The sequence below is a fragment of the Chrysoperla carnea genome, chromosome 2, assembly GCF_905475395.1.
Source record: "Chrysoperla carnea chromosome 2, inChrCarn1.1, whole genome shotgun sequence".
NCBI lineage: Eukaryota > Metazoa > Arthropoda > Insecta > Neuroptera > Chrysopidae > Chrysoperla > Chrysoperla carnea.
Window position 1 is genome coordinate 22,543,619 of NC_058338.1, and position 1,139,604 is coordinate 23,683,222.

Sequence of the window (1,139,604 nt, forward strand, 5' to 3'; positions counted from 1 at the left end):
AAAAGATGTTGACTCAAATCACCTTGAATTGTAGTTGACAAATTAGTCGCAGAAACGATGCAGTGAAGTTCAAATGTTAATTCCGAGCAATTTTTCTAAATAACATTTTGTCAACCTATAAAAAAGAAGGGTAGTTTAACAAAAAAACAATAGTGATTTCAATTTTTTGGCTACCGTGTACATTATTTAGAAGTTTTAAATATTCCTACATACTTTTCAGAATAAGCAAATTTTTTTTATAAATAATGACTTTTTTTCTTTAATGAAAAATTAGAAAATTTACAAGTATAGTTACTTCTATACGGGGACACACTATATGTAATTGACTAGTGGTAAACAAGTAAAACTTAAATTTTATGACAATAACAAAAATATTTGAGTATTCCACGTAGAAGGTAGGGTTTAATATCAGCATGGATCAAAATCTTATCTACTGAAGATATTTTAGATAAAGATTTGTAACAATTCCAAGTGCAAGCTTAGGGTACCCGGTATATGTTAGAATTTTATGGATACCCGGTATATGTTTGATTGAATGAATGTTAGTTATAAATAATATTTAATATTATATTTGTACGGAAATTAGTATTTAAGATTTGACGTCATTAATCATTTTCTTTATTCTATGTATGTTTATGAACTTTCTCATATTATCTATCAAGTGTAATAGTCTAGGAGTCTAACCACTTTCTGCAGACGATGGATGTTTATGACATAGAATAAAATATAACCTATAACCTGGTTTATGACTTCACCCAACATTTTTTTAGTGTAATTTTATGCGCTAAGCTAAATTTTCGAATACAAAATTCAAAATCATATATAATAAAACAAAAAAAAGTCTTTGTGATCTTTTCATAAAGGTCACCGCTTCCGAGTTATATCTCGGAGGATTTTGTCTAGTGATTTTTAAAGATTATTTATTGATGGCATGCTCTAAGCTTCCATTATTAAGCCTTTTTTCAACTTTGCGCGAAACCATTTTTTAGTTTTTCTAACTTTTCTAAACATTAAACAATATCAACTCGAACACGATAACCTAAAAGCTCTAATTTTTTTTTTTGTTTATTCGATTGACTTGAGAAAAAACTAACCTATATAAACTACTAGGGGAAATCAAATTGAACTCAAGAAACATTTTTATTCTGATTAATTTTAATTAATGAATACACATTTATTTCAAATGTAGATTTAATTATTATGAAAAACCATGTATTATAATTACGTATATAAGAATAAAAAAGGTTCTTTCGCTTTTATAATCCACAAATTTGTAATATGGTTTTATACTATCTAAGACCTAAGTAGAATAGTGCTTGCTGAATAAAATAATGGTATCTACACTATGTAAGTATGTGTTTGTTTATTAATATTTCCACTGACAAAGTGAGAAGAAAGATACTTCTATTTTTTTTTTTTTTTTGAGAAAGAGTGATTCCTCTGTCTTTACTTACATGAAGTAAAAAGCAAACGATTGCGTTATCAACACTGTCTGTACATGGTATTTCATGGTAGTTCGAACTGTCATGTCATTCACGGAAATTATCAAGCCTATTACAAGTTTTTTTAATCGTCCCGACATCCAGCCCTGTGACAATCTTTTTCCTCTCCATTATTACGTTATTCTATCTATTCATGTCACCATTCTTGTACGAATTACTTAAAACTTTTTGTCAATGTAAATTTACTTTTTTATGACAATGGTATACATACAACGTATCAAAGCTCTATATCTTCTAATGCGCGTACATAGCATAAACGCGGATTGTTTTACTTTGCTAAGTTTTACATGCGTTTCCAATTTTAGATTGATACCGCAATATCTTACATTCCAATCGACTAATAAAAACACAAATAGGACATTTTTTTTGAAATTTATGATTAAATTTTCTGTAATACTCGTATATTTTTATTCGTTCATCTATATTTGAAGTAACATCCGAAATGCTCATTTTATTTGGAAACATTTTACATAAACATAGTTTATTTTTACTTATCCTCTATTCAGTAAAATATCCATATTCGTCGTTTTATTGAAAAAACCTTTTAAAATATTATTAAAATTACAATCTCTTTTATAATGAAAAAATTTCATCTTTTTTAAAATTCCGTACTTTGATGAAAAAACTTAGTTCTTGAAAAATTGAAATTCCATGAAAGTACATAGTTAGAAAATTAGAAAGTATTTTTATTTGTTTTACAATCTGTAATTGATACGTTTTAAAGTGGCAACTTATAGGTGCCTTAATTTTTCTGGTAGAGAAAAATCGCGTCAGCAATGCTAAGTTATCATCATCAGCATCAACATGTTTTTTCTAGGTATATCTAAAGCTATACTCACAATATTTCAACACACTGAGGTACACTGGCCTAGTGGCAGAGCAGTGAATTCCGACACCAAAGGCAAACATGCGGTCTCGGCTGAAAAATTAATACAAAAATTAATTATTTTTCATCAAATTCAAAAATTATATCATTTAAATAATCACATATTTATCAAATTTAATTATCACATATCAAATCTACCTTGGTGCAAAAACAAAAAATTAAATTGGTTTCACGTGTCATATAATATTAGATTAATGTTAATAATTTTAATACAGAAATTATCAAATTTTATTTTTAATTAAAATCAGTTTGAAAATTCAAAATATAGTTTATAGTTTTGAAGTGAAAACTTCTTTAGGCACTTTGCTCCATACATACCACATTGAAAAAAAAAACTGTTACCACCACATTTGTTTTTTATTGTGAATAAAGTTTAATTTGAAAGGTAAAGCTTACCATGCGATCACTGTAGTTAAGCAACATTGTTCACACTTAGTTCTAGGATGGGTGACCGCTTGAAAACACTGTGTTACTTTTTTAATTATTTATAATAGTTGTTTATAAACACGTTAATAATTTCGGTAGTCTTTACGACTGCCTCCGATTTTTATTAGTTGATAACTGTATTATGTGTGCTATCTTTACTCAAAAAGCTATATCACTTACGTAATATTCATTGCCTATAACTTTTTGATCAATAGAAATTATTATTAGTTGTAAATTTTTTATAAATAGTTATAAACAGAAAGCGCTTTTATTTTTTTTATTTGTTCAGATGTTAGCTTTCGGGGGTTAATTGGGAAAACAATTATAGTAAGTACTTCAAATGTCTCCCCGCTTAAAATGAAAGTGCTCGTTCAAGTGAACAATCTGAAAAAAAAAATATTTTTGTAATTGGCTGGTGATTACTCTTTGATCACTCGCTTTTATACCATTTATTCAAGAATGTACGCCATGACACACTTTTACAATAGATAGATTTATTCCCAAAATGTCGTTAAATTTTAAAGAAAGGTACTACGATAATTTATAACAGAATCCTTTCAACGCGGATTCGACTCGCACTTGACCGATTTTATTATAATATAATCTGCGATGTATAGTGCTTTTATAACACAATTTTATTTCAACATAAATATTTATATTTGTTTTTTCCTTTACCTACATGCGATAGCTGCATTTTAATTAATGATTTATTTTATATCACAGTCATTTAATAATCACATAAACATCTTACTTTATGGTCTTGGAAATCACTATTCTATATCAAAATCATTTAATAATCGCTTAAACATCTTACTTTATGGTCTTAGATACAACGGACAATTGTAAAATTTGTAATTACCTCGTAACAAATCCAATTTGTACGTTTGATTGCTGGCAATATCTTCCAGCAAACCTTCATGATACAAAAATTGATCCTGTCACATTTTTATTTCGAGAAATTCTATAATTTCTAAAAATGTTCACATTTTCATTTCAAGCTCAAACTTAAAAATTATCAATTAACTTTGAAGTTGTTGACGATAATTGTATTGCAAATACTCAAAAATTTTATCCAACAGAAATGTTGAAGCATATTGATTTATTTGAATTCGTTATGAATTTTAATGAAAAGTTTAAAGACGACATCTTGTAGAAAAATTATGTAACCTTTCTTGACCATGGGACATAACATGAGACTAGACAATTTTTAATAAGCTAGAGTTTAATGTTTCCAATTTAACTAAACGTTAATTTTATTATAGACACTATTTATCTATTATTATTTTATTTTATTTTATTTTATATAATACTAACGTTCACCCGCCTGCTTCGTTTGGTATCAATGGTATCAATGAACCCTTTCCCCCTCATTTTAACACTTCACATCTTGAGCATTAATATCAATTTTAAAACAAATATAATCCGTCACCCCCATATAACCTCAACTTATCTCTCTTCTTTATCATCTCCAATATGATCTTTGATCTCAGTATGCTGCGTTTTTAATTTTCTATAAATTTTGATCAAGATTTTCAGGAGAGTATGGTCAAAAATCAAGTAAAAATAATAAAGATTGGATGCGAGACAATCTGATTTTATTGCTGTATTTCCGGCTCCTGTTATGCCCGGTACGTGACTAGTGTTTCCAGCCAACCAGACCGACCAGGCTTCCTTGATTATTTCCTCCTCTCTCTTGGCTCTTTCTAAAGGTGTGAACACTGGTAGTGTAGATTCAACTTTTTTTAGGGATGCAAATGTGTTATTGTGAATTTAGCTAGCTTTTCAGATAAGGTCCTCCTTGAGTCTCGCCCCCTTTCTTTTTAAGAGTTTAAATTTGAAATTATTCAGCGAAGTCGACGGAAAATGTCTAGCTTTTATAGTATAAATCCTTGTTGAATAACAAATTAATGAGTTTTTATAGGTTATATTTGTATTTACAGAGTGTTCACGAGTTAAATAGGCAAACTGGAATTACATGTTTATGATCTCAAAGCAAGTAAAAATATTCTCTAGCAGTTTTCTCGGATACCTTCGTGCGAAAGATATTCACTTATTAATTTGTACAGAATGAGTTATATAAGTGATTTTGGATCGAGAAAAAAAAGAAAAGTCAAAGGTGTGCGGTTTATTGCTATACAATTCTTACCTTAAAGCATATGTTTTGTAGTTATCATAATGGAGCTTTCATGGTTGCGGACATTAGAACAACGCCGAGTACTTTCCAATAAAAAATCAATTGATTATTATTATAACCGTAAAAGAGAATAATACAAGAGTTTTTATTAATATTAATGAAATTTTTAATTATCCTATCGTGGATTATTTCGGTATTTGTTTCCTCCTTCTAAAGGTTCTAGAACTAATTTATGATATCTCTTGAACGAAGCATTTCCGATCAGGCAAAGAAATTCTAACTTGTTTTGAGGTTCTAAATACAATTGTCTCGATCGTACAATCTTGTTTTTTTACTGGCATAGGGAGCGATTCGGACTAGACATTTTGAGCTATCGAGTGTCCGAATTATTGAGACTATGTATTTTCAATTTGACTATTAAACTCGAACACCCTGTAGAATATATACAAACAAACGTTTAGTACGTACAAACGTGGCAAACATTAAATGAAATATTTTATAGGTTTTCACAACATTTTTTTTATTGAATAGTGAAAGAGACTTTAATCAAAAGAATGTTTTTATATTCTAAACATAAATAAACGTAGACCGTATTATTGTTTACGATAAAAATAAAAATAAAACTAAATATTATTATGAGCGAGAATTTTGCTTTTCTAAACAATAATACTAATAAAAAATAAATATATAAGTTAAAATCTAATAAAAATAAATACATTCTTGATTTATCATTACTTTCTATATATTTTTGTTGATTTTTCTTTTCATTATTTATTTATTTACTTGTAGTTGTTGATATTAAAAAAAAAAACAAGTAAAAACAAACAATTGACTGAGTTAAATGTTGAAATACCATGTATAGACAGTGTTGATTACTCTATCACATTACACATATACCTGTACATGTCACAATTACGAGTACATAACTGAAAAATCCCATATTAATACATACTATAAAATTTGTATATGCTAATGTGTGCTCTCGTGAGTAAACAGTGATGTTTACAAAAAAATGTTCCAAACAAAACTTGTTTATTTTTTGATAAGGAATAAACTTTTGATAAGGATAAACTATATTGTTCTATCTCTAACGGTTTACAAGATCCAATTGACCTATATTGCTCATTTATGAACTCGAGCTCATTTTTTTCGCCCTGAGTGCGCTGTAAAAATTTCAGCTTGATATCTGATATATAATTTTCGTTTTTGAGTGGTCATGTTCACAGACGGACGGACGGACGGACAATCGAAAATGGACTAATTAGATTATTCTATGAACACCTATACCAAAATTTTTTTCGCAGCATCAATATTTTTAAGCTTTACAAACTTGGGACTAAACTTAATATACTACGTATATTTCATATATATATGGTATAAAATAATTATCGATAGGTTTGGTTAATTTTTTTATTAACGTATTACTATTTTACGCAAAAAATCCGCCATTTTGTTTCTCTCTTTCAAATATCTATCTAAGAACACTTGGGTTTTTAAGACGAATATAACGCTATCTTATCTGTTGAAATTCATCGGGCCGTTTAGTAGATACGAGGTTATAAAGAAAGCTTGAAAAACATAACCACTTCTTGATAGTCGGGTAAAAAGCGATCCAGCTTTTTTAAAAAAACAATCCGTTACATAATAGGTTTCGGATACTGTGTAATAACGGGTAGTGGGCTCTTTATAAGTCCTCCGGCGATTACCTCACCGCTTTGCAGATGGATACCTCACGTGTCCAATTAATGTTATTAAATCTCCCTTGCTATAACAATTGAGATTATAAATGGTATTGCCGATATTTGAACATAATTTATTACATTAGATTTGTATTTATTTACACTGCTTACTAATTATTATTATTAAACAGAATTTATTTACAATAGTTTAAGTATTTGAATAAATCATAAATAAATAATTTGAAGTTTATATGCATGTTGACTTGTTTAGAAATAGATTTCAAATTCATGTCACCACTGGGCATCAATCTGTCTGCTTTGTAATTAGATACAATTGTTTCTCTTGTGTATCATTTCAATACCCCGAGTGAATTGGATCAATTTTAATTGATATTTGGTCTAATTTATGAAATAAAGGGTTGTATTGAGGAGTTTTTGAAAATGCTGAAAAACAAAAACCCATCAATTTTTCCACATTACTTTTTCGCCATCTTAATCACAATTAAAAATTAATCTCGATTGTTCTTGGTTTTGCAAACAGGCTTGAGCGACGATCAGATACCAAATCTTGGGCCAAAATCATATAACTTATCTTAGACGATGGCACTACTTATCTTGAATGTTTCATTCAGGATAAGATCTTAGTCTAAATATAGAAACTAGAAACCCTTAAAGTCATTAAGGAGATATGCAAGGATAAAATAATATTAGGGATTTCAATAAAACTTAATAAATACATTTTTTGATTAACAAAGTTTCCAAAAATCACAAAAAATCATCGGGTATTTTATTATTATTTTATCGTTCAAGTTGACTGAAAAAATGATGAATCATATTTCAATTGGATATTTCTATATCAAAAAATCTAGAAAGTGTGATAAAAAACTATCTAAAATATGAAGACAATCTTGTAGTTTAATTTAATCATGAGTTCATCGAAGATCCATCATTTGATGAACAGAAATGACTATAGTAAAAGTATTGATGATTGAAGAGCGATATCTGTATTATCAAATTTAGAAGCAGTACTTGCACACAATATATTATATATTTTTGTGTAGTTGCATGGTTTTGTAAAACTAAAAATAACACATTATTTGACTACAAAGCATGTATTTGGTTTATATGTATGTACCGTGCAATAAACCAAAAATTGTTTTCAATACTGTAGTTTTACGATCACCTTAAATGAGTAATTTTGCAAAAAAGGGCAGCCACAAACGAAAAATGATTAACTGGATAATTTTAATAGTAATCAATCCGTGTCGCTAAACTCAGAAGAACCTGTCTGTAAACAAGGTAAAAAAAATACTCAAAAAGCTCCTTCTTTGTAGAACGAACTAATTCTCTGCGCAGTAATTTAATTTATAATTTACGTACGTACTTACAAGGTACATATAAAATATATAATATTATTATACTTTAGGGATGTGTAAACAGTTTGTAAAATGTCATTCTAATAAACTTTAACTGACAAATTAACATCAAACAATATTGTTCATTTATTTAGCACGCATACAAGATGCTATAAAGTTATTGTGTTCTGTAGAATGTAGGTACATAAGATACTACAATAGGTAGAGTTTGTATAGACTAAGAACTAGTAAAACATTGTGCAATGCTTACTTTTCTTCTTCGTAAATCTTACCTGGGGCTCCTGGGGCTGGTGGCTTTTGGCTAAAAATTTGCCTACTTCATTCTACTTTTTCTCGATTTCCAATCATTCCTTTTTTTAGTCTTCGCAAATCTAACTGTTTGTAGTATGGGGACCTTTCTCTTAAAAATTTTAAGACAATTATAACGACACCTTAACTGTCAGAATCCATTGCAGTGTTTGGAAGCTACGAGGTAATAAGCAAATTTCAACCAAAGTACATAAATGCTTACATACAAGATACGCGGGAAAAACATAACCATTCCTTGACAGTCGGGTAAATAATTAAGCTGTAAGAATGTTAACCGGTCCTTGTTAATTGTCACTCTTACGCTATGGCGTTGCTGATGCAGGTCATAGTCCGCCTTCCATGACAATTTGATTGTACACACCAAACCTACTCAAACTGTGACCCGCATAGATAATTTTGAATTTTATTAAATTTTGAGCTTCAGTAATAGTTGATTCGAAAATTCAATCTTTGTTAGTACAGTTTTTTTTTACTTGAATGTATTAAATAAATGAAAAAAATCCATTTTGACAGTTGGTTATTACCATAATCACACACCAATTTTATCTCGAAATTAAGGTTTATCCCCTAATGAATAACTGAAAGATTTTTAAAACTTTTACTAGTTCTGTAAATAGCGTAACACATGCATATAGCGTAATAAACGAATAAATTGTTTTGTATCCAGTTTTTTGTAAACATATAGTTTTCGAGATTTCTTTTATGATTTAAGGGGATATTACCTATCTGCTATTTAAAATTCCCCAGATTTTGATTTAATGAAAATTTAGTCTCTTTTTTCGACGATTTTACTACATTATATATTTTATTGAATTACCTTGTAGTATCTTGTAACTGAAAAATCTGTTTGTATGTACTAAGCAGTATTCTATCTTCATTTTACTTAATTATTCGTTGGTAATTACTCATGTTATGACTGCTTTATGTCTGTCTTATTTTTAGTAAACGTTTATAATCTTTTTTTACAGGGTGCATTTCGGTTCACATCAAAGACTCAATGATTCGTAATAAACGAAAACAATAATTGTGAAGGATATTTCAGATTTAAAAGGTGCAAGAAGATAGACAAGGATACTTTTTTTTGCTACAGGAAAAATTTGGATACAGAGTTTCTGAGATATCGCAATATTTGGATTAATTTTAGTCCGTATCTCAAAAACTATTCGACCAGTCATCAAATGCACCCGATTTTTGAACTTTTTGGGTCAAAATTACCTTATATACTGAGTTTTATCGAAATCGGAGATTAACAAAATTTTTCGATTTTTTGCAATTTTTTTAAGGGGTACCCCTTTGAAAAAATCGAGAAAATCGCAAAAAAATTTTTGTTTTGGAATTTGATGAAACTCGGTGGATGGGGTAATTTTGATCCAAAAAGTATAAAAATCCGGTTAATTTAATGATTGGATTCAGAGTTTCTTAGATATCGCAATATTCGGATCCATTTTAGTCCGTATTTCAAAAACTATTCGACTAGTCATCAAATGCACCCGATTTTTGAACTTTTTGGGTCAAAATTACCTTATATATTGAGTTTTATCGAAATCGGAGATTAACAAAATTTTTCGATTTTTTGCAATTTTTTTAAGGGGTACCCCTTTGAAAAAATCGAGAAAATCGCAAAAAAAATTTTTGTTTTGGAATTTGATGTGGTAATTTTGAATATCATCGAGTATCGTAACTTACTTACTTTGTTTTATAAACCTGACAAGTCTTAATCTCTTATATAATAAATTATTTGATAAAAATGATATAAGATATTTTGAAAATGACACCAAACAATTAAAGTTAAGTATTATATTCAATTGGTGTTACCTTTAATGATTCGTCCAGGTTCAGGTATTTATGATGATGATGCAAGTTACACTATATTCAACATTTACAGCAATTAAATTAATAAAACCCTCGGTAATTATTACATATATATTTTGTTTTTACAGAATGTTTCAATCAAATTTTATCACATAGAATACAAAGCGTTTTTCGATTTCCAATAATATCCATTAAAAAATGCTATGCCGAACATTAACTGAATGTGTCTGCTTCCAATCGGTAACAGAAATGGCTTATAATCCCTATATATTATAAATGTGAAAGTAAGGATGTTTGTTTGTTTGTTTGTTACGCTTTCATGCCAAAACTAGCGAATGGTTTTTAATGAAACTGTACAGCAATATAGCTCATACATCAGAATAACACATAAGCTATAAATTATAAAGATACAGATATTTAAAAAAAATTAAATTTAATCTGACATTTACTATTTTGAATTTTAACAGAAATCTTTAATTTATGGTTGAAAATAATGATCACAGATGAAGCAGAATGATTATCATTTCGAACCATAAATTAAAGATTTCTGTAAAAATTGCAAGCTGTAAATGCCACAATTCATGGCCACCTTTCTGACATACTCAATGAATTATGACTATTTTACAATTAAAAAAAGGAAAACTGGAGGCTATACAGCGGTGGTTTTTACTTTTAAGCCAAGTAAAGCGGGCGTGTATCAAGCTGGTACTGAATATATCATTTGTGTGGGGAAAAAAACTGTAAAAAATTGATTTTTTTCTGTCACTTACTTACAGTCTATGAACGCATTTTCCCATAAAAGGATGGTGAGTGGTTGATAATGTTATAAGATACTTATAGTCGAAAATTCTAAGTTATAGAAATATGTTTATTGATACACATTGTCTGTATCACATACTTATTGTGTATAACAACTTCTTGGCTTTGGATACTTATACCGCCAGTAAAATAGAACTTGTTCGAATAGTGAATGCTTTTATATACTAATTGTGTATAAAACACATAAAAGACTAATGGCCGAACAATTAAATAATATAGTAACACTTAATTACTGATGAGGGTTTTAAACTATTATTGTGTTATGTATGGATAGAACACAAAAAGAGCTTTAATCATTATTTCAAATTTAACCGACTCTAACAAAAATTCTTACTATTGTCTATAAACAGTGCCGCGTTAGCTTTAAAAAGGTCGTTGGCATTAAGTGAGGCTGAGGCTAAGGTTCTGATTTCGGTCAAGTATCTTAAAAAATGTGACCTACCATCTTGTGTGACTGTGCAAAAGTTCAAATCGATATTCTTATAAATAACAAAAATTTGAGAATGTCTTCATCTTCAAAAATTTTGATAATCAGAAAATTTTTCAGAAAATAAAATTTACTACAATTTATCCCCTAACAATTTTTCTCTAACTTTAATATTTAAGTAATATTAACGTTAAAAAAAGCATTTTAATCAGTTTTAAAATAAAATTATTTGAATTTGAAATTATTACTTATTTGTAATGATTTTATTGTTAGCAATAGAAATTTTTTAAATTATAGAGGATAATTAACGAAGGCTATATCTTAAATAATTGTACATCGCTATGGATACATTTGTTGATATTTATGCCTGTAGTTATACCCTATATACATATATACATACATAAAGGTACAGAACCATATCCTAAGAAACACAACTAATTATTATAGCAGAAATGAAGCAAGACTTAGATGCGGGATTATTGACTTAGTACGATCTAAGAAAAGAGTGGTCAAAAAACTATAAAAAATGAAAATAAATGAAGAAAAATAAAATTGCTTAAATACAATTCCTAGGTATTTGTTTTGTATAGAACTCAAAGAGTAAAATCTATTTATTTATATAAAATTAAACATTAATTAACTTCTTGAATCTTGATTACTTCTAGTTGTTTGCCTAGTAAATGAAAAAGTTTTTTTTTATCTACTAATGTATCAAAAGTAATAGTTGGTACAGAAGGGCACAAGAAATAAAATACATTTCTTTCATGCGCTTTACACTTTACACATCATAATCAACACAGAATACGATAGCTTAGAAGCAGAACTACACTTTATACATCATAATCAACACAGAATCCGATAGCTTAGAAGCAGAACAACTGATAGAAGATCATGTGGAGTTGAACTCATAATCTGAGTACAGATACTCTGATTCAAAGCATTTTCTACGTTATATCTGATGGCATTATTTATGAAATCTACCTCTGAGTCCTTTAGAAAAGTGTGAAAATTTGGATATGTTTGACAGTGTGCTCATCGGTTTTCTTGTGAGGCCGGGAGTTCTGTTGTAATTATGAGTTGGTTGGATTGACTTTGTCGACAATAGAGGAGTTGGTTAGGTTCGGAAGTTCTTAGCCGCAACTTAAGTCTTTGAATAACATGAGAAAAATTTTAGTGCGGTGATTATTTCGAAGATACAGGATTTGAAATCCATAGTTGTCAATTTTGGCAATCGAATATCTAGGTCCAAAAAAATAAACAAACTTTTGATTGATTTTAACAAATTTATTGTCAAATAATTTTTAAAATTTTGGTTCGCCTCTAAACATGAACTCCTCTCAATGGATTCCAAAACTTGAAAGTAAAAGTTTAAATTATCAATAGATAACAGGATTTTTTATCCGCTTATCTTGTTAGAGCGCTATTGTGTATGCTTTTATGAATATAAATAATACTCTGAAACATATTCACATTTATATTCATATGAACTCGACTACTATAATACACTGTTGCTACTACTAAGCCATCCACAAATTTATTCCGGGTGTATGAGTAAAATATTCAATAGATATCACTAACGAACATTGATTTTCTCATTACACGCATCGACACACCAATCACATTTGTAAACATTGGGAGAGTTTTTACACTTAATAACCGATTTAGGTAAATATAAGTGTTAGTTAAATTTGACCCAGGCTATAGCATGATCTAAAACCAGTATAAAATAGGCGGACTATAGTTATATGAGAATTTGGGAGAAATGCCTGCAGGCTGACGGTCAAAAAACCAGAAAATTTGCCGATCGGTTATTGAATTTTGAATTATAAAGATGTTTTATACTTTTAGATCCAAGCAGTCTTAAAACTCGAATATTGAATTCCCCATTTCAATGAATTGCGTGTAAAAGCTCACTTCAGAGTTAGCCAAGGCTATCCAGAAACAAAAGACAAACAAATACGTCTGCCAAATATTAAAGTGCCTGCCTGGTTGCTTAATTATTTGTTAGACGAATCCGTTTACCTTCTTTTGCACTTTGAGGTGAATCTTGTATGAGTTCCCGGTGTTAATAATTTTATACTTAACAATTTTTGTTCAAATTATTTTTCTCTGAAATGCAGAGTTCTTCAGAAAAATTGAGGAAACCACCAAAAACACGGAAAATTATACATTGATATAGACCTTTCAGAAAATATGAAAGATAAAAAAAGTTTATATACAAATCGCTCAGAAATTTTACGCCCGATAACTTTTGACCTTTTTTCAAATGCATAATTTTCGAGTAAATTTCAAAAAACGTGGAAAATCTTTCTGAAAGCATCCCCTTTTTCGCGCATAAAAAAATTTTACTGGTAAAAAGCTGAAAATTGGCAAAATAGGCATTGGTGAACACCCACAACTTCAGTTAATCATAAGACTATGTAAATTGTATAAATTATGAATTACAAACTAAAAATCCATATCGTATATTGTCCTTATTCATGTCTTTGTTGATGTTATTTCGGATCTCGAATATCAAGGATCCGATAGAAAATATCACAGCCAAATTATCTACCATAGTTACATGTAATAAATGTATCTAAATTAATGGTAATACCTATCTCGAATTGATGCATAATATATTTTCCATCTTCAAGGTTACGTATACGATAATCAAATCTTGTGCTCAATTGGTAACAGACATTCTATGTCTACGTACACTTGAATGCAATAAAAATGAAATAACTATTGACAATACACGTGATAATAATTTTTGCCACATTTCCATAGATAAATTTTGTATTATATAAATACCTATTTCGACTACCAAGTTCGTGCTGTCCGTCACCAAATTAGCAACGAATAACATACACAATAAGAGTTATTACGATTAGTTATTTCATACTGATGAATGGTAGTCGAAAACGTATTTATATAAAACAAAAATCGATCTAGGATAGTAGTTTAAAATAAATAAAGATTAAAAAACTTTATGTGTGGCCTCTGTTATATGGATCTGATGGATCTGAAAAGCGGAGGTTAAACTCCGATATTATTATTATTATTTATATAGACTTTGATGGTTTTTTTTTTTTTTAATTTTTGGAAATCCAAAGATAAAAAATAAAACGCCAAATGTTTGGCTTTTCGTATGCACTATTTACGTTAAAGTCGAACCAATTTGTATATTAGCTGCATTCTATTGGACACGTCGGCGGTATATCAATCAATCATGCCACTAATGTAAATAAATCACCACATGATTACAAATGACAAATACAGAAAAATAACTAACTAGAGACACGCTTGATTAACAAATAAAAGTAGTTCATTTAATAGATTCATCATTTTATTAACAATAAAAATCACGTAGTGATTATCACAGTATGACCATATTGTACGCTTAGTCGCCTTGGCGCCTGTCGATTGAATTTATTTCTATGAAAATTTATATAAAAACTATGTTAGCATTTTGTTCTTTATGAAAAACAGCAGTAGTCCAGTAGGTATCTATTCATTTCTTTTACGAAGTATTTTATGTTTTGATTATATAGGACGGTTTCAAATACTTTTTTTGGAACATCGAGCACTTTTTGGATGTTTGTAATTGAACTCAGTCAAGACAGGTGGACCAATCTAGAAAAAATTAAAATCCATGAAATAAATGGTGGAAACGCATATAAATAATATATTACATTACATCTTCCTATTCAAATGTATTCAATTGCGCTCGCTTTATTCAGATATTGTGAATTGGTATTCATTAGAGCTATGTGCGAGTGCAGGGAGCTCCACTGCTGAAGGCTCAAGCCAGGCCAAAGGCCAGGTATAGCATAGTTAACTATCGTATATGACTGATCTTTTATTTTCCTTACTTTCACATTTATAATATACAGGGATTTTGTGTTAGTATTCAAAAAGTAGTGAGCGACAATGCATTCAATTGTTTTCGAATAACTAATACCGTTTTATATTGGATTAATAGAGAATGTGTAGACCGTTAATTGAATGTTGACCCTTAACAGATTCCAACAACATTCGACTCATGATAGACAGACTCAAATAATAAATTTGGATTTACAGACGTACAGGGGAGCAGACAGGCATCAAACATGATATTATGATATTCAATTGTGAACGTAAAATGAATATTTCCGGTCTTCACACTGATATCAAATAATTAGTTAATTTATTTTATTAAAATATTAGTTACACCCTATGGCTTTAATTCTATGCATGATGTATCATAAGTCTCGCCGTCTCTCTTGAAAAAGACTTTGAAAAATCAAAATATCTCGAAAATTATCCAGAAGTTTTTCGTTTCAATGTACCATTGTCAATCTTCACTTTCGAATTATTTTCATCTAAGGAATTCATTCTCTAGAGATGCCGTGTGACTTTTGGTAGACCCTGTATATGCATTCGAACGTAGCGCAACTAAGAACTGATCTAAGAAATTTGCATGAATACTTCTTCAAAATGAGATAAAAACATTTAAAAAGTCATTTGTATTCTTGATCAAAACATTTACTTTTATAGTCAGTTAGCCCATATCAAAGCGAAATGTATATGATCTTTATATCATACTTATTAAAGATGGATAAAGGTACAATTGTTAGTAAGATGAAAATCAAGAAAGTTAAAAGAAATTTTTTATTTGTTTTTACTTACACCAGAAATTTTTCCCAAAGATTTTTTGTTTTTTTTATGTATGTAGACAGAAAAATTTAATATATTAATTTATTTTTGTTTTTTATTTCAGATGCTGACACTTCATCAATAAACACACTCTGAACGATGATCAGTGTTTCAGTGTTTTATTTAACGAAACTATAACAAAATGTAATAAATTTTAAATTTAAAGCCACAGACGTGTGAATTTTAATAACTTTTTAATTAAGCAAATTTTAAAACTAGTTTATAAATAAAAATAAGTTTGTAAAAAGTAAAAAACTGAAAATGAATCTACTTTCATTGAAGCTACATCGGCGACTATCACCAAGAGCGTTCGCTTTAACTGCAGTGTTATTAACAATTTTATTATGTGTTTATTATTCGGGTTTTACTCAAGACATTCGACAGGGACCATCACCTTCGGGATCTTCATCTCGATCCGCGGCTGGTTTAGTTGACGATCAACATGATCGTATTGTGAGAACTGCTGTGCGTAATAGTTTAATATCACAGGATACATCACTTGCAACCTGCCCTCGATTAGGAATTGAAGAGACTGAGATTGATACGTTAAAAGTTTTTAGGAAATTTGACTTTCAGGTAAGTTGCTTTAAGTATTTTGTTGCGGTTTTAAATATTTGATGTTTAGGTACTTTATAAAAATGAATAAAAGTTAATACGAGTAAATGGCTTTGAACTTCTGATTGCTTCGATGAAACTTTCGATTAAAAGGATATGGGACTAGTATCAAGTTCAAGTTTTTTTACAGCTTCTTATCGTGGAAAACTATATTTTTTGAATTTTTTGTGCAAAAATATTTTTAGAAGCCAATTGTTAGAAGTACCACATTTTTCACACATTTGAAACCATTATTTGTTGCAAATACAAAGCAAAATAAATTATAGGAAATAGAATCGAAATCGGTTTGCAATGATCAATTATCTTACTATTATATTAGCACGAACAAAGTCACGGGTTAGAGATAATTTTTATGTATAACAATCATTAGTTTTTTTCAAGTAATAAACTATAGAAAATTGCTTCAAAATTCGAATAGCGTCTATATCAATCATACCATAGAGAACGAAAAATTCATTTATCAAAATAAACACTAAACATAAATTTTCAATTATATTTTCAAAGTATTGTTTACATTTAACATAAAATTTAACTAATCAATCATGATAATTTTAATTTTCATGAAGAAAATCATATTCACATTTTATTTATATGAAACTCTCTAGGTAATTGAAGTAGTCTATAAACTAAGCAATATTTTTACTTTTCCACCTAAGAAGAAGATAAATGATAGGTGCTTAATTTGTAAGTCAACATTATTTTGTCACTAGAGTGATACCCACCCGCTTCGCTGGGTTTAAAAGTAAAGATTGATAAAGATTGCTCTCGCTTATCCCCTTTCTATAACACTCGAAATAATGGTAAGGCTAAAATATATGCATGGTTTTCTATTTTCTTAAATGTATAATAGTCGTAATTATTCATTGAGTACCTAAATCATAAAGATGGCCGTGAAATATTTTAACTTGACTATTTTTACAGAATCTGTAATTTATGGTAATGTCAAATGACTACTTTTACTATATACTTTTTGGTAGCTTTTCTCAAAGAATGTTGCAAATTTTTTATCGTCAATATCATCGGAATCAGATTCTAAACATTGATGAGCAAATTGTTGAAAATGGCACACTAGTCTTGTTTTCTGATTACTTATGATCATTTTTGAGTTTGTAAATAAAATTTATCTTTCGGAAATTTTAGTGCCTAGATATCATATTCTTTATACTTACAGAATATGAATTACTCTTCATACAATATGGAACACTTCAAGTGATTCATATAATAAATAATTTGAGAACTATATAAAGGTTATTTAATAACAATACTGATCACTTCAGTGTATAGTGAATGAATGATTCGTTTTCGTTCCCTTTTTACTGAAACTTTTACTAAAGCATTTAGAAACTTTACAGACAAACCATTTTTTGTGTAATAACCGCATCCACACAATGTGGGTAGCTATACCTTAAGAAATAAATGTCCTAGACGGTTTTGAGTATGACGTTCCCAAAGAGTACATTTTTATTTTGGACTAGCAGATACCCAACCGCTTTGCTGAGCAATTTCTCCTTTAGACTATCACGTTATAGCCCTCACTTACCAATTTTTTTTTTTTTGGGAACTCTAAATTTTTTTAAAATGCTGTTTTGCCTATGATTCTCGCTGACATTGATACTTCTATAGGTCCAATCATTAAATTCATCTGGTTTTTATACTTTTTGGATCAAAATCACCCTATCCACTGAAGTTCATCAAATTCCAAAACAATTTTTTTTGCGATTTTCTCGATTTTATCAAAAGAGTACCCCTTAAAAAAATTGCAAAAGATCGAGAAATTTTTTGAATCTCCAATTTTGATAACATTCAGTATATAAGGTAATTTTGACCCAAAAAGTAAAAAAATCGGGTGCATTTGATGACTGGTCGAATAGTTTTTGAGATGCGTACTAAAATCGATCCAAATATTGCGATATCTCAGAAACTCTGCATCCAATCATTATATTAACATGATTTTTTTACTTTTTGGTTCCAAATTACCCCATCCACCGAGTTTCATCAAATTCCAAAATTTTTCAAAATTTTTTTTTGCGTTTTTCTTGATTTTTCACCCCTTAAAAAGTTAAATAAATACTGTTTGTTAACTCTTACACAGGCTGATAACTTCCATAAGCACGTAAGGTATCATTAAACAAAATCAAGATTCTGTATATCATCATAAAAGATACTTGTAGTCTTCAAAAATATTTTTAAGTTTCCAGGAAAAATATATATACTCACTTATCCTTGCATATTTAAAATCAACTAGTGCTCTTGGTCTAAAGGGTGTAGATTCGGGTCATATGCTCACAAAAAAATGTGAATTTTATAAATATGTATAAAATTTACTGATGTGGAAAAACATCTTAGAATATTCTATAGATATATTGAAAATTACATTGCATTATTTTTAAGGATCACGTATTGAATCCTTTCTTATTTTGTATAGATTTGTTTTTGAACTGTGTCAAGACCAAATTGTAAATGATATAAAATTGTTTATTTTTAAATTGATTTTCACCATTGGAAATGAATATCTATTGAAAAAATTACTTTTTTGTTTTTTAATTTAAGTTAATTTTATTTTTCTTTCGTAAAATCAGCATGATGCATAGCTTTATCCTTTAATTCTTTCATTCATAGCATGCAAAGCAAGTAAAATATATTTATGTTGCATCAGTGCCGCTTCCCATTATGCGTGACCTACCTGACCGCACACGAAAAAGGATGAAAAACAAAATAAAATATTTATGTGTAGGGTTTGGTTTAGTTTGGTTAATTCTATACCCTCCCAACAAAACCTTACATCGTAAAATGAGGGCGATCAAGCATAGAAATCAGCTTAGCTTCTAGCTTTGAAAAATTCAATGAACCAAATGAAGTCGTGATTGAGCAGCATATTTTTCAATCATCAACATCATTATCGGACATTAGTGTTTAGCAAGTCGCAATTATTAAAGCTAAACTAGTCTGTATGATTGGTCGCCAGTACTTAAAAGTAAATCTTAGCTTCTTTTTTAACCCAAAATTATCTGACACATCAATTATACTGAAATCTTCACAATGAATGGATTTTAAAAAATGCGCATGATTCAAGTATGCATTTTTGAGGAAACGTCTGAACGCTCGCACAGGGCAAGAATTACTTTCAATTCGACACTATATGTTAAATATTAACTAAGGACATTCATTTTTAATGGAAGCAATAACACAAATAAAGTTGTATTAGGGAAACCTTCGAGTTTTGCTACCATTTGCACTTAAGGGTCTAATGTTACACAATGTAAATAGTAACAACTGTGAAGTATTTACAAAATTGGCCAAATGTGACTCAGAGAAGTCCCTTGGACTCCTCACTTAATACGAGTAAGACAGTGACAACCTAACCAGCGAGTTAGACAGAGACAACATTATTTTCTAGCTATCTCTTTACTATTAGAGAAACTGAGATAGGTAGAAGATTCGTATACCCTCCTCTATGAGTAATGCGGACTTGGATAAAGGGACATACAATAGAATATATTGCACACAATAAAGCCATAACAATGGTGACTTCGACTTAAAATAACTCGCCCATGCCTGATATACAAACTTAAAGAATAATAATTCATTTATTTTGTCATTGTACAGGTAAAAAGGTATTTTGTTTTCAAAACCTCGTCATATTTATTGTTATTTGTTAAGTTAAATGTTCAAACTTTTAGCAGTATTTATTGTTTTATAGTTGGATAAAATTGAGAAATATTTAAATAAATGTATTTTCTATGAAGGGTGTCCCGAAATGCTTTAGAAATCATACTTTTTTAAACAATTTTGGATTTACATACTTTCGAAACGTGCGAATCGTTTTAAAATGGTTTTTATTACTTGGGTGAAAAACAACGCTGACGTATAAGGAAACGAATTGAAAAAAAAATAAATCCGAAAGCTCATTTTAAAGATCTTGATAAGCTCAAAAATCACTGATAATGTTGAATAGGTTTCATTAATCCGATGTTTTACAGTCGCTTATTTTGCAGAATCGGGAATATTCGTCAACTTATAAAGTTTTTCTTTGAAAAATGTGACGGAAAGTCTTCTAAGTCGGAAGCCGTCGTTTATGTTCGTAAAATATAGTACAAACCGGGACGTGATCGCTGCCTTCTTCTTGTTCGGCCAGGTAGATATTCTCTCTATCGACTAGAAGTCCATGTACTGTATAGCAAACATGGCCGAGTTATTTTAAGTCAAAGTCACCATTGTTATAACTTTATTGTGTGTCTCTTTATGCAAGTCCGCATTGCTCATAGATGAGAAAGCGAGACGGGTATACGATTCTTCTACCTATCTCAGTTTCTCTAATAGTAATGAGATAGGTAGAAAAAAATGTTGTCTCTCTGGCTTCCTCGTATTATTGGTTGACACTGGTTAGGTTGTCGTTGTCTTGATCATTATTTAGTTACAGAAGTGTTCGGGACTTTGCTGAGTCACATTTGCCCATGCCTGCTGTATAGTCAAAGATAGCTAAATATGTATTTTTTTGGGTTTCAACTTTAAAATACGGAAAGATGAGAAAATACGGGACATGTTCCCTATTTTAAAAAAGGAAAACAAATATAATCAGTTTTATGTATTAATATAAATCCTTAATTTACATATTCAAAAATAAAATGGTGAAACCCTGTATAATAAAAATGGTTGATAATGTTTATATACTACCTACCTACATACAATGTTGTATGTTGAAAAGAAGGAAATATCTATGCTGACAACATATCAGGAGGAGGACATTGAACAAAGAACGGGAAAATAACTATATGTGTAGTATATTTATGGTGTTTATATACATAAATACGTTGTGATTCAGGAATTCGAATGGCAACATAATTATTTTTCTAACTATATTATGCTCAGGTATTTATCTATCTATCATAATAATCTGGCATTTTAATATGGCGGTACATTCCTTTTGGTCCGTGAGTCCATAATGAGGAGCAATGCACGTGAGTTTTTTAAATATCACAAAGCCAAAATAAATCATAGAATATTATACATAGATAACGCGAAGGATAATCTAGTCTGTAATTGTATGCGATATAATGAATGAGAGAAGACTGTCAGGCTAGTTTCTATGTGTTTTTATCATAGTCATATGTCATAATCATATGATGCATAGAGATTGGCCTGGAGGACCGAGCACAAATACCAATTTAAATGTCCCGGTAATGTACTTTCTTTCGTATATACACCAATAGATGTCAGGAAGAGTCATATTTTGTAGTTTTAGTTTCAGTTTTTCCTGAAAACACAACTAAAACGACGTTTTTTAAAAATGAAATCTAGCTAGATCAACTTTTTGCCCCAAAATAACTTCTGTATACACAATTTCATGAAAATCGTTGGAGCCATGACCGAGATTGTTGATATCTCGGAAATGGCTCCACCGATTTTCATGAAATTGAGTATACAAGGGTTTCTTGGGACGAAAAGTTGATTTAGCTATATATACAAGAATTGCTGGTTTAAATATATAAGATGAAATAAACTGATACATTATGGACAACACACGTTTGTATATATTGGTCTAGAGATGAAGATAGCTGTACGTGTACTTTTTTTACGCCTTTCTCTATAACGATCAACCGTTTGAATGAACTTTTCAAATCTTCTATGAACTTTTCAAATCTTCGAATCATCAGAAGTAAATTCGTAAGCTTAACCTGAATCATTTAGTAATAGTAGGTATAGCTAGTGACAGCCGCTACATTATATGATTGTTCTTGAACAATAAGTATACATGCCGACCGTTGTAAGAAGAATAAGATGTGAAACAGAAGAGACAGTAATACCAAAATATTACAACAATATAAATCAAAAGCACATAGGTACCTATAACCACTCTGCTAACAAATTTATAACACTTATTTTTTTAAATGTTCTACAGTATGTTAGCAAAGTATACATTCAGTAATAATGGAATAGTCAGGCCAAAAAAAATTCGTTGAATTTACTTAAGCTGATCATTTGAGGTTTGGTTATAGTAGTTGTGTACACACACATGCTGCGGTCAATTATGCAAACGATAGAACAGGGGCCAGATACATGCTATCGAAACGGTGCAGTTTTAGGTGGTACTAAAATGAATTTACTAAGCTGAACACTATTAAACAGATTGTATATTGCATATAAATAACAGTTATGATTGTCAGTCAGTTAGATGTTAGAACAGGGTTGGTCAGTTAGCTCTTATTTATGAACAATAAATAGATAAGATTCATTTATGATTTTCATGGTATTTCGGGAATTTATTAAAGATGAAAAATGTTATACAGCTTGTATATTGCATATAGATAACGGTTATGATATAGAGTCAGTTAAACAGTAGAAAAGGGATAGTCAGTCAGCCCAAATACTATAACAATTCCTCAAATTATCAGCTTTAGTAGCTTATCAAATATCACTTTACATTTTTTCTTATGAATCTACAATGGTTGGACCTAAGCAATTACCTCAGATGTTGGCACGCTTTAAACACTCAGTCTACATAACTCTAACGTCAATGACAAGCTATCATAGGCGCGTTTATCAGTCAATAAAAAATGAAATGAAATTAATAAAATTTCATTAAAAAAATGAAAATCCAGATGCTATGTCTCATGAAGGTTACCGTCATATGGTTACCGTCTCTACTGTACTAATATAAAACTTTTCGAATTTATATAAATAAACCACATTATTGGAACACTGACTATCATCATATCTTGACAATATTTGTTATTACATTTTCTACAACATATACCCTTTTAATTAAAACTCATTATCGTTACTTTAATTATCATCATTTTAGCTGACAGAATTCATTTTCTTACACCGATTTAAAATACAATTAAATGCAACTCACGTATAAAATATACTATTCGATTTTATGTTATTTGTTCCTAAAGGATTCATAGAGCATCAAATTATTTCATTTATTTTCAGCACAATAGATAATTACATTTTTATAATATTTTATCCATTACTCATTTTAGATTATTTTTGTTTGCTCGATTCTCGAAAAGTATAAGCCTAAAATTTAAATTGTAATTTCAAGCACTGGCTGTTATACCACTAACTCTATCGATTTCCAATTTGGATATGTTACAGATATTCATATTCTACCTGGCCTGGATACTTTTATTTTTCGAAAATCCTGTTAATTGTTACAATTTTCATTGTTTGACCCTCAGGTACTTTTTCTTATTCCAATGTTTTCAAAACGCAAACGGTCAAAACGCAAAAAAAAGCTTTTGTTTTGGAATTTGATGAAACTCAGTGGATTAGGTAATTTTGATACAAAAAGTATAAAAATCAAGTTAATTTAATGATTGGATGCAGAGTTTCTGAGATATCGCAATATTCAGACCGAGTTTAGTCAATCTCAAAAACTACTCGATCAGTCATCAAATACACCCGATGGATAAGTGGGAGCTATAAAGTGATAGTCTTTGTTTTTAAATGAGACATTGACCAGCAAAGTGGGTGGGTATCTGCTAGTTATTAATAAAAATTTGTAATTTTTCAATTGTAAATAAAATTTATTGTACGGTAAGTTTATCTGTCTGTAAAAATTATCAAGTATCGATGATGTGAACTTAATATAAATACGATGCAAAAACGGAACAATAATTGAAATTAATTGGTTGATAGAACATCATTCAACCTGAATATTCTAATAATATTCACTTGATTACACCTTTCATAATATGAAAATTATTGTACTATTCAATAATTATTAATAAAGGTTAGTTCTAACAAGCCAATCTTATGTATTCACCAGGCAAGTATTTACATTTCATTACCATAGAGAAAGTAAACTTTGTCTAGTCTAGTGCTTAGTAAAATAAAAATAAAATAACTATTACAAAAAACATTTTAATAAATTTACAAAATTTTAAAAATCCCGAGTTTATCGGGTACGGAACCATAAACACGCACTTGAAGCGTATCTAAGAACACTTTGCATTAAATTACCTTTTTCCTTAAAACCTTCTCCAAACTGAACCGATTTTGAGATTCATCGCCTACTTTTTAGTTGTTCCTGGAACGGAAGCCTAAACTCGAACTTGAAACATAGCTAAAAACACTCCCCATTTCACGCCACATAGGCTGTACGATGATTTAGGCTCTATGATGGCGTACTCCAGTGGATAGCTTGGATTGTGTGTATACATAAAGGGATTGATCGAAGATTTTTATCATTTTACCCCCCGAACTTAAAGAAGGAGTGTTGTAAGTTTGGCCGCTATGTGTGTCTGTCTGTCGGTCTGTGGCATCATAGTGCCTAAACGGATGAACCGATTTTTGGTTTCGTTTGAAATATCATTTCACGGAGTGTGTTCTAAGCTATGTTTCAAGTTCGAGTTTAGGGATCCGTACCCGGGAAAAAATTGGGCACGATCTTCAAAATGCTTTTAGGAAAAAGATAATTTAATAGAGAATGTACTTATTATATGTTTCAAGTGTAAGAATTCCGTACCCAAAAATTTGTCGGGAGTTTTTTAAATTTTGTATATTTCACTTGTCTATTTTTTGGACTCGTAGAATCGATTTTAATAGTTTCAGAAGTGAAGCTTCACTCCACTCTTTTTTTTTTGGGTTGTGCGCTCCTGGAGTTTGTAAAGTCATGATTTAGATAATTTCCTTTGTTATTAGATTCGTAAAATTAACGGGTTCCAAACTCGTCCGCGCCCCCTTTACCCATGATTTTAAGCCAACCTATATATTATTTGTTTATAACATTTCTATAAGAATTTCTATTAATAATTTTCTTTTAAACTATTTTCCATTAAAAAATAGAGTACTCGTGTAGCCACTAGTCTATTATTTTATATAATTCACCATAAAACGTTTTTATGTACCTACAAAAAAATGAATTTAATAAGAGTTATAGCAAGAAAATTGCAACAAATATGTAAATGTTTTAGAAGAGACTAACGGTAAAGCTTTCAATATTAAAACTATATCTTCACTATATTCCTACATATAAATAATGCACGTAATAAACGAACATGTGTCACGTATAAAATAAGCTGTTTAATAGGCTAATGAAAAATGGAGTCTAGCTGTGTTTGTAAAAAGTGCATTATATGACGTGTATATGGATGGTGCATTAAATGACAATGGTTTATTTTAGAACTAGCTGTGTACTACCCGCTTTGCTAGGCAATATCACTTCCATATATCCCCTTGCGTAGGGGTTACAGTTTTATAATGTAAACATCATCCTCTTTTATTTGATACCCTACTTGGGTATATTTGAAAATATTCGATTATATTCATCGCCACTTTCTCGCTACACCTTGCCACCCCGCTTAACCCCAAAGGTTAACAAATGAAATTTACAAAATTTAAATAACCCCCGACAAATGCGATGTATTCCTTGTAAACCGATTTTTGAAAACTTAGCTATAAAATATTCTCAATCAAGTCGGTTTAGGGGATACGATGCCACTGAGAAACACACAGACGCAGAGATAAACACTTTAAACTTATAACACTCGTTCTTAAATCAAACGATAGATTCGATGGTGACTCTCCGTTAAATTACCTTTCAAATGAGACCAAAAAAATTAACTCGGTTCATTCGTTTAGGCGCTACGATGCACAGACAGACACAAACACATACCGGTGAAACTTATAACTCACCTTTTTTAGTCCGGGTTCTAAAAATTTGTCTCATCAGAGAGATGAAAGCCGATCTGATACCGTCTCCTGTACTAAAACGTTTTAACTTTCTATGTATTTCACTGTAAAACAAATCATACATCACTTGAGGAAACACTGCTACTTTATTCAGTTACAAATATTGACTGTAATGAAATCCAACAAATACACAATTGAATCAAAACAACATATTGTAGGTGGGTGTATGTACATAATTTAAATGTAGCAGTTTGTACGCTAACGAAAATAAAATTTTTAAAAATTACACTGGTCGACATGGTTTTTGCCCAGTGATTATGAGTTGTAAAATTAAAATCAAGAAGTACACGGTGACTATTCATCAACCATAGCCGTTTCACAGAATTTCATGTTTCGTAGAATATTTGGAGCACAACTTATTATTGTTTGCAAAATGTAGTTTCACACTCCCCTAAAGGGTTCAAATAACATACCAAAAAAGGAGTCAGTTTCAATTCGTCAAATTATTCAAAAATCGAAAAAGACCCGCATTGCAAAAATTGTGGCTGCACGAAAAAAGTTCCTCCAACCACCAAGAAAAAATTAAAGTGGCCCAATATCAATAACGTTAACGCCTTTAATTTAACGTGCAAAGAGGCTCTTGAATAAATTTAAACATATTTCAAATACTGAAAATAATATATACTCTGTAATATGGTAAGTAATCTAAATTAAATTTATAGTAAATTCCTGGAATGAATCTATCGTTTGTTATGCCTATTCATGAAATTAACTTTTGTTATAAATTTTATCGTGGCAATAATAAGCAATGGTGAATTACTCTGTGCTCCACTTATCTATAAAAGCTTTGTGTGGGAAATCATTTTACTAAATTGGTCCAAAATAGACAGATAAATTCAATTATACATAATAAATCTTTATCCTAAATTTGAAAAATTGTTTTATACGCTTCTTTAGCATTTGATTTACACCAAAAAAGTATTATTTCAAAAAAAATCCAATTTGCATTTTCAAAAATCAATTCAAATTTACATCGAAAACTATGTAGAGTGTCATGGCGTCTTGAATGGCATCACGACTTGGCATACAAGCATTGTTGTATATGCAAGTTTATGCAGTTGTAATCAACTAACCTGCTTCATTCAACCTGCCATTATTCAACTAATGGAACTGAAACTATATGAACTATGAAAAAGATAATAATACTGACATTTGAAATTTTTGTATTATTTTGTAAACTAATGAATAATTTAATAAAATTATTCATTAAATGGCAATAGTAAACCTTCCGGGGAACATTGTTTTTGCTCCATAAATTCGAATGTAAATAAAAACTGCTACGATATAATCGACTTTCCCCTACTAATTGTTATAATTTTTTTTAAATTTATTAAGTGCCATTACCAGTTAAATACAAAAAAAAAAGAATATCAGAGGATGTCAGGACTAATCAAAACGTTTTCACTTTATTAAAATTAATGGCGTATTTTTATTTTCTCGTATAAAAAACAATTTATTATATTGTTTACTCTTGTTTATAAGTTATGTTAAATTAATGATTGTTGTAGCAGCTGTCAAGACTTTCGACCTAATTTCTTTTAGAGAAAATCTAATATAATGTTATATAGATACTCTCGTAGGTATGGTATGCTTTTCATATACACACATACGAAATGCAGTTGAAATTAGCAATTAGTAATTAGCAATAATGGTATATATGTTTATGAATAGTGATATTAATGATGAATAGTAAGTCCTGCATCAAAGAAACATACTTTTAAAGGTCCGTCTACAAAATTCAATGCATGGGCGGCAAGTTCAGTTCAGTGCCGCGAAAAAAAAAAATAACGAAATAACATAAGTATTATTACTTTGTTATAATAACTTAAGACAAATACATACCGATGTTCACACACATCCTGTACATTGATGATTCGACATGCGTCATCTCAATAATCTTCAGACATTTCTATACAAAAAAGAAGATATATTTCACTAAACTAATGATGCCACCAGGCCAGTGTACTGAAATGAGTAGATATGGACCTTTACTCATAGCGATTTTGGCTAATAATAATGTATTATAAACGTGAACTACTGAGTCGTTCACGGGTTTTTATTGCAGGAATCGTTCAATGGGCTATAAAGAATAAAAAATTGCGGAGTGGCATTAAGTGGGAGGGGGCAAATTGAAGATAGGAGGAGGCAAATATCTTGTAAACTAATCAAAATTTCATTTTTTCGCTTTCGGAGGAAATGTGATTTAAAAATATGTCATCATTCCATTTAATCGAAAGAAAACACGCTAGCTACGCCAAAAGCTATCAAGGACAAAAGTGAACATTCACCTGTGTCCATGACTTTGACCTGAAACTCAAGTTTCAAGATCAAATGACCTTGAACGTCAAATGATCTTGAAAATTTACCTGGATTTAACAACAACATAAAAGAACTCTTATTCGGTTTCCATCTACCATGCTTCATTTTACACTAGAAAAGCTCAATTTATAAAAATCTTACTTGGATACTCTTTGAAGAATATTAATTTAATTTTTAACTATGATTAAAAAGTTAAAAACAATAATTAGTTAAATAAATAGGTAAAATAAAATTAAAAAAAAAAAAACTTTTTAAAATTTATTTGATATTAATGGTAAAATCGATTGTTGTTCGCAAAGTTTTTCCATCAATTTTCGACGTCTCTTTAAATCAATGTAGTAATAATAAACAATTATACAAAAATATACATTGATACCTAAAAAAGAAATTGTTACCATTAATGTAGGAAATATTTTCAATATATAGGTTATTTAAAAATTTTAAGGCCGTTCAGTTCAAAATACATTTTCTGTCTGTTGATAACTTGAATATATTTAAGAATACTATCTTCTTAGAAAATACTATCTTCTAAATTTTTTTCCCGTCAAATTATGAGGTTGAAAATACAAATTTTTTATTGGTCAATGTTGAAATGAATATTCTACTATAAATAAAGACTGTGATGGCAGTATTAAACCTGTCCTAAAAATTCTTTATCTCTTGCTAAAATTGGTTTAGCTAGTAAAAACGTCGGGATTAGCTTTCAGAACCAGTAAAAACATAACAAAATCCTAAGAAAAACATACCTAGAATCGCTACCTATTTCTATGATTGTTTTCCATTTTTCTAAAGTATTTAAGGGATTTTTTTAAATCTAATAATCTTTAAATTGATATCGATTCAATTCTCGGCTAAAGTTACTGGATTTTACTTGGAAAATTCAATTACTTTTGTACATATTTTTATTATGAAACTAAACTTTTAACATTTATTTCAAATGTTTGTGTACTTAAATGGAAACTCCTCATACATGATACTTTTAATAACTTTTGTTATCTTAACACGTCATAGAACTTAACATATGAAAGTAAGACTGTACACTTCAATTTTTAAAATTAGCCATAAATGGAAAAATAATTCCGAAAACTATACCCACTTTTATTTAAAAAATAGTGGCATAAAAAATAATTCGGACATACTAAATGAAAATTGATAATTTGGAAATCTTACAATTTGCAACCAATATAGTCAAGGCCGTAGTTCCAGTGGTTTGTCCATTGTATTTAATCATTAAATCCAATTTTGTATAGATCACAGTATCCAAAAATATTCTAAGCCATGTATATATTATCCATGATATTAATATTGAAGAAATTTCCTATAAAATAAAATATTACGCACAAAAATGTAAAAATAACTCTTTTTCCAAAATAATCTTTAATCGAACACCTTAAATTATTTTTTAGTATATTATCTGTGTATTCACAAAAGGGCTTACTTGATAAACTCCACCCAAAAACAATAAATTCAAAGCAAAATCTAATATGGTTAAATGAAAAACGAAAAACCAGTCGTCTGTAATAAAAGACATTAATATCATAAATATTATTTATACCATGTTGGAAAACTAAAATATTATGCAGGCTTTGTTATTTTTTTTTACCCTTCTGGTATCAACCCTATATCCAAGTATAACCCCGATCATCTTAGTCAAAATAAGCGATCAACCTCGGAATCTAACTGAATAAGCTGAATTTTTGTACAAACTTTTATTTTGATAGTACAAATTCAAAGTCAAAGATCTCGAAAATCAGTTTTTTGTGGATATCTCGTTTCTTTTGCCTTCCATCGTATTAACATTTATTAAAAAAGTTGTAGAGGATAATATTTTCTACAAATTTTGCCTGAAATTTTGCGCTCAGCTTAACATACTTCAGTGCTGGGTCACTATTTATAAATATAAGGTATTAAATAATTATTTAAGTAGTATTTCATGAATAAATATGGAAAAGATTGAGTAGTTTTTTTGCCAACTCTGTATACAAATTTATTTAAAAACCAAAATTTTAATTCAAAATCAACATCATTATGTTACAATGTAATATCAAATAATCTCCATTATACAAGAAGGGTATTTTATAAAAGTTTTATCAACAACCATTTATAAAGTGGTAGTTTCTATCTTTTTATATAATGTACGAGATCTGGCAACGTTTTGGTTATAGTAAATATTTTTAAGTCAAAAGTGTCAATTCGCTTTGAGAGTTAATAACTGACTCAAAAAAGCTCGAACTAAAAAAAAGGGGGTGTTGAACGGATGAACCGATTTTAATTTTTTTGGTTTCGTTTGAAACAAAATAATTTTTTCACTCTATGTTCACTTTCTAAAATCATAAATATTAAGGGAAAATTTGTCCCCACTCTTTCAACTCTCGGCGCAAAGCGATGGGGGTTGATAATAGATTTTGAGATTTGATTATTTCTCGCGGAAATACAGATAATTATCAGATAATAATTTTTTAAATTATTCAAGTAATTTTGTTTGGAGGATGTATATCGAGAAAAATGATTTTAAAAATTGTCTTCAAAGAATTATAAAACAAGTGAAAACAAACAATTGACTGAGTTAAATGAAATATCGGAATTCCAGCCTTCTTAAAATCAACTTTTTCGTGACGTTGCCTAGCTCTTATACCAGATTAAACACATAATGTTGGATAAATATAAAATTTTCATGAAAATTATCCTTTTCATTCTAATGCTCTCTTTTTCAGAAACGATACAACGTTATCAAGTAACACTTTAGTTAACTCATTCCATTCTTATGTGATATGATCATGCAATTTTAAAAAATTGTTTCTGTAAAGCTATTATTGATTCATCGGATATAGGTAAAAGTCACTGGGTATAACTTTTATCGAATATCATTGTAAGTTTGATCGACAGTTAGGATCAGAGATCATTATCTTGTTGTTCGGCTAATTGTGATAGATAGCTTACAAAAACTATTTTTAACCAATATGAAGATTTTAAAAAATGTAAAAAAGGATGGATCACTAATATTGAAAGATTAAAAGCCTTTCAAAACAATTGTTGGGTTTTTCTCAAGTTTTACGCTTCTTGTTTCAAAGTTAGGACTAAAGCCGATTATATTTTGTTGCCAAGAATGTTAAATGTTTACTCACCGTTAAATTTATTATATAATTGTGGATCTGTCTTGGAATATTCCAGCTGTGTATAAATATTGTATGAAGCTGCTGAAATTACTGCAAGTCCAGCGATATTTTTCAACTAAAAATTATGAATTTAGTATTAGAAAATCGTTTGTCAACATTTTTTTGTTGATTTGCATATTTAACATACATCATTTACACCCGTGAGATAAGAATTACTATTCTCAATCATTTTGCTTGCGAAAATAGTTCGTTACCGCGCTCAATGTGGTAATGAACACTCATTTTTTCATTATCACACACATTTTCAACCAACCAAATTAGCTTAAAAAGGCAAATCAAATTAAGATATGTTGTCGTTGTTATAATTGACAACGCTTGCGTAAGATTTCATAAGCGCAGTATATTGCGTTAGACGCGTGCGCCTGGTGTGTTACTCTATTTTATTTTTTTATTAAAAATCTTTTTTTTTTCTTGAATCCTGAATGTATTCAGTTAAAGTGTGCAAACGTCATGCCCAGGTTTTCAAAAAAAAATGTAACAATAATCAAATATAAAATGATACGAGGTCCTTTCTAAAATTTGTATTTAATTAGTGTAAAGTTATTAGGGTAAAATTACTGAACCATTAAATGAGAGATTAATAAGGGTAGATTTTATAATATGATATTACAATTATGTATCATTATAATATGAATAGGTGTCTAAAACTGTGTATACCTCGGTATCTACCCTTTTACTTTTAAGTATAGTAGTAAGTAGGTAATAGTGAAGGTATTATTTTACTACATAACTACTAGTTAAAGAGCTGGCCATATGATTTACTAATGTCATGGTTACGGTCTGCTGAACCTTAAATATGATAGTAGGTAATGCCTCAAGTCGCCCTGTAAGGTTTGATAATTCATTAAATGTGATTCTGAACATTCATCTTGTGAAGTTTGAGCCCAGCAAATTGTCCTCATTCGGAGCTATGCCCAAAAATGGAAACTGTCACTAGTGATGGTTCTCGAAACTGTCTGCTTGCTAGATAATTCATTGGATTTGATTATGAAAAGCCATCCTGGAAAGTTTGATCCCTGTAAGTGCTCGCAATCCGGAGAAAATCGAAAAATCAACATTTTCGGCATAGCTCCGAATCGGGACCACTTGCTGGACTCAAACTTTGCAGAATGACTGTAAAGAATCACATCTAATTAATTATCAAACAAGTAGACAGTTTCCAGTATCATCACTTAGTTACAGCTTTTCAAACTCCCCCCTTGGGGGAATATTCCACGTAGAAATTGGCGGACATTTACAGGGCGACTTGGGGCAATATCTACTATCATGTTAAAGGCTCAGCAGACCGTAACCATGACCATCAGTAAAGCATATGGCCAGCTCTCTAACTATACATAGAAAACTTTTCTATGTCTGCGGTAGCTACAACTATATATTATAATTTCTAGTACGTCTTTGACACGCAAATTATTACCTAGACTTAAATTTTATACTCTTGATGACAATCTTTAATTATGTTATGATTTATATAACATAATCAAAATGTAAATTGATTTAAAAAACACGGAGTATTGCATATGGGCTTTTCTATTAATCTCTCTAATCTTGAATTTAAATACGTCATGTTATGTGTGAGATATCAACGAAAATGGAATATGGTTAGGTTAGGTTATATTGGCTGTCCACTTAGGCTATAAAGCCCATTGTGATACCATAAATGTGTTTTACCACGTTTCCACTGATAATTTCATTTATCAGCTCCTCAATTTCAGAGGCTGAGTGCACCTCCTTTATGCATATACCATGCACTACACCAGCCCATCACAACTATTAATTAAAATAAATTTGTTGTGACGGTGGGAATCGAACGCGCTACCCTTAGCATACCGCGGACGGAATTGGTTACGCCTTAACCAACTGACCTAAAAATAGAATAAATATAATATTCATCAAATGGTCACTGCGGCTTTAAGTGGCGCGTAACCAAAATGGCTATAATTCAATTGCATCCCGCTCGATAAAAGAATTTGACGTCAGATGACGTCAATATTATATTACAGTGGATCTTGCTTGGATAAAGGGACCTGGATAAGTAAGAAACCTCCATAATTGGAACTCATGCTGAGGTCCCAACAATTTGGCACTGAATTACCTCTGTTAGTGGGACGAAGCAAACCTCTATATCTGGCATTACAGTTTAATTTATATTTACACGTTTTAAACAAGAGATTCGATTATCACAGTCGTAATGTATTTACAAATTAAAAATTTAACTTACAATTTGTGTAATTCCGATGATTTTCGATGCACTTTTAAATGAACAAAAATTTGTCGCAAACTCTTTCATTATAATTGTAATTTTCAAAGTTAACTTCTAAAATGAAATAAATAATTTTTAAAAAAGGGTTCTAATATCGTTATCTACATGTATTTTTATAATTATATCGTCAGCTACTAATATTAAACTGATTAACAATTTCAAAAAAATTTCAAAAACTTAACAAATAACCATGGAATAAATGTAAATTATACTAAATATGAATTAATTTACAAACAATTAAAAATATAGAAAACTATATGGTAAAGATATGACAAATATAATAAAGGTTTGTTTCAATAAGGACGGTCGAGCATTCACACTGTGTTAGTAGCTATGTTGAAGTTACAGCTTTTCAATTTGGAGTTTTATTATTGTTGAGTAAATCATCTAGAAAATTTAAAGTGATGAGGAATGAACACAAACCATTAAAATTGATTTATTAACGAACAGCTCAAGCCGCTGGGTCTAGAAGGGATGCAGAGTTTCTGAGATATCGCAATATTTGGATGGATTTTAGTACGTATCTCAAAAACTATTCAACCAATCGTCAAATGCACGCGATTTTTGTACTTTTTGGGTCAAAATTACCTTATATACTGAGTTTTATCAATATTGGAGATACATAAAATTTTTCGATTTTTTGCAATTTTTTTAAGGGGTACCCCTTTGATAAAATCGAGAAAATCGCAAAAAAAATTTTGTTTTGGAATTTGATGAAACTCGGTAGATGGGGTAATTTTGACCCAAAAAGAATAAAAATCCGGTTAATTTAATGATTGGATGAAGAGTTTCTGGGCTATCGCAATATTTGGATGGATTTTAGTCCGTATCTCAAAAACTATTCGACCAGTCGTCAAATGCACGCGATTTTTGTACTTTTTGGGTCAAAATTACCTTATATACTGAGTTTTATCAAAATTGGAGATACATAAAATTATTCGATTTTTTGCAATTTTTTTAAGGGGTACCCCTTTGATAAAATCGAGAAAATCGCAAAAAAAATTTTGTTTTGGAATTTGATGAAACTCGGTAGATGGGGTAATTTTGACCCAAAAAGAATAAAAATCCGGTTAATATTATGATTGGATTCAGAGTTTCTGGGATATCGCAATATTTGGATGGATTTTAGTCCGTATCTCAAAAACTATTCGACCAGTCGTCAAATGCACGCGATTTTTGTACTTTTTGGGTCAAAATTACCTTATATACTGAGTTTTATCAAAATTGGAGATACATAAAATTTTTCGATTTTTTGCAATTTTTTTAAGGGGTACCCCTTTGATAAAATCCAGAAAATTGCAAAAAAAAATTGTTTTCGAATTTGATGAAATTCAGTAGATGGGGTAATTTTGACCCAAACAGAATAAAAATCCGGTTAATTTAATGATTGGATGCAGAGTTTCTGGGATATCGCAATATTTGGATGGATTTTAGTCCGTATCTCAAAAACTATTCAATCAGTCGTCAAATGCACCTGATTTTTGTACTTTTTGGGTCAAAATTACCTTATATACTGAGTTTTATCAAAATTGGAGATACATAAAATTTTTCGATTTTTTGCAATTTTTTTAAGTACGGTATTTTTTTAATACCGTACTCGTACCCTTCCGGGAAAATCCGGGAAAAAAATTTTGTCTTGGAATTTGATGAAACTCAGTGGATAGAGTAATTTTGATCCAAAAAGTATAAAAATCAGGTTATATTAATTATTGGACCTACAGAAAGTTACAATTTCAACGAGTATCCTGGGCAAAATTTTTAGGGGAACTTTTTTAAAAAAATAAGTATATCTGTTAGTATGTAACATCTGTTAGTATATTAATATATATCAAGGTTAAAATTATTAATGCAACGAACAAAATTTTGGCTACCCTGTACATTATTTAGAAGTTTTAAATATTCCTACAAACTTTTCAGAATAAGCAAAATTTTTTTTAAAAATGACTTTCTATCTTAAAATTAAAAATAAGAAAATTTACAAGTATAGCTACCTCTATCCGTGGACATACTATATATTTATGTATGCTATATTCTTAACGATGATGTTGATGATGACTATCATCACCAACCAGGACGGTACACTAGGTCGGACTATCTAGAATTGGTTGATATTCTATGCTAGTAAATTGAACATGATATAACACAAACCGTGATAGTAATCATTGATATAGATACTACATGCTAGTATTCTGTAGACTACCCATTTATACATGTAACGAAATTTAGGACCATATTATTATTAGACCATGTACCATCTCTCTAACTCACAAACAAATTTTTTATGCCACAAAGTTATGACAAAGTATGAATACTGAATTTTTCTTTCGTATACTATGACATTTCTGATTCCTAGGTGTACTGAACAGGGAAAGGAAGGAAGAAAATATATATAACAAGCATCGGTAGCGTAGTTGGTTAAGCTGTAGACCTAGGACACTAAAATCTATAGTATTGATCCATATCTCGCTGGTTCAAATCCGAGACTCGAAGAAGCTAATTTTTTTTAAATAAACCCATTAGAAACTATAAAACTTTTTTTTTACCTGCTCGTGTAGCTGTGACAATCGCATGAGGATTTTGTTACAATATTTATAATTGATAGAACCAATCAAAAAAAGATTGTTTAAAACTATGAAGCATTTCAAAACAACAATATTTGCAATTTTTTAGACAGTATATTACTTTCATACAAACAACTCATGCGTTTGTGTCAACTTCACTACTCAACTCCGTACGGTATTTGTGTCACATTCGTGGCACCATTCGCCATATTTAATCTCGCGATAATGTTGAGACAATATATATATCTGTTGGTATTAAGAATTTATTGTTCAATGTACTCTTCTAATAATCCAATCATTCCGGAAATGCTTTTTTAAAGATATATAAGCCTGCAAGATGACTATAGATCGCTTGACGTAATTAGTGATTTTCCCAAAAACATAGATTATTTTGTCGTATCCTAAGACAAAAGTTTTTCTTATTATTTTATCACCGAAAATTTCTAAAATAATTTTATGAATATCTAGTTTGTGTATATGGCGATTAACAACCCCATTCACAGTACTTAAATAATAGTTATATAAGATGGTATGCAATGTATTTAAATTTCATTCTATTGACATCAACAACTTGATCATTGATTATAATATAAAGTACTTCTTATCTTCGACATCTCTTATCAACATCTTATCTTATGTAGGAAACATGGTTGAATGAATTTTACATTCACCGCCCACTAATCAACTTCAATTCAATAATAATATTTGAAGATGATTTCACATAACATCTACAACAGCTTCCTCTTACTAGTAAGTTGTGGCTATAGTTGAACTGAAGATAACTTTCATAATATAATATAGTTAAATCCTGTCTGTTATTGTTTTCCCATTAAGGTTAAAGTGGAAATGTTTTGAGACGAGGATTTTCAAATATTTCAAGGGTCACTTTCTTCTTTTAAGACAGTGGTTTCCAACCTACGGAAGAAACTACTTTAGTTTTCGTTCTAATTTCGGATGATGGTATTTTTTGTAGAAATTTAATGTTCATCATGCTCCCTTTCCATACCCTTTTGGCATGTTCTAAGTTTGTTACAGGCACCTCTGCTCAAAATTAAAATCAACGTGACGGAGGTCAATATCAAAAGAATACAGGAGTCCATGACTTTTTGCTTCAATTATAAGAGAGTTTTGAAAATGAACTTTAGACTCCAATACCGCTTCCAAAAATTAGTTGTTCTGCCGTATTTCTCCTATATATAGAATACGTTTTTAATTTTAGAAACAACTAAAAGATTTTTTTTTTGTTGCAGCCTGCATGGGTGAAAAATAAGGAATACTGGGATAAAACATTTGAAGATCGATGGATGCAACTTGCAGCTGATAAGGCGAGAATTCAGAAGTTCCCATTAAAAGTAAGTTTTGAATCATACTTAAATTTAATCAACGCATTTAGTCGAATTGAATCATCTTTATTAGAATACATTTTCTTATAATTAAATACATTAACGATAGATATAAATAATTAAATTAAAAATTAAAGCCTGTTTTGCCTTAGGCTAGTACAAAATGAGCGTAATTACCTACCGGCCAATTATATCTTCGAAATTAAGAATCTGTCTATAAGTTTGATTACTTCTGCTGTATTTTAATATATTAATCAGCATAGGTAGGTATACTTTACATGCGTACAGCATAACACAAAATATTTTTAATTAAAATTTATTAATTAATATTGATAAAAACGTCAATAATTAAAACTAATAACGATAAAACTGTTTTGTATCCAAAATATTCAAGTACAATCCACAATATAAAATTATCCCTTAAAGTGATTCAATTAAGCCAAAATGTTGAACACCTCTGGTCTATAATAATAATGATAATTTTTGTTTGAGAAATTTACTTTCATTCTCAAATTTTCACAGAATTATCATGTCATGGCCTCTTGTTTTTTGTTTCATTTCACCAAATTCAACAAACACTATAACTAAAATATAGTTCTTGAAATCAAACAAGACTGTTTATTATTATTATATGCCAATAGTTGTGAGTTATATACATTAGAAAACATAGCACAAGTTTGGAACGAAGTTTGTAATTAATAAATAAATTAAATGTAGACAGAGTGTTCAGAATTTTCTTTGAACATACTTACATCATGGTTTAATAACTGAGTAACTACCAGTCCATTCTATCTATTTTCTATAGTGGGAGTGGCATAGCACATACAGAAGCGTTTCCGTAATGTCAACAAAGTTGTTGGAAATGTTACCACTTTATTATAAAAAGGTACCTCTATGACCCCCGACTTTTTGTCGGCGCTTTAATGATACGGATAAAAATCAAACTTTCTTAAAAGCTGTATTTGACATGCCGGCTAGATGATACAAGGAACCATCAACATCCTTCGCTTTCTATTATATTATAATCTTCCTATCAGAATTTGTTCTGTGATTCGACTTCATCACAACTGTCCTCCTAGTTGAAATCAACTTACCTTGTGCTATCGTTCAGGTATTTTATCAAAACTTTGAAACTCAAATTTTCCTGTCAAAGAGAAACTGATCGATGTTCTGAACAAGTACAGAAATAGATCTTCGGCACACAAATCAATGGCCGTTCGTGTGACCCAAATAACAAAGCTTCATCTTGGACTCTTCTCTCAACTTGACGACGCTTAATCTTTTAAAACGTATGAAACTGGAAACGTGTGACTGGTGTCCTAAAACAAATGGAGTTCTAAAGTTTTTAATATCTCGACTTTCAGTTGATATTCACTGATGAATCCAAGACGGGATACGAAGCACTTTTCTTACTTCACTGGCGAATAGATTTTTTGGTAGAATAATATTACCATCCTGTATGTAGATATAGTGATATATGTTCTTATGTTAAATGTATGAGGTTGTGAAACTTAAGGTTTCCAAACTTTTACAATAAATATATAACTGTAAAAGTTACATAACCAATGTATTTATTATATTACATTATATATGTTATGTATTCCCAAATGTATAATACCTTTGGCTCAAAACATTTTATACATACCTACAATTATTATATTTATAATAATTTTCTTAATTAATATTGACGAAATCCTATTTTATTATCGTTAATTTGTATTACAAACGTATATTGTGTTCAATTATTGTATTATACTTTACCAACATACGCTTTTTACTCTGTCCTTAGTTTCTTAGCACTTGTACATTAAATATGTTTTGAAATTTGTTACAAAAAATGTGTGGTAGAAGAATAATTGCACAGAAACTGCTAATTTTGTTCTCAAGAATCTTTTTAATTTTACCCATTTTTTATCGTAAAACAAAATTGAGCTTATTCTTAAAATTTTAGAGAGCCGACACCCCTTTTTTCCCATTGAATTCAAGATGAAAGGTAAACTGCATAGTACTATTTAATTTTCATTGAATTTTCCTTCGATCCTATTACTGTATTAAAGTCGACTTTTAACATCTATTGTGAAACTGATTCTGATATAAAAGCAATATATACCTAGTTGAAAATTAAATTGTGCAACGGATAAAAAGCATGATTATAATGACTTTGATCAAAAGAAAAATAATGATAAATAAAATATTGAAATAATGTACCACTTTTGTACACCTGAGTTTCGTTCAACGTTCATGTTCATTAAAAAATGTAGTTGATAGAGTTCGTTCAAAACCAAAGTGGCACCGACCAAGAGAGAGTGTATGATATGTACATTCATATCTACACTCTCTCTTGTTCGGTGCCACTATGGTTTGAACAAACTCTACTTAAGTATTTATTTTGTTTTTCAGTTTCATGTAATAACGAAGTCCATTGAATAAAAACTAAACTAGATATAGGATACATTGTTGCTGTTAATATCAAGTGTTTGTTGTTTGCCTTTTCAATAAAATAGTTATTTTATTTCATTTGCACTGTAGTCATTGAGTTTTTTTAGAGGACCGAGAACAAAGATAGTTTAGGAACTAAGCAAATTAAACCACGCACCGACCCCATGAATTTTTATGACCCCATGAATTATTTAATAGGTTTCTATTTTCGGCCTTGAATTTCAAAAACAATAAAACCGAAATTGTTTGCACGAAATTTTTTTCTGCAATCTCGATTTTCAGTTTAAGTTAAGAAAATAATATGAATTTCCAAGAATCGCTGATCATAGAGGCCATTAATTAATTACGGAAGCATTATTTTGACCCATCCCTTCCCTCACTCCCTCATCTTACGTAAGATACAATCTTGTTTTGCCGAATAATAAAAGGTTGTTAGAAAATGATTACTTACTCTATAATTAATTAATTAGTCCCTCATATTTTGACGTAAATTAAAGATTTTAATTCTTTTTTTAGCACAGAGACTTTAACTTATAAAATCTTACGTACGAATGGGTTTAACCCTTGCCCACAAATAAGCACATGAATAAATTTTTTAAAACCCCCCCTCCCCGCAAAATGCTTATGTAATTGTAGCCCCTTGAACTTCATTTTTTCAAATGGAACCCTATTTTTTTTGTAGATAATTCTTATGATTTTGTAAGCAAAACAAATATTTTCCTTGATTTCTTATGCGAGATCTAATGTTGTTTAAGAAAATTCGTAGAATTTGAATAATTGTTTCTTATTTAAACACGAAATCATTGAGAATTTTATCTTATTTATTTAATACATTTTTTGCAGATGTCAAGTTAAAAAAGGAACACGCTGTATATAACCTGCAATATTTTTTAGATTTTATAGCTAAAATTTACTCTGGTTTTTCTCTTGGAAAACATAATATTCGGCTGGTGTATAATAATAGCTATGATTCTCTTCTATACACACATTTTACAATCGGGAGTTTCCTTCGATATGATATTTTCTACATTTTTATATGTATACATACCTTCTTAGAATATAGACTTATGTACTGTATCGAAGGAAGCGAAGAGAAATGGAAGTGTATTATAAATCCGATTATGGTCGTATGCATTTCTTTTTATTAGGGTTTCTATGTTTATGGCTACGAAATTACCTAGGTATATGGAAAGTTTGGTTTATCAAATATATATGAGGGCTATGTTTCATGAAACAGATTTATGCAAATCTTATTATAAGGAATAAAACGTGTTTCGAATGTGAACATTGCCGTAAACATTGAAACTCTAATAAAGCAAATTACTAGTCATAAACAATGCAATATGACCATAATCCTATACCATTGAAAGATTCTACGATAAGCTGATTAAAATTGTATGGAAACATTATTACATTTTAGTTGAGGTAGAAATAGTTCAAACATTGAATATATTTCCAAAGAGAACATTCAGCAAACTATAAATTAGTTGACTCAAAGATATTATACAGTCAGCTCTTGATAATTTGATAAAGAGGTTTATCACTAATCAAGGTTTGAGCTATTCACGTCTAGAATAACCAACATCAAATTTATTTTTATTCTATTCATACACTATTTTAATTATAGAATTGTATGGATGCATATATAATTGTATCGATTGCATTTATGACTTACATTGAAAATTTAATATTATTGTCTAACAAATTTAAATAAATAATTATGATAATTTACATTTGAAAAATAATATTTGTGCAATTTGATTTCATATTTTCACAATTTTTAATGCATTAAGTTTAATTAATTAGTGTTTTTCAATAATTTTAATTTGACATTTTTTATAACATTAACATGTAAAGAATTGCAAATTAGTCATAACAGCCTCCTTTATAGCCAAAATTCTTCACTGGAACCGCTGGCATCGATTTTATTGTCCCTACCATGACTATGCACACAACGACTAACGTATGTGAAGCGAATTAAAACATATCTGTGAATCTTGCTTGTTCAATTTAATTTCAGAGAATTTAGTTGACTTTCGGTAAATTTATTTACAACAAAACTTATTACGTTTTTGGTAAAGGACCCCCAGTTTGTAATTTGAAGAAGTATGAATGGTTTGCAATGTGAAATAATATATCTTTTCGAATTTTTTGCTTATTTCAAAAACAGTTTCTGATTTTTTACGACTCAAGCTTAATTTTCCTTTTAATTAACATCGAATCAGTGGACTTAATCGAATAACATAAATCATTCTGTGTGTGTTTGTTAGTAATATTAGAATGCTACGTAGCAAATATAGTATAACCAAATATGTTATTTATGGTTTCATATCACGCAGATGTTGGCTAACTAACTGACTCAATAATAATAATAATATATATTGACCCTACACTATTAGAAATTATTGTTTTCTGAATCAAATTTAATTTGCAAATGACCTTTCATAATTGCAGTGATCTCCAAAATGTTTGTTTAGAAAACCGGCATATTAACATAATCGAGACTATTAGGGGAGGTTTGAGACTCTAATGGGGACAAATGGTTTTAACATCTGTAAGTAAAAAATTTTGGTGGTAATTTAAGGGTAATAAAACAGGAGATGGGGTCCAAAAAAAAATTTTAAATGGCTTAATATTCCTAAGGATGTTAGAAAGATTTTACAAACCAAAATTTTTACTTAGAGATGTTAAAACCGTTTTTCTTTATCTTTCCTGTAACAGACTTGACTATCAGTATAGTACATTAATAAGACACGCTGCAATCATTTTGGAAAAACCAAATTTTCAAAATTTTGCTAACCAAACATATTAATAGTGGAAAATAAATACAAAAAGTAAAGTAAAGAATTTCTCAGATGTCATGGGGATTGGTGCACCACGTGAAGCCGAGGGTGACAAAAATGGGATTTGAGACATTCTTTATTTGCTCCAATGGTGTGTATACTATTTTTCTGCACGGCGAAGGTAGAAATCTACAGAATGTAAAATAAAAAAGACGAAAACAGGGTGTACTTATTCAATTCAATAAGATCTAGTTTTTTTTGTGTAAGGAGACGTCTTTATGGTCAAGTTAGCAATTTTTTTCTCCTGATTTTATGTACTTTCAGGTTAACAAATTAGACATCGAGGTAACAAAAACGTGATAAAAAACATTTTAACATTCACTGAATTTCGAAGGTAGGAAATAAATAATGGAATCAAATATCATAAATGTTTTTGCTATTATCATCACAATCGATAAACAACGTACACCCAGATTTTATGTAGAAAGTAAACCTTGCAATGGTAAAGACGGGATCGAATTTTCTAATATCGGACAGTCTGTATGAGATAATTTAAATTCAAAAAGCACGAAAATGGTGTTCATTTGATAATTATATCAGCGATTCTCGAAATAACACATATACAGTGTGTCACATTTAAGATGAAGACATCCTCATATTTTCGTTATTTATAGAAATGTTCAAAACAAGGAACTCATTACTCTCCTAAATGATACTGCGTTATTTTGCATAAGGAACTGATTTACCTCCAAAATCGAAATTTTGTTGATAATAAATAAAGTAAATAATACAGTATTACAAACAAAATTGGATTAAAATTGTAATTATTAATTATTAATATATTCGCCGTTCATAAAAAAGGTATCAAAAAGTAGCATATTGGCAATTTTGATAAACCAAGTATGTAATCCTACTAAATTTGGGCCATACTTTTCAAATTTGTGATCAAAATTAACCTAGCTCTAATAGATTTCAAAAATGTGGAGTCCTGATGCCGAAATTAAGCACATAAGTGATATCAAGCGAAAAACTGATATCACAGCTGAAAAGAATGACTCCAAATTAGTGGGTTTCAAAAAAAATTCAAATAAGAAACGATCAAATTTGCCAGTGTTATCAAAAAAATCGAATTTTTTAACTTTATGACGTCATCGGAATCCAAAAAATTTAATTTTTCTCTATCACATACAAATTTTATCCAATTTTGATAAACCAAGTATGTAATCCTACTAAATTTGGGTCATACTTTTCAAATTTATGATCAAAATTAACCTAGCTCTTCTAAGTTTCAAGTATGAGGAGTCCTGGTCCCGGAATTAAGCACATAAGTGATAGCTAGTGAAAAATTGACATCACAGTTGAAAAGAATGACCCAAACTTAGTAGGTTTCAAAAAAAATTCCAATAAGATCGGATCAAATTTGCCTATGTTATCGAAAAAATCGAATTTTTTAACTTTATGACTTTATGTAAATTAATGAGCGCCTTTAACATGATTCTTTACTAACTTTTTGTTTTGCGTATAAAACATACGTTTTGTTTTGCGCTTTTATTTCTTATGCGCCGGTGGCGGGCCTTTTTTGCCACGCCTTAGTTACGGACCTGTTTTTTCCATTTAAAGCTTTGCTATATCTTTAACAATTTGCTACATTTAAAGAGAGTTCTGCTCTTTCTGCAACAGTTCTCATGCTCATACGACATGGTCCTCATTACAAAATTTTTGTTTAAATATAACCAATCACTTCCTACACCTATAAGGCTATCATCTAGTTGGCCATTTTTTACGATAAACCGGGTATAAGCATACGATGATAAACGATAAAATTTTCTGCAAAAGTGATAAATATGGAGTATTATTTCCATTATTAAATCCTCTTCCTCCATGGACAAAGTATTTTACTGTTACAAGGAATAAAAAAGAGCCATAAATTTTTAAGTTTTATTGCATTATAAAACTTTTTGATGTTTTCAGTTTTATGTATCATCAATTTGTTTAATGTACAATATGTACATATTTTTTAAATTTTATACAGAACTTTGTATTTGAAAAGTTCACATTTTACAAGTTCAACAACTCTCTTTACTTACAAAAAATTATCAAAATTCAAAAAAATTAGGTAAATTGTATTTAAACCAGACATGAGCGAGTTATTTTGAGTCGAAGTCACCATTGTTATAACTTTATTGTGTGTCTCTTTATCCAAGTCCGCATTGCTCATAGAGATGGAAGCGAAACGGGTATACGACTCTTCTACCTATATCAGTTTCTCTTATAGTAATGAGATAGGTAGAAAAATAATGTTGTCTCTCTGTCTTGCTCGTATTATTGGTTGTCACTGGTTAGGTTGTCACTGTCTTACTCGTATTTTAGATACAGAAGTATGAAGAACTTCTCTAAGCCACGTTTGTCCATGCCTGATTTAAACCTTACGTGTTTATCGTAAAAAGTATATATTTTCGAAATAAAATAAAAACAACTTTTATGAAAAAATGGAGTATTTGTAAAAACTAACTAAATTCATGGAACTACTTCAAAAAATCAAATGTATTATAAAATGAATAACAATAACTCTTTAAACATTTCTTCTAACAATTATAATTGTTATCTACGCTCGTGAGATAAGAACTACTTTTCTCACTTATTTTTCGTGCCAAAAATATTTTATTACCATTTTACCAATCAAATTAGCTTAAAAGAGTTACATCTTATTCTACCAATCATGCAAATTATAGCCAAATAACTGTTAAAATCTAAGCTCATAGTACATTTTAACAAATAAGTCGTGACAAATTTTACATAATAATTAGATAAAGTTTTGTGCGATATATACGCACTCGTTGTGTAAATTTGACATGCGTACTTTAATCTCTAATCTCACTTCGCAACGTAAATAACTATTATTACATATTTCATATATTTTCTTTCAGCATAATTTTTAATATTTGAGTACACAATTTTTAACACATTTGTAAATATAATAAGTGTACGAAAATAAAGATATGAAAGTTATGCATATTCAATTTTGTTCAATTAACTTTTCGATTTTATTCATTCGAAAAGTATGTGAGTCAAAATAAAAACAGGGCAAAGAAACGAATCTACTTTTCGATTGATTTTGAGACTGTATTTGAATAGTACTATGTATTATTTTATTTATTGCTATTAAAAACAAACGTGTGACATGTTTAAGCCCTGAATGAATTTTCAAACACTTATATACAAATAACATTAACAATTTTCAAGAGAGGTGTATTTATTTACTTTATAGCCATGATCATGTCACAACAACTAGAGCAATTAATATATCCCAACTCTTATGCTCTTGCAAAACTTGCACGGTAATTTTCAACGTTCGTTTTCCGTACGAACTCTAAAGAGAAAAGAAAAAATTAACCAAATGTCAATACTTGAGTGTCCAACTCATAATTTTTGCTCGAAAATATTAATCTTGTAAATCTGTGGGATCTCGCACCATTTTTGGCTTCACAACTTCCTCGAATTTGATTTTTTTTATTTTAATATATATATATATATATATATATATATATATATATATATATATACGCCCTTGTTGATCATCACTTACATGATTTATTTTTATACCAAAATTGTTTTTAAGATGAAGACCAAATCTAAATGTGTGGGACCGCGATTTCATTGCCTTGATTTTGATTTTGCTTTTACTCATCACTTTGCCGTAGCCCAGTTTCTTTGCCTGGGAGTATATTTAATATTACTATAAGAAAATTTTGCACACTAATAGGTATATTTTATTATATTGATTTTTATACACCTATTCCCAATAAGTAGCACAGTAATATGTTCACATAATTTATTTTTTATTATAACCTTCATATCGATAAAATATTATAATAATATTGTAAATTTATCGATGAATATTCACAATTTATTCTTCATAGATATTCCAGGGAAAAGCTTCATAATTTTTATTATATAACTTATAACAATGTAGTATCTGTTTTATTATAATACCTTAAACGTATTTTATTTAATTTTATTTTTACTATTACTAGCTAGATACCCGCCCGCTTCACTGGGCTTAAAAGTAAAAACTTCTTCCATCTCTCTTGACCTCCTTCCATAACACTTAAAGGGATTGTTTTACGCAGCTAGAAGATATACACAGTTCTATTTTTTAAATTGTAAAAGAGTCATTGATTGAGTATATCAGAAAAGGTGGCCATGATTTGTTTAACATTCACTGTTGTAAATTTTTACAGAAATTTATGGTTCAAAATGATGATCTTTCTGCTCCATCTGTCATCATTATTTTGAACCATAAATTAAAGATTTCTGTAAAAATTTAAAATAGTAAATGTCAGATTAAATTTAATTTTTTTTATCTTTTTTTTTAAATATCTATATCTATATAATTTATAGCTCATGTGCTATTCTGATGTATGAGCAATATTGGTGTACAGTTTCATTAAAAACCATTGGCTAGTTTGAGCGTGAAAGCGTAACAAACAAACATCATTACTTTCACATTTATAATATATAAGGATTATGCAGCTTCATTGTCGTAACTAATACAAAAAACTGAATACCATAAATCATTTAACAATATAGATATAGAAAATAAGAACTGGGTCAACATTGGTTCAAGTTTGGGCAAAAATTATTGAGAAATGGGTCCAGCTTGGAAAGCTGTCTCCAATTAGCGTTGAATTATAACTCCATAACATTCCTGGCAATGCTTAGTCCAAACTTAAATGCTAATGATTATTTTAGCAAGTGATAATGATTATTTAGCAAAATTAAAATAGAAATGATGTCTATTACTATATCAAGGGTTTTTTGATTTTAGAAAATCCGATCAGTATTTTGCATATAAATGAAATGTTACAAATGACTTTACCATGTGTGCATATAATACCATCCATCTACATAATAATTTAGCAAAATTAAATTTCATCTACGGCAAGACAACAGAAACAGTTGTAAAGTAAATAATGCTTTTATGCACATATAGAACAGGAGGTTAAATTGCTTAAATGGAGTTAAACGGGTAGTTGTTTCTTAATTATTTGTATTTATAGTTTACGCCAGGCTTGCGAAAGGCTTAGACGTTTAAAGTTGTTTACAAATTAGTGAACAAAACATAATAGTCTACAGTAGAGAGGTGGGTATAACTTCGTGACTAACACACACGAAGTTTCGTGAGTGGCTTCATTTCAGTGTAACCTATAACATTTGATTTACGAAAACTTTGGAAATTGGGGCGTTAGCATAATAAAACATATAGTTGTTAAACTGACATGTTTAAGGCGTTGGTCTGAGAAAACTACTCATGAAATATGTAGGCCAGTATGTACATTTATTTTTGTATTTATAAAATAAAAGAGAATAATAGTGGCCTACAAAAATATTGGGCCATTGGGTGTGACCTAAACCCCCAACATGTCGGAAAAACGGGGGTATGACAATTTATGAACAACCCGATAATTTTTTACACAATTGTTTAATAAATATAAGTAAAATTAAATGTACTTACTGGCCCACATAATTCATGAGCAGTTTTCTCAGACCTACGTCAGTTTAACGACTATACGTTTTATTATGCTAACGCCAAAATTTCCAAAGATTTCGTAAATAAGAATGTTGTAGGTTACACTGAAATGAAGCCTCTCAAGTTTCGTGAGTGTGTTAGTTACGAAGTCATACCCCTTCTGTACTGTAACTAAAAATAAATAAGATGAGAAAATTACACTCTGTGTTTAGAGCTCGTATAGCCAAATTGGATGAGGCGCTTGGCATGAATCCAAAAGGTCTGGGTTTGAGTAACGGTGCGATTGTATTTTTTTCAAATCCCTTGACTTAGAAATTTCTTAATCTTTAATCATAATTTTTGAAGACAGCCTTGAAAAATCAATCCAATTTACAACTGGCCTAACTTTTTGGAAAAACTGAATTTCAAAGGACGAACATTGATGCAGTGACCTCCTACTCTAATAGTAGGTATATATAAATATAAGCAACGAGAATATAGAATGAAACCACAATAATACAACAAAAAAACAAAAACCAAACGTGTTGGAAATGATGGAAAGAGAACAAAGCGTAGATTACTGGGAGGCGGGAGGAAAAACGCACACGAATGAATGTACATTATAATACTTGTATTACAAAGAAGGCATACAATAATAATACACAATACTTATTATGTATGTATTTCTATTTGATACACTACCTTTTGAAAAATATAATGTGAACCCGAATGCCAGTGCTTATCCAAGGGCTTTTTGTGTAAATACAACCTACTAAAGGCTACAATTGTCTTTGTTTACTTTATTTTGAAACTTTAGAGCAGGCGTGGGCAAACGTGGCTTACAGAAGTCCCTCGGACTGCTAACTTCACATACGAGTAAGACAGTGACAACCTAACCAGTGACAACCTAAAATACGAGTAAGACAAAGAGACAACATTTTTTTCTACCTATCTCATTACTATTAGAGAAACTGAGGTAGGTAGAAGAGTCGTATACTCGTCTTACTTCCTCCTCTATGGGCAATGCGGGCTTGGATAAAGAGATACAGAATAAAGTTCGCGAGACACACAATTAAAGCACATCGAAATTGCTTTCTTTATTCAATAAATTGCCAGATGGTCCTCCAGTGTTTCTAAGTTCAGTGTTTAAGTCAACATCGAACAATACTATTTTTGAGTTAAGTATCCACGGGTTAACCACACTTGAAGCTTTTTGACCGAAGTGTACCTCATATAAATGCTGTCTATATGTTATAGTCTGGTATACTTACCGTGTATTTATGTATCACTATATTATAGACAATAGAATACATACTTTGCTTGTTGGCTTTATTATTTCTCTATCTGTTGTTCCTTATTCACTTTATTGCTCCATGACTGAATCTGGATGTAAAATAGTAAAACTGAATACTAATATCTTATACATGTTGATTGTGAAAATTTTAAATTTTACCTTTGTAGCAAATCTTCTTACGAAAGTATATAATTTGGCCATTATTTATTAGAAAAAAATTTTTTTTTTAATATTTTATTATCTTATCGGATTAGATTCAATTTTAAAAATTAGTAGTAGAGAATCATATAAAAGGCGCTCTCTAATTTACAATATTATAATTATCATAATTTGGTGAAAAAAAATTAAATTTCTTGAATTCTTGAAATACGCCAAAAAGTTAAAAAATTCGATTTTTTTGATAACACAGGGAAATTTGATCCGATCCCTCTGGAATTTTTTTTGAAACCCACTAATTTTGGGTCATTCTTTTCAGCTGTGATGTCAATTTTACGCTAGCTATCACTTATCTGCTTAATTCGGGGACCAGGACTCCACATTCTTGAAACCAATTACAGCTAGGTTAATTTTGATCACAAATTTGAAAAGTATGACCCAAATTTAGTAGGATTACACGCTTGGTTTATCAAAATTGGATAAAATTTGGATGTGATAGAGCAAAATTAAAATTTTTGGATTCTGATGACGTCATAAAGTTAAAAAATTCGATTTTTTTGATAACACAGGGAAATTTGATCCGATCTCTCTGGAATTTTTTTTGAAACCCACTAATTTTGGGTCATTCTTTTCAGCTGTGATGTCAATTTTACGCTAGCTATCACTTATCTGCTTAATTCGGGGACCAGGACTCCACATTCTTGAAACCAATTACAGCTAGGTTAATTTTGATCACAAATTTGAAAAGTATGACCCAAATTTAGTAGGATTACACGCTTGGTTTATCAAAATTGGATAAAATTTGGATGTGATAGAGCAAAATTAAAATTTTTGGATTCTGATGACGTCATAAAGTTAAAAAATTCGATTTTTTTGATAACACAGGCAAATTTGATCCGATCCCTCTGGAATTTTTTTTGAAATCCGCTAATTTTGGGTCATTCTTTTCAGCTGTGATGTCAATTTTACGCTAGCTATCACTTATCTGCTTAATTCGGGGACCAGGACTCCACATTCTTGAAACCAATTACAGCTAGGTTAATTTTGATCACAAATTTGAAAAGTATGACCCAAATTTAGTAGGATTACATGCTTGGTTTATCAAAATTGGATAAAATTTGGATGTGATAGAGCAAATTTAAATTTTTTGATTCTGATGACATCATAAAGTTAAAAAATTCGATTTTTTTGATAACACAGGGAAATTTGATCCAATCCCTCTGGAATTTTTTTTGAAACCCACTAATTTTGGGTCATTCTTTTCAGCTGTGATGTCAATTTTACGCTAGCTATCACTTATCTGCTTAATTCGGGGACCAGGACTCCACATTCTTGAAACCAATTACAGCTAGGTTAATTTTGATCACAAATTTGAAAAGTATGACCCAAATTTAGTAGGATTACACGCTTGGTTTATCAAAATTGGATAAAATTTGGATGTGATAGGGCAAAATTAAAATTTTTGGATTCTGATGACGTCATAAAGTTAAAAAATTCGATTTTTTTGATAACACAGGCAAATTTGATCCGATCCCTCTGGAATTTTTTTTGAAATCCGCTAATTTTGGGTCATTCTTTTCAGCTGTGATTTTTCGACAGCTATCACTTATGTGCTTAATTCCGGGACCAGGACTCCACATTCTTGAAACCTATTGGAGCTAGGTTAATTTTGATCACAAAATGACCCAAATTTCTCTAACCGTCGCTGGCGCTAGGGAAATATTTAAAAATTGGCCCTAGGTGTCCATTTGTAGTAGGCTGAGTTTAAGGTATAAGTTTCGGTAAAATATCTTAAAAAATGTGACCCATCACCCTGTACGACAGCAAATTTTCAAATCGATATTCCTTTAAATGATGAAAGTGTGGGGGTGTCTTCATCTTAAATGCGACACACTGTATATAGTACCTATGTATATAATTCTTCAATAGGGGATTTGTATTGTAGGAAAATTATATCTTTATAAAATTAAATCTAGGTTAATTTTCTGCTTAATTTTAAATAATTTCTTAGTTAAAATAAAATACACTCCAATGAATACTCGTATCTCGAGTTAAAGTAGAAACCGTTGTTGAAGTTATAAAAGTAAATTAAATTTTCAGAAGTTAACTGATAATTGCACAAACTTTGAAAAGACCGTAGAAGTAGAGTTAAAAGAAATTGTCATACAGATACAAGAAAAGTACCATCAAACACCCTATTTGAGTACTCTGATAACTTCTTTTGTAGGTAAATCTTTCGTCCGTTTGAAAAATTTTGCAATCGCGCATGTTTCCAGAATTTTGTGCAGTTCTACACAGAAAATTATATATTATTAAAAGAACAGAAAATTTTACAATACTGACACTCAGTGTAAGTTGAAAAGTACAAAGAAATAGTGTTATTACAGTGTTATAGGACTACCTTTTTATCTTCCAAGAAAAGTCCATAATCCCCATCAATCCATGCTAAAACAAACCATATTAACTCATTGTTTTGGGCAAACCATATTAAGAGACTAAACGGCATTACAACCCTGGGTAGGCCTTGACCTTCTCAACAATTGATAGAATTCTGTTTTTAGTCTTGGAACACCATCATGACTGTCCATCCATCTCATTTTAGTACTCTTTTAGGCATTCAAGAGTCGTCCATGCGTTCCCAAACCATTCAATTCTACGAACTTTGATGAAACAGACAATACTTTGATTTTGTAGAATATAATTTATTGTATTTAATTTCTTGCGAGACAGTTTTTGGTGATATTTAAATAGCAGATAAATACCACAATACTCAAAATGATTTACTACTGAATACTCTACAATTAATGAGTGTTCCAGGTTAAATTGAAATGGTTTTTTACTTTATCTATAGTACATTAAAAATAATTTGTTTTTTATTTCAGGTAATAATCGTTCCACATTCACATAACGATCCAGGATGGTTACGAACATACGAACAATATTTTTATTATGAATCAAAAGACATTTTAAATAATATGATAAAAAAATTAAATCAACATCCAAACATGACATTCATATGGTCAGAAATATCATTTTTAAGTATGTGGTGGGATCAAGCACATCCAACAAAACGAAAAGCTTTTAAGAAATTGATTGATGAAGGTCGTATTGAGATTACAACTGGTGGATGGGTGATGACTGATGAGGCCACTAGTCATATTTATGCTATGGTCGATCAACTTATAGAAGGTAATCATGCATTTTTTTATTTTAAATTTTTGTTTGTGTTTTTGAAGACATTTTGAAAGTCAAGCGAATTTCTCCTCTCAATTCTGAATTCTTAGTAGGGTTTTTGCTCGCGAATTCTCGTCTCGAGTATTCCCGAGAAACTTATCTTTAGTTGAGACGGGAAAATAATCTCAACGCGTCGAGAACTCGAGAAATTAATTCAGTGCGCTAAAAATCAAACTTCAACTAAAAAGGTCATTCAGGCAGCTGGAACTAAAGGCAAAACTAGTCGCACTTACATAACCAAAAATTTAACCAAAAAAAGAATTTCTGTGATTTGAGTCTACTGGGCAACGAACACCTACTCTTGAAAAAATGTGTAAAGCTGTAGTGACTATTAAGCCATCATCGAAAGCCTATTTTATAAGGAAAAGCTTTGAATTAAAACTCGATGGATGGGGTAATTTTGATCCAAAAGGTATAAAAATCAGGTTAATTTAATGATTGGATGCAGAGTTTCTGAGATATTTTTTGCAATTTTTTTAAGGGGTATCCCTTTAATAAAATCGAGAAAATCGCAAAAAAAAATTTTTTTTGGATTTGACGAAATTCAGTGGATGGAGTAATTTTGATCCAAAAAGTATAAAAATCAGGTTAGTTTAATGATTGGACCTAAAGAAGTTACAATGAGAGAGAGAAGATAAGTCTCTTCTTTTTGGGTCATAAGGTCATTATGGTCAGTCAACAGCCAGTGTAGCAGAAAATGCTATGTCATTTCAGACAAAATACATCTGCATTTGTTTAATGTGGAGAAAATAACCACAATGACTGCGGCAACAAACCTTTTAGGTGGATACCTTGCAATCGCAGCCAATTAATCTAAACTACTTGGTGACTGGTGTGTAGGCCCAATGGTGAATAAAATTATTCTTAATATCAGAACGTTATATTTGACATGTACTATAATAAAAATAGTATATTGTGATATATGATATCGTCTAGAAATAACATTTTTTTTTAAATTGTCTACAAATAAAATCATTTTAAAATTATATTAAAATGAAAAGAGAAAAAAATATATAAATTTCATATTAAATTTTCAAACTAAATATGGGTGAAATTGAAGAATAACAGTTATTTATTAAATTTTCCTTTTGTTATATGTATTGAAATTTTATACGTTTTCATATGTATTTTTGATTATACAAAAATTGTATATAATGTTATTCGATATATTATTTACTCTCTCACATAACATATTCTTTCAAAATGGTGTTAATTTTCTTTGCATCCTCTCTGGGTGTTTTTTTGCTATGTATCTTATGCAGTAAAAATCATTTATTGCGACACTAAATATACTTATTCCTACTCTGAACTACTTCAACAGGGTTTTGTTCTAAATTTGAAAAATTGGTTTAAAAATTTACACCAAAAAAGTATTATTAATTCATTTCAAAAATAGTGTAGAGTGCAAGGCGTCTTGAATAACATCACGATTGCCATACAATCATTTAAATAAAAATAACTTGTCATACAATGATTGTATGCAAGGCGTATAACAACTCCTTGCAACAACAACTTCGTTCTGTTAAATTTTTTACATAGCGTTGCATATGGCATGACGTAATACTTTCACAATCCATCTGATTGGTGTTTGCTGTCACGTGACCGGATGTATAATTTTACTAAAATTATTTTTTTTTAATAATAATAATCCTGAATCTTTATAAAAAACAAGTTTGTGTTTTGTTATCTACATATCATGATAAATCATTAGAAACTTTTTATCCAACCGATTTATTCTTAATGGACAAAAGCCTATTGTTTGGATAACTTTTATATATATCTTAACGATGGTCATTTTTGACATCTATTAGATAGGATCGATAAACATTTGAAGAAATTTTTCTAAAATTCCATCCTCAGTACAGAAGTAATAGCTGCATTTCCTTCGGTAATTCGCTAATATCAATATAAACGACCTCCACTATAATAAATTTTTTTTTATATGTGTTTTGTGTAAACAAACGCGCGATGATGTAATATCATATACACGAAACCTTAAAAATGTTTATCCTTATCATACCTTTTTCTTTAATTTACTGTCATACCCTTCACATATACTTTTATCCATCTTTTGGTTTCACAGTATATAGGGTGTTACTACTACCTCCTTAAGCTGGCTACATATGGAAAGCTTTTTTATTACAAGGTTTATAGGTTCTAAGAGATATAAAGAACTAAATAACTAAAAAAAGGTCTTTATTGAGAGATTTTTTAATATTTTTTAAACTGTGTACGGGAGCATAATTTCTTAATTCGCCTCTACGTACACCCTTTGATTTTTACTAGCTATATACCAAGCATGGCCAAACATGACTTAAAGAAGTTTCTCAGACTTCTGTAACTAACATACGAGTAAGACAGTGATAGTCAAGACCATGAAGGTTATAAAGAAGGAGAAAGATCGCTATGTACTAAAGCATTAGCGCACCTGTCCCTGAAAATTTGTAGAATTTATAGTTAATTTTTAAGCCACCAGCCGCGCTGTCATCAAGAAGTAGTATCTGCGAAGTGGATGAAGTTAGTTGCATAATGTACAAATTGATATATCATTTCAAATTAGCGCACAACAGCCCGCCTTTATTGATACTTCTTAGCGGTCGCAGCGCCTCACTTATTTTATCCATATTTCGGGGACAATATTTTCTATAGCGATCGTTCTCCTTCTTATAAGCTTCATGGTCAAGACAGTGATAGTCAAACCAGTGACAACCAAAAATACGAATAAGACAGAGAGACAACATTTTTTTCTACCTATCTCATTACTATTAGAGTAACTGAGACAGGTAGAAGAGACGTATACCCGTCTCGCTTCATTCTCCATGAGCAATGCGGATTTGGATAAAGAGACACACAATAAAGTTGTAACAATGGTGACTTCGACTTAAAATAACTCGCCCATGCCTGCTGTATACCTTATACCTTCTGATAATTTTACGATGACAGCACTGCGTAGCTTAAACAAACAAGAATTCATCTAATCGATTTTTTTATTTTGAAATATTCAACTGTCATCAGACAAAGGCTAGAGAATTGATGAAGATTTATTATTATTGAATTGCAAGTTTTCCAGAGTCAAATAAATGTATTTTGGTATCCAAAAATATACCTTGCATAATATTGCATTTATATATTTTATGTATATAAAGGTAAAAATATACATCCATAAATGTAAAAGCAAAAAAAAAAACCGAACAATATATCCAACTTTCTATGTATGGATATTCTAAGAAACGTTCAACATTTGAAAGGCGTTTGAACCCAGTGGATAGACATGTATACAATATTGTATTGTATTGTGTTTATAACGTAGTAGTCTAGTAATATACCATCGGGAAGTAAACGACAATAAACTTGTTTCACTTCCTTCAAGGAAAAATGAATTTACATCATAATCAGTTACTTGTTGTGCTTGTTCTGCATTGATTTTACAGTGTGTTTTAAAATTATTGGCACTTCAACTTAGATGGGTTGTTCTACAAACAAAGGAAGAAAATGAGTCTCGAGTCTATTCGATATTATTTGTACATTCTGGCTGTGAAATTCTCAGTCAAATTTTCAAGAATACAACGTCTTTTAGCCTTTGTTAAGTTAAACAGTCAAAAATGTTAGTTTTAGATTTATGGTAATGAAGGAATGATGATAAAATTGTATTTAATAATTTATTTTCAAATTTTCGTTTATCACGTTATGAAAATTGACATTTTCTTATTAATTATTATTATAAAAATATTAAAAAATCATAAAATTAATTATATTTTTAAAATTTCATATCAAACGCCATATATGAACATAAATTAAAAGTTACCAAAAATCAGAATCACTTATTTAATAGTTAATTGTGCAGCTTTTATTATTATTACATAAGTATGTGTCGTTTTTTCTATTGAAAAAAGTTAAGTTTCTTTGGCTACGTTACACATTTACACAGCCCATAAAAGTTTTTTTTGGTAAACATCCAATAAAATTAAATAGCCTGGCATCCAGTTTTCCGGAGGTAATAACAGCATACTTTCTATTTTTGACCCTTCTAGATACAATCACAACAACTGAAAGAAGTTTTTCAATAAATTTTCCGAAAAAGGCAGGAAAGTGTATATTTAATTTGAATTGTTTGGCTAGCTCAATTTCTTTTTTTAATTTAATGCAAGCATTTTTGTTTCTTTCGTGAGAAATATTTACCCTTGATTTAGACCCCTCAACTAATTTTGGTACAGGGCCCCTCCAAGGCGGACTACGCCACTGTATTTGATACAAATTAAATAAATTAAAGATGCCAAATTAAATGATTAACATACATAATTATTGAAATTTAACGATTTTGTCATTAATTTCAGGTCATCAATGGCTCCAAACAAAATTAAATTACAAACCAAAAACCGGATGGTCAATAGATCCATTTGGTCATGGCAGCACAGTACCATATTTATTATCCGTATCTGGTATAACTGGTACAATTATACAACGTATACATTATGCATGGAAACAATGGCTTGCAAAGAATCAATATGGTGATTTCTTATGGGTACCACAATGGAAATCACATACATCAATTAATGAACGCGGTTCAATTTTAACACATAATCAACCGTTTGATATATATTCAATAAAACATAGTTGTGGACCACATCCATTTATCTGCTTACATTTTGATTTTCGTAAATTAGCTGGCGAATACACCGAACAATCAGCGAAAGCTGTTGAAATTGATCAAAATAATGTTGAACGTAAAAGTAAAACATTATTAGCGCAATATTCACGTACAGGTTTGTTGTAAATTTTATGCGTTTAAATTCAATTGAGTAATTAAGGACGTTCCCAAAAAAATTACAGTTACAAACCTCACTAATGTGTATACGAAATTGAAATAAAAATTAATTACAACTTAAATTTTCTTCAATAAATTTTGAAATTTGTTTTCACAGGTTCACTTTTTCCACACAACGTTGTGCTAATGCCTTTAGGAGACGATTTCCGTTACAATAATGAAATTGAATGGGATCAACAATATACAAATTATAAAAAAATCATGGATTTCATTAATACACATTCGCAAAGTTTTGATAATGCTGAAATTGTATTTGGCACACCAAAAGATTATTTCGAAGAGATTGCTAAACGTTATACAAAATATCCAAAATTGAAAGGTGATTTCTTCGTATATTCGGATATATTCTCAGAAGGACGTCCTGCCTACTGGTCTGGATATTATACAACACGACCATTTGTCAAATTATTAGATCGACAATTAGAACATAATTTACGTAATGCAGAAATTTTATTTACAATTGCGCTTAATAAGGCAAAAGAACATCATAAATCCGTGAAAATATTCGATCGAAAATATGAGAAATTGATAAAAGCCCGACGTAATTTAGGATTATTCCAACATCATGATGCAATCACTGGTACAAGCAAATTTAATGTAATGAAAGATTACAGTCAGAAATTATTTGAAAGTATTCAGGATACTATGACATTACAGCAAGATGCAATACAATCGTTACTTTCAAATGATATTGGTTTACCACCAACGGGAGCTAGTGATTCAACAAAATTTGTAATACTTAGTAATTTAGAATACGAATCAAACGACCGACCTCCACGAATGGTACCAATTGCTTTGGATACAAATACAAAATATATTGTGTTATTTAATTCGTTAGGTCAACATTTGGATCGGGTAGTGACACTAAAAACGACAACGGTTGACATCAAAATCACCGATGCACATCATAAACCAATTATGTATCAAATCAATCCTGTTTGGAATGCTACTAGTCCACGAAATTTACATATTATTGATAATGAATTCGAAGTAGTATTTATTGCAAAATTACCAGCGTTTAGTCTAGTAACATTCCTGATTGATTCAAAAAGTATGAATCCTGATTTAAAAAAACGTTTAGCAACCATTTATTGCGATGTTTGTAATAAAGATGAAAAGACTGATAAGAAAAATAATAATATTTTTAAAATTAAATCTACTCAACCAGGTGATATTCAGTTAGAAACATCAAAATTACGATTATTAATTGATGGAACTTCTGGTTTTCTAAAATCGGTTCATCAAAAAGATACACAACGTACAGTACAATGTCAATTACAATTTTCTGCATACCCAAGTGCCCAATTTCACTCAGGTATGTATTGAGTTAATTTATGTTTTTTTTTTTTTTTTTTTTTTTTAAATAAATTAAAAAACTTCTGTTTCAGGTGCATATTTATTTATGCCAGATCCAAATTCAGCAGATACAGAAAAGGATGTTTTAGGTCAATACACTAATGATAAAACAATCATAATTACATCTGGTCCCGTTTCAAGTGAATTATCTGTAATGTATGGGCCATTTTTAATCCATACAATACGTATTTATCATAACCACGATTCAATATTATCGTCTGGAATTTATATTGAAAACGAGGTCGATTTTGAAAAACCACCGAAGAATCGTGAAACTGAATTCTTTATGCGTATCGTATCCGATATACAAAACAATGAACCACCGGAATTTTATTCCGATTTAAATGGATTCCAAATGCAAAAACGTGTGAAAGTACAACAAATTGGTATCGAAGGTAATTACTTCCCAATTACAACAATGGCATACATTGAGGACGAGTCTATGCGATTAAGTTTATTGACAAATCATGCACAAGGGGCTGCTAGTTGGCAACAAGGAAACCTGGAAGTTATGTTAGAACGTCGAAGTTTATATGATGACATGCGTGGTATGGGAGAAGGTCTTGTCGACAATGTACGGACAAACACTAAATATTGGTTGCTCTTAGAACAATTAAATTCAATCGATAAAAATGAAAATAGTGATAAAATTAAAGATATTTTACGTAATTTTAATTCAGATGCAAGTAATGATGATGACAAATTTAGTCGACCATCTTTATTTGCAAATACAGTTAGTAACATGCTCATATATCCGGTGAATGTGTTCACTATTGAAGGTGCAACTGATTATTTATTACGTAATAAGTATGTCAATTTGTTAGAGAAATTCCCATGTGATGTACATTTAATGAGTTTTCGTACATTACCCGATCAAAATTTTGCACATTTTCCATCAACTACAGCATTAATGGTACTTCATCGACAAGGACATGACTGTTCAATTAGTGTTCCTGATTTAGCATGTGATTCGTATATATTTGATGGAAACACCCTAGCAAATCTACGTATCAATACAGTAGAGAAGACCTCATTGACAGGGTTGCACACGGAATCATTCATTACAAATATGAGTAACTTGATATTGGATCCAATGAGTATAACTACTTTACAAGTTACATTTAAAAGTGAAAAATAGCATATAACAAATTTTAGTTTAAAAATAAATTATTTTTATTATAATTTTTTCATTGTGGCATTAGTAGTTTTGATTTATTATTAAATTAATTAAATAATTAATATTAATTAGTCCAATTAATAAGAGTCTAAAATACATATAGGTGCATAAAAAGTTGCGTCCTAAACTTTTTTGATTTAAATATTTCTTCATTCAGTTATTCAAAACATGTTTTTGAAATCGATATCTTTCTCAATTTCTTTAATGATTAAACATGAAAGAAAATGAATTTTTGTTTTAAAAATTGAATAAATAACAAGTGAAATTTACAAAATCTTCCGCAAATGCGGGTTTTTCTTTGTATATATCTCCAAGCTAAACCGACTTTCTTGAAACATAGCTAAGAACACTCTCTATTAAATTAACTTTTAGCAAAAAAGTAATTCAAATCGGTTCATTAGTTTAGGAACTACGATGCTACAGATAGACACACATAGCGGTCAAACTTATAACACCCCTTATTTTTACGTCGGGTGTTAAAACATAACTTCATAAGTTTAATGAAGTAACTAACATAAGGCAATTTTGAATTTATTAAAAAGACAATTTCATGCAAGCAGGTGTGTCTTTATATTTTAAAGGCAAGATAGCCAATTATCGAAAAGAAATTTCCGAATATGTTCCGAATATTTTTTTTTTTTTAAACTAAACTTGGATGCAACTTTGTATGCGCCTTGCTCTTATTAACTGGTGTAAATTGTGTGTACAAAGAATTTATAAAAATAAACAAACAAAAATATTGTGTGAATCTCTGAAAGAATTTTTTTGATGTGGAGTGTATTTATTATTATGAGATTTTGTGAATTGAATTCAAGATTTATATACTACCTCTGTTTAAATATCAATTTTTTGACAGATTTTTTCCCTGTTTGCACATATAACTACAGTGAGATCACTATAATTGCAAGCATGCAAAATAAATTCTGTATTATTACGATTATACTGTATCGATTATTACCTGTGACACTCCTTAATATGTTAATAAAGCGGGAGATTATTTTTGAAATGAAAGAAAAAGTATTTATTTTTACTTTATAAATAAAATATACAAATGATGATATTATTGAGCCTTGTATTTCTCTCTCTATCGTGTATCCCAATTGAGACGCTACCATCAACTGCCAAACTAATGATAAAAATGAACGAATGATATTCAATTGGGGTACATGATGAATTTGGCTAACTAATATACCCACACATTTTTCTGTTTTTTTGTAAAACAGAGTAGACGCAATATATTTTTCTTATAAAAAGTGTACACTAATATCATCATCTTTCTCAAAGCGTTTTTTTCTGCGCATATGAAAATTTGTATTCTACAGATAAAAATTTAAAACTTGGCATAGGTGAATAAATTTCACCACATTTGATGGAAGTAATATTTGAAAATATAAGACAGTGTAGGTAAATACTAATCTTTCAGATCAAGATGCCACCAAAATAAAATAAAAAAATGTAAAATCAAATTTAAAATGTAAACAAATATGTGCAATAAATAAATCCCAAAATTTGTGAGGTATTAATTTTTATAACTAATCAAACATTTTAAACAGTACTGAATTACTAATATATAAAGTTTTGTCCTATGTACAATTGCTGTTCAATTTATAATAATATACAAGGTGTCTCATCGTGATCGCATTGATGAGTGTGGGTGAACCAATAAAAAAAGTGCGAATAAGTTCGAGATCATAGATAGTAAATTTATATTTTAAATGTGACTACGAAAAATTTTAAAAAGAACAACCGTGAAAATTAAAGATGAATTTAATAAACTAATTTTTTTAATTATATTCTCTACGACACGCTTTGAACTACGAGTGGATAAAATCATAATGAGATTATTACGTTACACCTTGTACATTTTTATAAGAATTTTATTGAAATGACTCATAAATTAGTTAATCTAGTACATGTACTCATTATGCGACTTGATTTTTATTCTTGCCACATTGTTTTTTCCCATAATGCCCCGTTTTTGCCAATATGAATTATGTACTACAATAATTAATTTATAAAGAAACTTGAAAATTTTTTTATTATCTGACATTAACTGTATGTAAATAATATTTAAATTAAGTATTATTTTTAAAATGATTTTGATAAATTGTTTATAAAAAATTTAGAACAAAAATATCATCTGAAAAAAATTATTTTATTAAAATTTAACATAAAAAATAAATCTCAAAAATGTCATAAATTATCGTAATTTTTATAAACATACAGAAAGTTTTCATTTTGATATGAAGGAATATGTATAAAGCAGTGGGGGGTTTAGGCTCAGGCTCGTGAGGCCTGAGGCCTATGCATTGATTTACGAAGATTAAAAATAGGAAGGAAAGGTAAATATTATGAGATGGACGCCAGGCTGATTTACGAAGTCTAAAAAAACGGTGATAATATGTTGAAGACGGAACTATATTTCGTTACATAAAGGTGCTTTACGATGCCTTGGTCCTAAGTCGCCATCACCATGAGCATCAAATTCGAAATTTCCAGTGTTTTAGTAACTTTTAATTCAAAATGAACCAACGATTATAAAACATGTATTTTCAACTTTTTTCGATTCACCTTTTGGAAACTTTTAAGATGTAGTTTTGGCAATAAAAACTAGAATCCTTTTATGAGGCCTAATTGAGAATTTTTTTACGTTAAATATTAATTTATGTTAAAAAGTTTTGCCTTATCAAATCTATCTTATAAATATTAAAACTTTTTAACGCAATTTTAATATATATTATAAAATTGAAAATTTTTAAAAATTAATTTTGATTTTCATAGCCATATAATACAATTTTTGGAAATTTTTAAGATAGACTTATTGCAGATTTAGATATTATAGACAAGCTCTGCGTAAGGTAACAAAATTTTGATTACTTTTACAAAAACATGTTTGCTTTGCTGTTAGTCTATTGAACAAAAATTTATTGAATGAAATAGGGAACGTTGAAGTATCACATTATATTTATGTCCTGGTAGGGGGCTAACAAATTTTACAGATTGTCACATCATATTTTAATGTGGAAGGCCTAAAAAATATATTTAAAAAATCGTTATATTGTATTTGAACGTTTCCTTAAACTTTTTCCATGACATTAAATACATGACTCGGAAAAATACTAAAATATAGCAAAAAAATATGGATTTCATCCATTTTGTACGAATTTCTACATTAAATATTGAATTACTGAAATCAATATTTAAATATGGTTGTCAATAACGAATTCTTAATTCATATTACATAGTGGAAGTAATAAAACAAATAAAAACGATATTTGGATTCTAAAATTTCAGGATCGTTTGTTTTTTCATACTTTTCCACACTCAAAAAATTGTTGATAGCTTAAATTTGAATTGTGATTGTGAAATAATTTTGTATATGTTGAATGAAAGATGTGGATTATTAATGTGAATGTGTTACAAAGTTTCAAAATCACTCCCAATTATCTGTGCGGGTAGAATAGATAATTAATGGTGCGATTTCATTAATTTTTTTGGCTTGCGTTCACAAAAAATTGAATACTTCAATCGATCACCTGTAGATTATTGAAAATTTGCAGGTTTATATTACGAAGTTATCTATTACAGAAAAAACAAGTTTAATGCGAATTTTTAAACATATTTATATCATTTTCAATTAATGAATTATTTTTGTGGTCTTAAATAGAAGAAGAATAAACGTTTTTAAATTACCAAACTTCTAAGATGAGCGCAAAGGGTAATTTAAATTCTAGATTAAAAAATCTATTTTTATAAGTTTCCCGTAATATTTAAAAAGGCATCCCCTGGCTTGTGGACAAATGCTAATTATTCCCGCACTTGTAGAAAAATACAAATTATTCCCCGCATGTGTGCTATGTAATACAAACACATTAATAATCTGACATAATTGTATATTACGTGAATTATACAGTGTGTTCATAAATTCAATCCAACATGCTGACCAGTACAGGTTGTACTCTTGGTAAATAATAGTACTGCTCTACTCTACATGGTGGTGAAATTTGAAACTATCGATCTGGAATATTTTCTAGTATAAAATATTGTATTATGCAAATAAATATTGTACTAATAATTGACTATAATAGATATTAACTATTACTATTTTTCCAAAGAATGTATGTATTATCTGTATTCTTTGCCCATTCTCACGTGTTACAATTTCTACCACCAGATGGGTTGATATTCTGTTATCAGTTAACAGCATTTCACAATAGGCTTTAGATTATTGCTTTAAAAGTAACGAGAAATTGAGGGGCCGTATGTATTCGTTACTAAAATAATCAGTACTCGTTACAATCGTATCGTTACGTTACTCGTTACTTTTGATACATATTACCTAATAAAATTTGAATTGGAAAAATTTTATGACAGTTATAGTTCAACTGTAGGTATAAATGAAAATGTATGTATTCTAAATAAAAATTTTGAGTAATGAAAAATGCGAGTAACGATATAAATTCGTGAGTAACGTTTCAGTACTCGGTACTAGAAGGCATACCCGTTACTCAGTCTTTGGTACATACGGTTTGTTACAGCTCTACTTTTCTTCGATTTGCTATTGTTTTGGGCAGTCTATTATATACGATTGATTTATGATCCCACGTATATATTGTACTTAGATAGAATAAAAATATTTTATAAATAAAAAAGTAAATCAAATCAAAAGCTCTAAATTATTATGTAAAGTATTAAAACAAAATAAATTATTTTAATATTTTATACTAATTACTATCCTGTTCTAAATAAATAGAGACTTCATTCCATTTAAATTAATAAAGATAAAAATATATAAATTTAAAGAAAAAAAAAACAAGAAAAGTCCATTAATTCATTTCTAAGTAATAAACAAACACATAGAATTGTAATAATTGTATATCTAAAGAAACAAAAACAAACAAAAAATATATATATATGAAAAATGAAATAAAATTTCAGTTGTAAATCTAAATCTATGTCAGTCATTTCATATCCTTAAGAATTATTTGCACACCTTTTATTACAGATATCTAACACTGAGAACAGTCAGAAAACCTGCCGAATTTACCATTTTTTTTAAATATTTAAATATTTGACAAATTTTAGGAGATAATAATTTCAGAATAAATGTCTTTTATAAAACTGCGTTTTTTCTCCTGCTTTTCTGTCTCAATAGACTATCGTAAGTATTTAGCACTGGAGAAAATTATTATAATGGCTATTTAGAAGACGTTTCAGATTAATTGTTTCACCAATTATTATCGTTCAGAACTTGCTTCAGAGATGAATTAATGAATATGAAATTTCAGGAAATGTTTGAATATCTCTAAATTTTTATGTAAAGTATTAACAGAAAAAATAACTGTTTGTTATCTTATTTGTTTCTCTCACAGTAGCAAGCGCAAAAAGATTTTTTTTGAAATTGAAACTGTTCAAAAATTATTATTAAAGTAATATGGGACAAGAAAGGATTCAGTTCTTTGACCATTGTTTCTATTGAAAACGAAGCAGTAAGAAATCTAGACGTTTCCAATATCATGTATTTGCGATAAATGATTATTAGGCTCAAACGCAAAGCAAACCCATGATGAAGAGACCATCCCATGTGACCAAAATCCGACCCTAAAATGTATATTCAAAACCAATCTTTGATTGAAATGGCATAAGCGTGGAATAGTCAATAGGGTCCATACAATAATATAATGGTAGGGTCTCATCATGAGTAGTATTCTAGGATATGGCTACTGGGTTAGTATTTTCTCTCATAGGATATATATGGCAGAGCAAACATTTTCGTGATAGAAGAAAAGGGGGAAATTAAATGAGTAAAAATTGAACAAAACTGCTCCTTGCCGAATAAGTTCCCCAACGACCATTATTAATGAGCTTATTTGATAAGGAGCAGAAATTTTTCTCAATTAATTTTATTTCCCCTTTCCCCACTATCTCGAAAATGGTCGCTCTGTCATATATATGCCCTATGAGAGAAAATGCTTCATTCCACATCGACTCAGGAGCTTATTTACCCGCGCGGCAGAAAGAAAGGGTTCATAGGGTTCATGGATTTTTTTACGTGCCATATTCTAGGACCTAGAATATAGTTATAAATTTTAAAGTAATAAGCGACAAGAACCACTTAAGTCAAGAATTTAGAATAGCCATAATATTATTTGATAGCGCTAGCGCATACATTAGGCATCTTCTTTATCGTAAGCTGTTATGTTTGGCTTATGAATGACGTACTATGGTTCATATCTTCACTATTTAATCGCACAAAATCAATGTACATGAAAAATGTTAAAATAAAATGATGTAAGTTTTAAAGTTTGAAAGAATGTTTCGTTCGTTAAACAAATGTGGCCTTCTGATAAAATAAATATTAACAACGAATTCAAATTTTGAACACAATAAAACTTATGTACCGGTAAGTTTTTCCACTATTAATTGCGCAATAAAAAAAATTTTTTTTCCATCATTCTTCATAAGAATTTTACATTTCGTTGATAGGTTAGAACATAGAAAATTTAAGACGTAATATTATTTAAACTAATTTTCTTTTTTGTAAATGATAAAAAAAACCTATTGAGGTAAATAATTATACATCTATTTACAATTTGTTGTTTTTGCACAGTTTATTTTTAAATTATTCTTTGACCTCTGAAATAATTGATTGAATAAATTTGTTATCATAAGCGTTAAGTGATAAGAATTAAAGTCTTATTTTATATTTCTTTCCGTTTATATAGGCAATAATTGGTAAATACCTTTTATAATAATGTTTAAATGAATGATCTTTTGTGTGTGAATTAAATTTAAATAAAAGAAAACATTTCTTTATTCAATTTGAATTATGATTTATTTCCTAGGTTAAGAACACATAATGGCAAATATTACATAAACGGTCTAAATGATCATGCCGTCTATTTCACCAAGTGTACCTGGGATTTCTGGAAGAAAAAATAAAAGTCCATCATTACCAGAACGCGTTGCCCAATTATATTATAAACATGGGCTATTTTGTAGTTCTTATCCTTTTTCAATAAGCGCTTTTGCTTTAACTATTGCGTTATTATGTTGGTAAGTAATAATTTACTTCTTTGTATTATATTCGGAATAAGTAGAATTAAGATATTTAGACCCAGTGCTCGCGGATGCCTTTATTTTTGAGCTTAAGATTGTAAATTATATACAAATCAATTTTACTTTCTAACCAGAATCAAAATTTGTACAAAAAACAACGTAAAATCGCATGCAACCGATTTGAAACTGATTGCAAACTTGTATCATTCCAAATGTATCAACTAGCTAGCAACAGTTTAGCTAAAGGAATCGTGCTTTGTTAAATGAAATTAAAGTAAAAATTTTTTGATTTAAAAATTAAGTATCTAAGAAAGTATCTAATTTAGATTTTGACTCAGCTATTATTATTGATACTGATATCACATTGATTAAAGTTTACTTAGATTCTTATAAAATGTAAGCTGTCTCTAACTAACTCCTATTTATTGATTGTAAAATATTTAAACACGCCAAAATAAAGCGAAAATGAAAGTTAGTTACGATTAATTTTTGCTTTGGTCAGAATGTTAAAAAACTAGCTTAGCCACAGATTATAGTTATTAATTTAAAACAGATCTGCAACTCCCTGTAAAATTTTAACTATTTTGATTCTCTGAAGGTGCCTTTCTCCAGGTGGTAATTCGCATAAAACATCCCACAAAAAATTAAAAACTTTCCTACGGCCAGTCGATCTAAAATATCAAAATTAAAGTACCTTATAGCAATTCAATTCTACAAACATATTCAGAATTACCAATCTTTTTTTCATATTCATGGTTCAATATTTCGATTATTATGCGAAATCTTTATCCTATTAGGAAACTTCTGGCATTAGAAAATTCTCGAATATATTTTACCATAAAATAAACTAAGAATGCGTTAGTAACTTATTTTATATTCACAGTTATCCACTTGCAAATATTCCCTTGCCAGGGAATATGCCACAACAAGTTTTATGGTCCAAAAACGAATCAAGTTTAAATGATATTAAATGGGATATTCCATTTACATGGGCTAAAAAACCACCATCATGTTTTATACAACAAATACTATTTCGTGCAGCTGTATTTCCATGGTCCGATAATCTAATATTGACTGATGCATTTCGTGGTCCACTCAGTGAAGCTTTTAAAGTTTTAGAAATTGTACGAAATCACCAAGATGAGTACAAGTACGTGTGTACTACAATAAAATTATTTCACATAAACTAATAATTATAATTTATTATAGCTCGAAAACTTTGGATCATTTATGTTTACATGTAGAAAATGTGAAACAATCATTGCATCGAACAAAAGATATTATGCCAGAATATAGTTGTCTGTTGTTATCACCAGCAAATATGTGGCAGAATAATGCACAAAAGTTTTTTGCAGACACAAACATATTAGGAACTGTATATTCGCACCAAGTAAGTTCTCTAAATTAAATTTTTAACAATATAATGTTCGACGTCTGCTTATTATTTAGTTTGAAATTTGAATTAAGGTATATTGCATTAGATATAAATTTTATCAGATTTTTACCATATTTTAAAGAATAAATTTTTATTTAATGAACACGTATCTCAAAGAAAAAAATTTTCTGACGTTTGGGTTTCCTGCAAATGAATGTGGAAATTATAGTAGTGTCCTTGTTACTGTTACATAATCTTATGGAATAAATTTTACATAGTATGATCTTTTTTTTCAAAAACAGAGATGCCTATTTTTGGTGTCAACCCTCTAGGGGCCTTGATCGCTTTCCACCTTTTTTATGAAGATATTTCCCAAGTTCGATAGTGATAAACAAAGGTCTGCTACTCACGAACTTTTATTTGTTTTTAGAATTTACAAAAGGGAAAAATATCAATGGCTGAGGTATTATTTGGAATGCAGTTAAAAGATACAGGTGTTAAACGGTATCCAATTAGGAAGCGATTGCGAATTATTCAATTTGCAATTACAATTGTTTTAAAAGAATATGACAAATCGTAAGTTTTTTTATAAAAAGTAATTTTTTTAAAAATATTTGATATCCCAGAAGTGTAAAAAATAATTTGGAATAATCAATGTAATATAACTATTTTACATGTATTTTTTTATATTTTTAATTCATTGTTTACACCGTTATAACATAGTAAAAGATATAAATACTGCTTAAAAATGTTGTATTTAATTAAGTGTAAAGAAATATTTAAAATACATTATAATTTTGAAATATTTAAACGCAATTTTTTGGCGCTCTCTGTTGATGACGTATTATACGTGATCTGTCAATTGGTGACAGTTCAATGTATAATTTACACTTTAAAAAAATGAATTTACACTCATTATTATTAAGTTTTCTAATAAAAAGCCGTAGAGTAGTATAATTTAATGAAATACCATATAAAATGTAAGTAATTAATATCATACAGTATGTCAACAAATTTTGACAAGCCCGTACTTTGATGTCACGTCCGTATAAAAATTTGAATTTCCGTTTTAGAAATTTTTAAATGCTCTCACTGAATTTGTACATATATTAATTAATTTTAAGTAATTAAAAAGATATTAATTACTAAAATAATGGTTTAGTTGAAATGTCCAGTCATTAAAGTTACGGAAGAAAAATATTTGAACCAAATTTAAATTTCATGAATATTCTCTATTCCATAATATTTTTTCCGCCATTGATATATTTGTTAAACTCAGATAGAATAGGCATTGTATCTGTTGAAATTTAATTCATATTTTTATCTTTTCAGATTTATTTCATCGTTAACGAAAAAACTACATCATTTTTATCCATTATATACAAATATTTCTTTGACAAATTCGAGTGAAATAACAAAATATGAAAATGAAGTCGTGCATATATATTATCCGGGCGAATTTAATTATTATGAATTTATTCCACTAATTGTTGCTTTTATACTATTTTTTATTTATATATATTTTTCTGTACGAAAAATTGAATTTGTTAAATCAAAAGCTGCAATGGCATTTTCAGCTGTTATAACAGTCATGTTATGCCTATGCATGTCTGTAGGAATTTGTTTCTTTTTTGGTTTAACATTATCGTTACAAGGCAAAGAAGTATTTCCATATTTAATCATTTTAATTGGTTTAGAGAATGTGCTTGTATTAACGAAATCCGTTGTATCAACACCTGCACATTTAGATGTTAAAATTCGTGTTGCACAAGGTTTGAGCAAAGAAGGGTGGTCAATTACAAAAAATCTTTTAGTTGAAATTACGATTTTAACATTTGGGTTGTTCACATTTATACCAGCCATTCAAGAATTTTCAATATTTGCGATTGTTGGTCTAATGTCGGATTTTTTCTTACAAATGTTATTTTTTTCAACGGTTAGTATGCTAAATATAATATTAATTGCAAGACTCAGCGAAATCTACAATTTTTAGGGACCCGATGCCATTTAAGATTTTCAATTAGAGTTTCCCATTGTACTTCTTTTCCATCGGTGTTACAGTAGACATTTTTCCCTTCTTTGATAATTAAAAAAAAGTCTCTCCTTCTTGACACTTCAAATATGCTTATTTTGGTTTTCGATGAAGAGTACAATTTTTGAGTACAGTTCTTTCTCTTAGCAATGGATTTTTCTCACCCTTCAAACGAAAATTGCCTTTTATAGCTAAAATAGATTTCCGTTGAGTTTTTACTAATATTACGAAACAAATCTCTTTCAATTAAATTATTTTAACTATTTTAGGTCTTGGCCATTGATATTCGTCGTAATGAAAACATTCAACGACGTACTCCGTACCAAAACATCAGTAGTTACTACGATAAAACGTATCCACCTGTTCAATTGAAAACAACGGGATTAAATCGTTCGAAATCACATCCACGTTTGTCTGGATGTGCTCACACAAATATTGTAGCGGGTCAAGTACAAAGTGCCTCTGAGAAAAAAATTCCAAAACGTTTACGACTGGTACAAATTTGGGCACGTACACGTTTTTTTCAACGTGGTTTTATGCTCTGGATGGTTGTATGGATTTCAATGTTAGTTTACGATAGTGGTATTATCGAAAATTTTGTTGATATCCGCGAAGAGCATTTGAGATCGCCAAAGAAGTTGAATGATAGTGTTACTGTTATTCCAACACATGTAAATACATTACGAATGGAAAATAATTTTATTAAAAAAGCAATTGATGATAATTCGTCATTATTAATTGATACGGTAACAACGGCTTCTATTCCTATTTATCCAACTGAAAATACGGCAACAACGCATTATGTAGAAATGAAATATGAAAATGATAATAAAACTTCAGAGGATCTCCTTAAATTAAAACATTCTGATTTGCAATTATCACGTAAATTGTCCAATTTTCATTGGCCAGCTATCGTTAAACCATATAATTTGTCGTTAAGTGACAGTTATATCACTATATTACCAACAATTCGTATTTCGCATATTATTTCACCGGATCAAGTGATTGGTATTCGTAATCCTGAAGAGAAACCTATTAAACATTTCCAATGGTCAGCATTAGCTGCGGCCCTTGACCCTCTAGATTTTAATGGTAAGTAAACATTTGTTTCTAAAATTAAAAAATATATTTAGTGAAATTATCGATATTTTGTTGATGTCCAAATTATTTTTCCTGTAAATCCGTGACTACTTTATAGTCATAAAAGTTTTTTCCATTATTGATTTTTAGAGCAAGAATAAAGAACAACTAAATTTGAAATCGCCAACTACATAACTAACTCAATAAAAGGGAAGGGGTAACCAGAAAGGTTGTTAATAAAGATAGTCTGCTAGCTGAAAGTTGAAATTCGCTGAAAATTTCCATTGTAGTTCGCGGGGCAACACCCTTTTTGTTAAACCATCAATACGTGACTTCCTTTTGGCGAGTCTACCAAACTTTCTCGTTATACATTTAAATAAAATCACAAAACCCTAAAAGTTTGACTTTTCCTCGATTATTATCGATCCTAATTGATTATTACCAATTATCTACTTTTCAGATGGTGAATCCAAATCAAATCATGGTAATTTTGCGGAACATATGACACCATATTATCCAAGCTCACCAATGGAAATTATGTTTGCGACAATTTTATGCATAATCAGTACTGTTGTCCTATCATATGGTTTTGTGGTTCTATATCGTTGCGTTTGTACACGAAATTATGCAGAATGGCGTGCAAGTTGGGCAAACGATAAAATTGAAGAACCATCAACACAAGTAAGTATCTTTCAATTTCTCAGAATATTTGAAGTTTAGATATATAATTATAATAATTTTTTATTAGCTAATAATGGAAGCCGTTCCAACAGTTATGGAAGGGCATACTCAACAAATAGAATGTATAGCAACGGATGGTAATCATGTTGTTAGCACATGTTTAGCTGGTAAAATTAAAATATGGGATGCCATCACTGCTGAGCCTGTCAAATCAATCGACAGACAATTGTAAGTGTTTTTCTTTTATAAAACTCAAAAAGTGAGACAATGAGACCCCCAAAACTATTATAATCTTGTAATCTAAGAAATATGTATACAAGGTGGGCTATTTTAATGTATTATGGCAACTACTTCGATTTTTAGTTAACCAATAAAAAAAAAAGTTATACAAAAATTGTAGAGTTTGATGGTTATTTTTTGATTGATTAACTACAAAACAAGCTATTATCCATAATATATAAAAATGGCCACCACGTATTAAACAAAATTTTTTTTTAAATTTTTTGTCAGGCATTTTGAAGAACAACAAAAATTTATAATCTTAACCCAAAATGTGGAGTCTGATGAAAATCTATTATCAGACTATGAGTCTGGTTCACCACCATCACGTGATGAATTAAATATTGGATGTATAAATAATACAAATAAAAGTAATTATATACCAATGTTACAAGAAAAAATCAATTTTAATTTTCAAAATTTAAAGACTGATAATAGTAGTGTTTTAGTGAAGACTGATAACAGTGATACAGAACAACAAAAACCATATTTTAATTTTGATTCTGTTTACAAACAGTTATATGTGAAAGATAATTTAAAACGAACGAATTTTAAACAAAGTGAAATTGAAAATTGGATGTTGAATAATGACAGTAAAATAAGTTTAGTGAACGGTTGTGGTGGTGGAGGTAGCGTGAAAAAAACGAACAGTAATGAATATATTAATATTTATAGTGAACAACAACAATCAAATGTTCGAAAATATTCAAAACAATTAGTTTTAAGTCATTCAAAAGTGCCACCAATATGGTGTTTAGATTACGTGGATAATTTAATAGCTTTAGGATGTTCAAATGGTCGTATTGAATTTTGGGAAGGTACTACTGGTAATTTTAAGGTAAAAATTTATATTTCTTTTTTATGTTATACATTATGTTATATTAGTTGTTTTTTATACTTACTTTATAACATCAGATGATTCGATTTAAATGACATTTTTTTTTTATAAGAAGCACAACAACAACACAGTTGTTAGAACAATAAAGGTTTTCATTTCCCCCATTGTGGCGTTGAAGAAAATTTAGACGACAGCACCTTTAAAGTATTAAAAAATCTTGAAGGACGCATGCAATTTGATGGATACACAATTTGTTAATAAATGCCGGTCTATTAGGGCTTCAAAAAATAAATGTTGATTTTTAAGCCGTGGGAATTTCTAAAAATGTGGTAACGCTCGGCTAGAACTTCGGATATATGGTTTTATTATCACGAAACATTTTTAATTTAGAAAAATTGTCAGTCAGTAATGTGGCAGTTTCTTTCACGGCGCCTGTAGTCGGACGCGCTACTTGACTCAGCATTTTTATCGTGCCAAATGATAAAGCATGCGAAGTTACAGGCGGATAAGACACTTTTTCAAATCTCAAAGCCCAAAAAATAACAGTTTGAGAGTTTTTTTTACATCATACATTTAACAAAATCGTGTAGAATTTTCAGAGAAGCCCTTGGTTGAAAATACAACAGACAAAAGTGCAAGAAGTAAATATTCAAATTCTAAAAGTAGAAATTAATATTGCAGTGAATTTTCATAGTTCTATACAGGAAACCTACGATATCTTAACATTACGTCAAAGACATTTCTTTTAATAATCAAATATTTAACTTTTTTCTCCATCTACTATTTTCAGTGTTTATTTGATGACGCATCTGAAGTTGGCGTTACATCTATTAAAATAATTGCAAATCGTGTTATAGCAGCTAAATTAAATGGTTATTTAGATTTTTTACAATTAGAATCATATACGCAGGGTAAACAAATCGATTGGAGTTTTACATCAGCCTACAGACGAAGTACGTATAATTTAACTAAAAATATAAACTTTTTTTAAGACTTCTAAAATATTATATTTTCTGTTTCAGCACATGTTCGTACAGGAAGTGCTGGATCACTTGGTGATTGTAGAGATTTAAGATGTAGTTCCGAAGATTTACGTTGTATTCGTTTAAATACAATAAAAGCACATCAACAGCCCATAACTGTATTAGACTCAGAAGGGGGTCGTGTGGTGACGGGAAGTCAAGACCATACATTAAAAGTAATTATATTAATTTACACAAAATTTTTTATAATGATCTTCAGGAAGTCTTCTATTTATGACGAATTTACCGAACTTTTACACATAAATGAAACTTTTTCGATTATACAAATGCCCCTACAGATTCTTATAGGTTATCTTTTGGAGTTAACAACTTTTGTCTAAAACATGCTTTTATATAATATGATTTCGATTAGTTGTAAGATATTTGTGTATTCTGTTTTTCAATATAAACTAAAAGAATTTATTTTAGGTTTTTAGATTAGAGGATCAAACAGTTTTATATACATTGCACGGTCATTATGGTCCTATTACATGTTTATTCATAGATGTTATTACACCAATGATGTCTGGTAGTGGGTCTCAAGATGGTTTACTGTGTGTGTGGGATTTACTAACAGGTGAGTAGTTTTAGATCGGCATACAAACTATAAAAATATTATTTAAACATTATATAATCCCCACCGATACGAACGAATAAGGTATAAAATTTAGGTCACCAGAATAGTACCGGTATCGAATGCTATCTTTTTTTTTTTTTTTTTTTTTTTTATATCAAAGTGAAGAAAAATTCTGCTTTGTAGGCTTGAATATAATAATTTTTAAAATAAAAACGCTATGAGTTATAAATCCGCCCATATTGAATTTAAACTTTCATTAGAAGTTGTTAAAATGTAATAATTTTTGAACAAAATGTAATCAAAAGAAGCACTCTAATCTTAGTTTTTATTGATCGATACAATAGACTGTGGGACAGAAAAGGTGCTTTGTAAATAATACATACTTAAAACTTCATGAGTGGCTTACTTCTGACGAGTCTACCAAACTTCTCTCTGCGACTTTATTCGAAAGTGCTGCGTTCTCAAATGAGCACGATAACGTCATATTTAAGCTATCAGTCTGAAAAAACGCAGCAGGGTAATATTAATATTTATTCAACAATTCAGCAAATATTAAAAATGTATGTGTTGAAAGGCAAAAATACAGAAGATGTATTAAATATTCAATAATTGATAGACAAAATTTCAGATTTTTGATAATACAATCGTTTTAGTGTTACAGAAGTGATTAGTTGATGTTATCAACTAATAAACGCCTTAACAGAAGTGGAAAGCTTTAAATAAAAATTAATGCATGTTTATTTTCTTACAGGTACCTGTATGTATAGCATTCAGGCTCATGATGGTGCTATTAATTCACTTACATATTCCGCTAGTTACGTTATTTCATTAGGTGTTGATGAACGATTATGTGTGTGGGAACGGTTCCAAGGTCATTTACTTAATACTATTCATATTGTAAGTACTAATTAGATATACAGTTTGTCCCCGGATAGAGGTAACTATACTTGTAAAAAAAATTTTGGCTACCCTGTACATTATTTAGAAATTTTAAATATACCTACATATTTTTCAGAATAAGTAAAACTTCTTATAAAGAATGACTTTTTTTCTTAAAATGCAAAATAAGTAAATTTACAAGTATCGTTACCACTATCCGGGGACACACTATATTACAAAAATCCTTTAACTTGTTAGTCCTGTGTAAATCGATGAAACAATATTTAAGATTTTATTTTTCTTATTTTAATGCAGTTTAAGCTGTAGCTTTCTATTGAATTTTAAAATTTGTTTCATAAAATCAAGTTTTATTAACTTTTTTTTCAGTATCATTCTTATGCTAGCAGTATGGTAATGATTACAGAATGTTTGTTAGTGACAGCGAAACAAGGTAGTCTTACAGTTTGGGATGTACGCACAGGTGATACCATACGTAAAGTTACATTAGGTGATCAAGATTCATGTGTCTTCGTTAAACAAATACTTCACATTACACAAGCATATTCGGTTGTATGTGATTATGGTAATCAACTACGAATTGTTCGATTTCCTCTTGTTCATGACAAATTTGAATAACTTACTTCATAAGCATGAACGATCGTTTTTTTTTATTCTAGATAATTAATGACTTTTTTTAATTGATTCGCATTTAATTAATATTTTTTATCAATTTCAAAAATGTTCATCATATGTATAAATGTTTCCCCATAATAGAATTTTTCAGAAATATGAGATCCATGTACAGTGCGTGGTGCTAATTTTAGAAAATAATCTTATAAAGTTTATAGAGAAGTCAAATTCTTGTTTAAATCATTTCGTATATTGTGCTTATTTTAGACATTGTAAGAGAGACGTTATGGTGTTTTTCCTCGAGACTATTCCCACATAAAAGTTTAATGTTCCTTTAAAACGAAATGAATAGATTGCCTCGATTTCGCCCGGAAAGTACTTTTAAACAACTACATATTGTTAGTATTTTTTAAATTTATATTATACTAGCTGTCCCGGCAGATTTCTTTCTGTCAAAAGTTATTGGCCTATCCCTGCCCAATAGAAAAAATAAATTAAAATTTAATTTTATTATTTAAAAAAAATATTGGGTGATGGTCCAGTAGTCTTACCACTTAACCACAAAACTTAGATTTTTTACATTAAGTATTAGTTTAAACACAGTGGCCAAAGATTCTTTTTTATTATTTTCTTCGCAATTTTCACGTTTTTCTCTCCATAAGAACCTTTCTTGTGCCTTAACAAAAATTTGAAGAAAAAAAATTAGCCGAATTTGTCGAGCCGTGCTCGAATTTTGTGCATAACAATACATTTGGCGAATCATTTTTATTTATATTGATATATTTAAAATTCATAATGATTTGTGATGATGACCTTGTATGATTGTGTACCTGAAATGATTTGTTTCTTAGGATCTCTTACTACAACGACGAGCTTTACAACAATGTAGTATTATAATAAAACGGTTAAAAATCCATATTTTACAAAACAGTAGCGCTGCTATTTATTTTTTATAAATACTAGAAGTATAAAACACTTTTATTTTTTGAAAAAATGTATTTTTACAACGAGGCTTTATTACAAAAACAAAGCATTTTAAACTCTTAAGATAATTATAAGATTTTATACTAAAATTGGCGCCATCAAGATATATGTATAGCCATAAAATTTTAAAGGATCTCTAATTAATTTTTAAAATTAAATTTTTTAATTTATCAATCCCCTTCAGATCTGAAAACATCTAATGCTATTTTTCTAAAGGTTATTATTTTAATTAAATTAAAATCTCTACTAAGAGCTCAAAAATATTCAAATTTGTTTTAAATATAAAACAGAAATGGTGCTTTCAGTCGTTGAAACTTCTATATTACTGTATTTAATTTGTATATAAGCTCTTTAAAACGATTTTGCAGGTGCAAAATTTTCTGATTCGAAGACTTTCATTCAAACGCACCGATAGAAATCAATAATAAATTTTACCAAATGTATTCTCATTTCAATTTTTGAGAGCTCTATGAATTTTTCGATTCCTTTAATCGATTTCAAATGTGATGCAAGTGCCGTCTATATTTTTACTTGATCTCAGAAGTTTATTACTAAAATGTAGTAATTAAAAAAAAAAAAGTATTATCAGATATTTTCAGAATATAATTAAAAATCCGCTGCTTACATGATTCGTTCAATATCGTCGTAAAATCAACACATATTATGGCAAAAGCTTTCATTAAAAAATGAATTTGCTGCGTTATGGTTCGTAAGAGCACTCTGAGCGCTGCTGAAAAAAATGGTGATAGCTCAATATGAATAAACTGAAAGTTCCCTAGCCTATATTTTTCCGAAAAAACGCAGCCATTGAGCCTAACAACATTGGACGTATCACTTTTAGCACGGATTAAGGGGTATCTAAAGCTATGAAACTCGAAATTTTAATATCGTACTGTTTTTTGTGTTAGTGAAATTACTTTTTATTGTTTATAATTGTTTCTTAGTAAAAATTTTATTTATTCACAATTTTTATTTTTATATGACTTAAAGATATTAAATGTATTTATACCTCATTCACTGAAAGATCGCCTACATTATTTTAAGCACTGTTTTTCCAAAAGTAGAGGGCCCTTTACAGCCGTGATTTTCTGGATTTACTCTTGTTCATAGACAAGTTAAAACCTGCTAGATGTCCTAATTATTTTTTTAGTTGTTATATTTCTATAGAATCATTATGATGTATTGATTTAGTTATAATGTATACAGAAATCTTAATTCGAACGAAAACATGCAGGATTTTATGAGCGATATTTGAATGAAGAAGGTATAGAATATGAATTGTGATGTATTTATGCAAAAAAAGAAATTATTTATTGTTAACCCTTAAATTATTGGCTATATGATTATAAAATTTTACACAATTGGCTAAATTTCGCACGATTTTCACTCGCGTTGCATTTTTATGTGTTCCGGGTCTTTTATTTTTTAATTTCATATTTTAGAAATTATAAATTGTAGAAGCTTTTTATAATTCTATAGTAATGTATTATCTTAAGAAAAGGTCGAGTAAGTTTTTGTTTAATACACTTCATATTTTTTGATTCTAAAAGTATTTCGTTATATTTTTCATTTTTTCTCAAATTTTAAATTGCGGCTTATTTTTGTATGAGGAAAAAATTTTTTGGGTCACAAAATATAAAGCATATCAGAACTTTCCAACCTTTTGTAAGGTAAACAATACTAAAATGAATAATAATTAATTAAATTTACTACCAAATCCAGTAAAGTGGAATTTATACTAAATATCTCAAAATGTGAAAAATATATTTATTATTACAAAATTTTATTTCAAAATTTATCATCCCAGATAATTTTTAAGAATTCAAAATTTATTCACTCACAAAAATATCGGTTGATTAATTTATCGGTAATATAGACTATCCGAAACGATTTATTGTAAACGACCGATATGATTATTTGAGTACGACTAAATATACGTACGTTCATAAAAATAAAAATTTATTACTAATAAAAATGAGCGACTTAAACTTTTGATGCAAAACGTTTTGAATAATAAAGGTACGAATGAGTTGGCTAAAGTAGGTATAGTTCAAATAAAAGACATCTAGTTATTTTTAAATTAAAACCTAATATAAAATTTTTAATAATATATTTTCATCAATTGAGTATACGCATAAAACAAGCTTTTAGACAAAGTAAATAAAGATAAATTATTTGTTCTGACCCAAAGTAGTGTTAATAATGAGTACCATTAATCTAACTTACATGATTTTTTTTATGGCAGAGTTATGGATCTGAAGATTAAATCTTTATACACTTTAAATCTCCGAACGAGCATTTCGGACATATATAAATCTAGTTGCCATGGCGATGAGAACATACATTGCTCTAACAAGAATTGAATCAGAATAGAATTCTAACGTATTTGAATCAGTCATATGAACTCAGAATCGGAACCTATCCTAGCCTTTAACGATTGAATTCTCAAACAGTTTAATTGAAAGATGTCACTGCTGTATCCCTCCTTGAGTTGAACATCTGAATTGTTCTCACGGAAAAACAATGATATTTATAAAAAAATGTTTCAAACAAAAGTTGTTTATAAGAAACTTACAAGATAATTCTATGAACTCATGTCCCAATTAACCGATTTTGTTGGTTTACCTCACTTTTTACGTCCTGAGTACGCTACAAAAATTTCAGCTCGATATCTCTTTTCGTTTTCCAGTTAGCGTCCTCAGAGATAGACGGGCGGACGGACAAACGGATATGGATTAATTAGATGATTTTATGAACACATATACCAAAACTTTGTAGCATCAATATTATTTCTAAGCATTACAAACTTTGAATTAAATTTAATGTACCCTGAAATATTTCATTGTATAGGGTGTCAATGATTATGGTTAAATCTGATAAATGCGTATACCCAATTCCTTCAAACGTAAAACTAAGCTTATCTGTTAAAATGCAAAAATAAATGACATGTCCAATTTTTGTTCGACAAAGTCGCTCTATGTTTTTTTTTTTTAATTTAGATGTATTTTTAATATTTATTTTGTTCATTTATTGTTTCTTTTAAAAATGTAAATTGTTTTCGATTTTATATACAACAATTATATTGTAAAGTGCCTTCAGAATATTTAATAATTTATTTTAAATTAAATTTCATATAGATATATTTTTCGATATAAATAATGTCAAACCAAAAATATTTATTATAAAATTTTTTTAACATTGTGTATATAATATAAAAACTTCTTCATAATTCATTCAAAATGGCTATGTTTTATTAAAAATATATTAAATAATATTTTTTATTGAATAAAAAGTAATTTATGTTAAAAATTTAATTTTTATATCACTTTTATTGTGTGGATTCTTTTTTCTGGCTGATCATTTTTTCCTATCTCTCAATTCTAATTTATCTCTTTTTGATCGAACGACGTCCTTGTTCTCAAGTGACGAGATATTCTCCAGAAAGATATATAGGTCAAAGTACTATAGTTTATTTATTATTATACAAGGTGTGTCTTAAAGATCTGTACAGTAGCGCACAGGCGACTTTTGGTGAAGGTGCCAGGGACCCACATGAAATACTCGTGTGTTTTATTATTATAAAAGGTCTGTACAACCTCCTACCAGGTATAGTCAACCACAAAATAGACCGATTTAACCTTACTTAGTACAAAATTACATCGCCATTTATTTGGCAGCATCGCCGTTTTTGAAAATGTTTCACCAGACCACTAGTTGAAGCTACCTGCAAATTTCCAACTCTCTATCTTTTCTAGTTTTGGAGAAAATGGACACCAGAGGTTTTTTAATATTGTTACCTAATTTACCCTCTCACAGATAAACAGTGACGTTTATAAAAAAATGTTTCAAACAAAAGTTTATTTTTTTATAAGGAACATTTTTTGCATTTAAACTTTTATTCTATCTCTAACGGTTTACAAGATGAATCCTACGAAACCAAGACCAATTTAACCTATGTTGCTCATTTACGAACTTAGCTTCACTATTTACATTCTGAGCACGCTATAAAAATTTTAGTATCTCATTTCATTTTTGAGTTATCGTGTCCACAGACAGACAGACAACCGGAAATGGACTAATTAGGAGATTTCATGAACACCTATACCAAAATTTTGTTCGTAGCATCATTATCTTAAAGCGTTACAAACTTGGATCTAAACTTAGTATACCTTGATGTATATTACATACATACAGGATATAAAAATGGAGCCTGTCAAACTAAAAAACATTTCTTCGCTGCCTGACCAATGCGTCAATGCGTAAAATAGATGTCAAACATTTCAGAAAAGAATTAAGGTGGGGTTTTAAGCAAATAAAATCGTTTTTGGAATGGGAATTTTTTTTAATATACAAAAATCAACTTTTTTGATAAAAAATTTATTTATGCTTACATAATATGATTATAATCATTTTTCGTTGATCTTATGTATGATTTAATTATAATTTAAAAATTTTATATACAAAAAATATTTGTGGAAACATTAAGTAACACCCTAAACTAATATTAGAATGAAATATTTTAAAGCTATCGTTTATTTTTTCGATTTGTAAAAATATTAAGGTATTTCCCTCTAGTCATTTCTTTGGCTTCTTCTTGCCCTAGCTGATAGGCCAAATCATGCAATTTTTTAACTTCTGCTATTAACCCGTTCATTGATAATGCACCCAATTCTAAAATTTAAAAAATATTTTAAAGGATATTATTCGATTAAGAGTGTTCGAAATTTAAACTTATGATCAAACAAGTTGTATAGAGATATTCTTAAATGTTTATTTTTTCATGACAAGTGTTTATTTGGTTTATTCCATGGATAAAGGAATATTTTAAAAGGGATGGAGTATAACCGAGTGGGGCGAGTCTCACTCAGGGGGAAGAGGCAAGGTATCATTGTGCCTACTTTCTATTGGCTGTTAACTAGGCGCATGCTGAAAGTAAGCTCAAAGCCTTCTTGAAGTGTTTTTGATTCGTTTGTAAGCATGGAAACATTTTTCCGCAATTGAGAGTGCGAACAGCCAATCAAAAGTAGGCATATTGCTTGAGGCAATCTAAAATCATGGATATAGAAATATTAAAATCTAAAACACACTATATATTATCGTTCTATTTGAATTTCCCGCAAATGAGAGCCGCAGCCAATCAAAAGTAGGCACATTGCTTCCCCCCTGAGTGATACACCCCCCTCGTCTAAAGTAGGACTTTATACTACATCCCTATTATAATTACTAGATCCGTGGATAGACCTTTTCATCGATTTGCTTTTGTTTCGAACAGTTTTCAAAAAACTATTCAACCTAAGAAAGTTTATTTCATCTTTTTCAAGCAGCGCTTTTTGACAAAGGGTAGAAGATATATGTCTTTACTTGATTGAAAACAGTCCGAAACAAAAAAGAATCATTTTGTAAATGAAAAGCCCTATTAATATGAATTCAATTCTATCACCTCAATTCCTTAGATTTAAAATTGAAACAAAGATAAAGCTTGAGAGGGTAACTATGAAGAAATAAGGTTCCACGATTTTAGAGTAGAAAATATAAAACTTTTTTCTTTATAATTGTTAAGATTAAATTTTCCAAGTTTTTCACCCTAGAAATTGTAATTGTCGAGAGATATAAGCCCAGGATCGTGTTTAGCAATATGTTTAAGATAACTTTTGTTTATGAATGGAAATATGACAGTTCTTTGACAAAACTAACGAAATGTAAAACGACTTCATTAAAAAGGTATTAGAACCACATATAGAAGAAAGCACAAAATCCAGTATACATTTTCTAAGCACGAATAGAAAAATTTTAAAATAATACTTACGATGTAATATATTTATATCTTCATTAGTTAACCCTTTTGTCCATGATGGTGGTGAACTATTAGGAGGTGTGTAACAGCTGACAAATTCTGAGACGCCCGGCACTAAAAAGAAAAAAAAATTGCTTAACAGTCTAAACACTTAAATAAAAAATTAATTAAAGCACAAACTTTTGTTACAATAAAATAAAGATGCAAGTAAAACATAAGTAAATATACCCCTTGTATCCCTTCAGCTTTGACGTCTCATAAAAAATACGTCTATATTTGAAAATAAACAAATATATTTCTTTTCCAAAAAAAATTATTTTGTAGTAGGTGTAGAAATTTTAATTAAATAAAAAAAAAAATTAACTTACTTCTTTCGGGCCATAATTCAGGCGACGTACGATCCAGTTTTTCCAAGCTAAGTAGACTTTCTTCCAAAGATCTGAGATTATCGTCTATAAAATAACAAAAAAATTATTTTCAAAATGCATCATGAATATTTTCAACAAAACTTTTTTTTGATATGTTTTATTCAATTATATTATATTTTTAAAAAGTTTTATCTGATGATATTTATATTAAATTTTCTATTTAAATTCATACCCTCTTGAACACTCCCGGGTTGATGGCCAGCCATTTTATTTTAATTATAAAATTTACCGCGCCAAGTTTCCGGCTACAAAAATGCGGGAGTTTTTAGTTAATTTTTGTATAAATTAATAAATATCAATAATTATATTATTTGAATAGCTTAAAAACTTTTGAAAATTTGTACGTTCTAAGTCTAAACTGTTATTTTTGTGAATTAAGTAAGTTGTTTGATTTGTAAATTGTAGGTATAGCAACACTCTGGCAGAATGTACTAAAGGTGGCTTCTCATCAGTTGACGCGTTTATATACAGCGTCAAAAACCTAGTACATATACCATGGAGACTAGAGAGTCTGTCTAGTCTCCATGGTATATGTTACATTGGAGCTGCCTGAAAAAGAAAGGCCTGTCTGAGTCACTGATTCAAGAAATTAATCACTATTCTTATTTTACAAACTTGTATTACCAAATAATACTACTTAAAAGTGATAGTACATAAGCATTGGAATTAGCATAGCAATGGTCCAAGAAGTATTTTTATGAAAAACGTAAACTTCATATCTCACTTACTTTAGAAATATATTATATTACCATCTCTTTTTAAAATTTGATTAAACTAAATTTGTTTCGTAGCCAAATATGCGAAAAATGGGAGTTTTTTAACCAGAAGAGCTTAACTTTAATTTTAAGTACCAGGCTAAACTTCTTTATCTATACTTACACATTTTTAATCGAAAATTAAGCTTTTTTGATTCCAATAAAAACTATCATTTATCACATATTTGACTATGTAAAATTTAATGTAATGTATTTTTCACACAGCCTGAAGGATTCGGAACATGGTTTCTATTTTATAAATTATGAAAGACTTTTTTCCATCAGAGTTCCATCTAGATAAAAAAAACAGCGTCAAATCTGAGCGTCAATTTCTAGAGTCAAGCGTCCAGTTGACTTATCGATCTCTGTTATTCCCTAACCTATTTGGATCAACAACAACACATGGTTATATTAACATGATATGTCTTTTATTATAATGTTTTACCAATAATTATTAAATAATATCTAACAAGTGCAACTGTCTGTCTGAAGTATTTTAAAACGGCTTCATAATATCGATAGTAATTCAGTTCGATGTATCATTTGTAGCGTCAAGTAAATGGTATGAGCGTTAATTAATAGACCTTTTCATTTCAATTACGATTCTCTATTGTTTTGTACAGTCAGTAACAAGTTGGACAAAGATATAATATATTTGTTATTCTTTTTATCACATTGGTTTTTTAACAAACTGTCTGAAACAAAAGGTAATCAATCACGTCTTTAAATGAAAAGTTGATGCTCAAATATTTTCAGCTTTATCGCTGCTTTTTATCTAGATGGAACTCTGATCGAAATTATACAATATGATCAAATTTGACGCTAGAAGCTAGTGTCAAGCGTCACCATGAAATCACACCTTAACGTTCAACCCGAATGCTCATAAAAATGTATCTTTAGTCGATACTAATGCCATATAGGAAACAGTGTGAATTTTAATAACTTAAAAATTTTAATGCCAGTCAACATAAGTTTATTTCACCCATTTTATAAGTACAAAAGTGTGATAAAAATAATAACAAAAGTTTCTGATTCATTTGTTTATAACGAAAAATACAATGTCGAAAAAGTTTGGTAAAAATAAAAATTGGAATAATCATTATGATGCACGCAATAAAAATTTTGGTGCTAATGGTAAGTATTTAATTATTTCTTTTTTGACATAATTTGATGCTAATAAAATATTGGGTAATTTTTTCTCGTGATAGATAATGAGCGATCGGAAAATATTCGACGTGTTAGTTTCAAACAAAATAATCGTACAAACCGAAAACAAAAACAAAGAGATTGGGATTTTGCCATAAAAAGTCATTTAGATGATGAAGATATTCCTATGACCGGTGGTAGCAGTGGTTCACAAGGTAATTTTCATCCAATTGGAAATAATAGAAGGCGTGGTGGTAATCGTGTACACTCACCAGCCCCACGTGGTGGTGGCCATGCCGGTAACACTGGTAAAACAAGAAAACTATTAGAAGGACCAACAAGCTGGTATAAAGTTACGGTAAGTTGTGCAATAGCTGATAATTTTTGAGAATTTTAGTTTATTTTTTATATTCACATATTTTTGATAGTAAACATACGGAGGAGTCAGTTTGTTATTTTGTTATGTTATTAAGGTAGTTCCTCCGCGACCGTCCAGTCAAAAAGTTTTGGACTAATACTATCATTCAGTGCATTAACTGTGCTATGACTATTATACATATACCATATATTATTTTCACAAGACTGTAGTTCCTCACTACTGTTTCTAGTATACATATAAACACACACACTATGACATATGCCTTTAACATTAGTCTTCATATCTTTTCCACAAAAATCATCGCTAAAACGAGTTATTTATTTAAGTTTTTTATCGAAACTATATGGTAAATAATTTTTATTTTTATTTATATATTTTCTAAATATAGTATTCTACATTATATTAGTTTTTCATAGAGATGGTGGACGTCATTCATTGGTAAATAAATATAATATTTGTAAATTTGTGTATTTTTATACACTTCTCCCATGTACACGTACAAATTGCGTCACTTTTAATTGCTAATATCTCATGTATGGCATGGTAAATCATCTTCTAATTTTAACAGCAAGTGTATTATGAATTAAATATTTTATATTCTGAGTTTTGAGAAATTCTTGGAATATCACTTTCGTGTAGGTACTACCTTAAATCAGAAAAATAAGTTTCTTGTTAAAAAAAAAAATAATTCGTTATTAAATTCAAATTTCATCTCTATGTTGCCGACCAATGTTATCAACCGAATTTGTGTCAAATTTTGTTAAAAACATAGAAAACAGGGGCGGATTTACGAATTTTCCGCCCATAGGCAGGCATCAAAGCGCCGCCTTTTTTCAAGCAAAAATCTGTTTTATTTATTTGGAAATTGAAAAATAATTAATATAATAAATGAAAAAATAACTTTTTAATCATAAGTAAGGTTTACAAAACAAAAAAACAATTCATTTTTCAATTATTTCAATGTACATTTTTACGCCAGACTTTTTCAACAGCAAATGTATCGATGATTTTGTTCAGATCAACTTGTAGCAAAGTTTCAACTTCAATACACATTATAGCCAAATACACATTCAGGCAAAATTGGCTAAAATTGAAAAAAAAAATCATATTTTTACGATGTTATAAAACAAAAAAATTTTTAATAATTGAAACGAATTTTTTGCCGCCGTAGGCACAGGCCTACTTTGCCTACGCATAAATCCGCCCCTGATAGTAAAGTAAACTTAAGCCGAGTACATATTTTTACCCGTTTCGAGTGGATAATTTTAAATAAAACACAAGTTTACAATCTTGTAAACTATAAAACACAAATATTGTTAAAGAATTTTATATAAAACATTGAAATAATCGTTTTTATCTTAATTTGCGTCACAATATCGTATCGTTCAAAGAAAGTAAATTGCGAGTTAAGTTTTCATAAATATCAAAATTCTAGTCGGGGAATAAAGAAGAAAATGTATTTTAACTGTATTTGAAAACACATACAACTTTAAAAGTAAAAAAGTATATAAACACCATAAACTACGAAGTTTATATAAAAAAGTAGCAAAAAATCGCAAAAAAACAGCGGCAGCGAATCTGACACAACACATTAAAATGTATAATAATCTTTTGCCTCTTCAATCAATGAAAAAATCAGCTGTGCCTGAAAGTACGGTTTACATTACTTTACTCGTGGCTCGTTTATTACTTTTCAAAATGGCATAAAGGTTTAATGTGAGTCCTGAATGTAAATGGTAACATTTTGAAAAGCACTTTGTTATTGATTAAAAACCATTATTTATTACGACTTCTCTATATATCCCCATGTAAAAAGGGCTTTTTTAATAATTAATTTTACCGTAAATCGTACAGAGAATCTTGAATTATATAACTATACTATAAAATACTTGAATTGACACACAAAATTTCAGATTATTTTTAATACAGTCGTTTTGGTACCGAAACAGTCGTTTTGGTATCGAGTAAAGTTTATATAAATGTCAGGAAATTTACTATTTAGGTGAAAATGACAAAAAAGTGAATGGAATTCTGAAGGCCTGATTTTAATTAGAAACGAAAAACTAAAAAATACATTTTTGTACTATTATAATTGAATTTCAAAAAATTTCCCTTGATTAAATTGCTTAAATTTTGGAAATTAAAATTTTTTACAGATATTTTCTGGAGCACTCTATGATAAACAAGATTTATTACGAATATTACTTGGACAATTAGAACATCCTGAATCATTTATACCTATAAACGTAAGTTACCCAAAACTTTACTCCTTAAACTTAAACATTTTAATAAACATTTTATACACAGTGGCGAAATAATGGTCCCGATGCTGTATTCTTTGTGGACGATTTTAAAATTGCCACGAAAATATTTAATTCAGATAAGAAAATCGTTTTACCGGATGGACGTCGTTTGGGTGTTCGAGTATTTCATGCACTACCACAAATTGAGATCAATGATCGATTAAAAGAGAAGATGAAATTAGCAATGGCAAAACGTTATAATCCGGCAACAAAAGCATTAGATTTAACAAAATTTCATGTGGATGCAGAATTACAAGATGTATTTTGTGCATTGTTTCGTGCAATTATTATGAATGCAGCAATTGATGTAATTGCAGAAAATATTCCAGATTTAGAAGCATTAAATTTATGTCAAAATCGACTTTATGTGATAGATCATTTAAGCAATTTGGCAAAGAAATTACCTAATTTAAAAATATTACATATTGGAAATAATGAGGTGCGTAAAATATTTACTTTTTTTAGAATTCCAACGAAATTTTTGACTTTTTTCTAACGTCTCGTAATGTTTTTTCAAGTATTTTATTTTTTAATTTTTTATTATTTTTGTACACAGATTCGTGACATTCGAAGTTTGGATAAATTGAAAGGATTGCAACTTGTTGATTTGGTTTTGGATGGTAATCCACTCTGTGACAAATTTAAGGATCAAAGTGTTTATGTCAGGTAACATTAGGATATGGAAAATCTTCTCGTAAAGATATTAAAAGCTGAAATTCATTGAATGATATTTTAAAAATAGGGTTCGCGCATAGGGCTTAACTCTAAAGAAGTTAATGAAAATGTTCAGAAAGTTGTATAGAGTATTTTAATGCGGTATAGATAAAGCTTTCGTTCAATAGGGAGAGTCTTCATAATCAAAGGGAGTCAAAATAATAGGACATGTTACTAATGTTTCAAAGAATCAGAATAAAAATTGAAAACTTCGTAAAAATCGAATAATTAGATTAAATTTAAGCAAAAAGTTAAAATTATGTTTAAAATTTTAATAAAATTTTAGTCAAGATTAAAAATATGAATTTTGAATGATATCATAAATTCATATTATAAAATTTCGACAACAAAACTGAAATTTTGAAAATGTTTACTTTCATTGCCATAAAAATTCTAGGTATTTTTCAATGTTTAAAATTTGATATTATTTTTATTTAAAATATTTTAATTCAATACTTATTTTAATTAAAGATTTATGGGAGAAAAAAACCTGTAAATAATTTAATTTCAATTCGTAGCTACTTATTGATTTTATTTCATCTTTAAATTCAAAAAAGTGTTTAATTAATTACAAATTAGATTTGAGAACAAAAATATTGTTCTATTTTTTACAGAAATCTGTAAAAGATACTGCGTTATGTTTATTTTGTGGATAAGTTATTAATATATAGAAATAGTTCTCTAAATCATTACTAATAGAACATCAGTGAGTGTGAAAGAGGACATATACATTAAGCAAGAAAGAAAGAAGTAAAAATAATTACTGAACAATAGTAGTTCAGCATTACTTCGATATATAATAAGCGTGAGTTAACTGAGATACAAACACACTGCCTATTTATTTATTTCTTTTTTTATACACATTGCTTAGTGGACTCTCTCACACTCATTGATGCGCTATAAGGAATGATTTACAGAACTATTTGTACACAAGACAGATTAAATAAAATCTTTGATTTTTGGCGTTTTGAAAATAAATTAATTCAATATTTGATCCATTATATGATCTCCCATTAAAATAAGTCAATATTAAAGGTTTAAATGCGATATTTTGATACTGCAAGCTGTATACTTGTACCAAATAACCATTTATTGTGGGCTAAGAGGATTATTAACGTACGCATTCGAAGTTTGCACAACGACGTTTGTACGTTAATAATGCGTTATCACACGTATATCGTACAAGTTTATCTATGCTAATTATAATTTAAAATTAGTCATGTCTTATTCTAGAACATTTTGACTGTAATTTGGCTAATTTTGTTGGTTGGAAAAGCGTACGGTAATAAACTATTACCCCACACCAAATGAGTGGGCGTAGACAAATAAACTAACAGTATGTCAGTTTAAGTTGCTTACAAAATTAATTGTCACGATCGCTGAAATAAAAATAATAATCAGAAATATTTAATCAGTTCAGTACCTATGGAACTGATTTTTATTGAATAAGATTCACTTGAATGATTTAAAAATATTTTAATGATAATGTTTTAAAACCTTCAATTATTATCTAAAAATGTTTGTTGAAATATCTATAAATTATTTGGTTATTTTGAAAATTAACAAGCTGGAAAAAATAATGTTAAACATATATACAGGGTATACAAAAATCAATGTTACTATTAAAAAAGAAAAAAATAAATAAATAAATAAATAAAAAAAAAAAAAAAACAACAACAAACAAACAAAAAAAAAAAACTAAAAAAAATTCAAAATAACGATGCTTCTAAAGAAAATGCAAAACGTGACTTGCGAATAAAAAAAAAAAAAAAAGAGAAAATTCTTTAACTATCCTACTGTAATTTTCCCTCTAAAAAAAGTGAACATCATCCCTAAATTTGGATACTTTATGGAATATGGAAAAATCTAGATTTGTTTAATGATTGTCTGTTATCTGACGATATTAAAATCAGCAAGCCTGTGTGTGTGTATTTATATTATGTTAAAATTCTCTACGAAAAGATTTGACATCTTTTCTAGGAATTTACCACCTCATCAAGACAATTTTAATTGTTCTTGAACACAATTCATACATTACTACACAGTTTCTTGGCTAGATTATAAAAGTCAGTTACAGCATCAGTTATAAACAATCGTGAAGAACCAACATCGTCAAGAAGAAATTAGAAGAACACATGGAACACAATCATCCTTTACTTTCCATCCATCCTTTTTTTCTTCTTTTTAATAAAAAAGAAAACTAATTTTAATTAATAAAACATTTATATAATACCAGAGGTTTATGTGCAAGTCCGCATTTCTTTAATGGCTGATGTTAAGAAAAAAAAATTATATAAGTAAAAAATAAAAAAAAATAAAAAAAAAAAGATGAAAACTATTTAAAAACAGATAAGAAGAAAAACATGCTACAGTAATATTGATTTTTGAAATAAATACTTAAATAATGAAGAAAGTGAAAATGAGCTTAAATGCAAACTTTTTGATAACCGGTTACTGATATAAATTTCTTGATAACCAAATAATATATATATATATATATATATATATATTAAATTCAAAAAGATTCAATTTCAATTTAAAAAAAAAACTTTTTTTAAATATATTATCATTAAAATTTTTTTAATTATAACAAACTAGCCTCTAGCCTACAATTTACAATTTTAAATTAAGGAAAAAAAATTATATTTACTCCAATTACACTACCAACGGCAATGAATTTTGAAAACATAAGCAAATTTTCAGTTTTATTTGATTAATTCAAGCAAAATGTCCACCTTTTTTGATATCGGAGCATCTCAGGGTTATAGCTAAATCCTGATTTATTGTTAAAAATTAATTGTTTTTAATTTTTAAATAAGTTATTCAGTTTAAAAATAATCTTTATGTTCTTGTGCAAATGCTAAAAACAATCAAATAAAAAAATAAATAAATAAACTAGATTCAGATAAAATAGAATGAAAGAACATTGAATTTTTGTAATAAAAACTGGCATGCCTAAAAATTTTAGGTTTAAATTTATTTTTACTAAGTTGAAATGTTTTAGACGCCTTGTATTTCAGAAGAAGTACTTTTTCCAAAAAAATCGCATTTAGAAATGCAAAAAGTTTAAACTAAATTTAAAGTACACGACGAATTTTAATTTATATATTTTTATTTTGTTTTATATTCCTACTTAATTGTTTAAGAGCTGGTTTCAGATTATAGTAATGTTTTCTAACTGCGGGCCCTCGGGTTCGTTAAATTCCTTTGTCTACAGCGAAGTGCGGAAGAGATTTCCTAAAGTTATTAAATTGGTAAGTATAATTAACAAAATAATAACCATGCACTCTCGTAAACACGTTTTTCTTTTATGTCTCAGTCGTGGTTTCGTTTCCCATGAAGGTTTTTATATTTTACTTTTAAAAGAAGCCCTTACCATTAAAGAATGAATGAACGTCAAATTTACAAAGTAACAAAGATAGTGAAGAAGTTTATGCACAAATTTAAAACATGAGCAATTCTTATTTGTCATCGGTTTTTGACCGATGTGCAAACGTTCGTGGATTTTTCCCACGGCTTGTGGTCATATTTCTCCATTATTTACAGGAATGTTGAAAAATTGTTTATTTTTTTAAGGATGGAGTTGATTTGCCACCACCAATTGTGTTTGATGTCACTGAAGAATGTAAATTACCACCAACCAACCAAACATTTTTATGCAACGATGCTGGAGGCGATATTGTTCGAGTATTTTTAAAACAATACTTTGAAATATATGATAGTAACAATCGACAACCATTATTGCAAGCATACCATGAAAATGGTATGTTTTCTATGACAATGGGCTACCCACATGGTTTAACACAAAAAAATTCACCACCATTAAATTGGTACCAATTAGATAATCGTAATTTACTACGTGTACAAAATCCTGAACGACGAAATAAATTATTGAAACAAGGACAACTTTCGATTGTTTCATTTCTTGCGGAAATGCCAAAAACTCAACATGATATGAATTCGTTTAAAGTTGATCTTTCATTTTTCACGGTAATTATAACAATTTTTTTTTTTTTTAAATATATAAATAAATTTAAAAAAAAATATTTTTTTCAGCCACAATTTTTTATGCTTAATGTCAGTGGGATATTCAAAGAAATTGGTGGAGGATTTAAAACACCACCGTTACGAGCATTTACTAGAGCTTTAATAATAGTTGCTGCCAACTCTGGATTTTGTATAATAAACGAAGCTATTTATATAACAAATGCAACAGACGAACAAGCAAAAGTAAGTTCTGTAAGATAATTCTGATCCTTAGAAATCTATGTTTTTCTTCCAATATTCTTAGCTTTGAATTTGACTTGAACTGAAATAATTTTGTAAATAAACTATATTTTGGTCATTTATAGGATGCTTTTAAAATGCCCAACCCAATAATTCCAACAAGTCCTCAAGTGTCATCACCTACAGTTCCAGCAGGATCACCACCAGAACTAGATGATGCCACTAAACAGCAAATGGTCCATACAATGGCGCAACAATCAGGAATGAATTTGGACTTTTCCACAAAGTAAGTATTTAATCATCTCGTGTTTGTATTTCTATGCGTAAATTACCCGTTTAAAAACCGGTACACCAAAAGGGTAAATTTTATTTTTGAATATGGACGGACTTCAATGTAAATATTTTCTTTTTTTTTTAGGTGTTTACAAGAAACAAATTGGGATTTTCAAAGAGCGGTGGTGATATTTACAGAATTACACAAACAAGGAGGCATACCACCAGAAGCTTTTGTTAAATAATACTGAATGTAAAGACTAATTATTGTAATTTTAAGTAAATTATCTTTGTAAGAAATGTACATATTTTTATACAATAAGGTTAAAAATTAAAACAATATTCGTTAAAATTATTTTGTAATAAATGTCTTATTTTTATTAGAATGTACCTGAATATAACGTTACAGACTAGTATTTATCCTAAATTACTCGAAACTCTAAACAAATCACCGTTAAACGATTTTTATACCATGTATATGAAATATATCAAGGTATGCTAAGTTTATTCCCAAGTTTGTAACGCTTATTAGTCCATTTCCTGTTGTCTGCCTGCCTGTCTGTCCGTCTGACAACACGATTACTCTAAAACGAAAAAAGATATCAAGTTGAAATTTCTACAGCGTGCTCAGAACGTAAAAAGTGAGGTCGAGCTCGTAAATGAGCAACATAGGTCAATTGGAAATTGTAAACCGTTAAAGATAAAACAAAAGTTTAAATGTAAGAAATGTTCCTTATAAAAAAATAAACAACTTTTGCTTGAAACATTTTTTCGAAAACATCACTGTTTAGTAGTTTCGAACATAGTGTAGTACATATAAAACATACCAGCCATGTGTGTGTGACATGTATGTATGGCTGACTATCTCTCTTTACTTACATGAGGTGAAAAACATATGATTCCGTAATCAACTGATGTCTATACATGGTATTTCAACAATTAACTCAGTCAATTGTTTGTTTTCACTTGTTTAATATTTATTATAGTCTTCGAGTTGAATTGAATTTTGAATTAAAATTAATTTTAAGAATAGCTATTAATACTTTTCGAAAGATAAGCTATCATAGGCGTCTTTATCAATCAATACAATTTCATAAAAAACTCACCGGGAAGAATTGTCACTGCACGGACAGAAAAATGAAGTTCGTTTTTGAAAATCTTCAGAAGTACGCAAAATATGAACGTTTAAAACTTTTAATTAAACAAAGAAGATACTTTTAAAGTGACATCCCCGTTGAGTATCGCCATAGAGATTAAATATAAAACTGTTTTACAAGAAAGAGACGGGCAACAATCTTTGAATACTTATCACTTTTTCGTTTTATCAATTTTAATTTTACTTCAGAATTATTTAAAATATTTTTACTTTGCTGCCATCTATCTAAAGCTATCTAAGTTGTACTAATTCCATCAAAGGAATTGGACAAAAGAACCAATGAAAATGAAAAGAATTTATAAAAATTGAAAATATGAAAAGAATTTTGTAGAATCTCATAATAATGTAAACATAGTTATAAATGCATAAAATTTAATCATAAATTACAGTAATAAAAAAATTAATGATATTCCAAAATTAATAAATTATTTTTTATCATTCTTTTAATATTTAATATTCCTCTATGATTAACAATTCTGCTTTCGTTGCCAATTTCAAGTTATATTTATAATGGCCATCATGTCAAATGTTGACATTTCTTCTCAAATTACTTCTGAGTTAAGCCGATGTGATATTAATAGTGAGAAATCATCAAAAAATAAAAGCATTGAAGGAAAATGGGGGTTGCCTTTGTCAGAAGTATACAAGTTAGCTTTAAACTTTTACAAAGGTACTTAAATTGTCAACTACTAATTAGCTAAAAAATTGTGTTGTATTTATTGACATTTTGTGTTGATAATTTTAGAAAAAGAAGGTAAAGCTGTTCAATTAAGCTATGAAGATAAGCTACAACTTGTGGCTTTCGCTCAACAAGTAAGTCATGGTCCATTGGCAACGAGTAAAGTACCACCAGTGGGTGCATTAGATGTTGTTGGTCGAGATCGTCGATTAGCATGGCAACGTTTAAGTGATCTTTCACCCGATCAATCTCGTATTGGTTTTGTTTCGTTGCTGTCACGGAGATGTCCCCATTTTGAAGCTTATATTGAGGCACATCGTCGTGAAAATGAAGAAAAACAACGAAAAGCGTAAGTACTTTAAAAAAGAATAGTCTTGCTTTAAATACTTTTAATATAAAATTATTTCTCATTATAATTGGACTGCCAAGTCCGTTTAAATAAAAAAATTTGTAGTAAAAGTTCGTTTTTTGACTAAAAGTACAATAGTGCTATATTTGATATCAAAGTTGAAATAAATAAACTTCAATAAATTAACAGTAAATTTACTGTTTGTTTCTTTTTACAGACAAGAACAAGCACTTCGTGATCTCGAACGACGAAAACAACGTGAAGAAGAGGAGAAAATTGAACGTGAGATACGTGCTAAACAAGAAATGGAAGAGGTTGCCCGACGAAAGGTACAACAAGCTTTAAACGAACAAACTTACGATCAATTTAGAACTTATGCAGAACAACAATATCCTGGTGATCCAGAGCGACAAGGCGATTTAATAAAACAATTACAAGATCAACATTATTTACAATATATGCAACAGTTACATGCTACAGCACTTAGTAATAATATTATTCAACAATCAACGGATACAACTGGTGATGAGGAACTACCGTCCGAAGAACAAAATACTGAAGACAATTATTTTGAGGGAATTGCACAAGCAAGTATGTGGACACGTGACGACATACAATTGTTTAAAGAAATTGTATCGAAAAGTGAGGGTGATGGTGTCGTACGTGTTGGACATGGAGAAATTGTTACTGTACGAGTGCCAACAACTGTCGTTGGAACACAATTGTTTTGGGAGTTTGCTACTGATCATTATGATATAGGTATACCTAAATTAACTAAAAATAAAAATTAACTAGTTATCCACTTTTGTGACGTTTCCAATCATATGTAGTGAACATTTTTTTAAACTGCAAAAATTTATTGATTTACAGACATTGCAGTTAGATCAATAGCCTGACTAGACTTGACAACAAACTGTGATTTAAAATTATTTTATCATAGATTGTACCAATAGCTGTCTTGAACACGAGAAATTAAAAAAACCCCCGACAAATGTTTCGGGAACGGAATCCTAAACTCGCCCTTGAAACATAGTTTAAAACACTCTGCATTAAATTGCCTATTTTCTTATAGCCTTCTCTACACTTAACCAATTTTGAAGATCATGGCCTCTTTTATAGTTGTTTCAGGTACGGAACTCTAATGTGAAACCTATCTAAGAATACTCTCCATTAAATTATCTTTCAAACAAAATTTAAAAATTCAAAATCGGTTCATCCGTTTAAGATCTACGATGCCACAGAGAGACAGACACACATAGCGGTCAAAATTTTCAACATTTCTCCTTTTGGTTCGGGGGTTAAAAAATGGTAAACCGAATCTGCTTGTACATTCTGTGCAAAAAAAAAGGAATGTCTCACACTCTTTACAATTGGAATTGGAATTTTGTACTAATTTTAACTTTACATAGACTTTAATTCATTTGTAGCATAATCGCGTACTACTCGAGTTTCCATTTGCGTACCGTAAATCGTAACTATGCCTGGTTAACTAAAACTTTCTATTGATTTATTAAAAATTATTCTAGGATTTGGTGTATACTTTGAATGGGGAACACCAACAACTGATCAAGTATTAGTACACGTGTCGGAAAGTGAAGAAGATGATGAGGATGACGATGATTATGGTGACGGTGAGTATTTGGATACTTTACAACATACAGATTTAGAAACAGGCGCACAAGTATTACGGCGTGTGAACAATACACCAATGCTATCTGAAATAGTTCCTATTTATCGACGGGATAGTCATCTAGAAGTATATGTTGGCAGTCATACGTATCCTGGTGAAGGATGTTATCTATTAAAATTTGATAATTCATATTCACTATGGCGATCAAAAACGCTTTATTATCGTATTTGTTATTCGAATTAAAAAAAAAACGACCATATTATTATTATTAATATTATTTTAATTATTATTCATTCCATTTACAATTAATCAATCGCTTTTAGTATTCCCTAACAGATTAGTGAGAAAATGAATTCTTATAAAAAGTATCTTGTGTCCAATTCCCACTCTGTTGCCGATTAAAGCTATTTGGATAGTAAAAAGTTTGATGTAATACATAGCGCATACGTCTCATAATCGCGCTTCGCTACAGAGTATCAAGTCCTGTCGTGACATTTTTTCTTGTCAAATAGAAATAATTAATGCCAGAAGTTAAGAAGAAGCAGATTTGGTTTTTAGAACTAGTTTTCATATATCTAAGAACAGTATTCAAGAGACTAATTATAATTTTTCCAGTCGTAATTATAGCTAACGAACGATTTCATATATTTATCTGAAATATAATTGAAATAATTTTAAATGGAATGAAAGAATCGTTGCAATAGCTTTGTTTGTATAATTTTATGTTAATTGTGTAAATTCGTTTACATTTTTCATTTTTATTTGCGTTACAATAAAAAATTAAAAAAAAAAAAACTTAAAAAATTAAATTTTGTGATTTTTTTTTATTGTTATGTTAAGGTGATCCTGTAGTGTTTACGTTGATTAAAAATTTATAAAATATTTACAATTACAATTCATGTTTAACAAACTGACCTATGATTTTGATATTTAAAATTAATCTTAAATTTATGGTCTTTAAAAGAAACCCTTTTGTTTGTGATACTGGTTATTTTTCTATTAATATACGGAAAATTACTGCATTATTAGTAATTTTGGGACAGGATTACCTTAAATTTGTTCTTCAATAAGTACTGATTTAAAAAATTAAAATCTTTATTGATAAATTAATCTAATCTCTATAAATACATAAACCGTTAGAGAAAAAAATAGACAATTTCTATGGTACGATTGAATATTAAAATTGCAATTTTTGGTGCAGTTTTACTTAAGAAGTATCCCCTGCCTTCAAATGATAGGGTGTTGAAAACGATAAAGGATGATCTATTTTTGTTACTCATACTTTTCTTGAATACTTTAATCCTTGAACTAGCGAATGTTGCTGGTTAAAAAATCTAGGCAACTGAAAAGTGTAACGCGTAAAATTGACGAAGTACGTTGTAACTTGTAAGAAGCAAAATTCTTGCAAAAAATATGAAACAGAAAAAATTGTATGCCTGAAAATAGATTAAAATTGTTTTTGCTTAGAGACTTTTATTTTTAAAACAAACTTTGCCATGCAATGTAAAAATATCCGATCGTGCCATACCAAAATTTTCTATAAAATAATATATTTTCAAGACAAAAGTATTAATATTATATGAAAAAAATTATTTATTATTAAAAAAAATTTATATTGTTTTGGATAAAGTTTATTATCAAAAATATACATAATTACTTAAGTTAAAATATGTTTTATTTATGTATTATTCCTACCGAGTAGTCTCAGTATTATACCCATAACGATCATTGATTCTGTCAAAACAAATCGTACAAAACTATATCTACGCCTCTAAAATGTGAAATTAAACGATAATTATTATTTAAAATTTGTGGCTTATTGGGGCGGTAATGAACTATTTTTCCCACGCATACTGAGTGAGAAAAGTACATCTTTTCTCACGAGCGTAGATAAAACTTGTAAAAAACACCTCTCCTATGCTTCCCATGTTAATTATCCGAACTTTAATTAAATTTATCTTGAGTTAGATGACGATCAATTGACTTGATATTTTAGTGATAATCTCTACATATAAAATGCTTTGTCACGAATAACTGGCTGACCTTTATTATTTCCTTACGGGACAACGTGATTTCTTGGTCTAATCTACTTTCAATTTTGCTTAAAAATACATTGAAGGATGGTGTATTTCGTATTTTATTGATACTCATCGCCTAGCAGGGTTAAAAAGGGTTAGAAAATTATTTGGGGGATGATTTGCATCGAAGTTGATGAAGTTTTGAAGCATTTTAACCATTTCTAGATTGATCGAAAATAATGTAGGGGTAAGAAATACTTGGTAGTTATATGTTGTTCTCAAATATTGGTTCATTTCCTTTTTCTTAAGCTTCTCTGGATTTATAGGCAGTAGATATCAAACCAAAGCTGTCAAGGTATTTTTGTCAATCCTTAGAGGGCAAAGGGAGTAAAATCGATTGTAAACGATGAAATGAAATTCTCCACTTGAGAGAAAAATGTAAAACTATCGATACCACATTAAAATTTGAATAAAAAGTCACTGACTTGATTTCAAAGTTAAGTCGATTTTACTCTCATAGACCGTTCCAAAAGATTTTAATAAAAAACAGAGAATTTGAAAAATTATTTAACTTTATTTAAAAAAGCTCCATTTTGAGTAGGTACATTAAAATATATAAGAAAAATTTAATATCAAAATATGAAGAATCTTATCAATTAAAAAACATTAGAAAAATATAAAAATTAATATGATGGCGTATTCAATTTCAGCTTTTTATTACTGAATTCAGCAAATAAATTACGTGATGGATTTTTTTCTGGGGTTAAAAATAATCGTAATTTTCGTACAGATCGGCGTAAATCTTTCGGCGGTGATTTGCGTGGAGTTGTCTCTTGATCTTGTGTTGATGGTGGCGTAATTTTAGCTAAATCAACAGGTGACCAAGTAACTGGAATTTTTCGTGGTCCTCTTGTTTGAATTATAAGCTCATCAGGTGAAGTCGTTGGAGTTACCTGTGGTAAATTTGCAACAGGTGTTCGAATACCATCTTGTGCAATAATTCCATCCGATTGTATTGATATTTCAGACAAGACTGAACGTCGACGTGACTCCTGAGGCGGAGTATCCATGTTAATGACCCACTCCTACAAAATAAAAATATTTATAAACAAAAATCATCTGATTTTAACAGCTGTTTTTTATTCGCAACGGTTTTTAAATAGATTGTTTTTTTATTTTTTATTTATTTTTACTGATCGGACCTAGCATGACTAACCTATTATTTTGGTATTTTTTTAGAACACTGGCATTATTTTCAGACGTATATCTAGAAGGATTTGTCTAGATTTCCCGCCTATTTAATATTATTATTCCCTCTAAAATACAATATTTCAAGCTATTTCCTGTTATTAAAGTATAAATTTTAAATATAATAATTCCTAGTATTTATATGTAAGTTTTAATATTTATTTTAAAATCAAAATATTTAACAATTGTTTATGTCCATTTAAACGAAATATTTAAAATGTTAAACATGTTATTTCGTTAACAGAAATTTACATCAATAGCTGATTATAAAGTCATTTGTTTCATCATTTACGAAAAAAAAAACCATATTAATGACCAGCTATTGACAGCTAGACTGCAAGTTGAATATTAAAGTCTGATATTTTGTAAGTGTAATTTAGTAGTCATGAATAAATTTTGAAAATTTATGTATAGATTATACTGAGTGATTTAATAAATTATTTATTTTTAAGTAGAACTAATAATGACTGAGGTCATTTGCTTGCCAAACTAATGAGTCGATATTCAATAATCGATATGTGCTTATTACAGTCCCACAATGAAGAAAATGAGTAGTTCTTGAATCATTTTAGCCACCAACTGGAGGTGGACATCTCCAGATTAAAGGTAGTGTTTTAGGCAAATGATGCAACATGATTATGTCAAGACCGTTGGCACCACAAATAGTCCAAATTTTCTCTACCATAATTGTTTCTAGGATTCATGAATCCAAAGTTTCAGATCCTAACATTCTGTATCTGACTCCAACTATTGACTTCTACTAATGCAAATAATGTACACGGAGGTTTCATCATGCTCCGTACAAGCCTTTCAAGTGGGAACATCCAAGATTCTCAAATTATGAAGATAGGATTAATTACGGGATACTTGTATAAAACGGTATTTAGAAATAATAAATGATTAAAAGACAGACTTAAAAATCATCTATATATCAAAATTGTAAATTCACAATAGAATGAGTATAGTAATATAAACAGTTTTTGCTAAATGAATGTAAATATATGACATATGCTAACTTCATGGCAGTCTGAATGAAGTGTTGACATTGAAATGTTGACAATTTCGTTTTCACTTGTTAATTAATTTATATGTGTTTATAAAAATTGTGTCAAATGATTATTTTTCATACGTATCAAAAAATATAATCCGTTTCATTGATTAATTCAAAGTGATTGAATATAATTAAACATCAAAATGGATCATTTAGCACAAGATTTGAGTGTTGCACTAGAAGAATCTGAATCTTGTGGACCAGCTACAATGCAAGTGGCGGCTAGGCGATGGGGAATGAGACGACGTACTCGTTCAACAGGCAATTTACGTAAGTTATAATTATTCGGCCAAATTAGTGAAATTTTTATTAATATGGGAAAATTATTTTAGATTTGTGTCTTGACAAGTATTTAGAAAATAAATCAGATGATAGCAGTAGTGGGGAAATGGATAATCGTGGTATTGAAATATTTCGTAAAGAATATATTTCAAATGTTCGTCATTCTGATTCTGATGATATGTCACTCATACCGTCAAATTTGTGTCCTAATAAATCGACGAGTAATTCAATCATGCGAGATCACGTACAATCGATTTTGACATTACAACGTCATAATGGTAAGTATTAAAAAAAAAATTGTTACATTATACGATATTATCGTCGGTTGAAGGTCTGTTTGAAAGTTTTGTATCACTCCAGCGCCTGTGTTTTTGATAAAGCTATACATTATAAAATTTGTATCGAGTTGGTACTAGAAACTCTGATCTTAAAAACATTTTTAGCGAACTCATTTGTTCAAGCCATTTAAAAAAAAATATTAAACAAGGTGGTTAACAAATCTTTCTGATTTTAAGGTCAGTTTGTTCAGATAATATCACATTTTAAATATCATTTTGATGTTTTTTTTACGATACTTGTTTCGAAATTGATGGCAAACTTTTTTTTTAATTCGCCAAATATAGTTTTGCTAAACACAAACAAATTTTAATGATTTTATGTACTGAAACGAATTTAAATTTTGTTATAGCCCGCCCAAGTATTCGTCGCAAACGAAAATTGAAAAGAATGTGTGTTGATGAAGTACCCGTTCTACCGAGTGGTAAACGCAAACGCCCACAACGTATTGAACCGATGATAACAAGCATATCGAATGGCAATATTTACCCAAAAATAAAACCCCTGAATCAAAGTATTGTTGATAAAATTGAAAAAATTCGAATGGAGAATGCATGCTTAACAACAACTGCTGGCAGTTTTTCAACAAGTCCCATGGAATCATCCTTTCTGGATTTAAACGTGTGCGATGCTGCGAGTGAATCTAGTCTTAGTTGGAGTGGTGACGAAGGACACGAAGGTGATGACGAGTTAACTGATTGGACCCCACAACCGGACCCAATACCAAATACAACAAACGAGCTATGGAATTTAGAGGCAACGGATTCAAGAGAGATAAGAGCGGGCTGTAGACGTTTATATAACGAAAGACCTGGATTTAGTATTACATCCGGTGCAAATGAACGAATAGCCAGATTTATGCAAGACGGTGGTCGTACTGAATTACGATTATTTGAAGGTGAACGTGATGCATTGGCACAACTCGCGAATTTGTATTCGTTGGATTGGTGGGAAGAGGGACATAGTGTTGTTTTGAAAAAGACAGGCCGTACACCGTGTATGCAACCACCACAGCGTCATCATACAGGACTCTCAACGGGTCATAAACGAATTCGTACTCATGAAACACGACCACTTTGATTATGTTATTTTTCTCAAAGAATTTGATTCTGTTTGTGAAGTATGATGATCGATTTATTTTTGTGCAAAGACGTTTTCGAAAACTTACATCTTTATGTGACGGTTATTTCTTTGGATATTTTCAAACGTTTAATTTATTTTATCCATTGAACACATTCAAATAATTGTTAGCACTGGGTATGGTGAAACAGTTTTTTTTTTTTTTGAATTCGTAAGTAATTGATGACTTAAAATGCCTTCTTAATAATTCCATATCTTCTTTTTAATTTTAAGGAATAACTTAATAAAAGAATATACATATTCAAATCTAAAAATTTTTATTTTTTCAATGGTCGAATTTTAATAGTAGGTTAGGCTAGGCTAGAGTGGCTGTCCTGGGGTGGGACACATTTAGACCATAGGGTCCGTTGTGATACCGTAAATGGGTTGGCCCATCCCCGGCCACTACTCCATGAACCATTTGGAGCTGTTTAAGAACAGCAGGAGGGTTTTGACGTCAAATTTTAATAGTAAAATTAACTTGAAAAAATCAAAAAGGTTGAGTGTGTATATTTATGTGGTACTCGTGTCTTTTTGTTAATTTCCTAGCATAAGGAAGTTCTTGTAATCGGTCCGAAAATTCAAATCGATATTTTCAACATATCTTTACGTTTCATGGTCAGGGCATTGTATTAACACCATCGAATACCAAAGGATATTGTGTATTATTTAAAACTTTTTTGGAAGATCTGTTTAATTTTTTTTTTTAAATCCCAGATATTATTGTTTAATATTTTATTCATTATTGAAAAAAAAAAAAACAAAAAGAAATCGATAATAAAACACTACCAATATTTCCTGAAACACTAAGATATTGATATTTAAAATTTATTAAATCAAGTTCTATATTATCGAAAATTATAAAGTAATGGTATTTATATCGGCTGAATTTGACCGAAATCAGCGCTCGTGGATTGACATGAGTGCTATATTTGGCAGTAATGAGTGCTATACTAAACATAAATGTTTTACTTGGTTGTTCAAAATGATCAGGAGTGCTTTACTTGGAAGCTCTTAATGAACAATTATGATTGATGCAACCAAATCACTTGCCACGATAAAGGTATATCAATTTTTTGCGCACATGTTTTATGGAAAGATTAGGGATAATTTGGATATCAAAAAATGAGTGTAATTTTAATTAACATCAATTAGGCGATTTTAATTTTTTTAAATTTTATTTAATAAAAATATCGGAATATAATTAAAATTTTGGCAGATCTATTTGGCATCCAGTTTCATAAAATTACAAATAATAAATAATATTTTTTTATTTAATAATTAATAAAAAAAAAAGTACAATTTTACGATATTAATTTTTTTTAGTTAAATAATTATATTATTTAAAGAATATTAAGAAAATTAATTTATTTTTCACATTTTTTTGAAAAGAAAAAAAATATCACATGTTTTATATTTTTTGTTGATTTATTTAGTTATAATTCTTATTTTATTATGATTTTTCTTATATAAAGATTGGAAATCATCCGATGTTGAGATGCGTAAGCCGATAGGATATTTTTCTTTTGAATCGACCAGAATAGTCCTGTACAAAACCGTACCCCTCGTCATTCTAAATTACTTGTATAGTCTATATTACTTATCTGCAATACTTATTATTATATTTTTGCAAGATTTTAAATCGAAATTTTTAAGTATTGTCCTTCAAAATTTCGAAACAACGGGAAGGGTATGTAGTAGTGGGAGCGTCAGAATAAAATAGTTATTTAACTTTTATTTAACAGAGTTAGAAAGTTAACTTAAATGAACCAAAAATTAAGTCACCTATCTGTGATACTTTTTAGCCTGTTAAATTTAAGTTAGGTTTTAAAAAGTATTGCTAGTAAAAGCTAAATTACGAAAAATGATTGTTTTTTAAAAACAGTTTTTGTAAGAAGGAAGATTTACTATTTCGATTGAAAATTGTTAGGCAGCACCTTCACAAGGTTTCGTAAAATTCGGATAATTTTCTGCATGATTCAAAAGAAAAAAATAACTATTGCGTGTTCAACTCTGGTCAATTAGCAAAGAAAATTTTTTGGATTTTTTAAAATTATTTAAAAAAAAATGAAAATAACAAATGGAATAAATAAACAAAAATTGTATAAATAGTTTTCGATTTGTTTTTATTATTTATTTTGTTTTGAATTCGATTTTGTTTCATTTTAACGTGAAAAGCATTTTTTTTAAAATTAGATAAATAAAACATTAACCATTTATTGTTGAGTTTTTATTTAACCAATAATAATTTTAATACCTAGCATGTGTTGAATGTGTTAAATTCGGGATATAATTCAATTGTTTGAGCATATTTTTGAGTTTAAAACTAAGGACTTTTGGAAATATTTTGTTTTTCATAGTTTTAATAGTAAATAAATTAACTAATCAAGAAGTTTCATTCACGCAAGGTATTAAATTCACTAATGATGAGCAACGTCGACATATTCGAAATTTTCTAAATTCTATAAATATAAAACTAAATCTATACATTACAGGTACTTTAATTGGCTTCATCACTGATGAAATTTATTTACATTTATTATAAATTATTTTCATACAAGAAAATTTACTTCATAAACACACAATCATATCTGAGTAATCAATCTCATTCGCATATATTTTAACTAAAGAAAAACGCGTACTGGAAATTATGATTCAAATTTCGTTTACATAGATCAAGAAATAGTAGAACTTAATAATAATAATAGTAATAAAACATAAGAAGGGTACCGCAAATGGATCCTTATTCCTTAGCCTAGACCAATAGTTCCTCTGTGTCCTCCTTGAGAACAACCAGTCACCCGAAGGCGAGACGTTTTCGAGTAACAGATATTTTAATCAGATGAAGCTATAGGATTCTGCCGAGGCCAGACGCCACGCAGAAACCTCACAGCTTCTCTGTCGGGATTTCTCCCAGGATTGATGGATCCAAGGTTTCGGACTCGAAAATTCCGTACTTTTTTATTTCTTTTTTATTTTTGAAATAACATAATCAAAAAATCTTTTTAGTACGTTGCAACTTGCTCTAGTGCCTTGAGACTGCATTTTTATGAAGTACGAATAGAAGGGGATGTAGCTCAGTGGTAGAGCGTTCGCTTTGCATGTGAAAGGCCCGGGGTTCGATCCCCCGCATCTCCAAATTTTTTTTCAATGAAATCAAATCTTTTTTTATTTAGGAAGACCAATTATTATAGTCAAATATTGCGTGTGTTCATTTTTTGGTTCTTTTTACTCGTGGAACAGACACTTTCACTTACAGATACAGTTTTGGCAACCTTGTATCAAGTATGTAATTTCTTTTAAATAAGATTGTATGAAATTTGGAAAACTACCAGTATTTATTTAAAATACAATAATTATACTAATAATTTTGCCATAAAATAAAGCCCCATATTACATTACTGTCTCTTAGCGTGGGAAGAATTGAAAATAAGATTCCTTATTGATTATTATCGATATGTTTTCCGATTGGCTGTAATTCTGCAGATTTAAAAACAACGCCCGTGATTAACGTACTGTAAAATTTTCTCCATAAAAACTAATTTAATATAACCGAATTATTATTAGTTTTAATTTGCATTACTGCTTGCTGGTTTGGACGATTTGGTACGAATACAACGGACATTAACGTTCTACTTGGTAAATCGGTATTCTGTTGCGGTGAATTTGATTTACAGATCAATGCATCACGATAAGCTTGTCGATATTGCTTATTCATTGTCACATAAATTATTGGATTTATGCATGCTGACAGAAATAGCATTAAATAACCGGTGATGTGGAATCCTGAAAAAAAATTATTATAAAATTTGCAATTAGAAATTTAATAAGTGATCAGCATAATTTTAATCATAATAGACCACAAGTCCATGCTGAAATTTTTCTGGTGAAATGACCCACCAGGAATCAGAAACAACAGAAACAATTACAAAAAATGCAAAAATATAAGCATTGTATAAAGTTCCAGTGTTGCTTTCGGCGTGGACGTAGCTGTCTTGTGAAAAAATCAAATAGTTGATAGATTTTTTATTTACCTGGATATGTAACATTCTCATCAGCCACTTTTACAAGGGTTATTGGTAAATAACATATTAAAAACCCTAAGAAAATTGCTAATACCATTTTTGTAACTGACCATTCACTTCGTTTTCCTTCTGATGTGGTTCTACTCGTATGCCTTTGAACTCGTGCATGTGACCTATAAAATAGAACACGTAAAATTTTTGAATTTTTAAAAGTATGCTCCTGTCGATTGACATTATCATTATATTAAGAGTATTAGCCGAGAAGGTATCAAAAATACCTGTAAAAACCCAAAGTAGAGGGTCTTTCTAGCCCCATTCTTCTGGGGCCGATTGTCTAAAGCACTAACCCTCTGTGTCCCTAGGAAAATATGTTACTAGATGTTCAAAAATCCATCGCAGTAAATAGTCATATTTTTTGTTCTTATATTCCGTTCTCGAGATTTTTACGTGTTCTCGAACATTTTCATAATCCCGTGTTAACTCTTCGAATAAATTTAAGTTTTAAACATTTTAGGAAAGTTTTTATTGATTATGAAAAGTTTTCCAACTGGGAAACTCAATTAAATTTAGATCAGTAATAAAAAAAAAAAAACGATTTCGACTTTTCATAAATTTTGAAATTTTTGTTTATAGGGTTTTAGGGGCGGCTTTCTCCTAAAAAAGGATGTTCTACCAGGTCCGTAACTAGGGCTTGGCAAAGGAGGTATCCGCCACCTACACATAAGAAATAAAAGCGCAAAACAAAACGTATGTTTTATACGCAAAACAAAAAGTTAGTAATGAATCATGTAAAAGGCGCTCAATAATTTACATAAAGTCATACAGTTAAAACATTCGATTTTTTTGATAACACAAGCAAATTTGATCCGATCTTATTGGAATTTTTTTTGAAACCCACTAATTTTGAGCCGTTCTCTTCAGCTGTGATGTCAATTTTTCGCTAGCTAGCAGTTATGTGCTTAATTCCGGGACTAGGACTCCACATTCTTGAAATCTATTAGAGCCAGGCTAATTTTGATCAGAAATTTGAAAAGTATGACCCAAATTTAGTAGGATTACATACTTGGTTTATCAAAATTGGATAAAATTTAGATGTGATAGAGCAAAATTAAATTTTTTTGATTTTGATGACGTCATAAAGTTAAAAAATTCGATTTTTTTGATAACACAGGCAAATTTGGTCCGATCTTATTGGAATTTTTTTTGAAACCCACTAATTTTGAGCCATTCTTTTCAGCTGTGATGTCAATTTTTCGCTAGCTAGCAGTTATGTGCTTAATTCCGGGACTAGGACTCCACATTCTTGAAATCTATTAGAGCCAGGTTAATTTTGATCAGAAATTTGAAAAGTATGACCCAAATTTAGTAGGATTACATCCTTGGTTTTTCAAAATTGGATAAAATTTAGATGTGATAGAGCAAAATTAAATTTTTTTGATTCTGATGACGTCATAAAGTTAAAAAATTTGAATTTTTTGATAACATAGGCAAATTTGATCCGATCTTATTGGAATTTTTTTTGAAACCCACTAATTTTGAGCCATTCTTTTCAGCTGTGATGTCAATTTTTCGCTATCTAGCACTTATGTGCTTAATTCCGGGACTAGGACTCCACATTCTTGAAATCTATTAGAGCCAGGTTAATTTTGATCAGAAATTTGAAAAGTATGACCCAAATTTAGTAGGATTACATACTTGGTTTATCAAAATTGGATAAAATTTAGATGTGATAGAGCAAAATTAAATTTTTTTGATTTTGATGACGTCATAAAGTTAAAAAATTCGATTTTTTTGATAACACAGGCAAATTTGATCCGATCTTATTGGAATTTTTTTTGAAACCCACTAATTTTGAGCCATTCTTTTCAGATGTGATGTCAATTTTTCGCTAGCTAGCAGTTATGTGCTTAATTCCGGGACTAGGACTCCACATTCTTGAAATCTATTAGAGCCAGATTAATTTTGATCAGAAATTTGAAAAGTATGACCCAAATTTTGTAGGATTACATCCTTGGTTTATCAAAATTGGATAAAATTTAGATGTGATAGAGCAAAATTAAATTTTTTTGATTCTGATGACGTCATAAAGTAAAAAAATTTGAATGTTTTGATAACACAGGCAAATTTGTTCCGATCTTATTGGAATTTTTTTTGAAACCCACTAATTTTGAGCCATTCTTTTCATCTGTGATGTCAATTTTTCGCTATTTAGCACTTATGTGCTTAATTCCGGGACTAGGACTCCACATTCTTGAAATCTATTAGAGCCAGGTTAATTTTGATCAGAAATTTGAAAAGTATGACCCAAATTTAGTAGGATTACATCCTTGGTTTATCAAAATTGGATAAAATTTAGATGTGATAGAGCAAAATTAAATTTTTTTGATTCTGATGACGTCATAAAGTTAAAAAATTTGAATTTTTTGATAACATAGGCAAATTTGATCCGATCTTATTGGAATTTTTTTTGAAACCCACTAATTTTGAGCCATTCTTTTCAGCTGTGATGTCAATTTTTCGCTATCTAGCACTTATGTGCTTAATTCCGGGACTAGGACTCCACATTCTTGAAATCTATTAGAGCCAGGTTAATTTTGATCAGAAATTTGAAAAGTATGACCCAAATTTAGTAGGATTACATACTTGGTTTATCAAAATTGGATAAAATTTAGATGTGATAGAGCAAAATTAAATTTTTTTGATTTTGATGACGTCATAAAGTTAAAAAATTCGATTTTTTTGATAACATAGGCAAATTTGATCCGATCTTATTGGAATTTTTTTTGAAACCCACTAATTTTGAGCCATTCTTTTCAGCTGTGATGTCAATTTTTCGCTAGCTAGCAGTTATGTGCTTAATTCCGGGACTAGGACTCCACATTCTTGAAATCTATTAGAGCCAGGTTAATTTTGATCAGAAATTTGAAAAGTATGACCCAAATTTAGTAGGATTACATCCTTGGTTTATCAAAATTGGATAAAATTTAGATGTGATAGAGCAAAATTAAATTTTTTTGATTCTGATGACGTCATAAAGTTAAAAAATTCGATTTTTTTGATAACACAGGCAAATTTGATCCGATCTTATTGGAATTTTTTTTGAAACCCACTAACTTTGGGCCATTCTTTTCAGCTGTGATGTCAATTTTTCGCTAGCTAGCACTTATGTGCTTAATTCCGGGACTAGGACTCCACATTCTTGAAATCTATTAGAGCCAGGTTAATTTTGATCAGAAATTTGAAAAGTATGACCCAAATTTAGTAGGATTACATACTTGGTTTATCAAAATTGGATAAAATTTAGATGTGATAGAGCAAAATTAAATTTTTTTGATTTTGATGACGTCATAAAGTTAAAAAATTCGATTTTTTTGATAACACAGGCAAATTTGATCCGATCTTATTGGAATTTTTTTTGAAACCCACTAATTTTGAGCCATTCTTTTCAGATGTGATGTCAATTTTTCGCTAGCTAGCAGTTATGTGCTTAATTCCGGGACTAGGACTCCACATTCTTGAAATATATTAGAGCCAGATTAATTTTGATCAGAAATTTGAAAAGTATGACCCAAATTTTGTAGGATTACATCCTTGGTTTATCAAAATTGGATAAAATTTAGATGTGATAGAGCAAAATTAAATTTTTTTGATTCTGATGACGTCATAAAGTAAAAAAATTTGAATGTTTTGATAACATAGGCAAATTTGTTCCGATCTTATTGGAATTTTTTTTGAAACCCACTAATTTTGAGCCATTCTTTTCATCTGTGATGTCAATTTTTCGCTATTTAGCACTTATGTGCTTAATTCCGGGACTAGGACTCCACATTCTTGAAATCTATTAGAGCCAGGTTAATTTTGATCAGAAATTTGAAAAGTATGACCCAAATTTAGTAGGATTACATCCTTGGTTTATCAAAATTGGATAAAATTTAGATGTGATAGAGCAAAATTAAATTTTTTTGATTCTGATGACGTCATAAAGTTAAAAAATTTGAATTTTTTGATAACATAGGCAAATTTGATCCGATCTTATTGGAATTTTTTTTGAAACCCACTAATTTTGAGCCATTCTTTTCAGCTGTGATGTCAATTTTTCGCTATCTAGCACTTATGTGCTTAATTCCGGGACTAGGACTCCACATTCTTGAAATCTATTAGAGCCAGGTTAATTTTGATCAGAAATTTGAAAAGTATGACCCAAATTTAGTAGGATTACATACTTGGTTTATCAAAATTGGATAAAATTTAGATGTGATAGAGCAAAATTAAATTTTTTTGATTTTGATGACGTCATAAAGTTAAAAAATTCGATTTTTTTGATAACATAGGCAAATTTGATCCGATCTTATTGGAATTTTTTTTGAAACCCACTAATTTTGAGCCATTCTTTTCAGCTGTGATGTCAATTTTTCGCTAGCTAGCAGTTATGTGCTTAATTCCGGGACTAGGACTCCACATTCTTGAAATATATTAGAGCCAGGTTAATTTTGATCAGAAATTTGAAAAGTATGACCCAAATTTAGTAGGATTACATGCTTGGTTTATCATATGGTTATATTGATTTTTTTAATGGTTTTATGAAGTATGTATTTACTATCCCCCGAAATCCTTTTGAAACAAATTTATGTTTCTCCAAATTTAGAGGTTGTTTCATCAAAATTACTGGACTAATTTGAAATAAAATTACTTACTTTTTTACAACTAAAAATATTTTTGCATAACATACAATAATAATGAGACATGGTACAATAAACGCTATTATGAATAATGCTGTTTTGGAACTTCGACCATGTTCATCCTTTTTAATTGTGCACGTTCCTAAACGAGCGTCGTATCCAAATTCACCTACAATAGAATGATGCACATTACACATTACACATTAGTTCAATATAGTAAACATTTTTTTGATAACTTACCCCAAATTCCTAATAGTGTTGGTAATTGCATTCCATAGCTAAATAACCAACAGAATGCAATAAAAAATGCAACTGTACATCGTGTATAAATTCTTGGATATAAATGTGGCCATGCAATTAATACATAACGATTGATTGATATCATTGCAACTGATAATAGCGATACACCAACATTTCCATATCGTAAAAATGGTATTAGCGAACATAACAAATCACCATGAACCCATGTACCATGTAGAAAATGACTAGCAGAAAATGGTAATACGGTGAAACAAAATAATAAATCGGCAATACATAAACTAAAAGAAAAAAATACACAAAATGTCAAGTCATTTGTTATAATTTCGGATCCCTTAATATAGGTCGGATTACGTATCTAATTATTGCAGGGAAAACTGTGGTCATAGCATTTTGATCGTCGCAGGTGTAACAAAAAAATTTGTAACTGACTTATTTGTCACAGAAAAATTTTTGCATAACCAATCATTTTGGACCACTCAATGGCGAAAATCATCAAGATAAACATTTCCAAATAAAAGCCATAACGATACAAATCGGTTTCTTTATACGACAGTAGAGTGGCTATTTAGAACTATCCAAAAGGTATAGCTTCGAATGATCAGTCATTTTCGTGAATGACTGAAAATTCGAAAATGAGTTAAAAAATTAGCCTGTTAAAATAACGCCCGTAAGAAATCTTCCTACGATTCTGACCTGACAACCAGAGCTGTAGCCATTATTTACCTTTCATTAATCAAGTTATTCAATCATTAAGGATCGCCAATTTGGATAAAAACAAATTTTTGTCCAATTTTAGTAATTTTGAACCAATACGTGAATAAATTGAATCTATTCTACGATTAACAATTTGCTCTGAAGATGACTAACAAGTCGATGTGCATAAACAAAATATTTTGATTGACAAAATCTTAAATAAAGTGGATTTTAAGCAAATAAAATGTGTTTACTTAATAAACGATTAGTTTAAAAGTTATGGACTAAAATCTTATAGAAGAAGTGATATCCCGGAGAAATTTACATAGTCGATATTTCAAAAACTTGCCCATTAATATATTATAAACTTTATATATTAATAACTTTGAAAAATTAATATTTGCAAAAAAATTCTTTGAAAAATTATTAAGGATGTACGAGCACCAAGGCAATTTTGGATAAAAGGCTTGATTATATATGAAATTGGACTAAGACTAAATTAATTCTGAAAATTTTAAGGGGATGGATACTATGTTTTCATTGATTTCTCCAAAACTAGTCGGTGGAAATTTAAAAAAAAAAAAAAAAAAAACTATTTAAATTAAAGTTAAAACCTTAATAAATTATTGAAAACAAAAAACCCGTTGTGCCCGACTAATTAAGGATGTATGAACACGGTAGTGGAGACACAAACTTATATATTTTCAAATTTGATGGTGAATTATAACTTGACAATATAAGACAAAAACAAAGAATAAAAATTTTTTTTTTTGAATTATTTAGCTTTGGAAATTTCGAAAACCAAGGCAAATATCGAAAAATTTTATTTTTCGTCTTTATTCATGAAGTTATAACAGAAGTCAACATCTATGTTGAAAGTAAGGTACAAATAATTTCAACCCTAAGTCTAAAATTGCTTTGGCGCTCGTACTACCTTAAAAATAGATAAATGATTATAACACCTGACTATAAAAGCTGCAGCCATTGTACGAATTTTCGACCGTTTTGCCAATGCAATGATTGTTAACGAATTACCAAATACACCCACAACCATTAGAGCAATTGTTGCAACTGATGCCATTGTTAAAATGGTTCTTGAAAACCTATAAAATCAACAATTAAAACAAATTTTAATTCCAACTTAAACACAAAATTTCACATTATTTATAAATAATAAACACAATATTTTCACACATTAATTTAGCACAACACACCTTTGAAATTGACCCCCATCACTAAAATTTTGTGGCACATTATAGCCAATATTATAATTCACTTGTAATTCAGGTGATATTTGCATAGTGTCTGTCTAGGTGAAGTGATGCACTTTGAGCGATATATTCTGGAATATCTATTATGATATTTTATTATTTATTAGGGGACTCTATACCTAATATATAGGATATAATTCACAAATGTTTAATGATTTAGTTTTATAATAATAATAATTGTTTTGTTCGTCCTCATTATCTCTATAAAAAGATCACCAGGAGTTACGTTTTACACATGCAATGATGATGGATGGGTTGGTTGTTTGGCTAGCTCCCACATCTCGTCGACAACACTGTACCACTAAAACTATTAATTAAATTTAATCATGGCTCATCATTATGTCCTTTACTTTGCCATAATAAATAAATATTATTATTATTATTATTAATATTGTACGTAATTTAAACTATGGTGTAGATTTATTTTTTCTTGTTGCTTGTAAACCTCAACGTTATTTAAATGTGCTTTAGTTAGCATTAGGTACCGATCTTTTTATGAAATATGCGATAATGTGATGCATTTTTGATATCAAAAAAATAATCGTAGTGCAGGAGCTACGTTGGCTACGCCAATTCCCTTAGAGATTGAAAAAAATAACACACTTTTCTTAAAGTCGAATATTGCATTTTTAATTTTTCATGAATTTTTATTTCGAAAACTAAGCGTCTAGATAAAAAATGAGAAGAGTATTTTATTGCTTAAAACTGATAAAAAATTAATTAATATATCAATTTTTATATTGAAAAAATTCAAAATTTTGTACTTTGTGCACACCACCCCCTCTTGTTTATCTGTCCATAACGAACCTGACAATTCAAATACTTAAACCTTTTTTGATAACACATTTCATTCAAATCGGACTTAAATTGCAATCCCTAGAGAGGGTACACAAAAACATAGATGGCCACCTTTGACATCTAATAGGTAGGATCGATGAAAATTTTTTTTCAAATTTCCATCATCAGTATAAAAGCAATAGCTCCATTTGCTTTGGAAATCTGCTAAACATTTTTACAACAAGTGGTTTTTGTGGTCTATTCACCAGAATTCGCCTATGGTTAGGACTACCACTTTAGAACAAAGTCGCTCTGGTGCGACCCTTGAGATCTACATGAATAATTTCCCCGTATAATAAATAAAGAGTTAAAAAAAATAAAAAATTTCAACTCATTTATACAGTGTGTCGCATTTAAGATGAAGACACCCTCACATTTTCGTTGTTTATTGGAATATCGATTTGAAATTTTGCACAGTCATACAGAGTGATATGTCCCCTTTCTTATCGAAATCAGAACTTTAACCTCAGCCTCTATATAGAATTTGCAAGAATTTCTCAGAATATTCTTAATTATTCCAGATTGTTTGAGAATGATCAGGAAATTTTCAATAATTTTTTGAAATCTGCGAGAATGATCTAGAATGATTCAGAATGCTTTAGATTTTTGAGAATAAATAATGTTCGAGAATGATATAAAATATTTCAAAAGGTTAGAGAGTGTTCTACAATATTCCAGGATACCTAAACTAAAAAGTTCAAATGAGTCAAAGATATAGAATTAGGTCTGGATTGTTTCTGCTATTTATCATATAAAACAAACACCTTGGCGTAAACGAATGATGGTTATCTGGTCGCTTTGTGAATCAGCTTCTCTTAGTTGATGACATGTTTCTTGAAATGATTGGTTTATTTAATGAATGTACACAACATTTCATCAAATATTTTCTTAGTCATTCAATTATGTTCTATATCTAGTCATAAAAAAATGTCTTAATCAAAGAAATTTCATAAATTTCTATGAATTTTATAAAATAATAATAACTTTTTGAAGAATAGAATAAAGAACATAGGTATAATAAATTAACAATCTTGTCAAACCACTTTTAATACGTAACTAAATCATGAGTCAATTTTCATTCATATCTTTGTAGTTTTAATTTAGTTAATTGCACTCTCATTAAAATCTCAAAACTGGATGACTACGTTTTTCAAGTAAAAAAAAAAATTGTGCTACCTTTGTAATCCGTGAAAAATTGCAAAATGTTCGAACTTTTTTGAGCTTTTGACTTTGGTTACTACTATCATTTTGAAATTATATTAAATTTGAACAATTTAAGGCAAATCACAGCTCCGTTTTTCTAATATTTTTTGAGATATGACGCTTGAAGAATTTACATGGATTTCAGAAATGTTAAAATTTTGAGTTTTGGGTATTTTAAACCGTTAGAGATAGAACAAAAGTTCAAATGTAAAAAATGTTCCTTATAAAAAAATAAACAACTTTTGACTGAAACAATTTTTCGAAAATATCATGTTTTCTCGTGAGGGAGCAAATTGGGGCAAAACTTTGGTGTCTATTTTCTCCAAAAGCTACTTTTTGGGTATGTTATTTGGACCCCTTATAGGAGGTGTGAAACTACGTAAAAAGGTTGTGCTTATTTAAGCAGGTAGCACAACTTTTTTTTTGCTCCCAAACGTATTTCACTTATGATGATATCGGGAGTCGGACTACCCGATTTCGGGAGAATCCCAAGCAAATTCGGAGAAAACCTCCTTTTTTCATAAATTAGACACTCAAGGCACGGTTAAAACGTCTAATTTCCTGATTATTAAGTTTTTCATTATCAACTCTCAAAAGGTGGACTAAAAGATGAAGAAGCACTGGTTTAGAAAATTATATTAGATTTTTTATCCGTGATAGTACAACTCAAATAAAAGACAACATTCCTACTAAGCACATATTGATTTAAATGTGATTCAACAATTATTATTATTAATTTGATATTTTTTAAAAATAATTATGAAAATTAGAATAAACATTATAAAAGTAATTTAATCAGCAAACGAATTGTTTTACAAATGAAACATGTTATTTTATAATAAACATTTCAAATTATTATTATTATAATTTTATTAATACATTTAGTTAGCCAAAAATATATATAACAAATCATATTATTCATTCTTACTATATTAGAATAGTAAGTGCATTTACTAGGAAAAAGCCATACATTCCCGGACAACTATGGAATTTGCTACTTGCAACTAAATTTTTTAATTTGCGTATTTGAACGCCAGAAAACCTGTCTGGTATTTTAAATGGTTACCTGCAATGAAAAAAATAACAGTATGGGAAAGGAAATTAAATACGCGAAAATTTACGTTCCCGTTACTGTTTTTTCATTGCAGGCAACCATTTACAATACTAGAAAGGTTGTATGGCGTCAAAAAGCCGCTATTGTTTAACAATTTCAGAAAAAAAAATTTGGAATAAATACTCAAAATTTTTTGCCACTTTTCTGACTACTTTGTTTCCTGACACTTTCAGACAAGAGTACCTAATGGCTACAAGTTTATGTTGCAGTGATATTATATAACACGTTTTCATGAAAGAACGTAAGCACACTTGGTCTAAATAACGTTTGTAATCTGTGAATTCTTTTGTATATTTTGTGCCTTTTAATTAACTTGTATTTAATTATACATAGCTTTTAAAAAAGTTCTATATTATTTATGATAAAAAATTGAAATAAAATACAAAAATTGATGATTATTTTTTATTCAACAACCCAATTCAATTAACTTTTTAATTTTTTGAATAAATCTTTTAAAATATCATTTTTTTTAAATATACATCACGTCACTCAAGTGGTTAATATAATCAATATATATTTTAACTATTAATAATTATAAATTATATAAAACAATATTTAATATTTTAATATACATTTTATTAATATTTTTTAAATTGATGCGGGTTATAAAAATCCATCAACTCGACCCTCACACATAGATTAAAAAAAATATAGGGTTAATAAATATTTTTAAACCATTGCAGTGATCCCATTAAAATACATAGTTTCAAGTCTGGATATCCTTAAAAAAGGCTGCAATACAAAATGAATATAGAGATGTTTTTTTGCTCTTTGATATTCTGACGAAAAGCGAGCTCGTAATTAACTTTTGATGCGTGAGACGCCATTAAAAAACGCTTCATTATGCAACAAGCATTACTTTCTTATAGACATATATTGGTAAAAGTAAAGTCATTATAAAATATCTTAAAAAGCACTCCACGCTTTTTTACGATAAAATGATTTTTTTTTTAAATTTAATGAAATTAGTTCATCTAGTTACAAAAGCGTATTTTTTAGTTTTTTTATAAAAAATTCAATATAAATATGGTGGGAGCGCAAGTAAATGTATATGCTTTTTGATATGGAAATCGTTTATCCTTAAAATCCTGATCAAGATAATCAAATAAATTATTAAATTATTGTATTGACATCGGTCCTTGAAAAGTATGCCAAATTTCGAGTTAATACGACGTTTTGAAAGGAGTCAAAATCATGTTCAAAGTTTCACAGCAAGAACTTTCCAACGAAGAAGTTATTCTTAATATGGTCGCAAATATTCCTTCTAGTAGTGTATGAAAGTATATAAGGCACTTTCGACTTAAAATTACCCAAGCTCTTAAGCTATGTACAACGAGTCACGGGACATCCTGTATTTAAAAAAATAGTAAATATTTTTTCGTGGCTTTGGTAGGAAAATTGTACAGAATTTTCGCAAACCAAGTCCGCCTTATCTAAAAATTATGGATTTTTCTCCCCTCTGTTTTATTGGTCAAAAATTGGCAGTTTCACAACGCCAGAAAAGAAATGAATTCATGTTCACTTTTACCTAATTTCCTATTCAAATAAGTATTGTTATTGTTACATTGTTTAAATATCGATTTTCCAGAATCATTTAGAGCACAAACTTTTTTTTTTTTAAATTTTGTATATTCACTCTAAATTACAAGTTTGCCACAAATTGGCTGTTGATATTTTAACAATTCACTTTTAATTACATTAATAAATTAAGGAGGCATCACTTGACACTTCACGACATAAAATTTACAAAATCCGGACATACAAACCTATATTGATTTTGAAATTTTCATTTTGAATTATAACAAAATAATTTTGACACTGAACTTTGTTATCTTTTTGGGTTACGAATTTTGCAATATTATTGGATCTTTTATAAATTACGTAAAAAATATAATATACATATAGCAAAAATAAAATTTAGTTAAAACTTACTGAGAAGTGTTGAAAGTAAACATTTTCTTTTTAGAGTTTGTATTGTGTGTGAATTTGATTTATTGTTGTTTTTTTTTTGTGCAACGATTTCAACGATTTTGTTTTAAAATAATTGTAATAAATGTGTAATGTTTATTTGTTATTTGATGTATTGTATGACGCGCAAACCGCTTCTCTTTCTAATTTGTGGTGTACCCGATATTTCCGTCTTAAAAACAAAGTTTTGTATAATATAGTCAAGTGATCATCGATGATAACCTTTACTTAAATAAGTATTCAATTTTTGGTCTGTAGATTAAATCCAGTATGTTTATTTATGCTTTTATGCTTAAACTTAAGCGTATTTTTAAATGCAAGGGAGGTATTTAAGTACTTTAATAAGGGATTAGAAGGTACTGTTAAGGAAAACAAAAATCAATTATCCAGCAAAGTAAACAAATGGCAAAGTATTTAAACGGCTACCGAAACTTTTAAGATAAATCCTTTGGAGATTTAATTTTAGAAACCCTTATAATTGTATATTATTCATATACAGGGATTCAAAAATATTCTGGCAAACTTTGGGTTTAGGTTACAAGTACATTTTTTTTCATTTTCTAAATAATGAATCATAAACTTTTGAAACTATAAAGCTGAAAATATTATAATCGAAGTTGAATTGTTTTGAGCATATGTTTGTCATTTTTGAGCGGTTTATATATACCTTGTATATATGAAATTTATCGAGGTATAATGAGTTTAGTCTCAAGTTTGTTACTTTTAAAAATATTGATGGTACGAACAAAATTTTGGATTAGGTGTTCATAAAATCTCCTAATTAGTCCATTTTCACTTGTCTGTCCGCTCGTCTGTGGACTCCATAACTCAAAAACGAAAAGAGATATCAAGCTGAAATTTTTAATGCGTGCTCAGGACGTAAAAAGTTCGTAAATTAGCAACATAGGTTTAAGTCTTGAGTCCGTAGGCCTCATCTTGTAAACCGTTAGATAAAGTACAAAAGGTTTAATGTAAAAAATGTTTCTTACAAAAATATTAACAACTTTTGTTTGAAACATTTTTTCGTAAACATCACTGTTTTCGTAAACAATCTGTAAATTTGAATTCTGCGAATACTTTCGCTTGCTTCAAACGTTAAATGTTAGTTTGACAATTCTGAAATTCGATGCAGGGCGAAAAGTTAAAGCAATAACTTTTTTTCAGATATTTAACAAAAGCTTGTAAAAAATAGATAATTATTTACCAACCAAATAATTAGGAATTTTATACTTGAATATTGTGGTTTGACCATGTGTTTAGTTAAAGTTATTGCAAATTTTTGTTGTGGCTTTTTAACATTGTAGTATTTTTATTAATGGTTCTTTCTTTATCAAATGAATTATTTCATTTCCGGGAAATTAATTTCGTTTCGATTATATAGTTAAGCAACCTTTTTACGCAAAAACTTTATTGTTTTGATTCAATAAACATATTACGCATAAAATTATGAAAAAATAACTTTTACAGATAATTTGTATGGCTTTTAGGAATAGTTTTTATTATGAATTTTTAATAATCAACATCGAATCAAAACATCGGAATCAAAAAACTTCTAGTATATCGCGGCATTCTTTATGATACACCTTTGTATACATATGGAATGAATATCTAAACTTAAAACTTCTTAGCATTTTTTTGATCCGATATACTGCGAGCGAGTCATTCCTAAGAATTTTTAATCTTCATATTAACAAAGACAATAAAATTACTGAAACTTTTTGCAGCCTTGCGTTAATTGCTACATATTTATGTTAATTTCATGCACCGTTACATACTAAGATTTAAATTCTACAGTGGAAAATTTTTAGGCTTTTGGCTATTAAGATATTTCTAGGAGGACAATGGATATTCAAGAAAATTACATCTATGATTAAATGAAATAAATGTATGTTTATTATTGTTATTATTATCTAAAATTTACATTTAAAATTACGATTTATTTTCATTACAATAAGCACTATTTTGTTTCCAGAAGTAACGCAATTTTTTAACATGAGCCATGCGAATAAGTTTTTGCATATGGAACTGATGCGATAATTTTTTTACCACCAATTTTATAATTTTAGCCCTGCAACACATTATCGATTTAAATTATAATATCGAGTATATTCCCCTTGGAGTTGGCACTTTTCAGACGATGTATTAAGCTGGTAATTTCCAAACGAAAATATGTTTGAATCAAATATTAAAATCTTTGACTTGGATTCATCTACTTCTATTGAAAAATGAAATGCCATGGGTGTTCCGGAGGGAGCATTTCAAGGTTGTTTTGCCTCCCCTTTTGAACGTGGACTTTCCATAGATTTCGTTGGTTAAATATGTGCTTTTTGCCACAATACTGCATTTATTGGACCAAAATCTTGGAAACCATCTGTACAATACATGAGTTTCAGTGGTCAAGCTTTTTGCGAGGGTTTTTAATCATTTTGGAAAGGGCTATCTGCCTATAAGAAGTGAAACTTCGCATTTCTCTAACGTCCATATACAAATAAATGTTCTCAATAAGTTCTCAATTGAGTATATTTAGTTATTTTTTTTTGCTGTTTAAAAAATTTCCAAATTTTCTCTGAAATAGTGGGCTGATAAGCTTTTTCTATAATATATGCTAATTTGAAGTAAGTGTTCTTTCTACAAAATTTTCTTGAGCATTTATTTCATTTTTAAAAGAAGAGTAAAATATGAGTAAGCTGTACTCATTACCTAGAACAAGAAATGCGAAAAAAAATCGATATAACTTATTAACCTTGACTTAGTGTGATAAAAGTGCACTTACTTTTAAAAATGATTCCAATGACATTGAACCAAGTGATGCAGCATTAATTTTAAATGCTTTTTGTGATCGCATTAACATGAATAAGATATCCTTACGTACTTTAAGGGGACATTCATACCAATTTGTATCGTATAAACAATCAGCGACACTTAGACTCTTCAAATAAATAGAATTGATTGATATAATAAATATAAACAAATATACTTACTTATGATGGTATAAAATGTTCATACAATCATATATTAGAGTTCCGTAGCGAAAATAAGAAGTCTTTAGATAGCTGCTACGCTAAACTTAAAACAAAAAGCGAAACTCACAAATGCTTTTTGTACGAACCATTATTTTGATAGGACAAATGTCGTCTCATAAGTCATATATGGTAACGCGTTCGCTGTCTTATAAAAGTGTTGTCTCAAAAGTCACAGATGGTCAAGTGAGCGAGATATTCAAAGTCAAAGGTCTCAAAAATTAGTTTTTTTTATAATATATCGTTTCCTTTGCTTTTAATCGTATTTACATTTATTATGTAGAGGATAAAATTCTCGACAAATTTTAGCTGAAACTTTTTTTTGTACGTTGAATCGTTTTTGAAATAGAGGGCGCAGAAGATGGAGCGCTCGGCTTAACGTAGGTACTTCGTCCCACTAACAGAGGTAATTCAGTGCCAAAGTGTTGGGACCTCAGCATGAGTTCCAGTTATAGAGGTTTCTTACTTATCCAGGCCCCACTTGACCATGTTCCACTGTATAGCGTTTAATTTTCATAAACCGTAGCAGTTTTGTGGAGCGCTCGGCTTAACGTACGTACTTCGTCCCACTAACAGAGGTAATTCAGTGCTAAAGTGTTGAGACCTCAGCATGAGTTCCAGTTATGGAGGTTTCCTACTTATCCAGATCCCACTTAACCATGTTCCACTGTATATCGTTTAATTTTCATAAACTGTAGCAGTTTTTTTTTGTAAATTTCACTTTCTTAAGAAGTTTATTTTGTCATAGAGTGACTACGAAACCCATTAAAAAATTATTTTAACACTCATTGTCTGCTAATGTTTTTATTCTGTTTTAATATAGCACTAAACAGCACGTGCGATTTTAATAAACTTGAATGAAATCGAAAAGACAAAACATTTATTTAAAAAAGATAATATTTTTTCTTATATTAATTATATCCTGTTGTAATTATTCAATTAATTAATTTTTATTTTAGTAAATTATTTTGTAAAATGATAATTAAGCAATTAAAATATGATAACTATATGGCTCTAATAATAATTATAAAGATTGCGTTAGTATATCCTGTGGCACAGAATAAGTTATATCCAGTTGGAATATTTTTTGACGGTATATAATTCCCTAGATATTTAGTCGTGACACATGATCGACTAAATCGGTCACGATAACGATACAATATATCGAATTGGCGACACATACATTATAATCGTTTCTTTCAAAAAAAGGAATTCAGCACTCGATAATACCTCATTTATAAGCATTTGACCAAAAAATGAGACTAAATATAATAATAAGATCCATCCAAAAAGATGAGCAGAAAATCGTAATTTATCTCCACTAGCTTCAACCTGAAATTTATGAAAATTTGTTTAGAATTTTATTGATTAGGAAAAATTAAAACTGAATTTAATTTATTCTTAAATTAAATTACCATTAACACTTCAAATCCTAATACGCTAATGACACCCGACGTTAATGTTAAATGCACAATCATTATTTTACTGAATGCATCATTCACCAAATTTATGAACCTGCCAAAATTTTTGAAAATAAAATCTTTAATAATGTCTTTATTATTCGTGAATGATTGAAAATGATCATCTGAATGAAGGTAAAAGATCTATTAAACTGCTCCAAAGTATTAAGAAACAAAATTTTTATCCAAATTTTACCTAAATTTCAAACAACTATATTTCTGCGAAAAATCATCGAATATGAACCTAGCAATCGCTCATTTGAAAACTTGTACTTTCCAGTTTTGAAAATTATCTATTACTCAAAAATTATCAAATTATCATCCCTTGCCGCCTTAGAAACGTACCAAATTTTTTTTAATTATTTTTAGAACAAATTTGTTAGTACTACTCGAAAGCTTGTTTATTTTTCTTGAAAATGAGCTATAAAAAAATTTCCGTCAGAGCTTTTTGGACCAAATATCCACTTTCTAACCAAAATTGGTACTTTTCCATTTAAAATCCTGTATCATCTGAAATAATCATCGCATTGCAATTTAATTCGTATCATTCGAAAACTTGAACTACCTCCTTTTAAGGTAGTATTGTTTTTTAAAAAATTTTACCACTCTCCGACCTTTCGATTTAAAAAAATTTCAAAAAATAGAATTTTTCCACATTTTTGACGATTATTCACCTGATTATTCACCAATGAAAAAAAGGCGTTATTTAAAATTTTATCGTGCTAATTAGAAAAGTTTTTAAATGCAAAAGTGACAATTTTGCTTAGAAAAGCAAATATTTTGGTCCAAAAAGCTCGCACAGGAATTTTTTATAGCTCAAGAAAAATAAACAAGCTTTCGAGTGGTCTTAACAAATTTGTAAAACATTCGTACGCTCATATAAAGTTCATATAAAATTTAGATAAAACATTTCTCATCTTTTCAACCCTCCGTGCAAAGCGGCAAGCGGTGATAAAAATTCAAATTGTTTGAGTAATTGTTTCCAAAACTAAAGAGCACAAGTTTTCAAATGAGCGATTGTTGGTCCATATTCGATAATTTTTCGCTGAGATACAGTTGTTTGAAATTTACGCATGGGTCAAGCGAGTTTTCTGATAAAAAAATTTTCATACTTACTGAATAATATCAATATGATATCGAATACAATGCATTAATTGGGCATGAATATTTGGTGCATTTGATTCAGTTAACGTATTTCGTAATAATAATTTAAAATTCTTTATTTCTTGTACAATATGCATTAATATTGAGCATAAAAACATTGTTATCATTAATACATTCGTTGATACCAGTAAACATACAAAAAACTGTTCAAATGCTTTCAATTCAAACCATGGTGTAACGTCAGCATGCTCAAATTTAGGATAACGTGCACGTGTTATTATACCACAATGAATACCATTTGTTGTTTTATTTGCTGATTTTAATATGGCAACACGTTCCATACATGAGTCCATTTGGTATAAGGGTAGGACAGCGTATGCTACATTGCCTTTAACAAGTCAAATTTCATTGTTCATCATCAAGGGTTTGAAAATTGGGAAACAAGCATCAATTCAGAGAAGGATATTCAAGTAATTGTCTTAAGGAATTCAACTATTTTAAGGACATTCATTCACCAACCTGTTTTGCTATGTGCGGTTCATAGGGAAACAGCTAAATTTTAAATAATTTTAATAGAAAATTGAAAAATTTTTGAAATTCTGTTTAAAGTTTAAATAATTATTAACTGGTAATAGTTTCAAGTATATTTATCGATAACATTTTTGAGATAAATCGATTTATATTTTCTATTTAGTTCCATGTATATCCTTGCTTTTTGTCACTTTTTATACCATGTATATGAAATATACTAAGGTATACTAAGTTTAGTCCCAAGTTTGTAACGCTTAAAAATATTGATACTATGAACAAAATTTTGGTATAGGTATCGGTTGTCCGTCCGCCCGTCTGTGAACACGATAACTCAAAAACGAAAAAATATATCAAGCGGAAATTTTTACAGCGCACTCAAGACGTAAAAAGTGAGGTAGAGTTCGTATATGAACAACAAAGGTTAATTAAGTCTTGGGTCCGTAGGACCCATTTTGTAAACCGTTAGAGATAGAAAAAAAGTTTAAATATAAAAATTGTTCCTTATCAAAAATTAAACAACTTTTGTTTCTAACATTTTTTTATAAACATTGCTGTTTACTCATTAGATGCAAATTTAAATAATGTATTAATATGTGGTTATCAGTTATGTATGTGTGACATGTATAGGTAAATGTGTAATGTGATAGAGTAATCAACACTGTCTGTACATGGTATTTCAACAATTAATTCAGTCAATTGTTGTTTTCACTTGTTTAATTATAATACTAATTATTGAAACACTAAATAAATATTTCATTAATTTATACCTAAAACGCCGTATATAAAAAATATTTTCGTAAGTAAAGCGGCTTTACGTTCTGTATCCACTACAAATTGACGATCACCATAAATTTGGAATTGATGTAATTGTATAACGATGTTATGCATTTCAATTTGTTTACCATTAAAACATAAAAACATATAAATCATACCAGTTATATCAATTAATGCTATTAAATTTTCTGTTATATCTGATGCATAATTCAAATCACCTGCAAATTAAATTAAAACTAATTTTTGTAGTTAAAAGATCTGGCAGTCGTCACTAATTGATAAATAGACGTAATCGTGTTCGACAGTACTCTATGACTTATGGCAGAATAATATAAAGATACAGTAATCTAATCGAACATTCAATCAACCAATTAGGTACCATGTTTGATTAACAAACGTTGGTGATTATGGCATTCCGCCCGTCCATGTCGTTGGCGAGATGAAGATAATATTTGACATTTTTAATTTAAAGCTGTTAAGATAACTTTGATGTTTTCTTCCTCTCGCCAAAGATCCAAAAAGTTTTCCTTTAAGGATATCATATTCTTGGCACTTTTTTCTAATAATATGACCCAAAAATCGAACATTAGCGATTAATTATCGAATTTCACACATCAGTAAAAAACTAAATTTGAAGTTTCAGAATATTTATTTAATTTTGTTTTGTTAATCATTAAGAGAGCAACCATTTTAAAAATTTCAATTTAAGATATCTAGCCCAATCATCTCAGGGCTGCACCTCGAAATCGAACAACGGAATAAGCTGAATACTTTTAATAATCTTTATTTTGATAGTACAAATGTTGTCTGAAAGGTCACATATGGCCACGTGTCAGTGTCTTTTGATATTCAAGGTCACATGTAGCAAAAATCGAGTCCTGGTTTGAGTGTATTTTTTTCAATTCTCTTTAATTAAGATTACTAGACAAGATATTTGTCAATATTTAGTTTACACTGTATGTATCATATTAAAATTGTTAATTATAATCGAGAGACCATGTAAATATCGTATACATGATTAAAAGTAAACAAAAAGTAAAAAAAGAATTCACCTAAAATTTGCAGTATAAAATCAACAAATATACGTATTAATGACGGCATTATAATTAATAAATATATATAATTTTTAATTGCGAATGTTGATTGATTATTATTTTTTTTAGTAAATTGATCTGAATTCGGCCATAAACATAGTACTTTTAATATAAATACATTAAATGTTAATAATTGAAATTTTTTTAATTCCATTTTTGTTTGTAATTACATATAATTATAATAATATATCTGTAGTTTATTGTTTATTATAATTATTATTGCTTCAATCAATATATAATAAATAACTATCTACAATGATTTATTTTTATTATATACCCTATTATTTGCATATTAATTTTTAATATCAGTTATAAAAGAAATATGTTATATATTATTTAAATAAATCTTAACGATGCAATATTAATTAAAAATTTATTTTATTTTTACTTTGAGTTTTGTAAGTAAAAATAAACGGAATATTTAACTATGAGAAAAAATATTTATTGTAGAATTATTTAGGTAGAATTTTCTATTTATTTTATGTTCTCGTAGGAAAGTTTTTGTTATAGGTCCGAAAATTCAAGTCTTATTTTTCAACATTTCTTTACGCATCATTTCAGTCAGGGCAATGTATTAACACCGCTTTTGTGTTAATACATTGCATGCGAATGTGCGTTCGAATTTTTCGTTCACGAAATTAAAGTGTTAGAAGAGAGGTTCCAAAAATAAATCTTTTTCTATAAATATTGAGATACTGAAAATTTTGGTAATTAGTTAAGTTGTAGAAAATTAATTATACAATAATATATCCTCTGATAATCTTATTTCTTAAAGTAATTTTATAAAAAAATATTTACAAAAATTGAATTTTGTGAATTTGTATAGTTGTTAAAATAAAAGGTTACTCAGGTATTGATCTCAAAAATTCTTGAATAGAAAGTGTGTCTTTATTAACACGCTTTTATTAGCTTGGTATGTATCTATGTATCTATATAACGGAATCCTTAAACCTAATTTTCATTCACTTCAAAACAAAGATCTTCAGGAATAACTATTTCCAAATATATCAAATTGTGTATATTTTATTTGCGGTTCCATCATATTTATACTGAAATTTTGATAAATAAATAATAGGATCGGTTTCATAGGATTAGTTTGGTTATTTTTCATTATATATTCATGGACTATTCCCTCATTCCGTAGAAATAAAAATTACTTGATTATTTTTCAGATTTATTTTTATCTATTTTCAGTAATTTCGATTGTTGTCAAAGTAATATATTTTGGTCGGTATTATTGAAATATCCATTTAACTTTAAGAAATATGTTTTTTGATTGAATAACTATGTTGCTTGATGATGATGGTACTTGAACAGGCAATGTTTTTAAATTTTACGAGGGCTGAATTTTTCTTCTTATTAAAGGTAGGAAAGAATTCTGAATGACCGGACCAAAGCGTTTGCTTTTTATAAATCAATGTGAAAGATAAATATGATATTTTAAAGCTAAATAATACAAATAGGTTTGCTCAAAATTTTTATTTTAATATTTGTCACATTTTACATTTCGAAAACTATACATAGAATTAATTTTATGAATAAAACATTATTAAAACATTTTATTAGGTAAATTATTTAATTATGCAATATTTTGTTGAAATAAGTAAATTTTATGTAGTCATTAAACTTAAATGTTGAAAACTTTTAATAAAAGGAAATACAAATTAATTCTTAAGTACTTAAAGTAATAATATCTAATGACGAGGAAATGTAATATCACTAATTTTAATTTGTTCTAGTTCACCATTTATTTAACATAAATTTTTTCATAAAAATAACTGTTTAGGATTCAGTTTAATCATGTGTTTTTAATGGCTTTTATGGAACAAGACAAATTTGCTTAAAATTAATTTAGAAAACGAATATTCATTAGTTAAAAGCATAAAAAATATTTGCCTATTAAGAAAATTATAACAAGCGGCACTTGTTTTTCCATAAAATACATTTAAAGTGATGAAATGAATGGCATTTGTGTTTTTATTTCTTCTAGAAGTGATTTTCTACTAATTTTTTGACATCAATATTTCAAAAACTAAGGTAGATCGAAAAATTTTACTCGTGATTTTCGTCAAATTTTCTAAGTTCTAACAGAATCCAACCTCCAAATTTAAAACGTAAATCTTAAATGTCTTCATACAATCATTTTGTTGGGGACCTCCTTAAATACTCGATTTTTAACAGATCATTAAATGGTATAGCTATAATAAGACAGTAAGCTATCTACTTAAGGTAGTACTATCGGTAATAGACTTTGCATTCAGAATTTAATGAAACTTGGTATAGTTGTTCATTATTATATCATAATTAACCAGATAAATTTTTAAGGGCCTTCAGAGAACTGAAAATCTGAACGTCCAATTTTGTGAAATAAAATAAAATCTATGATTTCTCATGAGGATCAATGTTAAAATATATTTAAAATATCTTTTTTTCTGTTCTCTGAGGGCCCCTAAATATATTTAACTGGTTAATTATGATATAATAATGGACAACTATGCCAAGTTTCATTAAATTCTGAATGCAAAGTCTATTACCGATAGTACTACCTTAAAGTATTACTAGTAGATCCTTTTTCTTGACTACAGACCTAAAAATAATATTGAATGAATTTAAAATATACATAATAATGGATGCTACCACTTAATATTTCGTGTTTTAAGAAATATTTCTTGTTAATAATTACTCCAGTTAACTGCATAGACTATCTTTATGATTTCATATTAAGCAAAAGTGTAAAATATGAGTATGCTGAACTTAGAACCTACAACAAATAGGTATCAATTAAACTTTTGTTATACTTATAACACAAAGGTTAATTGACTAATATACTGTTTGACATGTCGTCTATTAAGGAATGTCGATTACGGGTATACATATTAACTGCTTTAAATTTTCTTTGTTACTTAGTTTTATATATTCTGATTGGTGTTATTCCTATAGCGTAAAGCTCCAAAAATCAAAAGCGTTCAAGGACGTCCCAACGAAACCTTGAGCTGTTATCGAGAACGTGCAACCCCTTTTCATGTTTAATTTAATTGAATCATAAGCCTTATGCAAAATAATAGTTACAGTTTTTGATAGAGAATGGTAAGTTCGAATTAATGTTGCTTGGAAATATACCAGAAAATCAATCAAAATCTTTTCTTTCTTTAATTGTGCAAGACAAGATTGGATGCTATAATCTGCGACTGCTCAAGAAACTGGAAGCTTTCCGAAACACGATATTAACTGATATAGTTTATATTTAAGTTAGCAGAACCGGATAAGAAGCCCATTTTAGCCAAGGAAGAGAGGAAGTGATAATAAGAAATAAGAATAAGTAGAAACAAGCGATTACATGGCTATACAAAAACCGATATGAATACCAGAAAGGGGGAACATAGCTTAATATACCAATTAATTTCTTATAGTGCAAAATTTATAAAACAGTTTTTTTTTTCTTAACTTAAAAGAGACAAAAATTAAATAAAATAATTTAAAATTATTAAGGACAGGATATGATAATTTATAATGTCTTTTGCTATAGTGTTTAAAAAATATTATCATTGTATTTAATCTAAAATCATCTGAATTGACATAATGATGTCTCCATATTTTAATTTAAGTAAATACTTACACCGAGTAATGCTTCTAATGACATATGACCGATGAACGCTGCATTCAATGTCAAAGGTCGTTGTGCTCGCATCATTAAAAAAAGTATATCTTTACGTAATTTTGGACTGCATGAATACCAAGCAGTTGAATACATTTTATCGGCAACATCAATACTCTACAAAATACATAATATAGGCGCTCAAAATTAAGGTAGTACCTACGAGGACCATCTCCAACGGTCTCGAACGATTTTCTGGTTAAACAGTAATGATCTTGAACTCTTTACACTATGTCTTACCTCATCATGTAATTTTTGTCCAAAATAACATGTCATAGCAATAATAAAAATCCAACCACCTAAATGCATTGCAAATCTTATAGAATCGGCAATAGTTTTTACCTAATGAATAAATATTTTGTAAAAATTTTTGAATGGCTCAAAGGATTTGAATACCAGGATAAAGTATACCCACCATTAATATTTCAAATCCCAGTACACTCAACGCAAAAGATGTTAATGTCATATGAACTAACATCATACTACTAAATGCGTCTCTCATTAAAAAGGCAAATCTAAAAATATAAACAAGTGAAAACAAACAATTGACTGAGTTAATTGTTGAAATACCATGTATAGACAGTGTTGATTACTCTATCACATTACACATATACATACATGTCACACATACATAACTGATAAATTCATGTGTGCCCTCGTGAGTAAACAGTGATGTTTACGAAAAAATATTTCAAACAAAAGTTGTTTATTTTTTTATAAGGAACATTTAAACTTTTGTTCTATCTCTAACGGTTTACAAGATGGGTCCTACGAACTCAAGACTTAATTGACCTATGTTGCTCATTTACGAACTCGAGCTAACTTTTTTAGGTCCTAAGCACGCTATAAACATTTCAGCTTGATATTTCTTTTCGTTTTTTAGTAATCGTGATGACACACAGACAGACAGACGACAGACAGGCTACAGATAAAAATTGGCGATGATCTTCAAAATCGATTCAGTTTGGAAAAGGCGTGACGTATAAATAATTACTTTGGAAATGAATGGTCAAATAAACCTGGTTCAATTCATTTCAAAAAGTGAAATGATAAAATAATTAGGTAATTCAAAACTATAATTCAAAAGAACAAAGCCAACTCAAATATTTCAATTTCAATTAAAAAATTTGTCGCAAAAATAACATCTCTCTAAGTATCCTTTTCATCTCATCTGATGTCCTTGACCATCACTTTGATATCGATTTAAGAAGGAGTGTTATAAGTTTAAAGTCTTTATCTGTATGAATCTGTGTGCTTCTCAGTGGCATCGTAGCCCCTAAACGGCCGAACCGACTCGATTGAGAACATTTTATAGCAAGTTTCCAAAAATCGGTTTACAAGAAATAAATCGCATTTATCGGGGGTTTTTACTTACTCAATAATTGTAGTATGATAATCAATACAAAAATTCAAACGTTTTCTCATCTCCATATCACTAATATTCTCTTCGCATACATTTAAAATCATTTCTTTTAAATTCGTTATCTCTGCTACCAAATGTATTAATATTGCACATAAGAATATTGTTATCGATAGTACAACCATTGTAATAACCATACACGTGTATAATTGTAAACAAAACATTACGTTCGTTAAATGATATTGTTCGATATCGAATGGTAAACGTGTACGTGTTATTAAACCACATATCATATTTGTTGAATGTAATTTTGCTTTCAAAAATTCACAATCGTTTTTTTGGTATAATGGTATACTTGCATAACATAAATTACCAACAATACCATATATTAAAAATATTTTACCATATAATACGACACGTTCTTCTGTATCGTTTACAAAATCACGTTTACCTTTAAAGAAAAAGTAGCGCGCGTAAACAAACACTTTCTAGTTTAATTTTCTTGCCTGAATAGTACAATTAATAATCACCGATTTTAATGAAACTTTTTGTAACGTGTTTATAGGACCCCAAGAAACATTCTACCAACTTAATAGACTGGTCATAGACTGGTATAGGGCCCCAGCGGGAACAAATTGTCACCTAGTCGGTATTTGGGCGCTGAATAAGAATCCGATGTCAGGTTACACAGATGTTGCCACGTCTTCAAAATTTAGTATTTCCAAATTCAATATTTTGTTCTCCCAAAATAACTATATGTGACTGTTTTTTGTGCCAAATTCTTGGTCAAAAATGGAATGATTTTCGGAATACTTGGCAGAATTCGAAAAAAATACCTACTAGATGACAATTTTAAGCCAAAATGAGCATTTCAAAAAATTTTGGCTACATATGGGTTCCCATAAACACGTTACAAAAAGTTACACTAAAATTGGTGTTGTTTCCCAACTTTTTCACTATCAACCCTTTTTTCTAGCTTATTCACTGTATTTAGTCCTGGATACGAGCACCTTTTATCTAAGTCAATAATAACCGGATAATTTTTTGTGAGCAGCTTGATAATTCTGGAAGCCCCAATTATTTACTTACCATATTTATTAAAATTTTTTAAATAATTCACTAAATTTTTCATTTGATGTTGATTTTTCATAAAACATCCAGACATATAATACATTCCAGCAGCAGCAGCTAATGCAACCAAATTTTCCGTTATACCAATCAATTCTTCCATATTGCCAGTTAATTGATAGATCATGTCAAACGTAATTGGTAAACCACTAAGCCATAATGACATCATGAATATATAATAACGTATAAAAGGCCATGAACGCCAATTATTTGCAATATTATCCTCTGGCCATAAGTTCATCATTTTTAATACTTTTACATTAAATTCTAATACATTTAATTTTTTTATATTTTCTTTCATATTTTCAGTTTTTGGATAAAGACCAATTACCAAAGAAAATAAATTTTTTTAAGATAATGTTAAAGTTATCCTAAAAATGATTTTTTTTTTTTTTATTTAAAACTGGCTTTAGCTACTGCTATACAGCCATTAACAATGGTACATTTAATTTACAATGCATAAAAAAATAAAAAATACATACATTAAAACAAAAAGAAAATTATTTTCGGTAGTCCTAAAAAAAAAACAATAAAATAAAGTACTGCATTAATTCATAAAGTTTAGGACAGATTGGTTTCAAGTTATGACACAAAAAAAAAAAAGGCGAAAAAAGTTTTTAAAAAAAAAAGGGTGATGTAAAAAAAATGCGCAATTCTTATTTTATACTTATAAATTGTTAAACGAGGACACATAAGGAATTAGAAGGATTTTCGTCGTCGGGACCCGTCGAGACTTTAAACAAAGGTAGATGACAATAAAAACATAGGTTGGGGGCCGCGGAAATGTTTACAATAGAGAAATGTTATGGTGGCATTACAGTCGGAATGTTTAGAAATTAATTGTTTGTGTTTAAATTGGGAGTTGGGTCTTGTTAAGGAATGTGCAAATTGCAGAGAGGATTTCAAAATTGTTTAAGGATAGGAGATGGGGCATATAATAAGGACCAAAAACACCCATACGGGCTAAGGAGCTTAGAAGTATAGGTCTATGTTGATTATAGAGTGGGCAGGCGAAGGTGATATGATTTATGTCACAATAGTGAAAGCCACATCTACAATTAGCGTTTGGAACAATATGTATTTTTTGTAGATGGGCGGGTAAACTGTTGTGCCCCGTTCTTAGGCGACCAATTATTGTGATATTTTTCCTGCCCACATCCCATTCATGGAACCATGTTTGGAGTGCTGGTGTGGGCTGCAGGTCAAACAATTTGCGCCCTTTTGTCGATGTGCTCCATATTCGGTTCCAATCATTCAACATAGACTTCTTACAGACAGCCCAGAGATCTTGTGCTGGTGGTGGTGAGCTGTCATGTACACCATTTTGAACTGCATCCCTAGCCAACATATCAACAAACTCGTTCCCACGTATACCAATGTGTGATGGACACCACACAAAGGCAACGGAGAAACGATTTTGAATTAGATTAAGTACGGTGTTTTTAATCAATACTATAATAGATGGAGTTTTAGAAGAGATGGAATTTTGTTTTAGAAGGGAAAGTGAGCTCAGTGAGTCCGATACAATAGCTGCTTTTTTTATGTTATTCGACTCCACGTATGAGAGAGCTTCTAAAATAGCGACACATTCTGCTGTAAAGATGGAAAAAAATTCAGATATACCAAAAGAAGCAGAATGTGCGTTGGTAGTACAATGAAATGCAACTCCCACACGTGAATCTGCAGTTAACTTGGAGGCGTCTGTAAAGATGTAGGTAAAATTAGGGAGAATGGCGTTGAGGTAATTATTAAATGTGGAATTGACAAAAAATGAACCATAAACAGCATCCTTCTTGCCAAGCCCACAATCAATAAACACCGGGATTTTTGTGTACCGGGATAGAAACTCAAAGGAGAAAAAGGGTGGAGACAGCGATTGGTAAATGGGAATTATCGCAAAGACACGATAAGCCACCACAAGGAATGGAAGTTCTTTGTTTCTCCAATAGGGGGAGTTTAGACATAGGTTGTTAAACTGGATAAGTTTAGGAATTAAAGGGTGGGATAAGGAAGAATATTGGTTTAGGAAATATTTTTTTGCTAAATACAGACGACGGACGATTAATGGGGCATCCGCTGCCTCAATTAGTAGGGAATTAGTGGGGCAGGAACGCATTTGTCCAAGGGCAATGCGTAAGGATTGGAATTGGACTTTATCTAGCTTTGAAGATCGTGAGTTAGATAATGGGCATAAAAGAAAGGAGCCATAATCGATGAAACTCCGAATAGTCTGCTTATATATTGTAAGCAATGTACTTTGGTCGGCTCCCCACCAAACTTTGGTGAGAGCACGAAGGATGTTGATTCGTGGAGTACATTTACTTACAACATGGTCAACATGTGAACTCCATTAAAGTTTTTCATCAAAAATGACTCCTAGGAATTTTGAGGATGCTTGACAGGTGATAAATGAATTGAGAAAAGGAATGGATTCAACATTGCACCTATGCCTAGTGAAAACGATAGCTGAACTTTTTGTAGGTGATATTTCCAAATTGATAGATAATAAATGATTTTGTAATGTGGACAAAGCATTTGAAACATTATCTATAGCTGTTTGTAGGGATGACGTATAAAGAACAAAATCATCTGCGTATTGCAGGAGCTGGATAGGAGGCTGATTTACGATTTGTAGACCAGTGGTGTAGATATTGAAAAGGAGGGGACTTAAAACTGCACCCTGCGGCAAGCCTAAGAATGCAGTTCTAGGGCCAGATAAATGATTTTGGTACTTTACAGTGAGATAACGAGCTTTCAGAAAGTTATAAATGAACGATATTAGTCTAGGAGGAGCAGACAAAGACGTGAGGATGTTGATTAAGGTGTTAATATCAACATTGTCAAATGCTCCTTTCACGTCTATAAAGCAACAAACCAGGTATCCATTTTCGGAGAGAGCAATCTGAACATCGGTCATGAGTATAGACAGGGTATCAAGAGTAGAGGATTTCTTACGAAAGACTCGTGAGTACGGTGGGATTATGTTGTTGTATTCGCACCACCACTCTAACCTGTTTTTTACCAGGTGTTCCATAACTTTCGATACACACGAAGCTAACGCAATTGGTCGATAGGATTCATGTGTATTAGGATCTTTATTAGGTTTCAGGATTGGAACGATCATTGTGTGTCTCCATTCGTTTGGAACAGATGAATGCATAAACAGTTGATTTAGTGCTGACAAAAATGATGTTTTGGCGTTGTCAGATATGTTTTTCAACATGCTATAAGAAATATTATCTGGACCAGGGGACGCATCCACCAGACCAGACAAGACTTCCTCTAATTCATAGGTTTCAAACGGACAATCCAATGGATGATCGTTCTGGATCAACGGGATTTCTATAGGGATTGGAACAAAATCCGGAGTTAAGTTTTGTAGAAAGACTAGGGGCCAGGTTTGATTATCAGGAGTAGGGGGATATGGGTTTATTGCCCTTCTATAGATCTTGACCTTATTCCAGATCTCTTTGATAGGCGTGTTCCTGGAAAGACTTTCACAGAAAATCTTCCAGGAATTTCGCTTTTTCTCTTTAAATAGACGCCTGGTTAATGCTTGGAGCCTTCTAAAAGTGAAGAATCTCTCCGGGGTAAAATTATCCTTAAGAGATTTCAAGGCCTCCTTCCTTGCTTGAGCTTGATTTTTGCATTCGTTATCCCACCAGGGTGTGGGAGAAATAGGTTTTTTAGGAGGTTTGGAATATGGAATGGCCTGATCACCAGCAGAAGTAATAGTTTGGTGAAAAACTGAATACCATTCCAAGGGATTAATTTCAGATGTGTAGGATGGAAGGGAAGCGTCAACAGTACGAGAGTACAAATCCCAATCTGCCCTCTCGCACTGTCTTCGCGGAAAGTGTTTGGGTAGGTGAAGATTGTGTTGATGATTTATGGTTATTAAGATAGGAAAATGATCGCTACCATAGCTATCATTTAGGATATTCCAATAGGAAATTAAACTAAGGTGAGGGGAGCAAAAGGTAATGTCAATAGCAGATGATCTTTGTTGAGGTGAAGGAATAGTTGTCGGCGATCCGTCATTCATGCAAACCAAATTTTTGGAATCCATGAATTCCGTCAAAATATCACCTCCCCTATCAGATGTAGCGCAGCCCCATAGAGGATGATGGTAATTTAGATCACCGGCAATTATTATAGGTTCGGGAACATTCTGAAACAACAGGTTGAGTTCTTCAGAGGATAAAATATTTTGAGATGAATTATTATAAATGGAAACTATAGATATGCCAGCAACTCTCACCGCGATTACCTGGAAGAAAGGGTTATCCGAATCAATCGGAATGGACCGAGCCGGAACACCCCTCCTTACAAGAATCGCAGTGCCACCATAACCATCATATCTATCATTTCGGAAAATTTGATATCCACGAAATTTTGATGGTAAATTAGGTTTCAACCAAGTTTCACTAAGCAATACAACATCAATGGGATAACAAAATAAAATAAGGGCTAAATTGGGTTTATTTTGATTGAGACTGCGGATGTTCCATTGGAGCAGTTTGAGCTCTTTGTGTAGCAAAGAATGGATTATTGGGGGAGGGTATATTAGAAGTAGAGGATGATGGAAAATTATAAGCTATGGGTGAATTGGACCTACCATTGGGGCTACTCAGAAGGTTGTTAATTTGGGCCGCAATAGGGCTTGTAGGTGGGGATGCTTCTTTACGTCTCTTGAGGATAGGAGCGGCAGATGTCGTGTTAGCAGCTTTGGAATACGTCCGTCGGATTGTAGATTTATTCGTGGCGATCGGAGATGTGTCATTCGATAGCAAGGGAAATTGTTGAGGTCTTGAAGAGACATTGATTGAATTGGAGGGGGTGGCGCTGCTTAAAATTTTTGGGACTTGACCACTGGCTTCGAAGTAAGTTAGGCCATTTGAAGCCATTATTTGTTTAATTGCAAGTTGCCTTTTGTATTCTGGACAATTTTTGTAAGTGGCCGAATGGTCTCCGTTGCAACTAATGCACACTTTGGGTAGAGAGGGATCAGTTGTACAGTCGGCGGATTTGTGGGGACTGGAACATTTGGCACAACGTGGGGAACTCTTACAATTTTTTGTGATGTGTCCAAATCGACAACAATTATAACATTGGGTAACGGGAAAAGTGTACATTTCTACAGGACGGGAGCAGTAAAACAGGGTGATATAATCAGGGAGGATTGTGCCTTCAAAGGTAACTTGGATAGTGGTCGATGGTTTATAGGAAATTTCGCCTTCGGAAGATATAATTTTTCTTGACATACGGTGAACTTTTAAGGTGTTAGAATTTTTATTGTTCTTAATATGATCAAGTAATGTTTGTTCATCAATATTCTCGTCGATATCTTTAACAATACCCACTCGAGTGACACAATGGGTGGGGACATATGCGCGAAGGTTTTCTTTTTTTAGCACGGGATTGTCGAGGAATTGGTTTGCGGATGTTCGAGATTTAAATTGGACGCAAATCCTATTGCGTCCCAAATTATCAACCTTTATTATGTCTGGTATATTATTATTAAATAATATACGCCCAACTGCTAATGGGTGTAATCTACCCAAATTTTGTTCTTTAGACTCTACAAATATTTTAAAAGGCCCCAATGAGTTGGCCGCGTATTTATAAATGGATTTTTCTTTGGGGGGGATATGTTCACTGGGTGGGATGGGTATCTTATCTATATTTGCGGGGACAGCAGGATAAAGAGGAGGGTTATCCAGACCCCTCCGAGAAGGGCCTGGAGAAGGATCATCCTCAGCCACCTCCTATCAGTTGATGATGTAATATTGAAATGACTAGTATTAATTAATATCAAATTATATTTTTAAATTAAAAATGAAAAATAAAATAAATTAATTAATTAAAAAAAAAAAAAAAAAAAAAACAGCTATTATATGTATCGACTCACCCGGTATATAAAAAGGTGTCAATTCAAACACAAACAAAAATTCTTTTATATAACTATCGTATATAATTTTGTGTTGTTTTTAATAAAATTTTGTTTTTTAATATAAGAATATATATCTTGTTATTGTTGAAGAGCAGAAATTAATACGTCTGTACTCTATCAGAGTTTTAACAAGAATCTAAAAATGATTTAAAATCAGTAATTAGTCATTGAATTTTCATGAAAATATCATTATAGCTGGTTATTTTGGCGTAGATTGTATGTTCTAATATTGTAGAAATTTATTCAAGGTAAAATTCTGTATAAAACGGTCAATAAATTTACTTTCCTTAGTTTTTATTCTATAATAATGAAGTGATAAATCGACAATTATACCTATCAATAAAAAATTGAAATTTTTAATTAAGACGCGTATAAAAAATACTTAGTCTTGATTTTAAAAGGGATTGATGATCAATTCGATCTGCCAATTTTGTTTCAGGTTTTTTTTTTTCAATGGTTATCATTATTACATGTAGCTTAAAAATGGTAACATAAAAACAAAACCCTATCTAACCCAAAAAGATTATGGTGGAAGCGTTCAGAAAAATAAGTTTTGTGGTAAATGGATGTGTTCAGTGCATTTATCTGCGCTCCCACCTTTATGATAAAGACGATTTTACAAACAAGAAAAAAGCTTTTTAACATGTTAAAATGATTTCCGTACTTCAATTTAAAAATATTTTTGCATCTGTGTACAAATGAACTTTTTGTTTACTCACCTAATAAAATTGTTCCTTTATTTTTTATTTTAAAAATCACTATTCGGTATCTGATTACTGCATATAAATCAAGATTTTGTTCTAATAGTTAATGTATCACGGATTTGTTTTGGATTTTTTTTTTTTAAATACAACTTATTTTATCACGAGCAAAATATTTGGAAAGGAAATAATTTCATTTCGACATAGATTTTCTATTTTATATGAAATTTGAATAAAGTATTTTGAATTATTTGTATATTGAATTTTTAACTATAAAAATTCTAATTATATGATTTTTGTTTGAACAATCAAATGGTACAAAGTAAACATTACAAATATATAATTTTCTTTTCATTTTATATTAAAGGCTTAATTTATATTGACATAAAGATACGCCCAAAGATGCAGATAATGGTACAGGATTCGTTTAATATTTTACCAATTTTTGAAGTAATACACGGTTGATTCATGAATACATGTAGTTCAGTAAGGGCGTAGTTTGATTGTAATTCTCCTATTCATTTTTTAAATAGTTTTAACTTCATTGCATATCGACTTCAGTAAGGGCGTAGTTTGATCGTAAGTTTCCTCACAATAGTTTTAAATCCATTGCATATCGACAATTGTGATCGAGTCGATCAGATTATCGTAACAGTGAATGTTATTTGTATCCCGTTTGGGGAAAGTTTCTTCGAAATATTAGAGTTATTGGACAAGCTTTTTCCACATTTGTAGGTAATCTACACTAATATTGTAATGAGGAGAGATTTGATTTCTTTGTTTGTAATGGATAAACTCAAAAACTATCGGAACGATTTCCAAAATTATTTCACCAATATAAAGCTACATTATCAGTGAGTAACATGAGCTATATTTAATTTAAAAAAAATTAAAACCAACGAAATTGAGATCAAAAAGGGGCATAAGTGAGGGAAAGGAAAATGAAGGCTATAACACTGTATTATTTGTTTTTAAAGTAGAAATTGATCAGCAAAGTGGTCAGGTAACTGCTGGTTCTCTATAAAGAAGCAGAAAAATTCAACAAATTTATCTTATTTTTTATATGGTTTTTCAACGGTTAGTTAACGAGATACATTTATTTCTTTATCTGTTGCAATAAGTATATACCTAGTAAAATACTCCTTTTACCCAGACCATTGTGTTTAAATTTTCCAAATTAAATGAAAGCTTTACATACATTGTACATTGACTACAAAAGATGCACTAGTTCTTTGAAGATTCGTATGGGATACCAAAAAGTGTTTTATAAATAAAAATATATTTTAATGCTACTTTCAAATGCTATTTATTTATTATATTAATTACATTTTGATCTAGGAAATTTATTTTTCATAAAATTTATTTAAAGTGAACATTCAATAAAAGCGTAAAATATGAATACGCTGAGCTCATTACCTGAAATAAAATATTATATATAATAATTAAAAATGCGTGTGATACTTCTATCAATTTCTAAGAATAAATAATGCGTTCATTATATTTTGACAAAGCTTTGAGTAAAAATATAAGTTTCTTGTTGTTACAATGTTCACTAAATTTGTTGTTCCATTTAATTAGGTTTATTGGTTTACTCTTTATGGGTCATTTTAGGGTCCAGAATGAATGACATCTTATAAATAAATTTACCCGAAGAAATGTTTCTAAAGACATTGAGCCCATTGAAGCAGCTGTTAATTGTAATGGACGTTGTGATCGCATTATAATAAACCAAATATCCTTTCGTAATCTTGGTGTACCATTAAACCAGGCTGTTGAGTACGCCATTAATGCAATTTTGCTACTCTGAAAAATATAATCGTAATTTCACAAAATATTATTTAAGAAGAAAAGCTCCACATATTCATAAATAGCAAATAAATATATAGTGGATTTAGTTTTTTGAAAAATAATTACGTTCGATTGTCGAATTAGGTGGTTATCAGGAAAAAAATTGTAGTAGGTACCTGAATACAATTTTATAAAAAAATTGTCATATGTTGCTAAATTATAGTAAAATTTATTTTCTGCCTCTGTGGTTTAAAATAAAATACCTGAATGACCGAGCTTTGTTTGATATTTTTATGTAGCTTTGCTCGGTATGACAATGTTTTACACTCATTCAATACACTTTAAAGTTCAAAAACCTGGCCTCGGTAAAATAACTCGAAGAATTATTCATTTATAATCAGTCAAGTATTTTACATTGCTGAAAATATTTCAAATTGGTAGGCAACTGCTTATACAGTTGGGTCCGAAATTGCATATATGCTGTTGTTTTCACACTAAACATAAACTACAATTATATTTTGTATTATTTTTATTATTTTCTATATGCATTAAAGCATGTAAAATTTTTGATTTTATTAACCTTTTAATTTTACCTCATCAATCAACTGTTGGCCAAAATAACAAGTCAACATCAAAATTAACAACCATCCGCCTAAATGCAATGCAAAACGTAGCGAGCCAGCAAATGTTTTTACCTAAAAAATTATTCCATATTTTTTTAAGTATATTTAATTAATATTATATTTCAGGTACGCGTGGCATCCAATTATTCCTTCATATTTTTTTCAAAAATAACAGATTTCAAAAATATACAAATGACAGATAAAAATTCTTGCCCAAATATTAATGGATAATTAAAGTCTGTTATGATGTTATAATTAGTACATTAGACGTCTTGCCAATTTTTGATGCCACAAACATTTGCATTTTACTTACAAATACAACTTCGTATCCTAAAATGCTGATTGTAAATGATGTTAAAGTTAAATGGACAAGTAACATGCTACTAAAAGCATCTCGCATTTTGTCAGAATATCTAAAAATAAAACGTAAAAATTTTCTCACTTTTGATTGAATAATTATTGCTTTTATTATAGGGAAGTCATGCTTTAGTCTCATGAGTTCTAATTACTCAATTGAAGCAAGGTTGGCGTTCTAATAGGAAAGCCTGACCTAATGGGTCAAAATTACCTTATATACAAAGTTTGATCGAAAATAGAGATACGAAAAATAGAATGAATATGAAATCCTAAAGGAACTAAACATAAAAAAACTCAATTTTAATTTTAACTTACAATATAATCAATTTATGATATTCCACACAGACTTCTAATCGATTTACCATTTCATCTTTTGAAATACCATTCTCGCAGACATTAATTAACATTTCTTGTAAATTAAGTATTTCGGATACTAAATGCATTAATAACGAACATAAAAACATTGTAATCGATAAAACTGGTACAGTAATCATAATTATAGCCCACATTTGTGTCATCATTACCATTTCACGTCTTGGTGAATAATTTAAATTAATCCCTAAAGTTCAATTTAATAAATGTAAAAATGTGGAGTACGAAAAAGTTGCGACTAAGTTTAATTTTTGGCTTGAATTTGTTACTAATCTTGAACGGCATTTCTATATATTCGTTGTGTGCATAGTCATGGTAGGGACAATAAAATCGATGCCAGCGCTTCCAGTGAAAAATTTTGGCGGTAAAGGAGACTGTTATTACTAATTTACAGAGCTTTACATGTTCATGTTATAGAAAATGTCAAATTAAAATTATTGAAAAACACTAATTAATTAAACTTAATGTATTAATAATTGTGAAAATAAGAAATCAAATTGCACAAATATTATTTTTCAAATGTAAATTATCATAATTATTTATTTAAATTTGTGAGACAATAATATTAAATTTTCAATGTAAGTCATAAATGCAATCCATACAATTATATATGCATCCATACAATTCTATAATTAAAGTAGTGTATCGTTACCATGGAAACACCTCCAATAAAACTCAACGCACAGTGCGAATACGAGAAAATGAAATGTTTATTTTGGCACTAAAATAGATGCTTCTGGAAAGATTGCTCTTAGTTTCTTTACTGACTAATGCACCATTGTGGCGTAGGTATTATTCCAGAGTCGAAGTTTTCTTTGGTTACCAACCCAATTAGGGTTAATAATACCTAACTACTTTTAAAAAACAGAAACAAAGGCATAATTGATTAAAAATTAATCTTAGACGAAACTTTCTGTATGTTGAACGGTTGATCTCGTTTTTATGAATACCTGGCAATCCCGTGCGAATAATTACACCGCATGAGACAGAATATTGCGTTTTATTCATTAACTCCATTTCATGTAAACAATATTCTTTTTCGATCAAAGGTATACTTGCATATGTGAAATTACCACTAATACAGTATAGTAAAAAGAATTTTGAATAAAAAGATGCTTTTTGTGATGTCTCTTTTACAAAATCACGTGATCCAAATTTGTTAAAATCATTTCGTAATACACGCACTAAATATTTCATTTGCTGACGATTACGCATAAAACAACCGGTCATATACATCATACCAAACCATGGTGCTAATCCTGTGAAACGATAATAATTTATCATTAATTACTTAAGGTGTTAGGATTTTTCTTGACTGTCTAAAATTGTATTTCAAGATAAACGACACACTGAGAATTACACAGCCGAATATATATATATGGCAAAAATCAAATTAGGCAAAATTAAAACTTCAAAAGTTGGGCTGAATTTTGCCTATCCGGAAAGACACGGTGTGATGTGGCCCATCTCCAAGTCTTCAATCATCTCAAATATCTGCCCTAAAATGTTAAAAAAGTTATTGATAACAGGATATGTGAACAAAAATAGCAGGAAGTTTGCAACTATAGAAAAGGTTGGAAAATGGTTTTGTTGTCATTTTTTTCACACGTATCCTTTTGTCTATTACTTTCTCTTTACAAGGATGGCAGAAAAAAAAGGTTTAGAAAAACTCTATTTAAATAAATTTGAAAAACTGCAATGTCACTTTAAAAATGTATTAATTTTTAAAACCTTTAACTACCAGATAATTGGATTGGCTATTCCCAATAATACCTGTAATATTATCAGTAGCATTTATTAAACCATCCTTTGTTTGTAATTGCATTATCATATCAATAAATACTGGAACAGAACTGGGACAAAGCGATAAAATCAGAATGTAATATTTAATGAAGCTCCATGATGATATACTTTTATCATTTTCTGGCCATAAAGTAAGCATTTTCAAAACACGTACATTAAAGTCTAAGATTTCAACATCACCGTTTTTAATTTTGATTGGAATTTTTGACAATATTTTTTCCATCTTCTCAATTAGGTTTCGATAGCTTTAAAAATTATCCAAAAAAATTCAATCTATTCGAACAAAATGTTTAATAACAATTCGCTTTTTAACTGAAAAATGGCTTTATATTAAATGCAAAAATTCAACAGATAAGCGAGAGCAGAGCTTGCGTAACCAAGATTTCGTACAGTAACTTGAATTAAAAGTCCATATTATAATATAGTAAATTAGGCATTTTATTATTGGTAAAGTAGCATTTTTCTACTGTCAACTAGCTAGCGAAAAACGGACATCGCAGCTGAAAAGAATGGCCCAAAATTAGAGGGTTTAAAAAAATCCAATAAAATTGTATCAAATTTGCCTGTGTTATCAAAAAAATTTTTTAACTTTATGACGTAATCAGAATCCAAAAATTTTAATTTTGCTCTATCACATCCAAATTTTATCCAATTTTTATAAACCAAGCATGTTATCCTACTAAATTTGGGCCGAACTTTTCAAATTTGTGATCAAAATTAATTTAATATTGAAAGTTATTTCGCATTCTCTATAGTATTTTTTTCTACAAATTATGATATTTATAATATTGTAAATTAATGAGCGCCTTTTAATCCAGTTTCGGTTGCGCCGGTGGCGGGTGCCTCCTTTGCCACGACCTGCAGTTAAATGATATCGTATTAATTATCTAATGTTTTACTATGGGAATCTCAAACTTGCAATTGAGACGACTTGCATATTAATTTTTGCACATTTTTTAAGACTGTTTCTGATGAGTATATGTAAATTTGTACAAGAAAACACTGGTTGGGAAGAGTATATGTAACCCTAAACAGCAGTTAATCGAAACAAAGAATCGGAGTGGTATCACTTAATTCTTATCGTTTTCAAAAGAAGTAAATAAAAAAAATTGTTCAACATTTTTGGTTTGAGGTATGGTATCCTAAAGACGTTGTCGTGTTGTCATATTTTGTGAAAAATATAACAACTTTATTATTGTTATTCTATAAATGCATAATTTATATTAAAAATATTGTATCGGTTTCTACTTTTTAATTTACATTTGTATAGTAATTAATTATTTAATATTTATCGATATAGCGTTACTTTTACATTGCTTTAGAACATTAAGTTTAGTTTCTAGTTAAGAGCTACAAAATTTTCTCCCATAGGTAAAGCTGTGTTTCTCGTAAAATGTGAAATCGTGTTATCGAAGGCGACTAAAACTAGAATAAAAAACAAGATTCCGTTCCTAAAAATAGATCAAAACAATCATTGAAGCTGGTTGTAGGTATATCTTTTTGGTTGTAGTTTCAATTATCCGGTAAATGTAGTTTCATAGTCCCAAAAGTCCGGTATCAAAAAGAATAGTTGCAATATTATTAATTTAATAAAATAAAATAAATTGTTTTACTTAAAAACGTTTAAAAATAGTAAAAAAGTTGTTATCTTTGCTTAATTCGACTTGACGACTATGACGTCTTTATTTAATTAGCAAATTACAGTAATTTTATTGTAGTTTAATTAATTCATATTTAATATCTTAGTATCTAACAATTTAACAATAACTTAATTGTCTAAATATTATTAGATAAAACTATTTTACAAATAGAGTTTCGTTTATACGAACACATTTGCTGACCTACCTCAAAAAGTATCGTTCAACGGTTTCTTGGTATGGGATTCATGTGATAATTTTTATCGAATTTTCTGTGTTGATACTATATACTTATACATTTTCATAGAAACCTTGTATTTTAAAAACGTATTGAAGACATGAGAGGTAAAAAATATGAATTTAAATTTAATTTTTTTTATGATGTGTCTTCCAGAAAATATCATTTTCAAGCTAGCATTATCTACAAACCTTATTTCAAGATATCGCCAAACTGGGTTTCTATTAGACAACATAATCGCGGCAATTCCTAAAAAACACGCGCTCTGCATTTTAATTAATAAGGAATATCTCTTTTGATTGTCATATGGTTCAAAATGTTGTAATTTTTTCAGATATTGGGCACATGTAATAAAAAATAAAAAATTAGTAACTTAAATGTACAAGACTTCAGAAGATCTGTAAATGATAGGAATTCATGAATAAAAAGCAATGAAAAATGAACTAATAAAAGACTAATAGAAAAAGCTAGATAAAACATTTATAACTATTAAATTTTTAGGATAATGTTACGTGGCTCACTATCATGTTTTCGAAACGCAGATAGTTTGTTTAATTTGGTAAGCTATGCAATCAGCATCACATGATTGTATGTATTTGTGTATATATTTCTCATATTTTCTTGATTATTTGTTATAATAACATAAAAATAAAAAGCTTACACAATTTATAAAAATTAGTAAAGATGCGTATGATATAAAATGGCATTTACAAAATAAATAATTTAATCTAATACGTCCACATTTAATTTTAGTTAAAACTTTGTTATCAGTTTGGCTATACTCTATACATGTGGTTAGCATTAGTAGAAAAATTCGATAATTATGTCTAAAGCTTAAACATCAATCAAAAGTAAAATAAAAAGCAATGAAAAATGAACTAATAAAGACTAATAGAAAAAGCAAGATAAAACATTTATAACTATTAGATTTTTAAGATAATGTTACGTGGCTCACTATCATGTTTTCGCACGCAGTTGGTTTGTTTAATTTGGTAAGCTATGCAATCAGCATCACATGATTGTATGTATTTGTGTATATATTTCTCATATTTTCTTGATTATTTATTTGTTATAAAAACATAAAAATAAAAGGCTTACACAATTTATAAAAATTAGTAAAGATGCGTATGATATAAAATGGCATTTACAAAATAAATAATTTAATCTTATACGTCCACATTTAATTTTAGTTAAAACTTTGTTATCAGTTTGGCTATATACTCTATACATGTGGTTAGCATTAGTAGAAAAATTCGATAATTATGTCTAAAGCCTAAACATCAATCAAAAGTATAAAACGAATACTACAACTTTTCGAAATTCCGAAACATACAACATTTTTTTGAAAATCTTTTTAAATTTTTGCCTCCTTTGTATTTCTATCTATTCATTTTTTACATTCAATCTTAAGTATTGATGCGTTTTACCGAGTCCAACTTACTTGACCGACATCAAGTATAAGTAGTTATTAGTCATAAACCGGATTCCTTTTATCATCTCCACTAATACACATAAACTAACATTACTTGTTAGATTAAAAAAACGAGTGTTGAATGCGTGTTTTGACTGTATTATTAAATGTTTATTAATAAACAATGTTAAAATACCAACAAGTGCACAGCATTCAGTTGTAATTTTTTTCTTGATTTGTATACACTTTTCAATGGGAGTCAAATAAATCCTTGTGAATAAATAGTTATTTTGAGATATTAATTTAATTTAAAATCATGTTTATCAAGAAGATGAGTTTTTACATCAATATGTTATGAAAAGTATACTTTTTTTAATTTTACATATTCAGTAAGTAACACACCTTATTATTGTTTATGAGACATATATGTAATATTTGTTTATTATTATTTATTATTGGTCACAAAAATAAATATGACCTTTGTCCATTCTATGTGAATAGGTCAAATAATGTTCCATAGTTACATGTCTAAAAAGGAAGTGAATAAGTAAATGTTACTTTTTATAGCTATGAAAATGTGTTAAATTATTTTAAATGAGATTATTTTGGTTTTTATCAAATCTGTAACCATAATAGATTATTATCAAAGTGTTGTTTTTAAAATATTAGGTACTGTAAATTAAAAATATTATGTAATAATCAAAGAGATACCCGTTGAAATACATGTTGAAATGAGGAAGGAGACTTTTTTTTGTTTAATATTTTTGCAAGTTGTAATAAAAAGATTTAATGATCTACATTGCGATAGTAAAAATGAGCAGCGTGGTAAAGTTATAGACTAACGTTATGAAAAACGTGCTAAGTAGTGTAAATCTGCATAGAACCGGTCTTTTAAATGTGGATGATTCTTTATTGTGAAAATCGAACTACAAAAGCTTTCCATTTTCATTTTACTTAGTACCTACTTTGTATCGCCCCGAGGGTTGTACAATGTTTTTGGTTTATTCTGGGATAAAACTGTATACATGTCATTTTTATTTCAAATTGATGTCAATAATGAATAGTATTTGTCTTCTTAGAAAAATATTTTGGATTTGCAACCCTTTATGGCAAGAGCTTCGCATTATATATTTTCAGAATGAAAAATTAAAAATACTGCAGGTACTGCTGGACAATCTATTGAAGAATATTTGTGTAATTCCATGTCTATCGTTCATTAAACTAGAGCTACATTATCCATCAAGATTTTGATGAGTTTGAAAGCTCGTCGTGGTACCTATATAAGTCCTTTCTTTGAAATTTTGGCTTGTTGCCGCATCAATGAATGTTTTTACCCGGAAGTCCTCAATAGCAGCTTTGATTTTGATTATTTTTTTTAATGTTTCTTTTTATATATTATTTAAAATCAGAAACCTTTTAGAGGAGGGAAATAATCTAAAGGAGGGAATATACCGACTGAGCTACTATTGAGAACTTTCTAACAATGGCTATTATATGTATATTTTGATGCGACTACAAAGAAAATATGAATTACAAATTAAAAACTTGTGAAAATTTAACATTATTAGGCATGGAGTGTGGTGTCTGTACTTATATATAGAGATGATTAATAATCACTGACAAACAAGGCAATATTTAATTTTTTTTTTAAATTTTTTTTGAGTCTCAATTGCTTCACAATGATGTTGACATTACTTAATGTACAAATAATTTATCATTTGTATGAAAAACACACTTATTTTATTAAACAAGTTGTACAGTAGTTATATTTATGGAAGTTTTATTTTTTTCGTCAAACATCGGAAATGAAAATTGAATATCATAATGTATACCTCGTCCACTTAGAGACCGTAGTCGAAACATTCATTGCATGTGACGATCCTTCATACTATACAAGGATACAGATCGTCTCAGAATTTTCTTCTTTAGTTTTTTCAAATTCTTATATCTCGAAAACAGTGAGATTAGGCAAAAAGTGCCAAAGGAAAATAATTGGTTAGAATTGTCCAAAATATAAATCCAATAGTTTTTTTAAAAGTTAAATGAAAGGAATGCGGTGTCCGGAAGTACTACTGTCCCGCATTATAGCCGTAAATCGAAAAAGCACATGTTCGCCATGAATAAAATTTTTTTTGAATTTACTCTGAGAAACATTTTTCATAAAAATCTACTGGCGCGGAGTCGATTTCAGGGTCAGACTGATTTTTCGGTTTTATTTCCTCGGTGATTACATAAACTTGGAATGCATGTCCAATTGTTAATTGGTATATTTACTTGTTGTTTTATTTTTATCTTATCTAAAACATGATATCATACATAAGCACTGCCATAAACAAAAATTTAACAAAAGGATTATTTATTTATGGATTAATTTCTGGCGACGGTTATTTTTAATTATTGCTTGATATAAAATAACCGGTTAATCTTGTTTTCATCATGATTATAATGCAATATATTTAAAACAATAACATTAAATTGGTTTTTATGCTCGATTAATAAATAATAGAACACAAAGATGGAAAACACTTTGAAACTAGGTCCAAATAACCATATTCCGCTTGTATTTCATTTGACCCTTCAAATTACTTTACTAATCCCATGTGTGAAGTATGAATAATTGTTTAACCTACATAGAATTCAAAGAAAAGAAACTTAAATTGTACTTTTATTTTGTTCATAATTTTTTAAAAATTAATTGCTTTCAAGCTATTTTGGAAATTGTTGTAAAATTGATAATTCAACGCTCTTCCGTTAACTTCAACAAATATTTTTTCTTATTGGGATTATTTATGTCTAGCATTCAGACAATAAGTTCGGAAATAGGTGATTCAAAATTGATATTGTTTATTTTCATAAACAATGATAGATTAGATAAAAATCATTAGAAAATTAGATTAAGTAAATTAATTAAAGATTATTATTATGGATTTCCTAATAAATAATGAAAATCTTAAATAAATAAATTATTAAATATTAATAGTTATTTTTCTGATGTAAAAAGTATTTCGTTAACTGTTTACATAATTAATTTTTAATTATTTTATTATTTAAGGTCTAGATATGATTACCTATTAATTTACTCTAATCAAAATTCAAAGAAATTCAATGATAAAATGCTTAAATTTTGAAATAATTCTATACATTCACTAATCAACTGAAACTACCAGAATAAATGGGTAAATTGACTGCCGTTTATTATTTAAACCTACTAGTTTTTTAAGGGTGATTCTTATTCTTTTATTTGCAAATATGTTCAACTATTTAAGGTCGATTTACACATGTGAGTCAGTTGGTGGCGGCAATCTGAATTCAGTGAAATATCTCTTATCTTTTTTTGTATATTTTTCCGACTTGTAAATGTAACACTTAAATGTGCCACTTTTGTTCCTTATTTTATTTGTATATCATATCTGTAATAAAATTGCCTATAAATAAAAAGATAGTAAATTATCATTTGTATATTATTTCTCTAGCAGCTAGAGTCTAGCTTGTTTTAGCCAGGGGTACCGCATTGCAGAATTACGCACGGGTCGAGCTAGTTTTATTATATTTGTATAAAACTTATAAAAATATTTTTTAGTTTTTTTTCGAGACAATGTAAGTTATGATAACTTTTGTCCACTACACATTATCTCAAGTTTATTCATACATTAATTTGTATTTAATTCAGTTTTATTCGACTTCCTCGCGTCTAAATAGAGGAAGTTTTTATAATTTATATTTTAAAATATACCCCAGTTATGTAATACTCCCCCATATACGTCTATTTTAAAAATATATTTTAATAAATCAGTTCCTACGAAGTACGTAAGTAAGTTACTTCTGTATAGGGCTTTCCTGATCTAGATCATGTCATCTGGATCATTTAGGTATTAGATAGACAAAATTAAAGGTTTTTCATTACGAGTCCTCGATCTTTAAACTTTAAATAAAACGAGCATGCATATGAAAATTTTAGATGTCAACCTAATAATTTATAGATAATTAAATTATGTAGTTTGCTTTATTTAAGGCAATCGTAAATAAAATTTAAAATACCGTAATCTCTATCCACATCATGTTTGTTATCACTTGTGTTCCAAAGAATTAGTTATCACTAGACTATTCAAAGATTCTATAGCTAGAAAGAAGAACCTTAAGTTAAGAAAGTTTTCTTTTTTTCTAAAAATAGTAAATATTTCTTAAATATTTGCTCAATTTCAGAGTCCTTGATGAGAGATGGCGATTTGTGATCAAAGGTGAATCATCAATTGATCAATTTTCAATTTCAGTTTTGTCCAAAATGATTTTAGTTAATCTTTTACTTTCTTTGGGTCAATTTTTACTTTTAGCTTTGCAAGTGTGGTCTAGTGGGCAAAATCTATTTTCCTTTTCTTTCATAGTCTGCGTTAATTAACTTGGACCCCCCTTGGGCTGTCCTTTTCTACAAATTGGTCTCCCTCTCCCTTTTTTTTAGTCTTCGTTAACGAACTTCGTGCTCACTTTTATGCAAATTTGTCTTACCCCTTCCCCCTTTTATTAGTCTTCGTAAATGGACTTCGGATTCCTTTGTAGTGCCTTATTTCAAGGGCCCAGTGGGCAACTACTCCTTTGCCACACCTTAAATCTGCCACTGATTTTAGACCATTCAAACAGCCGTTGACGGGGGCCCTAAATTTTGAGGATTATTACCAAAGATCATACAGAGCCTTTATACTTTTTACGAGTAGACTTGAGCATGCTTGACTGATTTATTGTAGAAAATCTTATCTTTCATTTTGTCATTATTTAAGTTACTATGGTGGGGCATGCATTCCTTACTAGTAAAATAAATAAGCCCTTTGTCTATTTATTTCAAGCTGTATAGTGTATAACTGTATACTTGTATACTTTAAATCGATTGGCATAAGTATTTTATTATGCGCATCCTTCACAAAAGGTGCACAAAGTCCTTGCTAGCTGTTGTTCATGTAAACAGTATAGTCTGTAATAAACACATAATATATAGTAAACGAGTTTTTCTGACTTTTAACTGTTTATTTTATTATTTTTAATATTTTTACTGATGAGCTTTGTGAAATTACTGGGTAAAATAATGTCTCCATTGTTGGTTTATTAAATAAAGTTTATTCCCAAATTAGAACCATTAAGGCAAAGGTATTATTTTAATGATTTGAACGAATATTTTTTGGATATTGCGTTGTATATACAGTTGCGTTTAATATTTTTCGTTCAATTTGTTATTCAAATTTTTTTCTTTAAAAATGGGTGAAGTTTTAAATGATGATTTCTTATCTTTTCAGGTCTTAATTTAAGGATTTTATAATGGCGTTAACCGAAATAGACGGCGGTAAAGCATGGATTATTTTACTTGGAATTAATATTATAAATGTAAGTTATAATAATTTATTTACAAAATTCTATCTTATTGGATTCAATTTTGATTTTGAAAATTTTACTTTAGGTATCGATATCACCATTGGTACAATGTTTTGGTATTATATTTGATGAAAAATTTTCCATAATTGGAATGACCGCTGCACAAATTTCGTTAATTTTACATTTAAATAGTTTTATATTATGTTGTTTGGGTAAGTTATAAATTGCTTTTATTAAAAGCTTAGAGGTCGTAATTATTGCGGCTGCTAATTTTGGTAATTATTTTGGCAATGTTCTTTGTTTTAGGTTTATTAAGTGCACCAGTGTTTCGGCGATATACATTCCGACAAGTAGCATTTTGTGGATCAATAATTGTTACAATTGCAATATGTTGTATTAGTTTTGCCAACACATTTTGGGAGTTTATTCTATATTATTGTATATTATTTGGTAAGAAAATATTCAATTCTTATAAAAATTTAATTTGAAAATTGCAAATAACTTGATTTTCAACAACAAACAAATGAGGTTTTTTTGCTCTCACATTTTAACGAACTCATATGTTCAATCCTGAGAGAAAAATTAAAGTTATTTGATAATTTTTGCAACAAATTTTAGGTTTGTTAGTTTTGATTTTTTCATAAAATATAATATTAACATTTTTTTCAGGATTGGGTCAAGGAATATTATACCCTGCAACTAATTTAGCACTAAGCACTTATTTTATAAAAAAGCGTTCAATAGCAATGGGTATTGCAGTTACTGTATCAGGTTTGGGGCCTACAATTATCCCATACGTGTGTAATTATTTATTGGAACAATTTGAAACAGGTGGAACTGTTCTAATATTAGGAGCAATCTCTTTACATGCGTTAATTGGGGCATGTCTGTTACAACCAATGGCCAAAAGATCTTCAGATCTAAGTATCAATACTGGATCGTCTGAAAATACTAAGGTTTGTAATTTTAATTCGATAATTTTTATTCTTGAGAGAATTAGAAACTTTGTTCGAAAATATTTAAACATTAAACGAACAGTAAAATGCGTCTTTCCATCATCTATGTCTAGCATTTAGACTACAAGTTCAATGTTCATATTTTGCGTACTTCTAAAGATTTTCAAAAACCAACTTCACTTTTCTGGTCGTGCAGACTGAGAATTCTTCAACTGAATTGGTAAAAAATTTTTGTAATCATCTCAATTTAGACAGTTTTTTGCCGATGTTTGTAGATTTACAAAGTTTTTAACACAAAAGATATTAACATTTTTATTTAGCAATATTTATACAATTAAGTTATTCTTTGTTCCCAGAGGAATCGGAGCATAATTCATTAAAATCACCAGAATTAGAAAAATTGTTAAGTGGTCAAAATAGTAACAATGTGTGTTACATAAAAATACCGCCAACACCGTTGAAGTACGGCAAACAGTTCTTCCGATCAGATAGTAATATATCATTTTATAAAAATCTACCAAAGAAAGTTGATCGTATACATTTAAGGAAATCGGAGAATGATTTATTCCGTAATCAATCATACGGTTAGTAGATTAATCATATTATTACGAAAAAGTTAATTTTGTTGAATCATTCACTATTCTACTTTAAAATTATACAATTTTACTGTTTCAGGCGATCATGTTCCAAAAGCAATTGATTTTAAAGCATTGGTTGAACGAAATCGTCGAAAACAAAATAATCAACAAAATGAAGAACCAAAAAATTGTTTACAACGAATTTATTGTGCATTAAATTTAGAATTATTAAAGGATTTAGTATTTGTAAATATTATAATCGGAATGAGTGTATCATTCGTAGCGGAATTAAATTTTAATTTAATGATTCCATTTGTTCTATCTGAATTGGCGAATTTTACACGAACTGAAATTGCGTATACAATGAGTATACAAGGTACTGTGGATATTTTGGCAAGGTTTATTACACCATTTTTTGCCACAAAATTTGGTTGGAGTGCACGTTGGCTGTATGTTATATCATTATTTGGATCGATTATGGGACGAACAAGTTAGTATAAAATTTGATAACATGGATTTAATTAACTTATCATTGATTCAATATCTGGCAATATTTTTCGCCATATCTTTATCGTATTTCCGTTACTTTAAGATTATTTTGTTAATTAAAATTTTTTTGAAGAAAAAAAACTGATAAAAACCGAGAGACTAGTGGCAAAAACATGATGTTTGAAAACCTTGTATATCGATGAAGTCGTCTGTTGATTGCGCAATAAAATGTCATTCAAAAGTTGCCTTATAAACTGCTGACTATGATTAAACCGACATATTACCATAATTGAACTATATTCAGTACCGGATTAGCTACCTCGCAAGACTCACCACTCACGATTGTTTGAGCGTAGCTAATTTTTTGATGAAGGTGTAGGTAGCCGATGAAAGAGTAGATGGTGGAATCACGACGACTAAAAAAAGACTTCCTAGTAGATTTTGTGCTCTGCGCTGGCTTTATCCGACACTGAATATATTGTCTTTAATAATGGAACTCTATGTATTTCTAAAACAGTAAACACTCGCTGAAATTAACGTTATCATTTTTTACAATATTCATCCATTTTTATTCATATGTAAGAATACAAGGAATGTTTTTCTAAAAGATTTCACTTCCTAAAACTAACGCTTTCTTATTTTACCAAACAAATTTTTCCTTTTATTTCATTTCAATATTTTGTTCTTTTCAGTTCTTACAATGTATCATGGCAATGCCATCATAGTTTATTGTTTAGCTGGCTTGTTGGGATTATCGAAAGGAATTAAAGCAGTTTTTCAAGCAATTATTATTCCTAATTATGTTGTGTTGGACAAATTACCAGCTGCAAGTGGATTAGTATATCTAGGGAATGGTATATTGTCATTAATTTTGGGTCCACTAATAGGTAAATGGTATTTTAGAACAAACATAAAATTTTTATTTCATAATAAGAGCGATTTGTTACAACGATATATTTTTTATTATTGTGTCCAACGATAAAATTATTCAAAAACAGATTTGTCACTTTATCTAAACAAACTCTAAGAAAATAATCATTATTGGTTTTTTGTTCACACACAATTATTGTGTTTCGTATTTCGAACGCCTTATTAATTTCCACCTTCTATGTTGGTGTTGATGATTTTTTTTTTGTTATTACCTGAAAGTTTGCAAAGTTTTTGCATTTTAGGGACTAAATAAAACAATTATCAAAGATTATTTGGTTCGAAAATTTTCTAAATGTTTCGATATATTTCAGGTGTTATTCATGACGTAGCTGGAAGTTATATTCCGGCATTACATGCCACATCAATAATGTCAGTCTTATGTATAATACTATGGATAATCGAGTATTTAATTCATAAATCTTCAAGCACAACAAATTCAACTAGTAATGCGGAAACTACGTAATGATTTGACGGAAAATCAAATCGTTGTACAAATTAATTATTTCATTTATATCATCCATAGCTTAATGGAACGGTAAATGTTATCAAAGATATAGAAAATTAATTATACAGGTGGGGTAACATCAAGGTGGATTGAAGCGCTATTTAGATAATGAAATTACACGTATAACGTAGCTGCACTTGGTAAAATGCAAATGTCCAATCGCTTTGAAGATTGTTAAAAAAATAATAAGGATCTGTCTTTCGGCTTTGATCGTTTGATCACCATAATGCTACTTTCTCAACAATTCAAAAGATGATTAAACAAGCAATGAATTAAAATTTGGTGTTTTAAAAAAAATTTGATTTTCTACTTTCGTGATAACATTTACTAACTATAAAAGAATAATACATTTCACTCACGGATATAAAAAGAAATTTACATTTTAGCGCACAGTATATAAATAGTTCCTCTGAAGATTTGAAGAATTAAATATTGCGTTTTAAAAAATCTTAAATTTTTATTCATACATATAAAAAAAATTGATTAATTCGTTTATTAAAGATATAGTCAAGAACGCCCAAATAAATTATAATCATTTTTTATCCGCGAGTGTGTAGATATATGTACATACCATAAGTGCCATAAAATATTTACTGTATCAGTGATAACGAAGTTACCTATTAACGTAAATATTAAATAAACTAATTAATTAATGTTATATCTAAAATGTAAATTTTATTGAATAATTAATATAGTTTAAAGAGATGAATTACTTTATTGATAAGAATATAGTGGATTAAACAATATTTTACGAGGTATGAAAATAGTTCTAACGTTCGAGTGGCAGATTTTTATTTCTCTTTTTGTCTATTATTATATTTGTTTATTTAAACTATAACTATGTCTTTGATTTTACGTCTATAATTGTTTCCGGAGATAAAATTTATTGTGCTAATAAATCAAAGGCTAAGAAAAATAATTTGTTAATTTTTAACTTCATCAAGGTTAACAGGCTATTAAATGTAAATACAGTAAATAAACATAAACGTAAATACAGTAGACTGTGTAATCTGACATTTTGTGTTATTTCCTAGCAAGTACACAGACAAAACGAGTAGGTATATACTCTTCTTGATATTATTAATTCCCAAAGATGGCCTGTCGGATTATTGAAGTATATTGTTTGAATAATTTAAGAAACAAATAGATATTTTGTATTATTTGATAAATAGTTTTTTTTTTAATAAATATTAATTTAAAATTATCAGTTAATATCAATTATTTCTTTTCTTTTATGAGCATATTAAGTTACTTCCCATTTTTATCAATGTGAGTCGAATTCTGGGGAAATTTACAAAAATATATTAAAAAATTAATTAATTATTAATACTTTTCAAATAATAAACATCCTGGTAGCTTGCTATGTGACAAGATCGTGCCAATCGCAAAAATCTTGTTATTAACAGTAGCGTAGAGGGGATCCCATATCAAGATTTCAAATGAGAGTCTTTTTCATCATAATGTTGCGACAATTCGACGCCCTAATTACTAAAAATCGATAGTTAAAATAAGTTAACGAATATTTTCCTTAATAAAATCATGAAATTGAAATAAGCAAATAAAACAAATGTCGACGCACAAAAAAATACTAAAATATCCCTGATTTATTAGAAATGAATTTGTATTTACAAATTATCTTTGAAATAAATCTTTTCATTTAAATTCATTAAAAGCCCTTCTTTGTTGACGGGTATGAGTGCTTCAAATCATTGCTATCACAGATATGGCAGATATTCCCCTAGTAAGTAGTTCAATCCATTCAGTTTGCTTTTAACCTGGATAGAATTAAAAAGTAATACAGTACTGACTAAAATGAGGGGAAATTCTATAGTGAATCGAGTAGACTGACAAATGAAAATTGCTTTTCGATTTTCGAAATACTTTGAAGGATCTTCTATGTTTACCGTACGAATATTATTATTAAACCAAAAATCGGAAATATATAGACACAATAGGCACAAGGTTTCAAGTGGCAAAATGGTTAAAATAAGGACATGATTTGAAAGATATGAAAGTGAATATCATGAGGCTCACAAACAATATTGGCATAATATAATAATCTTAATTGGCGGATGGCCAAGTAAGATTAAGGGTTCCCAAATAGAGAACGAATGTTTCGCTATATTCTTCACGTGACTCTCGTAAATTTCCCTTCAATTTAGCCAAAAATAATGTTTAGGCATCCTAATCTGTCACCATCTTACGATTTACTAGACGATATATAAAATAAGTGAAATTGTTCTCATTATTCATAATTTTTATGCAACTGCTATTACAATTATAGTGTGCACTTTGCCGATAGCTATTATTTTGTCTATATAATTTTGAAAAAAAGTTTAAATATTAAGTAAGTATGTATATATCTTTTCAAAGATGAAATAATTTAAAAATATTAAGACGAACAAGGAAGTTCGATATTCTTAAGATGTTTATTTATTTTCTAAATACAAAAAATTGAGTCAATGTCGAAATAATATAAAGTAAATAAATTTGTATAGTTTTATTTACATTTTATTATTTATATGATGAAGCATATGACTTTAATAAAACACTTGAATGACCAAGAGTCATTAATTAATTCATTAAAATTGAAACGAAAAAATTATGATCAAAACGGGTCATATCAGTTCATTATTCTTTTAATTGTAAGAATATAATACTATTGATGGAATACCAGTTGAATTAACAAGTGAAACCTAACAGTGACTTGTTACATTACTTATGAAAACTTAAAACATTTTTTTTTTTTTGTAATTAATAAATAAAATTCGTTATATATATTTTAAATTTTGTTTTATTTTTTTAAATTTTCCACTCTATTTTTTCTTTCAGAACAAAATTATGAATTAATTAATTTTTTAGCAAAGGTAAGTATTAACTGAATTATATAGTTGGCTTTTTATTAATATCACGGGTGGCTGTGTGGGTATAGTACTTGCCTATGAAATCAAGGTACGCTGATTCGTATCCTGGTGTGGTTGACATTTTTACTTTTAAATTAAATGAATTTTTCCTAATGTTAAAAATTTTCCACTCTTTTTATAGTTTAAATTATCTATATAACCCGCCCTCTTGCTATAAATAACGTCAGTTACACATGTCATAAATCACTATTCTGTCCGGGGGTGGGAATTAAATAATCATAAATATTATATATGATTCTTTAAATTCCCTCCCCCGGACAGAAGAGTGATTTATGACATGTATAATATATATATATATATATATATATATATATAATCGTGTTATCCTGTTACAAAATATTAAAATATATACAAAAATGGCTTTGTTATGCTAAAATATGAAACTTTTTAATAGGAGAACATGTTATATATTTTATACTACTTTTTTATAACATATTCGCCTATTACAAAATATTTAAAAAAAACTTATTTTGCTTGCTTTTTTGTTGTACATGCTAAAATTTATTCTTGTTGAATTTTTATAAGATTTTGTAATAGGAGAACATGTCATTTCACAAAAAAAAAAATTAATTATGTTAGTCCCATTTTCCTACTTATGTCATAAATCACTCTTCTATCAGGGGATGGGAATTAAAACAACATAAAATATACCACGCTCTCTTATTATTTGTGGCTTTTGATTCTCATAACAATTATCTAAAAAAAAAGACATTATCTAGGCATAATAACTTATATAATTAAAAATTAATCGGGATATTGCTATATACGAACCGGGGTACTCTATAGGCAGAGACAACTGTGCTAGCCACTACTCTACTTTTGACATATTATACATATCAATAATGTAATATACATATCTTTTACTCACCTTTTTTTTAATTTTGTTTTCTTAAACTTAGTATTTATTTTTCTTTTACTGACCTTTTTTCATTAAACTAAACCCATGAAGTATTTCTTTTTACTCACATTTTTCAATAAACTCACCTATAAATGAATAATAGAATTAATATTTTGTTAAAAATGTAGGTTCTGTTTGATATTCCTGAAATCGATGTGAAGGATAAAAGATAAAGGTAGGTATAATATTTAATAATAATAATTAAACCAGAAAAATTGATAAAAACGATATTTTATTATATATATTGGTACATATTTCACCTAAAATAAATATGAATGAAGAATGGTTATTTTATACAATATAAAATAATTTTTCCGGAAATCGTTTTTCTTTTTTTCATAGCAGAACAAAATTGTGTCCCTTTATGACAAAGATATGAGTATCGAGATATGAGTCATCATACATCGGATATTTACAACAATTATATGTATAATAATTTTGTCATGAATAAATGTATCAGATCAAAGTACAATTTAAAATGTATTGTAATAAAAGATTCATTATAAGACTAGAAGTCTGTAATATGTAGTCTATTTTTAAAGTAACTGTGCTTTTAATAAATTTTTAACCCTTAAATACCATAGGATAATAATAACTCCATTCTGTATATGGAGAAACATGAAGTATACTTTATTTTAAAACAAGTAAAGTAAATTTTTTTATTATCGCACGAAAGAGGAGTTTATAAAAGCACGATTGAATTGAGAGCTTTTACCACTCTAGAGCATAATAGATTCACATAATTGTGACAAAATCGTACGCTTTGCAAACGAATTCTACGAACGCGGGGTCTATTTTCTCTTTATGCAAGATTTTCTGTGAAAAGGCGAATACGTAATTGTCGATTTAGTAAAATAAATTTTCTTGCCGCATACAAATAATAATTAGAATGCAGCAAGTAAATTTGAACCATACAATGGACACTTATCGCACGGAAAACAGTGAAGAAAAACGAAATTATGTTGCATGAGTAACGACAATAGATTAAACTTTGTCGAAAACTGTATGTTAACTTTATGAAGTACAAGTGAAAAAAAACTTGCATCTAATGTGTTCCCTCTTGAGTAAACAGTGACGTTTACAAAAAAATGTTTCAAACGAAAGTTGTTTATTATTTGATAATGAACATTTTTTACATTTAAACTTTTATTTTATTTTTAACAGTTTACAGGATGGGTCCTACGGACTCAAGACCCAATTGACCTATGTTGCTCATTTACGAACTTGACCTCACTTTTTACGTCCTGAGTACGCTGTAAAAATTTCAGATTGATATCTTTTTTTCGTTTTTGAGTTATAGAGGACAACCGAAAATAGACCAATTAGGTGATTTTATGAATACCTATACCAAAATTTTGTTCGTTGCATCAATATTTTTAAGCGTTATAAACTTGGGACTAAACTTAGTATACCTTGATATATATTACATATATACATTATACATGGTATAAAAATGGATTAAAATAATTTTGCAGTCATAGAAATAATTAATGAAGGTAAATTGAGGGTTAAAATATATTTAATAAATATTTAGTATATAATTTAATTTTAAAACACATATTCTGCAATCATGCAAATCATTAATTACTTTGCATGATCCCTAATTTACTTAAATTTAAAATAATTAAAACTGTAAAATTAATTTTTTTTAGTAGGTACATTTCTAAAATCATTTAAACTAATTAATTTAATTTGATGTTTTCATCTCATAATTAGATATCTTAAATAAATTAATATTTAAAATAAATTTTTATATATTTTAGTGTGCGTAATTTATTTTCGTATTTTCGTCATGTTTAGTTAAATTAAATCTTTACTTGAAATATGAAAGATTGATTTTGAGGTGAAGTTTCTAAAAATACAAATTAAAATCACACAAAGTTTATTTTGAGGTAATTACAAAAATAGATTTATTTTTATTAAATAAAAATAATTTACGAAATTTTTGTGTCTCCGTTTTGAATAAACTTCATTTCTTCAAGTTATTACCATTTCAGCTACTGCTAAGGAGTTGCAGAATTGATTTTGCCGACATCGAACTATGAGAAAAAAACTGCAATATGAAATTTGATTAGAAAATAATGTAAATAAATTGAAGAAATAGAAAATATGGAATAGGAACAAATCCGGCCCTGGTTGATATCTTAACAATCGCCTTATCGCCAATCGGTTTATGAAATTAGATATTTAAATAAATTTCTTTCTATAACACAAATATTTATTAGTAGGCATGTTAAAAAATCAAGGTTAAATACGTTGTGAAATAATTTATTTGTATATGTGATACGCGATATTTTTAAAAAAAATATATTTATTTTGCATTTTAATGTGTAAAATATAACAAGTGAAAACAAACAATTGACTGAGCTAATTGTTGAAATACCATGCATAGTCAGTGTTGATTTCTTTATCACATAACACATACAAACATGTGACACATACATAACTGATAATCAAGTATAGTACATATTATAAAATTTTCGCCTCTTTGGCGCCCTCACGGGTGAACAGTGTAGTTTACGAAAAAATGTTTCAAACAAAAGTTGTTTAGTTTTTGATAAGAAACATTTTTTACATTTAAACTTTTGTTCTATCTCTAACGGTTTACAAGATGGGCCCTACGGACCCAAGACCCAATTGACTTATGATGCTCATTTACGAACTTGACCTCACTTTTTACGTCCTGAGTACGCTGTAAAAATTTCAGCTCGATATCTTTTTTCTTTTTTGAGTTATCGTGTCCACAGCGGACGGACGGACGGACGGACAATCGGAAATGGACTAATTAGGTGATTTTATGAACAGCTATGACAAAATTTTTTTCCTAGCATCAATATTTTTAAGCGTTACAAACTTGGGACTAAACTTAATATACTATGTATATTTCATATATACATGGTATAAATAAATAAATAAATATATATGATAGTTATATTTTGCCTAACACATGCCTTTTGTCCACAGTATCTAAGATACGTAATTTATACACTACCGTAAAAAAATTTACGGAAGTATTTTGCTCGTCACCGAAAAGACGCAAAACGATCCCAGCAGGTAAAACGGACCGGGCTTATAGCTTCTAAACTAAAATGTTGATTCGGTTAACATATTAGTCACCAAGCCTCTGCGTTTGGTTAGCTCACCCAAAGTTGTAATTCATTGCTATTCGCATCGTGTGTGAGTTTTATTGGAGTCGTTTTCATGGTAACGATACACTACTTTAATTATAGAATTGTATGGATGCATATATAATTGTATGGATTGCATTTATGACTTACATTGAAAATTTAATGTTATTGTCTCACAAATTTAAATAAATAATTATGATAATTTACATTTGAAAAATAATATTTGTGCAATTTGATTTCTTATTTTCACAATTTTTAATGCATTAAGTTTAATTAATTTGTGTTTTTCAATAATTTTATTTTGACATTTTCTGTAACATTAACATGTAAAGAATTGCAAATTAGTCATAACAGCCTCTTTTATCGCCAAAATTTTTTACTGGAAGCGCTGGCATCGATTTTATTGTCCCTACCATGACTACGCACACAACGAATAGACTTTTACCGGGGTCTATGATTCTTTTTAAGTTTTGATGTAAAAGAAAGAAACTTTAGATTAGCCTTTGCTTTAATTGTGTTTCTTATTTGAACCCCCTTCGAACAATTCTTATTTTGACAGCAAAAAACCTTACGGCTATGAAGCGCAAATAAACACAAAATAGGCAGAAATTGAGTTTTTCTAACTGGTATAACAGTTTTCATTGAACTTCTTTTGTTATGTAAATAATATTGAAATTTCGATTGTCATGAAATCACCCCGAGCCTCAAAGGATATTGTAGTTTGATACCCGGTAGTCGAACAACACCGATATAAAATCGAAATTGAGAGGTTCATTTTTCAATTGATGGTCATTAGTTTTTTTTTTTTGAATTTGCGACACTGTAGACTTTGGTACCACACTTAAGATATTGGTGTTGGAAATTTTGAATTTTAAACTTCCCTCTGAATTAAACTGGTGTCACGTCACCAAGCTGCATCTCAATTTGTGCATAAATCGAGTTTGGATAAAGATCAACTTTCTACAGCAAAAGAAGTTGTATGTTTATACATGCAATAAATTATTGGTGGAAACGCAGATAAATTATGCAATATATCCGAGTTTACTGTGTATAATACTTTTATTTGCGCTTCCACCATATTCGTTAAAAAGGTTTGATATTTTTTTTTAAAAGCGTATATCGTATAATACTAAAAATCGTACTAAAATCAATTTTATTAAGAACAAATTATTAAATGAACAGAATATAAATGTTTTAAAGTTTTAGGTATGTTAATAATTTGCTTTTTATACCATGTATATATGAAATATACATAGTATATTAAGTTTAGTCCCAAGTTTGTAACGCTTAAAAATAATGATGCTAGGAAAAAAATTTTGTCATAGGTGTTCATAATCGTCTGTGGACACGATTACTCAAAAACGAAGAAAGATATCGAGCTGAAATTTTTACAGCGTACTCAGGACGTAAAAAGTGAGGTCAAGTTCGTAAATGAGCATCATAGGTCAATTGGGTCTTGGGTCCGTAGGACCCATCTTGTAAACCGTCAGAGATAGAACAAAAGTTTAAATGTAAAAAATGTTCCTTATAAAAAATTAAACAACTTTTGTTTGAAACATTTTTTCGTAAACATCACTGTTTACCCGTGAGGGCGCCAATTAGGCGGAAATTTTATAATATGTACTATACTTGATTATCAGTTATGTATGTGTCACATGTTTGTATGTGTAATGTGATAAAGAAATCAACACTGACTATGCATGGTATTTCAACAATTAACTCAGTCAATTGTTTGTTTTCACTTGTTTTTAAAAGCGTATAATACTAAAAAATCGTTCTAAAATCAATTTTATTAAGAACAAATTATTAAATGAGAACAGAATATAAATGTTTTAAAGTTTTAGGTATGTTAATAATTTGCTTTTTTATTGGTTGGGGGAATTTCTCCTGTAATAAGTAATCTTGTATGTTACATTATTTATCCAGCTCGTATATAGACAGACAAAAACTGACTGACATGAAATTAAAGTCTTTTAATGATTTTGTTTGCAGATGTATAGTCACTAAATTTTTCTACGAAACTGTAAATGTATTGTGCACGTTAGATGCACCTATACCATTTAACATACAAGTGGAACGTGATTTAATTCTAAAACGCTGCAAATAATTATTATTAGAGGAGTAGTTATATTTTGACACTTGTACTTTTAATTTCAATAATTATCATGAATATCATTTACATTTGGGGGCTCAGAAATTTAAAAAGGTCTAAGTTATTGACTTATCGTAGATGAATAGCCTATTATAAGATTTACGGATTGCCTTTTATTATAAGATTCAGTCAGAATGCTGAAACACGATTTTGAGGAACTATTATCATTTTTGGTATTTGAAAATGATTTTAGCACACCGAAAATTTTATGTGAATTTCAGTTATCGCAAAAAATTTTCTATGAGAAAAACGTGTGTTCTTTTTCAGTTTACATGTATACAGGGTGCTCCAATTTATATCAACAGGTCTTCATTATACAGCAGCGTCCTTTTCAGGTGTTAATTTTAATTTAAACACCTTTTTTTTTTTTCATTTTCACCGTTTAGTTATGGAAAAATTTATGAAAACATTTCATCCATGTACCGTTTTACCATAAAACCAATGTTAAATATGCCCACTTTTGAAGTCATTTATTTATTTAAGTAATCGGGAACCCCTCCTGAAATTTACAGAATTGATTTAGGCATAGTCCAACTTCATATAAAAAAAATCAAGCATTTTATCCAAAATTGCGCTGGCGTTCGTACAACCTTATTAACAACATTGTGCTAAAAAAAAAAAAAATTCAATTTTCAATATTTTATATACGTCTTGCATGCAGTGCCAAAGTGATATGACTCACAAAAATATATAAGAAGGATATTTTCTTTGTATTCATTGTTTTAGAATTTATGTTAAGCATGTGTTGTCAATGTATTATTTTAGGCCACAGACCTCCACTTTAATACGTTTACTCAAAATATAATGAACACGTATATTAAGAATTAGGATCCTTTATCGGTTTGTGACGATCGCAGAATGATAAAAGTTATTCGCTTATTTTGCCAGAAATTCAATAAAGGCATTTTTTAAAAACAGTTATTACTCTCTCCATCCCCATTTGCCAGCCATCTTGAAATTGTCAACGAAAAAACTTTTTTTTTTACTTATTTCAAGATGTAATCAATCCCTCTTAAGTTTAGAACTATCAGTAAATTATTTATAAAAATAATTTAGATTCGTTATCATTAGAATTAACAAATCTTATAAATTTAATGAATGGATTTTACTAATTTTCAAGAATTATATATTTTAATGAAATAAATTGTAGGTAGCATATTTGATTTATTTTTATCATAAATGAAAATTCAATATTTGCTCAACGTTGTGTAAAACTTTTAAATTATAAATAAATTTAGATGGATAATCATTTGTATATGTTTAACAAATATATATAATTAATGTTAAAGCTAATATTTGATCTTTAATCGAAATTAAAATGTAATACATGTGAAATAATTATACCCGACTGAAGGATAGAGACGTGAAAGACGTACTCGAACATCAAAGTGACAGAGATCCTGAACAGGAGCTACGTAATGCCCAATTTTTTGTTGTTCGCACGTGAGGCATGATTCAAGAAAAAATTTCTAAAAGTATTCGAATTTGAACTGTAAATAGTGTGATTTTCTGTAGAATCTGTTCATTTATAATGTTTCCATAACATTTTTTGTATAAATCTCCGGGGTGTGGCCCATAACCTGTTCATTTTCTCCCTTCAATGAGTGGATGTAAATTTCATCCGTAAGTACGTTAGCAAAAGTCGTAAGGTTTATATGGCAAGGTTTAGGGGAAGTCATAATGTCATTATATTTGTATTTTTTTTTGAGCTTGCATTTTTTTACAAGTACTAAAATAATCTATAAAAAACAGTAAGTCACAATTATTAGAGTAGTCGGTATTAATTTTTATATGTATATGAAAAATATGTCAAGGTATACTAAGTTTAGTCCCAAGTTTGTAACGATTTTGTTCAAAAATTTGGTATAGGTCTTCATAAAATCACTTAATTAGACCATTTTCGGTTGTCTATCTGTCTGTTTGCCTGTCTGCTTCTCTGTCTGTCTGTCTGTCGACACGATCAGGATATAAAAAGTGAGGTCGAGTTCATAAATGAGAAACATTGGTCAACTGGGTCCTGGGTGCGTAGGACCCATCTTGTAAACCTTTAGAGATAGAACAAGTTTAAGTGTAAAAGATGTTCCTTATAAAAAAAATAAAAAACTGATTACCCGTGAGTGGACAGTTATGTGTGTGTGACATGTATGTATGTTTCTTTACTTATATGACGTAAAAAAACAATCGATTGCCGTAATCAACATTGTCTATACATGGTATTTAAACAATTAACTCAGTTAATTGTTTGTTACCACTCGTTATAACAGAACTTAGATATAAAATCATTTATTATTATTATTTTACGATCTTTTATTTATTATGATGATGCATGAACTCCTTTCATTACTTCTACTTTAATGACTCATAAAACTCTTCTAATAAGTGAAGCGTGAATACTGTTCGAATACTAGAAATTCGAATGATTAATAGAGCGTACAAGTGTCTAATGTAATATATTAAATAAAACCAGAAATTTTAATGAATAATATATTGATCACGCAATTGTAATTATATTTATGACATTTTTCTTGTAGACTGGCAAACTTAATCCAAATCTTTTTTTCATTATATCGATATCTGTGCCCCGAAAGTCATAAACGGTTAAATTTTTTTGAATTTTATCTACGAATTGAGCTAAGAAAAATATAATTCAGGAGTAAATTAAATGATTCGGAGCACCTGAAGTTTTTATAAATGGTCATGCGTGAGTGACCATAAGAAAACTTATTTTCCACCTTTTAGTGCAATTAAAGCTTCTTTCTAGGTAAGGTTTATTTATTTAAATTTAGAGAGAAAAATTTTGTAAGGGCTTAAAAATATTTTTGAAAATTTTCATAATAAATTATATTTTGGCATTTTAATCTCTATTATCATCCACATTATTAAAATTAGAATTAAAATAAACAAAAATATATGTCAATATGATAACAACATCATTTTTTAGTAACACATTTTTAATTTATATCACATTAGATAAAATTTTTAGATTCAGTACCTACTTTTATAATTTCTGGTAAATTGGGAAAAAATTATTTTTAATAAATAGAAACGTAAGATAAAAAATAATAATTTATGAAGGTCAAATTATATTATATTCTATAAAGAAAAATATTTAAAAAAAAAAAGTGTAAAAAATATTATTTGTAAGAGCACGGTGTTACCAAGTGATAAATTGTGAGGATTATCTATGCATAGTGTTTGGGAAATTAACATTGAATTTGAAATATTAATGTTTCTTAAACAACAATAAAAATTTGTATGGTATTGTGATAAATTTTTGTTTTTATTTTTACCTTGTTAAAAAAATATAAATTTTTTTGCTTCTAACAAATGAAAATATAAAAATTGAATCCAACTATGACGCATGTGTTATCGTACATAAACATTTGGCACGACAATCCTATATATCTATTGTCAGGTCCGTGAGTAAGAATTCTGCCATCTTTTAGTTTCCATTTTCTTTTCCTAGTTTTTCCTTCGCTAAATACTCCATTAGGAACGTGGGTTCGATATAAGAGAATGTACGAACTTTCACCGATCACTGATTTAAAAAAAATTAAATAGTATTTTCTCGTATAAAAATTTTCAACATCGAAACCCTAAAAATTTGGGTCATTTTCAGATTTAGAGGGGCATTTGTGAGTAATGATCTTAGCTCTAGGATCTTGATTTTATTAAGAAAAATAATGTGATAAGGCTTTCATTCCTCCTAGCTGACTTGTATTCGTTGTGTGCGTAGTCATAGTAGGGACAGTAAAATCGATGCCAGCGCTTTCAGTAAAAAATTTTGGCCATAAAGGAGGCTGTTATGACTAATTTGCAATTCTTTACATGTTAATGTTACAGAAAATGTCAAAATAAAATCATTGAAAAACACAAATTAATTAAACTTTACTGCATTAAAAATTGTGAAAAAAGATATCAAATTGCACAAATATTATTTTTCAAATGTAAATTATCATAATTATTTATTTAAATTTGTGAGACAATAATATTAAATTTCAATGTAAGTCATAAATGCAATCCATACAATTATATATGCATCCATACAATTCTATAATTAAAGTAGTGTATCGTTACCATGAAAAGGCCTCCAATAAAACTCCACGGTGCAACTAACAAAATATAGGCCAGGCTTTCTCCAGAAAACTACGGCTTATGCCAGAAGTTGATTTGCGGATAGCTATAATATAGCTCGACTAACAATCGAGTTACTAGTGAACAGAAAGGAAAAGTTTAACTACCTACGTTATGATTAAAAGTGGTTCGGTTTATTCTAATGGTTTCCATAATTGCTTGTAATGACCATTTTACGTCGCTCCGACCTCTACAAAAATTAAATACATTTATCGTATATTTTTTTACAACTCTCTAACTAATTTTTGAAAAAATCACGTCACAGCAATTCGTCGTACTTTTTGACATGAACGACAGTAAAATAGATTACATTTGTAACTTTGTCAACATGATACGGTACTATATGGACATGCGTTACAATACGTATGAGGCTTGTATTTTTCACTGAGTGGAAAATTTTTTGATACTAATAGATTATGTTGAGATTTCTTTTATGAATGATTTTAATTGATCAATGTTAATAAAAAAAACTTTCGATCGTATCAAACATATGTTTACCTACAAATCACAAATTTCTGTCGGAAATATAATGTATATCTGGGAAAATTGCCAGAATTATTTATGAAAATATTTTCAAATTATTTATAAATTTTTATTTCTAGCCTTGAATAATTTGAAATTGTTAGATTTTTAGCGAATTTCTTCTTTGAGGAAATTAAATTAACGGTTTTGTAGTGATGATAGACTTTTGCAAAAGTTACTTCAAAAATAATTAATAATATTGTTTATGCATACTTAAGTATTCTTATATGTACTTTTTGCTTTCTTAAAATATCCATCTTCTATCATTTGTACGTATGTTTTGTACGTAACACATCTCGAATAACTCGAAAACCATTAGAACTAGATTGTTGAATTTTTGTATTCGGATAAAATCGCAAATACATATGTAATATGAAGAGTAAATTAAATGCTGGTAATAATTTATAGTTAAAAAAACTTTGACGTTTAATTTCATAATCCATCAATTGATCAAGGAATATAAAGCATGATATGTCTGCATGATTAATTACATACATAAAACTTTATTGGATAAAAAAAAAGTTCATTTGAAATGTTTATTACATTATATCTACCAGATTATTAAAAATTAATTAATTTGAATGCAATTTTTATCGCTTTGTTTCATAAAATTTCTAGTAAATATATTTTTCATTTATTTCTAAATATTTTTTTTTTAAGTCTATATCTTCAGTTCTAATGTAGAGTAAGTCAGAATTTTCCCAGTGTGTGAGATTCAATATAGAAATTTCAAATCATTTGCAAATCAAATAATTCAACTTCATGAGAAAGTGATTCTATTTCCGGCAGAAACCGTTATTGGATTTGTCAGGAATCAAAACAGAATTTTTATATAAACAATCTCATATGACTCAACAAATTAAACCTAAACCCATTTGTCATAAAGATTGTACAGGGTCCTTTACGCACAGGATTGTGCAGGGCCTTGTAGATAACAATTTTAGTTTAATTAAGTAGGTATTTAAAGTTTCCCATATTAAATGAAACAAATATTTTTTTGCTCATAGCGGGAGCTTCACAAGTAAATTTTACCTCGGAGTTAATGACTTGTTTATCATTGGACGAAAACTTGTACACAATGGCAGAATTTATTACCTATTCGTAAAAAAAGAAATACTATGAGCAACTGATGCTGATTCTTCACTGCCCACCGAAGCGGTCATAAGAGTTTTGCCGCACTAGAGGTCATTATTGTTTTCCCTTGGTTTTCAATTATAATGAGCTACCCTAACATAACATAACTATAAATTAACCATGAATGATGCTTCTAATATATTAGCAAAATAAATGATATGATATCATTTTGTAAAAATATTCCATTTTATTAAAAACTTTTCATTTTACCAAGGTTTCCTCTATATTAAAAACATACTGTTTTTGTCTGATAGTCATATGATCAATAAAATCACATGAATTTGAATTGATTATTAAAAAGAAATACTGTGACGTAGGTAATTTACCTGTACAAAAGCCTTCAAAGCAATTACTGATTACTTGATTGTGAAAGGTCAAAGTAGAACAATTTAATCATTTTGAACTATTGAAAAAAGTAAACGGGATGGTCGCGGTTAAAGAAAACTCAAAAACTTCTAAACTTCTATTTTTGCTTTGATAAAGAGGCTTTATTTTAAGTTGAAGAAAATAGTTCAGATCCGTCTTCTATATTTTAATATAACAGACATAACATAAGTTAACCAAGAGAGACATTTCTAGAAAAAGGATGGATGATTTTTCTACGGTTAACCGATTTTCTTCAAACATTGGTGAGGAATCGATCGATTAATCCTTTAAAATAAACAATTGAAAATTAACAATTGACTAAGCGGGAATTTTTTAAATATCCTATCAAGAAAGTCTAATGAATAATTGCAAAAAAAAATGTTTTCATAGAAAGTAACGTTTGACTTTTTATTTACTTTATTACCAGACATGATAGTTTCTCTTACTTCTAGTTTCTCTTAGTACCCTCAGTTCTATGTAGCCCTAGTTCGAATGTGTTATATTATATATTATGGAGCATTAACAGATTTTAAACATGAAACCAAGCTTAAAATATTTCTTTTACAGTTCAAACAGTTTTTAGTCACGCGGTATATAATGACATGCATATGTCAATAAACAGTATATTTAAAAAAAAAATGTATATTAAAAGTAAAAAATCAAATGATAGTAAGAAAAATAATAATGATTCATAATCAGCTGTCTGACCAAGACCTTGTTTAAAAACGAAAAATTTACACCACATAAATACAAAGAACAATAAAAAACTGTAATACATCGATTTAGACGATATAACACGAATCATTTTAAATAAATTCATCATTTAAATAATTTTATCAAATGTTCGATGTGCGAAGTTTAACGATATCGCATAATAATAATACCTACCCTAAAAATAGAATAAGAAAATGATGTTAATCCACTAACGGACGGGCCAAAGATTTTTGAGACTTGATTTTTTTATATTCATTTATCCAATAGGAGGTTGTTTGGAGACCATAAATCTGATTTTTCGTATTCGGGAAATTAACCCTTTCATCGCCATCTTGGAAAATGACTTTATGTATGTTCTATTGTTTGTTTTCATTTGTTTAATAGAAAAATTAACTCAATATAAAATTTTATTTGTAATAACAGTGGTGAAATACTGCTTAAAAAAGTACACGATACTGAAGTTTTTTGTCGAAGGGACGGGTGGCAGGTTCTGTAAGGGGCGCCAAATTTCTACGCCCGTGCTTGGACATAAGGAAGTCAGTAAAATAACAGTTCTAAGAAAATTTATGATATAAGTTTTACAGGAATATAATATTATGTAATGAAATTTTTATTATAAAAATTTACAAATAATCTTTTTCCCAAGAAATTTAAAAAAAAAAAAGGAAATATTATTTTTCAACGGGTGTTCCAATTCGTTTCATTCTACATATTCTGTTTGAATTATTCTGCGAGATTAGTATTATATAGTCATTGACGGCGTACAAACAGATAGATTCTGGTTGTGGTGATTTTCTTCAGTCACTCAGTATTTCACCGCTTTTAGTAGTATAATAACGCCGCTGTGCTCCGCCCGTTATACATAACATGTTTTAAGTTATACGGCTTTGGTAAATTTGTTTTAATATTATTGTGTTTTAATCATTATTGTTGTTGTGTTTTTATTATTAGTTTTTTTTATTTGATAGTGCGTTTACATTTTCATATGTGCTTAATTTTAAATCATTTACATTTTTTTGCTCAATTAGTAGGTAAGTAATTTTTATCCGAAAAATTATAAAATCCATGTAATTTATATTTTATTGTGTTCATTCATTATTTTCATTTAATGTTTTCCACGTGTTCTGTAAGATTTCTTCACTCTTTCAATTTTCCAAATAATCCTATACGTATACTTACATAATTTAATTTGTTTATTTTTCTCAAATAATTCCCGAAAATTTGATAAAATGATGTGTTGATTTTTTTTATCGATAATTTTATTTGTTTTTGATCTTAACATTTTCAACTAGCCGTTATCCACCCGCTTCGCTCCCATATTAAAAAAATCACCATTCAATATATTAATCGTGCTTTTTTGAGTCCCTTAAAGCTCTCGATCTCTCACCAAATTAAGCTCATTTCGCTAAAAATAGGCATAGGTTCTTAAGTTAATACCTTCGGAGAGAATAAGAGGTGAAGGAGAAGAAACCATCGTTTCTACAAAACAAATGTGTTGTATATAGAATTGTCAGTCAATAAGTCATTATACGATTTCAAACAGATGCACCAACGATTATATGTACATATATTTTTAATTTTTAGTAGGTAAAAACAAACTATTGTATGAAATTCTGGTAGCGATTTCATCAGTTTAATAATGATAAGCTTATGACCTTCACTTGATGGTCACTTTTAAGTTAATGCCACTTTAAGCTCGTACACACAGTAATCGGTTGACAATTTGACATGCGAAGCAATCGGGACAGAAAAATCTGTAAATAAGGCAACATATTTGCCAAGCATTGCTAAGCCAATATTAAATTTAAAGTTTTAAAGTCGTTTTTATGTCGGTAGTTTTTAATTAAAAACCAATGGGATATAATATTTTAAAAATATTATAGTCACTGTTTATGGATATATATGCATAAGGTAAAATCAGAATCCAAATTTGAATTTAAGTAACTGCATAGTTTTTTTTTTGGATCTCAATCAATTTTTTGTAAGTGTATTAAGTTATTTTCGGAGTGGTTTTAGGAAGCTTATTATTTAAAAAATATAACGATTGATAATTTTATTAAAAAATTAACATAAAACCAACAAAATCATATTTTATAATTTTTGATAATGATTAAAAAATGGTCACCATATTAACATTTCTTTAGTTTTTTTTTTTGGAAACTATAGTAAGAATTTTTCTTACACGTGTTACAAGTATAGTGATATATTTACGATTTATTACATTACCGTAATCTTGCGCTTCCACATTATATCAATCATCATATTGATCTAGAAAAAAGGTGGTCAAAGCCGAACATGATTCACAAAAGAATATAAAATTTGCATATTTCATAGATACAGTATTTGAATTCATATTTTAAAATATGTTTTTTTTTTCCTATATATATTTCGAATGACTTCATCGTCAGAACAGTATAAAATGTTTTTAATTCCTTATCGTTAAATAATATGAATGACTCATATTTACGACGCACAAATGACTGATATTTCTTTGTTTATTGATATTAATGGTTTAGCATCCACCACACATGAGTGAACATTTTAAAATGTTTAAAATACGTGTAGATAAAAAATATTTGTATACCTTTGTGTAAAAAAATCAGAGCCGGTTTTATACTATAAAGTATCTATCGAACCTGACATTTTCTAGTCTTTATTTCTCTTAAACAGAGTTTGAATTATGGCGACAAAAACCAATTGACGTTGTCGCTGTACTTTTCATAGAGCTTTGAGTAATTTCTCGGAGGCATACCGCAAACGGAATCGATTACGCCTTAACCAACTGAACTACTAGGGTTGGCTGATTAACCATTAGGCGGAGAAGACAACTGCCTAGGGGCTTCATATAGCTAGGGACCTTAAGGAAAGGTCAAAAGAAAAAAACGGGAAGGAAGCCAAGTTAGTTTACGACGATAAAAAAAAAGCGCCTAATTAGCACATTGCAAAGGGTTCTTGGTTAATTGCATTGCTTTGGGCCTCAACATGGAGTAATCCGGCCCTGCATATGATGAATTTGAATCCAACAGTTACCGATATTAAATAGAATATAGAACCACGCTTTCGATGCTTCGTCTGAATATTTGTAGGTTTATTTTCATAAATCCGCTTTTTAAAAAAAACATTGCTTCATTTATTTAATTTTGTATTATTTACAAAATTGTTCGATTTTGATTTAAAATGAACAAAGTAAACACGTGAAATTGACAACATTAAATAACCCCCATAAATGCCCTTTTTTCCTCTGGAATCTTTCCAAACAGAACATATTTTCTAGGGGCAGAGCTAAGAACACTCTCGAATAAGTCATATCAACCAAAAAATATCTCAGTCAAAATCAGTTTCATTTGTGTAAGAGCTACGATGCCGACACAGATAAATATGTTATACTTGTAACACCCCTCTTTTTGCATTGGGGCTAATAATAAAAATTGATGGGCAAACTCGTTGGCTAAAGTCAATTACTGTCCTTCACATATTGTTTAATTTATGGATAAATAAATATAAAATGAAGGTTCTATTGACAAATACGTCATATGTACAATATAAATTATATTATGATTTGACACTCAAAATAGATTTGCACCGCGCCGCTACGTGCGTTTGTATAATCAATAATGTAATATATCTCGTTGAAGAAGACTAACATAACATAATAAATATTTTGTGTTTATTATATTAGGATTCCGTAAAAGGGTCTTGTTTTTGACTATAAATGCATAACCAACATTGAAATTCTATTTTCCATTTCTTAATGTTTGTAGAAGATATATCTCCATAGATTTATGCGTTTTGCCTCCAATATCTGCATATCAAGATCAGTAAGGAGGAATCCTAGTGTATAAATTAAATGAATTTAGCTTTTTTTGATATTAATGTAAATTGGATATTATTAAAAGTACACTGGAGCGAGAATCGAATTCACAATCTCTGACTCTCTGGGGTAGTTCTCTACCAACTGAGCCATCGAGTGATTCGCTAGCTGTGTTTCAGTCAGTGTTATTTTTCACTTCTAATGATGATAATTTACACTAATGACGTCAAGCAGTCAATGTGGTAGTCATAATCAGGCTTAAATCGTAAAAAACAGCAGGGGTTATGGAATGAACAGCATTATAATTTGCAAATTGTTACAGTTACTTAATAATTACGCATTCATTTATTGAACGCCTTCTGAAACCTGGTTTGAGCCAGTTATCGTGGATATATTCTTGGCTCTCCGTTGTCGAATGGCAAAAAACAGCCACTACGCATTCAATCTTAGTAAACGGCCGCTATATGGTTATACCTTTATCAAGAGGGTGAACAGTGCTGCACCAGGCGCTCCAAGTTCCAGGTTGCAAGGGGCGACAAAATGCCAAATGCGAAAAACAATTTCACATTTTAAATGTTAATTATTTAAATACAAGTTTATTTTTGGAAAGAAGGAGCCGAAAGACGATCTCGCTCTGCCTTGATTTGGGGGTAGAGCCGACGCTGAGGGTGACTAGCATTTAATTAAATTTGACATTTTAGTATATGTCTGAACAATTTTAATGTGTTGGTAGGTAGTTAGTTTACAATCTGACGGAAATGCCAATCTTACTTTACTCAGAAGTGGGGAAAAGTTCTAGCCTGAAGGAACGCTAGCTACGCATTTCTCTCCTTGTAGAGCTGAATGATCATTACATTAAAAGTATTAAAAAGATGTTTTATTTTCGATACAGCCTTCTATTCATATATGTCAAACAAATTGATAAGAATTAAAATATGTTAAAATTAAATTTAAATGCATTACTTTATGTCTATGAAATTGTTTTAATGAAACAGTTTAATAAAACACTCATTCTTTTTAATAAAAATACATAATAATAATAATATGCAACACATGTTATTACTCACAAGGTTATTGTACTTGTCTCACGCAAAAACAATAACATGACGATATTGAGTGTCTTACAAAGTGAAATTTACAAAATTTAAAAAACCTCCGACAACTTTTTAACCGATTTTTGGAAACATTGCTATAAAATGTTCTCAATCGAGTCGGTTTGACCATTTAGGGGCTATAATGCGATACACACAGACTCACAGACGCACAGACGCACAGATAGACACTTTAAACTTATAACACCCCTTCTTAAATCAATATCAAAGTGATGGTCAAGGACATCAGATGAGATGAAGAGGATACTTAGAGAGCTATCATTTTTTGGTACAAATATTTGAGTTGACTTTGTTCTTTTGAATTACCTAAGTATTTTACTATTTCATTTATCGAAATGAATTGAAACAGGTTTATTTGACCATTCATTTCCATAGTAATTATTTATATGTCATGATTTTTCCGAACTGAATTTTTTTGGGGTACGGAACCCTAAGTTCGCATTTGAAACATAGTTAAGAATACTCTCCGTTAAATTACCTTACAAATGCGAAAAAAAATTAAAATCGATGGCCAAAGAAATTAAAATGGACTAATCAGGTGATTTTATGAACACCAATACCAAAATTTTGTTGGTAGTATCAATATTTTTTAGCGTTACAAACTTGGGGTTAAACTTAGTATACCTTGATATATTTCATGTATAATGATATTTTTAATATATTTATATACTTGGTATAAAAATTAAACGTTAAATAATTTTATTTTTTTCTTTCTTTCCGATATCTGTGCTTGCTTACACTTTCACAGTAAAAAATTAGCCGAGCTTAGACAATAATCAATATGTTAGAGGTTAGACGCATTCTCAGTAAAAATCCGCCCTAATGTTCCACGAATATTTCTAAGAAAAGATATGGATTAATCCAATTTTATAAAATATCTCTTCATATCAATATGTGGTTCTAGACACAAATCACTATATGTATTTTCCAATATTGCGAACTATAATCTAAAATCTGATTAAATTCCAGTATTGATAAACTTGTGAATTTGCACAGTTAAGTAACATTAATCGATAACCGAGTTTGTTTCGGTCGTCTTGTAGATTCTTAAACAACGTTTTTAACGATTTCTCTATATTTTTATATAATTATATTATTTTTAATTTAGGTATAGAGGAACATTCCACTTAATAATTAATTCGATTTGCGGTATATTTGTGGTATTTTCTCGTAACTATATATAATAATTTATAAACTCACGTAATTTGTTACTTAAATTTATCTAATTAGATTTTGAACATGAATAATTCCGCTATTTACAAAATTTAATTTTATTGTTTTTTTGATATAAAATTATTTGCTTAGAAATAAATAATTTTATAGTTGAAGCTAATTCCATAAGCTTATTGAGATTAAAATTAATACTATTTATTAATTATAGTACAAACTTTAATTAACTATTGTAACAAGGACAAATTGATCATAAAATTTTCAATGTGCATGCATATAGTTTTCTAAAATCACACATTAAATAAGTGATTTTGCGATATGGGAATGCTGCCAAGGCCACTCATTAGTACTTTTGATTATACTCTATAATTTACGGTTAAGAAAGATTTTGGAAAATTTCGTCAGATTGTGCTGGCTAGCAGGCAACATCAGTCATGAAAAAATTTATCGGAACTAATGTTTAGAGCAATAGATACAATCACACACATCCTACAAATTGATAGGCTAACGTTTCGAGGATATATTTTATAGTACTGAAGGTGCCTTTCGGTTACTGGCGCCTTTCGGTTACTGAAATGTGTAGATTTGAGTTAATAAATAAATAGGTTCGATGGAAATTAGAAGAAATTTTGAAAATACCTATTCCATTATTGGTACAAAAAAATTGCTCATTTTCCTTGAAGTGGAAATTTACTAATATAATTAATTGTTATTAGTTATAAAAGCTTAAATAAAGATAGAGCTTAATTTTAAATTTATTTTTCATAAATTATTTATTTATTTCGTGTCGGCTTACGGAAAAATTATACCCACCTACACAAAATTGATTCATGTTTCAGCGGTCGTTTCTCTGACTATTAAAAATATTAAATCGATATTACCTACTGGCAATGAACTTGTTACTGGCAATGAACAATATTCCTACAACCTACACAGAGTAGAAGGAGAGCTGATCGTAGTATATACTCCCCGAGAGCCTGATAACATGAGCTCGATTATAAAGTAGAATTTTACGTACAGGCACATGGTATTTCTAGAACAGTCTCACCAAAGCAGGAGCGGGCCATGAATTTGTGGGGTCTTGGGTTAATACTACTAAAGGACGTGCCCACTTCTATATTTTTAAGCAGAAACATTGAAAAAAAATAAGATTTTAATTGTTTTCTGAAAAAAATTACAAAGAACTTGATTGATCTCAAGTTCGATACCTTATGATCGGTTTTATTATTTTTATTTATTTTTTTTTTCTTCAAAATATCGGCTATTATTTTTAATAGAGAACTATTGTATGGGTCCCTGAGATGCAGCCTGCACTAAAGGATCAATTTAAAAAAGGTAGCAGTCTCATGTATACCTTTCATATTTCCTTCTAACTTCGGTATATTTCTCCTTCTGGAATAAGCTTAAAAATGTAGGAAATATTATTTGAGACACATTGACTGAGAACTATTTGGGTGTAAACAAATTTTCGCTTTACTTTGGGAATGAGCAAATTTAAACAACACACTATATAAAAAAGTTACAACAAGATTCTGGATAAATTTAGAAAGTGAATTATATACCTGATCATCAAAATATTTTCACCAAGTGGCTATTTTTAAGAGCACTAAAAAAATAATAATCTAAAAAATTAAATTTTAACATTTTCAATGAGGGTTTGATTAAGCTGCCAGCTCTTCTCGCCAAGAAAGGTATACTTTTCCAACAATTCAAAATCATTTTTAACACGTTTTTAATATTTCTACCTAAAATCATTATCGTTTCAGTTATGTTATAAATGCACTCACAGAACCACTTAACTAACTTCCTTTTATAGATGAAAGCAGTTTCATGAAAGTGGTTCCACTTGAAAAAGGTTTTAAGAGGTTTTACTAGTAAATTTTACAATATTGTGGAGTCAGTGGCGGTTTTATTTTTAATAGCGCGTTTGTTAAACCTTTTTTTATTCTTTATTCGGCATAATTATTATTATCAATGATATACCTACCTAAGAACAAGATCCATTCTCAGGGGTAGAAAACCTTTCTCTATGAGCCTGCCAATTTTGTAAGCATGCATTAACAAATGTAATCCAAGATGTAACTGCAATAACAAACGAGAAAACTCGTTATATAATACATCATAGTGAACTATGTGATTAGTGGCGTCTCCAAAATAATGTGGCGCGTGCCATTAGTTCGCCATCCCTGCTTTAGATAATAGTTAGAAATACTTTGTTTATTGATAAATCCTACACTGTTTATAATCGATAATTGGGTTACGATATGACGTAGTTTCACCAAATTACTTTGTGTCAGTACAATAGTACATTTCAAACTTGTCAACAACAAAATAATTTAATTCATTGACCCACTTAAATAATTTATCTTTAAAATGTGAAATTTATTTGCAAAATGTATGGAAATTATAATAAAATATATTTTTTTTTTTACAATAAATATTTAGGACTAGACTATCTTGTTCATTTTTAATTGAATTGACTTTTTATAAATGCCTTAAAATTTTGTAATCGTATTTCTCGAAATTTCTCTTAAAAGAAGTATATTATGTTAATATAACCTTTTTTTATATTATTTTTGTTCTTAAAAAAACTTTCAAGAATATACTTTAGTACTGTTTTAAAAAAAAAAAAAAAAACTATGTTACTTAATTAAAACACAATTATTTATAATTAATTATGATTAAAGTGTTTGAAATAGGTAAACTTCTGCTCCTTTTTTAAATTAATTTAGCTTTTTGTTTAGTTTTTAAATTTAAATGTAAGTTCCATACAAATTTTCACGTCATCACCAGTTAAGCATAACCTCGTATATTAAATTGTTAATTTATTCGAAAAAATACACTATATAAACTGTTTTCAGGAGTAGTATTCACTATTATAGAACTCAAAACACGTTTTCAGTTAAATTTTCACAAGGAACAGTATTAAAATTTTTATTAATCTCCAAATTCAAGCCTTTTTTTACAGAGCAATAAATTACACGTCTATACTGTAACACGTCACATCACATGATAAGTTTTAGGGGCAGAAATGTAATAGCAGTTGTAAAAAAAAAGAAATTCTATGAAACACAACAGTAAATGTCTTTGGTCTTACATAAAAGGAGATATCAAACCTTCAAAAGGACATAGCCTGGTCACCACACAAAAATGGTTGGAACGAATTACAAAACCGGATCATTGAAAACAATATTATATCCGAATTCCAATCAGGGTTTAGGGCATCATATGAAACTATGGACAACATAGTCATAATAGATGCCCTTATGAAAAATGTTTAGCAATGAAAAGGCGAAAACTTTACTGTTGTTTTATTGACTCAAAAAAAAGGTTCTCGATTCAGTCGACCGAAACATGCTATGGGAGTAGGGACGACTTATACAAATTTCATACTATCGAAGAGGATAAGTTTGTTGTTTTGATGACCAAGTTTGTTGTTTTACACACATTAAAACATGAAAACGTATAGATGAGCCATTCTGACTTTTAACTAGTAAATTGTAAAAGATTTATGTTATTTTACTTAATTTGTTTTTTAAATTTTTACATAAATACATATTTTATAATTTTGTACTATTCTGTAACACAAGCTGTAATTTTGTAATAATTGATTTGCTTTTTGTATATCAATAAAGAATATATATATATATATTATTTTTGTGTAATGAATAAGTATTTATTTATCCTTATCGAATTTTTGTATTAAAATTTAATCACCTTGTCGGTATCTCGAAATCAAATACATTTTTGGATTAAATGTTTTTCTTAATATCCCCACAACACTCTTTAACAAGGGTGGACAACCTTTGGATCGCGGCAAAAGGAAATACAAGAAACTGATTGATGTACGAGCATTAAGGCAATTTTATTGAGAACCATTTCTGCCCCTTACCAAATAAGCTCTTTAATGATCGCATAAACGTTACCTACTGCAGGCAGACATTTCCCCGATCTCTCTACTCCCAAACACCCAAAAAAGGTAACATGGTTTTATTGATATTAGTTAGGAAGGGTAGGGGGGATATTACGTGACATTTGTGTCGTCCTTAGCGAACTTATTTGACTAGGAGAAGAGACTTTTTTCAATTCAATTTGTACACATTTTGTTTCTCTCTATCCCTCTATGTTTAAAATAGCCACTCTGCCATATATATGTCCTTTAAGAGAAAATGCATCGCATCTAATTAATCTGGAGCTTATTTTCCTTGCAGCAGAAAGTTTGAGTTTATGGATTTTTTTTACATGCCATATACTAGAATATAATTGATCACTTGAATAAATAGATTCTATAATTAAAAAAATTAAGATTAAATTATAACTAAAATTAATCATATATAGTTGATATTTGAAGATAATTATGTCTGATTAATTTTGTCATATGATCCTAATAAAAACAAACAATTATTGATATAATGTTTCAAGAGACACTTAAAATTTCCTAAATATATAATAATTTCCAACACCCAAATTTGTCCTTGATAATATATCTACGTGTTAAATTTCTAACGAAATGTAACAAAAAAAAATTAATTAATCTTTTTACGAAGAATATTTCATTTTTTGTTCATTTAAGATTTGTCAACCGGTAAGTCTAGATCATATACCTAAAAAGATGTAGACAAAAGATAAAAAAGACAAAAAAGAAATCAGTTTTTTCAATTACTCAAGAGTGCGATTAATTACTTAGTTCATATGATGAAACATCTACGTCTAAAAATATTTTATTTCCGAGAGATTCCAAAATTGAAATTTTTGAAAATCCAACGTTAAAATGGCAGCATATTTGTGAATAGGTGAGGTTGCCTTTGTGTCTGTGAGAGTCTTTACGCATGCCCACGAAATATGAAAGGAATTAGTCATTGCTTCCTTTTTTTTTTAATGTGGGATCAATCGTAATAACTGGGCCATCATTGGTTCCACTACCTTATGTCTTGGACAATCTTTATCGTCCAGATATCGTCTAAGGAACTTTTGTATTTTAAGTTCCAATATTTAGTTTTTTTGACAATGAATGTTATGGTAATCGAGCTTTTCAAATCAAGTAAAGAAACGCAGTCCTTAATATTTTGTGGTATGGAATGTAGCTCTGATTTATAAGAAAATGTTTATATAATTTATAAAATGAGAATGGAAAATTTTTCTGATATTTATAATTGTCAGAGTTTATTATTATTTGTTAAATATTTTTTTATGAGACTAAATTTATCGATGTAGAACCTTAGTATTAAATGGATAACATTTATTTATATATTACGTTCATACTAAAAGCATTTTTGCGTAAAACTGATAAGAATGTAAAGTGTAGGTTACTAATGGCAACAAAAACAGTCATTGTAATATTAGATACAATCGGTGACAAAAATTTGAAAACTTATAATAAATACAAATATATAGAAGAAATTGATATAATATAGAAGAATAGCATAAACTTCGCACTAGCCCGTAGAATATTTGCTGGTAAAAATTTTGGCATAAATTCAAGAGAAACAATTCAATTCCTGAGATATCTATATTTTTTTTGAATTCTTTAAAATTTGCTGGGAAATATAGTAGATAAATTTTTTATTTAAATTCACTTGCATGTACATGTCCTTAAATTTTGCAATCAATATTTTACCCACTTCCCGGATTCCGAATGAGCTGAAATTGTAAATATTTTAGAAACAAGCTTTTATTGAACTGAAAAGTAAAAAATAATTTTTCTTAGAAGCTTTAGACATTCTGAATGATTCCTGATATTTTACATTAAGCAGGTCCAGCTTTTGCAAATAGTAATTGTATGATTGACCCATAAGAAAAATTTAGTATATCTGTTCGAGCTGGGAAGACGCTTAGTATGAATCCGAGCTCGATTTTTTCCAAATCTCTATTAATTCATTCAGTAAACTGCATACATGATATACATTTTTGTACCGTTAGTTTCTTAAAGGATAAATGGTAAATTTTTAATACGTTTGTACTTTAATCTAGACCATAATATATTTTGTTTTACATCGTATACCATCGTTGATTGCGATTTAAATCCAGGCACTAACCACAAATGATCGGTGGCGTAAAAATATTCAATGACCTGTATGATAATCACTTATTATAGTAAACATGATCAATATTTATATAGTTCATTAGACATGAAAATTTATGTATCATAGATTTTCATAGAACAATCATTTATTGTTGGTCGCCTGAAGTTAAGTCGTACATCTATACGTTAGTAGATAGGTGACTAATAAAAAAATTGTGGCTCGTTTTAGCAATGAAAAGAAAATTACTTAAGTGGATATTAAATATATGGGAATAATTATAGACTTCCTTGCCTCAACTGTTTACTTTGATGAAGTCCGTCATAAAGCAGGCGATTTAATGTTGTAATTAATAGACAAGGAACACAGACATTCTTTCTGTAAATTCCACAAGACAGTTAGAAATAGTTTGAGAATGAGGTACACGAGAGTTGCTATTAAATATAATTTTCTTTATGCCTTCGTCGAAAATACATCTTTCCAGCATTAATTTTAAGATAGAAAGTCTAAAATGCATTGGTTACTGCATTAGATACTTAATTGCACTAGATACTTAATTGACAGGATGCCCGTGGCGAAGCTCAGATATGCACTTTGGATCAGTTATAACGAAAAATATAATACACCACCATACGGGTGGCATTAAATTTAAACTATCTTGAATTATTTGTAGATAAATAGATACAATCAGCGGATGTAGACGAATGTATTAACAACTAATTAAGTTATAAAAAATAAAAACACGGATTAAAATAGATAAAGTTAATTATTTTTTTATTACTCTTATAAGAATATTTAAAAATGCGCAATCTATTGACATAAAAATTACCTATTTTAACTAATTTATGTTTTTTTTTTTAAATTCAATTTTCAGTTCCATGTTCGAGTGGATATCAAATTGAAAGATGAAGAATGCAAATGATGTGAAAATAAATACATCAGAGAAAAATGAAATCAAACGTCAACGATTACGTGTTGGTGATCCAGATTTTGAGGCACCTGACGGAGGATGGAGTTGGATAATTTGTTTTGCTTGTGGAATTGCAAATGTAAGTAAATATTACCTAATTAATAAGTAAAAAAAAAAATTGCATATTCAAGCAAGAGGCCGAAATGTGTATTCAAGCAAAAGGCAATGATCGCATACTTGTAGTAAGCACAGAAGCGGATTAAGAAATTTTGCACCCGTTTTACAAATTATGGTGGCGGTACAATAATAACAATTTTTATTATCATGCTGAATAGAGAATTGTATGCCCTTTTAAATGATGTATGACAAGATAGGGGGTGCCACTTGAAATTTAAAATTTTGGTGGCATGGTACGAAGGGTTGAAACTTAAAATTCTCTAGGTACCATTTTTGAACTTCCTCTTCGATATCTAAATCGATGTGTTGTAACTCAAAACAATAATCACTTCAGGTCAAGAGTTATTAAGGTTGGATATTTTTGAAATAATCGCACTGCATGTTGTTTTGATTATGAATAAAATAAAACCTGGAACAAAAATTTCATGAATGTTCTGAAATTTTTTTTGTTTTTTTCAGTTATGCTTATATCCGGTATTACAACAATTTGGTTTACTTTTTCGTGATAAATTTGAAGTCTCAGGCATTACAGCATCACAAACATCAACAATTATTAATACGAATACAGGTCTAACATCTTTAATGGGTGCGTGAGCATCATGGTACTGAATATGGTACTTCAAGAAACCATTATTATTATTTTAGTTTTATATTTTATTATTTTATAAATGTTTGGAGTTGAAAAGGATGTGTATTAAAACGTAGCAAAAATACTGACGGAGCCAGATTAAACAACATATTTTGAAAAAAAATACCATTTAATCATAGTAGGAATGATGACTAAATATTTTTCATGAATGAATTAATTTACAGGAACAAAAGTGTAGTTTTTTTTTTTTTGAAAATCTTTAGAAGTATGCAAAATATGAACGTTTAAAGCTGCTTATTAAATAAAGAAGATTATAGAGTAGTGAGTAGAGATTATATATAAAACTTTGTTTTGCAAAAAAGAGACGGGCAACAATCTTTGAATGCTTACAACTTCATTTATTCATCAATTTTAATTTAACTTTCCAATTTTGTTTTTGTTTTTGTTCAATCTGTTTAAGGTCGATTAAAAACTTAGTCCATCTGTGTCAGTATTTTTGCTAAATCGTATCTATTTAGAATCTATGGTCTATTTAAAGTCACATACTGCCAAACGCAATCGCAAAATGGCCTTTACAGAATCGCGTAATAGTAATTTTGTCACGTAAGACATAACCGTTATAAAAACAAAAATAGAAATATTACAGGAAAATTGATTGGTAAGTTTTGAACAATTCCCTATACGAGACACTTTCCTTAATTCTGATGGAATTGTCAATCTGACAATTTTACTTGTGATTCGACTAAAAGATCTTGCGAATTCAATCGTGCTTTTGAATGAATAGTTTCCAAAAATTGTTTTTAATTCTGCTTTAAGGCACGAAGACAAACAACAAACAATAATGAAAGTAGACAAATAACAAATGGGTATATAATATTATGAATACTTGCATATCTTTATTGCTGTTTGATGTTTAACCTTCGTGACTGTTAGCAACTTTGCATCACCCCAAAAATTTTCTTAAAAAATTTAAATGTAAGAAATTATGACAAAATTCTGCACGACATTGTGAGGAAAGAAATCAAATATAATTACGATTTATTTCTTCTTTATTGATTACACATGAAATCACATAGAATTAAAAATTGTTTGTTAGTTGATTTATTAAATAATGATTTGTCTTTTTCCGAACTGTAGGATTAATGAATGGAGCATTATTTCGAGCTTTTACATATCGTAAAGTGTCGTTGTTTGGATCAATTATATGCTTTTTATCCATTGTATTGTTAACATTTTCGGATTCATTTGGTGAATATATTGTTGTATATTCAATACTTTATGGTAAGTATCTATAATATTCTCAAAATTTCTGCCGAAATATATTCGAAAATTTTATTTTCACTTCTCTGTTTATATAAAAGAACATTTTTTATTTGGGATAAAGCAAAGAATAATTTCCATTAGTTCCATAATATTTAATTGAATAATAACCATTAATTATAACAATATTATACTTTTAATAAATTATAATTTTTATTGAAAGCATTCTTACTGATACAAAAAGTATTCTTACTGGTACGGGGTTACATATGAGCTAAATATGTGTTTTATCATTGTTTTAATATTTTTTAGGTGTTGGAATGGGTTTTACGTTACCAGCAAATGCTTTAGCATTAAATACATATTTTGATAAAAAACGACGTATTGCTACTGGATTTTCATGGACAGCTACAGCTTTAGGACCTGTTATAATGCCACATCTAATATCGTTTCTGTTAAATCAGTATGGAGTTCAGGGTTCAGTTCTACTATTTGCTGGTCTTTCTGCCAATGCAATTGTTTGTGCATGCTTGCTACATCCGGTACATTGGCATACAAAGTTTCGAGATGAGGTAAATTTTCAACAAATACTAATATAGATATTTTTTTTTGTGATAGTTTTACACATGCCCACGAAATATGAAATGAATAAGTGATTGAAAGCTTATAAACTTCCCATTATAGGAAGTTATTATAATAGGTTCGGTTTTCGAAATCGAAATTTTCAACATATTTTTACGTTTCATGGTCAGGACAAGGAATTAACATCAATTTGAAATGGAAGTGTGTGTGTGTGTGTACGTACGTCCGTTCTTCTCGTAGTTTTTTAATAATTTCTTTTCTGGTCGATATCGCGTGAGCAAAAAATTATATCGACTTTTTTCAGGCGCCAATCGAAGCGTATTAATGGTAAAATGATTCGAAAAGTATTTCTTAATATTCGTTCGAATCGTTTCGAGTCAGTTGAGTTTTTTACTTTTTAAAATTTTTTATTATACTGGGAAGTTATTCGTATGGATTTCAAGGGTCGCACAACACTCTATCCACGTCTTTTTTTTAAATTTTTTTTTTTAAATGTGGGCTTTGACTATGACAGGACTCTGGCCATCATTGGTCATACTACCAATTGTGTGTTATTTAATTGTTTGTTATTCTTTATAATTAATAAAACTTTTTTTTATAGTTAAAACCAGAAAATACCAATTGTGTCACGTTAGTGATCGAAGACACAGACAAAAAAATTGATTTTTACATACCGACACCCGGTACAAAAATGCATAAAAGTGCCAGCTTTATATCAGCCCAATACATATTCAACGAAAATGACGCCGAAACACCAGGCTATGAAATTATTGACCCTGGTACACCAATGTTATGTAGCGGTAATGATGGCTTATTTACACCAAAACGTTCTCTATATGGTTCCAAACAATCATTAGCGTCTCAATCAAAACGTTACAACACAAATTATTTTGACATTGATTCAAAACGTGCTTCCACCCAAAATTTGTCAATATCTAGAAATATGTCAGCGAATAATATTCTAACAACATACACCAAGGGTTTACCATATTCAGAATCGAAAAAAGAATCAATGCGTAAGCGAAAACGTTCTACATCAAAAAATCCAAAAATTGAAGAAAATGCTGATGAAGAACTTTCTGCACTTCAACAAAATGGTACAGAACAACCGAAAACCGATAATGGTGAAGTGTTAAAAGAAGCATGTGCTAAACTTGAAGAATTATTATCGAAGCAAGAAAATGGTGAAAATGAGAGTTTATTAAAGAAAAACGGTGACACTAACAATCATAAACTGATCGAAAATGAACCAGAAAAGGAGGAAGAAGAAAAACCAACAACATTTTGGCAAAAAATTGTAATATTTTTTGATTTGGATTTATTGAATGATCCTATTTATGTTAATATTATGGTTGGAATTACTTTAGTATGGTTTGCTGAATTAAATTTTTCAATTTTAACACCATTCGTGTTAAAAGACTTTAATTTTAATAAATCAGAAACGGCAAACTTTATGTCTGTTGTGGCAACCGTTGATATTATCGTAAGATTTTTAATTCCATTTGCATCAGCTAAAGTTAGTTGGGATAATCGAACATTCTTTATGATTGGAATAATGAGTATGGCTACAGGTCGAATATGTAAGTTACCTAATATTAATCTTAAATTATCAACCAAATCTAGTTTCATTTCTCCGAATAATGCTTTGCTCTAACGTGGTTTTCTAAAAAAGCGAAATGCATAACGAAAATTCTGCATGTTAGAAAAAAACCTCCCTAACTTAAGCGTAATACAGTGCTAGGACAAGTTCATTTGTCTGGTTCTCTTTTGTTTCTAAAAGCCTCATTTATTTTATTATTTTATTAATTATTTTATTTTTTAACTTTCAGTTTTAATCGCAACTAAATCATATTTAATATCTCTACCAATTGCTGCGTTAATTGGTTTTGGAAAAGGACTTCGAACAATTTTTATGGCGTTAGCGATACCTTCACATGTACCATTAACTCGATTACCAGCTGCGACTGGACTACAATTATTAGCTGGTGGATGTATGTCGTTAATATTAGGACCGGTTGTTGGTAAGTATTATCAGGACAAATTTTTCCTAATTTAATTGTGCTAAGCGGCGTAGACTCATGGATCGTGCAGATTTGCAAGTTGATTAATTGTACCTTATCTATTTAACTGAATCTTATTGGATCGTAACTTTTTTTTGTCTGTTGCACCGGTTTCCATAAAAAGTTGGAAAACATCAAAACAATGAAAATTGCCGCTTAAATCATTATTTTTAACAATGAAGTCGTGGATCTACAATTTTTTTTTGTCATAATTTGATTTAGCGCATTTTTATGTAAAAATAATAAAAAAACTGGCCTATTTAATTTCCTGGCAGAAATCGATAATTTTTCCTTCCATAAAAATCGGCTTTCAAAAAAATTAAGAAATTTTGAACAATATTCCTTTTACTAATTACTAACTGTCTTCTATAAATAAATAAAATCCATTTTTATGATTACAGGATGGATTCGTGACTCAACCGAAGACTATACTTTAACATTACATTTAATAAACGTTTTTGTTTTTGCCACGACAGCATCGTGGACAATAGAAAAGTTAATAATGCGTCATAGAAATAAAAAAGAAAAATTAAAAGCAGATCTAGCAAAAGGTGGTATTGTAATTAAATCATGACATTTCATTTTAATTAGGTCTCATATATTAATTTCATTTTTTTCTTCAAAAATAAATGTACTGAGAAATATTTTATTGTTTTTATTAAAATTATTTATAATAAATAAATAAATAAATGTATACAAAAAGATTGTAATTCATATTTTGAATCATTATATTTTAAAGCATTTGTGAGTATTAATTAATTAATTAGTAGATATTTATAAGTAAGTCATTTATATTTAAAAAGTATTATTAATTATATATTTAGTATATATTTTATTGTACCAATATTGTATAAATAAATTTATTTTAATTATCGTCGAGTTTTTATTTATTTTTGTAATTTGTTCGTTTATAGACAATGACAATTTCTCAATACACATATAGACGGGAAAGCTTTCTTTGCTAAAGTGTTGAAATTTTCATAGAAAAGTATTTTTTATACCAAATTTTAACAGAAATTTCAAAGTGATGTTTCTGAATGAAAATTTAACAAATCTGGAATTCGAATAGTTTTTTCGATAGCTATTACTTTCTCAAAATATTTTGCTGCTGTTGTCACTTAATTTTTTATGAAGTTCGGAAACCTACAATAAATCTAAAAAATGTTTACAATATATTCAATATTAGGGATTAAGGGATAGAGCATTTGATGGAATGCCCTTGAAAATAATCTCACTAACATTGCATTGCCATATGAGCTTTTTTGATCCAGTTATTCAATGTCAAAGCAAAATTGACACTCTTTATTTTAAATTGCAATCTGACAGTTTCTTTAGGAAAAGATCTAAAATGATTGATTGCATTTTGAAACATACCAAAACTTCCTTATGTTTTAGTCTTACCGCCATTTTGACAAAAATTGAAATATAAGTAATATCACCATAGTTTTTCTTTTTTGATAATGTTCCTAAAATATATCCCAAAAAGCGATCTAGAGAAACTCCTTTCTTCAAAATATGCGTTCATTATTCATTAAGTAAAACAAATACACTACTATCACGTATTTAGGTCGTACATCAGAACGAATACATAAACTATTAAAAAAAGACTACAAAAGATACAAAGAAGGAACTAAAAATTTGTGGAAACTTCTGAAACTGTTATGTGGAATCTGAAATTAATAACATTTGAAATATTTTATTATTTTATGAATTATTTTTGCAATTTTGTGAGTTGAATTATTCATTTTGGATTCAGGTGTTGATTTGCAATGCAAAAATAATTTATAAAAAATAAAATTTGAAATTTAAAAAAGTAAGAGTTGTTTAAATTAAAAAATTGAATGGGAAATACTAATTAGTTGCACACAGGCAATCGCATTCCAAATCGCACTAATTAGTTATGCACAGGCTATCGCATAAAAATATTTAATTAAACACGCTGATTATTTTATTTATTGATACGAGCTTTACTTTGATTTTTTTGGTATATGTTGAATCCAAATTGACCTCCTGCCAAAATTCGGTTTAGTCACAGGTAGGCCTGGCCATAGATATCTTTGAGAATAGACACAGAAACGCTAAGTTAGATATTAATTTAAACGCTTTCTCAGTATATCTGTTGTTGCTATAGATTGTTTTTATTTACTTCTCTAATTATTACATCTGACGAAGCCACAGCGAAGGGTAGCTTGGTTTAGCTAATAGTATCATAAAAATATTGTTTAATAACTTTAAAAAATTCGACTTTGGTGTTCAGTAAGACGTGTAAAATTAATATTCAATTAAATTTTGAAAAGTCGATACAAATCTATTCCAAAATTATAGGCAATTTGTTTTACATTTATGTAATATATACATAAATTTACATATTTTGTAACTTTTGCTATATACATTTTTCAAAATACAGACGTGAGCCATATTCACTGTTTCACTGCATGCAACTATATTCTAACGGTACTTCAAAAGCATAAACCATTAGAGACAATTGTGCTTTTGCAATCTTTTTTGGGGGATATATCTGTCCTGTTAAGCGAATTATTCCGAAGTTAGAAGCCAAGTTTCTAACACTTCATTTGTTGAGATCAGTTATAAAGATTATGGTTGGTCACCACAGTGGAAGAACGAAAATGGAAATATTGATATTTTAATCGTTTTTTTGGCAAAAGTCGGTAAACAATATTCATAGAAGTATATGTTTTCGAAATCTCTTTGAAAATAATGAAAATTTTGTCTTTTAATACACATTATTAATCAAAAATACTTTTTGCCATTTCGATAATTTTAGGGCAGACGACTGTCGTATTTGTTATTTTGTAATACGCCTATCTTTTGTTACCCTGACTGGCACCATGATTCTAACAACAAGACATTTATTTCGATTAGTTTAGGCTATTGTTTAGGGATCTTGGTTCACAGTGTAACAACTAAAAGGCAAATTGAATCACATATATCCCCGCTCATCGCATGAAAAAATCTGAACGAATTGTAAGATTTAAAATTTTGTAATAGTTATCTTTATGATACAACGCCATTAAAGAATATATCAGTAAAACTTATCATTTCAAGTGCTTATTGTCTTTCAGATTATCATCCCACCCGCAAGGCTTTCCTGTTTTTAATTTTTTATTGACGCACTTTAATTATTTTATTACTTAATAATTGCGAAAACATTGATGTCTATGATTAAAACTTATAATTCGTAAATGAAATTTAATTTTTAGTTAAGTGGTTGAATGTGATTGATTTGCCAATGGTTGACAATTTTTTGAAGATGAAGAACTTTTAAGCATGATTTATTTGTGAAATGATTAAAATTCATTGCCATGATGAATATATACAGAATGTTCGATTTACATCTAGGCAAATAAATATCACGAATATGGCAGAGTATACATGCGATGAATCTAAGTAAGAGGTATGATAGGTGTTATATGAAATTGCAAAAGTGACTTGTATCGTGGCTTATCTGTTGTAGTTCATCTATTCAACTAAGAAACTCCCACTCTCCAAGCGTCTTACAACTATCTCAACGAATATCGAAGCTTCAACACATGTATATATAATACCACTCACTTAGATGCATTGCTTAACGCATGTATTCTGTCTTACTCGAGATATTTATATGCCTAGATGTAAATGGAACATTCTGAATACCTTAAAATACACAAATATATAATATTTTTGTCATAACTTTATTTTGACGGGTTGACAAAGAAAAATTTTGGGTGGACAAACGTGAAAAAATCGTTGCCAAACGAATAACATCTGTATTTTGTAAAAATTCGCATTTGGGAGTGCTGATGTCAAATATTAATTTCCTTAAAATTTAACAGTGAAGATCAATCCACCCACGGGTAGTGACGTTAGAATACAAATAAATGCTGGGATTCAGTGATGACTCCATGAGAAAATTATTTACCTTAAATAACAACTAATTCAAAAATTTTTCCCGTCAAGCATCATCAAAAAATTTTCAAGTTAAATTCTTTGCAAAAAACGAGTGCAAAGGATTTTAAATATATATATTTACAAAAGTTTTAACTAATGATGAAAATTAATGATTTATTGACAGTTTAATCAATAAAAAAAAACTAATTTTAGTTTCGCTGGTGGGAGTCATAACAGAAAACATTAAAATATTATAATTAATTGTAGGGTATTCATTACTCATTTGGAATTATAATTTTATATATTTTATAATGTATGTGCTGGTAAACTGGATATTTGTTTTTGTGTTGTCTTGTATTGTTTTCAGATTTCTATTGTGTGTGCTCGACTACATAAAGAGTTATTAGTTAGTCTTTTCATGTTACAAGGTTGTTAGAACGTAGTGAAAAAACTACTTATCCAATTTTGATAAATGAATTTCCCTAATTTGCTATTAGCGAACGACAAAAAAAATTGTACTCAAGTTGTCTTTTTTTTTAATTCCAAACTTTTCTGAATTGCCTGTCCGTAAGAGCAATTGCTATCTAGTAATACAGCAAAATTGTTCTAGTATAATTGACTTGTTAATAAAAAAAAAATTATTGATAATGCATTTTATGAAAATTATCATAATTAACATATGTAAGTTGTGAAAAACTCAATGGAATAAACGTGTTGTAATGAAAAATTGTTGTAATATTACCTATGTTGTATTACTATTAGGAAATTTATATGAAGAACAATTTTATTTTTCATATTCTTCAACAACTTGATTTTAAAGTCAATGTCAAGGTTTGGTTGTTCGGATAATACCGGCTATTTAGAGGTCGTAATCTACATATACAAGGCTATATAATATACAAAATCTATGATACTTTATAGGATGGCCCATCAGTTGATATCTTTTTAAAATGGGTACTATTTCTCAAAAAAGTGTTGTGCCCAGCTTCCGCTTTAAAAAAAGTCTCATTTAACGCTTTAACAAATTTGGAAAAAAAAGACATTTCATTTCTAAAGAGATTATGTGTTTAAGCTAACTATGAGAAAGATAAGAAAAGCTATAGTGTAAAATACCACAGAGAAAGGTCTAAGTACCACAGTAAAACAATCAGTCAGGAATGAGCCACCGCCAATTTTTTTTTTGAGTTTTCTTACATTAGATGCTTCCAGTGCCTCATTTCTACCATAAATCTTTTGAAGTTAAAAAATAAATAATTAAAAAAATTAAAAACTCGACTGCGTTAAGTAAAATCTGAAAAAAAGAAACAAATCCAGTTGTTTTCATAACGACTTTAACGGGCCCATTATTAGGAATATTTTGATATATTTTAATAATTTAACTTTATAGTATGACTGTTTTGTAAGCCTTAAAATAGTATAACATAATTATGAAGGTTAAATGTAATCGATATTCTAATAATCCTATGTTTAGTTAAGAGTAGGTGTATTAATATTTATAGTTAAAACATGTCGATTTTTTATTTTCGTTGTAAAATATCTTAAGAAACGAATTTTCCTGGATTTAAACCTTTTAGACGAGGGTTTTCGATTTTTCTGGATTGTATTAATCAATATTTCTATTAGCATTATATTTTATTTTTCATTCTAATAAAAAACAATTCCTGAGAAATTTAGTATCTATCTACGAAAAATTTTTATTGGAAGCTTTCTCCGAGTTATATTATACTTTTGTGAGTTTTGAGAGAGTGTCATAGCCAACTTTTTATACGCTGCTGACTTAAGGCTTAGACTGTCTTTGAATTTATATCAAGATAAGTAATACCTACAAACTGGTAAAATTTGAGTTGTTGCCTCTAGCCAAATACCTACTTGATTTTAATTGGGAATTGTAAACAAAATTTAATAAGCGATAGATTTTAAAAAAATATTAAGCAACGTTGAACTTGTATTTTTCAAACTTCGTTTTTGAGATACAGGAATAAGGAAAAAAAAAAACTCCTTAAAAATTTGCTTACATTTTTGTCGTTTTTGACCTGCAGCTAAACTTAAAGGTTAATATGTCCATAAAAAACAATATTAGAACCTTGAAAAAGTTGTATATAATATCAAGTAAAATAATTTATTATAGGTATAGTCATGAAACACTTATGCAGGTAATTCATTGATTAAAATCAAATGTCGAAATTCAAAAATTTTTAAGCAAATGGTTATCTAGTGGATAGCCAATGGATATCAGATTACCTCCATATACAGATATAATTACATTATGAATCGTTAAATTTAATATTACGTTTGGCTTACTATTCTAATAAAATAATACTGTATAGAGACGCGACACTCGAAACTAATCCGGTATTTCAATCAATTTGTATGTTCCAATATAAAGTGCTTTATTTTAATTATGGGGAATTTTCTGGCACGTACTAGCTTTTGATAGTGTAGAATAGGATACTTTCGGTAGTAAAAAATAAATTATGAAATTTTATATAATTAAAATTTATGTAGAAATATACTTAAATAGACTATTATTTCAGTCAAAAGTACTATCATCGGAAGGCTGAGGTCAAAAGTACTTTTGCAAGTTAAAAGTACATTGCAAGTTAAAAGTAGTTTTGACCGGTAAAGATTTTTGACTGTAACATATACATGTACATTCGTTGAATAATTATAGCCGATACATTTATAACATATAAGTACTTACGTTTATATAGGGATTCAGTCGGGAACTTTCAATTTCATTGGTATAAATGTTTCGATGTTATAACTGATTTTAACTGTTATTCAAACAAGTGAAAACAAACGATGGACTGAGTTAATTGAAGAAATACTCTGTATATAGAATGTGTTGAATATCAGTACTTGCATAATATTTTTATAAATTAGATGAGTATAAAAAACCAATATAATTATGACGCCCTTTCGACCGACATTTATTTGGTTTTCACAAGATCACTAGTTGAAGCTACTCGAAAATTTTCAATTCTCTATCTTTTATAGTTTTGGAGAAAGTGGACACCAAAATTTTGTCCTAATTTGCGCCCTCACTGGTAAACAGTGACGTTGTTATGTTTCAAACAAAAGTTGTTTATTTTTTTATAAGAAACTTTTTTTATATTTAAACTTTTATTCTATCTCTAACGGCTTACAATATAGATTCTACGGATCCAAGACCTAATTGACTTATGTTGTCATTTACGAACTTAGCCTCTATTTTTACGCCCTGAGCATGCTATAAAAATTCCAGCTTGATATCGCTTTCCTTTTTTCGAGTTATCGTGTTCACAGACAGAAGGACAGACAACCAAAAATGGACTAATTAGGTGATTTTTTTTTCACTACAAGATTATGAAAACATCTAAAACACTTGCTACTTGCCTAGAACGGGTGTTTGTGAAATGATTGACCGGCAAGGCATTTATTGAATTTGGAAGATATAATGTTTGAATAATTTTTCCAATTCATGTTTTCCATGTTGAATAAGAAAACAAATAAGTTCATAGAAGTGGTGTAGCATACCTTTTTAATTCGTTCCTATTCAAAAAATTTTCTATATCTATACAGTACAATAGTAAAATTAAAAAATATAATAAAATCATTAGTATACACTTGTTCGTGTTCAGTGTGTGTCTGTGTGCATTAGAACAACAGTCCACTAATATAATCGACAATTTTTGTTGCTATATTTATTAATTATTAAAATTAAAAAAATATATTTTTATTAAATAGTCAAACTTTGCAATAAATAACATTACGTATTGTTTAGTTCAATTAAATCGACACGCTATTTAATTATAACTCTCAAATAAATTAAAAACCATAAGTATTCAATTAAATAATTGTTTTTAAATATAAACCAATCGCGAAACTATGTTTAGTGAATTAAACTATAAAAATTTAATTTGGAAAATATTTTGTTCTGTATATATTTAAAGTGCGCGGTGGTGTGTGGCGATTTGCTTGCGAAGAGGGTGCTATGGTTTAATTTTCAAATTATTAAAAATAATTATTAATTTATACTATGTTCAATAAAAGTTTTTAAACAGGTACGATTTTTATATAATCCTATAACTTTTATTTTTGGGCATAGGAAATAATAAATCATGAATTCAAAATATTAAACACGCATACAAAGCGGATTTCATAAAATAAAATATATTCAGAAAAATTTTTGAATTTAATTTTCAAATCAATCTGGGTCATTGACCCAATGAATTCCGGCTTTTTTGGATAAATATCAAATTTGATTGGATAAATATAAAAATCGAGTGAGGTGGAAATCGAATTCAGTGTATTAGGAAAGGATTTGCCAAATTTTAAAATTGGTTTTTTTTTTTTTTTTGCAAATTTTTAATTCTGAATTATACTGATTGTGAGTTACATCTAACAATTGAAACAGGTGCTTTATGAAGTCGAAAATATGTCTCCGAAGACCACATCTGTCGGATCGGTAAAACTATAGAACGCAGATTTCTTTCAGTGCATGCTTAAATTACTTCAGCTAGAAATGAAAAGTGGAGATATTGTTTTCTAAATGCAAACTTGCATATTGTGTGTAATACTTACGTCGAGTAAATTTTTATATATTCTTTTAAATCAAAATCAAAATTATTAATCCTCATCGTAAAATTACACCAATTTTGTTTTATATAATTTCTAGTTATTATCGAACACTATTTTAAATGTTATAATTATTTTAAATGTCAATATAGTTTTAAACTTTTACTAGTTGCTACAACGAACTGACGAAATTAATATGTCTTCGACCAAAGCTTATTGTCTTGCTCAGGATCGGATTTACACAAAGCGCGCACTTGGATCATGGCAAAAAATGCCGCCCTAAGTCTCTTCAGCTAGTTCTAATACAAGAAATTCCCTATACAACTTGAACTGAAGAGAATAATTCCACGATAATCTTTTTTATCGATGCTATATGCTTAAAAATGCTTCGTCACTCTTTTAGAAAGCGTTTGAACCGGATTTAAAAATTATCAATTTGGTTGAGAATATGTTTGTGAAATTCAAAGGTATAAAATTATTTCAATATATTTAACATTTTTCGTATCTAACATCAAATTAATATGTACGCAAAAATATTTTGACTTTTCATTCAATTTACTTCCTCCAAAAATTGGCACTAAGGGCACCATGGTCTCTGTGACCCAATATGTAAATCCTAGCCTGGTCTTTCAGTGCGTTTTCTTATTGATAAATACACCAACAAAAATAATTATGTAACTTAACTTTGCTTAGCTTGGCAATTTTTCCTTTAACGAATGTTTCATTTAGGCGAATTTCCCTACAAAAAATCTTTAGTAAGAAAATTAAGTTCGCAGTTATGAAATGTCGCCGTAAACCATTAATGCTCTTTTACAGGGCATACCTCGAATGATTAGAAAATCTATGGTCAAAACTTTTGCATTATGACGAAGGCTAGTGACTATATAAAAAAAAAAATATATAAATGTAATTTCTGATAGAATTTCTAAAGAATAATACTATTTCCGAAAGAAATAATAATAACAAAAATAGTTCTTTTAATTTTAAAATGATAATATGTCAGTATATATACTTCATAAACTATAATCAAGGCAAGCAGAAATTAAGTTATTGTTTTCTTTTAGTGATTGTTAATGAAATGTCAATAAAAATCAAATAAAATAGTTATTAAAGATGATGTAATTTTACAGGTGTTCTGTCGTTGATTTGAAACACACACTTAAAAACACCTACTTATAGTTCAGAATCAAAATTCTGATGAAATATGTAAAAATTTTGAATGATGTGAAAAAATATCCCCCAATATAAATTGAAAATATAAACTAATTTACATAATTTTGGAAGCAGTTGCCCGAAGCGATCTTAAATTTTTAACTTAATTCTTTCCTAATGGTATTATTTTGAAGTGTAGAATGTATGAATGCTAAAAATTTTAACGATAGTATAAAATCTATTTAAGATTGTGTCACTGTCACAAATACTTTATGTCAGTACTTTCGTGTCTTTCATGCCAAAAATTCATCGCGGTTAAGTTTCAAGTTCAAGGTATATGTAAAAAGTTTTTTCGCGGCCGGTTTATTATACCATGTGTATATGAAATATAACAAGGTATACTAAGTTTAATCCCAAGTTTTAAGCTCTTAAAAATATTGAATCACCTAATTAGATAACTCATAAATGAAAAGAGATGTCAAGCTGAAAATTTTATAGCGTACTTAGGATGTAAAAAGTAAAGTCGAGTTTGTAAATGAGCGAAATAGGTCAATTGGGTCCGTAGGACCCATCTTGTAAACCGTTAGAGATAGAACCAAAGTTTAAAAGTAAAGTAAATGTTCCTTATAAAAAAATAAACAACTTTTGTTTGAAACATTTTTTTGTAAACATCACTGTCACATGCTATAGTATGTATTATCTATGGGAATATCAGTTATGTGTGTGTGGCTATCTAAGAGTGGATATCTTTAGTTACTTACATGACGTAAATAAACAAATAATTGCATCATCAACACTTTCTTTACATGGTATTTCATCAATTAACTCACTCAATTGTTTGTTTTCACTTGTTTTTCTTAGTTTTAGTTTACAATTTTGACTTTATTTCGGTTCGATAAATGAAATTGGATTTGTTCTGATAAAACTAATAAAGTCTCTGATAAAACTAATAAGTTTTCTGATAAAACTAATAAGTTAATGAGAAAATAATTTATGTTAATGCTTTTGAAACGTAAAGGCAGCGATAAAGTTGTTACCTTGACTTAAAATAGCTGAGTGAAGATATGTATTGTCAAATGTAGTTTTACAAAAATAAATTGCTTTGGCAGTTCGGTGCTTGACGCCCTTTTAAGATTGTATTCTAGTTTAGACGCACAAAATTTTTGACATTCAAAAAATTTTATTTTGTCACATTGTCGTGGAAATACATACACGCCATATTCGGAGCATTTAAATGTAGCCTTGAAGATGACTCATAAACAATCATCACGTGGCCATAAAACATCAAAGTAGTTATTAACCAGTCACAGTGCTGGTGTAAAAGAGTAGGGAAACATGCAAATTTGAAGATGAAGGTTTCATCTACTTATACTAAAAGTTATTATTAAAATTTTACGCAGTAAGCGACAATTGTGAAGAAATTTTCAAACCTCTTCTATTACCTACGGAAGCCTGAATGGCTCACTGTCAATTTATGAGAAAGTGGCGCTACACGGGGCTAGTTACGAATTCTGGTTGTGAAACGAAGTATAGTATACAAACAAATAAATTTTTGGAAGCTTAAAGCTCATTTTTCCTTTATAAAAAAACATTTAAAAAAAATTATTGATGAGAATAGTATAATTTCTTTAGCAGTAGTAATTTTATAAAAAAAAAACCATAATCACTGTAGTTAAATGAAAATTTTAAACGGAAATGAATTATTAAAAATTACCAACATGGATAAATAATCAATTGCAAGAAAAATAAACAAAAATATAATTGTAGAGATTTGTAATTTTACGATTAAGTTTTCTTCCTCTATTTAACTGTACAGTATGTCCCAGAATATCTTTGCCACCTTTTAATAAGGTCTTTCTTTTAAGGCTGTTCGTATCAAAGTTGAGCATCTTGGATTAAAGGTTGGTTTAAAGGGTCAGTTAAAAATATACTCGATTTCGTTACAAGAAGAAAAATTTAAATTAGAAAGTTGTTCTTTATCAAAAGGTAATAACTATTTTTTGAAACATTTTATTAAATATGAATGATTCGGCAGGAATTGATTGTAAAAATTTATCTTTACTTATCTTCTAGGTAAGCCATTCTGCATTACGTCTAAACATGTCTAGCAGTTTTGTTAAACGTAGCGGAATGGTATTCGAGTTGAACGTTGCACACTGGAGTATTTATACCAAATTTCTGGTCAAAAGTCAGAAAACTCAACTCTTTTGTTTTGCATTGAAAGTAGTTTTTTGGTGTTGTTAGCTAACCACTCCGGTAATCCATCTGCAAAATATACAAACTATGATGTAATTAAAAAATAAGGTGTGTTCGATTCGGTAATACCTATATAGTATCTGACTCATTGTAAGTTAGAGAACGATGTTTGAGGATGGTATATAGAGTAGTAAATTTTAATCAGAATAATTCTTTAATAGTTTGGTTGCATAATTCGTATATTTCTTCTATGTGAGATTTTTGGTCAAGGAACATCTTGAGTTGATATTTAGATAGCCTATTATAAGAAGGCTATTATATTCCTCCAAGATACAAATCATAAAGAGGAACATTATTTTGAATGCATGTTAGTTTAAAACTAAGGAAATTCCTGCCGTAATATTGTGGCTAAAGATTTAAATAAATAAAAAATTATTAGTGAAATTCTGTACAATCCCTTCATTTTCGAAAAGATTTTTCAACCAAAAATATTTGGTTTTATTACAAAGAACAACTGTCTGATTTAATGTGTATCTCTATGAGCTGGATTTCGGGAAAAAATTGACCCGTATCTAAAAAATGCCACTCTGTATGACGCAAAATTTCAAATCGATATTCCTACAAATAACAAAAATATGAGGATGTCTTCATCTTAAATGCGACACAGTGTGTGCTGGTGGTTTAAAAAATCTTGTATATGTAATTAGGTACTCTATTCGTCTTTGAAACTATTCAAATTCACAATAAACAACATTATCATTTAGCTAATTTAAAAAAATGTAATTTGATAACATGCACATCGATTTTGCTTGCTTGAATATAAAACAACGTATAATGAAATGTTGCCCTAGTAATATTTTTTGAAAATGAAATTTATTAAAACACACTCACGTATTCAAATACTAAACACGTGTGTATTTCATAAATTGGTTTCCAGACAGCAAATTTTCAATAAATTTGAGAATAGAATAAATTATTTACAAAGTTTTAAAAAAAATATTTCTATTGAATAGATAAGATATCGCTGTGACTGATTGAAATAATTTTCTCATGACAAGTACACAATATTACGTAGTCGTACTGTTCCAAAAACATGTGTATATTATCCAAAATAATCTACACTAATCTACAATAATTATATAAAGGACAGACTGTTTTTCACCGACTTCAAAATGAGAAGGTTCTCGAAATTCGACTGGCCCAGTTTTGACGATGGCATCCATGAGAAAATCATATGAGTTTTAAATTTGAATTGAGTATGTGCGTGACAAATGGACGAATAACTCAATATCCCGCCTTAGTGTACTTCAGATCCACTAAATATCACAACATAAAAAACTTAAAAGAAAAAAAGAAAACCGACTTCGAAAAAAAAACTATTCCAAAACAAAATAATATGCACTAAAAAGTAAAAAAATTATGATAATATAATGTAGTTACATTTATTATTATTTTTGGAGTCGGTGTCAGCCAAGTTAATGTCGCACACTGTTCTGTCACAGTTGTTTCATTGGCTGACACCGACTTTTTAGTGTATATTAATTTGTTTTGGAATAGTTTTTTTTCGAAGTCGGTTTTCTTTTTGTTAAAGTTTTTTAATTTTCTTTTAATATAAAGCTACATTATCAGCGACTAGCATGGGCTATATCTTATTTTCTAAAAATTAGAAATCTCTACGAAAATTGAAAAAATGTAAGCCAACCTCTCAAAAATTTGCCTATAAAAAAAGTCATTCCCGCACCAAATAAAACCCATAACATTGTGATGAACAGGTGGTGGATAAACATTCTGCTTTTTTATTTTTTAAATTATTTATTATTATTAAATTATTTATTTAGACGTGTTTATACATCAATAAAACTTCATAAAAAATATGTCTCATGTAGTTATCAGATGTGTGAAATTCGTCCTTATACCGTCTCCTTTACTATCAGGAATTATAACAGCGATGAGTGCATGATAGTCTAAACTAAGAGTCAGTTTCAATCTTAAATAGCTTGGCATGTTCCCGATCACTCTGTATACATTTTTTATTCAATTTCAGAGAATTTTAATGATTTGTAATATGTTTTTATAAAAATAATAATAATATTAATTATACATTTAAATTATTTATATATATATTATTAAACAGTTTTATTTTATAAAAAATTGAAACCCTTAATGAAAATGTCATTTTAATTAATAACAATCTCAGAAATAATAGATTCTATTTTTAGAATTTGATTCATACATTTTTTTTCCACAATTTAATATAGTCATTGCCCAATTAAAATTTGCCTTGAACATAATTTTTTTTAGTAAGTCTTAATTTGAAAATAATTAATACAATTTAATCTAAGCAATGTCTGAGTACCCCCGCTGAACTTGGCTACTCGTCATGAAATCTTTTAAAAAAGGGTCTTAAAAAACCTTTCTTTTTCATTTTATTCCCGAAATATTTCAAGATCCGTGGCAAAAAATTAAAGAATTTTGTTACTAATCTACCCCAAATAATACAGGACTTATTAATTGGGCTGATGATCGCTCCAATTAGATACTTAGACATTCTTCCAAATTGAGTTATAAAGTATACAATTAGAAATTTGTAACTAAACTTAAACTTAAGATTATGCTTAATGATACATATTTATAGTAATTAATAAGAAAAATATAATCTTTAAAAGAAAATTCACATGGGACGATAATACCTAATAACAATAATTATCGCTTTGAAATTTTCAAGTACAAATATTGGCATTGTAACTACGAGTATATTTATTTTTAATATTATTAGACTAGTCAGTAAAACATTTTCATATGGTATGGATTGAACATTGATTGTGAGATACAACTTATTGTGTTCTAAGTTTATTGTAGAACAAGTGCAGTTAAATTGTTATTATCCTGACCCGTCTTTTAACACTTTAGTTCGAATTAGACGCATGAGTTGCAAAACTATCGTTTTTTTAAGAATGTGAATTAAGTTCTCCATTTACAATTAACTTTGCACGATTTTCGGAGTAAGTCGCTACACGCTAATCCATGCAACGGAAAATAGCACGTAAATGGTAATTTTAGTGCGAAAATTAAATATGGTGCTCGCATTAGGAAATTAGCCATTTGTTAAACGAAAAACAGTGCGGAAAGAAATTAATTTTCCGATATGTGTTCTTGTCATATTAGCTCCTAAACGAATGAACCGATTTTGTTTTTTTGTTTCTTTGAAAGGTAATTTCAAACGATTTTGACTTTGTTTGTTTGTTTAAGGAAATCTGCTCAGTCGTTTGAAGTTCAATTCAACATTGAAACATTGCCAAAAACACTATTGTAATTAATCGAAAAGAAACACGCTAAATACAGAAAAATGCTTTAGCCAAAAGTTTTCAAGGGCAAATTGAGGACATTCATCGGTGTCCATGATTTTGACCTATAATTACCGCTAAACTTTGAACGTATTTTCTTTCGATAAAATGCAATAATGACATATTTTTAATCCACTTTTCTTCCGAAAGCTTACATTTTTCGAAAAATTAATTTGAGCAAATATTTATTTTTTTAATGAGGAACACCTTTCTAATTTAAGGTGTTATTCTATCTCTAAGTTTAGAATCTAGATTGGCTATTAAACAACCCGAAGAACTTGATCCAATCTGATGTCAGAACACGATGTCCTCCATCAAACTCTCTCTATAATATTTATTATGACATTAATGATACAAATAAAGCGTGAAAGCCTAAATAAATAATTTGTTCGCTGAATTCGGTTTTGCACGTATCGAATATCATTTTTATGAACAAAATTGTGTATTTTTTGCTCTAACGACTGGTTTAAAAATTTTCTTTGTTATATTTAAATATTTCAAGAATATTTTGGCAGAAAGTATTATTTTGTTCAGAATGATGTAGGTACTTCATCATTGTTAACAAGGGACATGTGATCTTTATGCGTTTGTTTACGAGTGATGTATTATTAATTGTATAACCTGGCTTACGCACAATGTTCCTCGTGTAAGGAAGTTATTCATCAATAAATTTCATTGATTAGAAATGTTAAAAAATTGTGCTTGCTTTTATGTGTATGTGTAAATAAATATATTTTCTAAGATTTAATAGAAGGGCATAGAATTACCTTTTATTGAAATTGCTTATAAAATAAATGGATCAGATTGATAAGAAATTTGAATCGCCAAGACTGCAGGTCTAAGTACCTATACTGTAAGGGGTTCTAAGGATTTCGAAACGTAATACCTCAAACTGTGAGTAAAAATATGTCTAAAAGCTTTTTTCTGATAAAGTTTAAGAATTTCGTTTTAGTTTGAGATTATCTCTGCCAAGTCAAGAATATATTAATCTAACTAACCTGTTTAACATTGACGTGAACTTATTTCAGACACTGTGAAATTTGACAATTCTTTTTAAATGTTTCTTGTCGTAGATAGCCAATAGGGGTGAAAAATAAATTATGAAATTTGATAAAAATTAAAAATGTAGCAATATACTTAAATATTCTGATTTTGAGTTATAAACCACATTATTGCTTTATTATATTAAAATTAAAAGTCGTAATTTTTAATCTGTATATCAAGTGACTTAAAACACGAGTCGTCATAATGTGACCTCATATAGGCAAAAATAAAATGCATTATTTTTTATAGTACATATAACTTCTTAACTATTAGATTTTGGATAACAGTATAATGCACTTTCAACTTTAAATTGTCGTTTTCTTGGACAAAGCTCTTAAAGCATGTCCATCGAATAACAGGCTATCAGTATATCAGCAAAACAATGTCCAACATTTACAAAATTTTCAAATTCATTAAGAGTTAGAATAAAATTAAATATCTATTAAAAAACATTAAACTAAAGGTCTAGAGGTGTTTCATTAATAAAAATATTAATTTTTTAACTTACTTTTCATATTTATTAAGACAAGCCCATTTTAAAACTGTAAATTTAACAGAATTACAGAATGTTAATTTTATGTTATAGTGATAGCAGTAACGAATATTACAATGACATTGAAGATTGAACCGGGTTTTACTTATTTGGCCATGAAAAATACAATCGATAATTCTAATATTTTAATAGTAAGCCGCACCCATGATTCCAATTTCCATTCACGCAAATTTTAAACGTAAACTACGTAATATGTATTACAAAATTTTTCAAAAAAGTTATTTTGGGGATAGTTTTTCATGTTTTTCTAGCCTCTAAATAGAATTCAATATTTTTTAACCATGTCTACTTCAAATTTAAGCCAAAACGAACATTCAAGAATGCAGACTTCCGTTTCGAAGAATGCAGACTGTCTAAAGAAATTAAAATTTGTTTCTTACTTTGTTTGGGAACAATGCTCACGGCTGGCAGGCCCGTTTCAACTAGTTTGACCTAAAACCAAAAAATGATTGCCATAAGATCCTTGGCCTAAACACTTATAACTGTTAATAGTTGTATCCTGATAATTTTCGTTTTTTTTCCAGATTAGCTTAATTTCAAATGATCAACAATATGAAATCTATCTCAGGGTCAACGAAACATGTACCACCCGAAGGGGGGTGGGGCTGGATGACAGTGTTATCTGTAGTAATATGTAATGTAAGTAAAAAATTTATTTAACATAATTTGATTTGATTAAAAAGTTTGATGAAATGATTGTAATGAAATTGTAATCTGATGGTTTGATGAAGTTCATGAAATGATTGAAGACTAACCTGCGTCAAAATATGTTTAAGACACTGAAACTTAAGGTACTATTTTGCATATGGAAACGATATTTTCTAATTTAATTGCTTTTGCCATTTGACTAAGGAACCCTAAAATCGTTGACTAAAATATTTGCATAGTCTATTATGATGTCGAATTTTATCACATGTTCTCTAGTACTATTTTGTAAATAAATAATTTATAACACAACTGTATTAATTATGTAAATATCATAAAATTATAGTGTTTTTAAATTATAATAACCTTTTTATAATTATACCGCTTTGATTTACAATTTATAAGTAGTAATTATTATTTATCAGCGGAAAGGTGGTAAAACACATATATGGTAACACAATGGATTTTATAGCCTAAGGCTGTCCTTCGTGGATAGCCAATATAACCTATCCTAACCTAATTATTATTACGTATGTTCAATCGAGTCCATATTTTCTGCCGAAATGAAATCGATATTTTGGTTTTGTAAATTGAAATTAAGGCTTGTACAAATACTCAGTTTGAATAAGTTTTTGATCTATATTTTCAAAAATATAATTTTTATTAAAATTTTTAATTTAAAACTGAAAAAGGAATGACTATCAAATATGGTGGAAGCCATGGGAAAGTCAGGTCATGGTTACCATAAAGATTCATTGTCAACCGGTTTACATTTGTTATTCGTATTCTTCCCAGCAAACCTTTTAATTTGATACCCACACCATAGGAGTGCTTAAAAAATAATAAGCCTACCATTCTGTCCCCCACATTGTATTTCGAACGACCTCACATGGCCCCGCTGTTATCCAAACTAAATGTGCATACAAACTTTCAGCTCAATTGTTTGATGATAACGGCTTTAAAATTCAATTTCAAGATTTTATCCGAACAAACGTACACTAGCTTACATAAAACAAACATTGAAAGTTAAATAAAAGCTTGTAAAAATAATTTCTATTGTTTCAGATTGCCGCCGTTCCACCAATGACATTTTTCGGTTTTATATTTAAGGGCATATCAGATGAATTACATTTACCAATGATGCAAATAGCATTAATTATAACAACAAATATTAGTTTAGGTTTAATTTTAAATGTGATAATTGTACCAATAATTAAAAAGAATACATCGTGTCGACGTAAAATAGGATTCGTAGGCGCAATTATGGTAGTTTTAAGTTATATTGGTGTTGCATATTCGCAACAACTTTTACATGTGATATTATCATTTAGTATATGCATGGGTGAGTAAGTATAAATTTGTTTTAAAATTTTTAATAATTTTTTTAGAAAAAGGAGGGTCTAAACGTAGGTATACACTGGGACTCATTGTCCTCTCATATACGTTCTTCTCCGAGCTTATATTTTTTTTTGTATTAATGTATCCTGCGACCAAATTAGAAAATGAACTACAAAAAACTACGAAAATAGACAAACTGGTTACGATATTATCTAACCTGATGCTAGATTATGTCTCTTGTTATTCGTTGCTCGGCTTCGGGACTGGCCGCAGAATTAAGTGGAAAAAAACCTAAGTGTTCTCTTGGAATTTAATCAAAAATTGTAAAATTTGAAACTAAACCTTTTCTTTCTATCAACTATTACTCATTTTCCACAAGTTTATCGAGTCTTTCGATTTATTACAAAGACATTTTTGTAACGATATTTAACAAGAGAATTTTCGTAAAATATTATCAGTCATACGATCCTACAAACTAAGTCCTATAAACTAAGCATTAGAATATATCTTTCAGGCACGTTCTATGTACAAAATTTATAAATTTGTAAATTAAACATAGCACATCCTAAGTAACATATGAGTAAACATTTGTTTTTGCAACTCATTGAAAATTGCTTTGAAGATTGTTTAAGTTGTTTAATACATGGTCAATATTTACTCAAATCAATTGAATTAAATTAGTTACCCGTGAACTGAATTAACACATACCTAAACTAAAAAAAAAGAAGAAATTTTAGTGTTACAACTTTTAATATATGAATGGTAGACTTTATAATACAGTGTGTTCATTTCAAAAGTATTCACCCTTAATAACTCTTAACCTGGTGTGATTTATTGTCTTGAGTGAAAATACGTCAATTGCCTAATAATTTGCCTAATTTATTATACATCATTTGAAATTTGTAGTCTTTTTTAAGAACTAATCGATCGATTTAATTTTTGGATCAGGGTTGAATAGAGAATTTTATGCCCTTTCAAATAATGTATAACAAATTAGAGGGTGTCATTTGAAATTTTAAAGTTGGTGTGGCCAGGAGTGAAGGGATGAAACCTAAAATTTTCGAGGTACCATTTTTGAACTTTCCCCTCGATATCTAAATCGACGTGTTATCACTCAAAACCATAATCACATCATCCCAAAGCTTGTTAAGGGCGACTTTTGAAATTAACACACTGTATACCAAATTCAATATAAACAGTCCAGTAGTAAAAACTGGTGCTAAAGATGCACTTTCATTATAAAAAGTTTACATGGGTCCAGAAATTTTCATACGTAGATCCATATTGATAACAAAGTTTGCGAAGAGTCGATACAAATTTAATAAATTGACTATTTCAATTAATTTAAAAGATAAATGAAACATAAACTATAGTACTATATATTTGAAACAATAAAGATGATTTTAAGATTTGTTTTTATTTCATCGAAACTCAAAAGTTTTTCGTGTTAAAAATGCATGGATACAATAATTTTATATTCTAAAACAGATTTTACTATAGCGTTATCGGAGAAAAGTGGCCTCATGGCTGATGTGACGTCTTTTAAATAATTCGTGCCACAGTACTGATTTTATTAGTTTATAATAGATTACAAACAAATTTTTTTTAAAATACAAAATATAAAATAACTATAAAATTCTCTCGTTCAAATTAAAAGACAATTTAACCACGAGAGCGAAAGCTTAGTTTTATTCTGAAAAAATAATTGATTTTTTTTAGCAATCGGAGTAAAATTTATAACAACTGCATCAAATGAAACAATGAAATCGTATTTTGTGAAAACTCGAAGAAAAGTAAATAAGATTACACTTTTAAGTACAGCATTGGGTGCTATAATTATGGCTCAATTAATGGCCTATTTACTTACAGTATTAAATTCTAGATTAACAATGTTAATTATAAGTGGAGTATCATTAAGTTTAATTTTGGCGGCATTATTTTTAAGCAATGTTAAGTTTCATTTAGTCGAGGAGATTATCGATCAAGAAATGGAAACATTTGTTGTTCCAAATCATGAAAATAATGATGGTATTAAAAATGGAAACAGCGAAAATAAATCCCGTGGTAAGCTTACATTTAAATTTTTTATATAGATACAAATCAAACACGAAGCTGTTATATCTCGACAACTATAACTAGACGAACGGAATTTTTGAATGTAAAAAGTACTGACATCAAATTCAAGGCCTTGAATTTTTTTTTGTTTTGATGTTATATTTTATAAAATCAGTAAAAAATTATGAACAGATAAATCATTGTTTAAATTATTTTGTACAAACATTAATTATCAAAATTTCCAGTTTTTTAATATTAATAAAAAAAATTCGTAAAAAGGAGCTGCGTTAGCGAAGCAAATGCCCTCAAAGATGGAAAAAAAACAAATTTTTCTTAAAATTGAATATTTAATTTTTTTCAAGAATTTTCATTTCGAAAACTAAGCGCCTAGAAAAAAAAATGAGAGTAAATTTTGTACCTTAAGTATAACCCTCCTCCACTATTTCTTTATCGATCGATTTTTCTAATTAACAAACTTGACCTTTCAAATACTAAAACTCTTCTTGATACCAAATTTTATTCAAATCGGATTTAATTTGTGACCGTAAGAGAGGGTACAGACGCATTTCAACATCTATTAAGTTGGATCGATGCACATTTGAGGAAATTTTTTCAAAATTCCATCATTAGCACAAAAGCAATAACTCCATTTCCTTCGGAAATTCGCAAATAATTCAAGTCTTATTTTTCTTACCTTCTTCCATAACAGACTTCTGTCTAAAAATAGGTAATATTAAGTAATAGCTAAATACATTATCCTGACCATGAAACGTAAAAATGGGTTGAAAATTTCGATTTGGTTTTTCAAATCGATTACAACATTACTGAAAAGTTTATAATAATTTTAATCCACGTTAATGAATATGTTGTAGTGAATTTTACAACTTATACCTAATCTGTTACTAATAGAATGAATTATGTTTCAGTGAATGGAATCCATAAATTGACAACTTCGAATGATAAAATTGATAAAAACGAAGTAAAATCATTAATAAATTCCAAAAATAAATATATAATTGTGCCATCTCGAAATATTAATGGCAAAGATAAAAATTTCGATATTGCTAATATAAGTTTATCACAAGAAAATGTTGAAGATACAAAGAAAGGAGAACCAAAACGTCGTAATATTTATGTAAAACTATTAACGAATCCATTATATGTTTGTGTTGCAATCGGAGTTATACTAAATACATTGGCTGAAAGTCTTTTTGGTGCTTTATTACCATTTATGTTGTTTCAATTTAAATTTTCTGCAATGGATGTTGGTACGGGAATAGCGTGTTTTGCAACAGCCATGGTTGTTATGAAATATGTTGCAGTCTATTTTCGACCCAAAAAGAATATTCCACCAAGAATAGTTTGTATTTTAGCTATTGTGTTTTTAATTGCTGCTCGAGTAGGTAAGTTAAATTTTACCTTGGCTGCAAATCACAGCATTATACGCGTATAATTATGCTAATAATTCAACATCTGTTTTACTTAATATTATAATCCTTATTAGCGACCCCGAAAACCTCTGGGTATACTTTTTCTGGCCAATTTTGTCGAATATTTACATAATGTTGCTGTTTTGAACCAGCGGGAGGCGATTACCTTGTTAGGAGTGTATATCAGAATTCTGACTTCGAAATTGTGATCAGCGACCTCGAAAATCCCCGTGTATACTCTTTTGGCCAACTTTGTTAAATATTTTCAAAGTTTTAAAATTTTCAAAAATCATCTCAGAAATATATTCCAATAATTGAACATTAAAAAAATGGCCCCATAGATTGAGATACAAAAAAACTATTCATTTTTTGTCTGAAATGATTTTTGTTCATTTACAGGTATCAGTTTGGGATTTTTAAGCAATTATAGAAATTTATTGACAGCAGCTATCGTTATTGGATCTGCAAAAGGCTTCCTTTTAGGATATATTGAAGAAACGATTACCGAAATAATACCTCCAGAAGAAGAAGATCATGCAATGAATATTATAAATTTTACTAGCGGAATTTTGCTATTTATTATTGGTCCAGCTGCAGGTAATAAATTAATAATTAGCCATAATAGATTAAAAAGGCTCACAGACATTTGAAAATAATTTGTTAATTGAGAAAAATTGTTCTTGTGATAGATTGTGATTCGTGATAGCCCTTATTTGAAAAACATCAATCACAGTAATTGGTAATCGCGATAGACTGTTTTAGTAGCCTTAAGTGTAAACAAAGTCACAAGGCTCTTGAATTGGCTAATCCATACGTCAACACGTAGGGGAAGTTAATATATTTATCACTAAAAAATTTCAATTCTTATTCTTATCAAACATATTCTTATCAAAGTAAAAAGGAGTGGGTAAAATTCAATTTGACAGTATTTTTTAGCAATCACTCACAAAAATTAATGTACCTTCACATAATCATTCAGAATTATTAAAAAACTGTTAAAGAAAATGATTCAACAAGCTTGTTTTGCCTACGCTGTAATAATAATAATTTTTTTTTTTTTTTTTTGATAGGCTATTCAAGAGATTTCACCGGAAAATATCAAACAGTTATGTTGGGTATAAACGGTTTGAACTCAGCTGTAATTTTATTATGGACAATACAACTTTTATTATCGGCATGCATTGAATTATGTAAAGTAACCAGAAATTATCATGGAAGAAATTCTCAAAATAATAATGTAACATCATAATTCAGCAAAACTGTCTATACAGTCGCTCAATTTTAGTGGTATTACTCGAACAATTTCGAGCTTTAAATAATTTATAGATCACAGCAGAGACGAAATTCGAAAATATACGTGAAACAAGTTTAAAGTTTTTGTACATTTTTTAAACAATGACTGTAGTATTATATTTTTGTATTACACACCTAATTAGTTCCGTGCGTATAAATCACCCAAGAAGAGGTTCAAAATTTTTTTGTTAATGTTAGAAGTCAATAAAAACAAGAAACCCTTCCTTCGAGAAGAAGAACATTTCATTATTATCAGTCATTATTTTTCAGTGAATTCTGCAAGGTACAGAAGAAAAAAACTTTTCAAAAACTCTGTCCGCATCGACCTCTACACCAGAATGAATATTAAGCCACTTAGCCGATCTTCGGACATTGTTGATCTAGGATTTGTTTTGAGAAAGATACCAAATCGATACTCCCACCCTCCATCCCTTGCGTACGAGTCTGCTATTTAAGTACAGTTCCGTGACAGAATACTGTTAATAGTAAATTTTAAAAATCAAAATTTTTAAAAATAGGATGTTATAGCTACATTATCAAATTTCGAACTTGCTTGCAACTTTTCTGATTTCTTATGTTGAGTTGCCTATTCTTCGAAAAACTAAAATACTAATATATTTAATATTCTATCGAATTAGTTATATTAACATTAATATTTAATAATCGATTTTTTTTAATTGGAGTATTTTTCAAAATCTAATCACGCAAGATGAAAAGCTTATGACTAAAAACTATTTAAATCAATGGTCTGCTAACATTTAGACATGATTAAACTCGATAAACATTTAAAGAAATTCTCAACATACTTACCCGTTTGGAGATGATTGCCTCTTTTCTGGTTGTTTCGGGTAGAGAATTCTCAACTCGCGCTTAAAGCATACCTAAAATCTCTCTCGATCAAATCTTTCAAACAATAGCTTGAAAAAAGCTTATTTTTTTGTTTGTTTGAAAGATTATTTGATCGTTTTAATGTAGGAAGTTGTGGTCTTCCACGATTAGAACTACAAAAGAAGTGATTATATTCTAACGGATGAGCAGGTTTTCTTAAAACACAGGTAAGAACACTCTCGATTAAGTTACTTATCAAACAAAGAAAAAACAAATCGGTTCATCTGTTTAGAAGTTAAGCTGCCACAAAATCAGGTTTGATCAATTAGTTTGTGGCATCGCGTAGCTCCTAAACGAATGTATTCCCTTTTCTAGTTATTATAGGGAACGGAACCTTAAACTCGCGCTTGAAACATAGCCCAGAAAATTCTCTTACAAAGTTACATTTCAAATTTCAAAAATCATTTCAAAAATCAACATCGATTCAAAAAATCAACATATACAGATTCGCAGACATGTTGTTAAACTTATAATACAGCCCTTTTTATTCGGTGATTAGAAAACCGATTCATACTTAAATCAAGTATTATACCTCAATAATATTATTTTTTAAACATAAAAGACGCAAACTTAAATTATGTGATCATATTTTTAAACTGTATTCTTTGTTTTTGTAGAATAGTTTCGTAATAAAAATTTAGACTGATTTGAGTATTTCACAATAAACATTTATTTTTGTAAAGAAATTAATTTTTATTTACTTGTACCCAATAACACCGTTAATTTAAATGACCAAAGCGATAATGCGTTCGTTCTTTAACATGGGGATAAATTGGATTAAACCCACGACAAAATTTTCGGGTACGAAACTTGCTTAACTTGCACTTGAAACATATCTGAGAACACTCTGATTTATATTATCTTTTTCCATAAAGCCTTTTCCAAACTGAAACGATTTTGAAGATAATCGCCAATTTTTTTAATTTTAACTTAAGCGCACATAAGTAAGAGTAAATACGATTGGCTAATTCATACTGATGATGGCTACTTGGTAGTCGAAACACTTATATATATATATATAATACAAAAATTTATTTTTGAAATTGGGTCAAATTTCATATAAAATATGTTTGATTAGACGAGCTATCAGACGGGTGAAGATCGATTTTATACCTTGTCTTAGACCATAATACAAAAATTGCCCTAGGAAATTGGGGAAAACATCAAAATATCCTATAATTTTCATTGTCGATTTAAAGCTCATTTTCTTTAGGAAACTCCCTTCATTTAGGTAGAAAGTATTTCACCTATCGTGAAAGACACTAAATCTTAATCATAAAAATTTGGTAAGTTAAGATGCCACAGCGCACACCGTTTATTGATTTTCATTACGAAAAATTGGTGATTCTTATAACATCGGCATGGAATTCTCATGTGTATAGGTACAAATAAAAATGTTTCCTAACTTTTGATATTCATGGAGAAACGTTTATTACTAAACAAACAAAGGTAAATGAAATTCATAAAAATAAAATTAATTATTCAGGAAATATTTTTTGTATAATAAAAATATTAATAAATAAGGTACTGTATATGGCGATACCATCATGTGTCGTAATTATGCATAAATTATATTTTTACAGTCATATTAATAAAGAATGATTCATGTGAGTCATTCAGAATGTTTAAGTTTGTGATTAGTTGTTTTAAAAGTAATGTGGTGTATTAAAAGTAAAAAGGTCTACATTTGTTTGCTATATTTCTAGCCGTAAGATCAACTTTTTTTCCGTTGAGTACGGAAACACGGCCGCAAAAAACAAATTTGAACTTTACCCACGCTTAGAAAAGCCGTTGGTGCGGACTAACACGCTTTCGATTTGTAAAGAAAACGGTAAGATAGCTTGAGTTATTCGTAGTTCAACCATACTTGGAAATTTCTTTCCGACTAAAAATCAAGGAAATACGAACGCGTGGGAGTCCTGATCCACGGCTTGATGAAGCGGAATTGGAACAGTTTATTTTAAAAAGGAAATTTAGAAAAAATTTTTATTTTTGTTTACAGTCGCTCAAATATCTGCTCTAAAAATCTGCATATAATAACCATTTGAAAATCAATAGTTGGATGTTGTATCTTCTAAGAAGATGGACCAAAAAGCATAAATTAATTGTATAAGTATTTTTACTTTTTCTCAAAATTTCGTACTCTTAGAAAAGAAAACGGATGGAACGTTAAAATCTGTCACTCTGCATGATTTTAATCCCTCCTTCTCCCCAAAAGCACACATAACATTTCCAAAACCCCTCCCCCTTCTTACGAAAGATTCAATCTTGTTTTTCCGAATAATAAAACATTGTTAGAAAAGGATCAATTACGCACCTAAACTCACAGTTTGACGGAATTAAAAGATTTTTATTGTTTAGCAGATAATTTATTTTTCAACTCATAACATCTTACGTAAGAACGGGTTTTATCACCTCTCCCCACATAAGGGCATGTAAAGATTTTTTAATCAAGCCTTCCCCCCCCCCACCCAAATGGTTTCATAATTAATGAATGGTCGCTTACAAAACAAAAATGATAGGGTAATGAATTGTAGTCGAAATTGTAAAGAAACTCCCTACTTCGTATGTTTATCTTACTCCGTAAATACATTTCTTCCTAAGGGCATGAAAAAATACTTGGCCGGGGTGGGTGCGCAGTTGATATTAAACATTAAATCTGTTCACGAACAAAGATTAGTTTTTGATCATAATTTTTTTTTATTATTTTTCGAAAAAAAAAAAAAAAATTAAGGATAGTTTACTTTTTAAGTATACTGTACTTAATGCGCTAATAACCTTATTACAATTTACAACCTTTGTATTGTAATTGCAAACCTTGAAAATAAAAATAAAACATATAGGTATAGTAAAATCATTTTTATTAAATATTTTAATGCGTAATTAAGAACACACATTAATTAAAACACTTACATAAACACAATGTCTTTTACCAAGAGCATCAGAGAGTAAATCATATATAAGTGGAGTTTCTGCCTACTTGGTGTCTAATAACAACAACTTGGGTACCCGCTGACTTAAAAACAAAGGTGAAGGGCAGGTTGCCCGTCATTTGTCATCTTTTGAACTTTATTTTATACAACTTTGACTAATATTAGTATAAAAACTATCTAAATTACAAACGATAATTAATCGACTTATCTCGGAAATGGTACAATGAACAGGTCAGAGCTACTCACCTTCTCTGAAATCTTCAAGACCAAATAATCTTGTTTTGCTCTCCTTTGAGGCAAAAGCTCGATACATAAGAAAGAGTGATAAGCAAAAGCAACATTGACTAAGTTACATTACATGATGTTAGAGTTAGAAATCCTTATATAACTATAGGTACTCAAAACGAAACTGATGCAGACGATTGAAATAGTTTCCAAAAATTTGATTGTTTTTGTAAGTTTTCTCCCACCATTATAAATAAGCCCAAACATTGAATCATGAAATCACTCTTTTTCGAAATGTTGTGCATATATTATGCACGTTTATACAAATTTTTACGGAATCACTTGGTTGATCAAAGCAATGAAATCATGTTTTCAAGTTGGGTCTGCCCCTATTATTCTAGAAAAAGAATGTAATATTGAATAAGCAAATTTAGTCATAAACAATTTGTTGGCTTTTTGGAAATAAGAAAAGTTATTAAAAGTTAAGTAGGGAAACAATATATAAGTTTTAAATAATTTTAAATGAATAGAAAATTGAAAAAATTTTTGAAACAATCGAAGCTGCAATTTTTGAAAGTGTAAGAAAGCAAATTATTTGACTGTACGCCACATATACGCCACATGCTGTTATGTATATAACTCTAAACTACTTACAGCTTCACCTTCTAGAGGAAGGTAATTTCAAGTTCGCTTAATCAACTAATCCTAACATAACAGAAGAAATCTAACTTATTCAGTGAAAATTGAAAAATCACATAAAAATAAATCTAGTAGAGATGCCAACCAATTCAATAAATAATTCTATACCACAAATTTATAAACTCTAAAATAGATGGCATTCAAAGAATAAAAATTTAAAAATCCGTTCGAGGAATACTAAAAGATAATATTAGATACATAGATAAAAGATTTAGTTATATTGATAGCCCTATATGCAACACTGTTATATTACTTTTGCTAACATAGATACTTATAGTATCTGTCTCTATACCATAACAGCATTGTAGTAAACGCTATACATTTCTTGCCGTATAGTGTTCCTACCAATAAGAAGCATGAAAGTAGATATCGTGAAACTCTCAAAAAGTAAAAGAACCAGGTCGGCAAATGGGTCGAAACGTGAAAAACGAATTTTTCGATATATAAACTATATGGTTCCAATTATTTCGTTCGACGTATTTTAGTTAGTACTGGAACATTTTCAGCCTTTTTGTCGCTATTTCACGGTCAAATTAAAAATTGTGCTTCCAAAAAAATTTCTAAGAAAAAAGTGGGTATATTATTTTTCAAATCTACGTATTTTGAAAAGACTATTTACAAACAAAATTTGATGATTCTCATTTTTAAAAATTTGGTAACAATTTTATATATTTTCCTAAAAAATATTTTTGTTATTATACGTCTTGAAACGAATTTTGTAGTTGGAGGTTGCGTGAAGTTTCCACTAGAATTTTTTTATGTCTGTTTTAAATAAATGAAGATGATAAAACCAAGTGACACATAAATTCGACATACTTTTTTCATCAATTAGTCGCATCAAAGAATATATAAAATAGCCATTATTAGAAAGTTCTCAATAGCAGCTCCGACTTTGATTGAAATATACACGTAATATATTTTTAATTTTCCATTTTACTAATGTATAACGTGGATAACTGCTAGTAATGTATATTGTTTGAACAATATTTGTGCAGCTTACAAAAAGAAATCACTTTTGCATGATTTTTTCCCATATAAAATGCATGCATTTTAACTTAACATTTTAGAAAATAGAATTTGGTGATATAATTTAGCACTCTAGAAGTGCAAGAATTCTTAAAAACGATGAATATATTTTCATATAAACTTTCATCTCATATTTCACTCATTCAGGGCTTGAATTTCGAAAAATACTTTCTTAAATGATACCTTCAGTATTAAATCAATATCCTCTCGAAATTTCAAACTTCTATCATAGGAGCGATTTAAGCTGAGCGTTGATATATCAGTCGGGACATTGCTTTTTCCTCTTGCAAGGTTATCCCCCCTCCCCTGAAAGGTTTCTGATTTGAAGTAATATATAAAAACATTAAAAAAAAGGAAAATCATTAAAATCGGAGCTGTTCTGGAGGACTTCCGAGTAAAAACATTCATTGATGCGACTAAATACTCAAATTTAATTGAAAACTGATACTGGTACAAATCTCCAGACAATACATCCCAATAACATTCAATGTACCATTAAATAATATATTGGATAATGTCGAGTGAAAAAAAAAATGTACTCTAAGTAAACTTATTATGATTTTTTTTATTAGGATATTTAAAATAATAATTCAACAAACACATAGAAAGCAGTGCAGTGCGCATATCATAGAACAACAATATTCTCATGTGTACGTTCAAAAAGTTTCATTGGATGAGTGGGGGGCGGCGAAAACTATACTATGAATGAAATAACATTTTATCAACAAAAGATATACCGACCGAAACATTTACTTTGTTGTACCGTACGTACTATACACACCAATACCTTTTAAAACCCGGTTAAATATAACTTTTTTCGGACCATGATTATTCCTCCGTTGTTGGGATATACACAAAAGTCGTACAGCAAAGAAAATATTAGATTTTATTAGATTTTTAATACTTAATTATTTATTTGAAAAGTTTCAGTTTTATGGTAATTAAAGATCATTTTCCTTGACTTCAAGTCACAAGGATATACTGAATTAAAATTAGAATAAAATAAGTTAAAATTTTTTTTAGTTTACTGTCGTTTAAAAGTTAAAAGTTAACAATTTATTTAAACTAAAATAATAATTCTGGTGCTTTATCTTTATATAATTGTTAAATCATTATTTTTTTGGTGATTGTTCCTTCTTTAGTTCCTTAAAATTTTGTCATATGACAATTGTAAAAAAAGTTAATTAAGTGTAATAAGTTTTAGTTTTAAGTTCGTGTAGTTTGTTCCCGATACAAAATCTTTTATTTTATGGTGATAAGTGCTTATTTTCTTGAATTCACCGGTCTGATACTTAATTCATGATTAATAAAGTTGTGCTTTTGCTTAGACGTTAAACCCATAAAAAAATTACTGTGAACTAAATTAATTTGAATGCGATTGTGTGTATAATTGTTGTGTTAAAATTATTTGATGATTTAGATATGTGGTGAAATAATTATTCGCTTAGATTTGATTTGAAAAAATAAAACTTAATTGAAAACAATGTAAAGTGAGTAATTAAGAATTGTTGAAAAATTTTATTTCCTAGAAATTTCTGATAATGTTTTTCTATTGAGGGTGTATTGTTTAACAACAGTGTTTTATTAAAAGTTTACTCTGCCGCCCAACGAGGACCTTACTTTTGGAATCGAATAAATTAATAAGGTAGGATTTTTAAAATTGTTAAATACCATAAGATTTTGTATTACTCCCAGTTACTTAAAATCTAAAGTAAGAATTTCAAAATGATTATTTTCGCCTCCTTACTATGATGAATAATTCATATTGGTCATAAACGAAATTGTGTTTGCAATAAACAATCCAGATTAACGAAGGCAAGAAAAACAGTTCATTGCTAAAATACTGTAAACTATCGAATCCTGAATTCTGAGTAAATATTACAAGATATAGGACTTTTATTTGCATAAAAAGGATACAACCACGATCTTGAGTTAGGATGCACATAGTCTATTCCTACCTTGACGAAATTAAATGAAAAGTTTGTTAAAAGAAATAATTTGTTCGATATTTGGCTTAGTTTTCGGAATATTGCTGATTGAAAATTTTGGTTTTTTAATCTTCGATGTCTCGAAAACTAAGCCAGATTCCGTCTAAACTCGTCGAGCTATAACATTAAAATGGAAAATCTAATTAAAAACTATATTCATTTTATGGACGGAGACATCAGATTAATTTCTGTGTTTGTTTTTTTCATTTAAATTTATCAAAAACTCTCAAAATATGTCGTTTTTGGGACTTCCGATAAGAGCAATGTATGAAAATCCAAAATTTAACCATAAATAATTTTACAAAGATCTGGACAATCACCTTAGAAATTCCAAAAAATTAAAGCTACAGACACCGTTGTAGTACTACCTTAAGAACGATAATGTTTAGTGAGTTACAATTGTAATGATTGACATTCTTTTTACTTTCAAGGAAATAACACTTTGTATAAATAATTCTTGATTTGCATATTACTATTATTTAGTGAATTACTAAAGTATTATGAATATTCAATTTTTTTATTTTCATAAAATGTAATATCAAAGCTATTTTACTACAATGAATCTTGTAAATAAAATTACATTTACTTGAATTACTTCTTCATTCTAAATTCTTTCCTTTGACGAACTATACTACCTAGTCTTTGATTCCAACTTTATTTCAATGCCGCCAGCCATAAGTAGGAAAATTGTCTCATGTGCTTGGTATTGCTATGCAGTTTGACAATATTACACTATTGAGAATTGTTACAAAGAGTAGAGATAAGTATTTATTTGTAACAGCAGACTAAACTCAGAAGATTCGTACTATTATATTTCGAGAAAGACGTTACATGCTATGCAAGAAATTACTGACAGCATAAGGCGTTTTTACAAAGAACGCTATTATTTCTCTTTAAAAGTCCGATTTATTGTAAAAGTTTCTGTGGTTTCGTTTCAAAATGCTATTGGTCACATTATTGTAAAAAGGCGATTTTAATTATCAAGAAGTCTTCAGGGATATATAAGAATTTTATAAAATAAACAAGTGAAAACAAACAATTGACTGAATTAATTGTTGAAATACCATGCATAGTCAGTGTTGATTTCTTTATCACATTACACATACAAACATGTGACACATACATATTATAAGTATAGTACATATTATAAAATTTCCGCCTAATTGGCGCCTTCACGGGTAAACAGTGATGTTTACGAAAAAATGTTTCAAACAAAAGTTGTTTAATTTTTGATAAGAAACATTTTTTACATTTAAACTTTTGTTCTATCTCTAACGGTTTACAAGATGGATCCTACGGACCCAAGATCCAATTGACCTATGATGCTCATTTACGAACTTGACCTCACTTTTTACGTCCTGAGTACGCTGTAAAAATTTCAGCTCGATATCTTTTTTCGCTTTTGAGTTATCGTGTCCACAGACGGACGGACGGGCGGACAACCGGAAATGAACTAATTAGGTGATTTTATGAACACCTATGAAAAAATTTTTATCCTAGCATCATTATTTTTAAGCGTTACAAACTTGGGACTAAACATAATATACTATGTATATTTCATATATACATGGTATAAAAAACCGACTTCAAATTCTCCAAAACATTGATAGAAATATCAACACTAAACAAAAATTATTTCGATTTTCTTAATAAATTTCTAAAACTGAGATCGTCGCTACTATACCATAATAACTTTGGAAATTCAACTCTGGTTATTCGAACTTCTAAATTTGAACGTTCTAGAAGTTTTGAAATCGTTTAAATAGTAATGAAACATTTTTGAACTGTTTGTATAGATGATTATTATATTCCGCAAATAAATGTATTTGATTGGTAGGTAGGTATAAGCAACTAAAACATTTCTGCTAATATTCATGTTTGTTTAGTATAAATTACATCCATTTAATGAAAACATTATACATGTGTGTATATCTACTTAGATTATTTACTACAAAGAAATATTTGCTTAGAAGAGATTTAGAAAACATTGAAATTATATTTATTGCTTAAATGAACACCCAGATAACCGCACTCAAGTTAAATGTTTTATCATTAGATATATACGGTGTTCCAAAATTGTACGGTACCTATATTAGGTGCGTGATATTTAGTTCAAAATAAGAAAAAGAAGTCATATGTGCGATATTGAGATATTGGAGCAAGAAGATATTTATTTTACAATACAATATATCTAAATTAATCGTTAAAAGAAGCCGTAGTTTTGTTCAAGCATGCAGCATGACGTAACCATGCTTATTTGGCGCTTAGTTACAACATCGAGATGATTATTGAAAGTTGTTGTGGATATCACGATAGGATTTCTTAAATTTCCATGGTATCTTTGAAGAGCCGCATCATTTCTTTGCTTTGTCGTTCTATAAATGAGAACATCTACCTAAAATAACGCTATGTAATTTCTAAAATCCGTGCATATAGTAGTTCAAATATATAGTACACAACTTTTTAGAACGAAAGAATTATTGAACTATCTTACCATAAAATTTCTGGGGGGAAAGTATCTTTATATTACTTACGTATATTAGACCAATAACCTACTTATTATCTGTATTTTACTGCAGAAATGTTTTTCTTGTTGGAATATTCCTACTCAAGGGTATACCACGAATATAAACCCAAGACGCCGTGAGGGGTAGGGGGTGATTCGAGCATCAGCCGCCATCTTGGATAACACGTTTTAAAAATAGTAGGTATCATTTTTGTAGATAATAGTATTTTCTATAACTTTTATTTGAAACTTTTTTCTGTATATTGCATAGGTTTTTATTAATAGCGTTCCTACAAAAATGATCCCTATACTATTTTTTTCGTAGGGTGTTTTCCAAGATGACGTCTAGAGATCGCGCCTCTCGTGCCGTCAACTTGGGCCAAAGCTCGGTGGACACTCCTGACCATATTCCAACATGAAAAATATTTCTTCAATAAATTTCATTATGAACCCACGTTCCACCAAAAAACCTTCTTTATAACTATGATTCCATCAAATGGTCAGCAATAAAATGAAAAATTTTTTGTGGAGTTGTGTATGCTCTTACTTCTGAAACATTTGTATTGATGGTACCTTGCCTCGACAATGTATAGCGTATCCATCTGTGACAAGTATCATTTGTCAAATGAAATGGTTTGTAACAAACAACGCTTGTATTTTTATCAAAATTTTATCATTTACTAAATCGATATTATAATGGACACAGGCTAGGACTAAGTTGAATTATGTAACGCTACTGGCCCCATCCATTAAAAAAGTCAGAATTATTTGAAAATTTTCTACGAATTTTGATCACTAACTTTTCTTACTATTATATTTCGATAAAAACGGTACATACTAAGAAATTATTGGCAGGTAGCATAAGGCGTTTGTACAAAGAACGCTATTATTCCTCTTTAAAAGTCCCATTTATTGTAAAAGTTTCTGTTTTTTCGCTTCAAAATACTATTGATCACATTATTTAAAAAAAGGAATTTTGATAGTCAAGAATTCTCCTGTGGTATGTAAGGGTTTTAAAGAGTAAAAAACCCTTCTTCAAATTCTCCAAAACATTGATAGAAATATTAACACCAAACAAAAATTATTTCGATTTTGTTTGATAAATTTCTAAAACTCGGATTATCGGTTCTATACCAAAATAATTTAGGTTATTAAATTCTGGTTCTTTGAACTTGTAAATTTGATTCTGATACAATAAGAACTTTTAGAATTTGAACCTTAAGCATCTCAGTATCATTTGGGGCATGACCAACGCAAGGGGATCGGGCGAACTAAGAGCCAAAAACTCACAGACACAGTGCTAACTCGACATTATTAGAGGCATGGCAAATCCATGGGTCACAGGGTTAACGCCATGATTCGGTGAACGCAAGGACTAAAACTTCTCGGGCTAATTTGACCACATTAAAGGCATGGTCAACCCACCGATGACAGAATGAATGTAGGAATAGGCTGAACGCGAGGGACTAACTTAACGGCGAGTTTTTGGTCCGTTCCATGTGAGAACGATCACTTTGTAATAATTTTAATTGCACAAGGTTACTATCAAGTTGTAAAAATTCCATAATACAACTATACAAGTTCAATCGAGACCATCGATATTTTGAAGATAAAAGTAAATTTATGTATCTTCAATACGATTTTCAGGCCTGGCTCTTGATATAATTATTATAATTTATGGTTTTATTGGGAATGCATTATTTATAGTAATCGATTTTTGCCTATAAAATTAATAGTTCAATGACTATTAATTTAAAATTACAATTTTGATTTATAAATTGCAATGAAATATTACTGTTTACATTATATATGCAATATTTTATAAATAAACTAATAACGATGATGTAGTTATAAACAAAATTAATATTTTTGTGTAAAGAAAACTATATGTAATTATTGACGAGTCCACCAATCAACCAACAGTTATTATATTAATCCACGATAATTACTTTTTTTTTAATATGCCTTCACCTTTAAACAAAAAAAATATGTTTTAAAACCTTCACAATGTCTAATGGAAAAAAAACCCCCAAGCTGTTGAATATTGAAATTTGGGATAAAGGACTACTGTGATATATACACCTTTATATTTGTACTTCCTGATACGTATCGAAATAGAAAATATTTCATATTCATGGTATAAAAAGTGATTGTAGTGAACTTGACAAATAAATTCTCTAGAAAAGTAATTATTTTGTGTCCGTCACCTTAATATAGACATTTCTTTGTGAATTTTAATTAAAATCTAAAAATATTTCTATAAAAGCTAAGTGTAAGGAAGTTTGTAAATATTATTATGTTGTCAGGAATTAAATATGTTCAGTAAATATGCGCAACAATAGGTACAGCTTTTTATTTTTAATTAACACAAGAATAAAATATATTTTAATAACAGGGGAAGATGCTGTACCAGTAGTTCCAACCAATTCGAGTAAATCGAAAAAGCACAAGTTTGTAGGAATATGCTTTTGTTGAGTACACTCAAACAAACATTTTCCACCGGCTAACATAAAAATTCACTGACGAGAAGTCGACGTCTGTGCTAAATGCTTCGTTTCTTACAGTAAAGAACAATTATAATTAAAACTAATACACAAAAATTACATGCACCATAATAAGGAAATGGGAAAAACCATGAACTTTTGGGTTATAAAATTAATAATATTTGGTCATGGCTAACGATTTGCTCATGTATGTACCTATTATCTTATTATACCTTGATTACATGTAATTAGATAATAATAATTATTATTTCGCTAGTACTTACTTAATGTTGCCAGACAGACATAACAAATAATATATTTACAAATATAACAACAGTGCTTATAAATCAATTAAAAAAATACAGTGATTTGTTCACCTCAAATAAGTTTAGGTAGTATGGGTCGTCAACAGACCATCTTTTTTTTCAAAATTGTAAATAGCGTACAAAATTTAATACACACATTACCATAATTTATCATAATAATTAAACTGATTTTATAATAATTAATAATACATAAAATTCTAATACAAAAAAAAAATAGTATTTTGACCATCCATTCAGAATATTACTTAAAACTTTTACATACAGTCAAACCTGAATGAGTCAGACCTGGGTAAGCGTGAAAAATTTATAAGCAAGAGATAATTGGTGGTTTGCTTAGCTTAGTGCCTATATCGGTCCACAAACAAGAAAACATAATTACTAAACGTCTAACGAAGCTTTAAACTATCCTTATTTGCAACATTTTAACGTGCATGCATATATAGAATTTTAGGAAAGGTCTGCTTGTTTTTCGAAATTTCAAATTGTAAGTTGTTTAAAAAACCATAATTAATACAATAATTTACAGAGTCAGAAAATTATTGGTTTGGCCACCAGAATATTTTACAAACCATAGCTTAGTTTAAAAGCTATACCAATTAGAAAATATTGTAGTTTTATAATGATGTAAACAACTATGCTTATAAATAAATATTTGATATCAATATTTTTGTTTTAAATAAATTCATAGTTTATCTACCATAATAAATAATAATTTTTGTATATCATGTATATTTGCTGGCTTTTCGAAGCTGCTGTTGTTACAAAGTTTTGTTTATGTTATATTTACATAAGCGTTAATAAACAAACTTTGTTCAAATATGGTGGGTTCAAAATACAGTGTGTGTTTTTGAAATTTAAGTTCAAGAGGAGATTTGATGGGATAATTAAAAAAATATTGGTTGTAGTTAGGTGATACGTTGTAAACCTGCCGTTTCTTTTCTGAAATAGCATACAACGAGTGCACTGCTAAATTTACTGTGGGAGCGCCTGCACGCAATAGCAAATACAGATAAGAAAGAGAAAAAGTATATTCACTGACATCGATGTTGTTGAAAATGTTGGCTCTTTTTAGCGATCAATAATTCACATATTGCGTTTCCTATGCTTTCAAGTCTTTATGTTATATACCTCTTTGGTATTCGTACACGTAGATGATGGTAAAATTATATTGAAATGGGTTTATTTGAACGCGAAGCGGCACATAATTGCCTAAGAGAGGACTCTTTTGCGAGATAAGGGATATAGCTCGAATTTATATCTTTTACCTACATTATTGATAACTGGAAGTTGAAACTCGTCAACTGGCGATAATAGTTCGCACAAATTAAAACAGGAAGCGGGTCCGTTTACAGTAGTTCTAATTTAGACTACCAGATGGCAATAACTGTAGGTACTTACCATTTTTAAAGACCAATCAAAATATTCAAATTCAATTCAGATAAGTTTCACCAAGTAAAATAGGAAGTGGCCCGCTTTTTCAGTAGTTCCAATTTAGACTACCAGTTTACTTACCATTTATAAATAGAGTCCGAAGGATTTAACACACACGTGGTATATGATAAAATTTGTAATTCAGATAATCTATTAATCTCTTGATAATGAATTATTAATTTCTTGTTCGAAAAAATCGAATTAAAACGAACAAAATAGTATTGGATGTTTATTTTTTTATTATATAAATGCTATAATAGGATATTTAAACAAAAATTTTAATATATATTTTTTAAGGAACAAGCTTGTATTCTACTATTTGTAAAAGCCTCTTCTCCACATGCCTAATTATTTTGCTTAGGATAGATTAGTGACGAAAATCAGGACGGCGCAGCCTTACCATGCATTGTCATCCAAACTAAATGTGCATGCAAAAGTTCAGCTCAATCGGTTGAAGACATCTATTTCAAAATTTAGTTCAAAGAATCCACCGTAACATCCTCACATACATTGCAAGCTAGATAAAAGCTTTTAATTTAAAAGAATTTGCTACAATAAAAATATTACCAAAGATAAAAGAGAACTAAATCGAAGGTTATCATTTTATGTGCGCAATTACTCCTGCATTTGATTTGTGTAGTAATATTCCTTGAGAAATGCGTTCTTTTTGAGATGATATAAGTTAGAAGAGACAGTTTGAAAACCCTTTCCGACAACCCTATACATACAGACTTGTATTTAGTATGTGCATAGAAGTTGACTGGCGTCTCTATATACATTTTTTATAGACACTTCATGTTCGAAATAAATTCACCTTTCAAGAATTGAAAAAATAGACAATGTATTCTGTATATAAATGAATTTATACGTGTTATGAATTATTGTCATTTCCAGATATACAAAAAAAATTTATTGCTTTTTATATAAAATTAATTTTTTTTTAAATAACGAATGTTCAACAGTTTTTGTTCGGAATACGCGAATGGGATCATCTGATTATTTGTTATGAATAAGAGGTAAGAATTTTTTGATAGAATTGAAAATCGCGTTAACTTCAAAATTTGTGTACTCAAGAGATAAAAGGATGTAGGAGCGCCAGGACAATTTTGGATACAAGGCTTTTTTTATATGAAGTTGCACGTCTAAATCAATTCTGAAAATTTTAGGAGAGATTTCCCGATTATTTAAGTAAATAAATGACTTCTAAAGAAGGCATATTTAAAATTGGTTTCATGGTAAAACGGTAGATGGATGATATGTTTTCATAGATTTCTCCAAAACTAGTCAGTGGAAATTAAAAAAAAAACTATTTAAATTAAAGTTAAAACCTTAATAAATTATTGAAGTAAAAAAACAGTTGTGCCCGATATATTAAAAAAAACAGTCTTTAGGAAAGCTTGCTACTTTTTGTCGCTCACCTCTTAAACTATGTACCTATTTTCGTATAATATATTAGAAAGAGTACAAGGGTGCTACAATGAAAAAAAAAAATCTGTTTTTAACGCTTCGAAAGCTTCATACATACAGAATTCTTTAAAGCTATACTGTTTTTTTACTTCCATATGAAATACGGACCTTTGATTTCTTCTATTCATCGAGGGATTTCCAGTGAAACCTATGTTAACACAAAATTTTCTAAACTTAACAGCAATAGCGGACATTTAAGTGAAAATACACGATTGATTGAGTTAATTGTTGAAATACTCTGGAATGTCAGTGCTTGAATTATTTTTAATAAATAAGAAAAGTTTAAAAAAACAAATTTATATATACACATTTTTGGCTGCCTTCTGGCCTACATTAGTTCTAGTATTGAAATTTTGAAAACTTTCAAAGTAATTTTGGTATAGGTGCTCATAGAATCACCTAATTAGTCATTTTCTGGTTGCCTGTCCGTCTGTCCGTGATCACGATAACTCAAAAACGAAAAGATATATCAAGCTGAAATTTTTATAGCGTGCTTAGGACGTAAATAGTTTGTAAATGAGCAACGTATTGGGTCTTGTAAACCGTTAGAGATAGAACAAAAGTTTAAATATAAAAAATGCTCCTTATAAAAAAAACAACAACTTTTGTTTGGAACGTAAACATCAGTTTACCCGTGAGGGAGCAAATTATATAGTTTGTATTATATGAGAATATCAGTTACGTATGTGTGACATGTATGTATATGTAATGTGACAGTGTAATCAACACATGGTATTTCAACAGTCAACTCAGTCAATTATTTGTTTTCAGTAGTTTTTATTAAGCTTTGTTGGGTATTAAATGCAACTTTATAGTATATAATGCAATCGGTCATAAACCAATGAACATAGTTGTGTAATGTAATTACAAACATAGTTTGTCTGAAGTGTTTTTTTAAGAATTTAATAATAAAAGCTTGTTAAATATTCATTTCCTCGAAATTTAATTATCCTATTCTCAGTAGCTACTGAAGTAGAATTTTTATCAGATAATGTGTTATGATACAAGTATGTAGATGAAATAATATAATCCAATAAAAAAATGTGCAACATCCAGTCCGATTTAATTATAAAATAAAATATAAATACTTTAAATTGTAATACAGATTCATTTAAAAATAGTTTACCCAGAAATGCAAACTAGAAAATTTGTAGAAATACATAGACTGAGGGACGGTGTAGTACTTGTCGACTTTTTTTATGAAAAATGCAAATTATGCATTTTTAACTATAGAAGCAGTGTGAAAAATATTGTTAAAAAGTCACGATATTTGAAATAATTTCTGATAGTTTGACAGTTACATTTTGCAATTTTCGTGTAAACTAAAACCTATGGCTTTCATGCACACCTTTGGCATACATTACTAGTCCATCACAACTATACCGATTGTAAAGTATCTCGTTAGCCATAGAAAAAATATGAAGTAAGAAGAGCTTTTATGGTTATTCTTATATATAAACTTACCCTTATACAATCCCTCTTTGTTTTATACATAAGAAAGTCCGTAAGAACTCTTCTTACTTCATACAATATAGGCGGGGAGCCGGTAACACTGAAAGTCCCGTCATAGCGGAATCAAAAAATATTTATTTAAATAAATAGAACGTAAGTATAGGAATAAATTAAGCTCGGTATGCGTGGATTCCTATTGCCGAAACGATGTGAAAAAAAAAATTATTTAAAAAATGGAAAAATGTTTTACCGTCATCGCGGATGTTAATTTTTTTTTATGCATTCGACAGTAAATTTTATTAGCTTTTAGAAAAAAATCACGCAAACCACTTTTTCTTGCCGGAAGAGTCTGGCATACCTATTTGAAGTGTGTGATGAGGGCTAAAATTACTCCATCATGCCGGAAACTTTTTTTTATTTTTTATTTTATTCATTTTTATGTATTTTTTAAAAATAGCTTGGTATGCGCGCTCAAAAACTGCCGGAAAAATCCCGCATACCATCTTGAAATGCATAAACTATATTAGCATCTACTCCAAAATGTACGATGTTCAATACATTTATTTTGGAGTAAATGATGGGACAGAATAGCTTGTACCTTCTAAAATGCCCAAAGACAACCCTACCTGAACTAGAGAAAAGTAATAAATATATAGATAGAAACCATGGAGACTATATAGTCTATTCTCTATAAACTATATTATGTATGTAAAAAAACATTCATCAACAAGAATAATTTTACAAGAAACATAATTATTATTGATGTAATATACGAGATCATAATAATTATGTAACAACGGTAATTCGACAAAAAGCATTTACTCCAAAATAAATGTATTCGTAAAACCATCGTTATAAAAACATCGTACATTTTGGAGTAGATGCTAATATAGTTTATGCACTTCAAGATGGTATGCGGGATTTTTCCGGCAGTTTTTGAGCGCGCATACCAAGCTATTTTTAAAAATTACATAAAAATGAATAAAATAAAAATAAAAAAAAAAGTTTCCGGCATGATGGAGAAATTTTAGCCCTCATCACACACTTCAAATAGGTATGCCAGACTCTTCCGGCAAGAAAAAGTGGTTTGCGTGATTTTTTTCTAAAAGCTAATAAAATTTACTGTCGAATGCATAAAAAAAATTAATATCCGCGATGACGGTAAAACATTTTTCCATTTTTTAAATAATTTTTTTTTTCACATCGTTTCGGCAATAGGAATCCACGCATACCGAGCTTAATTTATTCCTATACTTACGTTCTATTTATTTAAATAAACATTTTTTGATTCCGTATGACGGGACTTTTAGTGTTACCGGCTCCTGGACTAATATAAATGGCCAACGGCTTACAAACAGTATACATTTACTAAATGGGGAGCTAACTATATCGATGGGCGGTAAAAATGCGTGAATATGGTATAAAACAAAAGATAATACTAAAAAGAACTTTCGTAAAATAAAAAAACATTGCTATTAAAAGCTTAGAAGCACTTGAACCGATCAGAAGTGCGAACAACTAGAGTTGTATGATATAAACACTAGTGGGTTGCTTACACATCTATTTGTTTCGATTATATATTTAATATATTTAGTTGAGTTATTTGTTTTACACCGAAATAGAATCTATGAAACAACAAAAATAGTGTAGACGGTGTGTGGCTTGTGGGTGATGTTTATGATACTTCAGAGAAAATAATATGCTTTGCTTTCAGGTTAAATCACTACAGTGTCTATCTAATTTCATTTTATCCCACTGTGTGCGAAATATACTAAATAAATATATATTTACAATCTGACAGAACACCGGATGAAAATTTATTGGTATGGTTTTTTTGAAGAAAAGTTTGTACTGTGGAAAATCACAAACTTTTAACATAAAAAATAAACTCTAGTTATATTTTTTTTCCTAAACTAATAATATTAAAACTTTCGCCGTAACTAATATCTATACTGTAAAATATTTATTTTACTCCAGGTCAATTATTTTAGAAAAGCTTAAAAAAGCTTAGGAAAATTTGAGTTAAAATGTAGTAAATTGCAGTTATTATTTTAAAAGACACATCAAGAAGTGTCTTTCTTGTTCATGGTTTCAAATGATCATAAAAATTTTGAAATACGATAAGTTTTTGCGAAGTTATAATTATTTGAATTTTGGCGTCATGTGTTATTATTCTAGTTATGTAAAAGTAAATTTCTCATGAACTTTTAAGCTTGGCTCTAATCTAATCATTCCTTTGAAATAAGATTTTTTTGTATGCAAAAATTCAATTTTCTAGATGTCGTGAATTTTGAAAAATAAGAAAGTATGATGCAAACAAGTGCAATTTACAAAATTTGAAAAACTCCCGACAAATGCGATTTAATTCTTGTAAACCGATTTTTTGAAAATTAGCTATAAAATGTTCTCCATCAAGTCGATTCTACAGTTATTAGGAGCTACGATGCCACTGAGAAACGCACAGATAAACTCTTTAAACTTATAACACTCCTTCTTAAATCCACATCAAAGTGACATCAGATGAGATGAAAAGGATACTTAGAGAGCTATCACTTTTTGGGACAAATTTTTGGAAATATTTTAATTGAATAACATAATTATTTTACCATTTCACTTTTCAAAATGAACAAGTAGCCAGCTAGATTTATTTGACCATTCATTTCCACAGTAATTATTTATATGTTAAAATTATACGTCATGCCTTTTCCAAACTGAATCATTTTTAGTTTTTTCGAGAACGGAACTCTAAGCTCGCACTTAAAACTAGCTAAGAACACTCTCCGTTAAAATACCTTTCTAATAATAATACACCCCGTATTCATTCGTTATAATTTGATTTCGTTATGATAGTTGAATGATTTATTAGTTCATAAATATTATATTCTTTTCATATTTAAATATTTTAAATTTTATTTATGTAAATGTGACTCTGAATTGAATCGGTTTCAACAGATCTTTGAAATGTGTGATTTTGACATGCTATCGATGAATATGATTTTGGCATTCTCGCTATATTTAAAATTAATTTATTTATAAGGTTGATCTTCACTTATTTGATAACCTGATGAGGCATCATTTTTAGAAATTTATTTTAATTTTAAATTCTCCTATCATATCATCCAGTCTATCGAAAAGTGTTCATGGCTATTTTTAATTAAATTGGATGGTTTTTTAGGCAAGTTCATACCATTTTCGTCCATAAATTATCTTTTTCTTTCTGATCTACACCGATCTGTTAACCAATTGAAATTGATATCATAAGAAAGATAATTTAATTAAGAAAATAATGGTATAGGCTTGCCTGAAAAAAACTGTTCATGGGAAAAATTGATTAAAATTAATTTAATTACAAATAGCCGTGAACACTTCGGCAGTAAAACTATGGTACGAGTATTTAAAAATTAATAAAATTTCATGTCTCGTCTGGTTATCAGATGGGTCAAGATCGATCTTATAACGGGATAATTTAATTATGAAAATAATGGAAAAAATTGATTAAATTTAATTTAATTAGAAATAATGAACACTTCGACAGAAAAACTATGAAAATAGTGTTTAAAAATCAATAAAATTTCATAAAATACATATCTCATCTGATTATCACATGTGTGAAGATCGACTTTAATATGGGTCTTAGACCATACCTATACTGTTGAGAAAATTGATTGCCAAAACACACCATTGAAATTAGTCAAAAATGTGATACCTTTACACAAAAATATGTTGTGAAATATAAACAATAAGCAGTATATCATTTAAATATGTCAGAAATATTTTCATAGATTAATTAAAAGCCACTTATTTGACTTTTAAATAAACAGCCTAAAACTTTTTGTTATAAAATTTACATATTCAAAACATGAAATTTATTCTATGCATACATTATAAGAAAAGAATCAACCAATTTTACTTACACATGTTAACAGGTGCCATATTCATGAATTTATATAAATAGGTGTTTGGCATGTTTAAATTTCCGGTGAAAGAAAACAAATTTCGAATAAAACACATAATATTTAAGGTAGTATTATCGGTAATAGACTTTGCATTCAGAAATTAAACTTGGCATAGTTTGTCCGTTATTATATTATAATTAACCAGTTAAATTTTTGGGGGCCTTCAGAGAACTGAAAATCTGAACGTCCAGTTTTGTGAAATAAAATAAAATCTGTGATTTCCCATAAGAATCAATGTTAAAATAACTTTTTTTCAGTTCTCTGAAGGTCCCTAAAAATTTAACTTGTTAATTATGATATAATAATGGACAACTATGTCAAGTTTCATTAAATTCTGAATACAAAATCTATTACCGATAGTACTACCTTAAATCGAAAATAATACCTAAATGCTTTCATGTTTTAAACAATATGTTTTTGTTAGTTTTTTTTTTTGGCAAATTATAACATGCGTTAAACTTTATTTATTGTTCTTTGAATGAATGTATACCTTTGGCTTGCCAGGGTCGTAGTTTACCATAAATGCTACTGAATTGAACAATAAACAAGTGAAAACAAACAATTGACTGAGTTAATTGTTGAAATACCATGCATAGACAGTTGCTAATTGCGTTTACATTTTACCCAAAATTGCTTTAATCTAAGATCCCACTTTCCCAAATGAAAGCTTACCCTGATAAAAAATAGAAAGAGTATTAAGTCTGTTTGAGTCTTGAATCACTTTTGTAAGATACTTGAACCATGTGAGGCGTGCCATTGAATTACACAAGAAAAATTTAATTAAGATAAAAATCAAAGTATCAAAATATTTGGAATAAATAAAAAAGATATGTATCTAGGACATATCGACAAAGAAACTGAATTTGAAAGAAAACAAATAAAAAAAAAGAGTCTAGTAATCAGATTAAAGTAATTATCTTGTAATAAAATTAAAAAATTGTTTAACTGTTGAAAACAATACGTATTACACCGCTAGTATGCCTCTGCCCCGTAGAACAGTCATGCACAATGCCAACGGTGGTCGATCGACGTGCTATGAGTGAAAGTAAATAATTTTGTTAAGACCTACTGTGTTGATGCCGGCTCAGCTCGACTCGGCTCCTATTTATAAATTCATGATATTCATAATTACATATTTTGTTTCAAGTATTAAATAATGCCCTTAATTTATTACATGTACTGCAACTCTGCAAGTCATTTTATTTAATATCAAGTATTTTATAACGCAATTTTACTGTAATTACCTGTGAATGACATCGGTAAAGATCGATTTAACACGATCTTAAGAATTCAGTGCAAATTTTAAATAAAAAAATAATAAAAAGTTTAAAGCTTGTTTCTTTCTTGACAATCGAAGATACAAATAAGGTTTTTTATTTCGCATTTTATACTATTTTACGCATATAGGGACTGATTAATCTAGTTGGGAAAAGTGTTCTGGGAACATGAATTCTGGATATACAGGGTAGAACATTTTAATCTATTATGGCTAAAATAGTTCGTTCAGATTGAATCTAGTTTTTGGGGTTGCTTTATTAATCAATTTTAATCCTAAAATGTAAGAGATAGCATAACACATTAAATTAGGAAATTGGTTGAAAATATTCTTTCGAAAATTGTAAGATTTCGGAGGAAATACGACGAAATACGAAAAATATATCATTGTTGCATTGAATCGAAAGAAAAAAAAACGCAAGATACAGAAAAATGCTTAAGCAAAAGTTGTCCAAATGTTAAAATAATAAAATAATATTTGCAACTAATTTAACAGCACTTAGAATTATTAATTTATAAAGAAATAAAAAGCACAAATTTTATTACAAATTTTATATTTTCCGGCATTGAAACTTTATGATACCTTCAAATATAATTTATATGAAACAAAATATTGAATCACGAAAACCATTGAATCTTGTTGAATTGGATAAATGTTGTTTTGGATGACTTATTTACAAGAAACATAAAACAAATACTCACGTGTGCTGTTAAGTCTGTTGTTTGTTTAAATGTTTGTTGATATTATTTATATTCGATGGATATATTTGAAATTTTGGCAGATCGTTGCATTTTTAGCCAAGATTGTCATTTGTAACCCAAAATCCTCACTGTAAAAGAAAATCATTATAAAAGAAATTTGTATCCGTTTCCACACTACCATTGAGGTAGGATACATCAGCGCGTTTTTTTTTACGTGGTATCCCCTATAGGCCTAATCCACGATCTTTTCCTTCTATTTAAGTGCATCCGGTTACATTTAAACAGAAGAAAAAGATAAATAATCATCCAATTTGTCGTGACCGGAACATGACAAATTGGATAACATTATCGCAATTCCTAAAAAAAAAAAAAATTCACAATCCCCAAATACTATCAGCCTAAATTTGACATCACTTAATATAATTACAGGACAGGTATTCCTAAAATATAAGAAAGAGATAAAAAAAAACATAAATATCCCTGGAAAAAAATTCAATTATTTCAAAAAGAAAAGGGATAAATAAAAATTGCTTAATTTACAATAATCTTTATGCATAAATATTTCTGAAGGTCCATTTGAATTAACCATATCAACCTAGTTATAAGTAGACTTACCCCAGAATGAAACCAATCCAAAATATCACAGGCTATAACACAGGCGAAAAATCCATGTAATCAAGATCATTTTTTCCGTACATTATCTGTCTAGATATACCTAACTCACTTTAAGTGATGACTGCGCACGTTGCAAGTTCCGTCTCAACGTCATCATGAGTTGATACAGTCCCCTATCGAGGCGCTTAGCTTCAGACAGACATAACGAGAAAAAATTGATTTTTGACTACACAATTTGTCATAGTGTTATAACACATGCAACAAATCGAACGAGTTTTTCCTGAGAAACATCATACTAACCTTAGTTAGTCAACGTCGCTTCTCAGAATTTAGGGCAGACCGAATTTACAAATTTAAAATAATATATTTAAAAAAGAAAATTAAAAAAATTTAAAAAGAAAAATTAGGCAATTTTTCAACCCAGTTATAAGTAGACTTACCCCAGAATGAAACCAATCCAAAATATCACAGGCTATAACACAGGCGAAAAATCCATGTAATCAAGATCATTTTTTCCGTACATTATCTGTCTAGATATACCTAACTCACTTTAAGTGATGACTGCGCACGTTGCAAGTTCCGTCTCAACGTCATCATGAGTTGATACAGTCCCCTATCGAGGCGCTTAGCTTTAGACAGACATAACGAGAAAAAATTGATTTTTGACTACACAATTTGTCATAGTGTTATAACACATGCAACAAATCGAACGAGTTTTTCCTGAGAAACATCATACTAACCTTAGTTAGTCAACGTCGCTTCTCAGGATATAGGGCAGACCGATTTTACAAATTTAAATTAATGAACTGATATTTAGAGTAAAATAAATTGAAAAAAAACCAAAAATATCTCTGGGCATAAAAGTTAAAAATTGCTTAATTTGCAATAATATTTATGCATAAACAATTAAAGAAAGTTCTAGGATAGGATATGATAAAAAAAGATAATTCTAGGATAGGATATGAATTTTACAAGTCACAAACACAGAATTATACAAATGAGAATGTCGGAGATGAAAAAGCATAAATATCTCTGGAAAAAAATTCAATTATTTTAAAAAGAAAATGAATAAATAAAAATTGCTTAATTTACAATAACCTTTATGCATAAATATTTCTGAAGGTCCATTTGAACTAACCATATCAACCTAGTTATAAGTAGACTTACCCCAGAATGAAACCAATCCAAAATATCACAGGCTATAACACAGGCGAAAAATCCATGTAATCAAGATCATTTTTTCCGTACATTATCTGTCTAGATATACCTAACTCACTTTAAGTGATGACTGCGCACGTTGCAAGTTCCGTCTCAACGTCATCATGAGTTGATACAGTCCCCTATCGAGGCGCTTAGCTTCAGACAGACATAACGAGAAAAAATTGATTTTTGACTACACAATTTCTCATAGTGTTATAACACATGCAACAAATCGAACGAGTTTTTCCTGAGAAACATCATACTAACCTTAGTTAGTCAACGTCGCTTCTCAGAATTTAGGGCAGACCGAATTTACAAATTTAAAATAATATATTTAAAAAAGAAAATTAAAAAAATTTAAAAAGAAAAATTAGGCAATTTTTCAACCCAGTTATAAGTAGACTTACCCCAGAATGAAACCAATCCAAAATATCACAGGCTATAACACAGGCGAAAAATCCATGTAATCAAGATCATTTTTTCCGTACATTATCTGTCTAGATATACCTAACTCACTTTAAGTGATGACTGCGCACGTTGCAAGTTCCGTCTCAACGTCATCATGAGTTGATACAGTCCCCTATCGAGGCGCTTAGCTTCAGACAGACATAACGAGAAAAAATTGATTTTTGACTACACAATTTGTCATAGTGTTATAACACATGCAACAAATCGAACGAGTTTTTCCTGAGAAACATCATACTAACCTTAGTTAGTCAACGTCGCTTCTCAGGATATAGGGCAGACCGATTTTACAAATTTAAATTAATGAACTGATATTTAGAGTAAAATAAATTGAAAAAAACCAAAAATATCTCTGGGCATAAAAGTTAAAAATTGCTTAATTTGCAATAATATTTATGCATAAACAATTAAAGAAAGTTCTAGGATAGGATATGATAAAAAAAGATAATTCTAGGATAGGATATGAATTTTACAAGTCACAAACACAGAATTATACAAATGAGAATGTCGGAGATGAAAAAGCATAAATATCTCTGGAAAAAAATTCAATTATTTTAAAAAGAAAATGAATAAATAAAAATTGCTTAATTTACAATAACCTTTATGCATAAATATTTCTGAAGGTCCATTTGAACTAACCATATCAACCTAGTTATAAGTAGACTTACCCCAGAATGAAACCAATCCAAAATATCACAGGCTATAACACAGGCGAAAAATCCATGTAATCAAGATCATTTTTTCCGTACATTATCTGTCTAGATATACCTAACTCACTTTAAGTGATGACTGCGCACGTTGCAAGTTCCGTCTCAACGTCATCATGAGTTGATACAGTCCCCTATCGAGGCGCTTAGCTTCAGACAGACATAACGAGAAAAAATTGATTTTTGACTACACAATTTCTCATAGTGTTATAACACATGCAACAAATCGAACGAGTTTTTCCTGAGAAACATCATACTAACCTTAGTTAGTCAACGTCGCTTCTCAGAATTTAGGGCAGACCGAATTTACAAATTTAAAATAATATATTTAAAAAAGAAAATTAAAAAAATTTAAAAAGAAAAATTAGGCAATTTTTCAACCCAGTTATAAGTAGACTTACCCCAGAATGAAACCAATCCAAAATATCACAGGCTATAACACAGGCGAAAAATCCATGTAATCAAGATCATTTTTTCCGTACATTATCTGTCTAGATATACCTAACTCACTTTAAGTGATGACTGCGCACGTTGCAAGTTCCGTCTCAACGTCATCATGAGTTGATACAGTCCCCTATCGAGGCGCTTAGCTTCAGACAGACATAACGAGAAAAAATTGATTTTTGACTACACAATTTGTCATAGTGTTATAACACATGCAACAAATCGAACGAGTTTTTCCTGAGAAACATCATACTAACCTTAGTTAGTCAACGTCGCTTCTCAGGATATAGGGCAGACCGATTTTACAAATTTAAATTAATGAACTGATATTTAGAGTAAAATAAATTGAAAAAAAACCAAAAATATCTCTGGGCATAAAAGTTAAAAATTGCTTAATTTGCAATAATATTTATGCATAAACAATTAAAGATGGCTCATTTAATCTTAATTTACCTTTATTAACATAAACTTACTTAGAAACAAACCCGAAAATGAAATTTAAGATTTTGAATTCAAATGAAGGGAATAGATAAATGTCAAATAAATAAGCTATTCATAGTGAATAGTAAAACACACACTCAAATTAATTATATTACTAAGAATAAATTATCACATGAGATTTAGAAAATAAAAATAAAAATTTTACTTACCTGGATTTTGAACTCCATACCTGTGTAAGAGGAGTAGGACTCGCTATACTCTCTGCCACACGACTTGATGCTTGTTACAATTTAAACGGCCATAATCGGTGATAAAACTGGACCAACCTAATGAATAAATATATTTTAGTGATAAATAATTAAAATAATTAAAAATAATTTTATTATTAGTGTATGTACAAATATCAGCCAATTAATTCTCTGTAGGTATATGTTCAATTTTTAAATCATCTTTTTTTAATTCTGATCGAATGAAATGGTATTTAATACCACTATATTTACTTCTTTTACTTTCCCAATTCTTAACTTATTGAATACTTGATTGATTATCCTCAAAAATTACTGGTTTAACGATCATATTAAAACATTCATTTTACAAACCGCAGCTAGCTAATGCAACAATATTCTGTTTTTTAGATTTTCAAAATATATTATTTCCAAATAATTGAAGGGCGTACATGCGTCAACGATAATAGTAGAGAAATAAAAAACAATATGGTAATGCGATAGTTTAAATGATTTTCTATGATTTAAGACAAGAAAAATAACCTGTTATCGAATTATTTTCATTGAATTTTAAGTTTAAAAAATTGACTAAAAGTAAGATTTAATATGGGACTAAATGGAAAATATAAATACGATATTTTTCTAAAATTATATCGATACCAATACTTTTTTTTACAAGCTTTTACCAGGTAATAATTATTTAAACTTTTAATAGAATTTCAAAAAAATTTCTATTAATTTAAAATTCTTTAAAATTTACATACTGTTTCCCTATGAACGCACGTAGCAAAACAGGTTCACGCATGTACGTGAACTTAAATAACATTTCATTCTATCAGAATTTTTAAAAAAATCGATTATATACCTACAAAAAATGAACTGGCTGATATTTGTACCAAAGGTTTATCAAATCAAAAATTTCACAAATTTGCTAAGTCCATAGGAATCTGTTTTGTTTGAATTGAGCGGAGTGTTGAAATCAATTGAATACAAATTTAGTTTTATTTATTATTTTGATAGAATTTTTTTCGATATTCAGTAACGGAGTTGTTGATTAAAACAATAATATTAAAACATTTCATTAATATTATGAATGTTCAAGTGATTGTAGAGTTATTTAGTTATTCATTTAAGGACGTACATTCATGAGACTTGTAAGTAGACAAATAAAAATAATTATGATGATAAAAAAGTTTAAATGATTTAAGAAAGAAAAAATATACAATTATATAAATTAATCGAAACGCAATTAATGTTAAATTTTAAATTCAAAAAGTGACAAAAATTAATCTTTAACATAGGTTTAAATGGAAAATATAAATCGATATTTCTCAAAAATTATATCGATAACTATACTTGAAACTTTTATCAGTTAGTAATTATTAAAAATTTTAATAAAATTTCAAAAAAAATTTCAAAATTATTTCAAATTTAAATACTGTTTCCATATAAACGCACATAGCAAAACAGGTTGATGAATGAACGTCTTTAAATAAAAATTATAATTATTAATATTAAAACTGTGTGTTTATTAGTAAAGTCTACATCTAAAATAACACTAACGTCAAAAAATTTTATCGAACCATAGTACATATTCATTTTGTTATATTTATTATAAATAAATTTTGTATAAATGAGGTTGAATCTCTTGGGAATAAACGCAAGCTCGAAAAATTTTGAAATCAAATAAAAATACTTGTAGTCAATCACTAATAATAAAACAACTAATTCTAGAATGTGATTTCAATTGGAAAAAATAAACAAATGATTCAAACATAATTTTTTTAAATTAATATTAAAAGTTTTGTGTAAAAAAGTATTTGGACAAAATGTGAAACAAATTAAATATAATATAGAACTTTACAATGTACAAAAAAAGAATTAGAAAAATGTAAATTAAAACAAAAACTTACTCAGAAACAAATTCGAAAATGAAATTTGACGTTTGGAAGTCAAATGAAGGTGAAACACAAAGCACAAATGTAACCAACTGTCCACTATGAACGATGAAACACTACTGACATAATGAATAATTTTGATTGACCACACCCGAAAAAAGCGCGGAAATTTAACACGCATTTAAATTAATGAAATTAATTTGAATAAATCAGAACATGAAATGTAGAGAAAAAATTTAAAATTTTTATTTGCCCAAGCTTTGAACCACAGACCTTTGATCTACGAGTCGCACCCGCTTAACACCGAGCTGCGACACCTCTTATATGATGAAACAATATCAAGAGACATTATGGGTGATAAAGCTGTACAAACCTAATGAAAAACTTTGAGTGACTAAAACACCTGTGGGATTGTTACACAAACTTAAATTAATAACGTAGGGAAAAAAAAAATTTTTACCTTAGTGGGTTTCGAACCCACGATTTTAGTACTAAGAGTCGGACTCGTTCACCACATCGCCATATGACCCGACATATATACATACAATTTAAACAGCCAATATCAGTGAGAAAATTATATTAACCTAATGAATAAATAAATTTAACTTATTCCAAAATAAATGCGTATTCAAATTAATTTAATTGATTTGCAAAAAATCATATTAATAAATTCATTAAAAAAAAATTAAAGTTTATACTTATCCGAGATTTGAGTGAGAAAACCGAATAAGTATAAACCGAAAACACATGCTTCTAAACCGAAACACATTAAGTCATTCGGATACAGTGTAGTAATAACTATTCATAGACCCTATTTATTAAGAATTTTTGGCTTCTATTATAAAATATTCTATTACAAATATCAGGTTTTTCCTCGGTTTTTTTACTACATTTATGTTGTAGTTAATCTCTTATACGAAAAGTTTTTTTTACAGATTTCACATGATTAATGCTTTTTTTTCCACTGTAAATGATTAACATAATGATTATCATTAAAATTTTTCGATATGTGGAGTAATTTTTAAAATATCGAAAATTGAAAATTTTGTTTAATTATTTAGCTTTCGATATTTCGAAAGCTAAATTTTAGGAACCGGACTCTCTTAGGTCAAGGAAAATCCCAAATCGTTTGAAATATTTTCTAAATCGATATTAATGTATTATTTATGTATTTTTATTTATTCATATTCCAAAGTATTTTTCTTATTTTAAATACACAGTTCGTTAAAAACTTTTCCTTCATTCAATTTTTTTTTTCTTGATACAATTAGAAAGAAAACCAATTATTTGTGCACTTCCTTAAAAGGGATGACTTTCTCCAGATTACATACCTACACTACGAATTAATTAAATAATAAACATTAATTAGTGGGTATTTAAAAATACTTCGATTCGATCAATGTATACAGTTAATTAGTGTATATAAATTAAAATAAATTATATAAAACGTTATAAATTTATAAATTAAAAAAGTAAATACTTCACGCAATATTAAATAATTAACATAAATCTTAAAAACAGATTCACTTTAATACAAATTTAATCATTAACCTAAAAAAACAAAAAATGGTATGCAATTTTAAAGACACCATAAACAATTGACTGAGTTAATTGTTGAAATACCATGTATAGACAGTGTTGATGCGCAATCGTATAGAAAGTGTTATGAATATATATGAAAGATATTCACTTTTAAAAACACAACACACACACAACTGATATTCCTATATTAAGTAATACATGCTATAAAATTTGCACCTATTTAACGCCCTCGTGGGTAAACAGTGATGTTTACAAAAAAATGTTTCAAACAAAAGTTTTTTATTTATCTATAAGTAACATTTTTTACATTTAAACTTTTGTTCTATCTCTAACGGTTTACAAGATGGGTCCTACGGACCCAAGACCCAATTGACCTATGATGCTCATTTACGAACTTGACCTCACTTTTTACGTCCTGAGTACGCTGTAAAATATTTCAGCTCGATATCTTTTTTCGTTTTTGAGTTATCGTGTCCACAGACAGACGGACAACCGGAAATGAACTAATTAGGTGATTTTATGAACACCTATGACAAAATTTTTTTCGTAGCATCAATATTTTTAAGCGTTACAAACTTGGGACGAAACTTAATATACTATGTATATTTCATATATACATGGTATAATATGCTCAATCTATATACAGAATGTTCGATTTACATCTAGGCATATAAATACCACGAGTATGACAGAATACATGCGTTAAGCAAAGCATCTAAGTGAGAGGTATTATAAACTTGTGTTCAAGCTTCGATATGCGTTGATAAAGTTGTAAGACGCTTGAAGAGTGGGAGTTTCTTAGTCGAATAGATGAACTACAACAGATAAGCCACGATAAAAATCACTTTTGCAATTTCATATAACACCTATATTACCTCTTACTTAGATGCATTTCTTAACGCATGTACTCTGCCATACTCGTGATATTTATATGCGTAGATGTAAATTTAGGTGTTTACAAAGAAACAGATCGACGGACAACCGGAAATGGACTATAGTAAGAAAAAGTATTTTTAAGCCGTTGTTTCTAGAAGTATTTTATTTCACGACACGTCAACCACTTTTATAAGTTGATTTTAGACTGAGCATCCTTTATAATAAAAATAAAATCATTTAAATTTATGAGTAATACATGCTCGGTTTTTTTGTTGGTGAAAAGTGTTCATAGCCTCCAGAGAATATATTATAATATACTACAACTTGGACTCAAGTTAGTTTTACGATACCTTTGATTAACGTTACATAGATACCTATTTATTTGGTGTTCATATACCAAATATTAGACTACATTACGATGTACTGAATACATTAATTATATGCGAATTTTTTGTTTATAGACCTGGAGTTTTTTTTATTGTTGACTTGCTAAATTTATAGTTTTAAACAGTTTGGTAATATTGAAGATAGAAAAACAAGCAGTACAGTGTAAAGAAAATAATTGTATGCACCAGGTATTTGTAGACTACCTGTATTTGTTAATCAATCGATTGGTATCAGAAGAAAGGTAATTTAATTACGAAAATAATGGTATAAGCTTGGCTGTAAAAAACTATTGATTAAAATTAATTTAATTAAAAACAGCCAAGAACACTTTTCGATAGACAGGCTATCATAGGTATAAGAGTTTGCTCTTACATCTGAAAACGATAAAATACGAAATCTTTTGAAGATAATTAAATTGTATTAATTTTCGGCAAAATTATTCCCTATCGTCGTTACAAGGGATATCGATTGTATATTCGTCTATGAAATTCAAATAATGAAAATTGCGATTTAATAAATCCTCATTTTTAGTATAAATAGCACTGGATAGAAAATTTAGAGTTGACTGAATATAAAAATTTCGATTCGAAACAAAATTATGAAAATTTTTAATTCCGTAGAACATTGCGCATTTAATAAATTTTGTTTAATTAACTTAAAAGCAAAAAGTTGTCGTGCATTCAAGGATAAACACTTCGCTGAACTTATCTGAGAAGTTGATTCAATGGAGCCAAAATTTCCCAGGAATTTGGAATGTGTGTACGTTCAGTGGTAGAATGCTCGCATGCCACGCGGGTGGCCTGGGCTCATTTCCCGGACGATGCCAAATTTGTCAGAGTTTGCTCTTTTGTTTATTTTGTCAGAGTTTGCTGAAATCTAAAATATGAAATAAAACCAAAATATACGAAATAAAACCAAAATATGTACTATGTTTGAGAAATTATTCCGCAATTATATGGAGTACAAATAACAGGCGTTGCTTGGTAATATTTGTCTACAAAGCAAAGTCGCATATATCGAATGTACATACATTCGATAGGAACGCAATTGCAATGTCGTTATATAGGCGTGTTTACCAAAATATGTTTCACCTGGTTATTAAATGGGTGAAGGTCGATCTTATACCGTCTCAACAGGCTAATAGCTATTTTAAATACCATAACACATACCTTTATATCTTGGTGAACGTTGGAAATAATAAAGTTTACAAAAATCTAGATAATAAATTTTTTCTTTTTGTTCTGATTGTTAAATCACTTGAAGTTATTTCAGGTATTTTATTCTTCATAAATTTATTATTTTTTTAAATTTACGTAGGCGAGTATATTATGTATTATTTTTATTTATGTTATAGAAGTTTTTATTACCTTTAAAAATTTAAGAATATGAAAGAAACTTGATCGAAAAATTTTCGTAAGAGGTAAATTGAAAGCTACAAAACTAAACACAAAATGAATTGAATGTTTGTAATTCTATTAAAACGTATAACAAAAATCATTATTTTTTCATTTTTCTATGCCTATAGTAAAAAAATTTGGCAAGTAAAACACATATTAATGAATAATTACATAAAAAACAGTTATATGTACATTTAAAATGCAGCTAGCTGCAATCGATTCAATAGCTCGATCAATTTTATCAAAATTTTAGACCGAGACTTTCTTTTTTTCGGATGCAAGAAATGTCCTACGAAAAGTACCTACATTGCAAAATCATGTGCGCAAAAAAATTATTCAAGATTAAAGGTGGCGAAAATAGATTTTCTATCAAGTATCTCGTAAACAATTAGGTTCATGGCAGCTATTATAAAATTTATTCGTGAGTTAAGTTTACATATAAAAGATTCTTTACAAAATTTTCGAGGAAACAATATTTTACGAAATATTTAACTGAGAAAAGTTGGAGTAAGTAGTGGCTTACTTTACTACACGAAAAATATAATATCAAAGAAGGATAATATTTACTTTACCATGTTAATTTTTGTGCAAACATTTTTCAATTCCTACCAACCCTACCAACTTTTCTTAAATTATATATACTTTATCATGAAATTAATTGAGAAATAAATAATAAGCTGAAAAAAGTATACTATCAGAAAAATTGGGTCTTAAGGCAGCAAGTAAATGCTAAGATTTAAGACAAAATTTTCTTGCTATAATTTAATTTTTAAGAAATCAAATACTTATTTTATTGAATTAAAGAGGTTCTTTCCCTGCCAATGGTTATTTAAATAAAAGTGTACAATTTACTTCTAGCCAGTGAAAGGACTACCTAAATCAATTTTTGTATATTATTAAAATACTGTATCACAAATAAAATTGAAATTTGACCAGAAATTTTTTTAAAAATATGTGCAATAAATTGTATAAATTAATTAAAATAAATTGGACATGGTTGTACCATTCGTGACATGATTAAAATACCTTACATATGTAAATTTTCACTATGATATATTTCTATTCATTACAGTTATGATTCTGGTGTGTAAGCAGCTAGTTTTCCACTCTATGCAAACTTTTTCAAATAAAAACTTTATCAAGTAATCAAGTTCCTTTGATCATTACATATATATATATCTGAAATTTTCTTACAAATCCAAATCAGTGAAAAACATCGATACCCACTTGTAAAATAAATTGTTTGTATAGTACCTTGGAATAGGTGTTTTGATATAAATTCCTCCATTATTTTATTACCTAATAAAACAAACAAAATATAATTGCCTCGTATTATATTGTAATTAAGTAATAACCAAACAAAAATACCAAATGAAAATTATATTTTGTATACCATGTGTATATGCAATTTATTTTAACAGACCAGATAGCAAATCTCTTGAAAAATTTCTACCATCTCGTCTCGTTTCATAGTAGATTCTCGTTTCTCGTTTTATAGTAGATTCTTACCGCAAAAAAAAAAATTTTTGTCTAAAATTGTTTTTTTCTAGACCTCATTTTTTTGGCACCTGATTTCAGGTATTTTTCCTACAAAATTGTTTTCCTGTACTCTTTTTACATTAAGGAAAAACAATTTTCAAATATAACTTTCTAATACAAAAAGTAGTTAAATAAAAACGCTTTTATAACTAGCTGAACTCAAAGTAAAAAATCATTTCTATAAGTTCAAATAACAAAAGCGTCTTTTTTTAAATTATTATTTATTTTCTACTTTTTAGTTCAGCTAGCTACTACAAAAGCGTGTAAATAAAACGGAATTTTATCTACGCTTCTACCATCAAATATTTTTGAATTAATCGTTAATCTCGAAGAGCCTGTTTTGCATAGGATTATCGAACAAACTATTAAATTATTGTATGATCATTGGTCCTTGATAAGTGGCGAAGTTTCGATTTAATTCGACGTTTTTGAGTGAGTGTAAAGCACGTTCAAAAATTCCATTAAATAGATACATAGATGTATACCAAGCTGATAAAAGTGTGTTAGAAACAAAGTTGACTCTGACTCAGCACTTTTTTTTTTTTGAAGACCCGTATTTTGCCAATTTTTAATAAACCAATCCGTTTTTCGAAAAAGTTGCTCAAAACTTTTTTAAAAATCACCTATATAATCAGTACTTACATATACGATTTTATTATATGAAATATAATTTTATTTTTTATGATTTACGATATGTATTTCGATGTAATTTTATGTTAACACAATTTACTTCCGAAGCGTATAGGCTTTATATTAATATTATTACATATTAAGAATTTTTTTTTATGTTAACAAAACACATCTGTGGTTTTTGTGGATAATTATTATTTATTATATATAGAGTGTTCGAACAAGACAATAGTCTTCGAAGATTACAGAATATTGCAACATTAAATGTAGATTGGAATATTTCATTTCATTACTAAAATCAAGGATTGTTCACGTAAACGTAATCACGTTTTTTATAACATTTGAATCAGGAAGCGGGAACGAACAAACCTTGTCTAATTCTACCATGGTTTTTACGAGTAAATCCGTAATATTTTAAAGGCACAGAAACAGGCCTATGTTCAGTAGCGTTCCCAAAGTGGAAAATTACAGGCAAAGATTACTGGAAGGAGTACAACGATGAAGAGGAAATAAATTAATATTTGAAAAATAATTGGAAAAAATGTTTTGTCATAATAGGACACAATCTTAAGAATTCAGTAGAAATAAAAGTCAAAAGGTAATGAACTTTGCACATATTAGTTCAAAATACTTTAAGACGAAGAACTAGAACACAAAATACGGACCTTGTGATAACAAGGATATCACAATGGATCTTACGCCTCCTAGGAAACAACTTTTAACTTCCATTGCTCGTACTCGCATCCCAATTTCAATAAGCCCTCTGTATCATATATTTTAGAAGTTTTTATTGGTTTCTGTTATCTTTTAAACAAGTTACTTTATTTCTTTTCTCTAACAATATAGGAATATATTCAATTTTATGAAAACGTCTGTTATATTTATTTTATTTCTTAATAAATATAAGAAATTGAATAATATTATAACGAAAGTAAAATAATAAAATTTATTTTATGAACGCAATTTTGTAAATCCTTTACGTTGGTGTATATCACCAACAATAACGTTTTTAAAAGCTCTCTTTAATTTAAAAAATATCATGAGGATTAAAATGTGATATTTACAGCTTATTTACATATTCTTGTACAAATATTTTTCATCTCGAAGATACTTTCAAGTATTTAATGTAATCTTCAAACAATAATTGGAAATAATTCTGGGAAAATAGTCGAAAGTAAGTTGACTTTTTATGGGCTTACAAATTTCTTTATTATCTCGTATCTCCCAAGCGGTTCGATTGATTTCGACAGTTAGGGCATCGTTATATTCGTCTTAGAAACCTATATTAGTACTAATGTTTAGGGTGATTATGTGGGAGCCATCATTTCTATTTTAGGGTACGGATTCATCGTAGTCATTTTTTACAATTTATTTGCCTCGTAAATAAAAACATAATTAACAAACGATCTGAAAAACAATTGTACGAGATAAAAAAAATAAACATTGTATTACGAAATGATATTATGGGAAATTTTTTTACTCTCAGTAAACGACAAAAAATCCACTTTCTATTGTTTCTAGAAATAAAACCTTTTCTCATTTAATTAAAACGAATAAAGTTGTATATTTCCTATTTTTAGTAATAATATGTAATTTACGAGTAGAATGTGGACCTTTTATACACACCCATTTAAGCTGTTAGATTGTGTATACTGGTGGTATAAAATTTATTTATAAACAAGTTCTTTGTTTGATGAAATGTGTAGACATATCATAGAGAAAATACCATGTATAGACAGTTTTGATTACTCTGTCACATTACACATACATACATGTCACACATATATAACTGATATACCCATATAATACATACCTTACAATTTGCGCATAATTTGCGCTCTCACGAGTAAACAGTGATGTTTACGAAAAAATGTTTCAAAATTTTGTTCTATCTCTAACAATTTAAACAGTCATTATCGGCGGTGGAAACTGGACTACCCTAATGAATAAATAAATTTAAGTAGTCCCAATAATAATTGCGTATTCAAATTAATTTAATTGATTTGCATGAATCATATTAATAAATTCATAGAAAAAATTAAAATTTATACTTAACAGGGATTTGAGTGGGATTCCTTCGAACTGCTAGTGAAATCGATACACACTAAGCCATTTGGATACAGTGTACCATTAACTATTTACTATGAGTTTTTGGCTTCTATTATAAAATATTATATTACAAATATCAGGTTTTTCCTCGATTTTATTACATTTATGTTGTAGTTAATCTCTTATATGAAAAGTTTTCTTAAAGATTTCACATAATTAATGTTTTTTTTCCACTGAAAATGATTATTCCTATAAATCGATATTCCTAAATAATGAAAATATGAGGGCGTCTTCATCTAAATGCGACATACTGTATAAAACTTAATAGTGAAATGTGCTTTTTTCTTAATTGTTTTCTAACTTTGATTTATTAATGATATCATTTGCTTTGTAATGAAATGTTTTTCTTTAAAAAAATATTTTTTTTTTGTAACAAAACTCATTAATTTTATTAAATGATTCTATAACAAAAAATTAAGTTGTTACTATGCTTCATAATTACTTTTTATATCTAAATAAATATTGGTATCCAACAAGCTCATTGTAATTTGTTTTCATTAAAAAGAAATTTAATATTTTAAACATACTTGTAGCACAGTTAAAAATTTATCCTTCGCTACGCATAGCTTTGAAAACATTCCTTCCTTCCTACTTCCTCTATAAGTAATTTCAATATCTAATATTCCTAAATATAAGCCAGTTCGTGCTATAGAACGTGAAATTGATCCATCCGTGAATATGGAAACTCTTTTAAAGCGTTATTCCATCTCATATTTGTTTTTGAATGCATGCCAGAGTAAGAAAGTATTTTGTGCATATCACTAACGGTGTGAGAGCCATAGTGATTTGACCATTGAGGGAATAGTAACATAAGCAATAATTATGATGAACACGTCAGGCCCATACTGGTTGGTGATATTCACCACAATACTGCTGGTGGATAGCCCCATACTAAAGCAGCTTTGTAGTAAACGCCATACATTTCTTACCGTGCCTATTTTGGAATCTATCAATATCACTAAGTAATTTGCCAATTATCTTGTACTTTAGAATAATTACTTTAAAATAAAATCAAATTTACAGCGAGCTCAGTATAACTAGGTTGTCTTAAATGTGTTGTAAATTTCTATTCAAAGTTTGTCTCAGAATCTAAGAAAAATACATGATATACATAAATCATTAGCAAGAAAAAAAAATTTTATGAGACCCAGTAGGCGATCAATTAAACTGTTTTATTTCGTATATGAAACGATAAAATAAAACGAATTAAAAGTCAGCAATTGTAATACATGTTTCATTTTTAATTAATTGATAAATTATCCTTATACGAAATATTATTTATTTTTGCGAATAGTTTGCTATTAATTATCTTCCACCAGCATGAGGCCACCCAGGGATAAAGTATTCAAAAAAAATAAAATATTTCATCTTAATAAGTCGATATACCACAGTTGTGTCTACTATTTTCTTCAAAAAAATCGATATGTGAACAAGTAGAATGAAAAAACTCCATCTCTAAATAGGTCGTATCGGAAAATTTTTATCCAAATGACAAATTAAAAAGGATAGGAAGTTTACCTCCATTCTACATACAATAAACCCAAAGAACTTACTAATCCACTAACCCAAAAAGATTACTAAATCGCATACTGTCTAATGCAGAGCTGTAAAAATAAAATATTACTTGCAAACATTAATTGCAAAAAAAATTATAGTATGATAAGTTGGTTAACTTGCTGCCAGATAATTTTTGCACTCAATTCATTTTAGACACTATTTCTCTGATTACATAATACTCTTTCAATTAATCCGTTCAATTTAAAACTTTCTTCCAACTTATAATAAAAGAAGGTCTGGCTGCGAGCTAAATAAATGAAAAATATCACAGAAAAGATGACAAAAAGTTGTAAATATTATTATTCCTCGTTTAAAATTTAATTTAAATGTAATCTTCTTATCAGATCGAACAAATACGTTACTGCGTTACAAAAACAACACTTTTTTTTATATTAGAAAAGTTTCCCTAGGCTGTTTTTTTAAGCATGAATAATAATTTTTAAATATAATGAAAGAAATACAATCATTTATTTTCTTTTTGTTTTCTAGGTTATTTTATAACATTTTTAATTATTTTTTTTTATTTCAGTGATCATTGTTATATTTTGTGTTGCTTTTCGATTTGAAGGTTAATTAAGCTATATATGGTGACAATTTAATTTGATATAAATATAGTTATTTTATTCGCTTCGTCTGTTTTAGTATAGGGTGTTCGCTAATTCAAACGCCCCCTTAAAGGTGTTAACACTCCAGGTAATCAACAATAAATTTTGCTAAACAAATTTTTCAAATTTTCTAACTAGATATAGTCACTAGCTATAAAAAAATCATTACACTTCGGGCAAAGGTATAGCTTGGTGTGATCTTATAGCTATCAAGCTTGATATCTTCTTTAAAATATTAATAACATTGTGAGAAATGTAGCCCAACAAAACACATAAGTTGTAAAATTTTTTAACTTGTGAATATTTCGAAAAAAATTTATCTTGGTTGGAAAAACTTCCACTTAAGTTGTTTTTCAAAAATGTAAAATAATGTAGATTTTTTCATGGAAATCGGAAAATCTGTATAGCATCTATAATAAAGACAGCTTTGGAAAGAAAAATCAGATCTAGACAATCGAATTTATAAAGATCGAGTTTTTCGATTTTAGTGATTCGAATTTCGAAGATCTGCCTACCGTTTGTATTTAAAAAAGTCATTGAAAATATTTTATTTATACAAAAGCGCAGGTTTTTCAATACGATTTTTCGAAACAACTTTTTAACTATTCTGACAATTTCATTTGTCTTTAAATCTCTTCGAATTCTGTAGTTCTGTAAAATAACTTTTAACATGCCAGGTACAATTATCGAAAAACGAGAATTGAAACAAGACAACGGTATCAAGAAATTTATTCGTTTATTAAAAAACTTATCAATCCTTGAAATGACAGATAATAAGAATCATAAAAATTTTGCTTCTATATGTGTTCACGATCTAATATTTTATTTTTGCCATCAAATTCTACATGCTCCCACGCAAAAGTTAAGAATTTTCATACGAATCAATTCAAATTGATTGAAATAAAATTCAATCATAAATTACAATACTCAAGGGAGTATTTTCAATAATTACTCAAGGGAGTTTTTTCACTTCTTTGTAAAAATTAAAAGAAATATTTTAATAACAAAAAAATTGCTTTCGAACATCCCTGAACCTATTTTGACTTTTTTATCACCTATGAAAAGATTGTTATAAAATTGCGTAAGTGCCTTAATTTTTTCATATCTTAATTTTCATATTTAAATAATTTTGAAGCCAGAGTACCCGTTTTCGCTGTTATTTTCCGGAAAATTAGAAATATTGGTACTACAGCTCGTGGAATAGGGACTTTTTTAAGTAAATTATTTTTTCTCTTTTCAAATTTTTTAGATTTTCTAAATTTTTATTACTTTTCGAGGGCAAAAAACTAAGCCCCTATTTTTTTTAAACTAAATTGTTCAATTGCAATTTTTGCAAGCAGTACTTTTCAAAAATCATGATATTTCAAATTCGATGATACCTTGTTCATTACCCTGTATAGAAAATTGTTGCCAGTTCTTGCATTATTTTTAATAAATTAAAAAAGTTAAAAAACCCAGGACAACCATGGTGGGCTTTCAGCAGCTATTTCTTTTGATTTTCGCAAATTCCTCTTTCATCTTGATAGAATTTAAACTGTCTGGTAAAATACATTTATTATATGTTTTTTAAAAATTTGGATCTTATTCAAGACATCAATATTTGTGTTTTATTTAAAGATACATCAGAACTATTTACTGACGATCCGTAAATTCAAATAATTTGTCAGAAAATCATTTCCTGCAGAAAACAATTAACCATATTAAGATTAAACGCAGCAACAAAAATATTTAAAAAAATTGAATTTTTTCAATGAACTTCTAAAAATTTTGTAATTATATATAATTAGATATAAAGAAGAAGATAATATTAATATATCAATTTGTTATAAACAAAATTATAGACATGTTTTTAAAATTAACCGGAAATATTTCCAGGTCATTTAACACATTTTTATATTTTTATAACATTTCAATTAAAAATATGAACATTAATCTTATCGCCGAACATGGATTATAAATTAAATACAATGGCAGTTTAATAGAATTAACAGCGATTGTGTAATTTTTCACTTTTTCATTATTGCTAAATACAATTCGCACGGTGATTCAAAAGTCACTACTCATGTTTGTATTGTATTTAATTGTTTGGCTCACCCTGTACAAAAATGAAAACTTAAATTGTAAAAAAAAAGATGCTTGACTTGAGAAGACGAGCGTAGGTGATGAAAATCTTCTTAGAACAAAATGGTAGAATCAAGAAAAACATGAAAGAGGATCTACTTATTATAATGAACCAGCTGGAACAAGGAATCCATATGTATAACGTCTACATTCATATGAGATGATAGGGTCTTAATTATTATTCGAATTGAAACAACCTGTAGTTATTTCTTTTTTCTTAAAGTAACTGAAGAAATTGAAAAAAAACAATCAAAAATGTATTGACCTGAAAATCATTTTGTCTGTAAAAAATTAAATATTTTATGTTTTATTTAAAATCAAAACGTTTAATATGCAAATATATAAATTTTTGTAGATATCAAACTATTTTCTTGGAATGAACTTCTATATGCTTTTAGAATAATCTAAAAATAACTTTTTTTATAGATCTGTCTGCAAAACTTTTACGATGACACTGTTAACAGACAATTTGACTGATGAAGTTAATAAATTTTAAAATGTTTTTTGTTGTTATAAATGTAATTTTTCATATTACCGTAGGCGTGTTTAAAGTTATAAAATAATAAATAATATTTATTTAAAGTACTATCAAGCTTGGTAAAATTGATTCTCACCAATAAAAAAACAAGCAAAAAAAAAACGTTTTCTTATTTATAGTTTGGTGTATATTGGAAAGTAATTGTTTACGGTGTCGATCCATTTTCGATTTCGAGCTTATTATATAATTCATTTATAAGTAACAATAAAAGGAGGGTCATTTGCGTTATGGTCAACCAATGGCTGATTTAAGAGGTGGAAAATGAGCAGTTGTTCACTGGGTTGTCCTCGAAGTAGTTTAAGAGGGCACGGCAAGGGGGCTCGAAGTTCATTAAGGAAGGCTTAAGAAAGGAAGAAAATAGACAAATTTGCAGAAAAATACACTACAAGGGAAGCACCAAGTTCATTGGCAAGGACTAAAATAAGGAGGTAAAAAGAGAAATTTGTATAAAAGGGTACGAATATGGATAGGACCCATCTTGTAAGCAGTTAGAGATAGAACAAAAGTTAGGACGTACAAAATTTTCCTTATAAAAAAATAAATAACTTTTAATTGAAACATTTTTTCGTAAATATCACTGTAAATATCACTCATCTCAAAAAAAAAACTACTAAAAATTGGTCAGAAACATTACATAATATGTAGACAGGTATTGTATATATTTTTAATTTATACGCTACATATATTATGTTTATGTTTGTTTGTTATAACATATGCTTACTATATCCACTGAGGAAGTGAAAAGAAAGATACTATTATTACTTTGTATGTAAGAGTGGCTATATTTCTTTACTTATCTGACATAAAAAAGTGAACGATTGCGTAATCAACACTAAGTTTACATGGTATTCCATCAATTAACTCACTCAATTATTTGCTTCCACTTGTTTTCAATTTTCTTTAATTGTGATGTTGTATATTTTAAGTGGAAATGGTGATCATCAATTTCTTATTTGATAAAGTAAGCCTCAACTCTGTTACTGAAGTGACATTGTCATCGTCATTGATAATCAAGCGGTAATAAAATCGACTGATTGAGGAAGTTTACGACTATCCATATTTTCAAAATCAATTATCAGCTAGCGAACTTCAGAAGACAATTTTAGTGGAACAACAAATAGACGATAAAAATATCCGGTCGCCTATTTTGAGTAGGTAGATACTTCAATCATGGGTGTAATGCATATTTAAATGTAAAACAAATGATCATGCAAATATGATAAATTCATGAACTATGAATAAATTTTATCGTTATATGCCATTTAAGCAAAAGGTCGTTGAAAAATTAACGAAGATAACGAAATAAAAGCCCTAGTCATGCAATAATCTAGTTTTCTTTAGTGCTATACAACTTTTTTAAAGTAATTAGTGATTCATTTGCAATTTATCGTTAATATATTTAGTGGTTCATATAGTTCAACAAATCTCTAAAAAAATACGAAAATATAAACAAGCTTTAACGACGATAACGAAATAAAAGCTCTACTCATGCAGTGATCTAGTTTTCTTTAGAGCCATACAACTTGTATATATTTTGTATATATTGAATATATTTTGTTATAAAGTAATTAGTGATTCAAAATTTATACAAAAATACAAATTCAAACAAGCTGAAAGTTATGTGAACAACATATTCTATATATAAAGTGTTGAGCGATAAAATCTAAATAAAAACATTGTCATTGACAAAATTGCATATACCGGGCGTTTACTGAGTAAAAATTACTAATACAAACGCTAAAATTATATTAATTTAAACGTTAATAGTTAAAAAGTCATAATACGTACTACTTAATTTTTATTTTATACTAGCAGAAACCCACCCGCTTTGCTGGGCATTTTTGCCTTTAGACTATCACGTTATAGCCCTCACTAAACCACCCTTTTGTTCACAATTTTATGGATTCTACCTTTTTTGAAAATGAATTTTTGTCCATGAAAGTCTATTCTATAGGTCCAATCATTAAATGAACCTGATTTTTATACTTCTTGGATCAAAATTACCCCATCCACTGAGTTTCATCAAATTTCAAATGAAAAATTTTTTTTTGCGATTTTCTCGATTTTATAAAAGGGGTATCCTTTAAAAAATTGCAAAAAAATCGAGAAATTTTGTTTATCTCTAATTTCGATAAAACTTGGTATATAAGGTAATTTTGACCCAAAAAGTACAAAAATCGGGTGTATTTGACGACTGGTCGAATAGTTTTTGAGATACGGACTAAAATCGGTCTAAATATTGCGATATCTCAGAAACTCTGCATCCAATCATTAAATTAACCTGATTTTCATACTTTTTGGATCATAATTACCCCATCCAATGAGTTTCATCGAATTCCAAAACAAAATTTTTTTTTTCGATTTTCTCGATTTTATCAAAGGGGTACCCCTTAAAAAAATTGCAAAAAAATCGAAAAATTTTGTTGTCTCCAATTTCGATAAAACTCAGTATATAAGGCTATTTTGACCCAAAAAGTACAAAAATCGGGTGTATTTGACGACTGGTCGAATAATTTTTGAGATACGGACTAAAATCGGTCTAAATATTGCGATATCTCAGAAACTCTGCATCCAATCATTAAATTAACCTGATTTTCATACTTTTTGGATCATAATTACCCCATCCACTGAGTTTCATCAAATTCCAAAACAAATTTTTTTTTGCGATTTTCTCGATTTTATCAAAGGGGTACCCCTTAAAAAAATTGCAAAAAATCGAGAAATTTTTTGTGTCTCCAATTTTGATAAAACTCAGTATATAAGGTAATTTTGACCCAAAAAGTACAAAAATCGGGTGCATTTGACGACTGGTCGAATAGTTTTTGAGATACGAACTAAAATCGATCAAAAAATTGTGATATTTTAGAAATTCTGCATCCAATCATTAAATTAACCAAATTTTCATACTTTTTGGATCAAAATTACCCAATCCACTGAGTCTCATCAAAAGTTTGTATTTCAGAAACTTTGTCAGTGCAGCATTATTTTTATTTTATTCTTTTCATACTTAATTATGTTTCTTATCCATTAATCTTTACGAAAATAACAGTAATACTTGAGCAAGATATATCTAGTTGTCTACGTACAAATATTCTAAAATTTGAACATTAGTAGTTTTTTTTGTCATTCTCGCTTGTATGGTATTGTATCAAATGATATTGGATATCGAACAGACGACAAAGATTATTGGATATTCAAGAAACTAAAATATTGATATCGTATAAAATACATGATTTATACATTTCCATGAAAGTGTAATATTTCAAGCCAGTAGGTAAATAAATAAAATAGTATTATATTCACAGTACGATATCTTGTCTACAATCATACTGTTAGAGAAATCAATTTATCATATACGGAAAATAGAAGTTCTGAAAGCCCTTTTCATTCGTTTTTCACCAAAACAACTTAATATTTTTGAAAAATGCAATGATGAAATGAAAATACTTATTATTATATTATTTGATTTAAAATGGCACAAAAAAAAAAGTGAAAACAAACAATTAACTGAGTTAATTGTTGAAATACCATGTATAGACAGTGTTGATTACACTATCACATTATATATATATACATGTCACATATACATAACTGATATTACCACATAGTACATACTATACAATTTGCGCCCTCACAGTGATGTTTACGAAAAAATGTTTCAAACAAAAGTTGTTTATTTTTTTATAAGGAACTTTTTTTACATTTAAACTTTTGTTCTATCTCTAATGGTTTACAAAATTCAATTGACCTACAATGCTCATTTACGAATTGAAAAATTATTTCCTATAAACTATCACTCGATTCCCGTTACATTTAAAATAAAACTTAATGAAACTTATTTTTACTTGAACTTATTGAAAGTTATTTGAGGAATGTAGAACTTTTTCACATCACTGTATAAATAAAAACAGTTAGATAGATAGAAAATTATGTGTATTTCATAGTTGATAAAAGGTCTTCTGTTAATTCTGTTCAATTGTGAACAATTTGACATTTTCCCCGTATTTATAATGTACCATACCCATGAATCAAGGATCTTTTGTTAATAAATTACATATTGTTACAAGTACTTAAGATAGAAAAAAATTTCCAATCTAAAATTTATTTGTTCGTAAAAAGATTGGTTTTGCTTGACTGGATATTATTTTGTATCTAAGAATACTGTCTAATATTGCACTATGTGGGGAAAACACCTCAAAATAATTGTACCCAAATAAATCAGAAACAAAAGTTCAAGATATTATAATAATAATGGGGGTTTAACCTTCGTATTTGTGACATACGCCTTATCACAGAGTCCACCCACATCATTATTTGTTAATCTTTATTTATTCAATTACAAACATATTTTACAGATAACATTTTTGATGTGGGTGGAGTCGATTACTTCGTTCTTATCCAAGCGACGACAATGTGATCAATTTTGCACTCACATTAATTATAAATTGTTCACACTGCCGCTGCGTGGATTTCAACCCGCAACCTCAGTCTAAATAGTCCAACGTTCTATGACTAACGCCTTAGATCGCTCGGCCATTTAGGCTCTCAAGATATTATAGTGCAATCAAGTCTTCGTCGTCTGTGTTCTTTGTTCGATCGCAATTTACTTACCTAAATTAATAATTAATTTTTATAGTTGAAACCGAATTTCAACGGAGGAAACTACCCTAAATATATACATTTCTTAAAGTTTTGCCAGAGTTTCAAGGATCTCTTGGAGAGTGCAAGACTCGAAAAATTCAGTCTGTGGAAATTTACTTAAGCAACCTCTTTTGTTAAAATATATCCCCTTCAGGACCCATAATAATTTGGTGCCCAGATCAAAGGAGCAGTTAAGTTAGTTTTCTAAATTATAAATCTAGCTAAATATTTTTATTGTGGGCTATAATATTATGGATTAGAGAACTTTTATCGTCCTGGCGTGAATTTTATATACATTTCTTTTATGGTATTAATAGATAATAACTGATTTATTTCTATTCGGGCTTTTAATTTCCATGTAATATGAATTGACCTAGTTCTGCATCTTCTTTTTCATTAAAAATCGAATGATGTGCTATTTGATTTGTTGTGTAATTAATTTCTTTGCGAACGAAAAATACTTTTAATCAGTTTACAAAATAAACTTGACAGGTACCTCCACTTTAATGTAAATCGATACTCTTCTTTATTCATCTTAAATTAAATTGAAAAACAATTCTGATTAAATAACTATAGGGCAGGAAGTTATCTTAAAAAATGTACATAAGAAATGCTTATAATTTTTTTAGCTTTAATCATAGTTCTTATTAGAACTGATAATAGCTAAATTAGGTGGCTAAAAAAAATTGTTCTTCTTATCTTATCTTTAGATGATCATGAAATTCATGGTCATATTCAAGGTTTCGAAAATTTGTCCCTTTTTGAGCTCAAATTTTTTGGTTTCTTTTATTATATAAAGGTATTAAGAATTTCTTTTTTAAATATTTTTTTACACTACAAATAATAATGAATAATTTTATGTCTTAGATAGTTACTATACTTTTATAGGTAAACAAACTCCATTAACCTTGTAATAAAATCAAATGTGAGACCACAAATTTCATTTTTAATATCACTCAGACATAAAATAACCATACATACCGTTTAGTACAACATGATTGACCATGTTTTATGAGACCTTCCAAATTAAATTACGCATGAAATATTAATAAACGTTTTTACAAGAACATTGACGGTTTTAATTTTAAAGTCTGTTTTCGGCGTCGATGATACATGTTCATTTTTCAGAAGTTAATTTGGTAAAGTATTTTAAAATTTTTTGATAAATTTTCCAGTGCAAAGTCTAAACAATTATTGGATTTAATGATCAAAAATGTATATATTAGATCAATAATTTGTATAAACTTGATACTCCTGTGTATTGATACAGGATATTACCTAAGTAATAGGACGTTTAACATATTTGGAGAAATCCATTTTTTTAATGTTTCATTAAGTAAACATATTTCGGAGAACTTGACATAAATGACCAAGAAACATTTTGTAATTAACTTCATAATTTTAACTAGAAAGGTTTTAAATGGCCGATTAATTCTTAATTATTAAACCAGCCGTGGATAGAGTCTGGTGAGACCCTTAAGGTCCACAAGAATAACTTCCCAGCATAATAAACAGTTAAAAAAAACTCATCCGACTGGAAACGACTCGACCGAATGTTATGAAATTCTTTTCGATTCATATTGACAGGGCAACATGTTTTTGCTATCTCATGACTGATTCAATATATAATAATTCACTGCTTTAAAATCACTAAATCATCCAGTATTAATTCCATTAAATATTATTTTTTTAACATTCTATTTCGATTAAAACCACAAATTTTAACGCGTTTGAAATGAAGATTACATTATTTTTTTATTGCTTTAGAAGAGGTGTTTTTTACTATAATTTTTTTTTAACGGAAATGAACCGTGGATGAATGATATATTCAATTTTTGTTAAATTATAAATCGTTACTACACTCGTGTGTATTAATTATAGGGTTCCGTACAACAAACGACATTTTTTTTTGCGTTTGGTTTTGTTTCAGATAATAATCATTGCGGATTTTCTTTTTGTCAATTTAGCACCCGTTATACTAGCTGTTAGAAATATTCTGTAACAGCAGGAAACTCTTAAAAGAAGTTCTGATCTTGAAGAAGACCTTGAAAGGAAGACCTGAGAAAATTTCGAATTAAGAATTTCTTTCTCATTCAAGAAACAAAAACTGAAAATGAAACAAAACTGATCTAATTTGTTGATTCAGTTCAAACTCTATCTATGGCTGTTTTGCAAACATGATAATTGTTTTTAAGAACAGCTTTTTATATAAAGGTTCCCTATACCTCTTATTCCTGTTAAAAATTAAAGTTCATATTTCAGTAAGACTTTTTTTTCTAAAAGAATTGCTTTTTTATGAGATAAGAAAGAGATACTTAATGTATTGGAATGGTAACTTCATAGGAAAGAAAATAATTGTGCCAAATTCCAAATACCTACCATTTTGACTTTATTTAACACGAGTGACAGATTATATGGCTCTATAAATGCCATATAATCTGTCATAATTTCCAGAAACCAGTCAAGTATCCTCTTATATTACTGTCTTTATTCTCATTCGAAAGTAAATGTTCTCTGATGATATATATGATATATATCTCATATTTGTGGTTGGCGCCTACCATTTTCTTTTATTGACATTTTCTATTATTAAATAATCTCTCTTATAGAAAGAAAGTTACGTGATGAATTCGAATTAGAATTTTTTTACAACCTAATATAATGTTGAATGCCTTAAAACAATAATTTTTTATAATAATAAATAATTTAATTACTGAATATATTAACAGCATACAAATCATTTTTATTTTACATAAAGGTCCGTAGAAATAGTATTGAACCTATTTTGCCGTTCACTTGCAATCTCCTTTTTCATTAAACTAATTTTACTTGACCATTTCTTAAAATAGTATTCTTAAAGTTATTTTATCATTGTTTTAGACTTCAAAACACTGTGGAAGATTTTTCGCTGTTACACCATCACCCATTCTGAGATTGAATAAATGTAAGTACAATAAGAAACTGGGTGAGATATTTTAGTTTTGGAAAAGGAATGTCTGTTATTCCTAGTGTCGAGCTCTGAATATATTCATATATCCCTTCTGTAATCGCTCTGCATCGTACATTCCATGCACAAGAGAAATAAAAATATATTTTCTTACCATATGCGTCCCTAGGAACAAGTAGGATCATAATAATAACTGAATTTTTGAAATTTAACCTTTGAATTGAAAGCTGTTAAAATAATGTAATTTGTTTTTCGCAGTCTATAAATCATCTTCTATGTGGCAATAAAATAATTTTTATGTAATATTGATAGCAATTATCTCTATTTTTTGTTATTGCAGTAATTTTATGTTATTTTTTATACTATCAAGTCAATTATGACTAATTGTATTGAAAATGTAAATTTTAATATAACACATCTATAAAATTTATTACGTGGAATAGTATTAATATAAATATAATTTTTATTTAATCACACTTGTTAACTTTTTTAAAATTTAAGTAAAAGAAATAATAATAATAATAATAATAAAACAGGAATAAATCAGGTCACTTGATGGCACAGGGCTTTCCTGACACACGCCATTGCATTTCATTGTAAATCTGATCACTAGAAAAATACCAATACTGGAAGCACACAAGTATTTTTCATTTTTTTTTCATAGTAATGTGTATATCAGTTTTGAAAAAAATGTTAAAGGATATTTTCATTTTGAATAAAAAAACGACTTTTTATTGGTCGTGACGTACTTATACACTTATTGAGGCTATGAGTCAATTATAGGGTCATTATCACGACAAATTCTCATTTTTTGGCTTGTTTCTATGGAAAATTACTTTATAATATAGTGAAATCAAGTTGAGAAACAAACCATTTATCATTCTATATAAGTTTTTATCATTTGTTCGTGCGGTGGCGTAACTAAAGCGTTGGGTTTGTAAAATTACATAAAAAAAATCAAATAAAAAAATTTTTTTAAAAATATAATTAATAAACAGGCAAATTTTCTATTGCGTTAAGTTGACGAAAAAGTGTTAATCTTTTCAATATACATGTTATTAGATTTAAATATCTTTTGTTTCCTTTTTTCTCGTACTTAAATAAACGTTATCCTAAATGTATAACAATATAAAAATTTGTACATTCTTTAATTCTATTCTTATTTATTTTGGTCTCGAATCCTTTTTTTCTCGTGTTCAAATAAAGCTTTTTATCCTAAAGTTATTACGTATTTAACGTTTTAACAACCTGTATATTTTTTTTATCCCTTATTAGTAGAGCTATATGTGTCAATTATTCTCTCTACAGGATTTTATTGTTTTATATACATAGTTATTATTTACAATTAATTAACTTTTTTATCAAAAACAGAATTAACTTTTTAGATAGGAAGAAGTATTCATTCCGGGAGAATTTGTTTTAGTAAATACTGGTTAATTTATTATTCTGGGGTGAAAATGAATAAACATGGGTCATAAACGTTTCACTGGTTTTATTTATTTTATTTTAATTGTAAATAATAACGCGTTCATATAAGGGTATGCGCACACTAGAGCAGTAAAAAAAAACAAAAAATTTTCGGACAAGTTTGGAACAAGAAATTTGTCGATATAACGATCAGAAATGGTGTCCCTCGTTTTTAGAATTACCGTTCTGGATCGAGAACCGTGTCTACATCTGTATAACGAAAATCATCGAAGAGGAAAGTTTTATAATTTATGATTTTATGGACAATTTTTAAAAAACAGATCTGTTCAAATCTTAAATTAAAATTTGACTTAAGAATTAAAATTTGACTGCTTTAAAATTTTATTTCCACTTTTAGAATAAACGTGAAATTTGCAATTTGATTCTTAAAAGTTTTCTGTCAAACAATAAATGATAGTACCTGTCTCTCCAAATAGTTTTCATTACCAAAATATAGATATGACTCATTACTCAAAAATAACAATTCTAAAAACGATTGCCTTCCTTTTTTACCTTTTTCTACCTTAAAAATTATTATTCTAAAATATCGTTCACATAGAGATAGTACATGTACATCAATTCCTAGAGTTTAGTCCGATAGGTTCTAGTATATCACTTCAGTTTAGGAACCAGCACTTAAGAAACAGTTTGATTTTACCCACTTTAAAACGTCGGATTAAATTGAAACTTCGCACACTTATCAAAGACCGATGATAATACAATAACTATAAGTTTGCCAGATTATCCTATTCTATTAACTAAAAATCTTTGATGGTGGAAGCGCAGATAACTTTCCATAATATTAACAAATAGTGAAGATATTTTATAATGACTTTACTTTTACGAATATCTGTTAATAAAATATTTACAATAAGTGAAATCTAGCACTCCATGCTTTTTTACGATGTAATGAATTTTTCTTGATTACTCAATTTCTTGTTTTTTTTTTTTTGAACTTTTTATTACTTCCTACGTTTTTGTTCAGCTAATTACGAAAGCGTGTTTTTTTGAACTTTTATTTATTTTTAGATTATTTATTAGGTTTCTAACAGCTAAGACCGTCCTCTCTAACTGTATAAAACTTACAGAATGAAATCATGATCAGTTGCAGTATTAGAACGAAAATTATCTTGTATTCTATTCAAGGTGAGTCGACACATTAAACTTTAGTTGCTTTAAAGTGCTTGAGGTGAAACATAATATAATGTAACAAAAAAACAAATAAAGAATCTTATTGTTTGTCCAAATTTTCGTCCTCGACCATAATATATTCTTAAAATTGTAGATAAAAGAATAATGTCTAGAAACTTTTGTAGTAAAATGATATGTCGCTGAAAGTTTTGATAAAATGCTAATAAACATTAAAGTTATCTTGTTATATTTCATCTGCTACATAATGTTGCTTACTTTCTAACAATTTTATTCAAATGATGTTAAAGAAATTTGATTATCGCATTTTTTTTCTTATGTTCACTACACGAGTGATGAAATTAGTATTCTGTTCAGATTCAAATTTTTATTGAAATTTCATAATGCCGGATTTATGTTTTCAAATAATCAAAAAATTGGACATTAATTTAAAAAAATTCAGGGATATTTTTGTGGATTGTATTCGTGATATGTAAAAATATACAAACACACGCAGAATATTCAAAATATTACAAACAGCTGCTTTAATCACCCGGTCTTGATGATTAAATCAGCTTTAAGCTTATTTAAAATATGTCATTGTGATAACACCATATTTTATTATCCCTGTAATCTATATGTACAGTGTGTCTCAGATAACTACGGGCACAATAATACAGCAATTCTATATAGAGTTTACACCAAAAAGTTCCTTTGCGAATATAACGATACCTTAACTGTCGAAATCCATCGAGCCGTTTGGAAGAGGTAATAAAGACATTAACAAAATAAATAAATATACATACATACATACATACAAGATAAGCGAAAAACGTAACTACCCCTTCACAATCGGGTAAAAAATTTTTCAAACTAACCAAATTTTATTTTGATAGATGTATACTGATGTTGTTATACTGTCATGATATCTTCAAATTATAAAATATAGAAAATAGTCCATCATGTACGAAATCGGAGTGCAATTTATATAATCTAGGGTAATGAGAAAATTTAGAACCAATAAAAACTTTCATTACGTGTTATAGGCACATTACTATATAAATAAAACAATGTCGAGCGACCCCGTACTAAAGAATCGTGTTAAGTTTAACATAAAAACAAATTGAGATGTGGTATTTTGTTATTTATGTGTTCCTAAAAGCCGAATGTTTTTATGCTTATATACATATTTACAATAAAAAAGGTTTTGTATATTTTGATTTACATTTGAGAATATTTAAATAAATAATATAGGTAGTTCGAGGGTTTTTGGTAAACGAGTTAAGTGTCCTTGCGGTAGAATTATTTTCCAAAAAATAATTTATAATATCGTAACACAGATAGCGTAAGTTTGGCTGTGAATCCTTAATAAAGATAATTATTAAACCATACATTATACCTTCGACCTTTCACATAAGATTGAAAGGATTGAAAGATTTTTATGGAGAGATTTAAGGATATATATGGTATGAGAGAAAATGCTCTACATCGACTCATTAGCTTATTTACCATGCGGCAGAAAGTTATGTCCTGGCGCTCGTACAACCTTAAAACGTTTAGATTCTTTAATGTAATTTTTTCTGTGATATTAAGTATATGGCTAAGTTATTTTTTATGACAAAGAACAACATGCTGTGTATTCGAACAACCGCAATACGGTTTTTCATTAAATATAATTAGATGTTGACAGTTACTGCATAATTAGCTAGCTATTATTAATTATTACTTAGATGGTTGTAAAAATAACTGAATACCTATAAAGTTTTTATACGTACCTACATAAAATGATATATTTCTTGTAGTTGTTACGGTCAAGACTCTTGACCGATCAAAACGCTCCACAGTGTATTAATTTTTGATTTTTAATTGAAATTTATCATCTCAACCCATCGCAGTATTATTGGGTGCTAACAGCTTAAGAAATTCCACAGTAGTATAGCTACACACTTCAACGAAGAACAGGAAAAACATATAATAGAAAATATTGATTTAATTTTTACACACATATAACCTACTAATTTAGAAAATTCTTTAAAATTTAATTTAGAAAATTCTATAATCTATTTATTTAGAGAATTTTTTTTAAATCTCCGGAATATAGGTACAGGCTTGGAAAATTGTTCGTAAACAACATTGTTTGCCCGCGAGCGTTAGTTTTAGTTTAAAGTTCTATAATTTTAAATAGAAACCCTTTATAGAATTCGTCCCTACCATTAATTAGCAATTGCAAATAGATTAAGTACCTAATTAAGTACCTAATATGCTTGTGAGTTTATACGATAATTCATAAAAAATTCATATTTGCTATGGCATTATATTAATGTATTTAAAATTATTATAATAAAGTACTGATTAGTTTATTATTATTCAATTTTTACTAGAATTAAAAGCAGACTTAATCATAATTGCAGAAATGCATGTCATATTTATGGTACTTGTTTATACAAATGGTGTGATTGATTCTTTTATCCTTGTTTTACAAATCCTTCTTTATTAAATTACTAAAGTAATTATTGACTTATACAGAAAAAAGAATTTCTTGACGCAATAAATTTTTCCTTGAATCATCGAGACAAAATATTTTAACTTTTTGTCTTGTATCGAAAAAATTTGCGTTTTCCTTTTAGTTCTTGAGCCTAGAAAACTATTTTTTGTATGTATGATAAACGGTGTTTGACATGAATGTTTTAAGTATGAAGAAGCTATAAAGGTGACATATAGAGGAAAAGTAAGTGCTGGGCCAACACTCCAATCATTGGAGAATCTGAGCTAGTGGAATCCTACAGTTGTGTTACAATTGTTATTCAACTACTTCTGAAACCACGAATAGTTGTAGTACCCGATAATTATATCAAAAGTCTCTGTAATCATAGTTTTCAAATTCAGGTACTTGAGATTCAAAATCAAACAAAAGATTCGTCTGAAAGCTCAAATTCGTTATATTCGCGAGAGCAGTAAAAATCACTTCAATATTTCGAATATTTTTTAGAACGAAAATAAAATTGATAGTTTTATGGATAAAATTTTCTTTGATGAAGTTTTAGGTTTGATGATTAGTCACTCAAATTGTTCAATAACGTGCAGCTCGAAATTAGTCTAATAAATACAACAAAATGTCCCGACTTTCCTGTACGTGCCCTAATACACAATAATTACATTCATTACATTATTACATTTACATTCATTTGTAAAGTTTGTTCTATTATTAATAATAATATATTGTTTACTTTTCCTTATGATAACAAAACTTGCGTTTTTTTCATAAGAAATATGGTACTTTGAAAACTTTACGAAATATATCAAAATTTGAAAGTTTTTGGTGCGTAACAATCACTTTCATTTTTGTTCATTTACCTTTTGTGGTTTTGATTTTCCATATAAATTTATTAATATTTATGAAAAAATTATCTTTCACGGCAGTGTGTATAGAAGGTATCAAACAGGGAACTATACGTAAAAAAGTAAACTGAAATTTTGTAATTTGAAATTCAAGTATTAAGCCAGTAAAAAACTAAGACCGATTCTTTTTCAATTTGTATCAAAAAGATACCACTGATTCATCCAAAGGTTTCGCCTATCATAAAAAAATGTTTTTGATTTAGTAAAAAACGTAATTAAACTTGTGATTGTTTATCGCATAAGTAATTTGACAAAACACATGGCTATTTAATTCCCTTATGAATAAATTAATAATTAAAATTGATTAATGCGTTTTAGTTTAAAATTTTTATATTATTTGTTTTACATATTAATTGGATAGTTTTGACAGCTTATGAATTTTAATACTTTATATTATAATAAATACAATATGAACAAAAAAGCACAATTAGGGAAAAAAGTTTAGGATATTAATTGTCCTAATTGACGCATCGACAAATCAATTATTGTCAATTAAAAAATGGAATTCAACAATAAAAATTTTACGCGTTTCTGTACAACTTTCATATACGGGATGTCGTTTTGAAGTTAATGTATGCTGGAAACAAACTCGATAAAGAAACTTGGACCCCGCAATATTAGAAAAGAAAATAGAAAACATTATATAAATATCGTTATTTTACAGATATTTCCTGTACGTTAAAAATTTATTTGTCAAAAATATTGCAAATTGTACATTTTTTTAAAAATACTATAAGAAAATCAATCGAAGGTTTTAGTTTTATATTAACCTTTTAACCTTTTTTAACCGCATATTTTAACCTTATATTTGTTGAACTCGAAACAAAATAGTTTACTTATACGGGTTGATTTATGAACGAACTAAAAACTTCAAGAAGTCCGGGTTCAAGTCCTGGTTCGAGTGTATTTTTTTCAATACTCTTTAATTTGTTATAACTATTTGAAACATAAATTAGAATTAAAAAAATAATAATATCCACCTCGAAAGATGATCTTAGATATTATAACTTTTAAAATCACATGATACTTTAAAAAGGGCAAATTGATTTTTATTTTGCTTGATGAACACCGGAGAAAGGACTTAACCCAATATCAGAGAGCGGAACTTCAACGATATTGTCTATTGTATTGTTCTTTCCAACATTCACCCAATGCACAACAATCTCCAGGTAGACTTACCATAGACTAGACAAACCGTAGGTCTAACATTAAAACTTTGGTTAAATCGTTGTATGAACGTTGATACGATGTTATTATTCCACGTTTGAGATTGAGCCAATCTTGGATTCCAAGCTTGACTTATTTTTAAACTATCGTCGCCCAGGTTTGAATCAATTTTAATCCAGTTATTATTTCCTATATAAGATAAGCTTCCACCAAGTAGAATAAGTTTTAATGGGGGCTGTTTTTCAAAAATGCTTGGTTGAAAAAATGTTCGCCTGCCTCAAATATAATGGATCACCGTATATATAGTACATAGATATGATATTATTAAACATTTTTTTTTAAATATATATTTTGATAAAATACATTTTTATTCAAATTTCAAATAAAATTATACTAGAAATTTGCATAAAATATGTATTTTATACATATCTCAAGTAAGTAAATAAACAAAAATCTGCACATATTACCTATCACTTGCCCTACGAGGTTACATACTTTTAGATTTCCACCATAAAATTTTATTATCTACTTCAAGAAAAAATAAAATAACACGATTAGTCCAGTTCCTTCTTCATTCAAAACACAAGATAGCAAGAGGCAATTCTGGCTTGAAATCTGAAAAAAATAATCAGAATCCAAAATATACTTGGATATAAATTTTTAATTTTTAATCTTTATTTATTTAAATCAAATACAATAGAGCAGACAAATGCAACCATACAAATACGACATCAAATTTCATCTATCTAAGTGAACAAATTACACAAAAACATGGACTATCAGTTTTAGTTAATTGTTTTTTCAAAAACTATGGTTATTATGAATATTTTAATTTAAGTAACATTCATCAGGAAATTCTAAAAAATTTCAAAACGATAATTGACAAAAATTTTCTTCACAGAATTGTACACAGTACTTAAATCACTCTGCACCTCATAAAAAATAAAAAACGCAAAGTAATGAGTAATATTATTGGGTAATGTTGGTGGATAAATGAAGATGAAGTAAGGAGTGATGAATGGTGAATCATACTGAACTTCTCCACTAAAACTTCGTGGGTCTGCTACGCACAGTCACTAAATAAGGTACTCTTTCCTATCACTACCTTAATTCAATTTATATTATGCAATTTTACTAACCTGCGCTTCGTTTTTTTTATGTTTAAACTAAACATATATCATTTCTAACATTTTCCTTGGATTCTAAATCACTCTAATATAAAGAGTAGTAAAAATTACGGAAATAGCAGCTTTCTATGAATAAGAAACCGCACTATATACAAAAAATATCTTACAAAACTACATATCCAATTCGAAATACAATACAAACATTTCGCTATTCTAATAGATATACGTGTAACTCGATCATGTTAGTCAAAAAAGTGATCAACCTCGGAATCTAACGGAATAAGTAGAATTTTTACACAAACCTTTATTTTGAACGTATAAATGTTGTCTCAAAAGTCACATATGGTCACGCGTGCTCGTTCTTAGATATATTCAAATTCAAAGGTCGCGAAAATGAGTTTTTTATGAATATTTCGTTTTTTTTTCCCTTCAACCGTATAAACATTAATTATAAAAACTGTAAAAGATAAAAGTATCTACAAATTTTATCTGAAATTTATTTTTGTACATTGAACCGTTTTTGAAATAGAGAGCACAGAAGATGGATGAAGATGTAGGAAATGGAGAAGATTTAAATTATTTTCAGACAAAATTTTATCTTCTACAACTTTCATAATAAATGTTAATGTTAATGACTTTGACCTTGAATATCTAAGGACGCGCACTCGTGACCATATGTAACTTTTGAGATAACATTTGTACTACTTAAATAAAGGTTTATTCAAAAATTTAGCTTTTTCCGTTAGATTCCGAGATGAAACCCTAAGATGATTGGAGTATTGAAGAAACGTCGATAGAACACCGTATTGCGTTTACAATTCTTTTGGTGTAAAGTTTTTGGTATAAACTTGATGTACGTGTAGGCTTCAGATTATTGTTTTCGAAGACGTGAGTTATCTAAGAATTGTAAGTTCGATATTTGTTCAATAAAAAGTTTTCAAATAACAGATAAAAGCTGTATAATTCAGAAATTTTTACCTATCTTTATTTAAGGTAAAAATTTTAGATGTAAATTGAATTTTAGACAGTTTTCAAAATTTCATCACAGAATTTGTAAGCTCTGGAGACAAGTCAAAGAAAATGCCCTGCTTTTTAAATCTGATAAAGCAAGATAAGGTAAGCAAAGATACTATGTAATTGCGCCTTTATTCCAGGAATAAGCACGTGAGTATACTACTAACCGAAAAATTACGAAGGATGGAAAATGTCGTCATGTTATGTTATAAATATAAAAAAAAACACGCTTTTTCTTAAACACCACTGTTTACCCGCGAGGGCGCATATGAGGTGAAAATTTGTAGTATGTATTATATGGGAATATCAGTTATGAATGTGTGTGGCTATCTAAGAGTGGATTTTATCTTTCTTTGTTTACATGACATAAAAAAACAAACGATTGGGTCATCAACACTGTCTTTACATGATATTTCAACAATTAACTCAGTCAATTATTTGTTTTCACTTGTTATTATTGAATTATAATGGTAGTACGTAAGAGTCTTAAAACTACTGAAGTGTATTGAATGTTGTTATGAACAACTGCTTGTTTATCAGAGATGTTGGTTCTTATTAAAAACGCTGGATCTCTCAGCTGGAAAATCCAATAAAGTATCTAGAAAACTGGAACAAATATATACGCTTGGTTTCAAAATAAAATAAAAAATAAAAAGGATTTTTAAAACTGAATATTCTATAAAATTGTTTTGTTCACGACTTTAATTGTTCGAGCTCCTTCATAAGAATCAAAATCTATTCTACATCTTCTACCTCTTTTGCACGACGGTCAAATGTACCTACGTGAAACCATATTTCACCGCCAACTTGAAACAGTAATAATATTTTTCACATTGAAATTACGGTAGTTTGGCCGTAAGGCTACTTATCTTAGCATTTTTATTAAATTAAATTATAGTGTTAATCAAGGACATTCTAGGAGTATTTAATTTGTCAAAAGAATAAAAGAAAAAAACTTTTAACAAAAAGAAAACCGTCTTCAAAAGAAAAACTTTTCTAAAACCAATATGCGCTGAAAAGTAAAAACAATAACGATAATATAATGTAGTAACAATTATTGTTATTTTTAGCGTCGGTGTCAGTGATGTTTACGAAAAAATGTTTCAAACAAAAGTTGTTTATTTTTTTATAAGGAACATTTTTTACACTTAAACTTTTGTTCTATCTCTAACGGTTTACAAGATGGGTCCTACGGACCCAAGACCTAATTGACCTATGATGCTCATTTACAAACTCGACCTCACTTTTTACGTCCTGATAACGCTATAAAAATTTCAGCACGATATCTTTTTTCGTTTTTGAGTTATCGTGTCCACAGACGGACGGACGGACGGACAAGCGGAAATGGACTAATTATAGATAATTCTATGAAAACCTATAGCAAAATTTTGTTCGTAGTATCAATATTTTTAAGCGTTACATACTTGGGACTAAACTTAGTATACCTTGCATATTACATATATGCATGGTATAAAAAATACAGTCGAATTGATAACCTCCTCCTTTTTTGTTTGAAGTCGGTTCAAAAGAAGAAATTTTTCAATTTGCAAATTTGCACTTTTGCGTATAGATATTCACCCTACGTCTAAGTATTATGTACAGTAACAGGCCTGTTGTCACAAATAGTGCACGTACGTATGATCATGTTTTTATGACCTTCACTATAAATTATCTTAAGGCTGTTAATTACTTTACACATCGATAACGTATATTGTTTGCAGTTTACATCCTGTATTTTACTATCGTATTGTTTATATAACATTATGCGGGAAAATCAATCAATTGTTGATATTGCTACATAATGTGTTATTAGGTTGGTAATATTTGTATAATTAAAATCACTTCATTAACTTACCGCAAATTGGAAAGTCATTTAAAATCATTAGCATATGTGTTCATTAATTACCTATATTTTCATTTACGTATGAAGTTAATTTCCACATATTCAAATTATTATTTTAATTTCTACGGTTATTTATTATAATACTTTATTGGAAAAAACCACCTCAATAAAGAAGCAAAAATTCAAACAATTTGAGCAAAGATACGACTATTTTTGAAAACAAAGTACAAAATTTTGAATTTTTTGTATTTTTGAATCAGTTTCAAGCAGAAAAGTAATCTTGTGATTTTTTCTCTAGATGCTTAGTTTTTGAAATAAAAGTTCTTGGAAAACTAAAAATGCAATATTCGATTTTAAGAAAAATGTGTTATTTTTTTTTTTTCAATCTCTGAGGGAATTCGCTTAGCTAACGCAGCTCCTGCGCTACGAATTTTCTAATACGATAATGGATTCATATAGTTAAACAAAGTAGTTAGTTAATTGCTTGCAAAAACTTTTCATCCAAATTGATAACAAAAAATCTTACATTATCAGTTTTCAAGATCAAAACAAAAATAACAAAATACATAGGAGATTCGAAAAGCAAATTATTTCTAATTTTCTAAATTAAATAGGCAATTCAATTTATTTTTACATATGAAAATCTATTTAGTTGAAAATCAACTTTAATACTACAGTAATTTAAAACAGATTATTCAACCAACTTTTTGCAAACAAGGTAGTGAGTTAGTTTAATGATAATAGTAAAACTAAATACAAAAAAGTTTTTTAAATGAGCCCTACTCAAAAATTTTGGACTCTTTCTACCCAGCAAAACTTTGGTTGTAAATATATCCAAAATTGTTTTAAATAAAAAAATGGTCATCAAACTCTACATTTTACCAAAAGCTTACCTTGTTTGTCCAGAGAACCCAAAAAAGAAAAATCAATGAATACCCAAGATGAGTGTACTATTAAAGACATTCTCTTTTATTTAATGTAAACTGAACAATGTCAGAAGTACATAGAATAAATTCAACTACAATAATCCATTTAAGAAGTTTAATAGTAAGCTCGATCAATATCGTTTAAAAGGTAGATATTTCCATAATTGATTGACTTTGTTTTGTATATTTTAAAAGCATTTACCTAAAAAGCGCATAAAAGTTTGAAAAATACATAGTTTATTTTTACAATTTAGAAGAATACTTAATTACCAGTCACAACTGGTATGGTATTACGGATTATTGATTATAACTATTACAGTTGGATGGTATTATGAAGATAGGAATATCATAGCCTAATTCATAAAATATAGCTTCTCCACTTGACAAAGAAAGAATATACAGGGTGAGTCATTTTAATCTATAATGGTTAATAGCTCGATTTGTAGCCAAATAATCAAAAACTCAAACAAAAGTCGCAGAGTTTGATGGCGGACATCATGTTCTGACATCAGATTTGACACCGTAGTTGGCGTGTTTTCTGTCAATTAAATGCAATAATGACATATTTTTATGTCGCATTTCCTCCGAAATCTGATGATTTCCGAAAAAATGTTTTAGATGAAAAATGCTAGTTTTTTTATGAAGATCAACTTTCGAATTTAAAGTTTTATTTTATCTTTTATCGCTTAGCAGCAATTGTTTGATATATTTTTTGATTGGTTAACGACTTTCTTAACTGACCTTGAAGGTCAAAATCCAATCCAAGGTGCCTATGCTATACCCTCGTCTGATTATAAACTTTTTGTATCTAATCTACTTTAAAAGAAAAATCTCATTAAAGGATGGCTAAGAACTTCTAGGATCAAGTTCAAAATTCTGGATATAGATACGACAATTTTTCTTTAAATATATTAAAAAGGCTCAATAAAATTATTAACTATAAAAAGTGTGTGTCAGTCTGTGGCATCGTGGCTCCTAAACAAATGAACCGATTTCGATTTTTTCTTCTTTTTGAAAGGTAATTTAATGGAGATAGTTCTTAGCAATGTTTCAAGAAAATCGGTTCAGTTTGGAAGGAGCTAAAAGGAAAAAACCGCATTTGTTAGGAGTTCTTAATTTAAGTAATAATTTTTACAACAATATCTTCATAGAGAGAAACAAATCATTGAATGTCTTGAACCGTTATCTTTTGAGGATTTACTCTTCGATTCTAGGTAGGTAGTACTTGTTTATATCGATAAGTTTCCAGTTTTTTTTTGCATTTTTTTTTTTTTCAAAATATATGTGGGATAATAACACGTAAGTCGTTTCTGTATGATGCCATCACTTATTGATTTTCCTTTTTGAAATATGCATTACCGTTGGTTGCATTCTGAAAGTTTTCTGAATTATTTAGTATACTTGTTGTCTGTATTATTTTCTAAATAAAATACATTAAATAAAAACGTTTTTTGTTTTTCTCATTTTTGGACAAAAGGTTAGTCCAAGAGTTGTTAAAATGTTCAACCTACTGTCTGTCGCATTTAAGATGAAGAAACCCCCATATTTTCATTATTTATAGGAATATCAATTGAAAATTTTGGAAATACAGGGTGGTGAGCCACATTTTTCTTAGAATCTTAACCGATATCTGAACTTTAATATTTTTAATAAAAAACAGTTAATAACTAAAAACTAAATTTAATGTAAAACAAGTGAAAAAAAAAAACAATTGACTGAGTTAATTGTTGAAATACCATATATAGACAGTGTTGTTTACTCTGTCACATTACACATACATACATGTCACACATACTGATATTCCCATATAATACATAGTATACAATTTGAGCATAATTTGCGCACTCACGGGTAAACAGTGATGTTTACGAAAAAATGTTTGGAAAATTTTTTACATTTAAACTTTTGTTCTATCTCTAACGGTTTACAAGATTGGTCCACCGGACCCAAGACCCAATTGACCCATGTTGCTCATTTACGAACTCGACCTCACTTTTTACGTCCTCAGCACGGTATAAAAATTTCAGCTTGATATCTCTTTTCGTTTATGAGTAATCGTGATGACAGACGGACAGACAGACGACAGAGAGACAGACAACCAAAAATGGACTAAATAGATGATTTTATGAACACCTATCCCAAAATTTTGGTTCCCAACTTTTTACAAACTTGGGACTAAACTTAGTTGGTATATTGGGACTAAACCTTGGTATATTTCATATACGTGGTATAAAAATTCATCTCAATCCGTATAATTGCGGATTTTGTCAGAACTAGTGAGTACATCATATATCTATTACCTATTTGTGTTCGTGCTTTTTATGGTTCACATTAAGATTACTTTGAAAGGTAATTTAAATAATAATTAATTTAAATAGAACAATATATGTTTCTTATCAGTCTATAATTTTATTTATTTGATATAAAATGAATTTATTTACAACCCATAGAAGTACTTTTGTTCAATATAGCATCTGTACCTATACTTACTTTCTAAAGAGTTTATTTTGAAAAATATGTTCATTTTCTCTTTGACATTTTATGTCAATCATGTAATCCGATTTTATGCTTGACATTCAATTTATTTTAATGCGAATTTAACAAAGCTCTGTGCATTATTATCTCTACGTGTTCAAGCTATAGTATTAGTAACATAATTTATAAAATTGGGTAAAATATATTACCTCGAGTCCTCGAAATTATTTGGAACGACTCTATAGTTCGAATGAACGACTCTCAATAATTTAAAATTTCAACTCACTGAGAGAATATATCAGGAATAGAGATAGAGTGAAAATAATAGCTATCGATAGATACCTTAGAGAGTAGCTGATGCGACGAGTAAACTTTTTTAACGTCAGAAATTTAAAGAAGCCAGTTTATTGACTATTTTTATATAAAAAATGCGCTGAATACGATTGTTACAAAAAAAAATTTGCTAAACTTTGGACTTTATTGTAAAAAATTATGATTTTGAACGGTCATTTCGATTAATGAACAGTCATTCACAATTTTGGCTTTAGTCCCGATTAAAATGTCGAATAACTTATATTTGAACTTGTTAAACGCCTATAAATTTTCCATAGAAATCTTTTTTTTCTAAACACACTTGTATAATTAATATGAGAGGAAGCATTAAATAAATGAGATAATTACAAGTTGACAAAGCCTTAAGATTACTCTTTAATTAAATCTAGGTATAATTTGCAAATAATATTGAAATTACAGGGTGACTTAAAATGAATTTAAATTGTTCAATGATACATTTTTTTTTTTCAAAGAATTTTTTTTAAAAACATATACAATATTCTCAACAACAAAATAATCCAATATTTTCTCCTCTGGATTGACATTACTAATAATTTATTGATTTGAACTTTATCCTAAACATAACTTCAGAGATAAAAAGTATAACAAGTCCCTAGTCATATTCTTTTTTTTTTACCTGTACGAATTATTTAGTTTATACAAATTTTCAATTTATTGATTTGTACTTTATCCATTATTTAGTAAGAAAATAATAACAGGTTCCGAGCCAATAGTTCTCTTTATCAATACAAATTATTTAGTTTTCAAAAATTCCAATGTTGTTTTCTGAAGTACCATGCTTTTGAAATTTCTGCTGCGTGTTCTTTTGCACTCCGTCAAAAATTTATAATTTCGTCATAATTGTTAAAATGATCGGCTTAAAACAAAGCTTTTTTGATAATTTTCTTAAAGAAACAATGAAAGTATCTGCTTAGCAATTTAGCATAATGAATTCACATACACAGTTTAGCAAGTGAAATTTATAAAATATAAAAAACCCGCGACAACAGAAGCCTTTTTCGGCTACGAAAGCCTAAGCTCGCATTTGAAACATATCTAGGAACACTCTCCATATAATTACCTTTCAAACTAATCCAAAAAAATCGCAATCAGTTCATCCGTTTAGATGCTACGATGCCACAGACAGACAGACACACACACACAAATGGTGGTCAATCTTATAACACCCCTATTTTTTTACTTCGGGTGTTAAAAAGATAGCTAATTCAATAAAAAATATCAATCATACCTTTTGTGGTTTATTAGAATGCCAGCTCTATTTGAGACATCCAATATTTCATGTAGGAATGTGAGGTATAATAAATGCTTTTATTTTTGTTCTTATTCCAAAGTGTTTATTTTACAGTTCTCTACTACATGCATTTGAATTGTAACACATTCCAAATTAATATTTTACGTGTATATTATAAATATTTCTTGTTCAGTTCAGCAGCTGAGTATTTGTTTTGTGTAATTCTAAAATGTTTTGTGTAATTCTATTGCTATCAAAATTCAAATTTCTGTATATATTCTGCTAGAGTTCAATAAGTCAACAAATTGATTCCACGAGTAAATGGAATAGAATATGCGATATTTACTATTAATTACATACTGCAAACCTTATATTTGGTCTCTTTGTTATGAAAGTCTTTTGTCCACTGACATAACGCGACAACAACCCGACTTCGCAAAAGTCGAAAAAGTCGCTTAAGAGTCAATGCGACTGCAACCTTGATTCAACTCGAGCCAGACCTACTCTAATTAGTATCAGTTCATAGCCGCTGCAAATAAAATACGTGTTTTGCGACAGTAGGATAATAATAGTAATAATCAAATATGGGTTTTTCAACTGTCGCAAAACACGCCAGTCTTCCAAAAGTTTGCGCAAATTCATGTTATTTTTTTTGCTTGAGTTTTGTTTTGGTTTGTCCGTTTAGTGGAAAACCAGCATAAGACTTGGACTTTGATCTTTGTCTTACACATTGGTATTGGGCCTTTCATAATCAACTGCTTCTGCCTAGCATACTTGGTGTTGTACTTTGATCTTGCTCTTACACTAATGCAAGACGAAATAAGACTTGCAAGATCAAGACAAAGATGTTACGTTCATTTCACTAAATTCGTTAAACAAAGATAGTCAAATACAGTTTTGATTCTGTTCTAGATTTTGATCTCATTACTAGATTTTAACAAAGCACATTATTCTCCATGTCCATTTTTAAAAATATCTAAAATTTACGATAAATAACTGACAATTATATTCATTTTAATGTCTTTTAATCCAATATTTTAATGTCTGGCTTCTAGTGGCTGAACTTGGGAGACAAACAGTAGTAACATAATTTTAATTAACATAGAAAAAGTTTGATAAATGATTCTTTTTTTTCCATCTGTCATTTAACCTAATTTAATCTGAATAAAAAAGTTTTCTCGGTTTATGTTGTAATTTATTTCCTCTATTTCTTCATGCGTACATGTTTTCAACAAACAATATGTACCTTTTTTGTTTTGCAAAAGGTTGGATAGTTCCTCGGTTAAATAAAAATTATATATTCCTTAAATTTGATGGTAGCCGCTTTTTCAAATAACACCTTTATACTATGATAAATGTGGAAGGAATAATATGTAACTCTAAGCATTTGGTTCAAAAAAAGTGGTTATCTGAAAAGTTTTCCGAAAGTTTTGAAAATGAGTGATTTTAAAGTTTTTAAGATGCTCTTGAGGTGTTATTTGCCACATTCCAATTTACTTTATTAAGGTTATTAAGGATATATATTTTTGAAATATTGGAATTTATTCCCGCGGTAGATTCATCAGGTTTTGTGCTGCAAAAAACCATCTTGTTTTTCTCCGTGACGGCTTGATAGATTGATTTTATCTGTTAGGGCAAAGATTTTTTACATTAATTTGCTAATTTCCTAAACCTCAAAAATAATTAGAAACACTGCTTCGTGGTTCATACATTTAACGTGACTAATTTTAACCAAAAATAATTTTGTTCACTTTTCACAAATTCCCACTACTTGGCCACCGCGATCAGTGAATCTTTTCCATGTGGATACATGTGAAGAGTCAGTCTTACATATATTTTCAATAGAAAAATCTAATAATAGAGAGCAATTTATCCAGAAGTTTCATGTAATGTTTTATGAGATGAACAGCAATATGAAGAAAAGCTTTCTTAAAAGCATTTATTAAAATAAAGTCGCAGAATTTGTATACGAAACTTCTCGGATAACTCGGCGTATATTTAACATAATTTGTCATTTATATTTGGCTTTCAGCGACAATTATATTGCACGTCTGTTTTAGTCTATCATATACGTATTTATTAAATATTGCATGTGCCATGATATTGCATCAACAACATATAAAAAAATTATTGCATATAATTTTTATGAGTTCATTCACGGAAATATTCAATAAACTGGTATTGGGAAATTCCTGGAAAATTGTTTATTTATTTTTAGATTGATAATACATAATTATTACTTACATATATCACACTTTTTTCCTTCGAACTTTAATTATTATTTGAATTTAGCAGATACCCGCCTGCTTTGCTGGGCAATTTCTCCTTTAGCCTATCACGTTATAGCTGTCATTTATCCACCCTTTTGTTCACAATTTTATGGATTTTAATTTCTTGGAGGGGAACTCTAACTTTTCTTGAAAACGAAGTTTTGCCCATGATACTCGCTTTTTCTCGATTTTTTCAAAGGGGTTGAAATTAAAAAAATTGCAAAAAATCGAGAAATTTTTTGTATCTCCAATTTTGATAAAACACATTAAATAAGGTAATTTTGACCCAAAAAGTACAAAAATCCTGTGCATTTGATGGCTGGTCGAATAGTTTTTGAGATACGGACTAAAATCCATACAAATTTTGCGATATCTCAGAAACTCGGCCTCCAATCGTTAAATTAACCAGATTTTTATACTTTTTGGGTCAAAATTACCCCATCCACCGAGTTTTATCAAATTCCAGAACAAAAATTTTTTTGCGTTTTTTTCGATTTTTTCAAAGGGGTACCCCTTAAAAAAATTGCAAAAAATCGAGAAATTTTTTATATCTCCAATTTTGATAAAACTCAGTATATAAGGTAATTTTGACCAAAAAAGTACAAAAATCCTGTGCATTTGATGGCTGGTCGAATAGTTTTTGAGATACGGACTAAAATCCATACAAATTTTGCGATATCTCAGAAACTCGGCCTCCAATCGTTAAATTAACCAGATTTTTATACTTTTTGGGTCAAAATTACTCCATCCACCGAGTTTTATCAAATTCCAGAACAAAAATTTTTTTGCGTTTTTTTCGATTTTTTCAAAGGGGTACCCCTTAAAAAAATTGCAAAAAATCGAGAAATTTTTTATATCTCCAATTTTGATAAAACTCAGTATATAAGGTAATTTTGACCCAAAAAGTACAAAAATCCTGTGCATTTGATGGCTGGTCGAATAGTTTTTGAGATACGGACTAAAATCCATACAAATTTTGCGATATCTCAGAAACTCGGCATCCAATCATTAAACTAACCAGATTTTTAATACTTTTTAGATCAAAATAAGCTTGAATTATTATATGTAAATATATAGATTTATATTACATAAGCACAAATAATTGTGCGAAATGATCATTACTCGAGCGATCTAATTTTTAACCGAGCTTTACAGTATGTACGTTTTTATTATTAGGTCGGAATTTTTGTGGTATGAAAAAAACAATTTATGTAAGTATAAATAAGCATAATTTACATTTAAATTAAAAAATGTTTAAAATACTTTGTATAGAAAAATGTAATGTTTATGTCAAGAGGTTTATTTCAACAAAGACATTTATATTTTTAATAATATGTCAGAAAAAAAAATATACTAGGGTTGACTAATCTTCAAATAATCCACGAAATAATAATAATAATAATAATAATAATAATAATAATAATAATAATAATCTTTATTCAAAACACAAAAAAAAAAAACTTTGCATAGAATGTGTCAAAAATATCTCATATACAATGATAATAAATAATTACAATGATATAAAATAAAATAAATTAAGAAATACAATTAGAAAACAATAATAATTAATAGAAATGAAATCTTTCAAACATCCAGCAATAGGGCTGAATTTGTTTTTCTACTTTTATTACGCTCATCTAAACATAGTAACCTATCAACAAGGGGGAAAAAATTGGTAGAATTTACTGCTTTAAAATTATTGTGTTAAAATTATAACTGCTTATTGGGGCTTAATTGGGTTTTCCTTTAGGGACAGCACCTAGGGACTTGACGACACGCAAAAGCTCATACGCCCCTAAAGATAAGAATCCCATTTGTGTCTCGATGAGGAAATTTTGATGAGAAAATCCGAATTGGCACCCAACTGGGTTGCCCAATTGGGATTCCAAATGGGAATGTAACGTAGATGCGTACTTGGATTCCAATCGGACAATCCCAATCAGTTCCCAATTGGGTAATCCCAATCAGCTCCTAAAAAATAAAAAAAATTGTTTGCATTCATATGCACCTACCAAGGTTGTTTCATGCTTCCAAACAAATTTTTTCTGCATATATATAATTACTATTTTTATTCAGAAATTATGTGTCGGGAAAATGCAGAATGTAAGAAGGTACACTGTACTCTTGGTACTACATCCCATTCTACTTATAAAATTTAAGATTGACAAAGTTTGCTCTCATACTATTATTCTGTTATTTAACCAAAACAAACTCTGTCCTTGTGATATACACTTAGACGAAGAAACGAAACCCAAAAAAATGATCAAAGTTCGAAAAATTTGAGCAGTAAGTAGGATTTGATTGCGGTTTTCAGTATTCGATTCGCTAGAGCGTCAGGAAATTTTGTGACCGAGTCTGATTTATAAGAAATTAAAAATATGAAATTAGCATAATTAATATGCATTTATAAATGCATTTTAAATTGACCGTTAATATTAAATTCACAAATTAATATTGATGTGAAATGATTTCAAACTTTGTACAGGGAGGGTTTTGGGGTCGCTGAACAAGAATATTATGACAGAATTGGTCTCAGAGTCTAGTGGAGTTTTCGGGAAATTTGTTATATATTCAGGCCAAACTCGTTACACGAGGATTTTGAGGTCGCTGAACACAAATATCGTGACAAAATTGGTCTCGGAAATAGCTGGTGCAACCAGGTATACCTCTGATACAACGATATTTGTGTTCAGCGACCCCAAAAACCCCCGTGTTATAGGTTTGAAATCATTTTGATCACTATTAACCGAATTGTGAATTTAATATTAATGATCAATTTAAAATGTAATTATAAAATACATATTAATTATGCTAATTGCATATTTTTAATTTCTTATAAATCAAACTAGGTCACCAAATTTCCTGATGGCCTAACGAATCAAATGCCGAAAACCGCATTCAAATCCGACTTACTGCTCAAATTTTTCGAACTGTATTCCTTCGTTTCTTCGTTTAACTACACGGTTCTGTGGTTTTAATGGATTCATTAATAAATTGCATGCATCTTTCGTTTATGCATACATAATCCTTTCCAACAATACGTCACCCACATTCAAATAAACTCAGCCACAAGAAATGCACATCGGATTATTTGAATAATTCCTTTATAGCTATGTTAGAAAATAGTAATTATGCTTTGTAATTAACAATTTATAATTACTATTTAAGGTAAATGCTTCTGTTGCCAGATTCGACTTTATTATCGTATTTACATTTTTATTAAAAAAAGACCTACTTATATTTAAAAAAAAAGCTTATTTTAAATTATGTAAAAAAAAAATCTCAAGGCTTTTTATCCACGTAGGAAGCAATTGTTACCATACCATTTCTCACGATAAAGAAAAACAATTTGATAAGAAATACTAGGTACACTTAAGTAAGTTACTCTAAATCTATGGGAATATTTCAAAGACCTCAAAAGGAAGATTACAATGGGTCTCACAATATTAGATAGGAAAATGTCTTTCTGTGAAACTTTTTCTAACCCACCCTAAAATGTTCATTGAATCATTCTGATCAAAAACACTCATGGCCACAAATATTTCTAACGGGTAGTTTTCGAGCTAAAAAAAAATTGAAAACTATGCATATATTTTAGCTGTGTTGAACAATTCCTTCGAGTGTTATGAAGTGGTTTTTAATTTTAAGCGCAGTGAAGCGAGCGGGTATCAAGCTAGTATCTCATAAAATTGTTACATTAATAGTGCAATGTAATATGTTAATAATTTATAATAAATAATAATAATAATATATGCATTTAAATAACATTTACATACTTATTAATAAATATATAATGTATGAAGTGCAAGGACAAAATATTTACATTATCAAATCACTTACAGCAGTATACAAGTGTTTATTGAAAAAACTCGGTATTTAATGTTTAACTCTGGTCAAAAAAACTCAGTCATTACAACTACGGCAAAACGAACTCGGAACAAAAACAACCCGATACCAAAACAACTCCGATCAAAACAAATCGGTACAAACACAATTCACGACCACGTTCATTTACTGATCCAAGAGTTGGTCATGCGAATAATGTGGTCGAATTAGCACGGGTTTGTGGGTTTTTTCGGGATTTTTGGCTAATCCTATGATTGCGTTCAACCACGAATCTCTGCGTTTTTGGTTCTTACAATAACCCTTTAATTGCGTTCCCTCAAACGATTTCCCCAATGCCCGTATCCAAAATGAAAAATAATTGCCGCAGTTGCTTAACCGAATTCGTTTTTGATCGAGTTGTTTTGGTATGTAGCCTTTTTCTAGATACATAGTGTTAAATGGGGAGAGCCACAGGTTCACAAGTCCCCCAACAAAAAATTAAAATCCATGAAATTGTGAACAAAAGGGTGCGTGGATAAGTGAGGGCTATAACGTGATAGTCTAAAGGAGAAATTGCCCAGCAAAGCGGTCGGGTATCTGCCTATCTAGTATATTATTTCTTTATTAACGAAATGTGACGGGTACAAAGTTCTAGATTTGTTGAAATCACGTATTAATATTCTGAGAATAATTTCCCGTGACATATAATTAAGTATGAACAAAATTAGAAGAAAAAAAACCTATCCCAATGATTCATGACACATACGGTCGGTATGTCTAGTGTGTATAACATATTATTACCCATAAATAATTGTACATATATATATTACAATAATAATGTACTACTGTAACACCTCTACATTATACTTTGTTACTTGTAGGTTTCATTTGCAAGAAGAGTTCATGTTTTATGTCAAGGTAATTTATAGTATATATTTTTATTTTGTTTTGTTTTTAATCAATTTTGTTACAAATCAATTTTAATATAATCAATTAATCATTATACATTTATTTATTATAAACCAATACATTGATTAAATGTAGATATTTATTATTATTATTTTGAAATACGAAGTACAAGGTGTATAAATGAGTTGAATTCATTACCACTAACCTGTAGAAAAATCAACAATTATTCAAAAGTTATTTAAGCTTTTTTTATACTATGTATATATGAAATATATCAAGGTATACTAAGTTTAGTCCCAAGTTTGTAACGCGAACAAAATTATGGTAAAGGTGTTCATAAAATCCATTTCCGGTTCCTCTTTCATCTGCCCGTCTGTCTGTTAACACGATAATTAAAAAACGAAAAGAGATATCAAGCTGAAATTATATTTTATGGCGTGCTCAGGACGTAAAAACCCAAAATAAACCAAATCTTGTAAACTTTTAGAAATAGCACAAAAGTTTAAATATAAAAAATGTTGCTTATAAAAAAATAAACAACTTTTTTTTAAACATTTTTTCATTTACATCACTGTTTGCTCGCAAGCAAAATTGGAAAACCAAGACTTGATAAAAATAGCAAACCAAAGTCTTGGTTCATTGGGAAAAGGACTTGAATACAAAGGCTGTATTTAGTAGTTTGATATTTGAAAAATATCTATCTGTAAAATCATATCAGACTTTTGTCTTTTTGTGATATTTAATGCTACTTTAGCCAAAAAAAGTTGGCTTCACCTTGATTTTTTACTGTCAAGATTGGCATCAACTAGAGATTCTCATAAATTTTATTAGTATTAATCAATAAATATCTGAATGACCTAGCTTTGTTCGTTTTGTTTTTGGTAAATCGTGCTTTTTTTGAGATTAAAGTTTCAAAGATAAAACGACGTTTTCTAAAAATAAAACCTAGCTAGATCAATTTTTGGCCCCCGAAACTCCTTGCATACTTAATTTCATGAAAATCGCTCGAGTCGTTTTCGAGATTTAAGTTTCCGAAATAAAACGACGTTTTCTAAAAATGAAACCTAGCTAAATCGATTTTTCGCCCCAAAAAGGAGCCGTATCCGAGATATATAAGATTGCACGGATTAATATAAGCAGAGGAAATGTAATATATATTTTTTATAGCATAGGTATTAGCACATTTATTTTCCTAAAATGAGAAATATTTACATTAATGCGTTATCGAATTTTAATTTTGATCGTGATTTTCTGATATTCAATAATTTATTCTATTGTTTATTTTTTATATTGAAATTATTTATAAAAAAATTTGATTGATTGAGCTTTCACGTGATAACCAAATGAATTAAAAATTCGTATAAAATAAAATAAAAAGTTTTCGTTGCGTGCACAAACGGATTTAAAATTTAACTTTGGTCCAGAGGGGTGCACAAATCAGAAACTCTCTATTCTTCTTATCTTCGTTAAACGGCTTGACTTCAAGCTTTAAGTAGAATAATCAAATAATTCTTATATCAAAAAATTATTTAGATTAAAGTTTTGTCTTATCAATGATATCCCTGTATAAGGGTAACAAATTGCTTTTAATACAGAACCTTTACAAAAAAATACATTTAGAAAAGTATAATTGTATTTAAAAAAAATCATTTTAGAGGCCTACTTAAAAAACACATCTGTCTAGAGGTCTAGACCATTAATATAATATGTTTTCATAAATATAATATGTTTTACAACATAACAAGTTATATATTAAGTATAATTAGTATGACGGAAATACGCGCAATATATTTTTCCAGAATTTGAAAAATATCACCATTATATATGAGTACGGGAACATACAATTTGTTCAGTGGCGATGTTAGATCAAATTTTAACGGCGACACGCATTTACTAGTCCCTATCCCTATCCCTATATATATTATAAATGTGAAAGTGAGCATGTTTGTTTGTTACGCTTTCACGCTAAAACTAGCCAATGGTTTTTAATCAAACGGCCACATGTGCCGCACTGAAGACAGTATTTTATATTAACAAAGATCCAACTGTTTTTTGAAATGTCATTTTATTTAACAAACAAATAGAAAACGTTATACGTTTGCTCTTCTTACTTTTAAAAGCACAGCACCCCCAAAGGCACAAATAAACTTTGTCAAACGTTCAATGCATTTTTAGATTTATTAAAAAATCGGAAAGCAAATAAATCTATAAGGGTACTTTTTAACAATTTGATTCTTGAATGATAAAAGCTGTATGGAAATTGTCAACATCAAAGAACAAAAGTGCATCAGTGTTTATAAAACATGGGCGTTAAATCACCGAAAATTTAAAAATATTTCATTCAAAATGATGGTGATAAGTTATATGGATTTGGCAATGTTTGATCGTAGATTTTATACAAATTGATCTATTTCAATATAGATATTTCTTTTATTCGAACGATTATTTAATTTCAATCGCTCTTAACTATGTTTAATTATATTAAACTCAGTGATATAGTGACCGTGACGGATAGATTTAGACAGTAACGGCTAAATTCATCGGCGGTCATTTCAAACTACCAAGACTAGTCCTTTTTAGTACCCTATTGAACATTTTTACTACAATCCCGAATACCTCCACTGATTTCACTAATATTACATTAATTTATTTCATTTAATTTGTCAGTTTAATTAGCTTACTTTCAAACGGTATTAATCAAGGATGCTTACCCTTAACCTTCCTACCGCCGATCAAAGTCCAAACCAAATCCCATTGTCAGTAATAAATTTAGTCTTACATTTTCTTTACTATAGTTAATGACAAATTTACATAGTAACGTAGGGTTGGAACTAGAATTAGATTCTTGTCAAACTAAATAATTTAAAAACTACTGATTCTTCGAATTAAAAAAATTCCTTCGAAATGAGATATAGTTATTGAAATAAATACAATGAAACTCAAAAAGTAGAACTTTAGAAAGAGCATTTTCTTTAATAACAATTTATTTTTCTTTGTTTGCCTAGATCAAAGTAATACCTATAAATGTATACAAGGAAAATAAATTGGTTACGCCAATGTTTTACAAATGTATATATTTTATAAGCATGAAGACGAAAGCACTAGAATGCTATCTGTTGCGAAAGATAAATTTAGAGAATTTAATATTATAGTTATCATAAATTTTCTTTTCACTTTACGATAATTGTTTTAGTAAAGTAAATTATTCGATGTTTAAATTTTCAAGAAAACAGTTTTATATGGAAATTTGTTTATCTTCTTTTTAAAAACTAGTTTTCTTACAAAGAACCTATTCAAGAACTAAATTGGGTAAAATTTTTAGTGAAACTTACTTTTCTAAAAGACTAAGGTGTTATTGTATTAAAGAGTCAACCTTATTTGACTATGTATAATATAGTTTATAGTAAAAAAAACACGCTTGTTGCTTGTTCTGTATATGTGTATAGAATGATTATCGGTAGTATAATAAATGTATATAACTGATGATGTCTTATGCATGGATATGATATTAGAGAGCTACATACAAACATTCAAACATTCATACATACATACAAGTGAAGCTAATATAAGCGTGTTAAAAAGCTGAGACGAATTTTGAGGGTGGATTCTGTTAAAACTTGGGAAAATTAGACGTAAAATAAGAATAAAATTTTTCGATATCTGCCTTGGTTTTCGAAATACGAAAGCTAAATAATTACATAAAATTTTCAATTTTCGATATTCTGAAAATTATTTTATTCTTACTTTACGTCGTCTATAATTGTCAAGTTGTAACATTCACCATCAAAATTAAAAAAATGTATTTTTGAAATTTGTGTCCCCACTACCGTGCTCATACATCCTTAATAAGTAGGGCACAATTAAGGATGTATGAGCAATTAGGACAGGTGTTTCCCATAATTTTTTAAGCTTTTCACTTAATTTAAATAGTTTTTTTTTCCAATTTCCACCGACTAGTTTTGGAGAAATCTATGTAAACATATCATGGCCATCTACCGTTATCCCTTAAGACCAATGTTTCATTTATTTATTTAAATAGTTGGGCAACCCACTCAAAAATTTTCAGAATTGATTTATACTTAGTCCAACTTCATATAAAAAAATCAAGTCTTTATCCAAAATCGCCCCGGCGCTCGTACAATCCTAAAATAGCTTACTCTTTTGTAAACTAGTATGTCAACATCTTCAAAGATAATCAAATTTATAACAATAACCTATTTTAGTTATGTTACAATACTCTTTTTCCAGAAAATAGTATTTTCACTAAAATGATTCATTTTTAGAAACAGGACAAGATGTAGTACCCTTGCCCTTTTTAAGTTTTCAGAGTTTCAAACAGTGCTTAAATTTTACTATTACCTAGAGTGGACTTTAAATATATAATGTTAACTTTCGGTAACAATCGGGATAATGTCATATATACATTAGGGTTTTCTCCGGTACATTATGATCTTGTACTATGGATCAAACGTCTTGTACCATGAATAACACATTTTTATTTATAGTATAATATTGAATTTATTTTACAAACAATACATGGAGTGGTAGGATATTGGAGTTGTAATAATAACATAGATGTTAATTTTAATCCCCGGTACTACACGTTTCCCTACAGTTTAAATAATTGTTAAACTTTAAATAATTTACGTACTTGCTTTAGTCTGTGTTGTATTAATAGTAACATTAAGTACTTACTCGTGAAATGAAATTAAACTCTAGTTATGTTAAATATTGTTGTTATCTTTCAAGTACTGAATTGTCAATTTGTACCTACAATTTTATGTCTCAAGAACTATAGTTTAAAGTAACACATATCATCATCGTATACTAAAAATCATTTTTAGGGCTCTGTAGCGAAAGCTTTAATAAGATTTTTAAAGTTTTCTAGTTGATTGTTTTCTTAAAACTAAAAAGAGTACGATGTGAGAAAGAAGTATGGATTTAATTTAATATTATTTCATACATATGACGGTGAATATCCACGTGGGCAATAAAACATCAAAAACTATAAAATTTGATTAAAATATGAAACTTGAGATGGTTGGAGCAAGATATGGTTTGATTTAAAATAAAACATTCAAAGAACAGTATTGACGATTGTGTTGCGAAAAACAATTTAAGGCTTTTTTTATTCGTATATCTCTTAACGTTATAGGCCACGCATAGCTGATGTCATACATTAGATAGGAGATGTCATCTCTTTAGCCTGAGAGAAAATGTAGCTACAAACTCAAGTTTATCAAACTCAAGTGTTGTTAAACTAAGAAATTGGATTCAGAAGAAATATAATTTAATTACGAAAATAATTAATAATCGTAGGTATAGGCTTGCTGGAAAACATCACGAAAATTGTGGCTACAAACTCAAGTTTATGCGCTTATCCAAGTAAAGTCAATTTCGCTTGCATTTCATTGGATAGTATGACGTTACGGGGCAAAAAAGTCTTATAAAATTGTTAAACTTTTTCCTATGAACAGTTTTTTGCAGGTCTATACCATTATTTTCGTAATAATATAATCTTTCTTCTGATACTCATCTCGATTCGTAAACAGATCAGTGTAATTACCTATATTCACTTACCTGTTCATATAGAATGAACAGATCTAATCCCATCTGTTGTTAAACCAATCGAAATTGGATTCAGAAGAAATATAATTTAATTATTTTCGTAATTAAAATTTTATATAGGCTTGCTGGAAAACATCATGAAAATTGGTTAGAATAAATTTAATTAAAAGTAGCCATGAACATTTCTTCGATAGAAAAACTATGATAGTATTTAAAAATCAATAAAATCGTATACAAAATATGTTTCATCTGGCTATCAGATGGGTGAAGTTTGACATTAAAGAGTCTCTTGTACTATAAATATAATAGTATTATTAAGATTTCTTTTAAAATTCCAAAGTCAATAATACAAATTAATAAATAATCATTTTTTCATATGCCAAAAATTTAATCATATAAGCACACAGGTAAATTATTAAAAGATAGTCTAGACAATTTTTATAATCGAAACTCACGAATGCTTTTTAAAATTTGTATATCAATAAAATCTTGTTGACAAAAGATTTAATTTTTCCTTAATAAGAAATTCCTGGTATTTCTTCATCTCTTATGAAGGTATCTATATACTGAACGTTCGATTTACATCTAGGCATATAAATATCACGAGTATGACAGAGTACGAAATATGTATGAAATATATATAAACATATTCTACATAAAGTAGAATAGAGTTTTTATCGAACCGTGTTGCTCAAGGTTAATACAAAGACGACCGATTTTTCTTTTGTTTTAGAATAGACAATCTTAAATAAAATAACACTTCAATCCTTTCTTGACTTTCTTTATGTTCATAAATTCATAAAAAAAGACATTCCTTCATAAACCTTTTATTTCGTAATTAAAATTAAGCTGCATTTGTAGGCTAGCAGCGTAACACATATTAACGCAGATATTTTTATGAAAATGAATAAAATTTTCTTAGAATTGAAGTTGCTTGATAAAAATGTTGAATAATATTTTATAATACTACCTACAATAGAAACTTTTCAAGAGATTGTCTAGACAATTTTAATAAACGATATTATGAAGCTGAAATATGTAAATATTTCTTTTATTCTGATTCTATCAATTGCCAAACGTAGATTTTAATCATATTTTTTTCGAAATGATTGGATGATTGGATTATATCATATAGAAAGGAATTAAAGCGTTCACGGATTTTTATTACATAAAACGTTCACTTGGTTTTGCGGAGTGCTATTAAATTAAAGAGTGGAAATTGAAGATAGGGGTGAAAAAGCACCCCTTTGGTTTTTTTCCTAATATCTCGTAAACTAAGCAAAATTTCCAGAAGTTTTATAATAAACTTTATCAGATTATTTTTTCTCAAAAAATTAAAAAAATGAATTTAGACATATCGCACTTGTTCGGCTTCAGCAATTTTCACAAGCAACAAAAGTTATCACAAGCAATATTCACAAGCTCATTGGCTGCCTCGATTTTATTAAATAGACAATTATATTATATCAATTAACGCAACCATTTCTTAATTAGAAAAGTATTAACCTCTTCTCAAAAACTTATATCCATACAAATTTGTTCAGAAGTTCTGATTTGGATGGTTTAATATTATTTAAAAATATTTTCAAATATTGATATATTTCTGTATATATTCTGAAGTTTCATAGTATTAATAAATATCATAAAATATATGAAATAACCTTTTGTCTGAACTCTCTATAAAATAAATTTTCCACATATTAAATACAGAAGACATTTAAATTGATTCAAAAAGGATATTCTACAAAGTAAAATAAAGCGCTTGGAGCAAAATTCAGTTTTATACATTGTAGTGAGTTGTTTTTTTAATTTACAGGTATAACATTCTTATATATGCTGAAACATTTTGGAATTTCTTACAAGAAGCCAATTTTCCGATTGAACGAACTGGAGTGGAGTATTACTTTATAAAAAAATTTGTAGAAGAAAAGTAAGTAGCTGCTCCCCAAATAAACTGCCACCCAAATAAAGTGATCCTTTGTAAAATTTTGTTATTATTTCACTTATTTCGAACGGAACTCTGACGGTGGAATGGAAAAAGAGAAAAAAGGTATATCGTATCTTAAGATTGTTATCTCGCTATGGGCTTATCCACAGAAAATTTTAATTAAGTGTATACTTATTATGAATAATACCATAAATATTTGAAATCGATTGACCGTCTCTAACTGGAGATAAATTCAATTAAAGTTCGGATAATTACCACGGAGAGCATTGGAAAGTTTGTGTTTTTAACAAGTTTTTGAATTCTAGAAATAAAACTAGACTTAGGATAGTTTCGAAAAACTAACTAGAACATTCATGTATTTGTTCTGAGTTTAAAAAAAAAAACCAAAACTATTGAAGCTTCATTCTTGAGATATAATCATTCAAAGTTATTTAAATTTTTTGTATAACAGAAACAATTATATTTGGAGTATAAGTAGTGTAAGAGAGATGTCTATCATATACAGAATCGCGGATGTTTATTATTATTATTTATCATACAGAATACATACAATATAGAATACAGTACATTACAGTATAGTTAAAATAATGTTTAATATAATAGTAAATTTGAATATTTATGTGTGCTACGGATGTGTATACAGCATTTTTACAATATTGTACGGAGACAACAACCTAAAGAACAGAAAAAATCCGAAAAGAATAAGTAGAAAACTGGAATCAGTAAGTATTTTATTAGTAACCTTTGATACACTTTGTGATTGCCGACTAGAGCCACATTTGATTTGAAGCTAAAGAGTCAACAGTATGTACACCTCGTCAGAATAATGCAACCCGAAACGGTAGATATGTTGTATTGGGGGATAATTCAATTCTGTTCTTACATAAAATCTCTATTTTCATATTGTTTGTTATATCACTTTTACTCCTCTATGGTAATACATTTATTGTTACATTGAGAATATAAAAAATCGATTTCGTATTATAAAAGTTTAACTTTTTTATAGAAAATAAAAAAGTGAGTTAGTGTTACAAAATATATTACAACCGTTTAAAAACTTTTCATATTATACGTGAAAAGTGAACAAATATGTTTTCTAATAGTATGCAAAAAAAAAGTTCTGAGGTCATTTATTGAATATTATTAACTTATTTTATGTAATCTGTTATAGAAAACAACTAGTTGTTATATATTTAGCGTCGCTGTGATAAGAGTTTCATATCTTTTTTTTACATTATGTCAAGTTAAATTAGTTCAATAGGGATTATTGTTAGTCAAAAATAAATTATGAAATTTGAAAAAAGTTAAAATTTATATAAAAATATAGTTAAATATTCTGATTTCGAGTCATAAAAGCACATTTTTCTTATATAATTTTAATTAAAAATCGTTATGGTATGAACCATAGACCAGTATAGACATCAGTTAGTTCAGTATAGACAGTTGGGTATAATATATCCATAGATAATAAGTATTTATATTTATTATAATCAGTTGTCTATGAATATATCTGTCAAACTTATTTGTGTTATTTCGTATAATGATACCGATATTACGTCATCAAATTGGATGCCCGCGTTTTTGACAGTTTAAAAAATGTTTAAAATTTACTTTAATTTAGGTTTAAAGTTTTTGGCAAGAAAGCGTGTATATTTTTCCGAAATAAATTTTTGGTGGCTTTTTATTAGCAAAACCAACATTTTGAAGTACTTTTTCAAAAATAGTAGAATACCCTATTGTTATACACTTTAATCCAAAAAGTGTCTGACACCAAAGAAAATTCTGGTAGTGAAACCATTTTAGAATACGCTAAAATACTTTGGTATTTTTTACAAGAAGGCAATGTTTCAATTGAACGAACTAAAGTGGAGTATAACTTTATTAATAAATTTTTATAATCAAAGCAAGTTGGTAAACTACTCTCCAATTTAAGGCGCCCTTTTTTTTCTTATTTTTCACAAACTTCAAACGGAAATTTGATCGAGACGAAACTCATTTCCACTCTTGTGATTCCTTCGAAAATCACTTCTACTTTACTCCAATAATTTTTTTGATAAATGGCGTCTATGCTAGTTACTTATCTTACATTTAAAAAAGATTTTAAAAAGGGTAGAAAATACCCTCCTCAAACACTTTTATTTAATAGCCTACCTCGCCTTAAAACAAATCCTGAAGCCATTTATTCATTTTGTTTGAGATTTTTATACATTATCGTTGGTATAAATTCAGATTCAAAATACGAGTCAAATAAAAAAAAATCATTATATCGTTATTTTTAGAACTAAACGTGACTGTGATTTATCACAGTAGGCTATGAATGTGTTTCAAAAGTTGCGTCCTAACCCATTTGTCGGACTAAGGACCGGTCTATAAGCTCTTACATTTTGAAAGTGAATTAACAATATGTTGGCTATTAAGATGTACCTACACTCATTTCCTTAATTTATATAGTTATCGTTAGTAATTACAAGCTACAGGCTACACTAATCATTAACTAGATTGCTTAGTCTTTAGTTTAGATTTTGATTAATTAATACTTTACACAGACGTTTAAAAACCCTACGGCTATCGTGCTATAAGTACATTCGTATTACATAAAATTAGTTTACTAAATAAAATAAAGGCCATGTCCTTCCAGTGAATTTCATATCCTTTTATTTACTGTCAATAACTAAATACAAAAATATCAAGAAGATCCGTGTACTTTAATTATAGCATCATATTTTATTTGAACAAAAAGTTGTAATTAGAAAAAAACGTAACACAGAAAATAATAATAAATCAATTAATAACATGTACTATTCGAGAGTGTATTTTTTTTGTGTGGACTAGGTTAGAAAATTAAAAAGAAAATTTATTTTCTCGGATAAACATTCACTAAGAATGTAATTGTCAAAGTTGGAAAGATCTTCTTGAAATTCAGTCATGAATTTGAATCGTGAGTCATAATTGTTATTTTCGAGTAAACTTTTCTTAGTAACATTTTGTCAACTTATAAAAAGAATGGATAGTTTACCAAAAAAAAAGTGACACCAATTTTTTGGCTACCCTGTACATTATTTAGAGGTTTTAAATATTCCTACATACTTAAAACTTACAGAATAAGCAAAATTTTTTATAAAGAATGACTTTTTCTTAAAATTCAAAATAAGAAAATTTACAAGTATAGTTACTTCTATCCGGGGACATACTGTTTATATATATATATTAATGTATTTTATTGACAGTAATCGAACAGAACGTGCTTAGTTCATCAATTTGATTGACGTTCCATTATTCTTCGTGTATTGGTGCACACATATGAATAGCAGTCTTCAATCATCTAATGCATTTAATCTAAACTAATCTTTACTGCAAGTACCTACAATATTGGTTCACCTGTATATTTTTCCCTTAGATTTTACTCTTTCTATTTACTATTTTTGCTCAATTTTATTCTATTTAAGATTATTATTGTAAAAGCTTTAATAATATAAAGCTTTTTAAAAATAAAAATTTTATTAGAAATTTCTAGGAAAATATGTAATTTTAATCTATAAAATGAGAAGCTTTTTTCTATGTATAACTGTTTATGATTTACTGAAATTGTATGCCTTTTGTGTTATTTAGTATTTGATGAAAACTGGACTATATAAAAACTTGTGCTCATGTTTGATAGTTATTTTATGTAATTTTTTTTTAAGATTTGACATTTTTTTTATGAAATACTGTTATACGTAAAAGGTTTTCAAATATGAACGCTCTAACCATGACAACGTAAAAAATCAAGATGAAGATGATTATGATGATGAGAAGTATAAAACAAGAATGAAAATATCATCATCTGAAATTCTTATAAGTGAAATCGTCATTACAGTCAGAGGACCTCTAAGATTAAAAGTTTTCCATATAACGATTCCTAGGACTGTAATGACGATTTTACTCATCATAAAAATATCAGGTGATAATATTTTCTCTCTTGCTTCACACTTTTAAGAGCGTGATTTTGTAGTCGTCGATTTTTTAGTTTTTGAACTTTGTTTCATTTAAATTATTTTGGGTATATAATTTCGCGATAAAGTATACCACTATATAAGTTTTTGAAATGTGATAATTAAGCCCTGTCATTTGATATCAAACTCTATATTAAAATTTGTTTAGTTCATATCTTTATGTTCTCTAGAGAGCACCAAGTTCAATTTAATGCAACGTCACATACAAGCGGACGAGCAAGACTCTTCCAACGATACATCATTTGTTAAATTATAATAAGTAGTTTAGAAGTATAATTAGGGAACAAATGAACCTACATACATACCGGTCAAACAAATACCACATACCCCTCACCATCATCGGGGTAAAAATTGTATATAATTTTGTTCCATTTAAACTTCGCGCTATGAATGGAAAACCCCATTAGAATGAACAACAATAACGACCATTCACCATGAAAATCAGTGTTGTATGATTAATTAAACTACAAAATTTTCTTGTAAACAAAATAATACAAACAATAATAAAAGCTTATAGAAATGTGAAATCGAAAAGGTTTTCATGTTAATGAAACTTGAAGTGTTTTACTATTTATTTTATTGTTAATAAGGGGAGATTTTACAATGAACAATAAAGGGCAAGGTGATGACCGAATTTGACTTGTGACTTGTATCATTTGTAAATAAAGTGCCTCTATAATATTTTGTATAATATAACATTTCATGTAGCATCTTATTATCAAAATCGGAAAATTGGTTAATTGAAAGAGTTAGCAGGGATGATAATAATCTCTGAAATTGAATTTAATAACACTTAGTTTAACGTGTTAACTTTTTTAACGAAAAAAAATAAACTTAAGATTCCAGGTAGCAGAACAATGATCTTGTTATAATAGTAAATAATGGGAATTATCTAGTAATAATGAAATATATCATTGGTCTAGGAACAATCCAAAAACATTTCTGCGTACAATTTTAATCCCTTAATCTTTATATGAGGCTTGGTCATTTAAAAAAAAAAAAAAAATTCCATACTAATAATCACGTAAATATACGATAGTAGGTATATTAAGATAGTTCGAAAATAAATCAGTATCTGTAAATTTTGTATATGTTATTCCATATGAAATAATAGATGTCTTGAAAGTTTCTTAAAATAGTTAACTCTAGTTAAGTACTACATAAATGACTTACAGGGAGAAACTTTTCGAATGTAAAGTATTAAAATTATTATTATTAATTAAATAATATTACCTACTTAGGTAGATACTTTGAATGGAACATAATAATGAAAACTAATTTACCTACACGCTAAGTAATTTCGTTTGGTAATGAATGTTAATTATCATTTGAGTTAAGTTCACAAAGTCAAATTGATCCAAATTTATTGTTATGCAGGTAATACAATTATTTATCATCTGTAGAAACTTTTCGTATTACAGGAAAACCTTTCGAGCATTTTAATATAAACAATAAGTCATGATAGTAAATTCTGCTTAATAGAACATTAGATATTGGGAAAATTATTTACGATATTACATTTTCCATTGTGTACTTCTGATGGCTTAAAATATAACTGTGATAATAGGTTTAAACTGGGTCTCGGTTAGCGTTGAAAAAAATATGATAGGGAGTTATGGGTCTGCCGACAGAAGTAAAAACTTAAAACCATAGAAAAAATGTGTTTTTTTTTTTTTTAATTTTTTCAATTAATTATAACATGAATGAATAATTAAAATTTTAAAATGTGTAAAACTGAAATATTTACATCCAACAGTGGCTATGGAAAGCTATTATAAATAATAAAAATGCAACGGCACACAGTGTTCGTAAGCGGTCTCTCATCCAAGTACTGACTGTCCAATTTTGCTTAACTTTAGTTACCGGACATGAATCCCAAGTGACATTATCCATGTCACTTGGTAATTTATGTCATTTCATGTCATAAAAATCGTTCAACGCGAGTAAGAACTTTGAATGAGATTTTTCAAACCTTCATTACGATTTATTTTAACATTTTTTAGTTTCATACTTTTTATTTTATATTTTCTTAGAACAATTTGCAATGTATTTATAAGATTTTGTTCCTGCTTATAAAAATGGGATAAGTATCGTGTCCTATTATTGTTTTAATGGTTACTATAACTAACTAACGACATTATAGTAAGGTATTTGTTGAATGTTTAGGCAATTCACATATAAATTTATTTTATAATATAGAAATAGATATCAGAGATATTTAATATAGGTAGGTTTATTTTAAGCTATCTAAAAGGGTTTGTTAGGTAGTTGTTCAACTATTTCATGAAAACTGTTGGAATGCAAATTGTTCATAAAAAGCAAACTGTTCGAGTACCGATTATACACGCTCTTAGGAGGTTTTAACCACGTAAAATTTATAGCTCTTGTCAGTGACAAATCGCACAGGGCAGCATAATTGCATATATTTAGGAACAGAAACCAAGTGTTTTTTATGTGTTTCTCTCCGTTCCGGCGTTGGAAAAAGTTACTATTCTATGTGTGATAATAGTTTCAAAAAAATATCTAGCTTTGTCAATTATTAAACTATAAATCAGTTCAAATATTTTAAGTGCTGCTTTTGAAATAATTTTATACGATCGTGAATAAGTGGCTATTGAAAAATTGGCACTCAACAAAATTATATAAATGAAATAATTGAACAAATACTTATTTTCTGTATTTTAAAAATTTTTGTAGAATTTAATACGTAGTTACTAATACTGATACCTATTCGCACCGTGCGTGAGTTTTATTGGAGGCGTCATGGTAACGATATACTACTTTAATTATAGAATTGTATGGATGCATACATAATTGTATGGATTGAATTTATGACTTACATTGAAAATTTAATATTATTACCTCACAAATTTAAATAAATAATTATGATAAATTACAATAAATAATAATATAAAAATAATATTTGTGCAATTAGATTTCTTATTTTCACAATTTTTAATGCATTCAGTTTAATGAATTAGTGTTTTTCAATAAATTTTAATTTGATATTTTCTGTAACATTAACATGTAAAGAACTGCAAATTAGTCATAACAGCTTCTTTTATCGCCATATTTTTCACTGGAAGCGCTGGCATCGATTTTATTATCCCTACCATGACTATGCACACAACGAATATTAGAGATTCTCTAAAAGATTGAGACAATTGCAAAATTAGAGAGCAAATTGTACCATAGATAATAAATATTTGCATATTATAATTAGTTGTCTATGAAATTGTACCATGTGTATCGTATGTAGCCATGATACGATACGGAATGGGAACTGTATATTAATATTGTACATGATGTTGTTTATGAAAGAATTGTTTAAGGTAGTACCAGCATGAAATCACTTTTCGAATTTTTTTTCTCGGGTTTATAATAGCTTTATTTATGAATTCCTAAAATTTCATAATTTTTGACCGTTTAGATCGCGAGATATTTAAAGACAAAGTTCGCGATTTTGAGGGTCATGTCCCATTTAAAGCATGTAAAATGTCCGGTCTCTCCAACTATTTTTTATGATATTATTATATATTGAAGAAAAAGTAGAAAAAAATGTTTATACAATAAAATTCTAAAAAAAAAATTTAGAAATTAATTTTCACTTTCGAGATATTAATTTTGACGTAAATTGATCGAAATTGGGACGTTGGCATAATTATTTCCCATTTTAAACGGTCAAAATTTCTGAAACTTTGGGAATTAATAGTAAGCATTATTAAATTCTTAAATTTAATTTTTCGTTAAATTCTGTCGAAAAAAAAATTGTACCATTGCTTTAACATAGAAACTGCAAATACCATGCTGGAACTACGTTAATATAGAATTCTTGATGGTAGATATCATATTAAATTGTGGAAACGTGGGAATGAAAACATTCCTGTGAAACTGTCGAAACATTATTTAAACTAATACAAGAAGAATTATAAAGAAGTCTTGATCAGATAAAATAAAGTTCAAAAACTAAAACCCCGACGACTACAAAATGACGAAAATATTTTCATATGAAAATGGGATTCCTAAGTTTCCAATGTAATTAAAGCGTGTATTTTATTACTTTATTTAATAAAAATTCAGTTTTTTTTTCACAAGAGTAATGAAGCCAATCAAAAGTATGATGCTATGATAGATTCTTCATGATAAACAATAAATTATTGCAAAATGAAAAGTTTTATCGTTTTTTATGATCATATAAGCTAAAGAAAAAAAAGTTTCATTTCAAAATCAACACAAATTGATTTCGAAATACACTGGGTATTTCAAACAAATCATGGTACCGTTTTGTTATATTTGTTGGGGAAAGTTTTGTTCATGATACTCGCTGACTAGGTCCAATCAATAAATTAATCTGATTTTTAAACTTTTTGGATTAAAATTACCCTATCCACCGAGTTTCATCAAATTCCAAAACAAAATTTTTTCTGCAACTTTCTCGATTTTTTCAAAGGGATACCTCTTAAAAAAATTGCAAAACAATCGAGAAATTTATTTTATCTTCAATTTCGGTGAATCTTAGTATATAATGTAATTTTGACCCAAAAAGGACAAAAATCGGGTGCATTTGACGACTGGTCGAATACATTTTAACTATTATGGGTGAAATAATTTTTAAAATCGGTAAAAGTAGTTAATTCGAAAATGCCGAATTTTTCACAGTTAAAAAATAATCACAATTTAGAAGGAATACCCGGTATTTTCATAATAAAAAATTTATAAAGAAATTATGAGTCTATTTTTACGACACATTAATTAATTTTAACTAATGATTTAAGTATCAATAAAATATATGGCCGTGACAAAGTGTCATACAAAATTTTACTACTCAGCAGAGTTCATCAACATAGTGTGATGTATTTTCAAAACCATAACATAAAATATAATTGAACATAAAATATTATGACTAAGAATATAAATTAATCAATTTATGTTAAATTATAAACGTTTATAGGTGATTCTACAAACAAAGGAATTTCACTGGTATAATTTATTTTTTACTTACATGAAACCCACTTATCCTCCTTCGATAACACTCGACTTAATACTTTTAAAATAGAATATCTTTATAAATTGTATCCTATCTTTTATTATGATGTATCAGCTATATTATTGTAAAGTTTCATAAAAATTCATTCAGTAGTTTTTGCGTGAAAGTGCACAAATAAACAAACTCACTTTTGACTAAATCTATTTTATGCAAAACCCTAGTTACTGCGCTACAAAAAAAATTCAATAGTTTTCTAAAATTGAAAAATGCTGAGCCTTCGGAAAAGAAACTCAAAGATATTACCTTCCAATCTTCAAATCAAAAGGTCAAAAAGATCTTTAAAATAAATTTAGAATCATTTGGTAGCTGAAGACACGTACGACACGTCATATGAGCTCGTGGAAAAAAGTACCATCAGGCAGGTGATTAAATATTTTAACGTAAAAGAACTTTACCAGCCCATATTTCCACTTTACATAGAATATCCCTCAAGTTTGTATCTTGTAATTTCATATTATTCTTCAAACTATCCTTAAATATAAAGATTATTGAAGCAGAAGTTTTCAGTTTAGTTTACTATTTATTATATTTATGTGTCTTAAATATTTATAGACAATAAACATATACCTGTTGTATACATGTTTCATCAGGTGTACCACAAAAACTATATCATTTAATATAAAACAGTTTTAAATTATTTATTATATTTTCGAATATAAACTAACAATTTTATAATTCCCTGTACTATATTATTTTATACAATTTTAAGTACAAACTATACCTGCACAAATATATTTATATTGTTGTAAAGTTTATAAATATCTAAAATACCTAGTTTCAAGTTAAAACTCTTTATTATAACTATCTAGAATATGTAGCTCATATTGTTTCCAAAGGTAGAGTGTAATTAATTTAAGAAAGATTGGTATACCAAAATAACTTAATCTTTATAGATGTGTTAAATTTTAATGTATATGTCGCAGTCAACTAGCTTAATTAGCCATTCAGTTAATAGTCTAGCCGTTTAACTAAACGCCGCCGTTCAACTGGCGGCCTGAATGAAATTCAACCATAGCGTCTAAGAAACATTTCTAGCTGGCTGGTTGTTGCATCAAAACTGGGTGATTGTTGCTGGAGCCATCCATACAATAGGGTGGCAATTTTATAAAAAAAAAAACATGAAATATCGCAGGTTTAACTTCCATGGGGATCCGCAAAGAACTTTTTAAAACAAGCACATTTATTTTTGGGACACTGATTCACAGCAGACTCCCTTGCCACCAAAAAGGAACTAACTTGACACATCCACTTTCAAAGAAATTGGACTTAAAAAAACTCTAAAATTTCGTCGTTATAGTTTGCATCTGAGTACTACCTAAACCTCTTACAATGAAAACTAATCAAACTGCAAAAAACACCAACAGTACTGTTCTTTGCAGAGGTCATATTGACAGTGTGTGAGATTCAGAGACAAGTAGCAGAAAAGTTTTCAGTGTCATTTGCTTAACTGTTCAGGAGGTGCCGTTTAGTAAAGAGGCTAGTCAAATAAACAGCTACTTAAGCTATTTGGCTGCGACATATATAAGTTAAATAACTTGTAATTGTAGTTATTAAATTATTTGCCTAATTTTCCCTGACTTATTTCTTTACTTTTTTACTTTAATAGCAAACAGCTTAAAAAAGCGACACTGAACTATATCTTAAGAAATTAAAATACCACATTATTTCCAAATTATATTTTTCCCCAACAACTAATTGGTATAAGATTTCGTATTTGATAATTTCTCTTTATTTATGCATATTCACTTGAATTCAAAACCGTAAAATGTAAGACGTCTATAATTTATTTTTCTAACCGTGTTTACTGACATAAATTATCTATTCACAAAGACACCGAATCTATCTACAGTTGCACACATTGAATTTAACCCACAATGGGTCATTATAACTTCGATAACAGAATGTGACTTTTTTTTATCTTAGTTATTCTCGAATGCAGTTATTTGGATTGAATATCGATCAAAAACCAGACATCAAGGATGAGAATAATTAATAATATTAAAAAGTAAAACTGGAGAAGGATGGAAGAGCCCTGTGCCTAAGCGTTACATTAAGTAAATTCTTTTTTCGGATTTAAATCTCGCAGTGTAATGTAAAATTTTTTAACACAAAATACAAGACATCGATTATTCGCTTTATGCCTCAATGATAAGCCGCATTTTTCTTAAGTTCGAACATCGATAATGCCTGCAACTTCATCAGCTCCGTAATGCGAATACGTGATTTAAACGCCTACTGAACTTTATTTTGGCCCAATATACGAAATATTAAAATATGAAAAATTGTACATAGTTCTTCGTTCGTGTTTCATTTGATTCGTAAGAAAAACACGATAATTTGGATAAGAAGTTTTCTTGTTGAGAATTTTAAGTTTTCTTTGCACTCAGTTGTAATATAATAAGTGGGATTTCAGAAGTTTACCTAGCGACTTTAACAGTCGGGGGCCCATTAAAATCTAAACCGACTCAATCTACCCTGTAACGGGTCCCGTCTGTTAAAGTCGCTATGTAAACTTCGGAACTTGTTTCTTTCTTTTCAGATTTTGTTTAACGCAGTCGGGTTTTTTATTTCTATATAAAAAGGTATGTCAAATTCAGTAAAAGACAATAATTAATACTTGAAATCAACCTACGAGCAACGAGCAAGAAATTCATGCCTTCTTTTGTAAACTTAGGGTTAAATCGTTTTTATTTATCAAGGATATTCTATACGGTGTAAATAAGAATACATTTTACAATAATTTATTACAAAGTAAATAAAATGAAAAATATAATAATATATTCTTTATTATATAAATATTACCTAACAAAAATTTATTTATATTTTAACGGAATCGAAAAGTCATTCCACATCATTAATTTTTCGCTCGTATTTTCGAACGAGTTCATAGGTAGATAGCTATAGACAGCTTTGACATAAATATCTTATAGTATACACGTTTTAAAACTCTATTTTCATGCATTTTGGGACAAAAATTTACTTTTAATATGAATTTTTGCATGGGAAAACCAACCGATTTCATTTTTTTAATCATGGTTAAAAAAAGAATTTGATGCCCATTCAAATAAGGTATCATATAAGGTAGAAGTGTCATTGCAAATTTCAAAGTCGGGGTGGCTAGGGGTGAAGGAATTAAACCTCAAATTCTCTAGGTACCATCTTTGAACTATCCATTCGTTCTCTCAATCGACGTGTTTTCACTCAAGGGTTATTCAAGGTGGATACTTTTGACATGAACACAGTGTATGTACGATAAAAGTCAACAGTTTTCTACAATGCTATTAAAATTTCGTACTATAAATGATAAAATTTTCGAAACACATTTCGTTAATAAATTTTCTTGCTTATACTTTATTTTATTGTTTTCTTTTTCATTCTAAAACAATACTTTTCAATAACTTCACCTATTTTTATACACACCTAGAAACCTTAAATAGCTATAAATAAACATTGGTTTTTATCTCTATACCTAGTTATAGACCGTGGGACACCACGTTTTTTTTTTAAATGTTGAATATTAACTTGAAATTTCGTTCCTTTATGACTTTTTTACGTCATACTTGAGTTATCGTTCGGAAAAAACACAGCAGGGAATTTGTCGGCCACTATGACCACTATATAACAGTAGTAATTGTTAAGCAATTCAGCAAAAGTGAAACAAAAATATTTAGGTACGGCATGTTCGAGGTGGTATTCAAGCTCATCGAAGCAGTCCTTTTGTCGGGCAAAATATTTTATTGTTTAATAATTATTAATATTATCATAGTGTCCGTCAAATTTCGTGTTGCGTTTTTTCAGAACGATAACTCAAATATGACGTCTATTTAAAAAAGTATTCTTTTTAATAATATTATTTATGACATAATATTCAACATTTTTCACATAATAGAGAAGGAGGTATATGCTATGTAACAGTTTATGAATATGTAATATGGAATCATTTACATAAGAAAATTCCTTAATCATTGAAAAATACGGTAAAATTGTTCAACATAGAACAATAGATTTTTAATAAAACAAATTTGAATGTCATATGACACCAATTCATACAACAGAATTAAATAACACGAAAATATTGATTTTAATGTCATCAGGTGGAAAAAAAATGCCCTATAATAAATTTCAAACATGACAATTACCAGTGAAAACAAACAATTGATTGAATTAGTTGTTGAAATACCATGTGTAGACAGTGTTGATGATGCAATCTTTTGTTTTTTGATGTCACGTAAATAAAGAAAGATATCCACTTTTAAATAGCCACACATAACTGATATTCCCATATTAATACATACTATAAAATTTGCACCTCATTAGCGCCCTCGTGGGTAAACAGTGATGTGTACAAGAAAATGTTTCAAACAAGTTGTTTATTTTTTTATAAAGAACATTTTTTACATTTAAATTTTTGTTCTATCTCTAACGGTTTACAAGATGCAGATTGAAGACCTATGTTGCTCATTTACGAACTCGACCTCACTTCTTACGTCCTAAGCACGCTATAAAATTTCAGCTTGATATCTCTTTTCGTTTTTTAGTTATCGGGCTTACGGACAGACAGACAACCGAAAATGGACTAATTAGATGATTCTATGAACAAATTTTTGTCGTAGCATCAATATTTTTAAGCGTTACAAACTTGGGAATAAACTTAATATACTATAATATATTTCATATATACATGGTATAAAAATATTTTAAAGCGTGTTATCATCGAAATGCATGAAGCGAGCAAACTGAGCTGAGCACTAAGGCCAAAATCCGTAAGATTGAAGACTTGGTTTCAGCTTGAAGTGGAGTAAAGAAAGAGGAATCGAGAAGGTTAATTAGAGAGATTATACATTTTCCATGCATATCCGACTCATTAGATGATAATGTCTAGATACTAAAATTATTTGTTCGAATACAATTATAAGCAGATATGAACAAATGAATACGAACTAAGTATATATACCGACCTAAATTATGTTATATCTTTAATACAATTTTATCGCCTTCAAAAAGATGACATATCAAATGTCCACATCTTTTGTGCAAAGATAATTTTAATAATACTCCACCTAAATAATGTCTTATATCATAGATTCCAGTTTACAACATCGAACGATTCTGCTTTTGTCCTTTTTTTATCTTATATTCGAGAGTGTACGAATGTGCACTTGTTTCATATTTTTATAGTATCTAGAGATGATTATATTGTAATATGAGCGAGAAAAAGATTGAATAAATCTTACAAAATCACATTTCTCAAACTAGTTTACTACTGGAAAATTTAAGTATCCAGTATATCATTCTAGTTGTGTATGTGTCACAACTTTCGAGTTAGTGACGTTTTTTAAATAGAATACATGCCTCAAACATGACACAGTATGAAGTATAAATGACATCACATGAGTATCACAAATTTTTTAACATATTTTTTTGCGGTAAGATTGTTTGTGTGTTTCAAGAAACACTTTCTTTTAAGTGATAAGCTTTTACATATTCAAGAGCGATATTATTAATACAAATAAATTTTTGAAATAAACTGGCAGTACATAGTCGGTGTGGTACTAAAGTTGTGTTAGTGCGACCCCTGTAGTCCACAAGACTAACTTCCCAGAGGGGGAAAAACATTAAAAAATATATCATGTTAGCCTTCATAGATTACTCTTCGAACATGTACTGCAGCTTATGCTCGGACGATAATTATCTTCATAGATAAATGATGTATTTATCCACTTTTCATATTCTGTTTATTCTGTTTTTTCTAATTTTTTTATTACTATTACACTTATTCTGCTGAAAAACTAACTAACTAACTCTTTCAGTTCTTAAATACGCGATTACGCGTCGAATAAGTCTAGTCACGTGTTAATGTCATAACTGCTTCGCAAGATAATCGAGGCGAAAGAATCCGAACGAACATACGCACATACGTACATACACACACACACACACACATCACATTAAAAAGGTTTGATTCGGATATGATTTGTATTTGATCTCGCATAGGTATAAATGTAATAATATTTATAATATTTATATTCGAAAAATTTTGAAAACGCCTAAAATAAGCAAGATATCGAAAATTGTATTCTCAATTTTCGTCCAACCTTACCGAGTTTTATAATAAACCATTATCAAATTTTATTTTATTTCTTTAGGAAACCTTTAACTGCTAAAGTAAAGGATTTGATAGCAGTAAATATTAACTTGCCAAAGATTCAGTGAGACTGAACATTTGTGGAATACTTTTAAGTGATCAAACCAAAATAAATTTGTTTTCGTACAAATTTTAGTCAGTTGAAAATTACGATACGTATTTTACTATAGAAATTTCTAACAGTGTATTTGAATCTTAAGAGCGTCTTCATTCAAACGTAAAATACATGACAGCTTTCAACTTTCATTCAAATTAAAAAAATAATAAAAATTATTTGAAACAACAATAAATTGAATAGTGAATAGCTTATCCACAACAGTGCATAAAATGTCTTTTAGTTTTAATTTCTATTGGGAAATACATGACATTTTCTATCCCATTCAATTCAAAATTTCATTACTTCCATATAAAACGCAAGCACAACCATCAAATGTAGGTTGCCCACAGAGTATTCGATTACAAATACAAATATTTAAATTAGAAATTTCCATTATCGAAAATCTTGTTATAAAATTGAAATATGATATATAAATACTAAAGGAACAATTCTTAAACAAAACTTCGATGGAATTAAATTCTTGTATCTTCTGAAATTTGTCTCATATCATTCGAAAAAGGCACTAAGCCATTGAAAAAACTTTGAAAAATTGTTTGAGACGTTTTTGTATTTTATTTTTCAATTTTTTTATTTCCTATTCGCATCCTATTCGCACCGTGCGTGAGTTTTATTGGAGGCGATTCCATGGTAACGATACACTACTTTAATTATAGAATTGTATGGATGCATATATAATTGTATGGATTGCATTTATGACTTACATTGAAAATTGAATATTATTGTCTCAAAAATTTAAATAAATAATTATGATAATTTACATTTGAAAAATAATATTTGTGCAATTTGATTTCTTATTTTCACAATTTTTAATGCATTAAGTTTAATTAATTAGTGTTTTTCAATAATTTTAATTTGAAATTTTCTCTAACATTAACATGTAAAGAACTGCAAATTAGTCATAACAGTCTCCTCTATCGCCAAATTTCACTGAAATCGCTGGCATCGATTTTATTGTCCCTACCATGACTACGCACACAACGAAGGCTTGTTTGCGAAATGTGCTACCATTTCTAACAGTGATAAATTTCGCAAAATATTTTCTGTAATTATAAAATCTTGCATATAAATATGGAAGTTTGTTTTATATTTTTAAATTTGAATCATAAAATTTTACATCATTCTTCTAAATATAATACTTTCGTATAAAATAACAGTAACGTAAATGACCCGCATATAAACCTTTTGAAATCCCTATAGATATCATATCAGATACCTAATATATACATGAAGCGTATATATTTTGTAATATACGAACTATTGTTATCTTAAAATAGATTTCAATCCGTAGCCTCAATAGGTCTCGCTATAATTGAATCGACTGACTTGTTAACATTTTCTATCATAATATATTTTGTGCTTCTCACATGTATTTTCATCTTCAGTATCCTTCGATACACTTTTTTTGTTGACAAAAAGTCATGTATCTCCTCTTCAACTGCTGCGTTTGGTAAAATAAAAGACACTCGTATATTATACCGTCGTAAATTTATTTATTAAGAAATAAAGCATACCAGTGGGAAATATGTGTGGAAAAAAATGTGAAATGTGAAAAAAGTGCTGTCGAATTCATTGTATTTATATTTTGTCATAATCCTGTACAGCCCGTAATATATTTAAATAATAATAAAAAAAACTTTTAACAAAAAGAAAACCGACTTCAAAAGGAAAACTTTTCCAAAATATATTAAAATGCACTAAAAAGTAAAAAAATAACGATAATATAATGTAGTTAAAATTATTGTTATTTTTGGAGTCGGTGTCAGCCAAGCTAATGTAGAAAACTGTTCTGTCAGAGTTGTTTCCTTGGCTGACACCGACTCCAAAAATAACAATAATTTTAACTACATTATATTGTTATTTTTTTACTTTTTAGTGCATTTTAATATATTTTGGAAAAGTTTTCTTTTTGAAGTCGGTTTTCTTTTTGTTAAAAGTTTTTTTTATTTTGTGATTTTTAGTGAATCTGAAGTACACTCACTAACTTGTCACTAAAAAAAGAATTATCGAAGTGATATTGAGTTATTCGTTCTCTTGTCGTGCATACTTAATGCAAATTTAAGACTTTTATGGTTTTCTCATGGATAACGTTGTCAGAACTGTACTAAAATGAAATGGGACCAAACAAGAAGTACTAGCTTTCAAACAGATAAAGAATCATCAAAATCGGTTCACCCAGTCAAAAGGTCTGAGGTAACAAACATAAAAAAAATTAAAAAAATACAGTCGAATTGATAACCTCCTCCGTTTTTGTTTGAAGTCGGTTAAAAAACCAAATAAACATGCATATAATATTGTTGCTCGGAGTGTCAATAGATGTGAAAACCAGATTGATGTTGATAATTTTAATTCAATTTTTCACTTCTAAATTCTCTCAAATCCTTATCTTTGTGTTCACGTATTAGCAAATCGATAGATTTTTTAAAACATATTTTTAGTCCGTAGTTTAGTCCAAAAGTTAGTTTTAGGCAGAATAAAACAAATAATTTCGTTAATACAGAATCATTACTTTTGGGTTCATTAAACAAGCATCTAATAATCCTTTTATGTTTTTCTAATAATTACTCGATAGTTAAATATGAAAATATGAATAGATATTAAGATATATTTATTTTACGATTCAACCCATTATTATTTCCGGTATCCGCATGAGAATTTTCAATATTTTATAATTTTAATAACCCAACAGCCTTTATTTAAATTAATGAAGATTTCCACTATAATCATTGTTGAAAGGGTATATAAATATGTATGTTTACATACGTTACCTAAATATAAGAAAGAGATCTATCTTATGCCTACGAATAAGCAGTAACATTAAGTTAATATAATTATACCCTGTATATATGTAATATATATCAAGGTATACTAAGTTTAGTCCCAAGTTTATAACGCTTAGATGTAGGTGTTCATAAAATGACCTAAATAGTACATTTCCGATTGTCTGCTATCTGTCTGTCTGTCTGTAAACACGATAACTTAAAAATCAAAAGTGGTATCAAGCAGAAATTTTTAAAGCGTGTCCAGGACGTTAAGAGTGAGATTGAGCTCGTAAATGAGCAACATAGGTCAAATCGGTCTTGAGTCCGTTGGACCCATCTTGTAAACCATTAGAGAGCAAAAGCGTGAGGGTGCAAATTAGGAGAACAGTTTGATGTCCATTTTCGCCCAAACTTTTAAATATAGGCAAGTGATAATTTGCAGGTCTTGTGAAGCATTCTCAAAAAAAGCAAGAAAATTCTAGAAAATACTTTCGCCAATTTCAAAAACTTTGGTTTTTCAAACTATTCTAATTTGTTGAAAATAATGCAAGCACTGACATTCAACACTTTCTGTACAGGCTATTTCAACAACTAACTCAGTCAATTTTTTGTTTTCACTTGTTCTATGATAAGTTTTTCACAAAAATGGCACAAATTATGAACATTTTATTATGAACTTTTTATTAACTTCTTTTTCCAACGTGAACGGGCAGAACATCCAGAAAGAGATTCCAATAAATTTTTAACGAGTTATTATGATTTTTGTTTTATATTTAAATTTTAAGCTTATAAGTATAGTAATAAAGCTTTAATGTGATTTTATTCTGAAAGCAATGTCAATGAAAATATTGTCAGGCACGAACAATTTTTATTTCAATTATTATTTTGTTTTTATTACTTTAACTTCTGTTTGTATATTTCTTAAAGGTGGATTTTTATACACAGAATACATATAAAATTTGGGATTATCTAGAGAAAGAACAGTAAGTAGAAAAATATGACTTCAATGGCTATCTCTTATCACAAATGGCTCACTGCCATCTTTGTCTCGAAAATAAAAGCATTCAATGCAATTTTCATTCAAGTTTTAAGCAAACTTTAATTGTACAAACTGCATTTTCCCGATATATTATACTCCCATCCCAATTCAATATAATTTTATTACCAACAAAATGAAAATATAATTTGTATGTTTCATACATTAATCCACTATTCTGGTCGGAGCACCCTATAATAAATTCAACTAATTTCAACCCGTTCCCAAACGCTAATTTAAGGTATACGTATAATTAAAATACACATATTCTATAATAACAGCCATTAGACCACGTATAAGTGATTTACGTTTTTGTGCAGTAAAAATTCATCGAAATACGTGACTTGCAAATTAATAAAATTAATATAACAACAAAAAACAACAAAACACGCATTAAAAATAATAATATGCAAAACAAGAGAACTATATTTCCTTGCGTGATATTGTATTTAAAATACCTACCTCTAAACATTATATTTAAATGTTATTTAATAGTAGATGAAATCTGTTGAAAAATCAATCATATAACTAAATATGTTTTAACAAAGCAGATAGGGACATCATTTTGAAAACAAATTTTCAAATTAATTTTTCAATTTTCTAGTCTCACGATTTCCAATCAAATGAAGATATTTAAAACACATGAAATTGCTAGGTTTTTTTTTATTAATTACTATCTGTATCCTGTCAAGCTTCGCTGTGGGACATTGTGGTTGCATGGAAATAGATGAAAAGTATCTAGTAAATTTTATGAAATTTGATAAACCCCCGATAAGAGTTCACAACTTTTAAACGGCTGAACTGTGCGAGCTACACATACAAAATTTCATCCCCACTTTCAAACCGACTCTTCCGCCCTCTGGGGGCTAAATATAGATAAAAAGCATCCTCGGAGCAGGTTGTTTATAATGTAAAAATTTGAGCTCAATCGATGCAGAACTTTTTTAGTTCATAAGCAATACACAAACGAACAAAACATTTTTTTTCTCTATTTCTATACGTTGTCTAAACGATTAACTCATAAATTGCTTCTCATTTTAATCAACAGTGGCTTTGAATATATTTTTTTATTAATTGAAAAAGTATTATTCTCTATTTTGGGAGTGAACCATTGTCACGATATCTCCCACTATAGACCTTTTGGACGATTGAGGTAGAATTTAAGATTTTTGGACAATTGACAGAAGTCAGAGCATATTTAAAAAATATAACAAAAAATAAAAAATACAAACATAATATTGTTTTAGAATTTGATTAAAATGCACTTGACCTCAGTGAACTGCTTGGGTGTTGAAAAATTATAATTTTCCGATAATTTACAGTATATTTATCATTTTGTTTACACGTGTTCTTTCAGGTGTCATTTAATTATTCCAATTAATTTATTTACATAACGTATTTATTGAGATAAAAATATGAAGTATATTGATTTAATGGCGCCAGCCCTCGAGTATAATTTTTTTGTCTTTATTAACTACGCCTGGTATAAGTAAGGATTAAAATCATTTATTCGCTAATATATTGGAATTGCCATAATTGGTAAGAGATAAGAGAAAACCACTCGATAATCGTCAAATGTTGGTAACAAAATTTTAGCCAAAGAAGTGATTTTTTTTTAAAACGGCGACATCTCGACAAACTGCGAGACTAGGTCCATTTTTTTTGAACGCTCGTACCTACTAAAACGGCGAGGTTTATAGAAGTGGAGCTTGTGCAATCACGAAGCAAATTTTAAAATAGGAGGAATAAGGTTATATAGTGAATTAGGTAGTTTGATTACTTTTCCAAAATGTCTATAATATCGGCCAGTGTGATTTGTTATTATAGCTAATTACCTAAAATTTAATGACACATCTTGTAAAAAGGATCAATAATTTAATACCACACTAAATGGCTGTTTTTATTTGTTTCAGAATGAAGAAATTCAATAACAAATTAATTAAAAACCAACACATGAATTGCTGATACCCAACTCACAAAACATAAAGATCTAAACGCTATGAATATTACAAGATTACCAACGATAACAACAGATCATCAGAATTTTAATAACTCAATAAATAATAATAATAATGCTGATGCTGATGATATAACATCAGTATCAGCAGCTGCTATTTATAAACATGATTTAAATATATCAATAAAATATTTAACACCATATACTGGTAATGATTTAATTGGCGCAGTCGGTGGGGCTGCTACAACGAATCAAACCGAATCGGATGGACGTGATGAAGAATTAGCACAATTTGAAATATTAACATTAGCAATAATATTTGTAGTAACACTAATTGGTAATGGTGCTGTACTATTAGCATTATATAATCGACAAAAATGTACGGGTCGTAAAAAATTATCACGAATATATTTTTTTATATTACATTTAAGTATAGCAGATTTAGTTACGGCGTTTTTAAATGTTTTACCACAATTAGCGTGGGAGGTTAGTATGACATAATTTTTATCTTTTATTTTACGGGGAAAATTGTAAATATTCCAAAATATCATTTTTCACTTCGACTTAATGTGTGTCAAGAGCCAGAATAGGTGTTAAATTTAGCTTATCTAGTATTGGATGAAACTTTCATGTAGAGCGGGCGCTGGATGTAGTTGATCTTGAAAGATATGAAGGCCACATTTTGTCAATTGATATTGCCAAAACTTTATTGGTTCAATTTCAGAAACAGTTAAATGTCATTTTTTTAACCAACTAAAAGCTACCTTATTTTCTGGATCATTTAACGTCGAAAATGCGCTTTTGATTGTTTCGTAAAGTTCTTCGTTTTCGAGATATTAACTTGTTGATTAGAGTAATTTTATCTAATTATGAGATAATAAAAAGTGTTATTTGATAAAATATAACCCAAACAAAACAATAAATGCACGTCATTATAAGAAAATTAATACATGTTTAAATGAAAACCGTAAACAAATAAATCTTCACATGAACTATTCACTAAGCACCCACGAACATCTTTGGATAAATTTACTATGTTCATTGAAAAATCATCTTCACATGAGGCGTGCAGTGAAGTTGCCAGAGAACAAAATTATCTTACCGTTATAATGAGAATTGCAGTTTTATGATATATAGAATGTTTAATAGTAATTTTCTTGAAAAACGTACCAGAAAGATGCAGTATTCAAATCAATGTTTGGATTATTACTTATTTGAAGTTAAAAAAAAGCTAAGTATCTACCTGTTAGCCTTGAGAATAAATCTAATTTTTGTAACAGAACTTCCTTGGGCAATTGGGTTTATTTTGAGTCATACTATGGCCAGCGTGCTATGGATTGAGAAAAAAAAATTTTATAAAAAAATTTTTCGGGATAAAATTGGATTTCCGGAGGGAAATAAAATTCATTTTCACTGATACTTTTTGATCGAATGGGTGTAATAAGCTTAACTCTTAACGCGTAAGCGTTAGATACTTTTTGCAAAATTTTACGAATTTCCGAGACCAAAAAAAAATGAAAAACGACACCTATGGTTTTTTCCCCAATTTTAAACAAAAAAAATTGTGTTATTTTATCTAAGCGTTTGTCTTCGTTTAGATTTTGTGTAGCAACGAATCGTTCACAGGAGTACTTTTTGCACAGTAATCGAGTAAGTACTAACTGAATTATCACAGAACTACAAAAATCTAAAATCCTACTGTAAAAATCATAACGCTAAGATAATTTTTCTCTGCCAACTTCAGAGGCTTCAAAAGAGGATATTAAATTCCAGCATGGATGTAACTACGTGCAGACAGATCAAAATACAATGCTATAAAATGTTCTTTATCATAAAGCATAACATCCATCAAAATTTTTCTGGCTTTATTTAATAGGTATAACCGTCAGGTTTAAATGCTCTGTACCGTACATTACATCTACAACCTGTGATACTTGATATTTACAGAGTAACAGCAGTCTTGCCAGAAGGTTACAATTCTTACATTTTACGTAATTTTTCATCTACTTTAACTTCAACGTTAACAAAAGTTAAGGGCACTTTTGTGTAACTTTTTGAAAAATCATATTTTTTCGTTATCAGAACTATTTTGCAACAGTTTCGGTATTCACAATTATTAAATGAAAACTAATTGAAAAAAATAATAAGAACTGTAATAATATACAAATACAAAAATTTTATCTAGATCAATAATGTTTGCCAATTTTGTGTGACGTTTATGCGGTCGTAATAGTCGTTATTAGTTATTTAGCAAGCGGAAGAAATTTTTTTCAGTTTTTACTTACTTTTTTTCACAGCAGTTTGAGGGACTTCTTCCACGCTTGATTTTAAATTACCGTCATAATACCAGTCTACAGTGTCTGCCACTATTTTTCGATAAGAGTACATGTTTTAACAAGAAAATTGCACTTGGGTTTTTCTGGTTAGAATCCACTTTTTTCCCGTTTACTTCAACCCCATCCCCCTCCAAAACCGCTTTTGACTTACCTTTGCTTCAACATGGTTAGAATCCACTTTTCCCCCCATAATTATACACCCCCTTCTATCTTGGAAATGATGTCGTATCCGAATCGACTCAAGATTTTATTTACTATGCGGAAAAAAGTTAGGGTTCATGGATTTGTTTACGTGCTATATCCTAGAATACTATAAAATTGACAAAGATTAATTGAATATCATTTATTATAACTTCATATTTTTGTAACTCTCGACGAAAGTAGATAATTCTCCCCTAAAAGTATAAAAGATAAATTTAAAAATTATGAAAATATATTTTTCAAAATATATTTTGTGTTTCACATTATTTAGAGCAGCAACTGTCATTTATTACTAAAAGATTACAAAATGGAAGAAATAACAATTTTTTTTGTTGAATAATTGTTTGAAATTTTACAAATCATATGGTGCATGATGAAGTTATTTTTAAAAATACATTTGTATTATACTCATAACTATATTAGCAGAAGAAAAAAAGTGTAATCACTTTTGTAATTTAAAATTCATTATGTGTACGGAAAATGAAAGTTGGAAAATTGGTTTCATTTTTTTATTAAATCCATCTCTCCACTTGAATAAATGATGCGTTATAATTTTATATTCAAGTATATGTAATAAATATTTCAATGTATAAAAATATTTGAAATACAGGGTATTTAAATTAAAATGCAGTCCTTATTTAAGTATTTAGGACTCCTAGAAAATGATCACCTAAGAAGTTGATTTGATCAATTAGGAACATTTTATCAATTAACCAGTTAGCGTCTACATAAATAAGAAGTGATATTTACAAAATTTAATGAACCCCCGACAAATTTTTCGGGTACGGAATCCTAAACTCGCACTTGATAGCTAGGACCACTCTCCGTTAAATTACCTTTCCAACGAAACCAACAAAATTAAAATCGGTTCATCCGCTTAGGCGCTACGATGCCACAAACAGACAGACACACAACATTGCGGTCATACTTTTCAAATTTCTGATCAAAATTAACCTAGCTCTAATGGGTTTCCAGAATATTGAAACTTGGCCTCGAAATTAAGCACATTAGTGATAACTAGTGAAAAACTGACGCAACAGCGGAAAAGAATGACCCAAAATTAAGCGGTGTCAAAAAAAATTCCAATAAAATCGGATCAAATTTGCCTGTGTTATCAAAAAAGTGTTCAGAATCAGAATCCAAAACATTTAATTTTGCTATATCACATCCACAATGAATCCAATTTTGATAAACCAAGCATATAATCCTACTAAATTTGGGTCATACTTTCCGAATTTCAGATCAAAATTAACCTAGATCTAATAAGTTGCCAGTGTGTTTTCTGTGTTATCAAAAAAATCGATTTTTTTTTTTTTTTGATTAATTATATAAACGTACAAATAAAACCTCAAAATATTATTCGAATAAAAGAAAACATGTATTGATTTTCTATAATATACACTTTTATAAACTTTTCTCTTTAGAAACGATAATAGTTTAATATATATATTTTCTCTTGCTTTCACTTTTATAGATAACGTATCGTTTTCAAGGTGGACCAGTTGTGTGTAAAGCAGTTAAATTTGGTCAGCCACTTGGGACATATTTAAGTTCTTATATATTGTCAGCAACTGCAATCGACCGTCATCAAGCAATTTGTTATCCATTAACGTATTGTTCATGGACAAGTCGCCGTTCACAAGTAATGGTATGGACTGCATGGATAATATCTCTTATATTTTGTATACCTCAAGTGAGTTGTTATTTTTATTTACTGTTATAATAAAATTTATAAAGTAATTACTTGTACGCTAACGTTTAGAAAATTATAAACTTTACGTGATAGTTACATTGATGTCACGGGGAAAACATTTTTAAAAATTAATTAAAGAAAAACAATTTTTTTTACTTTTTGTTAAACGTTAACACTTCGACAAGTTGTTCACAATAAGTGACACCGCAATATTAGATAGGAAAATGGATTTCTGTGAAACTTTTTCTTACCCTCCCTAAAATGTTCTTTGGATCATTCTGATCAAAACCTATCACGGCCACAAAAATTTTTATCGAGTAGCTTTCGAGCTACGGACGATCAAACCTACGATATATTACAGTTATATATAGCATATGACTAGGAAAATGGCTTTCTATGAAACTTTTTCCCAAAACAGGTAGTTGATCGCTCATAACTCGAAAGTTACTCGTTAAAAACTGTTGTGACTGTGAGAGTTTTTGTTCAGAACGACCAGAAGAACATTTTGGGAGCGGTTTGAAAAGTATTCACAGAAATCCTTAATGAATAATGGCAGTTATGGTATCGTTATATTCGTCTTAAAAATCCAGGCCCTTAGATAGCTGAAAAAAGGCAAAATGAGGGATTTTTCGCACGAAATAGTACTTTAATTATTTATACTTATCTATACTATTCAAAAAAAAAATCACTAAGAGAGCGCATCTGCTATGTGGGTGGTGGGCTTTTTTAGTTTTATTTAAAGGGAATTTTATTTGTCTATAATCCAAGTGGTGTAACATTGAAAATACTAAAATAAATTTTATTTACTAAACAAAAATGTATAACACAAACTTACTATAGGTAATATAGTAAAGTTAGCAGACCTTAAAATTTAATATTGCCATCCTACGATACGTCAATATATGGTGTCAATGACTGAATGACGTCATATAATGACGTAAAACATGATTTAAAACTTGTGAATTTAAAATAGTGTAAGCATACTAGTTTTTAATAGCAAAAAAATTCGTTACAAGGAAAACTCAGCGGGAAAGGGCCAAAAAAGGGATTGCCGGTGAAGAGGGGTGAGGGTTTAAAGGGATGGCAAACGGTTTTTTGCGATTTGCGGCGTAAATACTCGACCTATCAAAAAAGATAAATGTAATAGTTCTAGACAGAAAAAAAAATCTTTGCAAACATGCATTTTTGGATTACTGAAGTTTGCAGGCGTACGAGTCAGTCAACATATTTCGTTCCTCATATTTTACATAGTCTATGCTGGCGTACATTTCGACTATAAAAATATAAGTGTGTGTAATTTTTTAACAACTTGCAGTTAGACCACAAGTAATGACTCATATATCTAAGAAATTCTGACACTTTATCAACTTTTATTTAAAGAGATATCTCACAAGTATTTCCACACATAAGTTTGTGTCTAGAAGTAAAAACTGATGTAAAATCATGAAGTTTTTGTCATGCTTGAACTATTTAAAAGTTATATTATATGTATGTTAAAAGTTAGTTAATTATATTCAGTTTATTCATAATAAAATAAACATTATATTATGTATGTCAGTTCGGGTTGCTTAGGACGACCATACTTTTGATTATAAGGCAGAATTTAGGGATTCCAGAGTTGTCGCAGCTGCATAGACCGAACATACTTTTGATAAATGTGCATAATTTTCGTTGGAAAAAGAATAGTATTTTCTAATTTAATGACACAAAAAAGTAATGATAATAATTCAATGAACTCGTCCGATAGCTCCAAAATGACCCTCTAAGAATATTCGAAGTCTTATTTTAATTAAATTCACGATAATTTCGTTTTTTATCGTTGTAGACAGGTGGGTTAAATTTTTTGACAGCTTTCTCAAACATAAATCTCGTTTTACATTTATATAAAACTGACCATGATGACTTATTTTTAACCTCCGAACTAAAAACAGGGGTGTTACAAGTTTGAATGTCATGTTTGTCCGTCTGTCTGTCTGTGGCCTCGTAGTGCCTAAACGGATGAACTGATTTTGATTTTTTCTTTCGTTTGTAAGGTAATTTAATGGAGAGTGTTCTTAGGTGTGTTTCAAGTGCGAGTTTAGGGTTCCTTACCCGACAAATTGGTCGTTGGTTTTTTAAATTTTGTAAATTTCACTTGTTCCTGTTCATTTATAAACAAGAATTAAAACTTTTTCATAAATTGAGCCAATGATGCACTGCACTATGACACATGCCACTTTACATTACATAACTTAAATATTGCGATGGACTTATCTTAACAGTGGGCTGACCTAGACAACTCTCCTCGAGTCTGAAAATAAAATTTGTCGTAATAAATATGACAAATATGGTTCGTTGATTTATGCTATAAAATAAGAAAATTACCAAACATTATTATTTACTTCTTAGTAAAATGTAGTTCTAGAAAATTTTAATGTTAACTTTTATTACGTTTTGTAATGAAAATGAAATCCAAATATAAATATTGTGAAAAAATCTTACATCCAAGTTATTTTTGCACTTCTTATTATCGTATCAATTTGAAAATAAGTACATCTACTATTATAATACAGTTATACAGAGTAACTCATATATATACAGAGAGAATAACAACTATATAAATCCAAAATTCTATATAATTCGAGAAATTTCTAAATTTACTAACGATGTTTAACGCAGCCGTCTCTCATAAATGATATATCGGATCCAAAAACTCCAAAGGAACGATCGATTGATTCTTAAGATAGACTATGGAAGATGGAAGGTATAAATTCCAAGAACCAATCCATAGATTTCATTTTTTTCATCATCGGTAAAGAGAAAATTTTATACCCTTTCAAATGATGTATAACACGGTTGGTGGTTCTAATTGGTAAAATTCTTTAGGTACCATTTTCGAACTTCCCTATCGATATCTTAATCGACATGTTTTCACTCAAAAAAAATTATCACTTCAGAAAGTTATAAAAGGTGGATAATTTTGAAATGAACACACTGTATAAAATATTCATTGTTATACATAATCGAACGAAAAATATTATATTACATCGGTTATATCATATTTGTGATATCAATATAGTATAATTCCAATCCATTTCCTTAGACACGTGTATATATATAATAAGCGTTTTCAATTTGTTAACGTTTGTTGTTTATTGTTTTGATGGATATTTATTTCTCATAATGTCGCAGCCGGTTTTATTATACAGAGTAATTTTACAATTCCGTGATAAAAATTATTGAAAATATTATAGCCAGGTTGTGTTGAAGTCAAAATTAGACATTTCCGTCAGAAATTTAAAAATTCCCATTTATTGACTATTTTTAAGCGCGTTATAACTTCATAAATATTAATTTTAGAGAAAATGTTTAAAGTAAATGTTTTAGGAAATTTGTAGATTTAAAACTTAAGTAATTATCATTTTCTTGTTTAAACAAATATTAAAAGAGATATCGGTCAAATAGTCAATAATTAAATCACCATAGTCGTATAAGTCATAAACGGTTAGTAATACAGAAAAAAATTAGTATACAAAAAAGGTAGGTAATATAATACTCACATACAGTAAACATTATTACCATTTTTGATCTAAAGCGCACGATTATAGAGATATAGCCTAAAGCGGTTTTCCTTAAAATAGAGACACTTCTCTCAGTACGTGATACAGAACATAGTTAAATAAAACAAGTGAAAACAAACAATTGACTGAGTTAATTGTTGAAATACCATGCATAGTCAGTGTTGATTTCTATATCACATTACACATACAAACATGTGACACATACATAACTGATAATCAAGTATAGTACAAATCACTCACGAAAAAATGTTCCAAACAAAAGTTGTTTAATTTTTGATAAGGAACATTTTTTACATTTAAACTTTTGTTCTATCTCTAACGGTTTACAAGATGGGTTCTATGGACCCAAGACCCAATTGACCTATGATGCTCATTTACGAACTTGACGTCCTGACTCACTTTTTACGTCCTGAGTACGCTGTAAAAATTTCAGCTTGATATCTCTTTTCGTTTTTGAGTTATCGTGTTCACAGACGGACGGACAACCGGAAATGGACTAATTAGGTGATTTAGTGAACACCTATGACAAAATTTTTTTCCTAGCATCATTATTTTTAAGCGTTACAAACTTGGGACTTAACTTAATATACTATGTATATTTCATATATACATGGTATAAAAATAACTTCTGTAATTTAATGCAGCAAAAAAGTAATTTAATGTAATTTAATGCTTCTCTGTAGTCTGAAGTATATATTATTAAAGAGTGTAGGTAAATATTTATATACTTTAAATTCAAAAATAACTTTCGTATAACTAGAAGAAGACAACCAAACCATCGTGATCGTTGAAAGCAAGCTCTTGTTGAAAGTGTGCTACGCGTGTCAATCAAGCCGTAAAAGTTTCGTGGTTGTATACAATATTATTTAGTAAATATTCTATGTAAATATTTTAATAGTTTAAATTGTTCAACGAAATCGAACATTTATTGAGAATCCTAAAGCAAATAATATATTGCTAGGTATTATATTATATCGTTTTATCAAACAAATATCATTATATATTGAATAGTATCGTTATTATTTAATGTATATCGTTATGTAAATTTTTAACACTTTTACCCACTGCTTTCATTCAAAAGTACTATCCACTTATATTGTTAAATCATTCACATAATTAATGAGCCTCGCATCAAGAAAATTTATCTTAAAACTTGTATTACATATACCTAAATGTTAACGTAATTTTTAAACTCAATGTGCCTTTTATCTTTCCCTATTGTCGGCTAATCGGCGAAAGCAGGCTCCAAATACAGACAACTGAAGGAAAAGTGCCAAAGAAAGAGATGTTGTTATATCCAATGCATTCATATTTATTAAGGGATTCAGTCGGGACCTTTCCATTCCGTTGTTATAACCAATTCGCCGGTTTGCCGATGTCGTGATTTTGACTGTACATCTTCAGAAGGTAAAATCAACACTGAATTATAAACAGGATATAATAATAATGAAGTCCTTGAAAACTTAATAATGAAGTCCTTGAAAACTGTTATTACTCCATTGACTACAATAGAAGGAAAATTTAATCGTTTAAAGAAATATACAACTTCCTGTTTTGGTACATTATCCTTGTATGTATTGTGAAACTAAATGTGATGAAAATAAACCCACAGTATACAGGGTGACATTTTAACTTGACATTTGCAAAAAAATTTAAAATCAAGTCAGATTCAATAAACCAAAATTTAAAAACAAGAGTATGAAGAAGAATAATTACAAGCGACTTACTGATGATTCTTTGATGGTTCTCGAAATATTCAAAACTTAATGTTCGTCTTGTCCAAGACAAAAAGTTTACAATACACAAAATTCCACAAATATGTTTTTGAACGATTAGCACGATATGCACGATGAAACTTAATTCAATGACTGAGAATCGTTTTTATTTTGTGTATTGTTTCATTTATAGTATTAATACAACAACAACAAAAATTGGCAGTCATAGGGACTGCCCATAGAAGTGGAAACTTAGAACTTTTAGTATAAAAATTTGAAATTTCATAATATTTGAATTAAATTTTTCAACATTAATCTGGTTTTCACATCTATTGACACTCCGAGCAACAATTATATACATTTTTTTATGGTTTTTATTATTATTTAAATATATACATATGTCGGTGCGAGCACAGCATGTCTAACGCGAACCCATAACATTTTCCCCTACCAAAAAAGTGCCCAACAAGTGTCGCTAAAGAAGTTCTCACTTCGAAAATTGAGTTTTGTTACGAACATTCGGTATTCGTGTATTCGTACTTAAATTTACAAAATGATATTATTGTTATGATATTGTTATCATTTTCATGGTTTCACTTGCTGTTATTATTATCGTGAATAAATACAATGAAATTTAATACATCTACGTTTGTAATGTATGTTGGTGTAGTGAAGGAAATTTATTCTCTCCAAATGTGGTCATATATCTTTTGGATAATATCCTTTTACAAAATCATTTTTGATAGTCTATAGTCAGTGGCATAGAATGTGGGTCAAATTTTAGTAATTTGATAATAGAGACTTATACAGGATGTTTTGTTATTGATAGCAGAAAATTATACCAGTAAATTAAGCTTATCAAGACAAATGGAAAAGCTCCTTACCAAATTTCGATCTGAGGCCTGATTCGAGAGATATGGCTATCGGGAAAAATAGACAGATTTATGAATTCACAGACCTATCAAATTTATTAAATTAGTAGGTGTCACTTTAGATTAGAATATAGATTATAGACTATCATATAACAATAGTTGATTATAAAGATACTCGTAGTTGGTAAGAAAAGGACGAAATTTGTTATAGAAGCTTATTCTATTTTTCACTTAAAATCAAGATAATACACAGAGTTATTCAATACATAAAAAAATTCTAATTACATAAAAAGGCTATTTCGCCTGAAATATGGAAATCGACACATCTCTTTACGAAAACTTATCATTTTCAATTAATTTACTTTTAAGTGCCACATTCTGTGCCACTAAGTGTATACCTTTATGATAAAAGCCTTAGATGTGCTGTCTACAGTTGATTTTAGGATAAACATGTTAACCTTTATTCAAACCGCCAATTTCTTTGCATTTACCACTTGAAAACTGGGTGAGTATCTTTTGTATTAAATTAAGTGTATCATATGAGATGGCATTTTCGATATAAACAATCTATTATCATTAAAGAAAAACGTAGCACTATTAGATAAGCAATTTTACGGATGATAATGTAATTATAAAATATCGAAGCACAATTATTTTAATAATCTATATTACCATGCATATACAAGATCAGTTTACGCATGTAAGATGAGTTATTAATAAACAGAGATAAAACCACAGTATTAACTTTACTGGATATTTTTTTGGTATACACTCTTAATAACCAAGAATATTATTTCCAGTACTATACTTAGATAATAATTGATTTATCGTAAATTCGTTAACATGTAATAATTTTTTAAATGTAAACGAATCATGATATAATCCAGTAATTTTGTCATCTGAAACGTCAAACGCAACTAGGTCAAAAAAAAACCGTGAAAATTTCGGCATTTTTTCAGATTTGGGCGATTATAACCTTAAAGGACTAAATAAATTTCGATTTTTGTCCCAATTTCCTAGATCAGTTTTTTGTATTTTTAAAATACGTATTTTCGACTACCAAGTAGTCATCATCAGTAAGAATTAGCTAGTGATTACTCTTATTATGAATGTGACTCTTTGCTAATTTGGTGGCGGACTGCACTCAGTAACCAAATTAGCAAAGAGTAACATAATAAGAGCAATCACTAGCTTATTCTTACTGATGATGACTACTTGGTAGTCGAAAATACGTATTTTAAAAATACAAAAAACTGATAGGAAATTTAAAAACTAGGAAATTGGGGAAAAAAAATCGAAATTTATTTCGATATATCCTAGAGTTCTCATTTATTATCTTCGATAATATTTATACTTAAAGGACTAGTTCTTGATGGTACATTCTCAGAATGCTTTTCAAGTAGATTAAATTTGGTACAATATGAAACTAGAATTGTTTCTGTAGACCTAATATTTTCCGTGATAGAAACTTGCTTTATTCATTGGACGAACATCATAAACAATTGTCTCCAAAAAATCAGAACTAATGTATAATGTTACTGGACTAATAGTAATCCGATAATATATTATACCTATGTATATCAAGTTCTGGTATGTAAGCACACAATTTTGTCGATAAGAACGTATAATCTATAAATAAGGTATCAAAAAGGGGTTCGATTAACGTGTTTGTATATTTACAATATACAGTTTCCTACACATACTTTTATACAGTAAATATAGTCTATGTAGCCCAAACGATAACCTAAACATAACCTTATGAAAACAAACAATTGTCTGAGTTTATTGTTGAAATACCCTGTATAGAAAGTGTTGAATGTCAGTGGCATTATTTTTTATAAATTCGAAGATGGTTAAAATAATGGCAATATCTTTCTTTTATAGTTTTGGAGAAAATGGACTCCAAAGCTTTGTCCTAATTTGGGACCTCACTGGTAAACAATGATGTTTACGAAAAAATGTTCCAAACAAAAGTTGGTTTTTTTTTATAAGAAACTTTTTATGTTTAAACTTTTGTTCTATCTCTAACAGTTTACTAGATGGGTTACGGACTTTAGACCCAATTGTCCAATGTTGCTCATTTATTTTTTCAAACTCTTTTTTTACACTACCTACAAAAATTTCAACTTGATATCTCTCTCTGTTTTTGAGATATCGTGATGACAGACTACTTAGGTTATTTTAGATAGACCTATACTAAAATTTGTTCATTTCATTAATATTTCTAAGCGTTACAAACTTATGGGGCTAAAATTAGTATATCTTATATATGCTTCCTCTAATATCCTTGTATGCTTTCATTGAGTAATTACTAGATTATTAGGTATGGTATGATAATGTTTACCGAAATTTTCTCAAATTTATTTAATAGTTTTAGGTACTTCGATTCAATGTTTACAAAATCATTAAATGTGAAACAAACATTAATGACTACTTGATTTTTTCGATTAATTGGTATTGGAAGAAGTTCTTTACTTGTGAAAAGTATCGAGGATTTGGATATACATGAGGCCGTGGTGTAAAAGTACCTAGATCAAGGAAATTAAATTTGAGATATATTTTTAAACAGTGAACACTTATTTTCTTGAATTAAGTATTAAAATCGTTGATTCAAGAAAATATTAACTTGTTATAAGAACATCAACAGCCAATTTGATGCGTTTACTTCAATCCAGTAATTTTTACAACTATATACTGAACTTTTTAATATATTTTAAGGCTTCAAAGCATATAACTTATACATTTTGCATGTTTTACTATAATAAATAATATGCAATAAGTTTGTAAATTATTTGAACTAAGTACATATAATAATAATATAACGCTTATTACAACATAAATCTTACAATATTGATTAATTTGGTGCATTTAAAATAAACAAACCACATGGTAAAATTATATATATTAGACTGGCAACTACAAATGGGAATTTTGTGTCAATCGAATCATGTATATCCTGCAAGATTTGTATCATTTAATAGATATACGATAACATCAGATTCGCCTAGTTTTGATTGAGCACTGTACTGCTACATCACTATATACAGTATGTCCGCCGATCGAATTTCAAAAGGATAGCAGAAAGAAGTTTTCACCAAACATTATTCTTCATCAAAACCCCTGTTTGTTGACAAAGTGAGGGCTATCGGGATACAGATTATCCAGTAATTAACAAAATACGAAAATCGTTGAGCATTGTTTGTCAATCCTACATTCTCTACTTCAAAAATCATCAGAACTATATACACAAATCGTTGATCGGACTACGAGTTGTCTGAAATTAATAGAAAACGAAAACTATTAAAGACAAAAGCTAATATTTATTACTATATAGGAATTATTTTATGAATTTTGTTTAAAAACTATATAAATCTTGATTCTCGTTCAATCGAATTTTTAAGAAACTATACACAACCATTGCAATTTGTCAATGGTCCGTGTTCAATTGCAGTTCACGGTATGTATGCTTGGTTAGTTTGTATGTATTTCTACGCTTCTTACGTGCGAGCCAATTTATACGTATAAATTTCAGACAACCTCCGATCTAAAAGAAAAAATGAAAACTTAAAACTTTGGGAATAACTGTATTTTTTCGACCTCCTACCCGATTTGTTCTTTTTTATTATTCAACTATTGGTACAAATTACAGTGGCACGTTATTATATACTCAACGAATTTACAATATTAACTTTTAAAAGTACAATAAACTGAAGATTTGCAAATAACATCATTAAATTAACAATGCAAAAGTTCGCCATAAATGAAATTCTAAGACAAATATCTGTTATTATTTGATAAAAACAACAGCTTGGCAAAACCAACAATAATGTAAATACAATACAAAAAACTCTTTATAATAAATACTTTAAATAGTTACTTGTATTGAAAGTTTAGTTTCTAAATTTTTATACAGGGTTATTAAAAAGATATTACCACGGAAATGGGAGAGATTTTGTCGAAAAACTTGGACAACTGTTACCACTTAAATCATACTATCTATACATGGTATAGAAGAAAATCGTTTTCCGCGTCTACGTGGCTATGGTGTATCCGCTAACTCCTTCTAAATCATTACTATAATATTCATGTATGTTATTGTCTTACTGAACAACTCTGTATTTTTTATTTTTGTTTTCTAATTTTCGTTCTAGTTACGTTTGTACTAAAACTGCATTTATTGTTCTGGCAATTATCCAAATTGTTAAAATAAAATAACATAACACACTCGATCAAAAGTTAACACCACTATTATCTGTAACATAAATGGCACTTGTTAAAAAATTGTTAACATTTTAATCGAATACATCGGAATAACAAAGATAACAAAGAACTTGGGTATTCTGTTTTAGATATAAATGAGTATTAAGTTTTTTCTGAGCCCCTTAAAAGGAAAGTTCCCAGCTATGATAATTTTCGTAGATTAGACATTATTAAGACTTAAAACCTTGATAGTAGCATTTCAAATTGCAGTCATTTTTGCCAAAACGTACCCTAGCTCTAGGCTTATAAAATTTCTCTACAAAATATGCTCCCTAACTATTGACAGGAAGTGTAAGTTATAGTTTGCCAATATTTTAAAAACAAACAAAAAATAAATTGATTAATCTTTGTAATTATTAAGCGTCAGTGTAAAATTGTTAATAATTTATTTGTCTGGAGATGCATACAAATAATCGAAAAATGATTTCTACAAAAATAACATGACATTAAGGTCAACTATCGAAATGATTTCAAGTTTATTTAAAAAAAAAAGTGCATTTAAAAATTTGAAATCAAATCTTTTCCTATAAACGTCTTCTGAAAATATTTATCTTATAATCAATCCTTCGCTCGTATACAAGTAAAATCCATTAGTCATTTCTGTACAAATAATGTAAAATGCTTGATACTTTCATACTATTCAAAAAGTTTTTATACTGTCAACTTTAAGAGTAACACATTTAAAAAAAAATTTAACCCTTCTTTCAAATGAATGTGATTAAATATAATCAAAAGATTATTTTTAAGGCATTGAAATGGCGAAATGTTGTCACCTTTATAATTTTTGATAGTAGTTAATAGTTACCGCCGCATCAAAAACTGTACAGACTTGATTACTCTCTGCAACCATACCATATTAAAACAATCCAAGGTAGGAATGCGAAAAAAATGCTTATAGCATGTATATCGCGTTTTCGTAAATTTAGTTAATTTTGCACTAGTAACAGAATGATTTTTTGCCAGTAATTGAGCTATGATTATTATAGACGAAGAAATGAAAAGAAGAAGAAAGTTTTAAGTCGAGAACCTGAAACGGCAGAAGAAAAATCATCGTGTGACGTAATAATTTATAGCTATATACAGATGTTTTCAAAAATATAAACTAATCAGGGTTAACAGAAGCAGAAAAAATGATATATAGACTTAAATAAGCTTATAATTTACAAATCTCCAGAATTAAATTGTCATTTTTTTAAAATTTTTTCCCATATTCCAATTTGTTTTTGCAAAAATTATCTGTGAGTATAGACGAACTAATAACAATGTTTATTATATAATTAAACGCTATGTTGTGAAATTTTATATTTGAATATCTCCCTCATTTAAAAATATTTTCATATACACGAGCACTTTGATGCTAAAAGCTATTTGGTCCAAATAATACATAAATGGCATTGTTATACATCGAAAAAAATTAATTGTGTTTATATAGGCATAAAATTCATTTGACTGTGGAATTACGTTTTGTTTTTCATCAATCACAGCGAAAAACGGGCACAAAATTTATATTCTATAAAGAGCAGTTCGATATTCATTGAATTTCCGTTGTGGTTTATTTAAAAATTTGAGTGAAATATCTCGGATCGGAGTAGTGTTATAGTATCATATTTTTTTCAATTTTTCTCACCTCACCAGATCAACTTTAAAACCTGTACTCAAAATACTAAATAAAGTCCATTTTAAATATTATTAAAAAAGAAGTAAAACTTTTATGTCTTTTTATGAACGCTTTTGGAAATTTTACATAAAAAAATGATAGTAAAATGTAAGTAGAATTTTCATTTCGGATTTACAATCAAGTTTCCATCATCATAAAATGTGTTCGACAGTTTATGACACATCAAATTACCTCGCTGAAACTTTTATAATCCTGAAAAGAGTTTTTTTAATATCATTAGGTGGCTTTGGATTGTAGTTTTTAGGAAAATAACAATAATTAATTTTCGATACCCGTAATTAAACGTCATATGGGAATACTTAAAAGTATAAAATAAAACTTAAAGTAAACTTTTGTGTACTACGCAAAATATTAAAACAAATAAAAAACTTAGAAGTAGATTAAAATCTTGATTCCATTTGAAAAATTTTTGATTAAGAACATTTGAAGTGTAATGTCTTTCATAATACATATATTTTTTCAAACAAGTATAATAAACAAGTGAAATAAATCTAGTTTGAAGATTTTCTTAGACAGGTACTTCATATTTAATTCGCATATAAAATTATACAATTTTAAACATCAATTCATAAAAAATATTAAATGACCACTTCAAGATAAATAATTTCTTTGGGTTTATTTAATGCTTGATAATTTGTGAAAACAAAATTATAATACAAAAATTAAATAGGGAATTTCTACAGAAAAAATAATAATTGAAAAATTACATCTACACATGCGTGAGCGTTCAAATTGAAATATGTACAACATTAGAGATATATGCTAAAACAGATTCATAACAAACAATTTTAAAAATTATATTTTCGAAAAAAATTTTACGACCATTTGCCCCAGCGAAATGTTTTTAATATATTTTAAAAAGCAGTACCCGAAAACGAAATCAAATACTTTAATGTTTCAGAAAAAAAATTTATGAAAAGGTTATAATTAGGATATTTTTTTTTTTTTTTCAAACAAAAGTTTTTTGAGAAAAGTAAAAATAATATTCTACAAAATATTGGTATTACCATTAAAAAACAAAGTTGATCATAGTTCGACCCGAAAAGTACTCTCGACAAAAAAAAAATTGGACGCGTTTCAAGCTCACAGTTCACACTTTCCAGTACAAGAAACGTTTCTCCCTTAAAAGCTATGTTTTGGCAATGAATTTTCGTTTCAAATCAATTTGAAATTCAGAATGTCATTTTTTAATAACTATATACATTATCCAAGAAAAAAAATTCGAAAATTAAGTGGACTCATTATTTATATGCTGTGGATCGTATTATTCCGAAAGGGTATTTGGCTCAGTATTTGCAGAGACCCAAATGAAATTGTTATCATTGCTTTTTGCGCGGGGTTTTGTATTAATTCTAGGATTTCCTATATTTAAAATAGTTTTTCAAAAAATTAAACATTATAATTTTTTTTTTATTCTTTTCAGTTATTTATATTTTCGTATCAAGAGGTATCACCAGGCATTTGGGATTGTTGGGGAACTTTTCCTGAGCAATGGGGTGAAAAAACATACGTCACATGGTAAGTAGAAGAAAAAAACAACCAAAATTTTTTGTTGTTTTATTTTATTCCAAGTCAAGGCGATTACTTTGTTCGTTAATTTCTGAAACGGGGGATTGGTGTTTCTAACTCGACTGAACGGTGCTAGCTAATGCTTTATGCACAAGCAAGTATATATTTCAGTCCATTTTGGCACTTGTCTTAACTCGGTATTCAAAAACGTTTAACGAAATTTAAGATACAATTTGTTCCATTGAACTTTGTATAATGAATAGTTTTGGAGCTTTGGGAAAAAATTGATTGAATGTTGAGATTTGTCTGCTACCGAAACCTAAGCTCGACTCAGAAACTAACCTATATATTTGTTTAGTACCGTGCAATTTTGGAACAATATAAATAATAAATTCGTTCCTCTCTGTACTTCTTTATTCAAAGATTGGAGACTGTAACTTTATCACACACAAATATATGACCACATTAACCAACCACACACAAAGTAACACATTCGATATTTTAGTGAACGAGGTATAGATATAAAGTTTTTAAAACCACATCAGGATATGTATTTATTTTATCGTTTATTTAATATAGCTTTTATATCGAAGCACAACATATGTGTGGTATGTTTAGTGTAATGATCAAAAGAATTTTCTGCTTCGATATTTTGCCTCGAGATGTATTTTATTCGGTATTTTTAATAAAAGTACGGAAGCCTGAATGACTCACTGTCAATTTATGAGAAAATGGCGCTAAACTAGGTTATTTGTGTGCTACCCAAAACTACTACCATTGTTAAGAAGACTGTTTCAGTTGAATTTCAAAGCGGGATCTACGATGACATAAAATTTGACGTTGTCCTCATATAAACGACCTTCGTTTTCCTCATATAAGCGACGACCTAGGCTGACCATAATTTAAAAAAACTCATAAGGGCCAGAGCTCCTTTACTAACGTCATATTTCTGCCTCATTAGATGCTTCTTATGATTTAAAGTATTCTATTAAAATAGGACTTTTGACTTTTCATGTTTTTGAAGGAAGACTGTTGACTCGACACTACTAGAAGGCACTTTCTCAACATTAATTTAATTCTCAGATTAATTTTCCACCGGCTTACGATTTTTTCTCATAAAAATATGCAGTTTTAATTAATTCATTTAAATACCACGGAATTCATAAATGAATCTGATGTATTTATTGTTCATAAATAAGGGCTGACTGACCAACCCTGTTCTAACACCTAACTGACTGACAATCATAACAGTTATTTTAATACAATATTCAATCTGTATAACAATTTTCAGCTTTATAAATTCATTTTAGTACCACGTAAAATTTAACAGTTTCGATAGCATATATCTGACCTCCGTTCGCTTCGCATCCCGCCGTCCCGCTTTACTGACCGCAGTATGTGTGTGTACACAACTACTATAACCAAACCACCAATGATCAGGCTTTATTTTTGGCCTGGCTATTCCAATATTGGAATTGATCGGGGCTTTCAAAACATCAAAGTGAATCATTTTTTACTAATGTCAAAAAGACACCTATGTAAAAATTGTAATAAATTTTAATATGCATAATTTATAGAGGTATATAATGTTTGTTTCAGGTACAGCATATCAGTGTTTATAATACCACTAAGTGTGTTAGTATTTACATATACACGTATATGTTGTGAAATATGGAGAAATGCAAATATTGGTATGCCATTACGTGCTATGTCATCACCACCATGTTCACCAAAACGACGTGCACCATTGATATCACGTGCTAAAATTAATACAGTGAAACAAACTGTTGCTGTTATAATATTGTACATTGCATCATCATCACCATTTATTTGTGCACAATTATGGGCTACATGGGATCCATATGCATATAAGTCACCATTTTGGACAGGTTCGTATTTTATTTTTGTTCAATTGTACATTGTTAAATAAATTACTTGTTTCAAGTAAACGAAACGTGTTTTTTCTGGCTGTTGATGTTCTGATATAACAAATAAATATTTCTAGATTCAACGATCTCAAATGCTTTTGAAATAATTGTTTTTAATTCATTTTCTATGAAACAAGAAAACTTATTTATTGTCATCAATAGGATTAGTTTAAGTAATTGCACCCCTAGAAAATTATCTCCAAATATGAGCTCTTTATATGAATAGGAAGGTCTTTTTCATCAAAGTTTTCGATTTTTACTTCAGTCCCAAATAAATCACTAATCTAACTATTTAAAAGATATTGAAGAACGTACATGTTGCGCGTTACGAGTTTAAACCAAAAAAACTGCAACAGACACCAAAAACCGACATCTAGTTTACCCAGGAAATTAAAACTTTTATAACTGTCAATTTTTTTTTTGTCATAATTTTTTGTTTTATCATTTAAAAAAATTGAGTTGTGAAAGTTAACAGAAGTTAAAGAAAACAGAGATAATTTAAAGTAAGTACAATGAAATCTTTATGTTATATCATAATAAATATCCTAATCAAACCAAACGTAATGTACTCACATATTGTTGGGTTGGCTACTAAATCACAAGTATGTCTTTTTAAACTAATACTACAATTATTTTATACAGTAAAAACTAAAAGTAGCTATAAAACTTAAATTATTTAATTAAACAAGTATTTGACTCAAAATCAAATGGATCAAATCCGTCAATTTTCAGAAAAATATCTTGTAAATAAAAAGAGTAAGCTCTACATTTATAATGTACCAAGATACGAAAGGAATATTGTCCCTACCGGGTGCCCACGATATCTGTTGATCTTTTTTTTCTAATTTTGCAACCTGGCGATAAAAGAGACAGGAACGTTAAAGACTGGTCATCCGGTATAGGATCACATAGCATTATAGCAAGCATGCATTAAATAACAATTTTATATGTATATATGAATTAAGTTCATAATTTTTCGTAATACATAAATTACAACTAAACTAAAAGCTTTAGTACTGCAACTTATTAGACACGAAACGGATACAATGATATAAATTATATATAAAAACTATTTTATTTTTTATTTATTGTATTCATAAAGATTATAATTTTTCATAAATTTTTCTTGAACACACAGACGTAATTTTTCTCATTTTTATCTCTACAAAAATTATACTCCCATTTAGTAAGTATACACATATAGAAAAAAGAAAAATTCTTTAAAAATACCTCCATATAAAATGAAATCCCATTAATTTTATTCAAATTAACTCTTTACCATTCAAAAGTAAGTTAAAAGTATTTAAGGTATTTCGATATCAAATAAATGAAAAATATTCAAAAAATTTGAAATTTTATGTATCAATTAATCAATCTTTTATACGTCTTTTGTGAAAAACTCACAAATATTGAGAAACTTCGAGAACTTTCGAATGGATGAACCGATTTTGATAATTCTTTATCTATTTGAAAGTTGGTGTTTGCCGTGTGGTCCCATTTCATTTTGGTCCAGGTCTGACAACGTTATGCATGAGAAAACCATAAAAGTCTTAAATTTACATTAAGTATGTACGACAAGAGGACGAAAAACTCAATAGGTATCACGCCAACCGATTGCGATGATTCTTTTTTAGTGACAAATTAGTTAATGTACTTCAGATTTATTAAAAATCACAAAATAAAATAAAAAAACTTTTTACAAAAAGAAAACCGACTTCAAAAAAAAACTTTTCCAAAATAAATTAATATTCACTAAAAAGTAAAAAAATAATATAATGTAGTTAAAATTATTGTTATTTTTGGAGTCGGTGTCAGCTAAGCTAATGTTGCAAACTGTTCTGTCAGAGTTGTTTCCTTGGTTGACGCCGACTCCAAAAATAACAATAATTTTAACTACATTATATTATCGTTATTTTTTTACTTTTTAGTGCATATTATTAATTTATTTTGGAAAAGTTTTTCTTTTGAAGTCGGCTTTCTTTTGGTTTAAGTTTTTTTTTTTAAGTTTAAAACTTGATAAATATTTATAACAGTTTTTTATGTAAAAACCGACATTTATTACGACTTCTTCGTATCCCACCCAGTAAAAAGGTCTGTTTTTAATAATTAATTTATTGTAAACCGTACATCGAGAATCGACCTGAAATTTATTCAGAAGGTGTGTTAAATACTCATTAATTGACACTCAAAATTTCAGTTTTTTTGGTAACACTTTCGTTTTGCTATCGAAACACCTTAAGAAAACGTGTTTAATTGAAACGTGTGAAAAGAATTTTAAGACGTTTTTCATTGAATCTTTGAAAATCCTTCTTATAGAAAACTATAATATTTTATGTAAAATATAGTAATATAGTGTACCCTTCAAACAAAAATTTTTGCCAAAAAAACATATAAAACTTATCTATTTTTAAAATTCATGGAAATGCTTTCAAATATTACTTTCCTGCGAAAGAGGTCACTAGAGTTTTTCAAACCAAATGTTTAATAATTTAGTTTTATTTTATACCAAATGGCATTATTAATGTTCATATATTATGTTTTTTCTCTTAACATTTCCATTAGTTTTTTTGTTGGCGTTCTCTATTATAAATAAGAATACCTTCTTACATATACAGTGGCGTTTCCGAATACTTTTCACGTTCGAGTGTAATCTTGAAAGTGCTTTATATAAAAATTTTTACAAGTCTATGTCTCAGGAAATATTTTCTTGAATTTACTTTAACTAGTTATGTTATTTTTCGACTAGATTGTTGATAAAAATATTTTTTCTCGTTCAATTAACTATATATAAAATTATTTATTTGATGTGTTCTTTCGCACTTTTCAATAGGGTATTATCGTTAGTCAAAAATAAATCATGAAATTTGTAAAAAAATAAAATTTTTGTCAAAATATACTTAAATATCCTGATTTTGAGTCATAAAAGCACATTTTTCTTTAAAAATATTAAAATTCAAAATCGTAATTTTTAAACTGTAAATCACGTGACCTAAAACGCGGGTAAGCTCTACTGTGATGTCATACCGATATGAGTCATAGACCATCAATTAGTTCAGTGTAGACAGCTGGGTATAATGTATACATATAGATAATAAGTATTTATATTTATTATAATCAGATGTCTATGAATATATCTGTTAAACTTATTTGTGTTATTTCATCATATAGTGATACCCATATTACGTCATCAAATTGGATGCCCGCGTTTTTGACAGTTTAAAAAAAGTTCAAATTTGATTTAAGTTTTTGGCAAGAAAGCGTGTGTATTTTTCTGAAATAAATTTTTGGTGGCTTTTTATTAGCAAAATCAACATTTTGAAGTACTTTTTCAAAAATAGTGGAATACCCTATTCTTATACATATATTACACAAATAAGTAGATTCATTTGTTGGTTACATATAAGTATTGGACCGTTCAAAGTAACTGAATATAAGCGATTTTATGAATTTATTCAAAGACAAAAAAAACTAAAAAAAAGGAAGGTTCTGGCATCTAGTTTAAGACCCTTCTAACGCGCAATCTCAGAGGTACTAGGGTTGCGTTAATTAACGCTTTGTATACATTAAATAACGATTTTTGGCTAATATCTCAGAAACCATCAACTTTATGAAAAGTAGTTTCAAACAAAAATTTTCGGAAATTTTTTTTCTCTTTAAAAAATATTGACTCAAAAATTTTGATATCTTCAGCCATTTTCCTGAGAATTGGGAAAATCGGCCAAATATCAATAAAAAAGTTTTGCGTGAAATTTTCTTCTTCAGTTCAAGTTGTTTACATATTTTATTGTATCAGAACTAGCTGCAGAAACTTAGGGCGGCATTTTTTTCATTGTCCAAGGGCGGAAATTTTTACCATAGCCGCTTTGTGTAAATCCGACCTTGTCCAAAATAACTTATCCTTCTTGCGCACTTTTATCTTCGACTGTTGAATTATTATTACCTTCTGGGCTAAAAAGAGAGTAATCATATTTAAAACGAGTAAAATTTTAATATTGTGGTGATCTCAAAGTTATATATATTAAAGATAAAATACGTTTTATCTTAAATAAAAGGAGGATTGTAGCGTAAGTAGATGCTAAAGAGGTTAGATAATCCTTCAAAATAAACATAGAGAAAGTAAGGATAAAATATTTATAAAGACTTACATTTTAACTGGGAGCATAAATGTAAAATATATTTAATAAAAAACTCTCTATACAGTGGGACTGTAGTAATTTATCAATATCAATTTTGCTCAAAACGCACTGTGCAGTATTTTATACCAAATTTCCGGACAAAATATAATGAAGGAATTTTTATGCTCTTTTTTGTGATACAAAAAAAAATTGTTTTACAAAAAAGATAGTTAATTTAATTATGTACAAAAAAGTTAATTACCATTATTGGTCTAAAATGCACGGTTATGGACATATAGCCTAAAACGGTTTTCCTTAAAATGTAGGCACTCCCCCCGCATATTTTTGTAAGGATTTTGTGCATTACATTCAGTTCGTGATACTGAACCTATTTAAATAAAAAAATAACTCCTGTAATTTAATGCAGAAAAAAATTCTCTGTAGCCTGAAGTAAAAAATCTATGAACTAGACTCTAGTATTCGACCCCTATAAGATAATAAGAGCCAATCATCCCAAAGGTTGTGCAAAGACTTCCTCCAGAATACACCACTCTTTTCTATTGAGAGCCTTCCTTGACCAGCAATCTCCCGCAAACGATACCAACTCGTCCCGCTTTCGTTTGATAGGACGGCCTTTCCTTCGGGTAAGATTATACGGTGTCCATACAGTAGAACGCAGTGTCCATCTGCTGTCTCTAATTCTGGAAATGTGTCCCGCCCATCTCTACTTAAAAATTTTTACACTGACTACGACATCCTTAGCTTTAATTTTCCGTCTAATTTCGTGGCAACTGATCTTATCGGCTCTAAGTATACCCAGAATTGAGCGCTCCATGCTTCTTTGACACGTTAGAAACTTTTTGTAATCTTTGTTTGTATAGGCGCTTGTTTGGGAGCCATACGTTAAGATGGGCAACACACATGTATCTAGAACCTTTACATTGAGAGTTAATGGTAATGAGTTGCTTTTGAAAACATGTTGTAATGCCCAAAATCTCTTCCACGCGTTACACGTTCTTGCCTGCACCTGAGCTTCGGCCGCATTTTCAAAGGATAGAATCTGCCCTAGATATTTAAAACTTGTTACGGTTTCTTTACGGTCCTATTAATTGAAATTTTTGTGCTTAATTTAACATTTGACATAGCCTTCGTTTTATCTATATTTATTTGTAAGCCTACTCGTTTACTTTTCACGCTAATATGATTTACCATGGTTTGCAATTGGTTTTGGCTAAATGCGACCCCTATAAAATAGGTCATAAATGAAGTATATCAACCGCGATTAAGAAAAGTGCATAGATAGTAAGATAAAGTTTAGTAAATCTTAAAAATGACTATTATTAATAACATACATATATATAGCTTTCTGTTTTTCCTGTTTCTATTGCAGAGTAGCAACTTTTAATATTAATATAACTGTTATATTTTAGTTCTAAAAAAAACGAATGATTAATTTCTATTAAAGTGTCTTTAGGGAATATGTTGATGAATATCTATCTACATTGTGTTTTATAGCACATATGGGGAATCATTTGTTTTTTTGTTCTACGCATAATTTTTTTTTTTGGAGGTCATTTTTAATTTTTTGTTAATTTCTGATTGTTATATACATTTATATAGGGTGTTTATTAATAAACTATAAAGCGAAAAAGCACGGCTCACGAGCTAGAGCAACTTATAAGTTTTCTCACTTTTAGCAGCTAGCAGTACAACAAATATTTCACTTGGACCATATAACTGAGCTGAAACTAGCAAGTCGCAAAAACGATGCAATGTATTTGAAAAATTTGAACAGTAAGTTGAATTTGAATGCGGTTTTCGGCATTCGATTCGTTAGAGCGTCAGGAACCGTAAATATACTAAATTCACAATTCGGGTAATAGTGATGAAAATGATTCCAAACTTATTACTTGTTGGCTTTTTGGGGTCGCTAAAAACTGGTCTACCAACTAAAATGTAAGTATCGAAAACCACTCCCAAACTAACGTCCATTAATAATAACGTTACGCAAGAAATTGAACTGGGCCCGAAAGATAATAGGATACTGTTGATCGTAAAGTTCCTTGGTGAATATGATATTTTATATTAGCAAAATAAAATGATTTAAATATTTTTATTTCAGCCATGCGGTTTTAAAATTGTACCAAAATAATTATCGTATCCACACTTTGGGTGCTCATGTAGAAGAGAAATAATAAATTTTCGATTTCTTCATGAAATAAATATAAAACAAAGGATAAAAAATTCAATATATACTGTGAATGTATATGTTTGTTTTTTCTGGTTAATAAATTAAATTAAATTAAATTAAATATTATTTTCTAAGTTTGGAAATTTTCATAAACAATTATTGTGTTTGTATATTCTACCGTAGGTGAAAGCGGTGAATTTAAAGTTGATTTACGGCGATAAAAAAAAAACCGTTTTAAAATTATTTATTAGATTTTGGACATTGAACATTATAGAAAAAAACATATTTCCTAAAGTAAATTTTTAATAAATAATTTAGTAAATTCTCATTCTTATCGCTCGTTGTTTTTTTTTTACTATAAATCATCTACACCGCCGAGGATACATATTTTTTGTTATTTTTTTCGGAAATAACAATATCCGAGATATCACGCTAAGGAATACAAAAATTAATGGGAAATAACAAAATATATTCGATTGACTATAAATTTAAAGTAAAGTTAAAAGGAAAGGAAGAATTTATTTATTAATATAATTGACACGCAACTTCTTTGAAGTATTTTAAAGCTATTTAAAATGACATGAATTTTTCACTTTTGAAATTCATAATATAAAATTATTGCTGTTTCTAAAGTCTGCTGCACACACTCCCGCGAGGTAGCACAAAGTCAAGCGAGGAACGGCAATGTGGAAGTGATGGTAGTGGTGTATCGCAGTCTTGCTCGTCTTCGCTAAAAAGGGTTTTTTATACTCAAGTTAGGGAACACGAAGCATCCAGACAAATACAGGCGAGCTTCAATAGTAGCTATTTTGGTTATTGTAGCTTATATAAAACGACTAATGAGTAATGCAGTATATTGCTCATATGGTCTTCACTATTGAGTTTTGGAACAAAAATTTCAGAGACATTGTTAATTGAATAAGTAATACAAAAAGTTATTAGAACTTAATTATCCTACTATAATCCAGAGAATAAATCAAGACCAAACTTCGGAATAATTCCGGGAAAGCTGGATGTTTGCATGAACCTTTTATTTTTGGTTCTAAACAAAATCTTAAAAGTCCCCATCGATTCGAATGCCGCTACAAAATTTACCCGGGGCCATAGGTCACAAAAAACGATTTCACGACTGTTTGTGAAACGTACGGACGGACGTTATCGTGGAGCAAGATCGGACCTCTTCTGTTGACCAATTCCGACTGCTTCTGACGCAATTTTCGGCACATTTCGTCGATGTCCTCTCAGTTGGACTCTTACCTTTCCAATACGTTTTAAACCATCAAAAACCACATGGGAGCTGACGCTCAGTTCTTCCGCCATCCCATGCACCGTTTGTGATGAGTCAGTACTCAAATCCTCATCCTGGATTACTCTAACCGACCACTCTGGGGTTTGTCTTCGAGGCTAAATTCTCCGGAAAGAAATTTCACAAAGTAACGTCAAACAGCGCATCATTAACACTATTATTGCCAAATGTCCTGGGCTTTTTATACATTGATTATCCGAATCTTGATTGGGTACTTCAAAAACTCGATAATTCGAATATTTTTATTTTCACTGTGAGATCGTGCTATCAACATTTTACTATATAAAATATTTCATCATGTTTCGTCAGTATACATAAAATTTATACAAACATAAAAAATTTGATCATGAAAATAATCAGTCAATAAGCTGTAATCAGATCTGTGAAATAACATTTTACAGAACTTTAAATTTATGCGTATGTATATTTAAACAAAAGCTTTTGTTTTGATATAAATAAGGATTGTATTCTGTGTAAAAGCTTCTTATCAAGGGAGATATAACATATAACTACAAAATAATATTACACACAATTTAATATAGCATCCTGAACTTTAAAAAACTAAAAACCATATTTAAGAATAAAAGCCTAAGACCCAAGTCAATGTGATACAGGCAGCAAAAATGTGGTTCTGGCGTAAAATTTTCATGGACAAGTACCAAATGTGAGAAATTTACAGATTGCGCACACATCACGACATCTAGCTAATAATATATAACAATTTTTAGCGCAGGACTTGCGTTAGCTAATAATTAATTTTCAAATGGTATACGTGAATCCTATACCGAAATAAATTTTGTTAATTTATTTGATACATAACTTATTTATGAACAAAATAATCCCAGGTAGAAATGTAGATTTTGTCCGAAAATTCAACATTGAATAGCTTAAATATAACTACAAATTCACACAAAGCTCTAAAGTATTAAAAGAGATACGTGTTATTAATTTTTGATACAGAGGACAAATATTTAATTAAAATCTATTGAAATATCAATTTTGATTATCATATATTGGTATAATATATTAGACTATAATATTAGATTAGGTTATATAATTTAATAAATATAATGATAAATAATCAGGACCGAATTAAATAACAAAATTATTATTCTATTAGGCTTCCCTGTTTTGTCAATATAATCCATTACGATTTTCAATCATCTTTCATTTCTTATTTCATAGCATTATATGTAATCCGTGCATTTTTTGTGACACTGAGATACGTCGTTCGAGGTAATTTTTTTCCTGATCGAAATCGCGCGAACAAAAATTGTTTTGACTTGTCGTTGAGGTGTAGATCGAAGCGTATTAACGGCAATATGATCCGTAATTTCGTAACATTCATTCAAATCATCGAGTCGGTCGAATTTTTTTATTTTACTTAATAGCTCTTTATTATACTGGGGAGTTATTCGTGTGGACCTCAAGGATCGCACCAGGCCCACCCCATCGCTTGTCTTAAAAGAACCAATTTTCTATCAGCTACGACGCTGAGTTTGTTATAAAATTTCCCTTAAGATCAATACCAATTTCAAAATCACCATAATATGTGCATCATTTTAAACTCTACAACTTTTACTAGAAATTTTTTTTCTAAATAAATATAATTTTTCAAATATTTTACTTACTTCGGTTTATAAAAACTCTTTGTGTTTGTTCGTTCTAATTAAAATAAATCCATCTCTATTTTAGCTAATAAATATGATCTCTGTAATATGATAATGCGATAATAATTTAAATAATAGATTAAATTATTTTAAATTGTATATGCTGTTTTATGTAACAAGATAGGCATTTGAATACCAAATATCAAACATTGATATAATCTTTTTGGTGGTCTGGCTATTAAAACATCATCACACGCACAAGTTCAGAATTTGAATCGAATTTTTAACCTATATTCTACGCGACCTTGAACTAATTATCAAATTTTATAATCATTTTTGTGTATATATGCGTTGGGAGGCATTATTTAGGGTAAATTTAAAGTTTTTTTGTATCACAGAGAAATCCATGTTTACAAATAACGTCCGGGATACAAGTGTAGATCCTTATTCCTAATAAATTCAACAAGGCTAAATTGAAAATTGTATGCAAGCAAGTAAGGATAGGTTGTATTGGCTGTCCAAGAAGGACACACTGAATCTATAGAGCCTATTGTGATACCATATATGTTTTTTACCACCTTTCCGCTGATAATTTCATTTATCAGCTCCTCAATTTCAGAGGCTGAGTGCACCTCCTTCATGCATATACGTTTCATTATAATCTCATGTTGATCCTGTATCTAAGTGCCCTGTAACTGGATAAATTTATTGATTTTTTTATTTAATTTATTTGTTTAATTATCCAGGAAAGTATGCATCAGATCAAAATTTGCCACACCATCAATTATAGAACATACTGTATATATACTCGAAAATTATTGTGAAAATGAAAAATAAAAATTATATTGAAATGTAAATCACGTGTTTAATCCATTCGGATATTGCTTCTCACGTAATTCTAATTATATAAACATTGGATTCGAATCACTGCAGATAAATAATTTTATATAAAAATAATTGAATTATTTCTAATAGTTAATGTAATCGAAAATCGATATCTTAAGAATTCATGATGGGTATCATCTCTAAATGGTAGATCAATAACTTCCTAGTTAAGAAAATTATTCTATCCAAAATAATACATTACCTAATTAAATTTTCTAATACTTAATGATAAAGATATATTCACTTTACTAATCATTCATTATACCATGTATATGAAATATACCAAGGTATACTAAGTTTAGTCCCAAGTTTGTAACGCTTAAAAATATTGATAATATGAACAAAATTTTGGTGTTCATAAAATCATCTAATTAGTCCATTTCCGGTTGTCTGTCTGTCTGTTGTACGTCTGTCGTCTGTCTGTCGTCTGTCATCACGATCAACTTTTGCTTGAAATATTTCTTCGTAAACATCACTGTTTTCCAGTGAGAACGCAAATTATGCGCAAATTGTATAGTATGTATTATATGGGAATATCAGTAATGAATATTTGGCTATCTAAAAGTGGATATCTTTCTTTACTTACGTGTCGTCAAAAAACAAACGATTGCGTCATTAACATTGTCTATACATGGCATTTCAATAATTAACTCAGTCAATTGTTTGTTTTCACTTGTTTAGAATTTATATGTTGTTAAGAAACATTAATAATAAAACTGTATAGCATTAGTGGATCGTTGTTTACCTTACAACAATATAATAACTACACCACAATGTTTGGAAAGTTTTTAATTAAATACCATTTAGAAAACACACTCTTAGAAAATAGTTATGTCACACGTAAAACTATCTTATTAATTATTCTATTGTGGTACACAGAATGATTCAATTAATATTTTACCTTTATTAATAGTTATAACTATGCGTGTAATAGAAATATTTGTAAACCTAGTTGAAACCCATTGAAAAAGAAATCATTTTGTAACGGAGTTACACTGCGTCAATTTATTAATGAACAAAGTTTTTATATAAAACTTTACCTAAACTTAAAACAGCTGAATCTCCTCGAAAAATCAACGAATTCGGAACTTCAATAGCTCATTTAAAAACTTGTATCTTCTCATTTTGGAATCTATTGGTCAAAAATGTATACCGCCCCTTACCGCTTTGCGCGGAGGGTTGAAAAGGTGAGGGTTGAAAAGATAGGCTTTGTAAAAATGTTTTCTAATGTTTAAATTATACTAGCTTGATACCCGCCCGCTTCGCTAGGCTTAAAAGTAAAGACCATCGCATTATATCCTCCGCCTGTCTTGTTCTCTCTTATCCCTCTTTCATAACAGTCGAAATAGAGGTAGGGATTGTTTACACAGGTAAAATATTTGTACAAAATAAGAATAAAGGTTTTTTCCAAGAAATGAGAGGATTTAATAAAATTGATATATTATAAATACCTATAAAAGCGTAGTATAATTATCGAATCTCTGGAAATAAAATGTAATTAGGTAGGGCTCTCTAAAAACAACTTTCCTGTGAAAAAATTCAATTATATGCCAAAAGTCTTAGATCTTATTGTACGCAGAACATTCTAGAAAACGATATACTTAACGATAATTATTGTAAGTTGAGATAGTTAATCTTAATTTATTTATGAAGATGTTTAAAAGGGTCATTAATTATTTTAATAACAATGTTAGAAATATCTGGGAAATCCTTCTAAGATATTTGTTCACATTAATCTGGATTTATAACTTACAGAAAAACGAAAAATATATATTAGGTAAATGGAGAAATATATTTTTGTTTCCTTTTTAGTAGTAGGTAGGTATATAATTATTACACAAGTAAACACAAAAATACTCTTATTTATTAGTTGGTTTTATACACCTTTTCAAATAATTATTCATTCTTAAGTGTGTTTTTTAACTATTGCTAATTATTAAAATTTAACTTTGATTACTATGACTCAGTACTTAAATAAATTTAGAAATGAAATCTGTTTTCAAGAAATGTTACAAATGCTGCACAAAAATAGACGATAAAACTTAAAAAAGAAAGTTCCTTAGCAGTTTTTGGTTGTGATGTACCATAAACGAGACAAGTCCATGTTAATTACTCTTGGCAGAATGCGAAATTTCTCGATTATGGATGTATGAGCACGGTAGTGGGGCATAAATTTAAAAAATTGACATTTTCAATTTTGATCGTGAATTATGTTATAACTTGACGATATAAGACGAAAAGTAAGAACACAAGTTTTCGATATCTGGAGTGTTTTTCAAAATATCGAAAATTGAAAATTTTGTTTAATTATTTAGCTTTCGATATTTGGTCAACCAAGGCAGATATCGAAAAATATTTTATTTTTCGTCTACATTCATAAAGATGGATGGAGACACTTGGTTTTTTTCTTTTCTATGATACTTTCTTTTCACTATGAGGAAAATTTTTTACCCTTAAACTTTTTTACTATCTATAACGGTTTACAAGATGGGTCTTACGGACCCAAGACCCAATGGACCTATGTTACTCATTTACGAAGTCGCCTCACTTTTGTCGCCCTGAGTACGCAGTCCAAATTTTAGCTTGATATCTTTTTTCGTTTTTGAGTTATCGTATTCACAGGACGGACGGACGGATGGACAACCGGAAATGGTCTAATTAGATGATTCTATGAACACCTATGTCAAAATTTCGTTCGTAGCATCAATATATTTAAGCGTTATAAACTTGGGACTAAACTTAATATACTATGTACCTATATTTCATATATACATGGTATAATTAGATATTTGAATATTTTTCTATTTAGAATAATACAATTTAGATTTATTTTTGTTACAGGTGCCACATTCACAATATTGACATTATTGTCAAGTTTAAATAGCTGTGTTAATCCATGGATTTATTTATCGTTTAATAAAGAACTTAGAAAATTATTAAAACATATCATTTGCTCAAAAACATACAAAAATAAAAATTATAGTACTGGTAAGTATTACAAATTTATTAATTGATAAGTGTATTAAAATTATCCCTGATTAAAATATTCAAATAATTTCCGATTAAAATCAATCAAAATGTATAGGCTGTAAGCAGAGTTCAATAAACAAGTGAAATTTACAAAATTTAAAAAACCCCCGACAAATTTATTCCTTGTAAACCGATTTTTGGAAACTTAGCTATAAAATATTCTCAATCAAGTCGGTTCGACCGCTACCCATGCCACAGAAACATACAGACGCACAGATAAACACTTTAAACTTATAACACTCCTTCTTAAATCAATATCAAAGTGATGTTCAAGGACATCAGATGAGATGAAAAGGATGCTTAGAGAGCTATCATTTTCTGGGACAAATTTTTGGAAATATTGTAATTGAAATTGAAATATTTCATGTAACCTTGTTCTTTTGAATTATTGTTTTGAACTACCTAATTATTTTACCATTTAACTTTTTGAAATGAACTGAGCCAGATTTATTTGACCATTCATTTACATAGTCATGTTAAAATTGTATGTCATAATCCCACAATTTTTTAGTTTTTTTGGGTACGTAACCCTAAGCTCGCATTTGAAACATAGCTAAGAACACTCTCCGTTAAATAATCTTTCAAACGATGCCACAGACAGACACACACACATAGCGGTCAAACTTATAACAACCCTTTTTTTTAGTTCGGGGAATAAAAATGTCTGCTTCTTTTAAATCGGAATTCATTTGACTTTTTTAATCAAAGTAGTTATTTACCAAGCTATTCCATGCTCTATAACTTCTTCTGCATGATCCTCCAATGTTATATTATCAATAAAAATTCTTATGAAATAAAATATCCCAGAAAAGCTAATATTAATTTGAAAAACTCGAATATTCCATATTTGCTTCAACGTTCTGAATATTATAACTTAATTTTTCATGTCATGTCAAGCTTCGACATTATGCTTTACTATAATTTTCAACAAATATAAGCGCTGTGTTCTATTTTGAGGATACTAATCTTATATATATAGGAGACTTTCTATAGATATAGATAGATAGTCACTCATCACGATATCTCTGAAACTATAAGACCTAGAGAATTGAAATTTGGCAGGAATATTCCTTTTGCCAAGTAGAGGTCAGCTAAGAACGGATTTTACGAAATTCCACCCACAAGGGGGGTTGCGGGGGTGTTCATGAATAAAAAATTCATATTTTTCAATTATGGCTTTTAATAGTTCAAAACTTGGTCAGAATGTTTAAAATTACATTTAGAAATTTTTTTAGCCCTCGGAGGGTAGAAAGGTGTAGCGAGAAAGTGGGAAGGAAATATCGAATATTTACAAATATACCTAAGTGGGGTATCAAATAAAAGAGCATGACGTGTACATTACAAAACTGTTATCCAACGCAAGGAAATGTGGAGGGAGGGGTGCAAGTGGGGATGTTGCCCAGCAAAGCGGGTAGTTCCCAGCTAGTAATAAATAAAATCTGGAGGTTTTAATGTCGCTCATATTTCACGTAATACTTTTTGTCTTGTTTTTATCCTTCCATGTATATACATTCGATAGAAACGCAATTGCAATGTCGTTACAACTTTTTGCATAGAAATTATGTGAACATGTATTATGATAAGGAAATAATAAAAAATATAAATATCGGGTAGAAATTCTCAAATTATATCCACATGTACGTAATACAAACATACAACATGATATTTTACTTAATTAGAAAATTGAGACTATTTAACTTTGATCTTTAGGAACAATTAACCTTTGTTCATGTATGAATTATATTTAATTAGATATTTCTTTGATGTTGCTGTAGAATATTGGTGAAATTATCAAATCAAAGGGGGAAAAATGAAGGCTAATTTAGAAAACTTTAGTGTTTAAAATAAGTGCTTAAAAGAATAATGTTTAAAAGGCTAATCGATATTTGTGTTACGTGCTGCCTTAAAAGTGAATTTAAATAAAATTACATGGAAGTTATTTGAGGATTTCTAAAAAGTAAAAAATAACCCATTTTACCAGCATAATGATATTCAAATCATAACATTTCTGTTGGAACGGAGACCTACAATGCTTAGGTATTTCTCCAGCCTTAAGTATTCCTTTCCACGCGAAATCTTCCTTATTTCTTGATCAAATTATATGATTTACCCCTCATTTTAAAGCTTATCGTGCTGGCTTATTACTTAAAATAGACTCATGGTCTAAAAATTATGATTTAGTTTTGTTCATTTTGTAATTTGCATATCATACCTGTAATAAAATTGCCTATTTATAAAGTAAGTAAATTGCTATTGATATTATATCTCTAGTCTGTGTTTAGCCAGGGTACCTCATTGCAGATTTCCTCATGATTCGAACTAGTCAAATATAATATAATATAGCCTTTCATAGTCCATACTGTGAAAATTATCTAGCTATTAAAAGGACGTAACAAATAATTTATTTATTATGTTGATTTCATTTAAATTGTTACTATTTGTCTCCCTCGAGCAAATCAACAATAAAAAACATGGAGGGAGCATAAATTAAATGTATGTATGTAATGGTTGGAATATTACAAGTGAAATTTACAAAATTTTAAAAGTCACCGTTAAATTTTTCGAGTACGGAACCCTAAGCTCCCACTTGAATCATATTTAAGAACACTCTCTAATAAATTACCTTTTTCCTTAAAGCCTTCTCCAAACTGAACCAATTTTTATGATCATCACCCATTTAGTTGTTTCGGGTTCGGAACACTAAACTCACACTTGAAACATAGTTCCAATAAATTACCTTTCCAACGGAACAAAAAAACTCAAAATCACAGACAGGCATACAGACAAACAAACTCACACACATAGCGGTCAAACTTATAACACCCCTTTTTTGATTCGCCTAAAAACAGACATTTTCAATCAAAAAGTACAGGGTGTGATGTTTTGAAACAAAAGTTTAATAATGATGTCCACAGATTTTTTCAAATAAAAGAAAATTTGTCAAGTAATTTTTCCTACCAGTTGAATATTTCTAGAAAAATCAAATAAAAAAAAAAAAAAAAAACGTAGATACAAATTTAAAAAAACATAAAAATTTTCTCCAAAAATTAATATAAATTAAATATAAGTACCTGGATGGCCTTTGCTCGGTATTTTTTGAGTTAAAATACTCGGTATTGTCTTCCAACAATTACCAATTTGATTGTTCCGCTAATGTACTTAATTTCGATAACTACGATAAACACCAATAGATGTCAGAAATAGTCGCATTTTGCAGTTTGTTGCAGTTTTTCCTGAAAACACAGATAAAATGAAATTTTTTAAAAATGAAACTTAGCTAGATCGATTTTTCGCCCCAAAAAACCCTTGCATATTGATTTTCATGAAAATCGTTGGAGCCGTTTACCGAGATTGCTGATATATACAAGAATTGCTCGTTTAAATATATAAGATAATATTAAATAAAATTTATATAAATTTACTCGTTAATAAATTCCATATTTAATATTATAATAACTAGCATAATTTCCGTATATAACAAATATTTCAAAATACATAATTAACGTGTAAGTAATACTGATTCAATGTAGGTAAAGGTTTACTATTACATAATTGAGGTTAATGATATCAATATATCATATGTTTATCATTTCGTTTAAGTATTTAAACGATACTATTCTATATAGGTAACACCTTTTGTAAACAACCACACCTGCTAATGTACTCGTAATAAAACCACCAATTCGTTTAATCTCTAAAATGTATCTTTATGAGCATAATAATTACCATAAACGTCTTCGTACACGTGTAACATACACTGAAAAAAAACATTCTTAATAGCAACCGATATGACGTTGTCTCAACCTCATCGCGAGATCATATATGGCGAATGGTGCCACGAATGTGATACAACTACCGTACGGGGTTGAGTGGTGAAGTTGACACAAACGCATGAGTTGTTTGTATGAAAGTAATATACTGTCTAGCAAACTTCAAATATTTTTGTTTTGAAATGCAATATAGTTTTAAACAATCTTTTTTTTTTGATTGGTTTTATCACTTATAAATATTATAACAAAACACTGATGTGATTGTCACAACTACACGAACAGGTAACAATAGGTAGTGTCCTAAGTCTACAGCTTAACCAACTATGCTATCGATGCTTGTTACATATAAACCAAAATATTTGGTAAATGTTATAAAAATGATCAATATGTTTATTTCAAACTCTCTGGTAACTGGTAACAACAATCTTCATGATGTTGGCTCAATCACATATGGACTAGACATGATAGATATGCGATCATAATAACCAAATATTCTATTTAAAACAAATGCAAAGAAATTTTCTTTTAATTCATTGATTCCCTTTATTTACACGATTATATATTTCAACTTTATTTTCCATCAATAAAATGCATTGACGTTAAACTAAAGTCAATCTCTTTGATAGAAGTAATAATTTGGTTATTTAACTTTAGTGATTTTGTAACTATGAATTCATATTTTCAATTCAATCCCATTATATTGTAAATACAAATATTTAGCTGTACTTCCAATCCTTAGGCAATTGTTTGAAAGTAAAACGGTCAACTTCGAGTTGAGGTTGTTATTATTTTAATTTTTTTTCAGTGTACTGCTTTAACGCGGAAAAAATGTAAATTTTGGTCTTTCAATATAGAAAATATACAGATACGGTGACCCATTTTGAAGAGCAAGAATGACTTCAAAATTTAAGAGGTGTTCCTAATTAGTTATATAATGAACTGCCAAATAAATTTTGGAAAGTTTGTCATTATTGGCATTTTCTTCAAAACACCTTAATGTGTTTCTATTTGTAGTATTATATCTAAATTAGTAGTATTTTTAGGCAGCTCTTATCTTTTCATAATCATACCAAGTAAACACAACCCAAAGCTAACATTTTCCTAATTTGAATATCCACACTCATTTTTTTCATTTTGTTTCCTTTAGCCGTAACGACGATAGACACAACAACAAGAGTGGCACACTGAGATAGGATAGATATTACTGCAAAGAAGTTTATGGAATTGACAAAAGTGAGCTCTCCTTCACAAATTCCTGGTGAGCCTACCTAACCTTTAATTTAAATTTAAAGCAATCCAGTCTAATTCTATTCCTGTAAAGCTATGGCTCGAAGTAAGCCTTGACATGCTTGAAGAAGCCTTTCGATGATGCTAACATAAATCTTTTCAGGCTTCAACTTTCCTTCTTTTGAAACCTCGCGACCATGAAAATACTTCTTCTTTTTTGCTTTGGATGTTTTTATTTGATCCAATTTCTTTTTCTTCTATATAGATTTTCTTTAAATTCTAAATTCCCAAAATCTAAGATTATACTTGATATTATTTTCATTTTTCCTGTAATTCTAAGGAATGATTTTTTGCTTTTCCATGTAATTAAATAATTCTATTTTCTTAAAAATATCTTGTTCCATTATAATGCTGTTTACTGTAGGTTTGAAAATGTTAAATTTCAAGTTCTGGTAACATATTCTATTTTCTTTCATTATATTCTTCTCATAGTTTATTAAAACTATTCAAAACTCTCTTTCAGCTCTTGCTCTGCAGTTGATGTAGTTTGCAAATACCAACAGTAAAAGACATTTATCAAATGTGTCACTCAATTTAAAAAGCTGTCTAAATTCATTTTTTTTAAATTGTATTTTTTCCAAAAGAAGATTTTATTTAGTCATTCCTTTGTTAATAAAGACCAGTATTCCTAGATTCCTATCTTATGCAATTTATCCAGTTTTAGGACAGTCATCAACGTATTCGGGCGTAGGAAACTTAAAAACTAAAATAAATGGATAAGTACAGTTCTATAAGGAAGGTGAAACATAATGATTCACCCCGTATCTTTATAGTAGGATGGAAATTTTTGCAATGAATTATTTTTAGAAAATAAATTGTCGTGTTATCTCCTTTTTATATAATAGAATAACCCAAAAAAATTCAAAAAGTATTACCTACTAGGTACTAAAATAATTTAATAACGGTGTTTTATTTTGTTGTTTTAGGAAATGTTAAATTTCCACACCGTAAAAATGCAATAAGAAAGACTACACACCGTAAACCAAGGTAATACTTTTGTAAATTACTGTAGAAATAATTCATTAGGAAAAAATTGAACACATTCGTGAAAAATTTGCACGCAGTATCATTTTAGTCTGCATGCTGTTTTTATTTAGCGCATAACCGTAGATTAGGTTAGGTTACATTGGCTGTCCACGAAGAACACACTTAGGCTATAGAGTCCATTGTGATACCATATATGTGTTTTATCACCTTTTCACTAATAATTTCATTTATCAGCTCCTCAATTTCAGAGGCTGAGTGCACCTCCTTCATGCGTATACCATGCATTACACCAGCCCATCACAACTATTAATTAAATTAATTTTATTGCGACGGCGGGAATCGAACCTGCTACCCTAAGCATACCGCGGACGAAATTGGTTACGCCTTAAGCAACTGACCTAATAGGCAAAACCGTAATATTTGTACCTTTTTCTTCGAAAATTTTACAACCAATTGTACAGAACTCTTAAATTAACCAGTCTTAGTAATTCGGTAAATTAATTTCCAAATATTTCTCTGTTGTCTTGTTTTACTGTGCCCTACCTTCCTCTATTGTGAAACAATGTTTATAAATGAAATAAAATACGTTAAGTAATTGTTCTACTCAGATGAATATTTAACTGAGTTTTCCCATATAGCAACGGAACATTATGTTGTACGCATTTTTCTTGTAAAGAAAATAATCATTCGTTATCGTTTCACTGTAAAATACGAAAAATACTTAAGAGGTTTCCCTTCGTGACAATCCATTTTTTAATCATTTTTTGGGAATTGTTTTTGACAGAGAATAAAAACATTTTGTGGTTTTTATAATTTATTTTTTGTTATTTTAAGATGATAAAAAACCTTCATTAGAACACAAATTGTGTCACTCGGAAGACATCCGACTCGAAAAAAAGGACACTAACTTCCACCACTATTTAGACTAAAAGGCTTATTTGAAAAAAGAAAAAAAAACTGCATTTTAATCTAGAAGTCCAATTGCATCCAATGAATTAGAATCAGCTAAAAATACGATTTCGTTACGAAAAAAATAGAAATACTCGGAAATTTTGTATAATTCTAGACCATTTCGTTCATTTACATCTGCTAAACCTACCTTATAAATTTTAAGTGAATTGGTTGAACCCTTTTCGAGGTATGATTGAGGAAAGTTAAAAAAATACTGCTATGAGAAAAATGCGTTCAAAGTTTCAATTACTCGGAACTTGCCAACATCTGTTTAGAAAAAAATTGATTTTTTTGTAACCAAAATCACCTTCTGTGTGAAACATGCCCTCTTTAAGTGCATGTTACGAATGTTTTTAGGAGTACTAGACTTTTATAAACCTGGTATAGCTTCCTATAATCTCTATGAAATAATACTGAAACCGACCTCTTTAGGCGAAATTATATGAAGTCAAAATTTTTTTTATCTTTCTTGAGTTGTATTTTGTGAGAGGAGTTACGATCACCCTGTGCTACATTTGCTTTCATCTGTACATATATAGAGGTAAAAAATTAATTAATTACATTGATTTTATAGTATTTCTTTTCAATTGTTTCAGCAATGACGAACAGTGGCGGTAGCAATTCATCACAAGGTGTCGAATCAACAACAGTACGAGTACCCTTACGGATATCATTTTATACACGAAGTGATGGTGGTGCGAATGGTAAACAAACGTATACAACAAATTATCATCCATCTGTACGATATACACCAAAAAAATGGACGGTAGCTATAGAAGAATTACCACCATGACATAACGAACGACAACATCATAATAAATCGAATATTATAGTAAATTCACAAAATTTTAGACAAAAATATTAAATTACACATTCATTTTATTCAATAGAAAATGATTTAACAATACGTTTTTGGCATAGTATCCCATAGAAAGAACTCTTAAGGATCTCGGACCAATTTGTTAAAACTTTGGGAAATACTTCTTAACGAGTCGAATAGTACCTATATAGAATTTCAGTATAATTTATAATACTTAAAATACCTTAGCCCAAAAATTGTGACCATTTGACAATTTAGTGTAGTCTCTAAGATGTCAACCGAAATCATATATGAAGGGCGACCCGAAGAAAATATGGATTTTTTTTCAAGAAAATCAAAGGTTTAGAGTTAGGTTAGGTTAGTTTAATTGGCTGTCCACGAAGGACACACTTAGGCTATAGAGACCATTGTGATACCATATATGTGATTTACCACCTTTCCGCTGATGATTTCATTTATCAGCTCCTCAATTTCAGAGGCTGAGTGCACCTCTTTCATGCATATAACATGCACTACACCAGCCCATCACAACTATTAATTAAATTAATTATGTTGCGATGGCGAGAATCGAACCAGCTACCCTAAGCATACCGCGGACGGAATTGGTTACGCCTTAACGCCGACAGGTTCAGAGTTAACAGGCAACGAAATCAACCAAATGTAAACTGTTTTGACATTTTCTATTGGATAATGTGTGCAATAAAACGACTAATAAAAAACAACAAACGCTCTCTAAAAATATACAATTAAATACAGTTTTAATAATTCAACTAAAAATTAGCCAGTTCTTATTGTGAATTTGTTATATCTTTCATTGTGATAATAATAATTATATATTAGTTATATAAGCAATTACTTAAATCTAATCTATAAGCTGCATGCAATAGAAATTCAAAAAGTGTCGTAACATGTGCGTAGGCAGATTTTGATCAAAGGGAAGACGGCAAAACAAATTTGGTCTAAAGGGAACTAATCAAACATTTTTACCCTAAAAATTGCATAAATTCAACTAAATCAATGGGAATTTCGGTTCCACAGTCTGCCAGTATGCATGAAAGGTTCTTATTAATTGACTGTTCTTTTTTACATACATAATTTAATTTATACACATATATAATCCCGCTGAAAAACATTTCTGATAAAGGAATTCTAAGTATAATTCAGGAGAGCGTTTTAAGTAACGAAGACGATATTGACTAAAATAACTAAAATTATTCCTATTCAATCACACTTTTTGAATTTTTATTCCATTTGAATAAAGAGTGTAATTTTGAGTTCTTACATTTTTTGTTTTTTACACCGGCTAAGACTGAAAATTCCTCAATAGCTTTTGTTTGTCGAACTTCCTAATGCAAAATTGTTTAACTAATTATGTCTTTTATTTTGACCTCCCGTTTAGATAATTTACCACAAGCCTGGTTACAAAAAACGATTTTCAAAAAACTATAATTTTCTGCATTTAATACACTGCGACAATTTTTAAGAATTTTATAACAATACTACAAGTCGAAACTCCATAAATATTTTATCCTGTTATTTTTCATGTTCTCTATTCTCTTTGTATAGCTGTTTGATATTTCCAAAATTAGAAAATGAATCATACCCTTAAGGATGTGTTAAATAATTATCTTTAATTACAATTTCCTTGCAGACAAATAATTTAATTTTCTTGTTATAATTTATGTATTTTTGTTTAACTTAACGTAAATTATTTACGATTGGAATTCAAACTCCATTTTATTTCTTATATTAAACAATTTTCAAACAACTATTCGCCACTCCGAAATACTGAGCTGACCTCTACTGGTTTAAATATAAAATTAAGGGGAGGTTGTAGTAATTTCTTTTTATTAACTTACGAGCTAGAATTGTGAATTATATAAAATAGATTATATATGTTTTATGGTTTTTTGTTTGTTTATACCATGGAGTAAGATGTTTATATCCTCTCCAACCGCCATTAAAGTGCCCCCAATAGTTTCTTAGAGTCGCGAATTAGGGTGTCACCTGCTCGGACGTCGCTCGACAGTGACCGGCTCAGAAGGTTTTGCCGGGCGGGCGGGGTTTTGAAAATTTTAAAAAAGCCATTGTTTGTCAGTTTATTTGAATCTTCCGTTCTTGAGAGGATGTAATAAGCACAAACACCTCAAAAATAATTACCCATGTAATGACAAAGCAAATAATGTTTTTGACAGCTCTATAAGTTATAGGGTGTGAAAATATTAAACAAGATAAAATGGGTAACAAAAATTATTAGATGTAGGAGGGTAACTTGAATAATCCTCGAACATTTTGGGTAACTTAAAGTATAGATGTGTTGAAATTACAACTAAAATTGTTTTAATTAAAGTGTAAATTATATATTTTTAACCGACTTCAAACAAAAACGGAGGAGGTTATCAATTCGACTGTAATTTTTTTTTTATTATGTGCGTTAACTCAAAACTTTTGAATGGGTGAACCGATTTTGATGATTCTATATCTTTTTGAAAGCTAGTACGTTCCGTGTGGTCCCATTTTATTTTGGTCCAGTTCTGACAACGGCATCGACAAGAGGACGAATAACTCAATATCAAGCCAAGCGATTGCGATGTTTCTTTTTTTGGCAAATTAGTTAGTGTACTTCAGATTCACTAAAAATCAGAAAATAAAAAAACTTTTAACAAAAAGATATCTGATATTAATTTAATTTGGAATAGTTTTTCTTTTGAAGTCGGTTTTTCATTTTGTTAAAAAAAATTTTTTATATAATAGAATCAAAATTACACCCTTATTCTAACTAATTAAATCTTTATTGTTCTCAGAAAAAAAAATAAATACTTATTTTTTCTGCTTTTTTATAAATTATAAATTATTTTTATTATAAATAAATGATTTAAATGTTCTTTATTATAAAGGCTTTTATTTATTTTCGAAGTATCCCTAGGTATACAATATTTACGCCAGTGTAGGTATTATTCAGGTAAGTAGAAAAGCATAGTCTTATAATGAATAGTCCTTTAATAGCCCTTTTTTAAGGGGTGCCCTTTCAAAAAATTGAGAAAAACGCAACAAAATTTTTGTTTTGGAATTTGATGAAACTTGATGAATAGGGTAATTTTGATCCAAAAAGTATAAAAATCAGGTTAATTTAATGATTGGATGCAGAGTTTCTGAGATATCGCAATATTTGGATCGATTTTAGTCCGTATTTCAAATACTATTCGACCAGTCGTCAAATGCACGATTTTTGTACTTTTTGGGTCAAAATTACTTTATATACTGAGTTTTATCGAAATTGGAGATGAAAAAAAATTTCTCGATTTTTTTGCAATTTTTTTTAAGGGATACCCATTTGATAAAATCGAGAAAATCGATTAAAAAAAATTTTTTATTTTGGAATTTGATGGAGTAATTTTGATCCAAAATGTATAAAAATCAGCTTAATTTAATGATTGGATGCAGAGTTTCTGAGATATCAATATAAAAATAAAAATATGGTGTATTAAGAATTATCTTTTAAATTTTTTACATATTTTTGAAAATATTCGTTTCAATAAATATAATTTTCAAAAATACCATTTTGATTAATGATCAATATCAAATTTGTTTTGAAGCAAACAAATTTTTTTACGTAGTTCTTTTTTATATTCTTATTTAAATTATCTACAATATTTTTGCTTTCCTTTCAAAAAGATGTAGTAATGGAAATTGTTGTTTGTTTACCTGTATATAGCGTGTATCAAGAATACTTAAACCGTACTGTAGGACTTAAAATACGACTTAGCAAAAGCACCACTGTATCTTATTCAAGTATCAATTCAAAGGCAAGGCCTTGTTTTGACAAATGTCCATAACTCGGAAATAAAAATGAAAAGAAAAATATCGCATCCGGTAGTCAAAACAAACAAAAGCATATTTTCCTATTCATTTTGTTTAACTGTAAATCATTAATTTTATTATGCTTGTGATACCTTAAAAATAAAACAGAAGGAACAAATATGAAAAATAAACTATATTATGTTCACAGTCACACATTATCAAATGTCGCATAAAAATAACAGTGTTGTAATTTATGATACCCGTACAGAATGTACCATTCAACTTATAGAGGAATTACTGTGCATTAACCCAGCATCCATAATAAATCGATCTAGGTTCTAAATCGAGTGAGTTCACACAAACTGAAGAAATTTATGCTGTTGCACCAAATATTGCAATAACTATGCAAAGACTGCAAGTTTATTATTCACAACCAAGATTGGAATCAGAAGAAAAACAATGGTATAGACTTGCTTGCAAAAACTGTTATGAAAAAAAATTAATTAAAATTTTAATTAAAAATCCCAATGAACACTTTTCGATAGAAAAACTATGATAGGCGTGTAAATACATTAATAAAATTTCATAAAAAAAACATGTCTCGTCTGGTTATCATATGGGTGAAGGTGTCCTTATGCCGTCTCCTGTACTCTAAACTGCTACTTTGTATTAATATTATCAATAAATTGCGTTTATTGACTTTTCTTGGACCATATGTGTAGTGATTTTAATTAAGTATTTTAGCCGCTTTTATTGTCTTCAGGAACAATAATATTTTAGGGCATAGGTTTTAATTCAAAATTTTATCAATTTTCCCAGAAACACTTGTAGGTACCCTACATGATATTCCGATTTCAAGTTTTTTTTTTAAATTCAAAAACTATGTAGTTCATATAATACTGTGGACATAAATGATCCCTCGTTGTTTTAAGTATGAACCATAAAAGCAATTTAGTATACTACATAGATAGATGGATTCCACGTGATCAAAATTAATCGTTCAACAAAAACTTATGGCGATAATAATATTATAGCACATTTTGATAGGCGAATAATAAATGTTAAGATCAGTTTTTTTGAAGATATTCAAATATGTCGTTACGACTAAAATGATCCCCTTTATATACGTTAAAATGATCCCTTTTTTATATGTAAAACTAGCGGCCCCGACGGACGTTGTCCCGTAAAAACGTAACTCCAATTCATGAATACCTATACTACGTTTAGCCTGTCCGCTAAACCCATCCCGCTAAACCCCAATTTAACTCCTATTTATTGGAGTGGCCTGACCTTCGACCTTTGGCCTGACCTTTGATAGTAGAGCTCGCTGCGCTCGCATATGGCTCTAATAAATGCCTATTGACAATACCTGAATACTATTAAAAATACATAGTACACATAGTATACATAATGTGATATGATTTATATGCGCTCCCACCATTTAATGAAATTTCATTTTTTTGGTACGGAGTCCTCAAAAACAGTTGTAGTGGACCGAATGGTAAATCTAAACCATTCTCCAATCCCCTTGAACTCACACAAAAAATTTCATCGAAATCGGTCCAGCCGTCTAGGAGGAGTTCAGTCACATACAGACACACACAAGAAATATATATATTAAGATTATATTAGGTAAAATGATTCCCCATCATGTTGTCTCGAATGTATTGATTTAGTTGATTTTACCAGTGCTTTTTGTTTTCATACTAATCGTTGATGCAATGTAAATTTTACCCTACTATTCTTACAAGGTCAGTAAATAGAAAAATTCCTTTTTGAGACATATTAAAAAATTAAAACAAATCAGAAGAAATTTGCATGCCAATATTGTAACACTTGAATAAATAAATCAAAAATACTCTGAAGTTATACATATCTCGAATAGTATAGATATAAATTACATGTTTTTGTTAGGGGGATCATTATAGGACACCTTCCCTTACAATATACAGAAAAATTAAAGACTTAATAGAAATAATTCAAAAAATAATTCAATAATGTATAATTCCCACCATTTTTTTAAGTTCACTTTTAGTGTCTCTCTGCAGGGAGTTTTTCATGTCCAGTAGAGTTGCCTATCTTTTTATGTAATAAACTTATAATCTGTGATTGTGAAGAGGTAAGTACCAAACATGACGACATATTATACATTTTGCATAAAATATTAGTGTGGATAAAAATTATTATTTTTTCATATTCATACATAAATTTCTTTATACAAGTGTAGAAAATATTATGTTACATTTAAATTAATGGTTAGATATAATATACATATATACGTACGTTAATGATGTAATTTATACACATACGCAGCTGAAAAATGGAAATGCAAAAATACAGAACGTTCTGTCTGCTTTCAAAAATACTAATATTTTTTTCCAGTACAGCTTAAAAATAAGTCAATTAAGCTAAACTTGCTTTAGTTCCTAGTTGCTTATAGTTTTGAAACTAGGCAATCCTGGATTGGAATTTTGAAATTATATTGGGTATATTGTCATTGTATTCTAGAACAAAAACAGTGCATATAGAACATATAGTTTTAAAGAACATAAAGCTGAAACTTTTAATACAGCTTGTATATTGCTGTACAACAATTTTCAGCATTAATAAATTCATTTAAATACCACGGAAATCATAAATGAATCTTATCTATTTATTGTCCATAAATAAGGGCTGACTGACCAACCTTGTTCTAACGTTGAACTGACTGGCTGTCATAACTGTTATCTATATGCAATATACAAGCTGTATTACAATTTTCAGCTTTAACAAATTCATTTAAATATCACTGAAATCATAAATGAATCTTATTTAATTATTATTCACAAATAACAGCTGACTGACCAGTTCTGTTCTAGCACCTAACTGACTGACAAACATAACTGTTATTTATATGCAATATACAATCTGTATAACAATTTTCAGCTTTAGTAAATTCATTTTAGTACCACGTAAAACTGCACCGTTTCGATAGCATATATCTGACCGCTGTTCTATCGTTCGCTTGACTGACCACATGTGTGTGAACACACCTACTATAACCAATCCTCAAATAATTAGGTTTAGTAAATTCAACTAATTTTTTTTTTGCCTGGCTCGTCCATTATAATAAAAAACAAATTTCATTACAATGTAATATGAGAGCAATCCTGTACTTTTATGATTGCTGACATACATTTTTTTTTCAAACTGTTACCATCATTTTCATATAAATAATATAATTTGTTTTTATTTTGATGATGTATAAAAATTATGAGAATTTTAATTTTATATTTTATAGTTCTCCACAGGATAGTTGTGTAGGATGTTAGTTTATTTCCATAAAAGTTGCACTTGAAATAAAATTTTTTATCTATTACAATACATACTATAAAATTTTCATATAATGTATGCCCTCGTGAGTAAACAGTGATGCTTACAAAAAAATGTCTCAAGCAAAAGTTGTTTATTTTTTGATAAGGAACATTTTTTACATTTAAACTTTTATTCTATTTCTAACGGTTTATAATATGGGTTCTACGGACCCAAGACCCGATTGACCTATGTTGCGCATTTACGAGCTCGGCCTCACTTTTTACGTCCTGAGTGCGCTGTAAAAATTTCAGCTTCATATCTTTTTTCGTTTTTGAGTTATCGTGTTCATAGACGGACGGACGAACAACCGAAAATGGACTAATTAGATTATTCTATGAACACCTATACCAAAATTTTTTTCGTAGCATCAATATTTTTTAGCGTTACAAACTTAGGACTAAACTTAATATACTATGTATTTTTTCCTATAAACATGGTATAAAAATCTATAAAACTATTAGACAAAATCCAATTATTAAATATTATATTTGCATGTAATGTTTATATAGCTGTACAGAATCTTGAAAGTACATAATACAATAACAATTCACACAAATCATACAAAATTTAATTTAATTTTCGTTATTGTATTTATATTTCTTCGCCGTTAGAACAATCGATTCAATTAGCTAATTATAAATGTTATTGTTCAATTTAGATAATTAACATACAAAGCAGCCCTCAAGAAATATTACAGAATAGTATAAATGTTACAGAATTTAGAATTAAAAGTAACATTTAAGCTTTTGTTCTATCTCTAGAGATTTACAAGAAAGGTTCCACAGAATCAAGATCCAATTGACCTATTTTGCTCATTTACGAACTCAGATTGATATTTCTTTTGGTTTTTGAGTTATCGTGGCCACAAAAAAAGAGACAGGAATGAATGAAATCACCTAAATGAACTCTTTAGGTGATTTTATGAACAGCTATACCAAAATTTTGTTCGTAGCAACAACAATCTCAAGCGTTATAAACTTGGGGTATACTACATATATACAGAGTATAATTATTAAATGTGAATTTAAAGTGTGACTAAAATACTTGCAAAACTAAAAAACAATGAAAATTTTGTTACTTAACAAAGTTTTATATTTATAGTATCTATTATTACTATTTTTAGGGTTCCGTTATCAAAAATGAGAAAAGAAACCCTTATAGGATGATTCCCGTGTCAATCTATCATACTGCCACATCCTATTGTCTCTCAATCTACATGACAAAAGTTACGATACGTGGCCCGTTCCGCAAAATATTTCCAAACATATGTTACATTTTCAAGAAAATGGAAAATTTTTAAGAAAATGTGCTCAAATTGTACTTTTCTCCTGCTTCCATCTACAAAACTACTAAATTTTAAGGTAAGGTAGAGAATATATAACATCACTCATGCTCTTTTATCTAGTGTTTCGTGTGACATATCATATGAAAGAATTCGTTTCGAGGAATTGAAATATGGCTACCACAAACAGTTTTGGATTTAATTATCAAAGATTATGTATCAGTTTATTCATACTTACACGCCGTTGAGCTTCCAGTTACTTTTGTTTGAACTTTTTAACTTTATGAGAGTTAAATTTTATATGTATATCGTTAAATTTATTATTTTAAAATTTTCTAGTTGATTGACGTGCCTATCAATTTTCCTATCATATTTTAATTTTCATTAATTTTCGTATTTAATTACTATGCCATTCCCTAATCATTACATTACACTGGTTTCATTTAAATACTGTCTGGTAATCATCATTTCAATTATAAATTAATTATCGAAAATTTAAAATAAATTAAACCAGATTGGAAAACAGAAATCTATTTTTTAGTATAAATGAGACGAATTTAAGGGCGTTCATGCGTCAACGATATTAGTAGAGAAATTAAAAACAATATGATAAAGCGATAGTTTAAATGATTTTCTATGATTTAAAACAGGAAAAATATCCTGTTATCGAATTAATTTCATTAAATTTTAAGTTTAAAAAGTGACTAAAAGTAAGGTTTAACATGAGACTAAATGGAAAATATAAATCGATATTTTTCAAAAATTATATCGATAACCATACTTGAAACTTTTACCAGTTAACTATTATTTAAACTTTTAATAGAAGTTCAAAAAAAATTTCTATTTTCTACTAATTTAAAATTCTTTAAAATTTGCATACTGTTTCCCTATGAACGCACATACCAAAACAGGTACACGCATGAACGTCCTTAAATAATAATTTATCGATTAATGGTGATATTTTAACGTCAGTTTATACTTATTTAGGCCAAAATCCCGACTAAGACCAAATCTTTGCTCTGAGAGTCTTGGTCTTCCAAAAAACTAAAGAAAAAACGTCGAGTCCACAAATTATTATGACTAAAAATAAATTTCATAAAAATTTTTTGAAAAAATTTAAGTTTGAGATGTTATAGCGTTTTGAAACTAAGCGAATCTTATATAAATGTGGTCTACAAAGATAGAAATTAGGCACAGGTACTATTAAAACGAGAAAAGGCTCAAATGATTAACTAAATTGGAAATATTAAATTTGAGGGCACCAACTTCATACATTTGTGAACTGTTAACAACAGATTTTCTATTTTATTTATGTAATTCTTTATTAAATTTGGAAAATGTTACAATATTTTGTTTTAAATTATATGGAAAATACAAAAAGAGAACGTAAAAAGAACGCATAGTTTACATATAAATATATATTTTAAACTTTTCAGATAAATATTTACAATTTAAATTTAAATAAAAACGAAATCCTCTAGCCTAAGATCCCACTCCAGAATTATTACGTTCATGGAATATATGCTTAAAACCTATTTTTATATAATTATATAAATAAAAGAATATACATCTACCAGGTTGCCTATCAAAATGTGGCCGCTAGTATTTTCAATTAAATAATTTTTAATTGATTTTTCGAAAACAAATTTCATTTACTTGTTTTTTAAATAAAATTACTATCCACTTTACAGCAATATATGTGAAAACTTCACCATTGCCGCAGGGCACTGGCCCACATCTCTTCGCAGCCAGGTGTAAACAGGTATGATTATGTTATATTTTTACGCTCATATATACGTTTATATTTTTAGTATATTCACCTTTACATATAAAATGCTTTATCCTAAATGACTGACTCTCGGATCAACGCACAGCCTAAACCGCTGATCGTAGAGACTTGAAACTTAGAGGGTGTGTTCTTTATGACGCAGGCGTCCTATAAGAAAGGATTTTCCGAAATTCTATCCCTAAGAATATAGAAACGGAGGCAAAGTGAAAGCAAAGAAGGTAAAGGTTATAAAGTGGTGGTCTTTACCGCGCAGGGGGTGGGAATCAAGCTAGCTATTTACATATCAAATTAAAGCAAATTTATTCTGTGCATGAGAGTATACAACGGCCTAAGTAAATCTAGCCGAAAATGTGGGTTGCTGGCTGTTCAACATGATAGATATTAAAGATAGAATGAAAGACCCACATGGTTTCTGGAAGATTCAACTCCAGCACAAGTTGAGAGTGTGAACGTAATAATTCTGCAACTGTATCTTGTACTATTATAATGTAGGCTATAGAATGTACATATAGGAAAAGACAGAATATTTTTTACGTACAGTTCCACAAAAATTGTGCATTTCTGCTTCTGATTTGTGCAGTTCAAGCGTACCCAAAACAAAAACGCTGACCCGTGAGAGCCCTGGGATTAAAATTATGTATTTTGCAATTTACACAGGATGCAATAGACTCAGAGCATTGCTGCCAAAAAGTGGGGGCTCTCGATTTAAGAAAGGGCAATTTTTCTACTATCTACGATTTATAAAGCAATTTTGTAGAAAACGACGTTTAGGTTTATCTATACAATATAATGTAATGCTGGTAAAAAGCTCTACATACCACATGCATAACCTATTTTAAATTTTGTACATATCCCTTTCCTATTAAAATAGTTTTAGCCGACTTTCTGTCTCGTATAACCAATAATAATAGAAATATTTTATATAGAAACCAATCATATCGAAATCTACGATATTTTTTGTACACATATTCTTTACATCTCGAAATATGAATACTATCTACATAGATAAGAAATATGCAAAATTATTATTATTATTATTATCAGAAAATATTCGAAAAAAATGTGTTCACTTTTTTATACATAATAATATGGGTGTAATCAAAGTAATGGACGAATATTGGTATGGTTTCTTGACTTATAAACAACAATTTTTATTCAAGAAGGAAGAAAGCATAAATTTTAAAGGGAAATAAATATTTTAGGTATAGATTACAGAAATAACTACGAAATATTTTGTAAATTTAGATGATCAATCAAATTCGATGAATGCCGTCATAAACGGTAATACTACGCTGAGTTTCTGAGATATTTGGATCGATTTTAGTCCGTATCTCAAAAACTATTCGACCAGTCATCAAATGCACCCAATTTTTGTACTTTTTGGATCAAAATTACCTTATTTACTGAGTTTTATCGAAATTGGAGATTAAAAAAATTTCTCGATTTTTTGCAATTTTTTTAAGGGGTACCCCTTTGATAAAATCGAAAAAAAAAATTTGTTTTGGAATTTGATGAAACTCAGTGGATGGGGTAATTTTGATCCAAAAAGTATAAAAATCAGGTTAATTTAATAATTATACCTATAGAAAGTTACAATATCAGCGATTATTATGGGCAAAACTTCATATTCAAAAGAGTTAGAGTTCCCCACCAAAACTTAAAATCCATACAAAGTCCATTCTAGTCTCATATTGTACCAAATTTAGTCTACTTCAAAAACGTCCCGAAAAGATTCCATCAAAAACTAGCCATTTAGTGTGATAATTGCCAAAACCTGATAAAAGCCAAAATTTTATTGGTTTTTTCGATTTCGCAAACTCTCGAGGTCGCAAACTTGGATTATTCATTAGGCCAACATCATAAACAAGTCTGCAAAAAATCATCTACCGCATTTTATGCAAACTGTAATGTATAAAGTTACTGGATTATAATACGAATTCTTATTTTAAAATAAAACAATAGTTATATAAAATAATATTTGTTCAATTGATTTCCATGATTATACATAAATATTTATTTTTGGAAAATGTATTTTATAAAAACTTATAAAAACACACTTCATCAATACTTTGTTTGTCAAATAAGTAATAATGCAAAATGCAAACTACAAACTCTAACTGCTTTTAAAAAAAAATAGTATTTTTATTTTGAATTCTGTATTGATATCTACTATTTCACGCAACAACATTTCGAAAAATCGAAAACTAATTTTGCGATATTAGCTACGTCGAAACCCTTCACATTTCATATCATTCTACTCAAAACTTATATGCTTTTCGAGTCTCTTCAAGGTAGAAACAGATAAAAGGAGCTTTGAGTTTTCAAAAAACAGACTGCATTAGCTGTTAGAATTTTAGCCTAAGTTTTTCTTTAAAAGTTATAAATGTAAACAATTTGATGAGCTCTTTCTTCCATGTAAAATTCATTTACACTATGTTAACACAATATGTACGATGTACCCGAGTATTACATTTCATGTAATGTAGTTAAGTAATATATATGATTCAAGATACTAAACACGAAACATTTATTACTTTATCTATATATAAGAATTCAAGCGGACTGATCGATCAACGCACAACCCAAACGGCGTGCTCTAGAAGTCTGAAATTTTGTACACACGTCCCTTGAATGGCAGAGATATCGCAATATTTGGATGGATTTTAGTCCGTATCTCAAATACTATTCGACCAGTCGTCAAATGCACCGGATTTTTGTACTTTTTGGGTCAAATATACCTTATATACTGAGTTTTATCAAAATTGGAGATATAAAAAATTTCTCGATTTTTCGAAATTTTTTTAAGGGGTACCCCTTTGATAAAATCGAGAAAATCAAAAAAAAAATTTTGTTTTGGAATTTGATGAAACTCAATGGATGGGGTAATTTTGACCCAAAAAATATAAAAATCCGGTTAATTTAATGATTGAATGCACAGTTTCTGAGATATCGCAATATTTTGATGGATTTAAGTCCGTATCTCAAAAACTATTCGACCAGTCGTCAAATGCACCCGATTTTTGTAATTTCTGGGTCAAAAATACCTTATATACTGAGTTTTATCAAAATTAGAGATACATAAAATTTGTCGATTGATATAAAAAGTATAAAAATTCGATTAATTTAATGATTGGATGCAGAGTTTTCGAGATATCGCAATATTTTCATGGATTTTAGTCCGTATCTCAAAAACTATTCGACCAGTCGTCAAATGCACCCGATTTTTGTACTTTTTGGGTCAAAATTACCTTATATACTGAGTTTTATTAAAATTGGAGATATACAAAATTTCTTGATTTTTTGCAATTTTTTTAAAGGGTACCCCTTTGATAAAATCGAGAAAATCAAAAAAAAAATTTTGTTTTGGAATTTGATGAAACTCAATGGATGGGGTAATTTTGACCCAAAAAATATAAAAATCCGGTTAATTTAATGATTGAATGCACAGTTTCTGAGATATCGCAATATTTTGATGGATTTAAGTCCGTATCTCAAAAACTATTCGACCAGTCGTCAAATGCACCCGATTTTTGTAATTTCTGGGTCAAAAATACCTTATATACTGAGTTTTATCAAAATTAGAGATACATAAAATTTGTCGATTGATATAAAAAGTATAAAAATTCGATTAATTTAATGATTGGATGCAGAGTTTTCGAGATATCGCAATATTTTCATGGATTTTAGTCCGTATCTCAAAAACTATTCGACCAGTCGTCAAATGCACCCGATTTTTGTACTTTTTGGGTCAAAATTACCTTATATACTGAGTTTTATTAAAATTGGAGATATACAAAATTTCTTGATTTTTTGCAATTTTTTTAAAGGGTACCCCTTTGATAAAATCGAGAAAATCGAAAAAAAAATTTTGTTTTGGAATTTGATGAAACTCAATGGATAGGGTAATTTTGATCCAAAAAGTATTAAAATCTGGTTAATTTAATGATTGGACCTACAGAAAGTTACAATGTCAGTGAATATCATGGGCAGAGTTCCCCACCAAAAAATTAAAATCCATATAATTGTGAACAAAAGGGTAAATAAGTAAGGACTATAACGTGATAGTCTAAAGGAGAAATTTTCCAGCAAAGCGAGCGAGTACCTGCTAGTATTCAATAAATAACAGACACGAACAAAAGGTAACAACTCAGTAATTTATATTAAATAAATTATTTAGACACTAATTATTTAAATGATGGAAACTTTTAATGCACCGCATGCAATAATAATAGTTTTTCTTAATAGAAATCAATTATCTACGTATTAAAATAATTTTAGATATAAAATATTATTTTATACATGAAATAACCATAAGGATATTATAAAAGGTACCCAGAGCACAGTATACAGAAAATTATAATACAAATGCTACAGTCATCAAGAGCAACAGAAAAACTCTTTTCCAAATTTAGATCTGAGCACTAATTTGGGAGATACGAGTATGGCAAAAATTGATAAATTTGATCATTCACTGACTATCATTCGATAACCAGCAAACCAGTAAAATGATGAAGTCACCTCTATATTTTAAAGTGGCACCTACTTATTTAATGAATTTGATAGGTTTGTGAATTCATAAATCTTTCTATTTTTCCCATAGCCATATCTCTCGAATCAGACATCTGATCGAAATTTGGTAAAGAGCTTTTCCATTTGTCTTGATAAGCTTTATATACTGGTATAATTTTCTGCTATCAATAACAGAACACCCTGTATACAGGAAGAAGATTCCAAGAAATACATTCAAACTGTTCAAATAAATAAAATACAAATAATGTTCGATTTGTATAAACAAACACGTCCTACAAGCAATACCTATATTACAAGAGTAAAAACTTTTTTTTTAAAGTACCTACAGTTTTCTTCTTTTTTTTTTGTCTTTTCTCAATGTTTATATTTGTTGTACATATTATCTTGTATCTTTAATAAAATAATAAAGGTATAATATATCAAACGACGTCCAAAACCTTTTGTGGATACAAAACAATACAGAGAATTTGAACTTGTAGACTTATTGATATTTTCTTCTAGAAGTATACAGGATGAACCATTTTAATTTATAATGGCTAATAGCTCGTTTTGTAGTTAATCAATCAAAAATTAATTTAATAGCCAGTTTAGATTCTAAACGGTAAGAGATAGAATAACGCTTTAGATTAGGTCTACATGCCTACTTTCACATTTATAATATGTACAGATTTGTTTCTTATCTTTTATACTAAACTGATTCTATTATTATTAATATATTTATATTGTATAATTTAAATTCATACAATAACTATAATAAAAGTTTTATCTTTCCTTTGTACATCCTTTCAAAACACATATTTGGAATATTGAATACTTCGGCCGTGAGCACATAATGAAATTTTGAAAATAAAGAAAAAATTAGCTTTAATCATGGCTCGAGTGATGAATCAAGTTTTCCAATTTTCATGTATTTTTAATGAATTTTTTCGTATGTGTCGTTTATGTCAAAAGTTTATTGACAATAGGATACATATTAAAAAAAATTGTAGAAAATTTACAACTGTTAAAATGATTTAGCAAACAAACAAAAATCGCAATTGCAAACTTCTTGCCATTTTTTTCCATGAGTCCATATTATCATATCGTTTTCCATAAATTCACTTAACTATCATCTAATAACGGAATAATTTGCTTTTGAGCTTCCAAGCAGCTAAACGTCAAGCGTTACTTTCTGCCAAAAGTAAAATGAATAAGTATATTGAAAATATACTTTTCATCAGCATAAACCAAACTTATATTTTACAACAGAAATAATTTTAATCCAAATAAATCGGAAAATACATCTTTTTCAATAAGAATAAAAAATGAAAATTAAAACTGATACAAAACAAAAATTCCAGAAAAACGAAAATAATCTTTTGAAATAAAAAAATAAAATTAACTTTTGAAAAAAAAAAAAAATTTTTTTATAAATATATATATATATAGTGTGAACCAAAAGAACAAAATTATAATTAATTAGCTCCTGTGTACTTAATGATCCAGCCCGTTTTATTTTGAATCTCCATAAAAAAGGGGTAGTATCCATGATAATAGTCCTAAGCCACGTATGCATAATGAAAATTATCTTCGCCTTAATTTTATTAGATTAAGTTTCAACATATTAAATGGAAGGAGAATAGGAATTCAATCGAATATTTGTTGGGAACTTTCATATTATGAAAAACAATTTTCCAACAACAGTTTGTGTATTTATAAAAAAACATTTTTTGTTCTGAAAGACTTTCTGTTTCTCTTCTCTCACCAGAAGTAAGTAAGTTTCATTCTCTTGTAAACTATCCATCCCCTCTCCCGATTTTCTACAAAACCAGTAATGCTCTTTTTATTTAACACATTAATTTACTGAATTACATTACCAACAGTCAAAATCCGTGCTCACAAAATTATTTCTAAACGCACATATATGAAAAATAACCACAAAAAAAATGGATCCAAAGGACCTTAAATCCAGTTTCAAAACAATTATATCTTACTTCTAAAATAGAAAAATTTTAATAATTGTGAAAACCCGAAAATTATTTTTTGAATGATTATGATTTTGAAAAATTACGAAAACACAAATAGAATTTCCACTTTCTATAAATAATTGTATATTATTGATATTTCCACACATTTTCCGCATTCAATAAATTTTCTCATACTATATATATATATATAGAATATTGTAAGTGTATGAACATAAAGTTTATAATATAATAAAATACAATGTATAATAAATGTATAATATACTTAATAATAAGAAAAAACTAGGAAGAAATGAAAATGATACCGATAGCAAATATGTACAAACTTTTCATTTCATATATATTATTATAAACTAAATTACTTTTTTTTGTATTTGTTGGCTACGTTGTAAAAAATTATACAACTTTATAACTCTTAACACTTTTAAAACCCTCAGATTTCTGTAAGTAAACATTCTGTAGTTTCTCGGCTGATATCACTTTTTACTAGACAGTATTTAAATTGAAATGAGAGTATTTTATCTGAATGCGTATAGGCTGAAAACTGATTGTCAGTATACTTCTTTTTTTCGAATAAACTAAAAATAAAAATATTTGGCGAAAAAAGTATAAAATGTTGATTTTTCTACTTACAAGCTGACAACTACATATTGTTTTTTGTAAATCATACTCAACATAAATCATTAAGAGTAAGTTAAAACTATTCCAATTGTAAGCATAGCGTCAAATGTTGAGGAGGTAAAGTTTCAAATACGCAAAGCTATATATCTGAAATCTAATAACATTATGTATCATTTCTAATAACATTATATACATGGTAATATGTATGCATTAAATTAAAAAAATTCAATTTTTGATTTTATATAGGTTTCAAAGTATAGGTGAACGAAATATAAGTGGGAAAAAGGTGTCTCATTCAATCCGCGGTGTTGGTGAACACTCCACAGCTTTGTATCGCATTCTCAAAACAAACAAAAATCCATGGTGCAATAATGACAAAGCCAATTTACATTGTGGTATTTTAATTCATGGCTTTAACACATAAATTTAATTTTTAATTCTAGGTACTACACTTTCTCCTTCCTGCTTACTAAGAAGTATACTTTACTTTCTTCAACCTCACCCCTTGCAGTCGGGTGAAAATATACATTTCTCATAGGAAATCTGATATTGATAGAAATTACTGAAGTATAAAAAAATTTTTATATCAACTAGTAGCATCTTTGATTGTAAGTTAAGATTGAGTTTAATAGAAAGAAAATATTTTTGTAAAATTCCTAATATTAAAACGCAATATAATAAGTTGACATTTCGTTTATTCAACAAAATTTTATTAAATTAAATATATTGTATGACCCAAAAAGTACAAAAATCGTGTGCATTAGACGACTGGTCGAATAGTTTTTGAGATTCGGTCTAAAATCGATTCATATATTGCGATATCAATCATTAAATTAACCTGATTTTTATACTTTTTGGATCAAAATTACCCCATCCATCGAGTTCATCAAATTCCAAAACAAAATTTTTTTGCAATTTCTCAATTTCATCAAAGGAGTTAGTTACCCTTAAAAAAAAATTGCAACAAAATCGATAAATTTTTTTAATCTCCAATTTCGATAAAACTCAGTATATAAGGTAATTTTGACCCAAAAAGTACAAAAATCGGGTACATTTGATGATTGGTTGAATAGATTTTGAGATACGGACCTAAATCGATCCAAATATTGCGATATCTCAGAAACTCTGATCCAATCATTAAATTAACCTGTTTTTATACTTTTTGGATCAAAATTACCCCATCGACCGACTTTCATAAAATTCCAAAACAAACACTTTTTTTACGTTTTTGTCGATTTTTTTAAAGGGATACCCCTTTAAAATAAATTCTGTTATTATTTTATTATATTCATATGGGGATGGACGATCGAATATTTTCAAATATACCCAAGTCCGGTCTCAAATAAACGATCTTGATGTGTACATTAAAAAACTGTTGCATGAAAGTCAGTATGAAAGTGGGCATGAAAGTAATTTCAAAAAATTTACTAGATATTTCTCATCTATTTCCATTCAACCATAATGTCCCACAGCTAGTTAATATTATAAATTAATGTTGAAAACCTTATTTGCGTTGGTGTATTTATCCAGAAATAGATATTTCTCATTTACACACATTAGAAAACTTTTTTTCTTTTTCGTCGCTCTTCTTAGTCATTTTCTCATAAGAAATTAAAATTTAAAATGGTAAATATTTACGGAAACATTTTATTTACTTAAAAACTTATGGCATCTTGATTTTTATATGAAACATCTTGACAATGAACACATATGTTGTATCCTTCTTGATTCTCTAAATTCAGCTTCCTGGAATTGATCCTGCCGGTGGTTATGGTATTATAATACTCTATTATCGTGATAATAATCAGGGTTAACAATATTATTACATAAACAATAGATTCCTATATAATATGGTTTATCCTATATAAACAGAGTTTATCGAACAGTAAATCTGCCCTAAATAATAAAAATGTATTTACCAGATTAAAACTAATTATTATTATTTTGGTAAAACTGATTTTTTTTATTAGATATGTATTTATTATGTACCATTTGTATCATATATTTTTGTTACTAAAGAACCCCGAAAATTAACAAACGTATAATTTTTTTCTTTTAGTACGATCTTTCTTCTTTCGTTACCAAACAAACTGGTTCGAACGAACACATATCTGTCATGTCTAGCCAATATGCGGTTGTCTCAACTTCATGAAGATTGCTGTTACTAATTTATAAATAATTTGAAATATACTTATTGATCATTTTTATAATTTATAACATATTTTTACAAATATAAACCATCGATAGCTTAGTTGATACAGCGGTGGACTTAAGACACTACAATCAATAGTAATCCATAGATTGCTGGTTCAAGTCCGACTCGAAGATATCTTTTTTTTTTAACTTAATTTCTATTCCAATACTAGAAACATAACATATTTTTCAAACAAACAACTCATGCGGTTGTGTCAATTTTACTCCTCAACTCCCTAGGGTAGTTGTATCACATTTGTGGCCCCATTCGTCATATTTGCTTTCGCGACGAGGTTGAAACAACCTCATATCGGTTGATATTTGAAGATTTTTTCAGTATTGAAATTTTGTTTGCGTTGTTTGGGATCTAATACGGTTTCATAAAAGGCTAGGTGATGTTTACACCAGATTTTTACTTAATGGTTTTAGAAAAGATAGATAAATCCACAAATAAAATATGACGTCGAAATGGAAAAACGAAATGGATTAATGGAAAAAATAACGAGTTAGTATTAACCATTAGGTTATCCAGGTTATAATAGATACTGTCATGAACTCCTATGGTAACAATAATAATACCTATGTATGTTATAACGAAATAAAAATAGTACATATTTATTTAAAATTATGAAAATGACATAGAAAAAAATTTTTTATTACTTCCGATACCAATATTTTACCACAATTCGTATGAAGAAAAAAAATTTTATTACTTTTGTATATTTACTCATAATATTAACGGTCATTAAGAACTTAAGGCAGGTCTGTAACTAGGGCGTGGCAAGGGGGCACCCGCCAAAAGTTAAAAAAGAAGAATCATGTAAAAGGCGCAAATGTGAAAAGTATGGCGCAAATTTAGTAGGATTACATACTTGGTTTATCAAAATTGGATAAAATTTGGGTGTGATAGAGAAAAATTAATTTCTTTGGATTCTGATGACGTCATGAAGTTAAAAAATTTTATTTTTTTGATAACACAGGCAAATTTGATCCGATCTTATAGGAATTTTTTTTGAAACCCACTAATTTTGGGTCAATCTTTTCAGCTATGATGTTAGTTTTTAGCTAGCAATCACCTATTTGCTAAATTTTGAGACCAGGATACCACATTCTTGAAACCTATTAGAGCTAGGTTAATTTTGATCGCAAATTTGAAAAGTATGGCCCAAATTTAGTAGGATTACATACTTGGTTTATCAAAATTGGATAAAATTTGAGTGTGATAGAGCAAAATTAATTTTTTTAGATTTTGATGACGTCATGAAGTTAAAAAATTTTATTTTTTTGATAACGCAGGCAAATTTGATCCGATCTTATAGGAATTTTTTTTGAAACCCACTAATTTTGGGTCAGTCTTTTCAGCTATGATGTCAGTTTTTAGCTAGCAATCACCTATTTGCTAAATTTTGGAACCAGGATTCCACATTCTTGAAACCTATTAGAGCTAGGTTAATTTTGATCACAATTTGAAAAGTATGGCCCAAATTTAGTAGGATTACATACTTGGTTTATTAAAATTGGATAAAATTTGAGTGTGATAGAGCAAAATTAATTTTTTTGGATTTTGATGACGTCATGAAGTTAAAAAATTTTATTTTTTTGATTACGCAGGCAAATTTGATCCGATCTTATAGGAATTTTTTTGAAACCCACTAATTTTGGGTCAGTCTTTTCAGCTATGATGTCAATTTTTAGCTAGCAATCACCTATTTGCTAAATTTGGGAACCAGGATTCCACATTCTTGAAACCTATTAGAGCTAGGTTAATTTTGATCACAAATTTGAAAAGTATGGCCCAAATTTAGTAGGATTACATACTTGGTTTATCAAAATTGGATAAAATTTGGGTGTGATAGAGAAAAATTAACTTCTTTGGATTCTGATGACGTCATAAAGTTAAAAAATTTTATTTTTTTGATAACACAGGCAAATTTGATCCGATCTTATAGGAATTTTTTTTGAAACCCACTAATTTTGGGTTAATCTTTTCAGCTATGATGTTAGTTTTTAGCTAGCAATCACCTATTTGCTAAATTTGGGAACCAGGATTCCACATTCTTGAAACCTATTAGAGCTAGGTTAATTTTGATCGCAAATTTGAAAAGTATGGCCCAAATTTAGTAGGATTACATACTTGGTTTATCAAAATTGGATAAAATTTGAGTGTGATAGAGCAAAATTAATTTTTTTAGATTTTGATGACGTCATGAAGTTAAAAAATTTTATTTTTTTGATAACGCAGGCAAATTTGATCCGATCTTATAGGAATTTTTTTTGAAACCCACTAATTTTGGGTCAGTCTTTTCAGCTATGATGTCAGTTTTTAGCTAGCAATCACCTATTTGCTAAATTTTGGAACCAGGATTCCACATTCTTGAAACCTATTAGAGCTAGGTTAATTTTGATCACAATTTGAAAAGTATGGCCCAAATTTAGTAGGATTACATACTTGGTTTATTAAAATTGGATAAAATTTGAGTGTGATAGAGCAAAATTAATTTTTTTGGATTTTGATGACGTCATGAAGTTAAAAAATTTTATTTTTTTGATTACGCAGGCAAATTTGATCCGATCTTATAGGAATTTTTTTGAAACCCACTAATTTTGGGTCAGTCTTTTCAGCTATGATGTCAATTTTTAGCTAGCAATCACCTATTTGCTAAATTTGGGAACCAGGATTCCACATTCTTGAAACCTATTAGAGCTAGGTTAATTTTGATCACAAATTTGAAAAGTATGGCCCAAATTTAGTAGGATTACATACTTGGTTTATCAAAATTGGATAAAATTTGGGTGTGATAGAGAAAAATTAACTTCTTTGGATTCTGATGACGTCATAAAGTTAAAAAATTTTATTTTTTTGATAACACAGGCAAATTTGATCCGATCTTATAGGAATTTTTTTTGAAACCCACTAATTTTGGGTTAATCTTTTCAGCTATGATGTTAGTTTTTAGCTAGCAATCACCTATTTGCTAAATTTTGAGACCAGGATACCACATTCTTGAAACCTATTAGAGCTAGGTTAATTTTAATCACAAATTTGAAAAGTATGGCCCAAATTTAGTAGGATTACATACTTGGTTTATCAAAATTGGATAAAATTTGAGTGTGATAGAGCAAAATTAATTTTTTTGGATTTTGGTGACGTCATGAAGTTAAAAAATTTTATTTTTTTGATTACGCATTCAAATTTGATCCGATCTTATAGGAATTTTTTTTGAAACCCACTAATTTTGGGTCAGTCTTTTCAGCTATGATGTCAGTTTTTAGCTAGCAATCACCTATTTGCTAAATTTTGAGACCAGGATACCACATTCTTGAAACCTATTAGAGCTAGGTTAATTTTGATCACAAATTTGAAAAGTATGGCCCAAATTTAGTAGGATTACATACTTGGTTTATCAAAATTGGATAAAATTTGGGTGTGATAGAGCATAATTAATTTTTTTGGATTTTGATGACGTCATAAAGTTAAAAAATTTGAGTTTTTTGATAACACAGGCTAATTTGATCCTATCTTATAGGATTTTTTTTTGAAACCCACTAATTTTGGGTCAATCTTTTCACCTATGATGTCAGTTTTTAGCTAGCAATGACCTATTTGCTAAATTTTGGGACCAGGATACCACATTCTTGAAACCTATTAGAGCTAGGTTAATTTTGATCACAAATTTGAAAAGTATGGCCCAAATTTAGTAGGATTACATACTTGGTTTATCAAAATTGGATAAAATTTGGGTGTGATAGAGAAAAATTAATTTCTTTGGATTCTGATGACGTCATGAAGTTAAAAAATTTTATTTTTTTGATAACACAGGCAAATTTGATCCGATCTTATAGGAATTTTTTTTGAAACCCACTAATTTTGGGTCAATCTTTTCAGCTATGATGTCAGTTTTTAGCTAGCAATCACCTATTTGCTAAATTTTGGGACCAGGATACCACATTCTTGAAACCTATTAGAGCTAGGTTAATTTTGATCACAAATTTGATAAGTATGGCTCAAAATTAGTATCGATCTGGATTTACGAATACTTAAAAAGTCCTTCATTGGCAGAGATCGGGCTCCTGTACTGAATTGATGTTATAATCATCCAGAGACAAAGCTTTTAAGTAATTCAAGCGACTAAGCGAAGCTTAAAAATACAAATAGAATTATTTGAATAAAATATTATTCCATTCGTTATCGGCACGCTATAGTACTAAATATTGTTCCATTTGTATTTAAGCATTTTGAAAAGAATTAAAAGATGCATCACTCTTTATACCTCATATATTAAAAATTTAAAATATAGATAGAGATATTATTTATTTTTTCAATATAGATAGATACAACTTCAAATTCGATTTCGACAGTAAATTAATAATACATCTTTGTGAAGAAACAGAACAGCAGAAGAATGTTCTATATTTTTATTTATTTACCTATATTTAGGAAACACATTTCTTCTTACCAACTATTCTATGTGTCAAAAAGATATGTGGGGATTTAAGTTTACAGTTGTTGAGAAACTTTTCATTTCATCGATATATTATATTATAACAAAAAAACAGGCCGTGGATAGGATCTGGTGCGACCCACACAGGTCCAATAACTTCCGAGCATAATAAACAGTGATAAAAAAGAAAACTAACCCGACTCAAAACGACTCGACCGATTGATATGAAATTCCTTTCGGACCATATTGCCGTTGATACGCTTCGATCGGCACGCTTCGATCAACGAAGTCGATATCATTTTTTGTGAGGTTTTAATTGAACCTGAAAACTTAGATCGAATTCGATGCCGATACAAGATGTGAGCCTTCGAAATGAACATTTTTCATTTTAAGCATTTTCCTCAATTAAATTTATTTATCTAGTTATAAGCAGATGTCAACTTAAAAAAAAATCATCCTGTATACACAGTATACGTTTTTTCATTCATTTCATGTTATTTTAATATTATGTTAATTAAAACGTTCAAATTTTCATAGAATTTTTCATAAATTATTCGACGCTATTTCTTGGTAATAAAATATAAAATAACATTTTAGTTAAGTATTATAGAATTTAATAATATTTATCATTAATGCTTGTAGATAGAATGGAATTTATGTAGATAAATAAATAAAAAGCTCATAAATATAAATATTCTTTGTAAAAGCTTCTAATTAATTTGTATATTTTCATTACAGGCATGTCTACATTGTGCGATTTTAAAATTTTAATAGTTTACTTCTTATCAAATTTCATGCTTTAGACAGGATCAGTGCTAGTGTTTCTGCTCAAGAATTATAGGGAAATTTATCTTTAGTCAAAACGGGAAAAAAACTCACCGTCTTGAGAAGTTGAGAAATTAATTCCGTGCGCTAGGCAACTAAGAAAAACACACATACAACACGTAGATGATAGATTATTCCACACTCAAATTCTAGTATAACCGAAGTTTTCGACATCACAAACCAAGATAATGAAAAGGGCCTAAAACTCAACAAAAAATTATTCGAACTTTTACTAAAGCGGCCATTCAGACAGTTGAAACTACTGACAAAACCAATCACGCTTACATAACTTAAAATTTATTAAAATAAAATGTCGGTGAATTGAGTCTATGGAAAACGAACGCCTCTTTAAAAAATGTAAAAAAGCTGGAGAATGGAGAATGGGGATCGACGGAGAATGAGCGTGCTTTCTCGTTATCGAGAAATATTGTCACTAAAATAATAAACCGCCTATCAGATGATGCTGTTTATAAGAGAAAGCCTTGAATTCAATTTTTAAATCTTTATTGATATTTTGTGGATTACTGGTACAATTTTAGTTGGCATACTTTGCTCACATTAAGAAAATTGTACTGATTCGTTTAATCGAAAGTCTGTGATGTTATTAACATAATAATTTAAAAGTGAACAAAATTTAAAAAACCCCCGAAAAATTTTTCGTGTACGGAACCCTAAACTTGCTCTTGAACCGTGTATAAGAACACTCTCTATTAAATACCTTTTTCCTTAGAGCCTTCTCCAAATTGAACCGATTATGTGGATTATCGCCTATTTAGGAGCTACGATGCCACAGGCAGAATATTTTGATACATTTAATTGTCCGAGCTTCTGTATAAATTATAATCACTTAAATAAAAAACTTTTATGTATATTTATTTATATAAATGGAAATCTTGAATCTTTGAAAATCAAAAATCAAACAAGTCTCATTTCATCGTGATAACGATATTTACTTTAATTATACGTCATAATTTATCTTTTCACGTGAGTTATAAAATAAATTAAAGAGATAAATCCTTAATAATATATCATTGTATTTGTAAATACTATTTACAATAGGAGATGGTTGCGTTTTTGTAGTATAAAATATCTACTAAATCTTTTCTTTCCTCTCATAAACATTATGTTCCTATGCATATTTTAAGGATTAAATTTGTCATTCAATTTCTGTTCATAAAAATAAATATTATACTCTAATCAAAAAAGGAAAATCAATCACTTCAGTTTTTTATCATACAATATCTATAAAAGAAAAACTGACTGACTGTGATTGTGTAATTTTAATTTGCTCGGACAAATGCAGTTTTAAATAAATTACATATTTTGGAAATTTTTCAGCGTAATAAAACAATAATTTAATTATAATTAAATGCATAACACTAGATTAATATAAAATGAAAACTGCAACAAAACTTAATCGCTTTAGGAAATTTTAATCCTCTAAAAATTTGTAAATCCGACACAATCCGACGTGGTTATTCAATTTCAAGAATAAAAGAACTATCAATACTAATTAATTTTGCCTTTAGCCAGTTTACCCCGCCCCCCGTCTTCTTTTTTTACTCAAATTTACGTAAAATGTTTATTTAATTATATTATTAGATTATTTTATTTTTATTTTTTTTAAGAATGATTTATACAATACTTGAAATAATAGAATAATTTTGGAATAATTTTAATAGATTAATAAAATGCATATTTATTATATACACAAATATTTACCTCAAATTTTTGTTTATATTTATGCATTTAAACAGATAAAAATCACTTGATTCATTTTAGAAATCAAAACACAAAGTTTCATTTCTGCAAAAATCATGGACAAATTAATTACAAACGATATTTGTGTAAAAATTGTACAACAATGTGATCCAGACAATATCAATGTCCTGAACAATAATATACAAATCGAAAAAATTCATATAAGAAAATTTAGTGATGAACAAAAAGGTTTTATGGGTGAACATTTTCATTTAGAAATTTTTACAAACGATAAAAAAAGTTATACATTTTTTATTAAATCGAAACCGATATCATTACCAAGTTTTGAAGCATATGTGAATGAACTTGGAATATTTAAGAAAGAAATTAAAATATTTGAAACACTGTTAGAAACATTACGAAAATTTAGTGTAACAAGAGCATGGTGCCCGAAATCATATTATATATTTGAAAATGATGGAATTATTATGGAAAATTTAATGCGAAAAGGTTACAAAACGTTAAATCATCGTGAATATTTTACGTATAATCAATTAAAATCATTTATAAAAACATTAGCTGCATTTCATAGTACATCAATTATTTATGAAGAATTAACACGAAAAAATACAAATATGAAAAATTTTAAATTATCTGATAAGTATGCACATTTTTTAGACGAAAGTGCTTATCATAATGAACAGACACATGTTCGTTCAAAATGGTATGTATATTTTAATGTTGGAATCAATTTTTTGAAAGCCCAAACACTCGGCGCAAATGAAAAACCAAAATTTATTTGTAATCATACATAATATCAAATTCAACTGTCCCAATTTTTAATCTTTCCCTTCTTGGGTGAATTTAAAAATAAATTTTAAAAGGGATGAAAAGTGGATTAATGTTTTATTTGAGAAATCGATTTGAGTTGATAAGAAACAATTCACTATAGACCAAGAACCCGAACCTACATATCAATTTTCTATCTCCTGTAGTTACTTACGCCTTACAGCAAAATAAATTTGTTATGTTTTAGAAAAATCTACGTACTCTAAAACATAAAACCTCAAAATTTGAGTATGTATTAAACTGTTTTTTGACACCCTGTCTCCTCGATTGATAAAACTTTCTCTTTCGCGTTTTTCAAAAACAGGAAGAAAAAGTTAACTACTAGGTTACAACCAAGAACTTTTCACAACGAAGTCACAAAAATAAGGAAACTTTGGAATTTTAAGTTTTTCACTTGGCATTCCATTTTTGCTGAAAATCGTTGGAGCCATTTCTGAGATCGTTGATATATATAAATAATATAAATAAATAAATAAATAAATATATATATATACCGATATCTCCTCGATATCTCATCTCAGAAATGGCTCCAACGATTTTCATGAAAATGAGTATGTAGGTTTTTTTAGGGGCGAAAAGCCGAAAAGTCGATCTAGATAGGTTTCATTTGTAAAAACGTCGTTTTATCATCGTCTTTTCCTGAAAATTGAAGCGTACACTGCAAAATATGACTCTTCCTGACATCTATTGGTGTATATCGTAGTTAACGAAATAAAGTACATTACCGGGACATTCAAGTTCGTATATTTATATTCAAAATTTGTGTCTTTTTAACTCAAGAAATACCAAACAAAGCTCAGTCATCCAGATATTGATTATCTTATTCAGTGAAAAAAAAATTCAATGATTTGCCAGAACCCAATTGAAGCTTATCATGTCTAATCCGATTTTCTTCCTTTATAGGCTAATAAGCAACACCGAAGCGTTTTTAACATGTGCAAAAGATTTAAAGATCATAAAACCAGAATACGAGCAACAAATACGTAATTTATTAATGGATTTACCTGATCGTATGAAATCTGCTAGAAAATATCGTGAAGTTATGAATCATGGTGATTTGTGGTGTAATAACATGATGTTTTGTGGCGATGAAAAAGATGCTAATAATTTAAAATGTTTATTTGTTGATTTTCAATTTTGTCGTTATTCGAGTCCTGCACAAGATCTTATGCTTACATTATACACAACGACAAATCGTGAATTTCGTACAAAATACTATGAACATTTTGTAAATATGTACTACGATGCATTAACGACCGAATTAAAAATGTATTCGTTAAATATTAACGAATTATATTCAAAAAATGATTATTTACAATCATGTAAAGAATATCAAAAAATTGGTATACTTGAAGCTACGTTATTTACAATGTTAGTATTCTTTCGACCAGAAGACATTGATCACATGTATTTGAATGAAAGCGATTTTTGGAAATTTAATTTAGGTAATAAAAGTGATTTTATATTAAATATACTTCGAAATGATGAACATTTAAAAGAACGTGTTTGTGAAATATTTCAAGATATTGTTCAGTATGTTTTGTAAATCGTACCCTCCATGGGAGCTGTAGAGCAGGCATGGGCAAATGTGACTCAGAGAAGTCCCTTATACTTCTGCAACTAAATAACGAGCAAGACAGCGACAACCTAACCAGTGTCAACCAATAATACGAGTAAGACAGAGAGACAACATTTTTTTTCTACCTATCTCATTACTATTAGAGAAACTGAGATAGGTAGAAGAGTCGCATATCCGTCTCGCTTCTTCCTCTATGAGCAATGTGGACTTGGATAAAGAGACACACCATAAAGTTTATGGCACACAAGAAAGTTATAACAATGGTGACTTCAACTTAAAATAACTTGCCCATGCCTGTTGTAGAGAAAATTAAGTTTTATTTAAACAACAATTTTATTGTAACAATCATGAAAACTCGACGAAGAATTCTATAAAACTAAATGATGTATTGTTATTACTTTATATGCTACGTGACAATAACAAGAAAAATTAACAATAAAGAAAACGAATTCAGTATTTATATTTTTGATGCATTTAATAATCAACACTATTTGATTTAAGCTTTTTCGAAGTGCTTCTGTGGCCGCTCCCAAAAGTCAAGGGATCGGTTTGCAATGAAATTTGGCATTACATTAGACTTGCATTATGAAACATTAGACAAGAGTCAAATTTTTTAAATTATTGTACATTTTTATAAATTATAAAAAAATGTAATATAAATATTATTTACAAAGCTACACGTCTAAGTTTTCTTTTTAAATAATGAAAGAACGCGATAAAAATTCATTTTAGTTTAAAAATCGATTTGTTTATTTCAAATCATAGTTTAAAATCTGTTTATCTTACTAGTGTAATCTAACCTTGTAAGAAACCTTATACAGTGTAATTAATTAACAAAGATTATATAAAATTTATAATACTTAATATTATTATTATAATTTTACAATATATCATAAATTATTAAATTATTATACAAATTTAATTTTATGTTTACATTTTCGAACTATTGTATACATATACTTAATAGTACTTTCTCCAAAAAAAGTTAATTCAAAAAATTTATTATTAAATTTTTAATTCTACATTACTGTATTTGTATGTGCCATCATAAATTATGCTATATTAAATCAATCATAGTGCTTTTCAGCATTCATCTTGAGTCTCCAATACTTTCATTAGTTCGGGCTCCAGAAGGATTCCTCGGAAAATTTATATCCACTTTATTTTCTAATTTAAAACCAAGATATCTGTATTTTATGTCCAGAAATTTTTTTATGAACCATAAATTTAGAATTTTTTGACAAACGAAAATCTAATCTAGTATAAAATGATATATCGTTTTAGTTTGGGAGGAAACAATGCGCAAATTTAAAAATATTGGAACTTCGAAATTCTGACGGACTTTTTATATAACGTGAAAAATTACTAGAAACTATTCTCTAAAAGACCAATCCAACGATACCAATTTTTATATTATAAGAGTTGAATATTTTGAAATCAATTGAAGTACAAAAGAAGAGTAGTACGAAATTAGAAGGATTTCTTTTTTAACATTTGGCAATGGAATCATATAAACATCCCTACGTTTTCCGAGGTCTGAGCCAAACGATGGTCAAACTTGTAATGTAATTTTCAAAAAACAAAATTGACCACTGGTAAAACGGTAAAGCGCTTTCCAAAAACATTCTAAATTAGCCTGGAGACTTCCTTCATAATTAAAATATATTACCAATAATAACAATTTATAACACTGAAGATCCAGACTTTGTATAAATACAACCAGTGCTCGATTTCTATATAAATCTTTGATGGCTTTCATCTTGGATATTTTTATAATTATTTGAAAAATAATCTGTTTGTTACATAAATGAGTTGAATTCCAACTTATTGGTTTAAAAATGAAATCTACAAACCAAGTTATACAAACAAGTCAACCTATACAGAATAGTACCCAGAAGGGCAGAAGGCAACAGTAAACATTTCAACTACCAATTTTTTTTTTCTAAGAGGTTCGAATGCCGTTAAGGCACATTCCTCCTCACTCCTCTTAGCAAATCAAAGCCTGTATATAATTTTTAAATTTTTTAACGTTCTCTAAGATACGATTTCGAAATTTCAACCAAAACAGGACGTAGGTGGTAAAAATCATAGCACATGTAGGTAGTAAACAATATAAATATTACATTAATTACACCATATTTCCATTCTAATATATTCCAATTATGTAATTAAGAACGTATTTATTACAAAAGCAAACACAGGAGTTAGTATAGTAAAGACGTTAAATGCCCACTCCTAGTCATACCTTATACTCTGTACCATTTCATTTTGAAGGCACGCCTGTCCAGAAATATCTTTAGAATAAATAATGTAATTATCGATCTGTCTGGCAAAATCATTATTGTTTGGATGTCCGGACACTCCGGGAAGCGATGGGAACGAGGAGGCTGGCAAATTAGCCAAAATGGGTGCATGTACTCTGTTAAATAGCTTAAAACCGTTTATTGGATTTCCAAAAAACACATTTAAAACTAAAATAAAGGAATGGATAGAACACGAGTCCAACCGCTCTTGGACCTTTTTCCATGATAAATAAAATATACAAATAATAGCATCTTATACAAGCTTTAATAGTGAATATTCAGCATTAATAGTGAATCTAATGATTTCGCTTTGCGTTGATTAAGAATTTCTGAAAAGTATAACTATAAACGTTGTGTGTAATACTGCTCTATATATTCCGGACTATTTTCCAAATAAGTAAAAATATTAAACAAAATGATTTATTATATTAATTTATAGTTTTAATTAATAAATATAGTACACGATCTTTATCATTAACAAAGATAATTAAAAAATAATATAGCGTTGCAAACCTCGAAAAAAAAGTACGTTATTTTATAATTATTTTGTGGTGGAAAAAACTTATGAACACATAAAATATATAGTCGAACTTGAGTAAGGAATATGCCAAGGCAAGAGCCATAGATAAGTTGTATTTAGTAAGGTCATTGCGTGACCATTATATTTGATCAAAGTGTTTAATTAAAGTAATCGAAAGCTCGATTTGTGCATGACAGCGGCAGTAATTTCATTTAAAGAAGTATATACTTCTTCCAAAATGATAATGTTGCACATCTGGTTCTTCAAATATAAAAAGCAGCAACTCACTAACCAATAGAGGACGATAATAAGTCATTTACAGAATGAAAATCAAATCAATATTATGAAAACCGAAACCTCAAAAGTATACTCACCAATTGAGCTTTGACGACCACCCAAATTCGAATGTAGTGCAGTATATGTTACATTCTAGGAATATGTTTTTTAATGAGAGAGCCAGGCCAAGAAAAATTCTTTGAATTTACTAAAGCTAATCATTTGAGGATTGGTTATAGTAATTGTGTACACACACATACTGCGGTCAGTCAATAGAACGATAGAACAGGGTTCAGATTGTATATTGCATATAAATAACAGTTATGACAGTCAGTCAGTTAAATGTTAGAACACGGCTGGTCATCCAGCCGAATATTGTCGGAAGTACATACATTTTTTAATATTTTTTGGTTGATTGACGGGAGTTGTTTCACAATATGGTTGGCTAACCATTTTATTTATGGTTAATATGCAATTAAATTATACAAAAGTATCTCTAATAAAATTTTCAAGTTTAATAAATAAATTGAATCTTATTTATTTATTGTACATACAATAGGGCTAACTGACCAGCTCTCTTTTCACATTTAGCTGACTGACTGTCATAACTGTAATTTATATGCAATATACAATATGTATAACAATTTTCAGCTCTCAAAAATTCATTTAAATGCCACGGAAATCATAACCGTTTCGATATCATATATCTGATCCCTGTTCGATCGTTCGCTTGACTGGCCGCAGTATGTATGTGTGTACAACTACTAAAACCAATCCTCAAATGATCAGCTTTAGTAAATTCAAAGAATTTTTTTTGGCCTAGCTCTTAAACCATAATGATAAGAATTATATTTTAATAAGTCATAGCAGTAATAGTGTACTGTTTCTAGGTACAGATAACTTTGACTACTCAGTGTAAATTAAATTTCTTAGATTCTTGTTTATAATTAACTTTAATTAAAAAGGTCAGAAAATATTTCACCTCGACAAAATCAAATATTACTAAGAAATCAACCTTTTTATAGAGATGAGCGAGACCAAGATCATAGTTACCTTGGTCTTGGTCTTAATCTTGACGATTGAATCTTGATATTGGTCTTGCATTTTTAGTTTTAGTCTTGATCTTGGTATTGGTCATACAAAAATATGTCTTGATGTTGTAGAATCGACTCTCACTCGACTCGACTCTTGCAGAGTTGAATCTTAGCCTTGATCTTGCAAAAATAATCTCAATATTGACCAATCGAGTCTTGTTTTTGATCTTGTCTCAACCAAGTATCAAACTTTTAAGTTTCGATTTAGTGTTTTTTTAGTGTTTGAAATCATACTTTTATCGATTATCTAAATTCTACATATATATATATATATAAAATAATGAAAACAGATGAAAACAGAGTCAAAATCTGTATCTTTTTGTATCCTTTTCTCTAATTTCTCATTTCTCTGGTTTTACTTAAAATGCGTGGGAAAAATTTACTGGGGTATAAAAAAAAGCTTATTGAAAAATTCTCTCGGGAGTTCATTATTTATTTTCTATAATGAACTTGTTTGGTAAAACTCTTGTTATGAGTCTTGATCTTGCATAAATATATCTTGATTTTTAACAGTTAGGTAAGCTGGTATCTATTTTTATACCATGTATATATGAAATATACATAGTATATTAAGTTTAGTCCCAAGTTTGTAACGCTTAAAAATAATGATACTAGGAAAAAAATTTTGTCATAGGTGTTCATAAAATCACCTAATTAGTCCATTTCCGGTTGTCCGTCCGTCTGTGGACACGATAACTCAAAAACGAAAAAAGATATCGAGCTGAAATTTTCACAGCGTACTTCCTTATCAAAAATTAAACAACTTTTGTTTGAAATATTTTTTCGTAAACATCACTGTTTACCCATGAGGGCGCCAATTAGGCGGAAATTTTATAATATGTACTATACTTGATTATAAGGTATGTATGTGTCACATGTATGTATGTGTTATGTTATAAAGAAATCAACACTGACTATACATGGTATTTCAACAATTAACTCTAGTCAATTGTTTGTTTTCACTTGTTTTGATAAAACTTAGTTTTATAAATGATTCATGATAGTGGAATATAATACAGCAAGCTTACGTGACAAAATTTTGCTGCAATTACCTTTAATTAAATATATTGTAAATATTTTTTGTTGAAAAATTGTAGTCACATGTTTTTTCAGTGAATCCAACGGCATTTGAAAGGAAATAATATAGGAAATAGAAAAAAGAATCGTTACTAGCTCTTAGTCAGCTGCAATATATAGATTTATTTTAATTAACAGAAAAATTTTTATTACATTAATTAAAAAATTAATTGTTTTTTTTTTATCGGATGAAAATTAATGAAAAAAACTGTATGGGTAAATTACTAAATATATTATTAATGCGAATGGATTTTTAGATACATTAGAGGAAATTGTAAGGAAATATGAAAAGAAATGGAAAGGGAAATGGTACAGGTTGACGGAAAATTATTGAATACGAGATGAAACCTATGTCTTTAAAAATATGCAATCTTCGACTATTTACTATATCATTGATTTTTCAATGGGTTTTATTTATTTCATATAAACATTCATAATACATATTCCGTATTTTAAACATGCTCCTCTTTATAAAACGACGTCACATTTTTCATTTAATAATAGACTAATATTAAATCAAAAAACAACAAAATACTTCAGACTACAGAGAATTTTTTTCTGCATTAAATTACAGGAGCTATTTTTTATTTAAATAGGATCAGTATGGCGTACTGAATGTAAATGCACAAAATCCTTACAAAAATAGGCGGAGGAAGTGCCTCTATTTTAAGGAAAACCGTTTTTGGCTATATCTCTATAACCGTGTACTTTAGACCAAATAATTAAATTTTCTATTACCATTATTACCATTTTTGGTCTATAGTGTACGGTTATAGAGATATAGCCAAAAACGATTTTCTTTAAAATGAAGGCACTTCCTCCGCCTATTTTTGTAAGGATTTTGTACATTTACATTCAGTACGTGATACTAATCCAATTTAAATAAAAAATAACTCCTGTAATTTAGTGCATTATGAACAAGAGTAATTATAACTTCTATATAACCTGTATTAAAAACAGCATTGTTCAAATTTACAGTGACACCCACCACGTGACGATAATGATAACAACGTTGACAATAATGACCTTTTTTGGTTGCTGTTAAAGAAATATGTCATTATTTACAACATTATAGTTTACATTTTCATTCAGTAACATGACTGATGACAAAAGATATCTAAATATATTTAACACCTTTTATACATAGCTCACATTTCAAAAGTCTTTTGTTTATGATTAATTTTGTAGATGAAAACGAAAAAGACCCAGTGGGCAACATCTGTAATTACTTAACTTTGTGCTTCATTTAATGATTGGATGCAGAGTTTCTGAGATATCGCAATATTTGGATGGATTTTAGTCAGTATCTCAAAAACTATTCGACCAGTCGTTAAATGCACGCGATTTTTGTTCTTTTTGGGTCAAAATTACCTTATATACTGAGTTTTATCAAAATTGAAGATAGATAAAATTTTTCGATTTTTTGCAATTTTTTTAAGGGGTACCCCTTTGATAAAATCGAGAAAATCGCAAAAAAATTTATGTTTTGGAATTTGATGAAACTCGGTGGATGGGGTAATTTTGACCCAAAAAGTATAAAAATCCGGTTAATTTAATGATTGAATGCAGAGTTTCTGAGATATCGCAAAATTTGGATCGATTTTAGTCCGTATCTCAAAAACTATTCGACCAGTCGTTAAATGCACGCGATTTTTGTACTTTTTGGGTCAAAATTACCTTATATACTGAGTTTTATCAAAATTGGAGATACATAAAATTTTTCGATTTTTTGCAATTTTTTTAAGGGGTACCCCTTTGATAAAATCGAGAAAATCGCAAAAAAATTTATGTTTTGGAATTTGATGAAACTCGGTGGATGGGGTAATTTTGACCCAAAAAGTATAAAAATCCGGTTAATTTAATGATTGGATGCAGAGTTTCTGAGATATCGCAAAATTTGGATCGATTTTAGTCCGTATCTCAAAAACTATTCGACCAGTCGTTAAATGCACGCGATTTTTTGGGTCAAAATTACCTTATATACTGAGTTTTATCAAAATTGGAGATACATAAAATTTTTCGATTTTTTGCAATTTTTTTAAGGGGTACCCCTTTGATAAAATCGAGAAAATCGCAAAAAAATTTATGTTTTGGAATTTGATGAAACTCGGTGGATGGGGTAATTTTGACCCAAAAAGTATAAAAATCCGGTTAATTTAATGATTGGATGCAGAGTTTCTGAGATATCGCAAAATTTGGATCGATTTTAGTCCGTATCTCAAAAACTATTCGACCAGTCGTTAAATGCACGCGATTTTTGTACTTTTTGGGTCAAAATTACCTTATATACTGAGTTTTATCAAAATTGGAGATACATAAAATTTTTCGATTTTTTGCAATTTTTTTAAGGGGTACCCCTTTGATAAAATCGAGAAAATCGCAAAAAAATTTATGTTTTGGAATTTGATGAAACTCGGTGGATGGGGTAATTTTGACCCAAAAAGTATAAAAATCCGGTTAATTTAATGATTGGATGCAGAGTTTCTGAGATATCGCAAAATTTGGATCGATTTTAGTCCGTATCTCAAAAACTATTCGACCAGTCGTTAAATGCACGCGATTTTTGTACTTTTTGGGTCAAAATTACCTTATATACTGAGTTTTATCAAAATTGGAGATACATAAAATTTTTCGATTTTTTGCAATTTTTTTAAGGGGTACCCCTTTGATAAAATCGAGAAAATCGCAAAAAAATTTATGTTTTGGAATTTGATGAAACTCGGTGGATGGGGTAATTTTGACCCAAAAAGTATAAAAATCCGGTTAATTTAATGATTGGATGCAGAGTTTCTGAGATATCGCAAAATTTGGATCGATTTTAGTCCGTATCTCAAAAACTATTCGACCAGTCGTTAAATGCACGCGATTTTTGTACTTTTTGGGTCAAAATTACCTTATATACTGAGTTTTATCAAAATTGGAGATACATAAAATTTTTCGATTTTTTGCAATTTTTTTAAGGGGTACCCCTTTGATAAAATCGAAAAAATCGAAAAAAAAATTTTGTTTTGGAATTTGATGAAACTTAGTAGATGGGGTACTAAGGAAGTGAGAAGAAAGACAATCTTATTACATTGCGTGTTAAGAGGGGCTATCTTGTCTTACTCTCATGTCGTAAAAAAAAACAATCGATTGCCACTGCCTATACATTTCAACAATTAACTCAGTCAATTGTTTGTTTTCATAACTTGTTTAACCTTTTATTTTATGCAAAAATAGGAATGGAAAGTTAAAAAGAAAAAAATACAACGGGCCTACTTAAACGACATTTCGCTAAGCATTGCATAAATGTACATGCTATTTGTCCGATGCCGGTAGAAATAAATAGCTTAATGGTGATACAATTGTTGTATTATACATAATATTATCATCATTGTTACTCCTAAATTCATCGTTTTGTTCTTGTTCTTGTTCCTGTTGTTGTTGTTGTTGTTGTTGTTGCTGATGTTCAGAATTATAATAACGGTAATTATAATAATAATTGTTATTATTATTGTTGATTGGTGATGTGTGCTGATGTAAACTACCACCATTAATCATACCATGTGTGGTATTATTTGCAGTACTATTATAATGATATGAACGATAATGAAAATTATTATTATTAGTAATAATATGAGATACTTGTTGTTCTGATTGTTGATCACGTTGCGAAGAAGTGTATTCATATGGTACATAATGTGGAGGTGCTGGAATTGGAACCTCTGTTGACGTTTGTTCTAACATATTTTCTAAATGTCGAATATATTTTATGGCAATTCTAAAAATGAAAAAAACAAAGTATAACAAAACTGATTGTTTAAGGTATTAACGATACACTACTTTAATTATAGAATACTACTTTAAATATGGATTGCATTTATGACTTACATTGAAAATTTAATATTATTGTCTCACAAATTTAAATAAATAATTATGATAATTTACATTTGAAAAATAATATTTGTGCAATTTGATTTCTTATTTTCACAATTTTTAATGCATTAAGTTTAATTAAATAGTTTTTTCTATAATTTTAATTTGACATTTTCTATAACATTAACATGTAAAGAATTGCAAATTAGTCATAACAGCCTCCTATAACGCCAAAATTTTTCACTGGAAGCGCTGGCATCAATTTTATTGTCCCTACCATGACTACGCACACAACGAATAACCATAGAATAGTATACATAAGGTATAACCATAGAATAGTAAGTGGATGCGATATGATGAATGAGAGAGAAGACTGTCAGTGAGTTCCCCTGTGTTCTTATCATAATCATATGTAAGTATGAGCATATGTATTAGTAAGTACAAGTACATATATGTATTAGACAAGGACACAGGGGAACTTACTGGCAGTCTTCACTCTCGCTTCGCATTTCGCCTCCACTTACAGGCAAGCGTTCTCTATCTTCATATCTCTATGGGTATTACACGATCATCTTAGTAAAGATGCAGTAGTCAACCTCGGAATCTAACGGAATAAGCTGAATTTGTACACAAATCTTTATTTTGATAGTACAAATGTTGGCTCAAAAGTCACAAATGGTGACGTGTGCGCTTCCTTAGATATTCAAGGCCAAAGGTAGCAAAAAGCATAAATAAAACGAATTCTGATTTTAGGAGCATATTGACAATACCTTAATGATTCTATCTTAGAAATTTTCTTCCCAGCTGGTTTATTTATTGGTAATCGTTGTCGCAAGCATTCAAATGCACGATTCATATCTCTCATTCGCAGGCGCTCTCTATCGCATGCAGTTTTTTTGTAATCTGAAAAAATATACAATAAATTATCCGTAGAATGAAAACTTTTCATTCTAAACACTTTTAAAATTTAATTTAGATTAAATGGTAATGTGTAGTCGTGACTTCAACGTAACTTCAAAATCAAGTCGATAAGTCGAATCAGAAACTGCATTAAATTGACACATCTCCTGCATACGGAGATAACTCCAGCTACAGTATGGGCCTGACGCCCATACTGCATTGACATGTCCGCCCTAAAATAAGATAAAATTCTGACACCAATAATCCTATTGAATCGTTAATTTTCGAAGTAAATGTTAATGAGAATTATCCGGTAGATATAAATGTTTTTTTTAGAAGGTTTCTAATAATTGATGTGAGTGTGTGTAGATCAGAATCACCGCTCGCTTCGCTTGAGGGAATAGTAACATTAGTAATAAGTATTGCGGACGAATCATTGCAGTATGGGCGTCAGGCCCATTCTGGTATATGATATTACAATACTTCTGGTGGATAGCTTTATTCAATACTGTAATATTACTTATGCTAACATAGATACCATAATATCTGTCTCTATATACCATACTAGCATTGTAGTAAACGCCATACATTTCTTATCGTGTACTTTATTAAACTACTAGTATAGACTAGAATTGAATAAAATCTTCCGTTTCCAATTCGGCACGTTTGTATTACATACAAGAGTCATATTCATATAATTTCAGGTAACATGCAAAAAATTAAAATTATAGTTTATCATTATAGAACCGGTCATTAATTCTGCTTAAATTAATTATGAATATTCAGCTCATTAACTTGGTAAGGAACATTTAAAACTAAGTCATTTCTAAAGTACCTACATATCATAAATAAATGTATAAAGTGAACCAAGTATTCTAGACAAAAAAATGATCATTGAATTACCTACATATAGATAAATCATTACTATAAGATAAAAATGGCTTTATTTCTGATGTCTTGCTATGGACATAGTGTCAGAAAATTATAAACTGTTGTCTTCTTATTAGTTATTACTCCAGCAAGTTTTTCCCTGTCCTACCCTTATCAAATTCCATAATTCACACCTAATTTTCAAGCTTATTATGTCTAGGTTTGACGAAAAATATACGTACGGTCTAAAAATGTACCGCTTAGGAAAAAACACGCTAGACAAATAATTTAACCAATATTCATACAAAACTGAAGAGTAAAATATTTTTCATATACAATTCGATTGAAAATACTCTTGTTTCAAGTTAAAAACTTTTATCCACCATTGAGGGCATTCTATAGCATTTAAAGCCGTTTACCTTTATCAAAATTGTGGTTAATTCTGTCTGAACTAAATAATAAACGTTTTATCTTTTAATTACACTATCTACTTTGTCTGCGGGACGTTCTAAGCAAATTTTCCAACAGTTTTTAATTAATAATAAAATATTAATAATTTCGTATTATCTTCAGATGCGATTACAATTGGGTGAAAATTAAGTATTGTTTACAATTAATTAATTAGTTTACAGTTAATTAATTAGTTACAGGCCAAACGCATTAAAAATAAAAATCTTAATTGTTTACCTCGTTCCATCTGCATAATTTTTTCACGCCATGGTTCAATTTTTTCGCCACTATTATCTTTACTTAGATGATTTTTATCTTGTTTTATTGACTGTTTTTGATTTGAATAACTTTTCATATAATTTATCGATGCCATTCGCAACTATATATTATTCCTTATTTCGTTTAATATCAGACACTTGAATCCAATTACTATTTTAAGTGATATATTAAATTTTAAAGGTATAATAATTATTCTAAAATATATTAAATATTTCATATAATACATAATTTTTTTAAAGTATACTCGTATTTACAAAATATGAAAAACCACTGAACCTTTTTAAATGAACACTCTTTTTTTTTTATAAATAATAAATCTTTTTAATTATTTTATGAATATTTAAACGATTAAAATCTCTAAATTAATTTCATGTTAGTTTTAATTTAAGTATTTATAAATTTAATGTAAGTTAATTTTAATATTTGCTTTTTAACTACCAAAATCAACATTTTTTAATGTTTGTAATAAACGAAAAGTTTGAAAAACTTTTAAATATAAGCATAGCATTTGAAAATATGAATATTTGTGTATAAAAAATCTTTATTTGCACAATCAGTGCAAATAAAATAAGTTAAATAAGCCGTAAAATAAGTTATTGTTAGTACATATTTAAGGCGTAACCAATTCCGTCCGCGGTATGTTTAGGGTAGCGGGTTCGATTCCCGCCATCGCAACAAAATTAATTTAATTAATAGTTGGGAATATTGGGACAGCCAATATAACCTAACCTAATCTAGTACATATTTATTAAGGTACTGCAATTATACTGGGTGGCTCAAGTTACAGTAGAACTTCAACAAATAGGATAACTTTATAATAATGACAATTTCTTAATACACTTATAGCCGAGAAAGCGTTTTTTTCTAGACACACGGTTTTGAAATTCTGGAAGACAAGTGAAAATAAACCATTGACTGAGTTAATTGTTTAAATATCCGATCCGGAGAAGAAAAAAGTTCGATACAAACCAAAATTGAAAATTCACTAATTAGAAAAGTTATTGTACGTTTTATATTTTCTTTTTATACTTACTACTTTTTAGAAAATTGAATAAACTGAACTAAAATAGAGTTCAGTGTTTTAATATCACTTTTTTAATGCAATATATAAAGCGTGTTTATTTTTTTTTAGTATTACAATTCCATAAGAAGTATTCTTATAAGATGAATTCACTTAAAATATATTCTGCTAACAACTGATAAAGAATGATAAAGAGAACAGATTTTCTAAAAGCATAGATTTTCTAAAAACGCTCTCGATCAAGTAATCTTTCAAATTTACAAAAAAATAAATGAAAATCGGATCATACTCTTAAAAGCTACGATGCCTCAGACAGACTCACAGATATACACTTACATAGTCTTTTTGGGTCGAAGGTTATTAATTGTTTCTATCTAAATTGAAACCAAAAAAGTGTTTTCAACTCCTTGTAATTTTCTTAAGGATAACACTTTAAATAAATCTAGAAAATCATGAAAAAAAATTGGTTCAAAATTTGATGTATAGCGATTCAAAAAAATCGAAAAAACTGGCTAATTTAACAATTGTGTGAGTATTTTTTGGCATATCACCAAAAAATTTTACCAAAAAAGTTCTGTTTCTTATATATCTACCTAAAAAAGTTTTCTAACGGTCTTAGAAAATAAATTTTTAATAACCACCTAAAGTACATTTTTTCTCATTAGATTCATAATTATTCGCTAAAATTACGAAAATCTTAAATAAAAAACATCCTTAGTATATTATACCCAAAGTTTAAAAAATGCACCTTTTGTTAGGTATTTTGATACACCTGTTTAAATAATTAAAATGAGAAAATAAACTAAAAAAGACAAAAAAGTGTATTAAATAAATATTGCATATTTCTCAATGGTATAGAATTAATAGAATAAAATAATATCTAATATATTGCGTGGGAGTTTCGTTAAATTACAGACCAGTCATCTATAATTGAGTGTACGATAGTCGGTAGCGAGTGTGCGAAAAGTAATGCAAAAATTTTTGATTTCAATATACTCTAAATTATATAGACTCAGTGTATACAAGGTGAGTCGTGAAAAAGATACGTGAAAGCAATTTTTATGAACTCAAATGTTGTTATCCAATTGTCATTTGTTTTCAAGTTATAGCGTAGTTAATTTTTTTTTTAATTCGATACGTAAAGAACCCGTCAAGCAAAGATGCTACGAAAACCGCCACAAATTCGTTGAAATAACTTTGTGCTACACTAAATTTCCTTTAATAAAGTACAAAAGGTGCAATTGAAAATCTTGACTCCTCTCACGGTGAGCAAAGTATTTCCATTCCAAAAGGTTAGACGTCATTCCAGAATTTCGAATACAAAGATCCAGCTGGTTTACAGAGCACCATATTGCTCTGAATATTAGGTAAAGATTATTAAATATGCCAAGTGTTCGTTTATGTACAGTGTGTTTAAAATAGCGTCGGGAAGTACAAACCTTGTATATTTTGATCATGGATGCAACGAGTTTAAAGTTATGCTGGGGACATCTACAGACAACATAATAAAGATGTATGTACATATAAATTTAGTAGAGTCATCTGTACGCAGACTACTAAATATGTATCATATCATATGAGGTAAAGGAGCCCAATCTCCGTCTTAAAAAAGTGACCTTAATTTCATTAAGATGGCATTGGTGTTCCAGAGTACATACAGTTCATTTACACTTCGCTTCATACACTTCGGTACACGAGCGCCATTATAGGCCCTTTAATGCTATTTGGCGCCACTTTTTAAGTCAACCAAAAAAATCATATAAGAGATTATGCTTCTTTACCTTTACACTCCATAATATCATATAACGCCATTGTTTTCGGCCATAGAGATAATATATTATCATAGATAATTTTATATGCCTATGCTTTTGACGCTTCCAAATTCAATAACAATAAACAATATAACATATCCCTCTTTTTGCCCAAAAATGTGTCCCTTTAACGATTGGACGAGTAGTTTCTGAGATATCGTATAAAGTCGTAAACGCCAGTCGATATCCCCGAGCAATATCTTCAGCTAATACTTATCTCAGAAGCTAAAATAAAAAATATAAAAAACCATAACTCATTTGGTGATTAGATGTATATTTTTAGAGATATCTACGGAAGCGCTCCGAAATAAAAGCTTTTCTTACAGAATTGTTAAGGTGATATCTCAAACACTATTAACTCAATCATTATATATGAACTTTTTTTCAAATTTCGAAATAAATTTTTTCTGTTGAGTTTTTAAGCAAATTTCAAAAACTCTAGAAAATTGCATTGTCTTTGAGTGATTTGTATAAATATCTCTTGCTAGAGTAATTTTGACCCAAAAATTTCAGAAACTTGTCCATTTAAAGATTGAATGAGTAATTTCTAAGAGACTTGTATAGTTTCATAAAAAACGAGGTGTTCCGTAAAAGGTTCAATATGCGGTGGGGTCATGGAAAAAATAAAAATGAAAGGTCGGATAAAGTCCTCCTTCCCCGTCATCGAACTCTTCTTGAAGGTCTCTTAGGTGTATATGTAAAATTTTAAGACATTTTTATAAAATGATTTACGTTTATTAACGGGTTTGAATTTCGCAAAATCGTTACTTACTTTAATAGAATATTTCAGATTTTTAGGTATTAGCATTCCGGATATTCACAGAAACTTTTTCCCCTACTCCTTCCAATTATACCTCCAAAGAGGTGTAGATGGTTCTAATCGTCTTTCAACCAAACAGAGTTTCCGTTTTCATGTAAAAACTTCCTGGTCCTGGGGTCTGGACTTATCAAATACGATTAACTAACATCTACATATGCTTTTAGTTGTGAAACAGAATAGTATGTAGGAGTATATGATTAGTGGGAAACATAAGATATTATTTTCTACTTCCTATGGAAATAGAAACCACAAATTTCAAAGATGAATAATGAAAAATTATCATAATTATATTAGGCAATAGAAAACCAGTTGAAAAATTAATGATCGATCTTAAAAAAATTAACTTTCGGATTTTTAGTTATAGCCGCATAAAGCGAACAATCTTAGGTATTATTTTTACGAAAAAATCTTATTTCAATGTAAAAAATTCAAGTACATTCACTTTCACGTGTAAATTTATTTTTTGGCACAAAACTTCCTAGTTGTATAAGAGACCTTAGCCTGCGAAAATGACCAATGAAAATTTATCAAAAGCCGCTAAGTGTGTATATTCTTTAAAGATGTAGTAATAGATATCTTATATTTTTTATTAAATATAATAGAACATCGGGCAGTGATCAAAAGAATATTCAAGAAAATTTCACATAAACTAAAGTATATAACAATATGTTTATCTCTGTTGAACCAAACATATTATTTTGTTTTATAACTATAATTATTATTATATTATTATTATTATTATTAGTTTTTAAAAATATTACGCTTAAAATTTACATACAGGATGTTTAGTAATTCGGATTTATCGTGATTACCTATTTGGGATAAATATTATTTTCTCTGATAATAAAACTTGGTCAGATTTAGGCTAGGGCAAGATCTAGCCACAAAATCTTAGCCTACAACTGAAATTTAACTAACAATCCATGGGTGGGTCGAATGTTATGAAATTCTTTCAGACCATATTGCCGTTATTACACTTCGATTGACACCTCAACGAAGTCGATATAATTTTTTGTTCGTATGATATCGATGACGAAAAAAATGAGCACGAACACACATACTTCTTCCCCGAAAATCGGACTCATTACAATAACTTCCTATACTGGGAAGTTAATAAATAAATTTAGAATCGTTCTGTTTGTAAATCGAAAAATTCCGGGCGTTCATAGGTCTTTTCCTCAAGTGACAAACGCAAGCGCAGGCTACTTTTTTTCGGACTGACAGTTAAAATTTGAAAGCTATGATGCTTTCAGTTTCCTATCCCAACTTCCTTTTTCAACCCAACCCTTTTATGCTTTTAGCTTCCGTTTCCGATCGGAAGTAAATAATTCATAACTGCGAAACGAAAGAAAATAATTTTAAATCTGGAATTTGTTGCGTGTGTCAAAATTAAAAGCTCTAACTCAATTAAAATTAGTCGAAGTTTTAATTACTTTCAAATTGTAAACCATGTAAGATTGTAAATAATATATATGTATTAATAATAGTATGAGCTTTTAACCACGATTTCATTCATATACCGTGGTGCTCCTCAAGTTTTCGCCTAGAGCATATTTTTTTTCTCTAGTAATTAAAAGTTTTTATATTAAAATTTGATTACTAGTCTAATAAAAAAGGTTGGCAAGAGGAAATATATAGTTGAAATTTTAATTACAATTAGAATTTTTTCTATTAAAAAAACATATTTTTAAATTAATATTTAATTGCATCACATTATGCATAATTAAAATGTTTTATTTGTACTATTATAAACCAATCAAAAGAAAAAAGATAAAATAGCGATAATATACATAACAAATATCGTCGTATAAAAAAATCTAATAAAGACTTGAAAAAACAACTTTATATGAAAGCGAATTTTTTTATAATATTGTCAATAAAGTCAACAATTCGTCAAGGAAATTATTACATAATAAAATTGATTATTAGGTATATACCGATTATATCCATTGTTAAATAATAAAATATATAATTTTAGTGGCCACTGTTTTTTTTAAACTTTTCAGTTGTTCCACTTGTGTTCGTCTCAGTTTTAAAATTGTATTAAAATATAATCGTTTCAATATGGAAATTGAAAAAAGCGTTGAAGATTTATTAATATATAAATCGGTGTATGCCAAAGATACTGAAAGGAAGATAAACGAAGAATTTCCACATATACAAGGTATAATAAATTTATAATTACTAAATATTAAAAATTAAGGTTAGATAACTATGTTGTCGAGTGGTCGCCGATACCGAGTAATATTTGTAACAATATAATCTTTTGAATCTGATGATAAAATGGATGACACTCCCAATGGAGGTGGTAATTCGAATTAGATTCGGTAAATAAAACCCGGATATCTTTTCAATTCGGGATTGACAGTACCTATATGCGCATGAAAAAAAATTCGAATTGAATTGCGGGAATTTATTATTTAAATTGTTTGTAATTTCAAAACCTATTTAATTTGCAAATAAAATCAACCCTATTAATAAAACTAGATTTTTAGATTTCTAGAGCGGGTACTCATGTAAACTACTGAAATTTATTTAATTTGTAATTCTAGACTACTCTGTTATTTTCCGCGCAAGTTTGCTTCGTTTTTTGAATCTTTCAAAACTGGAGGTGCTTAACATGGCCTAATGATTAACGTCTTTATCATGAGCTCGAAACTAATTTTAATAAAATATTTATTTCTTATGAATTATCTCAAGAATCATGAGTTTACCATAAGTGAGGACTGGGGCGCGAAGCTACCCGCTGAACCTGGACTGCTCATACTGCTGATCAAGTATGTGTTTATGCTTAAATACGGTTGCATTCTGGTCCTCCTCTACTCGATTGAGTAAGTAGTTTCTGAGATATCGTCATATTAACTAAAATTATATACGAGGGGTAATATCGCGAAACAACTTCTTTAATCGATATCTTAGAAACTTATCGTTCAATCGCAAAATGCATCCAAATATTTGTGTGTTTGGAATATTTTGGTTAATTATATAATCAAAAAACATAAACAAATCAAATCTATGAGTCTTCCGAGATATCTGGATGAATTGCTCCAAAATAAAATTTAATTCTGGATTTTTGTGAATTTCTGATTCTGAAATCAAAAAATGTTAACGAAAAAGTTTATACTCCAAAAATCCGGGATTGCACGTACCTACCAATAATCGCACTGAAAAGTTTCACAATTAAAAATTCTATTTCAATTAATTTTTCAGAACACAATTATTTAGATCATGCCGGAACAACATTATATTCAAAAAAACAAATGATAGAAATCTTTAGTGATTTTCAAACGAATTTTTATGGTAACCCACATTCCTTAAATGCAAGCGGAAAATTATCGGGTGATACTGTGGATCAAATCCGTTTTAAAATTCTACAGCACTTAAATACAACATCAGAAGAATATACAATAATATTCACACAAAGTGCCACAGCAGCTTTAAAAAATGTAGGTGAATATTTTCATTATAATAATGGTGGAATATTTGCATACACGCAAGATAATCATACATCAGTATTAGGCATGCGTCAGTATGCCGAAAAATTTCATTGTATTTTGAATAAGGATTTAAATGATACATTTCAAAGTGCATATCCAAAATTGGATAAAAATATCAGGTAATCAAAATAAGAGAAAAAAGTTCCATTCAAATTTGAGGTCAAAATATTTCAATTAATTATTCTCCGACCCGAGTAGTTTTAACGTTTCAGCGTAAGGGTAACATAACACAAGGACTAAGGGGATAAAACGCAGAATTTATATGGCAGGATCAAAATATAATTGTGCACATTCATCTCTTAAGCAGAAAAATTCAGAGTGGGAAGGGGGTTGACTTTCGGTTTCGCTCAAGATAGACATATCGCGATCACTATAAATATGTTTAAAATTGTTATTGAAATAAATACCACAATACTCGAAACAAAATTGTATATTAAGAAATTTTAGCAATAAAAAATATAATTAAATAATTTCGATTGCAACGCAACCATCATCAGTAGCTAAAATTCATATAACACATTACAAACATTCTTTGCAAAGTTAAAAATAATTTCTTAATATCTTTATATGTTTAAAATGAAATATTTTGATCAAAATTGATTCAAACTAACTAAAAAAACTGATTTTAAACCATTGTTAATTCTAGTGATACAAATTCGTTATTTGTGTATCCCGCACAAAGTAATTTTAATGGTGCTAAATATCCTTTAGAATGGATACAGAAGGTACAAAATGGTTGTTTAAATCATCTTTTACCAAATGGTAAATCAACTAACTGGTTTTGCTTGCTAGATACTGCAAGTTATCTTGGAACCAATAGTATAGATTTATCCATATTTAAGCCAGATTTTATAACAATTTCATTTTATAAATTATTTGGATATCCAACTGGTTTGGGTGCACTAATAGTGAAAAATTCTAGTGCACATGCATTAAAAAAACGATATTTTGGCGGTGGATCTGTTCAAATATCATCAAGTACTACTGATTTTTTTGTATTTAGGACTAACTTGCATCAAAGGTATAGCATATTTTTAAATCTAAGTTAAAGTGGGCTGGCCATACCAAAACGATACATTTTTTTAACCCTCGACGCAAAAAGACGGGTGTTAAGTTTGACCGCTATGAGTGTCCGCCTGTCTGTGTCATCGTAGGTCCTAAACTAATGAACCGATTTTGCAAAACAACAATCTTGTATACAACTTTTTAGTCCGTTTTTACCTAAACTGTACGTTTTGCGGAAAAATTATTTCGAACAAAAAATGTTACCTTTTTAATCAATAACAACTTTCAAATTTAACGTATACATGTATCTATTACCAACTATGGAGTAGAGTTTCATTGAGCCTGAGAAACTAGATCAAGTTTAATGCCTGCGTAAGATAGTAAGTAAATAAGGGTGCGTCTATACACCTTAAATTTTTTCTTGGAGCGTTTTTTGAGTTCCAAGCATATGTCAATTTAAAACAAACACCCTATATATACATTAGCAACTTTGTCTATAATTTATTTCGCGAATCAATAACGTTTTTAAAAAGTGTATCGTTCAACAAAGCCCTATTTGAGACGAAATATTAACGCCAAAAAATTCTTGTTTTTATTCAGTTTTGAAGATGGTACATTACCGTATCTTTCGGTAATTTCATTACAACATTGCTTTAACCTATTTGAGAAGTTACCCATAACAATGGATATGATATCTAAACATGTCTTTAATCTAGCCAAATATGTTTATAATTCAATGGTAGTATTACACCATAATAATGGTCAACCTGTAGTTAAATTATACCATGATACACAGTTTGAAGATATTACTAAGCAAGGAGGCTTTATAAATTTTAATTTGTTACGTCAGAATGGTGATTATGTTGGTTACAGCGAGGTATAAATAACATTTTAAAAATCGGAGCACATATGGAGCAGTTTGACGTAGCGGATAACGATTTTTACAAAGCGGAAATGTGAAATTGCCTTCAAATGTTTAAATATTTACATTACTGCTGAAAGAGGGTCCGTCAAGTTTATAAGAAATTATTCTTTTAAAAGTAAATCGCTGTAGTTCCATATTTGACTCGTAGCCATTTCGTCTATCGTTGATTGGTAGGTAACATCTGATCTGTGTCCGCTCCGACAAAATACTCCTGTGCAGTCCATCTTTTATCTGTCACAGAATATGGTAATACGTAATCCTCTATTATTTTTTACTTAGGTTTTACACATGGCAAACTTATATAACATACATTTAAGAACAGGGTGTTTTTGTAATCCAGGCGCCTGTCAGTATCATTTACAATTAACTACTAGTCAACTTAAGAAGCATTTTGAGGTAACTATAATTCATAAAAAATAGAGTTTGTTGGAAAATGTACATCTAGACATACTGATATATACTCCCTCGATTTCAAAGAAGTGCAGCTAACTAAACATTTCGTAATTTAGCCAAGGTAGCCATTTAATTATTTTCAGCACATATTCTGGTACTAAATCTATGAATGATTCCTTCTGTTGAGGTATTACATCTGCCCTTACCAGAATTATGAAATTTTTTTCAATTCCGTCATTTCATTAGCTCATTTTTTTCTTAAATTCTTAAATTTATCTGTTTCTTCGAAATCAAAAAAGATCTTATGACATACATTAAGACTCTTAGATATTTTTAATTAAATGGATCTAACATTTAAACGTTTACTAATCCATAACAAAAAAAGGCAGGTCATATTTGCGGTGATCAATTTGATTTAATTGAAGGAGTTCCTACTGGATCAATTCGTATTTCATTTGGATACATGTCAACAAGACGTGAAGCTGATGTATTATTAAAAATGATTGAAGAATGTTTTATTACAAAACCAATTATAAAGAAAATTCGATCAAATAAAACTATTCAAATGAATGGTCATAAAGTTCCAATAGAAAAAGTATTACCACAAAATGGATTCAAAAATTCTGAAACAAATAAAGACTGTTACAAACTTTTAAATATATTTATTTATCCAATAAAATCATGTGGACCATTTTCAATTGAAACAAATTGGTATTTATCGAATACTGGTTTAATGTATGATCGACTGTGGATGATTGTAAATCATTCGGGAGTTTGTTTAACACAAAAACAAGAGCCAAGAATGTGTTTAATAAAACCAATCATTGATTTGGATGCAAAGTTGATGACTCTTACATTCCCAGGTAATTAACACAGTTTTAGGAACTTAACTGCTAAACATACTAAGCTAAGAAACTTTTATATAAATATATATTTTAGATGTTCCGAGTATTTCTATACCATTGGAGCAAAATGTAATCGAATTTAAACCAGCAGCATTTTGTCAAAGTAAAGTATGTCAAGATCAAGTACAATGTATTGATTGTGGAGATGAAATTGGAAATTGGCTTGAAATTGCTCTCGATAAGCCAGGCCTTCGTCTACTACAACAATATAGTGATCGGATTTCACCAAAAAAAGGTAATTTTTCATTGAAAAAAGTGAAAATATTTAAACAAATCTATTATGACATTTTCTTTATTGGATTTTACTCCTTAAGAATCGATTTTTATAAGGCGATTTTTAGTAATACGGGTGTAAAACTTGTATACTTGATGCGCTACATTTTACGTATAACATACAAAGCATCTATTGTTCGAAACATACAATGACTTGTCGGGCACAGCATACAGTGTAGTTGTTACCCACCGATACAGAATGACTACATAGCTACTCAGCCAATGTACACCGTATGTATAACAGACAAAGGATCTATTGTTTGAAACTGACAATAACCAATCGGACACCTCAAATTATACAACATCCAGTCGTGCGTCGAATTTGACACACAAAATTTTTTTTTTAATAGCCAACAATAAATTAAACAGGATAGAAAATTCAATTCAACTGGATAAGATTTTGTGATAAATTGGAACAAATTAAAATTCATTGATTTATCAAAAAAATTATATCATATGGAGTTTCGATCTATGTTTTCGAAAATTAAAAATAACCAGTTCATTTTCGGTTACTAACAAAGCATTTACGTTTATATTATATTTTTGTAGCAAAAGAAAAAACTGAATTATCATTAGCTAACGAAGCACAATTTTTATTATTAAATTTAAAAAGTATTGACTGGCTGTATAATGTAATGGAAAATAAACCAAACGATTTGACTATTGATAATTTAGTATCAAGATTCCGTCCAAATTATGTTATTAACGGAGAAGAAGCTTTCGAAGAAATGTCTTATAAAACAATTTTAATTGGAGATCAATATTTTGAGGTAAAATTTTGTAATCAACACTTGCGCCCTTCTTTAAGAATTTAATTCTACATTTTAAGAGAAACAAAAATTTATGAAAAAACTATTTAAATTTAAATCATGAAATTCATTTCCTTAGTAAAAAATATATTTTTTTTTAAATGTATAACACATTTTCAAAAAAAAAAATTATGGTTTTCTATTATTGTACATTTTCTGTTTCTTTTATTTATCTAAAATCTAATTCTAAAGAGTTGGTGTTACAGAATATCCTCTGAATATTGCATTATGCTCATTATATTTTTCAGTTTGTTGGAGCTTGTTCTCGATGTCAAATGATTTGCATAGATCAAGGTACAAGTGAAAAGAATGCAGAGCCTCTTCGTGCATTAGCAGCAAATTCTCAGGGAAAAATTAAATTTGGTGTTTATTTGAAACATGACCCAAAAAAAAGTAAAAACAATTTGTTAAATATTGGAGATTTAATAACCATAAATAAATAAATTTTATAATTTATCTAAATATTGTTAAATCTTTGTTATCCTCGTCCTAGAAATAATAGATAACTGAGAAGAAAGGCAATATGGAGTTGCATAATCAGAGGTTTTAGAGAAATTGCAGAAATTTCAAGAAAAAAGAAGAAAGAGTTGGTCAATTGAAATTTTTCGATGCTTTTCGGGAACTTCAAATGCAAAACATTTAAAATTACATCATCCCGAGATGAAAAATTCAATTGCTACCGGTACACTGAATTTTTCACAATTTTACTAAACATTTGAAGCTCCGAAGATTGTCAAGACAATTAAAACCGCCCTCCACAAAGAACTACTCTTAGACAAAAGAGAATCCGATACTTTAAAATACTTATTAAATTCATTTAATTCAGCTTTCTTAAGAAATGAAACTTCAGCGAGGTATGTTATCACAATCTCAGCCTGTTGAGTAAGTATCTCATTTCTATATAAAAAGAGAGAGAAATTAGGAAAAAATCATTGTAATTATTATTTGGAAAACAATAATTATTTTATTTATGTTTAAATAAATTATAAAACATGAAATAATTAACTTATAGTTTCGTTTTTCCAGATTCCATCACCAGAAAAATGGTGCGGTTTTTCTAAATAATAAAGACATAAATTTAATTCTTGCACAGGTGAAAGCCATTTTCTTTTAATTTCTGGAACATTTCGAATGTTCAATATTTCTGTTTTCACTTTTTCCCTAAAAATATATAATAATATTATTAAAATTTGATACAAGAAGTGTTATAAGTTCTTTGGAAATTGAAACACATTCTTAGAAAATATTCAAACTTTACAGGGTATCTCGAATGATCACTTTAACAAGTAATATTTTCTTTACTGTTAGCGCTCGTGAAAAATTATTTATACTTAATTTCGTTTTTAAAGCCTGATTTTTTAAGTTCAAAAACAGGTAAGTTGTTTGATAAAACGTTCAAAGAAAGACATTTGCAAAAATTTTATTTTTTTTATAATTAAAAATAAATTAGATAAAAGTTTGAACATCTTGTATAGTACTACAAGAATGTGTTAAAAAAATAAAACTTCGAATTACTTTGGATACAATAATATTTGTGCTACTTCTTTTATATCCTGAACATTATAATTTTTACATAAATATTCGCAAGTTTCAGATACTTGTACAAGTGGTACATGAAACCAAAATGGGTGCTTCATTAATTCAGATCGTATATCATTTGATTTATCTTTTAATTTATCTTTCAAATAATTAATCACATCCATTCCACGAGTTTTATCGGCACCACTAATTACATACCTGGAAAAAATTTTATTTCATTTTCAAACTACCTTCATCGTTCTCTCATTCATATCAAAAGATTACAGACTGGATTGGAATACGTCAAATGTACTGTGGACCATAATACAGGGTGAAATGGTCGCCTTTGTTACATCAGGTAGAAAATAAAATTATTAGACAAAAAGTCCTACTATTTTTTGATCCGGTCCAATCAGAATCGCGCTACATCTGTAAAACGGGTAGGAGAGAAATACTAAGCAATATGCATACGTGTGAAAATGTGCGAATGTGGGATTGTCAGATTGTGCTACTTTTCTCGACTTAAGCTTTTTTAAATATGCTTGAGCTACAAAAATTTGCGCGCCATTGTATTATATTATTATTGGTTGGAAATAATGAGGCGTTCTAGGTAATACATTAGGCACTTTTTCTCTGTTTCATCAAAGATGGAACTACTTGATAGAAATTTTTCTGGCAACCCTCTTAACAGTAGTAGGACCAAGCGATTTTTGAATTATAAGAAAAACCTAGTCTGCATAACCACAGGAGTAAGCATAAAAACTCTGCTTTGGATCTTCGAAGTGATTCTCGAAAAAAAGAGCTTTATAAACCGATGAAACCTCGAAAAGTTTTGAAACTATGTTTTAAGAAAGGCTAATGAATTTTTATCACAGTGTAGTGTAATGGGTCTCAATCATCCTAACGACTATCAGTCGGGCTTAGTCTGTAATTCTTCACAAACAAACAAAGAAAATCCGTTAAAACTTACTTTTCAAAATCCGCATCAGTAGATGATAAAATATGTAAACTGGCATTACGCATTTTAATTTTATGTAAATATTCTAAGCGTTGTTTCGCTTTATGCTGATGATTTACTAACTTTAAAATACGTTTATTTTTCGACAACACATTAAATTCTGGTATTTCTTTTAATTGATGTAAACGATTCAAAATCGATCTGGATGCCATAGTAAAAATAGTATACGATTGCTGTATTGATTCATTTGGTATATTGTTATCTTTTAAAATTTGGATAATTTCTTTAATAGTCTTTACATTTGTCATTATGACTTTTGGATATTTTTTTAAAACTTCGTGTATTGGCATTCCACCAATTTCTGTGATCTCAGATAATATACTTCTAGTATTATGTGGATTACTGTGTAGTAGATAACCATGATTTCGAATTCGTTCTTTTGTAAAACCAAGATCATTTTCGAGTATTTTAATTGTTTCCTCAACAGAACGAAAACTTTTATGTTTTAATCGACAGTAAGTATTTAATATACTCAAATATGAATCTCGATTTGGAAATTCAAGTCGCCAAGCTGCGGAAGTTAATGATTTTTATGTAATATACTAAGTTGAATTTTCAGTGGATTAAAATTTTTTGAGATATCCGGATACTAAATTTTTTTTTTTAGTAATAGGTTGTTATTATGGAGGGTAGAAATAAGAAGAACCATCTTGTATGGTGATAAAAATCATGTTGCATTCTCTATCCTTCTCTAGTATCTTGTTTAAATCTTTATTTTCTTTTATTACTTTATGTTTGATGTGAACTTCTCTACCCTTCTCTAACATCTTATTTAGATATTTATCTTACTTTTATTACTTTCCTTTATAACTTAAACTTTTGCTATAGTGGCGATGGTCCTCCTTACCTCTACCATCCAAAGTTTGTGTTTATGTGTGAGCTTTCCATCACTGGAACTTCTCAACAATAATTTTTAGATTATTTAGCCGCACAGAAAGTGGTGAAGCGTTGTCCAAAATGGGCGTTAAAATTTAAATTCTTTTTATAAATTTTATATTACATTTGTGTTCATTGGAGTACACTATGTACTAGCAAACCAAAATCTTTTGATACATTTAATCATTTGAATCTTTTGATATGCAGATTCATGGTCGAAACTACAATAAGGCAACTGGGTCAGTGCCCCAGAGCCCCTTTTTTATCATTCCGAATTCGCCATTGTCGTCCATTTATCCGCATTTATCCGCAACACTTCTTTTATGTTCCTACCTGTTTCTGTCACTTCTGCGAAAGCTGAGCAGACTTTCCCTAAATTAAAATTGAACAAATGGTTTCCGTGTTTACCGTATTAAACTAGTTTTAACCATTTCTTTTGTGCTGTAAAGAAAATTGTTCTTAAATCGTATTCATTTTACGATTTAATTGTGATTTTCGAACTACTAGTTGGATTTGACATTATTAAGAATTTTAAAAAAAAGTTTTACTTGATTTTATTCATAAGTAGAATTCGTTTTAATCTAGGTAAGGTCTCATTTCATGAACTAAAGGTGATAAATTTTGAAATTGATGAGATACTTACTAAGGTAGTGTTCCCGCACAGACATATAAACTTCATACAATGATTTTTTTTCATCTAAAATCGGTAACATAGGAGCAGTTTTTGGTGGTTTTTCTATATAACTATATATGTTTTCAGGTACATTTGCGTCGGCAGGCAGCAATCCATGCGATTTTAATAAAGATACACGTTTTTTAACAGTAACTAAATATCTACAATCAAATAATTTTTTTAAATAAAAGATGCAAGAATCGGTAAATCAATAAAAGGATTAATTATCCTAATAAAAGCAATACCGTAATAATAATTGAGCCGTGATTTTATTAAATCCAAATTCTTGTAGTAATAAACAGCGATTCTCAATAACTACAGGCAACAATGCAATTAATTGTGGTATTTCAGTAATCTGATCTTGATCAATACCAAAATTAATTAATGTACTATGGGCAAGTTTTACATTCTCAATATCTACTCGCTTTAATGATGGATATTTTTTTAAAATACCAACTAGCTTCAAAGGTGCTATATCTGTTTAAAAATTGAAAAAAAAATATTTACTATCGGTTTAAATTTTTATGTTTACATTATATAAACTTAACCTAATAATTCTATTAAAGTTTTCTTTAATTTTTTGTCCATTGGGGAATGAATTAATCGACATTGTTGATAATTAAATAATATAGTATTATGTTTATATAATTGACGTAAAATCATTTTAAGAATTAAAAATAGAAATAAACTTTTTAAGAAACATAACAAGAATGAAGAAAGCTCAAGAAACTTTTGAGTTAAAAATTTTTTCTGATTTGTGCCTGTCAAACTTAGATCTTTTTTTTTTAATACAAGTCTGTGATCACAAATAAACTGATGTACAGAGTGTAACGAAATACTACAGTAAACTTCTAATTAGCACATTTTAATAAAACCAGTGGGCCAGTTTTTTGGGGGTTTTTAATTTTATACGCATTTATGTTATGCAGTATTATGGATTATAATATTAATTCGAGCGGATTTTTCTCTCGCGATCAGAGTTCAGGGTTAACTTCCAACTCTAACCGTTGAAGGTCCTCACAGATACGTCAATCAAGATTGGCAATCATTGTAAATGACAATCAATATTTAAGATTGTCATTACTTGGAACAAAAAAATTAATGACTTTTCATTGAGAGATAATCTTTATTTACAGCCACGAAAATAGATTGTCAATCAAGTTCATATATCATACATCATGATTGATTATAATGTTTGGTGGCCTTAATTAAACTGTAAATTTATTTCGATTTTATTTTGAAACTCAAGATCTGTTCCTAAGTACAAGCTATCATGCTGCTCATCACGATTTTGTCTGTCGTTCTTATACAAATATAAACCTTAATGGATAGTTTATGTTTAGTAACAGACCTTCATTTGTATTCTATTCTGAAATTTTATTTCCCATACATCCTGTATTTTTTTTATTAAAGCACGAGAAGAACTCATAGACTTATTAATACAGTAAACTACCATAAAAAGTTAACTTAGATTAAAAATGGCATTACGATTAAATAACTTAATACTTAGAACAAGTTCATATTTAAATAAATGTTCAAATATAAAACGATATACGCACAACAATTTATACGAACCAGATTATTTAGAATTATTAAAACCTAAAGTACCAATTTATGATGAAATTGATATACAAATTAAAGGTTATGATTATCGAGTATTAGAAAATTATCAAAGTTTAATCAACACCATAGCGGATAATATGAATTTATCTGTTGAAGAGTGTTGGGCTACACCATGTCGTCAATATCAAATACAAAAATTTAAAGATAAAACAAACATTATTGAAAGTGAATATCAATTGAATATGTATGAACGTAATGTTCAAGTTGTTGATGTACCAGCACCTATGTATCCAACGTTTTTACGATTACTTGAAGCATCACTACCCGAAGGTGTTACATTACAAGCTCGAGAACATTTAGAAGAGCATGATAACATAAGATATGTACCTGATCAAGAATTAAAACAATTAAAATCACAATTAGAAGAATTAGGTGGTGCACGAATAAAGAAATAAATTGATTGTTGTTAATTGTTACAATTGTACAGTTTTGTTTGAAAAAATATTTTTTTTTAGTTAAATTAATAAATTATGCAATAAATTTTATGATTGTTTTGTTATTCGCTAATTAATAAGTGAGTTAATTGTTATTACAATACCCATAATATATGAGCGTATTTTTTTCCCTGGGATCTTAGCCTACTTGGAAAAAAAAACACGAAAATCTGGTTAAATTTGCGACTGACGATAAATTTCTGAGATTTCGACTGAAATTTGATGTCGCCCTTCCGATAAAATTTTAGGCGACATCTTAAAAACTACGCTCTTTTCATACCATGTGTATATGAAATATGTCAAGGTATACTAACTTAAGCCCCAAGATTGTAAAGCCTAAACATATTGATGCTACGAACATAATTTTGGTATAGGTGTTCATAAAATCACCTAATTCGTCCATTTTCGGTTGTCTGTCCGTCTGTCTGTCGACACGATAACTAAAAAACTGGAAAAGATATCAAGCTGAAATTTTTATAACGTGCTCAGGGCGTAAAAAGTGAGGTCGAGTTTGTAAGTGAGCAACATAGGTCAATTGGGTCTTGAGATAGAACAATCGACCGTTAGAGATAGAACAAAAGTTTAAATGTAAAAAATAAACAACTTTTGTTTGAAGCATTTTTTCGTAAACATCACTGTCTACCCATGAGGGCGCAAATTAGGTATTATATACAAATAATCTTTCCGATTTTTTGCAATTCTCTTTTAAGGCCTTATCGCTTTAAAAAAAGCGAAGAAATCACAAAAAAATCTTGGTTTCAGAATTTTATGAAATTTGATAAATGCTTGACTCTACGTCTTTACTTCACTTCCCAGTTGTTTTGATTTAATCTCTATGAATTCGCGTTTGTCTACAAAATTCGCGATTAAATATATAGATGGAATTGTCCATCATTCCAATCTAGAGTTGTTCAAGGGAGAGCTAAGACAATGCCGCTATTTTCAGCCAAATAGGTTTCGTATCTAATATAATATAAAAATGACAGTTAATCAAAGACTTTGTATAAGTGTTTTATATATTTGACCGAAATAATTAAATTATCTTGTCATAATTCTTCTTTGAACAACTCTATTCCAATCTCTCTCGAAACTTGCAGCGATAAACACTACGAAGCGCAATGGTAGACATTAATTGCGAATAATATAAGGTAAGAAAAGGAAAATCGAAATAAGTTAAATAAAACACTTTTGAAAGAATAAAATATTATTTACAAAGCTGCATATTGCATTACAATTAGGCTAAGTAACCAGACCAAAAACATTAATTAGTTGTAGTTGTAACTTCTTCATCAAATTTGTAATTTTTATATAAATTTAAAAACATTGGTCGACACTTCAACTTGACTTTCATTTTTGAGCATAACAAAAATATTCCTGACAATTTTCTATGTAACGAGTAGATCTCTTCAGGTGGTGGACATAAACGATGTTTTAACATAACTGGCACAAGATACGTTATTTCTTGTGTAGTTTTTTGTGCAGGAAAATTAAATTCATCGGGTATTCGAAATATTTCACCAAATACCATACACGCGTTCACATGTGCCTCTTCCATTACTTTACTTTCATAGCCAGTTAAGAAACCCATTTTTTGTGATATACGTAATACAGTTTCACGATCATTTTCTGATGCTGCTTTGATAATACGAACATAATGATCCATAAATGGTTTTGAATATGGTCGCGATGCTCCAAAATCTAACAATACGATCTGGAATAAAAGCAAATTTTATTAATGTGATGAAAATTGCGAATTTAAGGTTTTCTTTGTTCGAAAAAAAGTAGTTATTCTCATAAACTCAAAATAGAAGTTAAAACTTTAATACGCATACCTACATGTTTTTATTTTTAAGTAGTGCGATTTCCTATTCACCCTGTACCAAAAGAAAGGTATCGAGCAAACCTATTTTTTGTACATCAATTCTTTAAAAATATAAATCATATCATATGGAGGAGAAATATTGAAATAACAATTTGGTCGCAGAGAATTCAAACAAAACCTAACTTTTTTTTAAACCTAAGTCAATGAAACAACACTGATCAGTACTCAAAAAATCAAAATGATCCCATTCACCAAATATTAAACCCCGAATTTGAAAGTTACATACAGTTTTTAAAACTTTTCAAGAGAGAAACAAATAAACTTTTTAAATTATAATTACCTGTCTAGTTTTCTCGTTATATAAGAAGTTAGACCAATTTGGATCCGTTTGCATATATTGAAATTCCATTAATTCACGTAAAATTAATTCCATTAGTTTAGTGGATATATGTTTTTTTGTTGCCTCGTCCATTGTTATACATTTATCAACAGGAACTCCTTCCATTAATTCACTAGTAAAAACTCGTTGACTGCATAAATCATCTAAAATTTTTGTTATTATATTTTTATCTCTTACATTATGAGATTTTAATCTTAAGAAAGACTCTTTCTAGCGATAGAAAAAAAGAACTATATGTGTAAGCTCTCACAGATATATAATATTTAACGGAAATGTTGTTTACTACACTGTAAAATGCATACCATACATACATACATATTTAAGATAGGATAATGTAACAAGTTTTCATTTTTTTAATGAATTAAACATTAAAATAATTGTTTTTATTTTAATTTTTAATAAACTATGTCGTTTAAGTATCGTTGTAGTGTGCCAATGTGCAATTCTTCAAAAAAAAGTAAATCGCAACTTATGTATATAAAATTATACGAACATAATTTATATAAGAAAACAAACTAAAAAGCATATATAAAAAACGAGGAAAACTACCGCAATTATAAAAGACTAGGGGAGCAAATAAGGTACAGTAAATAAAAAATGTAAAATGAAGTACGTATCTTTTGTCTTTTCACTCAATGAAAAAATCAGGTGAGTCTAACTGGTATGGTTTACTTTTTTTAACTCGTGGCGCTGACGTTATGGCGTAAAAATCTATGTGGAGACAAATTTTTTTATGAGGGGTAGATTATTTTTATAGTTAAATAAATTGTTCATAATTTTCAAGAATATCTTTTCTTGATTAAGTCGAATATAAGATATTTATTAAGGTTACCCAAATTTGTATCGAAAACATCTTTGTTAACATACTGAAAATTAAATACGATTCCCCTCTCTCTTTGTATCTCCCAAGTGTCGATGTTTGTTTAATATGTGAATTATGTGACATCAAATTTTTGTTGAGAAAAATAATATACTTACCAATGACTCTTGGTACGGCAAATTCTGGATACGGTTTTAAAAGATCTTTGAATAATTTAGTATATTCAGCTTCACGTAGGTAATCAACTTCCCAAGATAGTTCACGTTTTGCAACAGTTATAAGATTATCAATGAACATTCCCTCCGGAAATACATTCCATACCTAAATTAATATGCCAATATTGTTATTCATAAAAAAGTACAAGGTATATCATGCAAAATTTTACTTTTAGAATGCCAACTAAATTATCAATATCACTTTGAATTCCTTCGGCAACACCTGGGTATTGAATTTTGACGGCTACTTCAGTACCATCATGTAATTTTGCCCAATGCACTTGGCCAATAGACGCAGCAGCAAATGGTTTCATATCAAATTCAGCCACACGAGAACGCCAATCAGATCCTAACTGTTTATTCAATACATCTAATAATTGCCATTCTGGCATAAAATCAGCTGATTGTCGTACACGTTCAAGAGCCTTGGAAAGTCTAGGAGATATTAATGATTCGTCTTGAATACTTAACAATTGTCCTATTTTTAACGCAGCACCTAGTTAAAAAAAAATCCAAATTTTGGTAAATAGGAATTTTTTATAAAAATTAGGAAAATTTTGTTAGCTGGGACTATTGTGTTGCACAATAGCAGGTCTAATCTTTTTCTCATTTGAAAGGACATCATTTTGCGAAACTATTTTGTAAATTGGCCAAAACCTACGTTCCCCAAGAGTATTCCTCTTTTGCGTTGACCTTTTTTTTAGCTCTTAAAAAATTAAAAATGATTTCTCATGCTGTATAAAGTATTTGGAACAAAAGCCAGTGTTGATGGTTTGTTTATAAAAGGGTGAGTTTACCATATTAGGAGTCCCAGCTATAAACGTAAGACAATTATATCTCAAAGACAAAATATTATATTTAAGAGACATTGAATGCAAGTTTGGAAATTTTGCCCGAAACCTTAAATCGCCCATCTTGTGAAAAACTCGGATTGGGAATATTTGACCTGTGTGTCGCCTTTGATCTTGATAAACTTTGCAACACTCCTTTTATCGCTTATTATTGTTATTACTAAGTACAGTAAATTGACAATCAACTTGAATACAAACCTCTTACTTTACATAAAGTATCAACAATTCGATCCATATTTGCAGGTGATAAAAATAGACTATCTATATGTTGACTTTCACTTTCTGGTTCAGGTTTATTAAAACCTAATGTTCTTCTAGCCGCTTCTGCAGCTGTACCAATTCCTAACCCAGCTGCTAAACTTCCAAATGATATCATACGTGCTATTCTAGAAGAAGGTACTTTTCTTTCTTTTGCAGTCAAACTTAACTATAAAAAAAGTAAAAATGTCAAGTTTCTATGTCTCTAGTAACAGTAAATACTTTTTAAAAAATTCTAAAATAAAAACATTTATTACCGAGGGCCTAACTTTAGGCATATCTTTAGAATCATCACTCGTTGTTTTTGGTATCAAATGTGATTCTTTTTCCAATAACTTCTCTTTTGGTGGCTTCAAATCAGGTTTTTCAATTGTTTTAACAGCTTCTTGTTTTTGTTGTTTCTTCATTGCTTTTTTCACATACTCCTTATCGATTTTGTCTAAAATTGCTTTTTCTGCGTCAGTTAATTTAATTTCATATAGTTCTTTATCATCATCAATTAAACTTTTTTTTTCTGATTTGATCTCGACACCTTGAGGCGATTCTATTTTAATAAGAGAAAATAATGATTTAGATACTTAACTACTCTAATCAGTATAGAAAGTGGGGGTATGAACTTTTTTGAAAATTAATACAATACAATAGGTTATTCCACTATTTTTGAAAAAGTACTTCAAAATGTTGATTTTGCTAATAAAAAGCCACAAAAAATTTATTTCGGAAAAATACACAAGCTTTCTTGCTAAAAACTTAAATTAAATTTTAAACCTTTTTTAAACTGTCAAAAACGCGGGCATCCAATTTGATGACGTAATATGGGTATCACCATATGAAATAACACAAATAAGTTTGACAGATATATTCATAGACATCTGATTATAATAAATATAAATACTAATTATCTATGTATACATCATACCTAGCTGTCCACGCTGAACTAATTGATGGTCTATGAATCATACTGCTATGACATCACAGCAGGGCTTACCCGCGTTTTAGGTCACGTGATATACAGTTTAAAAATAACGATTTTTAATTTTAATATTTTAAAAGAAAAATGTGCTTTTATGACTCGAAATTAGAATATTTAATTATATTTATTTATTTATTTTATTTATTTAAGGTCGCTTTTAACGTCTAAGTCATTAGCGACCGTATTTAATTATAGTTTTACATAAATTTTAACTTTTTTCAAATTTAATGATTTATTTTTGACTAACGATAATACCCTATAACTATGATATAGGTACTGAAAGTTGTTGTTAATGTTATTGTAAATTTATCTTATTATTTTTATTAATTGCCTTCCTGCTATTAAATTTATAAGAAGTATTGATACTAAAATCTTATATGGCACTTTAAAATACCAATATTTTATCTGAATGAAACAACAATACATATTGATTTTACATTTTATTAAAAAAAATTTTAAATATTATCCTAATTTCTGGAGGTACTGGTCAGTATATTTTCAATAATAATGTAATTTCTGTTCTTTTAAGGCAAAACAAAATTCTATGGCCATCTTTTAAGGCGATTATAATTAAATTTACCAATTGCACCTGTTGCCGCATATTTGGTATATTGCTTAGCACTTTCCACGACTGCTCCCACACGTTCAACACTTTCACTCATATTTTTTACAACTTCATTAAAAATTTTATCGGGTGTTAATAGATTAGGGGTTCCACTGCCATTATTAAAACTATTCACGGCAGATTGCGTGATCTCTTTAATGCTTGAATTACGCCACAATTTCTGGGTACAATCTGTTTGCAGTTGTACACTCGCCTCCAATACTTTCGAACACCCACGTACAACACCAAGGACATCTCGAGGTATTCTTGTCATGGTTATGATGAGTCAAATTAATTTTTTTTAATGATTACTCTTGCTAAAAATGGTTATGAAAATTATTTCATGCATTAAATTATTCATAATGGGATAATTAATTTATTCTTACATAACAAAAAATTCTCATTTTATTGGAGATATAATTTGGTAATAATTTATTTATTCTTATCAGTTTAATTTTAAGATTTGAAATTTTGTATTATTCTTGAAATCATTATTTTTTTGTGCTAGATGACATTTATGAATGCAAAAATAATGACCTCAAGAGCACTAAACACATTCACTGACAGATCCAAAACGTAAAATTAGCACTTTCCAATTAGTGCACATGCCAACACATTTTACACTTCGTTCATTTTGTTTTATTTTCGAGTGTACTCTATCCACTAACTGTGTACTATTTATATACTAGATTATTAAAAAGTTTAATTATTCTAAGACTTCGGAGTAACTCAAATTAACTTTATTATTTATTTTTATGAATCCAATAGGAGGCACAATGGTTTAGAGTATCAGGGTTAAAAATACGTTTGAGGTCCTGAGAAACCCTGTCTTATATTATTAAGTCCAAAGCTACATAAATGAATGGCCAAAAATGGAAGATAACCTTTTTTTAGTCACTAAAGCTTTTTTTGATCAACAACGAACTTTTATACCATGCATATATGTAATATGCAAGGTATACTACGTTTAGTCCCAAGTTTGTAACGCATAAAAATATTGATACCACGCACAAAAATTATGAAAACATCAAATTATATTTTTTTCAATATCTACAGAGCAGAATTTGAAGTCACGCTTCTACACCTCTATTTTTTTAATTCATGGGTACAGTAGAGCAGCGAAAATGTCAGCAAGATTTCCTATGTGCAAGGACTGTATAATTTTCCTGTACAGAATATAAAAAAAGCTACAAAAATAAAATTATTTTTTAATTTATTTAAAAAATTGATATTTACAAATAAACAATCTTGAAGTAACTTTATTTTGTACATTGAACAAAAATAAATTAATTTTTCAAAATTAAAACAATTTATAAACAAAATTTTATATTTATTATTTTAAACAAAATTTACAAATATACTTAGTGACAAATTACATTTTATTTTTGTAATAATAAAAAAATATTATTTCTATTTATATTTAAAAACTAGCGCCAGTCTAGTTTGACTTTTTCCATAGATAATTTGCCACTAAACCCAACTTTAATAATTTAGTATGTACTGATAAAAGCTTTCATAATTCTACGATACTTTGTAGATTTTCCACCGTAACAAACTTCAATACTAACAGGAAAAAAGCCACCAGGAATTAAAATTTGCATGGAAAACTATTTTTTTTACATTAAAAATTAAAAGTAATATCAATCCATTTAGCTATATTCTTTCTGTCCAAAATTTCTCATTGAACCATTCAGATCGTGCGATTGTCTTAATTCCTTCTTAAAACTTTATATGTATTTTTTGAAAATACGTAGCTCAATGCAGATGTTAAAGTTGTAAATCCTGTCGTATACCTAAACAAACAAAAAAATTAGTATACGTTCATAATACTAAATTATACCCGATCTATAAGATAGTTTCATATTAGTCGCAAAAAAAAAATGGCCCTAGCTTCAAAAGTGCATGTATACCTGTATAAGCGGGAAACTGTTTTAGTGAGAAACCTCTATAAGCGAAAAAAAAGATTGCGGTCCTTTGCTAATTATAAAAATTTCAATTCAAAATTGCTACATCTTGATAACAAATAAGATTATATACATTATTTGTCTGTGTATAACCCACTCGTGTATTCAGAACTATAACATTTTTGTTCTGATTTAGAAATTTGTTGGTGATTTTTGATTTAATATTTACCATAGCACGTGTAAAGCTGTATGGTCAACAAATCCAAATACTGGAGCAGCTAAAGTTGTTGCAACCAAAGTTAACTGGACAGCCGTATTAACTTTGCTAATAAATGTTGGTGCTAATTCAGCTGTTACATGACTTGCGTCAAAATATCTGCTAAGTGTTCTCTATTTACAAACAAAACAATTTTGAAATAGTAAATGTAGATGATATGAATGATATTATTGCGTTCTTACCGGTTTTGGCAACGATATAAATCTAATAACAAATCCAGCACCCACCAATAATAAATCTCGTGCTATTATCATTTCCGTTAATAGTAAAGGTATCAGATTCGAATAGGTTAATGTTAAAAATAAAGTTGCAATAAGTACTTTATCGGCCATCGGATCCAAAAAACTACCTAGTTTTGATGATTGACCATCCCAAGTTCTTGCTATCCAACCATCCATCTAAAATACAAAATTGTGTATTTTTTAATTATTTATTTCTCAGTACTTTATATAAGTTAAAGTCCCTCATACATGATAATTTTTCATAAACCACTTAACACATGAGGGTGAGACTGTACACTTCAACGAAAAACGTACATTACGTATTTTTATTGGAACAAATAGAAAGAAACGAAAAAATTACGCAGAAGCCGAGACTCGAACCCGAATCATCTAGATATTCGATCTAGGGCGTAACCAACTCCGTCACCTCCTGTTCTATGTGAGTGTCCTGATCTTTTTAGACATTTAGCATCTCAAATAACGATAATTTTTCTTTAAACGTGCGTTCTTTTATTAACTTCATCATTTTGTCCAGCCGTATTTGGCATTTTATTACTATGTGTTTCGCTGACGTTATCATGCTGGGTAGCATTTTTGTGTATGTGCAGCTAACTGCTTAGAAAGCTCTGATATATTAAAAATACATAATAGGGAATATTCATGAAATTTAAATTTAGTTCAAATATTTTTCTTCCGTAACTTTAATGACTGGACATTTCAACTAAACCATTATTTTAGTATTTAATATCTTTTTAATTACTTAAAATTAATTAATAAAAGTACAAATTCAGTGAGGGCATTTAAAAATTTTTAAAACGGAAATTCAAATTTTTATACGGACGTGACATCATAGTACGGGCTTATCAAATTTGTTGACATACTGTATGATATTAATTACTTACATTTTATATGATATTTCATTAAATTATACTATTCTACGGCTTTTTATTAGAAAATGTAATAATAACGAGTGTAAATTCTATGTTGTAAATTCATTTTTTAAAAGTGTAAATTATACATTGAACTGTCAAAAATTGACAGATCACGTACTTGTACGTCATCAACAGAGAGCGCCAAAAAACTGCGTTTAAATATCTCAAAATTATAATATATTTTAAACATTTTTTTTACACTTAAATACAGCATTTTTAAGCAGTATTTATATTTTTACTTTGTTATAACGGTGTAAACAATGAATTAAAAATATAAAAAAAATACATGAATATTCCCTATTGCTTAAAATAGTTTACTTCCTTTCTTTTTTTTAGGGGGAAAATACTTCTGTGTGAATTCACACTTGTATTTTTGGTGTGCCATTGTGTAATGTAGGTGTGCAATAAAAAAATATTTACCAAATCTGTGATTCCTGCAACAACTAATAAGGCAAACGCTAAATGATAATCCTGTTGAACAATTAAATATCCTAGATAAGGTGATGCCACAATCCGTGTAATACATAATAGATTTGGTATCGTATATATATTTTCACGTATTATAGGAATAGCTTCCTCCATTTTCTCTTTCATTTTATGTTTCGTTTCTTTAATATCTTTAATAATAAATTCACTTTTAGCACGTATTGCCTGTTCTGTAGCAAGTAATCGTTCTTTATTCTGTTTAAGAACATCATGTAACAGTTCTTTTTTTGCAACTTTTTCATCTAAGATCACATCCTTTTTATCAGTTTTCGTACAAAGTGTTCGCAATTGTTGGTGTATTATCGGTATTCTTTGTATTGTTAATTTTGTATATACTCTTGAATTTTTATGATACTGTAAACGTAAATTTATTAATTGTTGTAAATAACATATTCGTAAATCGTGTAACGATGAATGGAAATGATTTGATAGTATATTCGATAACTGTCGATATAAACGTGTATTATTGTATCGTAACATTTTTACTTTGAAAATTTCTTCAAATCTGCAAAAACTATTAATAAAATTGTCAGAAATAAGCAGATAAGGAAATGATTAACATGTTGGTGAAAATTAAGATTTCTAACCTAGTCCTCGAGGTTTTTTAAAAATCAATTTTAATAAGTATCCGCGAAAGAATTCATTACAGGTACAATTAATTATTGTATAAATAAAATATTACATTTTATTTTGATTGTATTTTGAAATATTTTTATTTTGATTTAAATGGTTTCTAAATTTTTTTGTTATATAATGTTGGTATCCTTCAACTTTCGACTTTGTCATTATTACCAACATTAATAAATTAACGGTATTCATCACGGATGCGTGATTTTCATTTTAGACTACACTTTCTGTTCTGCAAGAATTGTTCTGAAAGATTTTTTCATATTCTTATTTTAAATTATTTAAACTCTTGACCGTGGAATATTGTTATTTTTCAATATTTAATAACTATACCATTTACATGTAAACAATTGAAAATAGGTCAAAACAGCCTCTTTTATCCTCCTACCATTACTACGCACAGAGTCACCGTGAAATATTTCAACACACGAACAATATTCAGAACTGATTGTGAAATATTTTACACGATCAATATCAGTTCACGGTGTCTTATTACACTTAATTAACAAGTTTTAAGACAGTATCAGACTTAACTCTGATACATCCATTAGATTATTCACGCAGTTGCAATTTAAAAATTATCGTGGTTTGTGTTATGTTAAACACAAATTTAAGACTTTCCACAGTTGAATCGGATAATATATCGGTAAAACCTTGGTAGAACTAGACTTTCTAGTTCTACAAAGGGTAAAACTATGTGAACAAGTAAATCGAATCATGAAAGAATAATTGCATACGTCAAAATTGCGGAGCACGTATGCGTTACCTTAGAAATAAATTAAACAAAAGCAACGTACTCTACAGTTGAAAAAAGGTACTACAATTAATGGCGGACGGTTTACATCATGCTTTTTCTTAAGAAATAAATATAAATAATATTAATCGTATATTTTTTGACATTAAAACGAATTATTAAAGAATAATGGCTCATCATTATTGTGTAACAGCTCATAAGGCCACAGCCGTAAATGCATGTGCTACAGGTAATTCAAATGTCATTTAATTTATATATATTTGTATCCATAAATAAAACACATTCCTCTCACTTATGGTTAAAATTGTTACCGGTTTTTATAAATTCTTCGACTTATGAACGATGGGATTATTTGTAGTAATTTATCGACTTATCTTGTTGTTTAGGTAACTTTACATCAAGCACTGATTTAAATTTAATTGTGGCAAAAAATACAAGACTGGAAATCTATTTGGTTACACCTGAAGGATTACGTCCAATCAAGGAAATCTCACTGTATGGAAAGATCTCTGTTATGAAATTATTTAGACCGCAAGTAAGTATTTCAAATATCATATGAATCTTCTTTTTTTTTTTTGTATTTCCCAATTTATTAGTTTAATGCTTTCAAATCATTAATCAGGAGGTTAATGAACTAAATTTAACCGAACCTTGTGTTTCATTTTCCTTGGAAGAAATTTTGTATAATCCCAAATTGGCATCGCTTAATAATTTCGCGACGAGGGTCGGTTAAGTTGAGAATAGAACTTATATTTGTATTGTAGTTCTAAGATAAAATGAAGATATACTTAGCTTCTTTTTCGAAAACTATAAATTTAATATAAATATTATCGAAGATAATAAATGAAAACTCTAGGATATATCGAAATAAATTTCGATTTTTGCCCCAATTTCCTAGATCTGTTTTGGTATTTTTAAAATACGTATTTTCGACTACCAAGTAGTCATCATCAGTAAGAATTAGCTAGTGATTACTTTTATTATGAATGTTACTCTTTGCTAATTTGGTGGCGGACTGCTATACACACAAAACCGCCAGTGTGCAGTCCGCCACCAAAGAGTAACATTCATAATAAAAGTAATCACTAGCTAATTCTTACTGATGATGACTACTTGGTAGTCGAAAATACGTATTTTAAAAATACAAAAAACTGATCTAGGAAATTGGGGCAAAAATCGAAATTTATTTCGATATATCCTAGAGTTCTCATTTATTATCTTCTACAGAATATTAAGTTTTTGTCAGATTTTCTGAAGACTAGTGAATGCTCATAATCACAGGGTTAGCAAAAAAGCCAAAAAACCCGCATACCCGTGCTAACTCGACTCGTGGATCAGTAAATGAACGCAATCACAGAGGAAAACGATTAATATTTCTTTAAAAATTTAGATAATATTTTGTTCATTCTAATTATCTACTCCAAATTATCTTAACATGAAACTTACGCTACTAAATACACGATAGTGTCCGTTTATAATTTTCTTGAAATTTAAATAAGATAATGTAATCGAGAATTCCGACCATAAATTTTCTTCAATCGATTTTAAAGGTGAAAGTAATTCAAAAATTTTTAATTTTTTTTAGCATGAATTTAAAGACTTGTTGTTCATCGTTACTGCGCGATACAATGCAATGATATTAGAATGTACAGGGCCTATCGATAATATTGAAATAATAACCAAAGCTCATGGTAATGTAGCAGATCGTATTGGTAAACCCTCCGAAACTGGTATACTCGCTGTTATTGATCCAAAAGCACGAGTAATTGGATTGAGACTTTATGATGGCTTGTTTAAAATTATACCATTAGATAAGGATAATAGTGAATTAAAAGCAGCTAATATAAGGTAATGTTATTTTTATTCAAATTTTATTTACAGAATTCACATTATGAATATTAAAGACTAGTATAACGGTTGTATATATCGCTTCTTGTCCACTGTGACAGTAGATTTTGTGTGATGCGCGTATTTATATTGTTGATTCTCTGTAAAATATTCCTGCAACAGCCTGTCCCTTTTGAAAAGGTTCTTTTTTTATCTCTAGCCTTGAAAAATTTTAAAAATATTAAATCTAAATAATTAATATTGATTTTAGAATGGATGAATTACAAGTACAAGATGTAGAATTTTTACATGGATGTGCAAATCCTACAATTATATTAATACATCAAGATTTAAATGGTCGACATGTGAAAACACATGAAATATCATTAAAAGATAAAGAATTTGTAAAAATACCATGGCGACAAGATAATGTTGAAACCGAGGCATCCATGTTGATACCAGTACCCTCACCATTAGGCGGTGCTATCATAATTGGTCAAGAGAGTATATTATATCACGATGGCAACACATCTGTTGCTGTTGCGCCTGCCGTTATTAAGGTACAGCAATGATTTTGTTTTATTTTATTTAATTTTCTTGAAAGAAAATAAACAAATGAACTTGACCTTTGAGAATTATCAATGCTCCGATCGAAACGTATTTAAAATGCCATCAAATTTATGTTTGAAACCTGACATTAATAACCATAAAAATTAGTTTCAAAACCAGTAGATTAAAAAAAAATCTACATACAAACAACGTTATATCTTTTACAATTTCAGTGAGAAGTTCTAGATCATCGAAAATTTTTAAAAATGATAATATTTTCTCTCAAATTTTCTTGAAAAATAAAAATTCTTGGGGAATGGAAGTCATAATAAGTTGAGATGATACCGAAATGATTATAATTTTTTTTACGTTAGAATATTTTAGAAAAAAGGAGTTTTAACTTCCTTAACATAATCCATGAGAGTTGGAATGAAATTAGAATCAATATACCAAAAACTCGAATCTTTTCACAAAGTAACATTCTTTCCTCTATAGTTGCGAAAAAAGAAACTGGAATACGCCGTATGAATTTTAGAATTTTCGAATTCTATGTTGTTTAAAATGCCAAATTCCAAATTTTTTCCTTGCTTGGTTGTTCAAGAGCTTTAAATTTTTTGCAAAAAAAAAAAAAAGAAAGTGGTAAGCTATTATTCATAGTGATCAGCTGATTCACATTATATACTCCGTTTCAGTTCCATTTGCATAGAAATAACTGTATGATTCATTTGTTTTGTTCTCTCCAAAATTAGCTGAATAGTGAAAAGTTTACTTCATAACAGAATTTGAAAATCATTGGGTTGAGTATTAGATCAATAATTTTACCTTTTTTTTTTAAATTTTAGCAAAGTACAATATTATGTTACGCAAAAGTTGACACAAATGGCTTACGATATTTATTAGGTGATATGGCTGGACATTTATTCATGTTATTTTTGGAAACGGAAAAGAAAGAAGACGGCACACAAATTGTAAAAGACTTAAAAGTTGAATTATTAGGCGAAATATCAATACCAGAATGTATTACGTACCTAGATAATGGTGTATTATTCATTGGATCACGATTAGGTGATTCGCAACTAATAAAATTAAATTCAAAAGCTGATCAACGTGATAGTTATGTCACTGTTATGGAAACGTTTACAAATTTAGCACCCATATTAGATATGTGTGTTGTCGATTTAGAACGTCAAGGACAAGGACAAATGGTTACATGTTCAGGTAAAATTTTACGTTATATTCTAATGCTAATTACATCCATAAACTACAAGTGAAATCGGTCGTATTTTGGTCTTAAAAAAATACATTTATTGTTAAAAATATTCAATTTATTTCAAAACAATCTTGAGAAAAAACTGTTTTATGTGAATTTTTATTCTAGGTGGTTATAAAGAGGGTTCATTACGAATAATTCGAAACGGTATTGGAATACAAGAACATGCATCGATAGATTTGCCTGGTATTAAGGGCATGTGGGCATTACAAGTTGCTTCCGACACAGCATACGATAACACTTTAGTATTAGCGTTTGTTGGTCAAACTAGGTAAATTTATTCTCTAAATAAACCATTATCGATAATGAAAACTATTTTTTTATGATATTTTTTTTAGAGTATTAAGTCTGAGTGGAGATGAAGTTGAAGAAACAGAAATAGCTGGATTCACATCGGATCAACAGACATTATGGTGTGGTAATGTCGCAAACGGTCAATTAGTACAAATTACAAAACGTGCTGTACATTTAGTGAATGCAGCTACACGACAACAAGTTGCTGAATGGAAACCACCAACCGATAAAAATATTAGTGTGGTTGCTGCGAATACTGTGCAAATTGTTTGTGCAACTGGTTCGGATATTTATTATATTGAAATATTAGAAAATGAATTAGTTAAAAAATCGTAAGTATCAATTCAAGTCAAATTTAACTTCTTAAAATTAACGAAATACATTAAAAATAATTTAAGGCAATTCGATATCAAAACAATACAGCTGTTTTTTACGACTTATCTCGTTAAAATTTTTCGATCAACTTCAAAATTTTAGGATAAAGCATTCCTCAAAAATTAGTCGGATACTAATAAGAGAGGTGATGCAGTAAACTTGAGTTCGAATTGCTAAATTTGAACAAGTTCGTGTGCCTTTTTCAAATAAAGATTATAATTTATTTTTGTTTCTCATAATAATTTTTTGTAAATTTTAATATTCAGATAGAGAATTGTTGTATCTTGAGAAATTTGAAAGGCTTAATAAATTTTTGTTATATATTTTTCAGACAACGAACTTTAGATTATGAAGTAGCATGTTTAGATGTAACACCATTACGAGAAAATAATGTACACGCTCATATTGTGGCTGTTGGACTTTGGACTGATATATCTGCATTATTACTTGATCTACCAGATCTAAATCAAATTACAAATGAGCCACTTGGTGGAGGTATGGTTTTCATAAAATTTAAGATTATTATGCAGACAATAAAATTAATTTCATTTTTTTTTTTTTTTTTTAGAAATAATACCTAGATCCATATTAATGACCTGTTTTGAGGGTATCAATTATTTACTGTGTGCTCTTGGGGATGGTTCAATGTTTTATTTTGTATTGAACAAAGAAACTGGTTTTTTACATGATAAGAAAAAAGTAACACTCGGAACTCAACCAACGGTATTAAAATCATTTCGCTCATTATCCACAACAAATGTATTCGCATGCTCGGATCGTCCTACGGTTATATATTCATCGAATCATAAACTTGTATTTTCGAATGTGAATTTAAAAGAAGTGAATCATATGTGTTCCTTGAATGCAGAAGCATATCCAGACAGTCTTGCATTGGCGACAGATGGATGTGTGACTATCGGTATGTAACCAAATTCAATTAAAATAATATTCATATTTACTCCCTTAAAAGGATATTCAGCCTTAAAAAAATTGTTAAGAATATTTCAGTAAAAAGTTTCTATAAAATTCGAAATATTTCTAAAGTTACATACCCAAACTTTAAAAAAATAACACAGGTCTGCGACTAAAAAACTGCATAAGATTTTTTTACATTTTTACATTTTCTTATAGATTTTGACCTCCCACAAACAGGAAAATTGAGAAGAGAGAAACTCCTTTGCATGCTTAAATGCAAAATTAAGATGTTAATTTTGCATTAACCGTTTCTATAATATTAAATTATTCGTACATCCAAAGATTTTGTGAAATCTGTTTAAAAAAATATAAGAAATTATAGAAATTAAGAAACCCTTGTCATTAAAAACAATATTTGCTTAAAAAATAGTTGGAAGCTGAAATAACTTATTTGGTAATCTAATTTAAAAATTTTTTTATAATTAGGTACAATTGACGAAATTCAAAAGCTACACATACGAACAATACCATTACGTGAATCACCAAAAAGAATTGCATATCAAGAGAGCTCACAAACATTTGGTGTAATCACTGTACGTACTGATATACAAGAAATGTTTGGTCAACAATTAGTGCGACCTAGTGCATCCACTCAAACACCAAGTTCCAGTTACTCAAGTAGTATTGGTGCACTAACGTCAAGTGGTAAGGCAAATGGTGGCAGTGGAGCAGCATCGAATGCAAACAATACAATCACACCAGCTGCTGAAGTTGGCCAAGAAGTTGAAGTACACAATTTAATTATAATTGATCAGCATACATTTGAAGTATTACATGCACATCACTTCCAACCTTCTGAATATGCGATGTCCTTAGTTAGTTGTAAATTAGGTGATGATCCAATTACCTACTATATTGTGGGTACAGCATTTGTAAATCCAGAGGAATCTGAACCGAAACAAGGTCGTTTAATTATGTTCCATTATACTGATAATAAATTAGTTCCTATTGCTGAAAAGGAGATTAAAGGAGCGTGTTATTCTTTGGTGGAGTTTAATGGCAAATTATTAGCATCTATAAATAGTACGGTAAGACTTTTTTTAATAAAAATTAAGGCTTGATTCAAAATTCAAAATAAGGTCCTTGAAAATACAACAATTTCTAGATAGACGTTCTGAAAAATCTTATACAACGATGTTTTGTCAAGCTTTTATACCCTAAAAAAATTCAAATGGTTTTGTAATTGATCCTGTCATATTTTTAAGCCACATCCTTTTCGCAACAATTTTCAGAAAGAATTGATTTGGAAATGTTTTTAGGTACGACTATTCGAATGGACTGCAGAAAAAGAATTGCGTTTAGAATGCTCACATTTTAATAATATAATAACGTTATATTTAAAAACAAAAGGTGATTTTATACTTGTTGGTGATTTGATGCGTAGTATGACATTATTACAATATAAAACTATGGAAGGTAGTTTTGAAGAAATGGCACGTGATTACAACCCAAATTGGATGACTGGTGTTGAAATATTAGATGATGATACATTTTTGGGTGCAGAAAATTCATCAAATTTAATTGTCTGTCAAAAAGACAGGTAAGTTATAGATTTTTAAAAACGCTTTATAATTATGAAATAAAATTTGAAGGAAAAAAAGGTTGCGAGTAATTTTTTATCCATAAAACTGAGATACAAAAGTTTTTTTCGCGCTTCCTCATTGTGTGAGATTATTCGATAGATTTTTAAAAATGAAATTAAAAATCTTGAGTGGCCGTTGCCTCCACAGAAATATTTTTTAAGATATAATATGCTCTAGGCATTAATAATGGCCCTTCCCTCTGCGTACATTTAATTTTTATTTAAAATTTAGTGCTGCAACAACAGATGAAGAACGACAGCAAATGCAAGAAGTAGGACAATTTCACTTGGGTGATATGGTAAATGTATTTCGACATGGTTCGCTAGTAATGCAAAATTTAGGTGAAACATCAACACCGACAACTGGTTGTGTGTTATATGGTACAGTTAGTGGTGCAATTGGTCTTGTCACACAAATATCAGCTGAATTTTATGAATTCTTACATGATTTACAAGAGCGCTTAGCACGTGTTATTAAAGCTGTTGGTAAAATTGAACATAGTTTTTGGCGATCTTTTAATACTGACATTAAAACAGAACCTAGTGAAGGATTTATTGATGGTGATCTTATTGAAAGTTTTTTGGATTTATCACATGATAAAATGAAGGAAGTCTGTCAAGGATTACAAGTAAGTTTTTATTATTTACTAACTTTTACCTACAGATTCGATCTGATATAGATATAGCAGGAGAACTGAACTTAGAGGAAACTCTCCCTGATAACATACATCTTAAAAATGGGTTAAATGGGATAATCTTTCCCGTATTATTTTCAACCTAATATGAATTTTAATCATAGAGATAATACCATAGAGCTACAAAGTCGCCGGCAAACAGTTGATCGTAGCTTAGGGAGATAGTAGACGTGTGTAGCTGTAGAGAGATAGAAGAAGATTTAAATTTATTTTTTTACTATGATTTTAATGTTTTCATTACTTTTGGTTATTTATTTTTCGAGTTATTGATTCTCAAGAACAACTAAATTTACTTAGGTTATTTTAATTTTTTCATGGTAACCTATTTGTGGTATAATTTTTGTTTGTTATAGATTGATGATGGTAGTGGCATGAAGAAAGATTGTCAAGTCGAAGATCTTGTAAAAATTGTCGAAGATTTAACTAGAATACATTAAACTTATAATATTAATACGTTGTACATTTTTGTATCATAATATTCTGATAAAACAATATTAGTAAGTATGAATAATTTACAATATTAAAGTACATTAATACCTTGAAGTAATTTACATGCGTTTGGAAACCGAATAATTATCAATAAAAATCACACTAAGAGTATTTTAAAAATTTTTCGCATTCTAGCATTTTTTTAACTAACAAAAACCTTATCATCAAAGGATACTTTTAATTTAAAACAAAAAAAATTATTTTTTCTTATTTCGTTAATCTAAACATAATTTGAAAGTAATCGCAAATGCTAAAACAATTTGCAGGCACTATAATTCGAACTTTTTTCACAATCACACTTATGATAAAATTCGCTTGGTGGTAGTCCTAGAAGTGAAAACAGTTGCTGTCAGATACTCATAACATTCGTTATAATTTTTCAATGGAAATTATTTTTTATTCAGTTAAGTTTCAAATTTAAATAAAATTCTTCCTAATGCAATTTAAGAACATAAAAGGTGCAGTTAAAAAGGTAATAAAACAGATGCTATTGATAAATCATAACAAATATTGGCCTTGTTTGGCTGATAAAAGAACCTCGCGGAGCAAAATAAAGACCGCTTAATGTTATTTCAAGTTGTCAAAAGATTGATAATATTTGATATTTCATTATTGATTAATGAAGAATAAGATTCCAAGCTAATTTCGGTATAAATCCGACTGTGCAAAAGGCCTGTTGATCACCATCTCGAGGAAAATTCATTTTTTTTAACGCAAATTTATGTGGATCTAATCTTAATACGTATGTGATTATGGAGGCCTGTGTGATTTTTCATTATTGGTTAAATAAAATTATATAATTTGTGCTAAATATTAAAACCCTGCAGATGAATTTCATGAAAGGTCAAAATTTGGCGTAAAGAATTTTAAAACAAAATTTAAAGTTATTTAAATTTTAAATTAGGAGATACGTATTATGATGCAAAACCGCAGATAGGAAAATAAATTTACAATTAAGATTTCCCGGACCAAAAAAGCTATGATAAATAATAAAATTATATATTTTCTTTTCTTTTTTTTTTTTTTGTAATTTAAATAAGTCAATCTGAAAAAATAAAATATTACGAAAAATATATTGATTATGCAGTTAAATTAGTCGTTTTCCCTCAAAAACTAAACCAAGATAGAATATTTCCTACTTTTTTGTTTATTAAATTTTCTAGTCCTTTAAGTAAAATGAAAGCTTACTCTTAGTCTTTTTGCCCATCTATCAAAGCAAAAATGGTATATAATGAAGAGTACATTCTTACAAAATATAAAGTGCCAAAAAACATGAATCGCAGATAAGATATGAAATTCAAATAATAAACGTCTTTTAATTAATGTGACCATATTTTCGGTTTTATATTTACGTTCAATATCCTAAAATATAAAATTCAAAATTTTTTCTAGTGATGGAGAATTACAGTTTTGATAAAAAACTAATATTCGAAAGAATGTTATATTTCGAATCATTAAAAAAAATGAAAATTATTCACCATTTAGTTTCCATTGAATAGTACATTTAGAGTATTATTTTTAATGGAGGGGGATGTATGTATGCATTCTTCCTAGTATATATGTGCGTTGCGTTCCTACCTTCTGAAATGATGGGAAAGAACTACCTTAAAGAAAAATCTTTATATATTCAAAGAACCTCTATATTAGATGGTAAATAAATAGTCATACAATGAAAAATTTTACGTTTTTATTATTTAAAAATTTATTCATTTATCAAAAATGTAGGTAATGTTGGAGGTTGAGGCGGTTTTCTAAAAGATGGGTTTTTTATTAACCAACCTGTGTGATTATAACTGTCACATCGTTCATATTTATAATTTTCACTATGAATAGTTTGAATTATCCTCATTCCAAAAGCTCCAATAATCTAATTAAGTTACATTTACGGTTTAGTACAAATTTTAATAGCATTTATTATTTCAATCTTTCAAAACATAAAAAAGCAAAAGAAAACAATTTTTTTATTGAATTTTCTTTGGCCATTTTAGTTTTAAAATGGTAAGAGAGGTCGCCTATCAGCTTTAGTTTCTCATGATCAATTCATTCCTTATATGTTTAAAAAAAAGAAAAACAAATGTTTACCTGTAACAATATTAATCCAAAATATGCTATTGAGGCAAAGTATGTTAAATTTTCTGTTATATTTCGAATAATACTCAGACAACCTTCTTTGTATACAGTAAGCACCCCTTCATTTTGATCATAAAAGATATTGTATTGAGTTAATAATTGGGAATGTACGCAAGGGTACAAGATATCCATTCGACAACAGCTAAATGGTGTTCCATCGATAATGATATTACTCTCTCTAGAAAAAATAAATGATAGCTCCTTCCCTGATAGTCTATTAAACATTTTAGGGTAAGTACTTGAGAGGCCGTAAAAATCAATAAAACACTATTTTGTAATAGGATCTACGATACTACAACCAATTCAGACATTACGAAAGAGTGTTACAAAAATTTTATATAAAATCGGTTTTCAACTAGTCGTATTTACGTCTGTTTGCTAACTTTTTAAATAATCTTACAGGTCCATTTACACAGAGAACCAGCAGCAACATCAGTTCAGTAAAATATCTATTTCTTTAATATAGAAATGTCTGTGAACGTATGCATTGCTCTTATTAAGTTGTTCACTCATCATAACATTAGTTCCGATATTTGTTTTCACGGTATTGAACTGAAATGTGTAGAGAAGGGCCCTTAAAACTCATAGATTCACACCTTTTAAATTAAATGAGAAGAAACTAAGCAGAAACAACAGTTTCGAGCTGCTAACACAACTAACGACATTTTCTTGGACCCCTGGAATATTTTCGAAACGCTTTTCACACCTTTCATAGAAGATTGAAAAAGAAGCTCATGTTAAGAAACAATAAGATAAGCATATTCACAGACGGTTTAGTGATAAAAGTTGGAGCAGGAGAAAGTTTCATAAGGACTTAAAAATGGCTGCAGTGTGTTGTACGACTAAATCTTGGAAATGAGGCATCTAAATAATAATATTCAATAAATATATACGCAATATTCTGTCCTTCCGGTTGATACCAATCAACTTCAAACCAATCTTGAAAGGATGTACTTCCACAGCATTGGTATTTAATTTGCATTTTATCAATAATAATTTTCTTTTCAGTATCGTTTGCATAAGATTTCATTTCAATCTTCAATCCATCTTCCGTTAATCTTGTATTGATTTCATGTTTATAGAAATGAATCTATACAGCAATTAATAACGATAAACCGATAAAAAACAAATCGACCCAGTTAAATTTGATGCGTGTGTTCTGAAATTTGATTCAGATCACTACCAAGCAAAAGTTACTGTAGTAACGCGGCTTAGTAACCATTCATCTGATAGCATTTAAAATTTAGCAAGGATGCTGGATTGATTTCAGAACACATGCTTTGTGTGATTATCAATACAAATAAATTTTAGACAAATATTTTGTCCTTTCTCAATTTATGTACAGATTTTTAAATCAAAAATATTTCAAATTCAATAGAATATAAACTTATATTTATTGAACTAACCAGCAATAAACATTGTGCGCCTAGAATAAAAATTAAAATACCAGTACCAATGACATGAACCAGCATTAATTCATTAACTTTTTTATGCACAGTATTTGTTAAAGAGCATAATATAATTATAATAGCACAAAGATTAAAACAAAAACTTATGAATCCAGAACAGAATATAAACAGACAATAAATTGTACCATTTTGTTGATTTGATATTAAATTCACATATATACCAATTCTTTTGTATATTTCGTACGAACTTAAAATGATTATAGTGGAATACATAAACATGATTAGATTGTAACATAATAGAATAAATATCATGATTCGTATATGTTTCCAATTTAATACAAATTCATCTTTACAAAATCCCATTGCATATATGTATTTATTCAATATCCAAGTTAATATTTTATGTTCGGATTCAATATCCAAGTTAAAATTTTTTAAAGTGAAGTGTCATTTATCTTTTAAGCCGTCTATTGATAAATGGTAAGTAACCTGGTAGTCTAAATTGGAACTACTGAAAACGGGTCCACTTCCTGTTTTAATTAGTATGAGTTATTATTATCGTCAGTTGACGGAATATATCTTCCTTCTACAAGTATTCCCATCTGGCAGTCTAAATTGGAACTACTGATAACGAGTTAACTTCTTGCTTTAATTAGTACAAATTATTATCACCAGTTGGCGGAAATGCAATTCCCAGTTATCAATTAAGATTGAAAAATGCAGCAGAGCTCAATCGATTATTTATTATTTGTAAATTTAAAATTAATTTACGATTATTTGTTCGTAAATCGTCCCACCCCACGCCATATTCAATAAAACTTAATCCTGTTCCATAGAATAACAGGAGTGCCGATTACCACCCTCCACGGATATCCGTGCCTATAATTTTAGACTCGGATCCACGAGTTGGCCATACCTTGTGGAAGCCATGGTGGTAGCTTCCACTCTGATTCTTAATGGCACAGATATTCGAGGCGGGTGGCAATAGCAGCACTCTAGAATAATATTGGTCTGTGCCCATGCTTTAACTAATATAACCTATAGATGTCGGCGTTTAAAATGCATGACACTTTAATAATTTAAAATAATTAATTATGAATTGAACTGAAAAATAATATAATTATTATCAACTTACAAAACGATTATTTATAAAATATAGTTTCATACAAATTCATTATTTACCATGGCATTTTCAGTATTACGTCATAATTTTAAAAGGCATGTATCTTATTTTTTTTTAAAATTAAGTATGTAAATTTAAATTTTTGTGTTAATGCCTTATGATTGTTACAGATTTGCATTTAATTATATAAAATATGAAGTGCAGAATTGTAGGTCAATTCATATAAATCAATCAAATTTGTTGTATTTAACATCATTCCTTAACAAACGACGAAAAACGGCTGAAGAAAGGGTAGGTATTTTATAAACTTGATATTTTACTAGCACCTCTAGTGTTACCATCTGGAAAAGGAGGACAAGGGTTCATCTCATTTGGTCTTTTCAATTTCTATCGATACCGCGTTGAGGTTTCCCCTAGGTCTCCCACATTACTTATACGTGCAAAATCTATATTCATAGCACAGTGTCCGAGTTATGTTCAGGACACCGTAACATTTTGCAACCATTCTTTAGTCTGTATTCAAATTATAAATCAACAAGTGAAAACAAACAATTGACTGAGTTAGTTGTTGAAATACCATGCCAGACATTGTTTATTACTCGATCACATTACACATTCACTTACATGTCACACATACGTAACTGATATCCCCATATAATACAGTGATGTTTACGAAAAAATGTTTCAAACAAAAGTTGTTTATTTTTTGATAAGGAAGATTTTATACATTTAAACTTTTGTTCTATCTCTAACGGTTTACAAAACTCCTACTCAATCGAGACCCAATTGACCTATGTTGCTCATTTGACTCGAACTTGACCTCACTTTTTACGTCCTGAGTACGCTGTAAAAATTTCAGCTTGATATCATTTTTCGTTTTTGAGTTATCGTGTTGGCAGACAGACGGACAGACAACCGAAAATGGACTAATTAGGTGATTTTATAAACGTCTATACCAAAATTTTGTGCATTAATATTTTAAGCGTTACAAACTTGGGACTAAACATAGTATACATATATTACATATATGCATGGTATAAATATTCCTTAAATCTGTTTGGGTAAATGCTATTCTTTAAAACTGTTAATTATATGAAAATTTTATTTTAGAAAGCTCCTAGAATTATAGAATATTCACCAAAATCAAAACGTACAGAAAATGTTGTAGGGGTATGGAGAAATATGACAGTGGCGGAGTTAGCTTCTGTTATGAATAAGAGTATAGGTTTGTATGAAGAATTGAAAATTTAGCCTTGATATAAACGAGAAAAGTTATAAAAATGCATCAAAGCTGAGCGATTCTTGGAACATTAATTCCAAATTTTGTTTGATTCTTTAGATCACGTGTTTGATGTAATGGTTCACGTTGACAACACAAATCATTTAAGACAACCAGAATCAGTAATTGACAATCCACAAACTGTTTACGAAATACTAAAAAAGTCTGGATTCCGCTATAAAATTGTTTCACCACCAGATGAAACAGAAAATCATCGTTCTGAAGAAAATATTGACGTAACACGTCAACCACCAAATCCAAAAAATTTAGTTCGAAGAAGTCCAGTTGTAACTATTATGGGGCATGTAGATCATGGTAAAACCACATTATTAGATTCATTACGAAATACATCTGTTGTATCGACTGAATTTGGCGGTATTACTCAACATATTGGTGCATTTTCAGGTAAATTTCAACCTAGCTAGTTAGCAAGCTTTGTCCCGTGATCATATTGTCACTAAATGAAGACGTCATACAATGAAATAAAAAATATCCACGTCTCAATAATTCCAATAGTTTTTGCGTGATTTAATTCTACTATGGTCATTTTTATTTTCAGTACAATTAAAATCTGGTGACAAGATTACGTTTCTGGATACACCAGGTCATGCAGCATTTAGTGCAATGCGTAATCGTGGAGCACATGTTACTGATTTAGTAGTGTTGGTGGTAGCAGCCGATGACGGTGTTATGACACAAACAATTGAATCAATTAAAATGGCTAAAAATGCTAATGGTAATTTCTTTTTTAAGTAATTTTTTAAGGTGTACTAAAGAAGCCTTTCTCATGTTATTATTTTGAAAAACGTTTTTTTCGAAAACTATTCTATGAATTTTCTTCTTTTAACCAAGTATAAAGGACTGACTCACGCATACCAGTGTCAATACTTTGAAAGGTGGCACTGTTCATCATAGAAAAATGCTAATTTTTTAATTATTTTAGAAAAAGAATTTAGAAAGTTTATTTTATTTTAATAAATATTAACAAATTTTAATTTTCTTTTAGTTCCAATTTTGGTTGCTATTAACAAAATTGATAAGCCTGGGGCAGACATTGTACGGTTTGTAGAATAACATAAAAAAATATACCTAGTTCACTCAGAGGATTTTTCCGCTTCGATCAGATTCCTCCATTAAAATAATTTTGTTAATTGATACTTCGTGAAATATTCGATAATGTCTCGAAGTTTTAGATACTCTACTTTATATATTATTACTGTTTTATACACAAAAATATAATGTCATGTAAAAGATTATGAATACACAAATGTTTGGATCGGGGAAATTTTATTTCCTTAACAAGAAAAGTAGTTTTTATCAGTGAAGAGACCATAGAAATTAATTAATTAACTTATCCTTCTACCATAAGAAAACGAGGACAATCTTCCAGTGAACGAGGTATAATTATAAAATAATATAACTCGAAATAAATAATTAATTTTAGGACCGAACAAAAAAAATGCTAATGCAACATGGAATTCAAGTGGAAGATTTTGGAGGTGACGTTCAAGCAATTCCTATATCAGCTTTAAAAGGAACTAACTTAGATACTTTAACTGAAGCAATAGTTTTACAAGCCGATATTATGGATCTTAAGGGCGATCCAAAAAGTTCCGCTGCAGGTGTTATTATTGAAAGCAAAACTGATCCCCGAAGAGGGTAATACATTATAATATTTATAATTTTCTTGATAGTTCAATTTCTCCAAAAACATTTCAAAATTATTAAGTTTATTTTGAATAAAGTTTGATCTTATCCTGTAAATGTCAATTTTAAGAAAAGAAATAATTATTAGATCCCTGTTTATACGTAATAATATATATGTCCTAAAACTTGGCCATAGTATATACATGAAAAAAACACGTAAATAGGGTAAATGATTCTCGGCGCTGCATGAATTTTAATTAATTTTGTTTGTTTGTTTATATAGAAAATTGTCAACATCGATTGTTCAGCAAGGAACACTACGAAAAGGAACAGTACTTGTAGCAGGATGTGCTTGGGCTAAAGTGCGTGCAATGTTTAATCATGATGGTCAACCAGTGAATGAAGCACCACCCTCAATGCCAGTTGAAATTCTTGGCTGGCGAGAATTGCCATCTGCAGGTGATGAAATGTTAGAAGTTGAAAGTGAGGTAAAAAAATAGATGTATACGAAAATTTGATTATTTAAAGACAGACATTTCGTCTTTAAATAATCAAAGTTCAGTTGTTCTATGAAATATAAGAAATGATAATTTTTATTCTAGAAACATGCGCATCAAGTGATTAAGTACCGAGAAAGTAAAAAACTGGAAGAAAAACAATTGGCGGACGCTGTAATTGTTCAACAAAAAACGAATGAGCATTTAACAGCATATCGAGCACAATTAGAGCACAAACGTCGTATGGGTAAATTTCGTTTAAAACCCACAGGACCTAGACAAAAAGAGATCCAAGATGAAGATACTAGTATACCTAGAGTTAATATAATTGTGAAAGGAGATGTGGATGGTAGCGTCGAAGCAATCTTAGATGTAATAGAAACATACGATTGTCATAACATGTGTAAATTAGATCTAGTACATTATGGAGTTGGTAATATTACTGAAACTGATTTAGAACTTGGTGAAACATTTGATGCGATCATTTATGGATTTAATGTTGATTGTCCAACAAGTATATTACAAATTGCCAAAGAGAAGAATATATTATTTAAAAGACATAATGTTATTTATAAATTAATTGATGATTTAAAAGAAGCGATGAGTTCAAAATTAAAACCAAAAGATCAAGAGGAAATTGTAGGCGAAGCAAATGTTTTACAACAATTTATAATTACTGAAGGTAAAAAAAAGATACCAGTTGCTGGATGTCGATGTACAAAAGGTGTATTAAAAAAATCTGGATTGTATCGATTAATTCGTGGAAATGAAGTTATTCATGAAGGTATACTTAGTTTGATGATATTTTTCTCATCTTAAGGCAAATTATTATCTGTTGAGTATAAAATATACCGGGTGTTCGATTTAATCTCTGAATATTTATTTCACAATCATCAGATCTGTTATTAATAGATGTTAAAAAATAAGAGGGAGTTTTTAAAATAGGAAATTTAGATTAAAGTTTGAGGAATTTGATATTCTACAAAGTTCAATGGGTTCCTAACACCAAGGGATCCTCTGTACCCTCCTTCAGAACAACTCGTCACCCAGAGGCGAAGCGTCTCTGAATGAAAAGTCCCACTTGACGCAGATGAAGCTACAAAATTATGTTGAGGTCTGAGACAGCGCAAAAAGTTCACAGCTAATCTGCTGGAATTGCTCCGTGGATCGATGGGTCCAGAGTTTTGAATTGAAAGAATCTATTACTCCATACAGGTTTCTGCAGGTCCAAATAACATGTATGGGCTTCATCGTCTTGTATTTAAGCCCTGCAAGTAGGATTATCTTAAATATCCCAAGCTATGAAGGTGGTAGTGTACCCACTACGCTTCTCAATCGCATTCTAGTCAGTGTCAACCGAACACAATCAAATAATGACCTAGCTGTTGTTATGTGTGCTTAGCTTATCTTAGCCACTCCTCGATACAACATTGTAACATTATTAGTATTTTTCATACTGGTTTTTTTTCACAGGCACTTTGGATTCGATGCGTCATCTAAAAAATGAAGTAGACACAATTAAAAATGATACGGAATGTGGTTTACAATTAAAAGATAAGACAATTGAATTTAAACCAGGTGATACTTTGGTTTGTTACAAAATAAATCATGTACCTCAAAAAATTGCTTGGGATCCGGGATTCTAATACACTGTATATCGATTTTTTTTGTAAATAAATTTTTTATAATTATATTTTGATATTATTTATTATAACTTCTTTTCTTATAAAATTTAGAGGCTTAAGATCCATTGATTCCAAAAATATTTTTTGACCAGTATATCTCAGAAGTCCGTAACCAATTTTTAAAAACGCCCATCGTTGAAAGTAAGTCACAAAAAAATTTTTCAAGCTAGGGTTGTTCGGATCAAAGGGGAGCATCTCATATTAAGCAACATGAACTAGATCTCGTTTTCGTCACTGGTAAAAGTTAGAGGTCCACTTATTAGAAAGATTTTCTTTATAAAAACGAATATATTTGTTCAAAACATTTTTTGAAATATGAACTTTTTAATCAGGGTAAAAATCAAAACAGCTTTTGGAAAGTTTCAAGTTTAAATCCCGACACATTAAAAAAAAAAAAAAAAAAAAAAAAACAAAAAAAAACATTTTATTCCGCCATGAAATATTCTCTTAGTGATAGCCCTGTATTTAGAGATTTTAACTAATTGATTTTCAATTCTTTCCAGTCTCTTAATTAATTCAATTAAATCCGAAAATATCCTAATTAAAAGTTTGTACTAGTATGCAATTCTATTAATATTCCTACAAACTTTGATTCTGAATAAATAGGGTTTAATCGATAAAAACTATAATTTTATTTTCCAATTAATCTCTATATTGATGCTTATTCAAATGGAAATGATTCAAGTATCCACATTCAATTCAAACCTGTTGTATTCAATAATCAGACTAAATTGGAATGGTAATGAATAAAATGCGAAATGGATATAGAAGTTAAATTTGAAATTTTATAGGAATTGTTTTTGCGTTATTAAATATCTTGGAAACTATTTCTAGGAAACAAATTTAAATATCACTTTAAGATATTTTTTAGCTTTTATATTTATTCAAGCATACATGTTATAATTAAAACAATATAATCCGAATATTTGAAATGTTTTATTAATTCCTCAAATAATGTTGATTTTAAAATGTAAAAGCAAATTTAAAAATAGCGCTGAATGTCATATGTCTTGTAAAATACACACATGCGTATTAGGCAATCGTTGATACAAGAAAACACATACCTTTCATTATAGGTGAATCTTACGTAAACTATTAAACGAAAAAGAAGGAAAAGTTTCGATTGTCTCTAATTACATGAAATAAAATGAAAGGATCTATCACATTTGATAAAATTTACACTTTTTTTGTGATGATTTTTTGACAAATAAATAGAAATTAAAGTATTTATAGATATGTCAATATAACTAGTGTATTCATCCTTTATGGCAACCTCAACTCAACAAAATCAGTGCATTAAAATCGGAAATAAAAAATTATGTGAGTGGTACTGGTTTAGTGATAACCAACTAATACAATAATGATTGTACGATGTAAATTAGTAACCGCCCCATGAAGTATTTTATTAATTACTTAAAAAAATGGCCGTACAAATGGATACGGGTGGAAAAGATGATGTGAAAACACAATTTTCAACAAGGGAGGGTATTTACAGATTGATGACTTTGTCGGAATATTCCCGTCCAAGTCGTGGCGGATATCCCAACAATCAAGGCTCCAGTGGTGCACAAGTCCGTGTTTCGTTTGTTACAATGCCAGATCCGTCCGGTAACGGCGATAAAATATGTTTTAATTATGGTAAAGAGTTGTATGTTTATGTTTATAAAGGCATTAAAAAAGTAAGTTCAGCCTTCATTTTCATATGAATTGAATACATTTTTTTTAACTTTTGTAATTATTCAAATAACTAAACTTATATTTCAACTAGATTAATTGATGAAGTAAAAATAATTTAAAATACTACACTTCAGTTTTCGGTTTTTTATTTTACGTGTAATTATTTAGTTTGAACGTTTTTCTCTTCGAATGAAGCAAAGGAAAGAAAAATTTCTTATCGAATGATTGATTTATTTCAGTTTTAAAGGGCATAATATTTAGTGCAGCTTATGTCTATTTAAGATTGAGAAAAGGTTATACGATCATAGTTTTTATACCATGTATATATGAAATATGCAAGGTATATTAAGTTTAGTCCCAAGTTTGTTATGCATAAAAATATTGATGCTACGAAAAAAATTTTGGTTTAGTTGTTCTAGAATCACCTAATTAGTCCATTTCCGTATGTATGTCTGTCTGTCTGTCGTCTGTCCGTCTGCCATCACGATTACTCAAAAACGAAAAAAGATATCAATCTGAAATTTTTATAGTGTGCTTAAGACGTAAAAAGTGAGGTCGAGTTCGTAAATGAGCAACATAGGTCAATTGTGTCTCGTAAATTTTGCAAACCGTTAGAGATAGAACAAATGTTTAAATGTAAAAAATGTTCCTTATAAAAAAATAAACAATTTTTGTTTGAAACATTTTCTTGTAAACATCACTGTTTACCCACGAGGGCGCTAATTAAGTGCAAATTTTGTAGTATGTATTAAAATGGGAATATCAGTTATGTGTGTGTGGCTAAATAAGAATGGAAATCTTTCTTTATTTACGTGACGTCAAAAAACAAAACTGTCTTTACATGGTATTTCAACAATTAACTCATTCAATTGTTTGTTTTCACTTGTTCTTAAGTTAACATTCCTTCAAGAAATTAGTATAGTCTTGACAGTTCAAGACATTAGTATAGTCTTTTAAAATTTGATTAAATTCTATAAACTTATTTCATTAAGCGTTCTTTTAAGCCGGACAGTGGCAAATTTACCAAAAAGCTAATCAAGATGCATCAAGTATAAATTCTATATTTATTTATCGGAATAGAATAGGAGCCGGATTTGTAAATTGCCATCTAATAGTTTTCATGAAGTGATTCAAAAATACGTATTTCTTACTATGAATTTATTTCAAAATCTGAAAATAATAGAAAGTTGTTTGAAAGATAGATATAAATTTTTAAAGAAGCATAAAACTTAAGAAATATTTATGCATTGTTTTAAAGGAATTTTTTTCCTTATATTTTTACGAATTTTACCAAAAATTGAGTTGATGGCTAAAAAAAAGTCATTGTTTTCTTGAATGACGGACGCAGGCAATCAGGCATAATAATTTTATAGAAAGCGTTTTGTATAATAAATGTATAACGTTTAATAAGAACATATACTTACTTTTTTCGATCAGGTTTTTTATACGATTTAATTGCTATCGCTAGTTAAAAGCTTCGATTAAAGTCTGAACTCCGAAATAGGATAAGACTGATATATCACTCTATAACTAAATTAAAGTAATAAATGCCATGATGATTTTAAAGGTGTGGTAAAGTTAAAAAATTTTGGGGGCGCTGAAAAATAATTGTTTCTTGAAGTGGGTGGTTTACGAAATAAATTTGAGAATCTCTGCTCTAAATTAACAAAACTTGCTCTTATGCTCGTAATTATTAATGCCAGAAAAGAATCCATTATTTCTATTTAATCAAACTATCTTAAGAGCCCCCCTCCCCCATTTGATGGATTCAAAAATCGATTTATAGTTGTTGTGTAAATTGATTCCATTAAGTGAATGCAACAACTTTTGAAAGCTTTGAATTAAACATTTAATTTTAGTAGCATGTATAGATTAACTAAATATAGGTTTATTATTTGAATAACTATAGTTCAATTCAAAACCAACAAAAATTAATTTTTTAATTAAATATTTTTATATATTTTATAGGCAGTAGACCAAAATAAGCCTATTGACAAGAAGATGTACAAGGGAACAAACCCTACATGTCATGATTTCAATTCTGTTACAATGACTACCGATAGTGTATCATTGTTAATTGGATTTTCAACTGGTCAAATACAACTAATTGATCCTATGAAAAAAGAATTAAGTAAACTGTTTAATGAAGATGTAAGTTAACGATTTTTTTTTAAATAATGTAGATTTTGTTGGTTTTTTGCTCAAATTGCAACCATGTACATAAAATAATGAATACGGTATATGTATATACTAGCTTTTAACTACCCGCGTCGCTGGTAGTTCAATTTTTTAAGTACGAAGATATTGTGTTATAATCTTAACTTCATTTCCCGTCAACATGGCCCATGTACATAAAATAATGAATACGGTATATGTATATACTAGCTTTTAACTACCCGCGTCGCTGGTAGTTCAATTTTTTAAGTACGAAGATATTGTGTTATAATCTTAACTTCATTTCCCGTCAACATGGCCCTTTGTTCACAGTTTCGTTGGTTTTAATTTTTTTGTGTGGAATTCTAATTTTTTTGATAATAGCCCATGGTATAATCTCGCTGATAGTGCGTGAAATAAATTTTAAAATCTCCACCTCAAGAGTTAAAAAATTCTTCCTTAGTCTTTCCTATAGTGTCAAAGAAACCCACATACCAATTTTCACGGCCCTAGCCGCAAGGTTTTGGCTATTCATTGATTATGTCAATCGGTCAATTTCTTTTTATATGCATAGAACAACAACATTTTCCCACCCGCTTCACTGGACGTGTGCAGATAGGTATTATAAGAAACTGGAGTAACTTTCTCTCCTTTTTACTAAACGACGCCGTTAAACTAGCTGTCTGATCGATATTAAGCCATTCAATTAAACAACTAGGGCAAATGATTTAGATAGATAACACTTAACTACTTGCCTAGCCTAGCCATTTAAATTTAGTTCCACTTCTGTCACCTGGCGCTGAAACCCACACACAGTCAATATGGCGCCGGGAAGCAACAATATTATTAATGTTTCCTCAATGGGAGAGTGTGGTGACAAAAAGTTGGAACTAAGTATGGTACTATTAGAAAGTGATTTTCACGGCAAGAGTTTCAGATACAAATTATGGTGGTAAAAGCTATTTGGTTTTTTCTTTGAGGTAGTCTTTTTTGGGCTATTGTGATCATTGGTTATTAATTTCTTGGGTTATTATTGTTGAGGTTATTTTTGAAAATATTGTTTTTGGCCCCAGGTCTATTACCGCCTTCAACCTTCTACACAAGAAAAACTTTAAAAACTATTAATGATATTTTGTAAAAAAATAGTTGTTTTAATTATTTTTGTTAATCTCCTAATGTGTTCACTGGTGTAAAAATATAATGGCTGAAATTATGTGCAAATTTTTTTTAATAATATCAAAATCATCCTGTATAAAAGTAAAAATGGGATCGAACAATAAATTGAATTATTATAAATTGTCCTATTTACTTAAAATTACGATTACATTTTATTCATACTATATTTTGTTATCAAATAAAATTTTATCAAAAAGTAAACATTATGGATATTTGAACTATAATCTTAAATTACAAAAAAAAAAAAGAAACTGTTTATGATAAAAATATTCAAATGAAAATCTAATAATTTTAAAATTGTTTATGTTACAGCGTTTAATTGATAAAACAAAAGTAACATGTATACATTGGGTACCTGGTTCAACAAATCTATTCCTTGTATCACATGCCTCAGGTCAACTGTATGTTTACAATGAAGAATTAATGTGTGGTACAACACCACCAAATTATCAACCATTTAAACAGGGTGATGGGTACGCGATTCATACATGTAAAACAAAATCAACGCGAAATCCTTTATACCGATGGGTGATTGGTAATGAAGGTTTGTATCTAACATCTACCAGTGGTCGTTGCTTAAATTAGTATTAGAACATGTTTTAAAAATACATAGTTCAATTTGAAATATATTTTGATAATAATTATCCATTTAAAATTACACTTAATTTTATTACTCTTGGATTTATTATGGCGTTATGGCAGTTTCGAGATTTTAAATTTCAAATTTAAGAGAAGCGGTACATTTTTAGACCTTGAGACTATTTTTCGTCATTAGCCAGCACGATAAACTTGAAAATGAGGGATAAATAATGGAATTTAGTAAAGAAATAATGATGATATCGCCCTGTGACAGAAAAACAGGCTGGAGAAATAATAAGATCATGTATAGTGATAATAAGATCTATACTATGTATATGGGGTGCCGCTTTATTAATTCCATTAAAAGTTATTCCAATACTCCAGAAAATTACTGTTAAAATTCCAGTATTCTGACTGATTGTCGTCAACTCTGTGCTATGAAAAAATCTGTCATATTGTTCAAACCAACCGCGTAAAAGCAATTTAATTTTACTAGAAATGATTAAATGGCTTTTCTCCGTGTATGTGAGATTATAACAAATACTACTATTACTAATTTAAATACTTGTGATGGACTGGTGTAGTGTATGATGTATGCATGAAGGAGTTGCTGTCAACCTCTCAAAAAAAACCTATCATTCTGTTTGGGAAAAAAGATTCCTCTTTTTATTTATTATAAGTTAACCTATTGAAAAATTGAATGCATTTTAATTTAACCTACAACATTTTTGATAGTCGAAAAATTTGATGATATCAGCACCAGTTTTAGCAATTTTAACAGCATATTTTAAACTTGATAAATTAAGGACTGCATGATAAAAATTTAAACTAGATTTTTTAAACTTTCACAATTTAAGAATAGAAAACATTAACATCAATTTAAACGTTTCAGGTTGTTGTATAAATGAGTTTGCATTTTCGCCATGTGGTACGAATTTAGCTGTTGTGTCTCAAGATGGTTTCCTGCGTGTATTTCATTACGATACAATGGAATTGATTGGTATGGCGCGATCATATTTTGGCGGTTTTCTCTGTGTATGTTGGTCACCAGATGGACGATACATTGTTGTCGGCGGTGAAGATGATTTAGTTACAGTTTGGTCATTCCATGAACGACGTGTAGTTGCTCGAGGTCAAGGACATCGATCATGGGTATCAGTTGTTGCATTTGATCCATTTACAACATCATTCAGTGAACCGGATTGTCATGATTTCTCTGGTAGTGATGATGAAAGCCAACAAACGATTATCAGTCGTAACACATACGAACGTAATTTTAACAAACCGTTATCGAATCGCAATAGTACAGGATCCGATTGTAATAATCGTGTATCAACATCAGCAGTTGGAACATGTTATAGACTAGGTTCTGTTAGTCAGGATACACAAATCTGTTTATGGGATATTACTGAAGATGTTCTTCGACAGCCGTTATGTTTAAATAAAAATCGTACAAGTGTTTTAGGTTCAGGTAATTTTACTGGTTCTGGAACATTTGTTAGTGGCAATGGACACAAAATAGGTGATGGAACGTCGACTAGTAGTGATCCAGTGACAACTAGTAAACCATCAACTATAAAAACAACCATAAATAAAGTGGGTCTTAAAAGTGATAGTAAAATAAGTAACATTAGTGTAAATCATGCCGATAGTAATAGTAAAAAAGTTCTGAACTCAAAGAGTAATAATGTGAATATCAGTTTATCAAATTCTGTATCACCAACTGTAACCAATTGTAAAGATAATGGTCAAACAAACACAACAACTGGAACGAACGAAGTGCAAATTGGTAATAATATTCATGGAAGTCCTTCAGTATCTGTCAGTAATACCGTAACAACAGTTAATTCATTTACACAACGAATAACAACCGGACTGGGATTTGGCGATAAAAAATCAGATAGTTCACATAAACGTAATTTTAGTTTAGGTTCAAAAGGTGCCAGTAATTCCAGTGATTTAAAAACCAATACAGTGACATTAAGGACTAAAAATTTAACGGATGTAAATAAGCGCGATAATGACAAAGTGAATACGTCAAATAGTATGGATAAGTCATCAATATGTGATCCACTTAGGTTAATTGGTACGCCGGCATGTCCCCGTTTTGATGAATGTCCCGTCCTAGAACCATTAATTTGTAAGAAAATCGCTCAAGAGCGTCTTACAACATTAGTATTTCGTGAAGACTGTTTTGTCACAGCTTGCCAAGAAGGAATTGTTTATACATGGGCACGACCTGGTAGTGCGGTAAGAGATATTCAATTTTTTAATATTTAAATATACTTAATTCATTGAAAGGTTAGTCGTTTTTTGTTCGCTCTAATGAGTAGAGTAAATTAAGAGACGGATATTGATTTATTCAATTATTGAAGGTGGTACAGTTCTATTTCAAAATAAACCAAGTCTAACTATTAGCTATTTTTAATATAAATTAAGTTCCGACTAATTATTAACTAAAAATAATAAATATATAAATAAATGAAATAATTTTACAGAATTATATTAAATTAATTATTAAAATGATATACAGAGATCTCTATATACAGGGTTGTTCAGCAAGATGTTATCAGCTTAGAGAAAAGGCTTAATTTTTTTTTTATATATGTAGTTGGGCTAAGCCTAAATTAATCCTGAAAATTTTAGGAGAGTTTCCCGATTATTTAAATAAATAAAGGACTTCAAAAGTAGGCATATTTAACATTGGTCTTATGGGAAAACGGTAGATGGATGATATGTTTTCATAGTAAATTCATAATAAAAGTTGGAAATAAGGTACAAATAATTTCAACTACTAGTCTAAACTTTCCTCGCTTAACACTAAATGAAGAGAATGGCTGCTATATATATTTTGCAACTATATCTCTTTGTGCAAAATAACAAAATAGAAAAAGAAGGGTTTATACTTTACAGGCTTAAAACTCAAAATTTAGGATTTCTCAGTTAATAGCAGCTAAATTATTTATTCCTTCATGTTAAAGTAAGCAAAAGCTAGGTCCTCCGTTATTAAAGGCTATAATTTTCTTTTAGGGAATGCCTGGTGGTGGTGGATTGAATAATACATCCACAACAATAACAGCTGCAATTGGAACAAGTGCGGGAGGGAGTGGTGGAGCAGGCGGCGTAAGTGGTGGTAATAATAGTGGCACTGTCGTATAGCAGGCATCATCTCAATTAAAAACGAATTATGTATTGTTATTGTAACGTTAAACGTTCCTCTCGTACCATATGTACCTATTATATTAATTATTATTATTATAAATAATATGATAATTGAGACGCTAGATAAAGTAATGCCTTTGCGAACACACACACAAACATAAACAGCATAAGTACATAAATCATTCACAATCTAAATTACATAAGAAGCATAAGTAAATTAATTACATAACAAATATATTAACTAACTTATTATGACATATATTTACTATTAATTAATTGGAAAATATTTATTAAATAATATTTAAATGGAAATTCATATAGCTTTTATTTGAAAGAAAAAAAGTGTACATAAAATTTAAAAAAAAAAATTGAATAAAAATTCATTGCAAATTTTTACATGAAATATATTTATTTTGACATTGTCAGAGTTCTATCAAACCAAAGTAGCACTGAGCTGCACCATGGATATAGGAATATTTTAAAAGGAATGGAGTATAACCGAGTGGGGTGAGTCTCTCTCATATTGGCTGTTAACTAGGCGCATGCTGAAAGTATGCTCAAAGCCTTCTTTAAGTGTTTTTGATTCGTTTGTAAATCTACACTCTCTTTTGCTCGGTGCCACTTTGGTTTGATAGAACTAACAGCAGCGTCGGACCTAGGATCAAATTTTTGAAAACATCAAGGACTGAATTGAGCGGAAGGTTTTTTGGCTTAATTTTCATTATTTGTCTTTTCAGGCTTCGTTATGAATATAAATTATTAAAAGGTTTAATATTAATTTTATCGAAGTCAATTCGTAAGCAGAATTGTAAACCACAATCGCAAATATTCTTATAAATTTATCTTATTGGGAACTACCTTAATTAGTTTTCAACAATTGACCAAATTTTTAGTCTATGTTTTGAGTTTTAGTTTCAAAAATACAATTTTTAAAACATTTCGACTATAAAATGTAAAGAGTTTCTACGAAAACCATATAAATTAATCAAAAAAATTGATATGTTTGTTCCAATAAATGAAAATAACTCGAGCAAACAAAAATTTCTTGATTAGAATAAGTAGTAAAAAAATTTTCTCATACTGGCGCTACATTATAAATGTTTAAAATCTAAACAAAAATATTTAAAATTGAAACTGAATGGAACAAAATAACGACTTACTTCGCTATTTTGTTGTTTCATTAATACTTACTTTCACGATGGCGTATGATGAGATCGTTGGTATCTAACTAAAACTTAAGAACAACTATTTTATATAAATAATTTATGCATACTGGACTAGCTTATGAAAAATCATTTAATTATTTGATTTCGATTCCTTTTATCGGATGTTTTGACAGTTGATATTCGTAAGAGAGAAGACGAAATTTTCTTTTCCTCATCACCATCATACTATCAAAACATACAGTATTAATAATCGACTCATATAAATTTGACATTACTTTATCTTGCTAATCGAATTTTTTTAGTGTTTTCGCGATACACTCTAAACGCGCGTAGAAATATAATATAGAACTTTTTATTAAAACAAAAAAACAAAATTTTAACTTTTATTTTTTATATTGCACTTGATTGATTTTCTTTACAGACATGATTTTCTTTTCTATATTGGAGTATTTTTCTATTAGAGTACTACCAATTAATATAGTTCTTTGATAATTATTGATTTTGTGTAATATATATAGATGTAAAAAAAATGAAATCAAGTATTAATTAATATATTCCAGAAGAATTCAAGAGTTTTTCGTCTCAGATTTATTAGTCAAATTTTACTTATAAATATTTTTTTTAATATTTCTTTTTATTTGTAAGTAGGCAACTATTTTTTTTTTATTTATTTCATATATAAAAATGGGCCAGATTATAGGAGAGGACAAAAATGACCTTTTTTATTGGCTACAATGGAGTCATTATTAAAGGAGTACTAAATAAATTTATGTAAATCCGGTTCTATTATAATACAGATATTTGATATTCTATTTTACGGATATTTGATAAAACTTTCCACATTTGAGGATTATCTAAATTCGTATTTCTTGTAAACTTTTTAGACATTTTTTGCTCTGTAAATTTTTCCCACAGTCAATTTTCGAACAAGTCATTTATAACGAGCTTTTAACCTGAATACCACGGAGATAAATAGGTGGGATAATTTCTGTAGTGTTTCCTTTTCTTTTGCCTTTATACCAGGGCTGTTGCTTTCTATAAGTCAATAAAAGATCAATTGAACTAGTTGTATATAATTTTAAATCCATCAATAGCTGATCGGATGCGCTAAAATTTTATAAAGAATAAACCACGGGCTATTCCAACTTTCATCACTCAGTTAATTTCCAGAAAAACAGCAAATATTTCTAGCTATTTAGCATCAGAAATGTTCTTGTCGATTCCGTAAAAATGTAGTATTGTATGTCCGTCATTATAAATGAGAATGACCCAAAGTGAAGTGATAGATCTAAGAAATATGTCATTCAGAGAAGTAATGAATTTTTTACGAACAACGCTTAGACGAATCAATCTTTCTTTCACTCCTTTTTTTGTATGCTATTATTAAGAAACTTACTATTCAAATTTAAATGAGCATTTTCGTGGGCTATATGATGGATTTTGTTAAAGTTACTAATTTCCTCATTGGAACTTTATTTGTTGCACAACAATTTAATTATTTTTGTAATTGATCATTTTGCATAATAGACTAATAACTGACTTAACTTAAAGTCTCTTTTTAACCCATAGCAGTCCAGATTCTGATGGAAAGATATAAATCTCACAAATATGATCATCGCCGCTGTAGTTCAGGTTAAATGCGCCGTCTGATTGGCTTGCTTCAAATACCTTGATTGATTCAAGTGAGAAAATATAATTTCAAATATCAATAATTGGCCTAAATAAACTTTCAATAAAATAATATGAAAAATTTTATTTAAAAAATGAAAATTTTCATTTTCATTTCATTTATTTATTGTTTCACAAAAGAATAAAAATTAATATTTCCATAAAAATCACATATACTAAAAAATGAAAGAAGAAAAATAATATATTAAACTCATATTAATTTATTTTGAAAAATATTGGTGATATTGTGACTCTATAAAAAATTATTAAAATGCTTATAAACATACATTTAGATTTTGTGCTGTAAAAATTGTATACATAAAGAATGGATCGTGATTCTATTAAGATTAGATGTTAACTATTGAAATGTTGTAGCTATGAATTTTTGAAGAAAATCGTCAAAATAAAAGATAATTATCTTTCTTTGATGACAACTCATTTAAATTAAAATGTAAACGTCAAGACAACTGACTATTTTAAAACATTCCTTTGTTCATCTAAAATAGTAATCAAAAAATTTTCTAAATTTTAAAAATAGTTACAGGAACTGTTTCTCCAATTCTTTATGTATATAATAGACCCTTTTAATGAAAAACAGAAATGCTTTTTGTTAATTTTTTATGAAAATATAGGTCGAGTAGAGCCTGTAACTCGAAAATAACGCATTTTTAACAATTAAAACACTATCAAAAAAATTGTTAAAAAGTCACAATATTAAATTTAAAATCAGTCAAGGAATACGGATGGTATAAGCATTTTAAATTACTAATTACACAGAGATATCCGACAGATACTGTGGTGTTAGAAGCTACTACAGCCATATGATACCATAGATACTCCATGCTGAATTCGGTTTTACTAGAAAGAGATACCAACAAATCTTTGAAGGCTTTTCTTTGCTGTCTGTTAAAGCAAATAAAAAAAAATCATGCATATTCTCTGTTCCATGAACAACTGTTAAATATCTTTTATCTTTGTCGTAATGTCATACAGCACTTTTTAACAGTTTAAAATAATTGAATCTATAGAACAGTATTATCGGATTTTTTCACCAGAAGATAAATACATTAATCAAAAGATAATTTTGACTTTTTCGACTTTTAACTATCGATATCCAACGATAGTTGTAAAAATAGAATTAAGTCGCTCACCAGAAAAAAAATGATTGAGTACTTTAAAAAATAATTAAATGTAGTTAAATAATGTACATTTGTCAAAAAATTTGTATGTATTTGATTTGTAAGGAAATATGCTATAACAAGAAAAAGTAAGGACTCAATTAAGTACTTTGGCACTTAATTTTAGGTAAAATTTGAAAAATTGGAGTTAATCGATTGGTACTGTGAACGATTTAATTACTAGAATTTAAATAATTTTCTGGTGAAGTATAGTTAGTGAATTATGTTATCAAGAGCAATGAATAAATATTTTGGTTCGTCATTATTAGATGCATTAAATTAGGTGAGATTATATTTCAAAAAGGGTATAAGTCGTCTCAGAATTACAAAGATTTAATAAAAAAAATCGAAACCAATCGCGGTAGATAGAGTAAAAGCGTGATTTCTATGACACTCCTTGCCCGCTTTGAAAACCCACGTTGAGTATTTTAATTGAAGATAGAGAGCAATTACAATGCGCAACTTTCATTTCCCTTTAAAACGTACTAATATCACTCTAAAAATGGCTACACAAATCACAAAAAATGACTATGGTCGAGCAAAATCACTACATAGTAGAAAGCAGACACGCTCTTGTTTAAAATAAAAACCGACACAATTTAATCCAAAATATTTATTTCTTTCTTTGCGTAACGTTATATTTCGCGAATCATGTCATTATAGTATTAAATAATAATTTTCGATTAAAAAAATTGAATATTTATCAACAAATTACAAAATTACACACAAAAATATATCAAAAAATACCTACAATATATTTTAATAACAAAATATTATTATTTAAAAAAATTAATTGAATAAATAAATAAATAATAAAATTATAATTTTTTAACAATATATGTACATACACATGTCAATAATATTAATTTATATATTTAAAAAAACGCAAAACATTTTAAGTAGGTACTACTAGTGTGACAAAACTTTTAATTTGAATTTAAAAAATCGTTTTATATACATAAATATAACCAATTATTGTTTCTTCTTCTATGAAGTCATTTTAAATTCTTTTTTTGTTCGTGTACAGTTCATTAAAAATATTTTAATGGGTGAGTCCTTTTATAGACCTTTTTATTTTTGAAAATGATTCGTTGTAGTCTACAGTACAGAGGAGGGTGTGGTTTCGTAACTAACACCCTTACGAAACTTTGTGAGTGGCTTCATTTCACGGTAACCTACAACGTTTTCATTTACGAAAACTTTAGAAATTGAGGCGTTTTCAATGTGAAAACCGGAAAACATGTCAAGAAAACAACCTATTGAAAAATTATGAACATCCATTTGCTTCTTCTTGAATGTAAGATAAATGAATATAAGAGATAATAATAGTGACCTACAAAAATATTAGGCCGTTTTCCAACAACTGGCTAATTTTTGCATTCAAGAAAAAAGCAAATGGATGCTCATATTTTTTCAATAGGTCGTTCTCTTGACATGTTTTCCACTTTGAAAACTCCCCAATTTCAGAAGTTTTCGTAAATGAAAACGTTGTATGTTCCACTTAAATGAAGCCACTCACGGGTGTTAATCAACAATTAAAAAATAACATATATCTTTGTCGAACAAGGATCAAAGAAATACATAATTTTTAAATTATGTATTATTATCTCTTCAATTTCTCTACAGATGTAAATTTGTGTATCGAATTTATGTAGGTTCCATTTACACATTTCAGTGTTCGTACGACAACGGCAATTTGCTAGATACTTGGAAAAGTATAAATTGTATACACACAAAACCACCAGTGTGCAGACCGTCACCAAATTAGCAACGAATAACATACAGAATAGGAGTAATTATGATTAGTTAAAATCGAAATTTAATGTCCTGTCTATTTTTTGAAGACTTTGTCGGATTCGTGTGAACCTATGTAATTTCTCTTAAGTTTGTTTAGTTAACAAAGCATTATTTCCGATATTGATTCGCTATTAGTAGCATATTTTGAACAACTTAGAATATTAATAATCTTAGCAACATCTTAGTGCTCGCGTATGATGATTTTGAATATAGTTATTGACGATATCAGTTCCTCTTTAAAATTACTGAGGATGAATATCTACAAAGCACGGCCAATAACTTTTGTATTAATAATTTTTATGTAATATATGGTGTACTTGATATAATCTTTTATTTTTTTATCTACCCATACAGAACGACATACTCCACTTCCAAACAATTTGTTTAGAACCGGTTTACCAGAATTTTACAGGACTCTGTACATAGATAGATTTCTCGAAAACTTATAGTATTCTTTCGAAAAATTATAGTATTTGCACGTAGTTTGAGATATTTTTAAAAAAATCGGCCTGAATGAATGTTTTTTTACGAAATAACTAGTTGAATATTTTTTATAATATGAGTGTCTTATCCCTGCGTTGAATGAGTATGTCTAGACGAGCAAAGTTCTTATTAAAATAAGTTATACACTGAGATTCTTAGCAACCTAGTCTGATTTTTCTTAGTAGCTAAACTTACAAGTTAAGGAAAGTTTTTGAATTCATGGTAAGAAAAATGGTGTAGTCACGAGGATGATTTACCATAGTCAGCAAATTTTCACAGGTCAAAAAGTGCTGTTCTAAGTTACTCAAATCTTACTTTTTTATGGTGTCAAGTTAGCTTAGTAAAAACTTTGTTCGTCAAAACATATCCAATGATTTTATTATTGAATCAAAATAGATTATCGAATGTCGAATTTTTTTTATAACAATTTGCCAAATTTGAAGTAATGATGAATAGAAAACATTGACTGCATGACCACATGCAATGAATTCGAGAAATATTTCTGCATTAAATAATTTTTTGAAACCTCGTTGGTTTTATAAAAAAAAAAATATTACTACTTGCCCATTATTGTATGACAATTTATTGTTATAAAAAATTGTTTTTAATTTGATTTTCCACAAATTGATTTAAATTAATTTTAATTCAATGAATCGTGTTTTTTTTTTTTTTTTTGTTTTTATAAATTATTACTGTTTTAAATTTTTGTAATTAAATGTAAATATAAATTAATATAAACTTATGATGTATTATAACATAATATTCATAATAATTATATATAAATATATATATATAATATTATATTCAAGTGGCTTTTATTTCTTTTTTTCTTAGGCCTTTTTCGTTTATTATTATAGGAAAATGTGATAATAGGTGTTTAAAAAAGCTCATGTTCATAGCTGGTAAAAGTAGATCAAAATTTGTATTACAATGCTATTTTTTATAAAAAATGTTTCGAAAAAAAAAGTTTGTTCTTTGATAAAGAATTACTATGATAAAACCCAAATCTCTAACCAGTAATAGTTCAGTTACGAACAGGAGCTATTTTTAAGTTCGGTCTATCAGTATAAGAGTTTGGACTGGCAGTATAAGAGTGTAGCAAAAGGATAAAGGACCTTGCACCAAACATAATGAAAAATCCTTTTGATGGATCCCAATTCCAATAAATCAAAAATTACTAAAAATTCGCCAAAGTAACAAAATTAAATGTAATTTCGAATAGGCGTAATTTTATTTAGAATTTTTAAATATTCCTACATCCTTTTCATAATAAGCAAAACTTCTTATAAAGAATGACTTTTTTTCTTAAAATGCAAAATAAAGAAATTTACAAGTATGGTTACCTCTATCCAGGGACACACTATATATATATATATATATATAAATCGTTATATATTGTAAAGTTTGTTTTATTTTTTTTTTAAATTTTCTATCCTATTTTTTCTTTCAGAACAAAATAATCAATTAATTAATTATTTAGTAAAGGTTAGTATTCAGTTAATTGAATGGTAATAAATAAGCTGGCTGGCTGTGTCGGTATAGCAATTGCCTATGAAACCAAAGTTCACTGGTTCGTATCCCAGTGTGGGTAATATTTTTACTTTTAAATTAAATGAATTTTTCCTGATGTTAAAAATTTTCCACTCATTTTATAGTTTAAATTATCTATATAACCCGCCCTCTTGTTATAAATAACGTCAGTTATGCATGTGTTATAAATCACTATTCTGTCAGGGGGTGGGAATTTATATTATCATAAATATATTTCACTCTTTAAGGCGGATCTTCACTCATTTTTCAAGGGCGTGAAATCATTATTTGATTGGCGTGAAACTTTATAACTTATTTAAGACTCCTCTTAAATATTCATTGGTGGAAAAAAAAAATTTATAAAGAAAAGCGATTTTCCAGAAAGGAATGGTTAAAGTTGCATTTGAATTTCAAGCACTACGATTATACCCTTTACCCTATCGATTTGAAATTTGGATATGTTATATGTCCTCATATTCTATCTGCCCTGGTTACTTTTATTTTTCGAAAATCCTGTTAATGTTGTTCCCCTTATCGTTTCATGACTTTTTTTTTGTAGTAGACTATTTATTATTAATATTCATATTTCATGGAGGATTTATTTATAATCTATAAGTCTGTGGTTTAACCACAACGTACTAGAAATGACAGTTTATATCAATTGTCATTTTAATAAGTTTTGGCGGCAGAGAATAAAAAGTTCAAGTGATCGAAGCACAAAACACATTTTATTTACAACTTTACAACGTCTGATTAACAGTCAAACCCTAGTACTAGAGACAGTTAAATATCTTTAACCAGCTAAAAGTTAAATGCAACAGAAATATTAAGGTAATTAATATACATTTAATTAAGAAGAAAGAAAAATGCAATATTGGCTCTTTAAATCGGAACCAAGTGCCTACTCATGGCAACAAATGGAAAAGGAGAAAGTTACCAAATGGGATGGTGTACGCAACTATCAAGCACAAAAATATATGAAAACAATGAAAGTAGGTGATTTGGGATTTTTTTATCACTCAGTTAAAGGAAAAGCGATAGTTGGAATAGTTGAGGTCTGCAAAGAACATTACTGTGATGATGGCTCCAAGTTTGGACAAGTAGATGTGAAATTTTCCAAACCATTAAGTAATCATGTACAATTAAGTGATCTAAAACAAAATTCACTTTTAAAAAACATGGCCATGTTAAAACAATCACGCTTATCAGTTTCTCCAGTCTCGGAAAACGAATGGGATGAAATAATACGAATGAGTAAATGTGAGAGTGAAAAGTAATTTGTTTTAAGGGCACAGTATTAATTCAGGGAGCGTTGTATTGAAATTTATTGTTATTTATACTATTATTTTCTTATAATAAAATATAAACATAAAGAATTATTTGTTTTATATTAATTAAACTTATCATATCTAAAAATAATACCTGTAACCTCGTGAGTAGCTTCTTTTTGTCAAGACTACCAAACTTTCTACGACTTTTTTCGAAAGTGCTGCGTTTTCAGATGAGCATGAAAACATATTTAAGCTATCGGTCTATGAAAACACAGCAGAGAATTTGACGGTCACTATGATCACTTTCAACTATGTATGCATTGAAAAGCAAAAATACTTAAGTACGGCATGTTCGAGGTGGTAGACAAGCTCATCGATGTAGTATTTTTGTGGGGCAAAATGTTTATTGTTTAATAATTATTAATGTAATAAATTCTCTGCTGCGTTTTTTCAGTTCGTTAGCTTAAATATGTGGTGAATTGAATTCACTTTGTGAATTAAATTGTTTATTACAAACTTCTGTTTTAAAATGTAAGTCAACAGCTCACAGTGTTCCCAAGCGGTCACCCATCCAAGTTCCTGCTGACTGTGCTCAATGTTGCTTTACTTCGGCAGGTATGCATGTATGGAACTTAAAAATTTGCTATAATTAATCATTTCGGGATGTCCACGTAAATACGCAAACTTGCATATGCTTAGAAGAGAATTTTTAAATGAAAGATATCTTAAAGTAAAAGGTTTCTAAGTTTGCACAAAAATTAATTATTTAATATTTGTATAAAAAATATTTTATTAAATAATTTTACAAATCATGCTTTTCATGAACTTTTTTATGCTTGATAACTTGACCTTTACTACCAAATTCACGACCACAATGTTCACATGAATATGGTTTTTCACCAGTATGTATACGCATATGTACAACGAGAGCACTAGGTGCTGCAAAATCTTTTTCACATATATTACACATATTTTGTTTGAATCCTGAAATAATAAAAAGTTCTTTCAAATAATTCTTGTTCAATTCATGAATTCAATAATGTTCAAATTCATCCAAGTTTCTTTACCATTCTTGTCATGCATTCGTCGATGTTTTTTTAATGATCCTTTTTCACTAAACGATCGACCGCATTCAGAACATAAAAATGGTTTTTCACCAGTATGAATGCGCATGTGTACCATAAGTGCACTAGGTGCAACAAAATCTTTTTGACAAATTTGGCAAATATTCTTTTTTATTCCTAAAACGACAGATAAAAATAAGTACATGTTTGTAGTTTTCTATTAATTCAATAAAAAATATGGTACAAATTCAAAATAAGTTTTTGTAATTACATATAATCAAATAAGTATGCCTCAAAGGACGTCAAATGCATAATTTGTCCGGGGTATCTAGATATCTAAGGCCGGCCCTGTCTGTGCTATCACTTTGACATATTTAATTTATTTTCAGCTAAAATTAGACAGTATAATAATATTGTTTTCAAAATACCTGTATGCTTACGATCATGCACTTTCAGCTCACTGGCAGTTCCAAACGCTTTTCCACATGCTGCACAAACATATGGTTTTACACCAGTATGCCGTCGTAAATGTTGATCCAGTGTTGCCTTTTCTCTAAATGTTTTACTACATATTGAACATTTGAATGGTCGTAAACCTAAATGTATTTGTGAATGCTTGTCTAACGTTACAGCTTGTGCAAATGCTTTTCCACAAATTGTGCACACAAACGGTTTTTCGCCAGTATGTGTCCGCTCATGTTTTTGCATATTTATTTTCAACAAAAATTCTTTGCTATAATAAAAATGAATCTTTAGAAAATGATTTAAGGTAGTACAATTACGGTACGTTACAAAAAAAAAAAATTTTTGATGGATATTGGAGTAAATTCATCATCGGTACAACCGCAGGTTTGACCGATATTTGAATTGTAATAGCTGAATTTTAAGTCAGAAAATTCGCTATAAATGGGAAATAAAATACATAAATTCTTACCCACAAGCTGAACATTTGAAAGGTTTTTCTCCAGTGTGTGTCATTTCATGATATCGTAATGATCGTGGATTTGCATAAGCTTTACCACAAAGCGTACACACTAATGGTCGTTCTCCAGTATGCCGTCTCATATGTATAGTTAAGTAATATGGTTCTCTAAAACTGGCATTATTCAAATGGTAATAATATATATCATTCAAAAATAACTACATTTTAATTTACTTAAGGTAGTATAGAGTAGTATATAACAAGAGTCACAATAGACCTTTTTCATGAAAAACAGAAATGCTTTTTGATAATTTTTAGGGAGATATTAGGGAGATATGCTTAGGGGGAAATCAATTTAAAGAAAATAGCGGACTGTGAATTGGAAAAAAAAAATTATTGTAGATTTAATTAGAGTAGTATTGCTTCTTTACTGCTATTCTACCTTAATTACATTTATATTTAATTATAACTTACGCTTGTCCACACACTGTACATTTATGATTCTTTTCTTTATGTTCACCAGTATGACGTCTCATATGTTTAATTAGTACATGTGCTTCACGAAAACTTTTATTACATTGTGTACACGTATGCGATTTTTCTTCTATACGATATGTTTTACTGTCTCTTTGAAGGCTTTGTTTTGCTGGAACAAATTATTTACCTGTATCTGATTCAATAATATATTCCAATGAAATGATTTCAAAAAAACTTTAAGTACCCGCAAACTCACTTACGAAGCTGATATATTTGCCTTAAACCTTCCTTAAGCATATACCAACTTATCCTGAGTATGGGAAGAAAATAAAATTTCTGGTATAATGTATAAATTAAAAAATTTTAAGTTTTTCGTAAAAGCGTAAATAATTTTCTCCAACAAATACTTATAAGAAAATTTGTTTGAACATAAAGTACATTTTTTATTACATACCTGCATCACATTTATATGACGATTTACTATCCTCATCATCTTCAGTAAGTCTTAATGAACATGGTGAAGTTTGATTATCACTGTAGGTTTCCTGTTCAATTTGATTATCCTCCTGTTTAAAACTAAATATGCGTACAATGTTAATCTAAATTACTTCAAAAGGTCGGAAATTTTCTCATATTAACTTAGTGGAAACTGTTACTATTGGTAAAAAAATAGTAAATACAATCTTGAATTCTTTTTCGATTTTTAAACTTCGTTAATTTCTAGTCAACGATATCGAATCGGAATTGTATTAAAAAATATTATTTAAAAATCGAAAGTATCTAAATTTTATTCATGCAACACTTACGAATCGACACGGCTGATTATCTATGAATAATCGTTTCTAAGTTATTAGAAATTACGAAAACGCTAAATAGGAAGTTATCCAACGCCTTCATTTTGAGTTCAAAATTTTTTAAGGATGTAATAGTTTAGTCCAAGGATGGCGAACTAATGGCACGCGACGTAATTTTTTGGGCACGCCACCGATTACAAATTTGACTATGAAGTATTATATTAGAACTAATGCGAATGATTCTAAGAACGCGAAGAAGCTGGCTCGTGCTATTTTAACCATATTTTCATCTACCTATACCTGCGACTCACTATTTTCAGAATTGAATAACATTAAAGATTCGCTTAGAAACTGTTTTGCACAGTTCAACAAGCATTCAGCTAAAAGTAACATCTTACAACTCTAGTATTTAGTATTATTATTTTCTCAATAATCACGAAGTCAAAATTATTTGACGGCACGTATGTGGCCTCATTAAACATTTGTTTAGAAAAAATTGTACGTTGAAACATAAATGTTCGCCGCCCCTGCTTTAGTCTATGTATAAACTAATAATAACATAATTCATATTTACCTTGTTTTGACTGGAAATTCTGAAAAATTAAAAGTACAAAAACATAAGAGAAATTTTTTGTATTAAAATTATAATATATATAATAAATGGAGGCAATTGAAGGAAAACCGCTTAACCCTGTATACAGGCTGCAACTATTATAAGAACGGATATCGGGCGCATAATAAAATCATAGATTTATGTTTTATACATGATTAAGGTTGTTGAGGCGCAATAGAAAAAAATACACCATTAAAAACTAAAAATTGAATAATTATCGATCTATTATCATATCTTGTGGAAAATAGTACGAAATCGAACAATAATGTCTATATCAAAAATGCTTACCATCAATTGATCCTTCGGTGGGTATATTAGCATCAAAATTAAAATCATTTTCTACCTTGATTGAAGTTGCATTTTCATTTGGAGGTGGTGCCTATAATTTTAATATTAAAACAAATTATTTGATATTATTTAGATTCAGTTATTAAATCTAACAGCACATACCGTTAATTCATTTTTAATTCCAAGTAATTTCGCATGCGAATCTTCACAAACTTTTTTAAATTTATAAAATGCCTCCACTTTTTCAACACATCCCATACAGATATTTTCTGGTAATCCATCATCATACGAAATCTATGAAATAAGTTTAACGTATATATTTATAAAACAAAATCGAGAGACAATTCGAAAAATATATGACAAAATGATTTTAGCCAAATTATTTGATTTTTGAAAAGTTAAAAGCTAAATTAGTGAGCGGGGGACTGCCCTAGTACTTTCTAGTTGTATCGGAAAGTATATTTGTATAAAATACCTAGAACCGAACCACATATTGTATTTTTTTTCCGTGCCTATAATTTATGGTCATATATTGAAAATTTTCTCTCGCGTGGACTCGCCCAGTTTTGCACGGGTTAATCGTGCCATTAATGGGGCCGAGTTAGCACAGATCTTCGGATTTTTTAGCACTTGCGTTCACCTTGTGATGGCGTCCATCATGCGATCCTTAAAGGTACGGGTATCCGTAGCGGATGGCAATAGCAGAACCCAGCAATCATTTTTTAAATAATAAAAATATTATAATTATGGGGGTATACTTGTATGTTCTCCTCTTCCGTATGTTATTGTATTACAAGCAGGGCTGCCAGAAGAGTCAACTTATTTTATACCGCTCGGTCACTGAAATTATACAGAATCAAATCTCATTATACATAGCGACAAAATTGTTAAAAAATAGTCTGTAAGTGGCGCTGTAGCAAGTCCAATAGCAAGTGGCTCTGGGTTAAAAAGTCACTTTTAATCCAGTACTTTTTTTAACCCGTTTACTTATAATGCTAACGAATATTACTCAGAGAGTGCCAATTTCGATTAGAATAGTTTTCGAAAGAGCGACAAGCGCATCACGCCATCTACGATTAAGAAATGTTCGATCTCTCGTTATCTCAAATAATCGGTTTTTTAACTCTCACAAAATTTACTTCACGTTTGAAGTTTTAATTTTGTATCCAATTATACGAGGCAATCTGCTATACAAACTGGATACATAAAATAACCATATTATACACTTTTTGTATCCGATTATACAATCTGGCAGGCCTGATTACAAGCCTATACCAGACACAGACAATCAACGACTGGAGTAACTTCTGAATACTACAATCTACTACATTAGTGATCTATTGTATAAATTTCTATGCATATAATTAAAAATCTGCAATTAATTTGGACTGAAACCGTTTTTTTATATGTTTATCGAATATCCTTAACAACTTGTACACATACATTTACTGTAGCACACGCCATTATAATTTCAGATAAACAATGTTTAAAAATTGAACACATTTGTGATGATTCTACTAAACACGTTCGACATATTTTATCAAAATTGTTTGTAACATCTTGCAGAATTCCATTCATTTTTTATTCATTTAAATAATTTTAATCACAAACATCACATTTAAAACACACAGAAATTGTTTTGTAACCATCTGTCAAGCCCATGTCAAAATATCAAGAAAAAACCACTTTTGCATCTCAACAATAATTTCTGTTATTTTCCTTATAGGATGGATTTTCTTCTGAAAAGATTCCTCCATGCTGATCGATTATAATAGAAAATTTGTTTCTATGGTAACAATTTAAAGCAAAATTGAATTTGATTACAATAATTAAATAGTTTTTTTTATATTATGGATTAGCGCTGTTACAAATTTTCACAACAAATAAAATCAAAATTTTGTTAATTGAAATTATTTTGAGGTCATAAAGGGTTATCAACAAAATTAAAAATTAAGTACAATACATGGAGGCTTTTTAAATTGAGTTCAACATATATTTTAATGAAATATTTCCGGCCAGCCAACACTCATTATACTTAAGATATACTTTAAAGTAAATTTAAAATAATGTGGCATTTGTAATAAATATTTTATGATATGAAGAATAATCTAGCATTCAGCTTTGTACAAAATTTACAATTTTAAAAAGTTTTTTTAAAGAAATTATTATTTAATTATTGCAATTATTAACGGAAATTGTATCAAAATAGTAAGTTTTTTTCAATTGTTATTTATTTTTAATCATAACTAATCATATTTTTCCATATTTGTCCTCGAATTTTTATCATTTTGGAGTCTTTTATCTCGAAAATGTTCATTTTAGAACAGAAGTTACTAGAGAACTTTTATTTCATTTTAAAGACATATTCAATGTTACTCTTCACACTTTGGGGTTCAATTAATCGTAACCCGCTTCGATTTATAAGAATTTCTTTGAACCTTTTCAAAAAGTAGAGCTCTATAAACAGAATTTTATAATTCTTTTTGGATTAATCGTTAGATTTTTTGTTTTTTACAGCAATGGTAATTTTAGTTGGTTTGATTGTTTTAAAGGCTCTTTTATTTATTGAGGTCAATTGTATTGAAACAACGAAAATAATTGGAATTAATGAAATTTTAAATGTAGGTCGTTATTCACAATTTTATAGTGTTTCTGTTGTACATTTTAAAGTACCAAACGATATACAGAATGTATCGTTTGTGTTCATTGCAGACATCGAGAAAAAATCAAGTTTTTTAAGTAAGTTTAAAAAAATATTACTAAATAGATTGTTGTTGATGATTATATTTATTAAACCAGGAACTGCCATAATAAACTGGTATTCAGTGTTGTTGAACTTTCAATTCGGAAGCCCACTAAACAGACGGTAGAAAACAACTAAAAAACAAGGGAAAATAAACAATTGACTGAGTTAATTGTTGAAATACCATGCATAAATAGTGTTGGTTACTCTATCACATTGCACATACATATGCAATTTATATAATACATACTATACAATTTACGCCTAGTTTGCGCCCTCACGGGTAAACAGTGATGTATACGAAAAGAAGTTTCAAACAAAAGTTGTTTATTTTTTGATAAGGGACATTTTTTATATTTAAAATTTTGTTCTATCTCTAACGGTTTACAAGATGGGTCCTGTGGACCCATAGGTCAAGACCCAATTGGCCTGTGTTGCTCATTTACGAAATCAACCTCACTTTTTACGTCCTGAGTACGCTGTAAAAATTTCAGCTTGATATCTTTTTTCGTTTTCGAGTTATCGTGCCCACAGACGGACGGATGGACGGACAACCGGAATTGGACTAATTAGGTGATTTTAAGAACACCTATACCAAAATTTTGTTCTTAGCATTAATATTTTTAAGCGTTACAAACTTGGGACTAAACTTAGTATGCCTTGCATATTACATATATGCATGGTATAACTACTGAGTTAACAACACTGCTGGTATCTAACCCAGAAAATCGTCATTCACTACGATCTATGACTAATAGCTTGGTTTTTGATACAATTATTGGTCTCAGAAATGATCTCATGTTCAAAACTGATAAGAGACATAGGAAAGCTTTAAATTAAAAATTTGCTCCTTATAAATAAAAACAAATTTTTTTTTGACATCGAATAGATTCCTCTGAAATTGAGTGGATAATTTTTTCTATAATTGTCTTGTCATTTCATTTTTGTGGAATCTAGCCGATTTTCAAGAAAGTGCTAAATGCCAACCTAGTTGGGCTGAGTTAGTAAGGGTTAGCGTTTTTTTTGTAGATCACATTAGAAGTGTGATATATAGAGCCTTTATAAAGAATTATAACTTCCTCCGATATTGGAAACTAAAGGAGGAGAAAAATTTGAAAGTAGGATTTTGCTATTCCTTATAAAGAAACCTATTCATTCTTTTACAAATACTTGGAACACACAAATGGAATGAAAATAGTAACTTTATTATCCTTTTGTGTGCCCCTTTGTGTTATCTTTTAGACGCCTTCAATTTGACCTTTGAATTCCGCTCTCACATTTAATTGTTTGTTTTATTTTTAGCATTAGGTTGTTCATCGCCTAATATTACCGTTTACATGCAACAAGGCGCATTACCTGTAATAGCACCAGATAATTCGAAATTTCCATCTACTTTCGTACAAATTGGTGGTCGATCTGACAAAATATATAGACATTTTTTAGCAAACGGTACAAGAAATTATATAAATGTTACATCACCCATACCTGGTGATTGGTTTGGTGTTATATTTCAAGATTGGATGCCGAAGAAAGATGTCAAAATATCTGTACCAGAAATGGCTAGAAAGTGTAAATGTGTGCTATCAAGCTATGCGATTGTTACATTAATAGATATTGATACAATAAGTACAGAAAATCCATTACAATTAAAATTTACAAATGAAAAATTATTAAAATTACAAATAGACGATCAAAATGTCAATAATTTAAATATAAGTTGTATATCTAAAGGATTGATTAATATGTACATAGCATCGAATTCAATTCCAGTTGATCTAAATCAAACGTTCAACATTACATTCGAATCAAATAAATTAGTTTCATTTGCAATAAATCCACAATTATATCCAACACGTTATATTTTATTCAAATCAAATTCGAATGAGAGTACAAGTATTAACTGTAATTTTAATCCTGAAAAGAATGAAAATCAAACAATTGGGAAGAATAACACCGATGCGGAAAAAAAGAAGGAAACAAATATGTAAGTATTTTAAACTTGAAATTCAGAAAAGTCAAAATCGAAAAAAATATATATATAAACGCGCATTAAAATAATTTCTTTTAATAATTTTTTGATACTAAATACAAATCTATGTATTATACAGATGAATTAAATTTATTATACAGACGAATTGATTTAGGGCCTGGTTTCGAGTTTCGATGCAGTTTTTTAGTCGCAGACCTGTGTAATTTTTATTCTTCAGGAAAAACTTTACCATTTCAAGTGCAATATAATATCATGACATTATTTTTAAGTGCTTAAATTTAAAAAAAAAAAAACAGCCATTATTAATAAATTGTATTCATTTTGTTTCAGCACAATTTATTTACCAGAAAAACAATTTGGTTGGCAATTATCAAGTAAACGTTTCATATACGATCAATATGATTTAATAAAATTATCGTCAAGTAAAATTTTAACATTTGCATATATATTAAAGCCAAATTTAGAATTAAAATCACCGAAATTAGTAAATTTAACATCATCATTGACAGTTTTTAAATTTTCTATTAATGATCTAAGTGAAATTGGTGGCACATTATATTTAGGTTTTACGTTGAATCCTTTACGTAATATATCATCGATGCCATATTTAACTGTGATATGTTTACGTCGAAATGCAATTGAACTACCATCGTTACCGAACAAATGTGTTTACTTTAATGAGGTAAAAAAATAATTATAATTCTTGAATCTAATCTTGATCACAAATTAGTTGTCAGTTTCAAATCAACTGTCGACAGAATTTCCCAAATCGAAAAAAACTTGTAACAAAAACAGCCATTTATATTGTCTAAGTAGGTTACATACTAAAACATCTCGGTCTTTTCTAACACCGATAAAAATAATACGGCACATAAACAACCCGATGCCAAACCAACTCGGTACAAATACAACTCAACAGGGTTAACCAAAAAGTAAAAAAAAAACACGCAGACACGCGCTAACTCGACCCCATTAAAGGCATGGCCAATCCGTGGATGAGTGAATGAGCGCAATTGATAAATAGTAAGTAATCAGGTAGTCGAAATTGTAACTAATGAATTCGGGTCTTCTTCTGATCCATTTAGTGGCACCGGTTTATTTTTTGCAGGATTATTTTTACCGGATTTGTAATGATAGAGTTGTTTTGACCAGAGTTTTTAAATACCGAATTAGTCATGACTGCTCCCGCTCAAGTATAATATCAAAAACTTATTTTTTTTAGGTATACAACACAACACTTCTACTAAACAGTACAAGCCCAATTGGGACTTACGAAAATATTCATGTACCCTATCCAGAAATAGGTACATGGTATCTATCAATTGGATTGTTTAATTATAGTCAACGAGTTGAATGCGTAGAATGCATGAATTTATTTCAAACATGCGTACAATTTTGTGAAAATAATTATTGTGCTTCGAAATGTTTACAATTAATGAATGAGACTTTACCATATAATGAATGTAATCGATGTAATGTTACATTAAATTCATGGAATAATGAACAAAGTCTAGATTTGAATGTAACATCGTTTAATGCAAGTGTGATTTTCTCAATATCTGTATCGCCATGTTTAGATGACTCGTGTGGTTCAAATGGAGATTGTCGTTTAATGGCTGAGAATAATATTATCTTTTCAACGTGTGATTGTAATAATGATTTTATCGGTAAGTCTCTTTTTTTAGTAAAATCTCTCTCGTTTAATATTGTGTTTTTTAAAGATGTGTAATTATAAATTATCCAGTCAAATTACACTTTGAAGGTTACAAAAATTCCCATAGAGCTAAAAATTGTTATGAATGTTCAGAATACTATTATAAATGAATTGTGAAAAGTCCCCATAAATCCACTTGTGCAAAAAATTTTATTGAAGGGGGAAGTTTGCAAAAATAGGTTTTTCAGCAAAACGGCGAGTTTAACAGCAAAAATAGCCCAGACAGCAATTGTAGATCATTCAATTTGCTACAAAATGTGTCTCTGCACAAGCCTATTTTTGCAAACTTCCCCCCTCAATAAAATTTTTTGCACAAGGGGGATTGATGGGGACTTTTTACAATTCATTTATAATAGTATTCTGAACATTCATACCAATTTTTAGCTTTATGGGAATTTTTGTAACCTTACTTATATTTTATGGACTAATTTGACTGGATTAATTCTTATATCTATTTAGAATTATTTGAGTAATTATTGAATATTATTTTGTTCCAGGATGGGATTGTTCCGATGATTCACAAACAGTTAGCAAATTAACAGCACTTATAGGATTGCTTTTATTAACATTAAGTAATTTAGGATTTCTTTTCAGTATATACGTAGCAATAAAACGTACATATTATACAGAAGCCTTAACATACACATTCTGTATGTGTTTCTCGTTCATGTATCATTTATGTGACTCAGGTTATGGTATTTACACCTACTGTTTACTGCCAATGAATGTATTAAAATTTTGTGATTTCTTTTGTGGCCTTCTATCCATATGGGTAACATTAATTGCAATGGCCGATTTACGTACAGAATTAAAGAGTGCTTGCCATATAGTTGGTGTAATATTATTAATATTAGGTATATTATATAATATGGAAAGTATATTAGTATTTGTAATACCAGTTACAATTGGAATATTTATTTTCACAACTAGTTGGACCATACAATGTTATCATACACGACATTTATATCCAAATAAAAATTATTTACAGAAATTTTTACCCATTGGAATTTTATGTGTATGTATTGGCATTATTTGTTTTGGACTCTTAGAAACACATTCAAATTATCAGTATACGCATAGTACCTGGCATGTTTTAATGGCGTTAAGTATTGTTATGATATTACCAAAACCTAGTGCCTTTAAAACATAATACCAAAAAAAAATAACAAAACACCAAAGAAATACTCGAATACTTTTTTAGATAAAAGTTTTATATGAGATACCCTTTGTGTTAAAAATATTTCTTTTTTATATTAAAAAAAAAAAAAATTATATAAAAGAAATATTAACATTTTTAAAAAGGGAAGGAATATTTATATTAATAAAAGATAGAATAAGTTTTATTAGGCAATAAAACTAAATGAGAAAGCCTACTAAAAGTTATGGGCATTCGTAGTGCTCTTACTTTGTCAATTCAGCGTATTTCTCACCTTTGTCATTTCAAAGTAGAATATAATCCCCAGGTTTATTCTATTTTTCAGAACTCTGAGTTAATGAGTTTTAAGGTACGTTTTCTAATACTAGAAAATTAAAATTCGGAATAGGATAAAAAATTGGGAAGTCTAGATTTCTTTAAGTAAAGGAAGATTAACGTTTTTATTGATTGTTTCTAGTGTTTATTTCAAGTCTTTACTAAAACATAAACAACTAAATATTTCGAAAAAAGTATGTAGTTCGATAGGGCAGTTACTAAACTTCATAGTATCTTTTTAGGATCTTGTATGCTCAATAATGCAGTACTATAGTAATATACGTACTTTTTAAGGTTCCATTATCAAAGATGAAAAATGGAATTCCTATAATTTCGCCATGTCTGACTGTGTTACAAAATTCATATTTTCAATTTCTTAAAACTCTTGCAACTTTTCCATCAATAACGTAACGGTGGATTGCACTTTCAGAGAAGTATACAAATTTTTAAATTAACTATTCTTCTCAAATGAACATAGCACAGGATTCGAAGCTCCAAACGATGCAAAAATTGTACCCCCTCCTATTTTTAAGATATGTGATATAAATCAGAAAAAACAGCTATTTAATTTTTATTCGTACATTTTCTTCAATATAAAATTAGTCTTAATGTTTTTTTTAAAAGAACAAATTTTATAACAAAAATAGTAAAAGCATGTAGTTCGAATAATCGTGATTAATCAAAGTAGTCAGAATTTTCCACCCATGAAACGGAAAATATTACAATAAGTCTCAAAGCCATTCCAATTCAAATACGTAGTTTTTTTAATTACTTTTAAATATTTTTTTTTGTTAATCTATAATTAATATATTTATTTATTACCCATTCGATGTTTAGTTTTCATTTTGGCCAACGCAACGGTCTGTATGAACACTATATTGTAAAATCGATTTTTAAAAACTCATTCGATTCAATTTTTTGATGTCCTCATTTTGGTAGACGTAATTTTGTGGAGATAAGATAAAAAATTGGAGAGTTGTAAAAAGAAACTTGACGTGGGCCGAGAATGACCTTTATGACCTATACATTAGGACATAGTACCCACATTTGCACAAACATAGTATTTGATAGTAATATGAACAAATTTTGTTATTTTTGTATATTTTAACATTGTTGATGGTCATATTTTATGTTTTTACTCTTTAATTATTTTGTTAATTGTATAAAACTATCATTATTATGAACTGTTTTAATTTAATACGTATTGTAAGTGGCCATTTCTCACGATGGTTCAGATTGAGATCCGAGAAGCTGAGCCTTTCGTAAAACGGAATTTTTTTTGTAAATGTATGTCTTAATTTATAGTTTAAAAATTGGAAATTGTATCCTTGTCAAAATTGCGGACATAATTTTTGAACTTGAGAAATGGTAATCAATACATATAAGTAATATTTATTGATATTCCTATTTAAGTTTTAGAGAATATTTAAAATGTGTCCAAAAGTATGAAAATCACAAATAATTTATTAATACTCTTTTTTTCCATTTGTAGATAAAAACAAAAGAAAAATGCCAAAGATTTTAAAATGTTTACAAAATCTAGGAAACGCTTACGAAATCTTTTTATATTTTTTGTTACAGATTTAAAAAAATATGCATCGTTTTTTAATTAAGGTCAATTCAGTTTGCAATTAGTTATACTAACAAACGAAAATGACCATTGTATTAGGACTTTTTTTCGAAAGTGCTGCGTTTTCAAATTAGCTTGATAAAGTCATATTTAAGCTATCGATATAAAAAATTAGGAGGGAAATTTGTCGAACACCATGACCTCTTGATAACATTGATAATTATTAAACAATAAAATATTTTGTCCAACAAAAATACTTCACCGACGAGCTTGTCTACCAACCGAACATGCCGTAAATATTTTTCTTTTCAATACATACATAGTTCACTTTTGATGAATTGTTTAATAATTATTAATGTTATTAAGTGTCCGACAAATTTCCTGCTGAGTTTTTTCAAACCGAAAGCTTAAATATGACGTTATCTTGCTTTTTTGAAAACACAGCATTTTCGAAAAAAAAATCGTAGAAAAAAAGTTTGGTAGACACGCCAAAAGGAATCTACTCACGAAGTTTCAAGTATGTATTGATCATTTAACAAAAATCTGCATATCAGGTGTCAGGCAGTAATTAAACAAAATAAATAAGAACAAAACGCAAAAACATAATGTGGAAATTGATTGTACAAATATCAATTCGTGTATTTTCACAAGCCATCTGAAAAACCTAACTTAATTTCTACAGTATTATGCTTTATTTTAGATAACGTATTATAATTTCCAGTGAATGAAAAACTTTAGAACAGCATTTAAATAAAATAATCGTAATATTGGCATTTTATTAAATTTGTATTTATTTCAAACATATAAAAAGAAAAACAATAAATTTAAAATTAAATTTTTGGATTATTAATTAACTAGTAGTGTAATTGTAAAATTTATCACATTTTTGAAAAATGAATATTAATTATTTTCTGAAACTGTAAAGGCCAGTAATTCCACTGAGACTCTGTTTGTAACATTTGTAACATGCGGATAACAGTACAAAAAAGCATGTAATCTTTTTTATTCAATGATTGAAGAACATTTTCTAGCATACGTAAATGATTCAGTGTAACTAACGCCTTACAAAAATAGAATGGACCATTTTCCTGAAATTCGCAACAATAAGTAATCACTTAAATTTGATTAAATTTTTTTTATAAATTATACCCCTCTTCCCCAAATAGCGTTTAATAGGCCGTACTTCTCTCAGGAACAAGGTTCATTCGAAGATATGGAAGTAGATCAAACGATATGTGTTTATTTGAAAACTAAGTTTCACAACTAATTTTGACGTTTTAACTACACATAACATAATTGATGTTATTTAAATACTACCGAAGATAATAAATTTGAACCCTCTAGGATATTTCGAATTAAATTGGTTTTTTTCCCCAATTGCTTAGATCAATTAGCCTTTTTCCTGGGAAGATTAAAAATAAATCCTCTAGATGGCAGGATATATTTGTAATCTTCCCAGGAAAAAGGCTAATTGCAGACCGTCACCAAATTAGCAACTATAAGAGTTATTACGATTAGCTAATTCATACTCATGATGACTACATTGTAGTCGAAATACGTATTTATTTAATACAAAAATTGATCTAGGACATGGGGGAAAAATCGAAATTTAATAATTTTATGTTATTTTTGTATCGTAGTGTATACACTATTTACAATAAGTGTATTACATCAAATCAAACAAAGAACAAAATTTTTTTCAAATAAATTTTTGTTGTGTTTTAAAAGTCTGGTTATTATTTATAATTTATATCCTATTTCACGTTCAAATTGTTCAGCACTTAGTGTACCATCAATCCGTTCACAATTTTCATTAAATACTGAATATGCACTCATTTGACCATCTTTTTTTGGTTTTGTACCCGTATTAATATAAATACCAATTAATGCTGATATTATTATATAAACAGTGCCGAAACCTAGTTTAATAAATACAAAAAATAAAGTTGTCCAAAATATAAAATATAATATGTATAAAAAATAATCTAAACAATTTGGAGGGTTTCCATCAGTGTCACTAGTTGGTGAGCTTGTTGTACTTATCACGGATATATCATCGCTGTCCGAATTTAAATTCTGTTGTGATTGTGATGTAGAAACAGCAGCAGCAGCCTTGTGGTTAGTCTTTATTGGTTGTTGTTCGGATGTTGGATTAGATGTTACTACAACCTGAAAAATGCATTATTTAAAAGTAATTGCTGACAATTTAATTCGCACTTAAAGATAAAGAGGATTAAGCTTTTTAAAGGTAATGATCGCAATAAACAAAAACTTAAAATATGATCAAATAAACGGCTAATGCAAACGCGGTTCTGAAAGAAATTTAATCGACACCTCAGAAACTAATCTTACAATCGTAAAATCAACAATATTTTCGTGTTCATAGATTATTTGGGGTAATGAATAAAGAAAAAAAATACAATTCCAACTCATTTGAGGATTACCACCATTTAGCTTTTTTAAAAATAAAAACTTTTCGTACAGGTTTATTAGGAAATAACTCAAAAACTACTTACATAAACGTTAAATGAACTTGATTTTGATATTTTATAGAAAAGATTATGAGATATCAACCTAAATTGTGTGCCCGGGCTGATATTCCTGTCGAATCGAATTTCAGCCGATCATTAAGAAACTTGTCGTTCAATCGAAAAATGAAACAGAATTTTTTATTATTTCTTTCAAATAATCGGTTTTAGTAATTAAACCTCCTAATTTCTAAGCTAATATAATTTGGATATAGAGAGTAATTTACGAAATATCGTTTGTAATCGTAACATACTGTAAGTAAACATTTATTTTTCGGATTTTTGAGTCTAATCTACTTTGTACAAGTACTTAATAAAACTCGACATTTTACTAAAATTTTATACATCTGTTAAGGCTTTTTACACGGAAAATTGTTTACTACATATACTGGAATTCAATAATATTTATGAAAATCGTGAATTATTTTTACCTACCTCATCCATGTTTGTACGAGGCCAAATTTTCAATTTATTTATACTATTTAATAATTCATTTTTCCTTTGTCGTAATCTATATTCTGCTAATTTTTTATCCATTTTTATTATTTAGATTCATACTTAAAAATTCGCAAATGCTGTCGTCAGCAACCATTCTATACATAACCAAACTCGGTCTGATAATTTACAATTTAAAAAAAATTGAATATAAAAATTTTTTTATTGATATTCAATTTTTTTAGAAACAATTGAAATTGTTTATAAAGATCGTGTCGTGAGTGAATTAAGGATAAATATTTGAAAACTTTATATGAAATAATACAACAATTTTAATGTAACTACTAATGCATTTTATTTAAACAATTTATACAATAATTTATTAAGGTATTTGAAATTTCATATCATCCAAATTCCAACAATTCTATTAAGCTGATTTTTGTGATTTTCCATCTTTCCAATCAGTAAATTTGATGTGTGACTCCTCTCGCTTTGCAGCTTCATTTCGTAATTCTGGTTTTAGTGCTTTACGTACACATCTAGCAGCAATTTGTGAAAAATTGATGTAGCTAAGTCCAGCGGCTCTCCAGGCACTCATTTTAATAAATTATTTGTTTTATATTAAATGAAACTGAGAATTTTGTATAAAGAGTATTATGTAAAACTACAAAGATGGGATTGATTACCCAGATTGATAATCATAGAGTAAAAAAAAATTTGTTCAGCGTGTTTCCATTCGATATAGTTCATAGGACTTTGTGGAATTATATCTAAACCACGATTAGATCCATACACACGTTTTCAAAACTAAATCTTTTGAAATACTTTAATCAAAACTTTATATGTATTTATTATAATATTCGTTATTGTAAAGATCTTTGGGTATGTTACCAAAAAAACATTACACAAAAAACGCACCCTCGCTTTTTCTCATAAGGGGGCTGCGTATGCAATTTTCGTTAAACAATTCATATATTATGGTCATATATTAAATGTAAAAAAGTTACTTATAATACCAAAAATAAGCAACATTTGCTTGAAACATTTTTTCATCAACATCATTGTTTATCCGTGAGAGTGCAAATAATGCGCAAATTGCATAGTATGTATTATATGGGTACATCAGTTATGTGTGTGAGATGTATGTGTAATGTGATAGAGTAATCAACACTGTCTATACATGGTATTTCAACAATTAACTCAGTCAAATGGTTGTTTTCACTTGTCTTAAGAAGATATAACTTAAAAATAACTAATAATTTAAAAATTATTAGTATGAATTACTTTTAAACATCACTGTAAATAAAAAAAATATATCGAGTATGTTCCAAAAATGATAGAAAATAGTTATTATTCCAATCTTTATAAAAAGGAATTGTTTTCTAGATCATATGTTTAATTGTTGTGCGTGAAGTGTCAACATGACGCACCTTAAGATACTTGTAATTCTCTGTCAAATAATATTTACGTTAAATTTTATAAATTGTGCTCAACCATTGTTAAATGATAATGCTTATAATTTATTTCGACAAGAAATTCTTGATTATGTAGTAAATACAACTTCTTATAATTGTACATCAGCAACTATTAAAAGTGCGCAACAAAGGGTATGTACCTATAAAAAAATCATTTTTTTTTTTTTTTACAATCCATCAATATATTATTAATTTATATTAATTTTGATTGATTAATTCGCAGTATTAGTTTATTTTTAAAAAAAATTATCAGTTTAATCTACAAAATATGTAATTATGAGATCACGGCCTTTATTATTTAGACAAGGATGAAGTGATGGTGTTTTTTTGTACAATGATATCTCACTTTTTTGTGTTGTATTATTTTGTTTTGATTTTTGAAATACTTTTTTTTATTTTTTTGTTAGTGTGTCAAAGGCGTCTTAAAGTCGCTTCTATAACGTTTTTTTAAACTGCAGGAAACTTCACGAATCAATATTGAATATATTTATATAAAAAGACACCCCTTTAAATTTTTTATTCAAAATTTACAACTTTTATTTCAAACCCTTTCTGGATTTACCGAGCGAATGTTTTAGGCTTATTTCTAAATAGTAAATACCAAATTTACCTCCATAAAAACATTTTTATTAGTAAAAATACATATAACAATATTTTGATATGACATAAAATCTCAATGTGTCACGAATTCTCGCTGCCTAGTTTTTTATTTGGGATAGTAGACGATCAAAATTTTTTTGCTCGTCAAAATTTTGTATTCGGCAAATTAAAAAATCTGAAAACTGTAATATTCAACACTGAATATTATCGTGTAAAGTCCACTAAATGGTTTATTAACAGAATATCTATCTAGCTTCAAACATAAGTAAAATTCTGTTTTCCCTTGTTAAAATATTAATATTAATGAAACATGTTAATCGAAAGAATAATCGAGGGAATAGGTAATATATGCTACTGAAAATTGAGTTTCTGTTATGAAGAGTAAATGTTTTTAATTAAAGTAAATTTTTATGACTCTCTTGAGAATACATAACACAACAGATTCGTACATTCAATATTAACAGGGTTAAAATTGTTAAAAAGGATAATTATAAGTACTATGCGTTAAAAGGAATAGATATACATCCCTTTAAAATGAAGACTGGCAGCTAAAAAGTCGTAAAATGATGTCAGCCATTGGTCCCTACAGACAAAAAAATTCCAAGCAAAAGTTTTTGATTATATAAATAACGATCTACCTTTTTCTATAGTTACGAGCATAAGTTAATTTTTATTCATCTCCGTCTAATAGCTAGGGTAGATTGGAAATTAGTGCCCTTAGTTTATATGACAATCGAAAGTACTGTTAGCTGCCACTGTAATTATAAATTTGGTTTTTTTAGTTAACTAGTCGTTATTCGCGAATCTTAATCTTAAGTTAATTTTCGTTCATCTCCGTCTAATAGCCTGGGTAGATTGGAAATTAGTACCCTTAGTTTATATGACAATCGAAAGTACTGTTAGCTGCCACTGTAATATTATAAATTTGGTTTTTCAGTTAACTAGCCGTTATTCGCCCGAGATTCACGGGGACAAATAATTCTAACTTTATAAACGAATACCACTGCATAATTTTTATAATAATAATCAGACAAACATTTTTAACCAGCTCCCATGAAAATCTACTGGCGAGAAATCGTTTCCTGCATTAAATGCCTTATTTCCTCGACTATTATATCTTACCATTTACATGATTACTAAATTTTAACTGTATAAAAATTAATGGATTATTAATTACTCAAAAAAAACTTACGACATGTTCATATTGCCCCTTTCATAAATTTTTCTGCATCCGTGCTTGAATTATTATCGCATTAAATATATAAAACAAATGAACTAATAATTAATTTATTTTACTCCTATCAAGTCATAACATTTTTATACCCTGTTATATATGTAATATATATCAAGGTATACTGAGTTTAGTCCCAAGTTTGTAACGCTTAAAAATATTGATGCTACGAACAAATTTTTGGTATTGATCTTCATAAAATCACCTAATTAGTCCATTTCCGGTTATCTGTCTGTCAACACGATAACTCAAAACCGAAGAGATATCAAGCTGAAATGTTTATAGCGTGCTCAAGATAAAAAGTGAGATTGATTTCGTAAATGAGTAACGTAGGAAATTGGGTTTTGGGTACACAGGATCCATCTAGTAAACCGTTAGCGCTAGAACAAAAGTTTAAAGGTTAAAAATGTTCCTTCTAAAAAATTAAACAACTTTTGTTTGAAACCTTTTTTTTGTAAACGTTAATCCGCGAGGACAAAATTTTTGTGTCCATTTTCTTAAAAACAATAAAAAATAGGCAGTTTAAAATTTGCAGGCTAGTCAACTAATGGTCTTGTGAAACATTCTCGAAAAATGAAAAAAATTGTGGAAAATACTTTCGAAAACCAAAAAATTTGTGTTGGTTTTTTAAACTCCTCTAATTTGTAAAAAATTATTTCTATACAGGGTATCTCAACAATTAACTCATACAATTGTTTTTTTCATTTGTTTATTTTAAGTTCTTGTAATACGTAGTTTTTTTTGTTCTTTAATTAGTTTTATTTTATCAAAAATTTATAGTTTATTAATTATTATTTGAGATAAAGCTTTTTAATACTGAATTATGAATTATTTTTAGTTCATAGTCATTCCTTTTGTTTATAAAAATATTTTAAATCTGAATATTATATACTGGGTGTAAATGATAGGGCATGTACATAGTACAAGATAGCAACCATTCGTCAACAAGTTGCGAGAATCACAAATTATGAGATTTTAACGTTAAGATTTCAGTGTCACGAGTAAAAAAATAGGTTAGAGCGGCTGTCCTAGGGTGATACACACTTAGACGATAGGGTCCGTTGTGATATCGAAAAAAAGTAGGCCCTTCCCCGGCCACTACTCCAAAGAGAAAGACAGCAATCCAGATGATTTAAGTTTTTATTCGAACGGTCACTAAAACAAAATTCTCAATATTTTTTGTGTACTTTCGTTCGTGACAGGGGGATACAAGCGCACCCCCTTGCACCACCTCTCTACGCCCATGAATATTCTTGTCATAGATTCGTGTCTATGAGTTGGAATACAAATCTATATCTTTGTAGATGATACCTTCGATTCTTTCATGGAATTTTTTAAGATCAAAAGCTTTCAAATTTTTAATCATTTCCAATCGTTAAATCGATAAAAAAAAAGAATAATAGTGAATTTTATCATAAAAGTAATTAAAATTTGATTCACATACTATGCCAGATTCCACCCACACCATAAATGTAATTGTAATATATGAATGTAATTTAATAAATAAAGATTAACAAATAATCATGTGAGTGGCCTCTGTTATAGGCGTATGTCATAAAAACGGAGGTTAAACCCCATTATTATTATTATTACTATGCCAGATCTCACTTGATAGGTGGTGTTGTTGTACTTATCATATATGATTTAGACAAAAAAACATTATCAGAAAATGAATCTTATGTGGAAATAAATTTTATCTTCTCCACAAATAAACGAAAAAAAAAAAAATTTCCTATTACAAAATTTGCATTTCTTTTTTGCATTTTTATAACAAAAAATATTCTGTTACATTTGTAGTGTTTATAGGTTTACAAAGGAAATCTTGTGATGAAATTATGAAAAACTAGATGACCATGATTGTGTCATTAGATAAACTTGTATGGAAATTTATTTTTACACTTCAATTTTGTTGTTGGGATGAGATAGCTAAGAGAAAATGCATCGTACTGCGGTCATATTGCACTCTTGGGTACTGTCGAATCGTTTGATGATTTTTATTGATTCGCCATGATTGAAAAATCCGTGTTTGATGCATTTCACGACAAATTTCGGCTTTGCAAATAAAGTCAAAAGCCTAATTTTTTTAGACGAAATGAACATTCAAATCGGTATTCCTCTTAATAACGAAAATATGGAGTCGCACTCGCACCAGGAGTCGAGCCCGTACCTCTTGCATTCATGCCAAGCGCCTAACGCCTTAGCCAATCCGGCCATACAGTTTAATTTTTTTCATCTCATGGAATTTTGACAATAACCAAATAATCTAGTACTATTCTGTTAGCTGTCAAACGAACATAAATTTATAAATGTTAATTATTTATTCAATTATTATAATTAATTAGTTAGTTATATTATAACTTGATTTAGGTGAGCAATCAAAAACAGATTACCTGTATGTATTTGTTTAACGTTTACATTTGTTTTTGTACAGTTTCGTAAGGAATTTCGTTCCTAACGGTGGGCCCGCGACCGCGATGTTTTTTTATTTTTGTTTATTAGTCAACATTAACTTATTTATTTATTTATTTATTATTTATGTTTGTTTACTCTCTTGTATAATAATTTATTCATATAAGATTCCGTAAAAAAGTGTGTGCTACAGGCTTGGAAAAATCCCCACTTTAACTGATCGCGAGGCAAGAATCTAATTAATATTGTCATTCTCGTATTGAACACGTATACGCGGGGTCTTATCTATATAGATAAGAATGAAAGCTGATTGATCGATCAACGCACAGCTGAAACCGCTGGGTCTAGAAGCCTGAATTTTTGTACACACGTTTCTTAAGTAATGTTTCGTTTCTTAAGTGAGCACTAATAAGAATAAGAAGGGATTTTGGAAATTTGGATAGGGCTCCCATTGGAGCCCTAAGGGGCTCAAATGGGAATGCGAATTTTGTATATGGGAACTGCATGTAAATAATTTTATAGACAAATATAGATCAACGTATGTTATAATGTTACCAAGGTTTTTTTAATATACAATGTTTACAATATTAAAAAAAAAATCATTATTCTCCCAAGCGGTATGTTATGAATGCATCTTTATAAATCGAAAATCTGTAACTATATTTAATCGTTGTACGAAATATTTGAAGCAATGGTTTTGAAACTATATACTTAAAGTTCAAACCGACAGGATAAGTTAAGGGAAAAACAATGATTGGATTCAGAGTTTCTGAAATATCGCAATATTTGGATCGATTTTAGTCCGTATCTCAAAAACTATTCGACCATTCAACAAATGCACCCGATTTTTGTACTTTTTGGGTCAAAATTACCTTATATACTGAGTTTTATCGCAATTGTAGATAACAAAATTTTTTCGATTTTTTGCAATTTTTTTAAGGGGGTACCCCTTTGAAAAAATCGAGAAAATCGGGAAAAAAATTTTGCTTTGGAATTTGATGAAACTCGGTTGATGGGGTAATTTTGATCCAAAAAGTATGAAAATCGGGTTAATTTAATGATTGGATACAGAGTTTCTGAAATATCACAATATTTAGATCGATTTTAGTCCGTATCTCAAAAACTATTCGACCAGTCAACAAATGCACCCGATTTTTGTACTTTTTGGGTCAAAATTACCTTATATACTGAGTTTTATCGCAATTGGAGATAACAAAAATTTTTCGATTTTTTGCAATTTTTTTAAGGGGTACCCCTTTGAAAAAATCGAGAAAATCGGGAAAAAAAATTTGGTTTGGAATTTGATAAAACTCGGTGGATGGGGTAATTTTGATCCAAAAAGAATGAAAATCGGGTTAATTTAATGATTGGATGCAGAGTTTCTGAAATATCACAATATTTAGATCGATTTTAGTCCGTATCTCAAAAACTATTCGACCAGTCAACAAATGCACCCGATTTTTGTACTTTTTGGGTCAAAATTACCTTATATACTGAGTTTTATCGAAATTGCAATTTTTTGGATCGAGTAGTTTTTGCAACGACTGCAACGATTCGTGGATCGATTCCCGGTATCAAAAGTATTTTTAATACAACATTGATTTAATTTATGATCGTATTACTTGATATTTGTGTAGTGTGTAAACAAAACTTGAGGAAGGTCAAGAATAAAGGTGTATCTAGTTTTATATAATAATATTAATTATTAATTAACTATTCAACATGTGATGATTTCACATTTATAATTAATTAAATGTATAAATGATGAATAATCAATACTGTAAACAGTGAAAAGCACTTATCGAACCTTGATTAATTTTTCCATTTCATAAAAATTTTGTTTAATAATTAAAATTTTGAAAGAAATAACACTGGTCTAGTTTGATTTTTTTTCACATTGATGCGATAGAACATTTCTTATAGTTTTTGGGGTGCTGAATTCGAATTCGACTTCAGTATTGCTGTAATACATAAGGTTTTAGATATATTTTTACCTAAAAAAGGGAAAATTCGTTTTTTCGGTTTTATTCGAAATTCCGTAGTACCACTATGTAATTATTTTATCATATGGAAATTTAAAGCTTTCCTTTTCCTACCCTCTCCTTTTTACTATTTTTGTTTAAGAATATTTATCCTAAGCATAGCTGTAGCAAATAAATTTTGCTCCAGTTTATCATCTTATCATAACACTCGGAACTACCAACTTACAATATTTTTTTTTTTCTAGGAAAATGATGCAATCGTTACATCCACAGTGGAACTCGATTGCGATATAAAAGATGAACATTGTCCAACATCGAGGCAACTAAATTGTTATTCAAGTTTCACATACTCAGATATCGAAAGCGCTTACGTTCCCGATTTTGAGACATTTAATTGTACACCTTTATTAATACCAGAATTTGCAAATTGTCAAGTAGGTCAACCTGGATGTCCATTCGACTTAAATGTCAATGCAAATGGTGTACAAACATTTACGAACGCTGCTTTAGCACATTTAAAATATGAATTGTTTGAAGAATATACATTAAAACAAACACTTCGCTTACAACGACAAGTTTTAGAGACTCAACGATCTGGTGTTAAATATTATTTAACAATTGCTGTTGCTAAATCATCTGCACCAAGTGAGACTGAAGATGATACTATATGTTATGTAACATTCTTAGAAAAACCAAAATTGGATACAAATGCTAGACATATTATTGCAAATAATTGTACATACAATCAAGAATATTTAGCAATTTTAACACCCACTGCGGAGAAATTCAATCAAGATCATCGTAACGATCAAAATAATGAAATTGACGTTAATTATTCAGTTCAAAAAATTGAACAACTTAGTCAAACAAAAACAAATCCAAATTATGAACAGATTGCTCAAGGCGGTAATGTTGATGATACCTATGAAGGAATCACAGCGAGTCGAGTACGTGAAATTGAATCACAAATTCTACCAAAACAACCTTCTCACGATAAAAAACATGCAATTGATGGTCTCTTAGACGTTTTCCATTTCGATGCTGAACCAAAATTAAAACAGAGTCAACAAAGTAAAGTTGATGCTGAATTTAAACCCACTGACGAGGAATTAAAACCAATTATCGAACCAATAATCGTTCCTGTTAAAGCTGTGGTAGCATTTCATAAACCGTTGCAAGCACCAAAAATTGAAACAGTTATAATTGGTGTAGCTGATGACTCGACAGATGAATCCATTCAAAATACTACCGAAAATATTGAAGAGACACAAATTCGTGAAAGACGTGATTTAAATGCTAAAAGTTTACAACCAACTTCGCCAGATGAGATGATCTTGGTAGAAAATTTATCTGAACTTGCTGTGGATACCTTAGATAATATTGATACTGATAATCATCGACGTGTAGTTTTGAAAATATTAGGTTCAAAAAAATCAACAAACAATGGTGGAATCACATACCATTTAACATTGAAAGTTGGTATATCAGAATGTATGGAAGAAAATGAAGAAAATTCACAAACTCCGCAAACGGATTTATTACAAAAGGTATGTATAATGAAAACAGATACTATGGAAGAAATGTCTTTAAGAACGTTGATCTCCAATTCATACACCAGAGGTTTTTTTAAATTCAAAAACTTATAATTTTCTCCTGAAAGGCTCTCCTACCTGTTACGAGTGTCACAACTATATGTTTCCATATTTTTTCTGGAAGTCAAACAAAGATGACTCCCATTGCCACCCTCTTTTTCACAACTGCATCATAATTTATTTAAACTTTTGTTATTTCAGGTACAGAAAACACCTCTTGAACAAAAATGTCGCAACACTTTACTATCCGATTTAACGATGATATGCAAAGTTCAAGTTTACGTTACCACACAAATAACAAAACCCAAAGTTGTTAAATCTCAATGTCAAAATTTAAAACGTAACGGTGAACGAAATAATCGTACTGGAGGACGTTATCGACGTTCTGTATTTACCGGTGGTGTAACTAAACTTGATACATCTGACAACGATTTTTATGAATTAGTTGAGGATGCTTTAAAAAAATTAGATGAACTATCCGATGAACCAAATAGTATGAAAATTATTAATGTTAAAAATGCTACCAAACAATTGGTAGCAGGTATGTCATATAAAATAGTTGCTGAAGTTGGTTTAGCTGATTTACCAAAAGCGAATACAATTTCACCTAGTGACCGTTTAAACGCCAAATTGTTAGATGAACCTAAATCAAGAATATGCACATTTAATATTTGGGATCGACCATGGTTAAAGAATGGTAAAGAAGTTAGTATTACCTGTGATGATGCAGTAACTAAAGTTAGTTTTCGATCAAAACGTTCAACTGCTGGTGGCTTAGCTCCACTTGATACATCCGATAATGAGTTTTATAATTTAGTTGAAGATGGTTTAAAAAAATTAGATGAATTATCTGATGAATCAAACAGTATAAAAATTATAAACGTAAAAAATGCTACCAAGCAAGTGGTAGCTGGTATGTCCTATAAAATAGTTGCGGAAGTCGGTTTAGCTGACTTACCAAAAGCGAATAAAGTTTCGCCTAATGATCGTTTAAATGCTAAATTATTGGATGAACCTAAATCTAAAGTATGTACATTCAGTATATGGGACCGTCCTTGGATAAAGAATGGTAAAGAGATTAGTATTACTTGTGATGACGCCTTGACTAAAGTCAGTTTTCGGTCAAAACGTTCAATAAAAAAATTCGGTGGATTTGGTGATGATCATGAAATTCATTTAGGTTTATTCCATGATTATATTCAAAAATTTAATAAAACATATGAAACAAAAATTGAATATAAACGTCGGTTTAATATATTTAAACAAAATATGAAGAAAATCAAAGAATTAAATCAATATGAACAAGGTACAGCTAAATATGGCACCACAATGTTTACCGATATGACACGTAAAGAATTTGAACAATATCTTGGATATAATCCGAATTTAGGAAATGCTAATAATTTACCATTACCGATGGCTGATATACCAAATATTGAATTACCTGATGCTGTTGATTGGCGAAAAGAGGGTGCTGTAACTGGAGTAAAAAATCAAGGACAATGTGGAAGTTGTTGGGCATTTAGTGTTACAGGTATTATCCTAATTTTATTATATTCAAATACAGATTAATCAAAAATATTCTTAAAATTTTTTAGGAAATGTTGAAGGACAATATTATCTTAAAAATAAGAAACTTTTAGAATTTTCTGAACAAGAATTAGTGGATTGTGATAAACTTGATGATGGTTGCAGCGGTGGTTTAATGGATAATGCTTATCGGTGCGTGTTTTTTTTTTTCAGTTATTAAATAATTTCTTATGTCTTCTGTCTACATATCAATCATATTTTTGTAAATTATTATTTCTAGATCCATTGAAAAGTTGGGTGGTTTAGAAACAGAAAGCGATTATCCGTATGAAGCTCGTAATGATAAATGTATATTAAACAAATCAAAAGTAAGAGTACAATTAAAGGGTGCTGTAAATATCACGTCTGATGAAGTTGGTATGGCGAAATGGTTAGCTAAAAACGGACCAATCAGTATTGCAATCAATGCTAATGCTATGCAATTTTACATGGGTGGAGTAAGTCATCCATGGAAGGTACTCTGTAATCCAAAACAATTGGATCATGGTGTGTTAATTGTTGGATATGGAACAACAAGTAAGTAATTATCTATCACTAAATACTTTATAATTCCGTACCGTAAAGGTAAAATTATAGATCCCAAGATCCGTAGTATGCGGCATTATAATATTAGATGTTCATTTTTGGCACAAAAGTAGAACCTAGCCTAATTACGAAAATATTTATACAAAAAATTCCCTTAATTTATTGGGTATAACAAAATCTATACGATTAGAAAGAATTGCATCATTAATTCATCGAATATAAAGTAGAAACTAGCTCGAACCGTGCGGAATTCCGCAGTACAGTACCCGTGGCTAAAAATAGGCTACAGAACAAATGATGAACAAAATTAACCTTGATATTATTTCTCTAGCCTGTTTTTCCTAAGCGGTGGGGCTAGTTTACGTCATTAGCCAGTACGAAAAGCTTTAAAATGAAGGGTAAATCATAGAATTTAATAAAGGAATAAAGACAAAGAAAACCAGACTAGAGAAATAATATATAAGATGGAAAATTGATGAAGAAGTACCAGTACGGTATAAATTAGCCCTTGTAGGCAATGTTAACCTGAGAAGGGTACCGAGTGATAGGTACACCTCTCTGTCACGATCCTGTAGCCTTTTGAAGCGATTCAGTAGCTGGGTGATTGTGTTTATCGATCTTTTCCTGCTGAGCCATCACTGAGGCACCCGGTGTCGAGCAATCGCTAAGACACTCCTAAATGGAATCTAATGTTTTTTACCTTTTTTTTTTTCATACATACATCTAGAACCACTAGATCAAGGTGAAAGAAATCTGCCGTAAAACGATATAAAGCTGAAATTACTTTAAAGCATTGCGTAGATATTGAAATTATCTACTGTTAGCTCATTTTATTTAAGATGACATGATTATTTTTTGTTTTTTTGTTTCAGGAAACCAATTTTTCAATAAAACAATGCCATATTGGATTGTTAAAAATTCATGGGGTAAACTTTGGGGTGAACAAGGATATTACAGAATATACCGTGGAGGTGGCACATGTGGTGTGAATCAATATCCATCAAGTGCGATACTTGCAGATGATTAAATTTAGTAAAAAAAATTCATTTTAATTAAGACTGCGCATCCATAAAATGTGAAAATTAATTTTAACACGAGTAAAAATATAAATTAAAAAAAAAAAACAATTCCGTCGTTTTTTAACATAAAAGATACGTAATATATAAAAAAATAATAATAAATTTTATTTGTAACAATTACTATGCTTTAAATTTTAAGAAATTTCAAAAAAGTGATTGATAATATACCTGAATGTTGCATAATCTAAGCAAAACAATAAGTACATTGATTGACAATAAATTAAAAAGAAATCTTTTCCGCTATTATTACAATTTTCAAACAACAAATTTTGTGACATTTTCAATAAATAAATTCAAGAAAACTTTATTTTTGGATAGTTAAGTTTTCATTAAATTAACTGATTTTGAAGATATTTATTAACTTTAATATTAATTTTGAATTTTATTTGGTATAAGATCAATGGATTTGGATTATGAAACATTCAAAAATTTACTCACACATGACATAAATGTAACTTGATATTATTGTAAGACTCTTTTAATTTTTTCACATGAGATTAACTTGAAATTTTTATTTCCTATTTAACAAAAATTACATTTCTTATCTCGTTATTAAAATAAGTTTGCAACTTTAATGATAATTTTAAACTCAACCATCTGCAATTGTTTATAAAAATTAATTAAACTATCGATTCGATCATCATGAAAATTAAAGGGCTTCTATTTAGAAGGTTAAAAATTAGATGGAATCAACAATTTTTATCGTTAAATCTCAGGTTAGTGCATTTAGGGTGGCGGTTGAGTAGGGTGGCGGTAAAATTAGACCAAGTCCATGGTTGTCAATTCCTTCCACATCATTTCGAGATATCTTGATATATTTTATTCGTTTTTTGTTTTGCATTCACCAAAAACTCGAAAATTTTCATTAAAGTTATTAAACTATAAATAATTTCCAATGAATTGTGTGATATTTTCAGGTCTACCAATAAATATTATTTAATTAAATGTGAATATTAAGAATCTCAATTGGTTAAAATTTAAATTAAACTTAAAAAAGATGCTCTTTATTATAATCTCATGACAATTTCTTTAAAATATTTTGCAAATTCTAACAACGAAATAACTTTAGACAGAGAATTTTTAAAGTATTGAACGATGTTTAGATTTGATACCCTTTTTCATTAGTGATGACTAATATGCTGAAACTTTGTTTGAGACCTCAAGCAAGCTCAAAACATTTTTTATTTAAGAAAGTTCTGGAAAATATAACCTTTCCTTCGGGTGGCTTCGAAATTTTTTAATTTCATCACAATCTTAAAATTGATTAATAAGAGTTTATTTTTTGTTATTCTAATAAGATAATTAAATAATAGAAGAGTGATTTGACCTGATAAAAATTAAAAAAAAGAAGCATTAAATAAACCCAATGAAATTTGAGACTTATTACATTCAGCAATTACATACAATTAAGTTTTCTGACTATGGAAAATGGAAATTAAGTCATCTAATCACTTTCCACATACTTTATAAAATCTCTATTAAAAATCATGACATTTAAAATCGCCTACTATAATATTTTAGTTATAAATCGATATTTGAAAATTATTTGAATGAATCGAATAACGAAAAATAAAATAAAATCGCTTTTAAAATTGACAATAATTTTCTATTCGTGTTAACAATTTTTATCCCATTCATTGTGCCAATTTTATTAAATATTGTTGTTGTTAGAAAATTATTTAATTAATATTTCAGAAAGGATTAGAAATTATTTTAGAGGAATTAAAAAAAAAATGCATACTTTATTTGCTTTGTTTTTTATTTTAATATTAATTTTATTGTTAATTGATTAAAAACTTAGGAATTATTATGTTTCTCACTTTAATTTTTAAATTATTTAAAATGGAAATAATTTTGTTTTAATAAATAAATTTTAAAAATAAATCCGATTTGCAATTTTGTTTTTGTGAATCGTATCGTATTGTAAGGCATGAAAGTTATTCGTGAATCGTGTTTATGTCTACGAGTTTCTTATCAATTTATATAAAGGACAGTTTTGGAATCGAGAATAAGATTTGAAGTCGCATGAAATGCATATAGACACTCACCAGTTACCAAATTATTAACATATTCACTGCGAGGTTTTAATTTGTGTTTTTCATGCTTTTCTATCAGATGTTGCCTAATCCCACAAAGAAACATATTAAGTAAAGCCCACCTTAAACTCAGAAACATATTAAATAGAAACTCGCCTTAAACTCGAAGCGCTTAGAAACCGCCTTTTCTGTGGTAGCAACGCCTGGCTTTGTTTTATTTGCATTAATTTTTCCGATTTTCAAGGAATATATTTGATAATTTATTTTAATTGTTGATCATTTTAACAATTAAGGCGCTGAATGTTCACGATACTCGCAGTGAAAGTGTTAAACATATTCACATCAAAATAAAGAAACGAAATTTATTTTTTATTTAACTTGTATTTGCTTAAATATATTTAAATTCAAATAAGAAAAAAAATATGACACAGAAAATATAAAATAATAGAATGTCACATTAAAAAAAATGAAATTTCATCTACAAAACAGGATTCTTCGAAACAGAAGACAAGTAAAATTTACTGATTTTATCAAGATTGTTTATCTCTATTAGCACATGACAAACGTTTTTTAGTCGATTAACGGGAATTTATCTATATTACTTTATTTCTAAAATAATACAATTTTCAAAAATCCGACATTCCTATTGTTTTAAAATTATAAGATCTGAATAATTTTTAAGAAAAACCTGATCAAATTTATGAACAATTTTAAATACCAAAGTAAATTATAACTGTAAATATTCAAAGTAATAATTTTAATGTTTAAAATTAATAATGTTTATTAATTATTGTGTAAATGTTTACAAAAATATAATTATTCATAAATTAAGTTGATAATTATAGGTGTCGACCTTTGTCATTGTCGATTTTAATTCAGCTGTATAACGGTTCTACTTAAATGTTTTTTCCGAGTTAAGGTCGATACTGTTCACTATAATAATATATTTCTCGTATTATAATGAGCAAATAAAACAAACTTCATTTCTGTGTTATATGTACTTTTTATTTAACAAATAAAATTAATTAATTTTTCATTATTTTCAATAAAATATATTTCAAAAGACGCGCTTCGTATGTTACATATTGCTTACCAGTTATATCCATTCCATTTCGTTTTGCTTCGATATCACTTACTAGACTTACATTACGACCATAAACTGTAATAAAAACAAATTTTTTATAATATTCACTTCGAAAGATTGATTATCGAGCATGATACAGCGGTTTCGTACGTAATTTTAACATACTACTAATGAGAGAAACAATAACAAAAATTATTATTTTTCATGTTAGATCAAATTCAATAAAAAAAAACAAGAAAGTTTTTTTCTCGAGTAAGAGAACATTTTATTATACCAAAATGTGATATTAAGTCACTATTTTTCAATAAGTGAATTTAATCAAACGCTGTTTGACCGCCAAACCCTCCTCCGTTGCGCACGAGACTGGTGTGTTAATGTTTCTCTCCAACCAAACATTCGAAGTGAGTATTAAAATTAATTAAAACAAAATTACCTTCACACATTTCCAAAAAATGCATACATTCCAATAAAACGGCATCACGTAATACTAATGTATGCATTGCTAGATTTTCTGCCATACTTAAAAGACACCGTTTTACGTAATTCCATGTGTCTGCACTTAATTTATTATTCTGTGGCTCTAGGGATTTAATTACTCGTGATATCCCAAATTCATAATTTCCTTTTGCGCAATATAGAGTACTGCAAAATATATAAATTAACATTATAGTAAATTTATTTAAAAGACTTGACACATTATAGGTCGTAATCAGAAGCGGTGTGGGTCATCGCTTACGACCTCGCGGTTCAAGGGTTCTAGCAATAAATAATAAAAACGCCGGCTAGCAAGTATCTCGTAATACTAACCTAAAACATTGTATCTCGTAATGATTTCAAACAAGATTAAATTACAACCTTATGTCATTAATTTATGGTGAATTCACACACAAAGCGATGGGCGACATTCTATGCGCGATTAGGAACTTAAATTATGAAAATATGATTAATGCTTGCAAAATTTATGATTCAATCATAATTTTAAAGGATTTTGTGGACAGTTACTAATCGCATATCGAATATTTGGGTGTGAATTCATCATACAGCTTTGCAAAAATTTGCAAATTCTCATCCATTGAAATCTGTAAAAGGCAAACGATTACATTGTTAATATTATCTAAAATTTTGATTACCCAATCACAATATTAACAATACACAAATGGTGAGATTTTTGGTTTGGATCCTCAAATAATAATTGTTCTTCTTCGCGTTCGATTTTACGCATTAATTCTTCAGCTTCTTCATTTTGCGACGTCATTATGTAACATACACATAGATTTGCTAAAGCTATAGCACTTACAGATAAAATCTAAAATTGAAATTATTGATATTACATATTTCATTTTGTAAACTTAATTTTATAACCTCGTTTGATTAACTCTAATTAACTCGCTTATACACAATATTTCCCCATTTACGATACATGGGCGAAATAGCCTTCCAAAATTTAATAATAACCTTCCGCAATAGTTAATTAATCATCCCAAATGTCTTTCAATTCAAAATTATCGCCTCTTGAATAAAACTAGATAGCTCAAAGTTGAAATTTTAATAGTAGTACCTGATTTTGCTCATCGAAAGAAGTAGTATTGCAGTAATGAAGAGAAGACTAAAGCATTGAATGTTCTTGAAATTTTTCATTTTAACTTATTTAAACCCGAACCTTTTCTTAAAGAGGAATTTTTTGGTGAGCGTAAGTTCAGATAGTTAATAATTTTTCCTATTTGAGATATTATTATTTAACTTCGTTAGTATAGAACTGCATATCGACTGATCTTTTGAATTTACAACAGGAAAACGTTCTCTCAATTTATTCGTGATCTAAATTCTGTTAATGACTTGTAGCCAGTAATTACGTAATTGCAAAAGATTGGGGATAGGGGCCCGAATTTAATAACCCCCTGGACCGGGTTTTCTCTCAGCGGCCCTGATTGTAGCCGATTATTATTAATATTTTGAGTGTACACTGCTAAAAGATTTTCATAAGGTTTACTGACGTGCTAAAGACTTCTTTTAAAAAGCTTTTAAACTTTTGTTAACAGACCTATCCCTTTATTAAGGTTTGGTTCTAATAATTTTTAAATTCGTTGACCCTGACTGCTCTGTCACTCCAAACTGTTGCGGACTCATTGTTCATTCACTCAAGGCGAGTTTAATTGAAGTTAACAAAACGAAGGTTTAAAGTTTCCAACTAACATTTCCATAATGTGTTCGAATAAGTGGTTCATAAAATGATGCCGCCTCTTTATATTTATTCCCTTGCATAAATAAAGTATGTGCCACATTTAATTTCCACACTTCATGATCATTACAAAATTCTGCACTCTTTTGAAAAAGCTTTTCAACTTTTTCATATTCACCTAAATCCCAATAAATTTTCGCTTGTGCCATTAAAACTGGAATAAATCTAAATAAAAATAAAAAAATTTTAATGTACGACAAAACAGATATTTTTATGATAACAGTTTTAGCCCACAAAAAACGATTTATAGTGCTAATCTGTAATCGTAGAGGAAATTGGACGTCAAACTTTTGTACTCGAGAGATTATTTGTAGTTGGTATCTTTTTCAAAATCATTCTTAAGTGCAAAATCATTCTTAAGAATATACCTTGACAATGTTTCATCATACTCCAAAACTGCATTGCGAACAGCTTGTGTATCTTGACGTTCACGCGCTTCTTGAACAGTTCTTGTCAATTTTCGTAATGCTTCCGTTAAACGTCCGCTCATCGTATCTAGTTTTAAATAAGATTCCGTACCACTAGTTTCTCGGGTTATAATCGCATCCAAATATTCAAACATAAACTGGAATTATTATTTACATTTTAGAACTGTCGAAAACGCAAGGAATATCAAATCGCTATGAACAAATATGCCTATTTTCTTTGATCATAAAACACGTTCGCTGATTGATCATAGGCTTGGCTCATGAAATTTATCGTTATTCAGCTTATATAGATTTAACAACTCATAAATGGCGTTAAATATAATATTTTATGAGTGTTTTAGATGAAAGAAAACTAGCCATAAATTCTCACAGCTAAAATTATGTTTAATACCGGAGTTAAATATTTATATGTAAGCTCTGTATTTTCTGCTAAAATATCTGCAGCAATTTCATGTCGATCAGTTCGACAATACAACAAAAGTAAATTATAAAATGTTTCAGCCGGAAATAAATCTTGTTGAAGTAAAAATTGTAATTTTTCAAATGCTTCTTCAATATTACCGGTAGCAGCTGGTGTTGGATTTATTACTAAACCTTTGCTACCATCATTTAATGATACACTTAATATTGCTTGATTATGTAATGTTACAGCATCTAATTCTGGTTCATTTCTGGGTGGCATATCCGTTAATGCCTCACGTGCCGCATTTTCTAAAAATCGATTTTAATTAAAAAATAATAATAATAAGAGTTGATGGAAATTTGTTACCGTTTTCATTTTGAAATTCAATTGCTGCTTTTAAATTGAATGCTTCAATCAGAGCGGTTTGATGTAGTGATAATGTATTCCCAACTGAATGTGAATCAATTCCTTCTGTCACTGTACCAACACTTAATTCTGGGTGAAGCCTTATACCATGATCAATAATATCACCTGTTTAAAAATGTTAAAAGGCCATTTAAAGGGCAAATTTCTCTCAGTGGAAATTAATGTTACATTTTTAAATCTCTATCCTGAGTGACGTACCTATAAACATACCTACATTGTCGTAGCCTAACGCAATTACCTTGGGCCATAGAGATAGTGAAATTCTGATCAAAGCAAATCTTACATGACAATGACTTCAACGCATTCAATATATATTGGGCTACATCAAGTTTCAAGTTCAAATTCTCAGGTAAAAAGTATTAAAAGTATTTTAAGAAATGACTCATTGTTTCTTCTTTCTTTCGGTATGGTATCTCCTGACTTTCGTTTCATTTCCATGCGATAGCGCTTTAACTAAAGACAGTTTTGGGAGTACATGTTTATCGGAACATATAGACAATTACAAAAAAAGATCTCAAGAACAAAAAAATTTTTAATTTCACAAACCAATATATTTTTTTGCTTCGTCGTAATCCTTTAATCTAAACTGGCACAAAGCAATATTATATAGTAGTTGTGGTTTGAATCCAGTTATTTGTAATGATTGCATAAACTTATATAATGCTTCTTCATATCGACCTTCCTACAAACAGAATATTTGTTTGCAATATAATTTTTGGATTCATTGAATCTAAACTTACCTTATACAATAGACAGCCTAAATTAATTTCTGTATCGGGATCATCTTTGGGGCAAGTATCAACGAAATTTTTAGCTGTTATTAAATCCTCTTCACCATATTTAATAGCGGCTTTTAATTTAATCACCTTAAATTACAAAATATACAATCTTAAAGACAACAAATTTTGGAATAATTATAAAATGGTGTTTTAATCGGTAATCTTAATATAGGCAGGCGATGCAGGCAATTTCAAGCTTGAGGTGCTCGGCCCAGAGTATTTTCGTAGAGGAAAAAGTTGGCAATATCTTCTCAAATTTCTGCCCTTATTAAAATCATATTTTCCAAAATGTATACTGGTTCTAGTCCTATATGAAATGGTAGGGTAATTTTAAGCATCGTTTTCAAAACGATACTTTTCATTGGATGTTTGGGTTTGGATTGTGGATGATTGGCTAATTCGACCACAATTTCTATCAATATTTCATACCAGTGATGTGTTTTGGTCTAACTGAACCAACTGGATTGAGAATTTGAATTATCGATTAAAATCTCTTTTTATTTGATATATTTAGTACAATAAGAAACAACCCGAAAGTTTTTGAAAGAGTTCGACAGTCAATGAGAAGAAGATTGAGTACCTCGTTCTGATAATCTGGATGATTAATTTCATTAGCAATTTTTAACGCTTTCTCATATAGACTTGCTTGATATAACGATTGCGCTTGGTATAATTTATATTCGGATATATCTGGATATGTAACAGTTAATTGTTCATAGCAATTTGCAGCACTTTGAAAATCTTGTGTATAGAAGTAACAATGACCAAGCAATGACAATCCAGCTCGTGTAACATCAGCACCAGGTACAGATAATATCACATTAATTGCTTCTAAATATTTATTTCTTTTTATCTAAAAAAAAAAATTATTTAATCATAATAAATTTCTTAATGATCTCATGCAAACCTTATGAAAAAGTGATTTTTAGTGAAATTATTTGGTTTATGTATTACTTTTAGGTCTTGTTTTTCTATGAAAAGTCTCCGTAAGCTAACGGAAATCTCGTTTCTATAAAATCCGGTAATCTAACATGCACAAATTATCGTGTTGGAAAAAGTTTCCTATTCGAAAAAGAGAGGAAATTTCAACAAAATCACTTTTCATATGATTGCTTGACAAATTATTTCTTCAAAGTATGAAACATACTAAAGTATAGACAGTTTTTGTTAATTCGCCTGAGTTTATTTCCATTTTTCTAATAATTCTGCTTCAACAATTTCAAGTTGTTTATATTTGTTTTTATTTCGTTGCCATGGATACCAATTTGTTTGACGTGTTTCTGATGCCCTACGATGATGAAAATGATTTTGGTGTTTAAAAAAGATGAGGTAACATTTAAAAAAAAAATGAACTGCAACCTCAGAAGCTCCGAATGGAAGTTAATACTTTAATCAAAAAGTAGGAATGAATGTTTTTTTGTATTTTTTAATAGCGAGTAGGGTAATTTCTTGTCACCCACTCATCCTGTACACTTTCCTCTACCATAGATAACTAGTATAATATAAATATTTATTATCTATGCACTGTACCTTGAATACCTTATACATCCTATACTTGTACTACCTTGTCACTCTGTACTCTGTCTTGTCTACCTAGAGTCCCTGTACAACGGGTGCGAAGGTACCAATGAAAGAGGTCGAGCCGCGAGGCCCCTTTTGTCTTGCAGACGGTTTATTTATCCACCTGCCTCTATGGGTTTATATGTGTATTATACATAGAGATTATACCATAGAGCTGCAAAGTCGTCGCCAAATATCACACAAAATTTAAGTTAATGTATAATCAATTATACCAAGGCAACAATACTAGTTAATGGAAGTACTACATTAAAATCACAAGTACACCTGTAGATAATACTATAAAACTTCTGAATAATGATGATAAATTTTCGTAAAAATAATTTTCTACATTTTTTCCTTGGTTTCTTGTTATACAAATGTCCATTTTACCAATGTTAAGTTCTGGAAAAGTTTCAGGCTTAATGCAGGATATAAATAGTATTGTCGTATCCTTTGTTTATATCCTTTTTGTAACCTTTTGTATTTATAATTAATCAGCTCTCAATGTTTAACGAACTCTCATTACAAAACATTGAACTGTATGACGTCACAATATTGATGCTCCTTGTTTATAAACTTTTGACATTTTAGCGGATTCACGCATAAAAAATGTCAAAAACGGTAACAAAAACATTGTTTTACAACAAAGGCAATAAACTTGTATGAAATCATAAGATTCCATTGTGTAAAAAGTTACTGTATACATAAATATAATCACACAAAATAATTCTGTAATGTATCAAATCATTTATTATTTAACAATTATTAACAATATATTGAAAATATAATATGGGCAAATAAAATCAATTACAAATATTGATGAACAAAGGAAAAATTATGTCGGCAAGTGGAAGTAATATTGATAGTCCAAGTAAGGATTCATTATCAAGTGGTCATTCAAATAATAATAATACTGGTGTATCAATTGATGTACCTTCAAGAGAAATGAGTCAATTATCATTGTTTTCTTCTGGTGGATCCTCAACCACACAAGATGAATTCTTTAAATGTGAGGGACATGCCGAACAAAGTTTACAAAGTATGCGAACTTATTTACAAGCTGGTCAATTATGTGATGTTGTTTTAATTGCTGGAGCTGATGGACGCCGAGTCTCATCTCATAGGTAATATCTTAAAAATTTTCTTTAATTATTTTATTTGTCAATGTCATATTTAGTGTTCAATTCAATTTTTTAGGCTCGTATTATCAGCAGCAAGTGAATACTTTTCAGCAATGTTTACCGGACATTTACGTGAAGCTGAGGAACAAGAAATTACACTTAGAGATGTGGATGGGGATGCATTATATGCTTTAATTCAGTATTGTTACACCGGAACAATTGGTAAGCTGCTTTTCATTGTCTTTTTTCATTCGTCATGGTTTTAAATCACATTCATTCGAATGCCTAACAATTTGTTGTTAATTCTGTTAATAAATTTAAAAGTTTAATTCTAGGTCAAAATGTTTAATTTAGGCATTCCAATCAAATGGAATCTCTCCAAGTGTTATAAAACCCAAAGATAATACTATTGGATTTAAGTTTCGATTTTGATATCAATTATGATATCAAAATTATGATATTACAGCCTGAACAACGTTCAGACCGTCACCAAATTAACAATGAGTGACATACACTATAAGAGTAATTACGATTACATAAGCCCGTGTGCATGGGAGGGATTTTGGAAGTCAAAACCCCTCCCATTGAAAATTTTTCCACTTAAATTTGAATTAACAATACAGTCCTGTAAATACACCCATTTATGAGACGCATTTCCATTGGCTGGTCAGTTATCCATGCATATTTTGAGCTCGGTACATGTTTTGACTACCCTTTGAGACGAGTATTTCAAACAAAAAACCTAGTTCTTTGCGACGCTATCGAACTGGCTGAGGAAAGAAAAGGAAACGCTGGATAAGCGTTAAGAAAAATTTTCTAAATCCTGAGCGATATCTGCGATTAATACGACATAGAATTGCGAAAGCCAAGATTCGCGTCATAACAAAGACGACGTTCAAATATATAAACTGATTCAGTTGCTTTTCTCTTTCTCGGCAAAATGAAAAATTTTGATGAAGAGAGTTTTTTTGGAAATAGCTGGCCATCTTTAAGGCTGATAAAAGTTTGCTCAATACCAAACTTAACTAACTAGGAGTTGCAACCCGCCAACTGGCGATACTAATTTGTACTTATTAAAATAGGAGGTGGGCCCGTTTTCAGTAGTTCCAATTTGGACTACCAGGGTACTTTTAAGAATGGCTTTTAAAAAAAATATATTTTTTTCTTCTTATTACCTAGATCGGTGAACATAATGTATGTTCTTATAATGTACTATATGAAGCATTTTGACATTAATTTAAACTTAGACGCAACTGTTTGTGCGTTTAATAGATTTTTATTAACTTAGATGTATATTAAAAAATGAATTTTTTTAGAATTGCGTGAAGACACAGTTCAAACATTACTATCAACATCATGTTTATTACAAATAGACGCTGTCACAGATGCATGCTGTACATTTTTAGCACAACAATTACATCCAAGTAATTGTTTGGGTATTAGTTTATTTGCTGAACATCAATCATGCACTAAATTATTTATACATGCAACACAATATACTTACGAACATTTTATGCAGGTAATTTCATGCTTTAATAGAAAATCTTATTACCACGATAGTTTGCACCAGATAAAGCAGAAATCGCCAATATAAATGATGTCCCAGTAAGCAAGTAAGATTGAATATTGAAATAAAAAGCATTGTTTAATTAAACGGTAAAAAATATTCTTATTGAAATAAAGAGTACTAGCTCGACCCGTGCGAAATTCCACAGTGCAGTACCCGTGGCTAAAACAGGCTAGAGAAATAACATACAGGGTGGATCATTTTAATCTTTTATGATTAATACCTCGTTTTGTAATTAACTAATCAAAAAATAACTTTAACAAAAGTTGCAGAGTTTAATGTGGGACATTCTGTTCTGACATCAGATTGGATCTAGAGCAGATCTAGACTGTACAACACTCGAAAGAAAATAATCGTACTCTTTATTGCAATACAAATATTAATAAAATTCCAAAAAATTATGTTTTATTTAAAAAAAAAATGTACTCTTATTGAGACATCCTTAATTATGAAAATATAAATATTTTTCTATTATTCACCGCAAATTTCATTTGGATGTATGATGGATCAATGATACCAAGGGTGAAAAGTGCTAATTGATGATTCATAGCTTTGAGCTTCAATTTTTGGAACACCATTGCTAATATCGCGATTCTAGGTTAACAAATATTTTTCAGGGTCTATAAATAGTATATTACACTACAAGTGCAGAAAGTTTGAGATCCGCGGGTATCATAGCGCACAGTTCAGGGCTCTCAAACTTTCTGCCCGTGTGATGTATACAATTCAAAAAAGCACTTTGCGTTGGCTAAAATCAGATTGCATTAATTAAAATAAAGAATTCAATCATGTTTTTAATCCTGAAATTATTTGGAAATATTAGCTTTGAATCATAAAAAGTTGAAAAACAAAACGACACCAAATGACTACTTGAATAGGACATAGTGACCGTAACTTTTTCACCTTTTTCTAAATTTAAATAGAAATAAATAAAAAAAAATTTTTTTGTTTCCAACTTACATGTAGCCTTAACAAGATAAGATTATTCTGAAGATGGATTAGGATTCAGCGTAATCTTCCAAAATATATAATCTTGTTTATATTTGAAAAATTTTCTTAATCGTGTTATTTACCAAGATATATTATTTAGGTAATTCGTAATCAAGAATTTTTACAATTAACATGTGAACAATTATGTCGACTTTTGGATAGTGATGACATTAATGTTCCCGATGAACAATGTGTATTTAATGGTTTGTTAAGTTGGATTCAATATGATCCAACAACCAGACAACAATACATGTATAAGCTATTATCGCTTATTAAATTGCCACTATTGTCACCAGCTGTAAGTATTATCATTATTCTTAGATTATCCAAGATTTAACAAAAACCAATTGCAAAAAGTAGTAAATGAGTTTATTGTTTCAAACCTCGAAATAAAATTTAAATTATCTTTGCAAAGAAATGTTTAATTTCTTTTCTCTATAATTTAAAGGAGATTCCCTAGAATATAATGATTATTAATTTCTGACTCAAATTTCTGCAACGTTCATACGGACGAAGCTAAAGTCGTATCTTCTCAATCTTGGAAAGTTTAGCAAAAAATTTAACAAAATTAATATTTTTGGGAATATAATTAATAATTTTACTATTTGTAATAGTTTATAGCTGACTATGTTGAGCCAGCTTGTGGAACAGATCGTCAATGTCAACAATTAATAATGGAAGCATTGAAATGGCATTTATTACCTGAACGTCGTTCACAAATGATAACTACGATATCGTCTTTCTGTCGTACACGACCACGTCAATCAACTAGGGGTAGTTTATTGGTTGTTGGTGGAATGGATGCAAATAAAGGGGCAACTACTATTGAAGAATATTGTCCACGAAAAAATTCTTGGACTGTCTGTGGTAATTTAATTTATTTTCGTAGAAATATTATAAGTATGTTACTAAATAATATCGAAACTTTGGATTAGCATAATCAGTAATATGCCAAAATTTTCTTTAAATTTCACAAGAGGTTTATGGAAAATATTCACACAATTGACCTATGTTGCTCATTTACGAACTCGGTCCTACTTTTTATGTCCTAAGCACGCTATAAAAATTTATGCTTGATACCTCTCTTCGTTTTTGAGTTATCGTATTGACAGACGCACAGGTGGAAATGGACTAATTAGGAGATTTTATGAACGACTATACTAAAATTTTGTTGGTAGCATCAATATTTTTAAGCGTTTCAAACTTTAGACTAAGCTTAGTATAACTTGATATATATTGCAGTACAACAGTTGAAAAACTAAGTTTGTCTATTTTAGCAAACATGTGTGGTCGCCGTTTACAATTTGGAGTTGCAATGTTAAATGATAAATTAATAGTATGTGGTGGACGTGATGGTTTAAAAACATTAAATTCCGTGGAATGTTTGGATATTGCCAATGGTACATGGAGCTTATTACCACCAATGGGTACACATCGACATGGTTTAGGCGTTGCTGTTCTAGGTGGACCATTGTACGCTGTTGGTGGTCATGATGGCTGGAGCTACTTAAATACTGTTGAAAGGTTTATATATTTTTAATTCTGAATATGCATCCAATTTCATATTACAAAAGTGGATAAGTAAATCTCATGTATTCATTCAACGTCGGAGCAAATAGCAAATCAAAGGGTAAATTTTATAGGAATTTATGAAGGAATAATGATGCGGAATCCCGGAAACTTACAAAATTCGATCTTTCGAGCGGAAATTATAAATCGTACAAATAAATTACTGACATTTGGTTAACTTTGAATTAGCAATTGCTAATTTAAATTTTGAATTTTTATAAATAGATTTAATACATTTGAGAGAATCGATTAACTCCACGGAGAATACTATAAAACCGATAATTATTTTTTCGTAGATGGGATCCAGTTGCTCGTACATGGAGCTATGTAGCACCAATGGCTTGCCAACGTTCTACAGCAGGTGTAGCAGTATTAAATGGTCGATTGTATGCTGTAGGTGGTCGAGATGGTGGAGCTTGCTTGAAAACTGTCGAATGCTATGATCCACACACAAATCGTTGGACTACATGCGCTCCAATGATCAAACGACGGGGTGGCGTCGGTGTTGGTGTAGTTAATGATTACTTATATGCGTTGGGTGGGCATGACGCGCCAGCAAGTAATCCTGCTGCATCTAGATTCGAATGTGTTGAACGGTAAGCAATATCATTTTTAACGTGCGATATTAAGTCAAACGTATATTTTTCCAGTATTGTTAAGTATATGCTTCGCTTCTTTTAATTTACATTTATTGTCTCATTTAGATATGATCCGGGGACTGATACATGGACTGTGATTGCTTCATTATCAAGTAAACGAGATGCGGTTGGAGCATGTTTACTTGGTGATCGTTTAGTGGCTGTGGGTGGCTATGATGGCTGTTCCTATTTACAAACTGTGGAAGAATATGATCCACATTCAAATGAATGGAAACAATTAGCACCACTAATAACTGGTCGGGCTGCTGCATGTGTTGTAGCGGTACCGCCACAGTTTATTAGTAAATAAGAGACTGATCAATTTCAAACATTAAACGAAATGTTTGACAAATAAAATTGTAAATGACATTCTGTTTCTTTATAAAATTTTTAGGCACTAGTCTTTACTCTCTTAAGTGATTCGCATAGGTATTATAAAGGCACATATTTTTTATGATTTTTTTACTTTGTTTTTTAAAATTTTGATTTAAATTGTGTGAATAAATAAAAAATAATCACATAATTTCATGGTTAAGTTTATTTTCCTTTTTTCGAAAACAAAACAATGATAAATATTTACAAGTTTTTCTGTCACATGACGATTTCTTCCTTATTCCTTTATCAAATTCCATGATTTACCCCTCATTTTCAAGCTTATCGTGGACATAATATCTACCATAATAAATCCAATAGTAACAAAATTAAGTGTGATTTTGAATAGGCGAACATGTATCGAACGAAACAGTGTCTATAGATGTTCTCCTAATACTGAATGCAACAATTAACAAAATAAAAAGTAATGTTTATTAGAAGAATATATTTCAAATTTAACTATTTTAAAACATGTTCTCCTAATACTAATGAGTATTTATATTTATTATACGTTTTTGACACCCGCGTTTTTGACAGTTTAAAAAGGTTTAAAATTTAATTTAAGTTTTTGGCAAGAAAGCGTGTTTATTTTCCGAAATAAATTTTTGGTGGCTTTTTATTAGCAAAATCAACATTTTGAAGTACTTTTTCAAAAATAGTGGAATACCCTATTGTAGTGTAGTGTGGATAGAAATGGGTTTTTTTATAACTACAAATCTACGAAGCATTAAATGTTTTATCAGTCTACATTTAAATAAGTGTGTGATTTCAAACAAGTATATTCTTTATAACACAACAAACTAATAAATTATGCATATCTATGAATGTAGATGTCAAATTTGACAAATGTTTATGAAAACATTTTAAAACTATGGAATGCAAAAATATATTTTGTCGTTTATGTGCTGAATTACAGCCAGATTATAATTTATTAGAAATAAGTGATGATAAAGCAGTAAACATGAATTTGGCAAATAAAATAATGCAATGTTACAATGTGAAAATAACAAGTGAAGATATTTTACCGCGACATGTTTGTTCGAATTGTTGTGATAAAGTGATCAATGCATACGAATTTCATGAATTAGTACACAAATCACAAGAATTCCTAATGAAACAAATGATTCAAGTTAAACAAGAGAATATTGAATCATCAAATATGTCGAATTCTGATATGAATCTTGATTTTACAGACGATTTTCCACCTGACACAAAACTAGGTATGTTATTAATAATATTGTTTTACATTAAAAAAATCTTTTAAATAAATTTCAATATATACAATTTGGGTATACCACAATTTGTAGAAGATGATTCGGACGATGAAAGTAATTCAGATGACGAAAAACCTTTACTGCAAAGAAAATCTACAGTAAAGGTAAAACAGGAATCGTTAAAAGGAGAATATGTTTCGATGGCTGATGTTGAGCGTTTAGTTTCCGGTAAGTACTAAATTGAATAAATATACTCAGGCACCATAATTCCCGATATAAGTACTATTGATTACTGGGAGTTACAACTCGCCAACCGGCGATAATAATTCGTACTGATTAAAATCAGAAGACCCGAATTCAGTGGTTACAATTTCGACTACCAGATGGCAATACCATTGTCAATAAAAATATTCAAATTCAAATAAGATAAATCCCTTCCAACTGGTGGTAAAAATTTGTACTATTAAACAGGAAGTGAATCGCTTTTTCGGTAGTTCCAATTTAGACCACCTGACTACTTACCATTTATCCATTAAGCTTTGAAAACGGCAAGTATAAGGCTTGCAAGTGACAAAAGTAGTAAAGTTAGAACTTGGAAAAATTATCGGTCGTTTTCAAAGCTAGACTCAATATATTCAATAAAACCACCAAATTTATGTATCAATAGCTCGACCCATGTGGAATTCCACAGTGCGGTATATGCGGCTTAAAATAAGGTAGAAACATAATATAGAGATAAATATCAACAGTAATTTACTTTCTTTTTATTTATAGGCAATTTTATTACGAATATAATATTCAAATTACATAATGAACAAAATTAAATATTAATATTATTTCTCTAACCTGTTTTTTTCTACATTCGGTACATCTTTAGACTGTGAGTCTATTTTTCGTTATTAGCCAGCCCGATAAGCTTTACCATAAGGGGTAATAATCAAAAATGATAAAGGAATAAAAAAAGATTTCGTGATGTGACAGAAAAGCAGGCTAGAGAAATAATATATCAGATGTGTCACTTTCTTCAGGTGATACTTAAAGTTCCATATTCGTAGTCTCTTAATTTTTAATTTAGCAATTCTCTCTAGACGGTTGTCCTTAACATCTACCCTAAGTGTTATAAAATTCTGCAGAAAAGTCTGTTTACGGCAGTACTACCTTAAAATTTTTTTAATTTTATAGAAATAAGAAAAATAAAATGGAAATGTATGGAATGTGATTTACAAGTAACAAGTCATAAAAAATTTCGTAATCATTATTTGAATGTTCATAACAAAGAACCACAATATCCATGTCCAGATTGTCCAAAAGTTTACAATAAATATGAAAGTTATCTATCACATAAACGTGTTCATGATGGCCGTTATATTTGTAAAATTTGTAGCAAATTCTGCCGCGATGGTTCATCATTAAAACGTCATATGCAAACACATTCAGATTATACACCATTTTCATGTAATGAATGTCACAAGTCGTAAGTATTTTTATAATTAAGTAATTCATTTGGTTTTCCACATTTGAAACAATTTGATTTTTTCAGATTTAAAACAGCTGAGTGCTTGCAAAGACATCAAAATGTACACTTACCAAATGTTATTAAAAAGAAAAAAGTGAAAATGTTTGCTTGTGAACAATGTCCAAAAACATTTACGAACAAAGCTAACTTGAATATACATAAAGAAAGCCACGATGAAGGAGGTATTATTCTGAATTTATAAAAAATTGATTTATTTAGATTAAGATGAGTGAATTATACGTTATACTATAATTCCTTCAAATCTCGGTCAATTTTGGAGCTAGCTCCCCAAAAAAATATTTAATCCCCCTTGAATAGTCGATTTTTCGCAACGAAGTTGTTACAACGGTGTGAAATATCAAAGATGCCACATTTTTTCCCTTATAACCGTGATTTTTAAAATAATTTCATTGTACTAATTGATCTAAATGATCAAAATATAGAAAAGTTAAAAGAACTATATGAAATTTGGTAAACATTGGTTCTACAAAATGTTTTTTTCATTCAAATATTAATATTTTTTATATAGAGCCATCAAAGAATTTTGTATGTGATCAATGTGGACGAAACTTTAGACAACGTGCAAATTTGAATCAGCATATGTCAACACATCTAAATATATTCCCCTACAGATGCGATAAATGCCCCAAAGCGTAAGTAACTTAATTCATAATAAAATATTTTTGATTTTGAATATATAGAAAGAAGCGTAAAAATTAAACAGTGGCTAAGAATCTAAAAGACCTTTTTAACCTGGATTCATTTCTCGGTCCTTTTGTTATGAAAAAAAACTACTAGCAGGGAAATTTGTTCTTAAAGCAGCAAGTAAATACTTTGGTTTAAGACAATATTTTTTTGACATACTTTAATTTTTAAGAAGTCAAATACTTATTTTATTGAATTAGGCAGCCAGTGAAAGGACTACCTTAACGTTGATATTCCAATCCGTTTTCGAAAACATTAGCTAGAATTTTTTTTAATCACCCTGGTTTCAAAATAAAAAAAGTAAAAATATTATATCGTAATAAAGCAAATAATTTTCCGTTTGTTTAGATTTAAAAATATCTACAGTTTAAACAGACATCAAAAGAATCACATGGAAGGACAGCCATATAATTGTGAAATTTGTTTGCGACCATTCAGACATAAACGTGCATTAAAACGACATGCTCATATTCACACAAATCAATTACCATACGAATGTGAACATTGTAAAAAATGTTTCAGAGAAAAATCATATTTAAAGGTATTTGAAAAATAATTTTAATTATATTCCAATGAAATAGGCTACGAACCTACTTCTCTAAAAAGTTTCTGAAATATATCAGAAAAAAAATTAATATTTTGTATAAAATTTCATATCCTCATAAAATTTTGAGGTAAACAAAAATTTTCAGTAAATGTTTACTTATCTCACCTTTGGTAAAAACGGCTTTAAAAAAATTTAAATACGTGTTTTTTTGAGAAAAACTTATTTGTGGCTGCAGGAAAACGATATTTTCTCGCGATAATTTTTTAAACAAATAATAAAGAGTGAAAAAATAAATGAATATGGCAAGGTACGTACTAATGTGAAATGGGATGCCTAGTGACTGGAAATACATAAAACTCGTGAAAAAAGTGTTGAAAAATTAAATCGCGCTTTTAATCAACGTCGGAAAGTGAGTTTAAGATGACCTGCAGACCCGTGCTAACTAGCTTCCACCCTATGATCCGTAGATTGGCCATGCCTTTAATGATGTTGAGCTAGCACCGTTCTGCGGGTTATTTGGACCTTGCGTTCATCCTGTGATGGCATTTTTGCCAAAAGTGAGATTAGTAAAAATTTACCAAATTCTCGAACTTGATTTAGATAATTTGTACCATTTTAACTCAAACAATTTAATAACGGTTAGCTAATTCATACTGATGGTGACTACATTATTGTCGAAATCTATATTTATAATAATAAAATTGATCTAGGAAAGGGGGGTAAATTTGTAGTCTTACATTTTTTCGGTTACTGAGAAGCTGAAACCAAAGTATAACAATTTTCCTTGCTAGAATATATGTTTCATTTGTTTCCAGATACATTTGAGGCAGCATACAGGAGAACGGCCGTATTCATGTATTGAATGCAACCATCACTTCACAAATGATTCCAATTTCATAAAACATTTAAAAGGACGTCATGGTCTAGGCAATGTTTCAGTCGCAAATCAACGACAATATCCATTTATAAATATAAACAACAATTAAATATATCGTTTAATAAATATTGTGGATATATTGTTTTATTTGTAACTTCTTAGGACAATGAAAATTAATAATGTATCTTATGAAATTCGTAGTCATATTGACAGGATGTCCAGCGATTGAATATTCTTAATTCTAGGAAAACTTCGGAATTAGGTAGTTCTTGGAAATACAGAGAATATATGCAAATTGTATATACAAAATGATTCTAATTATTTTTGTTTAAAATATATCCCTGTTTCTCAAATAATAGAAATCACAAGAGAGATGCCATTTAGAATTAGTGATAGAGGTTTCGCCAAGTCTTGCACGAATACTAATTTTCTAAACTGTAAATTCAATCACAAGTGACGTCAACATATCGCTTTAGTAACGCCACTACGCGGAGAAATGATAAAATAGCATGCAAGATGATAAATGGTTTGTTTCTCAACTTATGTTTATTGTATTATAACATAATTTTATATGAAAACAAGACTAAAAATATGATTTAAGCGTGATTCCGATTGGTTCCCAGCCTCAACGGATATCAAGACGTCACAACCAATCACAAATGGTTTTTTTATTCAAAAATATATCTATTTTTTATTAATAATTAATAAAAAAAAAAACGTAATTATTAATGTTTTTTTAATTACTTAAATATACTTTAGGTGAATTATTGTTAGTCTAAGATCCCAATTAGGATCGACCTTCACCGATCTGTTAACCGGATGAAAGTTATTTTTTATGAAATATAAAATGTTAACAAATATCCCTGCAATGGGTTGCCTAAAAAAAAGTGGTCCAGACTACTTTTAGTGAAAATATCAAGAGTAAAATTTTTAGAAATTTTTCACTGACTTTCATATCTAACGAATTTTGATCTACTCGAAAGTAAAAGCCATAAAGAATATGCAGCAGCTATGCTGTCTGCCTCTTTTCGTTCACTATTTTCGCATTTATACAAGTTGTGAATAGTAATTACGTTCATCTGTTAATTCATTTCCTCACATATATAAATAAAGATAATTTTATTGCAAATACGGTGGTATATGATTGTCCACAAAATATCAGTCAAAAAATAAAATTTACAAGCTTTCCAAGTTTTGATATTTTATTAAAAGTTGTCTGGACCATATTTTTTAGGGCAACCCACAACAGGGATATTTGTAAATATTTTACATTTCATAAAAAAAAACTTTCATTCGGTAAACAGATGGGTGAAGGTCGACCTTAATTCGGATCTTGTACTATGTGTCTTTTATATATGAATTTGTGGCAAAAAAATTAATGCAACTTCTCTATTTAAGTTTATCTCTATTAAAATTTTTACCAAGCGAAAATAATGGCTAGTTAGATGAGTGGAGGAACATTTTAAAATTGTATACAGAATATACATTAATAAAGTTATTACGTCACACGATGTTTTACGAAAATTTTTTCTTCGGACGTTTTCGTTTCTTTTGAAAAGTTTTTTAAAACTGTAAGTAATTTTCAAATTATTATGAAAAAGTAATAAATAAACACAGTTTTGTTTTAAAAAAACTCAATTATATGGAAGTTTTCAACTAACGGCAGCTCTGGACATTCTGCTTAATATTTTTCCAATTCTTTTTGTTTTTTTACAATTACGTATAGTCAAAAAATCCTTTTTAGTGTAAATTAAAAACTAAGAGCTAAGAAAATTTTATAATTTTTATGTTGAATTAAGACAAATATCAAAATTAAAGTCTTTACTAAGTAAAATACGTACTAATATTTTGTAACTCTTAATAGTCACGTGAAATGTTTGTAAATAATTAGAGCATTCTCACACGAAGCAAAATGAAAGTGATTTTAGTAACTCTGTGTCCACACGATTTTAAAGTAAACTACTAGTTTTTTAATGGAGTGAGTACTATAAATTTACATTCCGATGATTAGCATAGCAATTTAATTAGCATTTGTAAAAAAAATTTAAAAAAAAGTTAGAAATGATTTTTGTCTTGTTTCGTGTGTAATTTTTGATTTATTTTGTCAGAAGTAGTCAAACATAGAATTCTAAAAGCCTAGGCACCATTCGTGCAATATTATAGAAAATGTATAAGGCCATTCATTAATTACGTCATTCATTAATTGAGGCGTCCTGAGAGGGAGGGGGATGTTAAACCCATTCTTACGTAATATTTTGTAAGACGAAATTTAGTTCCATTTCGGATGCCGAAATGTTTTTTTCACTCTATAATGTACACTTATTTTACAAAATGTGTTAAATTTTATAAATAATAAACTATGAGTTTTAGTGTAACTAATCCTTTTACAGCATTTTATTATTCTGAAAAATCTTATGTACTTTTACACGGGGGAAGGGGGGTCAAAAATTACCAAAATTATCCTTACGTAATTAATGAAGGCCTTCTAAGTATGCAAATATCTTCAGTTCAATACTCTTCCAACAAAGCGATTGTGAAAGCTTTTGAAACTCCATCAGTGCATACATTTCTTTGAGACACTGTTTAAATATAGTTTGATGATAACCGTGACAAAGCCTAGGACGTCTTAGCCTCTACATGTCCATAAATGTATCCAATGATACATATCATACGTGAAGTATTTCAAATATTTTATTTCAATTTCAATAATTTTACTTGATATTATATTAATAAAGTGTATGGAGCAGTATTTTTAATTTTGCTATGATCCTAAAATATACAAAAACTACACCCAACCACTAAAAATGAAACATTGATTTAATATTTTTAAATATACATTTTGTTTAAGAAGAGTAAATTGTTCCATTGCAAATATTTTTTTAAAATTTCCTTGTAGGTTTTAGCCGTAGTAGTTGACAATCATTTCAGAACAACGAGTAATTCGAGACGAATTTTTCCTAAAAATATCGCTCCTCAGTATTCATAGGCGGTAATTTGTCTTTTAAAGTGTTTAGAAAATTTTAAATTACGCGGCAAGCTTAAAATGTTAAAATAGAACTAAAAAATATAAAGATCTGACGATTATAATCGCGCATGCGTTGAATGATTTTATTTAGGTCCCAGCCACTCATTCTGAAGTCCTATTTTACGCCATAAATTTTGTTTAACGTCATTTAGATCCACTATCCAGTTATATAGAGATCAATTAATGGTTTTCTATCGTCTGTTTAGTGGTCTCAAGTCACTGCAAATAACCAAAAAGCTTAAACATATAAACAATTATCTTCCCACAATGCATTTTTTCGCCCAAATTAACAATACCGTTTCATTTTTGGTATATCAGTCTGTATATTAAACAAACGTAATAAATGAATTGTAATATTATTGGATATAATATGATAATGTAAAATGTAGCACAATAATTAACAAAAAACTATTTATTATTTTTAAAATTTTAATTTTATTTTTAATCCTTTGTTTTTCCCATCTATATACAGGACGCTTTAAATCATATTATTCTGTGTCTTTAAATCATCGTTCTTTGACGTTATTCGATCTGACGCACCGTTAACGATTGAGGCTGACGGCTATCACACTTAAAAAAAATGTAAGACGTAAGGAAGTTAACCAAATAGGGCTTAATGTTTCATTCACCTAGTTGTCAAAAAGTAAATAATAAGACATACGATTGGTCATTGAGTTTACTTAAGCAAATTAGCCAATCAAAAGTACGTATTTCATCTTCCCAACTGTCAAAACGTAAGACATATGATTGGCTAATTTTCTTCCGTCTTACGTTTTTTTTACGGCATAAGGCTGCCGGACACAAGCATCAATAAATACCCAGGAGTTCCATTTGCGAGCTGCAAGTTATTCCTGAAAAAGGCCAATCTTAGATAGAGGGAAGAACGTACTTGTGGTACTACAAGACAGATATGGTCTGGGTACAATCGCAGGCGTTCCGAAGTTCTCATATCACTTCCAAGGGCCTCTGTTCGCAAAGTTGTTGCGGCTATCACAGGACACTGGCTGGGCGGCAGGCATGCTGAACGCTTAGGCCTGGCAGTGTATCATGACTACTGCAGCAGCTGTCACAGTGGTGACGAGGAGGAGGCAATGTCTCATCTTCTCTGTCACTGCCCAGCTCTTGTCATGAGGAGATGGGCTTACTTGAGCCAGCCTCTCTTTGACGACCTCTCCGACCTAAAGTCAGTCGATGTCAAAGCCCTCCTGCTGTTCTTGGACAGCTCCAAATGATTCATGGAGTAGTGGCCGGGGATGGGCCAACCCATTTATGGTATCACAACGGACCCTATGGTCTAAGTGTGTCCCACCCCAGGACAGCCACTCTAACCTAACCTAGCCTACCTTTTTTTTATGTGTTAAAGTTCTAAAATAAAAAATTTATTCGAAATTTGATATTAAGTTTCGACTAAATATAATTTTAAAAAAAAATAATTGTATTCTAGCATAATACGTCTTATAATATATGTATTATAAGTCTGTGGTACAAACATATTTTCTATGGCGTACTAATGTCAAATTGACAAATGCAATAACAACATACAACATGGATATCAAAAATATATTTTGCCGTTTATGTGCTGAATTACAGCCAGATTATAATTTATTAGAAATAAGTGATGATAAAGCAGTAAACATGAATTTGGCAAATAAAATAATGCAATGTTACAATGTGAAAATAACAAGTGAAGATATTTTACCTCGACATGTTTGTTCGAATTGTTGTGATAAAGTGATCAATGCATACGAATTTCATGAATTAGTACACAAATCACAGGAATTCCTAATGAAACATCATGAATTAGTAGACAAATCGGAAGAATTTTTAATGAAACAGATGATTCAAGTCAAACAAGAGAATATCGAATCATCTAATAACTATGATGATGATTTGAATGTAAATGATTTCAGTGATGATTTCCTAAATGATACAAAACAAGGTAACTTGTTATGATTTCAAACGTTTTCATTTATATCAGATTAGGCTGATCATTTCTTGAAAATTGTTATTTGAGGACAGGAATAGAGTTGAGTTAATTAATTAGTAGTGATAGTGGTTAGCAATGAAAGAGTAGTAAAAGCGGTTCACACTAAAAGCGATTAAGGCTGAGAAATTTTTTATATGTGTGTTTCTAGCCGAACAGTGATATGTAGTGAATATTTTTGTTCAAATATCCACACTAATAAAATAATCCTAAATTGAATAAAACAATTTTGATCAATAAGTTCATATATGTGATTTATTATTTGGATTTATGTATTTCAATTTTTCATGGAAGATACTTAATTGATAGTGATTATTACAGGATGCTCTATATTTTTCTTCCTTACTAAAAACTTTAGGGATAGTTTCGTTTTCGTAGAACCCTCTGTTTAATAGGGTATTCCATTATTTTTGAAAAAGTACTTCAAAATGTTGATTTTGCTAATAAAAAGTCACCAAAAATTTATTTCGGAAAAATACAAACGCTTTCTTGCCAAAAACTTAAATTAAATTTTAAACCTTTTTTAAACTGTCAAAAACGCGGGCATCCAATTTGATGACGTAATATGGGTATCACTATACGAAATAACACAAATAAGTTTGACAGATATATTCATAGACACCTGATTATAATAAATATAAATACTTATTAACTATGTATATATTATACCCAGCTGTCTACACTGAACTAACTGATGATCTATGACTCAGTAAGCCCTGCTGTGATGTCATAGAGGTATGACATCACAGCAGGGCTTACCCGCATTTTAGGTCACGTGATATACAGTTTAAAAATTACGATTTTTAATTTTAATATTTTAAAAGAAAACTGTGTTTTTATGACTAGAAATCAGAATATTTAAGTATATTTTTACATAAATTTAACTAACGATAATACCCTATTATTTTACCTAACCCGCTTAATTAGTTAAAATAATTTATTGCAAAAATTAAAAAAAATCTATTCTTCATTTTTAGAAAATGATTCCGATGACAGTAATTCTGAAGATGAAAAACCATTGATACAAAGAAAATCTACATTAAAGGTAAATATTATTCGCTTTCTTGATCTTATCACATTTCTTAATTAATAATGGTACTTTTATTGCGGAGTCGTTTAAACGTGTTTTGACAACGAAAAGTACAGCAATCGTGATCCGGTATTCAAATCTTGATAGATTTTGTGTATATTTTCCTCGTTTTCTGGTATTCTAAAGCATATTAAGTTTTTAATTTTTTACTAAAGTTTATAATGTATAAACAATTTTAAACATTTAAATTTTGAAAAAAAAAAAAAAAAAAAAAATAAAATAGGGGCATTTTCCATAGAATATGAAATCAATTTTTGAACTCAGTATTGTTTTTTTTTTTTGTAGGACTCACAAAATAGAATACCTAAACGAGAATATTTGTCTGAAGGTGACGTTGAATGTGTGGTCAAAGGTAAATTTCTGACAATTTTATTTGAAAAGAGATAAATGATTTTGAAAAATATATAGTGTAAGTCTAGGAATTAAAAGAGTTTGGTCTAATATCTAAAACTAATATAAAAAAATATAGTAAATACTGTTTACAAAAATAAAATTTGATATTAAATCGCCAGGAGAAGCAACTAAAGGCAGATCCTCTCTCTTAAGACTCGAAAATATTTTGCATAATGCCAATTTTACTATCCGATTTATAATTACCATTGGAAAGTACAAATTTCGTAAGTTTGCGGGGTTCCCCATCAGTTTTCACCCTCACAAATCTTAAATTTTAAATTTTTATATTCTTCTGGTTTACAACTATAAATTTTATCTACCAACCTGCCATGTCTCGGCTGACTGGCCGAATAAGTTTCTTTACTGTGAAATAAATCCATTTAAATATAATATGAAATTTTTTCGAAATAGAAATAAAAACACCAAAATGGAAATGTCAAAGATGGAAATGTCTTGAATGCAATATATATATGGCTAATCATAAGAAATATCGTAATCATTGCTTGAATGAACACAATCGAGAAGCAGAATTTCCATGTCCAGATTGTTCAAAAGTTTACAATAAATACGAAAGTTATAAATCTCATAAACGTACACATAGTGGACCATTTGTGTGTAAAATTTGTAATAAAGTATGTCGAGCTAGTTCATTATTAAAACGCCATATGAAAACACATTCATCTGAAACTCCATTCCCATGCATGGAATGTAATAAATCGTAAGTACCCATCAACTTTTTTTTCAGTGCTTCGAACACCTAAAAGGGAAGGATAATTGTGAATTCTCGATCTTAATTTATAATACAGATTGTTATAATCAAAAATCCTTAGAGCGTATTCCATTTGTGTCAAATATTTCATTTTTTAACAATAATCCGGTATATCCAAGGAAAATTTTGTCTGATCAATTTGGAAAAATTTTTCATCAGAAATTCGGGTAAAATAGTTTTACTTCGATCAGGCATCGGCTTCATTTTTAACAAAAAAACCCAAAATTTGTATTTGTATTTTCGCTTATATCTCCGTTTCTAATTTGTTAAATATTTTCAGATTCAAAACTGAGGAATATTTAACACGACATCAGAATGTACATTTACCAGAAGGAATTAAAAAGAAAAAGCCTAAAGTATATTCGTGCGATTTATGTCCGAAAACATTTACGAAACAAGAAAATTTACAAACACATAAAGAAAATCATAGTCCTGGAGGTAATAACTTTTTTATATTCATTTAGTAAAACCTAAGAGTAAGAAGCCGCGAAATAAAATGTATTTACAACTTTATAAAATATATGACTATAATATAATTAAGTTATAACTAAATATAAATCATAGAAATTTTTGGATTAGACGATAAAATAAAACGTTTTTATTTCAGAGCCTGCTAGAAATTACGTATGCGATCAATGCGGTAATAATTTTAGTCGAAAAGATAATCTAAAACAACATATGTCAACACATTTAAAAGTATTTCCATTCAGATGTGACAAATGTCCAAAGGCGTGAGTATTACGTAAATATAGGGATCGATTTTGTAAGTTTCTTTTTAAGGTTTTTATTTAGAAATATATGTAAACCAAAATATTAATTTTTCGCTAGATTAAAGTTAGAGAATCGATCTCTCGATAACAGCAATTAGATGAATAAAACAATTATCGAATCTCATCATGACTAATCAATTTATTTTTTTAGATTTAAAAATATATACAGTTTACACAGGCACCAAAAATGTCATATGGAAGCTATGCCATTCACTTGCGATGTATGTTTACGACCATTTCGACATAAACGTGCTCTAAAACGGCATGCTCAAATTCATACAAATCTATTACCTTATGAATGTGAATACTGTCAAAAACGTTTTAGAGAAAAATCTTATTTAAAGGTAAAACAATATATATTATATGTATTTTAATTAAGTTGGAAGACCTATGTGAGACCTATAATTATAAATTGTAAATTAGAAGTTAAAATTTCAAAAATTGACGATATTTCACTGTGACCAAGTAGTCCGAATCGTTGGAACAATAAAAACATGACATGGACTTGATAATGTGTTTTTCTTGTTTCCAGATACATTTAAGGCAGCACACAGGAGAACGACCGTATTCCTGTCTAGAATGTAATCACAGTTTTACAAATGATTCGAATTTCATAAAACATTTAAAAGGACGTCATGGATTAGCTAATGTTTCAGTAGCAAATCAACGGCAATATCCATTTGTATACAAAACAGATGAATAAAAACATGCAAATGGGGCATGTTAACGAGAAAAAATATTGCATTGTGAAGAAAAATTGTACATACAATTGAAAGAAGAAAATTTGAACCAATTAAAATATTCTAAGTGTTACTTTATGTAGTGTTATGTAGTAATTCGTACATTTGGAATGTGAACTACAGGTTCAATATATGTAGAATTCAGTGTACCTAACTTAAAAGTCTCTTACTGTAAACAATAAGATCAAAATTTCAATTTTTATTTATTTATTATTATTAGTGTCCGGCCGATGCTTCAGCTTCGCCCATAAAACCATCTTCGGCGAAAAGATAATTCTTTATCATCTCATGCTCAACTTCTAGAGATGATTTAAATTACTATCCATTTTACAGAGCCAATAAAAACCTCCAATATATGGATTTAAAATCATTTATATTATTCATTTTAGCTTGAAGCCATTCTTGAACAAAATTTTAAACTTTAAGCTTCGGCCGAAGTTTGTCGCGATAGTCGATAAATCTGATTCACCTTCGGTCGGACATTGATTGTTTTACATGTCCGTGGTGTAAATAAAACACTGCCAAATAAAAGAATTGATATATTGAAAATATTAGTAAATGAATTTCAATCTCTTAAATATACGATCACGGATTTATTTATCTCAACAATTCGCGACTCCAAAATACTGAGCTGACTTCTAATGATTTAAATATGAAATGGCGAATTAGGATGTAAACATTATCTTAGAACATATAATTAAATGACTAAAAAAAGGATTTTAGCCCCTTGGTTATCAACATGCATGTATTATTTTGCAAGCAATTACCCTCAAAAGGTTCAATACCATGAAGATGTTTATACCCTCTTTAACCGCTATTATAGTACCATCTATAGTTTTTTGGGGTCGCTAATTTACAAGCACATTTTTTTTAATGTTGAAAATTTAGTAAATTATTAAAAATGTTTTTTAACATTAAAATGCGTTTAAATAATTTAACTGTAATTTTGAGATCCTTCCCTTTTATTTAATAATATTTTCTGTTTTCTTTTGGAAGTCATATACATTTTTTCTATGCTATACTTTGATACATAATAGAAGGGTTTACTTGATTATTTAGCTTTCTTATAGGACACTTTCACAATTCTATTTATACGTTTTATACTCTAGTCTACTAGTTCTTTAATTAAAACAATAATATTTTTAATGAAAGCACGATCGACTCTCGTAAAGTTTTACGATATTCTCATTACTGTATCAAATTCGATTTCATTCTTTTTTATTTCCAGACTATCGTGTTATGTTCTCGCTCCAGTAAAAGGATGGCAGTATATCTGACACACATTACAAAGAATAGCACCACAATTCAGAAAGATAGAAGATAGAAAAATGTACTATCTTTATAAGATACTAGTTTTCGAAAGACATGAGACAGAAAATTTTTGCCATTCTTGTTTAGCCAATGGTCACATTTGGGTGTATAATAGTTTTTTTAAAGGAACTTGTGTAGGCGTATTTAGGAGAGAATTGGCTCAATTGCTCAAAGCTGACTAATTGAACTACGATTTTTAAAGCACAATATTTTCGCTCTGGTGAAAAATCAGGCTATTCTGAGTATATAATTCCCGTAGGTACATGATGTTTCAAAGCCAGAGTGACTACGAAAAGTACATCGAAATCATTGGGGAAAGGCATGCGATACTAAGTTGTAAGTACTCTTTAATACTATATGCAATACTGTATTGAAATTTAAAGTTTCTTGTAGTCTATTAATTGTGAAGGCATCAGAGCGAGACTAAAATACAATAGTGTGGATCAAGAAAGATTTTGATTATGATTATTGGTGTTAATTTGATGTTAACATTTTTATATTTTGAAATGATGTCGAATGTGTTCGTATAGTTTATAAATTAGGGTCAAAAATTTTGAAAACATTGTAGTTATTCACATTTTACATATTTAAGTGAAGAACTGAAAGATAATCAAACGTTTGAAATTGAGTATCCGCAAACTGAGTATATTCACAATAGTTGTTTTCATATAACCTACATTGAAAATACGAATTTCAATGCCTGTTGAGCCAGCCAGTCGAAACTAAACAATTTCTGACTCCTTGATTGTAACATTCAGCGGACAGAAATCGATCGTTTTCTGTCCTAGGGCATCGTACTAGAGTAGAAATTAGTTTATTACACTTCTAGGGAGCAAAAGTAAAAAACCGGCATCGCCTCGAGCGACAATGAACATGACATCTGAGACATTCTTTACTTGCTCCCTTTGTGTGTATACTATTTTTCTGCTTGATGGAGGCGGAAAGTGGCAACTTCGTTCAGTAACGCGGGACGAAAGTTGACACTATCCGTCCGACGGAGAGAAAATAATTTTCTAATGAGATGTGAATATAAATCAGCTGGTGCTTATATTGCTTTAAAATGAATCGGTATGTAAGTATAGTGGTTGACGGTCAAACTTATAACACCCGTCTGTGTGCGTCGGGGGTTATAAAAACACTCTTGATTTTTTGAATAATCAGAGTGAAGACAGTAATTTAATATTTTTTTCAGGCATTTTAATTACAATTAAATATATGAAAATCATAAATGAACTAGTAATTAATTATCAGAAATAATAGAATATTATTTAGACAAAGGATATTAAAAATTTGCCCATCTCATGTTATTCTTCTTAGAGTGATGTGAAGTTATAAATACTTTGCGCGGTGGCTCTTGTTTTGGTTTTGCACTATAAGTTAATACTCAATTGTAAATATCTTTCTTGAAAAAAAATCAATGTAGAAAAATGTAATTGATTTGAAAAGACAAATGCATGTAAATGATAGATTATTGTAATTTAACATTACTATCACTTTGTATAAGCGATAAGGAAATTTTTCGCATCTATCACTTTTCTAATTGCGTAATTAAGATTAATATTTATTAAATTGTGGAATGTAGTCAAATTACTTCAAAAATAATAAATTATTTTTTAAACAATAAAACATTTCACATGTTTTTTAACATTTCTTCCAAATCCAAAACCTTGAATCCATCCGTTCTTAATTTAAAAAAATACAATAAAGATTAATTAAGTTAACGATAAACGATTGATTACGTTAATAAAAGATTTAAGTTGTCGTTTAAAAAAATTTATAGCACGTGAGATTTTAGAGAGTATAATAAAAACTTGGTTTTTATGCGTTAGTTTTTTTGTTTTTACATATAAATTTTGCGTTTTTATTTTAAATTTTGACATGTGATGTAACAAAGCTTTTGGCCCCCCTTCCCTGTGTCACACAATATCATATTTCGTGTGTGACGTAATTAACAAGTGGTCCCTTATTAAAGATTGTGGGTTGATTATATCATTTTAATCCAAAAAGAGTAAAAGAAGAAAAACGACATTTAAAAACCAAATGGCGATTTATTAAAAATATTTTTTTTTTTTTCTAAAAATATACTTACCATTAGTAAAATTTCTTTGGACTTTGATTTAACGCAGATTTACTACATTACATTTTTGGGTTATTAGAAAATCATTAAAATATTAAAAATTTAATTTTATTTCATATTATAAATTTTTTTAATTTTACATTTTAAGTCACACTCCTTTAGAGAATACATAATAACTACACCACAATTATTTTATGTTAATTATGATTATAGCTCACTATATTAAATTTGCTACACACGCTATCGAAATCAAGATCTTGTAGATTTTTTGGCGCAGAGTATATATTAGTACTTTTCATATTCCCAATAAATAAATTTTCCTCATTAATATGCTTTCTTTATATATTTTTATTCATCCGTTTTGTATACAAATGGATACTGCCGTTGATTTGCTACTGAAACATTAGCTAATCCATGGCGTCCTTTTAAGTGTTTTATGAAATTCGAATCATTTGTAAAACTATGATTACATTCTAGACAGGAATATGGTCGTTCTCCTGTGTGTTGCCTTATGTGTATCTGAAAACAAGATGACTACATTATCGCGAAAAACATATTTTTCGAATTATAAGAAACACATTATATGATGTTCATTAAATAGGGCCTATTTTGCAGGCGACAAACAAAGTTTTGATGTCAGGGCAAAAATTATTCTTTATATATAATAGTTCCAATACATTTTGGTCGAGTAGTGCATGTCAGCAACTATTGAACATCACGCGATGTTCGATTATTTTTTTAACAAGCCGTGGGTAGAGTCTGCTGCGACCCTTGACGTCCACACAAATAACTTATCAGCAGAATAAAAATTTATAAAAAATTTAAAACTCAACCTCAACGAAGTCGATATCATTTTTTGTTCGCGCGATATTGATCAGGATAAAATTTAAGAAAAAGCTCTCTCGGTTTCGAAAATCGGACCCATTACATTAACTTCCTATACTGGGAAGTTAATAAAATTGGACAAAAATTACTAAGCCATTGTAAAATGCAATAAATATGTATGCCCAATAAAATATAATATAAATTGCATTACCTTTAAAAAGGATTTTTGTCTAAAACGTTTTTGACAGTATTCGCATTCATGAGGTAATAGATTCGTATGAATTTCAGCATGTCGTTTTAAACCACGTTTATGTCGAAATGGTCGTAAACATACATCACATGTATATGGCATAGTATTCGTGTGACATATTTGATGTCTTCGTAAACTGCGCTCGTTTTTAAATCTAAAATAAAATAATTTAATTAATCTACAATGAGATTCTACAATCATTACATCAAATATTGATTGATACTTTGATATCGATTATATCTAACTCGAATTTTAGAAAAAATTAGAAGTATTAAAGTGGGAAACAGATAACGAAAGAAAGTTTGATAATCGATTTCTCTATTTACGTAATACTTACACTGTTGGACACTTGTCGCATCTCAATGGAACTGCATTATTATGTGTGGTCATATGTTGTTTTAGATTACCCTTTCGTGTAAAATTATTACCACATATATCGCATACGAAATTTCTAGCGGGCTCTGAAATAAATACAATTTTATTGCCTTAGCAAAATTGTTTTTGATTTATTATCGAGTTTGCTTTTCTATAAAGTATTTTATGAGGCCAAACTTAGGGTGTTTCCTGAAATCAACCAAGCATGTTGGCCAGCATAAAATACTATCATTTGATTAATTAATATCATATGTGGCCAGAAAAATACATTAATAAGGGGTTACCTTCAGGACCATGATTTTCTTTATGTGCTATTAAATTTTCTTCTTTTGTAAATGTTTTATAACATAAATCGCACGAATAAACTTTTGGCTTTTTCTTTTTAATTCCTTCAGGCAAATGTACGTTCTGATGTTTTTGTAAATATTCCTCAGTTTTGAATCTGAAAATATAAAAGGAAGTTTTTTAAAGTAACAATTAATTAAAATAGGTATTAATTATATACAGCAAATTGCAGTGATATGTACAGTTTAAACTTTGAAATTAAACAAAAAATATAACAACTAGGATAATCAATGAATATTGATCATTAACCACGAAAATATTTTTGTAATTTGGGTGCTTGAAGTACTTAAAATAATAAAAGTTGATGAGTACTTACGATTTATTACATTCCATGCATGGGAACGGAGTTTCAGATGAATGTGTTTTCATATGACGTTGTAATATTGAATTAGCTCGACATACTTTATTACAAATTTCACAGACAAATTTTCCTTTATGTGATCGTATATGTGCAAAATAACTATCGTATTTATTGTAGACTTTTGAACAATCTGGGCATGGAAATTCTGGTTCACGATTATGTTCATTCAAGCAATGATCACGAAATTTCATATGATTTGCCAAGTATATATCACAATCAACACACTTCCATTTTTTGGATTTCCGTTTTGGTGTTTTAATTTCTAATTATAAACAAAAAATTTTATATTATATTCGATTTGGTTGCTTTCGGTGATGAAAAACTACAATCTTGTACGATCCACTCTTCTGATGGCGAAAAAAATTACACTGCTGATACACTGATATAGACTGCGCTAGGGACAGATATTGATTTGACTCATGATTTACATGTTTTCACAGAAAGGAATATCTTATAGAAGATATTCAAATTGTATCTTCACGGTTTGTTGTGGTCAAAAATTTTTTCAAAAATATACATTCCCGAAACATAAAAAAGTTCAAAATTAATCGTATTAAATAAATATATGTTAATTCAACATTATCATTTTAATTTGCCCGCTTTATTATTGGTGATAAGAATCATTTTGTGGGGCAAGCCTAAATATAAAAATTATAATTTTACCTTTGACTACACATTCAACGTCACGGTCAGACAAATATTCTCGTTTAGATATACTATTTTGTGGATCCTAAAAAAAAATCTGGATTCAAAAAATTTTATCTTAATAAATTAAAACAAAACTCACACGGTCTAAAAATATACCGCTTATATAAAAACAGGCTAGAGAAATAACATTAGTAGTTCATTTTGTTCATTATGTAATTTGTATATCATATTTGTAATAAAGTTGCTTATAAATAAAAGAAAGTAAATTACTCACTTATGTATTATTTCTCTAGCCTGTTTTTAGCCACGGGTCGAGATAGTTTTAATATATTTTCTTTGCTGTAAATATCAGCAAAATGTAATAACTTAATATTTACAATGGATGTGTTTGGTATGTGATATAGTTTTAATTTTATTGCGATACTAATTTTGTATCAAAAATTCATTGTGGACCGACCTCTAAATTTTTGTCAAAAACTATAAGCAGGGGAACGTATCGTAGGAGACATTTTCTAATAATAATTATGCTCAATTTTTGGGTATTAAACAAAAAATTGTATCCGCTTTTCATTCATTCTATTTCGATTTCTAACCGATTCCTAAATACAATTATTCAGAATGTAAAAAGCTAGTAATATTTACCTTTAATGTAGATTTATTTTGTATCAGTGAGTTTTCATCTTCAGAATTGCTGTCATCAGAATTATTTTCTAAAAAATAATCATTTGGCTTTAACTTTTTCCAGTAAATTGATATCTTATTCGTTTTGATTAAGAAAAATATAGGATATCACATTGTACCCTTTTTTTCTATTAACCATAGTCTATGGGCTATAGTTAATAGAAATATCAGAAGTAACTGATCATCTATGAAAATCGAAATATGATCACATAATAAGTCATATACAGTGGACCCTTGGTAATCCGGCAAACGGTTTGCAAGATGGTGTCGAATTATCGAATTTATCGGACTATAGAATACTGCCACAAACCCCCTGTAGTTCGAAACTTTTTGAAAAAGAATCCGACAAATTACATATCAAAGTGATAAGATTTCAATCATTTTCGGTATACCTCATTTTCTAATTTCAGCCACGAAGAATTCATGGTTTTAATAATAAATCTGCCTTGCAATTATCATTATAGTTATGTCGGATTACAAGGGGTACCGGATTAGATTCTGGGGCCGGATTACCGCGGATCTACTGTATAGTTATGTAATTAGATTATCTCATGAGTGGTATATCGACCTCAAAAACTTCGTTAAAAGGTAGCTTTCAAAGGTATTCGCTTTCACTACTAATAAATAAATTCAGTTAACTCCAATACTATCTCCGACATAAATTTAAAGTACACTAGTTACCTTGTTTAGTAGTATTTAAGAAATCATCACTAAAATCATTTACATTTAAATCATCGTTATATGAATTTGATGATTCGATATTCTCTTGTTTCACTTTGATCATTTGTTTCATTAAGAATTCTTGTGATTTGTGTACTAATTCATGAAATTCAAATGCATTGATCACTTTATCACAACAATTCGAACAAACATGTCGCGGTAAAACATCATCTTTCGTTATTTTCACATTGTAACATTGCATTATTTTATTGGCCAAATTCATATTTGTTGCTTTATCATCACTTATTTCTAATAAATTATAATCTGGCTGTAATTCAGCACATAAACGGCAAAATAAATTTTTAATATCCATATTCTGTATTGTTTGTAATTATAGTAAACGTCAATTTGACAATAGTTATTAATAGCTCGCTTTTATATGAGTAAGATCGTTTGCCATTTTTATCTGATAGCCTGTAAATGCTTCATGGAGGATGCGATATGATGCATGAGAGAGAAGACTTTTATTATTATTATTATCTTATATATTTAAACGAGCAATTCTTGTATATATATATATATATATATATATATATATATATATATATATATATATATATATATATCAACGATCTTGGAAATGGCTCCAACGATTTTCATGAAAATGAGTATGTAGGGGTTTTTTGGGGCGATAAGTCGATCTAACAAGGTTTCATTTATCAGAAATGTCGTTTTATCCGTCTTTTCATGAAAAATTCATCAGACATCTATTGGTGTATAACGTAGTTAATGAAATACAATGCAAATTATAACATAACAAAAAGGAGGCGTTTGAGTAGTCTAAAGTGAAAAATATGACTCTTGCTTACATCTATTGGCGAATAACCGAGCAAAGCTCGGTCATCCAGATATTTATTATATAAAAGAGATATAGAATTTTACTTATTTTGTATAGAAACTTTAATAAGAAAAGAAGAATCTCTGTGAATTTGTTTTATGAAAATGTACAATATGATTTTTCATGAAAATTTAAAACATTTTTTCTTTTTTTTGTTATAAATAAATAAAAATCGTTATATATTTTAAATTTTGTTTTATTTTTTAAATTTTCTATCCTATTTTTTCTTTCAGAACGAAATCATCAATTAATTAATTACTTATTAAAGGTAAGTATGTACAATATCATTTTTCATGAAAATTTAAAACATGTTTTTTTTTTTTGTTTTGTTATAAATAAATAAAAATTGTTATATATTTTAAATTTTTTTTTATTTTTTAAATTTTCTATCCTATTTTTTTTTTCAGAACGAAATTTTCAATTATTTAATTATTTATTAAAGGTAAGTTTCAAGTTAATTATATGATAATAAAAGAGTCGAGTGGCTTTGTGAGGATGGTACTTGCCTCCTAAAGCAAGGTATGCTGGTTCGTATCCTGGTGTGGTACTAGTATTTTTACTTTTAAATTAAATGAATTTTTTCTGATGTTTAAATTTTCCACCCTTTTTATAGTTTAAATTATTTATATAACCCGCCCTCTTGCTATAAATTATGTCAATTATACATATGTCATAAATCACTGTCAGGGGGTGGGAATTTAAATAATCATAAATATATCTATACTCTTGAAAATCATGTTCTCCTTTTACAAAATATTAAAAATATATACAAAATGGCTTGGTTATGCTCAAATTTGAAACTTTTTAATAGGAGAACATGTCATATAGTTTATCTCACTCATATTCTCCTATTACAAAATATTAAAATTTGTATTTATAAAATTAAAAAATCGCTCGTTAGCTCCGCGATCTTAGCACCTCATGTGCGGAATTTCGATTGACCAATTAATTATACCATCTAAAAGGTCAGAAATTGGTCATAAAAGGTCAGTTGGTCAGCATCAGAAAATTTTTTATTAAAGATTGAAAAAACTCCACCTATGCGCGATCGGGAAGCATTCGCTGATAATTGGTCAGCTAATAATTGGTCAGTTTAATTTTATATTCAAAAAATAATATAATTTCGAAAAAATTTTCAATTTTTTCAACATTTGTACTAGGAGAACATAAGTGGGAATTAGTAGTTCCTGATAAGGAGAAAGGCGAGTAAGTGTTTTCACCCCGAAAGTCTAAAATTTTATTTTGGCAGAAAGTTATTGGTCTGCCCACTAGAGGTCACACTCACCAAACACGGGTGTGCAGACCACTAACTTTCTGACTTACGAGGTGACAACAATTACCTTGCTATTAGGTACTACTTTTTCCGTCCGTCCTTGATGTTCTCCTAGTAGAAATGTGAAAAAAATTGAAGTTTTTGAACGAAAAAAAACTAATTTTTTCATCATTTACTAGGCAAACATGCTGTGGTGGAAATTTGAAAAAAAATGAAAATAAAAATCAGATTTTGCTTAAAAGATTTAATGAACTTTTTTTTAATATATGTCCTCACCTAGTTTCGAACCAAGGTACTATTTATTCGAAGTCAGATACGCTAACCATTATACCATTAGGGCTCTGTTATTCGTATTAATAAATAATTATATTCATATTTTCGACTTTCTTAAATTATAACAAAAAGTAAAACTCATTTTCGGAAAATTTTGAGTAGTATTATTACCAAAAAAATGGCAAACGAAGTTTGAAATACTTACCTATCGTGAAGTTCGAAATACTCACCTATTTTTAACTGAAATAATATTGTATAGCTACAGAGAGATGGGGAAAAATAAAATAAAAACAGGGTTTGAGTTTTCAACTTTATTTAAATGAAATCAAAATACATAAAAACTATTTACGAATTACTTGCACATAATTCCATATAATTAATTTCATCTTAAAAAAATTTTTTTGCATCAACTTTTTTTTTACAAACCAAATACCACACAAAAATAAAATGAAAATCCAAAAAGAATATTACGTATTTACAACCCAACTTCTTTATCTCACCTATATTTTATAAGAATTTGTTTGTACCTTTACTAAAAAAAAATTAATTAGTTAATTAATAATTTTGTTCTGAAAGGAAAAATGGGATAGAATAAAATAAAACAAAATTTAAAATATATAACGATATTTATTTATTTATATTAATTTGAAAACGTTATCCCGAAAATTGATTTTTTACTATATAAAATAACCATTATTATTCATTCAAATTTTATTAAAAAATTTTATTCATTAAAAAATTATTATTCATTCAAATTTTTTATAGGTGACATATGTACAAATATATATAATACAAGTGAAAACAAACAATTGACTGAGTTAATTGTTGAAATACCATGCATAGTCAGTGTTGATTTATTTATCACATTACACATACAAACATGTGACACATACATAACTGATAATCAAGTATGGTACCTATTATAAAATTTCCGCCTAATTGGCGCCCTCACGAGTAAACAGTGATGTTTATGAAAAAAAATTTTACATTTAAACTTTTGTTCTATCTCTAACGGTTTACAAGATGGGTCCTACGGACCCAAGACCCAATTCACCTATGATGCTCATTTACGAACTTGACCTCACTTTTTACGTCCTGAGTACGCTGTAAAAATTTCAGCTCGATATCTTTTTTCGTTTTTGAGTTATCGTGTCCACAGACGGACGGATGGACGGACGGACAACCGGAAATGGACTAATTAGGTGATTTTATGAACACCTATGACAAAATTTTTATACTAACATCATTATTTTTAAGCGTTACAAACTTGGGACTAAACTTAATATACTATGTATATTTCATATATACATGGTATAAAAAGAGTGAAACATTTAAATAAAAGGAAAAATTCATTTTTTTAAAAGTAAAAATTTTATCCATTTTTTTTTTTTTTTTTTGATATGTACTACTATCAAATATACATGTATATTTGATAGTAGTACATATCAAAAAAAAAAATTATAAAAAAAATATTTCCCCTACTCTGTCTGGTTTATAGTGAAGAGCTGTGCGTAAGTACTCACTGCCCTGATAAAACCATCCGGCTCAAAGCATGCGCGTTACGACAGAGACAACTTTTTTAATTTTTTTTAATATTAAATTAAACTGACCAATTAATTATTTTTATATTAGCTGACCAATTATCAGCGAATGCTTCCCGATCGCGCATAGGTGGAGCTTTTTATTTTTTCTGCGAATGAGGTGCTAAACTTATTAATTGACCTTGAAAAACTTTAATCTTTAATAAAAAATTTTCTGATGCTGACCAATTAATGAGACCAACTGACCTTTTATGACCAATTTCTGACCTTTCAGATGGTATAATTGGTCAATCGAAATTCCGCACATGAGGTGCTAAGATCGCGGAGCTTCGCTCGTTAAGACTAAAATATGAAATTTTGTAACAAGAGAACATGTTATAACTTTATCCCACTTTTTTAACATATTCTCCTATTACAAAATTTTAAAAAAATACTCTTGTTGCTTGCTTTTTGTTGTACATGCTAACATTTATTCTTGTTAAATGAAATTTTATAAGATTTTGTAATAGGAGAACATGTTATTTCACACAAAAAATTATGTTATTCCCTTTTTCCTACTTATGTCATAAATCACTCTTCTGTCAGGGGGTGTTAATTAAAATAACATAAAAGAATACCTCGCTTTCTTACTTATTTGTCGCTTTTGGTTCTCATAACAATTTTCTAAAAAAAAATTTTTTTGGTACATTGGTAGATACGAACCGAGGTACTCTTCGCCGGAGGCGAATGGGCTAGCCACTACTCTACCTTTGACATATTATACTATTCAATAATGTAATATACATACCTTTTACTCATCTTCTTTGAATAAACTACTTTTATTAAACTTAGTATTTATTTTTCTTTTACTGACTGTTTTTCATTAAACTGACCCATTATGTATTTCTTTTTACTCACCTTTACAATACACTTATCTATAAATGAATAATTATAGTAATATGTAGTAATATTGTTAAAAATGTAGGTTCTGTTTGATATTCCTGAAATCGATGCAAAGGATCAAGGATAAAGGTAGTTATAATATTGAATAATAATAGTTAAACTAGAAAAATTGATAAAAACGATATTTTATTATATATATTTGTACAAAAATTTTTTGAAGTAATTTTCTGCAATACGAAAATTTCCTGCATTACTATGTCATCAATGCATATGTTTATTCATCCGTTTTGTATACAAATGGATACTGCCGTTGATTTGCTACTGAAAAATTAGCTAATCCATGGCGTCCTTTTAAGTGTTTTATGAAATTCGAATCATTTGTAAAACTATGATTACATTCTAGACAGGAATATGGTCGTTCTCCTGTGTGTTGCCTTAAGTGTATCTGAAAACAAGAAAAATACATAATCGCGCTAAAGATAGCTTTTTTAGAATAATAAGATACACTAAGTATGTTGCGTCAAATAGGGCCTATTTTGAAAGCGACAAACGAAATATTGATAATTTGCCGCAAAGTGTATTTTGTACTTAATAATTCCTTGTAACTTCTAGAGTAGTACATTTAATATTACGTAATTATTAAATATCACTGTATTACCTTTAAAAAGGATTTTTGTCTAAAACGTTTTTGGCAATATTCGCATTCATGAGGTAGTTGATCCGTATGAATTAAAGCATGCCGTTTTAGATTATGTTTATGTCGAAATTTTCGTAAACAAACACCACATGTGTATGGCATAGTATTTGTATGACGTATCTGGTGTCTTCGTAAACTGCGTTCGTTTTTAAATCTAAAATAAAATAATTTAATTAACCACGATCAGATTATATAATTATGACATTCAATATCTATAACTGAAGATCGATTATCTAACTCTAATTGTAGTGCAAAATTTACATTTTAATTTAAATTATTTGACTCAATGAATTTATAGAGTTTACCCGCAACAATATTTTTCAAGACTAGAAATTGGGAGGTTGTACAGCTTATACAGTGAGGTGAAATATTAATAAAAAGGGAAAATGTATTCAGATGAGAAGAAGTAGTAAAAAAGAATGTTATATAATCGATTTCTATATGTATGTAATACTTACACTGTTGGACATTTATCACATTTCAATGAAACTACATTATGCGTCGTCATATGCTCTTTTAAATTGCCTTTTCGAGTGAAATTATTACCACAAATATCGCATATGAAGTTTCTAGCAGGCTCTAAAATAAATACATTTTAGTTTATTGCTTTGCCTAAAATTTGTCTTTGATTTTTCATCGGATTTCTTTTGTATTTCGTAAAGATATTTTATATGGTCGAATTAAGGGTGTGTTCTGAAATTAATCCAGCATTCTAGCCAACATGGAAATGCTGCCACTTAAAGAGTTAATAAGCTTCGTTACCATAGTAACTTTTACTGGCCGACCTGCGTAGTCAGCGTGATTACCTTCTTCGGGACCATGGTTTTCTTTATGTGCGTTTAAATTTTCTTCTTTTATAAATGTTTTATAACATAAGTTGCACGAATAAACTTTTGACTTTTTCTTTTTAATACCTTCTGGCAAATGTACGTTCTGATGTTTTTGTAAATATTCCTCAGTTTTGAATCTGAAAATATAAAAGGAAATATTTCTAAGTAACAATAAATTAAAATAGGTATTAATTATGAATTTGTTGATATATGGTTACTTTTTTATTATTCGGCCAAATAATCAATTTATTAAATACGATCTTTAAATTTATAATCAATAAAATTTAATTTGAAAAAATTTTAAAGGAAAAATATCTTAAAAATACCTGGAATACCCTACAACCTAAGTGTGAATCGACACATGCATGAAATCATGATTGATGAATGAAAATTTAAGATCAATGATTATTTCACAGAGTTCGTTGAAAAAGTCGGTCACTTGTCTTTCGCTCTGATGACTTGATTTGTTAGGATTATTCTAAAGAAAATATTCGTCTCGACGACAGAGTTGTTCGTCGAGGCGAAATCAAATTAATAAAGAATTTATTACGGGCGTTATTTTATTTTTTACAGGCTAAGTTTTTTTAACTAATCATTTTCATTCTGCCATTTACGAAAATAATCATGGCATACTTTATCGACGGTTCCAAAAAACCCCCATAACGTAAAGTAATATAAAGTAAAACTTTGAAATCAAATAACGAATATAACAACTAGGATAATAAATTTAAATTGATAATTTTCCATGAAAAACCTTTGTTATTTAAATTTTTGAAGTACTTATAAATAATAAAAGTTGATGAGTACTTACGATTTATTACATTCAATGCATGGAAACGGGGTTTCAGTTGAATGTGTTTTCATATGACGTTGTAATTCTGAATTACCTCGATATACTTTATTACAAATATCACACACAAATTTTTTTTTATTTTCATTATGTGTACGTTTATGAGACTTTAAACTTTCGTATTTATTGTAGACTCTTGAGCATTCTGGGCATGCAAATTGTGGTTCTCGTTTATGTTCATTCAAGCAATGATCACGATATTTCATTGGATTTGCCAAGTATATATCACAATCAATACATTTCCATTTTTTGAATTTTCGCTTTGGTATTTTAATTTCTAATAACAAAAAAATTTATATCATATTTGATATAAATTGCTCTGCTCTGCCGGTTACATAAAAAGCAACAACCTGATACAATCTGCACTAGGGCAATCAATTCGATTATTAGTATATTACTTTTGGCAAATGTAAAAATTTGAAAGAGATATTTATATTTCCTATTCATTAATCGAACTTTGTTATTAGAGACTGGAAAAAAACTCTGTGCCTATAGTTTTAAGATGCTTTGTTTGTTGGGTCAGCCTATGTATAAAAATTAAAATTTTACCTTTGGTTGAACATTTAAAAATTTCTTCAGACAAACATTCTCGTTTAGATATACTATTTTGCGAAACCTAAAAACAAAAAATTACGAGCTCTTAAAAATCATTGTCTTAAACTCGATCAGGGCTACTCCCATTTTAATGGTTTTATTAAAAAATTGATTGATGAAGGTGAAAAATAAACATTATATATAATTTCTCTAGCCTGTTTTTTCCTATCAACGAGAGATCTTTCTTATTTTTTTATCCATTTCCATGATTTATCGCTCGTTTTAAAGCTTATCGTTCTACCTAATGATTAAAAATAGAATCACAGTCTAAAAATGTACCGCTTAAGAAAAAACAGGCTAGAGAAATAATATTAAGATTTAATTTTGTTCGTTATGTAATTTGTATAACATATCTGTAATAAAATTGCGTATAAATAAAAAGAAAGTAAATTACTCATTTATATATTATTTCTTTAGCCTGTTTTTAGCCACGGGTAACGCACTGCGGAATTTTGCACGGATCCAGCTAGGTTATTTATATATATTTTTTGTTGCTGTAGATATCAGTAAAAAACTTAAAATTTATTTTACTTTAGAAAGCAAAACATAATAACTTATGACTTTTTTACAATAATTTGTTCATCTATTGGGAAAGTTATAGTTCGGCGATAGAAAATGATATTATTACTATATAAATGAGAAATTCATTTTGTAAGAGGATCTCTTTGTTGGTTACTGTTAACTAAGAAATGTAAGAACAGAAAGCTGATAATATTTACCTTTGATGTAGTCTTTTCTTGAGTCAATGAATTTTCATCATCAGAATTGCTGTCATTGGAATAATTTTCTAGAAATTTATTAGTTTATTAGTAAACTAGTATCATAGTCGTTTCAAATAAAAAAATAGATTATTGTATTAACCATGGTTCATGCTCTATGGCCGATCAACGATGTATTATCGATAGAAGTATCAATCAATGAACATCGAGATTTGAACACTTAATAACTCATACATATTTATGTAATTGATTATCTAATGAGTGGTATTTTTGGCCAAAAAACTTCGTTTATAAGTAGCAATAGATTATACTGAGTGCCGAGCACAACGTGATTTTTGGACCTTGAGTTCATCATGTGATTCTAGGATAGGCCATGCTTCTAATGGAGTCGAGTTACCACGGTTTTGCGACCCACGAGTTAAATATCTTGTATCCGTGTTACGGATATGTGCGAATAGTGACATCAGTATAATCTTAAAAATTTTTTATAGAAAGGAAAATAAATTCAAATCGTACAACTAGGTACCTTGTTTAGTATCATTTAAGAAATCATTTACAGTTAAATCATCATTATAAGTATTTGATGAGTCGACATTCTCTTGTTTCACTTTGATCATTTGTTTCATTAAGAATTCTTGTGCTTTGTGTACTAATTCATGAAATTCAAATGCATTGATCACTTTATCACAACAATTCGAACAAACATGTCGAGGTAAAATATCATCTTTTGTTATTTTCACATTGTAACATTGCATTATTTTACTGACCAAATTCATATTCGTTGCTTTATCATCACTTATTTCTAATAAATTATAATCTGGCTGTAATTCAGCACATAAACGGCAAAATAAATTTTTAATATCCATATTCTGTATTGTTTGTAATTATAGTAAACGTCAATTTGACAGTAGTTATTAGTAGCTCTGTTTCATACGAGTAAGATCGTCCGCCATTTTTATGATAATGTCAAATAGACAAAATGTTCTCAAATAAGTCTTAAATTAAGGTAAACATTTTGATAGAGTTTTCCGAAACAAAAGCAAATCGATGAAAAGGTCTATTAATAATTTATTAATTATATCAACGTTTGAGATACCATATATAGAGGGAGCTTACCCAGTGTCAGTACATAAAAGCGTGGCACTATGATTATCAGCTAACAGACCATGATTCGTATCTGTCAGATATACAGGGAGTTTCGGAAGTTTTATACAAAAGTTGTAAAGATAAAAAAGTTGAACTGATTTAAGTTCGACAGATAACAAATTTAAATTAAAAAACTATTCTCAACTAGCTGGTGTACCTGGTGCATTTCTCCACCCATACCATATTAGGTACCCAATATTGATAATTAAGAATTGTAACACCATCAACTGGCGATAATAATTCGTACTAATTAAAACAGGAAGCTGACCTGTTTTGAGTAGTTCTAACTTAGACTACCAGGTTACTTATCATTTATCAATAGTAGCCTACTCACTTTTTTCTCTAGAGATTTATAAACTCAAATTCCGTACTATTTTTATAATATTTTCTATCATACAAACCTTTTCCAGATGATTACAAATACGAAACAAACAAAAAAATTAGCCAAATAGGGGCAGCCGTTTTGAAGTGATGCACGGATTAACATTTGTGGAAATTGATTTTTATTTATAACAATAAAAACCCCAACAACTTTTGTTCGAAAAGTGTTCAACAATGTATGTTTTTCCATTTACAGAAAACGACTTTTTTCTTTCTTCAAAAAGTTTTTCACTTCATATTCAGAGTTTGTAAGCAAAAACTTTATATAAGAATAGACTAATTTACTATATTACATAATCTGATGGGAAATTAAAATCATTAAAATATAACAAATTAAATTTTATTACTTAATTTACACTTTAAGTTGAGAATTTATAACAACCATATTACAATTATTTTAACAATAGTTAATTGTGGTTATACCTAACTATATTAAAATTGCTACACACGCTATCGAAATCTAGATTTTGTAGATTGGTGCAGTTTTTGACGCAAATTATAGAATGATATTTTTTATTTTTCTCAATATGAAAATTTTCCTCATTAACATGCCACCATTGCATATTTTAATTCATCCGTTTTATTTACAAATGGATACTGACGCTGATTTGCTACTGAAACATTAGTCAACCCATGGCGTCCTTTTAAATGTTTTATGAAATTTGAATCATTTGTAAAACTTTGATTACATTCTAGACAGGAATACGGTCGTTCCCCTGTGTGTTGCCTTAAGTGTATCTGAAAACAGGAATGATACATTGTCACACTAAACAAATTTTTATGATAATTAGAAATACTAGGATTGATGCCTTAAATAGGGCCTATTTTGCAGGCGAAAAAAAAGAAATATTGATAACTGGTGAAATATTGATGGAAATTGTTAATTAATTTTATATTTAATAATTTTTTGTAATTTGTCAAATAAAATTCAAAAGTTAATAAGTTCAAAAGTTAATAACCCATAACTTTTCTAAAAAGTTGAACAAAAATTACTAATAACTTATTGTAAAATACAATAAATTTTTAATAAAGGTAGTACAAACTGTATTACCTTTAAAAAGGATTTTTGCCTAAAACGTTTTTGACAGTATTCGCATTCAAAAGGTAGTTGATTCGTATGAATTCCAGCATGCCGTTTTAGAGCATGTTTATGTCGAAATGGACGTAAACAAACATCACATGTGTATGGCATAGTATTCGTATGACATATTTGATGTCTGCGTAAACTGCGTTCGCTTTTAAATCTATAATAAAATAATTTAATTAATTATGTTGAGATTGCATAATCTCAATTAATTATGTTACATTCAATATTAATACCTGGAGATCGATTAATCTAATTTTAATTGTAGTGAAAAATTTACATTTTAATTCTAGTTATTTGGCTCAATGAATTTTATCCAGTCATCCCAAATTATATTCTTTATTAACATATTTGGATAGCGTATCGAAATTTATATAAAGTCTAGGAATTAGGAGATTGTATAGCTAATTGATTTTTAATTGCAACAAAAACTAAGTAAGTACAGAATTAATGAAGTTATTAATTACATCAACCTTGTCCAAGGTTTGGTGTCTTTGACAACATGTATATACTCTTGGTTTCTTACATAAAGACTTGATATTATTTATATTTATAAGACTCGGGATTCTTTCACCGATGAAAAGATTGCGTATAAAAAAGGCTTATGGCTTGATGATTGACTTGGAAGTTAAACTCAAGATACCAAATACATTGCTCGAAATTTTATGGTGGATAATTAATGATATAAAAAATTAATAAAACGGAAAATATATATTCAACTGAGCAGAATACGTAACAAGAATGTTATATAATCGATCTCTGTGTGTAATACTTACACTGATGGACATTTATCACATTTCAATAAAACCACATTATGCGTGATCATATGTTCTTTTAGATTACCTTTTTGAGTGAAATTATTACCACATATATCACATACGAAATTTCTAGCAGGCTCTAAAATAAATACATTTTAGTTTATTGCTTTGCCAAAAATTGTCTTTGATTTTTCATCGGATTTATTTTGTATTCCGTAAAGATATTTTATAAGATCGAATTTAGAGTGTGTTCTGAAATCAACCCAGTATTTTAACCAGCACGGCAACGCTACGTGTTAATTAGTTCATAAAATGCGTTACCACAGTAACCTAAACTGATCAGCGTGATTACCTTCTTCAGGACCATGAGTTTCTTTATGTGCGTTTAAATTTTCTTCTTTTGTAAATGTTTTATAACATAAATTGCATGAATAAACCTTTGGTTTTTTCTTTTTAATTTCTTCTGGTAAATGTACGTTTTGATGTTTTAGTAAATATTCCTCAGTTTTGAAACTGAAAATATAAAAAGAATTAAATTTCGATTTTCCCCATTTTCCTTGATCAATTTTTGTATTATATAAATACGTAGTTCGACTACAATGTAGTCATGATCAGTATGAATTAGCTAATCGTCATTACTCTTATAGCGTAGAAAATAATTTGGATATTACTTCTTTTTACTACAAGTTTTCTTAACAAATCATTTCCTTCTATCATTTATGTAAATCATCATAACATCCTTTACTGAAGATCCCAAATGATCGCTATGGTGCAGCGAGAATACCGTCTTCCGATATACTTGCCTTGGTATGTAAAGTTTAAACTTTGAAATTAAACAAAAAATAAAACAACTAGGATAATAAATTAATATTCATTATTAACCACGAAAATATTTTTGCAATTCGGGTGCTTCAAGTACTTATAAATAATAAAAGTTGATGAATACTTACGATTTATTACATTCCATGCATGGGAACGGAGTTTCAGTTGAATGTGTTTTCATATGACGTTGTAATTCTGAATTACCTCGACATACTTTTTTACAAGTATCACACACAAATTTTTTTTTATGTAATCTTATGTGCGCAAAATAACTAAATAATTTATTGTAGACTTTTGTACAATCTGGACATGCAAATTCTGGTTCTCGATTATGTTCATTCAAGCAATGATCACGATATTTCATTGCATTTACCAAGTATATATCACAATCATTACATTTCCATTTTTTGGATTTTCGTTTTGTTGTTTTAATTTCTAATTGCAAAAAAAAATTTATATTATATTTTATTTAACAGATCTGTCCGGAACGAACAAATCTAAAACCTGCCCTAGGGACGGATATTGATTCGATTATCAGTGCATTTTGACAAATATGAACTTTTTACTTCCAAAAATATTTTTTTCCAATTAAATCTCAAATTTATATAAATTACAATCAACAATTTTTAGCATAGCCTAGCCATAAATGCGTAACTTATTGATAGCACATGTGTTTTATTCTTTTGGATTTTCAGGTAATCCAAATTCACGGTTTGTTGTGGTCAAAAAATTTTTCAAAAATATACTTTCCCGATTATCATTTTTATTTGCCCGCTTTATTATTGGTGATAAGAATCATTTATGATGAACAAGCCTAAATATAAAAATTAAAATTTTACCTTTGACTACACATTCAACATCACGGTCAGACAAATATTCTCGTTTAGATATACTATTTTGTGGATCCTAAAAACAATACTGTGTTCAAAAAATTTCATATCAATAGATTCTAACAAAACTCTTATTTTAACACGTTTGAGGGCAAAGCGGCATATGCTTTTCTACTTACTGGGACAAAGCGGCATATTCCATCCAAGTTTGAAGCAATGTAAAACAAAAAGCATTGCCTAGCTAATCACATAACATTTCGTTAAATTTGCGAGCCTTCGCTTTAATTTCAAGAATATCAGGATTATTGATTACCGATAAATTTTTGTCGAGTTATTTTTGTCAGAAATAATAAATTAGTTGTGCTTACTTACTTATTAATAGACAGCGGAATTTCCACTTTGTCCCGTTGTGCAACTTTTATGACATTTATCGTTCATTGTTTTTCTAATAAAAATTATCCAAATTTGCTTAAATATAGAACCAAATTTTTTTTTTATGATTTGCACGGCTCATAGTATTTTAGCTGCCCATCAAAACAGTTTTAGGTGGTGAATTCAAACACTTTTTTCATAAACTTAGTAGATTTGCTACATTTTACAATTAACATGTTAATTATTAAAACACTAACATATCATTAATATATTAGTGGAAATATCTCTGTGAGATTGTTGTAAATCTAAATTGTTTCAAACAAAAGTTGTTTGCTTTTTAAAAACGGTTATTTTTCGGATTAGAATTCTTCTTTATAGATTTTCACATTTTGAAACATCAATTGCGAAAATCTGTTCAGTATCGGAGGTCGCAGTCCCAAGGTTTTTTTTTATTCGTTTTAAAAAACGGCATAATTTCACCATTTTAAATTAATTTCACGGGTGACAAAAATTTCATGTAATATCGTGTATTTAGAGTGTCCTATGAATCGTAAAACATCTTTCAAGTTTAGACATTGTTATTGAAATAAATACCACGATACTCGAAATAAAGTTGTATATTAACATTGTTACAAATAGTTTGTTGGTCTTAAATAATTTATTTTTGTGTGTGTTAGTTTTTTGTATTTTTATATAATTTTTTTATGTATTACTATAATTTTTGCTAATGTTTAATATATTCATTATTAACTTTGTAAAGAATGTTTGTATTGTGTTATATGGATAAACTTAGCTACTGACAATGGTTGCGTTGCAGTAGAAATATCGACATTTAGCGAAATGTAAGTCTGTTGTAAATTTTTCAATTAAAATTTCTTTTACAAAACATACAATTTTAATTTCGAGTATCGTGAAATTAATTTCAATAACTATCTTATAATAATTTTCTTTGATTATTTAACACAAAATCTATCCTCTACTCATTCATTCCATTTCGATTTTTAAACGATTCCAAAGTAAAATTAAACGCCACTATTAATTAAGAATATCAAAAGCTGGTTATATTTACCTTTAATGTAGATTTATTTTCTATCAGTGGGTTTTCATCTTCATGAATGCTGTCATCAGAATATATTTCTAGAAAATGATAGTTGGAATTTTAAACTTTTTCGTGTAAACTGATTTATTCATTTTGAATAAGAAAATTATAGGACATCAAATGATGATTACATTATACTCTTTTTTCTATAAACCATGGTCCATGTGGTTGATAGAAAAATCAGAAGTACCTGACACTTTTATGAAAATCGAAGTAAGACTACGTAATAAATAAGTCACACATACTTATATAATTAGTAGATTATCTCATCAGTGGTAAATCGATTATAATTAGTCGGTCATAGAAATATTAAAGGTATATTCCTTCATCCAAGGGTAATTAGTTAAAAATATTTTATTTGTAATTAATTTCTAAATTGTATTTAAAAAATGAAATACATTTTTTTCTTTAAATAGAAAGATTTTTTGCTAGGACCAATCTACAACACACGCAGAATTGGCTACCCATTTAAATTTTCCCGCAATTGAGAGTGCGAACAGCCGCAGCCAATCAAAAGCAGGCATATTGCTTGAGGCAATCTAAAACCATGGATATAGAAATATTTAAAAATCTAAAACACACGAAATATTATCGTTTTATTTGAATTTCCCGCAAATGAGAGCCGCAACCAATCAAAATTAGGCACAATGCTTCCTCCCTGAGTGATACACCCCCTTGTCTAAAGTAGGACTTTATACTACATCCCTATTATAATTACTAGATCTGTGCTTCTATCTTTCAAATGAATAAAACTGAAATATCAACTTAACTGAGCTCATATTCTCAGAAAAATCAAATCGTTCACTAGTTACCTACCTTGTTTCGTAGAGTTTAAGATATCATTACTAAAATCATTTACATTCAAATAATCATTATAGGTATTTGATGAATCGATATTTTCTTGTTTAATTTGAACCATTTGTTTCATTAGAAATTTTTGTGATTTTTGTACTAATTCATGAAATTCATAGGCATTGATCACTTTATCACAACAATTCGAACAAACATGTCGAGGTAAAATATCATCTTTTGTTATTTTCACATTGTAACATTGCATTATTTTACTGACCAAATTCATATTTGCTGCTTTATCATCACTTATTTCTATTAAATTATAATCTGGTTGCAATTCTGCACATAAACGACAAAATAAATTTTTGACATCCATGTTCTGTGTTGTTTATCATTTATATTTGTCAACATTGGTAAAATATAGTTGTTTGTCAATATGACATTAGTACGGAAGCCTGAATGGTTCACTGTCAATTTATGAGAAAGTAGCGCTACACTAGCTTATTTTTGAAATGTGTACTACCAATGAGTACAAATTACCTAGATATTCTATATTCTTTACTAGAGGCGTTCTAAAAAGAGTGTCTCTAAGGCAAAACTCGTATATCTAAGTAAACTTTTTTTTTAACATTGCCCTGAGAATCCTCCTCTATCTTATACTCTTTGGTCAGAGATGAGTATTTGAATGCCAACATTTCAACATAAATATATAATTTGCCTCTATAATTTTGACGTGGTTTTTTTTTCCTGTCGTTGGTACTATGTAGATGATGCACATCTTGACGAGGCGGGAAATTTAAAATTCTTCAATTTCATTCTCCAAATAAAAAAGGTTTTATATAACTTTTTAGTTTTACAGGAACATTAATTATTCCCAAGTTATAAAAATGTATCCCTAACTCTTCCCAAATGAATAAAATAGTTTGCATGAAAAATAAAACTTTATCTGCCAAATACATGGTGGTCTGCAATGCCTGTTAAGTGATGTACTGTGCTATTTGTCATATAGATCAGGGACTATCTCTGAGATAGATACTATTCTGTACTATGGGTCGTCCATACGTAATCTATCAGTTATACAGAAAGTTAGAAAAATTCCGAAACACCCAAAGCTTTCGAAAAATAAGGATTTTAGAAAAATAGTTTTATACAAAAGTTGTAGGGATAAAAGAGTTATGAGTACTTGTTCGCACCTTGAATACCTTCAGTAATCAGGCCATTAAAAGTGAACTCATAACTGCTTAGAGATAAAGAAAAACTTTGTAAGCAAAAACTTACTTTCATATAAGAATTAAATTAAAATCATTAAAATACAACAAATTAAATTTTATTTCATATTATAAATTTTATTATCAATTTATATTTTAAGTCACAATTTAGAGAATTCATAATAACCGCATCATAATTATTTTAATAAATGTCAGGGCCGTAGCCACTCCAAAATGTAGAGATGAAATTTAAAATTTCATTCATTTTTATTCATCCGTTTTATATACAAATGGATACTGACGCTGCTTTGCTACTGAAACATTAGTCAATCCATGGCGTCCTTTTAAATGTTTTATGAAATTCGAATCATTTGTAAAACTATGATTACATTCTAGACAGGAATACGGTCGTTCTCCTGTGTGCTGCCTTAAGTGTATCTAAAAACAAAAGGAATACATTATCACGCTAAACATAATTTTAGAATAATAAGAAATACTAGGAATGTTGCCTTAAAAAAATTTTGCAGCCGACAAAAGTAGTATTGATATCTAGATGGAAATTGTATTTTTTATTTAATAATTTATTGTAATTTTTTTACCGAGTGGTACATTTAACAAATATTGAATATCACGTAATGTTTAAAAAAAATTTCAAATAAAAATGGTTTTAAAATTACTAACCCAAAACATTTCTAAAAAGTTGGACAAGGATTACCAACCCATAGTAAAATACAATAAATTTTTTAACCCAACTACAAAGCTTGCTAATGGTATTACCTTTAAGAAGGATTTTTGTCTAAAACGTTTTTGACAGTATTCGCATTCAAAAGGTAATTGATTTGTATGAATTTCAGCATGTCGTGTTAGACCATGTTTATGCCGAAATGGTCGTAAGCAAACATCACATGTATATGGCATATTATTCGTATGACATATTTGATGTCTTCGTAAACTGCGCTCGTTTTTAAATCTAAAATAAAATAATATAATTAATCACGGTCAGATTATATAATTATGACATTCAATATTGATAGCTGAAGATCGATTATCTAACTCTAATTGTAGTGAAAAATTTAGATTTTAATTAAAATTCAGTGAATTTTATGGAGCCCACCAACAATAATATTCTTCAATCTTGAAAGATTAGAAATTAGAAGGTTGTGCAGCTGTAATGGTTTTTAATAGAATTAAAATCTTGGTACAAAATTAATGAAGATTTGTGGACATGGTTAAAAAATTCGATATTGCTTTCTTACTAAAATGTTGCGTTTCAAAAAATCGTGTAGCTTGTTGAATGTCGAGTTGTTTCTGAGGTTTGCTAAATATCACACGTTGAAAATTGAACTTCCAATGCAAATATATCGATCGAAATGGTAAAGAGTGAGGTGAAACATTAAAGTGAGAATAATGCGTAAAGAGAATGTTATATAATCGATCTCTATATGTATGTAATACTTACACTGTTGGACATTTATCACATTTCAATGAAACCACATTATGCGTCGTCATATGTTCTTTTAAATTACCTTTTCGAGTGAAATTATTACCACATATATCGCATACGAAATTTCTAGCAGGCTCTAAAATAAATACATTCTAGTTTATTGCTTTGCCTAAAATTTTTCTTTGATCTTTCATCAGATTTCTTTTGTATTTCGTAAAGATATTTTATATGAATTAAGGGTGTGTTCTGAAATTAATCCAGCCTTCTGGCCAACACGGAAATGCTGCCACTTAAAGAGTTAATAAGCTTCGTTACCATGGTAACTTTAACCTGCGTGTTTAGCGTGATTACCTTCTTCGGGACCATGATTTTCTTTATGTGCGTTTAAATTTTCTTCTTTTGAAAATGTTTTATAACATAAGTCGCACGAATAAACTTTTGGCTTTTTCTTTTTAATTCCTTCAGGCAAATGTACATTCTGATGTTTTTGTAAATATTCCTCAGTTTTGAATCTGAAAATATAGTATGTTTTTTCAAGAAATTAAAATAGGCATTAATTATATGCAGCAATTGCGGTAGTATGTTAAACAAGTTTAAATCTTGAAATTAAACAAAAAATAAAACAACTAGGATATTAAATTAATATTCATTATTAACCACGAAAAGATTTTATTTTTTAATTTGGGTGCTTGAAGTACTTAAAATAATAAAAGAAGACGAGTACTTACGATTTATTACATTCCATGCATGGGAACGGAGTTTCAGTTGAATGTGTTTTCATATGACGTTGTAATTCTGAATTACCTCGACATACTTTTTTACAAGTATCACACACAAACTTTTTTTTATGTATTCGTATATGCGCAAAGTAACTAAATAATTTATTGTAGACTTTTGTACAATCTGGACATGGAAATTCTGGTTCTCGATTATGTTCATTCAAGCAATGATCACGATATTTCATTGGATTTGCCAAGTACATATCACAATCAACACATTTCCAGTTTTTGGATTTCCGCTTTCTTGTTTTAATTTCTAATTACAAAAAAGATTAAATTATATTTGATTTAGCGGCTCTGTCGGTTACGTAAAAAGCAACAATCGAATACAAACTGCACTAGGGCAATTAATTCGATTACCAGTATATTTTTGCAAATATACAAGACAAATTGAGATTTTCTATTCATGAGTCTGACATTTTTTATTCGGAATGTTTTTGCCACCCGTCCTGGATGTTCGTATTTTTAAGAATCACTACAATTCACTAAGGATATCTATATATCCGTAAATACAGTTAGAGATATGGTTGACCATGCCTTTAATGGGATCGAGTTAGCACTGGTCTGCGGGTTTTTTTACTCTTGCGTGCACACTATGATCCTTAAAGGCACGGAGGAGGCAAAAGTAACACCGTTTATTATTAGCGGGTAAAAAACTAAAGCGGCTTTGTGAAATAATTTCATAGTTATCATTTTTGTTAGGTCAGCCTATAAATAAAAATTAAAAATTTACCTTTAACTACACATTCAACATCCCTTTCAGACAAACAATCTCGTTTAGATATACTATTTTGTGATACCTACAAATCAAAAATTCCGAACTTAAATCCGATCAGATATGAGTAAAAACTTTAAAATTTATTATACTTTAAAAAGTAAAATAGAAACTTATTGCTTTTTTACAATAATTTTTTCACCATTGTTGGGAAATTTGTTATTCGGTGATATTAATGAGAATGATATTATTACTATATTAATGAGAAATTCATTTTGTAAGAGGATCTCTTTGTTGGTAACTGTTAACTAAGAAATGTTATAACAGAAAGCTAATAATATTTACCTTTGATGTAAACTTTTCTTGAGTCAATGAATTTTCATCATCAGAATTGCTGTCATTGGTATAATTTTCTAGAAATTGGTAATAAAATAGCTTTTTAAACTTTTTCAGTTATTTGTAAATTTTTTTAACGGTAATATAATTACCATAGTCATATATTATATACATTACATTCACTAACACTGGAGGTGGAGCGGTTACGGTCCTACTGGAGGTAGGAGGGGCCAGTGGTTCGGATTCGACATATGTGGCGTTGCTATGTAGCAGTTTTGGGAACAGGATTGGTGTTGAGCGAATCTCGCAAATAAGTCATGCAGTAGGAACTCGTAGAAATCAAAAAATTGAAGTCGTACACTATTTACCTTGTTTCGTAGCGTTTAAGAAATCATTACTAAAATCATTTACATTTAAATCATCATTAAATGTATTTGATGAGTCGACATTCTCTTGTTTCACTTTGATCATTTGTTTCATTAAGAATTCTTGTGATTTGTGTACTAATTCATGAAATTCATATGCATTGATCACTTTATCACAACAATTCGAACAAACATGTCGCGGTAAAATATCATCTTTTGTTATTTTCACATTGTAACATTGCATTATTTTACTGACCAAATTCATATTTGCTGCTTTATCATCACTTATTTCTAATAAATTATAATCTGGTTGTAATTCAGCACATAAGCGGCAAAATAAATTTTTGATGTCCATGTTCTGTGTTGTTTGTATTTGTCAATTTGACATTAGTACGTCACAGTGACAGTCATACTCACCTTAAGATAAAATAAAAGGAGGTATTCCAATCCTGCAATGCATGATGGGAAATATGTCCAGCGATTGACATATTAGGGAGCGTCCATAAACCACGTAGCCTGGTCAAAAGGGGTGAGTTTGAATGCTACGCTGAGCCACGTAACGGGGGGAAGAGCAAAGAATTAGAATTATTTAATTATTATAAATTTATTTAACAAAAAAATAATAACAGCTAAATAATATGTACTAGAAAACAGAAAATATCGTGACAAAAAACCACGTTCCATCAGAAAGGGGGGAAGGGTTTTAGGAAAAGCTACGTTAGGCTACTTGAAGGGAGGGAGGGGTCTAAGAATGGCTAAAGAATGACCACGTGGTTTATGGACGTAATTTATTCATTTTTCGAAAAAATATTTCGAACAAAGTTTTTTTTGGTTTTTAATAAGACTCAACTTTATAAATTAGATTTTTTTGTATCAGTTGTGAGCAAGTGTTTACTTTTTCATAGCCTTTGAAGTCAAAGGTTTTTACAATTAATAAAATCATTAATTCTCAAAATCTACTATACTTTTCCATTATTTTTCGTACACCCCTAGCTATCTACTTAGGTGGAATGGAACAAAGCCAACTGCCATTATTTTTGACATATTTGTATTTTTGTGATTGTTTATTAGTGAAAAAAATGTCTTCAACTGAAAATGATTTTACATGTAGACTTTGTGCTGAAGTATATTCAAAAAAATTATTAATAGAAAGTAACAATGAAAAATATATAAATTTAAATCCATTTGAAAAAATCTATCAATATTTTAATTTAGATGTTAGCAACAATGATATCTTACCAAAAGATATTTGTTGCAATTGTTTTAAAAAAGTATTTGAAACAAATGAATTCCATAAACAAATTCAAAAGGCGCAAGAAATTCTTCAAGATAAATTCGAAGTGAAACTTGAAGAATGTGATATTAAATCCGAAGATGATAATTTTCATTCATTGGATACTAATCAATGTACTGTATTGTGCAAAATTAGAAAATATATTTTTCTATTCATGTTTACAATTTTTTTTTTTTATTCATTTCGTAGGGGATTCGACTGAGGATATACCTTTAATTAATCGTGTCGTACCTAAATTAGAGTCCAAAGGTAAGTATCCTGTTAGATTGGAAAAGTCTTGTTATTTTTACTTTGTAAATAGAGCAGCAAAAATTGGAGATAAGGTTGATTTAAACAAACATTGTATTCGATTCGCAGTAACAACCGATTTATGAATCGGTGCTAACACATTTTAATGCCATTGTTTCGATTGAATCTTAATAAATCATAAATGTTTTTAAAAATTAATAAGCCAGAAGCTTATAAGAAGCACTTAATTTTGCATAATTCAAATAATTTGTAAATGCTTATTTACAAATCAAGCTAAATAAGGTCTTGATCATGCGAGCCAATTCTTAATGCCTGCCTCCTTTATACCCAGTTATAGGTTTTCGAGTTATACAGGGTACTTTGAAATATAAGTGAAACTCGAAAAATAAGTTTAATCGAGAAAAATGCTTCAAACGAGAAATGTTAGTTTCATAGGCACAAATCTTGTGCGTGTATTAAATTTGATATAAATGTTCGGGCTTAATTAAAAACTCACTCTGATTAGTAACTGACAAACATTAGACGAACAATCTCGATTTTTGCGTGTTTCTTCATTCAATTTGAACAAAAATGTTCTTTATAGAAAACAAATAACTGTTGTTGGATTTATTGGAAATTTTTTTTTTCAAAGAGATTTCTAGATTCCGCAGAAACGATTATACGCAATAATAATTTTGATATGAAAAAACAATTTTGGGTAAACCTTTTCACTTCGTTTTCCTCAGCTATACGATTTTCGAAAAAATGTTACCTTTTTAATGAACAACAACTTCTAATTTTGAGTGTTCATCTATCTATTAACAGTCATGGAGTAGAGTGAGCTTTTCATTGAGCCTGAAAGTCTAGGTCAAGTTTAATATTTGCGGAACACATGCGCCTATACACCCAACATTTTTTGCTTGAAGCTTTTTTGAAATCGGTGCTGTTTTCCAACTTTACCACTGTCGCCACTTTTTCCGGCTTATTCGCTGTATTAATAGGTTTGTGTATGTTAAGTCCAAAAGTTGAAATCTCTCCTTGAGCGTTAAAAAAGCTCATTGAATGTTTTAAAAGGCTACAACGCGTTTTTTTTTTTTTTTAAATATCTTAATTTTCTATTTGCTAGAGATATTTAGATTGACTTTTCACAAATTGATGCAGCACGAATTCGCCTTTTTGATAGCTCGTACAGTGTGATATGTATGCTACAAATTAAATTAATGTTTTAGAACGCTCAGTGGGAATTTTCGATCTTTAAGCCTAATGTATGCACGATAAAAAGATGATCTGATTATTTTTATACATGTTTTTCATTCTACAAACGTTAAATCAGCTTACATCGATTGTTTTATTCTCGTTTCGTACAATTTTTCAATATTATTTTAAAGGAATGATTTAATTGATTTTAGATGAGATTGTTAAAACCGAAGATATCGTTGCAGATAATAAAAATTCGTCTTCGAAAACGGTAACTATCTACCTTAAAATTAAGAAAACATAAATATTCTCTGCACGTTATTGATTTGAAAGAAACCTTCTAAATTACAATTTATTTTTATTTAGGTGAAAAATGAATCAAAAAAAGCTAAAAAAATTGGAGATGTCAGTAAAGAAGAATTTAAAAGACACTTAAAAGAAATTATTGAAGGTGGGTATGTCCAATATGTTTCATAGCAGATGTGCTTACCTTTTACTAATTTGGTAAAAATTTTTTTATTTTATTAATTTTTTTAAAAATATTTCTTGTAATAGACCGATATTCAGCCAAAAATTAGTTTCTTGTATCCTATTGGCTAATACTATCCCCTTCCGTTATATAGTCTAAAATAATATACTACTAATCTTAATTTCTAAAGGGTTTATAATGGCTTAAGGGCATTAATTAATTACTTAAGGTTGATTTTGACGATTGATCTCCCCTCTCTTTACCCATGAAAGGTTACATACGATTTCTCGAACCAGATTAAGATGAAATCCGAAGTGTACATTATAGAATGAAGAAACTATTCGGAATCTGAAATGGAACTAGATTCTTTTATTAAATTTCGACTTACAAAATATTACATTAGAATGGGTTTTGCACCTCCCTTCCCCCAGATAAAAGCATGTAGAGATTTTTTAATGTCCCTAACCCCTACCCTTACGTAATTAATGAATAGCTCCTTAGGTCATTGGTTCAATTTTTAGTAATAAGGATGTTAATTTTTCAAGAAATCAATTTTTAATATAATTTTTTTTTTTTGAAAAAAATATGAGATTTTAAATCGATTCATAATAAAACCGTATTGATTTTTAGCCTCACAAGTAATATGCTGAGGTTGTCATAACAAAGCAGATTATTTTTGGCTACTAAAACATATTCCATTCGAGGTTGTCAATTTTGGATGTACCAACAATATTAAAAGTATTTTTATATTTTAGAGTGGAAAAATTATACATGGATTTGTAATGTATGTAAAGTTGATTTTAAGGGTGTTAAGTTGTTAAGAGATCATTATGGTACGGAGCATAGTGATATACCTGTAGAGTACACTTGCATGGAATGTTCTAAAGTATACACTAAATACGATTTATTTAAGAAGCATATGCGTGTTCATAGAAACAAATTTAAATACAAGTAAGTACGATTATAAACGGTATAGAGATTTGCCAAAACATTATATTATGTATAATGATCCGAACACCGAACGATAATTAAGTGGTAGGTTACAATAGCATCCCTCAGAGCCACACTAAATGTCAACGTTCTCAGTTTTTTTAAAATTAAATTGGGACCGGACTAACCATTAGGCAGAGTAGGCAACTCTGCCTTGGGACTCGCCATGCACAAAAGAAATTAAAAATATTTCATAGAGAGAAAATTGAATTCTTGATAATGCCGTGGCTGTCCTGGGGTGGGATACACTTAGACCATAGGGTCCATTGTGATACCGAAGAAGGTTGGCCACTACTCCATGAACCATTTGGAGCTGTGACAGCTTCTGCAGTAGTCGTGATACACTATACACAAAAGCGTTGCCAAATGGTAAAAAGTACGATAATTATTAATTGAAAGGGAAATGAGATATTTGAGTATAAATCTGTTTATTTTCATGGACCAGTGAGATATCTTTAAAAATAGTGTAACCAATTCCGTACGCGGTATGCCTGGGATAACGAATTCGATTCCCGCCGTCACAACAAAAAAAATAATATAATTTATGATTGTGATAGACTGGTGTAGAGCATGGTATATGCTTGAAATAGGTGTACTCAGCCTCTCAAAATAATTGATAAACTGGTAAAAGAAATTATCAGCGAAAAAAGTTTGGTAAAACGTGTTATAGACTAAAGTCACAAAAACTTGTTTACTTCCCTCAGAAATTTAATAAAACTTGAATTGATAATAAAAAATTAAGGGTGGTGTTTTTTACTTTTTTGTTTAGATGTGATCTCTGTGGAAAATTTTCATACAGTAAATCAGTAATAGATCAACATTTACGAATTAAACATTCAACAGATCGAAAATTTATGTGTTCAACATGTGGAAAAAGTTTTAAAACGCAACAAACATTATTAACTCATGGACAGAAGCATTTGCCCGATGAACTTAAATCGTTTCTTGAATGTGATATTTGTCATAAAAAATTTACGAATAGTTCGAATTTAAATACTCATAAAAAAATACATACAGGTAAATAATACTGTTAGTTGTAGTAATCTGATACCAATAACAAATGTGCCATTATACAGGGTGTATAAAAGTCACACCGCATCTCGTGATCTTAAAATCGAGAAAATTAATTACAAAATGTTTATTTTTGTAACAGGTATAAAGCAGCATACTTGTGAACAATGTGGAAAAAGTTTCATACAAAAAAATGCAATGATCCGACATATAGAAGATCGGCATACGGAAGGCCAGCGTTGTCAGTGTCCTTTATGCCCGAAAGTGTACGTATCAATATTTTTTTTAAATATTCGATTCTAAAAGCGCCTGCGATACTAAACACTGCATCCTACGTCCATACCTAATTCATACCTAATTTAATTATCTTGATATTTTTAACCAAAAAAGGTCAAGATATTCAGATCATCAATTTTGTTGAATTTTTTGCTTTGATAATAGTACTGATTTGAACGAAACGCTTGTTATACCAAGTTCACCCACTCCCACTCAATATTTACCTACGAAACATTAGCCCTTTTCACAAACATGGAAAATTGATTATCCGAACCTTTGAACCTCTATGATCTTATTTGTAAAATAAAAACATTATTGATTACAGTTTTAAAAATAAATATAACTTAAACCAACATAAAGAATGCCACTTGGAAGGTCAACCACACAAATGTGAAGTATGTTCTCGAACATTCCGACGGAAGCGGGCATTAATACTACATTCTCGTATTCATACAAATGAATTACCTCACGAATGTGAATATTGTAAAAAATGTTTTAGAGAAAAATCGTACTTAAAGGTAAAGCTAAATGAATACTCAAACATAACTAATTGAACCGGTTAATCACAACAGTCTTGATAGGGCAACCCCAAAAAGAAAAAAATATATAATTCCGACAAAAAAAGTTAAACCTGAAGCCTTAGTTAAGATTATCTGAAACTATGTTCAATCTGTGAGTTTTTTATTTATCATATTTATAGTAATTAAAATTAGACTGTGAGTAACCAGTTCATTTTTTTTCCATTCGAAAGTGATCTTGAATTCAAATAGTTTTTTCAATTTTCAGATACATTTAAGACAGCATACAGGAGAACGACCGTATTCATGCATTGAATGTAACCATCATTTTTCGAACGATTCCAATTTTATAAAACATTTAAAAGGTCGTCATGGTTTACGTAATTTTTCATTGTCCAATCAACGACAATATCCATTTGTGAATTTAGATAATAGTACGAATAAAGAGTCACAAAATGTATCTAATCAATTTTCGTCTGTGATATAAATAATAGTTAATTGTCAAATTTTCATATGATTTTAATTAAATGTATTTTTCATAAAATTATTTAAATAGTTTGCTTTGTACATTTTATTACCGACCAAAGTCTATATAGCCACTCAGTCTTATATCTCCTATATGTAAAAGTAAGTTAATAACAAAAATAAACAAGTAGGGCTTCGGAATTTGTCGAGAGATCAAAAATTTTTAAATATTAGCCCTAAATTAGGGGAAACGTGCGTAGAGCAGATGATAAAAGCATATTAATAAAAAAAAATTAACCCGAGCGCGTCAGATTAATATATGGTGAGTTATTTACTAGCTTAAAAATTTACATTTCAATCTTTTCAATGTACATTTCTTTTTTACTAATGTAATCGTCTGTCTTACACGCGTCCCCCCATATTTAGGGCTAATATTTGGTGAAGTTACTAAGCAAGGTCCAAAGAACCCTTCATATGATAATCTGACGCTCAAGTTACCACACAAATCCCCTCTTGGGTTCCCCTTTTATTAAAAATAGTATCGTGATTTCAAAATACTGAGCTGACCTCTACTTTTTTTTTAAAATTCCCCAAAGAGGTTTGTCGATTTTTCGGCACGAACTTGTTACAACCAAATAAACAATTGTGCCAAATTTCAAAGATGCCACACTGTTTTCCTTATTAATATGATTTTTTTAAATAATTAAATTGAACTAATAGTCTGGAGTGAGAGTGATTTTGCAGGTACAAAAAAAAAACTTGGTGATTTTTTTTTGAAAATTGATTTATGACAAACAATTATATACAGACAATAATATAATAATAATAATAATAATAATAAATCTAATACGTAAAATGATCAAAGTCATACATAATATGTGTACGTACATCTCATCCAATATAATATGTGTATGTATATATTATATACTGTGATAAATGCCACCGATTCACTGATAAATAATAAATATTCCATTCATTCAATTTGTTTTCTTGGGTTTTTCTTCCTGTAAACAAAAGTCAATTTTATTCCAAATGCTTTTTTTTTATTAATATTTTTAGCTTCTTTCTAATCCAATCCAATCGTCAAAGGGTTAGATTTGTATAAATCGTCAAAGGGTCTGATTTGTGGGCAAAATTATGTTAGAAAAAGTTTTATCTTTATTTTCAAAGGTTGCCTCATTGAAGAAAAGGAGAAAATAATAAAAAAAAGTTCGTTACGGAATTTAAAAAAACTTAAGTTGATTCGATTGAACGAATTTTGACTGAAAAACAAGTAGTTTCTAAAATATCGCTTAAAATCTTTTATTTCGGGGCGATTTTGAAGATATCTTGAAAAATTTTAATCTAATTGTCAAATGAACTAGATTTTTATGTTTTTTTTTTGGATTGTAATTACTCAAAATCAATAAGACATGAAAATCTGTGGATTTTGCGATTGAACGATAAATTTCTGAAGTATCGACAGAAAAAAATTGCTTCATAACATCACTCCTTGCATACCAATTTTGCCAATAGCTTGGAAAAACTAGTGGCTATATCGTCAACGAACTCGGTTTCTTTTTGGGTTAAAAATGTTTTTAATCCGAAAAACAATTTGTATTTCTATCAAAATTGAAGACAAAAAATATTTCTCAATTTTTAAAGAACACTCGTGCTAAAAAAACGATTAAAAAACTGGAATTTTTTAAATGTATATATTTAGCTACGAACCGTAGGCAGATGGTTCGTAGCTAAATATATACATTTAAAGAACTCTAGAATATGCATAATGGTTAGGAGCTACAAGTTACCCACGGTTACTAAATTAGTTTATAAAAAACATTCACCTTTGTGTGTTAATTGCACTAAAAATAATAATACCTGATTTTTGGACGCACTACTATCTCTTTGTCCCATAACTCTGTATTGTAATTTAGCACGATCTTTTGAATCCAATTTTTGGAATACAACTATACCAGTAGTTCTTATATTACCCCAAAATATTATGAAAAACATTACAGCAAGAACAGGAACCTAAAATCAATACCAAAAAATAAAAAAATAATAAACAATCTGGAAAATTGTTCTTTTTAAATATTTACATGCCACGTTGCCGTTGGATGATAACTCAGTTTATATAATGTATAAGCATTGTATAATTGGAAAAAGTAACCAATAAATAGAGTTGGTAAAAGAAAACTTAAACCACGCCACATCCACGAATGAAAACCTTCAATGGTGATATCCATGTTATGTCTTTCACCAAGAGCTTTTAATCGATATAAAACTCCTTGTTGATATACAAATTGAAGATATTGAACAAAACCTGAAAATAAATTTAAAAAAAAATACTTAGATAAAAATCAATTCAAAACATTAACTATATTGAGTTAATTAAAAAGTACGAATTCGTAATGCTTATTTTGCGACAATATTTTAAATAGCGATTAAAATTTGATTTATTGAAAAAGTTCGATAGGAATGTTAATGGTAGTGTAGAAATATAGGCCATTTATAATAGTTAATAAAAATATCGATTCAAGAAATAACTACCTAGGTATGTAGGAGTGTATTTAAAGAATTCAAACGGTGGTGATTCTCGCGTTTAGAACTTTTCGAGCTTATTAATGACGAAAAGATACTTACTAATATATGCATTAAACCACATAAATTGTGTTCTAAACAATTGCCATGCTGTTGTATCTGGCCAAATTAATAAAATTCCAGCCGCTGCTGTTGAAATAAAATGATGCAATCGCCACCAACCTTTAATTCTAGATCCATTCACTTTTAAAATACTTTCTCGAATTGTTAATGTACAATAATACCAAACCAATAAAAATATAAATGCCAATTCAACTGCCCTAAATCAATTAATATTGATTAGTTCAAAGTTTGCTTCATCAAACATTTATTATTAACGTCAGTATACGTTGTGTACAGTACAGAATGATCCACCAAAAATGTTATGCGGAAAATTAATTTGGTGTATTAAAGGTGCCTACAATAGTTTCTTTGATGAGTAGATCAAATTTCCTCACAGGCTCAGTTCTAAAAACGTGGGTTAAGAATGGACAAAATTCAAACATGGACAATAATAAACGCCTTCAAGAGCGTATATCTGGCATAATATTTTCCTAAAGAAAAAAGTCACTATTCTGCAAGACCCTACCCCATGAGGTACACAATAATAACTGAGATATGAAAATTTTTTTTAATCAAATTGTGTTAGCGAAGAATCCTCCTATGATTTTTGGCTAACCATTCTGTATTTACGCGAATTACCTGTAATTAAGAATTAAATTTAAAACCGACATCAGGAATCCAATACCACTAAGAACCAATTTAAATTTTTCATATTCATCTTTATACTTGAATCTAAAATAACATCAATATTATTTAATTTTACAATCTCGTTATCTAAATTTCAACGAATTATAGAATTTTTAAAATATGTAATTAGTGTAAAAATTTAATTGGGAAAATTATTACTTATTTATGTATTGAATTATGTACCCGTGAACCTAATCTTAATTTAAATAAGTGAAGTTTTATTTTTATTATTTTACGAATTATTTACGATATATTCTTTACGTAATTAGTCAGTCATAGGAATATTAAAGGTATATTCCTTCATCCAAGGGTAATTAGTTAAAAATATTATATTTGTAATTAATTTCTAAATTGTATTTAAAAAAAAAATAAATAAATTTTTTTCTTTAGGGTAAAAGATTTTACTTTAAATAGAAAGATTTTTTGCTCGGACAATCTACAACACACGCAGAATTCGTTACCCATTTAAATATTCCCGCAATTGAGAGTGCGAACAGCCGCAGCCAATCAAAAGCAGGCATATTGCTTGAGGCAAACTAAAACCATGGATATAGAAATATTAAAATCTAAAACACACGAAATATTATCGTTCTATTTGAATTTCCCGCAAATGAGAACCGCAGCCAATCAAAAGTAGGCACATTGCTTCCCCCTGACTCATACACCCCCTCGTCTAAAGTAGGACTTTATACTACATCCCTACTATAATTACTAGATCCGTGCTACATCCAAAATCGAAAAAAAATATTTCAAACATACTTATCATTCTTATTTAAGATGGATACATTTACATTTCCCAAAATAATTTTTAAATATCTTCCATTTTGTTTAGGTAAAATCTGTTCCATTTCATATAATTGGGCTAATCGTTGTTCCTCCTCTTTTTCAACAGTATCTAGCCTTTCAACTAGTTCTTTATCTAAACCTTTTCGCAACCTAAAAAACATCAATGATTACAGTGCTACATAAAACTTTTAAAATAAAACTAACGTTGTTTGTTTCTCTTTACTTTTTCGATGCTTGTTTAATAATTCCGATACGATATTTTTGATGACTGATCCCTTTTAAACATTTTTCTTGAAGCTCTGATATTTCTTCTAATTTTTCTTGATATTGTCGATTTAATATTTCTAAATCTTTATATTCAACGGATAAATCTTCCCAATCCTTTAATACAGATTCAATATCTGGTGGATCCATTTTATAAATTTAAGTAAAATAATTTGTTAACTGATTGCGTAGTTAAAAAGTAAATTTGTTTTATAATTTGCTGAAAATTTTTAGTTTTCAAGTGACAGAAATATTTCGAAATATATCACTCAATTTTATTAAAAACACATTTAATATATTTATATTAAAAAACACGGTGCTCAAAGTTCAATATCTGCTATTGAAATGTTACATGAATACCCTTCAATATAAAGATAAAAAAATAAGTTTATTTAGACCTATTTATTACTTTTAAAAAAGTGATGACGAAAGGTTAACTAATTGGGAAAACTAGATAAAAAAATATCAAATTGATTAAAAAACTAACCAATTGTTCGATTTATCTTTGATGTAGACAACAGCCAAGCAAGTTAGCTTTTATAAATTAGTGAACATTTATTTTTCCTAGTTTTTGTGACTCACTGAATAGATATCATTTTAGAAAAAATCTTTTTTTTTCACACAGAATATTCTATCTTATGTTTTAATACTGCTGGCGTTTCTAGTACATATACGTCAAATTGTTATTGTCATATCATTATAGGAAAGGTGAAAATGGAGATGGATTTTTGAGGTAATTCGTGAATAATGGAGAACAATTTTAATTCTATCATTCAACGCCACACAACCTCGATGTACACATCAAAATAAAATGCTTAATGTCAATTAGTATCACGGTGCGAATATAATATAGACCTACCTATTCATAAAGATGTCATTTCCAGGGCTGTCAGTAGAGCCAACTTATTTTATACCGCTCGGCCACTGAAATTATACAGAATCAAATCTCATTATACAAAGCGACAAAATTGTTAAAAAACAGTTCCAGTAGCAAGTGGCGCTGGGTTAAAAAGTCACTTTTACGTTTACTTGTAATGCTAACGAATATTACTCAGAGAACGCCAATTTCGATTAGCATAGTTTTCGAAAGAGCGACAAGCTCATCACGATTAAGCGATTTTCGATCTCTCGTTATCTCAAATAATCGGTATTTTAATTCTCACAAAATTTACTTCACGTTTGAATTTTTTTTTTGTATCCAATCATACGATTGCTATACAAACTGGATACATAAAATAACCATATTATACACTTTTTGTATCCGATTATACAATCTGGCAGCCCTGGTAATTTCATGATGACGCTTGACGCTGACTTTGAGCGACCAATTAGGATTCCACTTAGCTGAAAAAAATAGAACTATGTCCAGCGTCAAATAGTAAAAAGGAGTCAAAAAACTAAAAAGTTTATTAATCCATAACCTTATTTAAAAAAAAAAAAAACATATGGTAATGATAAACAACTATATCCATAGTGCGTGGTGCTTAGCTTTTTACGATTTTACGCTCCTAAAGATTTTTTTTTCATTCAGATGGCAGCACAGCCTAAACTGATCACGTGGCCTAATTTGACGCTCAAACTCAGCGTCAAGCGTCATCATGAAAATACACTTTAACTGATATAATTAGAGAATGGATATTTCATTTTATTTATTTTTAATATTTTAAGATGTAGCCTCGTTTAAAAAATAGATTCAGCGTTAAAGTCAAATTGCAAAACTGAGCGACAAACAAGTTTATTAATATCGAAAAGTTTATTTAGTATGTATATGTCAACGTAATATTGTAATTTCCGTCAGGTTTTGAACTGATTACAAAAATTTTTTAACTCTGACTAAATTGCGACAATGCAATAACCTCATTTTATTCAATCAATTTTGAACAATTGAACATTGTTGTAGTTTGTATATGGAGGTTAAAAGATCCAACCTCAATATATGAGAGGCAATAAAAGTGAATTTATTTGAATTTAAAATAGCTTAAAAAAAATAAAAATAAACAGAACTTTACACTGTAAATATTTGTATGTATTAAAAAAATCACATTTTCTTTAAACGTAATTTATTTATTTTTTTTAATATGTCAGATTCTGATAGTTCAGTAGATTCAGATTCTGGCATAAGATTCAAAACACAAAGTGTACGAAATTTGTCTAATAATAAAGATAGTTTAATATTTGATAGGCAGAAAAAACATAATGATTACGAATATAATAAATATGATAAACGATATAATCGAGATGATGATTATAGATACAGAAAACGCCATAAACATTCGGAGGATAGAATTCGATCGAGTAGACGAGAAGATTGTTTTCAAGATGAAAGAACAAGTAGTAAGCGGGAAAATTTAATTAAAACATATGATTATGATTCTGTAAGTCATAAAAGTAAAGAATATCATGAAAGTAAAAGGAAAAAGCATATTTTAAAATCGGAAGATAACGATAGTCTCGACCCATATGGACCCAGTCTGCCACATCGTACCGTAATTAATAAACATAAAGATACTCAAGAAACTAAAAGAGAAATTGTAAAATTAAAACATAGTGAAATTAATGATACGTATGGACCGGAGCGACCGATTTTACCTAATTCGACAATTCTTAAAAGTAAAGATTTTCATGAAATCAAAAAGCAAAGTGTGAAATTAGAAGATGATGCAGTCAATGATACATACGGACCCGTTTTGCCTAGTACCACAATTCTTAAAAATGAAGGTTTCCATGCAACGAAAAGGGAAAGTGTGAAGGTAGAAGATGACAAGACTAATGATTGTATAAATGGATCAACCACAACAGGTAAGTTTAAACTGACAATATTATTGTTTTTAAATTATTCGGTTCTGCATCAATTCCAAAACTTTAACTAAATTGCGACAACTTTAAAGCCTGGGGAGAAAAATGTTATCAATACTACTTTGGTGCCGCCAGAAAAAGTTTTGTTACCACCTTTCCATATCAATTTGGGGTTGATGAAAAAATTTGTAAAACTCCTGCAAGAGGGTGGAGACTGTTTTAAATATCTATGTACAAAATTCCCGAAGCTGTCAGAAGCAAAGTTGAAAGAGGGAGTTTTCACTGTCCCCGACATCAGAAGGCTTTTAACTGGCACCCTTTTTGTGGAAAGTATGAATGAGAAGGAAAAATAAGCTTGTGTATCGTTCAAGGATGTAGTGTGAAAGGTTTTGGGAAATACTAAGGATCCTGACTACAAAACCATTGTTTAACTAGCAGCATACGAAGTTCAAGGCTGCAATGCAAGCCTGAAGGTCCATTTTTTGCACTCCTACATAAATTTTTTTCCTGAAAACCTCGGAGCTTACAGCGAAAACCAGGCGGAGCGGTTTCACCAGGATGTCCGCGATATCGAGAGACCAAGGAAGATGGGATGTGTTTTTTGTTTTTGAATTTGCAAAAAAACCTTACGTGACAGAAAAAAATGGCCATCATTTCTGAAATCAGCGCATTCTAAAACATATAACTTAGTAAAAATATCTCATGCAGCTGACAAAAAATTTTCTTTTGCAGACCTGTGTTATTTCATAATAAAATTTTTCGAGATTTTGGAAATATTAAAACCTGGAAGATGGGAAATATATAGGGGTCCCGTTTTAATCTCCCTTAAAACTCCCCATAGCTGATTTACTAATATTTTAAAATTTAAAATTGTTATTTCAGAAGATGTAGACACCACATACGGTCCTTGCTTGCCATCAAAACCAGAACCAATTATAGATGGTACAAAACTATCTGGTTTTACTTTACCAACTTCATCTGTAAACAATTGTAAGGAAAATGAAGATGAAAACTCCTACGGTCCATGTTTACCAACGAGTGTAGCTAAATCAAAACCAGAGAAAATATATGGACCAAGTTTGCCATCCACATTTAAAAAGAGTGTGCCCGATGATAACGAAAAAGATGCCAACGAAGTATCCGTAACGAGTCCCGAAACTAATAGAAAATATGGACCATCATTACCTTCAACATCTGCAAATATAAAAATGTCTCCTGTCTCTGATGAAAATATGTCTGAACACGTTGAATCAAATATTATTTCTACCGCTCATGAAAATATAGATCAATCTGACGATGAAGAAAATGTGATAGGTCCACTTTTACCAGGAATGGTTAAAAATAATCGTGTACAATCGGAATTAGAATGCCGTGCATTAGAATTAAAAATGAAATTAGAATTTCCGTCCGCAGAGCAAAAAACACGAGAAGATTGGATGGTAGAATTACCTGGTATACAAAAAGTTTCCGGCTTAGGACCAAGAAAATTTCGTGCGAATCCTGGTCCTGATTTAACTGATCGATCATCTTGGACAGATACTCCTCAAGAGAAATCTAAAAAACACAGTACGAAAAGTTTGAAAAATGAATTAAAAATTGAAGCAGAAAACCGCGAAATACAGAGGAGAGACAAGGAACAAGAAAAAATTATTAAGAATCATAAAAAACATTCAAAACGAGATAAAAGTTTAATGGATATGCATCAACAAAAATTGGCGAAAGAGGTATGTTTTTAGGGTGGCGTACAAGAGACCTTTTCATTTTAAAAAACGATTTTTTTCTGTTTCACACTTCCATCTTTGGTTAACAGTGCTGTTTAACAAAGAGAGGAATTATTTGATATGCCTTTACTTGTATAGTTTGTTGACAACTGCACAAAACCAAAGCGAATCGCTAAAAAGGGTTTTTTGAATTCCTTATAACTTTTTTGATTTCCGTACATCACTTGCATGCCTATACCAATCGTCTGTTATACTCTATTTCCTCCAAAAGTTTATTAAAATTCCGACAATTAATATTAATTGTCGGAAACTGTGATAATTAAGAATATCAATTATTACATTTTTCTTTATTATTTGCAGAAAAAGGAAGCTGGTAAAACTGAAAGAAGGCCATTTAATCGAGATATTGATTTAAAATTAAATATGTTCGATCCAGAAAAAAAATCTCGTATGATGAAAAATGCATGTTTATTAGATGATAAATTTTCAACAGGAAAATCGAAATATTTATGAATAATTGTAAATTTTTAATTGTACGGTTAATAAAATATTTTATTAAATTATATCATGTTTTATTTTTAATTTTCTTTTTGGTCTTGTTATAATATTTTCTTAGTAACATTTTTTAAGAGTCACTTCGAACTGTTTCAAATAACAACTCATTGCAATTATTGAAGCAAAATTACTTTATACATAACGGAGTAATGTAATATACCCCGAAAAATAATAGACCTTCATTGGGACGAATTTTGTAAACTAAAAAAAGGGGGTTATAAGTTTGTTCCGGAACCAGGACTCCATATTCTTGAAACCTATCGAGCTAGGTTAATTTTGATCACAAATTTGAAAAATATGACCCAAATTTAGAAGAATTACATACTTAGTTTATCAAAATTGGATAAAATTTGGATGTGATAGTGCAAAATTAGTAGGATTACATATTTGGTCATCAAAATCATTAGAGCCGATTCCGATATATATAATGCGCAATCTAAATACTTGCCACCGGTGCTATGTGCCCTCGTTACGGCCCTGCGAAAGTTGACACTTTCCATCCAAAGGCGAAAAATTTTTTTTCCTTTATTTACGGCCGAAAGTACGTACTTTTGGAAGAAAATTAAGAAAAATAGTATACATCACACGGGCAGAAATTTGGAGAGTCCTGAACTGCGCGCCATGATACCCTTGGCTTCGCTTCGAGTATCTCAGGAATCTCAAACTTTCTGCCCTTGTAGTGCAATATACTATTAATTTTAAATGTCTAATATCTTAAGAGAACACTAACTTTGAAACCGCTCAGGCAGAAGGACAAAATCCTAGTTAAAGATGAAGTTAAGATAATTTTTTGAACACTCTGTTAGAGAAGAGAGATTTATCTCACTTCTCTGGTCCTATCAGTATTTTAATCAAAATTTGAGAACTGGGATCTTATATTCTTGACAAGCAGGAATTTTTATAATTAATGCAAAAATTAGTATTTAAATAAGTAGTAAAAATTTTTCACAATAATTTCCATCTGTAAATACTCTGCATTTGATAAGACCTGCGCTTTTCTAATTATTATCGCGTTAGTTATTTGTAGGCGATCCAGGTTTTTTTATAAACATCTTTGACGATAATAGAGGCGTTTTAGCCATATTTAAAAACCAAATGCCGTAATATGTTGTTAGGGGGTTTCTGACATTTTATGTCATGTTTTTTTTATTTCATATGTTAAAGTGATATGTGATGTTTATGTTCAAGATTTATTGCATTTTAAAACAGAAAATAAGTTAATTATAACTTGAAACAAATAATAGTGGGATGAATAAAGATAGCTTTTGTAGATTATGTGCAGAAAATAATATTGAATCAAGTTTAATATCAATAAATGATCCAGTCGCTCTTAACCTAAACTTAAAGTATAAAATATATCATTGTTTTCATTTGAAAATCGAACAAAATGATATGCTGTCAGAACAAATCTGTTCAAAATGCTGTGGGCAAATTATATTTACGTATAATTTTTATGAATGTATACAAAAGGCGCAAGAAACTTTAAAAGCTTTAACATTTATTAAACCGAATAATTTCATTTTACCAGAGATAGTTGATAATAATCAAGATAATAATAAGTTAGGTGATACATTTCATATTGCAGATAGTTTAGATGACAAAGATTTTGTTGATGAATTATTAAATAAAACTGATACTATAAACCGTAAGTTCCTTGTCAATTATTTCAATTTTCATGAATGTATACATATGTAGTGTTAAGTCCTTTGATTCTTATTACGAATTGTAAATGTTAATCTTCGGGTTCGCCATCTAAGTTGTTAAGTTTAGCTAATTAACCCCCCCCCCCCCCGTTTATGGAAATTTAACTGTTGCTGTTGTATTAATGATAATATTTCTCAATTATAAAATGTTTTCAAACCTTTATCACATGTCCAAAGACTACATCAAGTGTCTTCAAATTTCAAAATCAATAAAGTTTCTTTTTTTTCATGCTTATAAGGGTTTAGTCAAGCTTCTCATATGTGTAAATGCACGAGTGGATTCTCTCACTTAAAGAAGTAAAATGCGTTCTATCCGAAACACGAATTGATTCACCAAAACTACTTTTATAGGGTTGCAATAAGGAAATAAAAGTTATAGAGGTGTAGAAGAGAAAAATTATTATTAAATTTAAAAAAACTGCTCTCTCTTATACGTTTCTATTTTTCATTTACACGGTCCTTAGATATAAATATTATTAAAGATAATAAATGAGATCTCTAGGATATTTCGTAATAAATATTGATTTTTGTACCGATTTCCTAGATCAATTTTTGTACGGCGGTCTGTACCTCTACTAAATTAGCAACGAGTAACATACCCAATAAGAGTAATCACGATTAGCTAATTCATACTGATGATGATTACTTGGTAGTTGAAATACGTATTTATATAATACAAAAATCGAAATAAATGTAAAAAAAAAAAATAATTATTACGGTCTTTAGAGAAAATTACCGATTGTAACAAAACGTAACCGTATGATTATATTAAATTTTAAAATAATTTTTCAAAATATACACTTTTAGAAGAAACTCAAACACAAGATGATATTTTTCCGGATTGTGATTCAGATGTTACCCAATCTACCTCAAAGCAAAGCAAACAATCTTCGAAAACTAAAAATGATAAATTAATGGTAAGCATTTTTTTCACGATTATATAAAACGTTGAACTTTTATATATTTTTTTCCAAATATTGAAACTTTGATGAGCTTTAAGTATATTAATTTTATTCCATAAATATTCATCCGGCTAAATACATAGTTCAAAATTATAATTGAAATTTAATATTATTGAGAAGAAACATACTAGCTTTCGGGACACTTTTAGTTTACATTGAAGGAGTTGAGAACGTCTGTATTCCAAAAATCATATGGGCTATTAATATACATTCCAAGTTTTATATTAATAGGACTAGAAGTTTATGAAATGTCCATGCCACGAAGACAAGCGGGAATTTTTTATTTCTTTTCGAATTCTATATTTGTTATCTGAATTTTTGCGAGTGGATCTATAATGTTTTTTCTCGCTTACTATAGTGTATTTTTAATAATTTTTCTTGCAATAAAAAAATAATTTGAAATATAAATATAATAAACTAATCTCACTGTACGTAATATTAAAAGTCCATCATTTATTTGTTTAGAAATCCAAGCAAAATTGCTTTTCACATGATGATGATAATGGATCTCAAAATACGGATTACATTAATTTACAAACAAGCACAGATCAAAATGAATTTTCTACAATGTTATCTTCAGAAATTGATGATAAAAAGAATGCCGATAAAGACTTTGCTAAAGTAGGATGGGATACATATCCATGGAAATGTTTTTCATGTGATTCACAGTTCCCATCGGTGACGGAGCTACGAAAACATCATGAAGTCGAACATAATCAAGTTGCACAGTATGTCTGTGTGGATTGTGATAAATTACCTTTTGATGAATATCTTGTGTTTTTGGCTCATGTTCGAATGCATCGACCACAATTAAAATTCAGGTAATTTATTCTGTAAACTCAGTAGATATTTAACCTTTTTATAATTTTAAAAGTGACGTAAATAATATTTTAATTTGATATAATTTTTAGCTGCGATTTATGTGGAAAACATTTTATACGAAAACATGTACTGGAACGACATCGCTTACATCATTCAGAGCTAAAACCATATGTATGCCAAGAATGTGGTAAAACATTTCGTATTCAAAGCTCTCTATTAATACATACCAGATCTCATTTACCGGAAGATGAAAAGAATGTATTTGCTTGTGAAATTTGTGGAAAAAAATTTAGTCTTAAACCAAATTTAGATGCTCACAAACGAATACATGCAGGTAATTTTTTTATATAACTTTTGGACTTCGTGCCAGTAAACATGCTGTTATATGCGTTTTTCAAAAGGATGCGATTTTTTTTTATACAATAACAAACAATCGCGCGTTCGTAGGGTCACTGGCGTTTGTTTGTAATATAATACTTAATAGTGAACTTTGTGATCGGTGGTGTTCCCAAAATATTGTGTCGCGTGCGATTGATTCATCGTCTCTGGGGATTAGTTAATTTTTTCGATGCGTAATAATAGACGGAGGGCTTACACAACGTGAAAAAACGTTAACGTGAAGAAAAATGAAGAAAAATTTTATTGGTATAAACCGGTTTTTCTGAAAGTGGGCGATAATGCCCCCTTGTGGGCACTAGAGGCTTAGAGATAAGGCTAATTTGTATAGGATAAATTTAATAGAATAAGATTGATATAACATGCTTTGGGAGCGCTGAAAATTAATTCTCGAAGTAAGGTGGTAGACGAAATAAGTTTGACAACCTCTGGTATAAATTGTAAATATTTATTAACACTTCGTCGTTAATTTTATAATTTAATAATGAAGTCAACATCAATATTCGCGTATCACAACATTTTTTATGCTATGGACCCTTGTTATTTGAATTAAAAAATTAAATTTTAGGTGTGAAAGATTATACATGTGATCAATGTGGTAAAAGCTTTGTCCAAAAAGGAAATTTGGAGAACCATATGCTTACACATACAGCAGTGCGACCATATAACTGTGATATGTGTTCAAAATCGTGAGTATTTTTCAAGAGATGCATTTTTCGATTAGTCAAAAAATCGTAATTTTATCATCATTAATTGAATTGTTTTTAGATTTAAGACGTTAATGAAACTAAAAAGACATGAAAGTGTTCATAGTGGATTAAAACCACATCAGTGTGATATTTGTGGGAGACAATTTCGTGAAAAAGGAACATTAAAAGAACATCATAGAATTCATACTGGAGCTATGCCATTTACATGCGAATTCTGTGGAAAAAGTTTTCGATTTAAAGGAATACTTACAGTAAGAATTTCATTTATTAATAATAAATTATATAATTAAGTCTTGGTGGATAGAGGTCAAACTTTCTAATTAAGAATTAAATTATTATATTTTACCCAGAAATGATTCCTCAAAAGAATCAAATATATTCTGATAATAAGCTTAGTATTCGACTTACTATCGTGACTTGATATCGGCGATATATTGTGTTGATTAGAAAGTTAAATAACAATGTTTCCTTCTTAAAATAATTACAAAAACGAATATTTATGATTTCATATAGACGCATAGACGCCAGCATACTGGAGAGAGACCATACTCTTGCCTTGAATGTCAACATCATTTTACAAATTGGCCCAATTATAATAAGCATATGAAACGAAGGCATGGAATTAATACAAGTGTAACTGTTCGAAAACCACAAGCAATACCACCTACTGGAATGCCTTGTCGAAATCCACCGGGTACGATTTTTGTCCCTACACCAACGAACGATGTTTCAAACGTATCCATCATGCCAGAAAATACGATTCAACAACAACAAATACTGTCGCAATCACTGCCACAAATGTTTTTAATTAACAGGTAATGTATATTTATTATGTAATTTGATGGGCTGGGGGATGGGTTTGAAGGATCACATAATAAACGATTATTGGTGAAAATAAAATTTGAATAGGGAAAATTCATGAAATTTAAATTTGGTTCAAATATTTTTCTTCCGTAACTTTAATGACTAGACATTTCAACTAAACCATTAGTTTAGTAATTAATATCTTTTTAATTACTTAAAATTAATTAATAAAAGTACAAATTCAGTGAGGGAAAAAAATACATGAATATTCCCTATTGGAGTTTATTAGGGAAAATAAATTTAAAAAACTTATCTTTTTCGGAATCGTCGCAAAAAGTAATAGATTTCAATATACAGTGTGTTCATTTCAAAAGTATCCACCCTTAATAACTCTTTACCTGATGTGATTATTGAGTATTGTTTTGAGTAAAAACACGTTGCTATAATCGATATATTGTTTTATACGATGTTATTATAATAATTATCTCTAATAATATATTTGTAGAGTTTTAAGCCTCTCTTTTCGATCAATATGCGAAAATCAAGATTTTACTGTACATATTTCCTTATTTTATTTGTTTCAGTTTACCAACGATAAAAAATGAAATCGATCAATCATCATTAATCAGTACAATCGGTGTAAATGTTGCATTAAGTAATGGAGTAACATCACCAATAATAAGTGGTACACCTATTACGACAGATCGTACAAATTTAATTGGTACTGCTATTCTGGATAATCCAAATCCAGGTTACTATATCGTACATACTTATTAATAAAATATTTTTCTATTTTATAAAAAATGACCGTCATTTTGCTGTCATAACTAGTCATAAAGAATATTTTTAATAAGTTGCAACCATTAATAAAAAGTGTATATTGTACGCTAACGCGAAAAGAAAATTCAAGAATTACTGATTCGTTAAAGTATTTGATTTTATAGGGAACTTTAAGCTAAGCTATCATAAGCTATATCAAACAGAGTATATTAGTAATGTGACGAATATTCGCATATTTTTTTAACATTCGCATTCGAATATTGGAAATGAACTTTCGCATTCGCAATGAATGAATGTACGAAATAGAACATTCTTCCCATCACTAGAACATACCAATTCTAGCTTGTAAGTTGTAAATGTAAATACCGCCACCGTACATCAAAAGGTCATATTCTAAGTGTGCAAGGCATGTTTCCATACCTTTGTAGATCTTTAATTTTCTCAGATCTCACAAATGGCAGAAAATTCGAACATCTATCTTTGCAAATTCTTAGGAATGAAACAATGAGAATCTTTTTTGCTATTTTATTGAGGCTCCTTTGTTTCCTTTAATATCGGATTGCAAATGTTTCGGAAAAATTTATTGTAAAACACTTTATTTTCTAAAGTGATAATTAAAATGATCCTTGCTTTTTTCGGACGATTTTAGTTAGATTTTGGATCGGCTTTTAGGGTATGAATGTATTAAATTTTTTACACTTAAGTTTTCTAATTTAACGTTTTTTATATTTGATTATCATGTTTTATTATTACATTCTATCCAAGTAGATTGACTCTAAAGGTAAATCTAATAGATGGTAGGTACACAATCGTCTCTAGCTGAAATAATTTAAAGTTAAGGTTCCCTATAAAACATTTACAAATATGACGGCTGGTAAATACGTAATAACCGATAAAATATAAGTTAAAAAATGTTTAGAAATAACGTTTAGTTCTAAAATTAAATTAACTATTGCTTTATAAAATGTGTGAAACGACAATAAAATATGTTTTAATAGTTGAATTAAATAATTATTTACACTGGTTTATTGTCAATATTTTATTTTTGTTGGTAAACAGTGTCTTGATATGCTAAATACGAAATAATTAATTTTATATTTGATGTTTATATAATTATTATTCATATAATAATTTTAAATATTTAATGTTATGTGGAAATTAAGATAGACTTGAATTGTACTTTCATTATGGATTACATAGCAGGTCTATTAGTAGAACTGATAGTAGTTAACCTCTCCTGATTAATATTAACGCCCATGACTAACAGTATAAAATGAAACTGTACTTATAATAAATAAAGATCGTATCATAAATTTAATACCAAGAACCATGAGACACAAGCTATGACGAGAAAAATAATTGATTTGAAAGATCAATTAATTTTTGTGATTCCTGCTTAACAGCCCCATAAGAAAGAAACTACCTAAGGCTAAATCGGTCAAGTCTGAAGAAGAGATTATAAAACTTCCACTCTCACCTGTTTTGAAACGTCTCGGCAAACTTCGTTCAAAGGAAATCACACTCACTTGAGCACTTCGAGTTGGGAGGCTTTTTTTTTATTTCAAATACATCTTGGGACTTTTCAAGGGCGTTAAATGTATAAATTTAAATAAAAATAGGAGTTTACTACGATAGGTTCTAGGGCCGTATAAATTTTGCTCTCTAAAAACTATTTTTAAATGTGTGTATGACAATAAATAATCATATAATTTGATTTTAATATTTTGATAATATGTAAGAAATAATAGTTTAAAACTGAGATGTAACACTTAGGAACACCTAGAAACTAATCAAATATTTAAGAAATAGTTTGATTTCACATAATGTCAAAAAAATAATGGTCCATCAGGTGTGTCGGATTTAAAAGCAATTAATTTAAAAAAATTAAAAATTATTATTTAACTGATCTTTTATTGATTTATTAGTATACAATTTATTGTATATTTATTTTAATCAAATGATAAGTTATTTTATTATAATTTTAATTAAGCGATAATATCTTTCTGAACAACCGTGTATTAATTAAATGATTTTTTGCGTGGTCGGTGTAGTACACTGAGCCCATATAGCAAGTATATATTTTCCAAATAGCAAGTATCTTTGCCTGCTATTTGGAAAATTATACTTAGAAATGGCTAATAGTATTTGGCTCAGCAATACCTGCATGAATTTATCACTTATTTAAAAGTCAGAAGACTGTTATTTCATTCATTTATCTCAATTAATTTATTTAAAAGTTCGTCTTGTATAATTGTTTGTATCATGAAATATATATTGATTATAATTATTTTCGTTATTATTTTCCACATTCTTTATTCTAAATATCCATACGAAACGACCCAGATAAGATACTCTTCCGAGAGCTACGTCTTCAATAAATAAGAGCAATAGCGGGGGACATTTTGAATCAAATTTACTTTACTCATCAATGTCTTTATTGGTTAAATTTAACAACGCACATACCTTATGAGTTTAGAGACTGAAACATCCTGTTTATAGGGTTTTTTTGGAGACATTCAGTTTAAAGGATTTTTAATACAACTGCAACGATTATTTTCGAATAAATTTTTATGTATAATTTAATAATAAAAATAATTATTAACTTAAATTTCTAGATCCTTTTGCACAAACAATTAACATAATCATTTTACACAACATACAATCGGATCTCTGTAAGATGGTAATAATATATTATAAAAATATCACTTTTCACTTAAAAAATATTACACATTATAGTTAGTTTAGGATCCCACTATATCAATTGTATGCTCATCTCATTTATTTGAATACCTTGTAAAATACAATTTATCTTTCTAATCATATAATGGGAATCCTCGAAGAACACAAAGTAGCTATTTTTATTTAATCCGCTTCAGGTATTCCGAAACTAATATGATAATAGCAAAAATGTTTCAGGCAAGATTTGTCGGATTTAAAAAGACGCACTGAAATTCTCTTTAACAAGGAATTATGCGAATTTTGTAAATGGAAATCCTATTTTTATTATAAATTAGTTACAACACTGATTTTGTAACAGATTAATTTCTTATTTGTAATTAATGTTATGCGTTTACTTAATTTGATAAAAAATTACGTATAGCCCTAAAAAATTTAATCTATCATTTGATCTGGATTTAGGACAGTAGGTCTTTAAAAGGGTTTCTTAGTCTTATTTTAAGCTTCTATTATGTCGCCTTCCGTATTTGTCTTTCTGGAATATCGTCAAGACTAAGAGTTTTCATGAAGAAAATTAAAGTTTATGTGCCGCTATATATGCGATAGTTACGAGTTGCGCTACATCTGTATATTTTTTATCAAGTGGTGTAACGTACTGTTTATTATTTTTGGACATCAATCAATTTTCGATTGATATAAATCACATTTTGTCTAAAACATTTATGCAATTCACTCATACTGTCAGAATAATTCATTTTGATAAATAAAAAATAGTTATCCAAGTGTATTCAATTTTAACAAAACTTAAAAAACACGATCTTGATAACCACTCTCTTGTGATGAAGTAGCCGCCATTTTTGTACGAACTTGCATGGCATGTTGATGTCCACGCATATGTACTTGCCTACGTGGCGGTGTCAAATATTCAAACATACTTTGATTATGTTGTGCTAACATTTGACTTAAATCACATGGCATTGGATCTGTCCAGAAGAAATCATGATTTAATGCTGAATCAGCATCATAACGTTTGCTTGGGTCTAATGTTAATAATTTATCTAATAGATCACAAGCATAAGCATCTTGTACATAAGGTTTTAATCGGTCTTTCACTTTACGTTTTTGTCCTTTGGTTAATTCCATTTTATTATATAGTTCTAAATTTTCAACTCCAGGCCACACTTCTGGACAAATTGTACCACATAACTGTGATATTAATGTTAGTTGTTGTTGTTCTGAATTGCCTTGCATTATCGGTGAACGGGTCCACATTTCAGCCATAATACAACCAGCTCCCCATAGATCGATTGGTGGACCATAATTTCTATCACCAAGTAATAATTCTGGTGGACGATACCATAATGTGACTACACGATTTGTATATCGATTTGCAATACCATTTTTTGAAGCACTAAATGCACGTGCTAATCCAAAATCTGCTAATTTTAATATACCTGTAACATAAAAATAAATAATTATGATTATCGCCTTGTAATTATAATATGTGCGAATTATCTCTTGGTGCAGGATTTTGTAAATTTTAGCATCTTAATAAATCTCAATGGGCATGATGAGCTAACTATTTAAGCACGAAAAATAACTTTTATTCAATGAAAATTTGTAATTATTTTCTTTAATTACAGAAAACCTATAAATTTTTCACCATCTTCAAAACGGATTCACAATCTACGTAAAAAAATGCTTTAATTTGGTTTTTTACCTGACGTTCTAGGGTTTTTTAAGAAAAATCGCTAAAAATAGCATTAAACATTAGATACATTTACCGCTTTACGGTAATATTCGGTCTTTCATAATAAGTTTAACTATAACGAAAAGAGGGTACTGGGTAAATAGAATATAAACATTTATCTTTTTTTGCTATGATTTTTTAATATTTTTCTTAGACCACCTTATATAATCGTGTAAGGATACCAACCTGTTTTAGTAATTAAAACATTTGCAGCCTTCATATCTCGGTGAAGAATTTTATTACTATGAATATAATATAACCCATTGAGTAATTGTTGCATGACCTTTTTGATTTCACCTAAATTAAAAGCCACATTCACATTTGATAACAGTCCAGCTAAATCATGTTCACAAAAATCGAATACCAAATAAAATGTTGATTTGAAACGATTATTCGGTGTTGCACGCGTTCGACATATTTCAATTAGATTCACAACGTTTTCATGTTTTAATAATTGAAGGATACGAATTTCACGTAGGGCTGTTATGGGAAAGCCTTCTTTTTCATTATCCATCAATACTTTTTTCATTGCAACAAAAATTTTTTTCGTGGTATTTTTTTCTTTTGCTTTAAATACTTCACCGAATGTACCTTGGCCAATTTTTGCAACTTTTTCATATTTACTGGATTCAGCACAATATGGAAAATTAAAATTTTCAATGTATTTCTCCTTTTCTTTAACACTTAGAGCATTTTGTGAAACTGTGTAAACTGTCTCAGGACGAGATGTTGAAGCAAACATTTTCACATTTATTAAAAATGTTTCGTTAATATTTTTATATTCCTGATTAACAAACTTTTCACAACACTTGTTTTGACATTTTAGCAAGGTTCATAGATAATTTTCTAATTTAACCTCAATTTTCTACATAACACAGACGTATCATACAAATATGATATATCCCGGAGTTGTTCCAATATACCAAAAGGTTTTTGGTTCTTGCGTTGCAGTTTCGCTGTCACCAGTCAATGAATTATTTAAGCTCGACAATTGACATCGAGCGATTCTAAGTCAATGTTGAATGTTTCTTCCACTTGATGTTGATAACTTTTCTTTTGAATAAAGTTGATGATAATTTAAGTGCTCGTTGTACTTGTATTTAATTTTACTTCAAGGCGTTGTCGCAATAATAAAACTTTGAATAATTTTTAATTAATTTTATTTAAGTTGATTATTTTACAAAATAATATATTGAACACTTTAATAATAATTGAACGTTGACAAATATTTAATTATGAATGATTTAAAATTTGACTTGAGAATTTAAGAATTGACTTAGGAATGAGTTTGGCTTGTTTGGATGTTTGGTATTTATACTGTTTTAGATAAAGGTTTTCTTTGTTTTCAAATTCTGATTACATGTGCATTATTTCAAATTTCGAAGAATAGTCATAACGATTATTAATTTTGATAGTTTGATCTCTTGCCCTTATGTTATGTCTATTCTTGGAATTACATTCTATTTCGTTTATAATATTATTGTTTATTATTTTTATTCTTATTTATCTTACGTTTAAAAGAAATGATTAGTTAAATATATACATTGTATTTTTATTTATCTTACGTGTTAAAAAGAAGTGATTAATTAAATATATACATTGTATTATTTTAAGTGTGGGTGATCCACATATAATAATTAATTAGATAATATATTGCTTATTAAGTATTTGATAAAATAATATTTTGCTTACTAAGGGATTTAATACAATGGGCCTTATTGTTTGTGGGTTATACAACAAATATAGATCTTATAATATAAGTGACAATTTACTACCTTTTTATTTATAGGCATTTTTATTACAGATATGATATGCAAATTGCATAGTGAACAATATAGAACGCGAGTCTATTTTTTGCCATTAGGCAAAACCGAAGCGAAGTATATTCATGAAAAGTCGATGATCTAGAAAAAACTTAAAAATTATCTGTTATTATTTTTGTTACTGTTGATATTTTATAAGCTACTAGCCAAAGATATTACTATTATTTTATCTATGCTGCCAGCGCTTTCAGTCTATATTAATTATGAAGTCTGTGAAGTAAAAGAAAAAATACAGGGTGTGTATTGTTTAATATAAAGTTTATTGGCAGGGAGCATAGTAGACGGAGCTGAGGCAGCTAATTTAACCGCAGCGCTGTTATCTTATAAAATTTGCAGTAAATCATGCGTTTAAATTAAAATATTACTACTTTTCAAATGTCATTCAAATATCGTTGTGGGGTGCAAATCTTCAAAAACTGTGCAGTCATTTATTGGGATCTGACAAGAAAGAGGCATGACACCTGGTTTTCAAAGTAGAAACTAATTTCAAGTTACAGCTTTTAGTGTTAATCATTAAAAAGTTTGGAGTTGATTACTTTTTGCAAGTTATAATTAGAACAATAATAAATACTTGATAAAAAAATTAAATAATGATGTCTGGAAAATATTTTTCTCAATTTAAAAGCACGAGAAAAGTAAAGTGTTGTGTGAAAATTGCCAAAGTCGTTCCAATAAGAATACAGATCTGAGTTTTCATAATTTGCCTCAAGCAGGCAAATATAACATGAAAGTTGAAAATTATTTTGGTAACTTTGAGAAAATTGATGCCTTAAAATTATGGCAGAAAACACTGCAATTAAAAAATATCTTACCAAGTCAAAAAGTGTGCTCACTTTATTTAAAAAAAAAAATTATTATGTCTTATCAAGTAAGTACAATGTTTAAAATGTATTATTGAACTAATATGTTTAAATCTAAAAAGATAACTGTGTTTTGACATCAAGAATACTTGAAGAGATATTTATTTACCTATATCGATTTGATGAGGCTTTTCTTTTAAATTAGTTGTTTGTAAACAGTATGACGTTAAACTGAGCACATCCTCCTCACTTTCGACTTGATTTAATCACATGCCCTGCTTTCAATAGTAATTCACCTTCAGTAAAATTACGATTATTCGGTTTTATTTGTCTCCAACAACAAATTTCATTAATATTAATCATTCTCTTCTTGAAAAATTGCACAAAGGGTATGTATAGCTATGTTATTTTTAAAATTTGTCACTTTATGTCAGCCATGTTGTTTTAGCCCCGCTCATATGTCAGATCCCAATTAAGCACACGGTATATATGGATTTTGATTTAGATCTTATTTATGATAAAAATTTATGATTATTTTAAAAAAATATAACATATGTGTGATTATGTGTTCTGTCAGAAACATACCACATCATTATTCTGTAATGAAATTATTACTCTTTTGATTTTTATGATTTTTTTACAATTAGTTAATAAGTAGTGTAATTTATATGAATTAATTATGGAGCCCCTATATTATGAAACGCATAAACTTATAATTGAGGTACAACAATTATTTCAAAAATTTGAAAACATTGATTGCGATCCCAGAATTGAAGATGAAATTCAACAGAGAATTGATCGAGTTACGAAGTAAGCTTAACAATTAATATTTAAAAGTGTTTTACATTATAACTAATTATTTATTTAACTTTAGAAATTGTGAAAAATTGGATACTTATGTATTCAAAACACCTTTAGATCAAAGAGCAAGCACTAAGATGCGTGTAGATCAATTAAAATATGATATAAGACATTTAAAAGCGGCATTCCAAGTTTTAGAAAAGAAAAAACAGAAAAAAATGATGGAAATTAATGAGCGTGAGGAATTATTGAATAGAAAGTTTGCTCCAAATCCAGACACTGCAATTAATATTGATTATTCTTTACAACATAATTCATCTTTACAAAATGCTAATCGTGGAATAGATGAGATGTTATATACGGGTAAAATTCACATACTGTTTTATATCTGAACCATTTGTTGCCTAATAAATGATTTATTTCAGTCCTTTATGTAATATCTGCATTTCCAGATAAGCCTGATCTCATATTTCACATAAAATGTCACATTGTAAGAATCTAGGATAAATCGTATTTCCCAAAAATATTATAGTACTCATAAACAAACTAATGGAAATAATTCCCATAAAACATAAACGGAATGAAAAGGTTTGCCAGTTCAGAAATGTAAAATCGGTAAAAAATTCGGGATAATTTTGTTTCTTTCCTCAATTTAAAATTTATACATACTGAAATAGTTGGTTCCTTCGATGGTCTCAATATGCGGCCCCTATATTTGCCGCTCTGGACATTTGTTCGGTTGTTCCTCCCCCTTCCTTAGATCGGATTCTGATAATGTGGCGAAATTATACTACTTTTTTGAAAATTTTCCCTTTTTCATACCAACTATTCAGCAATCGGTACAATACACTCAACAATTTGTATACACACGCATATAGTCTGCTTTATTCTACAATTATTATTTCCCATTTTTTATTTATAGGTAGCTCTGTATTGGATTCATTACGTTCACAACGTGGAACTTTAAAAGGAGCACAAAGGCGTATCATCGATATGGCGAATACATTAGGATTAAGTAATCATACCATGCAATTAATAAAAAAAAGAGTAACTCAAGATAAATACTTATTATTTGGTGGGATGTTTGTTACATGTGTTATTATTGTTCTTGTAATTATTTATATTGCGTAGCGTTTATTTGTCTCTTTTGTTTATTTTTTATTTTACAAAAATACCTTTTCAATGCCACCAAATATTTTAGATCAATACATTCATTCATGCCATAAAAAATCACGTAAACGCGATTCTGGATAGCCTATCGAAATTGTTACATTTTTGAGTTGTACGTACTCATATAAATTTTTTATTGAATGAAATGTATCCCTCCCGCACTATATGGGTATTAATTAATTGAATTTAACTGTATTTGTTATATATTTTATTAAATAATTTATAATATTTATATCAAACTAAAATAATTAAAATAATCATAAAGAAAATGGTTAGTAAATTAATTAAGGGGGAAGAGGCATTTAGTTTTTGTTCAATTCTAAATTTATATATCATACCCAGAAAAATATGATTATTTTGTAAAAAATTGAACGATCGGTGAATGATTTCTTTCGTAAAAAGGTGAACAATTTTACAAATCAATATCAAACTGAATTTTCTTTAAAGAATGTAAAAAACCGCCATTTATGTTAGCTAATTTAACTGGAGATTTTTTTCTTTCACCGTAGATTATTCATTTTTTCTACAATGCCGATATTTTTATAGTAGACTGCCATTTGCAATATCGTTGAAAGTTAATTTTTTTATCTAGACCACCTATGTAATTATTTTGTTTATAACATGATTTTCATGCGTCTTCCCCATTATAAAATTTATAAAAAGAAAATTTAAAAAAATATTCTTGACAAAATTTTTGTACAAATATTTGTTATAAGAAATTATTGCATAAAAAGACATTTTAAACAAGAATTATCAACATTTAAATAAAACGTTTTCTTATAATAATAAAATTCTTAAAATGATTCTGAAAGTATGGATGGAAATAGTACAATAAAATTAAATATTACTGTACTATAATAGATTATGTAGATTACAAAAATGCTCGTTGAACAAAAATGACATGAACAATTAGCCCGATACAATTTTTGGATCAATCAATAGCTTGCCTAAAGCTGTAATACTTTTTTTCTGAATCTACTAACGATCCATAAAATTGTACTGTAGAGACATCAAATTTATTTTAATATCAAATTATAAAATTACAAACTAAAATTAAGTTTATTAAAAATTAATCAGTTTTACTGCAAGTATTTTCACATCTCTCTTCTGGTGGAAGTGATCTTTGATGAATTTCATCTGAAAATGTAACACATTTCTTTTGCTTTTCTTCAGGTCTTGAAGAATCGTCTTCAGTACATAATCTATTATAGTACATTTCCGCATTTTCACAAATTTGTTTATGTTTATCTGCCAAGTTTTCATAATATGCTTCTCTACTTCGTTCTATACTATCGATATTTTTCAGTTCCGGACATTCAGGTTTTAGACAACATGGTATTTTAGGTGGATCTACTAATTGTTCACATTCACTGGATAACGGATTATCTCCAACATACTGTGGATATCTGCAATCTCTTACCGGTCTTAAAATACCATGCATTTGTGGGTCTGGTTTATCGATAGGGTCTTTCCTTGTAACAGAAGGTAATTCTTTAGCGTTTCTTTCATTAACAGTCCTTGGATCTAAATAACTTTCGCGATCTATATTTTGAGATTTTTCAAGACAAACATCTAAAGCTTTTGTTGCTGATTCAGCAACACTACCAATATTTTGAATTTCTTCAAATTTTTCTTGTTCTTGTTGTCGTTCAACTTGATCCCGAATTTCTTCTTCTAATAATCCTGTATGATATAGGTAATTACGAACACTGTCAATGGCTTCTTGTGAAAATTTCTCTTTATTAGCAACCATATACTTGAAAACATATACATCAGCTCCAGTTATTTTAAAAATAAATTTATTTACAGTGATTATAGCTCCAATATAAAAGTCAGCTGGTGTGTAGTATTCAGGATTCTCTGGATCGGAATTAGGTTTCTCTACCAAGCTTTTTGTTAGAAATTTACCACCTCTTATACCAGAATTTCTGATTGGCGGTTCCATTATTTTTATTTCACTATCCGCCAAAAAATAGAATATTATAAATTCTCTTATTGCGTCCTCTGGGTGTGCTGAAATCATTTTAGCAGAATATCTAAGTTGTTTACCCAAATTATGTAATTGTTTTTTAACATCCGTTTTAATATTCTTCGGGATTAAATTTAAAACATTTGATAAACTGTCTTCCAAACTACCTATTTTGCTAATATGAGGAGGTACCTGAAAAAAGTTTCATCATTTCGAAAATAATATTTCCACCAAATGTACTATATGCATCAGAAGTTTCACTGTGGGGAAGATGCTTTCAAAGTGAATTTTTGAAGGTATGTTGGGAAAGAGACAAGCAAAATTTGATAAATAAAAGCTAACTAGTCTGTGGAAATGCGTTTCATAATTGGCTGCATTTACAGGATTACAATGTTAGTTATTGTTAGATCAAATTTATGTGGAGAGATTCTAAATGGTTGGAGGGGGGTTGTTAACCACCAAATCATTTGATATGCCTGAGTATTCTTTGGTAATTTCTATGTGTATCTAAGCTGTAATGTGATTTTTAATGTTTACCTGCTTTGGCGTAGGTTGTGAAATTGATGTTTCCCATTCTATTTTTGGTTTTTGATCCATATCTAACATTTTTTTATAATAATTTCTAGTAAATGCATCACAATCTGTAAGTAAATAACGTCTACCAAGAATATAAACAGTTTCACCAATACGCAAATCTTTTGGTTGATAATATTCTGTTATTTCTGCATCTGAAATTTCCATATAGCAAGATGGATGCGAAACAGGTACATCCATCATATTTTTAGGCACTTTCATGCGGCTCATTACTTTTGGAAAAGGATCAAAGCCATCATTGCGTTTATGTATCTGTTTAATGCAAATAGTATCGTCTGCTAAATAATAGTAAAGAATATGAGGAAATAATTCACCACTTTCATATTCGTCTCTACTATCGTAAACACAATAAAAGCGCAATATTTTTCCATCGTATTCTACTAATCTTCGTAATTTATCATCGACCATTGGGGTGACATGCGTTTCCGGAGTATTTCGCATTATTCTTTGTTGAAGGTAGGGATCTGGCGGTTCATCTTCCTTGGGATTAATATCAATGCCTTGACTTCTCATATATTCTCTTGTGAATAAATCTGCATCCGTTAAATGAAAAACTGTCCCATATAATGCAATATCAATTCCTACGTTAAAATCTTTCCAATTCAAATATTCTCCAATAGAATTTTTGGGTATTTTACTGCGTTTTAAATATCGTCCTTGTGGAAAGCCAGCGTTATCTAGTTTTGGTTCCATAACTAAGATCGTATCGTCTTCAAGAAAATATATTATATTTACATAACGAACTCGGTAAAACTCTACCGGAGATTCATGAATTCCTTGTTTAAAAAAGGCACGGAATGTTAAACATTTATTTGCATATTGGACATGGCGTGGTATAAATTGAGGATAAACAATTGATTTAGCGCGACCATATGTCAGCGATGGGTCGTAACTAAATTTAAAACATTGAAATTATTAATTATTAATACAGCAAGAAATTGATCAAGGAAATTTATTTTCAGTGCACATGGAAAGATTAGGGCTCAGTCCTAATTTGCTTAAAAATTAAATAATAAAAATACCTAAGTGCTGCATCTTTTGATGTATAATCACTTGAATTAAAATCAACCACAGGAATTCTATACCCATTTAAAAAACGTAATTTTTGGGCTTTGGGAAAGGATGTTTTCTGCAAAATGAATTTCGACGATTCATTTCTTATTTGCCATTACATTTTTTGTAAAAAAAAATACTTACTGCTACATCAGTGAAATGAAATCCTGGCAGTTTAGGTAATCCTTCACTCATATTCGGAATTAAAAAATAGTAAATAAAAAATGACAAATAATTGAAAAAAAAATTTTTGTAATATGATGATGTAAATAAAATGTATAAATACCTAAGCAACAAAATTTAATAGTCGGCCATTCACGTTTCCAGCCCGAAGATTAAGTGATTTCACCTTTTATTTTAGAGTATCGTAACGAAATTTAGTAAAGGAATTAATTTGATCCTGGTCTTTTCAGTTTTATATACGATATCACGATCGGAACTCGTATGAGCACTCCTTGTGAGAGGTCTATAAAAACTTTTAATATATACTAAAATGGGCGAAACCCAAAAAAAAAAAAAAAATACATTGATCAAATTTAAAGTTACAGTTAGAGACGTCTGACGCTTGTTTTTTCCTAAGCGGTACATTTTTTAACCGAAAGTCTATTTTTAGAGAGCGTTTTCGAACGTAAGCGAATCGAATGTGTACTAAAGGAAGGGGATGTTATTGTTATGGGAAGATTAATTATCGAATCTAGAAAAACTTATTTATAAAGCAAAGGTAACCATTTTCTTGGAATGCGTTGCCATACCAGGTTCACCAGTTATTGGACATTCGATTTTATTCTCTTTTTCGGTAATATAATTACTTATATCGTTATCGAAATCCGGTTTGTAATCTGTTTTTGTTTTATTTTCATCGTAAATACTGTCACGAATATCTAAATTTAAATCTTTAGAATGGGTACATTGTTTATCTTGTAATTGTCCTTGAACGGCAATAGGAAATCTACATTCAACGGTAGGTGCATCTGGATCAGTATCTTGTTGAATATGTGTTTCATTATTTTCTAATTGCTTTACGAAACATGGATCATTTTCGTCTATTTTTGCTATTAAATCACTCGAATCGGATGATTTGATAAAGCCTTGCTTTAAAGCATATTCTTTTAAATTTTCATACACACTCATTGGAAATTCATTTCGATTTTGTTCAATGTAGTTAAGTACATATAAATCAGCACCAGTAATACGAAATAAATGTTTATAAACATTTATAATAGCTCCAATATAAAAATCGGTAGCTGTATAATATTCGTCTTCATCTGAGTTTGGTTTAAGAATTTTTTGTCGACTTAAAAATGTACCACCCGTTATACCTGTAAATGATTAACTCTATTATATTTTATGAATGTTTTTTAATGGTGATTTCATTTCAATTTTAGTGTAACAAGCTCAATGTCAATGGGATCAGAACTTAAGCCAAAGTGCGCGTTAGTTTATGCTAACGAATCTAAGCTTGAAGGAAGGAGTAGGATGTTGTCTCTACTCTGAGAATCCAGCCGCAAGACTCTCATCCCATCTGCCATATCACTTTAGAGTGTACTAAGGGGAAGTAATGCCCAGCCAAGCGGAGATAAAATCTCTGAGATTGGTCTACCTATCTTTTCAAGCATTATGTGGTAACAAATATGGTTAAATTAGCGGCTAACTACAGACTAACAGCGGGTATTACAGAGTACTAGTTGAAGAGCAAGCATTCTGAGAGCTTGGTGCTACCAGAGCACCACGGCTTCTGCAGATTTTCCCACAGTGAGAAGTGGAGGAAACGATGACTCATCTTCTCTGCCAGCCCCCAATTTTTGCCGTGAGAAAACTGATACATTTGGATCAACCATTCTTTGACGACCTCTCGCAGTTTAAATTTGTTCAAATTTACGTCAAATTTCTTCTGCTGCCCTTGAACATATCCAAATAGTTTGAGGGATTGTGTCTTTTTTTGAAGCGATATCCTCGCTAAATATCTCCCATACTATTGTACGCCATAACGCCCTTTTCCATTGTACGCCATAACGGAACAGCGGATTGACGTGACTTATATATAGAGAAGATTATAAGTCCGGATAGTGATTTAGGTCACAGATTAAGAATCAACTGTATCCTTTAACCTACCCTATCCTAAATCTAGTCAGAATCAACGTCATAAAGTTAACGTTACACAGACTTCAGCCTCATTTTGCATAGTTGACTATATGGTTTCATTAATTTAGCTTGATAACATACCGAAATTTGGTTGTTTTAATTCGACAATTTTTGTTGTATCATCAGCCAATGCATATGAGAATATAAATTTTCTACCATAATCTTCTGGGTGAGAAGAAATCATATCAGCCGAATATCTTAGATACTTATTTGCATTTAAAATATATTTCAATTCATCTTTAGGATATTTAATTGTTTGTTTTGCCATTCTATAATTATAGTTTTTAATTTCATCTTCCATCGGGTTTCCACGATTCTTATTTGTATCGTTTTTCCAATCAATTTCATTTGGTTGTTCAATATTTAAAATTGTTTTGTAAAAATATCTCGTCATCGTATCACAATTTACAATTAGGAATTTTCGTCCAAATACGTTTATACTATTTCCAATAATTAAATCTTCAGGCCCGTAATATTCTATCATATCCTGATTGTCTTCAAGTATCGAATGAAAGAAATTACTTTCATGTTTTGGTAATTTTGTTTTTCTTAATAATTTTGAAAATGGATCGCGGCCATCGTTTCTTTTTAATAGTTCTTTTATAGTTATGGTATCATCTTCTACGAAATAACTTAGAACAAATTCACGTTTTTCTAATAAATCGTTTTCCCAGATACAAAGGAAATTTAAAACATCATCTCTGCCCGCATATTTCCGCCTGTAAGTATTTTCTAAGCTACCCGATGGAGGTCTCTTGAATAAATGATATTTTGGTTCGATTTCTTCCATTGGAGAATTTTGCAAGAATGTATCATCACAGTTGATATCGATACCTACAAAATTTCTTAAATAAATAGGTGTACAAAAAATTCTGATATATTCTATAAAGGTCCAGGATATTGCTGCCTGGTTGAGGGGTATATCATTCGTAAGATATGTTTAAACGACATAAAAGATATTAAAAATTAATCTTGATTTGCATTAAGTGCAGCATACCTTGGCTCCTCATAAATTCCTTGGTGAAACGATCACAACTGAACGTATGAAAAATAATACCCTGTAAATTAATGTCCATATCAATATTCAAGTCTTTCCAATGCCAGAATTTATAACTGTTTGGTTTTTCTATTCGACGTCGCCTTATAATTCGCCCTTCTAAAAATCCACTGTTTGGAATTTTTGGTTCAATTACGGTTATGGTATCATCCTCCAAAAAATAATGAATGTTTACATAATGTACTAAGAAATCTTCATTTGGTGACAATGGTAAATATTGTTTGTAATATGCCCTAAATGTGAGGCATTTGTTGCCGTATACTGCATAATGTGGTATAAATTTTGGCGTGTATTCACTTTTTGCACGACCATAAATAAGCGATGGATCCAATCTGTAATAATGAATATAAAATTAAATGCTTATATGATATAGTTTTAGAAGATTTACATCTGAGTCTTTATGGGGTAAGATAGAATCCAATCCAAGTGAAGTCTTTAATGACTGAAATTACAATTTCGGCCAATTTATTCCTTGTTAGTCGTAGACTCGCACTCTCATACTTTCGTTATTTATAGTGCAATATTTCAAATCCGATATTTTTATAAATAACGAAAATAGGAGGGTGTCTTCATCTTAAATGCGAAACTGATAAAAAAAATTGCTTTTTTGAAAATTTTAAATGAGTTCTCTTAATAATGATTTTTACTAAACTTTCTTTACTCTAATTTATTATTTATATAAAATAGAGCTCTAACAGCCCTTATATAAACTAATCGTGTAGTCTTATCAACATCTAAATATCCTACAGAGTCAATGTCCAATGGTCTATGCCCAATACCCAAACCATCTGTTTCCACAAAAGTTCTATATCCATTACGAACTTTACATTTTTGGCTCACATGATACCTGTTTCTCTAGAAAAATATTTTATTTGATCAAATACTCACATTTTCTTTTAAATATTATACATATACTTACGGTGACATCATTAAAATTATATCCGGGTAATTTAGGTAAACCGTAATTCATAATTAATTTCTCGAAAGCTTATTTTATACAACAAAAAATATAATTTTACACACAATTATATAACAAATCGATTTGGTTGTTGGAAAACATTTCGAAAGTAGGTGTTTATAAATAGATATTATAAAATTCGTTAATAGTTCCCATGGCAAATAAACAATTATTAAAGTGAGTGTTTAATAATTCTAGAACATGCGATTATCATCAATAAAGGTGAACAAAAAAATGACTTCGATAACCATTGAGCAAATAAAAATGATCATACAAATATTTTCGTATTTTTAAGCACTTTTCAATCGAAAAACAAAGAATCCATAATTGTAAGAGGGCCTTTCAAATTTATGTTCAGTCATTTCAATAGAAAATGTGATAAATTAATTCCTGAAATTCACCTTTAGTCGCAGTTATAAATTACAAAGCTGTTCTAAGTTAGCACTTTTATTTCGGAGCATTTCTATTTTTATTAATAGAAATTACTCAAAATTCGATTCTAAAGAGTACCTCGAAAGTCTGTGAATTAAGAAATAATTTTTGTTTATATTAGGTATTCATTATAGATTTCCAGCTTAGAAATCAAACTACAAATAAAGACATTTTTTAAACTTAAATGAATATTTTTTTAATATTTAGAAATTAATACAATACAATAATTAAATTATAAAAGTGATTAAAAAGTGATGAAAAAATGGATATGTTGAATAACTGGATAATAAAAAAGAAGATACATATACGAAAAAGAATTTTTAAAAAAACACAAGACGTTATTAAATCAGACAATATTACTTAAAAAATTTGTACATATTAATATAGCGCCTCTCTTGTTTCTTTTACAAAAGTATTTTAAATGTGTATATAGTGATATATCCTGATGGATGGTACTGAACCCTTTGTGTGCGAGTTCGACTTATTGATTTAACCGGCTTGAAACTTGACCGGTTTATTTCCAAATTTTCAGTCGGGTTATTTAAAATGGGTATGGTATATATCTCCATATCTCATATAGATTTTTTTAAATGAGCCTATCTATTATGTAATCTTATAGAAGTAACATTTATGCTAGTATTTATTTGAAAATGTATTGAGCTAAGAATTATCATAATGTCTTATAAGACGATTTTAACGATAAATCTACATCTTTTAATTGAAATAATCGATCTGGAACCGGACTCTTTGAGTACAACGCTCGTTTAGAAGCTCTAAATGCCACTTCAACACACTGTTCCTCACTTAAACCTGCTAACATTCCCGTAATAAAACCACTTGCCCAACAATCACCAGCCCCGTTTACATTAATTATATCATTTAATTCTATTGTTGGATATAAACGCACATAAACATCTTGTCCTGCAGTTTTTAAAAATTTCATATTTTTAAAATATGCTTGATCAGCTTTACGTTTCGATACGATTAAAACTCCTTTTGAACCTAATGTTATAATAATGGTCGATGAAATTTTAGAAGTAATTAATTTGCCTAGTTTGGCCATTTCCATAATTATATTATTGTCTGGAGATTTTTCACAATTGATATTCAAAATTTTAGCTATGTTTCTTAATTCCATGATGTTTGGTGACATAAAACTAATTCCATTTTCGCAGCCTATTTCAAATATCTTCCCTGCTTTACGAAGGTCAGTTGGTTCATAGAACACTAAAAATAAAAAAATTAAAATTAATTTTTATATAAAAAGTTTCTTCGGGTAAATACAGGGTGTCCCATACAGGGTGGATTATTTTAATCTATTATATATCTCGTTTTGTAGTTAACTCATCAAAATATAACTTAAATAAAGGTTGCTGAGTTTGATGACGGCATCATGTTCTGACAACATATTGTATATAGTTCTCCAGGTTGCTATAATAGTCAATTTAGATCCTAGGGAAGATAGAATAACACTTTTAGATTAGAAAGTTGGGCCTCATAAAAAAACTAATTAAAACATATATTTGCAAATAGGATAACTAATGGTAGGTCCACACGATACCAACTTTACACAGACTTCTATAGAATTTTGTCTGCGCAAAAAATCAGTGCAAACTTAAGTCGATATGCTGGTAAAGTCTTTACATGAACATTTTTACTCAGACTTTCAGTATGTACAAACAATAGTCTGTATCGTGTGGACCCACCATTAAAATTCTGAAATCAGTGTAAAATTGCCAAAACTTTTGGATCGTGAATGTTCGGTAATTTGCTGAATTGCTTTGCTAGTTTGAATGTCGTCCTAAATATTTGCAAAATATTTAAATACTGCAGTCCGCCACCAAATTAGCAACGAGTAAAATACATAATAAGAGTAGGTAATTACGATTAGCTAATTCATATACTGATGATGACTACTTGGTAGTCTAAATGCGTATATATAAAATACAAAAAAAAACTGATCTAGGAAATTGGGGCAAAAATCGAAATTTATTGATTCTAGAAACAAATGTTGAATTTTTGAAGATAAAATTAATTGTTTGAAACTGTTATTAGTGAACTACATATACAGCGTATTTAAACAATTAACTATGTTGTATATTGTTATTACATCTTGTTAATTTATTTTTTATTTAATGTTGGCATTTCTTTTTGTTTACATATTATTCATCAACGAATTGAATCATCAGTAGTTATTTAGAGATGGCGAAAACGAAGACAGGTTTAGCTGCAGTGATAACAACAGGTGTTGCATTTTTGTTTATTTTCATTGCATTTGTTACACCATGCTGGCTACAAACGGACGGAAAATTAGAAAAACCAAAATTTCAACAATTAGGTAAGTGAACATTATTATTTGTATTTCAAAGTCAACTTAATAGGTGTGGTTAACATTTAATTCAAATGTACAAATTAAAGACACTTGTTATACAGTTCACATTTGTGTTCATTTATGCAAACCCTAATACTATTTACGTGAACTTACAGGTCATTATTAAATAAAACACCTGTATTTTATTACCTATACACAAAATATTTGATATTTTAACCTATAAATCACTAAAATTTAATATTTTCTATATATTTTTAAGGTTTATGGGAAGTTTGTTTTAATGGATTCGAAGATATTCGGCATTGGTAAGTATTTTTTATTTGCTCTTACAGATCGATTTATCTTGCTTGAATATAATATTATGTTTTTTTATGAGCGCCAAATTTTTTTATGGATTCCGTTAGATCCCGAAGCTATAAACAATATATCATTATGAATTTTTATACCATGCATATATGTAATATGCAAAGTATACTAAGCTTAGTTCCAAATTTGTAACGCTTAAAAATATTAATACTATGAACAAAATTTTGATATAGCTGTTTATAAAATCACCTAATTAGTCCATTTTCGGTTGTCTTTCCGTCTGTCTGCCAACACGATAACTCAAAAACGAAAAAAGATATCAAGCTGAAATTTTTACAGCGTACTCAGGACATAAAAAGTGAGGTCAAGTTCGTAAATGAACAACATAAGTCAATTGGGTCTTGACCTATGGGTCCGTAGACGCTCATCGAGAGATAGAACAAAAGTTTAAATATAAAAAATCTTCTTTATCAAAAAATAAACAACTTTTGTTTGAAACATTTTTTCGTAAACATCACTGTTTACCCGTGAGGGAGCAAATTAAGCGTAAATTGTACAGTATGTAATAATCAACACTCTATGCATGGTATTTCAACAATTAACTCAGTCAATTGTTTGTTTTCACTTGTTTTTTGTTTATTGTCGAGATTTAAGATGTAATGACCCAAAAAAAAAATTCTCGAAAGCATCAAAATTGATATTTAATTTTGCGAATCGATTTTGAATAAAATTATATATAATTATTATGATTCATCTCTTATTGAAGGTATGACACAAAATTTGTTGGATGTTGGTGGGTTTTCGAAGAAGAATATTATATTATTCATGATATTTTGCTACCAGGATTTTTCATCGCTACCCAATTTTTCATGACACTAAGTTTTACATTACTATTAATTGCTGGATTTTTAACTGCAATGTACTGTTGTTGCAGCCGTTATCATGATAAATATATTACTTTGTTATTTACAATTTCTGCTGATCTTCTAATTGCAGGTATGTTAATAAAACAGGTATATTTGACATTTTGCGGGTCATGCTGTGGTCAAAAACGAAGACGAATATGAAATAATAACGAAAATAGGCAAGTATCAAGTGGAAATATATAACAACGCATAACGTATTTTATTTGAGGTGTTATATACTGTTTAATACTTGCCTATTTTCATTGTTATTTGATGTTCGCCTTTCTGTCTGGTTATCGTTTAATCTGCAATCCCATCAAAAATCTTCTGTTTTTGAGTTATATTAATAATGTCGTTTTTACAGCCGTGTGTGCTTTAACTGCTGTGCTAATATTTGGTTGTTACGGTGATAGCCGAGATTGGATGCCAAATTGGGAACACAATGATTTATCCTGGTCGTTTGCATTGGCAGCAATAGGTTCACTATTACTGTTTCCAGCAGGTGCATTATTTTTAACAGAAGCACGTCGTGCTCGTTATCGACGTTTACAAGAAACTCGCGATCCTAGCCATGGTGGTAGCCAACAATTCAATATGGATGTGAGAAAGGGAACGCACAGTAGTGATATTTAACAACATTTTTGTATATAAATGTAAAAAATATTATTATTATAAACAATTTTATCATGTCTTAGACATTTTCATGAGTATTTTACAAAATTTAATTACTTTGTTCAATGTAAAATGACCATTTTTTAAAGAATCTAAACGGCACTAAATTTTTGAGTCGTAAAATAGTTAGTGTTAGTGATTGAACAAAGTTATTAAAATTTTTTTTGAATATTTCGAATTGATTTTACAATTTATCGGAATACGTGCTATATCGTATTTGATGATTTTGACATACATCCAAAATTTTTTAATTTGGTACACAAAAACTGATATTTAAAAATGGATGAATACTTAAATATAATAATTTAAGTTTTTCGCACACTTATCGTTCTTAAAGCAAAAGTCAATCGTACAATAATCTTAAATCTGCTACTACTTTTCTAGTAATTCGTTTGACTGATTTAACTGTTTTGGAAGGGAAATATATTTGTTTTTAAGATTCCATCTAGATTGGTCAAACGAATCATTATGGATCTTTGAAGTATTCATTTAGTACAAAATGTGTGAATCTTAAAATGTATGCCTTAATAACGGTCAATTATGACTGCCTTAACTTTTAAAAATTTATCTAAATAAAACATGAATCTCATGAAAAAAATTTTCATAAATTGTCATTCCAATACCAAATACACAAATCCGTTAATTTCGTTTAAGGTATATTGCATTAGAAATAAATTGTATCAGTTTTTCATCACATTTTAAAGAATGGTAAATTTTCATTTAATAATCACACAGCCCAAGGGAAAATTTTTTGGCGCATTAGGATTTCCTGCAAATGAATGTGGAAATTAAAGTTTTTACTTTTACATAGCATTATGGAATAATTTTCTCAGTTAAAACTGTTTTGCTTTTATTTTTACTCGCACATTCATATGCATGCATAACTATCTATACTCGAGACTATATATGGCTCGCGAGAAATGGCGAGACTATAGTTTGCAATATACCAAAAACTGTATAATATACAGTTTACACATATTATGTGTCTTTAGGCTGTCATGTTATTTTAAACATTTTGTGTTTTTGGTGTAAGGATGGAAAATATCAAAATATTTGTATGTAATTTTTATTAGGTATAAGAACAAAATTAATTTTTATAAATTTTAATCGCTTATTAGTAACTTTGACGTCATCTGATTTAATAGTAGTTACTACGCCTTTTACATGATTTATTGATTTCACTTTTACTAAAATGAATTTTTGTTGATTTCGAATTGAGACGTTTTATAACAAGAATAACTAATTCAGTTTAGTGTAACGACGTCATATTTTAATTTAAATATTACCAAATTTGCTTTGGTTTCGTTTACCAACTGGCGTTCTAAGAAAAATCTGTATGATTTGATGTAAAAGCAAGCTAATAATAATGATGGCACATTGTGTACGATAAGACGGCATATTACAATATACAGAAATTTAGCGAAGAATTTGTTAGCTTGCGCTTGAAATCAAATAATTATATAAATATGCCACAGATTTATTAATTTGATATATGATCAGATGAATTCAAAATGAATAAAATTATTAATTTAAATGCTAATAAAATGTTTATATTTTAGTAATGCAAAAGAACAGAGTTTTTATCCGTCCAATTTTAATTGTATTATGATTAATATATTATACAACTTATTATTATTATTTTTTTAAATAAATTTTATTTATGATCTTTTATGAAATATTTTGTTTTATTTAATTGCTGGCTGATTCTAAAATAATATGGGAATTCGTTGAAGTTGGTTAATTTGAAGTAATCATCATGATAACTTTTTATTAATAAATTACAACAAACAAAAATAATAAATAGATGAGTTAATTGTTTAAATAATCTACATATATGTATAAGTTGTTGAACTGTTTATAATAAATGATTATTTAATTACAGAATACCTATTTATTTCAGAGAGTTACCATATTAACGACACTCTACTTTATAATCAGTGTTGTCAACTTAGTGGTTTTACCACTAAAACTAGTGGTTTTTTTCTACAATTTTTCTACCTTTAGTGGCAAATAATTTAAATAATTTAATATTTTAATATCATTTCTGGCAATATTAATACTCTCTACTTGTTTTTTAGTGGTTTTCTATCGCCTGTTTAGTGGGCCTTAGAGTTGAAAGTTGGCAACACTGTTTATAATATAAGTCTAGGGATTGTATATATGTTTTACATTGAAAATTGAATACTATTTCCGAACAAATTTAAATAAGTAATTATGTTAATACTTATACAAAAAATATTTATACAATTTCGTAGAAAAAATTATGGTAGAAAACTTGTTTGTTTTTATAAAGTTTTATAAAGCGAATATTTTTTGTCTTTGAATATTTCTTCTTTCTCTGTTCCATATACCTATGATTCATTTTCCGATTTTGCTCGTTTATGAATTCGAAGTCATTATTTTACGTGCAGTACACGCTAAAATTTCAGAACGCTTTTGCTTTAATACTGTAGACAAATTAATTGTGTACAATTGAAAGTAGTCGGGTTTCTCATTCTTCATCATCCTTTTTAGGACATAAATATTTTTACCCTTCAATTGTTTTTTTATTACAATAGTATCTTTTATCATAAATTTATTTAATATAAACAAATATCTATAGAAAAAATTTTAATAATTAAAACAAGAATTATATTGTAAAACATCTCGACGATCTCCATATATACAAAACCTCGTAATAATTGTAAGAGAAACTAATTTTTATTGCGTTCAGTTTTTTAAACATACCATATTTATTGAAAATTATCGATTCAATAATCCCACTTGAGTGGAAATTTTCATAGTTTTTAGATCCTAAATACACCAGCTATCAGAATTATTTACCCTTTCTATAATTGGTGCATTTTTTAAGAAATCCTTTCCCCAAGTTAAAATTGTAGCTTACGTTGTAATTATGAAGGGTAGAACTGTAACTTTGCAGGGACGAAGGTAAAAATTTTATCCCCTGAGTCGATCAGAATAGTTTCTCTTTTTTTTACCAAAAAAAAAAAAATATTTTTTGATAAACTAAATATATAGAGGTAAATATAAATACTATTAAATCGAAGTTCACATGACATTCAATTATGAAAATTTATAATTATGTTTATAACAATAGAATAAATATACACAATTCATAAAATTTGAGGCCTTGTGTAATTCTTTTACATTTCATGAAATTTAAATTTTATTTAAGTTTTACCTAGCTGAAGAATATTTTATAAAATTTTTATCTTTTTAGCAATCTCTTTGACATACATCTGCCCTCCTAATAATAAAGTTTAATCAGACTTTAATAAATAATTTAATCATTCCTTCTCATTTTAAGTTACCACGGGAGGACAAAGAATAGGATTCGATTCCGGAGACTCCGTTTTTCGAGGTTTTTCTTCAGTTTCCGGGCATGGGTAGGTATAACTTCTCCAGATTTAAATAAAAAAATAATTTTTTTTTTTGTATGAAAATAAAAACTATGAATCAGATGTTTATTTCTAGTGGTTAAATTGTTTACAGGAATTACTGGTGGATAACGATAATTACTGATGGATTACAGATCGATTTCCCTAGCTCCCATGCACGGGCGCAACTTTCTGATTGCAAATTAGTTAATAATTACCAGTTTGTTACCATCAAAATGAAATTTCCTAAACAAATAGCCACGAAAATCGACTGGTTACAGACTTGTTATCGACTATTTTACAACCTAAATCTCGATTGTGGATTAACCATTAGGCAACTGTCTAGAGGCCTCGTGTTGGCTAGCGACTCCGGGGAAAGATTAAAAAAGAAAAAGCTTTGTACGAGAAGGGCAGCCAATTTGATTTACAAAGACTAAAGAAAAAAGCAAAATTTTTATGAAAAGGGTCACATATAAGGGGGCGTTAAGGTAATTTTCGAAGACTTAAAAACACGGCGACGTCTGATTTCTATAAGTTACTATGAAAAATAAACAACTTTTATTTTTATTATTTTCGTTCATAACATAAAATTTAATAGGCAAATCAATCAATTACTTAAATATTATAATTTGTAGAATTAAAAACCCACCCTAAATTAATTATCTAACTACTAAAAAAAAAACTTTCTTGACTCCAAGTTAACACATTTTATTAAAGAAGACTCATTCACATATTAGTCATAATAAGAAGTTCACGTTTATACAACAAAGACAACACTACTCCATACACACATTTGTACAACAAAGATAAACATTCCACCTCCACCCGACCGCAACATATCAACGACTCATAGCTAACGTTTTGTATTCAGTTTGTAAGGTGTATTCCAATATAATTTTACTAGTTTTTTCTACGTGTAAATAATTAAAAACGTATGGGTGTGCCTTTTAAAAAATATTTTTGTTGTTATTTATTTAAAACAAATCAAATCAAATCAATAAATTGTGATTTTTAAGTAAACAAATGAATAACTAGTGTATGTAACAAAATACCCATCATCAACTATTTTATAACTGCATTACAGGTAAATGTTTATGAGTTAAACTTTTGTTTATATGTGTTATGGATGAAAATAAAACAATTTTTTGTTTTTATTAATTAATAACAATATTTATAAATTTATAGTCAGTATTAATAGCTTTTTAAAATAAATTAATTTATTTTTTCAAATTTATTATTAAAAAAGTATACAAAATTTTAGGTAATTTGATCAATCATTTCATTGTTTTATTTAATGGATTACAATAAATTTTGGTTCGAAAAATTACTGATTATCTTCAAATAAAACCATTTACTAAACGTGAAGAATTTTAAAAATTTACTGTTATAAATCGAAAAACCACGAATCGGGGATGGGTTTACATTATTTTCAAAGTAATTTACTCTCTTAAAATTTCTTCAATAATTGGTATTTATAAATAAAACAGGTTTCCACCCAGTACAAAAACTATCATAGTCAATTTTTAAGTCAGTCAAGGTTTAAAAAAAAAAAAAAAACAATTTGGGTTTAAAAAATAAAAAAATTTTGACCCTTGGCCAGAAGTTTGGATTTTCTGGCGTGCTCAGAACATAAAAAGACAGACCGAGTTCGTAAATGAGCAACATAGATCAGTTAAGTCTTAGGTCCGTTGGACTAATCTTGTAAACCGTTAGAGATAGAACAAAAGTTTAAATGTAAAAAATGTTCCTTATAAAAAAATAAACAACTTTTGTTTGAAACATTATTTCGTAAACGTCACTATTTACTCGCTAGGCGCCAATTAGGACAAAAATTTGGTGTCCATTTTCTCCAAAACTATAAAAAATTGGGAGTTGAAAATTTGCATGTAGTTTCGACTAGTGGTCTTGTGAAACATTCTCGAAAAACGGGTAAAAAATGTATAAACTGTTTACGCGTTAGGGCGCAAATTATATAGTATGTATGATATGGGAATATCAGTCATGTGTGTGTGTGTGTGTGTGTGTGTCTTATGTGTATGTGTGACTATGTAAGGGTGGCTATCTTTCTTTACTTATATGACGTAAAAAAACAAACGTAATCAACACCACCATAAATATAATGTAATTAGAAAATTTTCTTTTATTACAGAAATATCAAGATGAGGAATCGAACGTTAACTGGTAATTTGGCTATCGTTATTTATCTCATATCATTATTCTGTGTGGTTATTGCATTTTCAACATCCAGTTGGCTCGTATCCGATTATCGGATAAGAGGGGCAAAATTTGATCGTCTTGGATTATGGACACATTGTTTCCGATCATTACCAGATCCTACCGATGTATATCAACGTCGATTTTTTGTTGGATGTAGATGGGTATTTGATCCATTTACTAAGGGATACGATGAAATCCGTGGTTTCTTAATACCAGGTTTGTAAATTTCTTTTAAGGTAGTTGGGTCATTTAAGTATTAATCTTAAGATCTTCAAAACTTTTAATATAAGTAATTAAAAGCTTAATACAAACGCTGTTAAAATTTAAAGACAATTTACCATGTCTAACATGAGAATCGGTGGATGAGGTAATTTTGGTCCAAAAAGTATAAAAATCAGGTTAATTTAATGATTGGTTGCAGATTTCTGAGATATCGCAATATTTGGATCGATTTTAGTCCGTATCTCAAAAACTATTCGACCAGTCATCAAATGCACCCGATTTTTGTACTTTTTGGGTCAAAATTACCTTATATACTGAGTTTTATCGAAATTGGAGATAAAAAAAATTTTTCGATTTTTTGCAATTTTTTTAAGGGGTACCCCTTTGAAAAAATCGAGAAAATCGCAAAAAAAAATTTTGTTTTAGAATTTGATGAAACTAGGTGGATAGGGTAATTTTGACCCAAAAAGTATAAAAATCGGGTTAATTTAATGATTGGATGCAGAGTTTCGGAGATATTGCAATATTTGGATCGATTTTAGTCCGTATCTCAAAAACTATTCGACCAGTCATCAAATGCACCCGATTTTTGTACTTTTTGGGTCAAAATTACCTTATATACTGAGTTTTATCGAAATTGGAGATAAAAAAAAATTTTCGATTTTTTGCAATTTTTTTAAGGGGTACCCCTTTGAAAAAATCGAGAAAATCGCAAAAAAAAATTTTGTTTTAGAATTTGATGAAACTAGGTGGATAGGGTAATTTTGACCCAAAAAGTATAAAAATCGGGTTAATTTAATGATTGGATTCAGAGTTTCTGAAATATCGCAATATTTGGATCGATTCAAATGCACCCGATTTTTGAACTTTTTGGGTCAAAATTACCTTGTATACTGAGTTTTAACGAAATTGAAGATAAAAAAAAAATTAATTGATTATTTTAAAAATTATTCTTTTTTAAATATTAAAATTGGTATCAGATTACTAAGGGTTGTTGCTACGCCACCTCCCCCAAGTTAAAAATAATGCATACTCCGATTATTGAACTAGAAATATTTTTTAGGCCACCTGTATAATAATTAGGTCACTTAATATTATTGATTATTTTATAAATGGTGTTAGACACGTGCACTTTATTTTATGAATAGATTGCATTTTTAAACATAATTTAATTAAGTGTCATACATAACATAGAATATTTCACTTTGAATTATATTTATTTTCAGGTTTTATGATTGCCACACAATTTTTCTACACGATTACATTTATTTGCGCCTTAATATCCGCTGTTTTGGTATTAATGTATTTCCTATGTTGTTCACCTGATCAGAATAAATTTACACTTTTTGTACGTGGAATTGGATTGACTTGTTTAGTTGGAGGTAAATATTATAACTTTTTTTCAATAATTATTATTGGAAAAATTAAATTATTTGATTCTCATTAATTTCTTTGTTGTTTTTCCCTTTAAAATAGTTCCATTGCTTGAACTAAACCAACCCAATTTCGACAGAATTTAACCAATTCACAGACTAAAAATAATCCCAAAATTTCAGAAATTTTGATCGGTTAGAACGCGAAATAATTAATGCCAAAGTTCGTCATTTTTATGTAAATTGATTAAAATTGGAAACTAAGACATTAATTATCTCGCGTTCTAAACGGTCAAAATTTCTGAAACTTTGGTATTTAATAGTAAGCCCTATTCTGAGTCTGTGAAAATTTTTTGTTAAATTCGTTAAATTTTGTCGAAAAGTGGGTTTCATAATAGTTCATACTTGTCATACTTTACTGACCTCCCTGCTATAGTTTAATATAGAATTCATTATATTATATTCCTTAATTTTCCTATAATTTTTAGTATATATTATTAATTCCTAAATAATAATATTTTCGCAGGTATCAGTGGCTGTATAGGTGTCATTGTCTTCGCAATATGGGGTAATACCGATGGCTGGATGCCAGGACACGAAAATAATTGGTTCGGCTATTCATTTGTTTTAGCAATTGTCGGTGCTGTTGGCTTTGTTATTGCAGCTGGTTTATTTTTGGTTGAAGAAAATGTCCAAGTTCGTAAACAACGGCACTTTAAAGACTCACAAACCAGATTCGAATTAGAACAAGAATCTAAAGCTTAATTTTTGTTAAAAGAATAATTTATTGGAAAATTTAAGGATAAAATCCACTAGAAAATGTGATAGTAAAACTCACATTCAGACATATTCGAAAAATTTTTACTTGTTGACATTTATATTTATAAGTTTAAGTTAAGAGTTTCTCGAAGTCAATGTCTCAAAAATTTATTATTAAAGACATATTTTATTATTTTTTATATCGCGATTTTTATGAAACTTACAATTTATTAATTGTTGTAAATATTAAAATTTTAGTAATGACATTTTATTTTTTAGATGTATATGTAGGTTCGAAATGAAAGGGCTCTTTTAAAGCGTAAACTCCACTACCAGAAAGTCTTAGCCATCGTGTCGCTCGCATTTCCAACTTAAAACACGTACTCCTTATTTATAGAAAAGCATTGTTCTTAATAAGAATTAAACATTGGCTAAATGATTTAAGCGATATTACTTGAAATTTCACTTGGAAGCATTGATCGAATACTCCGATTTTATCGCTCGATGAAGTAAAACGCATACTTTGACTCTTATTACCGTTATTTAAACAAATCCATTTCGAACACAACTCTTCTAGATTTGTAAGTTACTTAGTTTTATTACAAAGTACTCGACGCACATTCTATGCTGATTATTTGTAGGGAATTATTGCACTTCTTCCGCTGAAAAATATACAATTTTAAGATCAGTTGTGAATCATTACTTAATTTTAACTCCGATTCGATGAAACGCTTAACATAGAAATTTTCACAGATTTGTTTCGGATTTGGCAATCATATCATTATTTTGGAAAAGTTTACACTCCAAAATAAAGCGTAAAACTTTACAGATAAACTTATTAAAAGCCAATCGATTAATTAAACGGTAAATGATTCGAAATCATGGATTTTGTGTTTATTTTTCCTGTATTTTATGTACAAGCGTAATTTAAACAAGAGATTTATTATCGCTCGCTTAAAGATATGAAATGCTAATTCTTTGTTTTCTATTATGAGGTCTTTAATCTCTATGCTATAAAAAAATATTTTATTGATTGAGTCAATTTTAAATCCGTGTGAACCATTTTTGATGCTCGAATCAAAATTTGGTTATATTTGCATATAGGAAGTAAATTGATAATGACAAAAATTTAGTGGCCTTTAACACTAAATTTAATTATTAATGAAAAATATATAAATATTTATACAAATTCAAGTTAATATCTCGAAAATGTGTTTTAATAAGTGTACTATACAATCGTATACTCCATTCATTCGAAGATCGCTTTCGTAAACTTGTAAATTTATATGTTTCCAGAGCCGAATATAACTTTTGATTAATATCCTAAGTTTTTATAGAAAGAAGAAATAAAAAATGTAATTTCCATGACAGCTCACTTCGATTACAGTTAATAAGAGCATTTGCATTTTTTAAATAAGACATTCCATTTATCCCAAATTCCACAAGAGTGAGTACGATCTTTCATTGAACGAAGTATCAAGAAAAATATTAATGTGTTCATGACGTAATTGGAAAATAAAAGATATAAGAGTATAAATTAAATTTAATTAAATGATATGTTAATTACTATTTAAAATTCCGTCCAAACACTGTACAAATTAAATGATTTTTTCTCTTAATTTTTCTCTTAATTAGTAGTTAATAATAGAAGACATAGGTGGATGAACGTGTTGACCAAAAAAATGCCTATAGCCTATAATTTCGTATTGGGGCAAATATGCTGCTATATAACACTAATTTAGCTGAAAATTAGAAAAAAATTATTTTTAATCAGTCCAGGCAAAAGGGAAAGTGTTTCCGCTAGTAATGCAGGCACTTTCATCCACTAATGTTTTCAAGAATAGTTTAATAAATTGTTGGAAAGTCAAATGTTGAATCTCGTAACGTTTTCTTACTATACTTTTACATATTAATCCCATTTATACCTCGGAGTATAAAACAAATATGGGTCTAAGCTGCCTTATTTAAGATATTAAAAGTTAATGTTTTAACGATTTAAATTTTATAAATTTTTTAATATTATGTATATGTAAAAAAAAAAAAAAAAAAAAAAGATATTTGAATTGTAAAAAATATATTTGTATTAAAAGCACATAATTTTGAGTTTTATTTTAAATAAGTGAAGTTTTATTTTTATTATTTTACGAATTATTTACGATGTAATCTATAGGTAATTAGTCGGTCATAGGAATATTAAACGTATATTCCTTCATCCAAGGGTAATTAGTTAAAAATATGTTTGTAATTAATTTCTAAATTGTATTTTTAAAAAAATACATTTTTTTCTTTAGGGTAAAAGATTTTACTTTAAATTGAAAGGTTTTTTGCTCGGACCAATCTACAACACACGCAGAATTCGCTACCCATTTAAATTTTCCCGCAATTGAGAGTGTGAAGAGCCGCAGCCAATCAAAAGCAGGCATATTGCTTGAGGCAATCTAAAATCATGGATATAGAAATATTAAAATCTAAAACACGAAATATCGTTCTATTTGAATTTCCCGCAAATGAGAGCCGCAGCCCCTGAGTTATACACCCCCTTCGTCTAAAGTGGGACACTATACTACATCCCTACTATAATTATTAGATCCGTGGTTGGAGCAAAACTATTGTATATGAATGTCCATTGTCCAGTGGTCCGGTTATGTATGTCAATGATTCATTTTAAATGTAATCAACATGAAGTTTGCAATAAAATGAAAGTAGCTGCCAGTCTCCTGTATGTGTCATCATTACTCTCCTCTACAGGTATAAATTTATAAACATAACAGTTACCTCAAAACGATGTGTAAATAAAAATAATCCAAAAAAAATTGGTAACTTTAAATAGATCGAACAAATAAAATAATTAAAATATTAAATCAAATTAAACAAAATGGTTGCTAAAAACGAATATCCAAAGGCTGCAAGTATGTATAAAATAAAATTTAATTTAACTATTAATTTTTTAATGAATAATATCTGACACACCCAATGTTAAAAAAATAATTTAACATGAAATTATTATAACATAACAATTATCAAGAGTTTTACATTGAATTTGGAAATTCAAATAAGTTAATTTAAGATTCCTAATACAAACTTTTCTTTTTTTAGATGCAGTAGTATACGGGGGTATATTACTATATATAGCTGGAATGTGTTTGATGATTTCATTTTGCAGCCCCTACTGGATTCAATCGTTTGAAGAAACATTTTCCGATTTTAAACATATGGGATTATGGCAATATTGTTTCCACGATTTCAGATATCCTTATTATCAATTCAATCATTTATTTGATGGTTGCCATTATATTTTTAGTCAGGTATAGTCTACTAATTTTAAAGTTATATTCCTTAGTCTTTCTCGGCTGTTAATTGTTAATCTCAATATTGAATGAGCTTGCTTGTATATAATTTTGTTTTTATTAAATTGAGAATACTCCACAGATTATAATTTATTACATAAATAGATAGGCAACTCTACTGTACATGAAATGTTGTCCAAAAGCCCCCTGGAGAAAAGCACTTACAATCAACTATTTAAAAAAAAAAAATGGCGGGAATTAGGTACTATTCGAAATATTTCTATTCGGTTTATCATTTTTTTTAAATTTTTTTGTATTTGTCTTATAATTAAATATAGTGAAGTTTTTTAAATAAAATAATAATTTATTGCAATATTTGAAATAAAATAGCATTTATTTTAATATGAACATTATTAATAACAATTAATTATTAGTTTGATGTAAGTTAAATGCAATTTAAAACCATTTTATTTCGTTAATAGTGAATTATAATCACAATTAAACATTACCTAAATGTAATCAACACGATTAACAAGACCTAAGCGCTAAAATAAACTCAGTATATACCGGAAAATAATATAAACACACCTAAAACGACTAAATTACACTAATTAGTTAATGAACAGGGGCACAATGAAAACTAAAATACTTAATATAATGCCACTATTCAAATATTCCACAAAATGTTAATAAAGACAATCAATTGAGAATACACACAAAGAAATTTAACGAATTTTAATGACATGCGAACGAAAGTCGTATTGTTTATTTATTTAAAAATATATATAAAATATTGTTTCTCCAACAACCATTGAAATGATAAATGGAATATAACGTGTAGAGCCACCTGGAGAAAGGCACCTTCAGAGAACGAAAATAGTAAACATTTTACAGGGAGTTGCAGATCTGTTTTAAATTAAAAACTATAATCTGTGCCTAAGAGACTTTTTAAGTTACATAATATAGAAATTTCAGCTCGCTATCTCTTTTTTGAGCTCGTTTTTGTTATCGTATTGACGGGCAGACAAACGGAAGTGGACTAATAATGTCATTTTATCAATACAAATACAAAAATTATGTTTCGCCTCTCAATATTTTTAAGCGTTACAAACCTAAAATATCCCTTATATCCAACGTGTAAAAACATTGTTTAATTTTGTATTTTTTAGGAATATTATGTGATTCGTGAATGGTTATTGCCAGGATGGTTAATATTTGTTCAAGCGTTTGTTACCATGGCATTTATTTTAAGTTTTGCAGCCCAAGGTTTAATTGCTTTAATAATCACACGATATCCTTTAGAGTTTGTGTTACGTTATGAATGGCTTCTAATTGGAATGTCATTTATTGGAAGTATTGTTTCTGGTAAGAAATTTAAGAGTTAATTATTCTAGAAAATTCAATTTATTGTTTCAAAAATGCATCCCTTTTGATCTGTTTTAATCGATCTGAGATATCTGGCATTGTATTTGTGTAAAAGCAAAATAAGTAAATTCCACTGAAATACTCAAATTGTGACACCAAATAGCACACTTGCTTATAAACGAGGCTCAATTTTTTTTTTTCAAACGCAAAATCAAAAGGCTATGGAGTGTGCCTTACTCTGAAAGACTATATACAAATTATATTATGAATTATTTTATGCGTGATAAAATTGTAATTTTTACTTTCAGCTGTCTTCCTATCGTTAGCGGTTATTATATTTGGATTCTCATGTTATCGACGTGATTGGATTATGTATCCAAATTTCAACTATGTGAGTTGGTCATTCTATTTTGCCGTAATTTCAATGTTTTTCCATTATTTCTCAGCGTTTGCATTGTATAATGAGACGAAACGAAGCTATGAACGTCGACGTGAATCAAAGAATTTGGTAATGCAAATGCATCCTGAACCACAAAGTAGAGCTAGTTATTACTAAGGCAACAATTTATTATTCTTATAAAAAAGTATTTACAGAACAAAAATTTTTTATTATAAAATTGTTTTAATCTCTTTAATGACGTCAAATTGTACACGAATGTTAATTTTTTTGTGCTAACACTAATTAAATAGTTACATTTTAGTCACGTAAAAGACATAACTGTTAAAATTAAGCTTGCAACAAACTTTGAATCTCTTTAAATGACAGCGTATTTTTGATATTTCTTCAAGGGCGGATGTAGATATAAATTATGTTCGATTGTGTATTTGACGCCTAAAATTTTAACTAAAAGCAGCAAATGCAAGTATGTTGATAAAAAAAGCGTATGAGAAGCTATTGTAAAACTTGCAGTTATTGCTTTTATTGCTTGTATCTTAATCCGCCCTTGTATTTCTTATTGACGAATTATATAAATATTTATTACATGTTTCAATCGAAATAGTACAAAAATTTTATCAATTGTTGAATAATTGAATTTATTAAATATTTGATTCTAAAGCTGATATAGTTCGATTGTACAGTGTTAGTGCAAGTTCAGATTTTCGTTAAAATAAAAAGGAATATTTCATTTATTGATCCGTAACAGTCAGTAATTTACGAATTCTTTAGAGTCAAGTAAAATTTTACCGAACTTTAATTTGTATTTTGTATGATCGAACTTATCCCTCAAACTATATTGAATGCCCGGATACACGGAAAATATTTTTTATATTTTTGCTCTGAAAATATGTTTCATACACGAATGTTAATTATTGAAAGAATTTTGATCACCAATGCTTAATGTTGAAATGTGAAAAAGTATAAACTTCTGCAATTGCAAATTATTTTTCCGGCCTCTATAACGACGAAAGTTTTTACCAAAATTATTGAATTGAGTGTCTTAAAAACGAGCCTTTCATTTAAACTCTGTTAAATTTGAAAGTTAAATGTTCTAGTTTTATGTTAAATGTAAACTGGTAATGCCCGTTATGGGATTTTAATGCTAAGAAATACTCTATCTAGCGATAGAAAAAAGAAATAAACACATTAAAATGTAAAATGAAGTAGGTATCTTTTTTCTTTGCATTCAATGGAAAAATCAGCTGAGACATAATAGGTATAGATTAAATTTTTTTTAGTGGCGTCGACATCTTAGCGTTAAAATCCTATAAAAACTACTTATAATATTGAGTAACAAAAATACTCATTTACTTGTTGAACTATTAAAAACTAGTTATGATTGTAAAGTCTGTCCATAATAATAGCGATATCAGCCGATCATTTGTTACTCAGTTTTCTACGTAGTTCTAACTGGAGTGGTAAAAACGGCAATAAAGGATGTATAAAATGGTGATTATGGAAATATATGCAACGTATTTTATGTGATATAGATAGATCTGATTAAAAGTTATAGAGCAGTTTTGAAACATTTCAGAACAAATTGTGAGATATATTCTCGTTAATATTCATAATGTATATTTTTTTACTTCTTGACCAATTTTTTCGAATACTGTTTAAAAAATTTATTGCAATAGATTTAAAAAAAGAAGAATATAATTATTAATTAAGTACATTTAATAAAATTAATGTTCGTCTCTTATAAATGAAGAATTTGTGAGGGCTTTAAAAAAAATGTATCTCAACGGTTTCTATATATTATGTACATGTATTTCATTTTTGTGCATATTAAAACACGCAAGTTATGCGAAAATCAGTGTTTCCAACAAATTATTCCTTAAAATCTTACGAGTACCCGTAGTGGAGAACTTTACTTGGACTTTGTATCTATAATATGTTGGGTATCTATTATGATTTGGTGATCATAAACTTAAATCAGTGGGACTTAAGTTCGGGTTTAGCATAAAAAAGCGAGGTCGCTCAGCCTGTTAATTTAATACCCGTTATTACTTTAGGGTTACTGAATAAAAAAGTAATATTTCTTAATAAATTAAAATCTCCATAATTTCTAAATGAAAATATAATCCTTTTAAGGATAAATCCCCCAAGTTGGTAACACTGGGTCGTAAATTTCGGATTTGTAAGTTAATTGAGTATACTGTAATTGTATGTATGGAAAGTCATACAATATTACTCTCGTTTTAAATTTGAATCTGACACTGGGCTCAAGTAATCAAGGAAGGGCATTGTTTCTGCCAGTGTGTATTAAATCTTACTTGCGTTGTTGTAAAACAAGGTGAAACAGTAATATCATCTAACTTAACGTATAAAAATTCACTACAAATCCGAAACATAGTTATTGTCGAATGCACTAAAAATATATATTTAAAAAAAGGTTTTTATATAAAAATTTGTCCGTCCAAAAAAATTTCTTTTGTATTTTTGTCCCAATAAAATTGGCATTTATATTATCTTTTACATTTTTTATGTTTTTTATATTTATTGTTTGGTGTACATATATTATACACACATTTTTTAAAAGTATAATGTTCATTAATTTGTAATTTTTTTTATACAATAAATTTGCTATTTATAGTTTTAACGAATTTTTTCCTTCTTAATTATTTATTTTGGAAAGAGCTGAAAACCCCTGATATCAGGATTTCTTAACGCAATTTAAAGTTATTCGTTATTCTTTTGTTGAGATGCCCAATCCTTACTTCCAGATCGATGGAAATTTGTTTTCTTTTCCATGTAGGTAAGTATAGTTCCCCATTTTGTTTATTTACGATTTCTTTCTTTATTTGGGATGTAAAAATGACTATGACTAATAAAAAAATTAACTGAATTAAACAAACAACTTATTAAATTTAAAATTCTGGGTTCTAAGTTCAAACGATTGAAAAACTTCCATCGGGTGACATCATAACTAAATGAATTTTTATTTAACTCGAAAAAAGTACATTCATTTGTGCTTTCATGGCGATGGTAAGTATAAAATGTAACAATTTTCATAGGATACTGAACAGAGGTAGAATCTGAGGTAGCAAATTTAGGAATTTCATACTACAGTGCAACCTCGATATAACGAACCTGAAGGGAACCAGTAAATATTCGTTATATCAAGTAATTCGTTAAACTGAGGTTTGTAATATTGAGGTTAAGTTGGTCTAAAATTCGTTATAAAGAGGAAAAAAGTGTCGGAACCTCTCGCGACATGAATTACTACTATGGAGCATACTAACTGTGATATATTGGTGGGACTTTATACGTTATATAAAGGTTTTGAATTGACGAATTTCGTTATTTAGAGGTATTTAAATTTTTTATCTTGTCTAAAATTCGTTATAAAGAGGCAGCAAAAAATATTCGTAATGTAGAGGTATATTTTATATTGACTCTTATGGACAATTCAAGGGGATTGCGAAAAATTTGTTAAATCGAGGAATTCGTTATATTGAGGTTCGTTATATTAAGGTTGCACTGTATAAGATTTTTAAAATAGTATATGCATTATATATTACATAAATTATATAACTCCAATCGATCATAATAGGCTTTTTCATCGATTTGCTGTTGTTTCAGACAATTGTCAAAAAACTATTCAAGTAAAGAAAATAAAATCCTTTAACCTTTATCAAACAGCACTTTTTGACAAATATAGAAGATATGTGATATGTCTTGACTTGAACAGTAGGAAACGCGATGGGAGGAATAGGAATTCTTGACCGCAGTGAGAGAGGTAGAAAGAGACATTGTAGACGTATAAGCGAGACGAAGATATAATATATACGCGCCTACTTTATTTGTCTCTTTTCACTGCGTTTTCCGGCGACTTTGTAGCTCTATAGTATTATCTCTATGTTTATATCATTATAATAATAATACCTATACCTTTTGGCTGTTTGTGAGTGTGTGCTGGCACAATAAAACTCTACAAAAAGACCATGCTTTTGTTGTCTAGAAATTTTAATTAATATTTGAAAGACCTAGCTTTTCATATTAAAAAAATACATAAAAATCTACTACTTACCAGGTATATTATGCTTTGTGGCAAGTTTCAACGATTCTAACATTGCTTCTTTGCTTAAATTAGCATCTAAAATCATTATCGGACTCTTTTTAATCAAATCTTCATTTGATCTTATCTAGAATAAAAAGAAAACTATGATTTCATGGCAATATTAAATAGTTTGTAGTCTCTTTGAGATTGTATAGTCTCTTGAGTTTATATAATGATATTCGTTGTGTGCGTAGTCATGGTAGGGACAATAAAATCGATGCCAGCGCTTCTAGTGAAAAATTTTGGAGTTATAGGGGGCTGTTATGACTAATATGCAATTCTTCACATGTTAATGTTATAGAAATGTCAAATTAAAATTATTGAAAAACACGAATTAATTAAACTTAATGCATTAAAAATTGTGAGAATAAGAAATCAAATTGCACAAATATTATTTTTCAAATGTAAATTATCATAATTATTTATTTAAATTTGTGAGACAATAATAATAAATTTTAAATGTAAGTCTTAAATGCAATTCATACAATTATATATGCATCCATACAATTCTATAATTAAAGTAGTGTATCGTTACCATGGAAACGAAACTCACGCACGGAGCGAATAGGCAAAAATGTTTTTTTCAACAATTTTAAAAATGAGTTAAAAGAACAGATATTTTACAGTACTAGACTATTAATTATGTCATATAGAAAGGACCTAAGGCGTTCACGGGTTTCTATTGCAAGAATCGTTCAATGGGTTATTAAAGAAGAAAAAATCGCGGATTGCTACTAACTAAGTGGGTGGAAATTGAATGTAGGGGTGAACAAGCATCTCTTTTGGGTTTTGTCAAACATCTCGAAATCAAATTTAACATTAAAAATGACAAAATATCTGTTTTTTGTGGATTTTTGCTTTTTTGCCCGTACCTTTTTTTTTTGGACACATAGGTATAGGGAATTTTCTACAGTTATAGTTATGGCATAATTAACGGACTTACCACTTCGGGTGTAATTAATTGGAAAATATCCATGTCACCAAGTCCAAGTTTACATTCACCATTCGCATCACAAAGAACCATATATTGTGCGGTATTAAATTGGTCCGTTTTTAAAACATGTTTAAAACATTTTTCGGAAGTTATCTTTTTTAAAAATTCAGCATGAGGATCCTTCCCAACAACAGAAATTAAAAGCGGATTTGCACCTAATTTTGTCATTGCTTCACAAATATTGCGACCAACTCCTCCTCCAGATATGGTCATTGAGGCACCATGCGTTGAGCTGTCCAACTAGAACAAAAGTAAAATTAATTGTTAATAAAATAAAAATTAAAAATATTCTATACCAGTTATATTAGATTACTGGACTGTTTGTAGATTTTGGAGAAAAAAAAAACAAGCACGTTCCACAGAAAAGGATAAAGGATGAGTTAACGGTTACAATCTGTTTCTATGTCTCACTCTTTCAATTGAAGTATATTTTTTTATCTATGTACGCAGAGATTGGGAGACTGGAATTTTACTTTTTGATGCTAGGCGAGTAGGCGTTTAATTAATTTTTGATAATAATTAACTTTACTTATTAAGAAACTGAAAATCTTTTGACTGTGAATATTAATATGCGTTCTTAAGAAATTTCAAAATCGATGATTAAGAAATTCAAGTCGATACTTTGTAGAAACCTGATAAGTAGACCATTCTAGACCACTTTTACCGACCTCAAATTAACTTTTACCCTCAACCTCATATACGATCTGCCATATCTGGTTCGTTTCTGCCTTCTAGAGCACTAAAATTGGACACTAACGATTTTCGCACTAACGAAACTATCCGTCTTCTTTACAAATTAAACAAAGGGACAGATCCTCACTCTCAAGGAAGACGAAAATTCGAGAAAGTTTTGTTAATAAACAATTGCCTAACTTGTTGAAAAGATAAATTTCCAACGGTAATAAATTTTTTAACTTGTTTAGAATACAATATAATTTTTTCAAATTATTAAATTAATATTTAATACTAAATATTATTTAGTGTGAGATACTCGTTTTGCCCATAATACAACAATCTAAAAATGACGTAAAAAGACCTTTTTCCAACGTTAATTTGAATTATAAATAATGGAGAAAAACTTTCGGGAGTTGGAGTTTGCTTAAAGCTTGCATAACATAATTGCTTATAACTTTTGCAATTTTTTATGTGCTGAAAATCGCTTTTGGCATATATTTCTAGACATCATTCCGAATCTAACGAACTTTCACACGTATTTTTAGGTAAGGCCATTATTTCTATATTTCTCCAATTTGAACTTTTTGACTAAACTATGGTATCAAACTTAATTTTATTCAACATTAACATGCATTACTTATATAGGTAATCGCAATAAACAGTACATTCATAAATCACAAGAAATTCCTGGTGGCAGAGGTGAAAAATAAGTCCTATGGTTTAAATGGACTTCATCAATTCTTGGTAAGGATAAATTTATGAGTTGATTTATTTGCTCGTGAGTCGTGAGTAATAACATTTATTTAAAGTATGTAGATGACGTCAGTAGTAGGTATTTACATGCAACTGAAATTGGCATATTATTTTTGTAAAAAAAAAAACACAATTTATTACATAAACAACTGAAAACAAACAATTGATTGCGTTAATTGTTGAAATATCCTGTATAGAAAGCAAAGAAGAAAGAGTTTAGAAAAGCTACACAATAATGGCGGTATAATAATGTTTTTCCGGAATGTTTCACAAGGCCACTAGTTAAAGCTACTTGAAAATTTTCTGTTATAGTTTTGGAGAAAATGGACACCAAAGTTTTGTCTTAATTTGCGCCCTAGCGACTAAATAGTAGCGCTTGGGAAAAAATGTTGCCAGCAAAAGTTGTTTATTTTTTATAAGAAACATTTTTTACATTTAAACTTATGATCTATTCTCTAACGGTTTACTAGATGGGTCCTACGGATCCAAGAACCAATTGACCTATTTTGCTCATTTACGAACTTAGCCTCAATTTTAACGTCCTAAGCACTTTATAAAGCTTGATGCCTCTTTTCATTTTTGAGTTATCGTGTTCACAGACAGACGGACAGACGGACAACCGGAAATGGACAAATTAAGTGATTCTATGAACACCTATACCAAAATTTTGTTCGTAGCATCAATATTTTAGGCGTTACAAACTTGGAACTAAACTTAGTATACCTTGATACATATTAAATATATACAGGCTATAATAACATTAGAAGGTATTATCTGACACAATCATTGCAAAGAAACATACTTTGAATGATAAGCATAATTTTCAATACATATTCGAAACATGTTGAAGAACTAACATACACTTAAAAAATAGCTATCCAAATACATATTTTTGAGTTCCTCCCTTCCCCCTTCTCAGGGTACGTCACATGTTACGCAACCCCCCTGCAAATAAATCGTCATATTTTCTACAAGGAACAAACATTCTAAAAAAATGAGGATGAAATTGGAAACGAACTACGTTGTCTCATTTTCTTCTTGCCATCCCTTCTCCATGCTTCCCAATACACCTTGTGACTTCTTTAATTACCTATTCGTTATTTTTTGTGGTATGTATAGGTAAAAATAATATTCGTTTTGGTAATTAAATTTTTCTTAGTCGGTCTTAGACCAAGAATATTTGACAAGACAGAACAATAGAGAACATATTTTTCTTTTCAATGCAGTACCATGCATCATAATTTTAAAAATTAGACCTTTTTCATTTTAATTTAACGATCCATTATTGTTTCGGAGAGACAATAATAAATTGGACAAAGATACAAGGTATTTGTTATTCATTTTATCACATTAGTTTTTTGACATACTGTCCGAAACAAAAGGTAACCACTGTTTAAAATGAAAAGGTCTAAAATTGAAGATAATGCGATGAACGACGGATTCTTATGCTTTTCTTATTTTAAAATCAAAAATTTATAAAATTTATTTTGCCGATTGATTATTAATAATTGGGCACGTTTCTAAATACTGCCAAATTTCTAAAAAGGATTCAGTCTATAAAGGAGTTCAACTCCTTTTGCATTTACCTTTTTGTTTTGGTTACTGAATGCCTCTAATGAAGTCTTCAATAAAACGTTTGTCAACTCTCTAAAACAGGTATATACGTCGATTAAATATAATCAGATAATTTTCTACTCATTTGATTTAGTTATATAAAAAATGTAGTAAAATACTGTGTGAATTTGACATATTTATAATTAAACATAGAAATTTAAAAAAAAGCACACGTAATTACGGAAAAAATCGTTCAAGAGAAAAATTGATTAAAATTAATTTAATTAAAAATCAATAAAATTATCATAAAAAATATATCTCATCAGATGGTTGAAGATCGACCTTATAGCGTCTCTTAGACGACCATAAATATTGTGATTAGTTACAAGTGAAATTTATAAAATTGAAAAAACCCCCGACAAATTGCGATTTATTCCTTGTAAACCGATTCATGGAAACTTAGATATAAAATGTTCTCAATCAAGGCGGTTCGAGGCGTTTAGGGACTACGATGCCACTGAGAAAGACACAGACGCACAGAAAAACACTTTAAACTTATAGCACTCCTTCTTAAATCATTATCAAAGTGATGGTCAAGGACATCAGGTGAGATGAAAAGGATACTTAAAGAGCTATCATTTTTTGGGACAAATTTTTGGAAATATTTTAATTGAAATTGAAATATTTAAGTTAACTTTGTTCTTTTGAATTACCTAATTATTTAACGATTTCACTTTTCAAAATGAATTGAGACAGGTTTATTTGACCATTCATTTCCATAGTAATTATTTATATGTTAAAATTATACGTCATGCCTTTTCCAAACTGAATCGATTTTGAAGATCATCGCCAATTTTTTTAGTTTTTTCCATCCGTTTAGGCGATATGATGCCACAGACAGACAAACACATAGACACACACACACTTATAACACCTCTTTTTTTAATTCGGGGGTTAAAAATTGCGTAAATTTTTGCTTTTCTTTATCTAGTTTTATATTCTTTTTATCTAAAAGCATAGCGAGAAAGTTGCTTTTATCTAGTCATATTATTTATTTTTAATTCTTACAAATTTTGTTCTTTATATTAAAATGAGACACACACGAGCTACGAGACATATATTGATAATATAATAAAATTCCATTGACTTTCTCATGCCAATATCATTCCTCAATATTGTCGTATAATCTAAATGAAAAACAAATTCTTCGCGTCACCCCGTCCATCTATATTCAACCGTAATAATAATATATATGTAAAGCTCGCATATGAATGTACCGTGAATTTCGTGTAAACGTATTAGCTCTAAAATCAAGTTGATTTAGACAAAATGCTGCTGCTCAATGTTCTATGTTATTGTCTAGAAAATACGAAAGCAAAAACGTTAATAGGGAATATTATTGTATTTTTTTTAAATATTTTCAACCCCCGAACTAAAAAAAGGGGTGTTATAAGTTTCACCGCTATGTGTGTGTGAGACCGCTAAGTTTGTAACGCTTAAAAATAATGATGGTAGGAAAAAAATTTTGTCATAGGTGTTCATAAAATCACCTAATTAGTCCATTTCCGGTTGTCCGTCCGTCCGTCCCATCTTGTAAACCGTTAGAGATAGAACAAAAGTTTAAATGTAAAAAATGTTCCTTATCAAAAATTAAACAACTTTTGTTTGAAACATTTTTTCGTAAACATCACTGTTTACCCGTGAGGGCGCCAATTAGGCGGAAATTTTACAAAATGTACTATACTTGATTATCAGTTATGCATGTGTCACATGTTTGTATGTGTTATGTGATAAAGAAATCAAAACTGACTATGCATGGTATTTCAACAATTAACTCAGTCAATTGTTTCTTATCACTTGTTTTGGTTATGTTTCAAAAGCGAGCTTAGAGTCTTGTACCCGAAAAAACTAAAAAATTGGCGATGATCTTCAAAAACGATTCAATTTTGAAAAGGCATGTCATATAAATAATTACTATGGAAATGAATGGTCAAATAAACCTGGCTCAATTCATTTCGAAAAGTAAAACGGTAAAATAATTAGGTAATTCAAAACAATAATTCAAGAGAACAAAGTCAACTCAAATATTTCCATTTCAATTAAAATATTTCCAAAAATTTGTCCCAAAAATGATAGCGCTTTAAGTATCCTTTTCATCTCATCTGATGTCCTTGACCATCACTTTGATATTGATTAAAGAAGGAGTGTTATAAGTTTAAAGTGGTTATCTGTGAGTCTGTGTGTTTCTCGGTGGCATCGTAGCCCTTAAACGGTCGAACCGACTTGATTGAGAACGTTTTATAGAAAAGTTTCCAAAAATCGATTTTCAAGGAATAAATCGCAATTTGTCGAGGGTTTTTAAATTTTGTAAATTTCACTTGTATACCATTTAGTCCACATACTAATAAAGCGCTTTATCTCTTGAAATTTTAAATTTTCCTAAAGTGCTTAATTTCAAAGCTATCACAGCTTATAAAGAATACCCGGTAAAGTATGGTATATTCGTTTGTACACATATATAACGTATGTAAGTATTCGTTGTGTGCGTAGTCATGGTAGGGATAATAAAATCGATGCCAGCGCTTTAAGTGAAAAATTTTGGAGATAAAGTGGGCTGTTATGACTAATTTGCAATTATTTACATGTTAATGATATAGAAACTGTCAAATTAAAATGATTGAAAAACACTAATTAATTAAACTTAATGCATTAAAAATTGTGAAAATAAGAAATCAAATTGTACAAATATTATTTTTCAAATGTTAATTATCGTAATTATTTATTTAAATTTGTGAAACAAGAATATTAAATTTTAAATGTAAGTTTTCAATGCAATCCACACAATTATATATGCATCCATTAATTCTATAATTAAAGTAGTGTATCGTTGTCATGGAAACGAAATTCACGCTCGGAGCGAATACACGTTTATATATTGACGTTGGAGAGTCGTAGTCGGTGGCGCGACGCTAGTTAGTCTACCACAGACGCGCGTCCTTTATGTACATTTTCCTAACAGTTTCATATATATTATACTCTGAAAATGTTATTATTATTCTCGCGTGTTGTTTGGGCTAGAGGAGCAACATTAATGATATTGTAATATAACTTTGCTCAGTATAATATAACTCGTATATATATATGGTTATTATAAGTGATGTGCTTTTTCTTTCTTGTGTTTGGAAATAACAATATTGCAGTCGGTTCTTGTAAACAATTTTTTTTTTATTCCATAAAAACACACATTATTGCATTTTATTAAACAATAAATTTAAATTTAATTAAAAATTATTTAAAATAAAATAACATTTTCAGTGATTTTAATAAACATAGATTTATTTTAATTATAAACTTTTTTTTAAAATATTTTTAATTATTAGTGTTGAGTTTTTGTTTATTTAATTAATTTGTTGTAAGTGATTATGTTAAACAAATTTATGGTAGTGGAATTTCAAAAATGTATGTATATAATTTTATTTCATATTTTAGATATACAGTATGTTCGATAAGTTCTTTGCCACTCTTTAATGAAAATTGTGTTCTAAGATAGGTAGGTTATAATCAGAAAAATGTTTTAAAAAAAACTGTTAGGATATATCTTTTTGATTTTGATTTTTGTAGACATTGAAAATTTAATTTATATTAATTTTTGTTGGATAAATTTCCCAAAAACCAATAAATTCAGTAGAAATCAGTGGCGTAGCTCGCCTTGGAGGGACCCTGTATCAAAATTAGTGGAGGGGGGAGCAAATGAAGCTTTAGGCCACCTTCGGTTTTAAAATAAGGTCTTATGCAATCGGATCATAATTAGATATACATCTCTCCAGACTGTAATTTTACTATTGTATTAATATGCTGCTGTGAGTTTTCATGGTCAAATATACATTGCATAAAATTAGCGCGGAGGCCTCTGTACAACGGGGGCCCCGTATCATTGATACGACTGATACGGCGATAGCTACGCCTCTGGTAGAAAAACAATGTTTCCATAATTTTACAAATTTTGTTTTTGAATTGAACTAAAAAACAAGTTTCAAGTCTCCTATGAAGCTTTTCTTCTCTATCTCTTATTATAATTTTTCTCAATAAAGTGTGGGTAAGGACTTGTGGAACATGGTGTATATGGGTTACTAATTGAAACCCGTGGAAAATACTATGATACAATAATAGTTTTGAATACTTATTTTTTTAAGTTTTTTTTAATTGTTTTTGAATGAAGACACGTTTTGTCGCACTAAAAACTTTTTATCACACTTTGATCATGCATAAACACCGTCAAACGTAATGATTAGTATAAAGAAGTTTTGAATATATAAACATTTTTATTACTTACACCATTTGCTGATAAAATAATTGGTCTTTAAACAAAAAATTTGCACAACCATATTCTGTTTTTTGGGTAAGATTTGTTTGTTCTGTGTACATTGATTGGGTGCTATTAAATTCAAAGTAAACAGTTCTAAACACATACAAGGTGTTCCGTGACTGGATGGTCATAGCTTTAGAGTGTATTCTTTGAACAATATTAAGATAAAAGTGCCTTTGGACTTTTGTCTGAAACCCAATAGTTAAGGAGTTATGGGCACTATTAAATTTTACGAATAAAGTAAAGACATAGGCAAAAGGTGACAAAGATTTATACAAAGTTTGTGTTTTGTGACCCAGTGAAGTGCATTAGACTTTTCTATTGTTTCTAGAAAAAGAATTGCAGTTTAATAAGGCTTTCTTTTTCTACTTACACTGAGTGTAATTTTCTACTTTCACTGAGTGTAAGGAATTTATACACTAGTGTACAAATTTTCAATAAATATGTCGATCCATCGATATCTAGCTTTTTGGTCTAAAACTGAGCCAAAAAATTGCAACATCTAGGGATTGTAAATGGTCCTGGTTAGCCGATACACTCCATCTTCGAAGCTCATAACTTTCGTTCATAACACTCCCCTCCTTCCCTGTTGACCTTTGATACAGTACATAAGTTTATATTTTCAAAAGGGACAATGTGACTAAAAACAGGTCTAATATATATCTCTTGTTATATATCACATTCTTCTATTGGACGCAAGGGAGTATTGAAGAAGTGTATGTGTACGGAATATAATAGTGGAAGATCCTTAAAAATGGTACTCTGTTGTATTGAATTACTGTTAGAGATAACGAAGATTGTATAATAGCACAAAATGTGGACATTGGCCTTTTTCCTAGATTTCAATCTAGTCTAAAACTAGAATAGCGTTTACTTTCAAATACAGACTGCCAGAGATGGGCAAAGTAGTTAGGAGAGTGTAATACCTCGATTCACAATTTAAATTTTTTAATATTTCGGAATCCTGAAATTATTTCTGCCTACTACACATTGTCTCATTTATTCCTCAACATATTTTTTCGATAATTTAAATATTAAACAACCATTGGTATAAACGGGTGATCCGTGATACATGAAGTGTGATCCATGTTACAATATCCTATTGTACCATGGATCACACCTTAATGTATCTGGAATCACCCTCACCCATTGTACCTGTCCATAGAAAGTTTTCTTTACAATATAATTCAATGACATCCTTGAAAACATCCTATAACACTTTGTGTGAAGCTTAACTTTGTATTTAGAACTTCTTTTATCAAAAAACTTTTCAGAATTGAATCAATTTTAATATCGTTCAAACAAACAAAAGTAATATTTACCTTTGTTACCTGTATTGTTACGTACAGGAAATATAGATTTACTTTGTGTAGAAAATGAAAATTTGTTAAAAAAATTTTATTTAAAACTTTCTATTGAATGAGTATTGGGGTACAAAAGGTAATAACTCTGAATCATATCACAAAAAATATACAGGATGTTTATTTTCATCTATAGTCAGCAAAATTTTCCCACGGTAAACTTTTCTAGCCTTTTCTTTCCCATTTTGTAATTTTTTACTCAGATTTGGTCTGAATTTCGAAATATACAATCAACATGCAGATGAAACGTTAAAACTTCTTAATAATGTTCTCGGTCGACTGTCACAACAAAGATATATAACTTTCCGCTTTGCTTTATTAGTATTTCGGAATAGAAATTCATTTTTTAGTAACAGTTTTCGTCCCAATCCACAATTTTTATGTTTACCTTTTTATTCTAAAAAGTAGCTGTTTTTTCTTGTTTAATTAAAGTATTTAAAAAATATTGCATGTTATTATTATTTTTTTATTAAAAAACATATACATTATGTAGGGGTAAGTGATGTACCTTCTCCTTATTAATATCTATCATTTGAAATCGATAATTCTTTTTGATATGTGGAAGACAACTATAATAGTAGTGTTTTTATACCATATATATATATATATATATATATATATATATATGAAATATATCAAGGTATACTAAATTTAGTCCCAAGATTGTAACGCTTAAAAATATTGATGCTACGAACAAAATTTTGGTATAGGTGGTCATAAAATCACCTAATTAGATCATTTTCGGTTGCGTGTCTGTCTGTAAACACGATAAAAAGTGAAGTCAAGTTTGTAAATGAGCAACATAGGCTAAGATATGAAATCTCTCGTTAGTTTAGTGTAAAATGAATCTCAAATTTAAATTTTATCCTGAATATCTAAAGGTACACGACCTTCCCCTATGATGTTGTTAATTTTATATTAGCTGTCTGTACTGTGAGGTGTTTGAATTGTCCTTGGAATATTATCGTGATAATAGTATTGAGCCCAGAAAAACTAGATACTATTTACTGTTAGTTAATTACATATATTATATAATAAGGTGAAATAATGTAAATAATGTGAAATTTCAAATTTCGATCTTGCCTGTCCGTGTGTCTGTTCGAAATTAATTTTGTACAAATGGAATATCAAAATTCTCTTTTCTTTCACTATCAATGGCGGTGTATACCTCTTTATGTATCCAACGAACAGGTTAATCTTATAAAGTTTTGTTCATGAATTAATTTTTAATATAATCGATTTATGTGCCTATTTTTATATCAGACAAGGTTCCATATAATTATAGACAAAACGCATTTTAATATTTTATAAACCAATCGATATTTTAATAAATTTATTAAATACTAGGTTTGTAGTTGTTAGTTAGTTTTCTCCACCATATTCGATCACCACACTAATTTTGAGGGATAATCTTTGCTGAAATTTTGGTCTAGTGGGTTTGATTTCAGTCCTCTCCTATCGTTTAATTAAACTCGTGTCTTCTTGATAATTAAAATCAAGATGCATCGCAAAAAATTCGTAGCGCAGGAGCTGCGTTAGCTAACTGAATTCCTTCAGTGATTGAAAAAATGACACATTTTTCTTCAAATCGAATATTGCATTTTTAGTTTTCCTTAAAGAGAGTACTATTTTGCTTAAAACTGTTCAAAAAATTCAAAAATATTTTTTATTTTGAAAAAAATTCAAAAATATTTTTTATTTTTGTGCTTTGCGCAGGGGGGGTGTGTGTGTGAAAATAAAATGAGTAAAAATTGAAAAAAAGTTTCTGTTGCTTGCCAAATAAGTTCCCTAACGAACGCACAAATGCTACGTTATGCTAGTAGACATATCCTCCCTTCAATTCTCGATTACTATACATCCAATTATGCTACCTCTTTCCGGGTATTTGGGAGGAGGAAGACGCGGAGAAATGTCTGCCAGGAGTATGCAACGTTTATGCAATCATTAGGGAATTTATTTGGTAAGGGGAAAAAATTTGCCTCAATTTTTAATAATTTTATTTCCTTCTCCCCTCAATCTCGCTCCCAAATAGGTATCCCTCTCTTCTAAGATTTCCTAGATTTCCCTCTCTCCCAAATAGGTATCCTAAACTATAAAATTTATCAAGTTTATATAACTATCGTAACTTTTAGTTTCCATAGAAATATTATGTTATTATTTTGATAATGTGTTACATTAATTTATGGAAAACAAATATTTACAACTTTTTTTTTAGTTCTGTTGCACTCTTTTATTTTGGTTTACGTCTATTTTCATACGCTTACTGGCATCAATTTCTTTTTTTTAGTGTTTTTATAAATTTCGTCTCAATTATATGGTTTACATGGATAACTTTTACGTCTATAGAATGGCAATATAAAAAAGTGACATTTTTACAAGTCAATCGACATTATCTTGTACGTTACAATGAATACAGGTTTACATTTTATGGAGAAATTACTTTGTAAGTCTATATTCTTTATTAAGAATTTTTATTTAAGGAAAACACAATTTTAAATACCAGATTTAGGTTGCTCGTTCTGAGTGAAAAATGAAAAACATGGGCTTTTGGGTTCCTGAAAATCTCAGGTATAGATAGATACGAATCGGTCAACATACCTCGTTCCTCATGGATTCACAAATCGCTACAGAATCACAAATAGAGAATCTCAAGCTTTCATACTTATAAACGAGACGATATAACACCAATAACGCTTTCAGATCGATTTTCTTTCGTGCAAGATCGCCAGGATGCACTTTTGTAAGTGGCAAAAGTTTATTACACGGTAAATAATTAACAAAATCGGTCAAATTTTGTTACCGGGGTTCTTAGGAGTCACTGATCATGAATATGAAAACTAAAAGTTTCCTCGGTGCACCTGGTGATCAAGATGACTTGGTTGTACAAAGGACTCCTAGGATTACCTCTAAATTGTTATAAAATGCATCCAAAATAGTTAGTCGGGGGTTTTCGAGGTCGCTGATTATGAATATAATGTCTAAAATACTCTTCGGTACAGCTGGGGACCAGGGTTGTAGAGTTCACCTCCAAATTTTTAAAAGACATCATATAAATATTTATAGCGGATTGAAGTTACGGTTTTTGTCCAAGAGAATCTTACTTGAATTGGCATTGTCCAGTAGATAGTTTCAGTTAAAAATATATCGATTCAATTTTAATTCTAGCATTATAATTACACTTATCCTCTTATTTGGTATAAAAACGGGATGTTTGCAAGGTGGTGTGGCAAAATTTTATGTGAAGCTATGGTTATTTCTTGGTGGATTATATATACTTTATCACTTTGTCAAAACAATTTTTATTTGGCGGAGACATGATAACTTATGGACTTCTATGGACGTTCTTATGCTTATCATAAATTTTTATCGGTTAATTTGTTGGTTGCTTGTAATGTTCCTTGATGTTAAACAATTAACTCAAGGTAAATAAAGAGGGGGCTTAAAAAAGTAACGGAATAGCAGAATAAATAGAAAAGTCACATTTATAGAAAAAAAATTGTAAGGTTTATAACTGGAACAAAGTTTCTGAATTCAAATTTTGCTAGCAGAAAAAAATAGAAATTTTGTAAGTTGCTCAGTTTATGAGGCACAATTTTCGAATTTAAAGTTTTCAACTGCCTTTATCTTTATTTATGAGCCAGAGTACATTTTTTTATGGCCTTGAACTTCAAGATTCATTTCTAGATCTACATTTAATACAAATCTTTAATCTTACAGTTTTTTACAAAACTCTTTTTTCAAAACTTTTCAGTTCTTCTGCTGTTGAGTTACTTTTATAACACCCAGTATAAATATTTAATTAATTATTTTAATCATTTCTGTTATTTTCCTTCAAGACAGCGAGCATGAACTCGAGTTGTTTTTTGATCATGAAAGTTTGTTGGTAACACAAAATTCGAACTTTAGTTATTTTTAATTTTTTCTTGCTCTTAACTTAAATCTAGCAAAGAACTAATTTTTGAATTTTAAACACAAACTGCACAGATATAATTATATTGTAAATATGTAAAAAGTTAATTCTAGGAAAATTAACTTTAAGTTTTCTATAATCTGAAATTTAGCTGTGAATATTAAACCATAATGAATTTTTAGAAACTTTACAAAGAATTACTGCTACCGCTGCAGCAATAGAAAATGAACAAATAGCAATTTCAATCTAAATATTGATTGAAATTTAATAAAACCGTCAGAGGAAGCTTAGCAATCTGAAGCCAATGGATCGAAAAAGATGGGAAACTTCAGAAGCGGCGTAAGCTGGGAAAAGTAACTTGAAAAGAAAACTTACAAATAAATAAATATAGATTTGCCTATCCTAAAATTTGATAGATCTATTCCTTTATTTAATTTATAAAATTAAATTACTTTAAAATATAAAGATATAATATTAGTTTATTTTAAAAATAAAATGTGACAATATTTTTAAAAACATTTAACAAAATAAACTCTAAAATATAAAATTTATAACAATTTATTTGATTATGGTAATTATAAACATTGGATGGTGGTATTTATTCAAATATATTAAAAATTTTATTATGGCATTATGCCAAAATTAAATTATTTGATTATTTTTGTTTTTTTTTTTTCTATGTGCATTTTAAAATAATTAAGTTAATAAAAAACAGAATGAATGTTTTACTATTCATTGTTGAATATAAAGTGACAAATATTTCAAAAATATAGTTTATAATTAAAAATGTTTAAACCTAGTTTGAAATCAGTTAAATTTTAAATAAAAAATGGAAAACTTTGGATCAAATTATTCCAAATTTGTTGGTAAATCCAATTCTCTATGGATTAATAACATTAATGATCAGTTTTGATAAATAAAAATATTTTGTCGTAAGTTGTTTTATGTCAAGTTGTTAAAAGCATTAAATTTATTCTGATAACCAATTTCATTTGAATTGGTTAAAATATTAGTTTGGTAGTTGATAAATGCATTTTTAAATATTTGGCTAAATGACGCTAAATGTATCTTTATACCATGCATATATGTTATATGCAAGGTATACTAAGTTTAGTGTAGCGCTTAAAAATATTGATGCTACCAACAAAATTTTGGCATAGGTGTTCATAGAATCACCTAATTTCCGGCTGTCCGTCCGTCCGTCTGTGGACACGATAACTCAAAAACGAAAAAAGATATCGAGCTGAAATTTTTACAGTGTACTCAGGACGTAAATAGTGAGGTCGAGTTCGTAAATGAGCAACATAGGTCAATTGGGTCTTGGGTCCGTAGTACCCATCTTGTAAACCGTTAGAGATAGAACAAAAGTTCCTTATCAAAAAATAAACAACTTTTGTTTGAAACATTTTTTCGTAAACATCACTGTTTACCCATGAGGGCGCCAATTAGGCGGAAATTTTATAATATGTACTATATCAGTTATGTATGTGTGACATGTATGTATGTGATAAAGAAATCAACACTGACTATGCATGGTATTTCAACAATTAACTGAGTCAGTTGTTTGTTTTCACTTGTCTCTATTTTAATTTTGCAAATATATGCAAATATAATTTCCATGATAATTTAATAATATTATAATGAAGTGTAATAAAGAAAATAAACATTTTCATTAACTAAAAACATATGAATAGTAGAAATAACGAATGCGTAGGTGATTATTGCATGTTCATTTTATAAAAGAATTATTTATTAATTTTTCTAGATATTTTGAATTCTTTTTAAAAAAAATAATTTTTATTTATACTGGGTGCATCATTTTAATGTATACATCTATATATCTTATTTTGCAGTTAACCAATAAAAAAATTACTTTAACAAAAGTTGCAGAGATTGATGGGGGACCGATCGTTCTTCAGGTATCTTTTATAGCCAATTTCGATACTAAATGGCAAGAGATAGAATAACATTTTAAATAAGAAAGTTGATCCCCATAAAAAAACTACAAATTTTTGTTAAAAACATTTTTTCAAAAATCGTTAGCTTTCCGAGAAAATGCGACTTAAAAATATGGCATTATTGCATTTAATCGAAAGAAAACACGATAGTTATGGAAAAATACTTTAGCCAAAAGTTATCTATGGCAATGCAAGGCATTCGCTTGTGTCTATGACTTTAACCTACAATTATCGATGAACATTAAGCGTATTTGAAATATTTAGGCGTATAGATTAAAATGACCCACTCAGTATATAAAATTATACTGCTGTTCGTTTTCTGGCTAAGGTTCATAAACGGCTTGACCGATTCAAATAATTATTTTGTTGATATGTTCGAAATAATGACAGGAAGGCTATAATAATAATAGGAAAAACTCAAAAGAACAGCCCAAAAATAAATCAAATCCACTCATAAGTGTTTCTCTCACAGGTGATTTGTTGAGCTATAAAGTATGAGTGACTGAAAAACTAAATTGAGAGCCTAGTATTATAGGTTTTTATGAACTGGAACTGAAAATAAAACCTATGCAGCTCTTTTGAGTGGCACAGGGAGAGGCAAAGTACATTTTTTAAATGGAACGGAGGCTTGGCGGATTATTTGAAAGGGTTTCACGTTCACCTGCTCCCACTAAAACGGAAGCGTAAGCTATATTTTCGTTAAATAATCCGTATTATAGTCCGTATCTAAAGGACCCGGGTTCGAGTCCTAGCTGCTGTGTAGTTTTTTCGTTTCTATTTGTTAAAATGCTAATGAATATAAATATAGTTTTCCAATTTTTACACGATTAAAAGACGATCCTAAGAAAAGGTGATTTTTTTGGAAACGTCCTTAAGGATCTTCCTGTATGATCAATGTATAGTTGAATGCCTTTTAACAAAAAAAAAAAAGAAAACTTCACTTTATTATCCTTTGTCATTACACAGATATTTCTTTTATATGCAAATTTTTATAAATTTGCAATATGACACAAAGATGCATACTTTTATATATTTTTGTGCAATTCTTTTTGATGATTCTATTTTTTATATCATGAAAGTTATTTTTTTAAGAACAAAATGAAATTTTTATTGATATAACAACTTAATACTAATATTTATGAGAATAATATTTAAATATCCAAGAAGATGAAAATGTTATATAAATCTATAATATAAAAATGTCTATCTATAATATAAAAATGCGCTGAATGTGTTGCTAAGCGCAAATCTCGAGAGCAGGTGAACCGATTTCGCTTATTCTTTTTTTTATAATATTCTTTGAAGTAAGAGGATGGTTCTTACGGAGAGAAAAATTAAAAAAATTTCCTGAAAATGTCTAAAAACAACACTTTTCTATATTCTCATACAGAAGATTGGTAATAATAATTAAAAGTCAATTTGAACTTTAATACCTTACCATAAAGTTTAAGTGTTAGTAGCTGACCCGGTGTCCCGAATAGCAGAATAAGTATAAAAAAAAAGAATCGACTGTTAGGCGGTACAAAGTTCGCCGGGTTAGCTAGCTTAATATATTATTGTACTATTTTTTCCTCTACCGTATACCTAAATATTTTTTGTTTTTTGACAAAATGGTAATTAGTTGAGTTATTAGACATGCTCCTAAGAAGTAGTTGCCCAAGACCCATATAAAAATTCAAAATTTACGTCTGGCTGATATTCTTGTTTAAAATATACTTAAAGGTATCCTTTCTAGTCAGAACTCTGCGTCATTTTGTGAATTTTAGTGAAGCTGACTACACTAACTAATTTGTCACTAAAAAGAAAACATTGAAATTGGTTATTCACCCATTTGTCCTGCACATACTTTATGCAAAGACTTGGTTTTCTCATGGATGCCAAAAAAAGAATCATACAAATCGGTTCATCTAGTCGAAAGTTTGAGGTAAAAAATATTTAAAAAAAAAATACAGTCGAATTGAGAGCCTACTCTTCTTTTTGAAGTCGGATTTATTTATTCTAAATTCGTTTTTAAACAGGTGCAGTGCCTTTCCTATCGGCTTTCATATACTTTGAGCATACTTTATAATCTGGTTACAATACCATAAATACTATCGAACTATATTCTACCGGATTTCATATACTTTGAGCATACTTTAGGATCGGTCGTTAGTAACGACTCGTTACAATATCATAAATAATATCGAACTATATCTGTAATGCGTTATCGTAAAATAATGAAATAAATATAAATTAAATAAAATAATGCAAAAAAAAAAAAAAAAATTCATGGTTGCTTTAAACTTCATGTTCAGAATAAAATTTATGAACTACAATATCGGTAATTTTTTACAGATCCATTCATGGATGACCTTGTTAATAAAATACTCATCGATGCATTGCAGCATACATGTAATACTTATTTTTAGCTTGCTGTATAATGTGCATATTTATTAAAAAAATCAAGTGAAAACAGACAATCGACTGAGTTAATTGTAGGAAAGCTTGCATTCAGCCGTCATTTGTTTTGGTTTTGTAAACTATTTTCTAGAGTTTTTTAGAAGTATCTTACACAAGAACGCTAGTTGAAGCTATCTGCAAATTTCACAATTCCTATCTTTTATAGTTTTGAAAATGGACACCAAAGTTTTGTCCTAATTTGCACCCTCACGAGTAAACATTTATGTTAACGAAAAAATATTTCAAACAAAAGTTGTTAATTTTTTAAAAAGAAATATTTTTTACATTTAAACTTTTGTTCTAACTCTGACGGTTTACAAGATGGGTCCTATAGACCCAAGACTTAATTGATCTATGTTGCTCATTTACGAAATCAAATTCCCTTTTTACGTCTTAATCACGATATAAAAATTATAGTTTGATATCTCTTTTTGTTTTTGAGTTTTCGTGTTCACGAACGGACGGACGGACAAACGAAAATAGACTAGTTTTATGATTTTGTGAAAACCTATTCGCACCGTGCGTGAGTTTTATCGGAGGCGTTTCCATGGTAACGATACACTACTTTAATTATAGAATTGTATAGATGCATATATAATTGTATGGATTGCATTTATAACCTACATTGAAAATTTAAAATTATTGTCTCACAAATTTAAATAAATAATTATGATAATTTACATTTAAAAAATAATATTTGTGCAATTTGATTTCTTATTTTCACAATTTTTAATGCATTAAGTTTAATTAAGTAGTGTTTTTCAATAATTTTAATTTGACATTTTCTATAACATTAACATATAAAGAACTGCAAATTAGTCATAACAGCCTCCTTTATCGCTAAAATGGAAGTGCTGGCATCGATTTTATTGTCCCTACCATGACTACGCACACAACGAATATCAAAATTTTGTTCTTAGCATAAATATTTCTAAACGTTATAAGTTTGGGACTAAAATTAATTTACCTTGATATATATTTCATATATACGGGGTATAAAAAGGTATTATATATAGAATTTTTTTAATAAATGGCGCTATGCCAGTATAAATATTTTGGTTAAAAAACACAACTCGTATTATTAAACTTTGTTACAATAAATAATATACAAAAATATTGGCCAAGCCAATAAAATTCTCATTTATCATGAATATATTATTGGTATCCTAATATGTATTCAATTTTATTGAATGTCCAATGTCTTTCGCATAGCTAATAAAATTAAATCAACTACATTCGAATTTTAAGCCATTAAGATTAATAAATGTAAATATTTATGGGTAGGTAAGTATCATGAATATACAAAATTTTGAGCTTTTTCCACAACTGATACTGCTGAGTTTACATAAAAATTAACATGCCCACAAACAAAAATCGATAAAGATGCAGTTGATTTTTCAACTACTTTTTCGCCTCGAATATAATATAAACTTGAAATGTTTAATAATTTTTTTTTCTTTTAAATAGATGAAGTGTTTATTTGCAAGTTAACGCGTTACTAAAAACAATTACTTACCTACACGTTAAAATTGATTTTATATTTGAATATTTTGGCAATAAAAGTTGATAAAAAGTAAAATTTCTAGACTTATTTTAAATTGAATACTGATTTATTTTGTAGATTAATCCCGTACGTGGTGAGCCTAGGGTACCATATTCGATTTATAGGGTATAGAGTGTATTGTATATGCATGAAGGAGGTGAACTCAGTTTCTCAAAATAATTGAGGAGCTGTTTATTGAATTTATCAGCGGAAAAGGTAATAAAATCCATGTATGGCATCACAATGGGTCCGATGGCCACACTTAGGCTCTCTAGGTCTCCCGTGGACAGCAAATGATATTATTTTAAGAGATGTATTTGTGAAAAACACAACTAATTCATTTCAAACTTTATTGAGAATGGTTAAATTCTAAATATGAATCAAATTTATTAACAATATCTAGCAAATATCAAAATATTCGTAATGTGTATAATTTATGTAATTGAGTAAAAATTGAAAAATTGACATTTATGTCGTAATTAATTAGAAGTAAACAAATTAACATCACATCAAGGCAGATGGTGTTGATGCTCATAAATTAAACGTTCATGAAAATAACTTTTAAATAGCTATATTTATGTTAAGAGCCGCTATTTATAAATATTTAAGATTATAAATAATAATACCACTAATTCTAAACATTTCTCAAATTTAATTGGTACTCGCAAATTAAATTAAAAATTTGCTTTTATCACAGATAAATAATTGTCACAAGTGTGGACAGAAAAGTGAATTTGGTTTTTGATATATAAGACGAAAAGTAAGACTAAAATTTTTCGAAAATTATAAGTTTTGTTTAAATATTGTAGCTTTCGATATTTCGAAAACCAAGGCTGGTATCGAAAGATTATATTCTTATTTTTCGTCTACATTCATGAAGTTCTAACAAGACTCATCATCAAAGTTGAAAATAAGGTACAAATAATTTCATCCACAAGTTTAAACTTTGCCTCGGCGCTCGTACTACCTTAAGTAGTACAAATATTAATAAAGCGTGGTTTTTCACTCTTTTAAAAACATATTTTAAATTAAATATTGTGTTACCTATTTAGAATGGTAAAATAATATGAACTAGCCACTGAACAAGGGTATAAAGCCTTGATATGGCTAGATGGCTATAGGTGGCTAGTGGATTTATATTTTACACTCGTTGATTTCAAGCAAAATATATGATATATCATTTTACATAGAATATTTTTGCATTCGTATTAAAAAAACATTTTATTTTATCCGTATATTGTATACGTTCTCTTATACCTATAGAAAAGCAAATATATGGATATATAGAGTGGGTCATTTTAATATATAACGGCTATTAGATCATTTTTTTGTAGTTAAACAATAATAAAATAACATAGACAAAAATTGTAGAGTTTGATGAGGGAGTGCTTGGATGACCGAGCTTTAGGTACTCGGTATTTTTTGAGTTAAAAAGGCACAAATGTCTTCACACAAATACCAATTTGAATGTCCCAGTTTTTCCTTAAAACACAGATGAAACGACATTTTCTAAAAATGAAACATAGCTAGATCAATTTTTCGCTCCCAAAAACCCCTGCAAAGTAATTTTCATGAAAATCGTTGGAGCCATTTCTGAGATTGCTGATTTTTTTCACATTTGATGCCATGCAAACGCCATTGAGTATTTTTCTTGCACCTAGCAAATAATTATCTACAGGTAGACTCTATTTACGATACTAGTGGGATAACAGCATTATTAACGTACGACTGGGTTTGCATAACGAGTGCATAGCCCGAGTTGGGCGGTCGAAGTAGTATGTTATTAATGCTTTATCACACGTATATTGTACAAAACTTCAAACGCCTCTAAAATGTAAAAATAAACGACAATTATTGTACGTTCGACAATTATTTTTTTTTCATCGATATCGGGCGAACAAAAAATGTTATCGACTTCGTTGAGGTGTCGATCGAAATGTATTAACAGAAATATGATCCGAAAAGAATTTCATAACATTCAATCTAGTCGGTCGAGTTTTACTACTTAACTATTTATTATACTGGGAAGAAATTCGTGTGGACCTAAAGGATCGCACCAGATTCTACTCACAGCTTGTTTTAGGTTGTTTTTCGAAGTGTTCCAACAGCGCGTGTTTCAATCGATATGCTCTGCTTTAATAGTATATTATATTTTATATATTTATATAATATTTTTATGCAAACATTTGAACGCCCTCCAGGGTAACATACATTTACCAAAAACAAAAACATTGTATATTATATTATAATAATAAAATTTTATATTCTGAGTTTATATTTTAAATTATATAATATATGTATATATATACAAATAGAACTTATCCATCTTTGATCTTATGTACACACTTTGCTACCCTATAGAAATCAAAATTCCCGGTAATAAAAACAATTCTATGAGAATGGCTAAATAGGTACAAACAATATAAAATGGTATATGTATGGAAATAGTACCCCTTACAAAAAAACCTTGAATATTCCGTGATAAACATGGATTCCAATTACTTAGTAAGGTAAAACTGTGGACGACTTGAATTTGTTTGATGCTCAAGGTTCTATAATCAAAATTAAGTAAAAAGTGCTAATTTTTTTTATCGAAACAAAGTCAAGTGAATAGAAATCTAAGGTTTGTGTATGGTTTAAAAAACAAAAATTATGTAAAAACTCAATCAACCACAAGCAAGTAAAGTAGAAACCAACAAAAAAAATCTACATTTCCTTTAGCTGTTTAAAATTTTGAAGATCTGATAAAAGCGACATAAATGTAAAGGTTTTTAAACTCTAAAAATTATGAGTACATCTCTGTAAATAAATACCGAACAAATATTTGTATTGAATAATTGAATTTTAAAAAATGAAATTATTTTTTTCCATTATGACGAATACCAAATGCATACCTATCGGAATATATGTTAGCATTCTTTAATTTTAATTTAATAAAAATGTTGTAATTAAACTGGGCAATTTTTAATCAATAAAATCGAACCGATGTCAAAGAGAATAAAAAGAAAATTGGAGAAACTTATTTACTTAAAATATTAACTTAATTAAAATATTTACTTAAGGCATTTTCAGTATGAATTCTATAGATTTTTCACAGACTCAGAATAATTATTATAAGCTGCGAGATCCTGAAATTGCAGAATTTTTGATCGCTTAGATTGCGAGATAATCAGCTGGACAGTTCGCGATTTCCCCATTCAAACCATGTAAAACTCACTGTCCTCCCAGTTATTTTTTATGATAATAAAAATTGTCTTGACAGAATTGAAAAAAGTAGCAAGTTAAAAGAAATATTTTTAAAATAAAATAAAAATTATTTTTAGATATTACCCTGTTGGATAAATATACCGAGCTTATGGTCCTCGAAAACTTTGCAAACCTTTTTCATGAAGTGGAGGAAAGAATTCCTTTCAAAAGGCACTATCCCTTAGAATGGACTATTCTCTACGTAAGTGAAATAATTGAAATGCCGAGAAAAGATATCGTAAGGTTTATTAAAACTATATGATACTTGAAAAATCTTTGAAGCAAGGAGGAGGTATAATAAATCAAACTGGTCGCAGTACAAAAGCTCTCTTAAAACTTGATCCTAACTCGAAACTAATTTAATATGCCCCAAGGCGGGCAGTTTTTGGGTACTTGTTCTTTATACCATACTTGCGTAGTTCTCCACTACCTTGATACTGAATATTGCCAGTCGAAAGGATATATCAAAATGCATCCAATTCAGCGGATGAAAAAAATTTCCAAGGTATGGATCTACGGAAGGTATGTTATACTATGTAGTAATCAAAAAGTGTTTTTGAATAATTTTCTGGAAATAAATTTTTATATACACGTGTTAAAAGTGCTCAGATTACTATTTAACAAAAAAAAAAAAAAACTATTGTAATTATGAACACAAAAAATTTCAATGCAGGATATTTAATTTAATCTAGTAATGAAAAAACTTTTTGGAATAAAAATGTGTATATTTTTTTTTTAAAACACATGTTATTTTTTTTATAATTCCGCACACGAAAATTCCATTGTTATATCCAGCAATGTTATTTATACAGTAATCAAGGTATACTAAGTTTGTTAGCCCTAAGTTTGTAACGCTTAAAGATAACGTACGTAACGTTTTCATAAAATCACCTAATTACCGCCTGTCCGCCTGTCTGTCGACACGATAAGTCAAGAACGAAAAGAGATATCAAGCTGAAATTTTCACAGCGTGTTCAGGAAGTAAAAAATGAGATCGAGTTGGTAATGAGAAATTTTTTTCTGGACCAATTCTCAAAGATGGCAAGCAACGGATACCGTATAAATAATTGCTGGTCAGTTAGTAACTAGTAGTAAATAAGTGAAAATAAACAATCGACTTTGAATTGTTTGCGGTCATTTTGCCTCAAAAATGTTTCAAAGAATTTTTTCGTATTTTTTAGGATATACATGCTTTGAAACAAATTTCTAATTCAAAAATTCCCCCTTTGCTCCCCTTAATATTGGCGGATGGGTTAATATGAAATTATCAATAGAGTCACTATTAATTGAAGCTTCCTACAAATTTTCAAGTTGATCTTTTTGAGAAAATGGATTCTTAATTTTAGCCGTTATTTGGACCGTCGGGAATACAATTTACAAAAAACGTTTCAAACAAAAGTAGTTTCTTTTCAGATATAAGAAACATTTTTTGCATATGAATTTTTGTTTTATGTGTTACGATTTAAAAGTGAGGGCTCCGGACTCATGACCCATTGACCTATTGCTCATTTACGAATTCAAAATAATTCCAGCTCGATAACTCTTTTCTGTTTGAGTTATGTTGCTCACGGATTCCTTAGATGATTTTATGAATGAAACATTTACCAAATTTTCTTTGTAGCATCAATATTTCTATGCGTTAAAACTTGGGACTAAACTTAATATATTCAGTTATATTTCATGTATGTATGGTATAAAAATAATCCATGTTTACGTCTATCGAATAATATTAAATGTTCAAATGGAAGTCAAACGATGTATCAAAACAACACTTTCGGTTTAGAGCTTTATTAACAAAAGACAAGAGAAATAAATCTATTTTTTATTTGTTCTTAATAAATAAGTTTTAAAGTTAACTTCTGAAACAAATTATGAGTTGGAAAAAACTACAAACTTTTATTTAATGACTATTGCCGTTAGATGAAATTGTCGTTTATTGTATTTTTGCTGAAAAAAAAAAACTTAATTACTTTCCAATGTTTACTATATACGTGAGGTACAAAATTTTAATTTATATCGAAAGAAAACTTTAAGTACTTTTGTAAGGACATTTAGAAAAAACCAATTCGGGAAATAAAGTTTTGCGAATGTATATGCAAGTATTATATATAGTTTATAATTTTGTTTGAAAGTTTATTAAACTCATATAAACTGTAGATAGTAAATTTTATTTTTCTATTGTTTGATCAAGATATAGAAGAAAGAAGCAAAACAAAAATATTTATTTTTAATAATAAAATATTCTTTTAATAAAGTGTTCTTTTTATACCATGTATATATGAAATATACATAGTATATTAAGTTTAGTCCCAAGTTTGTAACGCTTAAAAATAATGATGCTAGGAAAAAAATTTTGTCATAGGTGTTTATAAAATCACCTAATTAGTCCATTTCCGGTTGTCCGTCCGTCCGTCCATCTGTGGACACGATAACTCAAAAACGAAAAAAGATATCGTGCTGAAATTATTACAGCGTACTCAGGACGTAAAAAGTGAGGTCAAGTTCGTAAATGAGCATCATAGGTTAATTGGGTCTTGGGTCCGTAGGACCCATCTTATAAACCGTTAGAGATAGAACAAAAGTTTAAATGTAAAAAATGTTCCTTATCAAAAATTAAACAACTTTTGTTTGAAACATTTTTTCGTAAACATCACTGTTTACCCGTGAGGGCGCCAATTAGGCGGAAATTTTATAATATGTACTATACTTGATTATCAGTTATGTATGTGTCACATGTTTGTATGTGTTATGTGATAAAGAAATCAACACTGACTATGCATGGTATTTCAACAATGAACTCAGTCAATTGTTTGTTTTCACTTGTTTATTTGTATGATAAAATTTGGTAGAAGCAATATATAAAGATAGGTTAATCTAAGGTTTTTAGGTTAGAACATAAATACGTTAGTCGATTAGGAAAACTTAAAAAAATGTTACCATAGAAAGTGTAGAAACAAAATCTAAATCGAATTTTTAATAAATAATTAACGTAGTGTGAACCAACTCAAAGTTTTTATGAATGTCATTTATCAAATGTGTAAAGGTTATACATGTAAAGGCTTTTTTTTTAGTAAAGGTTATGAAATTGATTTTCATTTATAGACATTTTACTACAAAGTTTTATATGCATAATAATATTATGGGAATACTGATACTTACTTTTAACGTATATATATGAGGGAAAGCTGTCAAAGCTGGCCATATTTATGACGTATATGCCACCGAAATTTCGGTAAGATTGTAAACGGGCTACCAAAAATCATTACCTGCGCTATCTCAGCATCTATTAACAAAAAAACAACTCATTGCGTTGGTCTGGGTCGAGTTGGAACAGCCTGGTGTCGTATGGGCCCTTTTTTGTGGAAGCTAAATTTACAATATGATTTGTTAGTTTACAATCTGTCCGAAATTACAATTTTACGGTGATATATACGTCAGTAATAAATGGATTATCCAGTTTATTTTCTCTTAGTTTTGCATCAAATGCCACCTTAGTTTCGTTTTGTATAATCGAAAACGCATATGCCAAAATTGAGGGCACTCGACCATGGGCACAATCTGCCATCGAAGCACTATATGGGAATGAATTACACGTTGGATATATTTTAAAACATGAATCCCACATTCACAATACTTATCATGATGAGCCCATGTTTCTGTTACTCTTACCATTGAACGTTGAATTGAAAATTTTTATATACCACTAATTGTAAAATACATGGGATATTGCTTAGCCTTTCAAATTTTTAATAAAAGAAAACGATTTTATTACCTCTGAGGAAATAAGTAAACATACAAAATTCACGAACGCTAACAAAAAATTTACAGTAGGGATACCTAGAGAAATTTCCTCTAAATAAAATATAGGTTATGGTATAATGAAGGTAAAGTATTCTACCTACTTTAGTTTTACGTTTTACGTTCTACGTTATGTAACTATAGAAGGAAGTTGATTGACATAAAACGTTATTACAAAACTTTAGAGGAGTTTATATATAAGACCTTCAGGTAATTTAGTTATGAATTTGTCATCTCTTTTATAACCGTTTATTACGAACGATTAATGGTTAATTACTTTTATTTATTCGTATGCACATCAAAAAAATTTTAATTTCTGTTTTTATTTAAAATTTATTAAAATATTAATAAATTTTGATACTTAGAAATTTAGTGAAATTTGATGTGTTGCACTATGTTCACTTTAGTTATCCAATTACCTAAAACAAAAATACAGCAAGTGAAAACAAACAATTGACTGAGTTAACTGTTGAAATACCATGTCAAGACAGTGTTGATTACGCAATTGTTTGTTTTTTTACGTCATATATGTCACACACGCTTAACTGATATTCCCTGAAAATACTTGCTCCTCTTTCAGAATTACTTTCAGGCATCAAATTTTCCGTCGATTGTATTCGCACCGTTTGTGAGTTTTATTGGAGGCGTTTCCATGGTAACGATACACTTCTTTAATTATATTACATTGTATGGATGCATATATAATTGTATGGATTGCATTTATGACTTACATTGAAAATTTAATATTATTGTCTAACAAATTTAAATAAATAATTATGATAATTTACATTTGAAAAATAATATTTGTGCAATTTGATTTTTTATTTTCACAATTTTTAATCCATTAAGTTTAATTAATTGGTGTTTTTCAATAATTTTGATTAGACATTTTCTATAACATTAACATGTAAAGAACTGCAAATTAGTCACAATAGCCTTTATTGCCAAAATTTTTCACTGGTATCGCTGGCATCGATTTTATTGTCCCTACCATGACTACGCACACAACGAATAGCCTTATGTTTTTTTTTTACTCCCCTAGATTTTCTATCACTTTCAGAATCCTTGTATACCATTAGTTGATTTGCTTCCAAAGGCCCGAACGTTGGAATCTTAAGGACCATTTTGCGATCCCTATTATAAAACTAACTCTCTTATAATTTTAACTTAATAAATTGCTTGAAATTAATTTATAATAATAACTATTACAAATAATTTCAGAACAAATGAAGTATATATCACATTGAAATATTGATATTATTGAATGTAGGCTAAAGTAATGCAGTATTATTTTCGACAATATGTAACATTGTTAACGATTCAACAAATCTTTAAATTGTTTCTTGGCAATAGTAATAATAGTACAGGCGCAAGATTCATTTAAGATTATAAGGCTCAACGAGATTTTATACCTTATATTTGTGCTCTAAAATAAAAATTCACAAATAATATGATACTAAAACATGTTTAAAACAGTAAAACTTAAAAAAATATAAATGTTTTTATTTAGAATTTGACATTGAGTATCTTAAAAAAGCGGTCAATTGATTGAAGCGCTAGGCCGTGTCAACCAAGAGTGATAACTAAATCTGTAAGTTTCCGGGATGATAATAGAGATGCGTCGTATCTATAGTATAATATAAATATTTATTACCTATGTTTTCTTCGCATAAAATGCACGTCGTTTATCGACTGAACTATAAAATAAATTTCATTGACAGATACTGTTGGTTTGAATGTTAGTTGTATTTATAAGTAACAACATTCAAATAAAAGTACTTACATATAACTGTACACTGTAAACTGTATGTCTGTTAAAACCTACATATATTTTCTTGGTTTTGGTTTGTAACATTGTATACAGGACCGTGCCAACATTATTTTGTTGTAATGATGGTGGAAATCTTACTTTATTGTTCACTAGCAGATACTCGCCCACTTTGCTGGGCAATTTTTCCTTTATACTATCACGTTATAGCCCTCACTTATCCACTCTTTTGTTCACAATTTTATGAATTAGAATTTTTTGGGGAACTCTAACTTTTTTGAAAATGAAGTTTTGCCCATGATACTCGCTGACATGTTAACTTTCTATTGGTCCAATCATTAAATAAGACTGATTTTTATACTTTTTGGATCAAAATTACCCCATCCACCGAGTTTCATCAAATTCTAAAATAATTTTTTTTTTTTGCATTTTTCTCGATTTTTCAAAGGGGTACCGTACCCTTAAAAAATTGCAAAAATTCGAAAAATTATTTGTATCTCCAATTTTGATAAAACTCAATATATAAAGTAATTTTGACCCAAAAAGTACAAAAATCGGGTGCATTTGACGACTGGTCGAATAGTTTTTGAGATACGGACTAAAATCGATCCAAATATTGCGATATCTCAGAAACTCTGCATCCAATCATTAAATTAACCTGATTTTTATACTTTTTGGATCAAAATTACCCCCTCCACTGAGTTTCATCAAATTCCAAAACAAAAATTATTTTTGCGATTTTCTCGATTTTATCAAAGGGGTACCCCTTAAAAAAATTTCAAAAAAATCGAGAAATTTTTTTTATCTCCAATTTCGATAAAACTCAGTATATAAGGTAATTTTGACCCAAAAAGTACAAAAATCGGGTGCATTTGATGACTGGCCGAATAATTTTTGAGGAACGGACTAAAATCGATCCTAATATTGCGATATCTCAGAAACTCTGCATCCAATCATTAAATTAACCTGATTTTTATACTTTTTTGGATCAAAATTACCCCCTCCACTGACTTTCATCAAATTCCAAAACAAAAATTATTTTTGCGATTTTCTCGATTTTATCAAAGGGGTACCCCTTAAAAAAATTTCAAAAAAATCGAGAAATTTTTTTTATCTCTAATTTCGATAAAACTCAGTATATAAGGTAATTTTGACCCAAAAAGTACAAAAATCGGGTGCATTTGACGACTGGTCGAATAATTTTTGAGATACGGACTAAAATCGATCCAAATATTGCGATATCTCAGAAACTCTGCATCCAGTCATCAATTTGACATGATTTTTATACTTTTTGGATCAAAATTACCCCATCCACCGAGTTCTATTGACAGCCACCCATAACAATCAAAAACGATTTTTCGTAAAAAAAAATTTATATTTAACTTTATTCCAAAACAAAACCGCCTTGGCAGCCAGTTTTCGACCAACCATTACTCTTATAAAATATCCTCTCATTATAAATTCTGTCCAGTAAATAGTAAAATGATTTTAGATTGAATGATACTCTAGGTACTACATCTTACCTTATGCATACAACTATAAGAAACATTATTTATTTTAGAAGAATTTATTAAAATGTAAGTAACAGAACAGAAAATTTCTTCGTAAAAATAAAAGAACAAATTTTAATTAGAATTTTTAATATAGAAAGTAATTTTCTACTCACAAACAATAATAATGAACTTTGGTAACTTACAATTCCTTTCATGTTCTAATTCTTTGTAATTAGTAATAAAAATCTACTTTATCAGAGTTTATTAATAGTTTATAAACGTTCTATCTTTAAAAGCAACTCAAGTTTGAAACGTATCTAATATGATACCTACTACTTAGTTAAGTTCAAAAATCAACAAACAGTATAGTCTGACCATGAAGTCAATGTTTACTACTTGAAGTGAAAAACTTATCGTTCGCGTACCAGTAGCGTGAAATTATCGCTCATGATCAAGCAGAATTATCTTACTTATCAAAATAATTCCTTTAATGAATAAATAAATCATAGTAAATGTTTAAATTTTATTTCAAAATTTACTATTTTCTCAGAAATAAATGTACGATGTAAGATGAAAGTAGGCTATCGTACATCGTACGTTGGTATAAATGAATTATCGTATGTGTATGATAATTTTCGGCCGAAACCGAAACTGAAACTTTTGTAGACATGCTAAAAATTGATTGCTTTTTGAAGTTTAGTTTATTTTTTACACTTATACAGACAGTTAAAGCACGTGTTAAATCAAATAAAAAAAATTAGTGCGATAGCAGGCAGTCGTTTCAATGTTTGAGTGGTTAGAATTAATAAAACCAAATCCAAGAACGCATACATAACACAACAAATAAAGTCACAACAAAATTAAACCGAACTGGTCGGCAAACTCAGCAGACACGAACTCACTCAAAGTTAGCCGAACGACGCACGATAATTCACGAACGCAGAGTTTCGGTGTGGCCGAAAGTTCGGCAGATTTTATGTCGAAATCGAAACTGATGCCGAAACTTGATTGAAACTTTCCGAAACCGAACCTTCGATCGGATACTAATAATTAACGTATGGTTCCGAACCCTGCATGAAGTTCTATGGAATATGCTGTTTACAATAATGCCCTTTTTATTTAAACGGGTCTTTGTATTTTCATATTTCTGAAAAAATGAAAAAATAAAATATCGCTACAAAAAAAACCTAAAATAAATATCTCCACAAAAAGGACCCCTTCCCGCCATTCTAGAAGAGTAAACACTATCAAAAGTTCCACTACCTACATTCGTGTTCAAACTTATAATTCAGTATGGTGGGGCTGTAAAGATACGTAAACTGTTAAAAACATCGAAAAAAGTATTTTTTTGTGAAAGTCTATCCTTGCCAACTTATTTAAATTAATCACCATTTTATAATTAACTATAGCTTGATACCCACCCGCTTCGCTGGACCTTTAAAAGTAAAGACCACCCCGTTATAGAGTTAATGCCCCTTGCTCTTACTTATCCCCCTTCCATAATATCTGGAAATAGGGATAGGGATTGTTTTACACGGGTAAAATATATGTACAGTTTTCAATTTCTTTTTGAATTGTAAAATAGTCATTTTACAAGTAGGTATATCAAACTTTGGTCCTGTTTTTCACCCCCTTAGGCGTATAACCGCATTGCAGATTTCCGAACGGATCAAGCTCGTTAACAAAATTGTAGAATCTATGAGCAATAAAAAAATGAGAGAATCTATGAGTTCGTTTTCTGTTTGAGTGAAAAAAGCATAATTATATCCTCTATAAATTATAATTCATGTGCACTTTTTTCATACTTTGATGAATGTTATTTAGCCTGGGACTAAATTTTAAAACATTTTCAACATGATATTCGTATGAACATTAAACATTTTGATGAATTCCATCACATTCTAAAGTTTTACAACATATATCTATAGTTTTGTAACGATCGCGCCGGTTTGTAATTCTAGAAGTAATAATATAAAAAGCTAAAACATAAATTGTTGTTTACAGTTTACTACTTATTTTGATGTTGTTTTCGTAATGAATCATATAAAATGCAGATAGTAAAATTTATAGAAGACGTGACTGCTATTATTATACGAAACTAACAAATGTTACTTTACAATATCGTAACTTGGTTGCTATTTAACGATTATTTTATGTAGGTACGAGTATTAGTTTATAAACAATACTTTACTATTGAACAATAATTGTTAATAGAGCACTATAAGGTATAAAAATCGTAAAATCTCGGAATCCTGGACCAGTTAATGAATCTTAAAGAAGTTAAATACAAAAATTTATGCGATCTTGTAAGAATCGAATCTTGTAAGAATACCGAGGACGGAATTGGTTATGCCTTAACCCACTGAGCTAATAGGGCGACAAAATATGTTTTTTTACAATAAAAGTCATTAATAGTAGTCGGTCAAAGCTTCTTCTTTGGTAGAAAGAAAGTGGATACTTCTGTTCTGATCTAATTAGTGTCCTCACGAGTAAACTATGACGTTGACAAAAAAATGTTTCAAACAAAAGTTGTTTATTTTTTTGCAAGGAAAATTTTTATTTTCAAACTTTTGTTGTATCTCTTACGGTTTACAAGATGGGTCCTACGAACTAAAAACCCATAATCGTAAAAAAAATTTTTTTAACTTCTTTATGTCAGAATTCCGAGGTATAAATCGTATGGCACTCCACTATGTACAACAAACTAATTGCAAATATCGATTGTCTTTAAATGATTTTATGTACAAAATAGTTGGTGCCCGTTAATCCGTTCTGCGAATTGTGTCTCCTGAAGCATACGTTTTTTGCTCTTCTTTTACACTCTGTTCTGTGCTATCGCATTTCAATGTTTATGTACTGTGGTTTATTATCAATAATAACTTACAAGTGAAAACAAACCCCCCGGACAAATTCGTTTATATCGAATTTCAATCACTTTCTTTAGAAATTTTTCTTTGATTTTACTCATTTTGCTTGTATTACTACATAAAAATATGAGTACCAAAATACTTAGAAAGACGAACGGTATAATATTTTATACGTTTTGTAGTGTAAAATCAATAGAAATTGTACATAGAACATCTTTAAGAATTAATAAACTTGTAGAAGTGGTTTTTAAAATAAACTTATCAACTCAGAAAACTATTAAAACATCTATTAAGAAAAAGAAGAAACTTCTTTCAAACTGTTTAATGCTTTGAGACAGAATATAAAAACTCACTTCAAATATACTGTTTGATAAAAAATACGAAATTGATTGATTGAATTGATTTATCCATATTTTGTGATAAAACCAGCTTATTTACTTTGTTACTATGTGCATATTTTTCGAAGTGATTCCTCTATAAGACTGTTTCATCGTCTGCCCGACTTTGTCCCATTAAAAAAAACATGTCGCAGCCAACTAGCTTAATTAAATGATTATTTAAGAGTTAAGCCTTTTTACTAAACGGTGCTGTTCAATTAGCGTCCTTTATGATATTCAGCCGTAGCGTTGCTGAAATTTCATTACCATAGTTTGTTTCGTATGGCTTTTTTTGTTACGTTGAAATATTCATTCTTTAAAATAACGTAAACAATATCGATAAAATTCTTTCGTAAAACAATGAAAAAACAACTGAGGCCAAATTATAAAACAATTGATGATACACGATCATTAATATTAAATATTTAAGTCAGAATTTAAAGTATGATACTTATAAATTATACTCAATACTTTTATTATAAAATATTCTTTTTAATTTATTGGAAACAATAATTCTTATTCATAAACGATATTTGACACTTTCCAAGAACTTTTTAAGTATAAAATGTTTTTACATAGAAAGTCAGTGAAATTTCTTTATCATATTATTAATATTATACATATTATATATAATACATTCATTCTACATTCTATATAATAGTAGTAGCTTTTATTGTCAGGTGACTTATTTTCTTCCTATTCTATATATACAAAAAAGAAACGTCTTTCTCATGTATAGATAGATAATACATGAAGTACAGTGTGATTTGATATTTAAATGAAAAGCATTTATAATGTACAAAAAAAATTTTTACATATCAATCTAAGCTAATCATAGAAACAGTTTGATTGAAATATACGATGCTAGAGAAAAATAAAATTATCTACAAAATAGTTGACTTGGTTAATTGTTGAAAAACCCTGTACAGACAGTACTAAACGACAGTGTTTGCATTCTTTTATACCATGTTTATATGAAATATATCAAGATATACTAAGTTTAGTCCCAAGTTTGTAAAGCCCTAAAAAAAAATTGATGCTACGAACAAAATTTTGGTATAGGTGTTCATAAAATCCATTTCCGGTTGTCCTTTCGTCTGTTCTTCTATCTGCCCGTCTGTCTCTCGACACGATAACTCAAAAACAAACGTAGATATCAAGGTGTTTATACAAAAATCAATTGGGTCTTCAGCGAGCTACAAGAGCTTGTTTTATAGTTTGTTAAACTATTATTGATTAATGGAATATAATTTTGAAATATTATGTGCGCTTCCATCATCAAAAATTATTTTGGTTAATCGTTAATCCTGAAGATTCCGATCAGAATAATCGGACAAACTATTACTGTATTATCATGGGTCCGTGATAAGTTTCAATTCAAAGTTTTTTGCAAAGTTTCTATTCAATCTGTCCTTTTGAAGTGAGTGAAAATAATTTTCAAAGATTCCGTTACATAGAAAAGGCATGGGCGAGTTATTTTAAGTCGAATTCACCATTGTCATAACTTTATTGTGTGCCATAAACTTGTGCCTCTTTATCCAAGTCCGAGTATACGACTCTTCTATCTAGCTCAGTTTTTCTTATAGTAATGCGATAGGTAGAAAATGTTGTCTCTCTGTCTTACTCGTATTTTAGATACCAAAGTCTTAGGGACTTCTCTAAGCCAAGTTTGTCCACGCCTGACATAGATACACACCAAGCAAATTAAAGCGTGCTAAAAAATATAAGATCATGCAAATTGGATCACTAGTACTGCGGTTATAAGCGAACAACTGACAAACATACAAACAGAAAATTGGTAAGTTTTATAATATGCCGATTTACTCAAAAAAAATTATTTTTCGAGATTTCTTTAGCTTTGAAAATACTTACTTTATTAAAGGTAGTACGAGCGCCAGTGCAAGTTTAGATTAAGGCTTAGTTCAACTACATACAAAAGAAAATCAAACCTTTTATCCAACGTTGCCCTGGCGCTTGTACATCTTTAACACTGAATAACCTTATTTTTATACTTAGTAACTTAATTCTATTGACATGCACGCCTTCCTCAACTTTTACGTGAATGAAGAATCTAAAATATAATAATATATGGTTGTGAGAGACGTACAATATGGAAGATATCTACTCTTTCTTCATACTTCATACTTCATAAATTGATTTTTTAGAAAAGTTTATCATTATATAACATTACTGAACATATGCCATTTTCCCAAAATGTTGGGTAGGTATATTTTACCAAGTATTACATCATAATACTACTACATAGCTAATATCATAGTAAACAAAGTGATTTCTTATCTTGGAGAAAAATATTTAAAAAAAAATTGGGTTTGATTCATCTTAGATTCCAGATAACTTTTAAAAGGCATAGGAATCTGATAAATTTAATCTTTGAGACGTTATTCAACTTTTTCATCACATCAATACTTCATATTTTCTAATATCCTCACCAAAAGCATATCAAAATTATCATGACTGTGGTGTCACACACACAATATTTTTAAGCGTTATAAATTTGGGACTAAATTTAGTATACCTTGATATATTTTATATATATTTGGTAAAAAAGTCATGATTGGGCAAAGTACTGGTGTTTTTTTTGACTAATGAAAACATTACATTCCTCAGTCCGAGTAAGGGCATTATGAATAAACGATACACCTTAAATTATTTTCATCATTTTTGGTCAAAATGTACCACTTCCATAAACAATAGGGTAGTTGCCATATTACCCATAAAAATGTAAAATTAGACTTGAAAAATTTGAAAGATTATTCAAAGATTTGAACAAAGACATTGAAAGACTGTTATCCATCTCCTTTTAGCAAAACAAAATTAAAGACCTATATCATCCTCTTTGTTTAATTAGAAATTTAAAACCTTATACGCCTATTACCTAAAAAAATGTAGAGGAGTCGGTATAAAGCTTGAAAAAGTATTGAACAGTCAAAATAGTTAATACTTAATTACTTATTAGTTATTTCGATATTTCTCATTATAGAGTAGGTACTACGATATATAAAATTAAATCCCTGAACAAATTGTTTATTGTAAAGATTGCAAAATACTTATTACTATAGAATAATACAAAATAACAAAAATAACAATTTCGATGAACAAAAAGATAAAAAAATAATAATAATGTACTCAAAAAGCATCATGTCAGATGAATCATAAGTTCAATTCGTTGAAAGGCCATCACATTGAGCTCCTCAAATTCTACAAAATTTATTTTCTTCGAATTTTATAAAGTTTTAACATTTTTATTTTATATCAGTCAAGTTAATTTCACCTAAAAATTACGAAAACTATTTACTTTATTCAATTTGAGATGTAGAGTAATTATACTATCAAAAGCCTGTAAGATGATAACCCTATCGGATTTAAATACAGTCATCATTCAAAGACCAAAATGGCAGAAAAATGACGAAACCGCAGATAGTGTTCAAATATACGGTAATAATAAATAAAAAGATGAATTTATTAAAAAAAAACCCACTAATTTATCTACCGTTTAACTAATTTCATGATAGTAAAATGGAAAAACTTTCGATAAAGTGTTTCTAACTCCACCAACCACAAACATAGATACCACGTATACGTAGATAAAAATGTAAAAATAGATACCATTACAAAATTTGAATGTCCAACTAAAATTGATTAAAAATGAAGAAATTGTAAGCATTCAAAGATTGTTTTCTGCCTTTTCTTGCAAAACAGAGTTTTATATGTAATCTCTAAGGCGATTTAGTTCAATGACGTCACTATATTCTATACATCTGTGTTTACTTTATTGGAGTTTTAAACGGTCAAATTTTCTTTACTTGTAAAGATTTTCATAAATCCACATCACTTTTCAAGAATTTGGCATTAATTTTTTATGACAAACACAGCATATGACGTCAAATACTTTGCTCAATCTCTTTGTTTAATTAGTAGTTTAAAATGCTCATATCATTTTTTCCTCCGTATTTCTTAGTCAATTTTAATTCACTTTTTGTCATCTCTTTTTACGGTATTTTCGTATTTAGTTAAGACATGCCAAAAAAAAAATTCATGCATATACCTTATCTTCAAATATTAAGCCTACTCGTATCATTACACCATTCTTATCAAATAGATTTAAATGGCATGGCCTTTTGTTTTTTACTTTATTTTATGAAAACAACATAATCATCGATTCAATTCTCGGAAGCTTTCTCTTATTATCTTCTTGTGTAAGTGTACTGGTTATATAGAAGAAAAAACAAACCAAGTGTTTTGTGTTTTCTCCTTATTTTTGTGTATATACCATTGACAGTTCAAACTTATAAGAAAACAAAAATAATTGGAAATAATATTTATTGGTTCCATTTATTTTCTTCTTCGTCTATTTCACAGAAAAACAAATTCAAAAAACATAAAAAAAAAACTTTAAATAATCTTGATAGACAAAAAATATTATGTATGAAATATAAAAACACAGCATTTTTACCCTTTTTTTGTCTGTTTTGGTGTATGTGGTTCTAGAAGATATTATTGACCTTAGTAAAGATAAAAAATTTAATTTTGTTTATTTAGTACGCTCTATCATTTTTTTTCATATTTGGAGAAATGTGAATTATCCACAAATACTTTTAATTTATCTTGCTTTCTTTTCGTTTCTTACATTACATATGGTGATAATGTTATTTTTTATCATTATCTATGTCAAAAATTGAGCATAGGAATATTTTTCGACTACACAGAAAAAAATTTTTTTTAGTTACCTTACAATACTTTTTTCTATGTATGTATGTTGCAGCCAACTAGCTTAATTAGCCATTCAATCAACAGCCTGATCTGAACGATCTTCAGCCATTCAATCAAACAACTAGGCAAAGTGTTAATACATAACACTTTTTTCGGTAAAATACAAGATTTTCCAGTCATCTGTGAATTATTTTTCAGTATTTGTTAAAAGATCCTGATTTCAATCGTTATCCGAATGTTTTTTTGTATCGATTCTGATATTATGCCGGTTTTCCACTAAAAGGACAAACAAAAACGAAAATCAAATAATAACTTAACTTTTCATTAACTTTTTGAAGATTGGCGTGTTTTACGACACTTAGATTATAATAAAAATAATCAAATATGGATTTTTCAATTGCCGCAAAACACGACAGACTTCAAAAAGTTTGCGATAACTTCAAAAAATTATTAATTAAGTTATTTTGTATGTTTAGTGGAAAGAAAACGAGCATTAAAAAGCCCAATGAATTTTTCGTTGCAACATAGTATATGGAGGTGGTAAACTTTAACCTGCACATACAGGTGATGTGATGTCCCCATTCAATGCCCTTATTATTTTTTTTAAATGTAAGTATAAATGCGAAGTATTTTTGGAAACTGATTTACATTTTATAAGAAACAAAAGATATTTAAGCACTACCTTTGTAAAAAAACATAATATTTTAATTGGCTAATTAACCTAGATATATTTTTATAATTAGAATGATTAAAATAACCACAAAATATACACATCGTAAGATTCTACAAGTGTATTCTATACACGGTGAATAATTCAATGTTTTGATTACTTTTATAATCAATGATGCCTGATGTGTTTACGCCAACTAGGTCTTCTATCAAGGTGTATACCCAGATATTTGACTTCATTTGACTGTTTTACTGGCATAAATACTTACTTAACATTTCAATACTCTTAATAACAAGTTTTCAATGTTTACCAACACCAAGAGACAAAATGAGTCAATTTAAGACCGTAATTACCGAATTTCTGCCACTTGAAAGATTCAGAGCTTCGAATAGGTAAATGATCTCTAATTAAACAGCAAACCGACATATGTCTAATCTCATAGGAATGTTAAATAATGAAATTTTGATATAATAGTAGTGGAGGATTTATAGCCGTGAATTATTCCCCGTACACCCATATATTATATTAATAATTTAAAAACAACATAGTAATACAAGTAAGTAAGAGTTGCATAATATAAATTAATTAAGTCACTTTATACATGATACGTATGATATTGTTAATATCAAGTATACAGCGTGTTCTATTATTAACTGCAGAACTATTGAGTCCTGAAAAAGCTGAGAAAAAAAAGGAGAAAATGTTTTTTACCAAATTTGGATCTGAGGCATAATTTACGAGATAATTATCCTACTCTTATTATAATCAATTAATAACAAAGACATTCCTCAAAATCAAATTCATCCAATAAAACACTACTTAAATAGAGGATGTGTTTTATCATAGTGGAAGACGTCTCTAAATGCAAAATTATTACAAAACAAACTAATTTTATTGTAAAAACTAACCCATAAAAACCAAGTGTTATTTCACTCCTTTTCTATAGGTAAATTAAGTTTTGTACGCAACTTATCGTGCGAATATCACATACCTTAAGCATGTATTTCATTAAAACGGACCATAATCCGTTTTAATGAAATACACGCTAAGATACACATGCTCACAGACAAACCACACTATGTATATTGTGCTGAAGTTGTAAAGTGATACGATGTATAAGATTTTGTACTTTAATCCCCCTCTGTACTTACATTTATATGTAATTTGATACCTCCCACGTCTAAGTGTCTCTTTATTGCTGGATTATTTTTTTGTTTTCTTTATAAATAACGATAACAAAATATTTTTTAAAAGTATTTACTACCCAATTAAATCAATTTAAAATCAATTATTGTTTAATGATAAATCTGTGAATTCATAAATCTTTCTATTTTTCCCATAGCCACATCTCCCGAATCAGGCTTCAGGTCGAAATTTGGTAAAGAGCTTTTCCATTTGTCTTGAAAAGCTTAATTTACTGGTATAATTTTCTGCTATCAATAACAGAACACTCTGTTATATAGCAATGCTATTTTTGGTATCATATGAATTTTGTAAAACCCTATGAATATAATAATATTATTATGTTATTTAAGTGAATGTATATAGTAACTTCACTTTACTTCATGATCATCGTTACGTAATGTTGTCATGATAGAATCACGTCTTTAGGTCGTATCGTCTTCATTCAAGTAGCTAGAGTAGATATGTAACAATAAAGTAACACTGTAAAATTCTACACATGACGATGTTCTTCTTATATGCTTGGTATATTGATGGTACTAGGTGATGTATTTCTTCGGAAAATTTAAAATGCCTTCTAATATACTGCTCAAAACTTAAACTGCCTTATTTAATACGGGTTTTCCACAAAGAAGGGCCTAGTCAGTGTACGTGTCAGATGCCTTCGCTCACACAATCTCTATACTAGCATAAAAGATCCGGTAAAATCCGTCATTGAGCATAAATAATTTTCGCATGGTAATCTTCTGCAGGATCCCGTTTAAAAACTGCTCCTGAACGTAAAAGTACAAGTTGTCGGTGGATAACCTGGTAGCCTGCCCTTTTACGTTCAGGAGCATTTTTTAAACGGGATCCTGCAAAAATTTTCCATGCGTTTTTAAAAAAAATTAGGTATGTATACTTTTTGATTGGACTTCAAAATATTTTTTTACGTATCGGGTTAAAGTGAGCAAACAATAAGCTTTTCCTTTAAGATTTTATAACCATGTGGTTTACTTATAATAAAATTGGTAGAAATCAACAATATTATTTCCTGAATTCTGTGTAATTTAAAGTTTTTTTATTTTCATTTTGGTGGTCTTTGCTGACAATGTGAATCGTTTCACGTATATAATACGTTTCAATATATTTATTGTATATTCTCTTGTTAGAAAATAGTCACCAGCTAACAATATTATATTGTTTGAAGTGAGTACGAAGTAGATACGAGATTGCCATTGCTCGTTCATAAAAAAAAATGGTTAGCTTCAAATCACGATTTTTTCTCTTTATACTTTTTCTGAATGTATTTTTATTATTATTACTAGCAGATACCCGCCCGCTTTGCTGGGCAATTTATCCTTTAGACTATCACGTTATAGCCCTCACTTATTCACCCTTTTGTTCACAATTTTATGGATTTGAATTTTTTGGTATGGAACTCTAACTGTTTTGAAGTGAAGTTTTGCCCATGATACTCGCTGACATTTTAACTTTCTATAGGCCCAATCATTAAATTAACCAGATTTTTATACTTTTTGGATCAAAATTACCCCATCCACCGAGTTTCATCAAATTCCAAAACAAAAATTTTTTTTTGCGTTTTTTTCGATTTTTTCAAAAGGGTACCCCTTAAAAAAATTGCAAAAAATTGAAAAAATTTTTTATCTCCAATTTTGTTAAAACTCAGTATACAGGGTAATTTTGACCCAAAAAGTACAAAAATCGGGTGCATTTGTTGACTGGTCGAATAGTTTTTGAGATACGGACTAAAATCGATCGAAATATTGCGATATCTCAGAAACTCTGCATCCAATCATTATATTAACCAGATTTTTATACTTTTTGGATCAAAATTACCCCATCCACCGAGTTTCATCAAATTCCATAACGAAAATTTTTTTTCGTTTTTTTCGATTTTTTTAAAGAGGTACCCCTTAAAAAAATTGCGAATAATCTAGGAAGAAATTGTGGACACCCTGTTAATTTGATGTCAAAAGTGAATAAATAGCTGAATGTTAATGTTTTTGAAAGCAGAGCTTTTTATAAATAATAAATTTTTTTTAAAATCTTATAATAAAAAAGTTTTCCATATGTAGCCAACTTAGCTGGACTACACCCTGTATATGTAAAACTGAAAGTTGACTACTACAATGGTTAAAATTTTGTCATAAATCTATTATGGTGGATAGAAAAAAAGTGATTTGCATAGATTAAACAAAATACGTGCGATTTAATACATGATGTGTTATTTTTCGTTCTTGCTCATATGAGAATAACTTTTTATTAACAAAGATAAAGTCAATCAAATTTGTGATAAATTACTGGCATTTAAAATTATTATATTGTTTACAAATCTAAAACATGTTAAAATATGTTTTACAAGATATTTTTATACCATGTATATATGAAATATACATAGTATATTAAGTTTAGTCCCAAGTTTATAACGCTTAAAAATAATGATGATAGGAAACAAATTTTGTCATAGGTGTTCATAAAATCACCTAATTAGTCCATTTCCGGTTGTCCGTCCGTCTGTGGACACGATAACTCAAAAACGAAAAAAGATATCGAGCTGAAATTTTTACAGCGTACTCAGGACGTAAAAAGTGAGGTCAAGTTCGTAAATGAGCATCATAGGTCAATTGGGTCTTGAGTCCGTAGGACCCATCTTGTAAACCGTTAGAGATCGAACAAAAGTTTAAATCTAAAAATGTTCCTTATCAAAAATTAAACAACTTTTGTTTGAAACATTTTTTGGTAAACCTCCTTGTTTACCCGTGAGGGCGCCAATTAGGCGGAAATTTTATAATATGTACTATACTTGATCAGTTATGTATGTGTTATGTGATAAAGAAATCAACACTGACTATGCATGGTATTTCAACAATTAACTCAGTCAATTGTTTGTTTTCATTTGTTTATTTTATAATTTGAAAATTTTTATCTGAAGATTTCTAGTGGTTACTTAAAATTTTCGTTTCTGTTAATCAAGTGGCCAGCAAATTAGGCTCAGGTACAAATTTACTGTTTTGCACAGTTTTTAAAATTGTAATTAAACTAACTTTTCTTAAAAAACATTATTCAAAAATTAAATAAATTCACTTAACCCTTTTAATAATTAGTAAAACCATTTTATTCAAAATATATTGTGGTTTTCTTATAAATTATGTATTCTCAAAGACTGTAAAATACACAAAGATGTAAAATTGAGAAGATATAAAAATGAATGAAGAACACTCGCCCGAAATACATTAAAAAAATACAGTATCTTTTTGTTTCGTACATAAGCTGAAAGCGTTTTCTTTTTAAAATATTATTGTAAATAATAATGGTAAAAAAAAGTATATAATTTTCTCTTTTTACTTTTTAAGAACATAATTTTGCAACATCGTGTAATATTTAAAAAAAAACAAAATTATAAAAAAAAACCAATTGTAAAATGCAATGGCAATACCTCCTTAACGAAATGGATAACTTTAAATACCTTGGAAAGATTTCTAATAAACATAGTTAATAATCCACTAAATGAAATTAAAGCTCGAATAGGGCATTCTATGATTTAAAAAAGTTCCTGTTAAAAACAAAAATAAATAAAAAACTGAGACTGAAATTAATAAAATGTATATGTGATTTAGTAAAAAGAAGTTATTTGAATTACGGCGCTATAGACATACGTATGCTTGGAATTAAGTGGGGCAGTTTTACTACTAATGATAAAGTGCTAGAGTTAATTAATCAAAACCAAGAACTGGTCAAAGTATACTTAAACAAAAACAAGACTTGTATTTTGGCTACATCATGCGATCTGACTAGTATGTATGTTCAGCAGTTGGTGGAACTAGGGAAACTTTAGTCTACAAGAGCTAAAGACACAAAAATAACCTTTTTGATGGATAATTTAAGCAACTTGTAAAACTTGTACATTATGCGTCGGATAGAGAATTTTGGCGAAAAGTGGTCTTTGACATCTCCTAGGATATACGGAACGCATCATCATCTAATCATCAAGACTACAGTTAAAACATAATTTTGTAACACCGTGTAATATTTACAGTAAAAATAAATAAAATAAGATAAACCATAATTAAAAAAGAGAAAAAAAAGTTATATGATAATTGTATGAAAAATATTTATTTCCGACATCCGTACTAAAGCGTTGTAGCTCTTCTTTTCTGAACCGATGGTGTGTGTTTTTTTTTTTCTGTATAAGTACATTTAAGATAATGAGATTCACATTAACTATGGTACAAAATTTATTCATAGAATATACAACATTATGTATAGTACTGCAATCTCGAATTAAAATAATAATAATGATTACGATTATGATTATGATTATTATTATTATTAAAACTCCAATAAACGAAGATAAAACCTTTAAATTCTTTCCTATTGCTCCGATTGACCTGAAATTTTGGCGGTAATTAAGTAAGACGCCAAGAGACAAAAGTTATAAGTAAGCACTCCTTCCAGGAGGTGAAAAAAACATGCTGAAAATGACAAAGGAAAAGTAAATGAAAGTGACAATTGTTAGAGTAATGAATTCTCAAGTATTCATTCAAGTATACTTCGAAAAGTCGACACTTTCCAAGTTATTGGCGATTCAGTATTTAACGTAAAATAACTGAATGATTTGACTTTTTTTTGAAAAAAGTATATCATACTTTTGAAAAAGTTTCAAGTCATTCGAACGAAGATCAACTGAGTTATAATGAAAAGAAAGTTTCTCGTACCTACGAAGCTTAAAAAGCTTAATCACAAATTTTACTCAAAATCGGTGCTATAGGTTAAAATTTAAAGTCAACTAAAATACAAAAAGAGCATGATCAGAGCAAACGGAATCTAATTGGATGATCATAAGTTGGTTTTTTTTTTAAATATCTATATTTTCCGCCCATTTCTTTCCGACTTACTTATTATAAGACGAAGAATATTTTTTTAATGGTAACGAATATTGTTTTAAGGCGTGTACAGAAGTTGTGTAGCGTTTACAATAAATTTTTGATTCATTCAAAACATATTTTTCAAAGTTTAAAGAAAAGAAGAACGGATAGTAAAAAGATGTGAATCTTAAGAAAGCAGTATTAACTCTACGAAGAACTGAGGTCAAGGAAAAGCATTCTTTGACCTTATGAATAGCATTAAGTAATACTAAAGCTATTCGCTGTTTGATTCAGCTCAGTTATATGCCATGAGTGTAATATTTTTTATTTTATTTTTTTGCAATAAAAAGTGAAATAAATAGAGAAACTTAAAAATTGCTCTAGCTTGACAGCCGTGCATTTTCAGCCTACCGTTTTCCGATCAAATTTATTTCAAATGAGATATAGTATTAGCCTCTTTAAGATGGTCATCTAATTACCAAAAATATCAGTATATAAGGATTATGCGCGCTATAATGAACGACATACTTGTATACCAAACTGAGTGAGCTATAATTTTTTACTATATAATCTGTATATAGAATTCTTAAGCGATAGCAATTAAATATAAATACTATTTTATTTTATATGCAAAAAAAGATTATGCAAAAAAACATAAAATAATTAGTTTTCGAATTATTTATTTTCTTAAGTTAATGAAAGGAATTATTTAGAAAAAGAAAGCGCTTTTTACACGTGTATTTTTTCTTTCATACTGTTATCCTTTAATTTCTTAAAATACCTAAAATTGGCTACAATGATTTAGACAGAATTATATTTAAAAAACAAAACATTTCATCTTATTTATAAATAATTAACAGTACATTTTTTTATTGTTTTTGCAGTACACTTTATTAATTAAGCACTTGGACAGTCATTATTTTCCCAGAAGGTGGCTTAATATAGTTCTGGTCTCAAAGACACTAATATGTTTCAAGAAAGTGATATTAGGTATATATTGTCACCAAGGAATAACACTATACTCTACTATCACATTAAATAACTCCCTCGAAGCCAAAGAAGTTGTATTTTCCTGAAATTAAAGCACACACAGGTAAAATTAAATACCCGTTATAGAATTGGACAGTAATTATTTAAAAAGAATTTTTTAAACGAAATAAACATTGGGTAAAGCTTTGATTATTGTATAAACAAAATCCGGTCACGTTTCTATAAATTTTCGTTCTGGGAACATCCGTATGGAAAAAAACATTTAATTCAACGAAATTTGAATATTTGTATTTAATAAATTTATTCAAATATTTAATGTTTTTGGTATGTAGGTAATTATATATACTTGACTTGAATAAGAATATTATTAAATATATCTCTAATGTGCACACCTTTTGTAACTATAGACATTCTCTTTACTCTTGCCACACTGTTTCTGTGAGAGTTGGAAATTTCTTATTTGCATTGAATAAAAATCGTGAAGATAGAGAGAACTAAGCTCGCATTCGTAAAATATGTGCGTGAGATTAGATCCAACCAACAAATTTTGATTACTTACTTAAGAAAACCACCTTTTGTAACTAATTAAATATAAAATAGATTATGAAATATTGTTAATATTTCAAAAAAAAAGTTAATATTTACTTTTTAAATGTTTTATTAATCAAACATTATAATTCCCTTAAATAATCCCAAAAATGTAACGCAATAATTCGTATTAATCTGAAACATAGATAAAACAAAAAGCAAATATTCAATTTTATTCAAAATGATTTTAAATTCATTCTCAAATTTTAATTTTTTTACGTGTATAAACAAAATTTTAAACAAACTTGTATTTATATATAGCACTAGCAGATACCCGATCGCTTTGCTGGACAATTTCTACTTTAAAAACAAAGACTATCGCGTTATAGGCCTCACTTATTCTCTTTTGTTCACTTTTTTTGGATTTTTTATTATAACTATCTATAGGTGAAATAATTTTTAAAATCGGTTAAGTAGTTGATTCCAAGTGACGAATTTTCATACAAACTATCATCCTCGTTAAACCACGGAAATAACGTTTCATATAAACATGCATTCCCAAGTTGACCCTCTCAAAGAATGAATTTTTATGAAAAAAGTACAATACACATTTGTCTCAAACCATGAGCTCATTTATCAAGTTTTACATTTCTAACTTCAAAAATGATTCTATCGTCTGTCCGTCTGTCATCACGATTACTCAAAAACGAAAAGAGATATCAAGCATAAAATTTTTAAAGCGTGCTTAGGTCGTAAAAATTGAGATCAAGTTCGTAAATGAGCAACATAGGTCAATTGGATCTTGGATGCGTAGGACCCATCTTGTAAACCGTTAGACATAGAACAAAAGTTTAAATGTTCATTGTATTAAAAAATGTTCCTTATAAAAAAATACACAACTTTTGATTGAAACATTTTTTCGTAAACATCATTGTTTACCCACGAGAGCACAAATTATGCGCAAATTGTATTATATGGGAATATCAGTTATATATATGTGTGACATGTATGTATGTGTAATGTGACAGAGTAATCAACACTGTCTATACATGGTATTTTAACAATTAACTCAGTCAATAGTTTGTTTTTACTTGTTTCAACATGATTTTTGGTGTGTCGTTTCAACCGAAAGTCGTTTCAATTTTATCACGTGCTTGTAGTCTATGTAAAACGTGGGGGTAATTTATAAAATATAAAAAGATTATTTTTTTCTGTGTATTGCAAAGCTACTTGTATTCATTTTAAATCTCACTGAATGTATTATACTAATGCTATTAAATGTGAAATTATAATTATATAACAGAGGGGTTCACACGTTAATAAAACGTTAACTGCTTTTACATTACCTCGTCTATGCTTAAACTATATCCAATGGTTTTGGGAGAGAATAAAAATTTAATCTGATGAAACACATAGCATAAAATAATTGTTTGTAGGTAGTTGATAGGATGTAAAATAATAATTTAAAGGATTCTGTCTCATAAAATGTCAGGAAAATTGAGATAATGGAAATAACAAAAATAAAATTAACATAAAAAAATTAAAATTCGCATTATCTAAAAATAAAAAGTTTTAGCTGACGTTTTTCTGAGTACATTTATAATATTAATATTAGCTGATATGCGTAAAACCATAAATTTTATAAGTTTTTCGAACTCGAAAATCGTATATTCAACCGAAAAAAATGATGTTATATAAAGATATATATGTATGACATGTATGTATGTGTAATGCGACAGAGTAATCAACACTGTCTATGCATGGTATTTCAACAATTAACTCAATCAATTGTTTGTTTACACTTGTTAATTTTAAAATTGAAATACCTACTATCAATTAGGTAAGTACTTATGATTTTTAAAATAATTACTTAATTAAACAAAATAAAATGGAAAAATAAATAAATATGTAATGTGAAAACAATTATTTGTTTATTATTTTTATTTATTTTGTTTATTATTAGTATATAAATTTACTAGTTTATACAATTTGTTTTGTCGATAATATTGTAGTTATTACTAAGTTATTTATTTATTCATTTGTATATTTATTTATTTATTTTTACATTACATATGCAAAATAATCAATTAGTAAAAATATAATAAATTAATTATTGTAAAATTATTCAAATAATAAAAAATGGTAATTTATTTTGCAATTATATGAGGCACAAGGACTAAATAAAGCATCAAAAAATTATTGAAATTGGAACACAGCACCCTTTTTTGAATACTTACATAAAATTAAAATAGGATTAAGGGATTTATAATTGTCACCGATGTTTATTGAAAATTTAAAGAACTAAAGAGTTAATTCAACCCTTTCGATATAAAACCTTAAATTCGCAATTTAAACGAAATTGGCGTTCACAATTCGAAATCTTCTTATAAGTTAAAAAATACGCATCTACCAAATTTCATTGAAATCGGTTGAGTAGTTTCGGAGGTTAGCGTAAACATACATCTCGACATGGGATTGTTATAAAAGGGTATATATAATATAAAATTTATAATTTCCATTTAAAATGAAAAAGTTTTAAACTTAAATGAAACAACTTGATTATGAGATATAAGGAAAATAACTTTGGGATTATTTTATGGCAATCTTTGATATGCGATACCAGTCAAAAGTAAATCTGTGATATGCGATACCACTCAAAAGTAGCCGGAAACTGTTCTCGGAGGCGTATATGCGAAAAATACGATTTTTCGATTACTCGATCATATACTTTGAGGATATTCGCATATTCTTTTATTATATACTGAACCAGTTGGTTTAAAATTTCCGCCATACGATAAAAAGTTATTCATTCAATGAAAATCATGTACATGGTTAGTAGCTCAAACTGGACACTCGGTTTTGCAAAATAACTTTAATAATTTTAATGCTTATTTGCAGGGAAAGTAAAACAAAGAAAGATAATTTGGAATTCCGGAATTTTTTTCAGCTCAGCACAACACTAGCTGACGTTATTTAAGCTCTTTTTTTTATTTTAGTCCTCATTACACATTTAAAAAAAAAAAAAAAACAAAATGTAACCTTTTTTTTTTATTAGATTTTTTTTGTCGCAAATAGTCATAAATATTTGTCAAAACATAGAAAAAACACAGCACAACTAGACTAGCATAGAAATAAATAAAACTCAAATGTTACGCGCTATGAAATATTTACAGAAAAATATGTTGTGTACTACATATATTTTTTGTAGCCATATTTTTCCTAAAAATATAGACTTATGCACTGTATCGAGGATTTGGACTACTCGAACGGCATTCTTGAACTCCAAACGTTCGGGAAAATAATTTCTTCATATAACCGGCTTAGTGGCTTAGCGAGGAAAGACACAATCGTCTTTTAACGTTTGGGAGGTTGCGGGTTCGAATCCAGGCAGCGGAAGTGTGAGCAAATATAAGTGAGAGAAATATGACTTTGGTGATGGAGCTTTGCTAACGGAGCGAGTTTTTATTTTTTATATTGTTATTTAAAAAATGTATTCGTGTGAAAAAATAATTAATTTAAAATATTTATGAGTTTACGGAAAAATTTAGGGGTAACCTGTAATTAGGGAATAATTATTAGTTAAGTGTTACTGTTAAGGGTTCCGTAATTTCTATTTGTAAGATGATATATAATTTTAAAGAGCATTGGGCAAGTAATTTTTTAGATCAATTTTGTGCAGAAAGTCACCAAATTATCATAGTATGTATACACATACACTTTTTTATAAGGGTAATTACGATTAGATTAATTCATACTGATAATGACTACATGGTAATCGAAATATGTATTTAGAAAGTACAAAATCGATCTAGGAAATCGGGAAAAAAATCCTTCGATAATCCGTACTTCTGCATGTCGACGGGATATACATTGGATGTTTTTGAATAAACAGGCAGTAAATAAGGAGGCAATATCGATAATTAATGTTCCCTGAAAAAACATTGTATTTGAAGAAGCATGTGTTTTAAAATTAAAACGCTTTCCTTTAAAGCACAGCCCTATTCAGAAACAAGAATAGGGCTGTGCTTTATATTTGTAGCGAATAGAATATTAAAATGTTTGTCTCGACATACCCAACATCTCCTTTAGACTTTATAGAATGACTAAATAACATTTCCTTTCTTTGTCATGCAAGAAATCCAATAGATACATTATTAAAACTACCTTTTCCACTCTTATAAATTAAATGCATTAAAATTTAATTAAAAATTCTCCCTAAGGATTTATATATTTTATTTTCTTTAGAATACAAGAAGTAAAATTACGTCGGATAAACGGGCCAAACACATACACTTTCAAAATTAAAAAAATATGAATACGTAATTTTTTTCTAGGATTGAAAATGCAATATGGGTTAATAGTTGAATAATAAAAAGTTTTTGTTGAAGTTTTTTTGAATTGTTCTAGTAGAAATATCTTATTAGTATTAAAAAGATTATGTTTCTTCTTTGAAAGTATTTTAACTCGGAAAATTTTCAAAAAATTTGACTACCGATATGAAGGTCTTATGTAAAATTTATAGGAATAAGATTTTTATTAGATGTTATAACAAAAATTAGAAGAAAAAGTTTTGATCCCAAATATAAAGCTTTCCCCTACATATAAAAAGTTCATCAATTTTTTTTTTGCCTATTCAATCGATAAATTTATAATTTACACGAACGTTTCATTATAATCATGCACAATTGCATTTGTTGGCATTAAATAGTAATTAATTTCAAAATGAAACAAGTGAAAACAAAAAATTGAGTGAGTTAATTGTTGAAATACCCTGTATAGAAAGTGTTGAATATTAGTGCTTGCTTTTTTTTATTTGGTTTTCGGAAATTTCGAAAACATTCGAATTTTTTCTAGAATTTTTTTTCGAGAATGTTTCAAAAGACCTATAGTTGAAGCTATTATTTTCAACTATTCTATCTTTTATAGATTTGGAGAAAATGGACACCAAACCTTTGTCTTCATTTACACCCTTACGGCTAAACATGACGTTTTATGAAAAAATGTTTAACACAAGAGTTGTTTATTTTTTATAAGGAACATTTGGAACATTTTATAGGAACTATCAAACTTTTCTCCTATCTATTGCATAGACTACGAACTGACCTTTGGCCTTTGGCCTGGTAGAAGCCTTCGGCATTGGAGCTCGCTGCATTCGCATATAGCTCTAATAAATTATTCCTATTCCAAATACCTGAATAATAATTCCGGTATATATAATATATTCAAGTATTTTTTATATTCCCTATACCTGAATAATAATAAATAATACGTCAATATTATTAAAAATACATAGTACATAGTAAGTTGTAATAATAACGTAATTTTAATAATAAATAACACCTCAATACTATTAAAAATACATTCATTTATATGCGCTTCCACCATTTAATGAAATTTTATTTTTTTGGTGTGGAGCCTCACTTGGATTTTTAAAACAGATCGGCTTTTTTTGTCTTATTTCTTTGTTATGAAATTGAATACACATGAAAGTGAACAACAATGATGCTTATTATTGTTGTTGCTGAAATGAGATTTTTCAGAAATTTTTAATCAAAACTAACCAATTTTCTTTATTTTTGTTTTGTAACTGAACAAACAAAATTTACCAGCTTAGTTTTTTTCAATATTGGAAACTTCTTATAAATATTATCGAAGATAATAAATGAGAACTAAATTTCGATTTTTTCGAAATAAAATTCGATTTTTGCCCCAATTTCCTAGATCATTTTTTTGTATTTTATAAATACGTATTTCGACTACCAAGTAGTCATCATCAGTAAGAATTAGCTAGTCGTGATTACTCTTATTATGAATGTTACGGAGTGCAGTCAGCCACCAAATTAGCAAAGAGTAACATTCATAATAAGAGTAATCACGACTAGCTAATTCTTACTGATGATGACTACTTGGTAGCCGAAATACGTATTTATAAAATACAAAAAACTAATCTAGGAAATTGGGGCAAAAATCGAAATTTATTTGGAAACTTCTTGGTTATAATAATATCTATATGCTGTTTAAAATACCTAATGATACAAGTAATGAAACGAGACCTTCTGACTTCTGGTGTATCGGAAATAGTGTATGTGACTTCAAATTTACATACAAATTTCTTTATTTCCTAGTTTCAAGAGAAAAAATCAACATGTAACCTTTTATAGCGTTTTACATGACGTATAAAATATTATTTGTAAATAATATTTTCACATGAATTTGAAAGCTAGCGCCACAGATGTGTTTGTCATATATTTCATGGATTTTATATATTTATATATTGTGTTGTCAACACAAAATAACCATTATATTAAATTGTCGTTATTTGTTTTATAAATCTCTCTAAAGGTGGTAATCTCGTAACTATCTATATATCTATATATTTTATTTTATTCATCAGGGGGTCAAGTCTGTTCATAGCACATTTATCAAACTTATATAATAATATTTAAACGTTTTTCTAAAAGTGACAATAATATTTGTAATAATTGCTATAATCATTGGTTCGGTCATTTTCAGTCGTAGGGGAAGGTGGTCTTAAATGATCCCCCTAAGAAAAAATGTAATTTATTGCCAAACTATTCGACATATGTACAACATCGAAATATTTTCGAGTTATTTATTCAAATGTTACAATATTGGAATGTAAATTTCTTTTGATCTGTTCAAATTTTTAGAACTACTCAATATTTCTCAAAAGGGATCGCTTTGACCAGCCTTGTAAAGATAGTGGGTAAAATGATCCCATTGCATTTTTATCAAACAGTTCAAATAAAATATTAACTGTTCTTTTATATTGCATCAACGATTAGTATGAAAACAAAAATCACTGTTAAATTCATCTAAATGAACACATTCAAGACCCGTTATATGATGGGGGATCATTTTATCTATTATAATTTTAGTCACAAAATAGGGATCATTTTACTCGTAACCTCCATATTTGAATTTCGTCATTAAAACCTTTAAATTTATTATACACCTATGAAAATGTGTTATGTGCAAAACTAAGTAATACAAAAAAATAAATTTTACGTTGCAATTTGTCTTACCATAAATCATAAGCAGTAAAATTAATATTTTTGCTACGAAACACAAATTAGCTTATACATTACCATAAGTCTTTGTTGAACGATTAATTTGATCGCGCGGAAACCATAAATCGATAAATATACTATATGGCTTTGATGGCTAACTTAAAACAACGAGGGATCATTTTGTCCTGAGGGATTATTATAGACCACTTTCCCCAATATGTACATACAATATATTATAAGGAAATTAAGAGATTTTTGTGTCTTCCTGTAAATGCTCATTTTAACAAGAAAAAAATTGTAAAATAAATTCCAAAAAAGGCGTTTTTATCAAGTTACATCATTCATTTTTTGCTGAATATCTTCATTTTTTTTTGTTTTTCATAGAAATAAATATAAATGAAAAACGGTAGAAATTGTTCGTACTAAAATTTATGTTATATACAAGTTGAATATTATAGAGTCGTATTTCGTAAATTCCAAGTTTTCCGGAAATTTTAAACTTTTGGAGTTCAAAAGTTGCTCTTTTTATACCGTGAGTTAAAAGTATAACAAATAAACTTCTGAATAAACTTTTGATGCATTTTGAAAGAGTAAACGAGAAGCAATTTTTTTAATAAAATCACTTGAACGAGTTATTATCCGTAAAAAATTGAAAGAGAATCTATAAGAGAATAAAGCATAAAGTATAAAGCATTTATAGCTTCAGTATAAAGCATTATATACGCTTTTGTTTAATTATAATACTTTTATATAGAATAGCTAAGTAATTTGAACATGTTGCAGTTGCTCATGAGTGAACCTAATATTCCTGAGGGTTTGCTTAATAATACCTTTATCTGCTATACAAAGTCAGAGTTCAAACGATAGTTCATTATTGGAAATCCCTTATTTAATAAATAGTCGCGGAAACAAAGCACTGAAGTTCGAAAATTTAAACAGTAAGATTGATTTGAATGCGATTTCCGCATTGGATTCGTTAGAGCGTCAAGGAATTTTGTGACCTAAATTGATTTATTAGAAATTAAAAATATGAAATTTGCATAAATAACAAACATTCTATAATTGCATTTTAAATTGACCGTAAATATTCTGAATTCACAATTTGGTTAATAGAAATGAAAATGATCCAAACTTGTTATTGGGGGGTTTATGGGGTGTCCAGGGTGACCATTATTCCTGCCGACTCTTGGAACTCGTTAGTCGGTAGGTACTCGGGGATTTTGGAGTAACTAGGTAACTAGGTATCCAGGCATCTGGTATGTGGTGCCGTGTTCACCGAATATTGCGAAAACTCCAGTTGGGGATACCCATAGTTATAATTTCTTATAAATCAATTTAGGTCACATAATTTCCTGACGCTCTAACGAATCGAATGCAGAAAACCGTATTCAGACTCTTCTCTCTCTTCTCCTTTGACTCTTTTTAATGTTTCCTTTCCGCGGCTATAAAGTTTGCCCATGCTACATGATTTCACCTATCTTTGTTGGTGTTGACGTATGCTTACAAATATGTTTGTATGTGTATAAAGTGATTGTTTACCGCCTGCTGTTTTGTATTTTCCAATTCTTGTTTACAAATATATAAACAAATACGATATACCTACGTCTAGAAGCATATATATAAATTTGATCTCATCATAGACTGATGTTATATGAGCATTTATCTTAGATATCTTGAATCTATATGTGATATAAGGGTTAGTTTGAATTTTTTTTTCTTTATTTACGATTGGTAAATCTCAATATAAACGAGGTATAATAAAACTTAAGGCATTTCAATACCATAAAATTGAAAATGATACCAAAAATTTAATATTTAATTTATCACTTTACCACCCTTTTATAAGTCTTTTGTGTTTTTACTACAAAAAAAGGCATATTTCTCATTCACATAAAGGACTTCACAAAATTAAATAGGAAAATGGCTTTCTGTGAAACTTTCTAAACAAGCCTAAAATGTACTTTGGATCATTCTGATCAAAAGTTCTCAAGGCTACAAACATTTTTAACGAATAGTTTTCGAGATGTGGATGAGATCAAAGCTACACGTACATTATAGCCCGTATAGTTCGAAAAGTACTGGTAAGTTAATCTTTAAAAATTAAATAATATAAATTAAATTTGTATGTGAATTAAAACATGAAGCTTAGGTAAACTAAAAAGCTTGGTTTGAGTAATATCTGGCAGCAAAATGCATGAGTTTGGTGTTCTTTTATGAGCGCATACGAAAGTTAGTAAAACTGGCTGACCTAGATCACTAAATTTACTAAATGTTCTAGATTTAACACCTTGAGGTTTAACACCTAGAATATTTAATTAATTTGTGCAATGCAAAAATATTGCGAGAAATCAACATAGAAGTATATAAATTGGCCATTAAAATTTGAATATCTACGACTATTTGTGTTAGGATAAGACCACTTACCCGGATTTGTTCAATTTGGTTACCTGTATTTACCTCTAGCTGTTAAATTTAGTACTATAGGTCCGTCAGTTGGGCCAATTTTCGTATGCGCTCATACAAATACATCTAACCCGTGCATTTTTCTGTCAGATATTACTCGAGTCAAGCTTTTTGGTTTCCGCTAATTTCATGCTTTAATCTACATACAAAGGTTTACTTGTGCAAATTTCATTGCAGAAATCAATTGAATAGCGCAAATTGAATGATCGTGTAAGTATACTTTTATAAAATTACCCTGACATGAATGATTCTGTAGTAGCCACTGCTTACAACAAGAATCAAAAGTAATTGCAAGCGTCGATATTTTATCGGAAATTTTAAATCATTTTCTTTATTAAAAATAAAACTCTTCTTTTACAATTATCCTCCTTTCAATGGTAATAAACGACATATTGAACTGAAAGTCAGTATATGCTACAGATTATTATTTTTATTTTATTTAACATCTGTATTTATATCTTTCATGTTCACGCGTTATTAAATGTTAATAACATCTCACCTATTAATGTTCGTTGAATCGTCATTCTTTATCAATTACTTTTTCTGGATAATAATACACTTAGAAGTTAAGTACGGTCAAATAATATTATTTCTCTCTCGATCTCTTCTTTAAGTGCTGTATAAATACATATCTTCCATACTTACTATCATTATTATTGCATTTGAAAAGCTTTTGACCCTATATAATTTATTATAAGTTATGAATTTTATTGTAATGTAATTACAACCTTTTTGAAATGTCATATTTATTTTGTAAAACAAAATTTGAAAAAATTATGTTATTTAGAGCAGGCATGGGCGAGTTATTTTAAGTCACCATTGTTATAACTTTATTGAGTGCCATAACCTTTATTGTGTGTCTCTTTATCCAAGTCCGCAATGCTCATAGAGATGGAAGCGAGACGAGTATACGACTCTTCTACCTATCTCAGTTTCACTTATAGTAATGAGATAGGTAGAAAAAAAATGTTGTCTCTCTGTCTTACTCGTATTTTTGGTTGTCACTGATTAGGTTCTCACTGTCTTACTCGTATGTTAGTTACAGAAGTCTGTGGGACTTCTCTGAGCCACGTTTGTCCATGCCTGATTTATAGTGCTGAGCGAGATGATGAGAACAGATAATTAAAGTCTTTCACCCAAACAGGTTTTATTTAAAATGCTTGTTATGAATGTTGATCATATGCAAATAAGTCTTGGTCTTGTTAGATCTAAGAATTAGATCTAAGATCACGATTAGAAGTTAAAAGTTAGATCTTGGTTTTACAGAGTTGGGTCTTGATCTTAATCTCAATTAATCTACATAGAGTCTATGGTAAGATCTCAATTCATATAAATAGGGTCTTGTTGAAGAGATACTATATAGGTTTTGATTTGGCCTAGAAAAAAAAAGACCAGGACCAAGATTGCAAGACCAAGACTAATTTGGCTCATCGTCAGTTATTAAGTTTCACTGCAGAGCAAATCCAGTACCAGTTATAATGTTATATAAATGATATAACTGAGTAAAAACTCATATGATTCGGGCTATTTTGAACTTAAATATTCAAATATTAAAAGAAACCTACATTGTAACCTCGATCAGGGGGAAAAATCAACACTCCCCCCTTGATTGTGGTTAAGAGATCATGTCTTGGTCAAAATAGAACAATATCTTTGCCTGGTATCTATCTGTTCGTGGCAATCTGGCACGCATTTTTCAGGTATATCTCTCGGACCATTGACTATAGTATGACTTTTGCATTAATACATATTGGGAAATAAAACACTGCTTCCACTTGCCTCCTTATTACTTGACTTTATGGCCGAATTAAAAAAAAATTAAGTTCTGTATAATATTAATTAGAATTTCCGCAATTTTCTTAGAAAATTGAAGTCCGATTTTGAAGGTATTGGTAAGGTAGTACTTTATATTAGTCCAGCATATGAAGTCCTTGGTAGTCCTCTTTTAGAAATTCCTGTGTGACTTAATGATGCTAAACCAAAATTTTTCCTCGACGAAAAATTTCGTAAGTTAGATATACTCTTTAAGAGAACCATAAAGTTTTTGATTATGGCGACGAGTACTGGGATAATATAGTTTAAGTAGGCAGGGTTTTAGTATAAAATTGACTGACTTACATCGAATGAAAGTTGAGTTTCAATAAATAAAAGTTTGTTTTGATTTTCGTAGTGACTACAATAACTTTCCACTAGAAAGGCAAAAGCTAGAAAATATGAAAACACATAATTGAAATTAAAAAAAGAGCATTCATAAAAAGAACATCAGATATTGATAGACTTGGGGTATTACATTAAAAATGTATTGATTCAATTTTACAATTTTCGTATACAAAATGTACATTTTAGTTTAGTGAAAAAAAAAATAAAAAACGATAACCGCCAACAATGATTATAGACGGTACTACGGTGTGGTGTTGTCGATAATGTTGAAGTTATCTATACAAATCCTACAATTCAAACATCTAAAACTACCGCCCATATAACTTATGGGAATTGAAAACGAATATTTGTATAGGTATACGTATAATAAATGTGAAATACTTTGTAAATAAAAAAAGTTTCCAATATGAGATTCTCGTTGATGGGTACTGTGTATTTTAACAAGTGAAATTTACAACATTTAAAAAAACCCTGACAAATGCGATTTATTCCTTTTAGATCGAGTTTTGGAAACTTAGCTATAAAACGTTCTCAATCAAGTCGGTTTGACAGTTTAGGGGCTACGATACCACTGAGAAACACAAAGGTGCACAGAAAAACATTTTAAACTTAAAACACTCCTTCTTAAATGATTATCAAGGACAGACAAGTGATGGTCAAGGACATCAGATGAGATGAAAATGATACTTATAGAGCTTTCATTCTTTCATTTTTTGGGACAAATTTTTGGAAATATTTTAATTGAAATTGAAATATTTGAGTTGAGTTTGTTCTTTTGAATTATTGTTTTGAATTACCAATTATTTACCATTTCACTTTTTGAAATGAATTGAGCCAGGTTTATTTGACCATTCATTTCCATAGTAATTATTTATTTGCTAAAATTATATTTCATGCCTTTTTCAAACTGAATTGATTTTGAAGATCATCGCAAATTTTTTAGTTTTTTCGAGTACGAAACTCTAAGCTGGCACATAGCTAAGATCACTCTCCGTTAATTTACCATTCAAATGAAACCAAAAGAATTAAAATCGGTCCACTTTAGGCGCTACAATAGCACAGACAGACAAACACACATAGCGGTCAAACTTATAACACCCCTATTTTTAGTTCGGGGTTAATAAAAACAAGAAAATTGGGCACCTTGATCTGTCAACAGCGTACGGTCTAATATTTTTCGTACATCCTTAAATTGATTATGATTGCATTCAGTCTTGTTTCATCTTAATATTGGAGAACTTGAATAATGTGATGAATGTGTTTTTTGCCCGTATACTCTAGTCTTTTTTTTTCTATTCGTTTCGGTTTATGTATGTACCAGGTAAATATATATATTTTTTCTTCCAAACATATATTAGATATAACACAGATTAGCATTAAACTTCAACGAAATTCAAATATTGATTTTTATATTTACACTGATATAGAAAGTTTATCTTTGCTATCACTAACGTACGCTGTTGTTATATTATAATCAAACTGAGAAGACGAAGAAGAAAATGATGATGACGACGATGAAAGATGCCCTATATTTAGTTTGTAAGTATATGAAATATGAACTTGAAACTGTTATAGGAAGTAATAATAGAAACGATGTATATAGAGTAAAATTTTGATAACAATTTCATATTTGAAGAGTATATATTTAATTATGTGTATGTATATTATTAGTAGGTCAAGAACATCAAGTGGTAAATTATTGTGAAAATAGTTCTATGTTTTGAAAACTTATACATTTAGTGTTTTGTATCAAGGACTAAAATAGACGCTTTATTTTTAAATCAAACACAAATAACAGAAACCTGTAAGGTATAAATATCTTAAAATTTCGAAATCCAGGAAGTTCAATGATTCTTTATAAAAACTGTTCGACTGCATTGTTTAAAGCTTACTTATAGAAGTTAAAAACAACAAGGGAAAACAAACAATTGACTGAGTTAATTGTTGAAATACCATGCATAGACAGTGTTGATTACTAACTCTATCACATTACACATTCATACATGTCACACATACGTAACTAATATCCCCATATTATACATACTATACAATTTATACCTAATTTGCGCCCTAACGGGTAAACAGTGATTTTTACGATAAAATGTTTCAAACAAAAGTTGTTTATTTTTTGATAAGGAAGATTTTGATATTTTTTGATTTTTTACATTTAAACTTTTGTTCTATCTCTAACGGTTTACAAGATGGGTCCTACGCACCCATAGGTCAAGAATTGGTTCTCCGATGTTGCTCATTTACGAACTTGATCTCACTTTTTATATGCATGGTATAAAAATTTGTGCGATTTTGCCCGTGGGTTTATGCTGAAAATGACACCGGGAATCGATATAGAAATGAATTTTAAGCAACACATGTCATTGAAACATAATTCGAAAAGTCAATACTTTCCGAGATATTGCCGATTGAAATTCGGAGTATTTAACGTCAAATACTAGAAAAATTTGACGTTTTTTGATAAAAGTATATCGGATACTTTTTCAAGTACTATAAAAAAATCTTGAAAATTCAAAAAGTTTCAAGTTATTTGTATAAAAATTGACGGAGTTATGATGAAAACAAAGTTTATCGGACCTTTTTTTCATGTTTTATTCAGTACAAAAACTGATGAATTTACCACGAGAACTAAAATTAATGCTTGCGGTTTTCCAATTAGTGTTATTTAGGTATTGGAAACAGGCTAAAGAAGTTCTAGGAGTTTCGGATGAATATATTTTGCAATATTACAATTTAAATGCAACAAAAAATTTACACGAAAAATACAAAAAAATGTTTTTATCGATAAATAACTCGAAAAAAACTTAGAAAGGTAAAATATGTTGCTGGAAAAAAGCTTAATTTTTTCCACCGTAACTTTTTTCGGTAACCTTATTCGTTTTTGAGTTATTTAACGATTAAGACATTTTTTTTTATTTTTCGAAAAAAATTTAAGAAGCAATATTTTTAAAAACATTTATCCGAAACTTCTTTATCATTATGAATTCAATGCTCAAAATTATTTACATTGAAACCTGGTTAATTTATTTCTAACGCAATATACCTTCACCAATGGACTTTTTATTTTGCATTACCGTGCTCCCATAAAAAAAATTCTCTTTAACTAATTAGAATAAACAAATTAAATGAAACTTTAGAGTTGCTTTAAATAAATACTTGAATGAATGGAAATCTATTGAAATAAATATATTGATATTGATGAAATGGAAAATTCCGATAAAAAATAACGAGAGTAAATAAATAATACGAAAAAACATGGTTTTTATTATAGGTATATTATATGTTTATTTTTTATTCTATTTGTTTATGTTATAAACAAATAGACATAAAATAAAAAATAATTTTCCATTAATTCTGTACTAAGCTTTTACTATACAAAGAGATTCTCAGAGCAAGAGCGTTGAGTACTTTATTCAGCTTTTTCTATACTGAGAGATTCCCCGAGCAAGAGAATTTGAGTTCTTGTTTTTTTTTCTCTTTTACATTTTGTACATTTTAACGTGAAAAGTTTGCAGGTTTAGGAACAAATGTGTGATGGTTTTTAAGGTTTTTCTACGAAATTTTTCTAATAAAATAATAAATTAGGTATACAGTGAAATTCTTTTTAATACCAACTCATCGTAAATCAAGACAAAAGTTACGGTCAAAGTCGAAGGTGTGTAACGATATGAGAGTAGATTCGAAATATCACTCTTATACCGCCTAGCGGGTTGGGCTAAGCGAGTGGTCTAAAAATACAATAGCTGTTAATGAATTTGAGTTGCAAGTTAATTAAGATTAATAGTCGCTGATCAAAAGTTATAAATAAATAAATTGTAGGCAAAACGGTGTACACCGAGTAATTTATTTATAAATAAGAAGGCTTTTTTTTATGGCGACGGTTTTGTATTTGACCATTATGTATGTATGTTCATCTGTTCCCACCTGGCTTCAAAACTACTTATCATAATTTGGCAAATGAGGTATCGATAAAAGCGTCTAGATTGCCCGGTGGTTATTGGCTATTATGGTATGGCGTGTTTGGTATAAAATGAAAGGGAAATATATATATTAAATATATATAAATAAAAGGTTATAGGGTATGTGAATGATTTTTTCACGAAATTATAGCCCCATAATAGCTTAAAATAAAGTTCAAAAACTAAAAACCCCAACGACTACTAAAGAAAATATTTTCATCCGAAATTGTTATGATAAGAAAAATCGTCATTACAGTCGGGGGACCTCTTTTCTGTACTGTGAAAAACTGTTTCCATTGTAATGACGATTTTACTTATCATAACAATTTCAAGTGAAAATATTTTCTAATTTTCATACTTTTAATAGGGTGATTCTGTAATCGTCGGGGTTTTAGTTTTGTAAACTTTATTTTATATTGTGATATAAAGTATTTCTTTATTAAGCTTAATTACTGAACTAGGTACACGAAATTATTATGGCAAAATAATTTCGTGTAACATATTATATTGTCTCACGTAATAATCATAAATCCAATGAAAAAAAAAAACAAAAAACGAGTGAAGTCTTATTATTATCATACTGCCATGTCAGCGGTACAGAATGAATAATACAAGAGTAAAATAAAAAGCTTTTCTTTTCAATATTTTGAATACAGAAACAAACAAAGTAATAATGTTTTGTGATGCGTAAAAAATAATTCAAATGTGTATAAAACACAATATTTTGTAAAAATATAACACTCATATAACCACAATATATTTATTAACATTTTTATTTTTTTTTTCTTTCTGTTCTGTCTTTTGATGTTTTAACAAATGTCAGACAAAAGTTTATTTTTGTGATAAATTGTTTGGAGTGAAAGAATGAAGTGAATAAACTTCAAACCACTAATTATAAAGGCTTACAGGGTTACAGGTTCTATGTAACCTGTAACTTCATAAAAAAATCATTATGATAAAAATCATATTGTAATTTCTAAAACATTTTAGTAAAGCAAGGCAATATTTTGTCGCCTTATTAGTTCAGTTGGTTAAGGCGTAACCAATTCCGTCCGCGGTATTGACGGGCTGGTGTAGTGCATGGTATACGCATGAAGGATTTTTTATTCATTTATCAACCGATTTTTTTACATTTTTTACTGTATATACGGTTTTTTAACAAGTTAACATTTAGTATACGTACATAAAAGTCATAAAATAACTTCATTTTATTTGTATTTTGTGTTATTTTTCTATGTTTTGAACAAATGAAAACAAACAAGAAAATATACATGCGTGTGCGATGTTTGTGGTAGTGAAAAGATAAACAAAAAGTAGATCAATGACAAACAAATAATAAAAAAAAAAAAAAACATTAAAAAATATTATTATGTTTTTGTACTTACTCCCATTATCAAGTTACGGTTTAAATATGCTTTGTTAAGTTGGAATCATATTTTAAGATATGTCGATTATCTAACGCATATTAAAAATACTGCAGAACTGGTGTGACACTCCAACTGATTTTTCAGCTAGGTCCGTAACTAGGGCGTAGAAAAGAAGGCACCTGATTCCCCGGCGCATAAGAAATAAAGGAGCAAAACAAAACGTATTAATTTTGATCACAAATTTGAAAAGTATGGCCCAAATTTAGTAGGATTACATACTTGATTTATCAAAATTGGACAAAATTTGGATGTGATAGAGAAAAATTAATTTTTTTGGATTCTGATGAAGTCATAAAGTTAAAAAAATTTATCTTTTTGATAAAACAGGCAAATTTGATCCGATCTTATTAGAATTTTTTTTGAAACCCACTAATTTTGGGTCAATCTTTTCAGCTATGATGTCAGTTTTTATCTAGCAATCACCTATTTGCTAAATTTTAGGACCAGGATACAACATTCTTGAAACCTATTAAAACTAGGTTAATTTTGATCACAAATTTGAAAAATATGGCCCAAATTTAGTAGGATTACATACTTAGTTTATCAAAATTGGATAAAATTTGGGTGTAATAGAGCAAAATTAATTTTTTTGGATTCTGATGACGTCATAAAGTTAAAAATTTTTATTTTTTTGATAACACAGGCAAATTTGATCCGATCTTATAGGAATTTTTTTTGAAACCCACTAATTTTGGGTCAATCTTTTCAGCTGCGATGTCAGTTTTTAGCTAGCAATCACCTATTTGCTGAACTTTGGGACCAGGATACCGCATTCTTGAAACCTATTAGAGCTAGGTTAATTTTGATCACAAATTTGAAAAGTATGACCCAAATTTAGTAGGATTACATACTTGATTTATCAAAATTGGATAAAATTTGGATGTGATAGAGAAAAATTAATTTTTTTGGATTCTGATGACGTCATAAAGTTAAAAACATTTGACCTGGGTTTCTTTTCTTGAAATAATAAGGTGATTTTATAAACACCCATACCAAAATTTTGTTCGTAGAATAGCTTCAATATTTTTAAGCGTAACAAACTTAGGACTAAACTTAATATACCTTGATATATTTCATATATAAATGGGATAACAAATGTGTTAAATTTAAATTTGTTTCCATATAACGGTAGTCCAATTTGCGTCAGTTATTATTGCTATTCAATTTTTGAATAATTAATAAACAAATGATATACATATATATAAAATATGCCATAAATTTTAACGCTTTGAACATAAAACGTATTTAATTTAAATATTTACAACTAAAATTAAATTTATATAATAGGTATCTACTCTTTCCTTTTTGTACATAAAGATTACTATTTCTGCTTTTATACAGTAATGGTGGTACATAAAAATAAACAACATTTATTTGAAACATTTTTTCGAAAAAACAATCGTTTTCCCTCGAGAAAGTAAATGGCAACGGTGATATTTTTTTTTTTTTTTAAATTATCGGAAAGTTGGGTTTTGGCATGTGGCGCTTAAAATTTGTAGGGTTTTGAATTGTGGACATGAATATTTCAAAAACTGCTAATATCAATCGAAATTTGTATGTTATTCGGTAATTTCTATATCGATTTATATTATAATATTCTATAAAGTTTTGAGTTGTTTGTGGAATGAGTAGATTTTAAGGAATGAATTTTTGTCCAAAACGAAGTGTTCTGCACAGTGGTTAGAGACTCTGCATATCTCATTTTTATTAACCTTGCACCCGGTGGTTGCAACACTAAACGCGTTATAACTTCATAAATATCAATTTTGGAAAAAAAAGTTTAAAGTAAAAGTTTTGGGAAATAGATTTTGAAGTTATCATCATTTTATCATTTAAAGAAATATTAGGAAATATATCGGTAGAATAATCAATAAGTAAATCGTCATTGTCGTATAAGTCATAAACAGTTACAAAAAAGAGGAAATTTAATAGGTTATTATCATTTTTAGTCTAAAGTGCACGGTTACGGTAAACATTCCGTGCGTGATACTGAACCTATTTAAATAAAAAAATAACTCCTGTAATTTAGTGCATTATGGACAAGAGGAACGAGCTTCTATATAACCTGTATTAATTTGTGCTTAGCAACTCAATTATTATACTTCTAAGAGTAATTCTCTAAAAATATTTCTATCAAAGTAAGAAAAAAAAAAGTTTACAAAAATAATTCTTGAAAATTATTTAAAGATTGATATAAAATTTTCCTGAATTCATTTTTCACTTTTAGTTTTTTATGAAAAGCAACCCAAAACTTAACCTAATAACAATCTCCTGACAACGATAGAAGAGCCTCGATAAAATGATATTCATAAATTTCGATGTTTATGATATCAAAAGTGTCACATCAATACATGTCTAACACAAAAAAAAAGGATGATGTTCGATATTATAAGGATGACATCAGGATATGTTACACATATTATCATCCAGTTATACATTATATTTATATCGGGTGTTAAAAAAAAAAAAACACTAAATTCGAGAATATATATTATATTTTTTGATAAGTTCGAATAACAAAGTTCAAAATCACAAAGTTCAAAACGAAACTTGTCAAGTAAACGTCATTATGAGTCTCGGTAGTTTTATTTCGTTTCGGTCGAAATTTTCTTTTTTCGCATGCATTGATAATCTTCATAAATTTAGAAAAATAACAAAAAAAAATTTAAGCTGGAAAATTTCTGTTTAAGTGGCTCCGTAATTATAAAACGCACTTGCTCAGTGTTGTCCGATCGCTTAGTATTACGTCTTTAGATCGTTAGACGATGATAGGTGAAGAGGCATCACTTTGCCACCTGTACCTATATCTGAGAGGGGTAGAAAAAAGTGTATTTGGTTTGATTAGAATGAAAGAAAATATCGAATTAATTTTCTTATTTTCAAGGGTGATAAAACTTTGCATTCCAAAACGATGAAAAAAGTAGAGTACTCTTTCAAGTACAGAATGTTAGTTATAAAAACCTGACTGACTATCTTTATAAATTTTTTTTTTCAAATTTATTGAATTAATTCTTTCAAATAATTAAAAAATATATGAGAAAACGTTCCAAAGAAGTGTTTTGTGTAATTATTTTTCATTGTCCGATTATGTCGTTTATTAAAACTGCAACCAAAACTATAGATGGAAACAATCATGTTTCTCTCTTGCTTGTAGAAATTAAATAATTAATTTTCGTTTTTCCCTCCTTCTTTTTAACATTGAGTTTGTTTTTCTTTTTTTCTTATTTCTAAAACTTGAATTTCCTTTATAAAGAATTGTAATATTCTAAATAAAGTATTATTATTATTATTTATTATTATTATTAGATGGAAACAATGAAATCAGTTTTCGAATAATTTTATAATACAACCGTTTTTACGGTAGCAACCAATATTATTTGCTTATTCTTTGACATAAGGTTTAGTTTAGTCTTGTCATTTTTCAATCTGTATAACATAATGTCATCAAAACTTAACAAAAAAGACAACCTTTATGGTATTACGATTAATATGTTAAGTCAATTATATATCTAGTTTTTCATTGAACTTCAATCCATTTTATTTTAGGCTAAAAGCTCCAGTAGATAAAATGAATTCTATTCATGTATGTGTTTTGATACGCCTTCAGCTGGCGTATCAAAAACATGAGGAGCTGAACTTTCAGAAGAAATCAACTAAACGTCATATTAAATATTATGTGAACGTTTAGTTTATGTAATTTCCACCAAAGCGAATCTTTTTCTATAAATTTGTATATATATATCAATTTTCGAGTTATACATATAATATTATGTAGGCAATTTCGATCAGTTTGTTAGAACAATGAATTTAGAAATAGAATAAAATTTTTTATTATAACTGTAAATAGGTCTCGAAAGAAAAATATTCTTAGTTCTTGTGTTAACTGAAAAAGGGAAAATACTTAAAATTAGAAAATGTTTGAGAATTTGAAAAGATACCAGTTTCGTAAAGAATTTTACTTGATTTTAAATAACAATGATAGCTTAAAATGCAGTACTTATATTACAAACACAAAAAAATGATATAGTAATAAAATAATAAACCAATAGTAATAAAGTTACGTCAATACATCAATAATCTTGGTTTGTTTCTTGAAGTTCATAAACTCATAAAAAATTATGAACACTCTATTCTACAGGGTTCTTGTTAACCTCCAAGGCGCCAATTAGGAATCGGGTATATTATTTACTCTCAAACATTGCATTTTATTGTACTACTGTTCGATATCACTTACAAGTCTTACGTATTTTTGAGGGGAACATCTCTGGCAAAATATTGGCAATGATAGATTGAAAAGAGAAAGCTATGCATAAGATTTATATTTTTTAAAATTATTTTTTAGTAATAATCATTTAAATATTTTGAATGCGGAACCTGATGGCTAAATTAATTTTATTTTTAGAAAATAATAACACAAAATTGTGAAGTTTTAAAAATGTAATTTTAATTCCATAGTAATAATTTTGAATAATCGATAAAAAATACTAAAAACTGATATGAAAAAATTATTTTCTAAGCTGCTTGTTTTCTGCGGCTGTCTGTTTTGTAGTCGTCTGCAATGCAGTCATAAGTAATGAAATAAGCTCCTCCATTGTTCACATTAAAGTCGAACACAATCAACCAATCATCCTGTATTTAGATAGATACATGGATTGATAAAGTAGAGTAGATACTCTTTCAAGTAACCTTATTATTGGAATATTATTATTATTAAACTTAACTATTATTTATTAGAAATCAATAAATATAAAATTTATTTCTCTTATTACTTTTTGTTTGTTTCAAATAGAGTACCTACATAATAATAGAATTTATATTTCATACTCATAACATTCCAAGTTTATTTGTTCTAAACCTTTTTAAATTTTCACTAGAAAGTCAGAATGTAATAATATCTGAAAACTTTCTACAAAGTTTTATTGTGTTTGAATATCTTGGTCATCTACTGGTACTCTTCGCTTTTTAGTTTTTGAATCTATTCTAAAGTATTCTGAATCAGGTTCGAGCTACCAAAGACTTCAATCATTAAACTTCATGCAGGCAATTCCAAACTTGACGAAGAAATTAAATTTGTTTATCATGCCATAATTTACCTCTGCCCAAGCCTAGGACAAAGCTCCTTAAACAAGTCTTTGTTAGCCTTGACCAAACCTTGCCGTAGCTTTGGCCAACGCTACCTTATCAAAGCTCGGTTTGTCAAGGCCAGGACTACTAGATAAAGGCTTGATTTATCAGAACTAAAGCTAATATATGAATTATGTTGGTTATGTATATCTAACAGGAATACACATAAATTGTTAAACTGATTAGTACATTTAATCAGGACGTCATAATAAGAGTGATAAATATCAGATCATCAAAGGGATCGATCTAGGTAAAAATTAAATATAATATCATAAAAATACAAAATTCAATATATTTTACTTGTACCAGGTATTTTGAAACACTCAAGCGATATTTTCGTTCAATGCTTATACAAGACTGGACCAGGCAGAGTTCTCAAGCATGTCTTAATGGTTATCAAAATTTTAAACTCTCAGGAAATTTATACGACTTTAAAAGTATATTTCATCAGACAGTGGCATGCTTTAGTTTTTTTGGTCGTTTGTTTCAAAATAATTGAATTTTCAAAATATATCATTGTACCACTAGAAGTGGCATTATTTATCATGGTGGGAATGCAATATATACACGAAGATTGGAACCACCTTCGAAATGTAACTTGTGTTACGGTAACATCTTGCACGTATATATCATTGGTTTCTGTATGTCGATAAAGCAGGTTGCTGTAATAAAATTTGTGTGTGGGTGTTATTATCAATATATTAAATTATAGAATTGTCGGGAAATGTTGTACAACGGGCGAGGTCATATACTCGTATACTATACTTATAAAGAATTATTTAGTTAAAAAAAAAGGTTTTTTATATTTTTATTATGAATACTTGTCATGAAAGGGGAGTATATTATGTAATCAGGGTATTATACTTTTGGACTGATAAGTCCGTTTGAGTAAAATAAATAACTAAATAAATTAATCTTGTAAACTATTAGAGATAGAACAAAAATTGAACTGTAAAAAAATGTTCCCTATAAAACAACTTTTGTTTCAAACATATTTTCATAAACATCACTGTTGTTTACCCGTGAGAGCGCAAATTATGTACAAATTGTATGTGTAAGTCACAGAGTAATCAACACTGTCTATACATGGTATTTCAAGAATTAACTTAGTCAATTGTTTGTTTTCACTTGTTTTCAAATCAATTTTTCAATGTTTCATTACAATTGAACATATCATGAATTTTTTTGAGCGCATAGTGGTAAAAATAATAATACATGTGTATTACAATATTACTCGACATTGTATTTCGGGTTTATGAAGAAAAATAAACATATAAATCTTATAAGTTGAACTTTTCCTCTCAAAAGGAAGTTACAATACGTATAAAACTATAGTTCTTCAAAATGACACGTTTGTTTTATGTTGAAAACAACAACAGTTCTTTTTTTTTAGTCTATAAAGTGTAATTTATAGAAAGTTTTTCTTTCTCGTTCTTTGTTTACATCTAAATGTCTCTATTTATTTTATATCTGATACACATTTTTTTCAATTTAGAGTATTTATCATAAACAAATCGAAGAGAAATTGCGTAGTAAAGTGAGATATTGTTTTTACAACCAAAGTGTTAAATAAGACTTAATTTTAATAGTTAGAGTAAACAAGTGAAAACAAACAAATGACTGAGTTAACTGTTGAAATACCATGTAAAGACAGTGTTGATTAGTCTGGCACAATACACATACATACATGTCACACATATATAACTGATATTCCCATATAAAACATACTATACAATTTGCAATCTCACGGGTAAATAGTGATGTTTACGAAAAAACAACCGGGAATGGACTAATTAGGTGATTTTATGAACATCTATACCAAATTTTGTTCATAGCATCAATATTTTTAAGCGTTACAAACTTGGGACTAAACTTAGTATACCTTGGTATATTTCATATACATCCATACTAATATTATAAATGCGAAAGTAACTCTGTCTGTCTGTCTGTCTGTCTGTTACTCTTTCACGCCTAAACGGCTGAACGGATTTTGATGAAATTTGGTATGGTGATAGATGATAACCTAGAAATGGTCATAGGCTACAAATAATCACGCCATCGTTCTTAGGGGGTAGGCAGTAGGCAGATAACTAAATTGAGTTAGTGATTTTTAGTCGTTTTTGTTGGGACTTTTGCTCTTTCACGTCTAAACGGCTGAACAGATTTTGATGAAATTTAGTAAGGTAATAGATGGTTACCTAAAAACGGATATAAGATCAAAATGATCACGTCATCGTACTTAGGGGGTAGGAAGTAGGCAGAAAACTGAATTGAGTTAGTGATTTTTTTATGGTTTTTGCTGGGAGTTTTGCTCTATCATGCCTAAACGGCTGAACGGATTTTGATGAAATTTAGTTAGGTGATAGATAGTAACCTAGAAAAGGATATGGAATATGGGGGGAGGGGTGAAAGTGGGTTGTTGCCCAGCAAAGCGGGTAGTTCACAGCTAGTGGTATAATAAACCTTTAGAGATGTGATATATATGAAATTGTTTAACAAATAAATCGTCTTTTTGCTAGTAAATGTTCAATCGCCGATGTATTACTTGTTATTTGAATGGAACAATATCAAGTTTGATAAATTTGATACTTGAAAATACCAAAACAACACTTACACTCTTTTGGTCAAATTATTTACAACCTTTCTGGCTCCAGACTACTGATGCTGCAAACACACTCGACTTACCATTTCAAAAAATACAACAACTTATATGGAAACTTTCTTCAATAACTCTCGCAATCAGTTAAAAAATAAACAGCTTTGGTGAATTACAGATGGCTAACTCTTGACAAGGTCCATATAGCTTAAAGAAAAACTACTGTCTGTGTACAATATAAAACTTTGATCTATCTTATATAAATTTCGAACTGAATTTTCATTTTCGGATTTAATAAACAGTTGATTGAGTTGATTGATAATACTAGTATTAACAAAAAAATTCTTAAGATAAAACGAAAAAAATAACATTGATAAGATAAAAGATTTGAATTGACACATTTTCCATTGATGAGGATACATTATCTTTCATTTTTACTATCTTTAAGATTTCTTTTTTCTTACTTTTAAATATAGCATGACATTTATCACAAAACATTTTTTATATGAAATATGACAAAAAATAGAACAACATTGAAGTGTTTTTATTTAACTTTCTCCCAGAGACAGGGCTGGAGATAACTCTCTAGAGAGCTCGAATCAAATGTTTAATACGTAAACTGTACCTTACAAATTTTGTTGATTAGTTAATAAATATTAGTTGAGACATTTCCATTGTATTTGAGGTCCTAAAAGGTCATTTTAATTTTCACAAAGTGTTATATTTTTATAGTACGTTAGTGTCTAATGTCTTTCGCCTTTTTGAAATGAAAAATAACAAATGTATATCTAGACCTTTTAGTTAGGTTTTCTTTAAGATTGGTAAGCCCGTCTCTGACCACACGAAAAAATATTACGGTTATGGCGTCTATTAAATTATCACAAGAATAGAATAATAATAATATATAATAATAACAAAAAGTATATAAGAAAACTACAGAAAAACTTTTTTTTTGATGTTATTTTAACAAACTACAATTTTGTGTGGATGTTATTTAATTTCTGTTCTAGATCACTTTTTTAGGGGGCATTATGTAGGAAATGTTCATGTCTCTGTTTATGAGCAGTTTATAAAAGTTCCAAAACTTATAATAACCACGACTGAACTTAATCACTCTATCTTTTAATGAACTTATAGAAATTATTTTTTGCTTTTTAGCTTTTTTTGTTTGTCACAATTTAAGTGGTCAAAGCAAATGCACATTACAAATTTGTATGTCACGACTAAAAATGATTATTTTATGACATTTATTCAGTTATTTAAATCTGGCTTAACACACGTCCATTCTTTTATCCCATTTGGTATTGAATTTCAATGTTACATGGTTTGTAAAACATTTACCAGATCTATAAAAAACGATACAGTAAACATAGTTCAATAAAAAAATGGCTTTTGGTTTCTGTTATGGCTGTATCACTAGTATCGCAATGTTGTATAGTTGTATTGTAGTCCAGGAGTTGAAGAAAGCGCTTGGAAATTTTGCAATTAAAATTTTCAAATGCAAATTTTGTTTGTATTCAAATAAATTAGTTCAAATACTGACTAATTTTATTTCCCAAACCTGCCTAAATTAATTTTTGAACAATATCCATTTTAATGTGTCACTTAAGTTGAAAATAACTCAATTTTTCCGACTCAAATTAGCGAATTGGCGTTATTTTGGTCAGAAAATATCCTTGGAAAATGTGTTTTTCAAAATTCAAGAAAGTGGGTTCAATATCATCGATTGTTTAAGAAATATTGTTGATTTTTAACAAACTAAACAAAAAAGGTGAACGAATTCTTCGCATGTGGGTTTTCTTGGCCATAAATCATGATTTTGATGTGAAAATTTAAAATGGAGGAACCAATATGTCCGAATATTAAAGAAATATTTTTATTTTTATGTAATAACGTTAAGGCGGTTATGTATAAGTTTTTGATTGGCGTGAAAGATTCTTTGATTGGCGTGAAACTGCCCTAGGTACGATAATTTTCGGAAATCCTGTTAAATTTTCCCAATTTCCATTTTTTACACCTAGGTACAGTGGGATAAGAAAAATTTCTATAGCCCAGGGACAAATAAAAATATCCTCCCAATAAAATGGTGAAACAAAAATTCCAAAATTCTTTCCTTTGTGCGTAGGTTTGTTTTAGAGGAGGAGGCGCGTAAGAGGATTCTTAAAAAAAATTATAAAGTTTCACGCCATGCAAAGAATGTTTCAAACCAATCAAAAATGTGTACATTTTCCTTAAGCAGTTGGAAACTACGTTATTTTTGTTATATTAGTTTTATTATTAGTGGTAACCACTGCCTCCTAGACTATATTATATTATACTCCAGTTTTATATTTCGTGAACAAATTCTGAGTGACTTTTTGTTATGTTTTTGTTTATCAGATTTTATTTGTGTTATGAAGATTACAATATTTTCCAATTTTTGTTGTTTTTTTGTATTATTTGAATAAAAAAAATAAATAAATAAAAGTTTTATCTACTGAATATAATAACTATTTTACTTTTTTGTTGTTGTATAAATGGGTAATTTTGAATACAAAATGAATGTGTTTATATATTATGAATTTACAAAAAATATGATGTCAAATATTCACACGACATCTGTATCTTTAGATATAATCGAACTAAATCTTTCAATGAAGAAAGTTTATGTAAAAATAGAAGTCCATCTGAGAAAGAAATACCTCTAGGATGAAAACCTAGGGTAGAATGGAATTGATAGTTTGAGCTGTTTATAATTACATGCGATTCTAATCGGGGTGTGCTCGGTCTGTTATAGAATCAAACGGGGATAGTCCGAAAGTTTTATCTAAGTCTTGAGGTTGAAAACTATGTATTAGTAACTTGCTTAAAGTTTAAAACTTTGTATTAAAAAAATGGTAAAAAATTTTTTTTATCTTCAATTTCGGTAAAACTCAGTATATAAGGTAATTTTGACCCAAAAAGTACAAAAATCGGGTGCATTTGTTGACTGGTCGAATAGTTTTTGAGATACGGACTAAAATCCATCCAAATATTACGATATCTCAGAAACTCTGCATCCAATCATTTAATTAACCGGATTTTTATACTTTTTGGATCAAAATTACCCCATCCATCAAGTTTCATTAAATTCCAGAACAAAATTTTTTTTTCCGATTTTCTCGATTTTCTCAAAGGGGTACCCCTTAAAAAAATTGCAAAAAATCGAAAAATTTTTTTTATCATCAATTTCGATAAAACTCAGTATATAAGGTAATTTTGACCCAAAAAGTACAAAAATCGGGTGCATTTGTTGACTGGTCGAATATTTTTTGAGATACAGACTAAAATCGATCCAAATATTACGATATCTTAGAAACTTTGCATCCAATCATTTAATTAACCGGATTTTTATACTTTTTGGATCAAAATTACCCCATCCATCGAGTTTCATCGAATTCCAAAACAAAATTTTTTTTCCGATTTTCTCGATTTTTTCAAAGGGGTACCCCTTAAAAAAAATTACAAAAATTCGAAAAAAATTTTTTTATCTTCAATTTCGATAAAACTCAGTATATAAGGAAATTTTGACTCAAAAAGTACAAAAATCGAGTGCATTTATTGGCTGGTCGAATAGTTTTTAAGATACGGACTATAATCGATCCAAATATTACGATATCTCAGAAACTCTTCATCCAATCATTTAATTAATATAAACATATGCAATATGGGCGGCTCTTTGAAAGATTTGAAGAAGACGAAGTGTATTTGAAGTGTAAAATGACGGACTCGAAGTTGGTACAAAAACATAACTAATTAAACACACACCTATGTTTATATCGTCCCCTGCCTAAACTAATAGAATAAAATTTAATTAAAAAATCATATGCAGATAAACATGTTGAAAATGTTTATTTAATTTTATTAAAATTCTAATGTTTATTTTATTAAATGATGATAATTTCAAGTGTTATTATTTTATAACTGTTTTTAGTAGATTCTTAATTATGTCCGATTTATTATTCAACTGGTGTGGTTTAATTGGTTGGTTTTGTTGGAATAGTTTGTACAATGCCATTGAGAATATTATATGTAAAATATGTTTGTGTGTTGTTATTCAATATATATTTACATAAACATATAGAACATTATTGAATGTTCACTGTACGGAGTTCAGTACTATTATTTGAATTTTGTATTGATTAGATCGATACTTGATGAAAATCTATTTAAAATATTTATAAAAAAAAAAAAACTTTAAGAATTCTTGGTTAGCGTAAGTGGCAAGAAGAGAGTAATTTCGAAACAATAAATAAAATTTTTTTACAAAAAATTGAAAAACTACATCATTATGGCTCCTTCAACTATCTCAAAGTATTGTTGATTGAGAAATTTGATCACAATTATATAAAACTGTGTTGAAACTGAGACGACTATAGTTAAAGTGTTGATGATTTAGATATCGCTCTTCAATCATCAACACCCTAACTATAGCCGTCTCTGTTCATCAAATGATGGATCTTCGATGAACTCATAATTAAAATTTTGTTTTATATCATGGGCAACCTTATATTTTTATGGCATTATTATAAACTACGAGATTGTCTAAATATTTTAGATAGTTTTTTATCAAACACTCTAAATTCTGTGATATAGAAATATCCAATTGAAAAGGATAACCTATATGATTCATCAGTTTTTCAGCCAACTTTGAAAGATAATAATAAAAAGCCCGGTGAACTAGAAATTTTTTATGATTTTTGATTATAAAAGGTAATTTTGACACAAAAACTACAAAAATCGGATGCATTTTTTATTGGTCCAATAGTTTTTGAGATATGGGCTAAAATCGATCCAAATAGGGGATGAATTTCCGAAAATCCCTTCTTAGTGCTCACTAACGTTATTTACGAAAACGAAACGTGTGTACAAAATTTCAGGCTTCAAGACCCAGCGGTTTTGCTGTTCGTTGATCGATCAGTCAGCTTGAATTCTTATATACATATAGATGATATTTAACCGTTATCTTGTAGACATGTAAAACTTTAACGCGATGTAAGAGTGCCTTGTTAAAGTAAAAATAGTAGTCTTACAGTCTTTTTAACGGGTACTTTTTATGGTAATAATAATAATAAGAAAATGTTTTTGAATGTTGAGTTTCGTACTATTTACAAAAACAGATTTTACTAATGATTTACCTAAGGGATTTTAGAGATCATAAAGTATATTACAGGATGGTTCACTTACACTAAAACATTGTTTTCATAAGAAAGTTATTGAAGTGGAAATTTTTCTTGCTAAATCAATGTTGCGTACAATTTAAGTTGTTATTTATAAACCAAAAAACATCCTTTCTGCTTGTTTATTTTCTTTTTGGTTAATTGTATTTGCTTGCTTATCGGCAATTGTGTAACTTACAAAATATTTTAATGTTAAATCATTTATTAATAAAATTTTTTAAATACCGTAAGAATTTTTTGATTCTAATAATTTTGGTTCTGCCTAATTACTTTCTTCTAACGTTTCTGAACGAATAATTTGGTTTTTTGGTGTTTTCACTATATTTAAATCAAAAAACTAACTTAAATTTAATTAAATCAGCCAACTAAATTGAGAATTGCAAAAAAGCATTTATTGACTCATTTCCGTTCCTGGATATATCATATCGATACAAAAATAGAATTTGAAAATTAAAGTCAGTCCCGTAGGAGACAAGGAGCTAAAATTCGTTAGATTTTCTGAGATGACAAGACAATATTCTAACAAAGAGATGGTGGGGAAGCGAAATAAAACTTAATTGAGATTTTCATCCCATGTACACACTTTATTCATAGCACTCACGATTTTTCTTACCTTATACTTTAAAAAATACTTCTTAAGATAGAATCTTATATTGCCCTAAAAAGTTAAAAATAATTTTTTTCCTCAGCTTCTGAAGCTGATATGATTCTGTATAAAACCGTTTGGGTATTCAATTTGGGAACTTTTACTAGAAATGTTGACACCTCTAATTGGATAAAATCATAATATGGAGATATTTTGAGTAAATTTTGTTAATTATTTTGTAAATATAGTTTCATTAGAGGCTAACCTGTATTTTTAGAGGTATTATTATACTATTCTATTTCAAAAGAATTTCTTGTTTGAATATTATATTACATTTACATAATATCTTTTTGTTACCTAATACGTTCTAGTTTTAGGTATATATAAGTGTTACTTTATCAGTGAGTGGGATACACAATGTTTACTGTAAAAAGTAAGTATATTAAGCTACGTGAAACAAATTAACGTACTCATACTACCAAAAAAACTTCTTTTTTTCTATTAAAGTCATATTTCCCACTCATTTTATTTAAATTGGGTTCCAGTTTTGAAAACATTTAATATTTACAGATAAGAGTGGTAACAGAGACTGGAAAAAGACAATTCTAAAAGGTAGATCCATGACACTTAGTTTAACCTGCGTACCAATTTTCATTCTCAAGCTGAGTTTTGGAAGGCTGTACTAAAGTTTTAAGCCAGATAAACGTCGTAAACTGCGCTTTTCCACTTGGGAATCACTCCACTCTCACCAAATCAACAACCGCGCTTATAGCATCGACACTACTATCCTCTTTTATAGTGTGTGTAACATGAGTAAACATTATATTAATAATTGCATATTGTTATAGCGACTCTCTTATTTCTTTTACAAAAGTATTTAAAAAGTAGGTACACGGACAAAAATGTATGGCATTTACTACAATGCTGGTACGGTATAGGCACTGATACTATAGTATCTATGTTAGCATAAGTAATATTACAGTAATATTAATGAATAGGACTATCCACCAGACGTATTGTCATAACCCCCACCACCATGGAGCTGACGTTCATACTGCATTGATTCATCCGCCATAACTATTGCTAATCTTATATTCTCTCAATGATCAAATTAGTATGGCGTTCCCACTGATACTGATAAAGTAATATCCACTAAAATTGCTTACCGTTTAGTATCCCATTATGGAAGTTAGCACCATTCCATGCTCCAAATTTACATTGTTTGTTGCAGAAGATTCTAGGTAGGTATGAGGGAATTATTTGCTATATTCGCGGGCCAAGGATAAATAAGTATATTATATTTGGAAAATTTCATAACGTTTTGGCAATGATTTCCAAAATTATTTCTCAGAATATTACAAAGAAACATATTTCACATGCACGAAATTGCTTATTACTGAAAAATTTTTAAAAATTTTATTCGAACTAAATTGATATTATAACATGCACCATTAGGAACCGAGTGAGTAAATTCGAACTGGCAATGACAATATTTTATTCGAATAATGTATTTATGTTTAATAAAAAGTGACCAGGGATTGGGTTGACTTTCAAATTGGTTTTTTATTTTATTTTATTATTTTTTTTTATGTAAATTTATATTTTTGAGAACAAAATATAAGTGGTATTTAGATATGTATAATAAAAAAATTAAATGTATAATGAAAACAGACATATTTTCAATTGTAATTGACCTTCGCATTTAAGAGCTTGGTTAGGGTAAAAAAAAAACATAACATGAAATTATTGTGTTGGCATTTTTCCAACTTTTAACATTTTGATGTAAAACATAATATCTAGAACTATAAATACAATGTATCATATTATAGTCATATGTGATGTTATATATGTTGTTGTCAGCAAAAAGTTGGTTGCAATACATTTACAATTTTTTATCAACATGCTTTGTTCTCGTTCTTAGTTTTTGGATGTCCATATGTGTATACCCGGAATCGGGTTATACGGTTAAATCAAATACAATGTCAGTTGAAATTATGAATTTTTTTATTTAACGATTCTTCATTTTTGTGAATATACTAGTTTGTCTACTATAAAAAAAATTTTTAAAAATAGAAAACCGACTTCAAAAGAAAAACTTTTCCAAAACAAATTAATATGCACTAAAAAGTAAAAAAATTACGATAATATAATGTATTTAAAATGATTGTTATTTTTGGAGTCGGAATCAGCCAAGGAATCAACTCTGACCGAACAGTTTGCTACATAAGCTTGGCTTGGCTTGGCTAACACAGATTCCAAAAATAACAATAATTTTAACTACATTATATTATCGTTATTTTTTAATTTTTAGTGCATATTAATTTGTTTTGGAAAAGTTTTCTTTTAAAGTCGGTTTTCTTTTTGTTAAAAGATTTTTATATTTTGTGATTTTTAGTGAATCTGAAGTACACTAACTAATTTGTCACTAAAAAAAGGATGGTCGAAATCGGTTGGCGTGATATTGAGTAATTTGTCTTCTTGTCGTGCATTTTTAATGCAAATTTAAGACTATTAAGGTTTTCTCATGAATGCCGTTGTCAGAAGTAGACCAAACTGAAATTTGACCACACAGGAAGCACCAGTTTTCAACTAGATAAAGAATAATCAAAATCGGTTCACCAAGTCGAAAGTTCTGAGGTAACATAAAACAAAAATACAATCGAATTGATAACCTCCTCCTTTTTCGTTTGAAGTCGGTTAAAAACGACCAGCTTTCAGATTTTTTTTTAATTTTCGTAATTTCAACAAGCTTTCGAGCAAATAATAATGTTTATATTAATAAAATAAAATCCGTGCACTATATGTAAACAATACAAGTAGAATAAATTTTAAATAATAGAGAATTGAAAAAAAAATTCACATCGTCCAAGAATCGAAGGCTGTCGATCGTTTATAAGATAATAATTTTTATTAGTCTTATGAGATAGTATAATTATTTTAGGAAAATCAATTTGGTAATTAATTATATCTTTAATTTTTTCAGGTATACTTTCGAATTTGGCTTTCTTCAATTAAACAGAAATGGTAAAGTATTTTAGAAATATTTATGGTTGACTTACTTTTCAATAGTATAATATGAATTTCTTTTTTACTGTATTGCAATTCTTTCGTACCTGAAAAAGAAAATATTTATGTTAGAATAAACATGTGAAAACAACCAATTGGATGAGTTAATTATGGAAATACCATATAAAGACATTCACTCTTAGATAGCCACACACATGTAACTGATTTCAACTTGATATCAAAATTTCAACTTGATATCTCTTTTCGTTTTTGACAGGAAGACACACAACCGAAAACAGTAATTAGTACGAGATTTTATGAACACCTGTGCCAAAATTTTGTTAGTAGCATCAATATTTTCAAGCGTTACAAACTTGGGGCTAAACTTAATATACCTTTATATAACAGTGATGTTTACGAAAAAATATTTCAATCAAAAGTTGTTTATTTTTTTATAAGGAACATTTTTTTACCTTTAAACTTTCGTTCTTTCTCCAACGGTTTACAAGATGGGTCCTACGGAATTGACCTATGAATACCCGATTGACCTATGTTGCTCATTTACGAACTAAACCGTACTTTTTACGTTCTAAGCACGCTAAAAAACTTTTTTTTAGTCACATTTCCAATTATTTAGTATGTAAAAAAATATCTTCTTTGATACAAAATTGGTGGAAACGCAATTAAATTATGCAGCCTATGAATTCTTATATGTAACATGTATTTATTTTTACTTCCACCATATTTATTGACTTACTTATCAGAGACAAAAAACCAACATTGAATTAATCGAATTTTTTCTCAGGGTATTTTATACTTAAATTTCAAAATATGATATAGGATTAAATATTGAATTTTTGGAGAAAAGTCCCCCGCAAGATTAGATAGGTAAATCGGTTTCTGTGAAACATTTTTCTTTTTCTGTGAAACTTTAAACCACCCTCAAAGTGTTCTTCGAATCGTTCTGATCAAAAGCTCTCATGACCATAAATTTATTGTAGAGCTTGTAGAACAATCAGAATATCCGAAGAAAATTTTATGTGCGGTTTGAAAATTTTCGCAGAATTTTATTATCTAATCTTGGTTTTTATTGGGTATTTTTTTATATATTATAAGCGATCAATATCCGAATTCCAACACATTTGTTCAAAAAAATTACACAAATTTTATACTTTTTTAAATGTACATAAAACTTTATAGTAAAAATTCCTATGAAGAGAATACATTAAAAATAAATGTTCAAATGTTTATTCAGACTCTAGGAAGAATGTATTACATACCTGTTTAAGCGTGAAAATACTTTAAACGGTTTTTATAAAAATACAAAGAAAAAGACAATATATTTAAAAATAAGTATTGTATAATGACCAACTTTTTAAAAGACTGCCAGATAACCATAAGAAGCTTTTGTTGCCATTAAAAAAGAATGGTTTTGAACATTTAAATAATACTTGTACACATTGACACTTTTATGGTGCAAACTTTTCTCCTCAACCTGTTTTATTGTTATTACTTTTATCTTTGATAATATTTTTATTAGATAACGTTTAACAGAAACATTTGTGTTTTTGATATTTATAGACATTTTGAATACGTGTTTGTTCAGTGCCCTACTGAAGAATGAAGAGTTTACAGCACGAGTTTAAAACGACTACGATTTTCGAGATATAGGAAAGTGGAAATCTTATTTTATTGAAGGATGTTCATTCGTCAGTTTTAAGAACATAGTTTCGTTTACAATGGCGATACATTGGCGATAGCGTTCCAAACTTACTAAATTAAAGTAAAAATAGTTATTTTTTCACAACCTTATAAAAAAAAAATAAACATATCGAAATTGATTTCATAAATAATCTGTATCCGTCGTCTTAACCTATCAACAAAAAGTAAAACCATGCAAAAACAAGAACTAATAATGGATTATTTATGGTATTTAGGTTTCTTACGGTGTCACACAGACGGATTGTATTAGTTTTTTTTTGATAAAGGTATATTGTTCAGTGAAAACTAAGTAAAAAACTGTTGGAAACGTAACAAAAACAGTGTTCTGGTGTTTTACATATAAATAAAATAAATTACAAATGACGATTCTTGTTTTAATCCATTATAAGAGGTCAGAGACTGTCTAGTCGTGGTTTTAAGGAATATAAATTTGTTATTTTACAGTTTATTTAGATAAAATAATGATGTGTTAATCTGTAATTCGATGTTGCCGAACTGGTAGCTATAGGTACGGTTTTGTTCAAAATAACTGAGCCCCACATTGGATTGAAAATATGTATCCAGAATATAAATACATAAAATACATATGTTACTTATGATTGCAAAGACCGGATTTAACTCTAAAATATGCAGTATAAAAAAAAGCTTTTAGCAAAAAGAAAACCGACTTCAAAAGTAAAAAATATGCACTAAAAAGTAAAAAAATAACGATAATATAATGTAGTTAAAATTATTGTTTTTTTTGGAGTCAGCCAAGGACATAACTCTGACAGAACAGTTTGCTGCATTAGCTTGGCTGACACCGACTCCAAAAATAACAATAATTTTAACTACATTATATTATCGTTATTTTTTTACTTTTTGGTGCATATTAATTTGTTTTGGAAAAGTTTTCTTTTGAAGTCGGTTTTCTCTTTGTTAAAAGCTTTTTTAATTTTGTGATTTTTAGTGAATCTGAAGTACACTATCAAATTTGTCACTAAAAAAAGAATGATCGAAATCGGTTGGTGTGATATTGAGGTATTCGTCCTCTTGTCGCGCATACTTAATGCAAATTTATGACTTTTATGGTTTTCTCATGGGCCACACGGGAAGCACCACCTTTCAAATAGATAAAAAATCGGTTCACCCAGTCGAAAGCACTGAGGTAACAAACATAAAAAAAAATACAGTCGAATTGAGAACCTCCTTTTTTTGTTTGAAGTCGGTTAGAAATATCAACAAAGATTGGATAAGTACTGCATTTGATGAGTATGCTGAAGAAAAGGGTATTAGTACATTTACTTGAAATTATCATGCACATGACCCATTTTGTCGCCCCTGGGAGAGGAGTGGGGATAGTAACTTAAATATTTCGTATTGGAAGAGAATTGCAGGTTCATATCCTCAAAAAAATTAAGCTAGTTTTATTCAATTTTTTGAAATTTGATTGTCAAGATATTTGGCAGAGAGAAAACGTCCCTTTTTTCAGATATTCTTCTTATGGAAAAACTGGTTCTTGTTTTTTTCTCATAGTGTCTATTTCTTTTGAATTAGAGTGTACGTGTACATGTGTTGCACTCTAACAAGCCAGTAAATATAATATAATAATGTAACGAATAACGATGAACTTTGAAAATATGAAGTATACTTTTCTTTTATTATGAATGTACATGGTAAATAAATTATACTTGAAATAATTAAAATTAAAATTACACTGTTTCTCTTTATAAAATATGAAAACTTTGTTCTAAAAATATAATTGAAATTTAAAAATAGAATTTTTTTTAAACTTTTAATTTTTACATAAATAAAATCAGTTAGTACAAATTGTTAAAAATTTGTTTTTCTTCGATAGAGGATCAAGATTTATTGTGATACCCTCATGATCACAAAACTCATGATCCATTAGTTTTCAAAGCTCATAATCCATTTCTTTTCTTAAGAAAAGGTATCTTAAGAAATCTTCTTCTACCTTATGTTTTTGTGGACTCTAACATTTATGTTTGATTCCAATGCTGATTTCAGTGATTATTTTGAAAGTGAGATAAGACAATTTTATTTTTCATGTCTTTTTAATGCATTGGTTGGTGGAAGAGATGAGACTGATATTTCCACACCTTCTTTGTTTGCCTTGTAAATTTGTAAATAAGATGGTATTTAGTTATTTTTTTCAAATTTTGCGTTATTTTCTATTATTCTTGTTCTTGAAAATTGTTCACAATAGAGGAGTTCTTGTTTGATATTAACGAAAGAAGAATATTGTACCTAACATTCGTAATGAGCATTCATTTAAAATGATGAGCTACTATAGAAATTTATTTCTCTAATTTTTTTTTTGAAAGGGTAGTTTATGGCAATGTCCTATTGTTGGAAAAATCATGAAATGTTGAATACATGTAATCCAAATTATTGGACTTGAATTGAGTTTGAGCTACTAACCAGATCTTCATCATTTAATAAGAAATTTTAAATAAACCGGCTTAGTAAATAGTCAAACAAGATGCGAAAGCAGTTATCCACGTTATATCCTTCAATTCTCTTACCTTCACTTTTTTTCACTATATAATGGATTTTAATTTTAGTGCGAATCCCTAATTACTTTGAAAAGAAAATATCGGCATGTCACTTACTGATAATGTAGCATTCTATAAGTAAAAGAATTTTTAAAATCGGTCAAGTAGTGAACTCATATTTTCATACAAACTTTCATCCCAAAAAACTAATCGGAATGAACTAGAAAATGACATCTACAGCATAAAATCAATATCCTCTCAAAATTTCAAACTTCCATCATTATCTATTTAGGCTAGGCGTCGAATTATCAGTCAGTACATTGTCTTTTCCCCCTCCAGATTATTTCCCCCCTATGAAATGTTTCTGATTTTAAATAATATAAAAAAAGAATGATTTTGAAAAAAAAAATCATCAAAATCGGTGCTGTTATTGAGGACTCCTGAGTAAAAACATTCATTGATGCGACTAAATGTTAAGATATAGAAGTTAAAGTTATAAATATTTCCGAGCGTGGCACTAAATTTCGTTCTGCATGTAACTAACAGAATGAATAAATATTACAATGTCTACATTTTACATAAAATTTAATAATCTTGAATAGTAAATAACAAATGTGATTTTATTTGTACTTAATATTCACTTTTACAAACTTCATCTAACTCTACATTTCCTGACAGTACAAATTTATAATATACATTATTATTTAGTTGGAATTAAAACATATAGAAACACATAAAAGAAAATTGTAAAGATATTTTAGTGTTTCATTTACTTCACTAATGCATAACGCTTTGTCAGCAAACATTTGTATAACTAATTCTGTACATATGCATGTATGGATTTATAACGTTGCAACAATACTTTTCATTTATTCTTTAGTTTTTGAGAGATCATCTAGAAAGCCAAATACATTTAGCATAAATTAAGATTTATATAGAGGGTACACTGATGTTTACGTCATATGTTTGCTTTAAATATAGCAAATAAAGTATAATATGTCCTATCAAAATATGAAAAAAACCCTAAAAGAGATGACAATAAATGAAATTAAAATTAAAATGGACCAAGAAATAGAAAGAGATACTTTGTATATAAATAGAAAGAGAATTTGCTAGAAAGAGATACAAATAAATCTTTGATGGCTCTTATCTTGGTCATTTTTATAGTAAGTTATTCGACAAATAATTTTACTCTCCTGTTTGTGATAGACCTTTTATAAAAAAATAAAAAAAATAAAAACAACACTGAAAAAAAAAATAATGACAGCCTGATCCCGAAGTTAGACGTTTCATATTGAAATAAAGTTAAAAATACTTTCAAACAATTTCCTAATGATTGGAACAAGTAAATATTTGTATCAACAATAGAATGGGATCGAATTTAAAATATGAATTCATTGATACAAAATCACTGAATTTAAATACACAAAATCATGACTTCTATGACAGAGATTGGTTTGAGTTTAAAGTCATGCATTTTTGTTCTATCTCTAACGGTTTACAAAATGGGTCCTACGGACTCAAGACCCAATTGACTTTTGTTGCTCATTTACGAACTCGACCTCAATTTTTACGTACAAAAATTTCAGTTTGATATCTCTCGTTTTTGAGTTGTCATGCTTACGGACAGACAACTTGAAATGGACAAATTAGAAGATTTTATGAATATCTATACCAAACTTTTGTTGGTAGCTTCAATATTTTTCAACGTTACAAACTTGGGACTAAACTTAGTATTCGTTGTGTGCGTAGTCATGGTAGGGACAATAAAATCGATGTCAGCGCTACCAGTGAAAAATTTTGGCGTTAAAGGAGGCTGTTATGACTAATTTGAAATTCTTTACATGTTAATGTTATAGAAAATATCAAATTAAAATTTATTGAAAAACACTAATTAATTAAACTGAATGCATTAAAAATTGTGAAAATAAGAAATCAAATTGCACAAATATTATTTTTTAAATGTAAATTATCATAATTATTTATTTAAATTTGTGAGACAATAATATTAAATTTTCATTGTAAGTCATAAATGCAATCCATACAATTATATATGCATCCATACAATTCTATAATTTAAGTAGTGTATCGTTACCATGGAAACGCCTCCTAAAAAACTCACGCACGGAGCGAATACTATGATATATTTCATATATACATGATATAATAACTTTTTTCTGCAGTGTTTGTTCCATTGATTTCCAATTGTATATATACATTATACATATTCCTGATATAGTATTATAAATATTAGATATAAAATATAAAACTAAACAAAATGTGAATAAAATCCTATCATAAAAACGTTTTGCCATTTATATATATAAATATTTTAAAATCATGCTTTTGTATTATTTCTAGTTAAATTTATATTGGCAGACATACATATACTATTTTATAACAGTAATAATAGTAAAGTATCCTTATTATCACAATAAACATAACAAGAAAATACTTTTTAGAAACCATAACATACCGACTTTAAGTAAAATTAATATTTCTTAAAATTTGGAAAACAAACAACTTTTTCTAAAAACTTTGTTTCTAAAATTAATATTTTTGACGTTGAAGATGCATACGGATACAAATTCTTTTCGGAGCATATTGTAAGAATACATTAATGATAGTGACATAATTAGTAATAAATAATTAACCAACTATGGAGATATAGATCGAACCGGTTTTTCTCTAAATAGTGGGTGGTAAACCCTGAAACCGGTTTATAAAACAACATAAATCCTGTTATTTGTTATTGCAAGGAAAAATACTCTTTGATCTGTATATATCTGTTCTATTTTATTCTTTTGGCCCTATTCAGGTATGCAAGTAGCTTTCATGAACTTTATAGTTACTTCTGGTTTCATTACTTATCGCTATTATAATAGCTAAAAAATCACACTGAAAATAGTATGTTTTCAGTACCATAATCCTTTCCCACATAGACTTTTTGTATACTTATGAACTAGTCAAAATAGATTTGAGGCTTCCGTTAAAAATTCAACATCTTCATATGCTTTCCTTATTACAAGGTAATACAAATTAGATACCTGTATTGCCAGAGTTCAGATCTTAAAAATTTTTTTGTTTATTCAAATGCATGTTTCAGTTGCTCTGAACAATTCATCATACTTGCACTGAGAACATGAGCCAGCATAATATGCTAATTTTTTACTCGATATTATGTGTATATCAATTGTTGAAAACTTCCTTAGGTTTTTGAAACAATTTAAAAACATTAATGTTTTTTTACGAGCAAATATACCAGCATTTATTACTTCCGATATAGTAACTATCTACTACTGCATCCGATATAGAAACTTTAATACGAACAAATTTCGATTACAATCAAAAATTTAATTCATACTAAAATCTATACAGGGAAAATAATTAACACTTTATATTTTTGAAGTATAATTTCGAATTAAATCATAAATAAAACTTTTTTTTCACTATTATTACTGACGAAAACATTATTGTTATTTTCTTCTTACAATGGTAGTTGAACTAATATATATACTTTTATTAGTGTTTAGATTATATTTTAACATTCTGTTTTACGTCTTCCGTATAACATAACTCAAAATGACATTATTATTATACCATTTAAATGTAATATATCAAGGTATACTAAGTTTAGTCCCAAGTTTGTAACGCTTAGAAATATTGATACTACGAACAAAATTTTGGTATAGGTTTTCATAAAATCACCTAATTAGTCCATATCCGGTTGTCTGTCTGTCTGTTCGTCTGTTCGTCTGTTCGTTCGTCTGATGACAGCATCATTATTACTCGTAAACGAAAAAATATATCAAGCTGAAATTCTTACAGCGCACTCAGGAGGTAAAAAATGAAGTAGAGTTCGTAAATGAGCAACATAGGTCAGTTGGGTCTTAGGTCCGTAGGACCCATCTTGTAAACCGCTAGAGATATAACAAAAACTTAAATGTATAAAATGTTCCTTGTAAAAAAATAAACAACTATTGTTTGAAACATGTTTTCGTAAACATCACTGTTTACCCGTGAGAGCGCAAATTAAGCCTAAATTGTATAGCATGTATTATATGGGTATATCAGTTATATATGTGTGACATGTATGTATGTGTAATGTGACAGAGTAATAAACAATGTCTATACATGGTTTTTCAACAATTAACTCAGTCAATTGTTTGTTTTTACTTGTTACTTTTATATTTAATAGTCGTGATCGGCTGGTATAGTCTATAGGCTGCTATATGTATGAGGAAGGTGCACTCAACCTCTTAAAATCATAGAATGAGTTTGATTCGAGTTTTTGAGTCAACTCGCTGCAATCGATTTGATGACGTAAATAATTTATGTTTAACTAATCTGATATATGTTTTTTCCTACCAGTTTTTCTGTCACACGGCGATATCCGGTTCGAATTTTTGGTTCGGTTTGGTATCGAAACGCCTGAACACTACTTTAAAATTATTTTTTATATTTTTGTGCCTTTATTGTCGGTTCTATTTTTTGAAAAAAATTTATTTCTGTCATTATTCATGTGACCAAGTAAGAAAGACGATTGTCAATGAGAAAACAGTAAGTATTATTACATTCTTTGACAAATTATGTGTGTGCGTAGGAGTCTGCCTATTCGGTTCATAACATTTAATATCCTTACAATACAAGTAGTTTCCATTTATCCATTTTCCTTTCAGTTTCGTTTTCTACATTATATTTGTCTTGGTTAGGTAAAGACAATTTATTTTTATATTGCTTAGTTTTCCTTTTTTTTTTTGGTTTAAGTATATGTCAAAAATGTATTAGTAACACTTGAAAGTTTTCGTCAAATGTTGCTAGATGGAAACAGGTTAAATTTTATAGAGAGTGAATTATTGTTGTTTTGCACAAATTTACAAAAGCACAAAGCTCTTTATCAAGAAACTTTAATTGCAGGAAACAAATGTAATTTTGATTCCTAGAAATATTCCAATCAAGTAATTTTGATTCCAGTATCTATAATGGTGGCGATAAATATGTAATAAATTATAAGAGCCCATTACATTATTTATTACGTGAACTTACGAAAAACAACCAATTATCTTTGCGAATTGTTGTATTCCGTCTTGTAAAAGCTGCGCTTTTCGAGCACAAGTTTTCCACAGTTTTAAAACACACTTTAAGTAAAGATGCGCACTATTGGCTCAAATATGTTCTTTTTGAAGATGAGTTTGAGTCATAAAAAATAAATATTTGTGACTATAAATTTGTTAGGGTAGAATATCGAATCCGCACCCTCTTTCTTATTCTTTCAGGAGTAGATGGAGGGTTATAGGCTGTACATTTTAAAATTATTTTCATAATATACAGCATCATCACAAATGCGAAATGTATCAAAATTGTATTTTTTGAAATGGAACACCTTGTTTATTATTTCATTTTCAGATTCTATGATCAAAATAAAGGGGTTTTTCATCAGGTTTATCTCACTTTAACTTACCGTTTTCGAAATATTCTGTATTTTTTTGGAATTATAGTAGCAATTTTAACGTATAATTTTCTAAAGCTTCCTTGCCTTAAAATTATGACCAAATCCTGCATTTCTTACCGTAGATACTTGAGAAACGGGCACATGTGCTTTGTTCGGACCCAGCTAATCCCCCTCCCTTTTTCTACTCTAATGTCGGGCCTGAATGCTCCTTGATAGAAAGAATATCTCATTCAGACAACACCACGTGATACTGTTGGATAGTGAGTTACAATAACTTGTAACAATAAAAAAATTAATATAAAAGTTTTTTGAAGATACACACTAGCTATAGTTAATAAAATAGATAAATTTCTGTAAAGTTTCAAACGTTAGTTCCAGTTGAATAGATTTTGCCACGGCATTATTTGATAGTACATTGTTTTAAAACTATTATATATATAATTATTATAAGAAATAGTTTCATATTATATTATCAGCTTTAATAAGAGTATATTAGAACCACTAATCATATGAATATATGTCTCATTGTGTATGTACTTAAATACTCAATTTCAATTTCGGGAATGATATTAAGCGGATTGTAGAATGTATTAGAACATGCAATTACTACAATGTATTTTGGTGGTGTATAATTGAAAATAGAAACGTCATTTTAAAATGAATTTGTAAATCATTAATTTTAAAATGCTACAAAGTGGCTGATAAACCGCATATAATGTAAATATTGTTTTGAATTTACACCGTAAATAAAAAATGATAATACCATCCTCAAACTTAAATATAATATGGTGTATTTAAAGTTTACCAAAAGTAGTTAATTTATTATGGACACTATGGTGGCGTTATTAAAATATGTTAGTTTATCATTTTTTAATAGCCATCCTCCATAGAACATCTCAAATTTTTTTTTTAAATTACCCAAACGATTAAAATCGATCCCAATCGAAGAAATCAATTCAGTTTGGAAAAGGCATGGCATACAATTTTAATATATAAATAATAACTATGGAAATGAATGGTCAAATAAACTTGGCTCAATAACTCAAAAGAACAAAGTCAACTCAAATATTCCAATTTCAATTAAAATATTTCCAAAAATTTGTCCCAAGAAATGATAGCTCTCTAAGTCTCCTTTTCATCTCATCTGATGTCCTTGACCATCACTTTGATATTGTTTTAAGAATTTAAGAAGTGTTATAAGTTTAAGGATGTTCCAGCATGGTATTTGCAGTTTCTATGTTAAAGCAATGGTACAATTTTTTTTTCGACAGAATTTAACGAAAAATTAAATTTAAGAATTTAATAATGCTTACTATTAATTCCCAAAGTTTCAGAAATTTTGACCGTTTAAAATGGGAAATAATTATGCCAACGTCCCAATTTCGATCAATTTACGTCAAAATTAATATCTCGAAAGTGAAAATTAATTTCTAAATTTTTTTTTTTAGAATTGTATTGTATAAACATTTTTTTCTACTTTTTCTTCAAAATATAATAATATCATAAAAAATAGTTGGAGAGACCGGACATTTTACATGCTTTAAATGGGACATGAACCTCAAAATCGCGAACTTTGTCTTTAAATATCTCGCGATCTAAACGGTCAAAAATTATGAAATTTTAGGAATTCATAAATAAAGCTATTATAAACCCGAGAAAAAAAATTCGGCCAAATCTGTCGAAAAGTGATTTCATGCTGGTACTACCTTAAAGTGTTTGTCTGTGCGTTTGTGTGTTTCTCAGTGGCATCGTAGGCCCCTAAACGGTCGAACCGATGCGTTTGAGAACATTTTATAGCAAAGTTTCCAAAAATCGGTTTACTAAAGATAAATCGCATTTTTCGGGGGTTTTTTAAATGTTGTAAGTTTCACTTGTTTTTCAAGAACTTGTTCTCATTGTATTAAAAGTAAATTTAACACAAACACTACAATTTTACTTTTTTTTTTTTGGTATCAGATTTATTTTGTTGTAATTGACACTCTGTATCTTAGAATATTACATGTTTTGTAATTTCTCTACAGAAAACATTTTCGTATTTCATTCATGTATGTAATGTTTTAAACAAAACTCGAAATCTGCAGTCGATAAAGTTACAACAAATTTAATAATAGCATATTTTGTACATTGTTCAAATATTGTATAATGAATCGATTAACAATAAGCAATTCTGGCTTGTCCGCTTCCAACGAATGTGTTATATATTTTAAATTAATAATAACTTTAAAGTTGGAAATCAATGGCGACCACAGCGCATTACAAGGTATTTGCAAATTTTTAACTGATGCAATACTCATTTTTGTTAACTATAATATTCAAAGTCACTCAAAAACTCAACTGTTATTTAAATAGAAGTATATAGAGGGTGGGCTATTTTAATTTATGCATCTGAATATCTCGCTAGATGCACCACCTATAAAAAAACGACCTCAACAAAAAATAATGTTAATGGGGGCCCATCATGTCTCTGGCATCAGGTTGAACCTAGCACTTCGGATTGCTTTTTGCCCATGTCCATTTTCGTTTGTCCGTCCGTCCATCTGTCAACACGAGAACTCAAGAACGAAAAAAAGATATCAAGCTGAAATTTTTACAGCGCACTCAGGGCGTAAAAAGTGGGGTTGAGTTCGAAAATGAGCAACATAGGGTCTTGGGTTCGTAGGACCTATCTTGTAAACCGTTAGAGATAGTACATAAGTTTGTAAAAAATGTTCCTTATAAAAAAATAAACAACTTTTGTTTGAAAAATTTCTTTGTAAACATCACTGTTTACTCACGAGTGCACACATTAAATGCAAATTATATAGTATGTATTAATATGGGATTATCAGCTATCTATGTGTGACATATATAGGGTATATGTGTAATGTGATCAGTAATCAACACTGTCTATACATGGTATTTTAACAATTAACTCAGTCAATTGTTTGTTTTCACTTGTTTCTCAATAAAACATGTACAATATATTATAGTCATTCTATAGCCATGTTTGACACATTTTTGTGCTTCAGACATCAAGGAGAAATGCATAGACAATGTTCCAAAAACAGTATAGTAAATTTCTAAACTAATTTACTTCTCAGGTCTCTTTAAAGGAATTATCTCCTTAGATTTTTCGTAATTTCTATTCTAAAAACTTCAAATTCTAAGGGATACTTAAAACAAATTTACCCATCCATTCTAGACACAGGTTGAGTAGACGATCTATCAAAGAAACATCTTGGTATGACAACTAAGAAATTGATTAATTTTATCTTGATAAAATTCTTCAAAAGAACTACCATAAAACTCTTCTGAAATAAATCGGACTTTGTGTGTAAGAAAGTATAGAATGCATTTGATTAAAATGAAACTAACAACACTTATATAGTGCTCCATCAGTCTCCATACGTCTTATCTTAATAGTTCCAGCAACAGCAGCTTAGCACCTAACAATTCAATGTATAAAATGTATAGTTAAATTCGTATTACCTACCTGTTTCAATTATACTGCCAGTAAATGTAAGTATTTAAACTTCGTTCATATAGAAAATATTCTCCAAGATGAATAAGTAGATTAAAAGACAAAGAACCTGAATTTCTCTTCCAATTTAATTTGTATATACAAAGTGTTTTCGAAGATGTATTCATTCAATGGTGGTTTTATAAGTGACGAAAAAAAACTTAATTGAAAAAAAAATTAATATTGGCAGTTCTCGAGCTAATAAGTTTTCTTACTATCTCTTTAAATTTGAAACCTTGAATGTATAAGGTGGACTATCATCTAGTTTTTATTTTCGAGTTGTTTTTAAAATTATACTCTTGAATATTTTTTTTAAATATTAAATTTCCCTGTTTTCTTATCAATGGAGACAATGATACAACGCTAAACAGTAGTAGCACATCAAAAGTAGTTTTACCTATCATATAGCACAACAGTGCGTAAGCGTAGATTAGTAAAATGGGAAATTGAAAGGATAATGTATGATGATGTATGTGAAATGTGAATGTTTTTGTTGTGACTATATATACAGGACATAAAATAGCCCTTTTTCACAACCTTATATCTCAGAAACTACTTGAGCTATAATGTTGAAATTTTTAACTTAAGTAGATATATACTCTGGGACGCCGTAAATCAAATTTCACGTTCACGGCTCTCATCGTTTCCGAGCAATAACGCGTCAAAAAACGGCCACGCCCCGAAATTTTGTGACTGACTGATATAAATTCACAGCAAAACTGAGAAATGGTATAAAGATGCGGTTTTCGTTAAAATAAATTAGAGAAAAATCATACCCCAGAAAAACTTTTAAATATCAAAATTTTTAACGGGAAATGGGAAATTTCGCTAATTAAAGGTGCATTTTTACCCCATTTAAAAATCAATGTTAAAATATGAACCAATCAAATGGCTAGTTTTTTTTCCTATACACTTTGTATGGGAAAATTAAATACGCTTAAAAATTTGTTATTTATATAAATTTTATTAAATTTTGATTAAATTTGAATAAATATTAAATAAATAATTATATTTTACTTTGCAAGTTTTCAGAATAGAAAAACGAATCCAAAATTAAAAACTTGCGAAGTAAAATATAAAATAAATACGTACTAAGGAGAAACTTACACAAGAAATTTAAATCAATAATTTTCGTACTTTACATGAGTTATTTAAATGTACAAATAGAAAGAAAGGAAAATAACACTTGGTGATATCATTACCTGCAATTGCCATAGAGACTACATATCAAGTTTTGCAAGAATAATATAATAAAAATTATATAATTATTTAATTGCTTATATCTATTATGTTTATCAATCAATTTTAATTTAGATTTCAGATCTTGTCATCTTTTCTCGCACATTTTCAAATTTTTATGTAAAATACATTGAAATTGACCTCAGCGAAAAGGTCTTTTTCCTTTTGAACACTTAAGTAATATGACACAATAGAACACACGCGAATAAAAATCAAATGAAGATGATAATTGGAAACAATTTTTTCGTTTTGGAGTTTCCCTGTCTATACACTATATACTTCAATTATCTTCTCTTGAACAATTACATACGGACAAAGTTGATGAAAATCCGATAAATAACTGTATTTGAGGGATACTTATCTTTATAAAGTGATTTATTTGAAATATTTGTTTATAGTTAACCATAATATGCGTTACATTTGGTATGAAACAAAATGCAGTGGTGTATAAATCTAATAAAGTATTTATTAGCAATATCCAAATACAATATTGGTTAACTTTGACCAATGAATTTATTTATCATCAGTTTTCAATTTAGATGAGTGGTACCAGCATCAAAACAAGTTTACTTTGAACTTTGATGCAAATAACTAATCTGTCGGACTTATTGAATTAAAAGAATACATTATATGGAGAATTATATTTACTAATATTCACCACTATTTCGCTTGCATGCGAATACGCGATATCATTCTCATTGTAGACCTATATCAGTACTTAGCGGTTAAACTTAGTGATACGATATTATCATTATTATACCATATATAGTGTGTCCCCGGATAGAGGTGACTATACTTGTAAATTTTCTTATTTTTTATTTTAAGAAAAAAAGTCATTCTTTATCAAAAATTTTGCTTACTTTGAAAAGTATGTAGGCATATTTATAATTTCTAAATAATGTATAGGGTAGCCAAAGAATTGAAATCAATATTTTTCTTTTTGGTAAACTAACCTTCCTTTTTATAAGTTGACAAAATTTTATTCAGAAAAGTTGCTCGAAATTAACAATTATTACTCAAAAAAATCAAGAAGATCCGTATAATTGAATCAAAGTATAATTTTCTATTTGAACAAAAGTTGTAATTACAAAAAAACGTAAGAAAGAAAATAATAATAAATCAATTAACATGTACTATTCGAGAGTGTATTTTTTTTTGTGGGCTAAGTTAGAAAATTAAAAAGAAAATTTATTTCCTCGGATAAACATTCACTAAGAATGAAATTGTCAAAGTTGGAAAATCTTCTTGAAATTCAGTCATGAATTTGAATCTTGAAATGTTAATTTCGAACTTTTCTTAGTAACATTTTGGCAACATAAAAAGGATAGGTAATTTACCAAAAAAAAAAAAAAATAGTGATACCAAATTTTTGGCTACCCTGTACATTATTTAGAAGTTTTATATATTAGTACATACTTTTCAGAATAAGCAAAATTTTTTATAAATAATAACTTGATGAAGAATGACTATCATTGTAAGGAAACGAAAAATGGGAACCCATATTTATCCATTCAGAAACTTCTAAAATTGGCCATAATTATTTTCAACACTGAAATTTTTAGCCACCTATGAAGCAAGAGCGATAAAATGAGGCACACAATAATGTCCCTTCTTTATAATGTCCTTTCTTGTATAAAATTACACTCAATAGATATCCCAACATCAAATCAATCTCTACGAGTTATAAAATCAATTTATTTATTTTCGAACCAAACAAACTTCCTATAAATAATAATAAACATGATTGTTTATTACTGGTTTTTATTTACTACATGTACAAATTCAAATAGAAAAAAAGGATTCTCACAGGAATAGAATAATATATATAACATTTAGTTCCGCACATTAGTTACGTAAAAAGGCACCAGGTATTTCTTTGGTTGAATGACAGAATTTATATTCTATGTTATAGAGATGTTCTGAACAATATGTAAGTACCTATTTAAGACGTCTAAAATATTACAATCTAATATAGTAAAAAGGTTTTACTTGAAAAAAAAAAAACTTATTTAAGTGTAGGAGATATATTTTCAAATGTTTTCATTCTAAGAATTTAGCATACAATAAATATGTTTTTTATCAAAATATTAGGATTAAACCACGTTCATTTGTAGTTTGGATATTCCCGATGATTTTATCTTCTAAACATAGCGCTGGTGGCAAGAATTTGCCACCTCGTATATATCGTGGTTGCGCCTTATATATATCGTAATTGGCTCTAACGATTTTGATGTATACTGATAGTATTTAAACATAAAACTAAAGGAAAAATTGGGGAAAGTACCTATAATTGTGTCATTTTACTTTAAAGAGTCTGTACATTTAATTGATAAACATTTTAAAATTTGTGATCAAAATTAACCTAGTTCTAATAGGTTTCAAGAATGTGGTGTCCTGGCCCCAGAATGAAGCACATAAGTGGTAGCTAGCGAAAAATTGATATCACAACTGAAAAGAATGATCCAAAAATAACTGGATTAAAAAAAAATTCCAATAAGATTGGATCAAATTTGCCTATGTTATCAAAAAATTAGAATTTTTTAACTCATTTATTTATTTTTTAACGGCGTCATCAGAATCCAAAAAATTTAATTTTGCTCTATCACATCCAAATTTTATTCAATTTTGATAAACGAGGTATGTGTAATCCTACTTAATTTGGGTCATACTTTTCAAATTTGTGATCAAAATTAACCTAGCTCTAATAGGTTTCAAAAATGTGGAGTCCTGGTCTCGGAATGAAGCACATAGCTGAAAACAATGACCCAAAATTAGTGGGTTTCAAAAAAAATTCCAATAAGATCGAATCAAATTTGCCTGTGTTATAAAAAAAAAAACAATTTTTTTAATAATGACGTCATCAGAATCAAAAATACTTAATTTTGCACTATCACATCCAAATTTTATCCAATTTTGATAAACTCCATATCCATGAGTTGTTTTTGTTTGGAAAATTTTTGATGATTTTTGCCAAAAGTTTTTGTTGCTTGGATCTCTGATAAAATTAAGTAGTGACTACGATTTTTTCTACTACAGTTCATATTGTCTATAGCAGAATTTAGAATACAAAAAACTAGAGAAAATCGAATACATTTGATTTAATTTACATAGTAGATACACCAAAAAAGTTTATATTGTAAAAAAAGTTGTCAACAATAATTTATTCTTTTTTGTTACAGATTTACATTGAAAAACTTAAACAACATTCAACAACAATGATATAAACAACTGTATCGTTGTTCATAAACAATAATATTTGTGACCATATCGTTATCAACATAGATACAAAAAGTAAGTAAAAAATAATGAAAAAAAAAACAAAAAACTAAAACTGACTCATTTATAAAACTGAAGAATGAAAAAATAAACAAAAATTTTGATTAAAAAACTTGATGAAAATAAACGTCACTGTACAAACTGAACAGTAAGTTGTCGTTCATCATCCGTTAGTTCTTCTTCTCACGATAGTCCAATAAAAATACAATTTCAGTGGAAATTGGAGAATAATTTATAGGTTCATAGAGTTACGGACTATACAGATCACAGGTTTTTATAATCTCTGGGAGGGGGGGGGGGGGTGTTTACCTGGAGTTCCGATAAAGTCCGATTGGCCCATTTAATTTGCAATGAATTTGCAAAGTGTTGGCCCATTTTGCGACTGTGACCTTCAATTTGTTGTTACGAAAATAAAAAAAATAGCAAATTTCTCGTTAAACATCAAATATTTTTCTAAAACTTTCTGTTTTATCTTGCTATCACAACTCTCTTCGGATGGTTGAAAGCAGCCCTCGATCTGTCCAGTAGACAATTGCACATGCCAAAATTAAGTTCATTTGAACAAAAGGGCATGCTCAAATAAGCGGCAAACAAATATATGGATATCGATTCAGTGCATGTATCCATATTTTCAGAAAAAATATAGCTAAAACATCGATAGCTCATCCAGTTTCTTGGAACAAATATTGGTTTCAATTTGGTGGATATACGCTCTTTTGTTGATCAAAATAATAGCTTTCATGAATAAAAAGTTGTTAGACTAAGTTAAAAAGTTAACTAATTACAGTTATACTATTTATTATCTCTTTATGCCATAGTTTAGGTTTTGCAATAGTTAAGGTTTGGTGTTTTAAAGTATGTGAGACTAATTTTTTTTGACTAGTCTTTAAACCCTAGCCCAAAGATTACAGGATATCTACCCCAGACAGATCAATAATTGTTTGCTGTTTAATTAATCTTGAAATCATTTTCAAGTAATAGTTAAAAAAGAAAGCAATTATTTTTATTGGACTATTAATACTTTGACAAAGATATACTATTCATAATTACACTTGATATGATACAGACAGTTGTATACGATGATTAGTTATATAGATAAGGATAGTTCATTTGATACTGGTATATTAGTTTGTTGAAATGTAATAGGATGTAACCATATTATCCATGTCTGTCAGTAATACACCACCACTCACCATCATACACCATTCCGCCACTTGGTTGGTATTCTTTTCATTTAATTTCCCATTTTAATTTATTTTCCAATTATATCACGATAAGAGATTTATTTTTACTATTTTGTTAACAATATTAAAAAAAAGAAAGTTGTGAACAACAGAATCTCCTCAGTATAGTCATATTTCCACCTCATTGAATCTTTCTTACCCCTAAAAAGGCACATTTTTGGTACTTACCCAACTCACATGCCAATTTTAAACTCTGTAGCTTAGTTTGTAGGGACTATAGAAGTGTGCAAAGCCTTAAAAACTAAAAAAGAAATATACCGATTTTCAACCTGATAAATCAATTGGCGGGGGGGAAGGTAGGTCTGTATGATGATATGAAAATGTCGAAGCAAATATTTTCATCTGAGAATTGTTAAAATGCGCTCCGCTTTTGTGTTTCGTGGTCATAAGTTTTCGGGGAAATGGATTTATAACACAGTCCTACTCTTCTCCGTTGTATTTCTTCGAACGCTTATTCATGCATTATATCTTCGATACTATGAATGAGTCTATATTTTCGGGGTAAATATAACATAAAAGACTTCTTTAAAGCATTTTTTCCAGTACCCACTTCTGTTAATGAATTGATTTATCATGTCAAATTTATTACCAAAAAATTTCGATTACTCTTAGACAAAAAAATAAAATTCGTCACATAGCCTCATACCAAATTTGTGAATTGGAGATCTTCCAAGGCACTAATGAACACCTCATAAACAGCTACATCTTGAAAGCAGTAGTAGAGTTGGTTTATTTTATGTTGGACCATATAAACAAAGGGAATAAATAATATTACATATGGTATACTTTTATGTATTATTATTTACTCTTTTTGTTTGTAGGGTACAACATAAAATAAACCAACTCTACTTGAGTGAGATAAGTGCGTTTAAATTATTGATTTCTTATGAACTCAAAGTAGAATTACTGAAGTTTTGGCTTCTTCTTTGACTTTGTTCATTGAATTTTTCTTTTTATCAATATATTTTCTTGTGAAGATTTTGGTATATTGATTTTATATCATGAATTTTGGATATTAAAACGTCCATTTTGCTAATTATGCAGTCAGTCCCAACTTTAAATCCAATGGTGGTGTCGATATTGTTTTATTTTAGTAATATAATAAATTTAAATTAGAAAAAAACATTTAAAAAAAAATAAAATTTAACGCACTAAACGGATTTGAATTCAAGATTATATATGTAAATTTATTTTTAACCCAGTATTTTTACCATTCCGCTATGATAACACTGTTAGCTTTGTATTCTGTTTTTTGAGTATATCAAAAGTTTCAACTTTAAAATGTATTTTTCTCCAGGAAATTACAGACAAAATTATAAATCCATATTTTTCCACGTGTAGTTCTAATTTAATCTTTGCCGTCTAATTTTAAATCTAAGTACACATATAAACATAAAGCATATAAGCATATTTAATAATTATATTATCATGATGCTATCATTTACAAAATGACTTAGATTTAGTAATCATATCTAGTTTATGGTATAGGAGTTGACATGCAATTTTATATAAAAATCATGATATACTATTCTCAAGACTCAAAATTGAGACGGCATATGAGTGCATTTGGAGTCCACTCCCACCAATTGTTAGAATCCTTCCAATATATCTTTCTAGCTTATTCCAATAATTTTTATACATATTTACGATTTTAAACTTTTAACGAAGTTCGTTAACGCGGCTTGCCGTTGTGAGCTGATTAACTGGTTGAAACCGACACGTAATAGTGTGAGGTATGCTGAATGTGTGTGTGTGCCACATCCATGACAATCAGTATATGTTCACTTTCTTGACACTAACCAAATGTATTATGTACTATTCTGTGTAAAATTATTTTTGGAAAAAGGGCTACTGAAACCCACTTCGACCACCATCCAGGAATCCAAGTTCAAATATCTTGAAAACACGGAGTTTCCCTGAAGTGTAGAGGAAACGATAGTCGTGAACCTTTGTCATCTATTATCAACTTACCAAGAATTATGTGGTTAGGAATTTTACATTATAATGCATGCCAGCTCCTAAATTAGTAGTAGTAAGTACTTCGCAATGAACAAGGATTTATATTTTGAGTTATAAAACTCATGTGACTGTGAATAAATACTATTCTACATACGTTGATGGATTCAGTAATTTTATTATAACAGTCAGTAAATTTTACAGTATGTTAAATAATTTGACTAACATTATTTTAAAAAAAAATATTATTTATATTAATAAATTAAATTATGTATAATAACTACTGGAAATATACTCTCATAAAACAGTCTTCTTTATATATCGAGTTCGAATAAACATACAATGTGTCATGACAATAAAAGCCCTAGAAATAATGGCAAAATTCTTGTCTGTCGATTTGGCTAAAAGTAAAAATTGGTCCGTTTTGGGGCTAAACGCTCTTGAAGTTGTAATTTTGAAATAGTTTTTCTTCCGTAACTTTAGAACCGATAGCGTGATTTTCATGAAACTTGGTATGATGACACTGTTTTTCATACAAAACAACTCTTTGGGTATAAAAATTAGGGGGTTTTTAGCTATCAAAACCATACATTTCACGCCCATGAATTGATATTACTTACGAGGATAATATGAGTTGTTTTGTATGAAAAACAATGTCATCACACTATTTCATTAAAATCGAGCTCTCGAGTATATAACCGATACAGTTTTATTTCGCAAGTCATATTAAAATTGATGTACAAACTTCCTTACCGTAGTATAAAATTTAGAAATAGTGAATAGTGACTAAATTTAAAGTCTGTGTAGGAGTAAATAAATAAAAATTGTACGAATAAAAAGTGAATTGTGCTTACGATTATACATGCAACTGACAAAAAAAAACTTCAGCTTCATACACAGAAGTAAAGTAGAATTAATGTCTTTTTTTCTGACAATTTCACACCCTGATATATCTCTTGTCATTTTTAGAAAGCTGTACGTTAATACTTTGAAATAACCTTTTTATTACTTTATTTAAGATGGTTAGATTTGATAAGCTTAAAGTATCAACGTATATATATATATAAAATATTATATTCTGTTACTTGAATTTCTAAAAACTTTTTGAATTTTATTATGTTTCACATAGATAGCAGTTTAGTTTTTATATAAAAACAATTTGTCTATGATTATACATTTCTTTACAGTGTGTAACAGTAACATTATTTGAAAGATTTTTTCGGTTTTAATAAACAAATTCCCACCCGCTTCAATTAGTCTCCACCCGCTATTTTTCTTTGGGTGCTCAATTTAAAAAAAAAAAAAAAAGTGAAAACAAACAATTGACTGAGTTAATTGTTGAAATACCATGTATAGACAATTTTGATTACTCTATCACATTACATATATACCTATACATGTCACAAATACATAACTGATAATCCCATATTAATACATACTATAAAATTTGCATCTAATGTGTGCCCTCGTGGGTAAACAGTGGTGAATACCAAAAAATGTTTCAAACAAAAGTTTAAAACATTTAAAACATTTTTTACTTTAAAACTTTTGTTCTATCTCTAACGGTTTACAAGATGAGTCCTACGGACCCAAGGCCCAATTGACATATACTATGCTTTCACAATCTATGTAACCTAATTTAAAGAAAGCAACGTATCACTGAATATGACATATATGTCCGCTTAGCCCGTGAAGCTCACCAGCTAACCCATCATCGGCTAAGCCTGACCGCTAAACACAAATATTACTCCTATCAATTGGACAGATTACGGCCTGATCTTCAGCCATTGGCCTGGCTGGAGCCTTTGGCAGTGGATCTCACTGCGCTTGCATATAGCTATTGTAAATACCTATTTACAATACCTGAATAAAACATCAATACTATTCACTATTATAGCTGTTCACCATTATAGATAAATATGGTGGAAGCGCAAATAAGTACATAGTATATAGTAAGATGTAATGTAGTATTATATTTATATGCGTTTCCACCATTTATTTTATGAGTTTTAGCTTTTTGGTGCAGAACCTAAAAAACATTTTGAAGTGGATCTAAACGCTCTCGCACTCACTTGAATAAACACAAAAATTTAATTCTGTAGAACTCTTTAGAACTATACATAATTATATATAGCCATATATAATTATATATATAATATTATATATAACTATATATAATTATATATATATATATTGGGCCATTGCTCATATATAATTATATATAATATGATATATAATTATGTATAATTTTTTTACTCGGGTTGTTAAAAAAGAGTATAATTGTTGCTTATTGACATAGAAAATTGACATATGAGGAAGAAAAAAAAATAAAGAAACGAAAACTAGAATGGAATTTAAAAAAAGCGTTTCAATATGTTAAATGTGTTTGTTTTCATTAAATTAAACTGAAACAAACGCTCTCAAATGCATTTCAAGTTCTAATGCCAGTTATTTTAGCTTAAATTGGTGCTTTAGCTCGAATGAACTAATATCGATAACTAAAATAAATTTTCGTATATATTCCAAGTATAGATGAAATCGTTATGGTATTTTCTATTCGTTATTTTATTTGAATTGAAAATTTGATATTTGATAGTACTAAATAAACATTAATCAAATCCATATCACACATATCACACAAATATGGAAATACGCCAATATGGAATATACAAAATAAACAATGAAAATAATAATTATAACTAAAAATAATAAAGTTTTGCCAGTCAATAATCAATATATAGGTGTATCATAATCAGCAGAAACAGTCCTGTACTGTTTTCATTTAAACTATCTATTCTTTTTGATGGAAAAAATAATAACAAATAGTTTTTGAAAACGAATCAGGAAATGGTTGTGGAACAAGTACACAAATATACGAACAGAACTCACCATAAGGAATTTCGATGCTTCTTTTTATTTATTTTTTATATTATAAAAGATCAGTCACAAATATGAGAGTAAAATTATTTTTCAAATAACTAACTATAAAAAAACCAAGATAAAAGCCATCAATGACTGATTTCTATCTCTTTCTAGCAAATTCTCTTTCTATTATATGAAACCAACATTAAATATTGCCATTAACAGATCTTAAATCTAATTAAATATCCTTAAAATATTGGAACTTGTATCATGGAAAAATGTTGCAATAACGACAATAAACGCTTAATGAAAATTTGCAAAGTTAAATGTTATTTATGGATAAAAATAATACTTAAAATGTTGTGTGCACACATACATACCGTTTCGTACCACATCGGTGAAGACTAACAACAATAATAACTGAATAATTGAACAAAAACAAATTGGTTTGAACTTCTTAATTGAGAATAATAACAAAGTAATTAGTATACACCTATACTATTTATACTATAAAACTTTAAAGGTACAAATATATTATACCTACCTAAATTAACATGGTAGAATTGTAGTTTGTACATCTAGTGTACAAAGTTAAGGTTTTCTGATGAGATATTAATAATAAATTATGTGTATTATCTTTTCGTGAGTAAACTTGCAATGAATGAAATACGACGAAAAACTTGAGAAAACTGAACACTGATCACTGAAAATTAGTATTGTCATACAAGTTCAACTCCTGCGTGATAATGAAAAGTAATATATCATATGATAAATGGTTTACACAAAGAAACATGCTTCTAATATGTATAGAAGTATGTCAATGTATTTAGAGGGAAAGAGTTTCGTATGAATATTAATATTTACGACTCATGGGTTACGTGAACTTTGAACAGCCTCGTATGCGTAAATCCGCATTCATTTAGCGTCTGTGGAAGTACATTCAAGCAAAAAAGCGTTTTAGAAAGGAAGTTTGTTTCGAAAATTTGTATTTCTGAATTTTTGGTTTCCTTGAAAGTAAAACTGATTTGCATTAAAAAAGTTGCATGATTCTTGCATGCGTTAGTTTTAAGTAAACAAACTATCGTGTGAAGTGCGTCAAACAGTCTGTATATTTGAAATTATGGTTCACTTGAAAAAATTGATCAGAAACTTTTTAATTGCAATATACATAAATTATAATCGTTTTCTACCCGAGCTAATAATGCCACGTTAGCAGGCCGGCCTACTTTACTTTTACCACACTATTGTTACGAAAACTCGATAATATTTGCAAATTATACTCGTGAGTAATTAATTACTTTGCGAACGCTCTACAATGCAGGAAAATTATATTTATGGTAAAGGTAATTTAAGAATATACGTTATTCATGTATGTGCATTATATTTGGCTTAATGGATTTTATAATTGTATAAACAAAACGTATATGTGTAAAACAATATATATATCTGGGTATATTTTGTTTGTTCAATGAGCAATTAACAATTTTATTATAGAATATATACCTACTGAATTCATTTGTAATTTAATTAATTTACCTGCACGAAGTATTAAAAATAAAAAAAAATCTTTAAATATATATAGTGAACTGTACACTGTAAAAAAAAGTTCTTCATATCAAATATAAATCGTTTGATTCAAGTACTTAATGCGTTTGGATACAGACAAACGCTCTATACGATAAGATCGAACGCCCTCAAGGTTTAAAAAGTATTACTGATTCAAGAATCAGGACTTACGGCAAGAAACCCAAATTCAAAGTTTGAGAGAATTAAATGATATCCAGTTAAAAATAAAATTATTTAAATGGAATTACATGTAATTTGCATGGAACCAAAGTTAATTGAAAGAAATTACATGAAAGTTTAACTAGAACAATAAAGTTCTTAGTATAAAAAATTTTAGTTAATGAGCTGGCTCTGAATCTCTTACAAATAATACTAATCTATAATAATTTTTACGATTTATTTTTTAAAATTATTTTGCACAACATTCAAGTAAAAAAATAACATAAGTTTAATAACAACAAAAACAACGAAATGTAATTTAAATTCCATTATTAGAACAATTTTCCTCAATTTTCCACAACTTCAATTCATTCACCTGATCTCTTGTCTGTTAAAGATACTAAAGAATACATCTAATATATAGTACCTAGTCTATACAAGATGAAATATCAAATTAAAACATTAATATTTAATTTACTAACGTAGTGGTTATACGTTTTACTGTTCTTATATTAAAAAAACACAAAATAATACAGGTAATAGAGAAATCCGCTACTATTTTCCACAATACATTAAATAACTTAGTTATTTTTATTTTTAAGAAGCTTGAGTATCATGTACTGCATGTGAAGGCACAAAATCTTTACAAATTTGCTGGTCGGAAATTCCACCACTTTGTGTACTTAAGGTAAACGTGTACTTAAGGTAAAAAAGGTAATAACCTTTATTGTAAATAATTAAATTTCGTGTATTTTTTGTTGATTAAAAATGATGATCAATCAAGATTACCAAAGATGATTACCAATTCTGGCCTAAAGTAAACGATTACACAGTTTTCTCAAAATGGCGGCACTTTCGTCCACTAAATTTGCACAGATTTTGTGCATTTACATTCATTATGTGATACTGAACCTATTAAAAAAAACTTCTATAATTTAATATTTTTCATTCTCGATAATCTATATTACAGTAGTTCAAATCACATACGCATGGAATTTGGAACAAAACCTAACATTTTTCGAAAAAAATTTTAACAAAAATTGTTAATTTTTTATGAGGATTAACTTTTAATTTAAAGTGTTATTCTTTCTCTTACCGTTTATAATTTAAATTGGCTATTAAAGCAACCCAAAGAACTACGTCCAATCAGATGTCAAAACATGATGCTCCTCATGAAACCCTAGAAATTTTTTAGTGGGTGATGCCTCTGGTGAGATATTCAGATGCATATATTAAAATGGCCCACCCTGTATACTTAATGGGAAACGATTTTCTTTGAATTCTGGTTATTGGGTGAGGCCGATTATAGTTTTTTTTAAATTGAAAATACTTTTTGGGTAAACAACAATATTCAGTAGAATATAATTTTTGCAGATTGTTTTAACATCTTCAACATTTTAGTAATAAAATGTAAGTGCAACCACCTAGGTTAGTAACTACAACTATGGTTAAGATAAAAATTAATTATTGAAGAACAAACTGTAGAACAAGTGGCCACCATACTAAGCTCACTCGGTCTGGTAAACTTATTTAATAGAGGATTTATAAATTTCGTCGAATACATGTCTGTGAATATAAAGCCGATTTCAAACTATAATCTTTAAAGTATTTGTATACTGTTGATACTTTTCGTAAACTGAAATAAAAGCCAAGCAAAAACAATCTGACAAAATTCACATAATTATGTAGTTTTTAAAATGATAGACCTTTGAATTAAAATTGCTTGCGTGTGCAATATACGATATCAACCAATTGGATCACGTGGCTTTGCTGAGCAGTGCCATAATTTTTTTATTTTTTTAAAAATGAAAATGAGTGTATACCACTTGATTTTCATTGGGTCATATAAGTCAACTTTTTATAATTTGGTAAGAAATTTTAAATCAACCAGTAAAGTCAAGCAATATGCGAAATAAATATGAGGTTTAATCAAGCGTCCTTAAATGAACGCACAAACAATGCCATCGAGGATAGTGAATAGGCACCTCCGCAGTGACTGTGGATTACAGTGAAGCTGTGGCTGATATCATATGTCAAACAAATTTCCAAACAATTACATAATTTAACATATACAGGAGATTTAAAAAAAAAATTTGCACCCATATATTTAGAAAACGTAAACAAAAGTATAAAATCACGAAAAGATATCTCAGCTCGATTTTAGGGGGCACAAAAATACAGCATTCAGTTTTTTTTAAAAAGACTTCGACATCAAAAAGCCGCAACATTACTTTTTAAATAGAACTGCATACTTTATATAGAACTTCTTGTTGTTTGTCGCAAAATAAAAACTTACTTGAAAAAGTTTTTACGAAAAAAAATTATAATTTTTTTCCCTACTAAAACTAAATATTACATTACCAATTCCCATTTAAAGTGAGCCTTCATGCATTTTTTATGGATTTGTGATTTCATTTACGAAATATAAGAGTGGATATCTTCTAAGAAATCACCTGTATAAACAGTTAATTCAGGTTTAAATTTGTATAACTTTAAAAGAAAACCCCCTTTATACAAGCAGAATTTATAATAAGAACAAGCACTTTTGAAAAACCTTTTTTCGAGTACACTTACATTTTTAACCTGAAAAAAAAAACTCAATGCAATTTATTTCAATTTTTAGAGTGGAATATAAAAAATTCAGCACGATGTGTAATAACATACAAATGTATTTCTATGGATCACCTAAACATTTATTTTAATAAAACAAAGCCTGAATGATTATGGTTTTATCAAGTTATTTCTTACGATGTATGAAAAAATAAAAAATACAAGCAGATAAATAAATTTTCATTTTGAAACACAAAAGGATAAAAAAAAAGGTTATGCACAAAAACAGAATGAATAGAAATGAAAAAAAAAAATTAATAATTTATATTTCGTCCATTCATATAATGTACCAAAACTTTTGAGATTATTAAAACATCTAAATATGTTTCAGAAAATAACACATACTCTACAAATAACATTTCAACCAAGAGTGTAAGGTACATAACATAAATTGGAATGGGATATGATAAGTTCTCAGTTTTAATTCTTCAATGTGCTTAGAACATATTTTCCTGACTAGTTAAATTAAACTGAATATTTAAAAGGAAAAAATTAATGCATCTTTGAAATTTTTCACAGTTCTTTATTAGGTTGGATACACTTTGTAAGAAAAAGTGGACCTCTCAGGGGGGAACCTAACCGTTTTTGGGGGGAGGGGGTAGTTGGAGTGTTTGAATAAATTTTTTACAAATTACAAAATACTATACATCAAATAAAAAACATTTAAATTAAATTAAAAGTTCTAGTTGAAGTATTTGTGAACTTTTACGTTTTTTTTCGACTTTCTAACTTCAAAGTTAACCGAGATATGCCAATTTTAAAATGGATTTTTTTTGCTCATTCAATCAAATGAAAAAAGTATACATCTTGAAAACCGTTAAAGATAGAACAAAAGTTTAAATATTAAAGTTATTCCGTGAGAAAGACTTTTGGTCCGAGAATGAGATGTGAATCATACAGCTTATCAGCTGTTATTGAAGTTTTGCTAAGCAAACAGTCCAATATAAATTTGTTCAATGGTTATGGCTGTAAAATGTTTCCTTTTGAGAAGATTTAATTTTTCTTTTGCGTATAAATTAAAAAAAAAGAAATCATGTATTGTGATAGGGGGAAGGCCGGCGTAGGGTGAAGGCCGACGACCTGTCTAAGAGATAGTAGTTAAATTTGTGTTTAGCCGGCGGGCTAGGCAGAAGTTGGGCTTGCGGGTGGGCTTAACAGATTTAACCGGCGGGCTAAGCATAGTATAGCTATTAATGAATTGAAACTGTAGGTTAATTAAAATTTATAATCGCTGATTAATTAATAATAATCTATTAAATCATATTTTTGGATGATAGAGTTAAATTTATCATCTTGAATTATCTAGACATTTTAATCATATATGTAGCTCATTTGTTAACTTAAGAGCATGCACAACATCAACTTCAATAACAAATGCAAAAAAATGAATGAAGAATTCTCCACATAAGAAGTTACCGAATACTAAAAAAAAAAGTCGTCACATTGATTTTAATTGAAAATACCTAATTCAAACACACTCACAACAAACTTTGTAGATATATTAGTTTCGAAATTAGTTGTATAATTTGTGGTTGGATCAACCTGTATGTATAATATAAAAAGGGTTTTGTAAAGGACTCATGTATTGTGAACACATAAGCTTTACTTGATGTTACGGATAAAGGCTTAACTGAAACATAGTGCCGCTATACTTATACTGTATGGTACTAACATTTTAAGTAAAACACTACAACAGGAAGTTATATCCGTTAAATGTGTTATGCTTATGACCGACTATAAGCAAATATCTACCAGAATACCAGATACTAGATACTAGATACGGTTTTAGTCTGTATTTATATTTACATAAAGTTACAATATCATGTACTTTTATATATACATTTCAAGGAATATGTTAATTTAATGACTGAGTGTATTTTCAATTTATAGTACAGACTTATTACAAAAACATACAGCACACTTAGCCCTGTCTTAAAATATATCTATTATCTAGAATACGGAATATCCTTAAAATCCAATTCACAAAATCAATTATACAATTAAAATAGTATTGCTGTCTACAACAATGTTTACTAAACAAAACCTGCGAAAGCAAAGGAGGCAAAACTTTTGGAATGTGGAATTACTGAGGTAACTCAAATAATAAAAGTTATAAAAAAAAAAATTTAATTGTACGTTTAAGACTACCAAGAAATTGATTAAATGGGGTGGTAATTTTTCGCGATTTGAAGCTTATGTTAAATTTGGAAAGTATTTAACATTACTAGCCTTTTCTATTTTTCAGGAGAATTTAAAATTTTTGGGTATGACCAATATTTTGATAAGACTTATCACTACATAGTATAAAACAAAGTCGCTTTCTCTGTCCCTATGTCCCTTTGTATGCTTAAATCTTTGAAACTACGCAACGGATTTTGATGCGGTTTTTTTTAATAGATAGAGTGATTCAAGAGGAAGGTTTATATGTATAATAACATCCATTAAATAGTGGAGAAGTACTGCTATTTTTGAGATAAATAGTTAAAAATGTAAAAAGTAAATAAGTAAAAATGTAGTGTATGAATTTAGATATTCCAAAGATAGCAGGAAATCTTCATGGTATAGGGAAAGGGGGATTGTTTTACTCCAAATTTAACGCGAGCGGGCCACGGGCAGTAATGAATAAATCAAAACTACTGGATCGATTTTAATCACATAGGCTATATATTTTATACCCGTGCGAAGCCAGAGCGGGCCGCTATGTTTTTATATACAACGTTCACAGTTTTTCTGTAGTGTATTTCGTATCAGCATTGCACCCGTGCGAAGCCGGGGCGGGTCGCTAGTTGAGAAATAAAAGTTGATTTGGATACTTAACTTTCGCAATATATTCCCTAAAAAGTCGAAAAACATATGGCTTTTTTTGCCACCATCGTAATCAGCGCATTTTTATATAAAAAATAGTCAAAAAACTGGAGTTATTCTGTAGAAAATCGATGATTTAAACTTCAATACGACTCGCCTAAAAATTATCTCGAAAACAATTGTTTTAACGAAATATGACATGATTTTATGAAATAATTTTAAGTAAATTATATCACAATTCTTACATTTTTCTGTAAAATAGACCATTTGACCAAAATAAACACATACATTTTAACCAGATTTTCCTACGTGAAGATATTATTGTAGCAAATTTTTATGTGGTAGGACCGAGTATGATGGCCTCTTGCTTTATTTTGTAATGATGTTTCTAGAAAAAGTTTAAGTTTAATGATCATCTTCTTTAGCGATAAAAATCGTATCTTTTGGAGCATTTATTTATACGCATATATTGTTTCATTTTAAGCGGTTTCGTTATTAACAAACTTCGAATATGAAAAGAGCTTAGGATAGGATTTATAAAAAAATATTATTATATTTTGGTATTATAACGATTATATACGAATTGTAATTTTTGCAACTAACTCATGGTTTACGAATGACATATTTGACACTTAAGAAACACATTCCGTCAGGGTCTAGCAAAAACAGATTGATTTAATTCTTTCCTTAATCTTTTACATTCCTGATTGTACTATGACGGCTGTTATACAACATGGCGTGAAATGATTTGTAAACATGCATTTTAATACCATAGAGCAGTCGTTACTGTACATAAAGGAAGGCATTAATTCTTTGATCTAACAGACGCAGACGTCAGTAACTATTTATTTATTTTACATAAAATTTATAATATTTTTACAACTTGAAACAGCATTGAAATCAAATCTAACTTTAAAATTTTACAACAAAACTAAAAATAAAATGTAAATAATCTTGCATGGCCTCCGCGTGGTACATAGTTCATTTTTGCTAAATTGTTTAATAACTATAATTTTATCAAGGGGTCATAGTGTTCGACCAATTCTCGGCCGCGTTTTTTCAAAACAATAACTCAAATATGACGTCATCATGCTCATTGGAAAACGCAGCTTTTTCCAAAAAAAAAAAGCCAAGAGAAGAGTTTGATAGACTCGTCAAAGGGAAGCCACTCGTGAAGTTTCAAGTACTCATTTATCATTTTTTTTAAGCTGTGGTGTCCCACGGCCTATAACAGTATGTACTTTCTAAAATTTTCTAAAAATATGTTATTCTATCGTTGATTTTTCAATAGGTTTTTTTTCTAATACATACATGTTTTATGCATTTATGATTTCTTTTTATTACATGTTTTATAAAATATGATAGAAAATTTAATTTTCTTTAAAGGTGTTCACATAGTAAACAGCAATTTTAAAAATGTGACATTACTAAAGAGGACGCAATGGGACGCAATGCGCTATTATTTATCGTATTAAGACGTTATTTGTAAGAAAAAATTTAAATTATACTACACAGGCAATAATTAAAAATGAACACTAGCATTTCCTTAATTTTAAGATTTAAAGTTCGCCGTTCGGTTTAATTCAAAATCTAAAAACTACAATAAAACATTTGTTAAAAGAGGTGTCTTGGGCACGCGGTAGGAACTATTTTTTTATTCGTATCTTGGTACATTATAAATGTAGCGCCTACTTTTTTTATTTACTAGATATTTTTCTGTAAATTTAATGTATTAATTTTAAGTCAAATACTTGTTTGATTCTTTACAGAATTTAATTTTATAGCTACTTTTACTTTTTACTGTATGAACTAATTGTAATATTAGTTTAAAAAAGACATACTACGGATTTAGTAGTCAACCCAATATGTGAGTACATTACATTTGATTTGATTAGGTTATTTATTATGACAAAACATAAAAATTGCATTGTACTTACTTTAAAATATTTCTGTTTTCTTTTACTTTCACATCTCAATAGAATATTTTATAAAACATAAAATTTTGACAAAAAATACAAACTGACAGTTATAAAAAGAGAGGCCGAGTTCATATATGAGAAACATAGGTCAATTGGGTCTTCTTGAATGTCTCAAATATCGTTCGCAATAAGGGTTGTAATAATAATTAAGACTGACTGTACTATAATATCAAATTAAAAATTACAAATCAACAGAAACGAAATATTGATTGATTGTCGTACTATTTTAAATTTTATCTCTAATTATGCGTATAAATTAATTTTTCATGTAAATCATTATATTTAAATAATAATACTAAATTAAAATTAAAGATAATATTTTAAGGCCGGAGATGAGAGACTTACTTCTTAATTACTACACCCAAAAGCTATTGACAAAGTTAATAAAGAAAGTATTATAAATATCCAACAAACCGTAAAATGTGTTGACTTACAAAAACAAAGTTTTGTGAATATAATGATAACAATGATAACAGTACCATCCTCTGTAACCGAAGAAGGGTGACGTAATGATGATGAGCTTTTTAGATAAAACTAGAGCTTTTAGTTTATCTTATTTTAATATTCAATTTTCTCCTCAATTTATGAATAAACAAGTGAAAACAAATAATTGACTGAAATAATTGTTGAAATACCATGTATAAACAACTATGATTACGGAATCGTTTGTTTTTTAATCATATAAGGAAGCCATTCTTAGATTGCTACATAAACATGTTTATGACAAATGTTCAAACAAAAGTTGTAAGAGACATTTTTTACATTTAAACTTTTGTTCTATCTCTAATGGAAATATACTTTGTAAACCATAAACCGCTAATAAAAGAAGCGTAATCGGATTTTCAAACATTTACGAATAAAATGTTTGACCAGTAATATTAAGAGGCTTATATATTAATGTCTGATATTTTTTTACATTAAAATCCTTAGATAATATTTAAAATGTGGAGATGCATGGACAAAAACCAACTGAATATAGTATATTCGAAATAATAAATTTCATTTGAATCAAATAAGTATGTATTATCTAAGTACCAAAATAAATTAAAAGAGCATAAACATAAAATTTATTATGTATGGTGCACTATATGCACTTTATTTTCTACAAACTTATGTTAAAATGTTAATCTATATGAGATTCTATAATGCTTTAAATGAATGAATGCTGTTGATGTTTCTAAGAGGAATACGTTTGTTGTATGTTGTATGTTATGTTCATGTTGTAAATTATGTATTCTAATGATCTTCATAAACATAAGTAAATATTATTTGCATATATTATAACCATTGCATATTGTATGTGTATGAAGTATAGTATTTATTACCTCTATATCACTGGTCAACAAAAAAACAACTTTTGTAAGCCCATGAAAGAAAGTGAACTGATTTTTAACCCCCGAAATAAACAAGTGAAATTTACAAAATTTAAAAAATCCCCGACAAATGCGATTTAATTCTTGTTAACCGATTTTTGGAAACTTAGCTATAACATGTTCTCAATCAAGTCGGTTCGACCGTTGAGGGGCCTACGATGCCACTGAGAAACACATAGACGCACAGATAAACACTTTAAACTTATAACACTCCTACTTAAATCAATATCTAATATATATAAGTGATGGTCAAGGACATCAGATGAGATAAAAAGGATACTTATAGATCTAACTTTTTTTATGAACAAATTTTTGGAAAAATTTTAATTAAAATTTAAATATTTGAGTCTACTTTGTTCTTTTTAATTATTGTTTTGAGTTACCTAATTATTTTACCATTTTACTTTTTCATGTGCCATGCCTTTTCCAAATAAAAGTCACAAAAAAAAGAAAAATAGTTCGTATAAAAATATGGTGAGAGACTTCAATTTCGAGATAAAAGTTGACGTAGTTTTGAAAATTGGTTTTGGCCAATTTTGAAAATGTTTGATTATAGTATGTATCCATTCTATTATGAAAATTTATATCACCTCACATTAAATAAAAACAATCGGACATTGCATTCATGGAAACCGTGATTTTCACATCTTACAAATTTACTTGATTATGGATAGACTAACGATTTTAGAGATTTTATGGAGCTTACACCAAATCTTTGTAAACGAAAACTTTAATGATATCTTCTTATTTAATTATTAATCTGTATATGGAAGCTGTGTGACGATTTCCATTATATTTTTCGTTTTTAAAAATATATTCGTACAACGAACTTCTAGGTAGTGCTGATAAATCACTTTTTAAAATCTAAATAACAAGCATAAAGTATTTTGTTGTGGTAATTTTTAAGCACGCGATTGTGCAATACATCAATTAATTAATTATTTTAACTCAAAAAATTGTTATCTTACAATGGTGTAACGGGAAAAAAACGATATAACAACAAAATTATTCATAAACATTTTTTATTCACAGTAAAATCCACAATAATAAGTTTTCACCCACCGTTTTCAATATTAACTGTAAAGGATTTGCATACAGTGATCGGAAAAAGTTCCGATATCTTTAAACCATTTTTTAACGGTTAAAGATAAAGGACTGAATTTAAAGTGAATATAATATGGAACTCAGAGGAAAGGATTTCATGGTTCGTCATTTTCACGGTATTTATGGACTCTAAAATCTCTTTGGCTTGTGTATATGTATGTTTGGATTGTGTTTTACATAAAAAAGACTACTTTAAATCATCATAGGTCAGCGGAAAATATCCGTTGCATTGATTTTGGAACACCTTTTTTAATGAGTCATTACAAGAAATATTGTTCCATTGAAAAAACATACACCCCCGCCCCCATAAGGCAGTTTTGTGAGCGCTACTGTCGTTAACTAATCCATATTATAGCCAATTTGAACTCAAAGTTGCTAAACTTTTGCTTATCCTATTCTATAATATATTCATGTAAGCATAACATTCGTGGCAGATGAAATCATGTCCAATTCAATTTACTTTACAGATTTGTAAGGTCAATGTTTATATAAAGTTTTGTAGAATTTTTCTGTCCTTTTTTGACAACCAAAATGATTCAACCCTTCATTGTACTACTTTTCTTCCAGAAAATCTCCCCGGATATAAAGACTTGCATTCAAAAAACTAACTGTTGGGATATGGCTTTTGTAAAACAGCTTTCTAACTAAATTATGCTTTTAAAACTTAAGATTAAATTTTTATGATTTTTCTATGTTGATGGTAAGCTTTTAGTAAGTTTTCAATCTTGTTTCTTTTTGCATTATTTCCGATATTGAATTCAGTTGCTCTCAGACTAATAATACTATTTTAATACAAATTTTGTACGAACAAAGAAAAGATTTTATTCATAATCCTTTTGGTAAAATTTTAATTAAATCACAGTTGTGTGAACATGGATACAACATACAGAGGAAAGACAGTCCAATACTGTTTATATGAACCAATACTCTACAATAACATAAACGACGAGTCTTTAAAACTTTTCAAACTAAAAAATATTTGTTTAGCCCTTCAGTAATTCTTGAATTTCTCTCATCACGAGGCTAAAAATGTAAGTTTATCGAAATTCGGGTCTGCGTGGTATAAATAGTTGAAATTTATTTGTCAAAAATATTGCAAAGTCATATTAACTCCATTTTGAATCCATATAGTTCCAAAACTATAAGACCTGTTTGTAACCATTGGATTCAGAATATTCCCACGCTTTGTTTACGATACTGGAGGCTTCCTTGGTACTAAGTGGTAGTGTAAAATATCTTTTGATTCGTCAAAAGTATAAATAAGTACGTCTTATAGTTTTGGAACTGTAAAGCTTCAAAATATGGTTAACATTTAATAGAACTGTGTGTAATACACATTGCAAAACTATTTTACAAACGCTATTTAAATACTGCACTAGCAATTAATTTTTATAGACAATAATATGAAAATTTGATTATATAGGAACCTAATTCCACTTTAATTTTATACATACTTTCTACCGTTCTTTATTACCACCAAGAATAATTAATTGATGGCTGTCCGATAACCGGTCTAAGTTTAATTCTTAAGGATTTTTAATTGTATTGAAGTGTAAACAGTTCATTTATATTACATTTGAGTGTACCTATTAGACAAGCAAAACCAAGCTACATTACATTACTGAAAGTTTTAAAAATATTTTCATTAGAATTTTTCTCGTTTAGTTAGAATCTGCCTTTTTGAAACATTTCTGATGGTTCTCTCTTTTTTAATCTCATTTGATATTACATTTGAAATTTAATACTTTACGATACAATATTATTTCATTAAATTGAAATGAATACATTGGAAAATGTAAATTGAAAATAATCCTCTGTTTTGTGAAAGTAGATGTACCTAATAGCTGCAGTATTCCTGCCCTTGTCCGAACAAATCATACACATATTTTCTGGTTTGGTGAAGCGTATTACCTACCGGTTTATGATTTTTGTTTGATCTCGTAAATCGTGAATGACAGTAGAAAAATTTAAAGACAAAAATGTTTCTTGTTGTAATTAGAACACCATTCCAAATTATCATGAATTATTGTAACGTGTCGATAATTTAGCATCAAAAATATTTTTGAAAATATTATTAAAAAAAATAAATTCATATTTATTCATGTGAAATGAAATGAAAAAAATTATGTTTAAATAAACATATCTATTCCCATTCACAACAATTTTTCAAATAAAATAAATAATAATAAAAATGAAAAACCTGAATACGTTAAATAAAATTTGAAAAAAAGAAACAATTGTAGTCTACATATAGTGACTTTACTATGGGGAAGATTCGATTCGATTGACTTGATTTTAATGGGCCTCGAATGTTAAAGTCGCTATGTAAACTACTGAACACATGTTACTTTCTTTTCATATTTTATTTAACGCATTCAGGTTTTTGATTTTTATAATTATTTATTATCTTTTAGACTTTTTAGTGTCTGGGCACTAAGTAAAAACCTGTTATTATCCTCTTTAAAACCAATTTATTATTCCTAATTAAATTTAAACATATACTTTATATATATTTTGCATTCCCCTTCCAATTTCCTTTATTTTGATGCCCTATTCTCGACAGGTTCAATTAATTTTTTAAAAATTATTTCGAGTCAAAATCTGTCTTTTTTCCAACACCTATCTAATAGGCGGGAAAATTTCGCATATGAATCAAAACAGCAGATAATTTATTGCAAATTTTATTTATTTTTAGGAAAATTTGGCGTAACAGCTCTTATAGTTGCAGAAAAGTCTATCAAACCAATTTTTATAGTTCAGACTCTCAATTTGGAACCCTACTTTTTTGAATGTACACACTTTGTGACCATGGGGGATGGGTTCGTAATGTTATCAAAAACAAAAATCCTTTACTTCTTAGTCTGTTTATGAAAGTGTAGGTAAACAAATTGAATTGTACAAAAAAACAGATAATTCAAAATAAATGAAAAAAAAAAGAAAACAGATAACAAGAAATGCTATGTGTATAAATTACTGCAATAAATTGTCATTTTCATTGAATTCCTTTTATTCTGTTGACACTCACTTAAATGTAGTCACGTAAGAACTTTTTTTATACCTACCTCTCACATACCTATTCGTATCCACACATACCTTCTCTCTATTGGTACAAAAATTAATTTATTGCTTTCATTCTAATGTCACAAGAACACACAACTTGAAAAACGAATCCAAAGAAATTCGAAAATATATATATTATTTCTATTCTATAATTACCATAAATGTCCGATATTCAATTGCCGAAATCTAACTACTCGAAAAAAACTTGTCTTGTCAAAAAGTTCATAATAAGTACAACTAAATTCCATGCGTTGCAGGGAATTGCGCACTTGCAGTAAGAGTATTCTGGGTCTCAAGGTCTTCATGTGGCATGTATTCCGATTGAGTATTACAAAATGGAAAATACGTCCCAGAACGAACAATAAAATGTATTGTAACATCACCAAATTTGGAACATCGCTGTTTTTGGAATGAATATATTGAAAGCTTAGGTTAGGTTATATTGGCTGTCCACAAAGGACACACTTAGGCTATGCAGCCCATTGTGATACCATAAATGTGTTTTACCACCTTTCCGCTGATAATTTCATTTATCAGCTCCTCAATTTCAGAGGATGAGTGCACCTCCCTCATGCATATACTATGTACTACACGAACCCATCACAAGTATTAATTAAATTAATTTGTTTGGGACGGCGGGAATCGAACCCACTACCCTAAACATGCAGCTTACTTTGAAAGCCTGAAGTAAAAAAATGAAATTTATTTCTTTTTTCCGTCTATATATGTTAGTATTAGGTCTTATAGGTTTGTTTATAAAGTGATGATTTTTGAGGAATCTAAACAAAATCTAACGATAAATATTAAAATGAACGCTATACTCAATCACTTTATGTGCATTACTTATTTCTTTTAGCGCTGAAAGTTTCGAAAAAAAAAGTATCGTTAATTTTTTAACAGGTTTACCTTCATCTCGTATTACATGTATAAAAAAAGAATAATATAAAATGAAATCGTTGGTGAAATCTTATTACTCGAAAAACCCAGGTGTGTTATGTATTTACCACCTAACTCTCGTCTATACTCCTCTAGAGTATTTGATAAAAGGGAATAAAAATATCTGTATATGGCAATAAATTCAGTTTCAATACTTGAATTTATAATGGGATGAAATCGTATGTAAAATGTTTTTAACCATGACCGTTTAAACTAATATTATTCCACAAAATATATTTTGGAATATAAAAGGATTGTGACCATAAGTTCAGATTATTTCTAAAATTATTATAAGCATGTCGATATTTAAATCCATGAGAAATATACACTGGATTATGGTCCATATGTACATACTGAATATAAATTACGACGTAACTCTTAATCAAATATAAAAACTTGTCTGTTTTTCAGAAAATTCCTATATCTGGAAATATTATATTTTCCAATTTAAGATAATTTATATCGTAATATGTAGGACCGGGATTTATGATAACTTTATGTCCAATTTTATAGTCTGAAACTAATCAAAATGAAAATAGTTATATTCAAAATGAATATTTTCATTCACAAGACAACACCGAACAACTCAGAACGATTTGCTATTCTTAAAGTTGTAGAGTTTGATAGGAGACATCAGATTGGCCCAAGCTGTCTGGGTTGCTTTAATTGTCAATTTAGGTACTAAAAGATAAGAGTTGGAATAACACTTTATATTAAAAAGTTGATCCTCATAAAAAAATTAAACTTTTTTTATTTTAAACAATTTCTTCGAAAATCGTTAGCTTTCCAAGGGAAATGCGACTTTAAAATATGTCATTATTGCGTTTAAACGAAAGAAAATGCTTAAGCAATAGAATTATTTTTTAGGCCGAAGTTATCAAGGACAATAAAAGTTATTAGTTTGTGTTAATAATTTCTAAGCCCAGGTTAATTTTCTCACTGTACGAAAAGATAGGTGATGCTTAGGCTATAATACCAATGAGGTTACCGAAGACATAAGTGTAATCAAGCGGACACAAAAAGGACGATTTTAGACGATTATTAACTTTGATTAAATTCTCTGAGTAAAATTACTGAGTGGGAGGGAAGTCACGTTCTGTTATACCTATAACATAAATCAAATTTATTTGAATAACATTGCTAGACTTCATTTGCTGATAGACAATCGAATACAATGTACATTGTAATAATTACATTACAACTAATGATGGTCATATAATACATATTAACAAAACAACGAGTGATGCTTTATTATACTGTTAATAAGAGAAAAACCCGTTAAAAGTGCCGATCCTAAAAGACTGTGTCGTAAAAGATAGTGCTATGGTGGCTATTAAGAACCGTCGAAAAAGTAAGACGATTTGCGAGAATGATTTAAGAAAATCATTAAATTTAAGAAAAACTTGGAAGAAATTCAATTAATTTTCCCGGAAATACACCAGCACACGATCGGTAACTATCACCACTATTTTACTTCTGGTAATTACAATCTATCAAGGATCACCAATCTTGTAACAATGGGCTTTCGTGATTCTAAATTTGAAATTCCATTAAAAATTCTTCCATTGCATGATAGCTGGATAAACTATTTTTGAAGATAATGGAAATTTATTGTGTGAATAAAAAGAATTCTCCTTCAGAATCAAATTCTTCGAAAAGTTTGTGAGCAGTTTATTACAGTCGTAGGAACAGCCGGTACCAACCGCTAACTTCACTGAGCACGTTCGAACTTTCATTACATTTTGAATAAAATGTTCTTGGATGTTGGACAAAGGATAATCAAGTCAATTTTGTAATTGATATGATTTACTCTATGAATGAATTGAGTTAAGCACGCGTCATGTGTGTCAATCATAACACCATTGTTTTAATAATAATAGACAGTGTTACGATTCTTTTTTTTTAATGCACTGAACTGTATGTGTGAATGAATGAATGTTTTTATCATAATAGGTAGGTAATAATAATACCCACCAAACTTAACATGACATTTTAATGGACCATCATAATATAATAACATAATGGATACAAAATTTGTTACTATAGAAGATATATAATAGCTATTATATTAATACAGCCCATCTAAGTACGTATTAAATAATTGCATTTGATCAAAGTTTTATGTTTCACATTGGCATATTAATATTTTATACATGATGGTTCGTAAAAACTAATGTCTTTTTTGTATCTGTCGATGGATTGTCGTCATCTGTCGATTTTAGTAGAAACTATCGACCTTAGAACAGTTGTTAACGCAAAATATTATTCATCAATAATATAAAATATTCACTAATCCTATTTTAAGAATTGGTCTATTTTCAAATACAGAAGTGAAAATGGAATAAAATAAACTCATTCAAGAAATGACTGAAAATATTGAAAATATCAGGTGTAAATTTAATGTTGAATTAGTCGAGTGTTCAGTTAGGATCAAAATTCAAAATTTTTAAAATTACGAATAGAGACTTAAAAATAGTTAATGTTGAGAGCAGCCTAAGTTGTTTGATTAAATTGGATTCAATTACAAACCGTGGGTAAGCGTCTGGTGCGACCATTGAGGACCACATGAATTCCCAGCGTAATAAACTCGAGCAGCTCAAACGACTGCATCGAATGCAATTATGCAATTCTTTTCGGATCATATTGTCGTTAAATACGCTTCGATCGATACTTCTACGAAGTGGATATCATGTTTTGTTTTCGCGATATTGATTAGGAAATAATTTAAAAAAAACTCGCCCAACTCGAAACGACCTGACCCATTTCTTTCGGATGATATTTCTGTTAATACGCTTCGATTGACACCTCAACGAAGTCGATATTAGTTTTTGTTCACGCGATATCGATGACGAAAAAAATGACCACGAACGTACGTACACACACAGATACTTCTCCAAATCGATGTAAATGCCCTGTCCTAACCATGAAAAGATATGTTGAAAATTTCGATTTCAAAAATCGGACACATTAAAATAACTTCCTAGGCTGGGAAGTTAATAATTCTGAAAATAAATGAACTGAAACTTGTTTGACCTTTTGTGTCTCTTTTTCTTCAAAGATGTTCCAACAAGCATATAGTCTTGATAAATCGTAGAAAATGCTTTTGCTAGTAACTGGTTGTAGATGGACTCATCCTAAATACTTTAAAGACTCTTTTGAGATTATCGATTTCTCCCTCAAGCTAGTTGGAAAGCTAGTTGGTATCCTTAGTTGCTTAGAATTATAGGCGAGCGGTGGAATTTTTCCATTAAAATTTACCATATAAGTATTTACGTTTTGGTCTAACAATTCACTGTTGTTTTCTCTTTTAATCCTCAACATTTTCTCTTTCTATCGATTTGTGAAAGGATTTTACAGATGTTTTTATCAAGTTTCATAAAAATAAGCTTGGATTATATAACTGTTTTTATCAATTTTATGTTTTCGGTAAAAGATCAATACCACTAGCCAGTCGAATGTTGCTTTGAGGTTACTAGCAAATTGTCTGAAAATTGTTTTTCAATTTTAAGAAGACGATACGGCTTTTGTCTTAGATATAACTTGTATGATTGACGTTCTTAATCTTGTCATGGTTAGCGCCGAAACACAAACAAACGTCCAGGTACAGTTTTTAGTGAACATAATGAATTAAACATACAATAAAACGTATAGTTTGAGGTATTAAAAGTATTTTTAATATTGTTCCGTAATATATTTCCCTTCACATTAGAGATTAATAAATAGTTTATAACGATCCATTTCAATTCAGTTCAAATTCTAAGAAAGTAAATATTATGATTTACTTTATTACCTACTCTTTTTACATTATAATATAAGAAATGGGTGATTCTATACATAAACAGGAATTGTTCAATATATTTATGGATAACACAGCTTAACATATAATAAATGCCTCGAGTCGTATTGTTAGTTATTGGTAAAATGTATAGAGTCTGCGTTTTCGGGTCGCCCTATTAGATCAGTTGGTTAAGGCGTAACCGATTCCGTCCGCGGGGTGCTTAGGGTAGCGGGTTCGATTCCGCCGACGCAACAAAATTAATTTAATTAATAGTTGTGATGGGCTGGTACACACAGGCTATAGAGCCCATTGTGATACCATACCTTTCCGCTGATAATTTCATTCATCAGCTCCTCAATTTCAGAGGCTGAGTGCACCTCCTTCATGCATATACCGTGCACTACGGTATATGCATGAAGGAGGTGCACTCAGCCTCTGAAATTGAGGAGCTGATGAATGAAATTATCAGCGGAAAGGTATGGTATCACAATGGGCTCTATAGCCTGTGTGTGTCCTTCGTGGACAGCCAATATAATCTAACCTAACCTAACCTTGCGTTGTCTGGATTCCGCGTAGAGTGAATGGTTTTCAATTGCTTGATAGTTGAAACTGGAAAATCATAATTTTTTTAAGAGAGTTTTTTACTTTCTATTCATTTAATTTTGCGTCTAATTCGATAGTTCTTATTTTGTGTCAAATTGCTTATGGTGTTGGTCTAATGAAGATTCCCAATTTGTAACCTCGAGCGCCGAACGCAACTTTGACGGAAATCGAAAAAACCTTGAAAATTTCGGCTTTATTTGAGATTTTGGCGATTATAATACTACCTATTAGTTTTTGAAATAGACTAAATTTGCGACAATATGAGGTCAGTATTTTTTTTGTAGACCCAATAGTTTCAGAGATATAGCCTTTCAAAGTTTTAAAGATAAAGGCTTTCAATACTGTAATATTACTCATGCTTACATGCATACTATATGTATCTTGCTCTATATCATTCCAGCATTGTAGTAAACGGCATGCATTTCTTATCGTGTAATAAGTATAACGATGTTTTTTTCGGCTGAGAAAAACTATAGACAGTCTGTGATTATTCGTGTAGAATAACCCAAATACACACATTTCGAATGATAAAATATGATATTTATAGTTTTAAGTATAAAGTACATATTTTATTATATACGACTTTCACTTAGTATACAGGTACCTAATAAAAATTGTAACAGATTGTGTGACAATGTGAAAAATGTACTTTAAAAGTCATCCACAAAAATTATGTGTCAACATGTATCAAAGTAATAAAATAAGTAGGGCTTTTAAATCACTGTAAAATTTAATTATCATCCGACTATGAAAATGTCAAAGCTTTAGCGCTATATATGTGTGATTTTTACTACATTAATAGAAAATTGAGTAATTCATTTTTATACCATGTATATATGAAATATACATAGTAGGTATATTAAGTTCAGTCCCAAGTTTGTAACGCTTAAAAATAATGATGCTAGGAAAAAAATTTTGTCATAGGTGTTCATAAAATCACCTAATTAGTCCATTTCCGATTGTCCGCCCGTCCGTCCGTCTGTGGACACGATAACTCAAAAACGAAAAAAGATATCGAGCTGAAATTTTTACAGCGTACTCAAGACGTAAAAAGAGAGGTCAAGTTCGTAAATGAGCATCATAGGTCAATTGGGTCTTGGGTCTTGGGTCTGTAGGACCCATCTTGTAAACCGTTAGAGATAGAACAAAAGTTTAAATGTAAAAAATGTTCCTTATCAAAAATTAAACAACTTTTGTTTGAAACATTTTTTCGTAAACATCACTGTTTACCCGTGAGGGCGCCAATTAGGCGGAAATTTTATTATATGTACTATACTTGTGTCACATGTTTGTATGTGTAATGTGATAAAGAAATCAACACTATGCATGGTATTTCAACAATTAACTCAGTCAATTGTTTGTTTTCACTTGTCAGAATTATTTTCGTTTTTTCGTTTCATAGCAAATGGAGGATTGTTTACACTACCAATAACGTAAAAAAAATTTTTCTTGATACGCCACTTACTGGAAAAATATTGATGTTAATTAAAAAAAAACTTTTAAAATAACAGAACGTTGGTATTTTACAATAAAAAAAATTAAGTTTCGATCACTTATAGATTTTGATGACGAAGAAGAAAGCGTATCATTTATTTCGTTCACGTATAATTTTTTCTTGTACCAAATGTCATTGTTGGCATTTATTCATCAAATGTTATCCCAAGTGTGATATTAATTTAATTTGACAATATTATTAATCTACACAAATATACAGAATTAGTATTTCTTGACGTGTTTACATAAAATATCTGTAATATTAAATCGTCCATTTATTTACTTAAACGTAAAATTTTAATACATTAGATGAATTGTTATGTTTTAATTTATATACAAATAAATCTATATGTACAGAATGTTCGAATTACATTTAGGCATATAAATATCACGAGTATGACAGAGTACATGCGTTAAGCAATGCAGATAAGTGAGAGGTATTATATGCATGTGTTGAAGCTTCGATATGCGTTGAGATAGTTTTAAGACGCTTGGAGAGTGGGAGTTTCTTAGTTGAATAGATGAACTACAACAGATAAGCTACGATACAAGTCACTTTTGCAGCTTCATATAACACCTATACTACCTCTTACTTAGATGCATTGCTTAACGCATGTACTCTGTCATACTCGTGATATTTACATGCCTAGATGTAAATCGAACATTCTGTATACAAAATTTCTGCATTCCTCACATAGTGGTCTGAATATAGAAGTTATAGAATAATTCAAATCAACTGTATTTAATTCACTTAATAAATCGCTACAAAATACATTTTAATATTCGGTCAGGCGTGAATTTATATGCGTAAAGGATTTCATATATATTTTGTTTTAAAATAAGGTTTTTGTTTGAAAATAATCTGCTTTTACAACTCGTGTCTATTGAAGCTTGATTAATATTGAACGAATCATCATAGTTTGGAGAAAAATTTTTTTATTTTCTATTTAAAATAAAAACGAAATGTATCGTTTCGCACGCTTCACTGGGCTTAACAGTTAAACCTACCACCGTTTTGTAGCCTCCACCCTCTCTTGATATAAACAGTTTTCAATTTTTAATTGTTAAATGTAAAATAGTCATAATTCATTGAGTATATCAGAATAGTTGGCCATGACTTGTTTGACATTTACTATTTTAAATATTTACAGAATTCTCTAATTTTTGGTTCAAAATGATGATTATAGATCTGCTTCATCTATAATCATCATTTGGAAACATAAATTAAAGATTTCGATAAAAAATGGTAAATGTCAAATTAATTTTAATTTTTTTAATTTTGTTTTTTTTTAATAAATCTATATAAATTATAGTTCATGTGTTATTTTTATTTATCAGCTATATTGCTGTACAGTTTCATTACCATTCGCTAGTTTTAGCGTGAAAGCGTAACAAAGAAACAAACATGCTTACTTTCACATTTATAATATATAGGCATGCATCAGTCAGAATATACAATTAGTGAAATTTAAAATGATATCGAAATAATTTCAACTGCGCTAATATCGACAGTCTTTTTAGCTACCATTTTCTTCTGAATGTTTACCCTTGAAAACTTCTTTAATATCGTGAATATTGTTTCTAATAGCGCGGCCACGAAACAATAAATCTTCCTAAAATGGCAAGTGGAAAATTTGCTTTACCGACTTGAAATTACGTGTAAGCTAAAGAAATGTCGCAATTCTTATCGAAAATTTCAGACGTCAGAACTTCAAACAGAACACACGAACGCTTACTTGCACACGGAAAACTCTCTTGCAATCTTGCACAAAAACGGAACGGAACCCTAAAGTACATTTTATCCTCACCATTTGTCATATACTAAATTATCAAATCAATTAATTGGAGAAATTTCAATTGCTGAGTATTCAGTTTGTGAGTGTTATAGATATCTTATATATTATTACTCCAGCAAGTTTTCTTCTGTCCTACACTTATCTTTCTTATTCCTTCATCCAATTCAATGATTTGTTCCTCATTGAATTTGACGAAAAATATACTCACGGTTTAAAAATGTACCGCTTAGGAAAAAACACGCTAGACAAATGATTTGAACAAAAAAATATAATGAATTTAAATAATAAGTCTAGTAGGCAAACATGTTAGTTTTTACATGTTTTTACATGTTCTCCTAATTCTCTAGAAATATAATACTCAAAACATTATTAGGCAAACATGCTAGTTTTTACTGATGCTCTCCGAATACTCTAGAAGTCTAGAGATATAATTACTATGTTTAATACGTGTTCTCCTAACATAAACGGAAGAATAATTAATTTATGAATTTTTTCACCAATTTTCTACGAAATTTGTTGTTTGTTGTTTGTTGCCACGATTTGCAGTCACGGGTTACGGTAACTGAGGGAACGGAATTCCTCACGGGTCGAGCAAGTTTAACCATGATGTTCATTGATTCAGACAGTCATATCGTGCTATTAAAATATAATTTATATTCAAATACAAACCTTATCACAGTATAGTTAAATACTAAATTTAAATTAATATAACTTACTTTATTATCTTTCGAATAATAAGCAGAAAAGGAGTGCGGGAGGTATTTGTGATTGGCAAAGGCACCAATAAGGCTACTTCCTAGAGATTTTTTACGCTTTTAGATAGTTTAGATTTACTGTTTTAAGGCTTTCAAAATATTTGTAATTTTTAACCAAAATACAATTAGGAAAAGAGTCGATTTTAGCCATGCATGCAATTATCAAATGGCCATGCAAATGATCATCAAAACTAGCCAAAAACTTGTAACACGAATTTGAATCTAATCAAATACTTTGAAATCGGTCCATCTATGTTGGAAATATGTAGCCATAAACAAATACACAGATAGGCATTAATTAGGTCAGAACAAAAAATATTCCATGGATAACTAAGCTGGCCAAATAAGTGCCATCATTTTTTCATCAGTAATCTTCTTTCCGCCATTTTATCCACTTATTTTTCACATAAAAAAACCACTTTTCCAATATGAATCAATTGAAATATCCCCTCGAAGCTTCTTCTTAGGTGGAGAGAAAATGAATAATCATTTTCAGGCCAAATTAGTGCCCTCATTGGAGCTACTAAACTTATTATTTGACTACTAAACTTATGAATTATGATGTTGACAAAAAAATATCCCAAAATATCATCAAATATCAAAAGTTGTTTATTTTTTTACAGGGAATAAATTTTACATTGAAACTTTTGTATCTCTTACGCCTTACAAGATATGTCCTACGAATTAAGCAGAACAGATTTTATAAAGACTCCTTGATTGGCCCTGGACTCTTGCTTGATTATCACAATTTTCTACTATTGAGTGATCGCATGTACGCCTCTTTAAGAAGCATGTAGGTCTTATTTTCGTTTTAAACAAGGGTACAAAATGTAGCACTTAACTTTTGATAAGCTATAAAATAGTTTAATATCATAATGGTATGATGTGGCGCCGTTATATTAAAATTGACGCTAATAAATTATAGATTTTATACACATAAAAATAATAATAATAAAAAGTCAAACCGTCCCATTACCACCAACTGCTGGCATTTTTAATTTATTATATTAAGCATCAACTTGTAATAATAAAGTATATATTTGTTTATTTACAATGTTTACATACCATTAAATCTTAATTAAAAGAGTCAGTCTACATACATATTATTATTACAAGGTACCTATATTTATGTTATTATTAATGTTCAACTTGTCATAAAATAAAAATTATATTGCGTATTGGAAAAATATAAATTGTATAAAGTCTAATCGACAAATATATTTTATAGTTCTAGAGCTATACACAATAGTTCTTTATTTAAGACGAAACTGTTTTTATCATAGTCCGGGAGATATTGACAGAAAACATTTTCTACTGCATGACCTTTTAAGAATTAATAATTAACCCTAAAATATGAAAAATAGAGAAGTTATTGGCAGCTGCATGCTTGCACGTCATAACTAATTTTTGTAAAAAATTTTAGTGGTTTTCCGTGATATTATATTGTCTGCCTTTGTAATATAAGGTAGTGCAAACAAAGTCAAGCTTTAATAATTGATTCTATGCTTTTCACAACGGCAGTATGGAATCAAAGGGTTACGTAAAAAATGACAAAGAAGAATAGTGCATTTCCGTGTTTTCAAAATGTATGCCGATGTAAACCATTAAAGTTTCCATCATAAAATCACTCTGCAAAAATTGCCATGCGACCCTTGGTCATGAGAAGTTTATGCCAATTTTCGCAGAGTGTTTTATGATAAAAACTTGAAATGTTTTACATCGGCATGCATTTTGCAAACATGGAAATGTTCTATTTTTTTTTCCTCATTTTTACGTAACTCTTGGATCCCATTCGGCTGTTGTGAATTGCAAGACCAAAGAAGAACAAGACCAAAGATTTGAGCAAGTATAAAATTTTATGAGAACACATGATAATTTTAAACTATTTAGTGGGTTAGTGGCGTAACATTTGGTAATGGTTAAGTAAGATTTAATTTCAAGCGCAATATTTTGAGTCTCCATAGAAGCAGAAGCAAAAAGATAAGACATTTGTGCCGTACAAGACTGCCGTCTCTATACTTGACATCGTAAAGCTTTATTGTTAAATTAAGCGTGGAGTTATAATAGCTTTACACGTAATTCGACAATACATTTTCAGAAATGAGAGCTAAGAACCTCAGTTCTTATTCAGTGTCACTTTTAATATATTATTTACTTATAATAATATTAAAAGTATTGATTTTGATCATGCAAGCCTGAATGAAATATATAAAACGAATCTGGTTCAAAATTTGTGAATATATTTTTAATTTTTCAAAATTAAAACAAGATTTAATAATTTTCCAAGATTTAATAAAAAAGAAATTTTATTAAAATTTTATTGATTTAGTCGGGAATAAGTTAAAACAAATTACACTGTATTGTATAAAAAATAAAATACATATAATTTACCGTGTGTTTCAGTTAATCAGAATGCCGTTAGGACTTTCATCGGTGGATAGTGTCGGGTTAGGATACTTTTACACGTATCCATCAAATTAATAATAAAAGAAAACTAAGGAATCACCGAGACAATAAAAGGAAAATAGACAGATTATCTCTGTTTACATAATGCCTTGGAGATTTAAAAAAATTTCTCGTTTTTTTTTGCAATTTTTTTAAGGGATACTCTTTTTCCAAAGTATAAAAATCAGGTTAATTTAATGATTGGATGCAGAGTTTCTGAGAAATCGCAATATTTGGATTGATTTTAGCCCGTATCTCAAAAACTATTCGACGAAAGTCGTTAGGTGCACCCGATTTTTGTACTTTTTGGATCAAAATTACTTTATATACTGAGTTTTATCGAAATTGGAGATAAAAAAATTTATCGATTTTTTTGCAATTTTTTTAAGGTGTACCCCTTGGAAAAAATCGAGAAAAACGAAAAAAAAAAATTTTGTTTTGGAATTTGGTGAAACTAAGTGGATGGGGTAATTTTGACCCAAGAAGTATAAAAATCGGGTTAATTTAATGATTGGATGCAGAGTTTCGGAGATATCGCAATATTTGGATCGATTTTAGACCATATCTCAAAAACTATTCCACCAGTCATCAAATGCACCGATTTTTGTACTTTTTGGGTCAAAATTACCTTATATACTGACTTTTATCGAAATTGGAGATAAAAAATTTATCGATTCTTTTGCAATTTTTTTAAGGGGTACCCCTTGGAAAAAATCGAGAAAAACGAAAAAACAAATTTTGTTTTGGAATTTGATGAAACTCAGTTGATGGGGTAATTCTATATAACATGTATTATTTGTTCAGTACAAAAATTAAATTTGATTAGAATTCATTTGACGCACTGTAGTAAGAGGGAACTATTTCTATTTTCCTCCATTATGATTTAGCGTGACATAGACGAACCTAAGCACACTTCATCCTGAAACATTTTGTTAGTTAGTACATTATTATTAGGAGTATGTATAGTTCGTATACAAAACCATGACCTATTTCACAATAATGGCTTTATATATTACATTTTATGACATATTTATTATGATGGTTAGCAAGCAATCATTAAATTATTTTTTATTCTGCTTCGTTATAATCATTTTATATCGAATATGTATGAGTGAATGAGTATATATGTAAATAAATGTACGAATTCATTCTGGGTAAATAAAATCTTTTCTAACTTCAATAATGTATTTTTTAAATTATCGTTCTATTCATTTAAAAGGAAAACAAGTGAATACAAACAATTGACTGAGTTAATTGTTGAAATACCATGTATAGGCAGTGTTGATTACTCTGTCACATTACACATAGATACATGTCACACACATATGGGTATAATACATACTATACATTAGCGCATAATATGAGCTTTCAAGGGTAAACAGCGATGTTTATGAAAAAACGTTTCAAACAAAAGTTGTTTATTTTTTTTAAAGTAACATTTGTTGTACCTCTAACGGAATTTCTTTCCGTTTATTTCCTCTACATTTAAACTTTTGTTCTATCTCTAACGGTTTGCAGGATGGATCCTACGGACCCAAGATCCAATTGACCTATGTTGCTCATTTATGAACTTGACCTCACTTTTTACGTCCTCAACCAGCTATAAAAATTTCAGCTTGATATCTCTTTTCGTTTTTGAGTAAACGTGATGATAGACGGGCAGACAACCAACAGACGACAGACGACAGACAGAAAACCGGAAATGGACTAATTATAAATGATTTTATGAACACCTATACCAAAATTTTGTTCATAGCATCAATATTTTTAAATTTTTCTTCTATCACTTCAGCAGTAACGTACATGAGTTGCTCTTTCGACCACCTTAATAGACAGAAAAAAATTGAGGAATGGTTGAGATGCCTTCCTCCGAATAAAGTAACTTTTAGTCATTTTTTTTCCAAAAACAATTCATTGACGGACGAAACATAAAGCTGAAGAAGTTAAAATGGTACACCTTATATTTTTTGTATTTTTCCAATATTTTTAATTAATTTCAATATGTTACTTACAGAAATGGCTGATACAGTTGGAAAAATTTGTGTGAAACTACGTGTACACCCTCATACGAGTAATTAAAGTAAGTTATTCATTTATTCATAACAATGATAGTCTAGTCTTTAGATGTAATCACCACTTGGTATTTTAAGTTAAAAAAAATTGCATAGTCAAATAAAACAAACTAAATAAACAATTTGAAGTATTTAATAAATTTTTTTAATATTATATAAAACCAGAAACTTTTCAGAGGGGGATAATCTAAGGGAAACAATCCAACGTCACGACTGATATATATCAATGTCCAGCCTAAATCGATAATGATAGAATTTGAAATTTCGACGGGATATCAATTTCATATTCTAGGTATCATTTATGTAAACATTTTTCGAATTTAACCTCTAAAAGGGTGAAATAGGATACGTAAAATATTAAAAAACCGAACTGCGCGATATAAAATTTGAAAAGGAAAAAAAAAGTCCAGTAGCGACTAACATAGCGACTCAAACAGTCGGGGCCCATTATTGAGAATATTTGCGTTGGTCTAAATTTTAATGGACCCCGGATGTGAAAGTCGCTATGTGAAAACTACTGGACTTTCTTTTATCAGATTTTATATAACGCAGTTGGGTTTTCTAATATTTTTAAATATTTATTTTATTTTAGACGTTTTAGTGTCCCAACACTAAAAAAGTCTCTCATTATACTATATTGAAACCTTTAAACCAATTAATTCTTCCTAATTTAATTTAAACATATGACTTATTTATATTTATGCAATCCCCTTTTAATTTCATTTATTTTGATATCCTACTCGATAGGTTTTGTTAATTTTTTTTATTAACCTATTAATATTTTGCTAAAAAATCCGCCATTTTGTTTTGTTTATTCAAAAACCTATCTAAGAACACTTGTGTTTTTGAGGCAAATATAATGATACCTTAAATGTTGAACTCCATAGAGCCTTTTAGAAGATACGAGGTGAAAAAGAAATTTACAGACAAATATACATACATACATACATACTTCTTGACAGTCGGGTAAAAAACACAGCAACTCTCAAATAAATATGACGTATGTGTTCAGTACATGTTCATAATTGAACAAAGATGTTTCAATGAACAAACTTTTAGTCTATTATTTTATTTCAAAAAAAATGATGACATTTATCCAATATACTTAATATTTTACTCGTTTATTGGTAATAATACTCAATTTCTGTTTCATATACGGCGTATTAAAAAACTAATAAAAATATATAAAAACGATTGTGAACGTGAGAATATTTTTAATGAATTATAGATAGTTCACTACAGATAATAAATGTTAGATCTAAGAGAGTTAATTGGTTATATACCTCGAATAAATTCATAGATTTTAATATTTTTTAAGGAAAAATTATTGTAAAACGATAAGCTGTATAGCTTATATTATCCTTCTTTACTTCCATCCTTCTACAAAATTTTGAAAAATAAGAAAATAGCCTGCAAAATGTAGCATTCTATTGGAGAAAGAGTTTTTAAAATCGGTTAAGCAGTGAATTCAAAAATGAAGGTTTGTATATATTTTCATATAAACTTACATCCCCTATTTTTCACACTTTTAGAGGGTGATTTTCGAAAAATCCTTTCTAATGTGACACTTGCCGTATAAAATCAATATCTTCTCGAAATTTCAAACTTTTATCATTAGCGATTTAGACTGGGCGTCGATATATCAGTCGCGACATTGAATATTCGCCCTCCAGATTATTTCCTCCCTCTGAAATTTTTTTGATTTTAAATAATATACAAAAAAAAATCATCAAAATCGGAGCTGTCATTGAGGACTCCCTAAGAATGGCTATTTTATGTATTCCTTTATCCGACTAACATTCGGTATTTAAACAAATCCTAGTTTTTTGACAATTACTATTTTATAGAATAAGTGTACCTATCATACCATTACTCGTGTAAAAAACCGTAGCATTTGATACTACCGATTCTCATTTCATTACCTATTAAAAAATAAGTTCCTATTTCATGTACGGCAAATAAAAAAAAGTAAATGACGACAATATGGGATTCGATAAAATGCGGGCCTTGGGACTTGAAGACTATATGTATGAAATAATAGGAGTCAATAAGCCAATCATTTATATTTTATAGAACGTTCATTCATGGAAAATATTATTATTTTATGAAATAGAGTTAAAAAAATAAAACATAAATAGAGAAACCAAGACTCTATTTATTAATTAATTTATTAATTTACCTTTTTCTAGTTAATATCATTCGTATGCTGACTTTGTAGAATAAAATAATTTCACAGTTATCTTCGTGTTTTCTATTAACTTGTTTATTTCTATTAACTTCAATAAAAACATGTATAAAAAAAATAAAATGTAGATAGTTTCCAACAGTCATTTTATCCAACTGTTCACATAGTTAACACAACCAACAAATACGATTATATTGATTTCCCGAAAATAGTTTCATTTTAACATTGTAACAGAGAAAAAGTGTATATTGTAATTAGAACTGTTACTGTATAAGACGATCTATTATTATAGTAAACTTATTGAGACATCAACGCTTTGATTAAGAGAATATAATTCAAAAAAGTTTATGTCTTTAATGAGTGAGGCCTGTGTGACCAGAAAAATAAATCAAATACGAGAAAAAACAATAATAAAAACTACTACAAAAGTCTTTCCTTCAAGTTATTGCAATTTGATCCAGTACAATATAGTTGCATACCCGTCAAATCGGTGGGGAACTTTCATAGAACGTTTTCCGCATTGTAATGAACAGAACATATCTCAAAAATTTTCGATTTAAATTTGAGAATATTAAAACAAATGAAAAAATGTGGTTGCCTCAATATCTAATTCTATTCTTGATTCTTAAAAATGAATACATTGCTTCCTTAAGGTAGTACGAACGCCAAGGTACGCTTAGATTTGTGGTTGAAATTATTTTAACCTTATTTTTAACTTCGATGATTAATTTTATTACAACTTCATGAATGTAGATGAAAAATAAGAATAAAATTTTTCGATATCTGCCTTGGTTTTCAAAATATCTAAAGCTAAATAATTCAACAAAGTTTACAATTATTTTCGATTTTTTGAAAACTATCCTAGATATCGAAAAAATTTATTCTTACTTTTTGTCTTATATTGTCAAGTTATAACATAATTCACAATCAAAATTGAAAATATGTATTTTTTTAAATTTGTATCCCCACTAGTATGCCCATACATCCTTAATTAGTCTTCCAAAACGGATTTTGTTTGTTTTTTAGTTGTGGAGAAATCTATGTAAACAGATCATCCATCTTGTAGGACAAGATCAATGTTAAAAATGCCTACTTTTGAAGTTATTTATTTATTTAAAAAATCTGGCGAACCCCCCTCTCCCTAAAGTTTTCAAAATTGATTTAGAATTAGTCCAACTTCATATGGAAAAAAAAATCAAGCCGTTTATCCAAAATTTTTCTGATTCTCGTACATTCTTAAATTTTGGGTAGAAAAAAAAAATTTCCATATCTTGTATTAGCTACAAAATAAAATTGTTCTTATTCGAAATAGTATTTGTATGCATATTTAATGCAACCTAATTTTAATTATCTACAATATTTATCTAGCGTTAAACAGCATTTTAATTAGATTATTTAATGTTTAGTAGTAAGTAAGTAGTTAAAAAGTAATTACAAATTTGAATTTACATATCCTGAATAGTTTTTCATGTGTGTCTCCATAATGTTTTAATTCTCTAGTAGATATTGCAACGATACAAAATGTTAAATACCATGAACAAATGTAAATAAATTTTATTGTAAATAGTGCTTTTTGTAAGTATTTATCTCAATTTTATCATCAAAATACATAAATTATGTGTGTAGGTACGATATGAAATTCATGCATATATCGAACATTTATTACTGCAGATTTGTTCAGCATCATCAATTTTATATCGTATTCCTATTGATTACTTCCGTAGAATATTTTTTTAATGATTTATTCTTTTTGAATTATTGAATATTAAGTAGACTGTTGAGTGTTGATAAATTTGTTAATTGTTTTATAAATTAATGGTAGATCTATTTTTATATAATTTTACCTGTATATTTATGAAATAACTAGTTTTTGCCTACGGCATCGCACGTGATAGTGATTTATTTCAAGGAATTCCATAAATGATTCATAAATTAATACTAATTAGAATTTAGACAATGCCAACTTTGGCGACCTATATGCTATCCTTCAACTCACTTGCCTTCGCTTAGCACGTTCTCTAAACATCAACTTGACTACCATTTTCCCAGAAAATAACGTGGCCTTCGACCATGGAGCTCGCAGCGCTTCTTTAATGAAGGAAAGGAGGAAATAAAAAAGTGATACAGTAAACTTTTGTTCTGAAGCATGATCACATATATAAAAATTTGCATTTCTAACTTCAAAAAATACAAAGTTTCATATAAACTTTCACCCCCTATTCTCTAGCCCCTTTGAAGAATGAATTGTTTGAAAATGGTCATACAGTTTCTTCCAAGTTTTATACAAGCAGTCAACCCTCATTTTAGCTCCTTAGGGGATGAATTTCCAAAAAGCTCTTCTAAGTGCATAGTTACGTCATTTAAGGGACGTGTATACAAAATTTCATGCTTCTGGACAGTTTCTGCTATGCATTGATTGATCAGCCAATCAATCAGTTTTTTTTCTATTAGTATATAGATATTGGAAAAATCAATTTGTCGCGACAACTCATGACTTAAAAAAGAACTACGATAACTCGATTAAACCGGGTTTCAGCCAGTATTGAATTAAATATATAAAGAATGTTCGATTTACATCTAGGCACATAAATATCACGAGCATGGCAGAGTACATGCGTTAAGCAATGCATCTAAGTAAGAGGTATTATAGGTGTTATATGAAATTGAAAAAGTGTATATATGAGGACACCGCAGCAATTTACAACAATACCTTATTATGTATATATTTATTCAAAATATGATTTATAAACTTTTTTATCATTTTTTCCTTAATAATTAATGCATAAAACTAATTAAACGTAAGTTTATACAGAAATAATTTACGTAGTAGCATTTAAATTTAACTTTAATGTTATTCTTAAAACGCAAAAATATGTTTTTGATATGATCAGATTTAAATACCTTCTGTAATTTCTAGTAAGGTAACTATAAGGTTGCCTGCTTTGTCGATAAATGGAAAAATTCCAACAAACGACGAAAATTTTTAGATTAAGTTAAAAAGCAACGTTTGAAAACAGTTGCTTAGCATTTACGATTATCGAACTGAGCAGACGATAAAATTTTTGATATTAAAGTTACTCTTTATATAGTACTTCAAAAGGTTGATGAATATAAATTTAACATGACATTTTAGTAAATAACGACTGAAAACCATCTTTTCTATTCTAAGATTTTTTCCAGAATTTAATATAATAAGTTAACCCTAATTTTTTATAGGATAAATATTCCTTTAATATCATTTCCTATTTCTTCCTTCTAATAAATGACATAAATAAACTTTAATACAAAACATCTTACAAAAGCATCCAAACACATTCCTGCTACAAAATACAATGTCCTACAAAAAAAAAAAAATATCATGCATGAGAAATGAAAATAAATGAAATTTTTCCCGCATCAAATCACTGCATTATATTAACTGAATATAACAAACCAAACGATATTATAGTTGTTTATATTATTTTATATAAATACGCTCTTCATATTATAACCCATTGAGCTAGTGCTTGTTTGCTATAGAGCTAAATATAATATAGCCAAATAAATGCTGAATCACTATGTTTACATATTTGAATACTTTTTTTTTTGTTATGAACACACAAAATATTATAAGAAACATTCTTTATTGCTTTCATTATGTTTTTTTTTTTTTTACGTCTATGAGCATTATACAGTGTGGATTTATACTGTTTTCCATTATCGTATATGTAGTAAGAAAAGTTTTTATGGACATTCTTATTTATAAGACAAAGAAAGACTCTCAAAACAATAGATGATGTGTAAGCAATCATAACATTTACTAGCTAAAAGTATAACTTTGTAATGGCTCGCGAATGGTATCATATAAAATAGATATTTCTAAAATAAAATTATACTTCAATTATTGACAAATATTTTTAATTTAATTGTTCCTCAACAAACGTTAATTTCTTTAAAACTTCCGATTGTAAACCAGGATCCATCTTATTATCCGCTGTGAAAATATTCAATTCATTTTTTATTTTAAATTTATGAGAAATACAACAAAACCCATCTTTATTAATTTTTAAATCAAACCAACGACGATGACATACATTACATACTTCAAAATTCTAATTCTTTTTTACGATCACGCTCTTTACGACCCATCAACGTACGACGCCGTGGCATTTTATTGCTAAAAACGTTTTTTGTATTTTTCATTATGAAGTTTTTTAATACTTGAAAGAATCTACAGATGGCCACTCAATTAAAATTAATATTAAATGTAGCCAATTATATATTAGCATTAGATGAAGCTCATAGATGGTGCCACTGTCTCTGCATATATGATATACACATGTAATAAATAAAAAATACTGTTGTTTTTTATTATTTATTATTTATATAATTTTTTCTAAAAATAATGATTGATAACACATCTAGACATAAATATGGAACTACAACATTTCATTTCATGTCTAAATCTTTTGTATTTTTTTTGTAAAGTTTACCACCAAAAAGTTACAAATTAACCTAGTAGAGGCTCGCTTTTCTCGCCTGATTATTCTAAATTCAAAGTGTGTACTGACTGACGAGAATAAGTCATAACATAGAACCATAATGTGGCCATCCAAACAGTTGATCGTTATGGAGAGAAGAGATTTCCCTCTTAGTCTGTCTTATATTACCTCTATGAAATACACAGATATGTACATGTTTATACAATAATTCAAAATATTAATATTCGCGCTTTGTCAGGCTGCGAGACAAAGAGGGAAGGCGATTTTTTTAGTGATCAATAATTCACTTAACTGCTTGCGTTTCCTAGGCTTTTAAGCCTCTATGTTATATAGCCTCTTTGGAATAAGTTCGTTATCGTTCGCTGTTCATATCGTTTGATTCAGGTTGGAGTAGCACACTGCTTGGCAAATAATAAATGTCATGATTGCTTACACATTATCTTTTAATTGTCTAAAGAGTCTTTCCTTGTCTTATAAATAAGAATGCCACTGAAAACTCTTCTTTCTACATATACGATAATGGAAAACAGTATAAAATCCACACTGTATAGTGCAGAGTTTTTTTAGTTTTTATTGGATAGTAACTTTTTAAAGAATGTTTTTGCCATGATATTGGGTTTAATAGAAAGCTTCTTTTGCTCAATTGTAAAATAATCATTTTGAGTGTTAGGGTCCTTGTCTCATTCGAGTTAGGTAGCCTCAGCCTAAAGTATAAACGAAGTGAAACCTCAAAACCATACATACCAGTCATTGTTTATAGTAACAACAAGTATGACGAAGAAGTGAACACACTGTATAAACAACGTATCAATCAATGTTTGGTACAAACAGGTAATGCTTTTATAGATATTTTTGCATCTAAATAAGACTTCCAAATGTATATTTACATACGATTCCAATTCTGTAGACGGAGGTTGTATGTGTTCGCGCACGCCAAATTGTTTATGTTTAGTTTCGTTGTAGGTACCTACAAGATTATTCAAATTTTCGTTGGTGTTTAACGATAAGAAGGATATTGCGTAGATCTCTTTGTAGGTGACCTATATTTTTAGTTTTAATATCGTTATGTAGGTATTATGAATATTTCAAATTAATTTTGCAGATAATGTCTTAATCAAGGAAATGATGTCAGAAAAGTAGATACAAAAGTTTAAAAACTGCTATATTAAATTATGATACATGGAATTATTTATTATTGGTAATATTAAATTATGAATATTGTTTGTGATATAGTGGTGGTAAATCTACAGAATTTTAATAATCAATTCGGAAAATTTTGGAAGAAGGAATTTTTTTTTTAATAGATTTTTTTCGTTGATTAAAACAGTCGGAGTTTCCTGGGTTCGGATTGTTCGGCACAAACTTCTGCACGTGATTTTGGGACAATTTAACTACATTGTTTTCTTTGATGACGTTTTCTTGAATATCTCTGCTTCAATTGATCGGATTGAGGCGAATAAAATACCAATTGAACTATCGAACCCTGTACATATCAAAATAACCTCAAAATCTCAAGAAAACCGCTCTAACTTTTTTCAACATTCCCTGATAACTTTTGAAACTCTAGAAAAAAAATGTAACTTATGGCCATAAAAAAGTGTGATACATTTCAGCCCGGGCTCTGTACCGGGACCAATGCATTTTAATATGTGAATAATAAAATAGAAAGACTGAATCCATTATCCAGATATAATAAACAAATTTACCTTATCATACCTCTCAAGAGTTTATATTGATAATCGTTCAAGCAGAATTAAATGCTTTTGATACTTTCTGGAAAATATATTTCCCTCTAAATAATTTCTAAGCATGTATAATTTGTTTTATAGTGAGTTGATGTTTTACCTTGCTTTTTAACTTTAAAGGAGTCTTCAGAATTTAATCATATTATTATTTGCTTCACCCAGAATTTTTTCGTTGAGATAATAGAAAAATGTGTAAAGTCTAGTTTAATTATTGTTCCTACAAAAGAAACGAGACGATGGTAAGGTTCCTGATGTTATTAGAGAGATGATACGGTAATAAATATTAGAGAAATGACACGGTAGAAAACTTTTACAAGTGAAGGCAAAACAAAAAGCATTCTCAACTCGATTCGCCTCGCGGTAACACTAGCGAAAAGAAAACTTTCCAATTGCTACCATTTTGGTTCATCATATGTCTTCTATAAATGCGGGGCTAAAATACTAGTGGTGTTATTATGTTATTTCTTTTGTACATAGCTATGCGTAATTTTTCGTATACATTTTCTTCATCTTCTTACACATTTTTCATAAATATATTGTTAAGATTGTAAAGGGCGTTCATTCTTTACGTACATTATTTTATGTAAACAACATATTATGGTAAAATATTATAACAAAATGATTTACCCTGCTGATAATAATCCATCTGCAAACTCAACATACCATACCATACCTACTTTTATATGTCATCAACATGGTATATGCTAGACTTACTTCTTTATAATAATATACAGGTGATTTATTTTTGTATAATGTCATGTATATTGTTAAATTTATTACAGTTTTTAACCCAACTTAAGAAAATAAGTTGTTTTATTTAATACTTAAATATTTTGTATCATGTAGTTAATCAGGAATGGTTTTTAATTTCAGATTTTAATGTTTTGGAAATTACACCCACCCATCCATTTTAAATGTGTCAAACAAAAAGTGTGTCTTTGATGACAAAACGTTGTTATTTAATAACAGATTAAACTTACGTTAACTTTAATAATTAATAATAATGGCGGATAATTTTCTATAAATTAATAAATGCTGATAGTTAAATATCGTCAAATTAAATTGAATTTTTACAACTAAGATAACAAAATGTTTCCTCCATCTCCGAAAAGGTTCGTCTTTTAAAGAAACTCGAAGGCATAAGACTTAAGATGAAACTTTAACCATAACATAACGTAACCTACTACACATTATTAATGAATGAAGAAATTGATCGATTTCTGCTATAAATTAATCAATAACTGCTATAATCTGTTAAAATATTTTTAGCATCGTTTGTAGATCATAATTATTGAAACTATGCTTACCTACTTAGTAATCACTAAAATAACTAAGTAATCATCTCGAACTAAGTAATCACTAAAATAACAAATGAGCTAAGCTATCGGGTCTTCATAATAATGACTATAATATATAACATACATATTATGTTATGTGTCAAAGTCGGCAGCCAGGAGCCTAACTTTTTCTGCCGTGAAAAGCTCCAGTTTTGCTTGTTTTTATTAAATCCAAGAACTCAACAAAGACTGACTTCCCCTGCTTTGGTCTATAAAAGTTTTGTATCTGGTTTAATTCGTTTTGCCTAGGCTTTGTTTCTCCATGTAGATAATGACATTTCCACGCTTCTTATCTAATTTTTTCTGTTTATTGTATGGAAATTGGGTTAAAATGTTACAATCTTGCTTAATATAAACTCTTGCTTTAAAAGTTTACTCATTTAGTTAAAGTGCTCTTTTACATCATTACCAAAATGCATTCTACCACGATCATTACAAAATAACTATTCTCTCAAGCCTAAGCTTCTTACATTCTTAAATATAAATTTTACTTATAATTTGACGATGAACCTCTATACTATACTGTATGTAGATAGATAAGCTAATGCTTTTGAGATTCTTATACTTGTCACAGTTGGCATATTTTCTAAATTCGAAAATAATACGATAATAAAATTATCATATATAATCCAAAAAGTTTTAAAATATTTCAAAATTGTGATAAAGTATAAAGAACATTATTATTGTATGCATAATAAATCAATTTTAATGTATTTCGATATGCCCTATTGATTTATATCTCATACAAAGAAAAAGGATAAGGGATCGTGCGTGTTTCCTTCATAAATCATTACATCAAAACTGACATTGAATGGTATTCAATTTCATATAATTAAATAAACAAAGCAGTACACTTACGGACATAATAATGGAGTCATGAAGTTTTTTTAAAGCTTTTATTTCACTTCCTTTGTTGTAAGCTTGCCTGCCTAATCATTACTCTATATTTGGATTAGCTCTAATGAAAATATAAATTGAAATCAATTAAGCGAACAATAGACAGATTCTATTTGAACCGAAAGGTGGAACACAAACTTTCTATTCATCTAAATGTCAATTCATCTTATGGCGCGCAAGCAGTTTCCAATACTTTCCTAATTGGGGACTCTTGGGTTGTAGAGAATACCGGAGAGTTATTATTAAACAGTTCAGGTAGTTCAAAGCAATATTAAAAAAAGTGGGAAATCAATTAACTTTTTTAAAGGTCTCCTTTCAAAGTCTGACCTATATCTACAAAATCAAAAGTCAAAGTATTTATTTAGGTAGCCAAATCAAAAACTATAAAGAAAGAATTCTACGCACTGTAAAAATTAGAAGCTTAATATGAAGAACTTTGATTTCTTAAAGATTAGAAGCCTAGAAAAGGGCAGGAGATAAAAACAAATATATTTTATACTTGTTTTGTATGCTTTATACTTTTATTATTTTTAGATGGTTCTTCAATGTCTGTCTGCGTCCCAAGATCTAAATCGATGATTCTGACGGTGAACAAATCTTAGGTTTAAATTTGATAAACTTGTCAAAATAATAAAAAATTTATATTTTTCCATAATTTTTTTGCTCATGAGTGTATTTAACGATAAAGTGATAAAAAGTTAATATTCATTTATTATTTAATGTGATATTATCTACACTGATTTGTCAAACAAAATTTATTTTTATTTTGATAACTTTTTTAATTTAATTTGCAAACAAAATCATATATTTTCATATTTATTAATTTAATTAACTGTTTGAATGAAAGTCTATTTTTATTATGTAATTAATGATAGTTATACTATATAGGCATCCCCCACTTCTTGAAAAATATGTGGTGCAGAATTATAAATCAATATTCATTACCAAAGTAATCAATCATTCTAAAACTTTTTTTTTGTACCTACACGCTATAATATTAGTTGAGAGGCAAATAATAATTATTTTTTTTAATATATGCGAATGTACATGGATTTAGTTAAATAGTTTATTGAAGTCAGTATATTCGTAAATGTTCTTAAAATGTGAATTCCTTCACCTAATACTTAACCAAAGAATTAAAGTGAATGAATTTACCGGTATTCAGCTTGATTGCATCTTCCATAAATAGCTGATCGAATTTTAGTGATTCAGTAAGTAGAATCGCTGTCATGGACTCCTTCTGAATAAATGAATATATAACTTGAATAAAAGGAAATATTATTGCAATATGTAAGCTCTGAGTGACACAGGGTCGAGTTCGTAGCACTCGCCACTTTCAGTGACATGAAGAAATGTTATTCGAATCGTTCTGATCAAAAGCTTTCACGGGCATAAAGGTTTTTAAGAAGTATTTTTTGAGCTACAGGCGATAAATGATCGAATCGATTTTAAAAAAATCGAATAAACACTAAAATCGAATAAACAAAAACTCTCCATCCCTAGCTGATCGTTGCAGTATTTTTAACCGAATTCAAATTAAAAAGAGAAGGAGGTTCTCAATTTGACTATATTTTTTTTAAATGTTTGTTACCTCAGAACTTTCGATTTGGTTGAATTCTGACAATGGCATCTATAAGAAAACCATATAAGTCTTAAATTTCCAGTATATATCACGCCAACAGATTTTGATGATTCTTTTTTTGGAGACAAATTATTTAATGTTAGATTCACAAAATAAAAAAAACTTTGTTATTTTTGGAGTCGGTGTCAGCTAAGTTAATGTAGCATACTGTTCTGTCACAGTTGTTTCTTTGGCTGGCACCGACTCCAAAACTAACAATAATTGTAACTACATTTTATTATCATTAGTTTTTTACTTTTTAGTTCATATTAATTGGTTTTGGAATAGTTTCTTTTAAGTCGATTTTCTTTTTGTTAAAAGTTGTTTTATTGTTAGGCAAAATATCTTATTGTTTAATAATTATTAATATTATCAAGTGATCATAGTGTCCGACAAATTCTCTGCTGCGATAACTCGGACCGATAGCGTTAAATAAGTCGTTATCATGCTAATTTAGACTCGCCAAAAAAACCTCTCACGAAATATCATGTAATAATTAATCACAAGTCTTCGAGTAACAGAAAATTGTACAGCTTAAATTAATGGTAATGTGTAGAGCGAGAAGTCTAGAATGTATTATGGAAAACATGCATGCTACGTCCAAATACTTCAGGTTAAAGAACTCAAATAATATTTTTCTAGTTTTATATGAAAAATGATGTATTTCTATTCGATGAAACAAATAACTGCCTAGCTAAAGCAATGTAGAATAATACACTGAAATAAATTTACTACATTGGTTTAAAAAATTGACATATATAAACTAAAAAATGTTTCTTTGCCAGAAGTGTTAGTTTATGATGCAACTAAATTACATATGAAACAAGTGAAAATAAACAATTTACTGAGTTAATTGTTGAAATACTATGTATAGACAGTGTTGAGTACTCTATATCATCACGCATATACCTATACATGTCACACATACATAACTGATAATCCCATATTAATACATACATAAAATTTGCATCTAATGTGTGCGCTCGTGAGTAAACAGTGATGTTTACAAAAAAATGTTTCAAACAAAACTTGTTTATTTTTTACATTTTTTACATTTAAACTTGTGTTCTATCTCTAACGGTTCACAAAATAGGTCCTACGGACCCAAGATCCAATTGGCCTATGTTGCTCATTTATGAGCTTGACTTCACTTTCTACGTCCTTGCTCTGTAAAGTGCTCTGTAAAAATTTCAACTTGATATCTTTTTTCTATTTTGAGTTATCATGTTGACAGACGGACGGACGGACGGTCAACCGAAAATGGACTAATTAGATGATTTTATGAACACCTTTACCAAAATTTTTTTCGTTGAATCAATATTTTTAAGCGTTACAAACTTGGGACTAAACTTAATATACTATGTATATTTCATATATACATGGTATAACAATAAAATATACACAGAAAAACATTATTCTAACTTCTACTATTCGGACAATGAACCTTACCATACCAAATCCCAAATGTGGTATGGTCGTGGATATAAAAGGTATTTACAATAAACATTGTTAAGACAGATAGAATGAATAGAAATCACGTGACAAACATGCATATGGCAAACATGCAAAGATATGCATAACAGATATAGATATGTATTTATATTACACAAAAAGTACTTAGATAAATGTATACACGGAAACAAAATCACGGGTAGAAATATAATTATGCTGATTACTAGAATTATTTTAAAACTGGCCCGAATATTATTATTAAGAGAAAAGTACGATCGCCCTAAGAGAAGTACGACCGCCTAAAAATTTATTTTTCTATTTTTCCAGAAAATACTTCGAAAAATGTTCAATATTTTGGACAACTATTACAATTAACGATCGGCGATATAAAGCTGGTATGGTTTGTTATTTGGACACATAATGGGATTTTTTCAAGCAAAAAAAAGTTTGTGCAACCTGCGAAATAAATGAAAAACTGCAAAATTGTCAAACTTTTTTCGGTTTTTGCAGATCAATGCAGATTGCAATTCTAAAACTATCCCTTTTCTCTAATAACATGAAAGTGGGGACATTATGAGAAAAAAAAAGGCATACAAATTTATTTAGTCTATTGACATTTATTGACACTCATTTACACAAAATAGTTATTAGGTCACAAAAAATTAAAATTTACTCTTTTTTGAGGGTCTCGGTTGATCATCTTTTTGAGACAACTCTTCTTTAGATACCAACCCTTCTTCAATATTTGTACGTTTGTCGATATATTATTCTGAAGATTAGATCCGTATTTTATTTTTTCGATTGAAGCTAACTTTCCCAAACGAGTTTCCAACGACCTATTTCACGCCATGAGTCAACTATTTATTCTTTTTTTTTTCACATAATGCGCACAATTTCATGTTAGGTTTTTTTTGTTTTTTACGATTAGAAGAGAACTATGATTTACAGACCCTGTTTTCCGCTCAAATGAAAGGTAATTACATTTCATGTGAATTTTTAAAGCACCATAACTCAAAATGCTTTTAGACTTACAGAACTGTGGATTGGCTTCAATTATTTCAAATTTCTTATACTTTTAAAGGGAGTCCAAATAACATACCAAAAAAGTAGCTTTACATCACGTTTTGTGATTTTAGCTTTTTCTTTGTAAGATTTTAGTCGCGTAAGTGTACTGAAGTCTATCTATGTCTTTTAGATGATTAAAATAATGTATAACTGACCATTTTTCTCCGTATAATGTTAATGAATATATTATTTTATAAGGGAAAGGTAGATAACTTTCTAAGTACGGAGAGATATTTCTAGGATTATTTATTATTAAAATTGACCTATTTTAACTTTAAATAACAATAAAATATAAAATATTCATACTATCAACGGTATGTACTATAATCATATTTTCTAAATAGTTTTACTATTTAGGGTACCGTATACAACAGTTTTATAAAATCCAGTGTGGAGGTATTGCGATCTCAAAAAATATGTTTTTAACCGGGAGGTACGCAAATGGGATATAGTTAACTGGGAGGTAGTGAACATGTACGGGGCCACTGTATAAATAAACATAGCTGAAAAGAAAATGTTATTCTTAAAAAGAAGTGCCCATATTCAGATCCCACATTATTTGTATAAAAATCAGTGTAGTAGATAAAGTATACATCTGTGGATTTTTATGAACGTTATGTAACTGTAAGCTTTATTTTGTTAAGAACTCAGGCATCTTTCATGGTGTGGTCTAGAGTGCTAACTATTATTTACATATGGTTTTCTATCACGCAGACATGTGTTGAAAAATGAGTTCGTATAATCATCACTTATTTTAAAACATGTAATAGTAAAGGAATATATTGTTCTGTGAATAAGAAGTAGGTACAGTGATGTATGTCAAGTTAGCAAAACTACTTTTCCGGATTAAATTTGTAAAAGGTCAATAGTTCGCCGCTTAGCGAAACGTAAATTAATCGAGTTCCAAACATAGAAAACGGTTCATTTGCGAATTTGATGTCAACTAAGTTAAGCCACTTTTCGCGATTTATTTGAAAATGAGTATATAATAAGCCGCTACTTAACCGTAAATTAACCAGGAGAAAAATTTCCACTTTTTCCAAAGCGGAGAAAGCCGGAGAAAACCAGGAGAAGAAATTACGTTTTTTCTTGAAAGTTAATTTAACGGATAAATTTTTCCCCCGATGGAGTTACGGTTAAATATCGGATTATTATAGGCCTATTACCAATTCGATCGGGAAAACTTCACATAGTCTACTTTAAATATTTATTTTTGCTAATTTTTTTCCATTCTCCACAAGTTAATATCTTTTTTTAAATGTAAGACGCAGCCAACAGTGCGCGACCCTTCCCCACCATGACATTAAATGTAGGTTCTTTATAATATGTTTAACTAAGAGAAACTGATCAATTCGAGTCAATGGAAATTTTTGAGCATTAAGCCAAGTTTCGGAACTAAGACTGGCTAAGTATTGTATTAAAATGGGTAATACCAATGATTTCGTCGATTCAAGCTTGGATAATGGCTGAAGTTTACCTTTTAGATAATGGCTCGGTTTTCACTGAATCATGTAAAAAATTGAATTCCGTGTGTTTTGTGGATGTTTAGTTTTTACCTCGGTTCCCTTGACGTATATATTCCGTCGGTATAGTTGCTGTCTCGTAGGTAACAATATCTAGGCAAATTATAATCAAAGTACAACTCTTCATCCTTAACTTTTTTTTTTGCTTTGCAACATAATTTTAAGCTATTGAATCATTGAAATCAGTTTGGTTGGACTCTTAACTAAATAAATCAACTTATTATTTCTTTAATCAATTCTTTGGAAAATATCACAACCATGACGGTTAAATCATCCAGTAAAATAAATATATTGATATTACAAAAATTTATTTGACAAGTAATATGAAAATTCTGTTAGTTAATAAATATCTTCAATATAATTTTATAAGAAAATATAGCATAACGCGAATATCAATTTAGATTCTGTCGATCTTGTGTACATAATATTTTAGTTTTTATACCATGAATAAATGAAATGTATCAAGGTATACTAAGTTTAGTTCCAAGTTAGTAACGCTTGAAAATATAGGTGCTACGAACAAAATTTTGGCATTCGTTGTGTGAGTAGTCATGGTGGAGACAATAAAATCGATTCCAGAGTTTGCAGTGAAAAATTTTGGCGATAAAGCAGGCTGTTATGACTAATTTGAAATTCTTTACATGTTAATCTTATAGAAAATGTCAAATTAAAATTATTGAAAAACACTAATTAATTAAACTTAATGCTTTAAAAATTGTGAAAATAAGAAATAAATCAAATTGCACAAATATTATTTTTCAAATGTAAATTATCATAATTATTTATGTAAATTTCTGAGACAATAATATTAAATATTCAATGTAAGTCATAAATGCAATCCATACAATTATATATGCATCCATACAATTCTATCTAATTAAAGTAGTGTATCGTAACGATGGAAACGCCTCCTATAAAACTCACGCACGGTGGGAATATGATTTCATAAAATCATCTAATTAGTCTATTTCCGGCTGTGTGTCTGCCTGCCTGTCTATCTCAGGACGTAAAAAGTGAGGTCGAGTTCGTAAATGAGCAACATAGCTCAATTGGGTGTTGGCTCCGTATGATCCATCTTGTAAACCATTAGAGATAGAAAAAAAATTTTAATGTAAAAAATGTTCCTTATAAAAAAATAAACAACTTTTATTTGAAACATTTTTTTGTCTACATCACTGTTTACTCACGAGGGCGCAAATATAGATGCAAATTTTATAGTATGTATTATTAAGTGGATATCTTTCTTTATTTATGTGTCGTTAAAAAATTAACAATTGCGTCATCAACACTGTCTATACGTGGTATTTCAATCGTTAACTCAGTCAATTGTTTGTTTTCACTTGTTACAATTTAATTTTATTATTTTTAAATTTTCTATTATAAACATGTCTTACTGAATTTACTGGAAAATAATTCATTGAACCACTACAAGATATATTTTCTACAAGTTAGACATATTGATCGAGCACATTATTCAGAAATGTCATTCCCGTTTATGCATTAGATAAATGTTTCTGTAGTTATAATATACATTAAAAATTTCTAGTAACGTATAGTCTCTACTTTCTTCTAGTTGGCTTTACTTAATATTAGCGATAGAATATTATTTTGACATGATTGAATTTATTTTTGAAATGCGGATAAACTCTCGATGTTTCTAGGTTAGGTTAGGTTAGGTTATATTGACTGTCCACGGAGGACACACTTAGGCTATTGTGATACCATATATGTGCTTTACCACCTTTCTGCTGATAATTTAATTTATCAGCTCCTCAATTTCAGAGGCTGAGTGCACCTCCTCCATGCATAATGCACTACACCAGCCCATCACAACTAATAATTAAATTAATTTTGCGACATACTGTTTTTAATTGGTTTCTAAATGTGGAAATTCGAAATGGATATTAGTTTAAAACAACTAAAGTTTGGATTTTAAAAGTTAAATTTGAACTTACTAATTATAAGCTGCATATTTGATTGATTACCTGTAAAAAAAGACACAAGTTATTAGTAAATAATAATTTTACGTTATTTTGAGAAATTTTTTTTATCTCCAATTTTGATAAAACTCGGTATATAAGATAATTTTGACCCAGAAAGTACAAAAATCGGGTGCATTTGATGACTGGCGGAATAGTTTTTGAGATACGGACTAAAATCGATCCAAATACCTTGGTTAGTATACCTTGGTATATTTCATATACATTGTATAAAAAGAGACTTTCAACATGAAGTTAAGAAATTAGGGCTTCGTAAGGCTTACATCCTAAAAACACGGCTTTTTGAGTTATTAGGGTTAATATTCATAAAAATTGGATCGAGAATTTATACCAGCTGTAATATTTACCGGAGAAAAAGTCACTGAAATACTTTAAGTCTCGGTAACTTAACATAGTCCCAACAACAAATACACGAAGATAAAGTACGTCAATACAAAGTTTTCTGTGGTCAAAAATAAATAATCTTTTACATTAAACATCTTGTATAAATGAGATATGAATATAATATTTTTAATAGTATCTATATAATAACCTTTTTATAAAATATATATATAGGAATTTGTAACCGACCAAGTGTCGTCCATATTATTACTACTATATACCATTATAATTCATATTAAATTAAATATTTACGGAGCATAATTATTACTGTAACACTGTGGTAAAATTATTTTCCGGTTTCATTTTATATTTTAGTAGGTTGGTATTCATAAACATAAAACATTTTTTAAGGATCCCATTCATGTTTAATTATCCCTTAATGTTGCAAATGTTACCAAAAAAAAAAGTGTGATAATTGGATTTTTATTGTTATTTAACTGCATAAAAGCAATTTTTGTGGGCTTATTTGAAAGAAGATAGTGGTGTATAAAAATCAGTACATTTTTTTTATATTAGAAAGAGAACCGCGTGAATTTTATATTTGTACCATGCCGAATTCTTCTTTAATTTTTGACTTTCAGTCACATTGCCTGATAATTATTAACATGCTGGTGAAAATACTCAATTAAAAGGCTAAAAATGAATAGATTTCGAGATATTAAAGACGAAAAGTTCTTATCTCTCCTGATATTTAATACTCCGTTTTTGAGGAAATGAGCCCTTGAATACAAATAAATGTTTATATTTTTCTAATCATAATTTTTATGCGAAAAATAAATTTGAGGCATTGCTCCAAGATATCATGTTGGCAAATTTAAATTGATAAAATATTATGTTTCAGTATTTTTCAATTTTATTTACACCAAAAAAATAAAATCGTTTTTCGCACTCGAAACAGAAAAGTATTTTACGATGGGAGTTGCAAGTTTTATTCTTGTTTCTGAATATTAAATTACAAAGTTTAAATAAAGAATTATTAAAAAACATAGAATTACTATAGAGTGGTTCATAAGTAGGTATACAGTTATACAATCTGTTAGTTTTTATGTTATTATTTGTTGATTTGAATTGATGATATTAAGTGCATTTGCAACCTTGCAGAAATGTTGTTCTTGTTAGTGGAGGGTAGAAGATTCGGGACAAGAACCATTGCGTATTTCCTGCAATTGAAAAGTATTCTATTAGGGATGTGAAGATCTGATGCTACGACGCTGCTATGTCTTTTAATCTTTCATTAATATTATACTGGATACTTATGCACCTCATTGTATATTAATTGTGTAACGTGCACAAAAACGTATTCTATGCTTCTTATTTTGTTCTTACCTTGTAATTAAAATAATGAAATTATTAAAAAGAAATGTCTTTCTTGTTTAAGTAATCAAACAAAAATGGAATATTACATTTCAAAAAAAAAAAAAAAAAAATGCAGTAGTAATTTTTTATTTGATCTTTCTATCTTTCTATAAAAAATCGAAAATATTGATTTTCATGAAACAATAATTTGAAACTTTTATAAAATTTCCGATAGAAAGTTTTTGTTTTCAGTCCGAAAATCAAAATCCAAATTTTCATAATACCTTTATACAAAAGAACAGATACAATATATAGCTCGTTAAATATTAACACAGGTTTTTTTTTAGCTAAAGCTTTTCGAAAAAAATCACTGAGTGATGAAGGAGAACTAAGCGTTACCAAAAAATTGAAAATTTGTGTATCAATTAATGAGTATTAAATACCTGCGCCTTGTGTTTAAGTCGTTTCTAATATAAGTTTCTGTATAAGTCTATAATTCTAAGTCGATTCTCTGTACAGTTTACATAGAAGTCGTAATAAGTGCTTTTAAAACTGTTGCCATTGGCTTAAGTAACTTTTATCAATTTTTCTCAACTTTTAAGCTTTATAATCATACCAAAATAAAGAAGAGTGCATAGAAATGAACTTTTTTTTTTGGCAAAAACAATAACTTTGATAGTTATTTTCTCATAAACCGTACAGAGAATCGATACGAATTTTTCACAAAAGAGGTATAAAAGAGTTTATATAAGTATTTTACGACAACCTTTAAATTTGATAACTATGTAGCTTCACCAACATAAGATATATTTGAAGGCAAACAAAGAGCGAAAAATGAGAAATATTCGAGACTCTCGATATTCTCAATGGGTGGAAAATTTTTATAGTTAGCAAGCCCTAGAGACATAATTGAAGATAATAGCACGCAATCCAAAAAAGCCTCAATATTCCAGTAATTAATGAAAAATCGCAAAGAAAACCTATTCATTTCGAAATATAGTATAGGTGGAATAATATTTCGTTTATAGATTTTATCTCTCATAAAAAAAAGAATATATATTTTAAATACAAAAAGTATTAAAAAAATATCATTTGAATTTTACAGTGAGATTATTTTTAATTTACTGAAAAATCACATTTGATTAAATGAATAAAACACGTCTGCCACATTCATAAGCGAAAGAATTGTACAGACAGAATGGTATGTTTATTACAGTCAGAGTACATAGTTGAATTATGTATATGATATTTATGGTCTGGTACGGTTGTAATCATGTAAAATCAGTACAGTATTGTTTACGTCCATATATACCCTTGCCACCCATACAGGGAAGAGATGGAAGCGGGTTGGGCTCACCTTGCAAAATGAAAACCAGCCTACATCAAGGTATTTCCTGAATGGTATTGGCAGTGTCTATGCTAAAGTTATGGCAAAATTTTTTTCCACAGAATTTAACAAGAAATTAAATTTAAAAGTAGGGTTTACTATTTGATCCCAAACTTTCAGAAATTTTTAACATTTAAAAAACGAGATAATTATGCTTACGTTCCCAATTTTGAACAATTTACGTCAAAATTAATATCTCGAAAACTAAAATTAATATCCAAATGTTTTTTATTTATTTTATTCTAAAAACGTTTCTTTAAACTCTCCTACCTTTATTTAATTCTGCCGAAGGAATTTTTTTAATATCGTAAAAAATAACTGGATGGCAGTGAGTTTTTCATGCTTCGAATGAGGAAATCCCGAACTTTGCATCTGATTATCTCGCGATTTAAACGACAAAAAATTCTGCAACTTCGGGATCTCACAGCTAATATTATTCTGTGAAAAAAAAGATCAAATCTGCCGACAAGTGCACTCATGCTGGAAATACCTTAAATAAAAGGACTAATAGCAAGAAAATATATGTTTTACATTGAAGCAAGTAAATATCCTTTTGGTTTAAGCAAATTTTACTTGAATAAAACAATAAAATAGCATAAAAAGCTTGGGAATCAGATCATAGTTCGAGCTTGAATATTCAGTCTTCATCCGAACTATAACTTACGGTCTTCACCCAAGACTGGATGCAAGTAGCAACAGAGTTGATCAGACTTGGTTGAAGCATTGGCGAGTGCTAGTTAACTAATACCCCATTTATTAGCTGACTTGGTCATGGGCTGGCAAGCCAAGTTTTGGTTATGGCTTGAGTAAGATCTGGAACACCATGGTTTGATCTGACGTTTTCTACTTCTACTATCGTTGTATAAAGGGTGCACTTTGGATTCAAAACTCATTTTCGGTATGCATTATTAGACCAATATAGTTATTTTGATTAGACTGAATTTTTAGGATAATGTCTGGCAAATATTTAACCAATTTGGGTTGAATTCCGTTATCGTATTGGTAAAACTTTTCATTTAGAAAAACTACCTGACCAGCGCATCAAATTATATGTAGGTAATGCAAGAAGACTTGAGGTTCACTGATGGATTGTATATATACACAGGTACCTAGCACTTGAATTTCTCTTGCAACAGTTCATTTTTATCGTTTTCTCATTTCTTGTTCTGTTTTTTTTTTTGTTTTAATTTTTTTTTAACATTTATATTTTTTAATATGTAACCTTGTTATTTGTGTACAGAGGCTGAATGAAGATTTGGGGGTATTTTTTAAAGCATTTTATTATATACAAAAAACTGAGATAAAATTTAAAAAAATATAACACACGATATTCGTTTTACAATGAAAATAATAATAAAAAAACAATTTGATATGGAGAAACATTTTACTTTCGTATATTGAGGTTTGTTGTGTGATGTATGATGGAAAACAACTTACCTTCTCAACGGCAAACTAAATTTATTGCAAATATTTCTGTTTTTATTGAATTTTAAGCTTTCAAAAGCAGTTTATTTAAAAATTCCACATAAAGTAGTTAAAACAAATAAAGATGCCTTAACTCACTCGACTGTTAAGAAGGTTCTTTACTCTAAATAAAGTAAATAATTTTGCGTTACAAAGTTACATGAAAGTGAATCATGTCGTTGTTGCAAAACCTTTTTTCATGCAGTTCATTTAATGTTGTTGTTTAACGTTATAAATCAGGGATGTTCAATTAATGTTTTTAAATAATAAATCAATCTTTATAAATAATTAAAATGGATCAATATTCATACAAAATTCATAAATAGTACAGTTTTGGTTTATAATATATATTTTTTTTAAATACTTTACAATTTAAATCTTGTGAATATTTTATCCCATTTTTTAAATTTTTAAATGGCGTAACTAAAAGAAGCTTACTTTATCAAGCTTGGGCATTATTGTTGAAGATTCTATTATAAATTTAATTGTAAAATATCTGGATGAAAGAGTGTTTTGCACTTAGATTAAGTTTTATAGTAATAGTAGAAATAGAAAATTTTATTGAAAAAACTTATTAAGCTTTGTTATTCAAGCTCGAAAACTATAATAATTTAGTTTCCAAAGATTTTTTACGAATTCGTAAAATGTAGGGGGCTGCAAATAGGTATCTCTGTGTTATAAAAAATGCACGGATGACATATACTAATATATGTAATTCGTGCATTTTTTGTGACATAGAGTATACATAAAGCCTATTTCCTACCACTTGCACATAATAACTAAAAGAAGGCTAAAACGCGGAGCCTAAAAACACCTTTTTGCAACAAAACGGACCTCTACGTAATGTAAAATCGGTGCTACCATGAAGTTCAACTCAAACGGTCATTCATCCAGATTTTTTCCGAATCAGGACCCATTTTCAGTTTTCCAGAGCTTTTTTCTTTTGTCAGATAATAATAATAATAAGAAGGGATTAATCAGAACTTTCTAAATTTATTTTTTAAGATTTTTAACTTGCACGGTTATATTTATACAAACAAAACCTTTTTTACAGCTTTTAATACGAGATTGATTTGTCAAGTCTATCGACAACTTCAAGATTTCCCAGTGTGTTGAATTATTATATTTCTATTAGAAATAGAAGTAATAATCTATAACCTACATTGGAAGTAAAATGAAAAATTATTGTACAATCTACAATTACATAACTTTAAAATACAAGAGATTTATATTTTAAAGAATGTTTCTGACAAATAAAAAATAATAATTTTCCAACAACAACAAACAATTTCCTAGCCTTAAATAAATTATTGTTTGTAGAAGCCATACATATATATACTACAGTGAAACTGCGGTTAGTGAGACGAAGCAAACTTCTATATCTGAGATTTGTTCTTTCGTATTCTAAATCTATAACTGACACAGCGAGCAAATTTTATATGCATTTACCTCTGTAACTGAGAACTGAGATAACATAGTTTTGTTTGATTACTTACATATTCTTATTCTACCCGCAAATTCAACACTTGAATAATTTTGAGCCGCAACAACGTTCAATTTTGCTTTACTATCACACGAATGTTTACTTGAAAAATGCCGAAACGAAGACACAAATCGTTATCAGTACGTGGACTACTGAAGTTAATATCCGTTTATAAAAGTGGGAATACACGCGATGAATTCTTCAATCAACTCTTTTTTGAATAGAGAAAGTAACGCTGTTGATGTTAACAAATATAGCCAATGGATTGAAAACCTGCCAGTTTTACGGCGCAATAATTTTGTTGATGATATTTTTAACGCAGAAAAGGTGGGTTTATTTTATAAATGTCTGCCCAATAAAACTTTCACCTTAAAAGGTGAGTCCCGTGATGGCGGAAAACTTAGTAAACACGGCGTTTCAATACTTCTGGGTGCTAATTATTTTATTATTTACATGCATATTTTTATGTATTACCTTTATTATCTTAATCGCACTCCTATAACTGAAATAACCTGTATTCTGACCTCTGGGTAAGTGGAATACCTCTATCAGTGAGATAAATTTACAGGTCCCTTGATGTCTCACATAAACAGGTTCCACTGTATTATAAATGGCATGTGTAATTGTATATAAAAATAGGTTGATACTATATTGAGTTATGATATCATTTGAAATGAAAGTTCGTCTGACCGGAAATGGTTATTCAATAATATAAAATTTAATATTTTGTTTAATTTCATTAAATACTATAATCGCATTATACTTAAGTTATATTTTTCAACAAACAATGAAATAATATATTATTGAATGTTTAGTCGAAAGAGAATGTGAAATCAAATATAAGTTTATTGATAATCAATAATCGGATAAATACAATTTATTGTTTTTATTTATATTATTCCCTTATGATTTGACCAGGGCCATCTACTTTTTATTTAATAAACTGTAAGAAAGTTTTCATTTTTTTTTCAAAAAAAGTCTAATCTGGTTATCATCGATGGGTGAGGATCGACCTTATGACGTCTCTTAGACCAAAAGTAGAATTATTTTTTTGTCTCTAAGAATGGCATTGAATTTTATACCAAGAAGGTCTTAACAGATTAGGACAAAATCTGAAAAACCAACAAGTAAAGGCATGGACCAGTTACGAGGGAGGGCGAATCGTCAAAAGCCTGTTGGGTGAAGGAAACTTGCTCGGTAACAGAGTCGAGAAGATCTTGAAACTAAACAGAGCTGATATTAGAGTCATCTTAGAGTTACTCACAGGGCATGATAACCTGAACAAGTTCCAACATCAGATTGGAAAAAGACATCTCCCGCATGTGACAGATGCGGAGAAAATTCAGAAGAAACATCGATCCACTTTCTCTGTTACTGCCCGGCGCTCATACAGCAGCGAAGGAAATGGTTTGGTCCGGCCCTAGTCGAACCAGAAAAAATTAGGAAACTCAGCGCTAGGCAGATCCTGGGTTTCAGTACATCAGTTGGTTACAATAGCCACTGAAAAGCGTAGCGGAGATAGAGTACAAGGGTCTATTTGGCTAGGTGCTCTGAACCATTGCTTTGAGACCCGATGCTCGAGCATGGCCCGCTAACCTCTATACCCATACCCATACCCATACCCATCTGATTTCATTAAAATAAGGCAATAAATTACGTTCGTTTTCACGCGTATCTTTTCAAGTAGATACAATAATTTGAATTATTTGATTGTCATATACCACTACCAATTTATGATTAAATGAATAAATTATTTACTAATTGCCACAATATTAAATATTGATATTAATAGTATATCAATATTAAAATTATATTCAATAATTCAATTACATATTATTACATTTTCTCAATTAACTTTTAAATTTGCATTTTAAATTTAATTATTTGAAATGAACATTTTTCATAATTAGTACGGAAATAAAATTTACTGATTTCATGGTGTCATTGTTGCGGGGTATCGATCACCCGAAGGGTTTTTCAGATCCTAATAACCACAGTTGCTGTCTTTGACCTCCTTGATCATATTGCCTATTCTATTTCGCGTCACTGCGACTACGATGAAGTTTGTAGTCTAGGAAGAGCGCACAAGTAAGTTGTACTCGGCGAAAACAACCTCGTAACATTTATATATACAATGCATTTCTTGGTTTTTATTGTTTGTTAATGAATATCAAAAATTATAAAAATCAGGTTTATTTAATGATTGGATGCAGAGTTTCTGAAATATCGCAATGTTTGGATCAATTTTAGTCCGTATCTCAAAAACTATTCGACCAGTCATCAAATGCATCCGATTTTTGTACTTTTTGGGTCAAAATTACCTTTTATACTGGGTTTTATCGAAATTGGAAATAAAAAAATTTTCTCCAATTGCAATTTTTTTAAGGAGTACCGCCGTTGAAAAAATGCAGAAAATCGCAAAAAAAATTTTATTTTGGCATTTGATGAAAGTCAGTGGAAGGGGTAATTTTGATTCAAAAAGTATAAAAAACCAGGTTGATTTCATAATTGATCAAACCTTCATTTTCCAAAAATTAAAATCCATAAAATTGTGAACAAAAGGATAAAAGGATAAGTGAGGGCTATAACGTGATAGTATTTGTTTTTAAAGGAGGAATTGCCCAGCAAATCGGGCGAGTATCTGCTAGTATTTCATAAATTATACAGGGTATACAAATTGATTATACACTCTTTAGCTGCATAGGGTCAAGTTTAAATAATTTTTCACGAAGATAAACGTATCTGAAAATAAGTTAATTTTTTTGATAAAATTCATTCAAGATAAAATTCAAAGCCAGTGAGTGTGTGTATATTTTATTATATCATATTTGATTAAAATTTGTTTTATGGATGTATATATAATATAATTAAGTATATACAATTTATATACAAATTTGAAAATAATTGTCTGTATAGTATGTTTTTGATTGTCTTGATTGTTTTATACATCCAGAGTTCTCTAACAAATTATATCCAGTGATTTTGTAACATTGCCAACATTTATTTGGGCATACCGTTTATACTTACCTATAAACATACACTTTTACAGGACGTTTGAACAAAAACGAGGGTATTATACATACGATACATAATTTTTTTGTAGTAAAAATTGGCAGTTGAACATGACGAAATACACGTGTCAACAACGTTTGATTACTCTTATTATCCAAAAGTTTTGATAGTTCAAAAGTTCGTTTTTTACGTATATCCGAATGCTCCGAAACATTTTGATGACGTTTCTTCGGAATTTCTTAAGGATATTTTATGAAACTAAATAAATGTAATTTGTTTTGTCTTACATTACTTTTATGGTTACAATATTTTTCAAAATCAATTGACAGAAATGAAATGAATGTAAGTTGTGTACAAATTTCATTTTTGATGAATCACTTTGTACACCTTATAGAGTTATAACCGATCTAATAAAAAACGATGCCAACCGACTAGACTCTAAAAACTATATGACCACAAATATTATCATTTTCTAATTAGAATATTTTAATAAAACAGTCATGTTAATTTAGTTTCAAAAAATTGTTACAAGAAATTGTTACATTGGTTAAAATTTACTACAAAAAACTTGTGACTTTAATTTCAATTATACTTATTAATTTATTTTCAATATACAAAAATTACTGGACTGAAAAAAAAACGCGTTTACTTAACTGTTTCTGTTCTTAAATATTTCTTGACTCGCCTATCTGTATATTTGATTCAAGAAAATAGATATCTTATAGCTTAAAAAATTTCTTGAACCAAAAATCAAAAAATTAAGAAAATATATATTTGATGAATTTATTTTTGGCAAAAAAGAAAACTAGTATGGATACGGTATCCAAAAGCGTTGCCAACAAGTCTTAGAATAACGACATTTACAATAGGAATTTAATGATATCTTGTTTGCTGCATTAAATCGATCGATATACTACCGGTATAGGTCTATGCATGGATACAAATGTAAATTTTATTATAATTCGCTAAAACTTTATGAAAACAAAAACTTTAAATTAAATGTAAATGACATTTAAAATACCGCAATCTATAAATCCTTTCTGTGCTTTTTTTTTTTTAATGTTTTTTTAAAGTAAAATAATAATAATATAAGTTCTTATTTTGTCCGTATTTTTTTTAAGGCCGAAAATTATCTTTGATAAACAAAAATACCTCAAAGTATTGATGATGTATCATGTGTGCCTAAAAAATAAGAATTTTATTTATAAATAGCAATTCGAAATATATTTCTAAAACAGTATTTCGAGAATGTACAAAAACTGAAAAATTGAGTATTATGATTGTATGCAATAAATGCCTTTTGTGGTAATAAGTACTTTTTATAAAATTCTGCAGAAATATTTGTATAAGTATGATATTGAGCTATGTGTGTGTCTATGTGTTTGCCTGTCTGTGGCATCGTAGCGTCTAAATGGATGAACCGGTTGTAATTTTTCTGAATTCATTTGAAAGGCAATTTTACTAGTTTTCTTAGTTTTGTTTCAAGTTGCAAGCTTAGGGTTACATACCCGATAAAACTAAAAAATAAGCGATGATCTTCAAAATCGATTCAGTTTGGAAAAGGCATGAAGTATAATTTTAACATATAAATAATTAGTTACTATGGAAATGAATGGTCCAATAAACCTGGCTCAATTCATTTCGAAAAGTTAAATGGTAACATAATTAGGTAATTTAAAACAATAATTCAAAAGAACAAAGCCAACGTAAATATTTCAATTTTAATTAAAATATTTCCAAAAATTAATCCCAATAAATGATAGCTCTCTAAGTATCCTTTTCATTTCATCTGATGTACTTAACCATCACTTTGATATTGATTTAAGAAGGAGTCTTATATGTTTAAAGTATTAATCTGTGCGTCTGTGTGTTTCTAACTGGCATCGTAGCCCCTAAACGGTCAAATCGACTTGATTGAGAACATTTTATAGCTTAATTTTCAAAAATCGATTCACAAGAATTAAATCGCATTTATCGGGGATTTTTTAAGTAAATTTCACATGTCTAAGTAACGGCAGTACTATAGCTGTGTGTAGTAAAAAAGACAAAAACCATAGCATGTATTTTGGTTCTTGCACACTAGACTATAAAATACATTATAGAATGTAGAATTATTCTACATAGAATTATAGATATATGATTATGTTATAATTAAATCCCAGTGGTATATGGTACAGAATATAATATACTCTGATTGTTTGTGGTTGGTTTCCATTGTTATATTGCATAAATATTATTATGTTTGTTACTGACCAAACAAAATATGTAAACTTTGGTATTCAACAATTTCAAATATTTGAAATCATCAACTAATAATAATAATAATACAAACAATATTGTTTCATGATACATACACAATGTGTTCTGTTATTGATAGCAGAAAATTATACCAGTAAATTAAACTTACCAAGACAAATGGAAAAGCTCTTTACCAAATTTCGATCTGAGGCCTGATTCAGGAGATCTGGCTATGTGAAAAATAGAAAGATTTATGAATTCATAGACCTATCATAAAACAATAATTGATTTTAAATTGATTTAATTGGATAGCAAATACTAAAAAAAATATTTTGTTGTCGTTATTTATAAAGAAAACAAAAAAATAATTCACCAATACAGAGGGACTTGTGAGAGGTATCAAATTATATATTAATATAGGTACAGGGGGGGGGTGTAATACATAACACAAAATCTTAAGTATCGTATTACTTTACAACTGCAACACAATATACATAGTGTGGTTTGTCTGTAAGTATGTGTATCTTAGCATGTATTTCATTAAAACGGACTGTGGTCTGTGTAATGAAATACATGCTTAAGGTATGTGATATGCGCACGCTAGGTTGCGTACAAAACTTAATTAACAAAGAAAGGGAGTGTAATAATACTTGGTTTTAATGTGTTAGTTTTTATAATAACATAAGTAGCCAAATAGAATTTTCTTGTAATAATTTTGCAATTAGAGACACCTTCCACTATGATAAAACACATCCTTTGTTTAAGTAGTGTTTTATTGGATGAATTTGATTTTGAGGAATGTATTTTTTATTAATTGATTATAATGAGAGTAGGATAATTATTTCGTAAATTAAGCCTCATATCAAAATTTGGTCAAGAACATTTTCTTCTTTTATTTAAGTTTTTTCAGGAGGCAATAGTTCTGCAGTCAATAAGAGAACACCCTGTATATGAAAATAGTGTTGTAAATTTACACATAACGATTTTTATGATAGATGGATCGTATTCGAAAAATTGTCATAACATTAACTACGGTTGGTCGCGGCCTCCTGGTGAATCGCAAAGCTTCTAAAAGGGATTTCTTCATGTAGACATTTTTTATCTTTGGTTTTGTTTGACTACTTTCACTAGAAGTTGACGGGATGTTGATCGTTTTAGAAAGAACCCAGCAATATTAGATAGGAAAATGGCTTCCTGTGAAACTTTTTGTAATCCACCCTAAAATGTTCTTTGGATGATTCTTTTCAAAAGCTCTCACGGCTACAAGAAATTTTTACGAGTAGTTTCCGAGCTACAGGCGATTATAGCTACAAATATACTATAGGCTTAGTATATGAATAGGAAACTGGCTTTCTGTGAAATTTTTTCAAACCACTCCCAAAATGTCAGATCGTTCTGATCAAGAACTTTCACGCCCTTTTTAATTCGGGCGTTAAAAAAAGACGAAAATTAGAATTATGGTGTCGAAAATAGAAAATTTAATTATTGAGAATATTGAATATTTTAAAAATTAACTAGCTCACATATTGTATTAAGTGGTAGCAGTATGCCATAGATTGATTTGCTTGCATTCTGGAAACGTGACTCTATATCGGTTTAACCTATCAGAATGATAAATTAACTAGAATAAAATTCGACGTTGAAGAATGATGCACTGGCCTATGATACAAGAGATACCTAGAAATATTATACTATTTCACAGTAATATCAAATACGTTGTTCGTTTAGTATGCAGTGGTGTTTACCATTACACAGACTGCTGCTCTATCTGCGTTTAATTAGGTGTTTTTTTCTGATGTGATAAAATTATTCTTTTATAAAATTGAAATTATACTTCATAACAACTTCTAATTAATGGCTTTATTTATCTTTTGTAGAAAATAAATTCATTATCACGTTCATATAGAAACATGATTATAATATCAGTCGCCATTTTTTGTATAATTAATAACAAATAATTAATTTGTTAAATTTATTCAAAATCATGTTTTTTACATTTATTGATTTTGTCATATGTAATTTTTACCCAGGAATAAAGAAGAAATATTTTTATACCATGTACATGAAATATACCAAGGTATACTAAGTTCAGTCCCAAGTTTGTACGCTTAAAATATTGATACTATGAACAAATTTTTGGTGTAGGTGTTCATAAAATCACCTAATTAGTCCATTTCTGGTTGTCTGTCTGTCTGTCGTCTGTCATCGACACGATTACTCAAAAACGAAAAGAGATATCAAGCTGAAATTTTTAAAGCGTGCTTAGGGCGTAAAAAGTGAGGTCGTATAGCTATGCTATTCGTAAGTGATATCACACCGTATTGTAATGGAAGAAAATCAGTATCATTTGAAATGATAACCCTTTAACAAATTTTGTAATTATTGATTGCTGACTGACAGACCTCAAAAAGGGATTTATGATCAATTATAAGGAAACACCAAAAACACGTTAAATAAAACTGAACAGAAATGAGAGTAATTCTCAAAGCTCGAACATTAATTTTGTTCCTTACTTGGATATTATTTGGTCACACGCTATTAAACCATGCCTTCAAATAGAAAATGACTTAGTTTTACTTCTTCATTTTACTTTATTTATCAAGATTGTTGCGAATAGACAGATATATAAAAGATATCACTTTTGCTTTCCGAATTCCGTAATTTGATTTACTAAAATTTAGTCTGTTACTAACCACTATATAGTATTAAAAAAAAGTTTTCATTTCCAACGATGTAAAAACAAATTTAAGTATTGGTAATAAAAAATTATATTACTTTTTTACGTCATTCATATTATGAATTTAACATTATTTAACCGATCAATCTTACTTGAAATTAACACAAAATTCTTATTTTAAGTCGAAATATAAAGTTTGTTCTTTTATGTCTAATACACTGAGGGTAAGTTAAATACCAAGAGCGTATATAATAAGGACAAAATAGTTCCTATGAACAGTTATAAGCTCCTGTGGCTGAATTTAAGGCGCCTATCTGGGCGAGGTCCTCTCGATCTTGCGTACTTTGTACTGCGCATCAAGCAGTCTAAGTTATTGAAAATATTTTTGTCATCACTTTTTTAGTGATTGAAAAAGACAAAATTGAAACCAAAAGATAGTACAAAGTACGCAACGACCGAGAGGACTAGACTTCGCCCAGATAGGTGCCTTTTTTCCTGGTACCCTGATACTCGAATTTTAATTAAATACGTTCTTGATAAATACACTGATTAGTAGAAATGAACCATAGAGAATGTGTATTTATATTCACAGAACAGTAGTGTAAAAGTGTTTCACACTGGGGTTCAAAAAGGACATATTTTTTTTAAGTAGATCCTTTTTTATCATTATTTAATTGCAAATTATTTTTATTTCATGAATTCATGCGGCTATTTTGATACATCTTGTATATGTACGTTATTACTTTATTTGTGCTAAAACATGTGTGAGTATAAACAAATTGCTTTATCATTAAACAGATAAAATAAAAAGATTTTTACACGCTTGATTCGAATTTTATATCTTATGTTACAGCTTTGCGTCATAAAAAAATTGGTGATTTATTAACTTATAGAAAAGTCACTAAACATAAAATAATGAATGTAAATTTGCTTAAGGTTATTCGATTTTATTAAAACTGTAAAAATTTCTGATCGATTACTTGAAAAGATGAAATGAGGCATAATTTGAGAGTTATTGAAAAAGGCTATATTTATGCTTGGATGGGATGATGTCATTCGGCTTATACATGCCAATTAAAACTTGCTAACGATGTTTTTTTTTATGTTATCAAGTGGTTATAGTGTCCGACTAATACCCTTTTGCGATTTTAAATAGCTTAAATATGATGTTGTCATGTTTTTTTGAAAAAAGTCGTAAGGAGAAAGTTTGGTATACTAGCCAAATGAAGTCAATCATGAAGTTTCAAGTATGTATTAATCATTAACAAAATAGGTGTTGTCCCGCGGACTATATATTTTTTTCAGGAAATAATTTTTCAAAGAATTGTTTTCAAAATGTCAAACTTATTGTACTTTGGACGTTTATAGCATATTAAATTTAGAAATCAGGTGTAATGTACTGCAACTTTTATCGATTAAATAGTTTTTGTGTGAAAACTATACAGTTAAAAACATTCGAAAAGTTCTTCTTCTTAAATATGTATCTAAGTAAATGTTGTAAAAGAAAGTAATCACAAGCTAAAAATAAGATAGTGAAAATTTACTTTATAACAAATTTATTTAAACTTTCAGTTCACATATTTTTATCAATTTTAACACGTTATGGAGTTAGTACTCATGTTAAATGTAGTATGTGTTGCAAATTTTAAATATTTTGGTTGAATGCTGTAGATACGAATTTTCAGTTTGGAAGTACTTATTCATTTAAGTTTGTTACATTTTAACGTCATACAGACGTATGTGTGCAAACTTCTGAAATACAAAATTTTAAGCTCAGCGAAATTCTTGGGTCAAAATAACCTTATATACAAAGTTTTATCGAAATTGGAGGTACCAAAATTTTTTCGATTTCTTGCAATTTTTTAAGGGGTACGTGCCCCTTTGAAAAAATCGAGAAAAACGAAAAAAATTTTTTTTTTTTGGAATTCGATGAAACTTGGTGGATGGGGTGGTTTTGATCCAAAAAGTATAAAAATCAGGTTAATTAAGTGATTGGATGCAGAGTTTCTGAAATATCGCAATATTTGGATCAATTTTAGCCCGTATCTCAAAAACTATTGGACCAGTGAACAAATACACCCGATTTTTGTACTTTTTGGGTCAAAATTACCTCAAATACTGAGTTTTATCAAAATTAGAGATACAAAAATTTCTCGAATTTTTGCAATTTTTTTAAGGGGTACCCCTTTGAAAAAATCGAAAAAAACGAAAAAAAAAATTTTATTTGGAATTTGATGAAACTTGGTGGATGGGGTGATTTTGATCCAAAAAGTATAAAAATCAGGTTAATTTAGTGATTGGATGCAGAGTTTCTGAAATATCGCAATATTTGGATCAATTTTAGCCCGTATCTCAAAAACTATTGGACCAGTGAACAAATACACCCGATTTTTGTACTTTTTGGGTCAAAATTACCTCAAATACTGAGTTTTATCAAAATTAGAGATACAAAAAATTTCTCGAATTTTTGCAATTTTTTTAAGGGGTACCCCTTTGAAAAAATCGAAAAAAACGAAAAAAAAAATTTTATTTGGAATTTGATGAAACTTGGTGGATGGGGTGATTTTGATCCAAAAAGTATAAAAATCAGGTTAATTTAGTGATTGGATGCAGAGTTTCTGAAATATCGCAATATTTGGATCAATTTTAGCCCGTATCTCAAAAACTATTGGACCAGTGAACAATTACACCCGATTTTTGTACTTTTTGGGTCAAAATTACCTTATATACTGAGTTTTATCGAAATTGGAGGTACCAAGATTTTTTCGATTTTTTTCAATTTTTTTAAGGGGTACAAAGGTACTCCTTTGAAAAAATCGAGAAAAACGCAAAAAAAATTTTGTTTTGGAATTTGATGCAACACGGTGGATGGGTAACTTTGATCCAGAAAGTATAAAAATTAGGTTAATTTAATGATTGGACCTATAGAAAGTTACAATGTGAGCGAGTATCATGGGCATAAAACCATGAAAAAGGGGTAAATAAGTGAGGGCTATAACATGATAGTCTAAAGGAGAAATTGCCCAGCAAAGAGGGCAATATCTGCTGGTTAATAAATATATGAGTAGATTAATTATCTCATAAATTAGGCCTCAGATCCAAATTTGGTTAATAACATTTTCCTCTTTATTTTCTCAGCTTTATTCAGGAAGCGATAATTCTACAGTCGAGCATAGAACACCCTGTATATTACATGAATATGATGTACATGGTATAATAATATTCAAACAAATTATTTTATATTTATCATGTTAAATAATGTTGTGAATGAAAAGACCGACCGATAATTATAGGATTTGGCAATCAATTATTATGGTGGCAGTTCCCTACTCATATTAAGTGTAAATGATGATGTAGAAATTAATGGAACATGTACCATTATCAGGACGGATATGTAAACTAATAATCAAAATGTGTGTATTTACTAATAATAATTATTCTATGTATGCATTCATGTGTCTCGATAATCCGCACGAGTATTTTATGTATATTGAAATTGGTATTCGCTCCGTGCGTGAGTTTCGTTTCCATGGTAACGATACACTACTTTAATAATAGAATTGTATGGATGCATATATAATTGTATGGATTGCATTTAAAACTTACATTTAAAATTTAATATTCTTGTCTCACAAATTTAAATAAATAATTATGATAATTTACATTTGAAAAATAATATTTGTTCAATTTGATTTCTTATTTTCACAATTTTTAATGCATTAAGTTTAATTAATTCGTGTTTTTCAATAATTTTAATTTGACATTTCTATTACATTAACATGTAAAGAATTGCAAATTAGTCATAACAGCCCCCTTTAACTCCAAAATTTTTCACTTAAAGCGCTGGCATCGATTTTATTGTCCCTTCCATGACTACGCACACAACGAATAGTTAAACTACAGAATAAATATTACGAGTAAGCAAATTATATCTATAACGGTTGAAAAGTCCATTGAAAATTATAGTAATTGGGGTATTCAGCCACCCCAAAAAACCCTCGGGTAACGAGTTTGGACTGATTATATGACAAATTTCCCGAAAACTCCACTAGACGACGAAAAACCGTTTACCCTGTGCACCAGAAACCTCTGAGACAAATTCTGTCATGATATTCGTGTTCAGCGACCCTAAAAGCCCTTGAGTAACAAGTTTGAATGAAATTAAGTGCTATTTTACATTTATTTGCTTCCACAATATTCATTCAATGTTTTTGCGAAAACTCGCTATTTTTTGTTGGTCAATGCATTTTTTGATATATTTACTTAGATATGTAATTTTTATTTTGTTATTTTGACCGTTTAATATATTGTCTCAGAGCCGCGTATTTATGAATTTTATAAAACATACGGGCGACTTGATTTTATACCATTACTTTTGTCTTCCTTTGTATCATTATGCCTCAAACTACATCCTCAAACGTCTGAAAGAAATAGCAGAGAATTAAAGCGTATTATGGTATTTTCATAATGTACAGAGTGACTAAAGTAACAGACAACCTAGTATTTATTTTATAAATTTAAATAATGAACACACATATGCCATTTTTGAAAAAAAAAATGTCTACCAATATAGGCACCAGTTTTCGGCTATGAACTACACATCTTGTGATTACTCCCACCCTCTGATTTGTTAGCTAAATCTTAATGGGTTGGTGATGATGTGCACCTTGAAATTTACGGATTAGTTGTGTCTTTTATAAAGTCAAATTAGTACGAGTCTACGGGTTATTTTAACCTCTACGTTCGTTAACCGTGTGATATTTTGTTGCGGATAATTGAGTTTTACTGCACTTGTTGCGGTTATTAAAATTTTGGATCTTGAGTTCCAGAACGGATATGAAAATGGCTTTATATTACCCTTGAATATAGCTTAAACTACCCAGAATAAACTATTCAGATCATTTGCTTTGAAAGATAAACTGAAGATTTCAGATCAGAAGTTGACCTTAAACCTTGTGGGTAACTCATACTACACTCAGACAGGTCATATTTTGACAATTTTTTTTCTCATTAAGTTTTGGTAATTGTATAATACTTGTTTATAGTTTCTTATTCACTCTGTAAGTTTAAAAAACACATATGTTTGATAGAGTAAATAAATAGGTACAACTGTGTATAAAGTATGTGATCCGATTATTATATTCAGGTCAAAGGAGTAATCTGATTAAAAGTTAGTTTATTTAAAATGAATTTAGGCGGATTATAAATAATTAAAACATAAAACATTTATTTGTAATAATTTATTATTAAAATGTTATTTTTTCTCATAAATTATTAGTTAAATTAACTTTTTTTTTTCGACTTTATTTCAACTTGTAGTAATTTTTCAAATCCGTCTCAACTCTAGATTCATTTTTGTATTATAAATTCGGTTTTCGATTGCACTTTGTGTTGAAGCTGACATATTGTTTTGAACAAAATATCTTGAAATTTCGACTACGAACGTGCTATTCGTTGTGTGCGTAATCATGGTAGGGACAATAAAATCTATGCCAGCGCTTCCAATAAAAAATTTTGGCGATAAAGGAAGCTGTTATGACTCAATTGCCGTTCTTTACATGTTAATCTTTTAGAAAATGTCAAATTAAATTATTGAAAAACACTAATTAATTAAACTTAATGCATTAAAAATTGTGAAAATATATGCATCCATATATATGTATCCATACAATTCTATAATTAAAGTAGTGTATCGTTACCATGGAAACGCCTCCAAAAAAACTCACGCACGGTGCGAATAGAGTATTTTTGCTATCAATTTCTGTCTAAACTAAAAAAAAATGTTTCAAACAAACAATGTTTGCGTTTTTATAAAGCACAATTTTTTTAAATTTAAACTGTTCGTCTTATATTCACCAGTTATGAATTAGAGGGAGATTTTATTTGAACCACAAAACTTAGATTGAATTCAACACCCATATGTGCCTTTGAAATTAACATTTTTCGTTTGAAGTATTTTCCTCGATTCTTCGAGTTTCACGCATATTTCAAGTTAAAAAAGACACTCTGTATAATATCTATAATTATTTAGAAACGTGTACTGGACACAGTATTCGTGATATTCACAAATATCTATCATTATTTAGAAACGAGAACGCGTGTACTGTACACAATATCTGTGAGGTTAACAAGTAGCTGTGGGTATTGTGGTTTTTCAATGAAATTTTAACATTTATTTTTGAACAATTTTATAAAGATAGTAGAGAAATTATTTATAAAAGTCAGTACAGAAGCAATAGCATGTGGGAATTCAAAGTTAATTCTTTGTGTAGATACGTTTTACATGAATTTTCTTCCAACAGCGAATTTTATTTTTACTTGTTAAACTTTTACATATAATAGGTTTAAAATACAACATATATTATGATACACACGGGACTTCGAAGTTCATCTGATAAATACAAATCGTAATTTGAATTGTAAAATATTCCTTCAATATGATTTTAAACTTTGCAATTATCAACTTTTCAGAAACGAGATTTGTGCCTGAATAAAAACTATTCTATACACTGTAAGTTAGCATTACCTTTCTTGGCAAATTCTACTAATACTGTGAAGAATTCTATGCAACCAAGTCCTTTAATAAGCCTCCTTTAGTCCTTAAACTACACATGGACCTCAGCTGTGGGGCTTCCCGGCTTCATCAAACCGGAAACCAATCTCAAGATTGCCAATGCACCATGATACTTTCAAATGAACGCGTGAAGAACTCGTAGTGAAGAACTTCAAAACGAATCTATAAACGAAGCTATCGAGCGGCAAGCCGAGTGGCATTTTCAACGGCTGAGAACTTACATCAAATAGGAAGATGTCCGACTCGTTCACACGAGTGTTATCAGCAGAGGACTAAAACGTATCAAGTCCCTTGAACTAGCTTACTTGTGAAACAGTACAGTGAAAGCAATATCATCATAAGAGTGAATAAAACTCAAGATTTGTGCCCTAATTTGAATATAATATTGTTCATATGTTATTACTTGGAGCAATAACAACTTTCAAAAAAGAAATGAAAAAGAGAGGTGTCTGAGGACACTCGGTAGCAACTATGTTCCTATCGCATATTCGCATATTATAAATGTAGCATTACTTTTTTACTCAGATTTGCTCTGATTTTTTTGCTGGTTTGAATGATTGATTATGCACATTTTGTGCTTTTTTATTCTGTCTATATTTTTTTAAATATTCAGTTCGACTTGTATCTAATAGTTTTCATTGAAATAATACGATCAACCGGTTACGAAAACTATACCAACATAGATACAGAAATATTTTACATCTATCGTAACAGTATTAACTGAATAAAAATGCAACGTATTCAGAGCTCGTTATATAATGTTAAAAAATTTAAAAGCATACTTAGAAATTTTCAAAATATTATAAATATTAATATTTCATTTTATTTCATTTATTTTTTGTTCCTTTTTCTAGCTACATAAAGACTGTATCCTCTTTGAACTTACATGAGAGTAAAATTAATATATGTATAATAATTTATACTTAGAACTGTTTTATGTTTTCCGTTATTTTCTAAATTCATAAATGAATATTTATTTCCAATAGTATAAATAATAAAGTAAAAGATGTTCGAAACACATATCCCAACTGTACTATTAGCAGGAAAATAGGAAGTAGGGGGAGTGGACATTTCTCATTCATGAACTCGACCTCAGTTTTTACGTCCTAAGCACGCTTGATATCTCTTTTCGTTTTTGAGTAATCGTGATGACAGACGGACAGAGAGACGACAGACAGAAAACTGGAAATGGACTAATTAGGTAATTTTATGAACACCTATACCAAATTTTTGTTCATAGTATCAATGTTTTTAAGCGTTACAAACTTGGGACTAAACTAAGTATTTCTCGGTATATTTCATATATACATGGTATAATAATAATTTGAGGGTTGCCGAAGTTTTACCCATCATTGTATATCACAGATAAATTAAAGAATAAAATTTGTATGCAAAGTAAATGTTTATTTTATTTATCCTTCTTCCTGTGTAATTTAAATAACACATTATCTTCCACAATCGTTACGTGACTATTCAATACACGTGGATAATTAAAAGACGATCACACTGGTTTGAAAATTTAATCCGAACATCAAATAATATATAAACAGTTTTACCATTTATTCAATATCAATAATATAAACTAAACACATAATATTAATAATTTGTAGTATTATATTTATTTGTAAATACTACAAATTAGAAAAAACAAGTGAAAACAAACAATTGGCTGAGTTAATTGTTAAAATACCATGTATAGACTGTGTTGGTTACACAATCACATTACACATTCATACATGTCACAAATACATAATTGATATTCCCATATCATGCATACTATATCACCGGTTAACAGTGATGTTTACGAAAAAATGATTCAAACAAAAGTTGTTTATTTTTATAAGGAACATTTTTTACATTTAAACTTTTGTTCTATCTCTAGTGGTTTGTTTTCCATTTACGAACTCGACCTCACTTTTTATGTCCTGAGCACGCTGTAAAAATTTTAGCTTGATATCATTTTTCGTTTTTGAGTTATCGTGTTGATAAACAGACGGACAGACAACCGAAAATGGGCTAATTAGATGATTTCATAAACACCTATAGCAAAATTTTGTTTGTATCTTCAATAATTTTAAGCGTTACAAACTTGGGACTAAACTTAATATACTATGATAAATTTCATATTTAGATGGTATACAAATAAAGTGATAAAAAAATAAAGTGATTAAAAACTTTAGTTTAACCTTCTAGCTTGGTATTATCCAATACCAACTGAATCTATAACCACGCGGTCTGGCAAAAAGTTTACTTAATTAAGTTTTTCTGAAGATATTTTAGTTATTCGCCAATCTTTTAGAAAAATATTAAATTTATGATTGTAAAGAGTTGACCAGTTAAATATTTTGAAGATCCATGATCCATCCAAATTCAAGATTCAGCCACAAAACCAAAAAAACTTTTTCACAGTAGGTATAACATATTTTTGAGTTATTTGCTTATGTCAATTTAAAAAATCACACTATAGCAGTAAAAATATTTCAATAGTTTTATCAATAAATTCTTTCCAAGATATGTTTTTGATATAAAAAATAAAGAAAAAATAACTGTTAAAAGAAAATTCACGAAGAATTTACATCGAATACAATATACTTACACCATATTTGACCCGTATGAAATGTCGACACAGTGCATGTAATATAATTTTATTTCAACAGAAAAAAAAAACAGAGGGACATAAATAAGAAAAATAAGAGCCATGACCTTTTTGCATGACTATATATTATTTTAAATTAGTGTGATGTCACAAAAAAGGCGAGGCGAAAATAATCATTCTTTCATACTATTCTTATTATTATTCTTATATTCATTTTCGTAACGTATTTAGACGATGCTAAAAAAATAAAAGAAATGTATACAGGTGCTTCAGGAGAATGGCACATTTTAGAAATAGTATCTTATGAATATAATTTGAAATAAAACATAGTGTTAGCTAATGAAGGAGGAGAGAGACTGATACCCGAAGATAACGAAGGTGTGCTCCGTTTTATCCCCAAACAAGGAGAGCATACCACCGTTATCGTTGGAAATTTTTATGAACAGTACAAACAATACATTTCATTAGATTCCATTAAAACTCCAAAGTGTAATAAAAATCGCAGACGATTTGCCTCGTTAGCTAGATTATCTATTGTATTGGAGTTGTCAAAATTTAAAATTGGTAAAATCCGTACTAGTCAGACATCCAATGAATTCGAAGGATATTTGAGTAAGGTGATATACATTTCATAATAACTTTTTAATTTCATGGGCCACAAGAAAACAAAAAAAGGTTTTATTTAGGGTATTTAAGAGCACCACACGTCATAAAAAATTCCTGGAATTAGTTTCTAACACAGTGCGTGCATATGTTTATTTACATAATTAAAATTTGTTAGAAAATAGTACTAAATTTTCAATGTAAAACATGTATACAGTACATAGACTAATATGCCCATCCATACAGTTATATAAACAAAGAAGTTTGTCATTACTATGGAAACTCCATGAAATAAAATTCATGAACGGAGCAGATAACGTTTTACTGGAATCCTGTTAGAACATAAAACTAAAGTAAAATGCCTTTAAGTTAATTTAGTTTTTTTCGTATTTTGCATTTTTATAACATGCAGAATGAATTTTTGAATAACTACTTTCACTTATCAACGACAACATGTTCTAATAACATTTTAATAACCACCTTATGATGGGAATAAATTTCTAAAGTAATGGAAGTTTATTTTAATTGGTGCTGCCTTTATATAGTGGATTAAGTTCAAGATAGACCTTTCCCTATCTCATAAAAAAAAACAAAAAAACAACGTAAACGTATTATAATCCAATTGATCTCATATAAATTTCAGCACTTTATCTAGAACTATTTGCAAATTTGGTAATAACTTGCGATAAATCGAATCCTAAACTTCATACTGACTAAATGTTACGAAGTTTGTGGTGGAGGTGTGGTTTAGTTTGCTTGAAATACAATAAATCATAATTCGATCAAAAAATTCATAGAAAATAAGCTGCGTAGTTTTAAAATGTGTATCACTTTCCCAGGTACATTCTGTATATACTCTTTTGCATAAAATAATTGTATTTATTTCTCTTGCTTATTTCATTACAAATTCTTTGTCAATTTATGCTAAAAACGTTTCTTTGATATATATTGTCGGTGTGACAAAATGAATAAAAAAACACAAAATTTAACTCAAAATAAAATAAAATTAACAAATTTTAACCTTAAATGATATCTTCGGCCTTTGATTTTTCATCAAAAATTAATTGAATTATTAACTTAAGGATTACTTGATTGATTGAATCGAATGTTTTTTTATTGTTTTTTTATACATGGTATTTCATTTTACAAGATTCAATTAAATAGTGCTTTTTCTAAAGAGTGCTGAATCCAAAAAGTATCCAGTTAAAATTTCCTTTTTGCCCCAATTTCCTAGATCATTTTTTGTATTATATAAATACCTATTTCAACTACCAAGTAGTCATCATTAGTATTCATAAGCTAATCGTAACACTTATAATGTCTACTTATTAGTCGAAATACGTATTTATATATTAAAAAAAATGATCTAGAAAATTGAGTACAAAATTTTCAAAATGTCCTAGAGATCTTAATTCTTATTTTTGATAATATTTATATCGACGTTACATGGACTAAATTCTATATAGAAACTCTCACCGTTACATGAGGTTAAATAAAAAATTTGGGGCCCAATGAAAAAGAAAGACTACATGAAAACTAACTAGTAGTAGTTAAATATAAAGAACTATAGTAATTTCAGATTTTTGGTTCCGCGAAAAGTTATTTATATACAAGAGTAGCACGAAAGTTGCACAAGTGTCCCATAGGTTAGTTCGGTTATATTGGCTATCCACGAAGGAAACATTTAGGCTTTAGAGCCCATTGTGATACCATACATGTGTTTTACCACCTTTCCGCTGACATTTATGAGCTCCTCAATTTCAGAGGCTGAGTGCACCACCCTCATGCATATACCATGCACTACACCAGCCCATCACAACTAATAATTAAATTAAATTTGTTGCGGCGGTGGGAATCGAACCCACTACCCTAAACATACCGCGTACTGAATTGGTTATGCCTTAACCAACTGAGCTAATAGTGTCCCATAAAAGAAAGGAATTTTAAAATAAAAAAAATCGGTAAAAAAACAAAGACAATTAATTGAAAATCACTAAACGTAATAACAATATTTAGTTGGTAAAAAAGGCGTGATTGTACAATTAATTTTTCAACAAATACTGTACCAAACTAATTATTAAATAGTTTAACAGGTAAATAGTGATTAATGTTATAGATTAAATATCATATAAATATCGTTGCGCACGCAAACATTTTTTAAAACAGTAAACAACAAATGTTTTATATCCTCCATTAATTCTAAATACAATTTATAATAAAAACACTATACACAATATATACCTTCCTTCATACCTTCATTCCTTTGCATACCAATGTATTTTATTTTATGTTTATCTGCGTTATTGATCGTTTTATTCAAATTTTGTTGAAAAAAACACAGTGTGAGCCCCGTAAAACGTCTATATACAACGTTTTGATTTTTCTTCATGGTATAATTTTATCCTCCGATAACTTCGCTGTTTTTTGGAGAAATAAACTGCTATTATGATATCATCGATGATGTTTTTTCATGTCGTTTTATTTCACGCTAAGCAATGCTTCATATATAATAGTCTATAATTGATGTATAAAATCAATCATCCCATACATAATAATTTTAATAATACATAATAATATAATAAAAATGGGGGTTTAACCTCCGTTTTTTTGACGCATGCCTAATCACAGAGGCCACCTACATCATTTATTTGTTAATCTTTATTTATTCCATTACAAACATATTTACAATTACATATTTGATGTGGGTGGAGTCGGTTACTTCGTTCTTATCTAAGCGACGACAATGTGATCAATTCTGCACTCCCATTAATTATAAATTGTTTACACTGCCGCTGCCTGGATTCGAACCCGCAACCTAAGTCTAAATAGTCCTACGTTGTAAAACTAGCGCCTTAGACCGCTCGGCCATTTAGGCTCTAATAATTTTAATAATACAAACATAATCATCCAACTAGCCTACTATATAAAAACTGTTACAATAGGGGATAATCCTTATGTCGAATTGGCTATATAACCCATAAAAATGCAAAATACCTACTAGACTTGGTACGATGACAAAATTTTAAAGTGGAATTAAAATTAATAAAAAAACAAAGAAGTTATAGGCAATCAAAGAGTGCATTCAATTGTTTGCTCATCTCCTTTTAGCAAAACAGAGTTTTATATATAATCTCAATGGCGACACCCACGTATGACGTCATAAGTGTGTAATACAAGTAAAGATGTTTTAAAAACCAACTTCACTTTTCTATTCGTATGGCGAGAATTCTTCAATTTTAGTTTCAAAAATGATTTTGAATATATTCTAGAATTAAGTGCCTAAAAATTTTATCACATTACGTAAAAATTCAAAGAAAAAACCATTTTAGTTTTGAACGCGGAAACATAATGCGATATTTAGCTGAATATGGAGGTAAGAAAAAATGAATTCGTTTTTTTACGGTTGTTGATTTCTGATAAATAGTACCAGAAGGAATTGAAGATTTTCCAAACATATTACCATCTTACACGTATAGGTACAGGGTTATTCATGTTATTCGACACGGAATATTAAAGCTAAACTGCTAAATTTTATAAAAATTTATTTTTGGAATAAGTAGCGGCTCATGGGTATGTACATTTTAACAAATTTTTTTTGAAATGTTCAGGATGTCCAGAAATACGAAAAGAATCAAAATTGATTTTTTTAAAATAGAACACCCCATTATTAATTTATTTTTAGTTTTTACGGTCAAAATGAAAATGAGTTTCGTTAAGCTTAACTCACTTTAAATTCACGGTTTTCGAATTATTCGGAAAATATAATAGTAATCTTAGCGTTTAAATTCTCAAAACTTAGATCCGTTTTTCTAACTAAATTTAACTTGGAGTCTATTAATCGATTGAATCAATAATAGACGACTTTATGTATATTAAGTTTTTTAAATCAGTTCACATTCTGAAAAGGTGTGTTACCCACGAAATTGTAACAATAAGCTATAGAAAAGTTGATGGTATTTGAAAAAGAATTGAATGAAACATCTGTCAACATAAATTACATAATGTTCTATTTAAGTTGAACAAGTTATTATACCGTTTCAAACTTGTAATTGGTACTTTAGTCATTATTTGTGGACAGCCTGTATACGCAATTCAATTATTTACAATCGTGAAAAAAAATTTCAATCGGTTAGTAGACTTCAAGTTTAATTTGGTTTGAAAAACGGATCTTAGCTTTGAAAAGAAAATTTATACGTTAAAAATGTTTGAACGTTGAACTTGAAAAATCGCCCTGTCGAATAACGTGAATAACTCTGTATACAACAAAGATACTTGTTTACAAATTTGACGTTAAACCAAAAGTAAAAAGTTTTTTTTATATATTTTTTCCTCGTAAAAGTAGGTAACTAAGGAACTTCCAATGCCTATTTAATTTACCACTGCCATGAACAACAATATAGTTCTACTTTATCGTTGTCGAAAAAGGATGTAAATTAACTATACGCATACTCCTTCTTACTATATGAAGATAGTTTCTTACAGGAGCGGATACAAGTAGTTTGTAGTTAAGAAAACTTATCTTCTAGTTTGGTAAGTTCGTTCTTGAAAATGGCCAGTACAAAACTATTAGTTAGCAGCTAAAGGTTTAGATATAGGTAGCTCTCATAAACTGCCATCTCGAGCCAGAAAAATTCATCGAGGACATATAAATCGCCACAAGCAACATAAAAGGGTATAAAATAGTGTACATAACGGAGTAATGCATTTGTTTGTAAAGCAAAGAGAACAACTTGTTCAAGACAAGACTGTTCAATACCTTTCAAGACCAACATTATTGTTACATCATAATTATGCTACATTTCTGTAAGCATTTTACCTTTTTCCAATATATACGCTCATGTGATGATTTTTTATATGTTACAATTTTCTTTTTTAAATGCAGTAATATCTCTTCTTTACTTTTTCGTTTAATAAGAATTTATTGTCGACTAATTTAATTAAATCTTATGACTTTCTACCTTAAATTTACTGCACACGCAACCAGATACAATTTTTTTTTTTTTGTCTTTCTATTTTATATATATTTGCGATCTATTTATTCTGTTCACTAGTTGATTTATTAAGATTACTAAATTTGAATCCAACAAATTTAATAAAGATTATCTATAATCTATATAGATTATTGATGGTAAATTTAATTCTTTATAAATTGGGTGATGTTAACAGAAACAGGGTAGCTAAGTGACTACTGAACCTGACTTTAAGTAAAGTAATTTCTCTGTTCGTTTCCATCTGGGAACAATAAATTTTAAATATAAAAATAATCGTAACAATAAAATCATCTTTTTTGAATACTAGAAATAGACAAACCTGAAATAACCGTTTTTCGTAAATAGTTCGTAAACCGAATATTCTACCAAAAAAGTTTAATAATCGTAGAAACTAACATAGAGACTCGGTTATTTTTCGATTCAAACATTATAGTTTCCAAGTTATTTGTGGAAACTGATATTATTTTTAATTCCACGTGACAGCAAAGACATTTATAAGTATACTGTAAAATCATATGAAGTACCTATTCGTTGTGTGCGTAGTCATGGTAGGGGCAATAAAACCGATGCCAGCGCTTCCACTGAAAATTTTTGGCGATAAAGAAGGCTGTTATGACTAATTTGCAATTCTTTACATGTTAATGTTATAAAAAATGTCAAATTAAAATTGTTGAGTACCTTGAATACCTTATACCTTGCCAATAGCTAAATATTCTACAAGTCTCTTAAAAATTTGCTAACTACAGCCTCTATACGAGTATCGATTAATACATAGTTCTTGAACTTGGTCTTTTATTAACTTATTTACCTACATTTACAAACTTTATTTATGTCTACGTCGATAATTTATTTTTATTTATTTTTATATTTATTCTTTTTGTAAATAAAATAAATATATTTTATTACAATCGTGTAAACGTTACTAAAAAGGAAATTATTTTAACTAGATGGTGTGTGGTGTACGGCATACCTATACATTATCTACACATAAACGAAATTTGATAAGAAACTAATCAGATTGTAGTCTGGCACGCAAATCACACTCATAAATAGTTACGTATAACAATTCGTTTAGTCAAATCTCAAAACATATGTAAGAATCAAATGCCAAAAACGGTAATTGGAAAAAATAGACCAAAAGTTTTATAGACTCGAAGTACTGTTGTAATTACGAGTTGATTGATTGGAGTTTGTCGACTTAAGAGGAGTTAGTTGGGTTCTGAAGTTTTTAGCAGTTGCGTTCAAAAATGGGACATTATAACATAAATTTTTTTTGGTCTATTTTTTCTGGGTCTATATTTTTGTCGTCTATGTTTTCTTAAATCCGCCAAAAACGCTATCCAAATGAAAAAACAATTCACAAGTTTGTCATCACAAGTCATGTTTGTATTTCCAATGCGATTCCAATTGTATTGATAAATACGACATGGATTCGCAATATAATCTTTATGTGCTTGCCAGAACGTTATTAACATAGCACATAATTCACGATGTGAATATTTTAAAGAAGCTACAACGAGTTGTGGAGTAGTTTTGCGCTTAGTGAGAGCTTTCGGTCGTCTTTCTTTCTGTTGAAAATATTAAAAAGTTCCTAAAACTCAACTGTGATACGGCCGATATGTTCGAAAAAATAACCAGCGCCCAAGAATAACCATTTTTGAAACTTCAAATAAAAGTTGCAGGTCATGATAAATAAATAATACAACTATAATCACTTTCTTTTTCAAAGCAAAACGGAATTTAAAAAAGTAGGATATATTTTCGACCAAAAGACATCGGATATTCAAGCAATTAATAAGAAAAATTAGAATAACAGCTTTTTACATATGAGTCCTGTTAATATATATTCACAGAAGTAGACAATATTGTGTATGACCTAGGTCCTAGACTGTATAAATGGCGAGATAACCATATTTTTTTACTACCATAATATGCCAGATACAATAGGAGAGCAAACGCATTTATGAAAAAACAAAGATAAAATAACTTGAAAGTCAACAGGATAGAAAATAAAATAATTCAAAGAGACAATGAAAATAAGAAGTGGTACTTCATACGTTTAAATAAAAACGCTATAAAAAGAGCGTTTTTCCCCATTTAAAAAACATAAATCTACATCATACGTTAGTTTATAACTATGCACGCTTATAATCAGATTATTTGATGAAATCTGATTTTTTTATTAGCATATTCTATCTACTTTTATTAGCATATTCGTTGAATGCGTAGTCATGGTAGGGACAATAAAATCAATGCCAGCGATTCCAGTGAAAAATTTTGGCGATAAAGGACGCTGTTATGATTAATTTGCAATTCTTTACATGTTAATGTTATAGAAACTGCCAAATTAAAATTATTGAAAAACACTAATTAATCAAACTTAATGCGTTGAAAATTTTGAAAATAAGAAATCAAATTGTACAAATATTATTTTTCAAATGTAAATTATCATAATTATTTATTTAAATTTGTGAGACAATAATATTAAATTTTCAATGTAAGTCATAAATGCAATCCATACAATTATATATGCATCCATACAATTCTTTAATTAAAATAGTGTATCGTTACCATGGAAACATCTCCAATAAAACTCACGCACGATGCGATTACTATCTATCTTTAGTAACCTCAATAATAGAGTTGTTGAAAAAAATTTAAAAAAGTGTTCTTAGCAAAGATCAATATAGAAGAGACGCGCCTTTTGGAGTGGTAACTTCCCAATTTCTATTACTTCTTTTAAATAATAATATAATATATTTTTGTGCAGAGATATCACGTTTTAGACAAGAGACAAAAATCCCATTTCAATAACAAGCATTCAACAGTAAGAAACACTAAATAAAGCGAGAAATATGACTTTAGTGCTAGACTTCTCTAGTCGTAGTTTATTTTTTTGGTAGATTTGTGTACACATTTCTCATAAACTATAATATTCTTGGACTATATCTACCTATAAGTGTTATTAAAGTGCTACCACGTTCCACCTACATCTATGTATAATACAGCTCACGTTTAGAATTAGACAATACCTCATCTGCTGAAGCATCTTTAATTATTTTATATTTTTATTTAAAAAATAAATTCAGGTTTTGTTTTATTCCACAATGGATTTTTATAACTACAAAATAATGTTAGACCAGGTACCCGCCAGCATTTGTTGTCATTAATAAATGCAATTTTAAAAGTTCAGGTTGGTGAATTACTTAGTCTAACAAACTTTTTCTAATTAAAAACTCTTGCACCTGATCCGGAAAATTGTTTACTGCCTCACAAGCTTGAAATTGATGAACATTTTTTTTATCATTCTAATACAAAGACAATCGAATAGCAGAAGAAAAAATTATTATATCCGACATATAACGCAACAAAACGTCCTTCGTTTGAACCTTCTAAAACTACTGATTATTGCTTTTTGCTGACGGAAAATAGATATTTTGTATAATTGAATGAGCTACAGTGAAAAGTTGCTATGCTTAACAAAGTTGAGCAAAGTTGTGAAGATCGACTTCATGCAGTCTCCCTGTCTGGAATAAATCTGGAGTGATTGATTTTCCTTTTTTGATTAGTGTGTATTTCTTTTTATTACTATTAGATAAAAACTAGTGTAATGTATAGATGTATAAAAATCAAAAATTAAATATTTTGATAAACCCATGTAATAAAATGTTATAATGCTGATCTTTTTAAACCAGAAAAAATATTGATATTGGTTAGGGTATTTGTTGATAATATATACGACACAATTTCGAATACGACACGATAATACAAGAAGTAGATTTAACGATACATAGAATGTTTATGTTAGCATATTCAATACGTTGTTATGAAATATATTAGAGATGGTAAACGTATTTTCTCGTAAGGTATTAACATTTCTTAGTTTACCGAGTGGATAAAATTAAAGTTAAAATAAAGACAATTTATCATTACAGGAAAGCGTCTTTAACTAGACAAAAGCTTTTGAAATTTTAGAAAAAAGGATATTATTGAGAATAATAACCAAACGGCTTTTTTAGAAAATCTCAAGTACGACACAATGCATTACGTTATGACAATAAAACCGGTTTCGATAGAAAGTTTTTCTCGAAACGGCGTGAAGACATATCCATATTTCTACCGCTGGTTTTCGTAGTTTATCACCTTTGCCGCAATATTTGGATCGATTGTAGTCCATATCTCAAAACCTTATATACTGAGTTTTTTTTTAAATTGGAGATACAAAAAATTTCTCGATTTTTTCAATTTTTTTACCCCTTTGATAAAATCGAGAAAATGGTAAAAAAAAATTTTTTTTTCGAATTTGATGGAACTCGGTGGATGAGGTTATTTTGACCCAAAAAGTATAAAAATGATAGAGCAAATAGAAAGTTACAATGCCAGCGAGTATCATGGGCAAAACTTTATGGGCATTTTCAAAAAAGTTAGAGAAAATACCTTAAATTATTGGGTGGGTAAATTAGTCTGTCCACCCGTCTGTTTGTCTGATCGTGACTACAATAACTCAAAAACCAAAACAAATAATGAGTGTAAATAAATTATTCTTCCGAGGATCGTTGTATACCAGCGCTATTTGAAACTCTGATAAAGAGAATGTGTTAAGAAAACCTTGAATAGATTCTCTGAAAAGAGTCAACCTAGAAGACACAAAATGAAGCAAGCATATTCAGTAAACGCATTAAAGAAAAGACCTTTTACATTTTGTTCGACAAGATAACACACACACACACAAACACATGCACACAAACTTGAATATAATATGTGTTTGGTAGTAAGCTTCCGGTGACAGGATAATAAGGAACATTATATTACAGCTAAAGAAAATACTATTGTAATTTACAAATATGTTACAGCAGCAACAAGAACAAGAATGCTATGAACGAATACAAATATTAAATTTAAATTTTTATAATAAAAATATTTTGAAAATTTTTAAACAAAAATTCAACCAATCTAAAAGAACAAATTTTTTTTTAAAATTAAAAAAGTTACCTTCGATGAAAAACAAAGTCTCTCGATATTTAACTGACGGTTTTTAATATGATACATACAGCGTAAACTAAATATTGACAAATATTTTGTCTAGTAATTTTCATTTTGTTAAAATATAGCCCACAGAAATGCTCATCTTAATTTGAATATCTAGTAATCTTAATTAAAGATAATTGAAAAAAATACACTCAAACCAGGACTCGAATTCGAACTTCTTGGATTCATGCCAAGCGCCCTACCAAGTGGGCCATTTTTATTTTGTTTGTTTACTTATTTTTGTTATTTTTAGTGTTGTTTACTTTTAATCATGTATACGATATTTATTTTACATCAAAATCTAGGGCGGTTGGCATGAATCCAAGTCCGGTTTCAATTCCTTGTTCGAGTGTGTTTTTTTAAAATTCTCTTTAATTAATAACTATTTACCTTATACTTCATATAAAAAAACGTAATTGGGAACCTACTTTTTTGATGTTGGTTGAGAGAGTTCTCTTTTTATACGTCATATTATCATAAAATTTTTATGTAAAATTTGCCAAAACATGTACCGGATGATATGTTAATAGTGTTTTTGTAAGTACATTTATAGTATGGTACCTACTCTAATAAAACGACGGAAATATTTTATAATTTAATGTTTATAAATATTGTTTTTTCATTTTTTGTTTCTTTATGAATTTTTATTTTGCACATTTATTTTTTCGCAATTACAGAAAATAGTAGGAATTCCTCATAAAAGAGTATAAAAGTGAATTCTTTGAATTGACAATTTTCTGTTATATGCAAGAAATTTAATCATTAAAAAATGTTTCAGTTATAAATTTTGTTTTAAAAACAAAGTTTTTATTTATTTAATTAAAGTCTGAAAATAAAATGCGATGGTAAAATGATTCTTTGACGTAATAAAAATGAAACAAATGCAGTGTGTCGCATTTAAGATGAAGACACCCTCATATTTTGTTGTCTATAGGAAAATCGATTTGAAATTTTCCACAGTCATACAAGGTGATAGTCACATTTGTTATGATACTCATCCAAAATCAGAACTTTAAACTCAGCCTAATATAAATTGACAAATAGAGCTGATTCTTAATATTTTGCCTAGCGTTAGAGATATCGAAAAAAACTATTAGAAAATAACATACCACTATTAAATTATCAATTTGTCCGGTTTTTACATTCCATAGCACACTATTTATAAAATTTTATCATTTAATTAACTAGTGTGCTATTAAAATTTCAAATCACTATTCCTATAAATAACCAAGACCATTATTTTATTTTGTAAGCTAGTGTAATTTTTAACAGAGAAGTTATCACGATGTATGAACTCTCTCAAAAATGTCTCTCCAGTGTCTTACGAGAAGCACTGTGTGAAGTTTATAGATAATTCTACACTTATCGTCTATATAAATTAAAATTACACAACATAAAAATTGATTTACACTTTAGGTTGTCTATTATTTACTTTTTTTGAGTAATAGTTTTCTCAAAAAGCTTTATTTTATTTTTTTATATAGTCTAGACATCTTTTAAATAAGTAATGAGAGGATTTGATATGAGTTGTATTATAGTAACTTTTGTACATGTACCATTATCAACTGACTTGTATCTATTAGAAATTACAAAACTTTATTTAAATCAAAATATGCATGAACAACACAGTCGAAGCTTTTTTTTTCGGGAAAATTTTTTAATTTAAAAATAATAAACTTCATAATTTTCCATTCTTGTCAAAAAAAAAGAAAAAATTTGTGTGTGTCTTGATTACATGAAGAAAACCGGGTTTTGAATCTCTAAAATAGGTAATTAATAAAATTATCAATATAAAGAATCACATAGGACTTTTTAAGCTTTAATGCTGTATATTTAATAGCATAACCAATTAATTACAATGTTCCTCCTTAATTATCAAGGAATTTTATGATAATTTCTTGAATACATAATTAAATGTAAATTTATTGAATATCGTTATTAAAATTGATTTCATCAGTTTATTTATTGATTTAATAATGTAATAAACTAGTTTTTAACTAGAAATGTGATAAGTTGGAACTGTGATTTATTATTTCAACAATTTTTCATTTTCCCTCTAAGTAAAAGCTAGTAGATAACAAACAAAACAAAACTAAATTAAAAATATAAAAACATTCTTTAATCGACTCGAATTACAATCCACATTTTGTTTTTAAATATTGTGAAATGTCATTTTTCATTGAATCATTTGGTGGTTTACATTTGTTTCTCCAACCGTACCATGCAGCAAACTTATTTTTGGATGAATTGTATACTTTAAGAGCACATTCAATTGATTTTGGAACGTTGTTTAATAAATCTAAAATTATAATGTAATAAAACATTTGTGTCGAATGTTAAAATTGATATTGTACAAGGTGCTGCAGAAACTAAATATTATTGTAAAGATAATTTACCATCACAATTAACATTGCATCCATTATGTGAAGTTGCACCATCTCTTTTACACCACCATTTACTATTGATTTGGAATAAACCATAATCGTAGCTCTTATTTTTATTTGGTCCAGTTACGATATGTGTTCTGTAACTACTTTCGCTACCGGCCACACATACCCCTAAAATAAAATTCGTTTTGTAAAAAATAAAATAAAAAAAACTTTTTAAATCAAAAAACCCGACTGGGTTAAATATAATCTGAAATAAAAAAAATAAGTCCAGCAGTTTACATAGCGACTTTAACAGTCGGGACCAATTATTGGGTAGAATTGAGCCGGTGTAGATTTTAGTGGGTCTTTATTGCCATATCTTCAATAGCACTCGAAAGGTTAAAGCAAATCGATTAACATCATAATCATCAAGATCGGCCGACGCGTTCGGTCTCTAGTGTGCCACAAAGGAACACACATACATTATTTTTCACAATATGACGTCTGGTGGTCGCCATATTGAATTTTTATTGCTGCCACATCTTCGGTAGCACTCGCAATGTTAAGACAAATCGATTGACGTCTGAATCATCAAAGTTTTCGCATTTTCCAACCCATTTCTTTACGAAAATGATGGTATAGGCTTGACTGAAAAAAAAACTGTTCATGGAAAAACTTGATTCAAATTATTATAATTTAAAATAGCCATGGACACTTTTCGATAGAAGAACTACGATAATAGTGTTTCAAAACTTTAAAACCAATAAAATTTCATAAAAAATATGTCTCATCTAATTATCAGATGGGTGATCGATCTCTTGTACTATTATATGGTAATTTTGTGTGTAAGGCATACATGGTTTGAATTAGAATTTAGTAAATCCAATTTTATGTTCCAATTAAAACATTTCAAATAAAAAAGTAATTATTGCAGGTAGTACTTACAATCATCCAAAAGATTCCGTGATACTCCAGCGTCCAATAAATTTTGCGCAAGAGTACATTTATCAATTGTTTCTGCAATCACCTGAAGAATGCTTAAAGCACTGATGAATAATACAATAATATTTTTATTCATGTTGAAGAATAAACGTACTCAAAGTAAAATGAATACACTGAATATTGATTTCTCAACTTATATATATATAGATGTGTAGTCACACAGTTTTAAATCAAATGATGTAGAGTTCAACGTATCATCATAAAGATTAGGGTATTCCCATGATAAATAATATAATTATATTGAGCATCCGATTTGTTCTGATATGTCAGTTATATTGCTGTACAGTTTCATTAAAAACCATTCGCTAGTTTAAGCGTGAAAGCGTAACAAACATGCTTACTTTCGCAGAGATTGAAGAGGTCAAAACATGCCCTTCGTTAACAATTCATTCCTAAACAGTTATCTTCAGTTCGTTTTCGCCTTAACGTATCTACCTTCGTGTTCCATTCATTGTTCTTTTACAAAACTGATTGAATACACTCCTAGATATTTTGGGAGTGATTTCTTGAACCTTTTCTCTTATTATCAGTTCCAAATTTATCTTTTACGTTGCATAAGATTGAATGCCATTTTTAAATTCAATTTTATTAATGGATTTACTTTATTAACGAAAAAAAAAATGCTTTAAACAACGGGTTTATCGTACTTTTTTAGAAAATGATTATTTTAAAAGAGTTTTTTCATTCCAAGTATTTCAAAAATTTTACATTCACTTACTTTTAAGTGACTCATTTTCTTTGCCCGCTAGGATATTATTATGAACAGTTTTATATCAAATGATGTGAAGTGAAAGGTCAAATTGAATATAAAACAGATGAGGGTATTTCCCTAGTCGTTCACAGTAACAAACAAGCACAATTCAAGGTCACTTGTTAATCAATCAATCATATAAAATTAAATAATTATATTGTTAATTAATTTAATTTTAAATTATATTCATTAAACTAACAGACGTAAACCACAGGAGTAAACCACAATATAATCGAGCGCTAATTTTTGTTTACAAAATTTATACATACATTGTTTTTGATTAGAGATTTATCGGCGAGATACGATCGCGAAAATCAGCCAAAAAGACGATATATTAAAAATACTGATTTTCGATGATTATTCGAGAGACAAACGATAAATTTCTTTCAATTCCTAGATTTTTAATCATCACGACTTACTTAGTGGAGAGCCTTTAGATTTATACCTCGGAATCCAGGGACAGTCAGTGAATCTTTATAAAAACTGTTCGACTGAATAGTTTAAAACTTACTTAAAGAACTTAAAAACCAAAATTTGTGCGATCTTCCACCCCTTCTCGGGGGTGGAAAAGTTTATGCAGAAAAGAGCGGAAATCGATATAGGAAAAAATTCTACGCAAAAAGAAACATATTTCGAAAAGTCAATACTTGCCCAGTTATTGACGATTGAAATTCAGAGTATTTATCGGAAAGACAAGAAACATTGTACCTACGGAAGTTCACGAACAGCCCCGCAAATATGCGAAGATAATACTTTTTTCGCTACGCGTTTATGCGCGTAGTGAACAAAGAACACAATCTCTGAAGGGCTTGAAAAAAATTAATTTTTAAAACCTTTAGATTTATTGAAAAAATGTTTAATATAAATGAAACTAACTTTATTGGAAAGATAATTTTATGCCATTAATGTTTGAATATGACATTTGGTCATGTGACAAAGCAAAATCATTATTTCCATTAAAAAAATTTGCAAGCTTTTAAATCGATTATCAAAACAAAATAGTGTTGCCAACTCAAAAATCTGAACCTTAAAAAAATTATAATTATGTTAGCTCACTCGTTTATAAATATACAGTTATTTTATTGACACGCTTTTTAACGTACACAAATTAAATTTTTATCGATAAATTCCCATTTTGAATTATCGAAAACAAAATAAAGTAACCCTTATAGATATAAATCTGTTTTATCTAACTTAATTTGGTTTTCAATTCCCATATGATTTATTAGTAATATTGTATTCAGTTTGTTGACCTAGTTTTGTTTTTATGTATTTTCGATATTTATTACAAAAATATAATAAAAGAATATAACACACGCCGCAAAACTTCTATATATATATTACTGGAGTAAATCTAAGCAAAAAAAGGCTGTTATATGGATTAAAAGTTCGAGCAGCGAAACTTTGGGGTTTTTCTTTTCACATCAAAATAAGTATTTTTTGAAATTTTTTACTTTCCCGGAGTGGTGCAACATGTTTAAAAAACAAAATGGCGTCAAAAATGAAATTTTTTTCAGAAATTTTATCATTTTTATTTTATATTCGCAAAAGGAGACATCGGTGCATATCCAAATTTGGTAGGTTTGTAGTCCATGTTAAGAACTACTCTTCATAATTTTTTGGTGGGGTTTCGTCCCTTCCCCTCCCAGTTATATATATATGTATACATACATATGGTAAAACAGTTCATTTGACTATAACTTGAAAAATATTCGATTGATTTTAATGAAACTAATATCAATAGTAGGTTTTATTACTTACAACTTTCGGTTAAAATTTTAGCGAAATCCGTTAAATAGTTCGGCCAAAATTTCCAATTTAGGGAATTGTTTAAAATGGCTGCCATTTTATGCCATTTTGTCTTACGAGGTTAAATTTTTTTTAAAATTGTAGCATTTTTTATTATCTTTCGATTTTATAATAAGTGGCTTACCCGTAAAATGACACCTTGATCCATATTTTTGCGAAAAACGGAAAATTTAACACTTTCTGGAAATAATTGTTTGGGGGGTGTATGGACTGGCTTTGGGGGGTGTTTTTTGCTTTGGCATGAGAAAACTATTTTTAAAAGAGGTCTATATGGTTTAAAGCAAAATTTTTAAGTTTTAACCCCCGCGCTGTAAGGGGGAAGGGGTGTATGAAATAAATGTATCTTAAAAGATTTTAAAAAGAGGTCAAAATAGTTTAAAATGCTAAAGTAACCCAAAATTTTAGATGCTTTTATTAATATAGCACTTTTTACAACATCCACCCCTTCCACTCCCGCTTTCATATTTTTTGCAAATTCAAAATTTTTATGACGTATAAAGGGGTTTTGGGGGTCGCTGATCTCGAACTTTTGGCCCAAATAAGTGCACCCCCTAAAAATATTACAATTGTTTTTGATAATCTATTGCAAAATTCGAGATCAGCGACCCCAAAAACCCCTTTATACGTCATAAAAATTTTGAATTTGCAAAAAATATGAAAGCGGGAGGGGAAGGGGTGGATGTTGTAAAAAGTGCTATATTAATGAAAGCATCTAAAATTTTGGGTTACTTTAGCATTTTAAACTATTTTGACCTCTTATTAAAATCTTTTAAGATACATTTATTTCATACACCCCTTCCCCCTTACAGCGCGGGGGTTAAAACTTAAAAATTTTGCTTTAAACCATATAGACCTCTTTTAAAAATAGTTTTCTCATGCCAAAGCAAAAAACACCCCCCAAAGCCAGTCCATACACCCCCCAAACAATTATTTCCAGAAAGTGTTAAATTTTCCGTTTTTCGCAAAAATATGGATCAAGGAGTCATTTTACGGGTAAGCCACTTATTATAAAATCGAAAGATAATAAAAAATGCTACAATTTAAAAAAAAATTTAACCTCGTAGGACAAAACGGCATAAAATGGCAGCCATTTTAAACAATTCCTTAAATTGGAAATTTTGGCCGAACTATTTAACGGATTTCGCTAAAATTTTAACCGAAAGTTGTAAATAATAAAACCTACTATTGATATTAGTTTCATTAAAATCAATCGAATATTTTTCAAGTTATAGTCAAATGAACTGTTTTACCATATGTATGTATACATATATATATAACTGGGAGGGGAAGGGACGAAACCCCACCAAAAAATTATGAGGAGTAGTTCTTAACATGGACTACAAACCTACCAAATTTGGATATGCACCGATGTCTCCTTTTGCGAATATAAAATAAAAATGATAAAATTTCTGAAAAAAATTTCATTTTTGACGCCATTTTGTTTTTTAAACATGTTGCACCACTCCGGGAAAGTAAAAAATTTCAAAAAATACTTATTTTGATGTGAAAAGAAAAACCCCAAAGTTTCACTGCTCGAACTTTTAATCCATACACAAGGCGTAATTTCACTCTACTATATATATGTGTGGATAAATCACTATCTTATTTAGTACTGTCAATTGAAATTTTACTTAATATAAGAAGTAATTTCGACCCTTTTCCTGCATTCACTTGAAAGAGGATAAAGAAATGTGGAATACTTCTTTGAAATCAAAATTTATTATATTCCTTCCGGTGTTCGTACAAGAATATATAATTATGTGTCGAATATATTCGAATAATTCTAATAAAAAAACGACCCAAATCAATATACAATCTTCTATAATAGAAAAACTGTTCGGAATAAAAGCAAAACATTACATAGTAGAATTCAATCAGTTTAATCCAGTTATTTGTATAGCCATACAGAATGTTTCAGGGGAATTAGAGATATTTTAATCTTCCTTTGATTGCATAACTACACAAGAACAGTAAATTATCCAAGATGTATTGGGTATATGACTAATGGTTCACGACTATAACTTCCCTTCATAGTTTTATGTTGTCTTCTGTTAAACTGTTCAGTTTGTGAAGTTAACGGCGAAGGTTAATTTAATTGAAATTTACGTTCTAAAAAAACGTATTTTATATTTTTATTGAATGGTCTGCGGTGAAATTAAACCTACATTGGTTCGTAAATGGATGTTCAGCACTTCTCATTTCCCCGAAAACATTGACGGAAAGAAAAATATAGTTTAAAAAGCGCCCGTATTGATGTGTTTTTATTATTTGATATTTTGATTTATTACCAAAAATTAAACTACTTTTTGACAAAGATGAATATTCCTGATTATTAAAAAGGATATATTATTATACTTTCAGGCAAAAAAGCTACTTTTAAATGGGAAAATATTTAAAATCTCAGTATGAGAATATAATCGAACACCAAAATGATGGAAATGCCAATCGAATTTTCATCCAATGTAGAAAAAACTTCGAAATATTTTATCAGTAAAATAAATCATAAAACTTTGATGTCACATTTCGGTTTTGAGCATTTAAACTAGTTTTTAAACTATAGAATACAACACGAATTTTCATGATTATGTTCCGATTATCATATTGTTTGAAAGAAAATAAACTTAAAAATGTATTTACGAAATTTACAACAAAATAAACTAATTTAAACTTTTATGCAAATATATTCAGGTGTTCTATATACAAGGTACATAATATCTAGCCATACATAAAATTCAAAGTAGGGGAAGGTGTAATAGTCAGTCATGACTAAAATGTTTTTTTAAAGCCATTTTTTGAAATATTAAAATGGAAACCGTCTCTGTTTCTAGAACTCTTTTCTCCTGCATTATTTTTTATTTTCGTTAATGGTTTATAATCTACTGTACGAAATATCACCCCACAGATTGTCTCAGAAGCCAATCTTTGCAATCTTATATATTATTATTCTAGCGAGTTTTTTTCTGTCCTACACTTCTTCCTTACTTCTTTATCCAATTCCATGATAATGGGATATGGAAAATCACTCCTCATTTTCAAGCTTATTATGTTTAGGTTTACTCTACACATTGACAAGCAGCCACTACTGTGAGCATTCAGCAAAAGCTTCCACGCACTTCTTTTTTCACACAAGTACTTCGCTAATCTATAACCTTACCTATGGAGCAGCTAATTCATAAAAAACAAGAATATAATTGTAAAATTTAGTGCTTTCATATAACCATGTTTCAATGGTACATTATGTTGATGGATTCAAGGTACATCACTTAAACTTTTTTCTCCTCACTTAAGGTTATGGAATGATATAACAATTTACTCACCAAAAGGCATTAGTTTACATAAATATAAATGTAAAATTATCATAGATAATTAAATTTATGAACTCTAATGTCTGGATCAATTTTTTGTATTATAAATACGTATTTAGACTAGCTACTCTAAAGTCATCATCATTATGAATTGGTTTCTAGTAATTGTTCTTCTGATAGATTTAATCTGTCGCGAATTTTAAACTCTAGGGAAAATGTTAAACTGTCAGCAAAATAGTGACAAGTTTAATCTCTCAGGCCAATAATTACGATTCAGTAATTCATACTGATTATTATTTTACAATCAAAAAACTTTTTATAATTCAAGAAAAATTTATTTTGGCATGGGAACGAATTTGAAATTTTATAGTAAAAATTAATAGATTAATAGATTGAGGGTACATTTGACTCTAGGCACTACATCTAACCCTCTATGGCTATGTAGATTCTAATATCCATAGTAGAATTAATAGTTATATGTCTATATACATACTAAAGTTAATAGTAGGAGTTTAGTGGGAACACAGATAATAATACATAAGTTTTCAAGAAATGTATTGTTCTATTATTGTAAAACTACTTCAGATAAACTTTACTAAAAAATCACTGCAGCGTTATAAACTTAGGAAAACCTATTATTCGAATGTAGGGTAAAAGGAATCACCAATTTATAACAGAAAAATAAATAATTAAATGCCCTTGGAAGCGTAAAAAGCATTTCAGTTTGAAGCAAATATTGCTGAGAAACTTTTATAATTTTTAGCTAGTTGAAGTTTGCCTCTATAACTGGACCCAAAGTTAATGTATTTTCAACGACAGGAAAATATAATAGAAAAAAGTCTAGGAACAGTAAATAAGCTAGCTTCTAAAATAAACAAGTTTAAAAAGTACTACGGAAGACACCTTCAAGGGATAAGGGATATTTATGCTAGCTATGCGGTATCTAAGGAATTTGATCCTGATATCGATGAAGGAGGTGCATTCGTTCATTAATAAGAGTGAAATTACATAAACACTCGTTTGAATACACGTGCATAGAAACTAAGGTAAGTTTATTACTGTCCGTCTTTTCCTTGAAAAATATTTTTTTTCCTAAATCTATTTTTATACTAAAATATACTAAATATACTAAAATAAATGTTTTCCTATTTTGTTACAGATGTAACATTCCGTAATATGTAAGTATATTTTCTTCAAAAATATTTATTCAATTAAGAATTTATTGTGAGCTTAATTACTGACAACAAGACTCAAAAGAAGAGGCCATAACTTTCCTAGTCTATAATTTGATTAACTGAGAAGAGCCTAACTGTAGACACGTCCAATTGAGCGATTCCTTCTTCATGGTACAGTCTTATTTTTTGAGGGCTAAATAACCCATCAAAACAATTTTTGTAACATAGATATATACCCACTAAAATTTGTGATGTTTTATTTTGACCTAAGTTTTTCAAGAGTAAAATAGTGCCATTTTCGATATGTCTTTTTACATAGAAAGGTATTGGACACTTATTTTGATTTAAAACATTAGATATATTGAAATTCGATTTTTTGAAATATTTTTTGTTGGATTTTCAAGTAATATGAAATAAAAGAGCCTCTTCCCAGAATATCATTTAAAAATATCGACTGTTAGAAATTTCATCAAACCATCAATAACGAATTTAAGGTTTAGCTGGAAGAAAGTCGTCAATGGATTGACCAGTGATCCGACAGATTTATTTTCTTCCATTACATTACTTTCATATAAAATAGTCGTAAATTATTTTGTTTTTTATGGTTATGCTTCGTGAATATAGCAGTGTCTATCGTTCTATCGATGCTCTTAGGTATCCAAAGTTTTTTTTAACGTTTATGTTTGGAATGCCTTTTAAATTTTGTTTATTGCAAGCACATAAATATCGTACATCGCATTTTTATATCAACATAAACAATTTTTTAAGGTATTTCTATCTATTTTTGTTAATATTTACGAGATAGCAATAAAGAAAATGTAAAAAATATGTTCTATAAGCTTCTTACAGTGAGTGTCACCATACGTAGCAATTTAGAAAAGTATCTTTTTAAAGTCTTAAGCTAATGAACATAAAATGGTAAAAATAGTAATTCTAAAAATTAATGTTTCCAAATAAATTACTTGAAGCTTACTAAGTGTACTATACTTTTCAAAAAGTGAAATTCACAAAAAAATCCCCGACAAATGAGATTTATTTTCTGGAAACTTAGCTATAAAATGTTCTCAATCAAGGCGGTTCAACCGTTTAGGGGCTACGATGCCACTGAGAAACACATAGATGCACAGATAAACACTTTAAACTAATAACACTCCTTCTTAAATCAATATCAAAGTGATGATCAAGAACATCAGATGAGACGTAAAGGATACTTAGAGAACTATCATTTTTTGGGACAAATTTTTCGAAATATTTTAATTAAAATTGAAATATTTGACTTTGTTCTTTTGAATTATTGTTTTGAATTACCTAATTATTTTACTATTTCACTTTTCAAAATGAATTGAGCCAAGCTTATTTGACCATTCATTTCCATAGTAATTTTTGATCTCGCGTAAATTTTTTTGGACGTCTTGGATCGATGAGGCCAACAATCCTACCAAATTTTAGCCGGATGCGAATTTTTGTACCTTCACTCATATTTTCCATTTTATGTGACCGCATAATTTAGGCTATATTTCTATCATGAGTTGAGGAAATTATTATGTTCGCAAAATGATGTCGATCAAAACAAATAAGTAATTAAATTCCAACGTATTTATTGCACTATATGATTTATGTGTAGAATAGATGTGTTTATTGAATTATGCAAATCTGTCAATAATAGAACTAATCATATTTATTAACTAACAGTATTTCAGTTCGAGATGCTGTGTATTTGAGATACAAAATATATTTCCATAAATTAAATACTGTTATCTTGTATATTTACTTTTACACAAACGGACAAGACAACATTTATGTAATATTAATAGTCATTCTGGGTAACATTGAACCACTTTGGAAACTTTCTTTATTTGTCAATAAAAATTCATTCAAAATATTAACAGCAATTGATTCGAATTGGATATAAGTGATATTTAGATATTTCTCTATTTCCTTTCTTTGGCATATGATTAACGTTACGTAGGCTATCGATTATGTCTCAAAAACAGGGCAATAAGGAACTGCGGAGTTCAAGGGTTTTATTGCAAGAATCGTTCAAAGCGTTATTCAAGGAGAAAAAAAAACCGCGTATAGCTACTATTGAATGAGAGGGTGGAATTGAAGAAAGGAAAAAACACCCCTTTTGGTTTTTTCTAAATATTTCGTAAAGTTACCAAAATTTCAAAAAATTTCATATGATTTTTTTTGTAGAGAATAAAATATTTTTTTATTATTTTTTTTAAATAAAAAAAAATTTGTTCGTTCCAAAATTTTGCCATTTTTTTTGCTGTTTGTTTCAACTGCTTTGGTTTTCTCTACAAAGTATTTTAAATAAAATGTCTTGAAATTTTGCTTAGTTTACGAGATATTTGGAAAAAACCAAAAGGGGTGCTTTTTCACCCCTATCTTCAAATTGCACCCTCTCATTTAATACCACTCCGCGTTTAATAACCGATTGAACGATTCCTGCAATAAAAATCCATGAACGCCGCAGCTTTTTTCTATATGACATAATCAATTACCACAATTTTTTAGTTAAACGTACAGATTCAGATATTTTCAAAATAGTCCTTTTTTTGTCCACGACTGTGTTTATTGATTCTAAATATTGTTTAATGTTCTATTCGTGTTCATGTAAGGTAGTGAGCCATGTTGGTACACGAATATATAGACATAATGAGTCTCTGTTTTCCCATTCTGTCAATAACAGTGACACAACTTTAACACTAGCAACCTATAAAAGCCAACCTTGAAATGACCAAAGCATGTTACTCAAAGACACAATTAAATTAGTTTCTGTCTAAACTATAGAATTTTCAACAACAAAAAATGTTTCGAACAAAAAAGTTACTTTTTTAATAACACTTTCTAATTATCTAAGTGTCTCTTTCTTACCAGTTATAAAAAAGAATGAACTTTTCATTGAACTTGAAGTGGTCGAACCAAACAGTACACCTTTGGGCTTCTACAGTTTATAATTACACAAGTCGAAAAATATTGTAAAATAGTTTTAACATTAATACCATTCCATCAAATAAAACTATAACGACATTCAAAGTTGTGATAATCGTTGTCGTAAACTTACAGTTATTCGTTAACCAATAAGAACCAATTTATGTTTATTCAGATCCATAAAGATATAAGGAGAGAAAACAAAATACTTAAAGCTACTTAGATTGAAGCTACATCAGCATAGATAACTAAATATATCATCTATACTTGTATTAGAATAAAAAACTACTTTTATAGGCAATTTCGTTTTTGTAGTTCATATAGTTAATTATAGGTACACTGCCGTTCAAAATTCTGTATAATTTATTGTTTAGTGATGTGAATTTATTATGCTTTGACTGTAAATTTCATGGACACCGTCGTTATGAAATTGTGAATAAAAGGTGGATAAGTGACGACAAAAGAGGTTGAAACTATAACGTTGTTGTCTTTGTTTTGAAAAATGGAAATTGTTCAGTAGAGCGGTAAATAAGTGTTTTTTATTTACTTCAACTTTGTTCGAAAGCATTAGCCTAGCAGTCCAGTGTAGCTGTTAGACCCTAGATTTGTCTTTTTTAAGCCATATGGCCAGTCAACGGCCAAATTAAATATATGTATTGATCGAATTTCATTACATATCGTTTTTTATAATTCGAGTTTGACCATAGACTCTAATAAAAGACCAATTCGAACGTTTCATTGAACGGGCAGGCTAATCCTGAACTACATTTGTGATTAAATTTTTAATTTACAAGTTTCGACTGGATATAAATTTCGTAGATTAACTTTTGTACTTTATAAATTGACTATAATAGCGTTTATAAATAACAAATTTAAGCTTTCGATAATTTCGACATATTCGACAGCACTGTGTTTAGATAGATATTTTTAACATCAACAGTCATGTACATAATACATAATATAGTCTCACTATATTAAAACAAGTCACGTTCTAAAAGCTTATAAAACATAAAGTAGTGTTCACTTTCATTAAATTATTTCACTTATATCCTTTTTTTTCTCTTTATAACTACAAGAAGTGACATTTACACCTCAATAATAAAATAAGGCGTTATATTTCATTTGTTTCTAATAATATATTAAATTTCAAATTAAATTTAACAACGGGGTATTGACCAATATCGATATGATGCGTTCCTACAAAAAAATACGTAAGCAGAGTCTTCGCACAGAATGATCTAGAATTTGGTAACATTTAAAATCAGTGCTTTTTTCAGATTGGATTGAGGGTATTAAGCGTGATATATGAGCAGATGTGAAGCGCAGGGCTTAAAAACATCATAACTTTTTTAATTCCTTACTTTAAGGTACTTTATTGTTTTTTAAAAAATGAGGGGATTTTGAATAACTACCAATTATATTAAGAACAATTTTTATATCTACTACAATATCTTTACTTATCTACAGTGCATGTGCTAATATTAATATACAAAGCATTATCCTGCCCCCCGCCCCGTATGTAAAGTAATACAAATGATGATACCGTCCACATCTAAGTGTTTCTGTATTGGTGAAATAATTTGATAAATAATTATAATTTTGTTGTTGTCTTTATAAATAAAGATTTTCAATTAATTACAGATTTATAATACTTCCATTTATATTGCAAAGTGACACCTACTACGTTTGATGAGTTTGATTGGTCTGTGAATGCAAAAATCTTTCTACTTTTCTCATAGTCACATCTCCCGCATTAAGCCTCGGATCGAAATTTGGTAAAGAGCTTTTCTATTTGTCTTGATAAGCTTAATTTACTGGTATAATTTTCTGCTACCAATAATAAAACACCCTGTATAACCGTAACAGAATTTTACCATCCCTATATGTTTGACTTAAAATTATTGAGTATGTAATTTTCAGTAAGGATAAAATAATACACATTGGGATAAAACACATTCCTTGGAATAGTCAGTATTCAATTCACGTGTGTTGTACGTGTGTACGTCGATTGAAATAATTATAATCATTTTATTTGTAGATATCTATATAATAATAATGTTATTTGAATTCCTATTTTCTGGTCAATGTGATATTGTTGCACACATTAATAGAATGGTTGACGTTAATAGCTTTTTAGTCACATGTTTTTGCATGTTACAAGCTATCAAATGTGCTATCTACTAGAACGTTTTATTTTTCCATTTTATGTGTATTTATATGTGGAAATATTTTTGCATGTGACAGGTTTTCCGTTTTGGAAAGCATTGATAGAAAAATATATTTGTTATAAGACTGATAATTCATTTTATTCAAAAATTATTTTTTTAGTCCTATTTCCCCTGAAAATATAGACTTATACACTGTATCGAAAGTTCAATGTGATTATGAAACCGTTTCATTATCCATAGAACTCGATTAATAGATTTATATCCTCCTTTTAATTCAAATGAACTGAAATTTGGTATGCACTGCATGAATTTCTGCAGAGGCTTTTCTTAGAGGATAAACCGCTCTTTTTTATTTGAATACGTTTTTATAGTTTTAAAAATGTGTACACCCTCTTTAAATTGAGCTAGAGGGTTGTCGGTATGAAGGTTGGGTCAGTACCAAGAATTTGCGAGGTACCAATCCTTTCAACCTTATTTATGTCGAAGTATTTTTTTCTTTCACCGTTTTTGAAAGAATTGCAGATATCTCCCCTACAAATTAACTAAGAGAGTTGAATTTTTGTGTAAGTAAGTGGGGGGTAAAGAATCTTGTTTTTCATGGGGAATTAGAGAATTAAATATTTGTAGCCGAATTGTAGTTCAAATTAGGGAAGTGTCTTCTGGTTCTTTGAACTCTTCAGTACCTTTCTCCTCTCTTTACGTAGGACATTTCATTTCAGACAAAACTTCAGCTTCTATTACAGATGCTTTTAATATAGTACGAGCTTAAGCTATAGGAATGCCGGTGATACCTAAAGAAGCGAAAATAGAAGAAATAAGACACGGACCAATTTTAACTACCAGAGGCCATCAAAGCATTGCTGGAACAAGAGTGCCACTCTACGTACAGCAATTGGGGCTCTTTATTATGGGAAGAGAATATTTTTTCGTCCTCTTCATTGTCAAGGTCCTTTCAAGGACGTTTATATTGCATAAAGAAAACCTTTGAAGGAATTTGATTATTTGGAATGATTTCGAATTTATTCTGTTTTATGAGACTTACGCTCGTAAGCTTTGTGTAAGTTGCACAAAAAGAAATGCGAAAAATTACTTACACATATTTTGACATTCAATCGATACATATTGAATCCCTTCCTACAGCAAAACAAAATTATTGTTAATATATACCTCACGAACAATGTTTTATTTCGTTCTTACCTTTTCCTCGATTTATACACATGCTGTCAATATTTTAATCATTTCATATCAAATATCTGAAAAAATGTTTAAAATCCTGGACCTATTTCCTATAACAGTGTTCTTTAGGACCAGAGTTAATCGTTAAGTTTGTTTTTTAACGGGTTTTTCTGTTTATTTTATATAATAAAACTTAAAGGCTACAATATGTACGTCAAACAGATGCTTTTCTCATATTCGTTTGACTGGAAGGGTAATTTATGACATTTGTGTACAGTAATTTTCGTATGAAGGTTTTCTGTATGCCCTCTTGATATTTTCGATGGGTGTTTTAGTATATATATTTTATATAAACTTACATACATAGTTTTGAGAGGAAAACCAAAAATGATTTCCCTTGATAACAAAATAATTTTCATAAAGATTATCCATTTGAAACTAATAATTATTATATAATATGTATATAATCATCAGTTGAATATTTAAAGTATAATTTTTGTTTCTTCCGGTTTGTTTACATAATGATTCCTCTGTAATGTAACAGAATGTAGATCTAACAAAAAAAACCCGACAAAAGCGATTTTTTCCCTGTAAAACGATTTTTGGGAACTTTGCTATAAAATGTTTTCAATCGAATCGGCTCGACCGTTTAGGGGACACGATGCCACTGAGAAACACACAGACGCACAGATAAACACTTATAACACTCCTTCTTAAATGAATATCAAAGTGATGGTCAAGGACATCAGATGAGATGAAAAGGATAATTAGAGAGCTATCATTTTTTGGGACCAATTTTTAGAAATATTTTAATTGAAATTGAAATATTTGAGTTGACTTTGTTCTTTTGAATTATTGTTTTGAATTACCTATTTTACCATTTCACTTTTCGAAATGAATTGAGCCAGGTTGATGAAAAATATTTTGGTTTTTTCAGATCAATCTGACAATATACATCCATTTCTCCATAAAAACCAATGGTTAAAAATTATATTTTTTGACCTTAAAAAATTCTGGGAAATTCAATTGAATTTGCAGGTGAAAACATTTCCTTTATTTATTTCTGCTTTATATCGCTATGTCATTAAAAATGCACTAGTTAAAATATCATTCGTGTTCTACCTGTGTGATAAATACACTAAGCATGGGGGCGACTGTTGCAAATTTATTAACGAAAAGTATACACCATTGTGCGTGGAATAAAATGTTTGAGGTACATTTTCAACAAGTACAGCATTTTAATACCAGTCCAATCGAATGAAATGTTTTTTAATTAATACACAAATTTATTTGTTTTCCATCTCTCTTTATAGGAAGTCAATATTGGTACGAAACTTTTTACCACCACAATTCTAACAATCACTAAACTGTCTACAATAAAATAGGCTATTAACCGACTTAAAGAAGATATTAGTTCGAAACAGATTTTATTCAAATTATTAATTAAAAAAAAAAAAAAAGAGAATTAAACTAATTAAAACAGAAAGTATAATATAAATAATATAAATTATATAATACATACAGTAACGGAATTTCTTCAATGTACCTTTTTGTTTTTTAAAAAATTACAGCTTTAATCAGGCCGATTTTACCGAGTTTAAATGAATAGAATCAAATATCAGAACCAACATTTGGACATTCTAAAATTTCATGAAAATTTTCGTTCTGGTACTGTACTAGATATTAAAACAGTAGCATTTTGGATGGGTACAGTCATAAACTAGAAAATGTAACAGAACTTTGTTTAAAATTTTTCCCAAAGTAACTTTGATAAAACTACCATTTTCCTTAAAGCCTTATCCAAATTGAAAAAGTTTTGATTATCATCGCCAATTTTTTTAATTTTTCGGGTACGGAACCCTAAATTCGCATATGGCTAAAAACACTCTCCATTAAATTACCTATTAAACGAAACAAAATAAATCGTAAACTTTTCATCCGTTTAGCCGCTACGGTGCCACAGACAGACACATATAGTGGTCAAACTTATAACACCTCTTTTGTTAATTCGGGGAATAAAATTGGATCTTTATCACATAAGGGGAAAAAATTTACGATGTAATTTTTTTCACTCAAGTTTTTATGGGATTTTCGTCGGTATAGCTTTGGCTCACGTATCAATCTGGTGAAAGTTTTACACATTTCTACGAAAAGTAAAGGAGAGTAAATGAGAATCAGAGATTGTTTAAAATAAATAGTAAGCCTGTTGCCTGCTGGCTCTTAAATTATAAGATAATGATTAATTACTTTTACTCCAAAATTTTACAAAAAGCATAAAAATTCACATTAATTTTTTGAACACGTTTATATTTATATTTTCTAAAAAGTTTAAACAAGGATACAATAACATCGAATTACAATAAAAAAAAAGAACATGGAACAAAAACTGTGTCTATTCATAATATGAATGAATTGTGACCGACATGCATCTATCTATACATATACAAACATGTACAATTACTATAATAATATATTAACTATCTATATTGGATTATTGATTTATTCAAAGCTTTAATAATATACCGTAATTTACTGATTTGAAAACATAAATTAAGGTCATTGGAATATTATTAGTGGGTGCTCAAATACAATATGTTGAGTACTTATTATGTCAGAGGTGGACTATCCATTACGCAATGTAGGCATATGCCTACAGGCGCGAGGTTACAAAGAGGTTTTTAAGCATAAATAATATTAATTAAAATTATGTCATTATCAGTGTAAACGTCATATGGACTTGACAATTGAAGGAATAGTAATATCAGTAGTAAGTATGCAGGACAATTCAATGAAGTATGTGCGTCAGGCCCATACTGTCTGGAATAATTCTGGGGGATACACTGAAAAAAATTCTTAATACCATCCGATATGAGGTTGTTTCAACCTCATCGCGAGATTAAATAATGGGGAATGGTACCAAGAATGTGATTACCACTAAACCACCTTTTGACACAAACGCATGAGTTGTTTGTATGAAAGTCACATACTGTCTAAAAAATTTTGTTGTTTTGAAATGCAACATAGTTTTAAACAATATTTTTTTGATTGGTTCTACCACTTACAAATATTATAACAAAATAGTGGTGTGATTGTCACAACTACATGGAAAGCTATTGATAAAGCTTTATGGAAAGCTATTGATATTTGAGACCATAGTCTACAGCTTAACCAGCTGCGCTATCGATTTTTTTTTTTTGCATATATTTTAAAAATGGTATATATTATAATAATGAACAATAAGTTTATTTCAAATTTTATGTAAGTTAGTAACAATTTAAAATAGGAGTAAAAGTTTTTTATACAGGAGTGTTAAAAAGTGTGGGAACAGTTTAAGACTCGGGAAATTCACTTTGTTTTGATAAATTAAGTTCCGTTAAATTACCTTTCAAACGAAAACAAAACAATTAAAATCGGTTCACCCGTTTAGGCATTACGATGCCACAGACAGACAGACAGATTCTTCTTTTTGGTTTGGAGATTAAAAAGGATGCTGAGGATGCAGATATGTACAGAAAATTAAAAATATTTTGGTATTTAAAGGATCTCAAATTTTCGTACTCAAAACATTGAAATAAAAATTTTGAACTACATGTAAAATGAAAAATCAACAAAAAAAAAAAACAAACAGGTTAAACTAAAAAAGTGATACTTCAAAAGCTTGAAAGTTCATGAAAAGAATTCTAGACCACTCTATTTATTATATGGTTCTAATTGTCATAATTAAGCAGTTATCTAAATCAAAATTTAAATTTTCAGCGAAATTTACTATGATTTGTTTTTTAAGGACACTCAAAATTGTTTTTATAGAAAATTTTAGGTAAATTTTTTGATTATAAGAGTTAAAAATATAATTTCACCTACTCAACCGTATAAATTGTGAATTAAAGCGTAATATATACAATCTCAAAAGGTATAGTTTTCCGTATTGTACATTGTTTAATCTTTTACAGTAACATATTGAAACACTAACTTATACATGGCTGACATCATATGCGTGTTATTAGATATACAGGTGACTTTTTTTAAATTTACTTCCTTATCTTTTAAATTTGGAATGGAGAAACAAAAAATGCGAAAACATCTTATTATTTTTAGAGTGAATCAAAATACAGTATTTAGATTTTTATACCCGCCCGCTTTGCTGGGCAATTTCTCCTTTAGACTATCAGGTTATAGCCCTCACTTATCCACCCTTTTGTTCACAATTTTATAGATTTTCATTTTTTTTGGGGAACTCTAACTTTTTTGAAAATGAAGTTTTGCCCATGATACTCGCTAACAATGTAACTTTCTATAGGTCCAATCATTAAATTAACCTGATTTTTATACTTTTTGGATCAAAATTACCCCATCTACTGAGTTTCATCAAATTCCTAAACAAAATTTTTTTTGCGATTTTCTCGATTTTATCAAATCAATCTTAAAAAAATTGCAAGAAATGGAGAAATTTATTTTGCCTCCAATTTCGATAAAACTCAGTATATAAGGAAATTTTGACCCAAAAAGTACAAAATGGTGCATTTGACGACTGGTCGAATAGTTTTTGAGATACGGACTAAAATCGTACCGAACATTGCGATATCTTCGAAACTCTGCATTGTAACTTATTATACGTGAAATAATTTTTAAAATCGGTTAAGTAGTTAATTCTAAAATGACTGAATTTTCATAAAAACTATCATCCCCTTTTCACTACCAAAATTACAGAGTTTCATACAAACTTTCATCTCGAATTTGACCCTCTTTAAGAATGAATTTTTATGAAGAGAGTAAAATAAATTTTTGTCTCAAACCATGAGCTCATATATATCACGAACTCGACCTTTCTTTTTACGTCCTGAGTACGCTGTAAAAATTTCAGCTCGATATCTTTTTTCGTTTTTGAGTTATCGTGCCCACAGACGGACGGACGGACAACCGGAAATGGGCTAATTAGGTGATTCTATGAACACCTATAGCAAAATTTTTTTCGTAGCATCAATATTTTTAAGCGTTACAAACTTGCGACTAAACTTAGTATACTTTGCATATTACATATATGCATGGTATAATGAGCGAATACATTTTCACGTTTTTTTTTGTTTCATTCCCATTCGAAATAAAAAGATGGAAACTTAAGAAAATCGCCATGTTTATACATACATGTATAAGTTGAATTTAGGTTACATATTACCTACACATATTCGTATATATACCCTTTTATAAATATACAAAACATTCCAACATTTCTACTATTGAAAAATAAATTATTTTAAATGTCATAGTTAATTGTTACTGTTAATATAAACCTACACACATTTGTTAGGACATAACACAATACAAATTCCATATATTTATCTTTTTGTTTTAACGTGTTTTTACATTACCTGCCACAAAATTATCTAATTCTAAATTTAAGTTTCTACATCTGAGATAAATTATAATAAAAGCAATCTCGGGTCTTTACTTTTCAATTGCTATATAAATGATCTACCACAACATCTGAGAACTGGGAAGCTCTTGATGTATGCTGATGATATATCAGTGATCATATCAAAGTCCACACTAACTGAAGCAATTCGCTCCGAGCGTGAATTTCGTTTCCATGACAACGATACACTACTTTAATTATAGAATTAATGGATGCATATATAATTGTGTGGATTGCATTGAAAACTTACATTTAAAATTTAATATTCTTGTTTCACAAATTTAAATAAATAATTACGATAATTAACATTTGAAAAATAATATTTGTACAATTTGATTTCTTATTTTCACAATTTTTAATGCATTAAGTTTAATTAATTAGTGTTTTTCAATCATTTTAATTTGACAGTTTCTATATCATTAACATGTAAATAATTGCAAATTAGTCATAACAGCCCACTTTATCTCCAAAATTTTTCACTTAAAGCGCTGGCATCGATTTTATTATCCCCACCATGACTACGCACACAACGAATAGAAGAAGCTGAAAATACACTTTCAAACATAGTGTTACAAAAATCAACTAATTGTTAACATAGAGAAAACAAGTTTAATTCATTTTACACTTCAGTCAAATAAACAAGAAATCATCGTCACACATCAGGAGCACAGCCTCATAAACACTAACCAAACAAAGTTCTTAGGTATTTGTATTGACAGAAACCTAAGATTCATAGAAAAAATAGATCATGTGTGTAAAAAGCTCAACAAAATGTATTTCCAACTACGCATATTGAAAAGCTACCTGAATCATAAAGAGTTAATCATCTTCTACTATGCCCACGTTTATTCCGCATTAAAATATGGTATCACCATCTGGGGTAGATGCACAGAAATTGACCGGGTATTTATAGCTCAAAAGCGCATCGTTCGATTATTGCTGAACATGAAATACAGAAACACATGCGTGGGAAGTTTTCGCAAGAACCAACTATTTACCATTTACGCAATTTATGCTTATGAGCTATTGATACACATACCTTCAAAAAATTTACTGGAAACAGATAAAGACAGAATGGGTCAATATAATACGCGAACAGAGGTAAAATATGACTTATATCATTGCACAACATTCTATGAGTGTAGTTCCTTATATTCGGGATATAAAATATATCAAAAATTACCTAAAATTATACAGAGAAAAAAGTCAAGCACAAAGTTCAAACAACAATTAAAAAAGCATCTTTTGGAAGTTGAGCCATATAATTACAACGATTTATTAATAGACTCTAATCATTAAAGTGTAATATGTGACGATTTGTATACCACAGTTATGGTCTTTTTACAAATAAAATATTATTATTATTATTATTATTATTAATATTTTTGATTGTATTACACAGATCTGCAAAAAATTTTGATTAGCTGAATTAGATTTTTTTCGTTAATGATATGTTTATTAGAGTGCTGAATCCAAAATGAGTATCCATTTCCGTCTATCACGTTAGATTTTTTTTTGAAAACTTTATTTATCAAAACTAAAATCCGAAATTCTACTAATTGGAGAGGTAAGTAGGGATGGCACTCTCCTAAAGTTGAATTTGACAGTTGATATTATCCCTTAAATTGTTAGCTAACGATTTTTGTTTTTCTGTTTCCCCTATGGTTATCAAAATATTGTGGGGAATGATCAACTGACAATTGCTATGACCACGAAATTCTCTCTTGAGTTGGCATCTTACCTATTATCCCCATGATTTTTCCGATGATTTTTGTAAGAAAACCTAGTGATAAAAATCTTTTAATATGTTAACTAGTTCAGCGAGTAAAAGTCTATAACATGTAGTTATAATATTACAAATCCTGTGCAATATTTTAGTTACAGACCAGAAACTGGAAAAAGATGTTTTTGAGACAGTTTGCAATATTAGCTTGACTGATACCGACTAAAAAAATAACAATAATTTTAACTACATTATGTTATCGTTATTTGTTTAGTTTTTAGCGCATATTAATTTATTTTGAAAAAGTTTTTCTTTTGAAGTCGGTTTTCTTTTTATTAAAAGTTTTTTTTATTTTATGATTTTTAGTGAATCTGAAGCACACTAACTAATTTGTCACTAAAAAAAGAATCATCGAAATCGGTTGGCTTGATATTGAGTTATTCGTCCTCTTGTCGTGCATATTAGCTGCAAATTTAAGACTTTTATGGTTTTCTCATGAATTTCGTTGTCAGAACTGGACCAAAATGAAATGGGACCACACGGGAAGAACCAGCTTTCAAACAGATAAAGAATCATGAAAATCGGTTCACCCAGTCAAAAGTTTTGAGGTAACAAACATTAAAAAAAAAATACAGTCGAATTGATAACCTCCTCCGTTTTTGTTTGAAGTCGGTTAAAAAAGTTACATGAGTAGGTACTTTAAAAATTTTCATGATGTAAATGCTATTGATAATAATACATATTGGAAATATAAACCACGAATTATAAAACAATATTACTTTTTACAATATAATATAAAATACAACATTTGAAAATAACAATAATTTATTAAAATTCAATACTTGGAAACAATAAACATAACAAAATATAAAACCATAGTACCAAGTATAAGTAAGTATTAAATGTTGTTTATAAAATAATATGGAATTGTGACTGGCAGTGGTATATACAAGATTCTACCCTGTCCGCATGGGCCTACATTCATTCGTATACAGAGTGAGTTGGGAGTAATGAACTTAACTGCAGAAGAATTCTTATTTTACGAATAGATAGTGAAGTTAGCTTTCAAAAATATTTATTAGTATGCAAGATATGAATGTTTAAGGATGTATGAGCATGGTAGTGGGGGCACAAATTTAAAAATAGATATTTTCAATTTTGATGATAAATTTATATTATTACTTGACGATATAAGACGAAAAGTAAGAATAAAATTTTTCGATATCTGGCTTAATTTTCAAAATATCGAAAATTGAAAATTTTGTTTGATTATTTAGCTTTCGATATTTCGAAAACCAAGACACATATCGAAAAATTTTATTCTTATTTTTCGTCTACATTCATGAAGTTATGACAAAATTCATCATCAAAGTTGAAAATAAGATAAAAATAATTTCAACCCTTAATCTACCCTGCTCTTACATTCCTTATATGGACGGTGACACTTAGTTTTTTTCTTTTCTAATTCATTGCTAATATGTTTACTTTCTATTAAAAAGTTTTTTTTAAAATTTGTTTTCATTCATTTCAAATGGAAATTATCAAAAACTTCCAAAATATGTCGTTTTTTGAGATTCCTCCATAAGAGCCAATGTATTTTATATCGATTTTTAATGACTTTTTTCTTAAAAATTTGCACGGATACCTAAACTGAAATTTTAACCACATATTCTTTGAGTAAAAGACTACCTACAAACAAATTTTGAGCCTTTAAATCAAATATTGTTGTCATGCTCATACATCCTTAAAATTCCCAATTAAACAAAGAGGAAGATACCCACCAGTGACGTCATATGAGGATATCGCCTTAGAGATTGCATTTACAAAACTTTGTTCTTCTGATACTTATTTTGATTGGTTAACATATCGCTGTAGTTATACCTATGAAAATGGTATGAACAGGTAAGTCACTATAAGTGACTACACCAATCTGTTAACAAATCGAAATTGGTATCAGAAAAACGGTAATTTAATCACGAGAATAAGGGTTAAAGCTTCTTGCGAAAAATAGTTATGAAAAATATAATTAACTTCTAATTTTCATCCACTCTTGGATCATAAAACTTTTTATATTGTTTTTACATTGTTTTTTGTGCGCAATCCATACCTGATGTCATTCCACCAAAGTCATCCTGTAGAAATAGTACATATATACAGATATAAAGAAAGATGGTCTTGGAATTGTGCCAAATGTATAAGTATATGCCAGTTTTCATTGGAATTGAAATACAGCAATATTATATATACATAGTATGTATATACATTATATACACTTACAGTATAAGTATAGTAAGATGAAAGCTACATAAATTGTAATGAACTAAAAAATAATGAAATTTTGTTTGAGGCATAGAGTCAAAAAGTATATCCATACCACAATGCATCATTATTATTTCCAGCCCTTTTCGCTAGGGTTTCTGCTCCAGAATTGTCGAGAAATTTATTTTTTTCGAGACGAGAAAAAAAATTGGCAGTGATAGGGGCTGCCGATAGAAGTGAAAACTTAGAACTTTTAGTATAAAAATTGGAAACTTCATAATATTTAAATTAAAATGATCAACATCAATCTGGTTTTCACATCTATTGACACTCCGAGCAACAATTATATGCATGTTTAAATGGTTTTTTATTATTTAAATATATTACAAGCTGTACAAGACTATCTATGACAAAATATGAATACAATTCAATTGAAATAACAATTAATTTACAATCATATGATTTGTGGATAGTATTTGTATTTACATAAATTTCAATGTACTTGTTATATACGCAACACTAATGTAACACAATACATCAGCTGTATAGCTACAGATATACTGCTATAAGTGTGTCGGCGCACGTACAGCATGTCAGTAATGCAAACCCATAACATTTTCCCCTACCAAAAGTGCCCAACTTCGCTAAAGAAGTTTTCACTTTAATAAATTAAGAAAACCTCAAACTCAAAGACATAATGTCAGTGATTTGAGTCTACTAGCGACGAATGCCTAATCATGACAAAATGTAGTGACTGTTAAGCCAACTGCGACGTTGAAAGAGCATGTTTTCACGTTATCAGGAAAAATTGTCACAAAAATAAGACACCACCGATCAGACGATGCTGTTAATGCTCTTATATTTATTTCTAAAGGGCTATTTTATAGGAGAAAACTTTGAATTAAAATTTGATTTCTTTGTTGATTTCACTGCAGGTTACGGCTACATTTTGAAACTAGTGTTTCAAAAATTGTTAAGAATGATTGCTCTTGAATGATTTCGCAGTTTGTGGAATGTTGTTTTGATAAAATTTTCGTTTTTGCACGTAGAAACAATTTCGATAACGTTTTTAGTGACCTTCACTATATAATTTGTATGTATTTCATTCTCATACATTGAGTTTTTCCGAAATATGTGATGATTACACATGTATACAATACATCTTTCATATGACACATTGGAAGAATTCAATTTAATTTACATAGAGCACAAGAATAAAATGATTTTTCACAAATATAATTTTTATTTTTTTTTTCCTCTTCTTATCTTTCATCAATAGTTTCGTTTTTTTCAAATTTATTTTGTCCTATTAGTTTTTCCTATTTGTTTTTTAATCTTATTTTAAATTTGAAATCTTTATTATTATTATTGAACTAGATTCGCAGCCAAGTAACATAGAAATATCAGATTATATTTTTTATTATTGGACCTTATAATACTGCCAGCTTAAGTCTATCCTCATTCATGTTAGGTTATTTATACTCATATTCCCAGATTTTATATATAAGTACTAGCAAAAATGATTTTGACGTAAAGTGATCCAAAAAATGTGTTGGAAAAACTCCAGAAAATTTACTTTCGAAGCTGAAAATTAATTAAATTTTTGAGCTTTTCAAAATCTTAAAATCATCTTTGAACACCTTTCATGAGAAAAGCACATTGATTCTTTTTGACGTAAAATTACCCAAAAAAACCTCGTCTAGCTTTATTTAGTTCAAAACATTGACATTTGAGTGTTTTGGTGGAGGGAGAGGGATATAAAAAAATTGGACCAATAGGGTTTTTGGAAAATTCGAAATATTATTGCATAAGATTTTCTGAACAAGCATCACTTGAAAAATTCGGTCCTCAAGTTTTACACTCGCAATGCCATCTAGCACCTGCTCTAAATGACACGAACGTAAACCTGGTCGATATCAGGTGTCAGCTGTATTTCATCCCTACCTTATTTTAATAAGAAAAGAAATATCCAAAATCTAGGCGTTTTGAAATAACCTCCTTCGTGATATTGCCAGCCCTTATACTGTAAAATTTTGAATCAAGTAAAACATTGCAACCAGTCAAACATTTACAACAAGTTAAAAATTTGTGGAGAGGTTATCCTAGTAATACTTGGCAAGGTTGTCCTATAATACTTGGCAAGGGCGGTATTAAGCCACTCGCTTAAGTTTAATGAATAACCTTTTTTTGGTTATTATTTAAGAAAAAACTTAACTTAAACTAACACAAACTTTCTTTTTTAAAGAGTTGCTAAACGGAAATTACTTTTGTCTGAAATCGAATTTTTGAGTATCTTCCCATTCGTTTGAGTTTCTTCAAATAGGGTTTCTTCCATCGGACTAAATTTTGCTTATCATTTCATTTGAAGAATTCTTACTTCACGAATAGAAAAGTGAAGTTGGTTTTTAAAAATTTTTACTTGTATGCAAGATATGAACGTTTAAAATTCCTAATTAACCAAAGAAGTTGATACCGACTAGTAACGTCATTCTGGGTATCGCCATAATGATTACATATAAAACTTTGTTTTGCAAAAAGTAGATTGGCAACCTTTGAATTCAATCTTTGATTGCTTACAACTTCTTCGTTTTTTAATCAATTTTAATTTCACTTTCAAATTTTGTCACGATATAAAGTCTAGTTTTACATTTTTATAGGTAGTATGCCCAATTCGACCTCAGGATTATCCTTTTTTTTTAAACGACAGTATTATCCGTAGCCAAATGTTCAAGAACGTATGAATTTGATATTTTTAAGCAGAGTTTTCGCTCATACAGTGTTAGAAGATAAAAAGTGTGTATATGTAGGAGTAAAAAACAAATGAACATATAACAAATCAAGAAAATGATTAATGAACTGTTTTTACAATATTCATAATATTTTTAAATCATTTGAGAATGTAAGCACAATGCACGAACTACAAAATTTTCAATTTAAAAGCTATTAATTATTTCTACTAATGTATGTATTCTTTCTTCTATGTTATGTGTTTGTCAAAACATAATCACGAATTTTTTACATTTGAATAATAAATGATTATGAAATAATATGAAAAAAAAAAATCTCTAAAATTTTTCGTAAATATATTTTTTCTAATTTGCTACTTTTAATGCCACTTTCTGCATCTTATGGAATGATAATGAAGAGACATTTTAAAATCTCTCTTAGATTTTTTCTAATTATTTTTGTAAACTGACGTCTATCCAGCAATTATTAATTAAAAATTTCAATAATTAATTTATCTATATATATAAGAATTCAAGCTGACGGATCGATCAATACACAGCTCAAACCGCTGGGTCTTGAAGCCTGAAATTTTGTACACACGTTCCTAAAATAACGTAAATAAACACTAAGAAGGGATTTCGGAAATTAATCCCCATAGGGGCTCAAAAAGGGATGTGAATTTTTTATATTTCACCTATTATTTCACGTAGAGTTTCGGAGATATCGCAATATTTTGATTGATTTTAGCCCGTATCTCAAAAACTATTGGCCCAGTCAACAAATGCACCCAATTTTTATACTTTTTGGGTCAAAATTACCTTGAGTTTTATCGAAATTGGAGATAATATAATAATAATTTGGATTATTATACAAAAATCAATTACAAATTTTACCAATATCAAGAAATCCGTTTATTCACTCGTTCTATCACTTTACGAAAGCGTTAACTCGGAATACATCAATAGACTTTTCGTCCGTAAATATCAATCTCTTTCTATTACTTTTCTACTTTTCATGTCCAACAACCAAACAATATCATCATGTACACTGTGTTTTTCTATTAACATTAACACTTTCCTGGTAGTCTTTTTGTGCAGTTGAAATCAAAACCTTGTTATCGTGATCTACTTCGTCTATACATACATACATCAACAAAAATCAAACAAACAAATACATTATGTTAAAATAACATTTGATATTTTTGTCGATATCTGCATGCAATTTATCTATTTTGTCGTATTAAATACAAATAAATAAATTTAAAAAATAACATAACATTTACATATATTGTGTTGTTACATAAAATATTTTAAACCATTTATATTTATTTATAACATAAATAAATAGTTTAAATATATTTATATTTATAACTTCACCAGATTATTTTTAGAATCGTTTGTTTATAATAAAACTGGTCAGATTGTAAACGGCCAATAGATTGGGAATGAACTGTTAGATTTAATCCAATCCAACACTTCAAGAGTATATTCAATGTCAAAAGTAAATATTTGAATTATAATATTTTTGAAAGCAGTTATTTTTTATGATAACAAAGTTTTTCATATGGAGCCAACTTAAGTACACTCGTCGAATAAGCCCAGTCACGTGTTAATGTCATAAGTGGTTCGCGAGATAATCGAGGCGAAAGAATCCTAACGAACATAATATGCATATACATACCCCTCCCCCCACACACACACACAGACATCACATTGAAAAGCTTTGATTCGGATATTGCGGCCTTGAAACCGCGGAAATATGTAAAACTGAAGATTTTCAAAATATGCCCCATTACATTTACTTCCTCTGAGAAGTTTATAATAACGTATACTCCCATAAAGTACCATAAAAAATGAACGGATTACATACAGTATTATATGCAATCCGTGAATTTTTTTGTGACACTCAGATACACAAGATTAGCTTACTTATTTATCATTTGATAAATCGGCAGTTTACAATCTGACTGGATTTAATATAAACTAACAATTCAGACACAATAGTCCAGCAACATAAATTTATTTATATGTTTAGATAGATGATAGCAGTACAAAAACAGTATTTTGATAAATGCAGACAAACCGATTCACTTGTGATATATCCAAACAAATCATAAAACATATTTCAAATCATTTTATATATACATTTATTTATATCCATCACACCAATCGATTTTTAAACATATTTAGTCCAGTCTATGAGCTATAAAGTCTATATTGTGTTAAGTTAGCACAATAAAATTCATCCATTAACAAAATAGAGATCATTTTAGCCTATATACCTACAGGGGATCATTTTAAATTACCTTAAAATTTATTATAGGCCTATGGAAATGTGTGATAATATTATTAAACAAAAGCCACGAGGAAAAACAGCCAACCGGCTGTAATACATAAAAAGAAATTTTACGTTGTTTGTCTTACTATAAATCATAAGCAGTAAAATTAATATTTTTGGTACAAAACACAAATTAGCTTATACATTATCATAAGTATTTGTTGGACGATTAATTTGATTGCGCGAAAACCATCTTTCGATAAATATACTGGAAGATTTTATGGTTTACTTAAAACAACGACGGATCATTATAGACCACTTTCCCCTACCATTAAACATACTTAATATAAGTAATTTTATTTTAAAATTCAATTGTATGGAAATGAAATATAAAGTATGAATGTGTTGTATGCTTTTTAATTTTTTGAAACATTAATTACCAAATTGACACCCATATGAAACTTTCAACGTACCTTACAAAGCTCTGGATTTGAATTTCATTGCTTTCTCATATCAAACTAAACAACATACCTGAAACAAACAAAAAATTTAATTACAAATGATATAATAATTACAGGATGTCTTGCAACTCGTCACTTCATTGACAAATATTACACATAAACGTGTTTAATTTAAAACTAAAGCCGCTGTAACGCGGCCTTACACGTAGTCCGGCTACACTCTATGCCTTTTATTAGCTTGCCCTAATGTAATGGGGCCGATTTTGAAAATCTCCAGTTAAACATATTTCCGCGGTTTCAAGGCCGCACTAATCAAACCTGTTATAATGTGATGTCTGTGTGTATACGTATGTGCATATGTTCGTTCGAATTCTTTCGCCTCGATTATCTCGCGAACCAGTTATGACATTAACACGTGACTAGGCTTATTTGACGCGTAATCGCCTTTTCAGCAGAATTAGTTTGGCCGTTTTTAATGATAATAAAAAAACTGAATAAATAGAATCTGAAAAGTGAAAAAAGCACATCATTTATTTTTGGAGATAATGATCGTTCCAGCATAAGCTGCCGTACATGTTCGAATAATAATATATGAAGGCTAACAAGACCTTTTTTTATAATTGTTTTGCAGCTACAACGCTGAACTTGGTCCAAATTATATCTTACAAGATTATGTGTTTGAACTTGAAATAACTAAATTGTCACAAAATTACCAAGCCATCATATTATAAACATATCGAACACAATGGTCTCCGTTTCTCGACTAACCTTTGTTTTTTGAAAACCCTACTACGAGCGAAGTTGCGGATACAGCTAGTTATAATATAAAAAGAAAATAACAAAGTAACAACTCTACCATCGCATTTATTGCACTTGTAATCATAATAACTGACGTTGCAGGCTTACTATACTCATCATCCTTTCAATGAAAACACAAAGCAATAAGTTTGAACTTATAATGCAATATGTGTGCATATGAGTTTACAATATACATACACTTACAGGGTGATCCAAGTTATAATAGCAGGATTTCATCAAATAGTAGATAGCGTTAAAATAATGCCAGTTTCTCAATACAGTAATATCCAGGAAAGCGTCCTTTTCTAGGGTGTTGAAATCTTGGAAGAAAAATGATATTTGCAAGAATATTGCCAAAACGCGTGCTTAAAAAAAGAAAAATTTGATAGTGGGAGCTAAGGATTCTTCATGCTTTAAGGCTTATGTTGATATCCTTGGCGATAAATTTCAAAAACCAGCAGCAGATGTTTGTAGCATCACTCTGTTTAAAAAAAAAAAATCTAGCGCCAAATAGTTTCTTGGAAATTCAATAATCTTTTGCAATGCTTGGAGCATTTTCTACTAAATTTTTCTAAGTCGGTGTTTAGAAAATATCCAAAATAATAATCTTTTTTCTAAAATTCTAACACCCTGTGAGTCAAAAAGGCCGCTTTCCCGGCTGTAAGTGTACTATTGCCATTATTTTAAAGTTATCTGCTATTTATAATAACTTTCTGTTATAACCTGGATCACACTGTATAGAAACGTATACATACATACATCCATCCATACAACAGTCACGAAGGACATTATTTCTCTATTTTATATTTTACTGATGTAATAAAATGGTATCAATGCAATCAGATTATATTTTGCTCGAGTTAGAGCTTCTTAAAATGTATTATAATTTATAACCAAAGCAATATATAGTTTTCAAGTTTTTTTTTTTTGTAATTCACAAAATACATGCTCTGAATATAGCTTTTTACATCATACAAAACCGTCTGCACACGCCTGGTATGCATTGTAATGTGAGCTGTCAAAAACTTTTGTAATGACATTATAAAACTGTGAAAAATGTTGTTAATGCCTTCATTTTAGCCGTAGACAAAATAGACTAGACAAAATATCTACAATATTCTATTCTTATTCGTGGATATATATATTTCAATATGATCATAAAAATGGAATTTTTTCAGCTTTAAGGTTTTTCACACCACATTTTTATAAATTCATTTTTTAATTGTCTACACCAAAAGGAAAAAAAATTGAATATTATTTTATTCTATAAATATTTTTAAATAACCATCTTTTGTACTGTTATAAGAATGTACGAGCGCCAAGACAACTTGTGATAAAAAGTTTGATTTTGTTTATACGATTAGTTGAGATTTCTCTAAATCAATTCTGAAAAATTTTAGGGGGAGGGGATAACTTGATAATATAAGACAAAAATAACAAAGGTTTTCCCACTAGAAAGGAGTCTCCAAATTCCTATACTAAACAATTGGATCCAGCGGGCATTGTCCTGCTTGAAAGATGGCTTGATGCCTGATTTTAGAGGGTTTAAAAATATTTTTCGGTAAACGAATTTTCTAAAAATACAATTTAAAGAAGCCCGATCGCACCGCTACCTACCGGATTCAATTATAAGCCAATCTAAGCCATTCAGGATGCTAGTCAAACAAACCCTCAAAATTTTATCAAAATCGGTCCAGTTGTTAAGAAGAAGCTCAGACACATACACACGTATACAATAATTATATATATAAAGGTGAATTTCTGCAATTTAACAATGTGTAAATAAAATTTTGAGGTAGTTATGATAGTCATGGTTTTTCCTTCCCGGTAGAGGTCGTCAATAAAATGGTGAGTAATCAAACTGCTGCCCTAATTACTCAAAAACCGAGAGACTAAAACAAAAACAACAATCATCTCAAAATATAAGCAATTACGCTCAGGGAAATTAAGCAATTATTATTATTTTTTTTTAAAACCATCTATTTAGGTAGCCAAAAAACAAGAACAAAAAGTATTCTTAAAATTTTTGTAAAACGAAAATTTCTTATGAACAAAATGCGACCAACTAGAACAAAATCGGACAACTTGGCATCGAGTTATGAGGGCAGTAGTCTAGAAAACACATATGCATATCAAGGGTGTAATAAGGTAAATACTACCATATTTACGTTGCAATAGATATGTTTACAATTACTGGCATCAAAACAGATTTTCAAATTCGAGAATTTACAAAATGAATATGTGATGATATAAGGAAAATATATCTTTCTATTTGGCAAGCAGGTACTGTTTTGATATTCTATTATTTATTTTTCCCCATTCTCTTTCATATGATAACTTATGGTAGATTATTGCAGAAATTTTTAATGAGCACACCATCTGTCTGTTATTTTAAACTGGTACCTGGTGAAGTAATGAATGAGTTACAGCAAAACTGTCTAAATTGATAAAATATTATTTTTAATCAACAGGGTTGTTTATGATATGTATACAAATATTTGATGGTTTCGGTTTGTTTTTGATTTGGGAAAACAATATCATAGTAAACATTTTACAATGTTTGTTTGAATATTCAAGAAACTGTGTATTTTGTATTTCAAGAAATATTTTCAAAGAAAACACCAGGTTATGGATTTAAAAACCACTCATTGCAAATAAATTTCCGATTTGTTTAAAACTGCAAACATCATGCTTTTATATTAGAGGGTAGTTGGGTAAAATCTACACCAACAGATTGAGACTTAAAAGTAATAAAATCGTAGATAAGAACTATCCCAATGCTATATAGCTTCTACGTTTTAAAATATTTCTTTGTAAATATCTCCGAAAATATAGGTATCGGGTTCGATTCCCATGGTGACAACAAAAATAAATTTAATTAATAGTTTTGATAGGGTGGTGAAATGCATGGTAAGTGTATGAAGGAGGTGCACTCAGCTTCCGAAAATAATTGAGGAGCTGATAAATGAAATTATCAGCGGAAAAGGGTGGTAAAACACTTATATGGCATCTATAGCCTAAGTGTGTCCTTCGTGGACAATCAACATAACCTAACCTAATGTACTATAATTACGGTGAGTATAGAAAATTTTAGCAGATATTTCAATCAAATAATGCATATTGGGGTAGAAAACGCCGGCATTCTTTTTGTCAGTATTTCCACCATTACAGCATTTTTTTTAAATTACTAAGGCTCAAGCATATAACTCCAGTTTTCAAAAGCACAACTTTTCACAATCAATTTAACGTTTTTCTTTTAGTAACCTTTTAAATAATATTAGTTTTACCAATCTGGGCCACTTTACCAGATCCTCTCTCATGTTTTCCGGAATATAAATTTTATTTATTTATTTACATATTGATTTTTATATTTTTACAGATATCCATCATAAACCAAGAAAGTATTTATTCATCATACAATATTTTATTATACCAATGGATATAAAATATTTTCGGTAAGTTTTTTAATATTTTATTAAAAAATAACAATTTTTCTTTTGTATTATTTTATTTATAAACAACAAACAAACAAAATGGACGTCATAAAATTTATAAATAAATGTAACGAAAAAAAAAACTTGGTATGTCAGATTAATTCATTTTGTTCTCATTACATCATCTAGATGTAATTTTATATTAAACAAGTGAAAACAAACAATTGACTGAGTTAATTCTTGAAATACCATGAATAGACAGTGTTGATTACTCTATTATATTACACATACATGTCACAAATACGTAACTGATATCACCATATAATACATACTATACAATTTATGCCTAATTTGCGCCCTCACGGGTAAACAGTCATTTTTACGAAAAAATGTTTCAAACAAAAGTTGCTTATTTTTAGATAAGTAATACTTTTTACTTTTAAACTTTTGTTCTATCTCTAACGGTTCATTTTGACCTATGTTGCTCATTTACGAACTCGACCTCACTTTTTACGTCCTGAGTACGCTGTAAAACTTTCAGCTTGATATCTTTTTCGTTTTTGAGTTATCGTGTCCACAGACGGACGGACGGACGGACAACCGGAAATGGACTAATTAAGTGATTTTATGAATACCTATACTAAAATTTTGTTCGTAGTTTCAATAGTTTTAAGCGTTACAAACTTGGGACTAAACTTAGAATACCTTGCATATTACATATATGCATGGTATAAAAATTACGTTTCTATGTTTGGCATATTTTCTATAAAACTTTTTTTTTTTCTATTTTGTCATTTATACTGTGAATATAGCAAAGAATGAATAATTTTGAATTTATGCAATTGAAAAGACATCCATGAAAATTCAATATACGGCGGATTATACATCTATTACATAAATTACAAAGTTATTAAAAAAATTCAGTTTAAAAAACATACTCAAATATAATTGGTATTTACCCCCTATTACTTTCACTTTTTTTTAGTAAAAAAAATAAGCAAGGCTTTAATAAATTTTTATAAACAATTTTGAGAGGATGTCCCGACGAAAAAGACTAAAATTATAACTTTTTAATAATTTATTAGTAAAGTAACTCTCACATTTATTCATGGGATTTGGCTTTTGGTTAAAATTTTTAAAAGCTCTAGCTACAGGATGTTAATGCCATTCAAAAGTCCAAACGAGCTCAATTATTTTGTAAATCGTAATTTAAATCAAATTTTTCAGTGAGATTTTCAATTTATGAGTTAACATGGTCCTAAAAAATGATTTAAATCGAAGAAAAATATTACTTTTTTTATTTCCACGAAATTTTGAACAAATCGAGAAAATTTTCTGAATACAACAAGAATCATCGACAATTTTTTAGTTTCATCGGGTACAGAACACTTATCTCGAACTTGAATCATAGCTAAGAACACTCTCTGTTAAATTACCTTTTAAATGAAACCAAAAAACTAAAATCGGTTCATTCGTTTAGGCGCTACAATGCCACAGACAGACAAACACACAAACACACACACATAGCGGTCAAACTTATAACACCCCTTTTTTTAATTCGGGGGTTAAAAATGAGTTATTTTAGGTAAACATAATGGTATAAGTAAATGATGGGACACCCGTTATGTCAATGTTAAGTTTTTTTTTTCAAGAGTTTTATAAATTTTTAATTAACTTTTTAAAAGTTTATAACAATTTGTGACAACATAATTTTGTATTATGTTATAGTATTATTTGTATTACATTTTAAAAGCGTACAAAAATCAAGATTATAAAAACTAGGTAGATACCTACTTTCATTCATGTAAATTGGGTAAAATTTGTCAACCCTTCACAAAAGATTTACCTGTGTGTACCTTTTTGAGAAAGTTTTGAACTTAATACATAATTTACAAAATTTGTATTACTTATATTAAATATTTTTTATGATTTGTGTTTGAATATGTATATGAGGATGAGAATTGATGAATTAATGCACAGTCGTAGAACCTAAGAAAATTCATTTGAGAATTATTTTTATTTTAAACGATTGAGATTAAAGTGGAAACGTTAATGTGTTCTATTTCTACCCTTGTGCAAAATGTAGAAAAGTCATATAAATGATTGGTGTATCACCGATTTACGTACGTTAAAAATTTGAAAGTTGAGATTTCTAAAATTAAATTTTTAAGGCACTTACATACCCTAAAAATTCAATTCCACTTCTGATTTCGAGAGAAATTCTCGATGTACTTCTACTTCATTAAGATTTAGCGCTTTGATATTTATTTTATGACATTTCTTGCTAAGAAATAAAATATAATACAGTGAATAAGTCGGAAAAAAGTCTCGATAGTGGAAAAGTTGGGGAACAGCACCGATTTTGGTGAAACTTTTGTAACGTGCTTATTTGATCACAAGGATCATTCAACCAACTTAACAAAGACATAAGGCCACAGTGGAGGGCATATCTAGTGGGTATTTTTGGTCGCTGAATACGAATTCAATGTCAGATTACATAAATTCTAGTACTTAGTTTTCCGTTTTTGTGCCAAAAGTGAAATTATAGGACAAAAATGGCAAGACTTTCGGAATACGTGAGAAAAATACCTACCAGATGACAATTTTAAGACAAAATAAACATTTCAAAATTTTTTTTGGCTATATATGTTCCCCGCTGAAGCCTTATGCTTAAGTTAAGTTGGCTGAATGTTCCTTGGAATCCTATAAACACGTTACCAAAAGTTTCATTACAATCGGTGCTGTCGGCTAACTTTTCCATGCTTCCCGGCTTATTAATAGTCTCTCCGTTATATTGGCTTTACTGACAACGTAATTGAACATCATACGAATTGAACATGATTTTGAAAAGATAGCCTTCAAATCGATAGCTGACAGATAATTTTTGCCGTTGTACCAAAAATATACCTTGCCATTAGTTCCCATTGCATAAAAATTCGTTAAAAAAGAACTTTTACTTAAAATCAGCACTGTCTAACTGTCTAAATGAAATAATTTAATTGATTTTCGAAGCTGATATTTAAATTAATTCAATAACAGTAGTTTTGGCTTTGTGTCAATCAGACGGATATTAAAAATAGTATGACAGTATAACGAATGAAAAGTTTTCACTAATTAAAATAATATTACAATTAAAGGCTATAAATAACATTATTTATTCATTGCCATTGTTTTATCACACACATCATGTAATTAAAAATATTCATTTAATTAGGACAATAATAAACACAATTGCTCCATGTGGTTTAAATAACATTTGTAGGTACAAACTTTTATTATTATTATTATATGTATATTTTATATGTATAGATTCAAATTTATTATTATTCACTTCATTTTACAAAGTTATTTTTTTTTCACCCTGAAAAACGAAATAAAAAATTTTAATATATTTTTTTGATTTCAGAATATATACAATGCGAAAATAAAGTTTTTTTTTTTGGAAAATGTTTTTTAGATATAATCCGCATCTCTAGGCCAATTCTAGTAGATACGAAATTTGATGATACAATAAAAAATTTAATAAAAAATATTTTTTAAGAGGCAAGTTGTTATTGTAATGAAAAGTAGAAAATAATTTTTTCTATTCTTATAGCGTACGCAGGATGTAAAAAATGAGTTTGAGTTCGTTAGTAACCTACAATTGAGTCTTGGGTCCACAAAAGTTTAATTTGAAAAACTGATCCTTATACAAAAATTAACAACTTTTGTTTTCTACATATTTTTGTGGGGGCATTGATTAGGATCAAACTTTGATGTTTTCTTCAAAACGAGAATAGATAGGGAGTTGAAAATTTGCAGGTGACTTCAATTAATGGTCGCGTGAAACATTCTCGTAAAACGAAAAAAATTCTAGAAAATAATTTCGAAAAACAAATAATTGGAGGCCGAAAGGCCTAATTCAGTAAATTATTTGTTTTCACTTACACAACGCAATGAGTGTAAAAATAATTTGGTATAATATATTTTTTTCGGCTACTACTCTGGACACCTTAGCTTCCTTGTTATACTTTGCCTAGAATTTATATCAAATAGTACAGAGTTTAGTAAAGTATAACTTCTACTTGGAGCCTAGTAGATGAGGCTGTTTTCTTAGTAGACGATGTTTTATTTTTATCATCTTTATTTGAAAGATATAATAATATTTAAAAAATTTTTATAGCTGACACTCTGAGATTTAAGAAAAAATTGCTTTGCAGCAGATAAGAATCTTTTGTGACCTTGATCGCCATTTCTATAATCGCTTGAGGACATTCAAGCGGGAAGCCTGTTATTAGAGCGTGCATGCAAAATGTCAGCTCAATCGATTGACAATAACTGATTCAAAATTATATTGCAAGTAAAATAAAAGCTTGTAATAATAATAATAGCTATATTTATCAAGAAGTTATTGTTATAATCTGTGTAGGTCATATTCACCATGCCTCGCGATGTACATAATATGTATGGTATGTTATTATAGTTAATGGGTATGTTTGCATACCTATATAGAGGTACTATAATAGATACAACTAACAATTATATCCATAATATGTTACATAAGTAGGTATACCTATCTATATTTACATAGAATTAACTTAATATTTACTACCATATTATGTTCAATTTATTATTTATTTAAGGGATTTTCTAATTCCTTCAAAAATCTTGCAACTAAGGATACGTTCTGTATGTTGTTTCTTACTGATTACGTAGAAACTAGATGTCCGTCAGTACATCCACCTAATCCGATTCCGCTTAAATAAATTTAGGCTTTTTCTTTCAAATAGCCACGGAAACTTTCAATTATTGGAGGTTCTTAAAATTTATGAGAACTCATCTGTTCATTTGTATAATGTAGGAGATGTTTGAACGTTACTTGTTGAGACAGTTGAAGCCATAAACCCAAAATATACCACTGAATTATACACTGTGATGATTAGACTTATATTATAGAATGCATTAAAAGTGTGATTAGGAACCCTGGAAAAGACAGTTAGATACTTAGATGGGCAGACAGATATGTTCCAATTACAAATTAGATAAATGCTAGAACTGTGATGGTTTACAGTCATGGTCGGAGGTTATAAAAGTGCACATTTCCGATATTTGTTCAATACGCCTCACCCTTTACCAAGTTTTGGTACAATTGTTTTCAGTAAAAATTTCGTTGGGGCAGGTATCACAAGAGTGTACCTATTTGCTTAAAAAAGAATGTGAGTTCCGATATCGGAAGCTTTACAATACAGAGCAAAGTTAGTTCTGGTGTTTGAAAAATCACTCAAGACGTCAGTTAATGTGACAAACAGGCTGAAATCTTAATAATATACAACAGTGATCTAGGGAATGATTAGGCCATTAAGCGAGTGGCCTAAATTTTGTTAGAGGGTTCGTTCATACATTCGGGCATTATATTGCAAATTACTATGGTTTCTTAATATTGTTCTATTTAACGCCTTCTGAAACCGAGTTTGAGCCTATTCTCGGAAGTGGATTGAGTCACCCAATCATTGCTAACCTATGCAGTTTGTTTATTGCTAACCTATGCAATTTAGTTGCCATTAAAGCACACCTAATAGCATGAGGTGGAAATGAGACAAACTCTTTTAGGTATCATAATGGACCTTTCCTTATGATCTGAGTGTGGCCCCCCTAAGTATATACTACTTACTTACTCCACTTTAACCTAAAATTTTCAAAACTTTAACCTCAAATTTTTAAAAATTAAAAACGGTAGGAAATCAAATATCTATGGAACTTAATGCGCTCATACAACAACAAATCATTTTTTCACAAATGTTTACATCGAACATGTAGATTATATATAGCTGTAATAAGGTGTAAATGAACAGTAGGTATAGTTATGAATGATGGTTATATTACAATAATTGTCATGTATATAATGTTCACCAATGTTTTTCATATTTGGAACATTGCCAATAAATAAATGTACCTAATAATCATTTACTTGATAGGGGTAACTGATGATGAACACACAAATAATGGTGTTTTTATACCATGTATATGAAATATATACAAGGTATATTAAGTTTAGGCCCAAATTTGTCACGTTTAAAAAATATTGATGCTACAAAAAATTTTTGGTATAGGTGTTCATAAAATCACATAATTAGTTCATTTCCGGTTATCTGTCCGCCTGTCCGTCTGCCTGTCCGTAAGCAAGATAACTCAAAAACGAAAAAACATAAACAACTTTTTTATAAAAAAAAAAAAACATTTGTTTGACTTATTTTTTTGTATACATCACTGTTTAATCACGAGGGCGCTTATTAAGTTATGTGTGTGGATATCTTTCTTTACTTACGTAAAGTCAAAAAAAAAAACGACTGCGTCATCACACTGTCTTTACATGGTATTTCAACAATTAACTCAGTCAATTGTTTGTTTCCACTTGTTTTTTTGATAGATTATAATCTATTACAATTTATACTAGTTTTGCGTGGCAAGTAATCTCAAGTATAAAAGATTTTATCGTATAATTTTCATTGTTTTCATCTGAAAAGAGAGGTCTATTTAAGAAATTTGTAACGCTAAGTTACGAAATAACAGAGGATATTTAATATTTTCCCTCCATAAATCTTAGATGGTCTATAGTCTCTTTTTTGGGATTTTTTTTTTAAATAAAACATTATAATATGCAAATTAATATGCAAAAATATCTCTCTTCATTACCGAACTCATTTATTTAATCAAAGGGGTACTACTTTCTCCGACGAACGATATTCTTATATATAAAATGTCTTCCTTCATTGACATAATTGGATTAGAGAAGAAATCTCAGAAAAGTAAAAGATTTGATTACAAAAAAGTGTATCATAACAAGATTAATTTATGTATAAAATATATTTTCTGTGAAAAAGACATCAAACTGGAAAGTCGTTTATGAAACATTAAATTAAACTAATTTAAGGATAACGTAATAATGAGGATAAATTTTTTATGTTAAAGCATTTCTTTTTCAATCAACAATATATGTTTTTCTGTTTAATACGGAAGCCTGAATGGCTCACTGTCAATTTATGAGAAAGTGACGCTACACTAGGTTATTTTTTTAAATGTGTACTATCCACAAGTATAATACCAACTTTTAAAAAAGTCACTAGTTCATTGTCAACAAGTGCACTTGTGACTTGTGGCCTTATGGAAACGAACCTTTTTGAAGATGTCAGTCGGTGATGACTATCCTTTAATTAGACAATCGAAACTGTCTAGAATTATTAATAAATGTATGTCCGGATTTAATAATAATATGATAATGTTTATAATTTGTCTTATGTAGTAAGTTAAAAATTTTCTTTAGTATTATTTAAAAAATATAATGCTTTAATTGTTGATGTTTTTCTTTTGCATTTGCATTTCTAATTTCTAACTTTTAAAAGTATTTTTAAGTGTTTATTATGACGTTTAATTAGAAATCTGCACATGACAAAATACCAACACCTTCAAAGAGGTTCGTTTCCATACTGCCACAAGTCACAAGTGCACTTGTTGAAAGTGAACTAGTAACTTTATTAAAAGTTGGTTTTATACTTGTGGATAGTACACATCTAAAAAATAAGCTAGTGTGACGCCACTTTCTCATAAATTGATAGTGAGCCATTCAGGCTTCTGTAGTTTAAGGCTTTTTATTGAAATTAAAAAAAATTAATAAAGAAACATCAGAAATTAAATTTTTTCTCCTTGCGCACTCAATAAATCCATTATACTAATTATTTATTCAAATTACACTTATCTGAACGGTTTTTTTCTTAGGCTTATAAAAGAGATACTCTTAATCAATTCAACATTTACTCTTGAAGTAAATTGCGTACGTCTTTGTGAATATTTTGTCTAGTACCCAATGACTTTCACGCAAAAACTAGCAAATGGTTTTTAATGAAATTGTACAGCAATATACCTCATACATCAAAATAACACATGAGCTATAAATTAAAAGGATACAGATACTAAAAAAATATTTTGTTGTTAATAAATTTAATCTGACATTTACTATTTTAGTTATAATCATCAGTTGGACCATAAATTAAAGATTTCTGTCAAAATTTAAAATAGTAAATGTCACAATTCATGGCTATCGTTTCTGATATACTCAATGAATTATAACTATTCTACTATTTAAAAAATTGAAAACTGTGCATGTCTTTTAGCTGCGTAAAACAATCCCTTCAAGTGTTATTGAACTTTGATAAGTGAGATCAAAAGAGGTGGAGGCTATAAAGCGGTGATATATACTTTTAAGCATGGTGAAGCGGGCGGGTATCAAGCTATTACTTTTTTTTACAATTTCTACATATTATGATTGCAATCTGTTATAAAACGTTACATAGAGGGTAAATGTGGCATAATATTCCCTTACATATATCTTTAGAACTATAATTTCATGATATAATTTACACCAATGTTATTCATACTTATATTATGCAAATGAATGATTAAATGTATATTAGAGTAGCGTTTACCTCGTTCAATTGTGAACCTATGTCAAATTTTATGGCAATAAATTAGAATATATAAATTTATAATGAGAATAACAAACTAAAACAACAGCTAATAGTATCCATACTAATAATACCAACACTATAAATTATTTTCAATGCATTAAATTTACTAATTTATTGTTATAAGTATAAAGAAAACTTTAATTTATGTTATAACAATTATTAAAATTTTTAATAATAATTTATTAATAGTGTATAATATGTATATGACTTTCAAATGATACACTATTCTTGTAAACATACAGAGTGGAGGAGAGAAGAGTGCGACTTTGAAAATGCTCTGAAACAATAACTTATTAATTGACACGAAGTTCCTTAACTCGGCTTACCATTGTGAGCAAGCCATCCCGTAACATGGTGAGATATACTTTATATGTGTGTAAAATCGAAAAAATTTTGGTACCTCCAATTTCGATAAAACTCAGTATATAAGGTAATTTCGACCCAAAAAGTACAAAAATCGGGTGTATTTGTTCACTGGTCTAATAGTTTTTGAGATACGGGTTAAAATTGATCCAAATATTGCGATATTTCAGAAACTCTGCATCCAATCACTAAATTAACCTGATTTTTACACTTTTTGGATCAAAATTACCCCATTCACCAAGTTTCATCAAATTCCAAAACAAAATTTTTTTTTGGTTTTTCTCCATTTTTTCAAAGGGGTACCCCTTAAAAAAATTTCAAAAAATCGAAAAAATTTTGGTACCTCCAACTTCGATAAAACTCAGTATATAAGGTAATTTCGACCCAAAAAGTACAAAAATCGGGTGTATTTGTTCACTGGTCCAATAGTTTTTGAGATACGGGCTAAAATTGATCCAAATATTGCGATATTTCAGACACTCTGCATCCAATCACTAAATTAACCTGATTTTTACACTTTTTGGATCAAAATTACCCCAAAAACCGAGTTTCATCAAATTCCAAAACAAAATTTTTTTTTGCGTTTTTCTCGATTTTTTCGAAGGGGTACCCCTTAAAAAAATTTCAAAAAATCAAAAAAATTTTGGTACCTCCAATTTCGATTAAACTCAGTATATAAGGTAATTTTGACCCAAACAGTACAAAAATCGGGTGCATTTGTTGACTGGTCCAATAGTTTTTGAGATACGGGCTAAAATTGATCCAAATATGGCGATATTTCAAAAACTCTGCATCCAATCATTAAATTTACCTGATTTTTACACTTTTTGGATCAAAATTACCCCATCCACCGAGTTTCATCAATTTCCACAAAAAAAATTTTTTTTTTGTTTTTTCTCGATTTTTTCAAAGGGATATCCCTTAAAACAATTGCGAAAAATCGAAAAAAATTTTGATCTTCAATTTCCATAAAACTCCAATATAGCGGGAATGAATGACTCAAAATGAATAATTGCAAAAAAGAAAATCGAATTTGTTTTCGTTTTTGCAAATACTTTCTTTACACGGAAGTCAATGCGAATACTTTCACTCAGCTAGTTAAGAACAAACTGTTTTACAACGATATAAAATGTAAAATGGTAAGATTGATTTTACATGCTTAGATAAGCTGTATGACATGATATTCATACCCACCTATTGTATATAAATAATTCAAACAAATATTCTGATCCTGATCCAAAAGGATGACTATTCCAGGAACAAAATACACAAACTAAATATATAGATCAAATATTGAAAGTTGTTGAAATAATATTGTTTACACTGATAGAAAATTTAATAATTTTTTATCAAAAATCGTTTCAAAAATCAAGTTACATAATTTTATATCAATTTTTCAAACTAATGCAGTTAGGATATATGTCCATGAGAAACGCATAAGAATACTCAGTAAAAGAAATCTCAGAATTGATACTTTAAACATCATTGTATTATGATAATTTTATTTTAACCGACTTCAAACAAAAACAAAGGAGGTTATCAATATGACTGTTTTTTTTTTTTTTTTTTTTTTTTTTTTTTTTTTTATGTTTGTTACCTCAGAACTTTTGACTGGGTGAGCCGATTTTGATGATTCTTTATCTGTTTGAAAGCTGGTGCTTCCCGCGTGGTCTCATTTTATTTTGGTTCAGTTCTGACAACGGCATCCATGAGAAAACATTAAAAATCTTAAATTTGCAGCAAGTATGCACGGCAAGAGGACGAATAACTCAATATCAAGTCAACCGATTTCGATGATTCTTTTTTTAGTGACAAATTAGTTAGTGTACTTCAGATTCACTAAAAATCACACAATAAAAAAAAACTTTTAACAAAAAGAAAACCGACTTCAAAAGAAACATAAATAAGAATCATCGAAATCGGTTGACTTTATATTGAGTTATTCGTCCTCTTGCCGTGCATACTTGCTGCAAATTTAAGACTTTTAAGGTTTTCTCATGATTTTTCACGTCAACATAAAACGGTAAACTACTTTATTAATATAATTCTATGGATGTCTATGGATTGTATATATAGTTTACATTGAAAATTTAGTAATAATTTCTATTAAACTTAAATAAGTAATTATGTTAATTTACATTTTAAAAGTATTTCTTATTTTCACAATTTCTAATTTAACTAGTTTAAATGTTAATTTTCAATAATTTTTTAATTTACTATACCATTTACATGTAAACAATTGAAAATTAATCATAACAGCCTCTTTTATCGACACAATTATCCACTGGAAACACGCTGGTGTCGCGGTCGATCTGATTCTCTTACAAGGTGACTACGCACTGGGTCAATAACAAAAACGAATTTATACAATCAATGAGACAATGTCAAGGCACAAACCAATTGAATTTTATAAATAACTTACGTAAATGAAATGATATCTTTTATAATTAATGAATTAAATGTATTATTTTCTCCATCTACCTGTCAGAGTCTGCTTTAATATACTTTAGTAATTTTTGTAACTAGGTCAACATAAATAAATAAAATTATAGAAATTAAGGGTAGATATGTAATTCAACTGAGGTATAAACTCATTTTTGTTTTAGGGTTGTATATCTAACGGAACCTAGATGTACGACCTTTTAAGCCACAGACTTTTGGTAAATCGTGTTTACGCAATGATAATTTCGTAAAAAGTTTTCTATTATTATTATTTTTTGTAAATTTAAATAATTTTAAATTTATTGCAATCATCATAGTCCAAAAGCTAGCATTTCCTGGCATTCCAAGGAAGTATTTCATAATTCATCTTAAAGAAAGCAGAAGATGCTAGAATAAAGAGAAAGAGTAAATGATGTATTAAATATTTTTCTGCCACTGCTAAACTTGAATTTTTCCCTGGATAGAAAATACCGTTCCATAATTTGCTCGTTTTCGAATTTTTTTAAATAAAGATCAAGAGATGTCGTGTGACACCGGGTAGAAACTATATTTCTTTCGTACCTTGGCACATTATGAATCTAGTGCTTACTTTTTTATATACAAGATCTTTATTTTTCTGAAAATTTAAGGTATTAGTTTTAGAAGTCAATATAATAATGATAGTATTAGTTTAAAAAAGACATACTTCTGATTTAGTAGTCAACCCAATATGTGAGTACATTACGTATAGTTTGATTAGGATATTAATTATGATAAAACATAAAAACTACATTGTATGTACTTTAAATTATCTCTGTCTTCTTTGACTTCTGATAACTTTCACAGCTCAATTTTTTTAAATGTTAAAAACAAAATTTTGAAAAAAAAAAACAAATTGACAGTTATAAAAACATTTTTGCATTTTCTCAAAATTCATGGGAACCTGAATCGATTGAGTAAACAAACCGGCAAACAAATATCGTGCGAACTTTCTGATTATGGGCAGACCAAGTAATGTGAGGCTGATTTTGCGTCGTGCATGAAATGCAGATATTTTCAACTTTAAAGTAAACAAATAAAAGAGGTGTTCTGTAGGTAAGGTGGAATAATAATAAATGTATATAACTTTATATTATATTTTTATATGCATTCATATTATGGGTTTATTTAAAAAAAAAAATCACTATAACTACATGGTTCGTTAACCATCTGAGTGCATGTTTATATCTATTTATATATAATAAATGCACTTTATTTAACGTAGGTGCATTGTAACATTAGCATCGCTATACTTATGAAATAAAAGTTTTATAACTTACCTGTAAGCTGGAAAAAATATAAGATTTGGGATGTAATATAAAGAAGCATTGATCAAGTGCTGACATAGACTGCGCTAAATCGGTTCCGTAAGTTAATATAGTAACAGAGTCCTCTATTTTTACCTTCCTTCAACACGGTGCTCCAAAGAAAAGAACGCAGAATTGTTTTCCTGCAAAAATCAACAGTAGACGATGTACGTGAATTTAATGGACTCATTATTGGCTCAAAATCGGTACGGATAATGAAAGTCCTTGAAGGGTTCAGGATGAGAATTTGGTATTTCACTTAGACACTTTGTTTTAGGTTAAAGAAAATTCTGCAATTGGACACGAGGCCACGTATTGTGACTTTGTTATCTCCACAGAAATTTTGGCAAAGTAACTTTTTGAGTAACTCGTGAAAACAAACAATTGACTGAGGCAATTGTTGAAATACCATGTATAGACATTGGTGATTACTTTGTCACATTACACATACATACATACATGTCACACACATATAACTAATATACCCATATAATACATACTATACAATTTGCGCATAATTTGCGCTCTCGCGTGTAAACAGTGATGTTAACGAAAAAATATTTCAAAAAATTTGTTTCGTTGCTTAGAAGGAACATTTTTTATATTTAAACTTTTGTTGTATCTCTAACGGTTTACAAGATGGGCTCTACGGACCCAAGACCCACTTGACCTTTGTTGCTCATTTACAAAAATTTCAGCTTGCTATCTCTTCTCGTTTTTGTGTAATCGTGATAACAGACGGACAGGCGACAGACGTCAGACAGACAACCGCAAATGGACTAATTAAGTGATTTTATGCACACCTATACCAAAATTTTGTTCATAGCATCAATATTTTTAAACATTCCAAACTTGGGACTAAACTTAGTATATCTTGGTATATTTCATATACATGGTATAAAAATAAATGGCGGATAAAACATGATTCTTGAATTATCAAATCTCTTCTTTTTTAATACACGGTATACTATTTTTAGACGTTTGGGATACGTTTAGTTTCCTTAGGCAATAAAAAAACTGGAAATGTATAAAAAAAAAATAAAACAGAAGAAAATATAAAAGATCTGATGTAAAAAAAGAATGAATTTAAACGAGAAGTAAGAAAAATCGAATCACCAAAAAGAGACATGAGACATATATTTTGTAGAATCTCTACCATTGTTGTAAAAGTTTTTGATTATTTTGTGATTCGTTTTCTTTGCCTTCGAATTAATAAGTGGATAAAATCATTCTAAAAATAAAACATAAACATACAAAATAATAATATCATTTTGCAGTAATTTCTTTAGATACGAAAAATATGTAATTACTCGAGAATAACAATGATTGAAAAACAGAACAGTTTTTTTTTTAAATCGGGTATGCGCGTTGTTATTTACTCAGTAATAGTCTAGTCGACGAGATGATGTCGACATAATGCTTGTTAAAATACGTGTGATAGCTCATTAGATTCGGATTGATGTCTAGGTCACTATATTGATTTTCATTACTGGCATATCTTCAGTAACACTCGCAAGGTTAAGAAAAATCGATTGATGTAAGACTCACCAAAATCGGCCGACGTGTTTAGTCTCTAAATTTTAAAACGAATTTGTGATAGGGAATATTCATGAAATTTAAATTTGGTTCAAATATTCTAAAACGGAAATTCATATTTTTATAAGGACGTGACATCATAGTACGGGCTTGTCAAATTTATTGATATACTGTATGATTATTACTTACTTACATTTTATATGGTATTTCTTTAAATTATACTATTCTACGGCTTTTTATTAGAAAACTTAATAATAACGAGTGTAAATTGTGTGTTGTACATTCATTTTTTTTAAGTGTAAATTATACATTGAACTGTCACCAATTGACAGATCACGTACTTATACGTCATCAACAGAAAGCGCCAAAAACTGCGTTTAAATATCTCAAAATTATAATGTATTTTAAATATTTTTTTAAACTTAAATACAGCATTTTTAAGTAGTATTTCTATTTTTTACTTTATTATAACGGTGTAAACAATGAATTAAAAATATAAAAAAATTACATGAATATTCCCTCTTATAAAATTGTTGATCACAAATATACATTTTCCTCTCGCTAATATCTTGTTTGTAAATAATACTAAAATTTTTTGATTTTGGAATTCTAAATTATTTAAAAAGAATTACCAGGAATTGAAACCAAGTAACATTATAGGATCTATTTGGAAATAACATACTGTATATGAGAATAAAAATATCATATTGTAAAGATCTACGCGGCCAAGAACATTGAACACTCTGTACCGTGATATCAGTAAAGAGTTCAAAGAGAGTATTATGTGGCAAACCAAAAACCAAAAAAACTATTTTCAATTCAATAAAGAACTACACAATACCAGGATTGTATAGTAAAGGAAAAATTATATAATAAAACAAAAACATTGAGTCAATTTTATGTTTATAATTACAAACAAACAAAACTTGAAAAACCAATATAGGTCATGTTAATTAGAGCGCTAAAATGGAATATTTCTTTATATCATTTACTGAAAATATCATACAAAGAAGTGAATACGTAACTATTAACAATTTTTTTAATCTTATGACTAAAAAAAGCCAGTTGATGAAATCGAAAAAACTTTTTTTTTCTATTTCCACCCCATTAAGATATACTCACCCGCTTGATTTTTACATACATTGAACGTTCGACAATTTTTTCGGCAATTATTTTTAAATAATTTTCAATTCAAAAATCATAATATAATTATGAAAGGTTTTTAAAATTCATTAGACGCTTCATATTTCATTTTTTCTAGTGACTACTTGATATTTTTTGGTTAGAATTAGGGAAATGGAAATATTTATCATAAGCAAAGTTGTAGGTTATATTTAAACTTCGATTTTAAGGCATTCGTTTAGTTTTGAAGTTAACACAAAAAGTTAACAAAACCTTAGTAACATGACATTATAGCAAACGTTGGTCTACATTTGTCTGTACAATTATTTACATGGCTTTTTCATATTAAAAATTGCATCCTCTTTGTAACCCCTAAGAGGTTGAATTTCCAAAAATTCCTTCTTATTGCATCATCTTAAGTGTCATTTAAAGAATGTGTGTACACAATTTCAGGCTTCTAGACCAGCGATTTCAGCTGTGCGTTGATCGATCAATCAGTTTCTTTTTTTAAATACATAATATATTTATACATATTTTTCGCCATGAATTTTTCGACGCGTAATCAAGTAACTAACAAAAAAAAAAAAACATCAACTACACATTGAACAAATCTAATGAATTTTAAAAGTTATTAAATTAAAAACTTATTGTTGTTTGTGTAAAGTCGTCTGAACTTTAATATCAAAGGAATTTTGTTTCTTGTGTACTTAAAAAAGGAGGGACAACATCTTATGCAGCTGACAAGTTTATGATAGAAATATAAAAAAGAAAACAGTTGGTAGTTGTTCAAATATATATAGCGTGGTACAAATAGAGTCAAAAAATAATGATGGATTTTATGAACAGCTATAAACCTCTGTAAGGATTTTATAAACCTCTGCTAGGTTTGATGTAATTTATGAAGGAAAAATTTGTGATTTCTGTGTATAAATATTTACAAAAATACCGAATAGTAATCATTCATTTTATAATGAAACAAAACTTAAATCCCTTTTTAGTCAAACTCACCTAGAAATTTATATAACTAAAATTTTTCTTTTTAATTTTAATGACAAAGCACTTTTTCTAAGCAGTATACCTTGGCGTGTCGTAGTACCTGCTTGTTTAATATCATTGATAGGAATCAATCAGTTTTATTGAGTATCCAATGTTCTATATATCTCATAATAGATCTATTAATTTCAGATACGCTGAAAAACGAACAATTATACTTTTTCGAATTGTTTTACAGGAACAATTTTTCCCGTATCATAATAATATAAATAATTAAATTGTTTCACATATGAAATGTTAAACAATGGAGTGAATGTGTAGACTGTAGATGCAGCGAATAAATGGTAAAAGCACTAATAAATGATGCAGTATATAAATTATTACTATGACGTTTGATTTTTTATGCGCTCCCACCATCTATTAATACAATACATCTTTTAACTAAACCCTATTCGCACCGTGTGTGAGTTTTATTGGAGGCGTTTCCATGGTAACGATACACTACTTATATTATAGAATTGTATGGATACCCGCCCGCTTCACTGGGCTTAAAAGTAAAAACACCCGCTTTATAGCATACACCCTCTCTTGATATACCCAGTTTTCAATTTTGTTAAATGTAAAAGTCATAATTCATTGAGTATATCAGAATAGTTGGCCATGATTTGTTTGACAATTACTATTTCAAACTTTTACAGAATTCTTTAGTTTATGGTTCAAAATGATGATCATAGATCTAAATTAAAGATTTCAGTAAAAATTTAAAAAACGATAAATGTGAAATTAAATTTTATTTTTTTTAAATATATTTTTATAAATTATAGCTCATGTGTTATTCTGAAGTATCAGCTATATTGTTGTACAGTTTCATTAAAAACCATTTGCTAGTTTTAGCGTCAAAGCGTAATAAACAAACAAAGAAACAAATATGCTTACTTTCACATTTATAATAGATATATTGACTATATCATTAAATTTTTCAAAAATTTATCTTGAGATATTGGTATTTTTCAAAGGGTTTCATTTAATAAGTAGATCAAGAATATAATTCCATCAGAGGTGTTGATTATAATGTTAAAGGTGTATTTATCTATTCATAGTATCCATTATAAAGAAAGTATCAGTCAATTGTATTTGAATTATTTTCATATTAAAATGATAAATGAAACTGATAAGTTAACACAAAAGCTTTACAAACGAATGACGTCATTGCGTATATGTAAATATATTTTATTATAATAAACATTTATATTATTACAAAGAACCTAAAGCTTGTTATTATAAATATAATGGTTTGTTACGCGATAAAAGCACAGTCTTTATAACAAACCATTTTGTTTTATACAGTTTTGTTCGTTGGTTATATTCAATTAAAATATTTTCAATTTTCATTTAGGACCTGCATATTACGAAATCATTCTGAAATGAACCAACATATTTTGGGTCAAATCAGTTAAAATTAAATAGATTGACTGTTATTTAATAAATTAAATCGGCGAAAACTATGACAAATATGTAAGGATGAATTTTTGTTGAATTCGAGTTGAGACATAGTTATTAAATAAATGCAACGATACTCTAAATAAAATTGTATATTAAGAAATTTTATTTAAAAAAATATAATTAATAAACATACATTTCGCCTAATATCGATATTTTGAATGTAACGCAACTATCGATAGTAGCTAAATTTATTCATTTGACATTTTTTTTTTTTTCATTTTGCTAAATTTATTTTTGTTGTGAACTGCAACAAAAAGTATGGTAGTCTAAAAAATTTATTTTAGAATTTTTATATTTTTGTAAATGAAACTGTAATTGTTGGTAATGTTTTACACATTTATTTTAACCTTTCTAAAGAATGTTTGTATTTTGAATAAATTTAGCTACTGACGATGGTTGCTCTTAAAACTATTGATGCAACGAACAAAATTTTGGTAAAGATGTTCATTAAATCACCTAATTAGTTCATTTTCGCTTTCCTGTCAACAAGATAACGCAAAAACGTGTTCAGGACGTAAAACGTGACGTCGAGTTCGTAAATAAGGAACATAGGCCAATTGGTTCGTGGATAAGTAGGACCTTTCTTATAAACTGTTAGAAATATAACAAAAGTTTAAACATTTGGGCTTGACGCCCATACTGCATTGACTCGTCCGCCATAACTATTGCTAAAGTTACTATTCTCTCAATGGTCAAATCAGAATAGCGTTCACAACGACACTAGCATAGAGACATCCATACAAAAATTCGAATCGTGTACAACTTTATATTTAATATTAGTTTGTATTCCTAAGATAGGAAATTTTTAATAGCGCCCTTTTCCAAAATTCCAATCACTATCTGCATACTGCACTGCATCGTACCTATTTATCGAGTCCACGTTATGAATAAGGTGATTATTGAACAAAGCACCAGTATTAATAGTAACAGTATCCTATACATCAAGTTATTATAGGAACAAATTACATACCAAACAAAACACTGCATGATAATTATTATCATTATGGTAAGATTGCCCAAAAATACTAGCTTCTCACAATTCAGATACTTGCCCTTGATATAGAGAGATGGCAAAGGTAGTATATGTGTAAATTTGATGATTAAGCGGAATGTTTATTTTGACTTGATTATGGAACGACATCTAGGAACGTTTTCGGCAGTAGATTTTAAGGTGCTTGGATTTCAAGTTATTCTTTCCTTATTGAAATTAGCTAGGGATTAGGCGCGTCTTGTATCTCAGAGCAGTAATGCAACCAAATTTCTATCTGACAAATTACGGATACACAACCGTCTTCAGTTGCCAGGCAAAATACCGTACGTCAGGTGCAAGTGATAATAATAAGAAAAAATAGGAGTACCGCAAATGGGTCCCTAGCACCTAGATCAAGAGTCCACTGTGTCCTCCTTGAGAACGACCTGCCACCGAGGCGTCTTCGGGTATGAGACGCTATTAAAATCAGAAAGCCCACAGCTTCTCCGACAGAATCTCACCCAGGATAGATGGATCCAAAGTTTTGGACCCGAACATTCTGAATTTAATGCCGAGCAGATTTCTACAAGTGGGATCAATACAGGCTTTCCAAGTGGGATCAAGTCAGGTACAAGTAGTTTTACACCATTGCATCGATAAAATAAAGGTTACCGAACGCTACAGAAAGAGAAAGCTCTTGGGTGGGCTAATTGTCTTACTTTATAAAGGATTCTGAAGAGAAAAAAATGTGTGTTAAAAGTATGTGAGATTTTGTCATAGACATTGACTTGGCCATAGCACGACCAGAGCCATAACGGTTAAGACCCTTTTACTCTATTATGATGATTATTATTATCGCAATATTCAACATAATGGGAACTATGGTTATTATTAATTATTATTATTGTTATTGTTCAGTTAAGAAAAGTAAGTAAAACAGTATATATTGTTATATTTTACAAATTATGTTGTCATAAAAGTGTATACAACATAATTTATGTACATAAATAATTATTATACCATATACCAATCTACTACCATTTTGTAATAAACGATTACACAAAAAATAAAACGGCCTCATTCCACAGTCTTTTATTTTGTTTTTGTATTTAAAAATACAAAAAAAAAAAAACTAATTAGTCAATCATTTAAGCATGTATTGGTGGGTGGGTGGTGATATTTCAAATCATAAATTTAACATAAACTTACTTCACTGTCAGTTAACAGTTAGAATTCTATGCTACTACAATCATTTTAACCGATTTTTCCATTGCTTATCGGATTCTTGTTCGTACTTTAATTGAATATACAGTTACTTCAATCGCTAGCAAGAACATTTCTGTACGGTACAAGTGAAATTTACAAAATTTAAAAACCCCACCCCCAACAAATGCGATTTATTCCTTGTAAATCGATTTTTGAAAACTTAGCTATAAGATGTTCTCAATGAAGTCGGTTGGACCATTTAGGTGCTACGATACCACTGAGAAACACACAAACGCACAGATAAACACTTTAAACTTATAACACTCCTTAAATCATTACCAAAGTGATGGTCAAGGACATGAGATAAGATGAAACGGATACTTAGAGAGCTATCATTTTTTGGGACAAATTTTTGGAAATATTTTAATTACAATTGAAATATTTGAGTTTGTTCTTTTGAATTATTGTTTTGAATTATTGAATTATTTTACAATTTCACTTTTCAAAATGAATTGAGCCAGGTTTATTTGACCATTCATAACCATAGTAATTATTTATATGTTAAATTTATCATGCCTTTTCCAAACTGAATCGATTTTGAAGATCATCGCCAATTTTTTAGTTTTTTCGCGAACGGAACTCTAAGCTCGTACATGAAACTATTTTTGCATACTTAAATAACATAATAAAATACTTTTAAAATTTAGGATAACTTAACGCAACTACTACCTCAAGCCAGACGGCCCAAGCTCTAACTGAAAGAGCAAAAAGAATAACATATCATAAAATACGCCATAATAAATTTTTTGTTTTGCCGACGTTGCGAGCTCCTGTAACATAAGGTGGTAGATATCTCTCTATGCATTTCTGGAAAATTTATACTAATTATTAGTGTCTCTTATTTCTACGAATTTCTCATTAAATAGTAGGTGTTCATTTTAATAAAGTAGGTACTTTAACATATAACATCGAATAAACAACACCTTGATTACAAATTTAATAATACATTATTAAACTTAAATAATTGCTTAGATATTAATTTTGTGATTATATAAAATACACGGTACATTATATACAGGCATATTCAAGTTATTTGACACGAAATATAAAGGCTTAGTAGTTGATTTTAAGAAATTTTTGCTTTTGCGATAGATGTAGGTTTTTTTGCCTGTATATTTTAAAATGATTTCAGAATTCCTGGAAAATACGAAATGTAGTCGTATTTTTTTTAATTGAACATCCTATAAGTAAATTATTTTATTTTTAGATTCTATATGATCAAAATAAAAAAGAGTTTCATTAAAATTTACCTAACTTAAACGGTTTTCAAAATATTATGTATTGAATATCAATGCTTGAATTATTTTTTTATAAATTAGAAGTTTAAAAAACCAACATAATTATGGCGCCATTTATTTTCTAGAATTTGGCTTTGTTTTTCACGAATCTTCACAATACCACTACTTGAAGCTACCAACAAATTTTCATCTCTTTATCTTGGAGGGAATCTACACCCAAGACTTGTTCTAATTTGCGCCCTCGCAGATAAACAGTGACGTTTACGAAAAAATGCAATTGGTTATTTTTTTATAAGGAATATTTTTTACATATGATGAGTCCTACGGACCCAAGATCCAATTGACGTATGTTGTTCATTTACGACCTCACTTCTTACGTTCTCAGCACGCTATAAAAATTTCAGCTTGTTATTTTGTTTTTCGTTTTTGAGTTATCGTGTTTGCAGACGGTCAACAAATTTGGGACTAAACTTGAGTCTACTAAGTATATCTTGATATATATGGCATATATACAAGGTATAAAAATGACCGACAGTACACAATGAAGTGCCATGTCAGACGCAACTAAAAAAGCATGAAAATTTATTTCTGTCCACTAAAAATAATCTTGCAATAGTAGCTCGTTATCCTAAAAACTAATATTTACCTTACTTAAAACATAGGTTAGTGACAACTTACATGTTGTAAAACTGTTGTTGAACAGTTGCTCTAAGAGTATACAAATTGAAAACAGCGAATGATTATCCAAATCCCAATGCACTTAGAAGTGATAAACTGTATCTATGTCTATGGTAATAACTTTCATAATACTTTCAACTTAATCAAACTGAATTTATCAATATATATGTATATTATGTAATACACCTGCTGATTACACACTCTCTGCATCATCAAAAGAAACTTCATTGCCAGTAAAAGACACCGGATATTGATAAGTTAATTTGAACCTACGTATCAAAGTAAATGAAGAAAAACCATTTTATGTCAACGTATACAGGATGTTTGATTTAACTTGACATTTGCAAAAAAATTCAAACGTTAATCAAATACAAAAAATTGTTTCAAACAAAAGTTTGATCATTTGAAAGTCACAATCAATTTGAAATGCATGTTTATTTTTAGGTGGATAGTTCTTAGTTAAATAGAGTTCAATTACTATGGAAATGAATGGTCAAATAAACATGGCTCAATTCATTTCGAAAAGTGAAATGATAAAATAATTAAGTAATTCAAAACAACCAAGTCAACTCAAATATTTCAATATAAATTAAAATATATTCTAAAATTTGTCTCAAAAAATGATAGCTCCCTAAGTATCCTTTTCATCTCATCTGATGTCCTTGACCATCACTTTGATATTGATTAAAGGAGTGTTATAAGTTGAAAGTGTTTATGTATGCGTCCGTGTGTTTCTCAGTGATATCGTATCCCTTAAACGGTCGAATCGACTTGATTGAGAATATTTTATAGGTAAGTTTCCAAAATTCGGTTTACAAAAAATAAATCACATTTGTCGGGGTTTTGTAAATTTGTAAATTTCACTTGTTTTTATATGTCATTTTTTAATCAGATCAGATCGTCTTGGTTATAAATTTGTATCCATCTTCTTTGTGGTCGACATCAAGTAAAACACTCGGTTTAGCATATAATAAAATAACCTTTAACACACAGCCTTAATAATAGCGTAGGCGTATAAAACAGATAAAGCAGACAGATAGGCCCTTGAGAGGTGCAAAAACACATTGATGTTATATAGAATATTAAAGTGATGGAAAAACACCACACACACATACGAACGAATATTGATTATATTTGCTTGCGTATTCATTGCTAAAAATAACAAGTACTAAAGAAATAATATTTTATACCAAATATTAAATAAACTCTCAGTTAAATAAATGGTTGAACAAAAATGGTAATTGAACAAGACAACCTTGAGAATTTAAATTCTTCAATTTTTTTTGTCATAACTCAATTAAAAAATTTTAAATGGTAACTACAATGCATAAATTGTAAATCATAACTTGAAAATACATTGAAAAGGAAAAAGTTTGGAAACTCTCAACTTACTTTCAAACGGTTCAAGATAAAGAGCAGAAATATGGGGTTCAAGAAGCCTATAATATGGATGTTTTCACTAAAATACCGGCTGGCTTACAGTCATTATTAGTCATTTTGTACTCCTAACCGAAACTCCAATTTAAACATTTTATTCTGAACCGTTTAAAAAAAATTAGAGGATTGCAAATTTTTTTCCCATCACCGTCAAATAACTTAATTTTTCAGTGCTTTTATTCTTACTGTGTAACTTAAATTTCCACCCACCTCCACCATTGAATCTTTGCCTAGTAGCAAAGTTTTATAGCGGTGCTAGAGTAGTAAGTCCTTTTTGGTAATATTACATTTTATTTGCGATGGCAATCTAATTTGAATCGAAAACACAGCTTAGTGAAATCTTAAAAGATTCTGTGAATAGGTAACCAAATAATCAAACTTTTTCAAGGACTGATATTTTTGTGCTAGAAATAGCATACAAATTCTGGAATAATCAGAAAAGGGGTTCATTCTCGGAATCAGAATCAATAGACACTGTGACCATTAATGTGACCAATGTTGAATGCGACCATTTAATTTGATAAATAATGTAAATCTAAGGCTTTCAATGCAGTTTTCTCGATATTTATGATTTTTTCGTACAAATAACGGACCATAAGTCCAAATGTTCTTAGCGCGCCTGAGGTTTGAAGTCAAAGACAAGTCGAGAACACGGAACTCCTTTGAAGTAGAGAGGTTGAACTTAGTTAAGTGTGCAGATTAAGCCATTATTCTAAAAGCAGATTGCCAAGTATCGCCTACGCTTTGTTTATTGTACAATTTTGTATTGTTCACTCTACCATTGCAGTTTTTTTTGTAAAATCGCCATATTCGTTATATAATAAAAAAAAACTTTTTAAATATTGGTAATTTGCAATTCATAAACTTTTTTTGTATTGCAATAATAATATATTATTATTTATATTTTCATAAATCTCCTAGAGGTAAACGTGAATAGTTTATGATCATGTATTTTTTTCTCCCATAAACTTTATTCATTATAAGTATAATATGACATCGTTATGAAAATACTTTTTCTATTATTAGTAGGAGAAGGTGTTGTATCTAGAAACAAGAAACATTTATGTGTTTTTAACTGTTTATAGCACTGTTATTCCTTAACAGTATGCACTTTTATTTTCGAGAATTTAAATATTATACAACTGTCGATAAAATGTGTAAACTATGGTAAATGAACTGTGAGCCATAGCAAAATATCCATGGTTTACATCTTTATTTTACTTTTACAAGTAGTCACTTCTGCGAGAATCAATAATCAACCAATGATTTACGTTGAATATGATTTATAAAACAATATGTAATGGTCAGCTTTTAAATAGCCAGTCAAAAGAATCAAAAATTTTTACATTTTTCGCTTAAAAAAAGTCCACATTGAAAGCCAGACATCAGCCATCCTGCATTCTGATAAAATGCCACCGTTTCAATATAAAGGCTGTCCAGTTAATATCAATATCTACCGAGAACCAACATAATGGTTCAAGGTTCATTTGATACTAGGTAGTACATCTTACCCTACTATAAAAAATAAAAACTTTAATATTAACTTGCCAAGAATATATGCTATAGTTTCTAAATATTATTGATATCTGACACGTCTTAATGCTACATCTTAACTTAAAAGATTTTTATTTCGGTAGGGGAAAACCTCCTAAGGCAGTATTCTAATAGTGTGGGGGTCGAACCCACTTAAACACTTCCCAGGTGGTTACAACTGAGGTAGACTTTTCTTTCTTGCCTTTCTTGCCTTGCCTTTCTGCCTGCCCTTGTAATCTGATGGAAATGCATAATAAACAACAATAAAGCAATTTATACGCAATAAACAATCGTTTAATATGTAAGAGCTTATTTCAATTAATGCTACATTAAATGAGGTTTAAACCCAAAAAGCAAGTTCAATCACGAAACATATTGACATAAGCTAAATTATTATTAGGCATACATTCTCCTTAATGTATCGGAAGGACATATGCATAATATGTATGTATGCATTAAATAATTCAAGTAGGTATGTAGTCGTAATCTCATAGATTCACTAGATACTCTAAGTTCTCGTATACAGTATGTTTCAATTTCACGTAATTTTATAGTAAATTTTCATAATTTATCTTTTGTTATATCTCTTAGGGAACTGAAAAGCCTTTCATTGGGGGCATAAATGAGTAAAAACATGATTAATTTACTTAGAGCGTAAATAATGTTTCGCATAACTGTTTCACAGAACTTATTTCAATATTTTCCTCTTACAACCAGTATGCCAATTTGTTTTAAGACTAGGTTCTATGATATAGTTATTAATTCCGCAATCATAGATGATCTGACAAACCTATTTTGTCTATTTTGAGTTATCAAAATGACAGACTATATTTTGCTTTGGCAGTTTTCTGTTAAAATCGCACTATCCACGATATTGTAAATCCGTTTGGAACATGGGACTATGCGAAGTAAAAAAGAAATTTACAAACATTCAAAATACGCGCGAAACGCATAATCTCTCCTTGGCAGTCGGGTAAAAAAAACCTTTTAAATATTGGTAATTATTGTCAATTAATAAACTTGTTGTATTGCAATAATAATAATATATTATTTACAATTTTATAAGCCTGCTTTTCATAGGTAAAGTTGAATAAAAAATAAGAATAGTTTCCCATCATGTTTCTTTTTCTCACTAACTTTTTTCATTATAAATATAATATGACATCGTTATATAATATTTTGTTCTTTATTAGGTAGCAGGGGAAGGTGGAGTATCTAGATTCAAAATTAACATTTATGCCATCTTCTACCTCTTATCAGTTATGCATCTAAATTGACGGTAATTAAATTGGTTTAACTGTATCAAGTTAAAATAAAAAACGTAAATGTAATTACCAAACCAAAAGAGGAAGAAAAAAACTTTTTATTTTGTTCGTTGCAGTAATAATCGATGCTATAATAACAGTAAACATCGATGTTGAATGCGTTAGATATGTCAATAATTCAATATATTACTAACCACATAATTGAATTATAATTTGGGCATGATATATTTTTATATTGGTGCACTTTTGTATAAAAAAAACCAATTTTAATGCCATATGTTGTATAACAATTTATTCTATGAATTCATATACCAATATACATAATAAATATATATAATTTAGTCAGCGTACCTTGTTGTTATGTTACTATCAACCAATGTGATCTGAAGCAATTTATGCAATGCACTTGGCAGATAAAACCAATATAGAAAATGTACCAGTATGTATCATCGATATCTATGGTAGATTCTGTTCGATTCCATCTATCGTTTCGTCGTTTCATATATACATAAATAATTGAAACAAATGATATTGAAAATAGATAATGTCGACAAAATAGTTTATATGAAATAAAATGTATGTGGAAAAAGAGCTAGGATTTTAAACTTTTCTAGTGAAGTCAAAAATGTGGAATTTTTACGCTATACATTTTTACTCGTTGTATTTTTTGCCGTCGAATCAGAAACAAGATTAAGAGGAGGAAAACATATTCTTGAACACGGTAAGAAAGGAAGGTGCTTATTACAATACTAGTTTCAGAAACGTATCTATGTTAGTATCAGTAATATAACTAAATTAAAAAGAGCTATCCACCAGAAGTATTATGGGTACCGCCAATGGTGCTCTCACCGATAATAGCATAGTGATATCCACAAAAAAATTTCCTTACTGTGAAGCGAAAAGAAATTTATTAAGAGATAAGAAATAATTTCTGAGTGAAGAAAATTTTAAGCCCAGAAAACTATTAGTTCTGCCAAAGTACTTCCAATTGCTTTCAGTACATTTACCATTCGCGATTTATAATCGAAAATATGTATTTATCGCTACCAATTTATACGATTATGAGTATCACGCGCGATTGAAAATTGTCTTCGTCTTAGTCGTAAAATGACGTTAGTCATTTCATCAATGTATGACGTTAGTCATCAATGCCATTGCCATTGCAAGGTCAATCTGATAAATTTTTAATAGAAGCTCAGAGATAAAAAAAATATTGAGCTTCTGATCTATTCTAATTTTTTAGCAGCTGTTGCATATGTACAGGTCAAAATCTATATCAGCAAAGTCATACGAGGTCTCTAGAGTAAGACTATCTGTTTGAAAATTGGAAATAAATTTCTCTCTAGCTTAGAAAAGTAGAAAAAATTGTTATTATTTCAATAAAATAAACGGAAAAGCATACTCAATATTAATGATAAAGACCGTGGAACAATTTTTTGTTCACATGTCATCTGAATATGTTCAAAAAATGTCATGTTTAAATGTTCAGTGATTTTTTTTGTCTCTGATATGTTAACATTTTCTCAGCTTCTTATTTAAAGTAAGTTTCCACAAAAACCCATGCGATTTATTATTATAAACCGCAATGTCCTTTTAAAACCCGTTATTTTAATACTCCTGTTAATTTCCATTAAAATGTTATTACTTATGCTATTTACTTTTATGTAAATGTATGTCAACAAATTTTCATATATGAAAAATGAAAAAGTGATGCTGATATCATGTTATTTATTTTTAGACGAGATCATATTGCAAAAATTCATATGCACATCTGTAGATATATCATATTTCTACTCGTGTACATTTTTCTATTCGTCGAATTTAGCGCCTCGAGGATACATTTCACCGTCCAGTCAATTATAACGACAAATTAATTTTAAAAAAAAATGAAATCAGAAGCAGGGCTACATTGTATACCACTTACAAAAAGCAACTAAGCCATTCATAGTCAGCTTTCAAAATGTTAATAAAAATTTTATATTTTTAGGTTCCATAATCTGAGAAATCGCGTTTCTTAGTTTATTTTTTTTCTTTATTTTTAAGATTTCGTTCTTACTTTTGGTAATTTCCTTTTATTATTTCCAATCATGTAGTAATAAATGCATCTTACTACATTCCTCTCACAAAATATCAAATAGTATCTTTCAAATTATGATAGCAAATACAAGATATCACCAAAATTAACGAAAGAAGTAATTCTGATAGGAAATACATGCTTTTAATTAAAAGATTTAATTTTTTAATACATGTATCAAAAATAATATAATATAGTTTTATATATGGAACAGACTAATGGTTAAAACTTGTTCCATATGAGGCCCTTCCCCTCCAAAGATCTCGTAAATAATTTAACATAAATTTTCTTTTATCTCTAACGTACATGAGCCATCTTTATATTATAATAAGATTTAACCCCCCGCAAAAGGACAGTATTCTACTATGCAGTTTTTTCTGTTAAAATCTTCCAACCTAAAATACATGCTATGAATCAAACTAAATTACATGAAGAAGTGGACCAAATATTAATGTAAATACGTAACATAGGCACACATATGGCAATTTAAACAGCCTTGGGATAATAAATAATTGGTACTAGTATATTTGAGCTTTAAACGAAATTGTTTGTTAAATGACTTTGAATTTGATTTGAAAATGATGCGATGCGATAAATAAATAAGATTTGGTATAATAATTTAATTGTATCAGTATCAGACAAAGTTAATAGGTCACATTTTATACATAAAACACTAGAGTGATACTCACCCGCTTCGTTGGGTTTTAAAGTAAAGATTGATAAAGATTGCTAACGCTTATCCCTTTTCTATAACACTCGAAATAATGGTGGGGATTGTTTTACACAGGTAAAATATATTATTTTTTTAAATGTATAATAGTAATTATTCATTGAGTATATCAGAGAAGATGGCCTTGAAATATTTTATATTGACTATTTTTGCTATACAGTTTCAGCTATATTGCTATACAGTTTCATTAAAAATCATTCGCTAGAATAAGCGTGAAAGCGCAACAAACAAGCAAACAAACATGCTTACTTTCGCATTTATAATACATAGAGATAGAGATAACTAGGATATATAAAACTTTTGATAATAAGCCAATTTCTATTCAAATCATGTTTTGATTTTATTATTCTGATCACAGTATGTATATCATCTATTCTGCTTCTTCTATTCACACGTAAACACGTGTATTTGTTTGTATATTATGCTTTTTTACGCCAGACAATCTTTTGTATACATAATATTTGTACCATTTTCGATTATCAGCTTTTATTTCAATGACATGTTTAGCAGAATGTACTAAGTTTGCAAATAATTTAAACTAATGCTTTATGAGAGTGTAGCAAGTCTCTTGTTATTTATTACAAGAGGCAAAATAGAGTTACACCACAACAAAACAAGTATTTTCTTACTTTTTAATACTTCCAGCTGTTTTGAAAGCAGTTTTAAGCCTTATATAATCCATACATAGTTAATGGATCCATGATTTAATATGCTCCAGTAAACGAGGCTTAAACCTCTAAATTATTTCCTGCTCCGATTGACCTGGAAATTTGGGAATAAGCTTTCAATACTTTCCGAGTTATTGTCGCTTGAAATTCGGAGTATTGTTAAATAACTGATAAATTTGACGTTTTTTGAAAAAAGTATATCATACGATTTTTAAAGCACTTGAAAGAACCTTGGCAATGAAAAAAATTTCAAGTCTTTTGTACGAAAATTAACGGAGTTAAAATGAAAAGGAAGTTTACCGTACCTTTTTAGCGAAGGAAATGGAGCTATTGCTTTTCTACTGATGATTTTGAAAACATTTCTTCAAATGTTCATCGATCCTACCTAATAGATGTCAAAAATGACCAGGGTTAAATTTTATATATATATACAAGACCGAATACTTATCAAACAAACATCAGTAACGACAAATACCATTTAGTGCAATGTCTCCAGATTGTCCTCTATATACGAATATATTGTTAGTGTACTGAAAACAGCATTTAATCATAAACACGAATCGAACCGAATCTGAATTGATTTTAAAAGGAGTTTAGAAAATGAGGCATATCTAAATATAAAAAATAATTTTGTCATACTACTGAAATGATAGAGGCAGATATGACTTTTGATGATATATTTCCACCTTGGTACTGCTTCAAATACATAGTTATTGCACCAAAATGAAGTCATTGACCAAATTCTCCTTCAACCTTTCCACAGATAATTTTTATTTACAGCTTTTTCGAATTGTCTGTTAGCACTTTTTTCCCATTCTTATTTATCGTTTCTCTTCAATCAATTGTTTTTAGTATGGTATACATTTATATAGACTAAGCCCTATTTAACTCCGTCCTCGGTATACTACATGATTTGTTTCAACAACAGAATATCAAGAGAAATAACAATAAGAACAACATAACGAGAATTTTATAGTTTTACTTAAACACTTTTTGTTTTTCTTTCTTCGTCACTTTGTTTATCAATCATTAAAATAGATTTTCAGTGTTTACTCAGTTTATTTATAAATTTTAGTATTTATTATCTATATCGTATGAATATTTTGCATATTTTCTTAACGTATGTAAAATTATAATTTTATGGTGTTCTAGGGTTGTTTATTCAATATCAATAGACCGAAACATCAGCTTTTTTTCCTAAATATATGCTATAAACTTCTTTGTTTTCTTATAAACTTGTCTCAATGGTTCAATATCAAAATTATGGCCCTGGAGGTTCCGATGAATTTTGGGCATTTATATCATACCGGCCAAGAATAACTTCTATTAAATATACTAAAAAAGTTGTGAATTTCCACTGGCGTATCGCGGAATCGTTCTTATATGCGACAATAATCGAGTTCTTAGAGAGAAACAAATTCTTAGTCAAATCTTACCAATTGAGGATTTATTTATCCTTTAATATAGCGGACACCAAATTTATCAGCCATTTTCAATCGATAAGAAATGACTTTTTATATTGCAATACAACCTCCAGGACTATTGGGATATTAATCTAGATAGGAGATTTTTGTACTCAAAAATCAATCAAGTACTCAAAAATTTGAAACCAATAATATTTTTTATAAATATATAAAATATGATGTTTGTATCACTTATATGAGCAGTGGGAACCTGTTTGAGTATACATTTCCAAGAACTTTTTACTCCGAAGAACTTTTTATTGTAAAAGAAGGTTTAAGTTTGTTCGATTATTTAATTAGATTATCCATTTTTGTATTTCTTGTAAAGAGAATTTTCAAGCAGACTGCCATTTTTTGTTATTTAAGTTATTCCATACAATACCGTTTTCTTCAATTTAAACTGCGATTTACTTATTTTACTACTACTGCGAAATAAAAAAACAAAAACTACGTGTCATAAACCTCATAGCATAAGCTATGTTAGAAAATACAACTTGAGGGGAAAAAGCAAAGAAAATATAAACAATTGAATTTTAATTAAAACCTCTTAGGAAAAAAAACAATTCTTCTTTTCTTTTTTTCTCAGTTTCGATATCTTGTTACCAAGTACTTCGAGTAGACGAACGATTTTAAAATCACCCATCCTATAAAATTGCTAACAAAATTAAATATAGTATTTCAAATAATAAAATTGTTGTACTTGAGTAAAAGATAAACGATAAAATACATGATGACTATATTGTTGGCGACAAATTTGGCGTCAGTCCCTTTTTATATAAGTATTATAAAGTATATGAGAATGATAACAGAGTTTGTATATACTTTGGTAATTTAACAGAAACTTAACCAATGACATTATTATACCATATATATATGAAATATATCAAGGTATACGAAGTTTAGTTCCGAGTTTGCAACGCTTAAAAATATTGATACTATGAACAAAATTTTGGTAAAGGTGCTCATCACCTAATTAGTCCATTTCCGGTTACTCAAAAACGAAAAGAGATATCAAACTGAAATTTTATAGCATGTTAAGGACGTTAAAATTAAGGTCGAGTTCGTAAATGAGCAACATTGGTCAAATGGGTCTTCCGTAGGACCCATCTTGTAAACAATTAGAGATAGAACAAAATTTTAAACGTAAAAAAATGTTTCTTATTAAAAATTAAACAACTTTTGTTTGACACATTTTTTTGTAAGCATCGCTGTTTACCCGTATTGTATGAATGATATAAGTATATCAGTTATATCTGTGTAACATGTATGTATGTGTAATGTGACAGCATAATCAACACTGTCTATACATGGTATTTCAACAATTACATCAGTTAATTGTTTGTTTTCACTTGTTTTACTATTATTATTGTTTATTTCATTATATGATGGGTATTAGGATGGTAGTAAGTAAAAATAATCTCCAACAAGTTTTTTATAAAATTGATTTTTTTCAATTTATTGTTCGTCAAAGTTTTTTATTTTATTGATTTTAAAAATATTAGAAGTATATTTTATAGATTAGGATGCTCTAAACTTTTGATCATAACAAATTTAGTATTAAATAACTAGCATAAATGACTTTCCAAGCATGCTTACCCATACGTGCTTATCGAAAAAATAAGATTATTTGTATAATTTAAAATAAAAATTATTTTCAAATTTTTATATATATTCATCTGAAAATTTTCTATAAAATAAGTAAATATAGTTTTCTTATTTTCGTTACATGCAAGCAGTACAGAAAAACAAAAATTGTCGTAATATTTATTATCTTTGAAATAATCTAATCAATTTTGCTAGTGAGTTGAATTTTTTGTTAAGTCTGACATAAATAAATCTGTTACATGGTAATTTGTGACATCATTATGTGATAAATTTGAAATTTTGACAAGTAGTAAAAAATTTTGAATTAAACCTGCAGCCAACTGGGATCATAAAAACCTGGAAATTTAGGAGGAAGGAGAAACATACAATTTTTAATTTCTTAGTTGGTATATAGGTTTTCAATATATAGTAGTATTTAACCTTCTGCCTAGAAATTTTTTTTACATCCTCATAGCTGAAAATCCTAATAGATAATTCAAAAAAACTAAGAATACAATTGTTTGAAACTTTACTTCCTCAAAAATTAATGTCAGCAATAACCAATGCTTTACGTGGAGTATGATTTACATAAAACAATATGCAATGACCAGCTTGTCAATAGATGTCTAAATTATATACTTTTTTCGCATCATTTCAATTCAGATGTCCATTAAACATCAATATTTGCAGAAATTCTAAAGAATGTCTCAAGGTACATTTTACTATAGGTATTACGTCTTACTCTATATAATACATAATATATCTCATACTAGCTCTATCTGAGAGAAAATCCGTTGTGCGGTACCCGTGGCTAAAAACAGGCCAGGGAAATTAGTGACAATTTACTTTCATTTTATTTATAGGCAATTTTATTAGAGGTATGATAGATCTACAAATTACATAATGACCAAACTTAAATCTTTATATTGTTACTCTTGCCTGTTTTTTCCTATCCGTTAGTGTATTTTTCATTATTAGCCTGCACGATTAGTTTTAAAATCATGGAATTTGATATAGGAATAAGGATGATATCGCGTACACAGAAAACAGAGAAATAATACAAAAGATAAACTTAGGTATCGCGTTTTATAGTATGCAACCTGTATAAATTTGAGTGTGGGTAGAGAAATATAGATTATTTTCCATACATAAAGGAAGTATAGTAACAACGGTTAGTATTATTTCTATTTATAAATTTTATTTAAAATTTATATGTGGGTTAATTTTTATTGACGAATGATACTTAAATAAATAACTAGTTTAGTTGTGGTTATGTATCATTCACTATTACATGCTACCATAAAGCTATACCATACTTTTACATCTATACATCTATCCACCCCACTCTTACCCTATTATACATAGGTAATAAAAATAATAGATTCATAAGAGTATATAAAATAAAATAATGGATCGATGCAACGATGCAAACAACGGCCACAGTTTATTTTTTAGAATTTCGCCAAAGTGTTATTCATGAGATGAAATTTGATTCGCTTATCAAACATAAAAATAAAATACCAGAAAGCAAAAAACTAGCATTATATTAAATTTGAACAATTGAAGAAAACCCACAGCTCCTAGTGTCTAATAGTTTTTGAAATATGATGCTTGAAAAATAATAATAAATAAGTGGAATTACCATTAACTATTTCTTACTAATGATGACTACTTGGTATTCGAAATACGTATTTATATAACACAAAAAAATGATCTACGAAATTGGGGCAAAAATCGAAATTTATTTCGAAATATCCTGGAGTTCTCATTTCTCAACTTCATCATGTATTTTTCGAATGGTGGATTTTTATACCATGTATATATAAAATATATCATAGTATATTAAATTTAGTCCCAAGTTTGTAACGCTTAAACATATTGATACTACGAACAAAATTTTGTGTATAGATGTTCATAAAATCACTCCATAAATCCCTTTTCGGGTTGTCTGTCTGTCTGTCCGTCTGTCATTACGTTTACTCAAAAACGAAAAGAGATATCAAACTGAAATTTGATATCAGCGTGCTCAGGACGTAAAAAGTGAGGTCGAGTTCATAAAAGAGCATCGTAGGTGAATTGGGTCTTGGGTTCGTAGGACCTATCTTGTAAACCGTTTGAGATAGAACTGTAAAAAATGTTTCTTATAAAAAAATAAACAACTTTTGTTTAAAACATTTTTTAATGAACATCACAGTCTACCCGTGAGGGCGTAAATTAGTCGCATATTGCATAGTATTTATTATATGAGAATATCAGTTATGTATGTGTGATGTGTATATATGTGTAATGTGACAGTATAATCAACACTGTTTATACATGGTATTTCAACAATTAACTCAGTCAATTGTTTGTTTTCACTTGATTTTGTTCTAATATGATTGGATTAGTAGAAACAGAAACAGCAAAAAAGAAAAACAACATATTTAGATACATCATCATCATCATAATATAAAAAAGAAATAGTTAAATAATTCATATAACTATACCATTCATTCTAGAGTAAGAAGTAAAATGAAGGAACGTTATTGTTATATATATTTTACTGTTTAGTTGATTTCCACATCACGTAGTTGTTATCGTACGTTGTGTAGAGGAAACTCACTTTCCCGCACACGTTAATAATATGAAATATATGAAGCATACTTAAACGTGAACATCACACCATTCATTCTTCATTCATCTACTGTTTGTATGTATGTGCTTACTATGTATGACGACTTGAGTGAAGAACCATTATAATATTGTACTGTAACATAATAGTAAATGAATGGACATCTGGTTATTCTAGTTATTATTTTACTCTTTGAAAATGTACTAACTGGAAATGGTAACAGAGTGAGACCACATTGAAAAAAAATTCCTAATATCAACCGATATGAGGTTGTGACAACCTCATCGCGAGATCATATATGGAAAATGGTGCCACGAATCTGATACAATTCGGTGAAGTTGACACAAACGTATGAGTTGTTTGTATGAAAGTAATATATTGTCTAACAATTTTCAAATATTGTTGATTTGAAATGCTACATAATTTTAAACAATATTTTTTAGATTGGTTCTACCACTTATAAATATTGTAAGAAAATACTGATGTGATTGTCACAACTACACGAGCAGGTAAAAAAATGGTTTATACCTGCTAATAAGTTCATTTAAAAACAATTTCTTCAAGTCGAATTTGAACCAGTGACATATGGATTTCTACTGAATTTAGTGTTCTTTAATTCTTATAAAAATGATCAATATGTTTATTTCAAACTCTCTGTTAACTGGTAACAACAATCTTCATGTAGTTAACTCAATCACATATGGACATGGCATTAATAACATGATCTGTTATTGTGCTTCTCTGTCAGCTGTTTGAATACAATGTTTTTTTCTATGTTAATCATCTCTGTGAAGCAAAAATGTACATATTTGTGAACACAATGGGCATATCTAGTAATAAATGATCTAAGATTTACTATACTAACCTAGCTCTAGTAATGTTGTGTTACGGTGTACCATTTTAATATAAATTATAAAATAAAGTTAGTTAACCAAGGATTATTATATAAATTAAGTGTTGTTATAGGCCAGACGACAGGTTGGAAAAAGCGTGGCTAGAAGGAAAACCATTGAGAGTTAATGAAACTTTGTTGTTCAGGAATGGTTAATTAACATTTTCTCAAGATTTGGACCTCGAGGATCTTGTGCGAAAAGAGTAATGAGTAACTGCAGAATTTTCGACCTTCCTTTTTATCGATAACGTTTACCTCTTACAACCCACGGCAAAAGCATCCAATATTTTTTATAAATAGATATCGTAGGTAGGTAAAATTACAACAACATTTCATGATAATTCGGATATAACAGAAGAAAAAAGGTGCAAATTTTTGAGCGTTTTATGAAAAATGGCTTTTTTCTGGAGCACCATATTTTGGTTGTATAATTGACATACAAACATGGTTTGAATTGTCAAATATGTAGAAAATTTTATGTTCTAAAAAAAGTATGAGGATGCTTTTGCTGTGGAAGGTCCAAAACTTGAGAAAATATGGGGGTCTATACCTTAAATGCGGACACCCTGTATAACAAAATTAAATCGGCTGTGTTTGGTTTGTGGGTAAAACAGTTGCATTGCTAACCAGAACATAATAAAAGAAAAATATAAAATGAATGTTACAGGATTATTTTTTATTATGCTTAGAAAATTTTTTGTAGCTTAATTCTAATCACCTGTTACCATAATAACAGGTCGTTTACGAGAAAGATTAATTATTCTTTAAGGACTTCCATAACGGATATACAGTTTTTAGAAAAATATAAAATGAATGTTAAAGGATTTATTATGCTATTATTTTATTATGCTTAGCAAATTTTATCTAGCTTAAATTCTAATCACCTGTTACCATAATAACAGGTAGTTTACGAGAAAGATTAATTATTTTGTAAGGACTTCTATAACGGATATACAGTTTTTTTTTAATTTGGTCTTCATAAGACGACATAAAATAATAAGTGGTATTTTCGTTGTACAATTTATTATAGTTTAGTACAGACATAGAACAAGAAACATATGATATAGTCGACAGTAATGTGTTTATGGATTACCACGAAAGTAATTTGTTTTTCATATGGATTATAGTTTATTTATGAATTCTTAGAATATTTATTAAACTATTAAAGTATTTCACATATCCATCAACCACATATATGCATAGCCTTGAAGATAACTTTACAAGGGTTCATGTTGTGTGGAGTAATCCGAATTGTGGTTACAATTCGTAATACAATAGAATAACAACGAAAAAACTAAAAAAATAATTATTCTTACCTTAGTAATTGTTTTTTGTTATTAATTATTACCAACTGAGTGAGCGAACGAAAACCGGCTCAATCGCCGAACGAGTAAAGGTGTAATCGTCTTTAACCGTTTGACTAATGACTGGGAGTATTAAATATTAAAAAACGTTAATATATTATTTGTTCTTTGCAGAATAACCCAAAAAATTATTTTTCCTAGTGATTGTATCTTGATTCAAATGGAAATGGATACATATTTTCTGAAATTTAATGTAAAAAAAGAGAAGCTGAATACTCCGAATTTTCTAAATAATAAAGCGTAGATCATTTCACCATCTTAAAATATATAACAAAATGATAGGAGCTTTTGCGTCCTATATTTTTGAAACCAACTTCATTTAGAATCGTCATACATAGCCATCAATTCTAAGGCATAATTTTTAGAGTCAAGATATTTGAGAAAACCATAAAAAATTTTAAGGACGTTTTACATATTTCATGATCACTTTACTTACTTTAGAAATTACAGTTAGTATTTTTAAATATAAACTGCCCACCTTTAAACAAAAATTAATCTTTCGATATGTAATAAGAGTGTAAACTAGAACAGATTGTTACTTAAAGGATTATTGCTGCAATTCTAGATGGAATATGAGATAAGCATATTGTTACATAATAAATTTTTCATACAATCTACATTGAAAATTCGTGTATCAATGGCTGATATCATCGAAACTAGACAATTTCAGACTAATGTGACTTTCGACAGTCAGAAGCCGATCGTTTTTATCGCGAGATTTCAGACATTATATTTCTTGAGTTTTTGGCCTATGTATTTGTATCAATAGTCCATGAATTTTTAAGCAGTTTTTTAGTTCGAATATTTTTTCCCATTCAGTATTTGTATTAATAGCCTATGTATTTTTAAGCTGTTTTTTAGTCCAATTTTCATTACACATTCTTCGTTGTCTTTCCAGTTTAATATTGTTAAAATAATAACTTATACACAAAAAAATACTTTTTTTATTAAAAATTTCTTGACAATATGAATGACAAAATTTTTGAATCCTATATGAATATTTAAAATAAGAATATAGAAAGCGTATACAAAATACAATGATATTCATCCATCCATTTTTTCAAAGTTTCTGTTAGAAAGTTTTTGTATTCACGTTGAAAATGGAAAAAAATGTGATATAATTTTTACAATAAATAAATTGTATGTAGTTATGTGCAAGTAAGCCAAGCAGTTGTGCTCTAAACTGCCCCCTCACGAGAAAACAATTATGCTAACGAAAAATTGTTTCAAACAAAAGTTGTTTATTTTTTCATAAAGAACATTTTTAACATTTAAACTTTTATTCTATCTCTAACGGTTTAACATAAGCAAAACTCAAAATTACTTAAAATACTTTCAGAATGATAGTAGCAACTAATGTCAAAAGATCATAGTTTTAAAATTGAACTCCAAAAACTGAAAAAAAAAGTCCGAAAATATTGCAGTTTTTCATGGATTACGCAGGTAGCACAACTTTCTTTGCTTGCAAAACGTACTTTCATACTTCTCTAAGGGGTCAAAATAAAATATCAGATGAGTAGTTTTACATTTCGTTTTGCGATTTTAGTTGTTTTTTGATTTGTTAGATTTTACTGACCTAATAATACTTAATCTAAAAGTTTTCGGTCTGGTCGATAAGGTAATTATCTCCACGAGTTGCTATGTCTGTAAATCCAGTGTTTGAAGTTTGCATGTCATATTATTAAAATAATAAAACTTATATTATGATATACGTCTTTTATAATTTATGACTATTCTTTATTAAATTTGTTATGATAGTATTTCATTTTGGAATAAAAAAGCTAAAAATGGCCTACCAAAAATATTTATCATAATATTATAATAATAATTTTATTCATTATACATTTACAAGTTTCGATGGAATAACTAAAGAATGCTATTTATATTATTAGTACCATAAAATATACTGCATCTTACTCAAATATAGAACGTAATCTTTATCCGATGCAATGATAAGTTTCTTTCAACATTTGTTTTATTATTTTATGAGGACGAAAGAAATTTTGAACAAAGTGAAATCATTAGTTAATGCAACTGAAAAAGAACTACATAATCTCTAAAAATTTCGTATAAGCTTGTTCGTTGTCAAATTTAAATACTCAAAGAACTCTGTAAACAAACTTTATTTAAAAATATGTTTCAGGGGGGTCATAATGATTCATCTGGCAAAAAAAACTCGGTATGGATACAATTTTATATGTTATTGATGTAAGTAAGTCAATGAAAAAATAATTCACGATGAAGATGAAAAATTATCTGAATGCAGTCAGCATTTCTATATTACCATACGATGAATAAAAATGTCAGCAATCATGTTAACTATGGTAGCTACATCATTGAGTGGCAATTGTATATAGTATTGTGACCTACATCTTTAAGAGTGATCACACTATACTCTCTGGTTTATACTCACTGATTTTCAAGCCAATAAAATGACTACGAATGTCTTTCTTATATATATACAGACCGTAAAGTAATGAAATATTTGGGAGCATCGTTTTCTCGCTTCTGCATCGGAGATGGTAAACAAGTATTCCAGTTTTAATTTGAATGATCAAATTTTCCCAAGTTTAGGAGTGTGAAACATATCGCAATGTGTTTTTCTCATTTTACTTTACATTAATATTAATTGTTTATATGTTAAAATTGTACGTAATGCCTTTTCCAAGCTGAATCGATTTTGAAGATCATCACCAACCTTTTGGTTTTTTCGCGTACGGAACTCTAAGCTCGCACTTGAAACATAAGTAACACTCTCAGTTAAATTACCTTACAAATGAAATCAAAAAAATTAAAATCGGTTCATCCGTTTAGGCGCTACGATGCCACAGACAGACACACACACACAGACATACACACATAGCGGTCTAACTTAAAACAACCCCTTTTCTTAGTTCGAGGGTTAATAAAAACAAGAAAATTTGGAACCTTGATCTGTCAACAACGTACGGTCTAATATTTTTTTTCAATTTTATCACTCAATACAATTAGGATTCTTTATTTAAATGCTTTTTCATAGAATTCTGTTCAAATTATATTAATAACCATTCACACGTTGAAATTATTGTATTTTTTTTTTATAGACATATATGGAAATGTTGTATGCTAACGCCTACGGGGTTTGTTCACCATTTTGTAATTGTTTATTCAGTGGTACAAGCACCCGTAGGCTATTGTAATAATTCTTATACTGCTTTCGTTAACAATACAATTTTTCAAAAAATGTTTCCCGCAATATTAGTTTTTATTGTGTTATTATGGAACTAGCAGACACTCGCCCGCTTTGCTGGATAATTTCTCCTTTAGACTATCACGTTATAGCTTTCACTTATCCACCCTTTTGTTCACAATTTTATGGATTTTGATTTTTTGTTGGGGAACTTTAACTTTTTTGAAAATGAAGTTTGCACATGATACTCGCTGACATTGTAACTTTCTATCGGAGGTCCAATCATTAAATTAACCTGATATTTATACTTTTTGAATCAAAATTACCCCATCCATCGAGTTTCACCAAATTCCGAAACCAGAATTTTTTTTAAATGAAATGCAAAAAATCGAGAAATTTTTGTTATCTCCAATTTCGATAAAATCAGTATATAAGGTATTTTTGGCCCAAAAAGAACAAAAATCGTCATCATTTAACGACTGGTCGAATAGTTTTTGAGATATGGACTAAAATCGATCCAAATATTGCGATATCTCAGAAACTCTGCATCCAATCATTAAATTAATCTAATTTTTATACTCTTTGGATCAAAATTACCCCATCCACCGATTTTCATCAAATTCCAAAACACAAATTTTTATGCGTTTTTCTCGATTTTTTCAAAGGGGTTCGGCCTCACTTTTTACATCGTAAGCACGCTATACAAATTTCAGCGTGATATCTTTTTTCGTTTTTGAGTAATCGTGATGACAGACGGCAGACGACAAACAGACAACCGGAAATGGACTAATTAGGTGATTTTATGAACATATATACCAAAATTTTAATTTTTTGTTTAGCATCAATATTTTTAAGCGTTACAAACTTGGGACTAAACTTAGCAAACCTTGCATATTACATATATGCATAGTATAATTACAATTTAGAAAAACTTTAAAAATAGGGTTGGAAGTTTTTGAATAATTTGCAGTGTTTTATAATTATAAAATTAATGGATGGATATATTTAAAGTATATATATTAAATTCATTTAGTTTGTTAACCGAGCATGAAATTCAAATTTATGTATTGTAATGCGCGTTCAAGAATATACATATAATTGTTTTTAGCTCTATCTGTATATATATTACCCATTCATTCGTGTATATATATATATCCGTTTTATCTATTATATAATATTTATATTTGGTAAAATCGTATATGGAAATTGAGAAATATGGTTTCCGATGTGTAGAGTAAGCAAGGAAAATGTAGTTTAAGAAATTATAGAAATACTATTTTATACAAAGCGATGGGATGACTGTAGATACTACACACTGATTTATTACAATTAAATGGATTTTATCGTTGTACAAAAAAATTAATTTTTCTTATTATATTATTTTATAACAGTTATTTTTAATAACAAGTGTGATTGTTAATGATATAAAGTTCTTTTAAATTGATTTATAAATAAAAATTATATTTTTAATATGAATCCGAATACATTAGTTCCAAATTCATTTCCAAGTACCAGACCTAGTCAAAGTCCTACATGCCTAATAATTTTAAAAGCTTACCATATAACAAAAGAAAGCAAAAAGTGTACTTTCAATGTATTTTCATTTAAACAAATAGAAAGAAAAAAAAATACATAGTAGCCGGGAATCAAATCCCGGTTCTCTAAATATCCGGTCTAGGATGTATCCACTCCATTACTTCTGTTTTACGTAAATACTTAGTAATACTCAATGATTTGTGTAACATATTTGTGTCTTATACAAAGAGCTTTGTGAACCTGTTTGTATATAATATCTACATATACGAACACATCGATTGTATAAGACACGTTAATTTTACACAAATAATTGAGTTTCTAGTGACGGAAGTGGCTGAATGGTCGCGACTTAAATCGGATAGAAGGTTTGGGTTCGATTCAAGTACTTATGTTATACGTTTCTTTCATTACTAGATCAGCTAATGAACTATGTTTCACCTATAATTTACTTGTAACTATCAATCAGCGATTATTAATTTTAATTAATCTGCAGTTCCAATTCATTAATAGCTAGCTATACTATGCTTATAGCCCACCCGCTAAGTTCGTTAAGCTCACCCGCCAAGCCGAACCACAAACACAAATTTTCCTAGTATCTCACACAGGCTTTCGGTCTTGGGGCTGGCAGAAACCTTCGGCATTAGAGCTCACTACGCGCGCATATAGTTCTACTAAATACCTATTTACAATACCTGAATAATAATAAATACTACCTCAATACTATTCAATCAAATACATATTCACAATTCTAGCTTAACGTGGTGGAAGCGCAAATAAATACATAACTACATAGTAAGGTATATATATTGCATTATTTATTTGCGTTTCCACCATTTATTGCATTTAATATTTTCTAACGTAATTGTTTCTTCCAAAGAACATTCGAGAAATAGGGGTTCGTTTTTATATATATAGATTTAAATTTTCACTGAAATTTCGATCATAACAAACGGAATATTTTGACGTTTAAAATATTTATTTTAGTAAAAATGTTTTAAAATATAACTCAAGGTACATAAACTAAGATGAGAACCAATTTTAGAAACTATTTATAATTACACGACGATACTTTACGAATTCAAAACCTTTTCTGTAATAAAGGACTATAAAATTTAAGATAAGGGTATATTATCGGTTTCGACCTATTATGTTAACGAACTGACTGATTTATACTATTATACCATGCATATATGTAATATGCAAGGTATACTAAGTTTAGTCCCAAGTTTGTAACGCTTAAAAATATTGATGCTAGGCGCAAAATTTTGCTATAGGTGTTCATAAATTCATCTTATTAGTTCATTTCCGGTTGTCCGTCCGTCCGTCTGTGGACACGATAACTCAAAAACGAAAAAAGATATCAAGCTGAAATTTTTACAGCGTACTCAGGACGTAAAAAGTGAGGTCGATTTCGTAAATGATCATCATAGGTCAATTGGGTCTTGGGTCCGTAAAACCCATCTCGTAAATCGTTAGAGATAGCGCAAAAGTTTAAATGTAAAAAATGTTTCTTTTAAAAAAATAAACAACTTTTGTTTGAAATATTTTTTCGTAAACATCACTGTTTACCCGGGAGGGCGCCAATTAGGCAGAAATTTTATAGTATGTACTATACTTGAATATCAGTTGTGTATGTGTCACATGTATGTATGTGTTATGTCATAAAGTAATCAACATTGACTATGCATGGTAATTCAACAATTAACTCAGTCAATTGTTTGTTTTCACTTGTTTTTGTATAAATACTGAAGAAAGATTGTTTTTTTCTTTTATTCCCCCATCCTAAAACTAGTGTTTGTGTTAAATAATTTTTTTAACTTTTTAAGCGAAAAAAAGAAGATATAATAATAGACATTTCATCAAAAAAATAAAAAAACTTACTTAAATTTAAAGGCGAAAGTTTAGGTAGCTCTAATTTACCCCAGCTCTATTGAAATGTAGTACCATATACAAAATAATTTAACTCAGATATAAAATAAGATTATATTCTTCAATTTTAAGAAACGTTGTTTTAGATGATAACAAACCATTGTGTGTTAGAAATAATTTAAATTGAGACTTGTTCATGAACCAATTTTATTTTAAGTCTTGAGAAAATCAGTGAAGAAGTCAAGCAAGCAAATAGTAGTCACATGCAGGGTTAAGTAAATCATAAACAAACAACAGTAGTATATGAGAGAGGGCTACAAATGATAAAAATAAATTCATACATGCATTCGAACAATATTGTTACAAATTACTATGGTTTCCTTATATCCATCTATTTATTTAACGCGTGCTGAAAGTTAATTTAAGACTGTAATCGTAGTTTCATTTTAATTCTCCTATTGTCTAATAGTGAAATAGGTAAAACTCTAAACAATACTTTTACTGATTTGCTGGAAAATTGAAAATGATTTTAAAGTAATTTTTCAATCGCTCAATTCCACTTTCGTATATTCTCTTGATTTTTATACCATGTATTTATGAAATATATCATAGTATATTAAGCTTAGTATAGTAAGTTTTTAACGCTTTAAAATATTGATGCAACGAAAAAAATATTGGTATAGTTCGTAAATTAGCAACATAAGTCAATTGGATCTTGGGTTCGTAGGACCCATCTTGTGAACCGTTAGAGATAGAACAACAAAAGTTTAAATGTAAAAAATGTCCCTTATTAAAAAATAGACAACTTTTGTTTGAAACATTTTTTTGTAAACATCACTGCTTACTCACGAGGGCACACATTAGATGCAAATTTTATGTATGTATTAATATGGGATTATCAGTTATGTATGTGTGCCATATATAGGTATATGTGTTATGTGATATAGTAATCAACACTGTCTATACATGGTATTTTAACAGTTAACTCAGTCAATTGTTTGTTTTCACTTGTTTTTTCTAAAGTTGTCTCACCAACTCACTAGCTTTGTCATTAACCACATATGTCTAATTTCTAGTGTATCCGTATCCTTCTGTATTCTCGAAGTATAACCAAATAATAATGATGAAGTCCTCTTTATTATACCATGTATATATGAAATATACCTACATAGTATGTTAAGTTTAGTCCCAAGTTTGTAACGTTTAAAAATAATGATGATAGGAAAAAAATGTTGTCATAGGTGTTCATAAAATCACTTATAAGTCCATTTCCGGTTATTATATTAAAAATTAAACAACTTTTGTTTGAAACATTTTTTCCTAAACATCACTATTTACCCGTAAGGGCGCCAATTAGGCGGAAATTTTATAATATGTACTATACTTGACTATCAGTTATGTATGTGTCACATGTTTGTATGTATAATGTGATAAAGAAATCAACACTGACTATGCATGGTATTTCAACAATTAACTCATTCAATTGTTTGTTTTCACTTGTTATAGATATATGTTTTAATACGGAATGTAGTTAAAAATGTGATGATGCTATGCCTACCCTACCTGTATAAATTTTCTAAATTTCTCATTCAAGTATTCATTTATCTAAAATTAAATTCTATATTATACTGACGATGACGATGACGATACGATGACGACAACAACAACAACGGTTTGTAAAATGAATGTGCTCTTCGCTTCGATGAAGATCATGTTGATGTTGATGTTACCTACCACTACACATCGTATATTACTCTACCCATACACGTAGATGTGAGTTTTCAGTCATCATCAATAAAGCCTCCTATATACGATGAATTTATAGCTTATTCAATGTGTAAAAATACTGACGTTTTGTACCAATGTGTAATAACAACTAAATTGTCTTAGTTTATTTCTTTTTTTATACTCTGCACATATGGTGTCTAGAAATATCGCATGAGAATAACACAGTGATAAAAAAGACGAAATTCTACGAAGAATTTTTCTTAATAGTTTTTGAATACGATGTATCATCAACGAGATTACAGGATGTCTAAAAACTACCACTACCAAAAAAAAAAAACAGAATGACATTAAAACAAAATTCTAATAAGAAAATTCCCTAGCTTTTCTTAGACCCAGTATACTATTTTAATCCTATCATTTTAGTCAAGAATAGAGGTCAATTTTGGAATCTAACGGAGGAGTAAAAATGTCTCAAAATTCACGTATGCAGATCACATATGCGCGTCGTTAGATATTCAAGGTCAAAGGTTGCGAAAATCATTTTTTTGCGAAAATCTCATTTTGTTAATTTACAAAATTTTAAAAACCCTCGACAAATGCGACTTAATTCTTGCAAACCGATTTTTGGAAACTTAGCTATAAAATGTTCTCAATCAAATCAGTTCGACTGTTTATGGGCTACGATGCCACTGAGAAACACACAGATGCACAGAAAAACACTTTAAACTTATAGCACTCCTACTTAAATTATTATCAAAGTGATGGTCAAGAACATCAGATGAGATGAAAAGAATACTTAGAGAGCTATCATTTTTTAGGACAAATTTTTGGAAATATTTTTATTAAAATTGAAATATTTTAGTTGACTTTGTTCTTTTGAATTATTGTTTTGAAGTACCTAATTATTTTATCATTTCACTTATCGAAATGAATTGAGCCAGGTTTATTTGACCATTCATTTCCATAGTAATTATTTATATGTTAAAATTGGCATGCCTTTTCCAAACTGAATTGATTTTGAAGATCAATTTTTTCGGGTATGTAACCCTAAACTGGCACTTAAAGCAACACTCTCCCTTAAATTATCTTTCAAATGAAACCGAAAAAATTAAAATCAGTTTACCCATTTAGGCGCTACGATGCCTCAGACAGACACACACAGGTGTTATAGCCGTCAAACTTATAACACCCCTTTTTTTTGTTGGGGGGTTAATAAAATGTCAGGTTTCATATTTTGACTTTAAAAACTCAGCAACGAAAATAAGACGAAAATATTACTCGCATAGAAACTGCTTTACAAACGCTTTTAATGTTACATATAGAAATGTGAGTTTTCAGCAGTGGGTAAGTATATGTATCTCAATTCGCAGACCTCACTTGTAATGCTTTTACTATCATAAATCATTCTTTCATCATATATATATAACACAATCATTATTATTTGGATGTTGGAGATAGAATTGATATCTCTTCTTTTGCTTCTTTTTAAAGGTACTTTTTTCTTGTATTTCTTTTGTATTTATTTTATTTTGTCCTTGTAGTGTCATACTTCTAGTGTAGGTTTTTGAGTACATTTTTATCTCTGTAGCACTTGCTATTATCTAAATTTTTGGTCATTGTAAAAGAAGATAGAATGTAAAGAAAATGGCTCTCAATCAAATTCTCCAAATTTCAAATTTTTTATTTTCTTCTTCAAATAGTTTATCAAATTTTGGTATATAAGGTAAAATGTAATATCTAGAGTACTATGTACTTTGACATTTGTATTGAAATAATGGTATTTTATGATAATTGAGATAGGCTGAATTATGATTGTCAATGTAATTTTGTTTCCCGTTAAACTTGAAATTAAAATTGTTGGCGTAAAATGTAAAAAAATTAAATCATTTGAAAGTAGAAAATTTTGTGAAGCAAAGAGGACGACCAAAGGTAGGTATCACAAAGAATATGTTCTATAAATAGACACACTATCATATGTATGTTTGTTACTACTATATTTAGACACTATGAGCTATGAAGTGTAGATTTCAATTACATGAACCACTTAATAGAACATGTAGCTCTATTTTTATTATGTTATATCGAAGTAATTGCATTTGAATTATTATAGTTTATTAACACAAAACATAGCCATTTACAAGGTGTTAAGAAATAATGTTTTATTATTTTAAGATTGATAATTCGGTGACAGTGCATTTCAGTCTAGCAAGTCTTGTTCCAAATTAATTTTCTTGATGATCATAAAGAAAAATATCTTTAAAGATTATAAAATTTTAATTTAACGAATATCGTAAATTTTTTTGATGTAACTATCTTATATTTATAAATAATACAAGCAGACCCAGCCACGCGTTGCTGTGGCTAAGGTTCTTGTTATATTAAATCGTAGTAAACTATTCAAGCGGAACCCTATTAGGACACCAGTCATGAAAACCATTATGGTTCTTGAATTCTGGAACTTGAATTTCCCCAGAATATTGCAATGATATTATCCCTAATTTTTAATGCCTCTTCCACTTACACACGATTCGTCCGACTAGAGATCTTTGATTATTTGGCGGTAAGTACCGTAACGATAATAATCTTGATGCCCAGATAATGCCTTGACTTTATCTTCATATGCAAAGAACTGCTTCTCTCATATCTTGAAGAAAAGAAGTCAGTGAACCATTATTTTGTACAAAAGATGATAAATTTTCTAGAGAATCTTGAAGCATTTTCTGGAAGCATTGAAATATCAGTAATTTTCGATGTAATCCAATAGCTTCAGTTCATTATATTATTATATATTTTATTGAAAAAATTCGGATATCCCATGAATTATTTTTTCCTTTAAAATATTGACGTCCCAATAATTTTGCGGGCCTCACGGAAGAAGGATTAAATCCAGCACTGTTAACTAGTGCAGGAGTCTTTTGTAATTTTTTTTTCTCTTCTCGGGAAGGAAAGTGTTAACTTTCATCCTAATGTGCTAAACGAAGTTAAGCTTTCCGCCTCCGTCGAGCAGAAAAATAGTATACACACCACGAGAACAAGTAAAGATCTCAAAATTCATGTTCTTTGTGGATCACATGACAAACATCAGATCTGGGATATTCTTATCGATAAAAAATTTCAAATATGTATATCATGCAGAATTTCCAAAATAAATGCAATCAAAGGAAAGTTTTTAATATTATATATTTTTATATTTGATTTATCATTATTTATGCACTAAGGTGCATTTTTTTATTACGCTGTGTAAACTTGTAAAATAAATTTAAAGCTTTTGACATTAGTGTTAAAACTTTATAGGTAGTAAATAATAAATTATGATTAAAAAAAAAACTGCAATATAAACGAATTCAAATGTTAAGTTTTTAATTTTATATATATTTATTAGTCATAAAATGAAATAATAATAGGTAATAAAATATTCAACATGGAAGTTATTTTTCTCCTTATTATATTTATTATACATCCCTCAAGTAATAAGATGTATGACGATGCATGGTTATGTAACACGTAACGTAATAAGTATTCGAAAGTATAAAGTAAAGTACAAACAATAAACACTTTCCGTTCTATTCCGTTCATTTCAATTCTAGTTGCTAGAGAATATTTTGACGTCATATCAGTCTATACATATATAACTAAGTTGTTCAATATTGATTGACGTTCATATACAGTTATTTATAATTGATGAAGTTTTGAATTTATGTAAACATTAATTTTCATCTAATTATGATTATTATTAATAAAAACTTTTCGTATTATACTTTAAATTAGCAACTTTTAACCAAATTAAAAACTATCCGAAATGATTCATATCCTGATTTAAAATATTATACCTGTACGCCTGATTGCTGGAATTTATACTAGTTCAAAAGCTACCAATCCTTTATTTAAAACCAGTTCAAGTTTACCAAGAATTTTATTAAAATGAGTACGAAATCTACACTACATCTTAAATCCCGTTATCCCGTCAAAAAATTAAGGGCAAAATAAATAAAGGGCAATCTGATTTTTTTCAATAACGTATATTGAATAATTTAATAATTATAACATTTTCATCCCGCTAAACATACATACTGTTTGCATTTCTTTTGACAATTTTTAACTTCCCATTATAGAAAGTTATTGTAATTGATCCGATTTTTGAAATCGAAATTTTCAATATATCTTTACGTTGCATGGTCAGGACAACGCATTAACACCAATTTGGAGAGGAAGTATTTGTGTGTGCTTGGATGTGTGTGCGATATCCTTTTCATTAAGCTGTCGATCGAAGTGTATTAACGGTGGCAATATGATCCGAAAAGAATTTCATAACATTCGGTCGAGTCGTTTCGAGTCAGACCAGTTTTTATTATTTTATTATTTTTTATAACTATTTATTATGCTGGGAAGTTATTCGTGTGAACCTCAAGGGTCGCGCTAGACCCTATCTAAGGCATGTTTACGTAGCTCTACGATTATAATTTGTTACAGAGATATAGCATGAAGTCAGTTTAAGTGCTGGATTGACCATGTCGAGGTCATTCAATTCACCGGAATCCGTAGGCAAGGCATCAGACGGTGCCTTTTTTTTAGTCAACGTAAATTGCTCTGTCGCCTCATTGTGTGGGACCGTTCTCAAAAAAGTTTGTTATTTCCTTTCTTTAATCTTCGTAAATTATTTGACACCCTTCTCGTACAGATTTCCCTTTTTCTCTTTTGACCTTTCCTTGGAGCCACTAGGCAATTACTACTTAGCTTACTCGTTTATTTCGATATTTTGTTTGGCTACTTTTGAAAATGTATTTGCTGATTATGACTCATTATAAAACATAATATGGCACAGCATCGAATATATTATTGTTCTGTATATTTACTCAGAGGCCTTCTTGTTAGAAAGGATATTATCATAAAAAATTCAATAAAATTTTTAATCACCCTTCCTGATATAAATTATGCCTATAATTGTATTTGATTGTAAAACCCACACATTTTACCAAGTTAAACAGGATTTTTTTTAAAGGTTCTTAATCTATTTCTGGTTTATTATATAAAAAAAAAAACGAATTTCCTCATAAAATTTTATTTTGTTATTCATTCGTATTGTTGTCTATAAAAAAGCGTGGGGTAATGATTATATCGACTATACTTACATAGTTAAAAAACGAAAGAAAAAAAATTGACGCACATTATAATTTTAATCAAATGGTTATTCGTTAAATTTCTCGTTTCCTACGCAAGTTTCAAACTTCAATATTTTTCTTGAATGGCTTTCTTTTCTTTCTTTTTTATTATAGATAAGGTTACATTCTTACAAATTCATTCTCTTAAATAACCGATAAGAACAATTTTTGTCTCTATGAGTGCTAATTAAAAACAAACGGAGTAAGTCTGTTAACCGGAATTATGATCTATTAAAAATGTTCGCTGGTTGCCTGCTGTTAAAAATCAAACGCAGTCTTTTTTATTTGACGGGACACTTCTAGCCGAAATTTTGTATCGATCGAACTACGTATGACCTTCCAAGTTTTTTATTAGCTAATACGTATTAATTATGGGGTATATTAAATCAAAGTCTTGACGTAGAATCTTGAATCTTGATGAGACGTCGAATTTTCCCCCATTTTTCAGTTTTTGTGTTTGAATTAATATCATTGTAATAAAAATCCAAGCACATTCATGGTTGGGTTAGTTCAAATTTTCCTGCAAAATTGTGCCGAACCTGCAAAGTTATGTTGTATGTGGTTCAATTCAAATTTATTGTTTTTGAGATTTGTTGCAGAGACTTAGAAAGCAACGTTAATTAAAAACTGTTCAACAACGAAAAATCTTGTGGACTAGCATAGTGTTTCATCGAGCCTACGAGGCGAAGTTCAAAAACCTCGCATCGGCCGAGACAACCCTCTTCCCCTAAATTTTATTTAATATTTTAGTAAAAATGTTAATTAATTAAAAATTATATAGAAGATACTAAATAGATTATAAATGATATAAAAATTTAATGAATACTCTAGAAAATTGTTTAATAATTTTTTATTTTATAATTTTATAATAAAATATAATATAATTTAACTATTACAATATTATCATATTATAATATAATAATATAATTAATAATATTTACAGAAATAAAAATTACAATCGTTGTTTATTCTCATAATCTCAATATGTCATTCAAAGGATAATATCACTTTAGTATTGAGATTTTCTAATAAAAGAGACAAACAATGAGACAGAAAGAGAAAATTTGATCTAGATACCTCAGTCGTGCAAGACTGTGCTAGATACTTTTATTTTGTTACCTTTTTTTTTTTGAATTTACTGTTTTCATTCTAAGAGTCATAAATGGTTTAGAGAATAACTAATAAGCAACTTATATTCCGTTTTAAATACATTTATTTTCTAACAAGGTTTTTCTAAACCATATTATGCCATATTATGTACACTGATGAAAATTAAGTCAAAGATTGTAAAAACTTTTCCTCGGCCGTGGCGAGGCTGGTCAACATTCTACCTCGGCCGATGTCGAGGCGAGGCGACGATTGTATACATTCTAGCTCGACCGAAGAGGTCAGACCGGGCGAGGCAAGGCATGGTTCATTATACAAACAAGCGAGGTGATATCCAAATTTCGCCTCTCCTCGTATCTCGTGAAACCCGAAACCAGCCTTTAAAATGCAAACAAAATGTTGACCTTGGATACCATTCAATACTTAGAAAGGGTTACAGTTTATAATGTTCAGTGGAAGTTTGTAATCAATATCTATTGTTGCATTGATCATGTCTCAATATATCATGAAAAAGGATGAACGTGATCAAATTAAAAAGGACTATAACCGAATGGAAACACAAAATATAACAATGTGAACCTATTTCAGTTGTTCATTGTAATTTACAATTTACTTACAATAAACAATATAATCGATTTTCCTGTTTTTGTATAGGGATAACAATAGATACCAACGTACCGTACATGCATAGATAGGAAAAAGCTGTCTAGGTTACCACTCTACCAGGGTAGGCCCACTGCATTTTTTTTTCAAACATCTATTAAAAATTTCTATGCATATTTTTTTAACTTCCCGCTAAGAAAATAGGAAAGTTATTGTTTTCACCCCGTTTTGCCAAAATCGAGTTTTCATCAGATCTCGATGTTTTAAGGTGTCAGAAAGCTTCCCTGACTACTTCCGCGAGGGTGTCTGTATGGCTGTATGTATGTATGAGTGTGTGTGTGTGTGTGTGTGTGTGTGGATGTAGGTAAACCTCTCATAACTTTTGAACGGCTTGTCCGATTTGATCGCGGTTGGTGCCATTCGAAAGGCCTTGACCAAACTTAGATTTTGAGGCTATTTCGACCGTTTCGAACCGATAGATTTCATGTTTAAGTGGTTTTTTTTTAATAACTTTTAAACGGCTGTATCGATCAATTCCAAAAACTAATCAGCTCTCAACATCAAAAACTACGTCAATCACCACCAGTCCGGTCAAAATCGGTTGATTCGTTCGTGAGTTATCGTTGACGAAAGAAAACCCAAAAAAGCGTTTTTTCGGAACAACCTCAAATTTTTTTGTTCTATCAATTGAAACTTAAAGATTCTTCATGAAGCTTCAAAAACTGCGTAGAATGTCACCAACCGCGTGAAAACCGGTTTATTCATTCTAAAGTTATCGCAATTTGAAAATTTAAAAAATAGTGTTTTATCAAACGTCTATGAAATTTTTTAGCTAGAAGCTCAAAAGCATCGAACATCTTCATTTTTGAGCTCAGAGAACTACCAATCGATTTCAAAAACTAATCAGCTCTCAACGTGTAAAAACTACATCGATCGCCACCAAGTCGGTCGTAATCGGTTTGATCAGATTTAATCAGATTTTAGTCTACGATCACATCTAATTACAATAAAATGCGAGTGGATATAACATCAGAATAGATAAAATTTTTTACACGTTATGAGTCAATACTTAGCGGGAAGTTACAGGGATGGCCTGCAGGGTCAACCGTTTTCCAAATTTTTTTTCGTGTTTTCAATTCGTGTATTGTAAGTGAATTATGTACCTCTAGGTACTTGAAATTAATTGTGTAAATATTGTGTACGGGTGGGGTTCATGATTGAAAATAAGTCAAACGAATAATTCAATCCCTTAGTGTGCTTGGTTCTATTGAGGGGTAACGCCAAAATGTCGATTGTCGTATATAAGAAAATAATTTTCAAAATTTGTTTATTTTTATTATTATTTAACAGTATATTTTGAAACAAATACTGAGTTCATCGGATTATCGTGAATTTTGTGGATACTGTTTCAATCAGATTCGACGGCGAGAGCCAGGACAAGGCCTAAGCTAGAATAAACAAACAAAAAATGAAATGCCTTTTACTTTTCAACCTCAACTCAATCAATTTTCGATATATAGAAAAGTACTCCTTTTCTTCAGATATTTACTGCAATGTACTTCCCAAATTCTTTGTTAAACGAAAAAAAAAAATGGACATTAAAAGTATAGCCAATCTTAACAACCTTCCCATACGTTTTAATATTGTAAATAAATGAGTATTTTCTATTTAAACAGGTAGTGAACGCCTTTTTAATTGAGTTACTAATTTTGTATAAACAACAACTGGATATTTGCTATTTAATAAATGCGATACAATTCATTATTATTTGTGAATAGCAAGCAAGTAGCAAGCGCACACAACAGATTTAATTAAAATTAAAAGTCGAATAACACCTAAAGCATTATTTTAGAAATTGTTTTCTCTTAATAGGTATGAAGTTATATTTACATGTTTTTGCTTTATTTTATTATGTACCTAAATTTAATATTTCTATTTATTTTATATAGAAAACGTGAAATGCGAATTATTGTTAAATTTGTAAGTAATTAAGTAATAATTTTTAATCGCCAGTGGGCTAAACATTTTAATGACGATAAAAAATCTTGACATTGACAAACAGGATAGCTCGTTTTTTAGTTAACCAATCACAAAAGAACTAAACAAGCTGCAGAGTTTGATATAGGGCACCGTGTTATGACATCAGATTTGACCTAGTTCTTGGGGTTCGAGAAAAAATTAACACTTTAAATTAGAAAGAAATCCTCATAAAAATTGAAACATTTTTTCGAAAATCGTTATCTTTCGGAAGAAAATTGACATAAAAATATGTCATTTAATCGAAAGAAAACTCGCTAGCTTCAGAAAAATGCTTTAGCCACAAGTTACCAGGGGCAATAGAGGACATGGATAAACTTTAAGCGCATTCAAGTCACATTTCCTCCGAAAGTTAACGATTTTCGAAAATTGTTTTAGATAAAAAATTTTTTATAAGCGACAACTTTATTTAGCACTACGGGACGAAAGCTAACACTTTCCGACTGGGCTATATTACCTACACCTAACTTCTCTACACATTACAATCAAACTCTTCTCTTACATCAAACATATTATGACCAATACTTTACAAATTGAACATTGCTCCCCATATTCGAAACATAGAACCTATAAAATTCAAAATTTTGAAAACTTAGATTAAACATTTCCTTTCTGAAATAGCATACTGGGTTCCCTCCAAAGTTTTTGAAAATAAGTGCGGTGAGTAAAGAGTCTTGATGCAAAACTCAGACCAAGACTAGGTGTATAATTCAAGATTAAATTTACAGGACCAAGTATAACAATGATTCTGGGATATGATCTAACACATGACATACGCTTCTTAAATTCCAAAACTTTATTTCGGGATTTGTGTGTAATTTGTAACATATGTATATACCACACATCCACACATGTAGGAAGGTACTAATAACAAAACAAACTAAATATTATAACAAATTAAAACAAACTAAACAAAATCAAGCCTGCTGTGCTGAATGAATATATCAAATTTGTTGCTTATGCTCGTGTTATTATAATTTACAGGTGCGTGGCATGTTAACCTATTTTGTAAAATTACACATTCACAGCAGGTTAACATATATTGTATATTGTAAAAGCGTTGCTATCATATTATCAGTTTTAATTAAGAATTTACAGGTTGCTTTCTTTATCCAAAAGTATTTAACAGCATAACCAACAACGTACAATCAATTTTAATAAAACTTATTCCACCACAAACAATGTCTTGGAACTGCAAAGTCCAAGCCTTCTAAAAAGCTTCCCCAAAGACGTGTGTAATGCCAACTTTCGTAAGAATGAGCAAATTTTATCAAGAAAAAAGATTTATACAGTCAAAAAATGATAATAGAGGCTTAATTGGACGGCACACTTTTTCTTACGAAGAGGCAGTGTTATCAAGAAGGCTAAAATTCTGTTGAAATTTTTCGATAATTAATGAAAATAGAAATTTTTTTTATATATTTTATTATGAATGATAGTTATTGTTGTAAGAAATATAAAACTTTATTATGTTAGCTCCAAAAAAAAAATCCACACAGGTGTTATTTAATACCTGTCAATTATTAGCACAATCAATCAATAAAATTTCTACTTGTTGTATGACTACAAGGTTACAATATTAATTAATATGTTCGATTGATGAATGAGAATGTATGGGAAACCAATAAAATGTTATGATACAGATTGATCCATAAAAAGAATTTACGTATAATACCCGTAGCTAAAAACAACAAAAAATTTCGCGGTACATTTTTAGACAGTGAGGCTAATTTCTTTTCGACAGTAGCCATAGCATGGTTAGCTTAAAAATGAGTATCCTGTAGATTTTGCAGAGTTAGATGGAGGAAAAAATGATAAATGTCATACTCAACGTATGTTTTGACGGGAAATCCAATGGTGACCTTGGATTTGACTTGAACATTACAGCGAATAAAAAATCGATATTAAAAATGTGAATCCCTATTTTTTATTGCTGATTTGGAAAGAGCATAGACTATTTTACGTTCAAATATGACTTGACAATGATCTTCAAGGTCATTTCTAGGCCAAAGATCTTATTTCATAGGAAACTCTCAGGCAAGAGGTCTCCTGGTATGGAAAATGATTCAAGTAAACAACACGAATAATAAATAAAAATAAGTTAATGTTAAAGTTCATATTTAAAAATGTAAATTCGATGAATTACAAAAATTTCACCCTGTCCCTGGAGCTCGTATGGCCCAATTAGCTAAGGCACTTGGCATGAATCTAAGAGATCCCCATTCGAGTTCTGGTGCGAGTATAATTTTTCCAATTCTCTTTAAAAGAAAATTTGATTTGAATTTCTAAATATGTCACAGGTTTTGCAGCTGAATTCGCCTGTTTGGACTTTTGATCCGGATCATATTAACGTTCTGTGTCTAGAGTTTTGAGAAGAAATTTGAATCAAAAGCCAATTCCAGTATTAATTTGGCGAAGTTCTGTGTTCTTCGTCAGGCTACTGTTTCCTTACAACTCACAAAACATAATAATTGCGAAGCGATACTAAATAAAATTTAATATTCGATATAGAATTTTATTGTAAAACAAAACAAATTATTTTTTTCAATTGAAAATCTTTATATAAACATTGAAGATGCATTTTTAAAATCAATATTGAATGACAATATTATGTAATTTTCTACAATCTTTTTATTTTAAAATGCTATATTATAAAAGTAGTAGGTCATTCACCAGTAAATCTAATAGATAAGATTATATAAAATAGCATGCTTTATATAAATAAAGCACAGACATTAGCATCCGGTGCACGCTTTTATAGATACGCTGTTACACCAAGCCACAATTCATTTAATTAAAAAAATTTTATTATCAAATAATGTTCTTTTTTAAAAGGCAAATATTTCAAAACTGTTTTTAAACATGTTCTGCTTTTAAAACATGAATATTTCATTTTTATATACAGTAGGCCATGATACTCAACATAGCCACAAAGAATGTGGTTCAAAAATTTAAATGTTTAAAAAAATGAAAAATAATGGATATGTAGTATGTTCATAAACAAAATCGATTAAAACTTCTTTTACATTAAGGTGGGGGAGGTGTACATTGTTTTGAAGCCGACGTCAATATTCTATGAGGATCGTGATCTAATACAAAAAACATGATGACGCAGGAAGTCCATCAGGTAAACCATAAAAAGTTAATTATAATCTGTATTTGAAAAAAAAAATCGATGTGAATATGGACTTTACAGCCCATTATGTGTAAGTTTATTCATACCGCGACGATTGTAATTTCAATTCATTCTTATTCGCAGCATGAGCGTCGCCAAATGACACAGATAGATTCACCTCCCACACCTTAAAGATTCAAAAAGTCAGTAGCTTCAAAAAAGTAAAATTTTACTAAATTCAAAATTTCATTTTACATTAAAACTTTCGATTTTGAATAATCAAACTGCATTTTTAGGTAAATTAATGGTAAAATACAACCATGAATTCTGTATTTACTTTTTAATGAATTTTGCTAGTTATTTAAGTACAAAAACGCGAGTGAGGCCGCGGGTAAAAGCTAATATTATAATATACCGACGAAAGAAATTATTGTTTCAAATAACTCTTCTTTAATTTCACGTGAACATTTCAGGAATTGTAAGCTACGAGAACATTTTACTTATAGGTCCCTCTGCCTCTAATTAACGTATCATGTGCTTAATATTTTTCATTAAAAGTGCATATTTTTTAATATTTAGGTTAGATTAGGTTATATTGGCTGTCCACAAAGGACACATTTAGGCTATAGGACACATTTAGGCTATAGGACACATTTAGGCTATAGGGACCATTTATATGTTTTACCACCTCTCCGCTGATAATTTCATTTATCAGCTCTTCAATTTCAGAGGCTGAGTGCACCTCCTTCATGCATATACCATGCACTACACCAGTGCAGCCCATCACAATTATTCATTAGATTGATTTTTTTTTTTGCGACGGAGGGTGTGGAATCCGCTACCCTAAGCATACCGCAGACGGAATTGGTTACGGCTTAACCAACTGAGCTAATAGGGCGACTTTTGAATACTTACTAATACCGACACTTTTTCATATATCTATATAGTACTAAGCAGGGCTCAATGTCTTGACTTCTTATTCTTTATTATAGTATAAATTATAATTTTGTATACAATTTTTGCTGTTTTATAGTTTTAACTTTTAATTTAAAACTTCTATTATTAAACTAGAAATCAGTTTTGTTATTGTCAATTTTCATTATAGTTCAAAGTTTTATTTAAAAATAGCTATCGCTGGTTCATTACGCAAATACACTGTAAATATTTTAAGCAAGCCATGATTTTTTGGATGCAAAGCTTATAGATTGCTAATTATGCAATTCTATCAAGCACAGAAAATTCTATGAAACTGTTCCGCGGAGTGAACTGCAACGATTGCTTGTTGAAAAGAGTGGCTTAAGGTTCAAACGGTAGGAGTGATTCTAGTTACATTAGAATATGTTCCATAATTTGAGCTATATAGTTCACTCTTGAGAGCAGTTTCATGATTGATATTTCACTGAAACATTAAAAAGAATTCAATTTTCTTTTATAACTTCTGTCATTAACTCCGTGTCTTATACTATTGCCATGTTTATATATTATAGATAAAAATGTTCACACTACTCATATAAGTGATACAAACTTCATATCTTTATTATGAAAGCAAATGTAGATTTTTTTTCAAATTTTTCTTATAATAACCTAATACCCTTCCCTGAGTCGTACAATAAATATATTTTCTTAGAAATAATATATCCCCTTAAATTTTCGAAAAAATTTTGTTGCCAATCAAAATTATAAGACCTATATATTTCGTTACATTTTACATAATTTATTTATGATAGATACTACATAAATACAGATATAATAATTTGCTTGATATTTGTATAAGTTTGTTGTAAAATATTTTATGTAAATAATGTAAGTACATAATTATGTTGACTTTCTTAAAATAATATAATAATCATACCAAATGTAACACAAAGTATGAATTCGTTCATAAAACACAAAAACTTTTGTTTTGTTTACCAAATAATTTAATTAATTTAATTAGAATTTTCTAAGATCATTACTATACAATGTAAGATGTTATAATAGAAATAATATTATTTTCTTAATAAACAAAATATATACTTACACATTAAATATAAAAACGATATTACAATGACGATACGATTATACAGAGTGTTTGTATAATAATGGGATTTTGTCTCCGTATTATTGGACACCCTCTATTTAGGATGGCTCACGCTTCCATAAGTTTTAGGTTATTTAATTTATCCCTAAACATAGCTGCTCTTGCAGAATCTTGAGAATTTAAAAATATAAACCTTAAAATAAGATTAATTTTACAAATTTATGTGAAAGAAAGTTCTCCTTTGTATCCAACTTTTACCGCTATGGCATTCTCCTATACACTTTCCTTGTCCTCCTGGATCACGCAATATTAGATAAGGAAATGGATTTCTGTGAAACTTTTTCTAACCCGCCCTAAAATGTTCTTTGGATCATTTTGATCAAAAACTCTCGCGACCACAAAAAATTTTAACGAGTAGTTTTCGAGCTTCGGGCCATATAACCATAATGTATGTGTAGCTTTGATCACCCGCAGCTTGAAAACTACTCGTTAAAAAGTTTTGTGGGAGTGAGATTTTTGATCTGAACGATCTTGGGGATGGTTTGAAAGAGTTTCAGAGAAAATCCTTTTCCTTGTAATATACTAAAACTATAATATACTAGTAGATTTAATAGCCCATAGCTCGAAAAGAACCCGTTAAAAATTTTTTTTTTCGCAAGAGCATTGGATCTGAACATTTTAGGGTGGGTTAGAAAAAGTTTCACAGAAAGCCATTTTTCTATCTAATATTCCATTAAATAGGACTCGTCACCTCTCAATTCCAAGCATACAGGACAGATGTTAGTACTACTGCTACAGTCAAAAGCTTGCAGTCCCATACTAGTTACTAATAACTAATGTATAGTATGTTAATGACCATGCCACACTCTACTACGACTAAAATGTTGGAATTAGAACTTTTCTATAATACTTGATTATCTACTTGAATTGTTACAATTTTATATGAATAACAAGTGAAAACAAACAATTGACTGAGTTAATTGTTGAAATACCATGTATAGGCAGTGTTGATAACTTTGTCACATTTCACATACATACATATCTGACATATTTAACTGATATTCTCATATAATGCGCAAGTGTTGATGCGCAATCGTTTGTTTTTTTTGACGTCATGTAAATAACAAAAGATATTCACTTTGATATTCCTATATTAATACATACTGTAAAATTTGTACCTAATTAACGCCCTCGTGGGTAAACAGTGATGTTTACAAAAAAATGTTTCAAACAAAAGTTGTTTATTTTTTTGTAAGGAACATTTTTTACATTTAAACTTTTATTCTATCTCTAACGGTTTACAAGATGGGTACTACGGACCCATGACCCAATTGACCCATGTTGCTCATTTACGAACTTGACCTCACTTTTTACGTCCTAAGCACGCTGTAAAAATTTCAGCTTGATATCTCTGTTCGTTTTTGAGTAATCGTGACCACAGACGGACGGACGGACGGACGGACAACCGGAAATGGATTAATTAGGTGATTTTATGAACACCTATACCAATTTTTTTTTTGTAGCATCAATATTTTTAGGCGTTACAAACTTGGGACTAAACTTATAATACTATGTATATTTCATATATACATGGTATAAAAATAATAAACATGGAATTTTTAGTTTTTAATAAAAATTAAAAGTTATACAAAAGCTCCTCCTTTTAATACAATTTTGACATTCGGTGGGTTTAATTTTACTAATTTCTGAAAATATTATTTATCATATGTCTGGAGAAGGCTACAAGAATGTTATTTACAATTCACGAAGATGGTATAAATATTTATAACAAAATTTTTGTGGTTGTATATCACATAAATATATCACAATATGAAACAAAATGGTAAGCTGGGCCAATTTAATTTATTTAAATGTGTAGAAAGACTTTAGACATTTTTTAATTCATAGACAGAGCTGTTATGAAACAGTGATTATATAAATTGATTCAAAAGTTTTATCCGTTTTTATAAGTCTTCACTGAACTTTAATATCTCAGTGAATACTTATTCAATTGAATCGACTCAGTGCACTTATGCCAACGTAACACAAGTCGATTAATTCCATCGGCATAAAAATTGGATGCTTGGAATTCGATAAAGGCCGTTTTTTTCTGATCTTGATTAGCGAAGGTTCTAGTCGATTGACGAGAGATTGGATTTCAATTAGTTTAATTTTCGGACGGTGGTTTGTTAAACGTACATTTCATCTATTTCCTCACAATAGGGCTCTACGCTGTGATGGTTTGGATCGGTAGCAAAATAATCTGATTTTTATACTTTTTGTCGATTTTTCAAAGGGGTACCCCTTAAAAAAAATTCAAAAAATCGAAAAAATTTTGGTACCTCCAATTTTGATAAAACTTAGTATATAAGGTAATTTTGACCCAAAAAGTACAAAAATCGGGTCCATTTGACGACTGGTCGAATAGTTTTTGAGATACGGACCAAAAAGCATCCAAATATTGCGATATCTCAAAAACTATGCATCCAATCACTAAATTAACCTGATTTTTATACCTTTTGGATCAAAATTACCCCATCCACCGAGTTTCATCAAATTCCAAAACAAAATTATTTTTTGCGTTTTTCTCGATTTTTTCAAAGGGGTACCCCTTAAAAAAATTGCAAAAAATCGAGAATTTTTTCGTATCTTCAATTTTGATAAAACTTAATATATAAGGTAATTTTGACCCAAAAAATACAAAAATCGGGTGTATTTGATGACTGGCCGAATATTTTTGAGATACGGACTAATAATTAAATAGAATTCTTGCCGTTCCCATAAATGAAAGAGCTATTGTTCCTTTTTTTATATCCACCAAACTTAGCAAATAAAACTCAAATATGTATTTACATTCAAATTTTTATTTCAACACTGTAAAATGAATGCGGCATTGATTTAAGCCTAAAGCTCGGTTCGTGTCTCCTAGATCAATTGTATATTATAAATACATATGATAAAGCACTAGTTTGCATGTCTGAAATAGACGTATTTTAATTTTTTTTTTTTCGTTGTTTTATTTAAAATAATTTATTTGAATCCAGACTAGACAAGAAGTAAGAGTACAATAACACACAAAAAATATAATTAATATTCCCTTGTTCCATTTTAAGTCTAAATGAGTGGTAGATTAACCAAAATGATGTGTTCTTATGATAAAATGTAAATGTGGTAAAGGTCAATGCATTTATTTTATTACGCGTCGGATTCAAGAGGACATTTATATATATATATATATATATATATATATATATATATATATATATATATATATATATATATATATATATATATATATATATATATATATATATATATATATATATCTTGTTGTTGAACAAAGGAGTTCGTTCATGTTCGAGTTTGTTAACTATAAGTATAAAACTGACGTTAAATAAATCACAAAACGTGTATACTGATAAAAATAAACATTCTCTTGAAAATAAGAAAATATAACTGAGAAAATTTTATTTATTTATTTAGTAGTTTTCATAGATTTATGTTGTTTCTAGGAGTTTTCTTTGACAGAAAAACTGAACGAAAATAACGTAACGAAAGTCGTATTTACGAAAACATTTTGAAGCAAAATTTTACAAAAAATAACATCTGGAAAATGTGTAATGATTGCATATAATCGAAAGAAAATACGACAGCTTAGAAAATGTTTTAGACAAAAAAATATAAAGGGCAATAAAAGCTATTCGTCTGTGTTAATAAACTTTGAAGTCCAAGTAAATTTTTAAGACCATTTGAAGATTGACCTACAGACTAGAATTTCAGGTCAAAGTCAATTGCTCTTGGGAAGTTTTCGCTAAAGCATTAATTCAGAAAATTAGCATGTTTTCTTTCGACTAAATGCTATATTGACATATTTGTAAGTCGCACTTACTCTGAAAGCTTTTGATTTTCGAAAAAAAAAATTAAATACAAAAAGTTAGTTTTTTAGAAGGATCAACTTTCTAATTTTAAGTGTTACCTTTCCTTTGAGTTATTTTCGCAATTGGTTAGCTACAAAACGATCTATGAGCTATAATAGATTAAAAAGGTTCACCCTGTCTTAGGATTAGAAATTCAAGCCAGTATGATTGCAGTAACTCAAATTCTTTAGTTTACGCATTGATTGTATACAATAATGAATTAATTATAAAGAAAATTTAAAAACTAATTCTATTTAATTGAAGTGCCTTGATAATTTTTTCTGGCTTACTAGCTTATTAACCAAAGGAATTTTTCACTCGAGGTCAGTCAATACGTGGTTTAAGAGTAAGTAAGCCAATAATTTTAAAAATACAATTTTTTAATTTAATTAGTTTACTTTATAACAAAAAGAATAATATTATTGTTACTATAATTAAGAAATTCGTTTTTTTAAATTTGAAATAAAAACAATCAATTAAGTAGTAATTGTCTTGAAAATGGATTGCTTAAATTATACACTAAATCAAACACATGCAGTTAGTTTTTTAAATTCTTCTTCATTATAAAAAACAAAACAATTTATGAAGAAAAATGGGTTCAAATCAGACTAAAAAAACTATTAGTAAAGCGATCATCAAGGGAGCGACGTGCTTTTATACTTTTGGAATAGATTGCGGCGGAAAGAAAAAATCCCGAGGTTTATATCACACACATCAGAACTATATTAAAAAGCAGCTGTACTGCGATAAAAAAATAAATAATGCATCTACAATATTAAAAAGAAATATTTTGGAACACGTACTTCAATTTTTAACAGCAGAGTCATTTTTAGTTTCATTATTAACTGGTTATAATCGTGGTCCAAGAATGTTACAGTCTTTCATTAAAAAAATTTCAGGTAATTTACACATTGAAGAAATATAGATACTGAAAATCATTATTTGTATTTAGTAACTGGAAGTCATCTTTCATTATTTGTTTTTAGTAAGTGCAATACATAATTATTAACTAATTATTTATTGCAGTTACTAAATTATATTATTTAAAAATAAAATTGTCTTTAATTTTTTTCCCACGAAACAAAAAAAGTTTTGTACGCACATGTTTACCTTCTATTGTCGGTGCTAAAAAAATTAACAGAAGTATGTTTCTATTGAAATCTGTAAATTCAAAGAATTTTACAAAGCTGTGTGCAAGGAAGCTTTAAAAGGGAGCTTCTCATCTAAATGTTACATAATGGTCCGAAATCCAAAATTTGAGCATTATAAGGCTAATGGTGATTAAGCAAAGCAAGAATGACCACAATTTCACAAGAAAGAACATCAAATTATGCGCACAGCTAGATGAAAGCTTTTTCTTTAAATAACCTAAAGAGTGATAAAGTTTGAGTAAAGACAGGAAAGTTTGAGTAAAGAAGTGTAGTATACATAAAGTTTGCGTTGCGTTGACTTTTTAAAAACTTAAGAAAGATTTGGAAAACAAATATTGATTAAATAAAAGCATGACAAATATTTTCCTATAAAGAAAATTATAGCAAGCGTTATTTATGATTTGCAAATTTTTTTTATAATTATTTTATTTTTACTCCTCGTATATTATTATAGAAGAATTGTACTCTCGAACAAGTTTAGTATTGAATTTTCAACACAAATGTCAATTTCGAATAATCCTGACTTAATAGAATACGCACGTTTATATGAAGCAGACGGATAACACCGCTAGTAGCTATAACATTTTTCGAATTCAGGCTCATATGAAATGTTTTGTCATTAAAACAAGTATCATCAGAGCATAGTACCATAGTTTTTAAATCCATTATGTAATATACCATATATTACGATCTTTAATGAAATAAAGTTCCAAAAAGCTTTATAAACATTAATCTAGTTTATGTGTATTTTAATGATCGCATTCCTTCAAATTATATTTATTTTACGATTGTATTTAGTTAAACATTAGAGCAATCTACAGCTACTAATGTTATCTGTGTTAGTATTCAAATTCATCATTTTTATTTGGATTGGGTGGATAACAAAGTTATGTATACTATAGCATTTATCTTATCGAAATTCCCTGTGAATATATATAGCCTTACTAATATTACAAATGCGAAAATAGCTCTGTCTGTTTGTCTATGTGCTACGCAATCACGCATAAACTACTGAACGTATAGGCTAGAGCCTAAAAAGGACATAGACTACTTTTTAATGTGAAAAAGGGATAGGTGCAGGTTCTAGGTAGATACTTAACGAATTAAAAAAATTATTCCTCGTATAGAAAAGCTTCGTTATCAGCAAATAGCATGGACTATTTTCAACAACAACAAAAAAAGATTTCCGCACCAAAATAATAAAATCGACCAAATTGTGAACAAAAGGAGGAATAAGTGACAGCATATCAAATGAAGATTATTATAACACAACAGCCTTTGAATTTAGGATTAAAGTTGCCCAGTGAAGCGGATAGCTTACAGCTAGTTTATATATAGGTCAAACTAAATAATATCTTCAGAAAAGAATTTATCAATATAAATATGATTGCCAGACATTTAAAGTTAATATCACAAAAAAAGCTCACCCTTTTTTATTTGAAGTTTGGAATTGATCTTTACATTTTCAGATCTCCTGCTTCCAAAAATATAACTTTAAGTCATGGATTTGTATCTCTTTGAATGTGTTAAGTCAGATCGCTCTTCAACAGAAAGAACTTTATTGTTCAAATTTGATTTAATATAATCTTCACAAACTTTCGGAGTTCCCCCTGATGTACAAATTATAGATACAAATTTGCATTCAATTTCTGCCAAATCCATTTGATTTTCAAAAAGAATATTTTGAGCTACAAATGTTGGTTATTATAAGGTAGAATTAAAGTTTTCCTGTATCTCTTATCAGTTTTGAACAAAAGTTGATTTTAAATGACCTTGAAAAGCCGGGGTAAATTCAAGACTACAACCTTTTTTCTCCGTGTTATTATGCTAATTTCCGAAAAAAATGGAGCTATTGCTTCCGTACTGATACTGGAATTTTGAAGAATCGTTAAAATTATTTTTCGGATGAAATGACTCACCGGGAATCATGTTGAAATACTAACCCTGCATAAGTATTCAAAGCAAATTACATAAATACCGTTCAGAAATAAAGCAACCGTAGTACATCGGAAATTAAGGGGAATACAAAAATTTTTTCAACTTCCAGTACTGCTTGCTTTTGTACGGCACTAAGTTTTTCACGATTTTTATATAAGGTTTTAATACACGGAAGAAAGTCGTACAAAATATTTTCCCCTATAAAATTCCATTTGTACCCGTATCATTTAATTTTCACCTGTACTTCCCTGAACTGACGGCATGGTGCTTAAACTTACTTTATCATATAGGATCATCCTTTTAAACATGACTCTTGGTAAGTCATTTCACCCGAAAAGTTTTAACATGGGCTTGTAGTCTATATTTGAGACTATAATTAAATGCATCCTGTATTATGTGATAATGTCATTATGGTGTTTTCTATGATTTATTATCATACTATTTTATCAATGAAATTCTAAACTTATAGATTTATAATAATAAAAAATAGCCATCGTACAAAATATGTGGTTGCTCACAGGGAAGAGGATACTAAGAATCACAACCACTGAAAACTATCCTTTTGTAAGATGACACAAACGTTTACATTAAAAACATGAATATTATTAATGTGTTCCTGACTGGTTGACTAACGTACCGATCTGAATAGTTGGTAGCACTATCATTATTATTCAGGAATTAAGGACGCAACAACACACATGACAACATTATTAATGATTTTAACTCTGGTTGGTTGGTTTGGTTTACTCGTTGACGGTATATTTCAAAACCAATATCGATTTTCATATTGTTTAGATTTTACAATAGAACAAGATAACGGGTGGTTAATCAAAAATTCAATCAATTTTTTAATCGACTTCAAACAAAAAAGTAGGAGGTTATCAATTCGACTGTATTTTTTTTATGTGTATTACCTCAGAAATCTCGACTGGGTGAACCAATTTTGATGATTCTTTATCTATTTGAAAGCTGGTGCTTCCCGTGTGGTCCCATTTCATTTTGGCCCAGTTCTGACTACGACTTCCGTGAGAAAACCAAAAAAGGCTTAAATTTGCATTATGTATGCACGACAAGAGGACGAATAGCTCCATATCACGCCAACCGATTCCGATGATTCTTTTTTTAGTGACTTAGTAAGTGTAATTAGTAATATCGTGTTAAATGTTGATGTTAGGATTCTGGATTGATCTTCATTCTTGTATTTTGTTAGACTATCATGCCGAGTTTTATGTGCTCTCGATAGATTTTGTTGGTTACTTGTGTTAAAATGAAATCAAAATCAAAATCTCTCTGGCTTGTGAATTAAATTTACATATACTTCATGCAAGTTTTCCGATTTTAAGATATCTAGATGACTTTTCTTCACAAGCCTATCATTTGGTAAAACTAATAATTTCTACCACCAGTCATATATCACCTTGAATTCCCTCATGGGGGTCTTCCGGTTTCTGAACGTACTAAATAGTAAGCTGTGTATCGAGGAAGATACAGGATATTCTTAAAATAGTTACTTTGGACCTTATCGTCAATACCCAAGTAATTAAGACACCAAGTTTCAGCGTCGAATAACATTGTCGAAGAAATAATCGTACCAAAGAGTCCTGCGTTAATTTCCTATGTTTCAAATTTTGTGGCAGCCAGTCAATCTCGTACAGAGTAACACTGATAATATTGCTGATAATAATATTAAACAAATATTAGTAAAATATAGGCAATATTATTTCATAATTGAAGTAAACATAGCGTAGCTCTAAATTATGTTCTGCGCACAACAAATTGAAGATAGATTTAATGTAATAAAGATTTATACTTGACCAAATCTATTTTATTTAAGTGAAGATTTAGTTTGATAATGATGTTTGTATTACTAGTGAATGCAACATTTAACAAAAGAACTTGTAGGTAATTAAAACTATATAGTATTATTGTATGCAATGCAGATTCTAATTGTAGGTTAAAACATTTAGACCATTTAAATTCTATTGATTGTAGCTAACAAATTTATTCTCTAAGGGTAAGATATAGTACCTAACGTCAAATATACCTTGAATCAGATTTATTCTTTGTTTCTCGGCAGTTATGGATATTTACTGAACTGCATTAGACTTGAAAAGTGGATATTTTATGAGAATCCAGGTATGGATTAAAATCCAGATATAGTAGTTGTGTACACACACATACTGCGGTCAATCAAGCAAACGATAGAACATGGGTCAGATATATGCTATGGAAACGGTTAAGTTTTACGTGGTACTAAAATGAATTTACTAATGCTGAAAATGTTTATACAGATTGTATATTGCATATAAATAACAGATATGATTGTCAGTCAGTTAGGTGTTAGAGCTGGGCTGGTCAGTCAACTCTTATTTATCGTTTACATGTTGAAGTTAACGCCTTCAGGTATAACCTGTGAGAGTGTTTCATATGTACCATGGTTTACACGTTTTTATCAATAGTTTTAAAAAAAAACATAAATGTAAATTTTGATTTTCGGTATCACACCTTCCCTTGTATGGTCAGTCATTTAAACTCAAATTACTAAAACATACATATATATATAATAGTTTCTTGTATCTATCTAGTAAATTATCCTATTATAGAATTAAAATGGTATTTTTAAATAAATAAATGAGCTTAATTATACTATCTGATCTGATCTGATCTGATATGATCTGATATACCTATTAAAAATGTGAAATTTTGTGAGGATGAATGAATGTATCAAACTAATTTGTTCTATTATAAATGTGAAATTTTGTAATTATAACTGCTAACCCATAGGTATATATTTTATCCCGACTATATACTGGCTATGCTTGCCTGTATACATACTTTAACGGGTTGTTTAAATCATTCTAAGCAATTCGAACCAATTGCTATAATATTTTAATAAATCTACAATATTTTAATAATATTATGCAGCGTATCAAACCACAACAGCTCATAACATTTAATATAAAAAAATGTTATACAAAACATTTATATACAAACTTGTGAGCATCATAGGTCGATCCCTAAGGTCATATTTTCTTTTCATTTAATATTGGGATTCCTCTCATGTTTTTAAAAACATCAAATATTTACAAAAAAGTAACTCCCCGAAACATAATTAGTTAATACAATCGAAAGATATTTCCTTACAAACAAATTTTCACATGCAAATTTTTGATTGCCGATTTCCATATTCTATAATTGACTGCAGACCTAATCGCTTATTGAATAAGCTGAGAAAAGAAAGAATAAAATGCTCTTACCAAAGTTGGATCTGACTGTTCCTTGAACCTCTATAAATTATTTTCTCTACCTTGTTTTTTTGTAGCCACGTAAGTTCTTCCTTATGTCTTTACCAAATTCTACGACATTTGAAAGCTGATCGTAAAAACTGAGCTGAGAAGTTGTCAAAATCTCAAAAATTCGTATAGTGAGGGTCATAAAACGGATTTATAACACATTCCCACCCCTCCTTTTTTATCTTTGATTCAGTGCATAAGTCTATGTTTTCGGTGGTATGATTAAAAACAGTAATAATGTTTTGTAGCATTTTGTAGTACAGATGTTACAGCGATTTAATTAATTAATATATTGACATATGTTTTATGATACTAATACAAGTGTTATTACATTTATATTAAAAATTATTTTAAAAACCTTCAAGCTATCAGGTTTCATGATTGAAATAAATATAGGGTATGTTATCTAGCTAAATCCACTGTCTAAATGAGATCTCAAACATAGGAAATTTGGAAAGTCTTAACCATACATGGGTTTTGTTATCAATGGCATACAAACTGAGTAAAAAGTTTTTTTTTATGTTTTCTGTTGTATATAAGGTATATTCTCATTAGTCTTTAGAAGCTTTAAAAGAAAAATAGCGTGAAATTTTAAGAAAATAAAAAGGAACTTTCGGCAAAGTTATTTGGAGCGCATAGAACGATGCGAACCACAACAAGATCCGCTATGTGTGTGTGTGTCTGTGTGTTTGTCTGTCTGTGGCATCTTAGCGCCTATACGGATGAACTAATTTTAATTTTTTTGGTTTCATTTGAAAGGTAATTTAACGGAGAGAGTCTTAATTATGTTTCAAGTGCGAGATTAGTGTTCCGTGTCCGAAAAAACTAAAAGTTTGGCAATGATCTTCAAAATTGATTCAGTTTGGAAAATTCATGACATATAATTTTAACTTATAAATAATTACTTTGGAAATGAATGATCAAATAAACCTAGCTCCGTTCATTTCGAAAAGGGAAATGATAAAATAATTAAGTAATTCAAAGCAATAATTCAAAAGAACAAAATCAACTCAAATATTTCAATTTCAATTAAAATATTTCCAAAAATTTGTCCCAAAAAATGATAGCTGTCTAAGTATCCTATTCATCTCATCTGATGTCATTGACCATCACTTTGATATTGATTTCAGAAGAAGGGTTATAAGTTTAAAGTGTTTATCTGTGCGTCTGTGTGTTTCTCAGTGGCATCGTGGCCCCTAACGGTCGAACCGACTCGATTGAGAACATTTGATAGCTAAGTTTCCAAAAATCGGTTTACAAGGAATAAATCACATTTGTCGGGGATTTTTTAAATTTTGTAAATTTCACTTGTGCTATATATTGATTATTAAGTTTATTCATAAAAGACAAACTACAGTTTCGAATAATTTTATTGAATAAAATTGTACGTTTATGATTATGCAAACAAGCAATCAATCATACATTTGACATTCAGAGAAACAGAGTCATATTTGAATGATTATTATCAAATTGATTTTATATTTAAATTATATAATATTTTTGAATTTACAACAAACAAAATCGTATCTAATATCGACAAAAAATGCATGTTTACAAAAGTTTTACCCAAATTCTAAGAAAGAGACTTTGTAAAATAATTTTTTTTATATCGTATCGTAAAACGTATAAAGATAAAATAAATGAAAAAAATAATTGACTGAGTTAATTATTGAAATATCTGTATAAAAAGTGTCGAATAGCATTGCTTGTATTATTTTTGTAATAATAATTTAAAACAAATATTCATGAAGCGTAAAATGGCGGCCATTTGCCCAGAAAAATTAGGAAAATTTTTCTAGGAATTTCGTGTTCATTGCTTGGAATCGACATGTGTGACCAATATTTTCCATTCAATAGTTACATTCTAGATCGGATATCTAAAGGTCCCAGATTCGATTCCCGCCTACTCAGTTATTTTTTTGCTTCTTTCTATTTGTTCAAAAAAATGAATTATTCTGTTAGTATGTGGATATTTTTGTATTCTTGAGCCAAAAGAGTTTCAGTACATGCCTCTACGTTTGAGAATGTCCATCAGAGGCATTATTTTTCGGTAATGTAATAAACAAATTTAAATACCTTTATCTTTAGCCAAGGACAACATTCATTTTATTATTGATATTTTCAAAGCTTTATCTCGTTAAAATATCCGATAAAAAAGTCAAAAATTTCATATTTTCTTATGTAAACATTAGATACGCCACTGAAAACTACCACTTTTAGAAGCGCAATACAAACTACAAAAATTTGACCAATAAACATACATACGACACAAACCAACATAATAGGAGCTAGTTTCTATCGAAAAAATATTTGCATTCCCACCTATAGTAGTTTTGATGTTCGAAGTGTAATGATACGAACAATAATAATAAGTTAATTGTTGAAATACCATGTAAAGACTGTGTTGAGTACGTAATTTTTTGTGTTTGGCAGCCAAACATATATGCATACACACTTAACTGATATTCTTAACTGATTTATTATAATACAAACTATATAATATGCGCCTAATTTGCGCTCCAACGGGTAAACAGTGGTGTTTACGAAAAAATGTTTCAAACAAAAGTTGTTCATTTTTTTATAAGGATATATTTATATTTAAACTTTTGTCCTATCTCTAATGGTTTACAAAATGGGTCCTACAGACTCAAGATCCAATTAACTTATGAAGCTCATTTACGAACTTGACCTGACTTTTTGTGTCCTGAGCTCGCTATAAAAATTGATATCTCTTCGTTTTTGAGTTTTCGTGACGACAGACGATAGACAGATAGACGGGCAACCGAAAATGGACTAATGAGTTGATTTTATGAACACCTATACAAAAAATTTTCTCTTGAAAGATTGGCTCTTAGACCATAATGTTGTATCCAACGGATTTTATTTTATTTTACTACTTTATTTATCAATGATTAATATGACCTGCCTGTGATTGATACAACTTTGTAGTTGTCTGTCTGCCAATGACAATCATATTGTCCTACATAGGTAAGTAATTAAGTTAAAATACTATGTTTGATTGTATTTTATGTAGGTAGGTATATATGGGTGTAGTGCTACATAAAACTATACATACGTCTATCCCACATACAAAACTAACTGTAAATATATATAAATAAATATAAAAGCTATATTTTGCTTCAAAGCTAACTACATATTTTATACATTCACTTTGTATAACATTACATTATCACGCAGTCTCAACTTTGTTACCAACTAATTACTAAGTGGTTCTCATCTTTGAATAATCATTCAAATTTTTGCAAAAATTCTCTCACTCTTGATACAGAACTATATTTTCATCGTGATCAAAAAACCAAATGGGGACAAAAAACCAAATAAATCCATTCGTTTCTAAATAATAGTCTTTAATATACTCAAAAACGAGTTTTGTACTTCTATTTGAGTTCATATCTATCGATATGAACCCCTATATTACCCCTAAAAAACTGGGTAGCCCAAATTGAAAAAAGCGACTAAAAATTTGTTGTAAATTACGGATTTTTTCGCAAATCAAATATTAGGTGCACTTACAGTTTTTTTAAATTAAATAAAAAAGTGTTTCTTTTGTTTTACATAAGAATTAAATGCTCATGAAGTGCAAGAGATTTCTGTCAATGAAAATTCTATATTCAACTTTTAACCTTCAAAAATTCCTCGAATGACTTTTGTTTCGATGAACTTTCTACAAGTGGTGGATGTTGATAAGACTGTTCCATGTTCCAAGGTCAAATGTTAATCAAAATTCCTACTTTGTTATACTTCATTAAACAGGGCATAAAATTATCTATTCAATCATGATAAAATGATTGGTTCTTAAGATAGACTGAATAGAACATGGAAGGTATCCACCCTGAACAACCCTTGACCCGATGCGATTATTGTTTGAGTGAAAACACATCGATTTAGATATCGACAGAGAAGTTCAAAATTGGTGCCTAGAAAATTCTAAGTTTCATCCCTTCACCCCCTTCACTCTCACCCAAAATTTTACATTGCACCTCCTACCTTGTGATATCTCATTTGAAAGGGAATACAATCAGGCCAAGAGTTGTGATACCTAAAATTCACTAGCTACCATTTTTCAACTTCCCCTCGATATCGAAATTGACGTGTTTTTACTCGAAACAATAATCACATCAAATCAAGAGTTATTAAGAGTGGATAATTTTGAAATGAACACACTGTATACATAGTACCTACATACATACATACAAGATACGCGCAGAAAACATAAAAACTCCTTGGCAGTCGAGTAAAAAGTGAAAATTTAAAAATGTACTAAGGAAGAATGATGCTAAACATAATTGAATCTTTTTGTCGACCATATTGTGAAAACTAACCTAGAATATGGAGTTGTCAGTAAATGTATGAATAAACGTTGTCATGTTCGTCTTAATGTATATAAAATTATGTTACAGAGAATATCTGAGTGTTCTACAAGGATCTGTAGATGAAGTTTACTATCCTTAAAATTTTAATATAAACAATGATGTAAACTTAGCAGTCGTATTTATAACTGTTGGGAACTGTTGTCAAACATACCAATTCTCATAAAGCACTTTTCAATTAACAATTTCAAATTAAATATATTTTTAAATTAAGTTTCTAGAATTCTAAGTTGGCAAACACATTCTAAGGTGATTTCAAAAAGGTATTCAATCACATTTAAAATACAAATTTAATAGAATAGAATAGAGGAGAAATAGAAATATAATTGTAAGTGACATCTGGAGTAGCGATCAACTATTAGGTTTGTTGGCCTTTGCGCGGGTGGCTATTAACAATTAAGTTTGAAAGCCATACTCAGTAGAGGCGCTGAAACTCGTATACTACGATTTTTCATTGGCTCTTATGGGCTGCTTCGTTTCTATTCAATACTCTTTGACACTGGCTAAACTACGCGATATTTAGTTTGGGTAATCAAAATTTAACATTTAACCTTTGGTTATCCTATAGAAATCCTCAAAGCCATCTACTTTTCTCACCTTGCTGTACGAAATGAAGCAATTAAGGTTGCAATTTTATGGAACAATATGAGTTTTTATGGAACCCGGCGCAAATTATTTTTAAACAATTAAAATTTACATTTTAGACTACTTTAAGAACTTTTTGTGTCTAATCATTTTTCAATTTTTCTATTAAACGAAAGTTCACGAATTGATCTAGGATATTGGGATAAAATTCGAAATTTATTTCAATTGGAATATATTAGAATAAAGAGAAAGACAGTCTAATTCTTAAGACCGTCCTTTGTGACCTGTTATTTTATATAGATGTTTACGAATTCACGATAAAATTTGACAGTCCGGTCACTTGTAGCCATATTATCAATATCATATCACATTTATTATTCATTACTTATAAGGTATTAACTACAATTTTTTTATATTTTCAGATACAATAATGGTTGCTTCTAGAAATGGTAGAGAAACTACAAAAATCTGCAATCTTCCTGAAATTTTCTAAAATATTGGAAAAACTTTCGAACATACAACCACAATAAAAATTGTAACAAATATGAAATCATCAACCGAATACTTTAATGATATTAAAATCATCAAGGACATCGTACATGTAAATCGACGACGAAGAAGTAACAACATTATTATGATTCAAATATTTCATCCATGTAAAATTTGATGATATTCAACCAATTCCAAAATACCTCCAGCATACAGAGAACTACTGAGTCAGAGAGTACATACATTTCTAAAAATATATGGTAGAGAAGATAGACTAAATATAGGAACGTATTTTAATATCGATATCAACGAACAACAACGACAAATATCGTCTATATATACCAAAATAATATATTCAGTTAGTATTTATTGATTTTCATCTATTATCGAATATTACTTACTAAAAACGTCTATTTAAACCTTGCCTAAATGACCTTGCACAAATTCTAAATTTTTAAGAACCAGGAACTTTAGTTATCCATCTTTTTAAAGCTCCATTAATATTACAAAATACTTTTTCAACCTATCAGAAGGTTTTTTCAATTTTTTTTCTTCAGAATTAATTCAGATATTGTAAGAATTTCTTTCATCACAAGAGTAAAGGTGTGAGCAAAAGAATCTAAATCAAAATCTTCTCAACCTTCCATTTTTATTATACCATGTATATATACGAAAGGTATATTAAGTTTAGTCCCAAGTTTGTAACGCTAAAAAAACCTTGATACCATGAACAAAATTTTGGTATAGGTGTCCATTTCCGGTTGTCTGTCTGTCGTCTGTCTGTCCGTCTGTCATCACGATTACTCAAAAACGAAAAGAGATATCAAGCTGAAATTATAGCGTGCTGAGGACGTAAAAAGTGAGTCAAGTTCGTAAATGAGCAACATAGGTCAATTGGGCCCTGGGTCCGTAGGACCCATCTAGTAAACCGTTAGAGATAAAACAAAAGTTTCAAACGAAAAACATTTTTTCGTAAACATCACTGTTTACCCGTGAGAGCGCAAATTATGCGTAAATTGTATAGTATGTATGTTATGGCTATATCAGTTATATATGTGTGATTTGTATGTATGTGTAATGTGTCAGAGTAATCAACACTGTCTATACATGGTATTTCAACAATTAACTCAATCAATTGTTTGTTTTAACTTGTTTTACAATAAAATAGTGTAGATAATAATATCCAAAATAAAAAGTTTTATTTTAGAATCATAACAGTTAGAACAGAATCACTCATATATAGGTTAAAATTACCATTTTGATAATGATGAAATTATATTTTTAAATTTTGCCAACATTCTGTTAAAAACAATTTCAATGGCTAGTTTGACGAGCATCATTCATACTTTATAATTTGCAGGTGTATACAAAACATTAACTAACTGTATATAATAATATTCTCTAGTTCATCATAAATATGTATAAGCTATGAATGAATGGTATTCCAAGAAATTTCTTATATTTGATGAACATATTCTCGGAAAATTTGTATGCATGTTTACAGATTTAAAAATTTACAGTGAAATTTCAAATGAATTAATTATAACATCAAAATACATAAGCACAGTAAACTAATATTGAATAAGCTCGGAGATAAACGTGTATCTATGTTTGTTAAGTTATTTAACGTAACTTTGTTTCTCAAAATGCAGTAATACTATAAAACAGAGTTTTTAGACATAGAAAAACATTACGCACGAATTGAAGCATTTCTCTTGATCTATTTTGTTCAAATTTCGGGACTTGAATGCATTCAAATGAGTCACTTTCAAATCGTGAAAGCACTATTGAATAATCACATTTTAAGCCATTTTCCAAGCTTGAAAATAAGCTTAAAGATTCTTCAACGAAATAGCAAAAAACAAAACCAATCCAGTATTGGTTTTCCTTCAAAATTGTTGAAAAATAAATTAAGTCAGCATTATGTAAAAAAAAGACCTTCAAATCATGATGTACTTGTTCATCACTAAACAAAAAACTCAAATTTTCCATTTCAAACAATTTTCTGAATAAACTTGTTTCACTAAATAACATGTAAACTTTACAAAATTTAAAAAATCCCCAATAAATTTTTTCGGGTACGGAACCGTAAACTCGTATTTGAAAAGTATCTAAGGACTTTCTCCATTTAATTACCTTTTTCCTTAGAACTTTCTTTAAACTGCACTTGCACTTGAAACATAGCTAAGAACACTCCTCATTAAATTACCTTTCAAATTTTTATTCAGTTTTCTGCAAAAAATTTTGTATAGTTATTGTTTGAGCGCTTTTTTTATCTTCGTTATTGACCACTTCTTTGAGATATTTGAAATGTATCACTGCCTTAAAAAATAAATCTTCAGTATCAAGATTACAACCCATGGATCTTCTAAAACTAAGACTTTCATATAATTGTTTTATGCTGATTTTAATGGGACTCAATTTTTTTCTATTTCTTTGCAGAAATCTCTGATATCAGCCATATTCTAGTGTAATACATAGAATTCGGGATAGAACAATTTTAATGTTCAGTGTATATACAATTAAGTTCGCAAACAAATATAATTAGAATTCAATTTCGAATAGCATTTCGCAAATAATCTCATTTCATTTGAATACATCATTGTTTTAAACTAAGTTTTTAACACACAATTGCACGCCCACATAGTTGTTTATATCTGAATAAATAACAATAGGTGCATGTGTTTAAAACGACAATTTCTAATTAACACACCCTCATTTAGAAAATAATAATTTATTATTGTTTTTCCTTTGAAATACAATAATTCAGTTTTCGGAATTCATTTGCTATTCAAACTGTAAATAATCTATTTTCAGAGAGTGTAATCTTTTAAGGGATGACTAGGAAAGATTTATACCTCAATATTTAAAAATATTTGAGTTTTGGCGGTCAAGTCTTAACTCTTGCAAAGACAAAAGTGGCTATAGATTTCAACTAGTCTTATTTCAATAGTTTATCAGTGCAATCTAGCGACTTCACATTTATCCTCGGAAAAGAATCCATATATGTAAGATCCCACCAATTGATGCAATTTTCACATGATGAAACATTATTTGTAAGTTTATTTACTGTTGAATAACAAACATATTAAGCACAAATCATCCGACAGCTGTCAAACTGACTTCCACTAAAAACGACGTGAGTTATGCGGTGTTTTCGCATCATGCTCACTTAACGCTTAAAATTTTTGTTTTGAAATTTGATGAAACTCGGTAAATGGGGTAATTTTGATCCAAAAAGTATAAAATCAGGTTAATTTAATGATTGGATGCAGAGTTTCTGAGATATCACAATTTAGATCGATTTTAGTCCGTATCTCAAAAACTATTCGACCAGTTTTCAAACGCACCCAATTTTTGTAATTTTTGGGTCAAAATTACCTTATATACTGAGTTTTATCGAAATTGGAGATAAAAAAATTTCTCGAATTTTCGCAATTTTTTTAAGGGGTACCTCAAATTTGATAAAATCGCAAAAAAAAATTTGATTAAACTCAGTGGATGGGGTTATTTTGATCCAAAAATTATAAAAATTAGGTTAATTTAATGATTGGACCTATAGAGAGTTACAATGTAAGCGATTTTCATGGGCAAAACTTCATTTTTTAAAAATAAATCAAATTAATAATCATAAATGAATCAAATATTTTGCCTTTACTTCGTACATGGTTTAGGACCTTACTTCGTATAAGGGTCAATATATGGAGATTTCTATTTCTCGTTTATTGTCGAAGATAAATTAGCTTGACCTGTAAATTATTATTCCTCCTAATAATTACCAGAAATCCTTCGCATCTCCAATTCTCTGTAATACAGATTCGATTGTATGCAAGCAAGATACTCGATTACTAAGTCATAAAGCCTATAAAATGTGTTTTGATAATTGAAAAAAAAAATGAATAATATAGACAACGTGTCTCCAATTGAAATTCAAATGACAAATTATCCTTCGTTATATCCTTCTATTTAATACCATAAAGTAGAATACGAAATAGCAACAAACTTTCACAAGGATAACAAGTTCGAATGACCCAGAAAATAAATATTGTTATTTATTACCAATGAGATGAGATATAGAAGACTAAAAATTAAAACACATATGACTTACTTTTCTACAACATTTAACAGTATAACAACCCATCATGAATTATCTATGATCAACATATTAGGTATACAATAAACAAGAACTGCTGTTATTTCCACAAAAATATTATATAATAAACTTTTTTTTTATAGGAAATATACAAAACTACTAAATCCTTCCTAACTTGATTTATGTATTTTGTAACATTAGTGACGAAAAGAACCTGTACACCGCACTTTTGGCTACATAGGTGAAACTTTGCATATACTTTCTTGAAAATATGAAACGAATATCCACCCGCCATTATCGAATTTTTGTCGATGGAATAACTTAAGTCGAAAGACTTACTTTATTGAAATTGAACATAAACGTACAAAATATCATTTCTGTACATTTAGATCATGGCCAGAAGATTCTATTTTTTAAATTTTGACTTTTTTGAACAGTAAAACAAATCCAAGATCCGTTGTGGAGGGTATGAACACACATATTTCTGGATAAGCTATGGCTCATTTCTAGTAGGCGATCATCTTATTCAACTTGCGTGATGGTCGAAATATGCAGAATCTACGCTTCACATGAAGGAAGTTTAATTTTTCCCATTGTTCGAAAAAAATATATTATGCGAAAAACTGATACCCGCACTTAACTCGAAGTTCAATCAGAGCAGGAGCTCCCACACGGCCTTCATTCGACCCGTCATAGCTATTCCTATAGCCTATTGATTCCATTTTTAAAAATTTGGTGGGCATTTAGAAAAAACGGCTTATATATCGGACAAAGCAAAACAAAAGTCGGGATATCACAAGTAATACCTTCACATTCTCGTGCTTTGTCCGGTTCCATGCTACTTCGCGAAATTATGGAGGAAGCGTTAGTGGTGGTTTTGAATAGGGGTTCTCCATAATGCAGTTTTCAATCGAACACAAAGTGTTTATTCTAGAAACTCAACTTTTATAAATTATATAAAAGGTTCATGATAAAATATCCACAAACAACATCATATCAAATTATAAACTCACAAAAGTTTTTGAAAACATGATGAAACGTGCTTGTTTATGTATCGAAATTCATGGCGAGCACTTTCAACATCTTCGGTGAATTATTGAATGTTCAATAAGTTGTTTTTCATAATATTTACTATTTTTGAAGTGGATACGATTTTGATTACTGTCACTTTGCACAGAGCATGTGACAGGCCAAGCTGTGTAAAACCAGAGGCGACTGAGCATAGTTGCAAAGCGGGGCGTAACCCTTGACAGGACACTGTCGATCAAACTACCACCTTCATTACATGGAGATCTCTGATGATCCCACTTGCAGAACCAGTAGCGAGAACGTTGAGACTTCCGTACATGTTATTTCCACCAGCAGAAAACTACAGAGTGTCAGGCTCAGAATTTTTGAGTCTGAAACCTTGAATTTATCTATTTATCATAGTGGAAGGAATCCCGGCGGAGAAACTGTGAGTGTTAAGCATTTCTCACCCGGGGACATCTCCTCTTCGGGTGAGTGGTTGTTCTGAAGGAAAGAACAGAGGACTCCATGGTCTAAGTGCTAGGGGCCCACTTGCGGTACCCTTCTTATGTTATATCATTACTAATTCTTTTAAATAAAAATTATAATACCTACTAGGCCACTTTGTATTTGGGACAAACTGTATATTTCAATTTACAAAGCTTTCTTCTTATATGGTCGTCATTTTCATTTTGTTGATCATTATCAATTTCTGTTTACGATTCATGATTGTCACAAAAACAACCAATAACAATTGAATTTAGTTAGTTAGCTCACACATACCTACATAACCATTAACATAACAATATATTGTATCTATGTATGCCGTCCATACCTTAGTATTAAACAAAACCCATGAAACTAAAATCTGATCACTATGATTATCCATTAGGGAGTAATAGATAAAGTCCTGTAATAATACTCTTAATGGCATTTGATGAAAATTAACTTTTGTATACGTAACAGTCGGCTGATGCGACTAACAACTGTAAACAGGTATTAAAATAAAATAATCATGTAATTGATGCTTGTTTTTGTAATGCTATTTACACGGAGAACAATTCATATTGAGATACACAATTTAATTCAGTCACTACAATATGAAAAAAAAAAATATTTTTATTATTGCAAAGCAAAAGGTACTTTTGAATCTAAATAGTCTTTTGAATCAATTTTGAGCATAAAAATCCCTTCATTATCTCAAAAACTTTCTAATATAAAATACCCATATTGACTGGTCTATGGTTTGTAAACCGTAAAAATTGTTGGTAAATAAAAATAATTATTTTACCTGTTTTTATACTCTATTTATAAAATATATCAGAGTATATAAGGTTTAGTCCCAAGTTTGTAACGCTTAGAAATATTGATGCTACACAATTTTAGTGTCCATCAAATTACTTAATTAGTCCATTTTTAATCAAAGACTATAAAAAAATTGGGACTTACTTTGTAGATAAATTCAAATAGTAAGTTTATTGACTCTAATTTCAATTAGTAAACTTAACCGATTATATTAAAAGGGTCAAAGAGATCAATTTTTTGGGAGAAATTTGTTTTATTAACATTCGTTTCAAAGTATGAAAAAAGAAAAAGCCAGTCATGGGGAGCGTCGACGGAAGTGAAAACTTTGGCCAATTCTCGATAAATATGGTGGGAGCGCAAATAAATACAATTGAATTGTATAATGTAACTAGTAGACTATCGCGTTATAGACCTCGCTTATCCACCTTTTTGTTCATAATTTTACGGATTTTAATATTTTGATGGGATTTTTTTGAAAAATCGAGGAAAAATTACCATCATTTTATTCCACATAAACCTTTTTGTTTTTTAAAACTCAAATTTATAAAAATAATACAGTACAGATATTCAACACTGTCTATATAGGGTATTTCAACAATTAACTCAGTCAATTTGTTATTTTGATTTTTTTTTATCTTTGTTTGCAGTTTAATATTTGATATTCAATTATAAAATTTTTTAATATGCAATTATTATTAAAAAATGTTCAATTTAATGGCATATGTAACGTATCCAAAAACATGTATAAAAAAACTGATTGTGTTTATCTAGCAATTTAATTTATAATATAGAAGGTGCACCAATTTAATTTATATACAACGTGTTCTGTTATTGACTGTAGAAACCCGGTTTACCAAAATAAACTCATCAAGAGCAACAAAAAAACTATTTTCCAATTTGAATATGGGGCCTAATTTAGGAGATACGGGTATGACAAAAATTGATAAATTTGGTCATTTACTGACTATTGTTCGATAAGCAGTAGCTAATAGTCATGAATGAATCCCAAATTTTACGCAGAAAAAAATTTTCGTTCTGCAAATTCTACATTCTCAATTCCATGGCTTCCATCATGGTAATTTTTGGTGTATTCCTCGACTTGAATTTATATTTCGGATATTTTCGAGGTATAATTAGCAATGAAATGTTTAATTTTCCTTTAAGCAGCATTTAAACTGAAATGAAATGAACTTCAAGATCCGTAGCCAACGTTCTGATTTCTGGTCTATGAATCTTTGAAAAAATAATCCAATATAAAATCAACGAAAATAGTTCAAAATCAACCTCGACCGAGCTTATGTTACCGTCCTATTCAGGTTAAATCAGTTATTTTCCCGGAATCTTTATCGGTCAATATTGTCTTCAGGGAAAATTTTCCTTGCCAAATCGGATGCAGTAAAAATCTTAGACACATAATACTCAAAGTCAAAATAAACGCAAATCCTAAGCAATTCTTAAGTATTATAACTATAATATTACATGTGATTCACATATCATGTTATAGTTATAACACTAAAAATGGTATAACAAATGTAAGGTATTTAGACATATATTTGAAAGTTTATTCCGGCCCTGAATATAATAAACACTACCTTTAACAAAACATATAATCCTATATAAGTCCCAAATATAATTAAATATTAATTTGTATTTTTTTTTTTCATTACAGATAGATAAATGAAGAAACCTTTATCGATCTAACAGCAATGAACAAATATATATAAATATAGGATGAAAACAAGGGATTATAAATATAAATTACTATAACAACAACAACAAGAATATACACAAAAAAAAAAACATTGCAATAAAATTCTGATACAAATAAATAAATACGTCAATCAATAAACAATAAAAATATATCATCAAAAAAAAAATAATCATAATCATAATAATAAAATAAACAAAGGCAAAAAAAAATAAACAGAAATAAATATAATAATAAACTAAAGAAAAAAATAATAATTTCAACAAGACGAACAGTACAAGCAAAACAGAAAATCAGAATGGTCGATTCATATTATTAGGATATAATAATAATAAATAATAATCGATATTATGTGAAAACAGAAACAACCTTTTATTATTTTGAAGTACATTAAACATTTAAAAGGGTATGAAAGTCAAGGGAACACGACGTCGAAGAAAAGAGAATCACTGCGTTTTAAAATATACCCAAACATCGTACTACACAGCAGAACACACATAAAGTTGATATATATATTTATTAAAACTTTCTAACTTGTCGACTGCATATTTATAAAAGACAAAAGCATAAAAGAGTACGTTATATTTACCCAAAACAATAAAATAATAGACCAATGATTTTAGACAAAGAAAATGTGGTTGGGACTTTAAAGTAAATACTGGTGATGTGATTTTCTTTTACATTTATAGAGTGTTCACTGCACATTTGTAGAGTTAAAGATTTTAATTGGTTTTTACTAAAATTTCTAGTTAATTAAATTTATTTTAATAGAGATTTTGTTTGTTTTTTAATTTATAATTTTACAATTGAAAATGATTGTTCTAAACTGTAAATTCAAACGCCAGTGACGTCAACATATCGCTTTAGAAATGCCGCCACACGGAGATGATAAATGATTTATCTCTCAAATTGTTTTCATGGAAACAAGTCAGAAAATGTTAATTTAACTTGATTCCGATTGGCTTCCACCCTGAACAGATACCAAGACGTCATAACCAATCACAAGTCGTGATTCTTTCATTTATATATGAATTTGTGAGAAAAAAAAAATTAATGCAACTTCTTTATTAAGTTTTTCTCAAAACTAACGAAAAATAAGATACCTGATACAATATTTTGTTAAATTTTTAATGGATGAGAGAATATTAGATGGTGTTTTGGAGGCGTCTCCAAATTGCTATTATAAATATGCAAGACGCGCCGTTATGTCAAACAAATCATTCAATTTTTATATAGAGGACCCTTAATAAGCCGCCTTATTTTTCTGAAAGTTATTCCATATCAGCTGATTATATAATATCTGTTAAGGTAATCTATGCAATCAATTCTAAAACAAAATTTATATTGAGACGTGTCTGTCTTCTGTAATTATTCCAAGAGTCGCTTAATGGTTTATACCCGCCAGATGGAACTATTTTTAAAATCCAAAATAAATAACTTTTGATTTTAACAAAAGATAAACAGGAAAGGATAAAAAAGGACGTCCACTATTACAATATCCTTACATGGTGGAAATGCGATCATCACAATTTTTTGAAAACTTAATTGGTTTGGAAAATAGGTCCCAAAAAAAATCTTATAATCTTTTCACCAGTATTTATTTTGAAGTAATCTACAAAAATCAACTAATTATTTTTATGTTATTTTAGTTAAATTTTAGTGAAATAATTCATACTTATTCATGTTACCAGGGAAATGGAATGTAGAATGAAAACGATCAACATATTGTTTCGTCAACTTTATTACAACTTCTTCAGCAACTAACACAGACAATTCATAATGTTCTTTAAAAAACAAAGTGTATTGATATTAATACGAAATCGTAAAAAGTATGACATAATAGTATGTGAAACGTCGAAAAGTAATAACACTTAGAAAAGATTTTATCGGTACCATGATGTAAAAAAAATTAAGTGATCGATTAACAAAAAATAATAAAATATAAAAATCAATAAAAAAAATGTTAGTTTAAAAAATCAATTTTTAAAACTGAGTTATATTTGTTAAGTTTGATTGTCTTGACATTGTTATAAAGTGAATAAAAAAAAACAAATAATAAGAGTAACAAATGTGTGGTATCCGTCGAAAAACGAAAAATTCCAAATATTAAAATAAAAAAATTTTCATTATATGTTCGATGTTCGAAAAAAGATGTGCCATGTTCATAACATTTCAATCTAATTCTATGTTAAAAATTAAAAAAAAAATTATTCCGATAAGAAATAAATAAAAAAATGAACGGTGCCATAAAACATTTTTCAGTGTAGTTGATAATCAAAATTTTCTTAAATCGAAAGATTTCGAACTTTCGTGAAAACAGTTCTCCATTAAAATCATCGTAAAACTATAATATTAGAATAAAAATTTTTATTTTATTATTCATAATTAGAAAATACAAATATAAATAAATAATTATTAGATAACTATGCACAGATAAATAAACCAATTTTTCAAAAATAAGTAGATGTTTTTAATTTTAAAAAATTGACAAATAAAAATTAATTATTATAATTTTTTATTATAATTTCAAAAAGTATATTGCTGAAAACATAAAGGTGCTATCAAAAAAAAATCAAACAAACAAACAAGTATTATACTTAAAAAATAATGTAGGAAAAAAATCACACTTTTGTAAATTTAATCTGTGCAAGACAACTATTTTAAAATAAGTGCATTAAGAATAAAACAATTATTATTAGAAAATTTACAAACTGATTTTAACATTGTAAAAAAAAAAAAAAGAAAAACACGAAGAGAGAGAAGCTTTATGAAAGCTTTTTCTACATGTATAAAAGCTACACACAACATAAACCTCACACCATTACTTGTAGTAGACACTAAAATATATTGGTTTCCGTGATATATATTAATACGCATGCGTCTGATAATGAGGGAGTGTACATGATCAGTTACCTTAAAGCATTGCAAACGAGCGTATCATGAATATAATTTTATTTTGAGGAAAAATGGAAAAAAATTCGTAATAATTTTATTGACGGGTTTTCACAAGTTAGAAAAAAATAATAGAGTGACATTTTAAATATAATTAGAAAATAATTAAAAAACAAAATGTTGTAAAATTTCATATAAAAATACCAAAATAATTTTTATTATTAAATCTAAAGTTTAAAAAAAATAATATGTGGTGTTTTCGAGTAAAGTGATAAAGGAGTTCTTACGAATTTTTTATAATAATTAAATAAAAATATATATCACAAGATGCCGGTACGAAAGAAAAAATATCGTTTAAAACCAATAATTAATAATTTAATAAATAAAAAATATTTATTGTTGTGAGTTGAAATATTTTTTTCTGATTGATCTAAAAGAATGTGTAAGAATTGTAGTGAGGCAGTTAAAAAGATTATTTTTTTTAAAATATGTGTGACATAACCTGCATTAAAATTGTGGTATTGATTAGAATTTAAAGACCCTTACTTAACCTTTAAATTGTATGTGAACTTAAGTAATTTTGGAATTTGGTATTTGGTATGAAAACCGTATTGTGTGTATAAACTAATGTGAAGAAAATATCATTCAAAACGAAGGCAATAAACGCAATTGGTTGTGTAAAGGCCTGTTCGCATATGCTCACAAGCAGGTGTGTTGTAATGCCCCGAGAAAAGGGTGATAGTGAACCCGCGGCATTTTATAGTCTGAATAACAACAATAATACTATAGATGGGAAAACAACATCCGATGTTAAATTAAGATCCCAAGAATCAAAGGACCATCATTTTCATCAGAATCATCAAGACGGTGGTGGCGGTGGTGGGATTAGGAATAGTGTTGATAGCCCGCGATTACGTGTACGTAATATAACGGCACAACAAAAACAAAGTCAAGACCAAGATCAGCAAAGAAAGCCGATGCTTCTTCAAAAACACCCAAGTCGGACTAGCCAAACCCACATAGATAAAATATTTACCAACTGTAATACAAGAGCGATGAGATACTATCGAATATGGATCTACACATGTAATGCAGTCCTATTGGTTAGTATGCTGGGATTTTGTGCTGTTGCTGGTAAAACAATTTTAGGAGATTACCGTAGACATTTAATACCCAGTCTAGCCCTGTATCAGCCAAGTTTTCTTTATGCCTATTTAGCAATTTTTACACAAAGTGGTGTTATACAAATTGTAGGATGTTTAGGTGCATTAAGACTTAGTGAACGATTACTGAATGTCTATTGGTTAATGCTTTTGGTATTATTATTTGGTGATGTTGTCATTGGAATTTTTTGGATGTTCCGATTGGACAAGATGATACAAGAGCTACGACCAGGTTTAAAATTTCGTTTATATAACGAATATGGACATAATAACGAATGGACCGTGTTATGGGATCGTTTACAACTAGAAACAGCATGCTGTGGTGTACAAAATCCATTAGACTATGCAAATTTTCGTTCATCACAACAACAATATCATCAACAAATGGTGAATTCATGGGCCCAAGCAACAGTTGTTGCAGCAACAACACAAACCAGCACCGTATCAATTGCACAAAATGCTGCAAATGTTATCATCAGTGCAGATAATTCAACATCAACAGTGAGTGCAAGTGCTAGTGCAAGTGCAAGTGCAGCAGCTAGTGCAACAGCAGCTGCAATACGAATATTAGTGCCACCAAGTTGTTGTATGGGACAAGATGTAATAGTGACTGAAGCTAATGTAACATTTTTAAAATGCCCTATAGTGCATCACACAGGCTGTGAAGATAGATTACGAACTTATTTACGGCATACATCTGAAACATTATTTTTAATAGGTTATTGTGTCATTGCATTTGTTAAAGTTTGCTTTATCGGTATACTACGATATGAAATACGTGAAATGATACAAAAAATTAAATTATTAAAGGCTGAAATGGAATCACGGCCATCAATAGCCAGTATAGATTTAGGTTCTAGTCCAAATATTGGTACAACAAGTCCTAGTCATACAGTACTATTATCTAGTGCCGGTACACAAAATGTGAATGGTTCTGTGCGTGGTGCTGGCATGGAAGGAGGTACAGAAAGTGAACGAGAGAGTTTACTTGTACAAGATCAAGAAACTCCAGCACATCGACAGCATCACCACAGAACATCGTTAAGTGCTGATGATTTAGAATATCATCAAAAATCAGCGTTACATCGTAAATTATTTCCAGGTGATAGTAGTGCTGCCGATTCCGAATCGCATTGTGCCTTGTTAGTTGATGAAGGCACAACAATTAAAACACCACCAAATGGTAATAATAACTATGAAATGCGTGAATTCCAACAGATACATCAGCCAACAACAATGGTTACCACGCAACAGTATACGATACATAATCGGGGATATCGTCTCAGTAATCCCGACACGCAAACACATAACATGTGACTAAAATATAGGCTGGAGGGTCTATTCAGCCGGGGAAAGTTTAATAGAGCTAAGAAAGGACCACTCGCGACACCACTCGACGAGCTCTTTGTGCCCAAACGACCTCGGGCGCTCTCCAAACAACTGCATGATGCTCCATTTTAAAATAAAAACATGTAACGATGAATGATTCAATACTAAATATTTATAAATTTGTTGTTGAATTTTTTATACAGGGTGATTCGAAACCAACGCATCAACGATATTACGAGTATATTCTAGAAAAATTTTTAAGCATTAAATTAAATAACTCACCTTAATTTAGTATTCGTTTTCGAGCAAAGATATCTTAAAAATTTCAATCAGTAATTCAGTTAGTCATTTTAAAATAGCTCTATTTTTCAAAAAATTTTCTCTTCTCGCCCTTTCAGGAGCGTGAAACTTTCAAATTAAAAAAAAATAGGTGACAAAATTTAGGTGTTTTATTCTTTTTGATGTTGAATAACTTCTAACCTTTGAGGCATTGTTTTCGACTCACCCTATATATTATTGTCTCATAAATTGCTTCAAGGCGAACGTATTTATCTTTTCGAATATATAGAATACCTAATATACATATATAAATGTTTATTTTTCTAAGATATGTGAGAAAATGTTTCAATGTTACATGATTTCTGTTTATTCGAGGTTAGAACACATTACACAGCATAACAGAGACAGAATCTTGTCTAAAACTTTTTATCTCGATAATCCAAAGCAAAATTAAGCTAGATCAATTTAGAGGAAACATAATTTTAATTAACAAGGCAGAACAAAATTATTGTCTACAACTTTTTCTCTCGATAATCCAAAGCAAAGTTAAGTTAGGTCAATTAAGAGGAAACATTATTTTATTCTGAATAATGGTTCTCAAAAAAAGATATTTTGAAAAAATTATTTTATTAATTACGATTCTACATTTTAGAAATTATCGATCCTGTTAAAATTTTTGAGGTATTTTGAACGCATTTACGCCAATGTGAAAAAATAATCAAATCTAAAAATAATATAATCATAGAACAAAAATATTTTTTAAAACATTTGTTCCGCTAAAACAGAATACTCTCTAAATTTTCGAGTAAAAATTTATATTATAAGTAATGTATTCAGGATATCCTAAAACTTTTCCTCATTTAAACTCAAGTAACTGGCACATCGGCTCCGAAAAACTGTAAAGAAAAAGCTGTAAAGTGATAGTTTAATATGTTAATATGTAGGTTTGTTCCAAAGTAAAAGGCATGCTAGTGCCCAACACGAATTTTCTTTGTCATTCCTGGATAGGGTGAACAATTTTAATCTATTATGGCTTATAGGTCGTTTTGTAATTAATCCATCGAAAAGTAACTTAAACAAAAGTTGAAGATTTTGATAGAAGGCATCATGTTCTGACTAACACTAATCTAAAACCTCTTTTTGAAAATCGTTAGCTTTCGGAGGAAATCCGACATAAAAATATGTCATTGCATTTAATCGATAGGTAGGGATAATACACTAGCTACAGAAAAATGATTTAGCCAAAAGTTATCAAGAGCAATTTGGCTTATGACATAATTTTAAGTCGTATTTCTTCCGAAAGCTAGCGATGTCCGAAACAAATGTTTTAAATTAAACATGTTACTTTTTTATGAGGATCAACTTTCTAATTTAAGTATCTGAATTGACTATTGACGTGAGAACATGACTTCCACCCTCAAACTTAGTCCCTTTGCAAGCTATTAGCCAGTTATAGATTAAAATAGTCCACTCTATATAGAGATATAAGAGGGAAGAAAGCATAAGAACAAGAAATACAAACCCGTGATAGGCTGCATTATGGCATATATTTAGTTACATGCGTGATTATTTTGTGTTAACGGCCTAAGAGATATCAAAATTGTTTTTATTTTACACTTCATCGTGTGTTGAAGTAACCTTGAAACATAGTCTCACTCACTATAATTTTGTTATCTACAACAAAAATCAATCAAAATTTTTATTTACATTATTCTATTATTCGCTTTATTTACTAAGTGTACAGAGTGGGAAAAAATTCCCATACTTTCATTTTGAATTCCACCTGGGAGTAATAAAATTTTAAAAAATTCGCTTTTGGCTAATTATGAGACAATAATACAAGGTGCCATTAAGTTTCGCAACCATTGAGTAATAGGAGAAATAATTTCCATTCCTAAAAATTGGTAAAGAAAATTATACTTTTCATTGAGAGGTTGAAAAATATCTCAAACAGGAAGAAAACCGCTTCAAACACATGAACGCCGACTAGACTTTAGACTAGTCAAAAAATAATAGCTCAAAAACTTTCTAATTAAACCAGCTATTATTCAAAAGCTACAATTCTGCAGGCAGACTTCAAACGTATAAGATCCCCGTTTTTTGTCGGAAATTAAACAGCTAATTATTGATAAATTCTTTGTTAAATATTCGACACGTTTTTATTATGTGTTTGCTAAGTGTGATGTTTATTTGTAAATTCTCGATGGTTACCAAACTTAATGGACACCTCGTACGTAATTTTCGTAGTACTGTTTATGTACCCTGGTTTCATTACGTTGCCAAAAAGCAGCCACTCTATTTTTAAAAAAGTTTTAGAATATTTTACTTCCATTCTAAAAAAATGAAGCAATTATTTCGGCTGACCAATTTTTTCTAAAAAAAACTCTCTTATTTCGAAAACTAACAAAAAAAAATCTTATATCTATTTTTCAAATCATAAAATTTTTACTGCCAAAGTTTTATCGAATTGCTCAAAATAAAACTTCTTAAGTCTTGATGATAATATAATCTGGAAACCAGGGTAAAAAGTAACTTAAAAATGAGAATATTTCAAAACTTTTTAATTTTCACACTAAAAACCGTCGCACAAAATGGGAACATACTTTTTTCTAAACATGTTTGGAGAACGTATTTGTATATTTAGCAGTTAAAATGTTGTTGTTAATTTTGCGTACATTTATTCAACTAGTTAAGTAATTCTCCCGATAGACCTTGCAGCATATTTATACAGGATTGAAAAAATTTTCTATTTTATGTTTAAATAAATTATTTACTTAAATTATTTAATATTCCATGTATTTGTTCGAAATTTTGCTCCCCTCCCCCCGCTAAAAATTATGAATCGGTGAATGTTAAGCCAAAAGATCTACGATGGGTACTCCATCGATAAAAGTTGCCAACAATTTCATCTAATTATCGTTCCAACGTAAGGAACTTCTATGTCAAAACAATTCTCTGTCTCCAATCATTTAAACACACTGAAATAATAAAATAAAAAGACTTAAAGATCTAATTCTTAATTCCAATAATACCGTAATTTTAAAAAAGTCGATATTTTCATAGAGAAACACCATTTCGTTTACAGTATACAGGATAAGTCGTGAGGAATGCACCGAACTCCAGAAGTGTCCGCTTCACATGAAATTAATGTAAAAATAAATACAAATACTTTCATCAGATTAAATTTTGCTTTCAAGTTAGCATTAATTTATTTAAAAAATTCAATATGCAGAGAACCGGTCAAGCAGAGATGCTACGAAAACCGTCACAGATTCGTTGAAATAACTTAAGAAGAAGTTGTATTGCACAAAATTTTCTTTAATAAAGTACAAGAGGTCCAGATGAAAATCTTGACTCCCCCACCGAAAAAAAATTCAAAATCGGATAACAACATAATGCAAATACAAACCACTACTTATTCTATACAGAATGTTCGATTTACATCTAGGCATATAAATATCAAGAGTATGACAGAATACATGCGTTAAGCTATGAATCTAAGTGAGAGGTATTAGATACATGTGTTGAAGCTTCGATTTGCGTTGAGATAGTTGTAAGACGCTTGGAGAGTGGGAGTTTCTTAGTTGAAGCCACGATACAAGCATCTTTTTCAATTTCATAAAACACCTATAATACCTCTTACTTAGAAGCATGGCTTAACGCATGTACTCTGTCATACTCGTGATATTTATATGCCTAGATGTAAATCGAACATTCTGTATATTGTCTGACAACAAAAAACGAGTTAGTTGGTGTTTATGAAGTATTTGCAGAATCGGCCACTTTACATTGCAATTGGTGTACACTCTTGTGATTTTAATTCATTATGTTTTAAGTACAGCCTTTATTTTAAGTCATATAAAAGTAAATAATTATTTAAAAAATAAAATAGAAATATTTACGAAATATCCTGTGAATAATTAAATATATTAAAAATTATTGAGATATAGATTTTGAGAAGAAAATAAGAAAAATTTGAAAAAAAAAATTATAAAAAAAGAAACAAATCAGAAAAAAAAACCTGATAGTGATTTGAGAGAAAATTAGGTATATAAAATAAAATGTCCTTAAGCCAAAAGAAAACAAAAACAACATCTCTCTAGTGAAAACCAAGCACACACGGTAAATAAACAACGCAACATTTTTAATTAGCGAAGAAAAAAAAACATCTCCTATGACATTTCAGAATGTATAATAAACTGGTAAACAAAAAAAAAAAATGTCAACATGTCGTAAGTGATATACAATGTGTATAATTCATATAACATCATTAGAATGTAAAAATATATAAAGAAAAAAAAATTAACTAATAAATTCGAAGACGCTTTTACAAAACTTAGAGAAAACATTTATATAGATGAATATTATATATTATATATAGTTATATAGGTTACGTTTTGCGGGAATTTTCGTATAAAAATTACTCGAAAAGATATATTATATCATTTACTATTAAACTTTGAAAAGTTCAACAAAAAAAAAAGTTTTTTTTTTCGATATTCTAATTTTAGATTTATACCTTCCACTTGATATAACAACTGATCGATATATTACAATTTATATGGAGTGTCTCAAAACTCTCATGAAATTATCAGCGGAAAGGTGGTAATACACATATATGGTATCACACTGGGCTCTATAGCTTAAGTGTGTCCTTCGTGGACAGCCAATATAACCTAACCTAACCTAAACTGTAAATTCAAACGTCAGTAACGTAATCACATCTCTTTAGTAACGCTACCACATGGAGAAATGATAAAACAATATAGAGGATGATAAATTATTGTCTCTCAACTTGTTTACACTATATTAAAACATAATTTTACATGAATGCAGGCGCATGGAGAGATTTCGATTGGCTATCAGCCTCAACGGATATCATGACGTAACAACCAATCACAACTCGTTTTTTTTAATCCAAAAAGATAAATAATTAAAAAATTCTATTATTTATTTTTTTTTTAAATTATTTAAATATACTTCAGATAAATTATTCTTTAATTTATAAATGAATTTGTGCAACTTATAAATTTATATATAAATATAAATTTAGTATTTATAAATTTATTTGGTCGAAAAATTTCCTATATCCGTGTATAGTATATCCGTGAATATGAGACTTTGCAAGAGTCTAAATTGTTAAAAAATGTCAAATTACAAACGTTTATTAACGAATCCCTATCTCGTTAATGGTACATGGATATAAAATTTTTCTCGTAAAGTCTTTTTATCCTTTAAATTACTTTTAATGTGACACTTTTGAGATTCGTTTGTATTTATATAAAATTTGATGGGTTTTAAAATATTTTTAACGTTTAGAAATCGCCCAATTTATTTGGCTTGTTTTATGAACAATTGTCCTAGGTTAAAATGGCTAAAATCGTAATATCATTGCCTTTATTAAAAGTAAGAAATTTTAAAATTGATACGCTCACGTTTCACTGTAATTTCCGCAAATTTCTTAATCTGTTGTGTAACACATGCTAACGATTTAGCATAATTGATCGACGATCTAAAAATCAGTTGGTAGTTACCGGTCTAAAATTACTGATTAGAATATGATGATTTACAACTTAATCTTTATTGTATTTAATTTGAAAATTCTTAATTTTGGGGCCTCGATTGAGGCTTTATAGGATTTCATAAATTACGTATTAAGATCGCAGCTGGTTTAACCTAAAATTTATTTCAGGCATCTTGTAGGCTTTATCTTGCTACAAATATATTGAAGAAGAATAAAAATATATAAATTAATCAATTTGAATATTTTGAGCTTAGGAATCATGGTAAAATACTAAAATATATCGATCTATTAAAACTATTTTGTACAACGAACCTTAAATCTAAAATTTACTCGGAGAATATTATAGTGTTTGCCTACAGATAAAGAAATTTGGAAATGCAAATTATATTGGCCCATGAAATATAAAGATTGTAGAAGACTGTAATAACGATTACGAAAATTATAAGCATTCCGGATATATAATTGGCTTACTATCTGAATTCTTGAAATAAACATAAAGGAAATATTCTGGAAGATAGTGACAGACTAATATTTTTGGGTTACATCCTTTGTAATTTACAGTAATTGTCATTAATGAAATATAATTTTAGTGAGCAGATTGGATTAAATTTCCCCAACAACGGAACAAAATATAACATATATATTATATCCTGTTAATAGATTCTGTAAGAAAAGGGTTTGGTAGCGTACTTTTGTGTTATATTAAGCGTAATACAAAAGCCCATCTACCTTATTACAAACGTAGATTTCCTATGAGACTCGTCAATGTAAATTTGCACTTTCCTTTCAAGATACATTTTTGATATATTATCTGCCAGGTTGTTTTAAACTTGTTGTGGTCATTCGTAATTTACACACAAGCGCATTACCAGTGTCGACTTATTATTTATTAACATTCCAATTTTTCTTTAAATTTTCTTACCAAACCAAAAATTGAGAAAATATCCTAAATAAAAATGATATAACATTTCGTTATTGAAGTCATATTTATGAGAAAATAAGTTAGAAAAAAACCGGAAAATTAATTTTTTGAAAAAACAGCGTAATGACGAAGGATCTAAAAACTACAAACGAATAATAATTCAGGGAAATACATGTAATATAAGATTCCTTTACAAGTGATGATTTAGAATTAGAAGCGAATATAATTTAAATCCTATTAAAGTCAAACCTTATAGTTTGAATTATTTTATTATATCTAATTGTTATCATGTTAAAATTATGTGCCTTATTTATTCTGATTTAGTACCTCTATTCCTATACAGAAATTGTTACTGTACGAATTAATTTTATAGAAATTGATATTGAACAGTTACGATAATTTTGTTATATTGATCCTCGCAGTAGCACATAAACTTGGAACGTTGAAGAGCATTAAAAACTATAAACTTTGTGATAAATTTAAATTTATTTTCATAGCTCTCAGTATCTTAAACAGTTGCACCAGTAATACAGGATGGCTATATCTAGAACTTTAGAACCTTGAGCATTTTTAAGAAGAAATGAATCGAGCGATAATTACTTCATGAATGTAATTCCATTATTTAAGGCCCTGCACTAAGGTGTGTATCGCTTGCAGTATTGAGATACTGCTTGTCTGAAAGCTTCTTTTAGTTTTTGAAATAGAGGCGCAGAAGATGGAGCGCCCAGCTATGCATACCTTAGTTCAGAGTCAATAATTAAGTAGTATTTATTTGATAACTAAGTGAAAAAACCGTATAATAGACAGGGTCAATCGTGAATCCCAGTATATTAAGCGATTTTTTTTCCTAAATTTTTCATTAAATACTACTTAAATAAATATTTAATAACTTATATTTATAAATATTGACCCAGCACCGATACTAAAGTACATTAATCTAAGCGCACCATCTGCTGCGCCCTCTATTTCAAAAACGGTTCGACGTACAAAAAAAAGTTTCAGACAAAATTTTTAGAAAATTTTATCTCCTACAACTTTTATGATAAATCCTAATAAATACGATTGAGGTCAAAATAAACGAGATATTAACAAAAACCTGATCGCGACCTTTGGCCTTGAATATCTAAGGACGCGCACGTGTGACCAAATGTGACTTTTGAGACAACATTTGTACTATCAATATAAAGGTTTGTACAAAAATTCAGCTTATTCCGTTAAATTCCGAGGGAAACTTGGAAATTGGAGTATAACTTTTGAGCAGCGATTTTATAAGTTTTGAAGTGTTGTCTCTCAGGCTCAATATGATTCGTTAAGGATAAAAAAGGCAAATATAGGCTTCAAGTTAGGCAAAATTCTATTTAATGAATGAATTTTCTAAAATGCTGCTGTCAGCTTTTCACCATATGATAAATTTAAATTCATTACAGGTTACATTTTGTAACCATTATAAAGGTTATTAATTATACAAGTCGATTGCTGTGCGAACAGTTTCTCATTCTATCTAGAAACGTCAACCACCGTCATACCATGTTGACATACATCTTGTTAGCAAAACACATACATAGCTGATAAAGCAAATGATTATCACGTTTTATCGTTAGAACAATCTTGTAAAATATAATAATTATTTTTATTGTCTCTTAAAACCCAAGCACTTAACGATATATATTTTCAAATCGTCGTATTTAAATAAAAAAAATTCATGACATTAAAATATTTCATTTTGAATATTTTTTCGTGTGTTGTAAGCTGTGAATCAGGAGCGTATAAGTACATGTTTATCTGACTAAGTGAACTAAAATGAAAATGAATTCAGTGCCATTTCATTAACGAAGTCAAAATTTTTAAAACTTAAGGATAATTTCGGCACATTTCAATAAAAATACTGACTTTTGAAAAGAGTTTTTTTTTTGTGAAAATCCACGAAATGTGACGACGTGTTCTTTCATGAGACCCAGGGAATTTTTTATTTCAGCCAAGAGTTAAATTGATGCATATTAGTTTTGTTAGCATTCTACTAAGAAAATATCCCGAGTAGAATTTTTTGGTATTTTGAACAAAATGATTTAATATTTAATTATGCTCTTTTTGGCACAGTTGACAATTTCCCGACTCAAGTGAAATAAAACGTTCTTTTTTCCTCTCTTTTTCTGTAATATTGTGTGCATATTTGATCGTCAATGTCTCTCTATGGAATTAATGTGGCCCCCTTTAAAATATAGTACGACGGCCGCTATCCCTGTCAAGTAGAAAACGATAATATGATAATTATGCGATAACAATGCTCAAAATATTCGAAGTAATAAATATTCAATATATTTTTTCATATATATTAATTAGACTAATTTTTCTCTCATTTTTATATAGATTATTATTTCTCTCATAGTCTCATTTTTATAGATGTTTTTCTTTTAGAGCGGGCGCTGAATGGGGTTGAGAGTGCAAAATATGAGTGCCGCATTTTTTCAATTGATTCTTGATCAGAAAAGATTATAGATTAGTGTTCTGGATCTTGCCAGAAACACTATTGGTCCAATTTTTGGATACCTCCCCTCCTCCATAGAAACAGTTAAATGACATTTTTTTGAATCAAGTAAAAGTTACTCTTGGTTCTATGGGTCATTTAACGTCAAAAAGGCTGTTTGTGATTTTTTCGGAAACTTCTTCGTTTTCGAGATATTAACAGTTTAATGTTTAGAAAAACTCCAAAAAGGCCATTTTAAAAGCTGAAAAACAGGGCTTACAATTACATTTTTGAGCATATCAAAATTCTAAAATAATGTTTGAACATCCTTTATGAAGTTCTGGAGAGTAATTACAGATTATGTAATTCTAAAGCCTCAACATTTAATTCTTAAAAGATGTTATAATTCTTATTAATAACAGTGTGTTAGAATGGGAAATAAACATCTCTTTATGAATTGAAAATAGAGTCTCTAGAATGAAGTAACCTGCATTTACTCTTCAGAACTTATTAAAGGATGTTCAAACATTATTTTAGAGTTTTGAAAACCTCAAAAATTTAATTGTGAGCCCGGTTTTTCAGCTTTTAAAATGGATTTTTTAGAGTTTTTCCAAACATTAAAGTTTACGAAAAAATCATAAAGAGCCTTTTTGACGTTAAATGACCCATAGAACCTAGAGTAACTTTTACTTGATTCAAAAAATGTCAAAAAAAATTTTCAGTTTTTAATTTCTTTAATTACGCTTTAAACAATGCAGTTGAACAGTTTTTATAAAGATTCTTTGACTATCCCTGGATTCGGAGGTATAAATCTAACAGGTCTCCACTATATCCAAATCTTACATAATAAAATATTTTTTAAAAAAATATTTAAATAATAATGATTTCAAGAAATTCAAACAACTAAACTGAATTGAAATTGTTTTTAATTTGGGAAAATTATCAATCTGATAGTAAAAATAAAATATTCATACAGAATGTTTAATATATCAAAACAAAAAGTAATTTTTATATGAGTATAAAATGGCTTTAATTAGAAGATTTTCCTCTAAACAAATTAATAATATAGATAAATTTTATATATATACAAAAAAAAAAAGGAAAAAAAATTATTATATTGTGATTTCAAATATCAAAAACGTATTCTAACTTATTAAGTATTAATTTTTAAAAAAAAATTATTGATATTAAATAAGTTTATATTTATTATTTATTCATAAAAGAAAAATTCAATTAAAAAAAAATTTAATTAACGGAACAAAATTTATATTTTAATTCAATGAATATATTTTATGATTATGAAAAGAGTGATAATTATAGAAAACAAAAATTATAAGAAAAGTGCTTAATATACACGGGGGTACAGGACGTAAAAAATTCATTATTATTTTACAACTAAAAATTATATATTTAAAAACCAAATTGATTAAAAAACAATTTCAACCGTAAATATTGAACTTCCTACATTATTAATAAATATGTGTGTGTAAAAATATATTAATTATTTAAAAAAAAATTATTAATTTCATTAAAATACACAGTTTATTAGACGTATTTTAAGAAATATATTATATTATAATATATCACGACAAAAAATATTTTTAATGTGGAAGTTAAAATTTAAAAAAAAAAAAAAAAATTCCAAAAAATAATAAAATAAATTCATCGTATTAAACCAAAAAACTTAAAACAAACAAAAATTATGTATTATATATTAAATTAGAATAAAGCGAAATGTATTTTGCTGTAGATATTTAAAACAAACAATATTACAACTAAAAAAAATATGTTTAATATTGCATTATGATCAATCAAAATATAATTTAATTATTTTTGTTTATATACAGAGTTTAATGGGATTTGATGTTGGTAGGAGTAGTGTGAGATTAGGAATTGAATTGGCAACTACTTGTCTACTTATAAAGAAATTAACATTTATAGATTTTCTTGTATACTATCTGGTTTGTTAACTTGCTGTCAGCTCATTTTCTTGTTTTCAGTGATACTCATACTGATAGCAAATAACATTTTACGCTTAGCAAAAAGGTGAACTTAATACTATAAGATCAATCCAAAAGAAGATTCTATAAAAATTAAAATACAATTTTTTTAAATCATGATTATCTCAAAAATAACTTCAAATTTTAAGACTAATTTTATTTTTACTCCCACAATTCAAAGCCTATAAGTACATTTTTATTATTATTAAAATGGCAATGTTTATAAAAACAGTTCTTGCTCAAAAATAGTTTGCCGAATTTCAAAAATTACTTTCTTTTTTAACGATATCAAAAGAACTATTTAATGTCAATATATCCTAAAATTCTTTTGTTTTTTGTGTTTTTAAGTTAAATAAATAAATTTTTAAAAAAATATTTTAAAGAGACTATAAAATTTGTTTGAAAGAAATTAATTTATTTCGTGAAATTAATTTTTGCGATTTTTTTATAAAGCATTTTATTAAATATTAGCAACCATCTACATACTATCAAGCTAATTTTAATAAATAGTCTAGTCGACAAGTTAAAAATGGTGAAAAATAGAGAAAATGCTTTTAAAAATATATTTGACAGCTGGAAATTGTCTCTAGTTTAAGAATCTTTTATATTTCATAAATATTAATAGTAAATGAAATATTGGCGAATATTTTTATTTTACTTATTTGGAAAGTTTTATGTGCTAAAAATTCAACGAGATTTCGCACATATTTTTAAAAGCATTATCTCTATTTTTGATCATTTTCAACTTGTCTCGACAAGACTAAAATAGAAATTAAAAGAAATTTAATATTTTCAACACTCCTGTAATTTCTTCTCATAATGCAATATTTTGAATTCAAATTATTAATTTTAAAAAAAAATTTACTAAAATAGTTATGAATTTAAAAACTTTTGTACATTATTAAAAAAGATAAATAAAAAATATTCTAATTTTGTTATTTAAAGAGCTTAATATATCTAGTGCCTCATTGTAATATGAGAGAATAGAACTTATTAATTATAGCAATTGTACAATAAATTATCGGATCAGTTAATAAATATATCTTAATTTTATGTTAAAATCTATGTAATTACAAAAAATAATTGATTTCAGAGTAAAAAATAATTGATTTTCATAATAGAAATCATTTTACTGTTATATTAAGAGCTCTGCATACTATACCAGTGACTAATAAGAATTTGAAGCACAAAAAATAAATTTTTGATTTGAATTTGAGGTGAAAAATCAGCCACATGGTCCTGGTAGTATCTGGAAGGCATATTTAATTTTTTATTTAAATTTTCGTTAATTCTAATTGCAATTTTTTTATAATATAGTTTAATGTAACAGATTCCATTTCTACTTAGAAAAATGAATTAAATTGCAAATGTACAGAAAACTCTTGTAACAGAAAAATATTCCAATCTCGTTTCGAGTTCATGGGTTTATTACACATTTGAAGCCGATGAACAGGCTCTAATTTGTATGCTCGACAATTCTTAAACAATTTTACCAACCAAGAGCTTATCCAAGATTTATTAGATATATCCGTAAATTTTTTTTTAAATCTGGTAAATTTTATGAAATGTTCTGATAATTTGCTGTACAATCGATAAATACAAGTTTCTAGATACGAAAGTAAAAACTCATTAAAAAAAATGAAAACCTCTGATACTGCAAAAAAAAATGTAATTTAAATTGCCTATATACGGATTTTAACTGATTTAGATATGCAAAAAAAAAACTAAAATATTAAAAAAAAAATACATATATATTTACTAAAAAAAAATAAATTTAAAATTTAAATAAAAAATTCTGAACTAGAAAATAAAATTAATAAAAATAATGTAAGTAAAATTTAAAAATAAAAAAATATATATTTATCTGAAAAGAACCAATTTTTTGCAACATAATTTCTGAATATACCTAGATGCTTCCCGAATTTACTGCAGTAAATTAAAAAAAATATATATAAAAATTTCGATGCATCATTATTTTATATCTTTTAAAACAAGAAAATAAAGTCTTCGTTTATATAAAAACAAAAAACAAATATATAAAATATAAAAAAATGTGATTCGTCGATAATATTAGGTACTTAACGGTTGTATTTATTTTTTTTGTTTTGTTTCTCATTCAAAAATAGTTTACAAGGAAATGTTACCACGGTGAACCATATCTCATAAATTATCTGACCAAGAATTGTGTCTTTCTATGAATAGATATCTGTTAATATAAAATCGATGGCAGACCAAAGAAAATACTTCCCAAAACCGTTTGAAGTATGAGGTGATGATTGTTTGAAGTTACTACAAAGGTTTGTCATAAAATGACACAGTAATTTTAGAAATTATGGAGATATTTCATTTACAAGCTTGTGCCCAGTGGTAGTCATTTTAGGGGAACTACTTAGATTAGGTTAGAGTGGCTGTCCTGGGGTGGGACACACTTAGATCATAGGGTTCGTTGTGATACCGTAAATGGGTTGGCCCATCTCCGGCCACAACTCCATGAACCATTTGGAGCTGTTTAAGAACAGCAGGAGGGCTTTGACGTCGACTGACTTTAGGTCGAAGAGATCGTCAAAGAGAGGCTGGCTCGAGTGAGTCCATCTCCTCATGACAAGAGCTGGGCAGTGACAAAGAAAATGAGACATTGCCTCCTCCTCTTCACCACTGTGACAGCTCCTGCAGTAATTGTGATACACTGCCAGGCCTAAGCGTTCAGCATGCTTGCCGCCCAGCCAGTGTCCTTTTTTTTAACTACTTACTTAAGGATAAACATACTTCGTATGTATTTTGCATATGTTAACAGATTAACCGGCTTTTCAGGCGAGATTTATCGATTATAGGATATCATGCCCAAGCATGTTTATACGCGCCTTAGCATTTCGAGATTTTACTTTTGAAACCATACTTTGTCATCTAAATACTTTGTTGACTTGACCAAAAGTAAAATCGGAATGTACCTACTTCAATTTTTATTTACATAAAAATTACATGGTTCAGAACGCTATTTGCCGTAGGTTCGCGGCAGTCTTAAACTTTCAAAACGATAAGAATTTTCGAAACGATTAAGACATTTTTAAATATATGAAAAATTTCAATTTTTTTTAAAGGGAAATTAAGAAAAATTAGATTAAGTATCTACTGAAGAGTGACGTAAAATCTACAGCATAAATCTGACAATCTGTGCAAATAGATCGTGTCATATCTTATTGTCTACTGTTTAAATCAAAAACAAACAGCTGCCGAACTTATCACATTTTTTACAGCACAGGATCGAAAAATATTTAACTGAACATAAATTAGACCAAGGATTGATCGAATACAGTATGTCCTGTGGAGTGCATCCATATTTTCTCTACGAAAATTCTTGTATAGTAACTAGCCAAGCAATGTTTTTCTAAACTATATACTTCTGTTATCGCTTTTATTTAAATTGACAGGTTTGTATTCTAGAAAATATATAAATCTTGTATAGACATTCTATGAGAGTGAATTTACTATTGTGACCTTTTTTTGTATTAGTAATAATAATCTTATGTACAAAGATGTAAAAAGTAAATAAAAAATAATAAAAGTTTTCAACATAGATCTCCACACACAATTTATTACAAATTTTGTCTACCTAATTAATTACCAAAGAACAAAAATATATTTATTAAACTAAAATATTAAAATAATTTATTACCTTTGTATACACGTAAAGAAAATGAAAAAAAAAAAAAAAAACATTAATTAAAATATTTGTATTTCTTTAAACAATGCACCCTGAATTAATACTAGAGATATTACAGTTATGTAAAGTTAGAAGAAGAATAAACACAACCATGTAATTTAATTTTAACTTTGTATTGGACTGAAAATTACTTTGATTCAAAAACTATTTGATTTAATTCAATTGAAATGAAATAATTCTCACGGTTTTCCTAATTGGAATCAGACTAAATTTTTACGTGCCTAACAAAATTGTTGAATAGAGTTAACAAAAGTAAAATGCATATTTATCACTGATCGTGTTGAATACATTTATTGACGTTTAATCAACCAAATAAGTACTGTAAATTCTTGAATTATACTATTGTTATTGTACTATTGTTTTCTACTTTAAAGTCAGTTCTTGACTCTTCTAATCTAAAAAGCTTTTATACAACCAAGAATATATTCTTGAAGCCTAATTTATTTCCTAATTTTGTTTCTATTAAAATAAATTTTTGAATTTTTAGAAGCTAACTTCAGTTTATACAAAGTGGTGAAATTGAAATCTAGTAAAAAAAAGAAGGGAGGCAAAAATTACCAAAGCACAAACTAAATATTAAACTTGAAGTCTTTCTTTTATATTTTCAATTTCTTCTTACAAAACTACGGTGGCAAGATCTGTCTCCAGGACTGTGATTCAAACAAAACGCAAAATTGTCAAACACATATTTGAATTAGGTGACCGCTGTATAATGCTACGACCAGGCTGGAAGGCGAACACCAAATAACAACAAAAATAGGCAAGTGTCAAATGGGTATATAACATCGCATACTGAATGGATTGTATTAATCTTGTGATGTTACGTATATTCTTTTAATACATACATATTTTCGTTGGTTTAGTGTTCGCCTTCGTGCCTGAACGAAAAAAGAATCGTTGAAATCTAGCGCTAGAATCAAATATTGAAAGTTGGATCTTTGAAGTTTCACCGTCAATTGAATGAGCATTAGATGAAAAGTCAATTTTAATTTATTTAATAAACTTCAATTAATAATTAGTCATTAGCTAATGGACCAAATTTGTAAATCATTAAAAAAAAATTCAATCGAGTATATACCCAGTTGTAACAAATTAATTTTTATTTAATTGCATTAAATAAAATCGATTTTGTAAATCAAATAGTAGCCAAGAAGTCCAATACTATCTTTATCTGCAGTTTTAGTTATTTAATAAAAAAAAAACATCCTATATAAATAAAAAGAATAATTTCTTTTAATTATTCAAAATAAAAATGTTTAATATTTAAAAAAATTAATTAAATATTGATTTTATTAATTCTATAATTAAAAAATATATATATTATATATAAACACATGTTAATATTAACTCAAAAATAATATTGAAAAAGTCAGTTGTAAATATAATTTATTAAAATATATTTAATAAAGGATATTGTTAGATACTAAAAAATTTTTTGTGTTTTTTTTTTTTTTAAATTTGTATACAGGATCATTCAAAAGAAAGATGAGGATCAAAAAAGTTCCTATGAAGATTATATGGTCTAAAATATTCTAAGTCTATCGAAGAGTATATTTTTTAAACACTTGTTAATAAGGACTTGGAATAATTCCAAGACTAGACAAAATATTCTAAAAATTATTTTGTGGTATTGCGATAAAGACTGACAACTTCACAATTTATAATCTTACAACTTTTTATTTTAATTTCAAAATTTCTAAAAATTTAAAACCCGTTTCATCAATAAAATTATGCTCACTTACCTGAATTGATTGTTCACGCACTTTAGCAGCACAATCCACAACAGCTCCACCAATAATCACCTACAGAACAAAAAATGTACTTGGTTTCTGTTTGAAAATAAACACACAAAAAATGAATGAGCAGTGGCATAACTATCGTGGTGGCAAAACCGTGACATATATCACCTTCTGCAAATGAAGAGGTTTACGTAGATCTCAAATTAAAATATTCTATGAGTTTTTATTATTTGCCATTGTTATTACTTTTATTAAACCGTAATCATAAAGACGTCATAGTCATGCGACGACAAGGTAATCATAATATGAATCCCTAACGATATTGTTCAGCTATATGATCCGTTCTCTCTGCAGGACTAAACTTTTGCCGAGAGAGAGAGTAAAAACTTGATTTGATACACCCTTTTTTTACCAACCTTACACCGTTAATTTTTGCAGATTGAATTTGTAAGATAAGGTAAAATACTCATCAGTAGGCTGGCTTTATTTTACTTTAAAGGTGCTGGGACTTCTGCTTGACAATTAATAATGTTTGCGACATGTCAAACGTTACTTTTTTTCAAGTTTTTGCGCGAGGTTATTTTTTCCCAGGGATATTTGTATGATCCTCGGATATTGAAGCAAGCTCTGTCCCTTTTGTGATTTTATCTACTCTTTATAAAGAGGTGGGATTTGATTTTTTGTTTGTAATGGATAAACTCACAAACTACAGGACCGAAAACCTAAAACCTATGAAATTGAGAATAAAAGATGCCCTACGTGAGGGTAAGGGAAATGAAGGCTATAACGCAGTCTTGGGGCCCTTATATAGACAGAAAGATATTATTTGCGGCCTTTCGACGTCGTTTCTTATTCTTATCAATTGCTTCGTTTCTTTACTACTTAATTTACTATTACGTATATCGAATACAAAAAAATTTATTATATTTTTATAAAAAAAAGGGCTCTATAGCATAAGACAGCCAATATAACCTAACCTAACCTATAAAAACAACTTTTAATATCACCAAGTATAGTTACGCCACTGCTTATGATGGATGCAACAAAAACATACACGGGTTAAATAAAATGATTTTATTTCATGAAAATGAGATTATACACAATGTTTTTTTTTTAAATACATCTTGTTCTTTAGACAAATATAAATAGCTTGATAAAATTTTTAATGCTTACTTACAGGAGTTCCTAGTTCTGGTTCACTACTATCTGCTTGTCGAGCCTTTGTATCGGGTGTCGTTGAATTTGTTAATTTAGTTAATTCAAGAGCAATTTGTGCTCCAATCTTTGCATTATTTTTAATTAACGCTATATCTAAAATAATTTGGTTAAGAAACAATAAATAAATTTTTTTTTCATGTAACAAATAATTTCAAATGCTAAGGTTTCATGAAAATTAATTAATGAATAAATACTCTATTCGAAACAGACCAAGTAATCACTTTCATTCCGTTAAGAATCAGCTGAAGATATTTCAAACTATTCAAATCTTCACACCTGTCGTTTTAAACCATAAGATAATTAAACATTTTATTAAATCTGATTTCGACAACAAGCTGAAACTATCGAAACAAAACTTTCTTTCCAAATTTTCAATAAAAATTTAATTGAAAAGTCTTTTTTCGCGGCGTAACGCTCACATAATCTCGGTAAGTATTATCAAATAATGACCATGAGTTTTAATTAAAAAAGGATACTACTCTCTAATGATTTTCCTTTTGTAATACCAACAATTTGTTTTAATAAAAATGGCGTAACATCTTTGCCTTTAATATTACGTTCCTTCGCAACAGCCAACGATTCTTGTATAACATTCTCTAATAAAATTGAATCCAATGCATGATCTTGTGGTATTGGTACAGCAAACATCATACCAGATTGTAAATTTAATGATTGTGATGTATAAATCAATTCAGCTGCTTGACGGGGTGTTGTTATATTATATAATGTTTGACATCCACTGGTACGAGAATAAAATGATGGAAAATCTTTATTATCGTTTATCACTGTTACACTAACACCTTGAGTTTCCTATAAATTAAATTCTATCAAATAATATTTATTAAATTAATAAAATAATTAATTATAACTGTTTAATAATAATAATTAACGTCACCATGATTTGATTTTCTATAGTTACAAAATCAATAAATCAAAACACCAATTATTTTGAAAAATAAGTATAGCATTCTGTTGTTTTTATCTGTATATACGGACTATAGTAATGGTCTAGAGGCCAGTGAACGATCTTCCTATAAAGCCTTCCGTCTGACCGATGTTCTTATAAAGTCTACACTAAAGTTTACAAGGTGCAAAGCTTTGAAGAAAATCAACAAGCTAAACATAGGCATGCCTGCGGCTTTGTGATGTTGTTATGCGTAAACAACTCCTAACCCCAACTGCCCTAATAGTAAACAGTCCTATATACTTAATTACAGCCCATTTGAACCAAAAGAAGCCGTTGGACATGCCCAAAAGTAGTGTATTTATGTCAAATAAATGTATCATTTGTATAAGCGTATAATAACACTTACTTTAGTATTTTTGATTTATTCGGGCAACTGTTATTACATGTTTGTATTGGCAGTTGTGTATATAGCACTACGAATAGAACATTTATAGAGGTTGTACACTAAGATTCAATTCTAAAAGCACATATACATTGTATCTAGACTTGATCTATGTGCATACAAAGGAATTTACGTGAACACCCTGTCTCTTAGACGGAAACTACGCGGTATTCTATACCGCGTAAATACCAGCATTATATCCTATAATGCTGGTATTCTGGTATCTGTCTATGTATAAAGACAGATACTATAGTGTCAATGTACCATAAGTAATACTACAGTATTGCATAGGACTATCCACCAGAAGTATTGTGATATCGCCAACCAGTATGGGACTGACGTTCATATTGCATTGGCTCGTCCGCCATAACTATTGCTATCCGCCATAGCTAATGTATTCCTGTAACTATTCCTTCAATGGCCAAATCAGTATCGCGTTCACACCGATACTAACATCGTGATATCTACACAAAATTGCATGTCGTGTAATTTATTAACTCCTGCTTAACAAAGCAAACTTTTGTTCACAACGATAAATTTCCTTAAAATATACAGTTTTCTTTCAACCTACAAAGGTTGCTTTTAAAGACAAACAAAAATGGAAGATTACTCTTTCGAGACAAACATTTAGAAAAATGGCAGGATCTGTAATATTTTTTCTGGAAGGCAATATATCTCTTCATGGACATTCAGTAATAAGTTTATTAAATTATATACTAAACAGTTATTTTTGATAGTTACTAACCAAATACTCTAATGTTTTCGGAATATCTAATATCGATTTTACTCCACTGGAAACGACTGCAATATTATTTCTTCCAAGTTCAGTTAAATCTGCTGAAATATCAAATGTATTTTCAGCATTTCGATGAACGCCACCTACACCTAAAGTTCAAAAAAAACTTAAGCAAATGTATAACAATGGAACGCATAATTATTTTCACTTTACCTCCAGTCACAAACACAGGAATACCAACATGAGTAGCAACAATGATTGTACCGGCAACAGTAGTGCCTCCATTTAAACGATTACTTATTACATAAGGAAAATCACGCCGCGACACTTTCAATGATTTATTCGTATTTACATCAGCCAAGTATTGTAACTCATCTGCAGTAACTCCAACTTTTATTCGACCTTTGATTATTGCAATTGTTGCTGGTATCGCACCCTAAATATAAATTAATTTAAATTCTTAAACTTATTTAATTTGTTAATACCACAATTTTGCGAGTGAGCCACCTCTATAATAGAAGGTTAATTCTAGGCTCATCCTTTGGGTAGTAAGGAAATTCTAACTTTGCAAAAGTTAAATTCATTTTACTTCAATCGATATCAGAACATTTTAATAATTAAAATATACTGTAGAATAATATTCGGGAAATAAGCAAAGTATGTTTTTTAAATGACTTACAAACCACTTAAATTTTTATTTAGAGCCTATAGAACCACTTAGATCTGGGTTAAGGCCGCCCTGGCTAATTTACTAACATTTCCGAAATAAGTTCATACAGTGTTATAGCTAGGGAGCGGTTGGCAGAAACTTCTCTCATTTTCTGTTCCGAGCTCCCCCCGGACGAAATTTATAACTATTGCCTTGAATGCTGTTTGAAAGATATTATACAAACGGTAGAAGTTTTTAAAATGATATCACAGATAACAAAAAAGTACCTTCGCTTGATACCTATTGCAAAAATGGTACCCGAGTTTAAACATAACACGTTTTATTGATATATTAAGTAACTAGACTAACAGCAGACAAGTTGCAACACATTGTTTCGAAGTCAGTTGATTTCCATCGCCTTACAATATTAAGTACCTTACAATCATATCACCTTTGACTATTGCATTAGCACAAATCGATAGGATCGGGCGCATTTATTTCTCCGAAGCATACCTAATTGCTAGTCGAAAAGTGATATAAGCTTGCAAACCAACGAAAATCATCAATCTAACAAAAATCAACTTTAGTGACGAGGTTCATTTTCATTTCGATTGCTTAGTTAATCGACAAAATATCGCATTTGAGGTTCCGAAACTCCACAAATGATTGTTTAGAAACAAATGCATCCTAAAAAAGTCTCTGTTTGGCGTGCATTTTTGGCTTGAGGCATTATCGGGCCATTTTTCTCCGAAAATGCAATTGGTTTAGCATTAACCGTGAATAGTGTTCGTTGTCGTGAAATGTTAACTAACTTTTTTGTACCAAAATTACAAAATATGGATCTCAACAGCATGGTATAACATGCCGTACAGCAAGAGAAACTGTTGAATAACTGCACGAGTCATTTCCTGATCGTGTTATTTCTCGTTAAAGAGATCGGAATTGACTGCCCAGATCATGCTATATAACGGCTTTAGATTTTTTCAATTTAAGCATTTAATACGAAATTCAACGCTGCATCACTGAATTAGCGCAAAATTTATGCCCAAAAGTCCTTGAAAGTTTCATAAGAAGAACACGCATGTACCAGAACAGCAAAAGGCGGTCATTTATCCGATGTCTTATTCCATTCATAACATCATGATGTGTACTTCATTATTCAATAAATATTTCAAACTTATGCCACAAATATCTTTATAATATTTATTTAAAAATCAAAACCGGCGTTCTTATTGGAACACCCTTTATTAAGAGCTAAAAGTATCGGAGTCTCATTTCTCAGAAATATGATGCTTCAAAGAAAAATACTTCATGAAATAAAAAATTATTCTAGCCTTGAATTCAGCCTTGACCTTCAAGGTCATTTAAAAATCAACTCAATTTAAAACTGATAAACCGATAATTATTTTTATTTTCAAACTAAAAATAATTGTTCTTGTATGTGTCTCGCTAAAATTGATACGTATATTCCAAATTTTCACTGCGTTAACGACAACATACACTTAGTACCAAGCATTATGCTTTATTGTCAAAAATTTCCAACTAACATAAATAAAACAGTAGTAAAAATTCTACCCACCTGTTCACGTATGATATTTTCAACTGCATGTGCACACTCTAAATTGGCGGGAAATGGCATACCATGTGTTACAATAGTTGATTCTAGTGCAACGCAAGGTCCATTTCTTATTAAACAGTCTTTCATCTCGTCTGATATATCGATTAATTTATTGTTAACAATATCAGTATTTTTAAACGTAGAGTATTGTCTTTTTAAAACATTACTTAACTTAAGTAAACTTTTACGTACACAAAACATTTTTCTTCTATTTTAACAACACTAACACGAGTTAAAAGTTAAAAAAGTTTAAAATTAAGTTATAAATTAAAAATACACACACAAATACAAATTAAACTTGAACTACAAAAAAAACTTAACTTAAAATAAGTAGACACAAACTCGTGAGCTGTCAAAATCACACAAATAACAAATCAAAATAAAAGGCATTGATCTTGATTCTTGAGTAATAAAAGAGAGGTTATCCAATTTATTATATTCTTTAGTTCGTATTTAATCACTTTTTATTATAACTTTAGTATAATACTATTATAAACTATAAACTAAAAGTGGACACAAAAGTCATTTTGATAAAAACAATAATACAAAATATCAGAAAGTGCGTGTATATTTTATTTTATATTACTTAAGGCTCCGTACCAAATTCGATTTTTTTGGTTTTACTTTGCTGTATTTCGGTCGAATTTTAATTTACAGGGACTCGATAGTACGAACGTCCTTCTTTGTCTTGTGTCTGCTAAATAGTCTCAAACTGAAGAAATTCATCCAGAAAAAACTCAACAAGAACAATTAAGTTGAGACCTGATTGTTCTTCTTCCACAGTTCTTTATATTTCCAAGCATTAGTTGCTCTTTTCTTGAATAGAAGATACTGAGTTAGTAAATACCCCTTATGCTGTTTACTTTTTAGATTTGAGCTGTTAAAGTTTGCGCTGTGAAATCCTATATTGAAGTGTTACTTTATAGATATACTTTATTAAGTAACAAGGGCAATTTTCTTAAGATAAATTTGGAAAATTAATGTTCATTTGTTAAAAGCATGAAACATATTTTCCTACTAAGGAAGTTATAGCAAGCGGCACTCGTTTTTTCTATAAAATAACTTTAAAGTGATGATTTTTTCTATAAATTTCGGCATCGATATTTCAAAAACTATGGTAGGTATATATCGAGAAATTTTACCTACTCTTAATTTTCGTCTTTTTGAAACCACCCTCAAAATTTAAAACCTAAGTTTGAAATATTTGCATACTCTCAATTTTTTGGGAACATCCTTAAGAACCTTTTCAATTCTAGTATTATTATTAAAATTCATCATGTATGACTAATGAACTGGATTTCACTCTGAAATCTACTTCAAAGTGTAAATCAATCGATATAAGTTTGGCATGCTTTTTTCACCAGTAAAAATCGTTTAAACATAATTCACATTATCCTTTTGGCATAGAATTTTCCCAAAAAGATTTTTTAAAACTTTGTACGTTCATAGTCGCCCTTGTTGTTTCACTACACACACTTTTCCAATGTGTTTTATTAAATACAATCATATTCAAAAATTTGGTTAAAAATACTTTTTCTGCAGATAAAATTCCATTAATAATACACTTATTTTGATTTTCGCGTGCAGGGTCAATCATTGACCTCAGTATATTAAAATGGTATTAAAATTATATGAACATGTTTAACACAATATAAACTAATTAATAAGCTTTTCAGTTTTATATCTATGAGAACTTTCAAAATGATTTTGTACTCTTAATTTGCATCTAAAACCCCAACTCTGAAACGTAATTCTCAAATATTGTCATACACAAATTTTTTTGGGAACGTTCTTAAGTAGAGTGTTTTACGAACCTTCCACCTTTACACAAATATTTCCACCCTTACACGAATATTTCATCTTCAAAAAAAAAAAAATTGAGAAATGTTATATATAAATACATATACCTAGTTATATTAGCTTCACATCGCTTCCATCATTTTGTGAAGAATATATGTTTTTACCACCGGGTCTTAATCACTCTTAGATACTACTACCAAACTTTTTACTCGCAGTTTTAGACTAAAGTGTGTGAAAAGTGAAAGATATATCACTACAGCATATATCAGTCAATCGCGTTGGTGAATAGTTATAGGAAAAGATACTGGAACAACTGTGAATGAATGAATGAATGAATTTTACATATTCTGAGCTGTACTATAAACGGTAGAGCACTGCATAGACAGCCCTTTAGATATTATTAAAAAAATACATTCATTATTTTGGTTGAAATTTCTATTTCATACGGAACCTGGGAACTTTATGCTTGGTCAAACTAAACTTCATTATCAATTAACGTTAGAATAGTTTATTTCCTGAATTTAAAAGACTGAATATTATATTTTATAAAAAATAATTTCATTAAGTATAATTAATAGACAAATAAACCAATAAATAAAGTATAAATAATATAAATTCCATAATATTATAATGGAAGACAGACGATATTCATAATATAAATAAGGTTTAAATGAATGTAATGTTATATAGATACCAAAATCGATAGAACTTTGTTCGAGTATCTCTCAATGAACATTACTGGCTAGGCGCAAGTAAATGTTGAGTATGCAATGAAAAATGGAGAAAACTTTACAATAAATAATTGAACAGATTCTGGAAAACTGCTTGCTCTTTTTTTGACTTTTGACTTAAGATATCTTAGTCTCTATCCTTATCTTAGTCTTAAAAGAAAAGGCGTAAGTTCGCGCAAATTTTTTTATAAACATGTTATAGCTCACTTATATTTTGCCCTGCTACAGAAAATTTTACGGGGCAAAAAGGGACAGATAAACAAAAAGCTACAAAATAAATTTAATAAAAAAAAGTTGACTTTAGCAAAAATGAACCACAAATATTTAATTATATTAATTGAAACATGAAAATAAAATACAAATAAATAAAGCGCAAACTTGCGTCTTCAATATAAACAAAAAATCGTTACTTAATTGCACTAACAAACACAGTAAACGTAAATTGAATGACATGGTAAATAGAGAGCTACAACAATAATAACATGCATCAAGTGGCCTGTTTGTGATGGACTTACAATGCAAAACAGAAGAATTGAGTTTTTTCTTTTTTTCTTTTTTGCCCGGAAATTTGGTATAAATACTCCACTGTGCACTGATTACTGGAGGAGTAATTCGCACACAATAAGAGTGACCGCTATTAGATCATTTTTAGCCTGTAATTGGTGCACCACAATTAAAACGAAAGCCAGAGACAATTTAGATTCCCATCGAAAAATGAAAGTGTCTGCGCCAGTTACTCGTGTAGGGATTGGGTTGTCAATTGACTTATTAAAAACATGATTTGGATGTGTAAGCAGGTGTATCTCATGTTAGTTTCCTCATACTCTCAACCGACTAATCCAATTTATTTGGCAACGTATATATTTGTACTGACCTACAGTAGTGAATAAATTATTGTTATTATTTAAATCTTCTTATCATACCGAATAAAACAATTCCCAATCGCATACCATTTTAAATACATTTATTAACGAGATAAAATAATGCAAATTGTGCTAATTAATAATTAATTTACAGTATTATACATTATACCTTTCATAAACCGCCAAATCAACCATCAATCGTTGGATAAATCGTTGTTAACATGCGTAAAAAAATTGTCTCTTATTAAGATTATTGCCTGCACAAAAGCACAAGCTTTTTAAATTTCCAACGGAAAATTACCATTCTTGTGGTAATATTTTGTTCATTTTTATATTATCCTTCCGTACTATAAACACTCTGGAAGCTCTATTTAAGTCTGATTAAATTCGGTGGATTGGGTAATTTTGTTCCAAAAGTTTTTGTTAAAGTTTTTGAGATATCGCAAGATTTGGATTGATTTTAGTCCGTATGTCAAAAATTATTCGAGCAGTCGTTAAATGCACCTGATTTTTGTATTTTTTGGGTCAAAATTACCTTATATACTAAGTTGTATCGAAATTGGAGAAAAAAAAATATTTCGATTTTGAAAAAGTCGAGAGAATCGGGAAAAAAGTTAGTTATTTTAATAAAAATACTATGAAACTAGAGACAAGTTCATAGGATAGATAAAATAACTAAAATTTTATCAACTAAATTACTTCCATAATATAATCATGTGTTTTTTAGTTCAACAAAGCTTAATGTCAGCAAGCAACTAAAACTTTATCATCTTGAAACGCTGCAATGACTTTACAAAATTATTTTCATACCGAAATACTTCTCGCTGTGTCATATTTTGCTCTTATAAATTAATCAATCATAAAAATTATGATGCATTTAAAATTGAGAAGCTGAAACATGATGTTTACTAAAAAAACTGTGTAAAAAAACATTTCTGGGTTTCGAATCCTACCGATTTTCATATTTTTATTGGTAATTGTTCGTTTAAAATCATTAAAATTTTCTTACAATCCAAGTTGCAATCCATTTTTTTCTTACAATCCAAATTGCTTTTCTTAAAAAAAAAAGAAACAATAATTGGTTTGAAGTTTTTTCCCCAACTTTTACTTTTTTAATAGCCCAATATTTCCGGTAAATACTTCCAGAAATTAATCAAAAACATGCAGAATCAGAAACAATCGAAGTGGTTAATGTAAATATGGTACAGATAGAACTTAATTCTGTATGCATCTCTATAGCATATTTATTGTCATTATCATTGTGATATAATTTTTCATTTTTATTATCACAATCAAGTGTAAAAGGTTATCTGTATATCATATTAATGACTTCTAATTATTGTAAATAACTATTTTTTTATATTTATGCCTTTTTTTTCAATTCAAATATATTCTTGAAAACTAGAACAATAATATATATATCACGTGAAAATCTCTTTTAAAAATCCTTCAAAAATCTGTACAGAATTTTCCACTGAACGTAATAATTTATTAAAAACGTGTAAATTTCACATTATAAAAATTTGTACTTTATATTTAAACTAGCTGGGAACTACCCGCTTTGCTGGGCAACATCCCCACTTGCACCCCTCCCTCCACATTTCCTTGCGTTGGATAACAGTTTTGTAATGTACACGTCATGCTCTTTTATTTGATACCCCACTTAGGTATATTTGTAAATATTCGATATTTCCTTCCCACTTTCTCGCTACACCTTTCTACCCTCCGAAGGTTAAAAAAATTTCTAAATGTAATTTAAAACATTCTGAAGTTTTGAACTATTAAAAGTCATAATTGAAAAATATGAATTTTTTATTCATGAACACCCCCGCAACCCCCCTTGTGGGTGGAATTTCGTAAAATCCGTTCTTAGCTGACCTCTACTTGGCAAAAGGAATATTCCTGCCAAATTTCAAGTCTCTAGGTCTTATAGTTCCAGAGATATCGTGATGAGTGACTATCTATATCTATAGAAAGTCTCCTATATATTTATAGATTTATCAATATTAACCTTTTATTTCTACAGAGTGTCACCCTATTAGCACAGTTGGTTAAGGCGTAACCAATTCCGTCCGCGATATGCTTAGGGTAGCGGGCTCGATTCCCACCGTTGCAACAAAATAGAGATACCAAGCTGACATTTTTTTAGCCTGCTCAGGAGATAAAAAATGAGTTTGAGTTCGTAAGTGAAAGTCGAAAATATTTTATTATGTGTCACCCCTAATAATGGAATATTTTAATAACTGTAGATAACATCATTTGCAAGAGTTCACAATTTTCAATTTACCCTATATGTCATAATTGATAAAGTATATAGTTAAAACGTAATTTAGTTCACCCTCTATATGTTACTGATGTCCGTCAGTGATTTTAAACTTTTTTACGTCATATAAGTAAAGAAAGACAGCCACACATACATACATACATGTCACACACACTGAATTGATATTCCCATATAATACATACTATATAATTTGCACTCTCACGAGTAAAGAATGATGTTTACGAAAAAATGTTTCAAACAAAAGTTGTATATTTTTTTATAAGGATCATTTTTTACATTTAAACTTTTATTCTATCTCTAACGGTTTACAAGATGGGCTCTACGGACCCAAGACCCAATTGACCTATGTTGCTCATTTACGAACTTGACTTGTTCATAACATCAGTATTTTTAGGCGTTACAAACTTGGGACATAACTTAGTATACTTTTGTATATTTCATATACATGTTATAAAAAGGTTATTTATTATCAATTTTTAGATTGTGGCCCGATTAAAAATTTACAGAGCGTTCCAAAAATAAACCACATTCAAATTGTCTTTCTGTTAATATAGTCACTAATGAAAAAGTTACTTGTACCGAATACTAACTGATTAAAAACTTTAAAACGATACTAAGAGACTTTTAGAATTTATTGTACATAGGAAGCAGCTAATATTATTAGCACACAAGAATTAAATCAAGTAAAAAAAAATATTCAAATTTAATTCAAAAAATATCTTTAAACATATTTTTTAAACAACAATGAATAAGTTTTTCTATAAATTATAATATAAAAAATTTAGAAATTGAAGAATTCAAGCAATAAAATTGTATACAGTATATATATACCTACACATGTATGTATATACATAAAATCTATCCCTCCTTTTTTGAATATGAAAAACGGAAATTAACTATTGTTTCCAGTAGAACTTAGTTTTTTAAACAGAAGGGACGCTTAAATTATACAAACAATTTATTATAAGAAATGTATCAATTGAACAAAGAGATAATTATACAATTTATTTATAATGATTATGCAGTTATCTTTATTTATAAGAATAATATTCATATAATATTAAATAAAATTTGTACTTTTGGTTTTCCTGAATGTTCAATGTATATGTTAACCGCAAATTCAAGAACTGTTGATCTTAACAGATTTTTTATACAGTAAATTTTTTTACCAAAAGCGCTCTTGAATTATCTAACATACCCGTCTGACCTACCATACGCGTTTTTATTGACTTCAAGACAACCTCCTCTGAGAAAATTTCCGAAAAGAGTATGTAGGCGAGTTATACTTAACCACCATAGTAATGGCAGGATTGATAGAATTTTGAATCATTCTAGGATTAAAGTTGATTTTATATCCCAGAAATTGCAATACATCTTGGGTCAAACAAAGGATACAATTCCGGACTCACTGAAATCGGGTATTTACCAAATTGAGATAAATTTTTTCTCAGGTTGACAAAAAACAAATGGCGATTCGCGATAAGGGACATAAAAGCGATTCCAAGTATCATCGAATCGAAAAATCTTTCGTTGCGGACCATGTTTTAACGAAACGCAAAATTCTACCTGCAAAGTTTTTTAAATCTTTAAAGTTTCACAGTAGTTTAGATGCTTTCGAAAGTAATTTCATCCAAAAGGCGGGTAATAAGACTCTCTAAGAAACTGGGATAAAGATCCTATAACTGACTCTGAATTGATCAACTGTTAAAGTAAGGCCATAAAACAATTCTTGTGGCCATAAAACACTTTTGGATTTCGCTGGATTTCACTTTTGTTATGAACTGTTACAAAAAGTTTCGTGGTCTTGAGAAATTTTTTTTTTTCGACTTTGTGATAATTTGTGATAAAATATTTTTTTAAACTTTATAAAGAAAGTTTATAATATGTTAAATATGAATAAATTTAGCTACTGAAAATGGTTGCATTACAATCGAAATACTCGAAAGTCAGCGAATTTAATATGAGAGTCTTTTTACCTACCCGGGGACAATAGAAATTTTTCTTTTTCCACTGTTCCCAGGTGTGAAAATAAAAATTGATAAAAATAACAGGATTTTCGAAACATTAAAAGTACCCAGGGCAGGTAGAATATGAATACCTATTGAATATTTAAGAATAATAAAGTTTCACTCCAATCAAAGATTGTTTCAGGCCACACAAAAATTTGTACATAACAGCCTTAAATATTATTATACAGAGAGAATAAAATAATGTATGGATCATATTAAAAATGGCCTGTATGTATCGAATAGACCATGATGTAAATAAATATCGTATGCATGATTAAAAGTAAACAAAAACAAAAAGTAATGTATGGAAATATTTTTCGAAGTACAAATTTTTTTGTTAAAAAAAATTTTGATTATTCATACATATTCTGATAATCTTTCAATGAGTTTCATTTACTATGATAAAATAAAATGCATGTGTTTGGTGAAGGGAACGACTAACAATCGACGAAGCATATCGTCTGAAAACAGGTGTAATAGTTACCAACAAAGTGTGTAGTTGCCTCATATGAATCTTAGCTAATCTAATAACGTTCAACTAAGTAATGTTTTTAATTCTTATAACTTAAGTTTTTGAATTTTTTTTTGTTATTTTTCAATAAATATTCTCATTTATAATTATTGAAAAACTGTTTGTTTTTTCTCGTTTTTAAGTGTCTCAAATCAATCAATGACTTTGTTTTATTAATCAGTTTTCATTCAAAAAACATTTAAATAAATTGTGATTGTTTACATTGTGTTTTGTTCAATTGTTGTTTGTTTATCGCGCAAATTATTTGGAATGTTGCATCAAAATTTCGCTTAGAAAAAGGTTTGATTCTGATTATATTTATAATATTATTAAATACTCTTAAAACAAAGTGAAAAATATTTTGATTTTAATATGTGTAATGGTGAATAAAATTCGCTTTTCTCTGATAAAAATGTATCAAACATTTTGGATCGATAGTGTTTACATGAACGCGAAGGTTCCGAATAATAGAAATGAATAATATTTCTTTTTAAATTTCGTATCTTTTGAACAAATCATTGTCAAAATATAATTTTTATGAATGTTCTTTATAACTACTTTCATGAAAATTTTCAAGGATTTTTTATTAATGACAAAAACATTTTTCACCAATAAATTGCTGTAAGATAAAAGTTTGCCTAAATTTATTGTTTTATGGTTTTTTTTATGGAGTACTTAGAAAATGCTAAAAAGAAAACCTCTATTACTAAGCGCGTCGAATATCGCGTATTTGAAAATTAGTTTTACCCTCCATTTAGAGGTGAAAAATGCAAGGCAAGTGTAACTCGATTGACAATACAACTTCGAAACAGGCTTTTGTAACTAACTATCATTTTCTCGTAAAAAAGCGTGGGATGGTAAATTTTAATTGTTGTAAATATATTGAGATATTGATAAAAATAAAGTCATTATAAAACATCTTAAAAAGCACTCCACGCTTTTTTTACGATAAAATGATTTTTTTGAACTTAAAGAAATTATTTTCTACCTTTTAGTTCAGCTAGTTACAAAAGCGTGTTTTAAAGTTTATTTAAACTATTATTTATTTTGTGTATTTAAGTTTAAGTCTCTTATTTAATGGTCAGAAATTTAATATAAATATGGTGGGAGCGCAAATAAAAGTATAAATTTTCAAGGAAATCGTTTATCATGAAAATCCTCATCAGTATAATCAAATAAACTTATTTTAAATATTGTATTATCATTGGTTGAAAAGACTTTATATTTACCATAATACTGTTTTTACAATCTGGCCTACCACATTTTATTTGCATTTCATTCTAAAGAAGAGTTTATTGTCGAAATTGTCTTCAAAAACGTATACTGTCAAAATTTTTTTGATTTGTTTTTTCATATAACTTTATTTGGAGAATTTTTAGTGAGCCACCCTATATACATATATTTATTTAGTTATTAAACAAAATATGTAAATATTTATTTAGATTTTTTTGCCAAACAATGATTTAAAATTTTTATTGATAGTTTTTGTATGTAGTAGGTATGCATACAAAGAAACCATAGTTATAGCTACCTATAAACTGTAACAATTCTTCTTTTTTGTGCATGTTCTTTTTTTTTTTTTTATTAATTTTATTTAATTATCATTAATTATTGTGGTTTTTACTATTATTCTTTTTTATTACTTTATAGTAAATAATAAGTATAATTTATAATCAAAATAAATCATTTGAATCATTTCAATTCAATGGGCCAATAACAATATCCTTCGTTAATATCTATTAATTACACCAATAATAATAATCGATTTTAGTCCGTATCCCAAAAACTGTTCGACCAGTCGTCAAATGCACCCGATTATTGTACTTTTTGGGTCAAAATTACCTTATATACTGAGTTTTATCAAAATTGGAGAAATACAAAATTCCTCGATTTTTTGCAATTTTTTTAAGGGGTACCCCTTTGATAAAATCGAGAAAATCGCAAAAAAAAATTTTGTTTTGGAATTTGATGAAACTTGCTGGATGTGGTAATTTTGATCCAAAAAGTAAAAAAATCAGGTTAATTTAATGATTGGATGTAAAGTTTCTGAGATATCGCAATATTTGGATCGATTTTAGTCCGTATCTCAAAAACTATTCGACCAGTCGTTGAATGCACCCGATTTTTGTACTTTTTGGGTCAAAATTACCTTATATACTGAGTTTTATCAAAATTGGAGATATACAAAATTCCTCGATTTTTTGCAATTTTTTTAAGGGGTACCCCTTTGATAAAATCGAGAAAATCGCAAAAAAACTTTTGTTTTGGAATTTGATGAAACTTGGTGGATGGGGTAATTTTGATCCAAAAAATATAAAAATCAGGTTAGTTTATTGATTGGATGCAAAGTTTCTGAGATATCGCAATATTTGGATCGATTTTAGTCCGTATCTCAGAAACTATTCGACCAGTCGTTAAATGCACCCGATTTTTGTACTTTTTGGGTCAAAATTACCTTATATACTGAGTTTTATCAAAATTGGAGATATACAAAATTTCTCGATTTTTTGCAATTTTTTTAAGGGGTACCCCTTTGATAAAATCGAGAAAATCGCAAAAAAACTTTTGTTTTGGAATTTGATGAAACTTGGCGGATGGGGTAAGTTTGATCCAAAAAATATAAAAATCAGGTTAGTTTAATGATTGGATGCAAAGTTTCTGAGATATCGCAATATTTGGATCGATTTTAGTCCGTATCTCAAAAATTATTCGACCAGTCGTTAAATGCACCCGATTTTTGTACTTTTGGGGTCAAAATTACCTTATATACTGAGTTTTATCAAAATTGGGGATATACAAAATTTCTCGATTTTTTGCAAATTTTTTAAGGGGTACCCCTTTGATAAAATCGAGAAAATCGCAAAAAAACTTTTGTTTTGGAATTTGATGAAACTTGGTGGATGGGGTAATTTTGATCCAAAAAATATAAAAATCAGGTTAATTTAATGATTGGATGCAAAGTTTCTGAGATATCGCAATATTTGGATCGATTTTAGTCCGTATCTCAGAAACTATTCGACCAGTCGTTAAATGCACCCGATTTTTGTACTTTTTGGGTCAAAATTACCTTATATACTGAGTTTTATTAAAATTGGAGATGTACAAAATTTCTCGATTTTTTGCAATTTTTTTAAGGGGTACCCCTTTGATAAAATCGAGAAAATCGCAAAAAAACTTTCCAAAAGTTATAAAAAAGGGTTAATTTGATAATTGGATGCATAGTTTCTGAGATATCGCAATATTTGGATCGATTTTAGCCCGTATCTCAAAAACTATCTAAAAACTAGTATTATAATATGACTAATATAAATAGTCACCTTGATCGTAAGTGATTATTAAGTTTTCCGGAACTGTAAATATATAAAATAATTAATTTCATTGAAATATAAATGCTGACTAATAACTTTATTTGGTATTAAATATTAAATATTAAATATAAACATATTATTGTTATATCTTCATTTGTAATGTTTATTTCGCTTGTTTATGTAGAGACATTATTTTCATTAGATAGGTACTCTAAGACAAATCAGAATATTAGTTATCAGAAAGTATTTTAGTTACAATAATTAGTGAAACTGGGAACACTCGCATATATGTATATATAAATATAATGAATAAACAATTGACTGAGTTAATTGTTGAAATACCATGTATATACAGTGTTGATTACTCTGTCACATTACACATACATACATGTCACACACATATAACTGATATACCCATATATAATACTACAATTTGCGCTCTCACGGGTAAAGAATGATGTTTACGGAAAAATGTTTCAAACAAAAGCTGTCAATTTTTTTATATGGCACATTTTTTACTCTAAACTTTTGTTCTATCTCTAACTGTTAACAAGATGGGTCCTACAAAATGGGTCCTACCCAATTGACCTATGTTGCCCATTTACGAACTCGACCTCACTTTTTACGTCCTGAGCACGTTATAAAAATTTCAGCTTAATATCTCTTTTCGTTTTTGAGTAATCGTGATGACAGACGGGCAGACAACAGACGACAGACAGACAACCGGAAATGGACTTATAAATGATTATATGAACACCTATACCAAAATTTTGTTCATAGTATCAATATTTTTAAGCGTCACAAACTTGGGACTAAACTTAGTATACCTTGGTATATTTCATATACATGGTATAATAATTATTAAAGTTTTTAATATTAAGAACTTTGAATATAAAGAACTGTGTAAAAATTTATATTCCCTTTTCAAAATTCACTTAATCACAATCCTTAAAATTAAGAAATAAACTCCCAAAGCAAAATTTGAAAGCATTTTGTTTAAAATATATCCCCTTCAGGGCCCGCAATAAAAATATTTAGCCAGATTTATAAAAAATATTAATTTTAAGAATTGTAATTTTAAGGGTTTGTAGATGCTACTGAAGAGGATGGCCAATGCAATCGAAACCGATCTAGGTAGTTAATAATATAAATATTTTTATTCTAACAAAATGCATAACACAACCCCACAGAAATTCTCGTCTTAATTTGAATTTGGACATCACGATACTACGATACATTCATACCTTTGTCAATTATTTCATATTTTCATATCTAAAAAAATAGCGAGCTTCCCCTATGCCTTTCAATCGAACATTTTCTACGGATTGGCCTATATAAAATTCAAAACAAGTTACAAAACATAGGTTTAGAGAATTTATTTTAAATAAACAAAGAGAAGTTCATTGAATTTTACATAAAGTAGTAAAATCCATCCATCAACTTGATTATCAGAAATAAATGATGTAATAGAACGAAATCATTTTATATTATGTAATAATCTGTAGGTAAGTTTCACCGCCACAAAAAATAGGACCTAGACTAAAAATAGGAGCTCAACTATTATTTTTTTAATGCTTCCTATTAGACGAAGAAACGAAGCACAAAAAATGATCAAAGTTCGAAAAATTTGAGCAGTAAATTCAGGAAATTTTGGGACCTAGTCTGATTTAAAAGAAATAAAAAATATGCAATTAGCATAATTAATATGACCGTTTATATTAAATTCGGTTAATAGAGATGAAAATGATTTCAAACTTGTTACATGGAGGTTTTTTGGTTTCAGATGTACCATTTAATCAGTCTAAACTCGTTACACTGGGTTATTAGGTTCGTTGAACACGAATATCGTACAGAATTGGTCTCAGAGGTACCTGGTGCAACAGTATTCTCGTCGCCTCTTAAAGTTTTCAATAACTTTTTTTTTTCTAAGCCCAATGATTAATTTTGCTTACTCCACCTTGTTATCCAGGTACTGTTTTCACGCAACATACGCATACGTTTAAACATTCATGTTTATAGGTCACGCATGACAGCGAAAAACCCCAAAAATAGTTTTTAGAAATTTTTCATTCGATTTTCTATTGAAATTTGTATGAATGAAATGTTTCTCGAACCTTCTAACGTGTATCTACCGTCACACTTAACTGTTTACATTTGAATATTTACGTATAATCGCACGTATTTTTATTTACCTATGCCAACTTGTTTACTTAACTACCGGGTGAAATAAACTTTGCTTAATCAATAATATGCATCATCATATTATTTTATTCGATACAACATGATTCAGATATTAGTTGAACTATTTTTGAATATATACAAAATTTAACCGATCGTAACATTAAGAATAGCATGAAATACTAAAAAAAATTCAATACTTCTATCAACAATTTCTTTGTAATCATCACCTTTTTGGACTAGATATAAATGGATCGATTTCTAGCAAAGTTTGGCAATCTTTTCATGGCAAAAGTTATCATGGAAATATTATATTAATAAAAGTATTTATTCTAGAAGTATGTTACTTATAGAATGACTTAGGTTAAAGTAACCAACGACTTATGATAAGAATTCATTTTCATTAAAAACTAATTTCAATATACAGGTTGCTTTTTTAAGTTGATATGTGCTTGAAACTCGATAAATAAATATAATCGAAGAAAATGCTTCAATAAAAAAATGTTTAAAAGGCACAAACCTTATACCGACATCGAATTCGAAGTTTTCAGGTTCAATTAAAACCTCACTTTGATTCATAACTGACAAACATTAAATGAACGCTTTAAATTACAAAGTAATTCTTTATAAATAACCAAACATTTTTTGTTTGAAACATTTTTTTAAAAACCGAATAGTTTAGATAGTAATTGACACCAAAAAATATAGCTTTTCGTGCGTTTGATCATTCAATTTGAACAAAAATGGTCTTTATAGAAAAACAAACCACTTTTAATGGATTTTGAGTAAAATTTTGCAGTCCATTTTTGCCGAAAGTGTACGATTTATGGGAAAAAACCTCGAACCAAAAATGTGTTACTTTTTTAATCAATAACAACTTTCTAATTTAAAATGTTCATCAATCGATTACCGCAGTTATGGAGTAGAGCTTGCTTTTCATTAAGCTTGAAAACCTAGGTCAAGTAAAATGTCTGCGTAAGATGTGCGATCAATCTGTATTTCGTTACTTAACGATAACATTTTGCTTTTTCGCAACTGATACTTATCACGTGCACATTTGATCAATGTTCACGGTTTTCAAAAAATTTTAGGTATTATTTTTCGTTTTCGAGATATTTATTTTGACGTAAATTGCTCAAAATTGGGAACGTAGGCATAATTATCTCTTAAATTTAATATCTTGTTAAATTCGTGTCCTTCTTAATACTTGAACTATTTTAAACTAATAAGGATAAATAATTTTACCTATATATTCATGAAACATCCTGCCCTATAGTTTATGTGTGCAGTTTACTGTAAATTTAGTTAACTAGATACTCTTACGTACTTTGTTTGTCTGCAATAAGAAACAACAAAACTAAAAAAAAATTGTAAAATGTTAAATTGCATGGTGTAAATTTTTTTACATACATTCTTCCAAATTAAACGATATCTACCAATCAATAAAAATTTAATTTTATCTTTCTTTTACGATATACAAACCAGGATCAAATGTAAATTTTGCAGTTGATTGCTAATCTTGGTTGCGACCCCAAAATCTCATCAAAATTTTTCTCGATAAAAATTAAAAAGAAAATATATGAAAGAGTACTTTCTTATATGAAATTGTCCAACAATTTTTGTTTTGAAAATCAACTGCTAAATTTTTGACAGAAATCCTTATTTCTATTAAATTCGAACCAAAAACATCCACATTCAAGGCGTCAAAATACATGAACTGGGACCGATAGATGTATTGAAATATTTTTGGCCAATGAAATAAAGTAAGAAAGCGTAGCCACCTTGAAAATTGGGTAATGATCAAAAAATTCAAACTGAGAAAAAGGCGAGAACAACCAATCCATTAGATGTGTCGGGAAAACCTAATATTCTTAGTAGCCATTTTTATTAACTATGCAGTAGGGGCCTAACGCCCATACTGCATTGACTCGTCCGCCATCCGCCTATTGCTAATGTTACTATTCCCTCAACACAAAAAATTTCTTACCGTGTACTTCCTTCCATGTCATTAATTATAGATTATAAAAATATTCAATGCAATATATCAAATATGATAAATTTAATTATAGAATTTTAATAAATTATAAGTAGTCAGTCATCTTTTACAAAAAAAAATTCCAACTGACAGAACATTCATTATTTTGATGTACAAATAATTCTCAAACTTCCGTTTTATAATTTCCCTAGTGAAAGTATACCGATAAATTTAAATACCTATATATTAATAGTATTGCAACAAGCACTTCTTGGAGTATTCAATCAATTGACAGGTAAATTATTACCTCCTTTGTAATATGCACTGTTGCACACACAAAGTTAAGTGACCTTCCAACATTTAAATTTGGGGTTGAATATACAGGTCATATAAATCCATTGTGATTTATATTCACAATGAAATGTTCTCAGATAAAAATTGTCATTAAGATTAAGGAATTTTAGGAAAAAAAAACAACAAGTAAAAGCAAACAATTGACTGAGTTGAATGAGTTTATGAACATCTAACCAAAATTTTGTGCGTAGCATCAATATTTTTAAGCGTTACAAACTTGGGACTAAACTTAGTATACCTTGCAAATTGCATATATGCATGGTATAAAAATTGCATTTTTTTCTTCACTCATTCAATAGAGGGTAATTTGGAGGCCTTAAATCTGATTTTAATATTCAGGAAATCCACCTTTTCGTCGTGGTCTTGGAAAATGGGACTTTTTTTTTACGTTTTTGGCAAATATCTTGCGTTCTATTCATTCAAATTGATGTCGTAAGACTTGCCCGCGTTTTATCTCCAAACTTATTTTTGACAAAGTACACGCTACGATTGATAGAAAACAAGTTATCCTGTGCAAATTCTTTTACGCAAGGATAAAAAGTTTTCTTTGCTTATCCTTACATGATATATATCAAGAGAAAACTCTTTTCACGGAGATACCGAAAACATACATTTTTAAGCATATTGATTCTCAAAATTTTTACGGCATTCTGTGAAATTCGTAACCTAATCGAACATTGAATAATATCACTACATATTATAAAACAAAGTCGCTTTTTCTGTCCCTATGTCCCTATGTCCCTATGTACGCTTAAATCTTTGAAACTACGCAACGGATTTTGATGCGGTTTTTATGTATAGAGTGATTCAAGAGGAAGGTTTTTATGTATAATACATCCATATTATAGTAGAGTAAGGGGATGAAATAGGGGATGAAAGGGATATGCTTAAAAAACTAAAAAAGTTGTGCATCGATTAAGCTCAAATATTGACACGATATACAACCAGCTTCAAAGATCTATTGTTTTTATCTACTTTTAACCTTCGGAGGGTAGAAAGGTGTAGCGAGAAAGTGGGAAGGAATTATCGAATATTTACAAATATACCTAAGTGGGGTATCAAATAAAAGAGCATGACGTGTACATTACAAAACTGTTATCCAACGCAAGGAAATGTGGAGGGAGGGGTGCAAGTGGGGATGTTGCCCAGCAAAGGGGGTAGTTCACAGCTAGTATAGAAATAAAATGAAAATTAATAAAACAAAATTCCGTTTTACGTGCCAATTATAAAAATAAAATAAATTTAATAAATATTTCATAATATATAAATCATCAATTTATATGCAATTATTTCTAAATTATAATATAGAGACTGAAGAAGCTATTGTCTAGCTATAGTGTGCTGGAAGTTCAGGTCATGATCTAAGCTAATATTAACTACCAAGGTAGATAGATATATGTGTGTGTGATATATGTAACATGTTGTTATACCTTTTATTTATCTATTACTGTTACTGCGTGTGTAAATCATGTGATCCGTTATCAGATCAATAAAAAATTTCTTCATATAATATGTAATTATTAGAACGTTTAAGTTTGGTATGGTGTTAATTTTTTATCAAAAAAGATTTTCTTCTGCATGTGATATTTCTGGTAAATTATAGATTTAATATCTGGATGACCGAGCTTTGCTCGGTATTCTTAAAAAGACACAAATTTTATCACTAATAGAACCGTTTTAAATGTCTCCACACAAATACCAATCTGAATCATTAACTACGATATACACCAATAGATGTCAGGAAGAGTCATATTTTGCGATGTATGTTTCAGTTTTTCATGAAAAAACGAATAAAACGACATTTTTTTTTAAATGAAACCTTGTAAGATCGACTTATCGCCCCAAAAAACCCCTACATACTCATTTTCATGAAAATCGTTGGAGCCATTTCCAAGATCGTTGATATATATATATACAAGAATTGCTCGTTTAAATATATAAGATTAGGATGCTGAATTCAAAAATAATATCCATTTCCTTCTATCACGTCAGAATTTCTTGCAAAACATTTAAAAAAGCCAAAACTTTGAAATTCGATTAATTTAAGAGTTTAGTAGGGATAATTCCAGCCCCTGGAATTGGATGAAACTAACCCCTAGTTTAACTTTCTGTCTTGTCTTTGAAACAAGTTTATTTTGTTACCTCCTTTCTATTAACTCGTAGTGTCTCCTTGTCTGCTTGTCTTTATCGATTTTTAACGATTATATATAAAGATTATTTATAAGTTAAAAAAATGCTATGAACGATCAAATTTTGAGATTGGAGTGGTTTCGAGAACATGAATAGTTCTAACAGTTCTTACACCTTTAACAGTACATAGGATTAAAAACTCTTACACGAGACATTCCATATGGACCACTTCATCTTTTTCTTTACCAAAAAAATTTTATAGAAAATGAACTTAATTTTGATCCAGCGTTTCAAATTTCGAGTATTCAGAATTAAGAAAAATTAAAAATCATGTTAGTAAAAACTCAAAAACAAGTATGTTTTTAAAAGTGGCTAAGAATCGAATAAAGTAAAAACAGTAGCTCGGGATATAAATTGATAAATTCGTGAAATCTAATTTCCAATCTATCTCCCGGCAAAAAAATTTTAATAAAAATTCTACGTATTTAAATGTAATCATAATTAGTATATTCCAAATTAATATTACAAACAAATTAATTTTTTGAGATAACCTTCCCCAAAATTTTGAAAGCGAGGCTACAATACAATAATATTTTGTTTATTTATTTATTGTAATTAATTAAGTTTAATGTATGTATATACTTTAATTTATTTATGTTTTAATAAAAAAAATAAAGAATAATTTAGAAAATTAAATTAAAAAATTTCTATTATTATTACTTATATATTTGATTTTAATTATTTTGTTGGCTAGCACCGACTCAACTGTAGATTTATAGGTAAATTAAAAATAATTCTTTGATTTCATTCATTCATTCTAATTAACGGTTGTTTATGATAATCACTAATAATATTAATGAATTTTTAATATACAGTAATAATAATTATTATTGTTAATCATAATTTTTAATTACCATTAAAATATACTGTTTTAATTGGTTTTTTAAAGACACGAAAAGTGTGAACATGAGTAAGTAAACTCATAGAAAGGGAATTCCTAAGTGAGAACAATTATCATTATGTCATCATAATTTATCGTAAACGTTTGGGTTGGGTTAGTTGAAGAAATTGGCCAACAACCATAAAGTTGCCTGTATTAGAAACCCCATTAATCTCTCCTAAATCGTCACTTTAAAGCATTTCCAGCTTTAATTGGAGCTTTCCACCGCCCCTTCCAAACCTATCGCAGAATTTAGAATACTATGTATCAAATCATAGGACACCGGTATTCCAATGCCAGACATCAACACACACAGATACTCTACTGTTTGTCGCCCCTTTTTATGGTTGATCCTGACATCACTGTTTTCTGTGATAATTCCAGTGGCGACGCAGACTTGATAAACACATTGCATCATCGGAAAAATATTTCCTTTAAGAATTGGGACAGGTTACAAATAGATATAAATCTTAGCGTTGTTATACCGTTTTCACATCGTTTATACTAAGTTGCCAAATATATGAACTGATTTTGATCTTTTTCGAAAACATCGCCAAGTCAGCTAATTCATAAGCTATTAAAAATTCAGGCGGGTGATCGAACGTTCATCGATTTTTTACTTATAATGGATGAAAGGGATATATAAATCCTTGAATTTATATTTCTCAAAAAAAATGGCCGAAAATTTTTTAAACTTGTTTGATCTATCAAATTTTTTGGACTGTTCAATTTTAAGTTAAACATGTAGTTTGAAAAACTTCCTTTTTAAAAGCTATAAAAGGGAGGAGCTATAAATAAAAAAAACTTATTAATGCTTCCATTAAAAGAATCCTTTCATGATTTGGTTAAAAATTCCGTTGTTTCGTTTTTATGGAATACTAATGGTTTTTATGGAATTTGATTTCAAATTTTCAAATGGTAACCATTTTGAAATTTGTCTAGATTTCGAGTACGTAAAATATTTGCCGAGTTTTCTAAAAAAAAATTAAGATGTCAAAATACAGCAAAGGTTTCTGAACATTTACTATAAAAACTTCATGTACATTTTTTCGCCATTCCTTATGCATTGAAATTAGAAATAGAATTCAGCACAACGAAGCGCCCTACGTATTTTTGTAACACCCTGTACAATATGTTCGATATTGTAAAGCAAACCAAAGTTTTAGAATGTGCAATGATTGTTTACAGTGTTTGAGCCTGATTGACACTGATTGATTTTTGATCTGCATATAGATATAGCTACATTTCACTACTGTATTTGTCTAGATAAATACATTATCTTTATAAATATTAATTAGATATATTATCTTACATGAATCGTTTGGTGGTTTTGTCGTATGGTAGAGAGATAACGGTTTTATTTATGTGTAAACATATTACATTGAATGAATCCACCGTGCAATTTAATATATCGCAGTATTACATTACATGTATAGTACAACAAAGTCATCCCATCTATTGTAAATGTGATATCAATAACTGATAATTATACTAATTAACATGTTAATGAATGAGTTTGAAGTTTTAACAAACAATTAACGATTTAAAATGTACACATCGTTATGTACTTGTTATGTTCAATAGTGTAAAATTTTTCAAATTTTTTGAATTGATTTTTGTTGAACCGATACTAATTATATAATAGGTCTATCACAAAAATTACTCTGTGGCAACTATATACTGTGTTTCTATATAAGGTTGCACAGTCATACAGGGTAATGAGTCACATTTTGAAGATGGGTATGGAGGCTAGCGGGCCATGCTCGAGCATCGGGCCTCGAAGCAATGGTTCAGAGCACCTAGCTAAATAGACCCTTGTACTCTATCCCCGCTACGCTTTTCAGTGGCTATTATAACCAACTGATGTACTGAAACCCTTTGCCTAGCGCTGAGTTTCCTAATTTCTTCTGGTTCGACTATGGCCGGACGAAACCATTTCCTTCGCTGCTGTATGAGCATCGGGCAGTAAGAGAAAGTGGATCGATGTTTCTTCTGAATTTTCTCCGCATCTGTCACACGCGGGAGATTGTCTTTTTCCAATCTGATGTGGAACTTGTTCAGGTTATTATGCCCTGTAAGTAACTCTACGATGACTCTAATATCAGCTCTGTTTAGTTTCAAGATCTCCTCGGCTCTGTTACCGAGCGAGTTTCCTTCACCCATCAGGCTTTTGGCGATTCGCCCTCCCTCGTAGCTGGTCCATGCCTTTAATTGTTGGTTTTTCAGATTATCTCCTAATCTGTTAAGACCTTCTTGGTATGGCATCCTCGCAAGCTTTTCTTGAGTGGGAGCCATGGTGGTTCCCAGTTTGGCCAGCTTGTCTGCTCTCTCATTACCGTTCCAACCAGAGTGTCCGGGGATCCAGGTAATATTGACTTTATTGTGCCACACCAGGTTGTTTAGACTACATTTTGAAGATACTCAACCGCAATCTGAACTTTAAACTCATCCTCCTACAAATTGACAAATAGAACCGCGTCTTAATATTTGGCTTCGCGTTAGAGATATCGTTAGAGGTATTTACTACCTGCCCTAAAAACAAATTTTTCTGCTAGTACGTTTTTCCAGTTTATTATTTATTTCTCAATAATTTTTCACGGTAAAATATATACTTTAGTACAAAAACAGAAACCTGAATCGATAACTGGCAGTATAATTCAGAAAAAGTTGGTAGTGCCTTAGGTTCTCGTAAGACTATCAACAAATGTTAACATTTTTGGAAAAAAATTTCACAAAAATTTACTCGGTAAAGTAACTTAAATGCGGCACACTGTATGTATAATACCGAATGAACCTAAGAGTCTATGACCAAGCAATAAACACCTACTATATCGCCCATATGTATACCTATAAAATGCATGTGGAACTTCGATTTTAAATTATGATTTATTACCGTTGATCTCACATCCAACCATTTAACATAACCACTTTCTCTTGATTAAGCTAACACCGGAAACTAGCTTACCGAATCCTATTTAGATACAGCTACAGATGAAGGGCTAAAAATAATGATAACTCAGTAAATTAATGAAATTTTTCCTGATGGCTAGTCTGTAACTCCCCGAAAAATCACAATTCCTGCTTCTTTTATTGAGCTCCTCAAGAAATTTCCTAGACAAGTATAGTACTTTCAGGAAGTGATCAGAACTCTTCTGCTTTGCCCTTTCCGTTGGAAATTGGTTGAGTTTCCGAGACCAAAAATCTGAAAGTTTGTGTGTAAAAAATGTTCCTTATAAAAGAATAGAATAAATTGTTATTGAATAACTATTGTTTATAACAATTTATTTTCAAACAATTAACTATTGTTTGAAACATTTCTCGTAAACATACTTTGTCGGTTTTCTCCAAAATTATAAAAAATACGGAGTTGAAAATTTACAGGTAGCAAGCTTTCGAGCAAGCTTTTTAAACTCTTCTAATTTATAAAACAAATAATCCAAGCAGTGATATTCAACACTTTCTATACAGGGTATTTAAACAATAAACTCAGTTGATGGATTGTTTTCACTTATTTTTTTTTTTTATAATATGACTTTTCTCTCTTTAAATTGTTAGTTAATGATACTCCCTAAATTATGATCCCCTAAGAGATTATTTTATTTATTGGTAAATTTGACACCAAATTACAAAGTAGTAATGTAACTTATGCACATAGGTAAAAACTATGATCATTAATCTTCGCCCAAGTTGACTTAAGACGTTAAAGTAAGAAAGTTCTTCATATGCATACAATGTTTATTAGCTGGTGATGATCTCATAAACATAATAATATCAAATAATTTCATATGAAAGTTAGCTAGGCTCCATGATGATACTTAATTGGTAGTTGAAAAAAAAATAGAAATTAAAAATCATATGGTACATAAATTATTATCTACACGCCTTAAATAAGTAAACAAATTTGTTGAATTATAACCATGTGGGTCAGTGTACTAACCAGTTAAAGATCAATAGGTCTTATCATGATTTAGAGGTGAAACTCATTAATCTCCAAAAACCTTTAAATTTCTTGTCTAAGTCATACTAATAACATGAATAAAGCATATTTTACAGAATTTTACTTTAAAGACTGTATCTCGAGTTATCTACCACTGTAAACTTCGGCGTTTTTATCTAGATTAGATTTGAGATTAGGAAAGTCTTATAAGATCTTTTGTACTGCAACCATTTTTATATATTTTATTTTCTTTGCTTCAAAGCTGCTCCAGAAGCAATACAGTTTTAATAAATTTTGGATATTTCTGGGAGACACTTCATTGATTCATTTATTTCACTTAAGTAGAGGTCAGCCCATTCTAAATGATTTTCCGAATCTGCAAGGGTCGGTCAATCCACCTGTGAGAAATTTTTTTCTGCATATGCATATTAAGCTTAAAATGATCGGCAAGCAGGTCAGTAGTCCTCAAATGATTTCTCCCTATTTGCAGACTCTCTGAGGCCTTTTCCCATGAAAACTCATTTATAAAGGGTTTTGCATAGTCTTGGCCATGTGTATTTTCCCTAAAATAGTTGGACTCGTAGACCTTCTCACCTTTACTTATTTATTCTTTTGTTCTTTTAGGTATCCCGAAAAATAGTTCGAGGTCGTGTAACGGTTAACAAACCTTCTTTTGCCTAATTTTATTTCCTATGGTTAAACTCCCTAATTTTTTTTCAAAATAACTAAAACTCGTCTTTAAAATATTCATTTTGGATCTTCAAGTAATATTTTCTTTGGTCTGTTCTTGAAAATTCAAGAGGTTTGTTAAAAGTTTCGGAGTATTCGAAGTACTTACCATATTGAATTTTTTTTCGACACTATTCTTCTGACGCATATATGTTAAAGAAAGTAACTGTCAACATACAATGCGTAAAAAGTGGCAGAGAGTTATTTCCAACTTTCGACACTTTCTCTCATTTCCTCCCATTTTAACATACTGTGTTATCAATGTTTTTTTAACCTTATCATAAAACCTTTAGCTTCATTTATGTTATGGGCTCACAGATTGCCTATAAAAACTCGATATTATTTTACCCAATTCAAACAAAAAAAGTTATCTGCCTTTTTTCGGGTTTTTTGAGATATTTTGTATTACTCTTATCATTAAAGCTTGCCAGAAAATCAAAATTTTAATTTTTTTTTTGTATATGTAAATAAGTACCTCTATCAAGTTACTAATACCAAAAATCGAACACAATGAAATTGAGATTATCTTGAAGGAAATTCTTTTGTTGAAGGAAAAGCATTCAATGTTTATGAAGTGTAACAGTAATTAAAATTGTTTATATAATTATTATTATATAACAAAAAATACAAAAAATTCTACGATCCCACAACGCAAGTAGTTCAAAAGTTCAATAAATCGTCAAAAAAACGTCTATTCGTGTATATTGATTGGATAATAAGAATAATTTGATCTAGAGATATTCTTTACAAACAATATTCTATGAGGATAAAATTGTTTTTCTAAAAATTATTAAAAATAAAGTGCTAGGGTATTCGAAATATCGAAAATTTTCGAAATCCATACACTCCAAATGATTCTTGATCATATATAGTTTAAATTAGTTATTAATTTACTGATCTATCAAGCTTCATAGCATAAGTCATTTTTATTGGACTCCCTTCTGGACGAAGAATTCAAACCAAATTTATGGAAATTCGAATAAAGTTATTTTATAACTTAAACAAAAAGAGATAATTTTTATTAGTAAATTCACTAATTAAACCCAAATACAATAATAAATTTTTCAAATGTACTACATACCAAAAAATTTCAAATAAATAAATTCTCATACAAATATAATTATCATGATTAACATAAATAAATCATTAATATAATTTGACTCTTCTCTTGCAATAAAATTTTTTAGTAGATTAGTTGGGTAGGTACTTTCGATGTTTATATAAAATATATACCCATCCATTTATACCTTTTTATATTTATATTATATATAACAATTAAAATTTTAATGTTCGCATTTCATCGGACGTTAATTACATAAAAATTTAGTGTGAAACACGCATTTAACCTTCATATGGATTGTATTCTAAAAATTCAGTAAATGTAGTTCTATTTAATCAAATCTATGGAAAACTCATGCGATTTTATCTCTATATAGATAATATTATATAAAATAGTAATGTTTTCCAGATAAAAAATCAATATACTTACATTTTCGTTTTAATATTTTGTACCCGATACCATTTTCACCCATTTCTCTAAATTCAAAATGATTGTGTGAATGTGGATGTAAACGAAACATATGAAAAACTAAAATACTAATGAAATTTTCACATAAATACATGCAAGGATATACCGAGAGAACAAAGAAGCAAGTCAAGGTACCTGGCTCTGAACAACTATTTTAGTAGACTAATTTTAGAGTTTATGTTTAAGTTTGTAAGAATTTTGGAAAAAAATTTCTGATTTGCCCACCTAGAAACCAAAAATTCGTGATTTGGCTAAAAGTTGGATACGCCGATGTACCTAGAGAGATTTTAACCTCCACTAGGATGTCTGAGGCCCATCGTTGTTTTTTTTTTTTAACTTCAATTGAATACCAATTCCCAACTTTTATTAAAAGTATTTATTTTTCCTATGTGTGAACCAGAATATCAGACTTCTTCGAATCAAATAATATTTTTCTTAATTGCATTATCTTCGAATTCTTGAATAATTAAGATTTGCGATCCCCCGGCATCCAAATTTTTGTATTATTTAACATTTACTGGGTCACACTGTCATCAATTTTTGGTTACAAATTTTGAGATGTATGGCACAATCAAATCAATTTTAGTGGTGCGATGAGTCTCTATCTACAAACTATCTTTTTTCGCTCCTAGCTTTGTGTGTCTACCTCTATGCTTTCTCTATTCCTATGACTTGAAAAAACCAAGATAAATAAACCTTATGGTCTTTATAGAAAAACAAGCCACTTTTATTGTATTTATTAGCAAATTTTTGTCGAAGAGTGCCTAGATTTCGCGGAAATAATATCATGTTCTAAAAAGTATAACAGTGGTGATTTATTTAGCCGAAAAATTATGTTAACGTAAAGTGTGTTTTTAAAGGTGTTGGTGTTTATATCCTATATATTTGCTAATAATTTCAATAAATATTGGTCGCTATAACTGATAAGTCGTTAAAACCAATAGGTACATTCATGTATGTGTTTATATAGAGATTTAGTCGAGTCCTTTTATTTTCGTCGTTATAACCAATTTTGACTGTATAAGTGAAAGGTTGAAATTTCCTAAAAAAATATTTATAATTGATGTTTTATTATTAAAGTATCATCATGCTTCTCTCTAATCTTCGCTGTATGTATTTTATTTAATAAACGCTATTAATTTGATAAAATATTAACGGTATTTCACATTACTTTTTAATAACCAATAACCTTCGTTAACCTTCAAATTACCGTATATTTTATATATATAAATATGATACAAAAAACTATTCATGTGAAATCATTTTTTTAAAGACATTTTTCTTAATTATTGAAACAGTTAATTGAAATCATTCACACTAAATAATTTAATTTAAATTATTTTATTGAAACAGATGTTTAATTTTTTATATAGCAAGTTAATTGTTTATTTAAAAAATTCTCTAGCTGGGTTTTTATTATTAAAAACTAATTTGATAATCGCTCGCTTTGCTGGGCTTAAACACCACCGCGTTAATTCTTACACCTCCCTTGTTCTCGCTTATCCCCCTTTCCATAACACTCCAAATAGGGGTAAGGATTGTTTTACACAGGTAAAATATATGCACAGATTTCAATTTTTTTCATATATGAAGGTACAGATTTCAATTTTTAAATGTTATATAATCTTGATTCATTGAGTGTATCAGTACAGGTAGCCATGAATTATATCTCGTTCACCATTTTTGTAGAAACATTTAATTTATGGTTCAAAATGATGCTCATGGATGGTGAAATGAAATATCATAGACTAAATTTAATTTTTTTTTCTTTAATATATCTTTATAAAGTATAGCTTTATTTTTATCTTTATAAAGTTTTAGTCTCATGTATGAGCTATATTATTGTACAGTTTTATTCAAATCCATTTAGTAATTTTTTCGTGAAAGCTTAACAAACAAACAACCTTACTTTCACATTTATAATATAGGTACAGGGATTTTAGGAAAATTGAATTATGTCTTCGACACAAACTTACTCCAACAATTCTCTTTTTCAAGGACTTTTCCCCTTTTCTTCTAGAATTTCTTCCCGTTTGCAACCCTTTTCTGTTAATCAGGATTTTTAAACATCCTATATTATTTTGCTATTTTCCACCTCTTAAAATATTTGCCACATTTTACTATCGATAGTTTAATTTGGAGACAGTTTTTACCTTATGGTTTCAAACATTTTGAACATGTTTTAATCCCATTTAAAGTGTTTTGTGGAACCCTATTTAAAGTGTAAAAATTTGTATGGCTTAAATCTATCATTTTTATTCTATTTACAGATGATCATACAATATAGTATAAAACAAAGTTTACGAGGCTGTGGTGAAATTATTAGACATTTACATGAATCTGAATCATTGGTTTGTTCATCACGAATGTCCTCATCATAATAATGCAGTTGAAATACAACGCTCTGACGAAATCTTCTCGAAACGTACTTATACTTATTTGGATTACAACATTATTACAATTTGGACCAACATTTATAGTTTCGCAAGGTAAGTAGTAATATTGTATCTAATAGCTTCTCAAAACACTAAGAATCGAGAAATAATTTTTGGATGATTCGGTACAATATCTGCTTTGGTTTTATGAATCACACAAAATTTATTAAAAGTTATTCATATTTTATATTTTTACCCTTCTTCTAAATCTACTCCGAGAGATAAAATACGAAGAAAACCTAATAGGTATTTGTATCGGAATGTGTTCACGAAATTTCAACGAATACATAGTTCGCCTTTTTTTTTAAGTTTAAGTTAACTTTTTTTAAGTTAGTCACGATATGCCTTGAAAATAAATATATCAATCACACTTTCCATTTTCTTAAATTAGTTTTGTTAACAAAAAGTTTTATAAAAGCAGTAATATAACGTGTGTGACATTACTTATAATAGGATAATAAAATTATTTTATCTATTGATATCATCTACCTATACAGTAAACATAAAGTAGGGTAAAATGTAGTACCTAGAGTCATATATACCTGGTATCTTCTGTAGTTTCTCCGCAGACATCTAGTCACTATATGTATTGAAATGAGATTATTTTGTGAGAATACAGGTAGGCTGAAGACTGGTAGTCAATGTTGTTTTGTTTTTGAATAAATTAAAAATATAATTTTTTTGTGGAAAAAGTAAACAAATTCGATTCTTCTGGTTGCCTATTTAAAAACTGACCATTGCATATTGTTTTATAAATCATACTCAACGTAAATCATTGGTTATTGCTGAGTAAGTTTTTATACTATACTCCATATAAAAAAGAATAGATAAATTGAAATGAAGGGGGAATTATGCAGCTATGGCTGGCTTAGTTCAGAACTATCCCGATATTAACCTTTGTGCAAGTGTAGTGGAAAAACATAAAAAATCATAGGTAGTATATACCTGGTACCTGATGGTAAAGCTCAAATGTCTCCCGCGTATCACTCATAAAGTCATTTGGTAAAGGATATGGAATACTAATGGTACTTAGTTGAAGTATATGAAATTCTAAACTGTAAAAACAAAAATTCAAAAAATTTAAAACGCAAAGTGATGTATATTGAATCAAACAACCGCATGTACTTTGAATATATCCTTTATACATGGTCATTTTATGCATTACATGTTAGACTTGCAATCTTTTGTTTTATGGGATTCCAAAGATAGGTACAAGCAAAGTATAAATTGGAAGAAGAAGTTTATTCACATCGAGTCATTGAAAATACCATTTGAAACTGTTGCAGGACACTCACAGTAGTGGAACGTGTAGATTTTTCAATATTTCAGTCACACGTATTCTATAATGTGGTTCTCTGGAGTGAGCTGTAACGATTCTGATACAATCAATGTGGGTGACTCTAGGTGCATCAACATGTGAACCATGGTACATTCTAATGTTTTACCACCATGTTCACACATCATGTACCATGGTTCTCATGTTTTTCATCGATATTTTTTCATTTTCATAGTTGTTTAATATTTAGATTCTCAAAAAAAAAAATTTTTAGGAATATCAATGCTATGTGTATACATTACTTTAAAAAACTCATAAATGTTAATTTTTAATTCTATAGGTACTACATCTTCCCTTATTAAATAAATTATATGAAATAAATAACTTATACGCATCAATATCAACCATATTTAGAAAGTAAATCAATTATAATTAATTATTATTAGTCTTTATAACAATTATTATTACTTTTTAATTGATTACAACTTTTTATTGAATCATTTTATTGCTATATTATTATTATATCTATTATTACATTTGATTCAAAACATATCCGTTTAACAAAAAAACTTTTTTTCAAGTTTATTAGCATAACTTTACTTTAAGAGATTGTTTCGTTTTATTTTTAGGATCCATGCAACTTAGTTGTGAAAATCCTAAAAACTCTGTTTTTATGAGAGATCAAAGTTCAAAAATAATCGTTAATAGTCGTTAATATCCACCGGTAGCGCTGATATCCACAGCTGCATCTCTGCGAAAATTATCGAATTTGGAACAACTATAGCTCGTTTGAAAACTTGTATTTTCTACTTTTGGAATCCATTGCTCAAAAACTTTTAACACTCCTTGCCGCTTTGATAGGGTTATTTTAGAGTCTTAGAACTTTTAACGAATATTAGAAACCTGTAATATTGAGAAATCGAGGGCCAATTACATCTACTCTATCTTCATTTTTAACTGAAATTTTAGATCTTTGTAAGTAGTGATACTTGATTATGCTATTAAGGCTGTAACATAAAGCAATATTAAGTTTACAAGCATTTTTATTGCGAAGATGACATACCTAATATTTACTCACTATGTACTTATTTTATTGTTTATAATAAAAATGTAAACAATAATTGTTTATTGTTCTTATTATTTGTTGTATAATTATGAATTATGAAGAGAAATTGATAATAATTAAGAAATTAGATAGACTGTTTTCTTTGATGAGATTTAGTGAATACACATCAATCATTTCAACTGTTAAAAAATTTAACTGTTTGAGATCTTAAGATTATCGCAAGATCCAAATGTTGCGATATCTCAGAAATTCTGCATCCAATCATTAAATTAACCTGATTTTTATATTTTTTGGATCAAAATTACCCCATCCACCAAATTTCATCAAATTCCAAAACAAAAGTTTTTTTGCGATTTTCTCGATTTTATCAAAGGGGTACCCCTTAAAAAAATTGCAAAAAATCGAGAAATTTTGTATATCTCCAATTTTGATAAAACTCAGTATATAAGGTAATTTTGACCCAAAAAGTACAAAAATCGGATGCATTTGACGACTAGTCGAATAGTTTTTGAGATATGGACTAAAATCGATCCAAATATTGCGATATCTCAGAAACTCTGCATCCAATCATTAAATTAACCTGATTTTTATACTTTTTGGATCAAAATTACCCCATCCACCGTGTTTCATCAAATTCCAGAACAAAATTTTTTTTGCGTTTTTTTCGATTTTTTCAAAGGGGTACCCCCTTGAAAAAATTGCAAAAAATCGAGAAATTTTTTTATCTCCTATTTCGATAAAACTTAGTATATAACGTAATTTTGATCCAAAAAGTACAAAAATCGGTTGCGTTTGATGACTAGTCGAATAGTTTTTGACATACGGACTAAAATCGAACCGAACATTGCGATATCTCAGAAACTCTGCATTGTAATTAATTAATTGTAACAAAACTTGTCCTTTTTTTTAATACAGTACATTATTTATTTTGATGTGGTTAAGATCAATTATTAAAATCTCAAAATTCTTTTACATTTTGCTTTTAAAGTTTAGTCAATACAACCAACTATCTATTTAATATTTCATCCGGTACACTATAGAACTACGGATATTTACCTAGTCAATAGTTTTAAATGAATATTACCACTGGTAATGGATACTATTTAAAATTTTATTGTCTTTTTTTGTAATTTAAATAAAAATTCAAATACCATTTAAATTAATTATTATGTGCGTATTAAAAAAAAAAACAGTTTAAAAGTGGTAATGAACCATTTTATTGTTTTTATGTGTTAAATTATCGGTCTGATTATTTAAAAATATTGTAGACAAACATCTATCCCCTTGCAAAATACTTTTCTGGTTTTCTATCTATCGTCTGTTGATACATCTTGACAAATGTTTTTTTAGTCATACGGAATGAGTCATCTTATTTTGTACTAAATGAATATTTCTGTGGGCGGTATTATGAATTTTGTAAAAATATATCGCTCAATCCTGGAGCAAAATTAACGTGTTGCACTGAAATTAATTGCTTGTAGCAAGTAAACTTTGCTCACTCAATAGGTAATTAGTTATTTCCCGTTAAACATAAAGTCGGACATAAAGAAACAAATAATTCTATATTCATAAAAAAATAATTCTCGACCCAGGTCGATTTATTTGCCTATCACTGGTCGAGTACCAAAACCACTCCATTTGTTAGTCTGTAGAGTTTGTTCTAGTTCTATTTTCCTGTGCAATTGTTAAGTTCCAGACTTCCTAAAGCCTTCAAATAAATTTTTATTTTGTATTTTTTATATTTCCGAACTTCAAATATAAAATGAAACTTTGCTGTAATCAATAGATATCGTTACATAGATATATTCATGAATAACTTGGAGTAAGATAAAAACATGATAAAAGAAATTTTTACATAAATAATATTTCTATTTACTAATATTCTACGAATTCATAAATTAACTGATCTAGTTTCTTTAATTTTGTTTCTTGGCATTGAAATTCTTTCGGATTTTTGATGTTTTATAAAATTTAATATAATGTATAAATAATATCAAACAGGATATGTTAAATTTTCGAATAGTAATGTAACTAAAAATCTAAATCCTTGAACTCGTTTGGTTTGTATTTAAAGGGAATTTTTTGTTAACAATTTAACATAAATTAATTAAATAAAAATCAAAATATTTTGAAGTAAATAACCACGTAATAAAACAATAAAATAAAGTACCCCTACAAAATATCCTTTGAATTTAATAAAATATTTTTGATTTTTTATATTAAAAAATTAATATATTTGTGTATTACCTAAGACCGACCTTGTCTTTATATTTATATTCAGTCTTTTTACGAAATTGTACTCAGTATTGACATAGTTAGTCAATTATTTTTATAAAATTTTTCTTTGAAGAGTCTTCTATGGTAGTAATTTACAGCAGACATGCACTTAGTGAAAGAAAAATGTAGTTTTGAGACAAACCGGCATAAAGACGCAGATTTTTGGCTGGAAAGGATACGTAACTATAAGTAACTATATTTTAAGCAAACTTAAAGGTGAATGTAACAAACTTTTAGGTTGTACTTTCCACACAAACCTCTTGGACTAACTTTGTCCTGTAAAACCGAACACTATTTAAACGCAAAAGAAGAAGTTTAACTCACGTAAATTTTATCTTTTGTTAGAAAAATTAATGATGAGTTTATCTCGCAGTAAGGCGTAACTGGAAACCTCTTACAAGCTAATACAGTAGTATTAGCTTGTACTATCTAAATATATATTATATATAGGTATATTAAGATAGTACTATTAGCTTGTAAGAGGTCGCCAGTTACTGCACCCTAATATACCAAAGATATTACCATAGTAGTACTATAGTTCATTATCGACCGGAGTTATTGCCATAAGTAATTGTTTAATATAGCTCGATAAACAATGAGCTTATGCATTGTTACGCATTGTATTGAAAATAATAAAATACGTTTAACTGATGAAGCGTAAAGTCAGTTTGATTTAGTTACAGTATATAAATGTTTTCATTTAAAAATAAAATTTATTTGCATATAAACTATAAATACATTTAATCGGAAATTTCTAGACAGCTATCTTTAATTAATAGCTACAGCCAGGGCTGAATTTAGGATAGGACCAGTGGGGCCATGGCCTCAAGGCCCCCACCGATTTCGATAATATTATTAGTATGTTTTTAAATTATACCCAAATTCGATGGAAACTAAGAAAGGTTTCCTATCTCTAATTTTGTTTGTTTCCACCATCTCTAATTATGAAACGATCGGATTTCTTAATCCAAAAACAAAGCTTAATTCCAAAGCCACTCTTTGAGACCAATAATTTCTTGTAGGAAAATTACTTCTTTACAAAATTTAGACCGTTGACTGAGTGAAATTCATTTGCTTTTCTTGGGATTAATCCATCTTTTGGATTTAGATTCAGATACCCGAACGTTTCATAATGATGATTGAAAAATTCCAGATAGTCCTGAAACTTTTTATCTTATACCGGGTCAAGTAACTAAAGTAAACTCCCTCGAAATTGGAATCTTAAATCAATTGAATTTTCTATAAGGGAATATTTTTATTTAAGGAAATAAAACATAGGAAAGTACAAAAGAAAACAAGTGAAAACAAACAATTAAATGAGTTAATAGTTGAAATATCATGCATAAATAATGTTGATTACTCTATCACATTGCACATGCATATACAATTTATATAATACATACTATACAATTTACGCCCAATTTGCGCCTTCACGGGTAAACAGTGATGTTTACGAAAAAATGATTCAAACAAAAGTTGTTTATTTTTTTATAAGAAACATTTTTTACATTTAAACTTTTGTTCTATCTCTAACGGTTTACAAGATGGGTCCTACGGACCCATAGGTCAAGACCCAATTGACCTACGTTGCTCATTTACGAACTCGACCTCACTTTTTAGGTTCTGAGTACGCTGTAAAAATTTCAGCTCGATATCTTTTTTCGTTTTTGAGTTATCGTGCCCACAGGCGGACGGACGGACGGACAACCGGAAATGGACTAATTAGGTGATTCTATGAACACCTATAGCAAAATTTTGTGCGTAGCATCAATATTTTTAAACGTTACAAACTTGGGACTAAACTTAGTATACCTTGCATATTACATATATGCAAGGTATAAAAATATGTAATATATATGTGAATAATTGACAATCAATACACAAAGGTGTATACGAATGGTGGGTATGTAAATATTAGAAAATTCTTTCTCTTAATTCGATACAAATACGGTAGATAACTGTAGTGAACTTATTTACAGGAAATATTTATAAAGAAATTAAAATAAATAAAAATAATAAATAAATAATAATAATTGTTAATAAATGTAGGTATGTTTTATATACACATATGCTATAGGTATATAGTGAGGTATTCTCTCATGTTTATTGTCCATTATCATTTATATTAATTTATTTAAATTATAAAAATAAATAAATTAAATATATTCAAGGTAAACATTACTCACAGAAGAGAATCAACTTTATATAAGTAAGTTCATTGCTTTCATTATTATTATTATTATTGTTATATTTGTGATATTTTTACGATGTTAAAATGTAAAAACTTTTATTTTATTTTATTCTTTGTGTTTTCTAAAGAATTAAATGTAGTAAAATGTATCTAAATCATAATAAATATTATGAATTTTGTCAGTCGTAAGTTTAATTTATTGTAAAATTTTATATATCTGAATATAAATTATATAAATAACAGCTTCATGCGAAATTAAAAAAGTTTTGGTAAATAACAATATGATGTAAACGTTAAACGACAATTTAACAGGCAATACGACACTCAGTGTGGCGCTCTCAAATCCGGTTTTCATCGTATTTTTTATTACCGCAATAGAAAATACCATAGATAATAGAAGAAACCATAATATTTGAAGACGATAGAAGATAGAAAGATACCTAGCCTATATATTATAGAAAATACCATACCTAATATTTAAAGACTACTTTATATAAACGGGACCTTTGTATAAAAGAACACCAAATTAATTCAGCCAATTAATTCACTTTCAAAAATATTTTTTAAAATTATATCAACAAATTCATAAAATTAAATATTCTAAACATTCCTGCAAAACTGAAAAAAAGAAAAAAAAATTCCAAGTTTTGCTCACCCAACGCAGTAATTTTTCCCCTAACACACACACACACATGAGAACACACAGACATCAATCTAACAGTGGTCTCATTTTGAGCGCATTGAATATAGAAAATTTCAGTTTAGTTTTTTAGATCCATTCTATGGGAAGTTAAAAAAAACACTTCTACAGTTCTGCAAATTTCGTAGCAAATAGTTATACTATAATTTATCAACTCTTGATGAGCGTCTGGGTCTGGCAGTGTATCACGACTACTGCAGGAGCTGTCACAGTGGTGAGGAAGAGGAAACAATGTCTCATCTTCTCTGTCACTGTCCAGCCCTGGTCATGAGGAGATGGACTTACTTGAGCCAGCCTCTCTTTGACGACCTCTCCGACCTGGAGTTCGTCGACGTCAAAGCTCTCCTGCTGTTCTTAAACAGCTTCAAATCCAGCTCCTGGTGCATGGAGTAGTGACCGAGGATGGGCCAACCCTTTTTCGGTATCACAACGGACCTTATGGTCTAAGTGTGTCCCATCCCAGGACAGCCACTCTAACCTAACCTAACCTATCAACTCTTGATAATTGTGTCTTGGATATTAAAGATAGTATATTTTTTAAGCAAATAAATAATAAATATCACAAATATCTAATAAATTTCGATTTTGCCCCAATTTTCTAAATCAATTTTTATATTATATAAATACTTATCGTAATTAGTCTTATATTATATGGTACTCGTTGCTAATTTAATGAGGGCCTGCGCACAGACCGTCTGATTCGGGTGCGTCTAACTAATTCATACGCACTATGACTACATTGTATTTGAAATACGTATTTATATAATAGGTAGTGGTAATGTTAGTTGAAGTAAATATATATTTATTTCGAAATATCCTAGAGCTCTCATTATCTTTGATAATATTTATATAACAAATGTCTTTACAAAGATAAATGTAAGTAATCAAAAGATACAATGATGAGGTCTTTGTCCACAATCTATCTAAATTATAGAAATTGAATTGTATATTATGATTATCATACAATAAGAGACTTTTTTTTATATTTTCTTATTATATTATTTTTGTAAAATAATGGTAACCATGCTAGATATAATTATTAAACATTAATCACTATATTTAATATTTATTTGTGTGAACCAATTCTTGAAAATATTGTACACAAACTTATAATTCACTTCCGTTTTAAACAAAAAAGACAAAAACCCATCATCATTAATTGATATAGGTTTTATTATGTTGACCATTTTTATAAAATAAAATTTAGTTTTAGTAGATTATCTATACTTGAAATGCGGAACAATTCTAATTTCCGTAATTTTCAATGACTGACACGATTGTACAATTGAGGTATTTCCAGCATGAATGCACTTGTCGACAGATTTGTCCTATTGTTTTTTCACAGGACAGTTAAAATCTCTTTTTTCTTAATTAACAATCTTACCTTTAACAATCCTCCAAACAGCAAACAAAAAGAATTTCATAATTTTCCCTTCAAAATGGGCTCACGATCTAATATCTATACGTCAGGTATATGTATATATTTAAAAAAAATAAAGAGATGGAAAAATCTTCTAATGGAAATGTCTAGAGATAGAATATGTAATATGCTACAGGCAAATTTTTGTTATATCTTTAATAAATATTTAAAAAAGTAATGCACAAATATTAAATCCAATAACCTTGTCGATTAAAAGTACGAGGCGTCAAATCTGGTAGGTTTGATTTTTTGCAGACTTGTTTATGATGTTGGTGCAATGAATAATCCCAGTTCGCCACTTCAAGTGCCTAACGCAACTTTGTCCAAAATCGAAAAAAATCATGAAAACTTCGGCTTTTTTCCGATTTTGGCGGTTATAGCCCTAAAGGGCTATTTTTTGAAGGTACCTTTTCAGGATGTTTTTAAAGTAAACTAAATTCACTACAATATGAGACTAGAATTGTCTCTGTAGACCCAATAATTTCCGAGATAAAGTCTTCGATTTTTGGCAAAGTTATTGATTGGATTATTCGTTGGGTCAACATCATAAACAAGTATGCATAAAATCAGAACTACCTGACTTGGCACAAACTCTGATGTATAAAATTACTGGACTATATACTAAAAACAGATTTCAGACTGATATATTTTTTATTTGTAAGAATTCCAGACAATGTTGTTTTACACGGGGCCCCGAAAATGCCGCCATTAACTTAAAGTTGTTGAATATCCAATTTTTGGTTTGTTTTTTAAGATATAATTAATTGCAAAACAAACTCAAAATTCTAAAGTCTAAGTCTAAAAACAAGATTTCTAATCTAATAAAGTTTTGAATCTTTACTTTTTCTACATTAACAACAGGTCATATGTATTATAATAATGATTATGATTTCATTTTCATACTTAAACATTCTTTTATTTAATTTAATGCAAATAATTAATTAATAAATTCATTAAATTTTATGTATTATAATTTTCATTCTCCTCTGTCTGTTATTATAGTTCAACATATACATATATGTTACTATAGTTCAACATTAAATTACTTTATTATTGTTTTCATTAATAAGTACACCTAAAGTATACCATAGTACAAGAATCAGTGTACTAAAAAAGATTTGCCTATTCGCTCCGTGCGTGAGTTTCGTTTCCATGGTAACGATACACTACTTTAATTATAGAATTGTATGGATGCATATATAATTGTATGGATTGCATTTAAGACTTACATTGAAAATTTAATATTATTGTCTCACAAATTTAAATAAATAATTATGATAATTTACATTTAAAAAATAATATTTATGCAATTTGATTTCTTATTTTCACAATTTTTAATGCATTAAGTTTAATTAATTCGTGTTTTACAATAATTTTAATTTGACATTTCTATAACATCAACATGTAAAGAACTGCAAATTAGTAATAACAGCCCCCTTTAACGTCAAAATTTTTCACTGGAAGCGCTGGCATCGATTTTATTGTCCCTACCATGACTATGCACACAACGAATACTATTTCAAATATCTACAACTCCTGTTCAGGTGATACAACAGCGATGATTGAAAAGATTTCCAATCACTTTGACCACTAAAAAAACGTAGTAAGATAGGTATGCAATCTTATATAATATGTTAATAATTTAAACATTATATTTTATATGATAACTAGTAGATACCCGCCCACTTTGCTGGTCAATTTCTCCTTTAGACTATCACGTTACGGATTTTAATTTTTTGATGGTGAACTTTTATGAAAATGAAGTTTTGCCCATAATACTCGCTGACATTGTAACTTTCTAATAGGTCCAATCATTAAATTAACCTGATTTTTATACTTTTTGGATCAAAATTACCCCATCCACTTCGAGTTTCATCAAATTCCAAAACAAAAATTTTTTCGGCGATTTTCTCGATTTTATCAAAATGGTACCTTTGTAATGATTATTTATCAAAACCGTCAAACTCTCCCGTTATTTCAAATACAAGAAAGAGGGGTGGGATACATAATCATTTCGGCCATTACTTAATTAAACAAAATCGCCAGCAAGTATTTGGTATTTGTGCTTCATATAAATAAGAAATAGAGAAACTGTTTATGCGCAAATCACGTTTCTCGAGATGAAATGAGAGTATGTATTATAACAACCCAAATACTTTTACAAACTTGATTCAATTTACAAGCCTTAATGGAGAGCAAATTCCTTTAAATATATGACATTATAATTTGATCATCGAAGTATAATCGAAAGTTGAAAGATTCAGTTATATTTTTTAACAATCTGCCTCTTATACTACACACTATAATCTTAGTTAAATATTTAAAAGGTTAATGCTGTCAATTAAATAATTTACATGTTAATTAATACATTCTCAGATCTGTTTTACAATGGGAAAATAATTATTATTAGAATCGTGTCAACGACGTTTACCTTAACCTTCACACTTAATTCTATTCAATTTCAAATGAAATAATAATTCTTTTTTGTCTCAGTTTCCATTATAAAAATTTTTATTATTAGATCGTTAACTCTAAATCTATTGGAATTTTATCTTGGAAAAATCTTTGAATGATTTCTTTCTTTCTCATTAAACTTAATTATATTTTTAGCTTATACATAAAACAAGTGAAAACAAACGATTGACTGAGTTAATTGTTGAAATATCATGTATGGAAAGTGCCATTTATTAAGTTTTCGAAAAGTATATTTTATTATTTTTATTTTTTATTTTTCGAGAATGTTTTGCAAGACTACTAGTTGAAGCTACCAACAAATTTTCAACTCGCTATCCTATGATCAACTTTGAAAGGATTTATTTCGGATACCATTGAGTCTACAGACAAAATTCTAGTCTCATGTTGCTCGTTTAGTCTATTCTAAACACATCCTGATAAGGTACTTATTAGATTATTCGAAAGCGAAATCATATTGACAATATGTTTTCAGCCTACCTGCAAACTGATAAAATACCCTCTTTCTAATATAAACTATCCAGTTCCAACTTCAAATCCAACTTCAAAATCGTACAGGTTTAGTGAGAGGTATAAGCGCAAATTTTTTAGATGTTATATTTCAAAGTAAAGCGAATCCCTTTTAAGAAAAATATCTCTAGCAATATTACAGTACATGTTATATATTATCCAAAACCAAATCGTTAAATTTAATTCTTAGTCAATTGCGAGAAGCAACCGCTTTTGTTAATAATAATATTTGGACCATAAAAATGCATTTTAAATGCATCAATCAGCATATTTATTTAGGTATTAATTTGAATTGAAAAATTGTTTAGTGAATTGAATATACATGTTTAATATAACAGTAAATATTTTTAATACTAGATTACTATAAACTAGCAATTAATAAGCGATGCGTAATCATATATGTATTACCATATACTTCCATAATCTTATATATAAAACGGCGGTTAGATATAACGCAGGCATCATACAAGACATCAGACATCGATCAACAAACATAGGTAAGTATGTAATAGGTATTCAACAGCGCAAAATGAATGACTTTTTGTGATATTAAGATAGTACTAGCGCCAAGGCAACTTTAATGATGAATTTTCAATTTTGATGTTGAATTTTGTTATAACATCATGAATGTAGACGAAAAATAAGAATACAATTTTTCGATATGTACCTTGGTTTTCAAAATATCGAAAGCTAAAATGTGGAGTGCTACGAAAGGTAATTAAAGGTAGAGTGTTTTTAACTATGTGCGAGCTTAAAGTTTGAGCTTAAAGTTTAAAGTACGAGCTTAGGGTTCTGTACCCGAAATAACTAAAAAATTGGCGATTATGACATATAATTTTAACATATAAATAATAATTACTATGAAAATGATTGGTCAAATAATCGTGGCTCAATTCATTTCGAAAAGTGAAATCGTAAAATAATTAGGTAATTCAAAACAATAATTCAAAAGAACAAACTCAACTCAAATATTCAATTAAAATATTTCCAAAAATTTGTCCCAAAAAATTAGCTAGCTCTCTAAGTATCCTTTTCATCTCATCTGATATCCTTGACCATCACTTTGATATTGATTTATGAAGGAGTGTTATAAGTGTTTATCTGTGCGTTTCTGTGTTTCTCAGTGGCATCGTAGCCCCTAAATGGTCGAACCGATTTGATTGAGAATATTTTATAGCTAAATTTCCAAAAATCGGTTTATATAAGGAACAAATCGCATAAATTTTTCGGGGGTTTATTAAATTTTGTAAATTTCACTTGTTTGAAGAAAACATAACACTTTTTATGGGGTCTATAAGTAATAAACGTATAATCTTATATTCCAAGATGGTTTCCAGAAACCAATCAAATACCCTATTCTGAAGAATGCAATTTATGTAATGATAGAAGTCATCTGATGTATGAAGATAAAATGAGATATATGTATATGCAATAGTCACGAAATATTAAAAAATTTTCTGGTTTATGAATTGCACATAATAAATATATATGAATATTAAATAATCATAATAATAAAGTCTAGATTAAAATAAAAATTCTTTTTAAAAAAATTAAATTTTTTTTTATAGTTCGATCAATAAAAAATTATTATGTTGATTGATATAAAAACTTTTTAGTGCATATAAAATACCGTAACACGTACTATAAATTATTGGTTATACAATTATGGTTTATGCATTTTAGTGGTATAAAATTTATTTATTTGGTATAAAAATTTAATAAAAATATTTTTTTAATAAATATTAATAATATATTATTTATAACCTATATATATATTGAATCTAAACCACGCATAAAATTGTATTTATTTAAATACGATTACAAGTTATTAAAGCAGTGACGAATCCACGAGGAGAGAGGTTAGACAAATTTACTACACCCTCTTCAAGAACCCCTGAACTTATTCTATCATCAGTTGTAAAGAATGATCGCCGTTTCATTTTCTGTCAGCTGGAGTGCAGTTTCAATTTATTTTCCGAAAATAAATTATATAATAACGAGTATTTGATCATGATCCGAACTTCTTTTAAACAAAAATTAAGATTTTCTTGTTTAATGGTAACAGTAACTTTGTTTCTGTAACGAATTCTAGCAATCTTAGTGAAGTAGAAACCATTTAAACAGGTAAGAAATGCATGGCGTGCACTACAATGCTGGTATGGTATAGACACAGATACAATTGGTATCTATGTTAGCATAAGTAATATTGCAGTATTGAATAGGACTATCCACCAAATGTATTGTGATATCTGACGCCCATACTGCATTGACTCGTCCGCCATAACTACTGCTAATGTTACTATTCCCTCAATACAGGTACGATACCGGTACTGCCATAGTGATATTCACAAAAAGTTTCTTACCGTGTAGGCGACAGCGAAAAAATTTACTCAAAAATGCTTGGTCTACTTTTCGTAGTAAGCCTCTTTCCTCATCAATGAGCCACAATTTATAACTTTTATTCTAGAAAATGCACTGTATCCTGAAGTAAAAATTTAAGGTCTCGATGATATATCCCCTCCGAGTGATACATCTTTTACTTGGATCAATTTTCCCAAAAGTTCTTTCTTGAAGAGATTTTCAGCAGGATTCGTTCAAAACCCAACAACAAATTTTTTCCTGAAAATCATGACGAATCGAAAAAATTAAATATAAAAGTAATATTATGTATATTTGAATAGAATGAATTGATTTTTTAAATGTCATATTAACCTAGACATCAAAACTAAAACTTGATTACGTAAAATTAGAAACGATTATCTAATTTCTAATAAAAACTATCAAAACTAATTTTATATAGAGTACCAATATGTTTAAATGCAATTACTTATTTTTATACAGGGTGAAAAGAATCATTCGAGTCGTATTTTTAATAAAATAATTTTATTGTACTAAATATGTTTCGATGCTGTCTCGTGACCACAATTTCGTTCGGTCAGTATAATAAAAAGCTACTTATGTAGGTACAATTAAATGTTAGTCAATTAAAAAAATAAAATATAAAAAAGAATTCACAGATTACAAACGTTATTTAGCCATAGTATGCTATGTTTGTGAGCTTGGAAATATTAAAATACAAAAGTCTATGTAGAAATATATACCTACATACATAATCAAAATTATTATGTTACACGATATTTTACACAAATTGTTTCTTCGGGCGTTTCCGTTTCTATTTAGAAAATTTTATTTAACAGTTTTTTGTTGATTGCAAACATCTTTTTTACCGTACAAGTAAAGCTAAATAACCTATTCTCTGTGATTTTTTACTTTATTGGTCCTCTCTACCAGACACCCCGTATTATCTAGATATTACAATGTGTACATAATATTGTCATGACACATTGAATAAAAAAAAAATATCCTTTGATTAAAATCTAAAAAAATCAATTGAATATACTTTTCATATTAAACATAGTTAAATTATTTTAGTTTATAATAATCATTTTCCAAAGTAATATATATCACGAACCTAATTTATTTCAAAGTTATAATAATTAGTAAATTTTGTTAAAATAAAAATTAAAAATTTTTTGGAAAAAATTATTATTTAAAATAATTCCAATAACAATATGTGTTAAAGCTATGCAATCACAGTGTATTTTCCAACCTTATGAAGTTTGTCTCCATTGACCATCGCGATTAAAAAATAAGAGATAGCACTCCCAAGTGGTTTTCCAAATACTTTAAATAGTCTACGTAAACAAAAATGCATTTATATGGAATAATGTTCTTAGAAAAAAACTGCAGCCGCGGGAGAATGTGTAGAAATATAAAAGTATAAATATTTGTGTACTGAGTGACCTAAATCAATGTTTAAATCATCTTTTTCGTAATAAACAAGCCTAGGTATAAATCATAGAACCATAATAAAGTGAAAGTTCTATATTACCTGCTTTTGGAGGATTCATAAAGCTTAGAAAAATGTGGCTTTAACTTCCTGACTTTTTTACGTATTGAGTTACCAATGACTGTTATTAAAAAGATTCTTTCATAAAGCTGTATGTTTGAATATCTAGCCAGGAAAAATTAACCCCTAGAAGGGCATTACTAATAATACTAATCAATTTTGGCGACAGTTTTTCTAAAATTCATCTTAAAATACCTGTGTCTTATAGTCAGACATAAAGACTAAAGTCGGTGATTTTAGGACTCGGCTTCCTTGGATTTTTTTTATATAGATTGTGTATAAATTTGATTACATTGGGATATTTATTTTTGAATAATTTTAACTTTCTTATGAAAATGTAGAAACCTACTATTTATCGACCCCGATATTGTCTTAAAAAGTAATATTTATTTGAAATGGGAGTTATACAAGTAATTTCAGTTTTATTAACTGTATTTGACACAATTTCAAAACCTTTACGTAAGTATAACTTTAAGTCGACTTTTAGATGAAAAAATAACACTTATACGTATCTTGTAATATGTATACTATAGAAATTCTACAACTTGCTTCCAAATCAGAGTTTCCACTTTCATCAACAAGAACTTTAACAACAAAAAGTAAGTAATCAAGCTGCTAAATACTTGATATCTTTTGTCGAATAAATTTAACACACATTCTATTAAATACTTTTTACCAGCGCTCCCTCCAGAAATTCTTAAACTTACCACAAAATCAGAGATCCCATTTTCATCAACAACCAAAACTTTAACTACCAAAAGTAAGTTATCAGTCATCTAAATATCTGATACCTTTTGTTGATAAATTAAACATCCATTCTATTAAAAACTTTTTACCAGCGTTCACTCCAGAAATTCAACTTGCTTCAAAATCAGGGATCCCATTTTCATCAAAAATCGAAACTTTCACAACCAAAAGTAAGTAATTTGTCGGCTAAATATCTGATATCTTTTGTTGAATAAATTTAACAACTTTACTATGAAATACTTTTTACTAGCGCTTCTTCCAAAAATTCTACAACTTACCTCCAAGTCAGAGTACCCATTTTCATCAACAGCAAAAACTTTAACAACCAAAAGTAAGTAATTAAGCTGCTTCATACCTGATGTTTTTTGTTATATTAAATTAACAACCATTATATAAAACACTTTTTACCAGCGCTTCCTCCAGAAATTGTACTCCCTTCAAAATCAGAGTTCCCATTTTCATCAACAGCAAAAATTTTAACTACCAAAAGTAAGTAATCAGTCTGCTAAATATCTGATGTCTTTTGTTGAATAAATTTAACAACCATAATATGAAATACTTTTTACTAGCGCTCTCTCCTGAAATTCTGCAACTTGCTTCTAAATCAGAGTATTTATTTTCATTAACAACTAAAAGTAAGTAATCAATGTACTAAATGTCTAATTTCTTTTGTTGAATAAATTTCACAAATACTACATGAGTATGTACTTTTTGCAAGCGCTTCCACTCACAAGGCAGTAAATTTATACGTGAAAAGAATCAATCTTAACAGATATTTAAGTTGCATATCCCAAATTAGAATCCTAAAGTTTTTTTGATTAGTTTTTGTGATTTTTTTTTACTTCGAAACGTAAAAATTCAAATTCTACATCAATTTTCTGTTTTCAAAATATTACAACTTAAGTACCACAATTTTTATGCAAATTACATATATTTCAAATATCTTCAACAAAACTGTATCTAGTCGGTTTTGAGTATGCAAAATATGCATTTTCTCCTCTAGTCTTAAATCGTTTCGAAATATATCAATCAATTTTTAATTAAAGAAAGATTTGTTAGTTATTATATGGACCTAAATGTTAGCTCCTTTAAACTTGTCGCCTAGTTTAATATTTTTCAAGTTCTCTTAATATAATTTTCCGGCTGTGATAGGTATAGTTTATGAACAGAAGAAAAAGCTGTAACAACCTTCGTTAACAATAATCTCTTAAATTTTCTGCTACTATATCTGATTCTAAACCCAAAAGCCAAACATCATCAATTTATGCACTCAATACAAGTAAGCTTCTCATCTATTTAACGAATTGACACATTTTTTTTCTTTGCTAATTTAAATATTAATAAGTAGCTAGTTATTTTAAATTAAACAAAAAAAACACACAAACAAATATTTTATATATTTTTTTATTTAAAAAGTATCTAAATGATGCTGTTGAAACAAATGAAAGTAAATTAAATACTAAGTAATACCATTTCCGGTTTGACGTAAGCTTATAATAAAAAATATAGTAATAATAATAATAATGATGATTTTTATAACATACAGTATAAAATAATTCACTATAATAAGACAATAATCATATGGCACGTGCCATTATAACTCACTTTATTTCATCACAATTCAATTTTAACAAAGATTTGTTTTTTTTTTCAAATTAATAACTTTAATTTTTCTATACGCACCGTACGTGAGTTTTATTGGAGGCGTTTCCATGGTTACGATACACTGCTATAATTATATAATTGTATGGATGCATGTATAATTGTATGGATTGCATTTATGACTTAGATTGAAAATTAATATTATTGTCGCACAAATTTAAATAAATAATTATGATATTTAAAAATTTAAAAATAATATTTGTACAATTTGATTTCTTATTTTTACAATTTTTTTTTTTTTTTTTTTTTTTTTTATTATATTTTTATACTGTGTGTTTAACAACTATGGTCATTTACACAGTTTAGATGTATGTATATATAAATATATATATTAAAATTACACTATATAGGTTAATTTAGAGTTTATTTTGTAATTTTGTAGACTTAAGGAATTTAAATAATTTTCGTAGGTTTTGTTCGTCAATTTTTGTTTTTACAATTTTTAATGCAATAAGTTTAATTAGTGTTTTTCAATAACTTTAGTTTGACATTTTCTATAACATTAACATGTAAAGAACTGCAAATTAGTCATAACAGCCTCCTTTATCGCCAAAATTTTTCACTGGAAGCGCTGGCATCGATTTTATTGTCCCTACCATGACTACGCACACAACGAATACGCATTTACGTATATAAAATAATAATTAGTCTAAAATAGCAATTCACTTGTGGGGGAAGAGTGTAAAAGATACTCCTTTTAGAGAAAAATGCTCATAAATGAGAAAATACTGTAATCATTCGCTTAATTCCTACCTCACTATAGAAAATATCGAATGTATTTTTAATAGCTGATCAATTTCTAATCGTTATCATTTTTATACCATGAGTATATGAAATATATGAAGGGATACTAAGTTTAGTCCCAAGTTTTTAACGCTTAAAAATGTTGATGCTACGAATAAAATGTTGGTATAGGTGTTCATAAAATCACCTAATTAAACTATTAGTCCATTTTCGATTGTTTGTCCATTTATCCAACACAACGGACTCAAAAACGCAAAAGTATATATCAAGCTGAAATTTTTCTAGCGTGTTCAAGACATAAAAAATAAGGTTGAGATCGTAAATAAGTCCATTGGGTCTTGGGTCTGTAGGACCCATCTTGTAAATCCTTAGAGATAAAATAAAAGTTTAAATGTAAAAAATGTTCATTATAAAAAAAATAAAAAATTTTATTCGAAACAATTTTTCGTAAACATCATTGTTTAACCGTGAGCCCGCAAATTGATGGATCTTTACTCGTACGTGATTTTTACATACCTATTATATTCACTTTTTTCACTCATTTTCTTGAAATTGCTTCTTCTTTCAACAATATCTGTAAATGATGAATCTTGTTAAAGACACCTGACCAATTTTGGACAACGAACATTCAATAAAATTGTCTATACATTACTTCTTAAATCATTATAATGTATGTTTGTATGAGAGTATATAAACATACAAGGGGGCGTTGGCGTTGCTTTGAATATACATACTGTCCACCGGAATCATGGTATTTGAACTTTACGGCAGGCGAGCACCTCTTAAAATTGATAGACAGAAAGAATACTTACCTAAATACATCAGAAATATAGAGAATTTATTTTTTAACGTATTTTGTATATTTATTTTTTTTAAATTAGGTACAATATATTTTCTATTTGACACATGTATGTAAAAATAATTTAAAAACTGGTATTTTATCTACGCAGTATGTACTGCTAAACAACCGTCCGTCCGTAGGTCCGTCATTAAATTGTTTTTTTTTTTTACATTTTGTGTTAATGTGGTTTTCAATTTTAAATCGATTTGTATCTTACATTCATATAGTCTAGTCTAGTCGCATATAACAAAGATTTTCGTATACCCAGAATATTATTGGATGCAGAACAAAGACAATTTTTATCGCTCAGTCAATCAGAACAAGTGAGAGTGTAGATTTTAGCACACACATATATATACATTTACTCTCTCTCTGTCTTGTTCTGTGCCTCTTTGGTTTGAACGACCTATAACTAATTCATTTTTACCTATCTTGAACTCACTGAAAATGGTTTTTCTAAACTGTAAATTCAAACGGCTGTGACTGTTTTAGCATCAGAATGATAATTGGTTTGTCTAATTAACAGTAATTTTCTATAGAAACCAACTGAATAATGAAAAATAGTGTGATTCCAATTGGTTCACAACCTACACGGTTATAAATACGTCACTACCGTTTTTTTTATTCAAAAATAGAACTCTTTTTTATTAATAATTAATAAAAAAATGGAATTATAAATTTAAAATTTATATATGAATTTGTGGTAAAAAAAAATAATGCAATCTTCAAAAACGGTAATTTGTTTGTTCAAGTGCATCTATGTAAAAATCGATTTATTTCTAAATGGTTTCGTGAATAAGAAAAATTAGCGCTTTGAAGTTAAGAATCTATTTCATCAATCATGTTCACATCTACGAACATTAACATTATTCTAAAGCTTGTATTATGGAAGTATAAAAGTAACATGTTTTTTGCAAGGACATATCTCACTTGCTAGCTCATTTTTTTTTTTACTTTTATTCAAATTAAAAATATTTAAACCTTATTTTGATCAACCTATATATGCCTTATACATGGTGGAAGCGTTGGGAACATTAATTTTTCTATAAACAGTATATGATAAATCAACTTATATGCGCTTCCACCAAAATTTTTAATATTTCATTTTATTTTTATTAAGAGTGACAATGTTTATCACATTAAAAACATTTTGAAAAAATTCTACCATCTGGATAATCATAGTTTTTTTTGTCCGAATAGGCCTGACTATAAACAGTTTGGCATAAATATTTCTACCTATATTAAAGGTATTAAATTCTCTGGTTTATGATTTACGTGAATTAAAAAATATTTTGTTTAATTATTTTTAGATGGTTTTTTCTACATTTCGTTTAACATTTGTGTAAAATCTCTGATTGGTGTTCATATATATATTTCTATTTATCAGCAATCTTTCTCATTTTACTTGCATGGTGTTGCATTTAAATAATAATTCCCACAAATATTGTTTGAACAAAATTTACATTTTCTAGATTTTTAGAAGATATAGATAGGTATGAATTTTAATCGTGATGAATAAATTTACTGAGTTCCTGCCATTAAGGAATCATTTATTTATTAGTTCCTGTCATTGTAGAATAATTTGTTGAATATATAGGTTTTTTAAATTGTTTTTCATTAATTTTTACTAGAAGTTGATTAAAAATTCGACTCGGATCCATTCAATAAAACAGAAAATAATTAAAACTTTTTTCAAAAATTGTAAAAATAAACAGGGTTAAAGATTTAGTTCTAATTAAAATTTTAATAAATTCAAAAGCATTTCAACCACATATCGGCTATTTTTATATCTCGATAAGTAATGACTGTTTGAAAAAAGTTCTCCTATGTGTGTTATAATGGTGAAAGCGCTGGGAAAAGTATGTAAAGTACTATGTGTAGCTTGTAAAGTACTATGTGTAGCATGGCAAAGAATACTAGTTTTTGATTATATTTCTATATAATTGAGCTGTTTCTTTTTTTATTTAGAAATGTTTTTTGAAAAAGTCAAAATATATTCTGTGACAAATATTTAGTACAAATTTAATGTCATTACAAGTTTCATATTTGCAGAAACTTAATCGCTCCATCAATTTCAGTTATTGAATAGTTATTTTCAATAAACAAACGATAGCAAAATGCCACTTTTATGTTAAGAAATTATATATATTCATATTACAGTTTCAAATTAGCTTCAGTACAAGAGCTTATTAAAAATGGCATTGTATTTCTTAAAAACAGCCATTTGACCTAATTTGCAACATCGGATTTCACACAAGTCATATGCGGTCATTTAGGTAAGCCAAGCTTTTACGGAAACTCTTCTTTAAAGGTAATATTAGGGGCCATTAATGTATTAATATTTGTTCGCACTTTACTTAAAATGTTTCTTTTGTTTGATGAAAGAATATATCTATTTTATCGAGATCATAATAATTCAAAATTGTTTATTAGATTAAAATCAAACAATAATGCTCGTGTTAATTTAATATTACCTACTTACAGTTAGCTATAAGTAAAAGTTTAGTAAAAGTTAAAACTGACGAAGGCGTAATGTCCAAATAAAATATATCTTGGTTTCCAAGCTTGGTCCATTTTTAAATAATCATCTCCCAAACTTGTATCAATATTGGCCCAGTTACTATTTCCTATATGGGTAGATCAAGTTTTTATATTATATCCTGTTATATATAAAAGGTATATGAAGGTATACCTATACTAACTTCTGGTCCCAGGTTTTTAACGCTTTGAAATATTGATGTTATTAATAAAACTTTGGCATAGGTGTTTATAAAAGCACCTATTAAGTTCATTGCCGTTTGTCCGTTCGTCCACCCATCTACCAGTCCGTAAGCACGATAGCTCAAAAACGAAATGAGATATCGAGCTGAAATCTTTATAGCGCGCTGAGGACATAACAAGTGTATTTGAGTTCGTAAATGAACAACAAAGATCAATTGGATCTTGAGCCCGTAGGTCCCATCGTATAAACCATTAGAGGTAGATCATTAGAGGTAAACATCAAGTTTAAACAAAACTTTAGTGTTCATTTTCTCCAAAACTATAAAAGATAGGTTGAAAATTTGCAAGTAGCTTCAACTAGTAGTATTGGCAACCACTGACATTTAGCACTTTCTAAACAAGGTATTTCAACAATTAACTCAGTCCATACCCATTAGTACTCCATAAAAGTACAAACCAAATTAGCAACTAATAACATATATCTCTTTGGAGACCAGAAGTCTAATAAATTACGATTAGCCAATTCATACTGATGAATTTATTTATATTAAATATACATTGGTTTTTAGTAAAATCTTCTTTTTATAAATATAATAATTTAATTTTTTCTTTTTTTTATAGTAAAGAGAGGCATATTTTTAAAAGAATTTGCTTATTACTCGCATCTAGGTACACATACATACTACTTAGTGCAAATTTTGGTTAAATGTGACGTAATTAGTTAACTGTAGCATATATATATAATTTAGATGAATATCCGATGTCCTTTATATCTAATTAGAAAAAATTAGTTAAGGAAGTTCGTGCACTATTTGTAACAACAGTGTACAATACTAAGACATTGTATCTATACAATAAATTGTTTTTTGTTTTTATGTTTTAAACAAGATAGACAAGTTTTCTTGGTATTCAAAAAATTTTTTATTGAAAAAAAAGGCTATTAATCGTTCGGAGATATATCGAAAAGTACTTTTTTTGGCTCGATACCTCTTACTTAGTTATACTTGTGATATTTATATGCCTAGATGTAAATCGAACATTCTTTATATTAGATGTCTCTTATTTCAACAAAAATTTGTGTGCAGAAAGATGCAAAGAATTTTATAATGTCCACATTGAAAGTACAGAATGCTTGAGTTTAAAAAATCTGAACTACTGATTTAACAACGGGCTTCTTGTCTCATACGTATATATATATATATATATATAATTGTGTTGAATTAATATTATTGTAGAAATATTTAAAAATAAAAATATTACGGTTTTTTATTGAGGTCTAATTAAGTACAGAACCGTATCATATTATATGTAATTTTATTATTCATATAAATACGCATATTTTTCTTTTTGTCTAAGTAATTAGCGGTTTATATTATTTTCTATCCAATAAGTAATTTGCATAGAAACATAGAAAAAGAATCTTATACAAGCCAAATTCTGAGTGTTTTTGCTAATTCATATTTTCTTGACATCAGATTTTTATACCAAAAAGATTATAATATATTTTAAAACATCACTTAATTGTTAAAGTAAATAATAATTAGCTATTAGGCTTATTAATATGACATAGACTTGCAGGCAACTTCGAGAGTCGCGTAAAAGTGAACAACACATTTACAAGAATTCAAGAATGTTCGTAAATACGAGTTGTTAGACATAATTATCAATAAAACCATACACCAGAAGTATATATCCATAAATGACAATTTATGCTGATGGGGAAATTAAAAACTAATAGTGAATAATTATAGTATAAATTGGTATTTGGCTTAGTTATAGGCTTAGTCTAACAACTTTTATTTCTACGAAAAATTTTATCAGTGTCTCTTTCACGCGGGTAAGACATCTTTCTATTTCTAAGTGCTCTATCAGTGGATAAATTTATTAACTGATTTGGTTAATTATCTCGGAATTTAGGTCTCAGATCGAAATTTGGTAAAGAGCTTCTTCGTTCATTTTTATCAATTTATTTAGGAAATCAAGAGTTCTGCGATCAATTATAAAACACCTTATATACAGATTCAAGCATATTCATATATTCAAATCCATAATATTATCCACGAGTCGAATAAGTACTTTTCAGATAATATTACAAAGCTCTTAAAAAATTGTACTCAAATATTTCCTTAATATTAAAATCCCTAAAAATATACTTTTATAAGTAATTAAAGACTACGTTTTATTTACAGGTATACCAGATAACAGATGCTACTTAGAAAATGGTGGTTCGGCAGAAAGTTTCTTTGTATCAGAAGATGTACCAGTTGGATCAGTTATCGGTGAGACTTACCTACTCATTTTTATTTAATATTTTAAACCTTGAAATATATATTTGGATTTTAATTCAAGGTGATCTTGGTATACATGGCGATCCACGACCAATAGAAAATGGTGGTAATATTATTTTACGGTTACAAGAAACAGACAGTCCTGTTCGGATCCCTCCGGGTACGGCTAGGTTGGTATTGACGAGGCCATTAGACAAAGAAGGAGTTTCTGGACCATCGTCAGTTTATGTGAATGTAATTTGTGATCGCCATAGAACAAATGATCCTGTAAGTACATTTTTTCCATGTGAAATTTTTTCAAAGTAAGGAAATTTCTAAAATTTGACATATATAGTGTGTCCCCGGATAGAGGTTACTATACTTGTAAATTTTCTTTTTTTTCATTTTAAGAAAAAAAGTAATTCTTTATAAAAAGATTTGCTTATTCTAAAAAGCATGTAGGCATATTTAAAACTTCTAAATAATGTACAGGGTAGCCAAAAAACTGAAACCCTTCCTTTTTATAAGTTGACAAAATGTTATTCAGAAAAGTTTAAAATCTGTCTAAATATTTTTAATAATATTTTTCTGTTCCAAAATTTTCACAATGCTTTGTTATACGTTTTAGGGATTTGTCATTCCAGTAACAATTCGAGTAACAGATGTAAATGACAATGCGCCACAATTTATTAACGCGCCATATGTTTTAAATGTGAGTGAAGTTACCGTTGTAGGAACACGAGTTTTACAAGGAATTCGTGCACAAGATGCAGATCAACATGGGCCATTTTCAACGGTGCATTATTCCGTTATATCAGGACCATATGCAGTAAGTTAATTTTTTTTAAATAATTTTCCAGAGCATCTATTATATTGATAATATTATCAATTCAACTTTTTTAATATATTTAAGCTGACCTTTGAAAGATGTTTTCATGTTGATGTAAAGGTAGTTTTATGGAATATTTTGGCATGATGCATGTCGAATTTATTTGACATAAATCCAGGAGAATAAAACTTTATTATTCAGTGTGGTTCACATAAAGCCCAATTATACAATTACTTGGACAAAAAGTTCAACTTGACTCTCTCGTAAGATCATCATGTGTCGATATATTGATATAATATCGATATTGTTTAAGAAATATCAGATTCTGAATAATGTTATTGAAACAATGATACTTAGAAATTGTACGCTGAACTCTATGAAAATATGATTGATTCAATATTTTCCAAAAGTTAATCATAATTTTATACAGTTCAGTTTCTAATCTGTATCAATCAAAACGTGGAAACTACAGTCAAACCTGGGCCAGTGCGGCCTATATAAGCGAACAATCACTAAAAATCAGAGTAATTTTTAGGTCCTTTAACCCTTAAAATTACTTTAAGTGAGAAAGAGAAAGTCGTCTTTCCCTATTTTCCTTCATTGACCTCTAAAACTGAAACTAATACTTGCTATTGCATTTCTGTTAGCGAAAGTCGAGCGTATTTAACATATGCATTCGTAAATTTCGTGGAACTAGAAAGCATCGTTTTTGTCTAAAATCTCTATAAGTGAGAAAAATCACTGATTTATCTGTATAATCGAGAAACTGATTTTGCGAAAAACCTCCATTAGCAACAAAAAATTGCAGACCCTTGAACTCGCTTATCCAGGTTCGACTGTACTTTTAAATCTCTAAAAACTTGGAAATTTGCTGTAGATCTACATGTTTTTAATAAAGCATGAATTTGGTTAGAACAACCGTACGTGCTTCTTAGAAACATGTAATTTTTTATTTGAAATCAAAATTTCATTTTAAATTATTTAAGGCTTTATGTGGGACACCTTACAGCTTTCGTTCGTAGTTTATTGTTCGGAAAACTCTCGATTATCCGCGGTTGGATTATTCAGTTTACAATCTAATTTTTATCTCCCTTCCTTTTATTTTTTCTTTTTAGTATTTGTGAAAATAAAAAGACGAATTTTAACTAGAAAACAGAAATAATTATACAATTTTTGTTTGAATTATTGTATTCATTTATATCGCTTTTCGAATATTTTATGGATAATGCGTGAAATTTGTTTATTGGCGATTATTGTGTCACTTAATTAGATAATCGGGAGTTTGCTTTATATGTTCCAATCAAATACTTAATAATAAAATTACAACCTAGAAAAATTAACTGTTTAGGATTACTTTGTATTTGAAAATCCATTGGAAGGAACTTTAGTTTTACGAAAATCGTTAGATTATGAAACACTGCCAGCATTTAGTGTGGGACTACGTGCGCAAGACCATGGTAATCCGCCACGTTCATCGGATACTGTTCTGCATGTAAACGTTATTGATGCTGACGATCAGAATCCACGATTTTTTGATGATAGATATACAGCAATTTTACCTAATCCGCCGATAAAGGTGAGTAAAAGACATGTTGAGTCTCTTCAACTTCAACTTCAACTCAAGTCCTGCCTGTGTTTTTTTTTCCTGTCACTCTTGGCCTCATTGTTCAAGACAATTGGACCAATCGTTTCTTCTATAAATTGTTGAAATTCCTTCTTCGAGGAATAAGCAAAATATCATTGTTTGTAAATTCTACAAATTACAGGGTGCTGCATTGGTGATCAATCCACGCGATGTTGGTGCTTACGATCAAGATGTGGGCATAAATGCTCCTATATTTTATACGTGGAATTCCGTTGGTGCAGACTACCAATTGTTTATTATTGACAGAGAAAGTGGGAAAATTCGATTGAAACGAGATTTTCTTGATAGTGAATTAATGCAACCAGCAACATTAGTTATAAGAGTAAGAATACTTTGTTTTTTTTATGCGAAATTTTGTCATTGGGCATTATGGTTTTATATGCAATACCATGACAGTGTCCTCTGATGTTATGGCACTGCTTAGACTTAATCTATTTTCTCCACAATTTTAATCGTTTTTCTTGAACTATTTTAAGGCAACCCAAGTTGATAACCCAGATCGTTATGCATTAGCAACGTTAACAGTTCAACGTAATGGAGATTATACTGGTGCCTCAGGTCCAGTTCGCTTTACACAAAAAGAATTTATAGCTGGAGCATTAGAAAGTTTACCAGCCCGATCGCAAATTACAACATTAGCAACAAACCATCCTGGGGATCGCGTAAGTTTCAAAGATTTACTCATAGTCAAGAGTTATTATTCTGAACAATTTGAGTAATTACACCTTATTAATTTTTTTCAGAATCTCAAATTTTATATTTCCGATCAAAAACTTTTAGACACATTTAGTATAGGACCTAATGGGGAATTAGTTTTAAGAAGACAATTGGATTACGAATCAGAGGATTCATTTGTGTTTAAAGTATTTGTAACTGACGGTGCTACGGTAAATACAATCAATTGAAATATATATATCTTTATTAGCTAAAAAATTATCCCATTTTCTTAAATTAATTTCAGAATGATTCTGCTATAGTAAATATAACAGTTTTAAATGTAAATGAATGGGAACCCAGATTTAGATATCCACAATACGAGTTTTTTGTCGCTGAAGGTCATGTTCAAAATGGTGTTTTGGTTGGACGCGTTCAAGCTGCAGATGGTGATCGTGGAGATCAAATAACACTCGCACTAAGTGGTCCATATGCAGGGTATATAAACATTTTACTTGAAATTATTAATCTTTTAATTCCTTTACCACCTAATTATTTTTTCTGTAAATCTAGAATGTTTAACATAAACACAAAAGGTGAAATTTATTTGCGAGATTTATGGCCTTTGAATACTTCAATTGTACACTTGGTCGCTGTGGCAACAGATAGTGGGATACCAGCTAGACGAGTTGCAGCACCCGTATTAGTTCATTTCCCGCCAAGTGCTGTTACAAATGGTGCAGCTGTAGGAGTAGCTGCTCGAGCTACTTCTGGAGGATTCATGGTTTTAACTGCATTTGCAATGATTTTAGGTTTATTAGGCATTGTTATTGCAATTTTAGTTACATATATTTGTAAAGTGTAAGTTAAATTTACATTAATTTTTGTATCCCAGTAAATCTGGCTTAAGACTTTTTCTTCTTTGGCTAAACTTTCTAAATTATTTTTATCAATTGAAAATAAATATTTTTGTGTTACCTTTAATTAGAAAAAGACCGAAGAGTGGCAAACGTAAAGTTGGAACTAGTGGATTCTTACAACATGAGAAATTACCACCGCCGCATAGCATGCCTGGTGTTGGAGCTGGTTTACTAGTCGGACAACTAGGTCCAAATAATTCTGTTTCTGGTGGTATTGCAAAAAATCCAGTATTTGGTGAAACTGTTAGTCCAAATCACAGCACAGAAGTGGGTCTTTGTTCAGAATCTAACTCTGAAATTGGTGTGGCATCTGCTCGAGGGGGTGTACCTAACATTGATCTCTACACAGCTACTGTAAAAAGTGAGTATTTTAAAAGCCTTGTGCTTTTTTGAAGTTGTCTAAAATTGAGTATAGTCTGAAGTCACTTTGGATACTTTTACCAAGTTATACCATTTTTATTAAAAACTTACTTCATTTTAAGGTATTATGTCTCGTGCACCAGGAACACGAGGTGGAATTTGTGCCGGAACTGGTACTGTTACAAGAATAGTCAGTCCTAAAGTACATCCAGCACCAAGTCCACCAGTTATATCACCACAAAATGATTTGGGCACTTCAAGTACAGCTAGCCCAAACAATACAAATTTAATAACACGTTCTGTAGAATGGCCATCTTCAGCAATGTCTACCCGTGTGAAGAAATTAAGTTGGGATGATGATTCCCAAACTAAGGTAAAACTAATGAACACAACAACTAACGGAATTAATTGTTTAATTACCCTGCAAATACTTGAATATCAATATTTCAACTATTTATTGTTATTAAAATTATTTTTAATTACATAAAATACATTCAGTTATCTTTTTTCGTTCTAGTGTTATTGTACTCACGGACAGACAGACATACGGTGGAACAGACAGAAAGACAGACGTACATACGGAAATGGACTATTTAGATGATTTTATAAACAACCTACCTCAAAATTTTGTTTCTACTACCAAAATTTCTAAGCGTTACAAACTTTGAACTAAATTATATATACTCCTGGCATATTATTTATAATAGAATTTCGAAAATCTGTTTTCATTTATAATTAAGTATCATTTTCGACATGTTAAATATTGAATTCTAAAATAAATATTTAACAAGTGAAAACAAACAATTGACTGAGTAAATTATTGAAATACCATGCATAGACAGTGTTGATTACTCTATCCCATAGCAGATACATACATGTCACACAAACATAACTGATATTCCAATATAATACATACCATAAAATTTACGCCTAATTTGCGCCCTCACGGGTAAACAGTGATGTTTACGAAAAAATGTTTCAAACAAAAGTTGGTTATTTTTTTATAAAGAATATTTTTTACATTTAAACTTTTGTTCTATCTCCTACGGTTTACAAGATGGGTCCTGCGGATCCAAGACCCAATTGACCTATGTTGCTCATTTACGAACTCGACCTCACTTTTTACGTCTTGAGTACGCTGTAAAAATTTCAACTTGATATCTTTTTTCGTTTTTGAGTTATCGTGTTGACAGGCAGACGGACAGACAACCGAAAATGGACTAATTAGATGATTTTATAAACACCTATACCAAAATTTAATTCATAGCATCAATATTTTTAAGCGTTACAAACTTGGGACTAAACTTAGTATACCTTGCATTTTACATATATGCATGGTATAAAAATATAATTATATAACGGGTGACAAATTAACAGAACATTTTTTCCGCTGTACAAACTTTATGTCTACTACTTATCTGAAGAAAAATATCCATTCGAATCCACACTAATACCTAACGCGTAATTTAAAATGAAAACAGATTTTAAGATAAATATATTCTATAAAAAAAATTAATGCGAATAAAATTGTTTTTCCAGACTGAAACCGATAGTGTGGATAATAATATAAAAATTAATAATAATGTTACGAATAATGAAAATGTGAATACCAGAACCCGAGTTAGCGAAAATACAAATCTTACTGTATATTTTTAATTTGTAATATATATTATATTAGATGTATATTAAAAAAATATTATAATTTTTATCTAAATAAATTAATTTATAATAAAAATTTTATACTTCTATTTTTCAACAAACCTTTTCTACAGAATGACTCTAAACCGTATAACTAATACCCCTATTTTCCCAGCAGAGTGAAAACTAGGTACGAACGAAGGTGTAGACTGTATATTCCTCTCACTACCTCGAGCGCAGGAGCGTGACTGTTCTCCCCAAACGTCACTTCATGGACGGTTCCTTTCATAGAGAAAAATAAGATCTCTCTCATAAATCGAAATTGTGAATGTAAATAAACATATCGGTAAATTTTTCGTAGTAAACGAGTGATTTAAATTATTTGAGTAGAGTTTTTTTAATAAATAGATTTGAGCTAGAGTTTTTTTTTTATAGGCATCCGAACAATTGATGTGAGTTGTGTTTGCATAAGGATAAGAATCCGAGTCATTCAGAGACATTCAAAGACATTTATAAATTATAAACGAGTCATTGGGTTTCTTCTGCTTGCTAGCCTTTGCCTAAATTTGAATTGTATATAAATTTAAAAAAATTTATTTACTCCGACTATTTTCTAATTTTTTTTTAAATTTTTGCGCTGGATCAACTTAAATAATGCTGCCCTCTGACCAAGCACAACAAACTTTATTTAAAACAATGATTTGGAAATTCATACACAGATGCCAGCACTTCACCCACTTCAACAACATATTTTTTTAAGTTGGTATCGCAATGTCAGGAAATAAGGTGCATAATAAAATAAATATTATTTAAAAATAAAATATAAATATAATTTCGAAATAATTATTTTAAATATAAAATATTAAATTACGTTTTTAAATGTACTATTTATAATTAAATATAAAAAATTATGTTAGATAATAACTATAACTATTTTAATAAAGTCTAAAATAAGTAAGGTTATGTTTTGATTATAATTATAATATTAATTATTATTAATAATTGACTATCAATTAAATAATAACATGGGGCGAAAGTGTCGTGTTAAAGATTGCTTATCGGATTCGAGGCGTTCAGAAGATATGGGAGTGACATTCCATAAGGTACCATTTCATGCTGATATTCGTCCAAAATGGTTGAGTCTTTGTAAAATACCATCAGAAAATCAAGCTAATAAAATCATTTACGTGTGTTCTCGTCATTTTCGGCGTAATGATTTTTGTACATTTAAAGGAACCAAGTATATGCTAAAACAAGGTGTTTTACCATCAATGTTTTCGTGGACTAATGATCCAAGCAAAACATCAAAAGACGTATCCGATACAAAAAATGAAGAACCATCAACATCTAAAGTTGACCAACCTACTGAAAACGAAAATAACGATGTTCAAACTGAAGTAGCTGAAAAAGTTGACGACATTCCAATCGCTCCAGTTACTAAGGAATCGCCTGTACGATCTCGACGAAGTAAAAAAAAATCTATCGATTTAGATAATAAAACTGAGATTAAAAACACTGAAAAAAATGAAGTAGCTGATAATGAAGAAGAAAAAATCGTTGCTGAAAAAATACTCACTAAATGTGAAGATATTAAATTTGATGAAAAAGATATAACGATGCACGACGAATATATTCCAGTTACAGATTTTACACAAGGATCGCGTGTAGAAGTTACAGATTTTAGTGGATCTTGGTTTCCAGCTCGTATTATTGAAGTTGATTATACCGAAAATGAAGTGTTTATAGAATTTGACGATTCTACTAAATCGAATGAATGGATTCCGATGGATAGTAAACGATTACGTCAACTAATGGATATTGAACGAAGCGTTCAGTATGATGTTGGTGAACGTGTTATGGCTATGTGGAAAAACTCAATTAAATTTCCCGCAACAATACAAAAGTCTCTCGGAAATGGTAAATATTGAATTTAGTTTACAATATCCTTTAAATATTGTTTAAAAAGTATTAAATACTTAAAAACACATTTACTTAATTTACGTTTTTATTTTTAATATTATTTTATTCTTTATTCGCTATATTTTTTATTTGACTATTAGATACACTTACTAAAAATGCCCTACAATAGGGTATTCCAATAATTTTTGAAAAAGTACTTCAAAATGTTGATTTTGCTAATAAAAAGCCACCAAAAATTTATTTTGTAAAAATACACACGCTTTCTTGCCAAAGACTTAATTTAAATTTTAAACCTTTTTTAAACTGTCAAAAACGCGGGCATCCAATTTGATGACGTAATATGGGTATCATTATACGAAATAACACAAATAAATTTGACAGATATATTCATAGACATCTGATTATAATAAATGTAAATACTTATTATCTATAGATATATTATACCCCGCTGTCTACACTGAACTAACTGATGGTCTATGACTCATACCGCTGTGACATTACAGCAGGGGTTACCCGCGTTTTAGGTCACGTGATATACAGTTTAAAAATTACGATTTTTGATTTTAATATTTTAAAAGAAAAAAGTGCTTTTATGACTCGAAATCAGAATATTTAAGTACATTTTTACATAAATTTTAACTTTTTTCAAATTTCATTATTTATTTTTGACTAACGATAATACCCTATTAAATGTTTGCACAAAGATTACTCTTCCATATGGAAGAGCAAGCGGAAAATTTACGCTTTTCCCATTGGCTCTCCAAAAATTATATTTTTGCATTGATCGTGGTTACCTATGTCGCCGCTCTGTCTGAAAAATTTTTCTTTGAGAAAAAGATAGGTTATCAATGCATGGAGCTGGTAAATTTGCAGATCTACTAAAAAATTACGGACGCAGTTAGTACTAGTGAATATTGCATATTGATCCAATATTAACGATAATTAAGAAGTGTTAAGTTCTGTTTTAATTTCTATATTTCACATAAATGAAGAAAAAACGTGATTAGTCCATTTTTGGTTATATTAACTTGTTATTGTACTATTGAACCCTTAAAATCGAGTTCCCTATAAAATTACACAAAATAGACTTTTTCCCCAGTGATTCTTCATATCAAATTTGGTTTGGTTCCATTTTACTCCAATGAAATCTTTTTATATTCATTAAACTGAACCAGTACCGATCGCAATCACTTAATATAGGTAATGATCGATTTGCTTACCCTCTTAGTAGGAAAACTGACGATGGCAAACTCTGCTTGAATGAGAATTAGAATAGAAAAATGTCTTATCATCACTTTTACGCTTCAATTTTGGCAAGTATATAGCGGCCATGTTGGAAAAGTTACACTTGTCAAATTCGAAAATTAATATCTCGGATTACGAAATTTAATCGGATATATTATATATTATATAAATTATAGGTATATTCGTGACGGGATAGACACTTCGTTTATTCAAATTTAAAATTGCAGCGGTTTTATTTGAAAAGGCTATAGCTCTATCTACTAGAAATACGATATGTCGTATTGTTCAAAATGAAAATTGGCCTATAATTTCGCTAAGAGAGATTGAGACCTATAATTTCGCTAAGAGTGCATTTTAATTAGTTCGGAAAAATAGAATATTGTTTTCTGCTTGTTTAAACTTTCATAGTGCGATTCATTAAGTGTTATATTTGATTTATGTTTTCACACAGTTTAATATGGTGAATTTACTGTTTTATTTCTACTATGAAATACTACAGCAGATACGTTAAGAAAGAAGACGGATACGGATACCAAAACTGATATTTGATTTATGAAGGATATTCAGGAATGCGTCTATCCGACACATTCACTAATATAATTTTTTATGTTTTTTAGATACTTATGAGGTATTATTTGACGACAATATACCATTAGTTTTAAAATCGTCAAAAATATCAAAATCAAATCAATCTCTAAAAAAAATGACACCCATTACACCAAAATCACATCCAAGTCCATTGTTTGCTCCAGTCGAAGGATCTAAACAAGATCGTCGAGATAGAAAACGAAAAATTAATGTTGCTGAACTATTTACAAGAAAACGTCCTAAAACCGATTCGTCTGTTGAGAAATCTGGTGGTACGTCTGGCTCAGATGGCGAGAAAGATATTAATGATAAAGATAAAGAAGCAAATGTGCAAGGTAAGATTAAGTAAGGATGTGCATATAATCAAAATTTAAATCCAAAGTAGGGTATTAATCAGATTTTTAATTTAGCACAAGATTGAGAGTCTGAATTTGTTTAATTAAAAATTGGAAGCCTGAAAATTATCCAACCTTTGCTTGTCCGCTGATGAATGAGATATAAAATTATTTTTTTATTTTAGTCACCCCAAAAATAAAAGAAATTAGTACACCAGTAACGCCCGTAACTACTTCAACGACCGAAGGTGGTATTTTCAGTCCTAATAGCGGCGATTGGGTATGTCGTTGGATAAATGGTGATCCGATTGGTATTCCAAGTGTTGTAGATACACGAAGATCAGTTATTGTAAGTGATCCAAGATTACCTGATGGTTGGATCAAACATTTAGTTTGTAGAGCTCAAGGAACATCTGCTGGAAAATGGGATACAGTTATTATTTGGTATGATTAATTAAATTTGTTTTCCAATATTTGTAAATATTTTTCTCATAATAATTTTAATTTAATAATTATAGTCCCGATGGAAAAAAGTTTCGGTCGAAGAATGATGTTCAAGCATATTTAGAAAAAGAAAAATTGCCGCATCCCATCGAAAAATTTGATTTTAGTCTACATTTGAAGAAAGCACGTTCTCTCGGTTTGTACGAAATCAATGAAAATATTAAAAAACAAACTCCCAAAACTTTGTTAATTCCTGCTGCTAAAGGAAAAGTGACTCCCAAAGTGGATATGAAAGTTGAGAAAACAGAAAAGGAGACTGTTGCAGATGATTCAAGTACGTAATTGATTGAAACGTTTTATTTTTATTTTTTTTAATGTTTTTTGACACAGAATAGTAGAGGTGTAATTACCATATCTTAAGACAATAAATCTTTACGAAAGGCGTGAGAAATCTCGTCAATTTTAATTTCAACGATTTAGAGATTTAGAACAATAATTTTATTTAGCATTTTTTATCAAGTGGCAAGCCTCTGCTTAGATAGAAGATTTCTTGTAACTGCAGCAGATAGAATAAAACACCCCTTTTAAACAAACTAAACTTCCAGTTCATTAGATGAGTAATCAAAATCATAATAGTGAGCATGAAAATATGTAGAGTAAGGGCATGAAAAGTATAAAATTAATAATTATTACAAAAAATGCTCATGAAAGTTCATACGGTTCGCTCCATACAAATTTTTTGTCCCGTGCAAACCTATTTTTATTAATTCAATCCTACTTTTTAGCTAACAATAGCAGTTTAAAAATTATTTGTGAAAATGGCGCTTACAAATGCCCTATCGAAGGATGTGCAAAAACGTTTAGAAAAGAGAATCTAACACAAATGCATGTGAAGCATTATCATCCTGAATATTCTAAATTCATCGGATCAACGCCAAACGTAGCTGATTTGGCATATGCAAGAACTGTTGGTGAACCAATTGAAGATTTTCTACCAAAATCAAGGTTAAGTCAAGGGAATGTTTCTTCTCCAACTGCAGAGAGAAAACCTGATATCCCTAAGTCTACAGTACGAACTTCTATTAGCAAAAGCATTTCTCTAAATGAAAATGAAAAATCAGTTGAAGGAAATATTACTGAACCTGAAACAAATATAGCAACAACTCCTGTAGTTAAACAAAAATCAAAAGAATCCGAAATTGTGAAAATATTAACAAATGATTCGAAAACTTCAAAAGATGTTTATAAAATGGATACTAAATTAATGTCTAAAATTTCGTCACCAAAATATGATAAGAAAGACTCACCACAACATATTTCTGAACTTAAGGATGTTATAGAAAAGCGAGAGCCTAAACATCATCCTCTTTCAGAAATCAAAGAAAATAAAAACACTTTTGAAAATAAACCACATGGTGGTGGTATTAAAACACTACTTCCAGTAATTCGAACCTCTCAGGATTCTGATAAAAAACATATTGAGCCACCATCTCCATATGATACTGAAGAATTACCCAAACCACCGATTATTCCAAAGAATGTATTTGGAAAACACTTGAAACGACGACGAAATAATTCTGAGGCTGATACTTACCACAGACGACGACGATATACGAAACATGATTATGAATATTATGCTGATTACCACGATGCTGGCAGTCGATCGCCAGATTATGTACCATATACCAGAAAAAAGAAAACTGTAGAATTTAATGAGGCGCCTCCAACTGTTGCAGGTATGATATTTAAATATTTATAAGTATAAATATGATTTATTTTTATGTTAACTTGTCACTGCTCAACACATCCAGTGATCTCCATTTCATTTGCTAGCGCTTTAATCGGTAATAATGATATGAAAAAGCCCTACCGCTTGCGCCTATTAAATTTTTCTAATAAAAATTTTTGGCTGTTTTATATGGAATAAGTTTCTAATTTTAAGTACTCTTCTATCTCTTTTCATTTATAGACATGAGTTAATTATCAAATAAATCAGTTAAAATATCTCTCTTTACACAAACAATTTTCATAGTGGGCAATTTTTGGGACTTACCTGATAAAATATTGCCTATAATAAATTAAAATGAAACGCATTTGATGTATTAACCCTTCATGACTCTGTTGTAGAGTATAATTATCAACCACAGCATCCAAAACAAATTGTAACGGATACTGGAGAAGTAATTAAAATTGTAACGATGAAACAAGAAGAGATTATAAACTGCACATGTGGATTTATGGAAGAAGATGGTCTTATGATACAATGTGAATTATGTTTATGTTGGCAACATGCATATTGTAACAGCATTGAAAGAGAGGATCAAGTTCCAGAAAAATATATCTGTTATATTTGTCAAAATCCCTTACGAATGCGGGCATCACGAAAATATTTTCATGATCAAGATTGGTTAAAGCAGGGTACTTTGGCAACCGCTAGCTTTCATGCTGTCGATGAAAATGTAACGAAAGCTCGATTTGAAAGATTACGTAAATCGCATGAATTGAGTGGAAATATTCATGAACTTTCGTCGGTTATGCATAGTTTAAGAGTTAAATTGAAAATTGCTGAGTAAGTAATAAATGCCAGCGTTATCTATTTATGATTACTAATACATTATTATTTTTTTTAGAAACAAAGATCATCCCAAATTCTATCTATGGTCAAAACCCTGGCCAAAAATCGAATTAGACAATAATATAGAGGATTTATTAAATAATCAAAATCGTTTAGAGAATGTGGTACCACCAGAAGTTGTTAAAGAAGAAATTGTTCCATCGAACGATATCGAATCATCTTTAAGCAAATTATTAGACTCAAATGAGCCTGTTGATCCAAATAAACAGTTGGAATTTGAAAATGAAATTATTTCAAAACCGGAAACAACATCAAGTACTACAAATAATGAATTGTTGAATATATTAGAAGGAAATGAAGGTTCTGATACGAAAATAACAGATGAAGATGTTGAAAAAAAAGATACATTACCACCAAATATTGAATTACCTCCAAAAAAAGATGCAGATAATCCTGATTTAAAATCAAATAAAAATTGGATTGACGGGGGTGTAATGTGTGGAGAAGTATCTGATGGAGAAATGATCAGTCAAGCACTTGCCAGTGAAGCATTAGCAAATGATTTACTTAGCTCGCCAACTACTTTAAACTTATCAGCATTAACTCCTAGTGATATTGAAAAAATTCAAAACACAATTGACAGTAAGTATTTTTAACTCTTCAAACTGGTAATAAAATATTTTTATGTATATTTCTATTCTAAAAAGATTCGATTATGCCATATTATAATAACAAAAAGTTCAGATTTTTAATCATTTTGAATTTAGACAATGTGATTATGGCTGGCTGGAAAGTAATTAGCTGGGCACCACATATTGCTCTGGCTCGCAACGAATTCCTATATAATGAATATTTTTCGCATTGCAAATATTGTAACTAATAACAATAATATAATATTTTTCGCTCCTCTTGAAAAAATTCACTTAATTTACGTAGCTCCATCGCCGTGACAAGTTTTTTTTTATACATATATTCATTGTTTAGATTCTGCATCATTAGTGAGTCCATGTGTACCTGAACCAGAAGCCAAAATAGAATCTGATGCCTGTCGAGAAAATCTTATTGAAAACATTAGTCATTACCAAAAACTAATTAATGACAGAATGGATCGTATGGAAGAACAAATCAAAAGTAAGTGTTTAAATTTTACGAACAACGTTTATTTCATATTTTACCAAATCACTCGATTAGATCTGATCGAGTTTTCATTTCTTTCGCCTTTTTTTTGACAGCACCCAGTAAAATAAAATGATAACTGAATAGTTTGTAGCTAGAATTTTGATATCTCTAAAGTTTCTTAAAACATTTGCCATTTAGTTTCGGATGGCAGAATCTACACAATTTACTTCGAAAATTAAATGTGAATATGTTTTTAAAACGTTTGAATCGTTTTATTAAATTGCTTTATGAAAATTTATAATTTTAATAAGTTAAAAACGTTTGTTATTTAATTTTTTGCAGAATTAGAGGATGAAAGCGGTGATACACATGGAGGTTTACCAGAAGTAACGTCTCAAAATGATGTGAAAATGAAAGAAGCATTTGTAATGTTAATTCGAGATCTTGGAAAAATACGAAAACTTGCAGCATTGTATTAAATTGTATATTTTTATTTCAATAAATATTTTTTTTATATGTACACCGATATTTAAAATTTATAAAAAAACAAAAGATTTTTTAATCCACTATGAGCTCTAGGTGATCAAAAGCTTGTTTTTCACGCTCATACTTCGATTTTTTACCTCGCTTAAATTTAAATAAATTTAATCTAATTATATTAATCTAAGAAATGAAGTCGGATAAAGATTAAAAGTTTGCAATTCTAAAGAACAAGAATAGACAAAAATTGTTAAAAATCGTCCAAAATATGTGATTCAATAAGTTTCAAATCAAATACCACAATAATTTCGACAAAATCAAATTTTCATCAAAATGAAGTTGTTTTTTTGTTTTTAATCACTTGTATCTCAAAAACGGTGAGTTCTAGGAAAAAAAGTTTAAAATAAATGTGTTTTCTCAAATTTTTCACGCGCGAATGGTAAAAGCACACTTTCTAATCAATATGACTTTATTCCTCTTATAGATATAGATATTATAGATTCTTTAGAATTGCAATTTTAAACGCTTCACTTCCTACAGTATATGAACCAGATGTATGAGCACCCGCTACTCTCCTTGAAAAAATTCAAAATAAAACATTTTGGATTTCAGAGCGGTTTTACGAATTGTTTGCGACACATTGTATACTTTAAATAACTGTTGTAATTAATTTAATTGTTTCGCTAATCTAGAAATTCCATTACTGAGTGTTTTATCTTCCTGCTCGCAAATAAAATATTGTGGCATCGAACAATCTACACCTCGGTAATTGTATCGACGATATGAAGGATCATAAACAACACCCAGACATCGACCAGAACCTCTAATTTCACTCGAATTTGGTTTGTTCATTACTGGTTTAGCTGAACCACTCCATATCCATAATAAACCAGGGTTTAATCCCGAGGTCCAAAAATCTCGTCCTATTTAATAACAATATTTATTTTAAAAATCATAAAAAAATTTAGGCAAGCATTTTTACCTTTAAAATAACTCCAAGATTGAATATACGAAATGACGCTTTCACGTTCTTCAATTGTTTCAAATTCTACAAGAGATGCACCCATTCTTTTACAGTATTTATTAGCTACTTGCCAATCAAATTTTCTTTCTCCAAAATAGTAGCATCCTTCACCAGCCCGAGTAAAATTAAGCGGGCAAGGCTCTAAAATAAAATTTAAATAAATCATCTATGTAGTAAATCATATTCAATTAATTCGCTTTGCTGTGACTTCTTAAATTTTCAGCTTCGAAAAGCAAGAGGTCAAATCAAGTATAGATGTTTAAAAAAGGATTTTACCATATAAATAAATTGTTAGTTAGATATTTTCCAAACCTGTATCAATTTTATTTCCAGCTACAACCGAATACATAATTTCTTCTACATGCCGTAAACGTTTTTCCATAATATCAACTTTATAGGCCATTTTTTCGAACGCACTCAATAAATACAAATCAGTTTCACTAACTTCACGTCCCGGGGATTGTACACTTACTGGATTGTTTGGATTATTTGGAATTTGTGGTTTCATCACCGTTGGGATTGGACGATTTACAATTTTACCAGGTCTAGTATCATTTAATATTGTTATTCGTGATGCAACAAATCCACCTTCTGTTTTTGGAATGTGCAAGACTTTTCCTTCCCTAAAATAAAGGAATTTATTAAATATTTTAAAAATATATTACCATAGATAAACTAACAAAAATTTATATAAAAAAAGTATGCCGCAAAATGTTCGATTACTTTTATTCCTAACGTCTCCCTAAGTATTTACCCTTTCTTCTAAAACACCCTGAACAACCTATGCACTGTAAATCCTTGAAAAAAATATCACCGAAAAAATATCAAGAAAGAGATATCCTTGGGAAAAATTTTCGGTGACAAAATATTTTTGAAAAATGAAAACAAACATTGACTTGAGTTTAATTGTTGAAATATCCTCTTTTGGAATTTGGTGTTGAATTCCAATGCTTGCATTATTTTTAATAAATTAGATGTTTTAAAAAAAAAACACAATTATGGCCTTCATTTATTTTGGATTTCGAAAATTTTCAAAAGTATTTTCTAGAATTTTTCATAAATGCCTATCTTTTATAATTTTGGAGAAAATGAACACCAAATTTTGTCCTAATTTGCCCTCTCTCAGGTAAACAGTATTTGTGAATTTTTTTAACTTAAAATAGTTATTTTGTAATAATCCCAAATTTGTTGTAAGTTTTGGCAAATTTTTTTACAAATAATTTTTTGTATATTTTTTCTGTAGTACCATAATCGAATTATAATTATAAAAATTTAAAAATAAAATTTTACCTTAAGTTATAGTTTTCATATGACAAAGTATATTTTTCCAACAATGGTCCAAATACACCATCGTCTGCAGTATCCCATACATCATTGTTGTCATTTGTACTGGTGTCAGTAGAATTCACACAACAATACAGAAAACTTAATATAATTAAACAATGAACACTTTTCTTGATAATCATTATGCTGTTATACTTTACATAAATAAAATAAAAACAAGAAGCTCTCTGTTCTTGAATCTTGAACTGATCTCACTCAAATATTAAAATTAAAACAAAGACTTGTTCAAGTAGTTAATACTGACAGTTTAAACTTCTTTTTAATATAGAGGTAAAAGTTAAATCAGAATATTATAGGAGACGAATAATGAGTGGGTGAGCTTAGGGGGTTTAATGTCTTTTGATTTACATTTTATTGCGCTTCTCTACTACGAGCTAGAAAGGGTCATGATAAAACATCACATTCTGATTAAATTGTTTTAGAAAACAACAATTGACTGAGTTAATTGTTGGAATATCCGGTGTAGAAAGTGTTGAATGTCAACGCTTGCATTTTTTATAAATTAGGAGAGTTAAAAAACCAACACAATTATGGCCATTTACTTGGTTTTCAAAATTTTTTTTCGTTTTTCTAGAATGTTACAAATTTTCAACTCTATATCTTTTATAGTTTTGGAGAAAATGGACACCAAAGTTTTTCCTAATTTGCACCCTAACGGGTAAACAGTGATGTTTACAAAAAAAGTTTCAAACAAAAGTTATTTATTTTTGTATAAGGAATAATTTTTGTTGTATCTCCAACGGTTTACAAGTTTTGTACTACGGATGCAAGACCCGATTGACCTATGTTGCTTATTTACGAACTCTATCTCACTTTTCACACCCTAAGTACGCTATAGAAATTTCAGCTTGATATCTCTTTTCTTTTTTGAGTTTTCGTGTTTATACAGACAAACAATCGGAAATGGATTAATTAGGTGATTTTATGAACACTTATACCAAAAATTTTGTTCGTAGCATCAATATTTTTAAACGTAACAAACTTGGGACTAACCTTAGTATACCTTGATATGTATTTCACATATATCGATTTTTCTTCCGATTGTTGCAACAACAATACACATAATAAATTATTCAAGAAACGATAAATTGGTCAAATCTAAAGATATGTATCATAATTGAGCCAAACTCGAGCTTACCATTAATTCGCAAGGTAATATATTACGAACAATAATTTGAATACAAGACATTTTCATTAAAATCCAGCCTTTGAAATTAATTGGGGGTCATTTACACTGTCCTAGCATGCTTAATAAATTTTATAAATCTTTAATTGTTAACACTAATGACAAAATTATCAATAATTGATTCATAATGGTTTTTTTCTTGTTTACCAATATTTTTATATATAATTAACAAGTGAAATTAAATCAATATGGGATTTCCAAGTAAAGTTCTTATGGTATTGTATCCTGGATCATTCACCTTCTACTAAAGTGTTAACCTACTTACCTACTTTTTAATAAACGGTCAACTCTCTATACTTTCTAACTTACACTTTTTGATGACCTTAAAAATATATTAAATATGTTCTTCGATAAGTGATAAGATAATAATAATTCTTCAAAGAATCAATTGAATATTGAACAGTATATATGAAGATTTACTTCGTTCGCAGTGAAGTATTTGATGGTGATAGCGCCCTAGACGAGTTTCAATAAAGATTTTGAAGGCAAAAACAACAATTTGCATCTACGAATAAAAAATATATTATTTATATTTTGTTACTCCTTAATTGTTGTTACCCTAGTCTTAAGCATCACGGGCCTACACCTCCGCAACCGACTTCGATAAAAGTATACCTACATAGTCAATCCTAATTTTCTCTAAGCCCGCATTTCTACGCTGTTTTTCTTAAATCTAGTGTATCTTAATACACATATTTCGGGCATAGAAAGCAAAAAGAAAATGAATCGGCTTGATCGGGATTCGACTTCGGACCTCTGGTTAACAAAGTTTATTTGAATTTTTTATCCCTTTAAAGAAACAATTAGATAAAGGTCTGTACTTTTTTATATTAATTTCACATGAAGAATTCACTTTTTCGAAAAAAGGCTATATTATTCTATGATCCATGCCACATCCAAAGAGTTAGCCATGAATTTTCCCTTCTTTAATGCATTAAAACGCTTGAGCATACAATTTGTAGGCTAAGCCCATAAAATAATATAATCTAAGCCCTACTGCCGATTACACCTAAAAAATCTTTTACTATTTATATAGTATAGTAGAAAATATAATGTCCAAGAAAGTAATAATGAATTAGCTATGGAAAATTTTTTTAATTTGTTATGTTTAAAAATTGGCGCGCAATTATAGATCGAAGTACCATATTTTGTGCCAAATTTAAAAATTAGGTATTCATAAATTCCTGTTTTTGGCAAGCATATATTGTAGCCAAGCAATTACATCAAAATAAAATTATTTCGAATTAAGACGAATGGAATAATATTAATTAAAATTTTTAATTGACAGTGTTGACATAATATTTATAACCTTATTTTTTATTTTAAAAATATGCGACACAATGTTGTCAAAATATTCAGTTATTCCATGTTTTTTACGACAATTTAGAAGTAAGCAAATAATTAATTATAAGAATTTTAGATAACAAAATTTTATTATTTATTAATTCTTCAAGATGTTTACAAAAATCTACCAATTCGATACTGTAGCACGGTCGGAGAAGTTGTGGATGAGAAATTCAATGCCAAGCCGGTTATATTAGGCCAACCAACGTCAGAAACCCATCCACATCTCATAAATGATGGAGAAATTGGACCTGGTATTCAGCGCGAGGAATATCAAAAGAGAAGAGAAAATTTAATGAACAATATTCATGAGTATGTTTCGAGATATAATCCTAATACATCTCCATCGCCTCATTTAGTAAGTTTCAAGTAATATTACATTCGTTAATAAGGGTCACTTGTATCCCATAAAGTATATTGAGTTGAGTGGATTCTAAATAGGGAATATTCATGAAATTTAAATTTGGTTCAAATATTTTTCTTCCGTAACTTTAATGACTGGACATTTCAACTAAACCGTCAGTTGAAACATGCATTACGGACATGACATCATAGTACGGGCTTGTCAAATTTGTTGACATACTGTATGGTATTAATTACTTACATTTTATATGGTATTTCATTAAATTATACTATTCTACGACTTTTTATTAGAAAACTTAATAATAATGAGTGTAAATTCATTCTTTTAAAGTGTAAATTATACATTGAACTGTCACCAATTGACAGATTACGTACTTATACGTCATGAACAGAGAGCGCCAAAAAAACTGCGTTTAAATATCTCAAAATTATAATGTATTTTAAATATTTTTTACACTTAAATACAGCATTTTTAAGCAGTATTTATATTTTTTACTTTGTTGTAACGGTGTAAGCAATGAATTAAAAATATAAAAATAAAATACGTGAATATTCTCTATTGTTGAAACAACCCAAATAGCCGTCCTTTTTTTTCAGAGAATACGAATATTTTCTGACAATATTTGTTTAATGATTTAAAAAAATATTAAAAATCCCCAATAATAGATTTCAATATACAGGGTATAGAGTGCACCCTCTATAATACAGGGTATTGAAACATATAACCATATGTTTGTAATGTATGAAAAAATATATGTAGGTATTTAAAATTTTTAGATAATTATTCCGTCTGCTGTAAAACAATATATGTCAGATAAAATTCCTTATGTATTTCGACAAAATTCGGATTTCTATTATCTAACTGGAAGTTTAGAACCAGACAGTTGTTTAATAATGTACGTGAATGGAGATGCTCGTAAAACTACTTTGTTTGTACGGCCAAAAGATAAGCAATCAGAAATGTGGGATGGCCCTAGAACTGGTACAGAAAATGCTGTTGATTTGTTTGGCATAGATGAGGCACTGTCAAATAGTGATTTAGAACCTTTTATAAATTCACATTTGAAACCGTCGAAAAATATGTTTGTTTGGTATGTATATTAAAATAATTTTAATATCAAGAAATTTTATTATAATTACATTATTCTATGAACAAGAGCAGTATTAGCTGCTTTTTATTGATAAAAAACTAATGTAATAAAAATGGCCAATAAAATTTGTGTTGAATCGTTGATACGCGTCCTCTGGTGCAACAAAGTAGCTCAACATCATAAAATGCATACAGAAGTCCATTGCAAAGTTCAAACAAAGTAAACGTTGTAAACACTGCGCGGCCGGTCAAATTGTCGTCAGTAAAATCTTTCCTATTTTGCGCATTGGGTTGACCCTTCTATAAGTTTCCGGTAGGCCGCTTACCTCCAACCCGCCCCTGTTTTCCACTATCGATTGTCATAAGTCATATCCAAAGAGCTTGGTACTATCCATTATCCAATCCAAAGTAAGTTTTGCGAACCCTGATTTTCTCCACAAAGATATAAAGGTTTAGTAGATAACTCTAAATTCTCTTTGGAAATGAGTGGATAATTTCAAGGTTCCTCAATTTATTTCTTTAAGTATCCATGCCACAATCTTAAGCAAATCGATGCGATAGAATAAAATGTGGCAGTCTTTTTTTGTAAATGTAAATTAAAATTTGTATGGTTCAACACACAATTGTAATATTTAAAATAATTTGTACTGATTAATGTGTTTCATTTTGTAAGGCATGATTTTTTAAATCCAATTCAAATTGAAGTTAGTAAAACAGTTAAAACTGCATTGTCGAAATTGGTTAATCGACGATGGGAATCGCCCATACCATTTGTTCACAGACTTCGAGTGATTAAATCACCAGCAGAAATTGCGTTAATGGAAAAAACATGTGAAATTGCTTCAGAAGCATTCATTGAAACAATGAAACATTCTAAGCCTGGTAATATATGCTTAAATTTTCTAATAATATTAAGACTCTTAAACCTTTTGTTCGCTCGAAAATATTTCTAAGAAGATTTTGTACGTGTTGCCAAATAGATGCAAAGTACCAAATTTCTTACCATTCGAAGACGTTTGTTTAGAATTGGCAAAAAAAAAATATATTTTGAATATAATTGAGGAATAATTCGAAAAAGTGTCAAACTCAGAAAAAATTCTTAAATCTAACATCAAATAAATTGGCTGTTTTTCAGTCTTTATAATTTTCGATTACCGAGAAAATGATTCTATATCTATTCTTTTAGTACGCATACTTTTTTAAATTGAAATATAAAAATTGTAGTGGCTTTCAATACTTTCAAAAAAGATTAATATTTATAGGTCTAATAATATTAACTTGACTTAATTATTGTAAAAAGGCTGCTCTGAACATGAGCTGTTTGCACGAGTTGACTTCGAAAGTCGTATGCGAGGTGCAGAATATTTGGCATATCCACCAGTAGTTGCAGGAGGACCACGTGCTAATACTATACACTACGTTAATAATAACCAAATCGTGAACGATGGAGAAATGGTTTTAATGGATGCAGGTTAATATAATTTATTCAACTTTTATTTCTATAATTATAAGATGTTACGTTTATTTAAAATGGGCTATATATGAAGAGTCCTCTTCCTAAACTCAGATATATAAACGGTTTTCAAACATTTTTCAAACTTTCAGGTTGTGAATATCATGGCTACACTAGCGATATTACAAGAACATGGCCCGTAAATGGTAAATTTAGCGCAGAACAACAAATTTTGTACGAAATTATTTTGGATATCCAAAAAGAATTAATTAAATTGTGTGTTGAATTGCCATCAATTGATCAGCTATTCGATGAGATGTCGACTATGCTGGGACAAAGACTTGGTGAAGCTCATATCATATCAAATCGTTTATCTTCAGAAGATAAAACTAAGGTATAACATGAATGAATTTGTTATGAATTAAAATGAGAAATACGTCGAAAGAAAAAAAATTATCGCGTTTTAGAATTTTTATATTTTGGTTGAAAGTTAAGAATTTCCACATTCGTTGTGTTTGTCTTGACAAACCCTTCCAAATAAGCCCCGCCTATTTAAATAAACTCAACCTACTTTTAATCAACCCATAAAAACTCCTTCTTTTATCTTTTTCCGTTTAAAAATTTATTTAATTTAATGGTTGCCCAATGTAGTTTCAAACATTTAACAGTAGCTAGGGAGAAATATAAAATTTATAGTTGTTACAAAATTTGATCTTTCTGGCGAAAATTATAAATCGAACTTTAAAAATCTGGCATTGGGAAAAATTTTTTCGAGTTCTATACCCCTTCCTCCCTTTTTTCCGACGTCCTTGTAATAAAAATTAGTTGAAAATTAATACTAGTTCATCTTTCGTTCTCATAAATTCCGTTTTATTTCACAGATGGCTTTCAAATTTTGTCCTCATCATGTGTCACATTATTTGGGCATGGATGTACATGACACTCCATCAGTCTCAAGAAAAGAGAAGTTACAATCGGGAATGGTTATTACAATGGAACCAGGTAGGAATAATTTTTTTCAAAATTAAATATTTCATATCTCTGGATTTTTTCATAATTAAACTTTATGATTATGATAACGCTTAATTTGGAGGGAGATCGATATACTAAATGAAGATACTAAACCGCAACCAAAGTAGTCAGTCCACCAAGCGATTGATCTGAATGCACACACAAATTTAAAATAAACCGTACCTTTCACGGCTCAAAAGTAAAAGTTCGATTTTACGTTTATCTACGAAAGCCTACCATTTGCCCTTAGCTTACTATTTTTTTTATTACAAAATATTTTTTACAGGAATTTACATCCCTGAACATTTTTATGTACCAGAACAATTTCGTGGTATTGGAATACGTATCGAGGACGATATTCTAATTACAGAATCGGGACCCCAAGTTTTAAGTAAAAAATGCCCCAAAGATATTGCAGAAATTAATAAGGTTGTAAATGCACAACACTAATGTAAAAAAACATTCAATAAAATCAACCAATCCCTTTTTAATTTCTTAATCGTATTTACATCTAAGAAATAGTGCTATGCGTAACATTCTCTTTCAGAAAATCGAGAGTTCCATTTGGGAAATTAGTAATTTTCGACAAAGCTTTACTCCTTCATATCACTCCGAAAATTTTATATACCTTGCTTGTAATATTTAATTAAAGCACAGTTAAGTCTTCCTGAAACAATCGTCATTTAAAAAGATTGTAATCTTCAAAAATTTGAAATTTTAATTTTTAATTAGAATAATTTTAAATTACTCGTCCAGAATAACGGCGATTAAATCTACAACATTTTAATGATAATAATATTGACCATAAATCATAAAGAGGAAATACTTTCAACCTCATCAGACTTACAAATTGATGAGGTTGAGGAATTAATTGTCCAGCGAAACGGGTGAAAATCAGCTAGTATGAAGTATCTCATTCGTGCATTTTTTGTGACACTGAGATACCATAGTACCTACTTAAATTTTTTGAGAAGAAAAACCAATTAGAATAACTCTTTGTAAACTAATGTTACACAAAGTATTTGGGTAAATTAAAATTAACGAAAATAACTAACGGAATTTATATAAATAATATTTTATTTGTACATAAAAATATGTTTTCAATACATAAAATAAAAAAAATATATATTTACTATTAATATAATATTAGGAAGTATTAAATATGAGAAAATATTTGAAATGCTTACAAATATAAGGGATACATTAGGAAATAATGGGTGTATACATATATAATGTCGAATTTCTATAATCATTTAAAAAATCAATTTTCATAATTATTATATTACATATAAAATATATTTTATGTTATCTGGGAAATCTAAAAGAAAGCTATTTATAAATATGTTCTCATATTAAACTTCTATAATTAATCTAATTTTTTTGTTTTATACCCTTTAAACAGAGTTTAAATCCACATAATACATTTTACTTAGTAAGTATAAATATAGAATATATTCAGTAACACAGTTTTAAAATAAATAATATTAATCGTATTTCTACATGATTTCAACCCTTTGCTAGAGAGGTGGATTCAAATTCAACATCCTTATTGCCTAACACGTACTTAAGTACAACTACTTGAATGTGTTTCCGTAAACAACAAAAAAATCCACCTTTTCAGAGAAGGGTCAAGATAAAAAAAAATGCATATATTATTTTTTTAAATTATTCCTAATAAAAATTAATTTATAAATATTTTTTTATTAGTTAGTTAAAAAATATAAAGCAAGTCTTGTCCAATAATGTATCTGAAAACTTTTATGTCGAGCTCAGAAGACTGGGATTTTACAGGTGTCAGTAACAAACTTTAATCAGTGTTTTTATCTTGCATAAAGATAAAGTGCATATCTTGTTCCGAATGTTAACTTCTTTAAAATTTTGTTTTCCTAATGAGAAGTGCTTTATATTTTATTTAATTTTTTTAGTTTTCATTTTTAATTATTTTGTTCGAAGTATACTTAAGCTACAATTAAATAGTCATTGATTTGAGCTCAAAAGACCTATGGCAATGAAATAAATTTTAAACTATCAATAATAATAATAAAAACATCCATAAATGAATTTATTTTTTAAATAATAATATAATTTGAACTTTTTGTATTCTTATTAACAGTAGGGATGAATAGTAAAAAATGCCTTTCTTAAATAATTTAAATGAATAAAATTATTATATTAAGGTTAAATAATATATAAATAAAAAACGTAATATTTGAAAATACTTGAGAAATATTAATTCTTTACGAAATTATATGTTGATGATATTTTAGAGTGATCATTTATCTCAGATTCTGATCCTGCAGTTAATAATTTTTACAATCATGCTTTAAAATTGGCGCGTACACTCTAAATATTAAGATATTTGTATTTTAAATCTTATCTACATGTACCAACTGATAATGGAAGATATATATGAGGTATATTCATTTAATAATCGAAAACTCATCACACAAGCTCGATTAAACGCTTTTAATATTAATAAATTAAGCTTAATCTATCCCTGTATCTCGATTAAAACCGTCCAAGAAATAATCCCCTTTCATATATATATATATATATATGTTAGGTACTAATTGCTCACTCTACCAGTCTAATTCTTCTATAATTTCTGGAACTCCACCAGGATATTCCCCAGTTAAACAAGCCGTACAATGTCCATATTCCGCTGGATTCTGAAGTTTCATATTTAAACTTACAGCATATTTCAAACCTTCAACGCTTAAATATGCAAGGGAATCGGCACCTGTAAAAATTAATTACATTAAAACTCAAACAAATTTTTAAATTTTTCATACAATTAAAACATTATTTTAAAGTGATGTAAGGGAAAGTTTTTAAAGATTAAAAAGCGGACTCTGGTATATGGTACATATTATTTTTTTAACTAATTCTAATAATATTTTCTTATAAAAATTTTTCCATGACTCTTTCATGATCAATTATTAAATGAAATAATAATCAATTGTAGATATAAAAGTTTAAGCAGTATAAATTACACAAGGTCAGAAGATCATTCAATTGACTTCATGTTTTTGAGCAGTAGTTAAATTTAGTTGGTTGCAACAGGAAATTACATAACAGTAAAACTACACAAGTTTTTATTAGCTGGTTTAGAATTTACGATTGTATGCAAAAATTTGATCATATGAACCAATAAAAGTGGTTGGATAAACAATCAATCGAGTTGCCTAGAACACCTTAACAACCTAAACAATCAAGTGTAGTGTAAAAGGTTTAATGAGATTTTTTTTACTGAGAAATTTCCCCAAATACGTTAAAGTGGGATTTTTAGAAAGGGAACAGTTTTTCCAATGACTAAGTCAACAATAACCAATAACCCTTCATATCCAGATTAAAAATAGGCTAGAACCTTCAAGAATGAGAAAGAATGGCAGAAAAATTGTTCTATTTCACAAATTTTCTCAGTAGAGATATTTGTCCAAAACTACATTATATTCAAAATCAGCCATTTTGACAAGAAACTTGTTTCCATGTATTTTTGAAATCTTTTTAAATCTTTAAAAACAACTTAATATACCAAGAACAGAAACTTACCAACATGTTCTGCTAATTGTTCGGTGTTCAGTTTATTAGCAATTAATTCTTCTTTTGTTGGAATGTTAATACCCATATAACAAGGATGTTTTAATGGTGGACTAGCAATTCTAATATGTACTTCTTTAGCTCCTGCATCCCGTAAAAGTTTAATAATTGGTGCAATCGTGTTGCCTCGTACAATAGAATCATCAATTAATATCAATTTTTTCCCTTTCACATTTCCTGATAATGCACCAAATTTCTTTGCTACGCCTAATTGTCTTAAACGATTACTTGGCTGTATGAATGTTCGACCTACATAACGATTTCTGCAAAGAACTTCGGAAAATGGAATTCCAGACTGTAACAAAAGAAAATTTCATTTAAATGACATTTTATTAAAATATTTGACCTGAAAAAAATTGTTTGCGATAACTTCTCCTTGACTTAGGTAGAAGATAATCTAAACTACTAGTGTTATATGAATACTGATAATTATTTTAATTGGCTATTACAAATAAATAAAATTCTAGCTTTGTATTTAAAATAGCAAAATTTAAGGGCAAAAATTTTAGAAAGAAATCTATCCTATTCTGAATCTATTCTATTCAGGAATGTCCAAAATCTTATAATCAAGAAAGAGATTCTGAAACATTATAAAAATTTTTATTTGAATAATAGAAATACTCTCTATTATAGAAAAATAAAAAGGAAATACTATTTTAAAGGTTTCTCAAAAGTAAACAAACAATTTTAAATAATTCTTTTATATACTCAATAGATTTACCACGGTTTCAAAGTCTTTCATATTACAAATGTATAATTTGGAAATTTGAATAATATTAATAAACTTTTTTGACATTGTGTACAAATTTGTAATTTAAATTTGTAAGCTAAAATTTTTATGAATTTATTAGCTAAATTAAATAAGATAAGACATACCTGTCTGGAAAAACCATGAGCTGCTGCCGTTCCAGATTCAGGCACTGAACTAACAACATCAGCTTCTACGCTTGATTCAATAGCCAATTGTTTTCCACATTGCATACGGACATTATAAACCATTTGTCCTTCGAAAATACTGTCGGATCGGGCAAAATAGACGTATTCAAAAATACAAAATGCCTGTGAATGACTTTCTGGTCTTTCCACGATATCAATTGTTTGAATACCATTTTTACTTAATTCAATAATTTCACCTGGATATACTTCTCGAACATAACGTGCACCCACAGACAAAAAGCCGCATGATTCACTTGATATTACCCATCCTTCAGCTTGTGTTTCGTCATCAGAGGAGTCTTTTGATAATTCTGTAAAATAAGATTGAGATATGTTAACACCATCAATTTTTGAGTAAAAAATAAGTGTCAACACAAAAAACTAATCATATGAAAAGTTTGAAGCCAATCGGAGATCAGAACTTCAGCCGAAATTAATTCAGGGCACGAAAACTTACTGCATAATTTGATTAATTGATAACTTATTTATCAAATATACGGATTTACTATTGGTACTTTGCCAGCCTGCTAACTTTCAAAGGCTTTATGTTCCTTAAAAGTGGCAACAAGGAAATTTTCTTCTGAGTTAATTTATATCTCAAAAAATAATGAGATCGGAAAAATCATTTTAGGTATTTTAATCTATCATATAGAATGCCAATCATATTAAAAGACTGAAACCAATCGGATGTCAGAACTCCAACCGAAATTAATTCAGGACACGAATAGCTACTACATAATTTGATTAATTGATAACTTTTTAAGATACTAACTATTTATTATCTGTAGAAAAAATTGGAAAAGCATACGAGGAGTAACGTGAATAGTATTAATGTGAATAGTGTATCACGTTTTCCATTAGTAATCAAAATTTTGTGTTATGGATGACTTATTACTAACTTTTGATGAGATCATTAAAAATTTTATTTCTTTTATCAGCACATTTAATTTAGTCCGGATATTTCCGATAATAATTATCATATATTAATTTTATTGAATATAAAAAACTTCAATTATGTAACACGATTTTTTGTAATTGTTGTAATAAATTGCAAAAAACTTTTTTAATTCCTGATAATAAAAATCTTTGCTCACATGACAACCACATAAAATTGATAATGTGCGTATTTGCATATTTTTATAATACAAGATAAATTTGATCTTTGCTCCCGTAATTTTTTTTTTCTGGTTGAATTTAGGTTTCATGTTTTTTATGAGTGTCTGTATTCAATTAATCTTGAACTAGTTTGTTGTTCAAAGTTTATTTTATTTATTATAAGAAGTAGTTATTACAAAATAAATAAATAAATTTTAATATTCAATAAAATTTGTTTGCAGCTGTTTATTTTTTCAAATAATAAATCAATGAAATTATCATTAAATAATTAAACAAATAAATATTCTCGTAGAGAGATGCTTTCTCAGCAAAATATCATTTAACGCGATTAGTATAATAGAAAAATTTAATTAATTTTATTTCAAATTAGATTTATTGATTAAAAATTTGTTAACCATTGGAATTTGATCAAATTTATCAAAGTTGTTAATTTTTAAGAAATTATAAAAATACTAAACGTGAGAATTTATCACGATTAATTTAAAAAAATTTTTTGGGTTCGGATGGGTTGTAAATCGATAAAAACCAATAAAAGGGTTTTTAAGTATTTTTTCAAAAACAATACTAACAATTTTCCTTTCAAAAACTTGTGCTATGTATTATTAAAACCACATTATTATGAATGTGGAGGTCTTGCGTTCAAATCCCGATCCGATTAACTTATATTTTTTTTAATATTTTGAAAATAAGCTATTTTATTGGTTTCTTTAAACCATCTCAGATTATTAAATAATACTTACAGAGCTCGTAAAAAGTATTAACTTTAATTATTTTATGATTTTTTTCGAAAGCAGAATGAATTTGCCAAAAATTGCGGTCAAATATAACAATATTCACAAATTAATGTACTTACGTGCATTTGGTGGAAGAATTTTTCCAATACAAAGAGGTCGATTACCATATGGATCTCGTACACCATAAATACGATCTCGTAAAAGTATTACAAGAGAATATGATAGAGGTGCAAGTTGCATTAAATGTTTGATACGTGCAGGCCAATCAGGACCGCCTACTTCACCTTCTGGTGGATTCAGACATAAAGCTTGTGTTATAAGTTCACTGTCAGAATGTGTAGATAGACCAACACCTCGATTAAGTACCTAAAAGGTTAACAATGTCATTAGAACAATAACTAAAATGAAATTCTAGTAACTGTTTTTTTTTTTTGCATTTTCATGATAAATAATTTTTGCCTAATTTAGTTTATCATCTATACTAATATTATAACTAGAATGTGTGTGTTCGTTTTAGCAAAAGCACTGCAAACGCACCTATTGCATTGTTGTTCCTTTGTATAAAATGAAGTAACGAAAGGCTAGAGAGTGGGATAAGCCATATTATCCTCTCTTCGCTTTATCTGGAGAAAATAGTTCATACTCCATTAAGAGGAGATTGTTAAATAAATCATTTATCGACTTTCATCGAGCTCTTTCAATTAACGTGTAATTTCAATTAATCTGTTATTTAAATAACTTATGCCTAAATAACTGATGCCTCAACTCGATAATAAATAATATTAATGAATTGCTTTAATAATAAGGTATTAAACTGACTAACATAATTAATATTAAATAATTAAGTAATTCTAGCTCATAAATCATAAATTTGTAACCCAATTACATAAAGACACACGGTCTGGCAATTTTAAAAACAAGAAAAATGACTCATTAAGCAGCCAATGTCATATGAATATTCTCCTTTCAATAAATAGCGGTTTAAAAGTGGGGATTTTCATTCACAAATTTTTTAATAAAAACCTGGTATACAGCGTGTGTTCGGGAAAGCTTGCAAATAATTATCTTATAAAGACTAAAAATGAGAGAAATTCAAAGTACTTTTTTGAAAACAAAAACTTTTTGGTAGACCATCCTGCGCTCATGAAATTTATTTAAAAAAAAAAAAAAACTGAAAAATAAAGCATTTTGTTGATGCTTACCATTTTACGTAATTGTTCACAATTAACTAATTCTCCATTATGTGCAACGGCAACTGCACCATGCATAGAATGTACAACAAAAGGTTGACAATTGACTTCTTCGGATGCTGCACTAGTAGAATAACGAGTATGTCCAATACCTGCACTTCCTTTCAACTTTTTCATTGCATCATCGTTGAATACATTATTTATTAAACCCATTCCTTTGTGTACATTGAATGATTTTATACATTTGCCTTCTGTTGTTACAATTCCTGCAGACTCTTGTCCTCTGTAAAAAAATATACCAAATCCATTAGCTTTTCGAAAAAATATTTCGAATAAACGGAATCTCTTGAAGTGTTCTAAATGAAATTAGGATGTGGAACTTATGGGTATCTTTGCGCATTTATCAAAATCTTTCTATTTTAAAAATGCATTTACATAAAAATTTAAAAAAAAAAAAAACTTTATTTAAAATGAACTCGTCATTTCTCCAAGCTCCTACTTTGCATAAAGTGTAGAAGTATATCTATTTTAAATTTATCTAGCGAAAAATCTTTCTATTGTAGTTTTCATTTGTTTGGCAAAATTGAAAATTTTCGAAGAGATGCGCATTTTAATATTTTATCATAAAATTCAACAACAAATTTGCACATTATACCTCTCTTCGGCATGTCGAGACATAAATTTAAGAATTTACAAGATTTTTGAAAACGGTGCCAATATATTAAAATAGATAGAATATTCGGAAATATTTTGAAAAATTTTACATACCTGTGTTGTAATGCAATTAGACCTAAACAAACAATTTGTGATATATCTAATTTTGCTGGCCAATCTCCCGTTGCAATTGCACCAAATACTCCACATTCGTGCGTAAGTCCAGACATAACAGCCCCACGTCCAAGCCGTTTGTTGTATTTTTTTTCTTCATTATTATTTTGAATTTCCGACATTGTTACAATATTTATTCTACTTAAAACAATTAATAATCACACAAAAAAAATTAATTCACTTATTTAAATCACTTCTAAAATTATTTAAATGAACAACAAATTTATTTAAATTGAATATTTATATATTATTTAATATTTTGATCAGAGCGAATGATTGCAAATTTAAAAATAATTAAAAATATATCACAATTATATATACCGATTTATAACATAAACAATAATTTTTTCCCACTCAATTTTAAAATATTTTTTCTTATCTACTTAATGATTGGTTCAATTTAAGACCCCCTATGTACCGCATAGATACCACGTGTTTGTATAAAAACGCGGTGAAAATTGATAACCCCTAACAAAATGTGAATATTTATTTTATGTAAAATGTGAAATTATTCCATTCAATTTCGTCATTATTTTCTCTATTTAATAAAAAAAAAATCATAATAACAAACGGGTCACAAATAACTATTGACCTTTTTGATATTTCTAAGAAATATAAAATATTCTACCTAAATGATAACATCTATTTGTGAATATTACAAAGTATTAAATTGATTTTATTAAAGAAAAATTAAAAAACTTACTCGTATTTTTGTGTGAAGAAGTAACTTTTTGACTAAACTTATATAACGAACAGGTAAAAAAGTTGATTTTTACCTGTTGCTTTTTTTTTTTTTTTGAATTAGTATTCAAAAGCAAAGAATCTACCCACCCAATCAAAAATGTGATCCTTCAAACAAGTGGTCCAAACATGTATATCAATGTCAATTATAATTTATTATTAAATTAGTGCTAAGTGTCTGTGTAGTTACATGGGTCATGCAAAATATAAATAAAAAGCATTACACATTTACACTATCTCTTGGGTAGGGGCTAGGTTCTAATTAATATAAACAGCAACAAAAATTAAAACTCGTCGATAAAAAAACACCGCTTTAATAAATTGCTTGATAATAGTCGAGTCAATGAAGAATTTCAATGAATTAGTCAGAATAGAGAAGCGATTTTTTTGTAAACACGCTTTTATCAACTTCACTGTAACTAACAATGTAATAAAATCATAGAAGTAAATTTTAACCTACTTCTAATTGTCCGTTTAAAATGCAAATTTGCACACGTGTCCAAGTCCGATGATAATACAATAATTTAATAATTTTATCCTAGTATCCTGACCAGGATCACCTGGATAAACGATCGATAATATTATCTTTATTACTTTAATAATATTATTTTGAAATATCAATAGTAATATTAACGATAAGTTGATGTGCTCTGTAATTAGGGTGCTCGCTCCTTAGCCGGAAAGTTTTTATACCATCTATATATGAAATATATCAAGGTATACTAAGTTTAGTCCTAAGTTTGTAACACTTAAAAATATTGATGCTACGAACAAAATTTTGGTTTAGGTGTTCATAAAATTCATTTCCAGTTGTCCTTTCATCTGTCCGTCTGTATGTCTGTAAACATGACAACTCAAAAACGAAAAGAGTTTGTAAATGAGCAGCATAGGTCATGCTCTTGGGTCCATAGGATATTCCATATAATACATACTATACAATTTGCACCCTCACGGGTAATCAGTGATGTTTAAAAAAAAATGTTTCAAATAAAAGTTGTTTATTTTTTTATAAGGAACATTTTTTACATTTAAACTTTTGTTCTATCTCCAACGGTTTATAAGATGGGTCCTTTGGACCCAAGACCCAATTGATCTATGATCCCCATTTACGAACCCGACCTCACTTTTTATGTCCTGAGCACGCTGTAAAAATTTCAACTTGATATGATTTTTCGTTTTGTAGTTATCGTGTTGACAGACAGACGGACAGACAACCGAAAATGGACTAATTAGGTGATTTTATAAACAAATATACCAAAATTTTGGTCGTAGCATCAATATTTTGAAGCGTTACAAACTTGGAACTATACTATGATATATTTCATATATACATGGTATAAATATATTTTCAATTTTGATGGTAAATTATGTTATAACTTGACAATATAAGACGAAAAGTAAGAATACAATTTTTCGATATCTAACAGTGAAGATTATTTTACATTTGAAAGGCCGTATAAGTTTTATTATATATCTTATTAATTTTATTTAAAAAAATAATTAATAAATATCATCTTAATTGTCAATTATAATTAAAAATCAATCTAAAATATTTTTTAAATAATTTTATAAGTGGGTAATCAAAATGATTGATAATTTTTGGGCTCGATTGTTTCGACTATAAATTGAATCTTAACTAATAATTATACACATTCTCATATATAATATTCGTTAAACGTAATAAATAAATCTACCATTATAAATTAATTTAAATTCATATTACATAATATGAAGCATAGGCGATACCAAGAAAGTTATTATAAACAAATATAATTTATATTGTAAATAAATATTTAATAAAAATAATATTAATAATAATAAATATTATTATTAATATTGTTACAAAAAGGAAAGATATGTTAGCTTTGCTTATTGCTTTTTAAGTTTATACGGGTCCTACCATCATATTCATAAAAATATTGTGAACAGCAGAGCTCCATCACTAAAATCATTTTTCCTTCATTATGTATTTATAAATTCAAACGAGCAATTCTTGAATATATAACCGAGCTAGATCGATTTTTCGCCCCAAAAACTCCATGTATACTAAATTTAATGCAAATCATTGGAACCGATTCCGAGATTGCTATATATTTATCAGCAATCTCGGAAACCACGAGACGATTTCATAAAATTTTAGTATGCAGGGGGTTTTTGGGGCGAAAAATCGATCTAGCTGTAGGTTTCATTTTTAGAAAAAGTCGTTTTCTCTCGGAAACTTTAATCTCGGAAAGGGCTTGAAGAGGCTATTCATTAATTACGTAAGCATTGAGGGGGGGGGAGGGTTTAACCCATTCTTACGTAAGATTTTATGATTTGAAACCCCATTCAATATTAGAAATAATGTATGCTCATCGCGAACTGAAGTATCTGTGCCAAAGAATAAAAGTATTTAATATACGTCAAACTGTGAGTTTTAGTGTAACTGATCCTTTTCTAACAACGTTTTATAATTCGGCAAAACGAGATTGAATCCTACGTAAGATGGGGAGAGGGGTTGAGAAATTTGATGTATGCTTACGTGAGGGGGAGTGGGTGTCAAAAATCGTCAAAATTTTGCTTATATTGACAATTTTGAAAAATCTCAAAATTTAGAAAAGATTCATATATTTTCGAAATATAAGTAAGTTTTCTTCATATAATGTGCAAAAAATAATTGATGATAATAGTATTTTTGTCAATCCGCCACTGTTAAATAAAAAAATTGCAAATATATTTCAATTGAAAATGCTAGCGGCTAATTAACTTGACGACTAATCGCAGACATATAGATAAAATATTGTAGTGACAGAGAGCAAATATAAAAATACCGTATACAAAAAAATGCCTTATTACTTATTTTGGATATTGATTGATTGATTCACCATTGACCTTTATCAATCGACATCATTTATGTGCTGTTTCTTCTTACAGGTGGGTATCGGATCTTTTACCACAAACTTACCTAGTTAAATTGTTTGTTTACACTTAATATATTTTTATGATAAATAGGAAATGTAGATCAATCTTTTTACGTCATTAAAACTATTTTTAATTCATAATTTATACGTAATTATAATAAATATTATTCTGGAGTTAATTTTTTATTCAAAAAACAAAAATATTTTTCAATTTAAATATGATAAAAATGTTTTCATGTTTATTAAGAGATTGAATAATAAAATAATATGCTTAAATAATTTCTATGCAGAACCGCACATGATAAAAAATATTTTATAACTCTTTAATAAAATGTATCTTATCTCTTGAATTCATGTATAAATTACTATCCATTTCAGACTAGTTGTTTACAGCAGCCAGAGTTGTTTAGCATCTAAAGTTTTAAACAATAAACAAGAATTTGGTAAAGATGTCGAAACCAACAAAAGGTAAGTAGTCGTAATAATTTTTAAACGATTATATTTTTTTTATTTAGAATATTTAAATTGTCTTAAAGCCTATTTACTAATTCATTAATTCAAATCATTTTTTTAAGGTTAAATACAGTTAATTTGATAAGTTTTAAACTTAATTTAAAAAGTTTGAATTGATTATTTTTTATATTTGATTAAATTTAAAGAAATTTTTCCATTGCGGAAGATTATTGATTCAAAAAAAATTACATTTTAAGTTTCTGGTATTATTACAACTACCGGCATTTTTCTGAAATAAATAAACGATTAAATTGCGATCAAGGTTAATATCAAATAAAACTTGTTTGCCGTTATTACACAAGGAAACTTTTTTTTTTGTTAATTTTGGAATTGTCTTAGTTCTTTAACATTTAAAAATTGATTATGAGAAAAGGGATGAATAGGTTATCACATTAAGGAGTATTAAGTGTTATCAATTTTACAATTAGCCTTATAAATTTTCATTTATCTTACGCAAAAATGTTGTTTTAATGTTTTAAACATTCTATGTCGTCGCTATTATATGCGTTATTTTACGATCGTAGCTATTATATGCGTTACTATGGCTACGTATCTTATTAACCAATCGCATAACGCATTTTTGTTCTGTATTTTATACGCATGCCTTTGAAAATGGCGGCTAGATTTATTTAAGATATATGTTGTTAATGGTTACAAGGCCCTTTTGGTCTTGGTGTAGTCGCGGCTTATCAGTACATATTTAGAGTATTTTAAGCGACTTCAAAAAAGGAAGAGTTTCTATGTTCGACCAGTCGTTCAAAACAAAATGAAACCGTACGAGGTATATTATGTACATTTACATTTACACTCTCTATTATTCGGTGCCATTTCGTTTTGAACGGCCTATACATGTAATTTTTTCTTAAATGAAGTTGACCGTTACTCTATTAGGGTTAATTGTAAAATTCATTGATTTCTCTTTAATATTACTGCCTATTCAGTATTCCTAAAAATATCCGAACAAATAACATCTGAAAAATTTTTCCAAATTTTTCTTTAAAATATGCAAGAGAAGTTCAATTTCGAAGTCTTCTGACAAAAATCGAAACAATTTAAAAATTATTCAATTTGTTTTGGTTTAGGATCCGTTGGTCGATTTTAATTTAAAAATGAGGTCTACTTACGTATTTCCAATCGACGCGACGTACGTATAGTTATATGTATTATAATTTTAATAATTGTTGGTACAGAAAGGGGTCAGTCGATTGGTTAATAAGACTCATAATTATATCTAGATAACTCTAGTAAAGTATAAGAAAAAAATCTATATCACTTCTTTAAAATAATTGGACAGGATCAGATCTCTTCACAATCTAAGGACTTTGAAAGCTTTTATTTAAGTAAGCCCACAAAAACATCCAAAAACACAAGAGACGAATTTATTAATGAAATTTATTTAATTTTTTCTCAAAAATTTCAATTTGGGTAAAATTTGAAAGTTGTTTAAGGTTTGTCAAGGCAATCTAAACTTGGCAAACGAATCCAATTATAAAGTGGTCGAAAAGAGTTTGGGGATAGATTCCTCAATCCATATTTAGGTACACGTGATACCCAAATACATAACGAATAGTTATCTTTTCTTCATGCGTAATTACTAAAGATTATTTAGGGTGTGTTCCGTAATATTCACCAATATACTGGTCAGTGCTCATGACGTCGGAAATCGAATTCATGAGCATAATAAACAGTACGTCAGTATTAAATTCTACTTGCATCTAATAGACCTTTTCATTTCAATTATGATTCATTCTTGTTTCGGACAGAAGGTAACAAGTTGGACAAAAATTCAAGATATTGGTTATTTATTTTATCATATTAGTTTTTTAACAAACTGTACGAAACTAAAGATAATCATTTTTTAAAATGAAAAGGTCTATTCAAACCTTCGCCCGTCTCTGATATTATTTCACATTTTTTGTACAGAAACAATCAAATGCGTAAATAAATAAAAAATCTACAATGGAAATTTTTTAATGATATTACAATTTACAATATTAATTACTTATTTTCGATATAATTTTTGTTTGTTTAGATAAATGCTGCTGTAATAAAATATTTCATTTAACTCATAATTATTTATTACAATAATATTATAAACAAAACAACATGGTCTGATTATTTCTTAATGTTTGTTTTAAAAGATATTGATAATCATTAAAAATTATTATTTATTTATTATAAGACCACAAACGGAGAGTCAATTTCAGATCAAATGTCACTCATTGAACTTAATTAACTTCGTTATACTTTTAATAAACATAAAAATATTGTTTATGTTATTGAAAATGATATGAAACTATAATTAAGTCATCTAGTTTTGACATTCAAATTTCATATTATACGTAGGGACTAGTCTTTTTTGAATCGTCTTATTTACTTAATCAATACTTTTTTGGAGATACACATAATACTAGACCATGTTTAGGGCTACTTCTTTGAGTAGGCATGGTAAAAAATTGGGAATTCATGTGTTTTCCAATTCTTCCAGTGAGTTATAGTTGATGGGAGTCATTGCATTCTAAATATTGCTCTCGCAAGCTAAATTCGTTTTAAAAAAATTTTAGTTACAGAAACAGTATCTCTCTTTCTCTAATCTTACATGCTTTTGAATTACGGATTATGTATAAGAACGTAACATTTCCTGAAGGGTTTCTTATAGTTTACTCTACTTCTTTTCCCCAATTTCTAAATCAAATCAACTTGTTGTATGAACACTTACTAATTTTTGGAAATCGTATTTGCCTGAAATCTAAGATGTTTCTCCATCATTTCTTTGCACTTTTAAATTTGAATAAAGTACCTTCATACCTTTCCTAGAAAGAGTTTTCTAGTTATAACAAGGCAAAGTATAGGCAAGACACCGTGTGTTTGGGAAAGTTTTTAAGAGCTTTAGAAATTATACTTTTTACCATTACATTAAATTTAAAAAACAAACTATCTCAACGCCTTGACGCTTTAGTCCTTTTAGCCATGCCGTTAGAATGACGCTCAAGGCGATTAAATCAAATCAAATCAATCAATTAAATGACGAATTATTATAATTTTATATTCTATTTCATTTTCTAGTGGGTGATTATGAATTAGGAAATTTAATCATAGAAGGGAAGACGAAACAAGTTTACGATTTACCATCATTACCTGGAAATGTACTCTTATTAAACAAAGACAGAATCACAGCTGGAGATGGTGTTAAAGCTCACGATTTAGTAGGAAAATCAGAAATTTCAAATCAAACAAATGGAAAAATCTTCGAAATTTTAAATTCTGTTGGTAAGTAAAAATATATTGATCATTAATTTAAAGAAATATAAACCAAGATGTTGTAATAATTTCTAGGTGTTCAAACATCATTTGTTAAATTAGCAGCGAAAAATGCGTTTATTTCAAAAAAATGTGAAATGATTCCAATTGAATGTGTTACTAGACGTTTAGCAACGGGTTCGTTTCTAAAAAGAAATCCTGGAGTTACCGAAGGATATCGATTTTATCCACCAAAATTCGAAACGTTCTTTAAGGATGATGCTAACCACGATCCACAATGGTCCGATGAACAAATTATTTGTGCTAAGTTTACATTTAATGGACGCTTAATTGGTAAGCTATTACTTTGAAGCAATAATATTACTTGCCTCACTTTTCCTTCTATAGTGGGTATATTCTCTAATGATGAACTCAAATATAGTTTTGAAAATAGAAAAGGTACACACATATGTTTACACGATCTTTTTGTGGCACGGAGCATAACCTACCGAGACTACCGACTATACAGTTCGATTCCAGTTCCCATATATTTCTTCAAATCAGCAATTGATGTTGGTTGTTAAATAAGTTTTATTTTTATAGGAAGGCAAGAACTAGAACAAATGAAGCGAACAAGTATTCTTATTTTCGAAATCCTTGAAAAAGCCTGGCAATTAAGAAATTGTGCTTTAATCGATATGAAAATTGAATTTGGAGTAGATACAGAAGGAAATTTACTTGTAGCAGATGTTATTGATTCTGATAGTTGGCGTTTATGGCCATCTGGAGATAAACGTTTAATGGTTGATAAACAGGTTTATAGAAATCTTACAACTGTAACTCAATCCGATTTGGATACTGTTAAACGAAATTTCCAATGGATTCGTGATCAATTAGATCATATTGTTCCAACTGATAACCATTTAGTTGTAATCATTATGGGTAGTCCTTCTGATGAAGGTCATTGTCGTAAAATTGCTGACTGTTGTAAGCAGTATGGTTTGAATGTTGATATTAGAGTTAGTTCAGCACATAAAGGAACCGACTCAACAATTGAAATCGTCAGGTAAAAATACAATATTATTTTACGTCTATTAAAGTATTCCAACCAATTTAGAATCAAATAGATTTTTCAAGCTTTTAGCTTGACATTCTCATTTTTACCAAAAATTATAATGTAAAATTGTAATTGAGTTAGGGGAAAAAATGTTACCTTATCGAAGTTCGTTGACAACACCACTTAATCCATAATATTCCATTTAGATTTTTTGTTCAAGGTATTTTTAACAGTTTTTCTTTTATTTTAGGTATTATGAATCATTACCTAAGAAAATCATTTTCGTAGCTGTTGCTGGTCGATCGAATGGTTTAGGTCCTGTAATATCTGGAAACACATCATACCCTGTGATAAACTGTCCTCCAGTTAAACCTGAAAATGTTAATTTAGATATTTGGTCCAGTTTAAATGTGCCATCTGGATTAGGATGCAGTACTGTTATTTACCCAGAGAGTGCAGCTATTCAAGCTGCACAAATTGTTGGCCTTGATAATTATTTAATTTGGGCTCGTTTAAGAGTCAAACAATTAGTTAATTTCATTTCACTTCAAGATGCCGATAAGAAATTGTACAATTTAACTTTATAAAACGTACTAGAAAGCTAATACATCATGTGAAGTCTACAAGGCCCTTCTAGATATATTGCTCCGTAAATATACCCCTTGTAAAAATAGCTAAATAGATAATTGAATACTTTTCTTTCAATTTTCAAGAATCGGGTTGGTTTAATAACGGAAAGCATATACAAAAATTTTAAAATAAAATGGTTTTACTACGTAGGTATACCTTACGTCTTTTAAGAATATTTTGTGCTGAACGGATGATTTTGTGAGGGCTATGCAGATGTTTGATTTTTTGAACATATATTTTTATACTTTTCTAATTAAGAAATGTTTATATATTTTTGTAAATCTCATTTGCATTTTTTATTTTTTATGTAGCAAATAAATAAATAATCTACTTATATATTATGATGAAATTTTGTTGTTTCAAAGTGTTCCCCTGAACCCCCCCCCTGAGTAGTCATTTTACGATAAGTTGTTACAACCTAATAAACAATTGTGCCTATTTTAAATATTTAATTTTATTCTACTATTATATATAATTCCATGTATATATGAAATATACCAAGGTATAAAAAGTTTAGTTCCAAGTTTATAATGCTAATGCCAAGTTTATAAGGGACAGACGAGCTAATGCTTTAGCGCGTAGCGATCGTTCTCCTTCTCTCTAACCTCCATGATATTGCCAGTCTACATTTATGATGTAAGTTTGTAACTGAATAATGACATTTGACAGTATCAAAAACAACTTCTATTTATATCGGATCAGCACATGCTGATCTACTAAACCGTTGCAATTGAAATTATAGTGAATTGAAAATTTAAATTATTTATCAACATAAAACAATGTAAAATGTCAATTAATAATGTATTATATGGAGTAAATAATCCATCGTTAGAATTTGAAAAAGAAATGAATACAGAATTTATAATTAAAGAAGAAATTTTAGAAGAAAATGTTACATTCGAACATAAAGTAATTAAAAATGAAATAATAGATGAAGATGTTACCCAGGAACATATACGAATTAAAGATGAAATAGTAGACGAAAGTTTTACAGCAGAACATGTGCAAATTAAGGAAGAAAAACTAGATGAATATATTCCAATAGAACCTGAACCAGATCTTAGATATGAACAATTTTCTAACATCACTAATAGAAATATTACCATTGGAAATACTCCAGCAGATCAACAAATTCATAAGACACCTTTTCCTCAAGATACTTGGTATCAAATCATTACCAATCCAAGCTATTTAAACAAGCGAGAACGAACAAGTTCTAAAAGTAAACGTTACATTTGTGATGTTTGTAATAAATCATTTGGTAAACGTATGATTTTGGATAAACATTTACGTAAACACAAAACTTTAAAAAAGTTTTCATGCGATGTTTGTCATAAAATATTTACGCGCGAAGGTTCCCTTTCAAAACATAAAATTGTACATGAGGACATTGAACGAAAACCATTTGCATGTGAAGTTTGTAATAAAAAATTTGCTTATGAAACCTGTTTAATTACACATAAACGAACTCATATAAACGATAAATTTAAAAAAACAATACTTGATCTAAAAGAGAAAATAGAAACAACAGAAATAAACGGGCGTACTCTAAGAAAGTCCCTTTTTTGTGGTGTTTGTAATGAAAAATTTGAACGTAGTATCAATTTAATTGAACATAAGTGTATTCACAAAAACGAAATTCATTTTTCATGTAATGCTTGTTCTAGAACATTTAATAATTTAAATGGTTTAAATAAACATAAACGAATTCATACCTTTTGATGTATTTCTATTCTATATCAAATTAGTTCAATATCAGAACGTATCAAAATGTACGAATTACGAATCACCTAGCCAAAAGTGTTTCAATGGAGCAAGTATGAATGAATGAAAGAAAAATTAGTAGATGAAAATATGCCAATGGAATGTAATTCAATTAATCTAAATGATTATTTTCTAACAAAAATTATACAAACATTAAAATCGGATAAGGACATATTTCAATAAAACCTGAATCAGATCTTGGAAATGAACATCAATAATAGAAATATTCCAGCAGATCGTCATATTCAAACACAGGAACGCCTATTCCGCATGATATTTGGAATCATATCATTACCAACCCAAGCTATTTAAACAAACAAGAACGAAAAATGCGTAATTTTCGAGTTACAGGTTCTACTCGACCTATATTTTCATAAAAAATTAACAAAAAGAATTTCAATTTTTCATGAAAAAGGTCTATCGAATGCCATAAGATTAATCTAGTTATTTATATTGTTTAAACAATATTTATGTAACTTATATTAAAAAAAATGTATTTTAACTTAATAATAATAAACATGGATTTTAACTTTTGGTACAAAACCCTATTTTTTTTTTAAAGAAAAACTGCCCATGTTACTTGCTGATAATATAGCATTCTGTAGAAGATATAATTTTTAAAATGGGTTAATTAAGTAATGAATTTAACTTGTATATATTTTCATATCAACTTTCGTTTCTTATCTCACTTCTTTAGGGGATGATTTTTGAAAAATCCGTTCTTAAATGACACCTACATTACAAAGTGGAAATTTCAAACTTCTATCATTAGCGATTTAGGCTGATTGAAAAGGATAATAAATGCGAGGGCATGATTATTAATACGCATGTCTTAATATTTAAACTTTACTATAACCTGTGATACATGTCTACTTTAACATATCCCTTGCAAATAAAACAATATCTAACCATTTTTTAGAACTTTAACACAGAGTTTATAAACAAAAAGTTACTATTGAAGCTGATTTCCGTTCGCATTGCGAATACGAATACGAATCATGCGCATTGAATACTATGCTCTGGTATTGTTTCTCTGTCAGCTGTTTGAATATTGTATTCTTGTCTTTGTTAATCTTCTCTGTGAAGCAAAAATGTACATACTTGTTACACGTGGGGCCTACCTAGAAATAGATGATCTAAGATAGGTTATATTATTCTATGGATTACATCGCTCTCACAATCATACGTCAGTCTATATTTATAATGTAGGTTTGTGATTGAGTAGTGATTTTTGACAGTTTGACACTATCCAAAATCAAAACACCTTTTTATTTATTTATCGTTTAGAATGAGAGTGGAAATTTATTATATCGAATTTATTAAAACGTAGCAAATGAAGTTAAAGTGGATTGAAAGTTTAAATTATTAATCAATATAAAATGGCGATTAATAGCTTATTACATGGAGTAAATAATCCTTCGTTAAAACTTGAAAAAGAATTGAATACAGAATTTATTATTAAAGACGAAATATTAGAAGAAAATGTTGCATTAGAACATAAATTAATGAAAGATGAAGATGTTACCAAGGAAGTACGAATTAAAGATGAAATAGTAGACGAAAGTTTTACAATAGAACATGTACAAATTAAAGAAGAAAAACTAGATGAATATATTCCAATAGAACCTGAACCAGATCTTAGATATGAACAATTTTCTAGCATCAATAATAGAAACATTAAAATTGAAAATGTTCCAACAGATCAACATATTCAAACAACAGAAACACCTTTTCCACATGATACTTGGAATCATGTCATTACCAACGCAAGCTATTACCAAAACAAGCAAAAACGAATTTATCGAAGTTACATTTGTAATGTTTGTAATAAATCATTTGGCAAATCTGGGACTTTAGTAAAACATCTTAGCCGCTGCCGCCGCAAGCATAAAATTCCACGGGTTTCATGTGATATTTGCAGTAAAAGGTTTCCGGATGAAGTAGCCCTATCTAAACATAAACGTGTTCATGAGAACATTGAACCCAATCCTATCTATTTAAACAAGCAAGAAAAAATTCATCCTGGAAGTAAACGTTACACTTGTGAAGTTTGTAATAAATTAATTGGAAAAGCAAGGAGTTTTGCAAAACATCTTCAACGCTGCCGCCGCAAACGCAAAAAATTAAACAAGATTTCATGTGATTGTTTCATAAACATAAACAAAGTCATATAAACGATAAATTAGAAAAAAAAAACAAACCTTGATCTAAAAGAGAAATTAGAAACAACAAAAATAAACGAACGTATTCTAAGAAACTCTTTTTCTTGTGGTGTCATTAAATATTTCATCGTGGAATCAATTTACTTGAACATAAACGGATTCTCAATAACGAAATTCAGAAGAATTGATTGAGAACATGTTATAACTTTATCCCACTTTTTTATAACATATTCGCCTATTAAAATATTAAAAAAATACTTAGTTTGTTTGCTTTTTTGTTGTACATGCTACAATTTATTATTGTTAAATGAAATTTTATGTGATTTAGCAATAGGAGAACTTGTTATTTCACAAAAAAAAAAAAATTAATTATGTTAAATGACTCCTTATTATTATTATTTATATAAGAGAGATAGAATTTTACTTATTTTGTATAAAAACTTTAATAAAAAAAGAAAAATCTCTGTTAATTTGTTTTATGAAAATGTACAATATGATTTTTCATGAAAATTGACATTTTTTTTTATAAATAAATAAAAATCGTTTTATATTTTAAATTTTGTTTTATTTTTTTAATTTTCTACCCTATTTTTTCTTTCAGAATAAAATTATCAATTAATTAATTATTTAGTAAAGCTAAGTATAAAGTTAATTATAGTAATAAATAAGCCGGGTGGTAGGGTGGATATAATAACACTTGCCTTTGAAACCAAGGTACGCTGGTTCGTATCTGGATGTGGATAATATTTTTACTTTTAAATTAAATGAATTTTTCGATGTTTAAATTTTCCACTCTTTTTATAGTTTAAATTTTCTATATAATAACCCGCCCTCTTGCTATAAATATAATGTCAATTATACATATGTCATAAATCACTATTCTGGCAGGAGGTGGGAATTTAAATAATCATTAATATATTTAACTCTTTATCATGTTCTCCTGTTACAAAATATTAAAAATATGTACAAAAATGGGCTTGGTTAGTTAAAATTTGAAATTTTGTAACAGGAGAACATGTTATAACTTTATCTCATTTTTTTTATAACATATTCGCCTATTACAAAATATTAAAAAAATACTTATTTTACTTACTTTTTTGTTGTACATGCTATATTTAATTGTTAAATGAAATTTTATAAGATTTTGTAATAGGAGAATATGTTATTTCACAAAAAAAATTAATTTTGTTAGTACCACTTTCCTACTTATGTCATAAATCACTCTTATGCCAGGGGGTGGGAATTAAAATAACATAAAATATATCTCCCTCTCTTACTTATTTATCACTTTATCTGATGTTCAAAATTTTCCATTCTTTTTATAGTTTTAAATTACTATCCATTCATTGTTCATAATCACTATGAATATAATCTGACTTTTTAAAAATCATTCTAAAATAAAGCTTGGTAACGTTAGTTCAACAGGTTTACCATAGATGGCACCATCGTTGAAATTCATAATTAGTTCAACAGGTTTACTATAGATGGCACTACAATCGAAATGGATAGTTAGTTCAACAGGTATACAAAAGATGACACCACCGTTGAAATTGGTGTTAGTTCAACGAGTTTGTCATAGATGGCAACACCGTCTAAATTAATAGTTAGTTCAATATGTATGTGTTGTAGTTTAACCCAATCATATTCTCCTATTACAAAATATTAAATTTCATAGTTCTAAAATAAAAATAGTAGCTTTTCGAACAAAAATTGAAATTTTGTAACAGAAGAACATAAAAAAATAAAGTATAAATTTTAAAAAATATTTCAGTCAAAAAATAAAAATTTCAAAAAAAACAATTAATGCAGACGGTGTTGCCATCTATGACAAACTGGTTGAACTATCATCAATTTATACAGTTGTGTCATCTATGGCAAACCTGTTGAACTAACTATTAATTTCGACTGTAATGCCATCTATAGTAAACCTGTTGAACTAACTATTAATTTCGACGGTGGTGCCATCTATGGTAAACCTGTTGAACTAACATTAATTTCGATGGTGGTACCACTTATCGCTAATTACTCAAACTAACATTTTTCCTCAATTTATTTGAAGCTAAAAATTTTAAAAGTTTCTATTCAAAACAATATATTATATTATAATAATTAATTATATAATAATAATTATAATAACTAATATAAATAAATAAAAACGTTTTATATTTTTAATTTTGTTTGTTTTTTTTCTATACCAGTTTTCCTTTCAGACCAAAATTATTAACTAATTAATTATTCATAAAGGTAAGTAGTATGGGTATCAATAAGCAGGGTAGCTGAGTGCGTATAGCATTTGTCTATGACATCAAGGAATGCTGGTTCGTACCTTGGAGGTATTAAAATTTTTACTTTTAGATTAAATGAATTATTCCTGAAAATCGTTATATATTTTAAATTTTGTTTTATTTTTAAAATTTTCTATCCTATTTATTATTTCAGAAAAAAATTATCAATTAATACTTAGTAAAGGTTAGTAAGCATTAAGTTAATTACATGAGATCCTATAAGCTGGGTGGCTGTGTGGGTATATCACTTACCTCTGAAACTTAGATACGCAGGTTCGTATCCTGGTGTGGTTAACATTTTTACTTTTAGATTAAATGAATTTTTCTTGATGTTAATAATTTGCCGCTCTTTTTATAGTTAAACTCACCCTCTTGTCATAAATCATGTCAATTATACATATGTCATAAATCACTATTCTTTCAGAGGGTGGGAACTTATAATATAAATATTCTATAAAATCATAAATCATTTTTGAATAGGAAAACATGTAATAAGGTTTATCTCACTCATATTCTCCTATTACAATATATTAAAATTGTAGTACTAAAATTAAAAAATAGCTTGGTTACGCTAAAATTTGATACTTTTTAATAGGAGAACATGTCCTATAGTTGATCTCACTTATATTCTCCTATTACAAAATATTAAATTTTGTTGTTCTAAAATTAAAAAAATGCTTGGTTACGTTAAAATTTGAAACTTTTTAATAGGAGAACATGTCCTATAGTTTATCTCACTCATATTCTCCTATTACAAAATAATAAAAAAATACGTATTTTGCTTGCTTTTTTGTTGTTTGTTAAAATTTATTCTTGTTAAATGAAATTTTAGAAGATTTTGTAATAGGAGAACATGTTATTTCATAAAAACAAAAAAATTAATTATATTAGTAAAATTGATTTCTCCGGCATAATAATTGCTTAATTAATTAAAAATTAATCGGGACAATGTTGGATACGAACCGAGGGACTCTATGACCCAAGGCGAGTGATCTACCCACTATTCTAACTTGGACATGCTTTAACATCAATAATGTAATTTACATACCTTTTACTCACCTATTTTAAGTAAACTTGTTTTTTTAAACTTAGTTTTCATTTTCTTTTACTAACCTTTTTTATTAAACTTATCCATTCCGTATTTCTCTCTACTTATCTTTTTCCAATAAACTTACCTATAAATGAATAATTGTAGTAATATTTTGTTAAAAATGTAGGTTCTGTTTGATATTCCTGAAATCGATGCAAAGGATAAATGATGAAGGTAGGTATATTATTGAATAATAATAATTAAACCAGAAAAATTGATAAAAAAGATATTTTATTAGGCGAGCGAAGCGAGCCTCTACTAGGTTATAATGTAACTTTTTGGTGGTAAATTTTATAAAAAAAATACAAAAGATTTAGACATGAAATGAAATGTTGTAGTTCCATATTTATGTCTAGATGTGTTATCAATCATTACTTTGAAAAAATTGTATAATAATAAATAATAAAAAATCAATATATATGCAGAGACAGTGGCACCATCTATAATTGGCTACATTTAATATTAATTTTAATTGAGTGGCCATCTGTAGATTCTTTCAAGTATTATTAGTTAAAGTCTAAAGTTATACTTTTAGCTAGTTTAATGACAAATAATTGTTTAATAAATAATCAACGATCCAATCCAATTTTTTTATTTAAAGGCGTAGGTATTGTAGTGAATAGAATAACCTAATGTGTTTTTCAAGTCTTCTTTGTTGTAGGGCAGTGTATGGTCCTTCATCTGGATTATTAAATTAGCAGCCTGCATTCTTTTATACGTCTGTGTAGTGTAGCGGTCTTTTTTAGTGTGTCTGTATGTTTCATTTTTTTAATGAGCAGCAGAAAAATTCACCAAAGACAACATAGTATCAAAGACTATAGGATAGACAAGAAGCAGAAGTATAATTATAAGTGACATCTGGAGTCTGAGGCGATCAACTATTGCTCTTTGAAGCATACAATACGATAAAGTACCAGTATCCGAATACACAAGACATTAATATCAAAAGTATTTTTAAAATCACAAAATACGCAAAAGTCCAGGAGAGCAATATTTTTAAATAATGAAAGGAATGAGTTCAAAAACCCTATGGTTCAAATAAAATATTACTTTCAAGATATAATCAAGATACCAAAATGAAGATTAAAGAATAATTTTAATTTTATCATTAGATAATAAGAAAATAGATCAGAAAAGGACAAAGTCTTTAGAGAGCTTTTGTACTGCGGTCAGTTTGATCTATTATTCACCTCCTTGTCTTCAAAACTGTTCCAGAAATTCTATAGTCTTGATAAATGTTAAAATACCTCTTGATGACACTTCATTGATTTTATCTGTTTGGAGGTTGTTCGAGAATAAAAAATTACAATAACTATTTACTTTTTCTTATATTTACATGCTCTTGTATGCCTATGCAAATTGCGAAACATTTTAAATGATTTGAAACACTTATCACATGTATATGTTGCCGGTTTTTTATGATAATTATGATAATGATTTCGTAAATCATCCAATGCTTCGAAAACACCAGGACAATCTGAACATTTCCATTGATAATGTCTCCATTCTAAAATATAAAGTTTTTATAAACTACATGAGTTTTTTAATGAAAGGAGTCATACTTATCTTGACATCTTGTATAGACGTTGCTTCGGAGAAAGTATAAGGGGGGAGGGTGTGTAAGAAAGATTCATACGGTATAAATGAGGCAAACCAAACTTACTAAATAATAGTATAAATTGACAATTTCAATACCTTCATGAATTGGTTCTCTCAATTTCGTATCATTTATAATCGAGAAATTGTCAAAAGATTCAGATTCACTAAAAGTTGCAGCACTGTCATTAATTTGGGTAAATGATATGATTTGTAATTTTTGTGCACTTAAATAAAAGTTATAAAAATTTTCAACTTTATCAGCACACGATGTACAAACTGTTTGTGGCAATTTATCGTCGCTTGTAATTTGAATTTGAAGACAATGCAAAATTTTCGATTTCAATATTTCATGTTTAATTTGAACATCATCCAGATAAAGTAAATCGTCTTTTAATTTTCTAACACCACATAATCGACATAATTTATACAACTTCATTTTTAAAAAATTTTGTTGATTAATTAAAAATCACGATCACTAAAAATTAAAATCTAAATTTTGTTACATAAATAATGTTTGTAATAACATATGTAAAAATTGATTTAATTTTAATTTTCATGGAAACCGCATACTACTGTTATAGTAACATGGAAATTATCTGTTTTTTACCCGACTACAAGAAAAATAAATGGGGTGGTAATTTTAGCACCGTTTGTATGTACGAATGTTCCCTCGAAGTGCTTATACCGCTTAATCGAATTTAACTTATAAAGTTTTTTAAGAAAACAAACGATCTTTTAACAATTTTGTAACTAAATAAATCGTGTTTGGTATCAAATGAAAGATCTCAAAGAATGAGTTATAAAAATATACAAGGTGGACCATTTTAATCTATTATGATTAATAGCTCGTTTTATGTTAAACCATTTAAAAAATAATTCAGACAAAAGTTGCAGAGTTTCATGGGGGACATCATGTTCTGACATCAGATTGAACCTATTTAAATTTCGTTATACTTATCGTTTTGACAAATTCATCAAATAAGGCAAATTTATAATTTTTCATAACTTATTTATTATATATACAAAATGCAAAAACAAAACAAACAAAATAAATAAATAAATAACTATAAATAATTTATAAAATATTTTTTTGTAAAGCTGCCACGAATTGTAAATCAGGCTCACAAATAGGTTCAAATTTAACTTTATTTGTATGTGCGGTTGTTAGATTCTTAAAGCTACTGACACCATGTTTTGCTTTCATATGTTTGATATAATTGGATGAATTTGCAAAATGATGATTACAATCCATACAAGAGTATGGTCGTTCACCTGTGTGTTGTCTAACATGAACCTAAAAAAAAATAAAACTTTCAATATTTTTTCAATTTTCACTATTATTTTGCTATTAAACAGAAAGCTATTAAACATTAGCTTGCGTGTAACTTTAGAAATTTTATGTCCTAGAATTTATATTCTCGGAGAGAACAGTCCTATCTACATAATAAAGAAAGAAAACCAACACTATCATCAAATTTAATTAAGTAAAAAATGTCGAGTTTGAATTTTATCTTTACTTTTTTTAATAATTGTAAAACTGATTTAAAATTACTGACCTGTAGAAATTTTTTCATTCTAAAACATTTTTTACAATATTCACATTCATATGGTAACTCTCCAGAGTGTATGCGATTATGTACTTTTAAATCTGAACTTCTACGATATTTTTTCCCACAAATTTTACATTCATGCCGTTTTATATCACTGTGAACTTCTTGATGTTTACGTAGACGAATTAAATTTTTAAATCTAAAAAATTAATTATTTTATTAACTAAAACTTCATTTGTTAAAGTCGCATATACTGTATTCGTTGAGAGAGTAACACCGACCCAAGGGATATTATTGAGATTTTATACAAATGAGCGAAAGATGAGTTTATTTCCAATATATTATGGAAAATCCTGTAGCTTCTCTGGACTCTCGATAACAACATAAATCCTCCAGAATTTAGTAAATAAAGAGATTTTTAGATGATTTGTTTCGTATTCAGGTAAATTCTACAATTCTGAGCAATTTATTATTTTAAATTTTCTGAAGAATATTTATTTAAATTTCTGATTATGGTAAAACTGGATATAATTAGATTGATTAGATTAATTGCAATATCTCCCAACTTCCTGATTTATTTCCCGACTTCCTTTGAGTTGACAACTCTACTAAAAATTTAATTTTTAAACTCTTCTCTGGACGATGTTACTCTTTCCACAAACACAACAATATTTCATGATTATATATTTACACTTTCGGGCATAATGGACAATGACATGGATGATCATCAGTATGTCTACTAATTATGTGATTCTCCAAGTTGATTTTTTGAATAAAGGTTTTTCCACATTGATCACATGTATATTGCCTTAATCCTGTATTAAACATTTTATTATAATATATAATAAGTAAAGGTGGTTTTTCGTAATAAGTAATTAGTGTAAGCGTAATTTATTGTGTTGTTTATATTATCGTAATTAAAAACGACATTTATCACGTTTCTCAAAATTTTTAGTAAAATATTGGTGTACAATTAGTAGAGGCCGCTACGTTTTAGTGATGTGACGAATATTTGTGAATGCATATTATATAACATTCGCATTGACAAATGTACAAAATACAACATTTGTCCCGTCACTAGTACGTATACTTTGCCGTAGTATACTTAAAATTCCTTAAAATTATCAAATACCTGTGTGAATTTTTTTATGTGACGATAAATTTGGTCCAGTGCTAAATTTTTTATGACAAATATCACATTCATGATATGATTTTTGTTCATCTGGTAAGTGCATACGTCCATGGATGGTAAGTGAATTTTGTGTTTTAAAACTTTTACCACATGTTGAACACATATATTTTCGATCTGCCGAGTGTTTTATTATGTGTTGTTCATGTAAGGATTTGTTATACGAATATTTTCCACAAACTTCACATCTAAAATAATTCAGTATGTATAAATTACTACAGATTAAGGTATATTGCGAACTATAGTCTCGGCATCTGCGAGTGAATTTAACAAGTTTATCAGAAATCTTAGTTTGCAATGTAGGTGAAAAGAAATGCTTATGTATGTATAGAAACATTTATATGAATGTATGGGTAAAAATAAATATGTGTATGTGCAAATACTTTTTTGAGTGCTTTTTTAAAAATATTTTCAAATAGTTGAGTAGTCATTTAAAATATTTAATAATTTATTAAATATGTGTTATTACTTAACTTAAGTCAAGTATGTCTGATAGTTCGTGTACATATTCATACTAATTGATGCCAGCCATTAAATGAATGAATTATTCCAAACATTAAAAAACTATAAACTGTATGTTCATAATTCAAGAATGACCTTTACAAAAAATGACAAGAGGCATTTTTGCAACTAAAAAAACTGTTTCCCATTCAAAAAATTAAATTTGTCTATTATTTATAGCAACTTTTAGCACCACTTTAGAGCCAAGCATTTTCAAAATTACAAAGAGCATTTGAAATCACTAAATAAAATATGTAAGAAAAACTACAGTGTAGTCAGAGACATTCATCGACTACAAAAAGTGACTTGATGCCTTGATTATTTAGACGTCTAAGTAATTATTTCAAAATATTCATCTTATGTCCTTAATATTGCCTTTTTCCCAGTCATTTACTTGTGATACAATCAATTAGAACCAATATGGGCATTTGCATTTGTATTTTTTTTATAAACTTTGTACATATCATCCAATATTTTACAACTTACTGATATTTATGTTTATTTCTGTGAGCTCGAACGTGTCGTTTAAATAATTCATATTTATTATACAATTTGGAACATTCCATACACGTGTATTGTACCGGTTTATCATGCTGATGTCCATAATGATCACGTAATTCTTTAACTGCTTGGAATTCAACTTTACAAATATTACAAATCCATATGTAATTTTTCCATTCTAAAATCATCATCTTTTCATGAATAATCATCAACAATTACAAATGGCACAATAATAAATTCATTTTCATTTACCTTCAATTATTTCTTTTATACTCTTTTTTAATTCTCTATTGTTATCCTTCGATTTTTTTGTTCTTTTACTCACCTAAACATATTTTAAAATATTATAACGATACTAAAAATATCAATATAAGTATGCAAGATTTAATCTTTGAATAAGAAGAATTTATTGAAAATTTGTAAATAATTTAATTGGCATAGAATAGATACAGTGTGGGACATTTTAATCTATACACCTAAATATCTCGTTTTGTAGTTAATCAATCAAAAAATGACTTAAACAAAAGTTGCAAAGTTTGATGGGTGACATCATGTTCTGACATCATATTGGACCAAGTTCTTCGAGTTTTTTTAATAGCCAATTTAGATCCTAAACGGTAAAAGATATAATAACACTTTAAATTAGAAAGTTGAACTACCGTTTTACCGTTTAGAATGGAAAATGGCTATTAAATAAATCTGAAAAACTAGATCCAATCTGGTGTCAGAACATGATGTCCCTCATCAAACTCTGCATTTTTGATTAAGTTATTTTTTGATTGGTTAGCTACAAAACGAGATATTTTGGTATATAGATTAAAATGACCCACACTGTATATTGCACATAGAAAAAATGCATTTATTCTTCGAATTTCGTTTATTACGTCTTTTACGAATCCATTGAAAGCTTGCATCGTTCTGCTGTAACTACATATCTTTTGGAACCGTATTATTCAATTACCGTCACAAACCTAAGTTATCGTATACCTTACAACAGTGTCACTTCAAAGATCAGCAAAGTTTTGAAAATCATTTTTCTAATAGTTTGTTCTATGTTTAATCGCAACATGTGTAATTTTTTATTTCGACAAAAATACAATGCATCAATAAAAATATAATAATAATTACCCGTTTCTTAATCGTAGTTCTTTTAAGTGTTTCTAAATCCTCCAAATCGGATAACTGTTCTGAAAAATTATATTTAAATATATTTTATTCAAAATTCGTAAATAAAGAAGCAAAAATGAGGTATCGCAAAGTTTTATTGTTTACTTTGCAAAACGGTCATTAATTTACAATTTTAGCTCCCTTACGTAAAGAGAAAACTCATTGAAGATTTGTAATCTGAATGTAAGTAACAATCTGAATGGAACATAAACAACCAACGTTAAAGAAGTAATAGTAGATACAAGATAAATATTTATTGTTTGAAGATATATTTTCTAAAATAAAGAATAATTTAGAGTGTTAAATGAAAATTTACCATTTTTAGCATCATCAAAATGTGATAAACTATAATCAAAGTCGACATCACCATCATCTTCACTTTTAACTTCCTGCTTTTGTTCGCTTTGATTTAAATTACTCGCACTTTCATTCCATTCTAATTTGATACTTTTATTATCCAGCTGACTAAATATATTCGTTAATATATTTTGTCCACGACGTATCTTTTCACTAAATTCATAAGTAATTAAAACTTGTTTATAACACTCAGAACATATATATTTTGGTAAATTATCGGTTTCTTGTATTTCTATATGAAAACATTCAAATATCTTATAAACTAAATTTTGATTACATTCAACTGAATCAATGATTGTGATTAAATTATCATTTGTTGTTAATTCAGCACATAAACGACAATAAGAGGTTTCAGTCATAATTGTTATTTATTTACTGAAAATTTTATTCTCTCCAGTGTTTAGGTATCACAATCACAAACATTGTATGAAATGTCAAAACAGTTTATATTAGCTGTCATATAAGAAACTATGGGGTGCGTTCAAAAAACCTGTGATATTTCAGAGATCTTCCAAATACATATGTATGGTGTGTTCGGATATGTACACTGTGAGCACTGTTCAAAACTATTACTGGGGAGTTCTAACTTCTTGCGGACTGTTTGGCACAGTAGGGGTCGTCTCAAACACCCCTATCACCTGAGTATGTCATTCCTATAGCAAGATGTTGCGTAATTTACCCAATCAAGGAATGGCTGCGACAAGCCCATCTTGATTATTGGGACTTTGAGCAGTGCATACGACAAACCAAACTGTGTATAATCTGCACATTTAGGTCATTCGACTGTTCTCGTCTGAAACTCACTAGAGCACAGTTGAGAAGAGTAGTGCGAGTCTTGAAAAGACACTGTCGATTGAACTACCACCTTCATAATATGGGGATTTCTGATTATCCCACTTGTAGGGTCTGTACGAAGAACGATCAAACCTTCATACATGTTAATTGCACCTGTAGAAACATGCAGGGCGTTAGGTTAAGAATGTTTGAGATCGAAACCTTGGATTCATAAATCCTGGTAAATATCCAGCGGAGAAGCTATGGGATTTCTACGTGGCGTCTGGCCTCAACAGAATTGTATAGCTTCTTACCCGGAGTAGTATCGGTTGACAGGTTTTCCTCATGGAGGGCACGGAGGACTCCTTAGTCTAGGTGTCATGGACCCATTTGCGATACCCCTCTCATGTATTATTATTATTATACATTTAAAAAAAAAACCTCTAATTCGATATGAACACATGATTACGTACAAATAGCATTGACGATAATTTTGGTTATAAAAATCAATACATATTAACGTATAACGTTTAAATACTTAAAAAGTGTTTTGTTTAAATCCATGGAATAAATTAATTCTACAGAATAGTATATGGGAATAGGAATAGTCAGGAATTAAACTAAAAAAAAACCTTTAAATATGCCTGCATTTAATTTATTTTAAGTTTAAAATATTTTTTAAAGTGTACACTTTATTAACTTACTGGTGGAAATTGATGTTGTTGTGCCACCGAAAAATGATTCATACCATGCCGGCCTTTCATATGCTTAATAAAATTCGAAGAATTCGCAAAATGATGATTACATTCTAAACATGAATACGGTCGTTCTCCTGTATGTTGTCTCAAATGAATCTAAAAATGTTATTCTATTTATTCTATTTATAAAACTATTTACTAAAGGCAAGACTCCAAATACGCAAACACAGGCGTTAAAAAATTGTGGTACCAAAAACATTTTTTTTATTTAACCAGAAAACATACGGGTTGGGTCATGGAAATCGAGTCGAAGTTATGTTAGTTTTCAATTTGATTTGAAATTACCCAACGTCAACATTTAATGTAGTTTGACGTCTCAATTAAGTTGAGCCCTAACTGAAAAGGTGTCTTGGGGTGGAATGTTTAAAAAAAATGTATTAGCATACCTTCAAAAATGATTTTAAACGAAAACATTTTTTACAATATTCACATTCAAATGGTAATTCTCCTGTATGTATTTTTGCATGTCGTACTAAAGCTCGCTTTTCTCTAAAAGCTCTTCGACACACCTCGCACGTATGTGTTTTACCCTCTGTATGACTTTTTTGGTGTTTTCTTAGACGATATATATTTTTAAATCTACAAAAATATTATATTTTGTGAGGGCAGACAATCATTAAATTAATAAAGGACAAGAATCAGTCCCTGGAACATGCTAAATCCGATCAATTTCAAATTCAGTATACTCTAATGATAATTACTCCGAAAGTACCCAAAAACATTCGAGACGTTTAATACGTAACTCTGAAATGCGTCATTTTTTCCTTTTTTAATACACAGGAAATACTATTTCTTGTATAAAATTTGAATAGTTTTAACTTCGAGATAACTTTCCAGCCTGCAATTTCCTCGACTCTATAAATTATATTCGGTTGAGCTTAAAATTTCACAATATTAGAAAGTGATCGAACGTAGATTGTTTTTTAAATCCTAGACACAATATCTTACACTTTTGGACATTGTTCACAATGATATGGCGATACTTCTAAGTGTGTTGCAATATGCTGATTTAAATTTGTTTTTTGTCGAAAATGACGGCCACATTGGTCGCAAATATAATTTTGTGTACCTTAAATATTTACCAATTATATTACAAATATCTTAAAATTGTTATAAATATCTTACCGGATGAATGATTTTTTTTGTGAAATAATAAAATTCGTTTCGTAGTAAATTTTTTTTGACAAAGTTCACACTCATATTTAAATTTTATTTCGTTTGGTAAATGAGATTTTTGATGACTTAAAAGTGACTTTGATGTTTTAAATCTAGAAATTTGAAATTAATAATTTATAATTACACATTTGAAAAAATAAAATTAAGAATTTAAAGCATAAATCTCACTGGTGTACCATCCTCAATTATTCTTATTAAAATATTCTTGGTTGGTTTCCGAGAGGAGTGTCAGATACAATTCATGACAAGATGATACTGTATTCATTGACAAGATATTTAAAAAAATTGGACCAATTCTAGACGTCGCATGTTTTATTTAAGGTCGTTGTCTCGCTATTGACATTTTTTATATTTACTAAGGATATTATAATACAATTACCATACAAAGTCGATCAGACGTCTCTAGCTCGAGATAAATTTAATTCAAGCTAGATAGATAACCGTCAGATATTTTCAAAAAAAAAAACTAACAGAATATTGATTTTGTTCTGAGTTTAAAAATAAAAAACCATAATTATTGACCGTTTCATTTTTGAAATATAATAACGCAAAGTTAATCAATTTTATTTTTGAATAGAAACGACTATAGTTAGAGTACTGTAGTCAAAGAGAACAGACTGTATTAACAAAAGTTTAAAAAAACACTTCGTATACGATGAGAAATAGTTGAGTAGTACATTAGAGTCAAAAATAACACATTATTTCACGACAAGCTTGAATAGTCCTACCGTGCATATAGTCCAAAACATTTTTACAATATTATAGGGAGACAAACTCTTTAAACAGACATTTTAACAACAATAATATTTTTGTGTTTTTTCTTATGTTCGAGGGAGGGTACAAGTGAGGAGGGTCCTTTCACTCCTTTTCTGGCGCCAATGAAAGTACATTTATACACAGATATTACTTACGATTTATCGCAATGAGAACATCTATACGGTGTTGAATTGGAATGTGTTAATAAATGATGTTCTAAATGTGCTCTATGAAAACAATGTTTACCACATAAATCACACTTATATTTTTTTCGATGCACGCGTAAATGAGATTTGAAACGATCGTAACTATCATACACTTGTGGACATTCAAAACATGCATATTGTGTGGGTTTGCTGTGTATTTCAGAATAATGATGGCGTAAATCTTTTACACAACTTAATTCTTCGTTGCAATCTATACATTTCCACTTAAAATTTTTCCATTCTAAAAAGAAAATATAAAATTAAGTCATAGAAAACATAATATTTATTTTAAAACAAACCTTTAATTAATTTTTGTCTTTCAGGTTTCTCAATTTTCAATTTTCTACGTTTTTGTGTTTTTGATCCCTAGAATGAATCGTTATGCAATTAATTTTTAAAACTATTCCATGTTTTTTTAATATCTTCAAATTCGTAGATTTTCATCCAAAAATTACTACTCACACAAAAAGTAAAAGTAACTAAATCAAAACAAAAAAATTATCCTAATCAGTAAAATGGTAACATAAAAACAGAATTTGAAAAAAATATATAAAAAAATAATTAAAAAACGGACTGATTATATCATACATTACCTTGGGTCGACCTCGCTTTCTTTCCAATAAAGATTTTTCATCATCCAATTCTTCTGCAATGTAAATAGTATTATATTTTTACAATAATCTTCAAAATCTAAGTGTTCAAGTTTGTTTTAATATAAAATTCAAAATCACGCTCTTAGAACGCTCTAAGTTCAAGCTGCCGTCTTAATTCTATTGGGCGTCGAGATTCGAAAGTTAGATTCGAAAAAAAAAACTTCATTTTTGGGTCCTGTTTATTTAATACCTACTCTACAAAAACATTCGGTACATTTTTATACACAAATTCAATTTTTCTCCATAAAAAATCTATTTTCGATTCGATACTTATTATTATTGGCTTGATCGTATAAATAGTTTTTGATTAATTTTAATTTCGAAAACTAACTTTCGCCTTCTGCTACTGTCACAGGAAATGCTAAATATATACGCAAATATTGAAACATTAGGAAATACGTGCATTAAATTATTAAAATTAAATTAAATTTATTACGTATAGTGGAGTTGCGTCTTTATTTAAAAAATATAAAGGTAGAAATTCTAGCTGTTTGTTGATAGACTAGATATAAGTGCACTAACACAGCCGCAGCTTTCTTTGAATTTATCGCTTGTGATTGTTGGAATATAAAGTAAATATTTGTAGTAATAATTAAGATCTAAATTGTTTGTACATCGTATGTTGCAAGGCGATTGTATCGAGCTTTATATTGGTATATAATGAATGTTAAATGCCTATGGTCACATCTCGGCCGAAATTTCATTAGATCCTACCAAGCCAGCGTAACGTAAAAGCTTTCACCTTTCACTCTCATAGTTTCTTACTATACCCTTCCCCAGTGTCTTGTTGCTGTAGCGCGCTTCTGACTGGTTGCCTATTTTAATTAATAGCTAATTATCCGTGCATCGGATACAAAAATGGAATAGAACTTTTCGTCTTAGAATTTTATTTTCTATCTAATGCAACAAGGGCGCCTGTTACTCCTGGGACACCCTTGTATAAAAATTATAATGGTGTTCTATGTAGGTGTTATACATAAACCGATTGAAATGCTCTTAAATCAGCATTTCGAAATAATCGAGATTTAAAATGGTGGTACTAGACTAGAATTGTTTTTTCAAGTATTAACCTTTTTATTAACGTATCAATTATAAAATTCGTTCGGGAACAATCTGCTGGTGACAATCATCCTACATAAATCGAATATATTATTGGATATATTTGGCACCTAAATCGTAATAATAAAAAATGATTTTTAGGGTCTAGGTACCGTCTATAAATTTTAATTACATGGCAATTATTTATTCCTCTTATCTCACAGTCTGTTTATCTTAAATTTTACATAAAATTTGATGTGAAAGTAAAACAAGTGAAAACAAACAATTGTCTGAGTTAATTGTTGAAATACCATGTATAGACAGTGTTGATGAAGCAATCGTTTGTTTTTTGACGTCACGTTAATAAAAAAAGATATCCACTTTTAAATAGCTACACACACACTGATATTCCCATATTAATGTATACTATAAAATTTACACCTAATAAGCGCCCTCGTGGGTAAACAGTGATGTTTACAAAAAAATGTTTCAAACAAAAGTTGTTTATTTTTTTATAAAGAACATTTTTCTCTATCTCTAACGGTTTACAAGATGGGTCCTACGGACCCAAGACCCTATTGACCTATATTGCTCATTTACGAACTTGACCTCAGTTTTTTAGGTCCTGAGTACGCTATAAAAATTTCATCTTGATATCTCTTTTCGTTTTTGAGTTATCGTGTCCACAGACGGACGGACGGACGGACAACCGGAAATGGACTAATTAGGTAATTCTATGAACACCTATACCAAAATTTTTTTCGTAGCATGAATATTTTTAGGCGTTACAAACTTTGGACTAAACTTAATATACTATGTATATTTCATATATACATGGTATAATAAAATGTGTATATTAGTGCAAATTGTAGCGGCTACAGTTCTATGATTAATTACGCTGTCCCAGTGAGAACACTTTACGCTACGAAGCAACTACCATCGCTCATTAAACAAAAACTAGATATAGAAATGATAAAAACATTAACATACCTAATTTAATTTCAAAATTCGATGAATTATCTATAAAACTATGGTCGCTTTTAATATCATCATCCGGTGTATCAAATATCTCATTTTTCACTTCGACTATTTTATTTTTAAGGATTTCTTGTGCATTTTGTACTTGTTCATAAAACTCATATGCACCAATTACTTTATCACAACATATTACACAAATATTTTTTGGTAAATTATCGTCGTCTGTTATTTTCACTAAAAAACAATGAAATATTTTGTATACTAAATTTAGATTTGTTGATTTCTCATCATTTATATTTATTAATTGTGTTTCTGTTTGTAATTCAGCACAGAGTCGGCAAAAAAGTGTAATTGTATCATTCATTTTTGAATACAAATTGTTTATTTTCAAAAAATTCAATCTTTTTACTTTTATAAAATGTAAACAATCGCTGTGACGTAAAAGTGAAATATTTTGTTTATTATATGTCAGATTATAGTTCTTCATAAGGTCTACAGAGAGAGTTACTATGCATACAAAATTTTATTGACTAAAAAAATTTAAATTAAAAAAATACTTTTTAAAATACAAGTTTTTATTGCGCTAGAAAGTAGAAAATAATTTTTTCCTAAGCCATTCATGTCTATTTTTAAACGCTGGAGACGCTCAATTTGAGATGCCCAGAATTGTTTAAAGTTCTTCAATACTTTGAAAAAATAAATAAAAACGGAAAAAAATTTTTTGTTTTGAAGTTCGATGAAACTCGGTGGATGGGGTAATTTTGACCCAAAAAGTATAAAAATCAGGGTAATTTAATGATTGAATGCAGAGTTTCTGAGATATCGCAATATTTGGATAGATTTTAGCCCGTATCTCAAAAACTACTCGACCGGTCGTCAAATGCACCCGATTTTTGTACTTTTTGGGTCAAAATTACCTTATATACTAAGTTTTATCGATATTGGAGATACAGTAGAATCTCGATAAGTTAAACCTCGGTAACATAAAAACCTTAGTTACTTCAAAAAATACTACGTTCCCTTCCCATCAGAGCCCAAAACCTCTATAGCTTAAAATACGCAACCTCTATAACTTAAATAAATAATTTCTGTTAGGCCCTCAGTAACTAAAAGAAATGTTTCCACAACCTCTATAACATAAAATTGTGTGAATGAGTCATTTTGAAAGAGTGTCAAAACAAATGGTTTCGATATTTATTGCTTGCACGTTTTTACTTGTTAACGTAAACAATAACATTACCTATTGTTTGCTTTATCTAAATCAAACAAAGTCCAATTTCTTCCACCAAACACAACATCACAACTTCAACCTTTGGATCAGGGAATAATTAAAAATTTTAAAACATTATACAGAAAAGAAGTTGTTAGAAAAATGATAGCTGATATGGAGCAAAATACATAGACCCTTGATAACTAAAAACCTCTATAACTTAAAATATTTTTTGTTTCCCTTGGACTTTAACTTATCGAGATTCTACTGTACAAAAAATTTCTCGATTTTTTGCAATTTTTTTAAGGGTACCCCTTTGATAAAATCGAGAAAATGCAAAAAAAATTTTTTTTTGGAATTCGATGAAACTCGATAGCGGGTATCATGGACAAAACTTCATTTTCAAAAAATTAAAATCCATAAAATTATAAACAAAAAGGTGGATAAGTGAGGGTTATAACGTGATAGTCTAAAGGAGATTTTTCCCAGCAAAGCGGGCGGGTATCTGCTAATATATAATATAAAATATATAAAAATACAAATATTACTAGAATGGTGGCAGAGGAGTAGTTCTTAAAGTTTATTCGTATCAATTGTAGGGCTTCACGAAAAGGACAAAACAAATTAGTAAAAAAAAAATAATAATAATCGATACACATTTCCTGAATTAAAATATATATGGGATAGAGGCATATTATACAAATTGATTTGTTTAAGTCATTAATAACGTTAAGGAATTCAACAAGGAATTTTACAGAAAAAGGAGAAGGAAAGGCTGTAAATCGTTAAAATTTTTTAAAGAAGTTAGGATTTAAAAAAACATTATATAATTTAGCCCTTAAAAAATTTATTTGATAAGTATTAGTATCAATAATTCTTTTATGTTTTAATTCTAGAAATTTAAACAGATGATAATTTCATAGTTTACACAATTAATTATGATAATATAGGCCAGAAAATAAGAAATTTTGAAACACACATTTGCATTGCCTTAAATTATGAGTTAATCGTGTTTTGTATCACGTACTGAGTATAAAACCATAAAATCCGTACAAATTTCGATTCGGCATAAGAGAGTTCTAGATGAAAACTGTTATGTCAATTATTATGGATAATAAAATAATCTTTTGTGTTTCATAAATGTTTTAATAAAAACTACCATTTACGTCTTATTGCTTGCTTTTTATGTGGACTATCTTTAAAAACCATACCTTCCGACATACAGGCATACAGTTTTCTCGAAATGGCACTTATGCCAGATCGGAATTAGTTGTTTTATTCTCAGTACGTGCAACTAAACCCTATTAAAAATAATTCCTGTAATTTAATGCAATATTATCCATTTATTAATTGTTTTAATTAATATTTGTCGAAAATTGAAATAAGAATTTTGAAGCTCCCATGAATTTTTGGCATCAATGATATTGCGTTTTCCTACTAAGAAATACTTAATTATTGAAACTATTTACGCAAATGTTTTTTCTTATGTAAAATTAAACGACTATGTTGTGAAAAACGTTTATTACAGACATCACACGAATATGGTTTTTCTCCAGTATGGACTTTTTTGTGCGATTCCAAATTACTCTGATTGATAAATGTTTTCTCACAAAAATCACACGTATATGGTCGTTCTCCTGTATGTCTTCGTTTATGTGTTACTAAACTAGTCCTATCTGAATATTTATTATCACAAAATTCACACGAAAATGGTTTTTCGCCAGTATGACCTCGATAATGTACATTTAAATTACCTTGATTAGCAAATGTTTTATCACAGACATCACATACATATGGCCGTTCTCCTGTATGAGTTCGTTTATGCACTCGTACATGATGGGGTTGTGTAAATTTTTTATTACAAATATCACAAGAATATGGCCTTTCTCCAGTATGAGTTCGTTTATGTTTAACTAAATTACCTTTATTATTGAATTTTTTACCACAAATTTCACATGAGTATGGTTTTTCTCCAGTATGAACTCTTCTATGTTCAGCTAAATTATGTGTCTGAGAAAAAGTTTTTCCACAAATATCGCAAAAATATCGTTTTTCTTCAGTATAAATTTGTTTAAGCGTGCTCGATGTCCTGCGACCAAACGATTGTTGGCCTTTATGAATTCTTCTCCTATGTTCAAGTAAATTTCCTTTTTGGGTAAATGATTTTTCACAAAAATCACAAAGAAAGGGTTTTTCACCGGTATGAACTCTTTTATGTACAATTAAGTTTTGTTGCGAAGAACATGATTTTTCACAAATATCACACGAAAATGGTTTTTCTTCAATATAATTTTGTTTATACTCATCCCAACTACCATCATCTTCTTCCTTAATTATTAGTTCCGTATGTAAGAAATCTTCCATTTTAATAATTTCACTGTCCAACAGCTCTGGAATTTCATCATTCACATCATGGAATGATTTGTTCGACATTTTTATAACAAAATCTAGTTTTCTTTTGTATTATTGACGTTTTGTAAAAGCAGTCAAAAATTGAAGTGTCAATTTTATCTGCCAAATTCACAGACTTATATAGATTAATAATTGATGTTTATTTCTATCACAGACTTATATCCTATAGCCAGCACACATTTTCTCGAATTTTTATACCATGTATATATGAAATATACATAGTATATTAAGTTTAGTCTCAAGTTTGTAACGCTTAAAAATAATGATGCTAGGAAAAAAATTTTGTCATAAGTGTTCATAAAATCACCTAATTAGTCCATTTCCGGTTGTCCGTCCGTCCGTCTGTGGACACGATAACTCAAAAACGAAAAAAGATATCGAGCTGAAATTTTTACAGCGTACTCGGGACGTAAAAAGTGAGGTCAAGTTCGTAAATGAGCATCATAGGTCATTTGGGTCTTGGGTCCGTAGGACCCATCTTGTAAACCGTTAGAGATAGAAGAAAAGTTTAAATGTAAAAAATGTTCCTTAATATCAAAAATTAAACAACTTTGTTTGAAACATTTTTTCGTAAACATCACTGTTTACCCGTGAGGGCGCCAATTAGGCGGAAATTTTATAATATGTACTATACTTGATTATCAGTTATGTATGTGTCACATGTTTGTATGTGTAATGTGATAAAGAAATCAACACTGACTATGAATGGTATTTCAATAATTAACTCGGTCAATTGTTTGTTTTCACTTGTTTTTGAATTGGGAATATTCATGTATTTTTTTTATATTTTTAATTCATAGTTTACACCGTTATGACAAAGTAAAAAATATAAATACTGTATGCTGTATATAAGTGTAAAAAATCTTTAAAATACATTATAATTTTGAGATATTTAAACGCAGTTTTTGGCGCTCTCTATTGATGACGTATGAGTACGTGAACTCTCAAATTTTGACAGTTCAATGTATAATTTACACTTTAAAAAAATGAATTTACAACATAGAATTTACACACATTACTATTAAGTTTTCTAATAAAAAGCCGTAGAATAGTATAATTTAATGAAATACCATATAAAATGTAAGTAATTAATTTCATACAGTATGTCAACAAATTTGACAAGCCCGTACTATGATGCCACGTCCGTATAAAAATTTGAATTTCCGTTTTAGAAATTTTTTAAATGCCCTCACTGAATTTGTACTTTTATTAATTAATTTTAAGTAATTAAAAAGATATTAATTACTAAAATAATGGTTTATAGTTGAAATGTCTAGTCATTTAAGTTACGGAAGAAAAATATTTGAACCAAATTTAAATTTCATGAATATTCCCTATTGCTAAAAGTTTGTCTGGGTGAAGTTATTAGGTAAACTAACAACAATGAGTAAGGCTGATATTGATAGGTCTATCCTACTTAAGTTATTAGCCCAGCAATTACAGCTAATCTGTTCGAGTTGATAAGAGACTTGCCATTAATCCATGCTTCCTAGAGATTCTGCTTCGATTACTGGGATATTTTTTTTTTCCGATTCTTTTTTATTATTTGTTAGGAAATATTAATAAATTCTCAATCCATAGACTTCATTTTATGATCATTCATAAAATTCGAATGATGAAATAATATGTAGTTACCACCCATGTCGAAATATTTCAGACAAAAAACTTAAAAAGTCTTACACATACAAAAAAAGAGTTTTTAAGAATTAGTAAGACTTTTTAAGTCAAATATATTCACTTAAGGACATGACAAAGCTAAAAATACCGAATATAATAGATTATATTTATTCGGGTCAAAGCTCCTTGCTTTTTCCTTTAATTTCATTTACTTTTTTAAGGCGTAGTTGTAGGAATTGAAGTACTTTTTGATACAGAATATATTTGTTTTTCCGTTTGGTGCGTACACGAATAAGTCAGACGATTTTCCGACGCGTGAGCTATCTACAAATAGTTTTTGCATTTAATTTTGCAATGAGTGCGTGTGTATGGTAAAATCTAGTGTAGCCCAGCTCCAGACATTTTTTATTTATATAGATTTTTTGGACCAGAAACCCTTTTGAGCGTCCTCAGAAGATTCTGCCAAAGTTTCATCACAATTTTTTCAATAATTTATGAACGGATAGAACTCAAACATACATACATTCATTTTTATTTATATTCACACTAGCTCAGTTTTCAGTCGAGGTAGCTAGCAGATGCTAAAACTCAAAATCAGAATTTAGATATACATACAGATTTCAACTCTTACCATCCAGTACTTTCGGTTAAAATAGACTGTGACAGATGAAGAGATCAGCAGGACAAGAGTGGTCATAAAAGGGTTCTGATTTTCCATAGGTTAAAAAAACTCTAAAAGTAAAATTTTTTTAGCTCCACTGAAATCAAATTGAGGGAAATAAAAAAAAGTTTTAATTTCTTTCACTTATATTTTACGATTGTGTATTTTTACAACAGCATCGTTGTGGAATATACAGGGTGTAAATAAATAACACAATTATCAATCATTGACGTCATTCATGTATCGTACAATACTAGAAATAGTGCCCATTTTTGTTAAATAGACTTTTAGCAGGATGCAAATTTTTTAATGTTTTAAAATAAAAAATTATTTCTTACTTCATATGTTTTCATGAATAAAACAGCAAGTCAAATTCAAAAACTTGATAACATAATTAATTTACAAAAATACTATTAAATTCTCTCTGTTTAAACTTTAAGAATTTTTTCTGTTACACACTGTATATTTTTGAAGAAATTATTTAAATCTTCTGACCACGTTTACACGCTACCTAAGATTTCATGCAAATAGTCGATTAGACTAAGTTATTATAGTTGTGGTATATTTACAAAAGCTAAAGAGACATTAGATCGGTAGAATAGCTTCGAAAGATAGCGTGTAATAGTGAATCTGATATTAAAATAAGTAGGAATAACCATAGAAATTACATACAATAATAATACTTAAACACTAATGGTTTCTGATTGACATCATGACGCAGAAATTTATTTTTGAATACTCGCTAGATAGACTAAAAGATGGAACAATAATAAAAGAACAAAGAATTGAAATTTAAGCGCTCGTTTTGGTTGTAAAATGCTACGCCTGAATCTAGACGTATTACTTTTCATTTATGTAGGTTCTATGGTTAATAAATTTATAATAAATTATTTATTATTAAATGATTGAATCAGAAAATAAATTTTTTTTAAATAGTTACATTACATAAAATACAAAAAAGTGTTCACAATTTGTACTTTCGACAATTCATTCTCTAAAACTGAAATCCAAAATTTAAAAAAAAAAAAAAAAAATATTGAAATAAAATATAAAATAAAAGTATCTTCAATTCTCTGACGACAATGTTTCATTTTTCATATTTATCAGTATTTTTTCATATTTTTCTGGCAACCTGTTTAACACAATTTTAATTATTTTTAATTGATTTGTTTTAAAATTTTGTATGTCTACAGTACTTAGATTATTTGGTAATTTTTTATTTGTAGTATCAGCATCAGTTACCTTATTTAAATTAAATATTCGTAATGAATCTTCTTCAATGCCTTTACTTGATGAATCGTAATTAAGTAAATCGTAATCTACAGCACTTGAATTATTTGATTTCTTATGTTTAGTATCAGCTATTTTATCTAAATTATATATTGGTAATGGATCATCTTCAATGCTTTTATTTGATGAATCGTAATTAATCGTATCGGTATTCATTTTATTTGTTTTTGATAGTACTACTCTGTTATCACTTTGATTATCATTTTGTTTAAGTTGATTCGTTTTCTGTTCGCTGGTGTTGGTTACTTTAACGTTTATTTTACTAGAATTCGATTTATTTAACGTTTTTAAAATATCACTGTTTTTTAATTTGATTAAATTTGATTTTGCTAGAACAGCATTTTTTGGAATATTTGTACAAGTTTGTGTTATTAATCCATTTGCATCGACAATCGCATACAGACGTTTTTTCACTACAACATTTTTTAAATTTTCATTTTTTGATTTTATTGCACTATGTGGATTTTTTGTTGGAATTGTTGGATTTGGGGATTCATCCTCATCACTGCTAGATTCAACATCTGAAGTTGGTGATAGTTCTTCATCACTTTCATCCTTTTTATGCTGTCTTGGCAAATTTGTTTTCTGGAAATATTTTAATACTTTTTTACTTATAGACCAGATATTTTAACATAATTTTATTCAAAAAAAATGATAAATTGTAAACAGCAGTTTAACGATTGGAAATGGTGAAGGAGGTTATAAGGAATATAAAACAAGCCTATTTCCAAGCTGGAAATAATTTGTATAATTGCGTTGTCTGAATAAAGTTTCGGAAATGTGTTCAATAGAAAAGTTCTTGATCACGCCAAAATCTAGAACTTTTATATGGTAATTAACATTACCTCATAATTTCCGAGAAAATGGTGAAAAACCACCTTTTTTTTCTTTTTTTTTTTTTTTGTATTCTCATTTCTCCTAAAATAGTCTAATTTAATTGATAATTATGGAAAAAATACCTGTTTGTGTCCTTAATAACCACAATTTTTTCCAAGTAAAACTATTGAGTAGTTTTTGAGATATTCAAGTTTTTCGTTAAAAATCCGGTTTCTACAAATGAAAAATGTATTTCAGAAAATCATCGTACCGGATTCATTTATGGCTCAATTTTTTTGTTTTTACATCTATATATTCATAAAAAATGAAGGTGCCATATACCGACGATTTAAGAACACGATCGAAAATTATTTAAATATACAGTGTCTATCAATAAAGTTAACAAGAAGAAAAAAACCAAACTATTTGGTCTTCAAAAAAATGTTTGAATCAAATAATGTTGGCATTTTCATCAGGAATAAGCTTCTAATTCAAAGAGTTCTTCTATCTCTTAAAAAATCTACTTACATACACTGTTGCTAGATTAGCTAGAGGGGAAAGATCTGTAGAAATATGTACAAAGCTCTAGCCAGAGTAAATCTAGAAACAGTGTTATATTATTATATTTACCTTAATAAAAGTGATTAAAATAAATACAGGATGGACCATTAGATCGTTGGGATTAATTTTAAATAAATTCATTTAAAATATAGTAAATCAATTATTGAGTAAATTTTAAGGTTTTTTAACATTTATGTTTGTGTATGGAAAATTTGGGTGTAGCTAAACTCTAAATATTTTAAGAGTTAACTTACCGTTTGTAAACATGGTTTCCGATTTGGCTTATTTGTAGTTGGAATAAATTTTTCAGTTGGTAATTGAACTCTTCGAATATCAAAATCTTGATCCACACGCGTCACAGTTTGCAATCTGAAATTTAACATTTAAATTAATTTTTACAATTTGATAACAGTCGATTAAAATCAGTAAGAATGAAGTACTATGACAAACGTTACGACTTGGATGGAAACATACCTTTGTTCTTCGCTTGTTACATATAAATCGTCAGGTTTGTGATCGAATACATGGCAATCATAAGCTTGTTTGGTGTAGAATAATGCATCACAAGTAGTACATTTTAGCATGTCTGCTGGAATATTGTTTCTTTCGATTTCGCTATGATTTTTTTCCAAATGACGCTAAAATAAAATGAAAATAACAAGTGATTTTGTTATTGTATGGCGAGATTGCCCTTGTTAGATCCTCAAACTTATCATTATAGTTTTTGTTCTCTTCATATACCTTCTAAAATGTACCCCTTTCAAACTAAAGCTGGTATTCTATCCGCATACCTTTTATCAGCTCTTGAAGGGAATACTTTATAGCGCGTATAAGGAAAGAAAAAAAATTGTTTGTTTGATATATAGCTGTTTGAAATTTTGGAAAAAGTTGATTTATTTAAAATTATAATTGAATTCTTTTGGTGAATTATACCAGGGCTATCTTAACATTCTCAGTAGGTTTGAAGCTATCATAGTGAGATTAACTCTAAACTAAATTATATTAAAAAATACCTGTAAATTAAATTTATTTATATATGGCACTCCACACAAATAACAATAATAAACTGATTGTGCTTCATTTGCATTATTTAATCGAATTTTTTTTGAAGGCGGCGGTGTATTTACTGGTTTTATAAGGCTTGTAACTCTATTATGTGCCGATTTAATATGATAACTTCGTCCATTTTCGGATACAAACATTGCATTACAATCTAAACATGGAAATTCTCCTCTTGGTTTCTCGTTATTATGTGTACTTAAATGTTTATCATGTGTAGTCTAAAAAATTTTATCAGTTACACTATATTTTTTTTTTTATATTTAGATAATTATCATTTATTTAAATGATATACTGATGAAATTTTAAGCATAATTTTCACTCTGCCCTCTTTGCTTGTGAGATCATATATAGGGTGTCGTTTTTAAGTTGACATATGCTTGAAACTCGAAAAATAAGTTTTATCGATGAAATCACATCGAAACCTTTTGATATGACCGTTCCCGTTCGGGATTCGAAGAATAAAACTCCAGCTATCGCAAAATATGCCAGTCTTTAAATAGTTTTCGAAAAGTTACAGTTTTGTTTTATTGCCGACACGAGTTTGTGTTTTGTTTTTGTCTGTTTAGTGGAAACCCGACATAAAAGTATCTTCAAAATCGTCTATTTTTTGTCTACGAGTATTTAAACAAGGAGAATTATTGGTGGACTACATAGACATCCAGAAAAAAACAATTTTTATTTATTTTTTTATGGATGGAGAAGCCTCCAACAAGATGCAGTTAATGAAATGTTACCAATTGTGACAGCATAATGCCTTTAAAAGCCGATGGGCTCCTAGAACACTTTTAAATAAAATGAAGTAATACGAGTAAAAATATGAGGACTTATTTGCTACTCTTTCGAGTATAATTTTTTCGACACTGCACGTGAATTTTTACAAATGTCTGGTCTTTCAGGTACTCCGAAAATTCACCACCTCTTTCAATACTTACGACTAACAGTATTTTGTGGAGTATGAGACCTTTGAAACGCATCACCACGCTGACAATTGAATGGAAGACAGATGCTACTCAGGCCATGCTACTAAATAAAAATAAAGACAGAGTTCTAGACGTTGATTTATATTGTAAAAATTTTAAAATTTGTATGTATAAGATATAGGGACTCATATTTTTAGTCGTATAACGGTTCAAAAATGTATATAAACGTGCATAATACGAATAAAATAATTTTTTCAATTCTTTGAACCGCTATGTCACGAAAATGGCAGCACTTATGAAAAAAGGTTTAGAGATACATTTTGTAGCAAATTGAATGATCTACAATTTTTCTCTGAACTTTTGCTGAAAAACACGAAAAACCTATTTTTGAAAATTTCCCCTCTCAATAAAATTTTTTGCACAAGGGGGATTGATGGGGACTTTTCACAATTCAATTATAATAGTATTCTGAACATTCATACCAATTTTTAGCTCTATGGGAATCTTTGTAACCTTCAAAGTGTAATTTGACTGGATAACAATAATTTTGCTATCAAAATTTCATCAAAAATATCATTTACAAAAAAAACAATTGAGTTACTTTTAAAGGAAATTGCATTCCACAAAATTTACAAAAATATTTCATGATTGCATCTGGATGTTTTTTATATTTATGTTGAATTGCCAACGAAATTGTTTTAAATTCTTGCATACAAACATCACAAGGTATTGTTGTATCTTTTTCATTATTTTGTACGCTGGCATTTGTTTTATTTTTTAATGATTGATCAGCATGTAATCGAAAATGTACATTCAATTGTTCTTTTGATTCATAACATTCATTACACAATATACAAACAAATTTATTTGTTTCTGCCATTTTAACTGAAAATATTTAAAAAGTGTAATTTATATTCGACTCATGTAACCACATGAATCATATGAATTTAAATAATATACTTTTCCATAAATAATACCCACCTGTATTGGTAATTATTTCTTTATGTACTTTTCGATGCGTTTATTGTTTATTTATATTGATTTATTTACAAAACTTCTTTTAACGGTATTATTTATAATGCAAAATTTTCTCTTAAAATATAAAATAATGGACAAATGTAATTTTATTTTAGGAAATCAACATTATAATTATTTTTAAACATTTAATATTAATTTTCACAAATATATAAAATAATTTTTTTCACATCACCATACAGGCTTTGATAGTTTTTAATTACGCGCCATCTATATGTGAAATATATAAAAAAAAGAATATACTTCAAACTTGATGTATTATTTGAAAATATAATTTTTATGAAAATAAAATATTACAAACTATATATACATATTTTTATAATTAATTCATTTCCCATTTCAATTTTAGTAACTAATTAAATTTTATTTTTTTATTAAAAAAGAGATTCAAATTGATTATTAATCAATAAGGATTATTTTTTAATTTGTTTACTTTTTATAATTAAATTTCATAATCAGTGACTTATCCATTTCTTCAAAATTTAGTAGTCACTGCGAAAGATATTCAGTATTTTTGTTGTAAATGCTTAATACATGTACTATATTAAAAAGGGAAACTGTCTAAAACTGACCGAAACAGTCCTGAAAGAGGAAAATAAAATTTACTGTTAAATTTATTTTTACTTGTTTTACTAATTGATGATTTTCATATAATTTTTAAAAATTATGCCAAATATGATTCTTAATTATGTTATCTTATTAACTTTACCAATTATATTAGTAAAGGTAATGTTTTAGGGGTTTAATTGACTCTAGCCAGTACTTATAACATTTCACATGTAGTTAGCAGTAATTTAATTCATATTAATTATTACTTTGTGTTAAACTATTTGATTTTCTATATAAACACAGATCGAAAGATGATTATGACTTGAGATAGAATGCTGGGATGGAACGAATACATCTTAAGAGGTCATGGGTTCGATTCCTGCCTTTGGCCTGATTGTGTTCATTTTTATTATACGCTACTCTCATAATATTGAAAAGAGACAGAAACTGCTTTCCTCTTTTAAATAGCTCAAGCCATATCTTTGAAGGGAAAATATCTCAACGAGACATAAACTTTTTTAACGTATACCTACATAATTATAATTATAACTAGCGATTAAAGTCAAAAGTTTGTATAGTAAAAAAGTTTCTTGGTCTGTAGAATCGAATTTAGCGCCGAAAATATTTTTAACTTTTATATTTTTGTATCATATTCTTAATTTTAATCTTCATGTTTTGTATCACATAAATAAATAACAGGTTGGCTGATAAGTCCCCGGTCTGACACATAGATGGCGTCGCTAGTATTAAATGCATATTATTTTTATATAGTACCAACCTTCAAATGATTCGTGTCAAAATTTGACGTCTGTAAGTCAATTAGTTTGTGAGATAGAGCGTCTTTTGTGAAGCAACTTTTGTTATTGTGAAAAAAATGGAAAAAATGGAATTTCGTGTTTTGATAAAATACTGTTTTCTGAAGGGAAAAAATACAGAGTCCGGAAACTCATTATCAAGCCAAGTTTTTGCTTCCACTGTATTTTTTCCCTTCAGAAAACAGTATTTTATCAAAACACGAAATTCCTTTTTTTCCATTTTTTTCACAATAACAAAAGTTGCTTCACAAAAGACGCTCTATCTCACAAACTAATTGACTTACAGACGTCAAATTTTGACACGAATCATTTGAAGGTTGGTACTATATAAAAATAATATGCATTTAATACTAGCGACGCCATCTATGTGTCAGACCGGGGACTTATCAGCCAACCTATTATAATATTGTTATTTAAAAAGATATAGGCAATATTATTATGTAAGTGTTATAAAGATTGTGTGATTAACAATTTTGATTTTAAAGAATTTTGTATTAATATTAAAATTTAAACAAACTAGATATATATTTGACGAAAACACCTTCTAATGATTTTTTTAACTATATGACGAGATGATCGACATACGATTTTCAATAATAATCCAAATTTTGTTTCGTTTTGTTGCGGTAGCGGACAATACGACATAGTATACCGTTAATTATAATGGGTTAAATATTCATTATTCAACTATCAAGTGACAAAAATAAGGAAGATAAGAACATATTATTTAATATGTTCTTGATTTGAGGTTTTAAAATTATTTTGAAAATATAAATTCAACGTGACAAAATACATAAGTTAAAAATCTGGTTACAAATGTATCTTTCGAATCATTTATTCCATTGAGTATAATTTATATAAACTATTAAAATGAGTTCTTATATTTGTATTGATCAATATTCAAAATAAGCCAAGTATAAATTAAGTTGTTTTGTCAAGGACGTATTGAACATTAACTCATAAGAAAAAATATGTATCTTATCCAAACCAATAACCAGTTCCTTGTAGTTGTTAGGTAACTGAATCACTCTGTATATTTATACACAAAAATTATTTTTGTTTCTCTGTTACAAAATTTGTGAAAGTGAATATGACTTATAAATTATTATCAATAAAATAAATAAATAAAATTTAATTCAAAAGTTTACAATTTGATTGTAATCCCATTTTTAGTAAAGTGAAAATTAAATTTGGTTTTCGCAGCTGGCGACCCTGCGTAACGTCACATTGGTAATAATATGAAGAGAAAGCTGGTACCGGTTATGTTTTAAGTCTAATTTTTTTTCTAACGATTTTGTCCTTAATAAATGACTTTTAGAATTCATAAATGTATGAATTATTATTTAATTGTAATAACCGTGTGGTAAATAGAAAGGATTATTTCATAAATTTCGATTACTGTGTAGGTGCGGCCATGTTGATCTATAAAAGAAAACTTTCTTAATATTTTCTGTTTTGGCATTTTCTTCAGCATAATGCCCAAATGTGATGTCAAAACAAGGTATATCCCTGCAACATTTGCTTGGACATTATTATTAAGTGCAACGACATTATTTTTTTATTTCCCGTAAGTTGATCATATTAAATGTCAATATATTTTTTTACTCATTGTTAATTTTCATTTTAGATGTCAATATTATATTTTCCGTCATCCATGGGTTCCAGCATACCAGGGCGTTATTACGTTTTTCGTTTTAGCAAATTTTACCCTAGCCACTTTCATGGACCCGGGAGTTATACCCAAAGGTAATATATTTTGTTCAGTGAATTGATGTGATAATATGTGAAGTAAATGGTGTTGATTTCAGCTCCACCGGATGAAGATCGTGAAGATGATTTTCGTGCACCTTTATATAAGAATGTTGATATAAATGGTATAACTGTGCGTATGAAGTGGTGTGTTACATGTAAATTTTATAGACCTCCAAGGTGTTCTCATTGTAGTGTGTGTAATCATTGTATTGAGGTATGTTTTTATAAATTCATTTAGTTTTCATTTTGATAATTCGAAAATAATCTAATATAAAATGTATTATTATTATCTATAACTTCTAGTATTTACTGTATTTGATAAACTATTGCTAGTTTGTTGCTGTTTGTTTACTTTAATTTAACTCTTTTTTTCTTAAATTATACAAATAACGATTAAAATTATTTGGTTGAAATGAAATAAGATTTATATCATGATCTTTTGATATTAAAGTTGTAAACCAGTTTTACTTTACAATTAATTTGCAATCAGAATGGAAACCTCGTAATTTGATAAATAATTTTTTTAATAAATAAGACCCAGCGTATACGGCAAACAAAATGAAAATTAGTTAGTGACAAAACAAGTCGATTTGAGCGGAATGTTGTAAAATAAATGTAGTTTGCAATTAGTTTGTGATTATTTTGCAAATTTAATCTCAAAAACAGCTTCATCAATGCGCGCTGAAATTGGATGGAAATTAGTCTTGTTCCAATAGTTTATTTATACTTAATTTATTTTAAATTTGAATCGCAATCATGGGCGCTGGGCTTTAGTTGCGATTTGTGAATCACAATACTCAAGAATAACATCTTAGGCTTGTAACTAAACTTATCATTATATTGATTAGAATTAGTTTAAATGTTATGCTTTCATTGCCAGCTGTTAGGCTTGGGTTAGCTGATATCAGTGCTTTGTCTTTAGAAAAATTTCTACCTAACAGCCCTAATACCTTAGGCATCCATTTAAAATTTTGGATCAAATGAAGATAAATTTAATTTTTTATTCATTTACTAATTAAAAACCAATCTAAATAATAGATTTGCCAGAATTTGAATAAAACTTTTATGCTCTTTTTTTAATGAAGACTTAAATTTAATTAACATTTTTCTTGTATCATTTACCATTATCTAAAATTCAATTAATAACTGGGAGTTGCAACTCGCCAACTAATAACAATAATTACAATTTCGACTACCAGATGGCAATACTTGTACTTATCATTTTTTAAGACCAATAAAAATATTCAAATCAGATAAACCGCCAATTGGCGACAAAAATTTGTACTATTAACAGGAAGTGGACCGCTTTTTCATTAGTTCCAATTTAGACCTGATTACTTCAAAAATCAGGTCTAAATTGGAACCAGATTCAGGATCAATCTTCAAAATCATTTCCAATTATAGAGATAATACCATAGAGCTGCAGTCGCCGCCGAGTTGCATACCAGCTGCTGCCAAACTGCGATTGATCGTAGTAGAGAGATACCAGATAGTCTTCGTCTCTCTCATACGCCTACAATTTCTGTCTCTACCTCTCTCACTGCGGTCAAGAATTCACTTATAGTGTTTCCAAAATCTACATAGCTCTATGGTATTATCTTTATGCATCCAATACATAAATGTCCTATTAATTTTCACCAGATAGCACCACCGTTGGTCACATTGTTTATCTGCCAAAAATACGCAGTCTATACGCATTGATTAGCTGATTTAAATTTTTCCCAATGAAAAGAGTTATAATTACAAAATAAGTTTTTAAGGTTTTCTTTCGTTGAATAAAATGTCTTCTTGTTAGATATCGCTAATAATACGGTTTTAAAATATTTGTACAGAGGTAACTTTCTATGTGCTTGGGGACCAATAAATTAAAATTTTCTATGATAATATGTTTACGAATTTTCGGAAGTCGATTCTAGAATACTTTTCGAATTGAGAGATTATAATATAGTGTTAAAAAAAATGAAATTTTGAATATGATTGAATCGAAAAAATATAATTTATAAATATATATTTTTTTTAATTTTCAGACTTTTGATCACCATTGTCCTTGGGTAAATAATTGTATAGGCCGTCGTAATTATAGATTTTTCTTTTTTTTCCTCATATCGCTTAGTTTACACATGCTCAGTATTTTTGGACTAAGTTTAGTTTACGTTTTACACAACAAAGAACGTTTGTCAGAAGTTGGACCTATAGTATCGTATCCTTTTTACAATAAATCAATTCAGAAAAAAATTTGGATTTACTGAATAATTATTACTAAAGTTTTTGTATAGAATTTATGCATATATTTTAATCCTTAATTTGTTTATCAGTATGGTTTTAATGGGTATTGTGACAGTGTTAGCAATACCAGTATTTGGATTGACAGGATTTCATATGGTACTGGTATCTCGAGGTCGAACTACAAATGAACAAGTTACTGGAAAATTCAAAGGTGGTTACAATCCATTCTCAAGAGGATGTTGGAATAATTGTTGTTATACACAATTCGGACCTCAATATCCAAGGTAATAGAAAATTTATTAATAAGAGTAATTTGATTTGATATCGTAGGCTAAAATGACTCCACCCCCTCTAAAAAAGTTAACCTATTGTTAAATTTATAAAAATTTGTTACAACTTACATTTCCATCTTAGACTAAGGTCTCACCTGGAGATGATAAGGGAAAAAATAAATAATTTTATTTATATTAACTATTATTCAAAAAAATGGATTCACAGAATTCATTTAGGTGGATACTGACTTCCCTCAAACAAAACGCTTATGGTATCATGCCATGCACTTGAGAGACAAAAAAATGTTACGTAGAGCAAATATAGATCCTAAAAATTTTGTACAAAAATTTCGTGACCTAATCAATACTAGGATTCTTACACTGGGACAACCTGATTCTTAAGCATGAGTGTGTTATCTTTTTTTCTTCTTTTCGACCTTCAATCTAAAAAATACATCAATTAATTGAAAGTAAACACTTTTTATGAGATCTATAAATATCATATAATAATCTGAGATGATTTTCAAAAACCAGTCGGCTATCCTATTGTCTTGGCATGAGAATTAGTTTTATAATTATATTAATATTGAGTTTTATACCGAGGTATTAATTTTCGGAAATATTCCAAAATATTCAATTAAATTTTAAAGAAAACGTGTTCTGTCGTCTGTTTCTAATAGGCTTGTTTATTCGGAAAAACTTTCTGATTTAAAATCAATTCCATATTAGTATAAAGTCTAATCCAAGATTATCGATGAAAATTATCCATCCTGTCTATTTTTTTATTCTTTTTATTCTATTTATTAACACAACAATGGCCAGCGATAACGAGAACACATGCATGTTTTTTAAGTAAAACGTCTTTAAATATATTTCAATTCGGTACGATCTTAATGATTTAGAAACAAGTTGCTAATTGAAAATGAAAATTATTCTCGATACATTAAATTCAAAATTTTATTCGATACTAAGATTTCTAAAAACTAATCAATGAAACATTAATATTTGTTATTATTTTAAATTGACAATGGAATAGTTTAATAAAAGCATCACGTGCTGCAAAGAAAGGAGGCTCAACGGCATCAAGTGCTATTGCAACAATAACTAGTGACAACCAGGTAAAAACGTATATGGATAACAGCAATGGGGTTAGAAATGCCAGTTCCAATGCTTACAATAAGGTAAGAAGCTCGCGCTGCATGCATCCGTAGTTATTAAAGACAGTATTTTAGATCCTCCATTAACAAATAAGAAATGGTAACAAAATTAAAATATTTCAAGATATTTATATTCATTATTATTTTATTAGTTTTATCTTTGTCTCATCACGTTTTGTTTTTGCCATTCCTCTACATATAACATAAGAATGGCAGACAAATCCGTGATATTCACCATAATGGCGTATTTAGATACAGCTCATAGGATTAATTTCTAATTAACAAATAATAACGTGCAATGGCGCGAACATGTTAGTTTAGGTGTTGTCCCAAACAACAAGGGAATGACTAATATGGCTGACTAATATGGTGGGATAACAAATTTAACTACAAACACATAATACTATTCTTATAACGAAATAAAAGCTGTCATACCATTGGATTGGTGGAAAAAAAGGATGCATTATAAGTCGTCACAAAGAAGGGGAGATCTATATGGCTGAATAATAGCGGTTGGGATAACACCCTTGAATTTTTAGAAAAATGGGACGACATAAATGAATGAAAATTTCTATTTATTAAAAAAAAATTTAATTTACTGTAATGGCAGTTGATACACACCTGAATGAAAGAGATACTGTAATGAAACAAAAATTGCCCTGCTGTTTAGTGGAAAAGGTGCTATAGCGATCGTTGCTATCGAACAAATTCAATAATAAGAGTCAATAAGTTACAAGATCTTTAATATTATCTATTAATTGCCAAGTTTGCTAAATAATCTAAGCTGGAGTTTTAGTACGCCTGCAAATGATGACTTTGAGAATCATGCCATCTTTCATATAACCGAAATCGGTTCGTTTCAAGAATGTCTTGCATCTTTCAATATATCATCGGTCAAAATATTTTGAACAGCATCCAAGATATCCAAGAAGTTTCTAGACGTAAGTTGGAATTTTAGGCGCAAAAAAGCGTGATCAACAATTTGATCGAAAAGTGGAAGAAATTTTGTTATTTGTTTCGCTTGTTAATCAACTGGAATAACTGAAAAGAATGTTTGAAGATTCGTGGGATGCCTTTAGTAGTTATTTGTTATTAGTATTACATATTTTGTCATATTTAATGACAAATAGCTACTAAAACTACCACCCGAATCGGAATCCCTTTTTCCAGTTCATTAGGAAGTAATTATCATTTTTGGTGTCTAAAATTTCAACCCGCCTCTAGAAATTTATTAGATACCTTGAACGCTGCTCAAAATATTGAGACAAATGATAGCTTGAAAATGCAAGATATTCTTAAAACGATCCGATTTTGGTTTTATGAAAGATGGCATAACCGCATGACTCCCAAAGTCATCATTTGCGGGCAATAAATTATGTGTAAAGTGTTGATTGGCTTCTCTATGGGAGTGTACTACTTAATGCAAGAAGAAATAATTTTTAAATAAAAATTTAAAAAAAATTATTTATTTTTATTCATTTTTAGCGCCGTATACTATTTGAGAAGCATAAAAGTTGAACTGAGGTTACCAGATAATGAAAGAAAATTTATTTAGTTTCTGAATTTTTAAAAGGAAATTTTTTTGAAAAGTAGATAATAATTTAACCCTGTATTTCCCTTTCAGCGAATTTTTTTAATGGAATTATGCCTATGTATCTCATTTTTACTCGTGGAAAAATTCATGTATATAGTTTTTTTTAAACGACGCTTTTCTATATATTCTTCAGACGAACATTTTATTAGTTATTTTACACTTGCACGCTCATTTTAGCTTTCCTCAGCCGTTGAATAATTTAAGTTACACGAATATTTCATACGCTTTTATTTTATTACACTTATCTTGTTAGAAAAACTATTTCAGCTTATAAAAAATTTAAGGAAGAAGACAGACTAATTTTGTTTAGCTATCGATTCGTAGTTTAAAAATCCCAAACAATTTCTCAGTAATTCTAGAATATTTTTGAAGAAGGAAAAACAGTTATAAAGACTCCCATGATCCAATGGATTGAAAGAGTATCGTCAATTTTTGAAAGCACATTTTTAAATTTTTCATTGTAATTAAACATAGATTTTTTTATGTTCGTAATAAATTTCGAACAGTTTTTTGCAGTGGCAGGTATGGATATTTGTAAAAAGAAATCTAAACCGCTCCCATAGGGTACGTAATCTTGTCTCTTCCTGTCAATGAGTTTATTCGATACTCTGTCCTAAAGATTAAACCTTCAATTCCCATGTCCAATCTAATCAAATTTTTCTATTTTTCGTTTACTTAAAAAAGAAAAAAGGAGACCTCCAGGAGATCTCCATTGGCATTAGGTCGAACAAATATTTAGAAACTAAATTCAATGATTATGGGGTAACAACCAAATATGAATTAAAGGCTTAATTTTACTTATTATTATTATTTTTAAATTATACATAGTTTTGAAATGATCCTAAAATTTATTGCTATAAAAGTTCAAGTGTAAAATATTTACAAGGCATAAGATTTCAAAATTTAAAGGTACCTGGGAGAGATTTGTTCTTTAGGTTAGTAAAATGATTGTTATAATTAGATAATAGATCTAAAACGTAGTGTTTTTATTTAGTGATTTAATGTTTTACTTGGCAAATTATGGTTTGTAGCCAGAAAGCAAAGGTTGAGTTCAGATTATTAGTAAATAAATTTTTACATTAACTATAAAAAATTAATTGTTTTTCAATTCAATCTTCGTTTTGTTCCTACCAACTTTAATTGCAAAAACATCCAATATATATGTATATTTAAATGTTAAGCACAAAAAAGGGAAATGAACATTGTACAAAAAATAAAAAAATCACATGCATGTATTTAACTGTTCGGTGGACATTTTTCTTCTTTGGTTTTAACATATATGAAGTGATTTTTTAAGTTATACTCTAGATATTTATATGTAATGCAATTTGCTGTTTTTTATTCGAATAAGACAGTTGTAATAAGAAATCATTTTAATTTCAAACTTAAAACGCAAATAATCTTAAACAAGTGAAAACAAACGATTGACTGAATTAATTGTAGAAATACCATGTATAGACAGTGTTGATAACGCAATCGTTTGTTTTTTTTCCGTTACATAAGTAAAGAAAGACAACCACTCTTAGACAGCTACACACACACATATAACTGATATTATCATATAATATATGTAAAAGTAGACTCGATACCATAACAAAATTGAAAGTTAAATTAAAATTGATTAAAAGACGAAGAAGTTATCAGTATTCAAAGATTATTGATCATCTCTTTCAGGCAAGAGTTTTATATGTAATCTTTATGGTGATACCGTGCAATGACATCACTAATCTATATCTTCCTCTTTGTTCAATTACGAGTTTGAAACCTTCATATTTTGCAGTGAGAATTCTTCTTATCCATTGAAAAGTGTTCATGGCTATTTTTTATTAAATTAATTTTAATCAATTTTTTCCATGAACGATTTTTTTGTAATTAAATTATCTTTCTTCTGATACCAATTTCGATTGGTTAACAGATCGGTGTAGTTACCTATATTGACTTACCTGTTCATACGGTTTGAACAAATCTACACCAATCTGTTAACCAATCGAAATTTGTATCAGAAGAAAAATAATTTAATTACGAAAATAATGATATAAACTTGCATGCAAAAAACTATTCATGGAAAAACTGATTAAAATTAATTTAATTAAAAATAGCCACATGAACACTATTCGATAGACAAGCTATCATAGGGTTTTCATAAATCGATAAAATTTCATAAAAAATATGTCTCATCTGGTTATCAGATGGGTGAAGTTCGACCTTTTACCGTCTTCTGTATTATCACTAATATAAATATCAAAACACAATTGCATTACATATAAATTTGAATGATGAATCTTAAAATAACAAATTGTATGTATAATAAATATAATGTACTCTTGCGAATGTGGCTTAATCATGCTTTCACGTAAATTGCTTTCTCTTACCCCATTGTTATTACTGCTTTTTAAATTAGGTTTTAAGTAATATTGAAAAGAAAATTTTTACATTTGTATTTTAATTTACATATTAGAAGGCACGTTGTGGTGGGTGGTGTTTGTCTTATTGCGAAGAAGGAGGTGATAACGATAGTCATGAAAGTTATGATTCTATTAGTGAATCTGAAGTTGAACAAAAAAATACAATTGCAACAAATAGTGTTGATGAAACTCAACAATGTATCATTAATTGATTTGTGTTGTTAATATTTTTTAATATTTTGGTTATCATATTATAAAATGGTAACATTTGTCATGAGAACATTTTTGTTGATGGCTTTTGAAAGCGGCGATGATACGAAAGTTTGTACTATGTTCATATTTTTATAATCGTCAATTAAACAGAGGCGTCATGTAGTCCGTGGGACAGTACCCTTTTTGTTAAATAATTAAATGATACATATTTGAAACTTCGCGAGTTGCTTCCTTTTGGCGAATTTATCAAACTTTCTCTCTACGATTTTTTTTCGGAAGTGTTGCACTTTTAAATGAGCATAATAACGTTATATTTAAGGTATCGGTTTGGAAAAACGCAGTTGGGATATTGTCGGACACTATGACCACGTGATAACTCTAATAATTATTAAACAATAAAATATTTTGTCCGGCAAAAATACTGCACTGATATGAATATCTACCACTTCAAACATTTTAATATTTTTGTTTTTCAATACATACATGTTTCATTTTTGCTGATAATAATAATTATTAATGTTACCAAGTGGTCATAGTGCCCGACAAATTCCCTGCCTTATAACGCTCATTTGAAAACGCAGCACTTTTGAAAAAAATCGTAGAGAGAAAGTTTGGTAGATTCGCCAAAAGGAAAACACTCACGAAATTAATTTGTTTCTTTTCTTCTTGTATTTGGAATTGAATTTGTGAACGAGAGTGTTTTGTTTGATAAAAAAAACTCGGTCTTTCGGCCTTGTTAGATATCCTATAAACGCACAATATACATATCAGTACAAACACTACTCTAAAAACACATTTTGTTACATATTGTTAATTTCTAAATTACCTATTTGAAATAAGGAATCCCTTGAAAAAAGAGAAAAATCAAGTAATTTTACTTTCGTAATCAAGTTGTAAAATAATTTGTACAATTTTTTTTTTCTATTCTTATTATTATATTTCAAAAAATGATACGTGATTTTAATACCTTGAGAGATATTTAGTAGTATTGTAATTTTCCATGTTAGTTATTTTGTAAAATTTTCCTTCCAATTTCTTTGAAAAAAATTTAAAAGTAATAATTTGGTTAGGGAATTTTTAAATTATTCAACTAGAAAACTTGAAAAAGTCAGGGAAATTGATTTTGGAAAGAGTGGAAACCATGTGTCTATGTCTATGGAATAACTAGTCCAATAAAAGAATATTTGAACAATATTTTTGTAAATTACTATGGTTTCTTAATATATCTATTTATTCAACGCCTGCTGAAACCTAGTTTAAACCTGTTATCGCAGTTCTTTTTTAAGCTACTGGTTGTTGCATTGAAAAGTGATTTTCTTAATAGTATGACCAAATATTTCTTATTTTTTTGACAAACATCAAAATATACATCATCATTGTCGAGAAACAGAGATTGGTAAAAATGTTTTACCTTTTCAAATGCATCGATGGCACGGTATAGCTGTTATCACAAATTATTTTGTATTTCAAATTTATTTGGCAGCGATTATTCGTTTTTTTTAATTTAATTTAATAATTTATAACATTAGTTTTAAACAAATATTAAAAGTTTGGAAATTATTATAATTTTATGTCACTTAAAATTAACTTTCAAAGTTTTGAAATGTAATGACAAATCTAATATTGAAAGCAGGAAACATTTGTTTTCAATATCATAAATAAAGCTAAATGAATCTATGCATCACACCATAATTTCATTAAAATAATTCTTTTTCAGTTATCACCAGGGCGTGATTGTCCATCAGATCTTGATACTGATATGGAACCTGGTGCTTCACAATCTGCAGATTGTGAACCAACGCCACCTCCATTACAACGACATGGGAGCAAAAGCAATTTTCTCATGAGTAGTTCAACTGGTCCAAATTCTGGTGGCAACAATACACAACAGAATGTAAATGTTTGTCAACCAGGGAACACCGAATCACCTCCACGGCATCCACTTGGTCCTAGAGGACCATATCGCCCTTCACCAACGATGCAACAGCGTGTGAAAAATCTTGGTGTTGCTACGCCATTAGCAATGTCTAGTCCAGTACGAAGGTAATTAGATTTATTTAAATCAATGTATACGTCGTCGATAACGCCTGCATATATACTAGTCGCCATAATCCATAGTAGCTTCATATGTAGAATGATGGAGTGAATTTGCCCGTTATTTTTTTCATTTTAAGTAGCTGAGAGTCTCTGTATTGTAAGTACAAGTGATGCGTCCTGCATTTTACTCATTAACACATTCTTCTTTATCACATTCAAAATATTTTTATAGCAAAAAGCTAATTTTATTCACTGAACTATGCCGGGGACAAGAAAATTTATGAATGGCCTTTGATATTGAACACTTATGTTTGTTTACTAAATTTTGTATACAAATTTTAAACTTCAAAGTCTCGGTTATAATTGATGTTTTTTATGATACAATAACGTTTACTTTTCAATCCGTGCTCGAGTTTTATTTCAGGGAGTTACCATAGTAACGACATTGAAAATTTAATATTACTTTCTAACAAATTTAAATAAGTAGTTATGTTAATTTACATTTAAAAAATATTATTTATGCAATTTCGTCTCTTATTTTCACAAATACTAATGCAACAAGTTCAATTAATTGTTATTTTTCAATAATTTTAATTTGATATTTCTATATCATTACCATTTACATTTAAACAATTGAAAATTAGTCATAACAGCGTCCTTTAACGCCAAAATTATCCACTGGTAGCGCTGGCGACGATCTTATTCTTCTTATCATGACTACGCACAGATTTAATAAAGACAAAGTTGGTATTATTTGTCATATAATAGACCTTTTCATTTAAAAAAGTGATTGGCCCTTGCCTTTCGGACAGTTTATTAAAATAATAATGTGATAAAATGAATAACAAATATAACAAACAATAATGAAAATGTCTTTTAAGATCTTTGTTATTACAAAAACTCGTCGAAGTGTGTATTGTTTCGATGTTTGCGAGTCCCTGGCATGTGTTTAACGTGCACAAACTTTAATAAGTGCCGATATACAGCATATTTTTCATAAAATAAAATTTATAATTTTTCATATAACAGTAGTTGCCTGTAGGCGACTAGATATTTTATTTTTACATCGTGGACCGTAATCTTTAATAATTTGCGTAATATATTATAGGGCTTTTCATTTAAAAAATGATTTTTTTTGGTTTCGGACAGATGCCAATCAAATAAAGACATATCACATATTTCTATCTGTGTCAAAAAGCCCTGTTTGATAAAGGTAAAATATATTTGATTTTCTTAAATTGAATAATTTTATCGCCGTCCGAAACAAAAGCAAATCGATGAAAAAACCTATTATATTTAAGAAGTTCTATTCGCAACTCCAAGAAATCATAGATAGCACTGTAATGGCGATTGAAGACTTTATAAACATTTATCTCAATGTTATAAACAAACAAAAAATCATATAACATATAATCTAATATCATTCACAACTCTAGGTCGTAAGTCAATTAGTAGAAGTTTTCATACCGCCATTACAATCTATGGGTTGTTGGAATCGTAAATAGAATTATAAGAAAGCCATAATATTTTATTATTTTAATAATTTTTTATCAAACATTCCTTATCAGTTCCAAAGTTTTCATACATATTTCGTCATGTTAATATTTTTTGACACGTCATCTATAGTTTATGCAAGTTTCATTTTGTTGTTTACAATTTATTATTGAATATTTATCGTTGAAAATTCCACCGTTTTCAAGATATTTTATTATTTATGGGGAATAGTCACAGTACACTTTCTACAACAATAATAGGGGCTCATCTTAATTTTTGGATTGGAAATTACAAGGTTAAATTTATTATAGATTGGGTACTATACTGCGAAGCTTAATCCCTTCCCCCTAAGTATGTATACAATATTGCGAGCTCTGATCTCAGATTGAAATTTTGCTAAAGACCTCTTCTGTGGAAGCAGAGTTGGATTAAATGTTTTTCTACCATAACGCAATTTTATTCATAATTATAGTGATTTTTAATACATTACGAAATATACCATCATATTATGTAAAATAAGAGTTTTTTTAACTTGTTAATTTTATAAGTAGGCCTCTAGAGTAGGTCAAATGTTCTTGCCGTGTTCTCTAAAAAATCGGCGTTAAAATCTCGATAAAATATTTTAATATTTTATAGTAACTTATAATGTGTTTCGAAATGTACGGAAATATAACAATGTAATATAAAAAATTTAAGACAATAATTATATTGTCACTGAAAGTTTTACATACAAATCTTTTAATTTAATTTTCTTTCGAACAAAAATTTTTTGCTTGAGTTGCAAAGCCCTCTAGTTAGATGGATGAGTAAAGGCTAGTATTGCTTTAAAGTAAAATCCATTTTTGATTGTACATGGTCCATTGTAGTTTTGAATTATGCATTTCATTGACAAGATAATGTACCAGCAAGATAGTTAGTTGAGTTATAGTGCACTGAAAAGTTATTATATGAAATATGCTGTATTAAGCCTTATATGAACCTGGTATAAAGCACTTGATAGCACCTGGAAATACAAAAGATAAAATACTCTAATAAGTTTGTATTATAATATTTAAAAGTTGCATGCAACTTAATTTATCTATTGACAATTAAAGCGATTTAGAGTAAAATTTGAAATGAATTGTGTTAAAGAAGATCGAACTCAATGAGTGATGTTGTTCAACATCAACATACATAGTTGTGATTGGTCTGGTTCTTGGTTCTGATCGTTTGTTGGTTTTGGTTTATCACTCAGTCTCACATGTATTTTCATTTGTAGAATTGACCATATGTTTATAATATTCATTTATAAAATGAGCATACTGTAAATTGACTCTATTGTATAGGTGGAGGTAATACGTTCTCCAACATCACAATACGGCAAACAATCAGTTGGTAAAATTGTTTTTTTGTTTTTGTAGAGCTGCTATTGCTTAATTAGTGAAACCACTGCTCTTTGGCAAATTCTTTTTTATTTCAAACATACATTATTGAATCAAGTGTTTTATTAATATAATCTTAAAAATTTTTATGTGCAGATCAAATCCAGGTACGCCGACTCAACCTCGGCGTCCTGACTTCATAAGTGTTCAGCAACCGTCGAACAGCACACCGCAATATTATGATTTTAATTCGCAAATGCGTTCAGGGCCCAATCATCAGGGAGGTTACGGAGGTAGTCCCCAAAGACGTTTTCTATCTGAAGGTGAATTAGTACGTCAAGGTGCAGAATTATCTTATGCTCGTACGAATAACACAGTGGATAATATTCGTGAATTAGCAGGATCTCCACAACGTGGTATCTACATGTGGAAAGATACTTCACCAGGCACATATCAACAAGGGATTGTACCAACACATCAACAACCGCCACATATATCTGTCAAAAATCAAAATCCTCAACAATATTATTGTTCAAATCCGACATCACCGACTACGCAACAAATGACGTATCAACAAACACGACCTAATATGCCATATCATCCAGCATTACGGGGTGGTGTTGCTGTATTTCCCCCAGCACCAACTCAACAAAGTCCACAACAAGCACGACGAAAACCTCAAACACATACGACGGAATCACCTGATCTACCAGCTAATGCAGCTGACCGAAGAAGACGCCCGATGTCATTTGTGCGTGCATTAGAAGTATCAAATTCAATGGAATTATCGCGAACTTCACATCAAACAGGTGGTTCACCACCAACGCCCGATCGTACTAGTGTCTATGATATGAACTACGAAATATCCGTATAGCAAAAGCATTATCAGTAAATAGTGCTGATTGTTTTTCCCCTTAAAACGTGCCTCTGATTTCATATAATTCATGCACATTCAACCTGCCAAATATTAAACGAATTGTTGCACATTCCTTGCAATAGACAATAAGATTGTGTAATAACTATTTTTATTTTACCGGTTATCAAAATATTATTTATCTGATTTCATATGGGCCATATTAAATCATTATTCAACAAAATCATAATGAGTGCGAATCTTAAATTATCAAATCAAATGGCAACTTTTTTAATTATTATTTAAAGTCTAGTACAGCCTAAAAATTGCCTGTCTTGAAAAATATATATTTCTATCATGCTAAATCCACATACTTTCGAAATTGATTTTTTTTGTAGATTGATACATTTTTTTTGATCGGTATTGTATAAGTTGAAATAGTTAAGCCTGTGAGCACGAAAAAATTTTAGAAAAGCGATTCGTTTTTAAAGTCTGCGTCTTTTATCTAAATAATTCCTCAAATAACAAGGATACAACAATACCGAATACAATTAAAAAGACTGTGTCATATTTGCAACTACACTTTTCAGTTTTTTCATGTACTTCAACTATTTTCATGTACCTTTATAATCAGATTTATGGTTCTCGCAGTCATGATGAATATATAATGCCAATAAATGAAAGAAAACAGAAAATTTTGCATAATTCTTGATCACTCAAGACAATCGTAGTTGTTGTATGCTCTCCCCAATAATTTTCATAACATTTATAATAGCGTATCCCATTCAGATTTTAGTACGATAGCTTAACGCTCGCTCGTGGAAAGTTTTTAATATACAAAATAGAATAAGAGCTGGATAATTTTAGGTGCTGGAAGATATTCAAGAGATTTAATTGTCATGTTTCTAAGTATCATAAATGATACAGTCTTGTTATTTGAGTGCTATTTATGTCAATTTTCAACTAAATTTGCAGATATATAAAATATTTTATTTTTAACAAATACCGCGTTCCTACGACAAAACGATTTAATACAACTGTATTTTAAAATCATTAGTTTTTTTTTACGTTACATACTCAAGGAATATTTTCGCAGCAAAAATCAACTGTCGTTATTATATTTAATAATATATGTTTAATAAAAATTTATCGCGCAAATAGTTAAATTGTTCGTCGCCGTCGTAGGAGGTATCAAAATCAGTTCTATAGTTTGAAAAATTTGTTTATTTAATTTATTTATTGCTTTGAAGTGTATAGCGGGGTTTAAAATGGAGAGAAAGAGAAAATCGAGATTTTAGTTTTATTTTTAAAAGATGAATTTGTACAGCTGTTTTTGTAAAGATACTTTTATAGTCATGTAAATTACTAGCATTCATAACATTGAAAAATTTAGCTTGATGCAGATAAATATTCTTTACGACAAGTAACTTTTAGGCGTTCTTTGACTCATATTATATATATTATTTTTTGAATTTTGAATTAATTTTATAATTAATCCTGTCGTTGTTTTTATTTTTTTTTTTTTAAATCAATAATGGGTTAGCTTTAACAACAAAAAACTTAAGCTAATCACAAGACATAGTTACTTAATAATTTGTTAATTGTTGTTTATTTCTAATTATTTTTATTTATTGATACAATTTCAGTGTCTTCCGTTTTTTAAAAATAGATAACGACGAGCCTCCAATTTTTTTACATACTATTTATTAAAAACAAAACAAAGAAAACAAAGAGTTGAGACATTTTTTAAAAAGAAAATTTCAATATAATAAGGATTATTTTATATAATAATTGACGATATTCATTTTTTTTTTGAAATTTTATCGTTAGTATTTAGAATTGTGAAGAAGATATATCGGTGAACAGTGATGACAAAAAAAAATCAGTGTGATTTATAAGTGTGCACCTAATAATTGTGTGAGAGCTAGTCTAGCTAATCGTTTAGATTGATCACATTCAGTTAAGAGATTTAAATTTTATAAACAAAAAAAAATGTAATTAACATGAATATATTATATATAGTTTTTATTTATATTAACAGTTCTTGAGTGGTATTGTAAATGTAATATATTATGCATTAATTCATATGAATATTTATAATATTCATTTATTATTATTATTTATAATTTATTCATTTTGTTCTGATTCACCAGAAACTCATCATAAAAATGGGATCTTTCGAATTGAGCGCTATTTTTAATTGAATGATTAAATAAGAGGGACAAAAAGTATATGTATACGTAAGATTATGTGCGACCATTCTCTTCATCGTCCTTCGAGATCGGCATTCATCCTGAAAAAATGTCACTAACTATATGACTCTTGACCCTCTCATCAGACAATTTTGTTTTCTAGGTTCGTATCGATAAATATAAGAAATTTTTTTAAAAACAAAAATTTGATCGATTCTCCATTTATATATAAAAACAAAACTAAAATGAAGCTGATAATGGTGCACAGATTAATATTCTTTTTTTTCTTCATAAAATAATTGTTAAAGATTAATTTTATGGTGAGGGACAAGCCTGCAAGGAAAAATTTTTCAGTCATTTAATTCAGCCAGAATTGATTCACGTAACCATAACTATCCAAAAATACAAATTCAGTAGCAGCTATGTCATTTTATTTCCATGGTACGTATGGTTTCGGTGCTGTGATCGACAATTTCAATTTTAAATCCAGACTAAAGTTGTTTTAAATAGCAATATTCTTAACGATTCAATTTTCGGCGTATTGTCTCTTTTTTAGATGCAAATGAATATTTTACAATTTTATTTATTTCATTAAGAGTAATGATAATTTTTGTTAAAAACTGGTTCACTTTTTGTATAACGCTAGTTTAGTTTTTCCTAATTATTGTCATTCTACTTTCTACAGAAATACAATTTAATATATCGACGCTGCTTGTTCGAAGACTAGCGTAGTTCGAATAGCTTTTGGAAGACGGTTACAACTAATTTATCACAAAGATTTAATACTCATAATTTTTATGAGACAATTTTAATGGATCTATAAGAATAACTCTTCAGATCCATTTTAAAGAAAAGCTTTACACAGAAGCTGTGTGGTTTGAAGAGAAACACCAATTGGTGACTTGATCTTAAACCTGAAAAGAAATAAAAACGATACTATTTAAGTTGAAATGACCCAAATAAATTTAATCAATTTTTACGCATCAATAACTCAAGAAATAAGTATCCGATTGTAATGAAATTTGTTATCCACAATCTAAATATAATAATAAACGATAAGGCGTTTAGTGTTTTGGGATATATGCCCATTAGTATACATCGTATAATAGTGGGCATATATTACATTACTAGTTGTATTACGTTGAGTTCACATCAAAGCAATGAGTAAAAAGCAAACTGTCCAATGATGAAGGTTATAAATAATTATTAAAAATTTATGGTTGAATCATAATTTTATTTAAAAAAAAAAAAAACAAAACAAAATTGAAGCTCAAGTGACACTATTAATCAACCCTAAGCAATATTTAATATATTAAATATGCTCATCACAGCTCTGAACATCTACACAGTGATCTCGAGAACGAAACTTGAAATATAATTGTAAGATCGAGCGAGTTCCATTGAACAAATCTGTTAATATTCACGTATGTTGCTTTGGTATGAATTACCCTTTTACTCTTTGTGATTATGCAAAATGTTAGCTTACGTGATAAACTGTGAGTTTTGCTAGACTACGTGAAAGGGTTTTTATTTATATTAAGATCCTTGTATGATAACCTGAGTTATTTATGTGTGTTCTATACTTAGTAAGACACGTAAATATTTTTATGTCGATAATAAAAGCAGTTTTATCTCACACATAACAGTTATTAGTTTCAAATTAAAAAAGTTTATTACATAAGTTGTTATTTTGCTTTTTAGCTCTGGCAAGTCATTTCAGGTAGCTGTACTTTTCTACTCAATACATAAAAAAATTAGGCACACTCATGGTACAATTTTTTGGAGGTATTGACAAAATGTCCAGTGAGTTTTGAAAAAATTATAGTTTTAAGTTTATATTTCAAACGGAATTAATTCCGTTTTTTTTATTCTGTTAAAATTCTCTTTTTAACGACGTAACATTGGTTCATTTTTATCCAACATCGAATTAAAAAATGACGCTCAATTAGAAAGATTCTATATATTTTTCCGTAATCCTAACAGTCCTTGTTCCACTCACAAATTTTAATTTTCTTTTTATTTCGAAATATAACCTTTTAAAATTCGGTTGATTGCTACTACGTATAATTTTACGTTACAAATATTTGTGAAAAATAAAATTTTCTCTTACAAGTGTTATTCATGTATATATCATTAAAAAAAATTAATACACAATAATAATTACATATTCTGTAAGTATATTTATTAAATTTTTCCTCTTCATTTGTGAAATCTTGGAAATGATAACAAAAATTAATTTAGTAATGGAGATCATATGGAAATTATCACACTATACTTCCTCAAGAAATAATAATAGTAAACTAATTCGATATCAAATAAAATGTTTAAAGAAGTCAAAGAAGGTTATTGCGACTACCTAAAGGACTTTTGCAACATTCACTTTCTAGTTGTACTCTGTCACTCTTTGTTGTGGTACATTAAGGTTGCATAGAAATAGATGAGAAGTATCTAGTAGATTTTATAAAATTTGAAAAACCTACTTAAAACTTAAGTGAAAACTTAAAACTTTGGAATGTGTTCATGGCCTGACCTTCGACCTTTGGCCTGGCCTTCGATCTTTGGCCTGACTTTCGGCCTTTCGCCTGACCTTTGTGGAGTTCGCTGTGCTCACACGTAGCTCTATTAAATACCTATTCACAATACCTGAATAATAATAAATAATATCTCAGTATGATTAAAATAAAAGTTCCTACTACGAAAATAACTTAATTTAAGAACCTAAATAAATTAGTATTCAACCACTTTTATTGGCCAAAATAAACAAAACGTCTACAACTTTTTACATTTAATTCAACTTATCGTTTGCATTGTAACGATACACTATTATTATTATTATATATTAACTAGCGGCCCCGACGGACGTTGTCCCGTAAAAACGTAACTCCAATTCATGAATACCTATACTACGTTTAGCCTGTCCGCTAAACCCATCCCGCTAAACCCCAATTTAACTCCTATTTATTGGAGTGGCCTGACCTTCGACCTTTGGCCTGACCTTTGATAGTAGAGCTCGCTGCGCTCGCATATGGCTCTAATAAATGCCTATTGACAATACCTGAATACTATTAAAAATACATAGTACACATAGTATACATAATAGGTTGGCTGATAAGTCCCCGGTCTGACACATAGATGGCGTCGCTAGTATTAAATGCATATTATTTTTATATAGTACCAACCTTCAAATGATTCGTGTCAAAATTTGACGTCTGTAAGTCAATTAGTTTGTGAGATAGAGCGTCTTTTGTGAAGCAACTTTTGTTATTGTGAAAAAAATGGAAAAAAAGGAATTTCGTGTTTTGATAAAATACTGTTTTCTGAAGGGAAAAAATACAGAGTCCGGAAACTCATTATCAAGCCAAGTTTTTGCTTCCACTGTATTTTTTCCCTTCAGAAAACAGTATTTTATCAAAACACGAAATTCCTTTTTTTCCATTTTTTTCACAATAACAAAAGTTGCTTCACAAAAGACGCTCTATCTCACAAACTAATTGACTTACAGACGTCAAATTTTGACACGAATCATTTGAAGGTTGGTACTATATAAAAATAATATGCATTTAATACTAGCGACGCCATCTATGTGTCAGACCGGGGACTTATCAGCCAACCTGTTAATGTGATATGATTTATATGCGCTCCCACCATTTAATGAAATTTCATTTTTTTGGTACGGAGCCCTCAAAAACAGTTGTACTGGACCAAATTGTAAATCTAAACCATTCTCGAATCTCCACGAACACACACAAAAAATTTCATCAAAATCGGTCCAGCCGTCTAGGAGGAGTTCAATTACATACACACGCACACAAGAAATATATATATTAAGATATAATTATTTTGTATGGAGCATATATATACTTGCATCCCCTATTTCAACCGTTTACAACCGTTTTTTCGCATTAAAAAGTTCAGACTATCTCTGTACCAACTTTCATTTAAATCGGTTGAGTAGTCTAGGCTTGATAGCGTAACAGGCAGGCAGGCAGAGAGACAGACAGAGTTATTTTCGCATTTATAATATTAGTAATGATTTCTGATCAAGTATTTGAATCAGTTCAGTTTTGTTTTTTTTATTGATTTGATTAATAATATCCATTTAGTATTTGAATCAGTTCAGTTTTGTTATTTTATTGATTTGATAATAAGTATCCATTTTCCTTAAATATAGATAAGATGACCTAAACTTGGATATTTTTTTAATGCGAAAAGTGATTTTAATTTTATTAAGAAAAAATTTGCTTAGTTATCGCGGTCCCTGTCCGTGAAACGTCGGGCATGGTGTACTTTGATGCTGACTCTTGACGCTAAGTTCGAGTGTCAAATTAAGTCACGTTGTCAGTATACATAGCTGTGCCGCCTGGAAAAAAACTCAGCAGCGTCATATCGGTTTTATTTTCAGGATTGATTGACAAAATTTCATTTTCGTTTATACCTCTGTATAACTATTTTATTGCATAACAAAAAATAAAATTATTTTTATTTATTTTTTATTAAGGAGTAATGGCATCTGAAAAAGACTTACTCGTAATTGACGAATGCAATAAGAATATATATTTAAGAATATATATACACGCACTGGCCAGTATATTTCGGAACGATACACCAGTATTGCGTCGGTTTATGAGTCATCAGCACTGGTCAGTGGTGAATATAACGGAACACGCCCTTAATATTGCGAAAATGAATTTAAGTTATATATTGAGCATGTTTGTGTGACCCTTTTTTTGTTATTTTTCAGTATCAAATCTCAAAAAAAAAATTACTCAGTATTATACAAATTTTGTTTTAAATCTACCACCATGTATCTCGAAAAGCGCTTTTTTACCTATATTTTTGTGCTAAAAATGTTTTTATTGTCTCTCTGGTCTCTGCTTAGACTGCACTTGCACGAATCCTAATGAATAATTGTAGTTTTATTTGAACGCACCCTGAGCGAAAGACGAGTTTTTGACGATGGAGGTATATTTTGACATGTGCTTCACATGTGGTTTTAACCAATAATAACAGATAAATGTCTTGATTTGTAAAATAATTAAAAATATTTAAAAAATGGTACAAGTAAATACTGTAAAACCATTTTCTAAAAATGATTTAATTAGGAAAAAACTTGGAGGTGGTTGTCTTGTTAATCAAAAGCCGGTTTTTTCCAGAGATGGAAGGTTAGAAAGTTTTTTAAATTATAAGATGTAATACTTAAAATTTAAACTTTTATATTTTATTACAAAATTTTACAATTTCAGTGTAATTTTTGTGGGAGAACGGCTGAACATTCATGTTTATAGTGCTGTTACTGGAGAATTTATTCGATCTTACAATTTAACTGATAATTATATCGTAAACTGGAGTACCTTAATCACTAGACCTGATATTTTAGTAATATGCACAAACAAGGGAGAATTAATTTTTTGGGATTGGAAACAAGGAGTTGAAACTTCATATTCGGTTAGTTATAATACATGAAATATAATTTTGAATTTCCAGAACATCCTATAATATAGCATTCTATAGGTGAAAAAATTTTTAAAATCGGTAACGTAGTGAACTCAAAAATATCGGTTTCAGTATTTAATTGATTTTAACTTTTGATACGGAACCTTAATTTTTTTGAAAATAAAATATAGCCCATTTTACTTGCTGATAATGTAGCATTATATAGGTGAAAGATTTTTTAAAATCGGTTAAGAAATGAACTCAAAAATGACGGTTTTTATATATTTTCATACAAACTTTCATCCCCTATTTCACCCTTTTAGGGGATGAATTTCGAAAAATCCTTTTTTATGTGACATTTACAGTATAAAATCAATAACTTCTCGAAATTTCAAACTTCTATCATTAGCGATTTAGGCTGAGAGTCGATATATCAGTCACGACATTGGCTATTCCCCCTCCAGATTATTTCCCCCATCTGAAATGTTTCTGATTTTTAATAATATACAAAAAGAATCGTTCTGAAAAAAAAATCATCAAAATCGGAGCTGTTCCTGAGGACTTCCAAGTAAAAACACTCATTGACTCCACTAAATGAATAATATAAATGTACTTATATACTTATTCATCCTTTTTATGAAACTTTCTTCTTTTCATTGATACGTCGCCGATTTTTTTCCGATTTCTTTCGTTAGTTTCCCGCTTAAGCATCCAACAGTAGTCTGCAAGCATAGTGACATCCCATCTTCCTTGATACCGTCTTTCGATATTGCGGACATCCTGGTGAAACCGCTCCCACTGTTCTTCACTGTAAGCTTCTAGATTTTCACGAAAATAGTCTATGTGGGAGTGGAAAAATGGACCTTCAAGGTCATCTTGCTGCCTTGAGCTTCGTATGCTGCTAGATGAACAATGGCTTTGTAGTCAGGATCCTTAGTATTTCCCAAAAACTTTCACGCTACATCCTTGAACGATATCCAAGCTTCTTTTTCCTTTGCCTTCTCATTCATACTTTCCACAAAGAGAGTGTCGATTGAAAGCCTTCTTATGTCGGGGCCAGTGAAAACTCCCTCTTTCAATTTTGCTTTTTACAGCTTCGGGAATTTTATGCATAGATATTTAAAACAGTCTCCATCCTTTTGCAGTGATTTTACAAATTGTTTCATCAACCCCAATTTGATATGGAGAGGTGGCAACAAAACTTTTTCTGGCGGCACCAAAGTAGTATTGATAACATTTTTCCTCTCCAGGTTTTAAAATTTCTCGGGTTGGCCAATCACTTTTAGTCCAGTGCTGTTCTCTCGCTCTACTATCCCATAAATTTGAGAAGCATTGATATTTAGTATAGCTTGCCTGCTGATCCAAATGCATCGTGAGTATTTTGAAGTCCCCACAAACCATCCATTAATGGTCCTGGTATTTGATTCTTTCCAAGATAATGGCCAAATTGTTACAGTTTTCTTCCATATGCACAGAATATCCCATTGGAAGCGAAGCTAATTTATTTCATTGTGCAATAATACTACTTTTATTTCATACTACTATACAATACTATTATATAATACCAATTTAAGACTAATTTATGTTGTTACTAATATCGATAAATACCTATGTGATAGAATGTTTTGAATACTTTTCCTGTTTTTGGGAGGTCAAAATCTATACGAAAATGTAACAAAATCCTATTCAGTTTTTTAGTCGCAGACCTGTGTTATTAGAATGTGTTTTAATTTTGTTCTTAAAGCAAGACTTTATTTGAGTTGTTTTATTTTTTAGCAATTAAAAGTTTACGCTAATGCAAATTTTGAAAAAGTGGAATTTCTATCACTTCAAACAGTCGATACTGTTGAATTGTGTGCAACATGGTCGCAAGAATCAACAAAAAAATTAAGTGCTAGCATTTATAATCAAAATGCAAATAGTTTTGATATAATTCAAACAGGAGATTTCGTAAATAAATTCCATGCTCTATCAACTTCAATTAATTCAAAATTGTATGCAATAGTTCAAGATAACAAAATCAATATTGGAATTAGTAATGATAAATCTAGAACAATACGACATTTAATTTCCGAAGATCGTCATTTTACTTGTGTTGCTTGTCATCCTAATGAAGAATGTATCGCAACTGGTGACAATACAGGCCGGGTATTATTATGGCGAAATATATTTATTAAAAAGGCACCAGTTAAAGCAATATACCATTGGCATACGTTACCTGTTGCTTGTATATCATTTTCCGTTGATGGCACTCATATGTATACAGGTGGTAGAGAATGTGTGTTAGTTAAATGGGATGTAGATGCACCCCAACATAGAAATTTTTTACCTCGAGTGCAAGCTCCCATCAAACATGTTGCTGTTAGTTATGATAATTTACTGGTGGCAATTTCCATGGCAAATAATGGTAAGTAAATTCTTTTTAAGTAAAATTATTTTTGTGTATTAAATTTCCGATGAAAACACATCACACACATCTTAGAATACAGCAGGGGCGGATTTATGCGTAGGCAAAGTAGACCTGTGCCTACGGCGGCAAAAAAATCGTTTCAATTATTAAAAACTTTTTTCTTTAGTAAAAATGTGAATTTTTTTCAATATTAGTCAATTTTGCGTGAAACAATTATTTGAAAAAGTCGCCACTTCACTTAAACTATATCTAGTCACTATGTTCGCGAATGTCACTATCCTGGAAGTTTTAGAACGTTTCTCGGAAATACTATAACCTAACCTTCCGTCTTGTTTTGGTCAACTGTACTGAAGTATTTGAATCGTTTAAAATGAGTGATGGTAGACAACGACTAAGCGGGTATCAGTACTCTAAATCATTGAAGTTGAAACTTTGCTACAAGTTGATCTGAACAAAATCATCGATACATTTGCTGTCGAAAAAGCCCGGCGAAAAAATGTACATTGAAATAATTGAAAAATGAATTTTTTATTTGTTTTGTAAACCTTACTTATGATTAAAAAGTTATTTCATTTATAATATTAAATATTTTTCAATTTCCAAATAAATAAAACAGATTTTTGTTCATAAAAAAAAAGCGTCACTTTGATGCCTGCCTATGGGCGGCAAATTCGTAAATCCGCCCTTGGAATACAGTAATATCTGCCTTTCATTACTTGTACAGTATACATTTTTTTACACTGTTATTTTGTTTGGAGTTTTATCACATAGAAATTGAAATACATTTACGCTATAAATATTCTATCTTTTTCTGTTTCATCATATAGTCCACAAAGCTTAATTAAAAGTTTTAAGACCATAAACCGTATAAAGAAATTTAAACAAATAAGTCGTGTCAAGATAGTAACATTAACAGTATTTTGCCGATAAACAATTTTTTATTCACATTTTATACTTCACAACTTGTGGAAACCGTCATGATACTCATGATATAATCGCAATGACTTACAAGCACTTTAGAAACATTTCTTTACCTACTATTTACATTTCGTTAAACTCAATTAAAAATATGATAAAATTATAATAGATTTAAGAGACACTGCCCTAGTATAATTGTTTACTCAGGCTTTATAATCAGAATAAGTCAGAAAGTAGTTTGTCATAGACTACGATTTGGTTGAAGAGCTCCCGATTTATATTAGTATGACTTAGGGGAATAATTTATTCTTCATTTTTAGTTCAATAAAAGTTTATATTTTTTACTTAAATTTTCTAAACTAAAAAAAATATGACTGTTAGTTGAATAAATAGGGTATTCCACTATTTTTGAAAAAGTACTTCAAAATGTTGATTTTGCTAATAAAAAGCTACCAAAAATTTATTTCGGAAAAATACACACGCTTTCTTGTCAAAAACTTAAATTAAATTTTAAACTGTCAAAAACGCGGGCATCCAATTTGATGACGTAATATGGGTATCACTATATGAAATAACACAAATAACTTTGACAGATATATTCATAGACATCTGATTATAATAAATATAAATACTTAGTATCTATGTATATATTATACCCAGCTGTCTACACTGAACTAACTGATGACTCATACCGCTATGACATCACAGCAGGGCTTACCCGCGTTTTAGGTCACGTGATATACAGTTTAAAAATTACGATTTTTAATTTTAAAATTTTAAAAGAAAAATGTGTTTTTATGACTCGCAATCAGAATATTAAAGTATATTTTTACATAAATTTTTCAAATTTCATGATTTTTTTTTGACTAACGATAATACCCTATTGTTGATATGTTATAATTTTTGTTTCAGCCGTTCATATAACAGATACTCAAAGAAATTTGAAAGTAATTTTAAGTAATATGTCATGGAGTGTAATAAGCACACCGAATGTAGATTGTTTTCGTGCAGGCTTACATTATGATCCTAGATCTGAAAGTATTATTATGAATAGTCATATTGGTCATATACAATTTTATAGTTTATTTTTTAATAAATTATTATATAATGTAAGTATTTGCAATGTTAGTAACTCATAGCTTTAATTAAATCAACGACAAATGGGTTGTTGAATAAAAAATATTCATCAATTTTTGTATTTTATTTCAATTCTTTATTATAAATAATATTGAACTTCGCTAAGAAAACTTTTTTAAAATCTATGTATAATTAAATAAAAATTTAATTAAAATGAATAAAGTATACAAAATAATTCACAGATTACAAACGTTATTTAGGCACAACTTTCATATGGATGTTAATTGATGTTCTCCTGGACACAAAGTTACTGCCACTCCATCTATTTTATTTTAGCTAATTTATAATTAAATGCATATAATTTTAAAAGTTCGTTCTCGTCGGATTTTTTAAAAACTAACACACATTTTTTATTCAAAAATTCAAATGTTTTCTGGTTGCTCAGTTTGTCATCATTCTGCGGCATGTTAGCATAAGTTTACCCTTTTTAGTGTGGATTCTTGGGATTTTTAAATTGTATTTTAATTATCTGAAGTTCTCATTAATTATCTTTACCTTTGATTATTTAGTTAATATCTTTTTGTATATTTTAGTTGGATATTACTGGACATAATATATTGACAGAAGAACAAAGTGATATAATTATGAATATAGACGTTGTGAAAATAGCAATATCTACATTTGGGGTATGGCTAGCAACCGTTGAAGAACGATGCGATACTGATTCATACTTTGAAAGTCGCTTAAAATTTTGGAACTATGATTCTAATGATCAAAAGTAGGTGATTTGAATATTTTAATATCATACAAAAACTTCTATAAGTATTCAGTCTGTCCCGAAAAAATTGTTTCCTATTAGTTCTATGAGGCTGTGACCTTGCACCGGTAAAAATGCGATGAATATTGGCTTCCAAGTAAGCAGTAGCTTTCGGTTTATTTGCAAGGTTGTGGGATTCACGTATCGTCACAGAACTCCAACGATGTTAAATTTAATGACCTTAGATGCCAAATTAGTAGATAGATCACGTAAAATTATAAGTTCATCGAATGTTTCTTTTATTAATTTTAAATTTTTTGTGGGCGTCGTGTTTAAAACAATCAATCATTTCTTTACATGGTCTAATAATTCCAATAGTGCAAAAAGAATACCAAATATTGACATTTGAAAAACTAAAATATGCTGCCTCAATTATGGCTTGCAAATTGAACCGATATTTGGGTTTCCACGTTTTATTCGAGCCAGTTGCGACACTTGTGTTTGCGCTCGCTGTCGCTGAAAAAAGTGCTATGTATTTTCGTTTTTAATTTCCGTCTTAAAAATTTGTAAATATTCGAATTAAAATAGGTTTGTTCACAAGCAAATTTATCAAGAAAAGTGAGATTTTATTCAAAATTTCTAAGTAGTTATTCAAAAATACGTCTTCTAGATATAAAATTCGAAAAATTAAGCTTTAAAAGCTTTTAACAATATAGATAATAAAGTAAATATATGTAAATATTTTAGGTGGGTATTAAATACATGTGTGTCGTTACCTCATGAGAATGGTGTGATTGATATTAAGTTCAAACCTTCGCAATCTAGAAACTTAGAAATAACGAATGCGACATGTATTTCAATTGGTAAAGATAAAACATTTAAAATTTGGAATTTAATGGATAGTACAATACATGGTAAGTTTTATTCATTATCATTACAGTTTCATGTTTATGAAATCTACTTAACTAAAGCGACGTACTCCAGACGCTTGCTATCGAGGACGATTTCTGTAAATGAAAATGATAAGATCATTTTGTCAACTTTATCGACCGTGATCAAGATTTCTTGAAAATTGAGATCTTAAAGACGTTTAAGGACGTTTATTCACCACTCTGTTTTGCTATGTGCGTTCATAGGGAAACAGTATGTAAATTTTACATAAGTTTAAATGAATAGCAAATTGAAAAATTTTGTGAAATTCTGAAAATTTGGATAATAACTATTAACTGGTAAAAGTTTAAAGTATAGTTATCATTAGACCCATGTATAACTTTGATTTTTGCCACTTTTTAAACTTAAAATTTAATTTATTTTTTTATATTTCTCTATTCACAAGTCTCATGAATTGTTGTCCTTAAAAATGAGTTGGTAATTATAAAAAATAGCTATTATAGAAAAATGCTAACGATACAAGCGAACAACTTATAACAAAGTGTAATATATTTTGAAGGTCAGACCCATGTATGGAAAAGCATCGCTTCAGGATATTATTTAAATAGACAACCTTCATGTATTGATTTTTCATACGATGGATCATTACTAGCAATTGGATTTACGTCGACGTTAACAGTTTGGGTGCCCGACACATGTGAATTAAAATGTGCATTAGTACATACGCCATACTCTTCAGAACCAATTAAACAAATTGTATTTGGCAATTGTGAAGACTGTCATTTAGTTGTAACAGTTACATCAGAACGAATATGCGTTTGGAATTTGTTGTCATTAACTTTATTGTGGAATGTACCGATTAAGGTCAATTTGTTATGCAAAGATAATAAAAGTGCATATTTAGCTGCGTTTACCGAATCTAATAAATGTAAGAATTTTTTATTTTAATTCATTTTATTTCACAACTCATTAATTATCTTATTCTGTATAGCTCATTTTTATTCATAAATCTTTATTTGAGAATTCTTTCTTACTAATTTTCTACTTTCCTACTTACCTCATAATGTTACAATTTAAAAATTTTTAAAAAATCACATGTTATAAATTTATTGGCATGCTCTACCAATGTCTTTAGGTCACTATTTCCAAGTATCTATATTTTGTTCAATTTTTAAATTTGAGGTCAGCGACATCTACATACTAAGAAGTTGCCGAAATTATTACGAAAATCTCGCGGATCACTAACTTCTAAAATATCTATCCAAAAGGTTAAAATTTGATATTCACAATGAGAGTACAAAAACAAGTTTTTATACCATGTATATATGAAATATACATAGTATTATAAGTTTAGTCCCAAGTTTGTAACGCCTAAAAATATTGATGCTACAAAAAAAAAAATTGGTATAGGTGTTCATAAAATCACCTAATTAATCCATTTCCGGTTGTCCGTCCGCCCGTCCGTCCGTCTGTGGTCACGATTACTCAAAAACGAAAAGAGATATCAAGCTGAAATTTTTACAGCGTGCTTAGGACGTAAAAAGTGAGGTCAAGTTCGTAAATGAGCAACATGGGTCAATTGGGTCATGGGTCCGTAGTACCCATCTTGTAAACCGTTAGAGATAGAATAAAAGTTTAAATGTAAAAAATGTTCCTTACAAAAAAATAAACAACTTTTGTTTGAAACATTTTTTTGTAAACATCACTGTTTACCCACGAGGGCGTTAATTAGGTACAAATTTTATAGTATGTATTAATATAGGAATATCAAAGTGAATATCTTTTGTTATTTACATGACGTCAAAAAAAAACAAACGATTGCGCATCAACACTTGCGCATTATATGAGAATATCAGTTAAATATGTCAGATATGTATGTATGTGAAATGTGACAGAGTTATCAACACTGCCTATACATGGTATTTCAACAATTAACTCAGTCAATTGTTTGTTTTCACTTGTTTTTTTTTTTTTTTAAATTTCATGCCAATAATTTTATTCAAAGCAATTGTACGTAGATGTAGACCAGATCAGGAAACCTGATGGCTAGTGGTATTTAGGGTCTTGAAATGGATAGGCTCGGAAATATGGCGGATGGGTTAAAAAATTTTAATGCGTCAAAAATTCGAATTCTAATGTACAGTTAATTTTATCCATTCGCATAATAATTCTGCATGATCTAATTTCATCCCATTTCGATCTTTAACTTACCTTTGTAAATTAAGGTTAATCAGACGTAATATGTTTGTGTTTAAAACACGTGGCAAGTGTAATTTTACAAGGTTTCAAATCGGCAAAAAATCATTAAGTATATTTTAATGGCCACCTCATAAAAAACAAAGGAAAAGTTTTGATCTGGCATTGATACATTTTTCACGAATTGTCTTCACTAAAAACTGAGTTAGAGATTGAATTGTTACACATATTTTTTAAACTTAATTTTTTTAGTATTCGTTTTTACGCCACAATATTCAACACCTGTTTATGTTCATGAAAATATATGCGACAATAGTTATAAAGTATTACAAGCAATTTTCATTCCACAAAAAATTACAAAATCTACAAGTTCTTGGCAACAATATTCCCAACTTTATTTTATTGATTCTAAGCAGGTAAAAAACTGTTTCTTTCATATGATTGTATATTTTGTTTAATTAATAAATAAATGTTGTTTTAACATTCAGGAACTTGTAACATTAGAAGAAAAATCTTCAAATGAAGATAATGATCAATATGTGGAATCAATTGTGAAGAGTAAAACTTATAATCCATTTTCATCATTAAAAGCACTGTCAACGGTAGTTGATATTCACAAGTTTAGTACAACGAAAATTACTCGCAATGAATTACCTGGGGCCCTCAATATTAAAGAAGTAAGTTGGAATATAATAATTTCTTTTAAAAATGAATTTTATATCTTTATTTTTATTTTAATATTATTTGCAGTCTCGTAGTAATTTCACTAATTTACTCAGTGTCACTAGCATTCGTAAAACCTATATAACAGTAGTCAAAATCGTTAAAGCGATCTCACAGAATAATCTGCAAGTGAAATATTTGAACCTCAAGGTGTTAATAAAAGGGTTTTTTAAATCTATTTTCTAATTTTGATATGAATAGTGCTAGAACTCTACGAAATAAGAAGAAAAGTAGGACTAAATTTATAAAATAACTAGCTTAGTTTTCACAATATCGAAAATTGAAAATGAGCATCCCGAGCAGGTTAGATAAAAGATTGGCATTTTTCCATATATTTTTAATTTCGATGATAAATTACGTTAAAGTTTAAATATTAGTTGAAAAGTATTAATTAAAATTTTCCGAAATCTATCTTGGTGAAATATGAAAGACTGAAAATGAAATTAAGAATGACTTTTATCCAAAAACTGATCTGAATCCAAAATCTACCTTAAAAGAGGTGTATTAAAATCTACCTTTAACATTAAATAATCAATGGAAGATCTCGGGTATACCTCCTCCTATTTTAAACTTTCATTTATTTATATTAGTGGGGTACCTTATTTTTACTGTCGAATTCCGTATTTATATAGACACACTGGACGGATTTATAAAAGCACCAAATATTATTTAGATAGTATTCAGGTACTAGGCTTCAAACTCTGATATTTTCATACCTAGAGACTACACAAGGAGACCGAACACAATCAGGAGAATTGATAAAATTAGTCAACGCAATGGTAAAAGTTATTTGGGTACTAGCGTCGCCTGTGTTCCTTTTACACAGAAATTCATTGCAGGTGCAGGAAATAATTACGAACATAAGAACGCAATACTACATAATTGTATATTTGATATAAATTAAAATCAAATTCGCGCCTTACACTCGCTCCACTATCCCGATTCAAAAAGAACAATACTGACATCACATTGTGACAGCCATTTGATTACATGGAATTCTGCCTCCTTGAGTAACCTCCATGCTTTCACGATAAACAAAAAATTTTAATCAGTGTAAAAACTGACGGAGAGTTTAGTTACTTTAGGATTTAAGGATACAAACTTAATAATGTTAATTTAAATATTTTATTGAAATGATAAATAATATCTTTACATTAAAAAAAAATACTAAAATTAATTTATTGAATTTTATATTCTAAACTTTTTTTTATAAAAATATTACATAATTTAATATAAAAATTAATTATTATGACTATTACTAAAAGGGGATGGATCTTATAAGAGAGTTTGGAATTTAAGATACCTAGTAGTAAAAATCGCAAACAAAAATGTTTATTTCGCAACCGTAATCTATATTAGAACAGCTGTTACAAACTTGCGTATTAAACTAGGTGATTTAAATTTAGTCTAGATTAATTTAATCTATTAATAATTTGGAGATTATAGCAGTCTTTAAAAATATTAGATAGAATGAATCAATTTTTTAATCATTTTAAACAAATTTTTGGAGACATTAAAATGATCCAATAATAATTTCTCCCATTTATATATTGAAGAAAAATATTAAAATTTACATTCGAATTTCCAACTTATACCTCAGGTATTGATTTTCTTTATAGTGTGAAACTTTTAAAATGAAATGAAACCTTCGTTGTACAAAATTAAAAATTTAGAATTACATATTCTGATAATTAAATTTTTTTATTATTCAGTCAAGTGTCAAAATAAAATAATCGCAGATATTTTTGAAAATATTGTATGTCTCCAAAATTTAACAATGTCTACGAAAATCGAACATATTAATAGCTTATCCGGGCTATGAATTTTAAAACCAGCTATTGTTGGGTAAAAGGGTTAATAAATGGACAGCTTTAAATTTTTATTAGATTAGTTATAAATAGGAAAAGAGTAACTTCATCTCGATCCATTCTGGATGTGATTTTGAATAATTTAATCAATTTTAAACATTATTTGATAATTTAATTTCTTAAATTCGGTTTTAATTTAATAATACAAATGAAATGCAAATAAATATTTTAAAAATACACAAGATTTTATCCCTGAGAAAAAATAGAATCAATTAAGTAATTCTTCAAAATTAATATTTTTCGATCAATTTCATTAAATTCTTCAAATTTCATTAAATCATAAAATATTCATATCATATTTATTAATTGTATAAAAAATATATATTTTAATCATATAAGAAAAATTCATATGTCACAAATTCGTAAAATTATTTGTGTCTCATTCCTGCTGAACTGCGAAAATGACGACATCTGCGATACAAATCAAATTTTCGATATCTCAAACAATGCCATTGTGGAATTTTATGCATATTTTTCACCGCCTGTAACAAAGAAAACTATAATTATTGATTAGAATATTTCGTTTAAAATTTATACCTGAGTAAATCCATCATAAAAAATGTGTTCAATTTATCACTTTAAAATTACAATACCTTATCTTTTTGTTTCATAAAGTTTGAAAATTTGAAAAATTAAAAAGTTTTTGAAGGATTTACTGAGGTATTTTTCATTTTGTTAAAGTGATAAAATTTTACGGACAAGTATATGATTATCAAGTCAATGACTCACCGACTTTACTAAAGAGGTTTGAATTGTTTACTTAAAATGTTTCCCAGAGTGAAAATGACCGTAATGAATAATTCGGATGTTAATAAGTTGACATCTTTTATGGGATAAATCAAATTATTTATAATAGTTAGGGATATTATCCGCAAGTCATAGAATAGTCTCTTGTTAGTTTAGAAGTTGTAATTATTTTGAAAATTTTTTATATATTTACTCGAAATTTGATCAAGTTTGAATTACGCGAGAGTGAAATAAGAGGGAATGGAAGGGTATAAGTCTAATTTCGTGGAAACAATTTTTATAGTTTCGAATAGGGCTTCAGTTAAATGAAAATATATAGGTTCGACACATGCTTAAATATGTCCAATTGAATTATTCGGACCAAGTTTGACTAGATCTCAATTTTCGTCTGGATTTACATCACGGGTGTATCGAATCTACATATATTAATTTATTTATTATTATTAATTTATCCTCCCCATCTTATAGCTCAAAATTGATCAATTTCTAAAACTATGTATACTCAAAAAAAAATTATCAAAATTATTTCAACTTCTTAACTACCAAGAACCAAGCGGATCTATATTTCTGACTTTGTGATAACGTAATATCCTTAACTACAAATACAAATTGTATTATTAACAATTAATTAAAAGGAAAATTGTTGCCAACTTGCTGATTTAGGAAATGACTAAAGGTGATTTTCCATATGGAAATATAACGCAAAACAATATCAACAATGAATTTTTAGAACATATTATAGATGTACTCAGTGTGATAAAATAGGTCTCCTGTGTTGTTGACGTCAGCCATAGGATACATTGTTGAAAAATATTATTATGATTAAAAATATAATTATTCAATAAAAAATGTATGATGTTATTTTTAAATTTATTATTTAAGTTTAAAATCTATAATACTTATTATGTATTTAAAAAAAAATGCATTTAATGTCTACCTCGATTGAATCCGGATAAATTTTATCTATTCATAACATTTTTAATCCTACTAAATAAATACAATTATTATATATAGATGACCTTAAACTGCTGCATTTAATATGTAACAGTAAAACAACAATAGTTGTGTCAACAATTGTTATGTCATTATTATTATTTTATTCTATCTTACCACAAAGACGAAAATTCGATTAATAAAGGGTTTTACATTAATAGTGTCCAAACTTTAAACTTAAATTAAACAAGTTGTATATATTTTTTTTAATGTAGAAAAGCATTTCATGACATTTTTTGTGATACATAATACCAGCCAAATAGACTAGTCATTTAAGCTTAAATTAGGTAAGAATCTCAGAATTCGAGATACCCAGCTGTAAGCTTGTAAATAGTTGTATATTGACACCCTAAAAGTTGTCTCAAAACCTACATATGGTAGGGTGTAAGCAACTATTAAATTTCAAGGTCAAAGGTCACAAAAATCGGTTTTTTGCGCTTTTTTTGGAAATATCTCATTTCCTATGGGTTTTTTGCTATTTGTATTTATTATCAATATTGTAGAAAACAAAATTCTCTACAAATTTTGTTTAAAAAAATTTTTTATACGGTGAACCGTTTTCGAGATAAAGGGCGGAGAGCGCGCGGTCACCGCATCACTTCAGGTCAACGGTGCCTCCGGTCGAAAACGCGCCATATATAGTTGATGAACTATCAATAAATCAATGATTATAAATATTTGTCAATTTTTATTAACTATTATATTATATTTTATCATTTTTTTCCTAACTTATCCACTTTTTATTCAGTATTAAACATCTTCTTCCTCTTCATCGTCGTCTTCTGGCTGCTGGTAAATTTCAAACTGGTCTTCATTATCGTCTTCAAGGACATTTGTCTCAATTTCTTCCATGATTTCGGGATCAAAGGTTCCATCTTCGTTAATGTCGCTCTGATATGATAGAGCATTGAGACAAGCTTGCCCATTACATTGGCCACAAGCTAAAGAGCATTGCAAGCCCGCTTTCCTGCATCCGCATCGCGAACCACAACCACTTTTGCAGTTGCAGAAAATTGTATTTAGCAAATCTTCTGGAGCAGATGGTAAAATTGTCATGATAGGCTCCAGAAAATCATTTCGCATTGCCCAACCCCATACCTGGGGTTCCAAATCGTGTCCTAACCAAGTTTGAACTTGATAATATACACGGTTGAAATGTTGATGAGCAGCTGCACTTGTTGGTGGAATATTTGAAAGCTGCACAGGTTTATTAAGTTTTGTAGACTTGACGTAATGCGTATAACGAAGATGATCGAGACTTTTCACAGATTTCGGAGCATTATAGACTGCCAATAAGGTTTGAGTTCCACTCTCTAATAATCTCTGGGCCGAACAATTTTCTTCCTCAAATGCTGCAGCTAGTTCGTCCAAATTTGTCAGTTTCTCAAAAACTTTTAAAAATGATTTTTTTCCCTTTTTAAAAAGCGCAGAAGTTGTGTCACAGCCACTTAATGCGTGCAGAAATAAAATATGTTTTTTGGAATGAGGATAATTATCAAAACTTTTAGTAGAGTATATCTCCGTTTTTACATTTCCTTTCCCAACTTTTTTAAAAAAAATTTCTTGTTCGTAAGACAGTGTACGCCCAATTAAAATGACAAGTAAATCAATATCTTGTCCTATTATAACTGCAGTAAGAAAAACAATAAGAACATCCGCATCATCTCTGGCTTGTTTAGTAGTAATATTTGCAGCTTGTAATTTTTCAATTAACATATTAATGAACTTATCTTTGTTATTTCGATTTGATAAGAATTTTTCTTGAGTAACTGGTACAACCATTGTTTCATCGAAACAGATTTCGTACGTTTTTGAAAGTGCAGCAGTTCTTCTCTGCTGCTCCATAGCTTTTACGTTCTTACAGTAGTCTGAATATCCGTCAAATACAACAATTATTTTGGAACTGTAATGCCTTTGTAAATAATTCATGTATTTATCAAAAATAATAGAAAAAGTATCTTCTCTGCTCCATACAACATGATGAAGAAGAAATCCGCCATCAATAATGAACGTCACATTATTTTCATTGAGAACAAAATCAATTGGGCTCATGTTGTCATACAATGACGATTTTGTTGTTTTTCTCATGCCATCATTATCAAATAGAGCTGTTGGATACGGACTCAATTCATATTGAAGATATTCTTCGAGATTACTTTCAAATTGTTTGCTGACAGTAATTCTTTGGAAGAGTAATAATGGATCCACTGCAACTTTACAATCATTTATTTTTACAGATTTGTTAACACTGAAAATCGGCATTACTATATATGGCGCGTTTTCGACCGGAGGCACCGGTTGACCTGAAGTGATGCGGTGACCACGCGCTCTCCGCCCTCTATCTCGAAAACGGTTCACCGTATAAAAAATTTTTTTAAACAAAATTTGTAGATAATTTTGTATTCTACAATATTGATAATAAATACAAATAGCAAAAAACCCATAGGAAATGAGATATTTCCAAAAAAAAGCGCAAAAAACCGATTTTTGTGACCTTTGACCTTGAAATTTAATAGTTGCTTACACCCTACCATATGTAGGTTTTGAGACAACTTTTAGGGTGTCAATATACAACTATTTACAGACTTACAGCTGGGTATCTCGAATTCCGAGGTGAACTTACTATAATGACTGGTCTAAAATGGCATAAGTTTAATTTTCAAACATTTACTGGAAATTCCTTTCTATTGAATTTAAAAAAAAAGGAATGTTTTTCATGCAACTGGCTTATCTTATACAGGCTTTTTCTTAATTTCATGCTAATTAATATTGATATATAAATGCAAAAGGAGGGTATCAGATAGCGGTGAAAAGGCGACAGGTGAAAGCACAAGTCACTAATTTCAAAAATGAAAATATCAAGTAAAGTACTATGAGGAGCACTTTTGGATCATGGCCTTCGGATACCAACCTAATGGCTGCGACATTGAATTACATTGTGTTTTTTGTATCGGTGTAATACACTGTGTGTAAGTAGAAAGCTTTGATGCAATGATGTCAGTGTAATAAGATTATCTTTTTCTACATAAACAGTGTATCTGTCACCGTAATATTTAATTTCCGTCAGATTGTAAACTGGTTAGTAAAATTGTAAATTTGACTTCCAAAAAGTCCAAAAACCACCCCGATCCATGCCAACTCGACCTAGACTAAACATAACACAATGTATTGATTTTCGTTAAGAGATGCTGAGTTAGCGCTAGCTGGAGTTGTTTTTTGTTATCAGTTTACAATCTGCCGGAAATTACAATATTACGTTGACATATACATTTTTGTAAAAAAAAAAAATGGGAGATGCATTTTCTTAATTGTTAAATTTATGTTATTGTGTTTATTAAGTGCACAGATCTGATATGTATATAAAATGTCCTTTGCTCGTTATACATATGTATGTTGTATATTTTATACAATACAGGTCAACGGACGACAATTTTAATATGCGTTAATTTATTTATATTAAATAACACTTCTAGCTTTGTTATCAGATTCATTTGATAAATCTACTGCATAAAATGTATTCACTAAAAATTATTGACGTATTTGTATAAAATTTTAATCATTTTTATTTTATTCGATTAATTTTCCTCTAAATAAATAAGCCTAGTACTAGACATAGAATTTGATAGTTATTTAAAAAGGTTGGAAAGTGAGTGTCAGGCAAAATGATATTTTAAATTTTAAACGGAAAAATATTGATTTAAAAGAGTGTTAGCTATGTTTCAAGTGCCAGTTTAGAGTTCCGTACCTGAAACATTTGATGAGGGTTTTTTATTAAATTTTGTAAATTTCACATGTTAATTCAAGGGTCTTATTTGAATACCATTCTCAATTAATATGAATATAAAAAATAGTATAAATAGTTTATGACTGTCAAATATTAAGCTTGATTCCTGAAAGTTGCATATTGAGTTAAAAAATTAAAAAAAAAAAAAGAATCTACATCCGTCGCTAGTTTATAAAGGCTGGTGTAACATGTTGTCCTACTGCCCTATTAGATTAAATAATATCTATGTATGTCTAGGTCAGTCATTTAATGTAATTTTTGTAGTGATAATCTTGTATATATATCGAATCATTTAGCATCACATTTACTGAAACAATAGGTATGCATTATTGCATTTTATAGGGGATTTCTCATGTTTTAATCAGAAAAATTTAAAACTCCTAGAAGTCGTAAAAATTAAAAAGTCATATTATGTACTTTATAAATCTTATTTTACAAAAATTTTTTTTTTTTTTAAATTTATAATATGTTGAATGTGTTCATTTTAATCCATTTTAAATTTTATAAATGATAAACTGTGAGTTTTAGTGTAACTGATTATTTTCTAAGAACATTTACTTATTCTGAAAAACGAGATAGAATCTTACGTAACAAGAGGGAAGTATGTACCCTCACATGGGGGTTCGGGTGTCAAAAATTGTCAAAATCAACCATACGTAATTAATGACAGGCTCCTTATGTGATTATTATTTTTGATCTTTGTGATCAACCGTTATAATTAGAATTAATCATCACTTAATTAATTTGTATGATGTTAGAATGAATATCATTACGAATAGCTAGAATAATATATTATTTAATTATAATTGATGTTGCATGTAGAACTTTATGTAGGTAGGTATACTATCAAAGTCACTAACCGCTCAGCGCAGTCAATCAATTATAAAATCATTAATACTTAGTACTTAGTTCCTGCAATTTTGTTTATTTTGTTATAAATATATATCCAATTAATGTTTATTAAAAAAGTTCGTTAGAAATAAAATAAAGTTCATTAACTAAAACTTCCACTACAAAATCAAGATCTAAAAAGTATGAAACAAGTTTTGATGTAATTTACAAGAAAATATTATCATTTGAATTGTTATGATAAGTAAAATTGTCATTACAATCGGGATCCTCAAAAATTAAAAAGTTTTCCACGGAATGGTGCTTCGACTGTAACGACAACTTTACTAAAAATTATACAAAACCTTGTTTCATACTTTTTAGAGCGTAATTTTGAACTAGTCGAGGTTTTAATATTTGAACTTTATTTTATCTAAATTATTTTGAAGTTATAATTAATAGAGAAGTTGCATTAATTTGTTTTTGCCACAAATTCATGTATAAATGAAAGAACAATTTATTTTAAGACTATTAAAGTAATTTAAAAAATAATAATAATTCCATTTTTTTTTATTATTAATAAAATATAGTTATATTTTTGAATAAACAAAACGGTAGTGACATATACAAAACTGCTACGTTGAATTTAGTTTTAATGTGTTACACAAATTTATTTATTAAAGAAAAACATAAATTGTTATTAGCTCCGTTAAATAATAATTTCCTGGGTTTTCAAAAAATTTTCTACAGAAGGGTATTACACCCATTTTTAAATGTCTTAATTAAATTTTAATGCATTTAATTTTTACATTTTCATTCGCGCGTAATTTGAAGAAAAAGCTGAGCGCAATGGAGGCCATATTGCTCTTGTGGTCTTGACGCCAGTTGGCTGTGTAAACAAATACACTGATATTTTTTATGAAAATTGTTTTTAATTTTAAACAGTCGTATGACTTAATAAAATGGAGACTAATATTTCATCGTGTTAAAAAACTGATTAACATTTCTCGATTACTAATTGCCCTAAGATATCTAAATGATATATTTCTAGATTTTTCTCATTTAGAATACCCTATAGACCGTGGGACAAGAAGGGTGCTTTATTAAATGATTATTACATTCTTGTAACCTCATGAAGGGCTTCCTTTTGCCGAGCCAACGAACTTCTGCCTACGACTTTTTTTTCGAAAATGCTGCGTTTTCAAATGAGCATACTTAATAAAGTATGTTTGTTTTTGAGTACATATGTGGTTTACTTTGCTGAATTGTTTAATAATTATTAATGTTATCAAGTAGTCATAGTGTCCCACAAATTCCATGCCGAGTTTTTTCAGCTCGAAAGCTTAAATATACCGTTATTATTCTTATTTAAAAACGCTGCACAAAAAAAAGTCGTAGAGAGAAGTTTAGTAGACTCAAAAAAGTATTAATCATTTAATACAGCACCCTTTCTGTCTCACGGTCTACTATTGTTAACACAAATTTCGGTAATTCTTAATAAACCAATAGGTTAAAGAGAAGGAAGTTAAAAAAAACAAAAAACAAATATTTACCGTTTCTGGATTTCCTATTGGCACACTGTCCGTATATGTGATTTGTAATAAAAATAGCATAACAATGCTAAGTAAAAAAGTTCTAAACCATTTAACTGTACACTGTTTCATTTTCAAATGATGTATATTTTAAAATAGAATGAATGAATGGATGCAAGCAACAATTGCAACAGTCAGTCGTGGTACTTATAAATCTAAGTACTTCTTGATACTTGTTTATTAAAGTTATTTAAATGATTCACTACTGGTTGTTTATTTTGATTATTTTAAAAAGATGTACATAATATTAATATACAACAGAAGACACGCGCCACAATTTGTTTTTGTTTGTTATATTTATTGTATATGTAGTATTGAGATAAATTTATGTTATTGATACTATCTAATGTGATGTCTACGACTTATATACTCCACATTATGAATGCCGTATTGCAAAATAGATTTATATCTTCGTCATATGCGTTATTAGTCACATAATTCCCTTCTTTATATTGCATAGGAAATTCTCCTAGTTCCTTCATTTCATTATTTCTTGGAATCTGTTTTTGTTTATCAAAAATAAGTTTTATCATTATTTTTGTTTTATGAAAATTTAAATGTTGCAGATACATTAAAAAATTCATGTGTATAGAAAAAAATATTACCGACCCGTGCCTGCTGCGTTTTTTTACGTTCAAGTAGCTTGGACAATTCAACGTAGCCTAACGCGACATGGAACATATTTTTATTAAAATAAGAATAATCTGAATGGATATTAATCGGTCTCGGATAATTTGAATGGAATATTACTGTGGTGCTTGTAGATACCATAATTGACGGCTTTTTATGACCAACCGGCACCACTTTCGTATAAGATTTCAATGATATATGCGTAAAAGTCAATTGTATCCCAAAAATTTGAAGATGAAAATATTAATCAACTAACTGCAGACACCTGCTTCGCTGGGTAATAATCCAAAACATTATAGCCCAATGCGAATTATTTTCAATTTATTTAAAACATTAAAAATATAATTTAGAACTTTTCAAGTGGTCGGTGACCACCGAGAATATTATAGATTCAATCAAAACATTTTAAACTCTTAAAATTTAATATATTTTAGAGCTTTCCAGATCATTCTTTAAATTTTTAAATTGTCCAGAATATTCTAGAATGATGAAAATTATTTTTACATTATTTAAAACATCTCAATATGTTTTAGAGCTTTCTAGATCTTTCTTAAAATTTCTAAAGCTATCCAGAATATTCTAGACTCAAACATCTAAACATTTTCAACTTATTTGACATTTTCAACTTATTTGAAACAGTTTAGTACATTTTAAAACTTTCCACATTGTTCTTTAAATTTCTAAAATAGTCCAAAATATTCTGGAAAGATAAAAATCATTTTTACTTCATCAATATATATCTTATAGCTTTCTTGATTATTCTTAAAATTTCTAAAACTATCTAGAATATTCAAGACTCAATCAAAATATTTTCAATTCTCGGAAGTTTATAGATAAATCGAAAATATTTCAGATTATTCTAGAAATGTCTAGACTAATCGAGAACATTCTAGATCAGTCCAAAAAATGTAGAAGAATATCTTTTACATACACCCCCACAACGATCTAAATGCAACCACTATAGTGACACATGGGGACGTTAAGGCTACAATCACCCATAGTCACAATTGCTCTGTGTTGCAAAGTGAATATGACAAAGCTTTTATGATTTTGCTACGGAACCCTAAATTAAGTTGATAACATACAGTCAAAATAAGTTATAACGACGAAAATGAATTTTTTTTGCAAAGGGCAATATAAACTTTTCATGGACATTTTTTGCGTGATTAATAATCTTTTACTTTGCATGTTTTTAATTTTTTTTAATCGCCTACTAAGACTTTACCTTTGATTTACTTAAAAGAAAAATAAACCAACATCTGATTCATTTGGCAATTTAACGAAGTTTTTAAGATATAAAAATCCGGGATATCACATCTCGTATTCAATTTTAATTGATATATCTCAGAAACTACTCACCAAATGTTAAAGAGATTCGAGACAAAATTAATCTACAAATTTTTATCACTTATTTTTATCCAAATCGGAGATAGCAAAACTTTTTCAATCCTTTGTAAAGCGAGAAATAATTGCTAATTAATTAAAATAGTTGATTTCTTTTTTTCTTGGATGTACAATTACTCTTCCTTGTAATGTCAACTATGAGAGCAACTAAAAAATTTTTTTTTGATGAAATTGATATGTTATATTTATTGGGTCTTAGACCTATAGAGATCAGTGATTCGTAATTAATTATCTATTGTTAATAGAGATTTTATATAAATTAATTATTTTTTTATTACTCAATTATACGAGGTTAAGGGCGGGCAATCGAATAATAAGCTATAATGGTCCCCTATGATCTATAAAATTTGTCATAGAATAAACTAATCTAATCTTATTTTATAATATGTGAGTGTCATGTTGATTCTATTTCATTTGGCAAACTTTCCTATAACTATCTCTTAGTCTAGTCATTATTTCCTATTTTAACGATTTTTTCGGCTCAATTACTAATTACGCATTAATTAAATGTATTTCAATGTTATGTGAATAATACATACATTTTATTGGTTGTAAAACGTAGGTTTTTCAAAGAAATTAATTTTGTGTATTACAGGAACTTTCTTAAAAAATATGTTTCCAGTTTCAAGTAGTATCTGTATTTTTGTTTTAAATTAGTGGGTTTTAATGACTCATTTTTATTAATATTATTAAAATTAGTCTACAATTGTCAGTAAAAACCGTGAATAAACGCAGTATTAATGATTAACTACACTCATAAAAGATAATATTTAATAATAAATGGTTAAAATTTTATGTGGATTGATTCGACATAAGTCATACATAAAAGATAACAACTAACAGAGTTAATTGTTTAATTTGCATAGGTATCAATATTTGCAGACCCGTAGCCAGATCTAACTACAAAGGCACAAATTAAAAAGACGTGCAGGATTATAAATTTACAAAAATTTTCCATTTTAACAAAAAACTGCTGTTCTGAATAAAAATCAAAATTTCAAAAATAAAAACATTTTTTAACTATATTACGGCAGATTTCTGAGCTAGTGCAAAGTTTAAATAATTATTGAAAATTATTTTTCGATACAACGTCAATTTTAGCTGTTTAAGGAAACATCAGAATTTTCAGTTAAAATGCTCGAAATCATATGATTTCAGTACTTATTTTCTTGAAATTATTATGTTTTTATACCATGCATATATGAAACTAGCTGGGAACTACCCGCTTTGCTGGGCAACATCCCCACTTGCACCCCTCCCTCCACATTTCCTTGCGTTGGATAACAGTTTTGTAATGTACACGTCATGCTCTTTTATTTGATACCCCACTTAGGTATATTTGTAAATATTCGATATTTCCTTCCCACTTTCTCGCTACACCTTTCTACCCTCCGAAGGTTAAAAAAATTTCTAAATGTAATTTAAAACATTCTGACCAAGTTTTGAACTATTAAAAGCCATAATTGAAAAATATGAATTTTTTATTCATGAACACCCCTGCAACCCCCCTTGTGGGTGGAATTTCGTAAAACATTCTGACCAAGTTTTGAACTATTAAAAGCCATAATTGAAAAATATGAATTTTTTATTCATGAACACCCCCGCAACCCCCCTTGTGGGTGGAATTTCGTAAAATCCGTTCTTAGCTGACCTCTACTTGGCAAAAGGAATATTCCTGCCAAATTTCAAGTCTCTAGGTCTTATAGTTCCAGAGATATCGTGATGAGTGACTATCTATATCTATAGAAAGTCTCCTATATATTTATAGATATACATAATATATTAAGTTTAGTCCAAAGTTTGTAACGCCTAAAAATATTCATGCTATGAAAAAAATTTTGGTATAGGTGTTCATAGAATCACCTAATTAGTCCATTTCCGGTTGTCCGTCCGTCCGTCTGTGGACACGATAACTCAAAAACGAAAAGAGATATCAAGCTGAAATTTTTATAGCGTACGTAGGACCTAAAAACTGAGGTCAAGTTCGTAAATGAGCAATATGGGTCAATTGGGTCTTGGGTCCGTAGGACCCATCTTGTAAACCGTTAGAGATAGAACAAAAGTTTAAATGTAAAAAATGTTCTTTATAAAAAAATAAACAACTTTTGTTTGAAACATTTTTTTGTAAACATCACTGTTTACCCACGAGGGCGCTTATTAGGTGCAAATTTTATAGTATGCATTAATATGGGAATATCAGTGTGTGTGTAGCTATTTAAAAGTGGATATCTTTTTTTATTAACGTGACAACCCTTGTTAACTATATTTTTGAAGTCGATTATTTATTTAAATAAACGGGCAACCCCCCTCCCTTTCCTTAAATTTTGATGACAGATTTGATTTAGATTTAGTCCAACTTTATATAACAAAGTCTCTAGCCTTTTATCCAAAATTGCACTGACGCTAGTACATCCTTTATTATTAGAGACTTTTTAAAAATGATTGAATCTATTTGTAGAGGCTGTGCGCCGTTCACATCAAAATGGTTTTCTGGCGTAATAGTCCTCTTTAATATTGATACTCACCCTGTAGACAAATGAATAACAATATAATAACTAAATGAATATTATTGTTAAAAGTGGCAAATAAATAATAAATTGGTACTTATGTGATACATCGTTTGTAATACTTACTTAGGTATATAAATAATGAACTGTTTAACTGCAATGTTTATAATTTGGTACAAAAGTAGGGCAACCTAAACTCATCTAAAAAGTAACAACACTATAATGTAATTCATTGATAACAAATAATATTGATAATACTATTACCGTGTAAGTGCGTCGTCTGATCAAAATGTCTAGAAAGTAGAAGTTTGAATTTCTATTTAAACGTCAGAAAGGCAGAGCATTTGTTGATGCTGAATATCGTATTTCGATGTATATCGACATTTCATTTGTTTTATAATCTCATCTTAGAACATCTTTTAAAAAATTTTGAAGAATAATTACAGATGGCTTGATCCTCAATTTTAATTGTTAAAAATTGTTTAAATGTTAAAAATTTATTAGTTAAAGCGACATTGTCTACGTTTTTGTTTAAATAAAACACTTCAATAAAACACTTAATTGCAATAAAACTCAATGCTCTTACCTGAATCCAAAAAAATAAACAATTCTATATTATAACACTTTTAAGAATTCATAATAACTTTTAACAATTAAACAATTTTTAACAATTGAAGAATTGAGGCTTTAGAATCAAGTAATTTGTAATTACTTTTCAGAACTGAACTTTTACTGTTCAAAGATGAGTCTAAGATTTTGAAAAGCTCAAAAATTTAATTTATTTGCATCAATTTTCTGCTTTGAAAATAACGTTTCTGGAATTCATGCAAACATTAAACTGTTAATAACTCACTAGATTAAGCCTTAGCTTCGGTAGCCTAAGTAGCCAAGCGGTCTAAAGCGATAGACTACAATTGTTTGTCTACTTGGACTTAGGTTGCGGGCTCGAATCCGGGCAGCGGCAGTGTGAGCAATTATAATTAAGGGGGTGGTAGATCTGATCACATTGTCGTCGCTTGGGTAAGAACGAAGTAACCGACTCCACTCACATCATAAATGTAATTGTATATATGGATGTAGTTTAATAAATAAAGATTAACAAAAAATGATGTGAGTGGCTTCTGTTATAGGGGTATATGTCAGAGAAACGGAGGTTAAATCCCATTATTATTCTATTATAATAACTCTAAGAAAGAATTATGTTTAGTTTTACTACTTTTTACTGCTACTAGAATTTAAGAATTGTATCATTTATGTAAATTTGATTAGCTTCGGCATATCAATAGATACGGTGAATTTTAGGAAAAAATCACAAGGGGCCTTTTGACGTAAAATTACTCGAAAAACTTTTACAGTTTTTCACAGACAGTTTTAATTGGTTAAAAAAATTGACATTTAACTGTTTCTAAGGAGGTAGAGGAATACACAAAAATTGGACCAATAGAGTTACTGGCGTCATTCGTAATATTAATCTGTATGCTATTCTGAACAAGAATCGGTTGACAAAATGAGGTCCTCGGACTTTGCACACTCAACTCTCTATGTAGCGCCTGCTCTTAATCTTATTTTTTTATCAACGTATGTTGGTTGGTTCTTAATAAGAAGGATCTCACCGTTGATTTTTGAACGGGTTTCAACTGATTTTGATAATAATAGAACACAAATGCAATATAATAGTAATAAAATAAATAATACATTGCAACATGAATGATAATAATGATAACACTAACACCGCATTTTATTTACATGCAATGCTTGTCTTTATAAAAATTGTTCTAATCCAACAAAACACCATGATAAAATAATAGAATATTATTTACCGAGTGCAACAACTACCTACCTACAAGCTACAATACCCAAATAAAATAGATAACAACTAAACAGGATATTTACGTCAAAATAATTTATATGCTCCGATAATATCATGCTATGTCAATAACGAGGACAAGGATTTTCTATAACTATCTCATTTATGAGAAAATTAATAAACTGACATACATCTATCATCTCATCTGTTTACAATATAATCATATACAACGCAACGATTATGCGCTTACGCTTTTAATAAAGGTGTTGGAGGAGAGAAATTCCAAATCAAGAAATAGACCCCTATTTACTTTTACAATTGTTGTAAGTAGTTTTTTTTTTAAATAGGTCGAGAGATGTTCTACTGATGCGAACAAAATTTTTGGTGCAAAACACTCATACATGATCTCTATATAAGTGAGCCCGAATAAAAAAACAAACTAGTACGAATAATAAAAAATCAAGCGACCCTACTTTTAATGATGCTATGATGCCGCTTGGTACAAATTTTCTATGGACTCAAAATTTTAATTTTTTTTTTGAGTAGCAGTTCTACCCGTGTGGAATTCCACAGTGCGGCACCAGTGCCTAAAAACAAACTAGAGAAATAATATTTTAGTGAGTAAATTTACTTTCTTTTTATATATAGGCAATTTTATTACAGATATGATATAAAAATTACACAATGAACAAAATTAATTCTTAATATTATTTCTCTAGTCTAGTTAGCACGATAAACTTTAAAATGAGAGGTAAATCATAAATAAGAAAAAATAGATGTTTACACCTAAACATCTCGTTTTGCAGCTAAGCAATCAAAAGTTCGATACGACATTAAAAATTGCACCAGCTCGAACACCGTACTTTTATTGGTCCCCCCGGTTTATTGGTAAAATATGTTGCAGCATTTGTATAGCATCCTTCAATATTTTGTATCGAATTACCAAACACTCTGTATATAGAAGTTACGAGACTGTTAAGATGTGATTATAACGTTTGTCAATTTTCTTAAATGGATGAGATACATCAAAGGAAATGAATGTGTGCTGCGTATTAATAATGCGTGTAAATTATGTTTATGCATTATTACAACAAAAATATTCATTATTTATTTTTATCTTCAATCTTATTTCAGCTACAATTAAATAATGTTCAATTGATAAAACATTTTACATAATTAAAATCCCACATTTCATCTCATTGTTTCTTTTCAAAAGCTTTTGCAGATTTTCCTATAAGAGTCGTTCTAGTAGCTCAGTTGGTTATGGCGTAACCAATTCCGTCCGCGGTATACTTAGAATATGCAAACAAAAAATACTTTTTCAGAATTTAGGATGCAATATATATTTGGGTTGTATTTGGGCAAAATTCTTCCTCTGGAGACTTTTAGCTGAAGTAGCAAAGAATCCGAATACAAATTTTCAGAATAAGGATGTTGTTAAAATTTTTGTCAGAAACGTCGACAATTTTCACTCGTGCAATAAAGGCTTTTGGTTTTTTGAATGGCTAAGGAATACGTATCAGTCAATAGACGTCCTTTTTCATATTTTTCACACTCAATTCCTTTAGAACCTACTGTAGCTCCTGGAGGGATATAAGCATTTAGCTGGCTTTACTGCCATGCTGTCTGTCTGCTACAAACTTTGTAATCTAACCTCTGGTTACGACTGCTGTATTCGTATGATTTTTTTTTTTTGATTACTCGACACTTCCCATGCTACTCCGAAGCTACCGACAAATTTGTTTATCTCTTGTCGTCACCTTTCCATCTTTTTGAAAGCGTCTTAAAATTCACTTTAACTTGTGCATACTAGCCGTGCGCCTGATTTTGTCTATATGACTATGACAAATCGACCGACCCTGGTTGTGCTTTGTAAAATTTCAAAATTCTAGTTCAAATAGGATTTGTAGAAATTTTGATTGTAAAATTTTTAACAGAAAGGCAGATAGCAAGAAATTTTCTGCATAATATTCAATAGATTTAACATTTAGTTTTGAAAATATTTATCATATTCTTTGAACGAAACCAACAGATATTTTTCATAAAATAATTGTTTGGCAAATTAAATGTGTTTTTCGAAATAATAAGTAAAAACCAAAACAAAAAATTTATTATTGTTTTATTTAATTAATTTCTTGGGAAACTCAAATAAACATAATTAAACAAATAAGAATTTCAAGATAATTTTCCAATGTTTTGATTTATTGAAAAAATAAAGAAAAAAACATTTGTTATCAATTAGTCATAAAGGTCATTGAACAAACAACTAGTATTTGAGACAGTATTGATAAATTTTATAAACAATCTTTGAGAAAAGAGAAAAAAATGATACAAGTAAAATGTACATTATATTGTTTGATATACAGGGTAATGGGCGTCCCAGGAGTAAAATTCGAGGACGAAAAGTTTTCTTCCATTTTTTGATCCGATGAGAAGTCGGTCAGAAGTGTTTCAGAAGCGCGTTACAGAGACAAGATGGTGGAGGGGAGGGTGAAATAGTTAGAATATGCTAGAATGGACGCGAGAGCTCCAACATTACGCTGGCGTATACGTATGCATACGTGTGCAAGCGTGTGAATGTGTAGGAAGGGGTGGGTGTAAGTGGATCAGATCAAAAAAGGAAGAGGACTTTTCGTCTTAGAATTTTATTTTCTACCTAATGCAACAAGGGCGTCCGTTATTCCTGAGACATCCTGTAGATTTTCATCCCAGACAAAAATAAGGTGTTATTAGATTGACCTCTTTATCCAATTTCACACGTTATTTCAAAAACTTTTGTGTTAAGAAATTATCTATTTTACTATTATCTATAATTTTATTTGAATTTTTTTTTTTTTTAAGGAGACATTTTGATTTTTACTTTTTTATGAGAGACGAGTGGCAACAATAGGTTAGATGTTGGATAGGGAAAGAACATGTAAATTTATATTTACGATAAAATGTAGTGTTTGTAATGAAACGATGTAATGTAATGAAAGACAGGATAAAGTCTGCCCTTTTGAATACTGAAATACTATATTAAAACGTTATTCTTTATAAATTACCAAACAACTTTTGCTCGAAACTGAATGCATTGTTTTTCGCATTCGATTTCCCTTAAAATATTAAGTTTTTTGATAAATATTAATAAACAAAAGTTGTTTGTTTCTTTATAAAAAATAACGTTTTAATTACTCTATTATCAGTTATGAACATGACTTTAATCGAAATCAAATCTAGAATACTGTTAGAATAGAAACATGATAGGTTTTTTATTGTATTTAAATTAAATTTAACGAATTAAATAAATGTAAGCTTTACCAACGATAATAATTATGGATAGAAACTTTATATTATAAACTTGCTGATAAAACATTTTATTTTTATAATTTAATTATAAAAGTATTAGATAATTTTACATTTGTATGTTCTTTTTGTACACTAAGGTAAATAAGTAAACACTATTTGCACTCAGGATAGATTTATGATATGGTAATAGCACTATCCTTTTCTAATTACACTAGGCGTAGTATACCGAAGCAAAAAGAACAAACTTATGAAATGTATAAAAAGTAATAAGTTCAGTAGGTATGAAACCACACTTATCTTTCGAAAATCATTTAAATGTAAAACGGGTATACCTTTAATGTTTCGAAGCACTCTTCAGATAAACCAAATGTTTGTTGTTGCCTCAAAATCTTAAGATTATTTGTAATTTAAAAAAATACTGAGTGTATTAGTTCCTTAAATCAGGCGTTAGTAGCCGTACAAAAATATTGTCCTTGTCAGTACCGGATTAGCCACGTAGGAAGAGCAAATTTTTAATGAGAGTGCCTATAAGAGCTTCTGGTAGACTTTGCTATAAGCCCCGCGAAAACTTAATCCGTAAATGTAACGAAAGTAGAAATATTACATTTCGTATTACCTATACGTTTTTTTCTATACTTACTTTGTGACCCTTGTTAAAAATTTATGTCAATTGAAACATAAAAAAATATTTTCCATTAATAAAAGTAATTATTATAAATATAATTTATTTAGAAGAATTAAATTCGATTGAATCTAACATAATACAATTTTTTTAATTTTCAGATTATTCTAATGCCATCACATACGTGTGCTCCAATGAGGTACATGTGTGTACCTGTTCTAAAATCAATGCTTAAAACAAATAGTGCTGTTCAAGAACAGGATGAAGAAATGGATGTAGAAATTTTGTAACTTTTTTTATATTTTATAACAATTATTGTATTCAATTCTAGCATGTGTTTCGAATATAGTCGAGCAGAAAAATAGTATATACACCACGGGTCAAGTAAAGAATGTCTCAGCTCTCATATTTGTTGCCCGAGGCGAAGCCGAGATGAACATGAGATTTGAGATAATCTTTACTTTTGCTACCTAGATGTGAAATATACTATTAATGAGTTGGAATTGCTGCCTTTTTTCTATAAATAAAAATATAGTTCCACTCGATGTGCAAAGTCTATATATTATTTCTCAAAGGTGATTATTTGTCTGTATCAATTTTAATGAATATAGTGAAGTCGAAAATTATTGTTATTGAGCCGAAAAACAATATTTACACATTTGTGTAAAAAAATTGCTTCTATTTGAACAAATTTTAAAATTGTCTATATATTATACAAATTGCTATAGACAATCGCGAAACGAAGAACATGTGCCAACTTGTGGTAAACCGGGTGGAAAGTCCGATGCCTACTTAGGGGTAAGCCAAATGCCTAATTGGTAATGCGAAAATATCTCACATGGTCAACTTGTTATATTTATTTCAATAATTTAAGTTTCGTGCATATATTTAACACTTCCTGTAACAGTATAAGAAGGTCTTTTTCTAAAAATAAAAAATAAATCAACCATAGCCAAAGACATATTGACTTTAGCCATAATAAGTATCGAATCGAAAGTAGATTTCAAAAAAGACATTTAATCATTAAAAAGTTTACCAACTTAAATCCAAAATAAATTAAATTCGATGATTAAAAATATACTTGACTTAATAAAAAAATAAAACATAAAAATTAAATTTTGTTTTTTTATTGACAGAGGGGGCTCAAGCTGATTTTCGCATCCCGGTGCCCAATATGGTTAAGACCAAGTTCTGATAAAGCTAAATATATTCGGCATTAAAGTAATAAAGTAAAAATATTATTCATGATATGAAAAAGAGTATGTTGGAGTTGTGTTTGTTTTTTCATTTGGATCTTTTGTCTTAATTAAGATAATTTCATTGTCTTTATTAGTAGCTAATTTATAACCAACGCGTATTACATCTGGTTGCATAGGTTGCACTTTATTTGTATTTCCCACTTGTTGTACATTTGTTTCTGGAAAGTCTTGTGTGTTCGTGTTGAACCAAATTCTGAATCCAAAATAATAGAAAATCTCAACAATACTTAAAACACTTGCGCCAATAAACAAGCCAACTGTACCACCGATTGAAACTAAAAATATAAACATTTCATATTAAATAAAAAATACTACATACCAATCAACAAACAATTCGATTTCAATGTTGCAGAGAGTGCAGTGATGGGAGACATCATATTCTGACATCAGATTGATCGTAGTTCTTCAAAATTATCAAATTATTGTATTTATACCCCTTAGGATTGGGGATTGGAAAAACTGATAAAAAATGAAATAGTGTACTCCACGAGTGTGAGAGAGTACATAAATATGTATATACATTAAGCAATGTGTATAAATAAGAGATGCTATTATATATATAATGTATAACCGTGGTTGTAACCCATATAACCAACTCTTACAATTCAAAGGGGATCAAACCTCCACGTACCGAAGCTGCAACACATTCAAGAAATTGTACCTATAATAGTAAGCTTAATTTGTACATATGTATGTACTTTTCCACACTCGTGGGATGCACTATGCGAAAGTGTGAAAAAAACGCATGGTATAACTCAATAGAGAAAGTCGCAATAAGAGTTTGGTTACTTATAGCGTGAATTCATCCGATTTGAATTATATTATCTTACCTATTAAATCTAATTTATCACGTACTACTGTTCTTTTAAATCGTACTGTGGGCCACTCGTTCATCGAAACAATTATTTCACCGTATTCTGTTTTATCCAATCTATATTTAAAAAACAAATCTTCAAATTATTCCACAATACAATAGCTTCCAAATTCCAGTTTTTTTTTACAAGTTTTGAAAATATTTTATTATTATTATTATTTATTTATTTATTTATTTTTTTTTTTTGGAATCCGCAATTTTTGAAAACACAAAGCTTTTGTCAAAATACTGGTTTAGGTATGTGAAAATATTCCCAGTAAACCACCAACAGTTATTGCCTTATTTAAAAATAAACTATAAATTCTTAATAAAATAATAATATGTCATAAAAAATTATTTATTTATTCTTTATATTTATTGCAATTATTATTCTAAGCTGTATTTTATGAAAATAATATGGCCACTGAGCAAAGATAAAAGATTGAGATTCTCAATGCAGAATGCTAGAGCAGAGATAGATCGTTAGTATAATACAGAATGGGGGGAGAAAGGCGCACGAGCTATTAAAAATGAAGGTGTTATTAAGTAATTACCTGAGATTATTTTTGACGTGAATAACATCAACTTCGTCTTCAACACAAGAGGGTAAACAATCAACGGCCAAGCCTTGTTTCTTTGACCACTTTGGTTTTATAACAGTTAAATCATCAAAATGTTTAGAAATGCAAAGTAAACCCTCTAATTTGCAAATTTTTTCTAAAATTAAAGATAATAATAATTTTTATCGAGGAATTTGGTGTTGCTACTTTTTATAACTTCTAAGTAAAAAATATTTAAAAAGAGTAAAAGTTTCTCATGTTCAATTGTTAAGAAAATCAGAATGGAATAATGTCATACAATGAAGAAAAAAGTTAAAGTAGATCCTCTTCCTCAAATAATGAATGTAGTTAAACAAATAAAATAAAAAACGTTCAAGATAGCAAAAATAAAATAGATAGAAAAAACCAATTTATTTATAGTAAGTAGGGGAAAGTAGTCCATAATGATCCTTAAGGGTAAAATGATCCCTCGTTGTTTTAAGTAAGCCAATAAAGAAAATAAAATAAAAGTAAAATTTCTTTTTTTTTTTTTGTATTAGTTTTTGCCGACTGGCTGTTTTACTATTGGCTTTTGTTGACTTTTAATAGTATTATAAAATATTTTTATAGTCGTATAATAAATTTTAAGGCCAGTTTTTATGACGATATTCAAATATGTAGTTACGAGTAAAATGATCCTTGTAGTTACGAGTAAAATGATCCTCTTTATATAGGCTAAACTGATCCCTATTTTGTGTGTAAAATTATAATAAAATGATCCCCCATCATGTAACGGATCTTGAATGTGTTGATTTAGATGAATTTACCAGTAACTTTTGTTTTCATACTAACCGTTGATGCAATGTAGAAGAACAGCTAATATTTTATGTAAACTGTTTGATAAAAAAATACCAATGGAATCATTTTACCCACTATTCTTACAAGGTCGTTCAAAACGACCCCTTTTGAGAAATATTAAATAGTTCTAAAAATTTGAACATATCAAGAGAAATTGACATGATAATATTATAACATTTGAAAAAGAACTCAAAAATATTTCGACGTTGTACATATGTCAAATAGTTTGGCTATAAATTACATTTTTTCTTAGGGAAATCATTATAGACCACCTTCCCGTATGGAATACGGAATATAAGAAAACTTAAACACTCATACATGCTCATAGTCATCATACATATACATAGTCAAGTAAAATATATTTTACTTGCGTTTGCCATTAAGTGATGTGTACAATTACACAATTTATGATGTTGTCTTATTCTTTCATCAATGACACATCCAAATAAACTGTAATACTTTTGATGTTTTGTATAATTTTCATCCGGATAACGACATTTTCTATGTTTCATTGCTATATTTCTTACTGCTGGTTCATTTTTGGTTTCTTTAATCGATACAATATATTCACGTTTAGCGCCTGTAAGTGTTTTAAATTGATAATCGGGAATTTGTAAACTTGGCATTTCCTCTTTACTTTTTATATATGTTTCAACAGCGGAAGTAAATTGATAAATTATTTTGCCCGGATTAGATTTTTTTCTATCTGTTTTTATATTTTTTGATGGATCGGCCCTAAAGAAAAATAATTTTTTTATTTAAAGATAGGAAGTACTCTATTTTGAATTGACAATATTTTGTCAGAAAAAACTCTGAAAACTGATGAAAATATGATTTTTGAAGGAATCTCTTATTATAATACTAGCCACCCGCCCCGGCTTCGCACGGGTGCAATGCTGATACTAAATACACTACAGAAAAACTGTAAACGTTGTATATAAAAACATAGCGGCCCGCTCTGGCTTCGCACGGGTATATAATATAGCCTGCGTTTGCAATGTATGCGGAAAAAATGTAATTATTTACGACATCACATTAGAAATCTCAAAAATAGCAGTACTTCTCCACTATTTAATGGATGTTATTATACATATAAACCTTCCTCTTGAATCACTCTATCTATTAAAAAAACCTCATCAAAATCCGTTGCGTAGTTTCAAAGATTTAAGCATACAAAGGGACATAGGGACAGAGAAAGCGACTTTGTTTTATACTATGTAGTGATTAATCCCGAGAAAGTTGTTAAGTTTGCAAGGGAACCAATATTAACCTTCAGAGTAACCTTTATTTAAAAGACATGAGGGTATCCTTCATTTAAAAGACCATGTTCATGTTCAATTTAAGTGACGTAAAACGGTAAACGCAATGAGTTTAATATAGAGGATTCGTGCTTGTATATGCGACTTCTCTATCTTATACTCTTTGGTTAAACGCTTATACGGTATTGAGTGGTTAACAATGGGTTGAGTGGTTAACAACTCAATATGGAGTTAAACTTTAAAATGAAGCTAAAAAAGGTACACTTCCATACTCCATTGAGACATCAAGCTCATTTAACGATGGGCATTTTTAAGATCTACATAGGTTCGATTTGTCGACTTGGATTGAACAGATTTTTTTGATAAAAGTCTCTTCCTGAATTGCGATAAAATTTCATCGATACAAGCTTAGCTAGAAGTTAAAGCCCCAAATTTTTAATATAATATACAAAAACTTGGATTTTCACTCACACTCAAGGTTAGGTTAGGTTAGGTTATATTGGTTGTCCACGAAGGACACACTTAGGCTATAGAGCCCATTGTGATACCATATATGAATTTTATCACCTTTCCGCTTATAATTTCATTTATCAGAGGCTGAGTGCACCTCTTCATGCACATAATACCATGCACTACACCAGCCTATCATAACTATTAATTAAATTAATTTTGTTACGACGGCGGGAATCGAACCCGCTACCCTATCACTCAAATTTACCTTGAAAATTTTTAGCTCATAGCCCTCCACAATTCCACAAGCCTAAATCGGACACTGATGGGTAGTTAATTTTATTTCGATTTTTCTTTTAACAGAAATAATTTTAAGAGAAGCTAATTGCATTAAAAATCCTATATAGTATATACCTACCCAGTTTGAAGTGAATTAACTGCGTAGCATAATCCTACTTCAGTTTGTAAAGGAAGAAAATATTTACAACAATCGATTTTTACGTCATTCCAAAAACATTCTCTAAACAAGGAAGTACAATTTTTTCGTAACTAAAATAAATGATCATAAATGAACTTTTAGTATACATCAAATATTGTTCCAACTAGTGTTGCCATCTCTCCAGAATTGATCGGAAGCAAGAACATTTATATTATATTAAGGATATGAAAACTCCTATGCCAGCTATAAGCATCCGTGACTTAATTTAGGGTGCCTATCTGGGCGCAGTCTAGACATCGATACTTTGTACTGCGCATCAGGCTGTCTGACTGATTGAAAACAATTTTGAAATTGTTCAATTGATTGAAAACAAAAGACAAAAAATTGAAGAAAAAAAATACAGCCAAATATAAAACTTGACTCAATGTTTTACAAGGTCCGCCATACCTGTTGATTGAGCAATAGAGCGGTTACTATTAAAAATTTACCTTATCAGAGATGAAAGTGAAATTTATATTACATGGTTCAAAATTCTCTTCCTCGGTACATTGATCTTTAATCAAAGATGCAGTTCCACGAAAAAATCCAATTTCATTAAAAAGGTCTGGGGAGTACGGGGAACCACCACCTTTACCGTAAATTCTACAACAATTATTTTATATTGATAAATTATTCTTCATTATATTCCTTTACCCTTAGTATTTCTTATGCATGGGTAATAAGAATGCAAGGGCAGATCTAGGGGCAGTATCAAAGGGTCATGACTCCCACCTCAAAATCAAATATATTTTTTTTTATAGAAGGCTGACTACTATTTGACTTGCAGGCGGACCTCTCATTGCAAGAGTAGTGTGAATAAAATTTAGAGTTCATCGTGATTATTACTTCTGAAAATTTTGAATTTTTTCTATTACAAATTAAATATTTTCCCAAAAAAGAAAATGCTCCTTAGGTAATACTTTTTAATGCCTTTTGATAATACTTAATTTCATATAAAATTTCAATTTTCATGGTACAGTAGACCCGCGGTAATCCGGCCCCTGTCTGTCTAATCCGACACCCCTTGTAGTCCGACATATAACCATAACAGTAATTACAATGCATATTTATGCAAAAAATGTTTGAAATCTCATCATTTTGATATGTAATTTGTCAGATTACAAGGTATTCTTTTTAATTCCGGACTATAGAAGTTTGGGGCAGTACTCTACTGTCCGACAAATTCAATAATTCGACACCATCTTGCAAAACCTTTTTTCGGATTACCGCGGGTCCACTGTTTTTTAGTATTTGATAATATCCTAAACTCAATATACTAACTCAAGTGCTAACTCTTCAGCGCGATCACCTTCAACTTCACAAACAATAATAGCCGGAAAGTTAGTTTCCCATTCAAGATACGCTGTATCCATAACAAAACTGATACTATTATATTCATAATTTTCATAAGAAGCTTTTATTAAGAAATAAGATGCAATGTAACAAACTACAATACATGTTAACCAAAATAATCTGCAAAGAAAGTATTCATGAGATTTTTTATTTAAAAAAACAAGTGAAAACAAACAATTGACTGAGTTAATTGTTGAAATACCCTGTATAAAAAGTGTTGAATGTCCAAGTGCTTTCACAAGGCCACTAGTTGAAGCTACCTACAAATTTTCAACTCCCTATTTTTATTTGTCATATTTTGCGCCCTCACGGGTGAAGAGTGATGTTAACGAAAAAGGGTTTCGAACAAAAGTTATTTATTCTTTTATAAGGAACATATGGTTACACTTAAATTTTTGTTCTATCTCTTCGAAGGCCACACGAATATTTCTACTAAAGGAATTTTTTTACTTTTGATTATTTTGTTTAAAAATTTCCGAAAGATGCTTTTAGGAAAAATACCGAACTGTCCCGTTAATCATTAGAGTAAGAAAAGCAATTATAAAAATGGCTTTTAATATTCACCTTCCTATCCAATGAATTTCTCTATCAGCAACATAAGAAAATCCATGAACATTACTAAAAAGTAAAAAGCTTCTAACTACGTTTAATAATCGTTTAAGCACCATATTTTTAACAATAATGCATAATGAAAAATACTCACTGAATGACTATTATATTCAGAAAAAAATACAACATGCATATAACCAATTAATTTGTAGTTTTAATAGTAACTTTATCATTAATAATTAAAATTTAATAAAATAATTGTTATCTTTACACATCTTTAAAACTTTAATTTTTATATTGCATTTTAACAAAATGCTATTATGCCATTGAGATTACACAGAAAGATAGTGTGCTAAAATTTTTTGTTATTATCCAAGGCTAAGGCTAACACACGGCTAACGACGGTGTGTTCTAAGGCTAACGGATAAATAAATTTTGTTATTATCCAATCGTTATTACACGAAACTTTTGTTCCATATTTTCCATATAATATAGCAAATATTCGCCACAAATTCTTAACATACGACGAATAAATCGCTCTAAACAGACGATTTTTTAAAAAGTTTCCACCCTAACATTTCGAGAACGGAAATGGAATATCAAAAAAATATTTTGTTTTTTCACACGGGGGTAACTTTTGATTGAAAATCTGTTTGAACAAATAGAAAGAAACGAAAAATATTACACAGAAGCTGAGACTTTGTTAGTACTTTTTGTTTTTAACAACAATTAAAATTGTGTATATTGTATCCAACATTCAAATTATTAAATATTAATAAAATCGTGTTTATTAATAACATAATTTATTATTTAGTCATGTGCGTGTTAATATTTTCACTGTGGTGAATATAATGAGTGTAATTGGGCGGACAAAGTTCTTAGGAAACTGAGACACTTAAAATATCGAATTTAAGATTGTGTTTAGATGTACACATGCGGTCAATAAAAATGCGACACTTATATCATCAGATATATTTGGTGGCACCTAGCATATTAAAAAATGTGTATTTTTCAACCACCAAATATATCTGATATATAAGGAAGTATCGCATTTTTTGTCCGCAACTATACATGTGACTATCTAAGTTTTAGACAATATTTTTCTTTCATTTCCTTATCTTTCATATTGCTATCTAATTTGGCTTACTAAGAAATTTATTGAAAAAAATACTAAATCAATTGGCGTGATAATTCTTTATAAGATAGTTTTTGTGATTCTAAATAATACTTACTATTTGCCAAACAAAAAATAATGACTGGTTTTCGAGTCAGACGATTTTGAAATTGTATAAAATCGAAAAATTTTACAGTCAGGTAATGTGTGTTGTCTATAAAGATTCATATTTTACAAAAGTGGTTACTTGGATTTTTTAAATATGATTTAAATAAAATTTACAAAAACATCAAAGGTAATATCATAATTTGCGGCCTCTCAACGCGAGTTCAGCCAACTTTACCGAATTTCTTTTACCTCGGATTCTAAAAACAAAATAATAACTTATTTATTATACATTAAAATGCGAACACATAATCCAATTGAAAAAAGAAGTTTAATAACTGATTTAGTTACAATATTTTAATTTAAACAGTTTTAGAAATAAAATGAGTAATCTCAAAATAAACAGCTTATGACTTATTAATGTCCAATTGTCTTACATAAAATACAAACATTTAAATTTATACAACTATTTACAATTTACACAATTATTTATCATTTACATAATTTATTAATTTTCTTTTAAAAGCAACGCTACCAAAAATTATCAGGCAATGTCCCTTCTGGAGGTTGAATTCGTTTACTTTTAATAATACTGTTTAAAAACACATGAAAACGTACAACGGGTCCACCGGAATCAATCTAAAATATTAAAGAAAAATGTGATATTAAAACTACAAAAGAAAAATGACAAAATGTGACCTTCAAGCATTCAGAGACTATATGCCTTTCAGGGACGAAATTACAATAGAGCAACCACGGCTGGCCACACAGGAGTCCCCTGGCAATGATAAATACAATATCATCGTGATTAGAAAGTAAGTTTGCTAGAATGAAGAATGTTTTGGATACTTATAAAGCCCTGCAACCTCAATATCTCACAAATTCATCGAAGAATGAGTTGGAGCAAGAAGCTGATCTGTTTACCAAAACTCTCTCAAACGACGTGGCATCTTCTTTTTTTTTCTCAGTTGCTTTCTGCCAGATCGACAGTTTCAAAAGAGATCAGTTTAATAAAATATGTCAAATAGTTAGCCCGTTTTTTGATCATTCAGAATTCGTCATTGTGGTCGAGTTATTCGGATGTGTGACCAGCATTTTTGATGTGCCTACTTATCCCTGTTACTATTGTGATGCTGAGCCGAATTTCACTAAATTAAAGTTCATCAAAAACTTTTTGGGTAGCTCAATAGACAAGATAGACTCAGTAATTTAGCGATACTGTTCATCGAAAATCGAAGATCGTGCAAGATTAACTTCAATAAAATAATAAATGAATTTGCTATCGTAAAATCTAGGAAAAAGAGGTTTTAGTTATAAGTTCTTGCGTTTTTATGTAACAAAATGTTTTGAAAACGTTTGTAAAACATTACGAGTATATTCTTGAGTGTCATGACTGTTTCTACAAGTTAGTATAACATGTGAATAAATTTTTTTGGAGCGACAAAATACTGTTATTTTTACTTTACATTTACACAATATTATTATAACAAGTGATTTTTTATTGGGGCCCCCAAATTTAGTATTGTACTGGGGTCATTTCAGCTCTACTTTCGGCCCTGTTGCCATTTAAATGTTTTGAAAATTAAGGATCAAACTAACTAGGAATTACTAACGCATTTCTGGTTAATTACTAACTTCATTACGCTGGCATTTTAGAAAGCATGGATTAAAAAGAGCCTTTCTTTGTTTGTGTAAATTATCTTACCTTTATCATTCGTGGATAAAATATTTCATATATATAAGAAATAATTTTTTTAAATTGTTTTCCATACGCAATTAGCATAGCACTTCCAGCTACATCTAAAAAATTAAATAAAAGGGTCGCCGTAACATCAATTCTAGGTTCCAAATTTAATATACTAGCAAGCCACCGCCATCCACACTCTAATCCATGAGGGTTTGGAATATTTCGTTTCGCTTGACGTTGTTTTGTTACTATAATTGCAGCATATAGACGTATAATTCCAGTCAATCGCTTTAAAAATTTATCATGCTCTTCTACAATTCCATCCGTATAACGGTAACCTAGAGCTCTAAATAATAGAAATAAATTTTATTTTAATTGATTTCAAATTAACTAATTTAGGCTTAAATAAAACGTTTCGATTTTTTAGCAGAGGAACTGCAGATTATTTTACAAAAAATTATTTCCTTTAGAAACATTCAAGCCAAAATGTGTCAAGCCAAACACAGAGTTGGACGTTGTAGGACCAATATCGATTTTACAATGGCAAATTTATTTAATGATGGATTCATGTTCTGAAGATCTTCAACTCTTTAAAGAACTCACGATTAGACAAACTAACGAGTGTATAAAAGAGTGATAACTATAGAAAAAAAATTCGATAGAAAAAAGAACTACAAGTATTAGCTCGCATAGATATATAATATTTAACGGAAATGTTGTTTACTATGTTGTTTGTTGTATACCATATATGCATATATAAGATAGGCTAATCTAACAACTTTTAAAAATCTTTTAAAAACAAAATTTTGTTAATGAATTTTATAAAACAATAAAATAATTGTTTTTATTTTAATTTGGGTCACTATGTCCTTTAAATATCGTTGTGATGTGCTAATGTGCAATTCTTCAAAAAAAGTAAATCGCGACTTAAGTACTAAGCCAGCCTCCTGGTAGTCAAAATCAAACCCGTTTAAAAAAAAAAATTGCGAATGTATGAAAATACTTTTCTTAGGGGCAATTTTGTGCGGTAATCACGAATTTTGGGATGATTTTGCTCCACGAGGTGAGGAAAAAATGTATGGCCATTTTTAAGCACGTTTGAATAGGAACATGTTTTATGTTTTTTGGATCTAGTTTATTTGAACAACGGAGTCAGATCAAAAAAGTTTTCCGGAAAAAATTGTACCTAGAGTACATGCGCACAATTTTCCGCCCACTAAAGGTCATGGGTCCCAGCCATGGCCTCTTATGCACATTTTTACCGTTTTTTGAATGATTTTTTCGAGTTGAATGTAGAAACGCTTTATGAGTAAACCCAAACATGTAAAAATATATTTAAAATTACTTATAATAATCTTCATTTGTTTGCCCTTCCTCCTGTACTGGATAAAATGGCACCAAATATACACATTCTTTATGAAAATGAGCTAGAATCAATTTTCCAAAATCTGGGAATTCATTCCATAATCCCACTATAACTGCGGCAAATGGAAAAGCAGCTTTTGGATTACTAGAAACCATAAGATCACCTTGCCGCTTTAATAAAAATAAATTAATTAGTTTCATTGTTGCTTCTCATAATGACGTCTATGTTTTCTACCAACTTAAGTCAACAAGAATCAGGAATCAGGACACAAGGCTATTGTCTGAATACTTATTTTAACTTTAGCTGATTATTTAATCATACTTGTAAATGTATTACTTGATTTTCGAGACTATGGAAATTTTATTAAACTACTTTATCCAACAAAAACTTGTAAATTCAGTAGTAAAGATGACTATGATTCAACTTACCACAAACTTCTTTGCTAATAAATCAGTACAATATGCAACAGCTTCAGGATGTTGCCCAATAGATACCCGAACATTTGCAACTTCAACTGTTTGTCCCGATAGAAATCTCATCAGTCGATTTAGTTTATCCTGGAACATAATTTAACACAAACTTAATAGAATTACACTAAAACAGATACATATGTCCGCATTGGCTACTTGGGAAATAACCTCTGAACGCACTTGAACCTAATGCTACGATCAATTGCTATTATTTTTGACATTCTAAACAATAACTTAATTTGACGAAATTAAATCCTTATACAAGTTCCTAATAAGTCTGTCTAAAAAGAAGATTAATAAGGCAAAGTAAGCACAAGCCTACAGGCGCGAGGATACAAAGGTTCGCACGCGTAGAAGTTTTTAAACAAACATACAAAATCAATTGTGTAAGCAAATATGTAAAAAGTTATAGTCCGTTGATATTGACTTTTGTACAGTTATTCAAATGTATGGCATAATATGACATAGAATTCTTAATAGTGAAACAATATGAAACAGACATAAAGAGAATACTGAAAAAAATTTCACAGCAGGTGAATCTGTCGAAAACATTCCTTCTTCTTTATCTGGTCGGAAAACATTTAGAATAACAGTATATTTAGTAATTATAAATAGATTTGTGGTTGAGTTTCAAAAGAAGGTTATTAAAGAAATTTGATCAATTTGGACACTGAAGAAATTCAAAATAGAGAAACTCGAGACAGAGAATTGCTCCGAAGAAGCAATGCAATTTTACAGGTTCTAAGGAAAAAAGAAGTCGAAACTCAAGGACTAAAAAAGGGTTTTTTTCTGGAACTATTTGTTTTAAATATGATTAATTTTTTTAAACTTACAGTTAAGTGAGCTCCACTAACAGCTGTGATCGCATTAATAGGCATATTAATAGCTTTTTGACAATCAAATCGATATTTTTTATATCTTTCATCGTTTAATAAGTTTTTATATGATTCTTCATAATTTTTTAAATAGTCTTGTAAGTTCTTATACGCCGTATATGTTTCATAGTATGATTGTGTATTCCCAAGCTCATAAACACCTGAAATATGAATAGAAAGTTAAATTTTTTAAATTTTAGAAAATTCTTCCCTGGTTGTATACAGAAAATAGTATATTATACATCCAGGGAGCAAATGTGATCAATGTCTCAGATCTCATGTTCATTCTTTACTTGCTGCCGTGGTGTGTTCACTATTTTTCTGCTCAATGAATGCGGAAAGCGGCATTTTCGTTTAGCACAGGACATTTTGCTCCAGGAGGGGAGAAAAATAACTTTAATTCGTGATAGATAATGTGTATATCTTAAAATAATAGGATTTTGATAACTAACCTGGTTCAGAATTTTCAACACTAGCGGCAGCTTTTTTTTCAGCTTCTTCAATTTTCTTCGCTTCCTGTTGTTTCAATACTTCTTCCTTTTGTCTTAATTCTTCTGATTTTTTTAACCTTAAATTTTCTATTCGAAAAAAGATAAAACAAAAAACATGATAAATAGATCAATATCTAGTAAGTTAATCAAGAACTTAGCACCGATCTAACATATATACCTAAATTAAATATAAATGAATAATATAAACTAGTACATATTGAATTTACTCGCTTTAGGAGGCGTAGCTCCTTTGCTAATGTCACTCATGTTTCATCATATTAAAATGAAAAAGATTTAAAAGTTAAAATAATTTAAAGTTAAAATAAAAGTTCGAATATTTATATGAAATTTATAAAATAACTAGCTGTTAAACCCGCTTCGCTGGGTTGTTTTTGCACATTTAAATATCAAAATTGTTAAATGAAAGACTTTTTTTTAAATTCTCTCTGTGTGTACGGAACAGTAAGATTTTTTTGGCCGATCCCAATATTATGTCTACACTCTCTGTGTGTACGGAAAAGTAAGGGAAAGATCGATAGAAACCCATGGAACATTCCAGAATATTCGAGAAAGTTCTAGAAAATTCGATAGAAATCCATAGAACATTCCAGAATGTTCGAGAAAATTCTAGAAAATTCGATAGAAATCCATGGAACATTCCAGAATTTTCGAGAAAAATCGAAAGACATTTGCGCCAGTAGCGCCATCTAGTGAAAATTGTACTATTGACAGTGGGGCCTATTGTACTATTAGAACTATTTTTTTAATCTATTTTCTATGAATTCCTAGATCATTTTTAATTCCACCCCCACCAAACTCCCTTATTCACAATGGGAGCCTAAGGGCTACCCAATGACATAATCCCCTACCGAAGGTCAATGGTTAGTTTTAGGGAAAATCGGGGACATACAAACAAACACTCTCTTTTTATATATATAGATTAAGTATATCTAGTAAAATTTCTACACTTTACATTTTTAACTCAAAAACTTTCATTATTTTACAACCGAAAAATATTAAAATCTCGTTAATAGCTACGAACATAACATTTTCCACATAATGTGTATGTTTCGGTGTAGTTTAAGATTGGCAAGGTCATAAAATTCGGTGTCCCCTGTCTAATTCTATATTAGTGTCACCATGCATTTTTACGTACTCATGGTAATGCAGGAGCGAGGTAGGGTCTAAATTAAAAGTAGCGTTTCTATCAAAATATGCTACCTTTCGAATGCGCCATTTTTTTATGAGGAATCCCATGACAAAACAGTGGATGTAATCAATTAAAATGAGATACTCTACATTGTAGCCGCATAAAAAAAATTCATGCTCGTTATTTGTAAAATTTTCGTTCCAATTTCTTTGAAAGCATTTTAAAAGTACTAATTTGGTTAGAAAATTTTTGAATGATCATTTTGGAAAATCATTGCTCTGTATATATAGCTTAATTTCGATTTATAGCGACAAAACAAAAAAGATTTCAAGTATAACTAGTAACTCTTATACGTTATTAATGAATCCTCGGACACAGAATTGTCAAGTTTAGTTAAATAATAACAGTATATATTTAATATTTACCTAATTCTTCACCAATGATTTTACGGATTTCTTTAATTTTGTTAACTATTTTGTAAGCATTTTCAACAAAAATATTTCCATTCTAAAAAAATAAATAAATCGCTAATGTGTAATGAAGTATTTTTATTTTAAATGTTTTTTAATATATACTTACCTTAGCATCAAAATCTGTAAGAATTTTTTCCATATTTCCATTTAACTGTACCAAATTTTCCTCATATTTTGGTATCACTTCTTTGTTTTCATCTGAAAGATATATAAAATAGTTCTAAAAAAAAGATTGAAAACGTAATCGAGGATACATAAACAAAGTAGGACCGAATTGATTTTATCAAATAGGGAATATTCATGTATTTTTTTATATATTTTTAATTCATTGTTTACACCTTTATAACAAAGTAAAAAATATAAATACTGCTTAAAAATGATGTATTTAAGTGTAAAAAAATATTTAAAATACATTATAATTTTGAGATATTTAAACGCAGTTTTTTGGCGCTCTCTGTTGCTGACGTATAAGTACGTGATCTGTCAATTTTTGACAATTCAATGTATAATTTACACTTTTACACTTGTTATTATTAAGTTTTCTAATAAAAAGCCGTAAAATAGTATAATTTAATGAAGTATCTTATAAAATGTAAATAATTAATATCATACAGTATGTCAACAAATTTGACAAGCCCGTACTATGATGTCACGTCCGTATAAAAATTTGAATTTTCATTTTAGAAATTTTTATATGCCCTCACTGAATTTGTACTTTTATTAATTATTTTTAAGTAATTAAAAAGATTTTAATTACTAAAATAATGGTTTAGTTGAAATGTCCAGTCATTAAAGTTAAGGAAGGAAAATATTAGAACCAAATTTAAATTTCATGAATATTCCCTATTATCTGACTATTCCATGATTATAAGAAAAATTTTCTGACTGTTTTCGAAGTCTCACAATTATGCAAAAAAACGGAAATATTCTATTTCCCTGTGATTCTTAGATTATTATAAAAATAGGTTCTAAGATATCAACAATCAAATCATTTCCATTACCACGACTGAAATTCCCCGAAATTTCCATATTTTCAAGGTTTTTCAGGTCGATTGGTACCCTAATTAGGCTCAATTAACTCACCGTCTTCATATATTCCATTAAATTCCTTGCGAAACTCTGTTTGATATTGTATTAATGAATCCAGAAATTTTACTCTTTGTAACTCTAAATGCTTATTTTGAATTCTTAATGCATCTTCGGAACGTTTCTAAAACATTAATTATTTTTAATAACTTAGCATGAAAATAAGCAACAAATATATCAGGGAATAAAGAATAACGGCTAACATATGAACAACCTGATATTTACCTTTTCTTGCACTCGCCGTAATTCTTCTAATAAAGCCGTTTCTTTTTTTGCTTGCAAATCAATTTTTAAAATTTCGTGGTTTAATAGTTTATCTTGCTGGTTAATTCGTTCTTGTAATTCTTTTGCACTTTTTTCTCTCACTTGTTTCAAATTTTCTTTAATTTTATTCTCTTCTTCTAAGAAAAAGCGTGTTTTGTCTAAAGTTACTTTCTAAAAAACAAAATATTTAACTTAAGGAATTCAGTAAATAGCTTCTATATATACAGTGTGTCCCCGGATAGAGGTAACTATACTTGTAAATTTTCTTATTTTGCATTTTAAGAAAGTCATTCTTTATAAGAAGTTTTGCTTATTCTGAAAAGTATGTAGAGATATTTAAAGCTTCTTAATAATGTACAAAGTAGCCAAAAATTTACAATCACTATTTTTATTCTAGGTAAACTACCCTTCTTTTTTATAAGTTGGCGAAATGTTACTAAGAAAAGTTACTCGCAATTAAAAATTATGACTAACTATACAAAATATCAAGAAGATCCGTGTACTTTAATTATAGCATCAGTTTTTATTTGAACAAAAGATCTAATTATAAAAAAACGTAAGAAAGAAAATAATAATGAATCAATTAACATGTACTATCCGAGAGTGTAATTTTTTGTGGACTAGTTTAGAAAATTAAAAAGAAAATTTATTTTCTCGGATAAACATTCAATAAGAATGGAATTGTCAAAGTTGGAAAGATCTTCTTGATATTTTGTATAGTCATAATTGTTAATTTCGAGAAACTTTTTTTAGTAACATTTCGTCAACTTTTAAAAATGAAGGGTAGTTTACCCAAAAAAAAATAGTGATACCAAATTTTTGGCTACCCTATACATTATTTAGAAGTTTTATACCTCTACATACTTTTCATAATAAGCAAAACTTCTTATAAAGAATGACTTTTTTTCTTAAAATGCAAAATAAGAAAATTTACAAGTATAGTTACCTCTATCCGGGGACACACTGTATTACTCAAATCTTTCTCGAATATATTATTAATCTGTATAATTTGGTTATTTTGAATTTAACACTTTCTATTTTAACAACAACAAAAAGGTTATTCCTTTATAATCGTGTGTCTAGCGGGTTACGGTAGTTGGGTTGATTAACCTGGATCAGCGGATTTTTGAAAAGTTCTCAAAACGATTTACGCTAGAAACTCGCTAGTGTGTACGTATAGTCTCATTTTAACAATCCTTCTAAGTGATAATAACTTACCCTAACATTTTGCTTCCTTAAATTTTCAAATTCGACGTAAAGCTTATTATTCGATAAAGAAGGTTCTCTCTGGGTAACCGATTTAGATTTTTCCACATTTTTTACACTAGTAATTTTAATGTTCTCTTTATCTTGTGAAACATTAGCATTAGGGCCAATTGTAACACAATTCATAAAATTTAAATTGTTTACACCTTTTAATTTACTTAAAGCAGAAATTTTTAATTTTTCTTCAAAAGTTGAAGTTAACTCATCCATCGTGAACGCTTTATTATAGATATTTTTACACAATAAATATTAACAGCCAAATAAACTATAATTAAATTTAAATGATTTTTTAAAATTTCATTATAAAATATACTTCAATTTGTTTATTTGATTAGTCCAATCTTTTTAGTACATGCTTCTAGACAGGCAGTGTAGCCAATAGCCAAATTAAAAATTTGCGCCTATCAATCTGCCAGCCGGTGATTAGTTATTAAGGACGTTCACAAAAATCACGTTTTCTTAAGGATCATCTTGGATCATCTCTAAATCGTATATATGCATTCCCATTAATGCCCTTTGTAAGCAGGTAAATTTTTTAATACCCCTTACGATGTTAAATTTTTAGATTTAAGCTGTTAAAATCTGCGTTTTTAACATTTTAAATCCTATATTTAAGTGTTTTTAAAGGTATGCTTTATTATGTAATAAGGCTGATTTCTTAAGATTAATTTTACTAATAATAATTTAACTAATATTCATTACTTAAAAGCAAGGCAAATATTTTCCTATAAAGAAAATTATAACAGATGGATTTTCCATAAAATACATTTAAAGTGATGAAATGAATGGCATTTGTGTGTTATTTCTTTTATAAGTGATTTTCTCTAAATCTTTAGTCATCAATATTTCAAAAACTAAGGAATATTTCGAAAAATTTTTCTCTTAATTTTCGTCTAATTTTTCCAAGTTATTACAGGATCCATCCTCAAAATTTGAAACATGTATCAAAATTTTCATTTCACTCATTTATTTGAAAACGTCCTTAAAGGCCATTACACCACAAATACGTAGCATGTGTCAACAAATTAACCAATCAGAGCCAAATATTTCTTGCTCTATCAAAACGTAAGTCGTAAAGTGGCAGCATGGGCGTTAATCGTCTAAACGTAAGACGTAAAAGTCAAACATTTCGTAAGGATGAAATTGTGTCTTAATACATTTATTTGACCAAATACAATGCATCCCCCTCGATGCAATTTTATCATTTATTACTATTTTTAATAATATAATCATTTTTATGTCATTTTAATAATCTTTTTATAGCATGCTTAGGACGTAAAAAATGAGTTTGAGTTCGTAAATGAGCATTAAAATCTACCTTATCATATTTTTATAAATCACCCATGTATATTTTTAAAAATAATTTTGGCTTACTTTAGTTAGCTACAATTGGGGAAATTCTACCTTTAAATCAAGGTGCCACAGTTATCGTACAACTCAAATTTGCCTTTTTCCTGAAAAAATATTCTCTAGATGGCAGGATATATTTGTACCCCCCCCTTAATGTTTCCATCTAGCGGATATTTTTTTAATCTTCTGAGTAAAAAGGCTAATTAAAGCATTATATTTTTTAAATAATACTAATAAAAATTTTTAACTTGCTGCATAAGACAAATTATAAACATTATCATATTATCATTAAATCCAGATACATACAATAATTAATAATTCCAGACCTTTTTCCTCTGAAGATTAAAAAAGATCCGCTAGATGGCAACACTAGGGGGGATACAAATTTATCCTGCCATCTAGAGGTTTTTCTTTTAATCTTCAGAGGAAAAATGCTAATTAGTTCGGTTTTAATTCGATAGTTAGCAACTAGCATACTTAAGGCTAGAGACTATTCCATACCGTCAATATAGTGTCATAGAGATCTCATGTGAATCGTGCTTTAATAACATTGACGTGATTTCAGAAATGTCAAATGAGTCGTGATTAACAAAGATGTCAATTTGTAAATAAACTTACACCATGGTTA

General features: G+C 28.9%; 69 protein-coding genes and 1 non-coding gene across 88 annotated transcripts; 36 read left to right on the plus strand and 34 right to left on the minus strand.

The window, feature by feature from the left end:
- Positions 1 to 16,147: 16,147 nt before the first annotated feature.
- On the plus strand, positions 16,148 to 60,754 carry LOC123292548 (alpha-mannosidase 2). Its single transcript, XM_044873262.1, has 6 exons — positions 16,148 to 16,623; positions 37,928 to 38,029; positions 53,084 to 53,390; positions 57,770 to 58,198; positions 58,358 to 59,575; positions 59,649 to 60,754. The coding sequence occupies exons 1-6, from the start codon at positions 16,309 to 16,311 to the stop codon at positions 60,752 to 60,754; spliced, it is 3,477 nt and encodes a 1,158-aa protein (XP_044729197.1). The 5' UTR covers positions 16,148 to 16,308.
- Positions 60,755 to 67,074: 6,320 nt separating this feature from the next.
- On the plus strand, positions 67,075 to 78,320 carry LOC123292281 (sterol regulatory element-binding protein cleavage-activating protein). Its single transcript, XM_044872872.1, has 15 exons — positions 67,075 to 67,196; positions 67,639 to 67,849; positions 68,736 to 69,002; positions 69,062 to 69,242; positions 69,658 to 69,803; positions 70,560 to 71,163; positions 71,529 to 72,351; positions 72,800 to 73,020; positions 73,088 to 73,248; positions 73,531 to 74,137; positions 74,928 to 75,090; positions 75,160 to 75,335; positions 75,589 to 75,736; positions 76,488 to 76,633; positions 77,003 to 78,320. The coding sequence occupies exons 2-15, from the start codon at positions 67,680 to 67,682 to the stop codon at positions 77,249 to 77,251; spliced, it is 4,062 nt and encodes a 1,353-aa protein (XP_044728807.1). The 5' UTR covers positions 67,075 to 67,196; positions 67,639 to 67,679; the 3' UTR covers positions 77,252 to 78,320.
- A 4,329-nt stretch (positions 78,321 to 82,649) lies between these two features.
- On the minus strand, positions 82,650 to 84,755 carry LOC123293604 (protein lin-52 homolog). Its single transcript, XM_044874483.1, has 4 exons — positions 84,624 to 84,755; positions 84,392 to 84,475; positions 84,036 to 84,137; positions 82,650 to 82,900 (listed from the first exon to the last, which is right to left on the minus strand). The coding sequence occupies exons 1-4, from the start codon at positions 84,655 to 84,657 to the stop codon at positions 82,755 to 82,757; spliced, it is 366 nt and encodes a 121-aa protein (XP_044730418.1). The 5' UTR covers positions 84,658 to 84,755; the 3' UTR covers positions 82,650 to 82,754.
- A 1,417-nt stretch (positions 84,756 to 86,172) lies between these two features.
- LOC123293139 (nuclear RNA export factor 1-like) lies at positions 86,173 to 94,514 on the plus strand. The gene is made up of 10 exons (XM_044873855.1): positions 86,173 to 86,340; positions 86,415 to 86,710; positions 88,888 to 88,977; positions 89,039 to 89,473; positions 89,591 to 89,700; positions 92,966 to 93,002; positions 93,325 to 93,738; positions 93,805 to 93,978; positions 94,101 to 94,261; positions 94,394 to 94,514. Exons 1-10 carry the CDS (start codon positions 86,265 to 86,267, stop codon positions 94,491 to 94,493), a joined length of 1,893 nt encoding a protein of 630 aa, XP_044729790.1. The 5' UTR covers positions 86,173 to 86,264; the 3' UTR covers positions 94,494 to 94,514.
- Positions 94,515 to 95,869: 1,355 nt separating this feature from the next.
- On the plus strand, positions 95,870 to 98,678 carry LOC123292167 (Golgi resident protein GCP60). The gene is made up of 4 exons (XM_044872727.1): positions 95,870 to 96,074; positions 96,150 to 96,432; positions 96,650 to 97,191; positions 97,959 to 98,678. The coding sequence occupies exons 1-4, from the start codon at positions 95,915 to 95,917 to the stop codon at positions 98,303 to 98,305; spliced, it is 1,332 nt and encodes a 443-aa protein (XP_044728662.1). The 5' UTR covers positions 95,870 to 95,914; the 3' UTR covers positions 98,306 to 98,678.
- A 2,019-nt stretch (positions 98,679 to 100,697) lies between these two features.
- On the minus strand, positions 100,698 to 101,439 carry LOC123293653. The gene is made up of 2 exons (XM_044874533.1): positions 101,297 to 101,439; positions 100,698 to 101,165 (listed from the first exon to the last, which is right to left on the minus strand). The coding sequence occupies exon 2, from the start codon at positions 101,148 to 101,150 to the stop codon at positions 100,764 to 100,766; it is 387 nt and encodes a 128-aa protein (XP_044730468.1). The 5' UTR covers positions 101,151 to 101,165; positions 101,297 to 101,439; the 3' UTR covers positions 100,698 to 100,763.
- A 931-nt stretch (positions 101,440 to 102,370) lies between these two features.
- LOC123292064 (G patch domain-containing protein 2) lies at positions 102,371 to 105,267 on the plus strand. The gene is made up of 3 exons (XM_044872576.1): positions 102,371 to 102,649; positions 102,712 to 102,939; positions 103,350 to 105,267. Exons 1-3 carry the CDS (start codon positions 102,523 to 102,525, stop codon positions 104,075 to 104,077), a joined length of 1,083 nt encoding a protein of 360 aa, XP_044728511.1. The 5' UTR covers positions 102,371 to 102,522; the 3' UTR covers positions 104,078 to 105,267.
- Positions 105,268 to 106,520: 1,253 nt separating this feature from the next.
- LOC123291972 (G-protein coupled receptor moody) lies at positions 106,521 to 120,182 on the minus strand. 3 transcript variants are annotated; one of them, XM_044872461.1, is made up of 7 exons: positions 119,728 to 119,755; positions 114,989 to 115,352; positions 114,737 to 114,877; positions 113,061 to 113,359; positions 112,836 to 112,989; positions 108,151 to 108,314; positions 106,521 to 107,902 (listed from the first exon to the last, which is right to left on the minus strand). In XM_044872461.1, exons 2-7 carry the CDS (start codon positions 115,072 to 115,074, stop codon positions 107,655 to 107,657), a joined length of 1,092 nt encoding a protein of 363 aa, XP_044728396.1. In that variant the 5' UTR covers positions 115,075 to 115,352; positions 119,728 to 119,755; the 3' UTR covers positions 106,521 to 107,654. The 3 variants fall into 3 exon arrangements, with proteins under 3 accessions (XP_044728396.1, XP_044728397.1, XP_044728395.1); XM_044872462.1 differs by lacking the exons at positions 114,989 to 115,352; positions 119,728 to 119,755 and adding an exon at positions 120,132 to 120,182; XM_044872460.1 differs by lacking the exon at positions 119,728 to 119,755 and having other exon boundaries at positions 114,989 to 115,356.
- Trnaa-ugc lies at positions 107,183 to 107,254 on the plus strand. Its single transcript has one exon. It is a non-coding gene; the product is annotated as a tRNA-Ala (tRNA).
- A 2,634-nt stretch (positions 120,183 to 122,816) lies between the features above and the next one.
- Positions 122,817 to 128,157, minus strand: LOC123292549 (odorant receptor 49b-like). Its single transcript, XM_044873263.1, has 7 exons — positions 128,109 to 128,157; positions 127,050 to 127,274; positions 125,764 to 126,139; positions 124,603 to 124,702; positions 124,418 to 124,519; positions 122,941 to 123,096; positions 122,817 to 122,867 (listed from the first exon to the last, which is right to left on the minus strand). Exons 1-7 carry the CDS (start codon positions 128,155 to 128,157, stop codon positions 122,817 to 122,819), a joined length of 1,059 nt encoding a protein of 352 aa, XP_044729198.1.
- Positions 128,158 to 130,857: 2,700 nt separating this feature from the next.
- LOC123292552 (odorant receptor 49b-like) lies at positions 130,858 to 134,537 on the minus strand. The gene is made up of 6 exons (XM_044873264.1): positions 134,321 to 134,537; positions 133,181 to 133,616; positions 132,221 to 132,320; positions 132,046 to 132,147; positions 131,767 to 131,922; positions 130,858 to 130,911 (listed from the first exon to the last, which is right to left on the minus strand). Exons 1-6 carry the CDS (start codon positions 134,535 to 134,537, stop codon positions 130,858 to 130,860), a joined length of 1,065 nt encoding a protein of 354 aa, XP_044729199.1.
- Positions 134,538 to 142,306: 7,769 nt separating this feature from the next.
- Positions 142,307 to 146,113, minus strand: LOC123292553 (odorant receptor 49b-like). Its single transcript, XM_044873265.1, has 7 exons — positions 145,861 to 146,113; positions 145,038 to 145,346; positions 144,078 to 144,274; positions 143,672 to 143,788; positions 143,329 to 143,430; positions 142,595 to 142,750; positions 142,307 to 142,363 (listed from the first exon to the last, which is right to left on the minus strand). The coding sequence occupies exons 1-7, from the start codon at positions 146,111 to 146,113 to the stop codon at positions 142,307 to 142,309; spliced, it is 1,191 nt and encodes a 396-aa protein (XP_044729200.1).
- Positions 146,114 to 149,453: 3,340 nt separating this feature from the next.
- Positions 149,454 to 159,121, plus strand: LOC123291744 (monocarboxylate transporter 9-like). Of its 2 annotated transcripts, none has more exons than XM_044872145.1 (9): positions 149,454 to 149,565; positions 154,459 to 154,546; positions 154,620 to 154,746; positions 154,841 to 154,984; positions 155,204 to 155,490; positions 155,849 to 156,074; positions 156,166 to 156,558; positions 157,250 to 157,444; positions 157,799 to 159,121. In XM_044872145.1, the coding sequence occupies exons 2-9, from the start codon at positions 154,481 to 154,483 to the stop codon at positions 157,948 to 157,950; spliced, it is 1,590 nt and encodes a 529-aa protein (XP_044728080.1). In that variant the 5' UTR covers positions 149,454 to 149,565; positions 154,459 to 154,480; the 3' UTR covers positions 157,951 to 159,121. The 2 variants fall into 2 exon arrangements, with proteins under 2 accessions (XP_044728080.1, XP_044728081.1); XM_044872146.1 differs by lacking the exon at positions 149,454 to 149,565 and adding an exon at positions 154,031 to 154,312.
- Positions 159,122 to 174,734: 15,613 nt separating this feature from the next.
- On the plus strand, positions 174,735 to 192,277 carry LOC123291701. Of its 5 annotated transcripts, XM_044872077.1 has the most exons (9): positions 174,735 to 174,854; positions 174,933 to 174,995; positions 186,952 to 187,126; positions 187,624 to 187,750; positions 188,891 to 189,034; positions 189,326 to 189,585; positions 190,197 to 191,175; positions 191,425 to 191,616; positions 192,057 to 192,277. In XM_044872077.1, exons 3-9 carry the CDS (start codon positions 186,983 to 186,985, stop codon positions 192,227 to 192,229), a joined length of 2,019 nt encoding a protein of 672 aa, XP_044728012.1. In that variant the 5' UTR covers positions 174,735 to 174,854; positions 174,933 to 174,995; positions 186,952 to 186,982; the 3' UTR covers positions 192,230 to 192,277. The 5 variants fall into 5 exon arrangements, with proteins under 5 accessions (XP_044728012.1, XP_044728013.1, XP_044728014.1 ...); XM_044872078.1 differs by lacking the exon at positions 174,933 to 174,995; XM_044872079.1 differs by lacking the exons at positions 174,735 to 174,854; positions 174,933 to 174,995 and adding an exon at positions 186,358 to 186,497.
- Positions 192,278 to 199,408: 7,131 nt separating this feature from the next.
- On the plus strand, positions 199,409 to 215,150 carry LOC123292065 (monocarboxylate transporter 14-like). Of its 4 annotated transcripts, none has more exons than XM_044872577.1 (7): positions 199,409 to 199,586; positions 208,914 to 209,028; positions 210,100 to 210,376; positions 212,092 to 212,436; positions 213,354 to 213,830; positions 214,257 to 214,454; positions 214,928 to 215,150. In XM_044872577.1, exons 2-7 carry the CDS (start codon positions 208,930 to 208,932, stop codon positions 215,104 to 215,106), a joined length of 1,575 nt encoding a protein of 524 aa, XP_044728512.1. In that variant the 5' UTR covers positions 199,409 to 199,586; positions 208,914 to 208,929; the 3' UTR covers positions 215,107 to 215,150. The 4 variants fall into 4 exon arrangements, with proteins under 4 accessions (XP_044728512.1, XP_044728515.1, XP_044728513.1 ...); XM_044872580.1 differs by lacking the exon at positions 199,409 to 199,586 and adding an exon at positions 207,486 to 207,506; XM_044872578.1 differs by lacking the exon at positions 199,409 to 199,586 and adding an exon at positions 207,514 to 207,700.
- Positions 215,151 to 222,487: 7,337 nt separating this feature from the next.
- Positions 222,488 to 358,151, plus strand: LOC123292152 (isotocin receptor-like). The gene is made up of 8 exons (XM_044872709.1): positions 222,488 to 222,566; positions 265,324 to 265,387; positions 317,052 to 317,581; positions 321,107 to 321,325; positions 334,834 to 334,928; positions 336,519 to 336,808; positions 349,796 to 349,942; positions 357,576 to 358,151. The coding sequence occupies exons 3-8, from the start codon at positions 317,138 to 317,140 to the stop codon at positions 357,770 to 357,772; spliced, it is 1,392 nt and encodes a 463-aa protein (XP_044728644.1). The 5' UTR covers positions 222,488 to 222,566; positions 265,324 to 265,387; positions 317,052 to 317,137; the 3' UTR covers positions 357,773 to 358,151.
- A 26,266-nt stretch (positions 358,152 to 384,417) lies between these two features.
- Positions 384,418 to 392,333, plus strand: LOC123292554. Its single transcript, XM_044873266.1, has 3 exons — positions 384,418 to 385,025; positions 386,054 to 386,595; positions 392,257 to 392,333. The coding sequence occupies exons 1-3, from the start codon at positions 384,418 to 384,420 to the stop codon at positions 392,331 to 392,333; spliced, it is 1,227 nt and encodes a 408-aa protein (XP_044729201.1).
- A 2,715-nt stretch (positions 392,334 to 395,048) lies between these two features.
- On the minus strand, positions 395,049 to 398,447 carry LOC123292555 (myb-like protein AA). The gene is made up of 3 exons (XM_044873268.1): positions 398,312 to 398,447; positions 396,625 to 396,757; positions 395,049 to 395,759 (listed from the first exon to the last, which is right to left on the minus strand). The coding sequence occupies exons 1-3, from the start codon at positions 398,445 to 398,447 to the stop codon at positions 395,297 to 395,299; spliced, it is 732 nt and encodes a 243-aa protein (XP_044729203.1). The 3' UTR covers positions 395,049 to 395,296.
- A 5,550-nt stretch (positions 398,448 to 403,997) lies between these two features.
- Positions 403,998 to 410,198, plus strand: LOC123291928 (molybdenum cofactor sulfurase; the record flags this gene model as incomplete). The annotated part of the gene is made up of 9 exons (XM_044872391.1): positions 403,998 to 404,169; positions 405,216 to 405,621; positions 406,149 to 406,523; positions 407,108 to 407,384; positions 407,712 to 407,828; positions 408,211 to 408,688; positions 408,765 to 408,965; positions 409,553 to 409,773; positions 410,061 to 410,198. Coding segments are annotated over exons 1-9 (2,313 nt in total), but the record flags the coding sequence as incomplete, so codon positions are not given.
- Positions 410,199 to 410,805: 607 nt separating this feature from the next.
- On the minus strand, positions 410,806 to 414,496 carry LOC123293483 (transcription termination factor 5, mitochondrial). The gene is made up of 6 exons (XM_044874328.1): positions 414,446 to 414,496; positions 414,143 to 414,374; positions 413,868 to 414,058; positions 412,301 to 412,859; positions 411,328 to 411,549; positions 410,806 to 410,973 (listed from the first exon to the last, which is right to left on the minus strand). The coding sequence occupies exons 1-6, from the start codon at positions 414,483 to 414,485 to the stop codon at positions 410,814 to 410,816; spliced, it is 1,404 nt and encodes a 467-aa protein (XP_044730263.1). The 5' UTR covers positions 414,486 to 414,496; the 3' UTR covers positions 410,806 to 410,813.
- Positions 414,497 to 415,359: 863 nt separating this feature from the next.
- Positions 415,360 to 415,952, plus strand: LOC123293574 (39S ribosomal protein L48, mitochondrial). The gene has a single exon (XM_044874439.1). The coding sequence runs from the start codon at positions 415,376 to 415,378 to the stop codon at positions 415,913 to 415,915; it is 540 nt and encodes a 179-aa protein (XP_044730374.1). The 5' UTR covers positions 415,360 to 415,375; the 3' UTR covers positions 415,916 to 415,952.
- A 1,188-nt stretch (positions 415,953 to 417,140) lies between these two features.
- LOC123291496 (atypical kinase COQ8B, mitochondrial) lies at positions 417,141 to 422,466 on the minus strand. Of its 2 annotated transcripts, none has more exons than XM_044871803.1 (8): positions 422,284 to 422,466; positions 421,883 to 422,214; positions 420,578 to 420,864; positions 420,261 to 420,489; positions 419,382 to 419,707; positions 419,155 to 419,317; positions 418,117 to 418,319; positions 417,141 to 417,665 (listed from the first exon to the last, which is right to left on the minus strand). In XM_044871803.1, the coding sequence occupies exons 2-8, from the start codon at positions 422,169 to 422,171 to the stop codon at positions 417,216 to 417,218; spliced, it is 1,947 nt and encodes a 648-aa protein (XP_044727738.1). In that variant the 5' UTR covers positions 422,172 to 422,214; positions 422,284 to 422,466; the 3' UTR covers positions 417,141 to 417,215. The 2 variants fall into 2 exon arrangements, with proteins under 2 accessions (XP_044727738.1, XP_044727737.1); XM_044871802.1 differs by having other exon boundaries at positions 421,874 to 422,214; positions 422,284 to 422,465.
- An 866-nt stretch (positions 422,467 to 423,332) lies between these two features.
- On the minus strand, positions 423,333 to 426,224 carry LOC123293138 (probable cardiolipin synthase (CMP-forming)). Of its 2 annotated transcripts, XR_006535006.1 has the most exons (5): positions 425,652 to 426,224; positions 424,261 to 424,476; positions 424,031 to 424,191; positions 423,505 to 423,690; positions 423,333 to 423,472 (listed from the first exon to the last, which is right to left on the minus strand). XR_006535006.1 is itself a non-coding variant. In XM_044873854.1 (4 exons), exons 1-4 carry the CDS (start codon positions 426,195 to 426,197, stop codon positions 423,606 to 423,608), a joined length of 1,008 nt encoding a protein of 335 aa, XP_044729789.1. In that variant the 5' UTR covers positions 426,198 to 426,224; the 3' UTR covers positions 423,333 to 423,605. The 2 variants fall into 2 exon arrangements, 1 of the variants encoding a protein (XP_044729789.1); XM_044873854.1 differs by having other exon boundaries at positions 423,333 to 423,690.
- A 947-nt stretch (positions 426,225 to 427,171) lies between these two features.
- LOC123292286 (DNA damage-binding protein 1) lies at positions 427,172 to 435,265 on the plus strand. 2 transcript variants are annotated; one of them, XM_044872879.1, is made up of 14 exons: positions 427,172 to 427,327; positions 427,485 to 427,633; positions 428,684 to 428,946; positions 429,197 to 429,485; positions 430,317 to 430,692; positions 430,853 to 431,015; positions 431,083 to 431,370; positions 431,745 to 431,908; positions 431,982 to 432,332; positions 432,815 to 433,416; positions 433,648 to 433,928; positions 434,203 to 434,603; positions 434,786 to 434,792; positions 435,033 to 435,265. In XM_044872879.1, the coding sequence occupies exons 1-14, from the start codon at positions 427,267 to 427,269 to the stop codon at positions 435,100 to 435,102; spliced, it is 3,465 nt and encodes a 1,154-aa protein (XP_044728814.1). In that variant the 5' UTR covers positions 427,172 to 427,266; the 3' UTR covers positions 435,103 to 435,265. The 2 variants fall into 2 exon arrangements, with proteins under 2 accessions (XP_044728814.1, XP_044728812.1); XM_044872877.1 differs by lacking the exon at positions 434,786 to 434,792 and having other exon boundaries at positions 434,203 to 434,599; positions 435,019 to 435,265.
- A 4,744-nt stretch (positions 435,266 to 440,009) lies between these two features.
- LOC123291958 (translation initiation factor IF-2, mitochondrial) lies at positions 440,010 to 444,932 on the plus strand. The gene is made up of 9 exons (XM_044872437.1): positions 440,010 to 440,107; positions 440,927 to 441,041; positions 441,156 to 441,500; positions 441,655 to 441,831; positions 442,102 to 442,151; positions 442,540 to 442,754; positions 443,026 to 443,230; positions 443,345 to 444,023; positions 444,713 to 444,932. The coding sequence occupies exons 2-9, from the start codon at positions 440,999 to 441,001 to the stop codon at positions 444,883 to 444,885; spliced, it is 1,887 nt and encodes a 628-aa protein (XP_044728372.1). The 5' UTR covers positions 440,010 to 440,107; positions 440,927 to 440,998; the 3' UTR covers positions 444,886 to 444,932.
- A 1,098-nt stretch (positions 444,933 to 446,030) lies between these two features.
- LOC123292043 (WD repeat-containing protein 20) lies at positions 446,031 to 453,860 on the plus strand. The gene is made up of 5 exons (XM_044872546.1): positions 446,031 to 446,603; positions 448,570 to 448,752; positions 450,244 to 450,475; positions 451,403 to 452,760; positions 453,541 to 453,860. The coding sequence occupies exons 1-5, from the start codon at positions 446,346 to 446,348 to the stop codon at positions 453,667 to 453,669; spliced, it is 2,160 nt and encodes a 719-aa protein (XP_044728481.1). The 5' UTR covers positions 446,031 to 446,345; the 3' UTR covers positions 453,670 to 453,860.
- Positions 453,861 to 462,360: 8,500 nt separating this feature from the next.
- On the plus strand, positions 462,361 to 462,771 carry LOC123292556 (thymocyte nuclear protein 1-like). The gene has a single exon (XM_044873269.1). The coding sequence runs from the start codon at positions 462,361 to 462,363 to the stop codon at positions 462,769 to 462,771; it is 411 nt and encodes a 136-aa protein (XP_044729204.1).
- Positions 462,772 to 463,535: 764 nt separating this feature from the next.
- Positions 463,536 to 468,557, minus strand: LOC123293261 (zinc finger protein 501-like). The gene is made up of 10 exons (XM_044874023.1): positions 468,367 to 468,557; positions 467,086 to 467,217; positions 466,924 to 467,014; positions 466,597 to 466,615; positions 465,683 to 465,804; positions 465,226 to 465,397; positions 464,764 to 464,925; positions 464,258 to 464,562; positions 463,833 to 464,006; positions 463,536 to 463,749 (listed from the first exon to the last, which is right to left on the minus strand). Exons 1-10 carry the CDS (start codon positions 468,499 to 468,501, stop codon positions 463,568 to 463,570), a joined length of 1,494 nt encoding a protein of 497 aa, XP_044729958.1. The 5' UTR covers positions 468,502 to 468,557; the 3' UTR covers positions 463,536 to 463,567.
- Positions 468,558 to 469,442: 885 nt separating this feature from the next.
- Positions 469,443 to 474,520, plus strand: LOC123292557 (post-GPI attachment to proteins factor 6). Its single transcript, XM_044873270.1, has 6 exons — positions 469,443 to 469,662; positions 470,969 to 471,292; positions 471,419 to 471,650; positions 471,987 to 472,338; positions 472,879 to 473,323; positions 473,868 to 474,520. The coding sequence occupies exons 1-6, from the start codon at positions 469,443 to 469,445 to the stop codon at positions 474,518 to 474,520; spliced, it is 2,226 nt and encodes a 741-aa protein (XP_044729205.1).
- A 3,481-nt stretch (positions 474,521 to 478,001) lies between these two features.
- Positions 478,002 to 479,533, minus strand: LOC123292295 (SAYSvFN domain-containing protein 1). The gene is made up of 2 exons (XM_044872889.1): positions 479,375 to 479,533; positions 478,002 to 478,580 (listed from the first exon to the last, which is right to left on the minus strand). The coding sequence occupies exons 1-2, from the start codon at positions 479,474 to 479,476 to the stop codon at positions 478,152 to 478,154; spliced, it is 531 nt and encodes a 176-aa protein (XP_044728824.1). The 5' UTR covers positions 479,477 to 479,533; the 3' UTR covers positions 478,002 to 478,151.
- A 194-nt stretch (positions 479,534 to 479,727) lies between these two features.
- LOC123293573 (protein stunted-like) lies at positions 479,728 to 480,091 on the minus strand. The gene has a single exon (XM_044874438.1). The coding sequence runs from the start codon at positions 479,970 to 479,972 to the stop codon at positions 479,802 to 479,804; it is 171 nt and encodes a 56-aa protein (XP_044730373.1). The 5' UTR covers positions 479,973 to 480,091; the 3' UTR covers positions 479,728 to 479,801.
- Positions 480,092 to 480,786: 695 nt separating this feature from the next.
- Positions 480,787 to 491,889, plus strand: LOC123294240. The gene is made up of 6 exons (XM_044875356.1): positions 480,787 to 480,981; positions 487,317 to 488,618; positions 488,865 to 490,197; positions 490,262 to 490,385; positions 490,474 to 490,769; positions 491,651 to 491,889. Exons 1-6 carry the CDS (start codon positions 480,796 to 480,798, stop codon positions 491,803 to 491,805), a joined length of 3,396 nt encoding a protein of 1,131 aa, XP_044731291.1. The 5' UTR covers positions 480,787 to 480,795; the 3' UTR covers positions 491,806 to 491,889.
- A 3,007-nt stretch (positions 491,890 to 494,896) lies between these two features.
- On the minus strand, positions 494,897 to 500,444 carry LOC123291977 (tetratricopeptide repeat protein 30A). The gene is made up of 11 exons (XM_044872468.1): positions 500,400 to 500,444; positions 499,833 to 500,105; positions 499,214 to 499,339; positions 499,020 to 499,155; positions 498,414 to 498,578; positions 498,036 to 498,355; positions 497,585 to 497,781; positions 497,171 to 497,381; positions 496,108 to 496,283; positions 495,411 to 495,619; positions 494,897 to 495,052 (listed from the first exon to the last, which is right to left on the minus strand). Exons 1-11 carry the CDS (start codon positions 500,442 to 500,444, stop codon positions 494,919 to 494,921), a joined length of 1,992 nt encoding a protein of 663 aa, XP_044728403.1. The 3' UTR covers positions 494,897 to 494,918.
- A 1,010-nt stretch (positions 500,445 to 501,454) lies between these two features.
- Positions 501,455 to 507,136, plus strand: LOC123291366 (kelch-like protein 5). The gene is made up of 8 exons (XM_044871626.1): positions 501,455 to 501,936; positions 502,010 to 502,155; positions 503,250 to 503,452; positions 504,591 to 504,788; positions 505,105 to 505,357; positions 505,768 to 506,014; positions 506,356 to 506,655; positions 506,764 to 507,136. The coding sequence occupies exons 1-8, from the start codon at positions 501,632 to 501,634 to the stop codon at positions 507,005 to 507,007; spliced, it is 1,896 nt and encodes a 631-aa protein (XP_044727561.1). The 5' UTR covers positions 501,455 to 501,631; the 3' UTR covers positions 507,008 to 507,136.
- Positions 507,137 to 507,996: 860 nt separating this feature from the next.
- On the plus strand, positions 507,997 to 512,597 carry LOC123293388 (zinc finger protein OZF-like). The gene is made up of 7 exons (XM_044874192.1): positions 507,997 to 508,289; positions 508,377 to 508,511; positions 509,466 to 509,757; positions 509,824 to 509,981; positions 510,329 to 510,452; positions 510,853 to 511,045; positions 511,867 to 512,597. The coding sequence occupies exons 1-7, from the start codon at positions 508,031 to 508,033 to the stop codon at positions 512,035 to 512,037; spliced, it is 1,332 nt and encodes a 443-aa protein (XP_044730127.1). The 5' UTR covers positions 507,997 to 508,030; the 3' UTR covers positions 512,038 to 512,597.
- Positions 512,598 to 516,492: 3,895 nt separating this feature from the next.
- LOC123292469 (zinc finger protein 557-like) lies at positions 516,493 to 521,582 on the plus strand. Its single transcript, XM_044873149.1, has 8 exons — positions 516,493 to 516,892; positions 517,915 to 517,982; positions 518,313 to 518,379; positions 518,832 to 519,138; positions 519,470 to 519,627; positions 519,797 to 519,920; positions 520,111 to 520,303; positions 520,492 to 521,582. Exons 1-8 carry the CDS (start codon positions 516,499 to 516,501, stop codon positions 520,660 to 520,662), a joined length of 1,482 nt encoding a protein of 493 aa, XP_044729084.1. The 5' UTR covers positions 516,493 to 516,498; the 3' UTR covers positions 520,663 to 521,582.
- A 2,664-nt stretch (positions 521,583 to 524,246) lies between these two features.
- Positions 524,247 to 528,605, minus strand: LOC123292558 (zinc finger protein OZF-like). The gene is made up of 8 exons (XM_044873271.1): positions 528,254 to 528,605; positions 527,534 to 527,601; positions 526,907 to 526,973; positions 526,199 to 526,505; positions 525,822 to 525,979; positions 525,500 to 525,623; positions 525,124 to 525,316; positions 524,247 to 524,606 (listed from the first exon to the last, which is right to left on the minus strand). The coding sequence occupies exons 1-8, from the start codon at positions 528,603 to 528,605 to the stop codon at positions 524,436 to 524,438; spliced, it is 1,440 nt and encodes a 479-aa protein (XP_044729206.1). The 3' UTR covers positions 524,247 to 524,435.
- Positions 528,606 to 533,340: 4,735 nt separating this feature from the next.
- On the minus strand, positions 533,341 to 537,663 carry LOC123294059 (zinc finger protein OZF-like). Its single transcript, XM_044875126.1, has 8 exons — positions 537,316 to 537,663; positions 536,790 to 536,857; positions 536,026 to 536,092; positions 535,438 to 535,753; positions 534,603 to 534,763; positions 534,255 to 534,375; positions 533,758 to 533,950; positions 533,341 to 533,544 (listed from the first exon to the last, which is right to left on the minus strand). Exons 1-8 carry the CDS (start codon positions 537,653 to 537,655, stop codon positions 533,374 to 533,376), a joined length of 1,437 nt encoding a protein of 478 aa, XP_044731061.1. The 5' UTR covers positions 537,656 to 537,663; the 3' UTR covers positions 533,341 to 533,373.
- Positions 537,664 to 538,744: 1,081 nt separating this feature from the next.
- On the minus strand, positions 538,745 to 544,449 carry LOC123294058 (zinc finger protein OZF-like). The gene is made up of 8 exons (XM_044875125.1): positions 544,098 to 544,449; positions 543,252 to 543,319; positions 541,820 to 541,886; positions 541,109 to 541,415; positions 540,511 to 540,671; positions 540,177 to 540,297; positions 539,368 to 539,560; positions 538,745 to 539,054 (listed from the first exon to the last, which is right to left on the minus strand). The coding sequence occupies exons 1-8, from the start codon at positions 544,447 to 544,449 to the stop codon at positions 538,860 to 538,862; spliced, it is 1,464 nt and encodes a 487-aa protein (XP_044731060.1). The 3' UTR covers positions 538,745 to 538,859.
- A 1,000-nt stretch (positions 544,450 to 545,449) lies between these two features.
- On the minus strand, positions 545,450 to 549,275 carry LOC123292559 (zinc finger protein OZF-like). Its single transcript, XM_044873272.1, has 8 exons — positions 548,924 to 549,275; positions 548,565 to 548,632; positions 548,238 to 548,304; positions 547,454 to 547,760; positions 547,077 to 547,237; positions 546,741 to 546,861; positions 546,059 to 546,251; positions 545,450 to 545,719 (listed from the first exon to the last, which is right to left on the minus strand). Exons 1-8 carry the CDS (start codon positions 549,273 to 549,275, stop codon positions 545,549 to 545,551), a joined length of 1,440 nt encoding a protein of 479 aa, XP_044729207.1. The 3' UTR covers positions 545,450 to 545,548.
- A 724-nt stretch (positions 549,276 to 549,999) lies between these two features.
- Positions 550,000 to 555,390, plus strand: LOC123292560 (zinc finger protein 501-like). Its single transcript, XM_044873273.1, has 10 exons — positions 550,000 to 550,027; positions 550,136 to 550,327; positions 550,404 to 550,463; positions 551,852 to 551,910; positions 552,006 to 552,090; positions 552,864 to 553,059; positions 553,868 to 554,115; positions 554,252 to 554,375; positions 554,711 to 554,903; positions 555,172 to 555,390. The coding sequence occupies exons 1-10, from the start codon at positions 550,000 to 550,002 to the stop codon at positions 555,388 to 555,390; spliced, it is 1,404 nt and encodes a 467-aa protein (XP_044729208.1).
- A 776-nt stretch (positions 555,391 to 556,166) lies between these two features.
- Positions 556,167 to 559,930, minus strand: LOC123294060 (transmembrane protein 120 homolog). The gene is made up of 7 exons (XM_044875127.1): positions 559,690 to 559,930; positions 559,440 to 559,616; positions 558,633 to 558,725; positions 557,994 to 558,211; positions 557,450 to 557,673; positions 557,229 to 557,381; positions 556,167 to 556,372 (listed from the first exon to the last, which is right to left on the minus strand). Exons 1-7 carry the CDS (start codon positions 559,878 to 559,880, stop codon positions 556,346 to 556,348), a joined length of 1,083 nt encoding a protein of 360 aa, XP_044731062.1. The 5' UTR covers positions 559,881 to 559,930; the 3' UTR covers positions 556,167 to 556,345.
- Positions 559,931 to 561,749: 1,819 nt separating this feature from the next.
- On the plus strand, positions 561,750 to 564,778 carry LOC123292059 (GPALPP motifs-containing protein 1). Its single transcript, XM_044872570.1, has 3 exons — positions 561,750 to 562,529; positions 563,409 to 564,250; positions 564,608 to 564,778. Exons 1-3 carry the CDS (start codon positions 561,809 to 561,811, stop codon positions 564,758 to 564,760), a joined length of 1,716 nt encoding a protein of 571 aa, XP_044728505.1. The 5' UTR covers positions 561,750 to 561,808; the 3' UTR covers positions 564,761 to 564,778.
- Positions 564,779 to 565,971: 1,193 nt separating this feature from the next.
- On the plus strand, positions 565,972 to 572,806 carry LOC123291829 (zinc finger protein 718-like). Its single transcript, XM_044872254.1, has 8 exons — positions 565,972 to 566,447; positions 567,313 to 567,422; positions 567,933 to 568,288; positions 568,379 to 568,623; positions 569,254 to 569,374; positions 569,454 to 569,646; positions 569,909 to 570,210; positions 570,784 to 572,806. Exons 1-8 carry the CDS (start codon positions 566,051 to 566,053, stop codon positions 570,974 to 570,976), a joined length of 1,917 nt encoding a protein of 638 aa, XP_044728189.1. The 5' UTR covers positions 565,972 to 566,050; the 3' UTR covers positions 570,977 to 572,806.
- Positions 572,807 to 573,731: 925 nt separating this feature from the next.
- LOC123292025 (cyclin-dependent kinase 9) lies at positions 573,732 to 576,258 on the minus strand. The gene is made up of 2 exons (XM_044872525.1): positions 575,592 to 576,258; positions 573,732 to 575,109 (listed from the first exon to the last, which is right to left on the minus strand). The coding sequence occupies exons 1-2, from the start codon at positions 576,145 to 576,147 to the stop codon at positions 574,460 to 574,462; spliced, it is 1,206 nt and encodes a 401-aa protein (XP_044728460.1). The 5' UTR covers positions 576,148 to 576,258; the 3' UTR covers positions 573,732 to 574,459.
- A 2,350-nt stretch (positions 576,259 to 578,608) lies between these two features.
- LOC123293189 (probable Golgi SNAP receptor complex member 2) lies at positions 578,609 to 579,966 on the plus strand. The gene is made up of 3 exons (XM_044873923.1): positions 578,609 to 578,838; positions 578,903 to 579,192; positions 579,752 to 579,966. Exons 1-3 carry the CDS (start codon positions 578,708 to 578,710, stop codon positions 579,958 to 579,960), a joined length of 630 nt encoding a protein of 209 aa, XP_044729858.1. The 5' UTR covers positions 578,609 to 578,707; the 3' UTR covers positions 579,961 to 579,966.
- A 1,102-nt stretch (positions 579,967 to 581,068) lies between these two features.
- LOC123292561 (EF-hand domain-containing protein 1-like) lies at positions 581,069 to 583,853 on the minus strand. Its single transcript, XM_044873274.1, has 4 exons — positions 583,760 to 583,853; positions 583,585 to 583,691; positions 582,506 to 583,454; positions 581,069 to 582,160 (listed from the first exon to the last, which is right to left on the minus strand). Exons 1-4 carry the CDS (start codon positions 583,808 to 583,810, stop codon positions 581,069 to 581,071), a joined length of 2,199 nt encoding a protein of 732 aa, XP_044729209.1. The 5' UTR covers positions 583,811 to 583,853.
- Positions 583,854 to 584,323: 470 nt separating this feature from the next.
- Positions 584,324 to 587,784, minus strand: LOC123292563 (EF-hand domain-containing protein 1-like). Its single transcript, XM_044873275.1, has 6 exons — positions 587,734 to 587,784; positions 587,476 to 587,669; positions 586,755 to 587,146; positions 586,070 to 586,591; positions 585,839 to 585,994; positions 584,324 to 584,934 (listed from the first exon to the last, which is right to left on the minus strand). Exons 1-6 carry the CDS (start codon positions 587,782 to 587,784, stop codon positions 584,324 to 584,326), a joined length of 1,926 nt encoding a protein of 641 aa, XP_044729210.1.
- Positions 587,785 to 588,548: 764 nt separating this feature from the next.
- On the minus strand, positions 588,549 to 940,871 carry LOC123293131 (pseudouridine-metabolizing bifunctional protein C1861.05). Its single transcript, XM_044873846.1, has 9 exons — positions 940,592 to 940,871; positions 938,577 to 938,799; positions 938,373 to 938,512; positions 936,755 to 937,088; positions 936,238 to 936,371; positions 935,064 to 935,123; positions 610,462 to 610,752; positions 609,489 to 609,603; positions 588,549 to 589,431 (listed from the first exon to the last, which is right to left on the minus strand). The coding sequence occupies exons 1-9, from the start codon at positions 940,829 to 940,831 to the stop codon at positions 588,875 to 588,877; spliced, it is 2,094 nt and encodes a 697-aa protein (XP_044729781.1). The 5' UTR covers positions 940,832 to 940,871; the 3' UTR covers positions 588,549 to 588,874.
- LOC123293134 lies at positions 590,386 to 592,684 on the plus strand. Its single transcript, XM_044873850.1, has 4 exons — positions 590,386 to 590,542; positions 590,796 to 590,841; positions 591,609 to 591,838; positions 592,112 to 592,684. Exons 1-4 carry the CDS (start codon positions 590,407 to 590,409, stop codon positions 592,378 to 592,380), a joined length of 681 nt encoding a protein of 226 aa, XP_044729785.1. The 5' UTR covers positions 590,386 to 590,406; the 3' UTR covers positions 592,381 to 592,684.
- LOC123293135 lies at positions 596,652 to 602,366 on the plus strand. Its single transcript, XM_044873851.1, has 4 exons — positions 596,652 to 596,880; positions 597,946 to 598,229; positions 599,462 to 599,617; positions 600,135 to 602,366. The coding sequence occupies exons 2-4, from the start codon at positions 597,956 to 597,958 to the stop codon at positions 600,371 to 600,373; spliced, it is 669 nt and encodes a 222-aa protein (XP_044729786.1). The 5' UTR covers positions 596,652 to 596,880; positions 597,946 to 597,955; the 3' UTR covers positions 600,374 to 602,366.
- LOC123293133 lies at positions 603,068 to 607,897 on the plus strand. The gene is made up of 4 exons (XM_044873849.1): positions 603,068 to 603,276; positions 603,464 to 603,672; positions 604,824 to 605,019; positions 605,328 to 607,897. Exons 1-4 carry the CDS (start codon positions 603,243 to 603,245, stop codon positions 605,573 to 605,575), a joined length of 687 nt encoding a protein of 228 aa, XP_044729784.1. The 5' UTR covers positions 603,068 to 603,242; the 3' UTR covers positions 605,576 to 607,897.
- On the minus strand, positions 795,565 to 796,955 carry LOC123293136 (lysozyme-like). The gene is made up of 3 exons (XM_044873852.1): positions 796,782 to 796,955; positions 795,864 to 796,025; positions 795,565 to 795,766 (listed from the first exon to the last, which is right to left on the minus strand). The coding sequence occupies exons 1-3, from the start codon at positions 796,912 to 796,914 to the stop codon at positions 795,600 to 795,602; spliced, it is 462 nt and encodes a 153-aa protein (XP_044729787.1). The 5' UTR covers positions 796,915 to 796,955; the 3' UTR covers positions 795,565 to 795,599.
- LOC123293132 lies at positions 916,393 to 918,644 on the plus strand. The gene has a single exon (XM_044873847.1). The coding sequence runs from the start codon at positions 916,615 to 916,617 to the stop codon at positions 918,397 to 918,399; it is 1,785 nt and encodes a 594-aa protein (XP_044729782.1). The 5' UTR covers positions 916,393 to 916,614; the 3' UTR covers positions 918,400 to 918,644.
- Positions 940,872 to 968,253: 27,382 nt separating the features above from the next.
- LOC123292564 (protocadherin-16) lies at positions 968,254 to 999,210 on the plus strand. Its single transcript, XM_044873276.1, has 13 exons — positions 968,254 to 968,396; positions 993,069 to 993,158; positions 993,229 to 993,434; positions 993,775 to 993,975; positions 995,324 to 995,551; positions 995,742 to 995,942; positions 996,097 to 996,282; positions 996,364 to 996,507; positions 996,582 to 996,772; positions 996,848 to 997,135; positions 997,263 to 997,555; positions 997,677 to 997,927; positions 999,094 to 999,210. Exons 1-13 carry the CDS (start codon positions 968,291 to 968,293, stop codon positions 999,208 to 999,210), a joined length of 2,502 nt encoding a protein of 833 aa, XP_044729211.1. The 5' UTR covers positions 968,254 to 968,290.
- A 967-nt stretch (positions 999,211 to 1,000,177) lies between these two features.
- Positions 1,000,178 to 1,007,938, plus strand: LOC123292382. The gene is made up of 9 exons (XM_044873018.1): positions 1,000,178 to 1,001,109; positions 1,002,975 to 1,003,280; positions 1,003,466 to 1,003,724; positions 1,003,799 to 1,004,058; positions 1,004,510 to 1,005,460; positions 1,005,852 to 1,006,293; positions 1,006,355 to 1,006,941; positions 1,007,284 to 1,007,430; positions 1,007,761 to 1,007,938. Exons 1-9 carry the CDS (start codon positions 1,000,218 to 1,000,220, stop codon positions 1,007,895 to 1,007,897), a joined length of 3,981 nt encoding a protein of 1,326 aa, XP_044728953.1. The 5' UTR covers positions 1,000,178 to 1,000,217; the 3' UTR covers positions 1,007,898 to 1,007,938.
- Positions 1,007,939 to 1,008,373: 435 nt separating this feature from the next.
- Positions 1,008,374 to 1,010,565, minus strand: LOC123293287 (oxidized low-density lipoprotein receptor 1-like). Its single transcript, XM_044874052.1, has 4 exons — positions 1,010,213 to 1,010,565; positions 1,009,235 to 1,009,545; positions 1,008,881 to 1,009,063; positions 1,008,374 to 1,008,821 (listed from the first exon to the last, which is right to left on the minus strand). Exons 1-4 carry the CDS (start codon positions 1,010,386 to 1,010,388, stop codon positions 1,008,565 to 1,008,567), a joined length of 927 nt encoding a protein of 308 aa, XP_044729987.1. The 5' UTR covers positions 1,010,389 to 1,010,565; the 3' UTR covers positions 1,008,374 to 1,008,564.
- Positions 1,010,566 to 1,012,689: 2,124 nt separating this feature from the next.
- Positions 1,012,690 to 1,017,204, plus strand: LOC123291814 (xaa-Pro aminopeptidase 3). The gene is made up of 8 exons (XM_044872234.1): positions 1,012,690 to 1,012,841; positions 1,012,907 to 1,013,154; positions 1,013,937 to 1,014,250; positions 1,014,923 to 1,015,131; positions 1,015,550 to 1,015,720; positions 1,015,855 to 1,016,096; positions 1,016,584 to 1,016,704; positions 1,017,000 to 1,017,204. The coding sequence occupies exons 1-8, from the start codon at positions 1,012,793 to 1,012,795 to the stop codon at positions 1,017,161 to 1,017,163; spliced, it is 1,518 nt and encodes a 505-aa protein (XP_044728169.1). The 5' UTR covers positions 1,012,690 to 1,012,792; the 3' UTR covers positions 1,017,164 to 1,017,204.
- A 1,959-nt stretch (positions 1,017,205 to 1,019,163) lies between these two features.
- Positions 1,019,164 to 1,025,961, minus strand: LOC123294245 (amidophosphoribosyltransferase-like). Of its 3 annotated transcripts, none has more exons than XM_044875361.1 (7): positions 1,025,821 to 1,025,961; positions 1,025,058 to 1,025,255; positions 1,024,302 to 1,024,572; positions 1,023,219 to 1,023,465; positions 1,021,190 to 1,021,560; positions 1,020,266 to 1,020,608; positions 1,019,164 to 1,019,453 (listed from the first exon to the last, which is right to left on the minus strand). In XM_044875361.1, exons 2-7 carry the CDS (start codon positions 1,025,237 to 1,025,239, stop codon positions 1,019,293 to 1,019,295), a joined length of 1,575 nt encoding a protein of 524 aa, XP_044731296.1. In that variant the 5' UTR covers positions 1,025,240 to 1,025,255; positions 1,025,821 to 1,025,961; the 3' UTR covers positions 1,019,164 to 1,019,292. The 3 variants fall into 3 exon arrangements, with proteins under 3 accessions (XP_044731296.1, XP_044731297.1, XP_044731299.1); XM_044875362.1 differs by having other exon boundaries at positions 1,025,058 to 1,025,258; positions 1,025,821 to 1,025,945; XM_044875364.1 differs by lacking the exon at positions 1,025,821 to 1,025,961 and having other exon boundaries at positions 1,021,190 to 1,021,548.
- Positions 1,025,962 to 1,028,755: 2,794 nt separating this feature from the next.
- Positions 1,028,756 to 1,034,440, plus strand: LOC123294246 (multifunctional protein ADE2). Its single transcript, XM_044875365.1, has 6 exons — positions 1,028,756 to 1,028,771; positions 1,029,137 to 1,029,226; positions 1,032,338 to 1,032,541; positions 1,032,608 to 1,032,865; positions 1,033,115 to 1,033,577; positions 1,033,819 to 1,034,440. The coding sequence occupies exons 2-6, from the start codon at positions 1,029,208 to 1,029,210 to the stop codon at positions 1,034,153 to 1,034,155; spliced, it is 1,281 nt and encodes a 426-aa protein (XP_044731300.1). The 5' UTR covers positions 1,028,756 to 1,028,771; positions 1,029,137 to 1,029,207; the 3' UTR covers positions 1,034,156 to 1,034,440.
- Positions 1,034,441 to 1,042,808: 8,368 nt separating this feature from the next.
- On the minus strand, positions 1,042,809 to 1,043,534 carry LOC123292565 (zinc finger protein PLAG1-like). Its single transcript, XM_044873277.1, has 3 exons — positions 1,043,527 to 1,043,534; positions 1,043,195 to 1,043,397; positions 1,042,809 to 1,043,006 (listed from the first exon to the last, which is right to left on the minus strand). Exons 1-3 carry the CDS (start codon positions 1,043,532 to 1,043,534, stop codon positions 1,042,816 to 1,042,818), a joined length of 402 nt encoding a protein of 133 aa, XP_044729212.1. The 3' UTR covers positions 1,042,809 to 1,042,815.
- A 639-nt stretch (positions 1,043,535 to 1,044,173) lies between these two features.
- On the minus strand, positions 1,044,174 to 1,048,722 carry LOC123292566 (zinc finger protein 501-like). The gene is made up of 8 exons (XM_044873279.1): positions 1,048,323 to 1,048,722; positions 1,047,968 to 1,048,026; positions 1,047,092 to 1,047,164; positions 1,046,825 to 1,047,017; positions 1,045,781 to 1,046,025; positions 1,045,340 to 1,045,463; positions 1,044,655 to 1,044,847; positions 1,044,174 to 1,044,392 (listed from the first exon to the last, which is right to left on the minus strand). Exons 1-8 carry the CDS (start codon positions 1,048,720 to 1,048,722, stop codon positions 1,044,174 to 1,044,176), a joined length of 1,506 nt encoding a protein of 501 aa, XP_044729214.1.
- A 1,074-nt stretch (positions 1,048,723 to 1,049,796) lies between these two features.
- LOC123292567 (gastrula zinc finger protein XlCGF57.1-like) lies at positions 1,049,797 to 1,055,066 on the minus strand. Its single transcript, XM_044873280.1, has 8 exons — positions 1,054,715 to 1,055,066; positions 1,052,627 to 1,052,679; positions 1,052,333 to 1,052,399; positions 1,051,983 to 1,052,274; positions 1,051,021 to 1,051,163; positions 1,050,844 to 1,050,964; positions 1,050,282 to 1,050,474; positions 1,049,797 to 1,049,991 (listed from the first exon to the last, which is right to left on the minus strand). The coding sequence occupies exons 1-8, from the start codon at positions 1,055,064 to 1,055,066 to the stop codon at positions 1,049,833 to 1,049,835; spliced, it is 1,380 nt and encodes a 459-aa protein (XP_044729215.1). The 3' UTR covers positions 1,049,797 to 1,049,832.
- Positions 1,055,067 to 1,056,867: 1,801 nt separating this feature from the next.
- On the minus strand, positions 1,056,868 to 1,058,345 carry LOC123292568 (gastrula zinc finger protein XlCGF49.1-like). The gene is made up of 2 exons (XM_044873281.1): positions 1,058,228 to 1,058,345; positions 1,056,868 to 1,057,798 (listed from the first exon to the last, which is right to left on the minus strand). Exons 1-2 carry the CDS (start codon positions 1,058,343 to 1,058,345, stop codon positions 1,057,374 to 1,057,376), a joined length of 543 nt encoding a protein of 180 aa, XP_044729216.1. The 3' UTR covers positions 1,056,868 to 1,057,373.
- Positions 1,058,346 to 1,061,716: 3,371 nt separating this feature from the next.
- On the minus strand, positions 1,061,717 to 1,066,113 carry LOC123292569 (protein suppressor of hairy wing-like; the record flags this gene model as incomplete). Its single annotated transcript, XM_044873282.1, has 6 exons — positions 1,061,717 to 1,061,734; positions 1,061,794 to 1,062,477; positions 1,063,524 to 1,063,638; positions 1,063,744 to 1,063,907; positions 1,064,283 to 1,064,549; positions 1,065,853 to 1,066,113. Coding segments are annotated over 6 exons (1,509 nt in total), but the record flags the coding sequence as incomplete, so codon positions are not given.
- Positions 1,066,114 to 1,068,736: 2,623 nt separating this feature from the next.
- Positions 1,068,737 to 1,084,501, plus strand: LOC123294042 (palmitoyltransferase ZDHHC8B). Of its 4 annotated transcripts, none has more exons than XM_044875111.1 (9): positions 1,068,737 to 1,069,052; positions 1,069,122 to 1,069,217; positions 1,069,278 to 1,069,396; positions 1,069,459 to 1,069,616; positions 1,071,430 to 1,071,602; positions 1,071,718 to 1,071,912; positions 1,072,937 to 1,073,081; positions 1,078,987 to 1,079,312; positions 1,082,318 to 1,084,501. In XM_044875111.1, exons 2-9 carry the CDS (start codon positions 1,069,126 to 1,069,128, stop codon positions 1,083,033 to 1,083,035), a joined length of 1,926 nt encoding a protein of 641 aa, XP_044731046.1. In that variant the 5' UTR covers positions 1,068,737 to 1,069,052; positions 1,069,122 to 1,069,125; the 3' UTR covers positions 1,083,036 to 1,084,501. The 4 variants fall into 4 exon arrangements, with proteins under 4 accessions (XP_044731046.1, XP_044731045.1, XP_044731044.1 ...); XM_044875110.1 differs by having other exon boundaries at positions 1,068,737 to 1,068,999; positions 1,069,057 to 1,069,217; XM_044875109.1 differs by having other exon boundaries at positions 1,068,737 to 1,068,979; positions 1,069,057 to 1,069,217.
- Positions 1,084,502 to 1,090,179: 5,678 nt separating this feature from the next.
- Positions 1,090,180 to 1,120,226, plus strand: LOC123294041 (WD repeat-containing protein 75). The gene is made up of 10 exons (XM_044875107.1): positions 1,090,180 to 1,090,368; positions 1,090,450 to 1,090,651; positions 1,092,416 to 1,093,046; positions 1,094,880 to 1,095,076; positions 1,095,638 to 1,095,822; positions 1,096,549 to 1,096,715; positions 1,097,252 to 1,097,620; positions 1,099,141 to 1,099,304; positions 1,099,377 to 1,099,565; positions 1,119,843 to 1,120,226. The coding sequence occupies exons 1-10, from the start codon at positions 1,090,259 to 1,090,261 to the stop codon at positions 1,119,969 to 1,119,971; spliced, it is 2,343 nt and encodes a 780-aa protein (XP_044731042.1). The 5' UTR covers positions 1,090,180 to 1,090,258; the 3' UTR covers positions 1,119,972 to 1,120,226.
- LOC123294054 lies at positions 1,101,817 to 1,109,649 on the minus strand. The gene is made up of 2 exons (XM_044875123.1): positions 1,109,385 to 1,109,649; positions 1,101,817 to 1,101,961 (listed from the first exon to the last, which is right to left on the minus strand). Exons 1-2 carry the CDS (start codon positions 1,109,493 to 1,109,495, stop codon positions 1,101,848 to 1,101,850), a joined length of 225 nt encoding a protein of 74 aa, XP_044731058.1. The 5' UTR covers positions 1,109,496 to 1,109,649; the 3' UTR covers positions 1,101,817 to 1,101,847.
- Positions 1,120,227 to 1,120,820: 594 nt separating the features above from the next.
- On the minus strand, positions 1,120,821 to 1,127,398 carry LOC123292570 (sodium channel protein Nach). Its single transcript, XM_044873283.1, has 8 exons — positions 1,127,295 to 1,127,398; positions 1,126,659 to 1,126,850; positions 1,125,827 to 1,125,980; positions 1,125,318 to 1,125,448; positions 1,123,558 to 1,123,826; positions 1,122,348 to 1,122,510; positions 1,121,771 to 1,121,871; positions 1,120,821 to 1,121,215 (listed from the first exon to the last, which is right to left on the minus strand). Exons 1-8 carry the CDS (start codon positions 1,127,396 to 1,127,398, stop codon positions 1,120,920 to 1,120,922), a joined length of 1,410 nt encoding a protein of 469 aa, XP_044729218.1. The 3' UTR covers positions 1,120,821 to 1,120,919.
- Positions 1,127,399 to 1,128,976: 1,578 nt separating this feature from the next.
- Positions 1,128,977 to 1,137,847, minus strand: LOC123294043 (nucleoporin GLE1). Its single transcript, XM_044875112.1, has 11 exons — positions 1,137,579 to 1,137,847; positions 1,136,322 to 1,136,531; positions 1,136,094 to 1,136,220; positions 1,135,117 to 1,135,208; positions 1,134,963 to 1,135,044; positions 1,133,349 to 1,133,474; positions 1,132,855 to 1,133,057; positions 1,131,980 to 1,132,108; positions 1,131,531 to 1,131,721; positions 1,130,204 to 1,130,531; positions 1,128,977 to 1,129,137 (listed from the first exon to the last, which is right to left on the minus strand). The coding sequence occupies exons 1-11, from the start codon at positions 1,137,834 to 1,137,836 to the stop codon at positions 1,129,030 to 1,129,032; spliced, it is 1,854 nt and encodes a 617-aa protein (XP_044731047.1). The 5' UTR covers positions 1,137,837 to 1,137,847; the 3' UTR covers positions 1,128,977 to 1,129,029.
- Between the last annotated feature and the right edge of the window lie 1,757 nt (positions 1,137,848 to 1,139,604).

Bases quoted from the DNA above. Each gene is read 5' to 3' on its own strand.
- LOC123292548 (XM_044873262.1), top strand. From the start codon at position 16,309: ATGAATCTACTTTCATTGAAGCTACATCGGCGACTATCACCAAGAGCG. The intron at 16,624-37,927 runs GTAAGTTGCTTT...TTTTTGTTGCAG, and splicing joins TTAGGAAATTTGACTTTCAG to CCTGCATGGGTGAAAAATAA. The intron at 59,576-59,648 runs GTATGTATTGAG...CTTCTGTTTCAG, and splicing joins AAGTGCCCAATTTCACTCAG to GTGCATATTTATTTATGCCA.
- LOC123292281 (XM_044872872.1), top strand. From the start codon at position 67,680: ATGATCATGCCGTCTATTTCACCAAGTGTACCTGGGATTTCTGGAAGA. The intron at 74,138-74,927 runs GTAAAAATTTAT...TACTATTTTCAG, and splicing joins GTACTACTGGTAATTTTAAG to TGTTTATTTGATGACGCATC. The intron at 75,091-75,159 runs GTACGTATAATT...TTTCTGTTTCAG, and splicing joins TACATCAGCCTACAGACGAA to CACATGTTCGTACAGGAAGT.
- LOC123293604 (XM_044874483.1), bottom strand. From the start codon at position 84,657: ATGGCTGGCCATCAACCCGGGAGTGTTCAAGAGG. The intron at 84,138-84,391 runs GTAAGTTAATTT...TTTTCTTTTTAG, and splicing joins TGAATTATGGCCCGAAAGAA to TGCCGGGCGTCTCAGAATTT. The intron at 82,901-84,035 runs GTAAGTATTATT...TTTAAATTTTAG, and splicing joins AGATATAAATATATTACATC to AATTGGGTGCATTATCAATG.
- LOC123293139 (XM_044873855.1), top strand. From the start codon at position 86,265: ATGTCGAAAAAGTTTGGTAAAAATAAAAATTGGAATAATCATTATGAT. The intron at 86,341-86,414 runs GTAAGTATTTAA...TTCTCGTGATAG, and splicing joins TAAAAATTTTGGTGCTAATG to ATAATGAGCGATCGGAAAAT. The intron at 86,711-88,887 runs GTAAGTTGTGCA...AATTTTTTACAG, and splicing joins CAAGCTGGTATAAAGTTACG to ATATTTTCTGGAGCACTCTA.
- LOC123292167 (XM_044872727.1), top strand. From the start codon at position 95,915: ATGGCCATCATGTCAAATGTTGACATTTCTTCTCAAATTACTTCTGAG. The intron at 96,075-96,149 runs GTACTTAAATTG...TGATAATTTTAG, and splicing joins AGCTTTAAACTTTTACAAAG to AAAAAGAAGGTAAAGCTGTT. The intron at 97,192-97,958 runs GTATACCTAAAT...AAATTATTCTAG, and splicing joins TACTGATCATTATGATATAG to GATTTGGTGTATACTTTGAA.
- LOC123293653 (XM_044874533.1), bottom strand. From the start codon at position 101,150: ATGGATACTCCGCCTCAGGAGTCACGTCGACGTTCAGTCTTGTCTGAA.
- LOC123292064 (XM_044872576.1), top strand. From the start codon at position 102,523: ATGGATCATTTAGCACAAGATTTGAGTGTTGCACTAGAAGAATCTGAA. The intron at 102,650-102,711 runs GTAAGTTATAAT...AAATTATTTTAG, and splicing joins TCGTTCAACAGGCAATTTAC to ATTTGTGTCTTGACAAGTAT. The intron at 102,940-103,349 runs GTAAGTATTAAA...ATTTTGTTATAG, and splicing joins GACATTACAACGTCATAATG to CCCGCCCAAGTATTCGTCGC.
- LOC123291972 (XM_044872461.1), bottom strand. From the start codon at position 115,074: ATGCAAATATCACCTGAATTACAAGTGAATTATAATATTGGCTATAAT. The intron at 113,360-114,736 runs GTGTTATAATCA...TTTTTCTTTTAG, and splicing joins GCTGCAGCTTTTATAGTCAG to TTTATGTATTGCCGATTTAT. The intron at 112,990-113,060 runs GTAAGTTATCAA...ATTCTATTGTAG, and splicing joins AACACTATTAGGAATTTGGG to GTGAATTTGGATACGACGCT.
- LOC123292549 (XM_044873263.1), bottom strand. From the start codon at position 128,157: ATGCCGTCATTAATACGTATATTTGTTGATTTTATACTGCAAATTTTA. The intron at 127,275-128,108 runs GTGAATTCTTTT...TTTAATTTGCAG, and splicing joins TTTTATACTGCAAATTTTAG to GTGATTTGAATTATGCATCA. The intron at 124,520-124,602 runs GTAATTTAATTT...CATAAATTTCAG, and splicing joins TAGGATTTGAAGTGTTAATG to GTTGAAGCTAGTGGAGATAA.
- LOC123292552 (XM_044873264.1), bottom strand. From the start codon at position 134,537: ATGATGAACTTATGGCCAGAGGATAATATTGCAAATAATTGGCGTTCA. The intron at 132,321-133,180 runs GTAAGTAAAAAC...TTATATTTTTAG, and splicing joins TATCATACTACAATTATTGA to ATTTGCCTTTTTAATGAGAG. The intron at 132,148-132,220 runs GTGGGTATACTT...TTTATTCATTAG, and splicing joins TGGGATTTGAAATATTAATG to GTAAAAACTATTGCCGATTC.
- LOC123292553 (XM_044873265.1), bottom strand. From the start codon at position 146,113: ATGGAAAAAATATTGTCAAAAATTCCAATCAAAATTAAAAACGGTGAT. The intron at 145,347-145,860 runs GTATTATTGGGA...ATCGTTTCACAG, and splicing joins TGCTACTGATAATATTACAG to GATTAGCACCATGGTTTGGT. The intron at 142,751-143,328 runs GTAAAATTAAAA...TATATTTTTCAG, and splicing joins GCCAACAGTTGATTGATGAG to AGTAGCAAAATTGCATTAAT.
- LOC123291744 (XM_044872145.1), top strand. From the start codon at position 154,481: ATGGCGTTAACCGAAATAGACGGCGGTAAAGCATGGATTATTTTACTT. The intron at 156,075-156,165 runs GTTAGTAGATTA...TTACTGTTTCAG, and splicing joins ATTCCGTAATCAATCATACG to GCGATCATGTTCCAAAAGCA. The intron at 157,445-157,798 runs GTAAATGGTATT...GATATATTTCAG, and splicing joins AATTTTGGGTCCACTAATAG to GTGTTATTCATGACGTAGCT.
- LOC123291701 (XM_044872077.1), top strand. From the start codon at position 186,983: ATGAAGAATGCAAATGATGTGAAAATAAATACATCAGAGAAAAATGAA. The intron at 189,586-190,196 runs GTAAATTTTCAA...TTTTTTTTATAG, and splicing joins ATACAAAGTTTCGAGATGAG to TTAAAACCAGAAAATACCAA. The intron at 191,176-191,424 runs GTAAGTTACCTA...TTTAACTTTCAG, and splicing joins TATGGCTACAGGTCGAATAT to TTTTAATCGCAACTAAATCA.
- LOC123292065 (XM_044872577.1), top strand. From the start codon at position 208,930: ATGATCAACAATATGAAATCTATCTCAGGGTCAACGAAACATGTACCA. The intron at 212,437-213,353 runs GTAAGCTTACAT...ATTATGTTTCAG, and splicing joins CAGCGAAAATAAATCCCGTG to TGAATGGAATCCATAAATTG. The intron at 214,455-214,927 runs GTAATAAATTAA...TTTTTTTGATAG, and splicing joins TATTATTGGTCCAGCTGCAG to GCTATTCAAGAGATTTCACC.
- LOC123292152 (XM_044872709.1), top strand. From the start codon at position 317,138: ATGAATATTACAAGATTACCAACGATAACAACAGATCATCAGAATTTT. The intron at 321,326-334,833 runs GTGAGTTGTTAT...TATTCTTTTCAG, and splicing joins TTATATTTTGTATACCTCAA to TTATTTATATTTTCGTATCA. The intron at 334,929-336,518 runs GTAAGTAGAAGA...TGTTTGTTTCAG, and splicing joins GAAAAAACATACGTCACATG to GTACAGCATATCAGTGTTTA.
- LOC123292554 (XM_044873266.1), top strand. From the start codon at position 384,418: ATGGACAAATTAATTACAAACGATATTTGTGTAAAAATTGTACAACAA. The intron at 385,026-386,053 runs GTATGTATATTT...CTTCCTTTATAG, and splicing joins ACACATGTTCGTTCAAAATG to GCTAATAAGCAACACCGAAG. The intron at 386,596-392,256 runs GTAATAAAAGTG...ATGGATTTTTAG, and splicing joins TTTTTGGAAATTTAATTTAG to ATACATTAGAGGAAATTGTA.
- LOC123292555 (XM_044873268.1), bottom strand. From the start codon at position 398,447: ATGGCATCGATAAATTATATGAAAAGTTATTCAAATCAAAAACAGTCA. The intron at 396,758-398,311 runs GTAAACAATTAA...ATATTTTTTCAG, and splicing joins AATTATGCAGATGGAACGAG to ATTACAAAAAAACTGCATGC. The intron at 395,760-396,624 runs GTATTGTCAATA...TTTCATTTTTAG, and splicing joins TCTAAGATAGAATCATTAAG to AATTGCCATAAAATATATTC.
- LOC123293483 (XM_044874328.1), bottom strand. From the start codon at position 414,485: ATGGACAAAAAATTAAAGAAAACTTTAATAGAATTATTAG. The intron at 414,375-414,445 runs GTTAAGTTTATA...ATTTTTAAACAG, and splicing joins AACTTTAATAGAATTATTAG to ATATAGCACCTTTGAAGCTA. The intron at 411,550-412,300 runs GTAAGTTTTAAC...AATTTTTTCCAG, and splicing joins ACTGATGCGGATTTTGAAAA to GTATGTAATTAGTGGTGCCG.
- LOC123293574 (XM_044874439.1), top strand. From the start codon at position 415,376: ATGGCATTACGATTAAATAACTTAATACTTAGAACAAGTTCATATTTA.
- LOC123291496 (XM_044871802.1), bottom strand. From the start codon at position 422,171: ATGACAAGAATACCTCGAGATGTCCTTGGTGTTGTACGTGGGTGTTCG. The intron at 418,320-419,154 runs GTAAGTATATTA...CAAAAATTTTAG, and splicing joins TGCCGTACCAAGAGTCATTG to ATGATTTATGCAGTCAACGA. The intron at 417,666-418,116 runs GTAATTATAATT...CTTTTATTCCAG, and splicing joins ATAACGAGAAAACTAGACAG to ATCGTATTGTTAGATTTTGG.
- LOC123293138 (XM_044873854.1), bottom strand. From the start codon at position 426,197: ATGTTACGATACAATAATACACGTTTATATCGACAGTTATCGAATATA. The intron at 424,477-425,651 runs GTAAATATTTTT...TTTGTATTTTAG, and splicing joins TTGCAGGAATCACAGATTTG to ATGGATGGTTGGATAGCAAG. The intron at 423,691-424,030 runs GTAAATATTAAA...TTGTTTGTTTAG, and splicing joins ACAGCTTTACACGTGCTATG to GTATACGACAGGATTTACAA.
- LOC123292286 (XM_044872877.1), top strand. From the start codon at position 427,267: ATGGCTCATCATTATTGTGTAACAGCTCATAAGGCCACAGCCGTAAAT. The intron at 433,417-433,647 runs GTAAGACTTTTT...AAATGTTTTTAG, and splicing joins TAGCATCTATAAATAGTACG to GTACGACTATTCGAATGGAC. The intron at 434,600-435,018 runs GTAAGTTTTTAT...TGTTTGTTATAG, and splicing joins AAGTCTGTCAAGGATTACAA to ATTGATGATGGTAGTGGCAT.
- LOC123291958 (XM_044872437.1), top strand. From the start codon at position 440,999: ATGACAGTGGCGGAGTTAGCTTCTGTTATGAATAAGAGTATAG. The intron at 441,832-442,101 runs GTAATTTCTTTT...ATTTTCTTTTAG, and splicing joins AATGGCTAAAAATGCTAATG to TTCCAATTTTGGTTGCTATT. The intron at 442,755-443,025 runs GTAATACATTAT...TTGTTTATATAG, and splicing joins AAAACTGATCCCCGAAGAGG to AAAATTGTCAACATCGATTG.
- LOC123292043 (XM_044872546.1), top strand. From the start codon at position 446,346: ATGGCCGTACAAATGGATACGGGTGGAAAAGATGATGTGAAAACACAA. The intron at 446,604-448,569 runs GTAAGTTCAGCC...TATATTTTATAG, and splicing joins TTTATAAAGGCATTAAAAAA to GCAGTAGACCAAAATAAGCC. The intron at 450,476-451,402 runs GTTTGTATCTAA...TAAACGTTTCAG, and splicing joins ATGGGTGATTGGTAATGAAG to GTTGTTGTATAAATGAGTTT.
- LOC123292556 (XM_044873269.1), top strand. From the start codon at position 462,361: ATGCAATATTGGCTCTTTAAATCGGAACCAAGTGCCTACTCATGGCAA.
- LOC123293261 (XM_044874023.1), bottom strand. From the start codon at position 468,501: ATGAATGGAATTCTGCAAGATGTTACAAACAATTTTGATAAAATATGT. The intron at 467,218-468,366 runs GTATGTGTACAA...CTTATTTCATAG, and splicing joins TGGCGTGTGCTACAGTAAAT to ATTTCGTATGATGATGGATT. The intron at 464,563-464,763 runs GTAAGAATTTAT...TTTTTATTATAG, and splicing joins TTCAAATGTTCAGCTTGTGG to CAAAGAATTTTTGTTGAAAA.
- LOC123292557 (XM_044873270.1), top strand. From the start codon at position 469,443: ATGGTAATTTTAGTTGGTTTGATTGTTTTAAAGGCTCTTTTATTTATT. The intron at 471,651-471,986 runs GTAAGTATTTTA...ATTTTGTTTCAG, and splicing joins AAAAAGAAGGAAACAAATAT to CACAATTTATTTACCAGAAA. The intron at 472,339-472,878 runs GTAAAAAAATAA...TATTTTTTTTAG, and splicing joins AATGTGTTTACTTTAATGAG to GTATACAACACAACACTTCT.
- LOC123292295 (XM_044872889.1), bottom strand. From the start codon at position 479,476: ATGGATAAAAAATTAGCAGAATATAGATTACGACAAAGGAAAAATGAA. The intron at 478,581-479,374 runs GTAGGTAAAAAT...TGCATTTTTCAG, and splicing joins CTCGTACAAACATGGATGAG to GTTGTAGTAACATCTAATCC.
- LOC123293573 (XM_044874438.1), bottom strand. From the start codon at position 479,972: ATGAGTGCCTGGAGAGCCGCTGGACTTAGCTACATCAATTTTTCACAA.
- LOC123294240 (XM_044875356.1), top strand. From the start codon at position 480,796: ATGACGCACCTTAAGATACTTGTAATTCTCTGTCAAATAATATTTACG. The intron at 490,386-490,473 runs GTGCGTGTTTTT...TATTATTTCTAG, and splicing joins TTAATGGATAATGCTTATCG to ATCCATTGAAAAGTTGGGTG. The intron at 490,770-491,650 runs GTAAGTAATTAT...TTTTTGTTTCAG, and splicing joins TGTTGGATATGGAACAACAA to GAAACCAATTTTTCAATAAA.
- LOC123291977 (XM_044872468.1), bottom strand. From the start codon at position 500,444: ATGGAAATAAACTCAGGCGAATTAACAAAAACTGTCTATACTTTA. The intron at 500,106-500,399 runs GTATGTTTCATA...TTTTTTTTTTAG, and splicing joins CAAAAACTGTCTATACTTTA to ATAAAAAGAAATAAATATTT. The intron at 497,382-497,584 runs GTATATTCTTAA...ATTTTTATTTAG, and splicing joins TATGATGAAACATTGTCAAG to ATTTATTCCAGTTTTAATGG.
- LOC123291366 (XM_044871626.1), top strand. From the start codon at position 501,632: ATGAACAAAGGAAAAATTATGTCGGCAAGTGGAAGTAATATTGATAGT. The intron at 501,937-502,009 runs GTAATATCTTAA...TCAATTTTTTAG, and splicing joins CGCCGAGTCTCATCTCATAG to GCTCGTATTATCAGCAGCAA. The intron at 505,358-505,767 runs GTAATTTAATTT...TGTCTATTTTAG, and splicing joins AAATTCTTGGACTGTCTGTG to CAAACATGTGTGGTCGCCGT.
- LOC123293388 (XM_044874192.1), top strand. From the start codon at position 508,031: ATGAATTTGGCAAATAAAATAATGCAATGTTACAATGTGAAAATAACA. The intron at 508,290-508,376 runs GTATGTTATTAA...CACAATTTGTAG, and splicing joins TCCACCTGACACAAAACTAG to AAGATGATTCGGACGATGAA. The intron at 510,453-510,852 runs GTAAGTAACTTA...CCGTTTGTTTAG, and splicing joins TGCGATAAATGCCCCAAAGC to ATTTAAAAATATCTACAGTT.
- LOC123292469 (XM_044873149.1), top strand. From the start codon at position 516,499: ATGGATATCAAAAATATATTTTGCCGTTTATGTGCTGAATTACAGCCA. The intron at 516,893-517,914 runs GTAACTTGTTAT...CTTCATTTTTAG, and splicing joins CCTAAATGATACAAAACAAG to AAAATGATTCCGATGACAGT. The intron at 519,628-519,796 runs GTAATAACTTTT...TTTTTATTTCAG, and splicing joins AGAAAATCATAGTCCTGGAG to AGCCTGCTAGAAATTACGTA.
- LOC123292558 (XM_044873271.1), bottom strand. From the start codon at position 528,605: ATGGATATTAAAAATTTATTTTGCCGTTTATGTGCTGAATTACAGCCA. The intron at 525,317-525,499 runs GTAAGTATTACG...ATTTTATTTTAG, and splicing joins TGCGACAAGTGTCCAACAGT to ATTTAAAAACGAGCGCAGTT. The intron at 524,607-525,123 runs GTAATGCAATTT...TCTTGTTTTCAG, and splicing joins GACAAAAATCCTTTTTAAAG to ATACACATAAGGCAACACAC.
- LOC123294059 (XM_044875126.1), bottom strand. From the start codon at position 537,655: ATGGATATTAAAAATTTATTTTGCCGTTTATGTGCTGAATTACAGCCA. The intron at 534,764-535,437 runs GTAAGTACTCAT...TTATATTTTCAG, and splicing joins TGCATTGAATGTAATAAATC to ATTCAAAACTGAGGAATATT. The intron at 533,545-533,757 runs GTAATACAGTGA...TCTTGTTTTCAG, and splicing joins GACAAAAATCCTTTTTAAAG to ATACACTTAAGGCAACACAC.
- LOC123294058 (XM_044875125.1), bottom strand. From the start codon at position 544,449: ATGGATGTCAAAAATTTATTTTGTCGTTTATGTGCAGAATTGCAACCA. The intron at 541,416-541,819 runs GTAAAATTTTAA...TTTTGCAATTAG, and splicing joins TGTTGAATGTGTAGTCAAAG to AAATTAAAACAACAAAACGA. The intron at 539,561-540,176 runs GTAAGTATTACA...ATTTTATTATAG, and splicing joins TGTGATAAATGTCCATCAGT to ATTTAAAAGCGAACGCAGTT.
- LOC123292559 (XM_044873272.1), bottom strand. From the start codon at position 549,275: ATGGACATCAAAAATTTATTTTGCCGCTTATGTGCTGAATTACAACCA. The intron at 548,633-548,923 runs GTAAATAGTGTA...ACCAATTTCTAG, and splicing joins CTTAAACGCTACGAAACAAG to AAAATTATACCAATGACAGC. The intron at 546,252-546,740 runs GTAAGTATTACA...ATTTTATTTTAG, and splicing joins TGTGATAAATGTCCAACAGT to ATTTAAAAACGAGCGCAGTT.
- LOC123292560 (XM_044873273.1), top strand. From the start codon at position 550,000: ATGTCTTCAACTGAAAATGATTTTACAT. The intron at 550,328-550,403 runs GTACTGTATTGT...TTCATTTCGTAG, and splicing joins TTCATTGGATACTAATCAAT to GGGATTCGACTGAGGATATA. The intron at 554,116-554,251 runs GTAAATAATACT...TTTTTGTAACAG, and splicing joins TCATAAAAAAATACATACAG to GTATAAAGCAGCATACTTGT.
- LOC123294060 (XM_044875127.1), bottom strand. From the start codon at position 559,880: ATGGATCCACCAGATATTGAATCTGTATTAAAGGATTGGGAAGATTTA. The intron at 558,212-558,632 runs GTAATTCGCGTA...TAATTGATTTAG, and splicing joins AATTTAATTCTTAATTACAG to GGCAGTTGAATTGGCATTTA. The intron at 557,382-557,449 runs GTAAATATTTAA...TATTGATTTTAG, and splicing joins ATCCAACGGCAACGTGGCAT to GTTCCTGTTCTTGCTGTAAT.
- LOC123292059 (XM_044872570.1), top strand. From the start codon at position 561,809: ATGTCAGATTCTGATAGTTCAGTAGATTCAGATTCTGGCATAAGATTC. The intron at 562,530-563,408 runs GTAAGTTTAAAC...TTGTTATTTCAG, and splicing joins AAATGGATCAACCACAACAG to AAGATGTAGACACCACATAC. The intron at 564,251-564,607 runs GTATGTTTTTAG...TATTATTTGCAG, and splicing joins AACAAAAATTGGCGAAAGAG to AAAAAGGAAGCTGGTAAAAC.
- LOC123291829 (XM_044872254.1), top strand. From the start codon at position 566,051: ATGAATAAAGATAGCTTTTGTAGATTATGTGCAGAAAATAATATTGAA. The intron at 567,423-567,932 runs GTAAGCATTTTT...TTATTTGTTTAG, and splicing joins CTAAAAATGATAAATTAATG to AAATCCAAGCAAAATTGCTT. The intron at 570,211-570,783 runs GTAATGTATATT...TATTTGTTTCAG, and splicing joins CAAATGTTTTTAATTAACAG to TTTACCAACGATAAAAAATG.
- LOC123292025 (XM_044872525.1), bottom strand. From the start codon at position 576,147: ATGTTTGCTTCAACATCTCGTCCTGAGACAGTTTACACAGTTTCACAA. The intron at 575,110-575,591 runs GTTGGTATCCTT...TTTATGTTACAG, and splicing joins TGTTTTAATTACTAAAACAG to GTATATTAAAATTAGCAGAT.
- LOC123293189 (XM_044873923.1), top strand. From the start codon at position 578,708: ATGGAGCCCCTATATTATGAAACGCATAAACTTATAATTGAGGTACAA. The intron at 578,839-578,902 runs GTAAGCTTAACA...ATTTAACTTTAG, and splicing joins AGAATTGATCGAGTTACGAA to AAATTGTGAAAAATTGGATA. The intron at 579,193-579,751 runs GTAAAATTCACA...TTTTATTTATAG, and splicing joins AGATGAGATGTTATATACGG to GTAGCTCTGTATTGGATTCA.
- LOC123292561 (XM_044873274.1), bottom strand. From the start codon at position 583,810: ATGAGTGAAGGATTACCTAAACTGCCAGGATTTCATTTCACTGATGTA. The intron at 583,455-583,584 runs GTATTTTTATTA...TTTTAAATTTAG, and splicing joins TCAAAAGATGCAGCACTTAG to TTACGACCCATCGCTGACAT. The intron at 582,161-582,505 runs GTAAACATTAAA...AACTTTTTTCAG, and splicing joins CACAACCTACGCCAAAGCAG to GTACCTCCTCATATTAGCAA.
- LOC123292563 (XM_044873275.1), bottom strand. From the start codon at position 587,784: ATGAATTACGGTTTACCTAAATTACCCGGATATAATTTTAATGATGTC. The intron at 585,995-586,069 runs GTGGAAACCCGA...AATATCCTAAAG, and splicing joins AAACGATACAAATAAGAATC to ATGAATTGAAATATATTTTA. The intron at 584,935-585,838 runs GTATGTTATCAA...AATCATTTACAG, and splicing joins ATTAAAACAACCAAATTTCG to GTATAACGGGTGGTACATTT.
- LOC123293134 (XM_044873850.1), top strand. From the start codon at position 590,407: ATGGCGAAAACGAAGACAGGTTTAGCTGCAGTGATAACAACAGGTGTT. The intron at 590,543-590,795 runs GTAAGTGAACAT...TATATTTTTAAG, and splicing joins ACCAAAATTTCAACAATTAG to GTTTATGGGAAGTTTGTTTT. The intron at 590,842-591,608 runs GTAAGTATTTTT...CTCTTATTGAAG, and splicing joins TTCGAAGATATTCGGCATTG to GTATGACACAAAATTTGTTG.
- LOC123293135 (XM_044873851.1), top strand. From the start codon at position 597,956: ATGAGGAATCGAACGTTAACTGGTAATTTGGCTATCGTTATTTATCTC. The intron at 598,230-599,461 runs GTTTGTAAATTT...ATTTATTTTCAG, and splicing joins CCGTGGTTTCTTAATACCAG to GTTTTATGATTGCCACACAA. The intron at 599,618-600,134 runs GTAAATATTATA...ATATTTTCGCAG, and splicing joins ATTGACTTGTTTAGTTGGAG to GTATCAGTGGCTGTATAGGT.
- LOC123293133 (XM_044873849.1), top strand. From the start codon at position 603,243: ATGGTTGCTAAAAACGAATATCCAAAGGCTGCAA. The intron at 603,673-604,823 runs GTATAGTCTACT...TGTATTTTTTAG, and splicing joins GCCATTATATTTTTAGTCAG to GAATATTATGTGATTCGTGA. The intron at 605,020-605,327 runs GTAAGAAATTTA...TTTTACTTTCAG, and splicing joins TATTGGAAGTATTGTTTCTG to CTGTCTTCCTATCGTTAGCG.
- LOC123293136 (XM_044873852.1), bottom strand. From the start codon at position 796,914: ATGAATAAAAATATTATTGTATTATTCATCAGTGCTTTAAGCATTCTT. The intron at 796,026-796,781 runs GTAAGTACTACC...ATTTTATTTTAG, and splicing joins ACGGAATCTTTTGGATGATT to GGGTATGTGTGGCCGGTAGC. The intron at 795,767-795,863 runs GTAAATTATCTT...TTATAATTTTAG, and splicing joins ATGCAATGTTAATTGTGATG to ATTTATTAAACAACGTTCCA.
- LOC123293132 (XM_044873847.1), top strand. From the start codon at position 916,615: ATGCTCACAAGCAGGTGTGTTGTAATGCCCCGAGAAAAGGGTGATAGT.
- LOC123293131 (XM_044873846.1), bottom strand. From the start codon at position 940,831: ATGTTTTGTGTACGTAAAAGTTTACTTAAGTTAAGTAATGTTTTAAAA. The intron at 936,372-936,754 runs GTATCCTTTTTT...AAATTATTTTAG, and splicing joins AGGAAAATCATTAGAGAGTA to ATATAGCGTTAATTAAAAAT. The intron at 610,753-935,063 runs GTAAGTGAGCAT...CTTTTGTTCTAG, and splicing joins TGCGTGAACAATCAATTCAG to TTGGACAGCTCAACGCATGG.
- LOC123292564 (XM_044873276.1), top strand. From the start codon at position 968,291: ATGCAGTTGAAATACAACGCTCTGACGAAATCTTCTCGAAACGTACTT. The intron at 997,136-997,262 runs GTAAGTTAAATT...ACCTTTAATTAG, and splicing joins GTTACATATATTTGTAAAGT to AAAAAGACCGAAGAGTGGCA. The intron at 997,928-999,093 runs GTAAAACTAATG...TTGTTTTTCCAG, and splicing joins ATGATGATTCCCAAACTAAG to ACTGAAACCGATAGTGTGGA.
- LOC123292382 (XM_044873018.1), top strand. From the start codon at position 1,000,218: ATGGGGCGAAAGTGTCGTGTTAAAGATTGCTTATCGGATTCGAGGCGT. The intron at 1,005,461-1,005,851 runs GTATGATATTTA...ACTCTGTTGTAG, and splicing joins GGCGCCTCCAACTGTTGCAG to AGTATAATTATCAACCACAG. The intron at 1,007,431-1,007,760 runs GTAAGTGTTTAA...AATTTTTTGCAG, and splicing joins TATGGAAGAACAAATCAAAA to AATTAGAGGATGAAAGCGGT.
- LOC123293287 (XM_044874052.1), bottom strand. From the start codon at position 1,010,388: ATGATTATCAAGAAAAGTGTTCATTGTTTAATTATATTAAGTTTTCTG. The intron at 1,009,064-1,009,234 runs GTTTGGAAAATA...ATTTTATTTTAG, and splicing joins TGGAAATAAAATTGATACAG to AGCCTTGCCCGCTTAATTTT. The intron at 1,008,822-1,008,880 runs GTAAAAATGCTT...GTTATTAAATAG, and splicing joins ATCTTGGAGTTATTTTAAAG to GACGAGATTTTTGGACCTCG.
- LOC123291814 (XM_044872234.1), top strand. From the start codon at position 1,012,793: ATGTTGTCAAAATATTCAGTTATTCCATGTTTTTTACGACAATTTAGA. The intron at 1,014,251-1,014,922 runs GTATGTATATTA...TCATTTTGTAAG, and splicing joins TCGAAAAATATGTTTGTTTG to GCATGATTTTTTAAATCCAA. The intron at 1,016,097-1,016,583 runs GTATAACATGAA...TTTATTTCACAG, and splicing joins CTTCAGAAGATAAAACTAAG to ATGGCTTTCAAATTTTGTCC.
- LOC123294245 (XM_044875361.1), bottom strand. From the start codon at position 1,025,239: ATGTCGGAAATTCAAAATAATAATGAAGAAAAAAAATACAACAAACGG. The intron at 1,021,561-1,023,218 runs GTAAGTACATTA...CTTATTTTACAG, and splicing joins AATTCTTCCACCAAATGCAC to AATTATCAAAAGACTCCTCT. The intron at 1,020,609-1,021,189 runs GTATGTCTTATC...CTTTTGTTACAG, and splicing joins CTCATGGTTTTTCCAGACAG to TCTGGAATTCCATTTTCCGA.
- LOC123294246 (XM_044875365.1), top strand. The intron at 1,032,542-1,032,607 runs GTAAGTAAAAAT...AATAATTTCTAG, and splicing joins CGAAATTTTAAATTCTGTTG to GTGTTCAAACATCATTTGTT. The intron at 1,032,866-1,033,114 runs GTAAGCTATTAC...TTATTTTTATAG, and splicing joins ATTTAATGGACGCTTAATTG to GAAGGCAAGAACTAGAACAA.
- LOC123292565 (XM_044873277.1), bottom strand. The intron at 1,043,007-1,043,194 runs GTATTGAAATTG...TTTATATTTTAG, and splicing joins GAGAGAACCAATTCATGAAG to AATGGAGACATTATCAATGG.
- LOC123292566 (XM_044873279.1), bottom strand. From the start codon at position 1,048,722: ATGACTGAAACCTCTTATTGTCGTTTATGTGCTGAATTAACAACAAAT. The intron at 1,044,848-1,045,339 runs GTAAATATATAA...TTAATTTTTTAG, and splicing joins TGTCCATTATGCCCGAAAGT to ATTTAAAAATTTAATTCGTC. The intron at 1,044,393-1,044,654 runs GTCAGTAATTTT...ATTTTTTTTTAG, and splicing joins GAATGAAAAAATTTCTACAG to GTTCATGTTAGACAACACAC.
- LOC123292567 (XM_044873280.1), bottom strand. From the start codon at position 1,055,066: ATGAATGATACAATTACACTTTTTTGCCGACTCTGTGCTGAATTACAA. The intron at 1,052,400-1,052,626 runs GTAATGTATGAT...GATTCATTCTAG, and splicing joins GAAAGCGAGGTCGACCCAAG to GGATCAAAAACACAAAAACG. The intron at 1,050,475-1,050,843 runs GTAAGATATTGT...ATATTTTTGTAG, and splicing joins TGTGAACAATGTCCAAAAGT to ATTTAAAAATATATATCGTC.
- LOC123292568 (XM_044873281.1), bottom strand. From the start codon at position 1,058,345: ATGTCGAACAAATCATTCCATGATGTGAATGATGAAATTCCAGAGCTG. The intron at 1,057,799-1,058,227 runs GTAGTTGGGATG...CTCATACTGGAG, and splicing joins AATTAAGGAAGAAGATGATG to AAAGGCCATATTCTTGTGAT.
- LOC123294042 (XM_044875108.1), top strand. From the start codon at position 1,069,126: ATGCCCAAATGTGATGTCAAAACAAGGTATATCCCTGCAACATTTGCT. The intron at 1,071,603-1,071,717 runs GTATCCTTTTTA...TTTGTTTATCAG, and splicing joins GAAGTTGGACCTATAGTATC to TATGGTTTTAATGGGTATTG. The intron at 1,071,913-1,072,936 runs GTAATAGAAAAT...ACAATGGAATAG, and splicing joins TTCGGACCTCAATATCCAAG to TTTAATAAAAGCATCACGTG.
- LOC123294041 (XM_044875107.1), top strand. From the start codon at position 1,090,259: ATGGTACAAGTAAATACTGTAAAACCATTTTCTAAAAATGATTTAATT. The intron at 1,093,047-1,094,879 runs GTAAGTAAATTC...TTTTTGTTTCAG, and splicing joins AATTTCCATGGCAAATAATG to CCGTTCATATAACAGATACT. The intron at 1,099,305-1,099,376 runs GTAAAAAACTGT...TTTAACATTCAG, and splicing joins ATTTTATTGATTCTAAGCAG to GAACTTGTAACATTAGAAGA.
- LOC123294054 (XM_044875123.1), bottom strand. From the start codon at position 1,109,495: ATGAAACAGTGTACAGTTAAATGGTTTAGAACTTTTTTACTTAGCATT. The intron at 1,101,962-1,109,384 runs GTAAATATTTGT...TCTTTGTTACAG, and splicing joins CAATAGGAAATCCAGAAACG to GCGGTGAAAAATATGCATAA.
- LOC123292570 (XM_044873283.1), bottom strand. From the start codon at position 1,127,398: ATGGTGCTTAAACGATTATTAAACGTAGTTAGAAGCTTTTTACTTTTT. The intron at 1,125,981-1,126,658 runs GTTAGTATATTG...TAATTGTTGTAG, and splicing joins GCTGAAGAGTTAGCACTTGA to AATTTACGGTAAAGGTGGTG. The intron at 1,125,449-1,125,826 runs GTAAATTTTTAA...CATTTATTTTAG, and splicing joins TCACTTTCATCTCTGATAAG to TTACGAAAAAATTGTACTTC.
- LOC123294043 (XM_044875112.1), bottom strand. From the start codon at position 1,137,836: ATGGATGAGTTAACTTCAACTTTTGAAGAAAAATTAAAAATTTCTGCT. The intron at 1,135,209-1,136,093 runs GTGAGTTAATTG...TATATCTTTCAG, and splicing joins TAATGGAATATATGAAGACG to ATGAAAACAAAGAAGTGATA. The intron at 1,131,722-1,131,979 runs GTAAGTTGAATC...TTTTTATTAAAG, and splicing joins TATTAGCAAAGAAGTTTGTG to CGGCAAGGTGATCTTATGGT.